The sequence below is a fragment of the Schistocerca serialis genome, chromosome 1, assembly GCF_023864345.2.
Source record: "Schistocerca serialis cubense isolate TAMUIC-IGC-003099 chromosome 1, iqSchSeri2.2, whole genome shotgun sequence".
NCBI classification, from domain to species: domain Eukaryota; kingdom Metazoa; phylum Arthropoda; class Insecta; order Orthoptera; family Acrididae; genus Schistocerca; species Schistocerca serialis.
The window spans coordinates 883532156-884685588 of record NC_064638.1 but is presented as its reverse complement, the minus strand read 5'-3'; the positions used below and the strand labels follow the sequence as shown (position 1 = coordinate 884685588).

At 42.3% G+C, this 1153433-nt stretch overlaps 4 protein-coding genes, 1 long non-coding RNA gene and 1 pseudogene across 13 annotated transcripts; 4 read left to right on the top strand and 2 right to left on the bottom strand.

Moving 5' to 3' along the window:
* The first annotated feature begins 712 nt into the window (after positions 1–712).
* On the top strand, positions 713–167298 carry LOC126411067 (cytochrome P450 6k1-like). 2 transcript variants are annotated; one of them, XM_050081337.1, is made up of 9 exons: positions 713–867; positions 60839–61088; positions 83155–83290; positions 103527–103688; positions 109839–109976; positions 119229–119526; positions 127295–127516; positions 130922–131170; positions 167030–167298. In XM_050081337.1, the coding sequence occupies exons 2-9, from the start codon at positions 60856–60858 to the stop codon at positions 167218–167220; spliced, it is 1629 nt and encodes a 542-aa protein (XP_049937294.1). In that variant the 5' UTR covers positions 713–867; positions 60839–60855; the 3' UTR covers positions 167221–167298. The 2 variants fall into 2 exon arrangements, with proteins under 2 accessions (XP_049937294.1, XP_049937295.1); XM_050081338.1 differs by having other exon boundaries at positions 794–867; positions 60828–61088.
* A 17130-nt stretch (positions 167299–184428) lies between these two features.
* LOC126411056 (uncharacterized) lies at positions 184429–184852 on the top strand. The gene is made up of 2 exons (XR_007575213.1): positions 184429–184690; positions 184723–184852. It is a non-coding gene; the product is annotated as an uncharacterized LOC126411056 (long non-coding RNA).
* An 81-nt stretch (positions 184853–184933) lies between these two features.
* LOC126410973 (uncharacterized) lies at positions 184934–797394 on the bottom strand. Of its 6 annotated transcripts, XM_050081333.1 has the most exons (19): positions 797248–797394; positions 796918–796975; positions 764159–764311; positions 513368–513535; positions 474633–474994; positions 468292–468578; positions 464779–465444; positions 453828–454361; positions 437861–438041; positions 437612–437746; positions 237237–237360; positions 213852–213986; positions 207295–207327; positions 206288–206323; positions 202826–202927; positions 197017–197166; positions 195520–195593; positions 195231–195246; positions 185103–185245 (listed from the first exon to the last, which is right to left on the bottom strand). In XM_050081333.1, exons 3-19 carry the CDS (start codon positions 764279–764281, stop codon positions 185237–185239), a joined length of 3135 nt encoding a protein of 1044 aa, XP_049937290.1. In that variant the 5' UTR covers positions 764282–764311; positions 796918–796975; positions 797248–797394; the 3' UTR covers positions 185103–185236. The 6 variants fall into 6 exon arrangements, with proteins under 6 accessions (XP_049937286.1, XP_049937288.1, XP_049937291.1 ...); XM_050081329.1 differs by lacking the exon at positions 195231–195246 and having other exon boundaries at positions 184934–185245; XM_050081331.1 differs by lacking the exons at positions 195231–195246; positions 207295–207327 and having other exon boundaries at positions 184934–185245.
* A 12959-nt stretch (positions 797395–810353) lies between these two features.
* Positions 810354–810476, top strand: LOC126424065 (U2 spliceosomal RNA; annotated as a pseudogene).
* A 74114-nt stretch (positions 810477–884590) lies between these two features.
* On the bottom strand, positions 884591–1144424 carry LOC126410937 (cell division cycle and apoptosis regulator protein 1-like). Of its 3 annotated transcripts, none has more exons than XM_050081326.1 (21): positions 1144277–1144424; positions 1138716–1138782; positions 1107154–1107311; positions 1078708–1078788; positions 1060496–1060701; positions 1042066–1042271; positions 1022726–1022864; positions 1022481–1022606; positions 1016234–1016459; positions 1006368–1006657; positions 958163–958385; positions 956443–956517; positions 944617–944817; positions 920186–920362; positions 916896–917024; positions 916655–916819; positions 916349–916573; positions 915026–915194; positions 889309–889425; positions 887246–887481; positions 884591–885994 (listed from the first exon to the last, which is right to left on the bottom strand). In XM_050081326.1, exons 2-21 carry the CDS (start codon positions 1138765–1138767, stop codon positions 885191–885193), a joined length of 4005 nt encoding a protein of 1334 aa, XP_049937283.1. In that variant the 5' UTR covers positions 1138768–1138782; positions 1144277–1144424; the 3' UTR covers positions 884591–885190. The 3 variants fall into 3 exon arrangements, with proteins under 3 accessions (XP_049937283.1, XP_049937284.1, XP_049937285.1); XM_050081327.1 differs by lacking the exon at positions 1144277–1144424 and adding an exon at positions 1143960–1144104; XM_050081328.1 differs by lacking the exon at positions 944617–944817.
* A 503-nt stretch (positions 1144425–1144927) lies between these two features.
* On the top strand, positions 1144928–1147281 carry LOC126411040 (peptidyl-prolyl cis-trans isomerase). The gene is made up of 4 exons (XM_050081335.1): positions 1144928–1145120; positions 1146251–1146467; positions 1146540–1146676; positions 1146758–1147281. Exons 1-4 carry the CDS (start codon positions 1144932–1144934, stop codon positions 1146827–1146829), a joined length of 615 nt encoding a protein of 204 aa, XP_049937292.1. The 5' UTR covers positions 1144928–1144931; the 3' UTR covers positions 1146830–1147281.
* Positions 1147282–1153433: the final 6152 nt, after the last annotated feature.

Here is a 1153433-nt window from a genome sequence, read left to right as displayed (position 1 = left end):
TGGATACAGAAAATGTTCGACTGCTGCCCTGGCCAGTACATTCTCCAGATCTCTCACCAATCGAAAACGTCTGATCAATGTTGGTCGAGCAACTGGCTCGTCACAATACGCCAGTCAGTACTCTTGATGAACTGTGGTATCGTGTTGAAGCTGCATGGGCAGCTGTACCTGTACACGGCATCCAAGCTCTGTTTGACTCAATGCCCAGGCGTATCAAGTCCGTTATTACGGCCAGAGGTGGTTGTTCTGGGTACTGATTTCTCAGGATCTATGCACCCAAATTGCGTGAAAATGTAATCACGTGTCAGTTCTTGTATAATATATTTGTCCAATGAATACCCGTTTGTCATCTGCATTTCTTATTGGTGTAGCAATTTTAATGGCCAGTAGTGTAGTACTTCTGTGGCTGGGGAGATTACATGGTGTCAAATCGACTGAGCAGTTAAGAGATGCGAGTCAGATGTGTGCGCATTGGACCCTGCGGCCAATAACCGTCAGATGTGGACGTCGATTTAGCAGTTGTGGATCAGTACGGCCATCCGACAGTTTCGGTGCCTTGTAGAGTCGATGACCAAGTCATGCCGTCGCAAGTGGATGTAAGTGTCTCTAAGAGTCAGCTGCCGACTGGCTTGAAAGACGTGAATTGCGATGTTAGCTCCAGAGCCGAGTGGCAGTGTGCTGCGCAGGCGGCTGCAGATTGGGCAGAGGTTCGCGGATCGCAGGCGCCGCGCACGGCCGCGGTGATTCAGCAGGGAGCTGCGCGCAGCCGGCAGCCCGGCGGCTCAGAGCGCGTCGCGACGGCGGCCCGGCCACACCGCACCTCTGCACTCCACTCCACGCCGACAGCGCCTGCTCTCCGAGTTTCAGGTAGGCAGCCGCCCGTAGCGGCTCTCCTGCGCCCAGCACTTGAGTTCGCGACTTCAGATATCTGACACGCTCTAGAAAGGGCTACTACTGTTCATGTCATGCAGAGTTGGCCATTAATAAATAAACGCCAGTGGTCGTCACACTGCGGCCCGCGGACCACATGAGGCCCGAATCAAGTGTTCGTGCGTAATAATATGCTATTGCAACTAACAGCAGAATCTAAAATCGTCAACTAACATTGATAGCTTCTTAAGAGTATTTATCTTGGCCAGTAGCAAACAAAAATACTTACAGAGACAGTCATATTTTAGGTTCTTATGGTTTAAATTGACGTTGGTGAATTCGGCCTTGAGTAAAGTTCGCCGCTTACGTCAGGAACAAAGTGGCGTGTACCGCGGCCACTGCAGGTTAAACAGAAGAGAAGGGCAGAATATCTTATTGATTGTTTTCCAATGTTGACAACTCACGAGCGTGCGCAACTAGCGTCGATTACCAGCTACGGTAAAATATCAGACGGAAGTAACATGGATTCGCGATTACGTATTATAGAGATGGTCATATTCTAATGTGGTGCATATCTGTAGCAACTAATATGAAATCAAATTATGTCTGTTGTAGAAGAAGAAGGAAGTAAGATTTTAGTTGTGCCCTGAGGAAGGCCGTTGCAATTCGGCCGAAACGTCGGTTTTAGTTTATTATTGTTGTTAGTTTATAGCAATGACGCGGCATAATACCCAGAAGAATTTTAATCACTATGACACCGGCCGCGGAAGCCTACGTTCTTATATCAGTAAGATTTTGGTTTAACGTCCTGTTGACATCGAAGTCATTAAAGTCGGAGCTCAAGCTCGGATTGTGGCATGGATGGGAAAGGCAATCGGCAGTGACCTTTCGAAGGAACTATCCCGGCATTTGCCTCGAGCGATTTAGGGAAATCACAGAAAACCTAAATGTGGATGCCGTACGCGGATTTGAAGCGACGTCCTCCCGAATGCGAGTTCAGGTCACAGTAAACCCTTGTCTACATGTCGGTGCTTGTATACCAGCATCGAATTCCCGCTGGGAGCGTATACGCTGCAGCAATACCCTCAAAAGGAAACTTTTTTGTCGCCCCTCGTAAGACAATGCAATGAGTAAAAGAAAAATGGCATTCAAAACAATCAGTACAAATTTGTGATCGTGTCTCGTATTGCAGTTACCGCTATTAATTTATATAAGATGCTAATTCATGCAGGTTACCAGTTGACAGTGAGATCGGCACGGGAAGGCGTGGTAAAGTGGCCAGAACGGGAGAAGTGGTCATTCCATATTTTTTGACCCGAAGAGCGTCGAGAAACTGTCAGACTAGTTCTAACATTGTTGTCAGTGATATTGACAGAAGAGGGTTGCTCCGTTATTTTCGAGTAAAATCGTTTTTGTTTATGAAGGTGTTTGATTTAACATAAGTCATTTATATTATTCTTGTTGCCTCATCGGAATGGGGAGTAATAACTTACTACAACACCAGTGGTTAAACAACATCTTTTGGCCTACACCCCAAGAAACAAACCCTTTAATATCATCCACCATTCTATCCATTTATGACAGTCCTGAATTAATACAGGTATATTATTTTAAACCGTCTCCGTTCTGATGTACTTGGTCCAAGTCCAATTGAAAACGGTCTGGTGCAGCCAGTCGGTATTATTTCACATACTGGGGCGTGATGATGCCTAGAAATTTGCGCAGAAATAAGAAAAACAAACATGTTGCGATGTCACTGGCCACAGTGCCCAGCTAGGTACGAAAAACTGATCACTGTGTAAGCCTTCAGAAAAATTTATGTAGTCCCTATATATTATTATTTTTTCACTTTAAAATAGTTAGTGTGATTCCTTGTAATATGTAGATTCAAAATGAGGAAGTGGTAAGCTTCCATCAATAACCATGTTTTGTGAAAATTTAGTTTCTCTTTGAATGGCTACCTTAACCCCCCCCCCCCCCACTCCCGTTACTCGCTCCTATACCCCGCCCATCCTTCCTATGCGACCGATGTGTCGCCTACAATGTCCATAATGGCTCTTTAGCAAAATAGGTTTGACGATCACTGAAGCATACGCTGTCTCGACTTGAGTAGAATCCTTGCAACAAATAAACAGTGAAACAACTGTAAGGCACGTGGTTGAAGTGATTTATTTATCGTATGGTTTTTCAAGCATAGCATCAAATGTAACACAAACAGTAACACATGCAATTTACAGACAAACATTTAAATCTATACTACTATGTCAAGGCATGTCGTTGTTTAACGTTGTTACCAAAAATGTACAAAAGTAGTTGACTAATTTACTTCAGATTTTTACCCGATACTCTAATAAACGTATACTATATATAACATATAAATGTATATGTAATATACACAGGGAAACATTGTTACCAAAAATCTCGAAAAGTTCTTGACCTATTTACTTCAAATTTTTACACGATACACTGTTATTCATTCAGAAGGATATAGGCTACATATTTTTTCAAATGCTGATGTACGAGTTTTCTGTTGAAACTGATTGTGAGAAAGAAAATGCCGTGGTGTGGTGTCTGCTGCGAGAATGTGCGGATTACTTTTCTTTCTTTCAGTCAGTTTCAACTACGATGGGTAGGCACTTAAACCATTAAAGAAATTACTTCTCACATGTATATTCTTTCTACTTACATATAGTTTCAAACAAAAATTGTATACACAATAATGTTGTTTTGTTTTCATCCCTGCTGTTGGTATTACAGAAAAGAGTACATGTGTATTTATGGCTTATCGGCTCATGGTTATAATACTCGTACTACGTCGCAATCTGATCGTTCGAAGCTCTGTGACCCTACCGATTCACAGATTGGAACTACGTGAAACACTGTCATTGAAGCTACTATCCTCACAGATCCAGCAGTTGAAGGTATGCCTTGCACCCCATACCAATGATCCCAGTCGATTTTCCCATTCATTTTAAGTGCCTTCCATTTCCAATCGAGGTTATGTTCACAATAACGGTAAACAAGGTTCAAGGTCGGAGAGGGGAGAGGAGGTGATTGACAGAGCAGGGGAGAGAGGATGGACGTGGAAGGGGGCAGGAGGGTATGTACAAAGAAAGGGAGGGGGGGTTAAAGAGATGGACAGAGTGCGGGGTGAGGCGTCGATGCACAGAGAGTGGAAGGGGAAGGAAGACATGTACAGAGAGAGGGTTGGGGGGGAGGAGGAGAGGAACTAAGAGAGGGGGATGGACGAGATGGGCAGAGAGAGGGGAGAAGGAGTTTAGGATGTATATCCAATTCCCACACAAATTTAGCACCTCCAAAGCATTGCCGGGTTTGCTAGTTTTCAATATAATCAATTGCGTCGTTCGTTGTCATCAGGAAACAGTCGAAAGTTTCACGATATGCCCTGTTGGGACATCCTGTAACAATGCGACAAACGGTTTGCCTGGCTGCTCCACAATCGCCTTTTCGAGATGTAGCCTTACCCCATCTATGAAGAGAGCCGATGCTTCTGCCATTATTGGTGCGTATTCTGCTGATACTTGCCAACTTTTTGCGCGATTGAACGAAGGTAGAGGGTTTTTTTTTCGAATGTAGGGCAGGTTCTGACGATGTGAAGTGCAAGCCTCTCATGGTTCTCTCGATCGAAGCCGGTTTATTTCTAGGATTACCGCGACTTGATGTGTATGGAGTTGCGGGTTGCCTTGTATGCGTTTAAACTCACGCAGAAGAGATGCTTTCGTCGAAATCCTGGGAGCGCAGTGTGGCGCAGTATGGACAGCCATTCGTTGGGGTTTGATCTTAGTGTACAACTGATAATTCTCGTTGTGCTGTTCAGGTGAACGTCGAGCGTTTGTGCCCGTGCACTACTAAGCTATACATTAGCACCAGATTCTGCATTAGTAGACTACATCAAGTGGTGAAGTGCGCAGAGCTTTTCAGATAATTTTTGGGGGACAGTGCCCCGTATGTGTAACCCCTACTCTGGTGAAGTAGTCTGTCAGCAAAATATACCTAAAGCTGCGTATTTGCCGCTCTTTTGGACAAATGAAAGCAAGCCGTCTCTGTCTTGTTGCGGTTTGGTTTCAGTTTCCATCTCTAGAGGTATGTTCCCATTTTCTTCAGATCAGATGTTAAGATACCTTCTGTTTCTACAAAATTCCGATGTCCCACCCCTATCACCCAGCCATCGGTTCATCCAAACCTACGAGACCTAGTTTCAGGTATATTGGAGACTAAACAGTAGTGGAGCAAGGATAGATCCCTGAGGTAGTTCATCATTTAGTGTAGTCGAAAAGCTTACTCCATTGCTCAGTATGACCAGGAATGACCTGCCAGCAAGAATTCTATTAATAAGTTGGACTGTTTTTCTGCATGATATTATTTGAACGTCTTTGTATCATAATATGCTCAAATATATACAAATGCAGTTGATTTTTTAAAATTATTTTGAAAGGCTGCTCCTATGTAGGTCGTCAGTGACATTATCTAGTCTGAAAGCTTCTTTCTGCGCGGAAACCAGCTAATTCTAAGGGTGATTGACTTGATACAACGTCGCGATATGAAATACGACAAACAGTATCGCAGTAGATATCACAGTTGACTGATCAATAAAAAATAGCAAGCAAGTAGGCGTTTGCTAGTTAAGTTGCCACACTAAACGATTTTACTTCGTTCATATGTTAAACAAGGACCGATACTGAGTGCTTCGTTTAAAAATTTGCACGAGTAGAACTCTGACTAGAAATTTTAGTAATCAGCATGGAAGAAAAACTAATATATGTCGCATTGATAGTACCTACTGATCCCTACTGTTTTCGCGAGATTAGTATGATCAGTCCAATTACAAATATGACGAAATTAGTTTCTCGGAAATTATTAGAGAGTAGAGGCAGAAAATATCGTACGCGTCTTCCTATAGTACATACAGGGAGTGGACAAAAGTCGAAATACCACAAACACAACCCATTAACAGTATAAAACGATGTTGGAAAACCGTTGGCATTCAAAACAGGTTTCAGTTATAAATGAATGAAAATAGGTCCTGTATGGTTTTCAAACGGAATTTATAGCGTTCTTCCTGCCCATTAGTGACAAGTTCAGATAACAATGATGGAGGAGGACGGCGACCACTCACCTTTCTCTCCAAAGTAGACCAGAAATGTTCATTATATATTGAGATCTGGTGACTGTGATGATCAGGCGAGATGCGATAATTCCTCGTGCTCACAAAACCAATCTTAGGCGATGCGAGCTGCGTCCACAGGGGCCCCGTCCTCTGGGAACACAGTATCACCATCGGGGAGTAAACATTTTACCATGAGATGGACCTGATTAGTGAAAGTGGCCACATAATCCTTGGCAGAAATGCGGCCTTGCAGGGTAACCGTGGGGCTATGGAACAGGACGATACGGCTGCCCCAAATCATCACCCAACCTTCGTCATGTTTAACTCTTGGGACGTAGACTCGGCTGGAAGTTGGAAACACTGTGAAACATGACTCATCCGACCAAATTACTCCCTTCCATTGTTGCACAGTCCATGTTTTATGGCTTCGGTACCGCGTTTTCCTGTTATGCACATTTCCATCAGTGACAGGTGGTTCTTAAATTCCAGCTCGTCCTGCAGTATCCTGCTCCTGGAGCACTCTTCGTGTTGTTCCGGTGCTGATAGGGTTCGCGAGTACGACATTCAGTTCTGCAGTGACTTTTGCACTAGTCGCCCTCTTATTGTTCGTCACAATGCTCTTCAGTGACCGGCCGTGACGATCGCTCAACACACACTTTCGGCCGCTTTAATGACTTAGCCGACGATTCTTTTCCACTTTCCCATGTAAATCTTCGACGCGGTGCCTCTCTATACAGCAACGTAAGCATCCAACATACGAGCACCAACGATTTGCCCACGTCGGAAGTCACTGAGCTCCGACGTAATGTACTCCCAGAACACTGTTCTGAACACGACTCACTCTCGCAACATATTGATGACATTGCACAGGTTCCGTTCTTGGTCACGGACAACACAACCTATACGTTTAGCTAGCATCTGCAATTATATCCAAGCATCCATTTCTTGCGATGTTCCCATATTTTTACACAACAAAAAAATGGTTCAAATGGCTCTAAGCACTACGGGACTTAACATCTATGGTCATCAGTCCCCCATAGCTTAGAACTAATTAAACCTAACTAACCTAAGGACATCACACACATCCATGCCCGAGGCAGGATTCGAACCTGCGACTGTAGCAGTCACGCGGTTCCGGACTGCGCGCCTAGAACCGCTAGACCACCGCGGCCGGCTTTTATACAACACCTGTATTTTGTAATGAAGTGGACCTAGAAATAGAATTGATGTAGGAATTCTAACGTCGGTTTTTCCAGAGTTTAAGAAAACTGAGATGCAAGTATAGATTTGGCCATTCTTCTAAGTAACAGACTCAAAAAAACAAAATGGTACATGCGCGTTTTTTTAAGAAGTTGTTATTAAGCGTACAATCGCACTAAATCCAAATTATAAAAAAAATTGATATTGAACGCTTTTGTACCTTAGACCGAGATTCTAACGCTAAGTTAACATATTTCTGTCCATCTTTATACTTTTTCTACATATAGGCTGATTTAAACTGTTTGGCATCCGACGTTTAAGGTCTAAATTTGCCACCTTTTTCACGAGAAGTTATGTTCTGCAGGCAACCGTCACAGCGCTTCGTTCTCCGCGGCGATTAAAATTCGCTTTAAAGTCTCTATCTCTTAAAAAATGACGGAAAAGTTAAAAACTTCACTTATCGTACATTAACTAAGTCAAAAATTTTTTCTTAATTTTCATTTGGGTCGGAGTTACATATTTTCTAGATATAGCGGAAACTGCTGCGTCCGAAAAACTTTCCTACCTGAGAGCTAGCAGGCACGATGTTCTGCACAGCAGAAGTGACAACATTGTGGGAGGCGACTATGTGAGGCTCCCCGTAAGAGAGCTCATACACGAGGACAACGAGGGACGTCCCCCCCATCCCCCTCCCCTCCCACCCCCCCGCTATCTCTTTGGAAAAGGTAAAAATATATATCTATGCAGACTGAAGCGATGAATGAAAATTTGTACTACGTGTCGGAACTGGCCAGACTGGCACAATGGTTTTCACAGCCGCACGGACTATCACTGCAGGCTCCCTCCTCAGTCGAAATTCCTGTTCATGTCTCAGCCCGTTGTTATTCCCCCTAAATTCGAAGATCATTGCAGAGGCTCTCCAACTGTTTTGGAATAGCACCTCAGAATCAAACGAAACGATGAATTTCACCTGAAACCAAGGTACAGATGCTTTAATCAAACGAAACTATATGGCTGTGGCGATTAAAGGTCTCTGTTACCAGGCAAAAAAAATGTAGTTTAGTTGTGTTTTTCTTTCAATAAAATGATTTAAAAGTCGGTATTATGCAGGTTTTTAACGGGGCCGTAACTGGAACTTTTTTGTGGCTACTTACAAGTCGCCATTTTTCTTCCAGAGTATTAAAAATACTCCCCCAGGTCTTGCCTCCCCGCCCCTTATGATGTATCATGCAGCGTAACTTGCTGTGACAGTGCGAGAGAGAGACAAAGATATTGTTTATTACTCTGTGGCGGACAGCGCTCACATAATTATTCTTAGGATATAGAGTTCTTTTGTTTGTTCTTGTTAAGAGTAATTTTTTTAGGGGAGGAGAGCCATGCTTGTGATGTAAAAAAATCGACGCCATTGCGAGTTTTTGATTCACATTGTAAAATATAAGTGCATATGGAAGGAAATCAGTTAATAGAACAATAAAATATTGTTCATTTCAAGAAGGTACGTCTTATTATACACCCAGCGATGTACTGCTATTGTGATTTACTAATAAACACCAGTTGAGAACAGTTCCGACGGGAGCGTTCAGTTCTAGTGAAATAGTTCGATGTTTTCTTCGGAAAAGAAGTCACTTCATGGATCATTCAAATCCACAATAGTAACTGGACATTTCTCAGAACTGAAAGCAATCTGATTGCTATGCAACAGAGCCCCGAAGAATATTTCTCCGTATTTTGGTTACCACTTTCAGCTCAACACGGTATCTGCAGCATCTGGAGCAGATTTATACAACAGCGGAAGCGTGTAATCGCCATCAGTTTCACACACCGCCCTGTGTACGCTGTATGTATTTACCCACAACAGTGAACATACAGTTACTCACACAAATAGGAAGACAATACTAGGTGGTGTGGGGAAACATTTCAGTACAATGGCCCTGTAGAGCTAAACAGTAATTAGCCTAGTAAGAAAAGGAGTCGTTATACCCTCCCCCACAAACTATCGTATAGCCACCCTTGGCTCCCCGCCATTGGTGTACTACTGACGAGAGCAGGTCGCTAGCGGTCAAACGCCGACTACTTGAAATCGGACTATAAGCTCAGATTTTGACTGTCTATTATCTTTACAAGGCAGGCATAAACTTCCAGTTCTTAAAAAGTATGGAGTTGGCCATACTTGTAACTAGATTACTCATACAGTGATGAGCCGAAACATAATGACGACCTGCTGAATGTGTAGGTCCGCCTTTGGAACTCGAAACAACAGCAATTCTACGTCGCATGTTATCGACATGTCCTTGCTACGTTTCCTGAGTTATGCGGCCCCTGTCACGCAATTCTCCTTAATTACGGACCCGTTGTTTGTGGCCTTGGAGTAGCAGTGTGTGAACGTTGTTGTGTCACAAATCGCAATGAAGCGACATCTCTAAAGCAAGTTTTCGATGCCTTCTACAGAATGCTTCGAAGAAGAGAAAAGTGTGTACAAAGTTTGTACCGCATATCTCGACTCCCGAACGAAAACAACAAACAACGGGAAGATACCTGTCGCTACTTAACTGAAATGTAAAACGTGAACAGATCTTTTTTTTTGAAAAAATCATAACGGATGACTGCAGAAATTCACATAATGGGTAAACGCTTAGACGACGCAACCAATATTCAACGAATGTGACGCGCAAGATGAACAACATTACAAACAGGGACATTCCTGACAGTTTCGCATGGTTATGAACGTTGTACTCAAGTGGGAGGTAGCTATGTAGAACACCTGGTGCACTGAAACCAACATCTTACCTTCTCTCTCTTTTCTCGCAAAGTTTTAAACATGGCTCCTTGGTTCAATGGCCGTTTCTAAATTAAAATTGAAACAAATGAGCCCTCGGTCGCAAAATTTTTTAGTCTTATTGACCAGGTTTCAACACTTGGAAGAGAGCCTTCGTCAGAATTAAAATAATTAAAATGGCCTATAACATAGTTACAGATCTTTTTTTCTCTCTTTTTTGTTAATACAGTCTCAAAACGTTTTTGGACTGACGGGATACTTTCCTTAGCGGATCAGTAGCCCGCAACGCAACCAGGCTGCGTTCAAGTTCGTGGTGGGCAGAGGCTATCATATCTTGGTCGGTCTGTGTACCTTAGCCGCAAAGTAGATGAGTGGTCGCCTATGAGACAGGCAATCACACACTGAGGTGATAAAAGTCGTGGGATAGCGATGTGCACATTACAGATGGTGGTGGTATAGCGTACACAAGGTATAAAATGGCAGTGCATTGACGGAGCTGTCATCTGTACTCTGCTCATTCGTGAGACGTGATTGTGAGCGCACGACGAGAATCACCAGACTTTGAAGGCGGAATGGTAGTTGGGGTTAGACGCATGGGGGCACTTAATTTCCGAAATCGTTAGGGAATTCAATATTGCGAGATCCACAGTGTCAAAAGTGTGGGACGTACGACGACCTTATCCGTTAGGACAATGCGGCGAAATTTGGCTTGAATTGGCTACGGCAGCACGCAACCGACACGAGTGGCTTTGGTAACAGCACGACATCGCATGCACCGCCTCTCTTGGGCTTGTTGCCATATCGGTTGGACCCCAGACGACTGGAAAACCGTGGCCTGATCAGTTGAGTCCCGATTGCAGTTGGTCAGAGCTGATGGTAAGGTTCGAATGTGGCGCAGACCCCTCGAAGCCATAAACCCAAGGTCTGAACAACGCACCGTGTAAGTTGGTCATGGCTCCGTAATGGTGTGGTTCGTGTTTACGCGGAATGAACTGGGTCCTTCGATCCAATTGAACCGAACATTGGATGGAAATGGTAGGTTATATTAGATTACTTGGAGACAATTTGCAGCCATTCATGGACTTCTTCTTCCCAAACAAGGATGCAATTTTTATGGAAGACAATGCGCCATGTTACCGGACAACAGTTGTTCGCGATCGCTTTGAAGAACATTCTGCACAAGCCGAGCGAATGATTTGGCCACCCAGATCACCCGACATGACGATCACCAAACATAGTGGTCAGTTCAGCACAAAATCCTGGTCCGGCAACAATTCCGCAATCACGGACGGCTATAGAGACAGCATAGCTCAATTTTTTGTTTTTTTGTTTTTTTTATGGTTCAAATGGCTCTAAGCACTATGGAACTTAACATCTGAGGTCATCAGTTTCAGAGACTTAGAACTACTTAAACCTAACTAACCTAAGGACATCACACACATCCATGCCCGAGACAGGATTCGAAGCTGCGACCGTAGCAGCCGCTTGGTTCCGGACTGAAGCGCCTAGAACCGCTCGGCCACTGCGGCCGGCTCAGTGTTTCTGCAGGGGACTTCCAACGAGCTACCGAAGCACGACTCACGCCCCGTCCTCACAGCTTTACTTCAGCCAGTACCTCGTCTCCTACCTTCCACGCCGAGTTGCTGCACTACGCCGAGCAAGAGGAGGTCCGATGCGATAGTAGGAGGTCACCCACCATCAGAAAGCATTTACAGCAACTCGTTTGTCTTAAGTATTCTCCTTACACCGACTCAGATCAACCACTAATTCTGTGTTTCGGGAAGAAAGGCAAAATGCCCCGCCAGGTGCGTACAATTTCAAGGTAAAATATTCACATAAATGTGTTCCCTGTTCGGTTGGTGCGGCGTTGCAGCTCTTTTAATGTTCTGTATAAATGTCACAAATAGTTTATTAGAGCTATCTATTCTTGCCGGATAATTTATAACAATGCATTTTTCATAAATCCAACCACCGGCTATCTAGACATTTTGCAGAAAAGTTATTGATGCGGGCGATGCTCCGCTCATGAAGTTTTGGGTTTAAATGATGTGTTACAGGCCGGAAGTGCAGGGACTGTGTCAAACCGAAAGCAAAAATGTCCAAACCTGTAGCCAAATTCTGCTCTTCCAGAGCAGTGGCAAGTCATTTTGCTTGAAGTCTCCACACGTTAGAGCTATAAGATAGCAAACTAGTTCACCGATAACAACACAGTACTACACGTTTACAGAGAAACGATGATGCAGCATATCTCTTCACCGATATGCGTCACCAGTGAAAGTAGCTTTATCTGTGAACAATATGCGTGAAATTAGTCTGTGATTGGCCATTACCCACAGATAAAATTGCAAGTGTTGAGCTTTGTCTCCTGAGTGAAAGTGTTGCACCCATTGATAACAAAAAGGCTATAAGCCACGTCGATGTAATTTTTGCCATATTTCTATACGTTCTACACCCATACGTACTGAAGTATGCCAGACGAACTCGCTTTATCGACTTCTCCTACATCGAAGTTTTGCTCAGTTGCGCGTTTAGCCTTAGTGTGCCTTAGTGACCAGCCAAAGGAATTTCATTACAAATGTGACTGAACAGCAGTTTCGGTATGCTGCGGCTAGGAAACAACCTATGACATTGTACACCGGAATGAAATGATTTTCGGAAACGAATCCTGTAATCAAATGTCACGGTAGCATTTGTGAAAAAGTAGTGTATTGTTTTACGAACTTGTAGTGTCCAAGCTAAATATCAAAAACTGCTGTCTCGCTAGCTGATAACATCAGAGTCAAAGTCTGCACTTTGATTTCCGCGGTAAAGTCGGTACTCACAGAATTTCATCGCGGTTTATTAGCAAAGGATGTATTAGTAAGTGGCTGTTATTATGTAAAGTTATCGGTGAGTTCGCTAATTTAATTAAAGTTGGACTGATCAAGAAAGGGTAAAAATTTTATACTCTTGCACCACTGAATTAATCCTTCAAATATCGGTCGTTGACGAGCTTGGCTTACAAGTAGTCGGACATGTAATCGTAAGCATTAAGCGAGTAAATAGCTATAATGCCAAAATGCGGGCTGAGGTCTGTATTACTTTTGTAAATGGAGTTAGTTCATGATGCTGTTTCCTGAAAAATTTACCACCTTTCCTGAAACGACCTATATTAGTTATTTGGCGAATAAATTTGGCTGGAGCCTCGCTTTAAATAATGATGTGTGTATCTGTGAGGCAATCATGCTAAAAACTGTAATGAAGTCGCGTCAGATTACTGGCAATCAGCGAGGTGGTAAACTTGGCAACTAGCTCTTAATGTAGAAACATGCTAAGTTGTGTTTTCTCCACAGTCATGATCTCGGCGCTTGGTCGATTGCACAAGAGCTCGTGTACGTGCGTAAGCTATAACGGGTAATCTGATTGAAGGCGTTGCTGCAGTGTATATGCAACCCAGCGCGACTCTGACGCGGGTATATAAGTACCAACATGTAGGTTCAAATGGTTCAAATGGCTCTGAGCTCTATGGGACTTAGCATCTGAGGTCATCAGTCCCCTAGACTTAGAACTATTTAAACCTGACTAACCTAAGGACATCACACACATCCATGCCCGAGGCAGGATTCGAACCCGCGACCATAGCAGCAGCGCGGTTCCGGACTGCAGCACCTAGAACCGCTCGGCCACAGAGGCCGACCCCGAGACAGGATTCGAACCCGCCATCATAGCCAACATGTAGACAAGGGGTTAGTGCGGCCTTCGAACAGAAACTTTTTAATCGTCTCATTTATTTACATCTCAGTTCGAGCGCCATCTGCCTTGCATCCAATAGGAATCACATTTCACATGTTTTAAGATTACATGTTTCGTAATAAGAGGATGATGGTCAACAGTCATAGAGCCGTAAATAATATGAAGAATCATAGCTCCCCGTGAATGACGTCTCCCTCTGGCACAAAAGATAGAATGATTCATTTAGTGATTTCCGGAAAGAACACATATCCAAGCACGTACTACTTAATTTGCGTGGTGTTTGTGTGTGATACCCAAACGTTGAAAATATGTTTTACTACGAAGAAGGATCACCGTAAGGTGGAGCTGAGTGTTTTAGGCGATCTATTTGACTGCTATAAATTGTTAAACAATTAATTTGAAAGGGTAGTGCAAATGGCTTATTTCACTCTACTTTTGACACTGAATTGTATCAGCTCTCCCTTTATCCTTCCTTTATCTCCAGTGTTAGCCAATAGGAATACTGTATTCTGTGGAGAGATGCAAATCTTCGTCTGCATGTTTCGGGACGTTGGTTCACACAGACAACCAGGAAGTGGCCTCTTGAGAAAGACAGAGACAGGAAGCGAATCTGGAATTTCCCGATCAACATAATGCCGCCGGCCGCTGTGGCCTAGCGGTTCTAGGCGCTTCAGTGTGGAACCGCGCGACCGCTACGTTCGCAGGTTCGAATCCTACCTCGGGCATGGATTTAGGTTAGTTAGTTTTAAGTAGTTCTAAGTTCTAGGGACTGATCACCTCAGATGTTAAGCCCATAGTACTCAGAGCCATTTGAACCATTTTTTGAACATAATGCCGCCACTTGATGCTTTATTTGGCGGCCGCAAGATCAAAGGAGGCCGATACGTGGTCGGTGGTATTTAGTAACGTGATCTGTAATTAGAACACTGGACGATTTTGACTTTCGTTGCAGTTTGATGTATGTTGCACGCTGTCTTCATGGTGTTGCAATTTTATGGTTCAGCACTGGATAGAGGGTGTTCCTCCTAAGAGTCATCAGTTAGACTTTCTCTTGTGTTTCAGCATATATTTTCAATTTCGTTTTTGCAAAGTGTCTTATATTCCAGGTTTTGGCCCCAGTGGTAAAGTGGTAAAGGGTGCGCTTGGAAACCGAGATGTTGCGGGGTCGAATCTCGATCGGACCATGGATTTTTCAGTCTTCTTTTTAGGACATCAGGGACACGCAAGTCGTCGAAACGGCGTCGAATAGAAACATTTGTACGAGCAGGTCACTGAGCCACATGAAATAACTAATGTGAAGCTGAAGTCAGCCCAAATAAATTTTGGTCATCAGGAATTTCACGCGACGTCCAGGGTCGAAGGAAAATATCGCTCTCTTTCCCGTTACAAACAAAATTATTTTTAAAGAGGAATTTTGCGTACCCACTCGATAGAGCTCTCCCAGATTAGCCCAGAGTGATATTTATACAGCATATTATGGACGCATGGGACAAACAAAAATTTAACGAAAATTTGACAAATAGATGGCGCTGTAAGCATCAGAATATGCACACCGACGCAGCGCGGCTTACTTTGCGTCGGAGACGCCCAACATGACCCTGTCCATCATTGCCGGTACGGCTCGTTTACAAGAACGGTGACTGTGCGTCAGTAGTCTTGCAGAAGTTCCGGACACTCAAGGGTATGAAAAAAGGCTTGGTCCGACATCTGCTAACAGTCTGAAGAGAATAATTACGAAATTCGAAAAGATACGTTCTTTTGAAGTCAATGCGGCTGAGGGAGGGAAGCAATTGATCCGACATCAGTCAAAGATGTAGCCCCAGCATTACAGGTACGCAAACTTGCAGGCACGAGGAATTGCCCGAACGTCGGACATGACTGTGAACACTGTGCATAAAATCTTACAAAATATTCTGCATAGTTAATCACACAAAATCACTCCTGTCAGTTTCTGCTGACCTGCCAGCAAGAAAAATGTTGGCCCTTGAATTTCTTGCTCACATGGGAGTGTACAATGAATGGTCATGGGACATTCTGTTGACAGACGAAGCCCATTTCCAAGGACTTGACAATACACAGAATTGGAGAATATGGGCAACGGAAAATCGGCACGCACATCAACCGGTACCACTTTATTCTGTAAATATGGCTGTGTGGTGCAGGTTGACGGTATCGTTTATCGAGTGGCCGTATTTTTTCGAGGAGATGGGTCCTGCGGGTCCTGTTATCTGTACCGTCACTGGTAAACACTTTGAGTGTCCTTTTCGTACCAACGTCATTCCAACCCTCCAACAGCGTTGATTAGTGGGTATAATCATTTTTATGTAAGATGGCACTCCTCCGCACATTTCACACCCAGTGAGGCGGTTGCTGCACAGGCATTTTGGAAATGCTAGAATTATCAGTGGTAATTTCCCTACAGCTTAGCCTTCCATATCACCTGGCCTTAATCCCTATGATTCCTGGCGGGGGGTTATCTGAAAGATGTTGTGTTCTGCGCTTCAGTTACGTACGTAGGTGAACAGAGGGTGCGCATAGAACAACACATTCTGAACGTGACCCCAGAGACACTCTGATTCGTTGTGGAACGTGCAGTTTCTCGATTTTAACTTGTGGCCGAAAAATTGGGACTTTTTTTGGGAAATTTGTGGTAAGGTCTTATGGAACCAAACTGCTGAGTTCTTCGGTCTCTAACCTTACACACTAGTCAATCTAACTTAAACTAACTTACATTAAGGACAACACAGACACCCATGCCCGAGGGTAGACTCGAACCTCCGGTGGGGAGAGTCGCGCGAACCGCCACAAGGCGCCTGAGACCGCTCGGGTACCCCGCGCTATCGTTGGACAGCATATCGAATTTGTCAAAAAATGTTCAAATGTGTGTGAATTCCTAAGGGACCAAACTGCTGAGATCATCGGTCCCTAGACTTACACACTACTTAAACTAACTTATGCTAAGAACAACACAAAAACCCATGCCCGTGCGAGGACTCTAGCCTCCGGCGAGAGGGGCCGCGCAGTCCGTGACATGGCGCTTGAGACCGCGTGGCCACTCCCCGCGGCTCGAACTTGCCTTGCGCCTCTCAAATGACAGTTAGAAGCCGATGGCATTTTCCTTTTTATGCTGTATTCACCCTCAGGACAGTTAAAAACCGACGTAATTTTGCTTTTTATGAAGTTTTTGGCTTCAGGAGAATCAAAAACCGATTTTTCCCGTGTGATGTAGTACGACTTTGCCGTGGTGGATGAACTTCACTAAGTAACAGTGCCACAACTGCTAACTGCCGAACTTGTGCAACCATGAAACTTCCTGGCAGATTAAAACTGTGTGCTGGACCGAGACTCGAACTCGGGATCTTTGCCTTTATCGGGCAGGAGACCTTCTGTGAAGTTCTGGAAAGTAGGAGACGAGATACTGGCGGAAGTACAGATGTGAGGACGGGGCGTGAGTCGTGCTTGGGTAGCTCAGTTGGCAGCGCACTTGCCCGCGAAAGACAAAGGTCCCGAGTTCGAGTCTCGGTCCGGCACACAGTTTTAATCTCTCAGGAAGTTTCATATCAGTGCGCACTCCACTGCAGAGTGAAAATCTTATTCTTGTGCAATCATGCACGTCACACTGTAGAGGTTATATTGCGATTCATCTGTCATTTTCAGCCGACTCCACTTACGTTAAGACACTTACAGCGTCATCTATTGGAAAATTTTCGCTGACTTTTTTTTCCCATCGCGTTTCCCCCTACATCAGCAATATGAGCTGCGATGATCTTTCTAGGGCGTTTTATGACTAGAAGTTTAATTACTTCCTTCGAATAAAACGAATATCACACTTGACTAATTTGGAGCCGCTCTATTGAGTGGGCACTTAAAATCTCGCTTTCAAAATAATGCGGTTCGTAACGGGAAACAAACTGACACCTTCCGTCGACTCTCGGCGTAGCATGAAACACGTGATGAGCAGTATTAATTGTCTGGGCTCACTCCAGCTACACAACAAAACTGCAAATATCAGCCGAAACAGCAGAGAAAATGCGCCTGACGACACTTAGGAGGGACACACTGTACAGTCACTTGTCACTTTCGTTGTGCGTTGCGCACAGTACTCTGCACTTTTTTTTTGCTCGAGGACCTGGCATATCCTACAATGTATTTTTCCTTAATCCATTTGAAAACACAGCAGAACTACGTGATACCTACAGCGTAATCTTATTCGACAAATGTGAAGCCGCTGCATCGTTTTGAACGGTATACGTACTGGGCTACCACGGCCGGCTGCGACAGAACCGACGTGCTAGTGGCCCAGATAGCTGCTGCCTATTGCGGGGACTGCAGTGCAACTCCTCCCGATCGCGGCCATCACACATCAGACTACGCTACCAGCTGGACACACGTTGCTTGCGGCGGTCTCATCACTGTTAACGTTCGTCTATTAGGAACTGTTCAAATTATCTGACTGAAAAGCATTTAGGGTATTCACTGAAAGACCTGAGTCGAAACAAGGCCCCTGGAGTAGACAACATTCCATTGGAACTACTGACTCCCGTGGGAGAGCCAGTCCTGACAAAACTCGACCATCTGGTGAGCAAGATGTATGAGATAGGCGAAATACCCTCAGACTTGAAGAAGAATATAATAATTCCAATCCCAAACAAAGCATGTGTTGACAGATGTGAAAACTGTCGAACTACCAGTTTAATACGTCACAGCTGCAAAATACTAACACGAATTCTTTACAGACGAATGGAAAAACTGGTAGAAGCCGACCTCGGGGAAGATCAGTTTGGATTCCGTAGAAATGTTGGAACACGTGAGGCAATACTGACCCTACGACTTATCTTAGAAGAAAGATTCAGGGAAGGCAAACCTACGTTTCTAGCATTTGTAGACTTAGAGAAATCTTTTGACAATGTTGACTGGAATACTCTGTTTCAAATTCTGAAGGTGGCAGGTGTAAAATACAGGGAGCGAAAGGCTATTTACAATTTGTACAGAAACCAGATGGCAGTTATAAGAGGGGCATGAAACGGAAGCAGTGGTTGGGAAGGGAGTGAGACAGGGTTGTAGCCTCTCCCCTATGTTATTCAATCTGTGTATTGAGCAAGCAGTAAAGGAAACAACAGAAAAATTCGGAATAGGCATTAAAGTCCATGGAGAAGAAATAAAAACTTTGAGGTTCGCCGATGACATTGTAATTCTGTCAGAGAGAGCAAAGGACTTGGAAGAGCAGTTGAACGGAATGGACAGTGTCTTGAAAGGAGGATATAAGATTAACATCAACAAAATCAAAACGAGGATAATGGAATGTAATCGAATTAAGTCGGGTGATGTTGAGGGTATTAGATTAGGAAATGAGACACTTAAAGTAGTAAAGGAGTTTTGCTATTTGGGGATCAAAATAACTGATGATGGTCGAAGTAGAGAGGATATAACATGTAGACTGGCAATGGCAAGGAAAGCGTTTCTGAAGAAGAGAAATTTGTTAACATCGAGTATAGATTTAAGTGTCAGGAAGTCGTTTCTGAAAGTATTTGTATGTAGCCATGTATGGAAGTGAAACATGGACGATAAATAGTTTGAACAAGAAGAGAACAGAAGCTTTCGAGCTGTGGTGCTACAGAAGAATGCTGAAGATAAGGTGGGTAGATCACATAACTAATGAGGAGGTACTGAATAGAATTGGGGAGAAGAGGAGTTTGTGGCACAACTTGACAAGAAGGGACCGGTTAGTAGGACATGTTCTGAGGCATTAATGGATCACAAATTTAGCACTGGAGGGCAGCGTGCAGGGTAAAAATACCAAGAGATGAATACGCTAAGCACATTCAGAAGGATGTAGGTTGCAGTAAGTACTGGGAGACGAAGAAGCTTGCACAGGATAGAGTAGCATGGAGAGCTGCATCAAACCAGTCTCAGGACTGAAGGCCACAACAACAACAATAAGAACACCTGTGTCAGCTAAAAAGTTTCTTTAAAGTAACAGAAAATAAAAAAAAATCGCCACTGTTTGCTTCTTACGTGTATTTCCATTGCATTACAATGAATTTAGTGCATGAGAAATCATATTTTCGTAGTGTACCAAGCGTCACACTCACGAAGCAGCATAGCGTATTAACAACTGCAAATGATTCACTTTCTCTGAGAGAAAAACAGTCAAAATTGTTTACAGCTAATTTCTACCACTGATTCTAAGTATTTTGACGTTAGGCGGTATGCATACGCCACAGTATGTATGCTCTATGTTATGTAAAGTGTTGTATTTGTGCAGATGCTGCTGGTGCAGATGGTGCTGGCACGAAGTCCACCCCTCTCAAATGGCACCAAGAAGGCCGACAGTGCGTAATGTCCCCATTCGACGTGTATGGGGTCCACGATCCCTTACTCAGTGATAAAGACATTTTGCCTCGCACGATAGCTATAATCGATTGTTAAGCGCCGCGAAAGCAAAGTGGGTGGATGTGATCATAGTCTGGGTGCAGCAGCCAGCCAGTGAGCAACGAGTGATGTACGGCTTGTGAGTGCCTTCACCGCCGCGGGTTGATCCTCACTAAAACAGTATACCGAATCGTGACAAGTGGTATTATTGACAAGGGCTCCACGATTTACATTATGCTGAATCTTCGTGTTCACGTCAACCACGCCAGCCTCAGATTGGATTGTAGTGAGGATAATGTGTGTTAACCATTGTCCCAATGTGTACCGATTTACCAAAGTATTGACCAAAGGTGAGATTAACAAACTGTAAGACGAAAGTAGTGTGTGCCTCAAATTGTGTCTAACCGGAATGTATCCCTCAAATAGTGTAAAATACCTTACCATTGGGAACTGCAAGAAACGAAAACCCTTTTCAATGTGTTTAACATTATTGAGCAGTCGCATGCTGATTAGAAACGACTAACAACTAAACCCGATTAGCATTTATCTACACTCCTGGAAATGGAAAAAAGAACACATTGACACCGGTGTGTCAGACCCACCATACTTGCTCCGGACACTGCGAGAGGGTTGTACAAGCAATGATCACACGCACGGCACAGCGGACACACCAGGAACCGCAGTGTTGTCCGTCGAATGGCGCTAGCTGCGCAGCATTTGTGCATCGCCGCCGTCAGTGTCAGCCAGTTTGCCATGGCATACGGAGCTCCATCGCAGTCTTTAACACTGGTAGCATGCCGCGACAGCGTGGACGTGAACCGTATGTGCAGTTGACGGACTTTGAGCGAGGGCGTATAGTGGGCATGCGGGAGGCCGGGTGGACGTACCGCCGAATTGCTCAACACGTGGGGCGTGAGGTCTCCACAGTACATCGATGTTGTCGCCAGTGGTCGGCGGAAGGTGCACGTGCCCGTCGACCTGGGACCGGACCGCAGCGACGCACGGATGCACGCCAAGACCGTAGGATCCTACGCAGTGCCGTAGGGGACCGCACCGCCACTTCCCAGCAAATTAGGGACACTGTTGCTCCTAGGGTATCGGCGAGGACCATTCGCAACCGTCTCCATGAAGCTGGGCTACGGTCCCGCACACCGTTAGGCCGTCTTCCGCTCACGCCCCAACATCGTGCAGCCCGCCTCCAGTGGTGTCGCGACAGGCGTGAATGGAGGGACGAATGGAGACGTGTCGTCTTCAGCGATGAGAGTCGCTTCTGCCTTGGTGCCAATGATGGTCGTATGCGTGTTTGGCGCCGTGCAGGTGAGCGCCACAATCAGGACTGCATACGACCGAGGCACACAGGGCCAACACCCGGCATCATGGTGTGGGGAGCGATCTCCTACACTGGCCGTACACCACTGGTGATCGTCGAGGGGACACTGAATAGTGCACGGTACATCCAAACCGTCATCGAACCCATCGTTCTACCATTCCTAGACCGGCAAGGGAACTTGCTGTTCCAACAGGACAATGCACGTCCGCATGTATCCCGTGCCACCCAACGTGCTCTAGAAGGTGTAAGTCAACTACCCTGGCCAGCAAGATCTCCGGATCTGTCCCCCATTGAGCACGTTTGGGACTGGATGAAGCGTCGTCTCACGCGGTCTGCACGTCCAGCACGAACGCTGGTCCAACTGAGGCGCCAGGTGGAAATGGCATGGCAAGCCGTTCCACAGGACTACATCCAGCATCTCTACGATCGTCTCCATGGGAGAATAGCAGCCTGCATTGCTGCGAAAGGTGGATATACACTGTACTAGTGGCGACATTGTGCATGCTCTGTTGCCTGTGTCTATGTGCCTGTGGTTCTGTCAGTGTGATCATGTGATGTATCTGACCCCAGGAATGTGTCAATAAAGTTTCCCCTTCCTGGGACAATGAATTCACGGTGTTCTTATTTCAATTTCCAGGAGTGTATTAGATCACGGTCACATTAAAGTTAGCCTGCCATTGGGTTATTAGTAATCGACTGAAGTTAATCGGGTGCATTTCAGACGGACGGATGAAGAGTGGTACATGTTCTCAATCACTGCAACAGTGCAGAAACGTTTGGAATGTAAACCAGTTCAATCGTGTGCTATTTAAGACTTTCCCGATATAGTAACTGCTTCATTGGTTTACAGGCGTTGCGTCGGATAATTTTGTGGAGGCTGCACAATGTTTCGACGAGACAGCTACTCGTCTTCTTCAGGCGCTTACTAACTTGTTGCTGCAATGGTTCGTCAATATATATGCTGATTCGCCAGAAAAGCGCAGGCGCCGAGGGTAGAGGCTATAACGTCATCCTGATCCTCTTGGTGGCCGCAGAGTCTATGAAATGAGTAAACTTGGCGCCTGTACTTTACTAGCGAGTCAGGGTGTATATTGGCGACCCATGGCAGCAAAATGTCAGTAAGCACCTGAAGATGACGAGCTGCTGTCTTGTCGAAATGTTGTGCAGCTTCCACAACATTATCCGACGCAACACCCGTGAATTAATGAAGCAGTTCAGTGGTGTTCAGGGGTTGTACGTCAGCACCTTTCCGTCCATGACGGGTAAACCTTTGCGGTTTAAATTTCTGACACCGAAGAGATTCTAACAGGCTATCTCGCTGCTCGCGAATTGGTCGTCCTACAGAGCAAATGAGCAGGACCTTTTTGCAGGAAATTTAATGTTGTGAAGTTTTGTACTGGTGTACGTTTTCACTAGAGGCTACGGGTTTCCAGTTATTCGAGAAAAATGTACAAAAATTGCTTTAAAACGCATGCACAACCAACACACATCCCTCACCAGCCAGGATTTCTAGCATGTTATTCGTGGAACTATCTCCTACCATCGCACAGAATTTTCCGACTACACGAACTATTCCCGATATTCGACGTTCTTTGGTCTCTATTGATTGGGCTGTTACACCGCCACCATAGTCGACTATTTCGTTAACATTACTAATTTAAACGTGCCCATGACGGTAAGAAACGAAATACTACTTTCGTAAACGTGACGCTAAAACGAATTACGTTGACAATTCGATCCAGACTTAACCCTAACGAGCACAGTTGTTTCGTCTCAAGCCCTGACGAATACAACGACGTAATTATTTATTTTATGCTGTTAATGTTCACAAACTTGTCAGGTAAATTGTACACCAACGTCAACTTTACAGTTTGTAAGTTCTCGACTAAGCCGGTGGCGTAATAGGACCAGTGAGTGAAGACAAAAAAGGTCGAATATGGGAAATAATTCGTTGAGTCGCAAATATTTTGCAGTGGTAGGAGGGAGTGCCATGAACATCCTGACAGGTGGGGGCTGAGGCTGCTAGTGAGGGTGCGTTTGAAGATCGCTTTTCTTGAATACGACCTCTAGTGAAAACGTATCCCAATACAAAATTTAATTCCATAAAATTTCCTACAAAAATGTCCATTTCACTTTTTCTGTAGGACTAATAGTTTGCATGTAGCGAGCGAAATAATATGAAAATCTCGCGCATGATTGATGAAGGCCAGCTATAACATTGCGTTTTGCATATAACGACGACGGTAGGTACAGCTGAATCCGCCTGTATGTAATTGTAAAATGTGTAGAACGCATGGTTAGATTGAAACATCCCCTTAGAAAAATTTGTAAAGATCAGTGCTGGGAAACCTCTACGTTATTTGATTTTTAAACAGCTGAGCAAAACTGAACGTACTCAGACATTTCTCTCTTTACTTATTCTGATCAACACTAAACTGACACACAATATTTTTAGCGCAACGCAGTCTGACTTTCAATAATCCTTACAAAAGGATGGCCCTGACTAACAATAACCTATACCTTTCATGAATCACTTACCTCACAAAAATATTCGTTTCTCGAACTTTTGCAAAACAGCGAGCGCCAACACTGCCAACTAAATAAAAGGTTCTAACTACTGAATATACGAACTACTGGTAGGCATAGTTAGCAAATGAAAGATTTTGATAGAGAACAAACATTGTATTTACCTTAATAGTGTCCAAAGTCATTATATATATATATATATATATATATATATATATATATATATATATATATATATATATATATATATATATATATATCATGACATCCAGTCTTACAAATTTCCTTTTTCTGACGGACACACGTCCAGATCGTCCGCTCTCAAAATTCTGCCATCTCTCTCCCCACATCCACCTCTGTTGGCGGCTCACCTCCAACTGCGCAACGTTACGCGCTGTTCACATCCAACTGCCCAACACTACACAGGCGAATATTCCAACAATACCAAGCAGCCACAGACTGCACACAGCACAGTCAGTGATTTTCATACAGAGTGCTACGTGGCACCCGCATCTCGTGGTCGTCCGGTAGCGTTCTTGTTTCCCACGCCCGGGTTCCCGGGTTCGATTCCCGGCGGGGTCAGGGATTTTCTCTGCCTCGTGATGGCTGCGTGTTGTGTGATGTCCTTAGATTAGTTAGGTTTAAGTAGTTCTGAGTTCTAGGGGACTGATGACCATAGATGTTAAGTCCCATAGTGCTCAGAGCCATCTGAACCCTTTTTTGCTACGTGGCGTTACCAACATAAAAACCTAAACAGCCTACTTACAAGATGTATAAGATGGCCCGATGGCCATTATTTTGTCAGTTTATCGGCGCATTAACCTCCAGATCTGACAGTTTTAGAAAGATGTTCTGCAGGTTACAGAGCCAGCAATTTCACGCGCGGTATCAGGGAAGCTCCCTCCCACCTGCCGCAAACGCTCACGTTTCATACTTCTACGTCAGACGGATGTTGTTCGCTGACAAATGCGCAGCTAATTATTAGAGTCGTCATTCCTGGCAACAGCGCGCCAGCAGTTACTTATCTTAAAGGCCAGGAGCGTCGATGAACTTGAATCGAATAAGCACACCTTTAAAGTTGAATATCCAGAGGCTCACCAGAAACCTTCATCCACGGGCGTCTCTGAGACGCGCAGTGGTGTTGCAGCGTGATATCTTGGCGCCTCTAACCGGATACCCATGGTAAAGGTATGTCTGGAAGTACTGTGACGCCCTGCCCGCCACCATGGTCGATGTCAGTGGCGCACGAAATTGCAGTGCTGAGTGACCCAAAGGAAGCTGGTTTTGACCCTCTTGGTGAAAGAAACTTTCTTAACGCGTGTTCGATCAGCAAGATGAGGTAAGACTGTGGTGTACAGTTCTACATTACTAGACTTTGCGTAAATGTCATGAATTAAATCTAAAACCACCTCACACTGTTAGGGACCATTCTGTTGCTGTAGTTGAACTCAAAAAATTAAGCATCCTCGTGATTCACGTACTCGCTCTACAACGAACCTTAGAACTTCTTTCTGGGCCCCTACCTGACATGGTCAAACATCTGGCACGGTATTCATCGTCAAGTGACAAACGGATTACTGACCTTCAGGAGTCAACTGTACGAGTGCACGTTGAAGTTGTGTCCCTCCCCCCACCCCCCCACCCCTCTTCTCTCTCTCTCTCTCACTCTCTCTCTCTCTCTACACACACACACACACACACACACACACACACACACACACTGATCAACCAGAACATTATGATCACCGACCCACTATCGACATAAACCCGGCCAGGCGATAGCAGTGTCACCTGGCGAGGAATGACAGCTAGTCAAACACACGCGCAATACATGTAGTATCAGTGAGCGTGCTGTCCTTGTATAGAATGGGGAAGGCGCACGATCTATCTGAGTCTGACGGAGGACAGGTTGTGATCGCCCAGAAGCTCGGCACGAGCTTTTCATTAACTGCACGACCTGCCATCTGTTCCAGAAGTGCTGTGGTGAGTGTCTTCAATACATGGCGAAACCAAGGTGACTACACGTCCAGATGTCGTGGGTTGGGCGACCACCCCTCATTACAGATGTCAGACGTTGTAGGGTGAACAGACTGGATAAACAGGACGGACGGCGAGTTGTGGTGGAACTAACAACACAGTTTAACGCTGGGTAGAGTGCAAGTGTGTCTGAACACACAGTGCACCGAGCACTCCCAATGATGTGCCTCTGCAGTTGGCGACCCATACATATGCCAGTGTTAATACCACATCGGCAACTACGACTGAATTTGGCACGTCACCATGGGCAAGGGATGTTGGCACAGTGGCAGAGCGTTACGTGGTCTGGCGAATCCCAAAACCTTCTTCATCATACCCGTGGGAAGGCACAAATCCGTAGTCTTAAAGGGGAACAGCTCCTTGACATCCGTACTGAGAGACAGGGACAGAATGGCGGCGGCTCCATCACGCTCTGAGGAACATTTATGTGGGCATCCATGGGTGCGGTAAAACTCGTGCAGGGCACCATAACAGCCAAGGACTTTGCAGACCACGTACATCCCTTCAAGACAGTCATCTTTCCCGATGACAGTGGCATTTTTCAACAAGATAATGCGCTATGTCAGAAGCCGAGGGATGTGATGTAATGGTTTGAGGAACACAGTGGCCAGTTTCTATTCTTAATGGAAAATAAACAAGTTTACTTGTACAATAATCTTTGCTTCTCTGGATGTTCTGGAAAACTACTGCAGATACACGTCTGGGACATGTTTTATTAGGTTCATCAGACCAATAACAACAAAATAAATGGAAATCGTGCTTTACTTTAACCTAGTACAGTTTTGCGATGGCTTCATATTAGCGAAGTTGCTAAATTTCAGGCAAAATCTTTTATTAACTGTAACCCGTAACTAAACATTTGCGGACCTATGTTTATATGAACTTTTTTCTTTAGTTTTACTTGTAGAATAACATATTAAAATATTTGCATATCTTCGTAATCACCCAGTATGTCAAACCAGGTGAAATTTTAGTGAGTGCAACGAATACATCAACGCATTCACTCGAACAGCTAGTCCGAATGAGCTATAGCCACTCACATTACTAACACCGTACTGACATAGGTTCCCCGTCTCAAGACGTTAACTATAACCTCCACATATAATATGAAACGGATAAGTGACATCAAATGAGTCATATGAATAAGCAAAAAATTCCATAAATGTCACAATCTGCAGCAATAAAACGCATTATGCGAAAGACACGCCAATAGGAAGATGTGCCCCTGCTGAATCACCTGGCACGTCGCCAGCCACGAACGTCAAGGAGGCAGAGTCAGCTGACCTCACGTAGGGAGCCACTACTGATGATGAGTAATGGCCGCTGTTAAGTCATCAGCCCCGTACACTGGTTGAAATGTGATTGAAACAGTCATTATTCTGAATCACTTTATTGGACTCCCTGCAGACAACAATCTTTTCATGACCAAGTAAAGAAAGCCAGCATTAGTGTACAGTACTGATAGAAGATGTTAGAGACGACGCAGTATTTCAGTTGAAAAATGATTGGAGAATGGCAGAATGATGCGGCCGTGGTCCATTTAGGGAACGATCCAGTCAGTTTATGGAATCCACTGACGAACTAAACAACGGTGACCACGCGAGTATTCGAATCCCACTCCGTTCGAATGCATTCTATACCTGCAGTTTACGTTGTGTGGCAGAGTGTAGTTTGTGTGCCACTGTGACTCTGTGTACCACTGTGAACCTTTTGCTGCTCCAGTTGCGAATGATTCGCGGGAAGAGCGATTGCTGGAATATCTTCGCGTGGGCTCGAATCTCTCCAATTTCACCTCCATGGTCTTTTCGCGAGATATACGTAGACGAAAGCAACGCATTGGTTGACTCTTCTAAAACGTACGCTCTCGGAACTTTGATAGTAAACTGCACCATGACGCAGAACACCTCTCCTACAGCATCTGCCACTGGAAATGGCTCAGCGTCCCCATGAGGCTTCCGCGCTTGCTAAATAAACCCGTAACGAAACGCTCTGCTCACATTTTGAGCTTCTCTATTTGCTCTATCATGTGTAATTTTGCTTCCAAGGCAGCAGGATTCATTCACTTCGTCTACTTCGTGATCATGAATTTTTATTTACCGCTAATCTCATTTGTGCTACTCTTCATTACTTTCTTCAGTTTAGTATTTCTTCGGTTTGCTCTCATCTGTAGAGTGTGCTCATGAGACTGTTCATTCCATTTAACAGGCCCTGTACCTCTTCCTCGTTTTCACTGAGGATCGCCATGTCATTGGCTAATCTTATCACTGACACCCTTTCACCCTGAATTCCAACCACTCTCCCTAAGCACTCAGACGTACAACGTCATTCTCGATCCTGTTGTGACAGATGAGGTACAGCACACTTGTTGGCGGAACGCGAGATACATCTGTACTTCTTCCGCCGAGTTAATAGAGTGGAGCTTATTACATCGTGAGGACACAGTTCGGGGTCGCAAAACAGTCCAGGAATAATATAACATGACAAACCGTTGCTTACAAGGGAAACTCCCCATCGTACTCACCTCAAATTTAGTGGTAAATGGCCGAGTAGGTAGCTCTTCAAAAAATGAACACTGATCAAGCATGAAAACAGGAAGAAGGTGAACTGAACTGTGAAAAAAGAAGCAAAACATAAACAGTGAACGGTCTAAGCTTACGATGCGTAACATCGAGCGAGTTGCAAGTACCATGCTATCGTGGTTGTGTGGTCACAGTGTTGGACTGCAAAGCTAAAGATCCGTGTCCAAATATCCATCGTGCTCCACTTTTTCACAAATTTATGAACTGTCCGTCCGGTCATTGACGTGTCTGTTCTCCTTCTGTAGTCTTGGCAGTTGTCATGCTATACGTTGGCCATCCAACATGAGTCATGTGGTAAGAATACATTATCGTCTCAAGTAAATGTGAGGAATAGTGAGAGCAGGCGACATATCGCATATATCTCTCACAAAAATAACAAATAAACGGTGTGAACTATGATACAACAAAGAAATCAAGAGTCAAAACTTCCAAAACGGAACAAAAGAGTCATAACGTGTGGTACTTGTATAGAACAAATAGGAGGTACGTACGTCTGAGGGTCCTTTCGTGAAACCTCGCTGATGCAAACGGATGTTACACCACAACACAAATTTGTATTCAGCGAACAGACCGGACGGACGGTTCATCATTTTGTGAAAAAAAAAAACAGAGCACACACACACTGATCTCCACCTTCGCAGTCCAACACCGTAACCATATAACCACGACGCCGTTGTTATTCAGATTCGCTCAATGTTGCACATCCAGAACTTGGACCGTTCGCTTTTTTATTTTGCTTCTTTTTTCACAGTTCAGTACATCTTCTTCCTATTTTTATGCTTCACCTGCGTTCAGTTTTTGACTGCCTATCCACTGGACCATGTTACCACTAAATCTGAGGGGCGGTGGGGGGGGGGGGGGGGGTGATGGGGAGCTTCCTTGTTAGTAGAGGAAGGTGTCCTAAAATGATATATCCTAAGGGAAAATTGCGTTGTGCTCATAATTTTTCATTTATAAAGTTTGTCTGAAACACGTTAACTTTAAAAACTATCAACTGCACAGTGGTTCATGAAAGAAAACTATGTTACACCTTAAAAGATCATTACAGTGTATTATTAGAAAGCTTACACGATGTCATGTCATGAAACCCGCTGGGCAAAATGACAATCTCTTGCCCTCTATAGACGTTTATTTTTCTTTGCAGAAGTTACATGTTAACATCACAAAAGTGCCGTTTAACAAATTATAGGTAGGTTACCAAATGTTCATTGTTTGTTTGGTTGGATTAAATAGGTATTTATCTTCCTTGTACCATGTAATTTAAGTCGGAATAGTTTGGATTCAAAGTCTTTAATGTGCTCGAACAGCTCCATTTCTAGATAACGTTGGAAGCGTTTGCTGGAACCTACCAAACTCTTTATCAACCCCTACAACTTGCTTGTTTTTGCCTTGTACTGTTATTCTTAAAGTAACTTGAAGAACAACGAACATTTCTGCCGCACGCTGCCAGCCCACTTGCTTGTTATTAAGAGCATCAGTAGCCTTCTGCATGCTCTACGAATCTTGTGACCGACGTTTTCTGATTATCTAATAATTTCCAACCATTATTACTGAATAATAATAATAAAGTAATGACCTACATGTCGTATTACGATAAAGAGAAGCGATTGGAAAGAGAGGAAGCGTAAATTGTACTTGTGGCTAAAATGACATACCTACGTGAAATGATATACCTATGTTTTTATCCCATTGATGGTGTGTCATTTTACCCACAGTCACAGCATTCCTTGTACAAGAACAGTACCCACAAACACGTGGACCTACATACCCAGAAACGTGCTTAAGATGTTTGCAAAGGATGTGTTTGCTCACCATATATGTAAACAATATTATAAATCAAATGATCCAGGTGTAGTATGCCACAGAAGAACAATTGTCATAATTTCTGAATCCCGATGTGCACGGATTCTTCAGGTAACACGTATGCTTCTAGGCAATCGGCCTCCCCATTTGTAGTGCAACAGAGCCGCCAAACACAAGAACGTAAGCTTGTGCGAAAAAGTGCTGGCTCTTGTGGCAGTAACGAGAAACACGAGGTATGACATTTTACCGCAATACGTCATTTTAGGAGACTTTACCTCTATATGAAAAAGAGGAAGATTAGGATTTAACGTCTATTCCACGAGGACCTAAAAGAGACAGAGCAGAAGCACGCATTGAAGAAAGATGGGGGACAGAAACGACAGTGCATTATTCGAAAAAAATATTCTTCCTTTTGCCTTAAGTGATTTTGGGAAACCACGCAAAGCCCTTCTGAATGCGATTCCAGTGCCGTTAACCCTGCGCCACCTTGCTACGTAGAAGTAACGCAAAGAGTGTCTTTGTTCGGTTTCTGTCAGACTTCGGACATCTCCAGAGCTAGGTCTTCATGATATTTGGCGATTTCTGTTACGAGCATTGCAAGTGACTGGAAAATTGAGCAGTTAGCCCCCTTTGTCAAGAAGAATCGTCGGACAGAACAACGCAACTAAGATCTATATTGTTGACGCCAGCATGTCGTAGAACATCGGAGTAGTTTTTATGCTTGCGTATAATGACCTTTGTGGAAGCCGAAAGTCTACTCTGTGGCAATCAAAATCGATTCTGCAAGCAACGATCGTATAAAACCGAAATCGCTCTGCTCGTCCTCGAGATACAGGATAAAGAGAAGATCAGAGAAAGAACAGCGCTTTTCATCACAGGGTCGTTACGTAAGTGCGAAATCGTCACATGGCTGCTCATCCAGCTCTACTGGCAGACGCCACTTGAGCGACGTGGTGCATCCAGCTGTGGCTTACCGTAAAATTCCTAGAAGATTCAATACATTGCTTCCTTCTACGTACACCTATTTATTTATTCCATTCAGTTGTAACCTGCTGTCTACAATTTAAACACAGGCTGTATTGATTCTTACACAAATTACACAATATATAGTAACACTTATTTTTACAATACTATCTCTCATCACATGCCAGGCGCATGGATCCTGAACGGATACCGAAACAACCGCTGTACGGAGAACTTGAGAAGGGTGTGAGGCCAGTGGGACGACCGCATCTTCGTTTCAAGGATGTCTGCAAGAGAGACCTGACCAAGACCAGAATCAATCCAAGTCGCTGGGAAAGCACTGCAGATGACCGTGTCAAGTGGCGAGTAACTGTGCGCAACGGCGTCAAGCTCTCAGAGGACGAACGCACACAGGAACAAATCAGGAAGAGGACAAAGCGAAGAGACACAGCGGCTTCTGTTCGAAGTCCCTCAAATTTCACATGTCCAAACTGCAGTAGGGACTACCACTCTCGAGTGGGACCTCTTAGCCACAGCAGACGCTGCAGACTCTGAACCAAGCGTGTTACACCATCATCCCTCAAGGATGGACGGATGCCATTATTATCTCTCATCACTAAAACCATTTCTAGTATTATTAATAACAATGATAATTAAAAAATACTGTTTCTACCATGAAAAAACTGCACCTACTATCAAATGATCCATCGCCTCCTCCCGTGCCCCCCGTCCCTCCCTCAGTGCACAGGCGCGCCCTGCCGGTTCCTCGGGCACTTGGAGGACGGTGTGGTTGCATCTGCCTCTTCCATTGTTTGTTGGTGTCCGCCCCGGTAGCTGAGTGGTCAGCGTGACAGACTGTCAATCCTAAGGGCCCGGGTTCGATTCCCGGCTGGGTGGATACCTTGTGTACCATTGTTCATGTCTCGATTGGTGCTCAGGAAGAATGATTGTTGGCAAGCCCAGAGTGAGCTTGAACCTTTACCTATGTTTCTCAGCCAAATATAAAACGAGGACCGGGAATGAGTCACCTGTACCCCTTAAGAGGCCTGTTGTGTTGTCCTAATCATCATCATTTCATCCCCACCGACGCGCAGGTCGCCGAAGTGGCGTCAAATCGAAAGACCTGCACCAGGTGAACGGTCTACCCGACGGGAGGCCCTAGCCACACGACATTTCCATTTTCCATTGTTTGTTGGTTTCCTGGTTGCAGGGAAGAATTCCCCTGTTCCAAGTGAGCATCGTTGTTGTTGGTAGGGAAGCAACCACACGTTGCTCCACGTCACCCCGGTTCTGGTTCTTAGGATGACGACACACAGCTTACGGCTGAGTTTCTCTGTGGCGTTGTTAAGACGGGTGCGCGTGAGGTATTGGAATGTCTTGCTTCTCGACCGCGTGTCGCAACCTCTCGTGGTACAGTAGACGGGGGTTTTCATAAGAGAACGCGCTGCCCAACCCTTTCTTGAAAAAGCGCCAGCAATGTTGTCCAAGATCTGTCTTTGTGTCTCGCAACGCAGTATCTCCTTGACATCGAGTCTTACGTCCCGATTTTGCTGCCGATCAATATCTGCAGCATCGGCCGATTTTGCTGCCGATCAGTATCTGCAGCGTCGGCATACAGCGGACATCTTCAGACAGTATGTTCTGGCGTATCTTCTTCACCACAGGCGGAGGCCTGTTTTCTACTAATTCGGTGACAGCAGGCGGAATAGGGCTCATAACCAGTCAAGAAGAGTGTCAGGCCTCTTAAGGGGTACAGGTGACTCATTCCCGGTCCTCGTTTTATATTTGGCTGAGAAACATAGGTAAAGGTTCAAGCTCACTCTGGGCTTGCCAACAATCATTCTTCCTGAGCACCAATCGAGACATGAACAATGGTACACAAGGTATCCTCTGCCACACACCATTAGGTGGCATGTGGAGCGCATATGTAAAAGACTAGCATCTGATATCCTACAACAAGTCAACCAAGAATTCATTAGTGAAGAGAACAATCGTGCTCTCACCTGCAACCCAGTATACATGTTGATGCGGCCCCTCCCATCACTAGGTTAAACATTGGATTAACACACAGGAGAACCGGAGCTCAGATTCTCCTCTGAGCTCTACAGTTTTAGGTTATGACTATCAGACTTTTAGGTTCTGACCATCCGAATATTAGGCCCTAATATTCCAATTTTTAGGTCTGGACCATCCGAATTTTAGATTCTCCATGGTGCTCATATATCAAATAATGCGTATGCCACGATAGTCCGGTAGAATAGATCATGGCCAATGTCTTCAGCTCTCCTCGTCCCATTCAAGCTATTACCCTGTCTCTAGTGACCTGGATGTGGACAAGGCCCTGAAGTTCAGCATTTCTTCATTGCAAACGATCCTTCCTGTGACGAGTGGTGAGCAATACATAAGTGTCTGCTGTATAAATCACTTCATGAGTATTGTGCTCAGCACTCCAGATACCACTCTTCTCGTGGCTGTAACAGTTATGGGTCGTAAGTGATACTTCGTCTTCGAATCTGTAACAGTAAATATCAATCATCGGGACGTGTAGTAGCCGTTATCAGCTCTTGACTAAACTTTAGGAATGCGGGATGCCGAACATGTTCTCATTAACTGCCACTGAACTGCAAAACAAAAGAACTTTTAATCATCTAACAACTTTGTCAATGGTTTTCCGTTGTATTAACCCCGACAAACGGTATGTCGAGGCCATTCGGCCAAGATGGCTAATCTAGCTGTCTTCTCTCACTATAACAGCACCAACTGAAGATCTGCACTGCATAGGTAACAACCTATTGACTTTTAATTTAATTAACTTAATGTTTTCCCGCACTACTGATATTTTTCTATCTTTTACGAGGGGCGTTGAATAAGTAATACAACGCATCTTTTTCTCGGCCAATTTTGGTTAAAAAGAATTCGGGATTTGTAATGGAACATCGTGGAATATTCCCACTTCACCCTCTGGAGTTTTATAAAGTTCCGGTTGGTGGCGGTCGTATACGTAGCCTTCAAAATGGGGTCGGTAACGGAGGTGCGTTCCAAGCAGAGAGCTGTCATTGAGTTCTTAGGGCGGAAAAGAGAGCGTCGCAGATGTTCATAAGCGCTTCCAGAATGTCTAGGGAGACTTGGAGTGAACAAAAGCACGGTGAGTCGTTGGGCGAGGCATCTTTCATCATCGCAACAAGGTCGCGAAAGCATGTCCGATCTCCCTCGTGCCCACTGGTTGCACACAGCTGTGACTCTTGCAATGTTGGAACGTGCGGACACTCTCGTTCGAGGTGATCGACGGATCACAATCGAACAACTCGCTGCTCAACTGCGGGGTCAGTGATTTTCTCTGCCTCGTGATGACTGGGTGTTGTGTGTTGTCCGTAGGTTAGTTAGGCTTAAGTAGTTATAAGTTCTAGGGGACTGATGACCATAGCTGGTAAGTCCCATAGTGCTCAGAGCCATTTGAACCATTTTCAAAAGGTGTGTGCGCGCTGGGTCCCTCGCCGCCAAACAGAAATCTTAAGGAGTAACGAAAGACAATATGCGGAGATGCTTGCGCATTGCGAGGCTGACCGTGATATATTTTGATGAACATCGTCACAGGCGACGAAACGTGAGTTCATCAATTCAAATGGAAACAAAGCGGCACTCCACCTCTCTTCCGAAACAAAAGTTCAAAGCCTTAACCTCAGCAGATAAGGTCATGGTGACAGTCTTGTGGGACTCTGAACGGGTTATTCTGTTTGGTGTCACACGTCATGGTGCAACGATAATCTCTGAAGTGTATTGTGCTACCCTCAGGAAAATGGAGGAACGACTTCAGCGTGTTCGTCGTATCAAAAATGCAAGCGAACCTTCTCCATGTCAACGCAAGGCGTCACACAAGTCTGTGCAACCAATACAAGCTCACAGAATTTCATTGTACCGTTCTTGCTCATCGACCCTACAGTCCGGATGTCGCACCGTCCGACTTCCATCTGTTTGGCTCAATGAAGGATGCACTCCGCGGGAAGCAGTACGCGGATATTAGGCAGGATACTGATGCAGCAAGACGTTGGCTCCGACGTCGACCAGTGGAGTAGTACCATACGGGCACACATGCCCTCACAGTAAGGTGGTGTGGCGCATTGAACGGCGACTATGTTGAAAAATAGGATTTTGTAGCCAAATGAGTGGGGAAAAATATGATGTACTGGAATCCCGAATAAAACTTACCTGATAAAAATACACTCCTGGAAATTGAAATAAGAACACCGTGAATTCATTGTCCCAGGAAGGAGAAACTTTATTGACACATTCCTGGGGTCAGATACATCACATGATCACACTGACAGAACCACAGGCACATAGACACAGGCAACAGAGCATGCACAATGTCGGCACTAGTACAGTGTATATCCACCTTTCGCAGCAATGCAGGCTGCTATTCTCCCATGGAGACGATTGTAGAGATGCTGGATGTAGTCCTGTGGAACGGCTTGCCATGCCATTTCCACCTGGCGCCTCAGTTGGACCAGCGTTCGTGCTGGACGTGCAGACCGCGTGAGACGACGCTTCATCCAGTCCCAAACATGCTCAATGGGGGACAGATCCGGAGATCTTGCTGGCCAGGGTAGTTGACTTACACCTTCTAGAGCACGTTGGGTGGCATGGGATACATGCGGACGTGCATTGTCCTGTTGGAACAGCAAGTTCCCTTGCCGGTCTAGGAATGGTAGAACGATGGGTTCGATGACAGTTTGGATGTACCGTGCACTATTCAGTGTCCCCTCGACGATCACCAGTGGTGTACGGCCAGTGTAGGAGATCGCTCCCCACACCATGATGCCGAGTGTTGGCCCTGTGTGCCTCGATCGTATGCAGTCCTGATTGTGGCGCTCACCTGCACGGCGCCAAACACGCATACGACCATCATTGGCACCAAGGCAAAAGCGACTCTCATCGCTGAAGACGACACGTCTCCATTCGTCCCTCCATTCACGCCTGTCGCGACACCACTGGAGGCGGGCTGCACGATGTTGGGGCGTGAGCGGAAGACGGCCTAACGGTGTGCGGGACCGTAGCCCAGCTTCATGGAGACGGTTGCGAATGGTCCTCGCCGATACCCCAGGAGCAACAGTGTTCCTAATTTGCTGGGAAGTGGCGGTGCGGTCCCCTACGGCACTGCGTAGGATCCTACGGTCTTGGCGTGCATCCGTGCGTCGCTGCCGTCCGGTCCCAGGTCGACGGGCACGTGCACCTTCCGCCGACCACTGGCGACAACATCGATGTACTGCGGAGACCTCACGCCCCACGTGTTGAGCAATTCGGCGGTACGTCCACCCGGCCTCCCGCATGCCCACTATACGCCCTCGCTCAAAGTCCGTCAACTGCACATACGGTTCACGTCCACGCTGTCGCGGCATGCTACCAGTGTTAAAGACTGCGATGGAGCTCCGTATGCCACGGCAAACTGGCTGACACTGACGGCGGCGGTGCACAAATGCTGCGCAGCTAGCGCCATTCGACGGCCAAAACCGCGGTTCCTGGTGTGTCCGCTGTGCCGTGCGTGTGATCATTGCTTGTACAGCCCTCTCGCAGTGTCCGGAGCAATTATGGTGGGTCTGACACACCGGTGTCAATGTGTTCTTTTTTCCATTTCCAGGAGTGTAGTTGCATTACCCATTGAACGCCCTCGTATACAGTTCAGTACATGTTGCGTAGCCCAGAAATTCTTAAGTGCTGTACTCTGTATATTATCCCAACCCTTAAGCGGGGACGCCAGCGCCTTGCCGCAGTGGATACGCCGGTTCCCGTCAGATCACCGAAGTTAAGCGCTGTCGGGTGTGGCCAGCACTTGCATGGGTGACCATCCGGACCGACGTGCGCTGTTGCCGTTTTTCGGGGTGCACTCAGGCTCTTGATGCTAACTGAGGAGCTATTCGACCGAATAGTAGCGGCTTCGGTCACAGAAAACCATCGTAACGACCGAGAGAGCGGTGTGCTGACCACACGCCCCTCCTATTTGCATCCTCAACTGAGGATGACACGGCGGTCGGATGGTCCCAGTAGGCCACTTGTGGCCTGACGACGGAGTGCTTTAAAAGAAATTGACGAAAAATGTCTATTTTCGATTTATTTTTTATTTGTTAGTACAACTCATGGACAATAAGTTCCCAAACTTTCAATGTTGAAATCGCATCCAAAGTGCCTGAAAATTAATTAAAAATGTGATGCGGCCTCCCTGCCACCCGAAGCCCATAGTGATAACAACCCCTACATTCACAAGGAGAGGCTTCCAAATTGTATCCTGGATCTTGTCACGCCCACTTAGAGGTTTCTGGCCGATCCTGCACTTCTCAAAAAGTGTATTTATGGCAAAACCCAAAATCCAAATGAGTCTCTAAATTCACTCATATGGAAACGATGCCCTAAAAACACATTTGCATCTGCTACAGTTGTCAGAATTGCAACTTATGATGCAGTTATTGTATTTAATTATGGGAACGTCGGCAAGATGGAGGTATTAGAAAGAATGGGCTTCAAGATAGGAAATTTTACTCAAGACATCCTGAGCAAAATAGATTTACAGAGTGTCTCTGCAGCTGAAAAGTCAGTTGAAGACCTGGTAAAGGAAAGAAGACAGACAACAAGAAACCAGAAGAGGAGCCTTGAAGGGAAAGACGACCCAGAGTACAAATGTGTTGCCTTTCTGAAGAAGTGACAGAAGAAAAAAGTTAGGTTGAACTTTAAATTGCGTTTCCTGAAAAGTTTGTTTTTTAAAGTTTATGTACCTTTTCCTCAGATTCTATGAATGCTAGAATTATGAAATTTTGTACACATATTTCTGTAAACCCAATAAACGTTGTCTCAAGAGCAAATTTTGAAATTTTGACTGGAAGCTAAGATATGGGGCAAAGTGCTCGGAATTTTGCATGAAGTTAAAAATTGTACTTGTGAAATTATAATTAAAAAATTACGAAAATTCTTCTATGTGACCTATTCCAAAAACCTCATGAGAGAAGCTTACAACATATAAAGAGATGAAATAGAGAAATTTTTGTAGAAATCTCTTAAATACTTTCGGAGAAAAAGGAACATAGTTTATTTTTTTGAAAATAAAACTTCAAATTTAATTAAAAAGAAATTGAATATATATATCAAAGTATTTTATGTGTAAATGTGTTACTTTTATGTAAAGCGTGGTACAAAATTTCATTGCCATATCTCCAAAACTGTGGATTTGGTGCATTTTTGAAATAGTGTGTGTTTTTCATCAACGTCCCCCTTAACGAACAAACAGATCGTTTCAATCAACTTCTTCCGGTAAAGAGCTTGTCCTTACTTGTGTTCAGCCTGAAAAGCTGCATTCTTAAAAGGTGCTGAGAATATAGAGCGTTACGCCTTTCTTTTTGAATGATTTCAAAGGGAACCCATAACAGACAAAAATATTTTATATTGTGTGGACAGGTTCGCAAAAACGAATCCCGTTACTACTTCTCGCGCTCATAGAAGACTCCGTACCGGCTGTGTGTCGATATAATTTGTTGCAACGGAATTCACGGTTTTGTACCGAGCGCTAATCGCCAAGAAACTAGTCTGTCCCTTTACTTTTCCTTATTACTTGACAACAGATCTCATCAGAGTTATGCGGGCAACGGAACCGTATCAGACAGACGTAGATTGTCGAGTGGAAATTGGAGCGCAAGTGGGTCAGTGCGTAAGGCGTGCGTCTTGCGCGAGATAACGCTTGAGGCCTTCTCGTACGGTCCTTACGACGTGTCAACTAAACAAAGGCGAGGCAGCGCACACCGTACGGTGGCAACGACCACCGGCGGGCTCTTATCAGCGAGGTCGGCCGACTGCGCGACCGCACATAAAACACGAGAGTGGCGGAAGTGTTTTCGTAAACAACCCTCCGTAGCTTTCTGAAACGGGAGTGGCGATCTTACGCCTATCACCTAGAATGTTCTGAGAACTCCATTTTGTGAGCAAATGAGTCCTCGCCTAGGTCACGTGGAGAGCACGTGGTGCCGCACTGACTTATGTAACGCGTGTTGCTGAGACAGAGAAATGTTTCAGCTGACTGCGTGGAGACAACAGCGAAACCTGCGGATTTAAGGAACTTTGTCCAAGGTCTTTTTCTAGTGGCCTCCAGTTAATGCGAGGAAGGTGCGCAGAAAAGAGCTGTCCGCAGAGGAATTGGCGGCGGACGGCAGCTGTCGCAGCGGGGCGCCCTCGCATACACAGCAACGTCCATGCCCAGCTCATCCTCCAACAAGGGCACTGCACGGCAATCGGATATTTGTAATTTTTATACTTACGCTACGTGACGTTCAGAACGCTAATATCAATCTTCCACAGCAGTTCGATGCAGTTTTCAAAAATTCTCGAGAAAATCCGAGGATCTTTAATTTACATGCGGGGCAGAGGCTTCATCAAATACACTCCTGGAAATTGAAATAAGAACACCGTGAATTCATTGTCCCAGGAAGGGGAAACTTTATTGACACATTCGTGGGGTCAGATACATCACATGATCACACTGACAGAACCACAGGCACATAGACACAGGCAACAGAGCATGCACAATGTCGGCACTAGTACAGTGTATATCCACCTTTCGCAGCAATGCAGGCTGCTATTCTCCCATGGAGACGATCGTAGAGATGCTGGATGTAGTCCTGTGGAACGGCTTGCCATGCCATTTCCACCTGGCGCCTCAGTTGGACCAGCGTTCGTGCTGGACGTGCAGACCGCGTGAGACGCCGCTTCATCCAGTCCCAAACATGCTCAATGGGGGACAGATCCGGAGATCTTGCTGGCCAGGGTAGTTGACTTACACCTTCTAGAGCACGTTGGGTGGCACGGGATACATGCGGACGTGCATTGTTCTGTTGGAACAGCAAGTTCCCTTGCCGGTCTAGGAATGGCAGAACGATGGGTTCGATGACGGTTTGGATGTACCGTGCACTATTCAGTGTCCCCTCGACGATCACCAGTGGTGTACGGCCAGTGTAGGAGATCGCTCCCCACACCATGCTGCCGGGTGTTGGCCCTGTGTGCCTCGGTCGTATGCAGTCCTGATTGTGGCGCTCACCTGCACGGCGCCAAACACGCATACGACCATCAATGGCAACAAGGCAGAAGCGACTCTCATCGCTGAAGACGACACGTCTCCATTCGTCCCTCCATTCACGCCTGTCGCGACACCACTGGAGGCGGGCTGCACGATGTTGGGGCGTGAGCGGAAGACGGCCTAACGGTGTGCGGGACCGTAGCCCAGCTTCATGGAGTCGGTTGCGAAGGGTCCTCGCCGATACCCCAGGAGCAACAGTGTCCCTAATTTGCTGGGAAGTGGCGGTGCGGTCCCCTACGGCACTGCGTAGGATCCTACGGTCTTGGCGTGCATCCGTGCGTCGCTGCGGTCCGGTCCCAGGTCGACGGGCACGTGCACCTTCCGCCGACCACTGGCGACAACATCGATGTACTGTGGAGACCTCACGCCCCACGTGTTGAGCAATTCGGCGGTACGTCCACCCGGCCTCCCGCATGCCCACTATACGCCCTCGCTCAAAGTCCGTCAACTGCACATACGGTTCACGTCCACGCTGTCGCGGCATGCTACCAGTGTTAAAGACTGCGATGGAGCTCCGTATGCCACGGCAAACTGGCTGACACTGACGGCGGCGGTGCACAAATGCTGCGCAGCTAGCGCCATTCGACGGCCAACACCGCGGTTCCTGGTGTGTCCGCTGTGCCGTGCGTGTGATCATTGCTTGTACAGCCCTCTCGCAGTGTCCGGAGCAAGTATGGTGGGTCTGACACACCGGTGTCAATGTGTTCTTTTTTCCATTTCCAGGAGTGTACATGCTAATTAACACATATCTAATCACCATTTTTAATATGCACATAATCTTGTTTCTAATTATATATCAGACACAAAATTCGAGTTTTCATTGCAAATATAAATTCTTAATTATCCACATTTTATAAAATATTGTTTATAAATCTGCGACTTTTTAAAATTTAAATAATTTTTACTAACAGTCTTTTGCGAAATACTGACAACTAAGAGTTTATATTTGCAATGCGTGCGATATGAAATAAGAAACAAGATCACACGCATTTTTCACGAAATTATGATTATACATATGTTAATTAACATATATTTGATGAATTTTGTATTTAAATGATGTAGATATTTTAACTGAACAAAAACAGTAAAACAAAGAAAAGCAGAGCGATATTCGAATCAGTGATGCATCGATTACCCGATTACCATACGACAACGACAGCGAGTGAGCAACGCAGCCCATCCTGAGAATGGCCTGGCGTGCACTGCTTCACTAGGCGTGGTCCTGGTGAAGGTAGTACGCCCTTGCCCTACTCCGGCCTCTGAACTAACTGATACAGCTAGTTACAGGAGGACCTACAGTTTAACGTGAATTCCGGACCACGGTGCTATCCGACATCTTTCATATTAACAAAAAAGCAGTGATAAGTGGCAGAAAATTACTAGGACCAACCATTGTTCGAAACCCAGATCTTTGAAACTGTAATTTGGCACTTTACCACAGAGCTAGCGATTCGTAACGAAAGATACAAGAGATAAGTTTTTCCAGACACATTAAAACTATCTGATACCCACTAGTTCAGCGAGCGCCTGGGAAATACTACAAATCTTTCACTAGTCAGAGACCTCTGCTACCCACGTGGGCACTGCACATATCGATTCAAAGCTACATAACAACACGTAGCACTCCGTTTCGGTCTGGTGACGGCGGCGATGCGTCGTCGCGTGAACTCCACGACACACTGGAAGTGCCAGGCTCTGACTTGATCCAAGATGCTCAGTCGCCGCCAACCAATGACGGATATCGGTCGCTGGGCACAGCCCGCAATATTGCATTCAATATGTGCTCAAAAAGTGTGAGCTCAGGTAACCTGGGGACCTCATACGCCCCTTTACGTCTGTGGAGTGTTCATCAAAACAACTTTAACACAACTCGAGGCGATGGGGCGGTGAATTGTCTTGCAAGACGTACACGCTACCAACTGGATGCCGCAGGTGCAGAAAAAGATGCAATGGTAAGAGAGTGGAAATGTATATCGTTCGCCAGTAGGACACATGGCAGACATACAGCGAGAACCCTTGCGTCCCATGTAAACATCTCTCAAGTGAGAATACTTGCCTTAATGGTGACCTGACGGCAAGCGAGACAAATCACCTGAGGTTTTTTGCGTATTTGCACCCTTTTATTGGCTTGTATGTGATAGATCTTATTTTGATTTAGCCATAAAATATAAGTTATTTAATAAGTATCGGGTCACTTAGCGAGACAAAGACGCAATATAAACATGGACGCGCCAAAAAGAGAGATGTGTGATAAGATGAAAATATATCTGTATTCTAATATTTCCTTAAACCGGTATCAAGTTTTTCACTCTTCAACTATCTGTCTCTTCCCGTTCGTGAAACTGGCAGGGCGTATGACTTGTACGTTAGATAACTACAGGGTGTTTCAAAAATGACCGGTATATTTGAAACGGCAATAAAAACTAAACGAGCAGCGATAGAAATACACCGTTTGTTGCAATATGCTTGGGACAACAGTACATTTTCAGGCGGACAAACTTTCGAAATTACAGTAGTTACAATTTTCAACAACAGATGGCGCTGCAAGTGATGTGAAAGATATAGAAGACAACGCAGTCTGTGGGTGCGCCATTCTGTATGTCGTCTTTCTGCTGTAAGCGTGTGCTGTTCACAACGTGCAAGTGTGCTGTAGACAACATGGTTTATTCCTTAGAACAGAGGATTTTTCTGGTGTTGGAATTCCACCGCCTAGAACACAGTGTTGTTGCAACAAGATGAAGTTTTCAACGGAGGTTTAATGTAACCAAAGGACCGAAAAGCGATACAATAAAGGATCTGTTTGAAAAATTTAAACGGACTGTGAACGTGACGGATGAACGTGCTGGAAAGGTAGGGCGACCGCGTACGGCAACCACAGAGGGCAACGCGCAGCTAGTGCAGCAGGTGATCCAACAGCGGCCTCGGGTTTCCGTTCGCCGTGTTGCAGCTGCGGTCCAAATGACGCCAACGTCCACGTATCGTCTCATGCGCCAGAGTTTACACCTCTATCCATACAAAATTCAAACGCGGCAACCCCTCAGCGCCGCTACCATGGCTGCACGAGAGACATTCGCTAACGATATAGTGCACAGAATTGATGACGGCGATATGCATGTGGGCAGCATCTGGTTTACTGACGAGGCTTATTTTTACCTGGACGGCTTCGTCAATAAACAGAACTGGCGCATATGGGGAACCGAAAAGCCCCATGTTGCAGTCCCATCGTCCCTGCATCCTCTAAACGTACTGGTCTGGGCCGCCATTTCTTCCAAAGGAATCATTGGCCCATTTTTCAGATCCGAAACGATTACTGCATCACGCTATGTGGACATTCTTCGTGAATTTGTGGCGGTACAAACTGCCTTAGACGACACTGCGAACACCTCGTGGTTTATGCAAGATGGTGCCAGACCACATCGCACGGCCGACGTCTTTAATTTCCTGAATGAATATTTCGATGATCGTGTGATTGCTTTGGGCTATCCGAAACATACAGGAGGCGGCGTGGATTGGCCTCCCTATTCGCCAGACTTCTTTCTGTGGGGACACTTGAAAGACCAGGTGTACCGCCAGAATCCAGAAACAATTGAACAGCTGAAGCAGTACATCTCATCTGCATGTGAAGCCATTCCGCCAGACACGTTGTCAAAGGTTTCGGGTAATTTCATTCAGAGACTACGCCATATTATTGCTACGCATGGTGGATATGTGGAAAATATCGTACTATAGAGTTTCCCAGACCGCAGCGCTATCTGTTGTTGAAAATTGTAACTACTGTAATTTCGAAAGTTTGTCTGCCTGAAAATGTACTGTTGTCCCAAGCATATTGCAACAAACGGTGTATTTCTATCGCTGCTCGTTTAGTTTTTATTGCCGTTTCAAATATACCGGTCATTTTTGAAACACCCTGTATGTAGTGTAAAGTTTGTACAGAAAGGCAGGCAATTTCTTTCGTTTCTAAACTGCTCATCCTGAGAATGACTCCTGGATGCACCGTAGCCTCCGATCTTCGGATATAAACGGCGACATTATTTATGATTGTATTATACTGCATTCTTTATCACGGTGCTGCACGGTATATCGTTTTCTTCCAGAAAGAAGAAGCAAATGTCATTGTGTTCAAAGGAGAGATAATACATCAATTAATTTAGACTGTTACACTGGTAATCGTAGAGAGAGACTGTAATGGTGCGAACTTAGACGCGTGAATTGCTGCTGGTGAAGGTATCCGCCAGCCATTCACCTCGAAATAATCCACATCATTCGCACGTCCTTACGGCGTCAGTGCGTAAACACCGGCGTATGTACCAAAGCATATCGCCGGCCGGGGTGGCCGAGAGGTTCTAGGCGCTTCCGTCTGGAACCGCGCGACCTCTACGGTCGCAGGCTCGAATCCTGCCTCGGGCATGAATGTGTGTGATGTCCTTAGGTTCGTTAGGTTTAAGTACTTCTAAGTTCTAGGGCACTGATGACCTCAGATGTTAAGCCCCATAGAGCTCAGATCCACATGAACCATTTGAACCAAAGCATATCATGATCTATCAGTCTATATGTTGTTCTTTCGTGTTCCGACGTCCAACGGCAGTGTTCCTCTGCCCTGCTCTTCTGTGCCCCGTGACGTGTGGCGAACAGTGACGCCACACAGATGTGGGACAGTGGCTTTCATGCCCATTAGCAAGGATATGATTTTAGATAGTATGATTGCTCACCAGTCATTGTCCATCATTGAACTGGTGAATGTGTAAGACACAAACAAGCCTTTCGACTGCTTTAATGAGTTTTACTAGTTACACCGCCCGAGAAACAGATCGCTTCCCATAATCTCAGAATAGAAATGAATGTGTCATTCAACGGGCTCTACAGTATAAATAGAATGACGACATGTGTAAACGAGTCCCTAGTGTTGGTTGTTAAAAAAATCATTAAAAGTTTAATAATCTGAAGGGGGTTCGTCTAACCACTGGCTTAAAAATCTTGGCCCAATCTGACCCCAGTTTATTACAATCGTGAGCACATACAGTTGTGAGCACATACATAACAAGAATTGAATAATTACACATTAATGAGATTAATTAAATACAGAGTGAAAAGACCCGCCAATTACGAACATCCGAACAAACTTAGCCCAGAGCAAGGTTCATTTGGCAAGGCCACAAGGAACAAATGAAATGGTAGTTACCATTGTCCCAACAGCTTATTCTCAAAATAATATTGGAATAGATAACTAGAATTAACCTATATAGGTAAATTCCAGTCACCGATTCCAACCTTTCCATGATTCATTTGGAAATTATTTTTGCAAGAGTTGTATGCACTGAAACGTAATAGCATTTCTACGTTCGTAAATGCTCTCTAAAACTGCTGCAGTGAAATTACAACAATTGAAATCGATAACTAGAATGATCTTCTATATAGGTCAAGTCTAGTAATCGATTAGAGTATTAGTATGTTTTTTGCACTAGTTCAGAGAGCACTTAGAAGTTAATAAATCCTATTGGCCTACATTTTGGTGCATATATCCGCTGAAAAAAACGATCTAATTAATGAACCATCGAATGGTTGGAATCGGTAACTAGAATTGACCTATATAGCTTAATTCTATTTACCGATTCCAATATCGCTTAGACACTCCGTTTTGTCAATTTTAGTTACTTGTATACTATACTCTATCCATCATAAGACTAAACCTCATGTAAACATTACACTAAGTATTCTTCCGCGTTTGCTGCAAGCTTAAGGGATTTCGTTTCACGTGGAGCAGAAGCCAAGCTGTCCGGGGTACAGTCAAGTACGATAATGAGGATACGTTTTATGCTGTGCGTTACGCGTACATCGACTCAGCGATGATACGGGACAACAGCTTTACCGGCGCATCTTGACTCTGAAAGCAATGGCCGGCCACCTGGTCCAACTAATCTGCAGTGATGTGAACAGCTGTAATGAAGATGCAAAAAGATACAAGCAGAGAACAATGAAGCCTTGAATGTCATTTAATTTTTTAAGAGAAGAAAATAGTCGTAAGACTCAGGCGATACGCTTATTAGGTGATCTGCCGGAAAACATAACATCCTGTCGATCTTAGGTAGCGTTCTCGCTTCCCGCGCCCGGGTTCCCGGGTTCGATTCCCGGTGGGGTCAGGGATTTTCTCTGCCTCGTGATGGCTGGGTGTTGTGTGATGTTCTTAGGTTAGTTAGGTTTAAGTAGTTCTAAGTTCTAGGGGACTGATGACCATAGATGTTAAGTCCCATAGTGCTCAGAGCCATTTTTTTTATCTTAGGTAACATTGTACTGTAATAAGTAAAAACGAGAGTGATGAAAATTCCTGAGTTTAACAAGGGTAATTTTTCTGCATGAGCTATGTGCGGTATAAAAGCGCACTGCCGGGATTTTACCATGTAGTTAAATATTGAAGCCAATTATTCTCGCGATCAGCCAGCCACAGTCATCTTCTCTCTTGTTTGAATAGTTTCTACCTGTTCCTTGCGTCTCTCTGTGGTTTTCTTGTCTTATTTTGTCCGTAGTAGTGTTTGTTGCCCGTGTGTATTTGTAGGAACAAGGGACCAATGACCATGCAGTCTAGTCCTTCTCCCCCGCCCCCTTAAACCAACCAACCACACACTGTAGATATTATAGTCAGTCGTCTGGTAACCTCCGAACTTCTTCCATATCAGACTCCGAGGAATGCGGTACATTTCAGTGCTGCTACGTTGATAACGAGGCGATCAGAAATAGACTCTCAAGCCACAAAAATTCCACATTTCTTCCTCCTCTCGAGTGACGTGTTGTTCTGCATTTCGCCATCGCTTCGAGCGTTAGTTCCAGTAAGTTAGGCAGCTTAAATGACTCGTTATTTCTCGTGACATGTCCCTTAACTTGGCTCCAGATCGATTTTACTGGGTTCAGACTGCAGAGTTAAGGTGACAGCTATAAAAATGCAGCAGTTGTGCTGTGTGCTCGACTTCCTGAGAATTATTGTTTTCCACGTTTCTACGACGCTTATGTGAGACCATATCTGCCCTATAAAACAATTGGGGTATTCAGACAAAGAGTATTTGATTTTTCATTTTTCTCCAAAATATTTAATTGTGTTATGTTTTCTTAACTTAAGAACCTTTAACAATCTTTCATAATATATCGATAATTAAGGATGTGCATTTGAAATGAAAACCAGAATTATGTGTGTGATATGTAATTGTAAACTGGAAATAGAAATGAGCGTTTGGCGACACTGGCCGGGAGGTCCCTTATGGGGCAGGTCCGGCCGCCTTGGTGCCGGTCTTATTACATTCGCCGCCACACTGGGCGACCTGCGCGCCGGATGGGGATGAAATGATGATGAAGACAACACAACACACAGTCCCTGAGCGGAGAAAATCTCCGACCCAGCGGGGAATCAAACACGAGCCCGTAGGAAGGCAATCCGTAACGCTGACCACTCAGCTATCGGGGCGGACAATTAGAAACTAGAAGACATGCATTTTTCTTGAAAAAATGATGGTTAAGTGTGAGTTAATTACCACATATTTGATTTTCATATTTAAATGATTTAGGTACTCAAACCGAACAAAAAGAAATTGTGATGAACAGCTACTCACCAGTCCGCTCGGCCATCAACCCACGACGCTAGCGATTACACTGCTAATGCTATTCAAATATCGCGTCGTATTTAGTACATCATCTTCTCGAAAAACTTCAAGGCTGATTTTTCTCTGTAGTGTTGTGAAAAATATTAAGAACATCTTGTTTCTAGTCATTAACGCCGTTCCGCGTGCGCGTTTCACTACGAAGCAGGAAGCAGTGTCATCCTTTTTCACGTTACGTATGAACAGCGGGACGATCTGAGCCCAAGTAGCGCTTACATAGTCTGTGACTGTACACGATTTTTGAAATAAAAATTACGTAGCTAAAGTATGATTAAGAAAAACGTTGATGGCTGTTAATACATCAGAATGTTCTAAAGTTTCATTCACAGTGAGATAGTAATATGATATCTAACACATAAGTTGCACCAACATCCAAGAGCGGAACAACACCAGTGGACGAAAGTTACGGCTACTGACCAATCATCGCGAATGCGTTTGTTTACATCACGTTTATTCTTATGGTGAAAGGAGTATAGTGCCGTTAGATTTAGTAATTATTACTAAAAATTAACTTTAGTTAACAATATTATGACTTCATCATGCGCTATGCTGAAACGGATTTCAAGATTCTCTGTGCTTCTCTAGATAATAATTTACTTCAGACATGTATACTTCTCTTTTTCTGTTCTTCTTTATTTTCGTTACCTTCTGATCTTTTAGACAAAATTTGTAGCTAAGTAATTAATCACGTGAACTGTGGTTGTAATTTTATCGTATGCTAAATTCTTTGTTTACGACTATGATCAGCTGCTTTCAAAGAGTGCCTCTATGTAGCGTCTCTGCCTTAGTGTGACGTCATTGCTCAAAGCCGACGAGTGGAAACGGACGCTGGAAGTGGCCCGAGCTATCTTACATGTTCAAACATAAATACGTTAGGAAGAGGGTAAAGGTATAGGGTTACACACACTGACGTCACGATATGTGTGACGACGAAGTAAATTTAGTTCTGGTCAATTTAACTGAGTTCTTTAAATCAAATCGTCGATACTCTGGATCCATTTGAGTTCTAGACAAATTATGTTAGGCTATGTTAGCACAAGATAATAAACCTGGCATTGCCCGGGTATTCATTTCGTCAATTTTCTATTAAAAAGGAAAAAAATGAACTATGTTTGTAGTGTAATATCGAAAAACGGTTTCTGTACGCTTGGCGCAGCTGCTTCACGTGTTTACTAAGCGATTTTGTAAACGCCTCTATGGCAACACCTCTTCATCATACTATAGACGGCTGTTGTTTTTGCCATTTGTGCTTTGCAGTTGAAAGCAGTCAAAAGCGCTGCTAGCTTTCAAGTGTCTCCTTCAGTGTCTTAGTAGTAAAGAATAACTGTATTAAAACTTCATGCATGATGCAGCATTTTTTCACGTTTCACAGTGTTTATGACGACACCATATATGCTGAACCATGGTAGGTAGGTACACTACTGGCCATTAAAATTGCTACACCAAGAAAAAATGCAGATAATAAACGGACAAATATATTATACTAGAACTGACATGTAATTACATTTTCACGCAATGTGGGTGCATAGATCTTGAGAAATCAGTACCCAGAACAACCATCTGTGGCCGTAATAACGGCCTTGATACGCCTGGGCATTGAGTCAAACAGAGCTTGGATGGCGTGTACAGGTACAGCTGCCCATACAGCTTCAACGCGATACCACAGTTCATCAAGAGTAGTGACTGGGGTATTGTGACGAGCCAGTTGGGGCCGGCCGGAGTGGCTGTGCGGTTCTAGGCGCTACAGTCTGGAACCAGCGACGACTACGGTCGCAGGTTCGAATCCTGCCTCGGGCATGGATGTGTGTGATGTCCTTAGGTTAGTTAGGTTTAAGTAGTTCTAAGTTCTAGGCGACTGATGACCTCAGAAGTTGCATAGTGCTCAGAGCCGTTTGAACCAGACGTTTTGAATTGGTGAGAGATCTGGAGAATGTGCTGGCCAGGGCACCAGCCGAACATTTTCTGTATCCCGAAAGGCCCGTGCAGAACCTGCAACATGCAGTCGTGCATTATCCAGCTGAAATGTAGGGTTTCGCAGGGATCGAATAAAGGGTAGAGCCACGGGTCGTAACACATCTGAAATGTCACGTCCACTGTTCAAAGTGCCGTCAATGCGAACAAGAGGTGACCTAGACGTGTAACCAATGGCACTCCATACCATCACGCCGGGTGATACGCCAGTATGGCGATGACGAATATCCGCTTCCAATGTGCGTTCACCGCGATGTCGCCAAACACGAATGCGACCATCATGATGCTGTAAACAGAACCTGGATTCATCCAAAAAAATGACGTTTTGCCATTCCTGCACCCAGGTTCGTCGTTGAGTACACCATCGCAGGCGCTCCTGTCTGTAATGCAGCGTCAAGGGTAACCGCAGCCATGGTCTCCGAGGTGATAGTCTGTGCTGCTGCATACGTCGTCGAACTGTTCGTGCAGATGGTTGTTGTCTTGCAAACGTCCCAATCTGTTGACTCAGGGATCGAGACGTGGCTGCACGATCCGTTACAGCCATGCTGATAAGATGCCTGTTATTTTTACTGATAGTGATACGAGGCCATTGGGATCCAGCACGGCGTTTTGTATTACCCTCCGGAACCCACAGATTCTATATCATGCTAACAGTCATTGGATCTCGACCAACGCGAGCAGCAATGTCGCGAAACGATAAACCGCAATCGCGATAGGCTACAAGCCGACCTTTATCAAAGTCGGAAACGTAATGGTAGGCATTTCTCCTCCTTACACGAGGCATCACAACAACGTTTCACCAGGCAACGCCGGTCAACTTCTATTTGTGTATGAGAGAGCGGTTGGAAACTTTCCTCATGTCAGCACGTTGTAGGTGTCGCCACCGGCACCAACGTTTTGTGAATGCTCTGAAAAGCTAATCATTTGCATATCATAGCATCTTATTCCTGTCGGTTAAATTTCGCATCTGTAGCTCGTCATCTTCGTGGTGTAGCAATTTTAATGGCCAGTAGTGGTGTTAGTTGCGCTCTGTCAGAACTGCGGTTCGATAATGTTGGTAGCACTGGGATGGAAAGAATCATAACTCAATGTCTACGAGAGAAACTGAGTGTCGATGAATTCTCTTTGTTTTTTGTTTGTTTGACTGTTTGTTCTACACATAATTAGAACAGCACACCATTCGATCTTAGTCTATTGCGTATTTTAATCCTCATAGAATATAAATTGCATTTTGTAAGTAATAAAACTTAGCTGGTCGCACAACTTCTGCACTTTTAAGTAACCAGAGCAATGCATGATACAAGTACACTTAACATGCACAAACATAAATGTTATTTTGTATTCAGTAGAATGTTCTTCATCATGATCGAACAAGAGTTTGCTTTTATTGTTGATAAACGCGACAGTTGTTTATGAATAACAGAAAAATATTGTATATGGCCTAAGTTCGACGAAGTATTGAAGCAATGTTTGATATACTTTTGTTTTGCCTATCTTCTTTTTTTTTTAGTTTTCCTTACTGTTGAGGAAATTGCATTTTCTAGTGCTTTGTTATAATGCTGAGAACTTGTATTATTACAACATCACTGTGTTTCACGTTACAAATCAATAATTTTCGAACAAAATCTGAAGTATTTATTGACAGTTTCAGTTTTGCTATATGAAAAGTATTTTTTTTGAGTAACAGACAGAAGGATAATTACGTAAACAAAAATGTACCGTAGGTTTACCCTCTCTCAGTATCTAGACCGTTGACACCTTTCGGTTTTTGGGGCATCTATTGAGCCACTGATCACGTACATAAAGAAAAATGGTTCAAATGGCTCTAAGCACTATGGGACTTAACATTTGAGGTCATCAGTCCCCTAGACTTACAAGGGGAGGCCGCCAATTCTGAAATTCAGATTCGATTCATACTGCGCATAATAAAAGCTCATGGCCAGAGGTTTAATGTGGCAAAGCACCAAGATGCACTTCTCAGCCGTTATCGATAAAATCGACAGTTAAAAGAAACCGTTGCGGTGAAATACTCTCTACGGTTGATAGTTTTCTACAGCGTCGTGGCGCAGCGGTAAGCCCTCGGGTTCGTAATCCGAAGGTCGCAGGATTGAATCTCGCGGCAGGCAACTTTTTTTTATTATTTGTTTTTTGTAATTCAAATGTACACACACACACACACACACACACACACACACACACACACACACACACACATATATATATATATATATATATATATATATATATATATATATATAATTTTTCCACGACAAACGACTTTCAACAACTTATTATATGCATAAAATTGTTGCATATTTTATGCATAAAATAAGTTGTTGAAAGTCGTTTGTCGTGGAAAAATAATACTTGAAATAAAACACAATATCACAAATAATATTCAAGTGGATAGAATTTATTGAAAAGTTCGGTATACACTCGCACGTAATTAACAATTAGTGACCAGAAATAGCTGGGAGTATCGCACGAACCAGAGTGGTAGTTATCATAGAAACATGGAAAGCAGACAACAGCACGACATCGAGCAAATCTGATAAACGATGCGTTTTTACAAGAGCAATTGTTTTTTAAATTATCTGTTGGGAAACACACCTGATTGACATTCTGAAAAATTGTTCTATCGTTCGTCAGGTTTGATGCATACCACGCGTATCGTATCATATCGGCAAAAATCGGAGAAGACAATTGGTGGTGGACGATGGATTGGATTTTTATACAATCGCCTCTGGAGTTGATGTCACGGTCTCGCTCGATTAAAAAAGCACAATTTTGAAGGCGCTTGATCAAATTTTTTACCTGCCGGTAAAAATACACGTCACACGGTTGGACGAGAGGAGTGCACTTTGGAGGAATGACTTTTATAGTGCACGTTGGTAACTTCTTATCGTCTTGGAACATCTCATCGTATAACGCCGGGTTCGTTTGCCCACCCCAAGAGTCGACCAGAAGGAGAAATTCTTTGTTTTGTACGTATGGTTGCAAAGCATTACGCAAGAAGTCCATGAACAAACCCGTTGTTAGTTTACCGGATTTGGAGGATGTAATAACAACGTTGGTATACTTCTTGGCGTACTCGTCGACTGTCTTCTGTACTCTGGGTCCAAACGTACCTGTGGACTCTTGGAGGCATACGAAAACAACAGGCAAGACTCGTCCAGACATCGTGATTGAATATTGTACCGTATACGAATGCGTCACCTTGTTCATGTCGTGTCGGGTTACCAGGACAGCCTTTGACCCTTTTTCGGCGAAAGTTCTGTTGTACGTGGACTGGTACTGGCACTCTGACAAACAAAATATAAAAATATCGTTTATATAAGAAATATACGAAATCTGTGTTGTCTATCATATATCAGATTATCATATTCTATCATCATGTCATATGACATTTGTGAACAGCTCTTTACGTACCTGTTTGATCAGTATTAACTATGAAATCTTTGTCGAAGTTAGTTATCAACGTTCGCGTCTGGATCCGAAATGTGTCGCTGCGGCCAAAATTTCGTCTTGGGTAGCCGTGTCTTTCCGGGAAACAAATTTTGTGATTTTCCGTTGCCGAATCCCATGCTTCTTTTTAAATTCGGTGACCCATGTTTTTGTAGCTTTGAAGTTGAAATCTGGGAACTGACTTGCTGCGCCCAAGGCCCACTGCTGCAGGTTTCTGGTAGTAACTTGCTGGAAGTTTTGTCGAGCTTCTACGAAGCGATCATGCACCCATGAATCGATGGTACAATGTTTATCAAATTTGCTACCGCCACGTTTGATTTGCTCTTCCCACCTGGATAAACAGCCCATATTTGCCAAACGAGAGCACCCCTTTTCTTGTAGAGTCTTGAGACTCCAGCCTGGATGTTCTTTGGCCAGATTGACAGCTCTAATTTTGTAATCCAGAGAAATATAGTCGTACCCTTTTTTTTCTTCTCACCCGGCTCGTATTCGTCTGATGATTAGTTGGCAATGGGACTCGTTTCAATGTCTTCGTAGGCATTATCATCGTCGATTTCATTAATGTCTATCAGTTCCTTATCATGAACAAGGGTATTTTCGGCGAGCATTTGCAGCGTATTCTGGAACATTTCTTCCCCAATTACCATGGCTTCTTCGTTGATTGATGATGACGGTTCTGCTGCGATGCGATTACTGTTACGAAGGAGGCTTTCAAAATACACCAACGCATCTTTCAATTGTTGTTTCGCCACTTCACTGTGTATAGAATCTTCTTCGATCACATCACTTTCATGCGAAGGGCCCGGATCGCTCTCCAATTGTACCGCCTCCATTTTTCCATTTGTTTAACAGGGTGTACCAAAGCTCTCACGCACGCACTGATTTTCGACGATGTTATAAGTTGCGCTAGGGACCGCATCTACCTTCTTTCGAAGTTCGCAGGCAACTACGCTGTTATGCTTCGGCTCGTTTCGGCCCATTCAACATCTGTCCTTCAAGAGTAACGAGCGAGTAACGGAGTTTATATTTCATACCTGCCACAGCAAATTTGTGTTCGTGGGGTCTCTATTCTAATTCGAACGTTTGACTTTCCGTCTTCCGTTAACTATACGTGGTAAACATTATGAAGACAATTAATAACATTTGTGAAATACAACTTTGTTTGCGGAAAACATAATGATGTTCGAAGTCGCCTGTTTTTCCACGACAAACGACTATCAACAACTTATTATATGCATAATTGTTGCAACTGATTGCCGGGATATATATATATATATATATATATATATATATATATATATATATACACTCCTGGAAATTGAAATAAGAACACCGTGAATTCATTGTCCCAGGAAGGGGAAACTTTATTGACACATTCCTGGGGTCAGATACATCACATGATCACACTGCCAGAACCACAGGCACATAGACACAGGCAACAGAGCATGCACAATGTCGGCACTAGTACAGTGTATATCCACCTTTCGCAGCAATGCAGGCTGCTATTCTCCCATGGAGACGATCGTAGAGATGCTGGATGTAGTCCTGTGGTACGGCTTGCCATGCCATTTCCACCTGGCGCCTCAGTTGGACCAGCGTTCGTGCTGGACGTGCAGACCGCGTGAGACGACGCTTCATCCAGTCCCAAACATGCTCAATGGGGGACAGATCCGGAGATCTTGCTGGCCAGGGTAGTTGACTTACACCTTCTAGAGCACGTTGGGTGGCACGGGATACATGCGGACGTGCATTGTCCTGTTGGAACAGCAAGTTCCCTTGCCGGTCTAGGAATGGTAGAACGATGGGTTCGATGACGGTTTGGATGTACCGTGCACTATTCAGTGTCCCCTCGACGATCACCAGTGGTGTACGGCCAGTGTAGGAGATCGCTCCCCACACCATGATGCCGGGTGTTGGCCCTGTGTGCCTCGGTCGTATGCAGTCCTGATTGTGGCGCTCACCTGCACGGCGCCAAACACGCATACGACCATCATTGGCACCAAGGCAGAAGCGACTCTCATCGCTGAAGACGACACGCCTCCATTCGTCCCTCCATTCACGCCTGTCGCGACACCACTGGAGGCGGGCTGCACGATGTTGGGGCGTGAGCGGAAGACGGCCTAACGGTGTGCGGGACCGTAGCCCAGCTTCATGGAGACGGTTGCGAATGGTCCTCGCCGATACCCCAGGAGCAACAGTGTCCCTAATTTGCTGGGAAGTGGCGGTGCGGTCCCCTACGGCACTGCGTAGGATCCTACGGTCTTGGCGTGCATCCGTGCGTCGCTGCGGTCCGGTCCCAGGTCGACGGGCACGTGCACCTTCCGCCGACCACTGGCGACAACATCGATGTACTGTGGAGACCTCACGCCCCACGTGTTGAGCAATTCGGCGGTACGTCCACCCGGCCTCCCGCATGCCCACTATACGCCCTCGCTCAAAGTCCGTCAACTGCACATACGGTTCACGTCCACGCTGTCGCGGCATGCTACCAGTGTTAAAGACTGCGATGGAGCTCCGTATGCCACGGCAAACTGGCTGACACTGACGGCGGCGGTGCACAAATGCTGCGCAGCTAGCGCCATTCGACGGCCAACACCGCGGTTCCTGGTGTGTCCGCTGTGCCGTGCGTGTGATCATTGCTTGTACAGCCCTCTCGCAGTGTCCGGAGCAAGTATGGTGGGTCTGACACACCGGTGTCAATGTGTTCACAAAAACAAAAAGGTTGCATGGCGCGAGATTCGATCCGGTGACCTTCGGATTACGAACCCGAGCGCTTACCGCTGCGCCACGACGCTGTAGAAAATTATTAATCGTAGAGAGTATTTCACCGCAACGGTTTCTTTTAACTGTCGATTTTCTTGACAACGGCTGAGAAGTGCATCTTGGTGCTTTGCCACATTACACCTCTGGCCATGAGCTTTTATTATGCGCAGTATGAATCGAATCTGAATTTCACAATTGGCGGCCTCCCCTTGTTAGAACTACTTAAACGTAACTAACCTAAGAATATCACACACATCCATGCTCGAGGCAGAATTCGAACCTGCGACCACAGCAGCAGCGCGGTTCCAGACTGAAGCGCCTAGAACCGCTCCGTCACAGCGGGCGGCACATAAAGAAAGCAATCGCTCCGTAGCCTCATACTGTGCACACCATTGGATACCTCCAGTCCCGCCCCCTGTCGCCATTAGAAGCCAATATTGCGGCTGCATGGTAGATAACATGTGGGGCGTCGAATGCCGTAAACATCATTGGCCTTTTGCGATATCGCAAAGGTCTCTGAAACCACATAGTTTCATTTGATGTATGGATGTATTCACTGTACAGTGAAGCTCCTGTGATACGACAGTGGCAGCTTTGGTTTATCAGTAGCATAATTTTAAGTGTTTTTGCAATCATTGTTTACAAAAATCGATCTCAATTAAAAACACTCAGCTTCGCGAACTGAACTCGTGACATCGAGATGCCCAATAGTATAGTTTTACGTATTATGTAGGTCTACTAGATTCAGTTTCAATATTTTTCCGTGTAATATTGGGGGCTAACATTTCGTAGTTGGACAGTGGCACCTTGGCTGTCGCCTATGGCTGTCTATTCCGGCCAGTACCTCCGGTAGACCGACTCTGTACTCAGTGCTCTGTTCCTGTTGAGCTTTCGAAAATTCACTTCGGCAATCTGTTAGAGTCCCAGGCCACGCCAGGAGCAAGCCAAGCTCGCAAACTCAGATGTGAAGATGGACATCGGTTCGAAATGAAATTAAAGTTTAATTTTTTAACATCCGTAGTGTAAAGAAAAATATCAGACTGGTGCGTCATGGTGTGATGCTTTCCACTTTTGCTTATGTACGTTTGTATGCAGGGTGAACACTAATAAAACCGACACGCTGCAGGAGGAAGTACGGTCCTATGGACATGTGTCCGGAAATGCGTCGTTGCCACGGCAGATGGCGCTGACGAATGGTAGTTCTTCTGACCAAGTGCCGCATGTTCCTTGTGTGTGCAGGCTGTGTGATTTTTTTTTCCTTTATTGAGTTTCGATTCCCCCCGAAGGGGGCGGACTGGCAGCAGCTTAGTATGCCACTCTTCAGCCTACAGAATTTGTTTTAAAAAGATGGAGATAATAAGTTATAAAAACAGGCGATAAAATCGGAGACTTAAATGGTAACCTGGCGGAAAATAGTGGAACTTAAAAAATAGAACAAAGGGATGATGATGCTAATAAAATACATATGAAGCAGACAGGGAAAATAATAGACAGACAATTAAAAACCACAGTGACAGTCTGGTTTCTGTTCGCAAGAGACATAAAATTCACACACAGCGACAGCATGATTTCTGTTCGCAACACTTTGGAAAGACGAACACTGAACAGTCACTTGAACACTGCACTAAAAAGTTGGCAAATATGACATACCACAGTCGAGGGCAGACAGGGGGAACCTAGAAAGATGATGGGAAAGAAAAAGGGGGGAAGGAGAGGAAAAACGAAGGGGGGGAGAGGGGAAAGGAGCCGATGGAGGACAAGAACCCATAAGAGAGGGGGGGGGGGTGCTAGGCAGATGTGACAGGGAGTGGGGAAAGGCAGAGGAGGGGAATACAAAAGGACTCGGGGGGGGGGGGGTGGAAGGGAGGCAGGGAGAGGTTAGGCAGGGAGAAAACAGGATGGAAGGGGGGGAAGAGGGAGCTCAGGGAAAGGACAGAGGAAAGGAGGGGGGGTGAGGATCAGAGTTGATGGGAGGGATAAATGGAGACAGAGAGGGCATCATCCGGGAGAGGGAATTGATGGAAGCCACCTTGGGAAAGGAGATGAAGGGTGTAGAGATGGAGGGTAGGAGGGGACACAACAGTGAAGGCGTGGCAGAGGGCGGGGATGGGAGAGGAGAGGAGCAACCAGGGGGTGAGGGGGATCAAGGCGGCGGGAGGTGTAGAGTATGCCGATATGTTCGAGGAATAGGAGCAGATGGGGGAAAGGAATGAAGTCATAGAGGATCCGTGTGGGGGACGGGAGGCATATACAGAAAGCGAGGCAGAGTGCATGGCGTTCGAGGATCTGGAGGGCTGTGTGACTGACGCAGCGCACTATAAGTAGCAGAACGGTCCAGTATTCGTGTCGGGAACAAGACGAGATGGTGTTCTGTGTACGGCTAAACAGATGAAAACGGTCGAGGGGCAGCGCCAACCACATCATACAATATTTCAGGCCCGTTTTGGTCGTTTGTGTGATCATGGGTCGATTCAGACAGACGAATGTGCAGGGAGGCGGCAGAGTGTGCGAACACCAAGATTGGAGGATGGGGTTCTCCGGGATATTGAGACGAACCCTAGTACAAGCTTCACGCAAGTGGCCCGCCAACACGGTGTAAGCCAAAGTACGATTATGTGTATTCTACACGACAACCGCTACTATCAATGTCACCTGCAATTAGTGCAAGGATTGTCATCAGGGGATATTCAACTACCGGAATTATTTTGTCGATGGTGTTTGCACCAGGCCATCACAATTATGGGATATCTGTCATCAGTCCTCTTTAACAGCGAAGCAACCTATACCAGAACTGGCATCATCAGTCTGCATAAACGTCGTCTATGAGCTACAGACATGACACGTGGTCAGAGGAACTTTCATTCGTCAATGCCATCTACGTACACTGATCAGCCAGAACATTATGACCATCTACCTAATAGCAGGTTTGTCCACCTTTGGCACGGATAACACTGGCGACACGTCGTGTCATGGAAGAAATTAGGCCTTGGTAGGTCGCTGAAGGAAGTTGGCACCCCATCTTCACACAATTCCCGTAAATTCCGGCGAGGGGACGATGAGCTCTGACGCGATGTTGAATCACATCCCAGATGTATTCTATAGGGTTCAGATCTGGTGAGTTGGGTGTCCAGCACGTCAACTTGAACTGGCCACTGTCTTCCTCGAACCACCCCATCACTCTCCTGACCTTGTGACATGACACATTATCTTGTTGACATCGGGAAACGTGATGGTCATGAAGGTGTGCACGCGGCCTGCAACCAATGTACGATACTTCTTGGTCATCATAGTGTCTTGCGCGATCTCCAACGGACCCATGGATGCCCAAGTGAATGTCCCCACAGCACAATGGAGCCACCTTCTGCAGCATAGTTGGTGTGGTGTGCGTACTGTATGACCTTCAGTACATGCACCATCAGATTATTTGACTTGTCACTCTAACGAAGTAGGTGAGTGTCACCAATATGTCTCGTGGTCTTATCGTGGCGTGTTTATCTTCTTCCATTAGGTCAGATGATAGAAATACCACTTGCACGCTTAGTGTAGCAGATTGACGGTGACCAACTTTAAACAGAACTTGATTAATTTTCACACACATTTAATAAAATAATAACAAGCATAAAAATTACTTAACTTGGTTCTGGATGCTATTTACAATTGACATTCTGAAGTTCCTTTGGTATTGGTACGTTAATCTTATTCTCACATATATCTCTGATACTTGACAAAAGTGTCTATACATTTATCTTCATGGCTATGTACAGTAATATGGTAATCTTATTGGACGGAGACTGAAACTTGACTATAGACTGGTACAGACAAATTTAGAACTCGTAGAGACTGTTGCGGACAAATGCAGACTGACTAATCGGAGGTCTGTACACTTGTTATAATACCTCTCCGGTTCATGTATCACTGCGCAAGTGTGGTCCCCAAGGAGAAAAGGTTCTACGTTAGCAGCAATCTCATTGGCTGCGTTACATATTAATACGCTGATCGGCGGAGGCAGAATTTGGTCCGTCTCTATGGCAGCGCCATCTCGTAGTGCGGAGACGAACGAGCACTGCGCCTGCACTGTTGTGCTTAGCGGGGCGCGCTCTAGTGGTAAAGTTGTGTATGAGCTGACTACGCGGAACTATGTACACAACAGTTATCAAGAGCTGTTCCCCTTGAGGACGACGGATTCGCGCCCTCCCATCGGCATGATGAAGAAGGTATCGGGATTCATCAGACCATGCAACCTCTGCCACTGCGCCAACGTCCAGTGCCGATGGTCACGTGCCCATTTCAGTCGTAGTTGCCGAGGCCGTGGTGTTAACATTATCATATGCATGGGTGGCAACGATGCATTTCTGGATACACGTTCATAGGACTTTTTTTTCCTCCATTTCCAGTCAGGAAGTCGTCCGTGCAGTTTCTCGGTTTATGTTCACCCTGTACATTTCTGCAGTTTTATCAGATCCTGAAGTTCCTCCTTATCTATTCCTCAGAACAATAATGTTACTAGGATTGTACACTGAGCTCCTTACTGCTATTTACAAATGTTTTGTGTGTGTTAATTGGTGCCGCAGACTAGAAGGCGGCCGCGATGCTGGGCGTGACGTTGGTGCTGGCGTGCTGCGCTGTGGTGGCGCTGCTGCTGCTGTACGGCTGGCGCCAGTCGTACTGGCGCGACCGCGGAGTGGCGTGCCCGCCGGGCTGGCCGCTACTGGGCCACGTGGCCAACCTGCTGCTGCTGCGCCGCTCGCCGGGACAGTTCCTGCGCGACCTCTACTGCGCCGCGCCCGGCGAGCCCCTCGTTGGCTTCTACATCTTCGGCAGGTGAGTCGCCGGCAGGCTTCGAGTTCTGCGCAACGACGAACGTTTGAGGCAGGCCTGCGTGTCGGCGTGGTATCAGGACGCCTGAATATCGAGCCTGTGCTCTGTCGATTGAGTTATCCGGACCAACTGAAAGCTTCATCTTGTCACTGATTCCTCTCCACACGTTTCTGGCTATGTATTGTGCTGAGCCAAAATCACAGTCAACATCAACTTGCAAATACGAAGGGCGTTCAGTAAGTAAAGCAACACATTTTTTCATCTGAAAAAACGTGTAAATTGTTGTGGGACACTGTGGAATATTCCCGCTTCAGCCCCTATAGTTTCACGAAGTCCCGATAGGTGGCAGCACTATACATGGTTTTCAAAATGAATCTTGTAACGGAGGCGCATTCCAAGCAGAGAGCTATCACTTCTACATCTACATCTACATTGATACTCCGCAAGCCACCCAACGGTGTGTGGCGGAGGGCACTTTACGTGCCACTGTCATTACCTCCCTTTCCTGTTCCAGTCGCGTATGGTTCGCGGGAAGAACGACTGTCTGAAAGCCTCCGTGCGCGCTCTAATCTCTCTAATTTTACATTCGTGATCTCCTCGGGAGGTATAAGTAGGGGGAAGCAATATATTCGATACCTCATCCAGAAACGCACCCTCTCGAAACCTGGCGAGCAAGCTACACCGCGATGCAGAGCGCCTCTCTTGCAGAGTCTGCCACTTGAGTTTATTAAACATCTCCGTAACGCTATCACGGTTACCAAATAACCCTGTGACGAAACACGCCGCTCTTCTTTGGATCTTCTCTATCTCCTCCGTCAGACCGATCTGGTACGGATCCCACACTGATGAGCAATACTCAAGTATAGGTCGAACGAGTGTTTTGTAAGCCACCTCCTTTGTTGATGGACTACATTTTCTAAGCACTCTCCCAATGAATCTCAACCTGGTACCCGCCTTACCAACAATTAATTTTGTATGATCATTCCACTTCAAATCGTTCCGCACGCATACTCCCAGATATTTTACAGAAGTAACTGCTACCAGTGTTTGTTCCGCTATCGTATAATCATACAATAAAGGATCCTTCTTTCTATGTATTCACAATACAAGTTTCATTTGGACGAAAACCACAGCATCGCAGATATTCATAGGCGCTTGCGGAGACCTCGCAATGAACAAAAGCACGATGAGTCGTTGGACGAGCAGCAAGGTCGCGCAAGCCTGTCCAATCTCCCACGTGCCGGCCGGCCGAAAACAGCTCTCACTCCTGCAGTTTTCGTCGCCACAAAAATGCAAACGACCTCCTCTGTCTCCATGACAGTGCATGGCCTCACACAAGTATGCACACCTGGGAGAAGCTCATAAAGTTTCATTGGACTGTTCTTCCTCATCCTCTCTACATCCCGTATCTCGCACCTTCTGACTTCCATCGCTTTAGCCCAATAAAGGACACACTGTGCAGGGAGCAGTACGTGGATGTTGGGGAAATTATTGATGCAGCAAAGCCACGGGGGATTAGCCGAGCGGTCTAGGCTCTGCAGTCATGGACTGTGCGACTGATCCCGGCAGAGGTTCGAGTCCACCCACGGGCATAGGTGTGTGTGTTTGTCCTTAGGACAATTCAGGTTAAGTAGTGTGTAGGCTTAGGGACTGATGACCTTAGCAGTTAAGTCCCATAAGATTTCACACACATTTGAAGATTTTGATGCAGCAAGACGTTAGCTCCGGCTTCGACCAGTAGAGAGGCACCATGTTGGTATGCAGGCCTTCCAAGTAACGTGGCCTAAGGTCGATGCATTTAATGGATATTATGGAGTAAAACAGGGTTTCGTACCCAAAATAGTGGGGAATAATATAGTGTACTGGAATCATGAATAAAACCAACCTGCTTTCAGAAAAAATGCGTTTCGTTGTTTATTGAAACCCGTTCATAAATACTCAGCAGCTGCCATACAGCTTGTGGAGACGGTACTTCCCTTCTCTTCTTCAGTCTATAGACAGTGGCCAAGCCATTTTCCATGGTACCCTGTTTCCTAATGAACTTGTTCTAGCAGGATATGGGGAGCCTATACGCAAACGTTTTGCAAGAAGGTATAGCATTGATTTTAGGTAAGTCCCACCCTTTCATGATAATTTTGCTAAACACAGTTATTAATTACAAAATGATTACATTTTAATGTGACTTTGCCAGCTTTAGGAATGTAAATAAGTCTATTACAGTCGTTCGACTTCTGGACACTATCCTGTTTTGGGGTCATGGCTGATTAATTTCAGTTACCCTTTGCGAAACAGTTACAGAGCAAATATCTTTCCATAAGAACAATTAAGAGAAAACAATAAGCTGTCCATTACAGCAAGGAAAATTTCATGGTAATTCTTTCCAAGCTTTTAGCTACTGATTTGAGACAGAGCACTGTCAGGAGACTTTTAAATGAGTGCTTTACGGCATTCTATTAACAGACACGGCATACAGTATGCTGGCAGTAAAGAGTCATTTACAGGTTCACTACGAGGTCACCATATTGCCAGTCGAATGGATGAGGGTGGTGGACAGAGGTCGTGCCTTTGGCTGCAGCCTAGAGTGGGACCTGATGTCCAGCGTTAGCATCAGTGACACCCACTGGAGGTTTTCATTTGTCCCCATAAGCAAAGACATTCACTATGCAGATGCGGTACATTCCGTGAACCGCACACATGTGTACAGTTGCACCCTCTCGACAGACTTCCAAGTTTCTCACGCCAGGGCTAGCAAGGACGTGTCACTCACAAAGGGCAGAAACAGAGCCGCCTATGCTGTTAGTATCTTCCTCCTAGCAGTCTGAAAAAAAAATTCTGTGGGTTTGGCCATTCAGCTGATTGACCAGCTCAGATCCTTCGTCTCGCGAATCGATGTACGTAACAGCTTTCGTACCTGTTCAATAACGCCTTCCTTTCCCATGCTAAAAGACACAAACACACGAAGTTCCTCTATGAAAGCATCTCTAAGTTATTTTGAGTTAGCAAACTCTGCTGCCTTCATTATGTAATTATGAGTGGAAGGTAAGAGTTCAGATTCAAAGAGCCTACACTTCACAAACCTTTCATCTACCAGAAAGACACTCTTAGCTTATTCTCATTATCAGTACGACAGATATACGAGGAGCACTCTATAAGTAATGCAACACATTTCGTTTTTGAAAACAGATGAGTTTTCTTCAGGATTCCAATACATCATTCATTCCCCTCTCTTTTGGGTGAGAAAACCCTATTTTTCAACGTAATCTCCGTTCAGTGCGACGATCTTACGTCACTTTACTGGGAGGGCCTGATTGCCCGCATGGTACCATTCTACTAGTCGACGTCCAAGCAATGTCTTGCTGAATCAATGATCTCCACATCATCCCATACTGCTTCCTGCGGAGTGCATTCTTCATTGGACCAAACAGATGGATGTCGGAAGTTGCAAGATCTGGGCTGTAGAGCGGATGACGAAGAAGTTATGATTCTCTCGGGTGCGCAGACGTTTGCGACACATTACGTTGTCATCGAGAAGGAAAAATTTGTTTGCATTTTTGTGACGAAGTTCTAACATTGCAGGAGTAACAGTCGTGTGCGGACGGCCAGCACGTGGGACACTGGACAAGTTTTTCGCCCAACGACTCACCATGCTTTTGCTTACTGCCAGGTCTTCGTAGACATTCTGTAAGCGCCTATGAATGTCTGTGATACCCTGATTTAACGCCAAAAGAAACTCAGTGACAATTGTCTGCTTGGAACGCAATCCGTTACAGACGCTATTTTGAAGGCTACATACGCTATGCGATAAAAATATCCGGACACCCCCAAAAATATATGTTTTTCATATTAGGTGCATTGTGCTGCCACCTACTGCCAGGTACTCCATATCAGCGACCTCAGTAGTCATTAGACATCGAGAGAGAGCGCAATGGGGCGCTCCGCGGAACTCACGGGCTTTGGACGTGGTCAGGTGATTGGGTATCACTTGTGTCATACGTCTGTACGCGAGATTTCCACACTCCTAAACATCCCTAGCTCTACTGTATCCGATGTGATAGTGGAGACGTGAAGGGACACATACAGCACGAAAGCATACAGGCCGACCTCGTCTGTTGACTGACAGAGACCGCTGACAGTTGAAGAAGGTCGTGATGTGTAATAGGCAGACACCTATCCAGACCGTCACACAGGAACTCCGTACTGCATCAGGATCCACTGCAAGTGCTATGACAGTTGGACGGAAGGTGATAAAACTTGGATTTCATAGCCGAGCGGCTGCTCATAAGCCACACATCACACCGGTAAATGTCAAACGACGCCTCTCTTGTTGTAAGAAGCGTAAACATTGGACGATTGAACAGCGAAAAAACGTTGTGTGGAGTGACGAATCATGGTAAACAATGCGGCGATCTGATGGCAGGGTGTGGGTATGGCGAATGCCCGGTGAATGTCATCTGCCAGCGTGTGTAGCGCCAACAGTAAAATTCGGAGACGGTGGTGTTATGGTATAGTTGTGTTTTTCATGGAGGGGGGTTTGCACCCCATGTTGTTTTGCGTGGCACTATCGCAGCCCAGGTCTACATTAATGTTTTAAGCAACCTTCTTGCTTCCCACTCTTCAAGAGCTATTCGGGGATGGCGACTGCATCTTTCAATACGATCGAGCACCTGTTTATAATGCACGACCTGTGACAGAGTGGTCACAAGACAGGAACATCCCTGCAATGGACTGGCCTGCGCAGAGACAAGACCTGAATCCTAAAGAACGCCGACTTCGTGCCAGGCCTCTCCGTCTGACATCGATACCTCTCCTCAGTGCAGCACTCCGTGAAGAATGGGCTGCCATTCCCCAAGAAACCTTCCAGCACCTGATGGAAAGTATGCCTGCGAGAGTGGAAGCTGTCATCAAGCCTAAGGGTGGGCCAAAACAATACTGAATTGCAGCATTACGGATGGAGGGTGCCACGAACTTGTAAGTCGTTTACAGCCATGTGTCCAGATACTTTTGATCACATAGTGTATAGCGGTACCATCCATCGGGACTTAATGAAACTAATGGGGCTGAAGCTGGAATATTCCACGATGCCCCAAAACAATTTCCACACTTTTTCAGTCAAAACTAGCCGAGGGAAAGATTGTGTTGCATTACTTGTTGAACGCCCCTCGTGCAATGGAGCCGGTAGAATCATCTAACACTGTTCCTCTAAAATTGATTCTGTAAACTTTCCAATTAGAGTTCTGTGAAAAGAGTGCCTTTTTCTACCATATACTCTCATATGATATTCCTCGTACCGTAGGAACCAGGCTGTTAGAACTTGATCAGTATGTGCCCGAAGCCTTTCTTTCATTCAGTGTGTTCTGCGATGACCCCACATATTTGACCAGTAATTTCAGTTGGTGGACCCTTTCATATCTTGAAAGGAGAGACAGCATTGGTCGTATGTTTTCGTTTATTATCGCAAAATCGATTTTCGGTCACTTAGTGACCATCTTCAGTGCTGTAATATATAACTTAAATTAGTAAGCACTGGTGTCAATAAGCTTACGGCGATCACGTAGACTATGTGATCGCCGTAAGCTTATTGACACCAGTGCTTACTAATTTAAGTTATATATTACAGCACTGAAGATAGTCACTAAGTGACCGAAAATCGATTTTGCGATAATAAACAAAAACATACGACCAATGCTGTCTCTCCTTTCAAGTATACCCATTATCTGGTCGTTGTGCACAGGACACTATGGAGTCGCCAATCAATACTCTTTCATATCGTTTCATATTGCTACATTTAGATATGTAGTTGGTGTGCACGAGGGAACCGGTACTTCACAAAAGCTGAAGTACTTTAATTAAAGCTATTAGTCATACTTAGAGCTATTCCACACCAACATCTTACGGGAAGTCCCCTTGGGAGCAAATAAACAATCGCAATATTCCTGCCACTTTTGAAATGCATCGAGAAATTCTTTCTTTGTTAGGGTGGTTAGTACCCACTGCAATTTCACTTGGATCTTTCCCACTGTATCAAATATTTGCTGCTTCAATATGATTTTCATTTTGGGAAAGACGAGAAGTCACACGAAGCTAAGATCCTTGATTATGTGGTTAGGGCGGGTGGGAAGGGCTGTAATATTAATGTAGTCAAAGGTTCCTGAGTAATTAAGGTGATGTCCCAGCACGACAGGGACCACCGACGTACTATCCATATTATCACGTCCAGGCGATAGCAGCGCCACCTGGGGAGGAATGACTGTTAATGAGAGACATGCACGGTGCACGTAGTATTCGTGAGCGCGTTGTCCGTGTGCATTTGGGGAAGGCGCGTGACCTATCTCAGTTTGACCGAGGGCAGATTGTGATGGCCTGGAGGCTCGGCACGAGCATTTCGGAAACTGCACGACTTATCAGGTGTTCGAGGAACTTTGTGGTAAATGTCTCCAACACGTGACGACACCAAGGTGAGACCACGTCCAGGTGTCGGGGGGTTGGGTGGCCACCCCTCAATACAGATGTCGGACGTCATAAGCTGGGCAGACTGGTAAAGCAGGACAGGCGGCGAACTGTGGCGGAACTAACATCAAACTTTAATGCAGGGCAGAGTACAAGTGTATCTTAGTACACAGTGCACCGAACACTCCTAAAGATAGGTCTCCGCAGCCAATGACCCGTGCATGTGTCATTGTTAACATCCCGATAACGGCAACTACGACTGAAATGGGCATGTGAACATCAACACTGAACATTGGCTTAGTGACAGATCATTGCATGGCCTGATGAATCCTGATACCTTCTTCATCATGCCAATGGGAGGGCGTGAATCCGTAGTCCTGCAGGGGAATAACTCCTTGACACCTGCACTGTAGGATGGAGAAAAGGTGGTGGCGGTTCCATCATGCTGTCGGGAACACTGATGTGGACATCCAGGGGTCCAGCGGACCTCGTGCAAGGCATCAGGACGGCCAAAGAGCATGGCACACTGGTTACATACCGCGTACACCCCTTCATGACGATCATGTTTCCCGGAGGCAGTGACGTTTTTCAACATGATAATGCTCCATGTCACAAAGTGTGCTGGTGTGGTTTGAGGAACACAGGGGCGAGTTCCGGTTGACGTGCTTGCCCCCCAACTCGCCAGAGCTGAATCCAATTGAACGTCCGCAGCTCGTGGTCGTGCGGTAGCGTTCTCGCTCCCCACGCCCGGGTTCCCGGGTTCGATTCCCGGCGGGGTCAGGGATTTTCTCTGCCTCGTGATGACTGGGTGTTGTGTGCTGTCCTTAGGTTAGTTACGTTTAAGTAGTTCTAAGTTCTAGGGGACTGCTGACCATAGATGTTAAGTCCCATAGTGCTCAGAGCCATGAACCATCCAATTGAACACATCTGGGATGTGACTGAATGTGGCGTCAGAGCACATCGCCCTCCTCCCCGGAATTTACAGGAATTAGGTGACGTGTGCAGACCTAACAAGGCCTCATTGCTTCCGTGTCACGACGCGTCGCCGGTGTTATCTGTGCCAAACATGGATATACCGGCTGTTAGGTAGGTGGTCCTAACATTCTGGCTCATCAGTGTAAATCTAACTTCATAGTTACTCAATAACAAAACACGTCTGCAAACAACTGATTCGTCAGCAGTCTGAATGGATGTGTTGTTCGCATTGTTACGAACTCGTACATTGTATACCTGTAAAGTTAACAACTAAATTTGAAACCCTATCTTTTCAGTACTGACGAATCACCCTCCACTTACAAAGTACCCGTTACTCATTCCATAAGTTGCCGATCATCTGATTCGCCGTTACTTCTTGGCAGTGAGGTTGGAGTTGCTTCTTGATGATAGTACAGCTCGATCAGAAAAAGAGGTGGTAATGCAGGCGCATTCAATTTCAAAACATTATTGATTTCCGATGAATTATCAACCAACATATAGCAGATCTGTGAGTCGCCAGATCCTAATGTCATATACTGATAGGTTGTACATTGTTGATCTTAAGGCTGTTGGAAGTCAAGGAGGGCATTCTATGATTCGGAATCACAGACCGCAGACAAAGTGTTAGCCTTTAGGTTACCGGAGGTAAACAGTACCGCTAGAGCCCTGCATACACTCTGGGCAGCTGTCCCATGGGAGAGGTTTCACTTCAGAGATTAACTGCCAACGCCATCAATCGCCCAGACGCTCTTGTGAGGCGACGTAGAGAAGGTAGTCACAGACAGGCCTGTCTTAGCATATGCCGCAAGCTTGATATTTGTTTCTGGGAATAGCAACGTCAGTGCTTTTACACAGTGCGTTTAGAGTCAGATGGCAAATGGATAAAACTGCTAGAAGAGCTGTCCCTATTCGCCAGAGACCTCATGGTGGGCCCAAATGACGTAAGGCAATTGCTGCTAGACATAATAGGAATGGCAGTGACGTTTAGCTTTCAGCTGAAAGCTGTTGCTATAAAACTTGGAGATTGTTAATGTAAAGGTCAGAAACATCCCCACCTATAGCGTAGAAGGAGGGAAAGGACCTCAATGTGGTTGGCCAGAGGCATTAGGGGGTGTGCTGCACGTCAGACTGGCCGATGTCTGTGAAGTACCAGCTTAGTAAGCGAGAAGTAGTGCGCCGCCACAATTCTATCAAAACCCAGGTTTTCTGCACTGAAGGGAGTTCTCAGGCAGACTGTTGGGATGACAGTTCCGTGTCGCTCGACACTAGAATCTGGTTAGCAGCAGCAAGTTACACTCACTTGCAGTGCTGCTCTCGCAGTTTTATACACTATCAAAAGTATCCGGACACATAGCTGAAAATGACTTACACGTTCGTGGCGCCCTCTGTCCGTAATGTTGGAATTCAGTATGGTGTGGGCCTATCCTTAGCCTAGATGACACCTTCCACTCTCGCAGGCATACGTTCAGTCAGGTGCTGGAAGCTTTCTTGGGGAATGGCAGCCCATTCTTCACGGAGTCGGTTGGTGAGGCCTGGCACGAAATCGGCGTTCCAAAATATCCCAAATGTGTTCTTTAGGATTCAGGTCAGGTCTCTGTGCGGGCCAGTCCATTACAGGGATGTTATTGTCATGTAACGATAACACCATCGCCTCCGAATTTTACTGTTGGCATCTTCACGCTGGCAGACGACGTTCACCGGGCATTCGCCATACCCACACCCTGCCATCGGATCGCCACATTGTGTACCGTGATTCGTCACTCCACACAACGTTTTTCCACTGTTCAGTTGTCCATAGTTTGCGCTCCTTGCACCAAGCGAGGCATCGTTTGGCATTTACGGTGTGATGTGTGGCTTATGAGCAGTCGTTAGACCATAAAATCCCAGTTTTCTCACCTCCCAACTAACTGTTATAGTACTTGCAGTGGATCCTGATGCAGTTTGAAATTCCTGTGTGATGGTCTGGATAGATGTCTGCCTATTACACATTACTACCCTCTTCAACTGTTGGTAGTCTCTGTGAGTCAACAGACGAGGTCGGCCTGTACGCTTTGGTGCTATACGTGTCCCTTCACGTTTCCACTTCGCTATCACACTGGAAACAGTGGACCTACGGATGTTTAGGAGTGTGGAAATTGTCCGTGAGTTCTGCGAAGCATTCCATTCCGCTGTGTCACGATGTCTATTGACTACTGAGGTCGCTGATATTGAGTACCTGGCAGTAGGTGGCAGCACAAGGCACCTAATACGAAAAACGTATATTTATGGAAGTGTCTGGATTCTTTCGATAAAATAGTGTACTTACATTGCTGCTTGTGTTTGCCACTTCTGTTAGCCCTCACTCCACGGACACGAACACAGACTTCTGTTGTGCAACCAGTTGCCTCCTTCGTTTTTTCTAACATTTATCGTTAGCCTTCAGTGTAGTAGTTAGTCTGACTGCAAATAAATAACCAGACCCCTGAGTATCCTTGAGTCTTCTACTGCGAGCATCCTATCAAGTCCCACAGTCCTCGCCTGCAATCAACCTACCTTCACTAGGAGTTTGTTATTCTGCGTTAGCTCCTAACTGCTCGGAAATTACAGACTACCTCTAACCCCCTATCTTTCTTCTATCCTATGTTACGAGACGACACTAATACAACGCTACACACAGTTTTAACTTCTACATTAAACTGTAATACTGTGATAAGTTTCTTAGTATGCTGTGCCCAGCCCTGCAGTACACACAGACAGTTTTGACTGGCTCCCACTCTCGGCTGCTCCCACTGTTAGCTCCTGCTGCTACCACAGTCAGATTAAGACGAGTTGTAAAGACGTTTCTTCCAATACGTCTGTCACTATTTATAAGTGCCTAGTGTAATTCTGGTGAACACAAAGGTAATCTAGGTCCTCTAATGAGATAAAACCATATTGCGATCGCTATAGCAACATCGTTGCTATATACAGACTCCAAGTAAGAAATGATAGGCAAGTTTCGAACAGTTAGTCGCTATAACAAACACGTGCATTAATCCTTGCCCAAGCAATCGTACAATCGTACAGTGTAAGTGAATTCACGAGGACATCAATACATACTGTAGGTATCGAGAAAGTCGCGAACGCGAAAATTAGCCACTCAGCCCAAATTGTTAAGAGAAAGAACACATGCCAATAATGAAGCATATTCAGCACTCCGAATCAAAATTGCTATAATTGCATGTTTTCCGTTTGCAACTTGCTTCCATTAAGTAGTATCACAGACTTATCCTTACATCTTGATTCATATACCAAAGACTTACCCGTTTTCATTTAATTTTCACTACACTGATAATTACGTCCCGCACCTCAGACTGTTTCCTGCTCCAGTTGCTTCTTTTCGTAAGTTCCCAGCATGCATTTCTCCATGTCTCACTTGTGAAGAAAATGACTCAGCAGTGTAACGAAATTAAGTCATAATATGCTGTGTTATCTAATCTTGTCGCGAACTGAGCTATATGTGAATCAAATAATTCTTAGACGTCTACTTTGCGTAATTTTGACCGTGAATTTCGATTGTTTAAACTCATAAGGACCCGTTTTACTTCCAAACTTAACGAAAGTAACCACGTTAGAGTTCGGCAACAAACACCAAAAGAGCATAGAACACGAAAATTTCTGTTAATAATTTCCGAACAATTAAGGAAATGGCTACAATTTTGTTGAGTTACAATTGTAACGGACAAATAAACTTGCACTTGGTCATGAATATGTCGTAATATGACGTCTTATTGAGTGTAAATACAGGTTAAGTGGCTGACGGCTGTCAGATTGAAAATTCCCACCTATAGCTTGTCCTGCACCACCAGTGGACGAGCAGTATAACTTAAGCGGTATACCACACATCACAACAAAATATGTAAATGCACCCGACAAAAACACTACACAAAGGCAAAAAAACGCAAGCCTCTAAAACAATGCGTAAAACATGTGTAATAACAACAACAATAAAATAAATGAATAACGTACTAGTAGTAAATAGCAATAACTACTATTTATTGAGGCTCAATAATATCAACATAGAAATTACATTTATTTCTAAGGAAAGCAAATATTGAGAAAAGTTTGTCACAAAAGGGACAGAACTTACATTTGAAACTACATGAAATTCTTTGAGTCTTAGAGGAGGAGAGCACTCGACGTTGCAGCTTATCCTTTTAGTAGACGATGTGCTGTGACGTAAGCGGCGACTTGGTGATGCTGGCGTGTAATTATTACAGCTCCATCAGCCATGAAACTATAACGGATACTCCTCAGTGTATGATTCACCAGACGTTAGTATCATCCTCCGTATCGTTTCTTTGGCCACGGGCCGGTTAGCCGTAGTTGTTGCTGTTTTATATCCATGTTCGTATGTGTACAATTACAACGTTCTTTATGCACACTCAGTAGCGGCTTTTGAGTATACATTTTGAGTTTTCAGAAATTTTTAGATTCAGATAAATATGAGAGTGTGAAATTAATAGCATCTGCTGTATAACACTTACGCTTATCAACATATTTATACAACTATCGCCACTGCCAATAGTGATAATAACAGAAATTGTAATAATACTATGCATAGCTATCTGAAAAAAGAAAGAATTGTTTTTGTAGAATTTTGTTGTTTTGTGCATAATTAAGTACAGTCTAGGGCAAGAGCGAAACAACGTTTAAGCTTTCGCTACTCCCTGTTTCACTTTTTTGTGTTAGTGGTAATTTCCGTGCTCTTTTTTTATTTTTTCGGACAAATGTACAAGATCCCTAACACATATATTAGCTAACGAATTAACTTCCAGGCTAAAAGCAAACATTCTTACGTTGCACCCACACAACAGCTTATGCTTATTTTACTCTTCTTTGTTAAATGTTCGCTTGTAATCACGCTTTTTTTATTTCAACACTTTCTCTGTCAATGGATCTGGTCTGGGAGGCCCTAGTTCCTTTGCAGCTAACTTTTCCTCGTAATTTTCTTTTCTGTTAGGGCTTAAAACAGATTGAACACAGTTCACGTTGACATTGCAGACGAAAGCCGATTCCTGCACAGTAAACAACAAATTCCAAAAACAAACTGCCGTTAGCAGAAATTATTAAATTCAAACAATACTGTCTACCTACAAGGGTGTTTGACTAGAATGCAGATGAGGCTCTGAGAACCCTAAGGGCCATAAGAACACCATCTTAGATCCCACATTTAAGTGAGTATGAGAGGAACCAGTGAGGTAGCATTTCGTGAATGCTCATATATTCAGTGTGGGCGTATAGTACAGATAAACTCGACCCACCATAAAATCAACAGATGTCAGAAGAATCAATAAAAGCTGCAGCCTCACAATTTTTGTTTTCTTTATTGAGTTTCGATTCCCCCCCACGAAGGGGGCGGGCTGGCAGCAGCTTAGTACGCCGCTCTTCAGCCTACAGACTTTGTTTTAAAAAGATGAAGATAATAAATAATAAAAGCTGGCGATATAATCGGCGACTTAATGGTAAAATGGCGGAAAATTGTGGAACTTAAAACATAAAACAAAGGGTTGATGATGGTAACAAAATACACAGGAAGCAGAAAAATAATAGACAATTAAAAAACACGGTGACAGTCTGGTTTCTGTTCACAAGAGATATAAAATTCACACCCAGCGACAGCATGATTTCTGTTCGCAACACTTTGGAGAGATGCACAACACTGAACACTCATTTGAACACTGCACTAAAAAGGTGACACAAACATGACATACCTCAGCCGAGGGCAGACGGGGGGAACCTGGACAGATGATGGGAAAGAAAATGGGGAAGGAGAGGAAAAAACGAAGTGGGGGGGGGGGGGGGAAGGAACCGATGGGGCACGAGGACCCATCAGACGGGAGGGGGGGGGGGGTTGGGCAGACACGACAGGGAGTGGGGAAAGGCAGTGGAGGAGAATGCAAAAGGCCTCGAGGCGGGGGGGGGGGGGAAGAAGGGAGGCAGAGAGAGGTTAGGTGGGGAGAAAAACGGGATGGAAGGGGGGAAGTGGGAGCCTGGGGAAAGGACAGAGGAAAGGAGGGGAGGGTCAGAGTTGATAGGAGGGATAGATGGAGGGAGAGAGGGCATCATCCGGGAGAGGGAGTTGATGGAAGCCACTTTGGGAAAGGAGATGAATGGTGTAGTGATGGAGGGTAGGGGGGACACAACAGTGAAGGCGGGGGAGAGGACAGGGGTTGGAGATGGGAGGAGCAATGAGGGAATGAGGGGGATCAAGGCAGTGGGAGGTGTAGAGTATGCGGATATGTTTGAGGAATAGGAGCAGATGGGGGAAAGGAATCAGGTCGTAAAGGATCCGCATGAGGGATGGGAGGCATATACAGAAGCCAAGGTGGAGTGAATGGCACTCGAGAACATGGAGGGACTTATAGAACTTGGGGGGGGGGGGCGGATATCCAGGCAGAACTGGCATAACAGAGGATGGGATGGATTAAGGATTTGTAGGTGTGGAGGATGGTAGAGGGGTTTAACCCCCATGTCCGGCCAGAGAGGAGTTTGAGGGGTCAGAGGCAGTTGTGGGCTTTGGATTGGATGGAGTGGAGATGAGGGATCCACGTGAGGTGATGGTCAATGGTGAGGCCAAGGTAGGGGGGAGAGGTGGACAGGACAGGCACAGATGGTAAGGGAGAAATCCAGGAGCTGGAAGGAGCGAGTGGTATGACCTACGATGATTGCCTGTGTCTTGGAAGGATTGATTTTCAGGAGCCACTGGTTAAACCATGTGGCAAAAAGGTCAAGGTGATTCTGGAGAAGGCGTTGGGACCATTGGAGGGTAGGAACGAGGGCAAGGAATGTGGTGTCATTGGCATACTGAAGGAGATGTACTGGAGGGGGAGGGGGGGTTGGGGCATATCTGCCGTGTACAGGAGGTAGAGGAAAGGGGAGAGGACAGAGCCCTGGGGCACACCTGCAGAGGGGTAGAAGGTGTGGGAATCGGCATTATGGATGGTAACGTAGAAGGGGCGGCGGGAGACAAAGGAGTAGACGGATGTAGTTGACAGGAAGGGCATAGGTTTGGAGTTTAAACAGGAGACTGGGATGCCAAACATGGTCGTAGACCTTTTCGAGGTTGAGGGAGCAGCCTCACAATTTTTTTTTCTTTATTGTTATTTTGACACCTTATACAAAAGGTGGACTAGGTAGCGGCAATATTACGCCGCTCTTCAGCCACAGTCAGTACAAATAGAAACAATGAAGACATAGAAAAATATAACATAGTGGTGGACAAAAAACAAACACATGAGTAAAAAACACGGAGCCATTCACAGATGGAGTAAAAGACAAAAAATGGTCAGCACTGTACACGAACACTGATGACTGAGAGAACAAACGTGAACGATGGAGTGTGGTTCGGTGAAAACACTGAAGCATTAACCCAATGGCACATACACAGAACCGATGGCGATGATCTCCGGCGCAAATGTTCACTTGACGTATGCGAGTCTGGGGACCTGCCAAAAAGAGAAAATGTGGGGGAGGAGGGAGAGGGGAGAGTGTAGATGCCAGTGGCAGTGGAGATGGAAGGGGAAGGAAAGAAGGTACAGGGGTAGGGGAAGCCCAGTAGGGAGGAGGGAGGAAGGGAGGAGGGAGAGAAGGGAGAGATGTTGTCCTAAGGAACCACAGGGAGGGGAGAGAGAGGATCGAAGTTGATAGGAGGGGTAGATGGAGGGGATGAGGGCACCATCGGGGAGGAGGAATTGGTGGAAGCCACCTTGGGAGAAGGTATGGAGAGTGGAGAGATGGAGAGCAGGTGGGACGTGGGAATATAGGTGCGGCACCGGACGGGGGTGGGAGAGGATGGAAGAGACAAGAGGGTGAGGGGGATCAAGTTTACGGGAAGTGTAGAGGATCCGTATCCATTCGAGGAAAAGGAGGAGGTGCGGGAACGGAATAAGGTCATACAGGATCCGTGTGGGGGAGAGGAGACGGATGTGATAGGTGAGGCGGAGAGCATGGCGTTCTAGGATTTGAACGGATTTGTAAAAGGTAGAAGGGGCGGAGATCCAGGCAGGGTGGGCGTAGTGGAAGATAGGGCAGATGAGGGTTTTATAGGTGTGAAGGATGGTGGAGGGGTCCAGACCCCATGTGCGGCCAGAAAGGAGATTGAGGAGATGGCGTTGGGAGCGTGCCTTGCTTGGATTGTCCAGAGATGGGGGGTCCAGGAGAGACGACGGTCAAGGGTGACGCCAAGGTACTTAAAGGTGGGGGTGAGGGCGATATGACGGCCATATATGGTGATATAGAAATCGAGGAGACAAAAGTAAGGGGTGGTTTTGCCTACAATGATCGCCTGGGTCTTAGAAGGATTGACCTTGAGCAGCCACTGGTTAAACCAAGTGGTGAACCGGTCAAGATAGGATTGGAGAAGGTGTTGGGAGCGTTGCAGAGTGGGGGCGAGGGCAAGGAAGGCGGTGTCATCGGCGTACTGGAGAAGGTAGGCGCACAATCGACAACGATGTGCTTTATCGTTCTCAGCGCCTCAAACGGATTACAGTATGGCGAAAGCCAAAACTTAATGTACTAAATCTCATTCAGAAACCCACAAATAGGTTTTACTATCAGTATAACATATATTGATGGCCGATCTAATTTTACTATATAGTGAACGAATTGGCATATCTGGGGAGTGTGCTAGCGTCTAGCGGGATTTATGCCAAGCGAACGCGATAAAAGTCTGCTGCAGTGTGCTGCCATCTGATGGCACTGACATAAACTTGTAGCTGATTAGTAAGGGCTAGCTATGAACTTTGTTTATCAAATCTGTATGTATTTGGCCCTTAAGACCATTACGTCACGCCTGTAGCGCATGGGCAAAAGCTCCTTAAATGATGAACTACTGAAGATGTGCTCGCGACCCTGAAGCCAAGTTTCACAGAGTCTAGAGGAGTAGCAGCGTACCATAGAGCGGTAGATTTAGTGCTATGTACTTCAGATTTCCGCATCTACATTACGATTAACAGCGTTCAAAGAAAAATAACCAATAAATCCGCAAGGAGTCAAAAGTTAGGGTGCTCACATCCTGTTGTGCTCTTACACAACTGCTGCCACTGCAGACACTCTTCTGTTTTTAACGTCCAGTTCACAGTTTTTAAAAAAAATATGCGTAGTACTTTTACTCCCCGCCGCACAGTTATAGTCGGCCGCTTTTAGCCATCAATGATTGCAGATTCATAGTTCTGGTGAAAACAGTAACGGACGTCTTAAGCATTTGAAAAATCTCCTCGGCGACAGTTATGTCTTGATGCGCAAGGCAGCTCATTAAGTTGCACGCGAGATAATAAATTCAGAGTACATTAGTTTGAGCTAATCAGTTACGTGCAAAACAGTTCCGTTCTAGCCACAACAATCACAGACCTTTCACGGAAGCATGGCCACTGCTCTTTTAGTACTCATTGAAGCTCACAGTATTCACAGTCAAACTTCTTGCTTCATAACGTCCACTTTGTATTGTGATCGAAAAATAAGAACGCTGCCATAAATTTTCACGTGCTTCTGTGTAGCACGATTGCACAACACACGCTCATACGCCATAACGCTGCACACCCACGCAGTGTCACTGTTCGACTGCCAACGGTCGCTATCGCTCTCGCGTCACAGTTCTTACGACAGGTGCTGTAAGGGATACGCCGAACACTGGAAGAGAAGTGATTTTCTAAACTGAAGCCTACACTCACTTTTTTTTTTTGTAAATATTAAGCGGGGCTCCTTCACGCCCAAACTTGATCGGTGACCATTCAAAAAGATCTGTCACCTCTTCTTTGGTTAATATCTAAAAAGAATTCCGCCGAAAATGCAGCGATTTATTTTCGCCTGGTTTGTTAACCATTCGTAACTTTCAGGGAAGTGTCACGAGTGGGGAATTTTGAGTAAAACCTACGCATTTCTCTTGTTGACATGTTAAAATTTCGGTATCTCAAACAGTTTATGAAATAGTAGGGCTGTCGTGGATATTTCACTCTGGCTTTATCGCTGGCGCGGTACGATCGCAAATCAGTGCGCTACTTCAGATCAATTTTCTAGAGACTGGTAACAAATAGAGATCTCTAACCAAGTCTAAAGAAAAATTCAATATGTTAGCTAAATTGCATACACAGAAACATATTATGTAATACGCACCGAACGCAAAATCAAAGCGGCCCCTATTTTTCATTGCAAACTTTTTCGAATTTTGCGCAATGTCTTACTTCCACGTAAATATCACAATAACAACGAACATTAACGAAATGATGGGCACATCATAATGAACTTGACATATAAAGCTACAAGTACAGCAAAAATGAATTTTTTACTGAATAGTTTCTGTAACATCGTTTGAGAAAGATTGCAGGGCGTGCGTGTTGCTTCTGTCATCGCCGACCGGCCGAAAGGTGGCAAACGCTTGTTAGTGTCCCCTTTTGAACGAACGAATGAACTCTCCCATCGCTTTGGACGAAAACTGTCACTGAGCATCGGGCACCGGATCCTGCGCGACCTGTACATGTGGTTCCACGCAGCACATTTCACAAAAGCATTACATAGAAGATCAAACGCACATCTACACACATTCTCATTTAAAAGAAATTCATGTAGCAATATTAATAGAGGAAACAATAGTTACATTTCAAATTATAGAACAAAACAAGTATTCTAAACCATCAAAGATATGTGTTCAGAGTAAAAGGAATGACTAAAAGAAATAAGAAAAAGAAAAAATACACACAAAAGAATTACAGACATGGGTTGTGAGTGGGCATTAATTGAAATCAATGGAGAAAGTTGAAAATTTGTGCTGGACCAGCCTGCTAGTCAAATGCTGTGACCGCTGAGCCATCCGGACAGATTGACTGCCGCAACTGCACGAACTACCCTAGCATGCCTCCTGTCAGACCCAAACTTATCAATGTATTCCTAATGTAGTGCCCCTGACCATTATTCTCATTACTCGCGGTATTTCGCCGATTTCTGTAAGAGTTCGAGCTTGTTGTCCACATGTCCGAAAGAACAGACATCACATACACATATAAAAAATTCTATCACATAGTTAGTAATATCTTCACACACTTAAATGTAAGTCAAAACTGATGAAATATAAGCGTTGTAAACTTTTCTTTTCAGACACTTGGGAAACTTAATTTTGAAAATCCTATTTCGTTTCCCAAAAGCATTACAGACCATTTTTATTCTTCTTTTCAAAATGGTTCAAATGGCTCTAAGCATTATGGGGCTGAACATCTGAGGTCATCAGTCCCCCAGACTTAGAACTACTTAAACCTAATCAACCTAAGGACATCACACATATCCATGCCCGAGACAGGATTCGAACCAGCGACCGTAGCAGCAGAACAGTTCTGGACTGATGTGCCTAGAACCGCTCGGCCAATTCTTCCTTTATTTCTTTTCTTGTCCACCCAATCGTTGTCTTCAGTTGTAGTAAATATGTGGCGACTATGGACAGAGTATCGACTATCGAGAGTCAGCATAACTGCTGCGAAGCTCAGCGATACCACATTTGACTCAGTCTGAAGCTACCGCTAGAAACTTGCGCATTTATCCAGTTTAAAAATCTGAAAAATTCTTGTGCGGCTGCTGAGAATACTTTTGGCGATATGAAATCTCCTCATTTAGTTTTGAATTTCTCACTGTTTTGATGAACGCTAATGGAGGCTGTAGCATTGATGTATAGTGTGGGGCTGGGAATTGTCCCTAACTTTAAAGTGGTATTGCATAGAAAGAAGGGGCGGTGGAAGAGTGGGGATGGGCTCCAAGGTCACAGTAAAAGTGGACGTTTACTTTGGTACCGATTTTAGTGGCGTGGTAAAACGAACATCCTGCTTTTGTTGTCGAAACCTGTTTTTCCGAAAATCGGTATATAATTGCAGTACAGAGTTATATGTGTACTCGATATCAAATCCCCCATCGAAACAGTTCTCCCGACCGTAAATCGATTCTGTTAGGCCAAAGAACTTTTGTCGATGTGGCCGTGTTATGAAAACGAGAGTTGGTGCACAGGGGACCGTTAGAACTCCATAAAACATTAAGGGTGTCAGAAGGTCAGTTTTGCAGTCCTCTAAACGTTCCGTTCGCAAGCACACGTCGTCGCTTGCACAGCCTATCCGTACTGTGCGTCGGGTTCTCCACGAAAGGCATTCAGTTTCATCCGAATGAAATGGAGAATGCTAAAGAACTGTATAGGACCGGCAAAATCAACGACAATCCTGTGAAAACTTGATTGGAAACGTTTCTCAAGACGCGCACATTTTCTCCGATGCTAAAGCACATTTTTACCTTTATGGATGTCTTAATAAACAGAATATGCATTATTGGAATTATGTGAGACCTGAGGAAATTCATGAGAGTCCTTTCCACATGGTAAGGTCACAGTCTGGTGTGCAATCAGTGCTGAGGAAATCATTGGACCTTATTTTCTTTGAGGAGAAAAAAACCATACTGTTGCCGTCAATAGCGGACAACATGTTAACGTGACCCAAAACCTTTTTTTAACCAAAACTTCAACAAATGCATATTAGGCTCGTTTAGTTTCCAGGATGGTGCCACGGCCCACACTGCTTGACATTCGATGAATGTTTTGAGTAAAATCTTTGCTGATGGTTTGATCTCACGGTACGGCGACATCCCATGGCCTGCACGTTTGCCTGATTTAAAATAGCGCAAGTTCTTTCTTTGGTATTATCTCAAAGATGAAGTTTTGAAACACCGCTCAAGCACGCTGGGAGCCTTGAAGGATGCTATATGACTTAAAAGAGGCCGCATCCCACAACAGATGCTCCATAGAGTGATGCAGAACTTATAGAAACCAGCTGCAGCTGTGTATTCACAACGAGGGACGTCACTTGCAGGATTTGATGTTCAGAACTTAATAAAATGGAACTTCCAGGTGCATTTTATTTAGGTAATAATAAAGTGTTTTCTAGCATTTTTAAGTTTTCTTTTATTAACTTCTATAGTTCGGGATAATTCCTTGCCCTATACTGTATAACTTATTCTCCGATATACTACGAGGGACTCAAAAAAGTATGTTACTCATGTCGTCGTACACTAAGAGCATTGCGCAACAAGTGTGAACAAGAGAGAACGTGTTCCGGGTTTCCTATAGAGCGAATTCTGCTGCGGTGTGATTAGCAAATGCTTTACAGTAGGGAAATGAAATGGCGCAGCAACTGGAAACGTACTCCAAAGCCGAAATACGAGGGACAGTACAGTTCTTGTGTGAGAAACGTCTAAAATGTACATAGATTCGCCGTAAAATTCTGGCGGTATATGGACCAAACACACTGTAGCATCCTGCCGTAGTGAAGTGCTGCAACAATATGGCCAAGGTCACAAAACGTGGGTGATGCTGATTGGGAAGGAAGGCCACCGACATCGACCACAGGTGAGAACGTCCAAGCAATTGAGGAACTGATTAGCGACAACTGATTTGCCACCGATGAGGACGTTCGAACAGCAGTCTTCGAATAGTTCCGTGAGCAAGTAGTGGATTTCTACCGTTCAGAAACTGAGCGTTCGGTAGAACTTCCCGATCCTTATTTAAATAGATACGATACGTTGAAAAGTAGTGTCACGTATTGTAGTGTAACGAGGTAAGTTTTGTATAAATGATTTTCTTTTGACATATGACCATGTGCAGACTTCGTCACCTACGTGAGTTACAAAACACTTCAAAATTATTTAAATTCTTTTTAAAGTTGTCTCTGAATGGTTCTTGAACGAAACTGTAATTAAAACATCATCATTTGAGTCGTATGCGCCGAATTACGTCATTCAGTCCAATTGGTTTGCGCAAACTCTTTTCAATTTAGATGTCGTTTGTTTCTTCTTACAAATTATATTAATGTAAGTTGCTTTAATAAATATTAAAACCACATTGAATAAACTTTTAAGACTCAAACTCACCATGAACGTTGTCAAAAATTAATAATCTTGTCAAATAAATCAGTAATGCTTCTTCCTTAATATAATTCTTCATAAATAAATTCTCGGAACACGTATTTAAACTTCTGTAGTATACACTAGTTTATTATCTTCATATATACTACATATAGGCGTGAACATGAGCCTTGACAAGATAGGACTGAACATTTACAACATGATTAAACTTTCTGTGACGTCATTGTTGTAGAAACATTACAAATTCTTATTTCTTCAGTTTTTAGAAGCACGACGCAACAACTCGGTTTCAGGATCTTCTGTTGCTCTTTGGCTGTCGACCCGCGACGTATAGTGGCCAGCAATTTTCCCTCTGGTCCCGGCAGTGAAGATGCTGTCTCCGTTCGTTGCGCCGCCCTCTCCGTAAATGAAACATAAAAATAAATACAAAACTTTAGATAATTCACAAACATTACAAATATTACAAAATACATAAACAAAACACTAAATTAAACTTATATTCATCTGCAAACTGGGCTGACACTGGTGGATGGGTGACGCTTCAATTTCGCGTCCCACTACAGTATCTGTGTCGCTTTGAAGTGTGGTGCAAGTTACTTCACCTACCACAATGATGTGTAACTTACTCTTCGGAGACGTCTGTAACATAGGCAGAATCAACGCTTAGTTTCTGAAGAAGTGGGAAATTTTCCGTGACGTAGTGCATTTAGCTGTGGACAGCCCCTGAGAGACACGCTGCCCGCAGGCCCGCCGTGCTGATCCGGTCGCCGGAGCTGCTGCGCTCTGTGCTGGTGAAGGACTTCGCCACCTTTGCCGACCGCTACAACACCAGCGATGAGCAGTCCGACCCCCTGGGCACCAGGAACCTCTTCGTCATCAAGGTAGGCGAGCGGCGGCACCAGCCTGCGCTCTCAGCTGTAGTATCTGCACGCGTGCGCGAAGCACACAGCGTTACTGAAAATGATGGATCCAACTGAATTAATTTTTATTTCATGAAATACACATTGCATATGAGTCATCCACATACCATATTTTATAGCTCTAAGACGCTACGGACTACAAAATGCACCTTAACTTTTAAGCAATTTTTTAAAAAATAACATTTTTACAATTTTTATCATTAGATTGCAAAACCAGACTAAAAGAAATCCTTAGTTTATCAAACCGAACTGACCTTTAAAAGGCGGCCGGTGTGGCCGTGCGGTTCTAAGCGCTTCCGTTTGGAACCGCGTGGCCGCTACGGTCGCAGGTTCGAATCCTGCCTCGGGCATGGATGTGTGTGATGCCCTTAGGTTAGTTAGGTTTAAGTAGTTCTAAGTTCTAGGGGACTGATGACCTCAGAAGTTAAGTCCCATAGTGCTCAGAACCATTTGAACCATTTTTTGACCTTTAAAATCCCTGGAAATCGTCATCTGAACTTTCTTCTTCGTCTTCGTCGTCATTGTTGTCCTCTTCATTTATAAGATGGGCTTCCCTGTCATCGACAGCGTTACTTCTTGGAAGATTTAACAATAATTTTTTCTCTCATTCTAGACTGCCACTGTTTTATTCACTGACAAACGTGTTTGATTGTAAGTCTTTTAAAGATCCCTTGGACGTGAATTCATGTTGGATATCATCCAGCATCCATTTGTCCCATTCCTCTCTCATATCCATGTGAAATGGTTTATTTATCGAGAAAGCAAGAGCTTGCAATTGGGAAGTAAGTCTTTTCGAAATAAAAGCAAACTTTGTATTTCTCTGTCTCAGTTGCTCTTTCACAGAATTTTTCAAATGACTAGTAAACTGCTCTATTAGAAGAAAAGAAATCTTCTTCAATAAAGCACCTTTTTGTCTCTCCCACGCTCTGTTAATCCATAACTCCATACCAGCCTCGTCCATCCACCCCCTGTCATGTACGTACCGGGTGATATTTCAGAAAGTTTTGGCATTATTTTGCTCTCGAAAATGATAATTGTGTTAAGTTTAGTACCGTCAGCACGACATGAAAGGACAACAGTTTACTGAATTTTTTAGCACCTTTCATGGCAATGGTTCTGTTACTCGGCACATCAAATGTCAGAGGAGTTTCGTCCATTACGCTGTTTGGTTTAGTTCCACATTGGTTTTCTGCCGATGTTGAATAACAAAGCGATAGAAAATTACTATTTTCTCTTCATACTGTCGTGGCATTTTTTATATATTATCGTTTTGGTTCGCATGCTAAATCCATGACGCTTCGTTGAACTGTAGCATCAAGCAACTCAAACCTTAAAGTCTGTTAAGTTCCACTGTGGCGGTAGCTTATGAGCGTGTGTCTGAATCATTTTTGTATTATTACCAATGACGTTTTGACGATGTCCTTGAATCCACTTCAATACGTCGTCTTCCAGTTTTGGCCATTTTGCATTCGGTCTTATATTTGCAGGTTTTGTCTTCCTCATTTTTTTCAGGTCTTCTTCACTTGCCCGCCAATTGCGAATGGATTTTTTTGTTGGTGGAGGGCCGAAATGCCGCTCAGCTACTCTGTTTCTATGTTCTACAGCATATGCTATTACTTTCAGTTTATAGCCTTCATCATACGAATACCTTTTATCTTTTTCCATTACGAAACTAGCTACTAACAAAAATATTACACTGTTATCTGACAAAAGTGAAAGCGGCAGCCGAATTCATTCCACACGTGTGTTACTGAATTCACTGCAGCTGTGACCGGATTCTCCAGATCGCTCACAGTCGTCGGTAGAGGTGGGGCGTAATCTGCTTCTTTTTATAAATCCCCACAAGAAGAACTCACATGCAGTCAGATTACATCTCAGCAGCCAGAACGTAAGATCAAGGGCTTCTTCTACCACGCAACCTGTCCAACTAAAAGAAAAGATTTACACAAAAATGCTCCGACATACAGGTGCCGATAGGGTGGAACTGCATCCTGTTGAAAAATGAAGTCTCGTGAGTCCTGGCGAGTTCAGGAAAAAGGTATTGTTACAACGCTCAGGCGCGCTGTTCCACTAACGAGATTCCCTCTGCAAATAAGAATCTCGCATAAAATATTTTTGTGATAAGGAAAAAAACAGGTTGCAATGTTGTATGGGGATTTTGTAGGTCCCAGATGCGAACTTTGTCTACTGACTTTTCCAAAAGATGAAACGCCACTTCGTCGTTAGAAATTAAGTGCGGAGAAACGTTCCATTGTCCATATTTCTTACCATGTCATCACAAAATTCGATACGGTTTTCTTTGTCCTTTTCATCATGAACTGCACCAATAATAAGTAGTAGGACTTACACTGTAAACGGGGTCTCACAACACGCCTTACAGTTGGTTCAGGCACTCCTAGTTCTCTAATAGTTTTATTGGTCAACTTACTTGGACTACACACAAAGCTTCCTTCAATCTGTCTCACGTCCTCATCCGACACACGCAGTCGACTCGTTCTTGGTGCTTTGCAGATACATCCAGTACGCTGAAACTGCTGAAACCAAAGACTTATGCTTACCCTAGTTGGTGGTTCAAAGCTGAATCGAGGCCGAAATGTCCTCCACTCACTTCTTCCGAACTCAATGACGCAGAAAACCTTACGCTGCCGTACTATAACTGACGTTCACTGGGTCTGTTAGAGTAGTAAAATGTCTGTACCTGTCACCGCAACAAATACACTCCTGGAAATGGAAAAAAGAACACATTGACACCGGTGTGTCAGACCCACCATACTTGCTCCGGACACTGCGAGAGGGCTGTACAAGCAATGATCACACGCACGGCACAGCGGACACACCAGGAACCGCGGTGTTGGCCGTCGAATGGCGCTAGCTGCGCAGCATTTGTGCACCGCCGCCGTCAGTGTCAGCCAGTTTGCCGTGGCATACGGAGCTCCATCGCAGTCTTTAAAACTGGTAGCATGCCGCAACAGCGTGGACGTGAACCGTATGTGCAGTTGACGGACTTTGAGCGAGGGCGTATAGTGGGCATGCGGGAGGCCGGGTGAACGTACCGCCGAATTGCTCAACACGTGGGGCGTGAGGTCTCCGCAGTACATCGATGTTGTCGCCAGTGGTCGGCGGAAGGCGCACGTGCCCGTCGACCTGGGACCGGACCGCAGCGACGCACGGATGCACGCCAAGACCGTAGGATCGTATGCAGTGCCGTAGGGGACCGCACCGCCACTTCCCAGCAAATTAGGGACACTGTTGCTCCTGGGGTATCGGCGAGGACCATTCGCAACCGTCTCCATGAAGCTGGGCTACGGTCCTGAACACCGTTGGGCCGTCTTCCGCTCACGCCCCAACATCGTGCAGCCCGCCTCCAGTGGTGTCGCGACAGGCGTGAATGGAGGGACGAATGGAGACGTGTCGTCTTCAGCGATGAGAGTCGCTTCTGCCTTGGTGCCAATGATCGTCGTATGCGTGTTTGGCACCGTGCAGGTGAGCGCCACAGTCAGGACTGCATACGACCGAGGCACACAGGGCCAACACCCGGCATCATGGTGTGGGGAGCGATCTCCTACACTGGCCGTACACCACTGGTGATCGTCGAGGGGACACTGAATAGTGCACGGTACATCCAAAACGTCATCGAACCCATCGTTCTACCATTCCTAGACCGGCAAGGGAACTTGCTGTTCCAACAGGACAATGCACGTCCGCATGTATCCCGTGCCACCCAACGTGCTCTAGAAGGTGTAAGTCAACTACCCTGGCCAGCAAGATCTCCGGATCTGTCCCCCATTGAGCATGTTTGGGACTGGATGAAGCGTCGTCTCACGCGGTCTGCACGTCCAGCACGAACGCTGGTCCAACTGAGGCGCCAGGTGGAAATGGCATGGCAAGCTGTTCCACAGGACTACATCCAGCATCTCTACGATCGTCTCCATGGGAGAATAGCAACCTGCATTGCTGCGAAAGGTGGATATACACTGTACTAGTGCCGACATCGTGCATGCTCTGTTGCCTGTGTTTATGTGCCTGTGGTTCTGTCAGTGTGATCATGTGATGTATCTGACCCCAGGAATGTGTCAATAAAGTTTCCCCTTCCTGGGACAATGAATTCACGGTGTTCTTATTTCAATTTCCAGGAGTGTAGAAAGCTCCTTTAATGTTATTCAGTTAACTTTGCAGCTATCGGACACGAGTATGGAAGCTTTACAGAGAGAATGCCCTTAGTTACTAAATAATCCTGACCATCTGCCTAACACCAATATGTGTCTCTTGTACTTTTCAAATGTTGAGTTCTTTAGTTATGAAATGGAAAATGCCTCACTGAAATAATAACGCTAAAAATCTGTATACACTTCCATTTATTATCCCTTTGGCAAGTAACGCACTCATTAACAATGTTTACGTGCATCCACTCTTCTACTAACAGTTAAGGTCATCTCCCATTCATGCTGAAACAACCATGGGTACGTTGCACTTCCACATTAATTTAACAGGTAATCATTGATCACGGTAGCCTTTTTCAATTATGTACTAACAGCAATCTGTCCCGCCGTGGAAGTTACAGCGTAACAACACGATGCTGTCTCCTTCAAAAATTTTATAAATATTTCCGCGCGCGTTTCCGCGAATAAACTGAACCACTAAAATACTTTTACCCCAAATCGCCTTTCTAACAAATTTTTCAGTCAATTTATCCGCAGCAAAGACTCTCTGCACACTCCCTCAGCGGGTGACCAATAGCGCTTGGGCACTGTTGACAAGCAGGAAGACAATCCCCCGCCAGAGAAAGGCGCACTCAGCTTCGAAAGTTCCAGAAGCCAGCGATGAGTAAGGAATACGACAGCGTAACGTCATAACATCACGAATAAAAAGAGCGTTCAATAACTAGTGAAACTAATTTTTTCTCACCCAACCTCGGTTGAAAAAATGCGCAATTTGTTGTGGATCATCATGGAATAGTCCCGCTTCAGCCCCTGTAGTTCCACGAAGTTCCAACACGTGGCGGTGCTATGCGTGACCGTCAAAATGGTGTCCGTAACGGAGGTGTGTTCCAAGCAGAGAGCTGTCATTGAGTTTCTTTTGGCGGAAAGATAGGCATCGCAGATATTCGTGGGCGCCTGCAGAATATCTACTAAGACCTGGCAGTGAACAAAAGAACGGTGAGTCGTTAGGCGTGACGTCTGTCATCGTCGCAATAAGGCTGAGCAAACCTGTCCGATCTCCCGCGTGACGGCCAGCCAGGCACAGATGTGACACAAGGTTGTAAGGTGCGGACACTCATTCGAGGTGACCGACGGATCACAATCACACACCTCGCTGTTGACACACTCGTCCACCAGTTGTGGTACTCAAAGGTGTGTGCCCGCTGGTTTCCTCGCCGCCTAACATAAAAAGCAACAAAGCCATCTGTGGGGGAACTCCTTGCACGTTACGAGTCTGATCTTCATAATTTTTTCCAACATCGTCACAGGCGATCAAACGTGTCTGGAAGTCTGAAGGAGTTATTCTATTTGATTTCCTGCCTCACGGTCCAATGGTCAACAGCGAAGTGTCCTGTGCTACCCCCAGGAAATCGAAGAAATGACTTCATCGTGTTCATCGCCACAAAAATGCAAACGAACTTCTCCTTTTCATAACGAGAGGCCTCACACAATTCTTCACACTCGGGAGAAACTCACAAAACTTCGACGTGCTGTTCTGCCTCATCCACCCTGCAGTCCGGGTGTAGCACCTTCCGACTTCCATCTGTTTGGCCCAATGAAGGATGCACTCCACGGGAAGCAGTAAGTTGTTGATGGTGAGGTTATTGATGCAGCAAGACGTTGGCTCTGACGTCAACTAGTACAGTACTACCATGTGGGAATATAGGCCCTCCCTGCAAGGTATTGTAAGGCCGTCGCATTGAACGGAGATTATGTTGAAGAATAGGAGTTTGTAGCCAAAAGAGTAGGCAATAATATGGTATTCTGGAGTCCTGATTAAAACGAATCAGCTTTGAGAAAAACATGTGTTGCATTACTTATTGAACCCACACGTACTAGCACTCCTTAGAGAAACAGCACTTTAGTGGTTGTTGACGCAACTATCCTCTTCTTTTTATCAAATGAACGTTAACTTGTGTGTCCTTTTTTTTTATTTTTTAATAACGCTGCACAACAAAGAAAATGGATTTCCTTGTGTTGTGCTTTAGATTGCCTCTTACCAACTGCAGCTTGCTGCTCGCATCTTTGCTGATTCGCTGTCTTTGGCATCAGTAACCTCCCATCCTGGCACCATAGGGGCCGCCGTGGCATTCGACCATTCATCAAGGGTGTGAGCTGGGATTACGAAGAGAAGAAAAACTCCTAATCTTAACTCTACTCCTTTTGACATTTTATGACAGCTGTGGCCGCAAAATGGTAGGACACTGGACTCGTATTTGGGAGGACGGATGTCCAGATTTAGACTTACCGTGATTTCCTTAAATTGCTTAAGGAAAATGCTGGGAAATGCCTTAGAAAGGCCTTGGCCGAATTCGGTCGCCAATCTAAGCTTGTGCTCCATCTCTAATGACTTCGCCATCAACTGTATCATAAATCGTAATCTTCCTGTAGGGGAAGTTCTGGTACACAAGATGGAAACCAAACGTCATGGTCGCATTCCTGATGTTAGCTTAGAGTAGGTAGCGTGACTGATGTGGAAAATGAATGAACAGTGGTGGACTAGAATTTCACCTTATGATATAACTTCTCTGCCAACGTGTGTGCAGAAAACAGTATTATACACTGTAGACAGAAAGAGATTTCACTGTTTTTAACAAACTGGCACTGTATTCGGGAGGATAGAGGCTCTAATCTACACTCCTGGAAATGGAAAAAAGAACACATTGACACCGGTGTGTCAGACCCACCATACTTGCTCCGGACACTGCGAGAGGGCTGTACAAGCAATGATCACACGCGCGGCACAGCGGACACACCAGGAACCGCGGTGTTGGCCGTCGAATGGCGCTAGCTGCGCAGCATTTGTGCACCGCCGCCGTCAGTGTCAGCCAGTTCACCGTGGCATACGGAGCTCCATCGCAGTCTTTAACACTGGTAGTATGCCGCGACAGCGTGGACGTGAACCGTATGTGCAGTTGACGGACTTTGAGCGAGGGCGTGTAGTGGGCATGCGGGAGGCCGGGTGGACGTACCGCCGAATTGCTTAACACGTGGGGCGTGAGGTCTCCACAGTACATCGATGTTGTCGCCAGTGGTCGGCGGAAGGTGCACGTGCCCGTCGACCTGGGACCGGACCGCAGCGACGCACGGATGCACGCCAAGACCGTAGGATCCTACGCAGTGCCGTAGGGGACCGCACCGCCACTTCCCAGCAAATTAGGGACACTGTTGCTCCTGGGGTATCGGCGAGGACCATTCGCAACCGTCTCCATGAAGCTGGGCTACGGTCCCGCACACCGTTAGGCCGTCTTCCGCTCACGCCCCAACATCGTGCAGCCCGCCTCCAGTGGTGTCGCGACAGGCGTGAATGGAGGGACGAATGGAGACGTGTCGTCTTCAGCGATGAGAGTCGCTTCTGCCTTGGTGCCAATGATGGTCGTATGCGTGTTTGGCGCCGTGCAGGTGAGCGCCACAATCAGGACTGCATACGACCGAGGCACACAGGGCCAACACCCGGCATCGTGGTGTGGGGAGCGATCTCCTACACTGGCCGTACACCACTGGTGATCGTCGAGGGGACACTGAATAGTGCACGGTACATCCAAACCGTCATCGAACCCATCGTTCTACCATTCCTAGACCGGCAAGGGAACTTGCTGTTCCAACAGGACAATGCACGTCCGCATGTATCCCGTGCCACCCAACGTGCTCTAGAAGGTGTAAGTCAACTACCCTGGCCAGCAAGATCTCCGGATCTGTCCCCCATTGAGCATGTTTGGGACTGGATGAAGCGTCGTCTCACGCGGTCTGCACGTCCAGCACGAACGCTGGTCCAACTGAGGCGCCAGGTGGAAATGGCATGGCAAGCCGTTCCACAGGACTACATCCAGCATCTCTACGATCGTCTCCATGGGAGAATAGCAGCCTGCATTGCTGCGAAAGGTGGATATACACTGTACTAGTGGCGACATTGTGCATGCTCTGTTGCCTGTGTCTATGTGCCTGTGGTTCTGTCAGTGTGATCATGTGATGTATCTGACCCCAGGAATGTGTCAATAAAGTTTCCCCTTCCTGGGACAATGAATTCACGGTGTTCTTATTTCAATTTCCGGGAGTGTATATGTGGCCATGCCGATTTCAGTGTCTCGTGGTTTCACTAAATTACTACAGGCAAATGCTAAGATAGCTCAGATTTTAATGCCACAACCAACTACTTATAAGACCATATCTGTGAGTATGTAAATTTCTGCATATTTCCATAACCTTCTTGTTCGTAATCTGTTATGTGTTATCTTTTATTGCTTTTCCGGCTGTGGACTCGTTGAGGATCATCTCTTTTTATCATCCAGCAATAGTCCGCTATAAAGATGACGTTCCATCTTTCTTAATATCTTCTTACCATTTCTTTGATGTCTTGGTGGAATCTTTCGCCCTGCTCTTCACTTACATCAGCAAGGTTTGCAGGGAAGTGGTCAAAATGTGAGTCGAGAAAATGAACTTTAATGCTCATGTTACAGCCCAGCTTTTTAAAGTTGTCGAGTATGTCTGCGACGATTGTCTCGTAGTTTGGATCTCTTTTGTTTCCTAGGAAAACGGTAACAACTAATTTAAAAGATGTCCATGCTGCCTTTTCTTTTCTTTCCATTTTACCCACAAATTTGGGATCTGTCATTAGTTTCCTAATGTCTGGTCCGACAAAGATTCCTTCCTTTAGCTTTGCCTCAGATAAACAAAGAAACTGTCCACAAAGATGTCTGAAACACTCCCTTTCTTTTGGTAATGGCTTAACAAATTGTTTCATTAGCCCCAATTTAATGTGAAGTGGTGTAAGTAACACCTTTTTGGGATCCAAAAGGCTTTTCCTCTCAACATTTTTAACCCCTACCTGTAAGGTTTTTCTCAAGGGCCAAGTTTTTTTTATGTAGTGTTGCTTTGTGTCTCTACTGTCTCATTTACATGAAAGCAAGGGAACTTTGTATAGCCACTTTGTTGACCAAGCAGATTTGAAATCACTATTAAATCACCACATAGTGTCCATTTGTGGTCTGAATAGCAGAGTTTGATTAAAACCAGTTCAAGGTATTCGTAACATTCTTTTAAGTGAACCAAGTGTCCAACTGATATAGAAGCACACTTATTGCCATTTTGTAGAAGTACTGCTTTAAGACTTCTTTTTGAAGAAACAATAAAGTCTCCACTCATCAGGAGCATATTCTATTTTGAAACGTACCATTATTCCAGGAATATCACTGCAAAACATCAGGTCACCTTCTCGAGAGAAGAAAGATACGAACTCCTTTTCCCTCGATCGATACCCAGAAAAGGATGTACCCGGAGCGGCAACATATGTTTATCTTTCAATCTAGATCCTAAAACCTGCGCCGATTCTTTAGAAAGGTATAGGTCTCTAACTAAACCGTTCAGTTCAGATTGTGAGAATGGAATAGGATCGGTCGTGCCAGGATCGTAGCAATCACTATCTTCTTCACTATCACCTTGCTGAGCCAATGACTCATGATCATCTATTTCACACAAAGAATCTGGGGGAGAGGGTATTGGTACTTCAGGTGCATGAGGAACAGGGCGAATGGCTGATTGAATGTTAGGGTAAGAAATATCCTTTTTGTCTTTCAGATTGAAACCTCGTCCGTTGTAAGAACAAAAATAGCAGTCATCAGTATGATTTTTGGGCTCCCTCCAAACATTGGTATTCCAAAGCGTAATAACTGCTTTCTAGGTTGAAACCATTGCCTCAGTTCTTCAATACACACTGAAAAAAAATTTTTGTGGGGGGCCTAAGGCTTATCTTGATCGCCTAACTTTATACCAAAATGTTGTTGTTGTTGTGGTCTTCAGTCCAGAGACTGGTTTGATGCAGCTCTCCATGCTACTTTATCCTGTGCAAGCTTCTTCATCTCCCAGTACCTACTGCAACCTACATCCTTCTGTATCTGTTTAGTGTATTCATCTCTTGGTCTCCATCTACGATTTTTACCCTCCACGCTGCCCTCCAATGCTAAATTTGTGATCCCTTGATGCCTCAGAACATGTCCTACCAACCGGTCCCTTCTTCTTGTCAAGTTGTGCCACAAACTCCACTTCTCCCCAATTCTATTCAATACCTCCTCATTAGTTATGTGATCTACCCATCTAATCTTCAGCATTCTTCTGTAGCACCACATGTGAAAAGCTTCTATTCTCTTCTTGTCCAAACTATTTATCGTCCATGTTTCACTTCCATACATGGCTACACTCCATACAAATACTTTCATGAACGACTTCCTGACACTTAAATCTATACTCGATGTTAACAAATTTCTCTTCTTCAGAAACGCTTTCCTTGCCATTGCCAGTCTACATTTTATATCTTCTCAACTTCGACCATCATCAGTTATTTTGCTCCCAAAATAGCAAAACTCATCTACTACTTTAAGTGTCTCATTCCCTAATCTAATTCCCTCAGCATCACCCGACTTAATTCGACTGCATGCCACTATCCTCGTTTTGCTTTTGTTGATGATCATCTTATATTCTCCTTTCAAGACACTGTCCATTCCGTTCAACTGCTCTTCCAAGTCCTTTGCTGTCTCTGACAGAATTACAATGTCATCGGCGAAACTCAAACTTTTTATTTCTTCTCCATGGATTTTAATACCTACTCCGAACTTTTCTTTTGTTTCCTTTACTGCTTGCTGAATATACAGATTGAATAACATCGGGGAGAGACTACAACCCTGTCTCACTCCCTTCCCAACCACTGCTTCCCTTTCATGTCCCTCGACTCTTATAACTGCCATCTGCTTTCTGTACAAATTGTAAATAGCCTTTCGCTCCCTGTATTTTACCCCTGCCACCTTCAGAATTTGAAAGAGAGTATTCCAGTCAACATTGTCAGAAACTTTCTCTAAGTCTACAAATGCTAGAAACGTAGGTTTGCCTTTCCTTAATCTATTTTCTAAGATAAGTCGTAGGGTCAGTATACCTCACATGTTCCAACATTTCTACGCAATCCAAACTGATCTTCCCCGAGGTCGGCTTCTACCAGTTTTTCCATTCGTCTGTAAAGAATTCTTGTTAGTATTTTGCAGCTGTGACTTATTAAACTGATAGTTCGGAAATGTTCACATCTGTCAACACCTGCTTTCTTTGGGATTGGAATTATTATATTCTTCTTGAAGTCTGAGGGTATTTCGCCTGACTCATACATCTTCCACACCAGACGGTAGAGTTTTGTCAGGACCGGCTCTCCCAAGGCCGTCAGTAGTTCTAATGGAATGTTGTCTACTCTCGAAGCCTTGTATACCAAAATAGGCGAAATATACTTTTTCAACAAAATCGAAAATGTTTCTGTGTTGCTTTTTAACGGTATAGTTACCACAAATGTAGCAGAAGCAATCTGGCGAGTTTATACATCCTCTGGTAGCCATTGTCCACTGTCCATAAAACAACTTCCCAATACAAGGAAACATTCAGTACTTTAAAGCACTAGTAACAACAACACGTGAACAGAGTGAAGAAGTACTGTGAGCGGAAATACAGTAGCAGAAGCTCACTGCTTGGTGATGGCGGGGGAAGGGGCAGCGCGACAGACAGGCACTGACATGAAAATACTGCTGGTTTCTTCTAATTATTCTTTATTATACGTATATCTACAGTGCTGAAATATCGAAAAAAGCTAAAACTAGACAAGTAGTTTGTGAAATAACTGCATGTGATGAAATTTTTTAACTATTTTTCCCGAAATCAGCGTTGAAAACACTATAAAAATCACTTAATAAATTTGAAATAACTTTTATGTCGCACATGTTACTACGAACTGTGACCTCTGTGACAGGAAATCACAAATCCAGTCACATAACTCAGACGATATTCCATAAGCACACAATTTCACTAAAAACCTCTAGTGTGGTACAGTGTCAAAAGCCTTCCGGAAATCCAGAATTACGGACTCGATTTGAAATCCCTTGTCAATAGCACTCAACAATTCATGTGAATAAAGAGCTAGTTGTGTTTCACAGGAACGATGTTTTCTAAACCCATGTTGACTGTGTGTCAATAGACAGTTTTCTTCGAGGTAATTCGTAAAGTTTGAACACAATATATGTTGCAAAATCCTGCTCTATATCAACGTTAAGGATGTGGGCCTCTAATTTAGTGGATTACTCCTACCACCTTTCTTGGATATAGGTGTGACCTGTGCTACTTTCCCGTCTTTTGGTACGGATCTTTCGTCGAGCGAACGGTTGTATATGATTGTTAAGTATGGAGCTAATGCATCAGCGTACTCCGAAAGGAACCTAATTGGTTTACAGTCTGGACCAGAAGACTTGCTTTTATTAAGTGATTTAAGTTGCTTCACTACTCCGAGGATATTTACTTCTACGTTACACATGTTGGCAGTTGTTCTCGATTCGAATTTTGGAATATATATTTTGCCTTCTTTTGTGAAGGCATTTCGAAAGGCTATGTTTAGTAACCCTGCTTTGGTAGCACTGCCTTCGATAGTATCTCCATTACTATCGCGCAGAGAAGGCATTGTTTGTTTCTTGCCGCTAACATACTTCACATACGACCAGAAGCTCTTTGGATTTCCTGCCAGGTTTCGAGACAAAGTTTCGCTGTGGAAACTGTTATAAGCATTTCGCATTGAAGTCCGCGCTAAATTTCGAGCGTCTGTAAAAGATCGCCAATCTTGGGAATTTTACGTCTGTTTAAAGTTGGCATGTTTGTTTCGTTGTTCAAAAATGGTTCAAATGGCTCTGAGCATTATGGGACTTAACATTTGAGGTCATCAGTCTCCTAGAACTAAGAACTACTTAAACCTAACTAACCTAAGGACATCACACACATCCATGCCCGAGGCAGGGTTCGAACCTGCGACCGTAGCGGTCGCGCGGTTCCAGACTGACGCGCCTAGAACTGCTCGGCCAGACCGGCCGGCTGTTTCGTTGTTTCTGCAACAGTGTTCTAACCCGTTTTGTGTACCAAGGAGGATCAGCTCCGTCGTTTGTTAATTTAATTGGTATAAATCTCTCAATTGATGACGTGTGGCCGGGCAATATTGTGTGGAGTGACGAGGCACATTTTACACTAGAGGGTTCAGTGAATATCCACAACTGCCAAATTTGGGGTATTGTTAAATTGGGTGTTGTGCACGAAGATCCATCCTTTGCACTTGCCGTATGCGACTGTATGCCGTGGATTCACAAGTACCTTTTTTCTCGGCTCGTTCTTCTTTGTAGGGAACACACTTGAGGGCCCGTCAGGTGTAACGTGACGTCTGCACGTTATCAATGTCTTCTTGTACAGCATGTGATTCCCGCTTTGGAAGAGCGCAACAGTGTGGAAACGGCTGTTTCCATGGAAAATGGGGCAACACCTCACGTCGCTAGCGCAGTGAAAGAACTGTTAAACGCGACCTTCCACTAAAGTATTATTTCCATAGGTTTTCCAGATGCAAAATCATCTGATGTGATTACATATGACTTTTGACTCTGGGGGTGTCTAAAAGAACACGTTTACCAGGGACACGTTCATTCTCTAACCGATCTGAAGGCCAGTATACAGGAACACGCTACTCAGATTCCATCGGGACAACTGCAAGAAACTGTTGATCACGTCGTTTTACGGATGCAGTCCCTCGTCGAGGTCTCCGGTGACCATATTCAACAAATTTATAACAAGTTCAAAATTATGCCTCTCTGATTTGTTTGACATTTTCTGCATGCGCATGTTCTAATCCCTTACATATGAAAAGATTTCTATTCATCTTTCTTGCATCAGCAGCGATAGACTTGCACCTGGTGCCCAAAATTGGAACTAAGACTTTTCTAGCGTCTATAGGTTCCGCTTTATTGCATTAGAATATCTACCAATTTTGGCTGGCATACGATGATTACATCTACACTGGACCTCTGTGAATAGCTGCGCTTCAATTACAATCAGTCGATACTTGCTACTACCATTACTACAACAGCCACTATGCTATCAGTAGTAATAGAGTGAGTTTTGGCAGTGTGCAGGAGCACTAGCCACAGAAGACAGTTGCTGGCCCTGGCTGTGCTTCGGTCATTATCTGTGCGAACCAGCTACTTGATAAAAACACTTCAATAAGGCGACCGGCCGTGCGAGAACCACCGTATCTTACATCGCAGATATTCGTCACGTTCTATTTACAGTGTTCCTTTTTATACAGAAAAGTTAATCGTGCAGAAAAACTGACCATTTCTTCCAGCAGAGCAGTTTAGTATCAAGTTTGTTTCCTCTTAAATCCTTCCTCGAGAATGAAATTTGACAACTATCGACTATAGCCAGACAGGGTTTTAGATATTGCTGTTATTGTTGATGTGATCTTCGGTCCGAAGACTGGTTTGATGCACCTCTCCATGCTTCTCTGTCCTGTGCAAGCCTCTTCATCTCCGAGTAACTACTGCAGCCTACTTCTTTCTGAATCTGCTTACTCTATTTATCACTTGGTCTCCCTCTACAATTTTTACCATCCACATTCTCTCCAGTACTAAACTGGTGATCCCTTGATGTCTCAGAATATGTCTTACCAAACGACCACTTCATCTAATCAGGATGTACCACAAATTTCTCTTCTCATCAATTCTATTCAGTAGGTCTTCATTAGTTATCTCATCTATCCATCTAATATTCAACATTCTTCTGTAGCGCCACATTTCGAAAGCCTCTATTCTCTTCTTGTCTAAACCATTTATCGTCCACGTTTCACTTCCATACATGGCTATACTCCATACAAACACTTTCAGAAAAGACTTCCTGACACTTAAATCTATACTCGATGTTAACAAATTTCTCTTCTTCAGAAACGCTTTTCTTGCCGTTGCCGGTCCACATGTTATATCCTCTACTTCCGTCAACACCAGTTAGTTTGCTCCTCAAATACCAAAACTCATCTACTACTTTAAGTGTCTCGTTTCCTAATCTAATTCCCTCACCATCACCTGATTTAATTACACTAAATTCCATTATCCCCGTTTTGCTTTTTTGATGTTCATCTTATACCCTTCTTTCAAGTCCTTGTCCATTCCGTTCAACTGCTCATCGAAGTCCTTTGCTGTCTCTGAGGGAATTACAATGTCATCGAGAAACCTCAAAGTTTTTATTTCCTCTCCCTGTTCCTACTCCAAATTTTTCTTTTGTTTCCTTTTCTGATCGCTCAGTGTACAGATTGAATAGCATCGGCGATAGGCTACAACCCTGTCTGACTCCCTTCTCAACCACTGCTCGCCTTTCATGCCTCTCGATTCTTATAACTGCCGTCCGGTTTCCGGTCAAGTTGTAAATAGCCTTGCTTTCCCTGTATTTCACTCCTGCTACCCTCAGAATTTCAAAGAGAGTATTCCAGTCAACACTGTTGAGTCTCCAAATGTTATAAACGTAGGTTTGCCTTTCCTTAACCATCTTCTATGAGAAGTCGTAGCGTCAGTATTGCCTCGCATGTTCCTACATTTCCCCAGAATCCAATTTTCTGTGCCTTATGCACTGGAAACTCGAAGGTCCGTCTCGTTATTTGAGCCCTACTAAGCAATCCACAGCAGTGAGGGCTTATACGAGTTGTTGTATAACGACTTTAATTCAGTACACAGTATATATTTTATGCTGGAGCCGGTTTCGGTTATGTGCGCATAGTGACGTATAAGTAGTGATAGGGACAAAGGAATGGAAACTATCCATTCAGTCGATTGTTAGAAAACGGACGATACATTCGGTTGTGGTTTTTCGTTTTGGTTGAATTATTCATTCATTCATTCTGTTGCATGAAACCAGTCCTTGGGAGCAACCGAATGATGAACGGAAACATTCGATCATTTGCCATTGTTAAATCACCTTCTACGAGGGCTATTCAGCAAGTAAGGAACGATAGGTCGCGAAATGGAAACCACAGTGAAAATCAAAACTGTTTTATTTGCAACAATTAGCTACAACTTCCAACTACTTATCTCCATAGTCACCGATTCGCCTTAGACGTTTGTCGTAGCGGTGTACCAACTTTCCAATACCCTCGTTATAGAAGGCAGCCGCCAGTGAATTCCGCCAATTCTCTACGCTGGCCTATGTCTCATTGTCTGTGCCAAAATGGTATCTTCATAGCCAGCGGCTCATCTGAGCAGAGATGAAACTCAGAGGGAGACAATTACGGGCTGTATTGTGGGTAATCAAACATTTTCAATTGAAAACGATGCAGGAGCATCTTCATTGTCCGTGCAGTATGCGGCTGATAATTTTCTTGAAGAAGAAAACGCACGACACTTATGTAATGTTGGCTGCATAGCTTCAGGCGAAATTTCTCACCAGGCCCTCGTACTTGGCGGGAGACACTATTGTGCTAGGTATCTTCGTGTGCTCCCTGTGTGCTCAGAACTAAACAGAACGACGTAACGCGATCGGCGGGCATACTAGAGACACGGTCCAACACATCTGTGCAAAACTTCATCGGATTTCCATTGTGGTTTCCATTTCGCGACCGATCGTTCCTGACTTTCCGAATAACCCTCATATTTACTGTATGCCTTTTTATATAGAAGAGTTATTTATGCAGAAAATCTGACCATTTCTTCCAGCAGACTACACAATATCGTTGACTAAACTCTGTTATCTCCTGTAGCCACTGTTATTGCGCTCCGATATTTGCTTTTTGTAGAATGCCAATATGTAGCTTTCAGTTCAGTTTTTCGTCCATATTTTAAACAGACGTTTTATTGATAGTGTACTTTGTGTCTGGATCAGAATGCCGAAACGCTCAGTGAAGTGGGAATGGAGGAAATCACATGACTGGCTAAAAAGTGAACCTGAAGATAAATTCAGTGCGATGTACAATATCTGCAACGATGAGTCATATTATGAAACTACATTACTTTTAAAAAAATTTCAACGAAAATAAACGAATGATGGCAATTTTTTTTTCACAGAAAAATACTTCCGACAGGTGACAATGATTAAGTGACCAAATAATTAAGAAAATTGTATCTCTTGTGCTTTCTGTTCACGTCACCTCAATATTTACCGAAATACAATTATCGGTGATGGGAGCAAGCTAGCGGGAAGAAAAAGAGACAGAGCTTAAGTAAATTTAAATAAAAAGATAATTGTTCACTTATTTAAATATAAATTTATAATGCAGTACCAGTTATAAATCTTTTAAAACCAATCAAAATTCCATATTTAATACCACAAGTATAAAAATTTCGTCTTTAAGTGAATAAAAACATTAATTTTGAAAATACTTCATTTTTAAGAGCGTACGTTTTTTTACAGATCTCGTTGAAATAAGATACAATATTTGTCTCCTACCGAAAGACGTGAAGAACTACGTAAGTAAAATCACCTAAACCCGGAGAGCGAGATAAAACGTTCATAGTGGGCCGGAGAAAACATCTGGTTGTTTCATTCGACTGAAAAAACTGACTGACCACTCGGTTGTTGAAAGCAATCTGATGTCCCATCACCAAGTATCAGGTACATCGTCACAACTGGCTCAAAAATAACGTACTAGATAAAAGTAACTCAACGCTGCTCAGAAGATCAATGTGGAAAAGGATCCAAACGAGCATGCGAGAAAAAGAAATTGTTGTCAAACTCGGCAATAAATCTGTTCTTTAGTGACGGGAGTAAGAAGACATAGTCCACAGTGAAGACTATTTTCCATTTAAGTGTGTCTTCTTTGCGTGTTGTATCGCAAGTGTGAACAAAATGTAATATGTTTAGAACCCTGGTTAGTTTCAAGAAACAGTCTGACAGCTCTGATCTTAACAGAATAAATAAAGGTACGCAAACAAAAGTGTATAGAGTCATGGCAATTCCTGTTTTATTATATGGGGCAGATAGTTGGACGCTGAGAAAAAAAGATTTACGGCAACCAGAAGCATCTGAATTGAAACCTCTAAGGTCTGTAAAAGGTGTACTAGGGAAGACAAAATTAGAAACGAAGTAATAAGGGACGAATTAGAAATCCAACCAATAACGCAAAAGGCAATCCAATACAAAGAAAAATGGAGAGAACACAAAGACTTCCTAAACTATCAACTGATTATAAACCACAGAATAAGATAAGTGTGGGAACATCGAGGAAGGTGTGGCGAAACCGGAACAGGCGCTAGGCCTAACCCTGCGGTGTCAGAAGAAGAAGAAGAATTTTCATAAAAAGGTGAATTAGTCATTAAGAGTAACAGTAAACAAACTTTGCAACGAAGTATCCCTCATTTTATGTAACTAGCTCAGGTGGCATCTAGTACGTTCCCAATTCAGATGGTGCACTATTTAGTCGCCGAATGTAATCTCTTCTCCTGATTCACATATTTTACCCTGCTTCTTCAAAATTCGCTTCATATATTCATCTTAGCACTAACTCTCCCTTATTCAGTCCTGCTCAGCACGACTCTTTCCCTTTTCTTTTTCTAACAAAAACAGTTAATCTTATTAATACACTACTGGCCATTAAAATTGCTACACCAAGAAGAAATGCAGATGATAAACAGGTATTCATTGGACGAATATATTATACTAGAACTGACATGTGATTACATTTTCACGCAATTTGGGTGCATAGATCCTGAGAAATCAGGACCCACAACAACCACCTCTGGCCTTAATAACGACCTTGATACGCCTGGGCATTGATTCAAACAGAGCTTGGATGGCGTGTACAGGTACAGCTGTCCATGCAGCTTCGACGCGATACCACAGTTCATTAGTGTCTGGCGTATTGTGACGAGCCAGTTGCTCGGCCACCATTGACCAGACGTTTTCAATTGATGAGAGATCTGGAGAACGTGCAGGCCAGGGCAGCAGTCGAACATTTTCTGTATCCAGAAAGGCCCGTACAGAACCTGCAACATGCGGTCGTGCATTATCCTGCTGAAATGTAGGGTTTCGCAGGGATCGAACAAAGGGTAGAGCCACGGGTCGTAACACATCTGAAATGTAACGTCCACTGTTCCAAGTGCAGTCAATGCGAACAAGAGGTGACCAAGACGTGTAACCAATGCCACCCCATACCATCACGCCGGGTGATACGCCAGTATGGCTATGACGAATACACGCTTCCAATGTGCGTTCACCGCTATGTCGCCAAACACGGATGCGACCATCGTGATGCTGTAAACAGAACCTGGATTCATCCGAAAAAATGACGTTTTGCCATTCGTGCTCCCACGTTCGTCGTTGAGTACACCATCGCAGGCGCTCCTGTCTGTTATGCAGCGTCAAAGGTACCCGTAGCCATGGTCGCCGTGCTGATAGTCCATGCTGCTGCTAACGTCGTCGAACTGTTCGTGCAGATGGTTGTTGTCTTGCAAACGTCCCCATCTGTTGACTCAGGGATCGAGGCGTGGCTGCACGATCCGTTACAGCCATGCGGATAAGATGCTAGTGATACGTGACCATTGGGATCCAGCACGGCGTTCCGTATTTCCCTCCTGAACGCACCGATTCCATATTCTGCTAACAGTCATTGGATCTCGAGCTACGCGAGCAGCAATGTCGCGATACGATAAACCGCAATCGCGATGGGCTACAATCCGACCTTTATCTAAGTCGGAAACGTGATGGTACGCATTTCTCCTCCTTACACGAGGCATCATAACAACGTTTCACCAGGCAACGGCGGTCAACTGCCGTTTGTGTATGAGAGAGCGGTTGGAAACTTTCCTCATGTCAGCACGTTGTAGGTGTCGCCACCGGCGCCAACCTTGTGTGAATGCTCTGAAAAGCTAATCATTTGCATATGACAGCATCTTCTTCCTGTCGGCTAAATTTCGCGTCTGTAGCGCGTCATCTTCGTAGTGTATCAATTTTAATGGCCAGTAGTGTATTTTGATGTTTCGTATTAATTTAAGGTATTTTGATGTTGTCTTTCGAGGCGACAACAGTATAGATTTGTTAAGTAATGACTCAAAACAGTATATGATTTTTAATAGAGAGATATGAGTCTCTTGAAGAAACTGAGTTGGAGAAGCTGCGCAGGTTGTGAATCCAACGGTTTTGTTCGTAACAAGAGATGCAGACCAGACTAGACACGTGTGCTTTCGTTCCAGGGTCCCGAGTGGAAGTTCCTGCGGGCGAAGCTGTCGCCGACATTCACGTCGGGCAAGATGCGCGCCATGTTCCCGCTGGTGGTGAGCTGCGACCAGCAGATGCTCCACTACCTGCGCTCAAAGCTGTCCGCCCAGGGCACCGTCGAGCTGGACATTAAGGAGGTGAGCCGCGAACAGCACAACTCAAGAGCTCCGGAGCGCTTCTGGCAGGCTCTACCCGGAGGGACTGCAGAAATTACGTATCCCTCTTCACTCTAGCGTTGTCCAAACAGCAAGAATCGCTTCTTCGTATCTCGAAGATTTCGATCTTTTGTGGCGTATCAGCATAGGCCACCAATATTTATATTTCTGTCAATGATAACTTTCCCTCTCTGCTTAGATCCTCCAAATCATCGCTGACCATTGGTTTTCAGATTGTAATGCATCTTTGCAAAGCGTCATCATACTTTTCTACCGTGAAAACAGTAACTGCATACTCTACTGTTTGGAATTTAAACGAGCACATGCTAGTAATATACCCAGATCCAAAATTCCCTTGCATATATTTATCATAGTTGTAGTTTTATCCAGAGTTAGAAATCCAAAAGTTTCATTTGATATCTGAGGTGATATTGGGTTCTGAATAACAAACAAAATCCTTGCCGAATGTTTGTTTGTTTTCAGCTTCCACTTCAAATGAAAAATATATCAGAACCGCTTCAGTATGGCTGCCATTGTGTTGCCACAACCCCAGTATTCGCAATGAAAATAAATTGCCGTCTCAAATGACACACATCTATAGCTGTGTGACAAACCTCTAGGATTGACTCTGCTGACACCCTGCCTCGTCCTTTAGCAATGGCTGCTTGTGATGTCGTTGTTATGGCGTCAGTCAACCTATTGATCGTACTAAAAGATGTATTTTAATCCAAATGAGCTTTTGTACAATCACAAATTGCGTTAAATTTTGTGGCAGATTCAGTGCATCAAAATAAAAATCGAAGTCCATCACAGACTGCCGGGAATCCATCACAGACTGCCGGTTCTGTTTGCATGTAAATCATATAATACGGCTGATACGGGGACAGAAGAGCTAAAATGTCTTCTTCTTGTCGTGGGGATCCTAAGGCTTGCGCCACATCCCGCATCTCTGTTGCCAGACGCCTCGATCTCGCTATTCTTTGCTAATCCTCTTTTCTTTGTCGCCTCTTGGATTGCCCTTAGCCAATCTTTTCGTAATATTCCTCTTCCTTTGCTTCTAAGAGATTGCATGAAAGTACTCTCTCTGCCCACCGGTCTTTTTCAATTCTTTTGACAGATTAGATTAGATTTGCTTTCATTCCGGTTGGTCCATAGTGAGGAGGTCCTCCAGGATGTAGAACATGTCAGAAAATACATGACAAATATTTGCAACTAAAGCAAATAAGCTAATGTACCATTCCACAGGTCCCAAGTGGAATGATCGTAATTTTTTAATGAACACTATATGAAAGAGTCATTTTACAAATACTAATACACTGAATTTAAAATAAAAAAAAGTTTTTTTTGTTTATTTATTAGCTAATAAACGCGTAAAACAACTACTATAATACAATGAACACATTACTGCACAGAAATAGTGCAGAAGTTAGATTGTACTTACACACACACACACACACACACACACACACACACACACACACACACACACACGTTTACAACGAACACATTAATGCACTGAAATTGTGCAGAAGTTATATTAGTTGGTTTTACTGAGAACTTCATCAATGGAGTAGGAGTTGGCCACCAATAAATCCTTTAGGCTTCTCTTAAACTGAATTTCTTTGATTGTTAAGCTTTTTGTGGTTGCTGGCAAGTTATTGAAAATGTGTGTTCCTGAATAATGCACACCTTTTTGTACAAGAATAAGTGACTTTAAATCCTTGTGAAGATTATTCTTATTTCTAGTATTGATTCCATGAATTGAGCTGTTGGTTTGAAAAAGTGATATATTTTTAATGACAAATTTCATTAAGGAATAAATATATTGGGAAGCAGTAGTTAGTATCCCTAGTTCCCTAAACAGGCTTCTGCAGGATGTTCTTGACTTCACACCACATGCAACTCTTACTACACGTTTCTGTGCCCAGAAGACTTTAGCTTGGCTTGATGAAGCACCCCAAAAAATAATCCCATATGACATTATGGAATGAAAGTAAGCATAGTATGCCAGCTTTTTCGTTTTTATATCCCCTATGTCTGACACAATTCGCATTGCAAGTAGAGATTTGTTAAGACGCTTCAGCAGTTCTGTGGTGTGCTCCTCCCAGTTCAATTTATTATCAAGCTGTAATCCCAAGAATTTAACACTGTTAACTTCTTCTATCTGCTTGTCATCGTATGTTAGGCATAAACTCGTGGGACACCCCTTACAGGTTCTGAACTGCATGTAGGTGTTTTTTCAAAGTTTAGTGACAAAGAATTGGCTAGGAATCAGTGATTAATGTCCACAAATATTTTATTAGCTGATCTTTCTAAGACTACACTTGATCAGCTATTTATTGCAATGTTTGTATCATCAGCAAACAAAACGAACTTGGGATCTGGTAATGTTACTGATGAAAGGTCATTGATATACACAAGAAAAAGTAAGGGCCCTAAAATGGAACCTTGTGGGACCCCACATGTAATTAGTTCCCAGTTGGATGATGCCTGATAGCTTGATACATGTCTCTTTCCTAATAACACCCTTTGTTCCCTGCCAGAGATATAAGATTTGAACCATTCATGCCCTAATGATCCTACCTGACTTTTTTCTATTCTGTCTGTAATACTGTAATGGGTCTGTGTCGTTTCTCTTATTTTCTTGTTTCTACATGCTCTTCTTTCTATGAATTACCAAAACTCATTCCCATAACATGTTATTGGTTCCACGATGGGTTTGTGTAATTGCACTTTAACATTTAAACCCGTTTTTGAGGGACAAAGCATCGGATGCAGTTTTTGAATAGCCGCCCTTCCGTGCCTGAACCGTTGTTAGATAAATCTGTTGAAACTAACTCTTTAATTTTTTTAAGCACTGACCAACAGAATTTTCCCTGACAAAGACAACTCAAACTTAACCTATTCATTTATTGCTCACCATATACAAGCCCAACGCAATCTGACTGCTATATATTGACAACATGACTTCCATTAATTAACACAAAAGAATAGCCCTGAATTGCAAGAAATCCTAACAATAATATAAATCCAAAAAATATGAAATAAAGAAACATGAAACTACCTCCAACTCTGTTAATTGCCTAAACTCGATGACGAACCGTATAGTGGAAACCCCATTCTTTTTTATAAGTCACTTACCTCGCAGAAAATCTTCATAACACGAACTACAGCAATTACAGCGAGTAGCAACAACAGCCAGCTAAATAAAGAGATTATAATTACTATAGACTAACTGCTAAGAAGCATATGGTTAGCGAAAGAAAGATTTTGTTGTAGAGCAAACAATGTATTTAGAAAATTTTACCTTATTCATGTGACATCCAGTTCCAAAAATTATGTAGCTGTCAATAATTCCACTAACCAAACATTATGAACCATACATCCATTATCATACCTTTCCCTGCATATTTTCTTATAAGACATTTCATCTCACTTTACAATGCGTGTCCCACCAACTCAGAGTCTCCACTAAGAAAAACGTGTTCACACACTTCTCTACCCACTCGCTAACTGCTAGTCCGTCCAACCACAGAATCTCTTGCCAAGGGCGCAGAGTGCTGTCTATAGCGCTGCCAACATACAAACAGACTACTTACACTGTCACATCTTCCGTCGCGTGATGGGACACTACGCTGGTACCTAAACAGCTCGAGTAATTAAGCCGAGCAGGGCTCGGAAGGCCCAACGGTGCCGACCGACCACCGTGTCATTCTCACCCGATAGGCGTTACTGGATGCAGATATGGAAGGGCATTTGGTCAGCACACCGCTCTCCCTACCGTTGTCAGTTTTCGTAACCGGAGCAGCCACTTATCAGCCGAGTAACTCCTCAATTGACCTCAAAAGCGCTGATTGTGTAACCTCCCCCTCACTTATCGACCTTAGTGACAGTGAAAAATTAAACCGTGTGTACCTAATGGAAATTTGGGAAAAGCAATCATCACCGAAGTTAATCTGTCGGTAAAGAGGGAGAAAGGGTTACATCTAAATGAAAGTAAAAATGCAAATGAAATTGATGGAAATTAGTTTTGAAGAAGGGGAAAGTTAATAAAGAAAGTAAATGTGCGGTCATTACGTTAACAATTAACTGGCGTTAATTAGATATTTGAGATTTGGGGAAAATTACGGTCGCCTGTCCTATGGACAACTACTATAATAACTGAAAAAGAAAGGTTAATGCACATATAATTAGCACTAAAAGCGTGGCAACTGAAGGTTGACACGTGTTGTGTGAAAACTGAATGTTAGTCAGAAGTAATATATTTCGCTACACTCTGACTTAATTTAGCAAAAGAATTAATAAAACCGGAAAACTGAAAGTTAATTTAGTGACTGAAATTAATAGCAAATCTTTGTTTCAGAAGCACTACTAAATTAAATAAAATAAGGTTAGTCTTGGGCTACCTCAACAATCATCTCAAAAGCAACTTGAATCTACACAATTTAGAAATAAGAGATTTAACTTTGAACTTGAATTAAATGATTCTGAACAATTAACAATAGTAAAATGTAGTACGTACCAAGCTGAGCTGCAGTCACAGGTAAGCTAAAATATGGTAACAAAACTCACACTCTTAATTTGTGCTTGTGTAAATATAATTCTGTTTGGTTATGGTAGCCAGCTATGAATACTTTAACTGAACTTTGAAATTAAAGCAGTGAAATGGTATGATATTACTTTAATGCTGGCGTTTGAATTTCAACGACACTCGGGTTCATTCCGGAAAAGAAAGGGACCCTGCTTGGTAATGCAATTGGGACAATGGGCAACAAAGGTTCATGGTAAGTTGCTGTATTTTTGTGATGAAAATGGAACAGTTTGAAAAGCTGAGGTCTGCCATATAGTTCTAAAACTTTATGTGCTTTCAGTCTTCCTTGTTGGTTGACGGAAGGTTTGAAGTCGTCGATCGAGGAGGTGGCGACAATCACTTATTGTCGGCCGTCGCTGTTGCAGAAGCTGGATGTTGGCGCGCCTTCTTCTCGACACTGTCCGCGACACCGTGTCAGAAACTATCATAGCAAGTCGAGCGCAATTACATGCTGCCAAACCCCGAAAACGCGGCAACTCGCGGGAGCGTCTCGCAACACACCTGTGCGTCTCGCAACACACCTGCTCCACTGCCCTACTCCAGCCAGCCTCTCTCTGCTCTGCCCGCGCTCCATTCGGCAGAGTTAACACTACCAAAGATCCTAAACACTTTGGTTCTCCACACAGCCTATCGATGTCATCGTTCGATAGCATAGTTTTCCCTAGGCCAGACCCAGCGTAAAAATACAAACAATACTTACAAAACAAACCAATTATACATCGACATAAATCCATATATATATATATATATATATATATATATATATATATATATATATATATATAGTAACACAATTACAATATATAAAGACACAGAAATGTCATATCTTCAGGTAACAAAATAAGGAAATAAATTACAGTACAATGGATGGAAATAGGAGGATATGCATTTCCGGCGTTACAGGTGCACCCCACTTGCCAACAGTGCTCGGCAGGCCCAAACTGTCACCCATCCAAGCGCTAGCCAAATACGAAGCGCTTAACTTCGGTGATCTGACAGGAACCGGTGTTACCACTACGACAAGCCCGTTAGTATGCTGAATGTAATGATTCATAATTATTTTGAAACTTCCTGGCAGATTAAAACTGTGTGCCTGACCGAGACTCGAATTCGGGACCTTTGCCTTTCGCGGGCAAGTGCTCTACCAACAGAGCTACCCAAGTACGACTCACACCCGGTACTCGCAGCTTTACTTCTTCCAGTACCTCCTCTCCTACCTTCCAGGCAGAAGTAAAACTATGAGTACCGGGCGTGAGTCGTGCTTCGGTAGCTGAGTTGGTAGAGCACTTGCCCGCGAAAGGCAAAGGTCCGGAGTTCGAGTCTCGGTCGGGTACACAGTTTTAATCTGCCAGGAAGTTTCATATCAGCGCACACTCAGCTGCAGAGTGAAAATCTCATTCTGGCATAATTATTTTAGCTATTTATGACTTTACTTTCCATGTAACACTGGCTCATTCACAAATGCATTTCACTGTGACACTAAAGACAAAAAAATGTGTTAAAAGTGTGCTGTTTGAGTGTGGCACTTAACATCGTCTCAGGTGACAGCCCGCTGCACTACGGACGTGATCAACAGCTGCGCTTTCGGCATCTCCAGCAACTCGGTGGGCAACCCGGACGCAGAGTTCCGCGAGCTCGGCAAGAAGACCTTCGAATACGGCATTCACAGGTCGCTCGAGGTATGTCTCGAAGGTTTTTGTTTCTCTGTATTTCGTTTTCTTTTTTAAGTTACAACAGATTTCCAACTGAAATTAATTTCTGTTTTTTTAACTTGTAGTGATTATTGAAAACTTGCGCTGGGCCGGGACTCTAAACCCGTATTTTGCGCTTATCGGGATGGGCAAATCATAGGTTGGGTTCCGCACTGGTACAAATTTTCAGTTGTCACTATAGGTTGATAGCATTGCAGTCTCAGCATTTATGAATAGTTTGCACTGAAATCAATAGTTTATGTCACTGCGCTTTCATTATTTCATTCTCACCGATCCTTTCATTCACTTCAGAGGACATAATTAATTTTATGTGCTATTATTCAGCTGTTGCTGGAGTGCAATGAATGAAGACTTCAATACTCTTCTCTTATCGCCCGTTCCGCTTGGAAAAACGTTTCCCAGTGCAAACTGCACAAAGAAAAGCAAGAACAAAATCAAGTAAACGTGATGTCTTCAGATGAGAGAGTGTTCGCTGCTAGTCAGTTACTTCACTGCAGCATGACACCGCCATGACAACTGCCTAGCCATGACCTGTCAGAAGCGTTTGATTAGCTATACGCCTGGTTGTCAGGCAGCAAACAAGTTGGTCTCCGTTCTACACGGAAGACTTCACCTTGCAGCTCTGTATCCTGTGGTCTTTATAAACTTGCAGACCCTGTCAAATAGAGAACATTAAAAAGGCATTGAAAGAGTTAGGTGATGATTGTTTGTGTTAAAATATTGTAACGTATTACTATCTTTACGACGTTACTCATCGAGCCATATACTCTATCTCGCATTTCTAGCTGCTTCTCTCACACAAATAATGATAAAAATTCAGAAATTCAGGGTCGCCACCAGCCAAAGCCCTTCCTAATCATTTAGAAAAAAACGGAGCTGGAAAATTATTAGTTTAATTACTTTAATAATTTAATTACAAGTATGCAAATTTCTTTAAGTAGCCAGATAAATAGCACTCCATGTCGTGCATGAAGCAACTTGATTAATTCGGGATTGGAAATCGGAGTAAGTGGGTAAGATCGACACCATAGAATTTATCTTTCACGTAGATTATTTATTGTATCTAAGTATTTGGCTGCACATCCTAACTACACATAACTGGTGCCTGACTAGAAATATTTAAGTAAGAATTACGTGTGAATGTAACAGAGCACAATTACCTACAGCAAGAAGAAACACAGAAAACGGGGGTGGGGGACAATGATACTATCATCTCCTTTGCATTCATACCATAAAAATATCTCAGTGAGATTCGCATTACGATTCTACGCACGCGATGTTCTGGACAGGGGTTTAACCAATGCACGAGGTTGTGCGATAATTATTCAACACAATAACTGCGTCTACTGCTTGCAAACGGCTGAACTAGAGCACGTGGTGCATTCCGAATCAAATTGTTGTGCCACTTTGTAGAAAGCGCTCGAAAGAACAGATATTCTTGCAGAAACTATAGCTCATTAAACAAGCAAACTATTAAAATAAAGCCTATTGCGGTGCCGTGGTGGACCAGAAGGGTCACTGATTACCAAACACGTGGCACAAAATCGACACACAAAGACAAAAGCAACTTCCGCAAATACAAGATTAAAAGTAATTAAAAATCATACTCGCTTCGACACAGTATTACACTCACGTACGGTTGAAGTGATCCTGACCAGCTTTTCCTAATCAGATTTACCGTTTGAAATTCTACTTCATCGTTGTTCAAAATGAACAAAGTAACTTCCACACCTTAACTCAAACACCCAAAAATCGCCTATTTAAAGCAATATAATATGGCACATTCGGAAAAATAACTCGCTTCACACGCTTCAGTTAAGCTGAAGTTCTTAAGTATTTCAACAATTAAACATAACGAAGTCGTAACTCAACCTGCTTCCTGTCACCTGAATCCCCCGTTAAGAGCTACGATCCGTACTCACCAAGCGTTCACCGAAGAGTGCCGCTTTCCCTTTCGAGATTACCTAGCTGCCCGTGCAGCGGAAGCTACTAGAGGGGTAGCCCTCCGTCACCAACCTCACACACAAAAACTGCCTTCGACTAAGATGGGTATACCTCTATGTTCAGGTATTGAAAACTAAGTTGGTCATCCTGTGCTCTCTTTCGAACGAGAAGCAACATCGTCTGCTCCCAGCAGACGGTGACCAACTCAGCGTTTCCCACAAAACAAAACCGAAACCCCTGAGTGCTCAGTCTTTTTGGAAGAGCTCATGAATTGAGCTAAGATCAGGTAGTAAAGTGAATAAGTTGTACCGAATTCGACAAGCGTCTTATGAAACGACTTCACAGAGACGTTTCAATATCTTCGGTGTATACTCCAAAATGAGTGACGGAGAGTCATTTCGTAGTAGTGCAGTTGTCCGGAGGCAGATTTTACAGCTACCTTACCAACAGACAGTTTGAGACAAGACACGTCAGGATGACAGGCTGCTCATTCGGTGAACTGACCGACGTTTGGGTCAATACGGCTGTAACAATGGAAGCATTGTGGATATTGGACGTACGAGTGATAGGAAGAGTCTGGAATACAACTGGCTTCCGATCTCAAGCAAGTGTGAGTCTCGGGTCGCTCTCTATCCTATCCAGAGAAATGACGTGTCATTAATAAGTGTAGCATCCTCTGACGTTGCAATACAAATTATTTTCTCTCTGCATTCTTTCTGTCGCCTCCCAGTAACACCCCAAAAACGACTGGCATGAGCACTTGCGTTTCCGGGTCGAGCATTGTTCAGTAACAAACACGCGCTCACATTTCGACTGGACACGCATGGTAACTGTAAATATGAAGATATTACAGGCTGCACATTCTCAGATCATTTGCGGTCACACGGTGGCATGCCCTCTCCTACGATTTCGAATCTCCTCCAGTTATCCCCCAAGTTACACAGACTGCGTTGTAAATTTCCAGGAAACTTACTCATCTTCGGAAGTGTTCCAGCAAGAAATCGCCCTTCCCCACGCATCATGGTACCCTATGGGTATCCTCGTTCTGCAAGGTACGTAAGTGTGATTTGCAGAGTATCCATGTAGATTTAGAAGTAGATCCTTACATGTCCAACGATGTCATCTACAATCTAAGACAAAAAAAGGACGCACCACGAAAGAATTAACCGACTGGGACTGGATAGATGTGATGTACATGTACAGACAAACATATGATTACAATTTCAGAAAAATTCGATGATTTATTCAAGAGGTAGAGCTTCACACATTGAGCAAGACAATAACGTTTTTGTCAACTTCTGGGTCTTATGGAAGCACCTATTCGGATTGGCATTGATTTATAGAGTTGTTGGATGTTCTCCCGAGGGATATCGTGCCAAATTCTGTCCAGTTGGTGCTTCAGATCGTCAAAATTTCGAGATGGTTGGAGGGCCCTGCGCATAATGCTCCCAACGTTCTCAACGGGGAAGAGATCCGACGACCTCGTTGGCCAAGCTAGGATTTGGCCAGCACGAAGACAAGCAGAGAAGCTCTAGTCACGTGTGTGGGGTGTGGGGTGGGTGTGGGGGAGGGGGGATGGAGGGCGTTGCTGAAATGTAAGCCCATGCCATGAAGGGCAACAGTATGGGGTGTACATTATCGTCGGCCTACCACTGCGCTGTAAGCGTTCAGCGGATGACAACCAAAAGAGACCTGATATGAAAAGAAGTGGCTCCCCAGACCATCACCATTGCGGCGGGCGACGTCAGGTTGCTATCCCACGGCTGTCCAAGCCGCCTGGAGACATGTCTTCGCTGGTGATCGGGGCTCAGTTCGAAACGGGGCTCATCACCGCAGATGATTTTACTCCAGTCAAAGAGATTCCAGGTCGAAGACGTGTCTGGAAGCGCTTCAGTTGCTCAATTTATGAAGCTCTTTATCTTGGATAAGTCATCCAATTTTTCTGACATTATAATCATTTCTTTGTCTGTACATGTACATCCCATCTACAGGTTTCCGTCCCTTTCGGATAATCTCTTCGTTGTGCGTCTTTTTACCATGTTCAGGATTTTATCGAATTATGTATGTAGCATATACATCCGGGATTTACAGCGGAAATTTTGTGATTACCTGAAATCTGAGGGTATCTGACCTTTTATTTACTAAATGCAAGGCTTCATAGCTCGCTGTCTTGTATATTCTGTTAAAAAGACAGAAATCCCCAACCCTAGTTTCAAAAACAATAGCCGCGCGGGATTAGCCGAGCGGTCTGGGGCGCTGCAGGCATGGACTGTGCGGCTGGTCCCGGCGGAGGCTCGAGTCCTCCCTCGGCATGGGTTTGTCCTTAGGATAATTTAGGTTAAGTAGTGTGTAAGCTTAGGGACTGATGACCTTAGCAGTTAAGTCCCATAAGATTTCACACACATTTGAATGAACATTTAGGTGTAAGATGGCCGCTGTGGCCGAGCGGTTCTAGGCGCTTCAGTTCGGAACCGCGCTGCTGCTACGGTCGCAGGTTCGAATCCTGCCTCGGGCATGGATGTGAGTGATGTCCTTAGGTTAGCTAGGTTTAAGTAGTTCTACGTTCTAGGGGACTGATGACCTCAGATGTTAAGTCCCATAGTGCTCAGAGCCATTTGAACCATCTGAATATAAAGTTATTTCAGAAGTACCCCAAGAAAGTGTGATACGATGGTTACTGATTACAATGTATGTAACTGACCTAGTGGATAACGGTGGAAGTTCGATGTGGGTATTTGCAGATGATGCGGTTTTCTATAAGAAGTTAACGACAGCAGAGGACTGTAGCGATTTGCGGTTTCCACAAAGAAACTCTGTCTCGAAATCTGGCAGAAAATCTAAAGAGATTCTAGCCGTTTCTAAATTCCCCCAGCGGCAATACACAGTCAATGCATTCACTGCGCTATAATAATGGTGATGTTGGTGATGACAGTGCCACTAACGCAGAGTTACCGTATACGGTTCTCCGAAATTCCTTTACCAAAGAAGACTTAGTAAATATTCCAGAATTCGAACCAAAAACAACTGCCCACATGACTAACTTAGAGTAGAAAGATGGAAGTCACATCGATACCCAAGAAAGAAAATAGGAGTAGTCCGCTAATTTACAGACCCATGTCACTAACGTCGATTTGCAGTAAGAGTTTGGAACATATACCGCGTTCGTTCATTATGAGTTACCTCGAGGAAAACAATTCATTGACAAACAGCTGACATGCATTCAGGAAATATTGACCTTCTGAAACACAACTAGCTCTTTATTGTCACAAAGTAGTGAGTGCTATTGACTGGCGATGTCAAACCGATTCCATATTTTTAGATTTACAGAAGGTTTTTGACACCGTACCTCACAAGCGACTTCTAATTAAATTGCGCACTTATGGACTATCGTCTCAGTTGTGGGACCGGGTACGTGATTTCCTGCGACAAGGGTCACAGTTCATAGTAACTGACGAAAGTCATCAATTAAAGAAGAAGTAATATCTGGCGTTCCCCAAGTAAGTGTTGTAGGCCCTGTGCTGTTCATGATCTTCATAAACGATTTAGGAGACAATCTGAGTAGGACTCTTAGATTGTTTGCAGACGATTATGTCATTTAAAGTCTTATAAAGTCATCAGATGATCAAAACAAATTGCAGAAAGATTTAGACAAGATATCTGTATGGTGCGAAAACGGGAAATTGACTGTAAATGATGAAAAGTGTGAAGTCATTCACATGATTACCAAAAGGAATCCGGTAAATTTCGGTTACACGACAAATCACACAAATCTAAAGGCTGTAAAATCAACTAAAACTTGGAAATCGTAATAACGAATAACAACATAGATGATGTTGTGGGCAAAGAAAACCAAAGACTACGATTTATTGGCACATCACTGAGAAAATGCAACAGGTTTGCTAAAGAAACTGTCTACACTACGCTTGTACGTCCTTTGGAGTGCTACTGTGCGATGTTGGATGCGGATCAGATAGGATCGACAGAAGTCATAGAAAAAGTTCAAAGAAGAGCAACTCGTTTTGTACTATCGCGAAATACGGAAGACAGCGCCACGGACATGGTACGTAAGTTGCAATCATTAAAACAAAGGCGTTTTTCGTTGTGGCAGGATCTTGTCCTGAAATTTCAGTTACCAACTTTCTCTTCAGAGTCTGAAACTATATAGGGAGGAATGATCATCATAATCAAATAAGAGAAATCAGAGCGCGCACAGCACGCTGTTCGAGAGTGGAATTGTGAATTGCAGAGTAATCATGTAGATGTAGAGGTACAGAGGACAGATGACTGGTAGTTTACCCAGAACGTAGCCCGCATCTCGTGGTCGTGCGGTAGCGTTCTCGCTTCCCACGCCCGGGTTCCCGGGTTCGAATCCCGGCGGGGTCAGGGATTTTCTCTGCCTCGTGATGGCTGGGTGTTATGTGCTGTCCTTAGGTTAGTTAGGTTTAAGTAGTTCTAAGTTCTAGGGGACTGATGACCATAGATGTTAAGTCCCATAGTGCTCAGAGCCATTTGAACCCAGAACGTAAATAAATTTCACGTATTACGCATAAATAGATAAAGAAATCCATCTGTAGAACTGCACTGACGAAACATTTGAAACAGCAACTTTTGTGAAATATCTAGGACTAACCATCCGGAGCAACCTAAACTGGAAAGATCACATAAAACAAAAAGTAGGAAAAGCAGATGCCTGGCTGACATTCGTAGGAAGAAAAGGAATTGTAATTCATCCATGAAAGAACTGGCTTACAAAAGTTTAACGGACTCTTGATTATTACTTATCTCTCTGGGACCCTTAATATGTTTGATTAATAGAAGAGATAGACAAGATCTAACGAAGAGCAGGATGTTAAATCGGCGCGAGAGCGTTACAGAGACGCTCAACAAACTTAATCGGCAGACGCTACAAGAGGCGTTATGCATTATGGAGACACTTGCTATTGAAATTCTTTTAAAATACATTCCGGAAATATTCGGAAAACATATTACTTCCTCCCACATATGTCTCGCGAAATGACCACAACGAGAAAATCCGAGAAATTAGAGCTAACACAGAGGTTTACGACATACTTTCCAAGCGCCATTCAAGAACAGAACAGGGAAAGTATAGTAGGGGGGGGGGGGGGGGGGGGAGAGAGAGGAGCCAGGAGATACAGACAGTGGTGCCAGAAGTACTCTATGCGATTCACCATAATTTAGTTTGCGGTTTATTGATTACTGATGTACATAGGGCCAGGGTGCGCTGGAGAAAAGTCCTCCCCCATTACGCGGCTGAACCCCTTTGGTGTCTCCAACAATGCCGTACCACCCTTCCTTTGTTTTTATTATGAGAGAAGAATCGAGGAGTCGAAAACTAGTGCCCACATATACTCTGCTCCTCACGATCTCCACCGTGGAAACTGCCAAGCTTGCCATCCACCTGACATGTGGATCACCATCAACACTGACACACCCCTGGCTATATGACACACTGCGTAGCGATTTGGTAATCAGAAACTTCCTTTGTTGACCCAAGAAAAGCATTCTTACCCCACCAGCATTCTAAACGCCTACTTTTGGGTCGAGCACCGTCGCAAAAATGTGTACAGCCTCTAATACGTAGGGTACAGGACTGCTTCCTGATACAATCACGCTGAAAAGGTTTTCACTCAAATAATTCCAGGCGAACACTGAAATGGTATAAGTCATGGACCTCATGTACGCCATTGCCCGATATTAGCTAATGATTTGAAACCAAGGTCTTACAGAAACATAATTTTTGCCCGTTTTGGGTTAAAATGGTCCAAATGGCTCTGAGCACTATGGGACTTAACATCTGTGGTCATCACTCCCCTAGAACTTAGAACAACTTAAACCTAACTAACCTAAGGAAATCAGACACATCCATGCCCGAGGCAGGATTCGAACCTGCGACTGTAGCAGTCGTGCGGTTCCGGACTGAGCGCCTAGAAGTTTTGGGTTAGATTGGTGTTACATAAAGTAACCTTACGTCAGGACTTCTTTGACTATTTGTTGCCTCGTAACCTTTGTCTTTTCCTCTGATCAGTTCATTTTCGTGATATTCTTTCTGGATATTCCTGGAGCTGACTGATCTTCTTTTATTTGGTCCCATATTTTGTTTATTTTCGTTTTTCAGACCTACTTCTTTGTTCTAGATCTTAGATAAATCATATTAAAAATTTGCTCCGGTAAAGTACTAGGACTTATTAAGTGCCCTTAGAACATAATCCTTATTTTTCTCATGCCTTGTGTAACTTTCTCCACGCACTTGTAAATTTCTTGTTGCCTCTTTAACACATTGTTTCTTCGACTTGGCCAACTACGAACATGTAAAGGATTATTTTATTGTTTATTTCATACATTTACCCGACTTTGCTCATACTCAAGCAGTCCAGCAGATAGAGGCCGTTTGGTCAGGTTATCGTGCAGTGGAGCCTTAATTTTGTGTCTCAGGTTGGAAATGTCTCAGACTAGAAAAGTAATTTTATTTTACTTTGCACGGTCAGTGTAGCATTTTTACGCGGTCACGCGTCCAGGAGAGGCCCTGCAGGCAATGTCGTGCTGTGAGCAAAGGCATTCGCGTCGGTCATCTGATGGTGTAGCCCATTAACACCAAATTTCGCCGCACTGTCGTAATGGATACGCTCGTCGTACGTTCCACATTGATTTCTGCGGTTATTTCACACAGTGTTGCTTGTCTGTTAGTACTGACAACTGTACGCAAACGCTGCTGCTCTCGGTCGTTTAGTGAAGGCTATCGGCCACTGCGTTGTCCGTCGTGAGAGGTAACGCTAGATATTCTGTATTTTCGGCACACTCTTGACGCTGTGGATCTCGGAATATTGAACTTCGTAACGATTTCCGAAATGGAACGTCGCATGCGTCTAGCTCCAACTACCATCCCGCGCTCAAAGTCTTTTACTTATCGTCGTGTGGGCATAATGACGTCGGGCACCTTTTCACATGAATCACCGGAGAACGAATGACAGCTTCGCCAATGCACTGCCCTTTTATGCCTTGTGTTCGCGATACTATCGCCATCTGTTTATGTGCATATCGTTATCCCATGACTTTTGGCACCTCATTGTGACGTAGGGCTTTATGTGGGAAGGCGTGGGCTTCCTACGAGGCGTTTGTTGGCGCCCAAATAATTTTATTTCCGCTGCAAATCTTCTGTTAGAGATCCTGTCACTGCTTTTTGAACGTGAAAGTGCTGAAATTTTTAAAATGAAATAGGGTGTTGTCGCCCAGCAGTGACAGAGTTGTGCTCGGCAGGTGCTGGTGTTCTTCTTCACGCCGTACCTGTCCCGCCTGCTGCGCTGCGTGTACCTGCAGAAGGAGACCAACGAGTTCCTGCGGCGCGTCTTCTGGGAGACGCTGACGGCCCGCGAGAAGGGCACGGCCGCGGGCGCGCCGCTGCGCAACGACCTCATCGACCACCTGATCCAGCTCAAGAACCAGGGCTCCATACAGCGCGACGCCGACGACGCCGCCGACGGCCCGGACGACGGCGACGCTGCACTGGCGCTGCCTGTCAGCGACGCGGACGAAGACGTCCTCAGGAGGAAGTTCGGTACGTACCGAACGCACCGTCTTAAGCCGTCGGCGCTCGGACCTTGTTTGCTAACGTCAACGTTGGGCCTGCCGACTTCAACGTGGTGGTGCACGCTCAGAAACGGTGCGACTTGTGCATACGTAACGTGTGCTCCAGGGTGGTATACGCCATCGCAACGCGCTCCAGTAGCAGTTGTGGGATGTTTCTAGTTCTTAAATCTCACTGTTTACGAAATAGGCGCGCATAAATTTCCTACGTTAGGTATATTAAAACGCACATTTCCTCCATTGTCCATACGCTTGTCATGTTGTTCTGTCTGTAGTAAACATAAATGAGAAGTGGACATGTGCGGCTGGTCCTGCCGGAGGTCCGAGTCCTCCTTCGGGCAAGGGTGTGTGTGTTTGTCCTTAGGATAATTGAGGTTCAGTAGTGTGTAAGCTTAGGGACTGATGACCTTAGCAGTTAAGTCTCATAAGACTTCACACACATTTGAAGTTTTTTTTTTGAACTGGACATGTTTTAAGGCAAAAAGGAAAGTACCCTGTCCAGTCAATAAGGACATCGGCTTATAAAAATTCCATTACAAATGGGACGATACAAATTTACAATAGTTCTTCACATAAGATAAAAATTATTTCACCCATCTCACTAAAACATGAAGGTCATTCTTAGCCCGCCCGGTTAGCCGTGCGGTCAAACGCACGGCTTTCCGGATTGGGAAGGAGCGCCTGGTCCTCGGCACGAATCCGCCCGGCGGACTTGTGTCGAGGTCCGGTCAGCCGGCCAGTCTGTGTATGGTTTTTAGGCGGTTTTCCATCTGCCTCGACGAATGCGTGCTGGTTCCCCTTATTCCGCCTCAGCTACACTATGTCGGCGATTGCTGACCAGACAAGTTCTCCACGTACGCGTACACACCACCATTACTCTACCACGCCAAGATAGGAGTTACACTCGTCTGGTGTCAAACGTTCCCTGGGGGGGGGGGGGGGGCGGGGGGGATGTCACCGGGGGCCGAATCGCACAATAACCCTGAAAGAGTGGTTCGGTTCGGTGTGGGGCGGCGGTGGGGTGAAGTGGACTGCAGCAGTCGTCGTGGGGTTGTGGAACACTAAGGCTGCGGCGGGGACGGAGCCTCTCCGTCGTTTCTAGGCCCCCGGTTAACATACAATGCAATACAAAACAAGGTCATTCTTACTTGATCACTATTCCTATTCAGCAGCATAATCTTTACAACATGTGAATTACGAAACTTAAAAGAAAAAGGGGAAAAATATCTTACTGCAAGTAGTGCAAGCTGTCCCATAGATTAAGCCAATGGAACAAACTCGCTCCTTAAAAAGAGTGCACTTATATTTACATGACACCGAATATTATAGTAAATGGTTCAAATGGCTCTGAGCACTGTGGGACTTAACTTCTGAGGTCAACAGTCCCCTAGAACTTAGAACTACTTAAACCTAACTAACCTAAGGACATTACACACATCCATGCCCGAGGCAGTATCCGAACCTGCGACCGTAGCGGTCACGCGGTTCCAGACTGTAGCGCCTAGAACCGCTCGGCTACTCCAGCCGGCGAATATTATAGTACCTACTTATATTAAACTAATAAGAAATAATCAGAACCTATTAAAATCGAGAACGTTACAAAAAAAATTAGATGTAGTGTCACTCGAACCAAAACCATACCACACTTGCCATAAAGAATCGGCAATGCTACTTAGTACACTTTTTTTTAATCTCATTTTGTTCGTTATTGGTCGTTGTATTTGTTCGGGGCGGACGTCCCATGAAGCTTGTCCAACTTCATCGTTGATCCATGCACTCAGTTTTTATTACACAGAGCAGCTAACCCTCTGACCGAACATACTTTTTTTGTTCATCTCATTTTGTTCGTTATTGTTCGTTCTATTTGTTCGGGGCGGACGTCCCATGACACTTTTTCAACTATATCGTTGATCCATTAACTAAGTTTTTTCTTACAGAGGGCAGCTAACCTTCTGACCGAACACGCTGAGTTGCCGTGCCGGCTATGTAGTCTGGGCTACCGTGCCAGCATACGCTAAATCGAATACAAATATTTGATTGCCAATCCAAACACGTTACCATCTTCTGAAAGCCTTAATCGTAGCTATGATACTAAGTGAAACTTAATTATAACAAACTGTACCAAAAACAATGCGTCTTTGATGGATCCTCAACATACCGTTGCTTTCAAATGGCATACTCTCATAATACTCAAGCTGCTGCAATTCTTTTACCACGAATATGATGTTTCTCATTGTTGTGTCTAGACAAGACAGCCTAGACACAATGAGAGGAAGCCGAAAGGCACGCGCTACGCTCACGCAGATGGGCGTGAGGTCTGAAACAGGATACGTAATGAATGCTATAAAGAAAAGTACGTAGCTTCTGGAATACTTAACTTTAATCCATCCTTTTGGTACATCTGGAGATTGTGGCGATACAAGTGAGACTCTTTAGATACATGCAATGTTACTAATGGCGCCTTGCTAGGTCGTAGCCATTGACTTAGCTGAAGGCTATTCTAACTATTGGCTCGGCTAATGAGCAATGCTTCGTCCATGTAGTCGCTAGCAAAGTCGTCCGTACAACTGGGGCGAGTGCTAGTCCGTATCTCGAGACCTGCCTTGTGGTGGCGCTCGGTCTGCGATCACACAGTGGCGACACGCGGGTCCGACATGTACTAATGGACCGCGGCCGATTTAAAATTACCACCTAGCAAGTGTGGTGTCTGGCGGTGACACCACACTCATAATTTTATTGCAACGAATAGTACAATTAACGACGGGTTTTCGAGAGATTCTCAATTTGCTGGTGCCCAGAAATACCATACATACATAAGGCTTCAGCTGAGTGCCTATGTGGCGCCCACAACTCTAGACTGAAAGGAGATGGCGTGCATATGACGTAGGTGACGTTCTGCCATGTCATTGGTCAACGTTCAGACGCACTTTCAAAATATCTGACATGCTAGGTATTGCTCTGCACGTTCGGAAAGACTCTCCAACTTTTTACTCCACGGTATGACGTCAGAAACTCGGCATACTTCACAATCAACGTTCGGATCACGGCCCCTGTGCGACGGCTGTAGCTTCGGCAAAGATGTCACGCCAGGAAGAAAAGGGGCGGAGAGTAACACGGATATGATACGCGCTTTTGGGTGGCAATCATTAAAGCACAGGCGTTTCTCGTCGCGGCCAATATCTTTCCACGAAATTTCAATCAGCAAATTCCTCCTACGAATGCGAAAATATTTTGAAGAATCCCACCTACATAGGGAAAAACGATCATCGTAATAAAATAAGAGAAATCGTAGTTCCCATGGGGAGATTTAAGTGTTCGTTTCCCCACCCCCATTCCCCCAGTGCTATTCGAGCGTGGAACGGAATAGAAATAAGCTGAGTGGGTTATTTTCTTCTTTAGGGCCAGCAGAGGACAGGATTATTAGAGAGATGCGCCAGAATATCCACTTACAATGAGTAATCTTTATTAACGACAGACTTTTTCGGTATTTATTGTCATTGTCAATTACGTCTAGAATGATGTGACGTCCATATTACACCGTTAGTGAACTGTGTTATAACCGTCAATGTTGTGAGTAGGTGATACATGACGTAAATATATTGAAAATAATACATCAATTATGATTTGACAGTAGTTTGACAATTCTACACTTACGGCGTTATCTGTTTACAAAGATCTTTGGAAACACCACAAAGATCTTCGTAAACAGTTGCAGTCGTAAGAATAGAACTATCAAACTATAATCAACGTATTATTTGCAGCATATTTACATCATTTTCTTTCCATGTTACAACTCATTTTCTACAATTCATTAATCGTGGGAAACATACAAGAACAGAACGTTAGAATCATGGGGAACATGCACTCTTGGTGACGTCGGGTTACGTTGTGCACCGACAGTGTTTTGTTTTATACGTCCCTGTTGCCGTGCGACGTAAATCATTGCTTCTTTACAGGTAACATAAAATGTTTCAGCGATCAGTACGACAGTTCCAAGCACACGGGTTACTGCGTAGAGTGAATCACAGACTGGGCTCGTGCAGTGGCAGTGTACTCAAATGCAGAGGTGTTTGGATTGTCTGACGGCGAGGCGCTCGCGCTCAACGTTTCTACCGGGAGAGATTTTCAGGACGAAAGTGCTGCACAGCGAAACTTTAGAAGCCATTAGTCGTCGTCTTAGGGAACATGGGGCATTTCGGCCTGATACTCGCGACCGTAAGGGGCCTAGAAGGACGAGGACACCGACGGCAGGCTGCAATTCTTCATGTAGTTGACGACGATCCTAGTGTCAGTACAAGGCATGGAGCTGCGACACTGACTGACTGGCAAGTGTTTAAACGAGGAGCAGCTATATCCTTACCATTTTACAGCGTGTGCAGGCGCCCTAATTTTAGTGCGACGGTGCTGTTCACAGATGAGGTGTCGCTTCAGCGAGATCAGATTGTAAATTTTCACAATCGGCATGTATGGGCAGACGTCAATCCTCACGCAGCTGTTGAAGCAAGTCACCAACAAAATTTTCTTTCAATGTTTGGACCGGCATTGTTGGGGACTTTGGTAGGGCCTCACATTCTTCCACACAGGCTCAACGGGCAAAGTTATCATAATTTCATAGAGAATGTTCTATTTGGTCTGTTAGGCTCAACGGGCAAAGTTATCATAATTTCATAGAGAATGTTCTATTTGGTCTGTTAGCAGATGTGTCTTTATCTGTGCGAGAAAACGTGTTCTTCAGGCACGATGGAGCGTCTCCTCAAAAGTGTTACGTCGGTCGGCTTCTAAATAACAGTTTCGGTGAAAGATGAATAACTAGAGATGGACCAGCTGCCAGGACTCCACGCTCTCCGGACCAAAACCCACTGGACTTTTATTTGTGGGAGTGTTTGAAAGCTCTTGTGTGTGGAACCCCAGTACAAGATGTTCAGATTCTCCGTGCTCGTATTATGGAAGGCTTCGAAACCAATCGCAATGCTCCACAGACACAACAGCTCATTCCAGTTTCACTACGACGGTGGGTTGATGCATGTATCAAAGCCCACGGAGGGCGTATTGAACATCTCCTCTGACAAAGAGTTGCATGTGGTATGCTGGTGCGTCCTGTTCGTGTGGTTTTCCATGATTAAGAAATTGGAGAAGATGAGTTGTAACATGGAAACAGAGCGTATCCAGACCCATGCTCGTATGATATAATTTCTCCCTCAACGTGTGAGGAATGTGTCTTCCAATTTGTGCCGCACATTTTTGTTACACCCTTTATTTACCGACTTGGGAAACTGCTCGTAAAATTTACAAACATGTCATAACATACTCGAGGTTCCCGAGTGTGTGTTTTGTAACTTTTCACACAACTTGCATTCCGAGACACCATGCTGCCTCATAAACACACAAAAAATTTTCCCCTGCTGGACTTCGGCTCCGTTTCGTGACTGGTACACATTCCCAAAATCTTAATTTCTCATCAGTCTCCTGTAAATTTGGTCTGTTAATTTTGCTGCTCTCACCGTTGTGATGAATGAGCTGAGTGAAAGTACCTAAGCAAACATATACCTGGCTAAATGAAATGTATTCGCTGTTGCGAACATGGACAACTGTTAGCTGTATAATGGAATTACGACAGTGAAAATTTGTGCTGAACTGGGACTGGAAACCGGATTTCGCGCTTTCACGAGCGGTCGCCATAACATTAGCACGACACACGGCCAGACCCAAATTTCCATATGTCATCAATCATGTGTCGACAACGTGCACTCGTACATTCATTATCCACATTCCCGTACAGGGGAGGCATTTTAAGTGAAACCCGCTTGCCCGGTGTCGACAGATTAATACACTACTGGCCATTAAAATTGCTACACCAAGAAGAAATGAGGATGATAAACGAGTATTCATTGGACAGATATATTATACTAGAACTGACATGTGATTACATTTTCACGCAATTTGGGTGCATAGATCCTGAGAAATCAGTACCCAGAACAACCACCTCTGGCCGTAATAACGGCCTTGAGTCGCCTGGGCATTGAGTCAAACAGAGCTTGGATGGCGTGTACAGGTACAGCTGCCCATGCAGCTTCAACACGATACCACAGTTCACCAGGAGTGGTGACTGGCGTACTGCGACGAGCCAGTTGCTCGGCCACCATTGACGAGACGTTTTCAATTGGTGAGAGATGTGGAGAATGTGATGGTCAGGGCAGCAGTCGAACTTTTTCTATATCCAGAAAGGCCCGTACAGGACCTGCAACATGCGGTCGTGCATTATCCTGCTCAAATGTAGGGTTTCGCAGGGATCGAATGAAGGGTAGAGCCACGGGTCGTAACACGTCTGAAATGTAACGTCCACTGTTCAAAGTGCCGTCAATGCGAGTAAGAGGTGACCGAGACGTGTAAAGAATGGCACCCCATACCATCACGCCGGGTGATACGCCAGTATGGCGATGACGAATACACGCTTCCAATGTGCGTTCACCGCGATGTCGCCAGATACGGATGTAGCCATCATGATGCTGTGAACAGAACCTGGACTGATCCAGAAAAATTACGTTTTGCCATTCGTGCACCCAGATTTGTCGTTGAGTACACCATCGCAGGCGCTCCTATCTTCCTGTCTGTGATGCAGCGTCAAGGGTAACCGCAGCCATAGTCTCCGAGCTGATAGTCCATGCTGCTGCAAACGTCGTCGAACAGTGTCGTGCAGATGGTGTTGTCTTGCAAACGTCCCTATCTGTTGACTCAGAAATCGAGACGTGGCTGCACGATCTATTACAGCCATGAAGATAAGATGCCTGTCATGTCGACTGTTAGTGATACGAGGCCGTTGGGATCCAGCACGGCGTTCCGTATTACCCTCCTGAACCCACCGATTCCATATTCTGCCAACAGTCATTGGAACTCGACCAACGCGAGCAGCAATGTCGCGATACGATAAACCGCAATCGCGATAGGCTACAATCCGACCTTTATCAAAGTCGGAAACGTGATGGTACGCATTTTTCCTCCTTACACGAGGCATCACAACAACGTTTCGCCAGGCAACGCCGGTCAACTGCTGTTTTTGTATGAGAAATCGGTTGGCAACTACCCTCATGTCAGCATGTTGTAGGTGTCGTCACCGGCGTCAACCTTATGTGAATGCTCTGAAAATCTAATCATTTGCATATGACAGCATCTGCTTCCTGTCGGTTAAATTTCGCGTCTGTAGCACGTCATCTTTGTGGTGTAGCGATTTTAATGGCCAGTAGTGTATGATATTGCACTGCCTACGTTGTTCAGAAGTAGATGCAATGTTCCTTCGGACATGCCTGCACGTTGGATTGATAGCATAACCCCCTGGCAGACGCAAGATGCAGCAAGCTGAACGGGTCCCGTGAAGCTCGCAATGCTTGCGGAAACCCAAATTGGCCTGCCTTAACCACTGTGCTTCAGTGCAAATGTACTCCTGTGTCGACGTCGCGACATGTTGAGCCACTTTACTGATAGCGGCGGAGTTAGGAATTGGCAAGCTTGACGGAGAATGTGTACAGCCCTGAGAAATCTACACGAGAGGTCTAACTCGCAGAGCGCCACTATCTGAGATCTTGGCCTATTCTAGGACACTGCCGGCGAGCTGACTTTCGGCCCTGTTTATGCGACGTGTATTTACTCGCAAAAGCTCTCCGACAGTGAAAACTCTCAGGTGTGCTCTTAGCTCCAAGTTTTGCGCGCAGTTTGAGCAGGTTCTGTTGTCGCGGCGTGTGCAGATTTCTCGGGTGACGACCTGCTGGCGCAGGCGGCCATCTTCTTCGTGGCGGGCTTCGAGACGTCGTCGTCGACGATGACATTCTGCCTGTACGAGCTGGCGCTGCAGCCGGACCTGCAGACGCGCCTGCGCAACGAGATCCGAGACCAGCTGCAGCGCGCCGGCGGCCGCTTCTCCTACAACATGATCCACGACATGCGCTACCTCGACATGGTCATCTCCGGTGAGTAGCCCACTCTGCGCAGTCTCGTACCTTGAAACCCGTCACACTATATTGTAACTGGACGTAGCAGTATTAGGGATCGCAGCACATCTTAAAAGAAATGATTATGCATTGGTGCACTTCATAGTGATCTGTCACTAGACAATGGCAGAACAGGCCGAATCGCAATCGTAAATAAATGCACCTAATAACAATCGAAACAGAAAATGTTGTCATTTCTAAAATAATGCAGGAAAGTGGACTCAAGGAAACACGAACTAGTCTTCGAAAGACGTTACAAGATGAGTGTGAACAAAAGTAAAATGGTAATAGACTTATGTCGAATTAAATCAGGAGATGCTATGGTAATTACAGAGACACTAAAAGTAGGTGACAAGTATTGCTGTTTCGCAAAGTAACTGACGTTGGCCCAAATAGAGAGGGTATAATATGCAAGTTGACAATAGCAAGAAAAGCGTTTATGAAAAAGAGATATTTGCTAAAACCGAATATACATTGTCCAAAAAAAATGGCTCTGAGCACTATGGGACTCAACATCTTAGGTCATAAGTCCCCTAGAACTATACATTGTCCAACCACGTTAATGTGACCACTTGTCAATGGCCTTAATAACCACCTTTTTCAATGCGGACCGCGGCAAGACGTAAAAGAAGAGAGTCAATGAGGTTCTTGAAGGTATCTATAGGGATGTCCAGTTCCGTGGCCAGTTACGCTAGGTTTCTAGGTTGAGGATCCATGTTGCTAACAGCCCGATCGAGGTGGGCTCACAGATTCTCGATTGACTCTAAATTCGAGGAATTTCGTGACTAGGAGAGCACGGTAAACTCATTCTGGTGCTCTTGGAACCACGCACGCACACTGCGAGCTGTGTGACACGTTGTCCTGCTGGTAGACGCCATTGTGTCGAGGAAGAACAAACTACATCTAGGGGTAGACATGTTCCACAAGCATATATATACATACTTATGGTGATCCTACATACTTACGGTGATCCACTGTTCCTTCCAGAATGACAAGATTAGCCAGGGAATGCCACAAAACGTTTCCCACGCTACATACCCTGCAGGCTGCATACTCTGCCCTCGACCCTTCCGACGATTGTTGGAGGGTGTTTGATTTCCGTCCGAGGGAGTATAAGATCTGATTAATCTGAAAAGGCCACTTCTCGCCTCTCGCTGGACGTCTAGCTGCAGTGCTGGTGCGGAAATTCCAGCCTTCGTGCTGACGGACAGCAGTCAGCACCTGTGCATGAACCGTGAGCCTGCTGTGCGGCCCATATGCTGCGACGTTCGCAGAACCGTAGTTGAGGAGACACTGTTGGCAGCCCCTCGGTTGACCTGGGCGGTCAGTTACCAAACAGTTTCACATGTATTCGCCCATACGCATCTTCGCAGCCGCCGTTCAACCTAGTCGGCTATGGCTTGTGGTGAACCGTAGTTGCCTCGACACCAGTTTTGAATAGCGCCGTTTTGCCTTGCCCCGTATATTTCAACCACTTTGGGGTTTTCGAAATGCTCCCAACCTTGACCCGAAAGCTAACGATCATACCCTTTTGGACGTCAGAGAAATCGCCTGTTTCCACATTACGACAACGATTGCACCACCATTTTTCGCGTTCCTCCCCCCCCCCCCCCCCCCATCAAGGAATTGTCAGTTTCGTAATTGATGGAACTTGTGGGGAAGGGGGGGGGGGCAGGAGCGCGGTGGGGGAGGGGGGGGGGGAAGGAGAGTGTGAAACTGTAGAGGGAACCCAAGGCTTGACTACAGTAAGCAGGCTTCATGTTGACAGAAACAAACTCTTGAGAACCACACGAGCATCCACAAAACAAAATTTGGCGCAGGGTACACTTACTAGATGTCAGTTTCCAAGACGTCCTACTTTTCTTCAAATTGATACGAAATTGATAATTGATAGGTGCGTCTATGTGCCGTGGCAGCCTGCGAGTTCGACTGGCTAAGATTATAAATATTTTTTATAGTGGGGGATGGGGGGGGGTTATACCTGCCCTCCTCCTCCTCCTCCCTCTCTCTGGGTACGCTCTTAGCTGTAAAACGTTTTGAGATCATCCAACTGTAGACTACGTTCAGATGGTTTCGGACGCGAACTGCAAAATGTACTGCAGTGCAATCATACTGGAACCATAATTCACGGTGAATATCCAATGGCACATCTTGCAGAAATTCCGCCAGCACTTGCTGCAGGAATATAAAGCACCTGGTACGCGTTAGGTGTGGAAGAAGGATTTACGATCCAATCACACGATCATCGCAGGTACCTGCCCAGACATTGATGCCGAAGGTGCGCTGAAATCTTTGTGTACACGTGGCTTTGGGGTTTTCTTGATCCCAAATGTGGCTATTTCGAGCGTTCAAAACACCTTCGCTCTTGAGATGGGCTTCGTCAGTGAACGAAATTCGCCTTCTTGGAGCACCACAGTTTGTTCTGTCGCTTGTGAATTTCCCATTTTCGCGCAGCCAGTATTCTACTCTGGGAAACGAGGGATGAGATGGAGTCACGCTATTTAGAAAGCACTCCTGGTATAGACGTTGAGCTTCTCTTCCAATATAGCGAGCTTCGCCGTAAATTAACAACATATCGATGTACTCTGCGAACGTGGACTCATACATCCTGTTACTGCAGTACTAGACACCGTAATGTCAATTGACACACCTCCAGGAAGCATGAAAACAAGGTAGACGGAAACAGAGGACATCACGTGACATCAAGTCATCGTACCATTCACAAAAGTGTGTTGCCTACCATAACAGGTGAACTACGTAAGAAACATCTAGCGCGCGACTGAGTAGCTCTTTTTTTCGTTGTAACATGGAAACGAAACGCGTCCGGACATCGGTCCCTTCTACAAACTCTAGATGTGTGTAACAGGAATTGTGAAAAGCCCTGTATAATGTAATATAAGGTAACAATCTGCTTATTATTAAATTTTTAAGTTGGTCGAAACTTATTTTTACCAATAAAGTAGCGATTTATTCATAGATTCCGAAACATACCCCTGTTGTCACGTTTCTCACGCTCAGTGTGCCACGAACTACTACTTTCTAACATTAAACTCAAAAGTTTCTCACAGTGCATGTCTTGCTTGTGGGGACGTCGCCCGATTCGTCTGAAGAAAATAAACTGATTTGAATTTTACCGGTTGTCGTCCGAAGTCTGTACGTTCGGGCGATGAGATCGACTGCACTGACACCGCTCACACTGGTGGTCGGAGTTGAAAAGATCAGGCGTCTTCGTCCGACGTCGGTAGTCGGTGGAGTGCGCCGATGTCGGTGCCACAGTGAGCAGAGCCCAGTAGTGTGGGACGGTAGGCCGAGAACATGCGAGTCTGCCCCAGCGAGAGTGCCAGCAGGGCTGATGTGGTGCGCCGCCCGTTTCCCTGCCCGCAGAGACGCTGCGCAAGTACCCGACGCTGCCGTTTCTGGACCGCACGTGCCTGCGCGACTACGCGGTTCCCGGCCGGCCGGGCTGCGTCATCGAGCGCGGCACGCCCGTCTACGTGTCGCTGCTGGGCCTGCACACCGACCCCCACTACTTCCCGCAGCCGCACGTCTTCGACCCCGAGCGCTTCAGCGACAAGTCCACCATCAACCCCTTCACCTACATGCCCTTCGGCAACGGGCCACACAACTGCATCGGTAAGTACCGCACTGCTCGTGTACCAACGAGGAGGCTGAGAAGTCCCAACTTGGCTGGGGAAATAAATACACCCATGCTCATAAATTAAGGATAACTGCAGAATGTGGTGCCACACAATGTGGCACTACACAAAACTGCTCTAATAGCATAGGCACATAGGGAACACACACGACACAGATCTGTAAGTCCACGCCACTGTTTCCTGCGCATGCGCCCCGACATTAATATGGGATATGATCACCGTGCACACTTATACACGCCGCACAAAGGGTTGGCATACTCTGGATCAGACGGTCGAGCAGCTGCTGGGGTATAGCCTTCCATTCTTGCACCAGTGCCTGTCGGACCTCCTGAAGTGTCGTAGGCATTTGAAGACTTGCAGCGATACGTCAACCGAGAGCATCCCAGACGTGCTCGATGGGGTTTAGGTCCGGAGAACAGGCAGCCCACTCCATTCGCCTTATATCTTCTGTTTCAAAGTACTCCTCCACGATTGCAGCTCGGTGGGGCCGTGCGTTACCATCCATCAGGAGGAAGGTGGGACCCACTGCACCCCTGAAAAGGCGGACATACTGGTACAAAATGATGTCCCGATCCATCTGACCTGTTACAGTTCCTCTGTCAAAGACATGCAGGGGTGTACGTGCACCAACCATAATCCCACCCCATACCATCAAACCACGACCTCCATACAGGTTCCTTTCCAGGACATTAAGGGATTGATATCTGGTTCCTGGTTCACGCCAGATGAAAACCTAGCGAGAATCACTGTTCAGACTATACCTGGACTCGTCTGTGAACATAACTTGGGACCACTGTTCCAATGACCATGTACTGTGTTCTAGACACCAGGCTTTACGGGCTCTCCTGTGACCAGGGGTCAGTGGAATGCACATTGCAGGTCTCCGGGCGAATAAACCATGTCTGCTCAGTAGTCTGTAGACTGCGTGTCTGGAGACAACTGTTCGAGTAACTGCGGTAAGGTCCCGAGCAAGGCTACTTGCAGTACTCCGTTGCTGTCTGCGGGCACTGATGTTGAGATATCGGTCTTCTTGTGATGTTGCACACTATGGACGTCCCATACTGTAGCGCCTGGACACGTTTCCTGTCTGCTGGAATCGTTGCCATAATCTTCACATCACACTTTGTGGCACACAGAGGGCCCGTGCTATGACCTGCTGTATTTGACCAGCCTCCAGTCGCTCTAGTATTCTGCCCCTCATAACGTCATCAATGTGTGTTCTTTGAGCCATTTTCAACACACAGTCAACATTAGCACGTCTGAAAACGTCTGCACACTTACTCGCTGCTCCGTACTCTGACATGCACCAACACACCTCTGTGTATGTGAACTGCTGCCAGCGCCACCGTGCGACGACCGCTGGTCAAGTGCACCGCATGGTCATACCCCGAGGTGATTTAAACCCGCAAACCGCCCACCAGAGCGTTGTTTCACCATGTATCAGCATTGTCCTTAACTTATGAGCATGAGTGTAGTTGTTTCATTGGTATTCCTTCCAAAACTCTCCACCATGCACAATCCTTCCATTTCCCTCCCTACCCCTTCCTCTGCCTCAGTCACTGTTAGTCGCTACCTGCGGTTGCACATGACTCCATAGTAGAGTTGTAAAATTACCGTAGGCTGCCGTACACTACCACAAGCAACGGTAGACTATGGTAGCTTTCCTGGCAGCATTAGTCACTTAAGGTTATACCCGCCTTATCTGCACGTTAGGTGTGTTGCATACACATAGGGCGTTACCTCATAACGATCAGTTTATTACTAGAGTCCCCTAGAAACCAGAACTGGTGAACCGTCTAGAAACAGAATGAGGATATACACTATGTGATCAAAGGTATCTGGACACTTGGATGAAACTGGCTTACAAGTTCGTGGCGCCCTCTATCGGTAATGCTGGAACTCAATGTGGTGTTAGTCCACCCTTAGCCTTGATAACAGCTTCCACTCTCGCAGGTTTACGTTCCATCAGCCATCAGGTGCTGGAAGGTTTCTTGTGGAATGGCAACCCATTCTTCACAGAGTGCTGCACTGAGAAGTATCGATGTCGGTCGGTGAGGCCTGGCACGAAGTCGGCGTTCCAAAACATCCCAAAGGTGTTCTGTAGGATTCAGGTCAGGACTCTGTGCATGCCAGTCCATTACAGTGATGTTATTGTCGTGTGACCACTCCGCTACAGGCCGTGCATTATGAACAGGTGCTCGATCGTGCTGAAAGATACAATCGCCATCCCCCAATTGCACTTCAGCAGTGGGAAGCAAGAAGGTGCTTAAAACATCAATGTAGGCCTGTGCCACGCGAAACAACAAGGGGTGCAAGCCCCCTTCGTGAAAAACACGACCACGCCATAACACCACCGCCTCCGAATTTTACTGTCGGCACTACATTCGCTGGCAGATGACGTCCACCGCGTATTCGCCATACGCACACCCTGCCATCGGATCGTCACACTGCGTACCGTGATACGTCACTCCACACAACGCTTTTCCACTGTTCCATCGTTCAATGTTTACGCTCCTTACGCCAAGCGAGGCGTCGTTTAGCATTTACCGGGGTGATGTGTTGCTTATGAACTGCTTTCAGTTTCGTTACTGTCATTAGACGTTTGATTTTCTTTCTGTGTTAGTATTTTGTTATATTCTCATTTGTTGTTGATTAATACTGTCAATAATAGTAGTTACTTTCCTTGTAGAGCAAGTTTGTGATTATTGTAGTCAGTTTTTAACATCTTCTTATTGTAGTAGCGGAACTTAGATAAAGTTGTTTTCTTGTTTCAATAACTGTAAAATTTTACCATGAGTGAGAAGTGTGGGCTTTGCCGTAGGTTCGTGAGTAGTGGATTGTGGTGTGAGACTTGTTCGGAGTATTTTCACTGGGGGGAATGCAGTGGGGAAGCCAGTGGGCATTCTGGTGAGATCCTCTCCTGGAACTGCAGGTTATGTAGCAAGAGTAAGTTGATAGAGGAGCAGGAGCGTAAGATTTGTGCCCTTCAGGCGCAGTTGAAAAACCCACAGGAGGAGCTAGATAGGATGAGAAGGGAGAAGGGAGTTGGGGAATGGGAGCTGGCTGTTGGCAAGAGATCTGCTAGGAGAAGGAGATTTTCAGATAGTTTTACTATTGGTGTTTGTAATAGATATAACCAACTGTCAGAGTCTAGTGGAGAGGAATCTCTAGTAGCTGTAGATGTAGGAAGTATGCAGCAGACCTCAGCAGTTACGGTGGCTAGGACAGTTGCAAAGTCTAAGAGAAAGAAGAAGGTTCTGCTGTTAGGTAGTTCTCATGGTAGAGGTGTAGGCCAGCAGTTGCAGGAAGTTTTGGGGAGTGAGTACCAGGTCACCAGCATTGTGAAGCCTAGTGCAGGATTGGCTCAGGTGACTTTTAACATAGGGGGGTTATGTAGGGATTTTACAAAAGAGGATCAGGTAGTGATTGTGGGTGGGGCTGGTAATAGTATTGATAGGGATGGGGAGTATGACATAGATGGTGACCTGGAAAAGATAGCCACTCAGACTGGGAACACAAATGTGCATTTAGTGGAACTGTTTCAGCGTCACGATCGGCCTCATCTTAATACAGCCGTCAGGCGTAATAACATGAGACTTGGGAGTGCGCTAATGACAGAAGGCATGAGTCACATTTCAGTGGTGTCGGTGGAGTCTATCAGCATGACGGGTTTCACTAGACATGGCCTCAACAGGTACGGAAAGGGGAGGTTGGCAAAGCTTACAGGTGACAGCATAGGTGGGGGTGGTGGGATCACTCATGGGAAAATTCCGGTAGTTGTGGGTGTTAGAGCTGTACCTTTTTTAGATCGAAGTCAGCTGACAGGTATTCCTGCTTAAGGGAAGTCCCTCTAACAAAGAAACCACTTTCGACAAAGCTTAGGTATCCGATTAATGAGGGAATTAGTATATACATACAAGGCATTAGAGATAAAGTTAGTGAACTGCTTATAGATGTTGACTCTGAAATTATTGGTATATCTGAACACTTCTTAAATAAGGAGATAATTCAGAGGCTTCCTTTACCAGGATACAGGTAGGCTGGCAGCTTTTCTAGGAGCTCTTTGCGGTGTGGGGGAGTAGCCATGTATGTGAAAAACGGTATCCCATTTGAGTCAATTGATGTTTCAAAGTACTGCACTGAAAAGGTGTTTGAATGTTGTGCAGGTGTGGTTAAATTTAGTGGAGCTAAACTTCTTACTGTTTTTATTTATAGATCCCCAGACTCCGATTTCACAACATTTTTGCTAATGCTAGAGGAGGTTCTTGGTTCACTTTATAGGAAATACAAAAACTTAATTATATGTGGTGACTTCAATATAAATTGTATAAGTGATTGTGCAAGGAAAAGGATGCTGGTAGACCTCCTTAATTCATATAATCTTATGCAAACCGTATTCTTTCCAACGAGAGTGCAAGGGAACAGTAGAACAACCATAGACAATATTTTTGTTCATTCGTCATTACTAGAAGGGCATTCTGTTAGCAAAATGGTGAATAACCTTTCAGATCATGATGCACAAATTTTAAGTCTAAAAGATTTTTGTGCTGCAACACATGTTAAATATAGTTACCAACTTTTTAGGAAAGCTGATCCAGTTGCTGTAGAGACTTTTGTAAACCTTATCAAGGAACAAGAGTGGCAAGATGTTTATAGTGCTGATACAGTAGACGATAAATAAAATGCTTTCCTAAAGACTTTTCTCGTGCTCTTTGAAAGTTGCTTTCCGTTAGAACGTTCAAAACAGGGTACTAGCACAAACAGGCAGCCTGGGTGGCTGACTAAAGGTATAAGAATATCTTGTAGAACAAAGTGGCAATTATATCAAAACGTTAGAAACAGTCACAATCTAAATGCAATAGCCCATTACAAACAGTATTGTAAGGTGCTTAAAAAAGTTATTAGGAAGGCAAAAAGTATGTGGTATGCAGATAGAATAGCTAAGTCTCAGGATAAAATTAAAACAATATGGTCAGTCGTAAAGGAAGTGGCTGGTCTGCAGAGACAGGTCGAGGGTATAGAATCAGTGCGTAGTGGGAATGTCCGTGTTACTGATAAGTCGCATATATGTACAGTATTTAATAATCACTTTCTGAATATAGCAGGTGAACTAAATAGAAACCTAGTCCCAACAGGGAATCATATAACGCTCTTAGAAAAAAGTGTTCCGAGACTGTTACCTGAAATGCTCCTCCATGATACTGACAAGAGGGAGATTGAGTTAATAATTAAATCACTAAAGACCAAGAACTCTCATGGATATGACGGGGTATCTAGCAGAATACTGAAGTATTGTTCCATGTATGTTAGCCCAGTACTTAGCCATATCTGTAGCTTTTCCTTTAGGAGTGGTCGGTTTCCTGACCGATTAAAGTACTCGGCAGTGAAGCCACTTAATAAAAAGGGAGACAGGGATAATGTTGATAATTATAGACCTATTTATATGCCATCGGTGTTTGCTAAAGTTATCGAGAGGGTTGTATATACAAGGTTCCTGCAGCATTTAAATTCACATAATTTGCTGTCAAATGTACAGTTTGGTTTTAGAAATGGCTTAACAACTGAAAATGCTGTAGTCTCTTTTCTCTGTGAGGTTTTAACGGATTAAATAAAAGGTTGGAACGTTAGGTGCTTTCTTTGATTTAACGAAGGCTTTTGACTGTGTTGACCACAAAATATTACTGCAGAAGTTGAAACATTATGGAGTAAGGGGAGTAGCTTACAATTGGTTCGCCTCTTACTTTAAGAACAGAAAGCAGAAGGTAATTCTCCGCAATATTGAGAGTGGTAATGATGTTCAGTCCCAATGGGGCACTGTTAAATGGGGCGTTCCCCAAGGATCGGTGCTGGGGCCACTGCTGTTTCTTATTTATATAAATGGTATGCCTTCTTGTATTACAGGTGATTCAAAAGTATTTCTGTTTGCTAATGACACCAGCTTGGTAGTGAAGGATCTTGTGTGTAATATTGAAACATTATCAAATAATGTAGTTCCTGAAATAAGTTCGTGGCTTGTGGAAAATAATTCGATGCTAAATCACAGTAAGACTCAGTTTTTACAGTTTCTAAGTCACAATTCAACAAGAATTGATATTTTAATCAGACAGAATGGGCATGTTATAAGCGAGACGGAACAGTTCAAGTTCCTAGGCGTACGGATAGATAGTAAGCTGTTGTGGAAAGCCCATGTTCAGGATCTTGTTCAGAACCTAAATGGCGCTTTATTTACCATTAGAACAGTATCTGAAATAAGTGACATTTCAACACGAAAAGTAGTCTACTTCGCATATTTTCATACGCTTATGTCATATGGTATTATTGTTTGGGGTAATTCTTCTCATTCAAAAAGGGTATTTTTGGCTCAAAAACGGGCTGTTCGAGCTATGTGTGGTGTAAGTTCGAAAACCTCTTGTCGACCCCTATTCAATAGTCTGGGAATTTTGACATTGCCCTCACAGTATATATTTTCTTTAATGTCGTTTGTTGTTAGCAATATTAGCTTATTCCCAAGAGTTAGCAGCTTCCACTCAGTTAATATTAGGCAGAAATCAAATCTGCATGTGGAATGCACTTCCTTGACTCTTGTGCAGAAAGGAGTGCAGTATTCTGCTGCATCCATTTTCAATAAGCTACCACAAGAACTCAAAAATCTTAGCAGTAGCCCAAACGCTTTTAAGTCTAAACTGAAGAGTTTCCTCATGGCTCACTCCTTCTACTCTGTCGAGGAGCTCCTGGAAGAGCTAAAAAATTAAGCAAATTTCAGTGTTACATTCTTGATTTTCTTTATTTAAACTAACGACGTGTCGCCTGAATATGTTTCTTATATTTCATTTTATCTGTTTCTACAATCTACAACTGAATATGTTTCTCATATTTCATTTTATCCGTTTCTACAATCGTGTTGTAATTTCATGTATTGACTCGTTCCATGACCATGGAGACTTCTCCTTAATGTGGTCCCACGGAACAATAAATAAATAAATAAATAAATAAATAAATGAACAGTCGCTCGACCATGAAATCCAAGTTTCCTCACCTCCCGCCTAACTGTCATAGTACTTGCAGTGGATCCTGATGCAGTTCGGGATTCCTGTGTGATGGCCTGGATGGATGTCTGCCTATTACACATTACGATCCTCTTCAAGTGTCGGAGGTCTCTGTCAGTCAACAGACGAGATCGGCCTGTACGCTTTTGTGCTGTACGTGTACCTTCACGTTTCCACTTCACTGTCACATCGGAAACAGTGCACCTAGGGATGTTTAGGAGTGTGGGAATCTCGCGTACAGACGTATGACACAAGTGATACCCAATCACCTGACCACGTTCAAAGTCCATGAGCTCCGCGGAGCGCCCTATTCTGCTCTCTCACGATGTGTAATGACTACTGAGATCGCTGATATAGAGTACCTGGCAGTAGGTGGCAGCCAATGCGCCTAATATGAAAAACGTATGTTTTTGTGGGGGTCCGGATACTTTTGATAACATACTGCATAAAGGGGCTGGGTAACCACCGGAACATTTTTGATCTATATAGTTATCTTGTACATAGTTATCTTTGACGCCCATGCTCCAGAGTTAGCATCTTTGATTAGTGATCAAAACGTCCTTGGTCCCGGTTTCGAACCCCGACACCATATAAATTTTGAATCAATATCATCAGCAATGCCGGCTGAACACTTCCAGCATAAGAAGCCACCCTCAGCCAGCCAACGGCCTTGTCAAAGATGGCGGACGCGTGGACAGAGGTTCAAGCCACTCTCTTGTCCTTTGAGTGGGAAACTGCCCCTAAACGCGGAAGAATCAACAATGATCGACGGCATGAAGATGCAGAAGACAACGGAAACCATTGCATTAAAGATACATAACGTTTATCCGCAAGACGTCTGTCCCGTAATTGAAAAAGTGTCGTGATGATCTGTCCATTGGGAAAAGATTCCGGAATAGCCCTCCATTCCGAGGGGACTGCCGAGGAGCAGGTGACGAAGAGAAAAAGATTGAATAAGTTAGTTAGTTAGTTGCCAACGAAAGGATAGCGTTCTTCGAGTCCGGGTGTGGAATGTCAGAAATTTGAACGTGGTAGGAATGCTAAAAAATTTTAAAAGGGAAATGCTAAAACTAATTTAGATACAGTTGGGGTCAGTAAAGTGAAATGGAAGGAAGACAGGGATTTCCGGTCAGGCGACAATGGGGTAATACCAACAGCAGCAGCGAATTGTATAACGGGAGTAGGATTCGTTATGAATAGGAAGAGAGGGTAGATATTGTGTTACTGTGAACAGTTCATTGATAGGGTTGCTCTTATCATAGTCGACAGCAAACTAACAGCAACAACGATAGTCGAGGTCGAAAGCCAAAGAAAAAGAGACAGAGAAAGTATATTAAGCTACTGAAAGCTTAAGTCAGTACGTAAAGAGAGGTGAAAATCTAATAGTCATTGGGGGTTGGAATGCGGTTGTAGGTAAAGGAGTAGAAGAAAGTGTTAGGGGAGAGTATGGGCCTGGTACTAGGAATGAGAGGCGAGAAAAAGTAATTGAGTTCTGTAAAAAATTTCAGCTAGTAATAGCGAATATTCTGTTCAAGAATCACTAGAGGAGAAGATACACTTGGAAAATGCCGGGAGATATGGGAAGATTCCAGTTAGATTACAACATGCTGAGGCAGAGATTTTGAAATCAGATACTGGATTGTGAGGCGTACCCAGGAGCAGATATAGACTCAGATCACAATTTAGTAATGATGAAGAGTAGCCTGAAGTTTAAGAAACTATTCAGGAAGAATCAATGCGCAAAAAAGTGGGACACGGAAGTACTAAGAAATGAAGAGATACGTTTGAAGTTATCTGAGGCTATAAACACTGTGATAATGGATAGCCCAGTAGCCAGTACAGCTGAAGTCTCTTAGGAACGAAATAAATAAGAAGTACAGGGAAACTAAGGAAAAATGGCTGCATGAAAAATGTAAAGAAATCGAAAAAGAAATTATTGCGGGAAGGACGGATTTAGCATATACACTCCTGGAAATGGAAAAAAGAACACATTGACACCGGTGTGTCAGACCCACCATACTTGCTCCGGACACTGCGAGAGGGCTGTACAAGCAATGATCACACGCACGGCACAGCGGACACACCAAGAACCGCGGTGTTGGCCGTCGAATGGCGCTAGCTGCGCAGCATTTGTGCACCGCCGCCGTCAGTGTCAGCCAGTTTGCCGTGGCATACGGAGCTCCATCGCAGTCTTTAACTCCGGTAGCATGCCGCGACAGCGTGGACGTGAACCGTATGTGCAGTTGACGGACTTTGAGCGAGGGCGTATAGTGGGCATGCGGGAGGCCGGGTGGACGTACCGCCGAATTGCTCAACACGTGGGGCGTGAGGTCTCCACAGTACATCGATGTTGTCGCCAGTGGTCGGCGGAAGGAGCACGTGCCCGTCGACCTGGGAACGGACCGCAGCGACGCACGGATGCACGCCAAGACCGTAGGATCCTACGCAGTGCCGTAGGGGACCGCACCGCCACTTCCCAGCAAATTAGGGACACTGTTGCTCCTGGGGTATCGGCGAGGACCATTCGCAACCGTCTCCATGATGCTGGGCTACGGTCCCGCACACCGTTAGGCCGTCTTCCGCTCACGCCCCAACATCGTGCAGCCCGCCTCCAGTGGTGTCGCGACAGGCGTGAATGGAGGGACGAATGGAGACGTGTCGTCTTCAGCGATGAGAGTCGCTTCTGCCTTGGTGCCAATGATGGTCGTATGCGTGTTTGGCGCCGTGCAGGTGAGCGCCACAATCAGGACTGCATACGACCGAGGCACACAGGGCCAACACCCGGCATCATGGTGTGGGGAGCGATCTCCTACACTGGCCGTACACCACTGGTGATCGTCGAGGGGACACTGAAAAGTGCACGGTACATCCAAACCGTCATCGAACCCATCGTTCTACCATTCCTAGACCGGCAAGGGAACTTGCTGTTCCAACAGGACAATGCACGTCCGCATGTATCCCGTGCCACCCAACGTGCTCTAGAAGGTGTAAGTCAACTACCCTGGCCAGCAAGATCTCCGGATCTGTCCCCCATTGAGCATGTTTGGGACTGGATGAAGCGTCGTCTCACGCGGTCTGCACGTCCAGCACGAACGCTGGTCCAACTGAGGCGCCAGGTGGAAATGGCATGGCAAGCCGTTCCACAGGACTACATCCAGCATCTCTACGATCGTCTCCATGGGAGAATAGCAGCCTGCATTGCTGCGAAAGGTGGATATACACTGTACTAGTGCCGACATTGTGCATGCTCTGTTGCCTGTGTCTATGTGCCTGTGGTTCTGTCAGTGTGATCATGTGATGTATCTGACCCCAGGAATGTGTCAATAAAGTTTCCCCTTACTGGGACAATGAATTCACGGTGTTCTTATTTCAATTTCCAGGAGTGTAGGAATGTCAAAACAACTTTCGGTGAAACTAAGAGCGAGGGCGGTAACATTAAGAGTTCAACGGGAATTCCATCGTTAAATCCAGAGGAGAGAGCGGGTAGGTGGAAAGAATACATTGAAGGCTTCTATGAGGGGGAAGTCTTGTCTGATGCCATGACAGAAGGAGAAACAGGAGCCGACAGGGAAGAGATGAGGGATCCAGTATCAGATTCAGAATTTAAAAGAGTTTTGGAAGACTTAAGATCAAATCAGGCCGAAGCGATACGTAATACTCGATTGGAATTTAGAAAATCATTGAGGGAAGTCGCAATAAAACATCTATTCACATTGGTACGTGGAATGTATGAAACATGGTTCAAAAATGGCTCCAAGCACTATGGGACTTAACAAATGATTCAAGTGGCTCTGAGCACTATGCGACTTAACTTCTGAGGTCATCAGTCGCCTAGAACTTAGAACTAATTAAACCTAACTAACCTAAGGACATCACACACATCCACGCCCGAGGCAGGATTCGAATCTGAGACCGTAGCAGCAGCGCGGTTCCAGACTGAAGCGCCTAGAACCGCTCGGCCACAGCGGCCGGCTATGAGGCATACGATGTACCATCCGACTTTCTGAAGGTCATCATCCACGAAACCCCGAAGACAGCAAATGCCGAGGAGTGCGAGAATTGTCGCACAATTGGCTTAACAGTTCATGCATCGAAGTTGGTGTCAAGAATAATATACAAACAATGGAAAAGAAAATTAAGGATCACACAGATGACGATCAGTTTGGATTTAGGAAGGATAAAGGCACCAGCGAAGCAGTTCTGACGTTGCGGTTGATGATGGAAGCAAAACTGAAGAAAAATCAAGACACGTTCATAAGATTTGTCGAGCTGGAAAAAGCGTTCGACATGTCAAATGGTGCAAGATATTTGAAATTCTGAGAAAAATAGGAGTAAGCTGTAGGGAAAGGCGGATAATATACAATATGTATAACAGCCAAGAGGAAACAATAAAAGCGGAAGACCAAGAACGAAGTGCTCGTATTAAATGGGGTGTAAGACAGGGATGTAGTCTTTCGTCCCTGCTGTTTAATCTACACACCAAAGATGCAATGATGGAAATAAAAGAATGGTTCAAGAGTCGGATTAAAATTCAGGGGGAAATGATATCAATGATAGGATTTGCTGATGACATTACTATCGTCGGTGGAAGTGAAGAAGAATTGTTGAATGGAATAAGCAGTCTAATGAGTACAGAATGAGAACTAAAAGTAAATCGAAGAAAGACTAAAGTAATGGAAAGTAGCAGAAATGAGAACAGCGAGAAATAATTGGAACCACGAAGTAGATGAGGTTAAGGAATTCTGCTACCTAGGCAGCAAAATAACCCATGACGAACATAGCAAGGGGGACATAAAAAAAAGACTAGCACTGGCAAAAAAAGCATTCCTGGCCAAGAGAAGTCTGCTAGGTCTTCACTTGAGGAATAAATTTCTGAGAATGACCGTTTGGAGCACAGCATTATACGGTACTGAGACATGAACTGTGGGAAAACCGGAACAGAAGACAATCGAAGCATTTGAGATGTTGTGCTACACACTAATGTCGAAAATTAGGTGGACTGATAAAGTAAGGAATGAGGAGGTTCTCCGCAGAATCGACGATGAAATGAACATACGGAAACCACTGACAAGAAGAAGAGACGGGATGACAGGACTTCGGTTAAGGCATCAGGGGACAATTTACATGGTACTAGAGAGAGCTATAGAGGGTAAAACTGTAGAGGAAGGCAAAGATTGGAATACATCCAGCAAATAATGGAGGACGTAGGATGCAAGTGCTACTCTGAGATGAAAAGGTTGGCACGGGAGAGAAATTTGCGGCGGGCCGCAACAAAGCAATCAGAAGACTGATGACTCAAAGAAAAAGTTACCCTCCAGTCTGTCACTTAGGAATGAACAGTATTTATGGAAAAACTGAAATTGTCAATGTTTAATTCATGTTTTATTCGGAAATTGTGATGCGTAACATGCAACAGAGGGATGTTGTTGTAAAAAAAAAAAAACAAATAAAATTAAAACAATACAGATTTATCATATAGCCCCAGAAAAGGCAATTTCCTCAATAAAAATGTACAATAAAAAAAGCAAAACAAAATATCAAACATCGGTTCAATACTTATACAAAACGTATGTTATTCACTCACAACTTTCGCATTTAGCAATAATAACAGGAGCCTCTTGTCTTTGATCCTGGTGAAGAACGTACTATTGAGTACAAAATATATTTGTGTACGTAAATTGTACTTAAATCAAAATTAGTTGCTTTGGTTACATAAAAGCGCAGGAGTTACGCGATCAACTAATTTTTATTACTTATATTCTGTAAGGACATAAAATACGCTACGCACAAACACCGAATGATATGTGGTCCTAATTACGTGAAAAAAAAAGGGTCGTCAACTCCAATTTTCTCTCTTGCACATTTATTTATGTTTCTTTCCTTATCAATTCTACTAACAGTTCCGGAAACCCTACCATTTAGTACGTCATTTATGTAGTGCACCAAAACCACTGAACCGCAGTTTTTATAGAGCACATCACTACTCCACAGTCACACTCATCATTCCACCTCCATCATGACCGTGATCATTTTCATGAACCACCAGCTTCACCATTACAACGAACAGCCTCAACTCGTTGGATACACTGTTCCCCGTCCGATCATCGCCGTTAAGCAACGCCGGGCTTGACAGGTACTTCGGCGGGTATCCGCCCGGGTACGTGAAGCACTATTGGCAAATTACCCTTTGCTTTCCGCAGTGGGGAGGAGGATTGGTGGCCTAAAGTTCCTGATCACCACACTTCGCGCCGATGTGCTGGATTACATTCCAAATCTCTCCACAGTAGGAGTGAGAGGAGTAGGCTATTTGCCGGCGCCGGGATCACTGTGTCCCTTCTCTCATCATCACACAATGCAAACATGACACCACACTTGATCCACATCCATTACAGTCACCTACACGTACAAGATACACTTAACACACAAATCTCACACTTCGTGAAGGAGAGGTGCCAGTCTGCGTGCAAGGTAGGAAGGACCTTTTCTATTAGATGGCTGAATGTCGCCCCTTGAGTCTCCCAGCCAGTCGTGCCATACGACTTTTTTTATTTAATTGCCATTACATCATAGCATCATTCACATTATGATCCGTGATTATATTTTAACTGTAATGCAAAATAATTAAAAAATATTAAAAATCTTAAATAGTATCCTCCAACGTGTATTTTAAAATCATCACTCAGTGTCACCTGCTTTTAAGTAAAATCATACATATTTTTCAACAATAAGTGTGTGTTTTAAACCTAATTTTTGTCATTCGTTTTTATCTATTTTAAAACCTCTCTTCAATTTATGTAAACTTTGGCTGAAGAGGGGTTGTAGACTATCTACTGCCACCCGGCCCTACCGTGGGGCATTGAAATACACTGCGGGGAAAAAAACTGCAGCGCTTTGTAGAGTGCCACCAGGGTATGGACACGTGCATACTGAAATGATTTATTTGTCATCGTCATCAGTGACCAGATGTCGCTCAGGACGTCTGTGCGTGCGCCCTCTGTTTTGACTCTGCAACCAGTAACTGTGGTGAATTTAGAAGGGAAGAGTTTTTGCAACATTCATGCTAGGGCACATCCATGCCCCACCGATGAGTACGTACTCCGGTTAAATAGCTTCAGCTATTTAAAGGGATTACATTGTGGGCCTGTTGCAAGCTCGACGAAAATATCGGCGGACTGCTGCACATGTTGGACGCGGTGTATCGGTGGTCTGTTGCCACTTTCAACAGTGGTTTGTGGAACATTGCTACAACTATAGACCGGGTTCTGAATGTCCGCGTAGCACAGACACGCGTCAAGACCGACGCATTGTGCGAGCAACAGCGTCTGATCGACCATCATCCAGGGACGAAATACGGGCAAATGTTGCACATGCTGTACCATCGGGACCATTGGGAACAGCCTGGTTGCAGCAGGACTAAGACTGCGTGCGCGTCTGGCCGGGCTACTATTGACACCTCTGCACCGCCAAGCACGACTGCTTCGGTGTCGTGACAGAGTCGACTGCAGAGTGGAGCAGCACGATGTTGTCTTCAGTGGTGAGAGTAGGTTCTGGTTGTGAGTGATGGACGCAACTGCATGTGGCCTATTCCAGGTGAGCTGCCTATTCCAGAGTGCATTCGCCCACGACACACAGGTGGTGTCCCAGGCTTCGTGGTCTGGGAGCCATCACTTACAACGCGCAGCCACATCTGGTCTTTCTGCAGGACAAAGTAAGCAGTGCGCACTACACTTCACAGCTTGTTATCATCGTGCTACTACCATTTCATCCACAGCAAGGTCACGTACTTTTCTAGTAGGACAATGCACGTTCATACACAGCTTGTGCGACGCAATGTGCACTTTGTGATGTAAAACTACAGCCCTGGCCGGAAGATCACCAGACCTCTCGCCAGTTGAACATCATGAAGCGAAGCGGTAACTTGCTCGTCCTCCAGGGCCTACAACTTCTGTAGAATTGCAAGAAATGGCGCAAGATGCTTCCGACAGTCTATTACAGGATGATATTTGGCATATTTATGGTCGTTGCAGGTGAGAAGAATACACCCCTGTGTTTCCGCCAGTGGACATGTGTGTTTCATTTGGTCAGAATTTCTTATCTTATACTCCTACTACGACGACTTACCTATCACCTCACTTGTCAACAAAATGGTCTTGTCCTCGATGGTGTTGGATTTTTTTTGGCAGTGTACAATAAAGACAAAAAAAGTTTCTCTGCTTTGAAACCGTCGAAAAGTATTATGTAATATTGCTTACGCTCTTCAGGAGTGATTATTTTATTTAGCGTATGGCTAATACAGACATATCATAAAATTAAATTAGATATACATATGTACATATTTATACACAAGAAACTTAAGTTTGTCTCTACAACTGAATATCCAGTCCTTCAATCCAGCGCACTGCATCTGGAGTTGCTAGCAGGAAGCACCGTGATAGGCTCGAATCCTGCATTGACTGACAATGTGGTGAACAGTCTGGTATGGAGCCCCGCAGTCACAGGCTGGATTAGGCAGCTTCTTCCACTTAAAGAGAGCATCCCTGCATTGGCCATGGCTGGTACGGATTCTGTTGAGGGTAGTCCAGGTCTTGCGTGGTAGGTCGAATCCACTTGAAGTTTAGCACCTGAGATGTTTTGCAGGCGCACATCTGTCACTGCTTCCCACTGACATTTCCATTCTTCAAGGGGTTTGAAATCCTTAGCAACCATGTCAGCAGCATCGCATTTAGTTGGATGGCATGAATGAAGTCTCTTACGATTTAAAAGTGGTAGGTCGGTATGCATGGGTAGGTTAGAATTCCTGGAGACCTCGTGGAATTCCCTCATAAGGGCAGGATATCTGGGTAGATCTGGAGGCATTACAACGGTTATCAGTGGAAGCCAATAAACTGGGGTAGATCTGATTACGCCAGATATTATGCGCATTGTCGTATCCAGCTGGGTGTCAACAAGCCTTGTATGATGACTGTTCATCCAAACAGGTGCACAACACTCAGCACTTGAGTACAACAACCCAGAGCTGAAGATCGCAGGGTAGTTGCTGAAGATCCCCAAGTAGTTCCGCATAGCTTATGGAGAATGTTGTTTCGACTCCTCAACTTTTGACCCATGTTAAGAAGGTGTTGTTTGAAGCATAGTCTACAGTCCAAGATGACACCAAGATATTTTGGGTTCCAATTATGACGAAGAATTCTGCCTCTGAAACTTACTTCCACTTTTACGTTCGCCAACCGATTATTTAAATGGAAGCAACACATTTCTGTTTTGCTCACACTGGGTTGGAGTCTCCAGACTTTGAAGTAATTGTTTAATACAGACAGGTCATTAGTTAGAATCTCTTCTGTTGTCTTCATTTCCTGGTGCTGTACAGTCAGAGCCAGGTCATCGGCATAGCAGAATTTTCTCGACGAAGTGTCAGGTAGATCAGATAGATACAGATTGAACAGCAATGGTTAGAGAACTGATCCTTGGGGCACTCCGTTGTTTAGCTTTCTCCCCTTACTTATATTGCTTCCAGTGATTACCTGGAACTTCCGATCCCTTAGCAAGCTGTTAAGGAGTGGATGCAGACAGGGTACACAATGACAGATAATTGCTACACTTACATGAGACATAACTTCCGAAGGACGAAAGCCGAATTACGGAAAGCGTTTTTCACGGTCGTGCTAACATGTTAAGAGCTAAAGCGGTCTCTTCTGAACAGCACGTTGCAAGGCATCCCGGATATGCTCAGTAATGTTCATGACTGCGGAGTTTGGTGACAAGCAGAAGTGTTTCAACTCTTAAGAGTGTTCCCGGAGCCACTCTGCTGCAATTCTGGACGTGTGGGGTGTCTCATTGTCCTGCTGGAATTGCCCAGGTCTGTCGGAATGCACAAAGGACATGAATGGATGCAGGTGACCAGACAGGATGCTTACGTATGTGTCGCTTGTCAGAGTCGTATCTAGATGTATCACAGGTCCAATATCACTCCAACTGCACAGGCCCCACACAATTGCAGAACCTTCACCAGCTCGAACAGTCCCCTGCTGGCATGCAGCGTCCATAGATTAATTAGGTTTTCTCCATACCCGTACACATCCATCCGCTCAATACCATTTGGAACGACACTCGTCCGACCAGCCAACATGTTGATGGCCCAGCATTGAAATCTGTAGCAATTTTAGGAACGGTTGCACTTCTGTCACGTTGAACGAATCTCTTCAGTCGTCGTTGGTCCCGTTTTTGCAGGATCTTTTTCCGGCCGCAGCGATGTCGGAGATTTGATGTTATACCAGATCCCTGATATTCACGGTAGACTCGTGAACTGGTCGTCGGGAAAATCCCCACTTCATCGCTACCTCGGAGATGCTGTGTCCCATCGCTCGTGCGGCGAGTACAACACCACGTTCAAACGCACTTAGTTTTGACGACCTGCCATTGTATCAGCAGTAACTTGCGACGGATTTTTTTTTACGCGCGTGCGTGCGATGCACCAGTTGCGATGGATTATACGTTGCTACTGCAATGCAATTTCTTTTATAATTTTTGTTCACCTACCTCTTTACAGCGGTAGGTCTTCGCACGTAAACTCCTGACTGCAGCTACTTACGAGACCACAGAAAAGCAGTGTTGAGGAAACTGTAACCTCATAGATACACGCCGAAGGCCGCTATAAGTAAAATTTGCTGAAAATTTTCTATGTACTTAAAGAAATGATTCGGAAAGGGGATGTCACTCGTGCTATAAACATGAAGTTCAAATTTAAACCTTCAATAGATCTTTATTGCCGTTAAGCAAGATCATCAGCCCACATTTACGAAAATTACTAAAGTTTCTGCTCACAGTTATCACCATACCTAAAACAGCCAGAACTTTTACCTTCCCAAATTCCGAAATGGTTCAAATGGCTCTGAGCACTATGGGACTTAACTTCTGAGGTCATCAGTCCTCTAGAACTTAGAACTACTTAAACCTAACTAACCTAAGGACATCACACACATCCATACCCGAGGCACGATTCGAACCTGCGACCGTAGCGGCTCCAGACTGTAGCGCGTAGAACCGCTCGGCCACTCCGGCCGGCCCAAATTCCGAAACCAATTACTTGTAACACAGTCAATGATCGGCCAATTTCTTCTGTACACGATATTCAGTGTTTGTCTTTAGTAAAAGTTTATGCTCGCCATAAAATACTCAGTAAGATTATACTCAGTACCGCCACGCTTTATAATTCAAAGTTCACTCGCGATTTTCGTCGGAACGAATTATCACAACACTCGAAAGTGTTCATAAACAATTTCTGGCCACTACCAGATACCATTAACACAGGACCATAACGCGGAAGACATCCCAAGACTTCATCTTACACGTAATGCGAAAAGTCACATCCAGCATAACCGCCTCCAATCAAAGTTAGCTCGCGACTCCCCTCTCACTCTCCCACACTCAAACTATATCTCCTCGCTAGGCGGCCAACCGTCTCGCTTTTCATTGGCTGTCAGCACTTACGACCAATGACAACTCACTTCTACGGCGCGGCTCGCGCCAAAATCTAGCAAGCACCAACCACTTCTCTAGGCTCATTGACGTCATCAAATTAAGTAACACAAAACTCTCTAATTAAATAAACAAAACAAAATGAACTATAAGCTTTACTCTACATCTGGAAATTTATTATGTAGTCGCGAATGTTCTGGCTGTCTTATACATAAGCATACATACTTGGACATCCGACATTCACTAGTAGGGGAACCACTAGTGGATTCGTTCCCACGTTACAGAATTGGAACACTTGCCAGTTCCTGTAGAGAATTACACGAATGATTTTTAATAATGCCGAACGTCCTACATACTCTCAAGCACGCATTCTCATTCACACGCACCCTACCACACAATACACTTATTTACTTAGAATTCTTGAAATTATTATTATAGAAAAGTCACAGAGGTTTTCTGAAACTAAAAACTTTCCAAATTTATATATGAACACTGAAAGTGTTATCAGATCATCGTACATAGTCACTGAAGGTGAACTATTACATCGCTGTATTTATTTAAATCTTGACTGTCGGAAAATTACGTTTTTTTATGGAATTTTACTTACTTCCAAAATACACCTATTTTTGATCTCAGACTTTGACATATTGTTTGTTATCACAACAGAAGGTAGTACATCAAATATGACGTTCCTCAGGTTATTCCTTTGTTAGTTATTAATATTTTTAGTTTCGTACAATGTAAGTGGCCTGCCAGCACTACTGCACTGCTTTCACACACGCAGCTGCAACAGATGGTCGTGAAGTCAGTCTGCAGGACACAACTCACCCGTTACTGACTGTACTTTACCGGCTTACACTGCAGCCTACATACATTGTGAAGTAAAGCTTTTAATAGACAAATGGGCGATCGCGCACTAGTTGCGACGCCACAAACTGACTTAGTAACTGCGCCAGACACTTCTCTTATATAGGCTTGCTGACCGCAGCCTGTTTACATATCTCTGTATTTGAATATGCATGCCTATACGAATTTCTTTGGCGCTTCATTGTATATATATATGCGTAGAACATAGGATTAATCTATTTTGTATATGAAACCAAATCCTGTCCTATGCGGAAGCTCGCAGAACTGTCCCATTAAGGCTGATGGGATGCTGCCGCTTGTCTAGCAAAGCTCAGAGTGTCTACAGACTAAAGCAGAATAAGGAAGACACGCCAACTGGAAGGCAAAGGGCGTGGTTTCTTAAGTATGATTCACCAGTTAACTACGGCAATTTTCTGTTCATGTTTCTACCAGAGCTTTAAAGGAAAGGTGCAAAAAACTGAATGAATTAACAGGGAACTGAGAAATAAAAATAGCTAAATAATAATTTCGCATCATGAGTTTAAGGTCAAGATACACATTTAAATTGCAAAATTACATTAGGAACAGCAACAAAAAGGTAATCACAGAAGATGTGGTTATAAACACTTTCTTCAAGTTCCAATTATGTCATATAGTTATCGAGATGCCCACCGTCTACTGCAATACACATTTTCAGCCGCTGGTGCAAGTACTTCTGGACAGACTAGAAAGGTTTCTTTGACATCATTTCACTTGCTGCAACAGTGCGATGTTTGAAATTCTCTTGGGTTGCCAGCACATGTGCACTGACTTCATTTTTTAGTTTACCCCAGAAAAAAACACCAGTAACGTTAAAGCAGACGAACGTCCAGGCCAGCTGAGAACGCCTTCACGTCCTATCCAGTAACCAGGAAACATCTAGTAGAGTGCTTTCCTAGCGACAAGCTACACCACTGGCCATTAAAATTGCTAACATTGCTACACCATAAAGATGACGCGCTAAAGGCGCGAAATTTAACCGACAGGATGAGGAAGCTGTGATATGCAAATGATAAGCTTTTCAGAGCATTCACACAAGGTTGGCGTCGGTCGCGACACCTACAACGTGCTGACATGAGGAAAGTTTACAACCGATTTCTCATACACAAACAGCAGTTGACCGGCGCTGCCTGGTGAAACGGTGTTGTGATGCCTCGTGTAAGGAGGAGAAATGCGTACCATCACGTTTCCGACTTTGATAAAGATCGGATTGTAGCCTATCGCGATTCCGGTTTATCGTATCGCTACATTGCTGCTCGCGTTGGTCGAGATCCAATGACTGATAGCAGAATATGGAATCGGTGGGTTCAGGAGGGAAATACGGAACGCCGTGCTGGATCCCAACGGCCTCGTAGTCGAGATGACAGGCATCTTATCCGCATGGCTGAAACGGATCGTGGTGCCACGTCTCGATCCCTGAGTCAACAGTTGGGGACGTTTGCAAGACAACCACCATCTGCACGAACAGTTCGACGGTTACCCTTGACGCTGCATCACAGACACGAGCGCCTGCTATGGTGTACTCAACGACGAACCTAGTTGCACGAATGGCAAAACGTCATTTTCTCGGATGAATCCAGGTTCTGTTTACAGCATCATGGTGTTGCATCCGTGTTTGGCGACATGGCGGTGAACGCACATTGGTACTGATTTCTCAGGATCTATGCACCCAAATTTCGTGAAAATGTAATCACATGTCAGTTCTAGCATAATATATTTGTCCAATGAATACCCATTTATCATCTGCATTTCTTCTTGGTGTAGCAATTTTAATGGCCATTAGTGTAGTATTGAACGGGTTTCCCAATGCGCTGATACCACACGCATCCGCATATTTCAAATCGTAAAATCTCGAGGGTAGTTGGCAGCACTAATTTAAGAAGTCATGTGTATGTTCAGTGCAGCAAAGCCGGTCTCACACGACACACCGAACGCGTAGAAGTCATGTGTGGCCTGTCACCTACCAGCAGAGTGGGTGACGCTGCGATTTTAGCAGACTGTTTATCCGCCAGGGAGAAATAGGAAGCGTTATATTCGCCGCCTCCTTCCATGCATGGTACCTTGTCGTTGGTGGCGAGGCTTGCGTGCCTCAGCGATACAGATAGCCGTACCGTAGGTGCAACCACAACGGAGGGGTATCTGTTGAGAGGCCAGACAAACGTGTGGTTCCTGAAGAGGGGTAGCAGCCTATTCAGCAGTTGCAGGGGCAAAGTCTGGATAATTGACTCATATGGCCTTGTAAAATTAACTAAAACGACCTGCTGAGATGGTACTGCGAACGGCTGAAAGCAAGGAGAAACTACACCCGTAAGATGTATGAGACAGGCGAAATACTCTCAGACTTCAAGAAGAATATAATAATTTCTAACCCAAAGAAAGCAGGTGTTGACAGGTGTGAAAATTACCGAACTATCAGTTTAATAAGTCACAGCTGCAAAATACTAACACGAATTCTTTACAAACGAATGGAAAAACTGGTAGAAGCCGACCTTGGGGAAGATCAGTTTGGATTCCGTAGACATGTTGGAACACGTGAGGCAATACTTACCCTGCGACTTATTATAGAAGATAGATTAAGGAAAGGCAAACCTATGTTTCTAGCATTCGTAGACTTTAGAGAAAGCTTTTGACAATGTTGACTGGAATACTCTCTTTCAAATTCTAAAGGTGGCAGGGGTAAAATACAGGGAGCGAAAGACTATTTACAATTTGTACAGGAACCAGATGGCAGTTATAAGGGTGGAGGGGCATGAAAGGGAAGCAGTGGTTGGGAAGGGAGTGAGACAGGGTTGTAGCCTATCCCTGATGTTATTCAATCTGTATATTGAGCAAGAAGTAAGGAAACAAAAGAAAAATTTGGAGTAGGAATTAAAATCCATGGAGAAGAAATAAAAACTTGCAATGGTAAGGAAAGCGTTTCTGAAGAAGAGAGGTTTGTTAACATCGAGTATAGGTTTAAGTGTCAGGAAGTCTCCCGAAAGTATTTGTATGGAGTGTAGCCAAGTATGGAAGTGAAACATGGACGATAAATGGTTTAGACAAGAAGAGAATAGAGGCTTTCGAAATGTGATGCTACAGAAGAATGCTGAAGATTAGATGGATAGATCAGATAACTAATGAGGAGGTACTGAATAGAATTGGGAAAAAGAGGAATTTGTGGCACAACTTGACTAGAAGAAGAGATCTATTGGTAGGACATGTTCTGAGGCATCAAGGGATCACCAATTTAGTATTGGAGGGCAGCGTGGAGGGTAAAAATCGTAGAGGGAGACCGAGAGATGAATACACTAAGCGGATTCAGAAGAATGTAGGTTGCAGTAGGTACTTGGAGGTGAAGAAGCTTGCACAGGATAGGTTAGCATGGAGAGCTGCATCGCCGGCCGGAGTGACCGTGCGGTTCTAGGCGCTACAGTCTGGAGCCGAGCGACCGCTCCGGTCGCAGGTTCGAATCCTGCCTTGAGCATGGATGTGTGTGATGTCCCTAGGTTAGTTAGGTTTAATTAGTTCTAAGTTCTAGGCGAATGATGACCTCAGAAGTTAAGTTGCATAGTGCTCAGAGCCATTTGAGAGCTGCATCAAACCAGTCTCTCAACTGAAGACCACAACGACAACAACAACAATATTCTGCCGTGGATCCGCGCAGAGAAATACGTGAGCTTCTGAATCCTTTTGGCTATTGTGCGAGATGTTCTACATAATTTTCAGTGAATGATTTATTTGTATAGATACAATAATTAAACAAGTGATAATTATATTTTTTGTACTTCCATTGAGAAAATCTGTATATTTGTCTGCTATCTAATGATAGCTCCATACTGTACAAACGGAATTAAACAAAGAAAGTATAAGCATGCTTATTGAAGCATACAGCAAGGGAAGGTGTCTATATAAAACATTGCTTTATGAAAGGAAAAATGCCTCAGGAAACTAAAGAGAAGCTTGATAAAAATTACGGTGATTCTCAACCTTCGATTACAACAGTTTATAAGAGGTTTCAAAATTTCCGGAGTGGCCATATGGGCACAAGTGATGCTGAAAGTTCTGGACGCCCTGTGCAGGTTACGACTCCAGAAATCATTGAGAAAATCCATGATACGGTGATGGATGACAGAAGAATTAAGGTGCGTGAGATTGCTAGTGCTGTGGGCATCTCGAATGAACGGGTACATAATATTTTGCATATAAACATTTGGACATGAGAAAGCTATCCACAAGGTGGGTTGCAAGGATGGTTTGCAGCTGTTCAGGAAGAATCCGCAGGACTTGAAGCGTCGTTTCGTCACTGTGGATGAACCCTGGATACATTACTATACTCCTGAGACCAAAGAACAATCTAAACAATGGGTTATTCAAACGAGGAGGTGACTGCAGTAACTAATAGCTATTTTGCAGACTTGGACAATTCCTATTATTCGGAAGGGATCAGCAAATTAGAACAACGTTGGACAAAGTACATAAGTCTAATAGGAGACTATGTCGAAAAATAGAAAACGTTTACCCCAAACACGTAAGTAGTTTTTATTTTTTCACAGATTTTTCAAATGCTCCTCGTATCTTATTACGCCCCACTCTTCTGGTTACAAAACCCAGTTTTTCAACATAATCTCCGTTCAATGCGACGACCTTACGCCACCTTACTGGGAGGGCTCCTATGCCTAAATATTACCACTCTACTAGTCGATGTTGGAGCCAATGTCTTGCTGCATCAATAACCTCCCCATGTACTGCTTCCCGCTGAGTGCACCCATCATTGGGCCAAACAGATGGAAGTCGGAAGGTGCAAGATCCGGGCTGTAGGAAGAACAGTCCAATGAAGTTTTGTGAACTCCTGTTGGGCGCGCAGACTTATGTGAGGCCTTACGGTGTCACAGAGAAGGAGAACTTCTTTTACATTTCTGTGGCGACGAACACGCTTAAGTCGGTTCTTTTTTTTATTTTCTATTTCCTGAGGGTAGCACAGTATGCTTCGGAGTCGATCCTTGCACTGTGAGGGAAGACATCAAACAGAATTACCACTTCAGAGTCCCAGAAGACCGTCGCTAGGACTTTACTGGCTGAGAATGGGGTTTGATTTTTTTTTTCCTTCGGAGGAGAGGTGGCGTGTCGCCACTCCATCAATTGCCGTTTTGTTTGTGGTTCGAAGTGATGAACCATTTTTCATCGCCTGTCACGACAAAAACTGTTACGATCAGCCTCTTAACGCGAAAGCAATTCCATACAGATATTCCTTCGTTGCTGTTTACGGTCTTCTGTTAGGCAGCGAGGAAACCAGCGGGCACACACCTTTGAGTATCCTTACTGGTGTGTCAACACTACGAGCAGACACATCTAGTTGAGCAGCGAGATGTTTGATTGAGACCCGTCAATCACCTCGAATGAGAGTGTCCACACCTTACAACATGACGGGAGTCTCAGCTGTGTGCGGGAGGTCGGCACGTGTACGATCGGACAAAACTGCGGGACTTTGTTCTGATAATGACAGATACTTCGCCCAACGACTCACAGTGCTTTTGTTCACTGCCAGGTCTCCATAGACATACCGCAAGGGCCTATGAATATCTGCGATGCTCTGGCTCTCTGCCAAAAGAAACTCAGTGACAGCTCTCTGCTTGGACCGCACCTCCGTCACAGATGTAATTTTGAAGGCTACGTCACCCATTGGAACTTCATGAAACGATAGGGACTGAACCGAAAATTTTCCACGACCTTCCGTGACAAATTCCGAAACTGACCGAGAAAAAAATGTGTTGAATTTATAATTGAACAACCATCGTATATTTAATCTTTCTTGTTTTGTCAGAGCCATTTTTTTTTTCAAAATAGCCAGCACTCGACACACGTGAACGATACAGAGACAATGAAATCTGTATTCCATTTGTTATCTTTTTCATACAGGTATCCCAGCAGTGCAACATTATTTCCTCGTTATCCAACGTCACTTATTTCCTTGTTCGGGTATGAGGTCGCGAATATTTGTATAAAACAACAATCTATTTCATGTTTGAAATAGATAAATCTGAAGTTACAAATATTGTAATCACTCCGAAACTAGAGCGGTAGCGTTCTCGCTTCCCACGCCCGGGTTCCCGGGTTCGATTCCCGGCGGGGTCAGGGATTTTCTCTGCCTCGTGATGGCTGGGTGTTGTGTGCTGTCCTTAGGTTAGTTAGGTTTAAGTAGTTCTAAGTTCTAGGGGACTGATGACCATAGATGTTAAGTCCCATAGTGCTCAGAGCCGAGCCATTTGAGAGCCGAAACTAGTAATTGGACTCTGAAGCGTGAAACGCCACTGAATTATTCTTTTTTAATACCTAAGACACTAGCAGCAGAAATTACTACAGATCCATTTGAAAAAGAGAAGTTGATACAGTTATCTGTTATGAATACACAGAATGACCCAAAAGTTAACCAACATTTGAAAATTCAATACTTCACGGAATAATGTAGGTAGAGAGGTAAAAATTAGCACACGTCCTTGAAATGGCACGAGATTTTTTGAAACCAAAAATGATGTACAAAATGACCAGCAGATAGTGCTTTATATCATACAAAAGCACTAATAAGCATAACAATTGATTTTTAGCAAAGACGATGTTCTTCAAAACAACGATCAGTATGTCGGCCGTCACCTATCAACAATACCTGTAGTCGAGGGACGATACTCTGAATAGCACTGTACAGCGTATCAGTAGGTATGGTGAGTGACTGCCGTCGGATGTTGTCTTTCAGCATCCCTAGAGCTGCGACTTCATGGGGTCCTAGGAGGCCAATCATGACAGAATTGACGGCTCATAATGCGATCCTTACCAAACGATGTGCCCAAGAGATCTTTCACACGTGTAGCAATATGGAGTGGAGCACCATCTTGCATAAAAGTTGTACCTTCCAGCAAGTGCTTATCTGCCAGGTTAGAAAAGACTCGATTTTGTAACATATCAACGTACCTCGCACCAGTCACGCTGACAGTTTGAAAAGCAGCACCCTACATTTCCTCAAAGAAAAGGGGTCCGATCACGATAGATGTGGTAAATCCACAACACACCATGATTTTAACGCCATGCAGTTGTGGATGTTGACAGACCCTCGAAGCATGAAACTGGCTTTGTCAGTCCAAGGGGGCCCCTATCAGGGGGCAAGGGGAGGCCATGGCCTCCGAAATCGGCTTCGTCGGCCACCACCCTCCCCTTGGCTCTCAGGGGAAGGAAAAAATATAGTTTAGCCCGTTTTTTTTCCTTTCAATTAAATGATTTAAAAGGTAGTATTACGCACGTTTTTAATAAAGTCGGAACTGCAACTTCTTTATGGCTACTTGCAAGTCCAGATGTGAAAATTACCGAACTATCAGTTTAATAAGTCACAGCTGCAAAATACTAACACGAATTCTTTACAGACGAATGGAAAAACTAGTAGAAGCCGACCTCGGGGAAGATCAGTTTGGATTCCGTAGAAACACTGGAACACGTGAGGCAATACTCACCTTACGACTAATCTTAGAAGAAAGATTAAGGAAAGGCAAACCTACGTTTCTAGCATTCGTAGACTTAGAGAAAGCTTTTGACAATGTTGACTGGAATACTCTCTTTCAAATTCTAAAGGTGGCAGGGGTAAAATACAGGGAGCGAAAGGCTATTTACAATTTGTACAGAAACCAGATGGCAGTTATAAGAGTCGAGGGACATCAAAGGGAAGCAGTGGTTGGGAAGGGAGTAAGACAGGGTTGTAGCCTCTCCCCGATGTTGTTCAATCTGTATATTGAGCAAGCAGTAAAGGAAACAAAAGAAAAATTTGGAGTAGGTATTAAAATTCACGGAGAAGAAATAAAAACTTTGAGGTTCGCCGATGACATTGTAATTCTGTCAGAGACAGCAAAGGACTTGGAAGAGCAGTTGAATGGAATGGACAGTGTCTTGAAAGGAGGATATAAGATGAACATCAACAAAAGCAAAACAAGGATGATGGAATGTAATCTAATTAAGTCGGGTGATGCTGAGGGAATTAGATTAGGAAATGAGACACTTAAAGTAGTAAAGGAGTTTTGCTATTTGGGGAGCAAAATAACTGATGATGGTCGAAGTAGGGAGGATATAAAATGTAGACTGGCAATGGCAAGGAAAGCGTTTCTGAAGAAGAGAAATTTGTTAACATCGAGTATAGATTTAAGTATCAGGAAGTCATTTCTGAAAGTATTTGTATGGAGTGTAGCCATGTATGGAAGTGAAACATGGACGATAAATAGTTTGGACAAGAAGAGAATAGAAGCTTTCGAAATGTGGTGCTACAGAAGAATGCTGAAGATTAGATGGGTAGATCACATAACTAATGAGGAAGTATTGAATAGGATTGGGGAGAAGAGAAGTTTGTGGCACAACTTGACCAGAAGAAGGGATCGGTTGGTAGGACACGTTTTGAGGCATCAAGGGATCACCAATTTAGTATTGGAGGGCAGCGTGGAGGGTAAAAATCGTAGAGGGAGACCAAGAGATGAATACACTAAGCAGATTCAGAAGGATGTAGGTTGCAGTAGGTACTGGGAGATGAAAAAGCTTGCACAGGATAGAGTAGCATGGAGAGCTGCATCAAACCAGTCTCAGGACTGAAGACCACAACAACAACAACAACAACTTGCAAGTCGCCATTAATTTTCCAGAATATTAAAAACACTTCATGCATCCCTCCACCCCCGCCGGCCGGCGGGGTGGCCGAGCGGTTCTAGGCGCTACAGTCTGGAGCCGCGCTACCGCTACGGTCGCAGGTTCGAATCCTGCCTCGGGCATGGATGTGTGTGATGTTCTTAGGTTAGTTAGGTTTAAGTAGTTCTAAGTTCTATGGGACTGATGACCTCAGAAGTTGTCCCATAGTGCTCAGAGCCATTTGAACCACCACCTCCCCTCCCCCTCCCCAGCCCCTACAAACTATCATATGGGTGCTCTTTGCATTGATCCACAACGCATTAGACCATCAGTCGTCATCTTCCCCATTTTTTGAAGTGCCCACACCGCAAATGCTCTCTGCATCACAAAATAAGTAGGTAACAGTTCATGATGATGCTAGATTTCGCACTGGAGACTACGCCTTAGTGCTCTCCAAACAGTAGCGTGTGGAAGGCCAGTGCGACGTGCGACTAAATGAGTGATGGCTTCACTACGTGGACATGATACCGCTAATGTCTCCATTTCTTTCTAAATTGTCAGATTAGCGGTAAAGGTCGCCCGCTACTTGGCCTCCATACGCTAACAGCTCCGTAGAAGGCGACATTCCTCTCTGGACACTCAGCGAAAAATGTGAGTCCTCGAGAACGGATACTTGTCGCTATTCGTCAGTCACGTAGTTTCAGTAACGTTGATACCATACAGACACTATAAATCTGTTCCGGAGCCCCATATGGAGCAGGGTTCTTTGAAGTGTTGCAGACACAACACTGGAAAACACTTGCCTTGCAGACCAATGAACATTTCAAATTAAAGTGTCACACGGCTTTTGCGTATTGCACAGCCAATGCTCGCATCCAACATCTACAGAATGTAGAGTTGGAAAGTTTCCAAGACAGCTACCTTCGACCTCAGAGCTGAATTTTTCACACTTTTTTCCTGTTCTGAAATGATGTTACACCTAGCCTAAAACCCAACTATTATTGCTTTCCGAAATATCAATGTAACAAAATTGAGAGCAATGATACAATTTTAACGTGTTCCGTGAGGTTTAAATATTGCAGCCAGGTGACGTTGACGTCATGCCGCGATATTTCGGCTGATAACCAGGCAGCCATCTTCAAGGGCGTTTTACGTTGGAGATTTTTTCAGTATTGTTTTTTGAACTGCTCGCAGTGCGGACGAGCTGGCAGCAACAAATAATCACTCTTGAGACAAAAAACATTTAAAATTTTGGATCGGTTTAATATTAAGAAAAAATTCCGGATAAGTGTGAGTAGGAGTAGCGCACCGAGGGTTCCACACATTTTGAATATACATAGTTCATCCATCCCTATACCGAGAATCTACTATTTTTACCTGTTATTGGTGCCGATACTGGCAAGATATCGGACCCAGGAATTCCCTAGACTTCCGCGAATGACTAAAAAATTATTTTTGTCGTGTGACATAATTACAGCTTAACAGTTCTCAGATCCGTTCCTGTGCTTGTTCTGTGAAATCTTACTTCCTTCCGAATTTCATGATTCTAGGTCAACGGGAAGCACCGTACAGGTTTTTATGAGTGAGTTTGAGAGCGTCAAAATATGTGACATAAATGGCCGTATCTTTATATCTTTTGATTGCAGTGACTTAGAAGCTTCAAGTTTTTACAGCGACGGGGGACTGTAGTCGTTAGTATGTGATATAAATTCCAACTTGATACGTCTATTCTTTCCCGAGATAAATTATTTTTATCGGTTTGACAGACGTGACTAGCAGAGAGAAGAAAATCGAAGTGGTGTATGATGTCACAATACAGGAGACTTCCATCAGTCGGGACTTTAATTTATTGAAATTAAATATTGTAGAATAATTCCTGTAACACAATTCTTATTATAGTTTCTGAACAATATACCGATATATTTCTCTAAACGTGAAACAGTTCCTCGTTTATTCCCTGTAGTCGTCACAAAAATGCAAAATGTCTATTGGATGACGAAAACATGCATTTTCCTTAGACTTGGCACAAAAGAAAAATTAATGCTTTCACACTCTCCGCAGTAATAACTAGTTTTATTTAGAAAGGACTAGAATAGAGTAAGATATGGTCGTGGCCATTGTTCTGAATACTGTGCTGCGTACCAAGCATACTTTGCCAAATTCGTAAAATGTGGTGATGCAAACCGACAATACAGAAATGACTGAAGTTTAACAATAGTGTTCCGCTTGTAAAGCTGAAACGACAAAAAGCTATTTTTTAACAAGAGGCTAAATCACAGTATTAGTTCCGGGTACAATGAGAATTATATTAACAGTCCTTTCGTCGTCCTTCTAAAAACATAGGTGTCGGTGTGAGAAGACCAACAGCCCAACGAATTATTCTCTGAAAGTGGTAAGATGTTTCGGATGTAACTCTGGAAATTATTCCCTCGCATTATTCCAGGTTTTCCTGCATCGCTTACAAGACTTCTGCAAATAAACAGTAACTTTAAAAAAAATTGTCTTAATTTACCTCGATGTTCCTGAAGACGGAGATAAAGCTGTGGAAACTGGTATTGTTGTGAATGAATGTGTCATAGCATTCATAAACTGCAGAAGTGACTCTTTCAGTGGTTCCCAACTTTTCTTACACCATTACCCAAGTGCAATTCCCCACACTATCAGCAACTTCACCGCCTAACTAAACTGTAGAATGAAAGACCTGGCTTGGAATACTTTTATTTTTTAAATGATGAAAGATGAATGACATTGACATGGAAGTTTGTGTGTGTGTGTGTGTGTGTGTGTGTGTGTGTGTGTGTAAAATGGTGAAGGAATTCGTGCTGCATCAAAAATGCTACTCACAACTCCTCCTCAAAAAAGGAAGATAACTATCCACAGTGATGGTAGGCACTTGTTACAAAACATACTTCCCCCCGTTACTCCTCTCCATTGCGGCATTTGCTTGATCTGCACACTGCAACACCATACGCACTGTCCTTAAATAACTTGATTGCACTACTTACTTCTGAAATTGCATGGAAGACTAAAGGCTGTAAATGCTTTGTGTCTTACCAAAACCATTAATAGTAATAATAGTAATAATAATAATAATAATAATAATAATACTGTTACAGAATTATAGTTGCCCTTATGTAGTGATTGCTGTGTTGTGCTGTCAGGTAGTTCATTTATCTGTTTCAAAGTAATTTCTGGATTATTGCAGTTACTATCTGCAACTTGGAGAAGACATTTGCACGACTGCATTGGACTTGCGGCAAGTTTTGGAAGGCGACAGGCGACTACGAGTTTACGCCCTGACAGGAATGGCTTTAACCAGTAAACCTTCCACTTGATCACCTGGCCCACGCGTCTGCTAGACTGATTTTGCCCTTTGACTGGGTTTGTTGTTGGTAGCCTGCATTAGAGGTTATCACATTTATCAGAATCTAAATGAACTTGAGTGCTGAAATGATACTAATGAAATGGTGGCCCTGTCCTTATTTTAGTCACTTGTTGATGGATGATTAATATATAAACACAGGATTGATCCTCTATAAAAGTTATGGCACAAGTTTGTTGATTAAAAATAGGACGAAAAATACATGTCAAGTGTGATGACAAATAAACATGAACTGATTGCAGTACGAATATGCCACAAACAGCTCACACTTCTCTAGGTGGCGGCTGGTTAGAAAAGACTTAGGTTTTCCTGATTGAACTATTTACTCTGGCTCAAACCTTGGATAATGCATCCGAAATTATCTAACACTGAATAAATGTTGATGGATCTATTCTACACAGAAGATATGCTATGTTGGTGCAGGTGAGAACAAGTGGCAAGACTGTGATCCTGTTTGCCCTACAAGCTGGAGCAGCGGTACAATACCCCTTTCCTCGATGTGTGGCGCTGTCTCAGGTGACGGTCGTCATTAAAGTGTCTGCAGAACAGCGATTTGCGGCGCCGGTAATTCGCCATTGTGGACACAAAACACGCAAAAATCACGTCTGGTGATCTGTTAGACGGAACGCAATTACTCTAGTTGAACTCTGAAATCTTGACAGATTCCAACACGTGACACTTCCGTTTGCCGATCATACCATGGACCAGTACGGCAGTGCACACAATGAGATCAAATGTTAAGATGGCAGACCTGCAGCAAATAAGATTGCCCTCGACACAGCGAGTTGTTCGAGATGACTGAAGTCTAAAATGTCGGTACAGTTAAGTCCTCACCCACCTCAAGGAGAAGTGTCTCAAGTGCAACCCACTCAAAAGAAAACTCAGAACCAGAATCCTCTGCAGACTGGAGTCAGAGCCAGAAAACCCTGTTTTTCCTCTTCTCACTTTCCATCAAACATCAGTAAATTCCACAAAAGCACTCCTGCAACTGCCCCTCAAGGGTTTTGTGCCTGTCACAAGATTCCACAAGCTCCATGTCTCCCCTCTAACACGTCTGCTCTACTCCTCCCCAATCCTAATCCTTCTCTTTTCATAAGAAGTAGCCAATCCCTGACTCGCAAATTCCTATGCAGAGAGCGTGTTTTGAATTTCTGTTTAGCTTTAAAATTAATGGAGATCATTATCTGGACAGTCCAAGCATTACTGCGTGCTTGACCAGGGGTTCTGGCTAAACTAAGTGAAGTACATTTGTGTCCCAACATAGGTCATTTCAGAGCCACCATCAAAGTTGCGTTCCTTCTAAAATTGTTTTGAAGGCCTGAGGATTCAATGAACATGGAAACTAGTGAATTTTTATGGCCACCATCCCTGCTCACAAAGGGTGTTTACAACATTGTTGTAATGCATTGGCCAGGCGACCTAGATTTCCCTCTCATCTCTGCTCCTGCTGTGGCAAGAGGCACCAAACAGGTGGGCAGTTTTTCTGCCTCTTCGACTGAATGAATTGTGTGCACACTGGTGCAAGATATTCTTGGGCCCATCATTCTATACCCGGTAAGTGCTTTGAGATGTTCTTGTCCCTAATAGCTGCATATGGCTTTCAAGCCCCATACATCCACTGCAAGATGGACTGTTAAATAACCAAACTGCTTGCTTGTTCTCAAATCCAGAAGATACTATTTGAAGGAGAGCCACCATAAAGATCCCACATGCATTAACAATGTACACACTCTCATCAATGCCTGCTCATGCTGATGACTTCCCGTTGTCTCACAAAAATAATGTCTAGGGTATAAAATCAACATTATATTGCACCCTTGAATATGGAGAACTGTGAGAGCGTGACTCATCCTCTCCCCCATTTTCTTGAGATATTTAGTGTTTCTTGTGTATATATCTCACATGTATGATCAGCAATCTACAGGACAAAGCACAACATATATGTGTAGCGGGTGGACTATGTGACGAACCTGTAACTACCATCGTATTAATGCTAACTACTCAGAAAAGTAATTATTTGGGGACTTAAATAATCAGTATTAGAGTCTTACAAAATTGTGATAATAGTAAAGATCTTTAGAAAATAATTCAGTTTTGTGACTGAAACAGAATTGAGTCGTTCAGTTTTTACCCCTAAGAAAATTTCGTTTTGCCCCCAGTTTGGGAACTACTGCTCTAGTCTTTGTTTCGATCAAAATTATAAAGGGCGGTTTACACGAAACCTGATTGATTGGCTTTATACACAGCTTTTAGGGGATAACAAGAAGCTTCGTCTTCATGACAGCTATGAATTTTAACGTATTACCTGTTAGTGAATCTCCTCTACAAGTTTAGTTGAGGTAAACTTCGTAATCCTGGAAATCTGTTGTTATCATAGCACATGTGATACAAAGTGCCCAGTGCCATCGATCTTCTCTTTCAAACATTCCAAGCCTTTCAAATAGCTTTTCTTTCACACTTTTGTGAGTTTTATTCTGCCACATATTTTGTACTTCATGTAACACTTTCTTCCATTTATAAGATTCATATTCAGATTATACGACACGAAACCAGCTTTGCACGTGACTTAAGTGTATCCTACCTCCTTCGTTTAACCAAAATTTTTATAGAATTTTCTCATTGAAAGCTGTTAATGTACATGTTTTCTTTGGGTTTGGAAGGTATTCTATTTTTCTTCTGGACTTGAATTAGCACAACCATCATCATTTGAACCACAGATCATGGAATTGTCCAAGATATGTCCTGTTTGTTCTAATGTTTCCATGATTTCTAATGAAATGTTGACATCATTGGAATGACGGGCCATGAAATTAACTAGCAAATAATGCATATGAAGGTCTTCTGGAGAAGCAGGTTATTTCAATTGCACATCATGTTCTTCATGTTACTTCTCTGCAAGGCTGAAAGCATTAATTGCATTCCACATTACTATGGAACTCTGGGTTCTGCACAGAGGCAGATGCTATGAGCAAGCATATATGAAGAAGTCAAAAAGAAAATTAATTCAGTTTTATCCCCAGTGTTAACACTTAGTGATACTGCAAAGTCAACTACTAATTATTATTATTATGGATATTAAATGCATTGCAGTTTCAAGTGAATAGTAACTGTTAACAAATGTATCATTGAAACTATTAGTGGAAACTGAAACACACTTTACTAATTAAGATCATGTTGTGTCCTGTTACCTGTTTACTGATGTGCTGTCAACCAATGGCATGTGACCGGTGTGTTGTGCATGCAGCATGCACTGTTTGTTACAGCTTAGGCAGGGGTGTGCATTTCTACAACTGCCTGGTAAGCAAGGCATTTGGCATATTTCAACATTAAAAAAAAAAAAAAATACTTGCAATGTATCTTAGCAGCTAAAATTTTGATGGTGTGTTTCTTTTGATGTATTCTTCCTGCATAAAACAATTTCAGGGCATCTTTCGACATTTCATACTGGATAGTTCCCTTGTAAGTGGGCACATGTTGATTGTAACAGTCATCTATGATTACTTTGTAAAGTATGTATTAAAACTGTAATGTTTGTTATTAAGATCGGTCACTGCCAGTGCAGCCTCAATATGTCAGACTTCAGAATGAACCAGTCGGTCCAAAACTAGTTTCGAAACATACATACTGCAACTGTGATATATTTGTTTACAAACACTTCATGAAACACCAGTAAAAAGAAGGCTGTGATGGTCCTGTCCCAACAAATTGAAAAAAAAAGTAATCATTTTTTTAAAAGTATACATGAAGCACTTGTTTATGACTTAAAATAAGACCACATGGTGAATTTTTAATAACTTCATGGGAAGAGTATTTGTACAATAATTAATAGACTTGGCGATGTTCTATGAAAATGATCATATTTACAATAGAAAGGATGATTGCTACAATGGCGTGCTTAGTGAGCCATAAGAGATCCTGTGAAGGTAGCCATATTGGAGGTAAGAGGATAGGATATGGTGTTCCAAGATTGGGTTTTCCATCTTATGTGTGGGGTTCAAAGATGCTATGGGAATAAAAGGTGAGAGGACTGGATGAGCTGGAACATGTTAGACAGATGCAGAAGACAAGGTGGAGTGCACATCTCTTAAGAATTTTAATACAGACAGCTCATCAGTCATTTTATGTAGCTCCTTTACCAGCACACATCATAAGCTGTGCACTGTAGAGACCATATCTAAGAAACATCCATAAAAATATATGTGATCATTTTATTTCATATCTGCACAGTTTATTGTCCCATGAAAACTGTTTTCTACAATATGAATCAAAATGATAGTGTGATGGATGGCCTAGAGAATGGACACTATGATACATGTATAGGGTGGTGATTCCCTAGACTGAGGATGGAACCACAAGCAACCATGACTGTGTTTGAGATTGATGTCGAAATACTTTTAGTCACTGAGTGTTTGTGTTACAGGAATGCGATTCGGGCTGATGTCAGCGAAGGCTGGTGTTGCACACGTGCTGTCACAGTTTGAAGTGTCTGTGGCAGCAGATACACCAGTGCCACTCCCAATGGCAACCCGCGGCATTGTCGCCTCGACCGTGGGTGGCGTGCCACTCAGGTTCCGGAGTGATCCACTAGTGGAGCTAGCACGCTCTGTCTGACATTGTCGAAGATGCTGTCAGCCACTTGCAAATGTATTCATTTGTTACTTATCTGGCAATAAATACCATTTACTGATATTGAAAAGTATTCTCACTAACTACTAACTCACTCTGATAGTTGACTGGTCAAGTTGTGAAAAGAGAGATAAAAATTAAATGCTTTCCTTAGTAAAAATCCCATTACCTACCACAATGTTTTCTGGACATCAAGTCCCTCCAAATTCTAGAGCTTCTAGCAAATCCTTGACTGTTTAGCACTTTTCTTCACTTGTTACATTGCTTATCCCCCCCATAACTGAATCCTTTCATCTACATAACCATAACCTACTTCAGACTGTTTTTTCTACATCCGAAAATCATTTTCAGTGTTAACAGAATATCTCCCTTACCCTCTACCCCGCATCAGACCGTGGCTGGTGAGTGGAACACAGTCATGTTGGTTGTAATAAGAATAAACTGGTAAAGATGAGATATTTCCTGATTGCAGTTTTCAAACTTCATGCTGAATCTTGCAGTCGAGTTGCTCAGGCTACAAAAAGATTTTATTATTAACTAAAACCACGTTTCCACAGTATTGCAACAAATCAATCTAACTATAACAAATCTGATTTTTTATGCTTTAAGTGTGCATCTGTTTCCTGTAATATCTCTTGAGCACATATAGACTACTGTTGTTTGTATAGTGTTAAGTTTGTTGTGGTGCAGAGAGAAAATGAAATCCAACATTACTAACTCCCTACGTATAGTGCCATGCAAACCATTTAACTCAACATCCCATATCTCACATGCTATCACACGATGACAAACTGCTGACGACTGAGATGTCAGGCAGGACAATGTTGCATGATCTGGTGATTAGAAATTACATGCCATCCTGGTTTTCCCAACTGCCTAGTAATGAAAACAGCATTAGAACCACAAGCATCACCACAATAGTTACTGTTACTTAGCTTGACCATTGAGACAGTCAATCCATAAAATAAATTTGAACTGACTTACTTTCTACAAATTTTAATTATGGATGCAGATATTGCAAAACAGTTCGAACATTTGAAACCAATTGCATTATTAAACAAGTTTCAAATGAACATTTCAGTTCAAATTTATATACATAGGCAATGCATTTTTTTCTGCTATTACACTATATGGTTACCAGCATTCAGCACGTCACATAGAAATTAATGGAAAATTGTTACTAAGCATACAACCATATCTCACTCTGCGTCATAAAGCTGGCCCTGGGTGAAAAAACTGTAAACTCACTTGGCATGTGACTGCAGTAGACACAGGGACTAGTGAACCTGGCAACACTTCACAATTGCTAAATATGTATTTGAATCGCATGTATGTTGTAACCTTGTTATCCCGCCCTCCCTCTATCCATCTCCTCCTCCCTCTGTGTGTCCATCTCCTATTCCTTCCCCTCTCTCTGTCCATCACCTCCTCCTCCCCCTTTCTCTGACCATCTGGTTGTTGGCCCTCTCCATATCCATTTCCTCTCCCTCCCTCTGTATACATCTGTTTTTCCTACTTCACTCTGACATTGAGTCTTGTTTATAATTATTACCTTCGAAATTGAAATTGCTTTTAGTGAAAGAGTAAATCAGTTGGGATCATTGGTATAAGGAGTATGAAAGACATCTCTAGCTACGGGATCTGCAAGGAAAATAGCTTCAGTGATAGTATTTCATGTACTATAGTTTTCATCTGCGAATGGGTACGATGACGTAGTTTCAAATGATTCAGATTCCACAGTAGTATTCTAACCATAAGCCAAAGAGCCATAAATAAAATGTTCATCTTTTCAGTTACAACTAACTGCAAGGAAAAGAAACAAAACCACAGATAGTTGTATATACAATACTTGTTTATATTTATATATAAGGAGAAAGAATAAATATGTGATAAATATTTTTCTAATGCTTTAAATGCCCTCCTTTCATACTCAAAACTTGTTGCAACAAGAAAAATGAATTGCACATATATGCTGTACCATGTAGAAATCTGAAGTAAATCGCTCAAGAATTTTTTAAGATTGTTGCTAACTATATTTCCCCTTTATACAGAATGTTCATTTTAACTGAAGACATTGAAATATCTTGAAAACTACATACTGGATAAAAAAGTTATAATTCCAGTTTGCCTTGAAGGTGGACATCCAGAAACACCTAACTCAACTCGTCAACCCCCCCCCCCCCCCCATGCTTGGGTGGCGGGGGGCAGCTTTGAAATATTTGATGGGAACCCCCATTCTTTTATTGCAGTTTACAATTCTACAGCAAAATCTACACACATTTTGCATGAAGCATTTTCTTCATTTTGGCATTGTCATTGTCATTGGACGAACAAATATGGGTATACAGTTGTAATTTATGACATTCTACTCAATGGCCCATGATATCCAATGTCATGTGGGACCCCATCTTCATGCTGTAAGGGTAGGACAGACCAGTATTTCATAACTTCTAATTGGAAAGCCCGTTCACAATGCTATATAGAAGAGCAGACTACTCGATGTGCTACGGTGGCTTCGGCATATTATGACAGGAAGTACACTGTGAAATGAGCTCACGTATCATGCAGATATAGAACAGATAGTGGCTCTAAACATTGCAATAGTTGCACAGTGTTTATTGCCTGTACATCTACTTACCATTTGGAGGACAGATGTGCAAGTAGATCATGAATGTTGCAACCACAGAAGAAAAAATTAATATGATCCTGATTTATGGAGAATTTAGGAGAGCTGCTGAGGCTGCTATTGCCTTGTATTCCAAGCATTTTCCAGAGAAAGCCCACTCTCGTTTGTTATTTTACATGGTTGTGAACACCTTTGTGTCTGTTGGCAGTGTACAGACCGGCAAAGGGAAACGAAGCAAACATCTTACAGAAGAAGCTAATGAAATAGCTGTACTAATGGCAGCGCACCACAACCCACAGATAAGCACCTCAAAATTATACCAAGATTCTGGTATGTCTGTAGGTGTATTGTCACAATACTGCATCGTCGTAAGTATCGTCCATGCCACATGTCATAGCATCAAGAACTCAAGGGTACTGATTTACATAACCAGTTGACTGGGCACAACATCAAATTCAAGTGACTCCCACATTCTTTGCCAAAGAACTGTCTTACATTCACAAACCATGGTACCGTTAAAAGGGATAACGTGCATTACTGGAGTGTAGACAATCCCCACTGGTTACGGCAAGTTGACCATCAGTGCCCTTGGTTGGTTAATGTATGCTGTGGTATCATGGGGAACAAAGTCATTAGTCCATATTTTATTGATGGCACACTGAATGGACACAAATAAAGAAAGCTTTTTGGAACAGGAACTACTACAGGATGTTGTCCTGGATGTTCGACAATGTATGTGCTTTCAGCATGACGGTTGCCCAGCACATTACCCAATTGAAGCATGGGATGTATTAGACCGTGTTTACACTGGATGATAAATCGGCAGAGGTGGCCCTATTAATTGGCCTACTACATCACCAGATTTTAAGACGCTGGGTTTCTTCCTGTGAGGATATTTAAAAGATAAGGTGCTGCAGCAAGTGCCAACAGGCCGTGAAGACATGGTCGACCACATCAGAAACTCCTGTGCGGACATTCCCACAGATATGCTTCCGTCCTATGTTCGGTCATTTTAAAACCGTATCATTACATGTATTGAAGTTGGCAGTACTATGATTGAACTCTTACTGTAATTGGAAAAGTAGAGTAGCATTCACTTCAAGCCACTGCCACAGTGGCATATTGAATAGTTCCCTGTGTGATATGTCGAAGGACTATAATGTAGCAAATTGGGTTTCCAATTAGAAATTATGAAATACTGGCCTGTCCTACCCTCGCAGCATGGAGGTGGGGTCCCACTTGCCTCTGGATATTCAAGGGCCATTGACTAGAATGTCGTAAATTACGATTGTGCACCCACTGCTATTCCTCCTATTACAGCACCACCTGTGGTGAATGAAGCGAATATTTCAGACAAAACGTATGTGGATTTTGCCATATAATTGTAATGTGCAATTAAAAATGGGGGTTCCCACTGAATATTTCAAAGTTGTCTGTACCACCCATCTACGTATGGTATCATCAAATGTCCATCTATGAGCCAAACAAATTCAAATTAAAACTTTTTTTTATCCAATGAGTAGTTTTCGAGATGTTTCAATGTCTTCAGTTAAAACAAACACCCTGTATATTACATATCTATATTTATAAATTAAAAAATATATAGCTTATGTTCATTCAAATGTTTATTAGAGCATCCTGTAAATACTTTAAGAAAACCAGTCAAGAACTTTGAGGTTTTGCTAACAACGTTTCTCCTTTATATAGAACACATATTAAAAAATATGTAGTCTATGTCCATCCGAATATTTATTAGAGTATCATGTAAAAATTAGAAGTAAATTGGTCAAGAACTTTTTGGGATTTTTGGTAACTACTTTAAAAAATAACTTGTCTTTATACAGTAGCATACATTACAATGTCGATTACAGCCTATTAACTACGACTTTGTTATGTTCTTGGGAATACAGATTTGCAACTTGGATGCCCCTGTGCCAGTGGCACTGTCTCTGCTCTTCAATTTACAAACTCTTTCAATAGTGGATGGGCAGCTACAGAGGGGGAAAAATGCAGTGCTAGTTGTAAGCAGGTTGAAAGTTAGTTTTGTAGCAGCTTTTCTTCAGAAATACCATCCCTAGAGGAGAACAAACTAAATATGCAGTCAGCTTGTATCTCAGGAGGGTGGAGAACAAGTCCAGGCTGCAGCCGGCTACAGTTCATTGCCCACATCAGCACCCCATCGTCATATGCTACCTGAGAATTAAAAAGGTGGTGGACACTACAAGCCTAACACATGGGGTGGCCGTGCATCTGTCAACTAGCAGCATCCTACCGAGGCTGGACAAGGGCTTACTGGCCTAGAGACAAGTGGAGTGTCTATGACCTCATTGGTTCTGTGACAGGCTCAGCTATAGATTCCTCAACCTGCACTACAGACTGCCGACTTGTAGTCACCAAAGATAAGTTTTCACTACACAACAGAAATGGTCACCTGGGTGACAGAGTATGCGTCAAATGCACATAGCTTGCTCTCTTTCTTTTTTAAGACTAGGTGACATGCTGAGATCCCCAAACAAAAACCCAACATCTCAGGAATCAATTACTGTTAAAATACTAGTTGTTAACTGTTGACATACTCACAGCAGAGCCTCAGAACTTACTCCTCCAACAACCATCACCTTCACGGAACACTGGGGCTTGAGTTAATTGAAATTAAGTGGAAAGTAAATAAACATGACAAACACTATGTCTGCCAAACTCCAAAATGAATTCAGTGGTGGACTCAGACAAGCAATTGGCAATGATGAAGTAAGGTTAACAATCTGATGTTTTTGCTGTCCAGTAGATTCTGACACATCAGTTGAACAGTCATTAAAACAATGCCTAAATAGACAACTGCATTTAACTGTAAATCAGACTGGCAAGACAAATATTTTAGACAACATGGTTAGAGACAGAGTAGATCTTTTTGACAACATCAAAGGCAAAGGGACAGGGATTAGCAATCACAGTGCTATTAAAGGAGCGATGGTCACCATTGGCAAAGAGTTCATCAAGAAAGTTACGAGAGTATGTATTTTTGTAGAACTCTTAGTCAGTAATTAACATCTATGTATGGGAAATAAGAGTGCGTATGTCCAGCCACCTGACAACTTCTCAATCGATTTCTCATAACACGTGCCTCGTGAGAGCTCTTGGGTATGCAAACACACTTCATGTTACAATTGTGCAACAGTCTGCGAGATGGTCAATAAACTGAGTCGTAAATTGGGAATTTGTCTATGTACAGTGAGAAGCATGTGTGCATTCTGGCAGGCCTGCAATGCCAACCACTATATGAGAAAACTTCCATCTTTCTTTTTTTAGCTGTATCATTTGTCTGGTGTGAGTACAAGAAAGCTGTAGTAACTGCTGCACTTGTAACACACACCGATGGCTATTTGTGCAAGTATGAGTAATGACAGAAGTATCTGACTTAATTTTTGGGGAGCAGGAATTTTTTTTATACGTGTATTGGGGGTAAAACCTTTTGATTTTGTCACTAAGCATGGTACTATTAGACCAACATTCTTTGTAGTATACTTTTATGTAATAACTCCCTTACTTAGCTACCAACGCTCTATTTTCAAGGGCACTAAGTGTAAAATGTGTTCAGACACACACAACAGGCCAGACGTGGAACTCGTTTAGGAGAATACGAACTTGATGGTGTTGCTGGAATATTTATTTTATATGTGAAGTATGTAAAATAATTAAAAATGAAACATTTCATCAAATAAAATAAAGCTTTAAACAATCTTCCATTTAAAAAGCACAAGTACTCAGACGTTTGAGGCTTTCTTTCTTCTATTAATAGTTCATAGGAACAAATTCTTGTGCTAGCATTGACTGACTGTACGTAAAACTTTAAATTTAAAAAAATGTTCTGGTATGAGAGGTTGTGGGGTGGTGCAACTGCAACCGTGAAGTGTTTCAGGTTGACTTGGGCTACATGATGGTTTGTTATACTTCACCTCATGCACCAAACACTTAAATAAGTGTCCACCTGAACATTCCTTTTTATATATAATGAATGTTGCTTACTGAATATTCAGTCACCATTAAGTATTATTAATCGGGGTCTAGCTAGTCCGCACCCTGAATCCACGTGCCTTCTTTCTTTAACTTGGCTCCGACTTTGCCTCCGTACAGGCTGCAGATAAAGCTGCTGAAAATTAACTATTCACTCTTATTCACTCCACCACATAAATATGAAGAGAGATGCAATTCACATTCTTATGTTACAGTATCTTCAAAATTACAACTCTATACATGATAAATGAGGACAGCTGACAACTCGTATTCTGCCTCTGTGTACCATGTACATAACAGATCTGATATTCAGGTGGATAATTGACAATTACAGTACATTTATTGTCTTTGACTCTTCTTCTGCACGGCCCACTCCACAGAACTCCTATCTCCACCTCAGTAAATAGGGGTCATCTGACTGTTACCCACTTCTGGACCGTCACTGGATCATTGGCTCTGATGTCAGCACCTACGGTTCAAAACACCTCCCAACAGTGGGGTGCTCACCACTTATCAACTACTCTGTCACAGACATCTTTTCTCTGACAAATGTATTTAAGGACAAGATACCCCTCATTCAAGGAATGGGATGTATCACTACAACAGTATCACCATACATTCAAAATTGTCACTAGGTGCCATCATAAATATGCACCTTGTTTCTTCTGTCTAAGTACTCTTTTGAAGCGATTATCCAATGATTATATCTGTACCAGTGACTCCACTGCTGGTATTTACCCTCAGGCCTCTGCAGGACACTGCTCACCGAACAGCGAAAGCATTGAGTTGTCAACACGCACACACGAGTGACAGAGTGAGTGAGTGTGAGTGTGTGTGTGTGTGTGTGTGTGTGTGTGTGTGTGTGTGTGTGTGTGTGTGTGTGTGTGAGTGAGTGAGTGAGTGAGTGAGAGAGTGAGAGAGTGAGAGAGAGAGAGAGAGAGAGAGAGAGAGAGGGAGAGGGGGGGGGGGGGGATTTTATTGATGAAAGAAGCCTTTATAGCATTTATGAAGTGGTGTTCCACATGTATACAATTTTCAGCAACAGAAAGGGAGTAAGTAATTCATGGGCAAATATTTGTACACTCACATAGTAGCTGGAGTGTTGCTAATCAAATATCCTGCAAATGTGCCATTAAAGATACAAGTTACTTCCTACTGCATTATCAAATATTCACTGAAATATTATTAACACTACTACTCTCGTTATACAGGACTACCATAAATGATTCATTCATTTTGAGAAATCTGTATTTTCCAAAGTATAACTATCACAAATATGATTGATGCATAAATAGGATCATAATCTCACCAAGTTTGCATTTTGCAGTTCACAAATGACAAGCGTCCTTTAGGTCACATGGCACTCATCCAAGCTGTAGTCAAGTTCATTCCATACCTTATGTAGCAACATCCTTTCACTGGTCATCACAGCAACACTGTTGCATTCTCTGAGCTGTTCTAGTGTTTTTGGCAGAGTGGGTATGTAAACATGGTCATTAAGGTACCCTCAAAGTAAAAAGTCACAAGGCATTGGCCAGAAAACTTGGAGGGAGGTGGGGGGAGGGGACAGAGACATCATCATCTTTACAACTACACCCAAGCCAGCAAATGGGAAGTTCATCAGTTAGATAGCAACTAACATTGATGCTCTGATGAGGAGCTGCCCTGTTTTGTTTGAATAAGAAATTCTCAGAATCACCAGTCAGGTGTGGAAATGACCACAAATGGAACATACCAAAGTAAGGGACACCTGCCAAAATCTTCTCACAGAAAGAAAAAAAGCCCATAGTGTGTCACCTGTGACATTAGACAGAAAAAAAGCCTTCAGTAAATCGCCTTCATGCACCACAATTTTATGAGGATTTTCAACATCCCACACTCACACGTCATGATGATTAACCTTTGTAGATAAATGGAAGGTTGTTTCATCACTGAATATCAGCTCGGAGGCGAAATGTTCATCTTCAGAAACTTTCTTCATTGTGACGCAAAACTGAAGGCACCTGCCATAATCGTCTGTTTTAATTGTTGCACGAGCTGCGGATGGTATGGTTTCGAAATTTAACTGCCATCACAAAATCTTCCACACAGTTTTCTGCAGTATTACAAGCATGTGGGTAGCAAGAACCATAATTTATTTTATTTTTGTATTTTTTTCATTCTCTCCATGTTTCCATCTGGCACCCTTGGTTGACTGGTACTTTTCTGTTTGCAGAGACAAATAGTGCCCTGTATTGTCGATACCAACACACAGTGCTCTATTTACACGGTGGCTGTTCTCCATAATTCCTTCCAAATGCATGCTGCACTGTTGTAACAAATAAATATCTTGCGTATTCCAACACACAAAAACTCTTTTCTTGCTTCATTGTCATTTTGGTGAGTCACTGTACTCTTAATGCCAACTGATGGGCACAATGAAAATTCAGTGAGTTTATGGTTCTATTCATGCATCAATCATGTATGTACATGTGATACTTCAGAAAATACGGATTTTGAAAATGAACGAATCATTTGTAGTAGCCCCATATACAAGTATATTTAGTTACACTTATATTTGTTCACGTAAATGTTACATTAGGTGTAAAGTTAAAAATCAAGTAAAATAAATAGTACCTTTGAAATAGAAACAATTACATTGTTTCTATTAAGAGATGAACAAACTACATTCTTATATTATGTATTTGGTTTTACTCACCATATAACAAGAACTGTGGCATTCATCTTTGTGGTTCTCTTTTAATTTATTTTTACTTAGCATTTTTTATTTTGATTACAAAATTTAGAACACAGACAAATTGTAGATTAATTCAATGGTTAAGAAAATACAACTTCGTTAATAGAAAAAAAAAATTACTTGCTTTTGGATACTAAAAAACTGGTTTATTTCATTTCTTTTTGTAATTTTTTTTTTTTCAGTATTAACTGGTAGCTGAAAATGCAGCCATTTAAAGTTGCACAACAGATTGTTTTGTATGTATAGTGATCGAACTCTCCTGGAAGTATCATGAAACTGAAGCCATGCTTGAAAGAAAAGAGGCACCGATAATCTCCTCCTTTTGTTCGTCTATAGAATAGCCAACTTACACTCATTTGACTTCACGTGAAATAGTTTCTTCATTCAGATGTTCAGCTCAGAAAACTGACGATCCAAATAATGAAAGTTTCCTCAGAATATTGAGCTCAAGTCTCCACGAACTAGTTCTTGTAAAACACATTATCACGGTCAGAGACTGAGAAGATCAGGAAAGCATTTACCAATGCATTCTTATCAAGTGATACTTAGAATGAAATTATTTCTAATTGTGCCCCTGATGATGGTGTGCCATCTTGGAATCAAAATAAAATGATAAGTGTTATTCAATTATTGTTGATCCAACTCCTGACTCAAATCATATTGACCACACAACATTCATCCTGCATTATATTTACAGCAAGAAGGGGACTTATAAATATGATACAAATGAACAGTTTTTGGAATTCGTTGATAGTAATCAGAAAATGAGAGTTACTACTGCATATTTAATTTGATTAAAACTTCTGAAACACACTATTCCAATCAATGAATCTGTGGGCAAGTTTATGACAACCAAAATAATACGAGGGTTATTCAGAAAGTAAAAAACGGCCAGTCGCAAAATGGAAACTACAGGGAAAATCTGAAGAAGTTTTGCACAGGTGTGTTGGGCAGTGTCTAGTATCCCCATTGATCACGTTACATCGTTCTTTTTAGTTCTGAGCACACAGGGAGCACATAAAGATACCTAGAACAATAGTGTCTCCCACCAAGTACAAGGGCCTGGTGAGAAATTTCGCCTGAAGCTATGCTGCCAACATTACATAACTGTTGTGCGTTTTCTTCTTAAAGACAATTCTCAGGTGCATTCTGCAGGGGCAATGAAGATGCTCCTACATTGTTTTCAATCGGAAATGTTTGATTACCCACAATACAGGCTGTAATTGTCTGCCTCTGAGTTTCATCTCTGCTCACATGAACCACTGGCTATGAAGACAACATTTTGGCATAGACAACAAACTGTAGGCCAGCATACAGAATTGGCAGAAAGCACTGGCGCCTGCCTTCTATAACAACGGTATTGGAAAGTTGGTACAAAGCTACGACAAACATCTTAGTGGAATCAGTGTGTTTCAGCTTCTTTACAACTTGTTCAGTATCAGTCCATTTGTTCTGAAACAGTGTTGCAAGTCCTTTGTATTCCAATTTGATACTCGTGTGAGTGCTCAGGCTGACACTGTAAGACCAGTAGCAGCCATTTAAATAATACCGCCTTTGTTGCTGATACTCTCACCAAATCAAATTTGTCTGCTGAAATATGTTCTGCGGTACAGGGTATTCTGGATTATGCGATATCATTCAAGTGTTTAAACATTGCATCAATTCAGCTAATTGTTAGTACCAATTAACTACAGAAGCATATTATTACAAGACTGAAATACTAACACTGATGTTGGGGCAAGGCACTTTGAGAGCTTATTAAATGACAAAACATCTTGGCAAAAATTGCAACACCATTCTCTCTGATCTAAAGTTGTTGTCACTGAAGTTAATGTCAACCCTGAATTTCCAGAGGTGAGAACTAAGAAGAGAAAATCATTTCATATTGAAACGAGAAATGAAGTAGCAGATGTGAATTAGGAAGATTTATTAAAATAATATTTTATGTCATTATTGACAATCTAGTATCTAACTTGAAAACCCAATTAGAAACAGTGGAGCTTTTAGATGAAACATTTGGCTTTTTTGTTGTTGTAAATACCTGAAGATGACCGACCATCAAGTCACTGAGATGTGCAAGTTATTTATCAATGATGCCACATGACGTTTAGAAGAAGAAATTAAATATTTGAAAACAACTCATTTTAAACTCTGAATGCATTACTTTGTAACCATTAGGCCTCTTGACTAAAGGACCAGTCCTCTCGTCCACGTACAATTCAGTGTAATACTTAGTCTTTTGTTTTAAAGTGAAGTGAATGGAAATTAAATCAATTTAAAAAAATAAAACTGAGTAGAGTGTACATATATGTTTTACAGTAGTTCATTCTTGAGTAGCACCTGAAGCCGAATTTGTAAGTCATGTTAATTTTTTACCATGTCACTGTCTCCACCACATCTTGGCAGCAAAAAAAAATCTTTGGGGAAGGCTGAAAGGGGGACTAAGGGTTCCACTTACCTTTTCCCTATAACCATGTGCTTAAAATTACGGTCCAAAATGCACACTACCCTATACCCACAGACTAAAAGTTCACCAGTCTGGGAGGGTCCAAACACCACAGGCCTTTGTATCGTGTCCACCCATCTCTCCTTTTGATTCCTCCCCTCCCCCCCCCCCACCCCCCCTCTCTCTCTCCCCCCCCCACCCCCCCCTCTCTCTCCCACCACCCCCCCCCCCCCCATGGCACTAATCTCTCAACCATTTCATCAACTTCCACCTGTATTACATCACTGAAGTCCACTTCAAAGGCTCCCTCTAATGGCGTCAGAAAGTATATCGACATTTTATTTCCTTATGCGGTTCATTGTTCTGAGTAAGCCTTTATAGTTGATATCACTTCATTGGCTTTTCTACGTTCTTATGAATTTATACTGAAAAGAACCTCAATTAGAACTGCAGGCACACTACAGATAATTTTAAACATTTAAGCTCAGAGTTCTGCAGTACAGAGAATATCAGATTTTGGGGATGCGAAAGTCCCACTTTCATCCAAGAAATGTGGAACGGCAGCATATCCCTGTGATGGCCCTCACCAAGGAAGCAAGTGTGTTACACCCAAGTGTATATGCAATGTCCATTCTAGAGCCTCTAGCAGACAGCTCTTTTGATCAGTTGGGCCTACTGACAACAGATTCACAGTACATTCTCCCCCAGATAGGAGTATGGGAATAGCTATTATGAACACAATGATAATAGTAAAACAGCCACAGGTATTTGTGACCACACTTTTTAATGACGTGTTTCGAAAATATCATCAGACTCAATTAAGAGGACAGATAGCATACAATGTACAGAGTGAACTTAAGTGTGCTATATTGATTAGGAAATATTCAATATGGCACACTTGAGTTGACCTAGTACATTGTATGGTGGCTGCTGCTGTAATTAAATCTGATACAACACACTCTACCTTAGGAAGTTTATTTTGAACTATTAATCACTGTTCAAGAACAGCAGCGACATTCTTAAATGACTTAGAAGCACTTACAGTGTTCAGCACTCAGCCTTGGTGCAGCACAGGGAGGAGGAAGATAAACAGCCATAAAAATCTAACTACATACCATGTGATGATATGATCTGAATACAATATTCACCCAAGTATAAGACATCTCTGATGAGATGAGCACGTTTCTTTAAGAGTCTTTTGAAAAAAAATGTTGTTTTTAACAAATTCTGACTAATCACAAATACAAACTGTTTTATTGACAAAGTGTGGCTCAAAACTTAACATTATACCTTTTCTAAATTTATGTCATTTATTGTCTACATTTCAATAAAACAAGGAGAAATAAAATAAACAAAAAGAAATGGTTTACTTCAATTTGGAGACCATTCCCTCTTCCTACTGTTCTTGATTACTAACCCTGTCTGTGGTGTCACTAGTTTTAATCATCATTGTCTAATGGCACAGCTGTGAAATTTGTATCTTTGTTGTAACAAATATTTGACTATTTCTTCTGAATATTTTGTGATTTCTGAGATGGTGGTTGCCATGGGACCTGAGAAGACAGATGATTTTATCCAAATACATATCTAATTTTGCTTCAATACTGACATGAGAATGTTATAGTATCACTTGATTCCAAACATATCATCTGCCCCCACTCTCTCTCTCTCTCTGGCTGTGTAGAATCAGCAGGTGATGCACCCTCTTTTGTTCCCATTATACGTCACACTGAGCGTGACAACACTATAGCACTAGACACACAAGTATGGCACTGACCCCTATCTAGACTTTACCATCTCCTGCAGAACTGAATACTATTGTGCAGTATTCATCCAATGTTAAATTCAATTCAATTCAGTTCTAACTACAAATGGATCCAAACTGCAGTTACAATGTGGCAGATATTCCTAACAAGGGAAAGTATGTGGTACATATTCCTATGGCTGGCAACACGACAATTTCTGCCCACTCACTACTCCCCTCCCAGCACCCCACTAGTTCCCAGCCACGTTGGTACCACTGTTCCACATACAGCCCTTCCCTAGCACTGCACTTTAGCAGCTGTCATAAGGACTGCAATATCTCTCAGAGTGCAAGTCATGTGTAAAATAAGCAGGTAATACATAAATAAAAGATCACACTCACAATTCAGTCCAATTCTTGAACTTTTGCTTGTCCTGTGCAATCTGCTGACGTCTGTTGATACTATCTCCACAATAGGTCTTGCCACTTTTTTTCTCACAATAATTACAGTCAATTTAATATGAATGATTTTGTTTATCAGACATTTCTGTTTGGATTAATTTTCCACCTCCTTTCATCTAAATGTTGCCATCATGTTATGAAACAGATTAAAAGCTGGTAACATTTTCATCTGATATTCTAATACACGAACAGCGACCAAATTTCTTGTTTGTAAGCCACTTAGCAAATCATCACAGTTTCTCATAGTCAAGTAAAATATTGATCTGAATTAAGAATCAAGTACTGTTTTTTATAGGACAACATATCCCTTTTTGAATGTTTCCTTTACTTAAAAAGCGGCCTTAATGTTTATGCATTGTATCCACATATGTATTTCTATTCATCCACATACGCATTTTTATTGTAAAGCTGTTCCAATACATCAACAGTTTGCAAGGTGAGAGAATTTAGTGTTTTTTTCTCCTGTGTTTCACAACATTGTCAAATTTTAAGCAGAGCAAAAGACTGTTGTGGCTAGCTTGTAGTTTCTTGCGTATCCTTACACTAGCACACCACACGAGACTAATTGCATGTGATTGTTCGAGCAATGTCAGTACTGTATGAAGTGTTTTGGCACTACTGGGAAATCTTGAATCTGTTCAAATGCGAGTATCGTTTGGGCAGCCCTACCATTCCGAATTCTTCATAATAAATCTCCCCGTGACAATACCCGTCAGTAAATGAACACTTACCCCCTATATAATTGGTTAAACAATGTAAAAATGATTATCTCAGCAGCAATAGTTTAATCTGCGAATATAAGACGACCCTGTAGTTTTTGAATGATGAATTTGCGAAAAACCTCATCTTATAATCGGGTAAATATGGTATATAATTAAAGTAACCTAAAATGGAAATCATGTGTCTGAAGGCTAGTCCTACCCCATAGAAACATTTCTGAATTGTTGGATACAGACACTCTGCAGCTATGTACTCACATCAAAGTAGTACTGTCAAATTTCCAACACTGTTATACATTGATTAACTGCAGAGGCTGTTAATTTTTGTAACATATCCCCATGAAGATCATTACATCAGTGCCAAATCATCTTATCACAGAAAAAAATGCTCATTCATGTGTGCAACTCCATTCCTCTGCAGCAAACATGGAAAGAGAGAACAACCAAGCCATAATCAAAAAACTTTATTTTACAATAAAACAAATTTTACACACGCATTGACTTGTATTCGATATCTTTTCTGCACTGGATGGTACCACTCTAGTTTTTTTAATAAAATTATGATTGAGAATGAAACCTGCACCACTGAAATGGTCAACTGCTTTTCCAGAATGAATTTAAATATGAAATACTGAACTTAGAGAACTGAAAGATGATACTAACACGATATTTAAGACTATATTTTTAAATTATACTGTTTACTTAATTTTGCTGGCACTAGCAACAGCAGGAAGTATGTTAATATCACTTTCCTCATTGAATACTGGTGTGTATCACCCATTACAAAACACAGTCAAATCTTGTGCTCTCACAATTTTTACATTTGTGCTCCAAGTACAATTTGCGGGAAGGCAAATGTTGAAGCTTTTTTAAGTACATTATAACTAAATGATGAGATCATTTACACACTATTACAAAGCAATGACAAAAAAACAATTTTCATTTAAGGAATGTTTCTGATTGTAAATTTACAATACTGCAAAGCCATAATCACAGTACTTATGCATACAGATGCACAACTAGAAAGATAGTTATACAAGAAATTATCCCCCTACCTGCAGACATGATTACTGAGTTTACACATTTTATTACATATTAAAATATATTACATCTGAGTCATTTCAGCTGTGTTGTTACTGACAGTCAATGGAAACAAAAATCAAACATCTCATTGTGTTTCAGTACCTTTCTTGCCTTTTGCCAAATAAGTTTACACTTTATTAGGTCTAGTTTCATCAGAGAATAAATATGAAATACACGTTTTCATCTATGAGTACAATGGGTACTTTGTGATGTGGGTTACAGTCAGCTTATTTCATGTTTTATGTATTTGTTTACTTGTGAACCATTAACCCTTAATAATTATACACAACACACAAGTTTCAATTTTACTATCTACAGAACTTCGTTATATGAAACTGATCCATAAAAGGCCTGAATATTTAAAATCTTTCATATAATGTTCAGAAACTGCAAGTTTCTTTAGGCAATAGTAGAGTGAAAACGAAAATGTAATAAACATCAACTTACATTTTGATTCTACAATGATGAACTGATTTGTAAAACAAGATGTCGTGGAAGAATTTGGTATTCAGTTGCACAGTGTTGACATTCCTCCATTTCCTGCCAGACTATACAACTTTTTTAAAGCAACAGAGTTATACCACCAAAGCAATTTGTCTCTCATGGACATGTGGGAGCTTTCCTATAAAAGTAGTTGTGTAAGCTATGAAATAAGAGGATTTATCAACAGCATCCTAGAATATCTGTTCCTTTCAGTATGCTCTGGCAAGTGAGTAACAAGTCTAGTTTTATTGATACAAGTGTTTTAGTATGAGTTTTCTTAATACTTGTTAATCAGTTCAAAATGATCTGTTATACAGGTAATCTGCACACCTAATGTTTTCATCAGATAAGAATCATTAGATATCAAGTTAACATTTGACTGTCTTTAAGAACATGAAGGCCACACATTGGGTGCAGAATGTCTCAGCAGCTGGAAAGAACACCGTTTTTTTCTAATATGTACAGTGGAACACTGTGTAAAGTTGGGACACAAACAAACTGCACTGAAAACTGAAAGCACCAATATGACTGTACTGTATACTACACACACAGAAACAACACACAAAGTTTCTTGTAATATATTAAAACAGTCAGAATGACAGTGTATCTATTACACTTTTACTGGTTGAATAGACCTAGAAGGCCCACAGTTCCTACTGGTACTACGTAAGTAATTCAGATGAATGGGTGACATTGCACAGACTCTCTAGGTGACATTTTTTGTTCTTCAATCAATTTTATTGATAAAAGAAAGGAAATGTGTTCCATCCATATTCATTCTCTCTCTCTCTCTCTCTCTCTCTCTCTCTCTCTCTCTCTCACCCACCCACCCACCCGCGCCAAACACAGCTAAAATGAAAGACATCTGCAGTTACACAGACTTCACAACTCTGAGATCAACTAACTTAGCTGCTTATATGTATTCCACTATTCACCACAGTTACAGCTTCAGTCTCCTAAACGTTTCACACAAGTATTACAACCTGATAGAAACAAACCTGGTATTACTCTGAAGAGTGTAACCAAATATGTAAACAAAATTACTTTTGTGTGGCAACAACAGACATATGATACGACTGTCAGTGGCATTAAAGTCCTCAAATATTTAAGAAGTATCCCCAAAAGTTACAAAACTATCTTTCAAGTATCCCCAAAAGTTACAAAACTATCTTTCAGTAAGCCTACTAGAGTCCTTAGGTAATTAAAAACAGATCATACTGGTTGCATAATATCAGGTAAATATCTGTGTACTCTTTGTTCTTAGTGGATTGAGTAGGGTAGAGAATAGAGAAAGTATAATTTTTTTGGCATCTGCTTGTTCTAAACAGAAAACTGGATTAAAATGATGTATCTCCTGAAGTGCAAAGTAGGGCTGCAGTGGGCAGGGGATTTCTAGAATGGGGGAGTCACATTTCAAGGAGGTGGAGAGGGTCAATAGCGCACCTTTGAAAAATATTGCACATTTGTAGAAGGTTTTTACTGTGCTCTTTGTCAGCTAGTCTTTGTAGTCACGACAGGAAGCTGCTGAGGCCTTCTCGTTGGGATGCCAGAGGACGGTGTGTGGCTATGAACTGGGAGCTGCGCAGAGTTTGACTGCACTGTGGCAGCTGTTCCACGCTTCGGTAACCTTGCGACGGTAGGTGAAGGTGCTGGCAGCCGGGTCGCAGTCGAAGCTCTCCGTAGCCACACTTCACTCGAACTGTGAATATAATTAAATTTCAACACTGGTTCCTCTGAACATTTTTCATTACATGCAAATACACTTATGCAATAAAAGTTCTTACAGGTCATTTTATTAGGTCAACTATTCCATACAGTCTGTAAAATCTAATCTTACATGTCTCACCATCATTTGCTGACTGACAATGGAGAAGATTTTACTTATCTCCTGTTAAAGTGTTACTACCCACTGTGATGAAGTGGTCTTGCACTAAATTCAAAGAATGTATCTGCATATTCCTCTTGTAAATCAAGTATAATAGTACATTTTTCAATTTTGTCCTACATAATTAACAGTAAATTTGTTACCAGCAGGTTTCAACAACATCCAAGTATTAAGAACAAGCTTCATAAACTCAAATGAGAATCCCTGGAGATTAGACGTTCTTTTTACGAAACACTTTAAAAATTTTTGGAGAATTGGCATTTGAAGTTGACTGTGGAAAATTCTACTGCAGCCAACATACATTTTGTGTAAGCACTATGAAAGTAACAGATATTAGGGCCTGTTCAGAGGCATATAGACAGTCGTTTTTCCCTTGCTCTATTTGTGAGTGGAACGGGGAAGGAAATGACTAGCAGTGCTACGAGGTCCCCTGCCGGGCACCATACTGTGGATGAGGGGTCAGGGTGGGGTTGTACAATGATGAAGACAACTACGTTTATTGTAATAACAAAAATATGAATTTGTCTACTACTGGAAGATCAGCGCTTTACTAATCATGGTGATATTAAATATGGAAGCCCTTTTATTTCTTTGGCCCTTGATCTGACTTAACCAGTTTATAGTGGACGCTAGAGACAAGTCTGGATTCTGAACCACAGCACAACATGGTGTTTATGACATATTGCCACACATGCAAGGATCAATAAGTGACAAATTCTAGTGTCAAATGAAGACTGAATCCCACGTCTTTGAATCTGCAGACCATCAGTTGCCCAATTAGTCAAGAAGCCACCTCGAAATACAAGGTTATTATAAATGATTGATTTCAAAAATTCACTGTAGCTACATTAACAAACATATTGTCACAAAACTCAACATTCAAACTGAAAAACTCAAAGTTTTGTACTGTTGCAGCTGCAGATCAGATTCCTGCCCCAAGAGCACAGCAGGGAGGAGTTAGACAAGATGGTGACAGGCACGAAGAAAGCAATGTTGTGCTTGAAATAAATTTACATCAGTCTGCCGGAGCATTACAATGACACTTCAAAATTTCCACCAACTGCCAATTCCATTGAATATGCTGTGCATGTGGGAAGACATATATAGTACTGACATCTCTAGGATCAGTAGGGGAAGTGGGGTTGCACACGGGGAGCACTTATAATACCAAAAGAGGTGAGAGTTTTTCTACGTGTGTGCAATGGCCTGTATCCATAAGTCAAACAATATTGCAACAGAAAATCTGTGAAATCACTTCAATTATATATAACAACCTCATACACTGCACACAAAAACTGTGTTGCAGAAGTTTGAAATTTGGCTCAAAAATATCTAAAATTTGGCACAAAAATATCTAAGACATCCTCCTGTAATGACGCTAAAATATGGCACCCTTCATCATCATCATCCTCCAGCTCAGCAAGGATTTGAACAGTTTGTTGACGACACTTGCAAATAAAAGTGTCTGAGCCTAGAGTCTCCCATGAGGTGTGAGTTGGGTGCATGATTTTACACTGGCACTAAATTTCACCACAATTCTGCACAACACCACAGTGGATTTGTCGCAAGATGCAAAGCTCCTCATCTCCCCCTCCCCTCCCCTCCCCGCCTTATCACTGACACCTTTCCCTTTCTCCTGACAGACGAGGTCAGAAGCACAGTGTCCGGCATTGAAATCACAGTTTTTTTATGAGTACCCGAGGAAAATATTCAGACACACCAGTTCTTAGAATCAATACGGAAAAGTCTCAGGATGTGGTGCAAAAAGGCACCAATAAAGGACACAGATTTCCACACACTTCATTGTTGGAAACAGTTTACAATGTGTTGAACGACAGGGAGGGGGGAGAGGGGTGGGGGAGAGGGGTGGGGGAGAGGGGTGGGGGAGAGGGGTGGGGGAGAGGGGTGGGGGAGAGGGGTGGGGGAGAGGGGTGGGGGAGAGGGGTGGGGGAGAGGGGTGGGGGAGAGGGGTGGGGGAGAGGGGTGGGGGAGAGGGGTGGGGGAGAGGGGTGGGGGAGAGGGGTGGGGGAGAGGGGTGGGGGAGAGGGGTGGGGGAGAGGGGTGGGGGAGAGGGGTGGGGGAGAGGGGTGGGGGAGAGGGGTGGGGGAGAGGGGTGGGGGAGAGGGGTGGGGGAGAGGGGTGGGGGAGAGGGGTGGGGGAGAGGGGTGGGGGAGAGGGGTGGGGGAGAGGGGTGGGGGAGAGGGGTGGGGGAGAGGGGTGGGGGAGAGGGGTGGGGGAGAGGGGTGGGGGAGAGGGGTGGGGGAGAGGGGTGGGGGAGAGGGGTGGGGGAGAGGGGTGGGGGAGAGGGGTGGGGGAGAGGGGTGGGGGAGAGGGGTGGGGGAGAGGGGTGGGGGAGAGGGGTGGGGGAGAGGGGTGGGGGAGAGGGGTGGGGGAGAGGGGTGGGGGAGAGGGGTGGGGGAGAGGGGTGGGGGAGAGGGGTGGGGGAGAGGGGTGGGGGAGAGGGGTGGGGGAGAGGGGTGGGGGAGAGGGGAGGGGTAAGGAGGGAGGAGGGAGAGATGTTAATGGAAGGTGTGAATAACTTCCCATTGCCTGACTTGTCTATGGTGGCATTGAGCAGAATTGGGTTGAAATTTGGTGCCAATGAGTAGACGCATTGCTGTGCAAATCACCAAGCCTATAGGATGTCGCAGGAGCCACACTTTTTCACCATTATAGAGAAAGTTTGTAGGTGTCTTTGCACCAGATGTCACACTTCTACATTACAATGGGGGAAAATGACAGGGTTTCAAAATGCAGACCATTTCACTTTTTTGGACAGTGTAGTTATTGTTCAAGTGGCTCTGAGCACTATGGGACTTAACTTCTAAGGTCATCAGTCCCCTAGAACTTAGAACTACTTAAACCTTACTACCCTAAAGACATCACACACATCCACACCCGAGGCAGGATTCGAACTTGCGATGTAGCGGTCGCACGGTTCCAGACTAACGCCCAGAACCGCTCGGCCACCCCGGCCGGCATAGTTATTGTAACAGTGATACACTAGTATTGGTAATTGGAAAATAGTTTTGTCTGATTGGAAGTACAATTTTTACCCCACTCTAGGTTCATTACCTTCGTATATATTATCTTTCATATCCCTTATACTAAAAAAAAGTGTTCTTTCAAAAAAGTCTAAGTGTCTGAAGACTTGAGTTTTAAGCATACATTAACATGAAATATGACTCTACTGTACAACACATTGTTAATGCACCATTCCCAGGCAACTTTACTTAAGTTCACATAGCACACACAAAATATTTACAGCAGTCTGCGATTGCTACTCTTTGCAGTTAAGGCAACTAAGTTTGCTGAAGTACAGCTGCTATACAACAGAGAAAGCATATTAAAGTATTCTTTATGACAATAGGTTAAGCAATAGATTAAGTCGTGCATGTTATACTGTGCCATAAAGTCACCAATCAGAGCAATTTTACATACAAGAAAGATAAATGAGATGATGCAACTTCCTAATTACTGTCAACGTAATGTTAATATCTTCAGAAACTATTTGTAACACTATTTTCTATCAAAAAATTTCTCATATAGTAATTATCACCATTTATTCAGATTGCTGCAAGTCAGAGTAACAGTAACCATACACTATCATATTAGTTTCGAGGAATTGCAGTTCAGATGGAGCACAAATGTACCGAAGATTTCCAAGTTAAGAAGAGGTATTTTGGTGAGGTCATATAGCATCATTTTTCAAAATTAAATTTGAAGAGCTATAGAAATGTTGGAAACACTAGAGAAAAATGTAGGCCCACAGCATTTTTTTAGTACCTATCATAATAATTAATACATTTTAATTTCCTGGGAAACTTGAAACCATAGAAGAGAGAGAGAGAGAGAGAGAGAGAGAGAGAGAGAGAGAGAGAGAGAGACACACGCGCGCGCTCTTCAACATTGTTTAACAGCCTCTGGTGTTGATTCCAATGCTTCTATTCATTCCCAAAACACAGCAAGACACCCCAAATTACAACCAAATCAACAGCCTGCTACTTTGCTCTTATGATCAGTCTTGTCATTAGTTTGAAGGATATCATGGAGGATACGAAAAATATGTACAATCAGATAAGCACAGCAACACATGCAAGCAAGATGAAATATCAAACACAACAAGCTATTGAGATTACAGAATCCATATAATTTCACATCAAATAGCTGCAGAACAATTCAAATGCAGACATATAGTGTGTGAAGTACAAGCAGTACTGCAAATGAAGTATTAAAATTATGTTTTTTCCCCAGATAAATTTCAGTCATCAGTTGTAAATAAATTTTATCTTTACCAGTTTCAATAAATTAGTCATCTTCACAAGTTTAGTTTAGAAGACAGTGATCATCATCTTCATAGAAGGATACTGCTATGGTATGTTCAGAAAGTTATGTATTTGGACTGCTATTGCTAGCACAACAGATACATTGATGTGATTCAGTTATTGTAAACAGTGTTTAAAATAATCATGTTATATACATGAACATACCATGGCATTATCTTCCTATGAAGAAGATATTGATCGACAGGTAAAGTGAGCTTCTGAAGATGGCTGATTTGTCAAAGCTGGTAAAGATAATATTACTGATTTGCAACTGATGACAAATTTATCCTGAAAAAATAATACTACAGTTGCTGAATACTAGATCCATAAATAAAATATTAAAGTTACTTTGGTCCCAAAGCTTCTTCAAAAGTGAGCCCTGAATAAAATTAACTTCTGTCCGACAAATTTAACCCCATCACTCACACTTGTGGATTGCACAGAGTTTCTTACCTTATGGTTATTTACTGTACCATACTGGCATTTTCTGACACAAAATAGCACATTCTGAAAGAGTGAAGTGTGTCTTTCACTCAGAGGCTGATATAATTAAACCTGCTTCACCCGCCAATTCAGTAACCAACAAATCGGTTTATGGAGAATGTAACAGTGTTTACGTTCACATACACATTTCCTCACTGTCAGTTTTACTGACATTTAAATTACATTCTTGAGCATTAAAACGAATTTTTTCATTATTTTGTAATTATATTATGGGGAATGTTACCTTTTTCAAATTTTGTAAATTACTATAGGTACTATGAGAAGTAAGACCCACAGAAAAGTCTGGTTTCTGGGATATCATTTTCACCAAAATAAAAGTAAATTGCCAGGCACACAGTATTTTTTTATATTAGTGAAATTGAAAAAATTACAGAAATTGTGCAGCTGACAACTGGTTATTATTTTAGTTACAAGTTTACATACCACAGCAGCTGAACAGCTATTAACAATATCAATCCTGTGATGCATTAGTTGCAAGTAGCCGGTGACAAAAGTGAGACCCGTACAAAGTTTTCCACTCCACGCTGTGGTGACACAGCAACCAGTATGCAGAATGTGGAGGAAACTGTCTTGATTTTGATGCTGAAATTACCATTTATTTAGTCACCAATGACACACCTAGTTTAAAGCACCTTCAGATTGGCCAATAAATATTTATAAGCAACTTGTTGATGTTACTGATAAAACAACTGCAAAAATGAATTCACCTCATGTACAAGAAAAATAGTCGAGGCGAATAATGCTGTCATGTAATGCTTAAATACGTCATGGGAGCATGCATTTGCCTCTATTTTTCTTGCACATTACAAGGGCAATTTATTTTTGTGGGTGTTTTATCATTGATATCCACAACATGCTTATGAACATTTATCAACCAACCTGAACATTCCTTGAACTAGGTGTAACATGCATTGTGGGAAACTGAATAAATAAAAAATAGTATCAACACGACAATGAGGCTGTTTTCTTCTCATTACCCACTGAAGCATTATCCTTTCAAAATTTATGAAGGAATATTTGACATTGACAGATGGATCACTTTATCAGCCACGTTGACAAATTGTGTGTCACACTAATAAACATTTTGGACTAGTCACCCCATGTGTCATCTGTCTTTTGTTGAGATACATCATGTCAGACGGAGCTCTGGGTATATATGGGTGTTTGCAGACAGAGAAATAACAACCTATGAGGGAGCAAACAGAAATAACCAATGAGGGATAGTTCTGTCTTAAACTTTGAACAATAATAAATAAGAATAATACATTTTGCATCCTAGTAAACACCTGCGTTAATTTCTCCAGCAGATGATTTTCTTTTGGATGGGTTTCACTGTTGGGAAACTTTAAAGGTGACAATGTTATCTCTCAATTATTTGTAATATCTACTATTCCAGTTTCAGTCTTTAGTCATTACCAAGTGAAAGACAATGAAAATTTGATTTTAAATTTTGATGTGCTAAAGCATGAAATTTTATCGTGTTCCACTCGAAAATATTTGGAAGTGGAAATTCCAACCTGGATTTTACAAGTAAGTAATTTTAACAATTAAAGGCAAAAAGATTAAACTGACTTCAAATTTACCAGGTACAGCCATACTTATTAATTTTGAAGTCATTTTACTCTTTTTAAAAGACAGTCACCTTCAGCTGTTGAAATTGATTACTTGTAAAATCCAGGCTGGAATTTCCATTTCCAAATGTTTTTGAGCAGAACACAATAAAAATTTCATGCTTTAGCACATCAAAATTTAAAACAAAGTTTTCATTCTCTGCTTTCACGAATGGCTTCGATTATTGTTTTTGGCTTGAAATTGTGCATCCATGTCTCACCCCCAGTAACAAAAGCACAAAACCATATTTGAATAGCCCTAACATTTACTCTGAATCTATCAAAAGCACTAGTAGCACTCATTTTCAATCACCACAACCGGTTTTGGACACTAAGGCCATTTTCAAGCACTTATGAGCCTAGTGTCTTGGAAGCATATACACTGACCGTGTACTACCACGATGCTAGGTTCATAGCTACTAAAGATAGTCTTGGTGGAAGAACCAGTTTTGGCAACTGAGAATGGAAGTGCTACTGGTGCTGTTTATTGATTCTGAATAATTACAACAGTTGTGGGACCCTGCACCATTAAGTTCAGCATTCTGGGCAAGAAATTAATCTTAAAATTACTTAGAAATTCATTTTTAAATTTTGATTTGGTCAGGATTCCACAAAGGTGGTACATATCTTGCACAATGCTTTAGCATAGTCAATTCTACCTGTAAAATGTACCTCTGCTACTTCTGATATGCTTTATGGTTAGTTTTAACATTTGCATTTTTATCATTGTGCATTCTTTAGATTTAAAAGTTTGACAAATCAGTTTATCATGAACCATCCCAACAGAGTACATCTGACAACAGTACCAGTTTCTGGTTAATCTGTATGAATGGAAAAGAAACCACATGCACACACACACAACTACTTTCAGAAGCCACATAAAGAAGGAAGTTCTATACATCAAACCCACATTACACTTACATTATCTGGCAACAATACCGAAATCATACACAAAAAATTAATAGCAACACAATGTCTAAATCTGCGGAAAAAATTCTTTTGTCTGGCACATGTAACTTCCAGTTCAAGAACAACAAACTTAACTCATGTAAGCAGGCAGCCATCTACTCACCACATAGAGGTGTTGAGTGGTATACAAACACATTCGATGTGCATGTATTCTGCCACTCACCACCACATGTGTGGAGTCTACACAGTTTATATTTTTATCCAATCCCTGACTTTCTTCTGTTTAATGTCTGTAACTTGTGGCTTCTTCATGTCACAGCACAACAGGATTGAGCACATTACACTGAACAGACTGCACTGATTTTTTTTGACAACTATAATATATTCAGAGCAAACTAGTGACAAATGTTAATATGAAATCTGGTATTCTCAATCACGTATTAGTTTCTCTTGTGAAATATTTAAACTGACTGCTTTTGCTCTTATCACGTCATCTCAAACCACAAATATTTAGCCATCTATATTTTCTCATTTACTGAGGTACATGTGATACGAGATTCAGCAAGCCTTGACAACTCCTTGCATTCTTTTCTACGAATTTTTTACTTGTTTGCCTGCACACAACTACAATCTTCAATATGGTACTGCATGACAATAGGTGTTATGGTAACAAACAATAATCAGAAAGTCTTACCTGCATTCAGTGTTTCTATGAACAATTAATTTATACCGCTGAAAAATCTCTATGTAACAATTACAAGATATACTTGCCTTTCAAGGTAGTTCGAACTACTTGTTTTTAAATGAACAAACTTTTTTCATTTCATGAGAGACATTTACTGCATTTTACTACAGAGTTTGATCTTGTGCCACACAAATATAAATAAAAACCCAATTTCTGTCATTCATCCTTTCTCATTTCATTAAACAAAAGCACTAAGTTTTATTGTGCTGAGACATGAAGTAGTAATGATTACTGGAAGTCCCAGACAGAATTAAATGTAGTTTGTGGGAACATACCACCACTCACCTTTAAGATTAAGTGCTGAGTGATAGAAACACAAACTGCCTCTAGTTTAAGTGAAAGTAGGTGGACTATATAAGGTAATTGTGCGCTACAAGATTATGAGTGGCCACGAGTGAGAGTGATTACAAAACACAAACAAAGCAGGGACAGCACACTGCACACAGAGCCAAAATGGTATGAAAGAACTTTCACAGGTCAAGAAAGTTAAAAAAAATATTGGTTTCTCTCAAATCAGCAAGAAATCTGAATTACAAAATTAACATTACACTGTACTTACTCCATAAGACTAACCACAGCAGCATGAAAAAAGACGGTACTGTGGTTTAAACACCATTTACCTATTTACGTTATTTAGAATGGGACAACTGAACATTCTAAGCTAGTTCTCTAAATTAGAGAATCAAATCACTCAAACTTTAAAAATCTGCTCTTAAAAATTTGTTGTTTAGTGTCAAAAGATACTTCTGATAAACTTATCAATGTTGAAATTAAATCCCATACTAGAATTTCTGAATAATGTTAGCAACTAAATTAGGGATGTGCTTTTCTGGAAGAACGTACGTTATAATTTTTCCAAAAATCTATGCAAATGACCTGTGTTAGAATGGAACGAATGATTCTGAGCAGAAAATTAATTAATGAACAAAAATGTAAGTGAGAATGGTGAGCTGGCAGAGTAGAAAAGATTCCTAGATGATGGATAAAACAGAAGATAATATTAAAACACCACAATCTGGAAGTGCAGTGTTTGTGAAGCTTTAGAATAGGAAACAGTTTTAACAATCCTTAAACATCTTCAAAGAATGGGTAAACTTCAATGATTTACCGCACTAATCATATTCAAGTTTAGTTTTGTACATTAGAGTGATTTATATAACAAATTTCCACACATTAAGGCACTTACTGCCTGCATGCAATGAGTACAGATTAAACTAGCACTTTAAACGCAGCTTTCTATATTTCGTGCACACAGTGTGGCAGCCTTATGACGAACTACATATCTGGTGTTAGTTAAGAAGAGGTTTGCATTTTGTGATCAACTATTCTAATTTCTTGCATAAAGATGCTGATTGAATGTGTGTATGCTTGCAGTTTTATTGTATAATAACTAATTTTCCTGTAAGTTTTCAAGTAGTTAACAAAGAAAGCCTCAATGTGTGATACTCACTCAATATCAAAATGCCATGATATGCATGCAACACCCCATTTTTCTCATAACTTGCAAATAGAGGCACTTTTAGAAAATACTATGTTTTATATGTCATACTTTTCACAATATTAACTATTATAAATATATGATACTACAATATCTTTTGTGACAGGCACAATGAATGACAATGCATTAAATGCAGCAGGCACAGTAAGTTGACTGCCATCATTAAAATAATACCACAAGTTAGGTCAACATGGGACACACACACTACCTTTCCAATCCGGAAGCTGGTGGCAGCAATAACAGAAAATTAAAAATGTTTCAGATTTCTTTCCCTAATGAGTGAATGAAAACAAACGAACAAACACACACACACACACACACACACACACACACACACACACACACACACACACACACACACAAAATTAATCACTATTCTCTCACAAGTGAAGTAAATGCTAATTTGTCAAGTTAAAGAAAAGTTTTTGGACTTTACTAATATATTTGGAAAAATGCTTTTTTTCTCCCAAGTAAATTTAAACACCTTCAAATCTTACCTGACCAATGGCCCATTTGCAGAGTCTGATGGGAGGGACTGCAGCAACGAAGGCCCAGCAGAGACTGGTCTCAACTGTAAACAATATGTTTGCTTAAGCACATACATGTCTTATTAGTAGGGCTATTTATAAATAAGTTTATGCACTTTAAGGACTTTTAAGGAAATTCAGATGCTGTACTAGGATAGTGTAAGGCATGTACAAGGTGCAAAAGGGTGATATTCATAGTCTGAGGCCAACAGAGGAGTTCAGCAAGGCAGTGCATTGTCCCCACTACTGCTCATCAGTGTTACAGAAGATATAATACACAAATTCACAAAAGGTTTTTGTGAACTAATGCAACTGATTTTGCAGAGGATTCCATGATAAAGGGTGGAACAGACAGTAGTAGTTCAGACCAGACTCAACTTGTGGAAATCCTAGTTCCAGCAATACTGCCTCCACATCAGTGACACCAAGAGAGTGGCAAAGGTAGTTAGCCAAGATAGTCATGCTGCAAGTGTTAAATTACAGGACCACCAGGCAGAGCAGTAGTGGTCAACCTGGTCCCTATTGTCCATGAGTGGGCCTTCCAAATTTTAGGCAGTAGGGGTTTCAGAAACATTTTCATTAGGTTTTCATACAAATTTTGACGTAAGTCTACTTTATAAATTTATAAATTAAAGTTTCTTCCCTACTTTATACATCAGTACTGTGGAAACAGTGAACGGTTAGAAAATTTTGCTGCTAACAGACACACAAAAGTGTTTGGTTGGTAAAAGAGGTTGACTACCCCTGAGCTAGAGTACTCTGTACCTCAGAAATAACATCCCCTTGAATAATTTGATTAGACAGATCACCAACAGACTCCAAGTGGGTTTTGAATTGTACCAACAAGTGAGACCATTTTATGGAACAACATTATTCCAGAAAAAGCAAAAAACAGTGATGTACAACAGCTACTTCAAACCATTAAGGACCTGTGTGCTATTGAAGCATGTTCCTCCACAAAAAGAATCATAGGGATTGCAGTTATCAGAAATTAAATTCCTTAGTCCACCATCCAGAAGACTAAGCTGGATAAGTTAAGGAATGAATAAATGAGGAAGAAAGCCAGAAGATGGCCCTCTCAGACTGAATCAGCACTTCCACATTGCAGTGGTGTAATGAGAGTGGAGCGCACAAGAATGGCCCAAATAAATTTGGTACAATATGAAGGAAAACGTTCTGTAGGAAAAGCCAGAAACCATTTTCAAAATTCTGTCTACTGTGTGTTTAGCAGTCTCATTAATTCAAGAAAGAGTTTCGCTCTATGGCTTGGTAATTCCTCTGATCAAAATACTGGAAACTACATTTTAGCTATTGCATTTTAATAAACATTGTGTAGTGGAAAGGGTGTATGTGTAGCTGGGTACTGCTACCTCAGTTTGACTATTTTCTATTTTTCCCTTAAAAATGTTCATGTTTAAGAAATGAGTATGGCTGACATTTACCATCGTCCCTATTATGTTAACTTACTCTCTCAGTCTGTGTGGCAGCGTTGATAGTTTCTGCCTGGTCTGTGTGCACATTGTTCTCACGTGCTTTGTCCGTGTACTTCGTCATCTGCACCTGAAGCAGCTGGATGGTTCGTTCTTTATCTTCTAGCTGCTGCTGGAGGAAAACCACCTGTAGGATATATAACCAAACTTTAATGTTAAACCGTATGACAACAAACAAAAATGACTGGGGAAAAAGATATACACATTTAACAATGTGTGTATTAATAGAAAAGTCATTCCTTTTTAAAATACATACTTTACATAATGATCATCTGTAATTTTATGAAGGATTAAGATTCCACATGGTAGCAATTGGGTTTTTATAAATGCACTACAGAGATTTATAAAGGAGAATCATGGATTTTGTATTTTATGTTAGATCATAAACAGTTCTGTATTTGATCTGTTAATCACACTTCATAGTCACCTAACAATACCAGCTTCATAAATCATATTATTCAGAAACTAATCATGAATCTACCCCTGAAACATTAACCAGAACTGATTAAGAAGGAATGTAGACAGTTACTGGACACACAAAAAGAAGCAACAAGCACATTATGCTGGAAAAAATTAATTTATGTAAGTATTTCTTATTTCTACAATTTCTTCTAAAAACACAATTTGGGAAGTATACAGAGTTTAATGATCCATTGAAATCTGTCCTAAGTACTGACTTATGGACAAAGGTAATCTGTAGCACTATTCAAGGGAATACATGCACCAATTTAAGAAAATCATGAAAAATCTCAATCAGGACAGTGAAACAGGAATTTTAGTCCACTTGTCACAAATAGTGGATTGTCCTCAAACTGTGTCAACTCATTTAAGGAAAAAATTAAAATGATAATTTGCAAGCATAAAAGGAAACACATATATTAAAAAATGTAGGGACTTATTGATAAACTGCAAATAATTATGGTCAGTTTTTCAAAAGAGTTAAAAATAAAGCACCATTCTACATAAACAAAGAAAACATTACAAAAACATTCAATCCAATTCCTAGTGGCTTTAGAGTAATACAAAATGGAAATATATTTGTGTGTCAGTACAAAACCTGTCTAAGCACGATATCCGATCTCTTGCTTATCACTTCTCATACAGAAAAACTTGTCAGTAGCCTGAAAACTTCTCAGCACTATATCACAATCTCTATGATATCTTTAAAAATAGATAAATGGAAAACAGGTCAAGATCACTAGAGTGGCCACAAAATAACATGGCCCATATTAGCACAGAGGAGGATGGGCAATGATGGTGATGGGGTTCAGCTGCAAGTTGCCACTGTATGGTAGGGAAGATGGAGATCTACAACTGAAGCCTACTCACAAGAACAACTTGAGAGCTACAGCTACAGCATCTGCAAACACCCACAGTAACAGGTTATGCCAACATGAGCAATAATTTGTAAATTCTGTCATCTCCAACTTTAATATCACATAAGGAAACCAGTACATGCACAGCTGAGATGGTATCTCAAATTTGAGAACACACAAAACCAGTAGTCAGTGTACCGAGTCCCATCATGGCCAAATGTGTTTTGAGGTGTACAGATGATGGTTAGCCTGTTAGTACATGTGCAGCAGTGTCAGTAAGAGAAACTGTTGTGTGCAGTTTGATTGTTCATAATCATTTGGGGAAGACTGCAGTGCAAACTATACAGGGGGAAGCGAGCAGAGAGGTAGGGGAAGGTGGTGTATAGAACCACTTGTCAACTTCATGGTGAACTGTTTATCTTTCGCTGATGGTCACAGCATGTGTGGCATTTTCAAATTAAGTAACTTTTCCCAGCACTGCAAATGAGTCAAGGTATCTTCTGCAAGGTGTCACTGTGCAGTCATAAAGGAATGGTCCAAGCCGAAATGACTAAATTTTTTATACACGAAGAATACAGCTGAAGAAATATACTGTCAAAATTTTAGTTGCTAAGGTGCACTAAATACTTCTTTCAAAAATATTTTGAAACTGGCAAATTCATAGCCTGCCAGGCTGCTGGAGGAATTGCACACTCCTACCGGAACTCTGGTATACTGCGCATGCACAACACAGCACGCACATGTACTTGATTGACAGCATATCAGTTAACAGACAAAATGTAAAGTAAATTTCTGTAAGTATTGAGAATGGAGATAAAACTGAATTAATATTCATCCTGTTTTCTTCGTATAAACCTGCTAACAGCATCTGTCTGTTTTTTGGACTGATTTGAATGTTGTCAGCCTTTCACAAGAAAATATTAAATTTTAGAAGAAATAGGTAATAACTGTCAATTCATGAATTGTGGTTTTTAAAGGCAATTATTGTGCCAGTAACAGTCCATAAAAAGAATATTTTCTTAGCCCTAAGGAAACATGTACAGTAACATCGTTCAGTGACAAAGAAAATCAGGCTGTGAATTTTTGATTACATGGAGGAAAGAGAAAGTGCTTCAAATGGAGCATTGTGGAAAGCCAGTTTCATTTGGTAAAATCTGAATGTGGACTGCATAATCTGAAAAAAGGTTGACACGAAGTAGTAAGAAATATGTACCAAAATGAAATTTGCAAGAGTGTGAAAAAAATATTCAAAAGATTTAGAAATGCTGATGAGATATGCTGTGCCATTACAGAGGGAGATGTGGGTGTCCCTATCCTCCAAATTGCAAGTGAGATGAAAATTTTTCATTTCCTAACTTCGACGTAATTAAGCAGAACCAAGAAATCGTATGGAACACGAAGTCACAAAATTACGAAGTTTACTTGGGGCCAATGTGTAGAGCAGATACCTTAATAGGCAATACTGTAGGAAACATGTGACATGAAGAGGCCAGCATTTGTTGGATATATAGCCAAATAGTCGAATTTCGTGAAAGAACCAGATGCAAATCACACTGCACCATTTCTAGGTGGGACGACACATTCGTGTACAATAATGCCCCTGATAAGTGAGAGTGGATCACAGTTTCTGCAGCTTCATACCTATTGTTATGAACATGAAAGCAAACAGGCTCACAAACAAAAAGGAACGAGTGTTTAAATGCAAAAAATCTTGTAAAGGAAATATCAAAATCAAGAAAAAATGAGAAAGAATAATTTTGAACATTTTATTTGAAATGTCTCCTTACCAGTTGTACAAAATAATTCATCACTTTTGTTGGACATTTAGCCTGAACATGACACCTCTGTCTGTGAAGGTGACAACAAAGATTGTTGATAAAATTCAGATTCCATCCGGCACAGGTAATGCATCTGAACCCCTCTATAATAATTTTTTAGGCAAAGGAAAACATTTGTCACATAAATACCAGTCAATATAATATAAAATAGCTCAGTCATTTCAGGTTTATCATCAAAACAATACTCAAACTTCAGTCCTTTGTGCATTATCAGTTTACATCACTATGTTTTACAAATCTGATCAACTATGCCTGATACACAGTGCAATACACAGAACAATGGTATCCATCCCCAATCCATGTAAATCAAAACCAGTAATTTCTGTGAAGGGCCTAAATGCATTAATTTTCCTTTTATCTGATGCGCATGGCGTAAGGATATTTTTTAACAATTATTCAATAGACACCCTGCATTTTTGTGGAAACTATAGGAAACTTTTTAAAAATTATTGTTACATGTCACAGGACCTGTTATAAAATGATGTATTGGGTGGTTATAATTAAACTTTCCCTATTTAAAGCACTGTAACATGGAAACTAATTAACGTATAAGTACAAAACTTGGTAGCATTAATTTCAAGGATGTGGGGAACAGAGAATGCAGAATCAATCCAATTTTAACACTTTTAATGTGCTGCTATTACCATTACATCCTGGTACCATTACTACTACAAAATGGACTCAATATGACACACATCAGTGTCCAGAAGTGTCTGAAAGGGAAGGATTGTGTTCTGCAAAGAAGATCAAAGCATGTCTGTAGGTATGCTGGCTATCTCTCTTGATGTGCTGCTCTTCAGATCAGCATATATGTGAATGTTCCTCTGGTAAACCCTGTTCTTCAGATAGCCCCACAACCAGAAATAACAGGGAGTGAGATCAATTATTCGTGCCGACCAAGCATTTGGAAACTACTGGCTGATAATTTAATCATTTCCAAATGTGTTTCGGAGAAGCAGGTGTGGCTCCATCATGCATGAAAACTGATTAATTCAATGCATCTCTCTCCTGTAGGGCGGGTATGACATGCTGGCGAAGCTTATCACAGCAACACTGATCAGTCACACTGCACATCTTTGGTACTTGAGCGCCAACCTGTTAAAAGAAAAGTACCAATGACGAACATAGCTGTAAAGCCACATCATATGATGACACATTCACCATACAGAGAAACTTCATCCAAAGTGACTGCAGGTTCCTCTCACCCATCAGAGAAAATGAGATTCACCTGTCCATGGGATTGTCCAGGGCCAGCCCTCGTCAACTTCAATCCTTGCGAGAAAGTGTAGAGTGAAATCAACACGTTGTCGTGCGTCCTGTGGTGCACAAGCTGCTGTACAATACATATTTTGTGCAGGCAGCGTTTGAGAATGGTCTGAAGCACCTTCCATACAGTGGACCACAGGATATTCAATTGTCATGACACAGCACATGCACTACCTGATGATCGGGAATTGCGCACAGTGTTGTCTACCATAGCAACAGCGATTTCCTCAAGAACCTGTGGTGCAACCAGCCGTCTGCCTCTTCCCGGAGCAACGTCCAGTTCTCTAGTTGATTCAAACTACTACTTCATGCTCCACACAGCAGGTGGAGAAAGAGGACCCTTCCGTGATCCTGTCAGCTGGCGATATTCTTGAAGTGCAGATGCAGCATTACCATTGTTTCAATAAGAGAGCTTCACCAATAATACCGTGCTCCTTTTTTCCAATTTCATGTTGACACATCAACAAACTGTGCCTGGTTAGGTGTGATAGACTATGAATCACCATGACTGATCACAGCACCTACTTGGCATAGTCAGAACTGGTTGGTGGTGCTGTGACGCATGGAAATCATGCATCCCATAATCTGGACATTAATGCTACCAAGTTTGGTACTTATATGGTAATTAGTTTCCATGTTATAATGTGTTAACTACAGAAAGTTTAATTACAACCACCCGGCTTGCGTAAGAAATATCACATTTCCACAAATTAAAACCTCAACTGTTGAAAGTTGTCTGCAATGCAACATCAAAAACAGCCCTGATTTTTTTTTTCCTCTGACCGTCACCTTGGTAAGTACTGCATCTGAAGCAGTCTATCGATACAAACTGCAAGTTCAAGAAATTTATGGTATGTGATATTTTTGGTATGGTTTGTGCGTTTAAAATTTGCAAGTGTGCATGCAGGAATTTTGCACGCTACGCTCCACTCCACTCTCTTATGAAGACTGCATCAGCTCTTCGTTAAGTGGCACATTAGGCAGTATGGGCTGTACAAACTGCTCTTAACAGCAGTTAGTTTGTGGCAAAAATGAGTAACTTCCAATTCTTAAAAAAAGGAAGAAGAAGAAGAAGAACAACAACAATTGCACTTGCACTGTGTCTTAGCTGCTAAAATTTTGACTTTGTACTTCTATCTGTGTATTCTTCCTGCGTACAAAATTCCCAGGTAGGTTTCGACATGTCTGGTTTGACCATTCCCTTGGCAGTTTCCTAATTTACTTCACTTTTGCTCACACTGAACTATGATGCTTTTACACTGATGCTGAATTTATACGAACTGTGGTGCAAATGCTAAACTACTGTGCCAATTATTTCATTCACTCCTGCATCTCAACTCCACCCTCATAGCACATACAGACTGACCTGCCGCCTCAAATCAGCCAGTTCCTCTTGGGGAGATCGATTTGTTTCATCAGTCTCACCAACAGGAACATCAGTACTTGCCAAATTATAGAAGAGACCATTCTGTAACAATCAACAAGGAAATAAAATTCACTAAACCAGCAACAACTATTTGTTAAAATTTATATACAAGCAGCACAATTTGGAACTTTAGACAGGCTACTGGTATGTAACAAACAAGTAACTATCTACTGGATGCATTTACAGGGTGACAATTATTGACTTATATGATAAACGTAAATTAGTAACACACTACAATGGAAAATCCAGGATGGAATGTAACAATACCAGAGCAGGAAAGTTGCTACTCACCATATAGCGGAGACGCTGAGTCGCGATAAGCACAATAAATCTTTGTGCCTATCGCGACTCAGCATCTCTGCTATATGGTGAGTAGCAACTTTCCTTCTCTGGTATTGTTAGTAACAAACTACGGTGTAAACACACTTTAGTCAACATGTAAACGTCACTACAGATATTAGGATTTAGTTTATGACATGTTCAATAAGTCTGCCATCGTTGGTGACGATGTGGCACAGGCGAACACTGAAATTCTGCATGACCCGCTAAAGTGTTGGAATATCGATGCTGTCGATGACCTCCTGAATGGCTGTTTTCAGCTCAGTAGTGGTTTTGATGTTACTGCTGTACACCTTGTCTTTAATATAGCTCCACGAAAGGAGGCACACATGTTCAGATCCAGAGAATCTGGCGGCCAATCTGATGTGACTCTGGATAATGGGGATGAAATCATCTTCCTAAACCTTCACGTGCTGCAAGGTAGTCACCGTGCCATCAAGGAATATCACAATAATTATTCCTTGACTGGACACTGCGTAACGCACAGCCACCCACTGAAAGTGAAAGAGACTTCTCTATCGCGAAATGCAGATTCTCAGTTCCCTTTATGCACAAATTTTGCTTACTGACAAACACATCCAGATGAAAGTGTGCTTCATCACTAAACCAAACCATACTGCGCATACTGATTCCCATCATGCTCTGCGGCCAACCGCGCAGTTTGAACATCCTAACACAAACCATTCAGAAGTTGTGACAATTTCATTTCATGCAGTTCATAATTGTCACCCTATAATTACAACACAGAAATCAAGTTATTAATGCTAAATGACATCCCAAGAAAAACATATTTTATATCTTACTGCTCATTACAGCTAATTGCACTGACAAAATTGATTTTTTAGAAAATGCACTTTTCACATAGCAAACACGTAATGGAAATGGCTAAGCAGGGATGGCTAGAGGATAAATGTAAGGACGTAGGGACGTATATCTCTAGGATTAAAATAGATACTGCCTAATGGAAAATTGAAGAGACCTTTGGAGAAAAGAGAACCACTTGTGTGAATATCAAGAGCTCAGATGGGAAACCAGTACTAAGCAATGAAGGGAAAGCAGAAAGGTGGAAGGAGTATATAGAGGGTCTATACAAAGGTGATGTACTTGAGGACAACATTATGGAAATGGAAGAGGATGTAGATGAAGATGAAATGGGAGAAATGATACTGCGTGAAGAGTTTGACAGAGCACTGAAAGACCTGAGTCGAAACAAGGCCTCGGGAGTAGACAACATTCCATCAGAACTCCTCAGTAACCTTGGGAGAGCCAACCATGACAAAACCCTACCATCTGGTGAGCAAGACGTATGAGAAAGGCGAAATACCCTTAGACTTCAAGAAGAATATAATAATTCCAATCCTAAAGAAACCAGGTGTTGACAGGTGTGAAAATTACTGAACTATCAGTTTAAAAAGTCACGGCTGCAAAATACTAACATGAATTCTTTATAGACAAATGGAAAACTGGTAGAAGCCTACCTCATGTAAGATCAGTTTGAATTCCGTAGAAGTGTTGGAACACATGAGGCAATACTGACCATACAATTTAACTTAGAAAATAGATTAAGGAAAGGCAAACCTACGTTTCTGGCATTTGTAGACTTAGATAAAGCTTTTGACAAAGTTAACTGGAATACACTTTCGAACTCTGAAGATGGCAGGGGTCAAATACACGGAGCGAAAGGCTATTTACAATTTGTACAGAAACCAGATGGCAGTTATAAGAGCGGAGTGGCATGAAAGGGAAGCAGTGGTTGGGATGGGAGTGAGACAGGGTTGTAGCCTCTCCCCGATGTTATTCAATCTGTATACTGAGCAAGCAGTAAAGGAAACAAAAGAAAAATTCGGAGTAGGAATTAAAATCCATGGAAAAGAAATAAAAACTTTGAGGGTCGCCGATGACATTGTAATTCTGTCAGAGACAGCAAAGGACTTGGAAGAGCAGTTGAACAGAATAGACAGTGTTTAAAGGAGGGTGCAAGATGAACATAAAAAGAAGCGAAACGAAGGTAATGGAACGTAGATGAATTAAATCTGGGGAGCAAAATAACTGATGATGGTCGAAATAGGGAGGATATAAAATGTAGACTGGCAATGGCAAGGAAAGCATTTCTGACGAAGAGAAATTTGTTAACGTCAAGTATAGATTTAAGTGTCAGGATGTCTCTTCTGAAAGTATTTGTATGGAGTGTAGCCATGCATGGAAGTGAAACATCGACAACAAATAGTTTACAGAAGAAGAGAATAGAGGGGCTTTCAAAATGTGATGCTACAGAAGAATGCTGAAAATTAGATGGATAAATCAGATAATTAATGGAGCAGTACTGAACAGAATTGGAGAGAAGAGGAATTTGTGGCACAACTTTACTACAAGAAGGGATCCGTTGGTAGGACATGTTCTGAGGCATCAAGGGATCACCAATTTAGTATTGGAGGACAGTGTGGAGGGTAAAAATCATAGAGGGAGACCAAGAGATGAATACACTAAGCAGATTCAGAAGAATGTAGGTTGCAGTAGGTACTTTGAGACGTAGAAGCTTGCACAGGATAGGTTAGCATGGGGAGCTGAATCAATCCAGTCTCTGGACTGAAGACCACAACAACAATCATGTAATTTGCCACAGTCATCTTTATGTAACACTAATTAATGTTAAGTTCACGGGCAAATCTGAAAGTTTGTTACATATCTGAAATAGTTACGAAAAAAATCTATGCAACCTCAAAACTTAATCTTAACATATTAATTGTTTAAGTTTACTGGAACTGCAAGACCACACTTTTATATGTAAAGCAAACAAAAAAATGTCTTCCCTACCATTCCAGTAAAAATGTGTAGTGCTTCAGCGGGAATAAATAAATAAAAGATCATTTGACCATGGGCTACTTATTGAAGGAAGGCAAATACAACATCATATTCAATATTTGAGTCATATGCTCCTTAAAGTATTAGAATTTGTTATTAATGATCTATACATATTTCTGTAAACATATGCCTATGATTGCACACATTCTAACAATTCCAGTACATTAAAAAAAAATGTTGACAAGTAAAAAATATAGTTACCTTCAATTGAGTGTCGAATGGGTTGAGAGTTTCAGCCTGAAAAACCAAACAAATCTGGTTACTCATTAGCAAACAAAGGGTCAGAGGAGATTAAAACAAAAGCACAGGGAAATGAGATACTACATGTGTGGGAGGGAGGAAGTAACAAGGCAAAAGGAAGTGACAAGGCCTAACAAGAGGAAGGAGAGGGCTATGACAAAGAAGAAATAGAAATTATTAAAATGGAAACCTCACACACTGATAAATGGGGAAATGAAACAGCAAGTAATACCCTTCACCTTCCTTAATCTTTTACTATGCATCTGAGCATAAGCTGTTATAAAATTGCCTGACAGATTAGAACCGAGCTCTTTGGTTGAACATGTTCTCTCTCATTTTACATGTAATGCCCTTCTCAAGTGAGCAGCCCAGTTACCCCACTGTTTGCAGTAAGACCTCTGAATAGTGTGGAAAGTAAGAAGTACCTATTGGCTGGTAGACTGTACATGGAGTGAGTACAGATAAGTAGTAGTAAAAGGACTGCAGGTAAAGAGTAGTGTTTGGGTGGATGTATATTTCTGGTGCACAGTTTTAAACAGCTGAGGAATCTTAACACAGGACCAGTAAGTATGAAATTGGACAATATTGCGAAAAGGTTATATCATCTCTGCTACATCTTGAGTAGCATTCTATCATTTTCGTAATACTGTCATTATTCCATCCTGAATTTTCCATTGTTTGAGTATGAAATTTGTTATTTCCAATCTTAACAGTCCATCAGTTTGACATTTAGCTAGGAATTTGGATACAGGAAATTACTGTTCCAAGAAGTAGTAAGGTTACATATTATGTTAATTGGTGAAGACATTTAGGAAAGCAGAACTGAAATGGAAGCACCAACTCCACAATTGGTAAATGTGCAATTAGTGTACACCCTGAAGTTTTACTTTTTAGTATATTATCCATAGTACTTCAGTATCAAATAGAACATTGAAGTTTAATGAAGAAATTTATAGACACATCCTTACCCTCATCAAACCGTTCTCTTCATTCTGAATTGGCTGTCGCATCACATCACGTGCAGGAATTTAAAAAATAAAAAGAACAAAAACTACATTACATCAAGTTGCAAAAACGAGCTGTCACATGCAAAAGTAAACAACTGCAACAATTATAACACAAGAAAATAAGGAAAATATTACTGTAAGCTATTACATCACACAATAATCATGCAGTAGAATGATTTGACTTGCAACATTGCAAACAATGACAACAACAAAAAACAGAAGTTGGCTGTATTAACAAAAGCAGATTGTATTAACTTGTCTAATTTGAAGTCCCCAAATGAAAATCTATAATCTATTAACAGATTTATATAATCAGAAATTCATTTCACTGAACAATGCACCTTCTCTGACATGACACCATGAGGAACATTTTTAGCATTAAGTTTAAGGATGTTCTTGAACTCTTACAATCCATTTTCACAGAATATTTCAGGAACAAATTATAGGAGAGGTCACCATTTACTTTTCAACACTTGAGCCCCTCACCAACCATAATCCAAACATAGGTAATGTTCCTTACCTTACATAACTTGTGAATCAGCTCCCTAGACACACATCAGTTTATAAAAATTTTGTTGAAATTCTCTGTGATGCATGAACAGCTATAACTATATAACTGAACTTTATCGGTGTCTAAACTTGTATCAAACTATGGGCTCAACTACAATGTTGGCCTTTGAACTATGATACACAGATCAAAGTCGTTGAAAGTGGGCAGGGGGAGGCTTTTGATGAATCTTATCACAGTGCTGGTGCCAGTACTCCCCCATCACATTGCGAAATACTCCCCATCACCAAGCGAATGAAATGGTTATTGAAGCTGAGCAACATTGCTATGCTGTGTTCAAAATAATGAACTGTTAACTGTACTGCTGCTTGCCAGTGGGTGCCTATAACAAAATGCACTCTCAGACTCTTACAAGGCGATAGCCGCTGGTTGGTCTTTGAAGAAACAACAGAATGGCATCGAGCATGGTGGTTGCCAGAGTTTTTAAAGGTCCACTGGCACTACATCCTGGTAAGGCAATGACTTAAAAAAAATTGTGCCAGTGCCAACCTCATGGGATGAGCAGCAGCTGTGGCTCATCTGCTGGGACACAGAAACTGCCGACTGTTTGCCCCCAGGGATTACCTAAAATGACACAGACTCAACTGTCAGAATGGCAGGTTTTCCTGTATTCCATGAACATGATGCTGTTCCTTTCAAACTTGAATTTTAGTAAATTATTAACCTCTATTAAAATTTCAGCAGCCCAAACTCAATTCCAGATTCACATTCCCAATACGCCGTCAGGAATTAGTATTATTATAAAGCTTCTTTCTTCTGTCAAATTTGTTTAATGGTTTGTGATAAAATTTTCAATTACTTCAAAATAAAATAAATACATAAATAATGAATAAACCGGCAGATTGTTCATTATCGAAGGGTCCTAAATCCATCATCCAATTACTTACAGACTTGTACCTGACTCATCCTTTGTTTTCGGTCTCATGCAGCCGCACACATGCACATCAGGGCTTGTGATGGTCTTGGGAGAGTTCGTAACACATGGTGTTAGGCTTTCGGTAAACAAGTCTGCCAGTGGACAAGACTTTGTAGTTTGACCTTTTTTTCTCCTCCAATGAGTCTTCCGACTAGTTAGATGCGCTGCCAGAAATTCCCCTCCTGTGCCAACCTTTTTACCTCAAAGTAGCAATTGCAATCCCTTTGCTGGATGTATTCCAATCTATGTCTTCCTGAACAGCTCCCTCTGGTTCATTATTGGAAAAGAAATAGAACCTGTAAACATGCAGCCAATGTTTATACATCACAATAGATTTCAACAAATTTGCCTAACCTATCTAGTACTACTTTCGAAAACCTTTTGAGCCTACATTTTTATGTGGAATCCGAACGGGGTGTAGCTTCCATCTTTATTACGCATGAAGCACTCTCACTATGTGGTAGAAATATGAACCATACATTAGTTTTTGAACATCCTCTGGTCATTGTGATGAAGTCCACTTTTACTCAGTCTTCTTCTCCAGCTCATTGTTACCTCTGTTTCATGTGTCTGTGTCAGAGCAGTAGGAACAGTTACTCAGTGTCCATACACTGATCAGGCATAAAATTACTTCTCCTCCTCCTCCTACTCCTAAGATATATAAGATGGTCTTCATTGCCATCAGGAGTGTACTTTTGCCACACTCCTTGTAAGATTTAACAGCAATGTTTTCTCTTACTGTAGACCATGGCTCTCTTATCCACTGACACACTTGTTTGATTGTAGGTTGTTTCAAAATTCCCTTCAGCATGAATTAATGTTGGGTTTCATCCAACATCCATTTGTTCCATTCCTTTCTCATATACACTTGAAATGGTTTATTTATCGAGATATAAAGAAGTTGCAAAAGTGAAATAAGTCTTCCCTGAATAATAGCAAGTTCTCCATTTCCCTGCCTCAGCTGCTCTTTCACAGAGTTTGTCAAATTATTACTAAACTGATCTACCACAAGAAGTCAAATCATCTTCAACAAAGCACCAGTCTTGTCCATCCGACCCTTGTCATGTACATGAACACCACCTGGCAGTATTTCAGAAGGTTTTGGCACTATTTTTCACTTGAAAATAATCACTGGTTTTAGTTTAATACCATCAGCAGGACATTGAAGGGTAACAGTGTAATGCATTTTTTTCATGCCTACTTCTTTTTACAGTTAGTTTGAACACCTTTCATGGCAACAGTTCTGTTTCTCAGCACACCAAATGTCAGAGAAGCTTTGTCCATCTCCACTGTTTGGTTTAGTTTCACACTTTTTTTTATGCTGAATAATGAAGTGATGGAAAGATAATATTCTCTCTAGACACTCTAGGGACATTTTCTGAGATACTTTGGTTTGCATGCTAAGTCTATGACACTTCATAAATCTGTAGCACCAACCAACTCCACCATTGAAGTCTGTTAAATTCCACAGTAGTGCTAGCTTACGAATGTATATTTAAATTGACTCCAAGGCTATTTTCTTGGTGTTTATGAAACAATTTCAATACATAATCTAGTTTTGGACATTTTGCACTCAGTCCTCTATTTGCACCATTAATCTTCCTGATTTTTTTTTTCAGTTGTTCTTTACTAGTCCGCCAATTGCAAAAGGTTTTTTTCTGTTAGTGGAGGGCCGAAATGCCACTCAGCTGATCTGTTTCAATGTTGTTCTGCATGTGTTACTACTTTCAATTTATAGCTTGCATCATACTAATACCTTTTCTTTTTTGTCATAACGAAATTAGTTACTAACAAAAATGTTTTACTGTTACCAATAACACAAATAACTTTCAATTAAAGTTCACTGGACTGCAGACTGCAATGATCGATCATAAGCTAGACAGTGTTCTGGATTTGTGATGGCGGGACAGGAGGGAAACAATGTTATCAAGCTTGTGAATCGCCGCGATGCACAATCGTCCCGTCAGTGCACTACTGTTGCCAGCTGACTCCAATGTTAACAGAGAGAGGTTTCCGCAGCATTGAATATATGGCCATTTTTATGAATGGTGGAAATCTTAAACCCACCACCTGCAAGTGCACACGCCCATGCACACACACACACACACACACACACACACACACACACACACACATATATATGCTGTGGCTACACTTATTTGCAATTTGAACATTTCAAATATCTATCAAATTCTTTCAGCTTAGCAAACTTCATTCTAAGAAATATCTAACTGAAACTTACACTTCCACAGACCAACATCCAAACATTCAGAAGTAACAGGTAACTTTAAGGCCTTTATGAATCGGGAAACTAAGTTCCAAGTGATTTTTGCAGTCATTACATAATGACAAAAATGAATCCAGGCTACCTCACAACCAATAATTTCAGGAAGTGTCTCAGAGATGCACAATATGAAAGTTGGATACCTTGCATTGGCAACAGCAGCTTACACCTAGCAATAACGCTGTGCATTACAGATTTCTGGGCACACTCAAAAGTTAATCAGAAGTGGAGAAGTACATTTCACATTATAGGTGATTTTTCCTTCTTTCTTGAGGGGGGGGGGGGGGGGGGGTTCAAGTTGGGAGGGAAGCGGGGTGACACCAAAGCAGACAAAAAATAGTATCACAGTGATAGTGATTGCTGGAGTATTTAATGAGGCCCGAGTGTGGACTTCCAGAGTGAGTAAGTATTACATTTCTACTACACAGACAGGTAATAAAAATTTAAGTTAAAAAAGAATACTAACACAATATTACAGACAGTTGATAGAACTTTTTTAAAACGTTTAAAACAAACACAAATGAAAAATGACAATACATCTTGAGACAAACAAAATGATTCAGTACAAATACAAATGTGGCAATTCGAGGAAACAGATCATCAGGTCATTTCAGTCGCCATCTGACAGACATACAATTAACAGAAAAAAAATTGGAATGTGTTTTTGTAAGATCCCACAGTAAGGGAGCAATAACCCCTCATGCTTTAGTTCATTAACGGAAGAAACCTTGTCCACAACAGCCATAAATATACCCCAAAAAGTAGTGAATGGATGTTTAGGAACCAACATAGTTCACCAAAGAGGAGTAGTAGTGTCAGCATTAAAGTCATCAGGAGGAAAATCTGTACGCCATCTTGCATTTCTTCATTGAATTCAATGCCAAAAATAAGTTACATGGCCTGTACTATTGCTGCAGAAGGCTACACACTAAAGGGTTTAGTTTCCCTCCCATTTGCTATACTGATGATAGAAATACAGTGCATTTGTTAATAACAGTAATATGTGGTGGATGTGAATTGTATTTTAAGGTGGCATGCATACCTTACTTCACCACCTTACAGGCCTGAGTATATAATACCTAATGAATTGAAGGGAGTGCCAAGACTGCAACAATAATGGCTGATGTGGAAATCAACTGACGTAAAATCTCTTCAGCACACAAGTGGAACTTATTGCACAATAAGTCTATAAATTATTTTAACACTGTATTGTGTGCTTTAGTTAATTTTTTCCTTCTGAGCAGGGAGCATAGGGCACCGGAGTATATGCAGCCCTTGCGAATCACAGCTGTTTCACCAGCAAGTTCACCTTAGCCCATACATTCTGTATGAAATGTAAGTCTAATGTCCCTGCAAGGCCATTAGAGTTCTCAATTTTTGCCTTGCTCAAGAAAACCATCCACAGGTTGATTACTGGTGTGGATAGTCAAAGGTGATGCTGACATTGAGATTCTGTCCAGCAAATTGGGTAACATTATGTACTCTATGATACAAGGACATCATTGAGCATGAAGACAACTATCCAATGTAATGCTGAATTGTTAAATGTGGCTTCGATCTTTCACACACAAAACTAAGTTTTACAAAGCATTTGTTCAAGTCATTTATTGTAATGCACTTATGCTCTTAACAGAATACATCACTGTATATTTATTCCCAGGAATAAAGCAACGCATTGCGCACAGCTGGACTAATTACACATTTACAGACTATCTGAGATGCCTCTACCATGAATGACCATGGGTGCTGAGTACACTAAATCCATAAAACCAGTGTGTGTAATCCATTAGGCACTATTTCAGAGTGAGCAGTCTAACTCGCTTTTAGAATTACTTTCAAACTGAGTTGTTTATGTATTTCCCTCCCAGTTCATCCTCAGTCATTGTAATTTCACTGTAATTATATACTACACCATTATAAATGGATTCTCATTGATTGTATTATGAAAACTGATGAAAGCAAATTTTTGGAGAGTAACCCATGTACTAATTTGTTTATTGTGATATATAAATTTAATGTAGTGCAGTGAAAATCCATGCAACACCATGACTAAATTTATCAGTTAAGACATAGGTATTGACTAGAAAGAAACAGAAAAGTGAAGGATTACTGAACATAATCAAGAAAATAAATTGAGTGCCTGCTAAATAAGCTGGGTGCAGCTAGCAATCACTTAGGGAAGAATAACTAGGATAAAACCCAGATATACAGAAAAGGTAAACTGCATGTGTGGAAGGGACATCCAGAAAGAGAAAAATAAAGGGAGACGCACACGCGCACACACACACGCACGAGAAACAGAACCATTCAATATTGTACTTTACAATACCTACACAAAGGCTGCATATTTTAGAATATGATTACAGTTTGTGTATATCTTTTCTCCAACTCAAAGAGTCCTACGCTGTGTGTACTAGAAGCCTCTCTCCACCAGAGACGAAATCTCTTAAAATTCAAACTTATTCAATTTTTGACTGGTATGTTTGAAAAATTAAGTACTAACTTTTAGCTTCACTAAAATAAGCACAAAAACCATAGAACTGTAATAAAGATTCATCACCCATAACCGGAATAACACCATCTTTTGTAACCATACTGTTGCAGTTATGCGTATCTATAATGTTAGAGTCACAGTGAAAACAACACCACCCTTTCTTCACATCATGTCTAGCCCTTCTCTCTCCATCGCAGAAAGTAAAACTTCATTCATTTTAGATTTTTAACCACAAACTGAATTAATAAAAATTTACCTTTTGCAGGTGTCGAAGCAACTTCAAAAGCATTGTTTTATGATTGACAATATCTTGGCAGATTGAATGGTACGTATGTCGGTCCAACCATAGTCCACCATCTTCACAGTCCGATCCAGATGCCGAAGCAGAAGACTACAACAAATATTTCATTTGACATGTAACAGTATTGTATCAAACATTGTTATCTGTGTAGTGCATGTGTAAATACTGAATTATGCAAAAGAAATGATCTGAACTAATTGGGGGACATGGGTGTTCAGAAAACAGGTTTATTCGGATAATCTAACTGCACACTTCTATTTACGTTTGTAAACTACATATACTTATAACAACACAACTCTTATTATTACAAAGGTAAGTCCAATAGGAAGTTGTGTAGTGCAGCCTAGTGAATGAAAAACATTTCGTATATTTGCACTTTGCTTGTACAATATATAAGTATAGAATTAACACACTAAAAAAATCTTAATTTTGGTAAGTCACACATTTTTTCGGAACAGGTATCTGATGCTGGTTGCTTTAATCTACAGGTTCAAACAATTGCAAGACATTACCTGTACACACAAATGTTTCAGAAGCAGCTGGTACATTTTAATCATCTTTTCTGGACCATTAGTTGGTGAAACACTGCAACATCAACTTCATCAGTGACTAGGTTTAAAATTTCGTTACCTTGCATCTTTGGTGCCCTGGATCTGCATCATCAACACTTACCCATTCTTAAATGTCTTCTTCATTACATCATGGCAACCTGGTTCTAATATTGAGCATTTCAGACATATCGTTTGGCTTGTCATTTTCAATTGTACTTCGAGAACTTTCTGCCATATTGACAATTTTATTCCAGGCTTTTTTCAAATTCTGTTCCTTTACAGTACCATGCATGGCATCTTTCAATTCAGTATTTTCATGATTTCTTAACAGACCACCTCTCTTCCTCTTCTCTGTGATACCATTCGAAGGACTTAAAAACACCTTACTTCACGGACTGTAATGAAGTAGTTAATTAGGTGGAAGAAACATCACTTTTATGAACTCTTCCTTTTCGTTTAAGACATCACATGATGGACGAGTTGATGTGTTGTCAAGGAGCAGTAACATTTTCTCCCTTATCCCATTATTTCACTGATGAGCTTTTACAGAGGGTACAAAAACTTATACAAACTATTCCTTGATAATCATACTATCTATCCAGGTGTTCTTTTGTGATATTTATGCAACAGGCATCACAGACATATTACCATATTTTACAGACTGCTGTTTGTTTCTTTTAACAACAACAAGTATATCTGTAGCTACCAACAGCATTAGCAGAAGCTAAAACAGTGATACAGTAGTTTCTTATTTTAGGATCCAGCACTGCTAATTTACAATGTGAAGCAAGAGTTTTTCTTGGCAAAGCTTTCCAGCTGAGCCCAGTTTCATGAGAGATTTTAATGTTTGCCAGAGCATAGTAATCCTCTAACAATATGTCCTTAGTCTGATTTTGAAAGAATCAGCAGACAAGTTTTTCTCCTTGAACTTTAAGCTCACAAATACTGTGTCGTGACAAAGTTTGTTCTTGATTGGAAATTTAACAGTCTTCCAAGAATCTCATTAAGCTGAACTGCCTTCTCACATAGAATGGGACCACAGGTTATGTTCTTGTGATCTTTTCCATGTAAACCACTTGGAAAACATGTTTCCTGCTACATGATGGAAGACAGTGCTGTTTCATCTCCTGCCTGTCCTTAAATAAATTTCCATAATTTACTTCCTGTCTGGAACCATTTCTTTTTAGCTTAATATCTACTTTTGCTTCACGTTGTGCAAGTTTCTGATCACCTATAATTTTAAAGTTGTTTAGAACCATAACATCCACCACACCTTTCTTATTAGTAAGAATATAGCTAACTTCAATTTTAATTCTATATGACACTAGCAATGTCCGTATGTTGTTTCACTTCTGAAAGAATGTATATATTAAAGATAGATGTATCATTTGTTTTGGCAAATTTTAACATACTTTTTTTCAAATCAATATGCAACTTCATTCTTTGCAATGTTTATCTTGTTTCACTTCAACATGTAACTTTTTCACTGCTGTTATCATACTCAAGTTATCTACTGAAGAATCATTTGTTAACACTCAAACAACTTTCACATTAAAATCCCATCATCTTGAAGTGGTATTACTGTTTGTCAGTTACTGGAGCCTTAGTAGTAGTAGTAGTAGTAATAGTAGTAGTAGTACAGGGTAGCCTCCCCCTACACTGTACAGTGGCTTGTGGAGTCTGTGTGTAGATGTAGATGCCTTATTTTCCCTTTTGAGAGTATGGGCACGTTGGTACACAGACTTCAATGATTTCCATGTACTACTGTTCTTTTGTTCTTAAGGTAGGTCTGGCCCTTTGTTCTGTGGATTCCTTCAATATGTCCAAGACAGTTTTTAATTTTTGTATTTAATATAAATTTTCTCCCAGCCCTTTTTGTCTGCAGTAAACAATGGCCGGATTTTAACTGACTTTAGTTTTCTTTATTTTGCTACACTATCAATAACCGTATACATATATATCTGATCAGATCAACTGGTGTCAATTAAAAAGACTTGTACCAGGTGACCAGTCTACCCGATTGGTGGCCCTAACCACATGACATTTCATTTCATCTTTAATTACTTTTTCAACTCTACTTAACTATTTCATATCCAAAAGTTCTGCAATTTATTGTCCCCCAATAGAAAGTAGAAACAGTCATGATTGTATGATCCTTGTTATTGTCTAGTAACCCAAACTTCAAACAGCAAAGTATGAGCAAGGAGGTAACATTGCATGGCTGATGGCAAAAGCCATTGCATTACCTTCCTCAGTCCACTACCAATATTTTTTCACCTGGGCCAGAGCACCATTGTCCCAGGAATGTGATGTGCCATCAGTCTCCAACATCCCTAGCCTGGCAGAACCCAAAAATGTTTGGCAAGAGATGCGAACAGAGATGAACCTCAGCAAAGCTGAACTCAAAATGGCCAGTTTGCACACTGATCAGTTACTAGCAGGATCCTCAAGTCTTAGTCAATACCGTCATGTCAATTTATCACTCATGTAGTCTAAAGGGTACTAGTCTTTAACGAACTACATTGTCTAGAAGTATCTCCCATGAAGTTATCAACCACGACTAAGATTTAGACCACACATTACGAAGCATGTTCAGACAGTTAAGTGTACTATGGTCATAATGGTCTGTGGTTTCTTGCTTTTTGGGGATTAGCAGCACTGAGTGGTAGAGGGGCATCCCTGACCAGAGCAAGCAACTTGGCAAGATGGTAGTATATAAACTTACGTAGTGTCCGGTTGTATGAAAGATACCAGAAAGAAATCCTGCCAAGTGACAGCCACATGCTGTGATCCGCTTCCTACTTGTGGAAGGAACAACAGCCAGAAATTTTTTTTCCATGAATCAAAATCGTGTGAGTAAGTGGTTTCTGAAATAAGCCACTTTCAGTTGTATATGAATTTTAACAGGAACATGACATGTTTCATGTCAAATCACATGTTCTGGTCTACATTTACAGGACAGGAAAGGGACAACTGACATTATGATAAAACAACAGGTACTTAACCTAATAACCTGTGCAACCAATATGAAATACTCTCACATCAGTAAAACATTTAAGTCCTGATACAGGGAAGAAGCAGACTCAACCTTCTCAAAATAGAATGCAACAAACATGACGATGTAGTTCAAAACGACCAGTTTAAAAACTGGTCATTAAAAGTGCATTTAGCTACCACGAAAAGGGCAAAATAAGAAAAGGTAAAAAGCCCCAGTTAGCAACATTGAAAGCCCATGGTTAAAAAACTTACTTCACACCAGGAAGCAGCTGTCAGCAACCCTCCAACTGCCTTGCTGTGCAGGGCCACCACACTGCTAGTCAAGCTCGAGTGTCGCGGAGGGAAAGTTACGAACATTTTTGCGCATATCTGAATATCATGGGAATGACTCAGGCCTCAATTACACAGCACAACCGTATAAACTATAAAATATTTAGTTTAAACCAAAGAGATCAGGTGCAAGACCATATAACAACAATCCTGGGATCAATAACGAAGCAGTTGAACAACTGTAACATTATGTCCTTGAAAGGCAACCAAAGTTTGACAATAAATCTTAATTTCTTAACTCCATAGCCTTAGATTCTGCATAATTTCAATCTCTTCCAGAATGTTTGGGATCCGCCCCTTGCCCCCTAAACTTCTCTGTGTAAGACTTTTAAATTATTAGCTACACCTGGTACGGAATGGCGAGTACCACATTAGTGGCTACTGAAGTATACATCAAATTCCTCAGACTCAAAAGTTCTCAGAACCTAACACCACATCCTCTGCCAGTCTGCCCCACATATCTAACAGGACAGCTGCTGCAACTGGTGGTTTTGGGACTTTGGTGAAGGCCGAACAAATGTTCATGACGAACAAAGGAGTGGATGACTGTTGCATTGGTGGGGAAAAAAAGGTCAAGGAAACTGTTCATGGAGATAGTCAACTGACAGAGCACAAAATTTCTACCACATTTCTATAGTTCTCAAGAATAACCTTATGAGACACTCAAGGAAACGCTGGAATACCAGAAACTGTGTGCAAGATGAGTCCCAAGAAAGCTGACAGAGTATCACAAGAAAAATTGAATCAATAGTGTCCGCAAGTTTCTTGTGCGACTTGACTTTGATGACGACGATTTTCCAAGCTCTATTGTGACCGGAGATGAAATGTGGGTTGTTCATTACACACCTGAGACAAAGAGTGTCATCAGTGATATCACACCAATTTCCCATCTGCCAAAAGAAAGAAAGATTCAAAACCACAATTTTGGGCAAAATATCATGGCATCAGTGTCTTGGGAACAAAAAGGTATCATTTTGGCTGAATTTATGCCGAAGGAGGAGATCATCGGCACACAAGGATATTGCAAGGAGAGGTAGAGGGAGGGGGGGGGGGGAGGGAGGGGGGGGGGGGGAAGAGAGAGAGAGAGAGAGAGAGAGAGAGAGAGAGAGAGAGAGAGAGCGCATTCAAAACAAAAGCAGACTGCCAAGAAGAGGAGTGTGCTTGTTGCACAATACCCGTCCTCTCACAACCTGTTCTGAACCAACCAACCAACCCACCCTCCACAACAACTGCTGACAGACAGCAACACTGAGATCATCGAAAGGAATGGAAGAACTAGAGGGCCAACGTAGGAGGAGCAGCCTTGGCAGCAGCATCAGCATACAGGGCTATTACAAATGATTGAAGCAATTTCATAAATTCACTGTAGCTCCATTCATTGACATATGGTCACGACACACTACAGATACATAGAAAAACTCAAAGTTTTGTTCGGCTGAAGCCGCACTTCAGGTTTCTGCCGCCAGAGCGCTCGAGAGCGCAGTGAGACAAAATGGCGACAGGAGCCGAGAAAGCGTATGTCGAGCATGAAATGCACTCACATCAGTCAGTCATAACAGTGCAACGACACTTCAGAACGAAGTTCAACGAAGATCCACCAACTGCTAACTCCATTCGGCGATGGTATGCACAGTTTAAAGCTTCTGGATGCCTCTGTAAGGGGAAATCAACGGGTCGGAATGCAGTGAGCGAAGAAACGGTTGAACGCGTGCAGGCAAGTTTCACGCGTAGCCCGCGGAAGTCGACGAATAAAGCAAGCAGGGAGCTAAACGTACCACAGCCGACGGTTTGGAAAATCTTACGGAAAAAGGCTAAAGCAGAAGCCTTACCATTTACAATTGCTACAAGCCCTAAAACCCGATGACAAAGTCAAACGCTTTGAATTTTCGTAGCGGTTGCAACAGCTCATGGAAGAGGATGCGTTCAGTGCGAAACTTGTTTTCACTGACGAAGCAACATTTTTTCTAAATGGTGAAGTGAACAGACACAATGTGCGAATCTGGGTGGTAGAGAATCCTCACGCATTCGTGCAGCAAATTCGCAATTCACCAAAAGTTAACGTGTTTTGTGCAATCTTACGGTTTAAAGTTTACGGCCCCTTTTTCTTCTGCGAAAAAAAAACGTTACAGGACACGTGTATCTGGACATGCTGAAAAATTGGCTCATGCCACGACTGGAGACCGACAGTGCCGACTTCATCTTTCAACAGGATGGTGCTCCACCGCACTTCCATCATGATGTTCGGCATTTCTTAAACAGGAGATTGGAAAACCAATGGATCGGTCGTGGTGGAGATCATGATCAGCAATTCATGTCATGGCCTCCACACTCTCCCGACTTAACCCCATGCGATTTCTTTCTGTGGGGTTATGTAAAAGATTCAGTGTTTAAACCTCCTTTACCAAGAAACGTGCCAGAACTGCGAGCTTGCATCAACGATGCTTTCGAACTCACTGATGGGGACATGCTGCGCCGAGTGTGGGAGGAACTTTATTATCGGCTTGATGTCTGCCGAATCACTAAAGGGGCAAATATCGAACATTTGTGAATACCTAAAAAAACTTTGAGTTTTTGTATGTGTGTGCAAAGCATTGTGAAAATATCTCAAATAATAAAGTTATTGTAGAGCTGTGAAATCGCTTCAATCATTTGGAACAACCCTGTACTTGTTCCCCATCAGACCAACATGACCAGAGACCCACATAAATATCACAGTGGCTCTCCCTCAAGAGTGAGCAAGTGGAGGCTTTCTTGGACCCGTTGTGCTAAGGGATAGACTGTGTACAGGACACACAGGCTCTGAAGGGCATACAGTCTGAGCAGATGACAATTCAAAAGTCTGTGTTGCCAAATGTACTGCATAGCCTGATACATGGCGAAAAGCTATGCTGTAAATATTGGGCAGTGTTCCAGAAGCTGATACCATGGTCAGTCCAAGAGCCATCAGTGTACACTAATTTCCACGTGAGAGTCAAGATACTTACAGTGACGGATCGAATATGGAGTAGTGTCCTTAGGAAGCAAATGAAGTCTGAGGTGAATACAGGCTGCCACACGAAGCCAAGGTGGTGAAGGATTCACACCCGCTGGGAGAGTGGTACATAGCTTGATGTTTATCAACCAGAGCAATAGCCAAAAGCGAACTCAAGACGGTAACAATAGAGGGAAGTGCCCCACACTGGCAGTCGAAGAAGTTAACGAAGGAGGAGGCAATTTGACGGGTGGAAACACATGGCAGATGAACAGCATGCGTATCCACTGAGAATAACACACATTGGTATAACATTCGTAGTTCCACAGATTCTGGGTAGAGACACTAAACAGGGCTAGCGAAAGGTGCCAGTGGCCAAACTGATGTCACAACGATGGATTGTACTTGGACGGCACAAGATGGACGGACATGCAGATGCATAAACAAAACACACAAATTCTGATTTGGAACAGGGACGGGATCGGTACAAACGAAGGTGGGTGGCCCAATCTGCTCCCCAGTAAGTACTGCTGAGGACATGTGGAACACTGGCGTGCCAGCCACAGCAGGCAAACAGGTGATACCCGTTGTAGGACCAAGAAAGTTTTCTATCAAGCATGAACCCCAGGAATTTTGTTGTTCCAGTGAACAGAAGAGCAACAGGCGCAAGATGTAAAGATCGTGGAAGAAATCCATCACGCCATCAGGAATTCATACAAACTGTTTTGTCAGTGGAAAAGTGAAAGTCACTGTCAATGCTCCACATGTAAAGATGATCGAGAAATTGCTGAAGACGCCATGCAAGCAGCCAAGTCCATAGAGAACTCCAGTAGATCGCAGACCACAGATTTGTCAATGAAAAAAAAGCCAGAGCTGCCTGGTGAGACACAGGCCACAATAGGGTTCATGGCTACTGCGAAGAGAATGATGCTCAGGACAAAGCCTTGAGGCAACCCATTTACCTGGATAAAAGTGTCCAATGAAGCAGAACCCACACGTACCTTGAAAACTATCTTTTAAAAATTCTGGAAGGAAATGGGGCAGGCAGTCTCGGATGCCCCATGTGAAGAGTGTACAGAGGATATCAGTCCTCCAGAAGGTGTCGTAGGCTTTCTCCAAATCAAACAACATGGTCACAGTCTGGTATTTCCACAGAAAATTGTTCACGACATGGATTGACGAAGTGACAAGACGATCAACTGCAGAACGGCATGCTCAAAATCCACACTGTGCTGTGGTTATAAATTACAAGGCTCAAGCCACCAGACCCATCAGGCATGAATCATACATTCCATCACAATGCAAACATAGCTGGTGAGGAAAATGGGGCAGTAGCCAGAAGGAAGGTGTTCGTCCTTACCGGGCTTAGGTATGGGTATGACACGCCAGCATCTGGGAAATGTGCCACCTGCCCAGATACGATTGTACATGTGAAGGAGAAAGTGTTTGCCTGTAAGAGAAAGGTGCTGCAACTTCTGAATGTTAACATCGTCCAGCTCTGGGGCACAAGACCATGATCTAGCTCGTGCATAGTAAAGGCAGCATTGTAGCATTCATGATTCTGAGAGGAGAAGGGTATCACCTGAACCACCTATCTTCATTTCCTATGGGGGAAGGTGGAGTGATGGTGGGTGGATCTCAAAATCTCCAAAAAATAGTGGCCCACAGTGTTGGAGATGGCAATAGGGTCCACAATGACAGTATCTGCTAGGGTCAGGTCGGAAAGTTGAGTAATGGACCTTGGTCCCAGAGAGCTCTTGGAGGTTGGCTCACACATCAGAAGAGGGAATGGAAGTGTTAAAAGAACTACTAAATGAAATCCAGCTAGCTTTGTGGTATCCCAAAGAATGAAACACTGCCCACGCAACCATTTATAATGAAGGCAGTTCATCATTGTATGAGTGTTCAACAAGCGGAGAGCATGTCTCCACGCTTTACGTGCGTCGTGGCACACCTCAGTCCACCAAGGGATTGAGACATGGCACCGTAAAGATGAAATCCGAGGATTGCAATGTTCTAAGGTGGTAAGGATAACATTTGCAAGGTATTCTACCTTGTCATCACAACTGGGGAAAAAGTGTTCGTCGAAGGTCACCAGGAAGGAGTAAAGCCTCCAGTTGGCCTTAGAAAGCTGCCAATTGGGTCTACACGTAGCTGGGGTAGGAGTCATCAAATGGGTAGTACATGGGAAATGGTAGCTTGAGGACATGTTGGAGAGAACGGACCACTCGAGACGACTAGAGAACTGGGAGTGCAGAACGAGCTGTCCAAATGGGAATAGGCATGCATGGAGTCTGAAAAGAATGTGCATGCTCAAGCGTTAATGCAGATGAGGTTGAACTGATTGAGAATGTCAGCCAAGAGGGCTATGTTTGACACGTTTCAGGAGAGCCCCAAAGGTGTGGAATGCATTAGTCACCGAGCAGGAAAAAGGGATGAGGGAGTTGCCCAATAAGCTGGAGAAAGTCCGCCCTGGTGACACTGACTGATGGAGGGAAAATAAAGCGAGGAAGGAAAATGTGAACTGCAACAGCTTGAAGCCGGGTAGTCAGGGCGATGAGCTGACTATGAAAGTCATCCCCAATGAGCAGCACGACTTTCCCTCAAATGAAATGCGAGGTCAATGTAGTCTTGAGGATGCAATTTTGTTTCTTGGAAGCAGAGAAAATGTGGATGCTGCAATTCCATGAACAGCTGTAACTACTCCTTGTTGCATCTAAAGCCACAAACATTCCACTGGAGGACAGTCATGATGGGGGAAGGGGAGGAGAGAGAAATGAAGGTTTGTCACCCCAGTGGCTGACAAGTGCCAGCCTTCAAAGGCTCACTGCTACAGAGCGCATAGGCTGGAGGATCCTGAACCATGAGACCTACAGAGGCATCAGCATTCTCCCTTGGCCAGTCTGTAGATTCCAGGGCAGAAAAACAGTTGGTGGAGTGCACTGGTGAAACGGAGGTCAGCTATATGAGGATAGCATGTGGAAACACTGTTGAAGAGGATCTCAGTCAGTGGAGGAGACGACCGTTTGCCTTTGTTTGAGTCCTTGGAGCGTTTGCGGTTGAGAGAAGAAGATTCGAATGTCTGTTGGATGAGGGATGTAAAAAGTCTTTGCAGGAGTATTCCTTCTGTCCTTTCTGGGCTACCGATTGTGTAGCAGGTGATTTTGCCACTGGAGGCGAAGATTTGGTGGGTTGTGGCACAGCTGGAGGAGGAGAAGACAGGCATGCTCCCATGGCACTCAGTGATTTTTCAACTGTGGTGCTGAATTTGAGGTCACAAGTCTGTGTGGTCATGTCCCTTGTGGAGTGAGGTGTAGCAAGAACAGTACTAAAGTTGCCAGAAGGCAAAACACAGAGCTTTCAACTAGCCAACAACTTGCGAGCGACTGGGTAAAGCACTTTTTCTTTCACCCAGATCTCCTGGACGGTCTACTAATCAAGATACATGGGACATTCTTGGGATGAGGCTCCATGGTTGCCACTGGAATTGATACATTGCAAAGAGGATGGGAGCAATCGCCCTTGTGAGCATCCCTACCACAAGTAGCACATCAGGCCGTGTTTCAATAGGACATTCGAGTATTGTCGCAACACTGGTAGCAGCGCATCAGGTTTGGAATGTAAGGTCAGACCGTGATGACTTCATAGCTTACTTTGATCTTTGATGGAAGCAATACTGTATCAAAAGTGAGAATAAGAATGCGTGTAGGCACTAAGGATGCATCAACCTTTTTCATCACCAAAGGACCACAGTAACGACCTGATCCGAGAAGTAAGTTTGGATTTCTCCCTCGATCAGACCATCAAGCAGTCTAGCGTAAATAACACCATGTGAAGAATTCAGAATTCGATGGGCCATGACACAAACATGATAGCAGTCTAGGTGCAAAGCTGCAAGCAGTTGTGCTTGAGAATCACAATTAGTCTCCAAAAGCAAAGTGCCATAGTGTGAACAAAAGCAGGATTTCACAGGGCCTATAACTGCATCACCACCTCTCTGATTAATAAATAGATTAACCGTAGCAAAGGTCTGACCATCTTCAGTACATGAAACCACAAGGAACTGAGGTGCAGCTGGTACAAAATTTGAATCTTTAGCCTCATTCCATATATGTTTAGTAGACGTATACCAAGATGATGGCTGGCACATTGTGAGAAAATCCTATGGTTGTCAGTATCTTCAACACCTTGCTCCTTCTAATGGGGGGCTCACCTCAGGGAGGGGCTCACCAACCTTAAGCTGACTGTTCACACCTCAGGTCACACCTGACAGAGAGACCAATTGGCAGGTTGGGAAGGTAACACATCAGGCAATCACCACTCCCTGGGCTTAGCTTGTAGAAGGGGGAACGTGCGAACACCACCTTTCAACCCAGAGCTGGGCGTTACACGTTACCCAGCACCTGTTACACATCACCTTCAGGGGCTGGCCTTTAGCATCACATGGGGAAGAAAAGAACAAAGAAACCTCAAACGTTGAAACCGAGGAAGGATAGTAAAATGAAAAAGAAGGAAAAATAAACAGTGAAGGGTCTGTTCTGATGTCAGGCTACTGAAAATTCAGAATACATCCCCAAAAATATCCCAGACATATTCCGCAACAGAGGGGAAGAAGAACAGCAGGAGGACAGACATGCAGCATGAAAGGGGAAAGGTGCTGCAAAGGCTGGGGTCCCATGATAGCCACACACTGACTCACTAAAGAGTGGTGAACCCCCAAGGGGGGGGGGGGGAAAGGAGATTATCAACAAGTGTGAAGACTGATGTGGCATCTAGCAATTTGTATGTAGGGATCAAAGAGGGACTAGCAAAAGCCAACAGTTATTCTGGTACGCTCCACGCATCCCTCCAGAGAAACTATGTCATTGGCAGGAAAGCAATTATGTGCCATTCTGCCCATGTCTGGAACCAGAGAGAATGATGATTGTTTAAGTTTGCAAGCCAACCACAACGAGCACATGGTGATGAATTTCGGCTGCCAGCTGTCCCACTGAATCAACTGCCAAGCTCCGCTGTATAGATGTGCTGCAGCCATGACAAGGCAGGTCCAAAACTCAAAAGTGCACAGGCGCAGAGAACGTGGGGCGGCCAGCTTCTGGCCTCTGGGCGAAATCATCTGATAGCCTGCAAGCTGCTGTCTGCAAGGGTAGGACTGAGGCATGATCTTTCAGTCTTCCAGGTGAAAGGCTATCCTCAGTCACTGACCAAGCCATCCTAGGCAGGTGACTGGAGCTGTTGATGCAGTGATGGCTGCTGGCTGTTACCCTTTGGCCCTCTACACGGTGACCAAGAGTAGAACTCGAGGGAATAGCCAGCCGTGCTCCAGGGGTAGGTGTGGGGCTTCTGGCTTGGCTGTCACAGCTATTGGCCATACTGCCCGGGCAAGGACAGGAGCTGGCCTTTGCGCTGCCTTACACAAGCCACTCTGCTGTCCTCTAGATCAGCAGAGATACTGTGCACAACGTGGTGTGATTCAACCCTCTCTCCCAAACAATATCTCTAAGTCATCCTGGCACATTACCACCCCAGTGGTCAGGGGGTTCCAATATTTCTACGCACAGGATATTCGATATTTTACTTGCAGCATAACTGTAGCTCATAAGGAAAGAAATATTACTAAACTCTGGACATTACTAACAAGCAGTAACAAAAAGAAATACACCAGCTGACAGACTGAGTGATGAAACTGTGTGTTAAACTCTCAGCACATTCTTAATATTATGGATCTTGGAATATTGAATTCCATAACAATTTCCAAAATGGGGTGTCCCACATGTCTAGCTACAAACACCATTTTGTGTTCAAAGTCTTAATTTGCACTGTGCGAACATAATCGTGCCTGAAATATTTTCACATGTAGCACATTAGTACGAACAACTGCTCCACCAATGCTCTGCCCTTTTATAACATGTGTACGACTAAGTGGGGTAGTGCAGGGGTTAGTACACTGGATTCCCGTTTGGAAGGATTATAGTTCAAACCCGCATCCAGCCATCCTGATTTAAGTTTCCCATGATTTCCCTAAATTGCCTAGAGCAAATGCCAGTATAAATCCTTCAAGAGGGCACAGCTGTTTTCCTTCTCCATCCTTCAGTATTCAAAGCTTGTGCTCCATCTCTAACGACTTCATTGTCAACAGGACATTGAGCGCTAATCCTCCTCCTCCTCCTCCTCCTCGTGTACTCAATACTACCAACATTTGTATACTTGTGTATTGCTGTCGCATGCCACAGCTGGAAGAGGACACAACAGTCCTTGCGAGAGACCAGGAGGAGTGCCACGCCCCGGTAGCCTCCTTGATGGCCCGAAGTTTGTTGAGTGAAGGCAGGGCGCACCATTCTTCACCCCAGGTGCGAAGTACCTTCTCAGGGTGTATATGTGGACAAGGAAAAAAAATTCCCGGATTTTCCGGTTAAAAATACACTTTCTCCCGGATGAAAATATACATTTCCGTGTTAGTGACAGTACACTCTTCCTCGGCACTGTAAAACTCATCAGTCCTATGGTTTTATATGTGGAAGTAGAATTTCCCGGCACTTTAGTAAACGAAACTAGGAGGGGGGAAGACACGTTTCGAAAGACTTTTGATGTGCAGCAACATGTATGCTGCATATTTTCGTATTGTGAAGGTATAAATTTGAATTCCACCAAATACTGCGTGTTACTTTCCGAAACATTGAAATCAAGATTGCGATGCGCTTTTGTAAGACAGTCATAGCTCTTGTCACATGATCTCGCCAGCTGATGGCAGCATAGGACACATGATGTAGTGAGCCAATAGCAAGATCACTCTTAAGTAGCACGAACAGACAAATAAGAAAAGTTAATGGTTTAAATTAATATACACAGCATTCACATATAATATTGGTCTCCAAGATTAATAAGCTGGAAGAGAAGCTAAGCTTCCACATACAATGTTGATCTTTTTTGCACGTGTTACACTTTAAGATACATCACGAAATGTACCAGTAAAATGACGTAAAGTCTGATGTTTTGGGCTCGAAATTCTTCTAAATGGTCGTCTTCAAAGAGTTTATTTTAAAATGAGAATCAAACGCTTTGCGATTTAAGAAATTCATCGTACATTCTCGCACATAGTTCATCTTGTGTAAAAGGAAATCTGCTTTGAATGTAACGCTTTTCAAACCACCATTCGCAATATTTTCCCGCGACCTGTTAGAAATAGGTTCATTTCAGCAGTTGCAAGAGAACGCCAAAAACAGGTGTCACCACGCTTGCACAGCTACAATGACGCAGGAAGCCCATATGTTCGTACGTGTAAAACATTAAAAGAGCTTACGTATGGCATAAAAGAAACAAGACATCAGATGATACTTCAATAGTGTCGGAATTTCGTGAACCATACTAAAACGCATAATTCAGCTTAAAATGCACATTCGTAAGTAAATTTTCTTGGAGAGTACCAGTACTATATTAACTCATGTTTGGTTCTTTATTATGGCATAATGCCATACATGCATTTGAAATGCAGCAAACAGTTGAAACTAGCCAATAGTGTGAAATTAAACACTTTGTTTCAAATAAATTGACTGCCTCAGTAGAAAAGATTAACTTTAAGCCAAATCTCTTTACCAAACCGGCAAAAATAACTTCATTGTTCTATCAGAAAAGTGGAAATAAAATCTGAAAGTAATAACATATTTTGGCCTTCCGTAGTTATGCGAACGTATTTTAATTCATTTGCTAGCTCCCGGCCACAAAAATCCGTTCTGTCATCATTTAACGTGAGAGCAATAAATGAAGAGGAAACAACAAAATCACTGAACGTAAACACAGGTCACGTGGACGCTCCCCACCTCAACTCAGACTGCTCTGTGCATCAGCCCCAGATTTACTATATTTCCGAACCGAGGCAATATTAAGTAGTGGTGCCCAGCCACACTTCTGTAACCAGAAGCGGGAGACGGTACTACTCATACGCGACTCAAATGGGCATGCTCAGGAGCCTGCCCGCAACAGCTCAAACAAATCTAATTTAAACAGTTGTCACATCACCCTCATCAGAGGCATTTTGTTATAAAGCATTGCATAGTCTTCCTAAAGACTTTGGCAGGCGCTTGTACGAGCACCGTTTTGTTGCTGTATACAGTGCATTTCCTTTGCAACTTAAGTTTTATTTTCGTTTTCTTTTTTCTCTCGTTCATGTTTTGTTGCTGCAGTATTATTCTGCAGAAGCGGGATACAGTAATATCCCTTGCTAGAGTATTGGTTCTTAACAAAATCCCAAAAATTTAACTGAAAACTAAAACAATGAAAAATTCCCGGAATTCTAAATGATTCCCGGGTTTTTCTCGGCTTTCTCCCGGATGAAAAGATTCCTGGGTTTTTCGCGGATCTCCCTGTTGTCCCAGGTCCTATACACCCTGCTTCTGCCACAAAACTGACCCGAGGTCACTCTCCGAAAGGCCTATCTCCAAGGCTGGTGCACCAACAGCCTGTTTGGCCAGCGTGTCAACACGTTCGTTTTCCAGGATGCCTACATGACCCGGGGTCCACACAAAGACCACAGAGCAGCCGCAATGGGCAGGAGTATGGAGGGACTTCTGGATAGCCACCACCAGATGAGAGCGAGAGAAACACTGGTCGACAGCTCGTAAACCACTCAGGGAGTCACTACAGATAACGAAGGACTCACCTGAGCAGAAGCAGATATATTCTAGGGCGCGAAAGATGGCGACTAGCTCGACAGTCAAAACACTGCAGCCAGCTAGCAATGCGTGTTGCTCATAATGATGCCCTAGAGTAACAGCATAACTGACACGACCAGCAACCATCGATCCATCAGTATAGACAACGTCAGAGCCTTGAAATGTGGCGAGGATTGAAAGAAGGCGGCGGCAGAGGGCCTCAGGAGGGACTGAGTCCTTCGGGCCCTGTGCCAAATCGAGCCGAAGGCACGGCCAGGGCACACACCATGGGGTATAGCAGAGGGGCCTGGAAAAAGAGGTGGAAGATGGTAAACCTCAGGCCCAGAGAGAAAGGAGCTCTGACGTGAACCACGATCGTACACCCTGACCGGGACCGCCGTTCCGGAAGATGGATGACTGACTGAGGGAACAGGAGATGATAATTGGGATGTCAAGGCAAGCTACAAATGTGTGTAGCATAAGCGGCCAGTAATCGTTGGTGCCGGAACTGCAATGGAGGGACAGCTGCCTCCACAAGTATGCTGTTAACAGGGCTTGTCCGGAAAGCTCCAGTGGCGAGTCGGATTCCGCTGTGAAGGACAAGGTCCAGCAACCGCAATGCGGAAGGGGATATCAAACCGTAAGCCAGGCTCCCATAATCTAGACGGGATTGAATTAACGCCTGGTACAGCCGTAGAAGGGTAGACCGATCGGCACCCCAGGTAGTGTGACTCAAGCAATGAAGAGCGTTAAGATGCCGCCAGTACGTTTGTTTAAGCTGCCGAATATGAGGCAGCCAAGTCATCCCGGGTATCTGAAACCAATCCCAAAAACCGATGCGTCTCCACCACAGCAAGAGGTTCGCTGTGAAGATAAAGCCGTGGCTCAAGGTGAACAGTGCGTCGCCGGCAGAAATGCTTAACACAGGTCTTGGCAGACAAAAACTGAAAACCATTAGCAGCAACCCAAGATTGCTCCTTTCGGACAGCGCCCTGCAGCTGCTGCTCAGCAACTGCAATGCCAGTGGAGCTATAGTATAGGCAGAAGTCATCAGCATACGAGGAAGCTGAGAGATGTTTCCTCCGCCACAGTGAGCCCATTAATTGCAATTAAAAAGAGGCAGACACTGAAGACAGATCCTTGTGGTATCCCATTCTCCTGAACTCGGGAGGAACTATGGGAGGTTGCAACTTGCATGCAGAAGAAACAAAGAGACAGAAAATTTTGTAAGAAAATTGGGAATGGACCCCGAAGACCCCAACCATGAAGCATAGAGAGGATGTGATGTCGCCATGTCGTTTAGCTTGCCTTCCGCATGTCAAAAGAGACGGCAACCAGATGCCGACGGTGGGAAAAGCCATACGGTTGGCAGACTCCAGGCCCACCACATTATCGGCGGCAGAGCGGCTCTTGCGGAACCCACACTGAGACGGAGCCAAAAGGCCCTGAGACTCAAGAAGCCAACTCAACCTCCGGCTCACCATGCGTTCGAGCAACTTGCAAAGAATGTTGGTGAGGCTAATGGGAAGGTAGCTGTCCACCTCCAATGGGTTCTTTCAATGGCAGGAAAGCGTCGTAATCCCAATGTTGAAACCTGGCAACAGGAACTCACCCTCAACCCAGATACAGTTGAAAAGGTCTAGGAAGCGTCGCTGGCAGTCCACGATGAGGTATTTGAGCATCTGACAATGGATGCGATCTGGCCCAGGAGCCGTATCAGGGCAAGCGGCTAGGGCACGTTGGAATTCCCACTCACTGAACAGAGCACTGTATGATTCAGGGTGGCGAGTATGAAATGAAAGGCTCCAATGTTCGAACTGCACTTTCAGGGAGCAGAAGGCCAGTGGGAAATTCGCAGAAATGGAACTCTGAACAAAATGCTCCGCTAAGCGGTTTGCAATTGTGTCTGAGTCAGTACAGACTTCTCCATTAAGTGGAAGCGTAGGTACGCTGACGGGGGTTTCTGGTAGCCATAGAGTTGCCTAACTTTGGCCCAAACCTGCGACGAAGAGGTACGGAGGCCAATGGTGGAGACGTAACTTTCCCAGCACTCCTGCTTGTGTTGGCGAATGAGGCAACTGGCTAGCACACGGAGCCGTTTAAAGGCAATGATGTGTTCCAATGAGGGATGCCACTTGTGATGCTGGAGTGCACGCCTGCGATCTTTAATCACCTCAGCGATCTCTGGCAACCACCAAGGCAAAGTCCTCTGACGAGGGGACCCAGAAGAACAGAGAATGGCAGATTCTGCGGCAGTAACGATGCCGGTGGTGGCCGAGTGAACCACTGCATCAATGGCATCATTGAAAAGAGGCTCAATAGTGGCAATGGAGGTGAACAAATCCCAGTCAGCATTATTCATTGCCCATCTGCAGGGGCGCCCAGAAGAGTAACGCTGTGACAATAACAAAAAGATTGGAAAGTGGTCACTACCGCACAAGTCGTCATGCACACTCCACTGGACAGACAGTAATAGGCTAGGGCTGCAGATCGAAAGGTCGATGGCAGAGTATGTGCCATGCGCCACACTGAAATGTGTGAAGGCACCATTATTTAAAAGAGAAAGGTCGAGCTGTGCCAATACTTCATCAACAATGCTGGCTAGGCCTGTTGTCGCCAAGCCACCCCGCAGTAGGTAATGGGCGTTGAAGTCGCCCAGTAACAGAAAAGGTAGCGGCAATTGGGCTATCAGTGCGGCCAGGACATGTTGTGGGACATCACCATCCAGTGGAAGATAGAGACTGCAGACAGTAACAGCCAGAGGTGTCCGCACCCGAACAGCAACAGCCTCTAAAAGTGTTTGTAGAGGGACAGACTCGCTGTAAAGGGAGTGAAGGACTTAAATGCAGACGCCACCAGATACCCTCCCATAAGCTGCCCAGTTCCTATAATAACCCTGACAGCCACGGAGAGCGGGGGTTCGCATCGCCAGAAACCAAGTCTCCTGAAGAGCAATGCAGAGGAAAGTGTGAAGGCTGAGAAGTTGTCAGAGTTCAGCAAGACGGTGGAAAAAACCACTGTACCTGTATGAGTGACATCCATTGTGTCTAAGAAACCGGCGAGATCTAGGTCCTCAGCGGAAGCCAGGATCTCTACCTCACCCTCAGACGCAGAGCTTGGGTGCCACCACAAGTTCCTTCATCTTAGAGGTCTTCTTCTCGGACTTTTCTCACTGCTCCTTGGGTTTCACTGGCTGGGAGGGCTTCACCGATTCAGTCTCCGGGACGGAGAACAATCGCGAAGCCCTACGACCAGGTGCTTGTGGGCACTTATGCCAATGCCAGACGTCATCCTTCCCACCTGTGGAAACCTGGGAAAGGAGGGACCCAACGGACCCCTTGCGAGCGAGAGGAGCTAAAGAAGTTGGATGCTTCTCTGGCTTAGAATCCGGGACTGGTGTCACTGATGAGTGGGTGGGTGTTCCTCCCGAGATAGGTGGTGCAGGAGCAACAAGGTGGGTAGTGCCCCCCATGGGCAAGGAAGCATGTGGAGTTGTATGGCTCGGTGAGATGACTGGAATTCGCCGAACTGAAGGCGCTATTACAACTGTCGTAGCGGCGGCATATGAGGAAGTCATTCACACAGGATGGAGTCATTCATATTTCCTCTTAACCTCAGGTCAGTCAGTCCAGGGTCTTATATTCCATGATTTTCTGCTCTTTCTGTAATATCCTGTAGTCTGGCGAGCAAGGTGAATGATGCTCTCCGCAGTTGACACAGAGGGGAGGCAGGGCACAGGGAGTATTGGAATCTGATGGGCAACCGCAATCTCGACATGTGAGGCTGGAAGTACAGTGGGAAGACATACGGCTGAAGTTCCAGCACATAAAGCACCACATCAGGGGAGGGATATAGGGCTTAATATCACAGCAGTAGACCATCACCTTGACCTTCTCCAGTAAATTATCACCCTCAAAGGCCAAGACGACGGCACCGCTATCAATCTGATTATCCTTTGGACCACGATGAATGTGCCGGACAAAATGAACATTTCGACACTCTAAATTGGCGCGCAGCTCGTAATCGGACAGCAAAAGAAGGTCCCTATGAAAAATACCACCCTGGACCATATTTAAACTCTCATGGGGTGTGATGGTAACAAACATCCCCCAACTTGTCACAAGCAGGTAACCTTCGTGGCTGGGTAGAGGATGGCGTTTTTATCAATACTGACCCAGAGCGAATTTTGGACAAGCCCTCCACCTCCACAAACTTGTCCTCTAAATGTTCTACAAAGAATTGAGGCTTTGGTGACATGAAAGACTCCCCATCAGCTCTCTTACAAACTAGGAACCGAGGCTAATAAGTGTCACTGCCATCCTGAACCTTACGCTCCTCCCACAGTGCGGCCAGGAATGGGAACAATTTGGGATCTTATTTCTGAGCGCTTAATTGAGCCCGAGAACACTTAAGAGACTGCTGGCGGCTGGCCACCAGCAAATGATGCACCACGCTTCATTGCGTGTCATCCGCTCTGATGCCACCCACTCCGACAAAGGACACTCCCCACGGGCAGCACCTAGCCTCACAAAGGGCCACCTAGTAGGATGGCCATTGCCGGGAGTCCTGATGCCCCAGGGAGATAGGCATCTACTCCTTCGCATACGTGGGGAGTTAACGGCGCAGGCATCAAGCAGACCGATCCCTGTGTTGTCAGGGGCTACAACCAACAGGGTACATGGCAGCACCACCACAACGGACTGGCTACTGTGCTGGATATTAGGTGCAAGGAAGTCCATGGTCATCGTCTCCATAAAAACAACACTGCATAGTGCATGTTGGAAATCGCACCCAGGAACGTATCCTCGCCCAAGAGATGGAAAACGAGCGGGATGGCAATGCGACGATGAGAAAGCTGGCTAAGGTCTCAATGCACGATGGACACCATGCACCATGTAAGGCACCCTTCCCCAATTGGCTCGCTCTTCAGAAGAATTTGGAAATATGGAGGTCAAACCCAAGAGGGGACCATCACTTATAAGCTAAAACGTTTGAGACTCCTTTTAGTCGCCTCTTACAACAGGCAGGAATACTGTGGACCTATTCTAACCCCCAAACCCGTAGGGGGAATACACTATGTAAAGGAAGATTAAGATCTAATAGTCATGGGGGACTGGAATGCAGTTGTAGGGGAAGGAGTAGAAGAAAGGGTTACAGAAGAACATGGACTTTGGACAAGGTATGAGAGAGTAGAAAGACTGAGTTCTGTAATAAATTTCAGCAAGCAATAGTGAATAAGTTGTTCAAGATCCGCAAGTGGAGGTTGTATGCTTGGAAAAGGCCAGATGATACGGGAAGATCTCAGATTATCATGGTCAGGCAGATACTGGATTGTAAGGTGTACCCAGCAGCAGATATAGACTAAGACCACAATATAGTAGTGATTAAGAGCAGGTTTAAGTTTAAGGGATTAGTCAGGAAAAATCAATATGCAAAGAAGTGGAATACATAAGTACTAAGTAATGATGAGATATGTTTGAAGTTATCTAAGGCTATACATGCAACAACAAGGAATAGCTCAGTAGGCAGTAAAGTTGACAAGAAGTGAACACTAAAAAGGGCAATCACACAAGTTGGATGGAAAAACATATGCACAAAAAATGGTAACTGTGAAGAAACTGTGGATACCAGAACAAATACTTCAGTTGGTCAGTGACAGAACGAAGTACAAAAATGTTCAGGGAAATTCAGGAATACAGAAATATGAGTCACTAAGGAACAAAATAAACAGTAAGTGCAGGGAAGCTAAGAAAAAATGGCTGCATGGAAAATGTGAAGAAATTGAAAAAGAAACGATTGTCGGAAGGATTGACTAAGCATATACGAAAAGTCAAAACAACCTCTGGTGAAAAAAAAAAAAAGGATAGTAAAATTAACAATGGAATTCCCATTGCACTCTTAAATGCAGAGAGAGAGAGAGAGAGAGAGAGAGAGAGAGAGAGAGAGAGAGAGAGAGAGAGAGAGGTGGAAAGAATACACTGGAGGCCTCTATGGTAGGGAAGACTTGTCTGACGCAATAGAAGAAGAAACAGGAGTTGATTTAGAAGAGAGAGGGGGTCCAGTACTAGGATCAGAATTTAAGAGAGCTTTGGAGGACTTGAGATTGCATAAGGCAGAAGGGATAGATAACATTCCATCAGAGTTTCTAAAATCATTGGGGCTAGAGGCAACGAAATGACTATTCATGTTGACTCTGGTGATATACCATCTGACTTTCGGAAAAAATACACAATTCCGATGACTTTAGGAGCTGACAAGTGCAAGGATTATCACACAATCTGCTTAACAACTCATGCACCCAAGTTGCTGACAAGAATAATATATAGAAGAAGGAAGAAGAAAATCAAGTATGTGTCAGGTAACTATCAGTTTGCCTCTAGGAAAAGTAAAGGCACCAGAGAGGCAATTCTGACATTGTGGGTGATAATGGAAGCAAGACTAAAGAAAAATCAAGGCACAGTCAAAGGATTTGTCGACCTGTAAGAAGTGTTCGACAATGTAAAATGGTGCTAGATGTTCAAAATTCTGAGAAAACTAGGAGTAAGCTATAGAGAGATGAGTAATATATAATATGTGAAACAAACAAGAGGGAATAATAGGAGTGGACAACCATGAATGAAGTGCTCGGATTAAAAAGAATGTGTGAGAGGGATGTAGTCTTTCACTCCTGCTGTTCGATCTGTACATTGAAGAAGCAATGATGGAATAAAAACGGCGGTTGAGGAGTGGAATTTAAAGTCAACGTGAAGGGATATCAATGATAAGATTCTCTGATATTGCTATCCTGAGTGAAAGTGAAGAATAATAACATGATCTGCTGGATGGAATGAACAATCTAATGAGTACAGGATATGGATTGGGGGTAAATCGAAGAAAGACAGCAGTAATGAGAAGTAGCAGAAATGAGAACAGCAAGAAACTTAACATTAGAATTGTTGGTCATGAAGTAGATGAAGTTAAGGAATTATTCTACCTAGGCAGCAAAGTAACCAATGACGGGCAGAGCAAGGAGAACCTAAAAAGCACACTAGCACTGGCAAACAGAGCATTTCTGGGCAACAGAAGTCTACTAGCATCATACATGGGCCTTAATTTGAGGAAGAAATGTCTGAGAATGTACATTTGGAGCACAGCATTGTATGGTAGTGAAACATGGACTGTAGGAAAACTGGAACAGAAGAGAATCTAAGCATTTGAGATGTGGTGCTACAGAAAAATATTGAAAATTAGGTGGACTGATAAGGTAAGGAATGAGGAGGTTCTGCAAAGAACTAGAGATGAAAAGAATATGTGGAAAATGCCGACAGAGAGAAGGGACAGGATGATAGGACATCTGTTCAAACATCAGTGAATGACTTCCATAGTACTAGAGGGAGCTGCAGAAGGCAATAACTGTAGGGAAAACAATGGTATTCAGGATTACTACAGTATATTGATAATTTTTACTTATGGACCATCTGTTGAAGATATCACTGGTATTCAAGAGTCAATGTGACTCTTTTCCTAGAGTCCTTTAGTATATCATTTGTGTCATAGTGAGATGCAACTGCCAGGATATCATAACAGAACCTTACTTGGTAAGAGAAGAAGAGAGAGCCTCTATACACTTATAAAAATATCCTGTAACATTGTTGTGGGTTTCCTGTGCAAGCTGATACAGTGACTTTAGATATTTAGTGCATTTTTCACTGTCCACTTGTGACTAAAAACATATCAATCCCTAGTTCATCTCAACAAACTGTTTCTGAGATTTGGCATGCATGTAAGCATAAGGTTATAATGACAGAAGAAGCTGTTAATCCTGTAAATGTTTGATATATATTAAAACGTTTTAGCCACTCACCTGCCTGGTAGGACGGAGAGGACTAGCCTTGGCCCCCACAGAGGACTTAGGCGAGTCAGGAGTTGGTGTCGGTGTGCTCCCTGTACGAGATCTCAGGGCGCGTGATGGACGTCCCGCCACCAACCTGCAAAAAAAAAAAAAAAAAAAAAATTGTTTGCATGTGACTCTGGGACACATGACAATGACAGGTTTCAATGCTATCATGCTACTGGATGTGTGGGGAAGAGTTAATAATATACACACACACACACACACACACACACACACACACACACACACACACACACACACACACCCACCTCCCTTTTGACAAATACACAATTTATCACTATCCCATAAATGCCCTTCTGCACATCTGCACATCTTGAAATTTCATAATTTATGCCAGAACTGAAAAAGGAATCAATGTTGTTGTTCTAATACATTCTTGTTCACGTAATTCCATAAGTAGTCATTAATTCTCACGTTAGAAATCAAAAAAACAGCTTAATTGTCCGAGTTTTATTATTTGCAATCCCCAAGTTTAATGGACTGATCAGTTTTCGCATTGAAAGCTAACAGAGACGAGGTTAGGAACACCAAATAATTGGCTAGAAATTTCTAACCCACACACTTGTGTACTACACTACTTGTGCACAACAGTCGCAGTACTTAAGATACAATACATCAGGACGTTCTACTTGTCTAGGAGTAATAGAATAGTTTACTTATTAGTGGAGTCTCTGGGGTGTATCACCATACAGCAATCATGTAATGATCCATAAAAACTTGTCACATTCATTAACAAGATTTTCTTCATAGGTATACAGTATTTTAGCAGCTGTCAAGAATGTATATGCCAAACAGTTCAATTTCTATGCTCTTACTAACAAACTGCAATGGAAATTCTGAAGTTAATTATTTTAGTTTAATTTTTATCATAAAATTGAAGAGAGAATATTTGTAACACTTTGTAGATTAATTTTTTGCCTTACATAATTTTTGTTCCACGAGTTCCATAAGGAGAGGCTCTGGTGCGTATAAAGAGGTCAATATGTATTTTACTTAACTGAAATAGAATTAAGTTACTTTTCTTTATGAAAGATTCTATTACTATGGAGCCAATTTAACATTATACCTTAATAAATCAATTCAAAGACTTTCTGCAGACAATCAATATGCATAGAATGAGTTCCCAAATAAGATAGTGGGATGGCAGAAATGAAATTTGGCATCAACCTTTCATGACAAGTTTGGAAACACTCAGTATTTGTGTTTCCTATTTAAGGCTGATCATTGCATGATGTGCAAGGCAATTCAACATGAATGTAGTGCCTACAAACAGCTATAAATGTTCAATGTCTGTTTCCATAACTCAGTGGCCAGCACAGCCTGCTGCCATGTGGGGAACCCAGATTTGATTCAGAGTACTGCTTCCCAATTTTTCATTGGTGGGAGGACTAGTACTGCGTACCATCAGCATTGTTAAGCTAACTGAAGAGCTATTCAACCAACTTGTAGTGGTTCAAAAGTCGAGAATCACTACAATGATCCCGAGAGTGGTGTGCTGACCACGTACTCCTCCATAATGCATCCTGTGACACCACTGGTAGTGTGTGACATGGCAGTCTATTGACCATGAATGGCTGTCTAGAGCCAGAATGCAGAAGTTTACTACTTGTATAACTACTCATTACACAATAACACATGGACAATATTACAAATAAAGCGAAGGAAGTTCAAAATTTGGATTGTTGTGAAAGTGCAGTGAATCTGTAACCAGAGCAAAGACATTCACACAATTTAGAACTCTACATCCTCCAAACGATTCAATCAGTTTTACCGGAAGTGGCAATGCTGTGGCCACCTTGATCTCCAGACTTAACACCTATTCACGAGGGTATGTGGAAGGCCTTGTGTTTGTGTCTTCTTGGCTGAAACCAAAATGATATGTAAAAATGCACGTTTCTGATGTGCTCGCACCAGTGACTCCACAGGTGCTTCAGAATGTGCAGCTTGAAACGTATTACTGCTTATATACCTGGGAGACCAGGGAGAGCCCGTGGAATACTTATGAAGTGTGCAAAAGGAATTTTAACCTCCTTTTACATTCTCTGTACTAGTTACTGATCTATAAGTGCCATCAAACAGTTATAGCGTTAACCACGCCAAGTAATGCACTTAGGTGTTGAAAGTAGCCTTCAAAGGAGTCCAAAGCATGTACGCACGTGCACAGAAGTTAGCACATGCCATTACAGCTGTCGGTTACTTAGATATTAAATGTGATTTTGTAGTTTAGTTTGTTTTCCTTGAGCCTCCGTGGCATAAGAGCTTTAAATCGAAGTGTACGGTTATTTATGAAGTACAAACCATTTTGTGGAGTGGAGTTTAAACGAGGTTTGCTACTTATATTATGAAGGAAAACAAACATTAACACTGACACTAACACGGAAATGCTTAGATTTCACAGTGATTAGCATTGTGAAAATTGTGCTGTAGAAATCCATGGAAATTTCATGCCTATAACAACGAAATACAGTGGTCCATCTGGTGACTATTTATTGAGCTAGATCCATTATTCAAGTTTTCAACTGCCAACAAAATGCTAAGGGGACATTTCAATTTAAATGTTTCACCTTTAAATATCTGTGCATACAATTTTCTACTGGTATTAAGGAAACCAGCAGCGCTTCATTTTATAACATTTATACACACACATCGAGATTTCAAAACTACTGTATAAATGCTTGCAGTTAAACTAAAAAATAATTGAAGGAAAATGGAAAAGACTACTGCGAAATATTTATAAAATAGAGACAGTAAAGATGTAGCCACAACACTTGGCATTAATGAGAAGTGTTATGTATTCTGTAACATTGCCTACAGTTCCTAGTAACAGCGTTTCAAATCGAGTTTAATGAATTAGTTTTTATTTATTTCTTCAGCTATTTATTGGACAAACGATCATTTGTCACCGCCACTGAACAGTTCATTTTCCAAAACAGTGACGTTAGAAGTACTTGTAAAATAGCTTCGTCAATTGCTCGTGTGCGGCGTGTTCGATGGGAGCGACATAATGCAGATGATGTCGCCAGTGATCAGTGATCGTGGGGGGGCCCTTAGCTTGCCGAACGGCAGCCGATGCGGTGTCACGTGTGGACGTGCTGGCAGAGCAGTAGGCGGCCCTGGCCAAAGATCGGCGGCCAGCTGATCTGCACGCCAAACACGCGCCACGGTTGCGTCGGGCGTCACACAGCTACGTGTATAAACGCCGCCCCAACAGGAAGTCTATTGTTACCTTACAACGCTGTTACAGCACAAACACGGGCGAGCGGCCTACAGCAGTGCTCATCGTATCGCCGTCCTTGCTAAAGAAATTTAATACACCAATGGCCGCAGACTACTATTAGTAGCCTGAAGTATTAACTCACTGCTTTCATCAGCGACCGTTTCGCTATCACTCATCAACGGCTCTCGCCTAGTTGTATTCACCGTCAGTGGCACTGACGTGAGACCTGCGAGGTCTGTAAAGAGAAAACCTGTAACTATATATCGTTAATTATTATTTGAAAAAGAGTCGCTATTGTCTAGACGTGGATTTGTATTTATTTCAACTGTAATCGAATCTAATGTTTTTAAGTGTTAATTTTCAGCTCCGCAATTAGGAGCGCAGCCATTAGCGCTACTAACTTACAGCGGAGTTTACTAGTAGCTGGTATAAAAAATATGTCGGCATTTGTCATAGAAAATGATTTTAAATGCTAAAGGATAGAGATAAAAGGCTTAAGGAGTTTTATTTAAATATATTACATCGATAACATAAATCGAGAATAACAATAGACGATCTATCATCTGTCTGCCGCCATCTTAGCAAAAATATCTCCGCGGCAGTTTTCAGTTTTTAATCGAGAATTTTAACAAACATAGATGATGTTAGAAATAAATGAATGGAAATAGATGTGCACCGGTGATCCCGAATCTCCTTTAAAAGACAGAATTCAACTTAGACTGAATCTTTAAAAACAGTGTTCACAGCACGTTACGTAGTATCAGTTTCTTATTTCCTGATCTATGGAGCCTAATTATTTCTGACGACTTAAATGAAATATTTTAATATGAGACATACGTCAGTGTTGTGCGTGGGTAGTATTTTGTGACTAAATGTTCCCTTTGCTAGAGGAAAGTGCTTCTATCTTAAGTAACAGTTGTGTAAAATCTGATAAATGATACGCAATTGTGACTCTCTCACGACTCTACAGACATTTCTACACAACGTCAAGTGGAGATTTCTTTAGCAGAGTCACAAATATTGGCCGGGATAATCATTTTTGAGATCAAACGAACTGTTACGCTGGCAATAGGTAACTGGTTTTATATTTTTTGATCTACCTGAAATACAATTTATAAGTATTTAAAGTCACGAAATAATATAAACTGGTTCCGCCACACTGGCCATGGCCAGTATGCTACGAATCTATCCGAAATCGAAAGACAAAAAAAACACTCCAATGACCGCGGTAAAATGTCACAGCAAATAGACACATGCTTCCGAAAAATCGAATGTTAGATATGGCTTTCATGTTAATAACACCCAAAAATTGCAAATAAAACAAAATGAAAAGGGAGTATGACAAATTTGATGGCTCTGGTGTATAAAGGACTGATTGTAATAACTGTGATAAATATTACGTCGGCCGAACCGACCGCTGTTTTAACGTCAAGTCTATAGAGCATTCACAGCCGCATAAGAACTGCTTTTGGGATTGCATCTACCAGAAACCGATCATTCTATAGGGATTATCGAGTATTCGTATTCTCCACGAAGTGCAGTCAGGCCGTGCTCTCAACTATTAAGAAGAGCTAAAGCGAAGAAACAAGAGGCAGCAGAAGCGCTCACTGGGTAGAGCGGTGTTGTATCCAATACCTACTTTGCTTTGTGTTTGACAATTTCCAACTTTAATCACTGAATCATGTATATCTTGCCATTGTCTTAGGTAGATAGAGGTGATTGCGGGACTCGGCTGTTCGACACAGGATGTCAAACACCTTTCAGCCGTCTTGTTTCCGAACTCATTTCTATTTGGCTACCAGTTTCAGCGTTTTACAACGCCATCTTCAGGCCCCTGACCGACGTGAAGATTCTACCTCGGTTCTGATCAAAACAGAGGCCAGCAATACTGGCATTGGTATACTTTTGGTACAGCGATCACTTCAACCACCATCTGCCGACATGATGGTGGTTGAAGTGATCGCCATCTTCACGTCGGTCAGGGGCCTGAAGATGGCGTAGTGAAACGCTGAAACTGGTACCCAAATAAAAAATAGCAAAATAAAATAAATTTGGAAACTAGACGGCTGAAAGGTGTTTGACATCCCAAACATTTTGTGGTTACCTTACAGCAGTTTGTTATGAACAGTAGCGCTGCCCACAAGATGAACCTAGTATACCATATTTCATAAATGTGCGAAGACCCTACGCTGATTTTGCGTTTATTTTTGACGATGCCACTACAGCTCCACTAAATTAAGACAGGTTTTTCAAACAGAACTGGCTCGGCATATTTAAAGCACATAATTTTCAATTTTATGTCTTAATACTTCTCATTTGGCCATTTTGTTGTTTTAAGCTGTAGACAATCCAAAACCTGATTCAATCATTTCGAAAAAGGCACTATGTCCATACCCACCACATTTCCATTTTTGTTCTAAATCTGGAAGTACTCGAAGAAACGCACAATCCCTGGGAAAAGGCCATATCTCGCTCACTCGTATGTGGTTGATATTAAGAGTCTTATTTCATCTTCCACATAACTCCTGCGATACGGCCCTTTCGGAGTGCCAACTATTAGGTCACGATGTATTTCAAGACTGACAGAGGAATCGTAAATACAAATAATATTTACACACGTGCATAGTTTTGCTGATAAAGACACTCAGGATGGTTATTTACAACGTCCAACTGATGGACATCCGATAAAAAGAATGTGAAATACTATAAATTCGGAAGTGCAAATGGCTTCCACGTGAGCAGTGACGGAGGACGAACCCAAGTTTGTAAAAATGTGTTCTTGAGTCTCCGTGGAATAGTTTAAATGATCTACTGCTACACAGCTCTTTCAGTTGACATGCGTGGAAGACTGAGGGTTCAAGACATAACTTAACGCCTGGAGAAGTATGTCCCCTGATTAATGGCCATATTGAATCATTCCCTGCACATTAAGTCCATTATTGGAACAACATACGAAGAAAATATCAGCACAATTGTATGTCAAGCAAAGGCATGAGTTATTTAAACAACAATGCCCTAATGTTAAAGTGAACTACAAATTTTATTTGAAATTCAAGGAAACTTTTGATTACAAATTTGGAGAACTGCAAGTCGACACGTGTTATAAATGTGAGGAGCTAAATCAAAAAAATTAAAAGCCCGCATTTGAATGACTATGCGGAAAGAGTGGCTACAGAAGAACTCAGAGCCAAGAAATTTTACGAGAAAATTGACGCAATCAAGAAGCTTGGCCATTAAAACAATTGTGTGGGCGGCATTACTATCGACTACATGCAGAGCATCCCAATGCCGTGTATTCCAATGCGTAAAATGTTTTATTGCAAACAATTGTAGGTTTTTGAATTTTGCATTGTCAACTTTTGTGATCGTAAGGTAACATTTTCCCCATACCATGACGATCAGGTTCGTAGAAAACCCAACGAAGTTCTCTCATTGTTAAACAAGTATTTTCAGGGAAATGTTCCCAAAGAGGTGAAAGAGCTACATATCTTCAGGCGGATCCCCTCGTCAAAATAAAAAAACAACACCGTGCCCGGAGTTTTGTCAGCTGCAGCATCGCCTGGGCTCTTTTTAAAGGCTACTCATTATCATCTAATCACAGGACATTTGTTCCTGCCTTGTGATAGAACTTTAGCCACAGCAAAGAGACTCGTTCGCAAGATTGATCGAATATACACTCCAGACAAATCGACACAATAAAACAAAGAGCATGTTCTACTTTCCAAGTTCATTCAAAGCAAACTAGTAATAATATTGATTTTAAGGCATGGTGCCCTAAATATCATAAAAATCTGCCCCATCAAGGAAATCACGGGCCAAAATTCCACATGAACAGAAAGTGATCCTCTACAACTGCCGCAGAATATGTTTGAACATTGTGCGAAGTGAACCTGGTACGCTGAAAGCATATCAGGGGATCGATAGCTTGTAGGGAGATTTTTTGTTAGGGAAGCCTGTACTTATTCAGTACATTCCAGACGATAATTGTGAATGGCCTACAAACCTCCTGAATGGGCGTGAAAGGCTTGTGATGATTAAAAGTTCTTCTATTTTGTACTGTTTTAAACTTAGAAGACTGTAATAAAAAGCATACCAACATATGCATTAAGCTGAATTCTTCATTATTTACAATTTTTATCACTTATTTACTTGACGCAGCTGCAAGATATCAACGATTCGTAAAATATTACTTTTCGTAATAACAATTCCAACTGAAAAGGCCTGCAACTGCTGTGTTCGGATGCAGGCTGAGTTGGCATCCCTTCGCTCCCAGCTTCAGGCAGTGTTGGCTTCGGTCACACAGCTTGAGGCTGTTGCCAATGGGCATCACTGTGGGGGTCCGGATGGGGGTTTGTCGGGGACGGCCAGCTCGTCCCACGCATCCCCTGATCGGACTAAGACTGTGGTTGCCCGGGATACTGCCCGCATTGAGGCTGATCCCTCACCTGTGGTAGAGTGGGAGGTCGTTTCAAGGTGTGGCAGGGGGCGAAAGACATTCCGGAGGGCTGAACGGAAAGCCTCTCCAGTTTGTCTGACGAACCGGTTTCAGGCTCTGTCTCAGGCTGATACTGATCTTCGGCCTGACATGGCTGCTTGTCCTGTTCCAGAGGTTGCCCCTCAGTCTGCAAGATCCGGGCAGTCGCAGAGGGTGGGCTTACTGGTAGTTGGGAGCTCCAACGTCAGGCGCGTAATGGGGCCCCTTAGGGAATTGGCAGCAAGAGAGGGGAAGAAAACCAGTGTGCATACCGGGGGGAGTCATTCCAGATGTGGAAAGGGTCCTTCCGGATGCCATGGAGGGTACAGGGTGCACCCATCTGCAGGTGGTCGCTCATGTCGGCACCAATGATGTGTGTCGCTATGGATCGGAGGAAATCCTCTCTGGCTTCCGGCGGCTATCTGATTTGGTGAAGACTGCCAGTCTCGCTAGCGGGATGAAAGCAGAGCTCACCATCTGCAGCATCGTCGACAGGACTGACTGCGGACCTTTGGTACAGAGCCGAGTGGAGGGTCCGAATCAGAGGCTGAGACGGTTCTGCAACCGTGTGGGCTGCAGATTCCTCGACTTGCGCCATAGGGTGGTGGGGTTTCGGGTTCCGCTGGATAGGTCAGGAGTCCACTACACGCAACAAGCGGCTACACGGGTAGCAGGGGTTGTGTGGCGTGGGCTGGGCGGTTTTTTGGGTTAGATGGCCTTGGGCAAGTACAGAAAGGGCAACAGCCTCAACGGGTGTGGGGCAAAGTCAGGACATGCGGGGACCAAGCAGCAATCGGTATTGTAATTGTCAACTGTCGAAGCTGCGTTGGTAAAGTACCGGAACTTCAAGCGCTGATAGAAAGCACCGAAGCTGAAATCGTTATAGGTACAGAAAGCTGGCTTAAGCCAGAGATAAATTCTGCCGAAATTTTTACAAAGGTACAGACGGTGTTTAGAAAGGATAGATTGCATGCAACCGGTGGTGGAGTGTTCGTCGCTGTTAGTAGTAGTTTATCCTGTAGTGAAGTAGAAGTGGATAGTTCCTGTGAATTATTATGGGTGGAGGTTACACTCAACAACCGAACTAGGTTAATAATTGGCTCCTTTTACCGACCTCCCGACTCAGCAGCATTAGTGGCAGAACAACTGAGAGAAAATTTGGAATACATTTCACATAAATTTTCTCAGCATGTTATAGTCTTAGGTGGAGATTTCAATTTACCAGATATAGACTGGGACACTCAGATGTTTAGGACGGGTGGTAGGGACAGAGCATCGAGTGACATTATACTGAGTGCACTATCCGAAAATTACCTCGAGCAATTAAACAGAGAACCGACTCGTGGAGATAACATCTTGGACCTACTGATAACAAACAGACCCGAACTTTTCGACTCTGTATGTACAGAACAGGGAATCAGTGATCATAAGGCCGTTGCAGCATCCCTGAATATGGAAGTTAATAGGAATATAAAAAAAGGGAGGAAGGTTTATCTGTTTAGCAAGAGTAATAGAAGGCAGATTTCAGACTACCTAACAGATCAAAACGAAAATTTCTGTTCCGACACTGACAATGTTGAGTGTTTATGGAAAAAGTTCAAGGCAATCGTAAAATGCGTTTTAGACAGGTACGTGCCGAGTAAAACTGTGAGGGACGGGAAAAACCCACCGTGGTACAACAACAAAGTTAGGAAACTACTGCGAAAGCAAAGAGAGCTCCACTCCAAGTTTAAACGCAGCCAAAACCTCTCAGACAAACAGAAGCTAAACGATGTCAAAGTTAGCGTAAGGAGGGCTATGCGTGAAGCGTTCATTGAATTCGAAAGTAAAATTCTATGTACCGACTTGACAGAAAATCCTAGGAAGTTCTGGTCTTACGTTAAATCAGTAAGTGGCTCGAAACAGCATATCCAGACACTACGGGATGATGATGGCATTGAAACAGAGGATGACACGCGTAAAGCTGAAATACTAAACACCTTCTTCCAAAGCTGTTTCACAGAGGAAGACCGCACTGCAGTTCCTTCTCTAAATCCTCGCACAAACGAAAAAATGGCTGACATCGAAATAAGTGTCCAAGGAATAGAAAAGCAACTGGAATCACTCAATAGAGGAAAGTCCACTGGACCTGACGGGATACCAATTCGATTCTACACAGAGTACGCGAAAGAACTTGCCCCCCTTCTAACAGCCGTGTACCGCAAGTCTCTAGAGGAACGGAGGGTTCCAAATGATTGGAAAAGAGCACAGATAGTCCCAGTCTTCAAGAAGGGTTGTCGAGCAGATGCGCAAAACTATAGACCTATATCTCTTACGTCGATCTCTTGTAGAATTTTAGAACATGTTTTTTGCTCGCGTATCATGTCATTTCTGGAAACCCAGAATCTACTATGTAGGAATCAACATGGATTCCGGAAACAGCGATCGTGTGAGACCCAACTCGCCTTATTTGTTCATGAGACCCAGAAAATATTAGATTCAGGCTCCCAGGTAGATGCTATTTTTCTTGACTTCCGGAAGGCGTTCGATACAGTTCCGCACTGTCGCCTGATAAGCAAAGTAAGAGCCTACGGAATATCAGACCAGTTGTGTGGCTGGATTGAAGAGTTTTTAGCAAACAGAACACAGCATGTTGTTATCAATGGAGAGACGTCTACAGACGTTAACGTAACCTCTGGCGTGCCACAGGGGAGTGTTATGGGACCATTGCTTTTCACAATATATATAAATGACCTAGTAGATAGTGTCGGAAGTTCCATGCGGCTTTTCGCGGATGATGCTGTAGTATACAGAGAAGTTGCTGCATTAGAAAATTGTAGCGAAATACAGGAAGATCTGCAGCGGATAGGCACTTGGTGCAGGGAGTGGCAACTGACCCTTAACATAGACAAATGTAATGTATTGCGAATACATAGAAAGAAGGATCCTTTATTGTATGATTATATGATAGCGGAACAAACACTGGTAGCAGTTACTTCTGTAAAATATCTGGGAGTATGCGTACGGGACGATTTGAAGTGGAATGATCATATAAAATTAATTGTTGGTAAGGCGGGTACCAGGTTGAGATTCATTGGGAGAGTGCTTAGAAAATGTAGTCCATCAACAAAGGAGGTGGCTTACAAAACACTCGTTCGACCTATACTTGAGTATTGCTCATCAGTGTGGGATCCGTACCAGGTCGGGTTGACGGAGGAGATAGAAAAGATCCAAAGAAGAGCGGCGCGTTTCGTCACCGGGTTATTTGGTAACCGTGATAGCGTTACGGAGATGTTTAATAAACTCAAGTGGCAGACTCTGCAAGAGAAGCGCTCTGCATCGCGGTGTAGCTTGCTGTCCAGGTTTCGAGAGGGTGCGTTTCTGGATGAGGTATCGAATATATTGCTTCCCCCTACTTATACCTCCCGAGGAGATCACGAATGTAAAATTAGAGAGATTAGAGCGCGCACGGAGGCTTTCAGACAGTCGTTCTTCCCGCGAACCATACGCGACTGGAACAAGAAAGGGAGGTAATGACAGTGGCACGTAAAGTGCCCTCCGCCACACACCGTTGGGTGGCTTGCGGAGTATCAATGTAGATGTAGATCTCCAAATAGGTTGCTCGACCGTAATATGGGTCATGTATTGTTTTGGCACAGTTTTATGGTCACACTATGTTAAAGATCCTACACTATAAATATAAACGAAGACGTTTACACTTTGGTTTTACAATCCAAACAGTTTTTTCTTTCTCCTGAAAATTTTACTTTGGTGGCTGTATGGCCTTTCCCAAATGACTGATTCACTTGTTTAGTGTTTTTCCCATATTTTGCTGTAGATATGAAGATGGTCATTGCTGACCAAAACCGGTAGTCTGAGGACCTAACGAATTTGAGATCGTAGATGGAAATAAATAAATTTGTTCTAGATGAATGATAGCTGCACCTGCAGCAGTGTGAGCACACCAGAACACAAACCGTGGGACTGCGAGCTCTACGAGGATGCAGCGGGTAATGGTCATCAAGCATTACGGATGTTGGAGCCCAAAGCAGCACCAAGGAAGGGGTCGCCCAGGCACATCTTGGACGCAGTATCCTGGAAGGTAGACTGCACAAGACACTCAATCAGACATCAGCATGTTGCCATCAAGGCAGGCAACATACGATGTGGATGGGGAGAAGACAACTGAGGTCTGCGACCACCGAATGAAATTCTTTCTCAAGAATCTACCTCGCATTGATGCAAGTGATCACAGTAATATGGACTTTAAGACGTAACAGTGGTCGGTTGAACTGCTTGTTATAGTGGAAACGCTGCAAACGTACTGGCAGACTCCCAAGGAATCCAGCCGACAATAACTGTTGAAAAGTGTAGTAAGACGGCAGAAACAATAATCTACAGGTAAATTGCACCAGAATAATGAACGAACAGATCAGATTCTGTAGTACTTATTGTATTAGTAGTTGGGTAACGGAGTTTTATTGTTGTGTAGTAGTAGTAAAAAATTAAGTATCCGAAATAAACAGTTAATACACAAATTTATTATCCAATAAAATACAGATAACCCGTAATTATGAAGAATAAACACAATTCCCTGTAGTGTGAAAGCATTTGTTCCTTCTAAATAGATTTCGGTACTTGTTCGATGTAAGTTTCACTGCAGCGTACCACTATGCTGTGCAGCTGATTCATTCCGAAAACTTAGCATTATGACACACTACCATAACGGTAGGTCTATAACTGCCTGTTCTTCCTCTCCCTGGTTAGTCACTCATTACGGTCACTCGTACGTAACGACGGTGCTTTCCTCTCGTAAAGACGTCATTAAAAACTTTTACTGGACACGAAGGAGGGAATTATTTACCACAACACCTGTGGAAAACTGGTCACAGCAAAACTCTGAACAGCTTAGTCATTTTTTGAATTACAATGGTAGACAGTTTCATCGTTCGTTTGACCTAATCGAGCCACACCATTGGTGTAGTTTCATTGTTCAATAGAAAGCACACCGGCAACTTTGCTTTGTTATCACTGAATTACTGATCCCAAAAACTGAAAGTCCCAGCCCAATATAACAACTGAAATAAGCACATACAGAAACTCGTCAGTTTAAAAACAATTTATCACTACCGGTTTAGAGGCGAGGTGTGAGTGACGCTCATCATGTGGCACTGATTGTTGTTCATACGTGTGCATAAGCACAATTACGGCTTCAACACTGAACCTACACCGACAAAATATTTACTGCGCGCTTGAAGCATTGATTTGCAGTAGTTCGAGAAACATCAAAACACCAACAAATTACGGCAGGGCAAGTTTAATATACTAGGTCTTGTTCGTATTGTGAATTTCTCGCAAGGTTTTTTTTACATTTCTAGTATAATTTATACCTTCAAAGGAAGCGTTGAACTTATCTGCCCTCTGATCCACCCAACATAGACTGTGGAATGTTTCACTCACTCTGTTCAATACGAAGACCGGATGTAAAGAATGACCGAGATAAAATTGACGTACACATTTGGAAGGTTTCCTCCCAGGCATAAGGCCACCTCATGAAGCACAAATACAATGTTGGGAGAGAGGGAGGGTGGGAGGGAGAGAGAGAGACACGTATGCCTAATTAATTACATCCGTGGGTAGTTTTGATGGATTTTTGACTACCTTAATCTGCCTGCAGTTATCTGCTAGTTGCTATTCGATGTCATCAATTTCGATGTCGCCAACGTTCAGCCGAGCAGTACATCATTCGTGTTGCTCTTTGCCGCCTTTTTGTTTGTTGAAAAGTAATCTCCGCAGCCGCCATTCTCACTGGCATCATCCTCTCAAGTTGCCTTGTACTCTAATTTAACAAACTGCCTTTAAGTGATTGCAACTGAGAACTGCTCTCCAATCATTTTCGTTCAATAATACGGTACAAAAGTTAAATAGTGCCAGTTCAGTGTCAACTACCTACACTGCTACCGTAACTGATACGCTGAAAAAAGAAATTCGATCTCGGTATTCTGTACTGGCACCGATAAAAGTGAACTCACCACGGAGACAGCATTTTTTTATGTACGACCTTAAACTGTCTTTCCTGTAAGAACGTCAAACAACGTTTAGTTCCTCTACTAAGGAGCAAACAAGGCCAAGTCCTGGCAGCATTATAGTTAATGCGGTCTCCAGCTTTCCGTCGACCGCACCGCGATGTACGCGGGGAAGGGGGGAAGGGGGGGGGGGGTGTACGAATAAGTGAGTAGCCCTTCGCTGAATCCACGAAGTCTTCTCTAACATGCATTTCTATTACGGTTCCTGTTATGAAGATACAAATGCACCTCTTTCGCCGGCCACGTGAAAGTATCCCTAATCGTAGGTAAACGCAACTTTACCGCGTTGCTATCAGACAAGTCGATTATTGGACCATTTTACAATGGCACCAACACCGATTTAAGTTGGATTTAAGCATCGTTCCTGCGAAATTCAGCTTGCCCTGTTCTCAGACGATATCCGTTGGTCATGGATGTAGGGCAACAGGCGGATTTCATATTCCTAGATTTCCGGAGAGCGTCTAATACGGTAACCCACTGCAGGTACGAGCGTAAGGAATAGTTTCCCCAGATACGCGTGTGGCTCCAAGTAGGAGAACCCAGTATGTTGCCCTCGACGGCGAGTGTTCTTAAGAGCCAAGGGTATAGTCAGGAGTGCCCTAGGGAAGTGTGATAGGACCGGTTTTGTTCTCTATATAGATAAATGATCTGACGGACAAGGTGAGCAGCTGTTTGCTGATGACTCTGTGGTGTACGGGCAGGTGGTGTTGAATGACTGTTGGAGAATACAAGAGGAAAATTTTCTAGACGCTGTGTTGAATGGGAGGTTATTCTAAATGTAAAAATACGTAACTTAAGGTAGATGAGTACGAAAACAATCCCGTAACGTTTTTATACAACATCAGTAATGTGCTGCTTGACAGCTACACCGACTAAGTATCTAGGCGTAGCGCTGCAAAGCGATATGAAACGAGAACGTAAGGACGGTAGTAAAGGTGAATTGTTAATTTCGGTATATTAGGAGACTGTAGATCATCTATTACGAAGTGTGCATGGAACACTGGTGCGACCCATTCTTGAGTACTGCTCAAGTGTTTGGGATCCCACCATGTATGATAAAAGGAAGACACCGAAGCAATTTTTAGGTGGGCTGATAGATTTGTCACCGGTAGTATTACGGAGATGTTTCGTTAACTGAAATGGAAATATCTGGAGTGAAGAATATATCTTTTACGCGAAACATTACTGAGAAACTCTAGAGAACCAACATTTGAATATGGCTGCAGAACGAGTTTATTGCCGCCAATGTACATGTCCCGTACGGACCACGAAGGTAAGAGAAATTAGGCTCACACGACGAATAGTTTTTCCTTGCGCCATTTGTGAGTGGAAGGAAAGGGAATGAATGGTGGCTTGCAGAGTACGCTGATTTTATCACAGCCTCGAAGGGGAAGTTTTAAACGCTAATAGATGCAGCCCGACTGTTTTACGTGGTAGTGAGATCACGTCCCAAGTTGATTTTCATATTATTGTAGGATCGAGGGCTTGGCCAAAGAGCAGCGCGCGTTCCCACGTGAGCGCGCCAGCAGGGCGGGTCCCGGCGTCGCAGCTCCACAGGTCTCGTGTGTCAAAAAGCTGTCGCGGTCCGCCACTTCCGGACCGCACCTGGAGCGAGGCCAGTTCCGAATCTCACGCACGCGTGGGAAGCGCCAGAGCCAGGGATTCCTGGCCGCGTATTTTAAGCTCAGACACCGACATGGTCCGGCAAGACAGACTATAGTGGGAAGTAGGAAAGAATAGTCCGGAAAAAACTTCAGCGCCATGAAAGGCACAGACCGGCAGAAACTGTACATCCTCAAAGCAACATTTACGATGTGAATAGCCACGGTGACTTTACTCCAATTAAAGAATTATTCGTCGGATCATATAGTTGAACGGTAACAACTCACCCATTCGAGAAACTTTAACACTTTAGACAGCACTTAAAACACACAAAGATGTTCGCATCACTACAGTGCAGCTTGGGTGCTCCTTCGCTCTGTGGTATGACTGACCAACTTCCTTTGTCCATTCACTTAAAAGACTCTATTCCTTTTTGCAGCGCCATCAGCACAGTAAGGTGCACAGCGACATAGCGAATCACAATGGAAACAAAGCAGCGTACTTCCAAGTTACTGACTCCAGATAGCGAGCGCCACAGTTCATCAAAAACTTATCTACCACACAGAATGCTACTTCAGACACACACACTATCTTGAAACATTCAGCATTCGGACCTCTATTTTGTGAAAATCTTACATCTGGCACAACGTTTCTTTGGTAAACGTCGAAATGAGGTACAGGGACAGAGGAGCAAAGTACAAGTCTGCGAGCCTTTGTACGCCGAAGGGTATTTCTTATCAATATTAGTGACTGCTATGCGTATGGCTCGAGGAGAAAACGGCACGTGCGGTAATCCCTATTATTCTCATGTCTCTTTGAAATGTAAGATGGAGAGAGCAGAAATCTTGTGGTCTTTCTCAACTACTGGTTCTATGAATTTGCGCAACGACGTCAAAGAGAACAAATTAAGTCTGCAAAAGACTTCGCATGGACTACTGTACAGATCTGTTACGATCCATCACTTCGCCCGACACGAGTTCCATGCCTACTTGAAATCAAACGCTGGACCATTATTCTAGGAATAACCGGACTGCATTTAGTTCTTTTGCAGATGCAGTGCACACTTCTCGATCATTTTCAACTGAAGGACGTGTAGAGCCATGTATGTGAACTATATACCGTGACTACACTCACGGGCGCTCCGTTCGAGCGACCGTCACAGACTTGAAACTAGTTCCGCCGGGAAAGTTGCCTTCACCTCCAGTCAGAAGGGCATTTCCAATCTAGTTCACTGAAATTTCTCACGTGCTTCGCGCACAGCATGAAGCAAATACCTGAGAGAAACGACACAGTAATAAATTATGTTGCAAAGGTACGCAAAACGACCTCTGTGCTTTCTCTTCTTTATTTTTCATATTCCGTATATCCGTGATGAGAATTAAGTGCGAAGAGAATTCAACCGAGAGAGAGAAACTAAGTTTCACTGTAAAAACGTAGTCTCGTTTACAAAGCTACGTAGCGTTGCCGGTAGTTGAGAAAAAGTGATCTGATGAACAATGTGATTCGGCACCAGTGTCAGAAATGCTTTATGTGCAAATGGCCTTCACCAGAGTTAGTTTGTATTGTGTGTGCCACAACAACTTAGTAAACCGATGAAAGGCAGTACCGGTAATGGTTTACAGGCATCACAATATTTATAATGAGTGTGAAGTAACGCCTTTATTACGTCGGTTATATATTTGGAAGAAAATGTAATCCGGGGGGGGTTTGCACCTTTAGACTGTACCACTCGCAACAGGCAATGGATGATAATATAGGGACCGGTTTCTTTACAGTTGCCACATTTTATTGCGTGTTCACTATGAAGTTTGCAGGACAAAGTAAGCGGTTTCCCCGTGGCAAAGCAGTATAAATAAATCGACGCAGAACAACACAGACCTAATCTGTGCAAACTTCTTAGTCCAATCTCTCACAAACACAGAATATATTTAAACACTGCTTCCCAAGTATAGTTGTTTATCTGGAAAGTTATCCTATTGGAAACTTAATTTTATACTAATTCATGATCACCCACATGCAACTACATAGCAGTATTCGTCGCTCTCTTTTCTGTTTTATTTGACAATGAAATGGTTACACCTTCGCCGCATTTTAATAAGTGGTTTTTAGATAAACTAACGCATCATGCACTTGACACTGCTCATCAGAAGCTAGTGTCACAAGCCGTGTGGTGACAAATGTACACACTTGCTATTGTTTTCGTGGAGGTATAACAACAACACTGTAAGTTAATGACTGACACACACACACACACACACACACACACACACACAGTAAGGTAAACAGAGCGACGCCGATGTTTACCAGGGTGGCAGGTCGTCGCTGGCCCTGGTCCTGAAGGTGAGGCCCTTGTACAGCGTCATGGACTCTCGCTACGGCGCTCGCGCTGTCGAGACTGACGCGACCAGCTGCCGCCCAAGGCCGGCCAGCGCATGGTCGACCGCGTCATCAGCGTGTCGACTGCGACCTCACAACACGGCCGTGCCACTATCGATAGCGGCTCGATCCGTCTCACAGCCACATGGGTTACGCGTGCGGCCTTGCGAACGTCATAATACTGAAGACCGTTCCACGCGATCGGTTATCTTTCCGAGGTATGCAAAGCCGAATTTTTTATATCGTGTCGTATTTGCACTAACGGTGCTGCGTTGAAATAAATTGTTTCATTCATCACAGCATAACGTACGAGAAATTTACGTCTAAATCTAAATAATAATAATAATAATAATAATAATAATAATACCACCGCTATCACCGGAGGCGCTGTAACATACTCAGCCGCTTAGTGAGATAAAATATTGCAAAGATTTCTCTAGGCATAATTTAAACAGAATTAAGTCGGTTTTAGCGACTCCAGCGGCTCTTAAGCTCGCTGCTCATTGATTATTCTAATTTGAAACACTCAGATAATTTGCAACGATATATGCAATAGTTTTTAGATTTCGATTCCAACATTAAATTCAAATTAAGAAATTAAGTAGTTTGAATCTCGGTGACAAATTTAACCTGTATGCCACGCCACTACTGAGTACTCGAATTGGATCCACGTCACTCGCCATCATTACAGTAATTGTGTTCCCATGTACGGCCTTCCCAGAAAGTTGCCTTGTTTGATGAAAGTTGTAGACTAATCGTTCCTCATTTGCAATCCAGTAAAGCTACCCACGTGCGGACAAAAAACAGTTGAACAATTTAAAATGTTCGTAACGGTTCCTGGGCACACCCTTTTCAAATCACTGGTAGTTTGGCGCGTGAAATTTGTAGACTACAGTTATAGTGAGAACCTACGCAACTTCCTTGCTGGAGATTTGTCGTTCTGCCGCGTTTACGTTATGCTGCATCATAAATACTTTAAATAGACTCCTGGAAATGGAAAAAAGAACACATTGACACCGGTGTGTCAGACCCACCATACTTCCTCCGGACACTGCGAGAGGGCTGCACAAGCAATGATCACACGCACGGCACAGCGGACACACCAGGAACCGCGGTGTTGGCCGTCGAATGGCGCTAGCTGCGCAGCATTTGTGCACCGCCGCCGTCAGTGTCAGCCAGTTTGCCGTGGCATACGGAGCTCCATCGCAGTCTTTAACACTGGTAGCATGCCGCGACAGCGTGGACGTGAACCGTATGTGCAGTTGACGGACTTTGAGCGAGGGCGTATAGTGGGCATGCGGGAGGCCGGGTGGACGTACCGCCGAATTGCTCAACACGTGGGGCGTGAGGTCTCCACAGTACATCGATGTTGTCGCCAGTGGTCGGCGGAAGGTGCACTTGCCCGTCGACCTGGGACCGGACCGCAGCGACGCACGGATGCTCGCCAAGACCATAGGATCCTACGCAGTGCCGTAGGGGACCGCACCGCCACTTCCCAGCAAATTAGGGACACTGTTGCTCCTGGGGTATCGGCGAGGACCATTGGCAACCGTCTCCATGAAGCTGGGCTACGGTCCCGCACACCGTTAGGCCGTCTTCCGCTCACGCCCCAACATCGTGCAGCCCGCCTCCAGTGGTGTCGCGACAGGCGTGAATGGAGGGACGAATGGAGACGTGTCGTCTTCAGCGATGAGAGTCGCTTCTGCCTTGGTGCCAATGATGGTCGTATGCGTGTTTGGCGCCGTGCAGGTGAGCGCCACAATCAGGACTGCATACGACCGAGGCACACAGGGCCAACACCCGGCACCATGGTGTGGGGAGCGATCTCCTACACTGGCCGTACACCACTGGTGATCGTCGAGGGGACACTGAATAGTGCACGGTACATCCAAACCGTCATCGAACCCATCGTTCTACCATTCCTAGACCGGCAAGGGAACTTGCTGTTCCAACAGGACAATGCACGTCCGCATGTATCCCGTGCCACCCAACGTGCTCTAGAAGGTGTAAGTCAACTACCCTGGCCAGCAAGATCTCCGGATCTGTCCCCCATTGAGCATGTTTGGGACTGGATGAAGCGTCTTCTCACGCGGTCTGCATGTCCAGCACGAACGCTGGTCCAACTGAGGCGCCAGGTGGAAATGGCATGGCAAGCCGTTCCACAGGACTACATCCAGCATCTCTACGATCGTCTCCATGGGAGAATAGCAGCCTGCATTGCTGCGAAAGGTGGATATACACTGTACTAGTGCCGACATTGTGCATGCTCTGTTGCCTGTGTCTATGTGCCTGTGGTTCTGTCAGTGTGATCATGTGATGTATCTGACCCCAGGAATGTGTCAATAAAGTTTCCCCTTCCTGGGACAATGAATTCACGGTGTTCTTATTTCAATTTCCAGGAGTGTAGATACGGGGAAAATGCCTACAATCAGATACTAAAGTTAAATAAGGATCACACGACCGATCCACAAGTTTGAGTGCCAGCTTGCAAAACTCAGCACAATGTTTTTGGAGGGGTTACCACTTGCGAGCTGTGGCAACCAGGAAGCTGCAGCCGCTGACACGGAATGTTATCGCGACGTGGTATGTGTGGCGTGGCCTTGTTTGCCGATGCGATGCGCCGCTTTCTATGCATTCATTCACAGTTGACGAGTTTACGATCAATGCAGACTTCGCGTATTCACTTCTTTCGTGATATACGCTACCAGACGGATGTCAGAATGAAGCAATGCGAAATGGTCCCCAAGTGCAATGAAAGCGGTCGGAAGGAACGGAAAATTCAGTCACGCTACGCGGTTTGCTGACGTTTCAACTCAACGTCACACAATTTGGTTAGTTGACCACAGTATTTTAAGGCTTCCACTTTGCGGTTTAACTACACGCCCTGCAAAGCCAATGCGAATTGATCCTCGGACACCGAAGCCAGACAGTGTTTCTATCACAAGGGAAACCGTTACAATGCCTTTATCAACCAAGAGGATCTTATTTCTCTCCGCAGTGCGCAACAATAATATGGCCTCCCTGTATGTGTTCATTCTGTGTTTTAACTTCTCCGTGCATGAACAATCGTTTCAAACGAGCGTCTCCTCCTACTGTGTAGAACTAATTAAATCTTACAGGACTGGCACAGTCGAATCTAGTATGAACAAGGAACGATACCCACTTAGTTCTCGAGTAACTTAGTGGTAACTAAGTGAAACTTGCACCGTAAATCTAGGGTAAGTATTTGAGCACGTAACGTTACTTAAACGAGTTCATCGCAACGCTCGCTGTTCCTGTTTTGTGCCACATGGTCTGAAATATGCGGGTAATTCGAATGCGGTGTATCTTATTTTATACACCCGTAAAAGAAAAATTTCCAGGTACGGAGCCTGCTTTGATGTTTTATTTTACACAGCATTTCAAGTATAACCCTAATCGACTTAGACAGGTGATTATTAATCCTGATGTCAGATGTACTCCTACCAACTCCTCAGGTGAAGGAGCTCACCAACTTGATAATTTCAGACAATAATGAAAGTGTTTAAATGCTATCTCTAAGGTCGCACGAACACTGGGCTGGCTACGGCACTGTCTGTGACCGCTGTACCTGCCTGAGGAGAACCACAGTTTTCTGAAGGCCGCCTCGTTGAGTCTCGTGTGGAGCCGCTGGAGCGTGGAGTCTGGAAACAGCATGCGAAAACGTAGCACCAGGGCAGCTCAATTACAGAGCGATGAACCCTAGGATAAGGCCGGGCTGCCGTTCCGCTATCACACGCCACATGGTGCACACAGGGGGATCCGACGGCAGTGCACAGTAGAGGGCAAATATTCTATGGCAACGAGCAACAAAGTGGTTCTGGTGCTGGTGCCGCCTTCGCTCTTCAAAACAGCTTGCAGTCGTCTCGGAACGGACAAGGGAATCTTATACCATTCTTCCTGCAAAATAATGTCAAATCAGGTAACGCTCTAGAGCACAAAGGTTGAGATCTGGCGACTGTGATGGCCATGGGACATGCGACACTTCGTCCTCGTGCTCACAAAACCAGTCTTGGACGATGCGACAGGTGTGAGCAGGGGCCTTTTCGTCTTGAAACACAGCATCGTCATTGGGAAATACGTACTGTGACATAGGATGGACCTTATCAGCCAAAATGGTACACTTAATCCTTGGTAGTAGTTCGACCTTCCAGAGTAACCATGGTGACTTTGGAATACCACGATTGGCTGCCCAAATGATCACCGAACTCCCATAATGCTTCACTCTTGGGACGTAAAGTGGGCAAGAAGTTTTAAAGTGTGGAACAAGACCCGTCCAACCAAATAACTTTCTTCCATTGCTCTGTATAGTGCAGGTTTTGCACTATGTTTTGCTATTAACGACACTTGAATCACTGACACATGGTTTCGAAATTCCACCTCGCTCTTCAATTCCTGCCACTGGAGCTCCCGTCGTGTTTTTTGGTACTTACCGGGTTCAGGAGTGTGACATTCAGTTCTGCAATGACTCATGCAGCCGTCATCTTCAAGAACCGTCCGTCATCATCACTCAACAGCCACTTTCGTCCGCGTTGTGACCCGGTGAATGATGTTTTTCCGATTTCCCTGCATGTGGTCTTGATCTTCGATACGGTGCCTCTCGTAACGCCAAACATTTCGGCCAGCTTTGTTACGTAAGCATTCACTATACGAGCACCAACAACTTTCCCACGTTCATATTCACTTAGCTCCGACATATGCGCTCACTACTACACCGAACACTGTTCTGACCATGACTGACACTTGCAATGTTTGAGGACGTTGCACATGTGTCGTTCGTGGTTAAATACAAAGGCGCAACCTGCAGGCGTGGTTATCATCTGGATTTATATCCAAGCACGTATTTCTAGAAGTGTTTCCATAATTTTGTTCAACACCTGTAGCTGCCTTAAGCGACACTCTCACGCTCGGTATTTATTGCGCAATAATATTGACAGCCTGAGATCGGCACTAACAGTTTGCGCAATAAACTGAAAAAGACTGCAGAGCTGTAACAAATAATGAAGCTAGTTCAATACATTGTACCGTTTAGAAGTGTTATTGAGCAATGCACGTCAGTTCCTGCCGTAATCGGGTGAAACTCCATTCGTTTCGAGCGAATTTCCGAAAAGGACTGAAAAAAGTGAAAGACTTAAGATCAGGAAATGGGCTGGAAAAGACATATGAAAGCACCAGGTCGTACTTTGTAGAAATGAAGTTCCCGATTCATCAGGAAACGCCAGGTGCCTCGTTGCCCGTAACAGCAGAGGAAACTGATGATCATGTCGTAACAGTAAGCAGAAATGTTTATTTTACTTTTAACAGGTGTCGTATCAGGCCAGGTTACCAGTGAGCAAACATTTATTTTTGTTGCGACATTTTTCACATCACAGACAAAAGATCGTGTAAATTTTCAATCATTATCTTTTTTTTTATTTAGTTTGCAACAATGTTTACAGTCGAGAAGTATAGAGAAAACAGCACGTGTACACGATAAATTAAACGATTACTTATTTCATTCATAATTAGTAGTTGCTGTTTACGAACCATGTTGACATGAGTCAGTCCCTGGTCCACTGGATTCTTCAAAGAAAGAATCTAGGGCACGTTCCGGGCGACCTGCAAAATTTCCGCTAGTGTATTGTGAGGCAGACAACTCAGTAGCAACTCACATGCTCATCGTCGAGCGCCGACGTGTTCGCTATGAAGGCAGAGTTTTAACTTGACGCGTCCCCAGACACATTTACTGCGCAACATTGTGCCGTTCTTTGCCTCGCAATATCCTGACATCACTATCGTGTCAGTAATATTGAGCCAGCGAGGATAGCTTTCTTTATCCATTGGGCGTTTGAACCCCTCCCTACACCTTTTGCTGTTTGGACTCATCACAATTCGTAAACCATAAAACCATTTTTCCTGCTAGGCATAACAAAACGGCGATGTCTGCGCCTGTCCTAGCGTCGTCGTGTATTAGTGGTTGTTACCAGGAGCTTCGGGACGACCAGAACGCGACAAGACACGTCTTATGGATGCATGCTGTGGTGGTCTGTAGAGTCACATACACTGAGGTGACAAAAGCCATAGAATACCTCCTCTATATCGTGTCGGACCTCCTTTTGCCCGGCATAATGCAGCAATTCTACGTGGAATGGATACAATCAATCGTTGGAAGTTCCCTGCAGAAATACTGAGCCATGCTGCCTCTACAGACGTTGCCGGTGCAGTATCTTGTGCATTAACGGACCTCTCGATTATGTCCCTTAAATGCTCGATGAGTGGCTAAGTCATTCGCTAGAACTGTCCAGAATGTTCTTCGAACCAATCGCGAACAATTGTGGCCCGGTGACACGGCGCATTGTCATCCACAAGAATTCCATCGTTGTTTGGGAACGTTAAGTCCACGAATGGCTTCAAATGGTTTCGAAATAGCCGAACATCCAGAGGACCCTGTCTATTCCACGTAAAGACAGTCCTCACCACTTCGGAGCCACCACCAGCTTACATAGCGCCGTGTTGATAACTTGGGTTTATGACTTCGTGGGGACTGAACTACGCTCTAACACTGCCATCAACTCTTACCAACTGAAATCGGGACCGAATTTCGGAGGACTCTGATGTGTCATTTCGAGCTGCAATACTGAATTAAGGTCTGATCTGACCAGACCACAGTTTTCCAGTCGATATGGTAACGAGTCTAGGAGAGGCGCTGCAGGCGATGTAGTGTTGCTAGGAAAGGGACACGCGTCGATCGTCTGCTGCCATAGCCCATTTGCGCCAGATTTCGAAGCACTGTCCTAATGGACACGTTCGTCACAAGTCCCACATTGATTTCTACGGTTATTTCATGCATTGTTACTTGTCTGTTAACACTGACAACTCTACGCCAACGCCGCTGCTCTCGGTCGCTAACAAAAGGCCGTCGGCCACTGTGTTATTCGCGGTGAGAGATAATGCCACAAATGTGGTATTCTCGGCACACTCTTGACACTGTGACTCGCGGAATATTGAATTTATTACCATTTCCAATATGGAATGTCCCATACTTCCACCTCCCACTACCATCCGTGTTCGAAGTCTATTAATTCCCGTCGTGCGGCCATTATCACGTCGGAATCTTTTCACATGAATCACCTGAGTTAGGGCAGCTCCGCAAATCCATTGCCCCTTTTATACCTCATGTACGCGATACAAAGCCCTTCTCTATATCTGCATATCGCTATCCCATTACTTCTGTCACCTCAGTGTAAAATTATGTAAAATCACTCTCCATTTAATATCTAGGTTGGATGATTCACTACAACGAAAACCCGTGCCTGTGAATCTAGAGAAGATGAATTACAAGGCTTGTGTCGTTTCGTTATCTTAATATTACCGCAAAATTTTAGTAAGGAACATACAACGTCATCGCGAATGCGAGGGATTCGAACATTTACTGTTTGATATTAAGTCCATAACAAAATCCCCTACAATTCATCTTTTTACGACGTTTTCAATATTCAGTTTACTGTTCAGAATCAGTACGCACATGCAGAGGAAGACAAAGGCATATCGCCTTCAATAGGGCCAGATCCACCGAAAACTGGTGTTCAAGCCAACCTTCCGCTTGAGAACAGCTTTACATTTATTTCTAATTGGCGTGCCTCGTGATTAAGTCTTAGTAGGCAGATTGGGAAGATCGTTATATTTTTCAAATTATTAATGGAATTTTGTGGTATTCTTGCGAATCGTTTCGCAGAACATATTTAAATACAATGAGTGGCTTTATTTTATGTACTTCTTGTATTTTGTCTTTTCGAGTGAAAAGACAAGCTTCTTGCACAGAGTTCTCAAATTCCAGACACCTATTTTGGATTTTGTGGAATAACAGTTCCCTATAAATTAGTTTTCATGTGAATGGCTGTGCAGATATTACTTTTCGTAGAAATACGTGAGTAAGAATTAGTTTCGAGATCAGTTTCCTCTTTCCACGATGTGTTTGTTCTTAATACATCACATTGTGATTCCAGTTTTAAGTTGTGTTTTTTAAGAAAAATTAAAGAAAAAACACTGCAGTTAAATGGTACAGATATATTCCCCCTCCTCCACACCTTCACCCCCCCCCTTTACTGCTTTGTACCCCAGTCCCAGGAATTAAAGTTTGCGTAACATTTGTGGAATTGCTGAAATCAATATCAGGAAAATAACAAACCTAGTTAAACTCATTTACTTCATTTTTTACAATACAACAATGCTCCAATTATTGTTTATGTGCACTTTACTTTGATCTACAGGATAAGTCAAGTTTTAGCATAAACAATAGAGAGCACTTGCGCTGGTTATATTTACGTGGCGGAAAAGGATACAGAGTGAATCTTGTAATCCCACAGTCAGAATGTGGAGGAGACAGGATCCTTACGTATGTTATGGGGCCATGTCAAAGTGAATTACCGTTCAGACCCCGAGCTAAGTTCATGCCACGTGGCTCATTACTTACCAGCATACACGGAAACGTAAGGAAAACAATGGACGAAAGATGGGGGGGGGGGACGAAAGATGGGGGGGGGGGGCGGGAGAGGGGGGGGGGGAGAGGGGAGGGGAGTGGGAGAGAGAGGGAGAGGGAGAGAGAGAGTGAGTATTCGTAGTTTACAACAAATTTCTACTCTTAGTATCTGAAAGAACCGTAAGTCGTAAAACGGAAAAGTGACACTAACAGTGGCACACAAAGAAGTACGCTCCGCCACACAACATAGGTATAGATGTAGTGCAGCCAAAGACCGGTAATCCCATACAGCAAAGTTCCATGTGAAAAATGCGCTGGTTTATGAAACGGTTTTCCACTGTAGTCCGTGACGCGTATTGCCGGAACCTCAAGCGTGCACAAGGATTTAGCCCCAGACTCGAGGGGTGGAAGCCCGCTGCCCCTGACAGAAATAGCGCAGTCCAGACGCAGAGGTAGCCATTTGTTATCCGAACCGTGCTGCTACTAGGGTGAGGGGTGATGAGACGCACGAAAGGAAAGCAGTATTCCGGACACTTGCCTCCGAATCAGGGCGAAACTTATCCAAAACAATTTGTAAGCAAACACGAACACAAGAGTGAGCTTCAACTTAAGATAGAGGAAATAGTCTACTGGGCATTTACACAACGCAGAGTAGTTCCCTCAGATTACACACCATATAGCTTCGTTTTCCATCCCGTCATTGTTCGTGTACTATTCCAGTCTACTGGGCATTTACACAACGTAGAGCAGTTCCCTCAGATTACACACCATATAGCTTCGTTTTCCATCCCGTCATTGTTCGTGTACTATTCCATGTAGCACTGCTCGAAGATCAATATCCCATGATACAAACAGAATGCTGTCTGTTCCGCTCACTAAACTAGGGAGATTCGTACTTATATGGAGGCTATAGTTGTTACTGCGCACCACGTGTGAATAAAACTTTTCGGGCAGATGGATGGAGGAAGGATGATGCAACAGGTGCACACTTCATTCGCCGCCTTCCGTACTTTTGCCTGTGTGGAGCACAGATATAGGCAAACAGGCGATTAGCACTATGACAATTCCTGTAAAAAGCTGATCAGTTATTACACCCAAACGGAACACAAATACCAAACAACAAATACTACTGAACAAGTTTTAAATACAATTTCTATTGGCATGTTGCTTTTAATATGTAGAAATATTTTGAGAGCAATTTTATTTGTGAGAGAAATTAATAACTTTGCTAAGGATATCGATAGAAGAACAACAACCGATAGCAATTTGTATTATTATGTAGTTATCGCATATCCTGTACAACGGTAAATTCATTGGTAAAAATGCTTCTTTGTTGGTATCAACGTCCAGAAATTGTTATCAACTGAAAGTTTTTCCCTTCATGCACTCTAATCACCACTCAAAATATTTGCTACCTAGCGTCCCGCACGCCCCATAAAACCAACGACTAAATTAGCAGGAGGGGTCTCTTTCGTAAGTATCCCGGCTTTTATGGCCGTCGTCAATTGAGTGAAAAATTCACTAGCTCGGTAATATCTTCTTGAATATTTCGAAACTGCTTGTAATACCATTTTTAGGAGGTTAACTCTACCTACCTTTTACAGTGTAGTATCACTGCTCGTGTTGTCCTAGTCTAGTCGACGAGCCGAAATCTAGGTGCTATAATACGTCAGTGAAGTGGCGAGACCCGGATCGCGAAATGACGGACGCGCAACGATGTCGAGGCGTCCTATGACGTCAGCGAGAAGGTTGGCGCGTCGATATCGCCGGCGTCAAATTGCATCCGGCGCAACAGCTGTCTGGGCGCCCAACTTTAAAGGTCGTTTGCGATAACAGCCAAGAAATGAGCTGTCCGTAGTGTTTCATGCTACACGTCGTAAACGATTCTAGATGACAGAACACAATCATATTTTTATGGAGAGAGATGAAAAAATTAACTTCAAAACAGAGGTCAATGTCACGGTTCACACGCAAGCTTGTCGGGACAGCGTGTCGGTTTTTATAGTTTTCGTGCCAGCTGCAGTCTTAAAAACTTTACAGTTGTTGGTTGCACTCATTTCGTCTGTTTTTCCAAACCCGTAAACATTAAATCGACGAAAATTAGGACGATAGCTTGCAGCGTCACAGACGCCATGTAAAATCTGTACCAAAACATGACTGGAATTGACGGGCCCTCGATATATGGATAGTGTGTGAACGAGCAGTAACTTGCGTCACGTTAAGCACTCTAAAGCAGACAGCAAGGGCTTTCATATACATATATTCATATCGTACTATCTCCGACCGTATTGTGACTGCAGGGAAGCGACTTTGCAGCAGTGGTAACCAGATAAAAGTTGTAGCGCTTCTACTGCGCGTCGCACTATATGGGCTTCGCTGTTTCTAGGTAGCGATGGTGTATTTGGCGAACTTTACACCTTTTAAATCTTGTAGCCTGCTGGAAACATACCGCTTAGAATAGTGTCTTTGGGTTCGGTGACGCAGAAAATAGTAATCTCGTAGGAGACATATGTCTTACAAAAGAAGAGGCGAACGCAGGCGCAAGTGACATTCGTAGATAAAGGGGATATAAAATTCTAAATGTTAAGGGTTGAATTTAAAATAGGCGGAACATATAGTCAAGTGTATGGTTGGTAAATGGAGCAAGGAAGTTCTTTACTGGAGCACACGAGATACAAGATGAAAGAAAAAGAGACAGATACGGAGTAATGGATGATGGGTAGATGACAGAAAACAAGCACCAGCAAAAGGGGTGTTTATAGGTAAGGCCTTTAGTCAGCTGTTGATGTAAAAGTTGTGGTGGTGGTGGTGGTGGTGGTGGTGGTGGTGGTGGTGGTGGTGTTGTGAGAAATTTCAGAGTGGCATCTTTTTCCTGTGATTCTGTCGAATTCCGTATCTGCCAGAACAAAGTGAGAAAATTTCAGTTCCAACAATTTCAACCAGTCACCTGTTTCCATTTCTTCACAGCTGCACAATAATTCTATTTCTAGAGTTCAGGTTGGGTGCTTCTGGCGGGGTCTTATTTTGAACAACATAGAAGACTCACAGTACTTTCGCATTTCAATCCACAGTGCAAACAAGGATTCTGTTACATCTGTGCTGCAATATGGAGCGTATGGTCAGTCTGAAAGGGCACTTTCAATAATAAAAAAAATAAAAAAAAAATAAAAAAAGTTGCCGTCCCAACAGATTTTTCACTAGCAGACTATAGGACGACTCACCAAGAATGACCTAACAGGACGTATACAGGGCGTTCGGAAATTCCCGTTACAAACTTCTAGAACTTTCAGCAGAGAGTACATAATACTTTGAATGGGAACCCATGTCAAGAAACGCACAGTTTCCGTTCTCGACGATTTCAATTCAGATGTTTAACTCGTCGACTTCTACCCGAGGTACGGAAATAGACGTGATACAGTACAGTTAATAGGTAACATCTCGAAATGAAACATAACGAAACACCCATTTAACACTTAAGCACTTTTCTTTTTTTTTTTTTTTTTTGTGGCAGCACTAAAACGTGTTTACATTATTCCGAAACAAGAGAGAACCCAGCTTTCTGCACGTTGACAACAGTACTGATGCATCGTAACAGCGGCTCGATGTGGTGACCACCAACATTGTTACAGACATTGTACACGTCATTCTATCTACCCTATTGCATACCACAAGCATCTATGGAACTCTCTTTTTTCTCAGCAGACGTGGACGTGTTACATATCGGAATTGAAACAATCGCCGGACATGGGTTCCGATTCAAAATATGACGACTCACTCCCCTCTACGCGTCGTAGAAGTCGTAACGGGTATTTCCTAACACCCTGTACACGCAGTTACACAGCCTGAAACAAGCCGACAAGGCTGGCCCCACTGTCAACAGCAACAATTCGTTTTCGGATCAGCGCACTTTGCGGTCTTCACGAGCCACACTTGGAAAGGTTCCAGCAGAGTCACTCCTCCGCAGGGGCAGCCCACGTGGCCGGCGTGTTTACAGTGCAGGTGTCCCCAGAAATCCCCCGAAGCTCTGACAAGTGTTGCACGCCACGGCAGAGCAGCATTATCCATCTGCCAGGGAGAAGCAAATTTCAAAGAATACGTTCGTCAGTTATCACTTTTTCATCATCTTCTAACAGCTATCACTTCGAAACACTCATTGATGATTATGATTTAACACTGAGTAACACGTCGCTTTATCAAACCTGACGCAGATACGAGCATAGCACAAAAGTCACACTTTATTACATTGCTTAATTCACTGTCGAGCACAAATGTCACTATTATTTGCCAAAACATGGTGTTCGAGGAAAACTTCTGGAACGTACAAAGCACTGGCGCTACTGCATCTACAAGCAGAAAGCTTGTGTGTACTCAGTACGGTGACAAGCTGCAGCTTGCGTCCGTAATTTGCGCCTTAATTTATTGCGAACCGTACGACACGTGAGGGAGTGCGTGCAGCGGCGTCGCGTGGTCTTGCCTTGCCTTTCTCGGGCGGAGGCGGTGGCCGGCACGGTGGGCTTGGGAGAACCGGGGGCGGCGGGCGAGGCGGCGCCGCTGCCACAGCCGTCGCACCTCTTCCTGCGCGCGCCCGCCCCCACACTTCCGCCCCCAGAGGCGGCCGCCGGCTCCATGTCTGGCGGACTGCCCGCAGCCGCCGCCTCCGCCGCCGCCGCGGCCAGGCGCGCATGCGCTCAGGCCGCCACGGCCAGTCGATAGCTGCCGCCGCTGCGTCATGCACCGCAGCCAGCCGCGCGTCCAGTTTAGTGCGACGTGACCGATACGCTACGTTACCTGCGCAACTGCAGTCACTGACTTTTCGTACAGTTCTCATAATAAGCACACCGGCCAAAAATAGGTCACCCCGGAGGACATGCTGCTAATGAGAGTTACTCCGAAAGAAAAATATCCAACTTATTGTGCACACCTCTGATAGTGTATTTTTACAGTATGTTGAGACGTTCTTGAGAGAGAAAATGTAATTTTTTCACATAATCTCCATCCCTTCCAACTGTCTTGAGCCACTGTGCAACTAAGACCTGTGTAACTGCACCGTAGTCAGCACCAGCACGTTTCAGTCATTATTTAGTAGCCTTCACAAGGGGAGCCATCGTCTTCGAGTCTCGTTCCGCGAAAGGATTCCTTCAGTCGGCCGAAGGGTGGTAGGTAATCACACGGTGTGCCAGAGCAGTGCTATATGCTGGGTGTTCCGAAGTTACCCATCCAAGCTTTGACATCTCGGTGGTGGTGTTCTCATCAACATGGGGCCGGAAGTAATCGTGAGCAGTAAAACGTTGTTTTGTCGAGGTTGTCAAGCGTGCCACATTCGAGCATGAAGTTTTCTTAAGGGCTGCCACATATCGTATGGCGTGATGTCCACAATCCACAGTCCTTTGAATAAAAACACACAGTAGATACCACGTTTCCTACTGAGGCCACGAATTTGAATTTTTTTTCTTCTCGATTTTTCTTGGTGCCATCCACAAACTGACTTTTCGCCTCCCATTCTGAGTTTCATACTCTGTCACAATTCTTGCAAGGAAGCCTCTTGAATTCTCTCACTGTTTGTAATACTATACATCAAAGATAAAATTTTACATCGTATCTACATTAATTACATCCATAGTTGGTACGATTTTCGTTATTTAGTTTGAAAAATAGTTGAGTCTCGTACAGCCTCCTGAATATAGTCTTTCTGACCGCCTTCAAGTAAGGACGCATTTTCTTGTTACCTATGCCATTACAAACGACGACGATAATAATAATAATAATAATAATAATAATAATAATAATAAGACGCACTTAAGTGCATATGTAGTAGTCCAACAGAGATCCTGTAACTAATTACACATCCAGAATTTTTCTCTTTTTCAGTTCCTAATTACACTGGGAAGGATTGGTTAGCTGAGGTGTCGGTCGAACCTTTCAGTTTAAATTTGCCACGAACTACAATCAATATTTTTGTGTAATGCGAAACATACTGTCGCATTATACTTCATACTATCACCGTCCGCAGTCACCAAGCTTATCTGCGCCCTAATGACGGCTCTTAGCCCGACCGCTGTGAAATCAAGAAGCGCAAGAATTCTATTTTGGCCAAAAGTAATTTAATCAAAATTAACTCATTATACCTTGCCCTTCCTTGTATTGCCCCTGCTGTGGCCACTGATTTATCCCGACTCCTAACAATCTTTTCTGAGGAATTAATCACAATTCTTCCGTTGTTTATGAATGGGACACATTATATGTTCCAAAAGTGCGCTGCACATTGTCTTCTGTGTTTCTGTCAGCATCCATCAACACTCCTGTCTGCAACCGTCTTAATACTTTCCCCCCCCCCCCTCCACACACACACACACACACACACACACACACACACACACACACACACACATGCGCGCGGATTGGCAGTCAGTTCATTGTTACGTGTTTGTCAGCGCGTAAATACGCTGCACAGCGTCAGGGATGTGTGCATCCAAAAAGGCGCCAGGACATGACAATGTCACCAACCAGTTGGTCAAAAACCTCCCACCCACGGCGATCGAACACCTCGCGAACGTCTTCAACGAGATTACTCGTACCCGCGAGTTCCCAGCTTGCTGGAAACACGCGGAAGTGGTCGCAATACACAAACCAGGGAAAGACCCTCTATTCCCGCAGCACTACAGGTCGATTAGCCTTTTGCCAACTCTCAGCAAGATCTATGAGCGCCTCCTGCTAAGACCCATACAAGAACATATCACCAGAGAGCAAATTCTGCCGGATTTCCAATTCGGATTCCGGCAGAACCACTCTGCCCCACAACAGATCATGAGAGTGGTTGAAGCAGCCACAGAGGGCTTCAACCACAGAGGCTACTGCGGGATAGTGCTACTAGACGTAGCCAAAGCCTTTGACTCGGTATGGCATAGAGGGCTACTCTGCAAGTTGTACACTCAAGGGTTCCCCGGGAGTATAGTTAAGCAGATCAAAAGCTATCACTCGAACAGAAATTTCTCTGTCAAAGTAGAAACAGCCACCTCCACCAAGAGGCGTATTCGTGCTGGGGTGCCACAGGGATCGGTCCTGGGGCCCGTTTTGTACAGTCTGTACACTGCGGACACACCAACAGCCCCCCTGGTGCACACCGCTCAGTACGCTGACGATACAGCCTTCTACACAAGAAACGCGAACAAGAACCTGGTCATCCGTAGGCTACAAAGGGTTTTAGATGACACAGAAACTTGGGCCCGTCGCTGGCGAATCACCATCAATTCTGAAAAGACGCAGGCGATGCTGATTACCCGAAGGCTCGGAAGGCGCGAACCTCCTCAACGCCCCCCCCCCCCCCCCCCCTTCACCTTCACCTAAACGGAACCCAACTCCCCTGGCGCAGAACCGCCAAGTATCTTGGCGTAACCTTGGACTCTCGTCTTACGTGGAAACCCCACATAGACGAAGTCCATAGGAAGGTCTGCGCCAGAATGTCCATCCTGTACCCAATCCTCAACTCATCCAGCTCCCTTTCCTGCTCAGTAGGAGTGAACGTATACCAGGCCCTGATCCGGCCAGTCATGGAATACGCGTGTCCTGTCTGGGGATACGCGGCGAAGCAGCACCTGGACACTCTCCAGAGGCTGCAGAACCGCGCCCTCAGGAGGGCACTGCGTTTACCCCTTGGATTCCCTATTGACTATTTACATGCCGCTACGGAAATCCCACTCCTGAAAGAGCGTTTCCAAGACCTGGCAAGGGCCTTCTATGAAGGTACTTCCAGGTCGGGAAACGCCCTCATCCACTCCCTAGGTCGGTATGACATGTCCCGCGATAAACACAATCGCCCCATGACGATCTTCGACGACTAAGTCGAAGAGAAAAATCCCAATACCCATTCCCAAATCCTACTCCTACCCAAATTACTACGATTATCTCGCCAAACCTCAGGCAAGTACCAGACACACACAGAACAAACATAACATCTCACAGACATCAAAAAAGTACAGAAATAATCACACACACACAAGTACACAGGGGAGTAAAAGCCCAAAAGGCTACAAACTCCCCCTCACACTTCCCCAAAGAGGGGAAAGTATTAGATGTAAGTAGCAGCAGGGATGTGTGCAGTCACACCCGTCATTGGGACGTCGTTATACCCAAGGACTTGTGTCATTCGACATCGTTCGAAAACAGGCAAAAAAATGCGATTCGTTGCTGGACCACACTAAACGTCTCCAGTGAGCTGCTGTCAATCTTGTTTGGCCCATTGAAGACGCCCAACGTTATGTGCCACCGTGAGAAATGGGGCATTGCGAGGTACCAGACTCGAAACGTCCACTGCATCCAGCTGCTCGCTCGGAAATTAGTTTAAATGTACCTGCATTCACAGACAGCAGCAGATTCCTGTCAGGTTCAAACAGATTGTCACTGACAACGCGTGACACTCGTCTCCGATTGCAATCTTTTTACGACCACTGTTCTTACGCCGTATTACATGACTGCGAGCGGAACACCATTCCTTGTACACTCTGTGGACCGTCCGTGTTGGTACACCAAACAAGCAATTGCACTCACGGTACGGTCATGGCCCCTTCAAAACAGGTTAGCTCTTCTCTGCCACTACCGCGTCGACTCATCTTACTGCAATGATTTCAAACAACCGACTAGCGCACACACACACTCAACCACACTACCATAACCAACTAGCACAAACACAACCACACTGCCATGGTTCAAGTCTGTGGTGGAGGTCACGTGACCACCTACTGTCAGTCCTGCACTACATACAGCGCTCCAAAGTGATCAAAGTGCCCCTTTGAGGGGATCACTAATATTTTGTTCCCCGAGCCTATTACTTTGGTCCCGACACCGTATTAGTTGCGCGAAGCAGTGGTCGAGTTGCCTGCATGATACACGGAAATCTTATGCTGCTAAGACTCAAAGCCATCCTCTCACCGGACATGAAAACAAACGTGGACAGGGTGGTATTGATATCACAGCGTGGAATTCCACGTTCCATTACACTGCGGAGCGTGAAATAAAGAATCTGACGTCACATTTTTGCCTCGTGAAGAGAGGAACGTGGCCAGTAATATGTGACATTTTACTTCAAAAGCAGAACACAGGAATTGCCAATTTGGTGCGCTTTATTTCTCACACATTACGTGATATGAACGAAAGCAGTTTCAAAGCAAATTTCAGGATCTCCCGGAAAAGCGACGTTTTAGCTACGATTGGTTAAAATAAAATGGCAGGAAACTACATATCGGTAGGTAAAGGCTTCCTGTAATTGATGTTTTTAGTGTTGTAACTTGGGTGCTACGAAGGTATACCGCTTCAATGTTACATCACAATGATCTATGAAACGTGAGTCTTCTTGGTACAACTTGCATATTAATTACCAAATAATGACATTTGTAGATTCTCTACGGACAGAAGATTGTTTCCCCAGGGGCCAGAAATCTTCATGTTATGTCTAAGTCTAGACACAAGGTACACCCTGAAAGTTTCTGCTACTACAAAATTTCCTGTAAAATACACATACCAATCTCTGAGTTTATGGACTGGCTCATGTTTCTATCCTTTTATGAAACGAGTCTCGATCTTGAAATCTATGCGATTAAGTACATCTTTTCACAGCGTTGGTAGTCACTACAGCATCGATAAATTCTGCATACGCAAACTGACGTTACACACTATACCTTAACTACATTCAAAATAAAACCGAACTTGAGATAACGAACAACTTCTACTGGTAGGTATCTCAGATCGTTGTACGGCATTTTGTAGTGTTCCTCGTACCAGCAATTTGCTGTTCAAGCCATCCGTTCATGTTCGACAATCCCTAACGGAGTTAACGCAGGTATTTTACGCGCGTCTGTTTTCGTAAGGAAACTGTGTGATTTGCGAGCCAAATTCAGCCAACAACGGCCGCCGTATAGCGCTGACAGCGCAGGTCACGTTCACCAGCTCGTCCCATGTGCCGAAGGTGTTCTCTCTCGTGGGGTCGGATGTTCCCTCCGCATCCACATGAATGCTGACTAGCTCGTCCCGTATGAGGACGGCTTTAACCAAGCGCTTTCATACTACGCGTAAGATTTTAATCCAAGCGTAACATTTTAAGCCAAGATCAATAGAGTAAGCAAGCTCCATAGACAACCGCTTTTATCTTCTGAAATCAATATAACTTTACGCAATTTTGTCATATGATGACATGATCATGATGGAGACCGTGGCTGTTGCTTGAAGACAAATGTTGATGTGTTGGGATATATAATGTAACAATATCAACTCAAAAACTCAATTCCTCTGTACTAGTGTAAAAGGCATTACAGTTGCGTAAATGAATATATGATACTTTCCAAACATAGGACATCATCGTCAAATGTTACGATATATCATAGCATCTTTGATGCTCATGTTTGCAAGCTCTTTGTATGTATCAAAACATGTGGTGCGTGATAGAAACATCCTCAGTGACAAATCTAAAGTGTTCAGTCACAAAAATTTACGTGTGCAACAATAAGAATGCAGTGGGAATGTATTCACATCTGTTGGACGAATGTTATGAAAACAAACACTCCAAACCGACATTTCACGTAAGTCATATGCAACGAAAATCTGTAACGCAACCATCTATGTGTGGCATGTTTATAATAATTTATTATTTATATTTTAGGACAATTAATTTGTAAAAAAAACGCACCATATGTCATAAAGAAAGAGTGTAATCCGTCTGAGGATGAATCATAACGATTCGAAACCGGTAACGGTACTCTTTGGATAAAGGAACTGAAAGTAAATTTGTGGCTGGTTGCTGTCCCAACACCATCAACAGTATAACTTTTCTGTCCTGGAATTTTCACGTATCCTTGTCAGTAGACCATAATTAAATTAGCAATAGAATATTTTAAGCTACTATGTGTACTGTTTAGTGATGACTTAAAAATATAAGAAAGACAACTTCAACATTGACACAATGTGTGACGTTCCAAACAGAGGCTGTTTAATAATGTGTGACCGAGTTTAATATTCATTAGCTCATAAATTATCGCCAGGGGCATTCAATTAACACCTGCTGCATTAGATATAATACTGGCGTTTCAAGAAAACTGCAGCTAACAAAATATCAAAATAAATGTCCCATGGTAATGCAATTTATCACGCTGCTTTGACTGAGTTGGATGGTTTTTACTTCTAATTGCTTGTACACTATACACCTACATTTTTGGGGAAGTGTACATTTATATGATTTCAACGTTCCTTTATGCTCACACTCAGAAAAAACTCTGCTAGATTTTAAGCATTCAAATAACGGAGCGGAATGCCTGTTCGTCTGCAGGATGCTCCGGTATTTTGGATAAACGAAAAACTACGTCAACGGAAGAAACTAGCAATGATACGTGGCGCCCCAGAACGGAAAGCTGTAATATTATTTCCCGTGAAAAACTACAGCCTTTGACGGGAAAAGGCGATGGGCGGTCCATTAATTTAAACATTACATTTTGTAATTCTGCTTTTAGCTACGAGCTAAGACTATGGTTTTCGTTCTAGCGCTCGTGAAGTGGCACAATGACAGAAGTGCTGTAACTCCCCTGCTCCCCACTCAGTACAGAAGCTGTAATGGTCCGCAACATTAATTAAACTAGAATCGGTCATTTCACAATGTCTAGCAGCAGGCAGTTTACAGCTGGCGTCGGCGGCGGATCGGTCTACGGCCACGACGTGTCGCGTCATTAATCCGTAATCCTCATTAGGAGCTGGGTCATTAGAAGGCCTCTGGCGTCGCAACTCCGCCACTCTAGCTTGCAGCCGGAACGAAAATCACCGTGTGAGCACCATTACCGTGCTTCGTTAGGGCGTCTAGCACTGCACGTACGTGGGACTGGCGCCGCAGCTTCCAACTTTGAAATTACGCGTTCCGCGACCGCTTCGTTAACCACCATCAGCAAAATCCGATAGGGCATTCATGGTGGACTTCCCATTCCAATATCTCTCTTACCCGTATGTCCTATGCCAAAATACCTCGTCGACAAAAGATAATCAGAAACCGCGTACCAGCTCAGATATAACAAAAATCGTTCAAATTTTGTGTGTGTGTGTGTGTGTGTGTGTGTGTGTGTGTGTGTGTGTGTGTGTGTGTGTGTGCGTGCGTACCAGAGAGAGAGAGAGAGAGAGAGAGAGAGAGAGAGAGAGAGAGAGAGAGAGAGAGAGAGACGTGTATAGTACATGACAAGTGATTAAATATTTTATTTCGAGCAGCTTTCTTCTTACGCAACTTAAATTTATTGAATACGGTACACTGATTTAAGTAGTACGGTAAACCTGAGTTTTAACTTCATTCTCTCTGCCAAATGTCAAATCTATACGCTTTCTATTAGTTTCACACGCTGATGCTACTCATTCTGGGGCTTCGTCGGCAACAGGGGAACCGGTATGCCAGACTTGTCTGCGAACTCGTGGTGCTCGTCGAGTGCCAATAGTCGGGACGCGTTTACGATGTCTATAATCGCGGCTGAACTCTAAAAAGAGACTAGTTTGGTACCGCTATGTCTATTGTTAGCAGAGTCATAGAAGTTCGATAGTACTTCGACAGAAACAGTCCCGTCCGTATCGATAACATTTTCAAGAAGATGTCGACTTAGGTGAGTAAGAACAACAGCAATCACACGTTGAGGTGGTGGTGATGGCACGCACTAGGCGCTCAAGAGCGAGGTCATCACCTTCTGCACTCAGCTGATGGGGGACAAATGTGGATTTGTTTTGAGGAAATGATACAACACACGGTACAATGAGTTATCCTCAGCCACCCCTGGGGCACTATCACTCACACTTTTGCAAAGAACACTAAAAAATGTATGTCTCAAGGCAGTTTGTGATCACAATACACAGCGATAATTACACAACATCTAAGGTAGTGGATCAGCGGACTGAGACTACGTGAGCAACTGAAAAATGAAAAAAATTGAGTGCAGATCAGGTGGTATGTAAACTGCTGGCCTCATGGCTTGGTTGAAACACATTAATACACTTTCTGGTGATATAGATCCGCCGATGCTGAAAAGGAAATAGTGATACACTCGACTTTGAGCCATATCCGCGTACCAACTTTCTAAATAAAACTATGAATGCAACATGTATGCGCCTTTACCGTTAACGGACATTAGAATCTGCATTTCTACTTAAAACTGCCTCAAAGTTTAAGTGTTTTATTGTTTTTAATCACAATACATGCAGTATTTGACTTTAAAACTCTTCCTTTAAATAATCCGCGGAAACCGTAAGAAACCGTCAGAATGGGTGAACCTCGCTCTTCTCGAGTAAGAGCCCGTCACTCAAATCACTGCACCACCTCGTTCACCACTACTATTGTTCTGTGAGCCTGTGAGAGGATTACGATAGTTCGTTTCACAGCAACGTTTTTGAGGTGCCTACTGTTACTAAAAATTCATTTATTTCGTTTTGTTTTTTTCTTTGTTCTGAAGACACAAAACTATTTACATGCTGGAATAGCCTCAATATAATGTGAATGATATGCGCCAATTCATAAACAGGACGTTATCTATACTACTTTCAACACATAAATCGCGTACAGTCAGTCGGTTCCATTTGCAAGTTGCCTGCCTCTACTTCCGGGACCAACAAAAATTTGACTTTCAATATTTCATACATTTATTGGCCGAACACAAAAATTTAAAATGCTTCCATAATCTACTCATTAAGAGGAACTATCTTATGTTGAACGTTTAACGCAATAACTACTGCAGATAGGATCTGAGAACATTAGTTGAGGCAGTGTAACTCCTGGCGCGCAAATTACCTGGACTATAGGGCTACCACAAGTAATTCATTCTTCTTCCAAGTTCCCTATTTTAGGAGTATTACATGCAAGAACATGATACACGAATAAAACCGTAAACTCCCCGAGTTTACATTATGCCCACCAGTAGGGATCAAGAGTGTAATGTCGGAACAAAATGGTGGCAAAGCAAGAGAGTTGCTATCTAGTCTTCGAATGAAGCACTAGTGAACGATTGAATTCACGACTTCCAGAGATTTATGGCTCTATATCACATTTTCATGTATTTGGAGAGATGTATATGGAGCCTGAAGATAACGCAGTGAAATGTTGAAACTGGTAGCTTTCAAAATAAAATAACACGGCTGTTGGTGCATTTCATTGACAATGACAAGCAAGTACGGAATGTGTGCGTGTTTCAAAATGTGAGATGTTTGTTTATTATAACAGCGCAGCGTGCATTCAGAAGGAATTACTGAAAAGAACCGCCATGTAAACACACAGCTGTGCGTTGGTATCAACAATTTAGGGAGACTTGCTTTCTCTGAAAACGTAAGTACCGGTCGACCAAGTGTACCAGATGCAAACATTTTTCGACGATGGTTTTAGTTGAAACGGTACTGTCTGCAGCTCATGCAAAAATTAAAACCAGATGATTATGATCATCGCCTTAAATTTAGCTCCACAATGCAGAGAGCACTTGACGATGAACCTTTCGACTCCACGCTGATTTTCAGCGAGGAAACAACCTTCCATTTATTTGTAAAGGTTAATCACCACAATATTTGCCGATATTTAACGTTTTCTGTGCAACGTCCCAGGCGAATCTACGGGTCATTTTTCTCCTGTTAGAAGATTGTTGGGGACCTATTACCTTATACACTGAAGCGCCAAAGAAACTGGTATAGGCTTGCGTATTCAAATACAGAGATAAGTAAACAGGCAGAATACGGCGTTGCGGTCGGCAGCGCCTATATAAGTGTCTGGCGCAGTTGTTAGATCGGTTACTGCTGCTGCAATGGCAAGTTATGAAGATTGAAGTGGGTTTGAACGTGATGATATAGTTGACGCATGAGCGATCGGACACAGCATCTCCGAGGTAGCGAAGTAGTGGGGATTTTCCCTTACAACCATTCCATTAGTGTACTGTGAATATCAGGAATCCGCTAAAACTTCAAATCTCCGACGTCACTGCTGCCGGAAAAAAATCCTGCAAGAACGGAACAACAACGGCTGAAGAGAGTCGTTCAGCATGATAGAAGTGCAACGCTTCAGTAAAATGCTGCAGATTTCAATGCAGGGCCATCAACAAATGTCAGCCTGTGAATCATTCAACGAAATACCATCGATATGGGCTTTGGGAGCCGAAGGCCAACTCGTGTGCCCTTGATGACTGCATGACACCAAGCTTTACGCCTCGCCTGGGCCCTTCAACACCGACTTTCGACAGTCGATGACTGGAAAAATTTTGTCTGGTAGGACGAGTCTCGTTTCAAATTCTATCGAGCGGATAGACGTGTATGGGTATGGAGACAACCTCATGAATTCATAGTCCCTGCATTTCAGCTGCGGACTGTTTAAGATGGTAGAGAATCTGTAATTGTGTGAGGGGTGTGCAGCTGGAGTGATATAGGACCCCTGATACGACTGGACACGACTCTGACAGGTGACACGTACGTGAACATCCTGCCTGATCACCTGCATCCATTCATGTCTATTGTGCATTCGGACGGACTTGGGCAGTTCCAGCAGGACAACGCGACACCCCACACGTCCAGAATTGCTACAGAGTGGCTCCAGGAACACTCTTCTGAGTTTAAACACTTCCGCTGCCCACCAAACTTTCCAGACATGAACATTACTGAGCATATCTGGGATGCCTTGCGACATGCTGTTCAGAAGAGATCTGTACCCCCTAGTACTCTTAGGGATTCATGGTGTCAGTTCCCTCCACACTACTTCAGACATTAGTCGAGTCCATGCCACGTCGTGTTGTGACACTGCTGCGTTCTCCGGGGGCCCAACACGATATTAGTCAGGTGTAGCAGTTTTGTTGGCCCTTTAATGTATGTTGCAACTGTGGTTGTATCCAAGACGGGGCGGATAGTGGTGAAGATGATGATCCAAAAACATTAGGTATGTCTATTTTAGAACAACACTAAAAATTGTGTCGTATGATTATGCCACTACATACTGTAAGAGTCGAATGGAGAAATAAAATGTGTGCCTTTTGTTATCTCGACGGAGAAACAGCCTTTTCATTTCGTCCGTGTTACAACTGATGAGATTTTGCCACTGCTTGTTAAAGTCTGCAGATGCGGCCGCTCCTAAACAATGCGATGTGGATAAAGACAGATCTCAAAGCATCGTGGTTGTTCTCGTTACGACGGAGGCCCTGAAGCATAATTAAAGACGTGCCACAAAGTGAAGATCTGAGACCCTGAATGTGGTGCTAGATTAATGATTTCCTGAGCAAGACGACATGGTTTCCTCAGCAAGACAACAACACTTGCTTTTTCAGTATTTACCGAGTCAGCAGACTTTATAATCTGTCAGATTTTGCTCCGTAGAGTGTTTATAATTTTTTTTTTATTTACTCGTAGTCTCTCACACCTAATGGGCTATGTTACATGGTAGAAGGCTTTGCACATTTCTTGCTAGCTGCTTTGTCCTACCGCAGAGCAGTTAACCTACATAAACCAACACGCCGTTTGGAGATTCGCCGACCAACGCATGCTGATGAGTCTCAGTCTGTGAGGCGCTGGCTCGTGAGGGACTGAGCCCCTTGCCGACGCAGCTCTGCTTTAGGCTGCTTCCGCCTTAGCTGCAAAGGTCGTACCGCACCTCACACACACCCGCTCTCGCCGTGGCATTCCGCATCCGGTATATTCAATTAGGCCAACCTTTACCCCCCAAATCTCGCTCTAGGAATATGCGTCTAGTACTAAATAAATTTATCACATTGATAAAATCCTGCTACATTATAGGGGCATTATCAAAGTGCTGGACGAAATAAGTCACAATGTTTGTTTACGCGGGCGAAACCAAAAACAAAGCTAATTTGATGGAAACCACTTGGGCTAAGTTGACACGCGGATTCCAACAGAACTTACATTTGAAAGACACACTGTTCTGCTATTTTTCGACACAATCTCCATATGACATCGTAACGGTGTACGCAGTTCCGTCGTCACACAGCGTCACGAGGCTTTAACGATGAACGCACGCCTGCACACAGTTCCTAATCGTCGTCGACGTGCTGTGTTACAAACTAGATCTTCCTGTACGAAAACAGTTGAAAATAGCACGGAGAAAGGTCCTGACTGTGCAGAGGTTGACCGAAATTCTCCCATATCGAAACCATCCGAGATCCAGTGGCAGAGAGGAGTCGTGCGTCGTCATGAATATAAAAATTTTTGAACTTAAATTTCCTCGACGCTTGTTTTCAATCACTGTTCTTAATTTCTTTACTGTTTCGCAATATCTTTCTCTATTTATTGTCTCACTACATTCGAAGAAATTCATCAGATGCACACCCTCTCTTTACAAAGGAAAGAGTCGTCATGACAATGTTTGCAAATATGTCCTTGGTTCCTGGGTGAACACAAGCCTAATCACTCATTGCTCTTCACGACTCGCGGAATTTTCTATTCCTGCACACATTTTAAAGTTCACAGTGCACAAAGCAGAACCAACACGCACTGAAAAGGATCACAACTCGATGCCTAATGATTTAGTAGATGCTCTGACATAAAGACGGGGATGCTAGCGTCATCTCTCACCGTGCAGCGGTAAAACCTATTATTAGTTTCTCCACGCCTGTATGATGACGATGCTGATTCCGCAACTAATGTTCCAGAAATGAAAAGTCGTTCCAGTTGCTTTTTATAGAACAATTAAGTTCAAACGATCAGTTTCGGCCTTTACATTACATCGTTATTAAACGCATCTCAAAGTTATGCTGCAGAGAATCAACGTTGCTTCTCTACAGCGTTAACTTTCAGATGCACTTGATAATGGCCTAATATGAAGGCCGAAACCGGTCCTGTGACCTTAAAGTTCTTAAAAACATAAATAGGAATATACTTAAGTTACTTATGAGTAGCCCTCGTATTTCAAGCGTACTTGAAATCAGCAGATAATATACATTGAATTTCGCATTACAGTTGCAACAGACATATTTGAAAACTGAAGAGTCCTTAAACGCAGCATTTCTGGGAAAATACGGCTAATGCAACACATCACACCTTTAATACACGTAACTGGTTCAGACTATCTGTGATCCAAAATAACGCATATTCATCGCTATCGTCAGCCAAAAAACACGATCCCTGGCGAAATTAGTGTACTCTTTTACTGCCCCCTCACCAACAACAACATATAATAATAGACGATGGGAAAAGAATGTGTTCTTTGAGCACCCTTTGTTGGAGATGTTGTTTATCATTGGGTGGCTGTCTTTCGCATCTTATCCGTCCGTGTAATTGCAGTCACGAGAGAGTAAACAGAACCAGTGCTCAGGCTGGCAGCTTTCCACTAAGTGTTGCTGTGGATCCAGGACGCTACGCACAGGGGTCGCCTGTTTACAGAGTCCACCAATGACGGAAATAGATTGCGGCACATCGCGTCCGGCACTGTAAGACCTTATTTGCGTTTTAGGAATAAATGAAGCCTAATATCGACCAATTCCTTGCTTAGTAGCATGTGGAATCATTTTCAATTTCCCAATATTCACGAGCAGACAGCACACAGCGATATTGATATGGTGATAATTATAGAACTGTATGAAATTAAGTCGTCACAACTTCTTAACGGTTTGCGTTAGGAGTTCAAACTGCACGGTTGACCGCGAGGCGTGATGGGAATTAGTATGTGTGTGCATGGTTCGGTATAGCGAAGAAGCCCACTTTCATCCAGATGGGTTCGTCAATAAGCAAAATGGGCGCATTTGGGGGACCGAGTCTCTTCCAACAGGTGACTCTGGTGTACAGTGGCACCGTGACTACCGAACAGTACGTGAACGTTTTGGAAAATTATTTCATCCCCATTATCCAAAGCGACCCTGATTTCGACAAGATGTGGTTCATGCAAGACGGAGCTGATCTCATCGAAGCAGGAGTGTGTTTGACGTCCTGGAAGAGCACTTTGGGGACCGCATTCTGGCTCTGGGGTGCCCAGAGGCCACTGGCATGGGCCTCGTTTGGACGCCATATTCCCTGGATCTGAAAACATGCGACTCCTTTTTTGTGGGCCTATGTTAAAGATAAGGCGTACAGCCATAATCCCAAAACCACTGCTGAGTTGAAAACAGAAATTTAGGAGGTCATCGACAGGATCGATGTTCCGACGTTTGAGCGGATCATGCAGAATTTCGCTATTTGTTTGTGCCACATCATTGCCAATGATGGCAGGCATATCGAACATGTCATAACCTAAATCCGAATATCTGTAGTGACGTTTATATGTTGAATAAAATGTGTGCACACCGTAGTTCGTATCTAATTTAAGTTTTTTTTCCACATAGTACAATAATTGTCACCCTGTACTTGCTCTTCCAGAAAATATGGTGTCCGTTTAGGAGCCGTCGATACAGTGCGCGTAAATATTTGGTATCGAAAGGCAAATGGTTGGGGGGGGGGGGGGGTCGTTGAGCAGACTAAGATTGCCAGTAAAGGGCATCCAGCTGGTGGCTCAAAACTATGAAATTTGACACCGCCAATCGGTTAGGTTTCGTTAGCGAATCAATTACACTACGATAACAGTGGTCTAACTTTTCGTAATAGTGTCTGTTTCTACCACAAAGGACGACTACACGATTTCCTGGGGAATCAATTTATGCAGACGTCAAATGCAATTGCCGTTTCATGTTTGTTCAGTTGTTATTATTGTCGTTCGTAGTAGATAATTATGTCTGTCTGATATGCAGTTATAAAAGCATCTGAACCGAGAAATTCTTTCTGGCTCGTATAGCGCCTGATCAGTCGGCGACTCGAACACACAGCTGCTACGCGGGAGGTGTGCACTGCAGGCGGATACCACACAGCGCTCATTCGTGTGGCTTAGCTCACTGCTCGTGTGTAGTCCAATCACATATCAGCACGGGTTATAACATACTGCACCGATATTCGTGGAAAATGATACATTTCTCGAAGGTACTTTAATGTACATTTCGTTTCTCACAGTTTACTACTAAGCCAAAGTTTTGGACCTATGTGCAAGAAACAACAGCAACTACAGGAAATTTAATTCGGTTAGAATAAGCTATTAGTGCGTAGAAGGTGACCCGCTGAGAAGAAGTTTTTTCACTCTGCAGTATAGTGTTATTTTGAGACCTGATGTTGCGTAATACAAATTATAAAGTTTCAACTTTTGATATTTCATTGAATGAGATTGGTTCTCAAGTGGTCCTTCAATGCTAAGGTGGTCCTTTATAATGCCAAGACATCTACGACAAAGTAGGTATTCTGACTGTCTCAGTGTCAGTCGAACTCTGCGCTACCACCTTCAACATGTTAGTGGATGTGGTACCGTATTATTTAGGACATGGGACATTACGATGTAACATTTTACTAACCCCGACAATGTTTTCGCGTGTACATAATTTTTTGAGTGCTCTTAACATCTGCCATTTTAATAGAAGAGTAATGCTCACTGCAACTGACACAACTGCCCCCAATATACGATTAAATCCGCTCTCCACCTACAGCGGATGTTTTTCGCCCTAACGTATGTGGCTTGCGGATCCCCCCGACCCCCCCCCCCCCCCCCCGACCCCCCACCCCATAAGAGTGTACATCAATATAAATTCTAGAAGAAAATAAAATGTTGTGTGAATGGAACCTGCTGTGAACACTCGACTTCTTTTGGAATTCACATGATAAGACGAATTCGTATAACTTAAATATCTTACAAAATTCGTACTTATCAAAAATAGTAATCAGTATCTTATCAGGACACTTGCTAGGTCACTTGTGCAACCGGAAACGCACAAATTGTCTTCACATTCTCGTCTTCCTTTTCTACAGTGAGCTCCCAGTTCTAGAGCGAACAATATTTGTAATGTAAATGCCTATTTTCTCTTAACGTCCGGTCCCGGTGTCAACTGGTTCGACACGTTACTGGCGAAAGAGTATTTCGTTGTGGAATATGAAGTTGCGCGAGGACGCACTCTTTCCACAAGAAGCACAGTCCAGAAAGACTCATACAGCCTCGTTAACAAGGCACAAAAAATTCACGATTAGTCATTTGCTCAAAACTCTGGCGTTTAATTACCTTTATTTCTGTCACTACTTATTGCCTCAAAATAATGAGAGGTGAGAATATGTGAACTATAAGAATCTTTCCAGAGACAGTCATCAATTTAACAAGTTGGTGGCTTTATAGTATCAAAATGTTCGACACGTAATGCTCAGACCGAATATTAGGAAGCTGACAGAACACAACAATCAATCTCGTTCCAGTCTCATGCTGTAATAAAATAATCTGACAATTTCAAACTGCAGAATATTTCAAGTTACTGTTGTTCAATAACAATCTATCCTGTCTAGTATTGCTAGTTATCAAATATTATATAATAAAAAGGCTTCGTGAAGCATTTAAAATAACTGTTAAATTATATTATACCCTAACGGACAATTAAAAACCGTCATTTCCAGTCAGGACGTTGTGTACTTTATCGCGCACGAAATCGTCTCCCCATAATTAATAGCAAATAGGGTTTTGCTTCAAAATACCGACATTATGAGTGACAATTTGAATGATTAAATGGAAATCATATATTTGTTTTTAAATTCTCTTATGCAGATGACGTGTTTTACGATATAAATTACGTCGATGCCGCTTGTTTAAGGAAAACGCTTTCCTTAGGCGGAGAAAACTCGCCGTTCACCAATAACTACATGCTAACTAAGCATCGCTACATTTCACTCAACCTGCTTATTAACAGCGACCGTGTATATCTTCTCACGAGCAACAAACGTTTGAAACACTTGTGCCGATCAAAAATCATTAAGTGGATAGCGGCAAATTATGATCTGCGTCACCGGTCTTAGACACCTACTTTCTTTTTGTCTTTGGCGATACAACAGAACGATGTTCCTGTAGTCGACTTAAGTCCACGCAAGAACTTGCAATATTCCCGCCACCAAAGCGGGTCAAACGGCATGAAATTACGTCACTTGACAGGTAGACCCGGTGGAGTAGGCTGTGTAAGACCTTGTCCTGTTCCACCTTCACGCGGCGTTAGTGTCAAAGGACGGTGGCGCTGCACAACCGGTTGCAGATACTTTTCGCTTTTGCTTCACCTAATTTAGCAACATCGTTGGTGAATGTAATCGTAAGAGCATGCGAAAATGAATAAGAGGGAGGAGGGAAGTGTCGGACATTGGCGCAGTTATTTTTCGTGAAAACATCAATTGTATATAGTTTGTAGAAATAAAGTATTGTAATTAATTTGCAACTTACATTCATTGAATATGGTTTAGCTATATGAGTCGTAGGATATATGGTGATTTAAAATTATTTCACTTATTCTTGCAAATGGCAAATATACATACAACTGGTTTCGCTCTATCCTCACGACGCATTCGAATCCCGGTCCGGCACGTAGTTTTAACTTGTATGTAATCAAATCTTTCAAAGGAGTTGTCGATCTTAGTAAAATACCGATTTGCTTCCTCCCCTTTCTCACCATACTGTGTACAGCAAGTAGATCTCATGATCTAGTCCACAACCATTCCGCTTTTCATCTTAAGATCAACGACGCTAACATCCAAAGCTGACCCGGGATCGTAAGATGCAACTTCGTCGTCCGCGTGCGATTACGGAATTTGGGAGTGACGCGTGTAGCTTGTCAGTCCGGGCCCAGCGTTTTCATTGTTTTTCTGTGTCAAGGCAAGAGGAGGTAAAATTCGCAGTTTACTTACGAAAAAGTAGAAATTTTTTTTCAAAGGGAACACAGTACATGTATGAACTACATGGCAAACCACGGTGGATTAAAAAGTAGTCTTTAATTATAGGAGGCAGTGTATTTTGAAATATCGCTACTGGCTCTCTCACCTATTTTTTAACACGCACAACAGCGTATTAAACGAAGAAAACCATGAAATTACTCGCCTAATACGTGAGTTTCCAACTGTTTCTGATACTTCGAAAAATTTTAATGTATCTTTTTCTTTCCGGTTGATGCCTGTCTATTATTCTTTCTACAGAAAAAAAACCATTGATTTTACCAGACGCTGGGTTTCCAGCCAATATCTTCATATAATTTTAGTTCAAATTCAGGGAATAAACTCTACATTAACTTTGTCATACACTAATTTCGTTAGTGAATAAGGACAACATAAAAAGTATGTAAAGAAGGCTACACAAAAACCTAAATATAACTGCAAATAATCAGTACCTGCGTCTGGGTATTACGCCAGCCCATTCAATACGAAAAATTTTATCTTAAATAAATCTCAGTCTATGTTATGCAGAGGGAGAATGCGAACTATATTTCCAGCTGCAAGAACAAGTGATCGATAATAACGAGCACCGCGTAAACAAGCAGCTGCGCCCCGCTTCTTTGTCGAGCTGGTAAACAATTACGAGCAATCAGAAAGCTTTCGGGGAATGTTACTAGTATCTGATCGGGCATAGGACGCCGTGCGCATACGCAAAACGTGTAACACTACTGCCATAAGGGTAGCGTGCGACGCAGGCGAGCAGTGTTTCTCCGATGGGAGAACCACCAAGGTGCGAGTGGCATTCAATGTGGGCGTCTCGGTAAAGGCCTTTTATTTTAAGGTGTTGAGCTTCTCTGGGAAATGTGAGAGTCTGGAGAAAGTCCCGGCTGGACAAGACTGATGAGGGAGGAGCGACTGGTGCGCGTGACTCAGGGCGCAGGAATGCGGCCGACCGCGACAACCCGCTTCCCGCTTCCTCGGTCGACCACAACAAACGGCCGTATCGATCCTTTAGCGCCACCACAAGTTATCCTCGTTGCGGGACGCCCGAAACGCCTCAACGGTCCACGTGGCCTGGTACACCGCACGAAGGCCCTTCTTCCGATACTGCTGACAGTGGCCCGTTGATTCACGAATCTTCATCTGACCAAAAAGAGAGTTTGAGAGGCTGGAAGGTAAGAGGCCATATCCTGGACATGTTCCCACTAACATAGTGATAGTTTCCCGCTATATAAATGTTGTACTTATTTGGATATGAAATAAAACAGTGATTCACTGGATAGAAGAGTAAACAAAGCATCCACGGCAAAGAATATGCAATGTCGTCAATTCTGGTTCCACCACTAGATGTATAGGGAAAAAATAGCCGCCGTTAATCACAATAATACAAACCACCTGCCAAAGGCTACGCGAAATAGGTGCTGAGAAGTACGACGCTACTTTCCTGACAATGATGTGGCTGTGACAATGCCCCGGGCAGGATGGTGGTGAAAATTAAAAAAAAAACCACGCAAATTTAGTGATTTATTCTGAGGCTCAGAAACGGTACCCCAGTTTTCTGCAACCGCAGTTTCTCACATAACTTCTATTATGTTAATCAGATTCTGCCTTGAATATTTTCTCTGGAAATTACATAAACATAGAAGATGTTCTCATTCGTATTTTAATCAAAGGTTCTATCATGGTAGAAATCATTTTTCCTAATGAGTTCTTTGTAACTGTGTCACGAGTTTACCCCTTGTTTCATATTCTCACTCTAAACGACTGAGAGATCAGTTTCTTTGTAGCAGTTAGGACGCCATGAACGCTACATCAATAGAAGCAAAAAATACGAACTTTATGAAGCTACTGTTTTTATGACGATGTCTACAGTTGCAACATTATTGGTTCGACGTAATTTTGACGCACTAACGTGACAAGACAAATTATTTCAGAGATACAAATAGCACGAGAAGTCGTCAGGAAGCTTACGTGGTATAATGTATTATACATATTAGGTGTTACGCGATAGTTAAGAATACACACCTTTATAACATACAGTTGATCGATGACCGAATCACGTGCAGTTCCACCTATCCATACAGTCTGCAGTGAGGCTATGTTATATTCGCAACAAATCAAAACTACTAATTAGCACTCGAGCGTATGATAGAAATTAAATGCACAATCCTTGTTCGAAAAGAGAACTTCATGGAGATTCATATGGTTGGTATCTCCACTTTCAAACTGCTATACTAAGTGCAGTCTACAGCTGAAACCGTTGCAGTGTACCGATAGCAATGGTAATATGGGAAAATAAGTAAGACTGGCAGGATGGAAGACAGGCCAAACGACCGTAAACTTAGCAAGTGATACGTATCACCAATATGGGAAAACTTTGGAGAAATCCAGCTCAGTAGCTGTCTATTAGCAAACACACAACGCTAGTGACTAATTTCTGAACTTTTACTGGCTGTGCCAACAAAACATCCACTACATCATACTCGCCTTACACGTATGCGCCAGCATCGAAATTCGTGGTAGAGCGAGAATCTTAACTAGACGGCTGTAGACTTACGGGGAAAAAAAAGAAAAATTCAAATGTCAAGTAAACTGAGTTGCTTACCTCACTCCCGAGACGGGGAGTAGGACTGTTTGGCGTCAAATATATGACTCTAGGAATCCACTGTGAATGTTGTTCACGAGTGAGGTTCGTGGCATCGGGTGTACTGTATGGACTTGTTTATAGAAGAACATGTTGGGTTTCAGTTCTCTTTCATGCCTACTGGAACGCACCCAAGTTTTCAGGTACTGAAATTCGACTGCGGACCGTTCTCATGAGAGGAACGAGTCTAGAATTCGCCAAAAGAGGTTTAGGGAAACCACAAACAAACCTGTATCAGGCTGGCTGACGCGAAACTGAAACCAGTTCAGACCTCAAGCACGAGTGCAGTGCCTTAACCTTCGAACAGCATCGCTCCGTGACAAATTACTGAGACAGTCCTGCCGGAAATATAGGTTCGTTTCCACCGCAAACAAGCCTCTAGATACTGCGCGGCAGCTACATGACATCCAGCGATCGAGCGTGGTGACAATGTGGTGTCTCACAACAGCCGCAGGCAGTGCGGCTGTACGAGCAGAGGAGCGAAGATACAAGATTCTGACAATCAGAAAAAAATCTCTGCTGAAAGCAGTTCTTATTCCTTTAGAGGCCCACGTGTCTCCATCTATGTCTCCGACGCGTGTTGCGCGTGCGCCATGCGTGAATCGCTTTCTCCGTGCTGGCTGGGCCGGTATTGAGCTGTCGCCCACGCTGAGCGGCTTAGGCGCGGTGAGAGGGCGAATGCTGCCTGCAACAGTTTGTAAGTGGCAGAGCAGATTTGCCTTCAGACGAGAAAGCTTGCTAGAGGTAGCTCTGCCGCGTTAACTAACAATACTTTCGTTACTTTCCAGAGAAATTGTGGAATACCTGGAGAACATTAACTGCAAAGTCTTTATGACATACGATTACTTAGGAACCTGCAAAGGTGGGACATAATGCTTTGCACGTCCTGATATAAACCACCTTCTTCGTAATTAGCTTTCTAATTTATCCTAGTATTTATTATACAACTGTACGACATCTGTTCCTGAGTTTCCTCGTCTGTGACTTGCGGTGTTGGGTTGATCTACCGTCATGTCAGCTCTCCTAGACCTTCATTGAGGATTACGAAGTACCCAGCAAATAGAACACAGCCTGTCAGTCCTAACCGAGCTAAGTCTCGAGAAACTAAGGGAGTGTTGTACGACTGCAATTGTTCGTACTACGAGGAACTGCCCAGCGGATAACATCGAAAGCTCCGTGATGCTGATTGCGGACGATGATGTGTAAGGGGCAATCAAAAAGCTTCCGTTCGAAGGCCGTACAGTCCAGAATTGGTATGCCAATCAGCTAAAATCGCCGTAAGCGCTGCATGCAATCATCACCAGGTTGGAGATACCCCTTTGGTGAAACGCGGTATCCTGCAGCATATCCTCATCCGACAGGAATCGTCGATCCTTCAAGGCCTTTTTGAAGGGACCAAAGGTGTGGTAATAACATGGGAATAGATCAGGGATGTAGGGTGGGTGCGCGCTTGTCTCCCACTTTAGTTGGCCTAACTTCGCGATATGGACGTCCGTTATCACGCGTTGTCGTAAGGAACTTTGTGCATCTTTCCACAACGGTAGTTTTCGACATTCTGCCCCATATACATTCTTCAACGGATATATATATCCACCAGTCTTTGTCCTGCGATAGCGAAGAGAGTAACAACACGTTGTTGGTCCTGTTTGGACGCATTAGTTAATAACGTCGCCGTAGTCCGCGTTTCCGCATTAACCGCACGCACGATTTGTGCAAAGACTGGCAACTGACTAATCATAATAAATTTAACATACGGCGGGAAAAACAGCAGAAATACCATGTTATTGTATGATTACAACGATTTCCGAGCCGTCACAGAAAGCAGTCACATCCAATAATATCTCGAACTAAGCGTACGAAACAATTCTAAGTATATCCAGGACATAATTTGTCGTAGGAACCGGGTAAGTCTCTGGACGAATCCTCAGGAAATTTAGTTCAGTCTACGGCGGTAGCTTACACAACCACCGCTCAACCTTAACTTGAGTACTGCTCATCAGCTTGAGACCCTTTCGTAGTAGGATTGATACAGGAGACGACAGTTTTTCGTCGCACGTCTGTCTAGCATGCGCGAAATCATAATGGAGATGGATTCTCTTAACTTCAGTCGCAGACGCTACAAGAAGGGCTGTACTTGGCTGTGTGGTTTCCTGCTGAACTCCTGACAGGGTTCGTTCTGAGAAGAGTTAACCAATATATTGCTTCCTACTACAAAGTAAAAGGACGAGAGAGGCAATTCTGACGTTACGGCTAATAATGGAAGCAAGGCTAAAGAAAAATCAAAACACTTTCATAGGATTTGTCTACCTGGAAAACGCGTTCGACAATATAAAATGGTGCAAGCTGTTCGAGATTCTGAAAAAAGTAGGGGTAAGCCATAGGGAGAGACGGGTCATGTACAATATGTACAACAACCAAGAGGGAATAATAAGAGTGGACGATCAAGAACGAAGTGCTCGTATTAAGAAGGGTGTAAGACAAGGCTGTAGCCTTTCGCCCCTTCTCTTCAATCTGTACATCGAGGAAGCAATGATGGAAATAAAAGAAAGGTTCAGGAGTGGAATTAAAATACAAGGTGAAAGGATATCAATGATACGATTCGCTGATGACATTGCTATTCTGAGTGAAAGTGAAGAAGAATTAAATGATCTGCTCAACGGAATGAACAGTCTAATGAGTACACAGTATGGTTTGAGAGTAAATCGGAGAAAGACGATGGTAATGAGAAGTAGTAGAAATGAGAACAGCGAGAAATTTAACATTAGGATTGATGGTCACGAAGTCAATGAAGTTAAGGAATTCTGCTACCTAGGCAGTAAAATAACCAATTACTGATAGAGCAAGGAGGACATCAAAAGCACACTCGCTATGGCAAAAAAGGCATTTCTGGCCAAGAGAAGTCTACTAATATCAAATACCGACCTTAATTTGAGGAAGAAATTTCTGAGGATGTACGTCTGGAGTACAGCATTGTATGGTAGTGAAACATGGACTGTGCGAAAACCGGAACAGAAGAGAATCGAAGCATTTGAGATGTGGTGCTATAGACGAATGTTGAAAATTAGGTGGACTGATAAGGTAAGGAATGAGGTTCTACGCAGAATCGGAGAGGATAGGAATATGTGGAAAACACTGATAAGGAGAAGGGACAGGATGATAGGACATCTGCTAAGACATGAGGGAATGACTTCCATGGTACTAGAGGGAGCTGTAGAGGGCAAAAACTGTAGAGGAAGACAGAGATTGGAATACGTCAAGCAAATAATTGAGGACGTAGGTTGCAAGTGATACTCTGAGATGAAGAGGTTAGCACAGGAAAGGAATTCGTGGCGGGCCGCATCAAACCAGTCAGTAGACTGATGACAAAAAAACTACGCATATCTGACGGGGAGGCCACGAAGGTAAAAGCATAAAGATTTCGGAACCACGCAGATCCTTACCAATACTCGTTATTCCCGCACACCTTTCGCAGCTGTAACAGAAAATGTAAGAAGTTGACAGTGCTACATAAACTGTCTCTCCCCCCCCCCCCCCCAATCGCACACCGTAGCGTGCTTTACGGAGTATAGATGTATACGTCGTAGAGGGCAAACTGTCGATGCCAGATTAGCTGCTAGATACGTCGCTAATCTACTTTGATTACGGATAAGTACGTTATGTACCGTCGTATTGGAAGACAAAGTCAATGCGAAACTTTCAGTTATTAGATACAACAGTGAATGAAAAACCAAACTTGCCGAACAGCTTTACGGAAGATAGTTACTTACAAAGACGAGGCCGTTGCGACCTGACTGCCGAGATCTGTGTGTGTCTAGAGTAAATGGTGCACGGAGAACTACATAAACAAGGAATACGGATAACTGCCGAATGTCATGCGAAGATTAGGCTTCGCTAGTGCCAGGAGTAAAAAACCTGGCCTACTGATCCATGGAAACCTGTAAATTAATCTGATGAATCCACTTTCGTACTAATCACTGTTCTAGGGATTTATGTACAAGAGCGGAAACATAGTATCCAGCCTCTTCTTCAAACTGTGAGACATGATGGAGGCAGTAATGATTCGGAGAGTGACGTAGTGATTTTCGTGACAGCTGTTTCATCACATTGAAAGGAAAGCCCTAAGAGATCATTTTAACTGACCATTTTCATTCGTGACAAGGTACGTGTACGTTATTAGTTTTACTGAAATAGTGGAAGCACATACCTAATTTAATTCTGTTTTGCAAGGTGGAACGAAACTTGCGTACGGGGGGGGGGGGGGGGGGGGGGGGGGGAATCCTGACACTTCGGAAAACACATCACATGACGAAACTACTCTAACTTTTAATGTTTCTGCGTCATCCATTTGTATATGGTACATTAAACAATTGACATGCGGCCAAATTAACGGCGGACGTTCGTTGGGTCACAGAACAGAGGCGTCAAAGGTTTGCCGTTCGACGGCGCAGTGATGGTCTCTTGTTCGAAGATCTTTTGGGAACTCAAAGTATATACTACTAACATGCTCATGATCAAGCCAAATGATGCAATCCAATATGCAACTCTTCATAATCGAAAGAAAATGTGTCACTTGTGCGTCATTCTACCCGTGAGCATCCATAAAACAAAATATTTGTCCACTTCCTCTGTTACTGTGTCCGTCTCTGGAAAAAGTTACCCTAAACTTTGACCCGTTGTCTTTAAGAAGATGCAGCATTTACTTCTTTCAACCTCATAGCGTATTCTCAAAAATTAACGTACACTATGTGATCAAGGGTATCCAGACACCCCCAAATCTAGGTACTCCCCATCAGCGACCTCAATAGTCAATAGACATCGTGAGAGAGCAGAATGGGGCGCTTCGCGGTACTCACCGACTTCGAATGTGGTCAGGTGATTGGATGTCACTAGAGTCATACGCATTTACGCGAGATTCCTATATTCCTAAGCATCCCTAGGTCCACTGTTTCCGATGTGATAGTGAAGTGGAAACATTAAAGGACACGTATAGCATTGAAGCGTACAGGCCGACCTCTTCTGTTGACTGACAGGACCAACACACAGGAATTCCAAACTGCATCAGGATCCACTACAAGTACTATGACAGTTAGGCAGGAGGTGAGAAAACTTTGATTTCATGGTCGAGCGGCTGCTCATAAGCCACACATAACGCTGGTAAATGCCAAACGACGCCTCGCTTGGTGTAACGAGCATAAACATTGGACGATTGAACAGTGGAAAAACGTTGTGTGGAGTGACGAATCGCGGTAAACAACGTGGCGATACGATGGCAGGGTGTGGGTATGGCGAGTGCCCGATAAACGAATGTCATTTACCAGCGTGTGTAGTGCCACCAGCAAAATTCGGAGGCGGTGGTATGATACTGTGGTCGTGTTTTTCATGGAGGGGGATTTGCACCCCTTGTTTTGCGCGGCACTATCACAGCACTGGCCTACATTGATGTTTTAAGCACCTTCTTGCTTCCCACTGTTGAAGAGCAATTCTGGGATGGCGATTGCATCTTTCAACACGATAGAGCACCTGTTCATAATACACGGCCTGTGGAGAAGTGGTTAAACGACAATAAAAGCCCTATAATGAACTGCCTTGCACAGAGTCCAGACCTGAATCCTTAAAAACACCTTTGGGATGTTTCGGAACGCCGACTTCGTACCAGGCCTCACAGACCGACATCGATACCTGTCCTCAGTGCAACACTCCGTGAAGAATGGACTGCCATTCCCAAGAAACTTCCAGCACCTGATTGAACGTATGCCTACGAGAGTGGAAGCTATCAACAAGGCTAAGGATGGGCCAACACCATACTGAATTCCAGCATTACCGATGCAGGGCGTCACGAACTTGTCATTCTCAGCCACTTTTGATCACATAGTGTATATGGCCAGTCTGTCCTCCGTCGAACAGTAAGGCATGTGATAGCATCTTCTCTCACTTACGCTTCTTTCTACCGAACACACCCGTCGCATTGAATTTAATATACAGGGTATAAATAAATTCCCTTTACAGACGTTGAGGACTTTCAGTGGAGAGGCATAACGGTTAAGTTTGACATAGCATAACAACTCATGTCCGGAAACGTACAGTTTTTCCCGCTAAACGCAAAATACCACAACACACGTCTCCCACATTTTCGGCGCCACTGACTAGCGTATTGCGAACGTCATTCACCGATCACCTGATATCCCATGTCCATTAGAGATCTGCTTATATGCCTTTCAGTTGACTTTGTGATCTGCCCACAGAGGTTTGTACTTGCTGTTGTGCTTGTGGTCATTTTCCATACTGTAATAATGATTATCTACAGTACAGAATTAAAATTGTACATACATTTCATTTTAAGTGTCTTGCTGTTGACCGTGGCGAACTACACGTTTGCGGAATACACAGACATGATTTTACTGTGCGGCGAAACTCGGTGCAATGAGGACTGCTCATCTGTTATATGCGGAGCGTTTTCTACACCACCACACGCCTTATCACTCCCTCTTCGCTACGGTCTACCGGTGGGGCTCAGACGGGTACATTTACCTCGAGCAGGGCTGACTGTGGTGCTCCACGACGTTCAAGAGGCTGTGGAAGAGGACGCGACGACGAGTGTCAGAAACACAGCAGGTACTCTGAATGTCCATTACCAAATTAGCGTGTTCTGCATGAGTAGCAGCTACTCCCTTATCACACACAGAAGGTGCAGGCATTGTTACCACAGGATTTTGCGTCACGAGCTCTCATCTGTAGGTGGTCCTCGCACTACTGTGTGGACGAGCCCGGCTTCCCACTGTGGATCCTTTTCACGGATGAAGCCAAGTTCACGAAGAAAACTGTTCTCAATTCCCGCAAAAGCCATGTGCGGGTTGCTGAACCATATGCATGCTGAGCGACCTTATTGGTTTCAGGAACGATAAGTTCTAAACATTTGGGCAGGTTTGCTGGATGGATGCGTGGCTGGGCCCCACGTTTTTCCACCACATCTCAAGGGCGCCGCGTGCGAGCACTTGCTATTCCTTAACGGCTTATTGCACGAGATGTTCCACTCACTGCATGTCCGTCAAAACTTGTGCCTTCTGCACGATTGCGCACCACCTCATTTTTCACGTGTGGTCCGTGATCACGTGGATCGACAGTGGATTGGTCTTGGTGGTCTGATAGCTTGCTTTGCATATTATCCCGACTTGAACCCGCTAGACTGCTACCTGTGCGGTCACATGAAATACTTTATTTACGAGACTCAGGTGACGCCCGGCTGCGGTGGATCCTGGCGGACCAGAGAGTGGTGATGGGTGTGTAATGAAACATGATACGAAGGTACCGTATCTGTGCTGACGTCAGTGGTCGTCATATTAAGCCCTATTTGTAAGCAGACCCAAACGACAAGCAGCAGGAGTCAGACAGCAACGTGAGTTGTATTTTGCGCTTCGCAGGAAAACGATACGTTTTCATCTGCTAAACGTGATCGTCTTGGTCCCCATTTCAAACTCTCAAAGTCAATAAACTAAATTTTGTTACATCCCGTATATAGGAAGCATGGTTAGATGTAAGAGGGTGTGGTCGTCCTAACGTCCCACTTTAAATGAACAACAAGTTCTTTCAATGAATGACGTGTTTTGACTTACGTACACGCTAAAAAAACCCGATTTCTCGTCGAAAGTTATTCATTTATGCTCAAGTTGGTTATCTTCTGTAGCATACACTACAACTAGTATATGGTGATATACAGGCAGGTCGAAGGGCCTTGGCCTTTACATACGACGCATAAATCATCCGGTACATTTATAGCATTCTGTCAAACATGGCTGCTTTTCAACTGCTATAACTCTTCCATACATCATTAATGATAAAATCCTTAGAGCTGTAAGAATTTATTTCTGAAGAAAGAAAGCACAACATTTCTGGACCTGTCTCCCGTCTTCAGGTGAACCTGCAAAATTATAAATCAATAACTGAAACCGGGTTGTGCTTTCCTTTTTAGAAATAATTTTTACGGCTGTAGCAGATTTTATCGTTGATGAATATCAACAGTTGTGGGTGTCCCGTCAAGAGAAACGAGTGTCTTCCATCTGGTTCTTTAGAAAATTGTCCTGCATTCTGAAAAAAGTTAAGACGCTAGGTCAACTTTTACGTTAACAATATACAAAAAAAACTGTTTCAGCGAATTCATTATTGCCATCTACGTTAAATTCTATATATAATTTTTCTACGCCGATTATACTATCAATTCGTGTGGTACATGTAATACAAGTTGCATATAAATTCAATAGCCAACGGAAGTGGTAGTTAACGTACGAAATTGTAGAGCATGTTTCTGAACGGAATGGTAGCTACAATGCAAGCATGTCACAGTGAACCAAATTAAATGTGGTCTTACCAGGCAGTCACAGCTTTGAAGGTCGTATTATTTTTGTGTAGCGAGCAACTTTCTGTCGACCATCTGCGTACACGAAGCACTACCATCAGGTGAGTAGAATGCCAATTTATTCGAAAGCATTACAATTATCGCAGCCATCCGATGCAGATAAGAGGCAGAGGGTCTAAAATCCCAGCTTCAGGCCTTTCACAGACTACTTATATCGACTTTTCCGAGACATACAATCCAACACGGCGGCTTTTGGCAAGCGCCGGTGTGGAATTAATTGCTTGTTATTTATAGAGCAAGCAGGCAGTATAGGAATGGTCTCTCAGAGGAAGCAACAGGTACGGGAGTAACTACTGAGCTGTGCATGAGAGCCCTGTCTATGTACTGTTAGATTGATTACTATTAATACATGGTATACTTGAAACAGCGAAGTGAAGCAGCTAAAGGCAAATAAAGAAGAATACAAGAGGCGGTAGATTTGCCTCTACAGTGAATTTTGACCGAATTGTGTGGTAGATAAGTAGGAACAGAATGAGTCTGAGTCAGACTTTTAAAAAAAATTCATTTGAAGGAGTTTAGAAGAGATATTTACAGGACTGCAATAACGCAGTCGAATAAAATTCCCAGCAAATGTCACGGTTCTGTTCTTCATCGAATAGTTCCAAATGGATATTGCTACCAGTAATTCATTACGCCGCCGTGGTTTAAGATCTGCTTCGGTATGTTAAGACGAAGTTGTTCTACTACTAAGAAAATGGCATTTCCTGCAAAAAAACTAAGAAGTGTACGACGACTGGTACGTAAGAGCAGGGAACTTTTACGATTTGCTACTTGACTGATTACTTTCGGCCATGGAACTCCACAAGAAGGTACCCAAATCGCCGACATCTCCGCTCTGTAGCAACCAAGAAAGAAGTCGTCGGTCAGTCTCTTTTCGGCAGCGTCGTCAATAGAGATGGAGCATTAGTTCACTTGGGCAAAATCAAGAAAAATATACTAAATTGCCGTGTCTCCTTCGACAGTATGACTTCTTGCAGGTATATGAATCAGGGAAACTAATAAAAACGTTTAGCAGTATGGTGAGAGACGAATTTGAACCTCGCTCATCTCAAACGAATCAATCCGTCCCATGGCTTCAAAGTTCTACAGGGCGTGAGACCATTTTCGCTAGCAACAACGAATCCGGAGTGATGTCACCTAACACCTGACCTTAATACCATATTTCCCCATCAGGTGCATACATCTGTGCTTCCGAAGACGACGTTACGAGTATTTCTAAAGAACGCGTCACTTCTATTAAATACCTGTCTGCTATTAACGAAAATTGACCTGCAAATTCTTCACGTACACAAAATGAAATGCAACACACACTCGGCAGACAGTACTGCCACAGGCAGCAACCAGTAGCCTACTTAACATTAATGATGCGTTTCATCGCAGTTGAGTTACCTAAATTTTTCTTTCCGTCGTCCCCAACGAGTCAACTTGATTAGGGAACGCCTGGGCATCCAATGCGAAAATTACAGGCGGCGTAATGACGGCGAGGAGAAAGCTCTTCACCTTCGTTAGAGGAAACTGTGCTAGAGCAGACTTTCCACTAATGGTGCTCCGCGCGGTTTCGCGACCTCTTACTACTGTGTCTCGTTCGTGAACTCCGGAACCTGAACGTCAAAATGTTGTTGCTTCTAGTCTGAAGTCAGAGAGCTGATACAACCACTCTCACTACAGTCTCGATGAGACAAACAATGCCAGTGGCAGCGGGTAGAACGCGACGCAAAGAATATCTATATTAAGCAGTTATATATATGTTCCACACTAACAATCGAGTTGTGCAAGCATTCCACTGATACACAGCGCAAGGTACAGGACGATGTGCTCTCGTCTCGTGGTTCAAAAATAAATTTGGCCTGTAAAGAGGCTCCGTGACGGCATCAAAGACTAAAAAGTAAATCTGAATAGAAATTAAATCTTTTGCAAGACAAGTACCTCTCCGTACACCCTTTAGAATCTTCTGTGCTGTACTCAATTTTGCTGTAAAAATCGCCAATGTTGTGTGTAGGATCATACGTACAAGGTGTGACTAATGTTTGTATCATAATTTTAGTACCAGAATTATTCGAATTGGCGTGCCACAAATAACATACTTGTACAGATTTGTTTCACATAATATGCTGTAATTAACACTACAAACTAACAAAGTAAAAAAAATTTAAAAAATAAAAAAATTAGTAAATTTGTTTGTCTATTTGCAGTTCTGGTACACACTGAAATCCCCCGCGTCACAAGCACGTCCCTAGATGAGCCAAAATAAAACGGCAGAAACCTTCTCCATAGTATCAACAGGCATGCCATGGTACTTTGGCGCGGTGATTTCCCAAAATAAATACGCAAATTAATTTTTCGAGGTGATTATTAAAACTTTAAGACTACCCCCACACCCTGTGGCATTTTATTCGTACGAAAGCTGGTAACTGAGTTTTGTATTTCTATAATTAATTTCATGAATAACTTTCATAAATTTTCAAACAGGAATTTTGTATGAAGATTGTACAAAGGAAAGGTACGAAGGGTCGTAACAACCAAACCGATTGACATTTGGATATCTCGCTTTGGGATATTGTAGTGACGCGAATCAAGCATCCTGCTTGGTAATGCAAATGTCACCTTCAAAGCTGTACTCTCAGTAGTCTAGGTGATGTCACTGTCTTATTAGACGTCCGAGGTCCGGTACTCGTCTAATTCCTTGAGCACTGAAAAACCATTAACAGTGACGTGTACTGTGACACTTCGTAGCCTACTCAAGTCCTTGAAGAGCAAACGGCCTGGGCAGCTCACGGAGGAAGTGATTCTGTTCGCCGATAATGCGCGTGCACACGTCTTGAAGGTCACAGAAAATGTAATGGCCAAGTTGAAGTGGGAGCAGCTTGCTTACCCGTCCTACAGCCCGGGTATGTAGCCCTACGACTTCTGTGTGTTTGGTCCGCTAAAAACGTATCAACTCTGACGACGAACTAAAGGGCACAATGGAGGAATGGCTCCTGTCAGAGTCACGTGAATTCTGAGCATAGCGAATCCTTCGGCTCGTGAAACAGTGGGATATTTTTGCTCAGGTCTCTGGTATGTTGTTGTTGTGGTCTTCAGTCCTGAGACTGGTTTGATTCAGCTCTCCATGCTACTCTATCCTGCGCAAGCTTCTTCATCTCCCAGTACCTACTGCAACCTACATCCTTCTGAATCTGCTTAGTGTATTCATCTCTTGGTCTCCCTCTACGATTTTTACCCTCCACGCTGCCCTCCAATGCTATATTTGTGATCCCTTGATGCCTCAAAACATGTCCTACCAACCGATCCCTTCTTCTAGTCAAGTTGTGCCACAAACTTCTCCCAAATCCTATTCAATACCTCCTCATTAGTTACGTGATCTACCCACCTTATCTTCAGCATTCTTCTGTAGCACCACATTTCGAAAGCTTCTATTCTCTTCTTGTCCAAACTAGTTATCGTCCATGTTTCACTCCCATACATGGCTACACTCCATATAAATAATTTCAGAAACGACTTCCTGACACTTAAATCTATACTCGATGTTAACAAATTTCTCTTCTTCAAAAACGATTTCCTTGCCATTGCGTCTACATTTTATATCCTCTCTACTTCGACCACCATCAGTTATTTTACTCCCGAAATAGCAAAATTCCTTTACTACTTTAAGTGTCTCATTTCCTAATCTAATTCCTTCAGATTTAATTTGACTACATTCCATTATCCTTGTTTTGCTTTTGTTGATGTTCAACTTATATCCTCCTTTTAAGACACTGTCCATTCCATTCAACTGCTCTTCCAAGTCCTTTGCTGTCTCTGTCAGAATTACAATGTCATCGGCGAACCTCAAAGTTTTTATTTCTTCTCCATGAGTTTTAATACCTACTCCGAATTTTTCTTTTGTTTGCTTTACTGCTTGCTCAATATACAGCTTGAATAACATCGGGGACAGGCTACAACCCTGTCTCACTCCCTTCCCAACCACTGCTTCCCTTCCATGCCCCTCGACTCTTGTAACTGCCATCTGGTTTCTGTACAAATTGTAAATAGCCTTTCGCTCTCTGTATTTTACCCCTGCCACCTTCAGAATTTGAAAGAGTATTCCAGTTAACATTGTCAAAAGCTTTCTCTAAGTCTAAAAATGCTAGAAACGTAGGTTTGCCTTTTCTTAATCTTTCTTCTAAGATAAGTCTTAAGGTTAGTATTGCCTCACGTGTTCCAACATTTCTACGGAATCCAAACTGATCTTCCCCGAGGTCCGCTTCTACCAGTTTTTCCATTCGTCTGTAAAGAATTCGCGTTAGTATTTTGCAGCTGTGACTTATTAAACTGATAGTTCGGTAATTTTCACATCTGTCAACACCTGCTTTCTTTGGGATTGGAATTATTATATTCTTCTTGAAGTCTGAGGGTATTTCGCCTGTCTCATACATTTTGCTCACCAGATGGTAGAGTTTTGTCAGGACTGGATCTCCCAAGGCTGTCAGTAGTTCTAATGGAATGTTGTCTATTCCCGGGGCCTTGTTTCGACTCAGGTCTTTCAGTGCTCTGTCAAACTCTTCACGCAGTATCTTATCTCCCATTTCGTCTTCATCTACATCCTCTTCCATTTCCATAATATTGTCCTCAAGTACATCGCCCTTGTATAAACCCTCTATATGCTCCTTCCACCTTTCTGCCTTCCCTTCTTTGCTTAGGACTGGGTTGCCATCTGAGCTCTTGATATTCATACAAGTGGTTCGCTTTTCTCCAAAGGTCTCTTTAATTTTCCTGTAGGCAGTATCTATCTTACCCCCAGTGGGACAAGCCTCTACATCCTTACATTTGTCCTCTAGCCATCCCTGCTTAGCCATTTTGCACTTCCTGTCGATCTCATTTTTGAGACGTTTGTATTCCTTTTTGCCTGCTTCATTTACTGCATTTTTATATTTTCTCCTTTCATCAATTAAATTCAATATTTCTTCTGTTACCCAAGGATTTCTATTAGCCCTCGTCTTTTTACCTACTTGATCGTCTGCTGCCTTCACTACTTCATCCCTCAGAGCTACCCATTCTTCTTCTACTGTATTTCTTTCCCCCATTCCTGTCAATTGTTCCCTTATGCTCTCCCTCAAACTCTGTACAACCTCTGGTTCTTTCAGTTTATCCAGGTCCCATCTCCTTAAATTCCCAGCTTTTTGCAGTTTCTTCAGTTTCAATCTGCAGTTCATAACCAATAGATTGTGGTCAGAATCCACATCTGCCCCTGGAAATGTCTTACAATTTAAAAGCTGGTTCCTAAATCTCTGTCTTAGCATTATATAATCTATCTGATACCTTTTAGTATCTCCAGGATTCTTCCAGGTATACAACCTTCTTTTATGATTCTTGAACCAAGTGTTAGCTATGATTAAGTTATGCTCTGTGCAAAATTCTACAAGGCGGCTTCCTTTTTCATTTCTTCCCCCCAATCTATATTCACCTACTATGTTTCCTTCTCTCCGTTTTCCTACTGACGAATTCCAGTCACCCATGACTATTAAATTTTCGTCTCCCTTCACTACCTGAATAATTTCTGTTATCTCGTCATACATTTCATCAATTTCTTCATCATCTGCAGAGCTAGTTGGCATATAAACTTGTACTTTCGAATAAAGGCTTCAATTACACTCACTTTGTAGTTCAGAATATTTTCTTTTGAACAACCCTCATGGCCACAGGAATTAGCTACACATTCAAGTAAATTTGAAACATTTTCGAAAAAAAATCAAAGAGAACCTAAATTTTCAGCGTTTTTCAGTCAGCAAGCAATAACCGACTAAAATCTGCACCGCAGTTGAGGAGAAAGGTAGAGGAGAACTGACAACAAGCAACAGCATCTTGTAATGGACATATTTTGAATTTCAAGTAAAGCAATCAATATCCGAGAAATACCGAATAATTGGACAGTGGAACCATAGTCACACGTTTAGCACTTGAATAATTACAAAGGCCCAGAGACTGTTTTAGACCCTATTTAAAGCAATGGATATAAACTTGACGATAGCCATCGCTATTTTATTCTGAACCAATTTAAGGTTTGCTGTGCTCTTCACATCTCATGAGACTCACGGTTCTCGAGCGGGTCACGGGGACACAGAAGTACAGTACATTAATTTGTTGTATCGCCTGATGAGACTTCCACGTCCAAACAGACGAAGTGGCTAAGTATGCGCCATGCCCACACGACAAGTAGACGACTACAACGAGGCGTGTGAGTAGCTGCCACGGCGTGTTGCAGTTGCTATGGGGAAGCGGCAAGGTCGCCTATCGATTGCGGGGGAGTCAGGCGGATCCGTTACTACGGCAACCGGCCTCTTCTGCTGGGGATACAGGCAAAACGGCCGCTAACTGTCCCGCTGGGTCTGCTCAGTCGGAGCGCATGCCGACGGCTTTCAAAGGAACGCAGAGCCGCAGCTTCAGTTATACCATGCGGCGCGACACACCCCTGCAACGATGAATTCAGTTTCTTTCTCGACATTGATGCGCTGTTGAGGAGGAGGAGGAGGAAAGAGAGGAAGAAAGAAATACTACGAGACTACGGTTAAAGCAGCGCCAAATTTATCGTATGCGGGGCTACCAGCAATGTAAGTGAAGAGACGAATATACACACTAAACAGATGATTCGTCCGGGTGGTCATATCGTCGTGTGTCGTTCGAACGTGATGTATTATGAAACGATTCCTACGAAGCTACTAATGTAAAGGTAACGTATGGTAGCGTCAGTAGTTTGCAATCTACGGGTGTGAACGAGATCTGTAAGCTCTAATAGTTTGTCCATTTCATTTCTCTGAACGCAGGCCCAAAAGGATTTCCTAGTCCAGCTCCTAGCACAGACAATCTATCTCACACACACACACACACACACACACACACACACACACACACACACACACACCACAAAATTTCAAGGAGTATGCTGTCTTGGTCTACAGCAAATTCGTCATTTTCTTCAGTCATTAGCATAAACAGTTACAACAAGCAGTTAATGGCTGCGTGCGCACTGCTCTTGGGGTAGAAAGGCATGTTATACGGTGCGCCGGAAAGAAACTCTGATATCAGCTTTTATTTTTTCCCCAAGTGATGTTCTACTGAGAGGGAAATTCCTCAGTTCAAAATGGCTCTGAGCACTATGCGACGTAACTTCTGAGGTCATCAGTCACCTAGAACTTAGAACTAATTAAACCTAACTAACCTAAGGACATCACACATATCCATGCCCGAGGCAGGATTGGTACCTGCGACCGTAGCAAATTCCTCTGTCTCGCGATCAAACAACAAAGGTTAAATTTTTCGATAGACACTATACTCCAAAGAAGCTCTCTAGCGTACACTGCTGGATCAACATTTCTAGGTAATGGACTCGATGGAGAATTATAAACAGATTACGCATTCTTTGTGCAGTGTACGCTGCTGAATATTTTAACAATGCATTTCTGATAGTCGCATAGGGCTTCATTTAGAAAGACTATACACTGTTGCAGGTATGTCATTAATACAATCATCGTGTCTTAAGCCTAACCCATCTCTTATTAAGTGTCGAGACATGCAAACCACTGCCGCCCCCCCCCCCCCCAACACAAAAATACACATTAAGAAGAAATTAGTTATAAATTAATCTATTGTATTTCAGCTTCTTAAGTATGAAACATACTTCATTCAGTCTTCGAGCATCCCGTACACGGCACATTATTTACTTTGAGTAGAATGTGGTACTTCGTATTGAAGAAAATCGAATTAAACTTATTGTGTGCCTACAATTTGTATGATCATCCTTTTTAGTTGTGTTGATTTGTTGAACTTCTGCACATGTACATAACTTATATTCCGAGCCGACATGCGCTGGTTGCTTCTGGGAAACAACTGTGCACCTTTTCTGCGTCTCATAACTGGGTAACTGCCACATTCGTAAAAGTATCACGAGACTGTAAAGGTCGCGTAAGTCGTACCCGGTAAACTGCTGTCATACGCTTCGTAACGTGCGTCGAGACAGCTTTTGCAATGGCAGTATGTGGCTAGTACACATAAGACGGCCTTTCGAGGGTCGGGTGTATTGTATAGGGACGGGACGGCGTAGTACTGCACGGTACGGTAAGTGGCGTGAGTTGTGAAAGCAGCGCACTGCGTGGGAAGACCGCGACTCGAAGTGGTGGCGCGGCCGTGTGAAAGGCTGCCTACCTTCTTGCTGCCTGCTCAGGCTCTGTGGAACACAGAAAACAACGAATCCCCGTAACGCCCTTAGGATAGCAGCAATTCGCACAGCTGACTACATCGTTAAAAAGACAGCAAATTATTTCTGCTTGGCGAGTTATCTATAAAACTTCCGGTGTTGGTAGGGAATCTATGACAAATTCAAAAATACTGTTATGGCACCTGGTTTGAAGGTATATACGGTTTAAGATGTTGAATGACGGTCAACGGCAAAATTATCAAGTACATATAATGTACAATGTGACTAGTCGCACGTTGAATTAGAGCCTAATGCTTACCAAGAAACGAAAGCTGGATGCAACCACACAGACACTAAATCAAATATACTCTCGTAATGGCAGAGTCTTTAGCAGGACGAAGCCGAAATCCAACATTTTTCGGAAGTGGTTCGCCGGTATCTTCTGAATAGTTCTGGTATGACGGAACCGTGGTCTCCGATGGATCGTTATGGAGTATAGAGTTGAGATTCATTCCGTTTGTTAGCCTAATTAAATATTTTTCTGTCGAAGTACCTTCACAACAGCAAAAAATGCCTGTAGCATGCAACCACCGAAACGTACAACAGAAGACAAATACTGATGCAACAATCTTCAGTCACGAAAGTACAGCGATGTGAGTGCCGGCGCTGCGGGAATATCTCGTCACAGCGTAAATATCAACAATATAGGAAAGTTACGTACTGCCAAGGTGACACTTTAAGTTGCAGACAGGCACAATTAAAAGACACTTATATAAAGCCCTCGGCCACAGCCTTCATCAGCAAAAGGGAAAAAACACACCATTCTTACACACAAGCAAGCACACTTCACGCACACATGACCGCCAACTCCGGCAGCTCGGGCCGATTGAGTGCGTGATGTCTGCTTGTTTGTGTGTGTGAATGGTGTGTGTTTCCCTGTTGCTGATGAAGGCTGTGGCCGAGAGCTTTGTATAAGTGTCTTAAAGTTGCCTGTCTGCAACTTACCGCGTCATCTTTACGGTAAATAGCAATTAATCTTTTCTTACACTGCTGATATTCCTACCTGGAGTTTCCACTGTCTCATCATGGTGTAATTGAGACACTCCTCCATAGCATTTCCTGAAATCATACACGTGGTGCATATCGAGCACTTACGAATAAGTAAACCTATCCCTACTATTGTGTATCACTTAACTTCCAGGAAAAACAAAACGGAGACAGAACCCACCAGTACTGAAGACAAGCTTGGGGGCAAAGTGGGCGTAACTGTTTTCAGCAGCGAAAACCGTGGACGACTGTAACAAGAAATAGAGCATATTGTCACCATTTGCACTGTTGTGGAGCTTTTATCAGTGCAATACAAGTATATAAAGCTAAATTACGGTAAGAAATCAGGCCTACAGATCTCTAACCAAAACACTCAGAAAATGTTCCAGAACAAACTCCCAAATTTTGTCCGTGAACTTCGGGCAGACAGTGTGTACACTTTTTTCCAGCTAGTTTGGCACCACCATCTTTAAGGAACAATCACCAGTTCACATCATGTCTTCTGGTAGAACAAGATCGTATAATCAAAAAATTATCAAAAATCCAAAGCAATGATACAAACGGACATCATCAATCAGCTGTCCGCGCCCGGTATCTGAGTGGTCAGCGCGACAGACTGTCAAGGGTTCGATTCCCGGTTGGGTCGGAGATTTTCTCCGCTCAGGGACTAGGTGTTGTGTTGTCCTAATCATCATAATTTCATCCCCATCGACGTGCAAGTCGCCGAAGTGGCGTCAAATCGAAAGACTTGGACCAGGCGAGCGCTCTAGCCGACGGGAGGCCCTCGTCGCACGACTTTTTCTTTTTATCAATCAGCTGCCACACGCAGATAGCAATACTCCATATCGTCAATAGCTATTTGAGGCATGATGTATATGTAATTAAAAGGAGCAACTCATGCAACTTAGCAACTCGCGAAATCGGAAGCAGAAGACGTGAATGAGAAGAGTTACAGCATTTCTTTAGCTTTATTGTTTCTCAATCATCATATAGTAACCTCTGTTGCTAAGTGTTCTAGTCACTTTTCATAAAACTATGTGAATGGCAGCTGATGATCATTAAGATATCTCCCTCACCCAGTTATCGGGTGAAGGGCAGTAAGCCGCAGCAATCGCGCAGAGCGCCTGTTAGCTCTGAGAAACGCTTCTGCTGTGAGAGCCGCGTGTTTCTACCTGGCGTGACACTTGGCAGTTTTTCTGTGCCACAGTCAACACGGTAGGATGATAGCTCTAAGGCATTCACTGCGGGGCTTCCGTAAATTATGTATAAATACTACTTCTCTGGAATTCCAGTGAGAAGTTGCACAGGCGTGCACGGAACACAGCGCGGCAACATTTTTTCGCGATTTATACGCTAGAAACGTCAAGCTTCGTGTTTCCTTTCGTATCGCGTGCTGGTAACTTTTTAAGTTTTTATAATACATTTACGCGTAAAATTTTGCCCACGATACAACAGTACAAAGTCAAACAATTGCTGATCCCCTTGGACTCTAAGAGATCTAAAATCACAGATTATCAATTTCCTCGCATTTTCGCTCCCTCTAGAAAACTTTGCAAAGTTGTCTCCTATCTTGAATGGTATCTCTGCTTTGGAGGAAGGCAATATCATCAAATAAGTTGAGCTCTAAACAATCTATTTACTGGTGGGCAATACACTGACACCAGCAACATAAACGCTGCGTTCAACAAGCCTCTGCTACACTCCCTCGCAACAGTACTTTTTCCATTATTAGTCAGTACAGGAAACTTCAAACTACACGTCATAAAAATCTACGTGAAGATCCCTACTTACCTGCGCACTGAAATTTTGCGAGATATATTTGTCAGTTGTAGATAAAATGGAACTTATTTCGTCCAGTATGATTTTTGACTTCTCCTGACTACACACTGGATCACGTATCACTGGCTCTGAGCACTATGGGACTTAACCGCTGAGGTCATCACTCCCCTAGAACTTAGAACTAGTTAAACCTAACTAACCTAAGGACAGCACACACATCCACGCCCGAGGCAGGATTCGAACCTGCGACCGTAGCGGTCGCGCGGTTCCAGACTGTAGCGCCTAGAACCGCTCGGCCACTCTGGCCGGCTATCACTGGCTCTCCAAACAACTAAATTGCACAGTTCATGGGTTACAGACCAATTACTTCAAAAGGCTTAATCGGAAGGTGAACATCTTGATTTCAAAACTGCAAGCTGTAACGTCTGCTGATACGTTTTATGACAGAGCTTCTCCTGACCGCAGGCGTTGATAAAAAGAGACGTCCACTTTCTGACTAATGTCTTTGTAAAAATATCTACAAGGAAAAACTTGCTCAGACTCGTCGACAGATACAATTAGCACTTGATTATTAAGTGTTTGGCGGAAATTATTTGTGATTCAATGTATGAACAGGGATTACCAAACACAATTCGGCCTGATTAGTAGGAAACATTACCTTTATACGCATCTGATAAAAAAAAAATAAAAAAACCTCGAGGAAGTTGTCAATCGGTTCGTGCACAAAAGTGCAACCTTTTTCAACATTACTGTGCACAAAGCGTATAAAATGAAATGTCCCGTTATTCTCATTGTGTAATATAGGTAAACCACAGAAAACCTAAATATACAAGGCCAAAACTGATATGAACCGAGAAACAGTTACGGAGTAATTGTTACTACGTATTTTGTAAATAAACTGAAAGCAGTCGAATTTCAATATGGAAGGAAAAATAAGAAAATACGTCACGGACCAGCATTTGAAGCGATCACTGAAAACCACCGAAGAAAAAGAGTAAAATACTAGTATGAATATGCCTTGATACAACATGTCAAACCATATTAGCAAGGTCAATGCATTACCGAGTGTAATGTGTACAGAATATGTACAGTAATGGTGTGTGCAGTTCATGGAAGTGCGGAGGAAAGCGTCGCACAGCTGTTACGAGCTCCGTGTTCTATCGGCACCATGAGCCTCTGATAAGCCCCCACCACAAGAGAAGCCCGGGCAGTGCCAGAGTCGGCACTCGCTGAAGCGGGGTGGCGAACCCAGGTGCCGGAGCCGTTGCCTATCGACCGTCTCCACAAAGACCCATTGTGTCCCTCGCTCTTAGCTGTCGCTGATGCGCGGGCCGTCCAGTTGCCTGCACAGTCCACTCTGCGCTGTCCTACTAGAGGCATCGTAGTCAGCAACCGTTACTCGGTTCTTTGAAGATTCTTACATTACGTTTACACTGGCGGCTCTCCCGAATCTTCTACAAAAGTAGTCGTGCTCGACGAGTTAGTCTCTTATTCCCTACAAGGCACACTCCCCGACAGCAAGGTCAACGGAAACTTTACAATACATAGTCTGATGTATCCGGACAGCCCTTTGTAATGCGGAATTTACCAACAGATGTCACAATCGGCAGACCGAGCAGAATAAAAGGAGTCGGGGAGTATTGTGCTGTCCGTAGAAAAGCGGTAACAGCAGAACGGGTCACTAAGATGAGCTCAGTGACTCCGAGCATGGATTAAGCATTGAGTGGCACCCGAGTTACAAATCCATCAGGGACCTTGGAACCCTTCCGTACCTGCCCAAGTCGACTGTTAGCGATGTGATTAAATGGAAACGCGAAGGAAAAACCACAGCTAAAAATACCAGGCAGACCGTCCGTATTCCGGAGAATTGTTGTAGAACATCGCATGAAATCAGCAGCTCGTGAGTTAGAAAGTGGCGTCAGCAGTCCAGCTAGCGTAATGACAGTGCTTAGGGAGTTAAAAATAATGGGCTACAATGGTCGCGCAGCTCCTCGTAACCAACACATTTCTATGGTCAGTGCTTACAAGGGAACCTCCCCATCCCACCCCCCTCAGATTTAGTTAAACGTTGGCACAGTGGATAGGCCTTGAAAAACTGAACACAGATCAATCGAGAAGACAGGAAGAAGTTGTGTGGAACTATGAAAAAAAAAGCAAAATATACAAACTGAGTAGTCCATGGGCAAGATAGGCAACATCAAGGAGGGTGTGAGCTCAGGAGCGCCGTGGTCCTGTGGTTAGCCTGAGCAGCTGTAGAACGAGAGGTCCTTGGTTCAAGTCTTCCCTCGAGTGAAAAGTTTAATTTTTTTTATTTTCAGACAATTATCTGTCCGTCCGATGCGATCACTTTTTTGGGAGTGATTATCACATTCACAAGAAAACCTAAATCGGGCGAAGTAGAAGAATCTTTTTACCCATTCGCCAAGTGTACAAGTTAAGTGGGTCGACAACATATTCTTGTCATGTGACGCACATGTCGTCACCAGTGTCGTATAGAATATATCAAACGTGTTTTCCTGTGGAGGAGTCGGTTGACCTATGACCTTGCGATCAAATGTTTTCGGTTCCCATTGGAGAGGCACGTCCAGACACTAAACTTATTACAGAGTACAGAGACGTCAATGAACGAACGGACAGATCATAACTTTGCGAAAATAAAGAAAGTAAGCTTTTCACTCGAGGGAAGACTTGAACCAAGGACCTCTCGTGCCGCAGCTGCTCACGCTAACCACGGGACCACGGCGCTCCTGAGCTCACACCTCCTTGATGTTGCCTATCTACCGCATCGACTACTCAGTTTATATATTTTGCTTATTTTTTCGTAGTTCCACACAACTTCTTCCTGTTTTCTCGATTGATCTGTGTTCAGTTTTTCAAGGTCTATCCACTGTGCCATCTTATAACTAAATCTGAGGCGGGTGCGATGGGGAGGTTCCCTTGTTAGTGACGCCTGAGATGGTGTAAAGCGCGACGCCACTAGACAAGTAGGTGACTGGAAACGAGTGATTTGGAATGATGAATCATGCTATACTCTGTGGCAATCCTACAGAAGGAATTGGGTTTGACGAATGCCTGGAGAACGATACCTCCCGTCGTGTGTAGTGCTATCAGTGAAACGTAGCGGTGGTATTACGGTATGGGGATGTTTTTGTCGTTAGTGTGGTGGTCTCCTCACTGCACTTAAGAAAACTCAAAATTCAGATAGATAGCAATCCTTTTTACAGCATTATGCACTGTGTACAATAGACTAACAGTTCGGAGACGATTATTGATTGTATCAGCATGGCTGTGCACCCTGTGGACGATTTCTGAAATGGACTGTCATGCCTGGAGTCCCTATCTGTACACGAGTTAGAACATCGACTTCTCTCCAGACTCCGCCGTTCAACATCACTTCGGACGCGCGGAGTGGCCGCGCTGGTTGAGGCGCCATGTCACTGATTGTGCGGCCCCTCCCGCCGGAGGTTCGAGTCCTCCCTCGGGCATGGGTGCGTGTATTGTTCTTAGCATAAGTTAGTTTATGTAGTGTGTAAGTCTAGGGACCGATAACCTCACTAGTTTGGTGCCTTAGAAATTCACACACATTTGAACATTTCAACATCACCACCTACTCTGGTTTCGTTATTTACGATATTCAGAGATCTTATTGGAAGTGACCCCATCAGAGTTCAAGTCGTTATAATGGCGAAAGATGGCCACGCCACATTAGTGTCCACTATTAGGAGTCCGGATAATTTTGATCAGATAGTGTATGTTCACACTACGCCTGCGGAAGTGATAACCGCGAACTTCTTGTTACTTGAATCCTAGTGTTTACTGATACATGAAAACAGTGATTATCCAAAAATATAACCCGTTGGTAAAAACAACCGTCAGAAAATAACATGACCTAATTCAAACAGGTAATACCCAAATAGGAACACGACAAGAGAAGATTTACTCCAGTATTACGAAATTCATGTACCTTCTCTTCTTGAAATATTACTGGCCACTTTAATGCTAGTTCTCTGGGTAAGGAACCAAGATAGCTTACAAATTGAAATCCCGTCGATAAGGATGTCTGAAGAGTGAAAACGGTAACTGCTTCTTGACAACGGTGAAGGACAGACTCGGCCGTTTGACGAAAGGGAAACAGAAATATTACCACAAAGTGATTCATGACTGCATAGCTGTATGGCAAGCAAAGCACATTTCTCGTGGCACCTGCAGGACTGAAACTGATTTTCCAAGTTATATTTGCTGGTGCTGTCTAATTCAGTTCCGCGTTTAGCAGCTGTTTTTATGACACGACAGAGAGAACCGAGCTTAACTGAATGTATCATATGTTAATATTTTCTTAACACGTCGAGGGCACGTACAAGGGAACCCGAAGTACCCCTTTTTTCCCTTTTCCGGCCCACTCTGATTTTGATGGCTGACACAACGAAACCTCGGTTCTGAACGAGAAGTGATGTGTGGTGTACTAGCACCGCAGAGTCGACTGCACATGATCATGAGCACCTGAGACTGCCTTTGCTGGCTCGAAAGGCAAACAATGTGTGTGTGTGTGTGTGTGTGTGTGTGTGTGTGTGTGTGTGTGTGTGTGTGTCAGCTTACGTCCTACGGCGCAGGAAAGACGAAGAGTTGTCGCCTCTCCCTCACGCTGGCGCCAGTGTGCGACGCATGCTGATTCCGCCCCCACTTCCGGTCACACGCAGCCTACACGTGTCGCCTCCAGTTTCCCTCGTAAACAACTAAACCCCACACTTGGAACTTCATCAGCGAGATGTATACCTCTTGTTGGAACTGATAACAAATGACAAAGATGCCGCGAGAGAGACAGATCGATCCATAATCAAGACTGAAATACACAGTATTGATGTTCCAAAATAATATTTTAAAGTTCGTTGTGAACAGGTTTTCCCCTTTCTAGGACATCTTCGGACAACGTTTAGAATACAGATGGAGTCCACACAGATCAGCGATATTTTGTAGCTTGTACAAAGGCTTTTTTTCCAAATATGCGTGACTTTTCACGACACTATATAAAAAAACACGAGCATAATGAAAATCACAAATAAAGACTTATGTTACTTTTTTGCCTGTTCCTCACATTCACCAGTTATTCTTTCCATGTAACACAGTAGTCTGTACCAGTACACACTAGTACCTTTTCGGCCTGTACGTTCTTATACTTTTTATCTTTGGGTATTAAGTAATGTAAGCTGTATTTGTTCATTATTTCTTTGTGGATTTCATTATGTTTGTGTATTGCGTAGATATCTAGTCATAAAATTTCACATATCTTTGTACAGCTACAAATTCTCGCTATTATATGTGAACAACGTTAGGCCTTAAGTTATCTGAGGTGGCCTAGAAAGCCGAAAGCCAGTTCACAACAAACCATAAAACAAATATATTACTGTGAAACATCAATACTGTGTTTTACAGTCTTTAGTATTTCTGTGTTTCTCCAAGCACCGACAGAATATTCCATACACTCCTTACCAATAAGCAACATTTTATGCATTTAACAGCAAAACTCTATGGGAGAACAGTGAACAGGCACTACAGTCCTAACTGGAGGATCTTGGGGAAGGAGATACCTGCAGGGAGGAGTAGTTATTTCTACGAAGGATGATGGCTGCTTTTTAAGTGGTGACATTGCAGTTGCTTTAAAATGTCATTTTTATTGCATAAAGAAAAAAAAATTTCCGTCAAAAATATTTTTCTTACATTGTTTTTGTAAAAACTTAAAAGGCATTCCTCGTAGCGGAGGTGTGTGCTACAGCAGCCATGTCTGCAGGCCTCTAGGACAACGGAAGAGGTGAGCTTTCCGCACCCGTGCACATTTGGCACGCTTCCTGCGGCCGGATCGTAACTGTGAAATATTTAGAGTGTAGGTCTGACGACGCCATTCTGTTTCCGCTCCTAGGCTGAGGAAAGGAAAGGAATGGAACGCGCCTACTCTGTTCTCGAAACCGCGTGCTAGACAACTACATCAATACTGTGTTGCGAGCTCACAAAAACCATGACAATAAAACACAAACTGGTTAGAAGGAACTGTACGCAGTTGCTGTTATCACAGCAACGGAACTTTGTTCCACGAAGTACACGGCCGTCTTTTAATTACCTACGTTCCTCGCTCCTCTTGATTTACGCAATTTGCTGTCACAATTTCCAAGATGCGCATTTCTGAGATCACTGTCTGTGTACTTCGTCACGTCAAGTTTGCGTAACTGGGAGAAAGCTTGACTGTGTCGGAAACACGACATGCTCCAGGCCCCTATGTGGAAGGCTACATTGCGAAGTGTAACAAAGTTATCTCCAATCTCCTTTTTTTCAAGAGCTCTACAACACCGCCAAAAAATTAACACTATCTTTAAATTTTCACGCAGATAAAGTCAAATATTAACAATAAAATGTCACCCTTTCAAGTACTATCACTTGGGAAAAACCACTCCGAAATATTCAACAGTTCGGGGATCCTTGAAGCTGCGCGGTTTTGGTGATACACCCAGCATAAACGATTTAAGATGAAGTAATGTTTCCCATCAGTGACAGCAGTAAAAAGGTTAACAGTCAGTTTCTTTTACGAGCCAATAATAAGAGGCACTCTAGAGCTTATGAAAACATGGAGTATACTGGTACATCAACTGCTTCTATTTCTGGAGAGACTTATCGCAACAATAGCCGCCACATGAGGTAAAAGTGAAAGACGACGACGCCAGTTTCACTTGGTTCGCCGAGTAAACACCCCATATTGTTGTTTTATTGTGCTTCCCCTTCACGTATAAACTGGTCGGCTAATAACGCAAAAAGCTAGACTGCAAATATTCATCTTTTTACAGGCCATCGAACGCGGAAAGGAAGTGCATGGTTCCACTAAAACATCATTAGCATTTCGCAGATAAAAACTACACAGCGAAGTGGCCGCCAACATTTTCCAGATATCGTGAACACTTAACGTGACACTTTCTCTGTTATAAGAAAGCACATGCACATTTACAGTTCCAATCGCAACTGTTGTGAGCGGCTGTAATTTTGAATATTCCTATTAAGAGCGCATTTGTTTATTCTTCTTCATACAATCAATTTTTCTGCCTACACCTTACATATGATGATAGGAAACGGTGGAAACTGCACGGGAAGATACATTAATCATTTTCTGGCCTCTGTTCTTGAAATTGAGGAAAGCCAGCACATAGCTGCAGAAGACTTGGACGGAATTTCCACTTCATGTAATGACGCACGATAATACGAGTAAACACGCAGAAGCAGACAGTCTCTGATTACAATATCCGTGGTGAACTTCTTGAGTTCGTCAAATCACGAAAATATTTAAGCTGACATTAAGAAGCTATACCAAATGCGACGATAACGTAAAATCGGTATTAGGAATGGCGAACATAAGGCTTAGATTTGTTGCAAGTATTCTGGGAAAATGCAATGAATCTGTAAATAAAATCTGATACTAGACCATAGTGTGACCAATTCTTGTGTGCCGGTCCAGTGATTGCAGTCCTTACCACGCAGGGATGACTACAGAATCGAACGTAGGCTCTTTTGTAGGTCGTCATAGTCCATACGGAAATGTAACAAATTCTCAGGAAATATAAATTTCAAGCCTTGGAAGAAAAATGGCGGGTGTTATCATGAAAGCCTAGCCTGTTGAGTGAATTCTGAGAACATGAATTCGAAGAAGACAGTACGCCCATTTTGTTGTCACGATCATACCACATGTAGGGTCATGAGAACAACGCAGATGAGGGTACACAGACGTCACTTAACACCCTAACTGAACAAGAAAGATAACCGACAATATTGGTTCGATGTACCATCTGCCATGCACTGTATCTAGAGTAGTAAATCTATCGCAGTATACCGTAGCCTACCATAAGCAAGCGTAGACTACGGTACTTTTTCCAGTAGCTTTGGTCAGTTAACGTGTCACCTGCACTGCCTATAAATTGGGTGTGTTGGATACCTATCGGGCGTTACCTCATAACGATCGCTTCTTTATGTATGCGATCAGTGTCTTATTAAATTTCCCTAAAAACCGGAAGTGGTGAAGTGTCTAAAAACTGAGGATATATAAATGCCCAGATAACCTACGGAATATTTTTGTTCTATGTAGTTTTCCTTCTGTCTATTACTTAGAGAGTAAACAGTATTTATAGCAAAACAAACTGTGAACGTTAAATACAGGTCTTATTATAAAACTGTTGATTTGTAACGTGAAACAGAGGATATTGTGGTAAAAATGAAGTAAATAATACAGATTTCTTATACAGCGCTACAAAATGCAGTTTCCTCAACAAAAAGGTAAAATAAAAAACTGCAGAACAAATATATATCTAACATGGCTTCAATACTTCGTCGAACTTACATAAAACAAGTTTCTGTTAGTCATAAACAACTTTCGCATTTAGCAACAACAGGAAACTCTTGGCTTTGATCATGATGAACGTTCTAATTAGTACAAAATAATAATTATAAAGATATTTTTACGTTTCTGCATGTAAACTACGCTTACATCAAAAGTAATTGCTTTGGTTACATAAAAGAGCAGAAATTACGCGATCAACTAATTTTTATTACTTATAAAATGCAGTTTTCATTCTGTAAGGATAAAAAATAGACAATGGACTAACACTGAACGGTATGTGACTGCAATTAGGTGCAAATCAAACCAAAAAATAAACAAAGGGAAGTCATCGCTCCTAGTTTCTCTTACACATTCATTTGTGTTTCCTTCCTACCACTTCTACCAGTACCACCGTTAAACCGACCGTTTCTACGGCATTTACACTGAGCAGCCAGAACATTATGACCACCGACCTACTATCTGTATAAATCCGTCCAGGCGATAGCACTGTCACCTGGAGAGGAACGACTGCTAGTCAAGGCACATGCACGGTGCATGTAGTTACCAGCGAGCGTGCTGTCCGTGTGTAGAATGGGGAAAGCGCGCGATCCATCTGAGTCTGACCGAGGACAGATTGTGATGGTCCGGAGGCTTGGCACGAGCTTTTCGAAACGGAACGATTTGTCGGGTGTTGGAGGAATGCTACGGTTACTATCGTCAACACGGGCGAAACCAAGGTGAAAGCAAGACCAGACGTCGTGGAGTTGGGCGGCCATCCTCGCTACAGTCGTCAGATGTCTTAGGCTGGGCAGACTGATAGAACAGGCGGCGAACTGCAGCGGAACGAACATCAGACTTTAATGCTGGTAAGAGCACAAGTGTGTTTGAACACACAGTGCACCGAAAACTCCTAGCGATGAGCCTCCACAGCCAACAACCCATGCATATGTCATTGTTGACACCACGACATCGGCAACAATGGTTGAAATGGGTATGTGACCATCGGCACTGGATGTCGGCGCAGTGGGTGAGCCTTGCACGGTCTGACGGATCCCAATACACCTTTTTCATAACGCCGAAGGGAGGCCGTGAATTCGTGGTCGTCCAGAGGAACAGCTCCTTGACACCTGTACTTTGGGGTGGAGACAAGCTGGTGGCAGTCCAGGGCAACCCCTACTTCGGTACTCTTTAAGTGAGATTGTCCCTGATTAGTTTCGTGGTTACGCGCGGCCGTCTCTCGATCCGAGCCGGTGGAACTCGGCCCACGCTACGCTGGGACTTGCGAAAGTCAGCGGGTGGGCGCGGCTGACGCGGCGGTACCGCTCCGGCTGCCTGGAGGCAACACTTTGCATGAGGCGGCGCGCAACCAACCGCGACGCTGCGTCACGCCCGCTGCAGCAGGCCCGAGGCGCCGCGCCGCACCAAACGGAACGGGAACAAAGGCAGCAGCGCCTCCAGATGCGCACACCATCACTTCCTTTTCCTCACTGCCTACTTTACCAAGGCACTCAGAATCTGTCTTCCTGACGCTGATCTTTTCTGTAGTTGTAGTAGTAGTTGTCAGCCTTAAGATTGATTTGATGCAGCTCGTTACTATACTCCATCCTGTGCGAGCCTCCATCTCAGGATACAACACCTGCAACCTGTAAGAACCTGAACTTAGTTACTGTATTCATCTCTGTCTCCCTCTACAATTTTTACCCCCACACCAACCTGACGGTTTTTTGATACCTCAGGATGTGCCTTATTAAGCGATCCCTTCCTTTAGTAAATTTCTACCATAAATTTCTTTTCTACCCATTGGGTGCAGCACCTCCTATTAGGAACGCGATCTACCCACATAATCTTCAGTATTACTCTACGGCACCCCATTTCGAAAACTTCTGATGTCCTCTTGCTGAACTGCTTCTCGTCCAAGTTACACTTCGATGTAAGGCTTATGTGCTACAGAGTGTGTTTTTACATCTCCTCTCTACTACTACTACTACGGTACTCATCAGTTATTCTGCTGCCAAAAAAGCGAACTCCTCTACTATAATCAGTGTCTCGTTTTCCAATCTAAGCCCCGCAGCTTCGAGTGATGTAGTTCGACAACATTCTATTACCCTTGTTTCACTTCTGTTGTTGCTCGTCTTATAACCTCTTTGTGCAGATACGGATGGATAAATCGTCACCCAAATGTATGTATGAGCGTCAGTGTTTAAATGCAGATACCATGCCGGTAACTTCATCCGACGGAAGTATCACGGCCACTGTGTGACTTCTTTTTTGCACTGGCCCCCCCTCCCCCGCCAAACACACACACACACACACACACACACACACACACACACACACAAAATATTACTACGGGTACGTCAGGTTAACTCCAGCAGTTTTGGTCTTACCGACAGCTATCAAAGCCCACGAACAATACTACGAACGATCGGATGAACGAGCCGTTAGACGTGGCTGCTGGCAACTTCGCACATCTGGTAGATACGTTGGTCAATACGCAAGGAGGTTCATTGAAGACTGTCATCACTCCGAAAAACCCTTCGGTACCTTAAGACAGTAAATGATGGTTGCCATTCTCCAAAGACAAAAAGTAACAGTAAGTGATGCAACGAATCGCTGAAATTTGAGTCTAATGTATTAGTTTAAACTGCTATTTCAGCCTAGTCGAGCAATACGGAGTTCGTTTTTTTATTATTTTCATCTTTCTTGGCGGTATTGCAATTGTGTCTGCCGGAGAAATACGTCTATAATTATGGGAAAAGTAGACAGAGGCCGAAGTCGTTATTTATATATTTTATGGGCAAGCAAGCCGTGAGCGGTTTGTATCTGCATAAAGGGAAATCTCAAATCGTACAAAAACCGAGCATATAATCACTTTCATAGTGAATTAGGCCCTTTCTACTACTTGAAGTGAACTTGATAACGTTTTGTACATGTTTTTAACTCAGCTTCGCCCAAAAACAGTTCCAGTCTCTGCCACTGAGCTACTTGGATTGAAACATTTTTAGGAAAATCTGATTCTTACACGTAGAAACTATTACTTCGTACAATCTACTCCAATTCACCATCTTTTGTACATGACGTATTACCTTGCGAGAGATTTTTCTCTTTATTACCCTTTGCACGGTGCAGGACTTGTACATCTGGTAAGTGCTCCCCTATCTGAAGTCTTCCAGGTTAACGCTATCGAAACATGAAGGATATCCAGAAAAACACCATGGATTGTTTCCGTCGCAGGCAGCCGCAGGGTATTAAGAGGGACTGCTAGTACTTGGCGCAATTGTAGGAAAATGGGCTAGCATTCTGGACAGCGGTTCAAATCTCCGGCAGGCTATTCAAATGTAGGTTAACCGTTGTTTTCCAAAATCGCTGATGTCAACGGCCGCGATGGTTCCTCTGGAAAGGTCACCACAGACTGATTTCATCATCCATCTCTAACGTCGACGTTTCCAATGGGACGTACCGTCGCCCTCATCCTTTCCCTTTCAAATAGAACAAAGTGTGTATTAACGCTTGCTCGCTGCTACAGATCTAGTGCATACAGATTTTATCCTTGTGTCACAGGAACGTATGGTGCATTTCAGAGGTACGGTTCAGACGACTTGTCCTTACCCTGTCTGTCTTATCTAAGAAGTGTGGAAGGTCCTGGGTGGGGCGTGTTGTGCAGGCTCGAGTGGCAGTGGCAGCAGCTGCACCTGCCTTTACAAGGGCAGGTGGCAGCTGACTCGTGGGAAGTAAGGCGCAGGGCTGTGCCCGCTAATGCCATTTCCCACGCCACAGCTGACCCGACCCTAGCGTGTTGTGCACCGCTCACTTGTACGCCGTCTTTGCTGTACCTGCGCCCAACAATTTAACACTGTTTCATCAGAGGCAGGGAGCTACGTGCTGTCTCTGCGACTTCGTCTTTCGTACATTGCTAGAGGGGTGGGCAGCATAAAATGGATGGTTTTCACTTTTCTGTCAATTTCATAATACGTTGGCTTCAACTGGGTTTCATGTGGAGATAAAAGTGTTGTTGACTGTTGAGACCTTTCCGCGCGATCTTCCAATTCGTGGCATCATGTTCTAGCAAAGTTTCGACAAGTAGGAAAGTCCAGAATGTTTCATCACTGAAGTTCTCCGAGAAAGCCTCGATTCCCAACATCGCACCTCTTTCGTTGATATAAAAATAAGTTAAACTGTAGTTCAATTGCGTGGCTTGGAGGCTCGAATTGCCAAACTGGCATTAATTTGAGTATCTGGGATTTGGTTTCCAGAATGATGGATAGCAAAAGCACACTACGTGGTTCTGATAGATAACTGTCATTGACATTACTGCGTTACTTTCTTAGTTCCTCAATTACCATAAAATTTTTTGTGCATTATGGGCCATTACTAGCTCCCGTTCTGAACAGGCAACAAACCAGCAGACATAAATTCAGTGCGAATGAATGAAATTTTTAAGACCTGACATCGTCGTGTGAGGGACAAAACGAACTGTATTATTGATCATAAACTTCAATTGTTTTTATCACAATATAATAGCTAGATCATAGCCGATTTCAGCTGATTAGCAACTACGCAAAGATACAGAAAAATTACCTTTCAGTTTCAACGTTTGAAAACATTTTTATGAAAATATTGAAACATTAGAACTGAAAAAACTTTCCATCCTTACACAGTAATTGGTACACAAATCCAGTGTTAACCACTATAATATAGTCAGTAGGCAAAACTTTTTAAAATCCGAGTGCAGGTCAGAACCAAGTTGCGCTTAGCAACAAAATTATGGTGGTTAACACTGCATTTAGGTACCAGTTACAGTGTATGATAGGTTTTCAATTGATTTTAACGTTTTAATACTTTTATAAAGAATGTTTTGAAATAGTGTTAGCAGGTTTTCACATAACCTGGAAGGTAATTTTTCTGTTTCTGATTTCAGCACATATATGTTAATCAACGAAAACTGGTTATTATTTAGTTATTACATTATATTGCGAACAAGATATTAACATTTATAGTACATATTTCTATGTAAATACTTTACATCACCAAACAGTGAAATTTTATGGATTGTACAATAGTTAATCTGATTCTTAAATCCTAAAATTTTAACTCAACAAATGCAAGCCAGAAAGTTCTCTTACGCACAAAAAGAATTTTTTTTAAAAATATTTAGTGTATTATCGTCCATCGTATTTCCTGCGGTTCTGTTCTAAAGAGAGGTAGGAGAATAAGGACGGTCTGAAAATTTGGCGGTTGTGACAGTGGTGATTATTACACATTGTAACAACTGGCTTCAAAAATGTAAACTCGAACGATGTCTGACGACGTGACATACTTACTCACCTCTATTATATTCCTTGGATTGCGATTATCTTCTCAGTTTTAACACCTCAAATACTTCCTTCCGTGAACATCCAGACGCCACACATTTCCTCAACTCTAAAGACATAAATTCCACTATGATCACTAATATTTCGTGATGTCCAGCAGAGCATGCAGTGTCCCAGTTCTGTTAGGACTATGACTATGAAGAATAATGTCATGGGTTATGTTAAAAAAATAACTGTATTGATTCAAGGGGAGACTGTTTTGAATAAAGACAGCTAAAAGTGTTTTGAAACAGTCGCTGTAGTCTTTTTATGGAGCTGCATTTGGAACTGCAGTAAAATTTTCCTTTGTGTCCTTAATTACGTCAGAACGGTGTCCGTTCATTGTCAGTTCGGGGAACAACCAAAAGTCGTCTGGGACCAAATCCGGCGAATACGGTGGGTGATCCAGGACTGTGATCCATTTGCTGCCCAAAAAATTTGTGCGCAGTCTTCGCTTTGTGGGCAGGAGTGTCATTATCGAAGAGCAATCAAGAACCTGCTTCTCAGTATTCTCAACGAATTTTCGCTAACAAACGCTGGAGAACTCAAAAAACTTCATGGTGCCTCACTGCTCCACTGCCATTTACCGGTGAGTGTTACACAGGTACTGTTACACTCAGGGCCGGCATGTCTGCTGCAGCAATGCCAGAGCTTTGACTATCAACACAGTTGCTTGTGAAACTTCTAAAGTTCGTAACGCTGCAACTCGCCACGAGATAGCATTGCAGATTGGAATTTCACACAAGCAGTGTTAACGGCACTGTGACACTGTGTACCATTTCAGAACCATTATTTTTACAGACATTACGCACGACGCAATTTCGAAACTCACAACATTTCAAATTTTCATTGCTTCGTGACGTTTTGTTCTGTACCTTCGTGTAGAAGAGCCGTCGTAACTTCAACGATACTTTCAAGTGCTGCAACAGTTTCCCCGTCAAAAACCTCGTAACGAAGACAACAAAGAGCGGGCAGCGGCGGTAGTTACGCGCTGCAGACCAGAACGCAACGCAACGTGTTACTTACACCGGTTGCAGACGATCGAGCAGAAAGTGTCGCAGACACTGGCGCAGTGATTTATCATTGAAGAGCGGCGTCACTAGCAGACGGGAACGAGCAGCAGTCAGCAGCGGCGCCAGGTGCGCCGTCGGGAGCAGTGGAGCGTGCTCTGAAACCTACAGGGGAAGTCTGCCAAATCAATAAGGGCCGACGCGTCGGTACTAGCCAAGCCAAGTGCAGCAACGCACGGCCGTGCCGTGCCTCATTTGACACCTAAACGCACCAAAGTCGACAGCGCCAGCGATCTGTGTGTCATACGTACTGCCAACCTCTGGCAATTCCACTCTCCAAGAAAGGCTACTGTTCCATCCCCATCATAACCATTATTCTCTCTCTCTCTCTCTCTCTCTCTCTCTCTCATATCCTGGCACCGCAGGTGAACATTGCATCTCCCAAAGATGTGCTGCACACCATCAAATCTGTCCCATATCTCAATTCATCTGCGCTCCTTGACTGTGGATTACATTACTTACTGGAATACATCAGCCAGCTACTTCTTATACAACTTTACTTATGCCAAGATGCGTTTAGGATTTTCATCCGTCTTCGGTTGGCGGAATTCATTTATACCATCAATACTACGGCTGGTGAATGCCGCGCTGCGTCAGTGTACCAGTTAACATAAAAGTGTCTGTGTTATGCATATAAATGCAAAATAAGGAGTTTCAATTTCGAGAATAAAAGGCAACAGTAGCGTTCAAAATGCAGGCTACAAAAACATATTCGTTTCTTGAAAAAGTTAAAAATACACTGACGAAATAAATCACAACACTAAGGAGGGTTTTGCGACATAAACGGAAGTCAGTAGGCGTGTTTCTAAATCTGAAAGATATCTATTCATATTTCGCGCCTGTCGTGTTAAGTCTTGATTGCCTCTAAGGCAACGAAGATGCCATTACCACCATCTCACTGAGTGACTGGGGTCATGTAATAGTGCTACGAGAAGCTAAAAGTTCCTTCTACGATAGTACAGAAAGACTTCCTATGACTAGAGCTACTATAATATAATTGCTGGCAGTGGTGGTCGCTAGAATGTACGGTCGCAAGAATGTCTGGTTCCGGACGGCCACGTGGCATTACCTAGAGGGAAGACCATCGTGTTTGGCGTCCTGTTACTTCAAGGGCAGCTCCGAATCAGACGCTCTGTAACGTGCATTCCACTGACCCCAAACCACCGCCACTTGTGATTTATGTGGTGGCAAGCGAGAACTCAATGGAGAGGAAGGTGGAGGTCTATTGTGTTTTCTGATGAAAGCTGGTTCTGCCTCTGAGACAGTGATGGCTGTTGTTAGTTTGGATGCGGCCTGTCTGCGTGCTAGACACAGTGGAGTTATGGTGTGGGGCGCGGTGGTTTGTATGATGGTAGGAGCACACTCGTTATCCCACGCACCCTGGCTGAATATTTGTACGTCAGTCTGGTGATTCGACCTGTTGTGCTGCCATTCATGAACAGCATTCCAGGGGGTGTTTTCCAACAGGATAACGCTCGCTCATATACCGCTTTGGTAACCCCACATGCTCTACACAGTGTCGACATGTTGCCTTGGCCCGCGCGATCTCCAGATCTGGGATATCATCGGACGAGAACTCCAGTGTCATGCACAAACGGTGTTAACCGTCCCTTATTGTCCGACGAAGTGCAACAGAAACGGAACCCCCTCCCACAAACGGACATCCGGCACCTTGAATCAAAATGCATGCACGTTCACGTGCTTGCATTCACTATTCTGGCGGTTACACCGGTTGTTGATGTACAAGCATTTCACTTCGCAATGGCTGATCTCGTGCTTACGATAACTTGTGATCATACAATATTATTCACTTAAAGTATTACCTAGACACCTCTATTCCCGAAATTTCATTACTCTAATTATTTATAAGTGTTGCCTTTTTCCGTCAGTGTATTTAAGAATGGCTGATTGCATTATTTCTTCAGGTACTTTGTTCCATGCGTTTCTTCCAAGAACGACGGTTTTCTACCTTTCGTTATCACTAGGAAACTAAACTCATAAAATACCATTCCAACCGGGGGAAGAAAAGGGTAATTATTAAATTAATAAACTATTCAAGAACAAAATCTGTACAGATAAATGGCGAAGAACGAACTAACATGTGATACAGAAAGGCACAAAGTTGGTTTTATTTTAATGTTTATAAATGTTCTGTGTCCACCCTTCGTCACACGGAACGCACCTAATCATTAGTCTCATTCTCGTCATACCGGACCCAGCATAATAGGAGTGGCGATGAGAACTGCTGCTGGGATGAAGTGACACCTCTTCTGTGCTGGAGTTCGAACAAACTACATCCCTGATGGAGCTCACAAGAAAATAACGCAAGACTTCAGTCAGGCAACCTTGTTGGCCATTCGAGTAGCGGCAGGTTAGCATCGCACAACCAGCTCTAATGTATTGTACTTCACTACGCTATTGCAATCTGGCGGTGTCTTGTGGACCTTGCCACTGAAAGTGCACACTCACTACCGATCGTCAACGGTTGAATTCTAACACACAAAATGCTTTCCCCACCTGGTTCGTGGCCATTTTCAGTAACTAGGGTCGGTGGTGCCCCTATGGGCGGTTTTCCAAATTATTTCCCTGGCACCATGAAGGGTCTCTGCATAAGCCTCTTCATGATTTTACCATGCCATACAACTTCATCTGTTTGCCCCTGGCACCTCAATTGTTGGTGCAAGTAAGGAAAAAAAGAGAAAATACTGAGCACCTGAGTGTGTATGTGGTAGCCATAGTATACTATCCGTATATAGTTTCAACATTTCACTAGGTTATTGATACTTGTAGGAGCCCCACACGCATGTCTGATACATTTAAGTGGCATATTTCAATGTATCTATTCTTTCCTTTTCTTGTCCGATCAGTTGAATGTATGAATGAGAGTGTGCAAGGATTTCAGTGTGTAGATCCGTGGGAGTGTAGTAGTCTGCCACTGTGTCTGAACAGCCAACTGTAGGAAACACGTGCCAGGTAGCAAAGAGGTTTCTGTTTGCCTAAGATGAACCTTTTGTATAGGTTGGCACCACAATAGGGATTCCTCTGGCCACTTCCGTACGTACGAGGAGCGGGTTTTATTGGAGAGCGAATGCTCGTCGAGTGTTCCGGGAGACGCGAGACGAGTGAGATCTACTGGAGGTAAGTGTGCCTTTTCGATGAGAAGTTAATGTTTTATGTAAGTTTTTCAAAGCTACTCAAAGTAAATGATTCCTTTCATAGTTTATAGTTTATTACCGTGTGTGATAAATTTTACTTGCTGATTCGCGAATGTTAAATGCGTTAAAATCCAGGGATGGTGTGGGCTATTGTTCAGTTGAACTGTTAAACATGTGAAGCCATGTTGAGTTTAAAGTGATTCATTTCATTTTGTTTAGTATCCCTTTCGCGAGATCATGTATATTGCGTATGATTTCCGTGATTTTACGACTGAAATTTGTACAATTTGTCTCACTTGGTAACTTACTTCGTGCACGCTTTTGTTTGTGAGGACCACGTGGTCCTGATCTAACGACAGAGTCTGCAGTGCCAAGGCCACGGTCATCTTCCGCTGTAAAATATCTGAATTAACTGTGATTCTTATTTATGGCCCATTTTTACAGAAATTCTCTTGAACAGAAATTTTATTCATTTATCCCGCATGTTAAAATCAAGAGAACAGCCCCTCTTGCTATCCACATGTGCTGTAATGAAGGTTTTTAGTTTTTTACCTTCCTGTTAGTGTCACAAGTGCGTGTGAATGTAAGTGTTCTTGATTAAGCCATCCTTTGATCATTCCCCTTCCGTAGATCATAGACCTTCCAGAGGACTCCGAAGTGAAGTTCTAGGTTTAATTAATATGCAACGTAATAGATTGCAAGCAACAGAAACCATCATATTACTCACTATACATATTCATGTGTGCAATTAAATTTACCGATCTAATAAATGTTCTTATGCCAGAATTTTTGCTTCCGCTGTCACTGCTAAAATTCCACTCCATGCTTCATCCAGCTCTGATACTACGGCACATCCTACACCATTTCGTTTGCGCGACAGTTGTATTGAGGCCGTACTTTACCCCCATATTCAGATTAACTGTAAAGATACCCATTAATTGAGAAGATACCTTTCAATCATGTTCAGAAAGAACTTTGGGAATAATTTGTCTTTCATGAACTGTATCATTTCTTACGTTATACTTAGCCATTTACCTACGCTAAATTTTTAAAGATGTTTCAAGGACTGCGTAGTTATCCCTTATACAATTACAGCTCTTTGAAGCACAGCTTCACTTTCTACAGTAAAAGATTATTCAAAGCGAGTTAGATTAATAAAATCCAAGGATGTGCCCAAAATAAACTGCCAAAGCAGATGATCCAAACTCATTGCTTCAGGGCTCTTCTGATGTACTTTCGAGAAATAGCACCATCTCGCTACGCAACAACAGATACCGAAGTACTGAAGTTCTGTAGTTGCAACTGCAGATTCCGATAGCCTGCTCGCTAAAACTCTTAGGCGTCACGACAATTTTTGAAGCAGTTGAAAGATAAAGAGTAGCACTCTGATAAATGATAGCACTGCCCTCAAGGCCCTGCGATGCTGATTTTTGGAAGACTTCATATTTTGATGGTGAAGATTTTGCCGACAACCTACTAATCCTGAATATAGGACAAAAAAAATAGCAAAATTTACCAGAAAATATACCAGAAGTGCCTCAACGTCGGTTGGTATATTTTGTCAACAGAAGAGACTGGTTAGATGGAGTTCTTCCTTTCTTTACGGTGATGCTTCTGTTACATCAGTCTTATTGGGTGTAAGACCTTTCGCGGCATTTGGCTTAGTGTTATCCCGTTTTGTTACCCACCTTGTATATTTGGCTTTTTAAGTTTCATTTTCGAAAAATTACCAACTGTCAATGAATTTATAACCACTATATTTCCCACACACATCATAAACTTGAATTAAATCTCAAGGATGATTAAGTCCTAGGCACACAAGTACACCTCACAATACGTTCCAGTAGGCAGGCAGCAAAAGCTTTCCTACTTTTGTTTGTGAGAACTGTACTTCGTACCACATGCGTTGAGGCAACCATCCAGATTTGAACAGAGAGGCATAATCTGTAAGTTCGTGGTAGCAGAGACGGCAGTTGTAAATCGTGCTAGCCCAAACCGCGTGGACATGAGAATTGCTTTTTTGTTGTTACTAGCGACGTGCACTTTCGAGCTATCCGCACTGCTGGAATGAGGGTTGCTGGAGGACAGCCTTCCCGCTAACTAGACACTGCATTAGTGATGAGCCCATTGACGTTGGCTGCAGCACCGCAGGAGATATTATCGCGAAGCCGTGCCAGGAGAAAAACGTGCTGACTCGCAAGACGTTTTACTGTTTTCTGCAAAAAAATATCTGCAGTTTTCCGTAAATTCATCGCCTTGAGCGAGCTTGGAGCTTCACTTTACGAGAGTGGCGTTAAAATAGTTCAACAAATTTTTAAGATAAGAGATGATAAAAACTAATAATCGTGAATTATTAATGGATTATACTGTCATTCTTATCGCAGCTTTCCATCTGTGAGTGGCATAGCGATTAGAGGCAAGAACAATATAATCATCTTAATCTGAACCCGTCAGAGTGTCAAGAGTACAATAGTGTGTGTGTGTGTGTGTGTGTGTGTGTGTGAAAGGGGAGGGGGAGCGGAGGGTGGAGGGCTTGAGAGTGCGTTGGCACTCTTTCGAGTCTGATACTGTTACAGAGGTATTTTCTTTCAAGAAACACGTCTACACCCGCCGGAGTTGGGATATGTTAATTATTAATTCCAAATTTTTCATATAGAAGTAAATTATTTCTATAATTAATGAAAAATACAGCATCCAGCCAGCTTCACGCATTTTATTTCAAGTGCGGTAGTTCTGCCTCTTCTTTTCTTCACCTTCTTTATGAGATTATTAGCGTTTTGTGATTTCTGCTATCTTCCTCCTTACGGGTGTCAAAGTGATACGTGATTCGGTCTTTTTGTATAATATTCTAACAACAGACGAAGTCGACTTAGGTTGTGAGTCTATTATTATATTATTATAAATGACAGATATATTCAGCACGTCATCGGTAAGAACGTTGGCATTTTTCAAGAGCTATACTTAAAAACAAATAAGATTTTCATTTATGAAAGCAAATTCCTTATTCCATTAGTAAACTACAGTGTGGCAATTACACCAGAAGACAAGCCTGAGAGAAACACAGATGCATTCTTGTCTTGGGCCTACATCGCTTCACGTGCAGTTTGTAAGTGCCAGCAATTACTCCCGCTAGGGGCGCGCATCTCCGAGATGCACGATTGTTTTGTTTTCCCTGCCCACGGTTAGCGGCAATGTTCTGGCGCACACTCTGCCTCAATCTCCTCCGAAGTTCCGTAATTCAAACAGTCAGCCGCGTCACCGCCGACGGTCGAGCTTGTCAGCAGAACTGGCTGCCCTCTTAACCTCACAGATAATGCGCCATGATTACAGTTTTGCAGATATACGAGTTTTGCAATTTTCTTTCTCCAATTTACTAAGCTATCATCCGTGAGTACGTGGAGGAGATAATTCGATCGTAGAATAAATTGGAGGGATAAAAACAGGGTTATACCTTGTACGTGCAGCGCCACCATAATGTAATTTCGTGTCATATTGCAGAATGGAGACTTCGTGGTGAATCTTCGGTGGTGGCAGCCCTTATGAAGTCGGAAGACTTTGCAGAACGACGGCGACGTTGGTGAATCTCCCCACATCGGCAATAAAGACGCAGTCGAAGAACGTGTTAAAATTCGGGATCTGAACAAAGCTGTGAAGAAACGAATGACTAAGAAAGAAGTCCAGCGATGATTTGTACTACACGGCGAAACGAATGAGGAACAAGGTAACTGACTCGGTCCGATGGAATAAACGTCATATACCGAACAGGAGGAAACACTGTATGCTAAATTTACTCACCTTTCTGGGGTGAAAAGTGAAGCTAGATATACAGAAATCACCAATGACATATGACTTCCACTTTTCGACGAGTCAGTTTTCAACTCACTCGTTACGAACTAATACATCGAGAAAGTGAAACCAGCTTTCACTCGTCCAAGGAATGCCCGTTCAACAACCCTGGTAGAAATAAAAAAAAATGTTTTGTTATACCTTGCTGGTGTTTACCACGCGTGGCGCCTAAATTTGGCGGTGCTGTAGGATACCAACGGAGACTGTGCGGAGTCATTTAGACTCACCATGTCGCTTAGTCGTTTCCAATTTTTGATGCGATGCATTCAATTTGACGACGGCGAGAAGCGAGCAGAGAGGAACACGACTCACCGACTTGCTCCAATAAGAGAAATATTTGTTGCTAACTGCTAGAAATGTTACTCTGTTGGAGAAAACGTTACTCTCTATGGAAAATTGGAAGCTTTCCGTGGGCACTGAGGTTTCCGTCAGTAAATCCCGTCCAAGCCGGAAAAGTATGGCATCAATATTGTCTTTGTTGATGCAAAAAAATGTACTACGCCTGCAAGATGGAAATATATGCTGACAAGCAACCGGACAGCAGCATCGAGTCAATAATCATTCTTCTGATGTCGTTCGCAGAATGGTAACATCAGTAATCGGTGCACTGCGTAAATATGACCACTGACTACTGGTCCAGCGATGTTCCCTCATGAAAAAACTGGCTGATAAAATAATTTCAACTGCTGTCACCTTGAAGAATAATAAATGGCGAATTCCGGCTGAGTTCGAAAATGCGCCAAGAAGAAGCGAATATCCCAGCCTTTTTGGTTTCAGGAGAGGGGCAACGATGATTTTTTACGTTATCCTCAAAAACAAAAATGATTTCCTTATCAACTCTGCACTTTGATGGTAGGGAAGACGACAACTGGGCCCACGAAAAAACCCGAAATTATCACATCTTACAACCAAACAAAAGGCGGCGTTGACGCGGTTGGTAAATTGTGTGCAACCTAATGGTGTGGCTTGAAATACACGGCGATGGCCAATGGCAATATTTTTTTCCTTATCTCAACGTGGCCGGTGTAAACGCTCAGGTTAAAGACACAGGAAACTGCTGTGACTGACAGATAAAGGGCCTTTTTGCGTCAACTGGTCAGAGAACTGATAACGGAAAAATGGCAAGACGAAAAAACGATGAGACATCTCTACCTATGCATCTACGGCTACAGTTGGCAGCGGTCACCCAATAGCCCTTCCAGAGAGTCGCACCAATACCGCAAGAGGGCGTCAATCGAAGGAGAAAATTGCGTGCTCCGTGTTACCAGACTGGAAAGTGCTGTTTTGGGAAGTCCTTGTATTTGAGTCACATAACTACAATATGCAAAGAATGTCATGCTATCCAAAGTATAGCACAGGGAAGTAATGAGGCGTCCGACAGTCCCTGAAATAACTCGTTAGCGTCTGGCTGAGGTACAAAGGGACACTTACGCTGTGCTAATGTGGTATGAAATTCTTGCTACTTGATTTTGAATTGATGTTTATTTTATTGAGTTCTGTGATTTAATGGTGAGTAAATTCCGAAAATAGCACCAATTTCTATGTTTAGGTTCACGATTTAACATAGTGACGATAATATGTATGTAAAGTCTAAGTTCCTCTATTTGAATGAAACTAACTTCATTTTTATGGTATTCTGATGTTCTCCTCTCCTCCTCTTTGTTTTCAACGCATTATGTTGTTTGGGAAACTTTTTTGTGCGAGAAAGGATTGTCAAAATGGCTCTGAGCACTATGGGACGTAACATCTGAGGTCATCAGTCCCCTATACTTAGAACTACTTAAACCTAACTAACCTAAGGACATCACACACACCCATGCCCGAGGCAGGATTCGAACCTGCGACCGTAGCAACAGTGCGCTTCCGGATTGAAGCGCCTAGAGCCGCTCGGGCACTGCAGCCGGCAAGGACTGTCCACCTTTGAGATGCAGCGCCACTATGGATGGCACAAATAGGGCACCACTAGCGAAAGGTTAACAACAGCAATGTAACTGTATTAATCCAGCTGAAAATAAAATGAAGAGCGAAGAATGAGCCTAGGAACCCCGTGGTTAACCAACAGTAGTACGGATAAACAAACGCTGATATTGCTGTGTCTTGCAGTATCGACGCTCACAGACACTGACTACATTGCCGGAGCCTACTTCCTCAGCACGTGGCAGCTCTGCCCTCCCGGCCTTTTCCGCCCAGGAAGCCTTGTAGGTGCATCCCGTGCTTCAGTGCAGAGCTGTGGCTCACCACCTGGCGGGCGTCACGCGATACGACACACAGCGCTGTCCATATGGAGAGACAGCTTGCGTGCGCTGGCGATGAAACAAGTGAAGAGGCCCGACGCACTGTTCCCACTACGAACGCCAGCTTGCTATTCACACTGACCCAAATACTTATGAACGCATAGGGATATCAAGTAAGAAGATCGCAACGGAACGGCTTCACGAAAATTGGCAGGCTACAGAGATAAGTAACTTGCAACGTGTGGAAAAAAAGACTGTAAACAACACTTATACGGTTTAAACTTCAAATACTTGGCATATGCATGAAATCAGAAATAGTGGGCTTATAGAGTATATACGGAGGTGGTCAGTATGAATGGTCGAAGAATCGTTCGACTGCCGGAGAGAGAGGAAAAAAATAAATAAAAAAAATTTTAAAAAATAAAAAAAATCAAGTTGCTATGAGCACTATGAGACTTAACATCTGAGGTCATCAGTCCCCTAGAACTAAGAACTACTTAAACCTAACTAACCTAAGGACATCACATACATCCATGCCCAAGGCAGGATTTGAACCTGCTGCGACCGTAGCGGTTGCGCAGTTCCAGACTGAAGCGCCTAGAACCGCTCGGCCACTCCCGGCAACAAATAGTCCAGCTCGCTACCAGCAGTGGAGGGCGAATGACATGCTAGCCACTCGTGCTGCCGAAATGTCAGAAAAATCATTAACTACACGTCGGCCAAAGTTCCCGACACAGAAGCCAACAGGTAATATGTCAAATACTGGAAACGCTCAACGAGTAAACACTAAGACAGACTCGTAACGTCGTGAAAACCTATTTAGAACATTCTAAAATTCAGTTTCCAGAAAGGAATGCACGAATATACTTTAGCTTCCTGCATTACTCTGAATGCGTGCAAATTAACCTTACTGCATGGTACAATGTAGTATCCCTTCTATCACACACTATAGTAATTTCGAACGTATAATATAGATGTAAAGAAGTATCAGTCTTAGTGAAGTTACGACAGAAAATTAGAATTTACGTCCCGTGGACATGACTTGACGGCAAGAAAGTTACGAGACCATAAAAAAAAACACCAAACCACGCCCTCTGACGTGTACTCGCCGTACGATTGTAATCAGAGACAATGCAGGTTGTCTGCGTGCTGCGATGAAGATTGCTACGCGAATATTAACAATGAAGACGCTACTGTTCTATCAAACACGTTTGAATCCTAGCAGGTTCCGGCTGTCTCAAATTTTGAAACACTTCGCATCATGTAATGTAGTTCACAATGCCTTGCCTTTGGCGAAGTCATTAGAAACGCAAAACAAATTCAGATTTTAAAATGCTGTAGGAAGGAACACACTATTTCCTTGTAAAGGAAATCACGACTCTAGACAATACTAGTTTTCCATACTGTAGCGTTGGCTTCACTACCACGGCACTAAACATGATTCTGTTGGGTATTTTACCCTCATGCATCCCTCGCATCCGACTACACAGTTTTAGAGAGAACTACGGTACAACTTTAAATCCAATACATGAAACAATTTTTTCTCTGAAACTCACACGAAGTATTGCCAACGATTTTTCATAAATATAAATGAAGGGATCGAATCCAAGCTTTGTTTTTAATTTCTGATAAGACACTTGTTCAACCACCCGACACAGGCCGCTGAACTCAGCTTGCAATGATGCTGACAGCAGCAACAAGTGCTAACCAGTTATTCGTGGTATCCCGTAGGATATGTATACAGGCTGCAGTCGCCTCCGGCTGGTTCTTAATGTGTCGAGTCACGAAGACGATGCCTATTCTTCGGATGGGAGTAGGGTTTACTGTCGGCTGTTTGTAATTCTTGATAGCGCAGACGCGGTGCCGCCCCCCCCCCCCCCCTCTCTCTCTCTCTCTCTCTCTCTCTCTCTCTCTCTCTCTCTCTCTCTCTCTAACACAAATCTGGATGCAACAGCTGTTAGACATGTCACACTGTCGGGATGATTTAGCACATGATACAGTAAAATGGGATTTTGTGATGAAGGGGAGATGGGAGGCATAGCGGTATTGAATGGCCTCGTAAAATGGTATTCCTGGCGGATGTATTTTCTTTATTTTTCTCGATTCCAATGTAAATTTTATTTTGGATCAGTAAAATTCTGAGTAAGAAGTGTATTACAGATGCGATCATCAATGATAACAGGCACTCTACACTATTATGCGGAATTTCGTAGATTTCTCAGGAATGAAAAGCACGACTGACTGAAGGTGGTCTGAATTTGATTTAGTTACGAGTTTAAAATGGGTCGAAGCCAATCGAAATTGAATTCTGCAGTTATTTCAGTAGTTGGTCTTTTTTAAACTATACCATGTGCCAGCGTTGTTTAAATTCTTGGTTGTGCTAACAGTATGTGACAAAATGAGCTGTTAATACGGCAAACAACAACAACAACAACGCAGCAGAATTGAAGTTCAATTCTGCAACAGAGTGTGCCCTGTTTCGAAGCTTCCTGGCACATTAAAAAGTGTGCCGGACGCGGCCACAACCTCGGTACCCCGCCTTTCGCCAGCAATGTTCTTTTCTGCTAAGCTATTCAGCCACCACTTACGACTCACCATCACAGCTTTACTTTTGCCTGTGACTACTGCTTACCACGGTTCATGAAAGTGCTTCTGTACATGTTGCTGGTCTAGCAGCCCTGATATCGAAGATACTGAGGAGAAACGGCTTAGCCACACGATACGGCGAGAGTTTCATTCTGGAAATATGTCCTAGGCTGTACTTAAGCCACTTTGCCACAACAGTCTTTCTTCAAAGAACAATACTAGTCCAGCAAATATTCAGGAGAACTTGGGCGAAGTTTGGAAAGTAGGAAAGAGGTATTATTATCAGAAGTAAAGCTGTGAGGGAATATATTTAGTAATGCCTGGATAGTTCAGAAAAGAAGATCACTGACGCGAAAGGCAAGGTTTCAGCTTTAGATCCCGGCGCGGCACACAGCTTTAATCTGCCAATAAAGTTCAACAACAGTACAACACTAACGGAAAAAAATCGCAGCACCAAAAAATAATTAATGTAGATTAATGAAAGTGTCTAGGTATCATCTTAAGTGATTAATATTGCAAGATTACAGATTAAGGTAAGTGCGAGATGAGCCACTGGAAATGTGAAATGCTGGTACATCAGGTGTAAACGCCAGAATGTTGAGCAGTGCATGCGTTTTGTACAGGTGTCGGATGTCAGTTTGTGATATGGAGTTACATGTATGTTGCACTTGGTAGGTCAATCCAGGGACAGTTACTGTTGTTTGTGGGTGACGCTGGAATTTTCGACCGATAATGTCACGTATGTGCTCGATTGAAGGCTGATCTGGTGATTGAGCAGCCCAAGGCAACATGTTGATACTCTGTAGAGTGTAGAGCATGTTGGGATACCACAGCCGTATGCGGGAGAGCGTTATCCTGTTGAAAAACATCCCCTTGAATGCTGTTCATGGCAGCACAACAGATCGAATCATCCGACTGGCGCAGAAATTTGGAATCGATGTGCGTGGGATACACACGAGAACCTTGAGAGTGCTCCTGCTGCACTCCAGACCACAACTCGAAGTACAGGTCCACTGCGTCTAGCACCCAGATTTGTTATAGGCCGCCGGCCGCGGTGGTCTAGCGGTTCTAGGCGCTCCGACCGGAACCGTGCGACTGATACGGTCGCAGGTTCGAATCCTGCCTCGGGCATGGATGTGTGTGATGTTCTTAGGTTAGTTAGGTTTAAGTAGTTCTAAGTTCTAGGGGACTGATGACCACAGATGTTAAGTCCCATAGTGCTCAGAGCCATTTGAACCATTTGTTATAGGCCCTTTAGGGAAGGTTTACTATCATCTGGTTCAAAAATCGATTTTTTTTTAAAATTGCGTTTTTAGATCCACCCCTGAAACGGTTTTTCCGAATGCGGAACGGAAATGTTTGTTATTCGCGGTTGAACAAAAAAACTGCACCTGCCTGAAATCGGCCTTTTTCACGTACCAGTTTTTTTTTTCTTTCGGAGGACGATTTGTTATACCGGTGCTTGGGAGGAAACACACAAAATTCAAATGAAAGTTTGAAGGCGAGTGTTTCGAAGTTAGCCCCCTCAAGCATTTGCATTCTGGTACGAAGACAGTGGAGATTGCGACTTTCCTGGCAGTAAGCAGCTTCAACGAAGGGTATTCAGCAATTCTGAAGACCATTACAACGATGGACGTCACCCTGGGACTCTATTCGACGCAGTTCGCCAAGCATTCGGACGACCACAGGCGGCTCTGGAGCAGCGCAGGATGGCCCAGATCGAGCAGAACGCCCTCTATGAGGAAGAGGAAGGACTAGTTTATGGACCCGGAATAGCAGACTGAACGTACGTTGCATAATAGTGCATTTATATGTAGTCAAACCTTCAAACGCGTTTTTCTCGAAATGGTAACTTCAAATCTACTGAAACGAGTAGCATGATTCTTTGTTTCCGACGAAGCTAACTAAATTGTCTAGGAGTTGTACCACTTTTATTCCAATCCATTAACTATAAATATTTTTACTCCGCCGGCGAAGTCGAAAAATCGATGAAAAAGACCCTATTTTTTTGCAAATGGCCGCCATTTTGTTTACTATGGTCCAAATAACTTACGCGTGGTACAACTCCTAAAGTTCCTTATATACTTCGCTAACGTCAACTCAGTTTTTGATTTCAGACGAGCCGGCTGACCTGAGACATACCGCGCGTGGAGGTCTACATCGAAATTTTGATTCGTTCCGACGGCACTTCCGCCTTTGCTCTTCGACATTTCCGCTCGAAAAAATTCCAGTTTGCAGAGGAAATATCAATAAACATTTTGACCAAATCTGACACATCCCGACAAAAAAAATTATCAAAGAACATGATTTTTTCGGGCCAAAGATAGTAAACCTCCCCTTAACTGGGCTCCTAACGACCACACGGCTATCACTGGCACCGAAGCAAAACCAGCTTTCATCAGAAAACACAAGAGACCTACACCATGTCCTCGAATGAGGCCTTGCTGGCCAGTCACAAATGGCAGTGTTTTGGTGTCAATACTATGCAGGCTCAGAGCGTATGGCTCGGAGATATCCTTGAAGTAACCGATTCGTAAAAGTTCGCTGTGTCACTGTGGCGCCAACTGCAACTCAAATTTCTGCAGCAGATGCAGTACGATGCGCCCGAGCCATACACCGAACACAATGGTCTTCCCTTTCGGTAGTGCCGTCCAGCGCACCGTCTTCTTGAGACCGTACATTCTCGTGATAACCGCTGCCAGTAACCACGTACAAGTGGCTTCACTCCTGTAAAGTCATTTTGCACTGTCGCAAAAGGAACATCCACCTTCTCGAAGCTCTATTACACGATGTCGTTCAAACTCAGTGAGGTGTTGGTAATGGTGCCTTTGTCGCCTTAAAGGCATTTTTGACAGAAAACTCACTAGGTCTTATCTCAAATGCACCGAACGCCCACAACCGTTACAGCATTTATTTAAAACAAACCTGATTTGCTTTCTCATAGTGGAGTTACTAGCGCCACTCTTATGTGATTGGGGCGAAAGCTAAAGAGACATCATCTAGAAGATGTAGAAACAGGCCTATCAGCTTTTGTTTATGTCGCATAACTCCTCCTTGCTACTAAATTTTTTTTTTTTTCGTCAGTGCATGTTTGGATGCCAAAAGAAAATACAGATACTGTAAACTCGATCTACAAACTTGGAAAAAGGGATAAGCAAGAAAAAGTCCGCGGGGTAATCATAGAAGAGTTTATCAACGGAACGATTGCCAAACCAGCTGTGTTCCGACTGTGAAGAGCAGCTATTGTTAGGCGTGGTGGTCCGATGGGCACGGCATCTTCCCAGGGACCTGCTCACAGCAAGAAACCACGATAGAGTGACGGCGCGTTTTCTTGCGCGGCGTTCCGGCCGCCGGCCCTGTGTTCTCACTTGGCAGTGTCCCCATAACGGACGGCTTCCGCCCAGCACCGAGCCGCGCCGCGGGCGACGGCCCCTAAGCTCTCGGGGCGGAACACGAGCACCAGCCGGGTAGAGTGGTCGCTGGGTAGACTGCAAGCCTGTGCAGATGACCTGCCCGCGAGACGCGTCACCGAACAAAGATCCAAGCAGGTGCATTGGGAATTCGAGTGCACGCATATGACAGTATTCAGCAAACTCATTATGCCGTCTGGCTTGGGGTCGGTCGCTAGACGGCGTGTTCGGCGCGGGCCCGCCCGTTGCCGGCGCGCCGTAAGGCACGGAAGCTCGCACTGGGGCGTATCGCTTCCAGTCGGGTGTGCCGCGGCAGTCCTCACAGGGGAAGTGACGTGTCTCTTATAGCCTTTCCTTCCGAAGTGGCTCTTCCCCTCTACCCGTCTTCCCGTGGTGCTGCCAGATGTTAAGCTTGGCATTCTGCCTTGCGACAAAAGGGAGAGCTGCGACCCAACCCGATGCGAAAGCACAGGGGGAGCTGTGTCGACGGACCGAACACCTGTCCTTTCTATTCGCAGGACACAAATCAACAGGTGCTCTGCATGCCGGCGATCTCGTTTGTCGGCGTGGGATCGCGGCGCGTGTCGGCAAGGGTGCTTCGCCGCGCCCCTGGGTAACCGGGGCGTGTTCTGCCAAACCCAGGTGTTGGTGACATCGCCTGGGCCAGGTTAGATGGGTCCAGACCGCCGAACATCTGGGGGACCGGCCCGCCACCTGAGTAGGAGTGGGTCCCTGGCCGAGAGGTGGAATCTCGGGCAAGTAGGCGGCGAAGGGCGAGAGGTGCATCCGCCTCTCCGGAGTGCGGGGTGCAGTTGCCGGGGTGCGTCGCGTGAAATCGCCGATGACGGAGTCACCGAGGGGGACCAGTGCGCTGGAAACGGTGCGCTGAACCCAGCGGCTCTGGAGTGCCCTTGACCTAGGGGCGAGGTCGGTGGGCGATCCCGCCCCCGCCCCCCCCCCCCCCCCATGCCAGAGGAGCCGGTCCGGGGCAAGAGACGGGCTCCCACCCCTTTTCATCACTCGTACAATATGGCGACACCAGAGACGAGTGATTCGAGTGCGCTATCGCGAGCTTCTTTGATGCCTGTACCTGCTCCTCAGGACGAGTTGGGGCAGGCAAACTAAGAAAATGGGCTGCAAAGACACTCAAGGATCACGTTGCTCCTTGAGCAAAATATCAAAAACGGCAAGATCAGTCAGGCACTGACAATCAAAAACGAGCTGGCGGCGTGGGCCATCGCTAACGCCAAGCTCGAGGGCCGCGTAGAAGAGTTGGAAAAGGAAAATGAAAGACTGAGGAAGCAACCTGCTAAGACCTGGGCGGGAGTGGTCGCACAAGCGCCACCAAAACCGCAAACAACCAATGACACCATTGCAAAAGTTACCAAAAGAGCAGACACAACGGTCTTTCTAAGCACCTTGCCTGGTCAGGATACCAGCGTGAGGAAAATACAGGAGCTGCTCACCACTACCATAAACCCGGTAAAAGACAAGATTAGAATTAACAAAGTTAAACCAAGTAGGAATTCAGTAAGCGTAGAAGTTGCCTCCGAAGAGGATAAAGAAAAACTATTAAACAATGGTCAAATGCGAGCCACCGAGGAAAAGAAACCCGTTGGTCATCTTATATGATGTACCAACGATCATGACAAATGAGGAAATACATAACACTATAAAGGCACAAAACTTTGAGGAAATGTCAGAAAGAATTCCAAGAAAATTTCAAATTGAGATTCAAAACGGGGCCTCGGGACCGTGATGTGGTTCACCACGTCGCCGAGGTCTCCGCTCAAATGTGGAGAAAAATAACTGCAATGGGCAAACTGTAAATCGGCTTTCATGCCATAAATATACGTGACTATCTTCTGGTACCGCGTTGCCACAACTGTGGAGATCTCGACCACGTTCTGAGGCACTGTACCAGGGGGTCGGCCTGCTCAAAATGTGGCGAGGGCGGTCATGTGCGAAAAGACTGTAGGGCTGCAGCAGTCTGCATCCCATGTAAGAGACGGAGCAAAAAGCCTTTTGGCACCACTGGACGTAACTGCCCCACCTACAGACTCCTGGAACAGAGATTAATTTCGAGGATAGACTATGGCTGAACAAGCAAAGCGAACAGGATGCCCAAAAGAAAATCCCCGAGCAAAAGGAGGAGGGATGCCATGAGGGCAAGTGCCTTTAAGTTATTCTTGAGGTCGCTCACTGACGCCACAATTAAAACCAATGATGCGAGTACTCAAACGAACTCTACCACAACTGACAGAGGAACTCAAACTGAGCCTCTTACAGTCAAGTCCCCCTCCTCCCAAAGCCGGGAGACAAGGTCGACTAAAGATCAACGGCAATGGCATCCTGTAACAGAGACTGTGGCAATCTCAATGAAGGAGAACAGAAATATAAACAAACCAGTTCAGGAAAACAAAATAACTATCTTTAAGTGAACCACCCACAATAGATCCTGTCGTGAGATTGCCACCCGTCGACCCTGTCGGAGTCTATCCTAATCTCAAATTTACAATGAAACTGGCAAGATTAGAGCAGCCGACTACCCTTACCACTGCCTTAAGACACGTGGTCCAGGTGGGACATGATATGGCAGGAGAGTCACCTTCTCGGTAATGGAGGCTGTAGACAGAATTCAACTCAAGTCAGTGAATCTCCCCTCCGACTTCGGAGCCCTGCGGGACCTACTTAAGAAAGTCTTTGACAGACGTGGCGAAAAATTCGACCTGAACGAAATCTACCAACAAGCAGTTTTGGCAAATGGACGCATCACATTTGACTGGAACAAGACTTGGCCTAACGACAGAATTCACACATATTTCCCATAAAAACTACATGACGAAAATCACCATTGGCCAACTTAGCGCCCATAACAGCAGACTTGTGATGCAGGAACTACGTAAGGAAGTGGAGGAGAGGAGACTGGATCTGGTCTGTCTGCAGGAGCCGTACTCCCTAAATGGGAAATTAGCTTTCACAGCTGCGACCTGGCAAGTTGTAAGCAGAGGAGAAGACCCTAGATCGGCAATAATTATAACCAACAAACTCCTAAGAGCCACAGTTCTAACACAGTTCACAACCAGCCACTGCAACGTCGTGGAGCTGCAGTCTCCATCCGGAACAACTATTTTCATCAACATATACTTCCAGTATGGTGATGACATTGAGAGACACTTGGCACACCTTACCATCACGGCGTTGCGGGGGCGGAAAGTAATTATAACTGCAGACATAAACGCTAAATCCCCCTATGGTACAGCGGCACCAGGGACGCAAATGGAGAGAGGGCAGAAGAGGCCATCATGGCCTTGCAGCTGGTGGTGGCGAACAAGCCTGGCAACCCTCCGACCTACGTGGCGGGAGGTGGCCAAGGCACAAACATTGATGTCACCTTGGCTACGCCTAATGCTGCGCATCTAATCCAGCAGTGGAAAGTTGTAGAGAACGCCACCACTAACGACCATAATCTTTTCACTTTCAGTATGGGAGACAAGGAGAGCCGCTGGGCCAAGGGGTGCGAGGTGCAATATAATTACAAAAGAGCCGATTGGGAGAGACTTGCTAGGGAGTGTGACATTCCTGCACTATCAGAAGGTGACGGACATCTGGACATTGACGTTGACAACAGAGCCGAGGAACTGGTGACAGTAATAACTCGAGCGGTGAAAGCTGCTGTACCTACTAGGAGGAAGGCCATGGAGGCCTCTTCGTCACCATGGTCAGCTGAACTAGAGGAGATGCGCCGGTCTGTTAGAAGGCTCAGGAGGCACTACCAGCGCAGTGTCGTCTGGCTAGAAAGACAACGATGGTTGCAGCTATACCGGGAAGCTAAAGACAATTTCCACCAACATTTACGAGAAGATCAAAACGTTGGGAACACTTTGTCCTAAACCAACTTGCTATGGAGAGAGAGACGAACAACGGCAGCTGCGTGAGAACTACAGCAACAATGTATATGGAAATGATACGGCAGTCTACCCATTCTCTGAAGAGGAGGTAGCTGCCCATATAAAATCTCTGAAGAGAGGGAAAGCTCCCGGGCCAGACGGCATTGTGGCGGAGGTGGTGCAATTCCTGCCCCCCCCCCCCCCCCCCCCCAGATAGTCGCCCCTCTAACTCACCTATACAATGAATGCCTCAGGCAGAAAAAGTTCCCTCGAATTTGGAAGAGGGCTAATGTTGTAATCATTAAGACAGGAGCTGACAAAGACCCAGCAGAAACAAAATCTTACCGACCAATCTGCCTGCTTGATCTGCTTGGAAAGGTTCTGGAGAGACTGCTGGCTGACAGACTGGCTGCGCACCGAGTGCTGTGCGGGATGAGCAGCAGGCAGTTCGGCTTTAGGCCCGGGCGATCGGCATCTGATGCAATCGCCCTGGCGGCCGAGGTCTGCGGCTCTACCCCATACAAGTACGTTGTCGGCATCATGGTTGACGTAAGTGGCGCCTTCGACAACCTGTGGTGGCCTTCGCTCTTCTCCTGTTTACGGGAGAAGGAGTGTCCAGGGCCGCTATATGGGTGTCTGAGGAGCTATTGCGAGGATCGGGAGGTCTGGCTATCATCCCCTGGCACAAGGGTAAGAAAGACAATCACTAAGGGATGTCCCCAGGGCTCCGTACTAGGCCCCCTGTTTTGGGAAATCCACATGGAACCATTACTAGACAAATTACAGCAAAGTGATGAAGTGCTAGAGGTTATAGCCTACGCAGATGACCTCCTCCTATTGGTTGGCGGCCGTAGCCGAGAAGACAGAGCCCAAGATAGAACGAGCAATAGAAATACTACAATTTTGGTGCCGAAACACAAAGATGAAGATTTCACCAGCTAAGTCCACATACCTCCTTCTAAAGGGACAACTAGTGCGCAATCCAACTGTCAGGATAGAGGGCTCACCGGTTCTCAGGCGACGTGAGACTCGCTATCTCGGCATCATCATTGACGAAAGGTGGTCATTCGGCAGGCACATTGAAACCGTAACTCAAAGAGCCCTACAAGTACTCAACAACCTCATCTCCATTGGACACAAACGCTTCCATCTCCCACCACATCTCATCAAACTTTATCACCATAGCATGCTCACCTCCATAGTGGGTTACGGCTCGGGAATCTGCGCACACAGGCTCACGGGAGTGGTGCCTGCCATGACAGTGAGAAGAGTGCAGAGAAACATGATTATGAGATCAGTGGGGGCATACAGGACCACACCTGGAGGAGCCCTGTTAGTCATAATGGGACTCTGCCCCTTAGATATCGAAATTCGGGAGCAGGCCGCTTGGTACTGGGCTAAAAAGGGGAATTTGGAGAAAACAGAGGAAATTCTAGGAAGCAGGATTGAGAACAAAGTTGAGATTAGGCTAAGAGGGGAGCAGTTATGGCAACATTCGTGGGAAGGCGAAGAAACAGGGCGCAGAACTTTTGATTTCTTACCAAATGTTAGGGAAAGGATGGGAATGTCATATTTTGAACCAACCCGGGGACTAATTCACTTTCTCACTGGACATGGACCCTATTCGACATACTTATGTCGATTCGGGAAAAAGGCGACACCCGCGTGTGACTGTGGTGTTCCGGAGGGTACTCCTGACCATGTAGTCTACGAGTGCCCCCTTTTCAATGATGTGGCCTCAGTGTTACGTGACCAACTACCGCACAATGACACATATAGACTGCTTAGACAACACGACACCTTTCAGACTATTAAACTGGCTAACGCGGTATCACAGGAAGTCTTAAAGGACTATCTGAGAGAACTAAATTAGCACCTAGTAGAGACACACTCAAATACTGATAGAGTCTGGTACCCTATTCCCAAACCGCCTGGGCGCGGAAAGGCCGACTACTTCAGTCTAGAATCCGCCGCGCTTCGGGATTAGGGGGAGTGGGGTGCAATTTTACCGATCTGGACAGCGCACCTGATTTGACCTTAGGATAAGTTTAGTTGTAGGACTTAGTTTTTAGATACTATTCTTAGGAACCTGCAGCGACCAACATCTTGGCCTGCCCAGTGTCAGGGGCACGCTCATTGGGGTTAGCTCAATGAGCAAGGCCTTATAGTAGGTTTATATTTCCAGCTGACACATTTGTAACGCTGCAGGCTTTAGTGACTAGTCTATAGTTACTTAAGTTACCTACTTAGTAATTAATTAACACATCAATTTGCCCATTGCATTTTCCATATAGCTTGCCTACTAACTAGTTACTAAATATTACTTAGAATAGCTGCAACTTATATAAAAATGTATCAGTATTTTCGGCCCACTAGTCACATAAGGCAATGGGCTAGATTGTATAATTAATAAGCTTTCTCGAAATAAAGAATTAAAAAAAAAAAAAAAACACTATGCCTTCCTCTCACGGGACGTGGAAATGCACGTGGACGAGGAGCTGGTGACATTATAGCGTGGAATTAAATTTTCCGGCACACCGTGGAGTATGATGAACTAAAGAATGTGGCATGTTAGATTTTTGTCTCGTGAAGAGGAATGTGGCCTCTGAGATGCGACACAGCCTTACGTCACAAGCAGAAAAGAAGAGCCGCCATATTGTATAGCGTTAAACATCTTATTTGGTGGGTTTTCTTTTTCAATGAATACGTGATATGAATATAAGCTGTTTCAAAGCATCGGCAAATTGAAGATTATCGAAAACGTGTCGTTTTAGTAATGACTTCTTAATATAAAATGGCAGCATATTATACATCGGTACATAACGGCTTCCTGTCGATGTTTCTAGTGCTATAATTGGCGTACTACGGAAGTATTCCGTTTCAACACTACCGTACAATGTTCTATCAAAAGCGCTTCTTTTTTTATACAACTTGCATACTAAATATCAAATAATGATATTTGTAGATAGACTCTTCAAACAGTCTACGTTATATAAGGCGACCCAGTTTGCTATGTTGAAGCCGTGGCGCAGTTGGTAGTGCCGTGAGTCGTTAAGAGAAAAGTAACCGGTTCGTGCCCACCTCCTTCCAAACTGTTTTTCGTCTTTTGCTGTCTCAAAGATCGAGTATTTTTTATACATTTAATGTAAGTATTCTCAAACGTCGATGTTGTTTATTATAAATATTAGATTTGCTGCAATTCTTGTTGCACCTGCCAATGACTGGAGTGTTACACCAGTGGTCTGAAATCTTAATGTAACTGCCCGTCATGTCAAAAAGTAAACAAGATACACAATGGAAGCTTGCGCTGTTATGAAACTTTTTGTAAAGAATATCTGTCTATGAATGGAATGGCTCGTTTTATATTGCTGGGGAAAATCATTTCAATAATGGGGAGCAGTTTCGGGAAAAAAAAACTTCTTCCATTCGAATGAAACCAATCTCCATCTTGCAATCTATGCGATAAAGTACGTTATTTCAGATTGTTGGTAGTCAATGCAACATCGAGAATATGGATTCTACATGCGCAAAATTACATTCGACACTATACATTAGCTACATTCCATTTAAAACCGAAAATGGGATCCCAGGTCATTTTACAACAAGAATATTCCTCCACCAGCGATTCCTGCTCAAGCCATCGAGCGCCCCAAACGATGTTCCGTCCGCGTCCCCACCCACGTCAACGTCAACTGCATCGTCCCGTGGGAGGACGGTATTAGGCTAATTCAAAAGGAAACGAGCCAGTGGCTGCAAATTGAAAACAGCTAAATAGATAGCAGTCCACTCCCTACGGAAGAAGGTGTGGTCCCTATGAGAGCACTGAGGCCACAACATTCTCCCGTAGGGAATGGCATTGCGTTCCCTCTAGCGGTTTTCATTTTACAGCCTCCGGCCAGTTTCTTTTTGAATGACCCTGATATTATGATTGTGCAGCCCACAGCCACATTTCTGCTTATGTAATACGTGCGACCACTACTAAAGCTCATTTTATTATGCTTTTACCCAAGTCGTTCTCCCCCTTTATAGTACTTCAATGGCCGGTTTCCACGAGTACCACGCCAGCGTCTACGTATGACGCACTCGAGTCCTGCACCCTCTCAGATTTCTCATCATACCAGAAGTACTTTTTTTTGTCAGCGTTCCTTCGGTGGAATAATTTCTGAAGATCACGCTAATTTATTGACAGGCTTATACCAGACAGAACTAATGGGGATACTGAACACGCACAAAGAAAGGAAGTGTTATTAATCATATAATCGTTTGACTAACGGGAGGTAGAACCTAAACTGCCACATCCCTGAAGACAGACGTCAACTACCCCGTGATATACTACTTATGAAGTTACTAGAAAGAGTATGAGGTGAGGAAGCTAAAAATAAACTACGGGTCCCTAGTTATCACTCCCTTAGGAACCACGAAGATGAAATTTACAGTGGCAAGAACAGCGCGGATGTAGATATACTAAAATGTGGCTACAAATGTCCATTCTGATTTTTCTCCGGCAGAAAAACGGTTAGAAATACAGGAAACAGCCCAGTTTCCTTGTTTACTATTTCTTATGATATGGAACTTTTTTCTTTGGGGGGGGGGGGGGGGTGACGTATTTAATGGCTATCGTATTTATCCCTTCAGTGTGGTATATTGAAATTGTTCATGTTTTAAAATTCCAAAAAAACATTGGTGAATAATTATGAGAAAGAAAACGAATAGCTGAAAGCACTTAATAGCAGTAAGCAGCGCAAAAGAGGCTGTCTCCCAACGATAATTTGAGGAAGAACACCAATTTCAGATAGCACTGTATGTAACAAATATAAAAGGCGCCAGAGGAATTTACTCGACAAACGCACTGTTAGATATTGAGTTCTGAAATGTACAACGCTTCATGTCAGTGCCACATCTTCTTCTTCTTCTGCTTTTACGGCCTCATTGGACCACTTCAGTCAATCATTTCTGGTCCTCTTCTTTGGTATTTTCCCCTTCCGAGTGGCCCAGTATCTCTTCATTCGTTCCGATGCTTTTCGTCGTTCCTCATCTGTAAATACCCTTTTCACTGTATGTCGTTTGTCAATTTTTGGTTTATCTATTAATAAAAAGAAACCACCAACGGTAGTTTTTTTCTAAATTATAGATCTCTCTTACAAGGGTACTGGACATGTCTTGGTATTACAATTTGAGATTCAATTTAAAAAAAATCACATATCCTGACTTACAGGTGTAGAATGACAAGGCTGAGACAGGTAGACGGCCGCAGCCTTATAGTACGAACCATCCCAGTGTTTGCCTGAAATAATTTAGGAAAAGCATGGGAAACCTAAATCATGATGGCTGTACTAAGATTGGAGCCTCCACTCTCCAAAATACAAGGCCAATGTGTTTAAAACCGCGCTAACTAATTCGGTCTAATTCGGTTTACCCCTAGTGTATAATACTGTTTTACAATTAAGTTATTTGATAATGATAAAGGCTAATGCTACACTTTTCACTCATTTCTCACTCCTAGCACTGCACACACTGCACTCACTATCACCTGATGACAGGTTTTGTGCAAACTACATGCGAAACTACGCAACTCGTAAACGAAGTTAACTCGGTACCACTACCCACAAGCTATAAGAACTACTGAGAACCTGTTACAACTGAAGTGCCGAACGATTCAATCATGACCTACTCATTGAACGTTGCTACTTCTCTTACTGCCGCCTATTGAGATTCGTTGCCCAGTCTAGTAAATCTGCTACGGCCTCCAAAGCTAAACAACGCCGTTGAGAACTGTATCAAGACACACACACACACACACAACACACACACACACACACACACACACACACAGAGAGAGAAGTAGCCTAGCATTTCACCGTTATGTAAACTGGGATTATGTACGATGAATCGATGTGTCCTACCTCAGTCACGACGGCCAGGCCATTCCAAATCAAGTTTTACAGGCTATACCTACAGAAGAAGGGATACTCAAAAAGTTCGCCTGAAAAAAGAAAAAAGTGTTTTGTAGGTACAGTAGAACCTCGCTAATCTGACTTTGGATGGGCCGACTCCCGGTTTAGTCCTACCGTCCCGTTTCCCGTGTTTGTTCACGTACGTAGTCCGCTGTTAAGAGTCAAGTTTGTAACTGTCGATGATTCAACGTCTGTGACATGGATCAACAGGAAGCTGAACGTTGCTAGGTGAGAGTTCGATCAGTCTTAGTATGAAATAAATTGTTTCTAACTGTGAATAACTCATTTTCCATGCATTTGTTTTATAAATTAGTGTTCTTACACATTAAAGTGTATAAACTAAACTATGCCACCAACTAAACGTAAACATGTGATGCTGTCACTACAACACGAACAGCAACGTGAGTGGATCAGAAGAGCTGACTGACTGCACAATGGAAGCAAATTAGCTGATGACCAAATCATTGATGCAATAACTCTAACAACCGATGAGAAGGAGAAAGATCACAACGAAGACAATGACCCCATGACTCGAGTATCACACACAGACGCTAAAGATGCATTTGATATAGCCCTTCAATACATTGGCGAACGCTCTGCGCGTACCCAATAGACATTTTGTGGATTTGGAAACGGAGGAAATTGCAACAAAATCAAGGCTGTCGTCTACTAAACAAAACTACATTGCGTGTTTTACCCAGTGATTTCTCATGTTTTAAACAATCAAATGCAAATCAGCTGTCTGTTAATGTAGAGTTGTAATAATGTACATACCGTTGTTAAACTTTCACTCACAGAAACACTATCTTACTCTACTATACAGACATGTTTTACAATACAAGCACTGTTGTGCATTACAATTTCGTTTAAGATGTTTTAGTGTGTCGACGTTCTCGTTTCCTTACTATTTCAATATGGAACAAAATTTCAGACAGTATTTCCTGTTGAAAATCAAATGGCTCCAAGCACTACGGAACTAAAAATCTGAGGTCATCAGTCCCCTAGACTTAACTACTTAAACCTAACTAACCGAAGGACATCACACACATCCATGCGCGAGGCAGGATTCGAACCTGCGACCGTAGCAGCAGCGCGGTTCCGGACTGAAGTGCCTAGAACCGCTCGGCCACTGAGGGCGGCAGAGACTGTTGAAAATTGAAGTTGTACTGTTCTCTACTATGTTATGGGTCAATAAAGGTGTTCCTCTAATACTACGAGCTCTTTTGTTTTCTGACCATGCACACTGTCCCGTACAGGACGAATTAACGAGTCTACTCTCCACGCCTACAGTCTTAGCATGTAGAAATCCCAGCTCCACACCAACAGAGCACGTAACTAGAGGAAAACAAATTGGCACCGTCTATTCATCTACATCTACATCCATACTCCGCAAGCCACCTGAGGGTGTGTGGCGGAGGGTACCTTGAGTACCTCTATCGGTTCTCCCTTCTATTCCAGTCTCGTATTGTTCGTGGAAAAGTGGAGGAAGTTAGTACAATTTTATTTTGAGCCCTACGGCGGCTTACTACGGGGTTTTTCAATGACATCACGACTGCAGAAATAACCTTAACGTTCTTTTTTTCGAGGTGATAACAAACTTTCTACTATCCCTAGTATTTTAACCAAGCCCAGCATTTAGAGACTAACGCCATTGGTGACACTTTCCCTATCTGAACGCGCGCGCGTGCGTGCGTGCGTGTGTGTGTGTGTGTGTGTGTGTGTGTGTGTGTGTGTGTGTGTGTGTGTTAACGTCAGAATTAGTGCAGAAAGTCTCAACCAGTGTTTAAATAAAAATAATGATTACTACAAAGAGTGTAACATTTCCGTTTCCTGTGCGCCTTGTTTTCCCCAGAGCTGTTACTTCACACGCCGTACAGAGCGAGCTGCCACCGTGGCGCCTGATGAGATCTCTGCTGGTTTCTCCGGCAGCCGCCGCTCGCTACGTAAACAGCCGGGCCGTTTTCTCCCCCGCATCCCGTTTCGACACGCCTGCCGCAGTTTGCCAACCGCAGCTGGCGCTCTGGCTGGTCGTTTTCCAACTGCCGGTCTGTGCAGAATCCGGCTCTGGCTGCACCGTGTGGGCGGGAACGGCACACCGGCAGACTTCGCGTGGGTGGCCGTTGGTCGAGCGTAAGCAAACGCGCGGACAGGTCGAGGTCTGCTGCAGGCTGTGCCTACTCTCCGCCGAGTGATGTCATGCAAGCTTTCGGGAGGCTCCATCGGAACGCTTAGATCGAATAAACACATAAATAGCTTCTCGTGTGCTTAGCATAAGCGCAGTAGGCCAACAGGTTACGTTCTTCTTCTAATGGGCAAACCACAGATGGTGTGACACAGCTACTGAGTTACATTCGAAGATATAAACGTTTGCACACTCAATATTCAGTTACGTAATACGATCCTTTATCTAAAAATACGGTGAATTCATTTCACAGTTGTAACTCAACTTTCATGTTAAAACGAACTTTATAACTGAATTTGCGATCGACAACTTGCTCATACTTTCCCTTAACACTAATTCGAGAGGTACGTGGTTGGCGGATTGAGTTTTCCTTCGCTTTCCTCCATGATAAACGGTCCAGTCACGTCAATGTGACTACCGCCTATGTTCGACGTCAACGTGCTATAACCCACTCAGACAGCATCAGCAGAGGAGGTGTCGCGGGGACGCGGGAAACAATGTAGTCGTAATGCGGAAACGTACCAATTTATCTGACGTCCAAAAGGACATGATCATTGGCTTTCGGGCCAAGGTTGGAAGCATTTCCAAAACGGCTAAGACTGTACACTGTTCACGTGGCGCCGTACACCATGCAGAGCAAAATGGTATCCATAACCGGCGCCGAGACAAATGTTGTGCACCAAGAGCCTTACCTGACAGGGGTGAACGACGGCTGCAGGAGGTGTGTCCGGGCGAACAGACATGCAACTGTTGAGCAACTGACAGCCCAGACGAACCAAGGGGCTACTCAACGATCGTTCAGCGAAAGTTGCCGCGTATGGGCCTTCCCAGCAGGTGCCTGGTTCATGCACCCATGCCGACTGCCTTCCATCGGCGACGAAGGCTGGAATTTGCAAGTCAGTACCGCAAATGGACGTCCACTGAGTGCTGAAAGATGGTGTTTCCAAATGAATCACATTTTACGCTCCATCGGACTGATGGCCGTTGTCGTAGGAAGGGGAATGTTTTCGTGGCATTCCCTGGGCGATCCCGTCATTCTGGAAGGCACAACTGATCAACGCAAGTATGCATCTACCCTTGGGACCATGTCCATCCTTACACGCAGTTCGATTTTCCGCGACACGATGGCCTCTACCAGCAGAGCAATGCGACCTGTCACACAGCTCGCAGTGTACCTGCGTGGTTCGAAGAGCACCAGAATGAGTTTACCGTACTCCCCTGTCCATAAAACTCACCGGATTTTACCTCAATTGAGAATCTGTGGAACCACATCGATGGTGCTCTTCGCGCCACGGATCCTCAACCGAGAAACCTAGCGCAGCTGGCCACGGCACATGTAGTGTCCCTAACGCTACATGCCAGAATCTCACTGACAAACTTCGTGTATGACCGCGATGCAAAAGGTTGCTACTCAGGCTTTTGACAGGGGTCACAATGTGACTGGACCGTGTACGAGTCCAATGTCCAAACCAATGTGTTGGATCGTTCATTTCTTTTTTTTATTTAAGGGACGCGCCGAGGCACCTGTTCATGAGAAGCAGTACATTCTTGCGTAAAAGGCAGTTTCTGTTAAATTTCCTTTTAAGATAACTCAGTTTTGCCGATACATTACTTTTCTTGTAACTGATGGACCAAGAATAAGAAATTAGCAAAGCAACTACTACAAAATTTCGTTGACATTTCGTTTGTCTACGCGCTGTCAAATCCCGACCATCATTACGACAGTACTTCTACGCATTATTCAGCAACAGACGGCGCGGTAAATTACACAACAGTGCTTAGTGATAACAGCAGCACCGACAAATCTATTCTATTTTAAAACACTACGGGATATTTATTAAGATCATTCTAGAAACAGTTGGGGCAGTACACACGCAGGGCGTTATCAGTTAAATATAATTATTTTACGTGAGGGTCAACTTCAACGTGGAAAATGCTCCAACGTTTCGGCTACGACTGGAGTATACCTCGAGGATGAAGATGTGTACTGATCTATGGCGTATTTATTAATCGTGTAACAACTTGCAATAATACACGAAATGTTAGTGTGTTTTATAAAGCAATCAAAATGATTTCACCGACAAATAAGCCATTCAATCCTCCATAGGCAACTTAAGACTTTTCTGGTCCTTATAAGAACTAATGTGATAGGAGATAGTACTCACTTGTCTCCAAAATCATAGAGAGCATTAGATGCCTGTCTACGTTTTGAAACTATTCTTCCCTTCTTGACAAAAATGTCGCAGCTTACTGTTCTGGGTAACAGATGTATGACAATTACGTTATTACTTTCCATTTCCTCTGCATAGATTTTCGTACCTGCCTCTTTCATTGTTTTTGCTACTTGGGATAAATCTAAACAGAACATCCTCCGTATCAACCAAAACACAGCGGGGATTTGCCGAGATTATGCCTCGGCAGTTCGAAGCTCAAACAGACGTAAGTGTCAAAGACAAAGGAGAAACTCCCATAATTCAGATACTTGCAAGTACGCACGATTATGCTGAAGTCCGATATGGCACCACAAGAGGCGAAAGATAACACAGACAGTGTCTGCATAAGTTGATGTGACGAACGTGTGTGCTTCAGGACTATTTTTTTTACGCGTTTGGTGACAGTATAGAACAGCACAGCGAGTACGTAAAATGTTAGTAAAAAAAGGGGTGGCAGCCTCTACCTTCAAAATTTATGACCTTACGCTCCAGTTGGGAAATGTCTGTGCTGGAATGCAACGTCAGATAGGTTTGTGCACCCCACCCTCTCCCATTGCACTTGACGCGAAGAATTCGCTAATTAGCGCAGTGGAGGCGGCAGGTGCACCAACTAGGGCAGAAAGCGCCCCTCATATTTCCGCACGCTAGCTGGTCGCCCACTACTCGAGTCTAATTTCGCGCTGAGTTTTATACGAGTTCTCCGGTTTTGTCAGCAGTACTTATACCCACACAGCCTCTGCGGAAAGACAAGAGGGATGGCTGAAACTGTTCGTTACCTGAAAGCCCAAAGGCAAGCGAGCCACCAGAAAAGAATCGTCTGAGTGTCATGTTTTTAATAACATTGCCGACGTATTGCAACGACTAAATTCTGTTTGCATGTTTGTACGAAGTGTTCGTTGGAAGTATGTCTTGACTGTGGAATCATTTTTAAGTGAAGCGTGAACATTAAGTACCACTGATAAAGGGATAGGTTTTTGAAATGTGTTACAAAAATCTGCTGAAAATTAGGTGGGTAGATAGTATAATCAATGAGGTACTGAATCTAATCTGGGAGAAACGAGCTTGATGGCACAGTATGACTTAAAGACTCGAGAGGTATTGATAGAACACACCCAGGTTAACAAGAAACAATTTGTTGAGTGGGGGAACTCTAGAGGAGGGGAGGTGAAGAAATGAGTAAAGCTCTAACTTGCACAAGAACCAAACTTAAAATATTACACGTTTCAGGAAACTAGAGTGACTAAGATCGTGAATCTCATCATGTCCTTCCCATTCCATCCTTGTGCCGATCCTTCCCACGACTTCCAAAAGATTGAAAAGGGAGGGGGAGGGGGCGGGAAAGAGGGGGGCGGGTGCAAATGTGACCCAAAATCTTGTTTCTAGATTTCGCTTCCATTCAGTAGCAAAATCTATTGACAACTATTTCCCACTGATTTCTTTTCGAAATCTCAAGGGAAGTGATGAAACAAAAAATCTACGTTGCTCGATGTTTTCCGTCAATGCTCCCTTACGTAACTGACTGTGGGATAAAAATTTCTACACTGACAAGAAATTGATTCCTGAACGTGTAACGAACGTTATTAACTCCACGTTTAGGTTCCTGGCAAATCCGGATCTATTACAGAAGCGTATTCACGGAAATACTCAAAATCCAAACGAGTCTGAATGTACTTATCTCTAAATGATGTCCTAAGGCATTTTCATCATCTTCAGTTGTATAATTTGCACCATAAAATGCTGTCTTGTTTTTAATCGTGGAGAAACAGGGAGTGAAAGAATCACTGCGTTTGGGATCATGACTGGTGCATTCTTAACAATGCTTGAGAAAATTGACCGTCATCGTGTGTCAAAGAGCTGAAACGTCTATTCAGGGCCTAGCAAAAAGAAAGACAAAAGGAAAGTTACAAGAGAAGTCTTGACAACAAATAAGATCACGAGTACAGTCTTGGAGCATTGTGTGAAAGTGTAACTGAAGACAATATCAAGTTTAATCCTCGAATTCTTTTTCCCAGAAACTCCATTTTCTGACACTTACGCACCTTTTGCTCAAGAATCTGATATAATGGCTTGATATTTGCTCCATATGTTTCTCAGAAAGCAACACACAAACAGAACTAAAATTTCAAATGTTTTCTTTAAGATACGTAGATAAAGATGCGAAAATCTCTATACTAATGCCTACCAGAAAAATGTATAACGTTATAAAATCTTTTTTATCGAAGACATTCAAAATTGCTTATCTTTGTTTATATGGATGCAGACATAATCTCAACATCGGGGGTAATTGGTTTAATGCTTTATGAAGAAAAGGAACAGTTATAGATGTATTAAAACTGATATTTTATTCTAATTTCTAAACTCGAAGAAAAATTTTGTAAACTAAATTCAAAATTGCATTATACCTTTATATACCAGGATATAACTGGATGGGTTCTTTGAAAGAGACACGGCCCACATCCTTCCCCAAATGAAACTTTTTCTCCGTCTCTACTGTACTTGTTCTTGACGGAACGTTGGCTGCTAATCTTTCTTCTCTCCTTCCACATTCAGAAGCAGCTGTTTGAAATAATTCCACCACGCTACCCTTGTTCCTGAATCAACACACACAGTCATTCTTGCAAGCAATAACTTATCCTTATCCGTGCAAAATAATAAATTATTATTATTATTATTATTATTATTATTATTATTATTATTATTATTGCATGGATGGCTAAGCAGTATTACTATTACCGTAATGTTCACGTAGAGGGAACAACAATATTAGTTGGGAAGTTAACAACGACGAGGAGGGGGGGAGAGAAGATTAGTGTTTAACGTCCGGTCGGCAACGAGGTCATAAGAAACAGAGCACAAGCTCGGATTAGGGAAGGATGGGGAAGGAACCATCCCGGCATTTTCCTGTAGCGATTTAAAGAAGTCAGGGAGAACCTACATCAGGATGCCCAGACGCGGGTTTCAATCGTCGTCCTCCCGAATGCGAATCCAGTGTGCTAAATCACTGTGCTACCGCGTTCGGTAGTTAACAATGAGAAGGGACCGTAAGAAAGAAGGGTAAGTCAGAGGAGATTAGTGCTTAACGTTTCGGATACAATGAACGCTAGTTGGAGGGGAGGTTGGGATAACGAAGTACCCAGGACTTAAAGATACCATCTCAGCATTCGCCTCAAGAGATTTGGAGAATGAAGGATAGCTTCAATTTGTATGGTCTGATGGGTTTTAGAACGAGACAAGCGGAGTAAACATTCTGTCTACGCCTAACAGTTACATGGCCGAAAATAATCAGATCTCACCAAAGAAATATTCTTTAATTTTGAAGGGAACTGTCACTATTTCCTTGGGTTAATACCTTATACTTACATGTGCGCATCCAAAAAAACAAGTAACATGTACAAATTTTTAAGATGAAATCCTCTCCGTTAGATACAATGTAAGTAAGTGAAACGTAGCAGCAATCACCCTGCAATAATGCGCAATTTTTGAATTAATGTGGCGAAAGCTAACAGTACACTGCACGACAAGGAAAATACATTCCCTCTGCCCGTCTGACAGCGAAATCGCGTTGCAACGGAGACTGGGCGCCGCCGCTGTCTCGCATGATTCACCCACCCTGACGTCACCCACACCACGCCTGACAAAGACCAGCAACGAATCCGGCCTTCTCGTTTTCCAGGCCCTGTGGTCGCTCGACGGCGGCGGTTCCGTTACCAACCAACAGCTTTGTTAGAAACCATCGTACACCTGAAGTAAACTTATACGGTTTCCTTAACGACGACTACGAAAACACACACACACACACACACACACACACACACACACACACACACAATCAGGAGAGAATGAAAGCCATCAAGGTGACGGGGAAATAATGTTAAACAGCAATGCCATGGAAATCAAATACAGCTATTTACAATCTACATTCACGGTTTAATATACAACTCCTGGAAACTAACGATAATTACACGCAGAAAAAAGCAATAATGAATGGGATCGAGAAATAGGATAGTGAGGGAACGGAACTAAAAGTACTGAAGGCTACAATACATTTCTTGTCCGGAAAGAGCTCACGAACAACGGTACTGCAAAACTTATCAAAGACGGAATAAGGAACAGGTTTTGGCCTTGCTACACGAAACACAACATTTCTCCGACACTCGAGAAAACTTGTCGAATTAACTTTGAGACAAACAATGCGAACGTAGAAAATGAAGAACCTGATTACACAATTTTTCAAAGAATAAACCGAAATATGTGTAGATTTTGTATTATAGAGATGTACCATACAGACTAATCTGTAGAAGACTGGGGAAAATATAGCATCGTGTTTCACGGCTTTTCTCTCAAAACGATATCAGCTGTTGTTTTTAGCCCAAGGCAGTCTTCATCAGCTGACATATTGGTTTTGTTGTTTCGTGGGGACATGTAGCCCGACGAATATGAAGGCTGGTGCCATCACTTGCTTAACGGGCACGAAATATTTGCGTATCTCTGTTTCATTATTTTGGAACAAATATCACCAAACACGAAAATTACTCTCTGATGTGTGTGCTGCTTTTGTGGTTATGCTCCTTGCAAGAGGTAGCTCGGTGAGACAAAGAACGCGCGAGTTGCGTGATGCGCTGCTGCTCCACCAGCCCTCCCACCTGCGCCCCCCCCCCCCCCTCTCCACTCGCCAGGCCACCTTCCCCGCTTCGCACACACGAACAACAACCACACGTCATGATGATACATCGGACCGACAGCTTTAAAAAAAAAAAAAAGCCTTAGTAGTTTCAAGCCTTAACCCACAACCAGTGTTAAAGCCCCTTGGGCTCTCCTCTGTCAACACCCAAATAGTCAAACCATAATTAGTATCGAAAGAAGCAATAGAGGGAAACGAATAATTTCTCATCGGATAAAATTTCCCTGTGGAAACACTATCGCACACAAATCAGAAGCGAAGGTAAACTGTATGCTGAATGATTCAACACAGCGATAGTGGGTACAAAACAGACGACTTCATTCAAAGGAAACGTTCTCCGATGGAAGTGAACGTTATTTACATCGGCGATGTTTACACACAGATCGGAAGTATGCAAATGGAGGGCCCGTGCCATGGTACGATACTTGTGGAACATGTGTCCTGGGGAAAACTGAGGTAACTCCCAAAGAGCAGACTGTGATGAGGCTACAAGTAATAACCACAACCAGAAAACCGAATCTCGCCGCGTGTTCGGCAACTGCCATAGGTAGTTTCTTTTGAAAGTGGACAATTGAGGCAAATTCTAAAACAGACAAAGTATTCGACATTGCAGGCATGCCTGCTCTTAAGCAGAATACGTTGCAATAAGCTGTAAACTTAACCGCTCATTACAAAGCTGGGAAAGGCGGAACTGCTTCCGAGGATAGTAGACATTTATTAAGCGTTTCTCCGCGGTATAAGATCAGCAATTGTTGACAACGACTGCACGTGTGGCTGCAGGGACATGTTCGTAGCTGGACAATGAAACTATGTATCGAAGATGTCTTAGTAGGCTATGGCCCCTGCTGGATACATGCAGTCGTATGAGAACTCTCGCATGAAGGGAGATAGGACGGGGTTTAAGTACGGCAAAAAAGGGAGAAGTCGATGCAGGAGGAACTGATAGCAAGGGATTACGATTATTTTTGGTTCCTATCGGCCGTGGCGAATCCACAAAGAATGCTATCTGTACAAGGCGGATGTATGAGCTCATGCAGTGCGCCAGTTCACAAACCACAGCATTCTGACTGACAAGCATTGCTTGTCGCTTCAGTAGCCATCTGAACGCAACATCTAACACTGGCCAACAACAACGCCTTTTAGAATTATCACGATTACCTACTAACTGCTAAAGGTAGGCATATAAACCCTACTCGTTGCGTAGTAATTATGGTCTGGCTGATGAACATTAGTGGTATCTACAGTGAATGTGAGTTCTTGGCGAATCACTGTATAATATACTACACAAAACTTTTTGACCCTCTTATTTGATGTGGTTTAGCCTATAATTCCATTTCGAAGTGCCAAACAAGAAAATGAGCTCGTACCCTGATACCTAGACCGTGGGAAATAAAAAGTTGTGAAAAATGGGAAACAAAGCGTGTTTTCTTGTGTAATATGGTAAGAACTGAGGAGGAAAGAAATTTATTACACAACATGACCAGAAGAAGGGATCTGTTGATAAGATACATTTAAGGCAGGAAAGAATCGATAATATGGTAATGGAGGAATGTATAGTGGATTAAAAAGTGTAGCAGGACAACAAGAGTAGCAGTTTGAAATGGGTGTAGCTTGGAAGTTACGTAGAGATGAAAAGGCTTCCTTAAGATGGATTAGCCCGGAGAACTGCATCAAACTACTTTTCTGACTCAAAACGACGTAAGACAACAGAATACCCTTATAACAATGACAAGTAATTCGATAGAATTTCAGCGTAAGTAATGAAAATTAAAGCGAGTACGAGGCTGCAAGAAACGCATATGCGCACGCCCCTTATACCCCTAGAAATACACACACCTCATAACCGAAGAAATCTTCTAAGTATCTGAGTGGCAGAAGGCGTCTGTCTTTTATGCGTCTGTATTCTTTCTCCGGAAAGGAGACAAATACAAAATACTAAGCGCTCGTTATTGTTCCATTTTTCATCTGACCAGAGCGCTGTTCTCTTCTCAAGTAGAACGCAGTGCACATTATCCTCACTTTGCTTGTTGCAGCATTACGTTAACTGAATGACGTCCGCAAAACTGGTGGCTTGTTTATCGCTGTGGCTGTACGTGGTACCCACAAAGGGAGCACACGCCATTGCCATGTGACGCGCAGGAACTATTTCCCCTCTGGCCAAGGCTCCAAATGACGTAGAATGCTAACTGAGGCGGCAAAAAGCCTTGCGCGAACTGCCAGCAGCCAAACGCCACCGACCTCCCCCGTTTTCTGGGCTCAGCGCCGGCCAATCACGATTCTCAGCTCAATGGAGTACACCGCTATCACATATCTGGAAAGGAAATGGCTCGCAGAAGAAAACGGAGCGAAGGACGGCGAACAGGCGGGCTGGTCTGCGCCGGAGCTGCAAAACCTTGCCGCTTGCGAGTGGACGAAAACACAAGCGGGGTCATAAAAGGCGCGTAGCGGCGTGAGAACGAGGGCGAGGGGCACGGCCACAGATGTCAGATCACGTGCGAACGAGGCTCACGTCAGATAATGCACGGTTTGATTGGTGAACTACCAAATCATCGCCGTCCATCACCTAAACGGAACCTGTATTAAAGAATAACGTGCTACTGGGCTACTGGGCGACTTAAATGCAAAAACAAACTATTTCAAGGAAATGTTCGCAGAGGCGGACCTTATATACTATTGGTTCATCACTATCGAGAAGATTTGTTGGTCAGTACCATACTTTGGAGGACAGTAACTGCATAGCGATGTTTGCCATACAAATCAACCCATCACTTTCGATAAAAAAACGTGAGAATTAATTACTAAATTTAGGTAGTTTAGAGTCAATGACCACTACATTTTATGGAGGTTTTAAGTTTTTGTGCTTACTATAACATACAGGTCTCAGCACAGAGATAATTCGTGTAATATGTACAAATTGGGTTACGACGTTAGAAAGCAGTGACTTAAAAGCCACCGATTACACAAACGAGGCGAGAAAAGTTGGAGAGTATCACTCACTTGACGGCATCATCATTATAGAGACCATTGCAACAGCTGCCGTTAGCAATATTCTATGTTCAGTGTCTTACTTTTGTGCATTAACGGTACACTAAGTGAACCACGTTAAAACTATTCTATCATTTATATCATGGTGTATACATTATATCATGGTGTATATACACATAGTTCGCGCAGAACATTAACATCATTTAAAAAGTACAAGCTACACGCATGTGGCAAACAGCACTTTAATCGTTCGCAAAGACAGACCTTGTATACTACAGTACAATGATCCCCACGGCGAAGTCGAGTATGGTGGAATAGTTTTATCCCTTCTCGAGACATACTGTAGCACTGACGAGCAAATTACACCTATCTAAAGCAGAGACATCACAAAAGAATGTATGGCGTAGAAAGTTCTCTCACTCAAAGAGCTAATGAAAAATTATACGAACATAGTAAGAAATTGCTTCAAGTTACCTTCCATTCGGAAAGTGGATGCACTCAGCAACTGTTTGTGACTTATACATTATAGAGCGCAGCAATCAGTCGTCCTTTTTTGATTTTATTATGCAAATCCAAATTTCGGCTAGTTACTATTATGCAAATCCAAATTTTCGGCTAGTTACTAGCCGAAATTTGGATTTGCACAATAAAATCTAAAAAGGACGACTGATTGTTGCACTCTATAATTCATAAGAAATTACTTGTTTGAGGAACTTCAAATGGTTCAAATGGCTCTGAGCACTATGGGACTTAACTTCTGAGGTCATCAGTCCCCTAGAACTACTTAAACCTAACTAACCTACGGACATCACACACATCCATGCCCGAGGCAGGATTCGAACCTGCGACCGTAGCGGTCGCGCTGTTCCAGACTGAAGCGCCTAGAACCGCTCGGCCACTCCGGCCGGCGTTTGAGGAACTGCTGGGCCCTTTGAGGAATTGTTATACAAATGCGACTAGCTACTCTTTTCAATAAAATATATCAATCGAAACAGAGAATTTAATAACTGACAGTGTCAAAAACCAATCAAATTAAAACGATTAATTTGGTGCTAGTATCAAGTGACACAGCAACTTAGACACAATTTGGGACTTTACACTCCTAAAAATACTATACTTCTTAGGGTAGCCATCTTGCATACGCAGACATTTTGTGTCATCACAAAACATACGCCAAAATGTTGTGCGTCTGCAATTTCTTGAGGCATTGACCGGTGCAGTTAATTAGCAATCTTCAGTCATCGGTGTATGAAGAAGTAGTGTGTGTAAGAAGAAAGCCTGCTACTACTCTACCAATCCTACCTATACTGGGGGGAGATGACATACCGAATGACTCCAACGGGCTCGCTTACTATTACTGCGCGAAACATGTCGCAATTAATATCAACCACAAAGGAAACTGACAACTCATATAGCGAAAATTTGGTGTATTCCTTCTGTTAAGCAACACTAATTTGACATGTCATGACAACGAGTTAAGGAAGTCAGACCAGTTGGATCACCGATTTCGTACTATTGATTTAACAATGCCATCAAAAACTATCCCTACACAAGATTAATTGGAAGTGATACTGTGTTGAAACAATTCATAAGGGATCTTAGTGCCATAGAGTCCAATCATGAACGGTATTGAATCAGATGTATCATTTCTCGTGCAGCCAGGAATTAATTACAATCCCCTTGCAAACTGCAAGTGGCCTACGATGGCAAGAGTTCGTATGGAAGGAGTGATTGAGACAGTAACTGCGTCGGCATAAAACAGGCAAAAAACTTTCAACAATGTATTATATGTTTGTGAGCAGCTGGGATAGAAGTGTTAACTCTTGTAGCGACTGATTTGTAAACCAAATCACTTTGCCTGGATGGAGTACTTATAATTTCGATTTGTCTGGCACATTTTTTGAAACTCGCACATTAAGGATATAGCGATAACAGTGGGCCCTCCTACTCGACGATAAAGCAGCAAAATTTAAGAAATTCTTTAACACATGACTGCCTACGGAACTTTAATAGCGCCGTAATAAAAACGGAGCAGTTTCACAGTCATATATCTTATGGAAAATTAGTTACGTTTTGTCCTACGGAAAATTGTTATCACTGTGTCAACAACTCTTTCTTGTTTAGTAATCTGGGAAATCCAAGTCATTTTTCCGAATTACGATAAGATCTAGAGTCACAAACAGCCCATCCCGAAATAAAATCTTATCACAAAATAACTTTTCAGTTCTGGGGATAAATATCTGAATTCTGAACTGATGAATTAATGTATACCAAGGATTGGTCTTTAAGATGGATCTGTTTCGGGATCCGAAACTGGTCATGTATGAAGTTACCACAGACTGCAAAATAAAAACAAAGAAAAATACGTTTAACTGCCAGCTTGAGTACCTGGTACTCGCCACATGCTACCATCATTATTTGTAGTTAGAGGATATATCAGATGCGAGAGGAAGCTGCACGCTGCACGAGCTTATCCGCGCCACTAATGGATCACCATACACGGCAGTTGCTGTACTCTGACATGATACGAGTTTTTTCTCGGACAAGGAGAGCACCACATTTCGCAAGGCTGTGCCTACCCATTTAGTCCTTACATGGTACCGCTCTCTTGTGGTCCCAGCGCTATGAAACTCTGGATATGTGAAGAATGTGGAAGCATCGTTGCCGTCTTTCTTGTCGTCGTACATAGTACACAACTGTCGTTAGTAACCATCGGTACAGGCCTTGTCGCCTACGTATGGCTGCCACCTAAACCAAGAATGTCAAACCTTTTAGCTTACGTGGGACACACAGGAAAAAGCCGGGTATTTCTGGACCACGCATAATGTAGTTAACACTAAGAAAACCGCTGGAAAAAAACCATCTGACGTTGGTCTACATATTACCGATGGGCTGATTGATGCTCGGTTTTTTGACCGCTTTGATACTTGCTTTGGGTCGCATGCGGTCTGGGGGCCGCAGGTTGGACACACCTGACCTGAACTGTACTGCTTGTAAGCGTCTTACATCGATTTTTTTCGCCCTCGCCGGGATTTTGCACCCTCAGCATGATAAGAGCTTGCAAGAACAATATCTTTGGCAGACGTAGGTTTGGAGGGAGAAGTAGTAGGTGAGTGGACAAGGGAGAAAAATGGCTCTAAGCACTATAGGACTTAACATCTCAGGTCATCAGTCACCTAACCGTAGAACTACTTAAACCTAACTAACCTACGGACATCACACTCATCACACACATCCATGCCCGAGGCAGGGTTCGAACCTGCGACCGCAGCAGCAGCAGCGCGGTTCCGGACTGAAGCTCCTAGAACCGCTCGGTCACAGCGGCCGGCGGACAAGGGAGTAAAATCTGAAACTGTGTGTGGGCGTTTGGCACCAAGAATTTGCATGGGTTGCGTTTACTTCTTAATATTTACTGTATATGAACAATGCAGCCATATGAATCCAATAACAATGACAAACATTAAAGTCACTATAAACTGTCAAATATTTTCATGCGAGTGAGCTCTATCTTCCAACTGTGTGTTACTGACGATGCTGAGGGGCAGAAATCAAGACAGCAAGTAGTAGGGAATCTTAAATTTGTCACCGACGTGGCGCTAAACCTGAAGGGTAACAGCTTTTGGGCACGGGTTGGGCCGTTTACAGAAGTTAAAAGCCCTACCCATAGACTGTAACAATAATGTCTTTAATCATAGCCAAATTTATATTTCCAGACGCAAGTTAAAAGGAAAGCATCGAATAAACCAAGTCGCCCATCGTCCGCAAATGACTTACTATCTGCAGACACAGCAACTCAATATTTAATGCCACGAGAGGTAAAGGAAGAGTATTCCATGGCCAAAACGTTAAATACTTTTCACTCTAAATCTGGGTTATAATGACATACTTATTGCATTCCAATAACTTGGCCTGTGCGTCCAAAGCATGCAGTAGAATAGACGCAGAACATCGTAAATTCTCTTCGCAACGGTATTATGTAGATACCAGAACTATGAAACTATGCAAATTAATAAAAACAGAAACCGATGATGCCTATGTATATGTAATCTGTGTGGCTCGTCATTTAAAACAAAGGAAGCTTAATCTGGATATGGTGTACCTAACAACTTTGCGCCTCGTAATCAATTGCAAGGACCTAGGAGAAAAGTTCAGTCGGCAGTCATATCGTTACAGTTTCATTACAAACGACGAATGACGCTCGCCGAATTTTGTTTTATTAACTGCACACGTAGCAGTCTAACAGACTTCCAGAATCTTCATCAGCCACAGGACTAAATACGTTCAATGAAGTTCCGTTGTCAACCTGAAAACCCATCAGTAGTACAGATAAGGCAGGATGAGTAAAATCAGAGGTTTGTTAGTGAGATACTGCATGTATCTATGAATTCTTCCCATCTATATAGAAATACACACGCTTACGTAAGACCTTCAGAGTGGCAGCGCTGGAGGCCAGCTGTCTAGGTAGTTAAAATTCACCACGACAATGATTACGAGGTCGACCAGCGGGTTTTACAGCCATTTGCAACGCAACTCCGTATCTGGGCAACCGGTCCAAGGCTAAGGCGTTAGTGAGTGTTAAGTGTTACCACTACTGAACACAGGCCACTGCTTCGTATAATGGTAGTGTCTGTATTCATGATACCTTTGATATCATCTTCAGCTCCATACACAACTGGGTTTAAAATGGGAGCAACAAAAAGCATGGATAATTATGCAGAGGCAGAGAGAGAGAGAGAGAGAGAGAGAGAGAGAGAGAGAGAGAGAGGGGGGGGGGGGAGTAGTATGCACCATACTTTTTTGGAGATCAGTCCTCAATGACAATATGAAAAGCAAACTGAATGCCGAATAATGCTAACAAAGGAAATAACGGTACGGAAAATCGAAACATGCTTGTCTTTCTTTTTACTTATCGCAATGAACGCTAACTGCAGACAATCGAAAATTCTAAAGGAACATTTTAAAGAAATAGCGTTGCGTTAACGGTGAAAGGCAAATGTCTGGACTCACGCCCAACCCTCAGCTACTGCGTTAAGTTGTCGAAGTTTCATTGCAACGACATTTTCTCCTTTAGGTTCAGCAACCAGATAGTTAATGAGAATTTTCTTTCGCCAAACCAGTTTCAGGATCGACTGCTTCTTTGTATTTTTAGGCAAGAGCAAACGTGTAATTACGCTTTGAACAGACATTTCGGCATGGTAATACACAGTGTGGAATTGCAATGTTTTGTTGCACCTTTTTCTGTTTTAACATTCATTAGAAATAAAGTGACAAAAGATCTCCAAACGTACGCACACACAAATCTATTGCAATCACAGCATTATAGTAAAGATGACTGATTCCCCATGCTGACTTGCTTTGTGATCCTAATCATGATGTTCAAGGCCAAGCAAAATTTTAAGCACGTACAAAGCACCTAGTAATTCCGCATTCATTGAAGAATAGCCCTCCCGCCAAATTGCTAGACGAAGGTGTACAGAAGTTCAGCAAGGCACATACGTAGAGAATGTCGACAGATAAATAATTTGCCGCGTAATTCAACAACTTAATACCTCATTTTATCTAACAAGGGGAGGCCGCCAATTGTGAAATTCAGATTCGATTCATACTGCGCATAATAAAAGCTCATGGCCAGAGGTGTAATGTGCAAAGCACCAAGATGCACTTCTCAGCCGTTGTCGAGAAAATCGACAGTTAAAAGAAACTGTTGCAGTGAAATACTCTCTACGATTAGTAATTTTCCACAGCGTCGTGGCGCAGCGGTAAGCGCTCTGGTTTGTAATCCGAAGGTCGCAGGGTCGAATCTTGCACCATGCAACTTTTTTTTTGTAATATATATATATATATATATATATATATATATATATATATATATATATAAAATTGTTGCAACTGAATGCCGGGAAATATATATATATATATAAAATTTGAATTACAAAAAACTAATAAAAAAATTGCAGGGCGCGAGATTCGATCCAGCGACCTTCGGATTACGAACCCAAGCGCTTACCGCTGCGCCACGACGCTGTGAAAAGTTATTAATCGTAGAGAGTATTTCACCACAACGGTTTCTTTTATCTGTCGATTTTCTCGACAACGGCTGAGAAGTGCATCTTGGTGCTTTGCCACATTACACCTCTGGCCATGAGCTTTTATTATGCGCAGTATGAATCGAATCTGAATTTCACAATTGGCGGCCTCCCCTTGTAAGCTAAATAGTTTCTCACACTTTTCTTGAGACAGTTCTCACTTTAGTATTATATTGAACGTTAATAATTGTTATCTTTGTCAGCCAATTGGAACTATATGTACCTCGTCTAAAATCTGTGTTACAAAACTGACATCCCCACATTAATCTTTGTGCCTGAAGACGTTCGAACCGCTGAAACTCAGTTAAACAATACATAACGTACAATATTATAGATATCACGTTTCCTTTTCATTCATATATAATACAAACCTTCAAGTAAAATATCCATGGAATGATTCCTTTTAGCTACTTCCTTTGCATCTTCAGTATCTTTTTACCTTATCTCTGCCTGCGACGTAAGTATATCTAAGGCAAATGGTTCACATTCTCTTAGTTAGAGGTAGCTGGCGAAAACTACTGTTGCAGTCTCTTGAAGTAGAGGTCTACACAGTAGGAAATAAAATTTGGGTTAAAGTTGTATGGGCTGCATATCTGTGTAAACAGCACATAAATCGTTCATGTTTACTGAGTGTCAAATTTTTATTTGTCCGACTTTCACAGAGAACCAGTCAACTTCAGTTCCAGCGAAACATTAAAACGCCAACAAATTCCGAACAGATTTCTTGTGAAAATTAAATTTGTTTCAAATTATAAAGAAAACGAGACGTTATTAATTGATGAATAGCAAAGAAAATAAAGTTCAAAGTCGTGCAGTCTAACAGAAGTCGCTGTCCATGAACGACAGTCAGCAAGAATATCAGACAACATTAATTACAATAACTACATGCACAGTCTCCTTTCACAGCGTGAACTGCTGACTACTGCTGAAAATTAAGAATGACATGTGTCTTTTTTAAATGGTTCACCCTGCGAAGTACTACGGCTTTCCACGTTTGCGGCGAAAAGCCTCTAAAACATTAAAAAAAGGCAAAGATACAAACTACAGTTTGATTCTTTTAAATTTAAAATGACCTATGTTGCAGCTCCAACTTTTATTGCGGCATTTCTGGAGAAAAAAAAGTACGACGGTACACCATTCGTTAATAATTGCAGAGGAATATATCCGAAATGCTCGATGCCGTGTGCGTCAGAGTGATGACGCAAATGGGGTCAATAACAAATGACAGCTTCACTTCTGTCGGGTCGTGGTCAATATACTCTTTTTTGGATAGAGATCTGATTCCCTCACATTCACACTAAACGAATTTCATTTGGCGCGAGCTATCCGAAAGGTCACAGGTTCGAGTCCTGCCATGCTTACGAGTATTGATACGCATTTAAACGTCCGTAAATGATGTGCTGTGACGTTTTCTGACAGTGGCTGCGTATGATATCCAAAATTTCCATGTGATCGTATAATGAAGGTGTTCACAGCCACACAACACGGGAAACTCTTTAGCATGTATCATCACATGAATCTGCCAGCAGTTCTTAATGTTCAACGCAAGAAAAAACATTTACACAGTAGTATAAAGTTAAATCGACTAACAGTAAAACAAGATTAATCCCATTAAGAAAAAAAAGTCACTTTACAATAGGGTATTGGTTATTTCATGCTGTTGCCATAATCTTTGCACGACGAACGTTACGTTCGCTGAGAAACAAAAGGAATGTCATCGGATGTGCGTACGTCTCACCATCACATTGATTAACTTACTACGAGCCGTCACAACGCTTTTTGTACATTGCCAACATATGTTCAGACGGTTAATCAAGACTACAACACGCTAATTTTTGAGAGATAGCTATAAAAAAATAATGATGCTTGAGAAATTATAATTTGACAACAATTTTTAATTTACAAACTTTCTGCAGAAGGTATATTCTGCTTATCACTAATAAATTAAATCAACAGAGTGTGTAATTTCACATGTTAACTGCGACCGGCACTTATGACGTTCTCCGTGTAAGCTAACGCGCTACCAATTTTTAAGACAAGCTGATTCGATCGGCGGGCGTACTTGGGTGTAATTTTTTCGCACACTGTACGCGAAATGCAGAGAATAATATTCGAAACCCGGTCCGTAAAGCAGCTTTGGCTTGATACGTTTGAGTCATAAGTCTTACACTGTGTGACCAAAAGTATCCGGACACCTGTCTGAAAATGAACGACAAGTTCGTGGCGCCCTCCATCGGTGATGCTGGAATTCAATATGGTGTTGACCTACCCTTAGCCTTGATGACAGCTTCCACTCTCGTAGGCATACGTTCAACCAGGTGCTGGAAGGTTTCTTGAGGAATGGCAGCCCATTCTTCACGGAGTGCTGCACTGAGAAGAGGTTTCGATGTCGGTCGGTGTGGCCTGGCACGAAGTCAGCGTTCCGAAACATCCCAAAGGTGTTCTATAGGATTCACGTCAGGACTCTGTGCCGGACAGTCCATTACAGGATGTTACTGTCGTGTAACCACTCCGCCACAGGCTGTACATTATGAACAGGTGCTCGATCGTGTTGAAAGATATAATCGCCATCCCAGAATTGCTCTTCAAGAGTGGGACGTAAGAACGTGCTTAAAACATCAATGTAGACTTGTGCTGCGGTAGTTCCACGCAAGACAACAAGGGGTACAATCCACATCAATGAAAAACACGACCACGCCATTACACTATCGCCTCCGAATTTTACTGTTGGCGCTACACATGCTGGCAGATGAAGTTCACCGGGCATTCGCCATACCCACACCCTGCCATCGGATGGCCACATTGTGTGTCGCGATTCGTCATTCCACACAACATTTTTCCACCGTTCACTCGTCCGATGTTCACGCTACTTACACCTAGCGAGGCGTCGTTTGTCATTCACCGGCATGATGTGTGGCTTATGAGCAGCCACTCGAACGTGAAATCCAAGTTTTTCACCTCCCGCCTGTCATAGTGCCTGCAGTGTATCCTGATGCAGTTTGGAATTCCTGTGAGACGGTCTGGATAGATGTCTGCCTTATACACATTACGAACCTCTTCAACTGCCGGCGGTCTCTGTCAGTCAACAGATGAGGTCGGCCTGTATGCTTTTGTGCTGTACGTGTCCCTTCACGTTTCCACTTCACTATCACTTCGGAAACAGTGGACCTAGGGATGTTTAAGAGTGTCGAAATCTGGCGTACAGACGTTATGACACAATGGACACCCAATCACGTGACCACGTTCAAAGTCCGTGAGTTCCGCGGAGCGCCCCATTCTGCTCTCTCACGATGTCTAATGACTATTGAGGCCGCTGATATGGAGTACATGGCAGTAGGTGGCAGCACAATGCACCTAATATGAAAAACTTATGTTTTTGGGGGTGTCCGGATACTTTTGATCACATAGCGTATGACCTATGTGATACGGCCCGCAACCAGTTCCTCTCTTGTGCCAATCTTTTCATCCCAGAGTAGCAATTGCAACCTACGTTCTCTATTTGTCACATATGACCAAAATAGTAATTCTGATTGAATTTTTCTAGTAACAGCATAAGAAATATGACGCAACAATACGACATTCCATTCAGCGTATCCTGGTACGAACGCAACCAAAACTTAATCCTTATCTCTTGCACACAATTCAAAATTTAAAGCAGATGAATCACTGATCAAAAGTGAGCACCTACTGCAAAAATTTAGGTGAATTTTCTATTGTCTTTACATGCCCTTAGTCAGTCGTTGACTTGCGTGTTACTGACTTAACATTTATACTGTTTTAAGAGTACGGCTCCTCCGATGGGAGATTATACAGTAAACAAATGCTTGTAATAGCTGATGGCTGCCTAGCGCCCCACAGGGGAACGGCAGGAGAAATAAAGGATCGCTGGTGCGGCGAATGGGCCGCGGCTGCAGGCAGCCTCTTCCACATGCATGAAGTTGCTTGGCGCGAACAGCAGAACTCATTACGGCGGCATCGTTAGCACAGCTCGTTATTAGCACGACCCATCCGCACTGACAACAGGGAAGCGGACGCCACGTCTCGCGGCTGGTCTGCCGCTGCCCATTCATCTGACAATGCAGGTCGCTGGTAGCAGTCTTGCACAAGATTCTTAACCCTACTTGCATGTCTGCAGATTCAGTACGGCACAACTGTACGGATTCTCCCGTCCTTCGCTGGAGGGTTATATAATTACGGACCCACACTAGAATGCTGACGTAATCAACACCACTACAAATGGTTACAGGGTTCCTACGTGATTTCATTTCGGCAGCAAAATGTGAATATAACAAGTGAAGTATCGAGTATTCGAGGGGAAAAAGGTGGGGGGCTGCAATATCACATGATTTTGCACTTTTTGTTCCGTTTTGCGGTTCGGTGAATATGAACTTCCGTTACAACAGGCAAGTGCTGGCACTGAACATACAAACAGGTTTTGGCTGCCTCTTTGTAGAAAGCAAGTACATTAAAAATATGGAAATGTAGCTTTTGCGGACACTGTCCTTCCGAATCATCAAAGCACTACTGTCGGGTCGACTGTGTGCAGAAAGCAGGACTCTAACTCTGAAACTTATCTTACGTGGGCAATGCTCTTACCGAAATTGCGTAAAGGATACGAGTTCGACTCCCAGTCCAGCAAACGGTTTTAGTGTCACGAAGTTTGAACCCTGCGTACATTTCGCTAAGGACTGAAAATTAGTTCTGCGTCTAGGCTGTATGAGATTTGGCTGACAAGAAAAGGCGCTAGTGCTAAGCTAACACAAGTCAGTCCCTGAGCATGCTTCGGTCGTTCAACTGGAAGATCATCGCCAGTGACATGCATTTCCCCAGATTTGAGTCCCCACCCGGAGAAAAGTTTTAACTCATTCTCTGGGGCTGCATCGTTGTCCACTGCTCGTTTTTTCTTTTTACACTTTCATTTTCTCTACTTTTAGCCAATGCATATGCGTATAGTCTATCAACTAATATTGTTACTAATGCTGGTTACAACTAGAAAGAAAGGCAAACTAGCACAATCAGGAATGGAGGTGAACAACTGAAGAAGGTGGAAAGTGTCAAGTACTTGGGAAGTGCGATGCAGAAACATGAAAGAAATGAGAAAGAGATCAGTGAACGTTGCCGGCAGGTAGGAAGAAGCATCCTGGGAGTTATTAGCAGCCTGGTCTGCAACGACGGCGTTCTGCAAAACAGCATTGCAGTTATTTACGAGGACTGTTAGCAAAGTATCTGACCTTTGGCTGATGGAAAAAAACTGGCTTACCTGGGGCGTTGGACACCTAATCACCCTCAAAGTAGTTCCCCCAACGGTGTCGCCATTGTTGGAAGCGTGCCAAAAACGTCTCTTTCGGAATGGAGTTTAGCTCGGCTGTCGTTGCTGCCATAACATTCTCTCTTGTCTGAAGTCGCATTACTGCTTTCAATGGTCTCTTGAGTTGTGGGAAACCCACAAGTCGCAGAGGGCCATATCAGAAGAGTAAGGAGCCTGTTTAAGCACATGAACCTTGTTTTTCGCCAAACAAGTCTGAATCAAGTGCGAGGAACGTGCTGGAGCATTGTCATGATGGAGGCGCCAATTTTCTGTTGACCGCAAATCCAGTCTCTTGCGCCGCATAGCATCACGTACGCGACTGAAGACACCCCTTTCCAGTGTCGTTTTGACGTTGATTCGCACTTGGCGGGTCTTCTTTGGTCTTGGTGACGAGGAATGCTTCCACTGTAGACGACTGGAATTTAGTTTCCGGTTCGTACCCATGCACCCAGCACTCATCGCCAGTGGTTAGGGTGGTGTGCTCACGAAGTCGAGGTCACAGTATATAGAGTGCATCATGTCCTGCGAGACTTCAACTCGAAGTTACTTTCGCTCCGTTGCCAGTAGCTTCGGCACGAATTTCGCCGACACTCTTCATTAACAAGTATTGATGCCAACCTCTTCCACAATGTCTCTGATAGTATCACGATGGTCCCGCATCACCATAGCGTTCCCTTTAAATACCTGGTCATTTCAGCATGTTGATAGACTGGAGCGTGGTAGTCATCTTTGAACAGGTTGTACCACCCCTTAGTCTGTGTAGCGCCCGGTCCGTGACTTAGGAAACAGTAAAAAGCCGAAATTGAAAACCAGCAGCAATGGGAACGAAAGTCATAAAATTGGAGAAACTAAAAGCAGAAGGAAGGCTTAAAAATCCACTACAGAAAGGGGTTGGTTGTCCCCAAAAAAAGCTTCAAATGACTGACGTCATTTCACTGGCACTAATAAACTTGAGAACGCGGTCGGCTGAGCGCGTGTCATCTGCTAAAATCGACGATATATCAGGCGAAAACTGTAGACGGGAGCGTAACGGATTAAAATAGGGGCACTCAATTAAAAGGTGTCTTACCGTCCACAGCTGAGAGCAGTGGGGACAGAGTGGGGGAGGATCGCCACTTGTGCCATAAATGAACAATACGTCGACATAGAACGCTCCGTACATCGGCGAAGGGAATCGATTGAATAGCTGGCCGAGGAAGAGAGACTGCAGCCTTGGCCGCAATATCGGCCGCCTCATTTCCACATATACCAACATGTCCAGGGAGCCAGAGGAACGCCACCGAGACGCCCCCCAGGTGGAGCAAGCGCAGACAGTCCTGAATCCGATGGACCAGAGGGTGCACAGGATAAAGAGCTTGGAGACTGAGGAGAGACCTGAGAGAATCTGAGCAGATAACGAACTGTATCCGCTGATGGCGGCGGATGTAGTGGACAGCCTGGAGAACAGCGTAAAGCTCCGCAGTATAAACCGAACACTGGTCGGGAAGCCGAAAGTGATTTGGGGTGTCGCCAACAATATAGGCACTCCCTACACCTAACGATGTTTTCGAGCCGTCGGTGTAAATAAATGTGGCGTCCGTCATTTGTGCACAGCAGCAAATGCCCGACGATAAACAAGTGAAGGGGTACCATCCTTGGGAAATCGACAAAGGTCACGGAGCAGGCAGATCCGGGGACGGAGCCAAGGCGGTGCTGTACCCCAAGTTGTCAAGAAGGTTTTAGGAAAGCGGAAGGAAAGAGAATCGGCCTGCATACCCTACATCAAAGGAGGCGTCGAAAAAAATGTCATAGGCTGGATTAGCAGGCATGGAAGACAGATGGCTAGCATAACGACTCAGAAGGACTGCTCGCCGATTGGACAGCGGAGGTTCAGCAGTCTCAGCATAAAGGCTTTCCACAGGGCTGGTGTAAAAAACTCCAGACACTAAACGTAATCCACGGTGGTGGATAGAGTCGCGACGCCGAAGAATAGACGGCCGAGCAGAGGAGTAGACTATGCTTCCATAGTCCAATTTCGAGCGCACTAAGGCGCGATAGAGGCGGAGAAGGACCACTCGGCCCGCTCCCCAGGAGGTACCATTCAGGACACGGAGGGTGTTAAGGGATCGCAGACAGCGAGCCGAAAGATAGGAAACGTGGGAGGACCAGCACAGTTTTCTGTCAAACATAAGACCCAAGAATTTAGCGACGTTTGAAAACGGAAGGTTGACAGGACCTAGATGTAAGGAGGGCGGAAGAAACTCCTTACGTCGCCAAAAATTAACACAAACGGTCTTACTGAGAGAAAAACGGAAGCCGGTTTCGATGCTCCAAGAGTGGAGGCGATCGAGACATCCTTGAAGACGTCGTTCAAGAAGGCTGGTCCGTTGAGAGCTGTAGTAGATCGCAAAATCGTCCACAAAGAGGGAGCCCGAGACATCAGGAAGGAGACAAACTATAATTGGATTGATGGCAATGGCAAACAGTACAACACTCAGCACGGAGCCCTGGGGTACCCCGTTTTCTTGGGAGAAAGTACGGGAGAGAGTAGTGTTCACCCGCGCCCTAAATGTGCGCTCTGCCATAAATTCGCGAAGAAAAAGGGGCAGCCGACCTCGAAAGCCCCAAGAGAACAGTGTGCGTAGGATGCCTGTCCTCCAACAGGTATCGTATGCTCTCTCCAGATCAAAAAATATTGCTACTGTTTGGCGTTTCCGGAGAAGATTGTTCATGATATAAGTGGAGGGAGCAACAAGATGGTCAACTGCAGAACGATGCTTTCGGAATCTGCATTGGGCAGGTGTTAAAAGACTGCGGGATTCCAGCCACCACGCTAAACGGTAATTCACCATACGCTCCAAAACCTTACAGACACTACTCGTGAGAGAAATGGGGCGATAGCTAGAGGGGAGGTGTTTGTCCTTTCCAGGTTTCGGAACAGGAACGACGATAGCTTCCCGCCATCGTCTGGGAAAAGTACTGTCGGTCCAAATTCGATTATAAAGGCGAAGGAGGTAACGCAGACTATGGGTTGATAAATGCAGCAACATTTGGACGTGGATACCATCCCGTCCTGGGGCGGAGGAGCGAGAAGAAGAGAGTGCATGTTGGAGTTCCCGCAAGGAGAAAACAGTATTGTAGCTTTCGCGATTTTGAGAGGAGAAAGCAAGAGGTCGCACTTCCGCTGCACGTTTCTTCGGGAGAAACGCTGGCGGGTAATTTGAAGAGCTCGAAATCTCAGCAAAGAGTTAGAAATTGCGACGGGGTCCACTAATGTGTCATGGGCGACAGTGAGCCCAGAGACCGGGGAGAAACTAGGCGCGCCTGAGAACCGTCGAAGCAGACTCCAAACTTCCGAGGAGGGAGTGAAGGTGTTAAATGAGCTAATAAAGAATTTCCAGCTTGCCTTCTTGCTATCGCGGATGACACGACGGCATCACGCTCGGAACTGCTTATAGCGGATACAGTTGGCCAAAGTAGGATGGTGGCGGAAAAAGCGGAGAGCACGTCGCCGCTCACGTATTGCATCACGGCATGCCTCGTTCCACCAAGGAACTGGGAGGCGCCGGGGCAATTCGGAGGTGCGTGGTATTGAATATTCCGCAGCTGTAAGAATAACGTCGGTAATATGTGTGACCTCATCGTCGACGCTGGGAAAGTGACGGTCATCGAATGTCGCTAGATACGAAAAAAGTGTCCAATCAGCTTGGGCAAACTTCCAGCGTCGCGGGCGCATACATGGCAGTTGAGGCTGCAGTCTAAGGACACATGGAAAGTGGTCACTCGAGTGTGTATCATCAAGGGTGAACCATTCTAAGTGCCGAGCTAGCGGAACAGTACCGACCGCAAGGTCCAAATGAGATAAATTTGTCGTGGAGGCAGACAAAAATGTAGGGACCCCAGTGTTGAGGCAAACTAGATCTGCTTGGTGGAAGACGTCTAGCAATAGTGAGCCACGTGGACAAGGATGTGGAGATCCCGAAAGGGGTGGTGGGCACTGAAGTCCCCAAGCAGCAAATATGGGGGTGGAAGCTGACCAAGAAGATGAAGGAGATCAGCTCGTGCCATTGGTGTGGACGATGGAATGTATACAGTACAAAGAGAGAACATGTATCCGGAAAGGGAAAGACAGACGGCGACAGCTTGGAAGGAAGTGTTTAAATGGATTGGGTGATAATGGAGAGTTTCATGGAGAAGAATCATGAGTCCTCCATGTGGTGGAGTGCCTTCAACAGAGGGGAGATCATATCGGACGGACTGAAAATGAGGGAGAACAAAGCGGTCATGGGGACGCAGCTTTGTTTCCTGAAGACAGAAGATGACCGGCGAGTAGGATCGTAAGAGGATCGACAATTCATCCCGATTGGCTCGAATACCGCCGATATTCCAGTGGATTATGGACATAGGGTGAACAGAAAATGGAGGAATGTGACCAAGGTCGCTGTCAACTCAACGACTGCTCTGAGCTTGCGACCGACAGCATGGAATGGCATTCAGCCGAAGGCAGAAGATCCTGATCCATAGGTTGGTCAGGAGCAGCTCCTGCCACCAGCGATCGGCCGGTTGATCGGCCGCCAGCAGTGCGCCTCGGCGATACAGAAGACGGCCGAGGGCGATTTTCGCCAGGTGGTGCTGTAGATGGGACACGAGTTGGCGGAGAAGGAGAGGAACTGGGTTTCTTTGTAGCCTCCTTGGAAGTATGATGTTTAGAGGAAGGAGGAACCGACGGTTGGGAAGTTGCCGTACGTAAAAACTCTTCACGAGTATGCTCTTTTTTCGAAGTCTTGGTGTCTGACTTGTGGGCTCGAGATTTAGCAGAACTCGACGAAGGGTGAGCCAGAAAGTGGGCAGGCGAAAGTGGTGAGGTTGAACGGGCGATCTTTGCGCTGGCCGATCTGACGACCGTGGTACTAAAGATGAGGTCGCAAGTCTGCGTGGCCGCCTCCTTTGTTGGCCGAGGAGAAGCAAGGACAGTGCTGTATTTTCCTTTCTGAGGCACGGTGGGCTGTCGACTGGCGAATAATTTTCGAGCAGAAAAGGTCGACACCTTTTCCTTTACTCTAATTTCCTGGATGAGCTTTTCGTCCTTAAAAACGGGACAATCTCGAGAGGAAGCAGCGTGGTCACTCATACATTTGATGCAGCGAGGGGATGGAGGTGGACAAGCACCCTCATGGGCATCCTTGCCACACGTAACACATTTGGCTGGATTGGAACAGGACTGGCTGGTGTGATTGAACCGCTGACACCGATAGCAACGCGTAGGGTTTGGGACGTAAGGGCGAACGGAAATTATCTCATAGCCTGCTTTGATTTTCGATGGGAGTTGTACTTTGTCAAATGTCAAGAAGACAGTGCGGGTTGGAATGATGTTCGTGTCAACCCTTTTCATAACCCTATGAACAGCCGTTACGCCCTGGTCAGACAGGTAGTGCTGAATTTCTTCGTCAGACAATCCATCGAGAGAACGTGTATAAACGACTCCACGCGAGGAATTTAAAGTACGGTGCGGTTCCACCCGGACAGGGAAGGTGTGTAGTAGTGAGGTACGCAGCAATTTTTGTGCCTGGAGGGCGCTGACTGTTTCTAGCAACAGGGTGCCATTCCGTAATCTGGAACAAGACTTTACAGGACCTGCAATTGCGTCGACACCTTTCTGAATAATGAAAGGGTTGACCGTGGAGAAGTCGTGACCGTCGTCAGACCGAGAAACAACAAGGAACTGTGGCAACGATGGAAGAACTGACTGTGGCTGAGACTCAGTGGACTTACGCTTGTGAGCAGACATAGTGGAAGGTAAGTAAACTATTGCGGAAGAATCCCCCATGATTACCGGCGTCTCCAATGGCGCGCTCCTCCCTTGTGGGGGCCCTCTCTGAGGGCATTCCCGCCTTAGGTGATTGTTCACACCTCAGGACACACCTCCCGACAAACGGACGGAGGGACCAATCGGCACTTTCGGAAGGTATCAGCTCGAGTAATCACCCCTCCCTGGGCCTGGCCGTTACCAGGGGCTACGTACGTGTCCTACCTGTCTACCCGGGGCGGGTAATTACGCGTTACCCCGTCACCGGCTACGCATGTATGTGCGTGGGTCGGCCTTCAGACACGCACAGGGAGGACGAAAGAGAAAGGGAAGGAAAGAAGAGAGGTCTCAAACGCCGCAGCGGAGAAAAGGGTAAAGAGAAGAGGTAAGGAAAAGAGAAGGACAAAGGAAGGATGAAGACATACAAGCAAGGAAGGCGAAGAATGCGGTACATTTACAAGCGTCCGTCTCCGGACGTAGGCACAAACCATACTCCCAGAGGGGGAGAAAGGGAAGGAAAGAGCCGGAGGTGAGGGGGGGGGGCGAAGATGGGGGATGGGGAAGGATGCGGAAAGGGAAGGTATGCAGCCCGGAAAGGAAGGAAGGCCACATTAGCTCGGGGTCCCGTGCTCGCTACGCACGTAGCCACAAAAGAGTTGTGGATCCCCTGGGGGGTTCCATCCGGCTGTCGCCCAGTTCCTGGAACAATTTGATGCAGCAGCGCTGCTCCTGTCGTTGCTTCATGTCCTTTGCAATGAAAAACTGACGCGAGCACTACACACTACCTCATTCAGCTGCTGCTTGCCAGCAACTGACGCTATCGACAGGCAGGAAAAAATTCCCGCATGCCCACGATGGTTTAAGGTCGGATGATCCAGGTGCACTAGATTCAAAACACATCAGGTGTTCGAAGAAAGTCGAAAACTTTTCTGACAAACATCGTACATGGAAGTTACCAAATTCCAGAACTGACCTATGCATCTTAAACAACGGTAATTAAGAAAATATATGTAAGCATAATACAAGCAAGTGAAATGTTCCTCAGAGGTAGGTTAGGGGTAACAAGGAGAGAGAGGTTGAGAAATGAAAGTGTCGGGAAATAGTGAAAGGAGGGCAGACTGACACATCAAGAAGAATGGATAACAAGAGGATTCCCATGAAGATACATGAAATGGAGATGCCGAAGGAAACGTCCACGAGACAGATCGCTGAAAGGTGTGGAAGAGTGTGTTGAAGAAAGAGGCGAAGACTGGACCAGACTGAACATAGAAAGATGGTGGGGAAACAGGACTAGATGGCGAGGCTTCTGTTCCAAACAGGCCCAATCTGGCAATGGAAACTGATAATAATATAATAGTAGTAGTAGTAGTAGTAGTAGTAGTAGTAATAATCAGAAAATGCAACAATTTTAAGAAACGTATATTATATATTGGGGGGTCGTTCAATAAGTCATGCCATACATAAAAAAACATTTATATACATAGACGAACGACCTTGTTGGTGCGTCTCATTTGATGTTTGTTCTGAGGGCCGGTGAAGTTTTGAACCATTCTGGCAGATGGCAGAGCCGTAGTGTAGCGTCAAAATGGCGTCTACATACTGCCCACTTTATGAGCAGCATGCTGTTATTGAAATTTTGTGTGTAGAAGAGAAAAAAAAAACCGTGGTGAACATTCATAAACGTTTGTGTGCAGTGTATGGCTATGCCGTAGGTGACAGAGTACAGTTGGGCGATGGGTACAAAAAGTAACAGCCTCAGCAAATGCAGAAACAGAGCTCCATGATCAGCCACGCTCGGGACGTCCTGTCGCAGCCACGGCTCCAGAATCGTGCGGATGCCACTACTCGTGCCGACCGGCGCCTAACAACTCGACAATTGGCTCTACAGTTGTCGGTCAGCATTGGACTTGCGTCTGCAATGATCCAGACTCTCGAATATTCGAAGAGGTGCTCACGATGGGTTCCATGAATGCTCACAGCGGACCACAAGTTTCAAAGAAAGACCATTTCATCAGAGCTGTTGGAGCATTTTGTGACCGACGGAGTGGCCTTTCTGTTACGGACGACGAAAGCTGGGTGCACCACATTGCGCCAGAAACAAAAACGTTGACCAGACAAGAATCCAGGAGAAATCTTGCTCCGACACGATAATGCACACCCACACACAAGTATGAGAACCCGGGAATACATCGCCAAATTGGGTTGGGCATCATTGCCTCATCCACTCTACAGTCCAGACATGGCACCCTCGGACTCCCATTCCTTTGGGCCGCTTAAAGATTCTCTACGGAGAACACACTTTGAAGATGAGTGGCTAGGCCTATAGTAAAAGAGCTTTTACCAGCAGGGAATAAATGCTCTTCTACAACGTTGGCGTACGGCCATGGAACGTTACAGAAACTAAGTAGAAAAATAGGACATGTACAAGTCATGTTGATGCACGTATATATTGTCACCAATTTCTGACTCTTAACAATAAATATGTACTGAGAAAGAAATAGTGGGGCATTAGTTACTGAACGACCCATATTTAATGCTCTACTTATTAATGCTGTATGCCATCTATAATGAAATCATCACGGACAAATGACTTGCCAATCAATGAGGGGGCTTTGAACCGACATATTTTAACAGAGACGTTGTAAAGCAAAACAGTATCAGAAAATAGTAATTGTGAAATAAACTACAATAAAAAACATACCTAAGTACAATATCTATGATGAACGATATGGAGTCTATTCTGCTGTTACTGCGATACTGTTATACATTCTACACTGTAAAGGCCTACTCTTTCATCTGCATTTTCACAGTTTCGAGTTTTATAACCATGTTTTCTGTACATTGCAATGCTAACGACGTTAACGACTTGAAAAGCTGCAGGTACTTCACAAAAAATAAAATATTGTTTTACCTGTGGTTTTACTTTAATGATGCAACTAGTTTACAACAGGTTCGCCTGAAGCGCCAAGTACGTAAAGGTCAAGCCACAGTAACCAAATACTATCCCCGCAGGACTCGCTACATGTACAGTGCTTGTCACGGCTGTCAATGCACAGACCAGTCTGCCTGTTAGGGCGGGAAGTAGCGTACCTATAGATATCAGGAGATGCATTTGCAGTCATGTTTAATACCTCTACGGTATCACTGCGTTATTACGCATGCAAATAGTGTGAACGTCATGAGGCATCAGCAAGACAGTTATTGTCTCATGAATCTCCCTCCACCCACAGACATTATGGTGACGTGACAACTGACAGTGTAACTAAGGCGGTTACTCAAACTAGAAGTGGAGGAAGAAGGTGTCATTCGAGACACTGATAAATTAACGGTAAGCAGGGGTGGCTTATACTAATTACGATTTTTCTTTCCTCTCAGCTGAGACATACTAGCCATAAGCAGTGGTTTAACCGCAGTTTTTTAAACAATTATCATTTATAAGGGATAATATTTATATAAATATACTCCTTGAGATAAGCTTTAAATATTTTAAAATTTGTTATTTGGAAAACTGAATTAAATTGAAGTTCAGAATTAACTCACATTTCCCCGATTTTTCAGGCAAAACGTAATTCCCAGAGAATTCCATGGTTTCCACAAAAATTGCCACTCTGGTAATGTAACTATCAAGAATCAATTCGGGAAAGGCATCCTTCCCGCATAACGAACGCCACCTAGGCGTCTAGGTGGCGTTAGCCTGACCGACTCAAGTGACGCTAGTTGTTATGCCGATCACTTTATGTCCTGCTGCTCCTTCCAACACTATGCTCCTAACTTTGCCCACGCACTTGGTCATACCTGGTATAGGCATACCTGTAAGCTTGATCAGAACAACACCATGACAAAGAGGAACATGGAAAGGCGAGATGTCGGATCGCCGTTATGTGCAAACGCAATATTTCTCAGGTAGCAACAGCTGTGCAGTTTCCTACGCTTCTCGTTAACACGCCGTACTGAGTTCGCTTTGAAGGATCCTAAGCGTCATTATCGTAAGCTATTTCACAGCTAGCTTCACAAATTACGCGAAAGAAACATATTGCACAGAGAAATAAAGAAGGCCTATACATAAGGAACAGAGAGCAATCGTCCACAGTTAACGTAACCGGCACCTGAGGTAGCAGAGCGATACAACAATTGTGCGCCGACCAAAAGGTGTGAACAAAGTCGTGCTCTGGTTGGTTATTGTTATCTGCAAACAAATAGCTGTCTCACAACGTCCATTTTGGACTGTTTTTAAGGAAACAGACTGTTTTGACAGTAAAAGTTCAAATAAAACAATTTATCTGAGTCAGACACTTTATTTTCTCCCACGACGTGTTCGAGAGTTTATACTCTCATCTTCAGGTGTCCGCCCCCGGTAGCTGAGTGGTCAGCGTGACAGACTGTCAATCCTAAGGGCTCGGGTTCGATTCCCGGCTGGGTCGGAGATTTTCTCCACTCAGGGACTGGGTGTTGTGTTGTCCTGATCGTCATCATTTCATCCTCATCGACGCGCAAGTCGCCGAAGTGGCGTCAAATCGAAAGACTTGCACCAGACGAGCGGTATACCCGACGGGAGGCCCTCGTCACACGACATTTCATTTCATCTTCAGGTGCAAAACAGCGATATCGTGTTCCAGGTGTACCAGCTGGATGCAGCTACTTGTTTTCGTTTCATTTTGCTACAGAAAGTAAAAAAGGCACTAGTTATTATATGGCACTAAGAATATACATTTGAAATAGTGATGAGTTACTATCTGTTCCATGGTACAGAACCCTGCAGTTCGTGATAAATTAACATTTTTATAAATGTCCGTCACTTTGTTATTCTGATCCAGGTATATTTGTACAATAATTCTCTCGGATAAAGGTAGCTTCATACTACTACAGAGCGTATGCAATGATAAGCCAAAACATTGCGACCACTGTCCACCAACGACGTTGGATGCCGCCGTCTGGAGGCGTTGTGGGCACGTGATGCGGTATCAAATTGATGTTAGCGAAGTAGACACGGATGGGGGCTCATCCTAGCGAAGATACAGGCTGCAAATGGTAAAATCCATTGAGACAAGCAACTTTGACAAAGGACAGATTATTATTACTCAGAGCCTGTGAACGAGTATCTCGAAAAATGGCGAAGCTGGTCGAATTTTTACGTGCTACTGTCGTGAGCATCTACAAAAAGAGGTGAAATGGCTGTGACACTACGTGAGTGGACGTCCACGACTCTTCACAGAAAGTGGGGTTCGGTGGCTTGTCTGCTCAGTGAAGTAGGACAGATGGTAATCTGTGGCATTTCTGCCGAAAATGCAAAATGCTGATGCACGCACGAGTTCATCGTACTTGTTGAACATGGAGCTCCGCAGCAGACAGTGGTGTTCACATGTTGACCCAACGACATTGACAGTTATGATTGGAATGGGCACGGGACCATCGGGAATCGACCGTCGATCAATGGAAACACGTCTGCTCTTCGGGTGAATCACATTTTTACTACACTTGGTCGATGGTCGTCTCCACAAACGCCGTCATCGAGGTGAACAGCGGTTCGAAACGTACGGCGCGCCGTGGACACAGGCTCGTGAGAGCAGTAGTGTGCTATGGCATACGTTCTCCTCCGCTTCAATGGGACCTGTGGTTGTAATCGGAGACATGCTGATATCTGCGAACCACCTGCATCCCTTCATGCTTCTTATCTTTCCTGACGGCGATGTCATTTTTCAGCAGCAGAATTGTCTGTGTTTCGGAACCAGAACAGTGCTACAGCGGTTTGAGAACCATAATAGTCAACTCATGTTGATGCCAATAAAATTCTTCTGGGTTTGAGGCCGCGTTGTCATCTGTAAAATTCCGAAGTTTCGGCGACTGTTGCAATGCGCCTTCCTCAGGGTGTATCGCTAACTGCAATTGCAGTTAGCAATACGCCCTGATGAAAGCTCCTTGCAACAGTCGCCGAAACGTCGGAGTTTTACAGATGACAATGCGGCCTCAGACCCAGAAAAATTTTATTGACTGTGACAATGGCCGCGGAAGCCTACTTTTACATCATGTTGTCTCCGTGAGCAAATTCGCCTGATGTAAATCCTAAGGATCCCATCTGGGTCGCTACCGGGCGCCATCACCGCGTACGCAAATCAGCGCCCCGTTATTTAGGCGAATTACATGACCTGTGTGTAAGCATCTGATGACATATACCTCCACAAAACTTCTAACAAACTGTCGGATGTCTCATATGTAGAATCAGTGATGCGTTTCGTTCCAAAGACGAAGAAATAAGCTACTAAGCAGATGGTCATAACGTTTTGGCTCAACAGTGTATAGCAGCCCAAGCGGAAACTGAACAATAAGCTTAAAGGTCCCTCTATTGGCATGGATGATTACTAAAATCGCCACTGCTCTCAACACGTGAAACAATATTATTGTAGAATTCAATTAATTCAAACATACGTTACTAATGCCCCGGTACGTATTCTATCCTTATCAGCAATAAAACAGTATCAACAGCTGGAAAGGGAAGTGGCAGTTTCCGACTGTAGCTGATATTTCGAGCTCGGCGATGGTGATTGTGATTATCAGCATTTGACATTTAGTGGCACCAGAAGTAAGCAACCACACTTTCCCAGAGCCATAGCAATTATATCAATGTAACACAAAAAAAGCACAAAACTGAGCGCATGACAGGCCACACTATATTCGAGCTAACTAGTTACTTTTTTAAATATTTTTTTTTAACTGAAAATCGCTCCTCCGACACCTCTGTATACCAACAGACCCTCGTATTGTTTCTAGGAGTATCTTTTTCTTTCTCTCTTTCTTTTTATCTTTCTTTCCCCCAAGAAACTCAGTTCGCGCGCTAGCTACCTCGTGCCATTCGAGATCTTTGAGATTTAAACAGAGGAGATGAGGTGAAAAAAGTCTCTCATATCATGCGTACGAGTTTACACAAATTCAGCAATCTAAGAAACGTAAACACGAATTAGCTGTATCATGTGTATACACAACGAATTAAATACTAGCTTAATAAATTTAGCGTGTGATAAGAGATGTTAATTGTGGAGAGGAATGGTTAACAGTATAGTACAACAGTTCTAGAAAAACGTTCGTTATAAATTACTCCTAGATATAATGAAAACTAAATTACCAACAGATATGCTTATCTCGTCGTTCTAAAAAATAATTCAACTGATTTTTATCGTACAGAGATTACCGTGAAATACACTCACAGGTTCGTATAAGAGAGAGAGAGAGAGAGAGAGAGAGAGAGAGAGAGAGAGAGAGAGAGAGAGAGAGAGAGAGCCGCGCGGGATTAGCCGAGCTGTCTGAGGCGCTGCATCCTTAGGATAATTTAGGCTAAGTAGTGTGTAAGCTTAGGGACTCATCACAGCAGTTAAGTCCCATAAGATTTCACACACATTTGAACTTTTTTTTTGAGAGAGAGAGATATTTTGGGGGGGGGGGGTGAGGGGTGAGGGAATGTATGCACGGATACAACAGGGCAATAGGTGTATACAGATACACGTTTCGATGTTAGTGACCTTCATTACCAAGATACCAGTTGTGTGCACTCTGTTCTATTGCTTTTAAGCTGAAAACTGTATGCAGACAGATGTTCACAATATTCAACGGTGGTACAGATGAAGTTATAGACAAACTCATGACAGAAGGGCACTGGTTCATGGGACAAGTGTATGGCACTCTGGCATAATATCAGATTTGACAGTATAAATTGCAGACAACGACAAATCTAGATGTGGGATGACAATGGGTTTAGAAAGACACACAGAAATGGAAGCGGAGTCTTTTGATTCACAGTATCTATTACTACAAATCCTTTTAACCTAGCGAAAAATACCCACTGAATACTTACCGAATCTCTTCGAAATTAAGGTTGAAGCCAATACGAACTGGTGCATGATAAAGTTAAGCATCTCGGAAATGCGTATTTATGCTTAAGTAAGCATGTAAACAAATATTGCGGCAACGTAAAGAGTAACATTAAAAATGAAAGGGAGTTATTTTATGTGGGAAACCTGCCTGTGATTTATCCCAGAATCCAAATTTAATGAAAATATCTTGCTTCAGTGTGGTAGCAGGAATATGCTCAAAGCGTAATTACGGAAATTACTTTGTCGGCGCTGTGAGTGGGCACCAGAAGCCGTGAAAAACGTTGGCAAGCGGCGCTGCAGCAGCACATGCAACGTTTTTAACCCGGAGGCGGGATTTTTCGACACTGCTCACAGAAGCGTCGCTCATTAGCAACCTGGGCGCAAAGGTGCGCTACGCTAAAAGCAGCCGCGTAGACCGGCCGAGGCAGCACGGGACTGCGTCAGTATTTAACAGCCTGGGTGGTACTCCGCTTCCGAGGGCACTGATGCCTCAGCGGCGCAGTGCCCCATCTACTCAACTCCCGTTTACTGTACGTATTTTGGCGACATTAATGATTTACCTTCCAGGGACATACAGCAACCGTTTCTTCTTTGGATTTCTGCACAGTGAGTAGTTCTGAACAGAATCCTGCATGTGTTCTGATAACCAGCCAGGGGTACAGGCTGTAGTGCAGAAAGAGGCCAAGACCAGAGTTAAAGGCTATGTGATCTTTATATTCAATAGGACGGTATGAGTTGAATTTTTTTAATTCTTTCGCGAAATATCACAACTACAGCGCAGCTGATAGTTAATATAACGTCATTTTATTTAGAATACACGCCAACAGTTTCCTTATCAATTTCCGTATCCTCTGGGTCGTCTTTGGGTTCCATTTTAATTCGCGCCCGTATCGTTAACGCGTATGTGAAGTTAAAAAACAATCAAATTGTTCTCTCTAAAGTATAAATTAATTTAATTTTTCTACCATTAGTACTGTAATTAACATAGCGTACAACGGTATCGCTGAATCCCCTCAAAAGGACAGCTTCTGCATGTAAAATGTGACACAGACCCACAGGAAACAAAGGATATTTTTTACAGCTTGCCAATAGTTACATTCAACATAATGGTCAATACTTACTTAGAAACATCTAGGAAAGTGCTTAGTATCCGACAAATAGCTCCACGAAATTCTCCCCTTCCCACAGAGTGCAGCTAATGATAATGATTGTGTCCCGTTGAGCACTACAAACGCCGGCGAACTGCTCCATTTCAGGCTACCATTACCAGACCAGTGAGCAGAGGCTGTAAAATGCGAGGTGTCGCAAAGGAACAGTTATTTCACAGTGCGACAGAGAGCACGACGTCAAGGACGTGGCCACATTAAACAGCAAGGCTGCAGCACCGGAGCTGTCTCTTACAGCTACTTGGCAACTACACTGTCTTACGCACGACGACTTGGTCCAGTAATGAAGTACGAGCTATGTCTTTCAGTAAAGTACTCCGTCCGTTATAAACAATTCAACGCTAAATCTGTTGCTCACTTAATGACAGGGTATGTGATTAAGTGGATTTTCTATTGTTTCATTTCATAACACATTAAAGCAGTAGAGACATGCGCTAAGCAACGAAAAGTGCGTTTTTCCATCGTCAATTGTATCTTAATACGTCTGCTTGCTGTCTTACAAAGTGTTGAGCGCTTATGCCAAAATGAGTGTGCATTACGCTTTTGTAAGCCATCATCATGTATTATCAGAAAATGGAATAGAGTCATTTACACACCCCAAACAGAGGGTAAGTTCACGAATCTAAACTAAGATGTTAATTCGGAATAAAACGCGCGCAAATCCGGTCAAAATGGTTCAAATGGCTCTGAGCACTATGGGACTTAACTTCTGAGGTCATCAGTCCCCTAGGACTTAGAACTACTTAAACCTAACTAACCTAGGGACATCACACACATCCATGCCCGAGGCAGGATTCGAACCTGCGACCGCAGCGGTCGCGCGGTTCCAGACTGTAGCGCCTAGAACCGCTCGACCACTCCGGCCGGCGCAAATTCGTAGCCATATGAAATAACAACGTAGCAGTTATCAGCTGTTACAGATGAGTAAACAAGTAGACATTCCTGTGAACAACTATGGTGTGTTTCATTCAATAATTCTGGTAAAAGTTCTAATGCACGTGCCGCAATGAATAGTAAGCTGGTAATCAATAGTCTCTAGTCTTAGGAACACAGGTCCATGTGTTCATGGATGTCAATTTTAAATTGTAAGGTAGTGGATTCGGGGAGCTACCATGCAGACACGTTTCGAGCTGCAACGATTGCCGAGCATTGCACAGTGTGTTCCACACGACTTACTTGCTGATAGCATAAAGAATTTCTCGGTTTACTGGAGAGCAAGATTGCGGATTTTGGATGTTAGCTGCACGACATATGCGTCGTACCCACGATGAGATGTAGAGAGGTGTCGCGTAACGTCACAGGACTATAGTGAGAGATTGCTGAGATACTATGGTAACCACGCGTAAATTAACACAACACTGCATTTATTTCATACTGAATACGGTGCAGAAGGGGGTGGGAGGGAGGGAGGGAGGGAGGGAGGGGAGGGAGAGAGAGAGAGAGAGAGAGAGAGAGAGAGAGAGAATCAAAAGAGTAATGTATCGTAAATTAACACAACGCTGCATATACCGAATACGGTGCAGAAGGGGGGAGGGGGACAGAGCGAGAGAGATATTCGAAGATCACAAAAATTCGTCACTTGAAGAAACATAGCAACTAGCCAGTGTTTATATAGCTTTAAACATACCATAACTCGTTTCAGGTTTTCACCCATAAACAACTAACGTTATACACTTACATCTTCATCAATACAAAAGTTTTTTCGATCGCATTTTTAACGCTGCAGCTGCAAACTATAGTATAATGTTTAACCCTTTCCTACATTAGTATGCACAGCCCTAATTCGCCTCGTCGCCAACGTATGCGCTTTTATAACAAACTAGCTGTACCTGGCCACGCTTTGCTGTAGCTCAGTATGCTTAAATAAAAAATAAGAAAAAATATGTTTCTAGTAAGTATGGAAAGTGGACATACATCCCAATCTCCCCCTCCTCTTTCTTTCTCCTCCTACCCCTTCCCTCTGTCCATCTCCTCCTTCCCTTTTCCCATCCCTCTGTCCATCTCCTCTTCCTTTCTCTGATCCTGAGCCTTGTTTGTTGTTATTGCAAATTAGGATTCTGTAGCAGTATTAGTAGCATTCTAATCATAAACCAATAAGCCGTAAATACACCTTCCCTTTTTGCTAACAACGTTTCATTTTTGTATATTTTAACGTGCGTACACCAACGGAGCGTTGTGTCACAATTTTAAATGAATCTGTTAAGAACTTTCGGAGATTGTTCAAAATCGTTAAAGAAACTTTCACATTTTTATAACGTTTCTCCTTTTACTACAAATATACGAGATGGCGTTCCAGTACGTAATAAAACATCTGAATATTCGAATCTCAAAGAAATACATGAAGAACTTTCGGAGACGTGAGATTTTGAAGAAACGAATGTTTACGTTTGTCATTATATAGAAAATGTAGGTGTTTCTAATCGCAAATCTCAGGAAGTTTGTGATCGATTGTCTTGAAATTCTGAGACGACGTTCCACTGGTATACCTGCGTGTTTGTATTTACCGATTTTTAAATAAATGTAATACATAAATTTATACAAATTTAATAACAGCGAAACGTTGTTGCAAAAAATCTTAAAAAGTTGCATACATGTACGTAATACAGTAAAGAGTTAGGTACCTAAAAACACGACCGTATTATAATTCAACACTGTGTCAAAATTTCAAAGCAATTGATGAAGAACTTTCGGAGATCCACGATTCTGAACAAACGAACGATTACATTTTTATTGATATATTTTTAAAAAACACGTGGCGAATGCTGTGCTGATATCAGTGAAGCCAAAAGTCTGTATGCAACGCATGTGAACGACATTAAGTAGATAAAAATCCCAGTATAAAAAGAACCTGCAGCGATAAAAATATAACAGACGAAAACGTCGTATTTATGAAGCTATTGAATACGACAACTGGGTACGGATGAAATCCCGAAACGCGCCTTGACGTAAATAAAGTTTATGTAAGTTGCTGCTTCTTGTATTTTTTCAAGTATCCGTTATCACGGATAAATTAACAAATGCCCATGCTGGTAAGTGCCTTCAATTTGAGTTATCCGTAAAGATTATTCAGATATTTCGCAATTAACATTTACAAACAGATCGGCAAGACTAGGGCAAGACTAGTCTATGGCACAATAGGACACCTGCTCCTAACTCTACTGCGGATTAAGGTGGCCACCTGTGTAATATAGACCGTCTGTTATATACCCTTCAAGAGGAGAGCAGATGCCTCTGTAGCCCCGGTGTGCAGCAGCCGGGGGCCCTTGAGGCCGCTTCTTTCGTTGTGCCAGGTGGAAGCCGGGACCCCCTCATACAGCCGCTGCGGCATCGCGTTTCCTACCGCTGTGGTTGCTCCTGGCGCTTGCTTCCCTCACTTTTTGCCCATCGCTGCACGTGAAGCGGCGCGAGACGCGCTAATTATGCGCTTGCCCTTCTGCAGGGTCTGAATTGGCAGCGCAAGAAGGCGCCTTCACCGTCTTACACACTCGGCTGGCCGATTTCACTGCAGACGTCGGCAATTTTAACGAACACCCAAGTTCGGTCAAAAATTCGGCGAAAGCAGTCTCTGCATGCAAGAAATTCTGTTGAAGGACGGTGCGATGCCTGTGGTTACAGGGAAGTGGCATAAATTGCCACAAAAACTTCGGTTACGTAACACTGTGGTCTCTAGCACATTACTGCTAATTTCGTCGGGTGTTGCACATTTTAAATTTTGTTCTGACGTGATTCTATGAAAGCCACCGGCACTGTCATTCTTTACACTGGTGCACACACCAGTGTGGTCACTATCGTCCATATAGCTTATGCGTGTTGGAGTTTAAATAAAAGAATTGGTTGAGCAGTTTGTAAATTACACTGCAGGAAATACTGCTACCACCCGCAAGATTTTTGGGAACGACTTTATTGTACCATTAGTAGTTTCAGGCATGAGCCGATGGTCGGATGGTAACGTTGACTTCTAAGTTTTACATTTGTCTTCATGAAAACCCTGTAAGACAAAGGTTTGATTTTATTTTACAATGCGAGCTGATCAATGAACTGAACTAAATTTTCTTGCACAAATGAACAACATAATGAACAATTCGTATTTTGCCAAATAAAATGGAGTTCAAGCTTCCAGTAAAATCTAAGGCTGCTACCTAAAGAGCATCTCACAATTTCAAAGTTATCACGATTTTGTTGTCTACCAGCTCAACTTAACGATCGCAACATATAAACTGAGAAATGTCCGTACGGAATCAAGAATTAGTTTTAAATACTCCCACAAATTTTACGCCGTCTGCTATCCCCTAGTACGACAGCATTCTACCTCTTGAAGTAATAGCTCGCAGTTTAGAAACACACATTCGCAGACTGCTTGACACATCAATAGGCTAGTTCTTTTCGCTCCATAATCAGTAATCAGGAAACACTTCTTGTGCTAGCCATTGTCGTCTTGTGACGTCTGTTACTGAACTTTCCTGAAGCGCAAAAGCGAAGCAAAACTTTATAAATCTTCCCGCATACGCATAGAGAGAGAAATTTACCCAATCTGCAAATATGCACACATAAAAAAGTGAGACATAGCAGATCGTCTTGTCACCCGCAATAAGTGAGCACTGTCAACAATCTGGTAGTAATAAAGATACTACTGGTTTAGTACTGCCCCACTTAAACAGCATTTCCGTTTTTGCAAGAATACTTTACGTCCTCAAGCCGAGCCAAATGATATCAACGACAGAGGGCCTGCGCCAAAAACCCGACGTGGCTGCACTTCCTGAAATCTCTGTGAAAAGTAACTGACGACAGCTATGTTCACTAACTTAACATATTTGGCTGTGATCTCTGCGCCCACTACCAGAACCTCAAGACGCCTCTTCGAAATTTTCGTCTTTATCGGAAATATGACAAATTTATCAGTTGAGTTTTGAGAAATACTGTATTTGAAGACAAATATAGTCATCACTTAGGTATCCTACGTTTTCTGAACCGATCATTTCTATTGTGTTTCGCTGTCTCTAGTCTTTCACTCGAGATAACCCCTTCTTCCTCCACTGAGCTTCCACACAGAACAAGAAAAGCTCTAAAATCTGCATAAAATAAAAATGAAAGATATCTACAATGTATCACACTTGGTTGGAAGTACTAGCTGAATACTCGGAATAGGTATCGCGTGTTTAGCTGCCATACATGTAGGCTGTAGTGAAGTTCGTGGAAAATAAGAGATTAAGTATTGGAAATTTGTGATGAATATGACACGTATTATTGGAGAACATTCAGTGTGGTGCACACGCTGCCATATAGCTGTTCAAGGCCACAGGTTTAGTTCACGTCTGCCCATGCTCACAATCCGTGAAATCGAGGTGCTCACCGCTCAAAAAGCCCATTGCACTTCACGCAGTGTAGTGAGTGTTCATTACTAGCCAGTACTTGGCTGGAAGATGAGCGTCAGAGCGGTAAGCTCTTCGTCGGCGCCCGCCCCTCACGCACATGATCTTCCCCTCTCCAGTTCCCCTTCTTTGTTGTTACTAGGCGCGACAAGTCATCGCTTCCCGCGGCCACGTTCCAGTTCGCACGTAGCTTTGTTGCCGTCTACGCTTCCCAGCACTGTTGCATTCTAGTCTTTTCTCCAGTCCCTTCAGTCGTCGACAGCGTCGTCGTTCCAGCTCCTTCACCTTTTTCTCTCTCTCTCTCTCTCTCTCTCTCTCTCTCTCTCTCTATCTATCTATCGATCTATCTATCGCTATCGCTCGACGCGTGTAGACTGGGCAACCCAGCGGCGCTAACGTCCTGTTACTGGCGTAATGGTGCGTATTACTAACGCCCATAAATATAATACAGCATTTCTGTCGTCACGAATGTTTCTCGGTATTTATGTTCAATCAGTGGTCTGTTACCTGCCATACTTCATCTGAAAGATGCACTGCAATTCGAGACAACCGTAGGCAGTGGCTTACCCGCAGTTATTACGGAATCAGTACGACGCAGAACCTCCCTTCGCTTCTCATGACAACAGAAGAATACAGTCGTAAGACTGCTCAAAAGCTGTAGTGGAAAATAACTGCAGGCAACTACTCTTTCTACTGCAGTATCTCAAGTCAGACAGAAAAGCAACCCAGTCTGAAATGAAAAGTCGTATCCAATCATTTGATTTCATTCTGTCCATCGTTTCTCTCGTTTTCTTTCCTCCCCCCTACCCTATCCTAATTTTATCAGAACATTTGTGTAAGGTCTTTGTTTTTGACTTCTATTTTCTTGAAGCAAAGTCTCCAATTCGAAGTAAGACACAGTGGATAGCTGCGAAATACCCGGTATAATCGTTCAGGCTTAGGTGCTGATGCTTACGGGAACGAGAACTAGTAGACAAAGGCCATAAAGAGCAGTACCAAACCGATCATTCAACGTCCACCGGTTACAAGACACTATCGGACTTTCACAACGCGCTCTTAAGTCTATCAAGATGTTTCGCGCCGCTGTAGTAGTAGGCCACGAGCTTCGGCTATATGTTTACAATTCATACAGCAATTTCCAAACCAAACACATCTTCATCTTCAAGAGTGAGACGGTTTCAAAAACAAATCGGAACATGTGGTTTGCATCAAAGACTACTGCTCAGTCCTAACCAAGTGACGAACACTCAAGACGCGCGCTGTCACTGGTTTCGTCTTCATTGGCCCAGGCTTAATAACTCCCCTAGCAGTGCGTAAAACAGGGATTCGTATTTAGCAAGAATCTTTATATCGGAATGATTGGTGTGCACTAGTATTCAAACCACTTCATAGCTCCGAGGCTTCAGATATCTACAAATGTTATGCATTAATACGATATCTTGCAATGACCCACATTTCAACGGAGCAGTTCGTTATATTTGAGCTTTCATTTATTCGCGCATATATACAGCAACTATTTTAAAAAGAATTGCAGTTCTGAGGTACAATCAGATGATATGAATTCATGGGTGAAAGTTCTGTCTATGCAACTCATAGAAAGGAAGTTTGTTTTTTGCCTTATGCGTTTCGTTTCTTTTGTTTGTGAAGCATCTTTAGTGGTTGTAATACATGTTTCTCTTTATACATATAACAAATTTATTGTATAGTAGTCACAATATGTAGTCATGTTACATTTTGTCACGTTTTTCTCTCGTTTGTCGGATTAGAAACAACTTATTTAGCACAAGTATCGTGTTGTTAAATAATCGTTCGGTGTTACTTATAATTTCCAGTGTTGTTAGTCCATATGGGTGGTCCTGGAGTGTGTTCATTCGGTCCTCATGTCCCAGCTATATACGAGGGTTGGAACTTAAATAGTGGCAATTATTTATTCACAACCGATACAAAAGAGTTACATGTTTAGACAAGCTTTGAAATTATGTTCAAAGACTGCTGGACGTCAACAACTGTTCTCATTATCAAACACTGGGCGAGTACAGTTTCGATACTTTGCGCTCCTCACGCAAAAGCTAGTTGTTCACGCATCTCAAAGTTCATGACGTTATATGTCCTGAACTATCAGTCACAGAATGGCATAATTTTGTAGGTGTATTCAGTGGTATGTGTGGATAGTGTCAGCAAAATGTGTTTCAAATAGTGTAAGAAAGTAATAAAATTTTATGCCCGATGATGAAGTTTTATTGCATGAACAGCGAAAATATAGTATGCGATAAACTTTTTTTCCTTTCATTATTTTGCGGAGGCGAGAAAAAGTTTCGAAAAGTTCTGAAATTGTCTAAAGTTTGCTGGGCGTCGCCAAGTGCTCTCATTGTATAGTACTGGACGAATAATTGAAGGGGCCAGCGAAAGAACGTGCTAACCCATAAGGGCGTATTTTTAGTTACAGTATTACATATTATATGCATGGTTAAAGTCAAAATACAATTACAAGAATACAAATCAATGCATTTGAAAGACTGTTTTTGCTAGTGGTACATGTGTGATTCTTTGTTACCAGTTTGTGGTGCATTCGATGAACAGCAGACCCGTGATGAATAATCGTTTCTGAATTTAGCTATTTTCTCCCGCCGACTCCTTCATAGAGACTACGTAATTTGCTCACCGTGGAGTTATACTGTCTCCAAACAAACATACAGTTTCCAACTGTAATATTTGTCTGTGTTTAAATTGTAACATAAAATAATTCTTAATGAGCAGATTATGACATTTTAAATTTGGTCAATAATTACATTTAATAGTGACGTCAACTTTTGTTACACAGGCAACCGGCAAGAGGTACTGTGCACAATGAACCGGGTTATCCGTTTATTAAGGTTGATTTTGCACTGTAATGTAATTCGACAGAACCTTAGAACAGTAGGTAAAATTGTAGTCAAGAGGAAACTATTATTAGTGTGGTTCAGCTTTCTCGAAAGACTTTCCATATGGCGGTCTAAAAATGATGCCACAAACTAGTATTTTAAGAAATGCTAGCTGAAACACAACCACTAACTTCCACGGAAACCAACGTCTTATAAAGTGGGTTCAGACACTACTCCAGACAAAACTGTCAGCTCATAGAGCGTAGGCCGAAATACTCTTTCAAGTTCTTAACAAGACTTGCGTGGCTGGATGTAGTCTTCGTCGCAATAGCAGAAGCTAACAAACAAAAAAATGTCTTACTTCTGCATAACGGAACAAATGCCTTGGCACAGTGCCGGCCGGAGTGGCCGTGCGGTTATAGGCGCTACAGTCTGGAACCGCGGTCGCAGGTTCGAATCCTGCCTCGGGCATGGATATGTGTGATGTCCTTAGGTTAGTTAGGTTTAAGTAGTTCTAAGTTCTAGGGGACTGATGACCACAGTAGTTAAGTCCCATAGTGCTCAGAGCCATTTGAACCATCTGAACCTTGGCACAGTAACTAATCCACTTTCATCTGGCAGCGCATGCTTTGAAGCTACATACCACACATCTCTTATAATCAGGGCTCCAATCCACTTTCAACACAGATTCACACAAATTGGGAGAGAACAGGAAATCCAAGTGCCAGCGACACAGCAATAACATTAAATTTAACTTACAGAAGTGAAATAATATCCAGTGTTTCTTGAGACCCGAAGTTGTTATTTGCTTCATTCTACAACAATTCTAGACTTCGTCCGTGGCATCTCTGCTCTCAACAACACCGGTACAGGCTAGGAGTGTAGGAGACCGCCGCTAACGGTCTCACAGTTGGGGAAAGTACAAACATGTGAACTGGCGAAAGAACTGTACACTTAATCTGTGTAGTTGTGACATGATCGTTTTAAACGGAATTTTATTTGTCGCACCCTTTCTCATCGCATGGTCCAATGCTCCCGTCGCTCTTACTGGTATCTAGGGCAATACTGGGTTTGCTGGAAATTAGCTGAATTTTTTACGCAATTCGCACTCCGCGTATCCAATAACATGCTCCTCTCTGATTGTAAATCGCGCTGGGCGTCAAACGCAGCATTCCAGCACACAATCGTTTTCTTTGTACAATATATGAGTGTTTAAATTATCACGATTGATTTACTGATTGAACAGGTTAATCCACACACGAAATTTGTTTATGTCGCGTCGATAGAGTACAATCACGTGCAGTGACTATTCGAGGATACATTAAGAACCGTGTGACGATGTTCACACCAAGGGTAGGCGAAGAGGCTGCCAAAGACTAAATTATCCACGTCTAGTTCCTTGACGTTCTGTTTGTGCCAAGACTAGAAATAATCTGCCAGCTTCCACAGAAAGAAAGTAGCGCAAGGCATCTCTCGTCTGAATTTATTCTCGCGTTCACTAACAGATTTGCAGTGACCCAAATATTTCCCACTGTGCCACTAATCAAACGGAGTCAAACTTCTTTTCTGGTTAACTCCGTCAAGGGCGAAGACAAGGGCAGCCATTCGCTTACTAAGGCATACTTGTCTGTTTTATCTAACACAATTCCTGTCGCTTCTTAGCAGAGAGAGTTTAAAGACACTAGAGCAATAGAACGGAGTGTTTCAGTATGAGAGCGTTAAGAAATAGGATTATGAAAGCAAAATCCAGTTTGGTTATAAATGATACGGCGAAATATGGGGCGTGCAGAAAGTAATTTGTTTAAAAAAGGTCTAACATATGACAAATGCGCGGCTTTCTTGCAGATGCGATACCAAGGTTCGCTATACTCAATGGATGAATGCCAGCCTTCCTTGGATTGTTTTCAAATTTGTTCTGACAGTGGGCCACACTCATCCCACCAAGCTCGTGGAGCTCCTCATCCGTAGCAAATACCCAATCAAGATCTCTTTTGTTGGAATAAGGGTTATACCAGAATAAGGGTTATACCAAGGGCACTTAAGGATTTGAAACCTTTACCGGCACAGCTAAATACTGATTACAAATTTTTGATAAAAGTGCTTGATCGTTATTATGAACGCACCAACGAAAAAAACTCCATGTTAAACACAGAGTTGCCGACAGTTTCAACATCAGTTTTTGTTCTACACAATAACTCTTATACGCCATTTTTTTGTGACTGCAGCACAACATGTTTCAACATTCCGCTACCTGTGAAGAAACTGCTAACTCTCTCTTTTCGACAGGCCTAGACTTTCAGAATGCGGCAAATGTACCTCCGTCTCAACACACACTTCATGTACTGCGACTTTGAGCAATGCCGTGGAACAGCTCGATTTCGTTTCAAGTAGCAAAGCTATTTACATAACATAATGTGTTACTAAACTTTCTGAGCACTACCTTACATCATGAGATAATGATACGCCATTTACTCCTCTGTGAACTGGTCTTGCATTGACAAGGGAGCAGAAGGGAGGAAAAGACCTCACTTTTCTGCGATTCTGTAGAATGGTGGAAAATCCATTTACAGAGAGGCTAAACTACTGCTCCATCTAGCTGTATGCCATCCATCTTCGCTCACTAGCTTCTGTACTGTAGCTACATTTTCTATGGTGCCCGATGAAGGACATGAATCTGTCCGGGAAAAGCACGCTTAAGGGCTGAAGTTACACCTCTTAACAATTTGAAAATGCTGGAGAAATCCGGTCAGCCTTTTCCAACGACTGGGGATATTTATCCGAGGCGCTGTTCCACTGTCAGTCGTCTGGCGCAGAAAAAAAATCTTGACGCAAAACTAATTGTCATTCTTCTCTCCAGCACTGACACTGTGTTGACTGGGTCATCATCATCATCATCAGTTATCTGCTATATTAGCAGGTCCTTTGCATCTCCATTTTCTGCGATCCATTGCTTCCTTCTTAAGGCTGCTGTATGTTGTACCGTCCATCATGTCATCCAGTATCTGGAATCTCTTCCTTCCTCGCTTCCTTTTCCCTTCTACATAACCTTCTAAAACTGTTTTTATCAGTCCGTCATTCTTTCTTAATATATGCCCAATCCAATTTCTTTTTCTTCTCTTTATTACATCTAGTAACTGCCGTTTCTCTCCCACTCTTCTCAGTACCTCTTCATTTTTTACTCTGTCCATCCAACTTATTCCTTCCATCTTCCGCCATGTCCAGATCTCAAAAGCCTCCAGCCTTTCTCTGTCTTTTTTCCTCATAGTCCATGTTTCAGCGCCATATAGAAGAACACTCCATACAAGACATTTTATGAGTCTCTTTCTGAGTTCCCTGTCCATACCGCTGCAGAAGATTCTCCTTTTCTTATAAAACGCCTCTTTTGCCATTGCTATCCTTGTTTTAATTTCTGTGGTGCACTTCCAGTCGGTGTCTATCCTGCTTCCAAGATACTTAAAATTTTGCACCTGTTCTAGTGTTTCTCCATTCAGCACAATTTTTATTTCCTTATTTCCTCCTATTGCCAATACTTTTGTTTTATTTGTGTTAATTTTCATTCCATATTTTTTTCCGGTAGTTGCAATGGTGTCCACCAAATCCTGTAATTCTTTTTCCCCTGTGGCTAGAAGGACCATGTCATCAGCAAATCTCAAGCACCCTACTCTTCTTCCTCCAATTTCTACTCCTTTGTCATCTAATGGGCATTGGTCAATCATATTTTCCAAGTACGGGTTGAAAAGAGTAGGTGATAAACAGCATCCTTGTCTTACTCCTTTCCCTAGTCTGATCCAGTTTGTACTTTCTCCTCTCACTTTAATTGAAACTTTTTGATTAAGGTACAATGAGTTTATAAGTGTTCTGGTTTTCCAGTCCACTCTCTTTTCCCTCATAATAGTCGCCAGCTTGTCCCAAACCACATTGTCAAATGCCTTTTCTAAATCGATGAAGCACATATATAGGTCTCTTCCTTTTTCAATAAACCTTTCTCCTAAGATTCTTAGGAGCCCTATTGCATCTCTGGTGCCCGTATTCCGTCTAAAGCCAAACTGCTCCTCGCCGAGATTCTCCTCTATTACTTTTTCAAGTCTTTTATTAATTATTCTTAACATCACTATTATTCTGAACATCACTAGTAACTAACAGTTACTAAGAGGTGACAACATTATCTTTAAATTCTTGGAAACGCTACACGGATGGACAAGCGGAAAAAAACATACAAAAACGAACTCTTACTGCTTATCTTCGCTACTCTCCGTTGTACTGTTCTTAATGGCACTAGTTCATCCAGAATCTTGCATTTCAATTGCATGCACGACACACCTGTTCCACGTTGCTCTTTGAGCCTAGTTACACTATATTTAATTAACACAACATAAAAGGGGAATAATATTCGCGTGCAAGTGAGTGAGAGGAAGCGGTTCTAACTAGCGATCTCACTAAATATAGTTGTATAAATGAACTTCCCTAACCGTTCTTCAGTTTGTGTTGAGTTTTCCAATAGAATCAACGCCTCACGCGCGTATTTTAGGCTAACTAACACCTCATCCACGTATTTTGGACTTTGAATAACGAGTTCTGCAAGTCACTGTTCGCATCTCAGAACAAGTTTCTCGCAGACTGGCCGCTGACATGATGTGAGTCAACGGAGTGTTGGGCGGAACAGATGCAACCGTTGCTGTGCTCTAGACCTGCGACGCGTACCTAAACCAAAATGAGTAGCACCCTCTGAATGGAATATAATGATGTTCATTAAATAATTGTATTCGCAGTTGCGAATATGCACAAACATCAGCAGTGCATTCCATTACACAGCTGATAGTGTCTACATTCGCGATTGCGAATACATTTCGTAAAGGCTTTACTCGTCGCAGTGCCTGTTCCTTCAGACTTGCATGCATGTCCGAAAGAATACTGAATCGTACTTCTGAACAACACAGACACTACAGTATCGTAATAATAATATTGGTTTTAGGGCGCTCAATGGATGGTTAACAGTGTTCTTGCAAAACAAACTAAATACTTACTGAAAATGAAGCTTTTCCTGGTAAGCAATATCATTGCAACAATGGCCCCTGGACGAAGATTAGCTACCTAAAAGGGAAACAAATTTATATCAAACCTTTATGTAACAGGCCATTACTATTATTCAAGCTCTCACAGAAGAGCCCTCTGACTAGGGCGAATAATTAACCTACAGAGCTACAGTCTGCCTGTTAGAGTTTATAAGGAATAACAGCATGGTTTCATCAGAAACAGGTCACTATCAGCGTTTGAGCTTCTCTACAGACAACCGTCGGGCAGGACTAATACGTTACCATACAAAAATTATGAAAGCCGCAAGAACGATCAAGTCCCCACACAGTACAGTTATTCCAACATAAAATCCTCGTTGTAAAGAGAGAGATGTAATAATGGACCAAGTGTGACCAGACTTCGATATTGCCGCATAAACTATTCGCCGAACTCCGTAGACATGATGGACATAGACATGACTTGGGAAAAGAAATCACTGGTAAACTATCTACGTCTATGCACGGGTTTACACAATGGGTTTTGCTTTTCGTCACCTTATCCAGGTGAGGAACAAATCTTCAGGACACGAGGGCATATATCAAAAAACCTGAGACGCCGTCTTTTGACAGTCCAAAACAGAGAACTAACTATGACTCTGGGCTATCACAAAGTGACCGATGCGCACAAGAATGTCTGTTCTCCATTTCATTTCATCGACGAGCAAATACGGAAACTGTGCAAAGTTTCATTTTTATATTCTTGTGAATCTTCAAGATTCGGAATTTTGAAAATCGAAGAAGTACAAGTGGGCAAACAGATCGTAAGTTCAGAGCTCCACAGAGAGCTTGCAACGGTGCTGCCGCTGTTGCGCGCCTTGCAAGACCAAAACAGTGGCCAGGATGTCTGCTGGCTTAGTCAGCTCACCACACGACCGCCAAGCGGTTTCACTTTCACCTCCGCGGCCACCGCAACAGCTGCACGCTTTTTGCCAGAAAACAACCACTCAGCAGTGCTAAATCCATACTCTGCCCCGGTGAGGTTAAGAGGTTATCTAAATCATGATGTAAACAAGTGAACATCTTGTTACCGACAAAAGCCTTACATTACGTCCCCTCTGCTGAAAACTTATCGCTGGGTTGCAATCCGCATCCAGTACATCTGCTCAATTTACAGCAGCGTTACAACGTCATCCTCAAAACGTCACACTTTTCGCAAATATTCATGGTAAAATTTCAACTCTCTCATGGAATATGGTTTCTGTATCAAGTTCTTCGAACAACATTGGTTTGATAATTTTTCTTCTGAAGTTTCGCCAGGACGAGCTGGCATTGTCAAAGCTTAACCCTCCACTGCTGGTGGCACCTAAGGCTTAGGTTCTGAAAAAATCGTATATCACATTTCCTTGACGTAAATCTTTCCGATTAGCGTCTACTAGTCTCTGAAGTTAGTTTCAAAATTATTTCAGTTACCCCAGACAGATTGGGACGACAGAACCAGATCGTTGGAAGACAATCTACAGTAACAAGCCCTCCGACTCTAAAGCACTGATTCCGTCGACCGCACTGTAGCACGTGACATTGGGGCGAGGGGTTGCACACAAAAGAACCAGCGACAAAAGGCACCATGCGGCGAAAGCCTAACGGTCTGAAGAGTAGTCACTGTGGCACAATGCTTTCCGGCGGGCCGAATGGTAAGAACAATCTTTCTATCCGAATCACTGTCCGGCTCTGTGAAGCCTGAAACCAAGTACCACTGCCGCCAGGAAACATTATCACACGGTGCTGTTACCAGACATTTTGAAGAAAGCTGCCACTCTAACTTGTGTGTTTGGGGATTTTCATGACTCTCTAAGACGTTCCATATAGCGCCCCCCCCCCCCCCCCCCCCCCCCTACATTTTGTTGATATACACTGCCAAGTTTGTTACAATATCTACAGGATGACAGGAAACAGCAACACCGCTTATACTTCGGACGCTAAGTGCAGCGAGTGGCATCGCAAACATACTAAAACAGACGGCAATCACAGACAACGGCGGATTGAGGACAGGGATGAGGGGGTGGAGTGAAGATAGATGAAATGGCAAACTTCTATCGCAATCTCTGTTCCCAAATACTGCAATCTCTACTCTCAAATACTGCATTAACGACTAGGGAAGGGAGTTATTTACGGAAATCATTTATACTGTCTTTACTTTCGCCTCAGAGTAAATGACTTCCCGACAGCTTTCATATCTGTGGGCGCCTGATCGCTTTGTGACGCTTCGCAGACGTCTGCATTCCGCCTCTTTCATCTAGTAAGCGATAAACTGAAACGCAGGTATGTGCTTCTCATCAACAGAAACAACTAAGATAATTTTCTTACAGAGACATGGCCCTGTTGTTCGTTAGTATCAGGTGTCAAACATCGTCACGCAGGTAGCAAAGACGCTCAAAGAATCTCGTGCACGACTCATCAAGTCGCTAACTGACAAGTGACTATCATGTTAAAGAGTCAGGAATGTTATTGTACTCTGCGATGATGATGATGATGATGATATAGTAAAACTTTAAACGTATATTTGACTTGTTCAAATGATTCTCACAACTTTTTCAGCTTTCGTGACCATTAGAATGACAGTTTTTCATCATGAACCGGTGAAACGGTCGCAGTGCTCTTCAATATCTGTATACTGGGAGAATCTGCTTCACTGGCCGTACCTGCTGAAATAGCTGGAAGATTTTTGGTGTTCATCAGACACGTACCATTAAACAGGAGCTTTCGCATCGAAATACATAGTGAATAAAAACCGAAGGATGCACAATATACGGATGAATTTAAAATTACGAACGGCTGTAGCTATCGCTGCAGGGTGTTCCAGGAGCAATGGTTAAGTCAGGGATATGACTGGAACGATTTCGAACCAAAAAATCTTGTTGTAAACATGGCCTCTAAAATGCATACATTAAGAGCTAAGTGCATTTATTTCGTGGAAGGATTGTTTTTCACAATTGCGAAGATGAAGAACTGCTCATAACTCTTGAGGTATGTACTTTAGAGCCCATGTTTACTAGACTTTTTTGTTGTTCTGGTCAATAGTACAATTTCTTAAAATACGGAAAGCAAAGAGCTTGCATTATAAGAGATTTGTTTCACAGCATCGACAGCAAGCGCTCGTTTTTACATTTGTCTCGTATTAATCATTCCACGTACATTTGAATTTAACACAGTAAGATAGCGCAAGAAATCACTTTCCTTCTTTGTACTCCTAGCCTCTTGCTATTCGCTCTCACGGACAAACTAACAAAGAGATACTCTACTGCATACTACATCCTAGCTTTACCATTTGCTATAGTAATTCTGGAATTCGAGCAGACGTTTTCTATGGGCGTCCAACAAGATCACAGGAGCTTCGTTTGACATACTGACTCAAGTGTTCCGTCTGCTAGAAATGAGTAAAGGAAGCGAAAGTCACCGCTTCTACAGATGAATATAAACACCCTTCCCCAGGCTCCATGGTCACAGGAATAATAATAAATCTAGATAAAATAAAAAGTGAGACTTGCCACGCACACTACAGTAATAGAGCGATTTCACAAGTGGTACGCGTAACACGGCAAGGCTCCGCCCTTCCCAATCAAGTCGCATACAGAGGTGACAGCGGTGAGACAGCAAGGCAGAAGTGTCGCGTGAACACAAGTGATTCACGCGGCGGCCTGGGGCCCGCATGGATAAACGCAAGCGTGGGCGTCACAACTTATCACGGAGCCACGTGTTCCACAGCGCTCCCTTGCGAGCTGCGTGGCACACGCAACGCTCGAAACGGCTCACCACTAGAGCCCACACGAATACGACTGCGAAAGCAAATACAGACACGTGTGTTACGGGGCAAGTAACGCGTAAGATAGTCGAACAACCTTACTAACAACAGCAAACTGAAGGAATACTAACATTGCAGAAAGTTATTTGTTACTGTATAAAGAGTAATATCGCCCTTCTATGGGCAGAAGGGCTTAAGTGCAATTCCCTCAATTTAAGCACACACATTCTGCAGAGTCTAGATTTTTTTAATTTATGTAAGATGACAAAAACCTGTTTATTCAAAACGAATACCCTTTAGTTCAAATGAAATAGTCACTATTCCCTGTATGTAACATTAGCTCATTTTCTTTCAGTTTCTACATTTTGTCCAAAGAATGACTAACAATATGTAGTATACTTTTGTCAATTGTACGGTAGAGGTATCAGCATCAACTGTGTAAATGTATCATAAACTAAGCCAAAAGTTGAGATGCAAGCCACGGAGTCTTGACAATCAAAACATTTACGATGGAAATGAACGCTGGCGGCATTACCAAGCAACGAAACTTTTTTTCCGGTCAGTTTCACTTTATCGTTTCTCAGAGTCTGCTTGAGAAAAACAAATACGTCGCCGACTACATTAATTTCCTCGCGATTCCCATAGCTCTTCGCAAACCCGAAAAATGCTTTTGAGTTGCTTCTAAAACTGTACCAAAAGTGACTTAGCAGTGATAATTTCTGCTGTATTTTCAGCGCTATGCGAAAATTCTTTTTGTAGCAAAATTGACAGAGCCATGTTTTCTGTTTCACTGGTTCTGTTACACCGTGAGAAGCACCTGTTTTCTCAAGATAAAGAAAGCCCTTACCCTTGATGCCCGTTGACGGTGGGCTGGGAGGCGGCCACCGGCGGCTCTTTCATCGCCGAAGCAGCCAGGATTGCTGTATCACAGAACACGCGTCACCATAGACAGCACCACCGCGCACAATAGACACACACATCCACTAACGACCACTCGCAGCGGCGGCTAAGCGCCAACTGACGGCTGCACGGCGTCGGACGCTGCAGCCGATCCTACGGCTGCGCGCGCATTCACTGCCGAGGCTACCGCGCGGATCCATGCGAGGCCTACCTTACCTTACGAGCCACCAATGTGTTTACGATTCTGGTGACGAACGCATTGTTTTATTTGATAGTCTATGAAACAATGACAATAAAGAAAACACTATCGAACGGTTTGAAGAAAAGGGTGAGACGACAGCTACTAGTATACTAGGAATCTCATTTGACATCGTCCCTCCAGCAGGTGTGTGGCAAACGACACACCGAAAACCGGTCGGTTACACCCAGTGTGTCAGACGATGGAGAGGGGGGCGTCTAGAAATGGTAGTGAAGTAGCTAAGAGAGCGGGCAGAACACAGTTTTGGAGTAACAAGAAAGGCCTTATAACGAATTGAAAAGTGAATGTTTATCATTGGTAATTATGTAGCAAAGTGACTAACTACATTTGCGTTCTGAACTTACTTCAATCAAATACTGAACTACTCTGTTCTCTGTTTTTTAAATACTTCGTGTGTGTGGCGTCTTCAGTTATATATTTTTTTACGTTTTTCATTAACTCTGACATAGCTTGCTCCCTGGACAATTATAGCTTGTTTAACGTTTAATCCAAACCATCAGAGACCTCGTTTCTAATGAATTTACGGAAAGTCTTCACTGCGAGTAAAGAAGCATTAGGTGTAAGAGGCAAAAAATCTTTGAATCTTTGAACTAATGAAGGCCAGGAACACGGCATTATCAAATTTGTGGTCCGAAGCACCACATTACTTTTTCGATAACTATCTGTGATACACGTACCTCGATTGTTGATAATAAACTTATTCCATTAGTCTTTAATTTGCTGGATTCTTATTTTATTCCTCTTATTCTGGTTCTTCCTGCTTCTAATTCAGCACGGTAACATTTATAAACAACAAACATAAAATATAAGACGGTTAAACTGACAGTAATGTCCTTATAGTTTATGATACAAATCCCCCTCCCCCCTCCCACTCTTCACCAACCATTCTCTTATACAGAAACAAAGACCAAGAGTAAGAGATTTCTTAGGAGAGATGTATGGCTCCAGGTATCCCTGTTTAAGGTAAGTATATGGATAAGAAGGAATGGACGCGAGGTTTCGAGTGCCTGTCACTATGTTAAAAGGATGTAGAAACGTCCACTAACGAGATACCAGAGCCACTTACATGCGTAATGCCCTCACATGTTATATGTCAGATGTCAGATACGCCTACGAGTCCCCTAGGTTCAGACACTATCGGCATTAGCTACCAATGGATGTCAGTCTATCATCATCTCAGGAATTTTGTTGTGGACTCTAAAATGTAACGCTTGCGTCTTCTTTTATGAAACGTACGTGAAACCGTTTCACCTAAATCCTAACATCGATACAAAAGCCAAACGTACATAAATCTTAATGATGACAATCCACGCACTTCGAGTCTATATCTGGGGATAAAGAAATGCCGACCGAAGTGGCCGAGCGCTTCTAGGCGCTACACTCTGGAACCCCGCGACCGCTACGGTCGCCAGTTCGAATCCTGCCTCGGGCATGGATGTGTTTGATGTCCTTAGGTTAGTTAGGTTTAAGTAGTACTAAGTTCTAGGGAACTGATGACCTCAGATGTTAAGTCCTATAGTGCTCAGAGCCATTTGAACCATTTGATAAAGAAATGTGTCCTCTTCCATAATGAATTTTGACGTTTCTCTATATTGACCAAAAGCTTCCTCTGTGAGTTATCGACTAAAATGTCTATAATTTCAGTACACAATTAACGGGAAGATGACGATACTAGCGATAGGCAAGCCACATGCCCCGCCAAGAGACGATGACCACAGACATTTAGAGTGAACTATGATTATTTTTGAGAATAGCAAATCTTACCACATTTTCCACAAGTAATATCGATATTTCTAGTTCTCTCTTGGAATACTTCCTGTTCTATAAACTCTTTCCTTAACGCGTTTCAATCGCTCACAACTAAGGTTTGTCAGGGATAGCAATTCAGTTGACATGAAAATGTGAGCCCATTGTAGTTTTAATGATGGCAAACGAAGCCAATATCCGCACTAAAGAAAATTTTATACCAATTATAACGGAGCTTTTTCTCTTTCAATTTCATTTCCACTCGAGATCGCGAAAATAGCTGAAACGAGGACGATCAAGTAAGCGTGGTGCAGAAGGAAATATCTAGCGTTTATTTGCAGACCTAATGTGACCGAATTCTGCAGAAACTATTTTTTTTTTAAATCTCCATTCCGGAACATAATATGGTCATAAAAAAAACTAATTGTATAATGCCTACCATTGTTTATCAACCTGCAGCGCGAACAACTACTGTAAATTCACTTCAACAAAAGTGGTACCTGGGACTGGCTTATGTCCAATCAGTTGCTCCCGTTTATCTGTTTGCTTTTCATTTGCCCTTGTAAGTGTCCTTGTCCCCACTAACGCGGAAAATAGAAGTAAACAGGCGAGCTACCTGTCATCCAATCAGAAAGAGCGAATGAAGCCGACAAGCAAGCTGCTTTTCCACACTATCAGCGACACGCTTCATAAACTGCGACTAATCTAATTCCTTGCACGATGAACGTATCTAATCACCGCGACTGATGAAGGCATCAAGAACATCCAGTACAATATACGGTCGTCCACTGCAACGAGGACACGTAAATACGTCATGAATGGTTAGAGTTACAGAATCAGGACATCCGGTGACGTAATACCCAAACAATCAGGAAGTGGTATCCGTATTTACATGTATGGTTACTATTTAACTGTATGAGTAGTACTGTTAACGTTTTATTGGGCGATACACTAAAGTAACTACGGCTTACTTTAAATGGGATGATTTATCTGAAAACCGGCTGTTGCGAATATCAGGGTAGTGATATAAAACGTCCCAAGTTTCACACCAAAAATTGCACAAACCCCAAAAATGTGCTAAATGTGACGTCGAATGCTGCGGAAATGGTGTCGGGAGAAAAAATAAATATGTGTGGTTGCGATGGTACGGGAAATTTAGAACAAAAGTAACTACAAAGCATTTGCATAGAGTATAAGCGCCTAGATTATTGGAATTACAGCAGCTTATAATTAGGAATTAAACAATGAAAAATACTTAAATATATCCATCTTACAAAACTTAGCACATCTATTTGATTTGGCCAATGTGTTATTTCCAGTATTAGATGTGCAGGATACTGCCATCTTCTGGTGACTGTATGTTTATATTACAGTTTTTATGACAAATACTTATTTCTAATATTGTGGTTCAGTTTAGTTTGCAATTTAGGTGTTGAAATTGCGCTTAGTCGTGGGAGTACGCAACTCATTTTTGCCACTATCAACAAAAAAACCGAATCTGTTATGAACTATTCTCCGAAAAGATATTTATAAAGAGCAAAAAGGAAGAGTGATGTTTTATAAACCAGTAATACTGTAAACTAATAAATTTATTTTATTCGTCACATCAAACACAGCATTAAATCTCAATTATCCAACAAAAATCCGCATGTCGTTAGTGGTACACATTGTCAGTACGAAGTAGCGCAGTGGTTAGCACACTGTACTCTCATTCGGCAAGACGACGGTTCAAACCAACGTCCTACCTTCCAGATTTAAGTTTTCCGTGATTTCCTAAAACGCTACAGGCAAATGGCGGCATGGCTCCTTTGAAAGGGCACGGGCCGATTTCCTTCCTCATCCTTCTCACAATCCGAGATTGTGCTCCTCGAGGTCGAAGGGACGTTAAACCCAGCCTGCTTTCCTTCCTTCCTTCCTGTTAATCTGACATTCGATGTGACTCTCAACTAAGTGAATCTATTGTCCCAACAGAAAATTACAGTAAGTTTCATATCACAAGGACTTTCTGGACTATGAGATTGCAAAATTACATCAAGAAACTGCTTTCATTCCAGCATTAGATATGTTCGCTCTGTACCACGGCATCCACAACAGATACTGGCCGTGAAGTGTCAGAAGTGTCACTCAAATTCTGACATCGTCCGACTGTCAATAGCGTTCACATCCACTGGCGATAGACTCCTCAGATCTTAGCGTAACACACTGTTGGAAATAGTTCGACTGGCCTAGAAGAACAAATTAAATAATAATTCACTGCCCTGTTGTTAATCATTTGCATTTGAAGTATACGGTAAAATTGAAAACTCTTTTTGTAAAGTCATATTACTCCTTGCCTCCGTTGCTCCAACCTGTGAACCAACGTATCCCGGCAATTCTCAGGAGCCCTACAGTTCAACGCGGAACACGACCTGCAGCAGAACTTTGAATCATTCTCATACATCAAGCATTGCAAATGTTGCAGTCAAATGTATCAGAAGAAAATATTATGACGAACAGAGTACTGAATCCTGAAAGTTGTAATGTGACATTTCCCCACTGCGCCATCAAGACAACTATTCTTTTACACAAATAAGCATCTGTAATCGGCTCGTACAGCGAGACACATGTAATACTTGGTTTCCTGATAGGTAAGCGAGCCACGCAATCCGCGCGCCACATTAGACGAACATTTACTCTGGTTCTATGAAGGGAAGGAGATTAGTTAAACACTAACCACCTTTCCTTCGTTGAAGCAGAGTCATTAGATGCGAAAAACAAACTCAGAATGGGAAAGGAAACATCCCCAAATTGGTCTTAAGCGGTTTAGGGAATCACGCAAAACTAAATCAGGGCGGTCGGATGCGGATTTGAAACGTTGTCCTATCAATGTGAGTCCAGTGTGCCACCTCGCCAAGTACGCGATCTCCCGATTGCGGGTTCCGTGGACTAACCCAGGTTGGTGTTGTTTGGTTCACTAGCCAAGCTGTCTCCCAAACTCAGCCCCATAAAAAAAGTCGCAAGCTTTCTTAAAAGACAGAAGACATGCTTCGCAGCAAATGGTTTATGCAACATTACTCTCTCTGTATGAAGGGGAATGAAAGTGAGACGAGTGTCAGGTGTTCATCCTCCAATAAGCGTAATAACGCCCTGGTGAAAAGACTATCTCCATACCAACTGAAATCTGCCCACCTGTTAATATGACCTTAAATCTAAACATAAATTTTCACATGTCACTTCTCTTGTCTGAAGATGTTTCAAAAAATTTGTGCCATCATGACTGGGATCTTAGTTTACTAAAGTCTTAAATACGAATTGTTAGGCTGCGTAAGACCTTCGTTAACTGGACAGATAGCTTGTCATAGTGTGTTTCGTTGTCTTCACATCATCCACATGTTTCTCTCTAGCAGATCACGGTGCAGAAGTATTGCACGTATTATATTTAGTGATAGACTCAGGCTTAAACACTGAAATTCAAGCAATGTTCACATTCGTACTGTATGCGTGACCAAAATCGATTATTTATATACACTGAACACTTGACTCGGTACCACAGCAACATTTTTAAACGAAATCAAGATCATATGGGATATCAAACGAAATTTGTAGCTGGATTAAGGTATTCTTCGTATGGAGGAAGCAGCATGTTATTTTGAATGGAGAATCATTGAGAGAAGTAGAAGTAACTTCAGGAGTGCCCCATCAAGTATCTTGAGCACCTTGTTGATCATTTTGTTGTTTTACGATAGACGCAAACTATCCGGGGAAAGCCTACTCACAAAGGTTCAAGAGCCAATATTAAGTGAAGAATCTAGAAATGTTCTTGTTATGTATCTCTCCCGCAGGAACCGCATGCAAAGAGGCATTTGTGATTTAATTATTCCCGCCCTCCGTATGTGACTGTAGAGAGAAGAAATCCTAACACACTACCATGCATTTCACAGTAGTTTGGAGAGTATGTATGTACATGTCCATCATTCCAATTGCTGAAGATCTGTCGCTCGGCTTGACAGTCTGTATCTTCGGAAAAAAGACCCACGGCAACATGAGATCGGCAGGAGAGAGATCCTGCCACAAACTCAGATACCAGTGCCAGGCTCACAGCGGAGCAACGTGTTCAGTGAAAGAGGCAGCCCGCGCGTGCTGAGGCAGTGGCGGCGTTGTGTGGCCAGACTGTAGGGGGAGGGACCCGCAGCAAACAACAGCTGGGAACGTGCACGCCCTCCCGTGCGGAAAGATACTGTGTACTGCCGCGGCAACTCACCACGCCGCATCTGCTCTACAGCACACATTTCACAACCTTGCTGCTCGTTTGAAAACAATCTTACAATTTTAAATCTGTAAACTTTCCGTTTATGGTATTTGTTACCTGCTACCCTCCCTTTATATGTAAGCAAACAGAAATTACTGCTGGCTAAAGAAACGTTTCTTAATACGTAACAATACCGGTTTCGTTCGAAAAGAGGATTTACCGTTATTTATTTGCGTAGTTATAACAGCAGGGGTGGTGGCGGTGATAGTAGTAGTAGCAGCAGCTCAAGACGGCACATTTCAAATTCGCCAGTACTGCGATCAACTCTCATAAATAGTTTCTGTAATAGCTAGCTGAAGGTCTTCGGCTACTGTCTATCGATGCTCCAAAAGCAATACAAATACTGTGTCCAATAATTCATAAGTTCATGGATTTTCAGATGACTCGTCATTTTATCATGGATATTGCTGGTAATATCCTGAATCTGTGCTTCCAGTTCTTCCAGTGTGGGAGATTTCGTCCATTACACCTAACATTTTTCCCAGCCGCATAAAGAGAAGTCACATGGCCTCAGGAAGTATGGACTTCTTGCAGGCCACTCACGAGGTCGGCGTCTTCCCAGCCAACGTCCTGGAAACTTCTCATCCAACCACACACGCACGACATTTGCAAAGTGAGGTGGTGCGCCATCGTGCTTAAAAATGCCTTCGATGTTATCCCACGCGCATACTGCGGACCAAACATAATTTTCAAGCACCTGCAGGAAACGTTCGGCGATCACTGTGCCGCGCAATATAAATGACCCGGTTGTGGTAGTCATTCCACACCAAACGGTTTTGGGCGAGACTGTGTTCCCGGCGCCCAATAATGGCAACTGTGTCGACTGATAAAACACTAAGAATTGGAAGCACAGGTTCGGGAAGTTATCAGCCAAATCCAATGCGACTTCCTCCAGAGAACTGTCGATTTCATACCCGGCCGTTTGATACGATTGGTCGATGTCAAAGGTGTGCATCCACATTCTTATATAACCACGTATGAATGATATTAATTTCAATAAATTAGTGCTGCAAATGTAGAATTTATTTACTTTTTTCAATATCTAGTTACTTCCCAGATACCCTGTAGGTATACACTACTATCGTGCTAAATTTGAACAAAATTGGTGGCTTGTTGGATGTATCCGTTTAAAATATTCGACTAGTCATATTCTTACAGAGGAACACCAAAACCATATTTCTTATTTTCATGAAATTACATACAGGTCTGGAGTGACAAGAATGAGATAAATAATAAATTGTAACGCTTCCTCTACTCTGGAATTCAGTGCATGTGTAAGAACACACCCCTAGTTAATGGGAAAAAATTCGTTTAAGGCTTCTTTATTTTATGAGTGCTAGATCTAAATTTTTAAATAACCGATAAGGTGTGAGAGAGACCGTGCTCTACAAATTCCAGTGAATGCTACTCGCTTTTCAGGTGGGAAGAAGAGCTGTGTTGCAGTAAAGGGTGTAAACTACTTAAATATCAGACATCTTTACAAATGGGTTGTATGGCCCTGCTATCTGGAGGATCCTTGTAGGCTTTTCAGCTGCCTAATTAGAAAGAACATTCTTCATGCACATTACCACTTTTCTTGATACGCAATGTGTGTATCGAGTCTTATAAAGCGTACCCGCTTATTGCACGAAACTGATGACAGTAATTGGCGCGTGATTTGGTGGCGTTAAGGTAGGCAAAATGGGTACCAACAAACAGGATAGTCGTTTCCAGTACGACTAATGGGGTCGTCGTGTTTAAAGTAGGTCTAACTGATTGATAACCATAAGCATCACATGCCCCATTTTCATGTAGCAACGCATAGATCCCTGTAATAATCTAACAATAACCCAGGGGTATGGAACATGGCGTAGAGATCCTTCCTTTGACTGTCACATCTCTGTCAATTGTTGCGAGCGATACAGCTGCATTTCTAGGTGCTTCAGATACACCTCACACAATGTTGACCCTTTCCTAGACTATCATGAAGGAATCGTCTCCCTACTCTCTTTTACAACAGAGTTACAGTTACGATCAAGTAATTCTTATATTTCTGCCTCTCATGAGTAGCCACCTCAAATAATGGTTTATACATGACTATGAAATGAGACCGAATTTACAGGGCATTTATACTTCACGTCAACCTCATAAACCATATACCACCGCTTGATTTGTAAAAACAGAAGTTCCGGTACTGTGACCTTCGGAGGAGGGGTACTGCTTTTGAAATCTTGAGTTCTTAAAACGTTATTTCAACCCTTTTCTGTGCATTTGAAACTGAGAATACAACACTTGTACTTGTAAAAAAAAAAAAAGTTTAATCACACCGCATCTCGAAATCTGCGGTTATGATTTTTCTTCATCAACGGTACCAGTACGGCGTATCGTTGCGTACCGTCACAAATCAATCAATGCTATATACCACTTGGTTATTAACGTTTATGTAATTAATGTAGGCTCCCGGAAATCCAGTTTTAGAAAAGCTTGCAATAGGGGTTAACATAACAATTATATGCTTTTTGTGTGCACGGGGAGGCGCCTTTAGGAAGTCGAGGATTCCCTGTTGCAACCGCTTGCGAACGTCCCACTCAACACAAGAAATTTGTACAGTCTCTGCACCACCTGCCACAGCATGGCTATGTTCACAGGAGAAACGTCTAACGTTTGTGCACAGCGAGTATACTGCAAAGATAAAAGCATGTATTTTATTTGTTAAATAATAAGTACAAAGTACACATATATTGACTCCCACCTAACACCCTGATTTCTGAATTACCTAGAATAACAACAACTTTTCCTTGGAACATTTTTATGAGAAACTTAATATTAAGTTTGAAAACTATGTAAATACGTATACGAATGTAAATAACACAAGAAAGATACTTCATTGCGATATACAACAGAAAGCAGTAAAATTCAAAGATACGTGTTTGTCTAGCACTGACAGTTCTTCGATACCGAACTGAAGCACTGAAGATCAAGCTGTACTTCGAAATGCACGCTGACTCTACTGAAAACACAGTAAGTAGATTTCATCTAGTTTTAGATTCATTTTAATTTCTTGGTTTGTCAAAAATAGCCACCACACCAATCACGAAATTTGTAAGCATACCAGAGTCGAGCTGAACAGTAAGAAACAATCCAGTATTTCTACAGGCGAGAAAAGAAAATGTTACAAAGTGTAATATATTTGGAAAGTAAGTCGCCATCTGCGAGCCTAAGTACTGTAATAGTTTGGTAGGAAGTCGCAGTTGGAAGCGCTTTTGCGCAAATTATTATCGCTGCTGCACTTAGATTGTTCTACAAATTCTGCTCAAAATGATCTATAGTACATGATCTTTTAGCTACCGCCTTCCCTAGAAGGACGTAATTCGTTGTAAGCGCCAAACACAGCCATTATCTTGTACACTGATAAATGTACAATTGAAATTTATGTGCTTTCAAGTCATTATCTTAAATTAAAATAATGGTGAAAATCAATACAATCTTACGAACTATTTTGTAGATGATAGCATATATCGGATTGATCTCATTTTTGTTTCCTGTGTGTTTACCTAAAGTGCTGTGATATCGTTACTGGGTCATGGTCTAGCATTATACAGCCTGTAACTTCGGAGCGTACGAAATTGTTTACGACAAACTTAAATAGAAAACCTGACACTGACCAGTCGAACAATGTGTACACGGATTGTAGTGTGCGTGATTCTACATCAGCCACGACGTTAAAAGGAAGCTCGAGGATAACAAATAATCAATTACGAGAAAAAAATATCAAGTTGCATTCACATAAGAATGTCCACTGCTACGTGTGATCGTAGTACTTGGTAGCAAAGAGAGAATAATTTCAAACATTCCAAAATGCATTAACTTACATTTATATTCAGCAAACAAAAAATTAAAAAATCATTAAAAATCTAATAACGAAGGTTTATACAGCCGGTAGCTGGCTAGGTGACACAAGATAGGCTTCAACACGAAACTGTGTCGACTGACCACCGTGAAGAACTAAAATAAAGGTACATACTAACTACAGTACATATTACTGCAAATTCAATCTGGCAGTTATATTTCCTCCGATATTACAGTGCTTGCGTTGTCCAGAAGTACGATGCAATGGAAACAGGCACTGCGGCTACTACAGTCGTTATGAAATACATGAAATGTATTCGTAGTTGCGAATAAGGATACTCATCAGCTGTATAATGGAATGACGACAATGAAAATTTGTCCCGGACCGCTCACTATACTCGGGAAATCAGAGTTCGAGTCCCGGTCCGGCATAATTTTCGTTGTTCCATTACGCAGCTGATGGTTGTCCATATTCGCATACAATACACATTTCATGTATATTTTCTCCGTTCCAGGAGTCAACATATTTATCACTGGAAAACAGTTTCACAGATCTTTTGTTTCCTGCGACGCACAGTCGTTCACGCTACATGATCTGCCATTTTCATTCCATCTAACGTCCTTGATGTGACCATGCGTTGGCGAGTGCGTGGAAACCAGTCTGTTACATGGGTGCTGGGGTAGCGTTGGTTGCCTGTCACACCTTCTCTGCCTGCGGTCAGCAACTCCGGCCCGACGTTCACAAAGGCAGGAGATAGCAGCAGCGGACAGCTGTCACCGTTGCGTGAAACGTATGCCAATAGCAAAGCGAAGGCGGCGAAGTGAGTGTCAGACCCAGCCGATACCTGTTCTCTTTGTGCAGCACAGAAACCTCGCCAGAGACGGCTTCAATAACAAGAAAATGTTGCGCAAAGTTTATCGTTACTTTTTTGAGTCTGTGCCTGTGATTCGGGGAATGCATCTGGCGAGAAACAGCTACGGCAGAACTGCTGACGAAATGTACAACTTTTTATTATGTATAAAATTTATTTGCTACTAATCAAATCTTACAGTATTGTCTCCTGATACGGCCATTACCTACGATAATAGTTTTAGGCTATAAAATAACGAGGGCGTGCTGAGAAGTAATACCTCCGAATTTTTAATTATGTTCTCAGTATCGGCGGAAGTATTACGTGTCATGCATATCTCTCGGTCGACTTTCCTCCTTCGCTGACGCAAGTTACAAACGTGTGCCTTAGCATGTAACACGGCGGTGTGTGAAGCAGCCATGTCGGTGCGTGAGGAACGGCGTGCTGTAATCGAGTTTCGAATTCGAAGAGTTCGTCCACATATGGAGCACCCTCTCCTTCGTCATGACAGTGCCCGACCACACACGCCTTGGGTTGACTGTGCTTCGATCATACTTCATACAATCCCGACTTTGCCCCCATCCGATTCTCGCCTGTTTCCAAAACTTACAAGAACACCTTCGAGGACTTCATTTTGACTGTGATGAAGCGGTGCAAGCAGCGGTGAGAGTGTGGCTACAACAAAATCAAACATTCTACAGTTACTATAAAAACAATCCGGCCTCTCATTGGTAGAAGTGTTCGTCGCCCGGGGTGACTTAGGTTTAGAAATAAATATGTAAACACGAATAAAGATTTAGAATGTTAATAAAATTTTATTTAATGAGCCTTTCAGCAAGCACTCGTAATTAAGTTTATAGAGCGTAACAGAGGTTCCTACTTTCTTTCGTGTACAACCATGATAACATCGTTTGGGGACGAAAAAAACTGCGAAACATGTAAGAAATGCCTGTACTACTTGAATTAACAACAAATGCCGCCCGAAACACTCATCCCGTGAACAGGATAAGTGACTTCTTTAGGGATTTTTTAGGACTCACTCTCCCCGTCCTTACAGAATTTGCAACGATTACCCAGACGCTTCTCAAATAAAGTCACGTCTACCAAACGCCGGAACCAAACTGTCCTTCTGGTCCACAAATATGTATATTAATGACCCGTTACTACAACAAGTAATGTTTCCGGCTTGAAACTGGCCAGCTTGCACAGAAACGCGAGCTGAAATGTGGACCATCTAGGTTCCACAGGAAGCCGATTCTGGCAAAGATATTTTGGCAGGAAATGTCGCAGAACTCGTTCAGGCCGCTGCCCCCGAAACATCCAACCGAACTTCCGTCTCCGGCAGTTCTCTACTAACTGCAAGGAAAAGAAAGCCGACGCCACCTATTTCTTGCCTCCAGTTCTGCCACGAGAGGTAGTGTGAACAATGACAGAGTAGACCACAGATATAACACAGCAGTGTGGTTGCAAAAAACTCAAAGTGACATGAATATTTACGGAACACGTCATATACTTACAAGAAAGTTATACTTTATCCTAAGTCTACCAGATTCGCAAAAAAAGAAATATGCGCAAGTAGAGTAGTAAATAGGATGTTATATTACAATTCTATATATCATATGTACATTTCTGAAAAGATACCGTAACTGACAGCCAAGGATGTCTACGAGGGACGAAGCCAGCACAGGGGAAACAGACCCTCCCTTCTAGGTCTTTCTCCCTGAAACTATCAATGGTTTGTGTTATCACCCGTCCGAAAAAATTACCTTGTCAGTTAGGGTTGCCAGGTATCCCGATTTACGTGGGATTCTCCCACAGTTTCTGCTAAAAACCCGACTTCCGATTAAAACTTGTCGGGATACGTATAAATCTCGATTCTGCCAAACCGAATACAAGAATATTACAAATAATCCATTCGTTTTCAAAGTGCTATATTTTCCAAAGTATGATATGTACAAATATGAATAATGAATGAGTAGAGCCGTAAATTTAAGAAGTTTGCATTTTGCAGTCTACAAATGATGTATGATTGTCCCTCAAGTCACACGACATACGCCCAAGCGATAATCGACTTCGTTCCAAACCTAATGTAGCAATAGTCATTACAGAGCACTGATGCGTTCTCTGAGCTTTTCCAGTATTCTTGGCAGTGGGGCTACTTAAAGACGGTCCTTAAAGTAACCCCAAAGGAAAAAAGTAACAAGGCCTTAGGTCTGGAGACCTGGGGGCCAAGTGAACAGAGCCACATTATCTCCACCACTACGCCCAATCCATCGATTCGGAAGTTAGCCGCTTAGGTACTGAAGAAAACTGATGCTCCATTAAAGTGGTGCCCAATCTTGTTGGAAGATGAGTTTCACGGAAACAGTAATCACTTATGGAAACGACCACAACGTACCAACGTAAGCAGAACTCGTCACAGGCTTCTCACTGAAGAAACTTGGGCCATACAGCTTCGTCTGTGACACTGCACAGGAAACATCAACCTTCGGCGAATCGTCGATTTTTTTGGACTGCGTACACTACGACTTTCCCTCACCCTCTCCACGGTCGCATGTGGTACACTTGGTCAAACGGTACTTTACTGGTTACAGAGAAAACCTGTCCCTAAACTGGCGATACCAACGCACAATGCTCTGTTTAGATAGCTGTTCCTTTCCACGATTCCTTCTGAATGCATGCTGCATTGTTGCGAGATAATGTTACCTGACGAAAAATAATTAAATCGGAAGTTTAATAAGAAAAGTCGTAAGATTGAGGGGAAAAAATTCGTATTTTTAATTCTGTGGTAAAAATGCTCCCGTAACGCTGTGACACATTAAGAGGAGAGAAACAAAATTTGTAAAATTAATGTACTAAATATACCAAATATCTTTGAAGCGCTCGTTAACCAGAAGCCTGTAGATGACCACCATTAAGCACCATATTGCTTCACACTACTGCACAACTATTTTGTCTTTATTTCATTAGTAAAACTATTTTGGCCGCGCGGGATTAGCCGAGCGGTCTAGGGCGCTGCAGTCATGGACTGTGTAGCTGGTCCCAGCGGAGGTTCGAGTCCTCCCTCGGGCGTGGTTGTTTGTGTTTGTACATAGGATAATTTAGGTTAAGTAGTGTGTAAGCTTAGGGGCTGATGACGTTACCAGTTAAGTCTCATAATATTTCACACACATTTATATTTAAAACTATTTGGAAATATAACTTTGTCCCACAGATTTTTCTGCGCAGTGTTGAGCTTATTTATCGTTGTCCTCTTGTACATTTTTGTATGTTTCGCTGTTCATTAGTTTGATAAATTCAGAAGCTCCACTGAAATCTTAATAGGCATCAGTTTTTGTTAACCTCTAGGAATTCAGAATCCATGAAATTGTTCCACCGATAAGCCGATTCTCTGTTTTTGTTTCCATTCTATTCACAAGTGATACCATTTATTTAGATAATTTTCGAGACACTGGTTCTCCGTCCCCTTCCGTTATGTCTCGGACCGCAATCCACAACACTGTTGGAACTGTGGTGACAATGTTAGTAGCAGTATATCGCAGCTTTCTCCACTCTGTGTCTAGCTAAAATTAAAATTTAAAACAGTCTTGATCCCATATTTTTTCTTATTTATTGGAGTGAGTGGCCGGTTTCGACTCTTTCATAGAGTCATCTTCAGACTCCAGAGCGGTGGATGGACACTGCCAGACGAGTTTCGTTGACCCTCGACGCTCGTGTAACAGAAGTTAAGTTGTCGTGGGGGGTGGGGTGGGGGGAGGGGGAATGCAGCATCTGCTGCTTGCAACAGTTACCTTTATTAATGCGGAAGGAAAGGAGATTAGGTTTAAGGTCCCATCGGCATAGAGGTCATTTGAGACGGACCACAAGCTCAGTCTGCGTCAATGGTGGGGAAGGAAAACAGCCCACCCTTCCAAAGGAATCGTCCCGGAACTTGCCTAGAGTGATCAAGCTGTCACAGCGAAATAATAGTTTAGAAATCATCAACAGAGGCATCACGACTACGAACGCCATACGAAACACAGATTTCAAAGAGTGTACTTTACAATACGACGATGTACTAAATACAAAATCTTTAGTATGCCAATTCCACATCATCCATATTAACGGAACTGAATAATGGCTTTGTTACGAGGGCCGTCATTACAAAAATAATTTTTGAGAACGATTAACTTCATTAACTTTGCCGTAACAAATGGTTCAAATGAGACTAAGCACTACGGGACTTAACATCTGAGGTCATCAGTCCTCTAGACTTACAACTACCTAAACCTAACTAACCTAAGGACATCACACACAGCCATGCCCGAGGCAGGATTCGAACCTGCGACCGTAGCAGCAGCGCGGTTCCGGACTGAAGCGCCTAGAAAAGCTCGGCCACAGCGGCCGGCCCATTTCTTCATATGTACCCAAACTAGAGTACCTGCAGAGATACTGAAAAAATCAAACTGGCAGACTCTTGAAGATAGATGTAAACTACCCTAGAAAGCCTCCTTGGAAGAACCGGCCTTAAATGAAAACTAGGAATACACTACAACTCCCAACACATCGCTCCCGAAGGGATCGTGAGGCCAAGATCAGATCAATTACTGCATGCACGGAGGCATTTAAACCGCGCTCCGTAAGTGAACGAAACGGGAAAAAATGCTAATAAATAGTACAGTGGGACGTACCCTCTGCCATGGCCGGCCTGAGTGGCCGATCGGTTCTAGGCGCTACCATCTGGAACCGCGCGACTGCTACGGTCGCAGGTTCGAATCCTGCCTCGGGCATGGATGTTGTGATGTCCTTAGGTTAGTTAGGTTTAGGTAGTTCTAAGTTCTAGGGGACTGATGACTCCCGAAGTCCCATAGTGCTCAGAGCCATTTGAACCTCTGCCATGCACTGCACAGTGGTTGGCCGAGTATATATGTAGACCATGTTGTAGTGGTCTTGCGAAATATGACACGATGCTAATACAATCGTTTCATATACCGGTACGATGTCTAATACTGGCTCATTAATTTTCCACATAACATTTCACGAGAAAACATTTTTCTTTCAAACATTCCGCTGTAATTTCATCGAGAATCTCTGCAACACACGTGCTGACAGAACCGGTCGGCTACTATTCTTTTCATTACCTTTATCTCAAAACATTAAGTAGTAACCAAGAATGGGATGCCCCCCCCCCCCCCCCAACACACACACACACACACACACACACACACACACACACACACGTTAGAACAAGAATACCTCAGAAACAGAACGTGAAAACGCGTTATTTTTTTTCTGACATTATCAGAATACATTTCCTTCGCTTATCGTACTGCGGCATGTGCTTTCGTCACTGGAGACACAACTGCGGCGTTGAAGGTAGCTCACTGACAGCAGTTCTCTTTCTTACAGCTGCGACATCAGTGAATTCACGGCGAAACGCGTCAACAGTGCCGTACTCGGAAACAAAAGGTAAAAAATATTCCAGATAAATGAAAGAATAATGAGAAAGAAAGCAGATCGGCGAAGGAAAGCCACAGCGGCAGCGAGCGCGCGGATCGATCGTGAAGCGAGAGTAAACAATGTCATTACTTGGTGGTATCCTGACAGAGTAGAAAGCCAGAGCGGGGCCCCGCAGTTGTATTTTCGAAAGAACATGGGGGGAACCGCCGACCGCAATCCTCAGGCCACCCTTCTACGGAGAAACGGTTCCCCTGAGAATAGACAGATGGACGCTGGGGTACAGCGGCGGAAATTGCGATCGATCGCAGGAGCTGCCTTTCGTGTGCACAGCACAGACACTCCAGTGTGTTAAAAACGCCTGCCGGTATAGTTGTATCGTTGGAACAGCTGATCTTAGTCTCGTACCAGGTTATCTTGGATGTACTCGGCAACCGGCTCAGCATTGCAGTTCCAGAAATTGAAACTTGTTCAATACTACATGTAATGAACAGCTGAGGACAGCAGTCTCCCACTTTCGAAAGCTTTCCAAATTACGATTCTTCAACGCAAGCTTGAGATGACAACAGTTATTCAATGTAACTACCACAAATGTGCTGTCATGAGTATAATGTTAATTAAATTAATCAGCGACTACCACTTATATTGCAGTTGCCGAGTTACACCACACCCATTATGATATTACACGTGATTATGATGATGATGATGATGATAAGGATACAAGTCAAGTGGATAAAATGTTAGCCACACTTCAAGCAAGCATTTTAATTCTTCATATGCTTGTCATCATACTACATTCTACTAACTGGGCAATAGTGTATACACTCTGCCTTAGCCACATTTATTAACCACGCAGTTGGAGAAAGTAAGTACATATAGTGGAACTGAACCAGTCTTGACACAATGGTTAAAAACAGAAATGAATACTCACAGATAAGTAGTTTGAAGTACTGAATAGGGCATTCTTTGTAAGCAGTAAGAGCATTTTCATAACAAAATACACAATCTACTACTATGTTATATTTATGACGCGTACAACTATGGTAACAGTTTTGAATACCACAGACTGTCAGTCAGTCGGTCAGACAATCCTATTTTGTTTGATTCTGATAAATGGTCCTCAGCACTTTCCATCTGTATGGAAATCTGAACTCAATATACATTAACTTCAAGTAAATGTGGCTTCACACACACTAAAAACTGTACATACGATCACCTCTTGAACTATCCAGTAAACTCCATATACTGTTACACTGGTTTCTTTGCTAAGTAGTACAATAATAAAGATGCTGCCAGTGATTAATGTGAACTACAGACTCTTAGCAGAACAGAACTGCTACGGTGAATAGTGTGTAAAAATATCATGCAAACAAAGGGCACGCCATGTAAGGATACCCTGATTCCCAATGGTAAGAGACAATATTTTCCCGGGAAGGATTGTCGCAAAGGACACAAACTAATTTATTGACCTGCATCAATACATTTTAGCCAGAAATATTTCCAGGCATCGTATGCGCCCTGGAAGGCCTGGGATGGAACGTGTTTTAGGGCGTGCGTAACAGCAGTTTTCACGTTGTCCATGGTCTCTAATCGGTGTCCTTTCAAGGGTGTTTCGAGGGGGGGGGGGGGGGGAATCTACTGGAGCACAGTCAGGACCATAAGAGGGTTACAGAACTCTAAGATATCTTCACAAGCAAGTGCTCCGTCGGACTTTTGGTCAGCGGTCAAAATTATTGACCAAGTTTTGTATACTTTCTTCATCTGTTATTGTCCAGTTACAATCTCAAGGATAGTGATTTTTGGTATATCAAGAGGCTGAGCTATCAGATAATCAATCATCCATCCCCAGATGTTGCACATACGAGTCATCTTCTGATGTCGAAGGGCATCCAGAGTAAGTTTTGTCGTCGACGTCTCCTTGCCTTTCAAAAAGGACTTGCACACATACATTTCCGAATGCCTAGTCAATCATTGTAAACATTTTGGCAATGGATTTATCAACTTTAATGCAAAATTTGATGATGTACTGTAATTCAACTGAACTTTGCGCATGGCCTGAAACCAGACCCCAATAAGAGGTTCACATATAGAGCACATGTCCTGACTCTCCGTGGCCTCACAGAAAACTAACATTCTTCATGTAGGGAAGCTAGAACATCCTCCAACTAGCTTGGGCAGATAGACCACTCTGACCAACAGGAGCATTAGAATAGAACTGGTGACATTACTTTCTGGTCAAACCTTCGTACATATACTGATGAGTCAAAACATTATGACTACACACTTAATAGCTTGTTTGTCCACCTTTGGAATAAAACACGTCACCGATTCTGTGAATCACAGGTCCAACAATTTGTTGGTAGGTTTGTGGACGTATGTGGCATGGCTGTGCACAGGTCATGTAATTTGCATAAATAAAGGGCCACTGATTTGTGTAAGCGGTGACTGCGCCCGTTAGTGACCCAAATGGGTTCTGTTGGATTTACAGACGAATTTGGTCATCGAGACATCAACCAGAGTTCACTATACTGCTCCTCAAACTAAGGTAGCACATTTCTGGCTCCGAGATGTGGACAATTATACAGTTGAAAGATGACATCACCATCGGGGAAGACATTAAGCATGAAGGAATGCAGGTGGCTCTTAGACGTCAGCGTGTCTTCGATTACTATCAAAGGTCCCACACAAGTGCAGGAGACTGTCTCCAGCAGCACAATACTGCGACTGCCAGTCTGTCTCTGTGGCTTACTGCACGTTTCAAACTGCCAGTCATCTCTATCGTGGCATTTGTGGAGACGACCAGTGCCCTAGTGTAGCAAAAATGTAATTCACCCAAACAGCTGAGACGATTCCATTGATCAAAGGTCTAATCCAAATGGTCCCGTGCCCACTGCAATCTTAATTGACAATGTTGCTGGGACAACATGTGAACATGGAAGGTTGGTCCGCTGCTGAGTTCCATGTTCAACAATGTACTGTGAACAGTGTACTCCGAAATAGTTCGTGTGTGTTACCAGCAGCGTGGTCTTCCAGCAGAGATCATCATCTATCCTACTTTACAGAGCAGACAAGCCTCAAAGCCCCATGTTCTGTGAAGAGTCATGAATGTTCAACCATTTAGTGCCTAGTGGTAGTTTCACTGTCTTAACTCTTTTCTGTAGATACACTTGACAGTAGGATGTTAACATTTGACCTGCTTCGCCATACCAGATACTCGTTCACAGGCTTTTCATAATAACATTACGTCCTTTGATAAAGTTGCTTATCTCAGTGGATTTCCAGATAACAAATCACCCAGTTGGAAACTTCAGCACTATCGTCAAGTTATTCTGACAGTCAGTGTGTCAAAGATGAGTTTTCGTGCCCAATGCACTCAAGAGTAAATTGCTTTCTGCAGTTACTTCACACGTACATGAATATATATCCTAGAGAATAATACATTAAATCTTGCTATTTTTTGCATGCAAAATTATTTTCTTGATTTTACTGAAGTTGCAACACACACACACACACACACACACACACACACACACACACACACACACACACACACACACACACCATTAAAGCTTCAAAGATTATATATATATATATATATATATATATATATATATAGCTTGAACACCTTAAGATTGTATTATAATCAACAAATGCAATCATCATACTATATAATTACATGCTGTTTCAATGCACACGGAGCCTTGTGGTCTAGTGGGAAAGCACGTGCCTGGAACCGAAAGGTCAGGAGATCGAATCCCACACAGATCACAGAAATTTTCCGTCTGCCTTTAACATAACTTCCACCTCTAAATGAAGTGAGGAATCACCCATAACAAAACGCTCTTCAGACTCTACATTCAATTGCAGATCCCTTTCCCTGTATGGAAAAATGAGGTAAATTATGGACACTTGAGTTGCTGATGTGGCATCCAGTCTTAAGATTTGCACTTGGCCATGGATCCATATGCACTTATTAGTTTAATGGGTAACTGTTGCAACATACTAATTCTCTCCTCTTACTATGGAAATGTATTGGTAATGATCAAATATAACGTATTCAATGAGGTCATGTAATTGAATATATTCTACATTGAATATACAGTGTTAGAGTGTATTGAAATATCTCAAATTATTTGAAATTTTATCAGATGTGAACTAGGTCTACGTTTGTGAGGTACCAATCCTGTAAAAACTTATTGTATAGGATTAATACTGTAATTTCCTTTAAAATTAATTAACAAATCATTCTGTCATACTATACCCGAAAATGTACACAAAGAGCAGGAAGAGGGCATCATACCTAGTTAACATTTGTTTACAAGTAACTAACCTTATTGAACTTTAACTTTTTGTGTAATTTACGCACTCACAGGTATGTACGTATTTTGCCACCAATTCTTCGTTCATAATTTTTGATGTTGAGTGGAAAGCTTAGGTGCTATTGTTTAACAACAGTATTTATCACAATTCATAATAGGAGTGGTATTAATTGTATCTCGGATAGGAATTTGGGGAGGAGATGAGATGCTGCAGTTGGGAGGTCATGAGCGGAAGCAAGAATTATCAACTGCAACAGGAAAACTGTGCTTAAACAGGATGGGGAAAGAGCTGTTCCTCAGACAGCTGAACAAGCAAGGAGAAAATTGCTTATGACAGAAGTTGACTGGGGAACAGAAGCTAGCTGGAAACCTGGAACAGGCAGAGGAAAAAAAAAGCTGTGAGAAATTGCAGTAACCATAATGAGAGTTGAAACTTCGTGGCAGATTAAAACTGTGTGCCGGACTGAGACTCTAAATCGGGACCTTTGCCTATAGCGGGCAAGTGCTCTACCAACTGAGCTACCCAAGCGTGACTCACGCCCCGTCCTCGTAGCTTTAATTCCGCCAGTACCTCGTCTCCTACCTTCCAAACTTCACAGAAGCTTGCAGAACTAGCAATCTTGGAAAAAAGGATATTGCAGATACATGGTTTAGCCACAGCCTGGGGGATGTTTCTATAAAGAGAGTTGATATCTATCAGAAACCAGAAATGAGAGAGGTAATGAACCGTGGACTTTGCCGTTGGTGGGGAGGCTTGCGTGCCTCAGCGATACAGATAGCCATACCATACGTGCAACCAGAATGGGGGGGTATCTGTTGAGAGGCCTGACAAGCGCGTGGTTCCTGAAGAGGGGCAGCAGCCTTTTCAGTAGTTGCAGAGGCAACAGTCTGGATGACTGACTGATTTGGCCTTGTAACACTAACCAGAACGGCCTTGCTGTGCTGATACTGCGTACGGCTGAAAGCAAGGGGAAACTACAGCTGTAATTTTTCCCTGACGGCATGCAGCTTTACTGTATAAATGATTATGGTGTCCTCTTGAGTAAAATATTCCGGAGGTAAAATAGTCCCCCATTCGGATCTCCGGGTGGGGACTACTCAAGAGGACGTCGTTATCAGGAGAAAGAAAACTGGCATTCTAAGGATCGGAGTGTGGAATGTCAGATCCCTTAATCGGGTAGGTAGGTTAGAAAATTTAAAAAAGGAAATAGATACGTTAAAGTTAGATATAGTGGGAATTAGTGAAGTTCGGTGGTAGGAGGAACAAGACTTTTGATCAGGCGATTACAGGGTTATAAATACAAAATCAAATAGGGGTAATGCAGGAGTAGGTTTCATAATGAATAAAAAAAATAGGAGTGCAGGTAAGCTACTACAATAGCATAGTGGCCAAGATAGACACGAAGCCCATGCCTACTACAGTAGTACTAGTTTATATACCAACTAGCTCTGCAGGTGACGAAGAAATTGAAGAAATGTAGGATGAAATAAAAGAAATTATTCAGATAGTGAAGGGAGACGACAATTTTATAGTCATGGGTGACTCGAATTTGGTACTAGGAAAAGGGAGAGAAGAACACGTAGTAGGTGAATATGGAATGGGGTTACCGAATGAAATAGGAAGCCGCCTGGTAGAATTTTGCACAGAGCACAGCTTAATCATAGCTAACACTTGCTTCAAGAATCATAAAAGAAGGTAGTATACATGGAAGAAGCCTGGAGATGATGACAGGTTTCAGATAGATTATATAATGGTAAGACAGATTTAGGAACCAGGTTTTAAATTGTAAGATGTTTCCAGGGGCAGATGTGGACTTTGACCACAATCTATTGGTTATGAACTGTAGATTAAAACTGAAGAAACTGCAAAAAGGTGGGAATTTAAGGAGATGGGACCTGGATAAACTGACTAAACCAGAGGTTGTACAGAGTTTCAGGGAGAGCATAAGGGAACAATTGACAGAAATGGGGGAAAGAAATACAGTAGAAGAAGAATGGGCAGCTTTGAGGGATGAAGTAGCGAAGGCAGCAGAGGATCAAGTAGGTAAAACGACAAGGCCTAGTAGAAATCCTTGAGTAACAGAAGAAATATTGAATTTAACTGATGAAAGGAGAAAATATAAAAATGCAGTAAATGAAGCAGCCAAAAATGATATCGACAGGAAGTGCAAAATGGCTAAGCAGGGATGGCTAGAGGACAAATGTAAGGATGTAGAGGCTTATCTCACGAGAGGTAAGATAGATACTGCCTACAGGAAAGTTAGAGAGACCTTTGGAGAAAAGAGGACCACTTGCATGAATATCAAGAGCTCAGATGGAAACCCAGTTCTAAGCAAGGAAGGGAAAGCAGAAAGGTGGAAGAAGTATATAGAGGGTCTATACAGGGGCGATGTTCTTGAGGACAATATCATGGAACTGGAAGACGATGTAGATGAAGATGAAATGGGAGATATGATACTGCGTGAAGAGTTTGACAGAGCACTGAAAGACCTGAGTCGAAACAAGGCCCCCGGAGTAGACAACATTCCATTAGAACTACTGACAGCCTTCGGAGAGCCAGTCATGACAAAACTATACCATCTGGTGAGCAAGATGTATGAAACAGGCGAAATACCCTCAGACTTCAAGAAGAATATAATACTTCCAATCCTAAAGAAAGCATGTGTTGACAGTTGTGAAAATTACCGAACTATCAGTTTAATAAGTCACGGCTGCAAAATACTAACGCGAATTCTGTACAGACGAATGGAAAAACTAGTAGAAGCCGACCTCGGGGAAGATCAGTTTGGATTCCGTAGAAATATTGGAACATGTGAGGCAATACTTACCCTACAACTTAACTTAGAAAATAGATTAAGGAAAGGCAAACCTACATTCCTAGCATTTGTAGACTTAGAGAAATGCTTTTGACAATGTTGACTGGAATATTCTCTTTCAACTTCTAAAGGTGGCAGGGGTAAAATACAGGGAGCGAAAGGCTATTTACAATTTGTACAGAAACCAGATGGCAGTTATAAGAGTCGAGGGACATGAAAGGGAAGCAGTGGTTGGGAAGGGAGTGAGACAGGGTAGAAGCCCCTCCCCGATGTAATTCAATCTATGTACTGAGCAAGCAGTAAAGGAAACAAAAGAAAAATTCAGAGCAGGTATTAAAATCCATGGAGAAGAAATAAAAAGTTTGAGGTATGCTGATGACATTGTAATTCTGTCAGAGACAGCAAAGGACTTGGAAGAGCAGTTGAACGGAATGGACAGTGTCTTGAAAGGAGGATGTAAGATGAACGTCAACAAAAGCAAAACGAGGATAATGGAATGTAGTCGAATTAAGTCGGGTGATGCTGAGAGAATTAGATTAGGAAATGACACACTTAAAGTAGTAAAGGAGTTTTGCTATTTGGGGAGCAAAACAACTGATGACGGTCGAAGTAGAGAGGATATAAAATGTAGACTGGCTATGGCAAGGAAAGCGTTTCTGAAGAAGAGAAATTTGTTAACATCGAGTATAGTTTTAAGTGTCAGGAAGTCGTTTCTGAAAGTATTTGTATGGAGCGTAGCCATGTATGGAAGTGAAACATGGACGATAAATAGTTTAGACAAGAAGAGAATAGAAGCTTTCGAAATGTGGTGCTACAGAAGAATGCTGAAGATTAGTTGGGTAGATCACATACTAATGAGGAGGTATTGAATAGGATTGGGGAGAAGAGAAGTTTGTGGCACAACTTGACTAGAAGAAGGGATCAGTTGGTAGGACATGTTCTGAGGCATCAAGGGATCACCAATTTAGTATTGGAGGGCAGTGTGGAGGGTAAAAATCGTAGAGGGAGACCAAGAGATGAATACACTTAGCAGATTCAGAAGGATGTAGGTTGCAGTAGGTACTGGGAGATGATGAAGCTTGCACAGGATAGAGTAGCATGGAGAGCTGCATCAAACCAGTCTCACGACTGAAGACAACAACAACAACAACACAAGGAGTGAACAAAAATTTGGAAACAGCATGAGAAATGCATGCTTCAACATAAAAGCAGATGCTAGCCAAGTTTGCAGGTTGTGCTGACCACGAACGGCACCTGTGCAATCACTCAATGTATTGCAAGGGGCAGTCATGGTCAGAAGAGTGTTCCGTGTAATTGTGATTTCATTATGTTGGGGCTCAATGTATTCGAATGTGAGCAAATTGTTGGTGCTCTTATGGTGGGTTTTTCCGTAACAAAAGGAGCTAAAGTGTTTGGAGTTTCAAGAGGCACTGTATCAAATATGAATACTGCATACAACGAAAGGGAAAAACATGATCCACTAAGTCCCAACACGGATGAAAGTGTTTGTTGAGTGATCCTGACAGATGGTCATTGAATATGATTGTGACAGAGAATAAGAAAGCAACAGCTAGAAAAGTCACTGCAAAATTGAATGTCACATTCAAGAACCCTATGTGCACCGAAACACATGTAGGTAGCTCCATAAACCACAAATAACAGGACAAACTGAAATTCCAAAAACACTCATCAGTGATGCACATGCCCATAACAGGAAAACATGGTGTCAAAGCCATAAAACACTGACTATGGAGCAATGTCATTTAGTTGGACAGTTTTGAATCACACTGACTTCAATGTCTGGCCAAGTGTATGTCTCAAAAGAGAAACATGGCAGGGGGTTCGGTGATCATCAACCACGACTGGTTTTGTGAGTAGGACAGGGAATCAAGTGAAACTGTTGAAAATACCTTATCCAAAAACCATTTTGAGCAGCAAACCATAGAATCAAATAATGAAAATGAGAATGTCTGAAAACATCTTATTTTTATGAAAAAATTTATGATTGCAAATGTTGTTTTGTTTCTTGTGACCAGGAGGCAAAAGTCATCAACAACACTCATGTCAGCTCTTTTGGTGCATGCGATTGCAGCCCACATAAATTTAATTTCAATTATCTTAAAACTTTTTCAGCTGTGTTTTCAGTAATTTCTCATACAGTTTCTGTGTTTATTAATAGTCTTCTCTCTAGCGTGTAATGTTAAGAATAAGCTTAGCTTTTAGAGTATCTTTAGTTTTAGTAGCTACTATTTTTTATTCTTTTGTAATTAACCTAAAATTATGTTATTGTAATGATCTAAATTTGGGCTATTACATGTGATCTAAATCTGGACCACAGGCAGATTTTGTATTATTTTGGAAGTATAGCTAGCCTGTGCTTCTAGAATACCGAGAACAAGGGGAAGGAAACCAAAAGAAATTGAATGAAACAAATATGAACAAGGTAATTTGTGCATTCAGAAATAAAGCTATATCGACACTGAAAGCTGCTAAAATACGTAACGCACTACACTTGACGTTACAAGCAGTCACCAATGCTGAAGTTTCTGCATCAAATTAATTTCATGAAAAATTTGGAGAAAATTTCTGTTATGTTCCAAACTGAAAAAGCAGCTTGTGTCTTATCTACTTCACATACAAGAGAAATTTTATGGCTTCACACTTTGTCAAATAGCTTACCAGTTAGCGACATGGAATAGTCTACAACATCCATGTAAGGCAGAGGCAGAAAGAGCTTACGTAGATCTATTTTTACAACGCCATAAGAAAGGGACACAATTAAGTGCTCTTATGATATAACAAGTAAATGGCCTTGCTGTTGCAGTAACACCAATTCCAGTCAGATCATCGAAATTAAGTGCTGTCGGGCTTGGCTCACACTTGGATGGGTGACCACCCAGGCTGCTAAGTGCTGTTGGCATGCGGGGTGCACTCAGCACTAGTGAGGCCAATTGAGGAGCTACTTGACTGAAAAGTAGCAGCTACACTCACGATAACTACAATGGCTGGGAGAGCAGTGTGCTGACTACAAGCCACTCTGTAACTGCATCTATTGACGCCTATAGGCTGAGGATGGCACGGCGGTCGGTCAGTACTGTTTGGTCTGGGTTTAGAGTGTTTTTATGGTATAACATGTGGGCTAGTGTAAGACCACAGGAGATGATTCTCCAGTGAAATCAGTCACATCCATTTGGAGTTCTCTGGACATGGATGATTTTAATCATGATACTAGGGCTGCACTTATCACAAAAGCTTTATTTTTCCCTCCTGCAGTGTTCGACACAACGCTAACCGTGCAAACTTCATTGCTTTGCGGTAACGACATTGGCACTGTTTAGTGAGTTGCATTACCTTGTGAAAGAAGACAGATACCAGTTTCAATATCATTTCAGAAACGAATTTATATTTTTAGCTGTATTAAACTCTTAGTAATGAGTGGCCTAAGATGTAGCAATAGGTAAACTGCATGCTGTCATACTTTTTCAATACAAGATACGTAAATCAAATGCATGTACTTGACAATAAGCATCATTTCAAAATGATTGTTGCGAATTATGAAGAGGTATATAGTTTATTAAAAATTTAAGCTTTCACACTATTACATGTGAAAATCACAATTTTTAACCATATATTTTCTTCAAAATCAACTGCAAAATCCTGTGGCACAAAAAAGCATGCAAAATGTAAATTAGCAGCTTCCTTTTCCACAAGGAAAGCAATTTTTGTGAAAACTTATGTTCATGAAATGATGTTGCATTGTCTTATATGGGATGTATGATCATTAACTTGCAAGGTAACTGAGTTTATGGTCACCAGCCACTATTGATGTGGCTGTTTGCAAACATTGCATGTCAGTCCGTGGCATGGTCTTCGTTTACATTTTTGAGATGAGGAGTTCAAACAGAATGGATATGACAGTACCATACACATGATACCATATGTCAACCTTTTGTGGTGTGTCAGTTGTATTGTACGAATGTTGGTGGCAAAGTGGAACACTACAAAAACAGGGAGTGGACATATAAGCACTTCATGTATGACAGGGTTGAAGGGAGTGAACAGGAAGCTGCATGCTTGTACCAAGAAGCATAATCTGCCCCAGGACACCCCAAAAGTATATTGTTTACAAGGGTGCATCAATACCTCCGAGAAACTGGGAGCTTTGCACATGCTGCATGAGCAAGTATGCTGATACCAATTACACCTTGCTTGCAGATGTGGTGCTGTAAACAATCTAACACTTTCCAGGAATCTCAATAAAGAGACTTACCACACACATTCCTCGAATAAACCACAGTAGTATTTGGAGAATAATGCATCACAATGCAATATGCCTGTACTACCTCCAATGAGTTCAGAGTCTTAGAGAAGCGGACTTTGGTCTTAGACTAACTTTCTGTCAACAGATGAAACAAGCTGTAGGCAACCCTCCAACTGACAGTACTTGAAAATAACATTTTCTACGCAGATGAAGCACAGTTCACAAATGATGGTGTGTTTAATTATCACAATTCTCATGTTTCGAGACACCTGGGCTCCAACCCTTTTGGTGTGCACGAGCCTACACATCAGCGAAGTTTCGCTTAGAGTATGTGGTTAGGAGTACTATGTGATCATCTTATTGGGCTGCACATATTACCAAACAAATCCAATGAACAAAATTATCGTTATTTTCTGTGGTGTCATCTAGCAGAAATGCTTGAGGTTCCCTTAGCACTATGGCAGAGGACGTGGTATATGCATGACGGTGAACCAAGACATTTTGTTGCTGTGGTGCGAAGACATCTATCGCACTGATATGCCCAAAGATGGACTGGATGAGGAGAACCTGTACCCTGACCTCCAAGATCACCTGATCTGATAACCCTATGGATTTCTTTGTTTGGGCACCTTAAGATATAGTGTAAACCACTCCATTTAACAAGGTTGGAAAATTGGAGCAAAGACTTGTCAATGCTTCTCCAGAATTTCAAAACAATCCAGGGATATCTGAAATGATTCAAACCTCATTGTGGTGACAGGTAGAGGTTTGCTCTGGGCACAAGGATGACACTTTAAACAGCTCTTAACTACAAGTATAGTCAGGTAACTGTTCTCATGTTCATTCAAAACCCCTGCATTTCTACCAAGTATCTCTAATAACTTTTCTTAATGCTGTACAGTATTGTTACCTTTTCCTGTCTGAAGATGTTTACACAGAATCAAGCCAGTGGTGGCTGGTAACTCAATAAAGTTGCAACTATCTTGCAAACGGTTTGTTTGTGGATCTATGTTTACTGGGACTTTCTAGCATCACATACTTTTAACTCTGTGTGTTTACACCACTAATTATAATAAACCCCTTATACCTCTAAGTGTTTTTATAGTGTGAAATTTGAAGTGGATTTTCCCCCTTCCCAGAGTGGAAGGTCAGGCCATTCAAGCACTGGATGCTCAAATGAGTGGGAGAGAAGACAAATGAAGTTATACCCTGCATGCGAAGCAACTACACAGTCATCTGCTGGAGCTTTATGGAACTACCTGCACCAAAAAGTTCAAGCAAGCACAAACACTAGATACACACTTCTATCTGGCTTGTGGAGTACAGACGGGGATGTGGATGTGGCAGTAGGTGTGGATGATGCAGTTATGTAAAGTAAAAATTGCACGCAGCCTGAATGATATCAATAACTTTACTTCAAAAACTAGAATGTTTACTGCCAACAAAAACTTGATAATGAACTGACAGCAAAATAATGTCAATGTCGACTGAATCCTTGTCTAGGGTTCACATTGGTATTCCATAATCTGGTGCAGAAATGAAAAAGCAAAATATAGAAACACTTCTAAATTTGAAGGAAAATTAAGAACATACCTTTTCAACCAGTCTTCCAGAAACAAAATATTATCTAGATTTGTGGATTCAGGATTCCTGTTAGTTATACAATAAGTGCTTTGTAAATAGGTCTATATTGATATGACATGTAGATAATTTTTGTTAGGTAGAAAGTATCAATGAGCTCAGGTAGATACTAAGTTAGATGTAGGAGACAAATAACAGCTATCTATTACAATGGAGAAAGCACACCACCTTTCAAAGCAGCAGCTTTTCTGCAAATTTTACATTTCATCTAAGTATGTACAAATATTTTATATCAATTTAATGCAAGCTTTTTGTTCAGCAATGTACAGCTACTTGGTTTAACAAACTTGTGGATATTTTACTGCAGAACATCCACAGTTTTGGGTTTTTCATTTATAATTACACTTTGACTCTCTCCACATTCCTGGGCATTTTATCTTATGATTAGCCTACTGAATGAATTCGGCCTATCAAAAAGGTATTACTGACCGTGAAATTTTTCCTGAAAAATTTTAGGACACATGAGTAACAGGTAGGAGAACAGAGCTGCGAGCATCCATATCTACCTTTTTCGTTATTCAGCATTCATATAACACATTTACTTTTTAATCTCTATCACCCTATTAATGAAACCTACAGAATTAACTATTCGGGTGAACGTGTTTCTTCATCTGTCATTACATCTAGATTTCTGTAGTATATTCTTTGGACGCCTGCCCAGTTAGCCGTTTGGTCTAACACATGGCTTTTCAGAGTGGGAAGTAGTGCCTTGTTCCCGGCACGAATCTGCCCGGTGGACTTGGGTCGAGGTCCGGTGAGACAGCCTGTCTGTGGACGGTTTTTAGGCAGTTTTCCATCTGCCTCGGCAAATGCGGACTGGTTCCCCTTATTCCGCCTCAGCTACACTTTGTCGGTGATTGCTGCGCAAAGACGTTCTCCACGTATGCATACACCACCATTACTCTGCCATGCAAACACAGGGATTACACTCGTCTGGTGTGAGACGTTCCCTGGGGAGGGAAAGGGGGGGGGGGGGGGGGAGTCCACTGGGGCCGAACCGCACAATAACCCTCAAAGAGTGGTTCGGTGTGGGGCGGCAGAGGGGTGAAGTGGACTGCGGTAGTCGTCGTGGGGTTGTCGACCACTGCGGCTGCGGCAGGGACAGAATCTCTCCATCATTTCTAGGCCCCGGTTAACATAAAATACCATACAATATCCTTTGGACTGCTGTTGAACTGTCACAGTACGTGCAGTTTCTAGGCAACTTAATTCTCTTTGATATCAACACTTGCTGTTCTCATGAAACATATATCTTTACAACTGTCATAAGAGAGCAGAAACAAAATATCATTACCACCTTAATTGCTCATGAACTGAAGCAATTTTGTTAATCACCATGACATATATTACATTATCCTAAGCTACCACGACTTAGTACTAGATGGATAATTTGTGTTGCACTTTAAAACTTTCTGCAGTAACTACATTAACATAAATTTGAAGATATTGTCTTTATTACACAATGATATGAAATAATCATTTGGAATTGATGGCTAGGAGGCTCCAATTGGGGAAGTTCAGCCGCCGGGTTGCAAGTAGAGGTGTACAAATTCCCCTTGCAGCCTGCTTAATGCCGCTGACTGGCGCTCGCGAAAGCCCGGGCTACCTGGGTTCCCGCAGGCCCGCCAAGCTTCACGGGACCCGCTCAGCTTGCTGCGCCTGACAACAGGTTGCGCTGTCAAGCTACCGTGACTAGAGTAGCCAGGTAGTTAGCCCGCAGTTCATTTATCGCAACGGTAGGGGCAGCACAATGAAAAGGTCGAACTTTAGTGACATTGAAAAAAAATTGACAATTGGCGAATACATGCTGGTAACAAAACAGAGCACAAGTGTTGCATGGGAAACGTTTTCGTGTGTTTATGAGGCCGCTTCAAATAAATCAGTAGGTGTGTCTCAATGCAAACTATGTAAAAAGATCTTAAGTACTTATTCGGGAAGCTCGAGTATGTTACGACATGTGTGCAAATTTGACAAGCAGTTCCCTCACTCCGTAAATATCTTGAAAGAGGACATAGATTTAGTGGTCGAAATGTGTGCTAAGGACCTGAGACCATTTAGCAGTATAGAGGGAGAAGGATTTCATGGTAATCTGCAAACGATGTCAAAAACTTTTGTAAGGTACTCTATTCCATGCACTGTCCGAAATATTATGTAGACAGTGATGTTCCTCTTGATGCTCAAGTGTGCAAAATTTCTTCAAGATCGGAATAATACTGTAGGTTGGTGTAGAAGTGTGTAAGTAAAGCACCCTCCGCCATGCACCATTCAGAATTTTAGGCAAACAGCGCCCTTCATTCTGCTTTGAATATCAAGTGTGCCAAATTTCACCAAGATTGGAATAAAAATGTACAATTTGTCTAATTCCGTTAGGTAGAGTAACCTCTACCATGCACCCTATGAAATTTTATGTAGACTGTGACCTCCTTCTTGGTTTCAAGGTATAGTGTGCAAAATTTCATCAAAATTGTATGCAACACAAACACACGGACACAATGAAAACGCACTTTAAGTTTTTCTCAAATTTTCCAATTTTTCGGTCGATTTTCCAAAAATTTTATTTAGTAAAAACCTTGTCCTGAGAATTCCGAATAAAAAAAAAAAAAAAAAAAAAAAATAACCGAATTGGTCCAGCAGTTCTATAGTTTTACGCTTAACACATTTGGCAATTCATTTTTCTTTATACCGATAATAAGCCTGAAATATACGCGTAAAAGGAAGAATGTACAAATAAACGCCAATATTTTTTGACATGATTTAATATATATAAAGTGCTGGCAGGTCGATAGACACACAAACAAACACACAAAATTCTAGCTTTCGCAACAAACGGTTGCTTCGTCAGGAAAGAGGAAAGGAGAGGGAAAGACGAAAGAAAGTGGGTTTTAAGGGAGAGGGTAAGGAGTCATTCCAACACACACACACACACACACACACACACACACACACCACACAAGCAAGGTAAGTCATTCCGCTCCCGGGATTGGAATGACTCCTTACCCTCTCCCTTAAAACCCACTTCCTTTCATCTTTCCCTCTCCTTCCCTCTTTCATGACGAAGCAACCGTTTGTTGCGAAAGCTAGAATTTTGTGTGTATGTTTGTGTTTGTTTGTTTGTGTGTCTATCGACCTGCCAGCGCTTTCGTTCGGTAAGTCACATCATCGTTGTTTTTAGATATATTTTTCCCACGTGGAATGTTTCCCTCTATATATATATATATGGTTCAAATGGTTCTGACCACTATGCGACTTAACTTCTGAGGTCATCAGTCGCCTAGAACTTAGAACTAATTAAACCTAACTAACCTAAGGACATCACACACATCCATGCCCAAGGCAGGAGATATATATATATATATATATATATATATAGGGGTTTGGCTTTTGGTGCTCAGGCAAAATAAAACCTTTTAATTAACGTTCATAATAAGACAATGACGAGCGCAGACTAAACGGTGCGTAGCGCAGCTCAGCAGTAATATGGGCAGGCAAGCAAATTTCCCGCAGCCTGCCCGGGTTGGGTGTTGCTTGGCTTGGCTGGGAGTGAAGCAGCCTGCCCGTTCTGTTGACAACACGCGGCGGCCTGCCCGCCTGGCCACCGGGCAATCATGGGCGGGTTAAAAGCGGGACATGTACACCACTGGTTGCAAGTCTTATTTCAGATGATGCCAGATTGGGCGACTTGCATGTCAGAAATGATGATGCGACACCCAGTTCAAAGGCACAGAAAATCTCCAACCTGGCAGGGAATCAAACCCAGGCCCACCGCATGGTAGGCCAACACGTTACCACTCAGATAAGCAGGTGGACTATTACACAATAATTCTTGGAGTAGGAAGAACAAAGTGTGTACTCACGCAGCCTCCTTCATGCTGGCTCTAAGCACAGATGACCATTCCCCAATAGAGTTTAACTTGCAGGAGTCCGCCTCAGAATCCCCATGCACATTATCACCAGTGGACTGGAGACCACCCAGTGATCCATCAAGCCGGCTAGAAAGAGAGTGTAAGCACAACATCACAATAAGAAATTATCCTACTGTTAAGTAAGTGCAGAAACGAATTGCAAAAACAAATTGTGTTTTGTGTACAAGAAACATATTCTACCTTTCTGCTGTACAGTCAAACATGCTCCCTTCGCTCTGTTCATAGTCCAGCATGAGATCATCTGATGCAATGCTCTCACAGGGAGATAGTGTGTCAACTGACCCAGCCCTGCTTAATCGGCGACCTCGTTTCGGACCTGGACTTCCCTCCGCTGATAGAGATGCAATGTGCTGTCTGACTGCTACAAAAATCATACCACAGACAATGTAACATTTTCAATCTTATGTTATGAATATCATTAAAATATATCACATACTTATAATAAACAAATGAACAAAGGAAGAAAGGAAAAATATAAAGAATGAGTAGACTTAACGCTTTTTCAGAAAGCTCCTACCATTAAAATGACCAATAGCGGATCTCACATTGGTAATACATTGAAATCATTAAGGACCAATCAGGCAGGATTCCACTCAGTATTCTATGCTCATGTTAGAATACTGACCAGATTGCTGTTGACTGCACTGAGACATGCAGCCTCTGATGACACCACATGCCACTGTTTCATAAATTAAAATTAGTTGATCAATGATACTATTTCAACAGTAGCTTATCACAGCACTTGGAAAACGTCACCCTTTAAACTTGTGAACGCTGTGGAGCATTATCAGAAAAAAATATTTTGGACTAAATAAACTTAAAACCTGATCAAGCAATTATTAATTAATCTAGACTAAGCATACTGCTTATGAGTAAACACAGTGACTGCCTCGTAAAATAGTTTTATTATAAATATCAGTGTTAGGTCACATGGTCTTTTACACAAAGCAGTACTGAGAAAATTTAGGGAACCGACATTTGAAGCTGACTGCAGAACGATTCCACTGTCACAAGATAAGAAAAATTAGCACTCATGTGGAGGTATATTTGCAAGTGAACCTGGAAAGGAAATGAGTACTAGTGGTTCAAGGTACCCTCCACCATGCCCCACACTGTGGTTTATGGAGTTTGCAGACACAGGGGGAGACGGACGGGAGGCGGCGGGGAGCGAGCGAGACGGACGGGAGGCGGCGGGGGGCGAGCGAGACGGACGGGAGGCGGCGGGGGGCGAGCGAGACGGACGGGAGGCGGCGGGGGGCGAGCGAGACGGACGGGAGGCGGCGGGGGGCGAGCGAGACGGACGGGAGGCGGCGGGGGGCGAGCGAGACGGACGGGAGGCGGCGGGGGGCGAGCGAGACGGACGGGAGGCGGCGGGGGGCGAGCGAGACGGACGGGAGGCGGCGGGGGGCGAGCGAGACGGACGGGAGGCGGCGGGGGGCGAGCGAGACGGACGGGAGGCGGCGGGGGGCGAGCGAGACGGACGGGAGGCGGCGGGGGGCGAGGGAGACGGACGGGAGGCGGACGGGGGGCGAGGGAGACGGACGGTAGGCGGACGGGGGGCGAGGGAGACGGACGGTAGGCGGACGGGGGGCGAGGGAGACGGACGGGAGGCGGACGGGGGGCGAGGGAGACGGACGGTAGACGGACGGGGGGCGAGGGAGACGGACGGTAGACGGACGGGGGGCGAGGGAGACGGACGGTAGACGGACGGGGGGCGAGGGAGACGGACGGTAGACGGACGGGGGGCGAGGGAGACGGACGGTAGACGGACGGGGGGCGAGGGAGACGGACGGTAGACGGACGGGGGGCGAGGGAGACGGACGGGGGGCGAGGGAGACGGACGGGGGGCGAGGGAGACGGACGGGGAGCGAGGGAGACGGACGGGGAGCGAGGGAGACGGACGGGGAGCGAGGGAGACGGACGGGGAGCGAGGGAGACGGACGGGGAGCGAGGGAGACGGACGGGGAGCGAGGGAGACGGACGGGGAGCGAGGGAGACGGACGGGGAGCGAGGGAGACGGACGGGGAGCGAGGGAGACGGACGGGGAGCGAGGGAGACGGACGGGGAGCGAGGGAGACGGACGGGGAGCGAGGGAGACGGACGGGGAGCGAGGGAGACGGACGGGGAGCGAGGGAGACGGACGGGGAGCGAGGGAGACGGACGGGGAGCGAGGGAGACGGACGGGGAGCGAGGGAGACGGACGGGGAGCGAGGGAGACGGACGGGGAGCGAGGGAGACGGACGGGGAGCGAGGGAGACGGACGGGGAGCGAGGGAGACGGACGGGGAGCGAGGGAGACGGACGGGGAGCGAGGGAGACGGACGGGGAGCGAGGGAGACGGACGGGGAGCGAGGGAGACGGACGGGGAGCGAGGGAGACGGACGGGGAGCGAGGGAGACGGACGGGGAGCGAGGGAGACGGACGGGGAGCGAGGGAGACGGACGGGGAGCGAGGGAGACGGACGGGGAGCGAGGGAGACGGACGGGGAGCGAGGGAGACGGACGGGGAGCGAGGGAGACGGACGGGGAGCGAGGGAGACGGACGGGGAGCGAGGGAGACGGACGGGGAGCGAGGGAGACGGACGGGGAGCGAGGGAGACGGACGGGGAGCGAGGGAGACGGACGGGGAGCGAGGGAGACGGACGGGGAGCGAGGGAGACGGACGGGGAGCGAGGGAGACGGACGGGGAGCGAGGGAGACGGACGGGGAGCGAGGGAGACGGACGGGGAGCGAGGGAGACGGACGGGGAGCGAGGGAGACGGACGGGGAGCGAGGGAGACGGACGGGGAGCGAGGGAGACGGACGGGGAGCGAGGGAGACGGACGGGGAGCGAGGGAGACGGACGGGGAGCGAGGGAGACGGACGGGGAGCGAGGGAGACGGACGGGGAGCGAGGGAGACGGACGGGGAGCGAGGGAGACGGACGGGGAGCGAGGGAGACGGACGGGGAGCGAGGGAGACGGACGGGGAGCGAGGGAGACGGACGGGGAGCGAGGGAGACGGACGGGGAGCGAGGGAGACGGACGGGGAGCGAGGGAGACGGACGGGGAGCGAGGGAGACGGACGGGGAGCGAGGGAGACGGACGGGGAGCGAGGGAGACGGACGGGGAGCGAGGGAGACGGACGGGGAGCGAGGGAGACGGACGGGGAGCGAGGGAGACGGACGGGGAGCGAGGGAGACGGACGGGGAGCGAGGGAGACGGACGGGGAGCGAGGGAGACGGACGGGGAGCGAGGGAGACGGACGGGGAGCGAGGGAGACGGACGGGGAGCGAGGGAGACGGACGGGGAGCGAGGGAGACGGACGGGGAGCGAGGGAGACGGACGGGGAGCGAGGGAGACGGACGGGGAGCGAGGGAGACGGACGGGGAGCGAGGGAGACGGACGGGGAGCGAGGGAGACGGACGGGGAGCGAGGGAGACGGACGGGGAGCGAGGGAGACGGACGGGGAGCGAGGGAGACGGACGGGGAGCGAGGGAGACGGACGGGGAGCGAGGGAGACGGACGGGGAGCGAGGGAGACGGACGGGGAGCGAGGGAGACGGACGGGGAGCGAGGGAGACGGACGGGGAGCGAGGGAGACGGACGGGGAGCGAGGGAGACGGACGGGGAGCGAGGGAGACGGACGGGGAGCGAGGGAGACGGACGGGGAGCGAGGGAGACGGACGGGGAGCGAGGGAGACGGACGGGGAGCGAGGGAGACGGACGGGGAGCGAGGGAGACGGACGGGGAGCGAGGGAGACGGACGGGGAGCGAGGGAGACGGACGGGGAGCGAGGGAGACGGACGGGGAGCGAGGGAGACGGACGGGGAGCGAGGGAGACGGACGGGGAGCGAGGGAGACGGACGGGGAGCGAGGGAGACGGACGGGGAGCGAGGGAGACGGACGGGGAGCGAGGGAGACGGACGGGGAGCGAGGGAGACGGACGGGGAGCGAGGGAGACGGACGGGGAGCGAGGGAGACGGACGGGGAGCGAGGGAGACGGACGGGGAGCGAGGGAGACGGACGGGGAGCGAGGGAGACGGACGGGGAGCGAGGGAGACGGACGGGGAGCGAGGGAGACGGACGGGGAGCGAGGGAGACGGACGGGGAGCGAGGGAGACGGACGGGGAGCGAGGGAGACGGACGGGGAGCGAGGGAGACGGACGGGGAGCGAGGGAGACGGACGGGGAGCGAGGGAGACGGACGGGGAGCGAGGGAGACGGACGGGGAGCGAGGGAGACGGACGGGGAGCGAGGGAGACGGACGGGGAGCGAGGGAGACGGACGGGGAGCGAGGGAGACGGACGGGGAGCGAGGGAGACGGACGGGGAGCGAGGGAGACGGACGGGGAGCGAGGGAGACGGACGGGGAGCGAGGGAGACGGACGGGGAGCGAGGGAGACGGACGGGGAGCGAGGGAGACGGACGGGGAGCGAGGGAGACGGACGGGGAGCGAGGGAGACGGACGGGGAGCGAGGGAGACGGACGGGGAGCGAGGGAGACGGACGGGGAGCGAGGGAGACGGACGGGGAGCGAGGGAGACGGACGGGGAGCGAGGGAGACGGACGGGGAGCGAGGGAGACGGACGGGAGGCAGGGAGGAGTGAGGGAGAGTGATGGGGAGCCAGGGAGGAGTGAGGGATAGTGATGGGGAGGCAGGGAGGAGTGAGGGAGTGTGATGGGGAGGCAGGGAGGAGTGAGGGAGAGTGATGGGGAGGCAGGGAGAGTGATGGGGAGGCAGGGAGGAGTGAGGGAGAGTGATGGGGAGGCGAGGGATGGAGATGAGGAGCCAGGGGTGAGAGAGGGAGAGGGATGGAGATGAGGAGCCAGGGGAGAGAGAGGGAGAGGGATGGAGATGAGGAGCCAGGGGAGAGAGAGAGAGAGGGAGAGGGATGGAGATGAGGAGCCAGGGGAGAGAGAGGGAGAGGGATGGAGATGAGGAGCCAGGGGAGAGAGAGGGAGAGGGATGGAGATGAGGAGGCAGGGGTGAGTGAAGGAGAGGGATGGAGATGAGTAGGGATGGAGATGAGGAGGCAGGGGTGAGTGAGGGAGAGGGATGGTGATGAGGAGGCAGGGGTGAGTGAGGGAGAGGGATGGAGATGAGGAGGCAGGGGTGAGTGAGGGAGAGGGATGGAGATGAAGAGGCAGGGGTGAGTGAGGGAGAGGAATGGAGATGAAGAGGCAGGGGGGAGTGAGGGAGAGGGATGGAGATGGTGAGACGGGGGAGTGAGGGAGAGGGATGGAGATGGTGAGACGGGGGAGTGAGGGAGAGGGATGGAGATGGTGAGGCAGGGGGGAGTGAGGGAGAGTGATGGAGATGGTGAGGCAGGGGGGTAGAGAGGGAGAGAGGTGGGTGTGGGGTGGTGGGTAGAGAGGGAGAGGGGTGGGGGTGGGGTGGGGGGTAGAGAGGGTGGTGGGGTGGGGTAGGGGTAGAGAGGGAGAGGGGGGGGAATGGGGTGGGGTGTAGAGAGGACGAGGGGTGGGGGTGGGGTGGGGTGGGGGGTAGAGAGGGAGAGGGGTGGGGTAGATAGAGAGGGGTGGGGGATAGAGAGGGAGAGTTGTGGGGGTGGGGTGGGGGGTAGTGAGGGAGAGGTGTGGGAGTGGGGTGTCAGGTAGAGAGGGAGAGGGGTGGGGTGGGGGGTAGAGAGGGAGAGGGGTGGGGTGGTAGAGAGGGAGAGGGGTGGGATGGTAGAGAGGGAGAGGGGTGGGTGTGGGGTGGGGTGGGGGTAGAGGGAAAGGGGTGGGGTGGGGTGGGGTGGGGTGTAGAGAGGTAGAGGGGTGGGGTGGGGTGTAGAGAGGTAGAGGGGTGGGGTGGGGGGTAGAGAGGGAGAGAGGTGGGGTGGGGGGTAGAGAGGGAGAGGGGTGGGGTGGGGGGTAGAGAGGGAGAGGGGGGGTAGAGAGGGAGAGGGGTGGGGGTAGAGAGGGAGAGGGGTGGGGGTAGAGAGGGAGAGGGGTGGGGGAGGGGAGAGAGGAGGGGGCGGCAAGAAAGTGTATCAGTGGAAGCCTACTATGTTTAAAAAAATTCATCTGATATCTTAATCTTCACTTTTTTTTACCCAACTGGTTTATAAACCAATTCTGAGGTCGATCCATACAGTAGAATGAAAATGAAACATCCACGAACAAATTTTCATTTCTATAAAGAATGTAGCATTAGTACTCACTGTGGCAGCATTTTCATTTGATGTGATTGTGGAATAGCATCTATAAGCTAAGGTTAATGCCATGATTTAGCAATTATGAAGCCACGACATGCACAGCTCCATGCTTTAGCTTCAAAAGATTTTAATGAAATAAGCATGGCTAGTGTTCCAACAACTTACAACTATCAATTGCGGCAAGGGTTTCACGTCCCATCAATGGAGGCATTAGAGTTGCAGCAAAAAATCAGATTGGGAAAGAAGGAAATTATCCTCTTCCTTTTCAATGAAACAATCACAGAAACTGCCTTAATCAGTTCAAGAAAACCACGAAAATCCTAAACCAATATGACCCAAGAGGAATTTAAATTGTCTTCTCCAATGCAGGCCCAGTTGCTTGCACTGTGCCACTTGCTTTTTCATTTCAGATGGAGCAATGTGGTTCTTTATAATGTAAGCTGCTCCTAGTGAAGTACTTCACTTCCCCAGTTCCCATTTAAATGTTTGTTTATTTATTTTGGTCACATTACATTTTTATGCCTGAGTAAATTTCTAGGTGTTTTCATCCTTGTTCTGCGACCTTAGAGCAACACATTGTTCAGAGAGATAATAACCACATGAAAATGTAATATCTACTAAATATCGCAAATGATGCAGCTTAGGCAGTATAAAACTAAACTAACTGCTATACACACAGCCTTCACAGCCACCATTACCTCATCCAACAGCTTTAATAAAAAGACAACAATAATATAATAAACAAAAATGCGAGTGCAAAAAAGGAAACACATATCATTCAACACTCCAAATCGGAAGTTTTTATATTAAACCTTTCTTTTTCAGTAAATCAACATTAGGTTACAACTGGTTATCGAACTGGCTACATAAATGGCAAAGGATTACTTAATTTAATGTTACAGTAAAATCCTATGTTTATATTTTTAAACATCAAATACATTTCATCCCTTTTGTTCCTTATCTTACATACATACAACCGTATTTTCAGTTGTCATATGAAACACAAAGTACATCTGAATGGATATTAGCTCCTTAACACACACTGTGAATGAGGAGACTTAACTTGATGACTGACAAAGGAGTTCAGATAATGCTCACCATTCATGCCTTATACCAAAATGCAAATGAATGAAAAGATCATCATAAACCTGAAGTATGCACAGGACAAAATTCAAAATAATGACAAAAAATATGTTTCGAAGTAATTTCAGCAAAATGTAGTGTTCTCACATTGTACATAGGTTTGCTGTACATGCTGTTGCTAAATATGTTGAATTATATCAATCTGCTGCCTTGGCTGTTATTACTACAGCCATTCTGAAATGTATGCAATGCTTAACAGTTATAACAGAACTAATATACAGGGTATAAGCTGTTGTTTGTTTAGTTGATAAAATAAAAATAGAAATTACAGAGTTAGTTTGTTTTGTGTCAGGGCACAAAAACAACTGAGGTCATACGTGCCTGTGACAGAACAGTAGAACACAAGAACAGAAAAGGAGTTAGGATGATGGAAGGAAAGACAGCTAAAAACAGGGACTTCCTCTTCAAGAAAGATCCATAAAATACTCCATAGAGACAATGGGGGACCTGAGGTTGGTTGGTTGGTTTTGGGGGAAGGAGACCAGACAGCGAGGTCATCGGTCTCATGGGATTAGGGAAGGATGGGGAAGGAAGTCGGCCGTGCCCTTTGAAAGGAACCATCCCGGCATTTGCCTAGAGCGATTGAGGGAAATCACGGAAAACCTAAATCAGGATGGCCGGACGCGGGATTGAACCGTCGTCCTCCCGAGTGCGAGTCCAGTGTCTAACCACTGCGCCACCTCGCCCGGTGGGGACCTGAGCTTCACTATATTGCTACAATGGATAAATAGTAAAACACGGTCGACAGCTCCTGCCTTGCTCACTAAAACAGCCGATAACTCAGATGGCAAACATAAATTTAAGAGCTTAAGTGGTTAAAAAAAGGGTGTTCTGTCAGGGAATGGCAAACGGTCAAAGGTTGATGACAATGAGCACAAAGTGGTGGGGGATCATCACATAGCAAATAGTGATAGCTAAAACAATAGTGCCCAATACACAACCTAGCTAAAATGATTAACTCGCAGCGAGAGGCCCGAGAGGTGGTCAGCCAAGCTGCTGGGGGGAGGTTTAATTCCCTGAAATTACATAGTATAAACTGTTACTGACATATCTGTGGTATAACCTGTTAATCACATATATTTGGATTACAATCCGCATAGTTGTCTATGTCACACTATTCTAGAATCGTGGAGAGGTTGGCCTGGTGCACAGTGAAATGAAACATGTAAGCTATTGTCATGATTGTAACTCTGAAGTAACGTGATGTAGTAAAAAATTTTATGCACATCTAATGGGTTGTACATTGTAAGTTCTCTTTCTACTGTGTCGGTTGAAAACCAATGGTTGCTTTACATTTTGTATTTTCATTGTTTTATGGCTGGAACATGTTACAAACCCTTGAGAAGGGCTGCACAACCAGAACTATATGGTAGTGAAAAATATAAAATAGAAGGATGGTTTGAGCCCAGCAATAATAGGAAACAGTGCAACAAAGTGATATCATTCAAGAAGTTTTCAGGGTTGTGGACCTGCATAATTAGAACTAAAATACTGTTTCAAAATACCTCACATTGATATTGGCACACCAATGAGATGTGCTTACTTTGGGTCTATCCAGCATATAGACCCTCAAAAATTTTATAAAACTCCTTTCATAACTGGTAACTGTTTTTCCAGACTTGAAGTCATGCAAATGACATCTCCAGTCTCACATAACACATCAACAAATCCATGACACACTTAGGCCTACCTAGTGATATCAACAAAATATTTGTGTTATTTCATTGCCTTTATCCAGTTGATACTGCATGAATATTTTGCTTATGTTATTTATTTGGTAGTGGAATATTTGGTGCAACAAAGGACGAGAACACAAAAACATGGGAAAAGACTTATTATCTCTTCAAGCCAGCAGCACAATTCTTGGAGTCAATAATCAAAACAAGAATATCAACATCATGATTTAACATCTCTTACTTTGATATGGAAGGGAGTTCATTACTTTATGTAACACTCACATTATTAGATAATAATGACAACAAATTGCTTCACATCATCATTACCTCTGTTAGTGTAATGCTCCTTTGGTGATTATTATCCAGTTTCCTGCCAGAAGTCATGCCACATACATTTCATCAGTAGTTCGTATACATAGGAGATCAATTTGAACTTCTGCACTTCGGTGCACTAACCCGGTATGTGTAAGTAAATACTGTTAATTTCTTTGTGCCTTTTCAATTTATTTATTTTATCCATTAAAATGGCTGGTGAAAGCTTCTTGTTTGATGCAGCTCTCTGTACTAGTGCATCATGTGCCCATCTTTTCACCTCTGCATTACTATGGAGATTTACATCAATTAAAGCCTGCTTACTATAACCAAGCCTTCATCTACCTCCATCCCCCCCCTCCCCCCCCCCCCCCCCCTCTCTCTCTCTCTCTCTCTCTCTCTCTCTCTCTCTCTCTCTCTCTCTCTCTCTCTCTCTCTCTCCCCCCCCACCCCCCCCCTCCTCCATTAGCAAACTCGTGGCACTTTGATTTCTCAGAATTTGCCAATCATCACCATAATGTTTTACTTTCACTGATGTTGATCTCACAAATTCTTTTAAAGATACTACGAACTCTGCTGCTCTCTTAAACTGCTCTTCCAAGTCCTTGCAGTCTCTAGACAGAATTACATGTAATCAGCAATCCTAAGGGTTTTTATCTCTTCTCCCTCAATTTTAATTCCATGTGCCACTTCCCTCTCATGTCCTCCAACACTTATTATTGCAGTCAGGTTTCTGTGCAAGTTTTATGTAATCTTTCACTCCCTGTGTACTGTCCTGATTATCTCCAGAATCTCATGCCACACACACACACACACACACACACACACACACACACACACACACACACACACAAGAGAGAGTGAGAGAGAGAGAGAGAGAGAATGTTTCCTTTCTTCAGATTTTCTCATGAGAGTAGCTGTAGGTCAGTATTGCCTCACGTTCTCACAGTTCACTGGAAACCAAAACTGACCTTCGTTGACATTGGTGTCTACCCAGGGGCGGTGGTGAGGTGGGGGGGGGCTATAGTGCCCCCCCCCCTCCAAATTGAGTATTGTATTACACTGGATAAAATGACTTCAGAAGTCAGTGAATATATTACTTCAACAGATTCACTCATTTTTTTCATAATTATGTAGCAATATATTTAAAAAAAAGCTGTAAATAGCTTACTATCTAAACCAATAAATATCATTTAACTTAAAATGAGTGTCTTATTATTTATTAATATACACTGAATGTATATTAATGTACAAGTACCACTTACAAAAATCAAGAAAGCTAAATATGCGGGTATGTCTACCAACACTCTAATTGATGTCCCCAGACAAAAACTTGGAAATTGCCGGATATCTGAGTCAAATCTTATTATTTTCCCGGGCACACACATTCCGTAGACACTTTTTACCCCAAACTCCAAAACAGTTACCAAAAACTACTTTAAGCAATGTCAAATTTGACCAATTTGTCAGTGGAGGACCCCATCTCGACTTTTGTTAAGCGATATTTCATTCCCTAAGACCCGTTGCGACCCCCCTCCCCCCTCCCCCGACCGACTTCTAGAATCGCCCCCTGTGTCTACTAGTTTTTCCTTTATTCTGTAAATAATGTGTGTCATCTGAATTTCGTAACCATAACTTACTAAAAGCGTAACTCTATAATATTTACATCCGTCAGCACCCGAATTCTTTTGAATTGGAAATATTACATTCTTTTTGAAATCTAAGGGTATTATACACATTTCTTATATCTCTTTCATACCAGGTAAAATAGTTGTCATGGTATGTTCTCCTAAAGGTCTCAATAATTCTGAGGGAATGCTGACTACTCCATGTCCTTTGTTACAATTGAAACCTTTTAGTGGTCCATCAAATTCTTCTCTTTGTGTCATACCTCAAATCTTCCCTTCATCTTCCTCTTATTCCCTTTCTATACAATCTTTAAGTTTGCCTCCGTAGTACAGCATTTCTACATATTCCTTCCACCTTTTAGTGGCCTCTTCTTTGCTTATGTATGGTGTATACCAAGTTCTCTTCTATGTGAAAGTTTCAATGTTCTCCCAACTGAGCTATTTTGGCTGACATGGATGTTTGCTCTTTTGCATGTCATCATTTCTCTGTGCCTCACTGGTAGTTTCACAATCATCTTCACCTGACAAGAAAAGATGCTGCAGTGAAACATTTTCCCATTGCTGCCCAGTGTGCAACCACTCAAATGCCATGAGCATCCAAGAATGAGTGTGCACAAATGGCACACTGCCTCACAGTGGTTGTTCATATTAGACAGAAGATCCGGTCAGTATTGCCTTACAGACAATAGGTCTGACCCTGGCATCTATCAACGCATACTGCCCCTTGGACATTTACCAACAACACCTGCTGCCTGTCAGCTGCTAACAACCCATCCATCAGCACCTATGGTGTCTATTCAATGCAATTGACTAGGGCTCTGGACAGATTCTAACATGTCACGCAAAACTTTGCGCTGAAGTCTGTCCATGCTACTGATGCAGAGGAGAACCAGTATCTCTTCTTTCTGTTTCCCAGCCATCAGAAGCCCACCTGCATCACCAGGAGAGATACGGCATGGCATGGCACGGCACGGCACAGCACAGCACAGCACAGCACATCACAACACAACACAACACAACACAACACAACACAGACCATCACCCATCACATCTGTCCAGCCCTCCAGTTTTCGGTAGATCATGGCACCTCGTGCTGGAATGACTTGCTGCTACTAAAGCCAAATTCAAGGCTATGCTTTGGGATGGCATTAGTCACAGGTCAGACACCCCCTTGTCCTCTCCTCTCCACCTCGTGCTGGAGGAGGATGCATCCTGGTGACCCTGTGGTGACTATCGAGCTCTCAGTGTCTTAGTACACACGTCATCCTAGACAGATATCCGATTCCCAACCTCCACTACTTCGACCATATCCTCAGAGGCACTTCAGTGTTCAGTATCCTTGAGTGGATGAAACAATGCATGCAGGTATCAGTCACCATGGGAAACACCCTGAACACACCCATCACATTGTCCTTTGGCATTAACAAATCTTTTTTCGTAACATTTGGCCTCCAAAATGCTGCATAAAGATGGCAGCTATTCATCGACAGTGTGTACATGGCCTACCCTATTGATTCACTACCTCAGTGACAAAGTGGTATTGTGCTCTTCACCGTACCAATACCATGACCATTTGACACCAGTGTTTCAATGGCTCAGAATTTTTGGTGTTATCATGAATCCCTCGAAATACACCTTTGCTGCCTCCCACGAGACATGCCTGAGCCACCAGCTTTGTGCGGACAGCATCATCCTCCTGCAAAAGGAGTTCAGGCTATTCAGCACCCACAAACCTTCCAGGAATTCTGCCAGTTCCTGAGAATGCTGAATTTCTACCATTGCCACCCCCCCTCCTCCCCCCAGCACAGCCTTCAGTCAAGAACTGCTGAGGAATTACCTCATTAGTCCCAGAACAAAGGGCTACACTCCCATTCCTTGGAGAGTTCAAATGGATGTGTCTTTTGTGCTGCCGAATAGTCTTGCCAATGCTGCACTTCTGGATCACCCAGCGCATGATGCCCAGCTGGCACTGGTGCTCGACACCAGCCTGTATGCCTTAGGAGCTGCCTCGAAGCAACACTTCAGTGGTTCTTGGTAACCACTGGTTTTCTTCTCCGAGCAGATCCGTCACTGGTCTTCAGGAACTTCATGATATTTACTGACCGCAGACCCATCACATATACCTTCCAGGAGCCCAACAATCACTTGCTCATGATGCCAGTTCCACCAATTGGAACATATCTCTAAGCTGAGCACAGATATTCAGCAAATCTCGGGACCGGACAATACAGTTCCTTAATGTCGGTCATGCGTCGGCAGGGTCACTGGTTGCATTGATTTTGCCACACCTACTGTGGTAGATGAGGTTGATACAGAGCTGTGCTCTTATTGCAAAGACCCGACAAATGGTCTCAGACTGGAGTGTTTGTCTTCCCCTGGTGCAGACACAAAACTGTTCTGTGGCAACTCCACTGACAATCCAAAATCTTCCCTGACAGATTCTTTCCACTGCCAGGCCTTTGACAGCATCCACAACCTGTGCCCCCTGGTATTAAAGCCACTACCAGGATTGTTACCCATTGCTATATGCAGCTGGCATCCACTTAAGACTGTTGCATCTGGGCTCACTGCTGTGTCGCTTCAATTCACAATTCCTAACATCTCAACCAAAACTGCAGCATGAGTACATGGATAGCTCATTTTGATTCCCCCTCCACATCAACACAGATCATAAAATGCCATTTGAATCCGAGCTGTTTAACAAGCTTGCCCAAATATGGCATTTATCATCAGTGTATATCACCCAGCCAGCAATGCTACAGTCTAGTGATTGCACTGCACTTTGAAGGCCACTCTAATGTGCCACTACACAACATGGACTACTGCACTCCCCACTGTCCTGCTCTGTCTCCACACTAGTTTGAAGGCAAACCTCAATGCCTCAGTGGCCAAGCTGGTTTATAGGGAACTCCTCCGGATACCTGGAGAATTTGTTGTGCCCTCTGCCAAAATTTACACCTACAACATACTGGCTTCCCTGTATGGGCTGCACCTGCCCATCCTCAACCCCTGGCTCTTGGCATGGCACCCCACCTACATTCTTTCCTATAGATCTGGCAACTGTCAAGCACGTAATGACCCAATTTGAGCAAGGCCTCGTCTCCAGCCTCCATACTCTGGTCCTCACCAGACTGCTGGGCAAGGTAGCCATGTGCTACAGGTTGCTTTAGTGGGAACACCCAGATGGTGTCATTGGACCACATACAGCCAGCCTCAACCTTCCCATCTGAGCTTGCCTTTACACACACCCCTCTGATGGTCTCACCAGTGTGACTGGCACCGGCGCCATCACCGCCATCAACTAGATCGTCAGTACAACCATTGATTCAAGACTGTCAATCCCGAGCTGGGCAACTAGTACTTGCCAACCCAATTTGCCAACACATTCCACTACTACGGGGATGGTGTGACGACTGCCATCTGCATTTACCAAGTGCAACCAGCCACAATACCATTATCTATTTCAAGTTGCAAACTTACAACACAGTCACAACACAATGCTGCTAACATGCTTAACCAAGCTGCGAGCTTACAGCATCAGCCGCAGCCGGGTGCTGGTATGCAGATGGGCCAGCTGATACAGAACTACAAATACAGGAGTCAAATGGTAAAGTGTGGTAGCCAATTACTACGAACTGCAGTTTTATCCCACTTTGTGCCCAATTTTGAGGTCCAACAGGATTATGGACCAAAGGGAATCTGATGTGTTCCTGTTGCAGCAGCTTCACTGGATATGCATATAATTACACTCACACCGGCACATGTCACAGAGTGCAAATTTGTTACGTGTGTGGAGACAGTGCTGCGAGTTCAGTGGTCGCCTGAGAATGTGTGTGCATCTCTCTCTCTCTCTCTCTCTCTCTCCCTCTCCTCTCTCTCTCTCTCTCTCTCTCTCTCTCTCTCTCTCTCTCTCTAAGTAGTACTTTCAGTGATATAGACTCTCTCAGTGAATTTTGTCTACACTTCTGAGTTTCCCCAGTTGTCATCTTTAGGCAAAGATAATTAGAAGAAATCTTGTCACAGTTTTGTGGCAATATTATGCTGTTAATTGATAATCTTACCTCTGACAACTTCCAAGTGAACATATTTGCTTTTTTTATTAATTAATTAATTTATTTTTTACACCCATCATTGACAGTTTAGTTTTCCTGCTGGCAGTGGTGTAATATTATGAAGTATGAACATGTTAGATAAATGCAGACACTCTACATTAGTACAATCATTGTGTCATGAGTATTGCAATGAATGAACAATCTTTTATACTGTGTAACAGGGATAAAAACTGAAATTAATGTACAGTTATGTCCAGTAGTAAGCAAAAGTGTTCAAAAATATTACAGACTACACTGGCTAATGGGAAAACATATTCCAAAGTAGGAGCTATTATGCTCATGCCCAACAGTGTAGTGGTTCACTATCGTCTGTATAAAATGAGAAATAAATCCTCACCTGAGTGCCTCTTTTGAGCCTTGTCTCTCAACATCTTATTGTCATCAAGATGGTAGAAAACCAGCTCTGAATGGGCTATGATGAAGAAAGGAACTGTAAAAGGCTTTGTTGAAATAGTCATTTATGTAATCGCCTTAACTAATCTAGAAAAACAAAGTCAAGGTGGCCGAGAAATTGATTAAATCCTCTAGCAAAGGAACATGCAGCTATCAGTAAATCATTGACTGAATCAGAAAAAGCTAGAAATGTGACTTGCTTTGATATAATGTAGCTTCAAGATAATAGTTAGCCTTAAGTATGGTAATTTCCACATGGGTCCTTGATATCAAAGTGACAATGGATAGATCATAATGTTCCAGTACATGCAAAGTGCTTCCTCTCATGACACATTAGATGCATTCTAGTTAATGTTCTTGATCACAGGACCAGTTACATAAAGAGTTTATGGAGAAGCACTGGCAATAGCCTGACGATTGCGTTTGCCTGGTACGGTTATTTAGTATATCAACTTACACAGAGCATGCAACTTTTAGCAGCTACTGAAAGAGAATGGTACAATATTTTCTAGTCAGTTCTGAGCCCTTTTTGAGCTGACATAATGTTGATCCCCTGGGTTTCATTTAGCTAGAGGAATGCTCCACGTATCAAGTATCAGTTCCATGACTTTCGTCCTGTCACAGTAAGCTGTTCATTAAGATTTTGACACTGTACACACTCAAATATTCAGTTTCCATGATTTCTGCCTCATCCAACATCATTTCATGCATTCCAGAATACGATTCTAGTTTTGCATGCAATTTTACCTACCTGGTCGAGGACTGGAATCAACCAGTGTGGTAGTGTTTTCCGTGACTGACAGCAGGAGGCTACTGCAACCTGCTGATGAGGAGGTGAGGTCCGCAACAGCTGCACTGCCAGCAGTGCCACTACCACCAAATGTCAGACCAGGTTGGTCAGCAATTTCATCATCAATCAGAAAATCTCGCCCTTCAGAAAGTGAAAGAGAGTTCGAAGCATTGGTAGGTGTTCCCGGACTTAAGGGGCTTGCAACTTCACGAGAATGGGGGTGGGATGTCACTGCCACTGAACTTGGCCGTTCTATAATTTTCTGTGATCCATCTGCATCCTTTTCTTGAGAGTCAACATGATCTGATTCCTGTACTAAGCTGTGTGTATCCAAACACTCTGACACATCTTCTGAAGCCTCTGAACTAGCTGAACCACTGCTTATCATACTATCAGCTGGGCTTCGCTCATCCTCAATTAGTGTTGCAGAAGAGGACGCTGCTATTGCAGCGAATAAAGTGTCCTCGATGGTTACGCGCTTGTTTGGCTCATAACCTGACACAGAATGAAACATTGTGTAACAAATATAAGAATAACATGACTCACAGGAAAAAAAATATTAAAGGCAGTTATTTAAAAGACTATTGTGTTAGTGAAAATCTGAGGGAAGACTTGAAATTTAACCAAATTAATCATCACATTATCAATTCTTATATCTTGATAATCAAGAATTATTTTGAAAATTTGTGAAACTGGTTGTCTTTATTTTTATTATGAGACAGGTTAATGTAAAAATCATTTGGCATCATCAAGCTGTAAACTGCAGAATACATTGGAACAACACTAGTGAAATGGCTTAGCAATGATCTTGTACTGAACTATCAAAACCCTATATTTGCTGATGGCATGATCACAGCTCAAAAACAAGAATATCAAACAATAGATGATCAGATTAAGACTGGTTTATTACAGGCACACTAATATAGAATATGACAAAAGCTGACAGCATGCATTTACAGATAGGTAACAAAGCCTTCCACACACTAAAAGCTGAAAGTGAAGAACTAAAAAAAATAAACGAAACCAAATGTCTGCAAGTTCACTGTTTCTACATATATACTGCAACCAACAGAAATCAACAGAATGACAGTTTGCACAAGCACCTCAGATAAATTTTTACCTGGATTTAGAATTTATATCAATGGGTCAGCATTTGAAAAAAACTATTCTATTTATATTCTCAACTTTTTTAAGAAAAGTGAATAATAAGAACACTGCACATACTCAGCATCTGAGTATCATAGTGACATATCTCAAAGGATTGTCAAACGAACAAAAGCTAAAGCAGTAAAAACAACAACAACAACAACAACGAAGTGGCACGTAATAGTCTGCCCCATGCAAAACTACTACAACCAACATTCCTCTGAACCTACGATTTTCACTTCTCACACATCCCTCCACTACCAAATTAACTATTCTTTGATGCATTATGTTGTCTTCTATCAATCTGTCCCTCCTTTCCATCAAATTATGATATAAAACTCTTCTCTCTCCAATTCAATTCAGTACCCTTTCCTTACTTGCATGATCTTCTCGAATAAACTTCGGCATTCTTCTGTAACACCACATTTCAAAAGCTTACATTATCTTACTGTGTCCACTATTTATCACCCACATTTCATTTCCATGTAAGGCTGTACTTTAGACATTGACTTTCAGAAACAAGTTCCCAGCACTTAAATTTGTATTCAATGTCAAAATATTTATTGTTTTCAGGAAAGCTTTTTTTGCTATTTCCTATTTGCATTTACGTCCTCTTTACTTTGGCTGCCTTTAGTAGACAAGTTTAGTTATTTGGACAGCAGCTTTTAGAGCGTCGTTTCCTAACCTCATTTCCCCAGCATTGCCTGATTTAATTCATCAATTGCACTCCATTATCCTTGTTTTAATATTATAGATGTTCATATTATAACCTCCTTTCAAGATACCAACACTCGCTTCAAGTGATCTCACAAGTCCTTCACCATCTCTTGTCACAATTACAATCTCATACGAGCTTTCAAACACACTGATTTGGAGATTTATTATTACTGGAAAACTTGTTTAATGTGGATATTTTATTTCGCCAAAGTTTCAATAGAAATGCCGACATGATGTCAGCATCAAGAAAGGTCACAACTGACGGTGCTGCAGCACTGACAGACACTGGCTCAGATTCATCAAACTCTATAGATAGAAAGGCAATTTTTATACTTTCAGAAATACCCAAATCAAAAGTCATAAGACCAACGAGGACAGCAAAAGTTGCAAAGACAACGATGAATGAAAAGTTAAAAAATATATACCTACTTATTGCTTAGTATATATATATATATATATATATATATATATATATATATATATATATATATATGTATATATAGACACACACACAGAATGGTGTGTGTGTGTGTGTGTGTGTGTGTGTGTGTGTGGGCGCGCGCACAAGTGTATACCCGTCCTTTTTCCCCCAAGGTAACTCTTTCCGCTCCCGGGATTGGAATGACTCCTTACCCTCTCCCTTAAAACCCACATCCTTTCGTCTTTCCCTCTCCTTCCCTCTTTCCTGATGAGGCAACAGTTTGTTGCGAAAGCTTGAATTTTGTGTGTATGTTTGCACAAGAAGGAAATATCCTGAAATTCACTGACTCATCATCGCCCAGGGTGTTTATCTTACACTGTAGGCATTCTTTAAGAAAGAATTTTTCAAAATTAAACTCCTAAGAGGGTGAAATAGGGGATGAAAGGCTTTTTGAAAATATGTTGCTATTGAGGTAATTTTGAAGCTAGAACTACGGAACTGGATTTGGTTTCTTGATCAGAAATAAAAGAAATGGAGGCTTAGCATTTTTGGAAATAGAAGGTGAAAGGTTTTCTAAACAAATCGTTATTAAAGAAATACTACAGCATTTTTAAAACTACTTCTACGAAAATTGGTAGTTGATTTCTCAGTTAGAAATAAAAATATATGTGTTTCTGTGTTCTTAAAAATTCAATCACTAAGGGGGGTGAAATGGGAATGAACAGTTCTATAAAAATATTGCCACCACGACAAAACTGCTTTATCAGAATTGCATAGAAAAAGAAACAAACCTTTAATGTACTAAGTTTTCAGTAGGCCTAATATATGTTCATAAAATTATTTTTGTTGTAATTACTTCCCAAACATTACTAATTACTAATGACAAAACAGATACCACATTTAAATGGAATTCTATGTACAGGAACATCCATTTCAGGTAACAGAATAGGCCCAAGTGGTTCAGGAAAAGCACAGAATGCTCCTCAGACCAGAAAATTACAGTGTGTTTACTGAGCATAGCCTTTAAATAAAAATGAGCCTAATGACAGAACCATATGTTGTTAAGAATGTGTACACTATGTCTGAAAGGTGAAAAATTACATTTTCATTCTTCGTCTGAACCAGTAAGAGTACACAGCATTGTTATTTTATGTGGAAATAAATTTAGATTCATATGAAGGTTCACGAATAAACCAATAGAAGATTGTCAGTTCATCTGAATATCTTTTTGTTAACATACCTAATTGAGGATGGACTGATAGTTCTTGTTCTCCAGTCACTAGATTTTCTCCAGTCACAGATTTTATAAACATAAAATCATTTTGGGCACAACACACTTTCTTCACAACCTAACTTTCTTATTTGGCGACTGCCCATCTTAAGCTGAATGCAATATCTGTATTTACATATATTCCCCCAGTGTTTCCACAAAGTAAATTTCTGCCAGCACATGGTAAATTAGTGCCAGGGACAGGCTCTGTGTTTTCTAGAAGTTTGCATTTGTGTTTTAACAAGTTTGCCACTGCAAATCCACACCTAAAAGACGACAGGGCTCATTTTTATCAATTTTTTATCTGTTTTCATTTGAATTTTAGTAGTAGGATGTATAGAGTGTGCATGCTGTGCACAGTCACAGGAGGAGCTGGCCACAGTTTGCAAGAGCTGGACACTGATCAGTCGTCTGCAAGCTGTTGCTCCGAGTTTAGTGGTGGCGGGCAAACTGGTGCATCGCACAAGACCCCTCATGTTTTGTTCATTTTGCTCTTGAATTCTGGTATTCGAGCACCTTCTGATGTATCCCAAGTGAGGGAACAGCACTCACCACAGATTAGCAGTTCGTAATGAGTTCACATCGCTCAAGGTGGAATGTGAATGTGGGAACTGCCCATCTGGCCTTACCTCTTCATCCTAAGTCGATAAGTGGCTGCCCCTTCAGCTGAGTCTCAGCAGGCACACGAGGATAGGGGATTGATAAATTGTAAGGAGCTCCAACATTAGGTGCATTTATTCAGCCCATTAGCGAAATAGCTTCCAGGATTGTGAAGTAGTCCAATGTGCACTCCGTACATCTGCCAAAGGGCCTTATCCAAGATGTGGAAACGGCGCTGCCTGCAGCTATCGAAGGTGCAGGCTGTGGTCATCATTAAGTTGTGGTTCATGTAAGCACCAATAACACTTGTTATTTCGTACATGCAGCTGGCAAAAGAGGTGAAGAGTGCTGGCCTCACTTATGGGGTGCCACCAGAGCTTACAATTTGCTGCAATGCACCCACAGTTGATCAGGATCCTATGATTTGGAACAGAATGGAGGTTTTGTCGAATCTGTGATGAGCTTAGCTGCAGATTTCTGGACCTGCATTGTGGATTGGAGAGTTTTAGGGTTCCCCTTGGTCGCTGATATGCAGGCAGTGTAATCAGGTCACGTACAAAGTAAGAACATTCTGAATGCCAAAAGCTGCTGAAGAAATCTTAATGAATTACCTGAATTTACCAATTTCCAGGAAAGCTGTCAAGCAGAAATGATGCTCAGAATGAAGAGCTGAATGGTTAGATGCCATAGGAGGGGGTGTGTTCATTCCAATCGACAAAATTGTGCCTATTGAGGTCAGTATTACTGAGTCTGACTACAAAGTTATATTAGATGTCTTTTCTGGTCACCTGACTTCACCATAACAGTTGTACACTCATTGAAAGAAAGTGTACGTTCAGTAGTGCAGAAGTACCAGAATGAGGCACATTAGTTGGAGGTGATTTTAACTTACTGTGTCTACACTGGGGTTTCTATGAATTCACAGACTGGTACAGGTAGTCTTGTGAAGTAGTTCTAAACTCATTTTCCGAAAACTGTTTTGAGGAGTTAGTTGGACAACCCAAATGCAATGGAAATATTTTAGACCTTGTAGCTACAAACAAGCTGACCTTATCAACAGTGTCAATATACTGATAGGGATTAGCGATCATGATATCATAGTGTCAATGGTTAATGGAGTTAATATATCTATCAAGAAGGCTGGTGAGTTTCTATGCTGAAAAAAAGCAGATCATAGTTGTTAGCATCCTACTTTAACAATAGCACTTTATCATTAACCCATTAGCAACACTAGCTGTGCAGTTAATTCAATACTCAATAAAATAAAGCAGCTACCAACAAAATTGAAAGATTGACAGGCCTAGATACTAAACAAGAATCATACCAGAAAAACTTTCTGCATCCACTTCTTGTCAGTTATAATACTGTCAACCAAAGAATGATTTATTTCCCTACCCCAATTACCAACCACAGCTACAAATAAACATCACATAACACAGGCTTTTACAGTAAATATTTTTATTTTTGGTGATTTTTGTTTTATGTGCATTAGGCTGTTGTCCAAGGCATATTTCTCTGCCTAACATTTTTGTCTTCCAATGCTGGATAGATCTTCTGAGGCTATAGCAACTCAGAAAGCAGTTACCATTTAAAATAAGCTGAACAAGCCAAACAGTTTGTACATATCCTTGCAACAGTCTGTTCACGAGATGACCAGACTGGTGCCCAGTATCGCAGAGTGACACCAACACGTTTTATGGAACTCATACCGGGGAAAGAGTTAATGCTGTGTGCTTTATTTAGCAATGAAGTCCAGCTTTGTTAACTTATCAATCTGTAAATCTCATTTCTCTTTAATCAATTCTTCAAACAGGAAGTCTCCCTTTATATGTGGGTTATAGCTGTGTACCATTTGGGCTATTCTCTTTTAACATTACTAACTGTACTTATGTTATATGCTGAGTACTACTGCCATCCTTACAACTACTGTAACACAATGTCTAAAGATCCAGTATATTTCATTGAGGAGAGGGAACTGTAAATCAGGCAACTTTATCCATCATCTTCATAAGTAAACCATGGGAAGACAAAGTTGTCTCTCAATTTGGTTGTATTCTGTCGATCAATGTGCATTTATTTACCCGTGATTCAGTGAGTTTATCTTTAAGTCAATTTCCATTATACAGTAAAGTACATCAAGGTCATGGTATACTGTCAAAATTATATATATGAAGAGTGTTATTAGATGAAATTAGTGTTCTATTGAAATAAGAAACTATATCATCAAATACTTGGAAAAGATAAGTTGTATATGACAGCAAACATATAAACCAAATACAGTGATAGTTGTTAAATGAACATACAGAATAGAAATGCACTGCACTTTCTGTTCATTGAGAAAATAAATGCATTTAGCATTGTTTCTGGGCAGCACATTACATCTTTAAAACACCGAACTTATACTAAGTGTTTTGTTGGCCAAAAAGCTTCCCCATACAGAGCTGATAATGTAAGTTTCTTTCCTATGGCGGTAGATTTTGAAGCAGCTAAGTATTGCAGTAGCAGCAGCAGCAGCGATGGCGACGACATTGCTGGTCCAAGTCCGGTTGGAAAAGGGGAAAAAGGGGAGGGGGTGGAGGAATGAAGTAACACCTTAGTAAAAAAAAAAGGTGGGGGAGAGGGGTATTTGGCACCAGATCAAAAAACCCTGTGACAGCCCCTGGCTAGTTCTAAAGAAAGATGCTATGAATGGCTTTAATGGGCAACGAAGATGATAATCTTGATAGTGGAAGTGATGGAACAGCCAGTTTTGCACAAAATCTAGAAGTGTATCTTCCTGAGTGAAGTGGAATGCTAATCAGTGTTTGTTCTCCATTTTAGGAGCAGCTATTTGGTGGGCATAAGTAAATGCCCAGAAACCAAACCCTTTTTAATTTGCAAGTCGGGGGGGGGGGGGGGGGGGGGGGGGGGGACGACCAGTACCCCAAAACTCACACTTCAGCTTAGAAGACAAAAATGATGACACAAGAAATGAATTTATTACCCAGAGCATCAGCCAATCAGCTGGATTTAGCTGGTCAGGGTGATCATGTATACAAGAATCTGTGCTTTTGCAAATTCTCTAAGAGCAAAATGCCAATACTTTACTTTCACATTTAATACAAATACATTATTCAAAATTGGCAAACTCAAAAAATTTAAAGACATGCTAGAAAAATTCCAAATTAAAATCCTTCCAATCCAACAGATACGCTTTACAGATGAAAAACATTCTAACACAGATAACTACAGAATTTACAAAAACCTGCAGCAAATATCAATAAGAAAAAACTGTAGTGGCTTGCAAAGGCTTTGCAACCCATAACTGCATCTAAGACTGACTCACTGGCTGTAGCTCTGTCAGTCTCTCACATAAAGCTTTGACATACTCAGTTAAAATGAACAACAAAGCTTATACCCAACTCAATGCTTATGCATCTACAAATGAGTAAAAGAAGGAAAACCCTCAAACATCACACGAAGATCTTATTGGGTGATATTAATACACAACTGGGCAAAGAGGAAAATTTTACAAAAAAAAAAAAAAAAAAAAAAAAAATCAGGAACACATACAGAACAAAGGTGAAAAAAAAAGGCAACACCTAGTAGAACATAACATGTGCATAGGCAATAGACAAAAGATAGAAAACTGAAAAAAAATTCAGCAGTAACATAAAATCAGAAAGGTGGCACATGCTTCTCAAGACAGAAAACAATCAGGGCACATGCTTCTCAAGACAGAAAACAATCAGTAATGGTGATCTGAAGATAAAAACTCAATTATGATACAAATCGATTAAAACAAATAGAACAAGACTTCTTCAAAAACAATACAAAGAACCTTTATAATACATCAAGAAAATATCTAACATCCAGTATGTGCTTCAAAATATGAGATGGGTCTCTCACACACACAAAAAAAAAAAAAACTGTAAAGTCCTTGTGTACTATTTCAATGCAAATCCCCAACAGAGGAAATCCACTTTTGTGAAGTTCATGCCTATAGATTCAAAACTATTAACAATCAGGAAAATACCAGATCATAATCAATTACCGAAAAAGAACAGTGCTCTAGGAGAATAAGGAATTGTCACACAACTCTGGAAACTAAAGAATGAAAATTTAAGACACAGAATCTTCATGATCTTAGCACAAATCTGAAATCCCCACTGAATCGAAATGAGCACTTATCCGTTAACTTCACAAGAATGGGGACCAATCAGACCATATCAATTACAGATGGATGTCCTTCCTACTGGCCACCCCCATAATTATCTCAAAAGCCCTCTTAAACAGGCACAAAAATATTGAACCCACAGACAAGTGTGCCAGCCATCTTACAACAATTGAAACTACAACACTGTCAAGTTTCCAGAAACACTACACACAATAGAAATAACAGATTAGCAAAAATAATAGAGCCAGGCACAGGTACAGAAAATCATTGGGAAGATTTTTGTACTCTTAAATAAAGAAGGAAACTGGATGAAGAGAACAACATTAGAAATATAGAAACACACAGACAGAAAAAGTGACAGATTCAGGAAAAGAAGGATTACATTTTATGGACACAATCACAGGACAAATGAGAACAGATGAGAACACAAATTTTCAATGTCAGCTATTCAGGCAGGGTAAAAAAAAGTGGATGAATGAAGTTTAAGATGATTGACAACTAAGCGTGACAAAATATTACAAAAAAATTGAGAAAAGTTCAAAAAGACCATCAACATATTTGAATTTAAAACCAGAAAACAAAAGAAGAAGAAAGGGTAGAATTGGACAGAAGAGCAAAGGGAATAATACACCAAACACACACAGAGTGTGTGGGATGAGAGAAAAAATACTCAACATTATGCAGCAATTTAATTTCATAAATCTTTTTTAACAGGAAAAAATCATAAATAATGTAGCAGTAGTAGCAGTAGTAATAATAGTAGTAATGATGTCATCTATTTACCTGGCAATGTGGCTTCAATCATCCTCTTCGATACACCAACATTTATATACGAAATAACACAGACAGCCACAAGAATATCAGCGATGGGAAAGAACATGAGCAGCTTAGCTAGCACAATCAATAGCGTTGAGAAGACGAGAGAGATTGCTTACAATTATTCAGTATCACATCAAAAGAATCCTTTTGTACCAATTCATTCTGGACTAACAGTTTGCAATCCCACATTTAGCCTACATATTCATCACAAAACAATATTAAGCTAGAAGATGAATGCCTCTTTGAGAGCTGAATGGCAATTTGTTTAGTCCAGCTGTGAGTAAGATGGCAAGGAAAATATTTTAGTGAACTCCTCCGAGATGAGAGTTATTTAGAGCAAAAGCACCTAACAGTGCACAATAAGTTCTTGAACCCAGAATATAGGAAGAAAGTACTTAGTAATGAATAAAAGATGCACATTTGGTTTCTTATAAGAAAAAAAGAGATATCGAATCAGTTTCCAGAAACCTCAGAACATCAACAATACACTGCCATGAAATGTGTCAAAAGAAGACTGGGTACTAATATAAATAATATGGGGTTTGCATATTTTCTGGTACCAGAAAGGGTGATGCAAAACACCACTGAATGAAGCAAATGGTATACTCAAATGTAATTATTCCCTTTAACACCATTTTCTTTCTGCTTTTACAGAAAATTAAGTTTTACAGAGCTGCCCATACTGAAAAACTGAATTCCAGAAATGTGAAACTGCATATGCCTATTAATACTATCTTTCAAACGAATCCCCCGAAAAAAAAAAAGTAATGGTTTTCTTGAGCACAGTATAAGCACACTATGTACTGTTGCACAAAAATGCAACTGTGGAATACTTGGAACATTTAACTGTTGCTCCAAATGTAGGAGTAAACTTGTCTCCTATTCTCTTACTGATATCTCACCTCTTGTTCTTGGTGGTGGTTTTTATTTTTTCTTCCCATATTTACCTATCTGAAATCAGCGTCAATTCTTTCATGCATGATACTGCTGTGTAACTTTTACATAATAAAACCATTGTACAAAAAGTTTTGGATGAATGGCCACATTGTTATGTCGTACATGCACTATACTCCAACAACAGGCCGAGTTTTCATCATCAGGTGCACTAACACACTGATGCTAGGAGGCTGCAGCAGTCTTATTTTATACGTGTGACAAGTGAGCTCGTGTGACATTCTAAACCTCCTGATCTCGATCCTATTGAAATCATCTAGGATGACATGGAGTGAGATGTGTATATTTAGGGTCCAGCTTCAACCAACATCCTTAAGTTTTGAACACTGTTTGCAGGATTATGGGACAAGATGGCTCTCCAAATGCTTTCAGTTCATTTTGCTACCACTGTCATGCCAAAAACAGGTGCAACATGTTATTACGCATGTGCTTCAAAATTAATTCATAATGCATATTTTTAAATGTTTGGATTGGTTGGCAGCCATTTACAATGAAGCAAAGAACTACCAATACAAAAACTTTACAGCAAATTAACTTATAGAAATCAAACAATTTTGAAACAAGGAAAAGATCTGTGCTACCAAACAACCGATTGCAGCTACGTAAACTTCATTCCTTGATCAAATCACTGGCGCAAATCACAACTACAGAGGTATTGTTGTCAAGAATCAGTTAAACTCAACACAAAACAATATTCAAGACGTGCTGCAGACAGGATAACTACAGTGCAACATGCCGAATTTCCTCCTCACTCTAAATATTGAGAAAATGTAGTATATATTGGGAAAAGTACAACAAATGTTTTACAAAGTTGGAGCAGTCCACCCACCTGCTGGCCTAGCATGGTGCAAGTTGTGATGACGTGCAGCTAAGCGACTGACAGACAGATCATCTGAACTGTTGGTGTTATCAGTGGCAGATATTGACACAGGGCAATCATCACCCCCTTCTGAACTACTGTACCCCTCTGCCATTGCCTCACCATGACCCCACAAATCTTCCTCTGGGCCTCCACCAACACTCAGCAGGTCACGAGCAGACTTCTCATTTTGTGCCCTGTCGTCAAATACTTTTGCCTCTTCTGTGTCCAAACTACAGCTATCATCATCTCGGTGTTCCTCTGAAGATGGAGAGGAGACACTGTTTGTTGCAATAGAACTTTCATCAGCTGTTCTGCAGCCCACATTACCGTAAGCCGGTATACCTGACCCCTGATATCTGATCGGCCTCCTGATCCCGCTGGTAGTAACAGCCTTTTTGTTAGATGCGGTATGGTAGTTTGTTTTGGGCAGTGAGATGACTGATATTTCAGTAATAACTGTCTGTCCATCATCTTCTTCATCTTTATCTTTGTCTGTTATATCTCTGACATCAAAGCTCTTGTTGTTGCCTAAGACTACTTCAAGGTGACGAGCTTTCCTGCGAAGACCAGCACTAGGACTGCGTTCCAGCTGCTCGATGCCATGTAGTGTGTCAGAATCTCCATTTCCTATACCTGCAGGAATAAAAATCACATTTATTTGTAACAACCTAAATGCTTAATCAATAACAATATAAATATCACACATAATAGCAATTTCCAATGAGATTTGTTAAACAGACGATGGTGAGCATCCAATTAACACATAGTGAACTATAATACTTTTGGCACTAATTAAAATGTTTTAAGTAACTGAAAAGTAAATGTGAATAAAGAGAAATGTTATTAAGAAAAAAATCATGTATGTGAACATGATATAAAGTACACACACTGAAATGTCACACTCAACACATTTTCCTACTTAAATGTTAACTTTTTGGGAAAAAACTAACTTTATGTTAGCTCGACATACAGCAGTGGAATTGTCAACTTAGCTGCAAAATGTAGTGCAGTAAACTAAGTTCAAGACAATTTATGGGGCTGGTATGTTCAAAAAGAAACCGAACTTTTTAAACAGCACACCAACTGGCAGATGGAACACGCTGTGACTATTGAACACAAGAAGCGGCATGTTTAGACAACTAATTGACATTTTCCTCATTCCCCTCTGACCATTAGTCAGCAAGCTACAGCTGCTGAAGTGAGCATGTGCACAAGTCGCTTGTCAGATTAGTGCCAAAGTGACAATGAAAGTTTAAAGAGCAATGCACACATGTGCATCTAACTTCTCTACAATACTTGAACAACCGAACATACGAGGCAGCACGTATGTGTCGCACACAGCGCTATGAGTGGTTAAAGCACTTTCTACAGGGCAGAATGTCATCCAAGTCTGGGCAACCTTCCACATCAGCAGATGATGACCATGTTATAGTTCATGCTATAATTTGTGGAAATAATCATTCAACTGCTCGAGAAGTTTCTGATGAATCCTTGCTGTATGCCGGAAGAGGCCTGAATTTTGAGAAAACCAAACTTGGATTTGCATCATGACAATGCGCTGGCTCACGTGACATTCCTTATCTGCAGGTATGTAGCAGAACATCACTTTCCCATTATTCCCCATCAACCGTATTTTCTGAAACTCGACCCCACAGACTTTCCCCATTTCCCAAGCTTAAAATCACATTGAAAGGAGATCATTTCCAAACTGCAGAGAAGAGGGGACTATTTGAGGGAGACAGTGTTTAAAATTTTGTGCTGTAAGCAAAAAGATGTTTTAGCAAATGTCTTGTTTCCTTTTGAACACACCTCATACGAACACTGAGCTTATGAGTGAGAATATAGCTTTTCAACCTAAATCCTAAGTCTCTTGTCTGAATAAGATTCTTTGATGATATTTGCAGGAACTTGACTCTGGTCATGACACTTTAGCCTCATTCCTCCACAGCCCGAACAGCACCTGTCCCATCTATTTTACTTGATCTTCCTGAGGCCAGCATGCCACATACATTGATGTTTACCTCCACCTCTTCAGTGGCTCTCTAAAAACATTTATTCACATCAAGCCTTCCAACCATCAACAGTACCACTGTTTTGATAGATGACAGCACTTCCACACTAAAAAGTGTGGATGACGATAAGGTTTTGTGGTTGCACGACAGCAAAGCCTTCAGTGATCGTACTAAAACTTAATGATGAGTAAACTTTTTAAAAATGAGAGCCTTGCATAAAAATTTCAACAAAGTCCTAAAAACTTGTGCACTTTATGGATGTAGAGAGGCATCAACTTTTCAGATGAACCTTCTACATGCTTTACGATGATAAATACGTGATAAACCACAATATGTGGTCCAGAACTGATATTGGATCCATTCAAATGCATAGATGTCTCAGGTGGACTAGCCATGCAACATCTCTCTGACAGTTAGGTGTTAATATTGTACAAGACAAAGGACCATCCAAACTGTTGGGAGAAAAATAAAGTGATCTAGGCTTCATGGAAGTCTTATGAGCAGATAGGGAAGTAAATATCCATTCAGACAAAGCCCCTTGCCTTCGTAAGCCTTATACGACTGAAGCACAGCAGGTTCTTCAGAGGTTACCCATTAGTGACTGTTCTGCCTCAACAGCCATGCCTCTCATTGGTGTGCAGCACACCTTGAGATTGAGTTTTTTTTTTTTTTTTTTTTTTTTTTTTTTTTTTTTTGAGAGATCTGTACCATTCTCACAATCTGGGTAGTAAAACCAAGACCCCTGTTCCCTGCAACACACAACATTCCACCACTGCACTGCATGGTGGTCACTGCAGAATACCCAGAGCTTATGGTTGCAAAGGGCTGGTGGTGCTCGCCAGTACCCTGCTCAAGAAATCCAGATTCACTAAGCTCGTACTCAGCAGACAAATGATGAGCTCCCATAGGTGTGTGTCATTTAGAACAACCTGGGGGGTAAATGTGGCTTTATCGAAAATACCATGCACACAGCAAGCACTACCTCGCTCCCCTATAATCTAGTCACCTGTAGATGGCATCCCTGCACTGATGAACAAAACTTTATTCAGTATATTGATGTCCTTACTAAGGTCTTTCTTTACAAATATGCAACACCCTCCAAATGTAGACCACAAACAGATCTGTGCCTTACCTACATATGCCCCTAAACCTGGAACCAGCCACAAGAATATACTGTGTTAGAAGATCTATGCAACCTGCATTTCAATTTTTTCATATTCATTATTCACCTAATGATAAACCATGAGAGAGTCATATAATTAGGCTCAAATGAACTGCTATGGCAAAGAGGCAAATGTTTTCCATCATTACTATCTTTTCACAGTTGAGAATTAACTCTTGCTCTGAACACGAAGAGAAAATCAGATATAAACTAAACAAATAGATAATTGGATTTTTTCTTTACACACGGATACATCAGTTCTGAGGGCCAAAATAAAATGCGAAATGTAGCTGTGAGCACACTTACCAATCCCTGAATCAGAGCCATCCTCTCGGCTGCCAGAGGATCCAGAGCCCATACGACCTGCTCTCTTCTTATTGGCTGCCGTCTTGGCATTCTTTGAAGGAGCAAGGGACTCCGTTTCCTCGGCATCCACAGACGTCAGCCTGACAGGGTACTGAGGTTTTGGTAAGAGAGTTGTCTGCAGAGTGAAGCGTGTAGCACATGTAGCATTATTTGGCTGTGGAATGGCTGATCGCTTTACTTGTCTGTTGCTGTCAGGCACTGGTATACTGCTTACTGCTTCCTTCGGTCTGTAGTAAAAATCAGTAAATACAAATAATTAATGACATAAATAAGATGATTAAGATGCCACTGCAAGAACATTACAAAGTTTCATCAAGTGGGTTTTAAATTTTGAGCACTGTTCTCTAATTTGGATACAAGATGTGATAATATCTTTAATTCTGTTTACATATCTTTTACAGCTAGACAGTAGCTAGACAGGTTCCCTACATGAAATTACCCTAACAATTTCCTGATTTCCAGACAATTTTATCGTTTTCTCCAAACAAATTTTCAGAGCTGAAGGATAAGAAAATTTTGGTTGTTGAGCAAAAAAGTAAGGACTTCTGCATTTATGAACATATTGTTAACTCCAATTTTAAATGAACAGATCGGAAAGATAAGATCTTATGGGTGAGACTGCATGTTAGTGAGAAACGAACGGGCTTCAGATCAGCAGACCCTACCAACCAGAGGTAGGAACTGGCCCACTGCATAATCCACTTGTGTGGTCAACTATTCATGGCTGTAGGGTATGAACTGAGACCGTGGTGATCAAGCCATGAAATGGATAACTAGTGCAAATACTCAGATCCAAAGAAACCACTCCTCGCACATTACTGCTGTTCTCATTGGCAGCTGCCTGGGTAACAACAAGCAGTGGTGGTAGCACTGACTGCAAGCTGGTGGAGATCTGAGGAGGGGAGAAGTCGTAGGTAGGAAGGAGTAGGGAAGGGGGCGAACAACACCCAGCAGCTCCTCGGCTGTGTCCAGCCAGTGACAATGTGTGGGTGTCTCTGTAAGCAAACCATTTCATCTATTGAGTAAAAGAGAGATTTTTCAGTGTTTTTTTTCCCGAATTTCCCTCAAGTTTCCCTGAGACATTTGAAATTCCCTGATTTCCATAACTTACGGAAATCTTTATAGCATGCAAGTGAGTGAATGAATTAATTAATTAACTGAGTCATTAATTAAGACCTTTTCCTTTACACAAGCTCCTGAAGCTGTTATGACCCTTCTGGAAGCCAAATACTGTATTACTTTTATTGTCACAGTTTAAGGCCTTTATTTGCATTCAAATCATATTTTCTCTCTCTTGATGAATTCCTAGTTTAAGGTTCACATTCCTTAGATCAATCAAAAATTAAATGACATGGTAGTATTACTCTTACAAGTGGTGCTCAATTGCATTAATGTGTGGAGGTAAATCCATCATAAATTGTTTTATAACATACTAAAAAAAATTGTATCTTTATAGTACTTAATGTTTAGAGAAACTTTTACTTTAATTCCAACATGCTTGCAATTATCTTGACTTTACAAATAAAATTGGTGAACAGCAACTGGAAATAAAGATGATGTCTTGACTTTCACTAGAGCGCAGTCTTCTATCCTAATACGTAAAATAGCATTTCAAGTGAGAGAGAGTAAAATGGATTAAAAAAGAGAACTTTTCAAGCTAAACAGGCAGACTTCATTGCAGTCTCATTTACTATACAACATTATGCATGGAGCAAATAAATGTCTAGTACATTAACGTCCTTTATGACAAGATTTATACATCACTTTATAAGCATTACTGAATTACAACTTTCCAATTTCTATACTGCTGGCCATTAAAATTGCACCACATTGAAGACAAAATGAACAAATGTTAAACTGGCATGCAGTACCTGCTTGGATATGCATATGATTAGAATTTCAGCACAACTGCATGAAGTAGGTACATACAGTCTGTAAACCTATGGAAAAGCATGGCTACTCAAACTAGGGAAAAAAAAATTCTCTGAGGATTCCAGATATAACAAGGAAGATGGTGTCAAGAAGCTCCTGATAAATTAATGGTGGTGGGGGGGGGGGCAGCATACCATAATAACGACTTCTTTCTTCTCAGCTGAGCTATATACCAGCCGTAAGTAGGAGTTTAACCATTGTTTTTTAAACATTGATGTATTATATGGAATAATATCCATATAAATGACACACCTTGAAATATTAAGTATATTAAAATTTATGGTTTTTGAAGCTAAATAAAATTTAACTTCATTGCTAGATTAAAAATACAGGATTGCCCGAGATTTTATGAAATTTCTGAAATTCCCTGAGCTTTCCCTGGTTTTTCCAGGTAAAATGCAATTCTCTGAAAATTCCAGGTTTTCCAGACGAATTGTCACCCTGTGGAAAGACTATGCAGAAAGTTTCTGATTCAGGAACCACATATGAGTGTTGGCTGTTTGTAGAATTGTTTATGCCCCATACAAACACATCAGCGTGTGTAGGAAAACCACAGTATGAGAATAATGACCTATCGCAGTTGTGCAGTATTGCTGCTCATCTTGCCCTAGATACCACAACCGTTATGTGAATATGGAATTAATGGGTTCAGGAGAGCCATATTCAATATCATGCAGAATCTCAATGGCCCCACACAACTAGTGTCCAAGAAGGTAGACATGAGTTTTCTTAAACCTAGCAAGCTCATACAACCACATCACATACTACAAGTCAGGAAATAAATTGCTTCGCTGCAACATAAGTCTCCACAAAGGCAGTGCAACAATGACTGCAGCACCATGGACTATCGCATAGTGACTATTGTTGCAGCTTTCCTTTATGCAGCAGCAAGACTGGCGTGTTGATAGTGGTGTGCCCAACAACATCATGTGGCACCACATCAGGTTTTTACAAGGCTCCTAGTTCTCCATACATCATCAGAATGGAGGTATCTATATGTGGGTGCTTCAAGGAGAGCAAGCATTGTCAGACTGCATTTGTCACCGTCAAACGGTCCCAGCACCGGGTGTGATGGTATGGGATACCACTGGGTACACAGCATGATCACCTCTGGTTCACATAGCCAGTGATTTAGAGAACAGGGTTTACATTTCTTATGTATTAAGGATAGCGGCTGTGCCTTATCATTGAGGTCTTGCGACCACTGATCTGGCTGCAAAGGCAAACTGCACTTAAGTGAAATAAATCTCTCTCTCTCTCTCTCTCTCTCTCTCTCTCTCTCTCTCTCTCTCTCTCTCTCTCTCTCTCTGTGTGTGTGTGTGTGTGTGTGTGTGTGTGTGTGTGTGTGTGTGTGTGTGTGTGTTTTTGTCTACTTTAGACGCTCCTTTTGCTAAAAAAAATAAAAAATAAAAATAAAAATAAAAAATCACTTGTTAAACAGTCTTTTTGTTGTGTCTGTCTGCAACTCAGTATCTCCACTATATGGTGTGTAGCAATGTGTCCTTTTCCAAATGCTGGGTGCTGGGAAAGTTGAAAGTCTGCCACAGAGTGGCTAAAAGTGGGCAGTCCAGCAACGGCTGGGCGACTGTCACTTGGGAGCCACAGTAACACTGAGGTGAGTCCTCGCAACAGAGTAGGTAACCATGCGTTAGCCACGTAGGGTCAATGCGGAGCCGGCAGAGAACAACTGAATCCCTTCGAGAGGCCTGCACGGAAGACTTCCACACATTCATAGTCTCCTTAATGACACACAGTTTGTTGTGCATGCTGTTATGCCATTCCATCTCCCAAAGACGGAAAACCTTGCGGTGTAAGACAGAACGCTGATCAGCTTCGGAGATGCCTATCTCCAGAAGCGGTTTCCGCGTTGCCTGTTTGGCCAGCCTGTCGGCAAGTTCATTGCCGGGGATCCTGACATGTCCTGGGGTCCACACAAACACCACGGAACGGCGGGACTGTTCCAGGGCATAGGTGGACTTCTGAATGGATGCTACCAGAGGGTGGCGAAGGTAGCACTAGTCAATAGTTTGTCAGCTGCTCAGTGAGTCAGTACACAGAAGAAATGACTCGCCAGGGCATGAGCAGATGTACTCGAGAGCATGAGATATGGCCGCCAGCTCTGCAGTGAAAACACTGCAGCCAAATGGCAAGGAGTGCTGCTCAATATGTCCTCCATGAACATATACGAAGCCTACATGACCATCAGCCATTGAGCCGTCAGTCTAAACCACTTCAGAGGCCCAGAACACGTCAAGAATCGAGAGAAAGTGACAGCAGAGGGCAGCGGGGTTAACGGAGTCCTTAGGGCCATGCAAAAGGTGCAGACGAAGCTGCGGCCAAGGCGTACACCATGGAGGCGTACGTGAACGGACCGCAAGTAAAGGTGGTAAAGGGAAGGACTCCGGTATGGAGAAAAGGGACCGCACACAAACCGCAATCGTTAGCTCACATCTGGGCCGCCAATTCGGGAGATGGACTGCCGCAGGCGGGAAAAGAAGACGGTAATTCGGATGCTCAGGGGAACTATGAATGAGTGCTGCGTAAATGGTGAGCAGTTGGGCACGTCTGATCTGCAATGGAGGGACACCAGCCTCCACCAGTATGCTGGTCACCGGATTTGTCCTAAAAGCTCCTGTCACTAATCGAACCCCACAGCGGTGCACAGGGTCGAGTAAATGCAATGCTGAAGGTGCAGCCGAACCATAAACCACACTCCCATAGTCAATTCGGGATTGGACAAGGGCTCTGTAGAGCTGCAGCAGCGTACAGCGATCTGCACCCCAATTGGTGTTGCTCAGGCAACTGAGGGCATTGAGTTGCTGCCAGCACTTCTGCTTAAGCTGACAAAGATAAGGGAGCCAAGTCAATTGAGCGTCGAAAACCAGTCCTAGGAACTGAAATGTCTCCACTACAGTGAGTGGATCGTCATTAAGGTAAAGTGCGAGTTGCGGATGAACGATATGACGCCAACAGAAGTGCATGATATGCGACTTTGCGGCTGAAAACTGGAAGCCGTTGGCTAGAGCCCATGACTGCGCCTTGCGGATGGCTCCCTGGAGGCTCCACTCGGCAACAACAGTAGTGGAGCAGCAGTACGAAATGCAGAAGTCGTCTACATACGGAGAAGGTGAGACGGAGGGCCCAACAGCTGCTGCTAGACCGTTAATGGCCACTAAAAATAGAGAGAGACTCAATACAGAGCCCTGCGGGACTCCAATCTCTTCGATATGGATGTAACTATTGGAGTCACCAACTTGGACACTGAAAGTACAGAGCGACAGGAAGTTTTGTATGACTGTTGCCCTGTCCAGCATGTCCTTAAGATCTCTCATACACTGAAAACATTTAATCAAGAAATTTTTGATTGCTTTTTCTTTCTATTTAGTCAAGGGACATCAAATGACTGGCAACCCATCACTTGCCTGTCGCTACTACTGAAGGACTATCACAGAGTTGAAGGACTATCACAGAGTTGAAGCAGCTTCAAACAATGTCTCCTTATCTGTCATCCAAGCCCAGTTCAATTTTGTCCCAAGCTCAGTTAGAGCCATTGTTGCTGCCAGTGATTGCAGCTTTGTGTACCAACTTTCACACCCTCTACACCTCCAAATCATGTACGAATGTAATAAACGTAAATGTGATAAACGTAAATGTGATCCACAGTAGTCTGTAACGCGATGTTTGTTTAATCGTGTGATTAGCTAATTTCGACTATGTATCGTTGTCTAGCACGCACGTAACATCTGTATTTCACGTGATTTTCAAATCACTCATAATTACAAGTAAAAAGTAGCAGTGTTCTGTCATTTTATGAAAGGATCCACACTACAGTGACACCAGCATTCTGACAAAGGCCTTAATGGCCGAAAGCTATGATTGTGTGAATCTTTTTATTGTGCCTATCGCAACTCAGCATCTCTGCTATATGGCAAGTAGCAACTTTCCTTCCCTCTTATTGTGACACCTTTTAAGATCGTATTCTTAACTTTGCTCCACATACAACAACATCCTCTTAAATCATTTCCCTTATCACGAGGAGAAGGGCATGCAAACCCAGGATGTTGAATGCCAAGCGCCCCCTCTCCCAGACCCCCTTATTCTGTTATTTTGTTCTGTTTTTAACTGGCCAGTAAATGCACTTCTTCTGTTTAGTATGTAACAATTATATTAGAATAAAGAGGAAAGGACAAGAAGCATTATACATTGCTTTGTGTTTTACAACATGACATATTAAATAACAAGTCATGCAAGAAAACTTTTAAGGGGAAAATGTGTTTGTACAGTTTGTTATAAAATCACTCTTAAACAGTATATATGAACAGAACACCGAAACAACTTTAAGAACTTACCTTGGTATACCAGACTGTGGATTTCGCCCTCCTCCTTTGGACCTAGGTTTCTCACTTCCTTGGCTATCTGTTTCAACAGTGCCACTGTTGTTGTTATTAATGTTGCTGTTATTATTGTTGTTGTTATTGTTGTTGCTGCTAGTTGTATGGCTGTTAGTAGTGATGGGTGATACAATGGGAATGTCACGGTTGACGTCTGCAACCTTGTTGGTGAGAGAGGGCCCTCTGAATCCAAAGCGGTTTGGCCTCAGTGATGCGGATCCACTGCTTACAGTTTGATTGCCGTCAATATCCCTCTTCGGACGTGGCAAGCGAGGAGTTGATCTGCCGGACTGGATAGGACTTATAGCAGTCAGTGATTCCTGTAAGAAACGTCACAGTTAGTAAAATATATAACATTTATAAACACAAAACACATCACTAAAGAAAACCTTAAGCAAGCTTTGGTTAAGTAAGCATCATCATTCTTACTTCAATTAGATTAAGTATTACTCAATTTTTAGCAATAACAAGAGGTCATTTTTGTTACACAACAAGTGTTCCTCTATTTTCTTGACAATCTTTAAGTTTTCCTAAAACATGTGATAAATCCATTGTGTGGGGTTTAAAAGTAATGATTCTTATTACCTATAATGTTCCAGAACTGACATAAAAATATACACAGGTTACAGATAGAATTTTCCAAAATGCTTGTTTACCGACGTCTAAAATTGCACTCAACATCCACATGTTTCACATATCAATGTTTCCATTTTTCTAACAGGCATACACATGACTGTCTTCAAAAACTGTTGAAATTATCACAGATATACAAACTTCTTTAAGAAGTTTCTTCTCTCTTGTATAAGCAAAATATCCTGTTTCCATTGAAATTAGAGAAAAGTTTGTCTTCCCTTCTAGTCCACAGATAACATTTTCAATACCTGAAATATGTATCATATTTTAGATCCTTTGTCATCATTTCCCAAGTTAAAAATCAATATAACACACAAAAACATTTGAATTTTCCTTTCTATAGCACAAGCTAACATCAATTTCCCTATAATTTCAAACACTTCCAATATATTAAAACAGTTCACTGATGCACCCGACACTTGGTCCTTTTGTTGTCAACATCACTGTCACCCTGTAAATTGCATCCCTTTCATATTTCTGATGTCCTATTTGAACTTCATTTACACAAGCTCAAGTACTTAGAAAATCTAAAGTACAAATTTTAAAAAATAATTCAATAGGATAGATAAAAAATCTACTCACCAAACATCGGCAGAACACACACATAAAAGAAGGTTATCATCATGCAAGCTTTTGGAGCCAGTGGCTCCTTCAGGCAGAAGAGCTGAAGGGGAAGAAAGAGGGGTGAAGGAAAAGGACTGGAGAGGTATAGGAAAAGGGATAGATTTCAAGAAAGTCACCCAGAAGACACCCTGTCTTGCATATTACCACGTCTTCCATCTTTAAGCCCTCGGACCATCAAATCTCATCTGATGCAGTCCCCTTCAACGCTTATGCCTGAAGAAGAAGCCACTGGCTTCAAAAGCTTGTCTAGTTGTAACCTACTTTTATGTGTGTGTTCTGACGCCACTTGGTGGGTATTTTTCATCTATCCAATTAAATTACTTTGTCAAAAATTAAATTAAAAAAAGACATACAAAACCATTATTCCCCGTCCTTGCAAATCCTAAAATACACACTGTTGAGCTGCTCATCTATAACTGCTTTTGTTCAAAATCACTCACTTATTCCTCGGAAATGATACACTTTATACTTGGCTGCCATCCCAGCATTTCACTTACATCTACACTCCCTGAACCACGGTATAGTGCAAAGAGTACATCCCATTGCACCATTTAGTGCTTTTCTTGTTCCATTCACGTATGGAGTGCACAAAAAATGATTGATTGAATGCAACTGTGCATGCTGTAATCAATCTAATCTTATCCTCATGATCCCTACAAGGGTGATATGCAGGGAGTGGTTGTATATTCTCAAGTCACCATTTAAAGTTGGTTCCTGAAACTTTGTAACCAGACATTCTTGGGATAGTTTATGTAGGACCTATCTTCAAAAGTCTGCCAATTCATTTCCTTTTTACATCTTTCTGACACAGTCCCACAGGTCAAACAAACCTAAACCTGTGACCATTTGCACTGCCATTCTCTGTATATGTTGAATATCCTCTACTAGTCTTATTTGGTGTAGGTACCAGACACTTTAACAATATTCTAGGATGGGTCACACAAGTGATCTGTAAGCAATCTCCTGAGTACAATTCCATAGTATTCTACCAATACACCACTTGCTATACCCATACCTGAACCTACGTGACCGTTCCACTTTATGTCCCTATTAAATGTTCCACATAAGTATTTGTACAAGTTTACAAATTCCATCTGTGACTCGTTAATATTAGATTCATAGGACACCAAGTTTTTCATTTTATGAGGTGCACAATTTTACATTTTTGAAGCCAGTAGCCAATTATTGCATCACATTGAAATCTTATCAAGGTCCGACTGAATATCTGTACAGATTTGTTCAGACTTTATTTTGTTGTAGATTACTGCATCATCAACAGAAAGTCTATGGTTGCTGTTAACATTGCCCACAAGATCATTAATGTGCAACATGAAGAGCAAGTGATCCAACACACTTTGCTGGGGTACACCCAAAGTTACTTCTAATCTGTCGATGACACTCCATCCAAGGTAACTTGCTGCATCCTCCCTACCAGGAAATTCCCAAACTAGTCATGTATTTCACATGATATAGCAACTGATCACACTTTTGATAATAAGCATTGGTGTGGCACTGAGTCAAATGCTTTTCAGAAATCTAGAAATACAGCACCTACCTGACTGCCATGTTACACGGCTTTCAGGATCTCATGCAGGAAAAGTGCGAGTTCGGTTTCACATGAGCTGTTTTTGAAATCCATGCTGGTTGGCATGGAGGAGATCCTTCTGTTTGAGATACCTCATTATGTTTGAGCTCAGAATGTGTTCTAAGATTATACACCAAATGGATGTCAAGGATATTGAATGGTGGTTTTGTGGATCGCTTCTGCTAACCTTCTTGTAGACAGGTGTGACCCGTGCTACAGCTACAAGGCATAGTTTTTTGTTCAAGGGATCTATGATAGATCAGGTAAGAGAAGGGCTAAACTCAACCAAAAATTGGGTACAGAATCTGACAGGGAGAGTATCAGGCCCTTGAGCTTTGTTCAATTTTAACAATTTCTACTGTTTGTCAATGTCACTGAACTAATATCTATTTCAGCCATCTGTCCACTGGTATGAGAATTAAATTGGGGAAATATTCCTGAGCTTTCCTTTGTAAAGGAGAATTGAAAACAGAATTAGGCATTGCAGCTGTTTGTTTGCTACTATCAGTTTCATTTCCTGTCTCATCCATGAGCGGCTGACACTAACTTTGGTACCACTAACAGTCTTTACATATGATCAGAATTTCTTGGGGTTGTGTAATGGATTATTTGCCAATATTTTGCTACAGTTGTCACTGAAGGCTTCATGTATTGCTCTCTTGACCATTAAACGTTTCATTCAGCACCTCTCTATCCACAGCCCTATGCTTTGTATTATACCTATTATGGAGCAATCTCTCTTTCTTTACAATGACTGTATACCGCTGAGGATCTCTCCCATTACGAATTTTTCTTCTGGGTACATATCTACCAATTGCATGGTCAACTATTCTTTGTAACATGATCCATAATTCCTTTACACACTCCTGTTATGAGCTAAAACTTCAACAAATTCCTCACTGAGACATGACACCTCTCTTTCTCTGTTCAGTTTAGCGAATATAACTGCCTCATTGTCACTGATACCAGCTTCCATGCAAACTTCCTCAAAGAGGTCAGGTCTGTTTGCTGCCATGAGATATAATATATTCCGTCATGATTGGGTTTCCTAATTATGTGTTCCAGCTAGTTTTCAGAGAAGGCATTTAGTAACATTTCAGAGGATTTATTGTCTTTCCCAACACTAACGAAACTATAATCATTCTTATTGACTGTTAGATGATTACATGTCTTTTCCAATGATTAAAGTACGGTTGTTGAACTTAAGTAAAAGCAAACTGAGATTTTCTCTTAAGTTTTCAGTTACATTAGGACAACCCAGTGATCAAGAAGGGCCCTTATATACCCTTGATACTGAATCTTGCCCAAACAATATCATGTGCAGCTTCAACTTCTGTCTTGGAGGATTTGAGTTTCTTGTCTACTGCAAAAAATGCACCACCTCCATTTCCATCATTTCCCTATCCTTTAGGAACATAATTAAATTTCCCCCAAAGACCATACTACTATGACTTCAGGTTTTAACCAGCTTTCTGTGCCTAGTATGTGTGCTATGGTGTTTTTCAGGAGCACTTTTAACTTTGGCATTTTGTGGCGAATGCTTCACGAGTTAACCATTAGTATTTTGCTACTCTCACCTTTTAATCTTACACTGACACTTCTGGGTTTCTCACAGCTATAATTATCTGGATTGGATGGAGCCACCCAATCTAAGGAACCCTTGCATGCACCCCATACACAGTTGACTACTTAGGTAGCTGCCTGTGATATGCAGTGCATATCTGATCTATTTGGAGAGATCCTTCAACCACATGGCACAAGTCAAGGAAGTCACAGCCTAGTTTCTCACAGAACTCTCAGAGTCTCTAGTTCAAGCCTTCCACTTGACTCACAACCAAGGGGACACAATCTGTTCTGGGGACAAAGCCGCAGACTGAGAGATTCGTTGAAACTCCAAGAGAAGATACTAGTATTCTCAACCTTCTCTGCAACTCACTGATATGATCCAAGTATGACCTCAGAGCCTAAAAAACAATACCTGTCAGTAGCATTATCAAAAATGAAAAAGTAACACACGATTCCATGGGGTCAGAATAGAGCAAGTTGAAAGGCCAGTTTATACAGAATGATATAGAGAGAATATATAGTTATAACAGAGCACAGCACCAATGCTAACTGCGCAAGACAAGGCACCTAGTAATGACTTAAAAAGTACGACAAGAAATTAGATATTTCTAGACTGTAAATGGAGACAGTCCAGCAGCACTGCGGTATGGATAGAAACATCATTCGAAAAAGCTACATGCGTGTGGATGCATCACACACTTGCTCATTCAGAAATTATTGACTAGCAGGTTTACAATGGACATAAAAGTACTATGTGATTGGTTATTGGTTACAATCCCAATAGTTACAGATTTTGGTATTTGGAACAACGTAAAATTGTTTTTGGACGATCCACGACTTCAGAGGAAACGAAGGAAAAGGAACCTCCACAACAACAACAAAAAAAAAAAGAGGATAAAAAGAAAACTTAAATACCTGGACAACAATGCAGAAAGATGTGTGGAAGATATGCCTCAGAATTTTGAAGATGTTAATAACTGACATGATGAAGAAGAATCAGATACTCTTGCAGCCAACGGAACATGAACTTAACCACGACTTTCAGCACATAAATGCCACTGACATAAAAGGGCGTATGGATGCTGGAGGGAGCTTTTTCAACGATTGCACAATTTAATTACTCTGATTCCAAAGATTTCAGTAACCATTGCTCAGTGTCACTCCTTACATCATTTACTAAATATTTTTGAGAAAGTAATGGACTCCAGGTTTGTAACTCTACCCCTTAGTAGTTGGATACTTGGCCAACCACATTTTGGATTTCAGAAGGGCAACTCTACTTAGAATAAGCTGTTCACATAATTACTTAGCAAATAATAAAATCTTTAAACAATGAAGTATCATCACTGGTGACCTGTGACTACTGAAAGCATTTTATTGTTCAACCATAATATTCTACCAGAAAATTTTTTCCAGCAACTATCACTGGAAAGATAAAAGGATCAACTACAATATACAGTTATTAAAATGCTGGAATTGTGCACACGTATATTTTCAAATCTGTTTTTTAAACATTATTTCAAATCTTCAGGATTTTTTCACCAAAATCACAAGTTACATCATCTTAATTTTTGGATTTTTTGTTTCACATAATGTCTGTCATCATACCTTCTCCTAGCTTACATATATGAAGGGCATTCAAAGTAAAACGGGTTTAATCTGAAAATGCTGAACGGCACTACGTATAATTGGTTACTGTGATTCTGCACAGATGAAAGGGAATGACAATGAAGAGAAGGGTGTTTTCCCTTTCTTGCTAGATCTCATACTTTTTCAGTAACACTTTAATGATTAATGCTTCAAATGGTAAAAAAACATACATGGAATAATGAGGAAGTTGATCTAGCAGCAGCACTCACAGACAATACTAGAAATGAGAGTGTTAAGTGATTTTTGTTTGTTTGTTAGTTTATTTACATTTTGTGCCTATAGGCCATCAAGCTGATGTCTCTTGCAAACGTCATACGTAAGTTGTGTAGATTAATATAGACACCACTTAAATACAGTAATGATACATACACTTGTATATTTTAAACACAGCTGCACAACAGCAACGGTTTCACATAATAAAATTATAAACAGCCGACCAGTTGCAATGAATAAAGAAATTCTTTACCTAGGTTTCAACAAATATAAATTAGTCTCCTTCAGAAGGTAGCAATTTTACATTAGTAAGGACTAATGTACCATCGCCATTTTTACAATTGTCGGCATAGATCCACATGTCACAGATAAAATATAGCCCTAGAAATAGGGTTTGTCACGTAAATATAAAATAGCTCATGGATCTTGCAGCGCTCACAACTGACACATGAATCTATGCCGACAATTGTAAAAACGGCGATGGTATATTAGTCTTTACTAATGTAAAATTGCTACCTTCTGAAAAATACAAATTTATATTTGTTGAAACCTAGGTAAAGAATTTCTTTATCCATTGCAACTGGTCGGCTGTTTATAATTTTATTACATACACTTGTCTTGGTATTCTAATTATGTGTTACAGAGGGGCAGATAGATTAGAATTCACTGAGTTGGGGAATGCACACTGCATTGATGTTGTGTGTACTAAAGAATAAGAACTGCATTTTATTATTATTATTATTTTTTTTTTTTTTTTTTTTTTTGCCGCCCCGCCCCCCCCCCCCCCCCCCCCACCCATGAAGCTTCAATCCTCCTCCACTAGATACTGAAAATGCTATTATCAAGCACTTGATCCAATCTGATCGATTTACATTGGACCCTTTAATGAAGGCAGTTGAGGAATTTATTGAGTTTTTCACCCAACAGCTTCAACTTTACATAAAATCATTAAATATCGTAATCTATGAGTCACTAATTAAAATCAAGTAAGGAAACACTTTGTGGCACTTCATACATTATTATGGTGGATTTTGCAGAAAAGTACACGTTTTGCAATGCTGCGCAAGGATTTCACTGGTGCAACATTCAGATTACCCTTCACCCTTTTGTTATGTGCTACGAAAGAGTGTCACTGTAATGTACAATTGTTTGCAGCTTGATACCAATACCTTCTACAATTTCCAGAAAATCGCTCTTACCTATACAGGGTGGTCAGGAACAGTCGGAAAAGTTTCTAAGGTTGTTGTAGAGTAGTTGGTGCTGACAAATTCTTCGGGAAAAAAATATATCGATACGTTGCGGTATTTCAGAGTTAATCAAGATTGTTCATCCGGCCGTTGTGCGCGCAAACTGAAACCCGATACAGTCATTAGTGTAAATCCGTCTCATAGCTCAGAGACTGCTGAGCCTTTGGCTCGGGTTCGATCCTTACTACCGTCCCACCTCTAATTTTTATATCGGTTATAGGAAACCAAACGAAGCATACTTTTGGCGTGGGATCGTTTGAATTAACTCGGAAACGGAGAAACGTACTGAATTTTTTTTCTTAACATTTATTTCTCTGTACAACCGACCCTTTAGCACGCTTACAAGCTTTTCGGGCTGGTTCTAACCAATGTGTCAGTCACTTAAAGTGATGACAGTTCTGCAAATACAAAAACGTAAGAACTTTGTTGTAAATTTGTGCCAATAGAATGGAATTTTTTGCCACTAGTTATGGCAAAAAATACATGTGATGAAGTTGGTGGTCCTATTACGTTTAACCAATATATCAAGTTCACAGCGTTCGACAGACAATCACATTTTAAGTCCAAAAGATCTGTTTACATTTGCCAAAACTCATATTACAGGAATACAACCAGTTTACGTTAAAAAAGAGGAGATAGCAAAATTCACAAATATGTTACAAAAATATTATGAATCTGCTTCTACCATTTCTGGGACAATACCAATAATTTTTTCACACCACTGAGTTAAAACAGGTGCTGATAAAGGGTGTTTCATCACGTACTAAATTCATACGCGTTCACCCTGTGCTTAGAAACCAATGCCTCTTTCACTATAAAGAAGAAATGTTCATTGCAACTATTTACTATAACCAGTGGGGACTTGGAAAAATTCTAGACATAATCGAGGAACACAGAGGAAACTGTCGAATTCATGAGACTAAGTTGACCACCTTCAGTTTATTGGTAATCACTTCATGCGGATGTTTGCTTAGATACTCAATGAAAATATTTTAGGAAGTTTGCTGGCTCCAGTGCAAGCACAAACACTGATCGCCGACATACATTCCGAACACAATATTCTCCATTAATAACTTGTATCGAAGAAGGAATACATTTTAGAATGCCATGGATATATATTATGTGAACTGAAGATGATTTGGCGTACACTAGCTAATAGTAATAAAATGAAACAAATATATTTTTATTTATGTTCTTTCTAATAAGTTTCCTTTAATTTACGTCTATGGTCACTTTTTTTGTTAACAGATTACCTGTTTCGGTCTATAATGACCATCATCAGATCTATTTTATAAAAACAAAGTCCTAATGTTCTTTCTTTTTTGAATCACTGAACAGAACACCCTTCCTTCTGATTTTTTATGTTGAAAAGTATAGTAATAGGCATGAGAAGTATGTCACTCTGATGAAAAATTCCTGAAATTTGCAACACACAATCTTCAGAAACGACTTTCAGTAGGGAACTATACATATTTGTAGGTACGCATAATTTCAGCATCTTAATAACTGTGTATCATACGTGATCCTTTTACCTTCCTAATTACACCAAATTCAATAAATTTTAGCGGTTTCGAACTTGTCTCTCGAAAACAATTTGCGTAAAAGACCCACATTTCAAAATTTGATCAAAAACCTCTCGAAAAATAATTTTAACCGTCTTTCACTACATACTTTCTTACACCAATTTTTCACACACGTCTGTGACAAGAAGGAACACGATTTACTTTGGATGATTGTTCGATTAGGTGAGCCCTGGCTTAGTTCTTATTTAGGAAACCATTGCAGAAAGTAGGCCTAGGCTATTCGAGTAATGCGAAGGGGGACATCACATCATCTGCATCAGAATTGCCCTGGGAGTCTCACAAAGTTCGATGAGTGGCCCACTATGTTCTTTATGTTGATGATTTGCCATTTTATTTGAATCGGGCAATCCTGCTGGCAGATTATAGAATCACTGGTTTGAAACCAAACGAAGCAACTACAGAGAAAATAGTAAGTGTTAATGCGAAAGTGACTTTTCTGCACCAATGGGTTAGCTTTAAACTCTGAAAACACATCTCATGTAGTCTTGTACCGTACTGTCAAAAATATCCCATCTCATATTAACGTAGTATATCAACAAGAAATAATAAACAGCGTGGAGTGGCCTACGTTCGTAGGCGTGTACATCGATGAAAAACTAACTGGAACATAGGCTAGCAGCTCAGCTCCATTTGCCGTAACTACCAACTTTTGCGATATAAATGTCAGTACGTTAACATATTTTCATTCATTCACTGATGTCTCATAGCATTACAATACAACATTCTAGGATAATTATTCATTGCACAAAACAAAGCAAATACAACTGTGTCTGAGGATTTATACACGTACATCCTACAGACATCTCGTTACGCACTTGGGAAAATTGACCACAGCATCACAGTACATTACGAAATTAGTTAACAACCACTCACTCGCTTATGGCCGTAAGTTTAGCCATATTCTTCATCTTACCAGAAATGTGTTCGAGACCATCGTCAAGGCTAAATCTACTGTTTGTTAAAACGAACAGAAACCACTTCACGATGTACTGTAAAATGATGAAAAACCTTCGACTTGCATGGCAGAGAGTATGCTTCTGTAAAGTTAGTATTACCTTACTACTTCTAAAAACATAATTTTCAGAGTGCTTAACGACAATTTTTATGCTTTATGTTAGAAGATGTACTTCTCGCCTACATGTCTGCACCCTTTACGTAATTCTGATATATGCCTGCCTCTTAAATGGTTCCGGCCGTATTCTTAAGCTTTAATATCAACAAATCACCGTGTATTTTGTGATTAAATGAGAGGCGCTGTGTAACCCAAGCAACATTTAATGTTGCACGGAGCCTGTGGCACTGAGTAAAAATAACGTTGTGTCGTTAAATACGAAACCCACAATTAAAGGAATTATTGTGTATAATGTGTGGAGGTAATGTCCAATAAAATTGTATTTCAGTAATTTAAGCCCAACAGATGTTATGCACATTGATTTTTGAACTATCGTCAAAATAGCGCAATCTACTTTAAATACGGCCCTATAAGCATACAAAACACCAGCGTTGACTTATCACGTAGAAAGGGGAAAAATACTTCTTAGAAATAAATTTCTCTATTATAAAATTCACACAAATATTTGGACCAATTACTACTTGGTCAAGTATACACTAGAACTGGCCAAGTGGTCTGGGTGTTCAGATTCTTGATTTCAGTTAGTGGGAACAGTAATGTTACCAACTAACCACCATTGCAAGTTTTTGCCATTTCTCGAATTACCTGCAAGCAGAACCGAGAATTGCTCGCCACTGCAGGCACTGATTTATGTAGACAGTCTAGAAATTGATTTCTTATGGTATCTCACGTTAAAAAGTAAATTGAATGCTCTTTCACGGCATGTTCCACAGCTCTGTGCCACACAGAAAAATATCGCGACACGCCGTTTAGCGCCAAAGGATATCTAACGATTTTTATGAGCTTCGTTAACACTGCAAAACGAAGCAAATAACATGTTACTAACATTGTGGTGAAAATTCGTAGTAATACTCAGCAGTCCATAGTGGGTCACAATACGTAAATAAAACTTCTGTGCCAATTTGTAAAACGCGATTTAAGAAATAGAATTACATCGTATGTATTCTTCGAATGCTCGAAAACATGCACAGTTTATGTAGGGGGTTTATATAATTTTCAGTGCTTTAAAGACGCTGCAGCAACATGCGCAGACATGAGAAAAAAGTTCTTGTTTTTAGTTCAAATCTGCCAATCGTTTCGTCCAAAGAAATAAGCATTGGTGTGCAGGATCCCGGACAATGTAGAGCCCGCAGCCCATGTTAAATGGATATACCCCCATAACATGTTTTGTTTACGTCTTAAGCAGCTAAAGCGTTTATTAACAGGTTTCGAAATTTCCAGTTGCTGGCGGTTGTACCATCAAATAAACTTTTTCTATATTTTCCCATTCCCTGTGCCATTGTTAAGTTACAGATAAAAGCCCATTTTGCTTTCCACACGTTAGTAGCTATCACACTAAAAAATGTGAATTCACCGGGACTGAGGCGGTAATTAATTGTGGAATTAAATGAATGAGCTGGTATTCCCATATCAAAAACAAGTAACAACTGTTTGTTGCAACCGTACTTACAAATCACCCGGTTTCCAGCACAGCACGAATGTGACTGGCCAAAGATGTTACATAGAAGAACATATAGAGAAAGGATTTATCTTTACAACAGAGACAGATGTAGAGTTATTAAACTGTTTACGTCTCAGTAGAATTAAAATGCAGCAAAACACTACTGGTCAGTATACAGCACACAAGTGGATACCAAAATATGAATAAATCGAAGCAATGGCTACACGTAGTTCCTGTATTACAAACACTACCCTCTGTAAATAATAAAATTCCCAGCATAATACATATGAATAGCTTTTTTCAGCAATAATTTAAGTACATGTTACATTCTTCTTTAACTACAACTCTGTCCTGCAATCTTTGAGAAACAATTAAGGAAGTATTGAATATCACCTTCCGAAATTTTGAGGAGACTAATTTCACTTATTGCTGCATTGAAGAGATGGTGCAAGTAATTCAGAATGGTTCATACGCCGCCCCATCATGGTCCACATTTATTCCCTGGTGGACGAACCTAAGGATTATGTTGCCCACGGGAGCTTAACATGGTGGAGAGCGTATTCGGTACAGCGGGAAATTTGTGCACATGCGTAATTCTATTGAAAGGAGCACATCATCCCGAAATTGTAGCAATGGCAACAGAATGGGCTGATTGTTATTTGGACGTAACTTAGCACTGCTCTTTCCTCCCTCAACAAAGACCTACATAGTCACTGCACACCATGGCTTTCCACATCATAATATGGAATGTACCGACTGCACGCGGCGACTGCAGCGCCACCCTGTCCGGTTGCGAATTGTTTTAGGAAGTTCACCAAGGTTGTGTTCGACGATATGCTGCTTTTGACACAGAAACAAAGACTAGGATTTTCCTTCGCCGTTTTAGAGGTAGCAATGCCAAGAAAAGTCGAGAGAAAGCTGTGGGCAAAGAGGTGACACGCAAAGAAGGGAATTCACCCGCGCTCTGTTACTTAACCGTAGAACACTAAAGGGGAAAAATTGTACATTGTAACTAAATCATTGCAAATTTTACTGTTACGTATTTTATACACTGGAAGTCATAATGTATAGCTTATCCAGAAGTTAATTACAATTATAAGGTCTGCAAAGGCATGTCAGGTAAAAAAATAAGAACAAAATGTTCTGTTATACACCCTATACGGGCGATACCAGATTGGCGGGAACTGCGAATTGGTACCAACGCAATAGTAAATTGCAAAGAGATGAGAGCCGATGATTTTCGTAATTATCTAATAAATATGATACCTGCTTTTCGGAGCTGCTGAATTTCATGATCGGTCGGGAAGCCCCTCCACACGTTCAATTTATCAGGTGGCCGATAAAATGGTCCAGATAAATTCTTAAGTGTTGTGTAGGGCCCTATGGCTGCACATCGAGTAACAACGAGATAGACTCACGGCAACAATGTGACAAAAAGAGCAGGCACGGGTCCTTAACAGGACTACATCAAAACAATATCGCAACATCTTTCGACTGGCTTTGAAGAATAAACTGATGACAACACTGAAGTCCGGGCACAGGTTACAGGCACAGTGGCACGACGAACTGGGACCTTTGTTGAGATCTCGAGTTGTCATGCGTCGGTTTACTGTTGACACCACACCACAGACAACAGGCTTGCATGGCATACAGCCTGTGTCGATTGGGACATTGAGTGGTAGTGTGGGTGGTTCACTGACGAGCTCCGTTTATGTTTCTGAAGGCCATATCGACGCCAACGTGTTCGCAGACGACCTAATGAATGCTCACAGCAAGCAGCAATTCCCGAAATCCATTCCTGTCCAACTGTTGGACTTGTGATTTGTGGAGCTATTGGATATGACAATAGAACCGATTTAGTAACTGTTGAACGCTTGCCATTATATGATAAGAATGATAAATCTATATTATGTTCAGTTACAGTTTTAAAATAAAAATTTTTTAAATCTTTTATTGGATCGTATGAACAGAACGGAGAATGTACTTTAATCTTGGAATTTCGGAGAACAGTCTCAGGTCAGCTTGAATAAAGCTCATTGGAGAATACAGTGAGGTGACATAACTCATGGGATAGCGATATGCACATATACAGATGGCGGTAATATCTGGTACACAAGGTATGAAAGGACAGTGCGTTGGCGGAGCTCTGATTTGTTCTCAGGTGATTCAAGTGAAAAGTATAATTCCATGTAAATACAGCCCACACCATTATTGAGCCACCATCTGCTTGGACAGTGTCTTTTTGACGACTTGGGTCCATAGCTTCTGGGGCCTTTGCTACGCTCGAACTCTTAGTGTCAGCTATTACCAACTGAAATCGTGACTCCTGTGAGCAGGACATGGAATTTACGACGTGATTATGGTCGCACGACGGGAATTAATAGACTCTGAATGCGAAGTGGTAGTTGGAGCTAAACGCATGGGAAATTACACTTTGGAAACCTTTCAGCCATTCAATATTCCGAGATCAGTGTCAAAAGTGTGCTGAAAATAGCAAATTTCCGGAATTACCGGTCACCACGGACAACGCACAGCCGACGACCTTCACCTAACGACCGAGAGCAGGGCGTTTGCGTGGAGTTGTCAGTGCTAACAGACAAGCAACACTGCGTGACATAACCACATAAATCAATGTGGGTCTTAGGACGAACGTGCCAGTTAGGGCGGTGCGGTGAAATTCGGCGTTAATGGGCTGTGGCACAAGCCGAAAGATGCGAGTGGCTTTTCTAACAGCGCATCGGCTGCAGCGCCTCTACTGGGCTCGTGACCATATCGATTGACCCTACACGACTGAAAAACCGTGGCTTGGTCACACGAGTCCTGATTTCAGTTGGTAAGAACTGACACTAGGAGTTCGCGTGTGGCACAGGCCCCAAGAAGCCATGGACCCAAGTCGTCAAAAAGACACTGTGCAAGCAGATGGTGGCTCCATAATGGTCTGGGCTACATTTACATGGAATGGACGGGGTCCTCCGGTCCACATGAACCGATCACGGACTGGAAATTGTTATGTTTGGCTGCAATGAAACCATCTGCAGCCATTCATGGACTTCGCGTTTCCGAACAACCGAATTTTTATGGATGACAATACGCCATGTCACCGGGCCACAACTGTCTGCGATTGGTTTGAAGAGCATTCTGAACAATTAGAGTGAAAGACTTTGCCATCCAGATCGCCCAACATGAATCCCATTGAACATATATGGGACATTATCGAGAAGTCAGTTCATGCACAATATCCAGCACCGGCAACACTTCCGCAGTTATGGACGGCTATATTGGCAACATGACTCAATACTTCTGCAGGGAACTTACCAACGACTTATTGAGTCCGTTCCATGTCGAGCTGCCGCACTACGCCGGGCAAAAGGAGGTCCGACACGATTTTAGGAAGTATCCCAAGATTTTCGTCATCTGTGTACTTGACCTGAGAACGTTCTCAGCTTGACTAAAAGGATGGGGGGAAATTGCTCAGCGCGAGGAATATCCTCAAATTTCTTATGAATAAAACTAGCAAAGCTTCTCATAAACGGAGAACACGACCGTTTTTAGGTGAGATCCGTATCATGCTTCAGGTTCAGTAAGTCCTATTAAGTTTAAACGAGATTTTTTTTGTAAAAAATGGTAGAATTAATGTCGCTCGGAAGGCAAAAAGAGAGATACATAGCCCGATTAAATACTGAAGAGCCCGATTAAATACTGAAGAGAGAGACGGTGGAAGTTTATACAGGTTTAAGAATAAAAACATATTTGGCTGACGATTCACTTCCTTCCCGAAAACCGCGAAAGAAGAGTGGGGAGGGGGAAGGACCTGTCAACCGATGCGAAAATGGAAATATTTGTGCTATTTAGCAGACCATGGTTTTAGGATTGTTGTAAAGGGTGACTTGGGTATACACGAGAAAACTGTGACACTGACATTCTCAGGTGTTCATCATGTTACCCTAAAAGCACCCAGAAACGTTGGGGATTTATGAAGTTGAAGATCTCAAAGATACGTTTTCACACACATAGGAAATTATATGGTGTTAGACAGCTCGCACAGAGTTTCGGTTTGGAGTAGATAACAATGCGCTGTATTCTTAAGATGTCGTTCGCATGATGTTTTCTCCTGAACTTCGATAGCAAGAAACTTTTCCGCATGTCGAAAATACGGTAACATCGTCGGAAAATCAATATTCGTAAGCTGTCCGTAAACGTCTTAAAAATTTGCTGCCGCACTTAAAACTACACTCTAAACATAACGAACTCTTCCAGAACACATTGACGCCAGTTCTATATTTGTACGCTAAATAGTTTGCCTATTTGAGTGAGCCGATTGAAATGCATGATCACGCGCGCATTATGTACCAGACGTAGCATATAACACATACCAAGAACATTCTCAGCTGAGGAGGAAGTGAGAAAGAACTCACTCGTCCGAGAACATCCTCGAAATTTTCATAGGACACAGAGATCTTTCTCACAGAACATTCTTTTGCTCAGAGTATCTTCTCTGGAGAATGTTCTCCGTTTTATTCATATGATCCATTACACGTAGCCTCGGACTTTTTAGGTTCTGACAATCTTAAATTAGGTGCTTAAATAGGTTCTATCACTTACAAAATTAGGTTATAAAAATCAGAAAATAAGTGATCAAAATCTGACATTTTATTGTCTAGAAAGACTAATAGATTGACAAGAATCCACATTATATTATTGTCCATGTCCATAACTACAGTAACAGTAAATAACTAACACTTCCTCCAGATTTTCCGTTGAGAAACTGCATCTCTCGATTGTTAATAGCATCTTATATGTCCAGAATAATCGTTCCACGTCAACAGATGTCACCGCAGCATATTTAAATGACGGTATTAGGCGCATGGGGACTGCACACTCATGTTCCCTAGCGAGTAAGTACGGGTTCTGGTTGAAGTGGTACGTTGGGAAGTTCCTCACGAAATAACTGCATTCTTGCACATGCTTTAATAAAAACCTTTTCTGATGGCTGAAACTAGCTTATTTACATGTGGAAATTCGAGACGTATCGTCTCAGCTACACGATTCGTCGCTTGGGCAAGACATGTGATATGAAGCAAAGCTGGTAAAATACTATCAACAACTTAACAGCAGCAATCATGTATCCGGCTGCATCAGTGTACATTAAAGTACTTTATTTTCATCTAGACTGTTGGGGGAAAGTAATTTGAGGGCTTTATTAAAAATGTGTGCAATTGTTTCCTGCTTAGTCTTTTTTAGCTCCTTGCTACAGATCAGATGAGGTACAGAGCGAGTGTGAGGACCTAACTTTCCAACAATCAATAAGCCACATATCGACCTTGTCTTGTCAGCTGTCTCATCGACAGAGATCCACATGTATGAATCGCCTATATGTACCTTTATCCTTCTCAATGTATTTTCATATAAAGTATCTAAATAGTTCTTTCTCAGTGAGGATTCTGATGGAATGCTGCAGTGACAGTGTTTCTCTAGAAGACTATGGAACTGGCTTTTTCCAACTGCATTGAATAGTATGTTTGCTGCAACAATGGCTGGACACAGGTCGAGATGATATTCGTTTTTGTTTGTTGCATTTGGTTTAGTTACAAACGTACGTTTCAAGTTTGATTCAATTTTTTTAAAATCTGCCTCGTGATTAATCCCTGCAACATGCTGACTTAATTGCAACCTCTGATCAGGATGTAACTAAAAACAAAAAGAAATGAGAAATACTTTATGGAATAATTTACGTACGAGATCTACGCAGCAAAATTAACTTACATGAAGGGTTTAGAACAATATTTTTGCGTTCGCATGTGTCTGGTCCAAGTTAACTCTGGAATGACAGTGGCATCACTGTTTTCTGAGTGGACGTAGCAGATGAAAGGTTAACATTTTACTTACGTCTTTGTTGCGCGCATTGCAGTGAATAACGCTTCCGTCAGCAGAAAAATCAGGAAATTCTTGTAACCAAAGACGAATCAGAGATGATTTAGAGCTGGCTAGTTTCCGCATGCTTGACTTTCCACAAATACACTGTCGCTGTGATTTCACCACATCCAAGCAGCACGTTGACCGACTGAATGAGGAAGCTGGTGTTTCTTAAACAGTCTGTTCAGACAGGGGAGGTAGGCGCCCGAGGGAGATCACTAGGCTGCTCCGTGTCCTGTCGGCCCATTTGACGGGTCACAGCCAGCGTCAACCTTCTCGTCTGACTCACGATTGGCGTTCACAGTCACAGCCAGCGTTAACGGTCTCGTCTGACTCACGATTGGCGTTCATGCATGCAAACAAACCAGTTATCATTCAATTACTGCTTTCTAAGTAGCCCGTAAGATCAGAAGAGTAGTTTTAGTCATGTTGTTGTTGTTGTGGTCTTCAGTCCTGAGACTGGTTTGATGCAGCTCTCCATGCTACTCTATCCTGTGCGCGCTTCCTCATCTCCCAATACGTACTGCAGCCTACATCCTTCTGAATCTGTTTAGTGTATTCATCTCTTGGTCTCCCTCTACGATTTTTACCCTCCACGCTGCCCTCCAATACTAAGTTGGTGATCCCTTGATGCCTCAGAACATGTCCTACCAACCGATCCCTTCTTCTTGTCAAGTTGTGCCACAAACTCCTCTTCTCTCCAATCCTATTCAATACTTCCTCATTAGTTACGTGATCTACCCATCTAATTTTCAGCATTCTTCTGTAGCACCACATTTCAAAGGCTTCTATTCTCTTCTTGTCCAAACTATTAATTGTCCATGTTTCACTTCCATACATGGCTACACTCCATGCAAATACTTTCAGAAACGACTTCCTGACATTTAAATCTATACTCGATGTTAACAAATTTCTCTTCTTCAGAAACGCTTTCCTTGCCATTGCCAGTCTACATTTTACATCCTCTCTACTTCGACCGTCATCAGTTGTTTTGCTCCCCAAATAGCAAAACTCCTTTACTACTTTAAGTGTGTTATTTCCTAATCTAATTCCCTCAGCATCACCCGACTTAATTCGACTACATTCCATTATCCTCGTTTTGCTTTTGTTGATGTTCATCTTATATCGTCCCTTCAAGACACTGTCCATTCCGTTCAACTGCTCTTCCAAGTCCTTTGCTGTCTCTGACAGAATTACAATGTCATCGGCGAACCTCAAAGTTTTTATTTCTTCTCCATGGATTTTAATACCTACTCCGAATTTTTCTTTTGTTTCCTTTACTGCTTACTCAATATACAGATTGAATAACATCGGGGACAGGCTACAACCCTGTCTCACTCCTTTCCCAACCACTGCTTCCCTTTCATGCCCCTCGACTCTTATAACTGCCATCTGGTTTCTGTAAAAATTGTAAATAGCCTTTCGCTCTCTGTATTTTACCCCTGCCACCTTTAGAATTTGAAAGAGATTATTCCAGTCAACATTGTCAAAAGCTTTCTCCAAGTCTACAAATACTAGGAACGTAGGTTTGCCTTTTCTTAATCTAGCTTCTAACAAGGGAACCTCCCCATCGCACCCCCCTCAGATTTAGTTATAAGTTGGCAGCGTGGATAGACCTTGAAAAACTGAACACAGATCAATCGAGAAAACAAGAAGAAGTTGTGTGGAACTATGAAAAAAATTAGTAAAATATACAAACTGAGTAGTCCATGCGAAGATAGGCAACATCAAGGACACTGGGAGTCAAGGTGTGCCGTGGTCCCGTGGATAGCGAGAGCAGCTACGGTACGAGAGGTCCTAGGTTCAAGTCTTCCTTCGAGTGAAAACTTTAATTTCTTATTTTCAGTTTATGTGACAAACTCTTATGTTTTCATCACTAGTTTGGGAGTGATTATCACATCTGCAAGAAAACCTAAATCGGGCAAGGTAGAAGAATCTTTTTACCCATTCGCTAAGTGTACAAGTTTGGTGGGTCGACAACATATTCCTGTCATGTGACGCACATGCCGTCACCAGAGTCGTATAGAATATATCAGACGTGTTTTCCCGTGGAGGAATCGGTTGACCTATGACCTTGCGATCAAATGTTTCCGGTTCCCATTGGAGAGGCACGTCCTTTCGCCTACTAATCGCACGGTTTTGCGGTGCGGTCGCAAAACACAGACACTAAAATTATTGCAGTGAACAGAAACGTCAATGAACGAACAGACAGAGCATAACTTTGCGAAAATAAAGAAAGTAAAATTTTCAGTCGAGGGAAGACTTGAACCAAGGACCTCTCGTTCCGCAGCTAATCACGCTAACCACGGGACCACGGCGCTGCTGAGATCGCATTCTCCTTGATGTTGTCTATCTTGCATGGACTACTCAGTTTGTATATTTTACTAATTTTTTTCACGTTTTCACACAACTTCTTCCTGTTTTCTCGATTGATCTGTGTTCAGTTTTTCAAGGCCTATCCACTGTGCCAACTTATAACTAAATCTGAGGGGGGTGCGATGGGGAGGTTCCCTTGTAAGATAAGTCGTAGGGTCAGTATTGCCTGACGCGTTCCCATATTTCTACGGAATCCAAACTGATCTTCCCCGAGGTCGGCTTCTACCAGTTTTTCCATTCGTCTGTACAGAATTCGCGTTAGTATTTTGCAGCCGTGACTTAATAAACTGACAGTTCGGTAATTTTCACATCTGTCAACGCCAGCTTTCTTTGGGATTGGAATTATTATATTCTTCTTGAAGTCTGAGGGTATTTCGCCTGTCTCATACATTTTGCTCACCAGATGGTAGAGTTCTACATCTACATCTACATTTATACTCCGCAAGCCACCCAACGGTGTGTGGCGGAGGGCACTTTACGTGCCACTGTCATTACCTCCCTTTCCTGTTCCAGTCGCGTATGGTTCGCGGGAAGAACGACTGTCTGAAAGCCTCCGTGCGCGCTCTAATCTCTCTAATTTTACATTCGTGATCTCCTCGGGAGGTATAAGTAGGGGGAAGCAATATGTTCGATACCTCATCCAGAAACGCACCCTCTCGAAACCTGGCGAGCAATGTACACCGCGATGCAGAGCGCCTCTCTTGCAGAGTCTGCCACTTGAGTTTATTAAACATCTCCGTAACGCTATCACGGTTATCAAATAACCCTGTGACGAAACGCGCTGCTCTTCTTTGGATCTTCTCTATCTCCTCCGTCAAACCGATCTGGTACGGATCCCACACTGATGAGCAATACTCAAGTATAGGTCGAACGAGTGTTTTGTAAGCCACCTCCTTTGTTGATGGACTCCATTTTCTAAACACTCTCCCAATGAATCTCAACCTGGTACCCGCCTTACCAACAATTAATTTTATATGATCATTCCACTTCAAATCGTTCCGCACGCATACTCCCAGATATTTTACAGAAGTAACTGCTACCAGTGTTTGTTCCGCTATCATATAATCATACAATAAAGGATCCTCCTTTCTATGTATTCGCAATACATTACATTTGTCTATGTTAAGGGACAGTTGCCACTCCCTGCACCAAATGCCTATCCGCTGCAGATCTTCCTGCATTTCGCTACAATTTTCTAATGCTGCAACTTCTCTGTATACTACAGCATCATCCGCGAAAAGCCGCAAGGAACTTCCGACACTATCTACTAGGTCATTTATATATATTGGGAAAAGCAATGGTCCCATAACACTCCCCTGCGGCACGCCAGAGGTTACTTTAACGTCTGTAGACGTCTCTCCATTGATAACAACATGCTGTGTTCTGTTTGCTAAAAACTCTTCAATCCAGCCACACAGCTGGTCTGATATTCCGTAGGCTCTTACTTTGTTTATCAGGCGACAGTGCGGAACTGTATCGAACGCCTTCCGGAAGTCAAGAAAAATAGCATCTACCTGGGAGCCTGTATCTAATATTTTCTGGGTCTCATGAACAAATAAAGCGAGTTGGGTCTCACACGATCGCTGTTTCCGGAATCCATGTTGATTCCTACATAGTAGTTTTGTCAGGACTGGCTCTCCCAAGGCTGTCAGTAGTTCTAATGTAATGTTGTCTACTCCCGGGGCCTTGTTTCGACTTAGGTCTTCCAGTGCTCTATCAAATTCTTCACGCAGTATCATATCTCCCATGTCATCTTCATCTACATCCTCTTCCATTTCCATAATATTGTCCTCAAGTACATCGCCCTTGTATAGACCCTCTATATACTCCTTCCACCTTTCTGCTTTCCCTTCTTTGCTTAGAACTGGGTTTCCATCTGAGCCCTTGATATTCATACAAGTGGTTCTCTTTCCTCCAAAGGTCTCTTAATTTTCCTGTAGGCAGTATCTATCTTACCCCTAGTGAGGTAAGCCTCTACATCCTTACATTTGCCCCCTAGCCATGCCTGCTTAGCCATTTTGCACTTCCTGTCAATCTCATTTTTGAGACGTTTGTATTCCTTTTTGCCTGCTTCATTTACTGCATTTTTATATTTTCTCCTTTCATCAATTAAATTCAGTATTTCTTCTGTCACCCAAGGATTTCTACTAGCCCTCGTCTTTTTACCTACTTGATCCTCTGCTGCCTTCACCACTTCATACTTTTAGTCATACAAATTTTATTTGACTGGATTTTTAAAAATCAGACACAGTCAGGTTCTAACATGAAATTAAGTATTTTCAGTGCTATAAAATTACAATTTTCGATAAAATATTTGCGTGATTCTTAGCTGGGAAGACCACGAGAGAATGTTAGTAATAACAAATTTTATTTAATTGGATTTTTAAGATTTACGTGCAATCTGGTACTAACCCGAAATTACGTATTTTTAGGTGCTACGAAACTAGCGTTTTCGATCATAAATTGGCGTAATTCGTGTATGTACTACATTTATTGCCTTTATTTAGTGAGGAACGAAATAGGTTTTTACCTAAAATCCGAGGTACAATTATAAGTGACGAAACTTCCACTTGCACTGAGTACACTTATTTGAACACATATGTGTGATAAAAGTAGCCCCTCCCCCCCTTTGAATGCGAATGCAATATTTCGACTTCTGAAATGAACAGCTACAACAATGGACAGTTTTACGCAATAAGCGATTGTTAGCATTCTTCTGTCAGCATTTCAGTTTATTTCATCAGCAAAGTTAGACGTTTCTCTTTGCGGTCTGCAGAACGACTGTCTCGATAGACGAAAGAATTGAGGTTGTGAAAGTATATGTTAAAACAATTTAGATTAAGGTAACTCGTGAAATTTTCGGGGTCAAATATCCGGAGGGAGGACTACCAGCGAAGAGAGCAATACAGAGTTTGTATAAAAATTGGCGCAGCCAAGGATCTGTGCAAAAATGTAGAACGACACAGAACTCCTTCAGTTCGCAAGCCAGAAGTTGCTGCAGACACTCGCCGAAGACTTATTAAGAGCGCAGTCTACACGTAAATTAGTCATATAGGCGCACGTAAGTAGGAGGTGTTGCCAGCGATATTGAAAAGTCTTAGTCTGAAACCATATCGTGTGATAGTTATGTAGCAATTACGGGAGGATGACAGTCAGAAACCGGTCGATTACCGCACGTGGCTTTTGAATAACATCAGCGATGGTTTGTTATACCCTTTCCATTACATTATGAGAGATGAAGCAAGGTTTCATCTTCCCGATCATGTGAATTCACAGAACACAAGGTACTGGACAATGGAGAACCCTAACACTGTGTCAACCACTATTACACGATGAAGGAAAAAAAAAAAATCGGCGTTTGGTGCGGTGTAACAGGGAACGCACATCACTGGACCGACATTATACAGCTTCTTCCAGGAGGATGGGGCAACATACCACACGTCCAAGGTATCCCTGGAACGATCAGCGAACATTTATGGCCACCATGTTCGCCAGATCTATCCTCACGTAATTTTTTCCTGTGGGGTCACTTTAAGAGAGAGGTCTATGAAACATATCCACACACAAAACTGGAACTGAAAGACATCAGCCGTGAAGTTGCCGCATTGTATCCGAAAATTAAGCCCGGTGAGTAGATATGCTTAGACGTGCACAGCTGTGCATTGATGTTGCAGGGGGTCACTTTCAACATCTATAATTACAATTTTCACCGTACTTTTTATTGTGAATGAATGGTAAGTCCATTTCAGTTCTTCGTTTCTGTCATTGAACTGCATTTCCTTTATACTTGGCTTGGTTCAAATGGCTCTGAGCACTATGGGACTCAACTGCTGAGGTCATTAGTCCCCTAGAACTTAGAACTAGTTAAACCTAACTAACCTAAGGACATCACACACATCCATGCCCAAGGCAGGATTCGAACCTGCGACCGTAGCGGTCTCGCGGTTCCAGACTGCAGCGCCAGAACCGCGCGGCCACTTCGGCCGGCTCCTTTATACTCTCACGGGCTACTTTTATCTGCACCATCCAGTCTATCACTAACCACAGAAGAGTTGTTGCTCTCATGGCCACTGTAGTATGTCATACTACTTGCTCTCCCGATGAATCGCAAAAATAAGTACTGTGTAACGCGGTCGACAGAAATCGGTCGATTTGGTTGTGGTGATAAACTGATCTATAGCGTAGCCCAGATCTACGTTCGGGTGAAGTACGATAATTTGGTTGAGAGTTAGCGAAGCCAACGAATGCGAATGCCAAATAAACGCTGTAGTAACAGAGCTCACTGTCACGCAGCCTAATGTTTACATTCGCGCCATGTTTGACCCCTTAAGACCTGAATAAATTTCTAGGTGAAAGATAAAGTCATGGAGCTTTAGAGATACCCGAAACTCAGAAGAATGCAGCACTTGTTAGAAGCGTTGGTAGCTTCCTAAAGAATCAGCACCTACCGGCAATGGCATTCAGAAACAGTTAACCTTCCAATTATTAACACATCATTTGTATGATGCGAATTCGTGACACTCGGCATTAAGTGTTAATCAGTCGATTTCAACCAAACGCTGTTGTATCGCAGACCTCATTTCAAGTGCCAACACTCTCCCGAGCCTTTCTTCAGACTGTAATTTAAAATTTATCTTTTATCATATATGTAACTACATCACCTTTCAGTGGAGGCTGTGACTCAAATGTCAATATACTTGATGATAGTGATAGCAAATGGTATTCCAGCAGGATAACACGCTCCTGCACTACACGTCACATTACAAACTCCTTGATGAACACACAAACCTTTGTCTAGAATGCCCGGTTCCCAAATTTGTGATCCAAAGAGCATGTACGGGATGTGATGGAAAAACGTGTACTCTCATACCTGTCTCCAGACACCAGTCTTCACTAACTGATACAGCATGTATTTCAGGCAAGAAATTCCTAGAAATGGTAATCTGATATAGCTCCATGCCACAACTAATACAACACCGTATTGGCGTCCGAGGCGTCACACAGTCATGACGAGGATGAACATTACGCCCGAATGAAAGTTTGATCATTTAATCCTCATTGTATGATGAGCATCTCAATCAAGTTCGATAAATATCAGACACGTGTTTCATGATGTAACATTTTCCATTTCCGTCGGTATAATTTCGTATGAAATTTTTACTAACACGGCTGCAGTTCGTAGAAGGTGAGATACCGTAAGACATTCATGCCTTGAAAGGCTTGTGCCCCACATCCATATACCGGCTCAACAGTTTTGTGGAATACAGGGAAACTAGCCATTTTATTAAAGAAATTTAACTGCACAACGTGTACTCACTACGACTGACCAGGTAAGTATATTAGAACCAGCAACTTCTATTAGACCAAGGCTTAGCCCAGAAATATTAATACAAATAACCACTCAGAAGGCTCTCAGCTACACAGAAGCTTCGAAGAATGGAGACTGATTTTGTTGTGCTTACTGGGCTAGAGGGGACAAGAAATTCGTGCTGGCTTACGAAATAAAGATTAGGTTGATGATATGGCTCTATAACGAATGCTTCTACACGCCGAAAAGTAACTGCATAGTCACATATCTTCCACTGCATATATGAAGCACTTTAAGTGAGATCACTCAACAGTGGACAAAAAAATCTTCCATTGTAATTCGAGATCACAAAGCTGATGCTAAACTCACAATTACACACTCACTAGGAGCTCTGTAATGAGAAAAGCCTACTGCTGCTTTTCTGAAAACGAAACATCTGGCAAGGTAGGCAAATCAGCTAGCTTCAACAGAGTAAGAAAATATATAAAAGTACCAACTGCCCATCTTTTAAACCACCTCATACTATTAATCATGAAGAAGTGAAACGCAAAATGACATGAGCAACCCATATTAAAAGGCAAAGACTACGCCAATATTAACTTGATACTACTCCGGAAGGTTCCAGAACACTTTAACACGCCCCACGTTCTACCGCACATGCTAACGGAAACGTCTACAACGCACTTGCTCAGTGGCATCTACGTTTTGCGACAGATGTAAAGAAGAGGGTGCCGCCTAAATACTTTTTATTGAAGTGCAGGTCACATTTTAATGTAACACAAATCGACAATTGTGCATTTACATTACGTAATTACGAGTGCAAATGTCGTGATGAAGCTCTGTAATAATGGAAAACTACAGTAGCTAGGAATGGGGCTGTGAAAGGTCAAATCAGCATCTTTTCGATAGAGTGGTTAACTAAACAATCTTCTACACAGGAAATTCAGATTTTTTAAAAAATAAACGCTATAATTACCTTTTATTTTTCCAAGAAACGTCCTGCTTCCCAATTCTAAACTAAGTTTTTATCACCCCACCGACTGTATCTGTGTACTCTGGTGACCTTAGAATTGCTGTGTCCTAACAGCGGCAGTGATTTATTAGTTCACAGTGACGAAGGGCAGTGATTTTGTACTTCCTGACTCCTCTACATATCATTCATATTCTCCAAACATCAACACCCAATTTAATTTTCGAACACAAGAGTTTCTTTTATCAGCGCTTGTAATAACGAATGTCGCATATTTACCTCAGCAGAACAGGAAAATCTTTAGTGAAACGCTTACATTCATTTCCACGATATGGGTCGGAATCAACACAGCGCCGTAGATTACTTCAGTGTATATGCGATTCTTCGCGCTGCTGTTGTAATAATACAACGTCTTTCGATTAATTAGAATTCGTATCTCCAACACACTGAGATTTCTTACGAGAAACACCCCAACATTTTGAAGCCATTTGAATTTTAGGCTTCGTGTTATTCATATTTTTATTTCACACCATATAGGCTGTGTCTCGACTAGTCGTCAGGCACATTTTCTCTGATGTTTCGGCAGATATTTGCAATTTCGTTTTTGCAGTGTGTAGCTCTAGTCAGTACAAACAAATACTGGTCATGACGCGTTTTATGCGACGCCCAGTTTGTTTTACGTTACGAACAAAATGATTTCTCAAGCGAAATTTTACGAGCCCGTTCGATAGAACGGACCCAAAATAACCTAGTTCCATATTGGTTTTAATGATATGTCTTAGCAGGCACAGTAAAACACTAAGAATAACCAGTACTCCAGCAACAGCATCACCTTGGCCCGCACTGACTGCCACCTCCATGCAGCAGCGCTGCTCAACTGCTGCTGGAGTACTGGCTATTCTTAGTGTTTTACTGTGCCTGCTAAGACATATCAATAAAACCAATATGGAACTAGGCTATTTTGGGTCCGTTCTATCGAACGGGCTCGTGAAATTTCGGTTAGAAATCAGTTTGCTCGTAATGGGAAACAAACCGATGCTTTCCGTCAACATTGGGCGTCGCATGAAAGACGCTTGTACTGACTCCAGCTACACATTGCGAATATCTGCGGAAGCATCAGAGAGAATGCGCCTGACAACTCTTGCAAGGGATGTCCTGTGTATACGTCTTTTAAGCCATCATTGCAGAGCGGAATTGTTTAACGAAGTAACCAGAAATAATCCTCCACGAAAATTATTAAGTGTTGGGTCTCACAGTCTGTCGTTTTCGGTGTCTTGTTATATTTCAGCACACACACTATACCTGCATAATAGTTAACTCCCGCCTTACTTATCTACGGAAGCATCCATCTCAGAAATCAAATTCGGGCCGTTGTAACGCTGGCTAGCTTCGCGTTACTTGATGCGGCACGACTCAAAAATGGTGCCAGGTGTCCAATTACGCCTCTCAATTAAGATGTACCTTTCTCTTCGTTTATCCTGTTGTGCGGCGTACGCTGGCATTTATTTATTAATTCTATTTTATCTTAATTTTGTAGCCGGATGTCACGTTAATAGTGGTTTCCCCCGCGAGACTGGCCCTCACGTAGTGCGGGGTGCCTACATAGTACGAATTAAAGTCGCCGCAAATTATTTCACTGCTACTAAAAAAATAAAATTCAAACTAATAGACAGGGAATGACGTCACATAAATGAAAACCGATTCGAGAAAATACGTTCAAATGGCTCTGAGCACTATGCGACTTAACTTCTCAGGTCATTAGTCCCCTAGAACTTAGAACCTAAGGACTTCACACTCATCCATGCCCGAGGCAGGATTCGAACCTGCGACCGTAGCAGTCTCGCGGTTCCAGACTGCAGCGCCTAGAACCGCACGGCCACTTTGGCCGGCTGAAAGATATGAACGGAACAATTAAATTTAAAGTTTATTAGCTCATAAATGCCTTTAAGCCTTCTCAAGGAATAAAGTGTCCACTCATAGCGCATGAACAGCACTCTCAAAGAAACAGCTTCAGAATTTTTGTTAAAGCAAAACGAATTATGAGCCACAATGTTGTAATCATAACGTGTGGGCTTTCACGGCCGGCGTCTTCATTCGTTAAAACTTCCGGGCTGAGAGGCCGTGTAAAACTACTACTTCCTGAAGTTTCGTTGCCAACTGCGTGGTCCCGTTTACATAGCGGTCGACTTTGCACCAACGATGCGACAATCTATTATCTTCAACCGAGAATAATGACGTTAGTCAGAAATATACTTACAGTCGACCACACGTGACGTATGGTGGTGCCCTCTATGCACTCCTTATAAACGGGACCTCAATAACCTGACAGCCAGTCGGTGACTCACCTCGAAAGATGTTCCCAGCAGTTGGCAACGAAACGTCAGGAAATAGTAGTTTTACAGATCGACCACGGCCCCTCAGCCCGGAAGTATTAACTAATGTACCCACAATGTTGATTCTGAGGATTGAAAAAACGCATTTTGGTGCCAACTAATTAGCAACATAATAAATACAGAGGCAGTGTTAGCAAACTATCGTAGCTATCTCTACAGTCCAATTTTCATTATGTTTAAAAACAGATGGGTAATAGCAAGTACTGAATATGTATGTTAATTATCTCACTGATAAAATGAGAACAACGAAAAAAATCAAGTACCCCAAGTCACTATTGAAAAACTTCTGATATTCTAGCGCAAATGCATGTGTGTGTAATATTTGTGGTAGTAGTAAGTCCAATGTAAATTTTACTGCATAAGCATCACGTGTAACTAGCAAAGACATTACTTTGGAAACTTTTTGAACAGACAATGAATCTCATATCTCTTTCACAGCTCAAAGTAATCATTGCGCAAGCACAAATCATGAACAGTATTTTGTGTGTGGGGGGAGTGGCGGGCGGGCGGCCATGTTGGATTAGGACTGTTTGCTTTGATAGACCATCTGCTGCGGGCGTAGTATGTGTTAATAAGCGGCGTGTCGGTGGCCACTGATGTGGTTGAAATTTTACGGGTGTTTATTTCACGGGATTTTAAAATTTCTGCGCGAGTAGACTTTAACTTTGAACACCGGAGCAGTTAATAAATATTTGACAATTTTGTGTTTTAGAACACACTTCACTAACGATGATTCTGTGTGCAATTTAATAAAATTATTAGAAGATAGCAGAAGAACTGAAGGGTAACGAGACAGGTGTGTGGCCATCCCCTAGAAGCAAACGAAGAGAACGAACCTTAAATCGGTCATGCACATAATTAACCCTTTGAGACACAGAGGAAGGAGGTTTTTTTAAGAAACTGAAATCAACATAAATCATCATCACAGTTTTGTGTTGTAACGTAGCTGCAGCTTCAGTTGTCTGGTAATATGACATACGCACCCGAAAATAATCAGACACCCATTTTTATTTTTATTTTTTACTTTTTGGCAGAGTATATGCGGCAAAGAACATCGGCGATAACACACTTGCGCCAGAAAATCTTATTGGTCACACTAGCTTTTCTGGTATTCGTCACAATACATACTTACGCTCTCCAAAGCTGTATTTCTAGAAACTTTCAAGTTATTCTCAACTGCCGATTGCCATAACTTGCCTCCTCCTCTTCCACCTTACAGTATCAGGATCAAACTCTTACTCTACACTCTCCTCTCCAACATCTGCAATTGACCAACATACGCTAGTTTGCGCAATTATAACTGCTACACCCCACCTCAAACCACCGCACTCTCGACTTTTGTTCTGGAATCCTTGAAACTCGCACAATCGCAATAACACCAAATGAAAACATAGCATGTTTTAAAAAGATTCGTACAGTTTCAAAACGATTCCACCAGACAGTATCTTCTACACAATCGAACACACTAATCTTGGGTGAATTTTAACTTACACATGAAGAAAAAAAAAAAAAAAAATACTCGCACTAGCTATAAGTTGCCGCTTCATGTGGTTGCGGTAAACGTCTCCCTGGTGCAGTTAGCTCGCTCGTTAATCTGGCTTTTTCCAGGATTGCAAGAACATACAGAAAGTTTCATTTTTCAGCAGGACAAGGCGCTACCGCAGTCGAACCCTCCTGTAAGAGGGTTTCTTAACGAGCTGTCTGAACTATGGGTCGGCCATAAGGTGCGTACGGATTCACATTGTGCCACTGGCCTACTACGTCACCTGACGTCAGTACGAGATCTTTCTTTTTGTGACGGTCCTTGAAAGACTCCATCCATGGGCCTCTCCTCCTAACAGCGTTGGGTTAACCGCGATGCTTGATACCAACAGCTGTTAACGCACGAGCTCCAGGCATCCTCGCAAATGTACGGGACGAATTTAAGCCGTCTCCATGTTTGCCGTGCGTCCAACAGAGTGTACGTTAGGTTTTCGTAAAAGGTAAATGACATTTTCGACCTTCACTGTCACTGTAAAAAGTGCCCTACGGCTGTACATATATGTATGCACAAGAAGAGAAATCTTAAAAACGGATGGTTCTTTCGAAAATAAAGACTTAAGTCCTATGCGGTACTAAAATTTTAAAAATGGTCTCTGTCTTAATGCATGTACAAGGTACAGCCTTGTGATGGTACACCTGCCTAATGCCTTCCTCGATAGCTGAGTGGTCAGCGCGAGAGAATGCCATGCAAAGGGGTCCGGGTTCGATTCCCGGCTGAGTCGGAGAATTTCTCCGGATCATCATCATCATCCCCATCGACGCGCAAGTCGCCGAAGTGGCGACACCTAAAAAGACTTGCACCAGGCGACCGGTCTACCCGACGGGAGGCCCTAGCCACACGACCTTTCATTTAAGTACCTAGTACTTAATATCGTGCAGGGCCCTCGCGAGCACGCAAAAGTGCCGCATCACGAAGTAGCATCGACTCGATTAATGTCTGAACTAGTGCTGGAGGGAAGTGACACCATGAATCCTGCAGGGCTTCTCATTAATCCGTGAGCGCAGGAGAGGGTAGAGATCTCTTCTGAACAGCACGTTGCAAAACATCCCAGATGTGCTCAATAATGTTCCTGTCTGGGGAGGTAGGTGGTCAGCGGAAATGTTTAAGCTCAGAAGCGTGTTCCTGGAGCCACTCTATAGCAATTCTGGGCGTGTGGGGTGTCTAATTGTCCTGCTGGAATTGCCCAAGACCGTCAATGCACAATGGACATGTATGGATGCAGGTGACCAGACACGATGCTTACGGCTTACGTGTCACCTGTCATACATGTATCCAGAAGTATCAGGGCTCCCATACCACTCAACTGCACACGCCCTTCACCATTACAGAACCTCCAGCAGCTTGATCATTCCCTTGCTGACATGCATGGCCCATGGATTCATGATGTCTTCATACCCGTACACATCCATCCGCTCGATACAATTAGAAACGAGACTCGTCCGACCAGCCAACAGGTTTCTAGTCATCAACAGTTCAGTGCTGGTGATGACAGGCCCAGACGAAGCGTAAAGCTTTGTGTCGTGTATTCATAAAGGGTACACGAGTGGGCCTTCGGCTCCGAAAGCGCATATCGATGATGTTTCGTTGAATGGTTCGCACGCTGGCACTTGATGGCCCAGCATTGAAATCGGTAGCAATTTGTGGAAGTGTTGCACTTCTGTCACGTTGAACGATTCTCTTCAGTCGTTGGTCCCGTTGTTGTATGGTCTTTTTCCGGCCGCAGCGATGTCCGAGAATTGATGTTGTATCGGATTCCTGATTTCACAGAACACTCGTGAAATGGTCATAGCCTACGGGAAAATCCCCATTTCATCGCTGCCTCGGAGATACTGTGTCCCATCGCTCGTGCGCCGATTATTATCCCACAATCAAACCCACTCACATCTTGATAACCTGCCACTATAGCCGCAGTGAACTAACAGCTGCTCCAGACACTTGTTGTCTTATATTGGCGTTACCGACCGTATTCTGCCTGTTTACATGTGTGTGTATTTTATATGCATGCCTAAACCAGTTTCTTTTAAAAAGGATAGTTCAACGTTCTGTCAACAACGAGCTCATTAGGCATTAGGAGCGCAGCAGATTTCGAACAGAATGGTAGAGAAATCAACCTGGTATGACTTTCAAAGAGATTCATAAACGGAAACGACGGAATATGTAAGTCTTAAGGCCAGTTGAGCGTTTAAACGCCGACAGTGACTAATGAAGCTATGCTGTGCAAGGTGAGTCATATATTGACCGAATCCTGCAATGTTTATCACTTAATGTATTCGCGAAATTTCACTACTCTACATTAATTATTTGTTCCAGTTTTTTCCGGCAATTTATTTAATATATTTACTTTTGTTTGTTCATATAGACTGGCACGAAAAACTTATTTGCAGAAAAAATGTTGAATATGGGCATAAAATAAGGCTTCGAGACCGAACACCCTTAACCCAACGGGCGGATTCGATCCGGGGCCAGCAGACCTGCCCGAACTCTGGAATCGGCGAGCTGGTACGGGCGACTATCTCTGTGTGTGTAACGTGACTAATATTTATTGTACATGCTTAAAAAAAGGAATCAATTATAAAAATATAAACAAAGACTAGAATTTAATACTTATGTTCAGATCTTTAACATAAGATTTTTGTGAAAAATCCTGACGTGACAGAACAAAATGACAGTAATTTCCAGGTCAGCATTACAAATTTATTCTGGAACACCTATTTTTGAGAAATAATCTGGCAAAAATGTTAAAAAATCCAAGCTATTATTATTATTATTATTATTATTATTATTATTTCTTTCCTTTTTCAGACGTTATGTCTGGTTAAAAATGGAAAGTGACGCGGACCTTGATCAAGCGTGACTTCCTTTTAACTGTACGGTATATGTTACATTGCATTTAGGAACTTTCAGGTAATTGAACATGTATCAATAATTACAGATTTCTGTAGTTGTATATATATGTTTGGATGTAGCTGTATTGCATTGATGTACTGGTGGATATTGTGTGGTATGACTCCTGTAGTTGATAGTATAATTGGGATAATGTCAACTTTATCCTGATGCCACATGTCCTTGACTTCCTCAGCCAGTTGGATGTATTTTTCAATTTTTTCTCCTGTTTTCTTTTGTATATTTGTTGTATTGGGTATGGATATTTCGATTAGTTGTGTTAATTTCTTCTTTTTATTGGTGAGTATGATGTCAGGTTTGTTATGTGGCGTTGTTTTATCTGTTATAATGGTTCTGTTCCAGTATAATTTGTATTCATCATTCTCCAGTACATTTTGTGGTGTATACTTGTATGTAGGAACGTGTTGTTTTAAAAGTTTATGTTGTAAGGCAAGCTGTTGATGTATTATTTTTGCGACATTGTCATGTCTTCTGCGGTATTCTGTATTTGCTAGTATTGTACATCCGCTTGTGATGTGATCTACTGTTTCTATTTGTTGTTTACAAAGTCTGCATTTATCCGTTGTGGTATTGGGATCTTTAATAATATGCTTGCTGTAATACCTGGTGTTTATTGTTTGATCCTGTATTGCAATCATGAATCCTTCTGTCTCACTGTATATATTGCCTTTTCTTAGCCATGTGTTGGATGCGTCTTGATCGATGTGTGGCTGTGTTAGATGATACGGGTGCTTGCCATGAAGTGTTTTCATTTTACAATTTACTTTCTTCGTATCTGTTGGTGTTATGTGATCTAAAGGGTTGTAGAAGTGGTTATGAAATTGCTATTATTATTATTATTATTATTATTATTATTATTATTATTATTGATCAATGGTTTTACATACTATACATTTTTACATTATCACGTGACAATGGTCGTATGAAGTAGAAAATATCAAATACGCCGTGACTACTCCAGCCACGCAATGTAATTAGAGAGTGTGGCATTTGTGGCAGTTTGGTCGGCGATGTTAATTTGTTTGTTAATTACTTAGCCGCATGATGTGGCCGAGCGGTTCTAGGCGCTTCAGTCCCGAACCATGCTGCTGCTACTGTCGCAGGTTCGAATCCTGCCTCCGGCATTGATGTGTGTGATGTTCTTAGGTTAGTTAGGTTTAAGTAGTTCTACGTCTAGGTGACTGATGACCTCAGATGTTAAGTTCCATAGTGCTTAGAGCCATTTAAACCATTTTTTAAGTAATTATCTTAAGATGTGATGAACATGCCGCTTTGCCTGCGACCAAGAAAATTCAGGCGAATTGGTTTAAACTGGGTATCTTGACAAATCCTCAGTTTCATGTGTGCAACTATTAACAATATCGGATAGGAAATGATCCAGCGATAGGCGTTTCAGAATAAGGGGAAGGGAGATGCTAATGGAAACAATTACATCACAGCCTTGACATACACAGACGCGACATCCACTGCTGAAGAGACAGTAGCAACCCTAGTGGCAAGAAATCCATTCCGCGATGTCGTATATGGTGTAAGACTGATGCTTAGTTTAAATTCTTTACTTCTTTATTAACTACATAGATATTTTACTGATGCTTGGTACATAAAAATATATCACGAGACTGAATAATGGTAACATAAATGCAAAGGGATTCAAAGCTCGTTAGTGAAATGACGTAACCCACAATGTATTCATTGAAAAATATTCTGAAATTGTGTCACTGTAACTTAGCAAACTGGAAGGAAGAGAATATAAACACGATATTCCACATCAATTAAAACTGACTTATATTAACGTAGCGACCCTTTAAAGTTATTTTAAGAACTGAGTATGCTTTTTATATTTTCATGTGTGAGCGTCCCAAAAAGCGGCGAATATTTGCCATAGTTTAGTGATATTACTTTTTTTTGTACTACATAGCTCCATGAGTGTGTTTCAACGAAAGCTCGTATCGATAGGGCTTCGACTCGAGCAACTAGGAACGGTATGTCTTGCTGTTTTATTTTACGATGCACCTGACTAGAGAGCTTAAATTAACTGTACACAACCTACTTATTTCATTTTATGTATGACGGCAGCGCTGTATAGAGACCGATTTATAACGAGCCATCCTCTGCCACGCAATGTAAGTTAGCATGTCTTAAGTTACTTGTGTTAATTTATCTTGTTGTATGGTAGTATAACAAATTGTATTTCCACCGCTCTGAAGACGATCGCGTTGGTCGAGTGAACATGTAAAATTTTAATTTCTACCGGCCACTCTTACCCTGCAGAGCAAATGCCTACGCTCACTGAAATTGCGCAATTGGTTTCTTTTGAGTCGGGAAATAGTTTTGTTTTTGTCGTTACATGATGACACCTGTGTAGTAATCATTTCTTCAGCAATCTTTACAGTGGCTTATCTGGCACGTTAAATAATGTAGAATTTGCATTCTATACAAGTTTCCTATTTCTGGTTTCTTTCAAAGTGTAATAAAGGAAATTTCACATTATTGTGTGAATATACGATGTTTTCTGCAATTCGTCGTGTCTTCTGTCGTTTGCTATTCAATTCTTGTTCTTAAAAACAATTGTTAGTGCTCGGTAAATGTAGGTTACAAAAAAAAAAAAAAAAAAAAAAAAAAAAAAAAAAAAAAAATTGCTATTAAAGAATCCTGTAATGTGCTTTTATACATCTGCTGTGATCGTTAGGAAACCCATAGAATGATAGATGACTTCTGTTTTTGCTACAATTTATTGCACTGCATACGGCCCCTTTTGTAGAAACAATGTTACAGACCAATAAAACGATACTTATCGCATTCGTTTGCTACGGCCTTGAACAGTGGACGTTACTCTAGGCTTGGTGCGCTACAGCAGCAGTGTGTAGTGTCGCCGCTGCTGCGTTAGAACCAGGGGGTACTGAATCTTTTTTTACTTACTGTCTACTTTCGTATCTGTGTTAGTAGTGACGTTTTCTAACTGCCCACCGGTTCGGGGTGATTTTGTAATGCAGGGAAATTGCTTTACTTTACAAAATTTATAAAGCACTGTTACCGCAAGCTAACGAACATAATACAGGCTTCACTTACCGGTTAATCATCTCTAGTCCAACTGCTTGTTATACGGCAACGCTTTCTCGAAAATTGGCTACACTGTACTTCGTCTGGAAGTAGATTGCAGCTACACGTTCGTGCGTCAATCGTTGCGAGAAGCTCGCGTTGTGGGTTTGTAGCAGAAATGTGGCAGTTTGCATCTGAACAGCGAATTGACATTGTGGTGTGTTGTATAAAGACAGGCTCCGTGAAGTAATGTAAAGATATGGTTCGAGCGAAGTAACCTGTTAGAAAACTCCCCACGATCGGCATTATTCGAGATCTGTACAAAAAATGGAGGCTGAAGAATCCCTTCAGAACACCATGCACTAAAAGGTATGAAATTAAAAGCCTATCGCATGTGTGAGGTGCAAGAGTTGAAGTTTGAGGATCAGGAAGTTCATTATTATAGCTGGCTGTTAACATCCATTGCTAACGTTGCTTGGAGCCCTTGCTTTACTTCGTGTCAGATGAGACCTGGTTTCATTTGTCAGGTTACGTAAACCACGTATTGTCCATGGAGAACATCTTCACTCAAAGAAGACACACTATGTGATCAAAAGTATCCGGACACCCCCAAAAACGTATGTTTTTCATATTAGGTGCAGTGTACTGCTACCTACTGCCAGGTACTCCATATCAGCGACCTCAGTAGTCATTAGCTATCGTGAGGGAGCAGAATGGGGCGCTCCGCGGAACTCACGGACTTCGAACGTGATCAGGTGATTGGGTGCCACTTGTGTCATACGTCTATACGTGAGATTTCAACACTCCTAAACATCCCTAGATCCACTGTTTCCGATGTGATAGTGAAGTGGAAACGTGAAGGGACAGGTACAGCACAAAAGGGTACAGGTCAACCTCGTCTGTTGACTGACAGACACCGCTGACAGTTGAAGAGGATCGTAATGTGTAACAGGCAGCCATCTATCCAGACCGTCACACAGGAATTCCAAACTGCATCAGGATCCACTGCAAGTGCTATGGAAATTACGCGGGAGGTCAGAAAACTTGGATTTCATGGTCGAGCGGCTCCTCATAAGCCGCACATCACGCCGGTAAATGCCAAACGACGCCTCGCTTTGTGTATGAAGCGTAAACATTGGACGATTGAGAAGTGAAAAAACGTTGTATGGAGTGATGGAGAGTGACGAATCACGGTACACAATGTGGCGATCCGATGGCAGGGTGTGTTTATGGCGAATGCCCGGTGAACGTCATCTGCCAGCGTGTGTAGTGCCAACAGTAAAATTCGGAGGCGGTGGTGTTATGGCGTGGTCGTGTTTTTCATGTAGGGGGCTAGCACCCCTTATTGTTTGGAGTGGCACTATCACAGCACAGGCCTACATTGATGTTTTAAGCGCCTTCTTGCTTCCCACTGTTGAAGAGCAATCCGGGGATGGCGACCGCATCTTTCAACACTATGGAGGACCTGTTCATAATGCACAGCCTGTGACGGAGTGGTTACACGACAGTAACATCCCTGTAATGGACTGGCCTGCACGGAGTCCTGACCTGAATCTTATAGAACACCTTTGGGATGTTTTGGAACGCCGACTTCGTGCCAGACCTCACCGATCGTCATCGATACCACTCCTCAGTGCAGCACTCCGTGAAGAATGGGCTGCCATTCCCGAACAAACCTTCCAGCACCTGATTGAACGTATGCCTGCGAGAGTGGAAGCTGTCATCAAGGCTAAGGGTGGGCCAATACCATATTGAATTCCAGCATAACCGATGGAGGGCGCCACGAACTTTTAAATCATTTTCAGTCAGGTGTCCGGATACTTTTGATCACGTAGTGTAGATGTTTGGTGTGCGTTGTCTCGCATGCGCATTATTGGCCCAATATTATTGCTACACCTCATTAAGTGCAGATACCTAGTGATCTTTGACTCTTTCTACGCACAATTAACAGATGCAGAGAAGCTGTACGCAGTATTCCAACGAGATGGAACAGCCTCTCACACATCCTACTGAAGTATGGCTCACATTACAAACGTGTTCCCTGACAACAGACTTGTCAGCTGACGTCCCCAGACTTAACATGGAGTGATTTTTATTTATGAGGCACACTAAAAAGCAGGGTGTACTCTGACAATCTTTCCACAGTCGACTATCTTGAACGGAATATTACCAGAGAAATTATCACCACGCCTGCAGAATTACAACGTGTTGCTGGGAACGTCATCACACGAAGTTAGCGATGTTGGATGGCTAAGGTCCCACTGCCAGCATCTCTTATAAATAAATAACTATATGTTTTTAATGTTACCCGGTAGTTGCACTTTTTTAGTTAGTTCATTGTTACTTTAATGTCGGACGTGAGGCGTACCTGTTGTATGTCAGACACCCTGTAATAATTACTAACCACATGCTTATGTACAACTTTTATGAAAAACGTAATGAAAATGTTTTTAAAACACTTGACACCTAACGCCCAATATAAAAGCTGAAACGCCCGCTAGTGGGTGGTAGTGGCCAGACTGACCACCACTGTGTTAGGCTGTGACACTGGAAGCTGTGGGCGCCGCACGCACCTGGGAGGAGCCGTTGCTGAGCGGCGCGCTGTTGTCCGGCGGAGCGGCGGGTGTGCTGGCGGCGGCGGGCAGCGGGCGCCTCTTGAAGCCGAATAGCGTGGCCTGGCCGCGAGTGTACGCCGTCTCCGGCTTCGAGCCCGGCTTGGTGGCGCTGACGGTGACTCCGTTCTGAAAACACCGCAGTCACTTAGCCTGTGCTAAGAAGTAATGCAAACTTGTTTTCAAAGAAAGTGTCTCCAACACCACAGTCTCCTAAGTGACGAAGTGGAACCTCTCATTTGAAAGAAATTAGAAAAGACGTGCAAAAATAAACCACTGTTCTTACTTAAAATTTGTCATGCACTCTAAAACGGAACCTACGAGGTGATGAGACTGCGCGGCAGTTCATAACCGTGCCCCGGACGTCGACTCGAACCGCTACTAAAACTATCACGGAGATTGCTGTTACATAATCAGAAACGAGCTCTCAAGGGGCCCTCTGCGCAGTCCAACCCTAAGCTAGAGCTTAAACATATCACCATACACTGAAGCGCCAAAGAAATTAGTATAGCCATGCGTATTCATATAAAGAGAGATGTAAACAGGCAGAATACGGCGCTGCGCTCGGCAACGCCTGTATAACACAAGTGTCTGGCGCAGTTGTTAGATCAACTTACAGCTGCTACAATGGCATGTTATCAAGATTTAATTGGGTCTGAACATGGTATTACAGTCGACGCACGAGCGGTGGGGCACAGTATTTCCGAAGTAGCGATGAACTGGGGATTTTCCCGTACGACCTTTTCAAGAGTGTACCGTGTGTATCGGGAATCCGGTGAAACATCAATCCTCCGACATCACCGAGGCCGGAGAAAGGTCCTGCAAGAACGGGACCAACAACGACTGAAGAGAATCGAAGTGCAGCCTTTTCGCAAATTGCTGCAGATTTCAGTGCTGGGCCATCAACAAGTGTCAGCGCGTAAACCATTCAACGAAACATCATCGATATGGGCTTTCGGAGCCGAAGGCCCACTCGCGTATCCTTGATGACCACGCGACGCAAAGATTTACGTCTCGCCTGGGCCCGTCAAAACCGACAATGGACTGTTGATGATTGGAAACATGTTGCCTGGTCGGACGAGTCTCGTTTCAAATTGTATCTGGCAAAGAGACGTGTACGGGTATGGATACAACCTCATGAATCCATGTACCCTGCATGTCAGCAGCAAACTGTTCAAGCTGGTGAAAGCTCTGTAATGGTGTGGGGTGTTTGCAGTTGGAGTGATATGGTACCCCTGATACGTCTAGATATGACTGACAGGTGACACGTACGTAAGCATCCTGTCTGATCACCTGCATCCATTCATGTCAACTGTACTTTCCGAAGGATTTGGGCAATTCCAGCACAGCAATGCGACACCCCACCCGTCCAGAATCGCTACACAGTGGCTCAAGGTAGGAGACGAGGTACTGGCGGAAGTAAAGCTGTGAGGACGGGGCGTGAGTCGTGCTTGGGTAGCTCAGTTGGTAGAGCACTTGCCCGCGAAAGGCAAAGGTCCCGAGTTCGAGTCTCGGTCCGGCACACAGTTTTAATCTGCCAGGAAAGTTTCATTATTGATCATACCTGGGATACCTTGCAACGTGCTGGTCAAGAGAGATCTCCATCCCCTCGTACTCATGGATTTTTGGACAGCCCTGCAGGATTCATGGTATCACTTCTCTTCAGCACTACTTCAGACATTTTTAGAGCATGCCACGTCGAATTGCGGCACTTCTGCGTGCTCGCAGGGGGCCCTACATGATACTAGGTATGTGTACCAGTTTCTTTGGGTCTTCAGTGTATCATGGCCGTGACTCTGTGCTCGTCCCATTTGCTGTTGCAGACGCCAGAGGTGTTTTTTGATGTCAGGGGAAAAAAGCAGCGTCTAACCCTGAGATGGACTGGTCTGTCCATAATTCTTCCAAATGGCCTGTGGCTTAACTTTCACAATACCGGAGGAGGCGTGTACTTCACGCCTACCTCTTGAAAATATTGTAATCTAGACATCTGCTCTATACTTTAAAATTCTGAAAAAATTTAATATTTTTAATAATTTTTATACTAGATTCAGTAGTTTTAAATTCTTCAGTAAAACTTATTTCCAAAAATTTAAGATTTATTACTGAACGTGGCTTTTCGCAGCTAAAGTCATTCCTATCCTTACGTTCAGGACCTTTCTGATACGTGTATATATATCTTTAAAATGTATGTTGTGGAAAAAGCCAACGACAGTTAACGAAATTTGTATTTTTGTATTTTTTAAAGTTTTTACATATTACGGAAAATGCGTTGGTATTGCTGAGATTATGATGCTAAAGGATATTTTCATGTTCTGGGCACTATTCACACATCAGTATTTATTCAGAAAGTATGTTGTTAATAAAAGTTAACAGCAATTCATGAAATCCGTTTTTACTTTCTTGTGGTGTGCTGAAGGACCCCCCACCCTGATAGTACGCGTTATGGAAAATGCGAAGGTACTGTTAGGGTTAAGGACTAGTGACTTCCAATAATCTTGGGAAGAAACTTCCGAAATTCCTGGCAGGAAGCATCTTACAGCTATTAGCGGGAGTAGGTCGTGGCCAATGGAAATGCATTGTAATCTGTTGCTGAGCCTCATTGGCTAAAAAGGCTAAAAGTTAAGTAATTTCCTGAAGTATTTGGCGCTCGTGAAATCGAAGGGACGGTAAGCATTATAGAAGACGTGTGCTTTCTGGAGACGGTGTTTTCGTGGTCCATTTCTTAAGTCGGCAGCTGGTAATCCTTCGTGACGAACCAAGTTATGAAAACGGAGAAAAGCCGAAACTGTATGCCCGTGTGCGGACATGGATTTCTAGTGAGTCATTTTTGGTTTTCTAGGCGAATGTTGCCGTATTACGAACGATCTGGCGGTACGCAGAGGGCTCAAAATTGCGTTGTGGAAGCAAATAGCTAGCTAGAGTGTTTCCCTTTTAACTGCATTCCCTTTTTTTTTGTTGAGGAGGTTAAAGGTAAGAGCTGCAAGGAGCCAGATGGAGGCAGACGGTGCATGAGTGGTGCACATATTCTAGTCCATTGGTCGTACCTACGACTCTTCCAAGAGTAGTTTGATGTCTACACGGTTTTTTATTATTGACTTTTGAGTAGCGAGGAGTTTAACTCCGCCTCGCAGGCTAATCTGGGTCCGCTAATAAACGTTTCCGAGTGAACCTGAGGAGCAGCACGTCGCGAAATTCGCCTCACGCGCCACTTAGCGGGACCAACTCTTCGCTCTAAACGTCATGGAAAGTCTGAGGACGGGCAAAAGGAGCGCTCTCTCTCTCTCTCTCTCTCTCTCTCTCTCTCTCTCTCTCTCTCTCTCTCTCTCTCCCTCTCCCTCTCCCTCTCCCTCCCTCCTCGAGCACCCCCCCCCCACCCCACACACACACGAAGAAGAAGATGGTGCCACAACCTCGCTACATATACGAAAGGAAAATATTTTGTGGAAGTATCACTATGAATATTATATTACAGAAGCAAGTCGGAAACGAAGCCAGATTGGCGCTATGTTGAAGTCTCTAGCGTTCAGCCTGTCAGTCTGATCAGGTGGATTGCTCCAATTCGCGAACCGTGACACTGAAAAGGAGCAAATTCCTCGGCGTGCGCGGAGTGCCGGCGGCGCTGGCCTGCGAGTGCCGGACAAGAACCAGCGACTGGACCGACCTTCCAGATCTTCCCGGCGCGGGGCCGTCCGCGTGCCACCTACCGCGGAGGACAGCGAGCCAGGAGACTCGGCGGGCTGTCTACACGCCAGGCGCATGCCGCACGCAGAATCCTCCTCAGGCCGGCGTCTCTGCGACAGATCGCAGTCGGTCTCTCGTCTCGGCACCCCCACACTCCAGCGATTTGCCAAGCAATTTCAAGCAGTATTTTGTACGTCACTGAGTCGAGAAGATCTGCTGTGTAAAATGAACTGCCATGTTCAACAGCAGTTGCAGCTGATTTCCGTATCCCCGCAAATACTTGCGAAATATAAATTTAAAATAATCGAGAATTAAAATTTATTAAACTTATTTTGAAATTCTTATCTTAGGAATTGAAGGTTACTTTACAGAAAATATCACACTTTTCAATGAATCCAAATAGGTTGCGTACATTTCTGCATTGTGTCAATATAACTCGTTTTACGTTTATTAGTCTTCAATTTCTTTTTTGAGTCATTAGTCACAGTTTAACTGCAAGTACTTACACAATTTACTCAATGTGTGTCTCAAGATGATGTCAATACCAGCGCTACATATTACCTTAACTCTTTTTATAAGTTGTATGTAAGAGTATACGAAATGTCTAGGGACTGTAATATAACTGTATACTCTAATAGATTTGCCGTGAACATATTAATTATCCTCTGAACACTCCAGCACATATGTAAACCATTCCATTTAAACATTAAAATTTAACGTTGCGTAAATTATTTCATAAACAGCTCAAAATCATAAAATGGAGCCCACTGTATCGTGACTAGCACTATGCACTTCCCATCAATTGTGCTTTTATACCACAATCTTCAAAAAGCTAATCACTGCAAAATCGGAGGGTGAATTTTGTATTACCTGTTAATATAAATGTCAACTCCTGCTTCCGCTTCTCAGATTATTTCCAGGTCATTTGTAACTATAAACTTTAACATAAATTTCTTACTCATCGTGTGCAAAGTGAAACGAAACAATTGCACAACCACGCTTACTAAATAGAGTAACAAGTCGCAATCATATTGCCACACACTTCTGCTAACGAGCCAGGTAGAGACAATGCGTGCGCGAATCACTTGCGATTCATCAGACTGCCTGGGATTTCCATGTGACCAGCGATGAGCGACCGATCGCTGTGATTTGCGCATACACGTTCCATCTACGAAGCGATCCGTCGCCACTTAATATCCCATCTGTGTAAAGTTTGACAAAGTACCACGCTGATAGTTTTCTGCAGTTTAAAAATTCTTACATATTCCCAACTTCCTTCGCATACTTGTGCTTTCATTTTCTTTAACTTGGTTGCCACAGTCATATAGAAGTTATTGAAAATCAATGCACTGACCAGATGACTTTATTGTTACACTACTGACCTGATTTTGGCGTTATCACCATTTTCAAATGCTCACTGTAGTAAACATAAGAAAACAACTTCAGATACGTAATGGGACGCACCATGAACAAGGACGATCCACGCGCAGAATCAATGTCAATTGTAGGACGTGCCTAAAGATCTAGAGAGATCGGACCAGAAGATCCTTCAACACATATTTCAAGGAGAAAATAAGAATGACCAGAAACAGCGATACGATGGTAAGAGCACACTTATGGGAATTACAACATAATGTAGTTTACAAATTCTGAGCACTGCTAAGAAAGAGAAAGTAATAAAGATACTAGAAGAAACTGAAACTTGTGACGTCCTAAAACTTAGTCCTGATACGATTTTGAATGAACAAACTGACCTCCGCACTAAAAAGTTTTTAGAAAACGTAATTAAAAGACACTAGTATGTGTGTGTACGTTTGCGGGAGCGACTGACGACAGCCATACTACAGCGACGATTCCCCACATGGTCCACGCAATGTTGAAGGTCGTCGGACTGAAGCTGTTAACTCTGTTCCTCTGGATCTGTTCGCAGCGAATCCGTGCTTGAATTCCTCGTGCAACGGACTGCAAGCATCACTGTGCTTAACAGTACGTTATCAATAACCAGCGGTGAAGTCAAGGTCCATAAAACATTTCCTTCGTCGGTATCATGGCCAGGGTACTATAAATATAAGTAACATACTTGACACTATACAATTCGTTCTAACTTCCCGTGTTAATTATCATGGAAGTAGTGTGACTTTTCCAAATACCGACACGGTGAAATACTACGAAGCATGTAATATGTTTTTGCAGAATTTCTTGTTGGGCATCAGCCAAATTTTGCACCATATACGACATATGATCACTGAACCTAAAAACGCTTAAGAGGATGTTTTTATGCTTCTCACACCTACAGTCACAGAGAGTAAGACAGCTAGAGGGAAGCAGCTACGAGTTTACGTTCCACCTGATGTGTATCTTTCAGCAACGTACATAATTAACTGACGTCTTTGTGATGATACTGCTCAACGTCTATCACGATAGACTTTCAATTACGTTTTCGCAACATATTACCGGAAGAGGTGCGTGTTTCGCCACGCTTTCGTTTAGTAAGCGGGAGAGGGCGACAGAGACGCTCGTCAAACAGCAGCAAGCGTTACAAAAGAGGCGTTAAGCATCACGGAGAGGATTCCTATTAAAATTCCCAGAGTGAAGAATTCCGAGAACAGTCACGCAACACGCATGGGTTTAAGAATTTGCAGGCGGAAGACTTCGATTCACTGGCAGGATACTACGAAAATATCGTCAGTCTACAAAAAAATGCTTACAAATAACTTGTGCAACGACCTTAGAATACTGCTGAAGTATGTGGGACCGATACGAAATACGACTTAACAGTGGATATTGAACATTTACAAAGAAGAGCAAATGGTCACACGTTTTGCTCATGGGAGAGCATGATCGAAATGATGAAAAACCTGATTTGACAGACGTTTAAGGGTAGACTTTTTAAGTAGACAATTATTCCCTGAAATCCTAGTTGCAAAGTTTCAAGAACCAATACTGAGGGAAGAAGCTAGAGATATTCATCAGCCCGTCCGCATCGCTACCGCAGAGACAAGGTAAGACAAATTACAGCACGGACAGAGACGTTTTAGGGACATCCATTAATACGTGAGCTCAAAACAGGTGAGCTGATGTGGCAACATCTCACCTAAAATCATTTAAATGGGGAACTGGGTAAGGAGAGGCAATGAAAATCTCAACTGTTTGATTCGGAGAATATGAATTGTCATAACGGATAACATTATGTTAAAAAATTAATCCCGACCATGGACAATATTAAAGTGCCCACCAAGCTTTATGGCATCTCTGAACTGAACGCTTTACATGTATGCATGCCCGGGATTCCCAGATTTGAAGCAATTGCGGGAAAAGTGTTAGATTTCATTCGGTAAGTTTTCTTCCAAGTCGGTCGAAATCACTGCATGTCAGTCAGTGAGTCAGTCGTGATACTCTGCATGTAAAGTGGATGTTGTTGTGTTCAACAGGAATTTGTAACAAAACTTTTACAGTGGCCGTGTTAAGCGGCATGTCGACAAGTCTAAACACAATTGTAAGAAAGCAAGAAGTTAATCGTTTGTGGAAGGAAGCTACGCGGAAGCTCGCCGATAAGAGATTCTAAGAGAGGTAGAAACAATGTTGTCTTTCATCTACAAAGTAGGTAATGGTCTAATGATATGTAATGTAGGCCTATATAATGCAGCAGTAATAGGTAAGTTTTTTTAGGGATGTGTCAAACTTGTTTGAAACAATTTCTACATGAAACATGGTTTATTAAAGAGTTTTCAATATTAAAACAAATAAAAATATTTCACATTTACATATTTTTACCCGGCTACTTGGTAAACGTCACGTCGTAAGGGTGAGGGTGGGACCCACCACATCTCACCGAGGGGCTCCAAATTTTGAATTTTAAAGAGACCCCCCCCCTCACGTAATTATTGGACGTCCACTTTCGAGGACTCCTTCCCGCACTTCACACGTGATTTAATCGGGGAAAAAGACGCTAAGATGTGACATCATGCTAAGTACCCTTAACGATGCACTTCACTGTAATTTTCAGAGTGTGTATGTGGATGTAGATATGAATTTCTCACACATACCTACCGCAAAATGATGGGAAAAATCAGAGAAATATGAGCTCCTACAAGGTGTTAACAGTGCTCTTTGCACGTACTATCCACAAACGGATCAGGGAATAATAGTTGAAGGCGAAGTATCCTCGGCCACAAATTAGAAGGTGGCTTGTGGAGTATAGATCGACATTTACAGCGAGTAAAACGAGGTTATTTCAAAAGATGACACTCGTAGAGACAGGAAGAAATAGGGAAATGCACCTGGTCAGACCCTATGGAATAGCCAACACATGATGAACGCCATAGTTTCCTTTACCTAGATCCTGTAAGAACAATCTTTCTATGCCAAATGGCTTACATATTAGTCTTATCACAGAATAAAAAAAATCCGTGATAATAATTTGCTTCAGTTCTTTCATTATTGGCGTTTGTATTCATTGGTCAGGACAGAGCTTGATGACGCAGACTATGTACAGTTACAGAGGCCTCTGAAACGAGCAACAGTCAGGAATACGATAGAACTGCCGGGTTGTGAGTAAACAACAACGCGGATATCTGCTCTGCTGCAGAGCGTTACCGAGAGCTCGATAAATACTGCCCGGCGTTTCTGGACCGTAGCAGGTGGCTGAACACAATGGTACAGGGGTCAGCGCAGGTTACCACGCTGGGAGCGCACCGACAGGTCCGTGAAAGCGTGCTCTTATCCCGTCCGGTACCCGGAAACGGACTGGTTGGTATTTGGAGCTGAATCTTGACGAGGGTGATCGGCGGTACGTCGATCACGAGCACATTCCATCGACGTCACCATTCACATCGGACGGTTACATGTCTGATGATCCGGAGCACATAGCGAAATGAGTCTTCCGTCTAACAAGGGGGAGGCCACGACGTTTGGATCACGGATTTACTTCGATTTTAGTATACTTTTAGCAGTCCATTGGGACACCCATAACGTGCAAGTAATACGGCGTAATACTTGGGCAATTTTGAGAAAATCGCAAAACAGGTTTTACGCTTCAGTTGTATACCGGTGCGATGCGACTCTGTACATGAGGTGCCGGCGGTCATGTGGTTAGCGTTCAAGTTCCGCAATCGCTGGACCGTTATATCGAGTCCCGATCATGCCCTTTGTAATTCATTTTTTCAACACTAGTCATTGTTTCTTACACATTAAATTTGAAAGATAATTCGAATGAAAAGAAACGTGCATTTGCATGAACTTTTATTGAGCTGACAATGTTACTTGGTTGCTTGCTAATTTTTATTATTACAACAAATATTATCTTTATAGTTATCAACAACAAAACGCATAGCTTTCACGAAAATGTATGCCTGTCATTGATTTCTGAAATCTCTCATACCTGCAATCGGGTAAGGTAGCGGGAACTGCTTTGCACCTGGGGGTTTGGCTCGGCAGACATAGGTATCAAGTACGAGGGACAGGCTTGGAGAGGCCAAGTTAAAAATCGATAAATAAATGTGTAAATAATTTTATTCAATAATACAGTGAGTTACAATAAGCCAGAATATGAGGGTAATGTGCGATTAGTCGTTGGACGTGTTTTCGACAATCCAAGTTGCAGGACGATACTTTTCACAGAGATACGGAAAAAATAAATTTAAACTGAATCAACTACATCGGATGAACGTAGTTTTCTCGCATCCATAAGGGATCTTCAGTTCTTTTTTTAAAGAAAAGACAACGCTCGTTGAAATATTGAAAAATTTCTTTCTTCCGACAATTTGGATGTAAACCATGCGTAACGCAACATTTTCTAAAATATCGGTGCCGAAGATTGGCGATGTACGATAGTTTGTATTTTAATAGAATTTTCACGAGAAACAATTTCTCTCTCGTTGTCAATCAAATGTGAACAAATTTGAAGACGCTTGATAAAATTTTTAATTTGTTTATCGTCACAACAAATATTACGCGACTTTCATTTCTATATGCATCAGTAAACAGCGAAAAAGCATTGGAAATTTAATAAAAGTTCGTGTAAATACCTGTGTCTATTCGTAATATCAGTTTTCAAACGTAATGTGTAAGAAATAATAAGACGAGTGTTGAAATAAATACAAATTTAAAAAAAAGGATGAGTGGGGCTCGTTCCAGTGATCCTCCATTACGGAGCTCGAACGCTAACCACATGACCCCCGCCAGTTCGTGCTCCGGTTTGCAACGCACCGGTACACCATTGACGTGTAAAACTTCTGTTGCAATTTTCTCGAAACCGCCTAGGAAGTACGCCTTACCACTTTCACATTATGTTGTTGTAATGGACAATTAAAATTGCGCCAAGTTTGAAATAAATTCGTAATGGGAATATTGTGCCCTCCCCTTGTAAGAAAAGCGTACAGGCTAAAGACCAACTGCTGATATTACTCTGTTCGTTTCTGAAAACTGATGAAGTTTCATTGAGAAGTGTTGCTGTTTAGTGAAAGATATGCTCCGAAAACAGCACAATATCAATATTCGAGACCGTAACTGAGGATAGCGTGTTTCAAGCGAACTCCGCCACTGCGTGTGTTTCGATAAACACTGCACAAAACACACAGGTGCACTACCAAGGTCTTCGGCAACCGCTGTACTCACCAAAGCTCTCGCAAATCAAATGATGCCCTTAACTATTTGGTAATCGGTTTAAAGCGAGGCAGAGGTTCTTCGCTGAAGCAGTTGTATGAAAGGTCGAAAAAGCACTGTCCGGAGCAGAAGGTGGGTCTTGTACGTTGGGCGTTTACGGCAGCAGTGGGCCGGGACGAGTTGAGGACTGAGATTGGCGCGCGCCGCTGGACTAGTAGATTGCCTCGCGTTGCTGTGATGGCAGTGCGTGCCGAGTGTGGCAGCGCGCACGCGGCGATGACGCGCCGTGGGGTACTGGGCGGACCGGCGACAGCGGCCTGGGAAGCCGGCGTGACGCCGTCACGCAGCCTGCCGCACGCGCCGCGCCTGTCACGCTCCGCGGTCGCACACAACAGCCCGCGTCCTCTGCACCAGGGAGCTGCCGAGTCCCAAACGCGAAATCCCTCTGACAGACCACCACTGTTCCACGACATCAGTGACCCCTCTTTCCTACATACGCGTATTCCATGTAGTGCTGTGCAATGCACGGTGGAGGAAACTGTACCAAACCAACCCCCCCACCCCCTCCACCCTCCTGGCTTAGCCCCTTCGAGTGTGGAGCTTGAGACAAATGTCTTCTGTATGCCTCAATGCGCGCCCGATAGTCCGATTAAAATTACTTGACAGTTGAAGTTTGTCAGCTGGCGCCACAGTATTCGCGCATCGGCTGCCACTCTATTAAAAGCGACGCGCGTACACGTCGGGTCACTCCACAAGTGCTGTTAACGTAATTCGGAGCAATGTTGGAAGCGACTGCCGTCAGGAATGGCGGGAACGCGTGATGCTCTATCGCCAGCAGATTTTGAATCACCAATGACACCTGCGGCAGACGACGATTTCTGTAGCCCTGAATTTACCCTCATCTCCTAACCTAACCATAATCTCGTGACGTACAATGTATCCGAGAAAGAGGCGGTCAATAATCTGCGTCAGAAGCATTAACTTACGCTCGCGTTGTTCACAGCGATTAAAGCTGAACTCCACGAGCAAACTGAAGACAGAAAAATTTCCGCTTCTGTTATAAAGCGAACTGTAGCTTCTCGCTTTCATCGGTTATCCGAGACTATCCTCACAGTGGCTACACGAGCTGACACGATACCAGGCGATGAGTAATCCTGCTTAGCACTTTGTTACACGTTATAGGCGACATCGACAAATTCCAAACGAAAAATAAATGATAGAACGAAAAAAATTAAGAGCAGAAACACTATACAATGACAAAAATGTGACAAAAAATTAAAAATATAAAAATTACATGCAAACCAAGTAATTCAAGATATGTGAATCTGGTAAATTAAAATAAAAAACTTTATCACCTGACAAGATTCGAAACCTCGACCTACTGCATGAAAATAACCTATCTTAACCACTCCGTTGAGACATCACTTCCTCCTGGCCGTTATATTTATTCTTTTGTACAACCAGATGCAACGATGGTTTGCTACCTTGATTGACTTCGGCCTAATGCAATGTCGTATGAAGCTTATCTAACGTAGGCCGATCTCTGTGGTGGTAATAGTTGACTATGTGAAGCAGAAGCGCTTCTTGTACTGAAGGATACAACAGTGTTCGGCTCGTGTTATGTGTGAAACATGAATATTTCGTTATCGTCGTTATCGGTTTGTCGTTTTTGGTGCGTGTTTCATTTGTAATGAAATGAGATGCTACAAGTCCACTAAAGAGACAGCTTACACTACACTCGTTCGTCCTCTGTTAGAATATTGCTGCGCGGTGTGGGATCCTTACCAGGTGGGATTGACGGAGGACATCGAAAGGGAGCAAAAAAGGGCAGCTCGTTTTGTACTATCACGTAATAGGGGCAGATATGTGGCAGAGTGTGGCAGATATGATATCCGAGTTGCAAAGCAAAGACGTTTTTCGTCGCGGCGAGATCTATTTACGAAATTTCAGTCACCAACTTTCTCTTCCGAATGCGAAAATATTTTGTTGAGCCCAACATATGTAGGAGTGATCATCAAAACAAAATACGAGAAATCAGAGCTCGAACAGAAAGGTTTAGGTGTTCGTTTTTCCCGCGCGCTGTTCGGGAGTGGAATGGTAGAGAGATAGTATGATTGTGGTTCGATGAACCCTCTGCCAAGCACTTAAATGTGAATTGCAGACTAATCATGTAGATGTAGATAGGAGTCACAACAACCAACATTTTCAGTCCAAATACATGAAGGAGAAAAAAAAAAAAATAGAGCCAGACAAGAGATGACAAGTTGACTAACCATGTGTTGTGGCTGTTTGGCAACAGCGAACAGTTCGCGAGTGACGTGCGCTCTGATTAGTTGCAGCAGCTCCGACATGTGAAGTGGGAATTATCAACTAATTTCATTCAGACTATTGTCACTCTTGTTTTCTGTTCCTGCCCCTACAAGCGATACACCATGGAGGCAGAAAAATTGTTTCACAGGCTACCTCTAATACCGCTTTACCCAGAAAGATCTCGTGATAACGAAGTCACCTTCCTTCCAATGAGTACCATTTACGCTCCCTGAGTATCTCTGTCACTAAGGCCGCACCATGAGATGTCTAACCCGACGAGTCGGCAGGAGTCACAGAAAGAGTACTGCGCCCTGCGCGCGTGCGCTGCACGAGTGGCAAAGGCGTGGCGTCAAACACCGTGCCTCTCATTATCCGCGTGCTAAGTGAAAAACTTACGCTCACCGAACGACAATATTTTCAGCATTAAGAGGATTCTACCAAAAAAAAAAAAAAAAAAAAAAAAAAATTATATATAAAAAAAAAGGACTAGGTCAGTATGCAAACACGTGTTGCGTTTAGTGACATCGGGAACGCTTATGACTCAGTTTTTAGAAGCAGGTTGTGGACAATAATGGAAAAATATCCCTCACATTTATAGAGACAAGACACACAAATATTCTAAAATAATCAGAACCACGTGCAGCACAAAATGATGAGGGAGAATAATATACGAAGGCGTCCAGAGGGAGAATAATATACGAAGCCGTCAAGAGAGGATGTTATTTGTCACCGAACACTTAACATCCACAGGGAGGTGAAAAACAGCCCGAAAACCTTGTAAGAGTGTCGCAGGATAGGTTGTGCTGAGAAATAATTGTCAAGAACAAAATTCGATACGTTGCGCCGTTTCCGAGTGAATTCGCATTGAATTTGGCCAACCAGGCCGTTGCGCGCGCGAACTCACGCGGCCCGCTAGATACGATTAGTGTCACTTGTTCTCATAATCTAGGTGATAGGCCATGAGACTGCCTGGCCTTTGGCTCCAGTTCGATCGTTATTACCATCCTATGTCCAATTTTTGTATCATTCTTTTGTTCGGTTTTAGAAAACCAAACGAAAAACACGTTTGGCGATATCGTTGGTGGCGGAAGTTTGAATTTGTGCGTGCAACGGCCTGAATAACTTCAATGCTAATTAACTCGGAAACGGCAAAACGTATCTAATTTTGTTCTTGACAATTATTTCTCAGCACAGCCTACCCAGAAACACTCTCAAAAGCTTGTTTTTGATTGTGTCTGGTGACCATGTATAATGAGAATTTCATAAGAAAATGGAAGAATGAAGGTCGTTAAGTTATACAACTGGAAATAAGCTATCATTTCGACGCTATGCTATATGCAGATGGTGTAGTGTTAATATAGAATAAGGAAGCAAACTTTCAACATTCGGTGTATAGATTATATGAATTAGGAAGAAAAACTTACAAGCTGGCAATATGCTCTCCTAAAACTAAAGATATGTCTCACAATGGACCTACACAACTTAAGTATGTACCAAATAAAATCAAATATCAGCATGGAACTGGGAAAAAGACCTGAACAAGATGAGGGAAAACATATACAAAACAGCATACAACCGTCTGAGACGAGATTTCTGTTAAAGGAGAAATGACATACGAGAATGATTAGAAATATTTTCCTTAAACGAGAAAGTTAAAAATAAAGGGAGAAACGGAAGCAACATCTAAAACGTATGGAACATGACAATTCAAGCCAATGTCCCGAGTACAATCCTTCAGGAAAGACCGACTTGGGAAACCGTGGAAAAGGTGGTCCGATCATGAATACTGGCTAGACCAGTGGAGAAGCAGAGGAAAATCTTTGCAGTAGAGGCTGTAGCATCAGCGCCAGGTGATATGCCTACAAGCTACTGTGGCTTCTGGCGCATATATAGTACAATTCTATATGGGCTGTACTAACCTGTTACTGATCGAAGTGCCGCAGTGGTAAGACACTGGACTCGCATTTCAGAGGAGGGATGTTCAAATTCCTATCCAGCCAGGCACACTTAGGTTTTCCGCGGTAGGCCCAAATGTCAAACGCTGGGTTGGCTCCTCTGAAACGGGACACCAATTCCCTTGGACGTCCTTACGCAGTCTGAGCTCGCACTGCGCAGCTAACGCCTACCTAATCGACTGGACACTGCGCCTGATCCTCCTTCCTTGTGCTGACTCGTCACGGGCCTAGCTGAGCATCCATCACATGGCTCCCCACCAGCGGTCACGGGTACTTGTAAAGCACTCAAAACGCTTGAGCAACTGAGCGCACTACTACCATCTAGCTAGTTCGTCAACGAACGCATCCCCGTTGTCCTTCCAACAAATCTGTATTTCCCATTCCCCTTCCCTACTACAGATCTCTCACGTTGACTGTATGTCGTACTGCTACATATTTTAACAATGACAGATGTTCGAGTAAATTACCTTTAATTTTGCAATCTGATTGTATAATTTTCTTAATTTGTTTACAGGTACGTTTTTGCATTTACACACATTTAAAGAGCGCTGTCATTCACAATATCAAATGAAAATATTATTTACATCGCTATGAATGTTCTTATCTGGTAGTGATCCATTCCAGCAGACAACAGCCTCGGCTGTGAAATACTGATTAATGCTGCTGATCCTGTCTGATAAACCATAAATGTCTATAGCCGATCATATTATGCTCCCTTCTGTATTACTTTCGCCTCTCTCGAACTTTTACCCGTAAAAAAGTTACCTTATTAATTGACACACTAGCCACACACTTGCAGCCAGTGCTATTACATAATACAACATAAATTTTGCACCTTCAGTAATTTCTGTCAACACTACATGCTTTTCGCTACTGAAGATGGATTTTCACGTTGACTGGCATGTTTGCGAGCATGCATACCATGTAGCTGATGTTCAGTAATAGTGACTATTTTATTGAATATTCTCATTTTGAGAAGACCCAAGGAGGAATCTGTTTTACTTGATAAAAGCATTCAACAATCAAGATCGCATAAATATTTCTTTATCTAAAACAACTGGTTTCGATAGACTGTCATCTTCAGGTCTTAAAAAAACTTTGTTATTAAGCGCGTTCATTCTACGCAGGATCCGTAGATTTAACACGTTTCATAACAAGATGATTTGTTAAGACCAGAAGATAAAGTCTGTCGAGACCGATTGTTTTAAATAAAGAAATATTTATGCGATCTTTACTGTTGAATGTTTTTAGCACCTGACTATTTAACTCGGCAATAGATGGTTCAGTTTAAGCAGATTTCACGATGGACAATGTGTACATGCGCGCCGATTAGTGCAACCGAAGACAAGATGGTTGGTGCCGTCCAGTTTACACATAGTTCGGCGCTGTTTTAGCGTCTCCCCAGTAACAAGTCCATCCCCAGAAATTTTCTTCCCCCAGAAAAACTTAAAGCAATTACATGTATACTCTTCAGACATATGTTTACTATAACTGCGAATCTTATGGATTTTGGGCACGACCAGGGACTTCGGCTATAAATTGCAAGACGCGGGTGTGCCAGCACCTATGAGACCTCACTGCGCCGAGGAAGTAGGGATAGCACGCAAAAAAAAAAGTGCTAATATGTCAAAATGTTTTGTTTTATATGTCTTTGAAGCTTCCAGATAAGTCGAAAAGATAGTCCCTTCTTTTACGTACCAAACTCGGTCCAGGACATATTCACCTTGTTTGTGGTATAATAGGACGGAGTACTTCTCATTCTGGTTGCCAATTTTTACTCTAGCATAATTTTGACATTAGACCGCCATTGCTTGGCAACCGATGCAGATTTTTGTTGACTCTGGCGACGACTGATTTGGTATATGCTTCGTTATTTTCTTTCGAACCATGTTGCTTATACCTTGACAACATATAAAGCTTTCACACGACAACGTTTTTTTATTGTCTTTCGAACCATGTCGCTTATATCGTGGCAACAGATAAAGCTTTCACAAAACAATAAGACCACTATATACTCGTCTGAACCTTCGCGGCGGATTAAAACTGTGTAGGGCCGAGATTCGGACTCGGGACTTTTGCCTTTCGCGGGCAAGTGCCCTAGAGCTGCTTCCGGGAGTGCTAGTTCTGCAAGGTTCGCAGGACAGCTTCTGTGAAGTTTGGAAGGTAGGATACGAAGTACTGGCGGAAGTAAAGCTGTGAGGACGGGTCGTGAGTCGTGCTTGGGTAGCTCAGCCGGTAGAGCACTTGCCCGCGAAAGGCAAAGGTCCTGAGTTCGCGTCTTGGTTCGGCACACAGTTTTAATTTGCCAGGAAGTTTCATATCAGCGCACAGTGAAAATTTAATTCTGGATAATGTACCCGTATTTGTGTATGTTCTTTCAGAATTTGAATCTATTTCCACAAGTCTGAAACACACAAGTGGCGCGCTTCGAAAACCGCCCAGAAAAACGCCTTTTTTGCATGTTACTCCAAGTAAAATCGGAACGTTGAACATACAAATAGTGCCATTAGCTGAGCATTAATTTCAGCCCAATCAAAAGCTTTCGAAAAAGGAACTAATAAATCCGCACAATTTTCCTGGGCGTCAGTTCCGGTTCGTCGCTCAAATTTTGCATAATATATTGCAACATAGCTACAGTAAGACAGATGTTCGAATGGTTATACAAATGGCCGATTGTCCGGGCGAAACCAAAAGTTTCGTACCCTGTGTCCCTAGCTCAAATAGGAAGCAAGCATAAAGACCACCCGAAACCGGGAATCTGTGCACAGCCTTGTATGAGACATCTGTTACAGCGCTTCCGGGCTGCAGCGGTAAAATATTCCGTATGACCTTTAGAAATCCAGAAAGACGGACTATAAGAGTACCTGTTCATCTGCATTCACTGTCTAAGTTATCGTGGGAGGTAAAAAAATCTTAGTTTCATAGGAGTGATTTTTCCTTTAGCCATGCCGTTTCTTATAGATAAGTTTCGTTCCCTCCTAGAAAATCAGAGTGTTGGAGTTGAAAGTGGGATGTAGGATCCTGCAGTAGACGGAAGTTACGAATATTGGTCTAGAATTCTGTAAAGCCGTCCGTTCACTCTACTCCTAAAGAGAAATGATTTGTGTTGTTTCAGTCACGCTGAAGCGTCATAGGCGTGAGGGATTCTCCATAAATAGGAGAGAGAATTACGCAGAATTTGCGATGAGCGTCTAAAACAGCAATAGTAAACGTCAATATCCAGGATCAACTCTTGCCATACTGTGGGGCAAGTACAAGTATGACAGCTGTGAGGATAATGGTGTCATACGTGAAGTATCTGGAAAATGCGAAAAGGTCATTACTGTCGGCCGTTTGATGGCTGTAATCGCGGTTGCAACATTTTTTCATCAATTCCTCAGAACTGATTATTCTCATACTCTTTGTGAATCATTAACGCAGACTCGTTCTCGTAAAGCTCTTAATCTGACGAAGCGCTAATGTCACGAATTATCTCATGCATAGTCCGCCTTCTTAGCTGAGTAGTAACGTGCTTGTCTACCATGCAGTGGGCCCGGGTTCGATTCCCGGCCGGTTCTCGGCTAGTGGACTGGGTGTTGTGTTATCATCATTTCTTTCTCATCACCAGCGCGCAAGTCGCCCAATGTGGCGTCGACTGAAATAAGACTTGCACTCGGCGGCTGAACTTCCCTAGATGGGGCCTCCAAGCCAACGATGCAACACTCATTTCATTTTATCTCATGCATAGACTTTTTTTAATTTTTTATAAAAAGTCACTGGAGTACATTGCACAGTTCCATGTACATGGTGTATATCGCCATTATTCATTACGAGAGTTCAACAGGTAACTTTACAAGTCATTTTCGTAAACAGTATTTACGGCTTCACTATCCAGAGAGCCATTCCTCATGCGTAGCGCTCCATAAACGGCACTAGGAAGTCCTGGTGAAGAAAACGATCTCCACTCATCAACAAAGGAAGTAGCTTACAAAACAGTCGTTCGACCTATACTTGAATACTGCTCGTCAGTATGAGATCCGTGCCAGATAAGAAAAAATGGTTCAAATGGCTCTGAGCACCATGGGACTTCAGCTGAGGTCATGAGTCACCTAGAACTTAGAACTACTTAAACCTAACTAACCTAAGGACATCACACACATCCACGCCCGAGGCAGGATTCGAACCTGCGACCGTAGCGATCGCGCGGTTCCAGACTGAAGCGCCTAGAACCGCTCGGCCACAGCGGCCGGCGCCAGTTAAGACTGATAGATGAAACAGAGAAGATGGAAAGAAGAGCAGCACGTTTCGTTTCATTAGTAAGCACGACAGCGTGACGGAGATGCTCAGCGAATTCCAGTGGCAGACGCTGCAAGAGGCGTTCTGCATCAAGTTATCGGCTGCAAGAGGCGTTCTGCATCAAGTTATCGTCTACTGTTGAAGTTCCAACATGCATGCATTCCTAGAAGCGTCAAGCAATATATTGCTTCCAAGATGTATCTCGCGAAAATACCATGAAAATAAAATTAGACTGCAGCCCACACGGAAGCTTACCAGCAATGGTTCTTCCCAAGAACCATACGCGAGTGAAACAGGGAAAGGGGGAAGTGACAGTGGTACACAAAGTACCTTCCGCCACACAACGTAAAGCGGCTTGCGGAGTATAAATGTAGATGTTACTACAGCTGTTAGCCTTTTATTTAGCAGCGCTTCCAGCTTCAATTCACACTCAGATTACAGTACGTGCTATCGATTGTAAAATTATCATTATATTCTAAAAAATTTCTAAATTCTCTGCCTCGTATGCCATTAGATTTCTTTGTAAAACTTCATGAGTCCGTCTACTGATCGCTCCTAGAGATGACTGACTGCAGAGGAGCAGGCCACGGACACGCACCGAAATAATTCTGACAGATCATTGGGGAAATAACTATCAAAACCAGTGATCGGATAGACTGTTCTGCAGGTGTATTTGTTCTGACGCTCTACACTTTCCACACGTTTCTATGAGAACAGTGTACACTACAACACACACTTGTTCGCTACGTGTCTTCTTGAAAGTGGTAAGGTGAGACGGGACACACAGTTTGCTCGAAGCAAAAATAGAGGGAATCAATAACAGTTTAAATGCAGAGTTTTCGCCAACGCTTTTTTTACTCATTGCTCTCGTCTGCACTTTACGTGCAACGTACAGGGGATCGAGTAGTAATTGCAAATTGAAATGGTGTAATTTGTTGAAGGTATTCCGAGTCTCGCATCAGAGCCCTAGCATTTTTCCTTATTTATTTTCTTTCCTCGATTGCGAGAGTTGCGTTGTACAGTTATATCTCATTTCTTCAGCCTACTGTACTTTGTTGCTACAACCAGTATCAGCATACGCACGTTTTCTCGTATGGCTGAATTCCTACCTTTCAGTCACTGCGTTCCGGACTGACATCCTAGAAGAAGATAGTCACAGTGGTGGAGCCAGTGAGTGGAGGAAGGGAGAGGGGGGAGTACAAGGTGAAGGGCACGTAAGACCGCCAGTTTCTCAAGCCAATGTCTGCACGTAAAAACGGTGCATTTTCTTCCGTTAGAATACAACTATCGTGAAACGTTCTGTCAGAACTGTTACATTTAAAATATTCTTAAGCAAAATGAGCTGCATGTGCCCTTGATAAATCTGCATTTGCATCTGCAATTTTCGCACAATCTGCCATGCAGCCACTTCATGAGGAGAGAGAACTAGTGTATCATCGCACCGTATTCTTCGGCTCGGTCTTGCGCTCTACCTACTACGGCAGTACCAGGTTGTGGATGTTAATTAGGACAGTCTGCGAGGCTGCTCCTCGCTGCGGCGTGTTGCGCCGCTTCAAACCTCTCCGGCGCGGTGCCTCTGATGAGGTCAGCAGGCACGGCCGGAGGTCACCAGATAACAGCGCGGAAAGTAGGTCAACACCGAAAACTTTGTCCCACGTCTCATCTGTATCGATCCGTGCCGTGACAAGGGACTGCCCCACAACGCTTCGATATTAGTTTCTCTTGAAGCCGCTGTACCACGCAGAGCTACACGGAACGTGGAAGGAGCGGAAGAGAGGATTCAAAACGCTTATTTGCGTTTTTACTTCTGTAGCATACTTTGTAACATGATCCGGTAGCACCGAGTTTTAAGGAGACAGGTTTATTTTTGTCAATTTTACTTCCGTTACGACAGAGTGAGCAGCCGCTGTGTTATTTCATAAATTCACTGAGAAGCGCTATTCGTACGTCGCCTGAATTTGGATATATACATTTCGGAAGAACACTTATATCAACGTCCGATAAGCTAAATCTATTTTGATAAAGGCGGGACCTGTGGCGTTCTTCCATGGCTTGCGATCTTCGCTTTCAATGACGGTAACAATTAAAATCATTCGCCATCTTTTAGGCTGTGTTATGCATTACAGCGTCAGGTTGGCCCTAGGAAGGTAATACCCGTGTCGCAGTGTATTCTTGTGAGATACACAAGTTAACGTTTTGTGCAACAAACCACATGCGATGCGTCATCTTAATGCAGTGCAAGTTGCAATTATGGCCTGTTTGATCCGAAAAGAAGGCCTTTCGGTCTTGTTGCTGAAGATGCCAGTGCCTCTCCATGCGTCATCCACAGGTTGTGGACACGCTACAGGAAGACAGCTCGGTAGACAATGCGATATGGACAAGATGACCGACGCATTGCAACCCGTACCGTTAGAGCACCGGAAGCCGACCTCACAAGGGACACTGGAGCCGCTGTGGCCGATAAGACTTTAGGAGGAACGACCTCAGGTCCCAGACGTCCTGTTCGAGTACCCCACTTGACAAGACATCGTCTTGCAACTCGCCTTCAGTTTGCCGTTCGCATGTCAATTGGAAACTTCGTCAATAGCGAATCGTGTTATTCATGGAAGACTGCAGATATCCCTGAGGCAAGGTGTTCGTGTGCGGAGACCCGTGATGAGCGGTATCTGCCACATGAGGTTTTGTGACACTGTGTGTGTGTGTGTGTGTGGGGGGGGGGGGGGGGCTTCAGTGTCGATGGTGGTCTTACGCCATGCAGTGCATCCAACAAATCCTGTGGGATGGTGGCTGCTGCATACGGTGGTAGCCCTGAATCCCTTCTAATGACAAGGCCTTTGTGGCGGCCGTTGGCAGGGATGTCTTTCGAAAAGTGGACAGGAAAGTAATGGAAAGGCCGGCGATAAATACCGACAGGCACCCCATGGTGCATATGTGAGACATGCAAAAGCGTTCGGGGTCGTCCAGTTCCACCACAGTCTCTCTAAGAACTCTCATGAAATCTCATTGAAGAATGGGAATGGATACCACAGGGTGATGGTTCAAATGGCTCTGAGCACTATGGGATTTAACATCTGAGGTCATCAGTCCCCTAGGACTTAGAACCACTTAAACCTAACTAACCTAATGACTTCACATACATACATGCCCGAGGCAGGATTCGAACCTGCGATCGTAGCGGTCGCGCGGTTCCAGACTGAAGCGCCTAGAACCGATCGGCTACACAAGCCGGCCCACAGGGTGATCTCTGTAGCCTTATATGGAGCATGCCACATAGGTGTCATGTAGTGATAAACGCGACGTTGAAGCTATCGAAGTCCAATGAAAAGCATCAAGAATGACCGGATGAATGATTGTTTCCACTTTGTTTTTGACACATTTCGGACATTTCAGTTCTTTTAATGTGAAAGGTCGAGGATATAATGATATTTTGTTGCGTACTTAATTTATGAAAGATAAAGGTATAATTTGGTATCATACCCAGTCCTCAATTATTCCCGAATTCATGTCCCCCTAATTCTTTGAGCAATGTATATAAGGTGGTATTGAACGAATGAGATAAGAATCTGAAGCGCTGAAAACAGTAGACGAATTTTGCTATTTGCGGAGAAATTGAAATGACGACGACAGAGACAAAGACGAGATGATGGTAGGCAACAGCAAGAACAGCTTTCCTGAAAAAACACTTTTAGTGTGGGGGCAAATAAAAGCGGCCCGGACGTGTGGATACGATTGGACGTGAATGTATGCACATAACCACATTCCGTGACGCGCAAACTAAGTGTACGCCCGCCACGTGATCCACACCGGTTCAGAGCGAAGTGCGGGCTGTGTCAGTGAGTGTGGAGTAGTGCAAAGGGGACGACGGTACTCACAGTGGAGCAGCTGGTGTTCGTTGCGGATAGTTACATGACCACAAAGTCGTGGAAACTGTGTGGTCAGCTGTTTGCTGAGAAGTTTAATGGCGTCAATGTGCCAGCAAACAGTGCCACGCAACAGTCCGTAAATGGCGTCAGACAGAATCGCTTTTGAAGAAGTTAAACATTCCGAAACGTACTCGCACACCAAAAAATGCTTCAGAGTCCTATCAAATCAACCCGACGCCTGTCGCAGGAGATCGGCATATAACGTCTATCATGCGGAAGAATACTCCCGCCTGGACCTGCACATGCATCCTCCCAGAGTGTCTGCTGTTCATCCATTAAAACCAGCAGATGCTCCTCAGCGCTTCCAGATTTGTGACTGCCTGTTCACTGAGATACAATGAATGGCTTTGACAGGGATCTGTTCTCTATGTCTGATGAAGCCTGACGAGCGATGTTCAGTGCAAGTGTGGCCCTGATTCACAAGAATATTCTTGTCCGCATACGATGTTCACAACGCATTTTCTTCGTGTGTTGAGATGAGAGGTAGTTGACTTCAAGATCGTATGACACTGGTCTTGCTGCTACCGGTTTCAGTATTTTCGTCTAGTAAACATTTTCATTTTATCAAAAAGTCGAGAAATCTCTCACACACTGGTTTCAATTCCAGGCGTCATATTTCTATCCAGAAATACAAAAGCTGATACCACTATGTAAGCGTGACTGGTATTGTGATTCCGATGAAAAGCAGATCAACCATTGCTGAGTTATGGACTATAAATGTTTCTACGCTAATAGATTTCCTTTTGTCTGTGTCCTTACGCAACGTGAAAGTGGAAAGTTTAGGATTGCGTACATATTATGAAAAATATAGGCGTTAAGAAAAATTTAGGGAAAATGAAGTGAAACAGTGTTCTGTAATTTTTTAGTAACTGGCAGCATTTATTTACCTACTGTACTAGTAAAGGAAGTTCGCCTTTTTGGACGGAACATTTGTAGAATCCGGGCGAATATGGTAATCGACTTTTGAATCTCTCCTGATATGACATTTTTCCATCAGGTTTAAATGAATGACACTCAGAAACTTTTCAAACGCAATTGCCTACTGGGCAGTTAACTTTTCTTCTACGTACTATCGCCAGCGTGGAGCTGTACGATTCATGGGACAATCCTACCCTTGCAGTTTTTTTCTGGCGCCGACAGATCTAGCCGCCGCTGTCTAGGGAGGTAATTGCATCCCAAAGACTAAGTGCGGCAGCATTCCGCCGGTCTGTGCGTCATTGTAATGTAATTTGCTGCTTTTTCAGTGTGTCGTTCCACGTACATTTTCGTGTTTTGTGAAAAAGATGTCCCAGCTTTCAGTTCATCAGAAAATGGGAAGGAGTAACGGAAAAGAGACTTTGTTTATAACTAGAACTCTACCATTCAGTGAAACTTAACTCTTGACTCAACGTAAGTTTTTTGTACTCCCAAAACTTATAGCAGTGCGTAGTACAATCATGTCTCGTTTTATTACAACTTAGATACTTCCGACGAAGTCATGTTTGTGGGGCATGGGAGACGGTCTGGCAGAGACAGAAACTAGGTGCATTCCTGCATTTTAGGAGCAGCACTTATGAACGTTACCTTAGTTCAAATGGCTCTGAGTGCTGTGGGACTTAACTGCTGTGGTCATCAGTGTGAAATTACAAAATATTATCGTTCCCATGAACGTCAGCGAACCGTGACCGAATTTTTTCCAAGAAAGTAACGTACATAATTTGAAAAATCCAAGTATTCACAATCACTTTATAGTGTTATACGTCTACAATAACGTGATTGATTGTGTAGTGTATTACACATTAGTGTACTGCTGTACACGTATACTTATTAAAAATCTGTGTTTTTCACTTAACACGAATTTTTTTAACACGAACTCCTGATTTTTCAGTCCCTTCGGATTCGTGTTAACGAAGTATTACTGTATTTAAAAGCCAGCTAAAACGCTCCATTCGAGTCGTATGATGCCTGGGTGACGTCACTGGCTAGCTCGCCATTCCTACTGTCATAACGCTAATTCACAGTGATGTCTTGTTTCGGAATTTACGTTTGGGAAAATGGGTTGCAAATGGTATGTAGCACCATACTGTACGAACACATCTACAAAAACTACTGAAAAGTTGTTTTTCAGTGGTCCAGAAAGTGAGAAGATACGTAAAATGTGGTTCCACTGTACCAGCAAATTGCCCCACGTCGACGCATAAGTTCACCAACTTAAGACTGTGTTACGCTGTGAAGTTGACATTAACTTATCTACTAGACATGCTCTTCCACTGTTACAACGAAGGATGGCGTCATTCAACGAAATTGAACACCTAGTGAAAGTTGTCGTTTTACCTAACTACACGTCAATTATTCGGGAGCTCAGTTGTTAGAGCGGTAAGCCGTCGAATTTTATAAGACGATGTCCCATAGATCGCTGGTTCGAATGTAACCCGAAAGAACACACTAACTTGTAAAACAACGACAGTACTCTCAAATGAAAACCAAATCAAAATCACCAAACTTCACCACACCGATCAGAAACAGAATATTATTGTGTTTTCCTTGTTGTTTAATGCGCTTACATTTATTTGCAATCGCTGTTCATACTCGTCACGTTCAAAAAGATATTTTCTAGTTAATAAGACCACTCACTTTTTTACTATATTAGAAACTTTTTTTTATCTTCGTACTGTCTAGCTAGGATCCTTACTGATTAAACCTTTGCAGTTTCATCATTTCACATAACGATGGAGTAAGTCTGCTTCAGACGCTAACATTAGCTTACACTCACATACATCACAGCCCTTACCTTTGCATCACTTAAATGTTGTATCTTTATCTTCACTAGTAGCAGTGCTTCCCAAAAAAGTGAATTGTTTATTCGCAAAGTAACTGTATTCATTCTCTGACGTCCGTTTCTCGGACTAAGTGTGAGATGAAACTATGCATAACACATCCCACAATCTAAACAACTTTTACGATCAATTCTTGTTAACGCTGTTTTCATATTTCGTGTGAAACTTCAAAAAATGTATGACACTTCCAGGAACAGAACATATGACCTCTCACACCGCAGTCGATTGCACTGTCCGCTTCCGCTACGGAACGCCTAACGGATACATTAAGTCTGCTGGGTCTCTTCTACACAGGAAATCAGCACTAAGCTTTATCAAGTATAATCTGTGCTTTGGGTCGTAGCTCGTGACAGTGTCGACAATCTAGTTCTATAATTCCTTAGTATAATGATGCTGTAGGGAGCAGGAAAGAATGTCCGTCGTTGCACATACCGCCACTCTAAATGGGTGGAGCATAAACGCGTCAGTTTTCGCAAGACTTCCGTCAGCGTTCACAAAATACCTTTCTATTGTTACTTGAAAGTTGTAATTACATTTTCCACCGCTAAAGAGCTGCACTGACTGCAGTAGAAGTACGTAAATACCTAATAACTTTGCCTACCGCTACTATAAACCATGTACAGCTTGGTCTTAGTCTGTGACGTAACCAGACCATCAACCAATAACACTTTTCGATCACGTGACCAGATATTGATATTTAATGATTTTTAAACTTTAATCACATAAAAAATAACATACTTTGTGAGAATATTGACCGTAAATGCTATTTAAATGGTGTATTCAAGCAGAATAACAACAATCCGAACCATACTTTTAACATAGGAAAGTAGCCTATTCCAGCGCATTTTCTTGACGCCCGGCTCCGTAGTCCTCAGTCGGTGGTAAACGGCGTACCTACGTCTCAAGAGCCGTCAGTAGCTGCATATCCAGCGTTCAACTTTTCTACTTTAAATTCTCAATTTTTATGCGACCTGAATTGTGAAGAACCAAAAACATCATAACTCCGATAACTACTTTACAATGAAATATTTACTTAAATTACTGTATATGTAACACTGAAGCATTTATTGTTTCATGTGAATCTTCTCGTTTGTCACGCAACCTGGAGAAAGTACATCTCTTTTCCCCGCAGTAATCCACGAAGGGGGCCGAGGGTTTCTTCTCGTCATCTCCATACCGCCCAGTCCAAGTGGGTAATAAAAATTGAACACTATATAAATCCTTCGATTTCCTTTCCAAATACAATCGTCAGAAATTCATATTAATAATTACAGAATATTGCAACACGAGAGGGAAAGTCTAGTATTTGTAACAAAGCTAAGAGCAACAAATTCTAGGCAATGCGGAGACAATAATACAAGAGGTACAAGCAACTAGAGAAACACGTCATGCATACTGCCTAGCAACTGACTGGTAAGATGTAATTATAATTTCCGGAAAGTAAGGGACAGGTGAATTCGTGGACAAAGTCAGAGAGCATACCAATGTTTCCAACAGGGGAGGTAATCTAGCGACGAAAGCTTCTAAATGCATGGGCAAAATCGGAAAGCAGCAACTGAGGTACGGCTCAGTACGGAAATTGAGATCTATCTTAACCGTAATATTGCAATTATGACTTAATACAAGAGAAACAGCGGGAAATAGTTCTAGTAACATAAAAAATTGAGAGATGTTTCTTAGAGCTGCGCATTAGTTCCACATTCAGATTATGTTCTCTTCTTGAAGTATTCCAGCGGTCTTTTTAATTTGTGAACCGCGCCTCTGTTCCTGCCATGAAACCTGTGAAACAGAAATCGGTAAATGGAAACTAACGATCTGAAGTTATTTATTTTTTAATTAAGCCGCTACGGATGTGGGGCATAGGTTAGGGGTCAACAAACTTAATTCCCCTGTAGCTGGCCAGGTCAGTTATTCCAAAGGTCAAAGGAAGGCCATGCGTAACACTGCAGTATTGTGTTTAAAACAATTTTCGTGTTGAAGACATTTTTAGAAAGTCCTAGAGAGAGCAAATAAATCCATCTCGACTCTCACTGTTTTTTGATAATTTCCTATTTACAAAGCGACAGTTAAAAACTGCTTGTACTGATTCACTGAGTAAGTATTTTCATGCATACGATACACTTGAAATATTCCCTGTTATCACTTCTACATAACCAGCTTCGCGCCATCATTTCATCCTCCGTCACTAAGAAAGAGCGATCTAAAACTTTGAGTTATTACAGTTGAGAGTGGTTTCCTGTGTATAGTCTTTCACGTTTTTATGTTTAGTACCCTGACGCCATGTGCGCCGTAATTATAATCTTTGCCGCGAACATCGGATAATCATGGAATGTAGAGCTATGATTTTTATGTAAACTCTATTGCAGTAGACTGAATCTTGCGAGATACAATTTATTATCACGATCTATCTGGAGAAGACTTACTCTTGTTCCGATGTTCATAAAGAAAGGAATGATACAATCATCATATAACGCTTTTCCTGCTTTCATTCCAGTAGACCACAGAAACCTGGATCGTATCATATTAATCATTTATTTGTTAAACATAGCAAAGGGTCAACTCTAGTGCCCGATTCAACCCGTCAGCTTTGAGCAATGGCGTCGTACCGAAGGCTAATACGTTACATAGAGGCAATAAACCGAAAAAAAACATCGAATTAAAAAAAAGCCACGACCCTGAATCGAACGCGGACCAGCAATTTGCCTTAACCGCTCGACCGCCGACCTCACTCAGATAGACACGTAGGATGATTGTTACCCTAGCTAAAGCACGAAAACGCAAAAGCGCTAGTATCTCTCAACATTATTAACTTCAGAACCATATTATGCTAGTACAAAAGTTTTTTAGAGAAACATTTTTATTCGCATTTCTTTCGATGTGTAGCATTGGGAATACAATTTTCCGTCATCAGACTCGAACTCGAGTTTTTCAAAAACTAGCGACTGTCCAGCAAAAAGGCGAAACAAGTGTGTATATTCTCAACACAGATCGTCCTTGCAACACTTGATCAAAATCGGTGACCCATATGTGTGACCTCCCTTGCGAAATGTTGTACCTCTTTAACGGGAGGGGAAGTACGATAACATTTTACGGAAGACAAGACTGAAGCCGTCACACTTCTATTAACTTGAAGAAAACTACTCTCGAATACAGATCCACTGCTTTACCGTCGAGTCTTCCACTCCTCGTGAAATATCTGCTGATGACGAGACGACGCGCCGCTGCTGCGGTGTTTAGATCTGCTGTCCAGCAAGCAGACACGCGAGTGAGCTGCAGTGCTTTTACACTGAAGAGCCAAAGAAACTATTACACCAGCCTAATACCGAGTAGGGCCCCCGCGAGCATCCAGAAGTGCCGCAACACGACGTGGTATGGACTCTAATGATGTCTGAAGTAGTGCTGGAGAGTATTGACACCATCAATCCTGTAGGGCTGTCCATAAATCAGTAAGAGTACGCAAGGGGTGGAGATCTCTTCTGAACAGCACGTTGCAAGGCGTTCGAGATATGCTCAATAATGTTCGTGTCTAGGGAGTTTGGTGGCCAGCGGAAGTGTTAACTCAGAAGAGTGTTCCTGGAACCACTCGGTAGCAATTCTGGAGGTGTGGGGTGTCATTGTCCTGCTGGAATTCCTGAAGTCCGTTGGAATACACAATGGACATGAATGGATGCAGGTATCCGACAGGATGCTTATGTACGTTTCACCTGTCAGCGGCGTATCTAGACGTATCAGGGGTCCCATATCACTCCAGCTGCACACGCCCCACACCATTACAGAGCCCCTAACAGCTTGAACAGTCCCCTACTAACATGCAGGGTCCATGGATTCATTAGGTTGTCTCCATTCCCGTACATGTACATGCGCTCGATACAATTTGAAACGAGACTCGTCCGACCAGGCAACATGTTTCCAGTCACCAACAGTCTAATGTCGGTGTTGATAGGCCCAGGCGAGGTGTGAAGCTTTGTGTCGTGCAGTCATCAGGGATTCACGAGTGGACCTGCGGCTCCGAAAGCCCATATCGATGTTGTTTCGTTGAATGGTTCTCACGCTGACAATTGTCGATGGACCAGCATTGAAATCTGAAGCAATTTGCGAAAGGGTTGCACTTCGGTCACGTTGTACGATTCTCTTCAGTCGTCGTTGGTCCCGTTTTGCAGGATCGTCTTTTGGCAGCAGCGATGTCGGATATCTGATGTTTCACCGGATTCCTAATATTCACGATACAATCGTGAAAAGGTCGTACGGGAAAATACCCACGTCATCGCTACCTCGGAGATGCTGTGTCACATCGCTCGTCCGCCGACTATACCACCACGTTCAAACTCACTTAAATATTGATAACCTGCCATTGTAGCAGCAGTAACCGATCTAACAACTGCGCCAGACACTTGTTATCTTATACAGGCGTTGCCGACCGCAGCACCGTATTTGCCTGTTTACATATCTCTGTATTTGAATACGCATGCCTGTACCGGTTTCTCTGGCGCTTCGGCGTGGTACGGGCAGCTACGGGCGGCAGGTGAAGTACCAGGCGGCGGGCAGACACAGTAGGCGGATGCAGTGCAGCGGTTCCGCGCTGCAGCGCGAAGCCAGGCCGGAAGGGCTGCCGCCACGGGCGGAACTCTCCGTGCCGTGCCGTACAAAGGGCGCTGTGTTTTCCGCAGCCTCGCCACACAAAGGGCACGCCGTAGGGCCAGGCCCTCGTCGTGCCATCGAGTGCCTCTCAGCCGGCGGCCGGCGGTCAGGGCCGGAGTTACACCTGGAGCTGGCGGCGCTGTTGATCGATGCTGCAGATTCTTTACTGAACACTGTACGAGAACACGGGCCTAACGTCCTTAATCACACTGTAGAGACATCTCGAAAACACCATCCTATGGTGCTACAATCAACACGACCGTAAGTCGTACTATTCTATTAATATGAACTTAAAACGTAATGACTTTCATTACCATGTTGTCTTTTGACGGACTGATGACCACCATTAAATCCATACAAATAAAAAGAATTATATATGTATCACACATCTTCTCCTAAACCACTGGACCGATTTCAACCTAACTTGTTAAACGTATCATTTACTGTCCGGAAAGAATCGGTGTGGGTTGAGAAACACCCTTCTATGAAAGAGGCGAGGGTGAAAAAGCGGTGAGGCCACGACGCGTGAATACGCATGTTTTAATAATCCAGTGTTTGAGAATTAGAGCAGCATTTAGAGACTTGCAACACACTTTACCCACAATATCAAACCTTTACGAAACTTTTCCTCACTGACGATCCCTACAAAATGATGAGAAGAAAAAAAAAGTTTACCGCTTACTACATGTTCGCTGTTCACGCAGTGAAACTGCCGAAAGAAGGATGATGTTTTAATTTATTACTGCTTTGCTACAAACTGTACTCACGACATGTTGTATACAGTATTCGCTTATATCATTGAACGTACCAACAAAATTATATACCTGTATGAGACACAGTTCAGAAGAGATGACACGAACACAGAGATGAGCGAAAAACTGCCGCATCATGCATGAAGTTTTAATTTGTTACTTCTCTACTATTGACTTTGTTCACAACACATTTCGCAGACAGTAGTCACATGTAACACTGGATGCACCTACAAAATTATATTCGCGCACAGCACGTAGTTCAGGAGCTACGATGTCATAAACATTGACCTACGTGAAAATGAAACTGCAGGCCGAAATTCACTAGACACGAAGGTGGAATGAGTGTACAAATACATATTTAAAGTATGAAACATATGTGAAATATATTTAACATGTGTGTATGCGGTCAAAGGCACGCGTGAAGGAACTATTTCAATAAAATTTTGTACACATATTGGTTACAACCTAGAAAGAAACACTGTAGCGGTAATCATCATCAGCCTCTTATTGGGAGAGCATGCTAACGTGGAGAGAGAATAAGGGAGGCGGAGGAGATGGACAGACAGCGAGGGGGAAAAAGGAAATAGGCGTAAATGGGTGCAGGTGGTCATGGACAGTTATAGGGGGAAATGGACAATGTGGAGTGGAGGAGGTGAACAGGGAGAACGGGTGTCAGAGACGGACAGAGAGGAGGTGAGAGAGGAGACGGACTACTAATTGATTTGAATAAATACATACCAGGGCAAGTCCGGGTACTTAGCTAGTATTATATAAAAGGAAAACTAAGGCCTCTGATAGTACAAATGCGGCCAACTAACGTTACACTCCTTTCCTCTTTGAATGCGAAACGCCATCGGAGGGCACAAGATTTACTATATGGCGCGCCAGAATAGTACTTACCATACGTCTGGCTGGGAAATAATGTGCATTGCTTGCGATTGTCACATAAAAATATTGCTAACGTTGTCAAACAAGGCCTCACTCTATATCCTGCTGACGTTCCAAGCCACAACTTTATAGTCAATCGATTCCTGATGTTGCAAGCAGAGACTTGATGCGTACAGCAGACAGACAGATCTATGTTCGTCATATGCAGAGAGTAGGAAAAAAAAAAGTTAAGAAGCCGGTAGGGGAGGAGGAAACGAATTGTGACGAGTTGAGAGTGTATATGCCATCACTTCACCAATTACAAAGTACAGTCAAATTTACAAAGAACTTGGCAGTATGAGCGCAGTTATCAGTAAGAAACTTTACCCCCTTTGGCTTGAATGCATTCACTCATTCGATTGGGAATGATGTCATGACGTGAAGCAAGCTGCTCTGCAACTGTTGTAACTGGTCCTCGATATCCCGGATCCTGGCATTGGGACAGAGTTTACATCAGATCTGGTTGTATCGGGGACAGATCTGGGGAACATACAGGCCAAAAAGAGTACCTCAACATACTCAGTCCATAGACATGTACCACGCGGGGCGGGCACTGAACTGTCGAAAAATGGCAGCACAATACTGTCGCACGAAAGGTAACATATGGGAGCACAGGATCTTCCTAACGTACCGCAGTGCCGTCAGAGCCCTCTCAAACACTGCCAGGAGTGACCTGAAGTCATGACTGATTGTTCCCACCCATGACGCAAAGAGTTAACAACTGTGCCTCTTCAAAACACAGCAAAAATGGGACCTCTCAAAAGGTCGCCGCTATATCCGCTTACGATAGTCATCAGGGCTAGCACAAAATCGTAATTCATCATTTAAAGACAATGAGACACCATTTATCAGTATTTCACGCTCCAGGACACGGTATCACTCCAAACGCAGTCGCTTGTATTGTGGTATATGCCGTGTCGAGCGCACATTGGTTCGCCCACGACCAGCTAGTCGCGCTGGCATCGCAAGAGGGGAGGTAGAAGCTGCTGTAGACTAGTGCCGTCAGTTGGTCGAGAGGCAAGAACGGCTATCTTTCCCCAAACTGATAAGTCAACGACCCCTCTAGAGTGTCTAACGGTCAGCATGGCTTTGTGTGCACATAAAGAACAAAATAGGATGGTTAGTGTCTGTCTGCTGTGCGAGAGACCAGAAATTTCAGTTGAGAGAGACAGACAGGGGCTTCCAGATTACAAGAGGAACACTAAACGAGTGTTTCAGTTGCCGTCAGCAGTATTTTGGTTGGCTGAGTGATGCAACAGTGCACAGCGAACAGCACAGGTTGTGCATTTAGTGTCTCACGTGATCAGTAATATTATACACGGAAGGTCTGCAGGTACAGTGTGGCATGTTATGGTGGTTGTAATGTGGCACTCTGGTTGTACAAGTCTTTTCTTTATAAGTGAGAACTACTGTATATTCATTTTGTTATTTGTACGCCTTACGCGTTGTCTTGTATGTCCCATTGCACAGAAGGTGAACTCGTTATTACGCTTTCAGTGGGATTGGATTTGTTTATGTCATTTTATCCAAAAATCTCATGTTACTTTAGCCCGTCAGAGTGGTCTATTTTGTGGGTTATACTGTACAAGAAACTGTATCGTTAGATCTGCGCAGGTAATCCTGTAGATAGTTGTCAGTAGCTTTGTTTTAGTGACTAGTTGGCGTTGGAGGCAGATCTGTACTTAGCTGATTGCTTATGTAAGTAGGCTACGTCATATAGTTGCCTTCTAGTTTGCTGTCCTGCGGTTAACTGCAGAAGTTAATTTTACTGTCACTTTTCTGCCTGTGACCAGGGACTACATATTGTAAACTGTTGCTGATGCTACTAGTTTTACTATCATCATCATCATCATAGGCCTGATTTTATCTGCTGGTGCGAAGTGTTTGGAAATTTGTTTTCATTGTGCTAAAGGTATTTCATGTGCCTGCACAACCCCCAGCCCGAGCCCCACTCCATGCAAATACTACGGTACAGGTGTTAGCGGCAGCCTACACCCTAGCTCGGCTACTGGTGGTCTCCGAGCAATGCTGCAGGGAGTCGATGACTTATTCCTGGATGAAGGTGCAGATGTGAATGGGCTTGGTGCACAATACGTCAATCCGGCCTTGCGGTGGTCAGACGTGGCCAGCTTGCGTCTTGAATGAGTGTACCTGCCCTTACGTTCCCATGCGGTCCGTCATCTGGCCACTGTCACATCGAAATGGCCCACAAATTCTGGATGTTGCACGATACGACCAGCCGGCCAAATGGAGAACCACAATGAGACCTCTTCAAACTCTGCGAGGTAGTGATAACGCTGTCTCACAGAAGTACGCACCGTGTCCGTATTCTTCATAGTGAACACTCAAGTCTGACGCTGTCCACGCTCCCTTATACAGTGTACACTACCCCTCCTGGTAACAACAAATGGCCGTTTTACCTGTCAGAGAGAACTGCAACGGTAACCATTTAGATACCAGCCGATGGTGTGTACGCGTACGAAGTTACGTTAACATCCCACCATGCGTTCCAGATGCTTGATTGATTTTGTCGGGTAAAGTAAATTCGAGAATGGTTATGAAAACTGTCAACATTCCGCAAGAAAAATCTGCTATATTCTTTGCTCAGGGAAAAATTTCGTCTATTTAGTCAATTCATTTAAAAAAAATCACGCACGCAAAACCTAAATGGACTCTTACGCTATTACTTTATGGGCTAATCTTACATCTATTCACAACAGAGAAATACACATAGTAACAGTGCTTTTCATATTTCACTTTTAGAATATCTGCAGCAGGCGATATATCTATGTACTAGTGTACAAGACAAAGGTTTCTTCTGCTTGTATCTCGTGAGCAACGGAACGTTGGCAAGTCAAAATGCGGCACTCGACATGGATGTTATTCGGTCGTAATCATCGTTGACTAAAAGGTGAAAAAGGGTGACTTCCGCGTGTAACGGTTAATACGATAGCAACTTTGATTTCAATGCGCATATGTAACTTTAACATTCATTTCCGTAGTACTTGCCCCTTTACAACTGTTAGGGTCGAGTGGTGCCGATTTGATTAAGAGGCTCTAGCTTGAAAACTTACGAAACGATACATCAATAAAAAAAAGTCTGAACGAAAGATTTTGTGTGGTATACTGGTTCATGTTGCTCCTGTGTATTTCCCATGATTAATAGCCCATTCTATGAACAGCTGCAGAGAAGGAGTTCGAACACGGATATAAAGCGTTTCTGCATCCACGTCCATACAACACACGTTCTTAGGTACGTAAGTAATGTGCTCCGAACGGATCTTTTTCAACATCCTGTGTGAAATCATATCTTTTGTACTCACAGTATAATGTACTGTCGTACTGTGTCATTGGCTCTTTACCCTAAGACTAGGTGTCGGCTAAGTCTGGAGTCGAAGATGTGGTATACAGATAACCAAACATTTTCATCCGTACATATCAGTTTTCTTTTCGAACAAAATTAACTTAAAGAGGTGATAACTATTTTAGGAAAGATATGTCAGCAAATGTACCGATAAATCTGCTCTACTATAGTGGTGCGTGGGCGGGCTTTCCCTGGCACCTTCACCCTACGACCGACGGAAACATCGCGTGGGATGCAGACCCCCTGCAGTAAATGCATCATGCGCTGACTGACTACCGTGGTCTGCAAACCCCGCGAGGCGCTTGGCGGATATCAAGATGAAAGCACGCAGCAAGTGTGTCGGAGAAGGGAAACTAACTAAAAGCGTATACTTCTCGATAATTAGCATCAGCGCTCTAGTTAGGGCTTCACTTTCGGTCGCGAGCTACGCCTCAGCCGGGAGTAGCTGCGCCCTTAACATCCGAAGTGCAACCGCATGCTGCAGGGAAAACCTGCAGCGCTACGGCGGCGATGGCTGCAGAGGTATAGCGAGACAGCTGACGGCTGCGGTGGGCCACACGCTCTTGGCGAGAGCGTCCCGGATTCGTCTCTGCCTTGTATGGAACGACGAACGCCCCCGGCCGTCGGCCGTCGACCGCGAAATGTCACTGCCGCACGCTAGCGGCTTTCATCCAGCTGATTACCTCAGCTTTCCAAGACACACACTACGGTCCAATTAAATGAGCACGCCCGCATCTACTTCGTCCCTTCCGTTAATGGCATCGTACTTTTAATTATTTATGAACTGTGCTGGTTTACTGTAACTACTGAGATTATTTAACTACATTTCTCAACAGTGTTAACGAACGGCATTTTCATTTATGGGAGGTTTCAGAAAGGAGTGTTTATGAGACGTATATCCTACCAGTATCAGCATACGGGCTCGATACTACGATACAACAAGGATAGCAAATCGATTCCGGGCCAGTCAAAGGACAATAGAGGGCGCATATAAGAGACAAACAAAAGTGTGTGAAATCTTCTGGGACTTAATTGCTAAGGTCATCAGTCCCTAAGCTTACACACTACTTAACCTAAATTATCCTAAGGACAAACACACACACACACACACACCCATGCCCGAGGGAGGACTCTAACCTCCGCCGGAACCAGCCGCACAGTCCATGACTGCAGCGCCTGAGACCGCTCGGCTAATCCCGTGCGGCCCTAAGAGACAGAAACAGGGTCATGAAAGACGTGATAATAAGAACGGAGGTCTGTCACTGGTAGAGAGACTGAAGTGACGCTGGGCAGAACACGTGACCAGGAACATCTTCAAATGGACCAAAACACTGAGGTAGTGGCGTCAGAGGGAGTCGAACAGAAGTGTCGGACGTCCTTTGATGGGACAGAGAATGGACATCCAACATCACTATGACGAAAAAAATACTGGATCCAGACCGGCCAGCAAAAAGACCGATACAGAAATCTTTGGAAGAAGCCTATGCATATGTAGAGGATGAAGGAGGAGATTAATGGACGAGTGAGGTTTAAATAAATAACATCACGAAGGAATCATCATAAAATCGTAAAATCCAAGCTACACGAGACTGTGATATTATCAATCAACCAAAAATTCATTATTGCCAAGAAAGGGTGATTTGCGTTGCCTCCCCCAGCTACAGCGACACGATCTTTACATGAAGCCACAAATCACTGAGCTCTTTAACATCTTCCTGGGAAGCTCTTTCCAAACTGTTTCCTCTGGCACAGCTCAACTAACTTGCAAGTGTGATCGAATGTTTGCAATCTACGACTCGTTTAGCCTCCAAAAAACTATTGGAAGGACCTGTTGTTTGGCAACGAAAGACAGATACATGTTCTTGGCACTGTGTTAAAATACTGAATGGAAAGAAGCATTTCCGCTCACAACTTTCTAATAGACACTACATGATCAGTAGTGCCCGGGAGCCCCTATGTAATGTGGAACTGACCAATAGGAGTGACAGGAGGCGGACCCGCCAGTATAAAAGGAGGCGGGGATTGTTGGGTTGCTAGTAGAAAAGCAGTAACAGCAAAAGGTCTGCCAGGGGAGCTCACTGGCTGCGTAAACGGGCTAGTCATACATAGGATGTCACTCGAGCAAAAGATCCATCAGTGACGTTTCAAGCCTTCTAAATCTGCCCAAGGCCACTTCTGTTGACGTGTGACTGTGCAGTGGAAACGCGAAGGACGAACCACAGCTAAAGCTAGACCAGGAAGGTGTCGTGTACTGACCGAAAGGGAACGTCGAGCACTGAGAAGCGTGGCTGTAAAATCGCAGGAAATCAGCGCAAAGAATCATTCGCAAATTTCGAACAGCTACCAACAGTCCAACCAGCACAGTGACTGTGCGTGGCGAGTTAGAATGGTATACAATGGTCAACTGTTTTCTGTAGTCAGCTTTAAGCGACGCTTGAGGTGGTATGAAGGGCGACACCACTGTACAGTGGATGAATGCAAACGAGTGCTTTGGTGCGATAAATCACGCTGTATGCTGTGGCAGTTCGATGGAAGGATAAATGTTTGGCGAACGCGCGGAGAACGTTACCTGTCATCGAGTTTAACGCCAACAGCAAAGTACGGAGGAGGTCGTGTTACGGTATGGGGGCGTTTAAGGAGGCTAGGTTGTGGTTCACTCATTGCGCTTAAGAAATCTCTAAAAGTGGAAAGACATTAACACATTTTATAAAGTTGTGTACTGTGAGCAGTAGAGGAACAGATTGTGGACGATCATTGACTTCATCAACATGACGACGAACCGTGTCATAAAACAGGATCTGTCAGGCAATGGTTTGAGATAAGAACATTCCTGAAAGTAAATGACCTGGCCAGAGTCCCGACTTGAACCCAATGGAACACCTTTTGGGTAAGTCAGAACGTTGACTTCGATCCAGACCCCAACGTCCAGGTTCAAATGGCTCTGAGCACTATGGGACTTAACATCTGTGGTCATCAGTCCCCTAGAGCTTAGAACTACTTAAACCTAACTAACCTAAGGACAGCACAAACATCCATGCCCGAGGCAGGATTCGAATCTGCGACCGCCCAACGTCCAGATTCATTACTTTGAGGAAGAATGGGATGCCATTCTTCCACACACATTTGGACATCTCAGTGAAGTGTTCCCAGAGAGTGCAAGCCGCTATAAAGGCGAAGGGATGACACACTCGATATTAAGCACTAAGATTTCCGTATACTTTTGATTAGACAGTGTAATATACTGTTGGCTACATTCAAGACCAAAAAAAATGTAGAAACTGTCGAATATGTACAATGAACATATTGGCAGCACACCTGCCATCCTTCTGATACGTCGTTCTTAAGGGAATGCAGAATCACGGGAGACGTGTAAATAAGGGAACTTTACGCCACTAACTTCATTAACATGACTATTGTAGCCTGGTGTGTAGGCGGTGGAGTGATGCTACGGCGTGCATTTGAAACGTTGCAATAGGTCGACGACGCGCACAATGCTAGTGTGTCCCGCCGTTTGCCACGGACAAGCACGACTGACGCGAGCTGCGATTACTCCCAACACAAACGTCGTTCAGAGATTATGTTACGAACAAGCGCATATGCTTTACTGGGCAGGGTCGTTACAATAAATACAGAAATAAAAATCCTAACTACATTACGCTTAAAATAACTAAACTTTCCTTGCAGCATGGCATATAATACCCTGCCGATTGGAGATGTGTAGCTTAGTGTGACATTGGAACACGCTTTTGTAGTTAGGAACAAGTTAACTGTAACCTTCAACTGAAGCCAGGTAGACGAGTGTACTCCGGAAATATATCAGATGCATCTGATGATGTGAAGTGCACAAGCTCTTACTGTAGTATATTTTCAGGTGGTCGTGTGTGTGTGTGTGTGTGTGTGTGTGTGTGTGTGTGTGTGTGTGTGCGCGTGTCTATTACTACGAAGACCGGAGTAGGTGCGGAAGTTATTCTTCATGATCCTTCAGTGTTTTTTTGGATGCGTATTGAATTTTTCACTTACTAATGCTGATGGTAGTGCACATGGTAATGGTTGGGTAACTGCGGCTCTGGTTCGTGGTGGTGAAGTGGAGACTGTATCAGGGCTGGAGACTTAACTTCCGTGAAGTTATTGCTTATCGTAAATTTCCGATATGTGAAGTGTATAACAGAGATCGTAGTTCATCTTACTATATGTCTACAATGCCGTTGGTTCTTAGGACAAGGAATCGTCGTAAAGTAAATGAATCAGAGTCCGTGTCCGTATGGGTCAAAGGTGCACTGAATTGTGCCAAGTTTAAAGTTGTAGGTGATGTAACACACTACTATAGAAACTGAAAAAAGTACCTGTCCTTTCCTTGAGAAAATAAATAATAATAAATATTACACGACAGCAAAAAAGAAAATGCTCTATGTTTCTACATTTTATAATATGAACAATAGGTAAACTTGCATTGGCTGTTCACTTGATACAAAATGATTTTAAGCCAACCTAGTTCTGCCTGTGACAAGTCCTTAAACGTAATACACGCAACTGACGCCTTAGTTTGTTATGTTGATGTAACTACTTGTCAATGAAACTGAGCGTGTTACATCTGCTACACTGTAACATATTTACACAATTCGGCTAGGCATGCATTTTGTGTGTGTGTGTGTGTGTGTGTGTGTGTGTGTGTGTGTGTGTGTGTGTGTGTGTGTCACATGTCTAGTAAAAGTTACTCTACGACGGAAGCAATGCACATACGGATGTGACTAACTTATTTAACACTAGTGTCTATATGTAAATGTAAGCCGTCGCTTCCGTGCATATCGTTTTCTGTCACCGCAACCGTGACTGCAACACGTGTAAGTTGCTATTAGATGCGACTGTCACATGTATTTTACCGTAGCAAACGACACACAGCTTGTTAATAGTAAGATACTAGTCACTATCGACGTATGAAGACCTCAATGACCAGCTTTGGTTCTACCAGAAAACAGGATCAACTGTACAGTCGGCACAATGTGGTACGAAACGGCTCACAGCATTAACGCCGCTTACAGTCATAATATGAATGGGTACGCTACCTCGCACAATTTTTGTAGATTGACGACGTAATTTGTATTACGATATGGTAACAGGTAACGCTGTACTAAGGTGCTTTATCATTTTCGGATTGAGTCGCATCACTGTGTTATGTTATTTTCATAGTGCAATTCATGGTTTTGTCATTTAACGATAACGATTTTATTTTTCGCCTCACATGAAGTTGTGAATACCTTTATGTGAGAACGTGATATTTTATTACGAGTGTGTTGTTAACATCTACATCAGTTAACACATTTGTGGCAGTTTAAGTCTATAATGTTACTTACCTAGTATTTTATTTGATGAAGGTCAGTCTACCCAAAGTTATTTTGTAAATAAATTTTACCAGACGTTCAAGGTGGCAGCAATTTTGTCGTACTTATCTGAAAACCCGTATGTTTATTCCGAGCGGCAATGTTGATCTGTGGCGTCACGTTCATCCGCTTACAAAGCCTTTGGCTAAGTTTTTACCCTGCTTTGCTGTATCATTGTTACTCCCACAGTGGACAACAGACAACTGAGAAACAGCAAGTTAATTTCAGACTTGCACGTTTATACTGCAGCGGGGAAACGGCGCCACAGAGCTGCGGCAGACAGATACCGCCAGCAGGTTCCGAGAAGCGCGGAGGCAACAGCTGACCGAGTTTCTGGCCAGGCGCCGCCCGGCTTGGAGCCTGAATTATGCAGGCGGTTGCCGATACTCGGAATCTCGCATCCGATCCAGCCACGTGATTTCTATCCGTCTGTCCCCATTACCGAGACAAACAACTTCACAACTGGTAAGTAAAATGGGGCATACCCTCTGCGATTCACTTCACAGGTGTCTCCAGAGAGTAGATATAGATGTACGTCGAGCTGGGAATGTACAGTCGTTCCACGGGGTTGGTATGCTTTAATTTCTGCACGTTATGTTTTTATGGAACTGCTTGAGATTTTCTCATCAAAGTGTGGTGAGTGCGACAAATATACTCTGTCTAAATATTTGTATCGTTAAGGTGGAGGTCAACACTAGAATTCACACTGGACTAAACTGGTAGGTTAATTTCGATACCTATACGTAATACAGGGTGTCCCAGGACCAACTGTCAATATTCAAGGACATGACAGGAACGACCGTTTCAAGCAAACGCTATGAACATATGCCCTGTACCGAATGGTTTCCGAAATAGAACACATTAATTGTAAGAGAGTAATCTCAAAAGTAAGGTCTCATATTTTTTTATAAGTACATAGACCTGTTTATTTCTATAATGGTTTACATCAGTTTACAGCTTGAACATTTACTATTTTTCGACATAACCATTTTTGTCGATGCATTTTTGTAGACACTGTGGCAGTTTTTGTATGCCCATGTCATACCAGCTCGCCGCCATGCTGTTCAGAAAATTATCAACCTCTTCTTTCACCTTGTCGTCAGAGCTGAATCGCTTTCCTGCCAAATGTTCTTTTAACTTAGAGAACAGGTGATAGTCACTGGCGCCAAGTCAGGACTTCAGGGTGGGTGGGTGGGTGGGTGGGTGGGTGGGTGATTATGTTGCACTGAAAATGTTGCAGGAGAGCACGGTTTGCCGAGCGATGTGTGGGCGAGCGTTGTCATGGGGAATGTGTACGCCCTTGCTCAACATTCCTCTTCTCCGGTTCTGAATTGCCCGTTTGAGTTTTTTCAGAGTCTCACAGTACCTGTCAGCGTTAATTGTGGTCCCAGAAATGTATGTACAAAGATCGGCGTTGAAGAGAACAATTTACTTCAGACGTATTTTGCCTCTGAAATATCTTACAAAAAAATCAATCACATGTTCCGTAGGAGTACCACATAACAGAACTAGTGGAAGCTTCAGAACCTGGTGTTATCGTTGATTCTATAAATTTGTAGTCTTAACATTGGATAATTATTCCACTGACACCGATAACGAACCAGTCCAAAACTGGATATCCCAACCGTCGTCTCATTCGCGGAAGCAACTACTGTTCTATTCCAAAAACAAGCGGTTATCAAACATGTACAGATATTGCGCCTGGATTACTACGACCTTGGCCTACACGTGAAGGTGTTACACAACACCATTTTAGTAGCAACACACTCTTGTAACTATTTTTAGGTTTATTGACTTAATCCTATTTTTGTACTTTTCCCTGGTCTTCAGGAAATAATATGCACATAATTTGCGGAACATTGCCTACAATCACCACTGCATTTGTAGACTCAGATTAACTGGCTCTTGCTTTTAATATCGATACGTACCTGCTAGATATAATTAAGATAGTGATTTCATTTAACTTTCTAGGATACAAGTTGTTATCAAGAAGTATACATTCAAAATTAAATAGAAAGATTAGTTACATAAATTTTACTTTTTACATGAACTAAAAAATGAAAAAATCATGAAGTTTTATAAAACCATCACAATTCCTACTCTGCTGTGTGGAAATGAATGTTATTCTTGAAAGTAGCTTATTTCTGTTGCTTTGACTAAAGTTCTTTCAAACTAGGAACGGTACAGTCAGTGGGTTTCTCAGTCAAATGAACTGTCATGACTTGAGGAACACTGGAGCGCGGCTAGACCAGCCGGATCACACGTTAGAAAAATACAAAGGCGAAGTACATCCCCTACAGCACCGTCAACAGTAAAGCACTGTGTTCGTTGCACCAAGCTTTGGGTTAGTGATCTCTTCACTCAGCGGATAGTATCAGCAGTCGTACAGAAACCGCAAGACAGCTCTAAGAGTCGAGGAACATGAAAGAGAGGCAGTGTCTTGGGGCAGGACGTAGCCTCTTCCTCATACTATTCAATCTCAACATGAATCAAGCAGTAAAGGAAACATAGAACTCTGGAAAGGAATTAAAGTTCAGGGAGAGGAGAAACAAAGGTTTGCCGATGTCATACTGATTACGCCAATGAAGGCAAGCGACTTAGAAAACCAGTTAAACGGAGTGAAGAGTGTATTTAAGGGAGCAGATAAACGTGAATAAAAGTCAAACAAAGGCCATTAGGTGGGCTTTTACTAAGAAAATTAAGTTAGATACGGGACGCTGAAAATAGTAAAAGGTTTCCTATTTCGGGCAGTAAAATAACTGACGACTATAAACTGGAGACTCGCAACAGCAAGGAAAGCTCTTCTGAAAAAAAGATTATCCTAAAAGAAATAAAAATTCATCGCTCTGGAGGTCTTCATTAAAAGTTTAGAGTAAGGCTTAAATGTGCAAATTAAAATTAGAAAATAAGCAGTACAGCTAAGACGATGTCATCGTCATTTGAAATATGGAGCTACAAAATATACTAAAATAAGTTGAGAAGCAAAGAACTTCAGGGCATAACTTGACTAAAAGACAGAGCAGGTTAATAAGACGCCAACGGCCTTGCCGCACTGCCAACACTGGTTCCCATCAGGACAGCGAAATTACGCACTGACGGGCTTGGATAGCGCTTGGGAGGGTGACCGACCGGGTGTGACGAGCGCCGTTGGCTCGCGGGATGCACTCAACCCTTGTGGGACAAATTGAGGAGCTACTCGATTGAGAAGTTGCGGCTCCGGTCTCGTAAAGTGACAACGGCCGGCAGAGCGGTGTGCTGACCACATGCCCCTCACCCTTCGCATCCAGAGACGCCTCTGAGCTGACGATGACACGGTGGTCGGTAGATATCGCTGGTCCTTCAAGGGCTGTTCGGACAAAGATTCGTCTAAGTTAATAGGACACATTACGAGAAATCAGGAGACTTACTTTGGCAAGAGAAGTAAGTGGATTAAAACTGTAGAGACAGACAAACGCTTCAATACAGTAAACAGATTCAAATCGGTACAGGGCAAGTAGTTACGCATATATGAAAAGACTTGCAGAAGACAGACTGGTATGGAAAGCTTCATAATACAAGTATTCAGGCTGACGACTAAAACAAGAAAAAAGCGAAAGAAGTGGAACCTTTCGAACATCTTTTTATTTAAGTGTAGGTTGAGATATCCCTGACAGACAGACAGACAGACAGACAGAAATGCATCTAGGAATGGTTTAACACATGACTTCAAGGTGAAAGCAGTTGAAGATACGGACCGAGACTCGAACTCCAAACTATCGCCTTTCGCGGGCAAGTGCTCTACCGACTGAGCACTTGCCCGCAAAAGGCAAAGGTCTGCCAGGAAGTTTAATATCAGCATATACTCCGCTGCACAGTGAATACTCCATTCTGAATCTAGTACACTACTGGCCATTAAAATTGCTACACCACGAAGATGTGCTACAGACGCGAAATTTAACCGACAGCGAGAAGATATTGCGATATGCAAATGATCAGCTTTTCAGAGCATTCACACAAGTTTGGCGCCGGTGGCGGCACCTACAACGTGCTGACATGAGAAAAGTTTCCAACCGATTTCTCATACACAAACAGCAGTTGACCGGCGTTGCCTGGTGAAACGTCGTTGTGATGCCTCGTGTAAGGAGGAGAAATCAAGTTTCCGACTTTGATAAAGCTCGGATTGTAGCCTATCGTAATTGCGGTTTATCGTATCGCGACGTTGCTGCTCGCGTTGGTCAAGATCCAATGACTGTTAGCAGAATATGGAATCGGTGGGTTCAGGAGGGTAATACGGAACGCCGTGCTGGATTCCAACGGCCTCGTATCACTAGCAGGGGAGATGACAGGCATCTTATCCGCATGGCTGTAACGGATCGTGCAGCCACGTCTCGATCCCTGAGTCAACAGATGGGGACGTTTACCAGACAACCATCTGCACGAACAGTTCGACGGCGTTTGCAGCAGCATGGACTATCAGCTAGGAGATCATGGCTGCGGTTACCCTTGACGCTGCATCGCAGACAGGAGGGCCTGCGATGGTGTACTCAACGACGAACCTGGGTGCATGAATGGCAAAAACGTCAATTTTGTCGGATGAAAATGGCTCTGAGCACGATGGGACTTAACTTCTGAGGTCATCAGTCTCTTAGAACTTACAACAACTTAAACCTAACTAACCTAAGGACATCACACACATCCATGCCCGGGGCAGGATTCGAACCTGCGACCGTAGCGGTCGTGCGGTTCCAGACTGTAGCGCCTAGAACCGCTCGGCCACTCCGGCCAGCCTTGTCGGATGAATCCAGGTTCTGTTTACAGCATCATGATGGTTGCATCCGCGTTTGGCGACATCGCGGTGAACGGACATTGGAAGCGTGTATTCGTAATCGCTATAACGGCGTATCACCCGGCGTGATGGTATGAGGTGCCATTGGTTACACGTCTCGGTCACCTCTGGTTCACATTGACGGCACTATGAACAGAGGACGTTACATTTTACATGTGTTACGACCCGTGGCTCTACCCTTCATTCGATCCCTGCGAAACCCTACATTTCAGCAGGATACTGCACGACCGACTGTTGCAGGTTCTGTACGGGCCTTTCTGGATACAGAAAATGTTCGACTGCTGCCATGGCCAGCACATCCTCCAGATCTCTCACCAAATGAAAACGTCTAGTCAATGGTGGCCGAGCAACCGACTCGTCAAAATACGCCAGTCACTACTCTTGATGAACTGTGGTATCGTGTTGAAGCTGCATGGGCAGCTGTACCTGTACACGCCATCCAAGCTCTGTTTGACGCAATGCCCAGGCGTATCAAGGCCGTTATTACGGCCAGAGGTGGTTGTTGTGAGTGTCCCAGATATAGACTGGGACACTCAGATGTTTAGGACGGGTGGTAGGGACAGAGCATCGAGTGACATTATACGGAGTGCACTATCCGAAAATTACCTCGAGCAATTAAACAGAGAACCGACTCGTGGAGATAACATCTTGGACCTACTGATAACAAACAGACCCGAACTTTTCGACTCTGTATGTACAGAACAGGGAATCAGTGATCATAAGGCCGTTGCAGCACCCCTGAATATGGAAGTTAATAGGAATATAAAAAAAGGGAGGAAGGTTTATCTGTTTAGCAAGAGTAATAGAAGGCAGATTTCAGACTACCTAACAGATCAAAACGAAAATTTCTGTTCCGACAGTGACAATGTTGAGTGTTTATGGAAAAAGTTCAAGGCAATCGTAAAATGCGTTTTAGACAGGTACGTGCCGAGTAAAACTGTGAGGGACGGGAAAAACCCACCGTGGTACAACCACAAAGTTAGGAAACTACTGCGAAAGCAAAGAGAGCTCCACTCCAAGTTTAAACGCAGCCAAAACCTCTCAGACAAACAGAAGCTAAACGATGTCAAAGTTAGCGTAAGGAGGGCTATGCGTGAAGCGTTCATTGAATTCGAAAGTAAAATTCTATGTACCGACTTGACAGAAAATCCTAGGAAGTTCTGGTCTTACGTTAAATCAGTAAGTGGCTCGAAACAGCATATCCAGACACTACGGGGTGATGATGGCATTGAAACAGAGGATGACACGCGTAAAGCTGAAATACTAAACACCTTTTTTCAAAGCTGTTTCACAGAGGAAGACCGCACTGCAGTTCCTTCTCTAAATCCTCGCACAAACGAAAAAATGGCTGACATCGAAATAAGTGTCCAAGGAATAGAAAAGCAACTGGAATCACTCAATAGAGGAAAGTCCACTGGACCTGACGGGATACCAATTCGATTCTACACAGAGTACGCGAAAGAACTTGCCCCCCTTCTAACAGCCGTGTACCTCAAGTCTCTAGAGGAACGGAGGGTTCCAAATGATTGGAAAAGAGCACAGATAGTCCCAGTCTTCAAGAAGGGTCGTCGAGCAGATGCGCAAAACTATAGACCTATATCTCTTACGTCGATCTCTTGTAGAATTTTAGAACATGTTTTTTGCTCGCGTATCATGTCATTTCTGGAAACCCAGAATCTACTATGTAGGAATCAACATGGATTCCGGAAACAGCGATCGTGTGAGACCCAACTCGCCTTATTTGTTCATGAGACCCAGAAAATATTAGATACAGGCTCCCAGGTAGATGCTATTTTTCTTGACTTCCGGAAGGCGTTCGATACAGTTCCGCACTGTCGCCTGATAAACAAAGTAAGAGCCTACGGAATATCAGACCAGCTGTGCGGCTGGATTGAAGAGTTTTTAGCAAACAGAACACAGCATGTTGTTATCAATGGAGAGACGTCTACAGACGTTAAAGTAACCTCTGGCGTGCCACAGGGGAGTGTTATGGGACCATTGCTTTTCACAATATATATAAATGACTTAGTAGATAGTGTCGGAAGTTCCTTGCGGCTTTTCGCGGATGATGCTGTAGTATACAGAGAAGTTGCAGCATTAGAAAATTGTAGCGAAATGCAGGAAGATCTGCAGCGGATAGGCATTTGGTGCAGGGAGTGGCAACTGTCCCTTAACATAGACAAATGTAATGTATTGCGAATACATAGAAAGGAGGATCCTTTATTGTATGATTATATGATAGCGGAACAAACACTGGTAGCAGTTACTTCTGTAAAATATCTGGGAGTATGCGTGCGGAACGATTTGAAGTGGAATGATCATATAAAATTAATTGTTGGTAAGGCGGGTACCAGGTTGAGATTCATTGGGAGAGTGTTTAGAAAATGGAGTCCATCAACAAAGGAGGTGGCTTACAAAACACTCGTTCGACCTATACTTGAGTATTGCTCATCAGTGTGGGATCCGTACCAGATCGGTTTGACGGAGGAGATAGAGAAGATCCAAAGAAGAGCGGCGCGTTTCGTCACCGGGTTATTTGGTAACCGTGATAGCGTTACGGAGATGTTTAATAAACTCAAGTGGCAGACTCTGCAAGAGAGGCGCTCTGCATCGCGGTGTAGCTTGCTGTCCAGGTTTCGAGAGGGTGCGTTTCTGGATGAGGTATCGAATATATTGCTTCCCCCTACTTATACCTCCCGAGGAGATCACGAATGTAAAATTAGAGAGATTAGAGCGCGCACGGAGGCTTTCAGACAGTCGTTCTTCCCGCGAACCATACGCGACTGGAACAGGAAAGGGAGGTAATGACAGTGGCACGTAAAGTGCCCTCCGCCACACACCGTTGGGTGGCTTGCGGAGTATCAATGTAGATGTAGATGTAGATGACCTTGGCTCCCTCAGAGCTGCGAACCAGCTGGCGGAGTCATCTATGAAAAGCTGCTGGAGGAGTAGGATGGGCGAAATAGGAAACAAGCAACGAGAAGTGGAATAGTCCACGAGTGTCTACGCCTTGCACTATCTGACAGTTTTCTACCGTACGCTGTCGAGCAAGTGGCAATCATGCGGTGCCGTACACAGCGGCAGCAGGCTCCAGGAACGCTAGCCTGCCTGCCTCCCTCCCTCCCTCCCTCCCTCCCTCATTACGGCTTGTTGAGTCGCCGAGATGCCCGGTAAACAGCGGTGTGATTAACTATAATCTCCCCAGACCCCCACCCCGGTACTTCCTGGAGGCGAAGGCCAGCGCCGCGTGCAGTTGTTGCGCCCTGCGGGCAGCCGCGCACAACGCGCCGAATGGAATGCTGCCAGGCGGGCTGCTTGCTGATTCATCGACGACCTAACGGCGCACGGCGTACATCCCACATGCATCTGCATATCTCAGCACCTGCGTTCGTACTAGCAGCGTTGACGACAACCACATCCTTATTTGTCAGAACAAGTAACTGGGCAACAGTCTTGAACCCTCATGTCTCTACCACTATCACCGTACAAAAACTAAAGAATCTAGAACTACGAACGGTGTCCTACATTTACAGTAGATATCCTGCTCGACCGCTGAATACCAGTTATGCTTTACTTTCTCAGACCACGAACGGCATCGACCAGGATGAATCCTACTACCGTGTGTTTGTCACCCTTGCGTTACCTTGCAGGTCATATTCGCATGACGCGTATTGTACTGTACGATGGCTTGTGGAACATAACACGGATTTAAAAAGTAGACCATATTTTGATAGGCTGCAGTATGGACAAAAGAGAAAAATGTCCAATTAAAAATGACCACTGCATCTTCGCTACTGTGAGACATCCCTTCTACTAGCCAAGTGTTCGTAGCTCTTATGTTATCCATTTTAGAGTCCACATTTACTGGACTTTTTTATTTGTTCTTTTGGTCCATACTCCCACCTCTCAAAATATAATAGAATATTCTTAATGGCCTGTAAATGCAGGAGTGGACTGCCACTAAGCATTTTTTTTGACAGCCAGGAGTACACTTACTGGCACACATGTATAACTGTGACGGCATTTAATCTTAAAAAGCTTCCCACGCTCATCTTACTATAATCTACCAAAACTATCAACAAAATTCTGGGTGAAATGAGTTGACAACGTTTTCGAATCAAACGTAACACTATAAATGACATACTTCCAAATACGTATGGTGATGTATAGTCCTGACTGGTTCTACCGGGGAAGCACTAAGGCGACGACCGATTTCCAACCCTCTCCTCGTACAACCTCAGCTGGTGCGCTCCATCTCTGACGTCGACGATGTCTCAGTGGCGCTTCATTTTAACTCACCTCTTAGAAAGATTTTCTGCGAATGACTACTTTTTTAAAACGACAATGAAGTATTTGCTCAATAGATTCTTATTTTGCAGTTCGAAAGAGGAATTTTTTTATTTGTTCGTAAACAATGAAAATGATACGAAAAGTGACAACTGTCGCTCAGTAAGGAAAAATATTAATTGATCCATATGGGTACAAAAAGAAATCCGTTAAATTTCGACTACACAATAAATTACACAAATTTACAGACTGTCAATTCGACTGAATACAAAGGAATTACAAGTATGGACAACTTAAACTGTAACCATCACGTAATGTTGCCCAGAAGGCAAACCATGTACTACGATTTCCTGGCAGAACACTTAGAAAATGAAACAGGTACACAAAGCGGACACTACGCTTGCTCGTCCTCTGCTAACTTTCTCCTCTGAATGTCAAAATCTTTTATTGACGCCAACCTACACAAGGAGAAACGATCAAGGGTAGCGTCTACGTTGTTACTACATGTAAACAGTAGTACGGACTCATGATTGCTAATGTCAGCACAGTAGTCAACAAATAACTAATGAAAGTGAAAGCACGTGCCGCGAAGGTGAAGGAACGAGGAAACCCTAAGACGGCTGAGATGCTGGTGCGGGTCGTGAAAGCTTGCGCTTGTGCGGATTCGAACGCTTTACTTGGCGTTAAAAATCCAGTGAGCTTGCATAACGGCTTTTAGTAGCAACCTTCAGTTCTCAAAGAGTTGCACACTGGACTTCCATCAAGCTACGAGACGGATGTTAAACATCGTCTGTTTCCGTCGGTAAGCTGTTTAGGAGGCAATGTTTATAATATGGTAGTCGTGGAACGTTCACCGGCACATTGGATGCGAGCAAATCTTTCACGTTTGGCGTATAGACACAATGCGGTTTACTCTGTATTAGTAAATAAAGTTATTTAGGATAATGAATTGTTCAAAGAAATCAAGTTAGCAAACGTTTTTATGAGCTAAATGCCACTTCAGAGGGCTGCATAAAGACGACCACAGATGTAGCTACAGATTAAGAACTGTGCATGATCAAGCACTTTGGGCAAGCAAGCGCAAGTCTCCTGTGCCTTCACAGAGAAAGAATGCTTGCACTAGCGTCTACTTGTGTTTCGAATACGTTGACAACGCAAAGATCATTTGCTCGATAAGGCCGCTTTGACGTTTTGTCACGCAGAAAATAAAATGTGGGACGTGATACGGTTAAGGACTGGTTAATGAAAAGAAAAACTCTCGCCTTAAGTTACTCTGCAAGTTGAACATGCTAGCCTACCTGAATAACTGGTGTGATTATTCCAGTATTAATGGAAAACCTAGTTCGGACCGCCTAATATTCTTAGCACCTTTGATTAAAAAGCAGGACTGACAGCAGGATTGAGATTTAACGCAAACTGAAAGAGCTAAGATCTTAAGTACGCATCTATACACACACACACACACACACACACACACACACACACACACATACACATACACACACCATATATATATATATATATATATATATATATATATATATATATATCACATTTCTTCAGGATTGACATGTACATTACATCTCTATAGATTAATGAATACAGTCTTAACGAAAGAAATGCCCCACATTTATTTCCAGCGGGGCATTGAGCGTAATCAGCGGCGGCAGATGAATATTTGAGCGAGACCGGGAGTCGAACCCAGATTTACCGCTTTGCGAGAGCGGTAGTCTTAACTGCCTCGGCCATGCGAGCACGTCCCCCATCCGATCCAAATCTTCGTATGCCTCAGACTACAGAGTAGCGCCCCCCACCAATTAATCCACTTGCTCGCAACTCAATGGCATTCTCGCAAGGGTTCGGATACTGCTGTACATCAGAAATGTTGTAACGCCGTCTGGCGCATACATATACATGCATCCGACCATGTATAAAATACACTCTTTTACCTCATTTATGAAGCTCATTCTGCCAACGGTCTTGTCAAAGAGGGCGGAGGAGCGGATAGAGGTTCAGGGCACTCTCTTGTCCTAGGGGTGGGAAATTGCCCCTAAAGGCGGAAGAATCAGCAATGATCAACGACATGAGGATGCAGAAGGCAATGGAAACCACTGCATTAAAGACACGTAACGTGTATCCACAGGACATGTGGCCTGTAATTGAAGAAGTGTCATCATGATCTCTCCATTGGCAAAAGATTCCGGAATAGTCCCCCATTCGGATCTCCGGGAGGGGACTGCCAAGGGGGAGGTTACCATGAGAAAATAATCGAATAATCTACGAAAAGATAACGTCCTACGGGTCGGGGCGTGGAATGTCAGAAGCTTGAACGTGGTAGGGAAACTAGAAAATCTGAAAAGGGAAATGCAAAGGCTCAATCTAGATATAGTAGGGGTCAGTGAAGTGAAGTGGAAGGAAGACAAGGATTTCTGGTCAGATGAGTATCGGGTAATATCAACAGCAGCAGAAAATGGTATAACAGGTGTAGGATTCGTTATGAATAGGAAGGTAGGGCAGAGGGTGTGTTACTGTGAACAGTTCAGTGACCGGGTTGTTCTAATCAGAATCGACAGCAGACCAACACTGACAACGATAGTTCAGGTATACATGCCGACGTCGCAAGATGAACAGATAGAGAAAGTGTATGAGGATATTGAAAGGGTAATGCAGTATGTAAAGGGGGACGAAAGTCTAATAGTCATGGGCGACTGGAATGCAGTTGTAGGGGAAGGAGTAGAAGAAAAGGCTACAGGAGAATATGGGCTTGGGACAAGGAATGAAAGAGGAGAAATACTAATTGAGTTCTGTCACAAGTTTCAGCTAGTAATAGCGAATACCCTGTTCAAGAAACATAAGAGGAGGAGGTATACTTGGAAAAGGCCGGGAGATACGGGAAGATTTCAATTAGATTACATCATGGTCAGACAGAGATTCCGAAATCAGATACTGGATTGTAAGGCGTACCCAGGAGCAGATATAGACTCAGATCACAATGTAGTAGTGATAAAGAGTAGGCTGAAGTTCAAGACATTAGTCAGGAAGAATCAATACGCAAAGAAGTGGGATATGGAAGTACTAAGGAATGACGAGATACGTTTGAAGTTCTCTAACGCTATAGATACAGCAATAAGGAACAGCGCAGTAGGCAGTACAGTTGAACAGGAATGGACATCTCTAAAAAGGACCATCACAGAAGTTGGGAAGGAAAACATAGGTACGAAGAAAGAAGCTGCGAAGAAACCATGGGTAACAGTACTTCAGTTGATTGATGAAAGGAGGAAGTACAAACATGTTCCGGGAAAATCAGGAATACAGAAATACAAGTCGCTGAGGAATGAAATAAATAGGAAGTGCAGGGAAGCTAAGACGAAATGGCTGCAGGAAAAATGTGAAGACATCGAAAAAGATATGATTGTCGGAAGGGAAGACTCAGCATACAGGAAAGTCAAAACAACCTTTGGTGACATTAAAAGCAACGGTGGTAACATTAAGAGTGCAACGGGAATTCCACTGAGAGGAGAGAGCAGATAGGTGGAAAGAACACATTGAAAGCCTCTATGAGGGTGAAGATTTCAAAGAGCCTTGGAGGACTTACGGTCAAATAAGGCAGAAGGGATAGATAACATTCCATCAGAATTTCTAAAATCATTGGGGGAAGTGGCAACAAAACGACTATTCACGTTGGTGTGTAGAATATATGAGTCTGGCGATATACCATCTGACTTTCGGAAAAGCATCATCCACACAATTCCGAAGACGGCAAGAGCTGACAAGTGCGATAATTCTCGCACAATCAGCTTAACAGCTCATGCATCGAAGCTGCTTACAACAATAATATACAGAGGAATGGAAAAGAAAATTGAGAATGCGCTAGGTGACGATCAGTTTGGCTTTAGGAAAAGTAAAGGGACGAGAGAGGCAATTCTGACGTTACGGCTAATAATGGAAGCAAGGCTAAAGAAAAATCAAGACACTTTCACTTTCATAGGATTTGTCGACCTGGAAAAAGCGTTCGACAATATAAAATGGTGCAAGCTGTTCGAGATTCTGAAAAAAGTAGGGGTAAGCCATAGGGAGAGACGGGTCATGTACAATATGCACGACAACCAAGAGGGAATAATAAGAGTGGACGATCAAGAACTAAGTACTCGTATTAAGAAGGGTGTAAGACAAGGCTGTAGCCTTTCGCCCCTACTCTTCAATCTGTACATCGAGGAAGCAATGATGGAAATAAAAAAAAGGTTCAGGAGTGGAATTAAAATACAAGGTGGAAGGATATCAATGATACGATTCGCTGATGACATTGCTATCCTGAGTGAAAGTGAAGAAGAATTAAATGATCTGCTCAACGGAATGAACAGCCTAATGAGTACACAGTATGGTTTGAGAGTAAATCGGAGAAAGACGAAGGTAATGAGAAGTAGTAGAAATGAGAACAGCGAGAAACTTAACATCAGGATTGATGGTCACGAAGTCAATGAAGTTAAGGAATTCTGCTACCTAGGCAGTAAAATAACCAATGACGGACGGAGCAAGGAGGACATCAAAATCAGACTCGCTATGGCAAAAAAGGCATTTCTGGACAAGAGAAGTCTACTAATATCAAATACCGGCCTTAATTTGAGGAAGAAATTTCTGAGGATGTACGTCTGGAGTACAGCATTGTATGGTAGTGAAACATGGACTGTGGGAACACCGGAACAGAAGAGAATCGAAGCATTTGAGATGTGGTGCTATAGACGAATGTTGAAAATTAGGTGGAGTGATAAGGTAAGGAATGAGGAGGTTCTACGCAGAATCGGAGAGGATAGGAATATGTGGAAAACACTGATAAGGAGAAGGGACAGGATGATAGGACATCTGCTAAGACATGAGGGAATGACTTCCATGGTACTAGAGGGAGCTGTAGAGGGCAAAAACTGTAGAGGAAGACAGAGATTGGAAGCCGTCAAGCAAATAATTGAGGACGTAGGTTGCAAGTGCTACTCTGAGATGAAGAGGTTAGCACAGGAAAGGAATTCGTGGCGGGCCGCATCAAACCAGTCAGTAGACTGATGACAAAAAAGTAGCTGAACTTAGTCGCGAGATGCTTGTTCGTGACACTGACATCATCTTTGTATTTCGTGAAGAGTAGAATGTATGCAACGTTCCTCCTTGTTTTTCTGTATAAGTTTTCGATTCAATGCCCCTGAAACAAGACTGTCTCTTTCATGTACTCAAATAATCGTCTCCAGCAATTTGCGATTGATTTGCTTGATACCGCTCGACACAGTGCCGTTACGAACATTGCCTCAGAACGAGTCGGAACAGTCGTAGACACACTCGCCGAAGAAGAGTATGGACGTTGATATGATTGCACAAAATGGTGTGACTGAAAATCTACGAAGCCTCAAGCAGTTTCGACAGTAGGATTAACAGCACAAAATTACTCTGCTGACAGTCACGCACGTGTGCGCAAAGTGCTAGATCATGCACGCTGATCAGGCTTGCAATTACGTGAGAAGCCACCTCGTGGAAGTGCTGCTTCAACCGCTGTGGGCACATAGCCGCGCGTGGCGTCAGAGTACCGTGCAGAGTCAGCTGGTCGGAACAGGCGCGTTGCTTTCAAAGCTGGAGGTCGCGCCGCAACACTTCACGCCAAGGACACACAGGCAGCGGGCCGGCATCTGGCAGGGGCCAGCTCTAGCACCGCTCACACACAAACCTCCAGATGTCATACACTCAGGTCGGTACCACACATTGTATATCGGTAGGGTATCAACCAAAACTCTGATTTAGTTCGTACTATGTGCTACTGTCTACTACAACGGACGTAAACGTAATTAACCTTCCTTTTGTTAACGTGACATTATTTTACATAAATCTTAACGTGGGGTCCAGTGGATCCCCATGATGTGTTAATGTTGCTACATACGTACAATAACGTCGGTTATTTAACATAAAATAACGTAGAGGCAAACACATAAATTACCAAATTGAATCAATTAGTGCTTATTTCAAGAAATAATGCATTTTATTACATTAGACAACAATATCTAAAATTATCTTTAAACAGTATGAACTGAATACTGAATGATTCAACAGTCTTCTTCTGATGGGTCATTTCAATTACCATTCATTCACTGATCAGAGACTGTAAGCGAATGTTTCATGCAAGCGTGTAGTCTACACAGATAACAAGCAAATAGGGTTTTTTTTTACGTCCTTATTTCTATGGCAGATGCCACTACTACTTGTTCTGCTTTGTCATTGACAGCAGATGTTGACCCACTGACGTTTGCTGCCCTTTCACGAATTTCTCTGGGTAAACGATCTATCATTGCCCTCTTCTTTAGCTGTTCTTGCACCAAGCCGAATCCAGTTTCCCAAAGAAAAATCCTTCCTTGGCATTTTTTTTTTTCAGAATTGTTGCTCCTAAAATCGCAAGGCTACTCAGACTAGCTGGATCAGTTATGCGAAGGAATATCGTCAGAGGCCACCTACTGCACTTCCTTGCTGTTGAGTTCGTATATAGCACACAACTTGTCCACTACATAAGTATACCCTTTCCTGTCGTCGTAGAATGTGATTATATTCGGTTCCTTGTTTTCACCAAAGATAGGATCTACTGGCGTATCTTCAAGGTACATAGAAGAAATTACCAGTACATTTATTATATTCTTCTTTGGGGCATAAGATAGTAAAGCGAAGTTGTTTTGAAAGCCAAACATTGTGGATATCACATCTCTCTTCTTAGCCACAAATTGCGGAGCAACTTTTCGTTTTTTCTTCTTCACCGTAAGGACATATGTCAGGTTTTTCTCCACCTTTGAACAAGAGAATTACCAGAAAACCATTTATCTCCACTTATGTTCCTGCCGGTGCCATTCAGTGGTTCTACCAGTCTTATGACCACATCAGCTGCAGAAGTGGACACCGTGTATGGGCAATCATGTTGATTCCCAATGCAAATCTTCGTAGAAAAACTGTACCAAGTTTTCATGTCTGTTAGAGAGAAGACTTTGTGGCCATACTTTAATAAAGCGACCTCTGAATGGAAGAAGCTGCTTATCTACTGTCAAATATACAGAAGGTATGGTTCTGCAGTTGTGTATGAAATGCTGAAATATAAAACGAACCGGTGCCAGTTTCTCTTGTCGTTTACGTTGTGGTCGATTCCTTGTCATCGAACAGCGTGTACCTTAGAAGAAACTGGAAACGGTTCAAAGTCATTGTTGTTGAAAAAACTTGACTTCCCATTCTCCGTATATTCCAGAAGTCAGGCAAGTTTCGAGGACCTGAGAGAATGGATCCTGCTAAAATCGTAAGTCCAATGACGGCTTTTACTTCAGTATCATCAGTCAAATATGCAATCCTGTCATTCTTATTCTTTTCCCTCTGTTTATCAATTTTTATGTCTGTACAGACTGTAATAGCACTAATAAGTGCAGTATCTATTAGCACAGAGGAACAGTCACTGGAAGATTTACAAGTCTTTGCCGATCCCTTTACTCCAGGAAGAAGAGTTGTTATATTTCTGCTTCTAGCTTTGGCACACTAATTGGCAGAAAACTTCCTCCATTTTGTACTCTTGTCTTTACTGTGACAAAATTAGAGAATTCTGAATCTGCACCATCTGAATCACCAGATTGCTCAGTGGTGGTGGTGGTGGTGGTGGTGGTGGTGGTGGTGGTGGTAGTATGCTCAGACTCGATACATTAGTCTGACACAGAATCAGAAGACAATCCATCACAGAGGCATCTTCATATAAAGCAACTGCTCAATGAAGCAACTGAAAGCGTCTTCTACTATCTTCTATTACAAAAATAAAATCAGTAAGTAAGAATTCCGAATTCAAAAGCTTCAAACTGACAGGAAAGTGTAAGTATGCACGTTTACACCTACTTCTTGAGCACTATCTTGTAACGGAAGTTTTAACGTAGGGGTCTAGGTACTCCCCAGCCACTAAGTAACTGTAAAGTGCTAGCAAAAATTAGCAACACGGGAATGATAAACTGGTGACCGGAAGCGAAGAGATGCGAGCGAGGAGTGTTAGGCGGCAGGTAATCTCGCCACTTTGTTCATATAAATTTAGCTAACCTATATGGATCCCATGTTAACAATTAAAGGTTAAAAGTAACACCAGAAGTATACAGGAGAAGCACAACAGTGAGTAACATGTATAGCTCCGCGGGGAAGTTGGTAGAGCGTTAGACTGTCGCATCAAGGGACTGGGTTCATATCCCAATGATAATTTTTTTACTGTGATAGGCGTGAATGTGTCATATGGGACAACTTGCTTATGACATATAAGAGGGCGGTTAGATACTAAACAAACAAACAATTGTAGCATACGAGCGTAAGTAATAATAATAATAATAATAATAATAATAATAATAATAAATCCCGTGGAGGCCCGGGAAAAGAATAGGCCTCCGGTATGTTCTGCCAGTCGTAAAAGGCGACGAAAAGAACAAACCACTAATAGGGCTAACCCCCCTTTTAGTGTGATTAGTTGGTTCAGGACAGAACTAATGAAGCCTCGGACAAGCGCCGTCATGGTCGGGGACGACGCTTGAACCCTATGCCCGCCCACAATGGTAACGACACTGCTAGCCAACTGGAAAATGATTTAAATCCAAATAGAGGTGTTTTGCAGGATATGCTTCCTGCAACCACCCTAGAAGGAAAACAAAGAGGATGAGATGGTCAGATGAAGTTAATCGACACCTCATGTTCTGTTATTACCAAGCAACAAACCTAGGAACCAACACAACTGGATACAGATCACAAGTATACACAACATTTATTACCAGATACCCAGAATTAAAATTTTTAACAGAACAACGTATACAACTTCAGAAATCCGTAATTATTGATACATGTTCAATTACCCGAAAGTTCCTAAACGCAATGTAACATATACCGTACAGTTAAAAGGAAGTGACGCTTGATCAAGGTCCGCGTCACTTTCATTCCGAACCAGACCTAAGGTCTGAGAAAGGAAAGACAATAATAATAATCTACTGATTGCTGGAATTACGTGAATTGTGATTTTGTCTTCTGGTAGGTTATTTTGTACGTGCAGGTCACGAAGAACATTATAAATACTTCCGCACATGGCATGCACTTGTTTGTTTATTCTACTGTTCCGAATGTTTATGTTTATTCTGTGAAATTACGAAAGTACTAGCTGCTTCATCACGAGTGGCATCTGCTCTGTAGCGCATGTCCTACAGAACCCCACACCTTTCTATACAAATGTACTCTATAGGTTTGCTACTTTCAACAAACGAAGCGAAAGCAGAATGCCAAAAGCAAATTGCTACAAACTCCTAAAACTCCTTTTACATGTCAGGAAAATGTTCTCTCGTGGAACAGTATCACGCCTAAGCAGTTACACAAAAATTATCACTGGTTCGAAAGCGGGACCATTGATAAGACCACCTCACGCTCTATCAACTCACCCACGCAAGACATACACAATAGTTACTCACAGATACGGTTTTCCTGTCCTCCGTAGTTCTGGTGTTACTTTTAATTACCGTTTATGCACGTTCTACTGGACGACGGCACACAACACGAACGCAATCAATGTTTTGGTTGATACTCTAACAACATACAACGAATTCAAATGGTTCAAATGGCTCTAAGAACTATGGGACTTAACATCTTACGTCAGCTGTTCCCTAGACTTAGAACTACTTAAACCTGATTAACCTAAGGACATTACAAACATCCATGCCTGAGGCAGCATTCGAACCTGCGACCGTAGCAGCAGCGCGGTTCCGGACTGAAGCGCATAGAACCGCTGGGCCACATCGGCCGGCATCAACATACAACGTTCGGAACCGATCTGAATGTCGGACATCTGGATGTTTTATTGTCAGCAACTAGCTCATTCACAAAAGCACAGGGTTGCCAAGCGTCCGGCATTTTACGATCGCGTCCGGCCAAATACATACAAGTCCGGTCGGTCCGACTATTGTTGGGCTTTCGAACTATGAAGGAAAGAACACTAATGACGTAAGTGCGAGGAATAAGTGTAAGGACGAATAAGGAGACATATGGTAAGGATACATCCCGTGTCCTGTGTTTTATCTTCGCAGGCCTAACAAGTCTAACGCACAATGTCACGACTACAGTAGGCGCAGACCCAGCGAGGCTAAGAAAGAGTAAAATGTGCCGACAGGCCGATGACAATCCGCTACGCCTTGCCTGGAATCGCTCCGTTGCACAGTGGAACCAAGAAGTATTGGTCCAGGCGCCTTTCTGTGTCTAATACAGAATGTATAAATACTAGGAACATTGTATGAATACCATGAACTCTGACTCAATAAAGGAAATATATTCTACATTACTTTTCCAGCGCGACAGAAACGCGCAATCAAATGACGTTTTCTCCGGTGCTTGACAGACAGCGCCGCGCGTACCAGATTTGCGCAACCGGCGTTGACAAACAGTTCACTCGCTTGTTTCACGGCTAGTTTCAGCGGCATTCACTCGACACGGTGGCTCCGAAGGGGAAGGAGCATTGCGTGTCGTTCCGCAACAAAGCGGATTTATTGCATTCTTAGGGTAAAAGTTGCCGTGAGATTGGTACAGAACTTTCTGTTAATTATGCAACAGTTCGAGCAATCATCAAGAAGTTTCAAGAGACAGGTACAATATACAGTAAATGCAGATCCGGACGTCAAAGAGTTCTTATATGTAAGGAGCGTCAAACAACAGTTCGTCTTGCCCTCTGAAAGAGCAGGTTGAATTTTGGAATACTGTGCTATTTTCTGACGAATCCAAGTGTATCTTGTTTGGATCTGACGGAAAGGGAGAAGTATGGCGCAAACTAAATACAGAGCTTGAATGACAACATGTCCTACCTACAGTAAAACATGGGGAACGAAGCATAATGGTTTGGGGATGCATGGCAGATTTTGGTGTTGGTGATTTGGGAATTATTGAAGGTGTGTATCATCGTAATCATATCGATATGTTGCGAGGCTATTTATGTAGCAGTGTACAGAAACTGGGTCTTGATTGCATCTTTTTTTTTTTTCAGCAAAACAACGACCCCAAACATACAGCTCCGAGAATTCGGGAGTGATTGTTATACAATGGTCCAAGAAGGGTTTTCATTCCATCGCACAGCTCTGATCTGATCTTAAACCGAGAGAGCATCTTTGGACACAGTTCGATACAAAAGTTCGAAAACGTCGTTCTACGGGGAAGCAGGAATTTCAGACAGTGTTGTTAGACAAATAGTCGAAGATCTCACCAGATATTACTCGCAACTTCGTCCACTCCAAGGCGAGATGTCTACAAGCTATAATAAATGCCAGCGGTAGGCACACAGGCTTCTAGAGTTTAGTTACCTGAATTTGAGAAGCTAACTTCATTTTTGTGTTGGTGTGCCAATACTGTAAGTGTAGACCAACTGATCTCTTTTTGTAAACTAAAATTTTTGTTGTGAAAAACTCATTATCCTAAAGAACCTTATGTTTACTACTGTAAACTTAAATAAATATACCAGTCTTGGCATCGCCTTTATTTGTTTTAATATATATATAATGATACGTGTGCACTACTTTGTGATGCCAAGGAAGTAATCTTACGTAGCTCATGCCGTGTCGACACAGTAAGTGCGAACAAGAGTCTCAGCTGCAACTTAGCTACCCCATCGTTATTTCTTTGTAAATCTAACTGAAATGAGCGAATTTATTGGATATCTTTCAGTTTTCCATCTCAGGAAATTATATAATTGTTTATTTTGTTTAATGAATAATTTTTAGTTTATTTTGGCAGAAGATTACCCTAGCAAGAAGATAGAGCACATAGTTGCTACAATAATTGTGAATTTATGTCTGTTGACTGATTGTATTTTAATTTAAGCGCGTTTGAAATTTATCTCGCGTAATACCGTAACTGATTATTACAAACGACTGAAAATACCAAACTGCCTATTTCTATTTGAAACAGGTTGTCCGGCTCTTATAACAAAATGTCCGGCAAAATATAGCGCCAAGTCCAGCTTTTCTATTTTTGGACCTGGCGACCCTACACTTACACCGCCACGGTCCGGCCGATAACTATACGGATCGTTAACTACCTCTCAAAACCTGCCATCACTCATACGCTAATTCGGCCCACAGGTACTGTTGCCGCTGAGACCATAGCATATACCACTTTCGCTGATGATGCTGTCGTCTGTAGGAAAATATCATCGTTGCACGATCGTATAAGACTTCAAAAAAAAATTCCGTCCAGTGTAATGAATGACAGCTCAATCTGAACATAAATAAAAGCAGGGTAGCACCAACGAAAAAGCGAAACAACCTAGTATCTGTTAAGATTAGTGGTGGACATCGTAATGGCGTCATGTTGTGAAAGTATTTAGCGGTAATCCTGAAAAATGATTTGAAATGGGACGATGACCTAAAATCAGAGTTAGTGAGGGCGAATGCAACATAAATTTTTGCAACATAGATTTTCAGAAGAACTCAAGATGCCAGTGCGACCAGTCCGATAGAGACGTTCTAGAGTTTGATGTCTTTATGAAGTAGTCACGGAGCCACAAAGGAATTTATGAGATTCACTGCTAGAGTTTTAGCGTCACTGTGCAGCCCATACGGAAGTGAGACAGAAATGTGACAATTTAAATGGAAAGGCTTGGAGAAAAGACGACGTAGTTGTTGCGAAACCCTGCTGGCTGAACTTAGGTAGCCTGTATTATGCTGCTGCTGCAACGAATCTCGAAGCGATCATGAAAATAAGGTACGAGAGAGGGGGAGTTTATAATGACATACAGGTAGCAATTTATTCCTCGCTCAATACGAGAACGGAGTTGGACTGAAATCCGCTAATACTGGTACGAATTAACTTCCGACACACACACATTGTACAGTGGTACTGGAATATATGTACATAAGTAGCAGTGTATCACCACAATGTAATGATTATGACAATTTTCGTAGTATTGTATGTTAGAACTTATCAAGTTATCTACTGAATAAGCACTGCTACACACTGCATAAGCACTATCACAATTACAATCCCTACGAAGTTACACAGGAGCCACTCGTCTGCTTCAGTCATTGACGAATGCTCATTCCAGTCGCCACTCCGCTTCTCAGTGAAACCTTCCACTGATGAAACGTTTCTACATTGATCCCCTTAACCGAGACAATTATTCTGGTGGGTCCAGAATAAGATTTTCACTCTGCAGCGCAGTGTGCGCTGAAATGAAACTTCCTGGCAGATTAAAACTGTGTGCTAGACCGAGACTCGAACTCGGGACCTTTGCCTTTCGCGGGCAAGTGCTCTACCAACTGAGCTACCCAAGCACGACTCACGCCCCGTCCTCACACCTTTACTTCTGCCAGTATTCGTCTCCTACCTTCCAAACTGTACACAAACTCTCCTGCGAACCTTGCAGAACTAACAATTCTGAAAGAAAGGATATTGCGGAGACATGGCTTAGCCACAGCCTGGGGGATGTTTCCATAATAAGATTTTCACTCTGCTGCGGTCCCGAGTTCGAGTTTCGGCCGGCACAAAGTTTTGATCTGCCAGGAAGTTTCATTCTAATGGGTGTAAAAAAATTTAAAAAAAATAAAAATAAAAAAACTTTCAGTGACACGTGTATTCTAGAAATCATTAAACCAAAGTATTAATCTCACTTGGGCAAGAATAGATGCGAAAATCGGCCATCGCTCTGTTCTTAAAGTAACCCGACTTCTGCGTGAAGTGGGTTCAGGAGAGGACGAGAAACCTAATTCGCTGCTGCTGAATGAGGGTATGAGCAGAACTGTAAGAACAGAAGGTTTCAGTTGTCCGTTTGCTGTGCATTTCTCTTCAAACAGTAGACTCAAAAATGAAGCAATTTAAGCGGCAGTGGTTGCTGTTCATCCTGCCGCAGCACACGCCAGGCAAGGCAAGGACACACGGAGGCTATCCTGGCCAGGGGCCACAGCATGCTGCCCACCGCGCTGCTGCGTCCGCGTGTCGACGGCGGAACGAGCGCGTACGGTGCTGACCGCTTAGTCACACCTGCTCCAAGGCCGCGGACTGCGGCGATAAGATACGAACGCCTTTCTTACATTAGGCTGAACCGGCTCAAGATTATCTACTTCACTACCCGCGCTGACAGATTGTACGACAGCTGCTTATCAGTACTGAATACAAAGACAGTACGCCAATCAAACTTGGCACGGACTTCCTTAAAATTCTCACTTGCTCATATCTGCTACTTCGTTTTTCCATCACATAACATAGAATGCTTCCCAATGTGTATCACTCCAAGTATTAGAGACAAGGGAAGGGATGGCGGTATCTTCATTCACACTAACAGCACTGAATACTAATGCATCTACTCAGAGCCTCGACCTTTCTTCTGGAAAAGCGCGGTGCAGTTATCTTTTATGGATACACCGATGAATACGTTCGAGATAGTTGTGGAAATAAATGAAATAGGCTAAATAAAGATCATCTGTAGAGTTAACATTTTTCACGCCTATTAAAACATGGCTGACAGAACAGAGAAGCATGAAATGCTAGTAAAGCCTGCAGCCTCAATTCACGCCGATGATGTCACTCTAAAGCAGATTTGGTAAAAAACTCATGACAGTTACATAATTTTTGTATTAGTAAGAAGGTACAAAATTTCAGCTGAAAGAGTTTACTTGTTTAAGCATTACATGCCAGCACGTCACGACCAGTGAGATGTTCAGGGTATTCCAAAATACTTTTACGATCTTCGGAACCAGTATCCTTACACCAAAGCAAGAAAGTCTAGAAAGTCTAGAAAACATGGGCTATAAAATGCTTGCCTTAAGAGCTAGGAGCAGTTGCTCATCTTCGCTGCAGCGTAACTTCGCTTCTATTGAACAAGTGCTAATGGCTTTAAAGGTACGCATTTTAGAGCCCTTGTTTCCTTGCTATTTGTTGCTTGTTTTAGTGGAAGAAACTTGTCCCCAAAATTTCTAAAAATATTTTTGAACTACTCTGCATGTATCTTAACTATTCCTTCCTACCCCACTCCCCCAAATAAACACATTATTTTATAGAAACTATAACTCCCATGTGTTAGGCAGCGAGGAAAGAATTTCGAAGAGATTTGAAATTACGTGTAAAATTTGTCGGAAGTCGCTAAGTGTTCTCATTATCTAATACTGGATGCTTATAGTCTGAGTAATTTGCGCGTCTCAAGACGTATACACAGTTTAGAGCTTTAAAACTAGACTTCGTGTGTTGAACCTTTAACGTAAGAGTATAAGTTTTAATGAGCATATTGTTACAGTATTTTAAATTAGTCAATCACATGAAATACAGAAAACTATAAATTTTTGTTGTCCCTGGAAGCTGTCAGCTAACTTGCAATTGGAACCAGTTGACCTTTTCAGCAGTTTAGTAGTATAAACTAGTAGTGCCTTCCGAACATCTAGCAAAGTGATGGATCACGTCCAGTCATTTTCAATTTTGTAACACATGAGATCTTTAAAACACAGCAGAAAGAAACACGTGTACTAAATTTTGTCACACGAAGTAAACGAATCAATAGCCTATTTAACCGCTTGCCTTAGCAAACGACCTACCTGTTATTACCAGGACTGCAATTGAAGTCAGATACGCCCTAAAGAAGCTTCATGAGATCGCAGTTACCGGAGAACTGAACAACAGCTCTGGCTTCAGCGTTAAAAGACAGTTACTGACATATCAGACACAGCTACTAAAACGACAGTAATGTTTACTTTGCCCCTGTCGGGACCCGTTACTCCATCACACCCTTCTTTCAATTAAAATGTTTTTTCCAGTGCTCGTAGCTGGTGTAGTGTACCTAAATTTATTTCCCTCGGAACTCGCTATGTCAGAAATCATCAGTTTTTTTGCACCTATACACAGACTTACATACATTCAAATTATTTTTAGTTCTGTTAGTACCAGTCTAGCAGTATCTGCCATGTTAATATTGTCATTAATTATGACAAAAGTACTGTACGTGTGAAGCCTTGGTCCGATGAGTGAAAGTCTCAAGGCCCAGAGCTGATCATATAAAAAAAAAAAAATAGAATTGACCTAAAAAAAAAATCGCATGGACTGTAGAATGACGACAGATCCAAAGCGACAGGATGAAGTTTTGTGAAGATAACAAGAAAAGAAGACTGAAGGTAACTAGTTGTTCTACATGCTCAAAGAGCCAAACGTAATAATAATAATGATAATAATAATAATAATAATAATAACGTCTGAGAAAGGAAAGAAATAATAATAATAATAATAATAATGATGTGACGGACAGCGAGGACATTCCGAAACACCACTATTAAACCCTCTTCATCGAGCCAGTAGCAAGTGATGGAATCGAAGGCGCAGGCTCACTTCGGTCGTATAGACTATAGGGTGGGGAGTACCTGTCCCATACGCCAGACGACCTGCGATCGACCCGTCTGGCAGTGTGGGTGACTCACTGACGCTCGCGTGACATTTGCCTTACCGGCTGTTACCTTGTGTAGCCTCCGTACTAAACGGGTATAGACTTACGCGAATATTCCAGCCTGACCTTTGGCCCTTTAACCAGCAACAGGTCAAAGCATTTTCTCCCTTGTTACGTTGCTTGCCCAGTTGTGCAGTTGTGCAGTTTTGCTCTGGGCGCCTGTCTTACTTCATTTAGTAACTATGTCAATGTTCTTCAAAGTCTGATGAACCGTAACTAATCGGAGTTCAACAGTCTTAAGTGCTTGAAGAAGACGTAAAATACAACAAGAGGCGTTCGAACTGTCGGTATAGCCGACAGCATATCAGCTATTCTGTTCACAATCGAGGATACTTTCACGTTCGTTTCGAAAGTACTCAATGTGTAACTGTAGCAACAAAAATGGACAAAAGGACAATATAAAATAGTATCTGAAATTGTTTCATTCACACATCAACGAATATGCCAACAGTTTGCTAACAAAAAGGTAAATATTTAAATTCCTGATAATCATGAAGTGCTAAGATGAGATCCTGCAAGACCTAAATCTGATTTATTTAAAAATAAAATTAAGTACAAAATACGGAACATTGCTCGTGACAGGGTACATACCGCCAAGCCAACGTAAGAGCTCGACGCATTAGTCGTCTGAAAATGGTAATTTTCCAATCTCAGCGCACTTCGAAAAAATTGAAACAAAACACGCTGTAACAATTCTTTTATCATCAATGACAGAAAATCTATTGCTGTCCATCATTTTCTTGGTTGTTGGAGAAAGGACGGAAGGAAAATTATGGTTTAACGCACCATCGATCATAAGGTTATTAGGGAGATTAAAAACGCCAATAGCAGAAGGAAAGCAGCAGGGAATTCTTCGCGACCTACTCAGAGGAACTATTTCGGCGCTCGCTTTAAGTGATTTTGGGAAATTACAGAAAATCTAAACCTCGATGGCTGAACTAGTATCTGAAGGGATTTGCACTTGGACGCAATCGTTACAGTGGTATATCACATAAATGGGACAGCGACCTACATTTCTAGTGTGCAGAAACCCCTGAAACTGCCAACGCAACCTAAAACAGCGCGCATGTGGGTAGGACATGTCCGCGCAATGTCCTAAAGAGTCAACAAGAATTCAGGTGGAGCAGTCTGACGTCACGCGGAGGCGTTGCTCTGACGTGTCATCTGGGCGTGACACACACTCAGTCGCTGTACCGCTCTGCGCTCACAGTATCATGCTGTGACATCGCTGCTACAGATACTATGTATGGTAGATTGCGAACTATTATTAATACAATTTGTCGATCTAGCTTTAACTATTAGACGCCGACAGGTACCTGGCTGTATTTATCCGACTCTGTTCTCTGTTCTTCATCCCAAAAACAGTCGAATGTAGTTCAGGTATGAAACTTCGAACAGGACAGTCCACTCAATCCATGTTCTCCATACGTACCACGAGACATTGGTCATATCTTCAAAAACAGTAGTATTAATGATCTCTTCGTGGAGGACCACAGTCATGTAGAAGTTATTGACAGAAATTTCGGCCAGTTGACTGTTTGTTGTCCATTTATTTTACACAATCATGATTCCGGCTTTATAGCCATTCTCAAGTGCATGTTGAAATGCTAAAATATGCCTGGCCTGTTTATGGCATGTCATCTTGGAAAAAATGTATTTCTTGTCTTACTGACCGGTTGTCGTATTGCAGACTACTCATATCTTGCAATGCGACAACTGGTTTGTAAGACCAGAAATGTTTTTTCGACGATGATTTCACAGACCAGTGAGACATATTTTAACATGCACTCTAGAATGGCTATAAAACCGAAACAATGATTCTATAAAATAAATGAACAACTAACAGTCATGACCGCTTCGGCAGCTGCGCGGTCAGCCCGGCGGACTGCTAAGCGAAGGGGTTTCGGGTTCGATTCCCTGCCAGGTCGGAGATTACCTTTACTCGGGGACTGGGTGTTATATTGTCCTTACGCTTGCATCGTCGTCACTGACATTACACTACTGAGATGGCTGAATGGGCGCGGCACGAAATCCAAAAAAGTGAAAACAGTCAAATGGCGGAAATTTCTTTTCAAAAAACAGTAGTCTTAGCATGCTGATAGGAAAAAGGTTCGACTAGCGAATGTTGGCACAATAAGTAGAACCTCCGCTTCGCTACAATGATTTCAGGAATAATTACGCCCATTTTCCTATCATTCATAAATAATGGTAAACCTCTAGCTAGGAAAAACAACACACATTATAAACACTACATTTCACTGTCACTGTTGCACTGTTAGGTACCGTAACTGCCGTTTGCCGGGCATCCATCAGGTCTACACGTGTCCGACTGGGTGCCATGTCACGTACTAGTCAGTCATCAAATCACATTAAGTCCTTTCACTGATTCACAGACCAGTTACGGCATTATCTTCACCACTACAAAACACGGCAGATGTTCAATTCTGGGATCAACGGCTTCTGAGCCTCTCAAAGGCTATTTCTATTACATGTTTTTTATTCCAGTCTTTGATCACAATATGAAGTCCTTCGACAATGACCGGTTTCGTTCAATAATGACCATCGTCAGATCTTTTCTATACCATATCCTAATGTGAACGCCGGCCGGGGTGGCCGAGCGGTTCTAGGCGCTACAGTGTGGAACCGCGCGACCGCTACGGTCGCAGGTTCGAATCCTGCCTCGGGCATGGATGTTTGTGGTGTCCTCAGGTTAGTTAGGTTTAAGTAGTTCTAAGTTCTAGGGGACTGATGACCTCACAAGTTAAGTCCCATAGTGCTCAGAGCCATTTCCTAATGTGATGAACTCGTAACGGCATCTTCACAACATATAAATACACTCAGCAAAGCATCGTCACGTAGAACTAAAATATGGTGTAAAATGGGCGACATCGTCCAGTCATTTCGCACTGGAGTTACTGTACAAAACATCTAAAACTATGACGTAGCTTGTGAAAGGATATTTCCGTGACTACGAGCGCCCAAGTCTTTATATAACTATTGGAACTGCTTACTACATTCAAGAATTGGTCTGCATCTACAATTTTAACCACCAACTACCCGTCTCCATCTACAATTTTAACCACCAACTACCCATAACTTTCCTCCGATAAAAACTTAATTAGTTGTTGCCTCAGGATGCCCTTCGCTTAGTTAAGTTATGCCATAAAGTTCTGTTCTCGTCGATTCGATTCCGTACTACGTCGTTCGTTACTCGATATGCTCATCAAATCTTGTTTACTGAAGAAAAGCGTGGATACATAAAATAAAAGGGAAGCTTTGTCAAACTTAATGGCTTGGTAATAACAGGAAATGTTCAGCAACTAGATGAATTTCAAGAAAACGCAAGAACAAGATTTGCGTTCAGACTTGTCTAGTCGATGTTTGTGAGGGCGGTGGTGATTATTAGGGCGTTCAGCGGCTTAGTTATGAACGCCCTTGCTGAATAAGAATCAATGCATTTAGGCATGGAGGATTCGAAGTGTCTGTCATTTTGTAACTTGTGGTAATGTGTGTTCTCTTGTGGTATTCAGAAGAATGGACGTATTTATATCACTACATGATGTTGATTATATAATGTTTGGTACTATGTTGTAGTGCATGACAACTTCGAGTTGTTAAGCGGGTACCATTGCCCACGTAAATAATTACCCGTTCTTATTTTTCTTTGAAGTCTAATTTGTAAACTTTTTCTTCAGGGACTCATTGCTTCCAGACCACCCGATGACAATTTTGAAATTGCAGTCGTGATAAGCAACAAAGATTTTTAGTACAGCCTAAGTGGAATGTCAACTTTCAGTATATTTTCCATTGTCGTAATAAAGCATCGTGTCTTCAGCAGTTGGCTAGGTGTTGCACGGTCCTACCGCGAAAGTTCAAAATACGCACGTCAGAAATGCCAGTACTGGAGATGGTTGAAGCACCTGCTTACGGAACTTTTGTCTCTGCGTCTGTCTCTCCTACGGCCGGCGAGCATCCAGCTCTTAACCCAACTGTTCCACGTGGGTGGATGAGCTTAGTCACGCGCGGCCAGTTGCGGCTACGGGACCGTCACGTGGCCTTAGCACTGGCCTTCCTGGGACATCAGGCCGTTAACACCGCAGTCTCCCGCTCGACCATACACACCAGAAACGGGCGCGTAGCCAAGTGGCGCCCCCATTTTCTACTTCCTACAGTAAAGGCGCACTTCTTGACGTACCTGTTCCCCGTTATGTGCCACTCAGCGTTTCATCCGAAGTAGACGAATCTCCTCCTGCGAATACATCTGTCTCCCAGATTTGTCACTTGACAATCCCTACTGAAGTCCCACCAATGGTAGTCATTCAGTTGATATTCGTGTACTGTAGGTGCCTTGAACGGCGGGGCGCGAATACTTTCATGTGAAAATTCGTATCTGTATACTTCTTTCCTTCAGATTCCACATATTCGCGTCAAGCCCTTTCGGCATAATGGCATTCACCAAAGTATCCAACATGTTTATTCACTAAGCTTTTACACGCGATCGCTCACAGTAATATTCCCTCAGCGATGAAAGTAGTATAATCAGATAGGGGTCAAACGTAAGTGTCGTACTTTCATGTTTCCATCAGAACACTGGGAAATTTTTGATAGTACTACAACAATAAAAATCTTTGGTTCTTGCTCGTGTGTGTCTGGGAGCCTTTAATTCAAAACTATGCCAGGTATCTTAATGAGTACATCAGCTAACTGATTGTTAAGTATCTGGGATTCCAGTACCCCTGATCACTCATCAATGCAAGGTATATGTACCATCTTTATACGTTATCGGATGAGCTGCAATTTTCTTGCTACATGGTCGACATACTACTAGCTCGAATAGGTTTTCCAAATACTGATTCGAGATTGTTTATACATGTGAGACATCTTTGCTGTGAATCTGTCACCTCTCATGAACGAACGCTTTAACGATCGTCTACGCATGAAGTGGCCAGTGTATTTGGCGAGTACAGTGATCTGCAGGCTTGTAGGAGCCAGTCCACAAGGCAGGTACAACACCCATTTGAAGTTAAGAGGATCGATCATGAGTCCTTTCCTAGGATAATATCGCCCTAAAGCGTCACTTAACGGATGTAATGGAGTGCTTTGAGGGCATTACATCGCTCAGTCACCCGATGATGTTGAATTTATAAACTAGAGCTGCTATTTGTCTTCGAGATAGCAGAGTCAGTCCGACGAACGAAAAATACCCACTGGGACTGGGTACATACGTCGGGTACGATGAGTTAAGACGACCATTCACATCCCGTAATGGACAACCATAAGTGTATGAAATGTGTGCCTGGTAACCGCTTCGAATGGAATACAGGAACGAAAGTTTAACTTCCAAATCACACCTGCACAGGCGTGTCTGTATCTCCGACGAACCAAGACAAGAAAAGCAAATGGGTGCAACCGTGTCCTCGGAACTATCCCGGCCTTCTTCTCGAATGATTTTGCAGTATAGATGAAAAGCAGACTGGCGGCCTGGGGTTGGGAGGCTGGCTGGCTGCTCCTCAATACGAGCCCAGAGCTGCAGCTACAGCTACAGTACCACAGTCAGCAGTAAACTACTCCAGAGCGGCGTCTGACCTTACAGAGGAAGTACTGCCTAAGACCGTGGTGAATCTTCACTCGAGAATAGTGCAAAACGGAAGGCTGTCACAGGACCAATGCTGCTTCATTGTGCTTAACAATTCTTAAATCCTCTGATGTCACGCGTCGTCTCTTTGCACCTTGAGAAAAATTTTATTTCTGCAGCGTTACGGTAAGCCACTTTCATGGAGATAATACTCCGCTCCCTCCCTCCCTCTCTTCACACCAATTTAATTTTGGATGATTCACGAGTCTTACGTCTCATCTACCTGGTACTGTCTTTTCACAAACTGTTTTTCCAATTTGTTTTGTTCATAAGTACAACGATTTTTTTAAGCTTACAGTGACGCAACGGTTTTTGATACTCTTAGTAGTATTCTTTTTCACTTTAATACTGCTGCACCTGAGTATGACTAACATAATTTCCGAAATTTATTTCGTCGTAAAAGGACAGTTTAAAACTAATTAGTGTCCCTTGCTGAAGGAAACTTTGATTGTCTAAGTGTATTTTTTTAAGGCTTTCTCGATTTTATTACTCTTCCTGAGTAGCAAAGTTTCGTTTACGCGGAAGTGTAGTGGCACAAAATGGTTGTACTCCTGCCGCTGACAACCACAACTAATCTCTAATCTGGGTATATTTTGTTTTGATGGGCGATTATTTACTATATTTTTTTCTTTCACAAGGATTTGGTTCTCTTAGTAAACGTGAGGCTACCGAGCGCCGCGGCTGACGGGGATTCGTCCGGTGCGTATCATAGACTGAACGCTGTTGCACCTGCCACGGGCGAGAGCTATTGAGGTCGTGCTCCCTAAGCTGCGTAGACGCTGTTTTTTTAACGATTTTTTGTTTTTCTCAATTTGGAGGGGGGGGGGGGGGAGAAGTTATAAAGAAAAGGAATAAGACATCTACATCAGCACCAGTAACTTCCCTATCTTCACGCTCTAGCGATAAGAAAATGATTGGAGTTACAGGGGATGGGCCAAATAATGTGAACAGTGGTACTAATGGGATGGTTGTGTTTAACGGTCAACAACGCAGGTAAGGCACGTGTCGAGCATGGCTGTGCGTGTTCAGTACGGACTAAGCATCAGTGCGGTTGTTTACGAGTAGTGCACACTTCGTGTGTACATTAAGAGGCCAAGGTCGACGTGCAATGGAAGATTTAACAGAGTTCCAAAGAGGGCAGACTGTGGGGGCCCGATTATGTGGAACGTCAGTAGCCAAGATAGCCAACTCATTGAATGTTTGAAGAGCAAACGTTTCAATAATCATGACAGTCTATAGAAAACATGGAAAGACATTGTGTAAACGTAATAGTGGGCACACATCAAAGCTAAATGACAGATCGTCGTACGCTAACACGAATTGTGTCAAAACAACACAAATCTACGGCGGCTAATGTGACTGCAGAGCTCAACAGGCATCTTCGAGACCCAGTATCTATCGATATTGTCCGTCGAGAACTCCATAAAGCGAATATTCATGGACGAGCTGCTATACCGAAACCATTAGTGACGACAACCAACGCAAAAAAGCGTAAAACATGTCAGGAGCATAAATCCTGGGCGGATGATCAGTGGAAACAAGTCATATGGTTCGACGAGGCCTTTTCGTTGTTTCCAACATCGGGCCAGGTTTATGTCTGGAGAACGCCGAAAGAAGCCTACAAACCTGATTGCTTGATTTCAATGGTTAAGCGTGGAGGTGGAAGTGTGATTGTTGTGGGCATCCATATCACGGTATTCCGCTGGTCCCATAATTACTCTCAAAGACCGTTCTACGATTATGTGAACATATTTGGTGATCAGGTGCACCTCATGATTCAAATGTTATTCCCAACAATGCTGCCATATTTCAGGACGATAATGCACCCATTCACACAGCCGGGACAGTACAATCGTGGTATGAGGAGCATGCTGCTGAACTGCAGCGTCTTCCCCAGCCAGCACAGTCCCGAGACTTTGTAACATTATGGAACCCCTGTGTGCGGTACTGGAGTGCAAACTCCGGAGGAGATTTCCGCCTTCTTCGTCACTACAGGCGTTATAAGAGTGGCACAGCATTCCACTGGAGACTATACAATCATCATAAGCCAGTATTCCAAAGAGAACCGCAGCTGTATTACGAGGAAATGTGGGTCCAACCTGTTATTACGAAACCATTCCCAAGTAAGTGCAGGTGTCCACATTATTTTGCCTATCCCCTGCACATCATTTTCCGAGTGCCGTTATCCGACCGGTGCCGCAAGAGGATCAATTGTAAGACGGAGTGAAGCAGCGTGGTCTTCAGCGATGTGCCTGCACGCAAGTGACGATCGCTTGCGCGTACAACATAGACCTGGTGAGTGCTGTCTCGTTGAATGGACTCGTCCAAGACACACTGACCCGCCCCAGGCCTTACGGTCTGCGATGCGATAAGCTGCAACTATCGTCCATAATTGGTGTTTCTGGAGGGGACGCTAGCCAGCGCGCGGTACGTGCAGAATGTTGTTAGACTCATCCCTTTGCCGTTCTTGGAACAGGAAAGTGATGTGTTGTTCCATATGGATAATGCTCGCGCACACACTCCCCGCGAAACTCAACATGCTCTGCAGGACGTGCAGCAACTTCCCTGACAGGTATCATCTCCGGGCTTGTCTCCAGTCGAGCACGTGCGGGATATGATGGGGGCAGGAAGTGACAACGACTCGCCGACCAACAACTCTTACAGAACTACGTGAACAGATCGAGCGGGCGTGGAAAACGTATCCCAGGAGAGTATTTGCCATCTGTACGATCGACTGGATGCCAGAGACGGCGCCTGCATTGCCGTTCGTGGAGGCTACACGACGTACAGATATGGGTGTTCCAACATGGATCGATTACTGGTACCACTGAACCGCTTGTTATTGATCTATAAATCTAATCATTTCATGTATTCCATATGCAATTATGCAAAATAAATCTTGAGTGGACTAGAAACCTCTCAAAGGGCGTATTATTTTTTTTCTGGCAGTGATTTCTTACACTCGATACGTTGTCGTTGTCTTTGATGCCCCCACACTTTCTTTTTTCTTCAGTTACCCACTGCGTTCCTCGCGTGGGGGGTCGATTAATTATGTTTGTAGTACAGCTACCCCGGCTCCTGGTGAGGGAGCAGCAAGGCGGATGCTGCGAGCGGCGCTGAAGCGCGGCCGCCTGCGGGGACCCAGCTGCTGGGAGCCGGCGAGGGCGCCGCCAGCAGTGCGGTGTGCTGTGTGCTGTGTGCCGGCTGCCGGCGGCTACGTGTGGGTGAACGACCGCGCAGGGAGAGAGGACACCAGAGGAGAAGAGGCGCCCGCCAACTGGCGATGCGCGCCAGAATATTAAACACCGGCCCAGCTGCACCTGTGCTGTGCTGGAGCGCGAAACGTAGCGTCACCATCAACCTGACGTCCACATGATAACAGAGCGTACTACTTCCTAGTTATATTATGCATGTACCGCATAGTCTTATCATCATTCACACTATAGTTTGTTGTTTAAAATCGAGTAGCATGGCGCTTCGCCTATTATGCTTGTAATAAACACTGGATGTGGTACGTCCTTGCCTTCCATCGACCATGGAGCTGGTATACCCAGCCACAGTTTAACCCAGTGAAGTGTCAAATTATTACTTACTCAAACCGCTGTAATGACACATTACGACGCAGAGAGATACAATACTTTAAAGTCTGCGCCAAAGGTTAAATTGAGAGGAATGTAGAATATAATCTCTGTAATGTTCATATTGGATTCTCTTTTGTTTCATACTCCAAGAATGAGTTAAGATACACTCTCGATTGTCACTTTGTAGCGGATGGTTTGTGCTGAAAGGCAGCCATCTCGTTAGTATTCATGATTTATGCGACGAGCATAGCAAGTCTTATTGTCTTGTGAATAAAAAAAATAGTGAAAACAATTATTTAAAGCGGCGTAATATTGTATTCCTTTGTCTCCACCGTCTCCGTGAAGGAAACCGATGCCGACCTAGGAAGATACGCACGGTCAACAAAGAGAAGAACATCGATGGCGACTAATGAATTAATATTGTGGCAGAAGGACAATACTACGTTTAAGGTGAGAACTCTGAGTGAACCAACAATGACGTAGAATTCAAAAATATTATTAATCGGATTTGTAAATTATATTACAGGGAAATTTCACGGAGCTCTGAATTTGTGCGCCTTCAAGCCGGTCAATGCAGTCCGTAAAAAAACCTCTCAAAAAATCTGAAGTTAAAGTTCCATATCCATATTTTATTTCCTTTCAAAAATCAATAAATTTAAAAAAAATCTATTTATTTCGCCACACCACCTACATGATCACAGGTGACGTCAAATATTTAACTGTGTGTTATAAAGTTTATAAATTTTTATTGTATTTAGTATGGATCATATTTAATATATTTAATTAGTATTATCATAAATAATATTTTTTCAAGTGAAGCGAGCGAGTGGCGCTACGGGTCGTGAACTAGCCACTGTACTTCACGCTGGCCAATAGAATGAAGTTCAACATGTCGTGCAGCCGCTGCTCTTCAATTCTCTTTTGATAGTTTATTTGGCTGTGAAATGAAGACAAAGAATTGGAAAATACTGATCAGCTCCGTTGGGTAAGCCGGCCGAAGTGGCCGTGCGGTTAAAGGCGCTGCAGTCTGGAACCGCAAGACCGCTACGGTCGCAGGTTCGAATCCTGCCTCGGGCATGGATGTTTGTGATGTCCTTGGGTTAGTTAGGTTTAACTAGTTCTAAGTTCTAGGGGACTAATGACCTCAGCAGTTGAGTCCCATAGTGCTCAGAGCCATCCGTTGGGTAAAATTTAATATTGCTGAAGACATAAAAATATCGTTATCAGCAAATAATGTGGACTGCATTTTACGCCACAGCGGTAACAATTAGGCTCTTTTTTCTCAGCTAGCTGCCTTATTTAGGCAAATAGTAGTAGACTCCGAACCACTGTGCAGCTTGTCAGTTTTTGCAAAGACCAATAATTGGCAGAAGTGAAAGAAGCGATGTGATAATACAGGGTGTTTATATATTAGTTACACAAAAGTAACCTTTAATTGTGAAAAAGGCAAATAACTTACAGAAATGTTTGATACAGCACTGAATGCAGTCTATCTTCGAGTTTTATTGACAACTGTAAGACTGCCGAACATGTTCAATTGTTGTGTCAGAGACTGCTGGCCAACCCTGACTTGGTATCCTATGTGACACACAGCCAGTTGAAATGAAATGTCGTGTGACGAGGGCCTCCCGTCGGGTAGACCGTTCGCCTGGTGCAAGTCTTTCGATTTGACGCCACTTCGGCGACTTGCGCGTCGATGGGGATGAAATGATGATGATTAAGACAACACCCAGTCCCTGAGCGGAGAAAATCTCCGACCCAGCCGGGAATCGAACCCGGGCCCTTTGGATTGACAGTCTGTCGCGCTGACCACTCAGCTACCGGGGGCGTTAAGGTGTAACGATTATACCAACTGAGAACAGTTCGTCTTTGAGGTTGTGTCTTCTGATATTTACTCGTGAATTCTCTCTGAACTGTAGTAGTGAATTTGGATTCATATAACAATAAACAACAATGCACATGCTTTGCACCGTTATACGACTTCCTAATGGCTGTGGGAATAACTCATTCGTCCATGTCACCTAGGAAGTTGGGAGTTAACGGTGTTAGGCGTGAATAAAACTTAAAGATATATTACATTCAGTGCTGTATCACACATTTCTGTAAGTTATTTAGCTTTTCCACAAACTTTACTTTGGTGTGCGTAATTTATAAACACCCTGTATTATGGCATCAAAATGCGCTGACCCCCCCCCCCCCCCCCCCCCCGACACGTACATAGCAGTATCTCGTCACAAACCTATGCAATGACATCACAACGATGTATGTATGTATGTATACATCGATGTACAAACGTACGCATCGATGTACACACAGATGCATCGATGTACAAATGTATATATGTATGTAGTAATTAACTCCTCTCGAAATATATCGCAGATGCATACTGATTGATGGATATATAATATTTCCAAACCCTTTCTCGGAATTATTTTTCGAATTTACATGATTTTTTTAATAATTGCATACGCACATGACACTTGTTTCCAGACGGGATAACGGTTGATAACTCTTTCTCTAAAAGAAACGCTTGGTATAGACTTACTACCACGGAAGTTCTTGCTGAAGTTAATCTTACGTAGCAGCTAACTGTACGGTTGGTTAGACGGAAGTGAAAGCAAGAAAATAAAAAATTCATCTGTAAGTTTCTTCTTTTTAGAATAGCAAGACAGCTGCATTTGATGCTGTTAAATTATTTCGCAACGATGCGCGTTCGTAAAATCTGCAAAACAATTAGTATTACCTGGGAATGTTTCTGGACTTATTCTGTCGCTAGACGGCAAGGACCTACAAACGTTACAAATATTATGCATGAATTTAGTTTGTGACTCTAGGAATTGACTTTCTGGATTCCTAGTTTCTTTCCGAGCCTATTATACGATAGGCAATTACTGTCTTGCTTAAACCATTTACAACAGTTTCGAAATTCAGATCGGGGTAACTTAGTTTGTGGAATCGCTACGAAGGGAATGGGACAGAAGCACAATCACAGAACGTCTCTGGAAAGAAACCGTTATTAAAGACCAGAAGGCGGTGGGGTGGCAATCCACAGAAGTCCTAAAAACAGCGACGAATTATGCGATGCACAAGGCGAGCAGCAGCGGAAGTAGCAGTCCACAGGGGCGTTGGCTGAACGCGGGTACAGCGCAATTCCTTTTAACTTTTGGTCACCGCTCTCCCATTACGGAACAGCATAATGTTCCTCAGTGGCATAACATCATCAGCGCACGTCCGGACATTCTTAACAGTCACAAAGCAGTCACAGCGACAAAGTGCGGATTGCGCTACATCTGAGGCGCCGCCCAGAACGCGAGCAATTAGGCTGACAGCTCGTGGCACCAGACAGCACGGCTAGGTTGGCAGTTAGCTGGTCCACAGGCCAAGCGAGACGGGACCGAGAGCGCGGCTAGATTGGCGCTACCTGCCTGTCGCTGGCGCCATTTCCCGCCCGCCTCGGCTTAAATGCTGCCGTTTGCTCGTCGTCGGTCGGGCCTGTAAGCAACTGTCGAACCCCGTTACTAGAGAGAGACTACGAGCAAGAAGCGTTTTATTCCTTCATACGAGCACGCTGTCAAAATCGAAAACAGAACAGCGGATAATACGTCAAAATGAGCAAATCATCATCAGAGATACGTTGCAGACAGCCGTAAATGGAGGCTACGATTTTTAGGCAAAGGCTTGCGCGTTTTATATGAAACAGGAAAATTTTGAATCTATGACGCAGCTACCGGCAACATGCGCACGAAGACCTGAGAGACCGAGTCAAGCACACAGATGTCAAGGTTGGCGTACAGTACGTACGTATTAAAAACTAATCGAATAGAAGCAACGTAATGTTGCCAAGGCACCTCACTGAACAAGTCACGAATTTATAAAATCGACGCACACAGTCTGAAAAACGCAGAGGCGGATGTCGTTGGGCCTGTAAACCGTACAGACGAGTTATATTACACAGTCGACCCTAGACATTCACGGAATACCTAGTAGAGTAATTTGCTTATGTAAAAAGGCTTCAATATACCAGCGCCTCCTGTGAAAAAGTACAAATTAGTCAAGAATATGCATAAATAATAGAATTAACTGGTAATATGTTAGTCATGTTGAACTTATATGTAGCCGTACGTTTAATTTTTCAGCATAGCGTTACGGTCTTCGAGTTTTTTTTTAGCTTGATGTTCTTGTGTAGTGGCTGATACGTCTATCTGGTCGTGTAAGTAAGTATTATTCGAAAGCGAAAAAAGACCTGGCATCCATTAAGAATTAAGTGTTAGCTCAAAAATGGAGTCCTCTATATGCAACCATTCATATTAAAAAAAATAACAAGGATTAGTTGAACTATCACCTAGAAAGGAAGTTTTCTTTTCTAATGTTTACTTTTTTGCAGGTATTGCAGCCTACTTGTAGTGTAGAATGGTTCAGCCATTTCATTTCTGCTCCTGTAACGGCGTGATCCGAAACTGCGACGCGGTGATAACACTCTCCTACACCTACAAAAAAGCAAATAAGTTTCTTTCGACGTGATAAACTCTCGTAAGGGAATAATTCAAGATCTTATTAGTGACACGATCCAATCCCAGGCTATGGTATCTTACCTTACTTGGTCATCTCTGTGTAACTCTTAAGTATCATACCTTTTAGTCATTCGTAGTACAGAAACAAGTGTTAGAACTTTGCTATATCTTCTGCTTTTTACATGTAAAGACTTGCCGTATAGAGGACGCGCGCACGTACCGCAGAGACTAAGGGAAACTAAGCACACTTCGCTGTACCAATGTAGCCCAATTCTCTTCTATTTTTAAGTTTGGTGACGTATGTAAAGACTGTTTTATTCAACAAACGCCGCTCATGACAGACGTGTATGGCCTATACATATATCAATTTTATTAACACGTAGATCTGGCAACATTTTTTTAATGGTTTTAAAATATTGTAAGCTTTCTGTTTTTTTTCCCTTTTGTAGCGTATGAAGATCGTCGATGTAGGTGGAAACCGGCTACGATTGTGTCAGACTGTGATCTTGTCTGAACTGAAGAGAAAAGATGCCCAATGCGGTAATCACAGAGGCGCCCTTCGACGGAATGTCGTCTCTCTCTCTCTCTCTCTCTCTCTCTCTCTCTCTCTCTCTCTCTCCGAAAACGCTGTTACTTGCCAGGTTAAGGCAAGCGTGACCAATGAACTCCAGTTTTGATACACTCTAAGACAAAAAAAGACGCACCACGAAGAAATTATTCGAATGGGTGAATTAGTAGATGTGACACTTAGGTACAAACAAATGATAACTATTTCACAAAAATTGGTTAATCTACTCAACACACAGACCTTTACAACTCAATATCGCTTTGCTCCATCTCTGGCCATTATGCAAGCAGTTATCCGGATTGGCACTGATTGACAGGGTTGTTGCATGTCTTGCTGAGTGATATCGTGCCAAATTCTGCCCAAAATGCCGAGTTGGTTCGAGGGCCCTCCCCTCTCAATTGGGGAGAGAGACAGCCGCCTTGCTGGCCAAGGTAGGGTTTGGCAAACACGGAGGCAAGCAGTAGAAACTCTGGCCGTCTGCAGGCGGGCATAATCTTGCTGAAATGGAAGCCCAGAAGGGCGGCAAAACGGAGCGTGGAAAATCGCTGTGCTGTAAGGATAATAAACTAAGAAATCCTACTATGAAATGGAATGACACCCCAAGACCACTGCTCCTGACTGTCGGGTCCACCGCTGCCTGGTACGTCTCTTCTGCGCTGATATGGAGCTCATTTCCAATGGGGACACATCACTGAAGATAATTCTACTATAGCCAATAGGATTTCGTGCCACTGCAAACAGGCTTCTTGTTCTGTAGGGGTCAACAGTAGTCGGCGAAAGGGTCGCCGTGAGCTCAACCCCCTTTCTGTGAGCCGCCTGTTAATAGTGCTTGTAGAAACCGAAGCACTAGTTGGACGTCGTATCGATGATAATGATAAATCCGGTGTTCTCAGCGGCGCTCTGCGACAGATCGCTCCTCTCGTTCTGTCGTCTCTCTAGTTCGACCGCTTCCTTCTTGACGCAGCGTTCGGCCATGGTTGACTCATCCCTCCCAACGTTGAAGAATAGTGGCATCGCTCCTATTGAAATGTCGAGCGTTTCGCCCATTACTCCGACGTATTCTTTCAGCTTAACTACATGTCATTCACTCAAATGCTGATATCTGCCTATATTATTCACGCGCTTCTGTGCGAAGCATAGTTATTCTCCAACTCAGCACATGGAATGACATTCACAAATACTTAAAGCGATGATATCGACCTGTCCCCTATTAACGATTGTTCCCAGCAGCGCGGTGACATTGCGCTGGAGCGTCACACATTCACCTATCGGCCGGGAAGGTTTAGAATTTTGCATTTTCTGTGGATACCCATACGAATATTAATGTTCGTGGTGCCTTAGAGTTAATTCAGCCATAGGATGAGAGGACTTGGGACGCAGAGTTCGCACCTCGCGCCCAGAGTAAAGAGTTGCCCAACGGAGCGAGCAACGGGGCCGCGTATCCCGCGCAGGCAGCCTCGCGGTGGCGGCGCGCGCTTGGCCGCCGCTCCTCTACCACAGCGGGCCGGCAGCCTGGTTTTGTAATTAGGCGCGGTGAAAGGTGCGCCGGCGCGCCGGTCCGGATGGCGGAAACCCCGCGTCCCTGCTGCAAGTGCTCTGCCTATCACTTCGGCAATCTGGAACGGAGACGGTGTCGAAACGGGATAATCCGCGCAGGCTGTGCGCACAGAACACCTGAGAAATGAAGTCGTACTAGGCACTCGTCATCGGCGTCCCTGTCCCTGATTCTTTTTATGTATTATCTGCAATGCACTGACTTTGTTTACCCCTCGTGCGAGTACTAGCGCATTGACTGAAATTTTCTGATACACCAGTTTTACCCAACCTCGATATTATGGCACTTGGCCTGCCGGGGCCGTTGTCGGAAACACGCGGTGACGTTACAGTACAGTACCAAGGAAAACACATCGCAATGTGAATGATTTCAAGAGATCCGGCATCCGGTGTACATTCAGAAGCACTGTCAACAAGTACAATACGACAGCAACAGAATAAACGTTTAAGTTAATACTGAATTGTCAAATCTCTTGGAAATCAAACTGACCCAGATAAATTGCTCCGTGACTCAAGGTCACAAGTCAAACTGAACTTTGAAACATGGCATTTCCTCGAGAAGCTTTCAAAAACAGCTCTGAATCGCTTTCAGACTGGCCATAATGTGTCACCTCTGGGAAAGTGCTAATATCGTTTCCAACTTCCAGTTCCAGTTTGGCAGTCATGTGGTGATCCTAGAATCGAAAGAAACACGACAATAATGGAAAGGAATTGTAGTGGTCTATCACTTAAGTTCTGAATGCGCAACTTAGTTGTGTGTAATATCTACTATTGATCTGTGTTTTCTTGGATGTGACACAAAGTCGAGAACGACTACAAGGGTTGCCGGAAGGAAACTGTGTGCATCACAGAAAACGCAGACTGATTCAGTAATCAATTTTTGAAGTCCCTGCCTTCGGTGGCGAACAAGCCAGGTTTGGTTCCCGGTGCCTTCCCGGATTTTTCTGAGGTAAGGTGGTCTGCAACGGGGCATACACAGCCTTCTGAGTCCAGATGAGGAGCTGCTTGAATACGGCAGTAGAGGCATCATGACTCACCCACTGGCAATAACGGCGGGGGTAATTGGCGACATGCTGATCACAGACAGCGCACATTGCTCCTCGTACTTCCTTGTAGGCAACAGGTTGTCAGTCGGAGCAGGCCCGAAGCATAAATCCTTGAGTGATGTTTACGTTACGTTACACAAAAGCTAATGGGTGGACTGATTTAAAAACAAGAGCCAGTGTCTATGCGAACTCTGAATTACGGAGTAACTCTCCATTACTTGGCAGTTTACCGATATGGAGCGCGGACCAGTAGCGGTAGCGGGATGCTGCAGAGACACGGTGGCCCGTGCCGTGTCACGCCAAGCTACTCCGTCCGCTAGCCGCACAAAAAACGCGCAAATCGTGGTGATGGCTCCACGGCAACGACCCACTTCGCGCCGCCACGTGCGATGCAGTACGTAGTATCACGGGCGCCAGCCTTCATTGGTACCGCACAGCGTGCGCGCACAAGAACAGTGCAGGCACGGATTGCGAAAGCACAGTTCAGCAACGTCCGTACAGTGAGATTCCACTCTCCGCCTATGAAGCGTAGACAAAACAATGGAATTAGCACATACTACTTACTCGTGACATTCATAGCTACGTCGCCAACTCAATTTGATATTTTTCTTCCTTGCGTTATTTTTATGTCTAAGAGCTTACAGTTCCTGTAACTAATTTTGACATTCATTGTAAGCTTTTTACACTCTTTCTGCTATCACAAATAATTCACCTTTACTGTACTGGGACAGATGAATGAGAGCACTGCACGAGTAGTGAATAACATCCTTGACTTTGTCTTTTGTTTTATCTGTGGCTGACTTGTTCGTTAGTCCGCTGTGCAGCGCTTGGGCATTATTGTTTGAGGCATAGTAGCGAGCAGTTGAGTTTTTCAGAGAATCAGATCTGTTGTTTATGAATCTGGGATAAACAATCGGGAATAGATTATTATGGATTTGAAAACTCGTTTCGTAAAGCTATTTCATTCTTTGTATTAATGGAGAAGATCTTTGGAGGAATTTTTAAAGGTAATTCAAGCATGTGCAAGAATAAGATATTTGTCCCTCAGATAACTAATAATATTTATTATTAGTGTTCATTTGATTTCGATGTTTTCATTACGTCACAAATCACGCAATTGGCAGAGATTTTTGTTATTTTTGTAACGAGAGAATTTCGCAATTCTTAGAGTCGAAATTATGTTGTACAGTCCTTCTTATCAATAATCAGAGTTTAATTTTCAAGAAGGATTTTCTTTAAAGGAAAATCCACCTCCAGCATTCTTAGCAGTTTTGAATATTTTTCGCATGTGGATTGCACCTTACGCCACACGCAGCAACAGATTTTTCTGGCAAGAAAAACGAGTAGATTATTTTTCTTTAGTTACTGCATCTGGTGATTTGTATTAGCTTTCGAGAACGTCGCTACATTAGACACAGCATGTTGAGCAAGAGGTAAGTCACTTTTATTTCAGGGCAGATCTCACCCTGCTTCACGTGTTGTGCTAAGCAAGCAGATTAACTTTCAGTGAACAATGTTGGTAACTTCATAGAGTTTTCTAAGTAGACCAATAATTTCTTTTTTATGTTTATTCCAAGTCAAACACTGCATTTCACATCCAGCAAATTTCATAATGTGCTTCAGTATTGAGTTTCAGGTATATAATTTTCTCTGAGGTTACAATTAGTTTTTTTGGCAGTTAATTCATTTTCATTAATTCAAATTCTCCATTTCATTAAGTTTCAACTCTTGTTTCACAATACTTTTCACGTGCGCAACAAAGGGCCAACCAATAGTCAGTATTGCTCAGCAGTTACACACGGTATCTGAAGTACAAGTTACAGAAGATTAAAGTTTTGGAAAACATAATATTCATTATTCACACATTCAGATTTTTTATAGAAACCTTACAACATAATATAGAACTCTTTGCAATAATTTTGTGTAAAATCTTCCTACTGTATTCGATCTGTTTCGAAGCTACATTCGATTTTCAAAGTTTCAGATATATTTAAGAATACACATTCTTGAGGCTCAATACATCAAGGAGAGCACATTTTGACACTATACATATTTTCATAAAATGCATTGAAGTTTCTGAGTATTACATCTGCTTTACTCCACCATGCGGCAGAAAACGGTTGAGAGTTTTGGTAGTTTCCGAGAGAACGGTCTAGGAAACGGAAAGAGGGATAGAGGGGAGATGTAGAGGGAGCAGAAGTAGGATGCACGAGTACGTACGTAAGAAGAAGAGAAGTGTGTCCATAAAGCTACTGAGGTTAATTTGCGAGATAGCTGCACAGTGGACAGAGGATCTGGTTTCATACTCGAACATAAATAAAAATTAACACACCAATGAGACTTGTTACGAAATCTATGGTTCGGTCAAAAGGAATATTAACATACAGATCTATGATATGATAATCTTGTCTCACGGTGATCCCCACCTCCTTTACTGATGACATCAATTTTCGGTTGCTCTTTAAGCTGTAAACAACTTTCTTTGGAATCTGCAACAATTTATTTAGTTGTAATGCTGAACTTTTCCTAGGATTAACAATAGTCCAAATACTTACACTATTCACAGATTTTGAGTTGGATTCTTACAACCGTTACTAGTCAATTTGTCATTACTCGTTCAAATTCGTTACAATAGTGTCGTCTTGAAAATTTGGATATTTAAGGACTTCGATTTGGGCTTTGACATTACATCGGTTTTTTCACCTCGTATTTAAACATTTAGATGGTAAATGATCCCAATCTGCAATTACTTGTTTCATCTCGCCACTGACCCGTGTATTTCGATTTCTACCTGGTATTATTATTGTATGTTATGGGCTCTCCACACCTCGGTCATTACCGCCAGATTTCAGTGTAGGGTCAAAATGCTCGAATTAACTTAAACCAGAAATAAAATGCACCTTTCACTCTTGTAAACATAAAGACAACGCGTGGTAGTAGTACTTCTTGACATTACTACAGTGAGCAGCACTCAATGTTTACAAGAAAAAAATTAAATGTAGTACAAAGTTCAACGGAAGTGACTGAGTTATTTTCGAGAGAGGGAGGGAGGGCGGGTTGAAGAAAGAGAGAGAGAGAGAGAGAGAGAGAGAGAGAGAGAGAGAGGGGGGGGGGGGCATTGTTTCAGAATTCACAAAACGAGAACCGCGAATAGAATCTGTCTTAATTTGCGAGATACCATTACGTATCTGCAACGAAACCTCAGATAGGTATTAACTATTGCCAGGAACAGATATCTACAAATGCCTCAAACTGATAAACGGAGGAACACAAGACAGCAAATTAGTACAAGTTCTCCATAAGCAACGAGAACACCGGCACAAAAATGTATTGCCTGTATTTCTTGCACCCGGTAAGAGTTCAGTTCTCAACAAGGCTTTCCAACGGTGAGATCTTGAGTCACTTTCGAGCGGTACGTAACAACGGAGTAAATCGCTTTTGACGATTTGAAAATGGCCGTCAGTAAAAGTAGTACACGCTGGTCTCCGACGTTGTGGGGAGCAATAGCCTCGAGGTGGGAGACCATTCTCCGCTGCCAGTCGATTACGGCACCGGAAGTCTGGTTTCCAAGTAAGCACGGCATGTCCAATTGTGCGCCGCCGCTATTCACCGCCTCAGTTGACGCTGGGAAGCGAAGCGAAGGGAAGGGAACCAGGCAAGGGCAGCCCACGTACAACCTGCCGACCGTCACCGCTTTTATTGCGGACCGCTGGACGACAGCGGTCAGAGCGACATCGTAAAACTCAGGCCGGAGGGGAGTTTTCTCGGGCAACGCCCACTCAATAGCTGCAGTCGCGTAGTGGGACTATTCGACGGGGAAAGAAGGAGCTCGGGTGCAGAAACCATTGCGGAAATAGGAACCCGCGACTGAACGCTCATACTGCATGGGACACGAAGAAGCAAACAAAATCGAAGTAATGACGCAATCTATTTCACTTCAATTCCACTGGATACGCATCCTGCGTTGTCCGGAGGACCTTACGGAATTGTCCAAAACTGTATATCTCTCTGTGAATATCACGCTACCAACAAATGCTAATTTGGCTATCTAGTCAAAGGGCAACATTAGATCGCAAAACCTATGCTAGAGGCTGCATGTACAAGTATCAAGCGTGCGATAAATCTGCTTTCCCAGGCAGTTTTTTGTCTAGTGGCCAGATCAGACAATGTCTGTCACAGAAAGTACTAAATCCATGCGATTCACTACAGCACAACCTCTGTCGTGTTTTGTGTGAAATAGTCAAGGAAAAACGACAGCAAGAATTATTAGTCCGAGAGCAAATGTTTCGTCGAAATAAAGGAGCACATTAAACGCTGCTTTAAAAGTTAAGTTTTAAAATGCGGGTATATCCCGTTAGGTTCAAGAGACGGGCTAAACTTTAAGATGAAATGATATCGATGATAAGATTCGCGGGTAACGCTGCTATCCTCAGCGAAAGTGAAGAATAATTACGTAATGCAACGGAATGAGCAGTCTGTTGAGAAAAAGGAAAATGAGGAGTACCCTGAATGATAACAGCGATCAAGTTATCAAAATTGGTGGCCAGGAAGTAGTCGAAGTTGGGCAACTTTGCTGCCTTGAAAGCAAAATAAAACACGATGGACGAAGGAAGGACATAAAAGCCGAACCAGCAAAGGCGAAGGGGGCATTCCCGGCCACTGGAAATATGCTAGTATCAAATGTGGGCCTTAATTTGAGAAAGGATGTTGAGAATATACGTTTGGACCACAGCGCTGTATGACAAAGGAACATGGACTGTGGGAAAACAAGGCACGAACAGAATCTAAGCATTTGACATGTGATGCTATAGAAGCATTTTGAAAATTAGGTCGACTGATATGATTAAAAATAAGGCGGTTGTCAGCAGAATCGGTGAAGAAAGGAATACATGGAAAATACTGACATGAAAAACCGAACAGTGTGCTGGGGCACTGTGTTAATAAATTAAGGAACAACTGCCGTGGTACTACACGGAGCTGTAGACGATACAAAATGTTGGGGGGAGACAGAGATTGCAATATATCCAGCAAATAATTGGCGTAGCGTGCCAGTGCTAGACTGAAATGAAGAGGCTGACAAAAAAGGGAAGTTCGTGACGGGCTGCATCAAACCAGTCAGAAGACTGATGGTTCAGAAAAAAACACGTCACGTATTTTTTCTGCAGACTGTTTTGGTATCAACAGCAGATTTTTACACAACACGTTTTGTATTATTACTGGTACGTGGAAAATACCGCATCAAACATCCTTCGCAAAGTTTAATTGTTAGGCAGCTGTTAACGCGTTTATTATTGCAAGTGAAATCTCTCTCACTTAAAAGCCAGCCACGATCATCGCCATAAACTGATGAGATATCCATGTTCGATCGCCATCTCCGTACTTCGACCTATTAATTGCTCTTTTTTTTTTTTAACATTTCACTTTCAGAAACGCTAGTCATGCAAGTCTACTGAAGATCGTGTGTATTCTGTCAAGGTCTTGAGAGGATTGTGCGTCTTGCGCAGGTGTTGTTCGTCGACCCCCTAGCTGGCTGCGTACATTTCATTTACTGTAGTGTTTGGTGAAAGGAGCTGTTTAGCACGACTGCGAAGTATCGGCTAGCGTGCCTTCACGGGATTGACCCGAACTCTGACACAATTTCAAAGATTGTTCAAGGGTATTTTCTGAATATTTTGGTACAGCGGGTCCGACGTCTCCACTGACTCATTACAGAGTTATTCCACTTCGTTTGACGTCGTACCTCCAATTTATCTTTGTATTACTCGACCACAATATTACTGCATTTGGCCTCCCGTGGCAGTTTCCGGAAATACATGCTGACGTTACACTAAACAAGAACAGTGGTGACTAAGGAAAGCGCATCGCACTTTGAATGATTTAAATAGTCATGCACATACTACTGTTTTGTTCAGCGTGTCCTCGTGAAATATCACGATAAAAACTCACGATAAGAAGACCGAAGCACCTTCGCTGCCGGATGCAATATTATTGTGGCCGAACAGTATCTGTATTGCAGAGGAAGTACGTGAAGGACAACGCAAATGTCGATGATATACGCTGTATGTCTTGTTTGGAAACAAACTTAATCCTTTCACTGACGGTTTTTGCTGTTGGTAAGTAAGTCCCGCATCGTCGACTGTCGGACTTCCATTGAGTGCTGCCCGTTTCTGCCTAATGTTTGCTTTTTCCTGCACTATTAGTTGTACGTTGACAGTGATACACAGCAGTACAGATAGGTTTGGTTTTGAAGGGTTGGCCTAGACGGTATGATGCGTTGTTTCCATAGTGATAGCAACCACTGTAATTTGTCTGCGGGTTATGGCATTGCTCTGTCTGGTGTTGTATGTTTCGTCGATTGTTTCCGAGCTTAACACAAACGTCCAGGACAGTGGAGAGCCTGTAATATGAAATGGTAATTAGGTTTAGAAAACGAATAATCATAACTGCATTATTACTCTCGGTAAGCAGTCACCGTAGACCACTAGTCCCTTATACAAAAAACACAAATTATCCACTAACAATTTTCGAAATTTTGGTAAAGTTCGGATTTAAACTGGACATTCAGTAAGAAGTAATGAGCGCTCATCAAAAAATATTGGCCAGGTGGGAACAGGGCTCGCGCTCCGAGGGTTCTGTACGAACTTGATATATTTACAGTTCTTCCACTGTGCGAATAGAGAATCTACAAGTTTACTCCCTGTTACCAACATTGATAGTGGCAAGAAATAGGTCTCACGATTTCCAAGACGTTCGAAAATGTTTTAAGTTTGGAGTTGGATAACAAAAGAAATAGTTGTTGCTTAGTTACAAACTAGCATGTAACGAATTTTTTTCTTCACATGTACTGTGAAACTATACTTCCTACCAAATTTCATTATTCTACGACAACGGAAAGTACCCCATACGTTTTGGTGACAGTTTGCAAGTATCAAAATGTTTGACATACATTGAGGTACCAAAGTCAAGGGATACCTCTTCATATGGTGTCGGACTTCTTTTTGCGCAGCAGCTCGGCGTGGCATGAACTCAGCAACTCGTTCGAATTCCCCTGCAGAAATAGTGAGCAATGTTGCCTCTATAGCCGCCCGCAGTTGCTAAAGTGTTGCCTGTGCAGGATTTTCTGCACGAACTGTTGACAACTCGGGTCCATGGCTTCGTGGAGTCTGCCCCACACGCAAACCCTACTATCAAGTCTTACCAACTAAAATCAGGATTGGTCTAACTTGGCCACAGTTTGCCAGTAGTCTACAATCCAACCGATATGGTCACGAGCGAAGGAGAGGCGTTGCAGGCCCAATAACGCCAAATTTCGCCGTACTATCCTAACACCAGCGGATACATTCGTCTCAAGTCCCACACTGATTTCTACTGTTATTTCACGCATTGTTGATTGTTAACTCTGACAGCTCTACGCAAAAGCTACTTTAGGTTGTTCAGTGAAAGCCGTCGGCCACTGCGTTGTCCGTGGTGAGAGGTAATGCCTGAAATTTGGCTTTTTCGGCACACTCTTGACACTGTGGATCTTCGAATACTGAAATGGTTCAAATGGCTCTGAGCACTATGGGACTTCACAGCGGAGGTCACCAGTCCCCTAGACTTAGAACTACCTAAACCAAAGTAACCTAAGGACATCACACACATGCATGCCCGAGGCAGGATTCGAACCTGCGACAGTAGCGGTCGCGCGGTTCCGGACTGAAGCGCCTAGAACCGCTCGGCCACTCCGGCCGGCCTCGAATATTGAATTTCCACACTATTTCCGAAATAGAAAGTCCCATGCGTCTAGCTCCAACTACCATTCCGTGTTCAAAATCTCAACTTCCGACGTGCGGTTATAATCGCGTTGGAAACGTTTCACGAGAATCACGTGAGTTCAAATGACAGCCACGTCAACACACAGCCCTATTATACCTTGTGTAGCTGCCTTTTGATTTGAAAGACTCAGAAGCTGATTTTGACTCAGAAGCTGATTTTGGCTACACTGCCATGGGGCTATAGTCTTTACTATGTGACCAACTTCAACTCGATACGTCTACCCGTTACCGAGAAACAAGGGTCTAGACAGACAGACAGACAGACAGACAGACAGACATTAAACTTCCTGGCAGATTAAAACTGTGTGCCAGACCAAGACTGGAACTCGGTACCTTTGCCTTTCGCGGGCAAGTGCTCTACCGTCTGAGCCACCCAAGCACAACTCACGTTCCGTCTCATTCTGGAGACACAGACACATGGACACATGGACGGACGGCCAACGAAGTGATCTTACATAAAGGTCCTGTTTTTACCGACTGAGGAAACCGTTGTTCCGTCTTTGTATGCGCCATAAAGTTACATGTATTGATCAAGCACTAAAATACTGTGTCGCTTAATCACATAGGACCCCTCCCATGTTTATTAAGAACAACAGTCGACGTAGGGGCGCTCCTGACGTTTGTTTTGCTTGTGCTGAACGCGCGCTCTATCCACGATTACGATAGATTACGATATAGCCTCCCCCACCCCCCAAAGTAAAAGAAGAAGAAGAAAAGAATCGAATTTCGGAGCTCGGCGAGTCCCTTTACCCTGAAGTGACGGACGTGTGTCGCAAGCGAGAACAGCTAGGCTGGCCGCGCCATGCCTCCAGTCCGCCGAGTGCCGCCCACGCTCTATCTGGCTGCTGGCTCCCGGCCGTGGCCCTGGCCGCATACCGCGTCCCTCCAGCTCCCACGGCCCGCCGCTGCGCTGCCTCTGCGTTCTGCTTGCGTGTGCTGCGAGCTGTGTGCCGCACCTCAACACACACACACACACACACACACAGCCCGATGTTCGCTCGGTCTCTGCTTCACCTGTTATCCTTGCTATGGACTAGCACCATAACCAGACATCAGAGGTGGTCCTCATAAACAAAAAACCAAGTGGGAGCAAGTAAAAGAGGAAGAGACGAATTGGCGCACAAGTACGTACACGGAAAATTTGCTTCTCATCCTCACTGGTTTACTTTTCCGCTAAATAAACCAGGAAGGCAGCGGGGAGAAATTTCTGAGAAGGGTTTAAATTTCAAGGCAAACCTGCATCTACGTAACTGCTCTGCAATTCACCAGAAGGGGCCTTTCCGAGCCACCTTCAGACTATTTGTTTAGCGTTCCACACTCTTAACAGTGCGAGGGAAAAACAAACGCTTAAATCTTTCCGTGGGAGCTCTAATTTCTCTTATTTTATTACGATGATCATTCCTTAACGTAGGTGGGCGTAAACCCAATATTTCCGCATTCGAAAGAAAGTTTACGATTAAAATTTCGTGAAAATTTCCTGACGCTACGAAAAACGCCCGAATTTGCGTATCGTATCCGTGGCACACTCTTTCCTGTTCGCGATGCTACAAAACGAGTCGTCCTTCGTTGAACTTGTTCGATGTCCTCCGTCAGTCCTATCTGATAAGGATCCCACACCGCACAGCAGTACTCCAGAAGAGGACTAAATGGTTCAAATGGCCCTGAGCACTTTGGGACCTAGCACCTGAGGTCATCAGTCCCCTAGAACTTAGAACTACTTAAACTTAACTAACGTAAGGACATCACACACATCCATGCCCGAGGAAGGATTCGAACCTGCGACCGTAGCGCCTAGAACCGATCGGTCACTCCGGCCGGCCCAGAAGAGGACCGACAAGGGTAGTGTAAGTGGGCTCTTTAGTACACCAGAGCTAATAACGAGTATCAGAACGGATACAGGGATCAGTGAACACAGGGTTGTAGTTGAGAGATTGAATATTGTAATCCCCAAATCCTCCAAAAATAAACGAAAGATATACCTATTCGAAAAAGCATATAAAGATTCACTTGACGTCTTCCTCAGAGACGATCTATACGCCTTCCAAATTAACAATGTAAGTGTAGACCAGATGTGACTTAAATTCAAAGAAATAGTATCGGCAGCAATTGATTTATATCAAATAAATTAACAAACGACGGAGATGATCCTCCGTGGTACACAAAACGAGTCAGAACACACTTGCAGATGCAACGAAAAAAAGCATGTCAAATTTAAGCAAACAAAATCTCGCAGGCTGCCGATCTTTTACACAAGCTCGTAATTTAGCACGCACATCAATGCGGGATGCTTACAATAGTTTCTACAACGAAACTCTATCTCGAAACCTGGCAGAAAATCCAAAGAGGTTATAGTCGTATGTAAAAATATGCTAGCAGTAAGGCACGAACAATGTCTTCGCTGCGTAAATTCGACTACATACCTACGAACCACAATTACGAACATTTTAAATTGAAAGAACACGTAGAAAATGTTGTGGAGAAGCTAAACAAAAGACCGCGTTTTATTGGCAGAACAATTAGAAAATGTAACAGATCTACCAAAGAGACTGCCTACACTACGCTCGTCCGTCCTTTTTTTGGAGTACTGTTGTGCGGTCTGAGATCCTTATGAGGTAGGATTAACGGAGTACATCGAGAAAGTTCAACTAAGAGCAGCGCGTTTTGTATTATTGCGAAATAGGGGGGAGAGTGTCAGGTACATGATACAGAATCTTGGATGGACACCATTAAAACAAGGGCCTTTTCGTTGCGGCGGAGTCTTCTCACGAAATTTCAGTCACCAACTTTCTCCTTCGAATGCGAAAATCGTTTGTTGACGCTGACCTACATAGGGAGAAACGATAATCACAATAAAATAACGGAATTCAGAGCTCGCAGGGAAAGATATAGGTGTTAGTTTTTTCCGCGCGATGTTCGAGAGTGGAATAATAAGGAATTATTGTGAAGGTGGTTCGATGAACCCTCTGTCAGGCACGTAAGTGCGTTTTGCAGAGTATGCATGTAGACGTTGCATCTTCTAAGTCTTTGGTTTGCCTTCCCCACAACATTATCTATGTGATCGTTCCAGTTTAAGTTGTTCGTAACTGTAATTCCCATGCATTCACCTGAACTGACAGCTCTTAAATCTGTGTGTTTTATGGTGTAACCGAAATGTAACGCATTCTTTTTAGAAGTCACGTGGGTGTCACCAGACTTTTCGTTATTTACAGTCAATTTCACTTTTCGCGCCATATAAAAAATCTTCTCTAAATCTTTTGCTATTCCTTTACACCTTCTGATGATTTTACTGAACTGTAATCAACACTGTCCTCTACAAACAATCTAATAGGTCTACTCAGATTGTCCCATAAATCGTTTATGTACATTAAGAACAGCAGTGAGCCCACACACACGCTAGGCAACGCCATACTTTTGCTTTAATCGATGATTTTACGTCAGTTACTATGCACTGTGACAAATCTTACAGTAAAGCACAAATTCAGTCGCGCAAATAACGCGATAATCGATAGGTACGCAGTTTCATTAGAAACTGTTTCTGAGGAATGGTATCAAAAGCCTTCTGGAAATCGAGAAATATGAAATCAATCTGAAATACCGTGGACTGAACTCATTACTGTATGTTATTAACGCACTAGTTGTTTCACAGGAACGGTATTTCCTGAATCCGTGATGTGTATCAACTGATTGTTTTCTCCGAGGCAATTCATAAGGTTCGAAGACGGTATACAGTCCAAAATCCTACTGAAAATCTGCGTCACTGATCTGCAATTCACCGGAGTACCCTGTTTTCACATGCTTCTTCATGAAGGCAAACGCGTTATTGTTTTCCCGATTCATTCCCCAAAGCACTCAAAAGATGACAGATAGGTATTACTGTAAGTGGCGTTGAGAAACAGCTGAAACCGCTAAAACTGAACGAAGCCCCAGGAGCCGACGGAATACTTATCCGATCCCTCACGGAATTTCCGGATGATTTAGTCCCTCTTAACCACAATCTGTCGAAGACCACTCGACATAAAATCTGTGCCCAGTAGTTGGAAGAAAGCACACATCATACCCGTATACAAGAAGGGTTCGAGAAGTATTCTAGAAAACTACCGTCAAATGTCCTTGACATCCGTTTGTTGTTAGATCTTTGTCCATTACGGTATATTGATAATTTTTACTTACGGACCATCTGACAGCAACTGAATAAAACACAATTTTTGTACCATACGTGTTTCACCTTTATTTTCTGCAAGGCATCATCAGTGACAGGCTGCGTGGACGATTTCCTGCATATTACGCTCCTGTTGCATTTTTGGTGTTGTTCTTATAAATGCCAATTTGCGATTTTTCCCCACATTTCACAACACTATGAATTGCACACATGTTTCGATGCATTTATTCACTACAACTATTAAATTTCCATTGGCTCTCTGGAGTTTAAATACCAATTTTGTCTTCGGCGCTTCTCTTTTTAATCCTGTGTGGTGGGAAGAACCTCAAACCTTGCGCTACACCGTTTAGTGTCAGTGTCTGAAGAAGTAGCGCTTACACATTTTAGTCTTATGCAAGCAGCTATTTGCGGTCATACTTTTCTATATGAAAAATTTCGCTCTCACTCAAACTGCACGCGCAGCAGTCCAAACTGTTAATGTGGATATTGTTGGGCAACAGCGAGCAATCATCTCTCAGCAAGATATCTAAATCATCGTATTTGTTCCTGATTCACGCATCATAGGACTCTTAACAGCCGAACTCTCAACACTAACCCGCTTTTTACGTAACATTTTCGCCAGTTTATATAACGTATTTGTGGCCCGAGTTGGGTTTTCCGCTTAAGACCCAGAAATAACGAGCGGAGTAACAGTTCGAACTGCATGACATCGCATAGGACAGTGAAGCAAACCAACAGGAAAGTTCGCTGGAACAGTGGAAGAGTTAGTGCGTCCACTCCGGACGTATACTCTGTAACGGCGATCGTCTTACTTCACGTTCGGCCTGCATCTACTGAGCACATACCATAACTTCTGAAATCTCTGAGGACCATCAATCGTCGTCTCAACAATAAGATAATTATTATTCAGGTATTACACACTAGGTACCGGCTGTCCATGCTACATGGTCTGTTCCTACGTCATCTATATAATTTCGCAGAGCATTCAGTAACACACAGTAATATATAGTTCTTCAGGAGTCTGATAGCACAGGCACTCAGCGCCAATTCACTTTCGTAACAAATATGGGAACTAGAATGAGGAAAAAACGTGTTAGGTTGTTTTTGTCATCGGCATCGACTAGGCCAGGGCTTCCCAACGTGTGGTCCGCCGGCTCTTTCTAGGGGGTCCGCAGTCACCTTTCACCAAATCGTGTAAAATAATGAGTACAATTATTGAATAAAAATATGAAAATGAAATTCATTACTATTTTTTTCGTGTGAAAAACATGTGTACTTTTACTTCAGGTCGTATTCCCAAGCAGCCTTTGCGGTTCCAAAGTGAGAACGCTTACACAGTTTAGTGCCGGAGAATGCGCCTTCTCTGATCGACAGTTTCGCAAGAACATGGGGGTCGTTTGTGCGCTGACTCACGGCGCTAGATGCGCTGAAACCTTTTACGGCTGCGCAGAGCGAGCTTTGTCAACCAGTCACAGCGCTCGCTGGCACGTATGCGGCCCCAGGCATCATTAAATGTTAAACTTGCTTTGTCAGTGCACTACCTATTTCATAAGTCGATTTTTGACCAGTTTATTACTTCTAACATGGATCCGTGGCTGAGGTCAGGATCACTGAAGAAGGGTACGGTTTTTCCATCGCCTTCACAACAAGGGAAGTTTCCAGTTGAAATGAATGATGAGGGAGGATTACCAAAGGAAGAACAATCACAAGAAGCTCCAAAGACTATTGATACTTCAGGGGGGGGGGGGGGGGGGGGGGAGAGGTAGGGGTCATTGGGAACATCGCACTTGCATTAAGAAACTTTCAGCTCCCATGGGTTTCGTTCTGAAATTTATAGTTTCTGTGCTCTTGACTGACTAGGGGTCCGCCATGGATTTTCGACTGTAGAAGGGGTCCGCCAGCTGAAAAGGTTGGGAAGCCTTGGTCTAGGTCGTGTTTTCGTGCGTTCAGTACCACAAAGTTTAATACTTAACACATCATGCCAACTTAGGAGGTACAGGTATGCAATTCAACCCAAAATAACTCTGAACCTTTTTGTACCAATTTCCTTTCGTGAATACAGGTAACCTGAATTATGAAACGTACTTCTCGAGATACACTCGTCATGCGCTTTTTATACAGGGTGGTCCATTGGTAGTGACCGAGCCAAATATCTCACGAAATAAGCATCAAATGAAAAAACTACGAAGAACGAAACTCGTCTAGCTTGAAGGGGGAAACCAGATGGCGCTGTGGTTGGGCCCGCTAAATGGCGCTGCCATAGGCCAAACGGATATCAACTGCGTTTTTTTTTTAAGTAGGAACCCCCATTTTTTATTACATATTTGTGCAGTACGTAAAGAAATATGAATGTTTTAGTTGGACCACTTTTTTCGCTTTGTGATAGATTGCGCTGTAATAGTCACAAACGTATAAGTACGTGGTATCACATAACATTCCGCCAGTGCGGACGGTATTTGCTTCGTGATACATTACAAGTGTTAAATGCACCGTTTACCAATTGCGGAAAAGGTCGATATCGTGTTGATGTATGGGTATTGTGATCAAAATGCCCAACGGGCGTGTGCTATGTATGCTGCTCGGTATCCTGGACGACATCATCCAAGTGTCCCGACCGTTCGTCGGATAGTTACTTTATTTAAGGAAACAGGAAGCGTTCAGCCACATGTGAAAAGTCAACCACGACTGCAACAAATGATGATGCCCAAGTAGGTGTTTTAGCTGCTGTCGCGGCTAATCCGCACATCACTAGCAGACAAATTGCGCATGAATCGGGAATCTCAAAAACATCGGTGTTGAGAATGCTACACCAACATCGATCGCACCCGTACCATATTTCTATGTACCAGAAATTGCGTGGCGACGACTTTGAACGTCGTGTACAGTTCTACCACTGGGCACAAGAGAAATTACGGGACAATGACAGATTTTTTGCACGCGTTCTATTTAGCGACGAAGCGTCATTCACCAACAGCGGTAACGTAAACCGGCATAATATGCACTATTGGGCAACGGAAAATCCACGATGACTGCCACAAGTGGAACATTAGCGACCTTGGCGAGTTAATGTATGGTGCAGCATTATGGGAGGAAGGATAATTGGCCCCCATTTTAACGATGGCAATCTAAATGGAGCAATGTATGCTGATTTCCTACGTAATGTTCTACCGATGTTACTACAAGATGTTTCACTGCATGACAGAATGGCGATGTACTTCCAACATGATGGATGTCCGGCACATTGCTCGCGTGCGGTTGAAGCGGTATTGAATAGCATATTTCATGACAGGTAGATTGGTCGTCGAAGCACCATACCAAGGCCCGCACGTTCACCGGATCTGACGTGCCCGGATTTCTTTCTGTGGGGAAAGTTGAAGGATATTTGCTGTCGTGATCCAACGACAACGCCTGACAACATGCGTCAGCGCATTGACAATGCATGTGCGAACATTACGGAAGGCGAACTACTCGCTGTTGAGAGGAATGTCGTTACACGTGTTGCCAAATCCAGTGAGGTTGACGGACATCGTGGAGCATTTATTGCATTAATGTGGTACTTACAGGTAATCACGCTGTAACAGCATGCGTTCTCAGAAATGGTAAGTTCACAAGGGTACATGTATCACACTGGACGACGATAGTATGTCAACAACCACCGCCTGTACCGACAGTGTAGAAGAATGCTGTCGATCCTTTATTTACCGACCGAATTGAGACTGATAGCAAATGTTAAGAGAAACTGAAATGTGGTGACGTCAGTAAATGTTCGCCATTTTGCTGTTCATAAAACTGCCACAGCAATATCAGAACTTACTGTCGACACACTGACGATTCAGCAAAGAGGGCTCAGATTGATGTATCCCGACGACTGTGTTTGCTGCTGAACACTCGCGCGAATAGGAACGTTACTTCACCTTTATTACGGTCTACGCATGCTGCAGACACATTAATGGAGGTACTATATTGGGATGTCTTTTGTGCGATGTGCGATTACGTATGCGAAGCACGCTATGTACAGTACAGAACTTAAGGACGAAACAGATAAATAGCAATAACTACTTTGAGAAAATGAATGGAACTGCGGGTACATATAGCCATACGTTTCCCAGTAGTGCACAGAAAGGTGCAAGTAACATTGCATGAGGTCAGCGTGACTATAGCATCAAATGGGGCTGGACTGTCAACACTGATCAGTTGGAGGAGCGGGAAAAGAATGTCAGTGAACAGATACGGTGCGCTGTGGTGATGTCAATTACAACATGGTACAGACACAACATTTGCATGATTATTTGTGTTTTCTGCTACTAGTCATATTTATTTATTTCATTTTTAATTCAACAGACTGCAACGCGTTTCGAGAATGTTTTGCATTAGGCGTTTGGGCCTAGGAAGGTTACTTACAGATGAAGTGTCTTGGCCTAAGTTAACCTAAGAACTGTTTTTGCTCGCTGCCCTACTGTTGGAGTGGCAAATCGCTGTGGTATCAATCAGAACAACGAGGCACAGCTCAACTCCAGCAGAAGACTGGACATTGATTTCTCGCCACCCACCGCCTGCCCCCTCCCCCCTACATAATTCGCCAACACCCACTCCGGCTGCAGAATAATGAACAGAGACAGTTCTAGGTTAATTTAGACAAGGACGTTTTATCTGTACAGAACTTCCGTATGCGTAAAGGCGTATTGAGCAACACATGCTCGAAACGCGATGCAATGTCTTAAATTAAACATAAAATAAATAAATACGACGAGTAATCATTCCATAGAATCACCGTTCCTGAACTTAGCCAGCATGACCACTGTTACTTAACATTTAGATGACTTCACAGGGTGAAGAAGGCGAAGTGTGATGCGTGTGGGCCACGAGCTGAGTGATGACCACAGCACTGTTACACGTGGGCGTTCCGAACCGCAGACGCTGCTGCCCGAAGGAGAAGAGTTGGTCGACGATGGTCAATTACAGCAGCAGATAACCGCTACATTACTCGACAGGCGAGAAGAGACCACGGTCAAACAGCGGAAGCAATTGCAACCAAATTTAACAGGACTACAAGGAGCGCAATCCCACGCTCCACACTGGAACGGCGATTGCAGGGGGGTGGTCTCTTTCCCCGAAGACCAGTGTGTTCGGTTCCGTTGGCACCCGCGCGTTGGCGACACCGCTTGCGGTTGTGCCGAGAGAGATGGGAACACGATATGCACCCTGGAGGATGACAATGCGCCCATGTGGAGGCGCTCTTGGAACGAGAGGATATTCGCCGAACGGAATCGCCTGCCTGCTGTCCGGACTTAGATCCTATCGAACACGAGCAGGATGCGTTGGGGGAGACGTTCTGCAGCACATCCCCATGCACCAATGACCATTCACCAGTTGTCAACGGCGCAATTAGACGAATGGAAAGGCGTAGCACAAGAACTCCTCATCCATATGGCTGCCCGCATGGGAACACGTTGTGGAGCATGCACTGCTGTCCGGTGTGACCAGAGGTCCGCTCGGAATTATTTCTCGCATGTACTCGCTGACCACAAACGCTATTACGAACCACGTCCCGCTTTTAGTGATGTCCAGAGGAGCATCATGAATCACGGTGACTTCAATGTAATTATTGACTTTGAACGAAAGTGTCATTTCTGTTGCTCTCATTGCGTATTTCTTTCCCTTACCTTCTGTAGCAACGTTTTCTATGAATCGTGCAAATTTCATCGAGGTATTTGGCAGTGACACATCATGCGAAAGGGCCTACCATAAGGGTTTATATTTCTTACTCAATTACACTGCTTTGCCTGGGAACCAGAGTAACAAGGAATGCAGAAGCCGTTGGTAGCCTGTCAGTCGTTTCCCTTTCGCTTACGAACAGCTTCATCTTTTTTCACTTCAAAACCAGAACACGGTAAAGCACAGCCGTCGTCGACAGGTGAACGTTTGCTTCGCTTGCGCTCTATCGCTCACCACCTGTCACTAACGCGAGAGTGGGCGTTTTTGGCGCTTACGTCAACATGTACACAGGACTACACGACAATGGATGAGGGTTCCTTCAAGGCGGCTGCGTCCCGATTTAGCACTTAGTTTGACTCCAGGCATATTTCTGTTGACTTGGCAACAAGCCGGAAGCAATCAGCCATCAAACATCTGTGGCTCTTACGACTTCACCCAAGCCGGTGTGTGTGTGTACCGCATGCTTTATCTTTAGGTGGACGGAAAAAATGGGTCCTGGTCTGTACGGCTCATTCTGCAGGTTCGGTGATTCCATTCTACATGACAATGCTCGATCACAAAGCGCCGGTGTTCCAGACTTGATGCGGTAACCAGCACGACCTCTCGACGAACAGTACATGGAGGACAAGTGTGAGGAACCTCCATGAGGTGTGTCGCTGCTTGCCAACAGCAGCTTCGCTCGAGAGCTGTTTCTCACTTCTTGCACAGCGGATATGTACTAGTTGGGATGTGAGGTAGGAGTTTTTGTATTTTAACAGTGATAAAAAGTAGCATTTAATCGCTTTGAACCTAGTTAACTATATTCAACAGCGGATTTCCAGAGACAATGCTCTCATTACGATGAGTGTTGCCATGAGAGTGTTCTCTCTCAAAACCCGTTGTTGAATTGTGTTACGCACAATTAAAGTGGTTGAATGCTACCAATTATAACGGATACCTATCATTAACAGCAACACACATCTCTGCCTGTGGCCACTGGATCAATCAGCGTCTGTACTGACATTACTTGTACTATGTTAAAGCAAGATGAAGATTTTTCCACTTCGAAGGCTTCAGGTGGAACCTTTTTTTTCTTTAATATGTAGTCATGTTTCCTTTACACTGCTAACATGTCCTACACTATGACGTCTTCCAGGGAAATCGACATGTAGCTGTAAGCCATTAATATTTACTGATTTTTTTCTTGATTGATGAAAACTGTGACTCTGTCGATAGGTGCAGACTATAAATTCGATGCCCACTTATCATATCTGTCATGTCTTATGACTGTTTATATGAGTGATACCAAGTTGTGCCGTTGCTCGGTATTCGCGTTGAACTGTTCAATCCTCCTACAACTTCCTAGATGCGTCACTTCAAAGGTCTCAGGAAGGCAAAGGCGTTCCATCCTAAATACGTCCATGCCTAGCAAAACACTCTGGTCTTCAATCAACCTTGAGGGAATTTCACTCTGCAGCTACGTATGTGCTGATTTCAAACTTTCTGACAAATTAAACACATGTACCAGAATGGGACTCTAACACTGGGATCTTTGCCTTTCGGGATAAGTGCTCTACCAAGTCAGATGAATTAAGGCTGTGAGGATGAGTCGTGAATAGTGTTTAGGTGTCAGAATGAGATTTTCACTCTGCAGTGGAGTGTGCGCTGATATGAAACTTCCTGGCACATTAAAACTGTGTGCCCGACCGACACTCTAACTCGAGACCTTTGCCTTTCGCGGGCAAGTGCTCTACCATCTGAGCTATCGAAGCACGACTCACGAGCGGTCCTCACAGCTTTACTTGGACGAGATGACCCAATTCCATGGCCGCCACGACCTTCTGACCTCACATCACTGGACTTCACTTGGGGTTTTCTAGAGGATCTGGTTTACTGAATCACGACTTGAAGGTACTCATTCGCAAAGAATTGAACATGTCACCGTGGAGATATTGAATAGTACTTGGAGAGAAATGGAATTCAGACTAAAGATCCGTGCCATTAAGGGTGCACACACTGCTGTGTATGAATGAGGGAACAAAACTGATTTCTCACATGTTGAAAACTATTTGTTAATATCCAGCTTAATTTTAAAAGTACTGAAGTCTCGTGTTGTAAAGATATCTTATGAACACCCTGCATCTTTGCTATATTTACTAATGGAAACCAGTGAAAATGGTTCAAATGGCTCTGAGCACTATGGGACTTAACTTCTGTGGTCATCAGTCCCCTAGAACTTAGAACTACCTAAACCTAACTAACCTAAGGACATCACACACATCCATGCCCGAGGCAGGATTCTAACCTGTGACCGTAGCAGTCACGCGGTTCCGGATTGAAGCGCCTAGAACCGCTCGACCACAACGGTCGGCTGGAAACCAGTGAAGTCAGGACGAATAAATCAGCCGAATTTCATGTTTCTTTTTAAACGGAAATACTGTAAATTTCAGGCAACCCATACTCTTAAATATGCTGTAAGCGTCCAAGCAAACGTAACCTTTGTAAAAGAAATTACGCTTACAGGTGTCTTTACAGCTAAGAAACTCAAAGGCATATATAACGCTATAAGTTACGGCAGCCGCGTGCTGGAACTGGAGAAGCGGCCACGTTTTGCTTTAGTTGTCGCGAGCTGAGGCCGACCGCAACGTTAATGCAAATGAGGCGGTCCGCAAAGTGCTTAGCGCAGACGAGGACGCGTTGGGTTTCCGTATAAGCCGGGCCAGCGGCCAGCCAGCGCAGCGAGCCGTGCCGTGCCGTGCCCGCTGACGGCCGCCTTGTGTAAGCGCGGAACGCGACAGGAATGGGCAGTCGCTTGGCAGCCGGGAACACGTCACACCCGAGGTGCAGATGCGACACCTGCGGCATACACATTAAGGAGGGCGGGGCTGCCACCACACAGGCCACCACTCTGCTACAACATAGCATGCAGAACTGATCCACAAATTGAGCCAAAGTATTCGGACGCCCCGCCGTAACGCGGATTGTCGTGTCAGCAGAGAAGCAGTGAGACGCCCCGCTTAACCCGGCAGGACAGGACAGATAGTATAAATTCTAGACAGGGGCCAAAATAAGGGGCTGTCAGTTACACTCGAACAAACAACTGTGTTATTTGATCAAACATTACAAGAGCCGAAAAAAAATTTTAAACACACACCTTTAATCTTTGGGACTTAATTACCGGCTGAAAGCCAGCTTAATTTAAAAACGGCTGAAGGCTAATAATTTAAAACGCAAGCATAACCAGAAATTTAAAAGGCAAGCCTTATCTTAAAACAGTTCTCAAGTTAGGCTGAAGTAAACAACTTAAATTCAAAGTGTATTTAAAAAAAAAAGGCAGAATGAGATTTTCACTCTGCAGCGGAGTGTGCGCTGATATGAAAATTCCTGGCAGATTAAAGCTGTGTGCCCGACCGACACTCGAACTCGGGACCTTTGCCTTTCGCGGGCAGGTGCTCTACCATCTGAGCTACCGAAGCACGACTCACGCCCGGTCCTCACAGCTTTACTTCTGCCAGTATCTCGTCTCCTACCTTCCAAACTTTACAGAAGCTCTCCTGCTAACCTAGCAGAACTAGCACTCCTGAAAGAAAGGATATTGCGGAGACATGGCTTTTTTTTAACACTTTTTTTTAAAATACCAAAGGCCTTACGTGAAACAGCTCTATAATTTGGACTGAAGGCCTTAAGAGCAAACCAAGTCTAATTTTTAAAAAAACGGCTAGAAGCCATACAAGCACAAACAACAAGAACAAATTTAAAAAATAGGACAGTACACCCAAGGGCGCTCAGATGTTCGAGGGTCAGCCTGGAATTCAAACACTAACGCTCGCTTAGGTGAGACAGGCAGTCGGGCCAACCATTCACGATCCAATGACAACCCAACTGACCGACAGTCTCGGACCCATCGACAAGATAACTTCCACTTCACCCAACCAGGGCACAACAGGGAGTTCAACGGAACAATGTAGAAGATATTGGAGCCCACAATCAATCATACATGGAGCTGTCACACTACACACCGTGCTGGATAGCAACAACACAATGAGGACGCTACACTGGCTGAAATTTACGTCAGCGGCCAGGGCAGGTAAACGGAACGTTAACAGCCACAAGGCAGAAGATTCCGCTGGTGCACTTCACTTCAAATAACCAAATACAGTGAAACTCCACTGGAGAGTGTCTAGAATTTTCCAATCTGAAAACCACGTTGTTGCTCTCGGGAATGTCCCAACAGTCGACAACGAATTCCAAACGACACAATGTTTGTTGAGTTGCTGGTAGGTTAAATCAAAGCTCAACTTTCGCGTTCAGGGTCGGTGAGCCACGGAACTCGTAGCAATGCGAACAGCGCCACACACTCCGACACCGCGTAGAGACCGCCAGCGGGCCCGGCCAAACTACACCCCGCGGAGAATTCCTTGCTGCTCCTCGCCAACCGACCGATTGGCTGCACACCGCCCAGCTTGAAACTATAAGCGCCAGGTCAAAGATACTCCAAGGTGCGAATATCGATACACACCGCGGAAGGAGAGGATAACAGCATAATCGCGATAACTTCGGGAGACTAAACACAGAATCGAAACGAAGGTTTAATCCAGCGCATAGCATGAGCCAGCCGTGGCTCAAGCAGAATGGGTCGGTCAGAAGCGCTCTCTGACTTCGAACGTGGAATGGGCACTGAACTTGACTTGAGTAACAGGTCCATCAATGACTTTTCAATCCTCCTCAAACTGCTCAAGTCGACTATTGGATATGTAATCCTGAAATGGAACCGCAAAGTATCAACCACAGATAAACCAAGACCAGGTAGATCTTGTGTACTGATGGACAGGGACCGTCGAACGTCGCGGAGGGTGGTTATACAAAATCGTATTGAATTAGTGGAAGGCATCACTATAGAGTTCCAAAGTGCTACCAGCAGTATAGTTAGCACAATAAAAACAATTGCGTATAGTGGTGTAGCGGCTCCTCGTAAGCCACACACTATTGTAGTCAGTGATAGTGACGCTTGAGGTGGTCTAGAGAGCGACGCCAAAGGACAGTAGACGACAGGGGAAACAGTGATTTGATTTGGCAAATCAAGTTACACTATGTTGGAATCCGACGGAAAGGTCTGACTTTGGCACTTGCCTGGAGACACTTCCATTCCATAGCACCACGTCCTCCGTACGTCACTGTTGGCACCACACTTGATGGCATTTTATGCTTTCCGTGGTTAGGGTGTGGTCCCCTTGTTGAGTTTAAGGAAACGCTAAAAGCCAAAGGGTAAAAACACATTTTATTACATTGCGTACTGCGTACAGTAGAGGAATAGTACCAGCATAACGATGCATCCTCTCATAAAGCAGCATCTGTGAGGCAAAGGTTTATGGGCAATAACATTCCTGAAATGAGCTGGCCTACCCATACTCACGACCTGAACCCGATTTAACACCTTCGGGATGAGTTACTATGTTGACTTCGAGTAGTACCCAAAAACTATCTTCTCTGGTTTCGGCTCTTGACGAAGAATGGCCTGCCATTTCTCCACAGACATTTGGACATCTCATTTAAAGTGTCCCCAACAGAGTTCAAGCCGTCATAAAGGCGGAGGCTGGACACACCTTACATTAATGTCCATTGTTGGGAGTCAAGGTTTTTCTAATCAGATACTGTGACCGTTCTATGTCACGCACCTGTGTTTGTAGTAGTATCCTTAAATATTGCTTTACACGTTCATTTATTACCAGGACCAAATCAACCAATACCTTGGAAATCATCATCGGTTCCAAAAACATTAAACGAAATGTAGCTCGCGTTTTCCACACAGAATATCTTCACACCACTGTTTGAAGAAACCAGACAATTTGGTGTTTCTAAACTTTAGAAATGCTTTTTGATCCAGTAGTGCATTGATGCCCTCTGCAGTATTATTCTTTCAGATTTTGAAAAACTGACGACCATGTGCACAGACAGAGAAGTAAGTCCTCGTTCGCTTTACGAATTGCAGAAAGTGCGGCAACCTTTGGCCACAGGACTAAGTCACCAAGACAGTCAAGTCAAAGATATTTGTGAATAACAATACGAAGCGGTATGAAGTGGGACTACCGTCCACATGATCAGTTGCAAATAAAATAAATAGCATGCTAAGACTCATCGATAATGTTTTGGGAAACTTCAGCTTCGATTACTTTCTTTTGACTTTTATTCACAGTTAGCATAAATTTCTTAAATGACTCAATGCTGCCAGTAACTGTCAATTTTCAGTTCATTTTTGTGCTATGCAACAACTTCTGCCTTAGGCCATTTTCAAATATGCTTCGTTGGCGGTTTAGTCATCGAAATTATCAGATGGCAAGTACTTCCATATTGTTCTGTTGTACGTGTTTTAGATGAGGCATCGTACTTAGTCTAGTACTTCAGATGTCATATGCTTTATTAAAACGTTTCAACGAACAAGTGTTATTGTAGCGCCTCATGAGGTTAAAATGACATAACTATCACACCAACGTATCGCTAAAACTGATCACCAGTTGTAGGGAGCATGAGTGATGTGTCAGGCTATTGACTGGAGCAATTTATGAAAAATCAGTTACTCTACAAGAGACATTGCACACAAAACACTCGTTTGGCCTGTACTTCAGTACTGTTCAGTTGTATGGAACCTAGATCAGGTCTAACTGAGGAACGCTGAGCATGTAAAACGAAGGACGGTGGGATGGTCTTGCACTGGTTCCTCACGATACAAGTTCCGGAATTTTGCGTTATCAAGCTGAATGAGCGCAGTGAGCTTACAATACCCAGATTTATTTAAGGATTGGGGAATATTATGGATGGGAACGGGTGGAGTTTTAACAGCAGTTGCTGCAGTAGATTCAAAGTAGTATTCTGCACAGGACTTTATTACAGTCAGTGGTGATGTGCACATTTTGTAACATCGTATTTCCAGGCAGTGCCTGTATTCTCTTCCTTTGACTGTTACCTGCCAAAGCACCGGTTTCTGGGGGGAAGGAGGCTTTCTTCAGCCTAGACCTGATGGGTCTGTGCTTTCCTAATCCTCCTACATGGGTTGCAGCTTAGGAACTCTCGAAATCGGGCAGTCGGGCGGTAACCCGCACAAAGTGTACAACTCGATGTTGCTTCTCGGGCGAATTGTTTCCCCGAAAGCTGGTGCAGAATTCTGCTTATGCGCATTCGTTTTTATCGACAGGTGTTGCGGACTAGTGAGCGTGGACTTTGTTGGAGCTGCAGGTGGTACTGGAGAAAAGGGAAAAACATGGACAGAAAAATTCATTTGTTTCTGTGCAAATCAGAGAGCGATGCTTTTGTGAGACACTCTCCCTATTGACTTTGAACTGAATTCCTGTTTTTTTGTTGTTGTTTTGATATCTGTTGAAGTTCCTAGGAGCCATTTGAGTGCGGTGTACGAACTGTTAGTTATTTACATACACAGAGTGGTTGGAGCTCCGAAACCTTTTAGAAATCGTTACACTGCTACCGGAGTTTTAATTAGTGAGACGTCTAATCCTAATACTACAGTATGTATGTGTGGTGCCTATCCTGTTAGACGCGTTCGACGTAGATTGACAGAACGCTGAGCTGAGAATTTGAGTTGGACAGAAAGCGTGCTTGGGTAGTCGAAGCGGTTAAGCCGACCGCACGTATAAAGCGCGAAATCCGGGTTCGAGTCCCAGTCCAGAACAAAATTTTAACATTCGCACTAAATCATTTCAATGACCATTTGCGGATGACGTCAGTACCCCTCTCGAAATTGGAAGTTTAATACTGTATCCCGGGTCGAAGCGACGCTGGCGATCCGTATTTAAACTCACTGGGTAATGAGTTGGGGACAGCGGAGATAATTAATCTGGGTTCGCCAATAAATGTTTCCGATTAGATCCGCGGAGCAGTACAATGCATAATTTGTCTCGCGCGCCGCACATCACCAATAGTGCGCAAGACGCAGACGAAAAAAACGTTTCAACTTCAAATACGCTGCACCAACGCAACAAACGTTAGAGGAGCTTCATGGTAAAGCTTCAAGCCAAAGTGATATTGTGATCATTACGAAACAATTACCCCAACTCCGGAGGCGAATAAATGTTACAAAATCGATGAATTCGGAAATCCCAAATCTGACAAATTTTTATCTGATTTAGCAAGTCATCCGTTTCTGTGACCCAATGTGCACTGACAAGCAAGAATTTATAATTTTTTTTAATAACTGACTTAAGAGAATCTAAACCTATTAGGGTCATAAGCGATCGGTACAGTCTATGTGGCATAGAGAGATACTCCGCTTACGTCACAAAATATCGCAGCAATAAGAACTACATCCTTGTCGGGAAACAGTGCCTCATTCGTGTGGTCCGCGCTCGGCAATAAGGAAGAGACACAATAGACAGTATACAGAAACTTTTCTCCTCTCTGTAGACAATCGTGAATAGAAGAAGCAGCAACGGCAAATAATAGCAGGAAGTCCATCCGCCGCCCACTGAACAGCTTTCGAAGCATGAATTTAGTGGTTTTATTACAGACGGAACTCATTGACCCGAGTGTTGTTATCCACCTGAAAGTTAGTAAAAGACGGTAGAGTCCAACTTGCTGGGGAAAAGCTGTATTACTACCAGATTATTTACAACTTACAGCCTTATACTCATTATCTCGCTCAAAATTTTGACTGTAAATGGTGCGGGAAAGAAAAAACTAAGAATGAAAAAGTTGATTTTTTTATTCCTATACCGATGGAAAGCCAGGGGTACCTTCTTATTACACTTTCATGTTGTGTTGGAAAGGCGAAGACTAGAATGATCGAATGCTTCCAGCGACACAGTACAGTACGCTTTTACCAGAGGCAGTAGAACTGTAGTCATATTAAGCCTGTCTTCCAAAGTAATCTCGTTTCGGATGACCTTCTGGACATTAATGGAGTTTGTGGTAACTTACAAGCGAGTATATTCGGAGAAAACCTACGAACACTGCGAATACCTCAAAGACTCGTTCGAGGAATATATATATATATATATATATATATATATATATATATATATATATATATATATAGAGAGAGAGAGAGAGAGAGAGAGAGAGAGAGAGAGAGAGAGAGAGAGAGAGAGAGAGAGAGAGAAACTTTTTTTTTAATTTATGATAAAGCGATCACATCCCAATACCACTGGGAGTAAAACTGACCCCAATGATTTATATTATTTGTATTTCGCATTACCATTTATGTATTCCAACTTGTAGCCATATTCTACACAAAAAACATGACGTCTGCACCTATTCAGTTCGCAAATCCTGAGATCAAGAAGACGAAGGTCTAACTATGCACTGAAGAACGTTTATCGATGGTTCAACAACAAAAGGCCATCGACACCAGAAAAATCATCGGTTGTACTAGTTCCGAAGAAGAGATTTAATACACCCTGGTTTTACATGGTTCTACACTCCACTTGGCACTAAAACCGCAAGTTACACTCCTGGAAGAAATATTTAGAACTTGGTTCAACTGTACAGCCAGATCAGCGATCTGTCTTTAGAGTATGGCGGATGAGGGGCCTCACGCACCAACATTTAGCTCACGTACACTCATTCTATGGCGACATTTTCCATCGCAGTGTTCATAGCCCACGCCTGAAAAAGATTTCAATGTATATTACTTCCATGCTACCCAGTAACGATCAGCATGCCCACACGAATTCACTATCAATAGAGGCACAGCAGGAATAATTGTGTCTACGAAGACAGTGATAATTGCCTTTTTCCAGTTTGCCGATCGCTGAACGTTAGCTGTAAATATTGCCATTTGCGTTCATACTAAAACAAACGAAAATTACGAGTTATATGACATGGAGCTATCTATTAGAATGGAATGTCCGACGGAACTAATTGTTTGTGAGAAATTTGTTGCTCCGCAGCAACTTTTCGATCCTCAAATCATATAAAATTGTTCCAGCGACGTCGAGAGAACTAAAAGGGGTAGTCAAATGAAAACGAGACAGATGTAAAAAGTAATTACACTGTTTATTATTTCAAAAGTAATTGTAGAAACTTAGTAAATTTATTCCACTGAGACACGACGGACAATGCTTCCATGAAAAAATGTTTGCTGTTGCCTACGGAACAATGATTATATGCATGCGTGCAACCCTTCGCCCGAAGTAAATGGACGACTACAAATGTCTTTCTTCAGGGCTCTAAAATAATAGAAATCACTTGGGGAGAGATCGGGGACTGTATGGAGGGTACGTAAGGGTTTCCCAGGGAAACTTCTGCAATGTAGTCGAAACAACCTAATGCCTACTCCCAGATAATTTATGGAATTAACTGCTTCCAGTTGCTGACCTGCTATATTATAGCTAAATGATAAAGGACCTTTCTTTCTATGTATTCGCAACACATTACACTTGTCTATATTGGGATTCAATTGCCATTCCCTGCACCATGCGTCAATTCGTTGCAGATCCTCCCGCATTTCAGTACAATTTTCCATTGTTACAACCTCTCGGTATACTACAGCATCATCCGCAAGAAGCCTCAGTGAACTTCCATTGTTATTCACAAGATCATTTATATATACTGTGAATAGCAACGGTCCTACGACTCTCTCCTGCGGCACACCTGAAATCACTCTTACTTCGGAAGACTTCTCTCCATTGAGAATGACATGCTGCGTTCTGTTATCTACGAACTCTTCAATCCAGTCACACAATTGGTCTGATAGTCCATATGCTCTTACTTTGTTCGTGAAACGACTGTGGGGAACTGTATCAAACGCCTTGCGGAAGTCAAGAAACACGGCATCAACGTGGGAACCCGTGTCCATGGCCCTCTGAGTCTCGTGGACGAATAGCGCAAGCTGGGTTTCACACGATCGTCCGTTTCGAAACCCATGTTGATTCCTACAGAGTAGATTTCTAGTCTCCAGAAAAGTCATTATACTCGAACACAATACGTGTTCCAAAATTCTACAACACCAACGAGGCAATTTCTAATAGTTATGTTTTGATATTCATCTTCCATGTAAGGTATTTTTCATCCGTCTGGCAGGGAGAACTGCAAAATAATAGCGAGAATAATGGAACACATCAAAACTAGTTCGCCGGAAGTAAAACACGGAGGTAAAATGTACCACCCGGGCCAAGACATGGCAGGACGAGATTTGGACATGGATGTTTCCCGTCTCTTATGTACAGGAATAACATCTATGCAGCGTCATTCTCTGATTGTGACATTGACCGGTCGGAGGTCTGAACGAGGTGTTATTCCCTTGCAGCAAGTATTAAGCTGCGAGGAAGAAATTTATGCATCAGATGAGTTCTTTGATTACCCAGTTCCCACAGAAAACAGTTTCAATTTTCAGTGAAGTGGTTGCAGCAATCACGGAATTCACATCTAAAATCAACTGTAATGTTTGACTATGTTGTTGTAACATTTTGTATGGTGACATCCCGTACGTTTTTAATAGATGTTCCGTATTATCTGTATTTTAACACTTGTTGCTGCTTTTTGCGTATGATTCCGTGAAAAATGTTTGCTGCGAAAATTTTTTATCGTAAAATAGAATCCTACTCATTTTAAACGCAACAATGATACAAAGACCTTATGAGACATGTCAATGGAGATTTAAAAAAACATAGATCCGGGAATTCTGTCAGGTTAACGGTTTGAGTGTTGTGGGCACCACTTCGACAAAAAAATTCGTCTTAAGCCTGGTACACATGTAACATTTTGTCGCCAGTTGCATGACCAAGCCTGATTTGTCAAAATGTTACGCGTAGACGGGAGTTTGACAGTCTTGCATGAACTGAAAGTTTGACAAAGTCGCGAAAGACTGATAGGCTGGAGCCTTGTGTGCGTGTAAGACTGCCGAGAAGTCAGAGTATGCAGACGCTCATCAATGTCATAGCTCATACTTGGCTCTGCTGGCAGTTTGCTTTCCGTGGCGCTAAAGGCTCCAACTGTCATTTCAATGTGCGTAGTGGCGAAAGAAAATGGTAGACTTGCGACAATGGACTCACGAATTTTTCTCGGAGTCCAAAGTTTTCCTTGGCTCTAGCTAGCAAAATCTAAGAATTACAGAAACCTAGACAAGAAAAACCAGCATACGACACTTTGGTTAACAAGTTCAATGAAGTGGATCGTCAAGCAACAAAAGAGTTGGTCATAAAAAGTCAATTCATTTCGAACAGTTTACAGCAAAGAAGGTGCGAAAATAAAAGCGTCATGAGATCTCGAACTCTAACGGGTGAAATTTATACACCTTCTTTGTGGTGTTTAGATTTACTTTCCGTTTTGAATGTCGAAGAGATCACAGGCAGACAGAAAATTCTGAATAGTAATAAAAACCACTTTTAATTTTCGTGCCTAACAACCATTATTTATTGCATGCCTCATACAAAAATATGCTATTCAAGGCCCTTGTAGCTCCTACCGGTCGCTAAAAACCTTATCGTTCCTATGAGTCTCCCGTGTGGGCCGACTGCCTCCCTCGCGAGACCTCCTCCTCCTCCTCCTCCTCCTCCTCCTTCTTCTTCTTCTTCTTCTATGTACCGTCAGAAGAGGTAAAAGCGTTAACAGTTTACAGTATGTTACTGTGTCGATACGTAACTGCGCCAGCCTTCTCGTTTCTACTGTAGTTCACTGAAAAGATACAAGTCCCTCTCTTCAATAAGCGACAGCGGGAATATCGTGAACGAAGTGTACACTTTGCTTTCTTCTGAAATGTAAGGGCACACAGTGCAACCGTAGTCATAGAAAGTATCTGACTATTAAAGAATGACTGAGCGACAGTTTTACTTGCGTAGCTGTGAGCTTTGTGACGGCCTTGTCAGTCCCGCATGTCAGGCAAGACTGACGAGAAAACGATGTGTGTAGACCGGACTTCAGACGTGATCGCTGTTGGACACCACTGCCAGCAGCGGCTTAGGAAGACTACTCCAAAGGAATCGTCAATCCTGAGAAATCAGTACCCACAACCATCACCTCAGGCCGTAATAACGGCCTTGATATGCCTGGGCATAGAGTCAAACATAGCTTGGATGGCGTGTACAGGGACAGCTGCCCATGCACCTTCAACACGACACCACAGTTCATGAAGAGTAGTGACTGGCGTATTGTGACGAGCCAGTGGCTCGGCCACCATTGACCAGACGTTTTCAATTGGTGAGAGAACTCGAGAATGTGCTGGCCAGGGCAGCAGTCGAACATTTTCTGTATCCAGAAAGGCCCGTACAGGACCTGCAACATACGCCCGTGCATTATCATGCTGAAATGTAGGGTTTCGCAGGGATCGAATGGAGGGTAGAGCCACGGGTCGTAACACATCTGAAATGTAACGTCCACTGTTCAAAGTGCCGTCAATGCGAACAAGAGGTGACCGAGACGTGTAACCAATGGCACTCCATACCATCACGCCGGGTGATACGCCAGTATGGCTATGACGAATACACGCTTCCAATGTGCGTTCACCGCGATGTAGCCAAACACGGATACGACCATCATGATGCTGTAAACAGAACCGAAAAAATGACGTTTTGCCATTCGTGAATCCAAGTTCGTCGTTGAGTACACCATCGCAGTCGCTCCTGTCTGTGATGCAGCTTCAAGGGTAACCGCAGCCATGGTGTCCAAGCTTATAGTCCATGCTGTTGCAAACGTCGTCGAACTGTTCGTGCAGATGGTTGTTGTCTTGCAAACGTCCCCAGCTGTTGACTCAGGGATAGAGACGTGGCTGCACGATCCGTTACAACCATGCGGATAAGATGCCTGTCATCTCGACTGCTAGTGATACGAGGCCGTTGGGACCCAGAAAGACGTTGCGTATTATCCTCCTGATCCCACCGATTCCATATTCTGCTAACAGTCATTGGATCTCGACCAACGGGAGCAGCAATGTCGCGATACGATAAACCGCAATCTCGATAGCCTACAATCCGACCTTTATCAAAGTCGAAAACGTGATGGTACGCATTTCTCCTCCTTACGCGAGGCATCACAACAACGTTTCACCAGGCAACGCCGGTCAACTGCTGTTTATGTATGAGAAATCGGTTGGAAACTTTCCTCACGTCAGCACGTTGTAGGTGTCACCACCGTCGCGAACCTTGTGTGAATGCTCTGAAAAGCTAATAATTTGCATATCACAGAAACGTCTTCCTGTCGGTTAAATTTCGCGTCTGTAGCAAGTCATCTTCGTGGTGTAGCAATTTTAATGGCCAGTAGCGTACTTTATTCTCAGCAGCATACTGCCGAGGAGAGGAGTAAATAGAGACGCAGCCACCTAATTATGGCCCCCAACAGCAAAACAGAAGTTTTCTAAAGCAGTTATGGTAAGTTGTGCGCTCTTCTTACGATCGTTAAGTATGTTAAGAATTTCGCCATTTATCCAATAACTGAAGGAACGTCGTTCAGGATGTGAAACGTGCCGTATCTGCACATGGCAGAACGTGGCATCAGTTGAGAATAGCTGTGCCGTGAGTGAATCACGAGTGAGACAAATGACGTAGTTCGGGCAGAACTGCGACGCTCCGCGCGTCAGCAGCAGCTGTAGCGGCACTGGGACCATCGATCCTCCAGCGTGGTGGAGGAGGAGGAGGCAGCCGCGCGTTACGTCAGAGGCGACCTCCTGCGCTGCGGCCGCCCCCACCTGCTGCCGTCCGTTCTATCCGTTCTACAGTACCGTACCCAGGACCGTGGCCTTCATTAGCAGCTCACTACACGGATTACACGCTTTGCCCGTGACCTTCATTAGCAACTCACTAGACAGATTACACGCTTTGCCTTCGCGGACTGAACAAAAACCCATCCGAGCTTGACCGTACCGCAGCTCGTAGGCAGAAAGTCATTTCATGGTTATTATATTGATGTAAAACTACGCACGACCTAACATCCCTTTTATTAGGTTGGTGCGTAAATTTGTAGCATTTTTGTTCATGCATGTTGGTATTCCTGTTGCTGTGGGTTTATTTATCGACTGTCACTTATTATTTGTAGTTTACTGTTGCTGTTTGAGTTTACAATTTTTCATTTGGAGATAGTGAGTGGAGCTGTGAACGCTCCAAAATGGAGCACCAAGTGAAGAAATCGGAACATTTCCGACATATTCTGTTAGGGGTGACGGTAGCGGAGGCAGCCAGAAACATTTGCGCCGTCTATAGACATAATGCTGGCAAGCAGAGAACGGTAAGAAAACTTTTTTTTTTTTTCGTTTTAAGGAGGCTCGTTTTGACATTAGCGACTCCGCGTTCACGATGATCTTCGGAGTCTGATGAATACCGTTTAAATCCATTAATCCACAATGATCCACGTCAGTGTATTCGAGAAATGGAAAATGTCATGAACTATGATTTTTGCACGATCGCGCGATGTTTGCATGAAAAGGGGAAGATTCAAAATATCAGGAAGTAGGTTACATTACACTTGTTCGCAGACTGCTTGAATACTGCTCACCAGTGTGGGATCCGTACCAGATAGGGTTGATAGAAGAGATAGAAAAGATCCAACGGAGAGCAGCGCGTTTCGTTACAGGATCATTTAGTAATCGCAAAAGCGTTACGGAGATGATAAACTCCAATGGAAGACTCTGCAGAAGATATGCTCAGTAGCTCGGTACGGGCTTTTGTTGAGGTTTCGAGAACATACCTTCACCGAGGAGTCAAGCAGTATATTGCTCTCTCCTATGTATATTTCGCGAAGAGACCATGAGGATAATATCAGAGAGATTAGAACCCACACAGAGGCATACCGACAATCTTTCTTTCCACGAACAATACGAGACTGGAATAGAAGGGAGAACCGATAGACGTACTCAAAGTACCCTCCACCATACACCATCATGTCGCTTGCGGAGTATGGATGTAGATGTAGATCAGGTGTACGCTGTAAGTCAAAATCACAAAAATCAGCGCGTGGCCAAGTGTGTATTTCTGTTTGTTCGCCATCAGGTGGCTCGAACGCAACCACCGTTTCTAGCCTGTATCGCTGCTGGTCACGAAAAATTGTGTCTTTACGCTAACATAAGGAAAATAATGGAGTGGTTGAGCCCAAACAAAACAGCAACTCCCCAAGACCTGTGCGCATCAACAAAAGATAATGTTATGCATCTCATGCAAGGGCGACGATATGGTGTACTACGAATTGCTTTCCCGATGTGTACACTATCAGTGATGACATTCAACATCTGAGATGTCTTGCAGACGCAGTCCAAGAACAACGACCAGGAAGACTGCGTGAAGTGATGCTACTCCACAATAACGCCCGCCCGCATACTGCTAGACTCACAAAACACATTATACAGGAGCTGCCCTGGGAAGTCATTACCTACCCACCTTATTCACCTGATCTCGTGCCCTCAGATTTTCTTTTCCCCTCTCTATCGAACAACCTCCACGGTACGTCCTTCCCGGATGAAAATGTGCTCCGAACATGGCTCCACAAGTTCCTCGTCTCAAAACCACGTGTTTCTACAGTCGCGCAATCGAAAAGTTACGCCACTGTTGGCAGACTGTTGTAAATAGTGAAAGAATATAATATTGACGAATTAAGTCTCTGTAATGTGTATCTGTTGTGCTTCTTAAACTTATGGCAAAACACAAAGGAACTTAAACATCGACCCAATATATGGACGTAAAACGAACACACGACGTGACATCCCTTTTACTTCGTGAAAAGCACAATTCGTCGAAATTACGTTTTCGGGCAAATGATAGTACGGCGAGTGGTACGTAATTTTGTATCAACGTTAATCCTTTTATCTCTTGTTTCAAAGGAGATACTCAAAGCAAGTGTGTTATAATTGAATTGAACTATATACACTACTGGCCATTAAAATTGTTACACCAAGAATAAATGCAGATGATAAACGGGTATTCATTGGACAAATATATTATACTAGAACTGACATGTGATTACATTTTCACGCAATTTGGGTGCATAGATCCTGAGGAATCAGTACCCAGAACTACCACCTCTGGCCGTAATAACGGCCTTGATACGCCTGGGCATTGAGTCAAACAGAGCTTGGATGGCGTGTACAGGTATAGCTCCCCATGCAGCTACAACACGATACCACAGTTCATCAAGAGTAGTGACTGGCGTATTGTGACGAGCCAGTGGCTCGGCCACCATTGACCAGACGTTTTCAATTGGTGAGAGATCTGGAGAATGTGCTGGCCAGGGCAGCAGTCGAACATTTTCTGTATCCAGAAAGGCCCGTACAGGACCTGCAACATGCGGTCGTGCATTATCCTGCTAAAATGTAGGGTTTCGCAGGTATCGAATGAAGGGTAGAGCCACGGGTCGTAACACATCTGAAATGTAACGTCCACTGTTCAAAGTGCCGTCAATGCGAACAAGAAGTGACCGAGACGTCTAACCGATGGCACCCCATACCATCACGACGGGTGATACGTCAGTGTCGCGATGACGAATACACGCTTCCAATGCGCGTTCACCGCGATGTAGCCAAACACGGATGCGACCATCATGATGCTGTAAACAGAACCTGGATTCATCCGAAAAAATGACGTTTTGCCATTCGTGCACCCAGGTTCGTCGTTGACTACACCATCGCAGGCGCTCCTGTCTGTGATGCAGCGTCAAGGGTAACCGCAGCCATGGTCTCCGAGCTTATAGTCCATGCTGCTGCAAAAGTCGTCGAACTGTTGGTGCAGATGGTTACTGTCTTGCAAACGTCCCCATCTGTTGACTCAGGGTTTCGAGACGTGGCTCCACGATCCGTTACAGCCACGCGGATAAGATGCCTGTCATCTCGACTGCTAGATACGTAGCCATTGGGATCCGGCACGGCGTTCCGTATTACCCTCCTGAACCCACCGATTCCATATTCTGCTAACAGTCATTGGATCTCGACCAACGCGAGCAGCAATGTCGCGATATGATAAACCGCAATCGCGATAGGCTACAATCCGACCTGTATCAAAGTCGGAAATGTGATGGTACGCATTTCACCTCCTTACACGAGGCATCACAACAACTTTTCACCAGGCAACGCCGGTCAACTGCTGTTTGTGTATGAGAAATCGGTTGGAAACTATTCTCGTGTCAGCACGTTGTAGGTGTCGCCACAGGCGCCAACCTTGTGTGAATGCTCTGAAAAGCTGAACATTTGCGTATCACAGCATCTTCTTCCTGTCGGTTAAATTTCGCGTCTATAGCACGTCATCTTCGTGGTGTAGCAATTTTAATGGCCAGTAGTGTACCTTTTTAAGCGCATTCGAAGGCTCTTGAAAAGACAAGCACAGTGACATAATGCATGTCAATGCTAGCACTGAAACTTATCGCAGAAGTGCTAAAACTGAAAGCCAAGACTTCGGAAATCGACTACGATGGTGAAGCACTGCCACGTGTGGCTCTCATTCCGGGCTCTATCGTTAGCAAGAGGAAAGACCTACGTTACTAAGATAAAACATCTTTCGACCTTATTCTTCTTCAAAAGTCCTTGATACTGGGCCAGCTTCGACTTTCGTAACTGAACTCTTTGCTGACATCCTGCGTATCAGAAGCAGCTTAAGAAGATTATTTGAAACGTTTCCACCAGTATGTACTCATGTTAGAGTGAACAGCCTTTAGCGAAACAAATACACAATATAATGACTCGATACATCGACGAAGCCTGGCGTGGCAGCCCGACTTGGTGGTGCTTACACTGCAACAGCCGATTCCGCCATTCTTGCACTGCCTTTCAGTTTGTGCACATTTCTCGTATAATTTTGCACAAAGTTTCAGTGCACACACTATCAAGTGTTATATAACTGCATTCGTATTTTCCAGGGCTATAGAATACAGTTAGAAGGTTATATAGTTTCATTAAAAAAAGCTATATTTACTTCAATATTTCTGTTTATGGGACAGTTTAGGGTGGACATACGTGAAAGCGACCAAAATTGTGGAAACAATTGTAGTTGTTCCTCATGCGCTACAGGCTATTGAAATTATGAGTCCCCGGAATATAACGTTGCAATTCCACTCCTATGCGTGATGCAAATAATTGGCAGAGGGTTGAACAGCGGCACGCCCCTTTCTTGTGCTGTATTTCCTTATTTATTCCCGCGACGTTTGCTTCCAGTTTTCTGCAGTCGCCATGCATCTATTGTTTGTGTAGTACATCAAGAAGACTAATAGAACCACTGACACTGATTTTGTATCCTTTCGTTTACTCTGTTTATTTATACGTGGTTGCAAAGGAGTAAAGGTTACGACAGTTGTGTGTAGACCTGTTATTACCATCCGCAGTATTCCTCTTTCCACTGAAGTATATACCGAGCGAGGTGGCGCAGTGGTTAGACACTGGACTCGCATTCGGGAGGACGACGGTTCAATCCCGCGTCCGGCCATCCTGATTTAGGTTTTCCGTGATTTCCCTAAATCGCTCCAGGCAAATGCCGGGATGGTTCCTTTCAAAGGGCACGACCGACTTCCTTCGCCGTCCTTCCCTAATCCGATGAGACCGATGACCTCGCTGTCTGGTCTCCTTCCCCAAAACAACCAACCAACCAACTGAAGTATAATAACCACGCTTTAATAATCTTGGTATACTGCGAATTTTACAGAGGCTAGGATTTGATCCAGGAGCTTTCATACTGTCTATATGGAAGGAAATCGGTAACAGGAAAATTGCTACAGCTGTTATACTGGTACTCGTTTGAAAATCAAATAACCTAAGAAGACAAAGAAGACTGATAGAGGATGAAGAAAAGTATTCATTTAGTTTGCACAAGTTCTCCCACAGAGCGTCAGGCATTATACAAACACTATCAAATCTTTTATTGTTTTCCCGTAACTTATATTTTTGAAACTTTATCTACCGTTTGCCCATTAACGACAGACGTTAGAGTACTTAAATTTGGCATGCAAATAGTCAATACTATATCAAAATATTCTGTGTCAGAGTTCTTCCATTTAATACAATAGTAAGGCATTTATGTACGAGAAAAGTCCTAAAACCTGCATTTTTCATAGATATTTGGAGAGCTTTAAAAATCCTGTAAAAATATCAAAATTCGGTTCCATACCTATCTGTAATGATGGTTCATCAAATTTTGTACAAAAATGCAAGGATTTCATTCTGATAGACTTTTCAAAACAGGAACATTTGTACTCTCTTTGTTGAAAAAATTTCCGTTGTTTATAAGTAAATACGTATAACATCAAAAAGCACTAGAAAACGCGCGCGCGCGCTTGTGTGTGTGTGTGTGTGTGTGTGTGTGTGTGTGTGTGTGAGAGAGAGAGAGAGAGAGAGAGAGAGAGAGAGAGAGAGAGACTCGAAACTTTTAGGAATAAAAAAGCTTTGAAGGAAAAAAAGTGTCGGTTAGTGAAATGATTAACTAAGAAATAAAATACATTAGACATTAGAGAATCATTTGACGCGCCGTTGAATGGTGCTCGCAATCATGCACCTACAGCAGCAAATGAATTACCGATTGGCAAGGAAAAGTTCAATGTTTAACTCAGAATCTTAGAGTTTCAAAGAGTCTCAGATCATTTGTCTGGTGAATTATGTAGAGCAGGGGTGTCCAATCCGTGCCCTACGGGACGCACGAGGCCCAAAGCAGGTACCAGTGCGGTTCATTTTTACATGAAGTTATGATAAACTGAATATTTTCAATCTAAACTCCCGCCGCCACACGATGCTATTTTCTCTTTTTTCTTCTTTTTGTCTTTGCTCAGCAGTTATCAGTAAACTTAAGTATATTATGTGCGGCCCCTAAATACTCGTCTTCCATTGTGGCCAAGGTAGGTAAAAGATTGGACACCATTGATGTAGACCGTTCAGTCGGCTGTTGAAATCATTCAATGACGACTCAAATGATTGTCTAATGTCTCTCTTTTCGAGAAAGCATTTCACAAAACATTTGACATTTTTCTCAAAACTTTATTTCAAAAATTTTTGATAAATATCACACTAAATTAACTTTCTAATCGCAATAGCTAGGTCTTGCAGAGATGAAATTTTGAGCTTCATTTACATAGCTGGCAACAGCTGTTCGATAACTATTTCGATTCTTCTTGAAATCACTAATTACGTTTCTGATAATTACCCTGATTACTGATAAGCAATCAATTCTTTCTTCACAAACTAGATCTCACGCAGGTCAATTTTCAACCCCATTTGTCCACGAAAATTCGGACAAAAATGTGTAGCGTAATTTTTAGGGAGATTTGTTTTCGCTCCGCTCAAACATTTGACCAAGAGACCTCATGTATTACTTTGCATTCAGATACATGAGACAATTCTCAGAAACGTTTTTGAGGAAAGTACGTGCTGTAGAAAAATTGATCCGATTACACCAATACATTTCTAAATGCTTGAACTGGAATCGATGTTAATAAATTCACCACGGAGAATTTAAGTAATACTTTCATCAAATCGGTATGTCTCTAATCCTCGATTTTGTCCGATTGTGGTGATTGTTTTAGGGCGCTAAATGGTAAAGTCATCGGCGTACCGATTTTGTTCGACGTAATCAGAGAGAACACCGGCCTAGAGAGGATTATATTGATGTTTTAGAATTAATTGCGATCTCTGTTGTGGAAGCACCATCACGTGGAGTATCTTTCGCTGCCCCAGGGGTTATCCATGTTAGGTGGATGTCTAAGCACGATTCTGTGCCTCTTATGGAACCAAAGTCGATATTTGTATTCCAATGTTGTTCTACAAACCAGGTTCACGATCGTGATGTTATCATACGGATTTATAAAAACTGAAAAATCATTTGTAACATCTGTTAACTGTTTTTTGGTACAAGCCATACTTGATCCTAATTATTCTGCATCAAAAATGAAAAATGATCAATGTGATGAATGGTGAGGCAGAGCCAGTAAGTGAAAATATTTTAAGGATTCCAGTAGTAATCAATTAATCCCATAACTTATTAATAAGGAGAATAAGACTTTTTCTAATAATATAGAACTGTTTTTCACCAGTTTCGATTTGGGTGACAATTTTCTTAAGACAGAGCCTTTCCAGCTGCAAAGGAAGGAAGATTTCGTCCTGTTAGTTATTTCAATGAAAGCTGTTAACTATCTGGCTGGGATACGCCGGTCTAATGGAGAAATACAGTAAATTAACAAAAAACGAGAAACGGATTTTGTATACACTTCAGGTTGTACCCAAGTGTCGTCATATGTTTCCGTGGCATAAAGAGATGTTAAAGGATCAAAACAATTAAAAGAAAATGGGCTGTTCTTCGTCAGATTTGCCTCACGAATATTGTTTGATAGATTGTATTACTAAAGTTACTGATCAATCAGCTACTTCTGAACAATAATTTGGAGATAAGAAAACAAGATTTGTACGCGATTTTTCTTTCACATGTAGCGGCCTTGGGGACACGCCTAATCCTTTCTCTATTGGCCCAGAATTGCATACATGTCTTTTTTGCAATCGAAATTTGCTATCGGGGGTGGGGGGATGAGGAGTAGTACAAAGGAAATATAAAAAATGAAAAGAACCATCTCAGTAAAATTTTATACAGCTTTTCATGGTTTCTGGTGTTTTTATGAGAATGATAAAACATTTATTTACTTTCACTGTACACAATTTAAGCCAGCCACAAATTTTATCACGAAAACACAAGGTTTCTGCCGTCAGTTCATGTTATTGCAGCTATACTAGAACACCAGAGTCACTGTCAACTTGAGAGCAAAAATACGAAGTTCTGCCTTCCAGTGCGCCACAGTTACCAAAACTGCATTCTCTGAACTACACACAGGCGTAGGTAATGGTCAACCCTCTTCTCAACTTTTCTTTTTTGCCCCACCTTGCAGAGCCTGCATAGCCGAATCACAGTCTTCCGTAAATGCCAAATATGTCATCACGTAAGAAACTGTGTAGTGCAGCATGTGTCCATCCACTTTATCAGGCTCTGAGAGACAGCCGACTGACAAAAACTTAAGGTTGCAAGGAACGCCTTCCAGTGGAAAATTTACGAGGGTTACTCCAAAAGAAATGCACACTATTTTTATAAAAATACAGTTTTCATTCTGCATGTATGAAAGTTTTACAGTGTGTAGATACATCCTTCCCGCTTGTTTTCAAACTTAGTTCAACCTGTTCCCGTGAGTGGCGCCGCCACAGCATGTCTTTAAGATGCCTGCTACACTCGACGTTCGTTAGAAGCAACGTGCTATCATAGAATTCCTGTGCTGTGAAAACGATTCAGTGGGAAACATTCACAAGAGGTTGAAGAAGGTGTATGGAGATGCTGCTGTCGATCGCAGCAGGTTACGTGATGAAAGCGGGCACGGCAATATTGGGGATTGCCCTCGCAGAGGCAGGCCTCGTACTGCACACACTCCAGACAATGTGCAGAGGGTTAACGAATTGGTGACTGCTGACAGACGCATCACAGTGAACGAATTGTCGCGCTACGTTGGGATCGGGGAAGGAAGTGTTTGCAGAATACTGAAAGTGTTGGCGTTAAAAAAGGTTTGTGCCACGTGGGTTCCCAGGATGTTGACAGTGGCTCACAAAGAAACAAGAAAAACGTTATGCAGCGAACTTTTGAAACAGTACGAGAATGGTGGAGATGAATTTCTTGGAAGAATTGTGACAGGTGATGAAACATAGCTTCATCATTTTTCACCAGAGACGAAGAGGCAATCAATGGAGTGGCATCATGCAAATTCACCCAAGAAAAAAAAATTCAAAACAACACCTTCTGCTGGAAAAGTTATGCCTACGGTGTTTTTCGATTCCGAAGGACTCTTGCTTGTGGACATCATGTCAAGTGGAACCACCATAAATTCTGATGCATATGTGACGACACTGAAGAAACTTCAAACTCGACTGAGTCGTGTTCGATCACATCGGCAAAAGCAGGATATTTTGCTGTTGCACGACAATTCATGGCCACATGTCAGTCAAAGAACCACGGAAGCGATCACAAAACTCGGATGGACAACACTGAAACACCCGCCTTACAGTCCTGACCTGGCTTCATGTGACTATCATCTCTTTGGGAAACTGAAAGACTCTCTTCGTGGAACAAGGTTTGAAGATGATGACTCCCTTGTGCACGCTGCCAAACAGTGGCTCCAACAGGTTGGTCCCGAATTTTACCGTAAGGGTATACAGGTGCTGGTTCTAAGATGGCGTAAGTCAGTTGAGAGGGATGGAAATTATGTGGAGAAATGAAAATATTGTTCCTTAAGGATGTATCTACACACTGTAAACTTTCAAACATGCTGAATAAAAGATGGATTTAAAAAAAAATATTGTGCATTTCTTTTGGAGAGATGCTTGTATATGGCGATGTAATACTGGCATGTCACTTTACGAACTGGACAGTTGTGCAATTCTGACTGATATAATTGCAGTAGTCTGCGTCTGCCTCTCTTGTTATACTGCGTGACGAGAAAGAAAATCATCGGCTACTTCTCAGAGTATTTCCAATTCCTCACATTTTTCCTTCGTCCTCGATCTCCCCTGCTGGTGTCTGTGTATGCTGGGAATTTTGTCGACACGTGACGATGCACGGAAATTCGGCAGCGGCGCGCGGTTTACTGGCAGCAGGACGTAGCAGACGTACCTCTACGAGAAGAGCAGCGCTGTCCCAGCGGTCGCCTTCCGGTTGCCACTACTAGCCTGCACAGCTGCACTGACGAGTCAGCGCTCGCGCCGCCGCAGCGACACCCGTGCAGCGTCCGCAGACAGCAGATTAGATAACCACTGGTCGGCTGCTGGTTGTTAACTCAAGTGGTGGCGACTCATTATCTGCTCGTCGCATTTGTAGCGCCTGCGCTTGTTGACCACATAGCTCGCAGCCTCGTAAATGTACTGCTGCGAGAGAATTACACATGTGTGACTTCGACGTGTTGACTGTTGCCAATTGGTCTGGTGGAAATAACGGCTGCAAGTAATTTGTATTCGTACCACTTCGCCGCGGTTTATTCCTACAGTCACTGGCTTCACCAGATGAGTAGAGTTTCTAAATACACAACAAAGTGTTCGTGTTCTGTCAGGGAATCGAATGTGCCATCTTCATACCTGAGACCACTGACAACAGCTACACGGTGCATGTGATCTGATCGGTCTCTAGAATGATTCGGGGGGAAAAAACCAAACCTTCAGGGAAGGATCCAGACATAATATACTAGTGACCGGATGTGCGCAGTTCACTTGTAGGCCTCTGGTCCTGCACTGGTGCATCTAAGTTTGGAGAGAGTAGTACGAGAGGAGTCACTACCCTCCCCTGGTTTCCACTCCCCAGTGATATGACGGAACAACAGTTACCTGAAAGCACTTTATTCCGTACTACCTTACAAGTGCACGATATTGAGTAACAGATTACACGTTGCCCGCGCGCTGCGGCCTTTGGCTGGTCGTGACATACGTCTGCTCACTGCAGTGCCAAAAATTGGTTCAAATGGCTCTAAGCACTATGGGACTCAACTTCTGAGGTCATCAGTCCCCTAGAACTTTTTTAAAACTAATTAAACCTAACTAACCTAAGGACATCACACACATCCATGCGCTAGGCGGGATTCGAACCTGCGACCGTAGCGGTCTCGCGGTTCCAGACTGTAGCGCCTAGAACCGCACGGCCACTCCGGCCAGCACTGCAGTGTCTGAGGTAACCGCTCACATTGGATGCTCTGCGGTACCTACGTCAACAAAGCACCTGCAAAGTCTAGTTTCGCACACACAAAGTTACAATACTTCCCAACAGGGATCGGGTGATAGTGGACCGACTGATGTGTCTGGTTTGCAAAATGCCGCTAGACGGATCTTTGAGTGGCAAGTGAGTTAAGGAACTCAACACCAGATCAGGCTTCGCAGGGCAGCATTAAATTTCCACAGCCGACCGACTTGCCTGGCGTAGAAATAATACATTATATACACAAACCAACCTCGTTAATCAGTCTATTAGTGAAAACTGTATCAAAATCGCTACACACAGTAGTTCCCGAGATTAGCCTGAACATACGGACAAAATAACGCGGCGGGAGACTTCACGATATGTAGTCATTAAGTGGGAAGGTAATGGTCGGTTGGGGTTAAGGGACATAACAGCAAGGTCATCAGCCCCTCGATACAGGTGTGGTTCATCCGGCATTAGCGACGTCCGTAAAGTACAGTTTCTGATGATAAAAGTACGCAGGGCGGACGGATGGATGGATGAGGTTTAATGAACCAAACCAGAGGTCATCGGTCCCTTAATACTTTGTGCGTCAAGCCTAGACTAGTCCCCAGAGAGAAAGGACACAAAAGACAAATCCGAATCGACTTGATTGTATCTGAGAATCACTAAGGGCAACAGAAAGACTCAAGTAGAAGAGAGAGACGGGTCAAAGGGTGAAGGTGGAAGAGTTGCCATACCCAGAAAGTAGATAATGCACCCAGGACACATTATGCGACCCTACACAAACCCTCTTCATCCGACCAGTGCTTCCACATCCTTCTTTATTACGAGAAAACTAACTATGCGGACAAGATAAAATCTCAGAAAAGAGAACAATGGAGACGAGTCTGTAAGCCAGCGACAGATGAGAAAGAGTAAGAAGAATTACGAGCAAAAAGATGGAAAATGTTGGAGCCAGGGCAGACCACCGAGCAAGGGCAGCAATGGGCCCCAGGGGTGAAAGCAAGCTACAGGGCAACCCTCAAGTGGCCGTTGAGGCCAATGTTCTCTACATCGGAGAGAGGAGTAAAAACCACTTTCACAGGTAAAATGTACAACCAAAATCAGCCGCTTTGCCGTCGTCCGCTAGCACCAGAGGTAGCATGTCAGCAAGTTTAAGGTTTCGCCATAAGGTGACCAAATTATGGCAGTCCAGTAGGATGAAGGCGACAATGAGACGGGCACCATACAGTGGGGCGGACCACGGCGGAGGATGTGGCCGTGAGTCAGCACGGTGTGGCCAATGCGAAGCGGACTGTAGATTCCCTACGAGGAGCACTACGTAGGAGTAACAAGACCAAGACACTGAAGGCAATATTTATTTCAGAGCCAAGAAACAATTTTCGGAGATGTGTATGAATCGGTCCGGTACGGAGGTAAGAGCAGGCGACCGGTCTGCCAGGATTCATCCACCATGTGTAAGTAATAAATATCACTGATTAGTTTATAATTTTTTGCATTCATAACCTAGCAAACATTCAATAATTTTAAGCCTCGTGGTACTTACCAGTGAAACAAAATATACGCAAATTGGGCAAACGGTAATGATAAAAGTGGAATACGATATGCCAAAAATAGAAGTGTAGAAGGAAGGGAACGCCGACTTGAAGGGGAGACAATGAATGAATGAAAATGTGAAGAATCGAAATAAATTGAGAGGAAGGTGAAGATTATCTACCTTATCGATGAAAGTTATCATCTTGTCACAATATAACAAGGCACACAGTTGAAGACATACAAGGTTTTTTTTTCTCAAAATTTTATCTCACTCGAAACTGCACTACGGCCGAGTTCACGATGAAACAACCCAGTGTCACGTGTCGACAGAAACTTCTCAGGAATGTGTGGCTTGCAACATTACATTTTTGTGGCAGCCGTATTTCCCACAAAGTTCGATAAAATACATGGCAACGTACTGTTAAACTACATCACTGCACAGTTGCTTACAGATGATGTATGCACGAGATTTATAGCGAGTGATTATCATAAACGAACGCTAATAAAATTATACAAAAACGTAGCAAACTGCCTGTTTCGTTGACAGAGGATTCTAAATTTTCCATTAAACTGTCTTCAAAAATAAAGGACTGCACAATTATGTTATTGTTACTCGAATCTGAATCACTGTCGCGAAGCGCCTGCAATATAACGAGTTGCGATAAGATGCTGTTAACTAGAGTGACTGATTCGATAACAGCAGGAACTGAGGCGTGGAAACCATATTTGTCAAGTTTACAGCAACTAGAGCTACAGTCTGCGTCTACTCCGTTCAGCACTACTGATCCACTGCGATATGCCGAACTGTTTAGTATTTTTTCTTTTTTACGATTTAGTCATACGTTTTAAATGTCAAATGAATACAAGCAGTGTTTAAAAATCGCAGAATGTTTTGGCCTGAATCGCTAACCATTACCACTTTTCGCTTCCACTGACCTTGCAGCATAACAATATTCTGATTGAAAGTAACAATTTTCTGTCTCTATCTTATGCCATGAAACACAAAAGTTACAAAAAAAATTGATTCACATCTTCACTAACTGCACCCCGCGCACATATGAAGCTCTCAAATAACTCAAGAGCCTTAACGTTACTTCTCTCTACGCACTTCGTTCACTGATAAATGAGCTACACATGTTTCCAACAGAAATACATATGACAAGATAGGTGCTTTAAATTTTGAACAGGCAGCTCATAATGTGCCTAAAGAGATTCAAACTGGAGAATCACTTTTAGGTGAAAAAATATTATCGCCATGCCTAATTTTTCTGTTCAGAGAGAAACTTGTGAGCTCCTTTTAACAGAAAATGTTTATTATATCAAATTAATCTGGCGACAAAGTGAAGCGTCTGGGAAAGTAAATGGAAACAACCTACAATCTGAGTTAAGTGGATTCACAGGACCTGTGCATTACCTAGCTAGTTGATGGTCTTTACGAAGTTTCAGAGACGACGTAGGTAAATCGCATTTTCTGTATTTTCGTCTTCAGCTCGCAAAGAGGATGAAAGTGGACGAAAGTAATTCTAAGCAAATCACTATTATTAAATGTTTTTCCTGCGCCACTCAGACACAGAATATACGAAAAATGGCTCCTTCATAACTTGATACATGTTTTAATATTGTTTTTAGTTAACGAGGCAGAGAAAATATTTTCTTTGATTCGCAAAATTGTCAACAGATACCAAATTGGATATTCTGAGACTCAGACAGTCGATTCATTTAAATATTATCGCAAAAATAAATCAGTAAGTGTGAGTTGCAGTACGACAATGGAAATGCAGAATACGCGTCGATTATATGACGAGACTATGCATGAAGTTTCAAGGAGCGATCCATATCGTATGTTACAAGCATTTTGTACGATGTAATCGGTTTCCGTTATAACTCGCTAACGATCTGCAAGAGTCGTATGGTGCATCTGTCTACGGCAAGTGTTGTGCAGCTCGCTGTAAAGTGTCTTCCCCCACACCATCGCACCCTTGTTCCTGTGCGTGCAATTGTTAGGTTGTAGGTACGAGTATCTCGTGCGTATGTATCCCCCCCCCCCCCCTCTCTCTCTCTCTCTCTCTCTCTCTCTCTCTGACAGATTAGCAGTACGTGAGGCACTGTCGCAAAGACTGGAAGCAGGTACGTTACCTGTGCTACGGAGATGTGTGTTGGTTTTGTGAAGAACATCTGGCATATACCGTGTTCCTGGAAAAACTCTTACTTCATATTTACAACGCTTAGAGTCAGTTCCAGCAGTAATTGAGGAAGAGAAAGGTCAGGCAGCGTCCAGTCGACGACCGTGACATCAGAGTACAAATTCGGATTTGGTAAGAATGGGGAAAGACACTGATCGTAAGTATTCTGATAAACCACAGAAAAACTAAATATCAGTGACTGGAAGAGAATCTGAACGTTATTCCTCCCGAATAGATGTGCATTGTTATAGTCATTGCACCCGATACAGTGAACGTTCAAAATATGGCGGGGATGCGAACCGTGTTACACTGGTATTAGTAAAATATGCGGCGCATGAAATGGGCTGTGAAACAACCCAGCGAAAGCGCTGATTTCCCTGCCAAAAAAAGTACACCGCCTTATAAGTCAAAAGTATGGAACATATGTAACAGCAAGAATCCGACAAATCTCGGACGCTCGATATAATGAATTTTGTAACTTTATACATGCATAAAATAACTGAGTACTTGCGTGGGATCCCAAATGGCACTGTTGATCACGTGTAACTCAGTTGAAATTTAACATACGAGTCAGTGATTTTGAAGGTAAGATTTTAGTGATTTGTCACCTCTCTCCAGTTTTGACAGTTCTCGTCGTAAATACTGTCAGTAGAAGAACATTATGAGCCATCGATATTTGCTTCGCGGCCCCCTGGCGTGACTTCGCCATTCTGCCACGCCGCGAGGTAGCGCGACTGTGCGTCGTTGCGAGTTTTGCCGTGATCTCTGATTCAAGTGCACGACCAGTCACCAGTCTTTCTGAAAAGAGGGAGAGAGGAAGAGACAGGCCTTTGGGCACGAGAAAATGTGCGAAACAGTATGTTGCCTTGTACGCCGTAACGGTTCCGGTGAAAGGTTGATCTATGGGAAACCTAGAAAGCTCGATGTTCGGAAAGACGTTTCTCTTGTGCATTCCTGGCGGTTTATGCTGCATTAAGTTGGACGCTGTCCGCCTCCTGTGACGGTCTACAATTTCCTCGTGCATTTGGCGAGACGCTCAGTCGCACGGATGCTGATGCCGCGAGTTGTTTTGGTGGAGGGCGCCTCTGCCTTCCTCTTGCGTAGTATCGCTCTCCGTCATTTCATTTATGTTACTGTGAGTGTGTGTTTTAATACAGCCGTAAGGTTTTCCATTTGTAATTGTTGCCATATTAAAGTCTTGGTCACGCTAATCAAATAATTGGTAAAAGTTCCTCGGCAAGTCTTGAACAGACTGACCTCACAATGCGTTTAAGTTTGGTGTACTGAGCTAAAGGTTTCGGGGCACGTTGCTGTTGTTTAACATTCATATGAGTTTTGGCTCTGAGCACTATGGGACTCAACTGCTGAGGTCATTAGTCCCCTATAACTTAGAACTAGTTAAACCTAACTAACCTAAGGACATCACACACATCCATGCCCGAGGCACGATTCGAACCTGCGACCGTAGCGGTCTCGCGGTTCCAGACTGCAGCGCCAGAACCGCGCGGCCACTTCGGCCGGCCATATGAGTTTTGTTCATTTGTGCTAAATCCTGGTTATTCATTTAATTTCAGTTAATGTTTTAATATGTACTGGTTTTAGTCGTGTTTTAGATGCGTGCCCTAGCCAGGTCCTCAACGTGTTTATTCAGGTCGTTAATAAAGAGAAATTGGTTAGTTGCTCGGCATTGTTCCGTCTGATTCTGAGGTAAGGTCTTGTTTGGCTTTTCTTATATGACTGCATCCGTCTCGAGCCTCACGCTCATGCCTCAATATCCAAAAATTTTTGGGGTCGAATTTGACCTTACCCACTATCCCTCAGGGCAAGTAATTGTAACTATTTTCATTTGAATTAACTCTGTTGCAATTTTATGAAATTTGGCTTGTCTCTTTCAGGACTTTTACTGAATTAATTTGTTTAATACATCTTAGCTTTCCTTTGGTGAAGGTCTATTGATCTTCTATTGCTGTTTGAACGTGTCTCGCTTAGGCGATTCTTTCGCTGCGCTGTTTCCTAGCTGGCACCGCTTCTCGCCTTGGTTGCAGGGCCTGTGGGGACCGGTACGGAGTGGCTGTGTATTGCCGCGTGCGCCTGCTCGGCGCTGCACGCCTCCGGTATGCAGTCTGTCGGGCAGCGCGAGGTCTGACTCCGTCACTTGCCTCTCTGAGGGCATCTTTCATGGCGCTTCTTCAGTTCACTAAGTTGAGTTTGCCTTTGCTTCTGTAACTTTTAGCCATTTGTTCCACAGTGCCTCACGTAGTGTGATTCTGTCCAGCACCTTGATAGATAGTGCCGGTGCAGTCTCGTCACATTAAGATCTTAACTGTCACTGAGTCAAAACACTTGTTATTCAATTGTATTTTTGCTAATTAATTCATTCTCTTAATAGGGTCTTCTCTTAAAGACTGTTGTTGTGGAACTGTTTCGGGATCCACTGCTAACTTGGTATTGGTTTAAATACAATTCCAATTTTTTTTACCTGTTTGGTTTTGTTAAATTCGCAAGTTACTCAGAATTTTAAAATTTTTGGTGTCCCCTTAAAAAAATTGGATTGTGAAGCACGGCCATAAAATGTTGTACAACTGTTCGAATTCTTTGGGGCAAATTAGCCCCTTTTCAATTGTGATTATATAGTTCAAAAAATTTAAATTGTGAGAAATGACGAATGATGTTAGACCATGGCTTAGCCTTCCACGAGGCGTTCCAATCCTCGTCCCATTGCTGGAGGTTTCACTTCATGTAGAAATAAATTCAAAGTGCCGATATTTAATTATGACTTATCATACAGTGTCACAATTTGAGTAGTTGTACCTAAACACGAAGAAAGAAGGAAGGAAGAGTTTTATTTTTTCCCTTTCGTTTTGACGATAAACTTTATTATCTTACAACAGCTTGCGATAAATTGTACAGAGTAATGGTAACAATGAAACAATGTCTGAAGTAGCAAATGAAAGTTGTCGATTAGACTACATTCAATTTTTTAAAATTAGTTTCTTCTGTCGGTGATAACTTTTTGAGAGAGCGAGTTGTATCGAGCAGACATAACAGAGATCTGCAATAAAAATGCCTTTTTAGGATAATGTAATTGCCAAGGTTGTTAAAAGCAAACTTTACTTTTTTCTTTATGAAAACTATGAAGGAAGAATTACTGGTATTCAAAAATTGCAGCACGGGGGAACGCTAAATCAACTCTGATCGCTGAATACAGGCAACACGAAAAAGATGACATTTGTTGGGCGTACCACAAGTAATTCATACGAACTGAAATACGACGAAATGCGGTCGTAAAACCCAATATTAACTACACTCATGTCCAGAAAAAAACAGAACACCTTCAGCAACTAGATATAGGACGTTCATATTCACAGAACATGTACATTGGTAGGGCCTATGTTCTGCAGAAATGATTGACATTTGAACCATGTCGGCCTGCAGGTTTAAGATCAACATCGATATCGCGGGGCAACACCATCTACCGCTAAAAAGTTCATCCGGCTCTCGTCGTCGCTATAAACTGAAGGTAATGGATCAGTGGGGCATGAGAAGACGTGTAGCATGCCCTGCAGACGTATGCACGAACCGTACCCTCAAATCAGTGAGTTTGAAAGAGGGCGCATTGTTGGCGTAAGAGAATGTGATGCATCCATTCGAGAAATTGCGACTTGTGTGGGACAAGGTGTTTCGGCAGTGGAACAGGTGTGTGCAGAATGGTTCACGGAGACCACAGAACACGACGAGTGGGCCAGGTCACTTCACCCAGACCACACCCTGATGTGTTCCGACACCTCATCCGAATAGCAATGCAGGGTTGATCTGCATTCTCCTCGGCTCTGAGGTGACAGTCCGTCACCATTTATTACGGCATAGACTACGTGAGTTTCGTCCACTGCCCCACCTACCTTTGAAGAATGTGCAGAAACACGTTAGACGGCAACGGCGAATGGAACGAGGTCAGTGGGAGAAGGAGTAGCACCAGATAGTGTTTTTGCACGAATCCAGGTTCTTTTTGTTTGAAAATGATGGCCTCATTTTGGTTCGCCGAAGACAAGGAAAGCGGTATCACAATGACTGCATTCGCACAAGATACAGAGCTAACTCAAAGCCTTATGGTTTGTATGTATGTATATATATATATTGAACTGGGGATCTAAAAACGACGGAGAGGCTTCGTCCCCGCCGTAGCCCTCAGTGGTCCACAACCCCAAAACAGGCTACAGCAGTCCACTCACCCCAAAGCGCGCAGCAATCGCCAACATAGCGTAACTGAAGCGGAATAAGGGGAACCAGTCCGCATTCGGCGAGACAGATGGAAAACCGCCTTAAAAACCATCCACAGGCTGGCCGGCACACCGGACCACAACACTAATCCGCCGGGGGCCGGCACCCATTCCCTCCCGGGAAGCAGTGCGTTAGACCGCACGGCTAGCCGGGTGTGCAGCCTTATGGTGTCAGATGCTATTGGATAAAACCACAAATCACATTTGGTGGCGTCCAGGGCACCGTGACCAGTGTGACCTGCATGAATGACATTGTGCAAGCCGTAGCCACACACTTTCTGCGCAACACACCTGACGCCATTTTTTTTTCAGCACGACAATGCACGACCACGTGTTGCTGCACAATACGTGCCTTCTTGGTGTCACAGAACGTCAGCCTTTTGCTCTGCCCCGCCAGATTACTCATTCTTGTCACCACTCAAAAATGTGTGGGACATTGTGAAACTAAGGGGGGAGTGCTGTAACTCAATGCCAACCACCGCAGATGAACTTTGCAACCAGGTGAATGCAGCGTGGATGGTTATACCACAGGACGCCATTCGCACCTTATACGTGTCGATGCCATCATGCATGGTGGATCTTTTGTCTACTAGGCAACAGGACACATGCTGAACCGAGGCGGCTGCAATGCTTATTTCTGCAGAACGTACTAATGTACATGCCCTGTGAATATGACATAATATCTCTAGTCGTTCGAGGTGTTCTGTTTTTTTCTGAACACGAGTATTTTCAAGCCCGTCGGCACCATCTTTATCCAGACAATATACGTGAACGTTAACATTGTAGGTTGATAAGGTCACATGAGACTAATTTTTTTCAGTTTCTATGAGGGAGACCTTAAAATAATAATATATATTTTATATTGATTAGATGGTGAATATTTATTTGTACTTTTAAATGGTTGCATTGTTTAAATATCACACTGCGCCACTCCCCTACACAGTCCCAGTAGGTGGGTTCTTGGAATGCGAATCTGAATCGTGACGCAGTAACCCGCAGTTAATATAATGTGATCCCCGTATGCAGACGCCACCGTGACACTGAAAGCGGATCCAGCAGACGTGCCACTCATTCGGGTTAATGCGCGGCGCGGCGGAAATGCGAACACGGCCTCCGCCGGCCCGCAAACAAGCGCCGCAGAGCGGACTATCCGCTAAAGTGGGGCATCATATCGCGCCTCTCCGCCACCGCCGCTGCGCAATCGATAAGTCTGCAGAGCTTACGCGAGCGCTTCCCACCCCCCCCCCCCCCCCTTGCCTGCTGTCACATCGGATGCGCTTCGCTGCCCACGCTGCCGGCGGTATTTCGAATAATGACCCGGCCGTAAATCCCAGCACTCCGACGCACGGCTCGGCGCCGGTATCTTACACAGGCGCAAACCGCAGACATATTCCTCTCTCTCTCCCTCTCTCTCTCTCTCTGACACACACATACGCACACACTAGAATTAAAGGATACGTCAAGTCTCAATTCTAACAACCAAACGACCCTAGCATTACGGGACGGTTATTGTCGAATCGTGTTCTTATGACCCCTTCCTGAATGTGATCCTTACAGCACGTAAAGCCCCTGTAAATGATTACATTGTTTCTCAAATTCCCTGTTAACTATCCATGGGTTTGTCATACAAGCGAGAAGACATTTCAACTAATTTTTCCGAATTTAACGTAACTTTGGAAGCAGCCATTGCAAAATATTGTGGCACTAGTGGGAATTGGTATCAACGCAGCAAAGCATTTCTCGCGCACAATTTAATACTACGTATAAGGAAGGAAAACAGAACAAGACGCAGATGCAGGGAATTGTTGACATTCAGAGCTAAGTATACTCATGAAAATCTAATGAATGTTCACTAAAAAACCGCAACTAGGAATATATACATCGTGTGTGGAAGAACTGGAGAGCTTTCATTTTTTATTGCACTCCAGCTTGTATGTCGTACGGAGAATATGCAGCTCCTTCTAAATGTGTTCATGCGTAATAAAGAGTGATTCAGCTGCACCTTCTGACATGCAATCAGTAATGACTTTAAAACGTCAACAATCACGCGATATTTTTATATTCTCTCGCTCACTCGCTACTCAGAAACTATTAGCCCTATAGAAAAAATGGACACGATTTTTTTTTTTTTTTGAGGAAATTTAATGTGTTTAATTTTGCACTGGGATACGAAGCCGCAGTTTGTGAGTTCAAGGTGGACACTTCTGTAGGTTTTTCTACAACAATTCGAAAACTACAGCCTTTGACGAAAATGTACGCTAGTACAAAATTAGCTACGTTAAATTTCATACAAAAAGTGCTTGTTAAGTTTTTCTGCGGGACTAACAGTTTGCACGCGGGCGAGAATACGAAAATTTTGCGAGTGCTACTTGGAAGCGCTGGGTGGTGCATGAAACCAAGCTGAATCATCATGTATATGTCTGGGATAGACGCAACACCTCTGCCATCTTGTTAATTGCTAGTACTCTTGTTTTTATCGATATAGCTTTTGGACCGTTTTTCCACAGTTTTCGAAACTCACGATACAGTGAGAAATACTTTTTCGCTTAACATGCGCGGCGAAACAATAGTAAGAACGCCGATGTCTTGTTAAATCGGCGAAATCAAAATTTCTCTCAAATTCGTTAAGAACAGTCTGCGTATGACAAACACATCAAACAAGGCCGTACACTGTCAAATAAATTGACAAACCAGTGAAGTTTGCCATATTATTTAACCGTCTACAAGAGGTCTAACTTAACGAAGTTATGACGCACGTGTGCATTGGCTATATATCTGGGGTAGTAACGTAATGTTTTAGTTTTTTTGCAGGTACCTCTGCAGTCTCGGTAAACACTGAAATCGCGACGAACAGTACCGTAGCATGCCGCTATAGTAATTAAATTGGCGCAGCTCACAGCTTGAGTGGAGTATCGTGTGGTAATTCGTTTAGTGGATTTCAAAGGAAACACCGATCCACGCTGGATTGGTAGAATTGTTCGGCAACAATGAACCGTCATATGACTGCTTAGCCGTCGTAGACGTTTCCACTGTGGTCTAACAAGTCTTAATGGCGAGGAGGTGGCACACCATCTGTCTTTATATTCGGAAATCTCAAGAGAAGCGGAGGCCCTGATGCTCAAAGACCAGGAAATCACTATCCAGATGGTAGTGAAGAAAGCAAAAGATCTGTCAGAGATCACTCTTCAACTACTTGCACCATATTTTGAACACGATAAAGTTCGCTGCTCGGTGGGCTCACATCCACTCAAGAAACCCACCGAACCGACACACCAGCAAATATCTTGCAGCTTGTTTTAGGCCACTCCAGACGACGTACTTAGCCACCGCAAGGGATTAGTGTGTTTACTTGGAACTGCTATGGTTTGGTGCTAACATATGACAGTATATTAGTAAAGGACAAACCGTGAAAGAAAGATGCTACCGAAATCTTCTGGCGAAGTTATGAGAGGCTGTCACGGGAAGATGGGCAACTGATATTCTTGTTCCGTGGCAAAGTCCCAGCTCATCCTGAACAGAACACGTAACTACCATATTTTGCCTGACCTCCCCTGTTCTCCTGACATGGTACCCACCCATTTCTTCCACTGTCCTCTGATCAAGAGACTAATGCATAGCAGTCATTTCCCGAACGACGATAAAGCGATTTTGAAGGTGGAACGCTTCTTGAACAACCAGAATGCCGTCTCCTGGAACCAAGGTCTCCGCCAAGTCATCCATCGCTGGGAAAAATGTGTGTACTGAAGTTTCATCGTCGCTGCTTGATTTTTTTTTTTACTATGTTGATAATTAGAAATACTAAGTAGGAATATTATGGTCACGATCTGCCAAACACTGAAGCACAGGCAGACATGATCATGCACGAAAAGATCGTCTTCCACCACATGGAGTGGTCACCATTCGACGACTTACAGTTTAACAGCTCGCCGTTCAAATAATCCACAGCACTCCTGCCGACTGCAATTGTTCAAAACATCCGGAGCAGCAGCGGCAGCAGTAGTAGTACTATGCACTTATTTTAAAGGCAGTTCGTCGTCGAATGGAGCATTAATATTCTTAACAGTACCTCATACATATTGAAAATTGGCGACGGATGGCCTCCTTTCCTTAATGATGTCTCCAGATTCATACATAGGATGGGCATAGGAGCGTCTGGCGACAGACTTCTGGGAATAAACATTCTGATCAACTGGTGGAAAAACTGAGAGAGGATACTTTGTGTACACATTATGTGCATGCCCTTCTGTAATATGTATACTTTTTCAAAAAAGCAAATAAAAATGACGCCTTCTTGAGAGACAATCTCTATTCATTCCAAATTAATAATATAAGTGTAGACCAGATGTGGCATAAATTCAAAGAAATAGTATCGGAGCAATTGAGAGATTTATACCAAATAAACTAACAAACGACGGAGCTGATCCTCCTTGGTACGCTAATCGGGTTAGAACACTGTTGCAGAAACAACGAAACAAACATACCAAATTTAAACAGACGCAAAATCCCCAAGACTGGCGATCTTTTACAGAAGCTCGAAATTTAGCGCTGAGTTCAATGCAAGATGCTTATAATAGTTTCCACAACGAAACGTTGTCTCGAAACCTGGCAGAAAATCCAAAGAGGTTCTGGTCGTACGTGAAGTATGCTAGCGGCAAGGGACAAACAATACTTTCTCTGCACCACAGGAATGGAGATACTATCGAAGACAGTGCTGCCAAAGCAGAGTTACTAAATACAGCCTTCCTAAATGCTTTCACAGAAGAAGACGAAGTAAATATTCCAGAATTCGAAACGAGAACAGCTGCCAACATGAGTAACGTAGAGTAGTGAAGCAACATAAATCACTTAATAAAAGCAAGTCTTCTGGGCCAGACGGTATACCAACTAGGTTCCTTTCGGAGTATGCTGATGCATTGGCTCCATACTTAATCATATACAACGACGACAAACCGCACCCAAATACTGGAAAGTTGCACAGATCACACCAATATTCAAGAAAGGTAGTATGAGTAATCCACTAAATACAGGTCCATATCGTTAACGTCGATATGCAGCAAGATTTTAGAACATATATTGTGTTCGAACATTATGAATTACCTCGGAGGAAACGGTCTATTGACACACAGTCAAAATGAGTTTAGAAAACATCGTTCCTGCGAAACACAACTAGCTCTATATTCACATGAAGTGGTGAGTGCTATTGACCTGGGATTTCAGATCGATTCCGTATTTCTGGATTTCCGGAAGGCTTTTGACACTGTACCGCACAAGCGGCTCGTAGTGAAATTGCGTGCTTATGGAATATCGTCTCAGTTATGTGACTGGATTTGTGATTTCCTGTCAGAGGGGTCACAGTTCGTTGTAATTGACGGAAAGTTATCGAGTAAAACAGAAGTGATTTCTGGCGTTCCCCAAGGTAGTGTTGTAGGTCCTTTGCTGTTTCTTATCTATATAAACGATTTGGGAGACAATATGAGCAGCCGCCTTCGGTTGTTTGCAGATGACGCTGTCGTTTATCGACTAATAAAGTCATCAGAAGATCAAAACAAACTGCAAAATGATTTAGAAGAAATATCGGAATGGTACGAAAAGTGGCAGTTGACCTTAAATAACGAAAAGTGTGAGGTCATCCACATGAGTGCTAAAAGGAACTCAAATTTCGGTTACGCGATAAATCAGCCTAATCTAAAGGCCGTAAATTCAACTAAATACCTAGGTATTACAATTAAGAACAACTTAAATTGGAAACAAGACATAGAAAATGTTGTGGGGAACGCTAACCACAGACTGCGTTTTATTGGCAGGACACTTAGAAAATGTAACAGATCTACTAAGGAGACTGTCTACACTACGCTTGTCCGTCCTCTTTTAGAATACTGTTGCGCGGTGTTGGGTACTTACCAGATAGGACTGACGGAGTACATCGAAAAAGTTCAAAGAAATATGGGAGAGAGTGTCACAGAAATGATACAGGATTTGGGCTGGACATCATTAAAAGATAGGCGTTTTTCGTTGCGACGGAATCTTCTCAAGAAATTCCAATCACCAACTTTTTGCTCGGAATGCGAAAATATTTTGTTGACACCGACCTACATAGGGAGGAACGATCACCAAGATAAAATAGGGGGAAATTAGAACTCGTACGGAAAGATATAGGAGTTCATTCTTCCCGCGCGATATACGAGATTGGAATAAAAGAGAATTGTGAAGGTGGTTCGATGAACCCTCTGCCAGGCACTTAAATGTGATTTGCAGAGTATCCATTTAGATGTAGATGAATGTAGTACGACAATATGGGGCGACCGAACGGGCAGGGTGAGTGAGTCGCTGTCTCAGTGGCAGAGGCGGCAGCACCGGCGCCCGTTAGGCCCGCGGTCTCCCAGGGAGTGGCCGCCACCAGCGGGCACGAGCGAGCGTGGGAAGCCTAGGCGTGCCTCGCAGGCGCAATTAACAGCCAGCTTCCGCAGCGCGCTGCTTCTCCTTCACACGCCCCCAGCTTCCCGGAAGCTGGACGCCCACGGTCCCTTTATGACTACTTTGAGTCCGTCACCGGATGACCAGATGAGCGTGCTTTCCAAACCGATGAATTTCTGCAGATGTAAGGCTTAGCCTTTCCCAGCCTGCATGATTGCTATAGGGTCACAGATTTATCCGCTCACACACAAATCTTAGTTGGCGTCAAATCTGTAAATTACAATGTTTGTTCCGTAGGTTGGTTAGAGTGTAATTACTCTAACAGAATAATAGTTTGGTAACATCCCTGGTTTACGAAGAGTGTAACTTACAAATGTGATGCAACTCAGTTTTGTAACAATATATAATATTTATGACTGCTTATCGACGAGTCGGAAAGAACTGAAGTCACTAAGGACAGTCAGTGCAAAATCCATACGTATCATGAAAACGGATACGCGCGTGTGCGTGTAACAATCGCTGTGTGTGTAAGAACCTGCTACCTAACATAGTTCACGAGATACACTGAGGTGACTATAGTCATGGAATAGCGCGCGCACGAATAGAATAGCGAACACACACACACACACAAGCGCGCGCGCGTGAACGTTCCCGAACTGACTATGGCCGTACGACAGGAATTAACAGACTTTTAACGTGGAATTGTGGTTAAAGCTAGGCGCATTGGACATTCCATTTCGGAAATTGTTAGGGAATTCACTATTCCCAGAACCATAGTCTCATGAGAGTACCGAGAATACAGAGTTTCAGGCATTACCTCTCACCACGGGAAAGGCAGTGGCCAACTGCCTTCACTTAACGACCAAGAGCGGCGGCCCTTGCGTACAGTTGTCAGTGTTTGCAACACTGCGTGAAATAACTATAGGAATCAATGTGAGACGTGTGACCAATGTATCCCTTAGGACAGCGCGGCGAAATTTGGCGTTAATGGATTATGATACCTGATGACCGACGTGAGTGCCTTTGGTAACAGCATGACATCGCCTCCAGCGTCTTTCCTGGGCTCCTGAGCATATCTATTGGACTCTAGAGGAGTGGAAAACGGTGGCCTGATCATATGAGTCCCGATTTGAGTTGGTGAGAACTGATAGTAGGGTTCGAACGTGGCGCAGATCCCACGAAGCCATGGACTACTTGTCAACACGGCACCATGCAAGCTTGTGGCGGCTCCATAATGGTGTGGGCTGTGTTTACATGTAACAGACTGGCTCCTCTGGTCCAACTGAACCGATCACTGACTGGAAATGGTTGTTCGGCTACTTGGACATCATTTGCAGCCATTCATGGACTTCATTTTCCCAAACTATGATGGAATCTTTATGGACGACAATGCACTACGTCACTGTGTCACAGTTGTTCGCGACTGGTTTTGGGAACATTCTGCACGTTTCGCGTGAATGGTTTGGCCACCCAGATCGCCCTGCATGAATCCCATCGAACACTTATGAGACATATTACAGCTTTCAGTTAGTCCATAAAATTCTGCACTGGCAACACTTTCGCGATTATGGACGGCTAAAGAAGCAGTATGGATCAGTATTTCAGCAGGGGACTACCAACGACTTGCTGAGTCCATGCCACTCGAGTTGCTGCAGCACTACGGATAAAACGAGGTCCGACACGATATTAGGAAGTATCCTATGACTTGGCACCTCAGTGTATGACGTCATGACACTGAATTGTGTGAAAACTGCGTACTGTGCATGTATTTTAAATTTATTACTTATCTGCTAAAAAGTCTACTCACAATATATTTTGCAAATAGTATCCGCATGTGCCGTTGAATGTACCTACAAAATTATATCATTGTATGACACACAAATCATATCTCCTGATGTCATAAGCACTGAGTTTTGAGATGCGTAAAAAAACTGCTGCATAATACTTTATGTTTTAACTCATTTATTCTTTAACTGCTAAGACACTCCTACAGTCGAGTCAGCTTAAGGAAATCCTTGGTAACTGGTAGCGCTATTGATACCTTCGAAGTGCGAAGCAAAAACGGCTCTAAGTGAAAACAAAAGAAGTCTATATAACTATGGAAAAGCGTTGCCATACAGATATTTACAGAATTGCGTTATAGGCACGAGAAGCAGCTGTGGCCAGCGTACAGAAACTGTCATGATCATATCTCGCAACGAGTCTACTGCAGGAGCACATATAATGCTTCTTATCTTACAGTATATTGGCAAATGAAACCCGGGCAATGTCAGGTTTGTTAGCTAGTTAACTATAACGGAAGGCCGAACCGTTATGTGAAGTTTGGGTTTGAATTTCTAACGCACTGTTTAATTGCAGTGAAAAATTAATGGTGATTTTTGCCAGGGTCTGATTTCGAATCACTTTAGTTTTTTGTGTCAGTCAACAGGTTTCCTATCGTTCTAGTGCTACTGTTGTCAAGCCTCGCTCAATTTTCCCCGAAGTTTTCTCGTGAAATAAAAAAATAAACAAATGTGTGTTCGCCGGGACCACAATAACTACACGGATATGGATAATAAATACAGAACCCATAAATATTTCTATCCTATCCAGGTGCAGAAATAAATATTTTGGAAGTTCACAGACTTTATTAGGCACTTCATAAACGATACGCATTGATTGTAACTGATCGGTGACTAGTTCTGTTTTACTTGCGCTGTGTGTATGAACCGTTTGACGCGAAGTCTGGTTCACACAAAATTATCCTGTCTCTAGCTCAACTGTTCTCTGTTGTACGAAATCTGAAATATTAAGTTCAAGAAAGCACTGTCGAGTATTCAACACACAATAGTGTGTTGCACTCACAGTAAATGGGTCTATCCCAACGTAAATCGGGACAGATCGTCTAACCGTTTACAAATCGTGTACGCTGCGCTTGATCTTTCCGGTGCCAGGGTCAACATCTGCTAGCAATTGACGTGCGGACGTTACGCCGTCATAGTACTGACCTGGCAACTTCAGCCAGCAGCATAGGTCAGAGGTTAATGAGCGAAAGATTTCGTCTGACCTTCTCAGACAGTCTCCTTCGATCGGTCGGAACCCTCTAGCAATGAAGCCAAAAGGCACCAAGAGCTGCTGCTCCACGGACGACAGTGCACCAAACAAAGAAATCTCGCAAATAGCTGGCAGTAGTTACAGCGTTTAACAACTCGAACATGCTTATCAGCTTGTTGTCAGATGTGTGTTAACGCTGACTACTTGTTACGAAGGTGGAGAGCGTTCGCTGAGTTGTGCCGGGACTTAAAATTCTGTATATAAAATTATTATAATGATACGGAGCAGGCTCAGCAATTGTCCGCAATTTAAGTGTCAGTTCTGTAATCGGCAGACATATCATTTAACCAGGTAATTTACAATCCTTAAATACCTGGGACGAAAGATTTTTTGAAAGAAAATATAATTTCTCTTCACAATGAAATAATGTCGTAAGCATTTGCTCTCTTTCACAAGTCAGAACGGAATACTGTGATGCGAAAGTTCGTAGTCATCTTGACGTATAAAGGAGAGCTGCAAATTTATCTCTATTGGAAATAGGTAACATAAATCGAGTGAGCAGAAGGGGTCGACTGAAAATAAGGCATAGGTCCTCGGTCCAACGAGGAAGAGTAGGGTAAAACTATATTACTGGTATGACTTTGCTTGACAGTCTTTTCCATGTTCACATTCAAGGACTGTCGATAGGGAGAAATTTTGCTCAATCCACAAATCATCGTGAAGAAAATGTCTTCCAGTATTGCTCTATATCTCCTGAAAAAAAGTTCTGTTCATATCATGGGACATATGATCCAAAGTATATTTATCACTAATTCTGCAAACATTGTGTGTGTAATGGCTTACGAAACTCACATAGGCTTACGAAACTCTCATATTATATCTTTTCTTGTTATGTATGGATGACGACCTACAAAGCAACAGAAAACACTAGCTTTGTGATTTGAAATATGAAGCTATTAATTATCTCAGGAATCAAACCGTTGTAATATTTTACGATATATCTATCCCGTAATGGTTATGTATCATTCAATTTACTCATTATAAACAATTCCTTTTTTTTTTAAATAAACAGACTTTTCTTTCAGTTTCGTGTTACCACTCTTGACCCAGACACGGGACTGTTTCTGAATTCTAGTCGTTACAGGCACAATGATGAAATTTGGTTTAGTTCCTTCTTTACAACTTTTTCTAAATCGTTCTTCGACAATGCGTAGATAACTGACTGGTACGTCATTCCCCTTTCCAGTACGAAAATATCCGTTTATGACTGATTTAAAATCACCTCCAATTTCAGCGACAAGGTCAGTGCTCGGTTGTAGCATGAAAGACAAAAGGATTTTTTTAAGAATTCGGATCCCGAGTGTTGTGTTGCGAAGGCAAATCCAGTAAAAGTTTTTTTGTTTGATTTTACATCTTCACCCATTTAAAGCTGGACCTTATAAAGAAAATGGTTAAAATAGTTTGTCAGCTGTTGCCATTCTTCATATACACCTCTTAACACAGCCTGCAAGATCCAGTTCGCATCAACAGACTTGCGTAGGATAATTTTGAACTATTTTCAAACATCATTAGATACCATTGATATACCCGCGGCTTTTCTAAATGAAATTAGGACAAATTTCTTTTCAAAGAATGGGAATTTAAGGGTGAGCATGTAATTATTCTCTAGATTTGAACTCAGTTTCTGAAAATCTGCCTCACTTCAGTGACTCAAGCTGTAATCTTCAGTGAATAACATAAAAGCTCGAAAGCTCATTCTGCTTATTTCCCTCTCGTTTGAGCTCTACAACAACCGTCAGGTTTCATACTTCGATGAGCTGCACTGAATACTGGTGATGAAGCCACACGGGAAGATTGAATGCACCCGAACGCATTTAGACATTTTTCTCAGTTTACATGCAGTGGACGATGGACAGTCTACCTGCTTAAATTAATAAATGGAAGATAAGAGTCGCAAGTGACTGTGTGTATGTGAAAGATTCAAGAATCGTAAGATGGATTATACAATAATTCTGATAGGAACCTCTACTGGAGACACTTGCAGTACGAAACCTGATTACAAATTCCCCTCTGTGAAATCGATCTGTTACCCCTTAACGACAGCGAGGTAAGCAGGTACGAAGCGGTAACAAAATTACTCATGAATTGTTAAGTGGGACTTCTGCACAGTCCTGTGAGTCAGAGCAACGCCGGAAGCCAGTACGAGCGTTACTAATGACGGCAGGGTGTACGTGTGCCGAACCCTGAGTCAAGTTTGTGGAGAGCGACAACGCTTCTTTTGTTGTTTGGCCATCAGTTTACTCTATCGGCAAAAGACGATGGTTCCAATGTTACTGAAAGCGTTATTATCGCTTACACCACAGTCATTAGTACCATATAACTGACACGCAAGCAAGAACGGAAAAACTGCTGTGTTTAATAAAAATCACAAGTTTTTATTTATGGTGAACACCGTGGTGTAGATTGGGATAGAATGTTCCATCCCAGATAATAGAAAAGCATAGTGGATTTCACTAATATTGGATATAATTTACATTGCTCAAAATAAGTAGGGGAACACGTGTATCAACGTCCGATATCTTAAATCTATTTTGATACATCCGGTCTTATTGCATAGCCTGAGACCATCGCTTTTAATGTATGAAGTCAGTTGCCATGTATCGGCCGTGTTATGCATTACGGTATCATGCGGCCCCTCAAAAGTGAGTACCGGTGCCCCAGCGTTCTCTAGTTATGTACACAGACGGCAGTTGACATATGTGAAAGTCATACTCAACCAAGCACATGTAATGCGACATTTTAAACCAGTGCAAGTTGCAAGGGCAGTCTGTTTCATCCACGAAGGATAGACTTCCATCGTGTTGCTGCAGATGCCAATATCTCTCCACATATCATCCACAGATTTGTGGACGAGTCACGGGCAGACTGGTCAGTACACAAGACATGGCCAAGTTCACCGACGCATTACAGACCCATGTGAAGACAATATTTGGCCATCTGCGTTGTGGCATCGCACGGTTAGCGCCAGAGCACTGCACACGATCTCAGAAGGGCCACTGGAGGCGCTGTGTATGATCAGACGGTAGGGAACAGGTTACGAGAAAGGACTTTACTACCCGGACGTTCTGTTCGAATGCCTCAGTTCAGACGAGAACACCTCGCAGCTTGCCTTCAGTTCTGCTGCTCCCATGTCAACTGCCAACTTCGTCACTAACGAAACGTGTTATCCACAGACGAGTCCAAATATCCTCTGACGCAAGGTAATGGCCGGTTCGTGTGTGGAGACGCCGTGGTGAGCGGTACCTGGCAATCTTTCAGGAAAATGACAGCTTCGGCGAAGATTATTTGATGGTGTGAGGAGGCATCAGCGTTGACATGTGTAAGGATCTTGTCGCTGCCTACTGTCGCCTTGCCAACAGGCAATTCATCGAACAGATACTGTTGGACCATTTGGTGCCGCCTGCCTACGATGGTGGGCCTGAATTCCTTCTAGCGCACGATAATGCCAAGGCTCACGTGGCGGGCGTCACAGGGGATGTCCTCCGATGTCTGGAGGCTGAATTAGTGGGATGGGCAGCGCTGAGTCCCGACTTAAACCCAATAAGGCGCGTGTGGGAGTCGACTGGCAGAGGTATTCGTCGTCTTGTTGCACCACGGACTCTCCAAGAACTCTCATGGCCTCTTGTTGAAGAACGGGAACGGATAGCACAGGGCGGCGACCGTACAATCATACGAAGCATATCACACAGTTGTCAGGCGATGATATAAACGCTCGCAAAGGGCATACGCTTTGCTGAAGCTCTCAAAGTCCAATGAAAAGCACGACGAGATGAATGATTGTTTCCACTCTGTTTTCGAAACCTGTCTGGCATTTCAGCAATTGTTAATGACGAGGGGGTAACGAAGTATAGTTGTGTAATTAATGTGTAAAAGATACAGGTATAATTTGGTAACATTCCCATTCCTTAAATATTGCTCAATGGAGTGTGGCAAACCCCAAAACTCGTGTCCCCCGAATTCTTTCGACCTGTGTATAATGCTTAGAGCGCTATGTGATTACCTAATATTTTGAGTTTAAACGACAAATACGATGAGGTAGCATTAGCGGAAGCAGTTACTGAACTCTTAGTAGAATAACGATTACTATAAGGCAAATTTATAATCTCACGAAAGTGCTAGCAATTCATGTAAGATCATAAAGCACAGAATACAGTTTGACCAGCTTTTTTACGATACCTGAAAGCTAAAAGATAGTAACACTGTTTAAACAACTTGGAGTTTTGCATCAACGTGTGTATGGTTAGGTCATAGAAGACCAGAAAATGATACAATAACCTTATGAAACCAAGGCTGTGAAGTGAAGTCAGAAGAATAACGAAAATAAACCAGAGTGTTGGATACCACGCGCACGTCTTTCTCAAGATCTGGGAAAGGAAACACTCAGTGCCATGTAGCTTCAACAAAAGCACTGTACCGAACTTGGACCTCCTTGGCTTCGTGTCAGGTATCGTGAAGGAAATAATTTGTGGGTCGATCTGTGTCGGCGACAAGGTGATATCTGCGTATGTTTGTGTTACTGAATTAGCGGGTGCTGACACGATTGGTAGTGAATACTAGTAATTTTAAGGAGTGTTAAATTTAACCTATTTGTACCTGCTTGCCATTAATCTATACTTCCTTCTTACTCCCGGCTGTTCTTGTGTGAAGCTTTACTTCCGCGGATTACTGCTCCCTTTTCCTGTGTGTTGGCAGGAAAACTTTGACGGCAAACGGCGCGTTCCCTGGGCCCGGAGCAGAGGCGCGCGCCTGTGTGTGTGTGTGTGTGTGTGTGTGTGTGTGTGTGTGTGTGTGTGTGTGTGTTGGCGCGGCGGCACTCCCATCGTAGCACGGTGTCTGGGTTGGTCGGCAGTCGGCCGCCCCTTCTAGCTGCGTCGGTGTGGCTCAAGTTAAGTAAAGCTGATCCTTTCATGCGTGCCACGGCGGGTGTCGCCGCCCACGCGGGGACCAGTAGTAGCTGTTTGGTGAATTTAAAGGGCTCAGGAGCTTAAGTCGTGTTTGCCAAGCCGTAGGTTTTTCCTCATTATGCCTCTGTAACCGATCTCCAAAGCTAGCAACCTTATCATTACTTCTCATCGTGTGCAGTTTAAGTCCTGATACTTATCAAGACTAACTGGCGAACCCTACCTTGGTCCACAGTCTTTAGCTAATACACATGGTGCGAAATGTAACTGTTCGTTCCTTGTTGGTTGTCATGGCCATCTGCTGTAGCTCTCAGCTTACTTTGAATTTTGGGAAATTATTTAGTTATTAAGGACTGCGTCAAAGTTTCTGCAGGTCAGTACCAAGTTGAAACACATTTCAATTGCATGTATTTCAACTTATCTTCAATTGCTCAAATTTCTATATTTATTAACTCTTGTTGTTAATGTTTGGTTACGATATATGGGTGGCTATCTTTAAATTTTACATCTTTCTTGTTGGTCTGTTTGAGGGAGAGTGTAGTTTATCGTTTAGGGAATTTTTTATTCCGGGTTATGCATTGCTAAGCGGACTCCGAACAGTTTCAATCAGTGCCGTTTCTTGTGAGCGACCCGGGATTTGGATGAATGTTGTTCAGCTGAGTGACGGTCAGCTAGGCTTGAAATTTGATACTACATTTGACTGCTGTTACTTTAATTTTAATTCATATGGTGGATAAAATTATTTGTTGAACCTGCTTGCAGCTATGCTCAGTTGATGTAGCCTTTGCTATTGGAAACTCTGTACTTACGATTTTAAGTCCTATTCTTAACGATACAGTTATTAAAGTTTTTTTAATGAATTTGGGCAATTCTCAATACATTTAACGGTTGCAACTGCAGCTCACATGATTGTTAAGATAGTTTGTTGAACCTACTTGCAGCCACGGTCAGTTGATGTTAGAGTTTGTTTTCGGGAACTCTGTACTTCCGTTTCTCGTGTCCTGTTTTTAATTATATAATTGTTTAAGTGTTACTTTAAAAAAGTTTGTAAATTGTAATGTTAATATTGCCATTAAGTAATAAAATGTATTACAAAAAGTAACATATGAGAAACGAGTGGGTCCACCTTCCATGTTTCCCCTTAAGCTGTCTCAAGCCTAGGTAAGAGATGTGTAGGAATTTGTTACATGTCTACTGCGAAGAACATCCGAGCCGCCAAGGAGCGTTGCGTTACGGGGAACTTAGTACAGTTACTCGCTTAACGAGAGTGGAGGGACGGAACAATAGCCATGGAACAAGGGTCACTACACAATCCACCTGCGGAATTTTTTTTAGAAGAAAACATTAACATCTGGTTGTCAAATAGTCAGTCGTCTTATTATATTCATCTAGTCTAATGTGTTGGAAATTTGTGCCAGGCTACGGCTATTGTAGTGATTACTTATTAAAAACAGGCAGCTAAGTCATACGAGATGCAGTGCCTGCAATATGTTTGGTCCTCGGTAGTCAGACACTTCCTTTACAAAAGGAACCGACATGAAAATTTGCTCATTTTATTCTCAGTCACATTTCGCGGTGCGCAGTTTTCATGTAGCTGCGTCAAGCTACGACGATTCACTTTTTTTGTTCAATTGTCTAGCTAGTGGCGCCGGAATGGTGGAACATTTTTATTGCTATTAGATGCTAATCTAGGGCTTCTACGAGGTTTGTACTGGCAACATCATTTTCCAAGGTGAATTTTTAATTAGGCACCTTAATGCGCTGGTTCACCCGAATCAAATTTTAAGAAGAAACTGGCAAGTGAGCTGAACTTTAGCGTTCGGGATTGGATACTGTGGAGTAACATTTAAAGATAATAATCCTTTAAAGAAAGGGGGACGCCGCAATATATATGTTGCGAACACATATGAATACAAGCATTACAACATTTAGTGCAGATACTTAGGTTTCAGTTTTACGAGTATGTTTACACTGCGTAAGTCATAAATGAGTGATTGTTTCATAGACCATTCATAAAACCACGAATATGCAGTTACATAAATAAGCAAAACGTATGCTGCAACGTTCGTCTACCGCTTTCCTCTTTATTGACACAGTTGCTTCACATGACAAATACTTTTCCCCTTTCTTCAATATGAAGTCTAGACTTTGGACACACAGGAGCTGAACAAAAATATGCAAACACCGCAAGAAACGCATGCTTGAACATAGATGCCGATGCTAACCAAGTCAGTAGGTTTGCCACGACCGTCGTCCATACAACGCACCACTGAATACGTTGCAAGTGTCAGCCGTGGTCAGAAGAGCGTTCTGCGAAGCTGTGAGTACGTCATGTCGGAGGTGATTTCGAATTTGGACAAATTGTTGGTGCTCCTATGGTGGGTGCTTCCATAAGAAAGATAATGAAAGTGTTTGGTGTTTCATGAAGCGTCGTATCGACAATTTGTACAGCATACAGAGAAAGCGGGAAAAAAAAGACTGTGCGATAAGTCACAACGCGAAGAACGTGTGCGTTGGATGATCGTCACTAACGGTCATTGAAGAGGACTGACGAAAAATGAGAGGACTACAGCTGCAGAAGTCGCTGCGGAACTGAACCTCGCAATCGTGAACGCTTTCAGCACCAGGAAGCTCCATAAGGAGGATACTGCATGGCGAGGTGGAATTTCAAAACCATTTATCAGTAATGCAACTGCCAGTAACAGGAAAAGTGGTGCCGAAACCATAAAACCTCGACTATGGAGCAACGTAGAACAGCAATGTGCTCGGATGGGTCTAATTTCTCTGTTACCAACTTCTGGTCCAGTTTATGTGCCAAGAGTGAAACTTGGCGGGGTTTCAGTAATGATTTGGGCAGCCTTATCATGGTATTTCAAGGGCCCCGTTGTTACTCAGCAAGACTGAATTATTCCCAAGGTTTATGTGATCATTTTGACCGATCATATCCATCCCATGACATGATGTTCTGTTCCGGAATAGTGATGCTGTTTTCCAAGACGACAGTGCCCATGTTCTCACAGCTCACATCGTCCAGGACTGGTTTTGTGAGCACAACCATAAATTTTCGCATCTCTCCTGGCCACGAGTCATCCGATTCCTTTGTTATTGGCCTTTGTCATCTACTTTGTAGAGAAGGAGGGGGGCGGGGGGTGACTTACCTCAACTTACCACTATTTTGCAGAAAGAATGGTACAAGGTTCCCTTGAAAACCATACAGCACCTGTACTCATCTATTCCGTCAATTGGAGGCTGTTTTGGATCCCGACCGGTTTCCTATCCCTTATATGCACATTGTGTTGTGTTTTTGGTGTTTCCATGTTTTGTCCATCCTCTGAAGTTTCTCCGACTTCAAAGCCGAACTTACATCGTGGCTTCACGGCAGCTCACACTGTTCGACAAGGTGGCAGTTTCCAGGAGTGTAGACCGCAGCAGGTCGCCTGGGACGATGGAGCCAGTCCGCATTCGCCGGCCTAGCAGCAGGTATGCCCCGATTGACTCCAGCCCCATCATCCGCAACGACATGTGATCCACATACGCTCACATATTCCCAACGCGCAGTGAGCTGCAAGTACCGTCGGCGCAGTTTTGATGCGCTTATGTTTTGTATTTATAACCGTGCTGTGACAACTAATAACGGGAAAGCCCAATGGCGACATCCAGTGTCATTCACGGAATACCTCAGCAGCGGGTTTCATTTGCCTGCGTGCGACGTTTGGAAAGGTTAATCGAGTGCTTGTGCACTTATTATGTGCCTTCATTTTTTTTTCTTCAGATTCCTCTTTCCCAGTTTCGACATCAACCTATTACGCAGTATCACTACATACGCTGCCACTTGCAGCCAGAAGGTTGGTTTCTTGTTCTCGACGCGTGTTCTCTTCATCCACAAGACGTAGTATGTTAACAAGCAACGGCTCATTATTACACTCAACATTTATTTTTCGGAAAGAATTATTTTTCCGTCGACTATTAGCAAGCTATGCGGAAGTGTATTATTTCGCTTAAATGTTTGTTCCATCCAGATGAAATATCTTTATAAAATTTGTATGGCATGTGACGGACTTAATGGATTGCAGTAACAAGACGAAAGCGTCAAGCGCCGCAGATATCTCGCCTGAGAAAATCTATAATTCGGTATGGTCTTGACATTAGTTATACGAAGTCGCTGAAATATAGGTATCCAAAGTTTCTTGTTAGCGTATAAAGAGTGGTTAATTACTAATTCTGATGTTGAGTAGCAAACTAATTTTAACGTAGCATAATTTGATTCATGCACAGCTGATTATTGTAGATGATATTTCGTGACAATTTAAAGGTATTGTGTTCACTACAATACTTTTCGGATTTTATTCAAAATGTGAGTGGACAGGTTTCGTCTAACCAATAATTGTCAACATGGAAAATAGCAAATGTTTAATTTAAACAGTACTGGCAACCCAGATAGGTAAATACAAAATTACTGCTACATCATACATACATAAAATTTTAACTGCTCTGCGTGGGGAAATCTATAAACGCTTGAGAAAATGATTATTTCTCACGGGATTATTACTGTCAGTCACACAGTTTGTGTACTTTTCGTGTTCACCGCTTAATTATTCGCCGACATCGGTAGTGGAGTAACCGTATGCGATTAAGTTTGTTGGGAATAAACCCACCGCCTGCCGTTGCCATTAAGCCATTCATGCTGTTTCCCTACAAAAGTACAAACAATATGTGGTATAAACAACTTTAAACTGGCTTCCGGACCTCCGTAATTTTCTACAGAGTAATTAACACCAATATCTCAAACGTCTATTTGCTAATAGCAATGTTGCTTAACACTGTCTTTAACGTTATCTTAATGTTGTCAAGCACTCTGGGGCATGTAAAATTTGTAACAGTCATTGTTACTGTCTTGTGTTGTAAAAATACAACTCTAATGGCTACTGTATGCAAAATGATATGAATGAAGGTATTTAAATAAATACAGCCGAGTTTCTTCCACAAGTTGTACATCTACTTAGTGGACACCTTCACCATTGCCACCAAGTGCAACTATTTGGGCTCCTACGCAACTTCAATGTACCACAGCAACTTTTTGATCATAATACCGATCTTCATGACAACGATACTGCTACAGATGAATCAGTTAAAAATAAATTCACATTTCTCGTTTCTGCAAAAGTGACAGCGCGTGACCTTGAGACTGTATACTACGTTGTTCAGCGACCGCAGAAATCTGAACCAGATTCCTGGTCGGATGTCTAAATCTTGAATGGCTATACGTGTGTAGTGATCTGGAAGTGTGCTCTGAGTGCTACGTCCGGTGGGTCACGGCCAGCAGTTTCTCATTAGCTGTTTACTGCCAAGCTCCCGCCTCTGTTCGTACATCCTCTGGCATCTCAAGCTGAAGCCCACAGCAAATGTGTGCTTATTCTTACAGTCGCTCTTAAGGACTTCCCAACTAGTAATATAAATTCAGTTCTTTTCCTAGCGTATAGATATTGGTCTTATTACACTGTGCTTGTAGATTGTGTTATAGTAGCCCGGACAGTAAAAGCAGTTGTTTACTCAATAGCTACGCGTCTCATATGATTTATTAGCGACTATTACATCTTAACAGCTGAGCGATTAGCGGCATGCAATTGTCACGTTCAGGATCAGACACGCACTGAATTTCCGATCAGTAGCTAATTTGGGATGACCGTCTATGTCTTCATAACAATAACCATAACCATAAGAGGCCTAGATTATCGTGGCAGAGAACCAGGGACTGGCCGACAGAGGCTCAGACAGAAATTTCTTGTCGCTGTATAGTAGACGATTTCCAGGTTGAGTAACTTATTCTTTGCAATACGAGCATTTACATGCAAGACTGACATCATCAGCGGTGTCTAATTCCTTTCATTGGGTGGGCTTCACTATCAAACAACGTGTTTTAAAATACGTCACTGACGCCATTAACTTTTGAAGTCTTATTGCAGCGGTTCTTTTACAGCATCTCTCTCTTTCCCGAATAAGTTTCTGCTCTGTCTTTCCTGCATTCCATTCCTTTTCTTTCCATTTGCTGCCTTCCTGAAGGTCCCTCCATGCCCAAATTGTGAGGTATTCTGCTATCTTCCACACGCCTCGTGTGGCCAATCCATTACAGTTCTTTCCTCTCTATCCACTATAATCATGTTGAATCTCTTTTCAGCACTCATTTTATGTTTTCATTCCTTACTTTGGAGAGTACTGTGGCTTTACAGTGTCATCTCCAGTACTTCATTTCCATAGCGTGTAGCCTTTCTTCAATTTTTCTGTCCAGAGTCCACCTTTTTGTCACATATGACGCTATGCTTATCACAAAACTCTTGTAATTTAAAGTTCTGTATCTTTGAAAATCTTGCATTTTCATAGTACTGGACGTTAACAGCTTATTTAAGACATTTTTCCTTCATTTAGTCAGTAAATCTTTAAGATCCCTTCCATCTGCCGTCAGTGTGAGGCTGAAGTATTTTCATTAGGCATTTTTAGGCTACATTTAAGGTACACAGCGCGAGCGACCTTACGCTGTATGGCAGATGGAACTTTGTGTACCTTCTCGGTTTTAAGTCACGTCTTTCCATTCCTACAAACATAAACTGCGTTTTTTCAACAGGCATCTCCAAACCACTCTCTTCTTATTTCTCCACTAATTTTATAAACACGGAACTTATATGACCTTCCATCTCAGTTTCAAGAACGTGACCAACCGGCAACAAAATACTATTTACACACTCATTTCCTACGCCCAGAACCATACATTACATGTAGGCCTCCAGTTTTAAGGGTCTTATCAATACGTACTTCGTAAGAGAAAACCAAGATACTTCCGTAAATGCATTGTTAAATGTAAACACTGACAGATTTGAGTAGAATCATTTTGGATGTTAGGTTGCATAATCACGAAACACTAAAACGAACTAATATGCAGTCGTTTCGGCCGTCTTTGCAGCGGTCCTCTTCAAGGTGACTACTGTCTTATGGTGATGGTCTTCCCGTGACACTGCCTTACTTCGGTTCTCAGTTGTCTACCGGTGTCACATTCTCGGATGTCACTGGACATACGAAGTAATGATTGCTATGGAGGAGTGGCTGCACGATCGGCTACTGCCTATATTACTCTGGTAGGTTAGTGGTCAGCAGTAACGAATCTGCAGCCCGTGGACAGGGACAGTGTTTTCCTGCAGCGAGATGTTGATGCCACGTGGCAATTCTCTAGCGGTCGCTTGTTTGTGCTGTTAAATCCGTGTCACTTAGCCACAAGCACTGATACATGAAAAAAGGGGGAAGTCACGTGGTGCTGCTCGGATCGCTGGTAGCGAGGCCTCCCTTTGCTTTAAGCGATCCTCCCTTTTAGAGTTTTAGGGTGTTTAGCTAGTTCAGTAATCTGTCTTCTTCGTGTAGCAAGCCCAGGAGTCCCAGCCCGGCACACACTTTTAATCAGAAAGGAAGTTTCACTGTCTTCCATTGCTTCCCATGAGGTTTTAATCGACACGTTAAGCGGGTTGATCCATAAATTCGTAGCGTTTTTCAGTAAGTTTAATACTGTTTGCAACAGTCTGCCAACGCTGAGCTAATTTTTCTATTCCACGACTGTAGAAATAATGTGGTTTTGAGGCGGAGACCTCGTCGAACAATGTGGGTGAGGACGTTTTCATCCGGAAAGGAAGTTCCTTCAAGGTTGTTCGATAGCGGAAAAGATGAAAATCTGAGCGCGCGAGATCATATTAATCAGGTGAGTAGAGAATGACTTCGTAACCCAACTCCTGTGAAGTGTTATTGTCTGGCCAGGAAAATGCGAGCGGGCTTTACGTGGAGTACCATCACTTCGCGAGATGGTCTTGGTCGTTGTTCTTGGACTGCGTCTGCAAGACGTCTCAGCTGTTGGCAATAAATTGTCAGCAGGAATGGTGACACCTCGGGGAATCAGTTCATAGTACACCACACAGTGACTTCCACCATATGCATAACATTATCTTTTATGGATGCGGTCTTTTGTACATGGAGTTGCTGCTTTGTTTGGATGCAACCATTCCTTTCTTTTCCTTACGTTAGCATAGAAACACCTTTTCTCGCCACCAGCAACGATGCATGATAGGCATGGCCGGTGTTTTTCACGAGCCAATTGATGACGAGCAAGCGGAAACGCACATATGCCCACCCTCTGATTTTTGCGATTTTGATTTGGGCACGCGGTACCCATATACTCTATTTTTGAACCTCCCTTACTGCACGCAAATGTCGCACGATGGTGAAATGATCACAGTTCACCACATCTGGCAGTTCAGTGACGTGAATAACTATGGATTAATGAGCTTAAATACTCTTAAACACCGAAGGTCTCCCTGGGAGAGTCACTAACGTCAAAACGATCCTGCTTAAAACCGGAAAACTATTTTCTTCCGCTGCTCTGTGCAAGGACATTATCCCCATACACCGTGCAAGTGCTTCTGGCTGCTCTATCACCCTTCTATTGAAATCAAACAGAAGAATATGTCGGAAGTGTTCCGATTTCTCCACTTGGCACTCCATTTTTAGCGACCACAGTTTCACCACCCATCTCTAAAAGAAACAATGACAATCCGTAAATCCACATAGCAACAGTGAACTACAAATAAAAAATGACAGTCAATAAATAAACCTATAGCAACCGGAATACCAAGAAGCAAAAAGAAAGAACGCTATGAACTTATGCACCAACCTTATACTACTACTTTTTCTATTATCTGAGACATAGCGTACTATTTATGTATGTCTTAGCAGTACTAAACCCATCTTTCTCCTCCAAATCTTATTCCTGCTGTTCTGTTCATCGCTTTATGATTCGTCCAAACTATCACAGAGGACATAACATTTATTCCCAACAGCAAAACTGCAATTCCTTGTAGCTCCTTTTTATATACTGAACTTTTACGAGTTGATTTCAATTCTTTGGAGACTTCCACTCCATCCATACAGCAGTTAAAGACTGTTGCATACAAATATTACAGCAAGCACCAAACGGGAATTCTTTACCGTGCCTATGAATTGTCCTCCAGAACCGGTCTTTGTTACTGTTCAAAGTTATAAGTTCTCATTTCACCTCTCGTATATAGATGGCTAAAAGAATTTTCAAGGAGATGTTAGCAAATAATAAAAAGACAACTTCTGGTATTGCAGTCATGAACTAGTTTCTGAGTTTCTTCCCATTCACAGCTAATTCTCTAAAAAAGGCTCCAGGTTTCTGTTAATAGGCTACTATAATTTTTTCCCCAATTTACCATAGCAATTGTATCTAGTAATTGCATTTAATTTGTGTTTGTTTTCAGTCCTCGATGTAAATTTATTTTGTAAATGAAGTCCATGATCACGAATTCACCCTTTGGTCGTTCTGAAATTGGCAGTTTGGAATTTGTAAAACAATTTTAATAGGGACGACAATGATGTCATAAAATCAGCGGTTTTTTATTTGTTTGGCCTACTACGGACCACCTTTTCTCGTTTCTTTCTTTCCAGCAGTTTATCATTCTTTCCCTATGTTTTTCCCTTCTTTCTTCTGTCCACATCGCGAGTGTGTCTTTCTCCTGTTTCTTCCTCCGTTATTTCCATTTCTCTAATGTCTGCTTTAACTTCTATGATCCATGCCATTTATGTTTTTGGGTTTGTCAAAAATGTTAAATCTTTTTTATTCATTTTTCATCAAGTCCTTTTAGATATCGATAGAATACAACTCTTCTTCCTCACTGTGTCGAATATTCGTTCTATTTTTCCATAAAGTTCATTACTTCTTAATTCTCCATTTTCCACTGTCATATTTTGGTCCCAACACTTCCCTTATTATTTTCCTTTCCTTCTTTTCTATTTCACGTAACTGTTTGTCATTCTGCGCCGGCCGTCGTGTCCGAGTGGTTCTAGGCGCTTCAGTCTACGGTCGCAGGTTCGGATCCTGCCTCGGGCATGGATGTGTGATGTCCTTAGGTTAGTAAGGTTTAAGTAGTTCTAGAGGACTGATGACCTCAGCTGTTAAAAGTCCCATAGTGCTCAGAGCCATTTGAACCATTTTGTCATTCTGGTCCGATGACAGTGTTGTAATGCCTGTGTTTTGCATTTATGGGAACATATTTCTTGTTTTACAGGTTTATTGCTAACTAAACAAGCTATTTCCATTTTACCTTCTTGGTCCAAAGCGAATGGTTGTATTAATTTCACCTAGATATTTAAATTTTGTTCTTTCATGGCCAGTTTCCATGTACTTCGGGGCTTCCTTCGCATGTCATACATTCTTTTCAAAACATATACACAGACCTACTTTTGAAGTTGTGTGTTGGAGATTTATTTGCGTTGTGTGTTCTATAGATTCAGGTAAGATGACAAGGTCGTCTGCAAAAACGAGACAATGAATATTCAGACTACCCCTCTTCTCCCAATTTGACTTTATATTCCTCCTCCTGTTATTTTCCCCCATTTCCTGATTACCTTTTCTAGTAAACCACCACCACCACCACCACCACCACCACCACCACCACCAACAACAACAACAACCGCGGCAGCGTTTGCTTACCCTTCGTGCCTTATCGGCAGCATAGAACGACGCATGTGTTTAAGAATAGACGGTGTATAAACCGTACCAGCGAGCTCCTTTCCTGTTGGTGTAATGATCCGCAGAACTACAGTTTACTACCTGCACTTGTCACTGGTAGAGATTGGATCAGCTCAAAATGTAAGCTGTTAGTACTGCAGTCAGTCGTGAATGATGGAACCACTTCGGAGTAATATAGTGCCTGCGGTGTATAGCAACTTAACTCAAGTTTCAAAATCACTGAGAAATTTTTACAGATCAGCTCCTTCGGGAGATTGTGAAACTGTTTCATAAGCCTTGAAATGCTTTTGATTCGGAGCAGTGTGCAACAAACGCATCGGAACTTGGTACGGAATCTGGTGCTACCCACATATTATTTAATATCGAGGCTCCTAGGACGCAATGCATGATGGAACAAGACGGGAAAAGGCGGCGCTAGAGGTACACGCAGAATAATGCGAACTTGGCCCGATTGTAATGCTGCTACTTTTCTTCCGCCTAGACAGACTTTCGCATAAAATAAACTTTATTTTCCTTATCGAATTCAGCAGTAATCATAGCTCAGTCATTCCGACTACGTCGTTTAGAAAAACGTAAATACAGCGGCTGCTGTACGCCGATTTGAGCTCTTCTTTCATATCACGCTGCGTGTACAACCACTTTACAGTGACGCCTTCGGAATCTATGGACGCAGGCTCTTTAATGTCGCACTTTAGAGTCCCCCTGCAAAAGTTAATATTAGTTTCAGAAGGTGAGTATTAAATCTCAGTTCTATGTTCAAGTTGCTACATCGAGCACTGCAGTATACCTTACGGGTTGCATCAATCATGCAATCAACCTGTCACCGATTATCCCATTTTTCTTAGTATCTGCCTTGTGTAATCATTCAGATAAGACATGCATATATCTCTAACGGCGGAATAATATTACACTAAACTGTGGCACTATCGTGAGGGAGAGGCGCTACTGTCTGGTGTTTGCCGGTCTACGTAAAGCTTCACACAAGTTCAAACTAAAAGGGTAAGCTTCTTGTTTAGGTCATACAGATACTCAATGAAAGGATTTTTTTCATGGAGCTGAATTACAGAAAGATTTTCCTGTAATACTGTAGTTATATGCGGGTATACCGACAGCAAGGAAGGGCAAGTTCGTACTATTGGCAATCATATGGTTGGTTGGTTGGTTTGGGGGATTAAAGGGACCAGACTGCCATGGTCATCGGTCCCTTTTTCCAAAGACAAAGAACACCCACAGAGAATAAAAACAAGGAACAGAAGAGATCACAGACGATACAGAACAAGAGATACTGAGACAAAGACAAGACAAAACAAACTAAAACCACACAGAGTGTGACGGTGGTTGGCCGACCATAGACATAAAAAAGGAAAGGCCAACCACTTAGAGACACATTAAAAAATCAGTGTAAAACCATAGGCCAAGGGCCAGAAGCAACACAAAACAATAAAATAAAACAGAAACACTCAGAGTAAATGATAAAATCCCCCTGCCCGAATAAAACGTAAAACTAAGTCAGCCATAGTGGAGTCGTCTGTTAAAAGGGCAGGGAGCGTAGTAGGCAGCGCAAATGTCTGCCTGACCACAGCCAAAAGGGGGCAGGCCAGCAAAATGTGGGCCACTGTCAAAGCTGCCCCACAGCGACATAGAGGAGGGTCCTCCCGGCGCAGTAAATAACTGTGTGTCAGCCGGGAGTGGCCAATGCGGAGCCGGCAAAGAACTACTGAGTCCCTGCGAGTGGCTCGCAGGGATGACCGCCACACAGCCGTCGTCTCCTTGACAGCACGGAGTTTATTGCGCATTGTCAGTTCGCGCCATTCATCGTCCCATAGCGCCAAGATTTTGCGGCGGAAGACTGCCCGCAAATCAGTCTCTGGGAGGCCAACGTCCAGAGATGGCTTACTGGTGGCCTCTTTCGCCAGGCGGTCAACATGTTCGTTACCCGGGATACCGACATGACCGGGGGTCCACACAAAGACCACAGAGCGGCCGCAACAGGCGAGAGAATGCAGAGACTCGTGGATAGCCATCACCAAACGAGAACGAGGGAAACACTGGTCGAGAGCTCGTAAACCGCTCAGGGAATCGCTACAGATAACGAAGGACTCACCTGAGCAGGAGCGGATATACTCTAGGGCACGAAAGATGGCGACTAGTTCAGCAGTGTAAACGCTGCAGCCATCCGGCAAGGAACGTTGTTCGGAAAGGTCCCCTAGAGTGAGCGCATATCCGACACGACCAGCAACCATCGAACCGTCAGTGTAAACAACACCAGAGCCCTGATACGTGGCCAGGATGGAATAAAAGCGGCGGCGGAAGGCCTCTGGAGGGACTGAGTCCTTAGGGCCCTGTGCCAAGTCGAGCCGAAGGCTAGGGCGACGAACACACCATGGGGGTGTATGCAAAGTAGCCCGGAAAGGAGGTGGAACAGTGAAACCCTGGAGCCCAGAGAGAAGCTCTTTGACGCGGACCGCTATTGTACAACCAGACCGGGGCCGACGTTCTGGCATACGGACGACCGAGCGCGGGAACAGGAGGCGATAGTTTGGATGCCCGGGCGAGCTTAGAACATGGGCAGCATAAGCTGCCAGCAAACGTTGGCGTCGGAACCGCAGTGGAGGTACACCTGCCTCCACTAGTACGCTGTCCACAGGGCTGGTGCGGAAAGCACCAGTGGCAAGGCGTATCCCGCTGTGGAGAATCGGGTCCAGCATCCGTAACGCAGATGGGGATGCTGAGCCATAAGCCAGGCTCCCATAATCCAGACGGGACTGGATTAACGCCTGGTAGAGCCGCAACAGTGTAGAGCGGTCGGCGCCCCAGCTGGTGTTGCTCAAGCATCTCAGAGCGTTTAGATGCCGCCAACACCTCTGTTTCAGCTGCCGGATATGAGGCAGCCAAGTCAACCGGGCATCGAAAACCACCCCCAAAAACCTGTGGGTCTCCACCACAGCAAGGAGTTCGTCGGCAAGATAAAGCCGCGGCTCAGGATGGACTGTTCGGCGCCGGCAGAAATGCATAACGCAGGTCTTGGCTGCCGAAAACTGAAACCCATGCGCTACAGCCCAAGACTGCGCCTTACGGATAGCGCCCTGTAGCTGACGTTCAACAGCTGCAATGCCAGTAGAGCTGTAATAAAGGCAGAAGTCGTCAGCATACAGGGAAGCAGAGACAGAATTTCCCACGGCCGCAGCAAGCCCGTTAATGGCTATTAAAAACAGACAGACACTTAAAACAGAGCCCTGTGGCACACCGTTCTCCTGGACGTGGGAGGAACTATACGAGGCCGCGACTTGCACGCGGAAGGTACGACACGACAGAAAATTGCGGATAAAAATCGGCAGAGGACCCCGAAGGCCCCATCCATGAAGCGTAGAAAGAATGTGATGACGCCATGTCGTATCGTACGCCTTCCGCATGTCGAAAAAGACGGCGACCAGGTGCTGACGGCGGGCAAAAGCAGTACGGATGGCCGACTCCAGACTCACCAGATTGTCGGTGGCGGAGCGGCCTTTTCGGAACCCACCCTGAGACGGAGCCAGAAGGCCCCGAGACTCTAGTACCCAATGCAAGCGCCGGCTCACCATCCGTTCAAGCAACTTACAAAGAACGTTGGTGAGGCTAATGGGACGGTAGCTGTCCACCTCCAGAGGGGTCTTCCCAGGTTTCAAAACGGGGATGACAATGCCTTCCCGCCATTGCGACGGAAACTCCCCCTCGACCCAAAGACGGTTGTAAAGATCGAGAAGGCGCCGCTGGCAGTCCACTGAAAGGTGTTTCAGCATCTGACAGTGGATGCCATCTGGCCCAGGAGCGGTATCAGGGCAAGCAGCTAGGGCACTGCGAAATTCCCACTCACTGAAAGGAGCATTGTAAGATTCCGGGTGGGTGCTGCGAAACGAAAGGCTCCGACGTTCCAGCCGCTCTTTAATGGAGCGGAAGGCCTGGGGGTAATTCGCAGAAGCGGAACTCATAGCAAAATGCTCTGCTAAGCGATTTGCAATGACGTCGGAGTCGGTACAAACGGCTCCATTCAGTGAGAGCGCAGGGATGCTGGCAGGGGTCCGATAGCCGTAGACGCATCGAATCTTGGCCCAGACCTGCGAGGGAGTGACATGGAGGCCAATGGTGGACACATACCGCTCCCAGCACTCCTTCTTGCCTTGGCGGATAAGGAGGCGGGCCCGCGCACGCAGCCGTTTGAAGGCGATAAGGTGGGCTAAGGAGGGATGTCGCTTGTGACGCTGGAGCGCCCGCCGGCGATCTTTAATCGCTTCAGCGATCTCAGGCGACCACCAAGGCACAGCCTTCCGCCAAGCGGACCCAGAAGAACCGGGAATGGCAGATTCGGCGGCAGTAACGATGCCGGTGGTGACAGATTGAACCACCGCATCAATGTCATCAGTAGAGAGAGGCTCAAAAGCGGCAGTGGAGGAGAACAAATCCCAGTCAGCCTTATTCATAGCCCATCTGCTAGGGCGCCCAGAAGAGTGACGCTGTGGTAGTGACAAAAAGAGCGGAAAGTGGTCACTACCACACAGGTCGTCATGCACGCTCCATTGGACAGACGGTAAGAGGCTATGGCTACAGATGGAAAGGTCAATGGCGGAGTAGGTGCCATGCGCCACACTGAAGTGTGTGAAGGCGCCATCATTTAACAGCGAGAGATCGAGATGCGACAACAAATGTTCAACGATGGCGCCTCGACCTGTGGCCACTGACCCACCCCACAGAGGGTTATGGGCGTTGAAGTCGCCCAATAGCAAGAAAGGTGGCGGCAATTGGGCGACCAGTGCAGCCAGGATATGCTGCGAGACATCACCATCCGGTGGAATGTAAAGACTGCAGACGGTAACAGCCTGTGGCGTCCATACGCGTACAGCGACAGCCTCTAAAGGCGTCTGGAGAGGGACAGACTCGCTGTGCAGAGTGTGAAGGACATATATGCAGACGCCACCAGACACCCTTTCATAAGCTGCTCGGTTCTTGTAATAACCCCGATAGCCACGGAGGGCGGGGGTTCGCATCGCTGGAAACCAAGTTTCCTGGAGAGCAATGCAGAAGAAAGGGCGAACGCTGAGAAGTTGGCGGAGCTCAGCTAAATGGTGGAAAAAACCGCCGCAGTTCCACTGGAGGATGGTATTATCCATGGCTGAGAAAGGCGTGAAAGGACTGGGAAGGCAATTTACGCCGCTTGTTCACTCACTGCCACCGATTCAGTACCCGTACGAGAGGCATCCATGGCGTCTGAGGGACCAGCGAGATCAAGGTCCTCAGCGGACGCTAGAATCTCGACTTCATCCTCAGACGCAGAGCGCGAAAGGTGCGGTGGGGCTGGTGCCACCGCAAGTTCTTTGGCCTTAGAGGTCTTTCTCTTGGACTTCTCTCGCTGAACCTTGGGTTTCACCGGCTGGGAAGGCTTCACCGATTCAGTCTCCGGGACAGAGGAGGATCGTGAAGCCCTACGCCCGGCCGCTGGTGAGGACTTATGCCACTGGTGGCCGTCATCCTTCCCGCTGATGGAACCCTGGGAAGGGAGGGTCCCAAGGGAACTCTTACGGGCGAGAGGAGCCGAAGAAGTTAGACGCTTCTCCGGCTGAGAAGCGGGGACGGACGTCCCCGACGGGTGGGAGGAGGTTGCTCCTGAGGTAGGTGGTGCAGGAGCAACCTGTTGGGTAGAGCCCCCCACGGGCAAGGGGGCAGGAGGAGTCTTACTGCTTATCGAGCTGGCTGGAAGTCTCGAAACTGATGGAGCTAGCACAGTTGTTGCAGCAGCTGCATAAGAAGATGTCATTCTCACAGGATGGAGTCTGTCATATTTCCGTTTGGCCTCAGTATAGGTCAGCCGGTCCAGGGTCTTATATTCCATGATTTTGCGCTCTTTCTGAAAGACTTTGCAGTCAGGCGAGCAAGGTGAATGGTGCTCCCCGCAGTTGACGCAGATGGGAGGCGGGGCACATGGAGTATCGGGATGAGATGGGCGTCCGCAATCGCGACATGTGAGGCTGGAAGTGCAGCGGGAAGACATATGGCCGAACTTCCAGCACTTGAAGCACCGCATCGGGGGAGGGATATAGGGCTTGACGTCACATCGGTAGACCATCACCTTGACCTTTTCCGGTAACGTATCACCCTCGAAGGCCAAGATGAAGGCACCGGTAGCAACCTGATTGTCCCTCGGACCCCGATGAACGCGCCGGACGACATGAACACCTCTACGTTCTAAGTTGGCGCGCAGCTCGTCATCAGACTGCAAAAGGAGATCCCTATGGAAAATAACACCCTGGACCATATTTAAACTCTTATGTGGTGTAATAGAAACGTTAACATCCCCCAACTTGTCACAAGCAAGTAACCTGCGGGACTGGGCGGAGGATGCCGTTTGTATCAGTACTGACCCAGAGCGCATTTTAGACAAGCCCTCCACCTCCCCAAACTTGTCCTCTAAATGCTCGACGAAGAACTGAGGCTTTGTGGAGAGAAAAGACTCCCCATCAGCTCTCGTGCAAACTAAGAATCGGGGCGAATAACTGGTACCTCCATCCTGAGACTTACGCTCTTCCCACGGCGTGGCCAGGGAGGGGAACGTTTTCGGATCGTACTTCTGAGCATTAAATTGAGCCCGAGAACGCTTAGAGACTGCTGGCGGCTGGCCGCCAGCGAGAGATGATGTACCACGCTTCATTGCGGGTCATCCGCCCTGATGCCACCTACTCCGACCAAGGGCCCTCCCCACGGGCGCCACCCAGCCACAGCAATAGCCACCTGGCAGGATGGCCATTGCCGGGAGTCCTGATGCCCCAGGGAGATGGGCATCTACTCCTTAGCATACGTGGGGAGTGAACGGCGCAGGCATCAGTAGAGCGATCCCTGTGTTGTCAGGGGGCTACAACCAAGAGGGTACATGGCGGCCCCACCACAACGGACTGGCTACCGTGCTGGATGTTAGGTGACATGTGGTCCATGGGCGTCGTCAGTGCAGAAAATGGCCCTGCACAGTGCTTGGCAGAAAGTGCACGCAGGGGCGCATCGATGCCCAAGAGATGGAGAGCGGGCAAGACTGCAATGCAACGACGAATAAGATGGCGAAAGTTCTCAACACAACACGGACACAATGCACCAAGTAAGGCGCCCTTCCCCAATCGGCTCGCTCTTCGGAAAAATTTTGAGATATGGAGGTCAAACCCGACAGGGGACCATCACATAAGGCCGAAACGTTTGAGACTCCTTTTAGTCGCCTCTTACGACAGGCAGGAATACCGCGGGCCTATTCTTACCCCCGAACCCGCAGGGGGGAATCATATGGTAAACCAGATAGAAGAATTCTACCAATGCGGCTAATTTCTAAAGCCGACCAACAGCTTTGCAAACGTCTTAGTTTTCCCGCTTCCTGTCCGCCCACTTACCGTTTGACTAAGATCAGTCTCTGATATTAACAGAAGTTAACTGCACAGGAAGGCTGCTTGCTTGTTACCCTTCATTTGTATCTCCGCACCTTTGACTCGCCTAAATCATTTCGTAAATTAATGGCTGCATTACTTCACTACATCTGGCATGTATTTTTCATGTTGAATTAGTATTATTAATATTGAGGGCTTTCTGTGTAGTTTTATGGATAGAAAAGTCTTTACATCGGACCCTTGGCTCTTCATTTCTGTTTTGCACAAATCTGTAACCAACCGATTCTGAAGTGCAGAAACAGACTGTAACAAACTTTACCGAGGATGGGCACGCTTCAAATAAAACCATGTTCCTACCTCCGTAATAGTTGCGCGCCTTATGCTACGTGGGATAATTCTCCGCAAATTTGGTTTGGTACAAATAAGTTCTAGTGGAATAATAACCATTTTCTTTTGTAAAAATTCGTGGATGTCAGAGGACAACCGCCTTTAGACGCCAAAAGTTGAACGCAGCTTCTGTTTTTATGGTTCCGTGCCTCAGTCTGTAAAAACAGTACCCTTACAGGATCGCTTTGTCGTCCGTCTGACCTACAGACCGAGTGAGATAGCACACTGGACTCACTTTATGAAGGACAATGGTTCAAACCTGCGTCCGGAAATCCTGATTTACGTTTTCCATGATTTCCCTAAATTTCTTAAGCCAAATGGCAGGACAGTTCCTTCGAAAGGACACAGGCGATTTGCTTCTATACAGAATGAAGTTTGGAAGGTAGGAGACGGGGTACAGGCGGAATTAAAGATGTGACGATAGGTGGTGAGTCTTGCTTGGGAACCTCAGATGGTAGAGCAATTGCCCGCTAAAGGCAAAGTTTCACGAGTTAGAGTCTTCGGCCGGCACACAGTTTTAATATGACAGGAAGTTAGTGCTCCGTCTCTAATGACCTCGTTGTCGACGGGGCATTAAACACTAATCTTCTTCTCCTCCTCCTCGTTCTCAGGAGCGCAAATTTATGTCAAATTAAGGTCTATGGTCCCGTGGCGGTGCACGAATTTTAAACTTCTAAGTCAACGCAATGAAAAGATACGGCCGTTTATGTCACATTTTGATACTCGAAAACTCACCCAGAAAAAACTATTGCTTGCTTCGCCTTGACCTAGAATCATGAAATTTGGCAACAAGAAAGGTTTCACAGATGAAGTAAAAAATCTGGCACTTGTTAAACTGTAATTATATCACATAAAAAATATGTTTGCCATTTGAAGATAAACTGCGATCATCCGTCAAAAGGGTAGTAGACGATTATTACCGCATGCAAACATAAAATGTAAGTTTTTTACTTGTAGTAAGAAAAAATGTTTGAATAAATCATATATATATATATATATATATATATATATATATATATATATATATATATATATATATATCTGCATATATAAACTCAAATCCCCTGTTCACTTCTTCTTTTTTATGTCCAGCCTAGTCTGAGGAACGACTATAGGAATTCTGATGCGGTCTTGGAATTCCCAGGACCAGTATCTTGCCGTTATCGATGTATCGTCGGTAAGAGGCAAAGATTGCTGAGATTCTCGACCCCGAGAACGGACAGACCACATATAAACATAATTAAGTATGTACGGAACTTTCAGTGCGCTGGTCCTACTCGAAGTTATCCAATTTTTTTTCGATGCTGGAGGGAAACAGCGTACACGTTTACAATATGTGTAGTGGCAAACAGCCTGTGAGACTGCGTAGTTATTACTCTACCACATCACAAAACCAAACTGTTATTACAACACGGACCAATTTGCTTCTGTAAGAACCTCGTTGCTTGCATTCCAATTTCGAGTACAAGTGAGAACTTTGCAAACTTTAAGTTCTCTTCCAGTCTTTAAAATTGTCATTGCAAATCGATCATCGGCACAGCCCCCCCCCCCGCCCCCCCCCCCCCCCCCCCCCCCCCCCCCCACACACACACACACACACACACACACACACACACACACACACACACACACACACACACACACACACAGAGAGAGAGAGAGAGAGAGAGAGAGAGAGAGAGAGAGAGAGAGAGAGATATTTTGAAACTGTCTACTCTTACACAATTCTCACTTTGGTCTCAGCTTGTTGAATTCTGCACGAAATTTTTCTGTCATTTGGAACGCGCAGCTACACCAGCGAGTGGTTCAGGGTTCTGTAATTTCGACGCACTTCATCTGAAGTCAGTCCAAGACACGAAAGCAGCTCTCCCAGCCACGTGTGTGTTAATAAAAACGCTGCTTGCGTTGCTTCCACACTTCCAAGTGTAATATTTTACGAGTAGACAGTTTTCAAACTAATGAATGCTGCAGTCAATTCCGTACTTGTGTTGCCTTCAGTTATCAGAGGTTGTAAATAGCTAACGACCATTTTAAACAAAATGCGTTACAAAGTGAACCTAATATTTCTGCTAAACCATTCGTTTAAAACATTTTCACTTACACGAAAAATTGTCATCTTGCGTGAAAATGTACACACAAACTACGGAAGATCCTTTTGCCCATAATACTAACCATTGTAATATGGAGACAAATTCGTGGTATTATTAGTATACTGAAAATGTTTCTCTTGTAAGAGGTAATTTATCTTAGAATGATTTTTAATAACGTAATTAGAACAATTTCACTAACGGAAGAATACAACGTGTCAGCAGAAAGAAACTCTCAAACACATTCCATTAAATTCCTTAAGTAAACAAGACCAAACAAACTGTTTCCAACCAGCTTTCAATCTGTAAGATCATAAACTGAAGTATTATCTAGGACTTTTTATTTTCATTCGACTGAGGTTATTGCACCAAGCTTTAAATTTAGTACTGGTTTCATGATGTGAGCACGTAAGTATGGTTGTGCAACGACATAATGAAATCTCCTAATCTGTTTGTTAGTTGCTAATATGATGCGGAATGAAGTAATCAGTGTCGAATATTACGATAAACAGGTTTTTAGAAGACGAGCTGAGCGTTCTCTCTTAAGATGCGTCGTACCTGATATTTTAAGGGAGCTATGGGGATAAAACCATGTTAACTATAGTGAACTGCGGAAAAAGCGGCACTATGTCCTTCGGTGTTTATAGTCACACAACGCGATGTTTACAAACACAGTTGTGTGCCCTGTCTGGTAAGCAATAGAATCGGAGAGCCAAATTCCTTTTACAACACGGTACCACATTCTGCGCATGTTGCAAATGACATTATATGCGTTACTCTTAAAACAGCAAAATTTCGGCTCACACTTTGGGGCTACAGGCCACAACACTGCGAAAAACTAACGCGAAGATTCACAAAACAGGTTTTATATTAACTATATTAGCAAGTTGATGCAAATTTACTTCTAAAACACTAGGATGAATGATTGTTGTGTTGTAAAACTGAAGTGTGTCACCGAACAGCACAGACGTGCGTTCTTTGTTGAGAAATCTCGAAACTCTGAGAAGCAGTTACCTGGTCTTCATAACAAAATCAAGTTAATGTCCGATAATTACATATGAAAGGCCCGCAAACCCATTCATGCCCGCATTAAATGGTGACACATTTAACGCTAAATCTATGCAGTCGATCTAAGAAGCGTGGAAATGCCTTTAGTCAGCGGACATTGTGTTTAGCAAACCGTGATGAAGTGACGCGGCCAGAAAATCGTAATGTAGTAAAACCGGGAGACTTGTGTGAAACTTCGGCACATAATTTTAAATAATGACAGGGTTTGGAATACGTGTAATCGTTGGGATAAAAGTGAACCGAACGACATGAAATAATACTCAAGAATTTATAATTTTATGATATATATATATATATATATATATATATATATATATCTCCAAGCACGTAATTTTGAACCAAATTCAGATACAGTGAGTACGTCAGGCCATAACAGCAATAGATAAACCGCAATTTAAGGTGACAATGACAAATACATTTGTCGTTTACGACAGTATATTCGTTTAGAAGTCAACTTTTACGAAGGGCAGAGATAGCGGACTACCGCAGGGATCAGGGTTATTATCTATGACAATATGTTGTACAAAGTATCCTGTTAATATGTACTTTAGATCATATAAAATGGTATTTGTAATGAAATATGAAACAGGAGTCTTATTCGTGATTAATGAGTTGACTCGTAATTCCTGGGTATTTATAATGCCGTTTTGCCTACGACAATTAAAGGTTATGTTAAAATTTTCCACATATAGTAAGCTTTTTACGTAAAATCGGTATGTAATTTCAGAAGACAGTTAAAAAACCTTTCTAACGATACCACATTCATTCCTGTACGATTTGTATGTGTTGAGAAAAATGGATGTTGACTTGAGAAATAATATGACAAATGGCTCCGTATGTATGTGACATCTCATACTTTCTGATGTTCCTCTGAAAAATGTAACGGTAGGGCACATAAAAGTGGAGTACACTGCACTAGTACAGTCAGAGAAGTGTTTACACTCCAATACGTAAAGCAACCGAAGGACATTTACAGTAGGGTGCAAAGAGACAGAAATAAATTGTGAATGAATACGCTGGAGAAGTACAAGTGTGGTTTTATGCTTACCATGTTGTCGCAATCTGAGACTGCACCACCAACGACGACGTTGTTGTTGTTGATGGCGCTGACGCAGGCCATGGAGAGTACAACTAACAACGTAAACCTCTAGCCCTCAATATTATTTTGTCGACGGCCTACAGTTGATCCGTGTCTGACACTATTCAGGTGTCGTTTGCCTACCAACGCTCTGGCGAAGGTGGCGTGCAGATCGACTACGACGTGTAGGTACTGCGCAGAATGCGGGGTTGAGGACAGCACTAAGAGCTGCGAGGGGCAGCCGAGTCAGAGCCTGGGGCGACCTTCGGCGCAGTGTGGCAGACTAGCTGGCGCCAGCACGCGCGGCGAAAGGTAATGGGATGGGACAGACGGCGCTGCCAGGTGTGCTCGTGCGCGCGTGTCGACGGGCCGAGTCGCTCGCTCGCCGCCTCGACGCCAGGACTCGCACTGCGCAAGACCGCTGCGGGCGACCGGGCACGGCAATGACGACCCGGACGTCGCCGGCCCGGCGCTCGAGGGGATCGATGGGCGCTCGCCAGGGGTCGGCCGGCGTCGGGGCGCCGGCGGGATCAATACCCCACGTGTTGTGTTCGGCGCCAGCAAGGTCGCGGTTTGAGCCGCCGCCGGCGCCCACGACGGCGGGAATCCCTGACAGCAGCTGGCGCATGACCGTGATTCGCCCTCGTCAGAGCGACGTCAACACGTCACGCCTCGTGCCCTTCCCAGGCAGTGCGCGACGGGCATTTGTTTGACGCCACTACCTGGCAGATTGTCATAAGGACGACTGCTACGCGAGCTTGCGTATATGCTGCAGTCTCGCTGCTCGCTAACCCTTTTTGAAGGGTGTCCATCATTGTAACCAACCACATAAGTACAACGCCTTGAAAGGGCGGTGGTCCTTTGGCTGCGGATTTACGACACGAGCTGATATTTCATGCATTGTTGGTATTGTTCCTGAAAGTGTCGAGAATTTCTCTCTGTACCTCTTCTTTATACCGCTATTTGTGGTATTAACTGTTTATATTTGTGTTTTAACCTTCTATAAATATATATGCAATATTACGTTTTATTCGAATACAATTTTTTATACTTCACAGATGGATTTCTGTGTAGTTAGTTGTGCAAACCACCACCCTTCTTTTCCATCCAGTATGCCTCGCCAAAACAATAACAACTGACTGAGGCGTAGCGCCGTATAACAATCCTGCCTTGGAGGCGGTTAAGTGGGAGATGTGTCTCAGAGCTGGATAGTGACAGATGATGACGCGAGACTGGACCCGCACGTAGTTTATGTATCAGCCGATAGAGGACAATATTGGATAGGGGGACTGTGATTTTAGTTTCGATTGTGCCCTCTAGAGTGCACTAAAGTAATAGAATGTTTTTCATAAACTCTTCTAGTATTTTCGTAAAGTGTTGTTATGTCTTTTTGCGTATGTAAAATATTATAAATGTGTTTTAGCAGTGTGAATGATGCGTGAGTGTGGTTTAAGGTTAATATGAAGATAATTCTTTAACGAGTTATGTACTAGGATTTAGTGTGGGAACATTTCCAAGAAGTATGGATATGGACAAAGGGGATTTTTGTAGAATAGATTTGTAAAGTAAGTTTATCGTAAAGGGAAAGTTAATTCAGGTATAAATAACAATAGTAAATAACTTTATGCATAAGCAAAAGTTCAGCATATTAGATAATTACGTCTGTAAAAAGTGCAGTCGTTAGGTTTACTATTTTGCGATTGGTTATTAGTGAAAAGCACGAACTGACCCGCGAGAATGTTGTTTTGCTAATGGCTGTTGAGAAAACTCACCAATGGTAAAGCAATATTCTTCGCGCGCCTTTCTCTGCTGGTAGAGAAGACTTAGAGTATTCTAGAGAGGATTTGGAGCCTAGCCATGAAACAGTTCGGACGTGTGTAGTAGTAGTTCTGATGGAAATCATAAGTTGCCGGATCTAGCAGTGTTTCATACATCAAAAGTGTTGGAAAGTGACGGCATAATTATTCCGATGTGTGTGTAGAAATTTCCGGAATTTTTAAGTGAATTTTGTGACGAGAAAAGACATGTATTCCGCGTGGCGTATTGAGCAGGTCGGTGGCTAAAAACTGTGACTGCGTTTGGTACCGACAGACTTAATATTTGTCGAGCATAATCAATCAAAAACAATCAGTATTTTTGTAGCTATTACGTTTTCGGGAAATGCAACACAATAAACTTGCTAACGTGAGTGAAAGGGATTGTGAGTGACTGTGTTACGACTAGCACGGGCTTGGCAGTGATGCTTGTTTACCTAAGTTTCAGAATATATTAATTGAGGACAAAATTTCCAACCTTTCATTTGTGTGAAAACTTTCTCCCGAAACGTAGATTAGTGACTTAAATTTCAGCCTGGTTCACGTCGAAGTACAGTAGGTTTCACTCGGCTTCCCTACTGAAGGAATGATAAGACAATGTTCACAGGTAGGTGCGGGTACGTCGTAAAGGGACGGAAGGTACCGCGCCGCTGCGTGACGAAGACTGTTACCTAATATTATTTGATAAAATTCCTTTTAGTCGCAACAGTGATGAAACTGATGACAATGACCCGACATTACTTTCGCTGGGAGGTGTAAAAAGTTTGTTGGCTTCAAAAATAGTTTCAGTGGCTGCTGGTTCATCCCCTGCCTACAAAAATAGTTGATCATCTCAGATCAAGGCACACAAGCCAAAAGTCGGCCTATTCAATCATAATCTAGAAGATGTGCAGTTTGCAGTTCGAGAAAAACCCTGGTCCAAACTGTGTGGATGTTTTCAGTGTGCTAAGGACCTTTCTGACTCAGAGCAGACATGAACTGTTTCAAGAGACACCACGCAAATTAAAGGAACGTTATGTCAAAGTTAAACCCAAACGCCGGCCGAGTGGCCGAGCGGTTCTAGGCGCTACAGTCTGGAACCGAGCGACCGCTACGGTCGCGGGTTCTAATCCTGCCTCGGGCATGGATGTGTGTGATGTCCTTAGGTTAGTTAGGTTTAAGTAGTTCTAAGTCTAGGGGACTGATGACCTCAGATGTTAAGTCCCATAGTGCTTAGAGCCATTTGAACCATCTGTTTGAAACCGACGAGAAGGAATATCGTCAACCGAGTGAAATATCAGACTTGCCTCAAAAGAGAGAAAAAAAAAAAAAAAAAGATGGCCGGGAAAGTTCAGGTTCGGAGGGCAAACGTAGTGACTAAATGTCACACGTAATAACTGTGTGGCTGACAGAACAAGAACCTGGACACCTGCCTTCTGGGAGCACGAAGGATACGCTCAAAGTTGCAGTTTCCCTGTGGCTCCTTTCCACTCCTTCCACGTTCCAACTCGTGGTAAAGCAATAGTGAAATAACGAGTCTCCTGAATCAAATTGCAGCGCAGATAACGGTGTACCGAAGCTCAGATGTGTCATCTGGGAGAGTTTTTTCAAGTAACAGGATACTATATGGTTATACGTAGCAAGCAATTTTGAATTAATAACTTGTTTTGTAATTTTTCGAAGTGTCTGCTCGTGAATATACACGAGCTGCTCTTGAAACATTTTGTATTACCTGCATATGTGCGATCACGTGTGGACTTAGATTCAAGAGGAGTAGGGTAGAGGAGTAAGTTTCAAAAAACGAAAAGATAGCTCTATTGTGAAATAAAAGATTGGTTCGGTGCGAGTAGCTCTCGCACTCTGAGGGTCCTGTACAAACGTAATTACGTATACAGACAGTTAATTCAACCCGTGAATTAAGAATCTCGATGATTTTTGGCTGTTACCGACATCGATACTGGCAAGATGTCGGTCTCGGAATTCCAAGACTTCCGAGAACGTTTTATTTTAAATTTTGAAGTCGAACAGCAAATGACAGAAGAAATATCTTTCTTGGGATATTATTATAAATGAACTATTTCCTTATTTTTTCCTTTACTTGTACTGTGAAACCTTGTTTCTTGTCAAATTTCATGATTCTGGATTACATACCTAATGTAAATGAGCTTAGCTTTTGATTACATTGGCTTAGAAGCTTCATTCCTTACTCCAGTTTCACATTCACGCCTCAGGTCACTTGGTAAGCCCCCTAACATCGAACAAAATTGCAGGTGCTCTAAACTATTTTGGAATAGCACCTAAGCATCGAACTACACAGGGTATGCTGTCTGAAACCCAGGCGAGGTGCTTTGAAGGAAGGATCCCCCGTTTCGTTCGATGCTGAGGCGCTATACCAGTACAGTTGGATAGCCTGTTCGAGTTTAGGGATAGTATCAAGTGGGCCGAGGCATGGATAGGAAACTAGATTAAGGGGTGGGGGGGGGGGGGGAGGGTGGCGCTGGAGTAGTCCGTGCAGTTGTGCAAAGCCACTGTGCGTGGGTCGCGTAGTGGATACCTCATCTGCCTGCTGAGCAGGAGGCCCGGGTTCCAATCTCGAGCTTGGTACAAATTTTTATTCGTCGCTTCAGTCTGCAAATATACGTCATAGATGTTTGAGACTTGAAAAGGTCTCTGGAACCACATAGTTTCGTTTAATTAGAAGCTTCAATTTTTTACACTGCCAAGGCACCGTAGACCTTGGTATGTGACATAAATTTCAACCTGATACGTCCATCAGTTTCCGAGGGAATGGGGTTTTAGGAGTCGGACAGTGAGACGGACGGACGGACGCATGGATGAACAAAGTGATCCTATAGGGGACCCGTTTTTACCGACTGGGGTTAGGAACCCCAAAAACGAGCCAATAATCAAAATAAAGGCAGTTGGTTCGAATATTCATATCTGCGAGTTCAAAATCTGAACACATTCGGTATCGTATTGCTCGACTGTGTGCAAAGTAGCAAGATTGTATCCTCCTAGGCATACTATCGAACAGGTTGCTGCTCAAACCTATTCGACGGAAGCCTACTGCCATCATCTAGCGTGTGAGGCATTCAACAGGTCACACGCCTGCTTGACCGGGATCATGTTAGTAGATTCCACAGGGCATTCCATTCGGTTGATTAGTGCCTCTACCAGGGAGATGTCCATTAAGTTCCTCATGGATTATCTTGAATTACCAACCCAACGCCGAAATGTTCGCTGTGGGGCTAGACGATAGGTGGTAATACCTGTGCCGATACCGCACACCTCTCAGTTCACCAGATATCCGTACACGACACCAGCCCAAAAGTGATTGATCCAACTGCCTGCTGAACCTGTGGAACTGAATACTTGAGACGTGCATGGTCGCAGTCACTATCTTCAGGTGCTATACAAATGCTGCACTGGGCAGTGAAGAGAATTCGATGTCACTAATCCACTTATATTCCAGGTATTCCCTTGCACGCTGTCTTCGCGCTTCACGGTAGTGCGGGATTTGTACTTTGGTTCGTAATGGACGCTTAAAGAGCACACTGATGGTGTGGAAACGGTTGCATACTTACTATGTCAACACAGCACACCAAGTTGCATACTATGAAAATTACCCTGCCATACCAACTCACACCAGACAGATAAGATTCACCGAATTGAAATCAATGTAATCACCGTCACTTTTTATTTCCAAACAAAGCAGGAGAGAAATGTGGGCGCAACTGGTCAGGGGCTTGGAGACTGATTGTATAAGTCGTACCCCATTGATTTGTTCAGTCGACAGGGTTAGTGTCCATGCAAGCAAAATCAGGACAAGAGTTTCAGTCCGGCAAACAGTTTTAATCCGTGTGGAAGGTACTCGTACGTCTGTACTGCAAAATCGGTGCTCCAGACCCTGCATGGTCCACTTTTAAGTAGTGTACCGACGTTAGTAATCATTTACATGCTGGCGAACACCGTCAGTAAAAGATGGCATTACTGTCCCGCATCTGTTGTTCCTAAAACTTCCGTAGTGACATGTTTTTGTACCTACTTTATTCCTCTGAACACTCCATCAGTGATTTATTTCTATCGTAATAGGAATTGAAAGCTATAAATGTCTCGTTTTATGGAGCTGGATAAAAGTAATAATAGCTAAGCGCAGATAATAGTTTTTCAGTGTGAAACAGATGAGCCTCGTCGATTTTCCGATAACGGAGTTAGTGGCGGAATTCACAGCTGCTGAAGGAAGCTCTGCGCTCTAGCCCTGCCCTCCAATTCCCTCCCCCTCCTCTCTCTCTCTCTCTCTCTCTCCCCTGTGTGTGTGTGTGTGTGTGTGTGTGTGTGTGTGTGTGAGAGAGAGAGAGAGAGAGAGAGAGAGAGAGAGAGAGAGAGAGAGAGAGAGAACGCGCGCTTGGACGGAATCATATGCGCTACGTTCCAAGCACTGTAATAACAATAATAATGAAAACGGTAAGATGGTAGCTAATAGTATTCACTCAGTTGGTATACAACACCGTTAAATATCGGCTGCTTTCTCCAAAATTCATATTACTATACCTCGTAAGCCACACCTAAGTGCTACAGCAAGAAAATAAACTAGAAGGTTTTTTATTTTGGCTTCCTGGTCATGCACATTCAGCTATCTCAGTGATAGAATACGATAGTGTATTGGAGGCAAGTTTCTTTTCAGTTACGACGATACGAACGTAAGATTTACACAACACTCAGTCCCCGAGCGGAGAAAATTTCGGAATGGTACAAAAATAGACCGAAGGTAGTTCGATGACCCTCTGCCAGGCACTTAACTGTGAATTGCAGGTTAATCGTGTAGATGTAGATGTATCAATTCATTAGCAGTTTGAAGAGAGGAGGTACATGTAATGGATAAAGGATACTGTGTAGCCGCGACCATTCGTCGTGAAAGTCGCTATTTCACGATTCACCGCTAAGTTAATATGACCACCGCCGCTCCCCGCCTCCCTCTCTGATCACCTGTTAGCCCAGATTTGTGGTACCATCTTGCAAGAGAAGAGACCGTAGGATGACTGAATTTACACTCGTTGAATCTGTTTATTAGTGGATTTCGTTCTTTTCTCTTTCTAGAAGCGGGAGGGGGGGGGGAGCCATTACCTCCTTTCTGCGTAATTGTTGTGGTGTTGAATTAATTTAGTTATTTCGTATCAGTCAGTGCAGATTGCTAGGGTGGTTTGAAATACGCGAGCAGGCGTCAGTCGTAACCTACAGTGATGATAATGTAGCGTAGCAGTTTAAATGCTGAATACTGTTTTTGGAACGCCACGTATATTTTGAGCGCGAGTAAATGCGTCTTAAACATACGCAGCGTGGCAATCTCAACACGCATGCAAAAAAGTTATTTATTAATAATGGAAACGTTACGCTCCCTTTCAATGAATGACAACGTAACGTAACCTGCAACTAACCCAGCGATACTATAGAGCATGAAATGATTTCTTTTCCCGGCAAATTTATCTAATGTCACACAGAAAGAAAAATGGTACAAACACCTGCATATTTTTGACATAATTGCAAAGAATTTCTTTAACTTTATCTCTTTAAGAATTGAATTAACTTGTAATACTTTGAATTAACTGAAAATATTTTAAAACCAGAGGCGAAGCCTCACCTAAGCCTTATGGTGTTAAATCATCTCTTAATAAGTTTCGTAATCAAAAATATTAACTAACTTTAATATTGAAAACTGACTGTAAAAATTCATAAAAGCAATCATAATTATTTTTCTTTGCGAGTGAAGCTCGCAAACACTGAAATATTTTTTAGTATACGTAATGGCGGACTCAGCGCCACCGTAACAGTCGAAGCCAGACAAACAATCGACAGCAATATTATTATTGTCTTTAAATAAACTTCACGTGGAGGAAGAGGTATTTTTGAAAGGAAACATAAGATACTTTCAATTAACAATATATTTATTTTAACCTTAAAGCTCACACAGGGAGCTAGTTATAGAACGATCCACAGAAGAGAGAGAACAAGCAAAAAAAAAAAAAAAAAAAAAAAAAAAAAAACACAGGGGCGAGCAACATGGCTCTTGTGGATATGCTTTCATGGAACGTATTGGAATACAGTATTCTTTGCAATTAATGGAAAATATTTACAATATTTGTCACATAATATTATCTGTTTACATTTCATTCATATCAGTTGAATAAATCGCGTCATACATAGGATAGGCCTCCTGGTGACGCCACAGGTGAGGAGGGGTGGGGGAGGGGGGGGGGGAGAAGAGCAGAAATGAACGGAATGATGAAAAGGGGAGCACTACGAGAAGAGCGGACAACACAATGTCCTAAACATTAACTCATTACAGTCGAATAGGAAGTACATGTGGAGCTAGTTACACAGGGTGATCCTCATTAACGTTTAAAAGCCCGCAAGACGACGTGGATGACGCTGAGACAAATAATTTAACGTAAGACACCAAAAGCGGGTGACAAATGTTGAACATATGACATCATAAGGTGACGTTTCCTCGCCGCAAGTGCAGCGATTGGACTTGTCGATCCTATCCTCGGCGAAAGGGACAGTGCTACACGTCGCTCTGTTAGGCTACTCTGTTTTCCAACACCTTTCGTAAATGTGCTATGTTGTGAATGTAGAAGTTACAAAATTATTGTCCTTGCCGTAACCAAGCAAAAGCTGTTCTTGTTTTGTTTTTATTTCCTTCTGTCCCTCCTGTTTTATTTACAGACAGTATTTAGTAAAGAACACTTGGGTCATTTACCGCTAGCGATGCAATTCGTAAGCTTAAAAGGTGGGGGGAAACAAATTTGATCGCCTTAACACCTGCATGAGCCCTGCAATATTATGGTATATAGTTCTTTTTTCAGAATTTATCCTCTTACTCGTAGGCAAGCAAAATTAAATTGTTTAACATATTAAAGCTAGTATTTGATATTAAGGTTAACACTGCAATAATGGAAATACAAAAAGCGTATTCGTAATTTTACCCTCTACAAAAATTTTCAAAAATACAATTAATTTAAATCCATTTTTCCATTCGAAGACTGGCAGAAACTTTCACTGTCATAAATTACTTTAAGTCTATGAATGACCAATGCCTTCATGTTATTCTGAGCCTTTTGAAGATTTTTCACATGGAAACTTGTATGTCTGTGTAGATGAATAGCATGTTTCCTGATAACAAACCAAGCATTTCCTGCAATGAACCTATTTCCCTCCACTTTCGTTTTCCGGTATGAAAAAAGTAATCTTTACAAATGACAAAAACAATTTTTAATCACTGTTCCAAATTAGATCTCCGGGACAAAAATAGGAATTGCACAGGGGAACGGAACTACCTTTGACTGTAGCGATTACACACCAGAAAGTACAACAAACGACAGAAATACAGCCCAATATTTAAACACACATCATTCGTCATAATAGGAATTTCAGGCTGTTAATTTAATTATTGCAGTAACTCATCTCACTATACAAAACTGAATTCCCTCGTACATGGAAGCTAAACTTACTGCACACAAGAGACACTCCATCAAAACCATGGACTGAATCACGCATTCACGCGCAGCTAAACTTTTATCACCAACTGCGGAAACCGGAAATTCATGGGCGGACGAAATTAGGAGCAGCGATGATATTAGGGCTCCTTACATTGTGACGCAGTACGTTAGGTTTTTGTTGTACTGTATTTTGCAATCAAACAGTGGAGATCGTGAGACCGGTAAATAAAATAATAAATCTTACCTCAATGTAAACACTTTGTTGTCTAACGAAAAGCAAAAAAATACTGCCTTCCAGACGCAAGAATAGAACCCTGAGTCACACTCCGCGAAGTCGTGCTGGTAGGCCCAGAGCCACTCCGACGTCTATACTTGACTGGGGTTGGGGTAATCAGGTGCGGCGGGCCGATAAGCTCCACCACCGCTCGTTCGGCGAGGTACGTCATCTGGTGACATCGGGTGTTTAACATTTGTCATCTACTTTTGGGGTATTTCCCGACATGTGTGGCCCCATCTGTCTTGTATTAAATTACTTGTCTCAGCGTCATCTACACTACTGGTCATTAAAATTGCTACGCCAAGAAGAAATACAAATGATAAACGGGTATTCATTGGACAAATGTATTATACTGGAACTGACATGTGATTACATTTTCACGCAATTTGGGTGCATAGATCCTGAGAAATCGGTACCCAGAACAACCACCTCTGGCCGTACTAACGGCATTGATAAGCCTGGGCATTGAGTCAGAGCGAGCTTGGATGGCGTGTACAGGTACAGCTGCCCATGCAGCTTCAACACTATACCACAGTTCATCAAGAGTAGTGACTGGCGTATTGTGAATAGCCAGTTGCTCGGCCACCATTGACCAGACGTTTTCAATTGGTGAGAGATCTGGAGAATGTGCTGGCCAGGGCTGCAGTCGAACATTTTCTGTATCCAGAAAGGCCCGTACAGGACCTGCAACATGCGGTCTTTAATTATCCTGCTGAAATGTAGGGTTTCGCAGGGATCGAATGAAAGGTAGAGCCACGGGTCGTAACACATCTGAAATGTAACGTCCACTGTTCAAAGTGCCGTCAATGCGAACAAGAGGTGACCGAGACGTGTAACCAATGCCACCCTATACCATCACGCCGGGTGATACGCCAGTATGGCGATGACAAATACAATCTTCCAATGTGTATTCACCGCGATGTCGCCAAACACGGATGCGACAACTATGATGCTATAAACAGAACCTGGATTCATCCGAAAAAATTACGTTTTGCCTTTGGTGCACCCAGGTTCGTCGTTGAGTACACCATCGCAGGCGCCCCTGTCTGTGATGCAGCGTCAAGCGTAACCGCAGCCACGGTCTCCGAGCTGATAGTCCATGCTGCTGCAAACGTCGTCGAACTGTTCGTGCAGATGGTTGTCGTCTTGCAAACGTCCCCATCTGTTGACTCAGGGATCGAGACGGGGCTGCACGATCCGTTACAGCCATGCGTATAAGATGCCTGTCATATGGACTGCTAGTGATACGAGGCCGTTGCGATCCAGCACGGCGTTCCGTATTACCCTCCTGAATCCACCGAGTCCATATTCTGCTAAGAGTCATTGGATCTCGACCAACGCGAGCAGCAATGTCGCGATACGGTAAACCGCAATCGCGATAGGCTACCTTTATCAAAGTCGGAAACATAATGGTACGTATTTCTCCTCTTTATACAAGGCATCACAACAACGTTTCACCAGGCAACGCCGGTCAACTGCTGTTTGTCTATGAGAAATCGGTTGGAAACTTTGCTCATGTCAGCACGTTGTAGGTGTCGCCACCGGCGCCAACCTTGTGTGAATGCTCTGAAAAGCTAATCATTTGCATATCACAGCATCTTCTTCCTGTCGGTTAAATTTCGCGTCTGTAGCACGTCATCTTCGTGGTGTAGCAATTAATTGCTTCGGGGGATTTTAAACGTTAGTAAGGATCACTCTGTAGACTTGGGAAAAATAGTGTGTGTGAACTTCGTAGCTTTACGAATAGTGTAATCTAATCTGATATTAAAGCTGCAAGCAGATAGCAGAAGGGTCTTTACGAAGCCGTTCATCCGTTTCTGTTAGAGCTGTGTAAAAGCTCTTGGTTTCTCAGTGTCGCGCCTGTTAACGGCGATTACGTCGCTCTGTTTCTTTGTTGTTTGAGTACATTACCGCCACTGCCGTCATCCACTTTCTAAACCTTTTTAGTTAATGCCAGGCGGAGTAAATTATCGTCAGATTAGTCGCTGGATTCTGACGGCAGACATTATGACTGCCCTGCCTCAACCTCTTGCCGGCGCGGCCAGCAGTGCTGCGCCGACCTGCCGATGTGAAGAGGTGCGCATCTCGTTACGGCCGGCGAGTGCCCGGACGTGAGCAAGAGCGAGCGGCCAGGGAGAGCCGTGTATTCGGCAAACAGCGGGCCGCTCATTAAGGCGCGACAAACACCGGCGCCGGGCCGGTAAACGAGAGCGAGCGACAGCGCGCGCTTAACGAAGCCCGGCGACGCGGCCTAGCGTCCGCATTCAAGCGAACTGCGGCCTCGTCTTGTAACACACGGCCGCTCCGACAGCTGACCCCCGTCGTTTCTCCTCACGGATATGCTTCCGCCCACACGCCTATACTGCAATAGGCGACTGACGCTTATCGCCGGATACAGATACCATTATATGCCCGGTCACTGATATTAGATCTCCAGCGTTAAGAATAACTCTGTAGTTGACTGCTTGCCGCGTACGGTATTCAGGAAGGATTCAGTGATGTTTGGAAGGTAGAATGAGAGATACCTAAGTAAGCGAAGTTGTGGGGGGCGGGTCGTGAGACTGCTGTCGCAAGGAAGTGTTATAGGCCCCCTATTGTTCCCGATCTACACTCCTGGAAATGGAAAAAAGAACACATTGACACCGGTGTGTCAGACCCACCATACTTGCTCCGGACACTGCGAGAGGGCTGTACAAGCAATGATCACACGCACGGCACAGCGGACACACCAGGAACCGCGGTGTTGGCCGTCGAATGGCGCTAGCTGCGCAGCATTTGTGCACCGCCGCAGTCAGTGTCAGCCAGTTTGCCGTGGCATACGGAGCTCCATCGCAGTCTTTAACACTGGTAGCATGCCGCGACAGCGTGGACGTGAACCGTATGTGCAGTTGACGGACTTTGAGCGAGGGCGTATAGAGGGCATGCGGGAGGCCGGGTGGACGTACCGCCGAATTGCTCAACACGTGGGGCGTGAGGTCTCCACAGTACATCGATGTTGTCGCCAGTGGTCGGCGGAAGGTGCACGTGCCCGTCGACCTGGGACCGGACCGCAGCGACGCACGGATGCACGCCAAGACCGTAGGATCCTACGCAGTGCCGTAGGGGACCGCACCGCCCCTCCCCAGCAAATTAGGGACACTGTTGCTCCTGGGGTATCGGCGAGGACCATTCGCAACCGTCTCCATGAAGCTGGGCTACGGTCCCGCACACCGTTAGGTCGTCTTCCGCTCACGCCCCAACATCGTGCAGCCCACCTCCAGTGGTGTCGCGACAGGCGTGAATGGAGGGACGAATGGAGACGTGTCGTCTTCAGCGATGAGAGTCGCTTCTGCCCTGGTGCCAATGATGATCGTATGCGTGTTTGGCGCCGTGCAGGTGAGCGCCACAATCAGGACTGCATACGACCGAGGCACACAGGGCCAACACCCGGCATCATGGTGTGGGGAGCGATCTCCTACACTGGCCGTACACCACTGGTGATCGTCGAGGGGACACTGAATAGTGCACGGTACATCCAAACCGTCATCGAACCCATCGTTCTACCATTCCTAGACCGGCAAGGGAACTTGCTGTTCCAACAGGACAAGGCACGTCCGCATGTATCCCGTGCCACCCAACGTGCTCTAGAAGGTGTAAGTCAACTATCCTGGCCAGCAAGATCTCCCGATCTGTCCCCCATTGAGCATGTTTGGGACTGGATGAAGCGTCGTCTCACGCGGTCTGCACGTCCAGCACGAACGCTGGTCCAACTGAGGCGCCATGTGGAAATGGCATGGCAAGCCGTTCCACAGGACTACATCCAGCATCTCTACGATCGTCTCCATGGGAGAACAGCAGCCTGCATTGCTGCGAAAGGTGGATATACACTGTACTAGTGCCGACATTGTGCATGCTCTGTTGCCTGTGTCTATGTGCCTGTGGTTCTGTCAGTGTGATCATGTGATGTATCTGACCCCAGGAATGTGTCAATAAAGTTTCCCCTTCCTGGGACAATGAATTCACGGTGTTCTTATTTCGATTTCCAGGAGTGTATATTAACGACATAGGAGACAATCTGAGTAGCCGTCTTAGATTGTTTACAGATGATGCTGTCATTTACCGTCTTGTAAAGTTATCAGATGATCAAAACGACTTGCAAAAATGATTTAGATAAGATATCTGTATGGTGCAAAAAGTGACAATTGACCCTAAATAAAGAAAAGCGTTTAGTTATTCACATGAGTACTAAAAGAAATCAGCTAAATTTCGATTACGCGATAAGTCACAAAAAACTGAGGGCTGTAAATTCAACTAAATACTGTGGGATTATAATTACGAATAACCTAAGTTGGAACGATCACATAGATAATATTGTGGGTCGAGCAAACTAAAGACTGCGATTCATTGGCGGAACACTTAGGAGGTGCAACAGCTCTACTAAAGCGACTGCTTACACTACGCTTGCCCGCCCTATTCTGGAGTACTGCTATGCGGTGTGGGATCCACATCAGGTGGGACTGACGGATGACACATCAGGTGGGACTGACGGATGACATCGAAAATCAAGAAGGGCAGCTCGCTTTGTATTATCGCGAAATACGGAAGATAGTGCCACAGAAATGATACGTGAATTGGAGTGGCAATCATTAAAACAAAGGCGTTCTTCGTTGCGAGGGGATCTTCTCATGAAATTTCAATCACCAGTTTCCTACTCCGATTGCGAAAACATTCAGTTGTCAGCCACCTACATAGGGAGAAATGATCATCACGATAAAATAAGAGAAATCAGGGCTCGCACAGAAAAATTTAAGTGCTCGTTTCTCCCGCGTGCCGTTCGAGAGTAGAACGGTAGAAATACAGCTTGAAGGTGGTTCATTGAACCCTCTGCCAGGCACTTTACTCTGTATAGCAGAGTAATCACGCAGATGTAGATGCTTGGATAACTCTGTCGGTAGAATCCTTGTACGCGAAACGCGAAGGTCCCAGGTTCGAGTGCCGGCCCGTCACACAGTTTTAATCTGCCAGGAAATTTCCATACGAGATCTGTTTTGGAAAGCACATCAAAGGCAACCATCTTTCAAGAAAGTCTGCCATGTAGCGACGAACGAAGGACAGCAAATTACGAAAGGCATTCAATACGTAAAGCAACAAATTTTTTTTTCTCGGGCAATTGCGGTTGAAAAAATACTTGGGACACCGTGGAAAATTCCCACGTCAGTTCCTGTAGTTTCATGAAGTTCGTTGTGCCGGCGCTATAGGTTGCCTTCAAAATGATGTCTGTAACGGAGGTGCGTTCCAAGCAGAGAGAGGTCACTGACTTTCTTTAAATGGAAAATCAGAGCATGGTAGATATTCATAGGCGCTTGCTGAATGTCTACGTATACCTGGAAGTGAACAAAAGCACGGTAAGTCGTAGGGCGAGGTGTCTGTCATCATCGCAACGAGGTCGCGCAATCCTGTCGCATCTCCCGCGTGCCGGCCGGCCTGATATAGCTGTGACTTCCGCAATAGTGGAGCGTGTAGACACACTCATTCGAGGTGATCGGCAAATCACAAATAAACACCTCGCTGCACAACTGGACGTCTCTGTTGGTAGTGCTGACACACTCGTCGACCAGTTGGTGTACTCAAATGTGTGTGCCCGCTGGTTTCCTCGTCGCCTAACAGAAGACAAAAGAACAAAAGAGTTTGGCCCAATGAAGGATGCACTCCGCGGGAAGCAATACGTGGCACATGGGGAGGTTATCGATGCACGTCGACCAATACAGTGGTACAATGCTGGCCCTCCCATTAAGGTGGCGTAAGGCCGTCGCATCGGAGATTATGTTGAAAAACGGTGTTTTGTAGTGAAAAGGCGGCCGCTGTAGCCGAGCGGTTCTAGGCGCTACAGTCTGGAACCGCGCTACCGCTACGGTCGCAGGTTCGAATCCTGCCTCTGGCATGGATGTGTGTGATGTCCTTAGGTTAGTTAGGTTTAAGTAGTTCTAAGTTCTAGGGGACTGATGACCACAGATGTTAAGTCCCATAGTGCTCAGAGCCATTTGAACCATTTGTAGTGAAAAGGGTGTGGAATAATATGATGCATTGCAATCCTTAATAAAACTAACTTGCTTTCAGAAAAAAAGTATGTTGCATTTTATTGAACGCCTCCCGTACTTCTATTTGATACAGCAGTTGTTCATGTACACTACGACCTGCATTTCAAAAGTATTTACTTGCCGCCCTACTACTCGGACATATAGCCCTTCATCAATGGCATCTTATACAGAACATAAAACAAACAAATGTACACATTTCGTTGTAAGTAGCTTGGAAATTTTTGCAGGCAGTAAATCAAGACCGTAAACTTGCTTACGTACTGTACACGTCCACATCAACCGGCGTGTCTGTCAAGTATAAAATCTTTATGCTGCTTAAATTATGTAGGTATAGTAAATACTGGATTTTAAATCCAGTTACAACGCTGCAGATAATAATGTCTACATGACTACGATAAGGGCCGATTATCTGTGGTACGTCTGCGGCACACAGAACGTCGTGTGTACAGGTTTTAAATATGAAAGTCAACACGACCACACTTCCTAGTAGTATCGGAAACTAATGTCACATTAACAAAACTTTGGAACTGATGGTCAGGACAGTGAGCCTTGTACAGGCCTCTTGTTACCTCTTAGGCCATAACTGGAGAGATCTGAGGCATGCACTCGCTATGCACATTGAATACCGTGGCTGGAGGTGTAGTACATAAAAATAAAATACATACAGAGCGAAAATTGATGCCAACTGTTATGACGAGCACACTGATCAACATGGACGTAAATGTAACAAAATCTGTGTCTGCTTCATAACGATGCTGTCGATCTCGTCCATCCGCTTACGCCTGTCTTACTGAGTGTGTCATATGCAGTGTGCTTTCTAAATGAATATGCGGTTCAAAAAGAAGGATTTTGTTGCACTTAGACTCAGGGAGGCATCTCTACGTTGACACGGAGAAAAAGACTGAGAACTTTTCAACCAATACAATGCTACGACGATCACTCCAAAAGAAATACACACTATTTTTTTTAATCCATCTTTTATTCTACACGTTTGAAAGTTTTACAGTGTGTAGATACATCATTTAGGAACAATATTTTCATTTCTCCACATAATTTCCATCCCTCATAACTGCCTTACGCCATCTTGTAACCAGCGCCTGTATACCAGCACGGTAAAATTCTGGACCAACCTGTTGGAGACACTGGCAGCGTGCACAAGGGAGTCATCAGCTTCAAACCTTGTTCCACGAAGAGAGTCCCAAACAGATGATAGTCATATGGAACCAGGCCAGGACTGTAAGGCGGGTGTTTCAGTGTTGACCATCCGAGTTTTGTGATCTCTTCTGTGGTTTTTTTGACTGACATGTGGCCGTGCATTGTCGTGCAACAGCAAAACATCCTGCTTTTGCCGATGTGGTCGAACACGACTCAGTCGAGCTTGAAGTTTCTTCAGTGTCGTCACATATGCATCAGAATTCATGGTGGTTCCACTTGGCATGATGTCCACAAACAAGAGTCCTTCGGAATCGAAAAACACCGTAGCCATAACTTTTCCAGCAGAAGGTGTGGTTTTGAATTTTTTTCTTGGGAGCATTTGCATGATGCCTCTCCATTGATTGCCCCTTCGTCTCTGGTGAAAAATGATGGAGCCATGTTTCATCACCTGTCACAGTTCTTCCAAGAAATTCATCTCCAGCATTCTCGTACTGTTCCAAAAGTTCGCTGCATACCGTTTTTCTTGTTTCTTTGTGAGCCACTATCAACATCCTGGGAACCCACCTGGCACAAACCTTTTTTATCGCCAACACTTTCAGTATTCTGCGAACACTTCATTCCCCTATCCCAACGTAGCGTGACAATTCGTTCACTGTGATGCGTCTGTCAGCAGTCACCAATTCGTTAACTCTCTGCACATTGTCTGGAGTGTGTGCAGCACGAGGCCTGCCGCTGCGAAGGCAATCCTCAATACTGCCGTGCCCGCTTGCATCAAGTAACCTGCTTGCCCACCGTATAACTGTACTGCGATCGACAACAGCATCCCCATACACCTTTCTAAACCTCTTGTGGATATTTCCCACTGTTTCGTTTTCACAGCACAGGAATTCTATGACAGCACGTTGCTTCTGACAAACGTCAAGTGTAGCAGCCATCTTGAAGACATGCTGTGACGGCGTCACTCACGGGAACAGGTTGAACTAAGTTTGAAAACATGCGAGAAGAATGTATCTACACACTGTAAAACATTCACACATGCAGAATGAAAACTGAATTTTTACAAAAATAGTGTGCATTTCTTTTGGAGTGATCCTCGTAGATGGTGAAATCGTCGTGCAGGAAGAAAAACTGATGATAGAAACATCAACTATGTTTTTCACCACTAACTTTGATCATGTATGCATTTTTATCAGGATTCATCAAAATAACTCAAGCGAAACGGTTCCCATCATTACAATGCATCTACATCGCATTTTAGTGCTCAGGAAAAAAAGAAACACCCGACTTCACATCTCATCTTAGACTTCGAGGTGAGACGTAATTTTTTTTAATAAATTTTACGTCTGGATGAGTTCGCCAGCCCAATTTCAAAGATTTTCATCGAAGTAGTTTTTGTGCAGTGTTATTTCTGTTGTTGACAGCCATTTCAATGAAAGAAAAAACCCGTAATGACCTCTGTCACAATGATCACAGCAAGCCGCGAAATGCCACTGCAGGAACTGACACTGCGAATGGGACGTTTCGGCGCACAGCATCGCATAAATCTTCATGCACAACGGCTCACTTGACAAGAGGAGCTAGCGAAACTGATCTCTCAGTAAAGAAGCCGCAAACAAGCTCCGCTGCTCTCCTTGCAGAGGGTACTCTTCGGGGAGGCGCTCTTGTCGTGTTATACGACACTGATGAAACCCTCCATGTTTAACGTCCCTTGAGGTGCAGCGAGAACTGGTGGCGCTGAGGTGAATCATTACACTCTCATTCATTGCCCTGTGCAACTCTTTATCGAAGGGACACTGTTTCAGACTTCGGCTTTGTCACATCGGTATCAGAACCAAAAAAGACAAATATTAATGGTAAAAGAATGTGGTTGAGACACTGAAAGAGACTAATGACTTTGACTGCGTGTATCTGATATCCGCTTCGTAAGACCTGAAGTTATGACATCAGACCTAAATTTGTAAGGGTCACACCGACTTGTTATGTGAGCAGATATTCTCCGTAACTGACACTTTTCTTGGTAGGCATAACTAATCTGAACATTTGCTGGGTTAGTCTAAATTTTCATGTTTACCATTGGACAACATCAGCCAGAAATTATCACACGAAGATTGAAAGTCTTGAAAATGCTTTGATTTTACAGGATCAGCTATGTACAACAAAACAGCTTAATCGTTAACTTCTGACGATCTCACCTGTACTAGTGCTCCATACACACACGCACAAATACGGGTTGCTTTTAGCACGACAATCTCTCTTCTAAATGACGTTATGAGCATACGTCATTTATAGATAATAATACATCAAAATAAGAACCTTATGAACTTTATACCGACATGCGTAGTGTAAATACGATTCCAAAAAGCAACCTGCAACGGTTTGAAAACACTGTCAGGCTGCCCGAAAAGCTGCATAGACAAGGTCGGCAAAATAAAATTGGGCTGCAAAATATTTACAATATATGTGACGCGTACCCGTGGTCTAATCAAAACGTCTTCGGGCCCGGGTTCGATCCCCGCCACTGCCTAAATTTTGATAAATAATCAGCATTGGCGGCCGAAGACTTCCGGCATAAGAAGTCAGCCTCATACTGCCAACGGCCTTGTCAAAGAGGGCGGAGGAGCGGATAGAGGTTCAGGGCACTCTCTTGTCCTAGGGGTGGGAAATTGCCCATGAAGGCGGAAGAATCAGCAATGATCAACGACATGAGGATGCAGAAGGCAACCACTGCATTAAAGACACGTAACGTGTATCCACAGGACATGTGGCCTGTAGTTGAAGAAGTGTCATGATGATCTCTCCATTGGCAAAAGATTCCGGAATAGTCCCCCATTCGGATCTCCGGGAGGGGACTGCCAAAGGGGAGGTTACCATGAGAAAAAGATTGAATAATCAACGAAGGGATAACGTTCTACGAGTCGTGGCGTGGAATGTCAGAAGCTTGAACGTGGTAGGGAAACTAGAAAATCTGAAAAGGGAAATGCAAAGGCTCAATCTAGATATAGTAGGGGTCAGTGAAGTGAAGTGGAAGGAAGACAAGGATTTCTGGTCAGATGAGTATCGGATAATATCAACAGCAGCAGAAAATGGTATAACAGGTGTAGGATTCGTTATGATTAGGAAGGTAGGGCAGTGTGTGTGTTACTGTGAACAGTTCAGTGGACAGGTTGTTCTAATCAGAATCGACAGCAGACCAACACCGACAACGATAGTTCAGGTATACATGCCGAAGTCGCAAGCTGAAGATGAACAGATAGAGAAAGTGTATGAGGATATTGAAAGGGTAATGCAGTATGTAAAGGGGGACGAAAATCTAATAGACATGGGCGACTGGAATGCAGTTGTAGGGGAAGGAGTAGAAGAAAAGGTTACAGGAGAATATGGGCTTGGGACAAGGAATGAAAGAGGGGAAAGACTAATTGAGTTCTGTAACAAGTTTCAGGTAGTAATAGCGAATACCCTGTTCAAGAATCACAAGAGGAGGAGGTATACTTGGAAAAGGCCGGGAGATACGGGAAGATTTCAATTAGATTGCATCATGGTCAGACAGAGATTCCGAAATCAGATACTGGATTGTAAGGCGTACCCAGGAGCAGATGGGAACCGTTTCGCTTGAGTTATTTTGACTCAGATAAAAATATAGTAGTGATGAAGAGTAGGCTGAAGTTAAAGACATTAGTCAGGAAGAATCAATACGCAAAGAAGTGGGATACGGAAGTACTAAGGAATGACGAGATACGTTTGAAGTTCTCTAACGCTATAGATACATCAATAAGGAATAGTGCAGTAGGCAGTACAGTTGAAGAGGAATGGACATCTCTAAAAAGGGCCATCACAGAAGTTGGGAAGGAAAACATAGGTACAAAGAAGGTAGCTGCGAAGAAACCATGGGTAACAGAAGTAATACTTCAGTTGACTGATGAAAGGAGGAAGTACAAACACGTTCTGGGAAAATCAGGAATACAGAAATACAAGTCGCTGACGAATGAAATAAATAGGAAGTGCAGGGAAGCTAAGACGAAATGGCTGCAGCAAAAATGTGAAGACATCGAAAAAGATATAATCGTCGGAAGGACAGACTCAGCATACAGGAAAGTCAAAACAACCTTTGGTGACATTAAAAGCAACGGTGGTAACATTAAGAGTGCAACGGGAATTCCACTGTTACATGCAGAGGAGAGCAAATAGGTGGAAAGAATACATTGAAAGCCTCTATGAGGGTGAAGATTTGTCTGATGTGATAGAAGAAGAAACAGGAGTCGATTTAGAAGAGATAGGGGATCCAGTATTAGAATCGGAATTTAAAAGAGCTTTGGAGGACTTACGGTCAAATAAGGCGGAAGGGATAGATAACATTCTATCAGAATTTCTAAAATAATTGGGGGAAGTGGCAACAAAACGACTATTCACATTGGTGTGTAGAATATATGAGTCTGGCGATATACCATCTGACTTTCGAAAAAGCATCATCCACACAATTCCGAAGACGGCAAGAGCTGACAAGTGCGAGAATTATCGCACAATCAGCTTAACAGCTCATGCATCGAAGCTGCTTACAATAATAATATACAGAAGAATGGAAAAGAAAAATTGAGAATGCGCTAGGTGACGATCAGTTTGACTTTAGGAAAAGTAAAGGGACGAGAGAGGCAATTCTGACGTTACGGCTAATAATGGAAGCAAGGCTAAAGAAAAATCAAGACACTTTCATAGGATTTGTCGACCTGGAAAAAGCGTTCGACAATATAAAATGGTGCAAGCTGTTCGAGATTCTGAAAAAAGTAGGGGTAAGCTATAGGGAGAGACGGGTCATATACAATATGTACAACAACCAAGAGGGAATAATAAGAGTGGACGATCAAGAACGAAGTGCTCGTATTAAGAAGGGTGTAAGACGAGGCTGTAGCCTTTCGCCCCTACTCTTCAATCTGTACATCGAGGAAGCAATAATGGAAATAAAAGAAAGGTTCAGGAGTGGAATTAAAATACAAGGTGAAAGGATATCAATGATACGATTCGCTGATGACACTGCTATCCTGAGTGAAAGTGAAGAAGAATTAAATGATCTGCTGAACGGAATGAACAGTCTAATGAGTACACAGTATGGTTTGAGAGTAAATCAGAGAAAGACTAAGGTAATGAGAAGTAGTAGAAATGAGAACAGCGAGAAACTAAACATCAGGATTGATGGTCACGAAGTCAATGAAGTTAAGGAATTCTGCTACCTAGGCAGTAAAATAACCAATGACGGACGGAGCAAGGAGGACATCAAAAACAGACTCGCTATGGCAAAAAAGGCATTTCTGGCCAAGACAAGTCTACTAATATCAGATACCGGCCTTAATTTGAGGAAGAAATTTCTGAGGATGTACGTCTGGAGTACAGCATTGTATGGTAGTGAAACATGGACTGTGGGGAAACCGGAACAGAAGAGAATCGAAGCATTTGAGATGTGGTGTTATAGACGAATGTTGAAAATTAGTTGGACTGATAAGGTAAGGAATGAGGAGGTTCTACGTAGAATCGGAGAGGAAAGGAATATGTGGAAAACACTGATAAGGAGAAGGGGCAGGATGATAGGACATCTGCTAAGACATGAGGGAATGACTTCCATGGTACTACAGGGAGCTGTAGAGGGCAAAAACTGTAGAGGAAGACAGAGATTGGAATACGTCAAGCAAATAATTGAGGACGTATGTTAATGAACAGCACAGAAGATTCTGGAAATGGCAACTGATGATGTAGATGCAGGGCTGAGCTCTATTTATCACACTATGAGATTTGCCTACAGGTCTGCTTTATGGATAGTAGCAGTAGCTCTCTCACTGTTCAGCTGTATCCCCTTCCAGTATGTGAGGTTTACTTGAGTACACCTGACCAGTTCAAATTACTTCAATTTGCAGAGAGAGAAAGACGGGGGGCAGAGGGAAAGGGGGGGGGCAGAGGGAAAGGGGGGGGGCAGAGGGAAAGGGGGGGGGCAGAGGGAAAGGGGGGGGCAGCGGGAAAGGGGGGGGGCAGCGGGAAAGAGGGGGGGCAGCGGGAAAGAGGGGGGGCAGCGGGAAAGAGGGGGGGGCAGTGGGAAAGAGGGGGGGGCAGCGGGAAAGAGGGGGGGCAGCGGGAAAGAGGGGGGTGCAGCGGGAAAGAGGGGGGTGCAGTGGGAAAGAGGGGGGTGCAGCGGGAAAGAGGGGGTGCAGCGGGAAAGAGGGGGGTGCAGCGGGAAAGAGGGGGGGGCAGCGGGAAAGAGGGGGGGCAGAGGGAAAGAGGGGGGGCAGAGGGAAAGAGGGGGGGCAGAGGGAAAGAGGGGGGGCAGAGGGAAAGAGGGGGGGCAGAGGGAAAGAGGGGGGGCAGAGGGAAAGAGGGGGGGCAGAGGGAAAGAGGGGGGGCAGAGGGAAAGAGGGGGGGCAGAGGGAAAGAGGGGGGGCAGAGGGAAAGAGGGGGGGCAGAGGGAAAGAGGGGGGGCAGAGGGAAAGAGGGGGGGCAGAGGGAAAGAGGGGGGGCAGAGGGAAAGAGGGGGGGCAGAGGGAAAGAGGGGGGCAGAGGGAAAGAGGGGGGGCAGAGGGAAAGAGGGGGGGCAGAGGGAAAGAGGGGGGGCAGAGGGAAAGAGGGGGGCAGAGGGAAAGAGGGGGGGCAGAGGGAAAGAGGGGGGCAGAGGGAAAGAGGGGGGCAGAGGGAAAGAGGGGGGCAGAGGGAAAGAGGGGGGCAGAGGGAAAGAGGGGGGCAGAGGGAAAGAGGGGGGCAGAGGGAAAGAGGGGGGCAGAGGGAAAGAGGGGGGCAGAGGGAAAGAGGCGGGCAGAGGGAAAGAGGGGGGCAGAGGGAAAGAGGGGGGCAGAGGGAAAGAGGGGGGCAGAGGGAAAGAGGGGGGCAGAGGGAAAGAGGGGGGCAGAGGGAAAGAGGGGGGCAGAGGGAAAGAGGGGGGCAGAGGGAAAGAGGGGGGCAGAGGGAAAGAGGGGGGCAGAGGGAAAGAGGGGGGCAGAGGGAAAGAGGGGGGCAGAGGGAAAGAGGGGGGCAGAGAGAAAGAGGGGGGCAGAGAGAAAGAGGGGGGCAGAGAGAAAGAGGGGGGCAGAGAGAAAGAGGGGGGCAGAGAGAAAGAGGGGGGCAGAGAGAAAGAGGGGGGCAGAGAGAAAGAGGGGGGCAGAGAGAAAGAGGGGGGCAGAGAGAAAGAGGGGGCAGAGAGAAAGAGGGGGGCAGAGAGAAAGAGGGGGGCAGAGAGAAAGAGGGGGCAGAGAGAAAGAGGGGGGCAGAGAGAAAGAGGGGGGCAGAGAGAAAGAGGGGGGCAGAGAGAAAGAGGGGGCAGAGAGAAAGAGGGGGGCAGAGATACAAAATGGCGCTTGTTCCGAGTTCACATACAATGACAGGTTTAACTGGGCCTCAGCTGAAGAATTGAAAAGCTGAGGATCTACTGATTCGACTTCACTCAGCAACTAGTGGCAAAACTCGGCACAAAATGCTCATCTGGTGCTGTAATTCATGTACAACAGTAAATTTGTAAGGACACAGATGCAAAACCTTCTTGGTAATGTATCAACACGACGATATCTTAATACGACATGCACAGGTAAACGACGTAGGGATTTCTTTCATGCTTTGCTTCACCTGAGCAATGGTTTCTGGTGTTCGACATTCTTTCGAATAGTTACGATTTTTATTCGCTACAGTTACCGTTTTCCGTCATTGTGACACTAAGTTTAGCAGGAAATTTCGGCAAAACACTTCCATTCAAACTGCCGATTCAAACTGCCGATAGTTACGCACACGTTTTCCACGAATTGTGTTTAGCATAAGACCCGACAATGAATACGCCCTGTTTCATCGCTAACACCAGACTAAACAAGTCCGTTCCTCTCACTCAAACGTAGTGACACAAGTAAGTACTAGCGACGGACTATGTGAGAAACGCGCATTCGCTTACATTTGACAGCAACAGATTGGTACACCGAACTCGTGGTTTCCAGTATTTTCTGCGGTGGGCAGTTCTGTTGCTTAACAAAGGTCAATTCCGTGTCATTCTTATAAATATTTTCCAAGATAGTTTTATTTGGCCTAACATGTGCAAACTATCTATGTCACGTTAATTTAAATAAATCCGGTCTATGACGGATGCACGATCCCCGAAACGCATGTTAGAAATTTAAGTAAAGTGATCGATTACAATTATTTATATATAGCCACTGCCGCCCCCTCCCCCCCCGAAACGCACACATACAAATTAACAGGGCGGTACACACATCCAGCAGTTTTCAACGACCTTCTTGAAAACGTAGGCAACATAGACGGCTACTTGCATGCTGAAATGTCATGTGTTATTTAGTAAATGTAAATTATTTGATATTTATATCATTAGTGAATACCACTAAGGCTTTTGCAATGAAAGAGTGAGTCAATAATTCACAAAATAGTCGTCTTAATCATGCCTTTCTTTCGTGCTAGAAATAAGACATTCGCATTGTCGTTGTTTTTAAGGTCTTCAGTCCGAAGAATGGTCTGATGCAGCTCTATCCTGTGCAAGCCCCTTCGGCTCCAGAACTGCAACCTACATCCTTTTGAATCTGATTACTTTATTCATCTCTTGGTCCCACTCTAGAATTTTTACTCTCCATACTTACTACCAGTATCAAATTAGTGATCCCTTTATGTCTCAGAATGTATACTATCACCCGACTCCTCTTCCTAGTCAGGTTGTGCCACAAATTTCTTTCTCCCCAGTTCTGTTCAGTACGATCTCATTAGTTACAGAGTCTATCCACCTAATCTTTAGCATTCATCTGTAGCACTACATTTCAAAAGCTTCTGTTCTCTTGTTTTCTAAACTGTTTATCTTCCGTATTTCACTTCCATATATGGCTATACTCCAGACGAATAGTTTCAGAAAAGACTTCCTAACAATTAACTCTATATTCGATGTTAACAAATCTCTCCCCTTCAGAAACAATTTTCTTGCCAGTGACAGTCTACATTTTATACGCTCTCTACTCCGGCCATCATCAGTTATTTTGCTGCCCAAATAGCAAAGGCTATCTACTTTAATGCCTCGTTTCCTAATCTTATTCCCTCAGCATCACCTGATTTAATTCGACTACATTGCATTGTGATTGTTTTGCTTTTGTTGTTGTTCATCTTTTATACTCCTTCCAAGACACTGTCCATTCTATTAAACTGCTCTTCCAAGTCCTTTGCCGTCTATGATAGAATTACAATGTCATCGGAAAACCTGAATGTTTTTGTCTCTTCTCCCTGAACTTTAATTCCTTCGAGCAATTTTTCTTTGGTTTAATTTACTGCTTGTTCAATGTACAGACAGAATAAGGTCGGGTTTAGATTACAGCTCTGTCTCACTCGCTTCTCAATCACTACTTCCCTTTCCTGCCCCTAGACTCTTGTAACTGGCGTTTGGTTTCTGTACTAGATGCAAATAACCTTTCGCGCCCTGTACTTTACAACCGCTACCTCCACAATTTGTCAAAAGCTTTCTCTAAGTTACAAATGCTCGAAACGTGGGTTTGCTTTTTCTTAACCTATCTTCTAAGACAAGTCGTAGGATCAGTATTGCCTCACGTGTTCCTTCCCTGAAATCCAAACTGATATTCCCGAGGCTGGTTTCTACCAGTTTTTCCATTCTTCTGTAAAGAATTCGAATTAGTATTTTGCAATCATGACTTATTAAACTGACAGTTCGGTAATATTCCAATCAGTTCTATTTGAACTCCGAGTGTATTTCGCCTGTCTCATACATATTGCTCACTAGACGGAAGAGTTTTTTATGGCTGGCTCTCCCAAAGCTATCATTAGTTCTGACGGAGTATCTTCTACTCCTGGGGCCTTGCTTCATCTACATCTACATGGATACTCTGCAAGTCACATTCAAGTGCCTGGCAGAAGGTTCATCGAACTACTTTCACAATTCTCAATTATTCCAATCTCGTATAGCGCGCGGAAAGAATTAACACCTATATCTTTCCGTACGAGCTCTGATTTCCCTTATTTTATCGTGGTGATCGTTCCTCCCTATGTAGGTCGGTGTCAACAAAATATTTTCGCATTCGGAGGAGAAAACTGGTGATTGGAATTTCTTAAGAAGATTCCGTCACAACGAAAAACGCCTTTCTTTTAATGATTTCCAGCTCAAACCCTGTACCATTTCTGTGACACTTCCTCACATATTTCGCGATAATACAAAACGTGCTGCCTGGTGCCCGTCTGCATATGAACACACAGGGTATTAGGGGTATAAGTGCAAGCATTACGAGTAGCGTGGTTTCAGGTTGGTTAGTACACGTGGCAGAAGCAAGCTATTCAGTTTTATTTGCCCCTGGGTGAGAGGCAGTTGCTGATGTGGGGAGGCAAAAGGAAGTCTGGACTGACAGGCATAGTCCACTGCAGTTACAAATGTGCAGAAAACATCAGGTAGTAAATTAAGTGAAAACTTACGCACTCAAGTTGGTACATTTTAAGGTACCAATAATCACAATATCTGTACCTATACCCTGACATCATGTATGCCAGCCGGCCGAAGTGGCCGTGCGGTTAAAGGCGCTGCAGCCTGGAACCGCAAGACCGCTACGGTCGCAGGTTCGAATCCTGCCTCGGGCATGGATGTTTGTGATGTCCTTAGGTTAGTTAGGTTTAACTAGTTCTAAGTTCTAGGGGACTAATGACCTCAGCAGTTGAGTCCCATAGTGCTCAGAGCCATTTGAACCATTTTCATGTATGCCACAGATGAATTGTAAATACCGCAGTATCCTGCAAAAGCAAAAATAAAGTCTGTGCGACCTTGGCGCGCTGCCGTGGTAAGAAAGAGTAGGGAGGCGGTGCCTGTGGATTTGCAGACCGGCCGTGCTGGAGAGAATGGTGCTCCAGAGCGGCTGCGCTCCAGACGGCCGCGGGCAATGTGCGACGGCCGCCTGTGGCGCCTGCAGCTCTCTGAAGCATCTCTCGCCGAGGACCGGCGGTGCTTGGCTGCAGGCGGCTGACTCTGCTCGCAGCATAACACTACACCATGAACACGGGCTCCAAAATAACGACAGCACCGAGTCACTCCGTACGGCATCTGGTGGACAGTGCGCTCAGTGAAGATAATTATTCAATACAAGCGAATGTCGGTAACTCATGTAGCCCTCTGTCATAGCACAGTACCAGACGCATCCCTCCTACCTTCCCGGCCATTTGTCCAACTCTTTTTCTCATATCATGAGATCAATTTGAGAAATAAAGGAACCGCACAACAGGAGCTTAATCCACACTCTTTTATTGTGTATACGACCGGTTTCGGAACACTTGTTCCATCGTCTGGTGTAAAAAAAATCTTAGGTCATCCGCACTCTAATGTTATCATGGTACCAAAGGTAAAAAAAAAAAGCACTCCGTCTTCAAACCACGAGTGGCCTACCGGGACCATCCGACCGCCGTGTCATCCTCAGTGAGGATGCGGATAGGAGGGGCGTGGGGTCAGCACACCGCTCTCCTGGTCGTTATGATGGTATTCTTGACCGAAGCCGCTACTATTCGGTCGAGTAGCTCGTCAATTTTTTTTGGCATCACGAGATTGAGTGCAGCTCGAAAAATGGCAACAGCGCATGGCGGCCTGGATGGTCACCCATCCAAGTGCCGACCACGTCCGACAGCGCTTAAGGTCGGTGACCTCACGGGAAACGGTGTAGCCACTGCGGCAAGGCCGTTGCCGTCAAAAGAGTAAAATGGACATATATTCCATAACAAACGTTCCTCCGTGCTGCGCGACCAGGAACACAAACACGAAAACTATGTAATAGTACAAGCCCAGCACTCAGTCCCAAGCGACGGCAAAAAGGCGCAGGAGACTCCAGAACGGACGTGCAAAATTACAAAAATGGTTCAAATGCCTCTGAGCACTATGGGACTTAACATCTGTGGTCATCAGTCCCCTAGAACTCAGAACTACTTAAACCTAACTAACCTAAGGTTCAAATGGTTCAAATGGCTCTGAGCACTATGGGACTTAACTGCTGAGGTCATTAGTCCCCTAGAATTTAGAACTAGTTAAACCTAACTAACCTACGGACATCACAAACATCCATGCCCGAGGCAGGATTCGAACCTGCGACCGTAGCGGTCTTGCGGTTCCAGACTGCAGCGCCTTTAACCGCACGGCCACTTCGGCCGGCTAACTAACCTAAGGACATCACACACATCCATGCCCGAGGCAGGATTCGAACCTGCGACCGTAGCGGTCACACGGTTTCAGACTGAAGCGCCTAGAACCGCACGGCCACACCGGCCGGCTGCAAAATTACAGACAGATATCTCTAACTTCTGTCTGCTGCAAGAATCCTTGAACATATTCCCAGTCTGAATATAACAAACTTTCTTGAGACTGAGAAGCTCATGTCCACAAATCAGCATGGTTTCAGAAAGCATCGCTCGTGCAAAACTCAGCTTGCCCTCTTCTCGCACGATACACCGCCAACTATGGATGAAGGGCAACAGGCAGATTCCTTATTTCTACTTTTCCGGTATAAAGGAGACCGCACATTGGACGCTGGTGCGATCTACGATTCTTGAGAACTGCTCGAGTGTTTGGGATCCGTACCACGTCGAATTGAAGGAAGACACTGAAGCAATTCAGAGGCGGGCTGCTAGACTTCTTACCGGTAGGTTCGAACAACATGTAAGCGTTATGGAGATGCTTCGGAAATTCAAATGGGTATCCCTGGAGAAAATGCGACGTTCTTTCGAGCAATTACTGAGAAAATTTATAGAACCGGCATTTGAAGCAGACTGCCGAACGATTCTATTGCCGCCAACATACACTGAGCGTAAGAACCACGAAGGTAAGATATCTGCAATTACAGGTCTTACGGAGGCATAAACGCAGTCATTTTTCCCTCGCTCTATTTGCGAGTGGGACACGAAAGGAAATGATCAGCAGTGGTACAGGGTACCCTCCGCCACGCACCGTACGATGGCTTGCGGAGTATCGATGTAGATGTAAATAGTATTTAATGTGGCAATAAATAGTAATAGTAAATAGTATTTATTATTAGATAGTTTTCCTGTTTGTGTTCCTGGTCGAGCAGCACGGAGGAACGGTTGTTATTGATTTTTTTCCTTTCACTTTTTTGACAACATCGGGGTGAAGGTGACATCATACAATTTTTTTTATTTTTTTTTTTACACCACATTGTGCAACGTGCTCCGAAACCGATCGTGTACACAATAAAAGAACGTGGTGTAAGCAAATGTTCTTCGGTTCCTTCATGTTTAAAAATGGACTTGTACCGTTGCGGCTGCCCTGTAAGAAGAACTCACCGTCAGATCAGTTATCCCCTGTGAATTTTAAAAATTTCCGGTGAGCTGAATGTTCAAGGAAACTCCGGACTTGCATCCGTTAACTTTTCTCCACGATTTCCCGACTGGGCACCTGCCAGTCATCCTCAAGTGAGTCACCGAAGTATGACGAAGACATCTTCCGTTCTGTAGTTTTTATAACAGCACGCTGTGAGTATTCCGCGCAAGCTTCGAGGTAGTGGTTACTGACTGACCACATTTTAGGGTGGCAGCTCCCTCGCTGGTGGGACCGCGGAACTCTGCTGCTAGGCGCGCTGTCGGCGTACTCTGCCGTCGTCGATTAGAGCATATCGTACCTCCACCGGACATTCAATGCAGTATGATAAAACAATTTTGGTCACAGTAAAATCTTCTTAGGACTCTTATCAAACAATACGTTGAAACAAGCATGACGAAAATACACTGAAAAGCCAAAGAAACTGGTACACATGCCTATAATCGTGTAGGGCCACCGTGAGCACGCAGACGTGCCGCAACACGAAGTGGCATGGACTATATTAATGTCTGAAGTACTGTTGGAGGAAACTGACACCATGAATCCTCCATGGCTGTCCATAAATGCGTAAGAGTACGAGGGGCTGGAGGTCTCTTCTGAATAGCACGTTGCAAGGCGTCCCAGATATTCTCAATAATGTTCTTGCCTGGGGAGTTTGGTAGCCTGCGGAAGTGTTTAAACTCAGTAGAGTGTTCCTGAAGCCACTCTGTAGCAATTCTGGACGTGTAGGTTGTCACATTGTCCTGCTGGAGTTTTCAAAATCCGTCGGAATGTACAATGGACATGAATGGATGCAGGTGATCAGAAGGACGATTAAGTATATGTCACATGTCAGTCGATTCTAGACGTATCAGGGGTCTCATATCACTCCAACTGCACAAGCCCCGCACCATTACACAGCCTCGACCATCTTGAACAGTCCCCTGGTGACATGCAGTGTCCATGGATTCATGAGGTTGTGTCCATCCATTCGATACAATTTGACACGAGACTCTTCCGACAAGGCAACATGTTTCCTGTCATCAACAGTCCAACGTCGGTGATGACGGGCCCAGGCGAAGAGTAAGGCTTTGGGTCGTGCAAGTTCACCAAATTTAACACGACAACTTAAACGAGAACTTTTTACTTTATAATATAGAAAGATGATCACGTGCTGATCGGAGCTGTAAGTTGTCAAGCGTTTTGATTTACCGTCTGATCACTATCGTGAATACACTAACAACCAAGACTGACAACAGATTAGTACTAACTACCCACAAACATTTCCCTGCTGAGCGCCAATATACTCATTAAGGCAATGAGAAAAGGATTGACTTTCATTAAGCTGTGGACAGCTAAAGTAGTTAAGGACGTATAAAATGGAAGTATATTTGAAGGTATTAGAACTATGCTGTCTTAGTTCATGCGCGTGAATCTCAGCTGTTTCATTACAATGAGTTGACGTTGACATAACGGACAGGATGGACGTAAACGCTGAAACGTTGAATTCGAAAATTTCAATTGCCGAGGTTACAATTACTGAAGCTTTTACACACAAATACACAAGTATGATTCCTCCTCTGCCACTGCCTTCTCTAGAGCAGAAAAAAACATACTCTTTATTTTCAAATCGGGCTTAAAAATACGAGGGGCGGTCGGAAAATAACACACAATTTTTTTTTACTCCCCTGCTATTGCAGCTGGAATGTTGATATTTCATGACGATATAGTCTGAAGTTTGCACTACAGAGCTTATTTTGTTTTCTTGTGCAGCTCTAGCGAGAGAAGCCGGAACTATGAAACAAACATCGCGCTTATGTTACTGTCGTCAACTTGTGAAGAGCAGTGAAGTGTAGTTCGATATTTGAGAGCCAAAGGGCATAAATAGAGTGAAATTCACAGGGACACGCGTGGAGTGTGTGGGGACGACTGTATGGACCGTAGAAATGTGTCTAGCTAGCGTGCATACTTTCAACAGGGGCGTGTGAACCTTAGAGATTCGCCACTTGCCGGGCGGCTGGTAACAACTGCAACCCCGCAGAATGTCAAAACCACTCAGGTAGCAATTTTGAACGACCGGCGTATGCAATTACGAATCTTATCGCAGCAGTTCAACATTTCCTATGGTACGGTGTACGATATTATTCAAAACACGCTGAAATTTCGTTAGGTCAGTGCTCGTTGGGTGCCTATGGACCTGACAAGACGACCGCAAGGGCCAGCGAATGATGAGATGCTTTGATCACTTAAGGCGCTACGCCGCAGAAGGGCGTGACTTGCTAAAAGCAATCGTCACTGGTGATGAGTCGTGGGCGTACCACTACACGCCTGAAACCAAACCGGCCTCTGTGGAGTGGAAACATGCTGGTTCCACAATGCGAAAAAAATTCAAAGGTACTCAATCTGCTAGGAAGGTGCTTGTGACAGTGTTGTGAGACATGCATGGTGTGTTATTGGAGAATTTGGTGAACACGGGACCACTGTGAATGCTGCAGCCTACATTAAAACTGTGTCATGCTCCTCGTGACAAACGTCACAACATTAAGGCTGACGGTGCTAAACTTCGTGACAATGGTCGCCCCCGTGTTGCTTCTCCTGTTCGTGAAAAAATCGCCAAATTTGGAAAGGAGGTGCTCCACCATTCACCTACATTTCGGACCCTGCGTTGTCGGACTTCCATTTGTTTTGTCCCACAAAGAGATTCCTGGCTGGCTAACGCTTTGTGACAGATACGGAAGGAAAATCAGCAAACCGAAAATGGCTACACTCCAACCAAACGGACTTCTACAAACAGGGCATTTTGAAACTCGTACCACGATGGGAGAAATGTGTTGAGAACATTGGTGACTCTGTAAGAAGTTAGGTATAAGACGCAAGTTCATTAGTGATATTTTTGTTTTGTTACCTATTAAAGTTTACAATAATAAAATTATTGTGTGTTACTTTCCGATGTTCCCTCGTACTATTTCGGCTTCCAAATGATAAACCCTTTTTTACAAGTCTAGTTTACATGCGTAATTTGTCGTAAGATGAGAAAATAGGAGTGGAAGATCACTATGTAAAGTTCCGTCGACAACGGCATCATTAGAGATGGAACGTGGAGAAGGAAATCGGGCGTGTACCTTTTAAACGAACTGTCAAGGCATTTCTCTTAAGCGGAATAAAAAAAACTAGTTTGGATCGTCGGATGGGGCTTTGAACAACCGCCCTCCTGAGCGCGTATGAAACGAGGAGTATCTTACTGTGACTACTTCTACGGTCATTTTTTCTGTAACACGCCCAGTGCGCCTGCAGCTAACGCGCCATAACTCTCCCGTCGCTAAAGCGTGTCGCCGGCCGGAACGCCCCACAGCCTCACTTCGATTGCACTGAACCTCGCGGCGCTATAAAACGGGGAGGTGTAGAGCGCGATCGCAGGCCGGCGGCGGGGGCCATACGGTGCGGCTTTACTGCGGAGGAAGTGAGGGGAAAATAAAACCTCAGCGCCGGTGCAGGGGATCGATCCCCGTACGCCGACGGAGGCAACTAGCGCCGCGCCAGGACTTCAAGGGGCAACTCCGCCGGCATAGTTGCTGATCACGTCACATCCTGCGGACCTCCACTGCAGGGACTTTAAACACAGGACACGCTGAAACCATTAAAGAAAGATACCTCTGGTGAAACGTCTTCCAGCAATATCGTCACTGTCCGAGTAATAATATACATGTCGCAGTCTATACCACTGACGTAGTAAAATAATTGTTTGATGCGATAATTTACCAACAGCCGTATGTATTGTAGAAATTTATTTTATAAACTTATGTGCTACCAGTTTCGGCATTACATTGATGCCACCTTCAGGCCCCTGTACAATGAGTAGAACAAACTGTGCTATTATTAAAATATAGAATATACGTTAACAATTGACAGGTATCATGTTAAGTATGTAAGTGGCTCAAAAAGACATATTGTATATCATTGAAACTATATGTAACATTAGGGCAAATATGCTTCTGCTTATGTCATGGTATTGTTAATAGTTTTCACTGTTTTACTCGAATATAGCATGATAGATGAACATATGTATACGCTATTATTCATAAATCCGTACCACACACAGTTGTAATAGGCCATACAACACAACCATCAAATGCACTGCATACAATCATATGTCCAGTGGAATAATTTTTTTAATAATTAATATAAATAAATAACAAAATAAATTAAAATACAAGAAAAATGTGACATAGCCATGTCACAATACATAAGTTACATATGTGTAGCCAAGGTCGCATTGTGTGTGGTGCGACAAATAACTGCAGCAATATTAACGATATAAAGCATAAAAGAATTTGTCTTAAAACCATTACACCAATGCAATCGTACTATAAAATCATCAAACACCTGGTCACCGCTGGAACTTCATTAGAACCCCTATGTAAGACCACCCCGCACTGCGCTGAGTGGATTAATGCAACGGCAGTAGCTGCCTCATATAGTCATAGATACAAAGCAGCTACTACACATAATACGACCTAGGCTACACGTATGTACCTTATGTATTCTGACATGGTTATGTCACATTTTCTTGTATTTTAATTTATTTTATTATTTATTTATATTAGTTAATACGATTGTATGCAGTACATTTGATGGTTGTGTTGCATGGCCTATTACAACTGTATGGTACGGATTTATGAATAATAGCGTATACATATGTTCATCTATCATGCTATATTCGAGTAAAACAGTGAAAACTACTAACAGCAGCATAGGCAGAAGCATGTTTGCCCTAATGTTACATATAGTTTTAATGATACACAAAATGTCTTTTTGAGCCACTTACATACTTAACATGATACCTATCAATTAACGCATATTCTATATTTTTTATAATAGTACATTTGTTCTACTCATTGTACAAGGGCCTGTAGATGCATCAATGTAATGCCGAAACTGGCAGCACTTAAGAAATTCATAAAATAAATGTTCTACTATACATACGGCTGTTGGTAAATTATTGCATCAAGAAATACATGCCAGCCGTTGTACCACGGTCCATAATGGATCAACTACGATTAGTAAAATAATGGTCAGCAGCAAGGTAATCTGTTATACAAAAGAAAAATCTCTGAATGGCTCTCGGGAGGTTCCAGAGCTAGCTCGTTTCTAAAAACAAACAACACAACCTAAGGAAATGTCTATATTTTAATGCTGTGGTGCAGGTCCTCTCATCATCGTAAAATTACAATACGTTGATGTGATTATCTTGTACAAAATTGTTCGACTGTTTTTTTTCAATAGACAGCTGACGCGAATAAAGTCAACATTCGCTTCTCCAACCCCGCGCTCCCTACCGCCATCGGTAGCCGTTCAAACGCATATCACTTCACTTTGCTCAACCTTCTGAAAAATGGTTCCAGAATTTAGGAAGTTTGAACTGAGCTAAGCCGATTTCATCGTCTAGAACCCACAACATTTATTTTTCTGAGTCGCCAGGCGCCAATTCTTGAGTTTAGCCGGGAAAAATCGTTTTCAGGCAAGTTTACTCGTTAACGAGATATTGCGGGAAATGCATAGGATGTCTTAAGATCCATACTATCTGAAAAGAGCGCTCACAGATTCCTGTGCGTTTTCTTAAATATAAATGCATTCTCATAAAAAATTTTATTCTTGTAATAACTGTATTTCTACTAATCAGAAGCAACTCCAAAAATTTATTAACGTCCGTGCAAGAACATATTGAGTGCTTTCAATGCTGCCTTTCACAAGTTTCTTCCTGGTGGAACCCTACTCAAATGTACAACCTATGGTTCTAAAGATCCTAAATACGACCCTGGTAAACACTTTAAGCCGATGGTGCTCCGCGGCTTGGCGAAGGTCTGGCTATATCAATGCCCACGACGATCCTCCATACGTTCGAAGCATATCTTGTCATCGTTTCTGAATTCGGCTTCCTTTTTCCAGTGGCATCCATTCTCAGGAGAGACTGCAATAATCTTCTGATTACAAGTCACAGGAATAGCCATTTCAGCGTTTATGCGTATTTTAGCCCTGTCTTATTTGTCATATTTTTTGTTCTATGTATCTCACTTGGACAGTCTAAGTGCTACAGTGCCAGTCTGAACGTCCAGAGGCTAATTCCCGTCGGGGCTACGTTCTTTTTTGTCACTACATCTATGTCTACGTGAATACTCCGCTATTCACAATAAAGTGCGTGGCAGAGGTTCAATGAACCACCTTAAAGCTGTCTCTCTACCGTTCCAATCTCGAACGGCGCGCGGGAAAAACGAGCACTTCAATTTTTCCGCACGAGCCGTGATTTCTCTTATTTTATCGTGATGATCATTTCTTCCTATGTAGGTGGGTGCCAACAGAATGTTTTCGCAATCGGAGGAGAAAACTGGTGATTGAAATTTCATGAGAAGATCCCCTCGCAACGAAAGACGCCTTTGTTTTGATGATTGTCACTCCATTCACGTATCACGTCTGTGGCACTATCTCCCCTATTTCGCAATAATACAAAACGAGCTGCACTTCTTGGTTTTCGATGTCATCCGTAGGTCCCACCTGATGCGGATCCCACACCGCACAGCAGTATTCCAGAATAGGGAGGACAAGCGTGGTGTAAGCTGTCGCTTTAGTAGACCTGTTGTACCTCCTAAGTGTTCTGCCAATGAATCACAGTCTTTGGTTTGCTCTACCCACAACATAATCTATGTGATCGATCCAATTTAGGTTATTTGTAATTGAATTGTAATCCCACAGTATTTAGTTGAATTTACAGCCTTGAGGTTTGTGTTACTTATTGTGTAATCGAAATTTAGCGGATTTCTTTTAGTACTCATATGAATAACTTCACACTTTTCTTTATTCAGGGCCAATTGTCATTTTTCGCACCATACAGATATCTTATCTAAATCATTTTGCAATTCGTTTTGGTCATCTGATAACTTTACAAGACGGTAAATGAAAGCATCATCTGCAAACAATCTAAGAGGTCAACTCAGATTGACTCCTATGTCGGTAAAATAGATCAGGAACAATAGAGAGCCTATAACACCACCTTGGGGAGCGCCGGATATTACTTCCGTTATACTAGATGATTTTCCGTCTATTACTACGAACTGTGACCTTCCTGACGGGATGTCACGAATCCAGTCGCACAACTGAGGCGATATTCCATAGACCTGCAGTTTAGTTAGAAGACGCTTGTGAGGAACGGTGTCTAAAGCCTTCTGGAAACCTAAAAATATGGAATCAATTTGGCATCCCCTGTTGATAGCACTCATAACTTCATGAGTGTAAAGAGCTAGTTGTCTTTCACAAGAACGATATTTTCCGAATCCATGCTGACTATGTGTCAATAAATCGTTTTCTTCGAGATACTTCATAATGTTAGAATACAGCATATGTTTCAAAACCCTACTGCAAATCGACGTTAGGGATGTGGGCCTGTAATACAACGGATTACTCCTACTTCCCTTTTTGGGTATTGATGTGACTTTAGCAATTTTCCAGTCGTTAGGTGCGGATCTTTCTGTGAGCGAGCGTTTGTATATAACTGCTAAATATGGAGGTATTGTATCAGCATACTCTGACAGGAACCTGACTAGTATACAATCTGGACCGGAGGTCTTGCTTTTATTAAGTGATTTAAGCTGCTTTCCTACACCGAGGATATCTACTGCTATGTTTCTCATCTTGGCAGTTGTTCTTGACTGGAATTCAGGAATATTTACTTCGTCTTCTTTGGTGAAGGAGTTTCGGGAAGCCGTGTTTAATAACTCTGCTTCAGTAGCACTGTCATCAGTGACTTCACCGTTGTTATAGCGCAGTGAAGGTGTTGATTGCGTCTTGTCACTGGTTTGGTTAATGTACGACCCCAATCTCTTTGGGTTTTCTGCCAGATTCCGAGACACGGTTTCGTTGTGGAAATTATTAAAAGCATCTCGCATTGAAGTACGCGCTATCTTTCGAACTTCTGCAAAACTTTGCCAATCTTGGGGATTTTGCGTTCTTTTAAATTTGGCATGCTTTTTTCGTTGCTTCTGCAACAGCGATCTGACCCGTTTTGTGTACCATGGGGGATCAGTGACATCACTTATTAATTTATGTGGTATATATCTCTCAATTGCCGTCGATAATATCTCTTTGAAATCATTCCACATCTACGCTCACATGACCAGATCGGAAGGAGTACAGACTGTTTCTTAAAAAGGCGTTAAGAGCATTTTTATTAGCTTTTTTTTTAAATAGAAGTACTTTGCGTTTCTTTTAGATTGTTGAGGTGTTGCGGTATTCATCCTAGCAGCAACTGCCTTGTGGTCGCTAATCCCTGTAACCGTCATGATACTCTCTATTTGTCCAGGATTATTTATTGCTAACAGGGTATGCTTTCGCAACCATTTACGCTTCGAGTGGGCTCATGTACTAGTTATTCAAAATAGTTTTCTGAGAAAGCATTCAGCAGAATTTAGGATGACGTTTTATGCCTGCCGCCGGCTTTAAAAGTATATTTTTTTCAGCATATCGAGGGTAGATTGAAGTCACCATCGACTGCAATTGTATGAATTGGGTACCTATTTGAAATGAGACTCAAGTATTCTTTGAACTGTTCCGCAACTTTATCTTCAGAGTCGGGGGTCGGTAAAACAATCCAGTTACTAGTTTAGTCCTATTGTCAAGTATAACCTCTACCCACACTATTTCGCAGGATCTATCTACTTCAATTTCGCTACAAGGTAAACTATTTCTGACAGCAATAAATACCCCTCCAACAACTGTATTTAATCTATCCTTTCTGAACACTGTTACGTCGTTTGAAAAAAATTCGGCTGAACTTATTTCCGGCTGTAGCCAGCTTTCCGTACCTTTAACTATTTGAGATTCAGTGCTTTCTATTAGGGCTTTGAGCTCTGGTTCTTTCCCAACACAGCACAGCTACGACAATTTACAATTACAATACGGCACCGATCGTTTCAACGGCACCGTCTTAGTGTGTTTTACCTACCCCCTTTTAGACTGACGCCCTTTCTGTGGTTTCCTGAGGCTCCGTAACCTAAAAAACCACCCAGTTCCTTCCACACTGCCCTCGCTACCCGTGCAGCAGTTTCCTGTGCGTAGTGGACTCCTGACCTATTAAGCGGTCCTAAGATTTTTTTGTCACTTATCGCTTGATTTACCTCTAGCAACGATTTGTTAATGTAGAAGATACCTACTGCTTCGGACTGCAAGTTGAGCAATAGTTTTCCTATGACCAGCTGGGTAAGTCAGTTCAGAGGTCGGGCATCCGAACTCCTATAGGACCAAGCCTAGTAAAGCGCTGTGCTGTTCAGACATTCGGGATGTGTACAGCTTTTTCATTTTCTTTCTTTTTTTTTCACTTCCAATTCTGTTACTACAAGTTTTATTTGACATGCCGCCTTCCGGTATTCTGCCACTGTGATTTCCATTTCGCATTTTTGCGTTAAGGTCGACGTATTCGAGCCTGATGTGAGTGTAGCTATTGCAAAGTAAGTAAGATTTCTCCGTATAGATGGATAGTATGCCGTCCTAATTCTAGAATGGCAAGTTTCAATATCTTTACCAGATGCTCTTAATTCGGGCTTCAATTTCCAATCACGATTATTAATGGGAAGATCAACGCAAGATACACTAATTGTTGCATATATCAAACGTTGGAAATGCCAACGTGTACTGAAACGTAACTTTGCAATTGCTGGTGTAAGTATTATTGGACAGACTGATTAGATTCCGTACAGATCACTGCACATGTTGCAACAATGCGATGTTTCAAATCCTCTTGGGTCGTCGGAACCTGTGCATACAGTCCACCTTTGATTTCCCCCTAGCATGAAAGTCTGTCGGCGCCAAAGCAGGTGAACGAGCAGGCCAAATGATGCCATGCTTACGCCCTATCCAGCGACCAAGAGATAGCTGGGTGTGCGCATTCCTACTCACAAGCTAGTAGTGACGCGGGCACCCATCGCGCTGGTACCACACACATCTGCGTAATTCAAGTGATACTTCCTCTAGGAGAGCCGATAGCACTACGTATCTTTTATCGGTAACGTTTCTTTAATGAAGTACGTACAGTCTTCAATAAACCAGCACCAAACTCTCACAATCCACTACTGCTGAAGCTCAGCTGCCCCAGCCAAGGCGTATTCTGAGTGGTCGAATAATGCGTATTTCTTACATTCAGCTTTCCATTATGTGTAAAGGTAGCTAGCGCAATTGGTACAGACAACTATTTGAATTAAGAACCTACTGTTCTGATGTCGCATCAGAAACGACTGACAGAATTCCATGTGTCTTCTGCAGTCCCGCTGGTTAACCTGCTGGTGAAGTGACATGTTGCACGTGGAAGCTGTCTGCCGGCAAAACGCGAACAACGCTGGACTGCATCATTCCAGAGGCACTCGCTCTTTCTCTGGAGCTAACACATGAGTCATTAGCAACAGCTGCCAGAGTATCACTTCGTTCGCTTTGCTCGTTGTAGGTTTGTTCCTTACCCACTGCTTAGTATTCCAGAGCCTTCCAAAAATGTTTTGCACATTCGCTGAATTGTCACTCTTGCTGGACAGAGACCGTCGCGATACTTTTCTGCGTTGGACTCTACTGTTCCCTTCGCGTTCCTTCTGTATTCTTTGCAAAGAAGTAGTCTATCCAGTCCCTCTTGGTTTTTCGAGGGCAGAAGGTACCTTGAAAATCCTGAAAATATCAAAATTCTTTTGGTGATTATGATTGAGTATGCTTCGCGTGAATATAAAAGTATTTTACAACAAATCTTTATTTAAAGGCCCTAAATGTGAGTTTCAATTGCAGCATTCAGAGTCGTACACACACAATTGCTGGTCTTAGACTTCTCTTCCTTGAATTCTTAAGTATAGTGAGAATTTTTCCACTTATTTGAGCTGTGAACTATTATCTGCACTATTTGTGTCTTACACTCAGTTATTTCCTGTATAGTAATAACGTAACGTGCATGTTTCTGGTTTCTGAGCACACAAATGCCGAGAACGACGTTCAAAGTTGACAAGAAAAGATCTGGAGGAGAGGCACCTGTAAATATCATAAAAATAATAATAAGTTTCTGGATAGAAGGCATACTATTGGAAACGTGTTAACAGCAGGGCAACTTCATGTGCCATTATGAAATTACGAAGGTACAAAATTTCAGGAATATAATTCTTTACTGCATTTTGCTTCCAATTTCGTGCCAGAGTAATCTATGACAGATGCTTAGAAAGAAGCTGTCAATTTAAATGACGACTGCGTAGCAGGAATTTATTAAGACCCTGTAAGTGCAATGAAACATTAAACTCAGTTTCCCCTAACTTTTGTTTTTTCCAGCCTTACTTACCTTTTCTCTGAAACCATTTATTCTAGAAAATCTAGCAGTCAATTCTCTTTGTACACGTGCATGAAGTGGCATTTTTTTTTTAGCGTTCTAGCTTTATTATAAAGGAACCTACAACTTTTTTATTTTAAAAATTTGCCCGGGTAACGAGTAATTATCAAAATATTTTTCAAAATTACAATTTCAGTACACTAGTCTTACAAAATGTCTTCTTGTTAGCAAATAATGTAAATGTATGTGAAACAATTTCACTGATCTACAGTTCCTGAGATAAAGTACAGTGAAAATCGTCAATTTAACATGGCGGAGACAGACGGTACGTTCTCCCCTTAAATTAATTTATTGTTTCAAACTAACCAGTACCTGACACACGACTGAAAGTTACATTTCTGCTGTGCCTCTTTACTATTGGCATCGCAGCACTGAGATACACGGTTTCCTGCTTATATGACATGATGTATTTCCTTATTTGAGTATGAAATCACGAACTTCCGCGTAAGACAGGAATCGGTTTCATGCTCAGAACAGATAAATATAATTTCCCCGAAAGTACTAATCGCATTATGAGGAACGAAACGCCACTGATTTCGCCTCTCAATGGTTCAAATGGCTCTGAGCACTATGGGACTTAACATCTAAGGTCATCAGTCCCCTACAACTTAGAACTACTTAAACCTAACTAACCAAAGGACATCGAACACAACCACGCCCGAGGCAGAATTCGAACCTGCGACCGTAGCGGTCGCGCGGTCCCGGACTGAAGGGCCTAGAACTGCTCGGCCACAACGGCCGGAATTTCGCCTCTTTTAGATTTACGATACTAGCAGCAGAAATTACTATGGGCCTAGTTCCATTTGAAATAGCAAAGTGGATACCGATATCTACTTATTACTACAGACTTAGGTCCACTTGAAAAAGTGAAGTTGACACCGATATCTCTGCAATTCGCATGGAAGTAGGAAGAGGCTATGCGTCATTTAATGAGGAATTGATCGCAATTCATTTTGGTAAAAACGGAATTACGATATGTTAAACGGTTCCCCAAATATCCGAGGTGAACAGATAAGCTGAATCACAGCAAAATTGGAGGAATGATTAAAATTTAATAATGTACGGGTGTAGAGATCATTACAGACAAAGTACATACAGTATGATGTCCAATTCTATTCCTGGCATTTCTCTTTTTTATTCAAATGATTGATTATGGAAAAGCGCTTTCCAAATCCTGCTCGTTCTTTACATGGTTTCCCTTCAGCATAGGAGAGCCCAAGAATTTGGCTCGCGAGTCGTGCCTTGGCAGGAATATCTTAGCGCCACGCTCTCACATTTCCCTCATCGCCACAGTACGCTGTCTGAGTACGAGGAAGAAGAGGAGGAAACTGAACGTTCCGCATGTAAATGGCAATGCAGTCGCACTGCATACTATTTGGTTTTATATTTCACATTTCTCAAAAACATAGATCATAAATAAAACAAATTTTCGGCAATATTTATTTTTGGCACGCCGAAGACATAATTTAGTTTTTATCTGGTGCAAACTGTCGGCATACGGGCAAACACAGACATTTCACAGATTTTCGCACTCAAGTTGCCATGTAATCGTGACTCTTTTTGTTTAAAAATCTACAGAAAGTCTTTCACAAACATATGTTCTTCGAAACATTGCAGCACTTTTGCAACCTCATTGTGGAGATGTGGAAACTCTACCTGAGGAAAAGAGTATAGACATCCCGGACAGTTTTAACGTGAAAGGTTTTGTCTTTAAAACGGCCATTACACTGCAGATCAGTCAGTTACTTCTGCACATCCACAAAGTGCGCTTTCAACTGAAATGGCAAATGGTCTCTAAAACAGATGTAAGATTGATTGGCAGTGGCCTGAAAACGCTTAGGAAACCAACCTTGTAATTCGTGCGTTCCTTCTACAACGCGATGTTATTCTTAAATGCGTCCTATCAGATCACAAAGAAGTTGTTTCTCAAAAATGGCTCTGAGCACTATGGGACTTAACATCTATGGTCATCAGTCCCCTAGAACTTAGAACTACTTAAACCTAACTAACCTAAGGACAGCACACAACACCCAGCCATTACGAGGCAGAGAAAAGCCCTGACCCCACCGGGAATCGAACCCGGGAACCCGGGCGTGGGAAGCGAGAACGCTACCGCACGACCACGAGCTGCGGACAGTTGTTTCTCAGTTTCCAGTGTCTTACTGCGGGCACCGTGCAGTCCACTTCAAATGCGAGGTCTGCAACCCATTCCGGATGATCTACTTTTCGTTCCCGCACTCCTTTTTCCTTTATAAATTCAACAATGATGGATTTTAAAATGAAAAATCGTTCCAGTCGTGCCCTTTGATTTACTGAAAGCACTTTTCAGTAATATATAAAGTCTCCATACTTTTTCGTTCACTTCCAGCGAAAATTGTTGCCACTGACAATGGAATAATGCGTTTGACTTCAAAAATTTTATTATTCGTACCACCAATTTACCACGTGCTCCATGTCTACAAATTTAGCACAAAGTGCTTCCTGATGTGCAGAACAATGAATCGCGTCCGCACGCGTGAAGTTTCACACGCGCTGCTTTAGGTTTTTGAAGACCGTTACATCAGACACGTTAAATGAACTACCGCTTGTGTGTAAGATAAGAAAGGCATTCAAATGACAACCAGAATTCCCTGTTCTGCTTGCATTACCGCCAGAGAAAGGCGAGACATATTCGTAGATCGAGAAAGAGTTAGTAAAATGTTCGCTAGTGTAGTCGAAAGATGACGAAAAGCTCTAACAGCAAAACAACCCGATCCGAAGGTTTCTGTTACTTCCAGTGCATAGTTTCTCCGTGCGAAATCGTTCGTCTATTGGCACAGCTCAGCAATAAAAAATCGACACAATATTTCGTGAATGTACGACAGTACTTCTTAAGTCAGATACTGTGAACAAGCTTTCACTGAAGCGAGTAATCATAACAGCATGACGAGTTGCAAAATGGTTCAAATGGCTCTAAGCACTATGGGACTTAACATCTAAGGTCATCAGTCCCCTAGACTTCGAACTACTTAAACCTAACTAACCTAAGGACATCACACATATGCATGCCGGAGGCAGGATTCGAACCTGCGACCGTAGCAGCCACGTAGTTCCGGATTGAAGCGCCTAGAACCGCTGGGCCACACCATGTCAGGTTGTAAATGGTAAATTGCAGGAGAGTGTCTGTGAAGTTTAGAAAGTATGACAGTGATATGACAGAACCGAAGCTGCTTACGCGCATCATGTGTTCTACCTGGTTAGCCGAGTCGGTACGCGCAATGCTCGCAAATGGAGAAATTTCAGTATCGATCCGGCAGCGCATAGTCGTAATCTGCCTGGGATTTCAGAGGCGTCGGCAGTCAAATATTTCCAAGGCACTGTTTTTTCAGCACCTGTAACCACTTGAAAATAACCTACGGTCTAATCATCAATAGTGGATATTGTAACAAATACTACAGTCGACGGCAAATATGAGGTCATTTAAAAAATATACGAGACTGAACACACTACAAATACAGTTGTGTAAGCGTTGAGGTTTGACGAATGGCTGGAGATGGTTACCTACCATCAATCGTAGTTCCTGCAGTGAAGTATGGAAGAGGTTGTGTTACGTAACAAGGGTGTTCCCTTATTGCATTTAAGGAACGTCAAACGCAGATCGATATCACACACCGTACAGCATCGTATAATGCGCGCAGTAGAGGAACAGTTCAGAGATAATTACTGTATCAGCATGACAATACACCCATTCAGTATTATTACTACCCAACCATGAGATTACTGCATTTTTCCTCCCGTGGCCCTTATAGGAAACATGTGGTGCCGTTACAGCAAACATGCAGAGCAGTGTTTAAGAAAAGCGCATCGCACTGAGAATGATCCTAAGACAATTGAGCATATTTTATCAAGTGGATCAGCTTGTCCTCATGAAATATCACAATAAGCCGACCGAAGCGCCCTCACTCCCAGGTGCAACAATAAAGTGATCGACTAATAAAAGTGAGGCAATGGTTTGTGGGCAATAACTTCCCTGAAAGCGACTGGTCTGCCAAGAGTACCCACCTAAACCCAGTGGAGCATCTATGAGATGAGTTACAACTTCAACTTCGCTTCAGGTCCCAGCTCCCGACACCACTATCTTCTCTGATTCCTGAAGAAGAATGGCCTGCCACTCCCCCACAGACATTCAGACATGTCACTGGAAGTGTCGATACCGGTTCTCGAGCCGTCATAAGGGCCACCAACAAGTGTCCGGATACTTTTGATCACTAACTATTTTGTTACCTTAAATTACACACCGTTTTACTATATAACCTATATAACCTATATAACAAGTGTCCGGATACTTTTGATCACTAACTATTTTGTTACCTTAAATTACACACCGTTTTACTATATAACCTCTAACAAACTATTGATGTGAACAATTAGAGTCTTTGGATGCTTATGCGGGCTAGCAACATCGTAGTGAAATATATTTGCGCAAGTCTCTTCTTCAAACTTCATACCTACACACAAAGCACTTATGAAATAAAATTGTAATTTCATCTTCATTTTTCAGGAGAGGTTCCTAAACAAAATATCTTTGTACCAAAGAAACTGCATGTGAACCAAGGACCAAAAATATCTGAAAGACAAAAAACGGTAATAGTCGTTTAGAAACTCAGTAATTCGCAGTAACAACCGCGGCTCAAACAAGCTGTGACTAAGTTCAGAGAAAATACGTTCGGAGCGTTGTGCGTTTCAGGACAGCTGCAGGAATCAGAACGAAAATGAACTTTAAGATCATACCAGTTAACGAGAAACCTCATTGTACTCTTCATTAAGGACTGCACTGGATGTGCCGAATGGAATCGAACCCGGACTATCGCTTTCGAGCGCAATGTACTTGCTTACATGCAGCAGCTATGAGGACACGCTTCGCGATTCACTCACCGCTTGATTTGCTAATACCTGTCTCCTAATTTTCCACAGAGGTTCAGTAGTATATCTTGTTGGATTTCCACTTCGAACAGAATAGTTTACATACGGCCACATAGATGATGCTCATTCAATCTTTAACTCTGCAGCAGGATGCATGATGCATTTGTACTTCCTCGCGGAATAGAAACGCAACTTGACAAATACCGATATGCTATTCTGCAGAATATTTACGACAAACAGCACCAAGCATCCGCAGTTTGGTTCACTTAATTTAAAGACAACGTTAATGGTTTCGAATTTACAAAATTCTTACGTGCAGATTTCATTTGGCTTAGAGGAAGCATCTCTAGTTTTTTTGGATTGTACCATCTTTTGTAAGAATCGACAGGTAAAGTTATGAAGAGTAGTGTGTTATCCCCATATCCCAATAAATTTTATTTCAAATGTATCTGGGAATATGATTGAATTGAGGATACAGAACCTCTCAGCTTTTTCATATTTTATGTAAGCTTATGCTACGCGATAGAACGCATCCAGAGATGTTATGATTTTTAGAAAGTTAGCTGCGTGGTCTTTGGACATTAAACGAGTCTTACTCCTTACAATTAAAAGACGGAATATTCGAAGGGACATATAGTCGAGCTTCAGCATGTGACGCATTAGAACTCAATGTATTAAAGTAATCGATATTAATTCTACGTTATGTTATAGAAAGCCATGATGCAAGAAATTGTAAAGTAATGAAATAGTATGAGGCCGAGTATCTGTAACAATTGCTAAGGACGTCGTTTGGGATTGTGAACTGATAATTAACACCCTTTGGGCCATAGCTTATGCATAACTAATCTCTTCAGGGTAAGTTGCAGGAATGTGTGAAAGTTGACTGGTTAGTAGAACCCTCATCCACGTTCCTTGCAGTTCTGTGTATTTTTTTTTTTTCATTATGTTAGATCTACACATTTGTTAATGGTTAGCCGTCCAAAGCAAAAACACATGTCTTAATGAGCCAAGGCGTCCACCATCAGCAATAAAGTCGCAGGTCGAGACACCTGGTACTAAAGCAGGAAACAACTGAGGCAGACCACCGTAAAGAATAACGTAAATGTCGAAGGAAATTAATTAATAACCATTAGATGCATTGATGAAAAGTCATGCTACAATGCTAGTGATTTTTGAGAATGCGGAAAACCGCTGTTCATTTGACAGATTAACGAATTGGAGGAAGCTTGGTTTCTGCCTTTATTATCGTACGTGTTTGGTGGTAAGCGCCACCTATTACCGTACTGCAGAAAAGTATAGGCGAACAGCAGACCTTGTTCTGTCCTAAGTTTTCGGTGGGTAGCTACTGAGCATTTGCATTTGTAATTTATTTGGTAAGAACTTTTGGAGAGAGTCAGCTTAGACAGATCACTCCTGAAGCGGTAGACCCATTCTTTTCGTTTGATAGGCAGAAACTGGCATCTACAACTCGATATTTTCTTTTATTATTCCTTTCTAGGGAAACGACGAGGCAAGGTGAAAAAGCACATGATTTCATACGCTTATTACGCTACAGCACGGTTGTATTACATCGGTGATTAAAATTTTGTACGTTATTTTAAAGGAACCTCGCGTGGGAAATGTTAGCACAATAGTAGCTAACGTCGTAATTAGAATGTGTGGGCACTAACTGTACTGTAAGCTTGTCTGAGCGTTGAAGTTGAGATTTAAAAGCAAAGTTATTTAACGATGCTACGCCCATTAAGGTCACTTTTAGGGATAAGAATTGAGAAAAAAGATTTAAACCAAAAGACGAAGATTAGTCTGATTGTTATTTATAAAATTTAAAAAAAAATGGCTCTGAGCACTATGGGACTTAACATCTATGGTCATCAGTCCCCTAGAACTTAGAACTACTTAAACCTAACTAACCTAAGGACATCACACAACACCCAGTCATCACGTATAAAATAAAAGCCAGACTAGATTCTTTATTTCAGTTTTTTCCTCACAAACGCCGCGTTACCATCAGTACGCAATTGATTCCATTGCAGCGTGAAAAAAACTATCTCTACAACAATAAAATTTCTACCAGAACACACTAAATTGTTCTCAGGTTTAGTATTTTTCGATTCTTTTCAAGAGTCAGAGGCGTTCAGTTTAATATCCGTGGGTTTATATTGACAACTTAATTTTATGCAAAATAAAAACAAAGAAGAAACGAGTAGCCATACTGGCGAAAGCAAAATTAATATCTTACACTACTCGCAATACCAAGAAACGATTGAGGTATTAATAAAGATTTTATTAATTCAGCTGAATCAAGAAATGTTATCAGTCATTAACCAGCTCATTATCTTACGCAAGTCATGAAGCTGTTATCGTAAAATTCGATTATATTCGTTATCGATTTAAACCCATTGAGCAGGCCGCCTCGGCGTGTTGGGTCGCGTTGCGCGATTTTAGAGCGAGATGGAGCCCTGCAACCGCGTTCATTATTTTATGTTCAAAGCACTTGGTATAGTCTTTAAAGATATACTACCGCGAAATAACCGCTTGGAAGATTTGATTTCAATCTAAGCCGATTAACTTTCATGTTCCCCATGAGGTATGTTGAGTAACATTAAGTATTCTACATTATTATTTGTTGGGCAAAAACATTAGTTGTTAAAACGCACGTGTTTTGGACAAAAACATTAGTTGTTAAAACGCACGTGTTTCGACTCTCTCCGATTGATCATAAATGTGTGCCGGATCGGCATTATAAAACACGTATTCCTCCTTTCGCAATAAACGACTGACCAAAATGGGCTGTCCTGTCGGCGAGTTTCAGGTTCACAGATTTAATCTGTCTGAAAGTTCCATTATACCGTACAATTCGCACAGGGTGGAAAGAGCCAGTCTGGCGTACGTTTGCTCAAGGTATTCCTTCAGTAATTCCCTTATCCGAACCGTGCAGACCTTTAATCACGCCATGGGAGCAAGCTCTACTTCGTCTTTATTTATTGTATTTATTTGGCCTCTAGCTGCCCCGCTATTTAGCCAATTATATATATATAGTCGTCTATATCGCCATATAAAGACTAGTCGTCGTCTTAATATTATTACCAATATTATTACCAGAAATCTTGAAAAGTTCTTGATCGAGGTACTTCAAATTATTAGACGATACTGTCATGAACATTCGGTCGGACATACGCTATATTTCTTAATATAAAAAAAGGTATACGCAACACATAAATGGAAAACATTGTTACCAAAAATCTCGACGATTTCTTCGCCGATTTACTTCAAATTTTTATACGACACACTAATAAACAACCAGACTTTTTTTACACGACAGTGTACAAGTTATCCGTTAAAACCGACTGCGAAGTAAAAACCGTCAAAGCGTGCTGTGAAAATGCGCGGGTTCATTTTCTTTCTTGCAATCAGTTTCAACTACGACAACATGACATGTGCACCGTTAGATAAACCGTTACTCTCTCTCTCTCTCTCTCTCTCTCTCTCTCTCTCTCTCTCTCTCTCTCTCTCTCTCTCACACACACACACACACACACACACACACACACACAAACACACAAACACAAACACACACACACACACACGTTACGCTGTTTTGATTTAACACTGACTTGCTGTATTACTATTTGATGAATAAATCCACGACACGCAAATAAATTTCATAGTAACTATATATATATCATTGGTCTCCTCTCATGATAGCGACAAAAAAAGGAAACGAGAACATCTCGAACATGCGGAATCACGCAGGGGAATGAATCTGACAAAAAAGCGTTGTACAGCTTCACTTCTCATTTACATCAACAATATTCTCTGGCAACTTCAATGATTCTAATTTTATTAGACCACATGCAGTTATGTTTCACCAATAAGTAAGTATTTTCTTATACACCATCGTAGAATAATCCTTTTCCTTTACAAAATTTTCGTTACATAGCACTAACAGCACATACAGAATATGACTTGAAACTTTACAATCCTAACCATTCGCAGATTACAACTATGCGAGATACTGCCATTGAAGCTACTATCTTCACAGAGCCAGCAGTTGAAGAGGACTCTCATATCCCGCATGGCAATGATTCCAGTCGAATTACCCATTCATTTCAAGCGACTTCAGTTCCCAACTAAGGCTTCGTTTGGAATAACAATAAACAAGAGTCTTGGTCATATAGAGGGGTAAGGAGAACAGAGGCGGGGGAAAGAGAGAATGGACACAGAAAGGAGGACGTGATTCAGAGAGGGAGGTGAGGAGCAGCGGACAAAGATAGTAGCAGATGGGGAGGGAGGGGGAGTAGATTAGGCTGTATATCCTGTTCCCACACATATTTAGCAATTGCGAAGCTCTGCCGAGTTCGCTAGTCTAATATAATTACAATTACATGTCGTTGTTATGTTAATAGCTGATTTTCGATACACCTTGCTAACTTAATTATTACTGCTACAAAAAGACGAACTTCCTTATCCTACTTGTACAAGTGAAGGGTAACTTCGGCAATGCGCCGCCATGGGACCCCGGCGCTGGGATCGCGGAGTTTGTGGAGAACAACGGCCTGAGGAAGGCAGGCAGCATCGACCGGCGCTCCTTTTTAAAGCGACGGCCAGCCGCACTGATTCACAGCTTCCGTTACGTTACGTTAAGCCCCTTGTCTCAACTGACTACACTAGACAAGTGACTACTGCAGCGCCCCTGGTACTTCAGTCCTGAACCGAGTCTCGTCTGTTACGAGTGGTCTTTTTCGTTTAAACGTCAGCGCAAAATTGCGTATGTTGTGCGAGCGGTGTGCTGTGCAGTTTGGCATCCGCACGTTGAAAGTAAGGTTATGAGGGACTACCCTTTTTACAAACAAATTGAAATATAGTACAAAATGTAGGAACAAGCAACGATAAAGAGTTTATTAATGTCCAAAGCAGAACTTATAGTAAAGGTTCTTGTCAAACGTCATCTGATAAATTCTTTACACTCCTGTGAATCGAAAGAATAAGAAAACTGTCATCCAAAAATTTCAGAAAAATAATTTATTTATTAGAGAATATACAGGGTGTTCCATTGATAGTGACCGGGCCAAATATCTCACGAAATAAGCATCAAACGAAAAAAATACAAAGAATAAATCTCGTCTAGCTTGAAGGGCGAACCCAGATGGCGCTATGGCTGGCCCGATAGATCGCGCTGCCATAGGCCAAACGGATATCAACTACGTTTTTTTAAATAGGAACCCCCCCCCATTTTAATTACATATTCGTGTAGTACGTAAAAAGAAATATGAATGTTTTAGTTGGACCACTTTTTTCGCTTTGTGATAGATGGCGCTGCAATGGTCACAAACGTATAAGTACGTGGTATCACATAACATTCCGCCAGTGCGGACGGTATTTGCTTCGTGATACATTAGCCATGTTAAAATGGACCGTTTACCAATTGCGGAAAATGTCGATATCGTGTTGATGTATGGCTATTGTGATCAAAATGCCCAACGGGCCTGTGCTATGTATGCTGCTCGGTATCCTGGACGACATCATCCAAGTGTCCGGACCGTTCGCTGGATAGTTACATTATTTAAGGAAACAGGAAGTGTGCAGCCACATATGAAACGTCAACCACGACCTGCAACAAATGATGATGCCCAAGTAGGTGTTTTAGCTGCTGTCGCGGCTAATCCGCACATCAGCAGCAGACAAATTGCGCGAGAATCGGGAATCTCAAAAATATCGGTGTTGAGAATGCTACATCAACATCGATTGCACCCGTACGATATTTCTATGCACCAGGAATTGCATGTCGACGACTCTGAACATCGTGTACAGTTCTACCACTGGGCACAAGAGAAATTACGGGACGGTGACAGATTTTTTACACGCGTTCTTTTTAGCGACGAAGCGTCATTCGCCAACAGCGGTAACGTAAACTGGCATAATAAGCACTATTGGGCAACGGAAAATCCACGATGGCTGCGACAAGTGGAACGTCCGCGACCTTGGCGGGTTAATGTATGGGGTGGCATTATGGGAGGAAGGATAATTGGCCCCCATTTTATCGATGGCACCCTAAATGGTGCAAAGTATGCTGATTTCCTACGTAATGTTCTATCGATGTTACTATAAGATGTTTCACTGCATGACAGAATAGCGATATACTTCCAACATGATGGATGTTGGAAGCAGTTGAAGCGGCATTGAGTAGCACATTTCATGAAAGGTGGATTGGTCGTCGAAGCACCATACCATGGCCCGCATGTTCACCGGATCTAACGTCCCCGGATTTCTTTCTGTGGGGAAAGTTGAAAGATATTTGCTATCGTGATCCACCAACAACGCCTTCCAACATGCGTCAGCGCATTGTCAATGCATGTGCGAACATTACGGAAGGCGAACTACTCGCTGTTGAGAGGAATGTCGTTACACGTATTGCCAAAAGCATTGAGGTTGGCGGACATAATTTTAAGCATTTATTGCATGAATGTGGTATTTACAGGTAATCTCGCAGTAATAGCATCCGTTCTCAGACATGATAAGTTCACAAAGGCACATGTATCACATTGGAACAACCGAAATAAAATGTTCAATCGTACTTACGTTCTGAAACTTCCTGGCAGATTAAAACTGTGTGCCGGACCGAGACTCGAACTCGGGACCTTTGCCTTTCGCGGCCAAGTGCTCTACCAACTGAGCTACCCAAGCACGACTCACGCCCCGTCCTCACAGCTTTACTTCTGCCAGTAGCTCGTCTCCTACCTTCCAAACTTTACAGAATCTCTCCTGAGAACCTTGCTTGGGTAGCTCAGTTGGTAGAGCACTTGCCCGCGAAGGCAAAGGTCCCGAGTTCGAGTCTCGGTCTGGCACACAGTTTTAATCTGCCAGGAAGTTTCATATCAGCGTACACTCCGCTGCAGAGTGAAAATATCATTCTGGTACCTACGTTCTGTATTTTAATTTAAAAAACCTACCTGTTACCAACTGTTCGTCTGAAATTGTGAGCCATATGTTTGTTACTATTACAGCGCCATCTATCACAAAGCGAAAAAAGTCGTCCAACTAAAACATTCATACTTCTTTACGTACTACACGAATATGTAATAAAAAATGGGGGTTCCTATTTAAAAAACGCAGTTGATATCCGTTTGACCTATGGCAGCGCTATCCAGCGGGCGAACCATAGCGCCATCTGGTTTCCCCCTTCAAGCTAGGAAAGTTTCGTTCTTTGTAGTTTTTTCGTTTGATGCTTATGTCGTGAGATATTTGGCCCAGTTACGATCAATGGACCACCCTGTATACAGATAAGTCGCAACACTAGAAAATTGTAGCGGAATGCAGGACGACCTGCGAAGTATCGATGCTTGGTGCAGAGTGGCAATTGAGCCTCAACAAAGACACGAATACATAGACTGAAAGTCTATTTATTGTACGATTACAAAATTGCATAACAGTCACTGGAAGCAGTTACGTCCGTAAAGTATCTAGGACTATCCCTAGCGATCTGAAATGGGATGACCACATAAAATTAATAAGTGGTAAGGCAAATGCCAGACAGATCAACAAAGAAAGTAGCTTACAAGGCACTCGTTTGACCAATATTTGAATACTACTCGTCAGTAAGGAATCCGAACCAGATAGGACTGAAACAGGGAATACAGAAGATCCAAAGAAGATCAGCGCGATTAGTTACAGATTCATTTAGTAAACGCGAAAGTGTGACGGAGATGCTCAGCCAGCTCACTGACAGACGCTGCAAGAGAGGCTTTCTGCACCACATAACAGACTACTGTTGAAGTTCCGTAAGAATACGTTCTTAGAAGAGTCAATCAATATATAGCTTCATCTACGTATATTTCACGAAAAAGGCACCAAGATAAAATTAGAGATATTCGAGCCCACAGGAAGGCTTACCAGCAATTGTTCTTCCCATGAACCATTCGCGACTGGAACTGCAAAACGGAGAAGTGACGCTGTTACAAAAAGTACCCTCCGCCACACACTGTGATTAAAGTGCGGCTTCTCACAGGCGTCTAGAGAGGGCTGTAATTATCGTATGGGAGCGAAACTTGGTAGATTTTCTAATGCGTTCTTGCGGAACCGATTTACGCTGGAAAAATATTAGTTCCAATTTTTGCCACCAGTTGCAAATCCGGCTCTGTGAATGCTAGAAAGACGTATAGAAATGCTTCCATATATAATGGATTAGTTACGGGACGTGGGGGAGGAAAGGTCAAACGAATGAGAAAAACATAACGTTGGTTTTATTATTAACTGCCGCTTACACAATTCGTTCAAGATGAGCACCAGAGACGTCGACGAGATGCTGTATATCGCCACATTTGCACCTGCTGGAGAAAATTGGGACTTTTTTTTCGGCGTAAATCGGTTCCGCAGTACGCATTATCGTATCTACGAAACTTCTCTGCCATACGATAATTACAGCCACTCTGGACTTCCGTGAGTAGCTGCACTTTAATTACAACTACCCGCTAGATGGGGCAGCAAGGGTACACATGGATACTTCCAGGAGGACTACACCGCCAGAAAATTGTACCATTGTTCAGCTGGCCTGACGAACAGACGGGGGACAGCAACTGAAATTCGAGCACAGGTGTTACCCTTGAGCCGTCGGGAACATGTTAGAGGGAGCCAGATTGGGATCCAGAGGTGTCGTGTTGTTTACCGCTGACACCACACCACAGAAAATAACAGTAAAGCTGTTATTAAGCTTATCCATTACGGATATTTTAGAACACGTGACTGTTGATTGAATGCAAATACAAAAAATTGTAACCAGCCCCTTTTTGAATATTTATTTATTAATCCATGAACCGGTTCTCTAACCTTTTCAGGTTCATCTTCAGATGGTTTTCTGGAAGTTACATCACTATTTCTAGCATAATGCTGGGTGCATCTGTGGCGTGTTCCATCTTCTTGCCACAGAGCAATCACTCAGCAATATGCTAGAAACAGTGATGTAACTTCCACAAATCCATCTGAAGATGAACCTGAAAAGGTTAGAAAACCGGTTCATGAAATAATAAATAAATATTCAAAAAAGTGAATGACTGCAATTTTATGTATTTACGTACAAATAAGGTTGTTTTTGGAGAAAGGGTGCAAAACTTGCCGGAGGCGGCCATATTGGGCCTATCGCGCTGACGCTTATGCATTTACTACTAACGTGTGTTTAGTTGTGTTTATTAACTAACTCCCCCCATGAACCATAGACCTTGCTGTTGGTGGGGAGGCTTGCGTGCCTCAGCGATACAGATAGCCGTACCGTAGGTGCAACCACAACGGAGGGGCATCTGTTGAGAGGCGAGACAAACGTATGGTTCCTGAAGAGGGGCAGCAGCCTTTTCAGTAGTTGCAGGGGCAACAGTCTGGATGATTGACTGATCTGGCCTTGCAACACTAACCAAAACGGCCTTTCTGTGCTGGCACTGCGAACGGCTGAAAGCAAGGGGAAACTACGGTCGTAGCTTTTCCCGAGGGCATGCAGCTTTACTGTATGGATAAATGATGGTGGCGTCCTCTTGGGTAAAATATTCCGGAGGTAAAATAGTCGGGGACTACTCAGGAGGACGTCGTTATCAGGAGAAAGAAAACTGGCGTTCTACGGATCGGAGCGTGGAATGTCAGATCCCTTAATCGGGCAGGTAGGTTAGAAAATTTAAAAAGGGAAATGGATAGGTTAAAGTTAGATATAGTAGGAATTAGTGAAGTTCGCTGGCAGGAGGAACAAGACTTCTGGTCAGATGAATACAGGGTTATAAATACAAAATCAAATAGGGGTAATGCAGGAGTAGGTTTAACAACGAATAGGAAAATAGGAATGTGGGTAAGCTACTACAAACAGCACAGTGAACGCATTATTGTGGCCAAGATAGATACGAAGCCCACACCTACCACAGTAGTACAAGTTTATATGCCAACCAGCTCTGCAAATGACGAAGAAATTTAAGAAATGTATGATGAGATAAAAGAAATTATTCAGATAGTGAAGGGAGATGAAAATTTAATAGTCATGGGTGACTGGAATTCGGTAGTAGGGAAAGAAGAGAAGGAAACGTAGTAGGTGAATATGGATTGGAGGTAAGAAATGAAAGAGGAAGCCGCCTGGTGGAATTTTGCACAGAGCACAACTTAATCATAGCCAACACTTGGTTCAAGAATCATAAAAGCAGGTTGTATACGTGGAAGAAGCTTGGAGATACTGACAGGTTTCAGATAGATTATGTAATGGTAAGACAGAGATTTAGGAACCAGGTTTTAAATTGTAAGACATTTCCAAGGGCAGATGTGGACTCTGACCACAATCTATCGGTTATCAACTGTAGATTAAAACTGAAGAAACTGCAAAATAGGTGGGACTTTAAGTAGATGGGACCTGGATAAACTGACTAAAACCGAGGTTGTACAGAGTTTCAGGGAGAGCATAAGGGAACAATTGACAAGAATGGGAGAAAGAAATACAGTAGGAGAAGAATGGGTAGCTTTGAGGGATGAAGTAGTGAAGGCAGCAAAGGATCAAGTAGGTAAAAAGACGAGAGCTAGTAGAAATCCTTGGGTGACAAGAAATATTGAATTAATTGACGAAAGGAGATAATATAAAAATGCAGTAAATGAAGCAGGCAAAAAGGAATACAAACGTCTCAAAAATGAGATCGACAGGAAGTGCAAAATGGCTAAGCAGGCATGGCTAGAGGACAAATGTAAGGATGTAAAGGCTTATCTCACTAGGGGTAAGATAGATATTGCCTACAGGAAAATTAAAGAGACGTTTGGAGATAAGAGAACCACTTGTATGAATATGAAGAGCTCAGATGGAAACCCAGTTCTAAGCAAAGAAGGGAAAGCAGAAAGGTGGAAGGAGTATATAGAGGGTCTACACAAGGGCGATGTACTTGAGTGCAATGTCATAGAAATGGAAGAGGATGTAGATGAAGATGAAATGGGAGAAATGATACTGCGTGAAGAGTTTGATAGAGCACTGAAAGACCTGAGTCGAAACAAGGCCCCGGGAGTAGACAACATTCCATTAGAACTACTGACAGCCTTGGGAGAGCCAGTCCTGACAAAACTCTACCATCTGGTGAGCAAAATGTACGAGACAGGCGAAATACCCTCAGACTTCAAGAAGAATATAATAATTCCAATCCCAAAGAAAGCAGACGTTGATAGATGTGAAAATTGCCGAACTATCTGTTTAATAAGTCACAGCTGCAAAATACTAACGCGAATTCTTTACAGACGAATGGAAAAACTGGTCGCAGCTGACCTCGGGGAAGATCAGTTTGGATTCCGTAGAAATATGAGAACACGTGAGGCAATACTGACCCTACGACTTATTTTAGAAGCTAGATTAAGAAAAAGCAAACCTACATTTCTAGCATTTGTAGACTTAGAGAAAGCTTTTGACAATGTTGACTGGAATACTCTCTTTCAAATTCTGAAGGTGGCAGGGGTAAAATACAGGGATCGAAAGGCTATTTACAATTTGTACAGAAACCAGATGGCAGTTCTAAGAGTCGAGGGGCATGAAAGGGAAGCAGTGGTTGGGAAAGGAGTGAGACAGGGTTGCAGCCTCTCCCCAATGTTGTTCAATCTGTATATTGAGCAAGCAGTAGAGGAAACAAAAGAAAATTTGGAGTAGGTATTAAAATCCATGGAGAAGAAATAAAAACCTTAAGGTTCGCCATTGACATTGTAATTCTGTCAGAGACAGCAAAGGACTTGGAAGAGCAGTTGAACGGAATGGACAGTGTCTTGAAAGGAGGATATAAGATGAACATCAACAAAATCAAAACGAGGATAATGGAATTTAGTCGAATTAAGTCGGGTGATGCTGAGGGAATTAGATTAGGAAATGACACACTTAAAGTAGTAAAGGAGTTTTGCTATTTGGGGAGCAAAATAACTGATGATGATCGAAGTAGAGAGGATATAAAATGTAGACTGGCAATGGAAAGGAAAGCGTTTCTGAAGAAGAGAAATTTGTTAACATCGAGTATAGATTTAAGTGTTAGGAAGTCGTTTCTGAAAGTATTTGTATGGAGTGTAGCCATGTATGGAAGTGAAACATGGACGATAAATAGTTTAGACAAGAAGAGAATAGAAGCTTTCGAAATGTGGTGCTACAAAAGAATGCTGAAAATTAGATGGGTAGATCACATAACTAATGAGGAGGTATTGAATAGAATTGGGGAGAAGAGGAGCTTGTGGCACAACTTGACTAGAAGAAGGAATCGGTTGGTGGGACATGTTCTGAGGCATCAAGGGATCACCAATTTAGTATTGGAGGGCAGCGTGGAGGGTAAAAATCGTAGAGGGAGACCGAGAGATGAATACACTAAGCAGATTCAGAAGGATGTAGGCTGGAGTACGTACTGGGAGATGAAGAGTCTTGCACAGGAAGAGTAGCATTGAGAGCTGCATCAAACCAGTCTCAGGACTAAAGACCACAACAAGAACAACAACATTAACTAACTGAGCTAAGATAACATTTGCTTTGCTAAGGTAGAGCACGAGCTTCACACTAAACGTCCCCAGATATGGACAACAAAGAAATTTAAGTATACTGTGCCGAAAAAGTGTGTTTCCTGACTAGCCCAAACATCAGTTTTCGTCATATTAACATTTGTCAACAGCGACGGCGACAGATTTCGTAGTTTGTGTACAACAGCAAGCTCAAATGTTTTGTGTAGTAACTGTAGTTTTCAGCTGATCATGTAGAATCTTCAGAAGCTAACCTAACCAGATCGCGAACGATCGTGTTTACAAGAAAATTCACAGCTGCAGGGCAGACACTGGAATTCTGAAGCAATTTCAGTAACAATTAAAAAAGGTCACTAAAAAAAAACACTCATATACTAGTACAGCAGCCAAGCTTTTCCGGCAGCAAGTTTTTATAACGGACGAGATTTTAGCTCCTGTCTTTTTTTTTTTTTTTAATTATTATTACACAGCTTTCATAACCTCTGATTTGTTATTAGGGCAGAACCACAATATATCATATACTGTTGTATGAAGCAATACCTGTGTGTTTTTGACAAGGAAATCTTACTGAAGCAAAATACTGCGCACAACAAATGCATTACGTATCCCGGGAAAAACTATGAACCCTAGTATGGTGGAAATACCACGTGACTCGAATTCAGCCAATCACGAACTGCAAACATCGGCAAGCGGCAGGGAAAGGATGGCCATACTTTAAATAACCAGAGCTTTAGTAGTCAGAGTCAACAGAAACACTGAGAGGCTATCTGTTGTGTTCATTGAAGAGTCAATTCTTCTTTTCGGCCGGCCGCGGTGGCCGAGCGGTTCTAGGCGCTTCAGTACGGAACCGTGCGACTGCTACGGTCGCAGGTTCGAATCCTGCCTCGGGCATGGATGTGTTTGATGTCCATAGGTTAGTTAGGTTAATTAGGTTTAAGTAGTTCTAAGTTCTAGGGGACTGATGACCTCAGAAGTTAAGTCCCATAGTGCTCAGAGCCATTTGAACCAATTTTTTCTTCTTTTCGGCCGGGCCCGCAGCATAGAATAGTCATATGACATTTTGTAATAAATAACTCCATGTAAGCGGCAAACAGTTTAATTAGTAATACTTCTTTATTACAACCTTATTTTGGCTCAAGCAAACATTTAGATGTTACATTTGGTGGGTCTGCACACGTATATAAAAGTTGTAGATAGAGGCCAGTTTGCGTACACACTTAAGTCTAGTTGAAACAGAAAACGATACTGCATCATTGAGGTAATATTTAACTGTCTACCTGTTGCTAGAGCGTTATAATCAATTAAGCTTCGTTTGTATAAAATATTTTCGTGAAATATTTTTGACAGCTGGATTGACAGTATTTCACGAAAATACTGTATACAAACAAAACTTACGTCATTATAACAACCTAGCAACAAGTAGACAGTCGACAGTTTACTCACTGATGCAGTATGGGCGTCGATTACAACTGTGCAAACTGACCACGTATAAAGTTTACACTGTGACAAAAGTCACAGGACAACGACATGTACATACACAGTTGGTGGTAATATCGCATACACAAGGTATAAAAGGGCAGGACTTGTACTCATTCCATTCACGTGAAAGGTTTTCCGACGTGTTTATGGGTACACGACCAGAGTTAAACTCTGAACGCGCAATGGTAGTTGCGGCTCGACGCACTAGACGTTCCATTTCGAAAATCGTTTGGGAATTCAATATCTCGAGATCCAGAGCGCCACGGGTGTACCGAGAATACCAAATTTCAGGCATTACCTCTCACCACGGGCAAAACAGTGCAGACGGGTTTCACTTAACGTCCGAGAGCAGCGGCGTTTGCGTAGAGTTTCTGTGCTCACATACAAACAACACTGTGTGACATGACTGCAGAAATCAATGAGGGACGTACGACGAACGTATCTACTACCACAGTGCGCCGAAATTTGGCATTAGTTGGCAGTATCAGCAGATGACCGATGAGAGTGCCTTTGCTAACAACAAGACATCGCCTGCAGCACCTCTCTTGGGCTCGTGGCCGTATCGGTTGGATCCTAGACGACTGGAAAACCGTGGCCTTGCCAGATGAGTTCAGATTACAGTTGGTAGGAGACCCCACGAAGCCATGGACCCAAGTTGTCAACAAGGTACTGCGCAAGCTGGTGGTGCCTCCATAATGGTGTGGGCTGTGTTTACATGGAATAGAGTGGGTCCTCTGGTCCAACTGAACTGATCATTGATCAGAAATGGTTATATTTGGCTACTTGGAGACCGTTTGCAGCTATTCATGGACGTCATGTTCCCAAAAAAACGTTGGAATTTTTATCGATAACAATGCGCCATGGCATCGGGCCACAATGGTCCGCGATCGGTTTGAAGAACATTCTGGACAATTTGAGTGTATTATTTGGCTACTCAGGTTGCCCGACATGAACCCCGTCGAACATATATGGGACAGAATCGAGATGCCAGTTCGTGCACACAATCCTGCACTGTTAACACTCCCACAATTATGGACAGCTCACAGAGACAGCATGGCTCAATATTTCTGCGAGGGGCTTCCAACGACCTGTTGAGACCATGCCACGTCGAGATCCTACACTATGCCACGCTAAAGGAGGTCCGACGCGATATTGGGAGGAATACCATGACTTGACACTTCAATGTCTAAACCACGTAGACTCATCAAATTAACATCTACAGGTCTGCTTGAGAATGGTGCTACGGCCGAAACAAGCATTTAGTAAAAAAAGAAGCATTACTGCTTAAATTATTTGCAGGTTACCAGCAATAATTTATTTTCAGTTCTGTCTGTCGCATTTCAGATCGACACGGAAGTGTTTCTAGATGACCTGAGGAATGATCGCAGGAAGTAGTGATTCTCTAGTCCAATAACTTCCAACTCCAAGAATCTTGTTGTGAGAAGGTATAGGATATGACAACATGACTGATTTAGTGATAGGTGAAGGGTTGTTGTCGTTCCCTTCATTACCGCGGTACTAAATGGCATGCTCCAGCGGGATAACACAGGACTCCAGACAGCAGCTCACGGTACAAACGCCTCGTGCAATGTACAGAACCTTGACTGGCCTGCTCGGTGTGCTCACCTGTCACCCATAAGCGTATGTCTGGAATGTTGAGGCAAGACTTACGGTCTCATACCAATCTACAGCCAGCAACATTCATGCCGTGACAAAGAATATACTTCCCACGACGAGAAATTACTTACGTGATATTCGGGAGCTGTTTGCTTCCATGTCACAACGAACACAGGACTGTATTGCCATCATACAGATGATGATGAATGTTAGTTACAAATGGAATAAAAGTTTAATCACTTATTATCCGTTATATGATGAACATATCAAGAAAGTTATTTAAATATCGGACTGGTGCTTAATGGTGTGACGCTTTCCACTTCCGTATTTGTAGTTTGTACGCTACTGGCCATTAAAATTGCTACACCAAGAAGAAATGCGGATGATAAACGGGTATTCATTGGACAAATATATTATACTAGAACTGACATGTGATTACATGTTCACGCAACTTGGGTGCGTAGATCCTGAGATATCAGTACCCAGAACAACCACCTCTGGGCGTAATAACGGCATTGGGCATTGAGTCAAACAGAGCTTCGATAGCGTGTACAGGTACAGCTGCCCATGCAGCTTCAACACGATACCACAGTTCATCAAGAGTAGTGACTGGCATATGGTGACGAGCCAGTTGCTCGGCCACCATTGACCAGACGTTTTCAGTTGGTGAGAGATCTGGAGAATGGGCTGGCCAGGGCAGCAGTCGAACATTTTCTGTATCCAGAAAGGCCCGTACAGGACCTGCAACATGCGGTCGTCCATTATCCTGCTGAAATGTAGGGTTTTGCAGGGATAGAATGAAGGCTAGAGCCATGGGTCGTAACTCATCTCAAATGTAACGTCCTCTGTTCATAGTGCCGTCAATGTGAACCAGAGGTGACCGAGACGTGTAACCAATGGCACCCCATTGCATCACGCCGGGTGATACGCCAGTATGGCGATGACGAATACACGCTTCCAATGTGCGTTCACCGCGATGTCGCCAAACACGGATGCGACCATCATGATGCTGTAAACAGAACCTGGATTCATCCGAAAAAATGTTTTGCCATTCGTGCACCCAGGTTCGTCGTTGAGTGCACCATCGCAGGCGCTCCTATCTTCCTGTCTGTGATGCAGTGTCAAGGGTAACCGCAGGCATGGTCTCCGAGCTTATAGTCCATGCTGCTGCAAACGTCGTCGAACTGTTCGTGCAGATGGTTTTTGTCTGGCAAACGTCCCCATCTGTTGACTCAGGGATAGAGACGTGGCTGCACGTTCCGTTACAGCCATGCGGATAAGATGCCTGTCATCTCGACTGCTAGTGATACGAGGCGGTTGGCATCCAGCACGGCGTTCCATATTACCCTCCTGAACCCACCGATTCCATATTCTGCTAACAGTCATTGGATCTCGACCAACGCGAGCAGCAATGTCGCGATACGATAAACCGCAATCGCGATAGGCTACAATCAGACCTTTATCAAAGTGGGAAACGTGATGGTACGCATTTCTCGTCCTTACACGAGGCATCACAACAACGTTTCACCAGGCAACGCCGGTCAACTGCTGTTTGTGTATGAGAAATCGGTTGCAAACTTTCCTCATGTCAGCACGTTGTATGTGTTGCCACCGGCGCCAACCTTGTGAGAATGCTCTGAAAAGCTAATCATTTGCGTATCACAACATCATCTTCCTGTCGGTTAAATTTCGCGTCTGTAGCACGTCACCTTTGTGGTGTAGCAAATTTAATGGCCAGTAGTGTATTTAATGTTGGAAAGGGGCTAGGCGTCCTCAGATAACATGGCGCACCGCCCGCAACATGCGCAACGACACAAGACTACAGACTGTGTCAGTGTGGATGAGTGCTACTCGAAAGTGAAATACGTCATAGCAACGCTTGTCTGTGATGCAGCATCCTATCACTTGCAGGTGTTGAATGGAAAGGCGTAACCGTGCTGAGAAGACGGACTACGAAATTAAACTGTGTGACTGTAACAAGCAGCGACGACGAGTTATTTAGGCAGAGCAGATGCAGTGGTGTGGAGAGCGGAGCGGGCGGCTCCAGCTCCAGCGGCAAGTGTCTGCCGGCCGCGGCTGCTACTGGCAGAGGCGGCGATCAATAGGCAGGCAGCACCGCCCACGGAGGCCCGGCCCGGCCCGGCCCGGCGCCATCGCCAGCCGGCAAGCGGCCTCTCCGTCCCACCTCACCAGCCTAACAAGCCACCCTACACCAAGATACCGCTACACCTCTATATCTCATCACAGCCGCAGCCGCGATCAACTGGATCTACTAATGCAATGGGGAACTTACTACCATTTTTCGGATTTCTGGTTCTCTGTTGCAAACTGTGATGCAATATGTGTAGCATGTCGTGCAGAATGAAACGATGTCCATGCGCAATGTGTTTCAAATATCTCTCTCTCTCTCTCTCTCTCTCTCTCTCTCTCTCTCTCTCTCTCTGTGTGTGTGTGTGTGTGTGTGTGTGTGTGTGTGTGTGTGTGTGTGCGCGCGCGCGGTTTGAGGTTTTCGGGCGCTAAACAGCATGGTCATCAGCGCCCAAACGCATAGAAACAGGAACACATGCGGTGAAGGGCTAAAAGACACAGACCTGACGCAGTTCCAAATCCTCAAATACAGAGGCAAAACAAGAGGAGAAGAAACGCACGAAAAAGGAAACGAGAACAGAAATCGAAGTGAAACAAGTAGGTAATCGTGACAGGCGGACCTCTTACCTGAAACCTGGGTGAGCCAGTCACACAGCAGCACATTAAAATCCTCTCCCTAAAATCCGAGGCAACAAATTGGACAGGACACAAAACCGTAAGACCTTAACCACAGTCGTTGCGTCGTCTTGCAAAATAGAGGGCAAATCCGGTGGCAAGGAAACCACCGCCCACTGGTCAGAGAATAAAAGACAGTCAAGTAAAATATGGCGGACAGTAATCTGGACGCCACAAGCACTGCAGATTGGGGCGTCCTCCCGCCGGAGTAAAAAACCATGCGTTAAGGGACTGCCCGATGCGGAGGCGAGTGAGCAGAACCTCATCCCGTGTGCATGATTGGTAGGACGTACGCCATGGCCGCGTGGTGGCCCTGACCAGACGCAGCTTATTTTCACCGACTGCCAGCCACTCCTCTTCCCATTGACGCATAACACGAAAACGCAAAAGGGAGGTAACAGCATGGAGGGGGACGGCACATTCAACAACGTGAGGGAGGGAACATGCATGTTTGGCAGCCACATCCGCCAGTTCGTTTCCCCTAATACCCACGTGCCCCGGCACCCAGCAGAAAGAAACCTCCTTCCCCTGCCGTTGCAGGTGGAGTAGGGCATCATGGATGCTCTGGAGGACCGTATCCGCTGGGTACTAGTGTTGCATGGTCTGAAGGGCACTCAGGGAGTCAGAACAGGCACTATGGGACTTAACATCTGAGGTCAGCAGTCCCTTAGACTTAGAACGACTTAAACCTAACTAAGGACATCACACATCCATGCCCGAGGCAGGATTCGAGCTGCGACCATAGCAGCAGCGCGGCTCAGGACTGGAGCACCTAGAACCGCTCTGTCACAGCGGCCGGCGCAATGTGTTTCTTTCATAGCTTGTAATAAAAAGCTGAAATCTGTTCTTCCCTTTTGAATCACCCGGTGTATCTATAGCAAGGTTTTTGATTTTGTTTCTAAGATTACGATATCGCAAACAATGGACAGACAATGGAAAAATCAACTTCAAATACAGAAAGGTTCGAGGTTTCTTAAAGAACTAAGCAAGGGGTGCAATGAAATATTATTAAAAATTTGACAGCATATGCTCATTTGCTGGCTATCACTGAATCAACTTACACCTTAAACATTATAGCACGTTGATACGATATAGCATAATAATGATTGTGTTGTGTTCCTAAATCGTACAGAGCAATTAATTTCAAATGCCATTTCTGTAAGCTTTGTAAGGTGTTTCCTTACACGATGATGCCCGCTGCCTCACATTCAAAACATTTCAGAAATTCACTAGTTACTTGTTGCCGCTCTATAAACTGTGTTAAAATTTATTCTCGTGAGGTTACGTAGGAGCGCAAGAAACAACTCGTTGATCTTCGATCAATAATTTCTAGATATCAAGCAATCCGAAAATTAGACGTCATAGTTTATCACATAACGATAGCATTATTTGAGGGGGAGAGGAAAATAAGGGCTAGTAGGACGATATTTCCTCCACAAAGGGAGGTATTGCACACAAACTTATCACACTTATACCTAAAAACAAAAAATGAGACGTTTGCGCAATTACACACGGTACGGCAGCTATGATAGTTTCGTTAGTTACTTCCAATATCGCAGCGCTACTGCGATTCTGATTATGCGTCAGGAATGGTGGTCATTTCGGGACTGCTTTTAGGTGTGTGTGTGTGTGTGTGTGTGTGTGTGTGTGTGTGTGTGTGTGTGATGAGGATTTTAAGGGCAAACAGAATCGAAATGACCGCTACAAGTGATACTGGGAACTCATCCGCTTCGCAATTACGAAACATGAAAGAGAAGCAATGCATGTTTCTCAACTAGGTAAGACTGTCATGTTTCACATTTAAATGAAGTTTTTTTTTTTATACAGTTGTAACAAGTTATGTACAATTATATGAGTGATTGCGTCAAAAAATAAAAATTGTTGAACAAATATTTAAATCGGGATATTCTCAAACAATTAGAATGTCATAGGCCTACTGCACGAAAACATGAAAGCAGTATGTATCATCAACTCTGTGAAATTACGTAGACGAGGTAGTGAGTTAATGGACGATTCATGAGCCAGTGGAATTTTTAAATTCTGAAAACGAAGATACTCGTGGTGAAGAGCGAGGAAGGCTACCGCCAAATATGACAGGATTTGCCTAAGATTGTTTGATGCCCGGATAAGACACAGCCTACACATTGCGATGATGCCACTTGAATTCGTTTTACAGAATATTACCTAAAAACTGCGAGTGAAATAGCCATGGATACAACCGACGTATTCCTCTGACGACAATACAACTCGTTCAGCAATAAGCATTAAAGCAATTGAAGGTAACATGAGTACTTCTCGCATGCAACGCAGACCAAACAGCGTCTCTGCCAACCAGAAGATGAGATGCACCGGCTCCAGGGGCCACCGAAGGCTAGCTAAGCACACCATTCTTCACTAAGACGATTATATTCAACGCCAATATTACTAATTTTATATATTAATATTGGCAACAGATCCGTTTCAAACGAGTGATTTGCTTATAAATACTCGTGCCTCACATGTTTGAGTCGTCCTTCACGCTGAATTGTAACCAGCGAAAAAATACTGCTATCGAAGCACAAAAAATTCGAATATGCTCCTGTTTAAAAGACGGACTGAAAAGTGGGGCACCAGCTGCCTCATTATCTTCCTCAGGACCCTCAAAAAAATTCCTAAAGATTCTGGCATGCGAACATATTTGCGCTCTTTTTAACATGCAGCACACCTCTCACCCCCATGAGCTCCCCTAACCGTAACTCGCTCACACACTAGTGAATCGCTGTATGTAGCTCATACCCATCCACTCCCACTTGCCAGTCTTCACACACTCATTCATCCCAGCGCATTGACATTATCTCTTTGTCTCTAACTGCCACAGTCTCCTCCGTTGCGTCCTACTACTACAGTCTCTTCCCACTGTCACTATGTCTCTCTCCCTCGTTGTCGTTGTTATATACTCTATCTCTCATTACCACTGACTCTCATCCACTTTCACTTTCTCATTCTCTTTGTCCCTCCCCTCTGGCACCGTCTACTTCACTCTTTTCCTAACATTGTTCTGTCACTATGTTCCACTGCCAGTGGGCCCCTCTCTCTCAAACTGCCGCTGTCTCCTTCGCTCTTTCTATAACTCAACCACTGTGTACTATCTTCCAGTATTTATTACTTTTCCTTCGCTTTCCCACTCCCATTGTTTCCTTCTCTCTCAGCATAAAGAAGCATGCATACGAACGCATGCCGATATTTTTGGGAAATTTTGAAAGAAGCTGAGAAAGGTAGAATGAGGCAGCTGGTGCCCCACTTTTCATTCGGAGTCTTTTTGATAAACAAGAACATATAAGCATTTTTTGTGCTCCGATAGGAGTATTTTTCCACTGGTTCCCTTCTTCTCTCTGCAACAGCAGGGTATGTCATTCGCACGAAAAGAACTTTAATGGGTCAGCAAAATTTTGATCGTTTATTTATGTGAAATCGAAATCAAGCAAAATTAATTTTACACCTCAAACCGAATTTTACGTCTACAAAATTTTTTATGAGCTTCAGCACTTCAACATGGGATTCCCAGAACCCTTCTGATGTAACGGAAACACTTTACAGCATATTTCCCCGTGCTACGTCACTTCATAAACTGTGTTTTCGCCTCATACCGCATTTTAGGTACACAAGTAGGGTAACTCTGAACCTCTGTTCCTGGGATCTGGAGCTTCGGAATATATCGTAAAAGTTACCACCGTATGCTGTGCACAGCCATCTTGGAATCGGCGGCACGGTTTTGGTATCCAAAAACCAGGTTTTTGGGGGGTTTTCTATAACGAATAAAGATTTTTGAAGACGGGAAGATGGCACTTCTAGATAAATGCGTAGAGAATATACCGATAAAAATTGGAGCAATTTGCTGCAGTTATTAGACAACCGCTGCTGACGACGAAAAAAGGAATAACATTCTTTTCGGTTTTTCTCAGGAAAAGCCATGAGCTAATGGTGGAAAAAGAACCAATCGTTTTACTGCATTTTACTATGTGGGAGGGAGTGTGCAATGTTAAAAAACTGAGCCTATAATGTAGGATGGTTACAGTAAGACGATCGTTCAGTTGGGTATCCAAATGGTCACTAGCCCTAGGACTATCCGAACCACTCGACCCTACCTATCTCCAATAGAACCGGAGGTAAGAGCCCTGGAAAAATCCCATTTTTATGCTCCGCGTTTTGGAACATATTACTGACACAGTTAAGGATTTTGAGAATACCAAAGCTCGGAAATTAAATTTGCTGTTAAAATTTTTGTTATTTTTGAAATTGGGTGACTGACTATATCTTTTCGTATTGTATCTCTGACAATAAATAATTATTCTATAAAATTAATACCCTAAATAATTTTTGAATGCTAGGATTGGAACAGCTAGTCAGCCTAACTTCAACATCGGCTGGGAGCACCAAGATAGTACCCGCTTGCGGGCGACGGACAAGATACGACTCTCTCTGTCCTCAAAAAGGGATCGGAAATAATGTTCGTTAAGTACAACGGATCACCGTCTCTCCAGCTTGTTCCAGGCGAAATGTGCCGATGCTACTGGATGAATTAATGCACAAACGTCATTGCATCACATTTCACTATAGAAGTTATTATGAACAGCGGGAAAATTAAAACAAGTAAACAGACGGTAAGAAAAACGCTCGACACACAACGGAAAACATTGACGGATTATTTGTCGGGAACGTATTACATCTGCAGAAAGCTGTTGTTAAATACGACAGCAATACAACGGCATTTGTCACAGTTATTTGCGAGCAAGAAGATTGCTGAAAGCCGTGAGTTATCCCCGCACTGTTTGCTTTCCCTCAGATCTCTACTGAAATGTCACTTTCGCTGCTGCTCTTCTCCAGCGAATCCGTGAAGCGTGCATGCTTACCAACACTTCAACACGGGTCACCAAGGACGAGAACACTAACGCCTTTCGCACATACTGTTCCAAAGTTTCGTCTTTGAGACGAAGCACAACATGGTCAAAAACTTCCGGCGTATTTCTTTTTGAATCTTTTTACTCTATATTCGATGCATCGTGGAAAAAGATTAGAAAAATAACAAAACTTAGAAAGTGAGATTTCTGACACGTACAGAACAAATGTGTTGTTTACAAAATACGTTTTTTTCCAGTTTCAGTCACTTTCATCCAATATTTATTGGCACTGCGTGTTTCGGCAGGATACTCCGTCGTCGGGCGCCTGGACATAATTTATGCATCAATGTACCGGGTGATCAAAAAGTCAGTATAAATTTGAAAACTTAATAAACCACGGAATAATGTAGATAGAGAGGTAAAAATTGACACACATGCTTGGAATGACATGGGGTTTTATTAGAACAAAAAAAAGTATTGCTAGACGCGTGAAAGATCTCTTGCGCGCGTCGTTTGGTGATGATCGTGTGCTCAGCCGCCACTTTCGTCATGCTTGGCCTCCCAGGTCCCCAGACCTCAGTCCGTGCGATTATTGGCTTTGGGGTTACCTGAAGTCGCAAGTGTATCATGATCGACCGACATCTCTAGGGATGCTGAAAGACAACATCCGACGCCAATGCCTCACCATAACTCCAGACATGCTTTACAGTGCTGTTGACAACATTATTCCTCGACTACAGCTATTGTTGACGAATGAAGGACATATTGAGCATTTCCTGTAAAGAACATCATCTTTGCATTGTCTTACTTTGTTATGCTAATTATTGCTATTCTGATCAGATGAAGCGCCATCTGTCGGACATTTTTTTGAATGTTTGTATTTCTTTGGTTCTAATAAAACCCCATGTCATTCCAAGCATGTGTGTCAATTTGTACCTCTCTATCTACATTATTCCGTGATTTATTCAGTTTTCAAATTTATACAGACTTTTTGATCACCCGGTATGTGAAGTGACGATATGATTTTTTGCTGTGCGATTAATAATTGGTGTACAAATAACATAATTTTGTTTGCACATGTGCCAACAGCCTCGATATGTTTTTCAAATGAAAACATTCTCTCTTACGACTGTACAGTTTTCAAATTTGTTGTCGGCCAATTTCGACTTCTTGGTCATCATCAAAAACGACTTCCATGTTCCGCAGCGGCGCACAGCAGATACAAGCCATTCGTAGAGGATAACAGAGAAGGCAGGCGGTATGAGTGACGACTTCCTAGCAAACAGAATTCAGTATTCAGTTCTTAACGTAGAGGTTTCATTAGGGCCATCACTACATCTACATGGTTACTCTGCAATTCACACTTAAGTGCCTGGCAGAGGGTTCATCGAACCATTTTCATACTACTACTCTACCATTCCACTTTTGAATGGCGCGTGGAAAAAAGGAACACCTAAATCTTTACGTTCGAGCTCTGATTTCTCTTATCATGATGATCATTATTTCTCCCTACGTAGGTGGGTGTCAACAAAATATTTTCGCATTCGGAAGAGAAAGTTGGTGACTGAAATTTCGTAAATAGATCTCGCCGCAATGCAAACCGCCTTTGTTTCAGTGACTGCCACCTCAACTCGCGTATCATATCAGGGACACTCTCATCCCCATTGCGCGATAACACGAAACGAGCTGCCCTTCTTTGCACTTTTTCGATGTCCTCCGTCAATCCTACCTGGTAAGGATCTCACACCGCGCAGCAATATTCGAGCAGAGGACGGACAAGTGTAATGTAGGCTGTCTCTTTAGTGGGTTTGTCGTATCTTCTAAATGTTCTACCTCGTGGTAGTGTGGCAGGAGCTATAAACAATAGGGTCACTCTTCCATGCGCGAGAAAACGATACCTGCAGAAAGTACAGGCAATTTGCAGACGATAATTTCATTTTTTTCCCGCTTGGCCAACGTTTAGTCAAAAATTAACACCAAGATGTTTTGCTATAGGAACGATCTTCACAAAGCGCGAGTAGCTAGGAAAGAAGCCGCGTGCGGATGACACATCCGGACCCACGCGGGCGTCCTTGTTCGTGTTGACAACACGCGGCGGATGCGTACGCCACAGGCTCTTGACGGGACTCGCCGAGGAGTTGTCAGACTCAGTGCGACATGTTCAATGTTACGACCTTCTTTCGTTCGGTTCTCTACTGAAGCTTTTTCCAGTTTCCAACCAACACGATTCGTTTAGCCGAAGCAGACCCTTGTACCTCAGTTTGTTATGAACAGTAGCGCTGTTAACAGGATCACTCTGCCGGCACTGTGGCCTAGCTTCCACCATATGTTAAATGTATCATCTTCATCTACATCCATACTCCGCAAGCCACCGTAAGGTGCGTGGCGGAGTGTACTCTGTACCACCACTAGTCATTTTCTTTCCTGTTTCACTCACAAACGGAACGAGGGAGAAACGACTGTCTGTATGCCACTGGTTGATCCTTATTTCTCGTCTCTCATCTTCGTGGTCCTTACCCGATATGTATGTTGAAGGCACTGGAACCGTTCTGCAATCAGCTTCAAATGCCAGTTCTCTAAGTTTTGTCAACAGTGTCCTCGAAAAGAACGTCGCCTTCCCCTCAGGGATTCCCAGTTCAGTCTATGTAACACTTACATGTTGTTCGAACCTACCAGTAATAACTCTAGCAGCCTGCCTCTGAACAGCTTCGATGTCTTCCCTTAACCCAACCTCCTGCAGAACCCAAACACTCCAGCAGTGCTCAAGAATATGTCGCAGTAGTGTCCTATATGCAGTCTCATCTGTACACATGAAGCACGCTTTCACAAAAATTCTCCCAATGAACCGAAGTCCACCATTCACCTTCCCTGCCACAGTCCTGACATGCTCGTTCCAAATCATATCGCTCTGCAAAGTTAAGCCCAGATATTTAAACGACGAGTGTCAAAAAGGACACTACTAACGCTGTATACGAACACTACGGGTTCGTTTGCTATTCATCCGCATTAACTCCAATTTTTCTACATTTAGTGCTAGTTGCCACTCATCACCCCAACTACAGTAGACGTTATCTTGTATCCTCCTACACTCACTCACCTCCACACCTTCCCGTATTCCACAGCATCATTAGCAAACAACCGCAGATTGCTGTCATTTTAAATATGTGCAACGATGATAAGCAGTTTTTGCGGTGCCAATATGGCTTTACTATATTAGGACATGTTTTAAAGCAGGTATGCCTCGTCGTGTTTTAGGCACATGTTATACACACGTAATTACGGCATATTTTATTAAGATGTAGACTGTCCATTAGTCGTTTTAGTTCTTCCATGTTTTGCTGCGGATCAGAAGATGGTCATCGCTGACCGAAACTGGTAAGCTAAGGACTAACAGATTGTGTGATCATAAAAAATGGGTCAAATGGGTCTGAGCACTATGGGACTTAACTGCTGTGGTCATCAGTCCCCTAGAACTTAGAACTACTTAAACCTAACTAACCTAAGGATATCACACATATCCATGCCCGAGGCAGGATTCGAACCTGCGACCGTAGCGGTCACGAGGCTCCAGACTGTAGCGCCTAGAACCGCACGGCCACTCCGGCCGCCTGTGTGACCAAAGACGGACATAAAGGATATTTATTGTACACTTTCTGAATCAATGTTTCATTCGTGACTACATGGGAGATTATGAAACTTCCATGAAATGTTTATAATATCGCCCATTTTACTCGTGAATTAGTTAGTTTTATGTTCTTTCGATTTGTTGCTTGTGAGCTACACGAGAATGTAGAAAGCTCAGCAAATATTGGTTTGCGTGAAACATGCTACATAACCTTTCGATTTCAGCATTTCCCGTACCCAGCTTCCTTTTCCGTTCACTTCGAGAAGCCATCCTGTATACAACTTACGTTACACGACATATAACAGCCGTCAGGCTGTTAGCAGATGACGCAGTTATGTGCCGTGAGTGCGTATCGTTAATAAGTGGTTAAGAGATGCTGGAATATTTGATGATGGTCTCTCAGCATAAATGAATGCAACATAACGTGTGTAAGTACAAGAAAAAGACCTTAACTTTCTTTGACAGATGATCGACGATCAGTCACAGCAGCCTTTACACTGATGGACCACAACATTATGACCACTACCCACCGCGAGACACAATGCCGCCTGGTGGCGTTGCAGACGCGTGACGCGGTTAGGAAATTATACAATGCGGTGACAAACGTCGTGGGATACCTCCCAATATCGTTTCGGACCTACTTTTGCCCGGCGTAAAGCAGCGACTCCACGTGGCATGGACTCAGCAAGTCGTTGGAAGTCCCCTGCAGAAACATTGAGCCACGCCGCTTCTATAGCCGTCCATAACTGCGAAAGTATTGCTGGTGCAGGATTTTGTGCGCGAACTGGCCTCTCGATTAAGTCCCGTAAATATCCAATAGGATTAACGTCAGGAGATGTGGGTGGCCATATCATTCGTTCGAACAGCACAGAATGTTCTTCAAACCAGTCGCGAAAAGTTGTGGCCCGGTGACAATTCCATCGTTGTCTACCAGCTTACACAGTGCTTTGTTGACAACTTGGGTCCCTGGCTTCGTGGGGTCTCCTACCAACTGTTATAGGAACTCATCTGACGAGGCCACGGTTTTCCAGTCGTCTACGGTCCAACCGATATGGTCACGAATCGAGGAGACGCCCTGCAGGCGATGTCGTGCTGTTAGCAAAGGCACTCGCGTGGGTCGTCTGCTGCCATAGCCCATTAAGGGAGCTTTACTATCTTTGGCCCGAAAAAAGCATGTTCTTTGAGGAAATTTTTTAGGTATATGTTACAGATATCAATGTCAAATTTGGTCAAATTGTTTATTGATATTTGCTCTACAAAGTGGAATTTTTTCGACCGGAAATGTCGAAAAGCAAAGGCGGAAGTGCCGTCGGAACGAAACAAAATTTCGATGTTGACCTCCACGCGCGGTACGTCACAGGTCAGCCGGCTTGTCTGAAATCAAAATTGAGTTGACGTTAGCGAAGTATATAAGATTCTTTAGGAGTTGTACCTCGCTTAAGATATTTGGACCATAGGAAACAAAATGACGACCATTTGAAAAAGATAGGATTTTTTTCATCGATTTTCGACTTCGTCGGTCTAGTAAAAATATTTATAGTTGATGGATCGGAATAAAAGTGGTACAACTCCTAGACAATTTAGTTACCTTCATCGGAAACAAAGAATCATGCCAATCGGTTCAGTAGATTTGAAGTTACCATACCGCGCGATACAAAAAAGCTCATTTCGAGTAAAACGCGTTTGAAGTTTTGACTACATATAAATGCAACATTATGCAACGTACGTTGAATCTGCTATTCCTGGTCGATAAACTAGTCCTTCCTCACAGAGGGCGTTCTGCTCGATCTGGGCCATCCCGCGCTGCTCCAGAGCCGCTCTTACGGCCGGTGACAAGCGGTTTTAGGCCGCTTGAATCCGGTGGTCGTCCGAATGCTTGGCGAACTGCGTCGGATAGAGCCCAGGGTGACGTCCATCGTTGTCATGATCTTCAGAATTGCTGAATACCCTTCGTTGAAGCTGCTCACTGCCAGGAAAGTCGTAATCTCCACAGTCTTCGCACCAGAATGCAAATGCTTGGGGGCTAACTTCCAAACACACGCGTTCAAACTTCCATTTGAATTTTGTGTTTCCTCCAAAGCACCGGTACAATAACTCGTCCTCTGAAAGAAAAAAAAAACTGTTGCGTGAAAAAGGCCGATTTCAGGCAGCTGCATTTTTTGTTCAACCGCGAATAACAAACATTTCCGTTCCGTATTCGGAAAAACCGTTTCACGGGTGGATTCTAAACAGTTATATGGATCCAAAAATGCATTTTTTAAAAAATCGATTTTTTGAACCAAATGATAGTAAACCTCCCCTTAACGCCAAATTTCGCCGCACTGTCTTAAAGGATACGTTCGTCGTACGTCAAACGTTGATTTCTGCGGTTATTTCACGCAGCGTTGCTTGTCTGTTAGCAATGACAAGTCTACACTAACGATGCTGCTCCCAGTCGTTAAGGCCGTCGGCCACTGCGTTGTCCGCGAAGAGAGGTAATGTATGGAATTTAATATTCTCGGCATACTCTTGACACCGTGTGTCTCGAAATGTTGCATTCCCTAACGATTTCCGAAATGGAATGTGCCATGTGCCTAGCTCCAACTACCATTCCGCGTTCGAAGTCTTAATTCCCGCCGTGCCGCCATATTCACGTCGGAAAGCTTTTCACATGAATCATCCGAGTACAAATGGCAGCACCGCTAATGCATTGCCCTTTTATACAACGTGTACGATACTACCGACATCTGCATATGTGCATATCGAAATCCCTTGAATTTTGTCACCTCGGTGTATAAGCAGAGCAGAGAGAATGGGGAATGATTCTAGCGATGACAAGAGAAAGCACTTATATAAGCGACTTGGACAAACATCAGACTGTTTTGGCCAGGCGCCCGAAAACCGCCATTTCTAAATCAACGAAGCTGGTCGGCTGTCCGTGTGATACTGTCGTGTAAACCTATGGAAAGTTGTCGTACTACAATGAAACCATGAGTAGGTGACAAGGGGTTGTATGTCCTCGCCTCTTTGTAGAAAGTGGATGTCGAAGCTTCCCGCTCTGTAAAGCAGGATAGTCGGCAATTTGTTGCAAATTTGACGACAGAGTACAACGCTGGTGCAGTTGGAAGTGTTTAGCAGCGTACCGTTCAGCGCACATTGCTGAACGTCCGACTCCGCAGCAGGCGATCCGTACGTGTTTTCATATTGAACCAAACATATTATTAGTTACGATTGCTACGGCCACGTGATCACGGAGAGTGGACAGTTTATGAGTGAAAACGTGTTACCTGGTCGGATAAAGCACGTTTCTTATCGCACGAGGTTGATGATCGTATCTGGATACCCGTCATCTAGGCGAATGGTTGTTTAAACCATGTACGGCGCCGCAGATGTTGGCAAAGTATTTTGGAGTACACCGTTCAACGCACATTGTTGTATGTGGGGTTCCGCAGATGAATGCTCCTGCGAGTTCCCATGCAGACCGAGAGACACTGTCAATTACGATTTCAATGGGCGCTGGGTCTCCGAGATTGGAGCGTAGATCAATGGAAACCTGTCGGCTCGAAAGATTAATCACGTTTCTTGTTGAACCCAGTCAATTGCGTGTGGGGATACACCGTCGTTCAGGCGAACGCGAGCTCGAAACATGCACCGTTCCATGAAAGCAGGCTGATGGGGCAATACGTATGATACTCACCTGCGCTTTCATCGGACGTGTGATAGTAATCGAAGGCACCATGGCAGCTATGGACTACATGAACATTCTGGTGGACCAGCTGAATCCTTCCATGTTCGGCGACGTCATTGGTATCTTCTAGCAGAATAACTGTCCCCATCACAATGCCCGTTCTACAGTGGTTTGAGAAGCAGGATAGTGAACTCACATTGACGTCTTGGTTACCAAATTCGCCTCACCTTAATCCGATGGAAAACACACTCTAAGAGAGAGAGAAAAAGGCACATCGCGAAAATCCGAATGGGACGGAAATCGGTAGATGTAATGTATATTTAGAGATAGACAAATGATTACAATTTCAGGATTTATTTACGCGAAAGAGCTTCAAAATTGAGCACGTCTATAACGTGTTGGTCCTCCTCTGACCCTTACGCAAGCCACTTACATAGTTAACATGATACCTGTCAATTGTTAACGTATGTTCTGTATTTTTTATAAATTATTTATAATAGTACATTTCTTCTACTCATTGTACAGGGCCCTGAAGATGGCATCAATGTAATGCCGAAATAGGAAGCACATAAAAGTTCATAAAATAAATTCCTACAATACATACGGATGTTGGTAAATTATTGCATCAAGAAGTTATTCGACTTGGTATTGATTGATACAGTTGTTGGATGTCCTCCTCAGGCATATCGTGCCAAATTCTGTCCAATGGGTGAGTTGGATAGTTAGACTCTCGAGCTGGTTGAAGGGCACTGCACATAACGCTACAAACGTTCTCAGCTTGGGAGAGATCCGCCGACCCTGCTGCCCAAGGCAGGGTTTGGCAAACACGAAGACAAGCAGCGGAAACTTTCGCTGTGTGCGGGCGGGCATTATCTTGCTGAAATGTAAGCCCAAATTGATTGCTATGAACGGCAACAAAACGTGCCGTAAAATATCGTCGACGTACCGCTGTGCTGTAAGGGTCCCGCTAAGAAAAAAAAGTGGCACCTCAGACCATCACACTTGATTGTTGGGCTGTGTGGCGGGTGACAGACAGGTTGGTATCCCACCACTGTCCAGGGCGCCTCCAGGCAGGTCTTCGCTGATCATCGGGCCTCAATTCAAAGCGGGACTCATCACTGAAGACTCTTCTACTCCAGTCACTGAGACTCCAGGCTGAAGAAGTACCTGAAGACGCCATCCTGGGCTTGCATTTTAGCAAGGTAATGCCCGCCTGTACACGGCCTAAGTTCCTACTGCTTGTCTTCGTGCTTGCCATAGGCTACCTTGGACAGCGAGGTCACGGGATCTCTCCTTAATTCAGAACGTATGGAGCATTATGGGCATTCAGACAGTTTCTTTATGGTGCTTCTTTTCCTTAGAGTGTATCTGGAATGATTGGGCACGAGCTTCGTGAGCACAAATGAACGAAGGACTCGCAGAGTCCATACCAAGCACAGTAGTTGCTGTATTGTGTTACAGAGGTGGACCAGCAAGCTACTTAGCAGGTGGCCATAATGCTTTGGTTCATCACTGCATGTATGAAGGAGTATCTCCCCAGTGTAGCTTATAGTGGAACAACTACCAACTCTAGCAGTAGAGGAAGCAGATACGACATCGATATTTTAGGTAAAGAAACCTAACAAAGCATGACTGACCCACGACGGGTACTGGATTACTGATCGTTACCTGGGGCTGTTAACGAGGTCTTCGCCAGGCTGTAAAGGCCCTAGGGATGTCCACCGACCGCCGTGTCATCCTCCGCCTTGCAAGCATCATGCATACGGTCAGTACGCCGCTCTCCCGACCGTTGTTCACACTTTACAGACCGTGGAGCCGCTACTAGTGGGTCAAGCAACTCCTGAATTGGCACCACGAAGCTAAGTGCACCCAGTAACAGTGCTCCATCCTGGGAAAAGTCCCTGGCAATACCAACAATCGAATCCAGTTCCTCCATATGGCAGCCCGCTGTGCTGACCACTCAGCTACGGAGGCAAAATTAGAGCTATAACCACTTTGGATTATCAGAGGCGACAGAGAAGATGCAAGACGAACACTTCACAAACATACTCCGCAAAAGCCAGTGGGAGCCGCCACACCATCAAGGAGGATTTTACTCACGTAAAATACGAGTCATGAAACATCTCCTGCAACACACATCACACACATGTCGACGATTTTTCTTCCTTGTTACAATCCGCCACTGAAATTAAAAAGCGGGTGGAGGAAATTACAGTAAATTGTTTGGCAATGGTGGTTCTGTGCAACATTGTTATGATAATAGCATACCTACTTAATCTGTCAGGTACTCTATTGTTCTGAACTTATTGCTGTTTTCGTAATTTTTTTAAATTTAGGTTTCATGGTAGAGGTGTCTCTGTTCCACAGGCAAATAAAGTTATGCGGCTATGATGGACGATGAATGCGCTCTGCTACGTGTGTAAACTTCTTAATAACATTTATCTCTGAAAGCCTCCAGAGTTCCCTTTACACAGACGAGTAGTGTGCTCTCTCAGCGTTGTTTGCAGCTCTTACCTTGGTTTCCGCGATGGGTAGCACGTCGTCCATAGTGCAGTAGGACTGGAACCTGTGCGCAGCCGGAGAGGTGGTGTATGCATATGCTTCCTTCCCAGCCTTACACGACATGCATGAGCCCATAAATGACTGGTTTTGTGGCACCGGCGAACGCTGCAAACGATTTCAACGTAAGCCATTTAGTAACAACCAAAGACTTGTATGCTGCAAGTACACGTTTCAGTACGATATGTTGGCCGAAAAACTTAAAATATTACATGCAAATCTAATGGCGAACAACTTTAACGAGTTAGTTCCGATTTATTGGGTTCGTGCATACGTTCTTGGCGTTTTTGTTTTGCATGTTGGTATCCCCGTTGCTACGGGTTTATTTATCGATTGTCATTTTTTATTTGTAGTTCACTGTTGCTATCAGTGTTAACATGTTGTCATTTGAATATAGTGAATGAAGCTGCGGACGCTACAAAATGGAGTGCCAAGAGGAGAAATCGGAACATTTCCGACAGATTCCTCTGTTTGAATTCAATACAGGCGTGACAGCAGCGGAGGCAGCCAGAAACATTTGCGCCGTGTGTGGAGATAATGCCTTTAGACAGAGCATGGCAAGAAAATGGTTTTCTCGTTTTAAGGAGGATCTTTTGACATTTGTGACTCTCCATGTTAGGAGGACTTTCGGGGTTTGTTGAAGATCGTTTTAATGCATTAATCCACCATGCTCCACGCGTATGTACTCGAAAGTGACAAATGTGATGAACTGTGATCATTCTACTCTCGTACGACATTTTCGTACAATGGCGAAGGTCCAAAAACCGGATGTATGGGTACCGCATGCCCTTTCACTAAGATCAGCGGATGGCCATCTGTGCATCTCTGCTTGCTCGTCATCAATTGGCTCGTGAACGACACCGATCATCTCTATCCTGTATCGTTACATGACATAAGGAAAGGAAAGGAATGGTTGAGCACAAACAAAGTAGCAACTCCCCGTACACAGACTTGAGCGAATCCTCAAGAGACTTCATGCATCTGGTGGAAAAACAACGGTGTGGTGTACTACCAATTGATTTCCCGAGATGCAACCATCACTGTTGACATCTATTGTCAACAACCGAGACGTCTCGCACACGCAGTCTCAGAACGACGACTAGGAAGACTGCGTGAAGTGATGCTGCTCCACAACGCCCGCCGGCGTTCTGCTAGACAGACAAAAACGCTATACAGGAGTTGGGGTGAGAAGTCATTCCGCACTAAACTTATTCACCTGATCATGTGCCCTCAGATTTTTCACCTTCCCCGTTGTCTATCAAACAACCTTCAACGAATTTTCTCTCCGGATGAGAATGCCCACCTAACATGGCTCGACGAGTTCTTCGCCGCAAAACCAAGTGATTTCTACAGTCGCGGAACCGAAAAGTTACCGCAGCATTGGCAGACTGTTGCAAATAGTGAAGGAGAACATACTATTGATGACTGAAGTTCTTTTATCTGTACCTGTTGTGCTTATTAAACTTACGGAAAAACGCTGCGAACTTGCGCACCAAACTAATACAGAGACGGTTGTAAACTAACGAATATTGTCGCCAAGATATTTTGTGCATAATATAGATTGAATGACTCTGAGCACTATGGGACTTAACATCTGAGGTCATCAGTCCCCTAGAACTTAGAACTACTTAAACCTAACTAACCTAAGGACATCACACACATCCATGCCTGAGGCAGGATTCGAACCTGCGACCGTAGCGGTCGCGCGGTTCCAGACTGAAGCTCCTAATATAGATTGACTCTTACATAGAAGATAACGGCAATCAGTCACTTTTAACAATACTATTTATTTCAATAGCGTCCTTACCGGTTCCGAGCAGACAGATTCATCTTCACGTTTTACATTAGCTTTCGTCTTTTGTTTCCCCAACTGACTAAATTTCCATGGGGTGGTGGTGCAGCCGATGAAAAATCCGCGCCATTACATTCCAGTGCAGACTGCTTATGATCCTCCAGCAGCGAAAACTGTATGATGCAATTTCTTATGTATATTTATGCACATAATGCACCACTCACACACTAAGCAGTTTCAGCACATGGAGGTGTGTATACAAAGAAGGCGGTATTACATGTATTGTATACATAGTTCCAAGTGATGAAACTTGATAGTGTGTGAATAGTGTTTTACATTATGTGCATACATATACATAAAAACGTGCATCATACAGTTTTCGCTGCTCTAAGATTATAAGCAGTCTGCACTGGAACCAATGGCACGCATTTTTCAAAGGCACCACCGCCACAAGGAAATTTCGTCAGTTGGGGAAACAAAAGGCGAAAGCTAATGTAAAACGTAAACCAGCCGTCTGAAGATAAACCTGTCGGTTTGAAACCGGTAATGGCGCTTTTTAAAGAAATAAATAGCATTGTAAACAGAAGCTGGTTGCTGTTATCTTCTATTTAAGAGTCAGCTTATATTTTGTACACAGCCACGGGCGCTAAATGTCCTTTTTATGACCAAATAGGATTTTGTGCATATAATTTTATATATAACTTTTACAGTGACGCGAGTGTCGCTTCGGAATTTCGAAATTCTTAGTTTCACATGAGCTTAAATTTGCCCAACAGCTTAGAGAAAAAACACAATGTAATATCTGCTTGGAGGTGCGAGAATGGGAGTGAGGTTATTATACGAAGGCTGTTCAAAAAGTATCCGACCTTATTTTCTGTTGAAACTAACAATGGTATCGGGGAGCGTGCGCGCGCGCTCTGTGTTCGTAGGGCACTTAGTACGTATGCCTAATTTTTTTCGCGACTGCGGAAACAACCAGTCGCTGGCTACGCGTTGACAAGTTAACACGTGTAAATGCTAGTCGTCGGATTTTGTGTTGTGGGCAAAATGACATAAAAAGTGGAACAACGTTACTGCATCAAAATTTTATTTTAAGCTTGGCGATTCTCAAGTTGAAACATTCCGCAAGATTCGACAAGTGTTTCGGACGAAGCAATGCGTACCACAAAGATAAAGTAGTACAAAGTAGTAGTAGTTCAGAGATAGCTGCTCATCAGTGAAGAGAGAAGGCCGTCAACATCTGAAAATGAGGTTGTTACTGATCATGTGAGGACCCTGATGATGCAGGATAGACTAATTACAATCAGACAGCTTACAGTCGAGGTCAAAATTAGTACTGGATCCGTTCACTCCATTTAATGTAAAATTTGGACCTCAGCAGGATCTCAGCAAAATTTGTACCAAAGCTGCTAACAACCGAGCAGAATCAACTTAGTCTGGAGATAGCATATGACATGATGAATACTGTGAACAGTAATCCCAACTTTCTTAACACAGCTATCACTGGTGGCGAGTCCTGGATTTATGTGTACGACTCACGAACAAAGTTCCAGCCATCGCTATGGAAGCATCCACCATCCTCTGGAAACAAAAAAGCAAGACAAGTGCACAACAATGTAAAAGTCATGCTGATCGTCTTTTTTGACTCCGATGGCGTGGTTTACCATGGGTATGCCCCAGAAGGTACTAGTGTCAACTGCTTTCGTGAAGCAGTGAGACGCAAACGGCCACACTTGTGGATAATGGGCAATTGGCACCTTCACTACTCTAATGCAGCCGCTCACTGTTCTTAATTAATTCACAGTTTTTTGGACAAACACAACACGGCTGTGGTTTATCAGCCTCGTTATTCCGTGGCCTAGCATCGACTAACGTCTGGCTTTTCCCTAAAGTGAAAAAGCCTCATAATAGGGAAGACATTACGCAGAATTCGACGAAGCAGCTGCGCACCAAACAAATAGGAGCTTTCGAGCGATGCTTCCAGTTGGGAGAGGTTTGTAGAAGCTGAAGGGGACTGCTTTGACAGTGACTAGTGTCAAACCATTGTATATTAATAAAGACTAATATAATAGGTTTGTTTATAAATAAATCTTCTGCAACCAATCACGATTTTTATTTATTTTACTTTTCGCACGACGCGTTACGGGAAATGATTCCCATTTTCAAGTGCGTTTTTTTGTGTATTAAGCCATTTCTATTGATGTTGTCAATGTGTGAGAGTCTGTATCATTTCGTTGACTTAAGTTTTCTAATGGTCCATTTGTGCACAGTCCCACACTCACTAAACATCACACACAACTTGTTGTGCACTTTACACATCGAAAATATATAAACAAAACAGTTACAAAGATATTTTCGATGTGTAATGTGTACAAGTTGTGTGTGAGACTCTGCACACATGGACCATTAGAAAACTTAAAAGTCAACGAAATGAAGCAGACTCTCACACATTGACAACCTCAACAGAAATGGCTTAATACACACAAAAAACGCACTTGAAAATGGGATCATTTTCCGAAAGGCGTCGTGCGAAAAGTAAAATAAAGAAAAATTGTGACTTATAGCAGAAGATTTATTTATAAACAAACCTATTGTTTTCACGGTCGCAGGCTTTCAAAACCATTTAAAATGGATCAAATCAGACACAAAGACTAATATTATTAATAAATGTCGAATACTTTTTCAACAGTCCTCGTGTATCTGGAAACATCTAGCAGTGACAAACATATATTTATGATTTATCTGCTATTGGAGTTCCAACATCTCACTGAGAATTTTTCACTAAGAGCAAGTCAGTACGAGTCCGAAGGACACCTCAGCAGCTGCTTTAGATCAAATGTAAACAAGACCTGAAGATAAGTAGTAAATCTCGAAACGCGACGTACAGCATTAATAAAATTATTTGGGACTGGTTATTTGCGTTTCTGTACTCTCGTTTTGCACAACCACGTAAAGCGTCTGCTTTTGAAAGTCAAAGAAATTACTTCCAGAGCTAGCAAGGTTTTATTAATCCCCATTCCGCTCTCCAGCTCTCCAGGTTAAATACTTAAGAGGTACGCGATCGACTTTCATCCACGTACCTGTCCTATCCGAGCTTCTGCTGTCTCTAATGAGAAAATTGTCGAGGGAGCGCTAAACCCTATCTTCCTTCCTTCAGAAAAATTAATTTACACTTGTATCACACCCAGGAACGAAGAGAAATGGTTTAGTTGGTATGGAAATTTTGTACTGTTCAAGAGAATTACCTACTTTAATTATAGGTGTTTTAATACCTTTTATACTATCTTACATCAACTGCTATGTTTCGATGTTCCCACGAGATTGCAGCTTGCCTTAGTTTTCGGTGCTTTATCCTTCTTCACATGTACTGTTGAATTTTATTGCGATGAACTGACTGGATTGTGGTTAATTATAAACATTCTACGCTAGAAATTATCTTTATGGTCAGAGCACGAGGTGCTGAAACATGCACAAGTTAAGTGGAAGTAAGTGACTGCCTTACAAAATGCGGATTTTTCACAGATTTTTTCTTGTCAACATTGTAGTCGAATGAGCACGGTAGAGTATGGTATGACGAACTTCGGTAAATGATCCAGCGAAAACTGGTAATCATGCTGATACATTTCGAATGTTTCGCCGTTGCTTTTAAAAGGAGGTATGCCATCTGAATGTACCCGTCGCAAACAGCCTCAGTGGTCCTGTCCTGTCCGCGCAAAGTACAGGCAATCAAATTTTCTCTGCAGAAGGAACTGGGTGACTGCAGCCTGTCAGAAAGCTACAAGAGACCTGATTTCCGACATTTCCATGGAGAAAATTAGTTTCTTCCTCACAGGTTCAGGGCTAGTGTATTCAGGAGCATCTCAGTGTATTGCACGTAACACGCAAACAGAAGGTATGAACAGGTACAACCAGTGTATTCTATGGAAAAAAGATTTCTTTCGCAAATACGAATTGGAATGGTTACTATCATGTACTAATCAAACAGACTAGATGACGATACATAAAATAAGGAATCTACCATGTTAGGATAACACTTGCCGACAAGGGTAGTCTGCTGTCTTCTTTCACAAGCTGTAATGTTACATGAAACCAAATACTGTAGGTTTTTGTAAGCAAAAGAATGTACATCTACGTCTACATGGATACTCTACAAATCATATTTAAGTGCCCGACAGAGGGTTCATCGAACCACCTTCACAATTCTCTATTATTGCAACCTCGTATATCGCGCGGAAAGAATGAACACCTATACCTTTCCGTACGAGCCCTGATTTCCCTTATTTTATCGTGGTTATCGTTCCTCCCTATGTAGGTCGGCGTCAACAAAATATTTTCGCATCCGGAGGAGAAAGTTGGTGATTGGAATTTCGTGAGAAGATTCCGTTGCAACGAAAAACGCCTTTCTTTTAATGATGTCCATCCCAAATATTGTATCATTTTTGTGACACTCTCCCAATTTCGCGATAATACAAAACGGGCTGCCTTTCTTTGAACTTTTTCGATGTACTCCGTCAGTCCTATCTGGTAAGGATCCCACACCGTGCAGCATTATTCTAAAAGAGGACGGACAAGCGTAGTGTAGACAGTCTCCTTAGTAGGTCTGTTACATTTTCTAAGTGTCCTGCCAATCAAACGCAGTCTTTGGTTAGCCTTCCCAACAACATTTTCTATGTGCTCCTTCCCATTTAAGTTGTTCGTAATTGTAATACCTAGGTATTTAGTTGACTTTACGGCTTTTAGATTTGACTGATGAATCGTGTAACCGAAGTTTAACCAGTTTCTTTTAGCACTCATGTGGATGACATCACACTTTTCGTTATTTTAGGTCAACTGCCACTTTTCGCATCATTCAGATATCTTTTCTACATCGTTTCGCAGTTTGTTTTGATCTTCTGATGGCATTGCTAGTCGATAAACGACAGCGTCATCTGCAAACAACCGAAGACGGCTGCTCAGATTGTCTCCCAAATCGTTTATATAGATAAGGAACAGCAAACGGCCTATAACACTACCTTCGGGAACGCCAGAAATCACTTCTGTTTTACTCGATGACTTTCCGTCAATTACTACGAACTGTGACTTCTCAGACAGGAAATCACAAATCCAGTCACATAACTGAGACGATATTCCATAAGCACGCAATTTCACTACGAGCCGCTTGTGTGGTACAGTGTCAAAAGCCTTCCGGAAATCCAGAAATCCGGAATCGACCCGAATTCCCTTGTCAATAGCACTCAACACTTCATGCGAGTAAACAGCTAGTTATGTTTCACAAGAACGATGTTTTATAAATCCATGTTGACTGTCTGTCAATAGACCGTTTTCTTCTAGGTAACTCGTAATGTTCGAACACATGTGTTCCAAAATCCTGCTGCATATCGTCGTTAACGATATGGGCCTGTAATTTAGTGGATTACTCATACTACCTTTCTTGAATATTGGTGTGACTTGTGCAACTTTCCAGTCTTTGGGTACGGATCTTTCGTCGAGCGAACGGTTGTATATGATTGTTAAGTATGGAGCTAATGCATCAGCATACTCCAACGAGAACCTAACTGGTATACAGTCTGGACCAGAAGACTTGCTTTTATTAAGTGATTTAAGTTGCTTCACTACTCCGGGGATATCTACTTCTACGTTACTCATGTCGGCACCTGTTCTCGATTCGAATTCTGGAATATTTACTTCGTCTTCTCTTGTGAAGCCTTTTCGGAAGGCTGTGTTTAGTAATTCTGCTTTGGCAGCACTGTCTTCGATAGTATCTCCATTGCTATCGCGCAGAGAAGGAATTGATTGTTTCTTGCCGCAAACGTACTTCACATACGACCAGAATCTCTTTGGATTTTCTGCCAGGTTTCGAGACAAAGTTTCGTTGTGGAAATTGTTATAAGCATCTCGCATTGCAGTTTGCGCTAAATGTCGTGCTTCTGTAAAAAATCGACAATCTTGGGGATTTTTCGTCAGTTTAAATTTGGCATGTTTGTTTCGTTGTTTCTGCAACAGTATTCTGACCCGTTTTGTGTACCAAGGAGGATCAGCTCCGTCGTTTGTTAATTTATTTGGTATAGATCTCTCAATTGCTGCCGATACTATTTCTTCGAATTCAAGCCACATCTGGACTACACTTATATTCTTAATTTGGAATGAGTGGAGAGTGTGTCTCGTTAAGGCGTCAAGTAAATTTTTATCTCCTTTTTTTGAATAGGTATATTTTTCGCTTATTTTTCGAGGATTTGGGAATTACAATATTCAATCTAGCTACCACAACCTTGTGTTCACTAATCCCTCAATCGGTTTTGATGCTAGTTATTAACTTAGGATTATTTGTTGCTAAGAGGTCAAGTTTATTATTCGCGTGGGCTCATGAACTAACTTCTCGAAATAATTTTCAGAGAATGCGTTTATCACAACTTCGGATATTTTATGCGTACCTCTGATATTAAACACGTATTTTCGCCAACATATCGAGGGTAAATTAAAGTCACCACCAACTATTATCGTATGATTCAGATACGTGTTTGAAATCAAACTCAAGTTTCCTTTGAACCTTTCAACAACTGTATCATCTGAAATGGAAGGTCGGTAAAAGCAGCCAAATATTTTTTTCCGGTTGCCAACATTGATCTCTGCCCATACTAACTCACAGGAAGTATCTACTTCAATTTCGCGACAATTTAAACTACTTCTGACAGCAACAAACACGCCATCGCCAACCGTGTTTAGCCTATCTTTTCGGAGCACCGTTAGGTTCTTCGCAAAAATTTCGGCTGACCTTATATCCGTCTTTAGCCAGCTTGCAGTGCCTATAACGATTTGAGCATCAGTGCTTCTATTAGCGCTTGGAGCTCTGGTACTTTCCCAACACAGCTACGACAATTTACAACTGTTGTACCAATGTTTCCTGTATCTACGTTCTTCCTGTGTTCAGCCTGCTCCCTTTGTGACTGAAGCACTTCTTATGTTTTCCCGAGACCCTCTATCCTAAAAAACCGCCCAATTCGCGCCATACAGCCCCTGCTACCCTTGTAGCCGCCTCCTGCATATAGTGGACACCTGACCTATTCATCGGAACCCGAAACCCAACCACCCTTTGGCGCAAGTCGAGGAATATGCAGCCAACACGGTCGCAGAACCGTCTGAGTCTCTCATTCAGACCCTCCACTCGGCTCTGTACCAGAGGTCTGCAATCGGTCCTGTCGAGTATGCTGCAAATGGTCAGCTCTGCTTTCATGTCGAAAGCAAGACTGGCAGCCTTTAACACTTCTGTTATCCGCTCGAAACCAGAGAGAATCTCTTCTGATCCAAAGTGACACGCATCATTGGTACCAACGTGAGCAGCCACATGCAGCTGACTGCACCCGGTGCTCTTCATGGCATCCGGGAGGACCCTTTCCACATCTGGAATGACTCCACCGGGTATGCACACGGAGTGTACATTGGTTTTCTTACACTTCTTGTCAGCCACATCCCTAAGGGACCCCATAACGCGCCCAACGTTGGAGCTCCCAACTACCAATAATCCCACCCTCTGCGATTGCCCGGATCTTGCCTGTTGAGTAGTTTCCTCTGAAATAGGAGAGGCGACATCACCTGGCTCAGTGACAGTGTCAGCCACAGACAGCACCTGGAACCTGTTTGTCAGACAAACCGTGGAGGCCTTACGTGCGGCCGCCTGGGAAGTCTTTCGCCGCCTGTTTCGCCCCGGGGCGACCTCCCACTCGACCACAGGTGAGGAGTCAGCGTCACAGTGCGAGCAGTAACTGGGTTTGCCACCGGTGAGGACAGATCAGAGGACTCGGACGTGCCGGACGTCCGTTGGATCCCCACGGCCGGTCCACAACAGTGGTGTCGATCCACTGCAGCCTCAAGCTGTGTAACAGAAGCCATCATAGCCTGAAGCTGAGAACAAAGTGTCACCAACTGGGCTCGCATCCGCACACAACAAAAAATGGTTCAAATGGCTCTAGGCACTACGGGACTTAACATCTGAGGTCATCAGTCCACTAGACTTAGAACTACTTAAACCTAACTAAAGGACATCACACACATACATGCCCGAGGCAGAATTCGAACCTGCGCCTAGAACCGCTCGGCCACAGCGGCCAACCGCACACAACAATCGCAGTCCCTGTCCATACTGAAGACCGTGGAAAACTTAACTATGCAGATTAACGGACTATCGGCATGTGCTGCGCAATTCTACTGCATACCCTGACGAAAATGCAGGAACTGTGTCTAATAATACGCAGATATTCAAAAACCTAACTACCGAAGCACTCAGGTGAAACTAAATAATTTGTCCCTGATTAGGAATTTGTAATATGTCACAAAATCGGTTTACTTTCCGACGCAAACGAAAACGCGAGAACAGTGGCTATTAGATATTAAATTTACATGTAGAAACTCAAGAAACTAAACTACTAAAGCACACAGATGATACAATAAAATTGCGGCAAAGTTTGAATCCACAAAATTGCTTGCAACAGGCTATGTACCAAAAGCAGTAAACGAACATACACTATTACCAGTGTGTACTGAAAAGATTAACTGCGCCAGACATCAGCATCTGAATAAAAGTCGACCTTATTGGCATGAGGCATCACATCCCGAGTGTTTAAAAAACACTAACAGTACAACTAGTCATGTGATTACGGGCAGATATAGGTCCTGTCGTAGAGGTGTTACTCTTGGCTAACCCTAAACTAGCCTACTACGAAGATTTTCTGCGTTTCAAAATTGTTGCAAAAGCCTTGAAGCCATATCCAGTGGCGCATCTACCGCACTAAGAAGACAGTGTGTGTGGCCTGCTTCAAGGAGGGATTCTACATGTAGAAAGGCTACAAATGGTGTCTTTCTACCACCACCTAGTAAACTTCAGAAGAATTACACTCTCTTCACAATGGTAGCCCGAACACCACTGAGACATCTGGGGTATCGTGCACTGCTTGTCATCTGGGTGAATGATTTGTCGATACGAAGCAAAGACTTCTACTCTCCTGCAGATTGTACAGCTGAAACCGTAACGGTCATTTCACTGACTACTCACCTTCTGTCTCTTCCGTACCACGTTCTGACTTTTAAAGACTAGTCTGCCTTTTAGGGTAATGTACATTTGGAAACTTCGTCGGTTGGTTGACTGGCAGGTTAATGGAGTAAACAGTGAGGCCATCAGTTCCTCTCTCAAGAGATGGGTCGTCTGGAGTTAGTGATGTCGGCCAGAAATTCGATCAAATTACGAAGGTATGTAGCAGTGGCAAGTTCGAGGCAATGAATTCTATACTGAAGCAAGATCGGAGAAATAATTTAAAGAAATGTAAAAGTAAACTTGTTGTGCCGGTATGCAGCAGACGACAGACGAGGGCTCTCCCAGGACTCACCTGTAGCGAGAGAGACCAAGAAGACCATGGAGTTTCGCCCACACATGGGATGAAAAGGCATACATTCTCAAGGAGGAGACACAGCGTTCCCAGCATTCATTTTTACTGCCTTTAGTCAGATAGGGAGACAGTGAAAAGTAACTTAAAAGTGAAGACGATCTATGAAAGACGTCGCTTGAGACATTGTTCTTTGTAGCACCCAAAATGGTAACTAGTCCGTTAGGTGGTACCAAAGAAGTAATAGGGTCACCAGAAAGTGGTCACTGTCATAAAAATCGTCATATAGCGACTGCTGTAGCAGAACCACAAGCCTGTGAAAAGGGATCGTAATGTTGTCAGCCGAAAAGGTGCTACGAACAGCACTGAAGATGCTAGGACACCATAACTGAGGAGATACAGATCAAGATTGAAAAGAAGGCCCCCTATCATACCAAGTACTATTTCCCACAGGGTATGTGCACACAAAGCCAGGCGTAGGAGAAAAATGGGAGGAAGAGGGGGGGGGGGGAGGGGTTGGTCAAATCAAGGTATGTGGCTTGCCTTGAGGTTAATAAACGTTACAAATGGTGATCACTGGGGTCTGGGGCAGTTTGCACTTTTATAGCTATTACTTCCATTGTAGTATGGAGGATAGTGACTCACTGATGACATCTGTGTGAACCAATGTACAGCCCCTCCAAGTGCCCTCTTGCGGTCAGAAAGCTTCTGAAAATATGCACAGTAACCTCGCAGAGTCAGAGAATGGTCACCAGTGACTTGTTTCGTGGAGAGCAATGCAGATCATAGAACTAGAGGAAATAAGTTGTTCTCACAGATGGTATCTCCATCTGTTCTAGTACAAAGTACTGAATAAATTGTTTTGTTCTCATTCTTCTGGTTATTGCTTGTCCCTCTTCCCATAAGATAGCCGGGTTAGGGAAAGCAGCTGAACAAACTGTCGACCCTCTGTGGAGACATCCGGATTAGTACAGCTATTATTTTGGTTCATGTGTAAAGCCCACTTACTCCATTCACGATCTCTCCCCCTGGGTGCCACTCAATCGCAGCAAAGGTCATCTGACACAACCGCCATTCTCGGGAGTCACAATGCCCCTAGAATGTAGACGTCTATTACTTGGCATGTGTGGGAAAGTAACAGCTCAGACACCAGATTGGATTGGATTGATGTGGTTAAAGGAATCAAAGTATTAGACCTTCAGTCCCTTCATACTATATGCATCAAGCTGGCAAGTCACTAGAGAGGAAGGGCCAAGAAGACAAATCCTGATGAACCCACTTGTAACTGAGAATTAATAAAACAAAGAGACAGAAGTTAGTAAAAGTGAGAGAGGGTAAGAGGGTGAAAAGGGAGAGAGGATAAGAGGGTCAAAAGTGAGAGAGGGTAAGAGGGTGGAGTTGGAGGACCCTGGGACATGTTATGCAATGGGAGTCGTGGCCTTGCATCTGACCAGTGTTTCCTCACTCTCAGTTACCACAAGAAAACATCCAACATCGGCAACTTTATGAAATATCAGGAAAGAGAACAATGACGACGAGACAGAAAACCGACAGCAGAGGTAACAGAATATGACGAATTAAAAAGGTGGGAAGTGCTGGAGCCAGGCCAGACCACAAAGTAAGCACAGCTATGGGTCCCCTGGGTCAGAGCAGGTGATGGACCCTCCTTCCAATCCATCATGTGGCTGAAGAGGCCAATGTGCCCTAGCTCACAGAGGAGCAGAAACAACCTTCATGGGTGGAATATAACTCCACCAGACCAGCCACTTTCGCGTTACCCACTAGTACCAGAGGTAGCGTGTCACCAGTTTTAACATTTTGCTTTAAGGTGGCCAAATGGGGGCAGCACTCCAGTAAGATGGGTGTCATAATCAGATGGGCACCACACCAACCAGGGGGGGGGGGGGGGGGGGGAGAGAGGAGGAAGGTTCTCATGTCATAAAACGTGACCATGAGCCAGCCAAATGTGGCTAATGTGAAGCTGACAGGATGACAGATTCCCTGCAAGAAGCATGGAGGGAAGACTGCCACATGGTCGTGGCCCCCTTTGTTGCTTGCATTTTTTGTTTGTAGAAACCAGTGTACATCAATCCTTCTTCCATGCTTCCAATAACTGAGGGCATAGGGCTGACAGAAAGTCTGGATCCAGTATTCCCGCTCTGAAGGGGAATATAGGTAGCCAACTGGTCAGCATGTTCATTCCCTGGGACCCCAACGACACTTGGGGTCCAGACAAAGACGATCGACCATCCAGCTTGACGGAGGTTGGAAGAGAGATCCTAGACAGTCACAATCAATTGACGTCAAAGGTAGCACTGACTGATAGCCTGAAGACTGCTCAGGGAATCACTGCTAATTAAGGACATCTCACTGGTGCAAAAATAAACATGACTTAGGCCTCGAGCAATGACCATCAGTTCTGCAATGAATAAACTGCATCAGTTTGGTAGGGAGTGTAGTTCACTCCAACTTTCATTTGTGTAGGCAAAATCAGTTTATCTGTCAACTGTACAGTTGTCAGTGTATACGACTTCTGAAAGGATAGACCGACGAAGATACAAGCATGATGTAAATAGTATGGTGACATATGCAACTGCTCCATGACAAGGGACAACAGTGGAACAACTCTGAGTTCTAAACAGAGACATGGTACGTGAACTGCAATTGCGACCCCAGCCCTGGGCCACTGTTGTGAGAAGTGGATGTCACTACCAAGAAAAAGGACATAGTAGTTCGGATGCTCAAGGGAGCGGTGAACATATATCACATAGTTGAGGAGCAGTCAATGATGCCTGATCTGCAGTGGAGAGTCTCTGCGAGTAGGTTGTTCAAAGGGCTGGTTCAAAAGAACCTTTCAGAAGTCGGACACCACAGTGGTGTACCTGGTCCAGCACCCACAACAATGAAGGTGATGCTGAGCCATATGTCAGGCTATCATAATCAAGACAGGATAGGATCCAGCTTTATAAATTCACAAAAATGTAGAGCAGACTGTGTCCCAGCTGGTGTTATTCAGGCAGTGATGAGTACTAAGGTGTAATCAGCTTACAATCAGGCATTGAATACCAGATATAGAAAGTGATAAGACTCCACCACATTGTGCAATTGGTTGTCAAGGTAGATTTCTGGTTATGGATGGAGAGCATGACAGTGACAGAAGTCCATGACTTATGTCTTCGTGGCTTTGACTTATGTCTTTGTGGCTGAATACTGGAAGCCATGGGTGAGAGCCCAGAAGTGGGCCTTTCATTTGGCACCCTGCAGTTGGCGTTCAGCAACACCCACGCTGGAGGAGAAATAACTGCAAAAATTGTCAGCATACAGGGACGGTGACGCCTTAGACCACACAACTACAGGTACACCACTGATAACATAGAAACATGGGCACATTCAATAAAGAGCTCTGAAGGACCCCATTCTCTTGTATATGGGGGGTACTGTGGAAGCACCGACTTGGACCCAGAAACTATTGTGTGACAAGAAGTTCCAAACAAAAATCTGGAGTGGGCCCCATGGACTCAACTTGTAGGGGAATGAAGATGTGATTACATAAGCCTTTCGCAAGTCGATCAAGACAATGTTAAGGTCGTGATGCAGAGCAAAAGCTGGCCAGATAGCATTGACAGACTAAACTGTGAATAATAGAATGGCCTGGATCAAAATACCCCTAGATCAAGGTACCATCACTGCTGCCAGCTCATCATTCCTTCAAGCAACTTGCAAATAACATTAGTGAGAATAACTGGGCAGTAGCTGTCCATATAAAGATTGTGTGCACCCAATTTCAGTACTAGGATGATCAGGCTTTATAGCCATTGAGATGGGTACTCACTCTTGTTCCAGATACTGTTGCAAAATTGCAAGAATATGACATTGGCAATCCACTGGTACGTGTTTGAACATTTGACTGTGGATATCATCTGGTCCTGGAGCTGTGTCATGACAAAGGGCCAGGGCACTGAGTAATTCCCACTCACTGAACAGAGCATTACATGACGCCAGGTGCTGTCTAATGAAAAGTAAGTGAATTCGCTCCACCTGCTGTTGAGGACATTAAATACTGGTTGACAATTTTAGGACACATGGCAAAATGTTCAGCGACCAGATCCGGGTCAGTACAAACAACAACATCCAGGGAGGCACCAGGAACACATGTGGGGGTACTGGTGTCCATAAAGGCATCGAATTTTTGTCCAAATTTGCAAAGGAGGGGTATGCAGTCAAATGGTAGTAATATACTGTTCCCAGCAGTCTCTTTCTGTCATTTTATTGGGTGGCAGATCCAGGCACAGAGCTGTTTAACAACAGTGATATGCTCCTTCGATGGATGTCGCTTTTGGCCTTGGAGAGACTGTCTGCAGTCTTTAAAAACCATGGCGATTTCTGAAGTCCATCAACATCCTGTCTTCCAACAGGGGGATCCTGAGGAATAGAGAATGACTAAGTCTGCTGCTGATAGAACGGCTGTTGTCGTGCTGTGGACAGGTGCACTGATACACCCATGTGGTGCAGTGCTAAGGGTGACAGCATATGCAGAGGCATCCCAATCAACATCGTTCAGAGCCCATCTGGCTGGACATCCAAGCAAATGAAGCTGAGGGAAAGACAGCATGGTCAAAAAAGATCACTGTCACACAGGTTATCATGAACCCTCCAATGGATGGAGGGAAGAAAACAGGGCTGCAGATGGAAATACCAATGGCCGAGTAAGACTCATACACCACACTGATGTGTGTGTGTGCATAGAGAAAAAGACTGAATTCTGTGAGCAAAGTTTAGATACTTTCCAACGTCCAGTGGTCGTAGTTCCACTCCACAAATGGCTGTGGGCATTGAAGTCACCCAAAATGAAGAAGGATGGGGGAGCTGAGATGTCAATGCAAACAATGCATTCTTATACACTTCACTGTTGGAAGGAAGATACACATTACAGGCAGTAAAATCCAGAGGGCCTCAACATTAACAGCCACAGCCTCCAAAGTCGTATTGAGTGACATGTGTTCTTTGTAGACAGAGTACATAATGTTGTGCAATCTCTGATTGAAGCTATGTCACAGACAGATAGATTCTTCAAATAGCCTCAAATGCCATGGAGGGGAGAGATCTGCAATGGTGGGCACCACATTTCCTGGAGGGCAATGCAGAAAGCAGGCAAAACTTTAAAGACATGATGTAGCTCAGGCAGGTTGTTGAGTAAAGCGCTACGGTACCACTGGAGATTCACTCTATCAGTATTGTGTGGGAGCATGAAGGGATTGAGGTGGCAGATTATGCCCCAGGGTAGCCTGCTACCACCAGTTCCAAGGATACAGCATTAATACACATCAGTTCTGAAGCAAGCTGTGAGGAGGGGGGAGGGGAGGTAATCCTATGCCACAGGGACCACCAGGAACTCTGCCTTGGATACAGAGTTGGACATCACCTTAGTGGTCTTCTTTCTGTCTCTCTCTTCTCCTAGGATGATTTTGATGTTCACAAGGGCTTATCTGTCTTTCTTACAGGGACGCAGGAGGAATGTGAAGCCCTAAGCACTGGCAACCTGCGGCTCCTTCAGTCACTGGCTATTATCTGGTATCTGGTTGCAGTTAGCAAAATTGGGAGGGGAGTGTCCCAGTGGACCATTTCCTGGTGGGAGAAGCCAGAGGACGGTGTTGCTTCTCTGGCTGGGGGTCGGGGATCGACGTCTCCAGTGGGTGGGAAGTCAATGCTACCACAAAATGGGTCTGAGGGAAACAGTATTAGAAGGGCCCCAAACAACTTTGGGGGGAGGGAGGGGGGGGGGGAATGCCAGGTGTAGTTGAGTGGTCATGCTGTAGAAGGCAAAAAGGGTGAAGTTACTGTCGTCAGAGCCAGTATGACGTCGTCATAGTGGTAGTAAACGTCGTCGTCATATGTACAGGATGCAGATGACCATGCATCTTCTTGGTCCTCAGATACCTGTGTCAGTCATGAGTCTTGTATTCATTAATTTTCTTTTCTCTTTAGAAGACGGCGCAGTCCAGAGCTCCCTGTAGATGACACAGACGGGAGGAGGGGCACAAGGTGCTTTTATGTGCAACTGATGTCCACAATCACTGCAGATGGTGCATTACAATGGGAAGACATGTTGCCTGAATCTCATGTGTTCGAAGCACTGCATGAGAGGGGGAACAGACGGTTTCACACTGCATTGATATGCCACTGTCTTAACCTTTTCAAGCAATGACTCACCTTCAAAGGCCAACATGAAGGCCCCTGTATTAACCCTATTGTCCTGTAGTCCCTGCTGGACATGATGAACATAATGGACAATATGCACACCCTGTTGCGCCAAACTGACACATAACTCATTACCAATATGTAAAACGAGGTCGAAATGAAGATGATACCCAGTATCATGTTGACACTGTTCTGGGGGGAGGGGACGACTGTTACAGGAATATCATGCAGCTTGTCACAGGTGAGCTTCACCTGCAATTGAGCAGGGAATGCCATTTTAATCATAACTGAGTAACTTTTCACTTTCGAAATTGCTGCTACTTCCCCAAACCTGTCCTCATGGTGTTCAACAAAGAATAATGGCTTTGTGACCAAAAAGGAATCCTATTTGGTCCTAGAGCAACCTAACTACTGGCGAGAGCATTTCTTCCTTGTTTCTTAGCCCTGTGTTCCTCCCACAGAGTAGCCAGTAGCTCTGGATTGTGGAAATCCCTTCCTTCACAAGAGATTGCTGGAGTCATGCAGCCACCAGTAGAAGAAAATTTGAGTCATGTGTTTAGGTTTCTCTAGGGGCACCATCCAGCCACGGAACAGCTACCTGGCTAGGGAACTGTTGCCCGAAGTATCGGTTACCAGGGCACATACTCATGGCATATGCAGGGAGTCTCCAGAATAGGCACCAATAGCGCGATCACTGTGGGGTCAAGTGGCTACCACCTCGCAGATACTTGACGGTCTCCTCCACAATGGAATGACTACTTTGTTGGGTTTTGGATATATTACTTTTTGTCAGAGAGAAAGTGTGTAAAGAAAGAACAGCATAAAAGATGGAATGTACAACACATTGAGTGACCTTTCCAGCATGGCTCACACTTCTGTAAAATTTGGAAGAGGAATGGTAGGTCAAACCCAACAGTGAGGCCATTCTAGTGAAGGATGAGAAGTTGTACTAAGTGCTGGAAGAGAAAAAACACGAGTCTCTAAAATCATAAACCAAAGCCAAGCACGGTCAGCACCAAAAAGACCATCCAGTGGAAAGGTAGAAGGGTACAGGAGTAGTAGAAGAGTGTACTTGCAGCGGGAAGCATGTGATGGCCAAGCACGTACACACAAAAGAGACGTGACCTCCATGAGTGGTCAGCCATCAGAAATGTGATCCCTGTGTTGTCAGGATACATAATGACCCAATCATGTCAGATTGGCTACCATGGTGGCTTTTAAATGCATGTATGGTCCGCCTCCATAGTGTAGCGGTAGCGTTACTGCCTACAACGCACGAGGACTAGGTTCAGTTCCCAGCAGGAGACTGGGTGCTCTGTGTCCATCATCATCATTTTCATCATCACTGACTCGCAAGTCGCCGAAGTGGCGTCAACTAAAGAGGACTTGCAATACGACGGCCGAACTCCCCCAAATGGGGCGGGCCCCCCGGCCAACAATGCCATACAATCATTTCAATGCATGTATGACGGTGTAGTTAATATGCGCAGAAGATCTTGAATGCTGCAGACAGATGGCGCTATTTAAGATATTCTCTCCCGAGAAAAAATTCTGAACATGGAAGTCAAAAGCAGAAAAGGACCAAAAATTACTTTAGCTAAAAAATTTATGTAAAGTAATGTGTTAAAGAGGCAAACGAAAGAAAGCAGAACCTATAGAAATAAATGGGTCAACATCAAAGACTGCCATCTTGGGAAAGAAAGTAAGAGAAGCCCTGAGGGGGCAAATTTATAGAAATGCCGCTACGAAGGAAGAGACTCAGAACAGTTGTCGATTTTGATGGCCCAGTAGCCTGTAGAGATTGGTTCACACAGGATGGAGAGGCATAAATTTCCAAGGAGGCGACGTACACCCTCAGAATTACTTCTTACTGGATTCCATTAGATACCAACCCTCAGCATGAAGCTGCTTAAAAGTGAGAAGACTGTTCTGAGAAAGATGTAGTTTGAGAAGTTGCAAGACCCTTCAACGAGCTTCAATAACTGTTGCAATATCTTTGGTCCATCGTGGCACTAACTGGCAGCGGAGGGGGCCTGTAAAAAGGAGAATAGCAATTTCAGCAGCATGGGCGATTGCATCAGACATGTCTTCCATAAGCCTGTCGACGCAGTCTGACGAGATGGGACGAAGGTAACTGCATAAATATTGAACTGTCATTTGGCTCTTCGAAGAGCCCAGTATGGCAACTGTTCCATCAGTGGTGACAGCATCACTGGAAAGAGGCCACTGTCACAAAAATCATCACACGGTAACCATTGTAACGAATACAAGAGAGTGGCAAAAAGAGACTGTAACTAGGACTGTTGATATTTTTAAAAATATTGGGAGTCCAATACATCGATATTTAAAAAATAGAATTAGCTGCTCTCGATACATCTAAGAATAGTATCGATATACCGACAGAAAGAATACTGACGTACCTGCCTATAAAAATGTCAGCTGCACATTATAAATATACTGTCGGTTTTAGAGCTGTGTAAGTACTGATTTGTTATTAGATATCCTGTATATCAACAAGCTAGCAGCCTACCTATACCCCTTAAAACAAGAACTGAAAGGAAAACGACGCATGTTCACGTTTGGCGATAACCACTGTGCTAACAATGATGTCAGCATGTAAGTGGCACAATGAAGCGTGTCTGATGTGTCCTTCGTTCGGTTTCGTCACACGTCGGATTTGTCGGGAACATTTCACGTCGAATTCCCTGTTTTCTCATTTCTGCCACCGCCAGCGACCTAGCAGTTGTAGTGTCAAAATTGCGTGGTGAAGCTGAGCGTTGCAGTTTCTGTTGGTAGTTCCGAGCGTCGACTGCGTCAGCATTTCCTCTCACACGTCTCCGCCTATCGTAAAGACCATTCTTTTCATTTAGAAATTGTTTATAACGCAACTAGTGTGCTACTTCTTCATATTGGAAAGCTTGTTATTCCGTTCACACACCCCTCCCCGACACGCACACAAGTGCAATCGGACTACTATTTTGCCACAGTACTTGCTTCACACAGTCAAAGAAAAAGACTGGATGTGATGAAAGCTCAAAAAGTAGTGAGACTCCTTCACACAGTAAAAGTAAAACTCTGTTATACTATAGTTCAAAAGGAGAACAAATATTAACCGAAAATTGTGAAAAAATACAATATAAAACAAAAATATTGGCACACGATATTGTCATTTTGATATCGGTATATCGGGAGATATATATATATTCTTTGGAAAAATATCTGTGTATCGATCTTTTATCAACAACTCTAACTGTGACGTCGATAGCTGGAGAGGTGCCATGGGCGGCACTGAAGTGGGTACGAGTAACCATACTTGAAGAGATGCATATAAAGATCAGATTGGTTGGTTGGTTTTGGGGGTGGGGACCAAACAGAAAGAGGCATTTACCTGAAGCGATTTAGGGAAATCACAGAAAACCTAAATAAGGATGGCCGGAGGCGGGTTTGAACCGTCGTCTTCCCGACTGCCAGTCCACTGTGATAACTACTGCGCACCTCGCTCTGCATCAAGATCAGAAAGAAGTTGGTCAATGAGGACGTCCTTACCAGACAACGTAGTACTTCCCTACAAGTGGAGTGGTGCACGCTGAAATCACGAAGTAGCAGAAAATGGGAGGGGGAGTTGTCAGATTAACGTGCCCTACCTGGGAATATATAAACGTTACAAATGGTGATCGCTGGGCTTTGCATTTGCACTGCTATTGCTTCCATTATGGTAGGGGAGGGAATCAACACGTGGATGACCTCTGTACGAACAAATGTACAGGCCCCTCCAGAAATTCTCTCAGGACCTGTATGGTTCCAAGAAAATACACGGTAACCTTTAAAAGTTGCAGAATGATTGCTAGAGAACTGCTTTTCTTCAAAAGCAACACAGATCGCAGAATAGGAGAAAATTAGTAGTTGACCTGACAGGTGACAGTACTATCCATTGCAGTTCCGAAGAATTATGGCGTTAAGGCTGCTTTGGTTAGACAAGAAGGGGTCAGGAGAGCAGGTCATAGCCTAGAATAACTGTTGTTGGAGGGGGGGGGGGGGTGAAACATCAACGAACGTCAGTTCGGAGTCTGACGATGGAAAGAGGGGGGTGGGGGGGGGGCGGCGGCGGATATCGCCCCTCAGGGGTAGCGTTCTCCCGAGATTTCTTCCTTTCCTCTTTCACTGTTTTAGGCAGCCAGGATTTTGCGATTGCTGAATGCTTATCCACTGTGTATGTGTGAGTGGAAGAGGAGTGAGTAGCCCTGGGACAAACAGTCCGTGGCTCCTCCATCCCCGGGCTGACGTCAGGTTGCTCATCTGTGGATTTCCAAGGACAGGGTTCCCAAAAGGGAAAGCTGGGTGCAGGGAGTGGTTCCTGAATATGACTCTGCTGGAACCACGAGAAGTAAGGACCTATTGCCCCCACAGTGTAATTTATTTGCGTGACTATCAGAGCTCGACATCAATGGAGTAAATGCATCAGGTACGTGCCCACAGCAATGGCAAAAAATCGATATCATGGAGACAGTATATAGACCATCTATTTCTTTCCAAGCTTCAAAATATGAAACGTGATCAGAGACCTTCAGTTCCTGTATTTTGTGTTCCTTAATTATGGTAACACAGTTCAGGGATCGGGGAGGGCGATCTTTCCCGCAACTGACGCAGAAAGTTGAACTCATCGTGAATGGTTAATTTCTGTTTGGTGGCTGGCCACAGTCTCCACAAATTGAGTCATACATACACTAGGAAGACACAGGTCAAAAATTGACATTTACAGCACCCCATCTAGATTTCAAAATACATAGCAGTGATAAATCGTGATTTTGACCTTATATGGAAGCGAATATCCCTCAATAGTGAGGAGGGTTGCTCAACCTTGCTATCTGACAGGTCTCGAACTTCACTAGGACAAAGTGGATTCCTCACTTCTCCAATTCTTTGTGCAGTTTTTCATCCATGTGTCATATTATGTCCCGCATAAAAATTAAACCCTGTACCATGTTTAGCGTCTTAGGTTTATTATAGTAACAGGTACATCACAAACTTGTTTACAAGAGAGTAATGTCCAGGACTGAATAGAATTTGGCATCGTAATTAAGATAAAACTATTTTGTAATTTATTAAGGTGAAGGAGTTCAACAAATATATTTTCAGTAGTCTCCACAAACAACACTGGTTTAATAGAGACTCCATCTGTTCGGATACAAACCACGAATTGAGGGGAGTAAGTGTCTGCAACTCATTTGGTTTTGTTTTCCTCCCACGGCGTGGCCAAGGGGGAGAAGTTCCTAGCATTGTAAAATCTGCACCAAATTGCGGTCTGTCTGAAGGAATTGTCAGAGTCTCGCATCCACTTGTCTGATAACTTTGATCATTTCATAACACCGCGTATCCATCATGATGCTGCCTACTCCGACTGAGGGCTCTCCCCATGGGCGTCATCCGACCACAACAAAGGCCACGTAGCATAATCGCCAGTGTCCGAAGTCCCAGTGCCCACAAACGGACGAGCACCTATACCTTGGCATTGATTCATATGTCTGTCCAGATATAACGATCAAGATTCCCGTCATTTCCCCTCAGTCAGTCAACGTTAAAGCTGGAGTCGTTCCTGAAACAGGTTACAGTTACCTCCCTCCTAGCCACAGCCAAATTTGATCGAGCATAAAGCCACTAACCGACCTTGCCAAAAACAGCTATTAAATCTTAACTAGAAACATATACTGTGATAGTATAATCTAACATTAGGGGCACCACCTTCTACACCCAGATAGCTAGCTGTAGATGTAAACTGTCGCTACATGCATTTTTCAAATTATAATGTACGAAGATTAAAGGACGATGAGACTAGGTGTTCACGAAGACGTCACGCAATTGCTGTAAGCCACTAAATATTGGGTTATTAGTTAAAACTTGGAGCTCGATGATGTTGTAATGTGTACGACATATATGGTATAATATGGTATGCGTCGGATATGGAGGGGACAATGTTAAGGGATTACACTGTCGTGTGCCTGAAACCATTTTCCTATACAGTGAGTGAACCACGGGTGTTCCGGATGCATTTCTTGTTTCTAGGACATGGTCACTACCTCGGTGACGGTATGCACATAGTTCTACCAGAAATGTGAAGCTAAGGTTGGTTTGAACAATGCAGTGCTCCAGTAGACGTGGTCCTCTTGAAAGTGGTATGCCTTCCCTGTCCCCCACTTCCGAACCAACTTTACTGTAGACTTAGAACCGGCTAAGTAACACACCATTTTTCACGCAGACAAATCACGGCCAGACGTAAAAGAAGCTATAAGAGACAGAAACGTCAAACGTCCTTAGACTCACTGCAGATCGAACCCCCCCCCCCCCCCTCGACTATGGGCTTGTAGTCCAACACAAACTATTCACAGAGCTAACGAGCTACAATTTTCTGAAAATATCACCATCTGAGTATGAACTCCCACAGGCTTGCAAGCTAGCTCATGGGGAGATAGCTAGCTCACGGGAAGATAATTTCAAGAGAACTCTCGCAACTGGTTGCTGTTTCTGCTTTCATTTCTTCAGCCTACTCTAGCGCCAATATTCATTTTCTCTCGTTCATTTTTCCTGCCTTTTTTTCCCTCCTCCTCGGCCGCTGTTTCCGCCTAGTGGGAACACTAAATACTGTGTTATCTTCTTCTAAATGTTGTTCTATAACAAGTTTCGTTCTGTATAACTTTTTCTTCAAAGTACTTCTTGATCTTTACAAACTTTTTCTGTTGGCCTCCTTGAAGTAGTGGAACGATATTCCTAGAGGGCGATCTTAGTGTCACTCATTGCCGACATGAGACTAAAAATTGTTATTCTCCCATGGTGCTGATATCCCACCACAAGTTCTATAGATTGATTTGATTTGTGCAAGCACAGCTGTGCGTCTGCGGTTTCTCGGTCCGATGATTCTCCTCCCCTCCCCCCATGTCTTTCTATCCAGACCCGTACACACGATTACACAGTGTAATAACGACTGATGCGTTTAGAATAGAACGTGAAGATACAACTAGCAGGATTTGTGACCGTATAATAGCACACGCGAAAAGCGACAGCTTACGAGGTACGACAATCACTTGTTGCCGTACGCTGTAATCAATTTCAGAATATAATGTTCTGCATTTGCCATTCAAGTTGTCGCGCTGCATTGACGCAGTCGCGGTGGATGGGACCTGTTGATACCCTAATGACCGAGTCAAGCCGACATCTGACTGAAGTACACTACTGGCCACTAAAATTCCTACGCCAAGAAGAAATGCAGATGATAAACGGGTATTCATTGGACAAATACATTATACTAGAAATGACATGTGATTACATTTTTACGCAGTTTGGGTGCATAGATCCTGTGAAATCAGTACCCAGAACAACCACCTCTGGCCCTAATAGCGGCCTTGATACGCCTGGGCATTGAGTCAAACAAAGCTTGGATGGCGTGTACAGGTACAGCTGCCCATGTAGCTTCAACACGATACCACAGTTCATCAAGAGTAGTGACTGGCGTATTGTGACGAGCCAGTTGCTCGGCCACCATTGACCAGACGTTTCCAATTGGTGAGAGATCTGGAGAATGTGCTGGCCAGGGCAGCAGTCGAACATTTTCTGTATCCAGAAAGGCCCGTACAGGACCTGCAACATGTGGTCGTGCATTATCCTGCTCAAATGTAGGGTTTCGCAGGGATCGAATGAAGGGTAGACCCATGGGTCGTAACACATCTGAAATGTAACGTCCACTGTTCAAAGTGCCGTCAATGCGAACAATAGATGATCGAGACGTGTAACCAATGGCACCCCATACCATCACGCCCGGTGATACGCCAGTATGTCGATGAGGAATACACGCTTCCAATGTGCGTTCACCGCGATGTCGCCAAACACAGATGCGACCATTATGATGCTGTAAACAGAACCTGGATTCATCCGAAAAAAATGACGTTTTGCCATTGTTCACCCAGGTTCGTCGTTGAGTACGCCATCGCAGGCGCTCCTGTCTGTGATGCAGCGTCAAGGGTAAAACCGCAGCCATGGTCTCCGAGCTGATAGTCCATGCTGCTGCAAACATCGTCGAACTGTTCGTGTAGATGGTTGTTTTCTTGCAAACGTCCCCATCTGTTGACTCAGGGATCGAGACGTGGCTGCACTTTCCGTTACAGCCATGCGGATAAGATGCCTGTCATCTCGACTGCTAGTGATACGAGGCGGTTGGGATCCAGCACGGCGTTCCGTATTACCCTTCTGAACCCACCGATTCTATATTCTGCCAAGAGTCATTGGATCTCGACCAACGCGAGCAGCAATGTCGCGATACGATAAACCGCAATCGCGATAGGCTACAATCCGACCTGTATCAAAGTCGGAAGCATGATGGTACGTATTTCTCCTCATTACACGAGGCTTCACAACAACGTTTCACCAGGCAGCGCCGGTCAACTGCCGTTTGTGTATGAGAAATCGGTTGGAAACTTTCCTCATGTCAGCACGTTGTAGGTGTCGTCACCGGCGCCAGCCTTGTGTGAATGATCTGAAAAGCTAATCACTTGCATATCACAGCATCTTCTTCCTGTCGGTTAAATTTCGCGTCTGTAGCACATCATCTTCGTGGTTTAGCAATTTTTAATGGCCAGTAGTGTAATTTCGAAATCCGCTAGAAATAATTTAGGTGTAAACCGTAAGAGACTCACACCGTGGTGGCCAAGGACATTCGTATTCAACTTTCCAAATTAAAGAGTTGTAGCGTTCAGACTTCGGGATTGCACCAACCCAGAGCCATGTTAGTTTGAACAAAAGTTAGCCTTCTCTCAGTTATCGTTCAGATATTTAGCAAGTTTCGTCTATCTCTAAAATAAGACCAAGAAGATACCCATATCAGGCAACAGTTAACAAAAGATCCGATAAAAAATGATCGAGTGTCTTTCTCAAACGCAGTGCTTCAAACGTTCTGTAAGGAATAAACTGCAAAGGTCAATTTCAGAAATTTTCGCGGAATTTATGGACTTTCGTTTAATCAGCTGCATGCGTAACATCTGAGCGCGTGATACTGCTTTAAGGGCAATGCTCAAGAAGACAGCTCGGCCACCCAGGCTATAAACCTGTTATGGTATGACTAACTTTCACAATGTTTAGCAGACTTGCTTGGTAAAACAGGATAAAACTTTTTAGGCTACTAACTGCAGCATCACCTACAGCATTTCTCCAGATATTCCTAGGCGGTTGCAGGACTCTTGTTCCGAGTATCAATTCCCTTTACTTTTTGATTTCGCGACAAAAAAACGTCTTCAGTGAAGCGTGTTTAAGTCTTGCACAGATCCAAAGCCTTCAAATGACATGGAAACATGAACAATACCTGCAAATAAGTTACCGTGTACTGGGTGCCAGCATCGCGACTAACCAGTGTACAATTTGAATGTGTTAACTGTAATAAATTTCGGCGATGTTTATGTTACACAATCTTCAAGTCTACCCAAAAATAAAATAGAAGGGTGAAACAAGGAAGCACAGGAAAAGTGCGACAATACACATTAATATCCCTCAAATACAATTTTATTTACGACTACAACACCTGATCTGTAGCTTTTACTTGACATTTCAGCATCTATTACACATGTATTACCTGAGAATATGGACAGAACCATTCTTTCCATGTAGTTGCAATACATGTTACGCATATCAATAAGCCCAACTTTCCCACTTTAATCCCAAAACAAAAAATAAGGTTTCCAGGAAAAAACCACACGTCCAGAGTATGTGTATGAGTTTTTTTTTCATTTGCGAAATACCTGCATATGATTGAAGATCAAATTTCAAAACACTGTTTTTATTTCCCATGATCAGCAGGAACAAGCTTCATTAAATTAAATATATTTTGGTAAAATTATCAAAGTTGTGCAATTTGGGGAAAAAGAGAAAGCTGATTAACCATGGGTTTATTTTTTTAAATTTTTATAAACTTTTTCAAACAATTTCAACACATTATTTGCTGAATATTTTTTTTTGTGTTTTAAACGAAAAACATCTGGACACAATGTTTTTTACAGTACAATCAGATAACAGTGTAGCGGTCGTCCTATGACACAGCATAATGAAAGGGTTTTTTCTTGAACACCTTTTTTAGTCTGTCAGTTGCTTTTTATTATTTCATGATTACCTGTCTCTGATACTATTGCTCATCCACAAATCATACTCATATTTACAAAATAATACCTGTACGGCTGGTAACTGTGTAACTATGAATATGATCTGGAGTTGGGTGACAGTGTCTGAAACTAGTAAATTCGAATAATAAATTATGACTGACTGAAAATATGTTTTTTCTATGTAAACAGATTGCAGATCACTCTTTTACTGCCAAGCATGTTCAGTTTTGGAAGATACAAATTCAAATCAGAAACACTGTTCAGTTAATTTCCCATTTCTAAAAAAACTTTATCTTTCCCTAAATGTGACGATGACTTGTACGGAGATGCAGTACTCATAGGCCTGCTACTTAATGGGTTAAAATATCTTTACTTCATTTATGTGATTTCCCTGTAATGTGCTGAACAGTTCTACTGCAGCTTCATACTTGATATTTACATCTTTCTGTTGTAGCAAATATAGCTGATCTCTATCAATACTTCTCTCTTACATTCCCCACTTCCCATGAAGGACTATCATCAACTGCAAGTACTTTATTTATGTCTTGAAAAAAGTTTCTCCCACTGAAAAAGGAGAGGGAATGCAGGAGTTAAAACCCAAACAAGGCAAATAAAAGTGAAACGTCATATTCACACTGAGGTGGTTAGGGGTCTCTCAGTAGCTCAGCTGAACAAAAGATTTCAGACAGAATTCATTATGGCCTGCTTACAGGACCATCCCAGAATTTGTCTAAAGCCATAATATGGACACCATGAAACATCTAAGTTATGGTGGACATTTGCCCTCAATACAAGCCATGAACAGCACCACTGTATTAAAACAGCACCAGAACTTAATAAAAACATGAGCTACTCAGAGTAAATTAAATGGAAAGTCCCCACTGAGCAACTCTGAATGTAACTTCCTTGCAGCTTAAAGTTGAGTGCCAAACCAGGACTCAAACCTGGTCCCAATGCTTTTTGGCAGCAGGTGTGACTCATGACCCATCCTCACAACTTTACTTCCGTCAGTACCTCATCTCCTGCCTTCTTAACGTCAAACTCCACAGAAGTTTCCCATTGTAACTGGCAGCATTAGCATTCCTGCAAGAAAGGATATTATGGAGACAGGGTTAGCCACAGTTTGGCAGAGGTTTCCAGAACAAATTTTCACTCTGCAGCAGAGTGTGTGCTGATATGAAACTCCCTGGTGGATGAAAGTGTGCCAGACCAGGATTTGAACCTTGGACCTTTTCCTTTCACGAGCAAGTGCTGACCACATTAGCTACCCAAACACAACTCATGATCTGTCCTCACAGCTTTATGTCCAGTTCCTCATCTCCTCAGGTCCTGAGCTTGAGTCTCAGTCTGGCACACAACTTTAATCCATCGAAAAGTTTCATATCAGTACACACACACTGCTGCAGAGCAAAAAATTCATTCTGGAAACATCTGACACGGCAGTGACTAAGCCATGTCTCTGCAATATCCTTTCTTTCAGGAGTTCTAGTCCTGAAAGTTTTCCAGGAGAACTTTTGTGAAATTTAGAAGATTGGAGATGAGATACTGGCAGAAGTAAATCTGTGAGTTGTACTTGGGTAGCTCAGCTGGTTGAGAACTTGCCTGTGAATGGCAAAGGTGCCAGGTTCAAGTCACGATCTGGCACATATTTTTAATCTGCCAAGAAGGTTCATAACAGCACACACTCCACTGTTGTTGTTGTTGTTGTTGCTGTGGTCTTCAGTCCTGAGATTGGTTTGATGCAGCTCTCCATGCTACTCTATCCTGTGCAAGCTTTTTCATCTCCCAGTACCTACTGCAACCTACATCCTTCTGAATCTGCTTAGTGTATTCATCTCTTGGTCTCCCTCTACGATTTTTACCCTCCACGCTGCCCTCCAATACTAAATTGGTGATCCCTTGATGCCTCACAACATGTCCTACCAACCGATCCCTTCTTCTTGTCAAGTTGTGCCACAAACTTCTCTTCTCCCCAATCCTATTCAATACTTCATCATTAGTTATGTGATCTACCCATCTAATCTTCAGCATTCATCTGTAGCACCACATTTCGAAAGCTTCTATTCTCTTCTTGTCCAAACTATTTATCGTCCATGTTTCACTTCCATACATGGCTACACTCCATACAAATACTTTCAGAAACAACTTCCTAACACGTAAATCTATACTCGATGTTAACAAATTTCTCTTCTTCAGAAACGCTTTCCTTGCCATTGCCAGCCTACACTTTATATCCTCTCTACTTCGACCATCATCAGTTATTTTGCTCCCCAAATAGCAAAACTCCTTTACTACTTTAAGTGCCTCATTTCCTAATCTAATACCCTCAGCATCACCCGACTTAATTAGACTACATTCCATTGTCCTTGTTTTGCTTTTGTTGATGTTAATCTTATATCCACTCCACTACCAAGTCAAAATTCACTCTGAAGTTCTATGTGTAATTTATGAACATCATAGTGCTGCAGTTTTTTTTTTGAAAGAAATGATTTATGACAAACACCAATGCTAGTGCAAAGGAAACGCGTAGATGTTGAGGAAAAGATAAAATCTGACTAACTGGATGCTGACAAGAAATGACGCAGAACCAGAAATAATGTCTGAAAGCTACAGTCTACCACCCATTTACCTGAACATCAACTTCCACATGTGAGACTCTATCCTACATGAAAGGAAAGGTCTATGCCAGTTTTCACAATATAACACACACTGCAGCAAAATGTATAGAGTGACGCCTGAAATGTGGGCAACCAATATCCCGACATTTCTGTACAAAAATTACTCTTCCCAATTAGGCACCACAAATGCCAATCACAGGAACTTAGTTACTGACAGGAATTCTGGGCAGAGACTGAACCACTGATTCTCTTTGAGAATGTGAATAATAATAATAATAATAAATACCTGCCACATAAACATACAAGGTTGCTTAAGAGCATTCAAAAGAAGGCTATGGTACAGCTGTATGTTTCACTATTGTATTACCTGGCATCTGTCTGTCAGATGCACTAACAATAATGGCATATTAGCTTGACAATGAGGCATGTTATACATTTAAACTGTTACGTACCAAATAACAACAGGCCATGCAAAACATTATTTCATTCATATGACAATCACTGCAACAGAGACTGTGTGTTAAAGCCTTTTTTTTGTTTTTTTTTTTTTTTGTTGCGCCTTTGTCTCACATTGGCACAGGGTTGGCATGGTTTTTAATGGATTTAGCAGGGTTAATTTAAGAGGTGGCTGGATGCACTTCCTATTGCCAACCCATAATCCCCGGGATGGAGTAAATGTACCGCAACTGTCTGTGTGTGGTATTATTCATGTGAAAGTGAGTTTTTTTAAATAGTAGCAACTTATGTAACTGATGCAGGACTCAGGTACCAGCCCAGAATTAACCTAATGGGATGTAGGAACCACCTAAAAACCACATCCAGGCTGGCTGGGACACTGGCCCACATCACTAACCTGCCAGGCAGATACAATCTGTGCCGGTGCACCTCCCTGTCCCACAAGTGGTGCTGTAACATGCATGGCTATTGATGCGTGAAGTGCCTGTATGAAAGACATGCAAGTAATGATCCCTCTGTAATACCACCACAGTTTATGAAAGTTTGGCATGTCATGTGGAGATATGTTCAAAACAGATTATTATTCTAATAGTTTTTGTTGCAGTCTTATCATATTTGTCTTCGAAGTCATTAGTTACATATGAATGCTGCACACAGCACATAAAACTGAGGGTTCTCTGTAATTACACAGAGTATGAAGACATTCAAAATTTGAACATCACTGGTAATCATAGTAATGACAAATGCGACAAAATGATGCAGAAAAATTATTAGAGTAATGCCAGAGTTATTTCTAATCTTAAAAAAAGCACATTTTGGATTTAAGATATTCACTTAATGCCTCAGTTTTCACAATCACTGATGCTGTTGAAATGTAGAATATTGCTATAAACCTACATGACAAAAATCAGTAAAAATAGTGATGAGTCATTGGGATTCAATTTCTTGGCTAATATTACAAATCTAACTGGGTGCATCATATGAACTGGGGATGTAAAATGCTTTTGTTGATGATCCCTCCTATATTTGTTGCTCCTTGAAAGAGTCAGACTGCACAAATGCACTGAGTTTCTTTTTCTTTCTTCTCAGCAGCTAAGTTCTTATTTTCAATAAATTATTAAATTTAAATAGACATATTACAATTATTTATACTGTATCATTCTGTGCATCAGGTTAGAGGATGGGCAAAATAAGAAGTCACTATTAGGACATGACTTCAGACAGTGTATGAAGTTTGTTGCTACAATTATTTTAGACTGAAACACAAATCCTGATGCCAATTTAAATAAAGTAACACAGTTTTAGAAAAACTGAAGTCAATACTATATCATATTGAAATAGAACCAAACAGACTAACTGTATTAGGTCAGAGAGCATAATATTTGCACCAAACTGAAAGGCCAAGAAGCAGCTCTTTCCGGTGCCAATTATAATTCTCTCCCAATACAATACAACTACATGATTCTTCTCCTCTCAGCTTACATGGGAAATTTTACACACACACACACACACACACACACACACACACACACACACACACACACACACACACACACACAAACAGTTTCATCGCAGAAGAAAATTAAACACCCAGCACCTGCAAGAAATATTCACTTAACATGACATTAGTGGTATTATTCTCGATCTCCAGGCATTAAGAAATGAAGAAGATACTTACTGCTAACTATGAAAAACCCAATCAATTCTTTGGGAGGTCTCAATTGCACGGATGAACTTCGTTTTTTCACGTATGTCTGATGTAGCCCACACGTAAGTTTCTCTTGTGGAACTCTTTAACCTGCTATTCAATATGATACTAACACTCCATAAAAAGTCCATTTGGTTACGTCAGCGCAACATGAATATTGTTTGTTGCACGAAAACAACACTCAATGTAAGTCTGTCAACTGAATGCACAAAACTATTCATTTGACAGAAACGCTACAGCTATGAACACACGAAGTACACACGGGCATAGAATACTGCTGAAAGGGATTACACACTCCTCGAGATCGAAAATGCACCACATTCAACTAATAATTTATCGATTATCATTAATTCCACATGCCCCTTCCAAGCACCCATTCCTCCACCATGCAGCAGACACTGATGCAGCAGGCTTGAAAACTGAAATAATACTCACAAATATGAAAAATTAGTAACTCGGATTGGACTCTTGGGAGTCGAAGGGCAATGACACGCTGTAAACAAAATATTTTTGCAACCAGCTAGAGATACAAATTCCACATACATTGCCAAATCATAATAAACAAAACTGTACATACGAATTTTCCGCCTATTGTTTTAGCTATCTAAATTATGTGGTCCTGAACAAAATGCAGGATCTGTAAGGGCGATTCTTGTAAGAAGAAAGCTTTGTAAAAGTTAGGTGTTCGTAGAAAAACTTTATTTGAAGTTAACAGAAAATCCATGCCTAATTCTAATCAAGCAAAGTTCCACATCGTTTACTTACATGGGGCAATTAATGAGTCGTGAGCACATAAAATATGACTTTCAAACATATTACACATAGCTCCGTGCTTTATTGACCATGGGAAACAAAACTTCGCCACCGCGCCTCAAACACACCCTTTCCCTTCTTGAACTCTCAATACAAACAGACCACCTGTCACATAGCATCGGGGCAAAGATTTCACGACAAAGAGAACACATCAGTAATGTAAGCACACTGTGTCTGTACGTAATATCTATGAATTGGCGCCAGCATAATGTATCCATGGTTTAAATATTTTATTACAATAAAAAAACAATATGATGCCTTTGAATTTTCGTAATTTTATACACAACCTTCGTAGAGCATATTGTGATTAGGTGTTCATAAAATAACACGTATGCAATGTATGAAAGCTTAAGCCCGGTCCACACGCAACGACCTGTCTGCTCAGACGTCTGCGCAGACATCGGCGCAGATGTATGTACATGCAAAAGATCGCTGCAAATGTGGTGTGTTCACACGACACAAACCCCAATCTACTACTCGCCCGCCATCTGTCGGTGTAGAAAAGAAATATCGGTGACAAGCGACTACGCTCCCCGTAAACGTTAAAAATTAATTCAGATATTTTGAAATATAGAAATGGATGAAGTTCTGTTGTGGTCTATGTTCGCAACTTGTGTTGCAAAAAAACATTCAGACCAACCGCAGGAAACAGAGAAAGCAGTCAAAATGGTGTAGACAGTGGCTGCTAAAGCGAAAGCAGTTTTCTCACGTAAATTTACTGCGAGAGCTGCAGGGCGAACCTAACGACTGGCGAAATTATAAACTTGAACCTGGAGAATATTGACACTGTGGTATTAACTTGCTCTGTTTTACACAACTTTTTGCGCAGAAGAAACCCGCAGTTTTACACACCATATGAGTCACTGGACCGCGAAAACATCAACCAATGTTCTTCTGAACTGGGCGAAAGATGTGACGAAGAAATTATGCACGCCCTGCAACGTTGAAGGAGTGGACAAATGTTTGAAAGCACAAAAACTGTTAGAAATAAATATAAACATTATTTCAGTGCTACTGGAGCTGTTCCATGGCAGGATGGATTAGTATCGTAATAAACTTTGTTTTGTAAAACATGGACAAGTATATTCATGTTTCTTTTTATAATGGCAGTTAATTTTCTATTTTGTTTGCACACAAATATATTCTTTTGAATAAACTTTTGATAAACGTATGTGAAATATATTGTTTTACATTATCTCGTGTTCCATTTCCTCGCACTCCAATTTTATCTTCAATTGTACTCCTGCTTGGTCTTGGCGTTTCTTGATCACAAAGAAAGCCAACCAGATCAAAATACCATAACGTTGGCTGGTATACTTGATCTACTCCTACACCAGATCCTCTAGATTTCTGAACTTTTTTCCGGTAAACAGTTCGCAACGAATTTTTTTTTTTTTATTACTATTTCTCTGTTTGCTGAGGTGACAACTGCCCTTCAATTTTTCAGTTAGAACATTGTATGCTGCTGTCTTTTTGTCTCGGTCACCATATTCTTTACTTTTAATCTTCCACGAACATAGGTGGATTCTATACATTTCAATGAATTCACTTACAAACTCTCGAGAACACTGACGAGTATCAGCCATTTTAATGCCCTGTGCGCACAAATACAAACACTAGACTGAGCAACCACCTCTTTCGCGCCAGATTTGCGACGATCTCCTGTCCACACGCTCCAGCTTGTCTGCGCAGATGTGGTTTGAATCCACAGATTTGAGAGGTTTCGCTCAAACCTCCAACTCCAACTTCCAGGTTTGCACACACCTCAGGTTGGTGCAAATCTTCTGTCCACACGCAACGATCTGTCTGCGCAGATGTGATGTGCGCAGACATTTGCGCAGACAGATCGTTGCGTGCGGACGGGCCTTTAAGATGTCCGGAATGACTTAAGCCGATTCACACTAGATGTCAATGGAACATGTTGAAGCAGCACCTCTATAGGGAGTGCTGATTGAAGTAACGTCGGTCTCATAATTATGCTTTGATTTGTTTTCCATCTGTTTTCTGTACGTGATTTTTTCTGTGTTTTTTCTTTGTCGGTACCTGTTCTTCATGATTGCACTGTGGGTAGTAATTGTAAATGCGATAAGTAATAAATTGATGATATTTATCTAGATACCTGGTAATTTCTAGCTTAGCAAACAGATTATGGGCCCAGGTGCCATCTTTTACAGTACAACAAATAAAAATTGAAAAACTTATCAATTCGATACATAATTCACAGTCATGGCTCAAGAGAAGTACAGGATACCAATCTATGATTGGCACGAACTTCAGACACTGAAAATTTAGGATTGAAACATGTGAGATGGAATTATTGAGTTCTGTGGAAAATCCCTACACAGAAGTGGTGGAGTCTACTCAGTATGACAGCTGAATAACGTGTACAGAAGGAATCTCTTATGGAAGAAGTTAGCAAAAACGATGGGATGTGTAAGTTACTAATAACCCAAAGAATTTCACACAGTTACTTGGAGTATGCCAAGGACAAGGAAAGTGCCTATGATCTGTAGAATTCATTTACTCAAACTTCTGCATGGATAGGTATGTCTAATCAACTTTTATCAAGAAAGATTCTTTTCGCAATGAAGTTTAATGTAAATGACGATACTGCTGAAAATCATTTTCTGAAGTTTGATGATATCTGACCAACTGAGTTATCGTGACTTGAAAGCATTCTGTGGTAATAGTGAAGAAACTGATATAATGCACAGTTTGCTACTAACAATGCCTGTAGAATACAAATTTGTTTTACTGCTCTGGAAACCTCATCAACTGAGTAGTTGAAACTGAGTTTTGTAAAGTGCAGATGAAGAAGCAAAACTTAATACAGTAATTCTAAACCGTAACAAAAGGTCATTAAACCAAATGTCTTTGCTGACAGCATTTGTCTTGCAGCAAGCTTAAAGGAAATATCAAGTGACAACTAAGTCTCAATGTATGTATAATGAAAACAAAGCTCTATTTAAATACCTGTTGCTGGTGTAAAAACCAGGTCATATTTGGGCACAATGCAAAGTTACATTGCCAAAAATAGCATAAAACTGACAATTCTGCAAATGTAGTGAACATTTGCAAGAAATATATGAAAGTGTAGATAAGTTCTCTTTCACAGCTGTTATTAGATGTTTTACTGATGATAAAGTCCAGTGGTACCTAGATTCGAAGGCAACACAACACTTGGTTAATGAATCTGTTCCTTTCATGAATGTGAAAGAACTGGAAAATCCAATACGAATAAAGGTTGCCAAAATACATAAATCTTTGTTTCCAGAAAGGTAAGAGAAGCTGAAGTTGAAAACACTGTTTGTGGTAAGAAATACAAATATCTATATAAGTTGCTCTTGTAGTGTCAGATTTACGAAATACTTTATTGTCAATGTGTAAACTAGATAGCTGGCTACTGCATTGTTTTTGAAAATTCAGTAGGTTCAACACAAAAGGGTGATAAAGCTATAGCTGTAGCTCAAAGAAAATATTCAGGCATGTATAACCTTTTCTTCAAACGTACCAAGTGTTCTATGTTTAGTGATTGTGTTTCAGACAGTGATGTAGACTTATGACGTAATGCTTAGCACATTTGAACCTTGAAAATATGAAGAAAAATATCTACCTGAGGTACTGGCTGAAATAAAGTTTTCTGAACTTGTAAATAAATGTTTTACCTGCATAGAGGGTAAACAATGACCACTTATTCAGTTCCGTGTTCAAACCAAATGACAGCTTGATCAGTTACACAGCGATGTGCTTGGTGCTGTAACGCCATCTCTTTTTATGGAAAGAAATATATAGTGACTTTCACTGTTGATTATACACACTTTACAGCTGCCTATAGTCTTCAATCAAAGGCAGAAGCATTTCGATATTTTAAAGTATGCTGTAGAATGGCTACAGCTCATTATAACATGAAAACCAGCAGATTTAGATGTGACAATGGTTGTGAATACGTTTCAAAGGAAATGTTGAAACTCTTTGAAGTTGAGTAAAATGGAGCGCCAGAATGACTAAATCGTATTATCATTGAAAAGACTCATTGTAAGAATCCTGGTTGCAAACTTGGAAAGAAATGTTGGCTGGAGATGGTATTGGCAACTGTTTCTATCATTGCCTGTAATCCTGCTTCACCTTTAGAAGGAGAAATTCTAGCACACCCTATGGTATGGAAGGAAGCTAAATTTGAAGAAAACACATCTGTCTGGATGTGTTCTATACTTGCACTTTCTGAAGGAACTATTCACATGTAAGTGTGTCACCAAGTCATTAAAATGTTTCATAACTGGGTATTGTCCCAATGGTTACAGATTATGGTGTCCCAAACAATGTAAGATTGTATTTTGAAGGTATGCAATTTTTTAAGAAGCTAAGTTTATATTTGTATGAACAAGTAGCGATGATTGGATCTTGAAAGAGGCTGTTCAAATGGACAACATAATGCAGAACGATGTAGAAAATCAAGGACATCAGAATGAAACTAACTTTGAGGAAACTGAAAAAAACTATTGAACATATTTAGAGCCTATGACTTCAGAAGAAATTAAAGAAGCGCAACCTCCACGTAAAACTAATATATCAAGAAGAAAACCTAGATACTCGGAGAATTATGTAGTGTTAGCCTTGAATGCAGAAGCATTTGTGGAAAATTTACCTCAGAATTTTGAATGTGAAGGGTCAGTATGATTAAGAAGAATGGACAACAGCAATAACATCTACATCTACATCTATACTCTGCAAACAACCGTGAGATGCATGGCAGAGGGTACATCCCAATGTACCAGATGTTACGGTTTCCTCCTGCTCCATTCATGTACAGAGTGCAGGAAGAATGATTGATTGAATGCCACTGTGAATGCTGTAATTATTCTAATTTTATCTTCATGATCCCTATACGAGTGACACATAGGAAACTGTAGTATATTCCTAGAGTCATCATTTAAAGCTAGTTCCTGAAAATTTGTTAATAGACTTCCTCAGGGCAGTTTACATCTATCTTCAAATGTCTTCCAGTTTAGTTCCTTCAGTATGTCTGTGACTCTCTCCTATAGATCAAACAAGTCTGTAACCATTTGTCCTGCCCTTCTCTGTATACATTCAATATCCCCTGTTAGTCCTATCTGGTATAGGTCCCACACACTTGAGCAATATTCCATAACCAGTCCCATGATTAATTTGTAAACAGTCTCCTTCGTAGAATGATTGCACTTCCCCAGTATTCTACCAATACACCGAAGTCTACCACCTGCTTTTCCCATGATTGAGCTTATATGACATTCCATTTTATATCCCTACAAAGTGTTACGCACAGGTATTTGTATGAGTTGGCGAATTCCAGTGATGACTCATTGATACTATAGTCATAGGATACTACATTTTTTCGTTTTGTGAAGCGCATGGTCTTACATTTCTGAATATTTGATTCAAGTTGTCAATCTTTGCACCACTTTGAAACCTTATCAAGATCTGACTGAATATTTAAGCAGCTGCTTATAGATAGTACTTCATCATAAATAACTGCATCATCTGCGAATGTCAGAGATTATTAATATTGTCTATGAGGTCATTAATATACAACATGAACAGCAAGGGTCCCAACAAACTTCCCTGCATCACACCTGAAGTTACTTCTACATCTGATGATGAATCTCTTTCTCCAAAACACCAAAAAGAAAAAAACAAATAAATAAAAAGGGAAGAAAGGCCTCTATCCAGTCACAAATTTCATTTGATACCCCATATGATCACACTTTTTACAATAAGCATGGGTGTGGTACTGAGTCTGATGCTTTCTGCAGATCAAAAAAATACTGCATCTACCTGGTCGCCCTTATCCAAAGCTTTCAGTCTGTCATTTGAGAGAAGTGCAAGTTGAGTTTCACATGAGTGATATTTTTGGCAACCATGCTGGTTGGATTTGAGGAGGTCATTCTGCTCAAGATACTTCACTCATTATGTTTGAGCTCAGAATATGTTCTAGGATTCTACAGTAAATCAATGTCAAGGATATTGGACAGTAGTTTTGTGGGTAACTTCTACTGTCCTTCTTGTAGAGGGATGTAATCTGTGGCTCTTTCCAAGAACTGGGCACTGTTTTTTGTGCAGAGGAGCTACGATAGACTATGGTTAGAAGAGGGTGTAACTCAGCCACAAATTTAGTACAGAATCTGGCAGAGACTCCACTGAGCGTTGGAGCCCTGTTCAGTTGTAACGATTTCAGCTGTTTCTCAACACCACTGACACTAATACTTATTTCATTCATCTTTTCAGTGGTATGAGGAATTTGGGCACTTCTCCTGAGTTTTGCTTTGTAAAGGAATGTTTGAAAATAGAGTTAAGCATTTCAGCTTTTGCTTTACTACACTCAGTTTCAGTTCCCATCACATTCTTTAGGGACTGGGCACTAACTGTGGTGCCACTAACAGTCTTTACATATGGCCAGAAGTTCTTCGAGTTTTATGAAATATCATTTGGCAATATTCTGATATGGTAGTCACTGGAGGCGTCGCACATCACTCTCTTGACACCCAAATACTTTTCATTCAGCATCTCTCTATCTGTAGCTCTACGCTTTGTTTTACACCTATTACGCTGTAATGTCTGCTTCTTCAGAAGTTTCTTCATGGTGAGTGTATGCCATGGAAGTTCTCTCCCATTATGAACTGTTCTGCTGGGTACCTATCTATCCAGCGCTTTTTTTTCTTAAAGGGTGTCTGCTCTTCACTCCCACATCGACATGGTGACTATCTCAAAAGACCTACTGTCACCCTTGTATTTGTTAGCTACTAATCGAGGATTTCACAGGATGTGGGGCTGTGATGTTGTCCAAAAGTCTGGGTATTGTTACTCTCTAATATGGTTGCATCGAGGAGATAGATAATGTACGAAAAGGAACTGAAGGGTAGTTGTTTCAGGAGCAAAGGGGAAAAAGTGCCAAGACGAGCGCCAAGGGAAAGAAACCTCTGTGATAGTCTGGATGAGTAGTAAGAGCAGTAGTGGATTTCTTGCTGCCTGCAGCAGATCATGCAAAGATAGATTATGTTAGTAATGGGTATCATGCATTGATACCGTGTCAGAGCCAAAGGTTGTTATAGCAAGAGCAATCCAGTGTAGCAATGCAGTGTGGTGCTATGAACATTCAGGTGTGCAGTGTCATTGGTGACTTGGTGCAATATTAGGCCTACGTTAACCAGCGGCACCTCCCTGGTGTTCGGCGTCTTCGTTACTGCATGGCACCATTCTTCTGCATGTGGTCCTCGAGCAGTCCCCTCTGCTCACGGAGCATCGCTACGGATACTTCTGTGAGATGCACGCCAGCTTCTCACGCTTTGGCGATGGCTGCTGCTCTTCTCTCTTTGTCGGTGGTCGCCCCTGTGGCGTTAGGCGTTGCTGCCATAGCCAGAAGGGTGATGGGCGTCTTCTTGTTGGCGCCTGTCTGTTGCACTGCTGCTGGTGAAGCACTCGAATAATGGCTGTCTTCTTGGCGGCGCCTGTGTCCTGCATTGCTGCTGGTGCAGTCACCGGATTAGGCACCAATCTAACTGCTTGGAGGACGCAAAGCTCTGCATGAAGTTGCCATAGGGCCTCCTCCTTCTCAACAGCGAGAGCAGCCATGAATGTGGCTCTCTCTGCCACCATGGCGGCTTTAAGGACCGTGACTGCTTGGCTGACGACATCACACATAACTGCATGCATGTTCTAGGTCGTCTGTTGCTGTGCTGCCGATCCTCCCTACCGCTGGTGGGGCATTCAGGCCAGTCGTGGACGGCGGGAACCGCCGCCAGTTCTTCTTGCTGCTCCCCTGGATTCTTCGTCGCCTGACGCGAACCTTTTCTTCTCCTGCATGATTTTACGGTTGGGGCCGTCATCCTGCACTGGTCTGGTTGCGGCTTGAGAAAGTCAGGCAGCCTCCCCAATGAGGCCCGCAGCATTGAGCACACGTCGGAGTATCTTGCTTGCTCCTGCCGCAAGCACGACTGGCGTGTTTTCTGGAGCACTTGATACACTTCGCGCTGTTGCGGAAGTATTTGGCCACATGCCCGACTTCCTGGTGCCTGAAGCACTGTGGGTTTGTACCTAGGTCAGGCAGGAGGGCTTCGAACTTGGCAGGGAAAGCTAGTTGCTTCTGCAGGTCGAGGATGCCGTCCGAATGGTCGGACGCGTGCATGGTGACAATGAAGAGCTGCAGCTACTAGCGGTTGGTCTTGTTATGCAGTTAAACTGACGCATCACTGAACCCTGCTTGTCGCTGTCCTTCTGCTCTGTGTTTGGCCATGTTCGTCACCTGCAGTTCGATGGTGATGTTGTCGCCCATGGACGAAACAACTACTTTTTGGTTGCAGCAGTCAGTAATGATGTCATACAGTGTTGTCCATGCTGTGTCTCTGCACTGAATGTAGATAGGCGGGGCAAGTGTAAGGTCAACTTCTTCTTCTCTTTTCTTTTGCCGTTTCCGATAGGCGCTTTTGGCAATCCGAACGATCGATCCATCCTTAACAGTGTCGGTTTTCACGTGCGGTGAGCTGCTGCTCTTGCCCATACAGTGGCGCGACAGATACGACAATCGTCTCCTCAGAAGCGTAACATCACAGGCGAGCCTTGTCAACTCTCTGTCAACCCATGTAAGCGAGAGCGACTGCTTGAGCCGAACGTGCCAGCTTCGTGGCCGAGCGGTTCTAGGCACTTCAGTCCGGAACCGCGAGACTGCTACGGTCGCAGATTCGAATCCTGCCTCGGGCATGGATGTGTGTGATGTCCTTATTTTAGTTAGGTTTAAGTAATTCTACGTTTAGGTGACTGATGACCTCAGATGTTAAGTCCCATAATGCTCAGAGCCATTTGAACTATGTTTTGAGCCGAATGTACTATGTATCCAGTGCATAGTCAACTATTCTTTTGTACATGAGCGAATAGTTCCTCTACATGTTCCTGGCCTGTGCTGAAAGTTTCAAGTTCCTCATTGACATATGACGCTACTGTTATTTTATGTGGTTTTCTAAACATATATATCTATCTGCTTGTTGTAGTTGTCCCTTGTGCTATGGTAATGATAGTTGTCACAACTTCATCCTGTTCACTGATACCAGTTTCAATGTGGACATCTGCAAAAAGGTCAGGTCTTTTTGTTGCCATTACGTCCAGAATATTACCATAATGAGTAAGGTTCGTAAATATCTGTTCTAGGCAGTTTTCAGGAAAAAAATTTAGTAATCAAAGGATGTCTTATCACGCCCACCACTAACAAAATACTAATTTTTCTAATTAATTTTTGTATGATTAAAGTCTCCTGGATGATGAAAGTCTCCATCAGTGGTTCTAATATGACTGGGGAACTTACGCACAAGTGAACTGAGATTTTCTCTAAAGTTTTTGGTCACATTAGGAGATGAGTCTGGTGGGTGATAGAAGGAATAAATTATCATTTTATGCCCACCCCTGATACTGAGTCTTGCCCAAACAATCTCACATGTAGCTTCAGTTTCTATCTCAGTGGATTTGATGGTGGATTTGAGTTTCTTCTCTACTGTGACAAATACACCACCCCCGTTTTGTCCATCCTTTCGATGTACACTTAAATTTCCCACAATAATCTCACGGCTGTAAATTTCAGTTTTCAACCAGCTTTCTGTACCTAGTATTACATGAGCTTGACTGCTTTTCCTTTTCATGAGTGCTTCAAATTCTGGCACTTTATTGTGAATGCTTCAACAGTTTACCATTAGTATTTTAATACTTTCGCCATTGGGAGGCATTTCTTTAGATTTTACGCTGATACTTCTAGCTTTTCTACAGCTACCCTTTTCTGGACTGGATGGAGAGTCGCATAATCTAAAAAAAAAGCTTGTGTGAACCCATCTCACGATCAGCTACCTGAGTAGCAGCCTCTGATGTGTAGTGCACACCTGACCCATTTAGGGGTACCCTACAATTCTCAATCCTATGACGCAAGTATGGGAAATCAGGACCTAGCTTGTCACAGAATCTTTGAAGTCTCTGGATCAGTTCCTCCACTAGACTCAGAACCAAAGGGCCATGATCAGTTCTTTGGACAATGCTGCAAATTGTGAGCTTCGTTGAAACTACGTTTGCAAGATTGGTATTCTCAACCTCCTTTGCCAGTTGCTAGAGTGAATCAAGAATAACCTTGGAGCCCAGATGACAGACATCGTTTGTTCCAACATGCACCATAATGTGGAGTTGATTGTACCCTGTTTACTCAACAGCTGCTGAAATAGCCTCTTCAACATGTTGAATGAGGCCTCCAGGTATACACAGTGGCTGCACTTGGGTCCTTTCCTGTCTCTTGTTGCCATTTCCCTAAGGGTTCCAATCATTCGCCATATGTTTGAACTGTAAACGATTAATAGGTCCTTACCCGTTTGCGTTTGTCTACTCTTGACACAGACAAAAGAAGTTTCCCAAAAACAGGTGAAGTGAGTCCCACTGGCTCAGTTTCAGTTTCAGTGAAAGACAACACCTCAGACCTGCTGGTTAGGGTGCTCGATACAACACCCTGAGTGCTTCCTGGTCCCTGTCCACCATGTACAGGACGCCTAGATCTACCATTGACAAGGCATTCGCAGTCAAGTGGACGAAAGAGACAGATCCTGCACTTTGTGCAGAGAAGACAGAGTCCAGAGGAGAGGGTAATACTTGAGGTACCTCTGGTACCAGTACCACAGGTACATGAATCTTGTGAGCTCTTACAACACACTGATTAGAGCAGCTGACAATAGTCTGGCAGTAGTCAAGGGGATTTCCAGCTGCCTATGAATGTCACCCAACTCATCCCATGTTTGAGAACAGCATTCAGAGTGGAGCTGAATTTTGGCTGGAGCATAATGTTACAAGGCAGTCATCAGAGAACTCTGAATTAAGCCTGCTGATTATTTTTTAATCTGTTGAGCTAAAAAGTTGCTAATTCCGTATAACAAAAGAATCAAATACTCTAAACGAGATCTCTATTAAGGCGACACAAAAACCCGTGGTAAAAATGAGTAGTTTCTAAAATGTTTTGTGGTTAGTTATAGTTGTTAGCAAACTCGAGAACAGAGTAATTTACAATAAATGCAGATGATATACAGGGCTACTCCTCTATAAGGGAAGACTAGATGTGACACAATATGTTAGTTAGTATATCTACTACAATAACTAAATCAAAAACGTCAATTTACTACAAACTGCTCGTAGATTATGCAAGGATAATGGTAACTTCCGAAAATTATAAAAAAACGCACGTTTATTTCCGTTGGTGTACAATGACATTCATGAGTGATGTGTTCTTTGGCAGAACTGTGAACCACAAATGTTGATTTGCTATGAAACAAATTACGTATCCAAAACTCACGAAAAAATAGTTTTGTAAGTCTTCAAAAATTCTAAAAAATAACTTATTTCTCATGCAATGGTACAATGAAATTAAAGGATAATTGTTTTGAACGAGGATAGACCTACTGTTGTCAAAAATTTTAAAAGATCACAATTAAGTTTGTTTACGCATGTAATTGACGATAATGGTACGAGTTTATCGTGGCACTCGCGAATGTTCGAAATCTCACAATGTATCGCAAAATAAACGGGTATTAATACAATTAATGAAAGATTATGCAGAAGCAACGCAAACAGTAAAATATGCGAATCTAGAACTTCAATTCGACACATGAATCTGGTACGCGCGATCTCACACAAAGGAAAATTACGAAATCGGCTTTATATATAAATAAACGTGCCTATTGCACAGATTTTTCGCTTAGCAGTTTCTCTGTACACTTCTGCACTGGTGTACTGAAGAAGAACATTGCAGTGTAAGTTTCTCTCGGTGAAAATCGTTAAAATGTGCAGCAGCACCAACAAAGCACTTCTCCCGCCTGTTGCAGCTAACAATGCCACTTGAAGGAAGAAATGGACTACCTCTCATGTAGTGGGAATTGGACTTACCCACAGCTTCCAGTAGATAAAAGAGCCATCGACAAAAAGCGCGTATTCAACGTAAAAAGAGGTGCATCTGGAATCAATAAAAGGTATATGGCACATTCGGTTACTAAAGGCCGCGCTCAGGTATATGCTCCAGTTACTCGACTCACAGCAATGAAAACCTTTCTTAGTGTGATGACTCAACATGATTTTTTTGTGGAGCAAATGGATATACATAATGACTTCTCACATGAAGAACTGATGGAAGAATTTGATATGAGAGTTCCTCAAGGTGTAAATATTAAGGAAGGACTTTCATGCAAACTCAATAAAACTTTTTATGGACTCAGACACCAAGAACTTGGACATCTACATTTGACAATTTTATGTAGGAAACTGAGTTTTGACAATCCAAAGTTGAAAGATATCTCCATGTTGAAAGCACTGTTGGTTATAATACTTACTTGTAACTGTATGTAGATATCATAATTGCTGAGAATTACAAAAACAAAATCATCAATATTAAGAAGAAGTGAGAATTAAAATTTGAAATGTGAGAATTTGAAGAGTCATCATTCCTTGGAATAAATATACACAGGACCAAAATCAAAATGTTTCTATTAGTCAACGTATTTATCTTGAAAAATTATTGAAAAGATTGAACATGGAAGACTGTAAGCCCTGTAAAACACCAATGGAAGCCAAGCCTAGTGAAAAAGCTTGTGTGAATGGCTGTAAATAAACCATATAGATAATTAATAGGTTGTCTGATGTATATAATGACAGCTACAACACCTGACATAAGTGCATTAATCAACTATTTTAGTATACATAAAAATAATCCACCATGATTCTACTGGAAAGGTTTGAAACGAATGCTTGATGTTCATCTGTGTTACAAAAAGGGAAAAATAAATGCTCTTCTCTGCTATGTTGATTCTGACTAGGACCTGAAGAAGAAAGAATTCAACAACAGGACACATACGCCAAGTTTTTGGAAATACTCTTTGTTGGTCTACAAGGAGACAGACATATATTCACTATAGTCAAAAGAAGCTGCTTAGGTAACAGCTGGAGCAGACAGTCTGTTAATGAGGGATCTTCTTGAAGAATTTAAAATATTTGTGAAAACTTCAACAGTTCATGAAGATAATAATCAGTCATGCCTCTTGGCTAGGATCAAAAGTAGTATCAGTTCTTATCAGCATAATAACTGATATGTACTGCATTGGATTTATCAGATATGATACATCTGTTAGAGAATTGGAAAAATAAATAACTGAATCACGTGAATATTTAATGCCATTTCGTAAGTCAGCTGCATAACAAAGGACATCTGAATGTGAATATGTTAGCTCTGAAGAACAAGTGGCAAATATTTTAACAAGAGCAGCTATGAGTTACGGATCAGTAGACTATACCTGAAGATGAGGGTAGTGAAATTTGAAGATACTTAATGAAATTATTAAATCTTTGTTGAAATAATAGCAAATGAATAATTACACTCAGACTTATTTTCTCTTTGTTTTCTGTAAGTGCTTTTGCCAATTTTTTCTTCTCTCTGCATCTTGTCTCCATCATTGTACTGTGATTGTAGTTGAAATTAAGATAAGTAATAAATTGCTATTACACATCTAACTACCTAGTAATTTCCAGTATTAACAAAGAACAAGATGTAGCTTCAGATGACATTACAATCAATTCGCAATTGCGAATAGGGACATCAATCAGCTATAGAATGGAATTACAACGATGAAAATTTGTGCCAGACCGTGACTCCAAGCAGGATTTCCCACTTATCACGAGCAGTCGCCTTACCATTTGGCTATTCGTGAACGACGCACAGCTAGATCCAAACTTCCATATGTCGTCAACCACGCGTCCACTGAACATGCATGCATGTCCAAAGGAACTTTTCATCGTAATCTGAATAACAAGGGCACTGCAAAATCGTATTTATCTGCCGATACCGGGCCTGCGACTTTCAAGTACAATGTATAAGCTGTATAGGATTATACTTAATGGATGTGCGTGTACGGGTCGTAGATGCAAGGTTGACGACATATGGAAGTTTGAGTGGCGCCATGGATTGTGCACAGATGGACAAATGGTAAGGCGACCACTCGTCATAAGTGGGAAATCCGGGTCCGAGTTCTGGACCAGCACAAATCTTCATTTTCGTCATTCCATTCTACAACTGATGTTTGTCCGTATTCGCAATAGCGAATTCATTTAATGTATTTCATAACAGCTGTAGTCGCTACAGTGCCTGTTACTTTGGACATGCATGCAAGTCCAAAGGATCTTTGCATCGTAATCAGAATAACACAGGTACTGCAATATCGTATTACCATCGAATGATGGAGGGTTCACATTAGACAGAACCTCAAAACGATATCAGCTCGCTTAGCCAGTACCAAATGACATTCCATTAGTTTAGAAATATACCAATCAGAAGTGCCATTGGATGTAACATGTCTCTTTATGATCTTTGCATACACTAAGAAATAAACAGCCAACTATTTGTGACCAGGAAGAATTATCACTGTTATCGCTCCTTGTTTTTCTTGCAGCAATTTAAGCTGTCCTCTTAGATTACAGCCTAACTACACATTCAGAAATCATATTTATTTCATCCTTTGCTTTCAAATCAGGTGGAAGTGTAAATAACATAGAATATGGCAGAATGTAATTGTATTAATTCATAAGAAAATCGTCAAATAGTTAACGATGCCGACATGAAAACTATTTGCATACAGCAGCATACAAACCTACTTCCATCGACACTGTAGTCTACGATATAATCCATTATGTTACATCAACATCATACAAATTTTGATTTTTCTCTTGGTCATCACAGTATCTCTGTAAGCCTTGTGTTGTTGATGTGTCATTAACTGACATCTAGTGATAAGGGCGACATGTTTGCGACAATTCTTCAGTTCTTGAAATGGCAGACTACAGGTTATAATACAAAACAGCTAAATACACCAAAATGAACAAGGCGTCTGCTGCATCGAGTCAAAGATGATATCAGTGTGGTGTAATAATCTCTGGCCCTGAACAGAAGTGGTGTAATTCTGTCATTAACGTATATTTATTGAACGCACCTACCTTTGTTTGTATATATGTTATGACATGTGCTGTGGCTGCACTCCTTTTAAAGATATACTTTGTCTGAGACACCTTGCTGAGGCCATATTGATTTCATCTAGAGTGTACTCGGTGTGTTTTATATAATTACCACATAATAACTGAGGTCCTATTGACAAATGCTGTTCCAGATAACTAGAATATTCAAGATCTCTCGAAAGGATACAATTTATTCATGTTAAATGTCATGTAATGAGTTATTGGCCTTTAAAGCCAATTTGTACTGGCCGCCAAAGCACAGTTACCTCACGTCACGTCACCATCACATCCGGATGTATTCACACCGTCCATCATGTCACGGAACATCAAGTCAATTCGTGAATTGCGATCTTTGCAGGGTGATTTTCACCTGTTTTTATGTGCGAAGTGCAGTTGGAGAAACAGCTTGTATATTAGAGAGGAAAGACAAAAGCGCAAAACACGCAGAAATAATGTGTGTCCAAAAACTGTCATTACATGATACAGAAGGGGAATTCCACAGACTGTACAAGAAGCTCGAGGCCGATGAATCTGCATTTTATAAATATCTTAGGAAGTCGAAGCGCCAGATGTTTCTTTTTTTTACGTCAAATAGCATCCAGAATTACTACAAAGGACACAGTGTTATGAGCTGCCATCACATAATGTGAAAAATTGGTTTGTGTAAGGTTTAGTTGCCAGTCCAGTACAGATTTTTGTGAAATAGCCACATTTCCCACAAAACCTTTTCCTTCAAGATTTATAGTGTTTTTTTACATCTTGTATTTTGTTTTTAATAGTTCAGATGCCTTATTCGTACTGCGTTTAGCTAGTGAAACCCCATAAATATTGACTACTTATGCTTGCAAACCTGTTTCACTCACAAACCACAGAGCTATTTAACAATAAATGAGCCTGCCACAAACCATATTTAAACAACTCTAATACATTATTTGATGTATATTTTTAAAAAAATTCCACTGTCGCAGTGCCTGGAAGTTCTAGTCCATTTCTTTATGAAATATCACAGACACCTGACAGAACATAAATTAAATAAATTCAGCTTACTAATGAATGTGGTTCTACCCACAGTTTCTTTTTCATATCAACTTGCAGCCATATTGCAAACCACCTCATAGTAAAATATTAAATATGTTACTGGTACATACAAAAATGAGCTTTATGCACGTAGCAGAGGGCAAGTAATTTAGTACACTCACGTCGTACAGTTCAGACTGCTGCCTCATTGCTTCAATTGATCTTTTGTCATTTACTGTCAAATCATAAATCTTAACGAACGAAATAACGAAACAAAGCAAATTATAACAAATAATGAACGAAAAACAACTGACAGCAATCTAAAAACCACAATGAAACTAAATATGGGGATGTGTGCATAGTTGTGTATAGGGTAGAAATGAGCTTAGGGGTCACATGATCAACAACGAATGGAAGATGTCAACCGTCAAAACTTTCTTCTTTTGAAACCTGGATGGTGTTGTGACATGACGGGATGGGTTGGGATTGCCACTATGGATGCCACCATTTGAAATGCATTGCAGAATGTTTTGATGAGGTGTAACAGGACATGACAGACAGTGTGAATTAGTCTTATAGGGTTCAGAAGATTTATGACACAAGACGAAGTTATATGTTGTATATTGTCACTATGGTGTAGTTGGTAACCTCTCAGTTATGGGAAAAGTGGTGAAATTGCGAATACAAAAACTGCCTTGGTAAATATTTCGCCTTCACTTTTCTGGAAGCTTCTGGAACTTGTCATTGTCAATAATTTGCAAGTTAACCATGAAACATGGAAATGCGAGTGAATATTCAAAACATGCTGATTATCTGGTGGAAGCAAACTACTGCTTAGAACAAAAAATGTAGAAAAGACTGACACATGAGAGAAAGAAATATAAATTGACTTAGTCTCACTGCTAACCATCTATAAACTAGAAAAAGAAATTTGAAAACTAGTTATTCTAGGAGGCTTTTTCCCAGAGAAGAACATCTCCAAATAAAGCACATACGCAGACAGAATACTTTATCGTACTGGTACAGGCGTATTCCTGATGGTGTTTTCTCTGGTTGTTTCTGCAGTTACTTTCAACAGCAAAGGAAATAAATTTGCTTTTCTGGCAGTGAACTGTAGTTTTTCGTGCAACTTAGAATACACTTCACACAACTGACACATTTATTTAGCATTGGAGGAAATTCTTAAGTACTTTTGTATTATGTACCATCATGTAAATAACAAGTGTGGAGTGGGCAGGTTCTCACTTTCAAAGAAAGAAAATAAACGGCAATAGTTTGCAAATTTCCAATGAATGAACCAACTGAACATGTAATGAGCTGCTGCTTTAATTCGTCTGCTGGAATGGCTGTGCCAGTCATAATGATTCCTTGACAACAGAGACATCAATCGATGCTTTGGAGACAGCCAAAGTATATCTTTGAAAGAAGTGCAACCACAGTACCTTTCATAATGCATTTACAAACAAAGGCATGTGAATTGGTTGCACAGTTGTTTCTTGAACTGTAAATTGCTGCATTTTCCCCAGTCGTTCATTGCAATCAGACACTGTCGGTCAAAGCAATCAGTTGTCTTGATTCCATTCCTCTGTCTTTTTCTAAAATCTTCTTTCTTGGATTCAATGCAGTGATGTTTAAATGTGAGTCATCAGCGACAAATGTCTTTGTGATAACTATCTTTAGGTATTAGGTTTACACATTGTACAATAATTCTTCACAAAAAAAAGACAGGTTTCTCTTCCAGTACCCTATTTCATCAATTTGTTTCGATTTGTTTAATATTCTTCACTTTCATCAATCTCTTATATAATGAAGTCTAAGTTTTTGCTTTACTTTCAGGAATAAACAATTATCACCTGATCTACATCTTGCACTGGAGTCCCAGAAATGACGTGTAATGTTCAATGTGCCAATAACTGAAATGTTCTTTACCTTTAGTTATGAGTTGTGCCTTTGGATGTTTCTCAAACTTCAGCTCTTTCTCTTATTGTGTTAAAATTTGTATTGCTGCACCACATTTCTACAAAATACCATGCAAAATTGCAGTTAATAATTTGTGTGTTCTCTTCACAAATACATACATTAACCAGATTACACTAACACAATTTTGATTCAATATACAGAACTGGAATGAGTAACAAGAATTTTTCTAATGTTTCCATTATCTGGTTAGTTACGCTTGTGAAATCTGCATATCTTCAAGGCAGGCCAGCAATCCACGGGGTGTATAATTCCAGATCTGAGCATGTGTTTCCGCTTGTGGATTCGCTGCAACCGGTGTTCCACATTGAAGATGAGTGTCGTCCTTCTACACAGATCACCACATGCAAAATAAAAATAACATCCCTGCCCACTATTTGTTACTCTGTATTTTACACCTTATTTTATAACTTTTAACTGTGAGATCATTTGTCGTTAAGAAGACATAGAGATATACGTTACTGCTCTGGAGTTGTATGTATCAATATAATACACAAGGTTGTTATATTGTTGATTCTTCACTCTAAAACTTTGACCATTTTTGGAAAAAATTCCAGTTTATTTTATTTGTGCTACCAGTTTCATCGTTACATTACGCCATCTTCAGGTCCCACCGACATGTAGGAAAAATCACATCTCTTGTATAATCGAAATATAGGCCAGCATACAGTCACTGGTGTCCGTAGACTACGTCGTAACTTAGTGATCCCTTCGATCATCACTTGCATCACATCGCCAGCATATAGTCACTGGTATCCATGGACTACTTCTGAAGTAGAACCGCTTTGCCACGGCGGCCGGCACATTCAACACGGATTTAGGAAACACTGTTCTTGTGAAACACATGTAGCTCTTTACTCACGCGAAGTGTTCAGTACTATTGACAGTAAATTTCAGACTGATTCCATTTTTATAGATTTCGAGAAGGCTTTTGACAATGTACAACACAAGCGGCTTGTAGTGAAATTGTGTGCTTGTGGAATATCGTCTCAGTTCTGTGACTGGTTTCGTGATTTCCTGTCAGAGAGGTCACAGTTTGTAGTAACTGACGGAAAGTCATCGAGTAAAACAGAAGTGATTTTTGGTGTTCCCCAAGGTAGTGCTATAGGCTCTCTGCTGCTCCTTGGCTACGTAATCGATTTGGGAGACCATCTGAGCAGCTGCCGTAGGTTATTTGCAGATGATTAGCGTACAGTAAAGTCATCAGAACATCAAAACAAATCGCGAAACGATTTAGAAAATATATATGTATGGTTCAAAAATTGGCAGTTGACCATAAACAACGAAAAGTGTGAGGTCATACACAAGATTGATAAAAGGAATTCGTTAAATTTGGATTACACGATAAATCAGTCAAATGTAAGTGCCGTAAATTCATCTAAGTACCTAGGAATTACAAATACGAAAAGCGTAAATTACAAATAACACATAGAAAACGTTGTGGGGAAGGCAAACTAAAGACTGCGTTTTACTGGCAGGACACTTAGAAAATGTAACAGATCTTCTAAAGAGACAGATTACGCTACGCTTGTGTATCATCTTTTACAGTACTGCTGCGCGGTGTGCGATCCTTATGAAATAGGATTAACAGAATACATTGTCGCGAAATAGGGGAGAGAGTGTCACTGACGGGATACAGGGTTTGAGGTGGACATCATTAAAACAAATCCTCTCACGAAATTTCAATCATCAACTTCCTCCTCATAAGGCGAAAATATTTTGTTGATGCCGACGTACATAGGGAGAAACGGTCATCATAACAAACTAAGGGAAATCAGAACTCGCACGGAAAGGTATAGGCGTCCGTTTCTCCTGTACGCTGTTCGCGATTGGACTACCTGAAAATTATTGTGAAGGTGATTCGATGAACCCTCTGTCAGGCACTTAACTGTGATTTGCGGACTATCCATGTAGATGTAGAACGCAGCAATCCCTTCGATCATCACCTGCAAATGATGATCGAAGGAATCACTGTGTTAAGAAGATGTCTCGGATACCAATTACTGTATGCTGGCACCTATTTCGAATGTACAAGAGGTGCAATTCTTCCTACAAGTCAGCCAGGAGCCTGGAGATCGCGTATTGCTATGCTCAAACTAGTGGCACAGATACAATAAAATTGGAAATTTAGATATCTGAAGGTGTTTTGATTCGACATTTTGTATTGAACAGCTTAGGTCCCACAGTCATCTTGTATAAAGATGGATTTACAGAGATTAGCGCCAATGGTCTTGCTGCAATGGTAACACTGGTTCCTGTCGGATCACCGAGGTTAAGCATTGTTGGGCTGGGCTAGCACTAGGATAGGTCACCACGTATGTCTGCCGAGCACTGTTGGCAAGAGGGGTGCACTCAGCCCTTGTGAGGCAGACTGAGAAGCTTCTTGACTGAGAAATAGTAGCTGCAGTCTCGTACACTGACATATGGCCAGGATTGTGGGGTGCTGCCCACGTGCACCTGAATATCCGCACCGAGTGACACCTATGGGTTGAGGGTAAGGGGGCTGGTCGGTACTATTGGGCCTCCATGGCCTGTTCAGGTGAGGTTTCGTTTTTTTTCCTAGAGATTAGCTGCAAATGTGAGAGATGTTGCATAATAGTATGTAATGGTACTTATTGCACATTTCGTGGGAAATACCGCCATGGCTGGCGGCAGGGTGGGGGTGGGGGTGCAGTGGAGAAATTAAAAATAACAGTCACTCTATCCTGAAACTGCTGTACTGATATTGAACCAAGGAGCAGGAAGGTAAATCTTGTACTTTTCAAGGAAAACTGGAGTAAGCAAGTAAAATACTACTGAGGATGAGTGTAATTTGTGGGGAGGAGATTGGCTGGGAACGTTCAGGTGTCAGAAAAGTTGAGAGAAATGGGGCATGAGCTGATAATATTGTTGTACACATCTTTTGCTAAATTGAAGTGGAGATGAATCTAACGTGGGTGGTAATCTGCATAAAACCGACTCTCAGACATCTGGCACCAATGTGCTCCTTGATAAGTTGTTCCAATCTATGTGTGACATTTGCTACAATAGGCACAGTTCGGAAGGCGGTTGTGGGAGTACAGCATGCTCTAATTCAACTCAACAAACATCAGAGAGATAACTGTTACTTCATTTTTGTTTGAATGTGACCAGTGTGCAATTTTGCTAACTTCAGCATAAGTTCCTGAAGGAAATACCTCTCCTTCTTGTCATTCTGGATAGTTCTGTGACAACAGAAAATACGTGTATTGAGAGTTGTGATATCCACAATTTCCATCAATATTCAGCACAACCAACGATTTGTTGTACATACACAGCTTTATTGTCTTGTCATCATAGCACCCTTGTCTACTCCCCATTTAGTCTCACTATAGTGAGCAATTACGTAAGTCTTTATTTTCGCCATCATCATTATCAATGTAATCAAGATGTTGGGATCTTAAAATTCAAGCTAATGTTGTGGACCAACAATTCCTCAGCTAGCGATGTGGAGTAAAGACATATTTGTAGTGATTCTCCTTCCAGACTAAAGATGTGTTTCAACCACTTCCAGCACAAGACACTGCCTTACTCTCTCTGGTTGTCCTTCATGCCTGCATATACTTGTAGATCATATAGATATTCATTTTTAGTATCTGCAGATACAAACATTTTTATTCTGCACTTTACCAATTTTGATTTCATGTACAGTCGAAATGAGCAGTTGCCACATGGAGATTCCAGTTTTTCATCAACAGTTAGGTACTCATCAGGGCTGTAATTTGTTAGGCATAGATTCACAAAGGGGCCATTCTGTGGAAAATGGTCTAACTTCAGAAAAAGTTCCCACATGACCATCACGGATTTTGCTGATATTTTGTATGAACATTCGCACATGTTCCCAATGACCGTTGGTAAATTTTTAGTTTCGCCAATTTAATATTTGCAGAGGTATAGTCATTTGTTTGACCCCAATAGGCAGCTATCAACAGCGCACATGTGACTTCATGGCCCTTTGAGTCATAATGTCTCCCGAAATATTTTTTTTAAAGAAACAAATCTATTCCATCTTGCAGTACTTTAAGCGCTCTCTTAGGCGAAATAATAATAATAAAAAAGATTTCGTGAGTGATCTGCATGTGGTTAATTTGAAGCAAAGTCAGCCGAAAAAACAGATGCTCGAAAAAAATGTGAAGTTTAACTTTTTATATCTCCAGAAATAAATAAGGAATACCCTGAAAATTTGCATGTATAACTTACGATTACAAGATCTAGAAATATAAAATATCATTCTCCTACTCCTTTGCAATAGTTTACAAATCGATGGCAAAACACGATTTTTCTAAAAAATAGTTTTTATTAGAAAGACCATATTCTAAACTACCTAAAAACTATATTTCGTTTTGCTATGCAAGCATGTCAGGCTTAAAAAAGAACGACAAGGTGGAGGTGAATTGAAAATGGCTCCATTTTCTGCTGGTACTCAAATTAAATCTGTCATCTTTTATTATGTTCTACAATTGTTAATTTACTCTTTATGGAAGGTAATTTCAAAAGTCCTGATGGCTAGGAAATGACAAACCACCTGTTGGCTTCTGTCTCAGGTTCTTCGGCTGACATTCGTCTGACGGTTTTTCTGACGTTTCGCCAGCACGAGTGGCTGGCATTGTCAAAGCTTCACCCTCCATTGCTGGCGGTGGATTGGAGTAGAGCTCGCTGCTACATATTGTATGAACCTGGTGTGCCGACGTCCAAGGGCTTTTCCGTGGTGACCTGAGTAGGCCTCCCCCTGTTACCTGCAATAGTCGTTTGCTTCAGCACGGGAATCCATGATCTGTTCACCTTGAGGTTTTCTTCTTTCCAGTTGTAGCTACTGCCACGTTTATGTATTTCTATAGCTTCTCTGAACAAGCGTGTGGGATAGCTCTTCTCTGAAGCAAGAACTTCAGTGTCAGCGAATTTTATGAGTTGTCGGTCTCACACAGTGCCTGTTCTGCCACAGCCGATTTCTCCAACTGCAGCAACCTGCCATGCCTCTTACGTTCGGTGATCTTGGTCTTGATGGATCGTCCAATCATTCCAACATAAACATTTACGCATTTACATGGTAGGTGGTCTATTCCTGATATTGCAAATGGGTCCTTTACTCCTTTACCGATCTGAGACACTGTTTAACTTTTTTGTCGGTCTATACGTAGTCTTTATGCCGTATTTGCACAATATATGGACGATTCTGTCCATCAGTCTGGGAATATATCGTAAAAAGGACGAACCCAACATTTCATTTTTTGATGTCTCACTTCGACGACTGTTTGATTCTGTGACACTTCTTATGTAACTGATAGAGTACCCATTGTTCCTCAGAACGCTTTCCAGGTGTTGCATCTTGCGTATGAGGTACTGTGGTTCACATATTCGTCTTGCCCGCTTTTCGAGCATATTACTCATTCCTCTTTTCTGGCTCAGGTGGTGATTTGACAGTCTGTGCAGGTATCGGTTCGTGTGCATCGGTTTTCGACACACATGGTGTCCCTCGATTTCACCATCCCTCGTGACCAGCACATCTAAAAAGGGTAACTATTTGTCCTTTTCTACCTCCACGATAAATTTTATGTTTGCATGGAGGCTGTTCTAATGCCTTAGGAAGTCACTGAGCTGTTCCTCGCCATGGCTCCACCCAACAAAGGTATCAAGATGTATCTGTACCACAGTTTAGGTGACCATCACTGGACTACCCATAGCGATGCCTTCCAGCCATTCGTAGAAGTTGGTATTCTACAGAGCTTAGTGATGTCTTGCAGGAAAATGGAACCAATGTGTTCCGGAGTGTCACTGAGTGGCACTTTGCTAAAGAAAGTAACAACATCAAAGGCGACCAGACTGACGTTTGGTCCACGTATTAGTTTCTTCAGCTTCTCAATGAAATGTCCTGAGGCCTTTATGTATGTGTCAGTCTTTCCCACGTGTGGCTATAGCAGAGGAGCCAAGTTTTTCGCCAGTTTTTATACGTGGGAGAGCCAAGAGGCCAACAATCGGCCCTAATGGAACATTATTTTTATAGATCTTTGGTAATCCATACAGCCGAGGTGGTAGGGTTCCTGTGTTGCTCAGGTTTCTCTGTATGTCCGCCAACAGAGAGGACGCCTTCATTAACCGATTTGTATTCCGTGTGATCCGTTGCGTCGCATCTGCTCTTAGTTTACGGTGCGTCGTCGGATCTAATAGGTCCCAGAGCTACCACTCATGATCTTCGTTCTTCATTGCGACGGTCGCATTATCCTTGCTTGTCAACAAATGGCCACTAAAGCCTTAACAGTTTTGTACTATGCCTTGTAAGTAGGCTGTTTATGTTTTCTTGTTGGCAACGTTACGTAGCGCTCTGTATGAAAATCACTGGCTGTGCTGTGTGCAGTCTGTGGCCAGTTTGCATTGTTGTCTGCCATTGTAGTGTTGGGCAGCTGGATGTGAACAGCGCGTAGCGTTGCACAGTTGGAGGTGAGCCGCCAGCAGTGGTGGATGTGGGGAGAGAAATGGCGGAGTTTTGAAATTTGCAAGACTGGATAACTGCTATATATATTATGACTATTAAGGTAAATACATCATTTGTTCTCTTTCAAAATCTTTCATTTGCTAACTATGTCTATCAGTAGTTAGTGCCTTCAGTACTTAGAGAATCTTTTATTTAGCTGGCAGTAGTGGCGCTCGCTATATTGCAGTAGTTCGAGTAACGAAGATTTTTGTGAGGTGAGTGATTTGTGAAAGGTATAGGTTAATGTTAGTCAGGGCCATTCTTTTGTAGGGATTATTGAAAGTCAGATTGCGTTGCGCTAAAAATATTGTGTGACATTTTAAGCACAGTCATGTATAATTTTTCTAAGGGGACACTTCATATGTCGACCCTTAGCCGAGGATACCTCACTGGAATCTTCTGATTTTTTTCTTGTAGTTTGTGTAATTAGTGTAGCCTTTGTTTATTGCTAGCGCGTAATCATAGAGAGAATCTCTTTTGTAGTTGTAGTTTTTCATTGTTGTACAGTAAAAACAGTTGTGACAAGCATGTAGATTTGCACCAAGTATTTCGCAGCTGCGCTTGCAATTAAGTAGACATTATTTCCATTGCTATGTTATCTTATTTTGCTCTTCAAATTGTGTTTTTCTGTGTTATCGTGTCAAATATTGTGTGTGTGATAAACTTAACACTAGGCTCCAAAGTAAACTGAGAAATGACAGTGAAGACGAAAGCAGTGTGTTAGCGCCACCGTGTAATAAATTAACTAATGTTCAACATAGTAATTTGGTAATTGTGCATAGGGAAATGGAGCGGGCGGCAAACAATGGCGTAGGCAGTGAAACAATTAGTGAACAGGGAAGCATTATCGATCGATCGCTCGGCAACAGCTCGCCTCAGGAATCCGAAATGACAGGACACAATTTTGCAAATACCGTAGATTCAGGTTTTCTCAAATAAGTCAAAACACAATTTCTGCTTGCCAAAAAGTGAATGTTGCCGGTGCAAATTCTCTGCCGAACAGCACAGAGGAACAGATTCCAGACACTAATACATTATTCTTGCAATTAATGCAACAAATGGAACAAAATCAGAGACAAACACAGCAAAAGCTTCAAAAGTTAGACACAATGGAACAAAATCAGAGACAAACACAGCAAAAGCTTCAAAAGTTAGACACAATGGAACAAAATCTTCGGAAGTTAGACACCACACTTGAACAAACACGTGAAGATTTAACTACTGTGTTACATAACACTGAATCGAAATGTCAAAAAGTCTGTAATGACGTAAAACCAAATTTGTGAGCATTTTCAACCTATTTTTTCGCGGCATGAAAATGCATTACAGAATCACGAAGCAGCCATAAAAGAACTGCAAACCATTGTTCATGAAAATCATGAGACCTTGTGGGCTAAAATTGACTCAGTTGCATCTACCGATTCGGTTACGCAACTTGCAAAAACTTAGGAAAACTTAAAGAACACAGTAGATTCGATTTCAACACAAATGGACACTCTGAAACTTGGTTCAGAAAAACACACTGAGGAAATGTGTTCACTATCGGAGAAAGTAGCCGAACTTTCCGATCAGTTCACTAACTTATCTACGAAGGTAGATGATAATCTGAATGACACAAAACCGGTAGTCTTTAATGACACAGTAGAGTGCGAACAAATTAGGAAATTCAAACAAAATCAGAATCAAATTAATACGCAACACCAAAGAGAAATCCGGGAAGTACAAGATCAGCTGACTCAGGTAATACAAGAATTACGTATTTCAGAGGCCACTCGCGCTCCAATACGGGAAGAGGGACATAGAAATAAGGAACAGCCACAAAATAATAACACAGGGCACTTCGGAAGTTATGAAAGAAATTGGCAAGGTACACCGAATTTTGAGATGGAACAGCCGAAACGACGTAACAATGACTGACATGCGACTCGCCGACATGATGATTTTGACTATAAGCTGTTCATTACTACACGTAAATTCAAAACATTTAAGAATTCTGGCAACGACATTCATCCACAAGCGTGGCTTCATCAATTCTCTCATTGTTTTCCTCCCAACTGGTAATTAGAACACAGATTAGAATTTATGTGTGGCTACTTAGAGAATGAACCAGCTGTAAGAATGCGATCGGTCATACACGATTGCCACAGTGAAGGAGAATTTTACCATGCCTTCCTCTCAGCATATTGGTCTCAGGCCACACAAGACCAAGTAAAACATGGCATCATAATGATGAAATATTTCGAACAATCTGAATTTTCCAGTCTTGTGAAATATTTTGAAGACATGTTGCACAAGAATCAGTACCTGTCAAACCCATACAGCCCCTCAGAACTCATCCGCATTAGCTTAATCAAATTACCTGAACATTTACGGCATATTATTTTGGCAGGACGTTGCAAAGACGACATTGAAGCTTTTCAGGGACTCTTACAAGAATTAGAAATTGACACTGACAATCGCGGAACGCGAAAACAGGAGCACAACAATTACAGGTCACATCTGTCACAATTCCGCAATGACAGAAATAATACACGACAAGGCTATTCTTACAACGTAAATCGTGACCAAAACAGACATCACCCTTATGACAACCGTTGGCAGAGTAGTAATAGTTACAGGGAAAGATCATCTCTCCACGGTAGTGACTATCACAGAGACAATCAGAGAAACAGACAATATGGGAACCAAAATAATTATTATCAAGGGAGACAGAATAACTTAAGACGCAACGGTCCAGCGCGCAGTTACGATTCAGGGAGAAATTGTCCACCACGTGACCGACAAGAAAGAAACTATGGAATCTACCGACATGACGACAGACGATATGATCGTAACGACCTGAATTGCATCAGAACTGGTGGGATTCAAACAGAGCAGGGCCCTCTCGACAAGGTGAATTTGTAGAAGTTAGGTCTCCGAATCGCAATAACGACGGGCGCCAACAAAGAAACAGACAATGACTCGCACCACAGGCAGCCACGTGCGCCCGCTGGCTCAGGGAAAAATAACATAGACGCTAACCTTGAGAAAAATTCCAGTATTCTTCACTGATGTATACCACATGATAATTGCGTTAAAGTTGAAACTCTGAGTACTAGGAAGAGCAAAGGGTTACACCACATTTCACATGTAAAACCATTTATTGAGAGATAATCTGCTTTTTAACTTAGTCTTTGCTATAAAATTTTTCATTTCACGTTACTAGTACTCTTTTTCAATCTTAGAAACTGTTAACATGCAACTATGTTTTAAAGTTAACTATCCAGTCAAGAACATAGGTAACTTAGAAAAGTAATTGTGAATGCATTGTTATAGTGAACAGACGACACAGTGGTTAGTTTATGTGACAGCTACACAATTGTATCACGACACTACTAATGAGTGACAATTTACAATGTTGCTTTTGCGGTGTTTCTGTTTCATATCTGCACAGTTATATGTATTATTCTGGAAAGTAAAACATGCTTTAGTAGTAACTTTTGTGGTATAGCTACAAGGAGACAGCCTTTTCTGTGGCACAACAATACGTTACAGCACAGTACTTTCTTCATCACTGCAATAAGCGTAATAACTAAGATATCTATACGCAAAGCATTTCACTTTTGTTTATCATGAGGTAAGTACATTGACTTCTGCAGAACTTAGCTTTCGGAGGACGATAACTACGACACTTCCACAGAGATTATGTTGCAACAAGACGCACAGTTTAGCGCTACAGTACACGTATTTGAGTGATTAATTTTATACTTAAAACATTTATTTTTAAAGATTTTTGAATTACAAAGAAAGTTTTCCATGATACATTTCATTCCATTGCTGTAATCTGTAACACCTGAGGGTATAATTACATTAATCCTCAGGGGGTACACGCCTACTTTGTGTACCATGTGTTTGGCAAGCACAAGGAGCCCTAGCTAATATGGTATTTGCTTATACAACTTTTCACATGGGTACCATATTTCTCTAACACATAAATTACACAGCTATCTGATTATTTAACAGAGAAACAAAAATTTTTTAGTACGTTAGTGACAGATGTTTACGCAATTACACAGTTGGGTAACTTCATACTTATGAAACTGTATTTTGTCTGTACTTTGTGAACTGTTCATACTTTTTCGGAACCATTGTGATACTATGAGAGCTTTGAATGATATATTTGAGATGGGATCATGATTTTTATAGTACGTTTGAGGTAGATGACACTATTTAAATGAGCAGAGAATTTTTTTAGGTTTTGAAATTACTGGAGGAAGCTACGACGATTTTAAGATGTGATTGATCTGTTATGATGTTATTATTACGACGACGATGTGTATTATGCTGTTGAAGTATGTTTATGATCAATAAGCTGATGCTATATGAGTTATTTGATTATGCTACGTATCTGTTATGATGAAATATTGAAGAAGTGTCGACGAATAAGGTAAGGAATAATGAGTAGTGGTTAGGGACTCTGGTTTGTGAAAAAGGTTGTTGGAAACCAAGAATCATACTTTAAGAGTTATGAAATGTATGTAAATGCGTGAATGTATTACAGTGCCGACGAAAATTTTTTGGACTCTTTTATCTCAATAGGATTTTGTTTCTACACATTTGCAACGCAAATTCTTGACCTGTGAAATATTTTTATATGAAACTGCTGTCGTAAATATTTCGGTAAGAAAGTTAAGTGATCACCTTCACGTAATGCGTCGTGGGCACCCAGCTGCGCGACAGACGCCTGGAAAAAAGCCATTAGTGTGTGCCTTTCAGAGGCACAGGTGGAGAAAAAAAAGAGGCCATTATCCTCGCTATTGACATTTCTTTGTACAAAGCATCGCAAATACGACACGCCCAAACTTGAAAACATATGATTACACTGTGGAGCTCTTAATTTATGATATTTACTAAAATTCCTAATGAAACGATGAGAAACATTTCACGGCTATTGTCTTGCTAGTTGAGAGAAATGCCATATGGCTTGCTTTATGTATTTATTTACTCATTTTTTAATATCTAGTTTCTAGCTGCACTGCAGCATTGGTTAAAATAAAATTTAATAGATGTACTAATATAGTTATTTTATGCCTACAGATCCAGTCAATAAGAAATTTATGATCTACTTCCAAGAAAACGAGGGCACATAAATAGACATTTCCCTTCACAGGAATTGCATAAATAATTTTTTTGCGATTTGGTAACTTATCTGCTAGTGTAAGTTCTCGTGATGCATCACTCTAGTGTTAAGATGTGACATAGGTATTAAACATGGCCATTTTTACTGTAATATTTTTTCTGCTTGAGCTTTCTCATGTTTAGATATAAGTTATTGCATTTGCTGCGGCTGTTTTCCCGGCATAGTGTTACTAAATTTCACTTTGTATTACTCTGTTAAGCTAGTTTTACTACTGATTTATTTTTCTTGTTTGCTGTACAGTGCCTTATATTAGTTGTAATATTGCAATTGCTTTGCCAATTTGATTTTTTTTTCATTGCTGTTTGTATTAATTGTTTTGTGTTGGTGCATTGCCTTGTCCCTTAGTATATACGTCTGAGCTCAGTAGATTTAAGTTAGCTTAAGAGGGGGTAGACTATATAAGAGAATGAGTTGCAATGAATTGGAAGAAATGCATTGAGAAGTTATACGAAAAAAGTACAGAAAGCAGGTATAGATAGGACTTTTTGGGAATAATGATGAACGAAGGGAGATCTCCAAGGAAAAAAAGGTTTTGTTTGCAAAATACTGCAGTACCAAATGTTACACTGAAAACAAACCCTGTCCTTTCCCCATGTGTTATTTTGCTATGTGTTTGTGTACTCTTGTATATTTCTGTTTTCCCTGTCTTTATGTTTTTAGCTAATACGATTTATGTTGTAGAATTTTTCTAGTACTAAGGTACATTCACTATGATGAAGAATACTGTTATCCTCAAATATAATTTGCATTAATAATATGTTATTCACTTTGTAAAGATGTTTAGACATTATTAATTCTGTTCTGTTTCTGTGCTCAAGTGTGAAATTAATGTTTCGAAAACTATTCTCATTATTTTATATATTTACTTATGTCATAATTCCTGTAACACTGATGTCTCTGTTTATTTCTATTCTTTTGTAAAGCCTGTTTTACTACAAATATTATCTGTATTATTATGTTTTAATGATGTATTTTGTACCTTTGTTATTGTATTCTAATGTTATCAAATTGCAATTGACACCAGTACATCAAATTAAGTAACTTGTAAGTTAGATTTCACTGCACACGTTTCTGTTGGTCATAGTATACCGACAATATGTGAGAAGTAGGGACTGTTAAGGTTTGGACGTGTGTTGATAATTCAGCAAGGGGCTGGTTAACAGCATTGCTGGTTCTAAGGACATTTCAAAAACTTTGTGAGTGCGCAAGTGGTGGTATTGTCCACAAGACTCTTCTATGGTGATTGTGCACCTGCACAGTCGCAACAGATGGTTGCTGGCTGTCTCTACAAGGACTACAGTGGGTCTAGAACTTTGATGACTCACCGATACCATTATTTCTACAAGGACTGCAGTGGGTCTGCACCTCAGGTGGCCCACCAATACCGTACTCTCTACCAGGACTACAGTGGTCTGCTCTGTGATGACCTACGTACCAATATTCTTCAAAGCTTCGAATGACTCTGCTGTGGGTTTGCTCTGTTGTGGCCCATTACCTGTCTGCACGTCGAGAGTCAGCACTGTCTTTCTGTTGGAAGGACAACACTACTTCTTTAAGACTGCATGGAAATCCACTACTTCTGTGTGCATTTTCTTTTACTGCTCAGACTTTGAGAAAAACACTGCAATTTTACTGTGATGAATGATCAGGACTGTCTTTATGGACTGTGACAAAATTTTAGCTTTTGACCAACATTGTATCAATAAGTGTATGCATTTGATATCTTTGTTATTGTAATTATGAAAACTTTTATCAAATCATTATTGGCCACTGCCCAAAATAATTTGTAAAATTTTTTGTGGAGAGCATGGGGGCTATGTAAGTAGGCTGTTTATGTTTTCTTATTGGCAACGTTACGTAGCGCTCTGTATGAAAATCACTGGCTGTGCTGTGTGCAGTCTGTGGCCAGTTTGCATTGTTGTCTGCCATTGTAGTGTTGGGCAGCTGGATGTGAACAGCGCATAGCGTTGCACAGTTGGAGGTGATCCGCCAGCAGTGGTGGATGTGGGGAGAGAAATGGTGGAGTTTTGAAATTTGTAAGACTGGATAACTGCTATATATATTATGACTATTAAGGTAAATACATCATTTGCTCTATCAAAATCTTTCATTTGCTAACTATGCCTATCAGTAGTTAGTGCCTTCAGTAGTTAGAATCTTTTATTTAGCTGTGAAAGGTATAGGTTAATGTTAGTCAGGGCCATTCTTTTGTAGGGATTATTGAAAGTCAGATTGCGTTGCGCTAAAAATATTGTGTGACAGTTTATGCACAGTCACGTATAATTTTTCTAAGGGGACGTTTCAGCCTCTATAGGGAAGAGGTTTGCAGACTGTACTGAAGCCTTGAGCGATGATGGAAGAAGAAAGTGTGGTTCGTGTCTTCTCTTGCCTTTCTGTCGTGGTGCTGAGATGAGGATGCGACACCAAAGCTCTTGAAATGTAACCGCCTATTTACCACTCGCCAAGTACATCGTATATACGACAGAGTGGAACGGGTTTTTCTTTGTGACCAAATTCATGCAACGCAGAGATACTTAACAAGAAGAGAAAAGAAAGTTTTGGACATTTTCTATCAACTAAGTAGTAGACTGCATCAAGACGACTGGTTCAAAATCGACAGCATCACTCACAGAAGCATGCACAATAAACTCGAACACTGCACTGAGTGACAGAAGAAATACTTGGTCAGACTCGGGGAAGCAAATGGACGGGGCGATTTCCGACATGTCATGCATAGTTGCCAACATCGCTGAACGACAACTGATCAATAATCTTCAGTCTTCTTTACGACGATCGCATTTCCCTTGTTTGTACACAAGTGGCCACAAAAGCCTTAACAATTTTGTATCATGCCTCTACAGGGATTATCCCAGTAACTGTACCTACGGAGGACATAACTGCTAATACCAAAGCAGCCATTCGGTCCCTTCCTTGTGAAAGAGCTGAGGAAATACTCATCGAAATTGCCATGGTATTCTGGCGAGCTACACCACCAGCTTGCAACCTGAAGAAAGAAGAGTTAAAACGACAAGAGTATATTCGTGCTGGCAGCCCATAAGAGAAATGCAGCAATCGTAATGAATACTGAAGATTATGAGGAGAAAATCGGAGAGCTATTAGATCTGATGACCAGCGCAGCGGATCACATGGAATAGAAATCGATTAATGAAACCATCTTCCCTCTCGGCAGACATACAGAGGAATCTACACATCACAGAAGTACTACCACCTCTGCTGTAAGGACTAATAAATATCCAAAAATGAATATGTTCCATTAAAACCGATTGTTACCCTCCTGGCTCGATGAAGTGTAAACTAGCAAATTACTTGGCCCTCTGCTCCAGCCACATGTAGGAAAGACTGACACATACGTAAAGGACTCAGGACATTTAATTGAGACGCTAAAGAAAAAAAAACTTTGACCAAATGACATCCTGGTCATCTTTGATGTTGTTTCTTTGTTTACCAAAATGCCCCTCAGTGATTCCCTGGAGCACATCGCTTCCACTTTCCTGCAAGACATAACCAAGCTCTTACATACATGTTTTCCCACTAGATGTTTCATGTGGAACGGCAATGTCTATGACCAGCTGAAAGGCATCGCTATGGGTAGTCTACTTAGTCCAGTTATGGACAACTTCTTCATGGAACATTTTGAAGTGCAAACGCTGGACTTGGCACCCCATAAACCTAAAGTGTGGTGCAGGTACATCGATGATACCTTTGTTGTGTGGAGCCATGGTGAAGAACAGCTCAGTAACTTTCTAAGACACTTGAACAGTGTCCATGTCAATATAAAATTCAGCATGGAGGTAGAAAATGACAAATAGCTTCCCTTTCAAATGGCTCTGAGCACTATGGGACTTAACTTCTTAGTCATAGGTCCCCCAGAACTTAGAACTACTTAAACCTAACTAACCTGACATCAATCACATCCACACCCGAGGCAGGATTCGAACCTGCGGCCGCAGTGGTCACGCGGTTCCAGACTGTAGCGTCTAGAACCGCTCAGCCACCCCGGCCGGCTGCTTCCCTTTCTAGACGTACTTCTGATGAAGAATGGTGAAAAACTTGGGACATAGCGTGTGTCGAAAACCGACACACACGAACCAATACCTGCACAGACTGTCACATCACCATCGGAGCCAGTAAAGAAGCATGATTAATACGCTTTAAATGCGAGAAGACAAATATGAGCCGCAGTACCTCAGATGCTGGAAAGCATTCTGAGCAGTAATGGCTGCTCTACCAGTATCATAAGAATTGTCACAGGGCCAAATATTCGGCGAAGTGACGCATCGGAAAAAGAAATGTCAGGTACAGCCTTTCTACCATACTTTACCAAAGTTATGGACAGAATCAAACGCATATTGCGCAAATAGACGTTGGCGCGCCAGGTGCATATATGTAGTAGGGCAATAAGAACGCCACCCATGTTGCAGTGTTGCCAAATTTACTCAAGATGGCTCATCCAAGATGGCGGCGATAGATGTGGCAACATCGTAATGACGCCGTGGCGGGAAGTTCAAATTTTGGCGGGAAAATAGGTCAATTGGGCTACCACCACTAATCTAATGCCATTCCCCCCACCCGAAAATGGCGGGAAGTTCAAATTTTAGTGGGAAAAACGATCAATTGGGCTACCTCCACTAACCTCAGAAAATGGCGGGAAAACTTTGGCGGTAAAAAAGGTCACTTGGGCTACCTCCACTAACCTAAGTCATCTGACAACCACCTTTTCTTTGGGATTGACAGGAAAAGGACTCAGCTAGTTCTGGGCTGCTGACTAGGATGGACGTAATTCCTTATTTTGCATGCAGTGTTTATTTAAACAATTTGAGTTGTTATAGGCAGTAGATCCATCCAGTGTATTCACCATAAGGTCTGGAGTCCAACTGACCTAATACACAGTACCAAACCAGAGGGCACTGTCATTCCTTCCGTGATGTAATCCTAGATGGCGGTCTGGGGAAAAATGGCGGGAGAAGGACTAAGTCTGTGTCCAGCTGCTGGAGAGAAGAAGGAGTGTACTTTATTTATTTTCCATGAGAAGTTGGAACAGTTTATTTAGTGACGGATTTCACATAGTTCATTTATTGCACTGATACAAAACGCTCACCCTGGCGTGCTTGGGGTCACAGTACATAACCCACAGACGTGCAAACTACTAGTAAATCACCGAAATAATGCAGTACACTCATGTACAGACACAAAAACAATTCGTAAATTGTCAAAATAATGCATGTACGAGGGCTATTCAGAAAGCAGGGAACGTTTTGGCATTAAAAGAAACTAAATACATTTTATTATAAACATCTGAAAGAGCGACTGACATACTACTTTTCCACATAGACACCAAACACATTGAGGCAGTTAACATAGCAGTGGACAAGCTTTGAAAGACCATTGCCATAAAATTATGCTGCCTGAGACATCAGCCAGTGAGTCACGCCTGCCTGGAGTTCCACGTCGTCATCAAAGCGCTGCATAGCAAGCCAGTTCTTCATCTTGAGAAACAAATGGAAGTCGCTTGGTGCAAGATTGGGGCTGTTGGGCGGATGAGGGAAGATTTCCCATTTGAACGAATTAAGGAGTTCCTAAGTGCAGTTTGCTGTGTGAGGTCAGGCATTGTCGTGCAAAAACAAAATTTTGGACATAAGCTCTCTCCGGCATTTGTTTTGAACTGCTCTTCTAAGGCTGTGCAAAGTCTGACACTACTGAGCAGAATTTATGGTTGCTCCAATTTCGAGGAAATCAATAAGAAGCACGCCTTGCCTATCCAAAAACACTGTCACCATCAACTTCGTTGCTGACAAGGTTTGCAAACATTTTCTTGGTTTTTGGAGGGACCTTGTGTGACCCCACTCCATGGACTGTAATTTTGTCTCGCAATTGAAATGCTTCACCCAAGTCTCGTCACAGTTTATGATTCGATCCAATAATGAATGTTTGTGGTAGGTCGTTGCCCCCATTTGCTGTTCTTTATGGTGCTCTGCAAGCATTTTGGGCACCCATCATGCACAAAATTTGTGGTAGCCTGGCTTTTGAATGACTATTTCAAACAACAAAGTCTTGGAAACTTGTGGAAAAGAAAGCGAAAGCTCCGTTATTGTGAAGCGACCGTTTTCACGAATCGATTCATCAACTTTAGCGACGAGATCGTCAGTCACAATGCTCCGGTGTCCACTCTTCTCTTTATCATGAACGCTGGTTCGGCCATTTTAAAACCGAATGCACCGTTTCCGGACGGAACATTCACTCATTACATTGTTTCCATACACTTCGCACAGTTCACGATAAATTTCTATAGGTTTTAGGTTTTTTGCCAACAAAAACCGTATCACAGACCGCACCTCACAACTGGCGGGATTTTCGATTGCAGCGCACATTTCAAATTCGAATATCGGAAAAACCAGACGCTCAGAGAAGTTCCCGCTGTCACGAATGGATGACGACTAAGCTGCCAAGCGCGCACTTACCAAAATATACGCGATCGACGCGCGCCTAGCGGCGTCAGACGTAAATGTTCCCTACTTTCTGAATAGCCCTCTAAAACACTCTGCAAACACGATCATTAATTATAAACTGTCCAAATAATGCACTGTGCAGGCTGCAGAACTGTTCACAAATTAATGCAAGAGACATGTTCACTAGGCGTAAAATCGTAAAAAAATTGTATGTATTACATTCTGTAAACACGTTCACAAACGCTTAAACAGCCGAAGTAATGCACTGCACAAACACTCATTGCACTTAAAAACGCTTTCGAACTACAATTAAGAAATTCGACCGTGACGTATCAACAAACTGTTCCCTACAGAGTTACAAGGCGGAATAATGACTGGATGCTTTCTCCCTAGCGTTTCTAACGGGACAGCCTGTCCCACATGCGAGATGCGTCTAGCCATGCAGATGTTTACTGTGGCTGATGCATATTTTCAGAGCTGAGTGTCCAGCGCCTAGCGAGAGATGTTTGAATACCCCACAGTAGACCTGAGTTAGCATTCGAGTGTGGATCTGATATGCGTTATATCCAGAGTGATGTTGGGATGTGGATCGACAATATGCCATGTGTGGGATAGGGATTGAAGGTGGATCCGCCAAGCATAATGTCCGATGTTAGGATGCAGATCCACAATATACCACATCTGAGTTTGTGTCTGAGTGTGGATCTGCCACGCATTATATATCCAGAGTGATGTTCAGAGGTGGATCCACCACACATCATATCTGGGCAAGGGCTCGCAGGTGGACCAACCACGCTGTACATCCGAAGATGTGTTCTATGTGCGAGGTTGGGTCCACCAGTGGGAAGACCAGGACCTGGGTGGTGGCCATCCACGACCCATGCACAGACACAGACATACAGAAAACAGACCAAGCGCACTGCAAACGTACGGTATGTGGGTGGAGGCGACTGGATGCATTCGAGTACAGTGCTATACTATGCCACCCAACCAGAAAAATAGTACATTTACACTAGGTGTTGGCAGGTGTACTACATTTACAAACAATTTTAGAACACAGAACGAGACGTGTAGTCATGATTGCATGGATCGAAGTGGCATAAAAATCGACAAAGTTTCGAAAAATGACGTAAAATACGTACAAATTGAGGAAAATACACCGAAATGTGGGGAAATTGAGAACGTACTTGCGTGCCTTCTGGATGGTGCAGAAGAAGTCTTGTACTTGGAAACGAGTATGTGACAGCAAGAGAGAAGCGAGAAAATGTTGACATGGAAGCATCGGGAAGCAAGAAAACAGTCATTTTTTCATTGAGACAGCATTCTACTGTATGTCTATTGAGGTAATACAGATACACGTAAGTTGACTACTATCTTTGATGCTTTCCTGGAAAAACAGAGAACCATCTGTGTTAAAGGATGACAAAGAGTTGGCGGAGTGATCGGTCGAGACAGAGTTGTAACGAGGTATGATTTAATAGTAGACTGATGATGCATTCTAGAGAGAGAGGGAGTTGTTGCTGCAGGTCATTTGGCCATTTTTTCCAATGTTCTGTCAAGATGCTTCAGTTGTGTGACGTACCCTGTGTTTGACTCGTATACAACTGCATGTTCTGCGTGTGTCGTAGAGCACTTGCAATCGTTAATAGCTAACCTCGTGGTCATCATAGGACTTCCATCTCATGTGTGATGAAATGTAACCATCCGGTTTCGATGCATTCCTCTAAACGAACCAAGATTTATGTGATGTACTCCATTCTGCTGTTGCATCTTGGGTATAAAATCGAGACTTCAGTTTCTTAACTAAGCTGATTCTAAGTTAGCGATAGGTGTTTCTGAGGCACTGCAATCCCCATGTGTACATTTGCTTGATAGATGTCCTATTTACATAGTTAGTGGCCTAGTGGTGGCGTGGTGTTTAATTTCACATGTCAAACGCCACTCCATGTGTTTATCTTTTTCCTTGTAAGAGGTATTCTCCATTACAAACCATCATTTTGTATAGGACTGATGTGGGCATAGTATAGTTCCTTAACCATGACCAGATGTGGACGTTATACATCTCTGGAAAGCTATATTGTGCATGTATCAGGCAGAATCGATGTTTTAAGGAAGTTGTCTCTTCAGTTTGCAGTTTGTTACCGTAGTTTATCGTAAAATGCGATAAGAATGTGTGTCATGCGCTGGAAATATATTTCTTACTTGGAATATTAGCAGCGCTGCATTCCACATGACTAATAGGTTGGAAACTAAAACGATCTAACATTATAGCCTGTTTTAAGTGCAGAACCGTGTAGCCTTAGGAGTGCATGTGTTTATGTTCTCTCTTACCAATACCCTCCTGGTACCGATCCAAAACACTAGAGCAATACTTTAGTGGCTTGTTCTTCTAAAAAGTCTGCTATTACATGACAACAATTTCAAATATACTACTGTACACCGATAAGACTTGCTAACCTCCTCGACATGTGTGCATCTGTAGAAATCTTGTGCACTTGGATGGGTGCTTACTCGGCAAGCTCCATTCATTCACGAGACGTGGAATGTAGCGGTCTACTCCTGGTCAACTGCAGATTAAATCAGTAATGCTGCTGCAGGGCGGGTTGGTCAAAGACAGTGTGAGGGGGTCTTTCAGTCTCTAACTTTATCCTAAGAACGCGAGAATTTCTTGTGACTGCCATCTGCATAGAGACAGATCGTAAATTACGCACTATGCTCGAGGTGTTAGAAGTATGTAGATCACTGTCTCATATACTTTGATGATGTATAAGTTTGAGGATTAACAATGAATGGACACACTGCACGGTCATCTATCTACATTCGCAATGGTACTTGAAAAGTAGAGGAGGGGTGATTTTACGACGATAATAAAACTGGGAAGCATGCTGTCGCATCATTGGTCAGTGTTGAAATTATTGTAAAATTGTTAAAACTGTTTGTACTATCAACTGTGATGTTTATTATTACAGTACATCAATGGTGTCTGTTCCATCCCATCTTTCCACAGGTACGCTATTGATTACCACATAATGACTGACTGTCATCACTTGTTTGAGATGGAGGAAGAGTGTTGCTGGCGGCCAACACCCTCTGGGGGTGGCTAGCACCAAAACAGTGATCACGTACATGACTGCAATATGAAGAATCAATCAAAATGGAACAATGAGTCATCAGCTATCCCGTCACTGTGACAGATGAGTTTAAATGTAGATGTTGTCAATCATCTTATGAGTGAGAGCAGTTTGGAAATGTTCCACAAGACCGCAAAACTCTTCCAGTGTCCTTATGTTGTGACTTTTATTTAAAATCATACAGTGTGTGTGTGTGTGTGTGTGTGTGTGTGTGTGTGTGTGTGTGTGTATGTGTGTGCACTTGCACGTGTGTGTGTATTTCGGTAGCAGCAGCAACAACAACATGATTTACACTGTGTGACATTTGTTTTCTGTGAGAGGTAATGGATTGGAACGTGTTAATGTCAGTTTAGGACCTGACACAGACCTCGAAGTCGTGGCGGTAAAAACAAAATGTATGACAGTGTACAAAGTGTGTTACAGCAGAATAACCACAATGTTTGAAACGATGACACAGGGAGCCTCTCTTGTGACTGATAGTGTTGTCTGTGGGATATGGTCATCCTACTACAGTATGGGCGTTAACACTTTACACTGGTCTGTGCAAGCGACTTCGCTCACTGGCCACCTGCCCCAATGGTTCAATACCTGTATATTTAATAGGATCACCAGATGCGCTTGATGCCGGCAGGTAGATGGTATTTGTTTTCGTTATATGGGAAGTGAGAGGTGCAGTAAAAATATTGTCAAGTTCTCCATCGGATGAAGTTAGCAGAGCTTTTATAGTTCGTGATTTTTCTTTGTTGGATAGTACGGAATAACGATTATAGGATGTTGGGGGGATAGACGTGAACGGACCCTGAGAGATGCGGATCTGCTTTGGACTGCAGTACCTATATGATGTTGAGTCTTCCTAATTTTCCTGATAAGAAACACCACCATATCTGTTCGTACTGTCTGTATACTGCCTCGTGTTCCAGGAGAGGGCTTCCTTTGGCGCTGACCTTACACACCGTACACTGTCGGCAGAGCTATGACAACATGTTCCCATTTCCATCGAATGGCCGGCCACAATGCTCGGGTGTCCACTCTTCTCTTTATCATGAACGCTGGTTCGGCCATTTTAAAACCGAATGCACCGTTTCCGGACGGAACATTCACTCATTACATTGTTTCCATACATTTCGCACAGTTCACGATAAATTTCTATAGGTTTTAGGTTTTTTGCCAACAAAAACCGTATCACAGACCGCACCTCACAACTGGCGGGATTTTCGATTGCAGCGCACATTTCAAATTCGAATATCGGAAAAACCAGACGCTCAGAGAAGTTCCCGCTGTCACGAATGGATGACGACTAAGCTGCCAAGCGCGCACTTACCAAAATATACGCGATCGACGCGCGCCTAGCGGCGTCAGACGTAAATGTTCCCTACTTTCTGAATAGCCCTCTAAAACACTCTGCAAACACGATCATTAATTATAAACTGTCCAAATAATGCACTGTGCAGGCTGCAGAACTGTTCACAAATTAATGCAAGAGACATGTTCACTAGGCGTAAAATCGTAAAAAAATTGTAAGTATTACATTCTGTAAACACGTTCACAAACGCTTAAACAGCCGAAGTAATGCACTGCACAAACACTCATTGCACTTAAAAACGCTTTCGAACTACAATTAAGAAATTCGACCGTGACGTATCAACAAACTGTTCCCTACAGAGTTACAAGGCGGAATAATGACTGAATGCTTTCTCCCTAGCGTTTCTAACGGGACAGCCTGTCCCACATGCGAGATGCGTCTAGCCATGCAGATGTTTACTGTGGCTGATGCATATTTTCAGAGCTGAGTGTCCAGCGCCTAGCGAGAGATGTTTGAATACCCCACAGTAGACCTGAGTTAGCATTCGAGTGTGGATCTGATATGCGTTATATCCAGAGTGATGTTGGGATGTGGATCGACAATATGCCATGTGTGGGATAGGGATTGAAGGTGGATCCGCCAAGCATAATGTCCGATGTTAGGATGCAGATCCACAATATACCACATCTGAGTTTGTGTCTGAGTGTGGATCTGCCACGCATTATATATCCAGAGTGATGTTCAGAGGTGGATCCACCACACATCATATCTGGGCAAGGGCTCGCAGGTGGACCAACCACGCTGTACATCCGAAGATGTGTTCTATGTGCGAGGTTGGGTCCACCAGTGGGAAGACCAGGACCTGGGTGGTGGCCATCCACGACCCATGCACAGACACAGACATACAGAAAACAGACCAAGTGCACTGCAAACGTACGGTTTGTGGGTGGAGGCGACTGGATGCATTCGAGTACAGTGCTATACTATGCCACCCAACCAGAAAAATAGTGCATTTACACTAGGTGTTGGCAGGTGTACTACATTTACAAACAATTTTAGAACACAGAACGAGACGTGTAGTCATGATTGCATGGATCGAAGTGGCATAAAAATCGACAAAGTTTCGGAAAATGACGTAAAATACGTACAAATTGAGGAAAATACACCGAAATGTGGGGAAATTGAGAACGTACTTGCGTGCCTTCTGGATGGTGCAGAAGAAGTCTTGTACTTGGAAACGAGTATGTGACAGCAAGAGAGAAGCGAGAAAATGTTGACATGGAAGCATCGGGAAGCAAGAAAACAGTCATTTTTTCATTGAGACAGCATTCTACTGTATGTCTATTGAGGTAATACAGATACACGTAAGTTGACTACTATCTTTGATGCTTTCCTGGAAAAACAGAGAACCATCTGTGTTAAAGGATGACAAAGAGTTGGTGGAGTGATCGGTCAAGACAGAGTTGTAACGAGGTATGATTTAATAGTAGACTGATGATGCATTCTAGAGAGAGAGGGAGTTGTTGCTGCAGGTCATTTGGCCATTTTTTCCAATGTTCTGTCAAGATGCTTCAGTTGTGTGACGTACCCTGTGTTTGACTCGTATACAACTGCATGTTCTGCGTGTGTCGTAGAGCACTTGCAATCGTTAATAGCTAACCTCGTGGTCATCATAGGACTTCCATCTCATGTGTGATGAAATGTAACCATCCGGTTTCGATGCATTCCTCTAAACAAACCAAGATTTATGTGATGTACTCCATTCTGCTGTTGCATCTTGGGTATAAAATCGAGACTTCAGTTTCTTAACTAAGCTGATTCTAAGTTAGCGATAGGTGTTTCTGAGGCACTGCAATCCCCATGTGTACAGTTGCTTGATAGATGTCCTATTTACATAGTTAGTGGCCTAGTGGTGGCGTGGTGTTTAATTTCACATGTCAAACGCCACTCCATGTGTTTATCTTTTTCCTTGTAAGAGGTATTCTCCATTACAAACCATCATTTTGTATAGGACTGATGTGGGCATAGTATAGTTCCTTAACCATGACCAGATGTGGACGTTATACATCTCTGGAAAGCTATATTGTGCATGTATCAGGCAGAATCGATGTTTTAAGGAAGTTGTCTCTTCAGTTTGCAGTTTGTTACCGTAGTTTATCGTAAAATGCGATAAGAATGTGTGTCATGCGCTGGAAATATATTTCTTACTTGGAATATTAGCAGCGCTGCATTCCACATGACTAATAGGTTGGAAACTAAAACGATCTAACATTATAGCCTGTTTTAAGTGCAGAACCGTGTAGCCTTAGGAGTGCATGTGTTTATGTTCTCTCTTACCAATACCCTCCTGGTACCGATCCAAAACACTAGAGCAATACTTTAGTGGCTTGTTCTTCTAAAAAGTCTGCTATTACATGACAACAATTTCAAATATACTACTGTACACCGATAAGACTTGCTAACCTCCTCGACATGTGTGCATCTGTAGAAATCTTGTGCACTTGGATGGGTGCTTACTCGGCAAGCTCCATTCATTCACGAGACGTGGAATGTAGCGGTCTACTCCTGGTCAACTGCAGATTAAATCAGTAATGCTGCTGCAGGGCGGGTTGGTCAAAGACAGTGTGAGGGGGTCTTTCAGTCTCTAACTTTATCCTAAGAACGCGAGAATTTCTTGTGACTGCCATCTGCATAGAGACAGATCGTAAATTACGCACTATGCTCGAGGTGTTAGAAGTATGTAGATCACTGTCTCATATACTTTGATGATGTATAAGTTTGAGGATTAACAATGAATGGACACACTGCACGGTCATCTATCTACATTCGCAATGGTACTTGAAAAGTAGAGGAGGGGTGATTTTACGACGATAATAAAACTGGGAAGCATGCTGTCGCATCATTGGTCAGTGTTGAAATTATTGTAAAATTGTTAAAACTGTTTGTACTATCAACTGTGATGTTTATTATTACAGTACATCAATGGTGTCTGTTCCATCCCATCTGTCCACAGGTACGCTGTTGATTACCACATAATGACTGACTGTCATCACTTGTTTGAGATGGAGGAAGAGTGTTGCTGGCGGCCAACACCCTCTGGGGGTGGCTAGCACCAAAACAGTGATCACGTACATGACTGCAATATGAAGAATCAATCAAAATGGAACACTGAGTCATCAGCTATCCCGTCACTGTGACAGATGAGTTTAAATGTAGATGTTGTCAATCATCTTATGAGTGAGAGCAGTTTGGAAATGTTCCACAAGACCGCAAAACTCTTCCAGTGTCCTTATGTTGTGACTTTTATTTAAAATCATACAGTGTGTGTGTGTGTGTGTGTGTGTGTGTGTGTGTGTGTGTGTGTGTATGTGTGTGCACTTGCACGTGTGTGTGTATTTCGGTAGCAGCAGCAACAACAACATGATTTACACTGTGTGACATTTGTTTTCTGTGAGAGGTAATGGATTGGAACGTGTTAATGTCAGTTTAGGACCTGACACAGACCTCGAAGCCGTGGCGGTAAAAACAAAATGTATGACAGTGTACAAAGTGTGTTACAGCAGAATAACCACAATGTTTGAAACGATGACACAGGGAGCCTCTCTTGTGACTGATAGTGTTGTCTGTGGGATATGGTCATCCTACTACAGTATGGGCGTTAACACTTTACACTGGTCTGTGCAAGCGACTTCGCTCACTGGCCACCTGCCCCAATGGTTCAATACCTGTATATTTAATAGGATCACCAGATGCGCTTGATGCCGGCAAGTAGATGGTATTTGTTTTCGTTATATGGGAAGTGAGAGGTGCAGTAAAAATATTGTCAAGTTCTCCATCGGATGAAGTTAGCAGAGCTTTTATAGTTCGTGATTTTTCTTTGTTGGATGGTACGGAATAACGATTATAGGATGTTGGGGGGATAGACGTGAACGGACCCTGAGAGATGCGGATCTGCTTTGGACTGCAGTACCTATATGATGTTGAGTCTTCCTAATTTTCCTGATAAGAAACACCACCATATCTGTTCGTACTGTCTGTATACTGCCTCGTGTTCCAGGAGAGGGCTTCCTTTGGCGCTGACCTTACACACCGTACACTGTCGGCAGAGCTATGACAACATGTTCCCATTTCCATCGAATGGCCGGCCACAATGCTCGGGTGTCCAGTCTTCTCTTTATCATGAACGCTGGTTCGGCCATTTTAAAACCGAATGCACCGTTTCCGGACGGAACATTCACTCATTACATTGTTTCCATACACTTCACACAGTTCACGATAAATTTCTATAGGTTTTAGGTTTTTTGCCAACAAAAACCGTATCACAGACCGCACCTCACAACTGGCGGGATTTTCGATTGCAGCGCACATTTCAAATTCGAATATCGGAAAAACCAGACGCTCAGAGAAGTTCCCGCTGTCACGAATGGATGACGACTAAGCTGCCAAGCGCGCACTTACCAAAATATACGCGATCGACGCGCGCCTAGCGGCGTCAGACGTAAATGTTCCCTACTTTCTGAATAGCCCTCTAAAACACTCTGCAAACACGATCATTAATTATAAACTGTCGAAATAATGCAATGTGCAGGCTGCAGAACTGTTCACAAATTAATGCAAGAGACATGTTCACTAGGCGTAAAATCGTAAAAAAATTGTAAGTATTACATTCTGTAAACACGTTCACAAACGCTTAAACAGCCGAAGTAATGCACTGCACAAACACTCATTGCACTTAAAAACGCTTTCGAACTACAATTAAGAAATTCGACCGTGACGTATCAACAAACTGTTCCCTACAGAGTTACAAGGCGGAATAATGACTGGATGCTTTCTCCCTAGCGTTTCTAACGGGACAGCCTGTCCCACATGCGAGATGCGTCTAGCCATGCAGATGTTTACTGTGGCTGATGCATATTTTCAGAGCTGAGTGTCCAGCGCCTAGCGAGAGATGTTTGAATACCCCACAGTAGACCTGAGTTAGCATTCGAGTGTGGATCTGATATGCGTTATATCCAGAGTGATGTTGGGATGTGGATCGACAATATGCCATGTGTGGGATAGGGATTGAAGGTGGATCCGCCAAGCATAATGTCCGATGTTAGGATGCAGATCCACAATATACCACATCTGAGTTTGTGTCTGAGTGTGGATCTGCCACGCATTATATATCCAGAGTGATGTTCAGAGGTGGATCCACCACACATCATATCTGGGCAAGGGCTCGCAGGTGGACCAACCACGCTGTACATCCGAAGATGTGTTCTATGTGCGAGGTTGGGTCCACCAGTGGGAAGACCAGGACCTGGGTGGTGGCCATCCACGACCCATGCACAGACACAGACATACAGAAAACAGACCAAGCGCACTGCAAACGTACGGTATGTGGGTGGAGGCGACTGGATGCATTCGAGTACAGTGCTATACTATGCCACCCAACCAGAAAAATAGTGCATTTACACTAGGTGTTGGCAGGTGTACTACATTTACAAACAATTTTAGAACACAGAACGAGACGTGTAGTCATGATTGCATGGATCGAAGTGGCATAAAAATCGACAAAGTTTCGGAAAATGACGTAAAATACGTACAAATTGAGGAAAATACACCGAAATGTGGGGAAATTGAGAACGTACTTGCGTGCCTTCTGGATGGTGCAGAAGAAGTCTTGTACTTGGAAACGAGTATGTGACAGCAAGAGAGAAGCGAGAAAATGTTGACATGGAAGCATCGGGAAGCAAGAAAACAGTCATTTTTTCATTGAGACAGCATTCTACTGTATGTCTATTGAGGTAATACAGATACACGTAAGTTGACTACTATCTTTGATGCTTTCCTGGAAAAACAGAGAACCATCTGTGTTAAAGGATGACAAAGAGTTGGCGGAGTGATCGGTCAAGACAGAGTTGTAACGAGGTATGATTTAATAGTAGACTGATGATGCATTCTAGAGAGAGAGGGAGTTGTTGCTGCAGGTCATTTGGCCATTTTTTCCAATGTTCTGTCAAGATGCTTCAGTTGTGTGACGTACCCTGTGTTTGACTCGTATACAACTGCATGTTCTGCGTGTGTCGTAGAGCACTTGCAATCGTTAATAGCTAACCTCGTGGTCATCATAGGACTTCCATCTCATGTGTGATGAAATGTAACCATCCGGTTTCGATGCATTCCTCTAAACGAACCAAGATTTATGTGATGTACTCCATTCTGCTGTTGCATCTTGGGTATAAAATCGAGACTTCAGTTTCTTAACTAAGCTGATTCTAAGTTAGCGATAGGTGTTTCTGAGGCACTGCAATCCCCATGTGTACAGTTGCTTGATAGATGTCCTATTTACATAGTTAGTGGCCTAGTGGTGGCGTGGTGTTTAATTTCACATGTCAAACGCCACTCCATGTGTTTATCTTTTTCCTTGTAAGAGGTATTCTCCATTACAAACCATCATTTTGTATAGGACTGATGTGGGCATAGTATAGTTCCTTAACCATGACCAGATGTGGACGTTATACATCTCTGGAAAGCTATATTGTGCATGTATCAGGCAGAATCGATGTTTTAAGGAAGTTGTCTCTTCAGTTTGCAGTTTGTTACCGTAGTTTATCGTAAAATGCGATAAGAATGTGTGTCATGCGCTGGAAATATATTTCTTACTTGGAATATTAGCAGCGCTGCATTCCACATGACTAATAGGTTGGAAACTAAAACGATCTAACATTATAGCCTGTTTTAAGTGCAGAACCGTGTAGCCTTAGGAGTGCATGTGTTTATGTTCTCTCTTACCAATACCCTCCTGGTACCGATCCAAAACACTAGAGCAATACTTTAGTGGCTTGTTCTTCTAAAAAGTCTGCTATTACATGACAACAATTTCAAATATACTACTGTACACCGATAAGACTTGCTAACCTCCTCGACATGTGTGCATCTGTAGAAATCTTGTGCACTTGGATGGGTGCTTACTCGGCAAGCTCCATTCATTCACGAGACGTGGAATGTAGCGGTCTACTCCTGGTCAACTGCAGATTAAATCAGTAATGCTGCTGCAGGGCGGGTTGGTCAAAGACAGTGTGAGGGGGTCTTTCAGTCTCTAACTTTATCCTAAGAACGCGAGAATTTCTTGTGACTGCCATCTGCATAGAGACAGATCGTAAATTACGCACTATGCTCGAGGTGTTAGAAGTATGTAGATCACTGTCTCATATACTTTGATGATGTATAAGTTTGAGGATTAACAATGAATGGACACACTGCACGGTCATCTATCTACATTCGCAATGGTACTTGAAAAGTAGAGGAGGGGTGATTTTACGACGAAAATAAAACTGGGAAGCATGCTGTCGCATCATTGGTCAGTGTTGAAATTATTGTAAAATTGTTAAAACTGTTTGTACTATCAACTGTGATGTTTATTATTACAGTACATCAATGGTGTCTGTTCCATCCCATCTGTCCACAGGTACGCTGTTGATTACCACATAATGACTGACTGTCATCACTTGTTTGAGATGGAGGAAGAGTGTTGCTGGCGGCCAACACCCTCTGGGGGTGGCTAGCACCAAAACAGTGATCACGTACATGACTGCAATATGAAGAATCAATCAAAATGGAACACTGAGTCATCAGCTATCCCGTCACTGTGACAGATGAGTTTAAATGTAGATGTTGTCAATCATCTTATGAGTGAGAGCAGTTTGGAAATGTTCCACAAGACCGCAAAACTCTTCCAGTGTCCTTATGTTGTGACTTTTATTTAAAATCATACAGTGTGTGTGTGTGTGTGTGTGTGTGTGTGTGTGTGTGTATGTGTGTGCACTTGCACGTGTGTGTGTATTTCGGTAGCAGCAGCAACAACAACATGATTTACACTGTGTGACATTTGTTTTCTGTGAGAGGTAATGGATTGGAACGTGTTAATGTCAGTTTAGGACCTGACACAGACCTCGAAGCCGTGGCGGTAAAAACAAAATGTATGACAGTGTACAAAGTGTGTTACAGCAGAATAACCACAATGTTTGAAACGATGACACAGGGAGCCTCTCTTGTGACTGATAGTGTTGTCTGTGGGATATGGTCATCCTACTACAGTATGGGCGTTAACACTTTACACTGGTCTGTGCAAGCGACTTCGCTCACTGGCCACCTGCCCCAATGGTTCAATACCTGTATATTTAATAGGATCACCAGATGCGCTTGATGCCGGCAAGTAGATGGTATTTGTTTTCGTTATATGGGAAGTGAGAGGTGCAGTAAAAATATTGTCAAGTTCTCCATCGGATGAAGTTAGCAGAGCTTTTATAGTTCGTGATTTTTCTTTGTTGGATGGTACGGAATAACGATTATAGGATGTTGGGGGGATAGACGTGAACGGACCCTGAGAGATGCGGATCTGCTTTGGACTGCAGTACCTATATGATGTTGAGTCTTCCTAATTTTCCTGATAAGAAACACCACCATATCTGTTCGTACTGTCTGTATACTGCCTCGTGTTCCAGGAGAGGGCTTCCTTTGGCGCTGACCTTACACACCGTACACTGTCGGCAGAGCTATGACAACATGTTCCCATTTCCATCGAATGGCCGGCCACAATGCTCGGGTGTCCAGTCTTCTCTTTATCATGAACGCTGGTTCGGCCATTTTAAAACCGAATGCACCGTTTCCGGACGGAACATTCACTCATTACATTGTTTCCATACACTTCACACAGTTCACGATAAATTTCTATAGGTTTTAGGTTTTTTGCCAACAAAAACCGTATCACAGACCGCACCTCACAACTGGCGGGATTTTCGATTGCAGCGCACATTTCAAATTCGAATATCGGAAAAACCAGACGCTCAGAGAAGTTCCCGCTGTCACGAATGGATGACGACTAAGCTGCCAAGCGCGCACTTACCAAAATATACGCGATCGACGCGCGCCTAGCGGCGTCAGACGTAAATGTTCCCTACTTTCTGAATAGCCCTCTAAAACACTCTGCAAACACGATCATTAATTATAAACTGTCGAAATAATGCAATGTGCAGGCTGCAGAACTGTTCACAAATTAATGCAAGAGACATGTTCACTAGGCGTAAAATCGTAAAAAAATTGTAAGTATTACATTCTGTAAACACGTTCACAAACGCTTAAACAGCCGAAGTAATGCACTGCACAAACACTCATTGCACTTAAAAACGCTTTCGAACTACAATTAAGAAATTCGACCGTGACGTATCAACAAACTGTTCCCTACAGAGTTACAAGGCGGAATAATGACTGGATGCTTTCTCCCTAGCGTTTCTAACGGGACAGCCTGTCCCACATGCGAGATGCGTCTAGCCATGCAGATGTTTACTGTGGCTGATGCATATTTTCAGAGCTGAGTGTCCAGCGCCTAGCGAGAGATGTTTGAATACCCCACAGTAGACCTGAGTTAGCATTCGAGTGTGGATCTGATATGCGTTATATCCAGAGTGATGTTGGGATGTGGATCGACAATATGCCATGTGTGGGATAGGGATTGAAGGTGGATCCGCCAAGCATAATGTCCGATGTTAGGATGCAGATCCACAATATACCACATCTGAGTTTGTGTCTGAGTGTGGATCTGCCACGCATTATATATCCAGAGTGATGTTCAGAGGTGGATCCACCACACATCATATCTGGGCAAGGGCTCGCAGGTGGACCAACCACGCTGTACATCCGAAGATGTGTTCTATGTGCGAGGTTGGGTCCACCAGTGGGAAGACCAGGACCTGGGTGGTGGCCATCCACGACCCATGCACAGACACAGACATACAGAAAACAGACCAAGCGCACTGCAAACGTACGGTATGTGGGTGGAGGCGACTGGATGCATTCGAGTACAGTGCTATACTATGCCACCCAACCAGAAAAATAGTGCATTTACACTAAGTGTTGGCAGGTGTACTACATTTACAAACAATTTTAGAACACAGAACGAGACGTGTAGTCATGATTGCATGGATCGAAGTGGCATAAAAATCGACAAAGTTTCGGAAAATGACGTAAAATACGTACAAATTGAGGAAAATACACCGAAATGTGGGGAAATTGAGAACGTACTTGCGTGCCTTCTGGATGGTGCAGAAGAAGTCTTGTACTTGGAAACGAGTATGTGACAGCAAGAGAGAAGCGAGAAAATGTTGACATGGAAGCATCGGGAAGCAAGAAAACAGTCATTTTTTCATTGAGACAGCATTCTACTGTATGTCTATTGAGGTAATACAGATACACGTAAGTTGACTACTATCTTTGATGCTTTCCTGGAAAAACAGAGAACCATCTGTGTTAAAGGATGACAAAGAGTTGGCGGAGTGATCGGTCGAGACAGAGTTGTAACGAGGTATGATTTAATAGTAGACTGATGATGCATTCTAGAGAGAGAGGGAGTTGTTGCTGCAGGTCATTTGGCCATTTTTTCCAATGTTCTGTCAAGATGCTTCAGTTGTGTGACGTACCCTGTGTTTGACTCGTATACAACTGCATGTTCTGCGTGTGTCGTAGAGCACTTGCAATCGTTAATAGCTAACCTCGTGGTCATCATAGGACTTCCATCTCATGTGTGATGAAATGTAACCATCCGGTTTCGATGCATTCCTCTAAACGAACCAAGATTTATGTGATGTACTCCATTCTGCTGTTGCATCTTGGGTATAAAATCGAGACTTCAGTTTCTTAACTAAGCTGATTCTAAGTTAGCGATAGGTGTTTCTGAGGCACTGCAATCCCCATGTGTACAGTTGCTTGATAGATGTCCTATTTACATAGTTAGTGGCCTAGTGGTGGCGTGGTGTTTAATTTCACATGTCAAACGCCACTCCATGTGTTTATCTTTTTCCTTGTAAGAGGTATTCTCCATTACAAACCATCATTTTGTATAGGACTGATGTGGGCATAGTATAGTTCCTTAACCATGACCAGATGTGGACGTTATACATCTCTGGAAAGCTATATTGTGCATGTATCAGGCAGAATCGATGTTTTAAGGAAGTTGTCTCTTCAGTTTGCAGTTTGTTACCGTAGTTTATCGTAAAATGCGATAAGAATGTGTGTCATGCGCTGGAAATATATTTCTTACTTGGAATATTAGCAGCGCTGCATTCCACATGACTAATAGGTTGGAAACTAAAACGATCTAACATTATAGCCTGTTTTAAGTGCAGAACCGTGTAGCCTTAGGAGTGCATGTGTTTATGTTCTCTCTTACCAATACCCTCCTGGTACCGATCCAAAACACTAGAGCAATACTTTAGTGGCTTGTTCTTCTAAAAAGTCTGCTATTACATGACAACAATTTCAAATATACTACTGTACACCGATAAGACTTGCTAACCTCCTCGACATGTGTGCATCTGTAGAAATCTTGTGCACTTGGATGGGTGCTTACTCGGCAAGCTCCATTCATTCACGAGACGTGGAATGTAGCGGTCTACTCCTGGTCAACTGCAGATTAAATCAGTAATGCTGCTGCAGGGCGGGTTGGTCAAAGACAGTGTGAGGGGGTCTTTCAGTCTCTAACTTTATCCTAAGAACGCGAGAATTTCTTGTGACTGCCATCTGCATAGAGACAGATCGTAAATTACGCACTATGCTCGAGGTGTTAGAAGTATGTAGATCACTGTCTCATATACTTTGATGATGTATAAGTTTGAGGATTAACAATGAATGGACACACTGCACGGTCATCTATCTACATTCGCAATGGTACTTGAAAAGTAGAGGAGGGGTGATTTTACGACGATAATAAAACTGGGAAGCATGCTGTCGCATCATTGGTCAGTGTTGAAATTATTGTAAAATTGTTAAAACTGTTTGTACTATCAACTGTGATGTTTATTATTACAGTACATCAATGGTGTCTGTTCCATCCCATCTGTCCACAGGTACGCTGTTGATTACCACATAATGACTGACTGTCATCACTTGTTTGAGATGGAGGAAGAGTGTTGTTGGCGGCCAACACCCTCTGGGGGTGGCTAGCACCAAAACAGTGATCACGTACATGACTGCAATATGAAGAATCAATCAAAATGGAACACTGAGTCATCAGCTATCCCGTCACTGTGACAGATGAGTTTAAATGTAGATGTTGTCAATCATCTTATGAGTGAGAGCAGTTTGGAAATGTTCCACAAGACCGCAAAACTCTTCCAGTGTCCTTATGTTGTGACTTTTATTTAAAATCATACAGTGTGTGTGTGTGTGTGTGTATGTGTGTGTGTGTGTGTGTGTATGTGTGTGCACTTGCACGTGTGTGTGTATTTCGGTAGCAGCAGCAACAACAACATGATTTACACTGTGTGACATTTGTTTTCTGTGAGAGGTAATGGATTGGAACGTGTTAATGTCAGTTTAGGACCTGACACAGACCTCGAAGTCGTGGCGGTAAAAACAAAATGTATGACAGTGTACAAAATGTGTTACAGCAGAATAACCACAATGTTTGAAACGATGACACAGGGAGCCTCTCTTGTGACTGATAGTGTTGTCTGTGGGATATGGTCATCCTACTACAGTATGGGCGTTAACACTTTACACTGGTCTGTGCAAGCGACTTCGCTCACTGGCCACCTGCCCCAATGGTTCAATACCTGTATATTTAATAGGATCACCAGATGCGCTTGATGCCGGCAAGTAGATGGTATTTGTTTTCGTTATATGGGAAGTGAGAGGTGCAGTAAAAATATTGTCAAGTTCTCCATCGGATGAAGTTAGCAGAGCTTTTATAGTTCGTGATTTTTCTTTGTTGGATGGTACGGAATAACGATTATAGGATGTTGGGGGGATAGACGTGAACGGACCCTGAGAGATGCGGATCTGCTTTGGACTGCAGTACCTATATGATGTTGAGTCTTCCTAATTTTCCTGATAAGAAACACCACCATATCTGTTCGTACTGTCTGTATACTGCCTCGTGTTCCAGGAGAGGGCTTCCTTTGGCGCTGACCTTACACACCGTACACTGTCGGCAGAGCTATGACAACATGTTCCCATTTCCATCGAATGGCCGGCCAGTGTGGACATGCGGTTCTAGGCGCTTCAGTCTGGAACCGCGTGACCGCTACGGTCGCAGGTTCGAATCCTGCCTTGGGCATGGATGTGTGTGATGTCCTTAGGTTAGTTAGGTTTAAGTAGTTCTAAGTTCTAGGGGACTGATGACCACAGATGTTAAGTCCCATAGTGCTCAGAGCAATTTGAACCATTTTTTCCATCGAATGGTCAGAACACGGTCCTTCACACTAACTCAGCTTAGCCTGCAGAATGTGGTAGATATAGCTCTCTCCAACTTCTGCTCAGTTCTGACTTAAACTGGAACGATCACGTGCGCAAAGCCGCAGGGTGGCAGCACAGTCTTGAGGGGTAGTTGCAAGATGCATAGGGACTATCTAATATTTTACTGTAGCAGATAGGTTCGAAAAACATGACCCGTTTCGAGATATGAGTGTGCCGGAAATATGATGCACTAGTGGCTGTGATCATTAAAAGTCTACTCCATAGGATCCAACACAGATATGAGGTTGAATGGAAAGACTTGATTCCAAATCGCAGACAACATTTCCACCGGAGAGCGTAACACTAGAGATCTGAAAAGCCTGGTTACATTTCTTATGACCTCAATCAGCACAGCATCTACTGTATGTGATACTTCTCAATCAACCATCGCCTATAACCCAGTGGATATAATGCAGAACCTCTGACATGGTATCAAGACATAACGCGTAACAAATACTGGAGAAATACAGTATCTAGCTCTGGCGTGAGGGAGTTGTAAATACGAGGTTCATACTGTATTCCTTATCTGAATCACTTTCTAAATTCGGTGATTTTTATTATGAGGTTGCACCGTCGGCAACGTGCAACCACAATGTTGGTCTGATAATATTCACTCCTGTGATCACCATCTATATTCAGTATCGCGATATTTGTCTGGAAAAGACCATTTCATTAGGAGGAAATGCAATACCTCGATTTATAAAGTCAGTATAGTTTTTAACATGGATACTTGTGTGTGCTGGTAGAACCAAGACCGATTGTGACAGAAACAGGTCGTTGCAATCGTGTTTTTAACATCTGGTGACATATGAGACGATTACGCCTCTCTTTCTAAGACACAGTGGTAACACTCGCAAGAAAAACTTATGAGACATGTCCACCCATCGCTGATTTTTGCTCAATATTGTTCCGTATTGCCAGCAATCAGTTATTGGCGAAGTATTATACTTAGTAGTAGGGGATGTGAAATAGGTTCGCCTTGAGCATCAGGCTTATAAAGAACTTTTGTGTGTGTGTTCTGACACGTGGAAAGAAAATGACTATGTCCATTCGTAAGGAGGGTATGGATTTGATGTGGAATTCTGCGATAGCAAAGGGAACGGAAGATTTTTTTTTTTACTTAGAAAAGTATGTCAAGTCATAAGAATGGTACATGTATTTCTATTTCCAGAGCCACTGCCGTCAGCATGGAGTATTTCTGATACTTCACTCAATGTCGATGCTGTCCAATTGAGACCGCAATGCTAGTATTTAATTGTAAGTATAGCGATCAAATATATATGTGGTCAGTTTCCTAGGCCGATTCTGTCTAGGGGTGCGTGGTGCGCGGCGGAGATGGCCTGTGGTGGGAATGAATCATACTTACAGCTAACAGCAAGAGCTGTCCGAATGGAAAGACCCATTAGGATGCAGGAAAATAGCTGACCTAACTGTGTCGTCTTCTTAGACGGCTGAATAGCGAACTAATACTCAGTATGTGTTGGACAGTCTTCGTGATCATGTGTGTTCCCTGTGGAAATTTGAGAAGATTGAATATGGACATATGTTTGCACTGCACCATCATGCCCTCCCATGTAAATTGTCTGGTTGACTGCTTCTGCATATTTACCGTCTTTACTTCGTTGAGAGAGCACCGATTGTGGAGTGTGTATCTAGCAGGTGAAAGACGGGTGGAAGACACGTTTGCTGTTTCTCTAGACATGAGAAACACATTAGTTGGCTTTGTAAATTATAAGGATGATTTAGAATATGTTATATCACCAACATCGACATTCGTGAGTGGAAATATTAGTTTCCTCTATTTTTTTGAGTTTCCACATAAAGGTCTTCACAGACAAGATAAGATTTTAGTTACTCAGTGGTTTACAGCATGCTCCACCTACCTGAAGTATTGGGTTTCTAGAGATGTAATTTCCAGTCTATATCTTTGAAATCATTCTGTGCAAGCGATATTGCTGTGAGCTTGATATCAAGAAGTATCGCGAAAACGGTATGGTATTCTTGTATTGTTGTTGTTGTGGTCTTCAGTCCTGAGACTGGTTTGATGCAGCTCTCCATGCTACTCTATCCTGTGCAAGCTTTTTCATTTCCCAGTACCTACTGCAACCTACATCCTTCTGAATCTGCTTAGTGTATTCATCTCTTGGTCTCCCCCTACGATTTTTACCCTCCACGCTGCCCTCCAATACTAAATTTGTGATCCCTTGATGCCTCAGAACATGTCCTACCAACCGATCCCTTCTTCTGGTCAAGTTGTGCCACAAACTTCTCTTCTCCCCAATCCTATTCAATACTTCCTCATTAGTTATGTGATCTACCCATCTAATCTTCAGCATTCTTCTGTAGCACCACATTTCGAAAGCTTCTATTCTCTTCTTGTCCAAACTATTTATCGTCCATGTTTCACTTCCATACATGGCTACACTCCATACGAATACTTTCAGAAATGACTTCCTGACACTTAAATCAATACTGGATGTTAACAAATTTCTCTTCTTCAGAAACGCTTTCCTTGCCATTGCCAGCCTACATTTTATATCCTCTCTACTTCGACCATCATCAGTTATTTTGCTCCCCAAATAGCAAAACTCCTTTACTACTTTAAGTGCCTCATTTCCTAATCTAATTCCCTCAGCATCACCCGACTTAATTAGACTACATTCCATTATCCTTGTTTTGCTTTTGTTGATGTTCATCTTATATCCTCCTTTCAAGACACTGTCCATTCCATTCAACTGCTCTTCCAAGTCCTTTGCTGTCTCTGACAGAATTACAATGTCATCAGCGAACCTCAAAGTTTTTATTTCTTCTCCATGAATTTTAATACCTACTCCGAATTTTTCGTTTGTTTCCTTTACTGCTTGCTCAATATACAGATTGAACAACATCGGGGACAGACTACAACCCTGTCTTACTCCCTTCCCAACCACTGCTTCCCTTTCATGTCCCTCGACTCTTATAACTGCCATCTGGTTTCTGTACAAATTGTAAATAGCCTTTCGCTCCCTGTATTTTACCCCTGCCACCTTTAGAATTTTAAAGAGAGTATTCCAGTCAACATTGTCAAAAGCTTTCTCTAAGTCTACAAATGCTAGAAACGTAGGTTTGCCTTTCCTTAATCTTTCTTCTAAGATAAGTCGTAAGGTCAGTATTGCCTCACGTGTTCCAGTGTTTCTACGGAATCCAAAATGATCTTCCCCGAGGTTGGCTTCTACTAGTTTTTCCATTCGTCTGTAAAGAATTCGTGTTAGTATTTTGCAGCTGTGACTTATTAAGCTGATAGTTCGGTAATTTTCACATCTGTCAACACCTGCTTTCTTTGGGATTGGAATTATTATATTCTTCTTGAAGTCTGAGGGTATTTCGCCTGTTTCATACATCTTGCTCACCAGATGGTAGAGTTTTGTCAGGACTGGCTCTCCCACGGCCGTCAGTAGTTCCAATGGAATATTGTCTACTCCGGGGGCCTTGTTTCGACTCAGGTCTTTCAGTGCTCTGTCAAACTCTTCACGCAGTATCATATCTCCCATTTCATCTTCATCTACATCCTCTTCCATTTCCATAATATTGTCCTCAAGTACATCGCCCTTGTATAGACCCTCTATATACTCCTTGCACCTTTCTGCTTTCCCTTCTTTGCTTAGAACTGGGTTTCCATCTGAGCTCTTGATATTCATACAAGTCGTTCTCTTATCTCCAAAGGTCTCTTTAATTTTCCTATAGGCGGTATCTATCTTACCCCTAGTGAGATAGGCCTCTACATCCTTACATTTGTCCTCTAGCCATCCCTGCTTAGCCATTTTGCACTTCCTGTCGATCTCATTTTTGAGACGTTTGTATTCCTTTTTGCCTGTTTCACTTACTGCATTTTTATATTTCCTCCTTTCATCAATTAAATTCAATATTTCTTCTGTTACCCAAGGATTTCTACTAGCCCTCGTCTTTTTACCTACTTGATCCTCTGCTGCCTTCACTACTTCATCCCTCAAAGCTACCCATTCTTCTTCTACTGTATTTATTTCCCCCATCCCTGTCAATTGCTCCCTTATGCTCTCCCTGAATCTCTGTACAACCTCTGGTTCTTTTAGTTTATCCAGGTCCCATCTCCTTAAATTCCCACCTTTTTGCAGTTTCTTCAGTTTTAATCTACAGGTCATAACCAATAGATTGTGGTCAGAGTCCACATCTGCCCCTGGAAATGTCTTACAATTTAAAACCTGGTTCCTAAATCTCTGTCTTACCATTATATAATCTATCTGATACCTTTTAGTATCTCCAGGGTTCTTCCATGTATACAACCTTCTTTCATGATTCTTAAACCAAGTGTTAGTTATGATTATGTTGTGCTCTGTGCAAAATTCGACCAGGCGGCTTCCTCTTTCATTTCTGTCCCCCAATCCATATTCACCTACTATGTTTCCTTCTCTCCCATTTCCTACACTCGAATTCCAGTCACCCATGACTATTAAATTTTCGTCTCCCTTCACAATCTGAATAATTTCTTTTATTTCATCATACATTTCTTCAATTTCTTCGTCATCTGCAGAGCTAGTTGGCATATAAACTTGTACTACTGTAGTAGGCGTGGGCTTCGTATCTATCTTGGCCACAATAATGCGTTCACTATGCTGTTTGTAGTAGCTTACCCGCATTCCTATTTTCCTATTCATTATTAAACCTACTCCTGCATTACCCCTATTTGATTTTGTGTTTATAACCCTGTAGTCACCTGACCAAAAGTCTTGTTCCTCCTGCCACCGAACTTCACTAATTCCCACTATATCTAACTTCAACCTATCCATTTCCCTTTTTAAATTTTCTAACCTACCTGCCCGATTAAGGGATCTGACATTCCACGCTCCGATCCGTAGAACGCCAGTTTTCTTTTTCCTGATAACGACATCCTCTTGAGTAGTCCCCGCCCGGAGATCCGAATGGGGGACTATTTTACCTCCGGAATATTTTACCCAAGAGGACGCCATCATCACGTAATCATACAGTAAAGCTGCATGCCCTCGGGAAAAATTACGGCTGTAGTTTCCCCTTGCTTTCAGCCGTTCGCAGTACCAGCACAGCAAGGCCGTTTTGGTTATTGTTACAAGGCCAGATCAGTCAATCATCCAGACTGTTGCCCTTGCAACTACTGAAAAGGCTGCTGCCCCTCTTCAGGAACCACACGTTTGTCTGGCCTCTCAACAGATACCCCTCCGTTGTGGTTGCACCTACGGTACGGCTATCTGTATCGCTGAGGCACGCAAGCCTCCCCACCAACGGCAAGGTCCATGGTTCATGGGGGGGGGGGGGGGTATTCTTGTAAACCTTGTGAAAATACATGTGTTCTTGTAATCCCAGAGTGTGGAGATGGGTGTAGAAAGCAAACAAGCAAGCAGGTTTGTGCCAGAAACAGTAACACCTTTGTAATGAAGGAAGCGACCCAGCCTTTGAACAACAGTTCGGAGAGTGACCTCGGTAGGCTGAGGGTGCTCTGGTCACATGTTGGGCCAGGGTGTGTGCAGGGGCAGATGACTTGTGACTGTCGGCTGTGGTGGATGACTTACCGATCTCATGGGAAATATCTAGTGCTGTGAGGGCTATATACGGTCCATGTGCTTGTGCTGTCTGTCTTCGCAGTATATGTAAGACTGTATGATGGTCGATAGCTATATGCAAGATGCAGAAGTGGTGATTTTGTATGGCGCAGGATACAAACTGTGTGTTTACTACATCGATACGGTATGTGGTGAGATATAGCCAGGTTGGAGATCAGATTCGTGCTTAAATATTCGAGCTTCTGTCGTCAGCAGCAGAGCAGTGTAATTGAGGAAGTGTCTTTCCGTATATGACGATCTGTAGACCACTTTTGCAAGGTTTAACTGTCAGTGCAATACAACAATCTGCACAAAATAGTTTTGCCGCTGAAAGTCTCGTCTGTGGAAAGAAAAAGGCAGACAGTGCTTCCACACTGGCAGCATCAGTAATTTGGCGGGAAAATTCAGTAAGAGCCAATCAGAATGTTCTATTCATTCAAAGACATCATTTGTGCTGAGACACAGAAACCTGTAAATAGTCGTGAGAACGTTTACCTTTTCGGAGACATTTGTTGAAAGCATGATGTCAGGATTTCCAGGAAGGGTGATGGATGGGGTGTCTCATTAGGACCACCAGGAGGAATGCATTTGGCGTTATTCTGGGCTATTTTCGTAAGCAGGTCCTGTTAGGACAAGAATGTCCAAGCAGACAAGCTGAGACATCACGAAAGTTACTACACCAACAACAAAAGCGATCCCCTTAACTATTTCAGCGACACTACACTTTCTGAGAGGTAGACTTGGCTCTTATTTACATAGACATATGACGTCAGTATAAAACTGACAACCTTTTAGCATTGTCTGTGAGGGTGAGCTGCTATGCAAACATTCGCTCAGCACTGGACTCACAGCTCTGTAAATTTGTGTCAGCCACGGTAAACACGTGCGTGGCTGGATACATCTCGCATGTGGGACGAGCTGTCCTGTTAGGATCTCTATGGAGAATGCATCTGGTCATCATTCCACCTTGGAACTCTGTAGGGAACAGTTCACTGATATGTCGCTGTCGAATTTCTTAATGATAATTCGAAAGTGTTGTTAAGTGAAATGAGTGTTTGTGCAGTGCATTTCTTCGGCTGTTAAAGCGTTGTAAGCGTATTTACAGAGCATAATACATGTATTATTTATGACAATTTTGCGACTAGTTAACATGTCTGTTGCATTATTTTGTGAACAGATCTGTAGGCTGTGCAATGCATTATTTCAACAATTTACTAGTTGCTTGCGTGTCTGTGCATCAGTGTACTGCATGATTTCGGTGATTTATGAGTAGTTTGCAGGTCTGTAGGCTATTTACTGTGACCCCAAGCACGCCAGAGCTAGGTGTCACAGCCCGTGGCCACCATGATTTTACCAGATTGCGTGCGAGACATGCAATTAGGTAGTGATGTAAGCAGAAAGCCAGCCACTTCACGAGTAAAATAATGCATGTGTTTGACGCATGAGACCGAAGCAGATCTTCTAGCTTAATACTCGGTACATGATTAAAACAAATGCCACTCGCCTATGTTTATATAGGGCTACCAAATTTGTGAGCAAATGGAAGCATCGTGAAGCAGTGTGTATGACTGCTGAATTTCAACATCTGTATTTCATGATGCTATATAAGAATTGACAACTGATTAATAAGAAAGAGAAGTTTCATTTAATGTATCTCAGAGTACATGATGCCATTTCAGACTGTTCTGTGCGGATATTCATTGAAGAAATTGGTAAACAATTTGTCTCTTTCTATCCTCAAATAATGCATTTTAAGTGTGTTATACCTCTTAACATAAAAACACGTGCATACGTTCCAGTACCTTCATGAGAGAGAAGAGTTACATTTGCAAAGAAAGAGCCTGTTGACACATCAATTTCCCTATTTGGAATTATTGTCATCTCGTCAAGCAGTAACAACAGTCACGTACACTGTCACTCATTGCTTTCACTTTGCTCATCATAAGATCAAACACGTGATGTAAAATTCCAGAATCAAACTTGAGATTTTGGAGTCGCCTTCTTAGTGTTCTTTGAGAAGGTAGAGGAAAATGATTACTGACTAAAAAGTCACAACCCTTGCTACCACATGCAAATTTCAACTTCAGTGCATTTTGCAATGTATCTTCAGACCACCTCACTTTCTTTTGATTCAATTTTGGAATCTGATTTTCATTAAATACTTTCTTAACTACATCTGCAACAGAGTTACATTTAGTTTTCAACTTTAGTCTAAGGCGTGAATGCTGCAGTGTCAGATTGCTTATCTTCTTTTTCATAACTGACATTTGCGTTTGCTGTTTCTTAATGACATCTCCTAACCTAGTTATCTGCAATTTATAATAACTGTCATTGCTTCTCAGACTTTGAACATCTGCTAAAGTAGACAATTGTGGTGCATTCTCCACCTCAACAGTAGAGATGTTGGCCTCTCTGGTATGCACAGGAGGACATGGCACTTGTATACACGTAACAAGAGAAAACTCAATCCTAATGAATCTGTATTTATTTGGATTAAAGGTAAAGGTGTATGTGAATATGTAAAATTTGTTGGTGATTGTACTGTATATTTTCATAAATGAGTGAGTGGGCAAATGTCTATAAGGTACAATACATATGTAGAATTGTGGAAAGTTGGGGATGTGAGTCTCACGGGAAGCGTGCAAGGGATAAGTCCCTGCAGTCGCACTATTCATCTGTTTCCTCGGTGCCTCAGATGGATAGAGTGTCTGCCATGTAAGCAGGAGATCCCGGGTTCGAGTCCCGGTCGGGGCACACATTTTCAGCTGTCCACATCGAGGTATGTCAACAACACCTGTCGGCAGCTGAGGGTTTCAGTTAGTCATCATGGAAGCAGTTAATTCCATAATTATCTGGGCGTAGGCATTAGGAGTGATTTAAAATGGAATGATCATATTAATTCGATCGTCGGTAAAGCAGATGCCAGACTGAGATTCATTGGAAGAATCCTAAGGAAATGCAATCGGAAAACAAAGGAAGTAGGTTACAGTACACTCGTTCAACCACTGCTTGAATACCGTTCAACAGTGTGGGATTCGTACTAGATAGGGTTGACAGAAGAGATAGGGAAGATCCAATGGAGAGCAGTGTGCTTCGTTACAGGATCATTTAGTAATCGCGAAAGCGTTACGCAGATGATAGATAAACGCCAGTGGAAGACTCTGCAAGAGAGACGCTCAGTAGCTTGGTACGGGCTTTTGTTGAAGTTTCGAGAACATACCTTCACTGAGGAGTCAAGCAGTACATTGCTCCCTCCTACGTATATCTCGCAAAGAGATCATGAGGATAAATCAGGTAGTTTAGAGCCCACACAGAGGCATACCAACAATCTGTCTTTCCACGAACAATACAAGACTGGAACAGAAAGGAGAAAACCGGTAGAGGTACTCAAGGTACCCTCCGCCACACACCGTCAGGTGGCTTGCGAAGTGTGGATGTAGATGTAGATGTAGGGTGTGTGTGTGTGTGTGTGTGTGTGTGTGTAAGTACCATCTAACCTCTGCACCATTTCAATGCAGTAATGTGTTCATTGTAAATAAGTATTATAGTAGTTGTATTACACATCTATTATCTTATAAATAAATTAAAAACTTTTTAATTTTAAATTCAGTGCTTTAGTATTTGTAAAATGATTTTTTAATATGGTGTTCATTTAAAAAATGACGATCGTTCCACTTGGGCCCTGTGGAATGGTACATTAGCTTATTTGTTTGAGTTGTAAATAACTGTCATGTATTGCTGTTTTTCTGACATGTTCTACATCCTGGAGGATGCTCCTCACAACGGATCAATTGGAATGAAAGTAAATATAATCTAATCTAATCTAACACTTTCAGCTTTTTTTTAAGAAAACTCTCTAAACATCAGCCTCTTTCTGTGTCATTTCCAGGATAAATGTATTGGGTCTATGTTATCTGTTTACAATCATAAAAAAATTATTTTGTGCAGTTTGCTAAAGGAAAAGGAGACAAACACACTTATAAAATATGGTCACAAATATACTACAAATCTCAGTATCTTTTAAAGCACTAAAATGAAAATCAGCACACATGAATCAATAAAAATCGAGCTGTATTAGATGATAACAAAGCCGGTGGCTAATATATGGCCATTAAAATTGCTACACGAAGAAGAAATGCAGATGATAAACGGGTATTCATTGGACAAATATATTATACTAGAACTGACGTGATTACATTTTCAAGCAATTTGGGTGCATAGATCCTGAGAAACCAGTACCCAGAACAACCACCTCTGGTCGTAATAACGGCCTTGATACGCCTGGGCATTGAGTCAAACAGAGCTTGGATGGCGTGTATAGGTATAGCTGTCCATGCAGTATCAACATGATACCACAGTTCATCAAGAGTAGCGACTAGCGTATTGTGACGAGCCAGTTGCTCGGCCACCATTGACCAGATGTTTTCAATTGGTGAGAGATCTGGAGAATGTGCTGGCCAGGGCAGCAGTCGAACATTTCCGTATCCAGAAAGGCCCGTACAGGACCTGCAGCATGCGGCCATGCATTATCCTGCTGAAATGTAGGGCTTCACTGGGATCGAATGAAGGGTAGAGCCACAGGTCGTAACACATCTGAAATGTAACGTCCACTGTTCGAAGTGCCGTCAATGCGAACAAGAGGAGACCGGGATGTATAACCAATGGCACCACATGCCTTTACACTGGGTGATACGCCAGTATGGCGATGACGAATACACGCTTCCAATGTGCGTTCACTACGATGTCACCAAATACGGACGCGACCATCATGATACTGTAAACAGAACCTGGATTAATCCGAAAAAATGACGTTTTGCCATTCGTGCACCCAGGTTCGTCGTTGGGTACACCATCACAGGCGCTCCTGTCTGTGATGCAGTGTCAAGGGTAGCCACAGCCATGGTCTCCGAGCTGATAGAAAATGCTGCTGCAAACGTCATCGAACTGTTCGTGCAGATGGTTGTTTTCTTGCAAACGTCCCCATCTGTTGACTCAGGGATCGAGACATGGCTGCACAATTCGTTACAGCCATGTGGATAAGATGCCTGTCATTTCGACTGCTAGTGATACAAGGCCATTGGGATCCAGCACAACATTCCGTATTACCCTCCTGAACCCACAGATTCCATATTCTGCTAAGAGTCATTGGATCTCGACCAACGCGAGCAGCAATGTCGCGGTACGATAAACCACAATCGCGATAGGCTACAGTCCGACCTTTATCAAAGTCGGAAAAGTTATGGTACGCATTTCTCCTCCTTACACGAGGCATCACAACAACGTTTCACCAGGCAACGCCGGTCAACTGCTGTTTTGTGTATGAGAAATCGGTTGGAAACTCTCCTCATGTGAGCACCTTGTAGGTGTCGCCACCGGCGCCAAGCTTGTGTGAATGCTCTGAAAAGCTTATTATTTGTATATCACAGCATCTTCCTGTTGGTTAAATTTCGCATCTGTAGCACGTCATCTTCGTGGTGTAGCAATTTTAATGGCCAGTATATATATATATATCTGTATGTGTTTCTATCGACCTGTCAGCGCTTTCGTATGGTAAGTCACATCATCTTTGTTTTTAAATATATTTTTCCCGTGTGGAATGTTTCCCTATTATATATATATATATATATATATATATATATATATATATATGGAGCAACCAGGCATATATTTTTCCCGTGTGGAATGTTTCCCTATTTTATATATATATATATATATATATATATATATATATGGAGCAACCAGGCATTCCTCTTGACTGTCCTTGATGATTTTGTAATTCATATTATTAGTGACACCCAGTAAAACATTTTAAATAAAAATTTTGCCTCTAAAATTGCTGTGAAGTTCTAAAAGTATCGTCATAGATCCGACCAACAGAGTGACTGTAAGGTAACTTACATAAATAGAACCAACAGAGAATGTGCGAAAGCCCTTCAATTCCTAACATATTACAACCTGTACATAATTGTACAATGGAATTGGCCTTTGAAGTTTTGAAAAGAACAAATAGTACAGACTCACACACAGTATCTATTTTTACTAGTACAAAATCAGTGTCAGTTTGGTAAAAACATGGCATCCTCGGCTCTCAGCCAACCAGTGATGCTATCACCATTGGCCACTCTCTCTCTCTCTCTCTCTCTCTCTCTCTCTCTCTCTCTCTCTCTGTCTCTCTAGGCCAGAGTGAGTGTTTTGTATCAGTGTAATAAATAAATTATGTGAAATCCATCCCTAAATAAATTGTTCCTTCCTCTCTCCAGCAGCTGGACACAGACTGAGCCCTTTTCCCGCCATTTTCCCCAGATTGCCATCTCGGATTATGCCACAGGAGGGACGACAGCACCCTCTAGTGGCAGTACTGTGTACTACGTCAGTTGGACTCCAGACCTCATGGTGAATACACTGGATGGAGCTACTGTCTATGACAGCTCAAATTGTTTAAATAAACACTGCATGCTAAATAAGGACTTATGTACACTGTATCCAGCAGTCCAGAACAGACTGAGTCCTTTTCCCACCAATTCCAAAGAAGTGTTGGTTGATGGATGACTTAGGTTAGTGGAGGTAGCCCAAGTGACCTTTTCTGCCGCCAAAATTTTCGTGCCATTTTCTTAGGTTAGTGGAGGTACCCTATTGACCTATTTGCCAGCCAAAATCTGAACTTCCCGTCACGATGTCATTGCAATGTTGCCACATCCATCAGCGCCATCTCGAATAAATTTGGCAACAATGAAATCTGGGGCGGTGTCCTTGTTGCTCTACTACTCATATAATAAGTAGCCGCGAACTCTACTCCAGTCCACCAGCAGCAATGGAGGGTGAAGCTTTGACAACACCAGCCACTCGTGCCAGCGAAACATCTGAAAAATCATCGAATACACGTTGGCCGAAGAACCCAAGATAGAAGCCAACAGGCAGTTTGTCAACAAATGGCCACCAAAGGCTTAACAATTTTGTACTAGGGAAAGAGCTCTAGTCAGAAAAACCGCAAGTAAATAGTCTTTTTTGTTTCTTTTTTAGACTTCTCTACAGTGTTCTGATCTACAGAAGTCTTTTTATGAAAAATGAAATGGGATAAGGAATCCAATAGAAAGAATAGCTTTCTCTGTTTTGTGGTTCTAATAAACTGAGGTAAAAGGGCAATATTTAGGAGTCTATCTTTTCATAAGTTCTTCCCAAACAATCCAATCAGTGACATTATCTGGCTGGCAGTATAGGTTTCCTTGTGATAGTCTACATTAAATTAATGAAAGCTGTAAAAATTCGAATAGTTTGAAGTAAACGTAAGCTTCAGAGTCTAAAGAGACCTCTTATAGCATTGGCCTCTGACACCTACAGAAATATATCATCAGCTGTGTAAAGAAACCCTTATCAGGTTTCAGAACCTGGTGGATGCTGGTATTCTCACTTTAAAAGAAACAATCAGTGGTTAAGCCACCATGGACCTTACCAACACATTTATACAATTTTTCATGTGTACACTACTGTTCCACATTAAGTGCAAACTATGCTAACACAAAGTATGCAGTACCTTAAACTAGAATTAAACCAGCACATCAGTAGCATTACACAGTAAAAAAACTTATTGACAATTCTCAATAACATGAATCCATTCCAAAAAATGTAAGGAAGAACTTCATCAACATTTATGCCATGTGACAATTGAGTAAGAACTGCAGTCTATTTACATGATGTGTGCCGCAGCCGTTGTACAATAACTATACTACCAAGAACTCCACTGCCTTGGTGAAGTACAGCCAAAACGTGAAATTTATAAGCATTTTGATTTTGTAGTTAAAGCAGAAAAACATTGAAATATGTCACGATGAGTCATGGCAACAGGTTTTCCTTTTTTAACGTTTTTCGAGTTATTTGGACTTTATCTCACTTCTTAGTCATCCAGACTGTTGATATTGGTTTCACCAGAGAGTAATAAACAACTGCAGAAAAAATAAAAGATTTTAGATTTAATTTGAGCACCAGCAGAATATGGGTCCATTTTCAATTCACCTCCACCCTGTCGTTCTTTTTGGGACCTTACAAACTCAGGTGACAAAAGTCTTGGGATAACTATTAATATCGTGTCTGACCTTTTGCCTGGTGTAGTGCAGTAACTCGAAGTGGCACGGACACAACAAGTCGTTGGAAGCCCTCTGTAGCTATCCATAATTACGGAATTGTTGCCGGTGAAGGATTCTGTGCACAAACTGACCTCTCGATTATGTCCCATAAATGTTTCGACAAGATTCATGTTGGGCTATCTGAGTGGTCAAATCATTTGCTCGAATTGTCCAGAATGTTCTTCAAACTAACAGCAAAAATTGTAGCCTGGTGACATGGTACACTGTAATGAAGCCCATGGATGGCTGCAAATGGTCTCCTACTAGTCAAATATAACCAGTTCCAGTCAGTGATGGTTCAGTTGGGCCAGAGGATCCGATCCAGTCCATTCCATGTAAACACAGCCCACACAATTATGGAGCCAGCACAAGCTTTCACAATGCCTTGTTGACAACTTGGGTCCATGATATCATGGGGTCTGTGCCACACTCGAATTGGACCATTAGCTCTTACCAACTGAGATCAGGACACATCTGACCAGGCCATGGTTTTCCGGTCATTTGGGGTCGAACCGATATGGTCACAAGCCCAGGAGTAGTGCTGCAGGGGATGTCGTACCGATACCAAAGGCGAACATGTCTGTTTTCTGCTCCCACAGCCCATTAACGTCAGATTTCGCTGTGCTGTCATAACGAACACATTCCTCGTACATCCCACATTGATTTCTGAGGTTGTTTCATGCGGTCTGTTGCTTGTCTGTTAGCAAAAACTATTCGAAGCAAATTCTGCTGCTCTCAATTGCTAAGTGAAGGATGTTGGCTACTAGGTCGCTCGTGGTGAGAAATATTGCCTCAAAATTGGTATTCTCAACACACTCTTGTCTCTGTGGATCTCAGAATACTGATTTCGTGAATGATTTCCAAAATGGAATGTCCTATCACGCTGGGAACCTCTTCAAACGAATCACCTGAGCACAAACGAAGGCTCCGCCAATGCACTGGCCTTTTATACCTCGTGTGTGCAATACTACCACTATCTGTATGTTACGTGCAAATTGCTCTCACTAAACGCAGGATGGGATAAGACAAGGAAACTATGTAAGGGTGTAACTAGAGTAGCAGCATCATTGCAGCAGCATTAAATATTTGGGCGTAACATTGCAGAGCGATATGAAGTGGGACAAGCATGTAATGGCAGTTGTGGGGAAGGCGGCTAGTCGTCTTCGGTTCATTGGTAGAATTTTGGGAAGATGTGGTTCATCTGTAAAGGAGACCACTTATAAAACACTAATACGACCTATTCTTGAGTACTGCTTGAGCATTTGGGATCCCTATCACGTCGGATTGAAGGAGGACATAGAAGCAATTCAGAGGCGGGCTGCTAGATTTGTTACTGGTAGGTTTGATCATCATGCGAGTGTTACGAAAATGCTTCTGGAACTCGGGTGGGAGTCTCTGGAGGAAAGGAGGCATTCTTTTCATGAATCGCTACTGAGTAAATTTAGAGAACCAGCATTTGAGGCTGACTACAGTACAATTTTACTGCCGCCAACTTATATTTCGCGGAAAGACCACAAGATAAGATAAGAGAGATTAGGGCTCGTACAGAGACATATAGGCAGTCATTTTTCCCTCGTTCTGTTTGGGACTGGAACAGGGAGAGAAGATGCTAGTTGTGGTACGAGGTACCCTCCGCCATGCACTGTATGGTGGATTGCGGAGTATGTATGTAGATGTAGATGTAGATGTAGATCATATGTCATTTGACTGGTTACATTTATTTAACCACCACATAATAGCATGAATAAATAAATACATTAATCACAAATAATTATGAGTGACAGGGTAACACTAATTAGTTGATTACAGCAATAATCAGCTTTAAAAAATCATTTTAACTCAATAAGCCACAAGACACAGCGCCAGAACACATATAAAACAGCATTTTTTAAAAATGAAAAGCGTCTTTCCTTATAAAACAGAAGCTGCTCAAAGGGCAACAGCAAAAATCTCTAAAGACAATATAAGGAAAGGTTGCTTAAGACCTTCAAAACATTATTGAAAAAATAATTAATTTTTAAAAAAATCAAACACGCCTTTAACACACAAGAGGGCAAACACACTGCTAAAATCAGCATAAAATCTACTGAAAATTTTGTCAAGTACCGAAACAATAAAACAGATTAAGGTCATCCACACGCCAGGTAAGTATAATCCCAAAATAGGCTCAAACCAGTAATTATGGTTAATGTTTTGGAAATATTCATGTAAGATAGTAATCAAGACAGTACCTTGTACTTAAGCAAGTTAAGAAAAAAAAACTTATCTACCTGTAATTCATAACATGGGCAATACAAGCATATTCCAAGGAAGATGTACAGATTTAAGTAAAATCTTAAACAAAGTTACATTGATCAGAACATTAAGTAATATAGCCACTACTTAACTTAAAAATTTATGAGCAGACAGCATGAACCAGCGAGCTAAGTGCTATAGTGGACATGCCTCAAAGGCAGCCAATAAACACCAAGGCATTGCGTAGCAGCAACAAGACCCCGTGGCCATTGGCCACTGAAATACAGGGAATAAAGCTCAGAAAACCAAGTAGGTTAAGCAAATATTAATGACCACTTTCTCAAGAAATGGTCAACACATGGCATCTTAATATGCCACCAAATTTCAAAAAATTATCTTTAGCCAAATTTACAAAATATCGAGTATGCATAGTAATGGCGAAGGTTATGTCTCATAAATCATTTAGCTGAATGAAGCTTGATACAGGGAAACCTAACAAATGCCCAAAGAATAAGATGTGACAGTAATTTAGCCACACCACATGGCAAGGAACCTTGTGTGAATCAACAGTTGTGTATAGAAAATGGCAAGCTTACCTCTACAAGGTGGTACTTAATAATTGGATCTTACGAGCAATGCTTCCTTCCATGGAATTTAGACATGAAAATCTACAACTCAATTTTAGCACACACATTAAATACAGGAAATTTCTGTTAAAGTAAAAAAAAAAAAATATAATTATAAGACTAAATGCAAAATCCTTAAAAACATGTTAGATAACAACTTAATCTGCAACAGATTACTGTCAGAACACTACCAGAATAATACAGCAGAAGAAAGTCAATGGCCATATCAATGGGAAAATCTAATGGTGAGGTTAACCACTGAATTTAGTCTTTCACAGGGTGTGCAGCAAACACAGATACACTACAATGAAGCTCTCAGTGGTACACAGAAATCCCCAATATAGACATAATTACAATTACAGCCAAATATTTGACTGATCAGAAACATAAATAATCTACAGCAACAGAGTCTTATCTCAGATAATTACATTCAAACATGTATTTCAGGAAGCCACAAACTGCAGGCAATAGAGGTGGACGTACCATAGTGTATGAAATATTGACCATAAATGCGCAATGTGGCCGATATTTGGTAATCCTGGAAATACCCAGTACAGCTCCCAGCACACAGTCCCACACAGCATGGAATATCAAAGCCGAATAAATAAGCGGGCGTGAACAGACGGATGCTATATCCAGCTAGGTGTCGTAACACTGACTTCACCAGTTAAATCAATTCTTGACATAAGCAGAGCTAATGGCCAACTGACCCATTACGTCTGGAACTCAGCCTTTGATGTCCTCTAGTCCGGTGTTCACTCGCTGCCTTGCTCTTACTGCCCCACCAACACTGCTTAAAGCCTACTTTAAGACTCGCTGTGCCAGAGATGATCAGCAACAAGCTACAATTGATTCACACTGCCAATATAGTGAATAATGCCCAAAATCAAGGAAGATGAAATCGATAGTGAGTGCCCCCCCCCCCCCTCTCGCTCAGGTGAACTGAACATACATGAAAGAGTTGATCTTCATCTTAGTTGATGTTTTCTCATAAATTTTCTGTCCCTGGTGACTCTCATTCGATGCATTTCACTCACTCCTATGACATCATCAACTTCTTCAATAATTTCAACATCATCGTTTTCATCACCATCGTACTGCAAATCCACATATTCTGATCTGTATCACACAGATAATCTTGATTAGCAATATTTACAATCCTTTAAACTCGCTCGGACTGTAATGCTTGTCCATGTACTCAGAAGTGCAAGCTAAAAATGCCACAGATCAAAAGAATAACAAAGAACTGTTATAAAACTCATTGCACCATAGCAACAATATTGCTAATAATGTAACTTTTGTTGCTTCTGCGAGGAGTAACAAGCTACAAATGAAATTCTATTTGGTACAAATTTCATTGCAAGCACTACCAAGGGTAGTAACACCACTCTAAACGAATCATGGAAAATAAATAAAACATGGGTAAGGACAGCTGGATGTACAGGGTGCCCACAATTAATGTTCCATTTCCAAAGAGCTATAGAAAGAGAACCACTGCTCTGAATGACATCATTTTGAATAGTACATCATTGATGAAGGCAGAAAAGTCATGGATCAAAAGGAGTTTCACAAAAATTTGACTAATAGATGGCACTATAAGCATCTGAATATGCACACCAACAAACATGAGGCACATGGCTGATCGTCAGTTTGTGCGTGAGATGCCCAACATGACTGTCTCCATGAAGAATTGCATGCTGCTGAGAAAACTATTTTACAAGAATGGTGACACTGCACCAGCAGCCCTGCAGAAGTTCTGGACACTCAAGGGTATAAAAAAAAGGCACTGGTCCAATATCTGATAAGAATCTGGAGAAAACGATAACAAATTTTGAAAAAAAAGGAAAATAAATACAATGTGAGAGAGGGAGGAGAGCAGATGATCTGATGCTTGTCAAAGACATAGCCTCAGCATTACAAAAGGGGTCAAGTGATGGTACGTAAACATGTGATGCACAGGGAATTGCCCAAACATTCGGCACGTGTGCAAGCATGGTGCATAAAATCCAACTAAACATCCTGCATTGCTATCCATACAGAATCACCCATGTTCAGGAGTCCCTTCCTGCTGACCTGCCAGCAAGACAAACATTCGCTCCGCAAGTTCTTGCTTGCATGGAAGTGGACAATGAATAGCCATGGAACATTTTGTAGACAGACAATGCCCATTTCCATCCCCAAAAATACGTCAATACAAAGAATTGTAGAATACAAGCAATGGAAAATCTAGAATGAGATTCGCAGGAGAACTTCTGTAAAGTTTGGAAGGTAGGAGACGAGACACTGGCAGAAATAAAGTTGTGAGGACCGTGCGTGAGTTGTGCTTCGGTAGCTCTGATGGTAGAGCACTTGCCCACAAAAGGCAAAGGTCCCGAGTGCCAGGAAGTTTCAATGGAAAATCTGCATGCATATCAACCGGTACCACTTCATGCTGCAAAGGTGATTGTATGGTGTGGGTTGACAGCATCGATGTGTGGGTGGGATCTTTTTTTATCCAAGATGCTGCTCCACCACACATTGCACAGCTAATGAAGTAGCTAATGCAGAGACATTTGCTAGCATTATCAGCCATCATTTCCCTACAGCCTGGCTGTCCATAGCACCTGATCTTAATCCGTGTGATTTCTGGCTGTGGTGTTATCTAAAAGATGTGTTCAGAGCTCAAATTACAAACACACCTGAGTTGAAGTCATGCACTGCACAACGTATACTGAATGTGACCTCTGAGATGGTCTGATCTGTTATGGAACATGCTGTTTCTCGATTTCAACATATGGCAGAAAACGGCAGACAGCATATCAAACATATCTTGCGCCAGTCTCACAACTGGAAACTGATGTCATTTTCCTTTTTATATAGCTTTTGGCTCCGTGACAATTAAAAACTAATGTCATTTTGCTTTTTTGTGGTGTTTGGCCTCAGGGCAATTAAAAACCAATTTTCCCACCTGATGTGGTATGACCTTGTTGTGATAGATGGACTTACCCACATAACAGTGCCACAATGTCGACTGCTGAACTTGAGCAGTCATACACACTGAATAGCACAGATTGTGTAATGTGCAGCTCACACCATAGCTATCGTATTGTGATTCATCTGTCATTTGTAGGTGACCTCATTTACGTTAAGACACTTACAGTGCCGTCTACAGATAAAATTTTCATTATGTTTTTCTTTTAATTTAATTATTTTTTCTTTTAATTTCATGACATTTCCCACCCTACATCAATAATACGTTATTCAAATTTGATGTCATTCACAGCAGTGATTCTTTTTCTACAGTAACTGGAACTTTAATTTATGGATAACTGGCATAAAGTGAAAAACACCAATGGATATATAATGAATATATACACAGACTTTCCAAATGTAAGCAAGAGTGGAAGTATGAACATACGTGAAAAATGGTAACTAGGGAAATCCCATTATCGCCCCCCCCCCATCCCCCTTGGTAGCAGAAGGAAATCCCATTATCGCCCCCCCCCCCCCCCCAATCTCCCTTGGTAGCAGAAGTGTTACTGGCTGAGCCCTAACAAAGGACAGCTCCTTGAGCAGAGGACAGTCTGAACAGATAATACTAAACATCTCTTGGCACAGAAAGGGTATTTCTGTAATATGAACTTATTCCCAGTGGTGTGGCCATTGCAGCTGGCTTTTGTTGCCAACAACTCAAACATCGTTCAGTCACAAAGTAACAAAACAGCACCATGTCTTGCTACTACATGATAATGCACTCCGTTGATTTTACAGACAAAACTTTTTAGGGAAATAATCCCTTGCATAATTATTCTTCTGGTCTTAAGCCCTCGTACAGTGCCGTATTTATGGGAGCGAGGGATTTTGGGCTTAATCCCCCCCCCCCCCCTCGCCCCCCCAAATGTGGCGTTATAGACATGTTTTTCTTACACATCTGCACACAATATCATAATAATACAGGTAGAAAACAAGGGTTAACAACACCTCTGCTTTAGTATATAATGAAGTGGGTTGTGTGCTGCCACAATAAGCCAACAAAAGATTGTTTCCGAATGAATCTGGGCACAAAAGAGGGTTGCTCATAACTGACATGGTTGTACATTGTGACTGGTTAATAATAAAAATAGCTTTTTTAAAGCAATAAAGATTATTTATTCAAGCAATATGCTCCATTATATAGAACATTGCATGCTTCCAGTTTTCTTTTAGTAACGCATATCAATTTAATATCAATGGCATATTACACACAAAGTTTATGAGCTAGGTATCAGCATATTACAGTACCCATAAATGAACATTAATGAAACAAGGTGGTGGACACACTGTCGGAGCATGTGCAGACGAGGAAATGTTCTAGTTTGTTTTGTACATGATTTTCTGTGTAACCTGTTATTAAATCATTGATGCTAGTATAGTGAAACCTTGATTTTGAGAGTTATGACAATGCATTTATTTATTTCTTAAGCCATCCACCCACCCACTCACAACATGGATATTAACACTTTCATGACAACATGATAATCAGATGCACATTTTCACAATATTATGCTTTCACCGTCACACTTCAGTAGTGTACACCACACACTGAAAAACCTTTGCTGTCTTACACTCTGGCAGCCTCGCTTTATAACAGCATCCCTTCCAACGCCCCTAAAACAAACAAAAAAGGGAAAGCAGCAGGGGATCATTCTTATACAATAAGACATTACATGTTTTTTATATTTTTGCTTACTGGTTTATGCATCGCAAAATAAAATGTGGAAATATTTTTAACTACTACTCCAGAATGCGGCAACTAGAAGAAACTCTGCTCTCCAAGGCCGGGAAAATTGATACTCCACAACCAATTGCCGCTGTAACGTCACGAGTTAATGCGCGATAACATTCATTGCTATACAGCTCGCAGTATTGGAGTCAGAGGCTGTGAAAGAAACTGCCACTTGTGGCTTAGCCAATGAGTGATGTACACCTGCTACTACGGCAGCGTGAGAACGGCTCCTGTGTCACTTCTTAGCGACTGCGCATTCACCACCTATAAGAACCTAAATATATGATATTAAATATTATTCAATCATTTTCAAAATCAGTACACTACCTTTTGACATTCAGAAGATTGAATCCAAATTTCAGCTTTATAACTATCATGGTTTCAGAGATAGAAAAGTCAAAAACTAACACTTACGAAAATAAATTCAGTTTGGAAATATAATAGTTTATCTTTTGGTATAATTGGAAAACATAGCCAGAACTCGCAGTGTGCAGAATTAATTAATTGAGATTTTTCAAATTAAAACTTTAATTATTTTTCATTTTCATAGTATACAAATCAGACAAAATTATTATTGGTGACTAAGATTGTTGTGGCAGTATATGTGAGTGAATGAGTGTGTGTATGTGGGACATTCGTCAAATTTTAATGTTGCATTGTATACCGTCTTAAGTAAGCAGCAAGAGTTACACAAACTTGTAGTGGGAAAATGGTCATAGGGAATTTACCCACTTTGCTGATGGCGTATGTCTAGGTGTGATTGCTATTGCAACAGAGCAGCCAGAAAGTCAGCTGAAGTATTATCTGTATCTAAAGGGTATTTCCAGATTTATTGCCTTTTTTCATTTATTGAACATTGCTATAACATTGGTATATCAGAATGATGAAGATAGGTCTGTATGTAAGGGTGGTGCAGACCAGTTTTGGCGCGAGTATGATCATGAGCAAGCATACTGATTGGCAGCGAAAATGGTTAGCCGATTAGATGGTTGGTTGGTTGTTTTGGGGAAGGAGACCAGACAGCGAGGTCATCTGTCTCATCGGATTAGGGAAGGACGGTGAAGGAAGTCGGCCGTGCCCTTTGAAAGGAACCATCCCGGCATTTGCCTGGAGCGATTTAGGGAAATCACGGAAAACCTAAATCAAGATGGCCGGACGCGGGATTGAACCGTCGTCCTCCCGAATGCGAGTCCAGTGTCTAACCACTGCACCACCTCGTTCGGTAGCCAATTAGACTTGAGACGGTTCTCGCTCATTACCTGATAGTTACACTGGGAGTGAGGCTGCAAGAAAAGAGTTGCTCGCCAGCTTCGGCCGCGGAAAGGAATGTTAAATGTGATGTTTCTCATTATGTTTAAAATGAAGGAATATTAAGTTCGTCATGTTTGGTACGTGTCTTGACTAATGCTGGTGTAGTTAAGAAGTTTTGTGAAGTTTGGAAATTCAAGAACTGTTTAATTGGACAAATATTGGCGTGTGAAATTTGGCCTTTGTAGTATCCGCGTGGCATGTTTCAGTATTCAACCAGATCAGATTAGATTAAATTAGTTTTTCGTTCCATAGATCCGTGCTGAGGAGATCCTCGTGGATGTGGAGCATGTCAATTTTTTTTAAAGCTGAAATAACAGTACTACTAGTATGAATATATACAATACATCATTTGTTTCTATTAAAAAAATCGTCAATGGAGTAGAGGGAGTCGGCCACTAGTAAGTCTTTCAGGCTCCTTTTAAACTGATCTTTATTTGTAACTAAATTTTTTATGTTTACTGGCAAATTATTGAAGATGAGTGTTCCTGAGTAGTGGACCCCTTTTTGAACTAAAGTAAGTGCTTTTAAGTCCTTGTGCAGATCATTTTTGTTCCTGGTATTGTATGTATGAACTGAGCTGTTTGTTGGAAAAAAGAGGTATATTATTTAGGACAAATTTCATTAAGGAGTAAATATACTGAGAGACAGTAGTTAGTATACCCAGTTCTTTGAAGAGGTTTCTACAGGACGTCCGTGAATTTACTCCACAAATAATATGTATTACACGCTTTTGGACTCTGAAAACTTTTGTTTGACTTGAAGAGTTACCCCAAAATATTATACCATGTGACATTATGGAATGAAAGTAGGCAAAGTATGCAAGCTTTTTCATTTTTATGTCGCCTATGTCAGCCAACACTCGAATTGCAAATAAAGTTTTGTTAAGGCGTTTCTGCAGTTCTATGGTGTGGTCTTCCAAACTGAATTTATTATAAGTTGTAATCCCAGGAATTTAAGACTGTCAACTTTGTCTATCTGCTCTTCTTCGTACTTTATGCATATGCTGGGTGGAAACGTCTTACAGGTTCTGAATTGCATATAGTGAGTCATTTTGAAGTTCAATGTCAGTGAGTTGGCTTTAAACCATTTATTAATATCCATGAAAATATCATTACCAGATCTTTCTATAACTACACTCGACATACTATTTATTGCAATACTTGTGTCATCTGCAAACAAAACGAACTCTGCTTCTGGCAGTGTAACTGATGAGAGATCATTAATGTACACAAGAAAAACCAATGGCCCTAAGATGGATCCTTGTGGGACACCACATGTAATTTCTTCCCATTCTGATGATGACTGATGATTTAATTCACTAGTCCCTTGCACTGACACCTTTTGTTTCCTGTTAGTGAGGTATGACTGAGCATTTATGGCGAGCAGTTTTCTTTTTTCAGAAATCCATAAGAAGGACCAAATGTATTAACTCAAATTAGTGGTGAAATTAATGACTGTGAAAACATTGTTTAACTCAAGTCGGGTTTGGACAGATTTCTGGCTGCTGTGCGTGTGAAATGAGTGTACGTAATGTGAACTTGACGAAAATAATCAATAGTTTAAATGTGGACTGAATAGTACTGTTTCTTTGGCTATAAGAACAAATAAACATTTTTTTCGTGGAAATTTCAGACATTGTTTTCCAGAAGCCAATCCATTATCTTACCGCCCAATAAATTTTTTAATGACAGTTTTTCTACAGAACTTTATTTCATTACTAGAGTTTTGTGGCCTCAGTAATTGTAGGTATTAGGTGGTGTTTTTATCAATGCTGCTTTTACATCATCTTGTAAGTACGTTGCCGAGTGAAGGGACATCAAACAGTCGCCGCTCTGAGGTAGGTGAATTTTAATTTGCAGCCAGCACACGGAATGTCAAACCCTGCCACACTGCACTGCCACGTCAGTTTTCAAACAATTGAAGCATTATTGCTAATTCAAAATCACCTGTGTTGGATCTTAAAGCAAAATCAACATCTCTCACTGACACATCAAGCTTTGACAATCCAGCATCAGGCTGCGAGTATCTCATATGTAACTTCCTGGCAGATTAAAACTGTGTGCCGGACCGAGACTCGAACTCGGGACCATTGCCTTTCACCGGCAAGTGCTCTACCAACTGAGCTACCCAAGCATGACTCACGACCCGTCCTCACAGCTCTAATTCCGCCAGTATCTCGTCTCCTACCTTCCAAACTTCACAGAAGCTCTCCTGCGAACCTCGCAGAACTAGCACTCCTGGAAGAAAGGATATTGCGGAGACATGGCTTAGCCACAGCCTGGGGGATGTTTCTAGATTGAAATTTTCACTCCCTAGCGGAGTGTGCACTGATATGAAACTTCCTGGCAGATTAAAACCGTGCCGGACCAACACTCGAACCCGGACCTTTGCCTTTCGTTGGCAAGTGCTCTACCAACTGAGCTACCCAAGCACAACTCATGCCCCGTCATATCAACGCACACACTGCTGTAGAGTGAAAATTTCATTCTAGAAACGTCCCCCAAGTTGTGGCTAAGCCATGTCTCCGCAATATCCTTTCTTCCAGGAGAGCTAGTTCTGCAAGGTTTCTAAATACCTTCCTTACTTTGCTTCAGTAGTCTATTAGTTCTTGACACACTGTGAATCTTCTTAAAAGCTTTAATTGTCTTCTACCACAAAAAACCAAAGACATAGATATCACTGATGGAGTAACGAAACACTGTTCATTCTATTCTTTAGATCTATTAGATGCCAAATTACCAATGACAATGGCTGAGCTGAAACTTTTTCATCAACGTTTGAGTCGACCGGGAATGGCTGCCTCAAAACACAATGGAAGCTTTGTCTGTCTGCGACTGTCAGCTCCATCCTAATGTATTTCAGTTTTTGGAGCTCTTGGCAACTCTACCAGTGACAACAGCCAAGAATAAGATCAGTTTCTGCTCCTTAAGAAAATCAAAGACATACATTGGGAAAACAGATAGTGATACACATGTAAATGATGACAGTTCATGGAGCAGAAAGTATTGATGTCCCAAATGTGATTAGTGGTATGGCAAAACAAAGAGACTGCAGTCTTCCTTTTTTACTTTAAATTTGTACTAAGTGGTTTAATCACTTGTGCTATTTGTGTGTATTACAAGTATCAGAAAAAAGCAGATTTTATACACTTCAAAGTAAATTAACATGGAACTAGATTATAGAAATAGGCAGTTATTAGAATGAGCACAGAAAATTCCCTTAGAAACTGAATTCTGTTTAATTAAAATTATTCAAACTTCTTAACCTTATAAAACTGATTAATTCATAACCTGAGTAGTAAATTGTTTTTGTAGTCATTAGTGTTCTAATTAAACAAATATAAGTCAATGACACACTTTATTTTTATAATTTTGGAGATTAAATTAGTGCGTATGAATGAAACTAATTTTCAAGAGAATGCAAACGTCATTGCCCTTGTATATTCACTTTTCCCACATCTTATCCGACAACAGTCCGGAAAATTCCTTTCCAGATGAAAATGCACTTCAAACCAGGCTTGATGGCATCTTCAGCTTCAGACAAATAGTTTTCTACAGGCATTATCTAAGTTTCTCTCTTATGTTTATTATTGTGTTCAATAAAATAAAGGTTAAACATTATTAAAACATGCAGTGCACTACTGCAAACTAATTATAGATTCCTACAATAATCTCACAATGAAAGTCTATTTTAATGAAATATAAAGCATTGTCAGACAAATGTGGCTATGAAACTTCCTGGCAGATTAAAACTGTGTGCCCGACCGAGACTCGAACTCGGGGCCTTCGCCTTTCGCGGGCAAGTGCGATCAGCGCACACTCTGCTGCAGAGTGAAAATCTCATTCTGGAAATGTGGCTATATTGGCACTATACATTAACATATCACACACTTAGGACTTTGAAACGGTCTGTGTTGATGTGCTGTCCTGTCATATTCAAGTAGTATGGAAATGAGGCATCTGGAATGGATGAATAAAGAAACCCAGTTAATAATTTCTCAAATAAAAGTGTGTATTCACAATAGAATAAAATGTAGGCTGAAGGAGAAAAGAGCACTCTCAAGTGTGGAGTATCACAAGTTTTTCACATTTCACTATGGGGTACTGGGAGTAACAAGAAGATGTGTTTGAGAAGTTTTCTTATAACTTCCTTATTCATTTTCAATCTGGCTGCCTGCAGCTCTGTCACAGACCAAGTAAAATGCTGGTTTTGAGCGAGATGTGAACTGACAGCCAATGCACTCTTTATTTTATAATGCAAGTCTGTTAGCTCTGAGCTATCAAAGAACTGTGGCAATTTTCTCTCCCTTGTTGCAGCAGTGATGGCTAGGACAGCTATAATGCAATGTAAAAGACAAGCTTATTTGAAATTTGCACTTGGAATGACCTTCATGGTCTCGAAACCACAAACTGATAACTTGCTGTTGCACCTGAAGTGAAAAATCACTCAGGACATTTAACGGAAATAATAAGTAATGAATTTAGCTAGATAATTCTGTGTCCTCCTGGGAGCAACTTGATAATCACACAGTTACTGAACACATTCTGCACTGTTGTCAAGTTTCAGTTACACTACCAGCAATAGAATACATTTCCAAGCCAATCTGTTCTTTGAGTAAACTCAGAAGTGAGCATAGTTTTCATTTGAAAGATGCAGCCATTGAGTGTGGGAATATCAAATGTATATGCCAAGGAATTTATTCCCATTTCTGTAATTAGATTTAGCGACTGTAGTGTCGTTAATAATACTCACAGATGCACTGACTACAAACAGAACATCATAAATCAACAACTGTCACAATACCTTTTGTTTTCTTGTCTGAGAACTGAAGAGCTTTTTCACAAGATGCCATTCACAGTTCTGGAGCATCTCCAGTTGTTATACTGTAAACATTACAAGTAGGTCACATATCTTTGATCATTATGGACACAGAGAATACTTTTCTTAAGAATGTTGTCATAAGCACTAACCCCAAAGCAGAGGAACACAAATGAAAAAAACAACACAATATCAAATGAACACAATGCAAGAATGACACAGCATTGAACAAACACAAATGGGGGAAAAAAAACTATCAACAAAAACAACAACACAGCATTGAATGTGAACATTCGCAGAGAGATTTTGTACATAAAGTTCCAAATCAAGAAGATCTACTGTGCCACATTGCCAGAAAACCACATGCAATGACCCAAAACCCTTGCTCAAAAAGCTAGGAAGAAAATGAAAACAGCGAATGTGTGCAGCGCAAGTTCGATTCCAGCTTCTACTACCACAGAAGAAGCAATTCAGAATAGGGAACAAGGAACACAAAATGCTGACATTAATGTCTGGAATATGCCATCGTTAAGCAAAACTGTTACTCAGCCCAAAAATACTGCAAGAACACCAAGTATCACCTACTTGTAATGATTACAATGTAGCTGCTGCTGGTGCTTTGGCAATAAAAGAAAAGAGTGCCTCTGATAAAGAGCTTTTCAACTTGCCGTAACCTGAAGTAAAGGGTTGACGAATGTAAGTGAGGAGCTGATTTTCTATGCAGTGCCTCTTGGTCGGCACACAGTCCCTGATGGTGTCATATGAATGATGCCTCTAGCTACTACAATATTCATAAGGGAATTATCAAGGTGTAATGCAATAGCACAGATAGGCTGCTGCTGGGTCAGGAAATGCTCAAACCTAAACTGTTCCAATCTTCCCACAGCCAAGGGCTCTTTTATGGAAAGGTTTGTTATTATTAGTGAGTTAGAAAATGAAGAAAATTATCTTTGAGATTCCATCACATTGATACCTCCAGCAGACAACCAGGATGCTGTTTAAAAAATAAAGGAATGAGTGGACTCAAACTCACAACTTCATGCATCTACACTGTGTGATCGTGATGTCTACCACTAGACCACTAACAGATACAGCACTGTAACTGCTCGAGTGGGAGACAACACTTTCTTGAGACACTTCCGCATGCTACAGTGTTACCAGATTATGCAGATGGCCAGATGTCTGAGGGTCAGTCAGTTTTTGTGGCATCGAGCATACATGTCATATATAAATGAATATTGTGAAGAAAAATTTAAGCATATGAATGTGTGGTGTCTTTTCTTTTGGACATGTCTGAAAGAACAGACACCAAATGGAATCTGCAGCTGTGAAACATTATGTAAATTGAAGGTGGAGGAGGAGAAAGGAAAGGAAAGGGAGTTAACGCAGTTGCCTTTTACGCAAGAGATCTCAGGTTCATACCCCAGCCAGGCACACCTTTTCACTCACGGCTGCTGATTCTGTGTAATGTCCTGATGCAGCTGACATCAGTAAGCCCTTCCCTTTCTTTCTCCCCCCCCCCCCCCCCCCGCCCCCCGAATTCACATATAAAACTTCAAGTGCCATAGTTGAGCTATGAAGCTCAGTTCCTTGGCAATGGTGCTATATACTGCTCAATACTTCCTCTACATTGTTATGAGTAACTTTTTATCACTTATTGTTTGACTTGCACAGCAATCTAAGACAAATACTCTATTTTATATTAAACTGCAATTCGTAATGCCTTCTATGATGGCATACATATCAGTCAGGCCCAAGAATTGGCGCAAAATGCAGTTCCACATCAGAGCATCAAATATACTGCTTTCAAGCCTACCAGCAGCTACTTAACAAGGGGGATACTTGCTCTGTTGCCATAAATAGCAACATCTCTGAGATTTCTTGGCTCAGCTTTATTAGTACTGCTCCTCTAGATACGTTATTTTCTTTTCTTCTAAAATTTATCACCCTGCAAACACGCCTCCATTAAGTTTCCCACTCTTTTTCGATCGTTTTTATTTTCTTCTAAAATTTATCACCTGGCAGACAAGCCTCCATTAGGTTTCCCTCTCTTTTTGTATCATTTGATATTGATCTTCATATTCTAACTTTTAGCATCTTACCTTCAATCACTGCACTGCTTCTCTCACTCTACTGCACTACAAACACACTGATTTAGACAGTAGGTATATTTCTCATTCTTTATTTGCATTATACTGAGCTCTATTACCTACATGTGCACTATTTGTTATTTTCATTTCCTGGAATATTGGCTGTCACTTACCTCTTACACCATTTTAATTGTAATTAGATCAGCACTCCAGCATAGTAAAGTTATACATTTGTATTTCTGAGCAGTATTTGAAACACTTGAGTCACTTATAGAATAAATAAAACATCAACTTTTTCTAAATGTTGTATTTGCCTATTGTAGATGTGCTATAGTAACTGAGGAACTCACAAGTGGAATGTTATAATGAATAATTACTTCAGTGATGGGCTTTGCATTTGTAGTTTCATCTAAAAAAAAGTATGTGGAACCGGTAACCTGTTTATTCCAAGAATTGTGTCTGCGATGACTTCCATCCTCGTACCACATTTCTGTTGATTCCTACTGAGAGTAATCTATTTAATAGCAGAAAGTCTGTCTAGTTCCAGATATTTCACAGTTACAATAAAAAAGTAAGGTAGACCTTTTGAAAAATCTGATATATAAATGAATGAAATATGATTAGGAATAATGCAGAACTGGCACAGATCATCTTTAGGTTTTACAATTTTCAGCAGGTTATACACAAGTTTAACACTTTTTCCCAAAATGTTGTAAGTATTTTGTTTTTACAGAACCTCGGACATCAAACATTTCTGCATGGCCTCTGTTGGAAATATAATGTCACTTGCTGTAGAAATGACACCTCAGCTGAACGAAACATAGTAGTTTCAAACTTAGTCTTTAATTATATGAATGATGTTTCACAGCATTACTTTCCAAAAAAAAGTAACAATACAGAAACAAAACTAAGTTGCTTTCAACAGTTATCATCATGAGCAATGAAACCTCGATGAAACTTTGAATGCCAATTCTTGCATTTTTTTGCAGACTACCACACAAAGGAATGTAAAAATGGAAGGTAGTAACTTGTGCCAGTACTATCCCAGTGCATTGTACTTCTTAGTAAGGTAATTCTTACAGGAATGAGAATGTCTTAAGCTATTAGTTTGACCATTTATCTGTAGCATTAAATATTTGAAACAGAAGGTGAAAATAAAATTTATTATTATTTTAGACTTCAAGTGTTGCTCTGCACTTTGTTACCTTTTAAGAAGTAAGTAGACTAGTGAGAAAAAGTTCTTACTTGCTTAATTTAGAGTTCCTGAATTTACGTATCACAAAGATAATCAACAAGACATGATTTGTCCTTTGATGGTTTAAGAACATATTACACTATTTTTCCTGTTAGTTTCAACTGAAGTGCTGGCTAACCTAATCAAAAAGTTGCTTGTATGGAAAGGTTATTTTTATGCAGTTTTTAAAATTGTTAGCATCATCAAAAACAGAAGACAATGGAGGCGTACGAATATGATAATATACGATTGCACTTCAACACTACCGAGTACTGCTATCTCATGCACCAGGAAAAGAAATTAAAAAAACAATTGGTTGTGTTCATTATCATTGTACAATTACATGGCTAATTCCAGAATAGTTCTTTTACTAAACTTCAGAAATGTAGCACATTAAAATGGAAGTTATTAATGTTTTTGCAGCAACATGACACAAGTGGACCAACATTATTTGCCCAAAACCTGCTAGGTTAAATGCTGAAACAAAAGTAAAGAGAAAGAGACATTTTTCAATTAATTTATTCTTTTCTGGCATTCTTTAACGTTCCATTGACAAGGATGCAAGAAGAAATAGTCTGTAGCATTTTTGGGAGAAGATATGTGCACATTTATTTCCTGAAATGATTTATTAATATGTGAGAAGAAATAGTCTGTGGCATTTTTGGGAGAAGATACATGCACATTTATTTCCTGAAATGATTTATTAATATGAATGATATTGTAAACCAGTTTTATAAGAGAGGGAATAAAGGTTGAACAGTAGATGTAAGTTCAGGCTAGCACACTTGCTCATTCCTTCAATATCCATTCCTACAGCTGTACTCTGCTAATCATAGAAGGCTAAGTAGCAGAGGGTACCTTTTTTTATTTTAATGTATACTGGTCTACATGAAATGTGTTTGCATTTGAGAATATGAACAACCATCAGTTGTATATGGGAATGATGACAATGAAGGAACAGTGCTTCATTTTTCTTAACACCACAGGCATCGTTCATGTTACTTTCTGTGTTCAGCCTGTGTGAAGTCTAGCAATTCTCGAAATGCTGCAGACCAGACAAAGTGCTTTATACTTCCTATATGGCAAATGTTTCCACAATACTTGAGTGAATAATGAAGGTGAAGGTGCTAAAAGAGCAGAAAATTTCAGATCTGCATAGCATCCGCCAACTGCATTACTTTAAGTCTTTCATAAGCTATGATAATTATGGAAAGCTGAAGAAATTAATTAAAATTTGTGCCACGACCAGGACTCAAACTCAGGTCTCCTTGCTTACTAGCCAGAAATGCTAACCATTACAACACGCAGCAGTGTGGTCAACATTGCTGCACAGACTACCCAAGTTGAATGCCCTCCCCAGCACAAACATCAATCCATATCTTCACCTTATTTTCCCCCTACATTGTCACTATTGCCAGTGCTCTCCGGCACCAGAATAGCACCCTGGCTTTGGACGTAATGGGGAAGTCCTGTACCATAAGTGATCTTATAAGCAAATTCCCCCCCCCCCCCCCCCCCCCCCCCCCCCGGAGACATTTAAGTCTCAACTTTATCTACGATAATGACGGAAGCTGAAGACCCCTGTTCTTGCTTACTAGGCCAAAATACTAACCATTACACCACCACAGCACTATGGTCAACATTGCCGCATTATAAGATCACCTATGGTACATAACTTCCCCATTAGGTCCAATGTTGGGATGCTATTCCAATGCCGGAGAACCCTGGCAATAGCAACAATATAGGGGGAAAATAAGCTGAAGATATGAATTGAAGTTTGTGTCTGGGAGGACATTTGACTTGGGTAGTTTGTGTAGCAATGTTCACCATAGCACTGCAATGGTGTAATGGTAAGCATTGCTGGTATGCAAGAAGACCTGGGTTTGAGTCCCAGCCGTGGCACAAATTTTAATTCATTTTTTCAGCTTCCATCATTATCATAGATAAATATGAGGCTTAAATATTTCAGGGAAAATTTAATTATAAGACCTTTCATAAACACTTATTAATTTGCTCACTACAGTATCATTTGTACTTATATATGATGTAATATACTGCAACATCAAAAAGAATGTCTCTTTGTCCAAGAGAGTTAAGCCAGTCCTCTTTTTCAATATTTAGATCCTCCAAAATCTTAACATGCAAAAACACTACAAATTTAGAAGACATTACAGCTTTCGAAATAATAGCAATAGACAGAATAACTAGCTTACATAAGCACATTTAATTAATCCGGACATGGCCAGAAAATACTCTGCACCTTCAGACGACTGATTCAGGACTGTACTGAAATTGGAAGATCTCAATGCAAACTGAATGTTGCACACCGGATGAGCAGGAAGTTGTCGCGAACATTGTCTGCCCAGACAAACCTGAGCATGTAAAAGACCCATGAAAAAGCCCTGTGATCGTTTACATGGCTATTCTTTACACAATATGTAATGCATATTACTTTGAGTTTCAACCAATTCATACTATTCAGAATTTCTTTGCATCTTGTCCATGTTTATCAGAATCTGAGACTCTTCCATAATTTAACTACCCTACTGCCGTTCAAAATCCCATTTTTTACATAACGTTCCCCCTCTACACTACCACTAAACAGAACAGCGTACCAATCTATATGAGAATCCAGTAAATATAACTGTTGCAACACATTACTTAAAAATTTTCTTTATTTCCCTAAAAATGGAGGATAGGGATTTCATGAACCACTTCTGTGTCATACATACATCTCTAAAGTTGCAATATACATCAAAACCAACACTCCTCCTCCTTTGTACTTTCAAGCAAAGTCACTTGTAATGCTATAATCATATTACAATTGTATGCACAAAATAGTGTCAGGGATATTTACATATAAAAATGTTTGCTGTAATAAAACTCTCCACAGTACACACAAAGCATAACAGTTACACATAGGCTACTACCCAAATTTAAACAATTATTACATTTCTTTCAACTTACGCATAAAGTCACTAATATTTATATTTTCCTTCACTGCATTAATTATTGTACTTGACATTGCACATTATGCATTTGCGTAATATACCTTTTACCAAATGCACGTGAAACAAGCCCACAAAGGATTTGTTTGACGTAGTCACTACTACATTCACTCGTAAAATCTAGAAAATTAAATAGAACTTCTTGACTGACACACAGTAAATAAATATATCCTCTGCAGGAATGTTTCTCTTGATGACAGGATGAAACATGACACTACATCAGTTCCAAAAACAAATTTCCCACATGGATCAGTCACATTCCATAGGAACTGCACTACCTGAGGTTTCGCTTGTTTCATTTTCTGTATTCTCTACAGTTTCCATTTGTTCACAAGGCGCACTTTCTCCTACAGTAGTTTCACATTTCGCCCTGTCATCTATCTCACTTTGTTCACCAGCCTGTGTATCTTCATCCGCTCTTGTAGCCTCAGAAATCTCTTCAGCTTCCAGTTTACTTTCTGCTATTTGACTTGAGCTCTCCACTTCTTCACTTTCAGGACTCTCTGTTGTAGCCACAGATTCTTTTTCTGAACTTCGAATACAAGCTGCAGTGCTGTTTTCTGAATCCTCTGCTTTCTCAGCAGAATCTGTTTCCAGGTTGAGTGTGCTTTCTGCAGTTTCACTTACTGTTTCTAGATTGAGTGTGCTTTCTGCAGTTTCACTTACTGTTTCTTGTTCTTGCTTAACTGACTCACTTCCATTCAATTCTGTGATTTCATCATCCAAATAAATACAGACTTCAGTCTCAGAATGACATTCCAGTTTTACTGTGGCCTCATCTGGGATGTCAGATTCTACAGAATTACTTGTCAAATCACTTTGAACTGTTAGGCAAGTAACAGGTTTCTCCTCGTCCTTAAGCACTTGCTGCACCTTCCTTTCATCGTCGTCATCGTCTTCTGGTGTTGAGGCGCATGCTTTAGACTTCTCCAGCGTCTTGTTGCCAGTTGACAGTCTTGCACCAGAATTTTCAGCTGCGTTTTCTGATGCTATTACTGGTGCAATTCTTATTTGGACATCTTTTAAGGCAGAATAAAATACATCAGACTTTGCCTGTAAGGTATAAATCAGGAAGTCAATTTAAAATGCTGATAACATGACTTAAAAATGTATTCAAGTTATGTTCTAGCTAATGCAATAACCAATATTTTTTAAATGTTACTACAATAGAACATGCCTACCAAATGTTATAAATTTACTTTGTTTTCCACTGGACATGGTACACATGTTTTAAATAAATTGATATACATTTGCCAGATATTTCATTACTACTATTACTAAGCAAGTAAATCAATACGAAAATAAATAAGCGCATAACACAAACATGTAAACCAACTGTGAAAGTCTGCAGCATACCATCATCTAAACAAGACATGAATGAACTGTAAGTAATAGCTTAACACATAAAATGAGGTAAGAATGGTTAATGACAATATTGCCTGTTCAGATAAGAAGTGGCTTTTGATGAGACCAAAAGTTCACTGAGGTCTTGAATGGAATTCCGCTACTGTACTGTAACTTTAGACTGTTAATGATCATGGTCATGATCATGATTTTCTCTGCTCAGTGACACATAGCATGACCTCACAAAAAATGGTGTGGAGGCAATGATGTGAAGGTTAATTCAAAAAGCTCAATTATGAGAGATTTACGTTAGAAAAATGAGGAGTCTCTTTTAATTAACAATTTTGCTCTTTTGTTTTAAAACTGAAGTGTTTTCAATGTCCAGAAATATAACTAACTGAATTGTTGTATTACCAGGCACTTCGGGAAACACAGGACAGGGAAAGATGGGGAGGGAAGTTGGCAGTGTTCTCTTGCGAAAGAACTATCATGGCATTTGCCTAAAGCACCTTCAGGTATCAGAAAAAATCTAAATCTGGACAGACAGGTACAGTTTGAATTGCAAGTACAGGCTTATGAGGAACTCCTGTTTTTTCTTGATGTGAGACAAAGGTTTCAAGGTAACAAGACAAGAGAATGAATCAACCACTAGAAATGAGATTTTTATGACAGATCAAGTGAGTGATTTTACTAGGCAAAATTAAAAGTGATGGCATCCTTAGCTTAATAAAATAACCAATGAACTACACAGACACCAAAGATTATGGATGACTGAAGAGTGTCTCCATTGACTCACAATCTTTCATAAACTCAAAGCAAGATGAAACATCTGATGATTGTAAGCCAAGTGAAATCAACAGTTTCATTAGTTTTATTATCAGATATTTTTACTGAACCTTGGTGGAAGAAGGTGAAGAAGAAAACATAAGAAGAAGATGATGTGTTCTCCATGGAACTTACTTTAACATTTGTTAATTCCTCTTCAGTTTCTGCTAGTTTGCTTCTATAATCATGGAGTTCCTGAGTTAGTTCCTTTGCTGTGCTTGTCAATACCTTAGTGTGTTCTTTCATCACACCAAGATCACGCTTAATATTCATCATTTTGTTTTCGGTATCAAGGCGTGCCTTCTCACTCCTCTGAAGCTGCTGCATCAGCTTCTCTATATCCAGAAGGCAACCTTTATACATTATGAAACCTGAAAATCCAAAGGATTGCATTAAAGGTGATAAGTTATTTAAGGATTCTGATATTGGAATGAGGAGTCTTCATATGGTGTGGATTTGACACAAAGAAAAACAAACTCCAGTACACTACCAACTTTGGTGTGATATGGTTCTTCATTTTCTCCTGGCACATTTAATAATAAAACAATCCCTAGTTGTTAGTGTCTAAAGAGAACAGCCATGGATTATTTGTGCTAAATTGGAAATGGATTTGAGCTCAATTTACATGAGTACTATATTTTCAGCCTCGACATTTTCTATAAGTATCTCAAAATTACTCATACAATACTGAGTAGACAATGAAAGGCTTTCATTTACCTAAAGATGGTAATATGATCTCCAATTTGTCACACTGTCACTTCACTTTATTAACAACAGGTCCTGTGAAATTTGAGACACACATAATGTTTTAGTTGTAATCTCAGCACACTGCAATAGCAGCTATTTATTCTCACTATGGAAGTATGTCACACATAAATTAAAAACGCTAGTAAATTCTAGCTTGGAGCTTCAGTATGTAATCCTATGAGAACAGATTTTTTTTAATGCGGGATATGATCTGCCGTATAAAATTCCAGACACATAAAAATAGAAAATGCTGTTCCTTACCACACAGCAGCAAGCCAAGTTAGTTTGCCTTTTACCAGAAACTTGCAGCTTTGTCAAAAGTGATGATAATGATAAAGATCATTAAAAGTTCCAAAAACCCGCAGTATTTGAAATAGGGTTTCCAATTACTGTCACTGTGGTCTAACTGGATGACAAGTCAAATGGTTCAAATGGCTCTGAGCACTATGGGACTTAACATCTGCGGTCATCAGTCCCCTAGAACTTAGAACTACTTAAACCTAACTAACCTAAGGACATCACACACATCCATGCCCGAAGCAGGATTCGAACCTGCGACCATAGCGGTCGATGACATGTCAGTTCACATTTTGTGATGTCTTTCCCATAAGGCTGTGAGCTAGGAACACACGCTAAATGCTGACACCTCAACTGTCACTTTCAATACTTTGTAACATTACCAATTCCCCAACTGGCCCTGTCAGACCACTGTGATGTACGGCCACTATATTATAATCTGCCAAAGGCAATATTTGGATGCAGTATGCAGGGTATGAGTTCAGTACTACTCTCTACTGGACACTTGTCAGCATCCCATAACTTGGAGCCACTATTTCACACTCAAGTAGCTTCTCAATTGGCTTTCAGACTGAAATTCACAACAGCTGCTAATTTGTGTCCACTTGTCAGGGACTTCTAACCAGAATAATTAAGTTTCCCATAGAACACTTTTTACTTAATGGGACAAGAAGTAAATCAACAAATACTTTCTGTTGATCAGGTCATCCAACTGCTACTCAGGTAGTACAAAAACTGTAATGATAAGAAATGCATGTGCTATCTTCCCCACACTGATGTACATTGTGTACTAATTCCCCATTTACTGCCTTTTGTTTAAAAGTATACTCTATCTCACAGTTGCAGATACAAATGTTTACTGGATATGTTGACGATCAAATTCCTGAATTTCTGGAACAAACTTTTGAAACAGCTCCTTGAGTAACTTGTAGGATATTATTATTATTATTATTATTACTATTATTGTTATTAAACTATATTTTTGTTACATTATTCATGTTTTCTGTTGTGAGCGGGAGCAAAATGCTGTATAACCTGTATAACTAAAGAACACTACACTCTACAAACGAGGTTTCTTGTAGAACATATGCGTAATAGCCAATGGCAATTTTGCACTATCTTAAATACAGATTAGAAGAGCAATTTGCACATACCCTCAGGAGTTGATGAACTCTCCTTTCCTTCATCAGCTATGTCTCTCCTTGCACGTTTTGAAGGTGGTGAACCAGCAGAACCAAAGTGTGTGAATACAGGCAGGAATCTCTTATTACCTACAACATTTTGTTTGAATTATTGCAATAAAGTTGTTTTTATGACATTTATAAATTCCCTATCCATGAAAGTTGAATTGGACTAAATAAATGTTTGATGACATTTGAAAGAAAGTCTTCTGGTATAATATTAACATGTCAAACAAAAGGGGAATAATATGAACAAAGCCACAAAAAGCTCTCTGATCACAACTGTAACTGCTGTTGGTTTTGTTGTGATGAGTGTAGCCCCATTGTGTAGATCCATGTCAAACAGTAGGTGCAATTGCAACCATATTTAACAGGACCACAAGGCACTCACTTGGTGATTGCATGGGGGTGGTCTCTTTTCCTGGTGACCAGTATGCTGTGTTACACTGACACACACACACACACACACACACACACACACACACACACATACACACATTGGCGGCACAACTCGCTATGGCACCAAGAACACTGGGACTGGACAAACGAGGAGTGGGGTCACGTGTTCTTCTCAGATGACAGCAGATTTAGTTTGTGTAGTGATTCTGGATGTACCCTCATTTGGGAACAGGTAGGAACACGTAATACACCCCGGAACATTGTTGAACATGATCATCTTGGTGGTCCACGTGTTATGTGTGTGGTGGCATAATGTATAGGTGCATGGAGCTCCACATCTTTGAACACAGTACTCCCAGTGGTCAACATCATTGTGACACTGCACGCCTTCCCCTTGTGTCTTTTCAGGGGTGTATTCAGTCCTGACTTAATTTTTATGGATGGCAGTGTGCGACCGCATTGAACAGCATGGGTGGAGGAGCTCTGGGAACAAGAGGATGTTTTGTGAATCGACCGGCCTGCCCATTCTCCTGAACTTAGACCCACTGAACACATGTGGGATGTGTTGGGGAGACGTACTGCAACATGCCCACATGTGACAATGACCCGCCCGCTTGTCAACCATGCTGGTGGAGGAATGTAATGCTCTGCCACTATAACTCCTTACTAACCATGTGGCAGTATGGGAGCATGTCACAGAGCATGCATTATCATCTGTAGTGACCACACAACCAATGAAGAACCATGTTCTGCCTTTTGTATTATCCAGGGGCCCACCATAAAATTTGATGACACAGCTGTAATTATTATCTTTGAATAAAAGTGTCTATTCTGTTTGTCTCACTGAGTACTTCTTCCAGATACTTTCTGATTTATACTGTAGTAGTTCCTTTTATGCACAGTCAAAGTTTCATTGAGCTTGTCACTTGGCAGTGACTTAACAAGTAAATGTTACTTTTGTCCCTAAGTTTCGTGGTTTCACTTCCCGTCTGTTCTTTTTGCTTAGAACTAGCTTGCCCAGTAAGCAATACTCCTTAATGGTGGCATTTGTTTAAACAGTCACCAACTTGCAGGACTGGTCTGAACACAACAGAGCTTATCTAGGCTTTGTCCATACTCTGAGGTAAACAACACTCAGTTGCAGATAATACTTGTGATGGAAATGATGAAACATTGTAATCAATGGCTATCAATATTAATGAATGTTCCTTCAAATGGCAGAAAACATTAAACTTCCTCATGAACACTGAAACAAAGGTCTATTATTTTCACTCCGTCAAACAGTGTTAAAATAAAACATTATTTTGAGCTGCATATCTAATTAAAATGGAGCCAGCATATACAAGAACTAGCAGCTTATTGTGTGTCCTTTCACTTCCTGTTCAACTTATAGAATTATTTTCTGGGGCAATGCAGCTTAAAAAAATGTATTTATTCAGGAAAATCAAGCACTACAAATATTGTACGAAGCAGGTAACCAAATATCTTGCAGAGGGTACAAGGTGTCATGAAACTCACTAGACGCAAAACCTGTGCAATAAACATGTTTGTTTACTTACAATTATGTGTATAAGACCATTTTCGATACTTCCTATAGTTAAAACTTTGTTTTGGCAACAAAATGTAAAATTAAATTTCTTTTTCCATGTCAAGATATACTATGGATTTTTGTATACAGAGTACAGTGAATAACATGGTAATTACAGCTGATGCTGTAGCAGAAAACATTTGTGTTTTTTAGAATTTTAGCATTAGTATTCTTATTCTAAGGATTCTTCACACCGAATTTCAGTGTATATCAACATGAATAGACATATTTTTGAGAATTTAAGGAAATTATGGGTGTTTAGCCTAACATAAACCATCAAAAACATTTGTCAAATTTTACTATGTTGGCCAAATATTTGACAGTGGACTATGCTGTTTGACATGTTTGTCAAACATAGAATGTGTCTGATATGTTTGGCAGAAATTCTGATTGATGGAAAGTTAGACAAGATGGTGATCATTGTGTTGACATTTTTCTGCAGGTATTCAGTGAAAAATAATGTTATTACAATTTATCTCACTGTGCCGTAAGATTCCATGATTATGGAAACTACAATCAAGAATAAGAACAAAACAGCACAGGCAATTACAAAACAGATGTGTCACATCTTTCGCAGCCATATATTATGCAGGTAAGAGGTTAAGAAGAAACTCAGTGTTCTACACATGGCATCACGTGAACTTCTCCAGTTCTCCCACAGAAGATGCAGGCTGTATGTCCACATTGTGATATTTTAATAAACTGCCCCTTGTGGACCAAGTAGAGGAGAGAAAATTTTTGCATACTTGTGTCACCTTATTCAAAGTGAAGGTGAAGTGACTCATTTTACAACTTTAACTCTTCATTTGGAGAAAGTTGATGTAACCAACAGGTTCTGAGTGTAATATTTCCTTTAGCAGGTTTTCATGGATATATTTCTCTATCAATTCAATCATTCCCGGGAACAGCACCTTGTTTCCTTTTTCTTCTTTATACACAATGCTGACCTGTACAGGCTTGTTTGACAAAACCATGGGTAGAAAAGAGCAAATCTGACAAACAAGTTTGATCATTTACAATAACCTTAAGGGGAGCTTCCAAGAATTGTTTGCTAGAGCCACATAATACACATGTCAAGTATTTTTCTCTCCCATGCATCTTGTCTTCTTTACGGGAAGAATGGGCTCTGTCACTACTCACCCACTTGACTGTGAGTGGTGTGTTAGCAACATGGCTAAGTTGCTTCTGCAGGGTAGACCGGGACCAGAGAAAACTAGATGTGTTGTACCCACCCCCCTAACCAACATTTCTGAGGTGTGGGGAACTTTCTGTGTGCTGTGCGAAGAGGAGGAAAATGCAAAAGCATAAGGATCTATTACTCACTGGCACTTCAAACATATGGCAAATAATGATACCCCTTACGGAAAGGCAGTGAGGGATGGGAAGGAACAACAGGTGCACTCAATGTGTATGCCTGAGGGCCTTGTTCAACATGTTGAAGAGGCTATCCTGGCAACCATAGATGAAACAGGGTGTAACCAACTGCCAACTGTGGCACATGTTGGGAAAAACAAAGTTTGTCATCTGGGCTCCAAAGTCATACTTGGATCATTCAGTGACTTGGCAGAGAAGATTACAAGGTCATACTTACTCATAAGGTTTCAATGAAGCTCACAATTTGTAGCACTATCCCTAGAACCAATTGTGGACCCCTGGTTTTGGGTTGGGTGGAAGGATTGAACCAGATACTTTGAAGCTTCTGTGATAAGCTAGGCTGCTATTTCCTGGACTTGCACTATGAAGTTGAGAACTATAGGGTCCCCCTAAATGGGCCATGTGTGCGCTACACATCAGAGGCAGCAACACAGATAGCCAACTGTGTGTGTGTGTGTGTGTGTGTGTGTGTGTGTGTGTGTACACAAGTGTTTTTTAGTTTAGGCAACTTTCCATCCAGCCCAGATAACAACAGCCATAGTGGCACCCGGATGCATCAGTAGAAGATCCAAAGAAATGTGCTGCACAGGCAAGAGTATTAAAATTCTAGCAATTAACTGCCATACCATTCACAACGAAGTGCCAAAGCTTGAAGTGCTCCTAAAAAGCAATAGAGCTCACACAACACTAGGCACATAAACATGGTTAAAACCTGAAACTGATAACAGTGAAAATTTTGGGGTGAATCTAAATGTTTATTGAAAGGCTAGGATAACGGTAAGTGGAGATGTTGTATTTACTGTAGCAGACTAGAAATTCAAATCCACACACAAATTGAAACAATGCAAATTTTCTGAGCAACACTCCGTAACAAGGCTGGGCATAAACTTCTAACCAGATCCTTCTATTGATCATCAGTTTCACATTCACATGTCACCAAAACCTATAAGCAAAGCTTAAGTGCTAGTGAGCTTAAGTTCCCCAATCATACTGTAATCATCAGGGGAGACTTTAATCATCCAACAATCAACAGGAAAAATAAGTTTCAGGATTCTGATGTTGGAATGAGGAGTCCTGCAAAATATTACTAAATGCCTTCTCAGTGAACTACCTAGAACAGATTGATTGGAAACTCACTCATTATGGAAACATATCGGATCTAATGGCAACAAACAGACCCAACTCCTTTCATGATGTCCACGTTGACACTAATATCAGTTATAGCGTTAGTGACTAAGATGAAATACACGCAATGATTGTAGTGCCCAGGCAGCACAGAACAATTGTAAGTTTATTAACTCCAAGGAACGGAATACAATAAGACAATTTACTTGGACATCGGCCCGCACTACTTGATTGATGCCGAAAGTCAATCATTATGATCCACTGGAATGTTCTTACACAAACGAAGTTTGTGAGGTCGACATCTTGGGGGGAGGAGTATGCTGCTTACGGACAGACTGAAGATATGAGTCCAACAAGGCGGTGAGCTACGACGGTGAGGATGAGGTCCAGTGAGGAGGTGAGCTAGAGGATGGTGAGGATGGAGTCCAATGAGGCAGTACACCTAGAAGATGGCCAATATGAGGTCCAGCGAGGCAGTAGCTCAAATGCGGTTGAGGCAATGTACAATGAGGTTTAGCTCGAAGACCGTCAAAGTCCATGGATGCTGCGGTGAAGTACTCCTTGATGACTCGGCGATTTGAACTCCAATTGATAAGCTGCTAGTCACTGCTGGCGCTAAGCCTGGAGTGAGAACTGACTGTAGATTGGTTGGGTGCTGAGCTAAATGCCCGCCTGGTAGAAGGATACTGGCTCAGCGTTCCAGGGGCACGCGAATCATGGAAAAGTGTTGCAATGGCAGCATTGTTTATGGTGATGCCGCTCACGCCAAGGATGGCACCCCACAGTAATGTAGCAGCTGCTGGAGGTTCAGCTGAAAACAACCTGGTATGTTTTTATTTTCGTTGGATTGTTTTCGTTTGATCTCCAAAGGCAGTGTTATTAGCGAGCTGGAGCTTCACCATCCGTGGTCCACGACTTTATGGTTACCTGCTGTGTCGCAAGCATCCCTGGCTGCGTAAGTGAGGAATGGTGGAGCCTATCTTGGGGATGTCAAAGGAAGGAGGTGCCCCGGGGTCGGGGAAGCAGTCCTTCAAATGAGTGCTCGTGACAGAGGAGGCCTGGGCATAGGGAACATTAGCCGAAGGCAGGTGGCCGAGATGTACTCATGACAGATTGGTCCGGCTTGGACCAGAACTAGTAGCAGCGACATGCACTGTTGTCATCTGGGAAAGACAACTTGTCCCCTCAGGCAGAATATCATCATCATAGTGGAATGTCAATTGGGCCATCAAAAGTGACGCCTGGTATAATATCTGGACTGGCATAGGCTTGTGTCAAAATTACCAGGAGTACAACCAGAGGCCGAGGTAAGACCAGCTGGTAGACTGAGAGGGTGTACTGATGAGGAAAGGCTGTAGCCCTGCATGGCACAAGAGGTGGCTGTGGCTGCAAATGGTTCCACTGGCACGAGGGTTCCTAGGAAGGGAGCTTGGCAGGGGTAGTGCAGGGTGTGGATCATTAGAAGGTGTGAAGTAGCTTGCACTGTTGCTTGTCTGAAAACAGTGCAAGAAAATAAGATGTATGGCCTTTCTGGGAGGAAAGAAGAGGGATGACGGGAGAAGCACAAGATCCTGTAGAATGGAGCATAAGGGACCCAACAAGTGTGAGTTGTGGGCAGGCATAAACAGAGGTGTTGGTCTGCGAGGGCTAAAACAGAAGTATGTGGCTTCCGTGGCATGGGGCTGCCTGTGGCTGGGCTGGCTGCAGATGTGGCTGCAGCAGATGTGTTGGTGTACTGACGAGAATTAAAAACAGGCAAGGAGCTGAAGAGCAGTGTGGAGAATAACACGGGTTGTGTAGTATGTGCAGGAGCACAGAGGAGTGGAGGAGGAGGTAGGACGAGGAACGAGTCTCGTGTCATCGAGGGAGGTGCTTTGAAATGGTGAATACGCACAGGAATACGCACATTTGGCACCGAGGAAGGTGTCTCGGAAAAGGTTAGTGTGTGCAGGAGCATGAAAATTTGGCACTTAAGAAAGGTACTTCTGAAAGGTGAGTGTGTGTAAGAGCGCGAAAATTCAGCGTAAAGGGAGGTGCCTTGGAATGGGGAGTCTGTGCAGGAGCACAGAAAGTGTCATAACAGACACTGATTTGGTCTTGTAAATGAACGAAGGGCAGGGTAGAAATGTCTGCACCAGGATCGAGTAAGTGAAGAACACAATAGGTAGGAGCACCAGTTTAGGCACGAAGAAAGGCTCATCATTCAGCATCATTATGAACTGCAGAGGGCCCCTGAAGTAATCAGACTGTCCAGCCATGTGAGGAAGGTGGGCCAGGCTACAACATTTCACCGAATTTCTGAGGTAGCAGTGGGTGGGTTGTCAGTGCTGGGGTGAGGGCAGCATCCAGGTAGAAGCACAGAGTCATGTTGCACGTTGCAGACACTGTAAGTGCAGCAGGAGCTGCACTGGTATGTCAGAAGACTGTGGTGCCATACCGAAAAGACACAGTGGGCATCGAGAGCACGTGTATGCAGCGAGAAACTGGCAACAGTCCAAAGCAGAGCACAGGTATGGAAGGCTGCATTGGGCAAGAACGACAGCATGGAAAGTTTGACAGTCTGGATACTAGTCACTATTGGGACTTACCTCTAAGCAAATTATCTTCATTGCCATAGTATAGTGTTTATGATGAAGGAGAACATACTACAATTGAAGTGTCCAGGTAGCAAAGTACAACTGTATGTTTATTAAGACTACATTACAGAATATAATAAAGCAGTTTCCTTTGGTGTCAGTCTGCATTACTCGTTTCAAGCTGAGAGTCAATCACTTATGTTGTACTGGAATGTTCCTACACTAATGAAGCCCACAAGGCCATGGTTGATGGACAGTGGTACATTGCTTGAGGATGAACTGAAGATAAAGAGTCCAGTCAAGTGTGTTGAAATACTCCTTGTTGGCACCGTGATGTGAATTCCAACTGATGAGCTGCTAGGCCTAGCTAGTGTACACCCGGATTGTGACATGGGAGCAGAGCATTTGGGTGGTGACCTAAATACCAACCCGCTGGAAGGATACTGGCTTAGTGTTCCAGGGCATATTGACTCACAGGAGTTAGGTAACACCATGATGGCAGCACTGTTTGTGCCAATGTTTATGCCTCTGGAGGTAAGACTGGTGTTGCATGGTAGTCTGGCAGCTTCTGGAGGTTTGGCTGAAAACAACGTGGCTTGTGCGTTCCTGTCAGATTACTTTTATTGAATCTCCAGAGGTAGTGTTATTAGTGGGCCAGAGCTTCGGTAACCTGCATTACACAACTGTATGGTCGTTGCTCTGCTGCAGGCAGTAGCTTGGCGATACAGCATCGATGACCGTGAGGCAATTTTAGCAACAATGATTATCAAAGCAGAAAGGGCAATTAAAAGAAGTAGAAGGATTTATATGTTCAGTAAACTAGATAAAGAGGCAGTAGTGTCATATATCGAAAAGGAAAACATTTAGTTATGGAGGAGAGCATGAAGAAGAACTGTGACTTACACTCAGAATAATAATTGACCACAGACTTGACAGAAATGTACCTAATAAAACAGTTCAAAATGGGAGGGCCCATCCATGGGACAGTCATTGTAAAGGAACTTATAAAAGAACAGTGACTACTGCAAACAGATGTAAAACAAATCACAGGGCTAGAGATAAGACAGATGTCGTATGAAAGACATTTCTCTGTCAAGACAGCAATACATGAAGCCTTCACAGACTATCATAGAAGAATGGTATCAAAGAACCTCTCACAAAACATAAGAAAATCTGGCAATACGTAAAAATGATACCAAATTTAGTGTCCACACGCTCATGAACAATACTGGAACTGAAATTGAGAATATCAAAGCAAATGCTCAGATGCTGAACTTTTTCATATACTGCTTTACACAGGAAAATTGAAGGGTACTACCCAAATTTAATTCTTACACCACTCTACCTACGCACAGACTCTGCAAGCAATCATACAGAGCATGGCAGAGGGTACCTTGTACCACTCACTGCCTTTCATGTTCTATTCACAAATCAAGCAAGGGAAAAACAACTGTCTGCCTTCAGTGTCAGCACCAGGAGACCAGCAATTCATATACTTAGCTTTTCTGTTTGTTTTACTAATTTAATTCTAAGTCAGTAGGACAGATCGAGTGAGTGTGTGCTGTGTTTGGATACAGGAGTAACTGGTTGCAGTTCACAAACAACTGAAGTCACTTTGGCCACAGTCAGCCATCTGCAGGCTGCTGCCTCAGGATCAGGCACTGGAGGAGAAACTGGCGCACCGAGCACGAGACATTTCAGATGTTGCTCATTTCCCCACAGGTTCTGCAGTTGGGTCACCTTCCAGTGTACCTGATGCAGGGGATCTGTGCTCACTGCAGGGGGACTGGCAGGTTGTTACACAGTCGTTTCACTCAAGGGGGAGAGAGAATGTGCAGGCCCGCCATCTGACCTTGCCCGTTTACCCTGCAAGTGTACAGGTGGTCGCTGCTTCTGCACGGTCCCAGCAGACAAATGGGGGAAGATGTTTGCTAATTACTAGAAGTTCCTCTGTTAATTGCGTTTTGGAGCCCCTTAGGAAAATAGTGTCCAGGATTGGAAACAAATCCAATGTGTACTCTGTGTGACTGCCACGGGGCCTCATCCGAGATGTGGAGGAAGCACTACTTGCAGCTATCAAGGGTGCTGCAGCCTGCAAGCTGTTGATCATGGTGGCACCAATGATGCCTATTGCCTGGTTTCTGAGACGATCCTCAGTTCCTAAGGGCAGTGGGCAGAAGAGCTGAAGGCTGCTGGCCTTGTTGCGAGGTGCTAGCACAGCTCATAATCTGCAGCATTGTATCCAGAGGCAATCGGGGTCCTGTAGGAACACCCTTGATAGGCCGTATGTGCAATACACAAAAGAAGCAGCTACTAAATTAGCAGAGTACTTGTGGGCATGGGTTTTTTTGAGGCTAGGCAGTAGTCTGAGGTTGTCTGATGAACACTTGCCAGTTGATACGTAGAAAGTGAAAGCGGACTTTGTGAGAAGTAGAGCATTTTGACTATCAAACTGAAGTAAACTGTCGAAGTATTTGTATCAAGAAACTTCCTGGCAGATTAAAACTGTGTGCTGGACTGATGATGTGACTTACCATACGAAAGCGCTGGCAGGTCGATAGAAACACAAACAGACACATACATACACACAAAACTCAAGCTTTTGCAACCAACTGTTGCCTCATCAGGAAAGAGGGAAGGAGAGGGAAAGACGAAAGGAAGTGGGTTTTAAGGGAGAGGGTAAGGAGTCATTCCAATCCCGGGAGCGGAAAGACTTACCTTAAGGGGAAAAAAGGACGGGTATACACTCGTACACACACACACACACACACACACACACACACACACACACACATATCCATCCACACATATGCAAACACATGTAGACATATTTGGTCTTTAAATATGTCTGCTTGTGTTTGCATATGTGTGGATGGATATGTGTGTGTGCGAGTGTATACCCGTCCTTTTTTCCTCCTAAGGTAAGTCTTTCCGCTCCCGGGATTGGAATGACTCCTTACCCTCTCCCTTAAAACCCACTTCCTTTCGTCTTTCCCTCTCCTTCCCTCTTTCCTGATGAGGCAACAGTTGGTTGCGAAAGCTTGAATTTTGTGTGTATGTATGTGTCTGTTTGTGTTTCTATCGACCTGCCAGCGCTTTCGTATGGTAAGTCACATCATCTTTGTTTTTAAATATATTTTTCCCGCGTGGAATGTTTCCCTCTATATATATATATATATATATACACACACACACACACACACACACACACACACACACACACACACACACACACACACACACATTCCTGGCAATCAATTGCAACAATTATGCATATAATAAGTTGTTGAAAGTCGTTTGTCGTGGAAAAACTGGCGACTTCGAACATCATTATGTTTTCCGCATACAAAGTTGTATTTCATAAATGTTATTAATTGTCTTCATAATGTTAACCACGTATAGTTAACAGGAGACGCAGAAACGATATTCCGAAATGAATACGTATAGCGTAAGTCAAACATTGGAATTAGAATAGAGACCCCACAAACACAAATTTGCTGTGGCAGGTATAATATATAAACTCCGTTACTCGCTCGTTACACTTGAAGGACAGATGTTGAATGGGCCAAAACGAGCCGCCGCATAACAGCGTAGCTGCCTGCTAACTTCGAAAGAAGGTAGATGCGGTCCCTAGCGCAACTTATAACGTCGTCGAAAATCAGTGCGGACGGGAGAGCTTTGGTACACCCTGTTAAACAAACGGGAAAAATGGAGGCGGTACAATTGGAGAGCGATCCGCCTTCACCAACATGCATAAGCAATTCATTAATAGTGTGTGTATATATATATATGAATTACAAAAAACCAATAATAAAAAAAATGCATGGCGCGAGATTCGATCCGGCGACCTTCTGATTACGAACCCGAGCGCTTACCGCTGCGCCACGACGCTGTAGTAAATTATTAATCGTAGAGAGTATTTCACCGCAACGGTTTCTTTTAACTGTCGATTTTCTCGACAACGGCTGAGAAGTACATCTTGGTGCTTTGCCACATTACACCTCTGGCCATGAGCTTTTATTATGCGCATTATGAATCGAATCTGAATTTCACAATTGGTGGCCTCCCCTTGTTAGACAATAAATGAATATCATATAGTTCCCAAATGATGGATGTAGAGGAATTATGAGCATTGTTTAAACTGATTATAAATCACAAACTAAAAAGTATGTGCACATTAAGTGGATTAAGGATGGAAAACACCCTCTCAGCTTTGATAATCAAATTTGGAAAGAGCTGACAAAACAGAGGTTGTTGCACTCTCAGTTCAAAAAAGAACATGCAAATGTTGCCTGACAAAAGTTAATAGAAATTCATGTGTCTGTAAGAAAATCAGTGTGTGAAACATACAACTTCCACCATCACTCCTTAGTAATGCCCTTCATCCATGGTTCACATGGTTCATAGGGTATCATGTGAGGGAACGCCAAGCTGAGCTTAGCATGAGTAATATCTTCTAAATCCTTGCTGATTTGTGGACACAAGCTTTCTGCCTCAAGGAAATTTATTATATTGGAACTTAGAATATGTTCAAGAATTCTGCAGCAAAGCAATGTTAAGAAGATTGGTCTGTAACTTGGTGGGCCCTTTTCTTTTACCCTCCTTATACACAGGAGTTACCTGTGCTTTTTTCCAGTCACTTGGGACTTTACACTGGGTAAGTGATTTGTGATAAATGCAAACTAAGTGAAGGGCCAATGTTGCAGAGCACTCTCTGTAAAACCAAATTGGGATTCTTTCTGGATTTGGTGACTTATTTGTTTTCAACTCTTTCAATTGCTTCTCAGTGTCAGGGATGTCTATTTTTATATCTTCCATATGGGAGTCTGTGTGATGATCACACAATGGTGTGTGTGTGTGTGTGTGTGTGTGTGTGAGCCTCCCACATGAATTATTTTTCTTTTTAAATACACAAAATTTAAAACTACAGCTTTCCTTTGGCTGGCTTCTTTCTCACACCAAACTGGTCAAGGAGTAATTAGATACAAGCCTTAAACCCACTTAGCAATTTTATGTAGGACCATAATTTTCTGGGGTTCTCGGTGTGCTCTTTTGTTATGGTATGACGGTGAAAGCAAATGTATGATTTGCACATTAACCTTTCTATCAATGAAAGAATTTCTACTAACTTTCGCCTGTCAAAATTTCTGCATTCTTCTTTTAAGTGAAGTTGAAGCAGTCTCTGGTTTCTCAGCATTTTTTGAGCTTTGTTATTGAGCCACGGTTTCCATTCCTTGAGATTTTTGAGATTAAAAATTTCTTTTTCCTTCAGCTAGTTTCAGTTTTTTTGTATTCACTTTTAAAATTTTTTTCTCATTAATCTAGTAACAAACCCGATAATGCTCCCCCCCCCCTCTCCCTCCATCTCCTCCTCCCTCCCCCCCCCATCTCTCCTTCCCCTCCTATGTCTGTTTCCCTCCCATCTCTCTATCCACCTCCTCTTCTTCTCTCTCTTTGGCCTTGAGCCTTGATTTTTGTTATTGCAAATGAAACCTTGATTGGGAACTAAAGTTGCTTAAAATAAACAGATGAATCAGTTTGTATCATTGGTATATGGGGTGTGTAGAGATCTCTCCAGCTGCTGGATCTGTGAGGATAGTAGTTTCAGTGACAGTATTTCACAGTTTTAATCTGCAAATGGATATGATTACAAAGTTTTGGATGATTCGATTCAAGTCTGCAGAAGTGCTCTAGTCATAAGCCATAAATTCAACTGTCCTGTTTTCTATAATACCAATGATGAGAAAGAAAACAAGACAGCACATTGTTGTGCATACAATTTGTGTTAAAAATTATATACATAAAAAAAGAACTTTTATGGGAACAGTTTACATGCCCTGCTATAGTAGTTGAAACTGACTGCTAGGAAGAAAATGAAACAGCACATTTTCACAGTAAAGCACAGCATTTTATCTCTCGGAGTCATTTTTAAAAGACAACTGGCACATTGTTATTTAAAAAAAAATTTATAGCCTAAGTACCTTGTACAAATCTGAAGTAAACTGGTCAAGAAATTTTTGCTATGTTTCCCCATTGTGTATTTAAAAATTATGTAGTCTATTTCTGTCTGAATATTTATTAGAGCATCATGTAAAAACCTGAAGTAAATCAGGTCAGAAATTTTTTTGGTAATAATGTTTCTCCCTTTTTATATATTATGAAGAGCCAAAGAAACTGGTACACGTGCCTAATATCATGTAGGGACCCTGCGAGCTTGGAGAAGTGCTGCAATATGACATGCAATCAACTAATGTCTAAAGTAGTGCTAGAGGGGAAATGACACCATGAATCCTGCAGGGCTGTCCATAAATCCATAAGACTATGAGGAGGCGTAGATCTCTTCTGAACAAGCACATTGCAAGGCATCCCAGATATGCTCAATAATGTTTATTTATGGGGAGTTTGGTGCACAGCGGAAATGTGTTTAAACTCAGAAGAATGTTCCTGGAGCCCCTCTGTATCAATTCTGGATATGTGGGGTGTCGCACTGTCCTGCTGGAATTGCACAGGTCTGTCGGAATGTACAACGGACGTGAATGGATGCAGGTGATCAGACAGGATGCTTACATCTGTCATATGTCAGAGTTGTGTCTAGACGTATCAGGGGTCCCATATCACTCCAACTGCATATGCCCCACAACATTACAGAGCCTCCACCAGCTTGAACAGTCCCCGCTGACATGTAGGGTCCATGGATTCATGAGGTTGTCTCCATACCCACACATCCATCTGCTCAATACAATTTGAAACAAGACTTGTCTGAGCAGGCAAAATGTTTACAATGATCAGCAGTCCAATGTCAGTGTTGACAGGCCCAGGTCAGGCATAAAGCATTGTGTTGTGCAGTCATCAAGGGCACACGAGTGGGCCTTCAGCTCCAAAAGCCCGTATCGATAATGTTTCATTGAATGGTTCGCATGCTGACACTTGTTGATGGCCCAGTATTGAAATCTGCAACAATTTGTGGAAGGGTTGCAGTTCTGTCATGCTGAATGATTCTCTTCAGTTGTCATTGGTCCTGATCTTGCGGGATCTTTTTCTGGCTGCAGCGATATCGGAGATTTGCTGTTTTACCGGATTCCTGATATTCATGATACATTCGCAAAATGGTCTTATGGGAAAATCCCCACTTCATCACTACTTTGGAGGTGCTGTGTCCCATCATTTGTGCGCCGACTGTAACGCCACATTCAGACTCACTTTAATCTTGACAACCAGCCATTGTAGCAGCAGTAATGATCTAACAACTGTGCAAGACACTTGTTGTCTTATATAGGCATTGCCGACCGCAGTGCCGTATTTTGCCTGTTTACATATCTCTGTATTTGAACATGCATGTCTATACCAGTTTCTTTGGCGCTTCAGTGTATTTTGAATAAGGCTGAATGAAACAAGTGATGATCCACTGAAAATACCAGAAATTAACAATGCAGTCCTAGAACCTGTTCATGTGTTGTTGTATCTGAGACAGTCGAAAGGAAATAAACAGAAGAATAAAACTGGAGTAGAATGATTTTGATAAACTAAAAAGAATTTCCAAAACCAAGCTCCCGATGTATCTAAAAAGGAAAGTATACAATCAATTTGTATTACCAATTTTGAATTACCAGAGTGAGACATAAATTTTTAATGTCAAGACCATTAATGAAATGAGGCTTCCTCAGTGTTAAATGGAGAGACACATATTAGGAATTACTAGGGGAGAAAGGAAAACAATGAAATGGACCAGAAAACATACTTGAAGGATGATATAATAATTATGATCAAAATGAAAAGGAGGTGGGTTGAACATGTAGGCAAGCCAATGTATGCTAGAGATACCACGGAAGTTCTTTTCTGTTTGCAAAAGACATATGCAATTATTTAATGGTAAATGAATGGATGACCAGAAAACACGTACAACCAACATGAACACACATAGCTGAAAATGATGATACATGGTAAAGCTTAGAGGACGTCTCAAGCAGCATGCATTAAATGGTTCCTAACTGCAGTTATGAATACAAGATGTGAAAATACTTTGCATGGAAGCTTTGCCAGCTTGGCTTAAGTTTGAAGTGGGATTTTGAACTCACAACAAGATTCCATCAAACATGCAGGAGTAAACTATTAATCCCTAAACATTCAAAAGACAATAAAAAAATTAACTTATTTATTACTCATTTTACTTTTTATCTGGTTATCTAAATTCAAAGGTTGACAATTCCTGCTCGTCGTATGACAGGTAGCAATGTTCACTGTAGACAAGCCTCTGTTGTTTCAAATGTAGTTAACTGTTGTTCTATGTGATCACATAATTAGACAGTAGCAGGAGATTAACAGATGCTATTACCTGTATTTGAGGAAGCAATTCAAAGCAGTGGAATTATCATTAATGTTATTAAATTTAATTTAACCTGCATAAGCATAAATAACAGTGCAATTATAAATCACTATTAACATAGTTTTTTCATAGTTATTTTTCTTTACTAATGTAGGTTTTGAAGATACTACAAGATGGGCTATAAAAAACATGGTGGATGGATAGGTGGATGTATGAATGAAAACTACTGACTTTAATGATAATTTCAATACATTTGTTTTAATATTCGGAAGCACAAATAGAACACAGTAGTTTAGTGATAGTTATTTGTTAATAAGTATGGCAAGGGAATTTCTGGCATGTAAAAAATTAGAGGTGATGGAAACAATTCACTAAATAATAGAACTCTTGAGCCATTGACAGGCACACAAAAAATTGGCCAAGTGAGAGTAGGACTCGCACACTGAGGGTTCTGTACAAAATTATGTATACAGACAGTTCAATCATTCCAGGAATCAAGTCTCTTGATGATTTTTGCCTTTATCGGCGTTGATAATGGCAAGATCTCTGTTACGTCCCAGGACACACTAAAAATTCATCCAAGTTCTAGCTTGGCAGCTCGGGGAAGACAAACTGCCTGTGTCAGTGACAACTATGGGGAAATGCTGATAAAGCTCTGGCAAACATGGAAGCTATCATGGCATGGGAGCACTATTGAGCACCCAGTTTGCAGGTGAAGTGTGAGGACATAACAGTGTTTTGTAAGGAAGGCTAGGTTCACTGCAACACTATGCATTTGGGTGCCGAACCAGCAGAAAAGAGCATCTGAAAGGTGAATCTGCGGAAGTCTCAAGTCACTAGAGAGCTGACAGTGAGGGAAAACCAGTACACATGATGTTCTAGCCAACGACACCACCGCAGAGTGCATGGGGATTGCCAATATGAATAACTCGTCCTTCTTAACAAATGTCTTATTGCTGAGTGCTGATTGCAGACTGTCCAGTGCATAGTCTCAGACCTTGTGCCAGTTGCACCTGTCCAGCATGAGGGGAGGCTATGGAGGTCGGCCTCAGTACATCTAGCTGTCTTTGATTGTCTATGGAAGCATGAGTCTGGCTGGAAGGACTCTGTTGCTGCCAGCTGCATTGCCATCTTCAGAGCCAACACTGACAGGGCATGGAGGCCATCATCAGCCTGCAGGTCTGCTGGAGGCTTGACCTGCATAACCTGGATGCTGTCCATCGTGCACCTTTGAATGGCAGACACCGATGCTGCAGTGCATGCCAGCCTTCCACTGCTGACAAAGCACTGCTCTGACAGCCCCACAGTGGGGTGGCACTTCAAAAGGCAATCCTGTCTTACTGCCACATAAGTGTGTTATTGTCAATGATATTTTCTTGGCGCTCTTGAGCATACCTAGGGCCTCACCATCGCATCCTGTCTGGCTCTCTTCTGATTGCTGTACAGCGACTGGACTGCCAGATCTTGTGTTGGCAAGTGGTTGCCAGTGGTAGAGACGTCTACACCTGACGCCATATCCACACATCTAGGACAACAGCAGTTGACCATCTACGCAGCTTCAATGCGGGGTCAACAGCTACAAGTTGAAGTTTGTACCAATGCAGTGTGGTGAGTGACTGATACTTGTTTGCTTTCTTGTTTTGTATATCCTTATGGCCATGTTGAGCTGTAGGGACATTATGTTAAAAGTGCCATTTGCTAGGCCGCAGGAACCTACAGACTAGTCTCAGTTCTGTGGGGACACTAGAAAAGTTTATTTGCAGTCAGTGAGGTATCTGTACTGTAATTTATCTGACACGTCTTGCAATGTGTTCAAGCTGTGTCAGTTGCCTCTAGTATGTGTAGGAGGGTTGGTCACAAAGCACACCAGAGTGGAATAGAGCAATGGGAAGCCATTGGGGGCAAAGACTCCTTGATTCAGGAGAAAATAACACCGTGTTGAGTGTACCCATCCATCCTGTCGATCCCGCAGTGGCTAACCTCATAGTTCCATTTTTGGGGTAGGCAACCAAGTTTTTATTAGTGATATAAAGGCTGCTGCCAAAGTTGGAAAATGGTCAGAAGGAATGTCTTTGAATACAGCTAGATTAAGGTCAGTGGGTGACACTAAAGCATATGTTATGTGCTCTGATGCACTCAGGAGGTCCAAACATTAGATGATCTGGCTAACAGTCTAATACAACACTATTGGAAGCAGAACAGCACGGGGTTCTTTAGGAAAAACTCTATGCGATATCACAGATGAACAGTGAGTCAGTGGATTCCTCCTCTGACAGGATTAGGAAACTGAACTCGCAAACATATGAACTACCACAGAATGTGGAGACCAATAGACTGATTCTGAGTGAGGCAAAGAGTAGGGCCCTGGATGTGTTTCTAAGAGGTATATCTGCTGATGTTACGGAGGGTGAGAATGGAGAACCCAAATGAGTTACCTGCTGCCATTAGGATTGCTATGCAATTGGAGGAGACTGACATTGCTACATGAAGACTTAATGATCACGGGTGTTTTTTGTTCTGAAGTGAAGTGTTTTAAATATGGGTGCATGAGCCACATCCGAAAACACTGTAATCAGCTCAAATGTTATAAACGTGGGAAGGTGGGCCATAAAGTGCGTGATTGTCAGAAGAGAGCATGGGAAAAGCAACATCCTAATAATCGAGTGTTAATCGGGAACAGGGATGCCTCATCCATTGGGTGGCATTCCCAGTATAACACAACACTGCAGAAATGTATGCAGAGAAGCAGTGCTGCTTGTTTTTTTGAGAGCATGTTTAGTGAGGGGACTGCGTGATCCTGGGACTGTACCTTCTTGCTACGTATCGCGCAAAAATTGACCTTTGCAGTGTACAACTGAAGTTAGCAGGACATTGTTTCTGCTAGGGAGTGTACAACTGAAGTTAGCAGGACATTGTTTCTGCTAGGGGCAACAGCTACAAGTGTTACACTATTGCAAGAGTCAATGATCATGAAGGTGGTACCCAATGAACTATGGACACAGACACTAAAGATCAGTTTGGTTGATATGATGTTGCAAGGTACAGGAAAGTTTTTCTGGGTGAGCAAAGATAAAGTCCTACCAAATGATGTATTATACAGTGAGTCTACCAAAGGGTTTACTGATTGCTAATTTGGATGTTTTAGAGGAAGATGACATGGATAGGTCAAGTGAGGACCTCTGCCACAAGCAAACTGTCAATGCATATGTATTACATGAGAAGGTGAAACATTTACAGGAAAATGATAGACAAGCAATGCAAGCTTTGTTACTGAAGTTCATGGAATTGTTCAATCTGAATAGTTCGTCACCAGCAACACTACTCATGTAACACAGAATACTAGTACGGAATAATGCTCCAGTGTACAAGATCCCATATTGAGTTCTGAAGTGTGTGCGACTGATAATGGAAGAATCTATGGACAGCAACAAGCTGATCGTATTATTGGGTGTAGCAATAGTCCCTGGAGGACATCCGTAATTTTGGACCTGAAAATGTCACCAGAAGGCAATAAAAAATACATATTTTGTTGTGACTACTGATGCCTGAATGCTCAATCACCAGTGCATATCAGATACCAAATGTAACAGAGATCTCAACACATTGTGTCAGTAAAACTATTTCTCTACAATTAATTTAAAGATCGGATATCATCAAATAGAAGTGGAACCAGAAGATCCACCAAAGACAGCCTTTTCCATCCCAGGAGGTCATTTCCAATACCATCTAAAGCCATTCAGACTCCAGAATGCACCCACCATGTTTCACAGCTTACTGGATGGCATACATACAATGTTTGGTCCATCTGGATGACATAACAGGGCTTTCAAAGGACGTGTAAGAACATGGTGGTTACAGGAGGTATTCAAAACACTGAGAACAGCACAACTACGCTAAGCATTAATAAATGTCATTTTGCAGCAATTGAAGCAAATTATCTTGGACATATAATTAGCAAGGAAGGTCCACACTTTAAGTTCAGTTCAGAATTTTCCACCACAGAGGCCTTTCATCAGTCTCTGTAATTATTATTGTCGATTCATTGCTGAAATTGGCAGACCTCTGAACTGTTTGTTACGGAAAGGAGCAAAATCTGAATGACCTAATGAATGTCATATGGCTTTTGATACTTTTAAGTGAGCACTGACATCAAATCCAGTTTTAACATCCCTTGATTTTGAAAAAGCATTTACTTTGTTTTGTGATGCAAGTAATATTGTTCTGAGGGTTGTCCTACGGCAGAATACAGATGATAAAGAGCATCCAGTAACCTACAAATTCCAACAGTTGAACAGAGCTGTTATGTACTTCTGCTGTTATAATATGGACAAAACTTTAATGTATTGACACATCACGCCACTCTCAAATGGTTATTAGGATTGAAGGACCCATGCAGCACATTAACAAAATGTGTACTCCATTTGAGTGAATTTGATTACAAGGTAAAGGCCAAGCCAGATAAAAAGCAATGCTGACTGTCAACAATTCAAGTCACAACCTCAGTCTTTGATGCACGACAGCTTGCTGTGCAGCACAACAAAGAGTGGATTACGAGTGGTAGTACCTGTAGCTTCCCAGTACGAAGTCTTGGCACAAGTACTTGACCACACGATGTCACGACATGGTGGGCAATGAGCAACTGATAGGTGAATTGCTGAGGACTTGAAAATGAGATGTCGAGCAATATGTCAAGAACTGCATACTTTGTCTGTAATGAACTGATCTTAGTCACCAACTGATTCCATCACTATGTCTACTGGAAGCATCTAAACTGTTTGAAAAGCTTGAGAGGGACATTTTGCACCCATTTAATAAAACACCAGTAGAAAACAAATAAGTATTGACTATAATTGACCATTTCTCACATCATATAGTACTGGCTGCAATTCTTTACCAAAAAGCAAGTACAGTTGCTCAAGTGTTAATAAATAATTGGTTGCTCACATTTGGCATACCAGATATGTTAATTACATGCCTCGGTACCAATTTCATGTCTGATCTTATGAAGTAATTATGTATACTGCCCAAATATGCAGGCTGTGAACAAGCCACTTCCTCCCACAAGCCAGTGGGAGAACAGAGAGTTTATTGCATATTTTTGAATATGTTGAGTATTACGTGAGGAGGAATCACAGAAATTAATTGGGACATTTATTTAGATTCTGTACCAGCAGCATGCAATTCTGAAGTCCATACAGCTATTGATCTATCGCCACATGAGGTAATATTTGGGGAAAATGCTGTCACATTTTGAAGTTATTGAGCCAAAGCTTGGCTCTGATGTTGAATCAGGAAAAAAGTTTGGCAAGAAATTGTGAGACATTTGGCAACAAGTAAAAAGTGCAAATATGAAAGACAAAAAGCCTCAGAATGACAAGAACAGGTATGACAATGTATAGGGAAGTTATCGCAATACAAGGTTGGCCATTGGATATTAGTGATGAATCAGTACACACCAAAATACAAAGCAAAGAAATTCCTGACCCGATACCATGGACCATACAAGTAGTGGAAATGACATCACCTGTCAATGTTAAAATGTAGGTGATACCAACAAAGACTCTGATTATTCACTTGGAACATATTAAACCTTTTAAGGGAGCTGTCAATGCTTTGCTGCAGATACCTGCAGCATCTACAGTATAGAATCCAAAGCCTCATGGAACAACGAAGAACCAGATGACTGATGACCAGAGATGTCTAAAACACCTTATGCCGTTAAGCCACGAGGCCATGTCATTAGGAATGATTTGATATTGTTGTTTGCTTATGCTGTAATTTACCTGTTCTGGTGTCAGTTATTAGGAAGTCATCCAGTGTTATTTTGTTCTATTTACAGTATGTTTTAAAGTTCTCCCCCCTCCACATGATTGAGAATTGATAAAGTGTTATTTCTGTATATTGGAGTATAGTTTTGTCTTGATAATCTTGCTTTCTGAAGGGAGTGGGAGATAGTGACAAAGGTTCCTTTATCTCAAGTCACATACCAAAATGGGTACAGGTATGGACCAAAGACGTATTAATAACTCAGAGCAAAGAGATGGCTGCACTCTAATGTCACTGGAAGACCTAAAGAGACGACAGAGGGAAAGCGTAACTATCTGCCCAAGTAGGATGATACAAACTGGTGCACAGGCATGCAAGGTCCAGTTATTATTGGGAAAAGCCAAAGCAAGTGAATGTCAAAGGGAAGTGTTAAGGCCATATCCACATTTCCCGATAGTAGGCACCCACTGGGTCTACTCAGTTTTTTCACCAGAAGTAGTCATTTAAACTGTTACGAACACAGGCAACCAACAAGTATGAATTAAATGGAATTATGGGATAGTGAAATAATAATAAACAGTATGACTTGTGACGTACTAGGCGTGACATTTCATCTACCAGCCATGATCACTGGTACGACCACACGTAAGTGGGAACAACCTATGTTGTACTGGCTTGAGAAGCCACTAGAGGTGCTGCCTACCCAAAATTTAATCTTCCTAAATAATACCCTGAACCCAGACATTCTATGCTCGCTGCACAAACTAGTAGCAACACAAAAAGGGAGAATTACAGATGATCAAATCCAGCACATACAGGAACACTGTGACAGACAACACCATAGCATTCTGACTGCATCCAGCAGCATGGGGAAATGAGCGAGTGCCCAAGTCTGCAAGCGAAACGTAATGACATCATGGAAGCCAAGAGATACTGATAGACTTGTGACAAAGGAGAGTGTCATTAGCAATGCTAGGTACAACACAACAATACTTTTTCAGGTGCCGAACCAGCAGAAAAGAGCCTCTGAGGGGGTGAAAATGCGAAAGTATGAAATCAATAGGAGAGCTAACGGTTACGGAAAACCAGGACACATGATGTCATAGCCATCCACGATGCCACAGGGCACACAAGAAGTGGCAACATAAATACCCCACCCTTCTTAACAAATGCCTTATTGCTTAGTGCTGACTGCCCAGTGCATGGTCTCAGCTTTGTGTGAGCTGCAGTTATCCAGTGTGAGCAGAGGCTATGGAGGTCGACACTAAGTGCATCTAGCTGTCTTCGATTGTCTGTGTAACCACAAGTCCAGCTGAAAACACACTACTGTTGCCAACTTCCGAGGCAATACTGATGGGGCACAGAGGCAGTGATCAACCTGCAGGTCTGCAGGAGGCTCGATCTGCATGACACGGGTGCTGTCCATCATCCACCTTCGAGAGAGAGAGAGAGAGAGAGAGAGAGAGAGAGAGAAAGGGGGGGGGGGGGGGGCACTGCTCTTGCTCATCCCATTGCTGTGGCAGGTTTTGATGTTGCTGATTCCTCTCTCCTAAGTGGAGGCTGAGAGCCAACTCCTGTAAGCCAGCAAGTACTTCAGCTGGACTTAAGCCTGACGCCTGAGTGCAAATCTTTGACATCGATCAGTGCCTTTGGTGATCCATAAATAAGAGTTGTAGGCTACCGGAGTCCAGGGGTTGACGGCTGTTCCATGAAATAACAGCCACCACCTGAAGCCTCTTGCACTGGCAGTGTTGCAAGGTGAGCAAATGTGAGCCTTCTGCTGCTGACAAGGTGCTGCTCCATCAGTCCAGCTGCGGCATGGCACTTTGGAGGACACTCCTGATTACTGCCTAATAAATGTGTTACTGTCAATTATGTTTTATTGGCAATCTTGGACATAGCTAGGTCCTCACCACTGAATCCCTCTTGGATCTCTCCTGATGACTGTAGGAAACTATGACTGGACTCATATATACTGGTGCCAGGGATTCAAAAGACTTTAGAGAATGTTTGAATTTCAAGTTCGAAGATGATAAAAGAAATATTTTGTTTGTTTGTTATGATTACAAATTAACAACTTCTTGATTTTTATCCCTTATTTGTGCTTGCAAAATTTCTTGATTCTACATCAAGGGGAAGTACGCTATAAGTTTTAAAGAATGAGTTTGCAAGTACTGAAATACGTGACATAAATGCCCATATCTTTTGACTGAACTGACTTAGAAGCTTAATATTTTTACATCACAAAAGAACTATGAACTTCAATATGTGGCATACATTTCAACTTGTTACATCTACGTGGTGCTGAGAAAAAGGGGTCTTTATTTATGTTATCAATTATTTGCTGGATGTACGAGGTGTGATTGGAAAGTTCTAAGGACGGATCCGCTACTGCTTACTGGTTTGGCAGGCAGGTACACAGTGGGTGGGGAGTGAGTCGTTGCCTTGTCCTTGAATGCCCTCTGACAGGAAACTGTGTTTCCTTTATTCAGTTTGTTGTGGCAGCTGGTTGAGTGCGGGTCTGTTAGGCTTGTTGGCGGATTCTGTCTGGGTGAAAATGGACATAAAAATGGAGCAATGTGTTTGTATGATATTTTGTTTTAAAACCGGGAAATCAGCTTCTAAGACTTATGAACTATTAAAAACAGCTTTTGGTGATAATTGTATGAGCCAGTCAAATGCTTTTTTTGATTCAACACATTTAAAAATGGCCGCGAATCATTTGAAGATGAACCTCGGTCTGGCCGTCCTTCGAGCTCAAAAATGAATGAAAATGTTGTCAAAGTTCGCGACTTAGTGCGCTCTGAGTGTAGACTTACAATTAGGGAGATGGCTGATGCACTTAATTCAAGTTTCTAAGCAGTTCAGTCAATTTTAACTGAAAGATCTGAACATGCGTCGAGTGTCCGCAAAATTCATTCCAGAAGTGTTGTCAAGTGACCAGAGACAATACCGACTTGAAATGTGCCAAGAACTGATTAACTGGACTAAAAATGACCCAGATTTGTTAAATAGGGTAATTACAGGTGATGAATCGTGGGTATATGGATATGATACTGAAACCAAAGTGCAGTCTTCGTAGTGGAAGACTCCAGGTTCACCAAGACCGAAAAAAAAAAAAAAGCACAGCAAAGTCGATTGAAGGTGAAGACAATGTTGGTGATTTTTTTCGATTTTACCGGTATTGTGCAGCATTAATTTACCCCTGGAGGAACAATTAATCAGGAATACTACAAATTTCTCCTTGAGGGTTTGTGTAAAAAGGTGCAGAAGAAAAGGCCTGCATTGTGGAAAGATAGGAGTTGGGTGCTACACCATGACAATGCTCCGGCTCATCATGCCTTCTCCATCGTTGAATTTTTGACCAAATTCCGCAACAACCATATTCCCCTGATTTGGCCCCTGCAGACTTCTACCTGTTTCCTAAACTGAAAATTTTCACTGAACGGAAAGCTCTTTTACATTCTGATTCTAATACAAGATTCCCTGTGTCCTCCCTGTTGATTCCTGTTTCTTCTTCTATCGCGTTATCAGAAAAGTCCTCCCCCTCACAAAAAGTTTAAATGTACTCTTTACAGCTATCTGCCCTTTCCTCTGCATTTAGCAGAGGAATTCCCATTGCACTCTTATTGTTCCTGGGTAGACTTTACAATCCAATATCTGATTTCGGAATCTCTTCATGCGAATGGACACAGGCAGACTGTGTTTGTTGGTAATGAGGATCACCCTGTGGCTAAACATGCCTTGGTGCACAGTCAGCACATCTTGGCACAGTGTTACACCGTCCGGGTTATCTGGATACTTCCCACCAACACCAACCTATCCGAACTCCGAAGATGGGAACTTGCTCTTCAATATATCCTCTCTTCCCGTTACCCACCAGGTCTCAATCTCCGCTAATTTCAAGTTGCCGCCACTCGTACCTCACCTGTCATTCAACAACATCTTTGCCTCTGCACTTCCGCCTCGACTGACATCTCTGCCCAAACTCTTTGTCTTTAAATATGTCTGCTTGTGTCTGTATATGTGTGTGTGTGTGTGTGTGTGTGTGTGTGTGTGTGTGTGTGTGTGTGTGTGTGTGTGTGTGTGTATACCCGTCTTTTTTCCCCCTAAGGTAAGTCTTTCCGCTCCCGGGATTGGAATGACTCCTTACCCTCTCCCTTAAAACCCACATCCTTTCGTCTTTCCCTCTCCTTCCCTCTTTCCTGATGAGGCAACAGTTTGTTGCGAAAGCTTGAATTTTGTGTGTATGTTTGTGTTTGTTTGTGTGTCTTTTGACCTGCCAGTGCTTTCGTTTGGTAAGTCACATCATCTAAATTATTCATCAGTTATATTAAATCCTTTCTAAACTTATGACTCACCTCTGAATGTATGCTATCAAATTAAATATACCACTACCTTTTCTGCAAAAGTGTACTAGTAAAAACTTCAACTCAGTTATAATTTTCCATTCATCATTATAAGAATTTATCTGGTGTCTTTATGAAATTGTTAGCGCAATCTATGGCATTTTTGATAGGTACAATTAAAGTTGCTTACCGTAGGCTAAGGCAATTAAGTTTTCACTAGATGGAACTGATGCCAGTTCTTCTTTCTGTCTATCATGTTCCTTCTCTTTTCCTTCCTCTTGCTTAGAAATTGGCTTATCCGTTAACTTTCTGTAGTGGAGGGAATCTCTTGTCACAACTTTCTGAACAAGTTTTCTGACCTATAAAAAGACACACTATTCCAGATATATATACAATTATAACATTCAAGCAATGAAAGACAACACAATAAATTGAATTTATCATTATTGGCGCAAATAAATGACCATGTACTTCACAATTGTTTCCAGAACCATATGAATCACAATCGGTGTTTCAATTCAAGTTTTTCAAGTCTACTCTTCTAAATTAAATTCTAATGATTAACATTAGTCTTCATAAAAAACTGAAGAAGGAAGGTTAGGGTTGAATGTCCTGTCAAAATTGCGGTGATTAGGGACAGATCTTAAGCTTGGATTGTGGAAGGGTAGTAAAGCAAGTTGGCTGTATCTTTTGGAATTAATGCAAACAAAGGAACACATACAGCCAGACAGGTATTTGAACCCTGGTCTTTCTGAATAGGAGTTCAGTGTCTTACCATCGAGCTGACATGATCTGTGTGAACAAAAGGTTGTATGTATACTATTAGCACTTATTTTGACCTTGCTTTTTAATTGGTTGGTTGGTTGGTTGTTTTGGGGAAGCAGACCAGACAGCGAGGTCATCGGTCTCATCGGATTAGGGAAGGATGGGGAAGGAAGTCGGCCGTGCCCTTTCAGAGGAACCATCCCGGCATTTACCTGGAGTGATTTAGGGAAATCACGGAAAACCTAAATCAGGATGGCCGGACGGGGGATTGAACAGTCGTCCTCCCGAATGCGAGTCCAGTGTCTAACCTGCTTTTTAATTCTCAAATTTCATTTATATATAAATAAAAAATTGCCCTTTTGTCCAAGAACGGTAAGTACATACTTCCAGTTACTCTACATAGCACGATATTCACTTGTAGAGCTGGAGAGTAATTTATGTTACTATGGCTCTTTATGTGGGGAAACCAGTAAAACTATATAATAGTGAACTGTGCCATCGCTGACATTCAGTATTTAACAACATTATAAACTTTTGATAAGAGGCTACAGTTCAAAGGTATGTGAATGCAAATAACCAGCTGGAAGTGACAATTGGGATTGTTACACATTAATCCTCTTTCCTAGTTGACATACTTTTCCAGGTTCTACATACCATTAATTTCTAGAATACGTATATTTAACATGTTACTTTCATTATTAATCTACCATTGTCCTTAGGTAGCGTGTCTTAGCATCAGACAACTCACCTGAGCTCTAGAGAGATTTAAACCCAATGTATATAGTAGTTCTTCTATATCCTTATCAAAAATGTAACCACAATGTGATTGATCAAAATAGAGAAAAGCAAGGAGTAGCAAAGGATCTTCTGTATAAAGCTTCACTTTATCTTTCTTCTTTTTGTCTTTATCTCGTTTTCTGTCCTTATCATCTTTGTCTTTATCTCTTCTGTCATCTTTCAAGTCATCATCATCCTGCAACAACAGATGTAAACGATTTGTTTGCTATGGTGTATAATATTTATTGTGTTTAAATTGAATATGACAACTATTTACCTCATCATCATCCTCCTCATCATCCTCATCTTTTTCTTCATTCCTCTCCTTATCATTTCTACTTTTGTCTTTTGAATGTCTGTCTTCTTTCTTTTCATCCCTTTCTTCTCTTTTGCCATTCTTCTTGTCAGATTTTCTGTCATCTTTTTTGTCCTTCTTTTTGTCCTTCAGCAGAAAAAAATGTTAGTTACAACCAACACAAAAAAGGAACACTGATGGAAACAAATTGCCCAGTACAAACCTTGTCTTTCTCTTCTTCTTTCGGGCGCTCTGGTGCATCATGTAGAGCTCTGTAGATTCTAAATCCAAAATCACGCATAAGCATCTCATTGAACAGTTCTGCAAATAATGATACTTCAAAAGAATGCTCCTGAAAAATGAAACACAATTTTAATTTAATATTTTACTTCTTTACCTCAGGCCTTTAGTAATAGGTGAGTAATATACAAAGGGCATTCTACAAGTAATACAACACATTTTTTTCTGGAAGCAAGTTGGTTTTATCCAGTATTCCAGTAGACCATATTATTCCCCGCTCTTTTGGCTACAAAACACTATTTTTCAACATAATCTCCATTCAATGTGATGGCCTTACCCCATCTTACTGGGAGGGCCACTAGACCTACATCATACCTCTCTACCGGTCGCCATTTGGCGCCAATGTCTTGTTGCATCAATAACCTCCCCATCATTCACGTACTGCTTCACGCAGACTGTATCCTTCATTGGGCCAGAAGGATGGACATTGGGAGATGAGCGATCTGGACTGTAGGGTGGATGAGGGACAGCCCAACAATGTTTTTGTCTGAGGCCTTGTGTTTCCATGGAGAAGGAGAAGTTCATTTGCATTTTTGTGGTGACAAACAAGCTGAAGCTGTTTCCCAAATTTCCTGAGGGAAGTAGCCCAATACATTTCAAAGTTGATAGTTATACCACGAGGGAAGACATCGAACAGAGTAACCCCTTCAGAGTCCCTGAAGACTGGAACCACCTCTTCACCAGCTGACGGTGCAGCTTTGAACTTTTTAGAGGAGAGGTGGTGTGGCAACACTCCATGGATTGCTGTTTTGTTTTTAGTTCGCAGTGATGAACCCACATCTCCTCGCCTGTGAAGATGTTCAACAAAAAATTTGTAATGTACAATCAACTCCACACAGATGGTCCTTCATTGCTCTTCAGGGTCTTCTGTTATGCAGTAAGGTCTTCTGTTTTCCAGTAAGGAACCCAGCACTCGCACACCTCTGAGCAGCCTAAATGGTGAATGTGTGTAGCAGCACTACCAACAGAGACATCCAGTTCTACAGCAAGGTGTTTGTTTGTGATCTGTTGATCGCCTCAAATGAGAGTGTCCGCACATTCCACTATTACAGGAGTCACATCAGTATGGGGGTCGCCCGGCACGAAGGAGGCTGGAATGGTTTGCAAGACCTTGCTGTGATGACAACAGACACATCGCCCAATGACTCACCATGCTTTTGTTCACTGCCACATCTCCATAGACATTCTACAAGTGCCTTTGAATATCTGCAGTGCTCTGGTTTCCCACCAAAAGAAACTCAATGACAGCTCTATACTTGGAATTCACTGTTTTACAGACATCACTTCGAAGGCTATATACAGGGTGGTCCATTGATCGTGACCAGGCCAAATATCTCACGAAATAAGCATCAAACGAAAAAACTACAAAGAACGAAACTTCTTTTTTCACTTTGTGAGAGATGGCGCTGTAGTAGTCACAAACATGTAAGTACGTGGTATCACATAACATTCCGCCAGTGCGGATGGTATTTGCTTCATGGTACATTACCCCGTTAAAATGGACCGTTTACCAAGAGCGGAAAAGGTCGATATCGTGATGATGTATAGCTATTGTCATCAAAATGCCCAACGGGCATGTGCTATGTACGCTGCTCGGTATCCTGGACATCATCCAAGTGTCTGTACCACTCGCCGGATAGTTACGTTATTTAAGGAAACAGGAAGTGTTCAGCCACATGTGAAACGTCAACCACGACCTGCAACTAATGATGATGCCCAAGTAGGTGTTTCAGCTGCTGTCGCGGCTTATCTGCACATCAGTAGCAGACAAATTGCACGAGCATCGGGAATCTCAAAAGTGTCGGTGTTGAGAATGCTGCATCAACATTGATTGCACCTTTACCATATTTCTAAGCACCAGAAATTGCATGGTGACGACTTTGAATGTCATGTACAGTTCTGCTACTGGGCACGAGAGACATTATGGGACGATGAAAGATATTTTGCACGTGTTCTATTTAGCGACGAAGCGTCATTCACCAACAGTGGTAACATAAACCGGCATAATATGCACTACTGGGCAATGGGAAATCCACGATGGCTGCGACAAGTGGAACATCAGCGACCTTCGCCGGTTAATGTATGGTGGGGCATTATGGGAGGAAGGATAGGTGGCCCCGATTTTATCAATGGCAATCTAAATGGTGCAATGTACGTTGATTTCTTACATAATGTTCTACCGATGTTACTGTAAGATGTTTCACTGCATGACAGAATGGCGATGTACTTCCATCATGATGGATATCCGGTACATAGCTCGCGTGCGGATGAAGCGGCATTGAATAGCATATTTCATGACAGGTGGATTGGTCATCGAAGCACCATACCATGGCCCGCACATCCACCGGCTCTGATGCCCCCAGATTTATTTCTATGGGGAAAGTTGAAGAATATTTGCTATCGTGATCCACCGACAACACCTGACAACATGCATCAGCGCATTGTAAATGCATGTGCGAACATTACGGAAGGCAAACTACTCGCTGTTGAGAGGAATGAAATGACATGACATGTATTGCCAAATGCACTGAGGTTGACGGACATCATTTTGAGCATTTATTGCATTAATGTGGTATTTACAGGTAATCACGCTGTAACAGCATGCGTTCTCAGAAATAAGAAGTTCACAAAGGTACATGTATCACATTGGAACCTACCTGTTACCAACTGTTCATCTAAAATTGTGGGCCATATGTTTGTGACTATTACAGCGCCATCTATCACCAAGCAAAAAAAGTGGTCCAACTAAAACATTCATATTTCTTTACGTACTACACAAATATGTAATAAAAAATGGGGGTTCCTATTTAAAAAAACACAGTTGATATCCGTTTGACCTATGGCAGCGCCATCTAGTGGTTCAACCATAGCGCCATCAAGCTAGACACATTTCGTTCTTTGTAGTTTTTTTGTGTGACGCTTATTTCGTGAGATACTTGGCCTGGTCACGCTCAATGGACCACACTGTATAGCGCCACCACCTACTGGAACTTCATAAAACTATAGGGGATGAAGCGGGAATATTTCACTAAGCCCCACAAAGAATTCGCTTTCCCCCCCCCAAATCCAAAACTGACTGAGAAAAACAATATGTTGTATTACTTATTGAACATCCCTTGCAACAACATTAGCCTGTCTCTTCAAAACAGTACTATATTACTTCGATTATAATGTAATACCAACAACAGACCAATTGGTTGCACAAATTATTACCTTTGTGTCCTCAGGCCTGTAGTCCAGTAACACTGACAATGACATTACTGTGCAATCAAATTTGCCAGATTTTGCTGTACGTGATGGGTGAACGAGGATGTGTGGCCCATCAGGCAATGTATAACGTTTTTCTCGTGCCAGTTTCTCTCGCTCATCTTGCTTTTTTCGATCTTCCTCCTGTTAAATTTATAATAAGAATGTCAGTTTCTGTATATTTAAGTTCACAAAGAAATGTATTTAAAAGAAAAAAAGGAATTTAAGGACACTGAGTTCCTGTGTTATTTTATGCATTTAAGTTGGGATGGGGATTGTGCACAGAATATTGTGCATTTTTTATGCAAAACTTGTGCACCTAACAACCCCAAAACTGTCCGGCAGATATCACACCCTGAGATGAAGTCCTGTTGAGCACTGAGGGAAATGAATTACAACATGACCGTTTTTCAGTTTATATTGCAGCACCCATGTGAAAACAGTCTAGTCAATATTCTAGACCTTTTGGAATTACAATACAATCATTACCTATGGATACACTGCATAGCAACTGTGTAGATGGGAACTACACAGGGGAGGGTTTCTTTTATTTTTATATCACAGACTGAAACCAAATACTCAACGTCCAGAATGTGTGTGGAGAGGATCCGAAATACGAACGTAAGTTTACTCCAAGTAAGTCGAAACCTTATAAAATATTTATTTCCAAGACAATAGAAACAGTCAGAAGATATAATACTTCTCAACTGGTGATCCAATAGTACTAAAAGTATTTAGAACTATTTCTTAGATACGAGGAATTGGCTGAGCACTAAAAGAGTGTGTGTGTGTGAGAGAGAGAGAGAGAGAGAGAGAGAGAGAGAGAGAGAGAGAGAGAGAGAGAGAGAGAGAGAGCGCCACTATGGTGAGAATCACAAGTGTAAGATACATACTACATTCTTCCTATCATTGCCCAGCAGAACACATCAGTGCAGGAAGCCATGCATTATGGAGTATGACGAAAGTGTGTAAGAACAACTTCCATCTCTTCTCTGCAGCAGGTTGGAAATAGCCCATGATCTTGCTGTGGGCTTAAAAAGTGTTAAGTTCTTGTTACTTATGCACATCTTTTCCCATTGGCACATTATTTTTTGGCTCAACAGCGTGATACCAGCATGCAAGGAAATGGCACACCATAATATGATTGGCTCTGCCCAAGTCTCTCTATCTGTTTTCCCAATTGTTTCTTTTCCTCAGGTACCACATGGAATGCTACTGCTTCTCTTATTATTGAAGCTGGGAAAAGGTATCAAGGATTTATGATCAGTATTGTTTTCTGTGTAAAAGGCTAGCTCTTCAGAGACTGGAACAATATTAGAAAAGGATAGATTGCTACTCAAGATAAGGAACTTTTTCTCTTAACCATTTCTCAGCTGCTCCAATACCTCTGGTATGCATGAAATTCAACACCAAAGACAGGAGATTCATTTGGGTGGGGGGGGGGGGGGGGGGGGGGAAATCCTGAATATATAATTAGCAACAATGATAGTGTGGTCAATGTTGATCTCCTACTTAGACCTGTACATGCATACAACTTTAAAATAATGTTTCTGTTTTAAAACATCACAAAATTTGAACTTAAAAATATAATTTTTTATACTAATTATTATATTTAATACTAATTACATACTAGGAACAGAGAGATGATTCACCAAAAGGCACAAGCACTGTGTCGTCGAGAGATACACAAACAAAAGGTACAGAGCCTTGCTTTGCTAACTTTCAGAATGAAATTCCTTCCTCAAGCTGTAGGATAGGCCTACAGCATACTGTGTGAGGGGGTTCTCATCACTGCAGATGTGTCTGCCATGGGTGGCCAGGCTGTATGCGAAGCTCCCCCAGACCTAATACACAAACAGATCTTCTGTGGCATATCCCCACATTCACCTGATCCTCACACGCATTCCAAGAACCAACCACAAAGAAGCAATCCCAATTATCACCAAACATCACCTGGGACTGGAATGACTGAACCACATCCTTCTTCAGGGCTTTGATTATCTATCATCATTCCATGAAATGAGGACATACTACCCAAGATACTTTCATTCCATATCAAAGTGTTGTTCCACCACTCACTCAACCTCCACAACATCCTAGCCCAATCCTACGCCCCTCGCAACCCAACCCCCTCCCACAAGAATCATACTCTTGTGGAAGACACAAATGCAAGACTTGCTAATCCGCCCACCCAACACCTCCTGTTCCAGTCCCATCACAGGCTTATTCAACCCCATCAGAGGCCGGACCACCTGTGAAAGCAGTCATGTTATATACCAGCTGTCAAACAGAATGAATGGCCAATATCAAACTGTTGCCAAAAACAAGGTAGACCACCCAATGGCACAACTTGCAGCAGAGCACAACACGCGAGATTTTAATGGCTGCTTCACAACCCGTGCCGTATGGATTCTCTCCGCCGCCACCACCACCACCACCACCACCACCACCACCACCTTTTCTGATGCGTGCAGCCGAACTACGTTAATAATTGGCTCCTTCTACCGACCCCCAGACTCCGACGATATAGTTGCTGAACAGCTCAAAGAAAATTTGAGTCTCATAACAAATAAATACCCCACTCATACGGTTATAGTTGGTGGTGACTTCAACCTTCCCTCAATATGTTGGCAAAAATACTTGTTCAAAACCGGTGGTAGGCAGAAAACATCTTCCGAGATTGTCCTAAATGCTTTTTCCAAAAATTATTTCGAGCAGTTAGTCCACGAACCCACGCAAATTGTAAATGGTTGCGAAAACACACTTGACCTCTTAGCCACAAACAATCCAGAGCTAAAAGAGAGGATCATGACTGATACAGGGTTTAGTGATCACAAGGTCGTTGTAGCTAGGCTCAATACTGTTTCTTCCAAATCCACCAGAAACAAACGCAAAATAATTTTATTTAAAAAAGCGGATAAAGTGTCACTAGAAGCCTTCCTAAGAGACAATCTCCATTCCTTCCGAACTGACTATGCGAATGTAGACGAGATGTGGCTCAAATTCAAAGATATAGTAGCAACAGCAATTGAGAGATTCATACCTCATAAATTGGTAAGAGATGGAACTGATCCCCCATGGTACACAAAACAGGTACGAAGGCTGTTGCAGAGGCAACGGAAAAAGCATGCGAAGTTCAGAAGAACACGAAATCCCAAAGATTGGCTAAAATTTACAGACACGCAAAATTTGGCACGGACTTCAATGCGAGATGCCTTTAATAGGTTCCACAACGAAATATTGTCTCAAAATTTGATAGAAAATCTGAAGAAATTATGGTCGTATGTAAAGTACACAAGCGGCAAGACGCAGTCAATACCTTTGCTGCGCAGTGCCGATGGTACTGTTACCGACGACTGTGCCGCTAAAGTGGAGTTATTGAATGCAGTTTTCCGAAATTACTTCACCAGGGAAGACGAATGGAATATTCCAGAATTTGAAACACGAACAGCTGCTAGCATAGGTTTCTTAGAAGTAGATACCTTAGGGGTTGCGAAGCAACTCAAATCGCTTGATACGGGCAAGTCTTCAGGTCCAGATTGTATACCGATAAGGTTCCTTTCAGATTACGCTGTTACAATAGCTCCCTACTTAGCAATCATATACAACCGCTTGCTCACCGATAGATCTGTACCTACAGATTGGAAAATTGCGCAGGTCGCACCAGTGTTTAAGAAGGGTAGTAAGAGTAATCCTTTGAACTACAGACCTATATCATAGACGTCGGTTTGCAGTAGGGTTTTGGAGCATATATTGTAGTCAAACATTATGAATCACCTCGAAGGGAACGATCTATTGATACGTAATCAGCATGGTTTCAGAAAACATCGTTCTTGTGCAACGCAGCTAGCTCTTTATTCGCACGAAGTAATGGCCGCTAGCGACAGGGGATCTCAAGTTGATTCTGTATTTCTAGATTTCCGGAAAGCTTTTGACACCGTTCCTCACAAGCGACTTCTAATCAGCTGCAGGCCTATGGGGTATCGTCTCAGTTGTGTGACTGGATTTGTGATTTCCTGTCAGGAAGGTCGCAATTCGTAGTAATAGACGGCAAATCATCGAGTAAAATTGAAGTGATATCAGGTGTTCCCCAGGGAAGCATCCTGGGACCTCTGCTGTTCCTGATCTATATAAATGACCTGGGTGACAATCTGAGCAGTTCTCTTAGGTTGTTCGCAGATGATGCTGTAATTTACCGTCTAGTAAGGTCATCCGAAGACCAGTATCAGTTGCAAAGCGATTTAGAAAAGATTGCTGTATGGTGTGGCAGGTGGTAGTTGATGCTAAATAACGAAAAGTGTGAGGTGATAAACATGAGTTCCAAAAGAAATCCGTTGGAATTCGATTACTCGATAAATAGTACAATTCTCAAGGCTGTCAATTCAACTAAGTACCTGGGTGTTAAAATTACGAACAACTTCAGTTGGAAAGACCACATAGATAATATTGTGGGGAAGGTGAGCCAAAGGTTGCGTTTCATTGGCAGGACACTTAGAAGATGCAATAAGTCCACTAAAGGGACAGCTTACACTACACTCGTTCGTCCTCAGTTAGAATATTGCTGCGCAGTGTGGGATCCTTACCAGGTGGGATTGACGGAGGACATCGAAAGGGGGCAGAAAAGGGCAGCTCGTTTTGTATTATCACGTAATAGGGGGAGAGTGTGGCAGATATAATACGCGAGTTGGGATGGAAGTCATTAAAGCAAAGACATTTTTCGTTGCAGCGAGATCTATTTATGAAATTTCAGTAACCAACTTTCTCTTCCGAATGCGAAAATATTTTGATGAGCCTAACCTACATAGGTAGGAATGATCATCAAAATAAAATAAGAGAAATCAGAGCTCGAACAGAAAGGTTTAGGTGTTCGTTTTTCCCGCGCGCTGTTTGGGAGTGGAACGGTAGAGAGAGAGAGAGAGAGAGAGAGAGAGAGAGAGAGTGTATGATTGTGGTTCGATGAACCCTCTGCCAAGCACTTAAATGTGAATTGTTGAGTAATCATGTAGATGTAGATGTAGCTATCCTTACAGCACATCCTACACTCCCGTAACCTCCCTGGCCTAAACCTAAGATAAATTGCTGTCCCCTCACCCAAAAGTGACTGTGTGTGTGTGTGTGTGTGTGTGTGTGTGTGTGTACACCATCCCCTCTTACCGTCACCCAATATGTGTCAGTTAGTTGTGTGCTGCCATCTCATGCCTCAGTCAGTGAAATTGCGTGCTCAGCCGTTCGCCACCTTCCCCCTCTACCTGTGTCCCTAGCTAGCCCAAGGACGGTTCCCCACTCTCCCACGATCCCCCCCCCCCCCCATTCATTCCCAACCCCCTTCCTGTCTCCCGCCTCTCTCCATCCCTCACCCTATCCCACTCTGCACCCCCACCTCACCCCAGTACACTCACCATGCGCCAGAAAAGAGTTGGCAGTCAAATGAACACCATGTTGGGAGACAGGTGTGTGTGTGTGTGTGTGTGTGTGTGTGTGTGTGTGTGTGCGTGTGTTTCTCCAACAGTTTTCATTCCGAAAACTTTTAAAGCAAAGCTCTGTACCCTGTGTTTGTGTATCTGTCGACAATGCAGCACTTCTGCCTTTTGGTGAGTTGTCCTTCATTCCTAAATAATTCGTTATTCCAAACTAGTACATTCCGTGCATTATTAATTTTAATACTACTCATAATTATTATACTAAATTTAAAAATATCCTGGTCTTTCCAATTACAAGGGCAGATAACTACACTATCCCTGAGATAAACTATTTATGTGATGCTACTTTACTGGATTAGCAAGTGCAGATGTGGTGTTAGGTTGTAGTGCATCTATGTGCTCCATTCATACATGGGCAATGATTGGTTAACGTATAGTCACACGATGGAGTGAAATCTGTACTTATGCTGCATCATGAGTGGGATGAGCTTGAGAGAGTCACTGATGAAGTATGGGATAGGTTTGAACAGCAATGTGTCCATTATCTTATAGGTGACATACCAAGGACTATTTTGATTTCACAGATGTCCACTTATGAACAGATTGCCTACATTCTGATTAAGGAATGTTTCATACAAACTTATTTTGTAGTTTCATAAAGCTTGCTTCTTAATTCCTTGCTCCCCTTGAATCAAAGACCATACATGTTCACACGTATGTAGCTGGTAAAAAACTTTTTTTTGTCTATGAAAGGATACTTCAATTGTCACAATATATCATTTGTTGCTGTTCTTGTTGTTGAACTTCAGACAACAAAATTTCATATCATTACTGCTATTTACTATGTTGTTGTTGTTGTGGTCTTCAGTCCTGAGACTGGTTTGATGCAGCTCTCCATGCTACTCTATCCTGTGCAAGCTTTTTCATCTCCCAGTACCTACTGCAACCTACATCCTTCTGAATCTGCTTAGTGTATTCATCTCTTGGTCTCCCTCTACGATTTTTACCCTCCACGCTGCCCTCCAATACTAAATTGGTGATCCCTTGATGCCTCACAACATGTCCTACCAACCGATCCCTTCTTCTAGTCAAGTTGTGCCACAAACTCCTCTTCTCCCCAATTCTATTCAATACCTCCTTATTAGTTATGTGATCTACCCATCTAATCTTCAGCATTCTTCTGTAGAACCATATTTCGAAAGCTTCTATTCTCTTCTTGTCTAAACTATTTATCGTCCATGTTTCACTTCCATACATGGCTACACTCCATACAAATGCTTTCAGAAATGACTTCCTGACACTTATATCTATACTCGATGTTAACAAATTTCTCTTCTTCAGAAACGCTTTCCTTGCCATTGCCAGTCTACATTTTATATCCTCTCTACTTCGACCATCATCAGTTATTTTGCTCCCCAAATAGCAAAACTCCTTTACTACTTTAAGTGTCCCATTTCCTAATCTAATTCCCTCAGCATCACCCGGCTTAATTCGACTACATTCCATTATCCTCGTTTTGCTTTTGTTGATGTTCATCTTATATCCTCCTTTCAAGACACTGTCCATTCCATTCAACTGCTCTTCCAAGTCCTTTGCTGTCTCTGACAGAATTACAATGTCATCGGCGAACCTCAAAGTTTTTATTTCTTCTCCATGGATTTTAATACCTACTCCGAATTTTTCTTTTGTTTCCTTTACTGCTTACTCAATATACAGATTGAACAACATCGTGGAGAGGCTACAACCCTGTCTTACTCCCCTTTCATGCCCCTCAACTCTTATAACTGCCATCTGGTTTCTGTACAAATTGTAAATAGCCTTTCGCTCCCTGTATTTTACCCCTGCCACCTTTAGAATTTGAAAGAGAGTATTCCAGTCAACATTGTCAAAAGCTTTCTCTAAGTCTACAAATGCTAGAAACGTAGGTTTGCCTTTCCTTAATCTTTCTTCTAAGATAAGTCGTAAGGTCAGTATTGCCTCACGTGTTCCAGTGTTTCTATGGAATCCAAACTGATCTTCCCCGAGGTTGGCTTCTACTAGTTTTTCCATTCGTCTGTAAAGAATTTGCGTTAATATTTTACAGCTGTGACTTATTAAACTGATAGTTCAGTAATTTTCACATCTGTCAACATCTGCTTTCTTTGGGATAGGAATTATTATATTCTTCTTGAAGTCTGAGGGTATTTCGCCTGTTTCATACATTTTTCTCACCAGATGGTAGAGTTTTGTCAGGACTGGCTCTCCCAGGGCCGTCAGTAGTTCCAATGGAATGTTGTCTACTCCGGGGGCCTTGTTTCGACTCAGGTCTTTCAGTGCTCTGTCAAACTCTTCACGCAGTATCGTATCTCCCATTTCATCTTCATCTACATCCTCTTCCATTTCCATAATATTGTCCTCAAGTACATCGCCCTTGTATAGACCCTCTATATACTCCTTCCACCTTTCTAGTTTCCCTTCTTTGCTTAGAACTGGGTTTCCATCTGAGCTCTTCATATTCATACAAATCGTTCTCTTATCTCCAAAGGTCTCTTTAATTTTCCTGTAGGCAGTATCTATCTTACCCCTAGTGAGATAAGCCTCTACATCCTTACATTTGTCCTCTAGCCATCCCTGCTTAGGCATTTTGCACTTCCTGTCGATCTCATTTTTGAGACGTTTGTATTCCTTTTTGCCTGCTTCATTTACTGCATTTTTATATTTTCTCCTTTCATCAATTAAATTCAATATTTCTTCTGTTACCCAAGGATTTCTACTAGCCCTCGTCTTTTTACCTACTTGATCCTCTGCTGCCTTCACTACTTCATCCCTCAAAGCTACCCATTCTTCTTCTACTGTATTTCTTTCCCCCATTCCTGTCAATTGTTCCCTTATGCTCTCCCTGAAACTCTGTACAACCTCTGGTTCTTTCAGTTTATCCAGGTCCTATCTCCTTAAATTCCCACCTTTTTGCAGTTTCTTCAGTTTTAATCTACAGGTCATAACCAATAGATTGTGGTCAGAGTCCACATCTGCCCCTGGAAATGTCTTACAATTTAAAACCTGGTTCCTAAATCTCTGTCTTACCATTATATAATCTATCTGATACCTTTTAGTATCTCCAGGGTTCTTCCGTGTATACAACCTTCTTTCACGATTCTTAAACTAAGTGTTAGCTATGATTATGTTGTGCTCTGTGCAAAATTCTACCAGGCGGCTTCCTCTTTCATGTCTTAGCCCCAATCCATATTCACCTACTACGTTTCCTTCTCTCTATTTTCCTACACTCGAATTCCAGTCACCCATGACTACTAAATTTTCGTCCCCCTTCACTATCTGAATAATTTCTTTTATTTCATCATACATTTCTTCAATTTCTTCGTCATCTGCAGAGGTAGTTGGCATATAAACTTGTACTACTGTAGTAGGTGTGGGCTTCGTATCTATCTTGGCCACAATAATGCGTTCACTATGCTGTTTGTAGTAGCTTATCCGCATACCTATTTTGCTATTCATTATTAAACCTACTCCTGCTTTACCCCTATTTGATTTTGTGTTTATAACCCTGTAGTCACCTGACCAGAATTCTTGTTCCTCCTGCCACCGAACTTCACTAATTCTCACTATATCTAACTTTTACCTATCCATTTCCCTTTTTAAATTTTCTAACCTACCTGCCCGATTAAGGGATCTGACAATCCACACTCCGATCCGTAGAACGCCAGTTTTCTTTCTCCTGATAACGACATCCTCTTGAGTAGTCCCCGCCCGGAGATCCGAATGGGGGACTATTTTACCTCCGGAATATTTTACCCAAGAGGACACCATCATCATTTAATCATACAGTAAAGCTGCATGCCCTCGGGAAAAATTACGGCTGTAGTTTCCCCTTGCTTTCAGCCTTTCGCAGTACCAGCACAGCAAGGCCGTTTTGGTTATTGTTACAAGGCCAGATCAGTCAATCATCCAGACTGTTGCCCTTGCAACTACTGAAAAGGCTGCTGCCCCTCTTCAGGAACCACACGTTTGTCTGGCCTCTCAACAGATACCCCTCTGTTGTGGTTGCACCTACGGTACGGCTATTTGTATCGCTGAGGCACGCAAGCCTCCCCACCAACGGCAAGGTCCATGGTTCATTATAACCTACAATAACTTCTATGCTCTATCAGGCATCCCTTGAATCAAACATGTTTCTTCAATGCTTTCTGAAGTTTCTCTCAGTCACCTTTGTGAATAATGATACAACTTTTTCCAGTCACATTTTATGGTGGACTTATTCATCTTAGTGACTCTGTTTGGGAATATATTTTAAGACACCATATTTTCAGTGCTCATAAGACACTGTATCAGCTATACACTCAATTTCTTGTACACCAGGCATGACCAATAAGTGATTATCTGTGCCAGAAGCCTTTTTTACTTCCCTGCTCTTATCTGTTCAAATATAATGATAATAGTTTGGTCTTACACAGAATTTTAAATTTCTTAATTAATGTTTATTCTGCTTGAACTTAAGGCACATATCATGCAGAGCTGCTTCTCTATTTGACAATACAAACTCTGTCTTCAGCACAATGGAAAAAATCGTTTCTTCAGACAGAAATAGAAAATTCTTTTTGAATTTGTTTAAGACTGTTAGTCTACTGCAGTGTGGTTTTCAGTCAATATTTTTGCTTCCTCTTGTATAATCTCCACATTTAAATACTCACTTCTTTGACTTCTGCTGTTAGCAGCATCTGAGCTTACTTTATATCTGTCTGTAGGTTATGGCATTCATTTTTTTTAACAATAATGCAGTTCCTCATTTAAACAGATAATATTTCAAGGAAAAGTTTCTTGTATTTGACCAAATCATTCAGTGTGTTATGAATCCATTCTTTCAGGGAAGTGTTGGAATTGAGCTATAAAAAGATGTCAGAACAATACGTAAAATAAGGGAAAGGCAACCACTGACCTGTAGCAGATATACGTGTAGCACACAGAAACACACAGCAGAAAACAGTATTCACACAAGTGTTTGAGCACTGGCTCTTTTCTAGCAAAAACAGCCATGGATGAGTGACTTTAGATGTCTGAGTGGTCGCAAGTATGACTCTGTAATATTTTGCAAGAAAAGAGCTAGTGCTCAAAAGCTGATTTGAATGCTGTTTTCCACTGAGTGTTTGTGTGTGTGATGCATTGATCCGCTATAGGTAAGTGGTTGCATTTTCCTTATTTTATGTATTGCTCCATCCATGAATTTCCATTATTATTATAAGAGGGAACAATTTAGGCTTGGTTCAAGGCTAATAGCACCATTATGAAATGACAAGAAATGCAGGAAACTCACATTCTTCTTCTGAAACTGATCAAGATACCATAATAACGATAATATCTCCATCCCACACAACCATCTAATGTAAGTTCTTGCACCTATCAATTTAACTATAATCCAAAGAATAATCCTATAAGTATTTGGGCCGATAAACATGTCTGGTAAATGAAGTTAACAGTGGGGCACTAATCTATTATCAAGGATGAGTAGACACAGACAAAGAGTGTATGACCTCATCCAATTTTGATTCTGTCTTCCAGTAGCCTAAAACTTCGCTAGTGTGAAACATGTCTGGAGTATGTGATTGGTTTCTGCCTCCCTTTCGGTCTCACAATTTATGCTGATGTCTTCTCCTGTTATCTATACCCTTATTGCTCCTCTTGGCTCCACCAACTACTCAGTGGCTTATTTATTTGCTGTCCCTTTTGAATTCCCTTTTATGCTTTGTGTTGTTTGTTTAATTATTCTGTCTTCTTTCTGTCAACTACTTTTCCATTATTTACCCCTTCCTATTTCACTAGTAGATACACAGTAGGAAAAGGAAGAGAAGGAAAAATAATAGGTGAATATGGACTGGGGGGAAAGGAATGAAAGAGGAAGGTGCATGGTAGAGTTTTGTACAGAGAATAATTTAATTATCGCCAACACTTGGATCAAGAATCCTAAAAGAAGGCTGCATATATGGAAGAGACCTGGAGACACCGAAAGTTTTCAGACTGATTACATAATGGTTAGACAGAGATTTAGGAACCAGGTCTTAAGCTATAAAGCATTTCCAAGGGCAGGTGTGGACTCTGACCACAAATGATTGGTTGTGAACTGCATACTGTAAGTGAAGAAATCAGAACAAGGTAGCTAATTAAGGAGATGGGGCCTGTTGAAAGAACCAGAGGTTGTTGAGAGTTTCAAAGGGAGTACCAGGCAACAGTTGACTAGAACAGGGGAAAGGAATCCAGAAGATGATGAATGTGTAGCTTTATGAGATGAAATAGTGAAGGCAGCAGAGGATCAAATAGATGAAAAAACAAGACCTAGTAGAGATCCTTGGATAACACAAGAGATATTGAATTTAACTGATGAAAGGAGAAACTATAAAAATGCAGCAAGTGAAGCAGGTGAAAGGGAATACATACCTTTAAGATATGAGACTGGCAGGAAGTGCAAAATGGTTAAGCTGGAATGGCTTGAGGACAAATGTACGGATTTAGAAGCATATCTACATACCACCTACAGGACAATTAAAGAGAAGCAGCTGAATGAATATCAAGAGATAAGATGAAAAATCAGTCCTAAGCAAAGAAGGAAAAGCAGAAAGTTTGAAGTAGTATATAGAGAGTCTGTACAAGGGACATAAACTTGATGACAATATTACAGAAAGGGAAGATGATGTAGATGAGATGGCAGATATGAAATTGCAAGAAGAATTTGACAGAGCCCTGAAAGATCTAAGTCAAAACAAGGTCCCGGGAGCAGGTGACATTCCATCAGAACAGGGAACAGCTTTGGGACAACAAACCATGAGAAAACTCTTCCATCCGGTGTGCAAGATGGATGAGACACGCAAAATATCCTCAGAGTTCAAGAAGAATGTACTAATTCCAATTTCAAAAAGAGCAGTTGCTGACAGGTGTGATAATTACTGAACTATCAGTTTAACATGTTATGGTCACAAAACACTAATACAAATTCTTTACAGAATAATGGAAAAACTGGTAGAAATCGACCTCAGGGAAAATCAGTTTGGACTCCAGAGAAATGTAGAAACATGTGAGGCAATACTGACCCTACGATTTCTCATAGAAGACAGGTTAAGGAAAGGCAAACCAATACGTATAGCTTTTGTAAACTTCGAGAAAGCTTTTGACAATATTGATTGGAATGCGCTTTGAAAATCTGAAGGAAGCAGGGTTAAATACAGGGAGCAAAAGGCTATTTACAACCTGTACAGAAACCAGACATCCGTAATAAGAGTTGAGGGGCATGAAAGGGAAGCAGTGATTGAGAAGGGAGTGAGACAGGGTTTTAGCCTATTCCAGATATTATTCAATCTGTACACTGAGCAAGCAATAAAGGAGACAAAAGAAAAATTTGGAGCAGGGGGAATTAAAGTCCAAGGAGAAGAAATAAAAAACTTTGAGCTTTGCTGATGACATTGTAATTCTCTCAGAGGCGGCAAAAAATTTGGAGAGCAGTTGAATGGGATGGACAATGTCTTGAGAGGAAGATATAAGATGAACATCAACAAAAGCAAAACAAGGACAATGGAATATAGTTGAATTAAATCAGGCAATGCTTAGAGGAAACATGACACTTAAAGTAGTAGATGAGTTTTGCTATTTGGGCAGCAAAATAACTGATGATGGCTGAAGTAAAGATGATATAAAACGTAGACTGGCAATGACAACAAAAGCATTTCTGAAGAAGGGAAATTTGTTAACATCGAATATACCGGGTGATCAAAAAATCAGTATAAATTTGAAAACTGAATAAATCAAGGAATAATGTAGATAGAGAGGTACAAATTGACACACATGCTTGGAATGACATGGGGTTTTATTAGAACCAAAAAAATACAAAAGTTCAAAAAATGTCCGACAGATGGCGCTTCATCTGATCAGAATAGCAATAATTAGCATAACAAAGTAAGACAAAGCAAAGATGATGATCTCTACAAGAAATGCTCAATATGCCCACCGTCATTCCTCAACAATAGCTGTAGTCGAGGAATAATGTTGTGAACAGCACTGTAAAGCATGTCTGGACTTATGGTGAGGCATTGGCGTCAGATGTTGTCTTTCAGCATCCCTAGAGATGTCGGTCGATCACGATACACTTGCAACTTCATGTAACCCTAAAGCCAATAATTGCACGGACTGGGGTCTGGGGATCTGTGAGGCCAAGCATGACGAAAGTGGCAGCTGAGCACACGATCATCACCAAACGACGTGCGCAAGAGGTTTTTCACGCATCTAGCAATACTTTTTTTTCCTTCTCTTTTCTCTAATAAAACCCCATGTCATTCCAAGCACGTGTGTCAATTTTTACCTCTCTATCCACATTATTCTGTGGTTTATCAAGTTTTCAGAGTTATACTGACCTTTTGATCACCCGGTAGATTTAAGTGTTAGGAAGTCTTTTCTGAAAGTATTTGTCTGGAATATAGCCATGTGCAGAAGTGAAACAAGGACTTTAAACAGTTTACACAAAAAGAGACTATAAGCTTTCAAAACGTGGTGCTACAGAAGGATGTTGAAGATTAGATGGGTGGATCATGCAACTAATGAGGAAGTACTGAACAGAACTGGGGGAGACAAGAAATTTTGGCACAAATTGACTAGAAGAAGGGATCAGTTGATACGACACATTCTGAGACATCAAGGGATCACCGTTTTAGTACTGGAGGCTCAAATCCGTATTCGGACTGAAGACCACAACAGCAGCATTTCACTATCGATACTCATCTTTATCTCACCTATATTTCTCGTTCCAGTGTGTTCTGCTCTTGTCCCTGCAATTTATTTATTTGGTGAAAATGAGCAGTAAGATTATGTTTGTAAAGTCATCACAGTCAAAAATACAAATTATTTCTGTTGAACTGTGGCGTACATAGTGAAGAGAAAATTGTAACATATTGTATAGAGACTTTACGTACATATCTGGAATGAACAATGAAGCAATAAGACATACATATATACTGTATTCTTCTGAAGATTGAAAGACTGTAGGAAGTACCACTGACTAACAGCAGCTTGACACCACTACCAACATTTAACAGTTGCTCCCCTATCTTATTAATTAACTCTTTGAATTCAATGTATCTTCTCCTTCACACTACAATCCACAGTGAGTTAGTAGAGCCACTAAACAAGAACCATAACAAAGTTTTTGCAATGCTTATTGGAAAGTGAGTAACTTATTCATGATGTGGTTGATTTTGCTATTTGATGAGATGCATTTATGTCTAATTAGCTGCATTTATTATCTGATAACTTTAGATTTTACTGTCCCTGTAAGATATTAATGCTTCAGAGATTTTTCATAATGTAATGTATTACAAAATGGAATTTTAACACTTCCTTTTAAGGGCTTGTTGTCCCTACTATCACTTGTAACTAAACTGCATGGTTCATTCAGAAAAGGAGTCTTAAGAACATTCCAGTGTGTACAACTAGTTGGTGATGGGAAGAACAGTAAGTGACTTTGTGTCCTTCACACTGATACTAAGAATATCATGCAAAGGTAAATTATTTGACAATGAGAAGAACCAGTATGAAGAATGGAAACTTTCTCTTCATAGTTATTTTTCCTTCTTTCACACTGTGCACTCATTACAAACTTTGTTTTAGATTCTAGACACACTGACTTATCAAAATATCAGCACACATACATATACAGGGTGGTCCATTGATAGTGACCGGGCCAAATACCTCACGAAATAAGCATCAAATGAAAAAAACTAAAAAGAACGAAACTTGTCAAGCTTGAAGGGGGAAACCAGATGGCGCTATGGTTGGTCCGCTAGATGACGCTGCCATAGGTCAAATGGATATCAACTGCATTTTTTTAAGAAGGAACCCCCATTTTTTATTACATATTCTTGTAGCACATAAGAAATGTGAATGTTTTAGTTGGACCACTTTTTTCACTTTGTGATAGATGGCGCAGTAATAGTCACAAACGTATAAGTATGTGGTATCACGTAACACTCCGCCAGTGCGGATGGTACTCGCTTCATGATACATCACCCATGTTAAAATAGACCGTTTGCCAACTGCAGAAAAGGTCGATATCGTGTTGATGTATGGCTATTGTGATCAAAATGCCCAACAGGCATGTGCTATGTACGCTGCTCGGTATCCTGGACAACATCACCCAAGTGTCTGGACCACTCGCTGGATAGTTACGTTATTTAAGGAAACAGGAAGTGTTCAGCCACGTGTGAAACATCAACCATGACCTGCAACAAATGATGATGCCCAAGTAGGTGTTTCAGCTGCTGTCGCGGCTAATCCGCACATCAGTAGCAGACAAATTGTGTGAGAATCGGGAATCTCAAAAACGTCGGTGTTGAGAATGCTGCATCAACATTGATTGCACCCGTACCATATTTTTATGCACCAGGAATTGCATGGCGACGACTCAAAGTCATGTACAGTTCTGCCACTGGGCACAAGAGAAATTATGGGCCGATGACATATTTTTTGCACGCCTTCTATTTAGCGACGAAGTGTCATTCACCAACAGCGGTAACGTAAACCGGCATAATATGCACTATTGGGCAACGGAAAATCCACAATGGCTGCGACAAGTGGAACATCAGCGACCTTGGCGGGTTAATGTATGGTGCGGCTTTATGGGAGGAAGGATAACTGGCCCTCATTTTATTGATGGCAATCTAAATGGTGCAATGTATGCTGATTTCCTACGTAATGTTCTACCGATGTTACTACAAGATGTTTCACTGCATCACAGAATGGCGATGTACTTCCAACATGATAGACGTCCAGCACATAGCTCGCGTGCGGTTGAAGCGGTTCTGAATAGCATATTTCATGATAGGTGGATTGGTCGCCGAAGCACCATACCATGGCCCGCAAGTTCACTGGATCTGACATCCCCGAATTTCTTTCTGTGGGGAAAGTTGAATGATATTTGCTATCGTGATCCACCGACAACACCTGACAACATGCGTTAGCGCATTGTCAATGCTTGTGTGAACATTACAGAAGGCAAACTAGTCACTAAAATGTAAACTTTCACGGCCGGAAATATCATGTCCATTATAATTATCCGGGCTGTTATGCCGTGGTCGGTTGATGAATTCTGTGGTGATTCCCAACGTTTCGTCTCTGACTGCGGGAGACATCTTCAAGGGGGTCCGTAGCTTGATGGAAGGTCCAACACACACACTGGCTCGCTACTGACTGCCGCTAAATTCCGTGTCCGTGCGCCCCCACGCCGCGGCGTGACGTCACGTGTTTTGAAAACGTCAGTGCAATTGGCCGCTGTCCGTCGCCGTCGATTGCGGTTGCCATCACCCAGTAGTGGACGAGTGGTACACATCTTCTTTAACACCGGCATCCATATACCGTTTAATTTGACACCCTCCTCCTTTCGGTTGAAATTATTTGGGTGTTTAGCGATTTCGATTGCCTCCCTGTAGAGCCTTTCGTAGTATCCGCTTTACAGGGAGGCAATCGAAATCGCTAAACACCCAAATAATTTCAACCGAAAGGAGGAGGGCGTCAAATTAAACGGTATATGGATACCGGTGTTAAAGAAGATGTGTACCACTCGTCCACTACAGGGTGATGGCAACGGCGATCGACGGCGACGGACAGCGGCCAATTGCACTGACGTTTTCAAAACACGTGACGTCACGCCGCGGCGCGGGGGTGCGCGGACACGGAATTTAGCGGCAGTCAGTAGCGAGCCAGTGTGTGTGTTGGACCTTCCATCAAGCTACGGACCCCCTTGATAATGTCTCCCGCAGTCGGAGACGAAACGTTGGGAATCACCACAGAATTCATCAACCGACCACGGCATAACAGCCCGGATAATTATAATGGACATGAAAACTACTCACTGTTGAGAGGAATGTCATTACACGTATTGCCAAATGCACTGAGGTTGACGGACATAATTTTGAGCATTTATTGCATTAATGTGATATTTATAGGTAATCATGCTGTAACAGCATGTGTTCTCAGAAATGATAAGTTCACGAAGGTACATGTATCATACTGGAACAACTGAAATAAAATGTTCAAACATACCTATGTTCTGTATTTTAATTTAAAAAACCTACCTGTTACCAACTGTTCATCTAAAATTGTGAGCCATCTGTTTGTGACTATTATAGCGCCATCTATCACAAAAAGCGAAAGAAGTGGTCCAACTAAAACATACATATTTCTTTATGTACTACACCAATATGTAATAAAAAATGGGGGTTCCTATTTTAAAAAAACGCAGTTGATATCCATTTGACCTATCACAGCGTCATCTTGTGGGCCAACCATAGCGCCATCTGGTTTCCCTCTTCAAGCTACACAAGTTTCGTTCTTTGTAATTTTTTCGTTTGACGCTTATTTCATGAGATATTTGGCCTGGTCATGATCAATGGACCACCCTGTATATACAGGAAAGAAAGATAACACTTTGATTTGAACATGAAAGTGCATTAATATAAGTTTGGGGAATAATTAAACACTGGAAACTCCAGGTACTCCAGGTAGGAATATCAACCATGTGGAAAAGACAGATTGCTACTTGCGGTAAATAGGACACGTCAAGTTGCAGATAGGCACAAATAAAAGACACTTACTTTTACTGATGAAGATTGTGACTGAAAGCTTTAAATGAGTGTCTTTTAGTTGTGCCTGTCTGCAACCTGACATGTCTTATTTGGGGAATAACTTTTCTGTTTGTTTATATATTAAGAAGGTGGGAATTAAAATACGTAAGATAAATATTTTATGAGAAAGAATGTATTATTAATGTTAGTGCAAGTGCAACAAAATAGTGTTAACCCCTTAACAGGTTGTTTTCTTTTCTGTTTTACAAATTATGTCCCAAAAATAGTTTTTTTTAAAATTAATGAAACATGTACTTTAATGAACAACATTACATGCAGACGTATAAGGATAGCTCTTACAACTTAATAATGATTTACAAATTTTTAAAGAAACCATAAATAAAATCCCGAGTACACTCATATACTAGACTCTGACTAAAGTATCCTGAAACTTAAAAGTAATTTTTTTTATTTTCTGTTTAGATATGAAATCAAAACATGGTTTTTACAATGGGTTTGAATGTTTTGTAGTTGTGGATGGAAAACATTGGCAAATCAGTCACCTGGGATTGGTGCTTGACGACATGCTACTTTTGACAAAAACTCCTCTTTCTGATGTTTTTAAATAGCATTATTGATAACAACAATACGAAACTCAAGACAATTGTTCTTATTTACATATTTTTCAATCAAGGCATATGCGTTTCACAAATCAAATTTAACGAGATGGAGAAAGATTTTCCTGTAATACTTCTTTCCTCTTAAGCACTGGTGGATTGCCAAGCTAAGTACTGATCTACCTTGCTTTCTCCGCCCATTGTGTTATTGTGTGCCATCATAGCTACTGGCTTCAACACTTCCCTGTGTCTTTTCTTTACAGCATTCATTTAAGCACTGCGAACTGTTGTCAAGAGAGACTCATGTCTTTTGTCCTTCCCATAAACTGTTCTCACTTTCCCCCACTGAAGAGCAACAATTTCTGCCTTCTATAGTTTTTATGATTAAATGATGGAGGCATGCCTCTTCTAGACACAAACACAGTTCCATATATATCAGGTCTTTCAGCAACTGGAAAGTCAGCAAGTTTAGGAAATGTGTAGTACGAGGGTTGTTCAATAAGTAATGCTCCACATTTTTTCCTCACAACATATTTATTGTTAAGAGTCAGAATCTAGTAACAATATACATCAACATGTCTTGCCTGTGTCCTATTTTTCTACGTAGTCTCCATCATGTTCTACGGCCATACACCAATGTTGTGGAAGAGCATATATTCCCTGCTGGTAAAAGCTCTTGTCCTGTAGGCATAGCCATGTTTTCACTGCATGGCTGACACACTCGTCATCTTCAAAGGGGTAGAGAATCTTGAAGCGGCCAAAAGAGATGGAAGTCCGAGGGTGCCAGGTCTGGACTGTAGGGTGGATGACGAAATGATGTCCAATACAATTTGGTGATGTGCACCTCTTTGAGTACCCGAGAGTCTTGATCATCGCAGACACACTTCCAATGCTGATCGACAACTGTAGAGCCAATTGTTGAGTTGTGATGCGCAGGTCAGCACAAATAATGGTATCTGCATGATTCAGCATGTCTGGAGCAGTGGCTGCAATAGGACATCCCGAGTGTGGCTGATCATGGAGCTCTGTTTCTGCATTTCCTGAGGCTGTAACTTTCTTTGCCCATTGCACAACTGTATCTTTATCAACTACAGCATCACCATACACATTCACCACAGTTTCTTTTTCTGCATACAAGAATTCAATAATAGCACGCTGCTTGTAACATGAGTTGTATGTAGATGCCACTTTGACGCTGTACTACGGCTCTGCCATCTGTCAGAGCAGTTTGAAACTTCACTGGCACACAGAACCAAGATCAAATGGGAATCACCAACAAGGATGTTTGTCTATGTATATTAATGGCTTTTTTCTTTTAAAAAAATGTGGGGAATTATTTACTGAACAACCCTCGTCATCATTGACAACAAGACAACAGCCTTTATTCAGCATCATTACAATCTGAGTTGAATCTTGCATATCATTCACTATTTTATTGAATTTCATTCCTTTTCCTACAATGTGAGACCACACATACCTATTTAGAAACTCGTGTACCATGAACACAGTGAGTTCAAGCCTCTGTCTGGTGTGCATAAACATTTGAATTTATTGTTAAACTGTTTAAAGTCTAGCCAAATTTTATTTAGCATCATCTGTGGGAGGTTCATAGGATTCTACAGCAAATTGCTAGAAAAATTAAGGCACATATTTGGCATCAGAAATCTGCAGTAACTCAACACCTGTACAAATATCGGAATAACGAGCAATATGTGTTTTTTATACACATTTGATAGTTGGGCTACATCACAATGCTTTGAACCAATACAACACTGATAAATACTCTTATTTTGTTGCTGATAGTGTATTTTCACTCAGAAATATGTTGTACTTTAGCATACGTGTTTGTCTCTGTGATGTTAATGTCTATCAAGCCACTGTCAATGACCTGATCCACATAAGACAATATATCTGCACAGTTATTCGTGAAATGAGCTGCAAGATTTCTTGTGAACAGAAGTATTGGAAGAGGTGGTTGGAGTGCAGTAGATATACTTATCTTGTACCACTGGTGAGCAACTGTCAGCCAACTGATAAACAGTCATCACTTTCAATCTCAAACATCATGTTGTTATACACTTTCTAGGGGTAGCGTCTTTGATTCATAATCAAAACGTCTTCGGTCCCGGGTTCGATCCCCGGCACTGCCTAAATTTTGATAAATAATCAGCATTGGCGGCCAAAGACGGCGGTTGTTCTTGGCGGCCAAAGACAAGGCATAAGAAGTCAGCCTCATTTCTGCCAACGGCCTTGTCAAAGAGGGCGGAGGAGCGGATAGAGGTTCAGGGCACTCTCTTGTCCTAGGGGTGGGAAATTGCCCCTAAAGGCAGAAGAATCAGCAATGATCAACGACATGAGGATGCAGAAGGCAATGGAAACCACTGCATTAAAGACACGTAACGTGTATCCACAGGACATGTGGCCTGTAATTGAAGAAGTGTCATGATGCTCTCTCCATTGGCAAAAGATTCCGGAACAGTCCCCCATTCGGATCTCCGGGAGGGGACTGCCAAGGGGGAGGTTACCATGAGAAAAAGATTGAATAATCAACGAAAGGATAACGTTCCACGAGTCGGGGCGTGGAATGTCAGAAGCTTGAACGTGGTAGGGAAACTAGAAAATCTGAAAAGGGAAACGCAAAGGCTCAATCTAGATATAGTAGGGGTCAGTGAAGTGAAGTGGAAGGAAGACAAGGGTTTCTGGTCAGATGGGTATCGGGTAATATCAACAGCAGCAGAAAATGGTATAACCGGTGTAGGATTCGTTATGAATAGGAAGGTAGGGCAGAGGGTGTGTTACTGTGAACAGTTCAGTGACCGGGTTGTTCTAATCAGAATCGACAGCAGACCAATACCGACAACAATAGTTCAGGTATACATGCCGACGTCGCAAGCTGAAGATTAACAGATAGAGGAAGTGTATGAGGATATTGAAAGGGTAATGCAGTATGTAAAGGGGGACGAAAATCTAATAGTCATGGGCGACTGGAATGCAGTTGTAGGGGAAGGAGTAGAAGAAAAGGTTACAGGAGAATATGGGCTTGGGACAAGGAATGAAAGAGGAGAAAGACTAATTGAGTTCTGTAACAAGTTTCAGCTAGTAATAGCGAATACCCTGTTCAAGAATCACAAGAGGAGGAGGTATACTTGGAAAAGGCCGGGAGAGACGGGAAGATTTCAATTAGATTACATCATGCTCAGACAGAGATTCTGAAATCAGATACTGGATTGTAAGGCGTACCCAGGAGCAGATATAGACTCAGATCACAATATAGTAGTGATGAAGAGTAGGCTGAAGTTCAAGACATTAGTCAGAAAGAATCAATACGCAAAGAAGTGGGATACGGAAGTACTAAGGAATGACGAGATACGTATGAAGTTCTCTAACGCTATAGATACAGCAATAAGGAATAGTGCAGTAGGCAGTACAGTTGAACAGGAATGGACACCTCTAAAAAGGGCCATCACAGAAGTTGGGAAGGAAAACATAGGTACAAAGAAGGTAGCTGCGAAGAAACCATGGGTAACAGAAGAAATACTTCAGTTGATTGATGAAAGGAGGAAGTACAAACATGTTCCGGGAAAATCAGGAATACAGAAATACAAGTCGCTGAGGAATGAAATAAATAGGAAGTGCATGGAAGCTAAGACGAAATGGCTGCAGGAAAAATGTGAAGACATCGAAAAAGATATGATTGTCGGAAGGACAGACTCAGCATACTGGAAAGTCAAAACAACCTTTGGTGACATTAAAAGCAACGGTGGTAACATTAAGAGTGCAACGGGAATTCCACTGTTAAATGCAGAGGAGAGAGCAGATAGGCGGAAAGAATACATTGAAAGCCTCTATGAGGGTGAAGATTTGTCTGATGTGATAGAAGAAGAAACAGGAGTCGATTTAGAAGAGATAGGGGATCCAGTATTAGAATCGGAATTTAAAAGAGCTTTGGAGGACTTACGGTCAAATAAGGCAGAAGGGATAGATAACATTCCATCAGAATTTCTAAAATCGTTGGGGGAAGTGGCAACAAAACGACTATTCACGTTGGTGTGTAGAATATACGAGTCTGGCGATATACCATCTGACTTTCGGAAAAGCATCATCCACACAATTCCGAAGATGGCAAGAGCTGACAAGTGTGAGAATTATCGCACAATCAGCTTAACAGCTCATGCATCGAAGCTGCTTACAAGAATAATATACAGAAGAATGGAAAAGAAAATTGAGAATGAGCTAGGTGACGATCAGTTTGGCTTTAGGAAAAGTAAAGGGACGAGAGAGGCAATTCTGACTTTACGGCTAATAATGGAAGCAAGGCTAAAGAAAAATCAAGACACTTTCATAGGATTTGTCGACCTGGAAAAAGCGTTCGACAATATAAAATGGTGCAAGCTGTTCGAGATTCTGAAAAAGGTAGGGGTAAGCTATAGGGAGAGACGGGTCATATACAATATGTACAACAACCAAGAGGGAATAATAAGAGTGGACGATCAAGAACGAAGTGCTCATATTAAGAAGGGTGTAAGACAAGGCTGTAGCCTTTCGCCCCTACTCTTCAATCTGTACATCGAGGAAGCAATGATGGAAATAAAAGAAAGGTTCAGGAGTGGAATTAAAATACAAGGTGAAAGGATATCAATGATACGATTCGCTGATGACATTGCTATCCTGAGTGAAAGTGAAGAAGAATTAAATGATCTGCTGAACGGAATGAACAGTCTAATGAGTACACAGTATGGTTTGAGAGTAAATCGGAGAAAGACGAAGGTAATGAGAAGTAGTAGAAATGAGAACAGCGAGAAACTAAACATCAGGATTGATGGTCACGAAGTCAATGAAGTTAAGGAATTCTGCTACCTAGGCAGTAAAATAACCAATGACGGACGGAGCAAGGAGGCCATCAAAAGCAGACTCGCTATGGCAAAAAAAGGCATTTCTGACCAAGACAAGTCTACTAATATCAAATACCGGCCTTAATTTGAGGAAGAAATTTCTGAGGATGTACGTCTGGAGTACAGCATTGTATGGTAGTGAAACATGGACTGTGGGAAAACCGGAACAGAAGAGAATCGAAGCATTTGAGATGTGGTGCTACAAACGAATGTTGAAAATTAGGTGGACCGATAAGGTAAGGAATGAGGAGGTCCTACGCAGAATCGGAGAGGAAAGGAATATGTGGAAAACACTGATAAGGAGAAGGGACAGGATGATAGGACATCTGCTAAGACATGAGGGAACGACTTCCATGGTACTAGAGGGAGCTGTAGAGGGCAAAAACTGTAGAGGAAGACAGAGATTGGAATACGCCAAGCAAATAATTGAGGACGTAGGTTGCAAGTGCTACTCTGAGATGAAGAGGTTAGCACAGGAAAGGAATTCGTGGCGGGCCGCATCAAAACCAGTCAGTAGACTGATGACAAAAAAAAAAAAAAAAATTCAATAGCAAACCCAGGGCCACTATAATCATCCATTTTTGGAAGAACTGCCTAAACAACATTACAGGACACAGGCTGAAAGTGCATCGTTTGTTGTGGAGTATCAAAAGCTGCACACAGTAAAGGCAATATCTGGTGGCAACTACCTAAACTAAAATACAACAGCCAGGCTCTAAATGTTGGACTGGATGCTCTCCAGTGGCCAAACTCTTAATTATCAGCTCTGAAGTGGATATAAGAGAGGTAGCTCAGGAGTTAAAGAGTTAAAACAGTGAAGAAGTAATCTGTATGTTATTTTTGATCAAGATACACTGAGGAACTGTCTTTGGAATGACATACTTCTCTGTTTCTCTTCTCATCTTCCCTGCTATCCGAATCCTGTTTTGGAGGTTCTGGTTCAGCCTTCTTCTTCTCTTCTTCCAATTCTTCTGCCTTCTCAGCTTCTGTTTTGATTGCCTTTGTAAGCCTAGCTATTAGCTGCGATTTCAGTCCCTTAGGACTCAATGTGCGTGCCTCTAGCTCTTGCCTCAGCTCACTTACCTGCAAAGAAAGCATCACCATATGTTACAAACACACCTATTACTACTTCTCCAGCAATAATAATAATAATAATAATAATAATAATAATAATAATAATGTAGTATTATTATTATTATTAACTTGGGAGTTATATTACATGAGTTAAATACAATGTCCTTCAACAAACAAAAATTGCCAATCTGTCCTGTATATTTTACTCAATTAAAAGTGGTACTGGACTCTAGGAATGTCATGCAACATTCTTTTATCTGCTATATAATCTGAAAGATACAGCAGACAGATACTTGTTTGTCACTTTACTTTGATATCACTCTGTCATACACAAAAGTCTATTTCTGTCCCCCAACACTATTAAGCTTCAGCCTTCCTTCCCCATTTCATGAAGATTCAGTATTTTCTGCATGTATGTCAAATGTGGCTGAAAAAGGTGGAGATGTTTGGAGTCGAGCTGATGTCTGAGCAAACAGCCAAAAAGTTACAGCTGAAAGAACTTGGGGAATTAAAATATATTAGTTTGCTATTTTCAATTAAAAGCAAATGAACAAAATGCATAAATCTATATTATCAAAGACCTGCATAAGAGGTAAAATTCCATAAAAATATATGCAGTACATTCGATTACTCAGAGAGAACATACTGTGGACCCCAGAGTCACCGCTGTATCATCAAAATTATTCATGAAGGCAGCTTGCATAAAGGGAAGTGTACTGCAAATCTTTGCAGAGAGATAGGCACTCACCAGGTGAGCAAGTAGTTCTTTGCTTTATTACTTTTATTTGTGCAGGTCATACTCTTCAGCCAGCCAAAAAACAGTAATTTAACTGTACGTAATGAAGTCTTAAGATTTGGGTGTTCGGGAAATGAGACAACTATGACCAGTACATTAATTTCAAAATAGTATATTAATTAAGAAATAGCACACTAATTACTAAATATGACATAGTGAAGAATTATCTTTAGTTCTCAATATTCCAATACAGGAAAAGAGCTTTATCATGGTTAAAAATATATAATCAGCCTCACAGACAAATAAATAAAGTAATATAACTATTGTAGAAAATTACTCAAAACTATCTGAGTAGCTGGTGTTGCCCTGATATGTATTTATTTCAATTCTATTAGTTCATCTCCTCCTTCCCCCTCTCTGTCCATTTCCTTCTCCCCCCTTCTCTCTGTCCACCTCTTTCATCCCCCCATACACTGTCCATCTATTCCCGCCCTTCTTTCTGCCCATCCCCCCCCCCCCCCCCCTCCGGCATCCATCTCATCATCATCCTTCCCTTGTACCTCCTGAACAGTGCATCATACAATGATATATATTGTATCTATTTTTTAGGTACATTCAGCAGCATATGTGGATACTGTCTGCTAAATGTGTCATGAATGGAGCTACTAGCACAGAAGCAATAAATGTAAATGCCATGATGCCATGGCTGACATGACAGTTTTACTGCATGACCAGCAAAAATGCAGCAAGTAATAACTTTTTCCCTCTTATCATTCTGAGGGGGCTGCTAGTGAGAAAAAGTTTCATAAGGGTTTAAAATTATGTGTAGAGTTTGTTTCAAGTCTTTAAGTTCTCCCATTCTGAAATACTGGAGAGAGTGCATAGTATCTACACATTATGCAACAAATTGTGTGGAATATGGAATAAACACATTAAAGATTGCATAATCATTTATTGGTTACTTTGCATTGTATCATGTAACACATACGAACCATGAAAAGAATTTTCAACAACAATATAAAAGTTCAAAAGTCAAGGCCTAAATACATTTTTCAAAGAGAGAATATTTTTCTCTAGTTCAAGTAATATTCTACAAATCAATAAGTATATTGTACTAAACACTTTCTAAAGTAGCCTATGTTCTTTCTATGGATCCAAGCTATCTCCTTGCCAAACTTCACTGAAATCGGTTCAGCGAGTTAGCAATAATAAATCCAAATGTTGTGCATTATGTGGCAATTTTTCACACACCTCAGAGTTTATGATGTCATATATCCTGAACTATGTGCCTTACATACATGTAATTTTGCAGGTACATTCAGTGGTATATATGAACACTATCTGTGAAATCCGCCATGAGTATAGTTAGTACTAAAGAAGTGGTGAATGAAAATATCATGCCTGACGCAAAAATGAACAGTGACAGTGTAGTAAGCAATTAAATATTTTTCTTTCATCATTATGTGTGTGTGTGTGTGTGTGTGTGTGTGTGTGTGTGTGTGTGTGTGTGTTGAAGAGCTCCAGAGAAAAGATGTAAAGATTTAAAATTATTTGTAAAGGTCATTACAAGTCACTTAGAGCTCTAATTCTCAAATAATGGATAAATAAAATCTGGGTACTTGGGCATAGTGACACTCAATTCTTTTTCAGCCTCACCTCCCACACCTTTGATAGGTAGGTGGTTCTTAACCCCCCGCCCCCCATGTTCCAAGTTTGGTCTAGTGGTTTCAGAGATGTGGAAAATATATGCTGAAGTTACCTGTGATAACCCCATAAAAATCTGTCAAGTAGTTTTGGAGATTAGTGTACACAGACAGACAGAAAAGAAAGTTTTAGTAAAACGGTACAGTGAGGTGACAAAAGTCATGAGGTACTTCCTAGTATCATGTTGGACCTCGTTTTACTAGGGTAGTGTAGCAACTTTATGTGTCATGGACTTAACAAGTAGTTGGAAATTCCCTGCAGAAATATTGAGCCAATGCTCCTTTACAACCATCTATAACTATAAAAGTGTTGCCAGTACATGAACTGACCTCTCAATTACGTCCCAAAAATATTTAAAGGGATTCATATGGCCAAACTACGTGCTCGAATTATCCAGAACGTTCTTGAAACCAATCACTAACAATTGTGGCCCAGTGACATGGTGTCTTGATTAATAAAAATTCCATTGTTGTTTATAAATGCCCTCACATCAGTCATCTGCTGCCACAGACCATTAACGCCAAATTTTGATGCATGAGCGTAACAGAAATGTTTGTCGTACATTCCACATTGATTTCTATGGTTATTTCATGCAGTGTTGCTTGTCTGTTAGCAATGACAAGTCTATACAAACGCCACAGCTCTTGGTTGTTATATGAAGGCGGTCTGCTACTGAGTTGTCCATGATGAGAGGTAATTCTGACATTCAAGTCACACTCCTGTGGAGCTTAGAATACAGCATACTGTATTTCCTAACAATTCCCAGTTCTATGCATCTAGCTCCGACTATCATTCCATGTTCAAAGTCTGTTAATTCCGATCATGTGGCCATAAACCTGCCTGATGCCTTTTCACAAGAAACACCTGAGATAGCTCCAACAGAGCACTGGCATTTTGTACTTCATGTACGTGATACTATCGCCAAGTGTATAACTGCATATCACTATCCCATGACTTGGCGCCTCAATGTAAATTATGATATCTTTTTCTGTAATCCAATTTTGATGACCTAAAGCCTATATGGTGTCCCAAACTATGCTCAAGTTACCTGCGAACACTCCATGAAAATTTGTCTAGTAGTTTTGGAGATAAGCTTTTTCAAAGACAGACAAATAGACACAGCATTTTTACAGACTTATTATTAATAAAGTTTTAGCTGCAAATGTTTAACAGTCTTTGTAGTACTACCATTGTGCACATACATGTTCTTTTTCCAGAGATTTTCCCAGACATGGTAGGCAACCTGGATGGTCTCAATGGGAAATTTGTTCAGAGTGGTCATCAAAGAAGCGTGGACTGCCTCGCTGATAAAATGGTGTCTTTTGAAGGCAGTCTAAACCCTCAGAAACATAAAAAGGTCTGCTGGAGCCAACTGGGGAACGTAATGGGGCCTGGGCTGTGTTATGAAGTGTGCTTGGCCAGGAACTCATGGACACAATGAGCGATGTGTTTACCAACATGTCATGATAGTGAGATTTCCTTTCACATGCCAAGGACACTTTTTTTAACAAAGTATTTTGAGAACTTCAATGTAATAGGCAAGTAGGCAGCTTCAATGGTCTATCCTACAGGTACTACTAACTTCTTGTGGACTTGGATCACACCCTTAGTTGTCAAAAGAGACAACCAGCATTGTTTTCACATTTGTCTAGTTCAATTTTGAATTTTTTTGTTTGGAAGAAGCCAAGGTGTGCCATTTAGCACACTGGCGCTTTTTTTTCAGATTGTACTCAAATAATCATGTTTCATCCCAGTATAACACTGTCAAAAAATCAGGCTGAATTTGAACACTTCTGGAAATTTATTCATTACTGTCCCTTGATTGGCCATTTGCTTGTCTGACAAATGCTTTAGAAGCAACTTGGTGTACATTTTGTGCATGTTATGATGTTTGTCATACATTGTTTACAATGGCTACTTGATGGTTCAGTGTGCCAGCAATCATCTTAACACTCATTTGACAGTCAAAGAACAACATCCACACTTGAGGCACATTCTCATCAACATGACTGGTTGGTGGCCATCTGCAGTAGGGACTGTCAATCACTTCTTCCCAGTTCTACTTTAACATCTTCAACCATCTTGAAATTTTCAAAGATTATATAGCTTAGTTCCTACAGACTTGTTGGATCAGCTGATAAGTATCCGTATAACTTTGGTCCAGAAGATGATCGTGTACCATTGTTCGGTCATTTTCTCCATGAGGCACTGTAATACAGCCTTTGAGCCAAGTTTCAGAAAATCGACAATACTGACACAAACATTGTTTGAAGCAATAAAGCCCAAGTGGTGTGAATACACTGTGTCAAATATTTACTTCACAATATAATCACTTACATTACTTTATGAACACATCTTTTATCTTTCAACAATTCTGGCAAGGTACCTAACATAAATAGCTGATGTTTATTTTTTGTTCACTGATATGACTTTCCTAAATAACTGAACCTGATACCATATACTCTATCTTGGGAGAAAACGGTTATATCACTAAAAATCAAGCCTAAAAAGAATATTTCTTAACACACAGCAGAACTGTTAATGTTTAACACTGTACCCTACCTCCACATTTTATGAATACAGAAGATGCAGTGTTCACCACACACGTTAATGAAACACTAATACGTTTAGTGACTTTTTGCATGTCTGTTGAACGGTTTCTTCCAGCCCACTGTATCAAAATCTTCCTCCCGACTATTCACATGACAATTGGGAGTGTGTCACTCCAAGCTATGATTCTCAGTCATCAACCCAAAACTGTAAATATAACGCAATAAAACAGCTGCAGAACTATTAGCATAAGATGAAAATAATTGGCATCTCTACACACTTAAACATATGTTGGTGACAGCACACCACTACCAAGTGTATAGTGAGGTATTGTGAATTATAAAAGTAAACATTATTTTTAGCCCTATTGCCACTGAGTGCACTGTAAACAGCACACTCATTGAAACTTCCTCGCAGATTAAAACTGTGTGCCGGACCGAGACTTGAACTCGGGACCTTTGCCTTTCGCGGGCAAGTGCTCTACCAACTGAGCTACCCAAGCATGACTCACACCCTGTCCTCACAGCTTTACTTCCACCAGTACCTAGTCTCCTACCTTCCAAACTTTACAGAAGCTCTCCTGCGAACCTTGCAGAACTAGCACTCCTGAAAGAAAGGATATTGCGGAGATATGGCTTAGCCACAGCCTGGGGGATGTATCTAGAATGAAATTTCAGCTTAGGATTTGAAGGTTTTCCAACCAGTGAGACATGAGAGGCAAAAGACACGATGAATATTGCAGAGTAGTTTTGTGTATGTATGGAGAAACTATGTACACAGAGAACATAAGAGTTGCATGTGACTGTCCTTTGTTGTTTCTTTGTGTTCATCATTGTTAGTGTTTGTAACAGTGTGTGAGTAATAAATGGCTTACATGAAAATCGGACCCCTTTTTCTACAGATTTTGGAGGTCCCACCATGAACAGTATGAGGAGCAATGCTGATTTGGCCATCTAATCTTTAATATTTACCATGAAATTTTCAGAGGGCCATTTTATCCACAACAATGTAACAATATATGAGTGTATGGATTTTGGTTATATAACCAGGATGCACATTTCAATGATGATTAGCAGTAGTAGAATTATGCAGGTAGAAATTTTAACCATTGTGACAAAAGGAGAAATATATTCAACTACTTGACAAAACATGTTCGGATGTGGAAGACTGAGTTATAATTCATAATGGTTGGTTTATCTATGCATCTATTTTGATGCCATTATAAATAACAGATTTGTTTGGTATTTTGGAATGTTGTGAAAAGTAAAGGAGGCAGATAAAATATCTATAATAGTAATGTTAAGCAAAATCAAAAAAGTAAATAAAAATATAGCCTCTGCACAGATTAAAATCATATAAGTTAATTTTCAAAAAAGTTTAAATGACAGAAAAAAAATGCAAAAGCCTCTGGGAATTTTCTGGCTTTACTTTTCAATTAGTAGCTGGTGAATCTGCAGCTAAGAAGTCAATTGTTGAAGTGGCATTATCAAAAACAGAATTGGCAGCTATCTGCAATCTATTGTGTGTAGATAATGGGATGAAAAATGAAATGAATAACTATATTTGTTCTTATTTCTCCAAAAGAGATAAGCTTGACTTGAAAATTAATGATGACATTGAACATGAAGAGGATGATGATGATGATGCAATCCAAAAGGATAGCAATAAAAAGATGTGTTTACTGGAAAAGAGGATGGGGTAAAAAAACACAATTTTCATCACATGCATAGGATCAACGCAAATTTTCTCTGTTGTTTCACGATGTTGATGGTGCTCTTACGTCATTTAGTGGCAGTTACGGATACTCAGTTAAAAAGTGGATCCCTGCCTTCAAGGAAACAGCATTTGTAATTAACTGGACCAACTGAAATGCTTACTTTCATAAAAAAAAAATGCTTGCATTGGTTAAGCTTTTTACACAGCATGAGAAGGGTCTCAACATCATGGGCTGCACTGAAGAAAGCTTTGGAAGAAGAATTTGATGTGAAGACAAATGCTGCAGAGACCCACAAACTGCTGTCTTGATGAAAGAAGAACCAGGAAGTGTCTATTCAAGAACATTGTCTCAGAACGAAAGAGAGTGCCAGCTGTGCTGATACTGTCAATGACTTTTAGTTCCACTATGTGCCTGATGGGATACAAGATGATTCAGGAACAAAATTTCTACTTTATAACAGTGAAGATATGAAGGAGTTTCAGGAAAGAAATGAGGTATCATGAAAGAGCTGTGAAGTCACTGCTGAAAAGGCAGTAAGTCACAACAGCAAAAATTTTGGAAATTCTAGTAACATGCTGAAACTGCTATTCTTCTTCTTCTTCTTCTTCTTTAATTCCTTTATGCTTTCAAGTGTCAGGATAATCCCACTCTATCCACTTCTTCCATTCCCTTCTATTCACGCACAATATCTTCATTTCCTCGCCATTTTCCCAGCTTCTCCACCTTGTTTTCCCATACAGTGTGGGGTCTTCCTCATCCAGCTGCTTCCTGCACACACATTTCAAATACTTGTTTAGCTTTTCTTTTCTCTCCCATTCTCGTAACATGACCATGCCACCTCAACTGAGGCTGCTCAGCCGCCACACTCACTGCTTTCTTCTGCTGTGTCTCTTCTCTAATTCTTTCATTCCTAACTCAATCTCTTTTTGTCTTTCCCATCACTTCCTTCATAAACTTTATTTCTGTGGTAGTAACCACATTTAGTAGTTCCTCTTGTAGTGCTAAACTTTTCATGCTATGCACTGTAACTGATACCATAATTGCATAATAAATTTGCATTTTAGTTTTCATATTTATCTCTTTCTTCCATAATACTGTGTTGATCATTTGATTAGATGCTGTCCTATGCAAGTGATATAGTACCACTAACTGATATACATGAAAGATTTCAGCAGGGCATAGTGGAATGGTATGAAGAAGATGAGAAGAGAAAAGGAATGACAGTGAGTGCAGATAAAACCGAAGTAATGTGCATTTCAAAACAGATCTGACAGAAAGAACATCTCCATATACTATGTAATGGAAAGCCTCTTGAAAAGCAGACAACTATGAATATCTTGGTACTATACTAAATAGTGACGGGAGAATAGAACCAAGAAAGCAGTCTCAGCATGCTATCAGGTGACAGCTATAAACTCTAGTAACAAACACACTAAAACTGCAGCATAGGGTCCAAACAGAAAGTGTTTCAATTCTGGAGCCAGTAGCCAATGGTCAAGTGACCGCATGCGTAACGGCAAAGGATGTAGATGCTTCAACTGCAATGAGTTGGACACTCTAGTGTGAAAGGGGACGCAAAATCAGATAAGTGGCAAAAGCTGTGCATTTCACACATTTATTTACTTACACTTATGTATATACTCTGACTCCTGGAATTCCCTTTGTCTTAAAGTAAAATCACATGCTTTACATAAATTCACTTTGAAAACTTAGGTACCAATACTTGATGTAAAAGTTAAACGTGTTTGTAAAATGTTAACTTTCACAGCTGGAATTGTCACAATTAATAAAATATTCTGCGCTATATGCTGTGGTTGAAGGTATTGCACTTTAAAACCTACAATAATTGAAGCCAATTCCTTTGTGAATAATGTCAGAGAAACTTCTAGTGTACTAGCATTTGCTGTAAGTGTAAGATTCACACACGAATGTTCTCCATCAAAATTGCCAACCCTGAGCTCTCTCCTGTACTGTTGAAAATTAAGCACAGGCTTCACTTTCTTTCACTGGAAGCAACTATCTTCATTGTCATTACTGCTGTTCGTCACACTTTTGGAAGGTGAAAGGGTGCAACAACAAACCCAGATGGGCACGAATCACAATTGGGTACCTTGTCCTTACTTTCGCACAAAGGAGAAAGGAACTCACTCTCACTACTGCTTCCCATAAGACTGCTTTCTATTGCCTCAGGCTATGGCCCTACTGAAACCGGGAAAACAGCCAACAGATGCCAAAAATTTCCAACCCATATCACTCTTATGTCATCTATACAAAGTTTTAGAGAGAATGATCATCAATCGAATCTCGGACCAAGTCAATCAAACACTGATCAGAGAACAATCTGGGTTCTGCCCTGGGAGGTCGTGTTGTGGACAGATCTTGAACCTGACACAACACATAGAGGATGGATATGAATGTGGGAAGATCACCGGCGTCACCTTTGTGGATCTTACTGCTGCATATGACACCATTACAGGATGAGAGGAAAATGTTAACAAAGATCTATGCCATCACGAAAGACTTCCACCTAACACAGTTTATAAGACGCCTGCTACAAAACAGATGTTTCTTTGTTAATCTACAAAACAAGAGGAGCCGGAGGAGGGCAAAGAGAAATGGTATCCCCCAAGTAAGTGTGCTAGACCCACTGCTGTTTAATATTTACACTAATGACCAGCAAGTTAATTCTGTCACAAGATCTTTCATTTATGCAGATGACACAGCACTTGCCGCGCAAGGTAGAACTTATGAGGAAGTGGAAGAAAAACTCACAATAAGTCTTGAGGTATTATCTAACTACTACAATAGCAACTACCTGAAGCCCAACCCCTCCAAAACACAAGTGTGTGCAATCAACTTACGGAACGGAGAGGCACTGAGGAGACTGAGAATAACCTGGAGAGGTCAACAGCTAACCCACTGTGACACCCGAAAGTACCTTGAAGTGAAGTTGGATCAGTCCCTCACCTTCAAGAACCCCTGTACACATACAAAAATGAAAGTCAGTGCGAGGCAACATCTGGGGAGCACACCCACAGGTCCTCCGCACATCTGCCCTCACTTTGTGCTTCTCCACTGCTGAATATGCAGTTTCTGTATGGCAGAACTCCAGCCATGCCAAAAAGGTAAATATTGCCCTAAATGAAACAGGATGAATTGTAACCGGCTGCTTGCGGGCAACCCCTGTTGATAAAATCTACCACCTCATGGGCGTAGCACCTCCAGACATTCGAAGGAGAACAGCAACTGAAGCGGAAAGAAAGAAGCATGAGACGGATCAGAGACACCCCCTGTTTGGATGCGAAAATCAAACACCAAGACTCAAGTGGAGAAAAAGTTTTCTCTGGACAACGCAACCAATCCAAACATCACCTGCAGACTGTAGGATACAACTTTGGCATAGCTCATCATGAGAGAAATATTGGGACAACCCCAAGGAAGAACTTGCTACAGGTCATCATCTCCCATACACGACATGGAAGTTACTCAATAGACTGAGAAACTGGAGTATTTCGGTGTAAAGAGAACATGAAGAAATGGGGATACATCTCAGGGGATGAACTATGTGAGTGTGGTGAACCTGAAGACCATCACCACCTACTCAACTGCAGGAAACTGTCGGAACGTGTGTCCACGGACGATCTGACTATCACCAATGATAAGGCAGTCTGTGCAGTGGAATTCTGAGCAGTACATGGAATATAAATATGCACATATTCTCTGTAATACTTGTAATATATTAAATATGCACATATTCTCTGTAATACTTGTAATATATATGTATGATATGCTATGAATGATAAATCATATTTAATATGTTATGTTCTGGACACGTATAAATAAATAAAAATTGCTTCAAGAGACAGCACATAGTTACACATCTCACATCATCAAGGACAACAGTTTAAAATAAACCATGAAACTGACAAAGTGCTGCTCTGAAATAATGTTTCTGCTATGTATGAGGCAAATAGAGGAACCAAGGCAGTCCTACAAAACGCTTTTAGTACAGCATGTGACACCACATAAAAAAGTGGCAAGCATTTTTCAAAGAAGACTTTGAAACATATGTTTCCGATTTTAGCAGCGGTTGTCACATATATACATTATTAGCACTTGCAATGCAGGTAATGTGTCATTATATGCAGATAGCAATTAAAGAAGTACTGATAACAAATAAACTGAAGTTCGCTAGTATTTATGAGGATGAATCAATAACTAAGTTAGTAAGGAAAATAGAACAGAGTTTCCCAAACTGGGTTCCACAGAGCACTGGTGTTTTGCGGTAAGTGAGTACGCGCTTGGCAAAAAACTATTAAGAACATGGCAGTTCTTTTTTTAAGACTTTTGATAATACTAATTATTTTATTATAATTTCTGTGTTATTAGTTATGACTTAAAATTGAAGTAATCAGTACATAAAATAAGATTCTCTCTCTCTCTCTCTCTAACCTTCAGAACATACAAGGTGTTCCAACAGAACACCAGGATGCTCTAAGTACTCTGTCAGAGGAAAAGTTTGGGGACCTCGACCCCTGACACAGGATATTGAATAATTTCACCTTGCAAGAACAACACACTTTCTGTGAGGCATTTTATATTGCTCTATCATCCCTGTACCCTCATTACTGTTCCCAACTACATCAAAGTAGTGGGTTTCAAATTATTTTGCAAAAGTTTTTGAGATTTAAAAACCAAGTTCCCAGTCACAATCCACTACCAGTTATCTAACTATTAACTGTATACATCTATCTACATTACAGTACAAGATACAATTTTGGAAATCCATGCAGACAGCATCTACTTTCACAATTAAAAAATTAGCGCTTAGGCTTGAAAGTAAACTGTAACATTATATGTTACGGTAAGAGAACAAATCATCACCACTGTTATCTGTATCCCATGCAGGGAATGAATTTTAACTTACCTTCATTGTTTTTGGGTCAAGTTCCGAAAAATGTGTTGGTTCTCTTTTGACATCTTGTGTTTCTTCACCAACTTCCTGCAATTAAGTACTGTATGTTTTAATTCATTCTTGCATCTGGGATTCTAGCACAGCACTACTGCAGGACTGGATTAATGGTGTGAGCAGGGAGAAACAAAAAAGCTAAAAAGCACTGATTGGGCAAATGAATAAAACTCAAAAAGTGAAGAAAAGAAGTGTCAGCAATTTAAAAAAAATAAAAAAATAATAAAAAAAAAAGGTTTACTTATGCCAGCATCTATCATATGCTGTCAGTTGCCACCTGAGAGACTGAACTCTCAAAACAGCATTTTTCAAAGAAATGGCACTGCCTTACTGAAACAGCATACAACTGCTGCACGATATGTAGTTAGAAAATGCTGTGTAAGAATTCAGTATCTCTTGAAATAATAAACAGATGACAAGTTAAAAGGGAACAGCCAACTGCTCTAATCCTCTAATAATGGCACAACACCATAATTAGGCAGCAGTTAATAAATAAAACTTACGACGAGAACATACACATCTGGAACATTCTGTGAATTCCTTACATCACTCGAAGCTCTTGCACCTGCACAGCTGGAATCCGCCAATTGGTTGGTCATCTTCTGTTACCTACAGCTCCACCTCCAGGAGTATCACACAATGAAAACAGATCCTCCATACAGGAGTTGCTTCCCTACTACGCACATGAACTGCAGCAATCTGTAACGCTCTGTTGGCTGTCTATCACACAATAAACTCCTTGGGGTACAGATCTTGTGGTTGAAGATGAGAATGTCACGGCTTCACCAGTGATGGGGAACCAACTATGTCAAATAGTTTGCAGTTTTGTCACAACAGGATGAGACTGTCAGCAGGTCTGAAGCCTGTAGGTCTTTCCCTATTTTGATTATATGTTTACATGTACATCTAGTTAAACTCAGTCAAAATAAATATTTAAATAAATAAATAAAAACTTGCTAGTCCATATTCAGAAACAGCTGATACGTATGTGGACTGTCTGCATGCACATTATGCACTTGTTCAACTGGTTACAAATGAAATGATCACTCAATGAAATAACACAACACCATTAATAATGACGTCTAATTTCCTCTCATGTAACGTACATAGCCTTCAAGGAAGTTAAGAGTATTATTGGTTGACTATTAGAATAACATAAACAAACACGAATTAATTTCACAGCTATAAGTAAAACCATCATGTGACTTTCCACAAAATTGTGATGTCACCACTACAAGAGCACACCCTGCAAATGGGCTGAATACAGAATTGTACCCAATTTATGGCTTACTTTGTTCTTAGCATAACGAAATGAGCAGTGTAATACGAAAAGGGAAGAGGAGTGCGAAGAATATAGTGAATGCACATTATTTTAATGTGATTATTTTTCTACAAGCTGACAGTCCCTATAAAGTACAAACAAAAAAAAAATAAAAAAAAAGAACATATGAGTTAAAAGCAGATCATCTGTAAAACAACGACATAAAGGTTTGGACATAATGTTTCCCCAAAATGCTGGCTCCACCTCGATCCGCTGTCACATGACTCATTCCACACTGTGCTGCCTGATAAAGAAAAACAAGATATGGTATACATTATGTTTCCAGAATGGACACAACACTCGAGGCAAGGAACAAGGGGAAGAGAAAGAGAGAAAATATAGGGTTGATTGCTGTGCCTTTTCATCGCCCGTAGCGCCGTTGGCCGCGTCTTGGTCAGCCTTCTGCTTGCGTTCCAGTTGCTTCTTGTAGTTGAGATGCAAGCCATCCCATTCAAGACGGGTTGGCACACAGCTCCAAACATCTGGGAGAAATAGTACCACTGTTTCAACCCGCGCCGCCACCGTTCGACCCTTGTGCGTGGTCTCTCCGCGTCGGTAGTAAATCTCCAGGAACCGATACCTGTGAGGGCCAAAGTAACCCTCTAATTAAAAACAACAAATGCCCATACAGGCCAACTGATATCACCGTAAATAGTGGGCAATACCAGCAAGATGACACTTGCATGGCATTTCTGACATAGCAAGAAGCAAATAATGTTACTTGCATCCCTCACAGAATTTTTTTCCTGTGACACCTGGAGCTAGAAACTGAATAACTTCTACATAGCCAGAAGAAACGATACCGGTACAAAAATTTGGAAGCTTTCTGAAAAAAATAAGTAGTGCCTGGAAAAACAGAAAATAATGTTAAATTTCTGAGCAGCAGCTTACCTCAGGTTGCACATTCTGCAGTGTCCGTACTTTCCCAGAATACATTCAGTTTCAATACGACAAAATGGAGGGATTACAATGTATGGCTTATCAGTACAAAACAATTACAGAATACTTACTTGTTGTAATCACTAGCAGGAACAAATTAGGTGCTTTTCAGACACTGAAATGCTAAGTGGACTAAATAAATCAGTATCACTCACCATAAAACCAAATACAATAGATAAGACAAAGAAAGGTCTTGCATGAATTCATTTTAGAGTAAATAATCAAAACTAACACTTGAAGAAAGGTGAACATATTCTGTGTGTATGAGAAAGTGATGTCTTAATGTTCTAATATATCAACAGAGGAAACACTGGTTTCAGATAGAAAAGTAAAGGGAGAATTTATATTTAAACTCCTTAGACATTTTATGTTATGCCATATCCTTAAGAATACTGCAGATATAATGCTGTGATGTAAAGAGTGATAACAACACGGTTACACTGTAGTATTAACACATCATTTGGAAACTTTGCTATCATCCTTTTATCATCTCCTGGTAAAGACTAATAGCTCTCATTATATCTATCAATGTCAGTGTTTCATGTTGCAAGTCTAATATGATATAAGAGATTATCAAGGAGTGTGCTGCTGCAATTTATTTCTTTAATAAATGTGTTCTATGATTTCCTTTTAAATACAGGCTTCATTTTTTGTAGATTAGTGTACTGGTTTTCCTGAGACTTCCAACTTTTTTTGTTCTGTCATAATGCACTCAGATTTTTTCCTTACCTCTTTTGAGACCCATCCACTCAAGGACTTTTCACAAACTTCATATGAGTGTGGATCAGTTCATCTTGTTTTCCTCCTCAAGACTTTGACTCATAACTACACTTGCCACATTAGCTGTTCAGTTATCATGTCAGTCAATGTAGGGAGGAACACAAGAACAACAGTCCCAAAATCTGTGCAAAGGTCAGAGAAATGTTTAATTACAGATGCTATTTGTAAATTAAAGATACAATGAATAACAGGAAAATAAGGAGAAAATTGTATTATCACTGAACAGTGCAACTGAAATTGTTTAAGAAAGAAACAAATGTGAAGAGTGTGATTTCGTTAAATGTAAATAGTACGAACAGCAACCTCATCCTACTTTGGACCAGCCAAGGTCATTATTGATTCCATACATGAAAAAAACCCTCTGTAAACAGAACACAGCTAATACAGCACTGTTTCTGTTTACTGTGCTTTGCAACTAATTACTGATTCTCTAAAGCAGCTTGCAGAGCACAAATGTAGGTGTAGATTCAAATGTTTCTGGCTACATTTGAAATTTATCTGATCTTTCTTAACAAAGATTTGTTCTTGATTATCGTTAAAGTACAATGTTAAGACAAATTAAAAATGACCTGTTTTGTATCCCAAAAGCTACTCCTCCAAGATGGGATTTACTGAACATTACACCAAAAGACTGTATTAATGATAACTGACAATTGTTATTTTCAGTGAAACTTCCATAAATAATAAAGTAAGCAGAGGAAACATAAGACACTGTAAAGGGACGGAGCCAGGAGTCCTGAAAAGAGGTATATTAAAAACAGGAAGAACAGGAAAGGGGAAGAGACAAGGAAAATAAAAACCTGACCACAGGCAGGTTAAAGGTCACATTTGCCAACGTGTAGCCTATATTGTTCATCAACGCCAAAGTCAAGCTGTGTATGACAACGCTGAAGACTATGGACCTGTATATTTGATTTTACTCTTACATTCTCCATTTTTTTTCTGTTTCTCTGTATGAGAACTACATGAGGTTCAATGTATACATGCTTTTATATGTGTTTACACAAGTCCTCTACTTCACTTGATGAACATTTACTACAAATAAAAATGGCTGCAAAGAAAATAGTACTTGTTACAGGCATCTTTAGAATAAGTAATACCCCTCAGGCCTTCACTTGCTAGTATCAGCCATATTGGCAACAGATACAGTGCTATAGTAACAGTCAAATGTGTTAAAATGACATATTATTTCATTATCACATGGAAAACCACTATTTTACATTGTCATACTGATAACAATATTTGTTAGTGTGCAATAAATTTTGTCATCATTTGTATCTTACAACTGAAACAGAACTGGTCCTGTTCATATTTCATTCTTCATTCTTGAATTCCATGATGTCTTAAAGAACCCTGACTCGTTTGCTTCACATTATCCTTGAACGCATTGCATTGTCTACATACACGTATCTATTGTTCTCCTACCTTCTAACGTCCTTCCCCATCCTCTCTTTCACTGCAAAACTGAATGAATGTACATGCAACACATTCTATTTGTTGACTATAACAATGATTGAAGGATACACAAAAGCAAACATGTAACAGTGGTAATGTTACTCTGGTACTGTGCAACAATGCTCTCTTTCACTCAGATGAACTAATGCAATCTGGGCCAAACATTACAATCTCAATACTACTGGGGTCAAGTAACATCCTTAGTTAAGTAGCTTAACTGGATTCCTTAACTATGTTTTGACCTGTTCTTCAATCTGTTACACATGTCATGCACATATATTAATTTCATTGATGCACTATTATGAAATAAAGCAGAATGACTCAATTTTGCACTGTGACTCTTATGAGACACTGAGCAGTCTGCCTTGGTCCTAACTACTTGAAAGCTACTGTTAAAGTTAAGTAATAACTACCAACTGTTAAATTCTGAAAAAATGACACAGAAATGAAATAATACCATTTAGAATAAGAAGCATCCACTACCTAAGACTGAATCTTTATTACAACCTTTTTATTTTTATTTTATTTTTTTAAATTTCTCTGCGTATGGCAACAAGTAACAGCATTATATCCAAACTGATTACGTGAAATCAAAACATCTATTTCACAAAGGTTTTAATGTACCCTGTAGGAATTCACTTCTTGCTAGAATACGAATGTCATGCCTATAAGGAAACTCTGAGTTGATGCCTTACTGGAAAGGAAGTCTGTTCACAAGTGGGATTTACAATGTATCTAAGAGAAGTGGCTTTTTCATAAGGTGGTTGCATTCCACAGATTGGTCTCCATCTAAATAAACTTACTGTTGGAAAGACTTACACAACAGGAGAAAGAACATTTAAAAAGAAAGAGGTAATATTATGAAGGCCCGACAATTATTAGAGAAGGATTTTCTATTGTGAATAAAAACATGCAAAACCAAGATTTAAAGACATGGGAAGAAATGGAAACAAGATCACTACAAACTTTTTGAAGTGAACTTATCGCCAAAGTACTCCACTGTATGGTAGACTACATTACAGTTGATACAAACTCTTACTCTTTCAGTGTTCCATTTTGGTTTGCACTATTTTATGTCCAGTTTAAACATACATTTGGATCTTCTACCTTTCCTAACTTCCTTTAATTAAACCAGTTCTTGAACTGAACTGTACATGCACAAAATGACTGACATCATTCGTATGGAATATGTTCTTTCAGACAGATTAACTATCCTATCACCCTCAGTTATACTGAACTACTTTGACCACTCTTGGTACTTATGAACACCCTAAGTGGTAAACATAGGGAACCCAAACGCCACTGACGGACTGCTAGAGGTTTATCAGAATGGTTTAGTAAGTTTTTTACATTAGCCTTGTTACAGAGTAATTATTCAAGTTTATTACCCATTTACGTTTGTCACTGTTTCGCATTGGGAATATCTGTACACAGTACAAATATCTCAACAAAGATAGAAAGTCAGTTGTCAGCTGCACAAGAAAAGCTTTATTTACTTCACTTTACTGGGTTTTATAGTTTACACAGTCATCTTCAGAAGTGAAACAGGCTCAAATAATTGGAAAGACAATGTCAAAATAAGAATCGGGCAGCAGTGTCCTGACTGAGATGCAAGTAGCGTGTTTTGCATCTTGTGTAGACCGAGAGACAGAGATTATATGAGTCTATCTTACTTCTGAAGATGGGAGTTTAAACTGTCTATACCAGTCAAGTGAACTACACAAAGGTTTTCTTATGCAGCTGACGACTGACTTATGATCTTTGTTGAAATATTCTGCAGCTGCTGAACTACAGCTATAAAAAAAATCACAATACATTTAAGCTGGAATGTGAGTCATATTTTCACTGAATCATGGTGGAAAATCCTCTTGCATTTACATTCTCATACATGCACCATGTGCTGCTCAGCACAATATCTGCCTGTGTACAACTAGCACAGCCGCAAACAGAATCCACGATGCTGTATGGGTGCATTTTACTTATAAATACAAAACACATTCTGTATTATGTGCAACCGTACTAATGTGCAAGTATTTTAAGTGCAACCGATTAAAGAGAACACCTGAAAAATCGCATCTACGCTCTGTTCCTTCCAAATGCAAGTCCAGTGCTTTAAATACTGCACCGTTATGTTTTGAAGCCTGTAACAAGACAGTTTTCCAAAACTAATACAAGGCTGTGAGTGCCTCCATACCTACCCTTTATCAGTTTGGCTTTTCCAAGTTCTGTCTGCTGGCTCTTTGCCTTCTTAAGAACTTCCACAACAGCTTGTCTGTGCAGCTTACTACTGGATTATGGCCTATGCATAACCTTTCATACTCAATTATTTTTTGTGTATCATTCTCTTATATCAAACTTGAGATTACATGAGCACTTTTTGTCAAGTTTTGCTGTCTGCCATGGTGATTCTTCATCTTTTGAAGAGTACTACCTCTGCTAGTGAGTACCATTACATACTTTTTATAACAATTCACCCTGACTGTTTTGTATGCAAAATTATACCAAAGTCACTACCATGTACTGACAAAAATCTCATCTCTGAGCTTCTATTCATTTTTTATCCTCTGTCTTAATGACCAGAGATCACAACCATGGAACCAAGGAGAGGTTATGGGACCAGGTAATGTTTTGTCATTTTTAGGAACATACCTCACATTGTTCCCAAAAAGCATCTGAATATATCCATTTATAAATTTTTGAGATAGAACTGCTGGCCAACGAAGTATTTAGTAATGACATAATACAAGTTCCTTCCTCGTGGACGAGACAGGGATAAGTTGTGGGAACTTTCAAAGAAAAAAGATAGTGCAATTATGAACTTAGAGATGATATGAAAGAAACACTATGGAGGAATGAGAATCACTGTTAATGATGTACACGTGTTTTCAGTAAGTTCTGCTGATGATCAGTCATTCTAGAATGAGATGAATGTGATCTTGAGTTCATGATATGATGTTTAATCAGGAATATGACAAACGTGGACTACAGATGAGTCTAACATAATCCGAATATCTGGTGGTGAATAGTGACACTAGATTAGAAATATGCATCAACGATGGAGCAGTTATCAGACAGTACAAAAAACTAATACCTAGATGCATATATTGACAAACGTGCATTGACTAATACGGAAGTAAAATTAAGAATACTATAAAGCATAAAATTGTAATAGAGTTCATGAATTCTTTTTGGTGAGACAGGAACATTTCTAACAACAATAAGATGAGAGTGGATAAGCTGATAGTTGGATCTGTCCTATATTATGGATCAGAACGATGAATTTTAAATGCTGACCTCTAAAGAAGACTGACAGCTCTGGAATATCAAGGATCAATATAAAACTGATGATGAAGTAAGAGGTAGAATAAGGGAAAATGAAACAGATATAGATAGGATTGAAAGAAAATCGTTTTAAGTGGTGGTGACATTTGCTGAGAATTCCAGATTATCAGTGGCCAAAGAAAATGTTTGAACCAAAACTACCTGGCAGACGTAAATGCAGCAGACCATGACATTCTTGGAAACAGCACTTCAACGAAGTAATCAGTTAAGTGGCAATTCCCATATAATATGGTGGAAGTTGACAAAAGTTTTCTGAGGGTGAACAACATATTTGGTTCTGCAAGTTGCTATGCCTTTGATATTATAGAATTTACCAGTATGCTGTTGGAGCAGGTAATAGTGGGTGTGTGCAAGGGCCAGGTTAGCAGGAATGATTGAAGGGGAGGAAAACTTTGGGTAGGGATAATGGTCTGGGAATGTCATCTGGTTTGACTAGTATGTTACGGAGGTTAGTGGTGCAAGAGAAATGGGTGGTGAGGATAGGATATCAGGGAGAGATGATCTTATTACAGATGATGATGATAGTGATTATGATGAGGTTTTGTGGGCCCATGACAGCAGTCTTCAGCGCCCGTACTAAAATGTAGCGAGACGAGTATGGGTGACTATCATAAAATTACTAAAATGAGAACTGCAAATAAAAACATGAAAAAATCCTGGAAAGCTGAACACAAACACACACACAAATAAACAATAAAAATCATGTTGTCAAATCTAACACACAGTAAAATAAGGAAAAAGCAGTAGAAATAATAAAAGAAGACAGCAGAAACATGTGGCTGGTTGCTCGAAGAAAAGGATTTGAGCTAGCCACTCTTCAACACATTAAAATCGCCATGCCTAAAGCTTAGGCTAGAGTCCAGTCACATCACAATATTTTAAATATTGTGTGTGTGTGTGTGGGGGGGGGGGGGGGGGGGGGCGTGCGTGTGTGGTGAGTGGGGTTACGATGTTTGGGGAGAACTTGTGTACTGTCTCCAGTGGTCACAGGTTCCTTTCACTGCCGTAACCCACCACATGCGTATGGTCATATTTTGTAAACAAATATGGCATATCAATTCTGATAAGTCTTAGGTATATTGTAGAGGGACCTGTCCTAAGTACCTGGCCAATGGCGTTTAATGTGATGGCCTCCATATCCAAGAGAAATACAGGTTAAAGTTTTTTGTGTACTTCCTATATCTGTAACATTTGTCATGTTTTGACCAAGTGTGCATAGCGTAGTGGCTAAGGTTCATGGCTACCACGCTGGCAGTACATGTTCAACTCCAGAGCACCTACTTTTTTTATCATATATAATATCATTAAATACCATACATCATGCCAAGTTATTTAAAAGTAATAATTTTTGCCATTGTTAATTTCATTAACAAATCTATTATTACAGCAAACTTTCTCAAATGTGTATTTTGTTTATTACTGAAGATTGTTCTTTCTTTGATCAACTTTTATGCGAACCATGCATATTTGATCAATTCCTGTGAAAACAGGTGAACTAAATTGATATAGAATTAAAGAATGTACTTTTCTGGAATCTCTATATAGTTTGCAGCAAGTCAGGAACATTTCGAATTGTTTTCATGAAAATTTTAACCTGGCAGGGGCTGGCAAAGTGGAGTACATTTGGGCGGTATAATTTCTACGTTGCTGGTGCACATTTCTCTTCCATCTCCAACAATTTGATCGCACAGTGCCTGATCAGTCTGCCTTTCCCACAAATCAATATGGTAAACAAGATTTTCTTGTTCCACTTATGGAAGAAAGACAGAGTTTAAAAAATCTTTGTACAGCACTTTAATGAACTTCCCTGATTTTGTGCAGGTCACAATTACATTGTTTAATTTATGAGTGAACTTGTCAATTCTTTATTGAACAATCCGACCAAACTTCCTGAATGATTCTTGCATGCATATGAAAACACAAGAGAGTATCTTTCCTGTTGCAATTGTAGTATATTCTGCTGTGAAGGATGGTCTAATCTTTTTCACAACTTTTATGAGTACAGGTATGGATTTCACTCCTTTTCCACAAGGGATCTATTGTACATAGATTGGTATTGGCAGCCATTTTGTTCAGTATTAATTATATAGCTGAGGTCAAAATTAGAGATGAGTATTTTTGTCTGTATCTGGGATTCTTCTGCAGCTGCTAATGCTTTGTCCATCACTGCACATTCTTTAGAGCTGTCCAAATATTTGAATTACAAATGGGATCCACATTTGAAGAAAGAGTGCTGTAATGGTTGATTTATTAATCAAATCACTATGGCAGAAATGACTATTTTAATTATATCCTACATGATGAAAAGAAGAAGAAGAAGAAGTACTTGAGCAGCATGTGAACACATACTTCCAGTGTGGTAGCTGTGGACTGTACTCACTGTGCTACACTTGCTTGGTCGAAACGTAATAAACATTATGAATACAGGAGGTACAACATCCCTGAGATTCATCAAAATCTCTGATCAACAAGTTTGATAGTCACCTTGTAAGAATTTTAAAATACTGAGTGTTTTCAGGGCGTGTGTTTCCAGGTCCCTACCACAGATCCAGGGATGAGAATATCTATGAAAGTATTATGAAAAGGACAGATTGCTACTCACTATATAGTGGAAATGTTAAGCAGGAGATAGTCAAAACACAAAGAGTGTTAACAACTAAGCATTTCTTCCAAATATACAAGACATATGTACATTCATGCAAATGCAACTCAAACTTACATAACACGCACACATGTACGCACACGCGCGCCCACACACACACACACACACACACACACACACACACACACACACACACACACAGGCAAAGAGAGAGAGAGAGAGAGAGAGAGAGAGAGAGAGAGAGAGAGAGAGAGAGCCCTGTTTTGTTAATTTTTATTTTATCTTCAAATTAGCAGTTCCATTTTTTACACATATTATTTTATTTCTCTCTTATACTTCCTACAGCATGCACAAAATCTACACTCTAGCCATGGATCATAGCAAAGACTAAGGAAATTGACAATGAGAAAATAAAATTTCATCCAGGGAATATCAACACTCATTCAGGGGATATCAACACTCATGCTGATGATAAACTCATTGCAAATGAAATGACAGCCATATAAAAAGAAAGTAAATATTCTTTATCAGAGCACAGACGTGCACTCACCCCCTCCCCCTTTTCTACTATAGATCTTTTATTTTCAACCAGTTCTTTTATTTTTATTTCCATTTGTGCTTCTCTAACTTACAACTCTCTTCCTTCGCTTGTTTTTCTTTCCTCCCTACTTGCACCATGGCCTTCCCTTTTTATTGTGTGTGAATTTATCCGTGTTTTCTTTCATCACTGGGGGCTGTTTCACAGCTCCTACTCCCCTACAGTTGCTTATCCCTGTTTATTGCTTCATTTATCTTTTTACTTTCCATACATCCTCCAAAAATCGTTTTCTACTTACCAAATACCATTTTTTCTAGAAAACAAGTTAGTTGTGTGTGTGTGTGTGTGTGTGTGTGTGTGTGTGTGTGTGTGTGTGTGTGTGTGAGAGAGAGAGAGAGAGAGAGAGAGAGAGAGAGAGAGAGAGAGAGAGAGAGACCTGCAATCGTCGTTAACTATTAGTTCCATTTTGGTCATATGCAGTTTTCATGCAAACCTGTACTTTCTGATTACATCACCAATGTCAGTGAGTTTCTATCAATTTAGTACCTTTTTTATTCTAGTCAAAATAGGTCCTACGGCAAAGGCTGGCATCATTCCACAAGAATTTCTCGATAAATATGTTACTGATCATCTCACTTTTTGTTGTTGCTGCTGTTAATTTTGTTTATTTAAATAATTAATCCTGCCATTGCCTCCAGGCCATCAATTCACATATTTTTGTTTCTTCTCCTTTACTATGTTTTCACTCTTGCTAAATTCTTGCATTCAATTGAGTTGAATGACCCCAAAATTATTTTATAAAATCCACCATCTTCCAAATATTTATTTGTCTTTGCATTTGTTTTCACGCCAGCCACCTCCATCATGCCTGTTGATGTAAAGATTTTTTAAATTATTTTTCATTAATTAAATTAAGTTCCTGCTATAGATTTCTGTAACTCAATGCTACAGCCCATGCTTAATAACTCAATATTTGCACACTGAAATTAAACTGCACTTAAAATACTCAGATAATGAATTCTGTAGAACTTTCCCAAAACTCAAATTATCTGCTTACAGTTAAAAACCCACTTTACTTTTTACTTTACTTCACTTTACTTTACACTGGCAAGTGCTTAATCAACCATATGCCTGCTTTATGAGCCTCTTCCTCTTCTTTCTATCAAGTGGATGGTTTGTCTTTTTGGTGTTAATTTTCGTCCTAGCTGTGTTGTCCTAATTCTGAGTCTTCCTGTCTTTTCATCTAGTGTCCAGCAGAAAGCTATAGTAGGTAGTGTATTCTCCATCATTCTTGTCAAATGGTCAAGCCAGTTCAACCCTTTCTTTTGTAACACTTCGACAATGTTACAGTGTTTGTACAGCTATTATAATTTTTCATTTCCTCTTATCCTCAATATTATTTTCATCTTACACAAGTCCAAAAACTTTCTTTAATATTTTCCTTTCAATGTTAATATTTTTTTCTTCATCTTAATGCTTCACATCCATGTGGTACTGGTATAATAGGCTACTGATACAAGCAAATTTTGAAGTTAGTACTAAGTGATCTTTTCTGTAAGATTCTGAGAAAACTGAAAAGTCTTTTGTTTGCACTTGCTAGCTGAGGCATTATTTCTAAATCCGCTCTATTTCTGGTATTACAAAGACTCCTTAAACATTTGAAGTACTCTCAACTGTCTTGAAAGCAAATCCATCTACAGCCAAAGGTGCTTCCCCTTGGATTTTCTTGTATATGGCCAGATATTCTGTCTTTTCTTCATTACCATTAATCCTGTTTTCACAGGAATTTTGTAATAATTTTGGGTAATTCTGTTCTAGAACCACTCATTAATGTTATATCATCTGTGTAAAGAAGTCTAATAATGTTCGTTCCCTGCAGTTGGATCACTTGAGCATTAGTTTTAGTTAATTCTCTATCAATCTTCTCCAAGATGAGGATAAATAAAGTATGTGAAATGGCATCCCCCTATCTCAATATGTATGCACCTTAAATTTTTCACTTTCTCCTATAGGTGTCTTAATATGACAAAGTTTCGTATACACAAATTTTAAATAATCTAATTAACTTTGGGACTGTTTCACATTCCTGCATTCTATTGAGGAGTGTGTACCAGTGTATGCTGCCATAGGCATTCTTAAAATCTACAAATAATATGTGAACATCAACACTTGAGCTCTTATGCCATTTTAGTAATCTGTCTAAGTGTAAATAAATGTTCTACATGGATCTAGTGTATTTCTGTGGAAGCCGCAGTGCTAGTCACCATTTACTACTTCTTGCACATATCAGCTTGTTTAATAGGCAAATGGATGGATTTTATACATTACATCCAGTAAAGCAATTCTTATGTAGTTATTGCACACAAGGGGATTATTCTTCTTAAATGTGGGACACAAATTGTGGTTCCTCAGTCTGGGGAGTTAGCTTCTGTATTCCAAATTGCTTCTGTTAAAGACTATAGTTGTAATTCTTGTAATTTTTTTAATAGCACATCATATTTCTGGTCTTCACCACAAGCCTTGTTATTTTCAATTTCCTATTTAATTTCTGTATTTTACTTACTGTTGTGGTGGTGATTCATACATCAACTGTACTACATTCTTCAGATTTAAAGTAAGACTATGGGTCATTGCAGTTGAGTAGCCATGAAAAGTCAGTCTTTCATCTTTTTTGTATGAGACTCTTTTTCCAATATTTTGCTGTGTTGGTCCTTTACCAACTGTCCCCTTTTAGTGACTTACCAAAAGCTGTTTTTTAATATTGTGATACATCTGTCTTGCCCTGTGGTGCTTAAAATCATCCTCTGCTTATCTTATCATATTGTTGTAGTTTTAAATGATAGAGCACAGCGATCAGCCGTCCTTTTATTCGCAGGTTTTACTCAGAAAATCTAGATTTTGGCTAGAGCCTAGCCATTATCAGTGCTAAAAAATACAAGAAGTACGTGGTCAGGTGCTAGCATAAAAAGTTTCAACTTGTGGCATAACCTATATGGTTTATAAATTAGATTACATACCACCATTTCATAGTATCAATGCATGTTTAGTGCCTCAGTCCCTTGTTGTTTGGCATTCTGTCACAGTTCTTTCAAGACTACTGTATAATGGAGGTAGGCTTTGCGGAGAACACATCGATTGGCTGTATGGCGCCCTCTATATGGACTAAGTAATATATAACACTCAAAGGAAAGCAGTTACTGACTCTGGAAAAAAAACTTCAAATTTGCATATGAATAACACAAAATAAAATACAAGTACAATTATTTATGTTGCTGTCCCACTTATTTCCCCATCTGACAGTAAACATATAAAATTTAAAAAAAATAATTGAGATTCACTCGTGAGTCAATTGTTTTGTTAGTTTTTAAAACATATATGGATGTCAGATGGTAAAACGTTTCAAAAAATATTTACAAAACACAAGGAGGCACATGTTATATGCTGCAACTACTAGGATTGATTTGATGTAAGTGTTTTTTATCTTTTGAACTATAATTCTCTTTATTTAATCATCGTGATGGGTATATGATTCCTCTTATTTACTGAATAGTTCATAGATGGCGCCAAATGTCAACAAGATGGAGAGTTGATGTGAATTGCCATTTCATTACAGATGTAGAGAATACTAGCCTTCGAGTCACTTCAAAGAGATTTTAATTGTAAATTAACAAAACCAATAAACTGAATTGCTCTTATTAACAATGGACATGCACCTAAACTAATGTACCATGGAGAAAGTTCTATAGGTTCAATGTTATAACCATCATACTCATACAGTATTGTGTTAATGGCTGCTAAATATTGGCAAGATGGCAGGTGCTACTTTGTTCCCCCTGGGTCAAACCCTTCACTGTTTCCCAGCAAGAAGTTTTCAAACAATTCCCAAAATTTTTCATAATTACCTGATCATTAATCAGGTTGCAGTTGAAATTTTTGTGACAGCAGAAGATCTCCAGCTCTTCTAGGAGGTCGAGAAACCTGCACTTCTCACACTTACGCAACAACTTCACATTAGATGTCAAAGTTGGCAACTTATGTTTTGTTGTAAGTAAATGAGCAACCATACTCAATTTCTCCGTGGTATCTTTTCTGCCCAATGCGACATGTTCCCCAAACCTAATTTCCAGCCTCTTTCCTATTTGGTCAATGTAACAGACCCCACAGTCTGGGCTATCAATTTTATAATTTCCAGAAGCATGAATTAGGTTCTTTGTATCTACAGTATGTTGCAAAATATATCCTACGTTATTTTTGATTTCAAAAGACACTGTCACATTGTACTTTCTAAAGACAGTTGCTATCCTTGTACTCATTTCCCCATAGTAAGGTAAACTAACAAACAATGCAATATCACAAATGGAGGTACAGAGCCTAAAGGTTAAGAAACTCTGGCACCCACACTTAGGGCACAAACAAAGGTACACAAAGATGGCTATCTGATATGACTGGTTGTGGATGGTAGGAGCAGTCCTTTCTATAAAGTAGCCGGAAAATGCCTGTGGTGTCTTAAAACTAATTACAAATTCTATAACCAATTTCCCAATAAAAAGAGTTTTGAAATTATCAATAAAATTAGATATACACCAATAACTGATGAAATTAAACTTGTTTCTCTTGGTATTGCCAATTTACACACAAACATACCTATTGACAAAACTGTGCAGATAATTCAGGGTAATTTAATGGAACAAAACAAGCTTTCTATGAGAGAAATATATGAATTCATTGGGCTACTTATTTTGAAATTTAACTTCTTTAAATTTAACAGTTATACTTATTTGCAACAAGACAGTCTAGGTACGGGGAGCTCAATATCTGGAATGTTCACTGACATAATTATCAACCATCTAGGAGTTTATAAAATTGATTGTCCAGACTGTGGGGCCTGTTAAGTTGACCAAACAGGAGGAGGCTGGAAATTACATTTGGTGAACATGTTGCATTGGGCAGAAAAGATACCACAGAGAAGTTGAGTATGGTTGCTCATTTACTTACAATAAAACATAATTTGCCAACTATGACATCTAATGTGAGGTTGCTGCACAAGTGTGAGAAGGGCAGGTGCCTCGACCTCTTAGAAGAGCTGGACATCTTTTGTCATCACAAAAATGTCGACTGCAACCTGATTAATGATCAGGTCATTATGAAAAATTTTGGGAATTGTTTGAAAACTTCTTGCTGGGAAACAGTGAATGGTTTGGCCCAGGGGGAACAAAGTAGCTCCTGCCATCTTGTCAATATGTAGCAGCCATTAACACAATACTGTATGTGTATGATGGTTATAACATTGAACCTATAGAACGTTACCCATGGTACATTAGTTTAGGTGCATGTCCATTGTTAATAAGAGCAATTCAGTTTATTGGTTTTGTTAATTTACAAATAAAATCTCTTTGAAATTATTCAAAGGCTAGTATTCTCTACATCTGTAATGAAATGGCAATTCACATCAACTCTCCATCTTGTTGACATTTGGCGCCATCTATGAACTATTCAGTAAATAAGAGGAATCATATACCCATCATGATGATTAAATAAAGAGAATTATAGTTCAAAAGATAAAAAACATTTAAATCAAATCAATCCTAGTAGTTGCAGCATATAACATGTGTCTACTAGTGTTTTGGAAATTTTTTTAAAAAGTTTTACCAATATGACGTTACATATGTGTTTTAAAGAATAACAAAACAACTGATTCACAAGAAGTGAATATGATTTTTTTTAATAATTTCTATGTTTACTGTTAAATGTGGAAATAAGTGGGACAGCAACATAAATAATTTTGCTTGCATTTTATTTTGTGTTATTCATATGCAAATTTGAAGTTTTTTACTAGCGACAATAACTGCTCTCCTTTGAGTGTTACACATTATATAGTTGATATAGAGGGCACCATACAGCCAATCGATGTGTTCCCTGCAATGCCTACCTTAAATTATACAGTAATCTTGAAAGAACTATGACAGAATCCTGAACAACAGGGGTTTGAGGCACTAGAACATGCATTGATACTATGGAATACTGATGTGTAATATAATGTATAAGCCATATAGGTTATGCCACAAGTTGAAACTTTTATGCCCTGACCATGTACTTCTTGTATTTTTAGCATTGATAATGGTTAGGCACTAGCCAAAATCTGAATAATACATGCAAGAAAAGTATGACTGATTGCTGTGCTCTATCATCTGAAAGTCATATCACAGTCGCTGAGTGCACCCATGTTCCTAATGGAAGGTAACCTGATATTGTTGTGGTACCCCCTGTTTTCGAGTTCATTGTGTTTTCTGGAAGATTTTATAGTATCTTTGTGTAACCCCGATTTCCTCACACTTCTTCTTTTCAGTACTTTTCCTTGCCATTTTATGTTAAACCAAATTTGGAAGTTACTTCTTGAACACCGTTCATCAAGTGTCTCCCTCTGTTTTTCACATCGTCTTGTTCCCTATGACTCAGTATAGTGTTTGTTTGGTTACTTTCTACTTCTTTTGTGAAGTTTTCTCTTACACCCCCCCCCCCCCCACCCCCCACCCTCCCCGTATTTCCTACATTGTATCTAGTAATTTTCAATCTATTTCTATTTAACTTTCTTTTGAGTTTTATTTCAATTTTTGATACGATTAACATGTGGTCTATGCAATAATTCGTACCACTACAAGTTCTATTACCTTTGATACTTGAAGATCGAAATTAACGCCTTATATTATTTTCATACATAATTATAGTTTTTACTGTTATTGGATTGTTACTCGATTCATTTTAGAATCAAGTAGCAAGTAAAATAGTGTTTTCTTATAACTGCAAGTTCTGAATGCAAACAAGACATTGTTTTGAGACCACTTTCATATATTTTCCAGATCCAGATTTCTTACAGCTGTCACATGTTTCAACTGACTTGGCCTTGCATTCTGATACTCTGCACTTCCATTTATGTTTCTTGCTAGCAGTTTCATCTTCACTTTTTGACCAGTTGTTCATTACAAGAAGTATTTTCTGGAACCTATTTTTCATACATATTTGTATTAGTTCTTCACTGAGATGTTGTACACACTGCCTAAGGCTGGTAAGTTTCTCAGTAACTGCACTTTAAAGAATTCATGCACTTTTTTGCAAAGTGAATTATACTGTAAAGAACTTGCACAATTCAACACCATAAAACTGATTTCACTTAATGTTTGCTAACCATCTGGTCCATTATATCCACTCCATATTTTATTTTATTATAAAATTTCACAGATAGTGAAAGATATTTCAAACCATTTCCAACTTCTACACTGGAATGAAATGAGAATGACAACAGTTTTATTTTGTCTGCATATGATTTTATGGAAAATTGTACACACTCTGTATAGCTTACTCATAACTGTACAAACTACTTTTAGAAATTTGTTGTGTGTTGTATGATTACACATCTATTTCACATACAGTAATTTCAAGAGAAGACACTGAGAGCCATTAATATTCATTCATGTATTTTCAAAAATTACGTATAGTGTCAGTTGGTAATGATACTGTATGATATATCTTCTAGTATAGTGAAATAAAAAATTATATTGTAACAATGGACAAATAGTCAAGTTCTACAAGGTTCATCTACAAAGAGTATAAATAATCAGAGAATTTTCATTTAGTTAGAGCCTTCCATGCACTAGGATAAGCCTTTTAATATGATTATGTTAATGCAATGAAAGTTACCAATCTGAATATAGATTGATAATAGGAGGAAGACACATCACATTACACAAAACATTTTGGAAAGTGGTACGACACATTATAAAGTTCATAGTATACTTATAAGCATCTCCCTGAATGAACTAACTTTAAAAATTGACAACACAATGACCAACCACGTCTGTTTAATGTTTGTTTGAATAGAAAGGTCTCTGAAGATAAAATCTTCTAGTTTGTTAGACTGCATTATACTCCTCTTCAGTTTCTTTTTTACACAATTGACGTTTCAACCTTTCTATGGGATCTTCTTCAGGTTCTTAAATGCTCTCAGTTAGCTAAACACAGTGTTCAATTAACTGGGAACACCAAATTATCATGAAGAAGATCCCAGCAGAGTGGTTCAAATGCTGATTATGTAAGAAGAAACTGAAAGAGGAACATGACACTTCCTAATAGCCTAGAAGATTTTGTGTTCAACGACAATGGCCACAACAGCCTGCAGATTTACACAGAATAGTCTTTGTTGGCAGTTCTGCAATACATCACCAAACAACATTCTCATTAAACAGGGCATGTTGAAGAGGTCACTGCAGCTATGTTTGAGGCTGATGGGATCTCACAGAAGACAATCTTTAGTGTTCTTTAACTAAAATATTATTATTAGAGACGTAAGAAGTACCTGATTTTCATCTTACTATACAGAAAGTGACGGCAATATTAAGAAATTGTAGTATCATGCCTAATGAAAAACTTCTTTAGAGTCAGAAAATATCACAACTGGAATGTGGTAATGGTAAATACTCACTCCAAAATTCATTATTGTTGCACACAAACATTTCCATTACACATTTAAAATGCTGAAGCAGTTAGTTTTGCTGATGATGCAAGCACTGTAATAATGTTCAATGATGGTAATTTAACCATGGAAAAGGTAAATGAAATTTTCCTGGAAATCATTAACTGGCTCCGCAAAGTGACTGCGACTAATACCAGATAAAATATCAATAGTTTCAATTCTGTACTGCAGCAAACCTAGCATCATGCTTAAGAGTAAAACAAGGGCAAAGATAACTAAATGAAATGGAGTTTGTTAACATTTGCAGCCATTCTTCTTCAGTCGTTACTTCTATTAGATTTATCATGTATATAGGAATAAATATTATATGTCTTTTACAACTGAATATTTATTTTGTTTTTAACATGTTTCAGGTATTCATAGTAGACATAATCAGTAGCTTTTATGTTTGCTATTCTTTTTGTTTGCCCACTGTATGAACACAGCATGGGCTTCCAGTTGATAGTACACAGCTATGCTGTTAATAATCTTTCTTCTTGTGTACTGACCAAGACCTCACCGTACGGTATTCAACTGACCACATTACAAAGAACTAATTATCAAATGCCTTGAATTGAATGACTTTTGCATTACGGATGACAACACACTTTGGAGAGAGAGAGAGAGAGAGAGAGAGAGAAAGAGAGAGAGAGAGACGCAGAAACCATTTATTTGTATTTTCATTCAGTGGTTTCTTAATGCATGATATTCGCGGAAATTCTTTTTGAGAAACAGTATATAAATGACCAAAAACATGTAGTATGGATATGTGTTATTAACCTTGGGTCCTTGTATACATTTCTCTAGAAGGCTAAGCATGTTGACCATGGCTTCACAATTTCTTTGCTGCATTATGAACTTTTTTGCCAACAATCATCACAGTTCATAAAATACAATGTCTCTTCCATAAAAGTAAATCAGATAGGAAAGCTATCTAATCAATGCACTATGAAGGGTTTTTCTTAATGGGTGGTACTACACACAAGTTTGTGTGTTTTTCTCTACAATCATAATGTGTAGGCTTTCACGGCCAGCACCTTCACTAATTAAAACTTTCAGGCTAAGAGGCCATGGTCGAACAGTAGAAATTCTTCCCCCGGATGTTTTGTTGGCAATTGCAGGCGACATCTTCCAAGGTGAGTCAACAACTGACTGCTGGTGATCATGAAATCAAATTTAGGGAGATAAGCGTGCTAGCTAAGACATCGCATTATTATACACTTATGTACAGAGAAGCCACAGAGATTTATAAACACCACAACAATTTTAACAGAAAAGAAGGTTTAAAGTTAGATAAGATATGGTGGTCCACTTTGTACCAATGATGTGACAATCGATTACCTCTGATCGAGAGTAATGATATTAGTCAGAGATAATTTTACTGTCGACAGATTGTGATGAGTTATAGCACCCTCTATGTATTCTAATACAAACGAGACCTCCATGACACAGAAGCCAGTAGTTGACTCACCTCGGAAGATGTTGCCCGCAGTTGGCAACAAAATGTCAGCAGGAAGAATTTCTGCTGTTCAACCACGGCCTCTTAGCCTGGAAGTTTTAATTAATGATTTCTCTATAATGTTGAACATAAAATGAAGATTATTTATCACAATGGGTGGGTAAACAATCTTAAGCACAAATGTGTAAATGGCCACCACACAACCACAGGCACATTCATAGGGTGTCTCTCTTCTACTGTTTATCGAAATATTCCACAACAATATTAATTATTTTGCATGTGAACCACAGGTAAGTAACAAAAGAAATTAACCTACATCTGAACTTACTAACAGCACACAATTAGGACAAATATGTCCTTTTATATGAGATCGTGAGACACATCTTTCTATTATTTTACAGACTAAAAACAATTTCACCTTCTTTTTAAATCTATATTGGGCCAAACTATAACACATGGTTACACATAATTAAATTATATGAAACTGTAGTTCTGCAGTATATGGTGTAAAATAAAAAAAATCAATTAGAAATGACAACTAGAATGTTTAGTGAATTAAAAGTTAATACTACTGCAGTGAAATAGTGTAAGATGAAAGGGAAACAACTAAAGTTCATGAATTATTTTTCTAGTTAGAACAAACTGATGACAGTATTTAATTGTGTAGCCCAATAAAACTTCTGGACCCAACTTATTTGATTACACTGTGTAACATAACAGTTCCTCTGAGTATTTTAAGTGTAAACAGATATTTTGTTTAAACTAAACCAATCGCTGAATGAAAATTGCTATGTCCAACTGGTAGGTGTAGAAGAAAAAGGGAAGAAGATTGGTTTCTGTCATCTTGTTGTTGGTGCTGTGATTAGAGAAACAGCACTAGCTTGGAGTGGGGAAGGGTAGCTAAGGAAGCCTACCATGTGTTTTCCATGTGATTTTAAAGAAAACATATAAATCATGAATCTTGATTGTGTTACGTTCTGCGTCATCTCCCTTAAAACACACTTAATTTGTAAACAGTAATATCTAAATAAGCACAGTTTTTTGTCTATTTTTGAGGCTTTTTGTTGTTAATTTACTGTCTAACATTGGAGGGCAGCTCCTTAAGTACAAAGAGCATTTAAAAAGTTTTGCACAGTTGTCCCTAATTTTTTTATTTTTTGCAGGTGGAGAATGAAATTATTTGTGAACATACTTGGAACATTTAGCTATATGCGGGTGTAAAAAAGTAATTTCTTTTATTTACAGGTGAGCCATAATGGACCATGAAGTAGATGTCAGGTTGAAGACCTGTACTGAAGAGTTGAAATAGTGTTTTGACAGCATCATTACCCAGTATCAAGCATGGTTGTTTTTGTCCAAACCTGAGAGCAAAATCCAATCCATGGAGTGGCATCATCCGGGTTCCCCTTGGAAGAAGAAACCAACACTTTCACAAACAGCAGGTTGAAAGGTGATGACCTTCTTCCTCTGGGATCGGTGTGGTGTCATTTTCAGCGACTTTTTGGAACCTGGCTCCACAATTAACCGGGAGCGTTACTGTTTGTCATTGGACAAGCTGCAACGTGCCATCAAGACCGACAGACCACAGCTTCAGGGTCATCTCATCAGACTACACCATGAAAATGCCAAACCCCATACAGCCCTTATGACGCAGGAGAAAATCAGGGAAATGGGTTGGAAAATTGTTCCTTATCCTCCCTACAGTCTGGACTTGGTTCAGTCTGATTTTTACCTCTTTCGTTGTCTGAAGGCCCACCTGCATGGTGAAACATTTGATAGTGAGAAAGACTTTATTTCCTGTGTCAAGTGATGGTTTAAAAGTCAATCCCCAGAATGTTACCAAAGTGCATTTATATCAAGGAAAGAACATTGGTCCAGATGTGTCACAGCTGATGGAGGTTACATGGAGTAGGCTCAATGTATAGCTAAATGTTCCAAGTATGTTCCTAAAAAATTTCATTCTCCTCCTGCAAAAAAATAGGGAAGACTGTGCAAAACTTTTTGAACGCCCTTTGTAGTTTGCTTTTTTATAAAAATGATGAACACCAGCTTGTGAGGTGAATCTTACTTAATTTCTTGAGAATGTGTGATATTCACTGTCCGGAACACTAATTATTAGTTTTGTGCAGATAATAAGGAGAAAAGTGGTCATCAGCAGAGAAAGAAGCTATTACATGGGATGGTGGAGGATATAGAGTGTGAAACAGAAATTTAAATAATTTAGGAGTAAAGGTTCAAATTACTGAAAAGTAGAAGCACTGGGTCATCGACAGGTACCCAAAAATCAATGACACCTTCTTTATCATACAGATTAGTCCTTTTTTGAGCTACAGCACTGCCCTATGCTCTGCACAGTTGCCCATCCCCCTCCCCTGTGTGTGTGTGTGTGTGTGTGTGTGTGTGTGTGTGTGTGTGTGTGTGTGTGTGTGTGTGTGTATGACCACCTATTTGGGTGGAAAAAAGTGTGTGTGCAAACAACCAGAGGACAAGACTACTATAGAGTGGGAGAGCAGGGATGGGTTGTGGGACCAAAGGATATTTTGGAGTGAGTTCGCAACTAAGACAGTCTGAATGCTGGGGTAGAAAGACAGGTTAAGGTTTAAGATCCTATTGGCAATGGTACTATTATGTGAAGCACAAGCTAAATATAGGAAAAGGATGGGGAAGAAAATAAGCTGTGTTCTTTTCCAAAGAAACTTCACAGCACTTGCCTTATTTTGATACATGCAAACCACAGCAAATATAAATCTGGACAGTTGAATAGATATCTGAACACCACTTCTTGCAAAAGAATCATGTTAAGAATAACATTGTGACATTATGCTGAGTTTGATGGTGGTGATGATGATGATGATGATGATGATATTGGTTTGTGGGATGCTCAACATCATGCCCATTAGTGCCCATACAAGTTTTGCCATTACCCGAATGATGATGAGGACAAACACAAATACCCAGTCCCCGGGTTAAAAAATCCCCTACATGCTGAGTCTGAAAAGGATGATTTGGATTGGTATGGGTTGAAAAGCAGCTGCTGTGTCACAGATAAGTATAGACATAGATGTATCAAAATCTTGAAAATTTTGCACAGCTATAGATGGAATGTGAAGTTATGGAACTGGTGGACACATCTGGAAAATCTACATCTACATGGATATTCTGCAAATCACTTTTAAGTGCCTGGCAGAGGATTCATTGGACTACCTTTGCAATTCTCTATTATTACAATCTTGTATAGCACACAGAAAAAATGAACACCTGTATCTTTCCATGTGAGCTCTGATTTTCCTTATTTTATTATTGTGATCATTTCTCCCCCTTTAGGTCAGCTTCAACAAAAGATTTTCGCATTCAGAGAGAAACTTGGTGATTGAAATTTGATGAGGAGATTCTGCCGCAACGAAGCACACCGTTTTTTGTAAAATTATGTCCACCAGAAATCCCATATGATTTCAGTGACACCCCCCCCCCCCCCCCCTCCCCCCCAATTTCACGATAATTCAAAATGTGCTGCCCTTCTTTGAACTTTTTCAATGTATTCCATCAATCCCATCTGGTAAGGATCCTACACTGCACCGGAGTATTCTAAAAGAGGACAGACAAGTGTAGTGTAGGGAGTCTCTTTAGTAGATCTGTTACATTTCTGAAGTGTCCTGCCAATAAAACGCAGTCTTTGGTTAGCCTTCCTCACAATATTTTCTATGTGTTCCTACCCATTTAAGTTGTTCCCAACTGTAATTCCTACATATTTAGTTGAATTTACGGACTTTAGATTTATCGTGTCACCGAAGTTTAACGGGTTCCTTTTAGCACTCATGTGGATGACCTCAGACTTTTTGTTATTTCGGGTCAATTGCCAATTTTCACACCATACAGATATCTTTTCTAAATCGTTTTGCAATTTGTTTTGATATTCTGATGACTTTACTAGTTGATAAACAACGTCATCTGCAAACAACCTAAGACAGCTGCTCAGATTGTCTCCCAAATCATTTAGAAAGATAAGAAACAGCAAAGGGCCTATAACACTAACTTGCAGAATGCCATAAATCACTTGTGTTTTACTTGACTTTCTATCAGTTACTATAAACTGTGAACTCTCTGACAGGAAATCACAAATCCAATCACACAACTGAGATGATATTCCATAAGTACACAATTTCACTACAAGCTAATTGTCTAGTACAGTGTCAAAAGCTTTCCGGAAATCTAGAAATATGGAACCAATTTGAAATTCTTTGTCAATAGCACTAACACTTCGTGTGAGTAAAGATCCAGTTTTGTTTCACAAGAACGATGTTTTCTAAATTCGTGTTGTCTGTGTGTCAATAGAGGTAGCAGAAGCTGGCAATGTTGTTATTAAGCTGCGAGGCAGGTTTACGACACAGCTTACAGGTGAGGATGCACGGCCTGGTGGGCACTATAAACAAGTGTGGAGACAGATGTGGAGTAACCAGATGCAACACACGACACTGATGTGCTATGAAAAACCCCTACATTGCTGTTACAACGGTGCCTAACAACCTATATGTGGGGGTCAAAGCAGGCTATAAGAAATTGACATTGAAATTATTACCACTCGTAACCTCCAGATGGACTATGTCAAAGGCATAGGAAATGGAGCATAAATAAGGAAACCTAGAGGCACCAGGCAAAGTAGTTTGTGTCACCAGTCAATCCGCATCTGGAACTGGAGAGAACGACAATTGTTTAAGTTGCAGGCCAATCATGCTGATCATCTGGTGATTAATTCTGGCGACCAACCGGCTCACTCAATCAGCTGTCAAGCTCCGTGGTATGGACGCACTACAGCCATCGCAAGGCTGGTCTGAAACTTGGCACTGGGCAGATGCGGGGAGCAGTGGGGTGGCCAGCCTCCACTCTCTGGTTGACATCATCTGGCAGACTACAAGCTACCAACTGTGAAGGTGGAGCCCTGTCATGATCTTGCGGCCTACTGTATCTGAGGCCACCCTCTATAGCCTACCAACCTGTCCAAGGCATGTGACTGGAGATGCTGAGGCTCTACCACAATGGCAGCTGCTGGGTGTTACCTTTCAGCACTCTTCATGGTGACCACGAGTAGCACTCGAGGAAATAGCTGTCCATACTTCCGAGGGAAGGCGAGTGACTTCCAGCTCTGCTAACACAGGCTGCTGGCCATGCCATTCGGGTGAGGATTGGAGACATTAAGTTGGTTGGTTGGTTTAGAGGCAGGAGAAGGGACCAAACTATGAGGTCATCGGTCCCTTTGTCCTAATAAAACAATGCCACAAGTGTGAGAATAAAATGAACAAAACATATACGACAAAATGGAAAGAAAGGAAAACCACAACAACGAAGGGAACGCAACAAACACTAAAAGGAACAAAAGAGGACAAGAAAACAACAGAGAGACACTATAAACAGAAGAGAGTAAAACATGAGAGCAGATTACTGTAGCTGGCCAAGCATGAGAATAAAAAGGGAAAGCCAGCCACTCTGCAGCACATTAAAACCTCCAAAGCACTAAGGTGGAGGACATAGAGGGACAAAGGACATGCGCTAAAACCTAAATAGAAGTATAAAACCCACTCTCACGGATAAAACGTAAAACTAAAGCTGCTGTGGAGGCATTGTTGCCCAACACCGAAGGCAGGGTGCTGGGAAAGTTAAAAGTCTGCCGCAGAGCAGCTAAAAGTGGGCAGTCCAGAAAGAGGTGGACGACTGTCATTTGGGAGCCACAGTAACACTGAGGTGGATCCTCGTGACGGAGTAGGTAACCATGCGTTAGCCAATGCGGAGCTGGCAGAGGACAACTGATTCCCCGCGAGAGGCCTGCATGGAAGACTTCCACACATTCACAGTCTCCTTAATGACACGCAGTTTGTTGTGCGTGCTGTAATGCCATTCCATCTCCCAAAGTTGGAAAACCCTGCGGTGTAAGACAGAATGCTGATCAGCTTCAGAGATGCCTATCTCCAGACGCGGTTTCCGCATTGCCTGTTTGGCCAGCCTGTCGGCAAGTTCGTTGCCGGTGATTCCGACTAGTCCTGGGATCCACACAACCACCACGGAATGGCAGGACTGTCCCAGGGCATAGATGGACTCCTGAACAAACGCTACCAGAGGGTGGCGGGGGTAGCACTGGTCGATAGCTTGTAGGCTGCTCAATGAGTCAGTGCACAGGAGAAATGACTCGCCAGGGCATGAGCGGATGTACTCAAGAGCACAAGATATGGCCGCCAGCTGTGCAGTGAAAACATTGCAGCCAACTGGCAAAGAGTGCTGCTTGCTGCGGCTGAGGTGTAAACCATGGATGCGTACATGAACGGAACACAAGTAGAGGTGGTAAAGAGAAGGACTTCAGTTCGGAGAGAAGGTACCGCATGCAAGCCGCAATCTTTAGCCCCGATCTGGGCCGCCAATGCGGGAGATGGACTGCCGCAGGCGCGGAAAAGGAGACGGTAATTCAGATGCTCAGGGGAACTATGAATGTGTGCTGCGTAACTGGCGAGCAGTTGCGCACACCTGATCTGCAGTGGAGGGACACCGGCCTCAACCAGCACACTGGCCACCGGAATCGTCCTAAAAGCTCCTGTCCCTAATCAAACCCCACAGTGGTACACAGGGTCAAGTAAATGCAACGCTAAAGGCACTGCCGAACCATAAACCACACTCCCATAGTCAATTTGAGATTGGACAAGGGCTCTGTAGAGCTGCAGCTGCGTAGAGCAGTCTGCACCCCAATTGGTATTGCTCAGGCAACGGAGGGCATTGAGTTGCTGCCAGCACTTCCGCTTAAGCTGACGAAGATGAGGAAGCCAAGTCAATCAAGTGTCGAAAACCACTCCTAAGAACTGATATGTCTCCACTACAGTGAGTGGATTGTTATTAAGGTAAAGTGCGGGTTCCGGATGAATGGTACGACACCGACAGCAGTGCATGACACACAACTTTGCGGCTGAAAACTGGAAGCCGTGGGCTAGAGCCCATGACTGTGCCTTGTGGATGGCTCCCTGGAGGCACTGCTCAGCAACAACAGTACTGGAGCAGCAGTACGAAATGCAGAAGTCGTCTGCACATAGAGAAGGTGAGATGGAGGGCCCGACAGCTGCTGCTAGACCGTTAATGGCCTCTAAAAAGAGAGAGACACTCATCAATACAGAGCCCTGCGGGACTTCATTCTCCCGGATATGGATGGAACTATGGGAGTCACCAACTTCGACATGGAAAGTACGGAGTGACAGGAATTTTGGATAAAAATCGGGAGTGGTCCCCGGAGACCACACATATACAATGTGGCAAGGATATGATGTCGCCAAGTCGTGTCGTATGCTTTATGTAAGTCAAAAAAGATGGCAATCAGGTGTCACCATCTGGAAAAGGCTGTTCGGATGGCAGACTCGATGGACAGAAAATTATCAGTGGTAGAGCGACCCTGGCGGAAGCCACCTTGACATGGAGCCAGCAAGCCATGTGACTCCAGGACCCAACCCAACCGCCGACATATCATACATTCCAGCAGCTTACAAAGATTGTTGGTGAGGCTGTTGGGCCGAAAGCTATCCACATCAAGCGGGTTTTTACCGTGTTGAGCAACGGAATGATGGTGCTCTCCCGCCATTGCAATGGAAAGACGCCATCGCACTAGATCCGGTTGAAGACAACGAGAAGATGTCACTGGTAGTCAGATGAGAGATGTTTAATAATCTGGTTGTGGATGTGATCAGGTCCAGAAGCTGTGTCGGGGCGATCTGCAAGGGCACTGAGGAGCTCCCACTCTGTAAATGGGGTGTTATAGGATTCACTGCAGCGTGTAGTGAATGAGAGGACGTTCCCTTCCAGCCGCTGTTTGAGTGTGCGAAAGGCTGGTGGATAATTCTCCATTGCAGAGGCTCGAGCAAAGTGCTCGGCAATCATGTTTGTGTCAGTACATAACTTGCCATTTATGGTAACACCAGGGACAGATGTTGGGGCCTGGTACCCAAAAAGACGTTTGATATTTGCCCAGACTTGGGAAGGTGGCGTGTGGCACCCAATGGTGGAGACGTACCTCTACCAACACTCCTTCTTCTGTTGTTTGATAAGGCAGAAAACACAGGCATGGACCCATTTAAAGACTATGAGGAGCTCCAGGGAAGGGTGCCACTTATGCTGCTGTACAGCTCGCCGATGCTCCTTAATTGCTTCAGCGATTTCAGGTGACCACCAAGGGACTGCCTTACGCCTCGGGCTCCCTAAAGAGCGAGGGATCACGTTTTCTGCCGCAGAAACAATTGTGCTAGTCACCTGCTCAACCATCACATCGATGTTATTGTGTGGGGGAGATTAAGCGGTGACAGGAGAGGTGAAAGTTCCCCAGTCCGCCTTGTTCAAAGCGCATCTGGGCAGGTGTCCGTGCGCTTGACACTGGGGCAGAGACAGGAAGATGGGGAAGTGGTCACTACCACACAGGTCGTTATGTGCTCTCCGGTGGATAGATGGGTGAAGTCCCGGGGTGTAAATTGATAAATCAATGGCTGAGTAACTATCATGAGCCACAATGAAATGTGTGGCGGCCCCAGTATTTAAGAGGCAGAGGTCAAATTGCGACAGTAAAGTTTCGACACCTCTGCCTTGGCTAGTAAGCCTGGTACCCCCCCCCCCCCCCCCCCCCCCCCACAAGGGGTTATAGGCATTAAAATCTCCCAGAAGTAGGAAGGGTTTAGGGAGTTGATCAACCAATGCAGCTAATACATTCAGGGGTACTGCACCATCTGGAGGAAGATATACATTGCAGACAGTTATTTCCTGCACTGTCCTTATTCTGACAGCCACAGCTTCAAGAAGGGTTTGAAGGGGTACATGTTCACTACAGACCAAGTTTAGGACATAAACGCAAACTCCACCTGACACTCAATTATAGTCACTATGGTTCCTGTAATATCCCTTATAGCTGTGGAGGGCAGGGGTTCGCATTGGTGGGAACCAAGTTTCCTGGAGGGCAAGCAGATAGCAAGTGTAAAGCTTTACAGTTGACTTAGCTCAGCCAGGCGGTGGAAAAAAGTGCCGCAATTCCACTTGAGGATGGTATCATGAGACTGAGAAGGCATGGGACATTCAATGAGGCAGTTTACGCCTCAGAGTCACCTGCTGCCACTGATTTATTGCCTGGGCAGTCTACATCCATTGTGTCTCGGGGTATGGCGAGATCTAGGTCCTCAGTGGATGCCAAAATCTCCACCCCATCCGCAGCCGCAGAGCCTGTAGGTAACGGTGGTGTGGGTGCCACCGCGATTTCCATGGTTTTAGGGGTTTTCTTTTTGGATTTCTCTCGCTGCTCCTTGCGTTTCCCTGGCTGGGAGGATTTCATTGGCTCTGTCTCCAGGACTGAGGATGAGTGTGAAGCCCTACGACCAGCTGCTTTTGGGCTCTTCAACGACTGCCGGGTGTTGTCTTTCCCACTAGAAGAAACCTGGGAAAAGAGTGACCCAAGGGGCCCCTTCCTAGTGAGAGAAGTCGAAGAAGACTTATGCTTCTCTGGCTTAGAAGTGGGGACGGACATCCCCCATCCCCGAAGGTTGGGGGGGGGGGGGGGGGGGGGTGGGTTGTTGCTCCCGAAGCAGGTGGTACAGGAGCAATAGGGAGGGAGATGCCAATCACCATCAAGGGGGCAGGTGTCACTCTGAGAGGTGACCTGGGTTGGCGGAGCAGATGGCGCCAGAACTGTTGTAGTGGCGGCGTAAGACAATTTCATACACACAGGATGCAGGTGTTCAAATTTTCTCTTAGCCTCAGTGTAGGTCAGTCTGTTCAGGGTCTTGTGCTCCATGATTTTCCTTTCTTTCTGGAAAATCCTGCAGTCAGGCAAGCAAGGCGAGTGGTGCTCTCCGCAGTTGACACAGATGGGAGGCGGGGCACATGGAGTATTGGGATGTGATGAGCGTCCGCAAATTCGGCATGTGATGTTGGAGGTACATTGGGAACACATATGGTTGAACTTCCAGCACTTAAAGCACCGCATGGGGGAGGGATATAGGGCTTTACATCATGCCGGTAGAGCATCACCTTGACCTTCTCGGGCAATGTATTACCCTCAACGGCCAAGACGAAGGCACCTGACTATCCTTCGGACCCCAGTGGACACGCCGGAGAAAATGTACACCTCATCGCTCTAAACTGGTGCGCAGCTCATTGTCAGACTGCAAAAGAAGGTCTCTGTGAAATATGATACCCTGGACTATATTTAAGCTCTTATGGGGCGTGATGGTTGCAGAAACATCCCCCAGCTTGTCAAAAGCGAGTAACTCCCATGACTGGGCAGAGGATGATGTTTTGATCAAGACTGACCCAGATCTCATTTTGGACAAGCCCTCCACCTCCCCAAACTTGTCCTCTAAATGCTCAACAAAAGCTGAGGCTTCATCATCATGAAAGATCCCCCCTCAGCTCTTGAGCATACAAGGTACTGGGGCGAATAAGATCCGCTGCCATCCTTAGCCTTACGTTCCTCCCATGGTGTCGCCAGGGAGGGGAACGATCTAGGGTCGTACTCCTGTGCGTTGAATTGAGCTCATTATCACTTAGAGACTGGTGGTGTTTCACCACCAGCAAGAGATGATGGACTACGCTTCATTGCATGTCATCCACCCTGATGCCACCCACTCCGACCAGGGGCCCTCCCCACGAGCACCACCTAGCCGCAGCAAAGGCCACCTGGCAGGATGGCCATTGCCGCAAGTCCTGATGCCCCAAGGGGATGGGCATATACCCCTTGGCATACGTAGGGAGATAGCGGTGCAGGCATCAGTAGAGCTATCCCTGTGCGATCAGTGGGCTACAACCAACAGGGTACATGGCAGCCCCACCACAACGGACTGGCTACCATGCTGGATATCAGGTGCAAAGGAATCCACGGTCATTGTTGATGCAGAAATCGACACTGCATAGTGCATGGTGGAAAACACAACCAGGAAGGTGTCCTCGTCTAAGAGATGGAGAATGGGCAGGGCTGCAATGTGATGACAAGAAAGTGGGCTAAAGATCTCAATGCACGATGGACACGGTGCACCTTGTAAGGCATCCTTCCCCAATTGGCCCCTCTTTGGGAAAATTTTGAAGAATGGAGGTCAAACCCTACAGGGGACCATCACATAAAGGCTGAAACATGTCAAACTCCTTTTAGTCACCTCATACGACAGGCAGGAATACCTCGGGCCTATTCTAACCCCCGAACCCGCAGGGAGGGAGACATTAAGTCAAGGAGACGGAGCAGCAGTGCTGTAGCAGCAGATTCCGGTGCTGGCATTTACACAGACCCATGTACACATGCCGTGCCACTGTCATCTAGATCAGCAGAGGCACTGTGTGTTCTTCGGCAGAATAAAAGTCAATTCCAAACTCTTTCAATCATCGTGGAGGGTTACATCCCCTGAGCCCAGCAGGTCATAACAATTTGGTGTCAGAATGGTTGTTTCGCTTCCCAACACAAGTTGTATAGGAAATTGTTCGTTTGTGTCTAACACTACAGTTTGGTGTGGGAGTTGTTGTTGAGTGAGGCAGCAGCACTTGATGAGGGTTTGGTGGTTTCACCTTAAGACATTGTGGTATAGTGAGTCACGTTTTATTTGTATTATTTTTCAGACGTCAGAGTTAACTGTGTGAGCTAGAGTACGATTTGTTTACAGTTACTTTTGTAAAACCACAGGAACCTGTGGAGTTATCTTTGTTTAAAGGTTCTGGTGGACATTATAATTTAGTGTTAGTGAGGCATCCATTTTGTAATTTGTCTGTGCAAAATTTCCTATGTCTCAGAATTGTAGCAGCTGTCGAACTGTGGAGGTGAACTGTCTGGCTACTAGCTATACTACATGTAGATGGGTGAAGATTCGCCAGAAGAATTAATTTGTGGTTAGATTTTTGTGTGTGGGTGATTAAACAGGAGGTTTTTTCAACAGCTGAATTAAGATAGAAGTAAAGTACGCAAAATGGTGGAGACACGTGCTACTACTATCATGGAAGCAGTTGCTGTTTCAGCTCAGTGAGTGCATGGGTTAATAAAGGAACTGGAGCATGAGAGGCAGAGAAATTTCTTAAGTTAGAAGCTGGGAAAGCGAGTCAGGTTCAGCTGCAATTGGTGTCAGATGAAAAATAAATCTGGATAGCGTGTGCCTTCTGTTCCATATGAACAGGCAGTGGTGACATTAATTAATCCCTTCTTGGGCAAGGTAATGGCAAACATGACAATTTTTATTAAGGATGTTAGGGACGCAGAGGAAGCACATAGGTGGTTAGATGATACAATCCTGCATGTTGCTGATATGTGGTTGGCAGAGGATGGCAAAACATATGTTGTATACCATGAGACCTTGAATGAAGCACAAACATTTCGGAAGTGGGCCGCTGGACTGTGCCAACAGTGCCATGCAAGTGCTATGAGTCCACGGAAGCATTCTTGGATAGAATCCGCAAACAGAATGCAGATACATATGTACAGACCCAGAATGCAGAAGCTAATAGGGTGTTATTGCTAGAGGAGGAAATACAGCTGTGGGCATTTTTGTGTGTGGTATGTCCGCAGAGCTGCACAAATAGAAAAACCAGAGGACCTAGTGTAAGGTCTTGGATCTCAACACATATAGAGGAGGTGGATATTACAACAAAGCAACAATGGATCATCAGGTGCTGACTTATGGAATCAGGTATTATAGACATACTATGCATGTAGCAGAGGGGGCCACCAGAATTCTGATTGTTGAAGTAGGAAATGTGCAAAACAATGGTGAGGGAAGCAGCTGTAAAACACGAACAGGAGTGTTGTGGCCATCAGAAGACAGTCCCAGACAGACCGCATTGCTGCACAAGTTAGTACACAGATGGAACGCTACTTAGTGGGCAAGGCAAGGGGCAGAAAACAGAGGCTTTTAATAGACACAGGGGCAGCCAGCCTCTGCTCTCTGGGTGATGTTGTCCAACAGACAGCCCATTGCCTTCTGGAAGGGTGGAGCCAGGATGCGATCTCGTGGCCTGCTGTGTCCAACAGAGTCCTCTATCACCAACTAAGCCACTCTCGGTGGACAAATGGAGCTGTTGAGGCTCTACTGCAATGATGGTTGCTGGCTGTTATCCTCTGGCACTCTACACAGTGACCAATATTAGTGCTTGAGGGCGTAGCCAGCCACACTCTAAGAGGATAGGTACAGGGTTTCTGGCTCAGCCATGACACCCAGGCAAGGATGAGAACTGTTCAATCATGGAGACAGAGTGCCTGGGTGCCACAGCAGCATATTCTGGTGCTGATGTTTGTGCTGACACAAACCACACTGCCATTATCTGGACCAGCAGAGGCACTGGGTATTTTTCAGTGGCTGGGTGGTCATAACACAGCTATTAAAATCAATCCCAATTACACTGCACAGGAAGCTCAAAAAGTATCCGGTACAACTGATTCTCTGGCATAGTTTAAGCGTAGCCATCCATCTGTGTGGATAGGTGGTTCATTGTAATTTGCCCTTAAGACTGCTGTGCAGCAGTTGCAGTACAGATGCTAGGCAATAGGGCTGCTTTCACGTGTGTCCCTACCCCGAATGGACGTGAAACGTCACTGGTAGGGCTGGATAGGAGGTGGTGGGTAGATGTATGGTAAGATCTTGTACTGGGATTTCCATATGGATAGGATTCATGCAACAGAGAACTGGGAGCAGGACTAGTGCAGACTGACAAAGACATTATGAAGGTGGTTGGTAAAATCATTAGTGATGGACAAGAAGGAGAAGGATAATGGAGTTGATATTCTTCACTTTAGGACATAATGAGAGGTACTTGTAACCCTGATGGAGAAAATTCAGTTGTTTCATCTCTATGTGCTATTGCGTGGTCAATGGATGACTTGGGGGGGGGGGGATGATGACCATACAGACAGGAACTCTCCATCAACATATTCTTTGTTTCCACCCCTATTCCCTTCCTGCCTCCTCCAGCCCACATCTCGATTAGTTTCTGTCTTCGAACTGCCGATACCCCTCCTTAGCTACTACTTTTATCCTCCACTCTGACTCACACTTATCTTCCATTTTTCTTTCTCATACTCTGAATCTTCCAGTACTGTTTTCTTTCTCTGCTAGTGGTTTCCTCCCTTGACTTCTTGCACAGGTGCAAACCATCTCCACTATGTAGTCCTGTCAGCTCCACAGTGGCACAATCCCTGCTAATTCATTTCCCTATTGCTCCTCACTTTCTCCACCTCGTGTCTCACCGATATCACCAATATATCTCTGACCTGAAAATAATACTTGTCCCAGTCAGTGACTGTATTTGTTTGAACTTTGATGTTTGTGCTTGTCAGCACTCTTAATGAGGACATTGAAAACTCAGCCAGTAATATTCATTTCCTACATGTAAGCATGCTGCTGAATGTTGAACACCTCTTCTTTGCAGCAAGTAGTGATCTAAGCACATACTGTAGATCTATCTTTATACTGTGTGCTGAATTTTCCACCAACTGATGTTTTATTTAATGCTTGCCCGGTCTCTGTTTCAAATTAGACCTGTTAAACTGCTCTGGAAGCTTTCTGTTGGGTTGGGTTGTTTTCGGAAGGAGACCAGACAGCGAGGTCATTGGTCTCATCTCATTAGGGAAGGATGGGGAAGGAAGTCGGCCATGCCCTTTCAAAGGAACCATCCCGGCATTTGCCTGGAGCGATTTAGGGAAATCACGGAAAACCTAAATCAGGATGGCCGGACGCGGGATAAGCTTTCTGTTGCCAATTATTCATAGAAGAATGTAAGCAAGCAAATAACAAATCCTGTAAGCTTTTCCGTGGATGTATGGTTGTGCATGATTTAGAAAGATAACAGAAAAGCATCACTTTATTTCTCTCTGCTTCAACAGACTTAGAATTTCAATAGAGAGATTGCACATAGTTTTCTCTATTGGTACCCTTTGCAAACACAAAATTTTGTTCCAGAGTGGTTCTGTAACATCCACATGGATTATGCATCCCTGTAAGTTCTCACTCTGATAGCAAACGGAGGCATTGTTCTTTGGTACAAAATTCCTTACACTCTGATTAAATACTCTAAGACTACAATAATTTTTAGACTGTCCACATCTTTTATATGAAGTTTATGATCTGCTTTTACCAGTCAATTCCAATTCTGCAAATTTGTGGTAGGCTCCTTTAAGCTGAAAGAAAGACTAACACTGTCAACTATGGTAATCAGATAGGTACTGTTTCAGTTATATGTAACAGTTTCAATAATGAATTGGGCAAATATCGTGTCTTTCAAAATGGATATCTGGATTTTAAGGCTTTGAACCATTTATTACATTCAACTCACAATTACAAAAAAATACATCAAATGACAGGGCAACTCAAATAGTTTTGTTTGTACAGTTGTGCGCATGCACAAACACCGATTCCTTTGTCCTACATTAGAAAGCACTAGTAGCAAAGAGGGCAATTAGTGAACAGAAAGCTTTTTCTGTTTTACAGTTTTCAAGGACTGAATCTGTTGTTACAGTGCAATGTGCGTTCCATATTTAGTTCCATTATAACCTTCCAAGTGACAATAACATCAACGGATGGTTTCATCAGTTTAAGACACCTGCTATCTTTGCAAAGGGAAGAGTACAGGATGCCCAGTAGTGTCCGAAGAACATGTTAAATGAGTCGGAGTGTCTTTCACACATAGCCCCAAGAAATCGGTTTGGAAGGCTAGTTGTGAATTAGCAATTCCAGTGACGTCTGTATGGAAATTTTTAAGGAGATTCTTACAATTACATACTTATTGTTTGCAGCTGTTACATTGTTACAAGTACTAAAGCCTACAGACTATTGTTTGAGTGCCAACTTTTCAAACAAAATGTCACTACATGACTATGACGAAGATTTTCTGGATTGTATCATCTTTAACAATGAATCGACATTTCACCTAAATTGAAAACACACAATGTGTGCATCTGGGGATAAGCAAATCCCCAAGAGATGATACAGTTGCAATGAGACTCCACTAAATTTAATGTTTTCTTGCCATATCCCAGCGCAAAATTTATGAGCCTTTCTTTTTCGGTGAAGCAACTGTAATTGGTGTTTCTTATCTTGATGTATTAAAACTAAGGCTCTTTCCTGAATTGGAAGAAGTCAGCTCAAGCAACTTTATTTGGCAGGAAGATGGCGTGCCGTGTCATCGTCATAAATCAGAACGTGGTTGGGCAAACAATGGTGTACCTGACTACTCAATTGCCCACAAGGAGTTGGATGGCAGAACTTGTTTCGCATGGCCCCCCCAAGTTCATTTGATCTGACACTGAGCGATTTTTACCTATGGGGATTCATAAAGGATTATGTGTATGTGCCTCTACTACTAGGTGGTCTACCCAACTTAAGAAACAGAACTTAAGCAGTTATTACAACAATTACTCCTGACATACTGAACAATGTTTGGGAAGAACTTGCCTATCAACTCTATGTGTGCCGTGTGAGGAATGGTGTTCATACTCAACACTTATATGAAAAGCTGTTTGAGGTGCTCTTTCATTTGAAGTATTATTTAGAATTGTAAGATGAATGTAATAAATGCTGCAAAGCCATAAAACCCTGATATTCATTTTGAAACATGAGATAAGTTTTCTGTTTTTGTGTTAAGATACGAGCCATACCAATTATAGTGTGTTGCTGATTTAATTTATATGCAGTGACATGCTCTACAAGCTATTTCATGCAAAGCTGATTCATACATGGAAAGAGTAACACTATTTTCTCAACAATTTTGCAACAAAAAGTGTTACTGACACATGTTGCATACAAAATAATGTCTCGATTATGAATTCCTTTCTACAAAGAGCACAGAGCCCAAATAGGGTATTTCAGCTCAGTGAAAGGCTTATGAGACTTGAAATTTTAGTCACCACAACAATTTTTCCTTCAAATACTAAAGCAATAAACATAAGAAGATGCTTATAAGGATCATTTTGATGCTAACTTGTTGATATACACTGCTGTTTATGTATATCAAAAATGTCTCATCTGGTACTGATTCAATGAGGTAATTTTTACAGTTTCCACATATACTCAAGCTACTTTCGACCTCATTCTTTCGGAGCTTCAATATCTTTCTCAAATTTGTTTTACTTTGTTCTTGTTGCTCTGCAAACTACCTTCCTGCATTTCACCTTCTCCACTTGTGATGCTTCCTATGAACTTCTTTCATTAAAAACAAAAAAGCTACAGTGAAACCCCACTTTTACACTTTTAAGGGACCTTAAAAAAAAAGTGGTGTAAAATGCAGGAAAAAGTAAATGTGGGAAATAACGTTTTAAGCCATAATCTTATATATAGGATACCCCTTTGCATTTTCGCACTTTACGTATGATATATGTACATAACAGGCATCAAAAGACTTGTCAGGGACTTGTTTATTATTTAATAAAGGTTTATTATCTAATAAAAACCGCTGATGTAACTGCAACTGATAACTGTCTGGAAAGTAGGAACATACGTCATAATCAATGTTTTTGAAAGCCCGCAGCTGTCATTCGTTATTTAAATAATGAAATACTGCACTAGTTACGTATTTTTTCATGTTTAGCATGAAGTGTTTCAAGTATTTTTTTCTCGTTGTCAAGTGCAAATATGTGCATAGATATTTTGTGTGGTGTTTGAATATGTGTTATTCTGCGTCTCTTGCACTGTAATTCTCTTTTTAAGTTTATCAGGTACTGTTCCTTCTCAGTTGTGTGGAAAACCAAACACATGCAAACTATCACTCATATTGTTTGTTAGTTTAACATCACAAAAAATATGTAAATACTGCACTCAACAACGAGAATAAATTCTCAAAACATGTTTTGTTCAACATGAAAAAAGTATGTAATCATGCTGTGTTTGAACTAAAAACATTTGAGCAATGCAAAGTGAATGACAGTGTCAACTAGCGCTACAAGTGGCCAAACATTGAAACACGCTAAATATGATTAGACAAAGGTGTCGCGACGATCACAACAACCATGAAACTGCATTTGCGAAGTAGAGACAGTTTGGAAATAGTTGTGATTGGTCATGAATCTTTATTTGAACGAACCTAGCTACTCCCATCAGCCAAGTAGAGCTTGACAGCAACGGGAAATACAGCATGAATTGTTCCCACTTTTATACATTTACCAGTTCAAATTCGCTGAGTGCCCTGGCGTCAAGAAACCACGTAGTATTTGTAAACACTGCTGAACGGTCATCTTTTCCTCCAGAATTTTTTTTTTTGTAATGCGTAAATCGCAGGAAAATTATCAGTATGTTGATGCAAAATAGCATTGTGGACATTGGAAATTTGACGGGAACGATAAAAAATGTCTTAAACGGTGGGAAAATGTTAATTCCGGGAACGTAAAAGCGGGGTTATATTGTAGTCCCACTTTCAACATGGAAAAGATCTTGTTATTGCCTTTACAGCCACTGCCATCCTCGCTTGGTCCATCAACTTTGCTCCACTGTCACAAATTTCCTGATTCCTAAGACTAAATACACTTCTTTAAAACGTCAACAAGGCAGCAAACTATCGTCACTGCTTGCAAAAAACTGAACCATATGTTCCATTAATGCCCTCATTGCCCATTTTCTACCCCTAAAATGATGAATCTTCCTCAAAGTCCCTTCTGTGATCTCTCAAAACGGTACTCCGCTACACATGCAACCCACACAACACTAATTTTCATATGAAATTACACAGTTTCAGAGCCTTTACTGGTCTCATACAGACATGACTGTATGCATATATACTGAAATGGTGTACAAAAATTTGTACCAAGGCTGGGAATCGAACCTGGGTTTCCTGCTTACGAGGCAGGTGTGTTAGCCTCTAAGCCACTTCGGCATAGCATTTCACACAACTGCACAGATTACCCTGGCACACCTCTCCCCTCAATCCAAATTTTCAGTGTCTTAAGTGGGAATTTAAAGTAGACCGAGATGTCAGTTAGAATCTGGATCGAGAAGGGAGACATATCAGGGTAATCTGTGCAGTTTTGTGAACTGCTGTGCCAAGGTGGCTTGGTGGCTAATGCACCTGTCTAGTAAGCAGGAGACCTGAGATTGATTCCCGGCTTTGATTCAAATTTTCACTCGCCACTTCAGTCTATATACATAAAAATTAAATTTCATCTTTATATCATTGCTGTTCACAACTACTCCTGTGCATTATGTCCCTTAAAAGACCCGGTGCATGACATGTCCCAGTTATGTCACCAACCTCATTCATCCAATGCATCAACTTTGCTGAAATTAAAGCACCCCTTCTATCCTTCAAACCAAGTTTCTCTGAACTGCACTTGTGGGAACTGACCTTTTTACAAGGCATATAGTTCTGTAAACATCCTGGTCTTATTCTCTGCTGGTCGCTATTTTCTACCTTAATCTGTCTGTTGATCCCATACCCACACACCTTCCTAGTTTTGTATGTTTCCCTTCTCTCTCTCTCTCTCTCTCTCTCTCTCTCTCTCTCTCTCTCTGTGTGTGTGTGTGTGTGTGTGTGTGTGTGTGTGTGAGAGAGAGAGAGAGAGAGAGAGAGAGAGAGATTGAGCGTGCTGGAAAGAAGTAGGGGAGATTCTTTCCAAAAGCAGTCTACAAAGTTAGATACCAGAAAAAAAGAAACATGCATATTTATATATAATATGGTAAGTATAACAATTTCATGCAAGCAAAATAAATCCTTGAGTCATAATAGTTTTACTGGTGGAATACCGTACTGTGCTCAGTGACCCCAAATTCTTATGCAGTGTAACCTACACTAAAAGCAAAGCAATGTTTTTTTCTCTCTCTCTCTCTCTTTTTTTTTTAAAAAGAGTATTTATAATGCTATACCCAGTTGGATATATACAACGCAAGAGCCATGTCATGAGTTTCCAAGTGATCAAAAATAAACTCCACAAGATTATCATGTTCTTCACGAAGAACGGATCAATGACAACCTAATGCAACAAAAGTCCCAGGGACTATAGGATCCCTGTGGACACATTGCCACTTGTATAAGATAATATTATATGCCAACACTGCATCAGATGGAGCCAGAAAGTGCTTTGTACCATTACTTTTTAGGGTAAATTTGGCTCATCATTACTTTCCCTTCCAATATTTTGGTGGAGAATCCTCCAGACTTTCTCATGGGAAGCTGGTGATCGACTTGTCGGTGTGAAAATGTGTCTCTTCATTTTAAGAGACAGAACTTCATGACTCAAGCTCTACAGGGGATTACAAAGCCCAAAGATCACAAACGAAATAGTTGGCACAACAGTGTCAGTAATGGATAACACTTGTCTGTCAAATATAAAATGTAGGAAGCAGGAATATAAAGTAACAATGCAGTCGTTCAGGAACCTGCAAATCCACAATGATAAGTCTTGTCGTTCACTGTTGAAAATTGTGGCAGATAGCAGAATATCAAGTGGCAAAGTCTCAGAATAGAAACTACTGTGACAGTGAAAATGTGACATGCCAGCATTTCATCTACTGTCTACATGGAAGTCCCACCTCAAAAGGTGTCACATTTTATTTTCTTACCAGTCACTAGGCAGCTTCCTCAGGTTTCTAAAATGGCTCTGATAAAATGAATAATGGTAAGGATTTTGATGTCAGAGCTGATTCATACATATTCTAATTTCTCCCTCTTCTCAGCGATCACAGGCCCTGTAGACCACGCGCTGCATCAACGATCTGCTTCCATCGCCTTGTATCTCTCGCAGCCTCTCTCCAACCTGTGGCAATTCCTAATGCTGCAATGTCCTTTTCTATGTCATCTTTCCACCTTGTACGGGGTCAGCCCAATGGTCTTGTTGCCTGGAGAGATCCTTCAAATGCTTTCTTGGTGATTCTATTGTTTTCCATTCTAGCCACATGTCCAGCCCATTACAGTCTCCTAATTTTTAATTTCTGGATGATAGTGGGTTGCTTCATTAACTGAAATTTCATTGTTTTCTTGAATTCTCCATACACCATTCTCCAACACAGGTCCCCTGATTTTTCTCATTACTTTTCTTTCGAAAACATTCAGTTTTCCTCTTTCATTCTTTGTAAGCATCCAGCTTTCTGAGCCATACAGTACTATGATAGTGTTGTATATCTTCATCTTTGTGGTGATTGACAAAGCTTTACTTTTGAGTGGGTTGCTTGAGTGAGTACAGACATCTTGACCCTGAGGCTATTCTTTCATTGATATCCATTATTATGATATTTTTACTGTTGAAACATGATCCAAGGTATTTAAACTGGAGAACTTTTATGAATTTAGCATGGTGGTCAATTTCAAAGTAAGGATTTGGGTTCATGACTCTACCTATTTTCATATATTTGGTTTTCTCTTGGTTAATCAAAAGCCCCATTTACTGGCACTGTGCCTGAGAGATCTGTACATGTCTTTCAGCTCTTCTTCAGTTTCACTCAGCAACACTATATCATCTACATCTACATCCATACTCCACAAGCCACCTGACGGTGTGTGTGGCGGAGGGTACCCTGAGTACCTCTATCGGTTCTCCGTTCTATTCCAGTCTCGTATTGTTCGTGGAAAGAAGGATTGTCGGTATGCTTCTGTGTGGGCTCTAATCTCTCTCATTTTATCCTCATGGTCTCTTCGTGAGATATACGTAGGAGGGAGCAATATACTTTTTGACTCTTCGGTGAAGGTATGTTCTCGAAACTTTAACAAAAGCCCTTACCGAGCTAATGAGCGTCTCTCCTGCAGAGTCTTCCACTGGAGTTTATCTATCATCTCCATAACGCTTTCGCGATTACTGAATGATCCTGTAACGAAGAGCGCTGCTCTCCGTTGGATCTTCTCTATCTCTTCTATCAACCCTATCTGGTACGGATCCCACACTGCTGAGCAGTATTCAAGCAGTGGGCGAACAAGCGTACTGTAACCTACTTCCTTTTTTTCGGATTGCATTTCCTTAGGATTCTTTCAATGAATCTCAGTCTGGCATCTGCTTTACCGACGATCAACTTTATATGATAATTCCATTTTAAATCACTCCTAATGCGTACTGCCAGATAATTTATGGAATTAACTGCTTCCAGTTGCTGACCTGCTATTTTGTAGCTAAATGATAAGGGATCTATCTTTCTATGTATTCGCAGCACATTACACTTGTCTACATTGAGATTCAATTGCCATTCCCTGCACCATGCGTCAATTCGCTGCAGATCCTCCTGTATTTCAGTACAATTTTCCATTGTTACAACCTCTCGAAACACCACAGCATCATCTGCCAAAAGCCTCAGTGAACTTCCGATGTCATTCACAAGGTCATTTATGTATACTGTGAATAGCAATGGTCCTATGACACTCCCCTGCGGCACACCTGAAATCACTCTCACTTCGGAAGACTTCTCTCCATTGAGAATGACGTGCTGCGTTCTGTTATCTAGGAACTCTTCAATCCAATCACACAATTGGTCTGGTAGTCCATATGCTCTTACTTTGTTCATTAAACGACTGTGGGGAACTGTATCGAACGCCTTGCGGAAGTCAAGAAACACGGCATCTACCTGTGAACCCGTGTCTATGGTCCTCTGAGTCTCGTGGATGAATAGCGCGAGCTAGGTTTCACACGACCGTCTTTTTCGAAACCCATGCTGATTCCTACAGAGTAGATTTCTAGTCTCCAGAAAAGTCATTATACTCGAACATAATACGTGTTCCAAAATTCTACAACAGATCGACGTTAGAGATATAGGTCTATAGTTCTGCACATCTGTTCGATGTCCCTTCTTGAAAATGGGGATGACCTGTGCCCTTCTCCAATCTTTTGGAACGCTACACTCTTCTAGAGACCTACGGTACACCGCTGCAAGAAGGGGGGCAAGTTCCTTCGCGTACTCTGTGTAAAATCGAACTGGTATCCCATCAAGTCCAGCGGCCTTTCCTCTTTTGAGCGATTTTAATTGTTTCTCTATCCCTCTGTCGTCTATTTCTATATCTACCATTTTGTCATCTGTACGACAATCTAGAGAAGGAACTACAGTGCAGTCTTCCTCTGTGAAACAGCTTTGGAAAAAAGACATTTAGTATTTCGGCCTTTAGTCTGTCATCCTCTGTTTCAGTACCATTTTGGTCACGGAGTGTCTGGACATTTTGTTTTGATCCACCTACTGCTTTGACATAAGGCCAAAATTTCTTAGGATTTTCTGCCAAGTCAGTACATAGAACTTTACTTTCGAATTCATTGAATGCCTCTCGCATAGCTCTCCTCACACTACATTTCGCTTCGCGTAATTTTTGTTTGTCTGCAAGGCTTTGGCTATGTTTATGTTTGCTGTGTAGTTCCCTTTGCTTCCGCAGCAGTTTTCTAACTTGGTTGTTGTACCACGGTGGCTCTTTTCCATCTCTTACGATCTTGCTTGGCACATACTCATCTAACGCATACTGTATGATGGTTTTGAAATTTGTCCACTGATCCTCAACACTATCTGTACTTGAGACAAAACTTTTGTGTTGAGCTGTCAGGTACCCTGTAATCTGCTTTTTGTCACTTTTGCTAAACAGAAAAATCTTCCTACCTTTTTCAATATTTCTATTTACGGCTGAAATCATCGATGCCGTAACCGCTTTATGATCGCTGATTCCCTGTTCTGCGTTAACTGTTTCAAATAGTTCGGGTCTGTTTGTCACCATAAGGTCTAATATGTTATCGACACGAGTCGGTTCTCTGTTTAACTGCTCAAGGTAGTTTTCAGATAAAGCACTTAAAAAAATTTCACTGGATTCTTTGTCCCTGCCACCCATTATGAACGTTTGAGCCTCCCAGTCTATATCCGGCAAATTAAAATCTGCATCCAGAACTATAACATGGCGTGGAAATCTACTCGAAATATTTTCCAAATTATCCTTCAGGTGCTCAGCCACAACAGCTGCTGAGCCAGGGGGCCTATAGAGACATCCAATTACCATGTCTGAGCCTGCTTTAACTGTGACCTTCACCCAAATCATTTCACATTTCGGATCTCTGTCAATTTCCTTCGATACTATTGCACTTCTAATCGCTATAAACACACCTCCCCCTTCACTGTCCAGCCTGTCTCTGCAGTATACACTCCAATCTGAGTTTAGGATTTCATTACTGTTTACGTCTGGTTTCAGCCAACTTTCTGTCCCTAGTACCATATGGGCGTTGTGACCGTGTATTAATGAGAGCAGTTCTGGGACCTTTCTATAGATGCTCCTGCAGTTTACTATTAGCACATTAATACTGTTATTCCCTGTTGCATTTTGCCTACTCCTACCTTGCCGCGTCTCAGGAGGAGTCTTGTCGGGCCTAGGGAGGGAATTCTCTAACCTAAAAAACCCCCATGTGCACTCCACATGTATTCCGCTACCCTTGTAGCCGCTTCCGGCGTGTAGTGCACGCCTGACCTATTCAGGGGGACCCTACATTTCTCCACCCAATAGCGGAGGTGGAGAAATTTGCACCCCAGATCTCCGCAGAATCGTCTGAGCCTCTGGTTTAAGCCTTCTACTCGGCTCCAAAGCAGAGGACCGCGATCGGTTCTGGGAACGACACTACAAATAGTTAGCTCTGATTCCACCCTGCGAGCGAGGCTTTCCACCTTCACCAATTCCGCCAACCGCCTGTACGAACTGAGGATGACCTCTGAACCCAGACGGCAGGAGTCATTGGTGCCGACATGAGCAACAATTTGCAGTCGGGTGCACCCAGTGCTCTCTATCGCCGCCGGCAGGGCCTCCTCCACATCTCGGATGAGACCCCCCGGCAAGCAGACACAGTGAACACTGGCCTTCTTCCCCGATCTTTCCGCTATCTCCCTAAGGGGCTCCATCACCCGCCTAACGTTGGAGCTCCCAATAACTACTGCATAAGCCAGGAGTTATACTTCACTGTGTTCGAATCTGAGACCATTGTATATATGTACATTACTCTCTCGAACCACTTTCTACAGTGCAAGGTTGAAGAGGACACATGAAAGAGCGTCTCCCTGTCCTAAGCCTGTTTTAATTGGAAAGGTGGGGGATATGGATCCTCTGAACTTCACTGCTGCCTGGGAGCCATCCAAGCACGGTTGTATCATCCTAATGATTTTACTGGGTATATTAAATTCTCATAATGTGTTGTAGAGGCGACGTCTGTGGATGCTGTCGTAGGCTCGCTGAAAGTCAATGAAGAGGCAGTGGATGTTTTTGTTAAATTTCCAGTATTTCTCAAAAATCTGTCGTATAGTAAACAAATTATCAGTTGTGGAATGGTTTGTTTGAAATCCATGAATAATGTTTTCTGCGTAAGGTTTAAGTTTTTCCAGAATGATCATTGAGAGGATTTTGTATGTTATGTTCAGCAAACTGATTCCTCTGTAATTTCCACATTCCGCTCTGTTTCCTTTCTTGTGTATTCGACAAATTATTGCCGTTTTCCAATTTTCCAGCAGTGTTTCAGTTTTCCAGATCATTGTGATAAGGTTATAAATTTCTTTGTGTGGCTTGCTTCTGACCTCTTTTAACATCTCTGCTGATATCTGGTCCTCACCTGCTGCCTTGTTGTTTTTGAGCTTTTGAATGGTGTGGATCACTTCCTGTTCTGTCATTCTACATTCGCCATTATTAATGCTATCACTCTCAGACATTGTGTCATTGAAGGTTATGTGTGGATCGGTGCAATTTAACATTTCTGAGAAATACTCTTTCCATCTTTCTAGGATATCTTCCAGCTGTGTTAGCATATTTTGCTTTTTATTCTAATTTCCTAAGTTAAAAACAGAACTTAAATAAATAATTTTAAAAAATCTGTCTGTGAAAGAATTGTCAGTTGCAGAACTTTGTGACTTGTTTTGTGGTGGAGTCTTTATGAACACAGTCTGATTTTTATTGGATTACATTATCAGCATGCTTCCAAGCAAATGGGAAAGGATGAGCTGCTATGACAAAATGCAAGTTGTACATCTCTTAGGTGATGGAATCTAATTTTCTACAAGTGTATCAATTTTTTTTTTCTTTTACACTAGTGCTGCAGTTCATTTACTGCAATCTTGTTGGAAGTGGCAAGCAGGCTTTATGAAATGTACCACTTTTGGAAATTCAGATATAATTTCAAGCCTATGACATCTTTGGAACGTTGATTCTGCAGTCAAGTTCTAACCTTGTCAACCTCCAGCCACGTGAAACCACCTGCTCACCAAAAGGTGTACTATGTGTCCTTGAAGGCTTACACTTCATTGCCCGGCATTTTGTCATGTATAATCAATTTGAAAGATGCAACATTTGTCTCTAAAGCAGTGTGGGTATTCAGTTTCTCAGGCAGCTCTATGTTTATTTGTACTCAACATGAACATTCTCTCCTTGATACATAAGTTTTATCTGTTACTGTGTAGCTATAACAACTATGACATCTAGATGACACAAACGAGCCCCCCCCCCCCTTCCCTCCCCATGAAGTATAGCTTGAATTACAATAGGAATTAGTCACCAATTTTCTTTGGTAGTGTTTGGTGAGGAAGAGGAAGTTATGATGGCCAGATGCGTGCCAAAAAAACAATGGAATAGTCTATCTGCCGGGAAAATTTCAAAAATACTGTTTATGATGTGCAAATATATGCATTTACTCACCTCACCTATGTATTATTTTACAACAGAGATGTAATGAATGTAAGATAAAAATCACCCACAATTGCTATTATTTTATCATTTTCATCTACACAATAATACTTTGGACTGTTAGTAAAAAGTTATCAAAATTTGTATTATATAGTACACAAATGGGTGGAAGTATAGTGAAAGACTAAGTGTGTTTTACCACAGTTTTCAATAGCTAATACGCCAAATAGCTTCTTATCATTGTTGATGGTCACTACTCTATCATCACATATACACTGATGAGCCAAGACATTATAACCACCTGCTTAATAGCTTGTTTGGCCACTTTTGGAATGAAATACATACTGATTCTGCATATTAGGGATCCAACAATTTGTTGGTAGGTTTGTGGACGTATGTGGTTTTAGATGTTTACATACAGGTCGTGTAATTCATATAAATAATAAAGGGCCGCTGATTTGCTTACCCAGTGATGGTGCCCAATAGCGACCCCGATGGGTTCCATATAATTTACATCATGTGAATTTGGTCACCGAGACATGACCAGCAACCTAGGGTAGCAAAAGTGTGACACACACAAAAAGCCATCCCATTTCCACAGATTGATGATCAATTCCCGATGTTCTGTCTCTGCTGCAATAACAACTGATGATGTTGCTGGGTTGACATGTGAACACATAGGGGTGGTTCGCTGGAGAGCTCCAGGTTCAACAATATGCGATGAATGGCATGCTATGAAACACTTGTGCATGCACCAGCATTGAGTTCTTTCAGTAGAGATGCCACAGGTCATCATCCATCCATCCTACTTCACAGAGCAAACATGCCTCGAAACCCCACATTCTATGAAGAGTCGTGGATGCCCACCCATTTAGCACCTAGTGGTAGTTTCCTGCCTCTTTCCATAGACCCTCATGACACTAGCACATGCAACATTCAACCAGTTTCACCATTTTTGAGATACTCATTCACAGGCTCTATGTGATAATAATCTGATCTTTGTCAAAGTCATTTAACTAAATAGATTTCCCCATTTGCAGCCCATATTCTCACTGAGGTGATCCCCTGCCTGAATCTGCTCCACTTACATACTTTTGTTTACCGCGTAATGTGCCCGCAACGCCACTGTGTGGCGTCCAAGGTTGTGGTGTGTAGTGGCCATAATGTTTTGGCTTATCAGTGTACATGAGGCTGAAATTTCTCAATGATTAACATGAAGAGCATTTCATGTCACTTAAACATGCATCAATGTATGACAGGTTAATGAAGTGTTTATTAAAGATGATTCAGACAAGGAACAAGCATAAGATGCTATTAAAATAACTACACATTAAATGATGATGAGAAAATGTAGATGTTTTAAGTTGCTACTGTTCTGAATGACCATGTGGGGGAGCAGACATAACATACATAACATTAAAAGACTGTCATGTGAATGGAGACAGTCTGGAATTTCAGTATCAAGATCTCATCTTCATCCTACTCAAACAAAGCCTTCAAATGTCAAGAATAACAGAAAACCCTCAAATACTGATGACAGATCCTGGAGTAACATCTTTGTTATATCATGCTGGCTCTAAAGTGACAAGGGAAGGCAAGTCAACAGAAAAGGGGACCACTGGAGTCATCAGCTTATGACCACATACCACTTTTTATCAAGCAGTTTTTACCACCACAAAGACTTACGCAGGAGATTCTACCCAAGGCAGAAACAAAGTGGCACTAGAAAAACTATTTTTATGTGTGCTTACATTCAGCATTCTGTTTTGGAAATATCTGGAGAGTGTACAAGTCATTATTTCAAGCTGTCTTTATCACTCTTATCCATGGTAATAAACAAATAATGCGTAAGATGTAGAAGTGCTTGTTTCAATACCTCACTTTTAATAATTAACATTTTAATAGTCAGTGGAGGGCTAAGAGATAAACTAAAATGAGAAACGACTGAATATAATAGTGTATTTGTCAGGCTTGCTCCAGTCGTATAAGCCTGCAATGTGTGTGTGTGTGTGTGTGTGTGTGTGTGTGTGTGTGTGTGTGTGTGTGGTTTTTGGGAAAAAGGGGGGGGGGGGTGCAGTCCTTGCTTTAAAAGGTTCTTGTATCTTACCCTCCAATCTGCAGCTGTTTTCCTCTATTCAGATGCAGGACTGAAAAACTACAAAGCAATCTCATGGCACATACCTTTCCTCTCTGTTGTACATCTCTTGCAGTCTGTTGCACTGAGAATAAATCAAGTAGTTTCTTTCTTGTTTTACTTTTCTTACCCTTGTGAGCAATGGTAGCAATAACGAATTAAATTGCAGGAGTTACAAAAAGTACCACATCTTACTAGACATGTGTCCTATCACAGTTCAGTGCCCAAAACAAAAAGAATGAAATGGTAGAACTTACCACTGAGTGCAACTGCTGAGATTGACGCCAGTAAGAGCCTGACACGTACGGATGGCTGTACGAATGAGAACTGCAGGGTCCTTGTCAGGATTGGGACCATCGAGTGATGGGCTCCATGGACCACCTACTGCCATAGTTTCATTCTTCCCACGAAGTCCAACAAGGAAATTGATGAGCCGTGTTGGGTGTACAAAATCACGCCCATCATCTGAGTCCTTGTCTTTTTCTTCTGCAAGTTGACAGCATTTGCGGTACACCTCTTCCATCAATGGCATACTCATTAACATCACCTGCACAAGATAATGTTTATTAATTTTAGGCATGAAGTGGGTCGTGAGAGAGGTTTTATTAGATGAGACTAGAATTATGTAGAAACATCTGGGGAAGTCCATAGTGCTGAAAAAGCTCTTGACATATGATGGATTTGAAAAGAAGAGAAAAATACGAAGAGAAAAAAAAGTCATAATGGTTATCATTATTTTGCTATCCACTTTTACAATGATTTCCTTCAATCCTTTACGTTACTTTCTCTTTTCTGTTCCTTCCTATTTAGTTTTTGTAACTGCTATTTCCCCGCCCATCTGTATCCCCTTTTATTAGTATATTCTTCCCTTTCACTGTATACCTAACTGCAACATCTTTCCCTCATTTGGTTTCTTTGTCCCTTTCTGTTACAGCTCCCATTTTCTGGTTGGTTGCTTGCTTGGTTAGTCTTTCTCGATTTTACTCTGGTTGTCTCAAAATAATGAATAACACCTCTTTAGTTTACAGTAGGAGATATGATAATACACCACCTACCAATTATTTTATTAGTCAAGAGATAGAAGGAAGCTCACAAGCAGCTGGCTATCCTCACGTTCTGTTTGCTGTTTACATCTGTAATTTCCAGTATTGTAATATTTATTATTAATTATGGTAATGCAGAATTCATCTGGTCACGATTCTAAGCATAACAGACGTTACCCACTATTGGTTCTTCTTTCTGACATTTCACCCATGATGTTTCAAGCCAAGTACGCTAGCAAGACACTGGAAACAAGAAATGCTACCAAACAATGGCAAATATACCTGTGAATGATCCACCATGGCAATTCCACAACAAAAAAGGGGGAGGGGGCCGTGAAAGCCTAACTAATTACATTAAGTATAGTTAAGTTAAGTGAGCACAGTAAATCATTGTTAAATACCTATAGCTTCTGCTTTCTCACAAATATAATATTGCCAGTAAGCTATGGTGCAAATTCAAGTTTATAGACAGCATCGAGACCACTTTTCTTTAGTTTTCATGTTCACTGGAGGCACACAACAGAAAATTCTTTCCGTTTGCAGATAACTGGGCCAAAGAATAGCATTTCATTTTTGTAAAACATATGAGTTGTTCATTTTCTGCTAAACAGGTCAACTGTCAAGACTTGCATATGATAAAATACTTTAAAAAGGAATACTGTAAGTGCAATACACAAGATGACTTTTCTTGATGGGTAATCTGGAAGGACTGATTCTATAAAGCAACACTAGTGGTTGACACTAGATATAAACTAACATAACATAGAATGAGATTTTCACTCTGCAGCGGAGTGTGCGCTGATATGAAACTTCCTGGCAGATTAAAACTGTGTGCCCGACCGGTCGGGCACACAGTTTTAATCTGCCAGGAAGTTTCATATCAGCGCACACTCCGCTGCAGAGTGAAAATCTCATTCTGGAAACATCCCCCAGGCTGTGGCTAAGCCATGTCTCCGCAACATCCTTTCTTTCAGGAGTGCTAGTTCTGCAAGGTTCGCAGGAGAGCTTCTGTAAAGTTTGGAAGGTAGGAGACGAGGTACTGGCAGAAGTAAAGCTGTGAGTACCGGGCGTGAGTCGTGCTTCGGTAGCTCAGTTGGTAGAGCACTTGCCCGCGAAAGGCAAAGGTCCCGAGTTCGTGTCTCGGTCGGGCACACAGTTTTAATCTGCCAGGAAGTTTCTTAACATAACATACATTATTGCACACAAACAGATGGAAGGATCTACTATTGTTTGATTACACCATAGGCAGTCAATCACTGAACACAACCACAACTATTAAATATCTGAAGGTAGGTGTACAGACTGAATTACAGGAGGACAACAAAGAGAAGACTGATGCCAATCTGAAAGGGACTGAAAGAATGTTAAGGATACGTAATTTGCTCACACAGGTAGTAACTTACAAAACCATATTCTGACATTCTCTACTCCTGGGCTCCTCCCTGGTTGACTTAACAGAGAAAAGAAAGGCAGCATATTTTGGAACAGGTTCATTTAGTAAGCATAATAGCATCACATGGGTGAGCAAGCTACTCCAGCAGCAGATGATACAAGAAAGTTGTTGCACATCACAGAGACGCCTACTGATACAAATTTTGAAAGTATGTTTTCCAAAAGGAGTCAAACCAATATATTATTTACTCCAAAGCTTGCAAAATGAACATGGCAGTAATACGACAGAAATCTAAACTCATGCAAGAGCTTAACAAACATGGTCTCCCCAGAAATCATCCACAACTGGAACATCAGAGGGAGGAAATTACAGCAGTACACAAAGTACCTGCCTTCATGCTTCATTAGACAGCTTGTCGAGTATAGATATAGACTGTGAACAAACAGGCCAAGAAAACAGTAAAGATAAGAGGAGAGGATTTTGACCTTTGGAGGAAATTTATGGCAGTGACATCCGTGTAAATAGTTGAACTCACAGTCTTGCTTGCAGTTTAATTTATTTGAACAGATAACCACTTTTGGCTTGAATTTTAGGCATCATGTAAATTGTTAATTAGTTCAGTTAACAGCTTTACCTTATCTACATCATTGTTTTTATAAGATGTAATGATGGCTACAAAGATGAATCTGGTTATCTTTTCAAATAAATTAAGTGAGACAAAAACTGTGAAGTTTTACGTTTAAAACAGTTAAGATTCTGGATACAATGGAGGACACCTTAATTACGCAGTGTTAAGCTCTGCTGCTACAACAAAGTTACTAAACATACTTTTCTGAAATTCCTTCACTAGTTTAATAAGTCACAGCTGCAAAGTACTAATGCGAATTCTTTACAGACGAATGGAAAAACTGATAGAAGCCGACCTCGGGGAAGATCAGTTTGGATTCCGTAGAAATGTTGGAACATGTGAGGCAATACTGACCCTACGACTTATCTTAGAAGCTAGATTAAGGAAAGGCAAACCCACATTTCTAGCATTTGTAGACTTAGAGAAAGCTTTTGACAATGTTGACTGGAATACTCGCTTTCAAATTCTGAAGGTGGCAGGGGTAAAATACAGGGAGCGAAAGGCTCTTTACAATTTGTACAGAAACCAGATGGCAGTTATAAGAGTCGAGGGTCACGAAATGGAAGCAGTGGTTGGGAAGGGAGTGAGGCAGGGTTGTAGCCTATCCCTGATGTTATTCAATCTGTATATTGAGTAAGCAGTAAAGGAAACAAAAGAAAAATTCGGAGTAGGTATTAAAATCCATGGAGAAGAAACAAAAACTTTGAGGTTCGCCGATGACATTGTAATTCTGTCAGAGACAGCAAAGGACTTGGAAGAGCAGTTGAACGGAATGGATAGAGTCTTGAAAGGAGGATATAAGATGAACATCAACAAAAGCAAAACGAGGATAATGGAATGTAGTCGAATTAAGTCGGGTGATGGTGAGGGAATTAGATTAGGAAATGGGACATTTAAAGTAGTAAAGGAGTTTTGCTATTTGTGGAGCAAAATAACTGATGATGGTTGAAGTAGAGAGGATATAAAATGTAGACTGGCAATGGCAAGGAAAGCGTTTCTGAAGAAGAGAAATTTGTTAACATCGAGTATAGATTTAACTGTCAAGAAGTCGTTTCTGAAAGTATTTGTATGGAGCGTAGCCATGTATGGAAGTGAAACATGGACGATAAATAGTTTAGACAAGAAGAGAATAGAAGCTTTCGAAATGTGGTGCTACAGAAGAATGCTGAAAATTAGATGGGTAGATCACATAACTAATGAGGAGGTATTGAATAGAATTGGGGAGAAGAAGAGCTTGTGGCACAACTTGACTAGAAGAAGGGATCGGTTGGTAGGACATGTTCTGAGGCATCAAGGGATCACCAATTTAGTACTGGAGGGCAGAGTGGAGGGTAAAAATCGTAGAGGGAGACCAAGAGATGAATACACTAAGCAGATTCAGAAGTATGTAGGCTGCAGTAGGTACTGGGAGATGAAGAAGCTTGCACAGGGTAGAGTAGCATGGAGAGCTGTATCAAACCAGTCTCAGGACTGAAGACCACAACAACAGAAGTAGATTCGCCTGAAACAGCAAAGCAACTAATATCACTTAATAAAAGCAATTCTTCTGGTCCAGACTGTATACCAAATAGATTCCTTCCAGTGTATGCTGATATCACAGGCTCTGTACTTAACAATATATACAACTGCTTGCTTGGTTAAAGATCCTTATGCACACACTGAAAAGTTACACAGGTCACATCAGCAATCAAGAAAGGAAATAAGGGTAATCTGCTAAATTACAGACCCATATCACTGATGTCAATTTGCAGTACAATTTGGAATATATACTGTGTGAGAACATAACAGATCAACTCAAAGGTGATGATCTACTTATACACTGTCAGCACGGCTTCAGAAAATATCTTTTTTGTGCAACATAACTACCTTTTTATTCAAACCAAGAAATGAATTTAGGAGAAATCTGAGCAAACCTCTTAGATTGCTTGCAGATGATGATTTTTTTTCCGTTTAGTACAGTCATCAGAAGATCAAATCCAATTGCAAAATTATTTTGTCAGGATATCTGTATGGTGTGAAAAGTGGCAAGTGATTCTAAATAATGAAAAGTGTGAGCGCATTCACACGCATGTTAAAAGGACTTTTTAAATTTAAGTTACACGATACATCACACAAATATAAAGACTGTCAATTCAAATAAATAACAATTACGAATAACTTAAACTGGAAAAATTATACAGATAATGTTGTGGGGAAGGTGAACCAAAGATTTCGTTTTATTGGCAGAACACTTAGAAGATGCAAAAAATTCCACTTAAGAGACTGCCTATATGACACTTGTCTGCCTTCTGTCAGAGTACTGCTGTGGAGTATGGGATCCCTACCAGATAGGATTGTCGGAGGACATCAAAGAAGTTCAAAGAAGGGAAGCTCATTTTCATTATCATGAAGTAGGGAAGAGATTGCCATGGATGATACACAAGTTAGGTGGCAATCTTTATAAAAAAGGCTTATTCACTGTGGAAAGATCTTTCCATGAAATTTCAATTTCCAACTTTCTCCTCTGAATGCAGATATATTTTGTGATAATCATCTACACAGGGCAAAAAATGATCATCATAATAAAACAAGAGAAATCAGAACTCACACAGAATGTTTTAAATGCTTTTTTCTTTCTCTGTGCATTGTTTGAGAGAAGAACAGTCAAGAAATACTGTAAAAGTTTTGATGAACCCTCTGCCAGTCACATTATTAATCAGCTGCTTTAGAAAACATGCTGCTGAATTGGGGTGTAGAAAAATATCCGCTACCAGTCACAATAAAAGGTGATTTATTTGTCACACGACCGGTTTCCTGCTTGCACCCATCTTCAGGTGTTCATACATCCATATAGCTTGGTAAAACTGAAATATGGATGTGAAAATGACCATAAGTATGTAACTAAGTGGCAAAACTATCACCACAGCATAACTGTAACAATGGTGCTTCATCTTTATTGATCTCCAAAAGCACAAACATGTACATAAATGTATAAACACCTGAAGATGGGCGCAAGCCCGAAACCGGTCGTGTGACAAATAAATAATCTTTTATTGTGACTGGTAGCGGATAATTTTCTACAGCCCATAAAGGCACAGTCACGGAGTTCGACAGCATCCACTATTGATAAAATTCATTATATGCTGCTGAATGTAAAATCTGAAACCCGTACGAGTGGCCAATTACATTAACACAAAATTTCCACATGAGGGAGGAAAATGGTGTAATAAAGTGAACATGTTCCTGTTATTTCCTTGGCTTCATTAACTTTAAACTACTCTTTACACAAGTGATCAAAGTTCTTCTGAATTCTTTTTCCATTATGAAGTGAATGTGAAAGACAATTTTTGTAGTCACTATTTTCTTATTAGATAGTCTAAATTCCACCCATGAAGACACTTAAGTGAACTAAAAGCTTGTGAAAACAAATTCCTTAGCGTTGTTCTACAAAATAAGATGAGAGAGAAGTTCAGGTATCTGCACATAAGGAAATACATAAAATTCGGGTATCTGCACATAAGGAAATACATGCAAGTGGAAATGATCATGGAGGGAAGGCTGAGTACAGTGAGATGGGGATGGGTTTAATCATATGTAATGACTGCAGCGTAACCAAATTCCCTGTCAATACTTGAAAAGGAACATGGCAGGATGAAGGCCAGTTGGATATCCTACCAAGAGACAGCTGGACCAAATTAAAGAAGACCTCAAGAGAAATTGAGAGATATGGGATCATGTGATGTGGGAGTACATCTACTATGACAGAAACATATAGAGGTACATCATTTCGAAACATCCTACCTGACTTGCTGAAGAATTCCCTGATGATGATGATGATGATGATGATGATGATGATGACGACAACGATGCTGGAGCAATAAATAAACAGTACCTCACTTTCCAAGTGTCAGTATTAAATGTATGATATATTACTTTGAGAAAACAGCATCACTAAACAAAACCCCAGTGTAATTTCTTCATGTAATCTCAATGCACATAAATTATTTAGACAAGTTTCCTGATGGCTTCCAAATGTACTTACACTCGCAGACCCTGACTTATGATTCAATTCCGCTTATAATGCAAGTAACAAATGAACAACTGTTGTCACTTATTGAGTAACTTGGTACATCTCAAAAAGTTACATTAGAATCCAATATAGAGCAACTGACAATTTAATTTTTTTACGAATGTATGGTACTATAGTTTGAATTACAAAGATAATTTGGCTGTGGGTATTTATGTACAGAATGTGTGTTTCAACAAGAATCTAATGTTAATCATATTAATTTTATGATTTTTCAAAAAACTTAATTATTTTCATATAAAGAATTTAACCAGAAATGCTATCTGATGCAATAACATTTAAAGACCATGACATTCAGATTGTTAGTTAAAAACTCTCAAATTAATTTAGGGAAAATCTTGTTGAAAAGTGACACTTTTGTTAATGTTAAAACTGTCTTTGATGCATGCTTTATCTTTGTTGTTCTTGTTTTGCTTGCAGTTAGCAGGAAGTTGCACTAAGAGTTATCTGTATTACGTTTTTGCTGAGGATATTTACTTGCAATATCATACTTGGAACAGTGAAGTTAAAGTACTGTGCTTCAATTTAAGCACCTGCATCTTCTGATTAATAGTTGTACTGAGGACAAAATGAGTCCAAAAATATTTTGCTCAACGTAAGTCATACTCTGACACTGTGCTAAGAACAAGAAGAAACCATAATAGATGTCATCATACAAGACAAATAATATAATTACTAATATATCTAAAAATAAAGATGATGTGACTTACCAAATGAAAGTGCTGGCAAGTCGACAGACACACAAACGTACACACAAAATTCAAGCTTTCGCAACAAACTGTTGCCTCATCAGGAAAGAGGGAAGGAGAGGGAAAGACGAAAGGATGTGGGTTTTAAGGGAAAGGGTAAGGAGTCATTCCAATCCCAGGAGCGGAAAGACTTACCTTAGGGGGAATAAAGGACGGGTATACACTCGCACACACACACATATCCATCCACACATATACAGACACAAGCTGACATATTTAAAGACAAAGAGTTTGGGCAGAGATGTCAGTCGAGGCAGAAGTGCAGAGGCAAAGATGTTGTTGAATGACAGGTGAGGTATGAGTGGCGGCAACTTGAAATTAGCGGAGATTTAGGCCTGGTGGATAACGGGCAAGAGAGGATATATTGAAGAGCAAGTTCCCATCTCCGGAGTTCGGATAGGTTGGTGTTAGTGGGAAGTATCCAGATAACCCGGACGGTGTAACACTGTGCCAAAATGTGCTGGCCGTGCACCAAGGCATGTTTAGCCACAGGGTGATCCTCATTACCAACAAACACTGTCTGCCTGTGTCCATTCATGCGAATGGACAGTTTGTTGCTGGTCATTCCCACATAAAATGCGTCACAGTGTAGGCAGGTCAGTTGGTAGATCACGTGGGTGCTTTCACACGTGGCTCTGCCTACTCCAGTCCTGTAACCCGGAAGGTGTACACGATCAAAGGTACTACTCCAGTCCTGTAACCCGGAAGGTGTACACGATCAAAGGTACTACTCCAGTCCTGTAACCCGGAAGGTGTACACGATCAAAGGTATGTAAAACCTGTCCCATGCACCCTCCCACCACCACCTACTCCAGTCCTGTAACCCGGAAGGTGTACACGATCAAAGGTAATTATCTGGATACTTCCCACTAACACCAACCTATCCGAACTCCGGAGATGGGAACTTGCTCTTCAATATATCCTCTCTTCCCGTTATCCACCAGGCCTAAATCTCCGCTAATTTCAAGTTGCCGCCACTCATACCTCACCTGTCATTCAACAACATCTTTGCCTCTGCACTTCTGCCTCGACTGACATCTCTGCTCAAACTCTTTGTCTTTAAATATGTCTGCTTGTGTCTGTATATGTGTGGATGGATATGTGTGTGTGTGTGCGCGAGTGTATACCCGTCCTTTTTTCCCCCTAAGGTAAGTCTTTCCGCTCCCGGGATTGGAATGACTCCTTACCCTCTCCCTTAAAACCCACATCCTTTCGTCTTTCCCTCTCCTTCCCTCTTTCCTGATGAGGCAACTGTTTGTTGCGAAAGCTTGAATTTTGTGTGTATGTTTGTGTTTGTTTGTGTGTCTGTCGACCTGCCAGCACTTTCATTTGGTAAGTCACATCATCTTTGTTTTTAGATATATTTTTCCTACGTGGAATGTTTCCCTCTACTATAGCAATATAATTACTACAATACTCATGTTCAAAATTAGTGAATTTCTACCCACACTCTCTTTGCTTCAGCTTTTAAACTCTATGAGCCTTTTTTGTTAACAAAGGAAATAAATTCCACACGAGCCTGTAATCATGTTTGTAAACTTTCTTCAAATATCCTTGTATACCTTATCTTTAACTTATTTATTTCCAATTCTTACCAAGGTTCAGCATACAAATATCATCAGATACTGTTCACTCAAGTCTTTGCTTTAAAGTACAAAACATATAGCAGCTGTTATATCTGTTACATCAAGAGTCAAAAACAAATCATTACTTTCATAGTAAAGGTAACACAGATTACACAGAATGCACAATCCATCTTTGATTGACGAGGCCACATACCCATGGTCATGACTCTTTATGTTGTGCTATGATTGCAGTAAAATTTATTAATAGCATCTGATTATGCCGGCATGATGAAACAAGCTATGCAGTTTGAATTAGGTGAGTTAAAGGTGTGATTTAGATGATAGCTGAAATAAAGAATATGAAGCCCTTAGCTTCTCATTCCAATGAAATATTTTTACAAATTGGTTTCATTTCTTATCTTGTATATTGTCATTGCCCACTACTATAGAGAACAATGACATACATGCACTTAAAAATTTGTAATTTTTACTCTGGTTCTTGAGTTTCTCTAAATAATGGCACTGCAGATGTGAGATATTTTATTCTATGTCCATAATTTTTTTTCTAACTTACATCACTATCTTATAAATGAAATACACGCAGGGAATGGATTTTTAGGGACTTCCTTATTTTAATGGAACAGAAATCATAAACAGCCACTGTAACTGTGACACTTACCTTTGCTGAGAACAAGTAGTCAGCATCTGGTGGTTCCAGCACAGCCTTATTGTCAAGGACAGCGTCCACTTCCTTATGCATGACATGAAAGGAGCATGGTCGATCTAAAGTGAATGGGGTATTTGGTGGGAAAGCATCAACCCATCGAAAGTTGGCAGAGAAGAAATCAGATGGTACATACATGTTTGAATATCTGCGGCGAAGTTCCAACACATCTGCTTCAGGACTGAAAGGAAGAAATATTTGAACTATTAGTAAACCTTGCATTGAGAAATTCTGAAAGGTATCTTTATTATCATAAAAAGTAACATTGTGTACCTATATTGCTGATATGGCATGAGCATATCACAATTTATTTAGTCATTAAGGTGGATTACAGCATGACAGAAGACTTTCTAGGTGATGCCACTTGGACAGCTAGCATATCCATCGTCTCGACTGTAATTTTTTTGAATAAGTGACTGATCAGTTCATGAATAGTGTAGTGACATTTTGTGTTGTTGTTGTTGATAATGATGATGATGATCATGATAGACGGGAGAGGTGCCAGCACACAGCTTACTTATCTCAAGTAGCACAAACAGAGCCTTTAGACTTTAAGTTCCCATCCAATGGATAGATTACCATCAAGAATATCCCATGCCCACCCCGTGAGACACTGGGAGAGGTTTGGAATTTAACTCAAGACACTGGCGTTTGGTGAATAGCAATTTTACAGCCGCATCTCTTCTTCCATTGGGGATTGGATGTTTGTGTTGTCCTCAATCACTTCATCATCATTCATGAAAATGGCGAGACTGGACTGTGTGAAGACTGGGAATTTGTACAGGTGCTGATAACCACGCAGTTGAGTGCCCCACAAACCAAATATAATCATCATCTTCTTCCACTGCCAGCTAAATAATGGTGATGCAAATTTTTTTCCTCCATCAGGATTCAAACTGGCTTGTGCTGAGTCCAGGTGTAACGCACACACACATAACTTAGCAGCCTCAGTTACAGTGATTGTTTATCTCTATGCACGACCTCACAAACAACCATCTCCGAAAAAATTTTCTGGACTATGTACATACATGAAAAAACACATACAGTTATTTCAGAGCACCTGTGAAACATGGCAATAAGGCTGTGGGTATCATTGTCAGTGAGAGGTTAGTATATCTGCGACTTTAGCAGACATCACGATGTGTAAGCAATTTGAGACAGTACACTTGTATGTATATACAAATTCAGATACAACTGGCCATGGTTTGGATTACTACACAGCAATCACAGCAGTCCCAAAGACAGAGCTCATGCCATACTGTATAATTGTATGCTTTCTTGGTGCAAAAAATTAGCATTAAAAGTAATACTAAGCCGAGTTGCTGTTTGACACTTTCCATTAATGTGCTTTAAATACAATTATCTCAAGAATGTAGAAGCAGTTCAAAAACAGTCACTGATCTGAGGCTGTAGTCAACTGTTGTGCAAGCATGAGCACTTGTATTTGGCACACTCTCCTTATGTTGGTACATATTGTTTATTTTAAATTTGATATGCTGATATCTAGTAATTTTTGGGACCTTCACATACATATTCGTGATGAGACACAATACATAGCACAGAAAGAGGAAATTATTTCTATTTGTAGAGTGTACAATCTGAAGATGATAATGTAGTCTTACTGAAATAGGTTATCGAAATGAATGCTTTGCTGGCAATCTTGGGTTATTGAAGTTTTTCTTCTGAGTTTATTACACTGCAGGTCACCCCTGTTCTGGCACAATGTCAGAAATACATATATCTCTGCAGCTGTGGCTGCCTTGATAACTTCAGTACAGATGCACAACAGGGGCCAGTGTCTTGCTAGCAAGCAGGTGAAAGGCCAGTGGATATTACTAGCGTGTGACAAGTTGAGAATTTTGGTTGGACAGGAAGCATGTCTGGACGGCTGAGGTGGTTAAGGCAACTGATCACGTTAAGCGGGAGAATCAGAGTTCAAAGCCTGGTCTGCCATAAATTTTCAACTTTCACCATAAAATTTTTTCGATTGCTGATTGCATCTGGTGTCAGTCTTTCCTCTGGAAGGGTTATGAATGTTCATTCACAAGTAGCAGGTATTTTTGATAATATTTTCTTGAATATAATATAGACAGTACAGTAAATGAGTTCAGCAGAAAGAAATCAAGACAGTATGTTCACAAAGCAATTTCCGTAAAGTTTAGAGATCTCGTACTCTCACTCACTCCTCCATCTGAAATTAAGACAATAACAAAACCTCACAAATATAAAAGTTTATATGGATTTAATGGTAACATTTAATGTGACACAAGTTGAGTCTGTTTTCTAGAGAGATTAAAATATATGAATCAGTTAAACACATTTATAAAAAATGCGACAGGAGGGATGCCAATCATTATTGAGCTGTTTCACGATATCATTTTCTAGAATTTTTGGGTAAATGATATACTTCAGTATAATGACCTATTTTGGTACTAAAAATCATACCACAATTTTGATTTCAGACAGGTTGTTCAACTGCTAATGCTGTCAATATGTTCAATCACCAGATTTTACAATGATTAGATAACAAAACTGTGTCTGTTAGTCTTCCCAAACACTGGAAAGTCCCGGATGGAATAACAATAATAATATTATGAAAAGGATAGATTGCTACTTACCACAGCGAGAAGGCATTAAGTTGCAGGCAGGCAGGCACAGTGAAAAGACTACTAAACATTAAACTTTCAGACAAAAACGCCCTCCTTTGGAAATAGGAAACACATACACACTCATTCAAGCTGAACTCACTCACACATGGCCACTGTCTATGGACCCTGTGGATGTGCATCTGATGCAAAGGCAGAAGACTGTAGATGCATTGTCAGAATAGCAGGCATGTGTAGCGCTGCAATGCGAGCATGAAAGGTTACGTCTTTCCTGCTCCCCCACCTCGGCATGGTCTGCCCTATCCTTACATATGACGAAGTGGAATTAATAATATTGCTAACAGACAGTTCAAGTCATACCTAACAAAAAGTAAGCAAAATTTTGCACTTCATAATTCGTGAACTGAAGGTGGGATGGGGGAATATTTTTTCGATTCGAGGGGGGGAATCATCAATGGACTACTGCAAAGTTCAATATTGCTTCCTCTTTATTTTTCATATCTTATTCCAATCTATTTAATACACATCAAGCAAAGGTCATTTATTTCTGACACAATGATTAGAATTTAAATTGGGGAAACAAATCTGTATTTTTGACATTCTGACTTAGTTCCAGCCACTTCTGCACTTCGCATTATTGCAAGTTTTGGGGAGAGACAAATGAAACATGGTGCCCACCCTTAATTACCTTTCAGACAACTGTTTATGGAGGTATTTTAATTATGGCACCACAGTACAAATTCTCTGTCATGAAATTCGTTGTAAATAAACCATCAGAGTTCTGAACAAATAATGACATTCAAAACTACAAAAACAGAAAAAAATGTCCTGCTTTATTTGTGATTAAAACTTACTTTAGCTCCAAAAGGGGTGAATACTGTTGTTTCCCAACGCTTTGTTCATTTAGTTATGGATATTAATTACCTGACAAGTAGCAAAATTTAATCTGAAAGTAAGTTGTTCCTTATGGGTGACTTCTCCTGTCACACAGAAGAAAGATTCTTTAGAAACTAACAGCTAATCTAATGCATAAGTTGTATATAATACTTGTATTATTGAACTACATATTGTTCTCTTTTGTGTGAACTCAACTATAAATTCTCTCTTGATCCATCACGGACAGAGGACATCAGATAGTTAAGTAATTGTCAATATCAATGAAATTCACCAACAGCCATGTAACTGACATATTACTTTATTTTTGGCATTCCACTGTGCCATCTTCAGGCCCCTGCATAATGAAAGAGTATACACACATAGTGTATATCAGGGTTACAAAGCAAACTTATAGACAGTGACGGGTAATCATAATAATGGTTGAAGCTACAAAATGAAAGTAGTGGCATTAAACCAAATCTCTGTGTACATACAGCTCAACAGAAAAAAAATTATGTGCATATTTGTTAGTCAAAAAACTCTTTAACACCACGAATTTTCAAGAGAATATGCAAAAACATTAAAAACATCAGAGCCAGACAGTATATAATTGGGAGCTTCGCTGAATTTTTTTAAAAATATAAAATCCTATGTAACTCTTATAGATGAAGGACCCGCTGGTATATATGAGGACCTATCTTCATTTAAAGTAAAATGACACACTGTATTTTATGAAGTACAATAATATGCATATTTACGGCCTAGGTAGTATCACAACTGGTGATATAATTAGTTGCCGTGGCACCAAAAATGCAGCTTGATGCAAAACCCAATGGCAGATGACATATTAAGAGAAAAACAGCATACAAAGAGCATGCTAACAATATTCACAAATACTTTGTGAGCCTAGGTTACACAGCAAACCAAAATAAAACAATATGATTTGGTATCCTTTATATCACTTAACACGTCGGCAACCCATCTAAATATATGGTTCCAGTCAATAAACTCTTTTTTGTGCACAATCGGTGCCCCTTTGGCACGCAAATACGTTACTCATTTAGTGGGATTCAACTTTGATGATACGGTAATCTTCGACATTAACTTACATTTTATCTTTTCCATACCCACATTATTTATCACGACACAACCCACTATGTCTTATTATTTAGATGGATTTGTCATTTATAGATAGGTAATTAGTGTATTGCCTTCCACTCCCAGGGAAATAGAACTTCGAGGACTCCCCTTGGTTAAGTAGGACTTGAGATCCTTGTTGGTTTGTTTCACTGTGGTAGTGCTGACCTATTAAGTGATATAAAGTATTCCAAATCAAATGTTTTTATTCTGATTTGCTATGCAACCTAGGCCCACAAGGTATTTTATGAATATTCTTACAGTGCACTTTGTATGCTGTTTTTCTATGAATAAGTCATCTGCCATTGGGTTTTGCATCAAGCTGCATTTTTGATGCCGTGACAACTAATCGTATCACCAGTACAGTACCTAGGCTGTAAATATGCATATTGTTCCCAAAATATACCCCTTTTCCTAGAACTCTCCAGTCCTTTTCCTTCACCCTCCTTTTCCCTTCAACCCTTCTGCCTGAAGAATAACAAATATGTACACATATTATTCTGTTGTGCTGGATGTACACAAAGATATGGTTTAATGCCACTACTTTCATTTTGTAGCTTTAACCTTTTTTATAATTACCTGAGGCATCAAGGGATCACCAATTTAGTATTGGAGGGCAGCGTAGAGGGTAAAAATCGTAGAGGGAGACCAAGAGATGAATACACAAAGCAGATTCAGAGGGATGTATGTTGCAGTAGGTACTGGGAGATGAAGAAACGTGCACAGGATAGAGTAGCATGGAGAGCTGCATCAAACCAGTCTCTGGACTGACCACAACAACAACAACAACAACGTAATTACCTGTCACTTTCTGTGAGTTTCTTTGTACACTCTGATATACACTACATGTATACTCTTATTATTCAGGGAACTGAATATGGCACAGTGGAATACCAAAACTGGTGGACAAAAAAAAAAAAATAAAATAAAATCTCAGTGACACAGCTGGTGGCGAATTTCACTGATATTGACAATCAACTGTAAATGTTCAGCATGTAGCCATTTTATTCTGTAAACTGACTTACTCCACATCATTATTCATGGAACATGCAATACCAATGGTAACAGCGAGTATGAGTTAATTTATAGAAACTAGTCTTCAACAATCTTCAGGGCAGTCTGAAGCTTATCTCAAGTGACTTAGGTACTTTGACAAAGCATTTTTTTAACGTTCTAGCAACACATTTTGCAATGCAATGGCTGTTTAGTATACTGAAATACGAACACTTGCAGTATGACATGGCAAATGCCTCAGAATCCACTGCTCTTAGATCAGAAATTTTCTAACACACACCTGTATACGGTGGTGCTTGGTTAGGATAGTCGTCTGATAATGTACAATGCCTTCAGTACATCCTTATCTACCACTCAAGTTTGGCTTTCTTTGGAAGAGAGCTAATTACTTAGGAATCATAACCAATTTCTTCTCTCTCTCTCTCTCTCTCTCTCTCTCTCTCTCTCTAACACACAAAGCACATACGACTCAAACAAAGCCACAGATATTATTCACATGCTATTGACTTACTGCAAAATAGTAACACCTTAATTATTACATCATAGCAGTTTCAATGAAAAGAACTTACAGATCAAGTGCCATTTTCGGTATATGAACCATGTAACGTGGAACAATTCGCTGCCTTCTGCGAGGTCTAGGGCTTTTGCTCCGTTGTCGGACAGAAGGGCTTCTCTTTTCTTTCTCCTCTCTCTCCCTAAAATAAAAGTATCGTTTATTTGCTCCTATTTGGTCAAAGAATAAGAATGACAGCTTTAAACTGTATTGAATAAAGTGAAAATACATATATTGTGAACAATATAACAGCTTTAATACCTGATCCTTTCCTCCCTCCTCTTCTTTCTATCAACTTCCTCATCATCTGTTTCTCTTGCTCTGTCCTTTCTATCCTGACGGCTGGATTTGCGCTGATTGCTCCGATTTCCATAATTGCTTCCACTTCCTGAATTTTCGGCTAACACAGTAAGAATACAAGATACAATGCAGCATACATAATATCTACAAAAAAATAGTTATACCCTTACAACAAACTTTATGTACTCATATCAAAAGACAAAATGCTCTATCATGATGACGTGTGAAGTCTTCAGAGCATTTACTAAAATAATTTGAGAGAGATTTAAAAATGATAAAACATTAATATTTTTCTCACGATAAAAACGTAACATATCTGCAAAACACGCACTCACGCACGCGCGCGCACACACACACACACACACACACACACACACACACACACACACACACACACACAAATCTACTTGTTCCTCAATGCCAGCTATTCCATCTTTCACTTGCTTCTTGGATGTTTCTCCAATTTGGCAATCGCATGACAATTTTCAGTGGTGGCTATATCTGCTTGCATATTTCTCATGATTCCTCCATGTTCCAGTATTCAGAGGGTACCCCTTCCTTGTAAAACACTCCCTTCATTACTGGCTAGGAATTGGTGGAAAATTTTTCTGTGCCAACGTCATATCTTTCAATAACTTTTCCCAGGTTTTCCACTAATGCAACTACCCTACGGACCTTGTTAAAAATGGATCTCTTGGGCTTTTCCTATCCTCACTCTCCAATGAACACAGCTCTCACTTCCAAAAAAATTAGGAAGCACCCACTTTGTCAAGATGTAAAACCCACACAAGAAACACATTACTCATTACTCCCTGATATCTTTACCACACCACCCATTGTTGCCTTCCAGAATTCTCCTAAACTCCATAATATCCTTGTAAAATCATGTGGCAGTCGCATACCATTATTCCTCCCCAAGGTAAATATCTGCAACCATTCCCACTGAAAAACCTACCCCATACACCCACCTAGTACCAGTTAGTGTAGGCCCACCACTTGTAAAGCCAAAAACATCAAGGGCAGAGAAATTGTTACTGACTAACTTATGTTTATGGCACAGATTTTTTTAATGGAATGACCACCACTGAACTAGCTGAGTGCATGCATGGGCACGGAAGAACTTTCTACCTTGGGTGTACCTAGTAACCAGCTCTCGAGCATTTTCTACAGCTTCAGTCAAGGGATCTGAGTGCCTGCTACACCCCATGGGCAACTTACATTTATCTTCACCTCTCACCCCCCCCCCCCCCCCTCCCCTACCCACAATTCACTCTCTCTCTTTAAACTGACACAGTGATTATCGAAGTACTATCTGTCCCCTTCAGCTTTATCTTGGTCTCTCATCATATTAATAACAAATGGGTCACTCAAAATGGGGTATAAGTGAGATGCCCCTCCTTTCCAACTTTCCCCTGAAGTACAAGTTTCAGAAGGTGGGTACTCATATAATATTTTCACTTTTAAGTATTTTTATGGCGGCACTTGGAAATTTGCCTTCTGAAAGTAAGGGTACACTAGCTACTCTGTGTTGTCTTTTAATTTACAATTTCTGTATAATTGGACTCAGTCACTATTACTTAAGTTTCTTCTTATTTATGGGATCTACAGAACATGAATGAATGAACCAATGAAGGTTCTCTACTTCAACTCAGTGGAAAATACTGATATCTGTCACATCGAATCTAAAAGGCAACCTCAAAAGGAGTTGTTACTTGTACATGTGTACTAGGAATCTGTTTCATTACTGGATGAGCAACTGGGTCTGCAATGGTGGTAGATCTTATACATTTGCCAAATCATGTAACAGAGATGGTACTGAAATGCTCTTGTGGCCAGCCTACGTCCCTATTGATGACTTTGTCTAATACATTGCAACAATATAGTATAGCAGACTAACAAATCAAGTGTATATAATCAAGTCAGAATAATAGAAAGGCTCTGTAAAACTCCAGCATTAAGGTTTTTGGCTGAGAACATAAAACTTTACATCTCCATAAATTCCTTTAGCCATCTAACTGTCATTTGCTAGTGACATGTTGTTGTGAGGTCATAAGAATAGTAGTCAACAGACTGTATGTTGTTAACTGTGAGAACAAACACTACCTCGAGGAAGCATGTTTTCCTATTCTAAATTGTCATTTTGTATTTTAAAATCATGAAATGTACATTATACAGAAGTACTGTTTGGATGTTCTATTTGGAGTAGTTTAGAACATTACATCACATAACAATAGTACAAAAGTCTGGTTGTTTTAGAATGTTTCTAAGATGTATTCTGTGCACATAAATTTGAAAAATAAATCTCAAGTGTATTCTTACATAAAAAAGTGAATGAGCCTATTTAGAACCGGACAAAGTACTTAAAAATGTTGGTTGGCAGTATTTGTGCCCATATCTCTCTCATTCTTTGCTATGAGCTTGTGTTCTTGCTTCAGACCAAATTATTGTGGTCTTCTTTATTTCCTTCTTCTCCTGGTTACCATGGGCATTAGATTGAAAAGCTTCTTTATTCTGGGTATCTTCTTGTGTGACTCTTGCACTTTAGAGCCCAAGTTTACTAGACTTTCATTCTCTTGTTTTGATCTACCAGCTCTCAAAACATGGAAAGCAAAGAGCTTGCAGTATAAGAGATTTGTTTCACAGGAGGAATGGCCAGTATTCAGGGATATGACATGAATGCTCATTTGAAACAACAAAAAGTTTCTATGGACATATGCCCTATGCCAAATGGTTTCTGCAATAGAACACATTTAATGAAATACAGAATATTTAATGCACATTTGTTTTTGGGCTAGTGGCGCACAACCTCTTTATTGTTTTACTCTAGCCCAACCTACATTGTTTTCAGCTCTATGCTGTGTATCTGGTATTAAACTAGCTTGCCGGATGCATAGTTGATTACAGTGTGTTGCGAGTGAAGTAGTGTGATTGATTGAGAGCGTATCAAGGAGAAGCATTGGTTAACTGTATTTCTTCATGTGCTGGCTAAAATGCCACACATCTAAACTAATGAAGAACACGCAGACATTATGTATGTTTACAGATCCCACAACGGGAGTGGTCCCGTTATTGTCAAAGAATACTGTTGGCACTTTCTAAAAAGCCAAATTCTTGGTTGTGAAGTGTTTACCAAAGTATTCAGCACACTGTGTGAAAAAGGTAGTCTTCAAAGTTTCCATTTTTAGTTTGAATATATAGTTCAACAAACTCTGCAGGAACAGCAACACATTGTCGAACTGGTGAAGCGTAATCCTATTATCAGTATATGGAGACTTTCTGCACATATCAACGTCACACAAAAGCATACATGATGAACATTGTGTGGGGAAAATTTGTACTCATTTCACTTACAGTGTGTCCACAATCTTCACATTGGTGACAATGCCATATGACTTCGATGATCACAAGAAAATTCATACACAACAATGAAAACCAATTTCCAAGTTCTTTTTTTGATCAATGTTTGATACGGCACGGTTGGTAACTTGTTGATAGGTCCAGTAATTTTAGAAGAGCGAATGATGGGACAGAATTACTTGCGTTTTTTTTTTTTTTTTTTTTTTTTTCCCCTCTCTCCAAGAATTCCTTGAGGACATTCCTTTGGCCATGAAGACTGCAATATACTGCCAGCACGACAGAGCCCCTCAGCTCCTCATTTACTCTAATCTCTGGATTGGTAGTGGTAGTGCAACTTACTGGTCATCAAGATCGCCAGACCTTACGCCTTTAGATTTTTCTTTATGAGGTTGGATGAAATCTTAGGGGTACAAACAAAATGTGAATTGCTTGTCGCATCACAGAAGCTGCTGCCCTCATCAGTGCATGTAAAAGGCACTCAGACAAGCAACACAACATGTTTTTCAAAGAGTGCACAAATGCACTGAAGCTGACAGTGGAGTATTCATTTATTGGGATCTGTACTACAGTTGTAATGTTACGTGTACGACAATGCTTTGAGGTGAATATGTTAAAGATGTGTGTTCTTCAATCAATATTTTGTAAAACACATGTTGTAATGTTCACTAATCATTGTGCACGTGTAAACCGGACAATGTATTCAAGAACACAGAAAATAAATAAGAACGTACATTAAATGAGTTCTATCTAGGAAATCGTTCAGAATAGGGCATACAGGATGTAACTAAATTCCCTTTACCAGGCGGTATACGCGGACAAGGACAAAAAAAATTCCCGGATTTCCTGGTTAAAAAATACACTTTCTCCTGGGTGAAAATATGCTTTTTCCGCTTATCAGTCCTTTGAATGGTTAAGATTTTATAAACCGGTGTAGAACCTCCCGCCACTTTAGGAAAGTGATATAGGTCTGCATTTTCGAAAGATCTTTGATGTTTCCACGAAACACAGATCGTTAGTTTTTGAAGCTTTGAAATCGAGATTGCAATGCGCTTTTGTAAGCCAATCGTACTTTCGTAAAAGTACGTAGTCGAATTCCACTAAACACAGAATGTTAAGTTTCTGACGCTTTGAAAACGAGATTGCGAAGCGCTTTTGTAAGCCAATCATAGCTCATGTCATGTGATCTTGTCAGCCAATAACAGATATTCACCGCTTTACATGGGGCTCCCAAAAGTGGATTTCGTAAACCGATCTCCTAATAACGCTTCTGGGTGGTCATGTAAACACCTCAAAATCGATTCTGGAAATCTGCTTCTGGTTGCCGGTTTTCCAATTCCGCAATCGTTTTTCACTCCTATGTAAAACACAGCTGGTATTGAAACTTGCTTGGGCTTTCCGGTTTCGTCTTGTTTTTTTAAAAATTTCAGCTGATATTGACGGAGTGGCTTTTTGCACAGTAAAGGATAAGTAGAAGCATTAGATTGAAGCTGTTTACACCTCGAAGAGAAATAGCGATTGTGCTGACTTGAACTATATCAGTTGTTTTCCAGGCGCCGTCGTTAACTGGGCTAGCAAATCCGCTTCAGACCTTAAAACGTAAACATGACAGCGAAAGACGGTTTCTGAAATTCGGTTTTCATCTTTCAGAAGATGTGTCACATGTGTAGTGATTTAGAGAATAGGACAGATGATGCAGTCAGCCTATAGCAACATGACTGTTATGAAGCACGAACAAACAAATATGGAAAGTTAATGGTTTAAATTTACATAGTACTGTTACAAGAAAAGCTAAGATTTTAAATATAATATTTGTCTTTTTGTATGTGTTGCACTTCGATACATCACACAAATGTGCCAGCAAAATGTTAAGTAATGACCTGAATGCCTAGTGTTCTGGGCTCGAAATTCTTCTAAGTGACTGGCCCTCAACGTGTTAAGCTGAGGGTCAATAACTCTGTGATTTAATAAATTCAAAGCACGTTCGGGCACGGAACATTCCATAATATGAAATGTACTTTGAAAGTAATGCTTTTCAAACCACCAATTGCAATATTTTCCCGTGACCTGTTACAATCCGTTTCAGCTGTTGTCAGAGCCAGGAAACTGTGTTACTGTGCCTGTGCAGCTATGACGACGCAGGTAGCCCGTATATTCATATGTATATAGCATTAAGAGATCTTACATTACGACATAAATGAAAAGGACATAGGAGGATACTCCAAGAGCATTGGGATTTTGTAAACCATACTAAAAAGGCATAATTCAACTTAAAGGGCTCGTATTTCCAGATTCACAAAGAAGTAGGCCCCAACCTGATATTAAACTTTTCATTGTGGTTTTCAGGATGCAAATTTTCTTGGATTACCAGTACTGTATTCTCTCATGTTTACTTCTTTATTATGGTATGATGCCATATGCCCCAGGACATAAAGTGCACTTGAAATTCCAGGAACGCTTGACACTAGTAATAGCGTTTCAAATAAATTGACTGCCTCTGCGGGAAAGATTTAAAGTCAAATTTTTTTTTAGCAAATCAACAAAAATAAATTAGTTGTTCTGCACGGCAATTAATGCAAGACTGGCTAAATCCTCGAAATATAACAAACTAATAACATATTTTAGCCTTCCATAATTATGTGAATGTAATTTAAATCACTTTATAGTTCCCGGCCACAGAAATCCATTTTGTTTTCATTTGATGTGAGAGATGTAAACCAAGAGGAAACAGCAAAATCACTAAACATGGTTTATGTGGAGACTACCCCTCATCTCACAACAACTCAGACTGCTCTGCGCATGCGTGAATCTGGCAGCTTGGGTGTGCCAGAAAAAATTTTCTGGGTAGCATCTGGCTGCTTGTTGCTATTGCTGATATAGCTAAAGCCTAGTTTACATGACGAAAGTGGTTTGCGCCACTCGCTGGGAGGAATGAGTTGCACGCAAATGGTTTCATGTTTGATTGTAGACACGACGCCACCAGTATACACTTAAGTTTCGTCGTTTTGAGGGTCTCTGTCGTGACTGAAATGAAACTTTTGGCAGCTGCACGTTGCACGAGTTGTGATGGAGTTAAATCCAGTTGCATGGAATCGCTACATAATCCTTCTCCACGTGACCCGTGTATGTACGTTTTGTGATGTTGCTGGCCTCTTCGTTTACAGCTCCTACGTCAAATGAAATCAAAACAGATTTCTGTGGCCGGAAGCCATCAAGTGAATTCTCATAACCATGAAAGACCAAAATAAGTTAGTTTCAATTTTCAGATTTTATATTATTTCCACGCTATTAGCAATCAACCATTAATGTCTTAATGAAGCTATTTCTGTCTGTTTTGTAGAGAAATTTGCTTCTATTAATTTTTTCTGCTGAGGCAGTTAGTTTATTTGAAACGAAGTGTTTCATTCCACACTATTGGCTACTTTCAACTTCGTTCACTTTCAAATGCAAATTTTCATTTTCAGGGACAAATGACATTATAGCATAATAAAGAACCAAACATGAGAATACAGTACTGGATCTCCGAGAAAATTGGTATCACGAAAACCATACGAAAAGCTGAATATCAGGTACTTCAGAGTGCATCTGGACATAGAAATGTGCAATTAGAGCGGAATGAAGCATTTTAGTATGGTTTATGAAATTGCGATGCTGGCTGGAGTAGACTCTGATGTCCTGTTCCTTTTATGGCACTGTAAGACCTCTTAATGCTATATACATACGAACATACGTAAACATTTATTGAAGGTGACTAAGTAGGCAAATTTGGTCAGTAGTTTTGAACTAAATATTTTGTTTAAAATATAATGACAACTGTAGCAGAATTTTACAAATCTGCTTTCTGTGAAAGTGTTTTTCGATCACAAGGCACTTGTCTAGCGCTTCCCCTAGGCCTGAAGTTATTTCTTAATTTGTGTTTACGTCTTATAGAAAGCCATTCTATGGTAAATTGTAGACTGACAGCGCACCGTGTTTTATCATTTTAACTCCACACATGGCTTCATATTTAATCCTAGAGTAGAATATAAACTGTCAGTTGTACAGTTTCTTTGCCTCACAGACAACCTTGTTAATTTTTTGCACATTTTGAAATAGTCATGAAATTTATTGTCCTTTATTCCGGTGTAAGCTACAAAAGAAACTATTTCTTTTTCTTTTTCTTTCTTTCTTTTTTTTGCAAGAAATTTGTATTTCATCCTACTAGCTTTTTGCAGTGCTGTGTAGATGTAAACCTGTTGGAAATGCTACATAACAATATTTCAGAATACGAATTTAAAAAATCTGTCAATTCACCCCATAGCAAAATATTATGGTACTTAGAGCTGTGGAGTATAATTTTTAATTGATATTTTGCCAAGAACTGTTTCCTTATTTGAATCATTTATCTGGGTGGGATAAAACAATTGCTCTAAGTACAACTCTGTTTGTCCTCTCATCAACATGTCGCAGGGCTGCACATGGTCACGTGATGCCCCACCATACATGAAATTCCACCAGAAAAGCGACGAAAAGCGCATGAGCAGAGCAAGCACCAAGCATGGGCTGCCTATGTCATCGTAGCTGCGCATGCACAGTACAGTCTGTTGTCTGGCGCTGTCTGGTAACTGCTCAAACGAACCTATAGTTGCCTGCAACCTAAGGTTCATATGAGCAGTTGCCAGCGGGCTCACGTGCGTGTGCTGAGATAAATTCGTGTATGAGCAGTGCCTTCCTCTCGCTTCTGGCTACTTGAAGCGTGGCTGCTTGCAGTAGCAGCAAGTAGCCAGATGCTACCCGGAAAAAAACTTCTGGCGCGAACAAGCTGCCAGTTTCGCGCATGCGCAGAGAAAGCTGAGTTATAGTGGGAGGGGGGGGTCCATCCCCACGTGACCCGTGTATATGTTTTGTGTCTTCGTAATATTGCTGGTCTTTTCGTTTACAGCTCCCACGTCAAATGAAATCAAAACTGATTTCTGTGGTTGGGAGCCATCAAGTGAATTAATATACTTTATCATAAACATGAAAGACCAAAATCAGTTAGTAGTTTCAATTTGCTGATTTTATATTATTTCCACATTATTAGCAATCATCCATTAATCTCTTACTGAAGCTATTTCTGTCAGTTTTGTAGAGAAATTTGCTTATATTAATTTTTTTCCACTGAGGCAGTTAGTTTATTTCAAACAAAGTGTTTCATTCTGCACTAATTTCATTCAATTTCAAGTACACAATTTTCTGGGACGAATGACATTATACCATAATAAAGAACCAAACATGAGAATACAGTACTGGATCTCCATGTTGAATATCAGGTACTTCAGAGTGCATCTGGACATAGAAATGTGCAATTAGAGCGGAATGAAGCATTTTAGTATGGTTTATGAAATTCCGATGCTGGCTGGAGTACTCTCTGATGTCCATTTCCTTTTATGACACTGTAAGATCTCTTAATGTTGTATACGTACAAACATATGTAAACATTGACCTGAAGCTGGCTAAGCAGGCAAATTTGGTCAGTAGTTTTGAACTAAATATTTTGTTTCAAATATAATGACAGCTGTAGCAGAATTTTACAAATCTGCCTTCTGTGAAACTGTTTTTCGATCACGAGGCACTTTTCTAGTACTTCCTCTAGGCCTGAAGTTATTTCTTAAATTTGTGTTTACATCTTAAATTTATAGAATGATATTCTATGGTAAATTGTAGACTGGCAGCATACCGTGTTTTATCATTTTAACTCCGCAAGTTGCTTTATATTTATTCCTGGAGTAGAATAAAAACTGTCAGTTGTACAGTTTCTTTGCTTCACAAACAACCATGTAAATTTTTTACACATTTTGAAATAGTTATGAAATTTATTGTCCTTCATTCTGGTGTAAGCTACACAAGAAACTTTTTTTTCCTTCAAAAAATTTGTATTCCATCTTACTAGCTTTTTGCAGTGCTGTGTAGATGTAAACTTGATTGGAAATGCTACATAACAACATTGCAGAGTACGAATTAAAAAAAAAAAATCTGTCAAAGTCACCACATAGCAAAATGTTATGGTATTTTCAGCTGTGGAGTCTAGTTTTGAAATGAATAATGTGCCAAGAACTGCTTCCTTATTTGCATTCCTTATCTGGGTAGAATTGATCAAACAATTGCACCAGGTACAGCTCCCTAGGTCCTCTAAAGAACATGCCACAGGCCTGCGCATGGTCATGTGATGTCCCACCACGCACGAAATTCCACACAGAAATATGAGCAGAGCAAGCACCAAGCACGGGCTGCCTACATCATCGTAGCTGCGCATAAGCAATACAGCCTGTTATCTGGTGCTGTCTGGCAACTGCTCAAACGAACTTAAAAGCGAGAATCTCACAACTATATGCTGCACTGCTGCCGTATTTCGCGACAACAGAATTATTCATTCAACTGTCTTGTGGTGTTGGCAAGAGAACTGTAAAAAGAATTGTAAATGAAAGTGTCAGAGCTGTAGGAACCGTAGAAAAAGTTGGTTTCGTGTTGTTTGAAAAGCATCAAAATCGCAAGGAACCTGTAAAACAAATGAATGGTTTCAACAACAATGTTCTAAAGTACTCCACATGAATGGCGAATGCCCGACATCACAAAAACGTATTACAGTTATGCAGGTGAGAATTAGCTTCAATGGTACGTGCTTCGTCAGTGTAAGGAATTTTAAAAGAAGTTGGTTCCTGATATGTTAAGAAGAGAGCTTTAGGTTCAAAGAAGTGACAGGTGCAGCACGAACTACATCCCATATAAAGCTTCACAATGCATGAGAAAGAGGGAGTCCAACAGTGTATTACCTTGATGAAACCTGGGTCAATTAGAATCATTCCAGGAATATCTGCTGGAAAATGAGGGATGGTACTGGCAGTTTTAAAGTTTTCATAGGATAAGGTCCTCAGATAATTATTCTGCATGCTGACTCTTCTTCTGGTTTTGTTTCCGAGAGCAAACTTGTATTTACATGTAAAAAAACAGCAGTGACTACCATTCGGAAATGAACGCTGTCAGTTTTTGTGATGTGATCCACAACTCTTGTTATACTTTGTTTCGAAGTTGGTCATTGCCAGTTATAATTCAACTGTTACATAGAGAACACCTGTAAACACCAGAAAAGTGGATATATATTCCTGGCTTGAAAACAAAAATATTAAGCACAGTATAAACCAGATTTGTGCCGATCTCCTGTAGCTCGTTAATTTATATAAGTCTCGCGACAGAACGTACAAACTTGACTTCCTTGCACATGAATGGGGTCACACAGTTTTGCATTTACCCACGTTTGTGTTGTTGTCAGTGTCCCCTATGGAATTAATCTGGGCAGAGGATAGGGCTTAACATTCAAGATAACATTCACTGAATCGCTTGGCATGAGGCAATAGAGAACATCCTACCTGTAGCGTGGCCACAGTCTATGTGGCATGCTGAGAAGCTTCAGAAAGAATAATTTGATAGGTAGGTGATGATGGATATAAGCCTTGAACCTATATTTGTAAATTTACAATCAGATTGTTCGGAAACAGATTCAAATAGAATTGATGGTGGTATTGCAATGTAGACTTTGAAACAAAGTAGTATATTTTTTAGTTTTGAAGACTTGTGGTTTAAAAAATGTGTTTTCTCAACATATCTGCTGCATACATAATAATGAGAACTTCCTAGCCTTTTTCATTAGAACTTTGTATCCTTTGAATTATGTAGACTATAATGTTAAGCATATTGCTCTAATAACATGCGAGACTGCAGCTGGATAAATTCGTCAAAAGTCCAATATTTCCACATGTAAACTCATGTCATTTTCAAGGCACAAACTGGACAAGGTCCTAAAATGACAGTAACCATTACTTGTCGAGATACCGGTGGTTTTCGATGTTATAGGTCATCATTCCCTGGAGTTATTCGCTGATGATGATTAATTGTTTGCTTGTACAATGGATTATAAATGCAGTCTCTCACTGTAAAGTCGAACGAGTTAGTTTACACTGATAATGCCCGTCAACAGAGAAAAATATGACAACTTAATAACTGATTACACTTAACTACAGTCAAACACATCAACATGCGCACCTAATACACATTTTTAAAAATTCTATTGAGTAGAAGCAGTTGTCAAGCAAATGTAATGGTTTCAGTTTATGCTTGAAGTTAATTTTGTTGTGTATTAAATTCTTACTAGTAGTAAGTTCAAATAGCAATAAATGATAATTACTGCAAGCAGTTTCAATATAATTGTCATTTTGAGAAAAATTGTACTTCACGTCTTCACAAAACTGTGTCAGCTGTTCTCACCTCCTGACGTCATGCAGAGTAAATCTGTGGAGCAGTGGACGCAATGTCGTGAATTAATATTTCTCGCATGACGACTGATCGAAATTGGTTTGAATATTTACTACTCTCCTCATAGATTTGAACGTAATACGATGTACCGTAGGCAAATGAGCCTGTTGTCGGCAATGTGGACCTTATTTGCCCGCTCTCTGCTGCCCCGCAAGTGCAGTTCTCATCCCTTCACTGCTCTGCCTCTACGTGCAGAAGCATCGTCTTACATGACGCGAGCTGTAATATAAACCGTTGTGATGTCATGTCCATTGGAAGCAGTTGTTGTTATGAAGTATTGCATAGTCTTCATCCTAAAGCCTTTGACACATTTTGCTGTTGGCAGACGTTTGTGCGTGCACTGTGTTTTGTTGTTGTAAATGGCACATTTCCTTTGCAACTTAAGGTTTACTTTTTTCCCTAGTTTATGTTTTATTGCTACAACATTATTTTGCAATAGTGGGCTAAAGTAAAATTCTCTGTTACCAGTCCAAACTACAAAAACTAAAACAATGAAAAATTCCCAAAATTCTAAAAGAATTCTCGGGTTTTCCCCAGTTTTCTCCAGGCCAAAAAGATTACCGGGGTTTTCCTGGAGCATATACACCCTGTTTACAGGCTTTGAGGACTTGCAGTGGGGACCAAGATGATCAAGTTTAGCTTATGAACTCACATCTGGAAATGTACTGTTTTCCTGCTAAACGCAAAATACTACTACACCATACTGCTCTTTGACTCCTCCTGCTTGTCACTCCACTTACAAGCAGGGCTCTATATATGACAACCACTGATGACAACACAGATATGGTTCCTCCGTACCATGTTCCAGTACATATGATCACCAATCTTTTGTCTCCTAGCGTCTGCCACAGTTATAACCAATGCCAGTAGGTTTTCCTTGGATGCCACAGGTGTCTTGTAAATCAAGGATTTCACGTGAACGCACAGATAGTAATCTAGCAGTTCCAAGTTGGGAGAACATGCAGACCAAGCAACTGGGCCACCACTACCTACCCACTGTTGCAAAAATTATTGGTCCAGATGATCTCGGACTGCACATGAAAAATGAGATGGTGTGCCATTGTTTCGTAACCAAATCTTTTGCTGCACATGCACTGCCACATGTTCCAAAAGCCCATGCAGTATGCCATCAAAGTATGCGGCACTCTTGAGATCTGGTGGAAGAGGATATGAACCAATCAAAAGCCCATCCACGAACCTTGCTCATATGTTCAGATGGGCACATAGGATGTGTGTTTTCATCAGCCCACATACGACTGTTGTGGGAACTGAGAACACGTTTCCTAGAGAACTTGACTTCATTAGTAAAAAGAATCCACTGTTGGAAGTCATGATCGTCCACACAATGGTGCAAGAACTTCCTGCAGAAATGGGCTCATGATGCAAAATCCTGTAGCTGCATTGCCTGTATCTTGTGGAGGTGGTATAAGGTGTAGCTGCTGCTCATGCAGAACATGCCAGACACTGTGGTGATACACATTCACTCCACCTGCTACATTTATGGTATCCATTGGTGCATCCTTTTCCACTGCATGGAGCACAGCCTCTTTAAATCCAGATATGCGGGACCATCATGGAGCATCAGGTGGCCCTGCTAGTGGTGAATGTATCTGTCTCCGAGGCCCATTGATACATCATAGCAAATAGGGAGTGTGAAGGTGTCTGGCAGTATGGAAAATGCTCGGCATACAAACGACAAGTACTCCTCCCAATGCACCGAGTTTCACTATGCAATAACATCAGGTCAGTGTATTCTGCAAACATGTAGTTCATCAAGGTCAACACAAACACACTAAAAATGATATTATGTACATCTTGCATTCTATACAATAAAGAATGATTACTACTGCACAGTATGAACAAAGACCACATCCACAACAGCAGTTACAAACCTATGTGGGTATGTACAATGGTACAGTATGAACAAAGACCACAAGCACAACAGCAGGCATGAACCTATGGGGGCAAATCTCAAACTCAATTGAATGGCATGTAAACAAACATGTATTGAGCACTCGACATCAGGTGATCACTGAATGGCGTACATAATACCCCAGTCAGTGATCCCAAAAATGCAGGAGATTTGAATGTGTGTTGTGATATTTTGTGTGTAGCAGAAAAACAGCATGTTTCTAGGCATGAGTTCTTATGGAAAACTTAACCGTCCTGGACCCCACTCAGCATCTGTAAAGAGAATTTAGTTACATTCTGTGTGTCTATGCACTTTTTCTGCTCCAACTAATCATTCCTGTAATATCTCTTGAAACACTCCATTCCTCCTGGGACACCCTGTATATATAAGTCCACAGAAAGTGATGATTCATACTTGTTGCTTCATTCTATAATCTGTTAAGGCTTGAAGATTCCATTTATCGATACCTATCTCCAAAGCAACCTTGTTCCCTCGGCTGACTGAAATACTTTTTATTTTTTTTATTTTTTTATGAGGTTTGTGATAACTTTAATAAATCTCTTTTACATTTCAGAAAGGAGACTTATAGGTAGCGTTACAAACTCAAAATTATCAAAAGTAGGACAGTGCTTTATAAAAACCTGACATTTTTGGAAAAGCCTGACAGTCTATTTTTAGCACCAATAAATTGTTTATATTTTACATAGTGGGGTTATAAACATGCTCTAATCTCAAAATGAGTAGAAAATAATACTACTGCTAAACAATGGTATTTAACTGTTACAAACACAATACAATAACCTTGAAGTTATTTTCAGTATTTTTCAGTGATGTATCCTTTGAAAGTGTATTTTTCGAAAGAATATACTGCTGAGAGAAGAGGTAAATTATTATCTTGAAGCATGTAGCTATAAAATTCCTCACAAGACACATCCTTTAAATTGCACTTGACCAATAACATTACTTTGACTGAATCTGTCAACAAATGGTTCATCTCTTTTGTCCACCGAGCAATTATGAGAGGAAATATGGATTCACATTGCTACCAGGAATTGCAAGGAAAAATTGGCAAATTTTCGAAATTTCAAAAAAAACGTTTCAACATTTTGACACTTTTTAAACAAAGAACACCATTGTTGGCGTAGTTTAGAGTTTTTGTCCGGCATTATAGATCGTGCACAATTCTTGATGTTGCTGTACTGATCAAATATTTTGAATCATCTGTTTTCACACTTTTAGTTTTATAAGTACATGAAAGAATGTCCACAAAACAAAGGTCCTTCAACTCTTTGAGTTTAAGCCACTTGAAGCACTTAAATTCTTCCATTGGCTGTATCAATTTTTCTAGGTATTCAGTGCAAGTTTAATGTACAGTAGATACATTTGTCACATATGCCTGGCACTTTTTTCTCAAGCCAGATTCTAAAAAGGTATTCAAGGACTGACTTCGAGAGAGATGAAATTATTCTCAAGACTGTTTTTCAGAGAAATTAAAACAGTTTATAATAAGTTAAGCACTTCTATGACAGAATTGTTTTCCTTTTCAACAGACTTCATATTGCAATGAAAAGTGGGCATGGTAGAGGAGAGTAGCAGAAGATTCTGCTCCGAAAAGTCGTTCTGCAGAAAATTTCTAATTGTTGTTAGCTTAGATTTCCTATCCTGAGAGAGGGAGTAAGATTTCAGTGCTGGGTACAACTGCAGAATCATTTCTATTGCTGAATACAATGGTAGCCATCTGGTCCTGGAATGATTTAGCAGCTGTTGGTAATTTATCCACAAATTAGTAGAAGTATTTCAATTCCTCCGTGTATACTGCATACACATGAAAAATATTAAAACACTTTCATTACAAAAGATTCTATATTGAAAGGTAGAGAATCAGTTTATGTTGTAAGGTATTATGTAATATATGTGCAGGGTATGCAACTCCTGTTATGCTTTCATATAACTTATGCTTGAGAGCAGAATACCCATTATTCTCCACTCTGTGTAAGACCACCAAAGTTAACATTTGCATTGTTATGAACAAAAGCAGTGCATTTAGATTTAGCACGATATGCTTTAGCAAACTATCTGCAATATAATAGGCAATACTTTATGAAGTTTCATTTGGACAATTTTATACGTCAAGGACCTTTGTTTTAATACCATGTTTCACTGTTTTCATAATCAAAATACTGAATTATAATTGGGAATATTTTCAATGCATCATGATTACTTGTATCTGTCACCAGGCAAAAATATGGAACTCTGTCATTCAAAGTTTTGACAAAAATATTTACAGTGTGAGGTGCAACGACATTATTTACAATGACTTCCGTTTTAGTTCTTTCACGAGACAAATTTTGAGTACTATCATATTTTGGAAATAGTTTAATTAATATGCTTGTACAATCCATTGATTTTTGTGAATGATGGTGGAAAACTGGGTTGTATGAAATCAAGCTTTAAGCCATGATGGTGGAAAACAATGCTGTATGAAATCAAGCGTTAAGCCAAGTGGAGCTGGTCTGTACCATCCTTTTATGTTTTTTTCAGTAGTCTTTCCACATCCATGGCACCTGTCCGTCCCTGGTAGCTGAGTGGTCAGCACGACGGAATATCGTACATAACGGCCTGGGTTCGATTCTCGACTGGGTAGGAGATTTTCTCCGCTCAGGGACTGGGTGCTGTGTTGTCCTTATTATCATCATTTCATCCCCATCGACACGCAAGTCATCGCAGTGGAGTCAACTCTAAACACTTGCAACAGACGACCGGTCTACCTGATGGGAGGCTCTCGCCACATGGCATTTCCATCCATGGCACCCTTTATCCCGTATCAATGTAACTATCACACACTGCACATTTAGCTTCACTTTCATTTTGTCCAAATAGAAAACACTGCTATTTTGCTTTTAATTATCTGAGAACTTGCACTGCCTTTTTCGGCTATCTAGGTATTCAGACATAGAAGATGACATACTTCAAATCAGAAATTAACTAAGAAGCTGTTGTTTCAGAATATGAAAATATCAGAACAGTGCTACACAAATTACAGCATCTTGAATCGTGATATCGTATACTTTGATTATGAAAATATTGAGAAAGTGCTTGACAAACTACAATATCTCAAATCAAGATATCATATATCGTATTTACTCGAATCTAAGCCGCACTTTTTTTCCCGTTTTTGTAATCCAAAAAACTGCCTGCGGCTTGGAATCGAGTGCAAAGCAAGCGGAAGATCTGAAAAAAGTTGGTGGGTGCTGCCACAACTTACTTCTGCCGTCGAATATATGTAGCGCTACACAGGCATGCTTTGTAGGCACAAAGATAAATACTGGCGCCAAAACCTCTGCGTCAGTAAAAAAAAAGGGAGAGGAGGAGAAGAAGAAGAAGAAGATGGAAGACGAGCTGTTTTCTCTGCCCCGAGTTTCGACCACTGCATTTTCGTACATTATCCAACGAAGTAGATACAAATTTCGAATTGTTCATCTTTGAATGTAGCAGCATTTCAATGTACTACGAAAATCCGACTGGCAAGACTGTTTGGGATGTTTGTCAATATGGCCAACTCTACATTCTGAACTTTTTCATATCTGTGAGAAGAGATGGTTGCTAATAGGAACTTTTATAAATTGTGAATCACATGCAGTATTCTCATCACTATATGAATAATACACATATAAACATTTTGCTATATATTGTTTCACGTTTGCTGCTATCTCATTTAAATCCTATCTGCCTAATAAACTACGAAACTAAAGTGAGACAACAGCAAACGCGGAAGAATATACATATCATGTCATGTTTATATTCGTATTATTCTTATGCTTAATAGTGGTACAGTCAGAAATGAAGCACGGCAATTGACTACATTTATAAATCTAAGATGACTAATTTCTGTGTAGAATGTAATGTACTAAAGAGGCACCTGCAAAGATTTCCAAACGGAGAAAAATTTTCGCTAAACTCTCTTCCACACGTGATGACTGGGTGTTGTGTGATGTCCTTAGGTTCGTTAGGTTTAAGTAGTTCTAAGTTCTTCTATCATACGCAGTCTATTATTTGGTTCTTGTTGATCATTATCAAAGAAAGCAGCAGTATAAGTAACAACAAATAGCAGTTTCTTGTCATTTTTTTGCTAATGAGGCAATTCCTCTCTCTCTCTTTTTTTTTTTAAATTGTAAGTGGCGGTAGTGCGCACAAAAGCAAGCCATGCCAAAAGCGGCGACAGGCCGTAAACAAGCACTATCAGAATGCGACAAACAATGCATGATACAGTACAGTAATTCATTTTCAGCTTAGAGTGACATAAACGCCTATAACAAAGAAAACTGCGCTTATCAGATCAAAGAAAAATAAGCAATCAATTCAAACCAGACGAAGCACGTGGAAAAGGAAGGGCACCCGTATAAATACGCACAGAGTGCCTGACGCATAGCAATGGCTACTTGGTAAAGCTTAACTGCTAAGCTTACGACTCTAGCCAAACTGCTGTAGCTGTATCGTCATTCATTCAACCTAAATTGGTCTCATATTACAATGGACCAACTTTGTTTCGATTTCGAGATGCGGCCTATAACTTTTCTCTCCCCTTGAATTTCGAGTCTCAAATTTCAGGTGCGGCTTAGATTCGGGAAAATTTCTTTTCCATGATTTCAGGTCTCATTTTTCATGTGCAGGTTAGATACGAGTGCGGCTTGGATTCAAGTAAATACGGTACATCAGCTACAGTAGCAACATTTCTCCAATGATTACAACAATGGTAGCGAACCTCATGCAGAAATATAAAGTCAAGTTATGCTACACTGAAATTTGTCAGATGATGAAATGTGACCTCATTACCAAAGAGCTAGAATTATATATAAAAAATCTGGCTTGACATTAAAAAAAGCATCAAAAAGCTGGGGGTCCGGAAAAAATACGAAAGTTGGTAAACCTATTTACAGGTCTACAGATTTTTCAATTGTCCGTATCTCCTTTTTTGTGAAACATGAATACCATGTTCTTGTTCTTGTTTTGAGGAAATGTATTCCTTCATAAACATATTTTAAGTAATTTTACAAGTTCCTTTTGTATTAGATTTCGCCTAGCTTTGACAATTTCAACTGAAATACTATCACCTCAGGTTGTCTTTCTTTTCTTCCTACCTCAAATAAATTTATACATCTTATCCTGCATTACTTCTAGGATGCTATTATTCCTGTTACTAATTAACTGTGTTTCTGATTCATCTCTTATAATGTACAAACCTTTAAAGATGCCCATTTCAAATTTTTATTCATTTCGGAAGCTTTAGAGCTAGCATACACATCGCCCCTCCATGCTGTATCAGACTCTTCTTTCTAAAATATGCGAAAGTACTTTGTGTCTGATGCTAAAACCACAGTTTATTTACTTATTTAATCCACTTGTTACAAGTTAACCTAAGAGCCATATCTTTTGTACATCAATATGTAGGTGAAAGTGAATGTCAAATACTAATCAATAAAAGCCATTGAAATGAATAACAAACAAAACTAAAAAATGAAGCAACTACAGTTAAACAAATACAATCTATACATGTAAACATAACAAAACAAAATGGTTCATTGTCATCTATAGGCCTGAATTACACTGTCAAATATTTTACAAAACACTGTTTATAAAAGCATATTTGACAAAGTTATTTTAAAGTATTATATGGTCTTTAACAGTAACAATAAATATGTGTTCTAACCTGGTGGAGGGACTGCATTGTAAGTATTCTGGCTAGGAGCAGTAGTGAAACTCTGCTTGTTCTGGGGCCGCTGAGTAGTGTTTGCTGTAGACATTGGCAGGACTTGGATTCTGGTTGCATTCCACTTAAATGGCATATTTGGGTTGTATGATGCTTCCACAAGAACCCTGTCTCCCACGACTGGATTTGATCCCTTGACACAGCAACTGCAAATTTAAAAATATAATGAAATACGTGAATCAAAATTTATGCTATACTAAAAAAATATTCACACCATAAAAATAACCATATGAGGATAGTTCCTATATTTCAAGTAAGCAAAGTTAAGCTCCACATCCTGGTCCAGACAGTTCAGGACTGACTGACCACCACATCAACCAATGGTGTCATTTTGATGCAGTATAGGGGAATGGGGTGGAGAGGTGGGGGGGGATCAGCATACAACTCTCCTGACCATTGTCAGTTTTCTAGAACTTGAAACTGCTACTTTTCACTCACATAGCCCCTCAATTAGCATAAAGAGGTGAGTGCATCCCGTTTCAATACTTCCACCAAGGAAGAATCCTGGCAGTACTGAGAATCAAACCAGGGTCCTCGGCATTGCAACCACACAAACCACTGAGCATAGCAATATTTTAAGTATGGCACTTTTATTGTGAACAATGGAATATCCAGACTGAAATAACAACTATATTATGAAATGGATAAACTGCTACTCACCATGTAAGGGAGAGACTGAGTTGCAGACAAGCTCAACAAAAAAGTAGCTACTGCATGTATACATGATTTAGAAGAACTGAGCAAGCTGTAAAGGAAACCAATGAAAAATTTGGAGTACAAATTGAAGTTGAGGGAGAAGAAATAACAAATTTGGGTTCTGCCGCTGACGTAAATCTCTCAGATACGGCAAAAGACTTCAAAGAGCAGTGTCTTGAAAGGAGATATAAGATGAACATTAGCAAAAGTAAGACAAGGACAATGTACTGTAGTTGAATTAAATTAGGTGATGCTGAGGGAATTAACTTAGGAAATGATACACTAAAAATAGTAAATGACTTTTGCTGTTTAGGCAGCAAAATAAACGGTGATGGTAGAAGTAGAGAGGATATGAAATGTAGACTGGCAATGTTTCTGAAGAACAGAAATTTGTTAACACTGAATATAGATTTACATGCCAGGAGATCTTTTCTGGAGATATCCGTTTGGGATGTAGCCATGTAGTTGGATGAAATACAACACGTCTCTAAAGAAAGTCTATATTTGATGTGTCAGAATAAAATGGAGGTTAAAGTCTACTGACAAAACCTTTATTTATTACTGAAATATACAGTTTAGTAATTTACTTCTTAAAAATAATAACGTCGTTTAAATGCAATCCAGCACCCCTATGGCACTAATGTAAATGATGAACATAATTTCCCATGACAACTTCGCATGCAGACACATTGATGACTGCCACTTCACTGCGGATATTTTCTTTCTGTTGCTCCAGAGATGTCAGATTATTGACATACACTCTACACTCGACATATCTCCATAAGAAAAAAAATCCTTGGGGCTTAAAATCTGGACTGCATGGGGGCCAATTTATGTCAACCCTCCTGAAGATCAATTTGCCAGAGAAAGTTTCATGAACTTGCAGTATAGATGCTTTGGACATGTGTGCTGTCACTCTGTCGTGCTGAAGTAATGTTCTTTGGTAATAATTGGGAAAGTTTTGCAATTCAGACACCAAAAATCCATTCAGCATCCTCACATAATGTTTTGAATTCACTGTAACTGCACAACTGCTCTCATCCTCGAGAAAGTAAGGGCCAATTATTCTTTGAGCCAACATCACAGCCCATACGGTAACTTTTGGTGAATGAAGGGGTTTCTCACACTTCTGTTCAGTATTCGTTGCACTCCAGCAGTGGCAATTTCGATAATTGATGCGACTGTTAAGGTGAAAATTAGCCTCATCAGAAAATAAGGTGTTATTAAATGAAGCCGAACTAAGTTAATAATTGGCTCTTTCTACCGACCCCCAGACTCCGATGATACAGTTGCTGAACAGTTCAGAGAAAATTTGAGTCTCGTAACAAATAAATACCCCACTCATACGGTTATAGTTGGTGGGGACTTCAACCTTCCCTCGATATGTTGGCAAAAATACTTGTTCAAAACCGGTGGCAGGCAGAAAACATCTTCCAAGATTGTCCTAAATGCTTTCTCCGAAAATTATTTCGAGCAGTTAGTCCACGAACCCACACGAATTGTAAATGGTTGCGAAAACACACTTGACCTCTTAGCCACAAACAATCCAGAGCTAAAAGAGAGGATCATGACTGATACAGGGATTAGTGATCACAAGGTCTTTGTATCTAGGCTCAATACCGTTTCTTCCAAATCCACCGGAAACAAATGCAAAATAATTTTATTTAAAAAAGCGGATAAAGTGTCACTAGAAGCCTTCCTAAGAGACAATCTCCATTCCTTCCGAACTGACTATGCAAATGTAGACGAGATGTGGCACAAATTCAAAGATATAGTAGCAACAGCAATTGAGAGATTCATACCTCATAAATTGGTAAGAGATGGAACTGATCCCCCGCGGTACACAAAACAGGTCCGAACGCTGTTGCAGAGGCAACGGAGAAAGCATGCGAAGTTCAGAAGAACGCGAAATCCCGAAGATTGGCAAAAATTTACAGACACGCCAAACGCAAAATTTGGCACGGACTTCAATGCGAGATGCCTTTAATAGGTTTCACAATGAAACATTGTCTCGAGATTTGATAGAAAATCCGAAGAAATTCTGGTCGTATGTAAAGTACACAAGCGGCAAGATGCAGTCAATACCTTTGCTGCGCAGTGCCGATGGTACTGTTACCGACAACTGTGCCGCTAAAGTGGTGTTATTGAACGCAGTTTTCCGAAATTCCTTCACCAGGGAAGACGAATGGAATATTCCAGAATTTGAAACACGAACAGCTGCCACCATGAGTTTCTTAGAAGTAGATACCTTAGGGGTTGCAAAGCAACTCAAATCGCTTGATACGGGCAAGTCTTCAGGTCCAGATTGTATACCGATTAGGTTCCTTTCAGATTACACTGATACAATAGCTCCCTACTTGGCAATCATATACAACCGCTCGCTCACCGATAGATCTGTACCTACAGATTGGAAAATTGCGCAGGTCGCACCAGTGTTTAAGAAGGGTAGTAGGAGTAATTCATCGAACTACAGACCTATATCATTGACGTCGGTTTGCAGTAGGGTTTTGGAGCATATACTGTATTCATATATTATGAATCACCTCGAAGGGACCAATCTATTGATACGTAATCAGCATGGTTTCAGAAAACATCGTTCTTGTGCAACGCAGCTAGCTCTTTATTCGCACGAAGTAATGGCCGCTATCGACAGGGGATCTCAAGTTGATTCCGTATTTCTAGATTTCCAGAAAGCTTTTGACACCGTTCCTCACAAGCGACTTCTAATCAAGCTGCGGGCCTATGGGGTTTCGTCTCAGTTGTGCGACTGGATTCGTAATTTCCTGTCAGGAAGGTCGCAATTCGTAGTAATAGACGGCAAATCATCGAGTAAAACTGAAGTGATATCAGGTGTTCCCCATGGAAACGTCCTGGGACCTCTGCTGTTCCTGATCTGTATAAATGACCTGGGTGACAATCTGAGCAGTTCTCTTAGGTTGTTCGCAGATGATGCTGTAATTTACCGTCTAGTAAGGTCATCCGAAGACCAGTATCAGTTGCAAAGCGATTTAGAAAAGATTGCTGTATGGTGTGGCAGGTGGCAGTTGATGCTAAATAACGAAAAGTGTGAGGTGATCCACATGAGTTCCAAAAGAAATCCGTTGGAATTCGATTACTCGATAAATAGTACAATTCTCAAGGCTGTCAATTCAACTAAGTACCTGGGTGTAAAAATTACGAACAACTTCAGTTGGAAAGACCACATAGATAATATTGTGGGGAAGGCGAGCCAAAGGTTGCGTTTCATTGGCAGGACACTTAGAAGATGCAATAAGTCTACTAAAGAGACAGCTTACACTACACTCGTTCGTCCTCTGTTAGAATATTGCTGCGCGGTGTGGGATCCTTACCAGGTGGGATTGACGGAGGACATCGAAAGGGTGCAAAAAAAGGGCAGCTCGTTTTGTATTATCACGTAATAGGGGAGACAGTGAGGCAGATATGATACGCGAATTGGGATGGAAGTCATTAAAGCAAAGACGTTTTTCGTCGCGGCGAGATCTATTTATGAAATTTCAGTCACCAACTTTCTCTTCTGAATGCGAAAATATTTTGTTGAGCCCAACCTACATAGGTAGGAATGATCATCAAAATAAAATAAGAGAAATCAGAGCTTGAACAGAAAGGTTTAGGTGTTCGTTTTTCCCGCGCGCTGTTCGGGAGTGGAATGGTAGAGATATAGTATGATTGTGGTTCGATGAACCCTCTGCCAAGCACTTAAATGTGAATTGCAGAGTATTCATGTAGATGTAGATTTAGAAGACCACTCCGTCACATCATTAACAAACCGCAGCCTATGTTGGGCATCCTGAGGCTTTAATTCTTGCACCAATTGGATTCTGTAAGGGTGCAGTTTAAGGTCTTTCTGCAGAACTTGGTGCAGTGATGATCTACGCACATTTAAAGAAATTGCAAACTTATGAATGGAGAGGATAGGAACGTCACAAACAGACTGATTTACACTCTCTACGGATTTGCCTGATCTTGATGACCTTGGTTTTCTCAAATTTGGTTTGGCCTGTCTTGAATGGTCTCCTCAAATGTTTTGATCCATTACCAGATATGAGGAAGACTTGAAGCATCATTTATATTGTGCAATCCACAGTTACTGCAAAGTTTTCTCCTTGCTAGTTGCCGAATCACTGCTTTTATAGCATTCTCGCATACAAAACGCATGATCCACTCCCACGAAGTGCTCCATATTGACTGAATTCCTAAAGGCCAAGCAAGCACTGAACAAACCCACCCATTCACCTCTGATTTGCTATGCATGCACAGAGAGTTCTTCAAAGATAAACTTTCTTTTGAAACACCCTCTCTTGTAGGAAGCGGATGATCAAATAGACAAGGCCTCATAGAAATACTTTCATATCACAGGAAATATTGAATTTAGTTGATGTAAGGTGAAGATTCAAAAATGCAACAAATGAAACAAGCAAAATGGAATATGAACGTCTAAAAATGAGACTGACAGAATGTGGAAAATGGCAAAGCAGGAATGGCTAGGGGGCAAATGTAGGCTATAGAAGCATGTATAACAAAGGGAAAGATAGATACCACCTATATAAAAATTAAAGAGGCCTTTGAGAAAAGTGAAGCAGTTGTACGAATATCAAGCACTCAGATAGAAAACAAGTATTAGCAAAGAATGGAAAACTGCAATGAGTATATTAAGGTGCTACACAAAGAAACTGAACATGAAGGCAACATTATAGAAAGAGAAAGATGAGATGGGAGATACAATACTGCAAGAAGACTCTGAGAGAGCACTGTAAAACCTAAGTTGAAACAAGGCCCCTGGAATACATGACATTTCCTCAGAACTCTAGTGATATCCCAGGGAGCGCCAGTCATGACTGAACTATTCTATCTGGTGTGCCAGATGTACTAGACAGACGAAATACCCTCAGACTTCAAGAAGAATGTAACAATACCAATTGAAATAAAAGCAAGATACTGACAGATGTGAATATCACTAAATTATTGGTTTAGTAAGCCATGGTTGTCAGTGTCTTGAATATCGACAAAAGTAAAACATGTGTAATGCAATGTAGTTCAAAGGATATAGAATACAGGTTGGCAATGGTAAGAAAAGCTTTCTGGAGAAGAGAAATTTGTTAACACAGAATAGCGGTTTATGTATATGAAAGTCTTTTTTGAAGGTATTTGTCTGGAGTGTAGCCTTGTATGGAAGTGAAACGTGGACGATAAGCAGTTCAGACAAGAAGACAATAGAAGCTTTTCAAATGTAGTGCTACAGGAGACTGCTGCTGATTAGATGGGTATATCATGTTACTAATGAAGAGGTATTGAATAAAATTGGGGCCAAAAGAAACATGTGGCACAATTTGCCTATAAGAAGGAATCCATTGACAGAACACATTCTGAGACATCAAGGATTAATTAGTTTAGTACTGGTGGGAAAGGAGGGTGGGGGGGGTGGGGGTGGGGGTGGGGAGGGAATGTAGAGGGGAACCAAGAGACGAATACAAGAAGCACATTCAAATGGATGTAGGTTGTAATAGTTACTCAGATATGAAGAGGCTTGCACAGGATAGAGTAATGTGGAGAGCCGCATCAAACCAATTTTCAGACAGAAGACATGCTGAAATGTGAACTCATACCTACGAGAAACGAAGAATATGACACTACGATTTCGATGAAAAGCAAATTTATTGACCTTTTTCCCTTATTCTTTCGGTTATATAATGTAAACTTTTGTGAGTAAGTTGTCCACCTCAGAAAGGATGTTGATTGGTCTAATTAGTTCTTTCTCCCCCTTTTAATTTCTTGTGAAACAAGTTCTGTTGCTTTGCTTTTAAGGAATACTGTTTCTCTACAAACTGGGATCATCATTCCATTCACGAGGAATAGTAAATATTTTAGTGGGGTAAACACTGCTGCAGGTTTTAGGGGGTATAGTAGATAATTTTCTAATTACAGAGTACCACATTCAAGAATAATTACTCCTATTTTCACTAAACTGTGTCGCACTGGTGCAGAACCCAGCAGACATACCTCATCTCAACGTGAAAATGAACAGTGAGTGGATGAAGTAGAAGACATTATTTAGTTGGTATAATGTACTCCGAGACGGAAAAATTGAAATTTTTTTTATTCAAATTAGACTACACTAACACTTCCTAAAATCACATCCTGGAACACCATGTAGTTCCTACATATTCTTGGAAGTATTTATATGGTAACTGTATGAATGACTAGATGCAAATTCATTAAAATGAACTACATTTTATGGATTTCAAAATGTAGTGAAACTTGCTGCTACCATAATTACATTTGAAATTTTTTGTCTCACAAACACAACTGTGCTTTAAAATTTTTAATTTATAACATTTCCGAGATACATAAGCAAAATAACTTTTTTCTCACAAACTAATTGCTTAGGTTATAAAAATTACAAATTGAAAAATCTGGCATTCTGGTATAAAAGCCAATGATTGCCAGATCTTTCAACATTTTCCAAGCAAATGAGTGATTCCATATTACATCTTAAATATTTAACCGACAAAAGCAAGATTATGAAACATCAAAACAAAGTTTATATATTACCTCTTATGAAGCCACTGTACATTTGTATTACAGAATCAGTACAGAGATTATTATGCACCAATTTTTGGAAATGTGTAATTTATTTATCACGTTTCAGAACTATGTTATTCCATTATTAAGTTCTATAAAACAAGGAAAACATAAATCATTACTACACCTACTAACAACAAGTAATGGAAATCTGTCCACATTACACACCTTAATATTAATGTCATTAGGCACAGTCACAAATAATGAGCAAGTAGCGAATATGCATTATCAAACATATAAGACACTTTCTTACACATCTCATGGTGGCGTATAGCACCAAATGTTTACAAATGAAAGTCAACTGTCCATCATGTACCAAAGACTGTAATATCTTGTTACATATATATATCAGATCCATCAACGATGCTGCTGTCAACAATAAAATCGGTGAATGTTTAGGAATCACATCATAGAAAATTCTGAAAATAATCTTGCACTTTTATTGATAATGCTTGCACTGAGAACCGAGACAGCATAATATTCAATGATATAACATCCATCTTTTAAAGTGCAAAATATTTCTACTTCCTCTACATCTAACAGTAACCAACTTTTTGCCTCTGAATGTAATACATTCAAGCTGTCCATGATGCTTCAAAAAAAAAAAAAAAAAAAAAAAAAAAAAAAAAAAAAAAAAAAAAAAAAAGGCTGCTCACTCTTACTGTGCTTGATTACTGGTGATGAACCATTCTCTTTATTATGTCCTTTGGATCTTATTCTTAAGTTTCTTCCTATCTGACTCATCTCACAATATTGACATTTTATTTCATATATTTCCACTTTTTATATCAAGTTTTCTCCTCTTGGTAATCTTACGTTTCAGCCTTGATCCACTTAATTATCTGCCCAGAAAGCAATTTTAACTTATTTGCTATTTAATAACCTCACCAATTGATGAGGTAATTCTGTGCCTAATGCCATATTAATTTAACGTACCTAATACTACACAGCAATGTATACAGATTTCTATTACACATGTGTAGTATTTGTAGTAATGAGAACATAGTGTTAGCTTCGTTTTATAGAACTTGATAATATAGTCCCAAAACATACTCTGTAAAATAAATCACACACTGACAACAACTGATGCATAATAATCTCTGCACTGATAAAGGTTATACAGGGTGTTTCTGTGATGATGTTACAAACTTTCAGGAATGGTGCAGGAGGGTAAATGTATCAATTTAAAGTAAGGGTCTCTGGTCTGGAAATGACAGAGTCTAAAGTTATACGTGAAAATCATTCTGATCTTTCTGACAGTAGATCTCTGCTTTCCATATTTTGGTAGGAAGTAATTTCGACAAAAATAAGAAAAAAGTCCAGTAAACATGGGCTCTGAAGTGTTTACCTTAAGAGTTATGACTGCTTGTTCATCTTTGTTACTGTGAAACCATCTATTCTAGTGAACAAGTATAACTTCCAACTTGGTTGTTTCCAGACCAAGGTCCCTTTTCTCAAATTGATGCATTTACCCTTCTTCATCATCCCTGCGAGTTTGTAACTTCATCATGGTATCATCCTACATAACCTCAACGATTTATCATGTGTTCTCTTAGAAGTACTATGATGAATTACCATGATAAGCCTAATAAAGCATAAAAACCTACCTGGAAGCAGGGATATGCCAATCCAAATACAAGCACATTTAAAACTGCAATATTACTGATAAGAAAAGGAGTGCGATTTCTAAATCTATGGTCAGGTACCACCAATGTTATCATGTGACTCATGCTACAAGGATGTATTCTTTTTTTTTTTTTTTTTTTTTTTTTTTTTTTTTTTTTTTTTTTTTTTTTTAAAAAAGTTTGATAATGCAGTGTTATGTATAATTTTATTTTAGTCATGTGTTACGTATAATTTTATTTTAGTCATGTGAGTCTTCTTACTACCTGTGCAACCCAAGAGTTGTCATCAGCCTATAGGTAAATAGCTAATGCAGAAAGTTCTTTTATGACTTCACAAGGCTTCTGTGAAAAGTAAAGGCTGCTGCTTATACTAAAATGTTGGCAGCTAAGAAAAATTGTGTCATAGTGGCCTCTTATTGTTAGAGGGCCTGCAGAACTGACACTCAAGATGGGTTGTTAACCCCCTCTCAGCAGCGCGCAGAGAAAAATCGCCAGCGGACAGAAACAATAACAGACTTTCCAAATCAACACTGAACTACTTCACCAGACAACATGTGACAGTGTTCCACCAACCGGAACTCATATGACTGATGTACCACTCCGAGGACCTAGCTTTATAAGTACGCCTAGACCGTCAGACCAGCAGTGTTTACCAACTGCTAGGAACAGCTCTGGCCAGTACTTATGCTGGCCCTAGCAATGTATTCACTCACTGTAGCACTGTAGTAGCATGTTGTATTTTGTATTGCGCAGAGTAGATGTTGGTCAGTAATTTTCCTCCATCGTCTTGTTTCCTTATTTGGTTTGTCACCACAAGAGTTGTGGATTTTCTTGTTGTTCTTGCATTTAAAACTTAGTATATGCCAAGAAGGTATTTTTTTCTTTAATTACAATAAAGTGTGTTCAAATTGACTGCTAGTTCTTTTTCCTGCTGACCGCAGGACACAACAGTTACTGGCGACAAGAGTAAAACTTTCATTTTCAAACAGAATGGCCTCCTCAGAGGAACTTCTTCAGTTCTTGGTGGAAACTGTACAGCAGATTCAGGCAGCACTCACAAGATCAGAAGATTGCTCTCACTCAACAGAGTTGCAAGAGGTAGCTCATAAAGTAGATTCCATCACAGGTAAATTGAACACTTCGCACATGGCTCCACTGATATTTCCAGTTTTCGACAGGTCTGTTGATCCACGGTCAAATTATTTAGAACGGTGGGAACAACTTTTATTGGCACATGGTATCCACGACGAAAATCGAATTTGGGCTTTCTTTTTAGCAGCAGTCAGTCCACAGGTGTATCGTTTAATTCAACAACTGAACCCTGAGCAGCATACTCGCCATCATTCATTTACCCATATTATGGGCTGCCTTTTTGAGTACTTCGACACACAAATACATGTCACCTCCCCCCGTTAGACTTCCTTCTCTTATCGCAAGTCATCAGGTAAGACTTATCGGGAATGGATTACGACGCTCCAGGGTCTCTCCTGCGATTGTAAATTCTGGTGTGCCAACGTTGCCTGCAAGTGATCTTGTGCCTCTTCATTGATTCACGATATGGTGGTCTTTCACGCACCAGACAAGGGTCTTCAGGCTGATATTTTGAAGTTACAGGACCTTCCCTTGACACCTGTCTGCTGATCATTCGTGCGTTTAAACAGTCCCACCGGCTACAACCACCACGTCTCCAGCTGTTTTCGCGGCTCACCAGTTGCCTAGCGCCAAGCAGGAGTCTCATCAATCTGCTGGTCCATCCCATGACAGGAAGTCTTTCTCCCTGCTTCCCTCCTGTCCAGGCTGTTTCCGGACTCACCAACGATCGGAGTGTCCCAACCAGCGAGCAAAATGCACAGCTTGCAACTGAGCGGGCCACATCACCGTGGTGTGTCAGGCTTCACAGAAACATAGCGTAGATGCCACGCTTCCTATGGACACACAGGCTCATCGCGAATTGTCACCTCAGGACATGGACGGCTCGCATTCCATTGAAAGCCAAGTATTTTCCATCATTCCGCAGTTGCGTACCCGTTTTCTCCTTATCTTGGAGGTCACGCATATTCCGGTGGTCTTCCAAATTGACACGGCATCGTCTGTTTCTATTCTGGATGGTGCCACATACCAAAGCTTGGGCTTACCAGCTTTATCCCTGTACACTCACGCCTTGTGCAGTTTCAGTAATCACTCTATATCAGTCGATGGCATTTTTTTCCACACAAATCTCTTACAACAGTCGTTCCTTCACTGCTCAGTTTTTGGTGGTCAGATCCCCCAGTGCTACTAACCTTCTGGGTGTGGACATTTTTGGTCATCCGGGTTTATCAGTGCAGGACGCGGTATCAATTCCCTCATCCGATACCCTCCTCACCCTGTTGCTCAGTAAATACGAAACATTGTTCTCATCCTCCACACCGGAGGTGAAGGGTTTCGCTGTGCATGTTCAACTTCTTCCCTCTGCTGTTCCTCATTTTCTTAAGGTCCGCCCTGACCCCTTTGCTCTCTGAAACAGGCTCCAGGTGGAACTTCGCTGCTTACAAGATGAAGGCATCCTTTCTCCTGTCACACACAGTCGCTAGGCGATGCCTATCGTGATAGTCAAGAAGCCTAATGGCGCTTTATGCATCTGTGGTGATTTTAAGTTCATCGTCAATTCTCAGTCCATCATCGATGCCTATCCTGTCCCATTGGTGGATGACATACTCACAAGTCTTGCAAGCTTGACCATTTTTGCCAAAACTGATTTGTGTGATGCTTATTTGCAGCTGCCGTTGGATGAGGAATCACAGCAGATCATAGTCATCAATACCCCGTGTGGTCTTTTCCGGTACAACCACCTCCCTTTTGGCATTGCCAGCGCCCCTGTCATTTTCCAACGTCTCATAAGCCAGGCGCCTGGGGGCAGCCAATTATATGGATGATGTCATCGTCAATGGCTCGTCCGCTATGAAACTTGCGGACTAGCTGGATCGGCAGTTTCAGGTTTTTGCTGAGGCTAACCTGTGTTGTCGGAAATAAATATGTGACTTTTTTGCATGAGATGTCAGCTATCTTGGGTTCACGACTGATACCCACGGCCTTCACCCTTCTAAGGAGTATGTCAAGGTGATTCAAAACCTACCTCCTCCTACCAACATGAAGCAACTGCAATACATCCTCGGTCAAATCAACTATTATCAGCGTTTTATACCTCTGACCAGGTTATTGCGCAAGGCTGTGCGTTGGGTTTGGGACATGGCGTGTGAACAGGCTTTCACACGTCTCAAGTCAGCTCTCTCCCACCCTCCTTGTCTGGCCGCTTACGATCCTTCCCTGCCCCTCATTGTTGCCGCCGATGCCTCGGACTATGGCCTGGGTGCGGTCCTCTTGCAAGTGGTCAATGGCATTGAGAGTCCAGTGGTTTTCGTATCCAAAAAATTGACTGACGTTCAAACCAAATATAGTCAAACTGAAAATGAAGCTTTGGCATTGGTTTTTGCCCTGATGAAATTCTACGATTTCATGTATGGCTGTCATTTCACGCTACAGGCTGACCACCAACATTTGTTTCTTTGTTTCACCCAAGTGCTACAGTGCTCACCTGGATGGCGCTCCACTCCAGCACTGAGTGCTTTTCCTGGCAATGTTCGACTTTGATATCGTCTACCATACCTCTGAAAGGCATGCAAATGCCGACTTCCCGTCCTGACTGCCTGCCGGGGAGGACCGTGAGTTTGACAATTCTCCCTTTGTTTGTTTCCATATGGGACGGGACGTGGACGCAGCTCTGGATGCGCTTGCGTTGGATGCCGATGCGGTCTAGCAGGTCACTGCTCAGGATCAGACACTGCAAGCTCTCTGCCGCCAAATCGCTGCAGCTTCGCCGACCAGCCGTCATAGCGTTCACAATGCACAGATCCAGCATTTTTGGGATCACCGTCACAGTCATCCTTTTGCATAGCGATCTGAACATTCCCCAGGTGGTCATACCGCATGAGTTGCGCCGCCATGTCCTCGACCTCCTCCATGTTGGCCATTGGGGCATCGTCCTCACCAAACAGTTGGCCCGCTGACACCTTTATTGGTGCGGTATGGATAAAGACATTGCCTCCCTTGTGTCATTCTGCACCACGTACCAAACACGTCAGGCAGCACCCCTGCGCCAGTATTTTTCATGACCGGATGCAGCTACTCCATGGGAATGTCTCCATTTGGATTTCGTAGGGCCTTTTCATGGTTTCCAGTGGCTCATACTGATCCACTCCGAGTCGGGATACCCTTACATGTTCTGCATGATGAACACCACTTATGCTGAGACTATCAACTTCTCCAGCGCCTCTTTGCTGTCGAGGAACTCCCCAAAACAATTGTTACAGATAATGGTCCACAATTTACTTCGACCGAGTTTAAGCAGATCTGTACTGCATACCTGCCAACTTTCAAATACAAAAATCCAGAAGATCCCAAATCGCAAAAATTTAATGCATTCATTCATTGCAAGGTGTTCGAACATAGTGAGGAAAGACTACACACAAAGAGATTACAAGTAATGTTAACACATAATAATGTAGGCTACATTTTAAGATCACTATTTTCGAACTCTGAAGTTAGGTACTTACACAAGTTATTTACCGATGAGTGTTCATTTGTTGTCACTTAACATTGAGAACAGTTCACGCACTACACAAAAATGAGCTTTCCTGCACTTGATCTTGCAAGCCACAATATGAATGACACTGTCAAAACTACTATACTGAACATTTATTTACAAAATTTTCTCAAATTCAAAGAACACTGCTCACATCCCATCACAGATTGCAGAGGAGAGATAAAGATGAGTAGCTTTCTATGCTTTCTTCAGAAATTCTGAAGGAAAACTATTCATGTAACATAGACCACTGTTTCTTGTGTTCAAAACAGAAATGGATCCCAGAGTTTCATTCGACATCGAGGACCTAAACTGATTGCGATTCTTTTTCACCTAGCTGAACACACGCTCCAACTCAGCGGTGCTGTGCAGAAGAGTCAAAACAGAGAGCATTAGCCCGGATAAGCTATCGTACTTCGGAACACCACTAGCTCCACGAATGCTCATCAAAGTGAGCCCATTTGGTATAATCTGTCAAATTCTCGCTCTCACAGTAACAGAGTCATAAACCTGCAGGGCCACAAATTGGCTCTGAAGCACATTCATTGCGTCCTCGGCTGACTCACTTCCCTTCCTTTGCAGAAGTGATGGAAACCTTTCTATAAGAAATTCTACAGAAGAAAATTTGGCATCCTCAATTTTGGAAACTTCTTCATCACTGAAGTGAAACTTGTTTATGATATAATCGCATGCAGAGCAGAAGTAAGCCCTGACAGATGAAAAGAATGTTGGTTTGTCTTTATCATTACGTTTCTCCACCAAATCCATTGCCTGAATGCCAATAGCTAAATCAACATTTTCTCTCTGTTATTCAACAAGATGGTACTGAACTTCCTGTAACAAGGAACTCTTTGTAACTTTAGGTTTAACAAACCTGGAAAGAAGCTGCTGTAATAGGTTCGTCATTAGTTCTAACAGTTTATGAGTTTAAGGGGAAGCACTGTGAAATACAGAATTGAGATTCTCAAATAAAAGAATGACAGCACACAGAAAAGCACAGTATGCCTTGTTTAAATCTGAAGAGAGAAACATAAACAGTTTCTCTTCACGGGTTTGAATAATGTTGTTGTTCTGCAGCACAGGAGTGTCAGATTTTGTGGCAGATGCAAATCTCTTGGGACAACCAGTTCTGATGACTCGATAGCTTTCCTCTTTCCATGGTCTTTAGAATCACCAAGCTCAGCTTTTGAGATTGTAAACGATGTTATGCTACTTGATGCACACTCAGCACTAACACGCACCTCATCTTTAAAGAAGCCAACTAAAGGATTCAACTGCTCCAACAGTCTCTGCAGACACTTTCCGAAACATAGCCATTAGGAGCACTGTGTGAACAGAACACTACACAGTCTTCAATTGGTATTTTGTAATACTACAACAGTGAAATTAACAAATCCCCAGTATTGTGTCCTGTTGAATCACCCACCAAGGCAATGCTTAGCATCACTGTCATAGCTCCCACCTGTAGCCAAAGTAAATGGTTTCCACTGCATACAACTAATGACTTCATTTTTTGAATCTGTAGCCATTTCTTTCAAAATATGTGAAGTCTTTGTACAACCATCATTGTATTCTTTTTTGCTACTTCTGAATCAGAGAATATCTTCTCGAAAAGGGCACCAGCGGGATTGCAGCAGCTAACAGAATATTATGTTCAAATAAAACTGAAGTGAACAAACATTCTGCTCTTATAACATCTAGGTCAGATCCAGGAGTGGTAAAAAATGAATCAATTTTCCTAATGCTATCCTTCATTTTCATACTGCAGATATGTTTAATGGATTTAATATGATTTATTAATTCAGTTCTTCCTCTAAAAGCAATATTTGTATCACACGAACAAATGGAACAGAATGCGAATGTTTTGCCTTTCCACGATCACATAATACACGGAAATTCAGCAGAATATCTATCCCTGAAAGACTGATGAACCACTCCTTACAAGAACTCATCACGAAAACACTAAATCACACAAAAATTCATCACACAATTGCACAAATACCTGAACCACAGCAAGCACCGCATAAAACCAAGCATAAACAAAGCTTTCCCGCTAGGTCACTAACATGTAGTCAAAGCACAAAGAGTATGCAGCAATAATCTGTGAGATGTGTTTATCAATAGAACGTTTGTTCGACTTTTGCCGGGAGTGTTTCAAACACAGAGTTAATGACAAAAGTGCAGTGATATTCTGTGAGAAGGGATTATTGATAATATTATCAGTCTACTTTCAGTCGAATTTCAAACACAGATATCTGAGAATAACAGCTATTATCGAAAGTCAAAATGCGTTATGAATGCAGAGGGTGGGAACAAGCCTAGGAGTTGAAAATTCGGAAAAAAACGATGTTCAACTGGAAAACTACTCCAAAATCCGGAAATGTTCTGGGAAAACCAGAAAACTTGGCAGGTTATGGTACTGCCAATGGCATCTTCCTCGTCCATACCGCCCCATTTCACCCTGCATCAAATGGCCGGGTGGAACGTTTTGTGTGGACATTCAAGACCCAACTCGATAAGCTGCCGAGCCGTCACCTGTTGGAGGCCGTGCTTCTTTTCTTGGCTACGTACCATACTGCCCCCATGCCAGTAAAAGTCCAGCGGAGATACTTCACAGTCGATTATTCGCTCCCTGTTATCTGCCTTGGTACCCGAGGCTTCTCACCCTCCCCCGCCCGCCCTCCGACGCACTCCTTTTGCGTCGGGCAGAAGGTCTGGGCGCAGACATTCTCTGATCCATGGGCACATAGGGTGCCTGCTGTCATCACTGAGCTCTGTGGTCGGGTGATGTTGTCTCTCCGGTGGGCTGACGGTTCCGCTGCCTGCTGGCGTCTCAACCAGCTCTGCCCCCGTCTGGTGGACCACGACCCCTGGGGGAGCTGCCAGTGATTATCACCGACTGCCCTGTGACGGAACCTCCGCTTCCACCTCCACCTCAGCTGCTGTCTTCGCTGCCAGCTGCCCGTGCTGCATCGCCGCCTCCCGTCCCTGCCGGCCACGAACCTATGGATGTCGACCAGGACGCCCCTACTCCTATGGATAATTTTGGTGCTGTGCATTTCTTTTCCCCAGGGGGAGAAATGTCGTAGCGGTTCCATATTGTTAGAGGGCCCGCAGAACTGACATGCGAGATGGGTTTCTAACCCCCTTTCAGCAGTGTGGAGAGAAACATTGCCAGCGGACAGAAACAATAACAGAATTTCCAAATAAACAAGGAACTACTTCACCAGGCAACATGTAGCAGTGTTCCACCAATCGGAACTCATATGACTGATGTAGCACTCCACTGACCTGGCTTTATAAGCATGCCTTGACCGTCAGACCAGCGGTGTTTACCAACCACTAGGAGCAGCTCCAGCCAGTACTGCAGCATTGTAGTAGCACGTTGTATTTTTGTATTGTGTAGAGTAGATGTTGGTCACTATTTTTCTTCCAATGTCTTGTTTCCTTATTTGGTTGTCACCACAAGAGCTGTGGATTTTCTTGTTGTTCTTGCATTTAAAACTTGTTATATGCTAAGAATGCTTTTTTTTCTTTAATTATAATACAGTGCATTCAAACTAACTGTTAGTTCTTTTTCCTGTCGGCCGCAGGACACAACAAATTGCACATATGCTGCACCATCTATTCACTGTTTACAAAGGCACAGCAGTCATCATTTTTATGGAGTAGTCATTTGAGTATGAGGGAAAGAAACAACAGTGACTTTGGAAAGTGCTGCTCCCAGCACATGTGAAGTGCATGCTTTAATTCAATTTTTGTGCATGAAAGAATACACAGGTGTTCATACTCTCCAGGAGTCCATGTCTAGTAATTGAGGCCACAGTAATGTGTGAAGGGAATATTAGACTGATAACTATAAGCAGCCATACAAATAAATGCGCATGATGAAAAGCAAAGTGGAAGTCTCAGTATTCAGAATGGTGAAACAGTGCAAGAAGTGGACAAAAACTGCAATCTGATCCAGGACTGATGGTTTTCATTCTGGTTGATGAATTTCCTCATGCTGGACACACCACTACTTTAGCAATTATCACAGGAAACCTCTGGTACTACAAATTGTGCGCAAGGTAGGTATCGAAAACGTGGTTCCACATGCTGCTACCTGTACTAAGGATATTAGTCAGCATTTCTGTTGCAAACATTTCAAATATCCATCCTCAATACTCGACGTTGCACTCAGGAAGTATTACCTATTCACGCTTTTGGGAGATAAGATTTGTTGGACAATAATTTAGAGATAACGTAGAACTTAAGATCGTTGTTGTCAACTGGTTCAATTCTCAGTTGGAGACTTCTATGCAGGGGGTTGAAGGAAATAGTGTAGTGTTCTGAAAACTGCTTGGATGTGGAAATGTGAAGTAGGTTTGTGGGATACTAAAACTGGCAATAAAAGATTTTTTTATGAATGTAGTTTTTGTGACTGAACAGCCTGACTTTACCAAAAAGCTCTGTACCTGATTCACACTCCTTTATCAAGATCATATTAATTAAGTTTTATAAGTTAGGCAGTATTTGTCTCTTTTGGAACCCTTCGGAGATACAAAGTGTGAGCTTAGAAAGATATTTATAAACGGGCTTAGTTTGAAGTATGTATCTCAAAACTCATCATGAGCAACAGTGGTTCCCTCCCTTCTTTCTTTTGAAGCTCAAACATAATTCCTGTCTTATGGATGAAACACTATTCTTCATTTTTGATACACAATACTGCACTTATTGAGATCATGTCTGTCTAGAGAGACTTTTTAAAAACAAAATGACACAAATATCATTGATTAGCATTATATTTTGAAGTTATAATAAAATACTTTCACTGAAGAAAAGATACCTTGTCTGGAAGAAAACATCTTCATCTATAAAGCCAAAATTGTCATGGACTTTTGTAACTGTTCCTGTGAAGACTCGCTGCTTAGGTGATGGGTTGGGATTTGCAGGTGGCACTGGTGGAACAGCTGTCACTGGTGCACTTTGGAAAGCAGTAGGATTCAAAGAACGTGGTGTTGGGTAGCTGACAGTAGCAACTTGTGGGAACATCTGCAACACAATACATCAAATTATTGACATTATCCTTGGCATCACATGCACTTTGTTCAATAATAAAACATGATTTACCGCAGGAAAGAAATACACAAGCTTCAGTGAACTCATTCATAGCCAAAGCATAAATCAGGGTTCAACTTGGAGGCAGTCGGTTTGATTCCTGGTGGCATGCAAAATTTCTAACAATGGTACTTTATCAACAAGGGCTGGAAAAGTTCTGGTTATCAGATCTTGTGCGAAAGCTCTGGGTTAAATTCCAAATCTTTCCAGTATCTCATGGGAGGAAGGATGGGATTTACACTGCATATAAAGACCCACTTATCAAAGGGGGCTGTTAAGCTCAGTAGTCCACTTTGTGTTGCTTGAGAGACATACGATATGTGATGGCACCAGAATTCATTCACTCCCTTCATTCTGATGATTAACAACAACAGTATAAATATGACACTATGCTCATTGCAAACCCCTGAACATATATTAATACATCTCTGACATAAAAGCTGCCAAAATGGCATCTAATTAACAAAAAGTAATGACCAGTGCAAAAAATAATTGAATTGTCATTTTGCTTTGATACAAATCTTTGTAACGTTTATGTGAGGCAAGCAAAATTTTTTTCATTGCAAATTTATCAAATTTTACTACAGTGTAGTTCACAATTTGGGTTTAATATGAACCTTGTACAGCATAGTGAAGTGCGACATATTGGTGACAGTGAGAGAATTGTAGGTCTTCCTATTCTTGTGTGGTTACTTGCTGATATTGTATTGTATTGTACTGTACTGTATGTTAACCGGGCACCTAGAAACGACAGAGAGGCTCCGTCCCCGCCGCAGCCGCTGTGATCCACAACCCCACGATGACTACCGCAGTTGACTTCACTCCTCCGCCGCCCTATTTGCTGATAACTTTCATGTGACTGCATAACTGATGTTGTATGACCATGGAATCCGTGTAGATTTCAGAATGCCCATTATAATTCAAAGTATCTCAACTAAATTCCTTGTATGTGTTTTGTGTCGAAGAAATGTAGCATAGTACTTGGTAAGTTGCTACCCCACCAAAGTTAGAATGGTAGTGGCTAATGTGCATACATGAGCTTCTCTACACTTGCCTGCTCAGCAGATCCTCTACGTGATGCTTCAGGTCTTGAGTATAAGACTGGTGTTTCCCACATGTCTATAGATCAAAGAGGAGGAGGAGGAGGAGGAGGAGGAGGAGGAATGAAGATTGGGATTTAACATTCCATCCACAACAATGGCATCGCACATGGTGCATAAGCTCAGATCAAGGAAGGATGGAGTAGGAAATCAGCCACATCCTTTCAAAGGAACCATCCCGACATTAAGTGATTTAGGGAAATCACTAGAAACCTAAATCTATATTGCCAAATGGGTATATGAACTATTTCCGCCTGAATATGAGTCTAGGGTCTTATCATTGCATCACCTCACTCAGTATGTCAAAGAGGGAACCAACACAATGGCTATGTATTGAGGAGAGTAGCTGTGAATGATAATCTGTAGAAAGAAAATAAAAGTTACATTCACATCTGTTTCCCTAAATTAATTAATCCACAAAAGAATATGACGACAACAGAATAGGTGAAAATGATCATGAAGATTTCTCACAAAATAGAATTGTGCTCCCTACCAGTAACTGCATTCCCTCCACTTCAAATAGGAATGTGATTCGAAGATAATGCAATGTTACATATTGGCGATGCAATGACTTGTACACTGTCCAGCTTAAAGCTGCTGGAAACCAGCAAGGGCACTTCAAGATAGGCAATCAGAGAGACAAAGTAGACAGCAGGCAAAAGTGGTAGACACACTGAGCAGCTGTCCCAGGGGGGAAATTTCACATTACGGAATTAACTGTAACTCCATCCACCACCTAGACACTGTTCTAAGGTGTCATAGTAGAAGGTGATCACAAATATGCGCATCTTAGCAAACGCAGCAAGCTTGATACTAGCCCCTGAGAACTGCAACATCAGTGGGTTTACTCTGTCAGAGTGCTACGCAAGGAGTTTCCACTCTCAAAAGCCCTCTGGATGGAGCCACGTGAGGTAAAACACTGTTATTACTAGCCATAAGAGGAAGGGCAGTCAATTGAACACTGTTGCTACCAAGCATGGAGTCTGTTAATGTAAAAGTCCAGAAATATCCCTACCTACCAAATAGGAGAAGTAGAGGACTCTGAAAGTGGTTGGCCAGAGGTACCCCGAAGGAGCAGAGCTTCTCATTGGACTGGCTGAAGCTTATAAAGTGCCAGTGAAATGAGGGGCCCGACTATAGCAAGAGAGAACTAGTGAGTCACCACAATCCTTTAAAAACCCATGTTTTTTGTATTCAGACAGAGTTCTCAATCAGATCATCGAGATGCCAACTTTGTGTCATTCGTTGCCAGCCTCAGTAAGCTCCGACAAGTTTGTTTCTCTCGCTCTGAGTGCTGCTCTCAAAGTCTGGACTTAAAATGCTGCTAGTGTTCACTGCTTGTGTTAGCACTCACCCCAACAGCTCAGACAATGACTTCTGTTGTGCATCCAGTTGCACACTCTGCTTTTTCTATCATTTACAATTGGCCTTCTGTGTAATAGTTAGTTTGATTTCTAATAAACAGTGTTAATCAGACTCCCTGAGCATCCTTGAGTCTCCTGCTGTGAGCATCCTATTGAGACTTACAATCAGCATCAGTAAACTAGCTACCTTAACTTGAAGTTTGTCTTTCTGCATTTGCTCGTAGCTGCTCAGAAATTGCAGACTGACTTGTAACCCCCTGTTTTCCTTCTATCCTGTGTTAGGGCATGACAGAACAGCAGACCATGACATATATAATGTCTCACTTGCATTTGCACTTTCATCGTGAGCAGAGTGTCCTGGTAAAGTTCACAATATGACGACACAAATATATGGACCTTGTATTGGATGGCAGAATCTTCTGATACCTGAAGAAAATCCACATCCATCACAGCATCAGCAATGCTGAATGCACTACAGAGTGCCATTTAAACATTTGGAGGACAGTTTCTAAACACAGGAAATTTTACTCTAGATCACCAAAGGTTGAAGCTTTTCAACCCAATAAGAGGACCAAGTATCTGCCCTTAAATGTGTGAGAAAGTCAACAATATGTGCAAGCTGTCTCAGGAATTGCAGTTTCCCAGCAAACTATTCAGCATAGGCTATTCTGCAATGTACTTCTCCAAGGGAGTGAACAGAATTTGTGTATTTTACTACGTAGACTAGTGTTTACTAACTTACTCTAAGTTTATTGCATAAATTTTACTGCATACAGTAGTGTGAGGCGATTTTCTCATGTAGCTTTCTGCTGCCAGAAGCATCAAGTCACATGACTGCTTAAATCTCATGTTAGTACACAGCATACAGTTTAGATCAGTGCTTTAGAGTTTGCACATTTATGTCCTGCGGAGGCTTTTGTGAAAGAAGAGTTTGTAGTAAAAATAACAGCTGATGCATTTATTTTCAGTGCAGAAATTTATTTCTGTTTTACGAGCTTGTGGATCTTGCGATCTTAGGCTACACTGAGAACTCTGCAGAACAGATTTTAGTGTTTGTTTATTCTCCTCTTTTATAATTTGGATACATTCCAACCTCACTAGTGCCAGAATCGGGTAATTTTTTCTTTTGCAGAGGTGTGCTTGTGCCTTCTCAGTTGTTCTTGAGTGTTTTGTTCATATTTAAAATCTTATACATTATTTTACACAGTGCTATGTGGATAGAGGCAGTGCTTGTTGTGAGTGTACACAAGGACAATTGGCTGCTGTCTGTGAACAGCTGGAAACTGGATTGGCCATGGTTGGAGGGCTTCTGGCTGTTGCTCAAAGCTACAGCAACATCGTGGCATTGGTGATGGAATATTTTGAATTTATGGTGATCTTGGAATCCCCTGGTGACCTGGTTGTCACTGCGTCTTCTGATAACAGAATACCTGACTGGTCCATCTTCACTCGAGAGTGAGTGGCAGACAGTGGTGGGTTCGCGTGTCACTGAGTGGAATGTGAAAGAGAGAATGCACAAGTGCAGCTTGTTCCTTATGTCTTAGCAACAGATATGAGGTGCCAGCCAGTGCTGCTAATACTTCAGAGCAAGTCTTGGATACCTCTCCTGTCGGGTCAACGGCCAATTTTCCTACCCAGTCTGAACAAGTGTGGAGGACAGGTATGCTAGTCATTGGGAGATCCAACATTAGGTAGGTAATTGTGCCCCTAAGGCAGGGCTTCCCAACCTGTGGTCCGCGGACCCCTTAGGGGTCCGCCAGCTCTTTCTAGGGGGTCTGCAGCCACCTTTCACCAAATCGTGTAAAATAATGAGTAAAATTACTGAATAGAAATGTGAAATCAAATTAATCACCCCCCTTTTTTTTTTTTTTTTTTTTTTTTCCCCCCCCCCCCCCCTTCGTGTGGTCCATAAGCAGCCTTTGCGGTTCCTAAGTGAGAACGTATACACAGTTTAGTGCCGGAGAATGCGGCTTCTCTGATTGACTGTTTCGCAACAATACGGGGGTCGTTTGTGCGCCGGCTCACGGCGCTAGATGCGCTGAAACCTTTTACGCATGCGCGGAGCGAGCTTTGTCGACCAATCACAGCGCTCGCTGGCATTTATGCGGTCCCAGGCATCATTAAATGTTAAACTTGCTTTGTCAGTGCACTACCTATTTCATAAGTCAATTTTTGACCAGTTTATTACTTCTATCATGGATCGGTGGCTGAAGGTAGGATCACTGAAGAAGGGTGCAGTTTCTCCATCGCCTTCACAACAAGGGAAGTTTCCAGTTAAAATAAATGAGGAGGGAGGACGACCAAAGGAAGACTTTACATACATTTGAACATTTTTCCTCGGATTTCACGACACCCCCCCCCCCCCCCCCCCACACACACACGACTATTACGAAATATGCATGTTCCTTACACAGCAGTAGCCAAATAGTGGAAGTGAACAGATCATAAGCAGCAGCTTGTCAACAGCGAGCAGTTTGGACATGACATTGATTGCTCTTGGAGGAAGACAGCTCCATCGTGTGAAATTTCAATTACCAAGTAATTTTAATCAGGCTATAGTGTTTTGAAGAAAGTAAGTAAATCCACTAGTAAGTGTCTTCTGGATACAATGGGAATTCAAATTGGATCGTTAATTTCAAGTTGTTTTCATCCATCTCTAAACCAAAGACTAATGATACTTCGAGGGGGGGGAAATTGGGAACATGATACTTGCATTAAGAAGCTTTCAGTTCCCATGGGTTTCGCTCTGAAATTTAAAGTTACTATGCTCTTGACTGAATAGGGATCCGCCATGGATTTTCGACTGAAGAAGGGGTCCGCCAGCTGAAAATGTTGGCAAGCCCTGCCCTAAGGAATGAATGCCAGCATATACTCAGTACATTTGCTGGCAGATCTTGTCCAAGATGTGGAGGAGGCTCTACTGGTGATTATCAAATCTGTTGTGTGCAACTGGCTGCAAGTAGTGACACATAAGCAGAATGACACCTGTTGCTTGGTTTCTGAGGCCACCCTCTGTTCATTTCAGTGGACGGCTGATTTGGTGAAGGCAACTAGCATTGCACGTGGCATGCAGGATAAGTTCACTATTTGTAGCATAGTACTAAGGGTCAATTGCTGTCCTATACTTTGGAGCAGAGTGGATGGTCTAAACCAGAGACTCGGGCAATTCTGCACAGGTATTGGATATGAATTTCTTGACTCTGTTATTAGCTAGAGAAATGTAGGGCTCCCCTTAACAGGTCGTGCATACGGTACACACAGGAAGCAGCTACTAGAGTAGTAGAGTACCTGTTGCGTACACATGGTTTCTTTCCTTTTTTTTTATTTTTAGGTTGGAGGAGTCCTCCCACTATGATCAGAAACAACTTGCCTGCCAAAATCAAAGAAACATTAGTCACAATGTTCTCAAAGAAAGCTTATCCTCGCAGATTTGATATAGAAAATGGCTGTATGATATTAGTAACCTGCAGGAGAATACACGGGAATGTCCCAGAATCAATACTTTTTATTGAATGTTACAATACTCAGATAGTATTACGAACAGAAAGCTACTTGAAAGCATAAATGAAGAGCACCAAAATCCAAAGTTCAGATTGGAATATTTATCGTAAGAATAGATTAGTCATCAATGGTGGCAGCGTATTTATTACAGTAAAGAATATGATAATATCTAGCAAGGTTATCATGGATTCTGAACGTGAATTAATCTGGGTGAAGATAAGCATCACAGGTAAGTCAAAAATGGTAACTGGATGCTTTTATAGCATAGAGGTCAGGAGTTGTAGTGGTAGAGCCCTTCACAAAAACTTGCAGAATATCATTAATAACTTTCCTGAACATGTCATTATATTAGGAGGCGAATTGCCATATATAGACTGTGTAAGTTGTGCTACCAAAACTGGTGCCAAAGTTAAGGATTTCTGTGACATTATTCTGAATGAAGGAGATGACTCACCGAAAGGCAGAAGTGCTGCGTCATTGACAGGTACACAAACGACTGACCACAATTTAGGGAGACGTGCGTGTGCATGTGAATGAGTGTATGTGTGTATGTTTCTCCCACTAGCTTGAAAAAGAAGTTTCATTGTTAATAATACCCAAGTATGTAACTTTTGTTTCTGTACCTATCGACAAAGCAGCACTTCTGCCTTTCAGCGAGTCATCTCCTTTATTCCTAAATAATTTGTTATGTCTCATATGAAAATTATTTCAAGCAGACAGGAAACCAACTCATAAAGGTAACATCTTAGACCACCCACCAACCAACAAACAGACCTGACTTACCAAATCAGTTAACACAGAGGAAGGTATCCAGTAATCATAAGGCTGTGATGCACAACTATAGGTATTAGAAGGAATGTTGAGAAAGGTACGAGAATAATTTTGCTTAGCAAGAGTGATAGTATACAAATTGCAGAGTATCTGAGTAGTCAACATCAAACACTCAGTGTTGAGGATGAAGATGTGGGGTACAAATGAAAAAAATTCAAAAGCATTGTTCAATATGCCATAGACAAGTACTGGTATGTTCTGAGCAAGGTCTGAAGGGATGGGAAAGACCCACCATGATTTAACAGCCATGTTAGAAAACAGCTGCATCAACAAAGACAGCTTCATCACCGATTCAAGAGAAGTCAAAAGCCAGCTGACAACAAAGGCTGAATGAAGCAAAAAAAAATGAGTATATGGAGGCAAAGGAGACAAACATTCAGTGACTTTGAAAATAAAATTTTGTCAGCTGGTCTAACCAAAAATCCTAAGAGGTTTTGGTCTACATAAAATCAGTAAGTGGTTTAAAATCATCAATTCACTTAGTCAGTGACTATACTGACACCAAAAGGGACGATAATACAGAGAAGGCCAAAATACTGAATTCGGTCTTCCAAAAGTGTTTCACAGGAGATCTTAAAACCATCCTTTCAGATTAAGATGAGATATCTATAAGTTTCTACAAATATTATACGAAAGAACTCACTCCCTTCTAGTAACACTTTTTCGTAGTTTGATGGAGCAATGACGGATATGTTGTGTCTGGAAAAAAGTGTAGGTAATTCCCATTCTGAAGATGAACTGCAGGACAGATACACATAATTATAGGCCTAAATTGTTAATGTCATTCATTTGTTGTAGGATTATGGAACAACTTTTATGCTAAAGAATTATGAGGTTTTTGGAGAACAAAAATCTTCTCTATAAAAATGAACATGGATTCTGCAAGCTGAGATCTTGCAAAACCCAACTCTCTCTGTTCCTTCATGGGATCCACTGCATGGTAGACAATAGTGCTTAGGTTGATGCTGGGTTCCCTGATTTCACTGCAATTGGTTAAAAAATAAGAGGTTACTTAGTGTCTGACCAGATTTGTGACTGGATTCAAGACTTACTTGCAGATAGAACTCAGAATATTACTCTTAATGGAACAAAATCAACAGATGTAAAGGTAACTTCCAAAGTACCCTTAAGAAATGCCATTGTAGTGTTTACTGTTTATAATGTATATAAATGACTTAGTACAAGCACTGGAAGCGATTTTTTGCAGATGATGGGGTTGTCTATAAGAAAGTAGCACTGCCAGATGACATTGTTGTTTTGCAGAATCACCTACAGAGTACTGATGAATGGTACTGGCTCTGGCACCTGACCCAGAATGTAAATAAATGTAACGTATCACACATACATAGGAAAAGAAATCCACTACTGTGACAACATGTGATGACAAATCATTGGAAACAACATCTGCCGTAAAATTTCTAGCAGTAACTATCCAGAGCAACTGTAAGTGGAGAAAATGCACAGCACAAAAAGCATGTGTAAGGAAATGTAACTCATCCACACAAAAAAAACCGGCTCACAAGGTGCTCGTTTGGCTGATTCTGATCATATTCAGGTACAAATCAGAGAAGACATAGAGAAGAGCCAATGAAGGGCAGCATGTTTCATCGCAGGATTGTTTAGTTGGCACAAAAGCATTACAGAGATGCTCAACAAACTCCAGTGGCAGACACTACAAATGAGGCATTGTGCATCATGGAAAGGTTTACTATAGAAACTTCGAGAGAGTACGTTCCACAAAGAGTTGGACAACATATTACTTCCTCCCACAAACATTTCGTGAAATGACAATGACGAGAAAATTTGAAAAATCAGAGCTAATACATACGCTTACTGACAATCATTCATGCCATGCACCATTTGTGACTGGAAAAAGGTTGGTCGGTTTAAAAGAGGCGATGGCGGGTGAGCAGGGTGGGGGGGAAGGGACCAAACTAAGAGGTCATTGGTCCCTTGTTCCGAAGCAAACAATGTCACAAGGGTGAGAGTGAGAATAAGACTTACAACACAAAACAGAATGAAAGGAAAACCCACAACAATGACTGAAGGGCAACAAACACTTAAATGGACAAAAGGGGACAAGAAAACAACAAAGATGCAAGAAACAGGTAGAAGAGGTCAAAACAAAAAAGCAGGTTACCATGGCTGGCTGACAATGAGGATGAAAAGGAAAAGCCAGCCACTCTGTAACACATTGAAACCTCCACCCTGAAAGCATTAGGGTGGAGAGCACACAGGGACAAAGGACATGTGCTAAAACTTAGAGCAAATGATAAGACTCACTCCCACGAATAAAACATAAAACTATAGCTGCTGTTGTGGCATTGTTGCCTAACACCGAAGGTAGGATGCTGGGAAACTTAAAAATCTGCCGCAGAGCAACCCAGCAAGAGATGGACGACCGTCATTTGTGAGCCACAGCGACACTGAGGTGGGTCCTCACAACGGATGAGGTAACCATGTGTCAGGCGCATATGGCCAATGCAGAGCTGACAGAGAACCACAGAGTTCCTGCGAGAGGCGCGCACAGAGGTCTTCCACACATTCGTAGTTTCCTTAATGGCACGGAGCTTGTTGCGCGTATTGAGGTTTTTCCATTCCATCTCCCAAAGCCGCAAAACCTAGCGGCGTAATACTGAACGCAGCTCAGTTGCAGAGAAGCCGATATAAATAAGCGGTTTCCACGTAGCCCGACTGGCCAGCCTGTCGGCAAGTTCCGTTACCTGGGATTATGACATGACCTGGGGTCCAGACAAACACCACTGAATGACTGGACCGTTCCAGGGCATAGATGGACTCCTGGATGGTCGCTAACAAAGGATGACGAGGGTAGCACTGGTCGATAGCTTGTAGGCTGCTCAAGGAGTCAGTACACAGGGGAAATGACTCACCTGGGCACGAGTGGATGTGCTCAAGAGCACGAGATATGGCCACCAGCTCTGCAGTGAAAACACTGCAGCCATCTGGCAAGGAGTGCTGTTCTGTATGTCCTCCATGGAAGTGAGGAAGCCAAGTCAATCGGGCGTCGAAAACCAGTCCTAAGAATCAATATGTCTCCACTACAGTGAGTGGATCGTCACTGAGGTAAAGTTCTGGTTCCGGATGAACAGTACGACACCGACAGAAGTGCATAACACTCGACTTTACAGCCGAAAACTGGCAACCACACCCACGACTGTGCCTTGTGGATGGCTACCTGTAGGCGCTGCTCAGCAACAACAGTACTGGTGGAGTAGTACGAAATGCATACATAGAAGGTGAGACCGGCAGCCCTACAGCTGCTGCTACACCATTAATGGCCACTAAGAGTAGAGAAACACTCAATACGGAGCCCTGTGGGACCCCATTCTCCTGTATATGGGGGGGAACTATTGGAGGCATCAACTTGGACACTGGAGCAACAGGAAATTTTGGATAAAAATCGGGAGCAGGCCTCGGAGGCCCCACTCGCATAATGTGACAAGGATATGGTGTATCCAGGTCATGTCATTCGCTTTTCATAAATGAAAGAAGACGGCAACCAGGTGTTGGCGTCTGGAAAAGGCTGTTCGGATGGCAGACTCGAGGGACACAAGATTATCAGTGGTAGAGCGACCCTGGCACAAGCCGTCCAGACATGGAGCCAGTAGGCGATGTGACTCCAGGACCCAACCCACCTCCCGACACACCATACGTTCCAGCAGCTTACAAAGAACGTTGATAAGGCTGATGGGCTGACAGCTATCCACATCAAGCGGGTGGAATGATGGTGCTCTCCCGCCATTGCGATTGAAAGATGCCACCGCACCAGATCCAGTTGAAGATAATGAGGAGATGTTGCTTGTAATCAGATGAGGGATGTTTAATCATCTGACTGTGGATCTTATCTGGCCCAGGAGCTGTGTCGGGGCAATGTGGAAGGGCACTGAGGAGCTCCCACTCTGTAAATGGGCCATTACAGGGTTCACTGTGGCGTGTAGCGAATGAGAGGACTTTCCCTTCCATCCGCTGTTTAAGGGTGTGAATGCCTAGGGGGTAGTTCTCTGATGCAGAGGCTCGAGCATAGTGCTCAGCAATCGCGTTTGCGTCAGTAGATAACACGCCATTGACGTTAATGCCAGGGTCATCTGTTGGGGTCTGGTACCCAAAAAGACGTCTGATCTTCTTCCATACTTGGGAAGGTGACATATGACACCCAAAGGTCGAGACGTATGTCTCCCAACACTCCTGCTTCCATCTTTTGATAAGCTGGCTAACGCGGGCACAGAGCCACTTAAAGGCTGTGAGGTCCTGCAGGGAAGGGTGCTGCTGATGCTGCTGCAAGGCTCGCCGATGCTCCTTAATTGCCTCAGCGACTTCCGGCGACCACCATGGGACCGCCTTTCGCCGGGGGCACCCAACAGAGCGAGGGATCACGTTTTCTGCCGCAGTATTGATTGTTGTAGTCACCTGCTCAACCATCACATCGATGTTATCATGTGGGAGAGAGTCAACAGTGACTGTAGAGATGAAAGTTCCCCAGTCTGCCTTGTTTAAAGCCCATCTGGGCAGGCGTCTATGAGCCTGACACCGGGGCAATGACAGGAAGATGGGGAAGTGGTCACTACCACACAGGTCATCATATGATCTCCAGTGGATAGATGGGAGAAGTCCTGGGCTGCAAATGGATAAATCAATGGCTGAATAACTACCACGAGCCACATTGAAATGGGTGGTGACCCCAGTATTTAAGAGGCAGAAGTCGAACTGAGACAGTAAATTTTCGGCATCTCTACCTCAGCCAGCAAGTACAGTGCCACCTCACAAGGGGTTATGGGCATTAAAATCTCCCGAATGTAGGAAGTGTTTAGGGAGTTGATCAATCAGTGCAGCTAATACATTCAGGGGTACTGCACCATCGGGAGCAAGATCTACATTGCAGACATTATTTCCTGCGTCATCCTTATTCTGACAGCCACAGCTTCCAGAGGGGTTTAAAGGGGGCACAATTTTACTACAGACTGAGTTTAGGACATAAACACAAACTCCACTTGACATTCGATTATAGTCACTACAGTTCCTGTAATATCCCTTATAGCTGCAGAGGGTGGGGGTCTGCATTGCCGGGAACCAGGTTCCAGGTTTCCAGGAAGGCAATGCAGAAAGCAGGCATAAAGCTTAACAGCTGCCAAGCTGCCATAGCTCAGCCAGGTGGTGGAAAACACTGCCGCAATTCCACTAGAGGATGACGTCATCATGAGACTGGGAAGGCATGGAACATTCAATGAGGCAGTTTACGCCTCAGGGTCACCTGCTGTCAGCCACTTATTGCCTGAGCAGTCTATATCCATTATGTCTGGGGGTCTGGTGAGTGAACTCAGAATCTCCATCTTATCCCGAGATGCAGAGCTTGTAGGTAGTGGTGGTGTGGGTGCCACCGAAATTTCCTTGGTCTTAGGGTCTTCTTTTTGAACTTTTCTCACTGCTCCTTGGGTTTCTATGGCTGGGAGGGCTTCACTAATTCAGTCTCCAGGATTGAGGATGAGCGTGAAGCCCTACGACCAGCTGCTTTGGCCACTTCAGCCACCGGTGAGCATCATCTTTCCCTTCCTGGCGAGAGGAGCTGAAGAAGACTTACACTTCTAGGACTGAGAAGTCTGGTGTCCCCAATGGTTGGGGGGGGGGGGGGGGGGGGACAGTGCTACTGGGGTAGATGGTGTGGGGGGGGGGGGGGGGCGGGGAGTGCCCCCCCACCATCAAGGGGTCGGGTGTGTAGCCTTCTGGCTCTGATAGCTGACTGCAATTTGTGGAACCGATGGGGCTACAACTGTTCTCGCAGCATATGAGGAGGTCATAGCCACAGGATGTAGGTGCTCATATTTTCTCTTAGCCTCAGTGTAGCTCAGTCGGTCCAGGGTCTTGTATTCCATGATTTTCCTCTCTTTCTGTAAAATCCCGCAGTCTGGTGAGCAAGGTGAATGATGCTCTCCGCAGCTGACACAGATGAGAGGCGGGGCACATGGAGTATTGGGATGTGATGGACGTGCACAATCTCAACATGTGACGCTGGAGGTACAGCGGGAAGACATATGGTTGAAGTTCCAGCATTTAAAGCACCGCATCCGGGGAGGGATATATGGCTTGACATCACAGCGGTAGATCATCACCTTGACCTTTTCAGGTAAGGTGTCACCCTCGAAGGCCAAGATGAAGGCATCGATGTCAATTTAATTATCCCTCGGACCCCAATGGACACGCCACACGAAATGAACACCTTGCCGCTCTAAATTGGCACGCAGCTCATCGTCAGACTGCAAAAGAAGGTCCCTGTGGAATATAATACCCTGGGCCATATTTAAGCTCTTATGTGGCGTCATAGTAACAGAAACATCCCCCAACTTGTAACAAGTGAGTAAAGCCCGTGACTGGGCAGAGGATGCTGTTTTTATCAAGACCGACCAAGATCGCATTTTGGACAAGGACAAGCCCTCAAACTCCCTAAACTTGTCCTCTAAATGCTCTACAAAAAACTGTCTTAACCGATACAAAGGAGTGCCCATCAGTTCTCGTACACACGAGGTACTGGGGTGAATAAGGTTTGCTGCCATCCTTAGCCTGGCATTCCTCCCATGGTGTGGCTAGGGAGGGGAATGATTTAGGGTCATACTTTTTTGCATTGTACTGAGACTTTGAACACTTACGGACTGCTGGTGTTTGATCACCAGCAAGTGATGACGTGGTATGCTTCATCGCGTGTCATCCGCCCCGATGCCACCCACTCCAACCAGGGGCCCTCCCCACGGGCGCCACCCAGCATCAGCAAGGGCCATCTGGCAGGATGGCCACTGCCAGGAGTCCCGATGCCCCAGGGAGATGAGCATCTACTCCAAGGCATATGTGGGAAGTTAATGGTGCAGGCATCAGCAGAGTGATCCCTGTGTTGTCAGGGGGCTACAACAGGGTACATGGCGGCCCCACCACAATGGACTGGCTATCATGCTGGATATGAGGTGCTAAGAAGTCTACATCTACATCTACATACATACTCCAAAATCCACCATAAGGTGCATGGCGGAGGGTACCTCGTACCACAACTAGCATCTTCTCTCCCTGTTCCACTCCCAAACAGAACGAGGAAAAAATGACTGCCTATATGCCTCTGTACAAGCACTAATCTCTCTATATCTAATCTTTGTGGTCTTTCTACGAAATGTAAGTTGGCGGCAGTAAAACTGTACTGCAGTCAGCCTCAAATGTTGGTTCTCTAAATTTCCTCAGTACCGATTCACGAAAAGAACGCCTCCTTTTCTCTAGAGACTCCCACCCGAGTTCCTAAAGCACTTCTATAACACTCGCGTGATGATCAAACCTACCAGTAAAAAATCTAGCAGACCGCCTCTGAATTGATTCTATGTCCTCCCTCAATCCGACCTGATAGGGATCCCAAACACTCAAGCACCACTCAGGAATAGGTCGTCTTAGTGTTTTATAAGCGGTCTCCTTTACAGATGAACCACATCTTCCCAAAATTCTACCAATGAACCGAAGACGACTATCCGCCTTCCCCACAACTGCCATTACATGCTTGTCCCACTTCATATCGCTCTGCAGTGTTACGCCCAAATATTTAATCGACGTGACTGTGTCGAGCGCTATACTACTAATGGAGTATTCAAACATTACGGGATTCTTTTTCCTATTCATCTGCATTAATTTACATTTATCTATATTTAGAGTTAGCTGCCATTCTTTACACCAATCACAACTCCTGTCCAAGTCATCTTGTATCCTCCTATAGTCACTCAACGACGATACCACCCGGTCCACCACAGCATCATCAGCAAACAGCTGCACATTGCTATCCACCCTATCCAAAAGATCATTTATGTAGATAGAAAACAACAGCGGACCTACCACACTTCCCAGGGGCACTCCAGATGATACCCTCACCTCCGATGAACACTCACCATCGAGGACAATGCACTGGGTTCTATTACTTAAGAAGTCTTCGAGCCACTCACATATTTGGGAACCAATCCCATATGCTTGTACCTTAGTTAGGAGTCTGCAGTGGGGCACCAAGTCACATGCTTTCCGGACGTCAAGGAATATGGCATCCGTCTGATACCCTTCATCCATGGTTCGCAGGATATCATGTGAAAAAAGGGCGAGTTGCGTTTCGCAGGAGCAATGCTTTCTAAAGCTGTGCTGATGCATGGACAGCAACTTCTCTGTCTCAAGGAAATTCATTATATTCGAACTGAGAATATGTTCAAGAATCCTGCAACAAACCGATGTTAAGGATATTGGTCTGTAATTTTGACGATCCGTCCTTCTACCCTTCTTATATACAGGCGTCACCTGAGCTTTATTCCAGTCGCTCGGGACTTTACGTTGGGCAACAGATTCATGATAAATGCAAGCTAAGTAAGGAGCCAATGCAGTAGAGTACTCTCTGTAAAACCGAATTGGAATCCCATCAGGACCTGGCGATTTATTTATTTTCAACCCATTCAGCTGCTTCACAACCCCAGGGATGTCTATCGCTATATCCTCCATACGGGAATCTGTACGACACTCAAACAGCGATATGGTCATCGTTCGCACGGAAAGCAACACTGCATAGTGCATGGTGGAACATACACTCAGGAAGACGTCCTCGCCCATGAGATGGAGAATGAGTGGGACTGTAATGTGATGACGAGAAAGTGGGCTACGGATCTTAATGCATGATGTACACGATGCACCATGTAAGCTGCCCTTCCCCAGCTGCCTGGCTTTTCAGGAAAATTTAAAAACATGGAGGTCAAACCCGACAGGGGTCCATCACCTAAAGGCTGAAACGTGTGAGATTCATTTTAGTCACTTCTTACGACAGGCAGCAATACCTTGGGCCTATCCTAAGCCCTGGACCCGCAGGGGGTTTGGAAAAAGGAAAGAGGGGGGGGGGGGGGGATCTGTTAGCAGTACCCGAAGTACCCTCTGACACACATCACCACATGGCTTACGTGAACATTTCACTCATGGCGTACTTCTTGTGAATGTATCAACACTGTGATTTTGCCATGAATGAAGAAATTAATGAGCTCTTCAGATGTATCCTGGTTCACTTTACAGAATCCTTGTTGCTCATTCACTGGGTGGAAAAGTAGTAGCCAGCACAGTTACAGGAACATCATGCAAAGAGCCCAATTTGTTGGTGATGCAGTCCCGATGTGAAGATGCTTAAAATTGAAAGACTATGAAACTTCACATTCTTGTTAGTGTTTGTAGCAATACTGATAATGCCCACAAGTATGAGGTACTGTAACAACATATGCTCTTTTCCGAGGTGAACCACCTCATTGTGAGTTTGCCGTATCACTCCCAATGATAGCTAACGTTATTCTTCACCTCTATTAATAGTTTGATGTTATGAAAGAGATTTTCCCAATTTTGCTGTTTGTCCTTGAGCAGTATAGTTTGGGTTGCACAACCTTTTTATGTGCCTTTTCTGGACACAATCAAATGCCCTGTGAATGCAATTTTGCAACTTCTGTAACTTTGACATCCTATTCAGGAAACAGGCACTTATTTCTCAACTATATCTTTTGCATACTTCAGAATCTTCATGAAATTATTAAGCCATCATGTACGTTAATTCCCAGTTAATTATATCACTCTTTTCTTTCCTCTATGCTCTATGTACAATGCTTCAGCCTGACGCTGTTTTTTTGTGCATTCTTCTTGAATTTGTTTTCCCCCCATCTGCATCACATTTGTATACAAATTTACCCCATGCCCAAGTGAAAAGTAAAGGTCTTCTTCTGTCTTGACGTATGACAGCAAGATCGACAGAGAAGGTGATAAAAGTGACATATAAGAATGTAAGTCTGGCTAAACCGGCAATTAAGTCTGCCCCCTCCCCCCTCCTCCCATGCTGCCCTGTTCTCCAACACTCCAACAATATAAAGAGGGCAGAGCAAACAGAAATAGGTCTTTAAATTTTGTGTACTTTGGGTCTGCGAATGGTTCCAGGTTTTGAGAAGTAATGACGTGTGGAGAGAATCTTTATCTAAGGGATGCCATGTTTATCTAATGTAAACTACTGTAAAATACCTGTTATGATGAGAAAAAAGTAAGTCTACATTGCAACAGGAGTACATAACACAACACACTTCTTTGTGAGTGCAATTGATAGTGCAACTGACATTGCCTTTTACAGTCACAGTTCAATGAACGAAAACTGATATGGGCCTGGATAAAAGCATAGTGGAAACAGTTGAAAGAAGGTCTTGAGTGAATTGGAAATACGATACGTATGTCCCTACACCAGCACTACAAAGCAGAACACTGACGATCCTCAAGAATGCACTGAAAGCAATCAGTGAGTAGTTATGCCTACACTCTCACTGGAAGTACAAATCAACTATAGTAGTATTGAAGTGATTGAAAGGTACCAGAACTCTAGAAAGAGGGCATTCAATGGGGTTCAAAATTATCCAATACTTGATGAATAGGGACACTTTGCTGAAAATCATCACATTTTACAAGACACACGTCAGTTTACAACCCCAGTCAAAGATGAATAATAAAGAGAGCCAGAAGAGCTCTGAGGGAAAATCAGTGGAATAAGTGATGCTATTGTTGGTAGTCAAGGCCTTGATCACTATGTTTTGACAATTAAGTTCTTTGAGGAATATTCAGCTGCAAGTACACCTTGCTACTGTAAGCTTCTTTATGAAGGTGATACCAGTACTTGCCCCTCCATGTCACTCATCTGGAGGGATACTATAATATGTCATATTGTAGCAACAGCCCAAAAACCTTTGGATGGTTGGCATTGGGTTGACTTAACACATCCACTTCCACAGCCGAAACATTTTTGGTCCAAAAGCCATGGAAAAGTGCAACAGTCTTGACACAAATAATTTTCCCTGTATATTCCGTGCAAAATACTTTAGAAATTATCTGGCTAATACAACAACAGAACAAAAAAGTTGAGTGACTGTTTTGAAAAATAAACTAAATGGAGATTTCATTTCAATGAAAAACATAAAAATACTGTCAATATTAGCCCATTTATATTTCAGCCACCTTCCTATTCTTGAAAAGCAATGCACTGAAATGTAATATGCTTAGTAACTACAGGAAACAAACATCCAGATGTAAATACATGGATTTTTTTTTTTTTTTTTAAGTCATACCTGTGTGTTTCCAAGAGCTGTCTGCATGGCTACACCAGCTGTGGCCATTCCAGTAGGCATTGTTGTCATTGCCATACCAGGCTAAAACATAAATATTTAAAATGTAAATGATATACACTAATCGTTTTGTGTACTTCAATGTCTGTGACAGAAACAACACATAAATGTGCAAAATCTGATAAGGTACATTATTATTTATACATCTATCATTAAATATACATACACAATTAAATACAAATTTATTATTAATTACCTAGAAGCATGTATTCAGAGCTATTTAAAACAGAATGATCAAGAAAATAGTTGAAGTAAAGTTCAATGCTACATTAAGTGATCTGAAAAATACTCAGGAATGTAATCCACCTATGAAGAAAGTTTCTTACAAAAATCCTTGTTTGATTGTCTGTCTTGGATGCTTACCAGTTAGAATTAATAGAGGATATAGAGAAAATCTTAACACAAGACACACACTTCATGGTAGATTTTTAAAATGCATATATGCCTGATAAAATTATAGAGGTGCCTATTCAACTCCAGACTGAACAAGATGTGTGTCATGCAAAGGTTTAGTCATGGGTATCCACAGAAAGTTATCAAAGAGTGGATACAATTCCAAAATTTCACTTTGTCACACAACTTATTCTGTGAATTTAAAAACTTGTCATGCTGCAAGAACTAAATTTGTATTTTTGAGAAGTTATTTAATGTATATATTGATGATATCCTTATGAAGACGGAAACAAGAAGTACATCCTGGCTTACAGCTACCTCACAAAGGAACCCTAGCACTTGCCTTTTTGTTGGTGATGAGCTTATTGTATTTGACAATGGAAAGAGAATACAATGATTCATATATAAGTTACAGATGCTGGGCAGAGAATACAATATGGAAATCTCAATTACTAAAACAAGGGCAGTGACATTTGAAGAAGTTAAGCCAATCAGATCAAAAGTTGTTATTGATAACAGAATAATTGAATAAGTTAACACTTTAATTAGGAAACTAAGTAAGTTACTGCATAACAGAGATACAGACAACAAGTATTATCCATTTCAGTACACATCTGGTGCTATTAATAGTACCTTAAATAATGTAGTTAGAAAGGAAACAAAAATAAAATTTTATAAAAATATGGCTGTGACTTCTCTGCTGTATGGGAGTGAAAACTAGGTTCTTACAAAAAGAGTGTGTGTGTGTGTGTGTGTGTGTGTGTGTGTGTGTGTTGCTTACAGGCAATCAAAGGCACCCTTAAACACATTAAGAGAAATGAATGTGGATAAAATTACTACAATGTGATCACACATGTTAAGTCAATGGGAAAGAATAAAAGATGCTGTACAGGAGACTAAAATACAAGTAAAACGACAAGGGAGCTAAATGGAAGGCAAAGAAAAATGTCATTGGCTGGCCACTTATGTAAAACACGGGTGAGGCAGTTACCCTGTTTACACATTAAAACCACTTCCTAAAATCTTGGAAAAAAACATTGGACAACTCGCAAAATGTTAAACTCTAACCACATTTATTTGCACATTACCTATAATAGATTGCAGATCCATCGGCAAATTAGCCGTGGCCCACTAGTTGGGAAACAAAACACAGTCCAATATAATGTGGCGCACTGTGAACTGTGTGCCACAAGCTCCACAAATTGGAGGGGCCCTTCGTCGGAGCAAGAAGGCGTCTTAGGGCTGCGCTCCATGTGAAGAAGAGTGACGAGAACCTCATTCCAGCTACTTGGTTGGAAGGAAGTACATCACTGCTGCATTGTGTGCTTTATTAGATGGACATTATTGTCTGTCACTTAAAAGCACTCATCCTCTCACCAACGCAAGACTCTTGAGCTCAACAGCGAGATTATAGCATGCAGAGAGATGGCACAATGAAATACCTGAGGATCATGACATGCCTTCTTGGCTGCTAGATCTGCCCTTTCGTTCCCCAAAATTCCCATGTGCCCTGGCACCCAGCAGAAGGGTACCTCCTGCCCCAGTCATCGTAGTTGGAGGAAAGCAACCTGGACAGTCTGGACTACTTTGTCTGCTGGGTACAAACATTGCAGAGAGTGAAGGGCACTCAGAGAATCTGAACAGACAAGAAATTCAGTACTTGAAGAATGTCTCATCTGCTCCTGTGCCCGCAAGATTGCACATAATTCTGCTTCAAAGTCAGTAACATCTTGAGGCAGTTGGACCTTGAGGACACAATCTGGGAAAACAACAAACAAACCAACAAAGTCCCCCTGTTTTGAACCATGTGTAAAAACAGCTACATAGATGTGGCGCCCAGATAAAATGTCAGAAAATATTGTATTTAAAATGAAAGCAGGAGTGCAGTCTCTCCAGTGACGCACCAAATCTAAAATTACTCTGGGCCTCTCCAGTGGCCAGCGTGGCAGATGGTTAAAATCCTGGACTTGGGGTCACACTTGCTCCACACTGAGTGACTCCAGCAAACGTTGCACATGGATCCCAAATGGCATCATGACTCGTGGACAATTGGAGAAAAGGCACTCCAAAGGTGAACGAGCAACAGTTTAGTGTGCAAGTTAAGTCCAAGTTGCGAGGAACTTACATGCCTGATGTACCAGAGGTGCTGCCACTGGATGGTAAGTACCAGTTCCCCAGCCTCAGCACAGAGGCTGGGTATGGGACTGGTCCTAATAAGCACAGGTGGCCAGCCAAATCCCCTCATGGTGGACAGCATCAATGACCTTCAAATAAGAAGGCCTCACCGATCCACACACTGCACACCCATAGTGCAGCTATGAATGCACGAAATCCCTACGAAACTTGATGAGATGTGCCCTGTCTGCTCCCCACGACCTGCGTCTAAGGCACTTGATAATGTTTGATGCCTTGAGAGATCTGGCTTTCATGTGAGGCAACCACAACAATTTGGAGTCAAAAATGAGACCCAGAAAAACCTCGCTGAGTCACTAAAATGGAGGATGGTGTCTGGTGTCCCTCAGCTACAAGTCAGGTAAATTAAACTCTCTCTCTCTCTCTCTCTCTCTCTCTCTCTCTGTCTCTCTCTCTCTCTCATCTATAGAAAACTGGAAACCCATTTTTGGAGGCCACTTCTCTAGTCGCCACCAAAATCGTACACAAATAAGGAGACTGTACAGAACACCTTACCACAGACGTGACACTTCCCCCCAAAATATGACAGCGTGTCAATATGTCGAGTTAAAAAAAAAAAAAAGTCGCTGAGACCAGCAATGGTTAACCGATCGCTCCAAGGACTTTCCTACACAGTTCATTAAGGCTCTGTAACTACTGGGAGATGTGCAGTCGTTTCCTGGCTTTAGGAGAGATATCAGAATCGTCTCCCTCCACGAGTCGGGGAAGTTGCCTGTCTAGCATGTAATATTAAATATTTGAGGAAGATTCCTGTTGACACTGATGGTAAATGTCTAAGCATGCAGTACTAGATTTGGTCATGACTGGGTGCAGTGCCACAAGTCTCAGACAGTGCTGATTCCAGCTCCCGCACAGATAAAGGAGAGTTGTGGGCCTCAGAACTGTTGGATCTTAAGTTATACTTGCCCCTCTCTACAGTTGCACAGGAGCAACAAAATGCTGAATCCTGGCTTACATCAGATGTAGTTTTTGCAAAATGATCAGCCAGTGTCTGAGCGACATCTCTGAGCATTGTTTGGAGACAACCCTCATTTCAGCACTGCTGCTAATGCTAAATGACTGTGTTTACTGGAAATTCTCCTGATGGTTTCCCGTACTTTTGCAGAACATGAGGAATGGTTGATGGAGTCTAGAACTGCTTGCCATGACATTTTCTCGGTCTCCTTAATGATGCATTGAGCCTTAGCTCTCGTCACTCGAAAGGCTGTGAGGTTGTTTGCTGCTGGGTGGCACTTAAACTGTCGAAGAGCCACACACCTGTCCTGGATTGGTGGATGGCACTCATCTGTCCACAAAGGTACAGGTCACCTCCTAAGATGACCTGAAGGCTGTGATATTGATAAGCCAGTGACATGAAGAATCACACGCATGACGTGATCCACCCATTCCTGGACATTGCTATGATGTCCAAACACAGCCAACTGGCTGAACAGCACCGTTAGCACTGCTGATTGTCCCATTTTGGTGGCTTTTGTTCCTACAATCCTCCATCCAGTAGGTCATCCATAGTGGGAAGTGATCACTGGAATGAAGGTCATCAGTTGCTTCCCACTTCGTGGAGTGTGCAAGAGCTGGAGAGCAGAATGAGAGGTCAAAGGCTGAGGATGACACATTAGCAGCTGAGAAATTCATGCTGAGGATGCACAGCTCCTGAGACATGAGATTCTCCAAGACTCGATCCCTGGAGCAAGTATAGTTTGAGCCCCATAACACATTACGGGCATTGAAATCACCCAGTAAGAGAAACAGGCAGGGGAGTTGTTCAATGAGGCCTGCAAGAGCCTCAGAATCTATTGCATCCTGTGGAGGTAAGTGCAAGGAGCAGACAGTGATCGTCTGACTCGCATGAACTGCAATGGCTACTGCTTGGTCAGTAACTAAGGGTAGAGGAGAGGAGAGGAGATGTGTATGGTACTGATAAACACAGTAATACCTCCTTTGGCTTGAGTCACGGTCAGGTCAACCTTATGGTGGAGGATACAGCCCCGTAGCACTGGGGGGTCAATAGTTTTAAATGCATTTCTTGTAAATGCAAGCACAGGGGGTGGGCCTTTACCAGGAGCTTTTGTTCCTCCACATGAGACCTGAACCCAGTCATGTACCACTGTAGGATGAGAGCCACCTATAATGGGGGTTGTGTTTTCACCCCGTTTTTCCGCCAGGGTGGGGAGCCCACAACAGTTGGAGTTTTAGCCTTGTTGCAAGATGGTTGCCTTGGGCAGACTTCACAGTCCCTTGGCTCTGATGCAGAAGCAGCAGAGCTGTCAAGTCGAATGACATAGATATGGTCTGACACTCTACCGCCAGTTTTTGCCTGTGGTGGAAACTTCCCATTTGTTTTATTGGCTTGGGAGGGCTTTGTGAGAAATACCGTAGAACTGGGAGAGATGGTGCTGAATTTTTTACAAGAGGTACTATGAACTCTGCAACGGTGGTAACTGTGGCTTTCTTTGAAGTTCTCAGTGGGGCTATGGACTCTGAAACAATTGCAGCTTGACAAGTACAAGACCTTTTAAGGGCATAAGCTGCATATCCTTATAGATCTTCTTGGCCTTTCCACAAGGGATGCGTTTCAATGTCTTAATCTCCTGTATCTTCTGTTCTTCAAGGAAGACGCTGCAATCCCTACTCCAAACAGGGTGATCTCTAGAGTAATTTACACACTTTGGAGGGGATGAGCATCCAACACCATCATGGACAGCCTTCCCACATTTGCCACAGGTGACATCACCCTTGAAACCCAAGGTGGTGTGCCCAAAGTGCTGGCATTTAAAACAGCGTATTGGGTTGGGGGCATAGGGCTGTACACAGGAAACCTGCCTTGATATGCTCTGGGAGTTTTGTGCTATTGAAGGTAAGGATGAAGGAGTCAGATTTTACCAGATCCCCATCCACTCTTTTCAGTATATTCTACACACTGACGATCCCTTCTTGAGCCAACTCATCTTTCAATTCCTCCTTAGGAATGTCTACCAGATCTCTACATCACCAACACCTTTGCTGTAGTTCAAGGTGGTGTGGAGCTCCGTTTCAATGACATATTCTCCAAGGCACTTAGCTTCCTGGAGGTCTGTTGCTTGTTGGGAACTAGCAGTTTCAACCAACAGTGTGCCATTAAGCAAACACTTGATGGATTTCTGTGTACCTGTGATTCCCTCCAAACCGTTTCGAATACAAAAACCTTTTCAAAGCTGCCCTTTTTCCATTTCACAATTAAAATCACTTTCTGACTGGCAGAATGCATTCTGTTACTATTCATGGACAAATTCTGTATCACCCCTGAGTCTGGAGGACTGACTACATGAGCCCTCTTATTTGATTGGGTGTTAGTACCTACCAGCGGCTCACCCTTGCCACTGGGAGGAGAAGGAGAAAACTTTGACAGCTCCATTTCAATACCATGAGCAGCTACGGAAATAAGGGTCCACTCAGACAGAGCCCCACATGCCGAGTAAGCTTTACACAACTGAGGCGCATCAGGGTCCCCAGACTGTTCCACCTCAACAGCCATGCACCTCATTAGAGTACGGCACACCTTGAGACTGAGGTTTTTAATAGAAGGTACCATCCTTGCGAGCTGGACAATCAAGCCAAGATCCCCGTGACACGCAATGTTCCACTGTTGCACCATACAGTCATTGCTGAAGCATTCCCAGAGCTTATGGTGACCGGACTGGTGGCGCTTACCAGTTCCCAGCTCAGGAACCCCGGGTTCGCAAAGCTTATATTCAGAAAATGGGTGCTGAGCCCCTGAGGGGATTTATAAGAACAGTGAAAGATTGCACATCCTAAGACCACATTAAGAATTATTGCACATCCTAAGGCTGGATTAAGAATGAATAAATTAGAGAAGAACTGAAAGTCAAAGGGATAAGCAACATAACAGATAAATATAAAAAAAGGTGAAGAGAGCATGTGAGCAGAACACAATAAGAAAGTCTGATGAAACAACTGTTGAGATACAAAAACCTGGATGGCACAAAATGAGATAAGCTCAACAATAACCTTTGCAAATGGAACAGGTAGATGCCTTAATCCTTGGAAGTGAAGAACATGATTATCAGCATTTTGTGAACTATTTGGACAGAAGGTTAGTCTAAGAGTGCCCAGTATATCTAACAGAACTACAGACTATCATTGCTTATGCCACGATAAGTCAATCAAACGAAGCAATGTCCAATCCACTGTCTCAAGTACTGTCTTGAGTATCCTTCCTCCAGCATCTATCCATCCCCTCTCTTTCATCTACATTTCTCATGGCACTGCCACTACTACTTCTTGCCTCTGTTCCCTCAATCACGCATATGCACTTGTAACTTCTTGTGTTCCACTGACACCTCGCTAAATACTCTAACGCTGCTCACTAACTGCTGTATATCCAAGAATACCTCTTCCAATCTCCTTATTTCTTTTCGTAGTTCACAGACATTAAATATAAAACTTGATGTACATTGGTGACTAGACAATATCACATCCTGTTGCCTGGAAAATAAAACTTCTACTTCCAGGTGATCTTGCAGTGCCCCCGGCCTACTGATAGTCAGCACCTCTCACACAAGAACTAAAGATAATCCTTACCCTAACACATAAAAATGCTTTTACCTAACACTACTTTAACAGACTACACAAAATACCCCAAGAAACACAATAAAACAAAATACATCAACTACCTTCTTGCCCTTAATGGATCTGGTATATGGGGTACATGGTCCTTCTCCTTGTGTTACACACTTTCCTGCTCCTTCTTCTTCACTGTCTCTTTTTGTTCAGTTGATACTCCTCCTGGGACCAATCCTGGCACACCCTTGAATGTATGATTGCTGACCTCATTGGTAACTGTAGCTTCGCATTCCCAGCTGATGTGTTTTCAATCACTTGGTACAGGTCCTGTTATCGTGTCATGAACTACTTCGGTTTTCCTTTTTCGAGTATATGAACTCAATAACAGCAGTACTGGGCACCTTGTACTGAGGTAAGGTTCCCAGTGCTTCTCTGTCTCCTCCTTCCTCTACAACACTTTGGTATTTGCTTTTTGAACTCTTTTCCAAACTACTCCCACATTTCTCATGAGCTCTTGGACTGGTTCACTGTTTCTCCTCCCTTTCTGCGTTATCATACTGAATGGTGATGGCATCTTTTTACCAAGCACCACCTACAATAGTGACAGTCCTGTGCTGATGCACATTTTCAAATTATACTCACTCACCACAAAATATAAATACGTATGCCCATCACTATTGTGGGAGCTGATGTAATAACTGAGCATCCTTTCAATTGTTTTATGAACCCGCTTGACTCTTCAATCCGACTGCGGATGAAATGGACTAGTTCTTAATTTCTTCACTCTCAACAACTGACATAACTTAATCAGATCCGACATCACGTTTGTCCCCTGATCAATTATTATTGCCTCTGACACCACAGACTTCAACACTCATTTATTCACCAATGCTTGCATGACTGAGACTGCCTGCTGGCTCGGCACTGGCATCATCTCGATATAACAAGAGAAATGGTTTATTATAGTCAGCACAAAATGATTCCCTGCTGGAGTTTGGTTAAACCATCCTAACACATCCACCCCAAATATCCACAACAGTTCCGTACTTTCTGGCAATCTCTGCAACAATACTCATTTTCGACTCAAATGTGCACATTGTGCACACTGAACACGATTTTTGACACACTAATGAACATCATTTTTTTCTTCCTTTCAGCTCCAGATCTACAATATTTTCAAACTGGGGCAAAAACTTGATAGTGGTCCCCCCCTGACCCCATCCTCACTTGAGCATTTGAGACAGGATATCAAAAATTTAAAAAGTATCAATTTTTCAGAAGTATGATCATTTTGCAGTGCACATCTTTCTGAAGTGTTTGATATACATATAGAATCAGAACTCTTCAGAAAATTTGCACTCTTCATTGCCTATTAGTTAATAACTTTCTCTTTTGCGTGACACACAATTAAATATAGGAAACCTAAAACCAGTAAAGACAGGTGACAAGCAAGACAGTACACATTTCTTCAATCCTTATATCCCAGCATTTTTTCTCTCTAATCTTGTTACAGGTTTACATGGCGTTCTTTCCTTTCTGCAAAAGAATCTATTACCTCATCAAAGTTCGTCAAACATTTTGCAACATGAAAAATCAAAATGTTGCTGTCTAATACCAAAAAAGCTGTTAATGCGAATAGTGCCCGAGATTGGTGTGTTTTCTCGATTTTATTACATCTATTTTGTCACTGTCTGCTAGATAAAATTAAATAGGCCTTTTTAATATAGCAGCAATTGTAACACACACCAAATAAGCAAGGCTGTTTTGGCACAAATTGTCATTTTTATCTTCCTCATTCACATAAATAATACAACAGAATACGAGGTGTGACAATAAACTAATGAGACTGATTTTCTTTGCAAGATGTGTCAACCCTGCAGGCTTGCATAGGAACAATATCTTTGATCTTGGTCTTTAAGCTGCTTCTAGTCCAAGCAACACATCTATGCAACTGCTCAGTCGTGAGTTGCGCTGTAATAAGTTAACATGTGTTTGTGTCACTCGCCACGGAAATGGAACCACATAATATTGTACAACGGTATGTCATTTCTTTTTGCGTTAAATTGGGTGAAAACGCGATGACAACTTACAGTAAGCCTCAGAAGGCTTTTGGAGAGGAGGTTATGTCAAGAGCTCAAGTTTTTCATTGGCATAAAATGTTTAGTGAAGGCAGAACAAATGTTGAACACGAAGACCGCAGTGGATGACGATCAACCTCACGGACGGATGTCAACTTGGCCAGGGTGTGTGAACTGGTACGATCTGATTGAAGAGTATCCGTGAAAATGATTGCAGAAGAACTGAACATCAATCGAGAAATGGTTTGTCTAGTAATAACTGAAGATCTTGGTATGAGAAAGATTTGTGCAAAAATGGTACCCAAAAATCTCTCACCACAACAGCGAGAAACATGGAAAAATGTGGCAGCCAATCTGTTAGAGCAAACAGAAATCAATGCAGAATTGTTGAGCCGTGTTATCAATGGTGATGAAAGTTGGTTTTTTCAGTACGATCCAGAGACAAAATGCCAAAGTTCGCAATGGTGCTCAAAAGGATCACCCAGACCAAAAAAAGCTCGCATGTCAAAGTCAAAAGTGAAATGCATGCTTCTGTGCTTCTTTGATTCCAAGGGAATTGTTCATAACGAGTGGGTGCCTCCTGGACAAACAGTTAACCATATTACTACACAGAAATTTTAGAAAGACTGCATAAAAGAGATCATTGTGTCTGTGCCAACATTGTTGATAATTGGATTCTGCATCACGATAATGCGCCATCCCCTACTGCTCTGTCAGTACAGCAATTTTTAACCTCAAAACAAATTTCAGTACTACCACAGCCACCTTATTCACCAGATATCACTCGGTGTGACTTTTTTCTACTTCCAAGAGTCAAAACAACAATCAAGGGACACCATTTTCAAACAACACAAGATGCCCAAAAAAACTGTGACGAGAGTCTTGGAGGATATTACAGAAGATGAGTTCCAGAAATGTTACCATCAATGGCAGAAACACTGGAAAAAGTGTTTGCAATCAGAAGGGAACTATTCTGCAGGAGACAACCCTAAACTTGACTAAAACGGTAAGTAACATTTTTTTTCACATCAGTCTCATTACTTTATTGTTGAACCCCATATAATTCACAAAGTACCAATATCAAATGCCTATTAGGCCTATTACAAGCAAAAAGTTTTACGTTAGGAAATAGTTTCTCATTTCATTAATATCTTCATTTTTCAAGCATGAGATGGAAAAGTTATAGCAGTACGAACTTTTAATAAAAATTTGGAATCGTCACATTCTACCATACAGGATGTTACAAAAAGGTATGGCCAAACTTTCAGGAAACATTCCTCACACACAAAGAAAGAAAATATGTTATGTGGACATGTGTCCGGAAATGCTTACTTTCCATGTTAGAGTTCATTTTATTACTTCTCTTCAAATCACATTAATCATGGAACGAAAACACACAGCAACAGAATGTACCAGTGTGACTTCAAACACTTTGCTACAGGAAATGTTCAAAGTGTCCTCCATTAGCGAGGATACATGCATCCACCCTCCATCACATGGAATCCCTGATGCGCTGATGCAGCCCTGGAGAATGTCGTATTGTATCACAGCCGTCCACAATACGAGCACGAAGAGTCTCTACATTTGGTACCGGGGTTGCGTAGACAAGAGCTTTCAAATGCCCCCATAAATGAAAGTCAAGAGGGTTGAGGTCAGGAGAGCGTGGAGGCCATGGAATTGGTCTGCCTCTACCAATCCATCGGTCACCGAATCTGTTGTTGAGAAGCGTACGAACACTTCGACTGAAATGTGCAGGAGCTCCATCTTGCATGAACCACATGTTGTGTCGTACTTGTAAAGACACATGTTCTAGCATCACAGGTAGAGTATCCTGTATGAAATCATGATAACGTGCTCCATTGAGTGTAGGTGGAAGAACATGGGGCCCAATCAAGACATCACCAACAATGCCTGCCCAAACGTTCACAGAAAAGCTGTGTTGATGACGTGATTGCACAATTGCGTGCGGATTCTCGTCAGCCCACACATGTTGATTGTGAAAATTTACAATTTGATCACGTTGGAATGAAGTCTCATCCGTAAAGAGAACATTTGCACTGAAATGAGGATTGACACATTGTTGGATGAACCATTCGCAGAAGTGTACCCGTGGAGGCCAATCAGCTGCCGACAGTGCCTGCGTTTCTGGATACATGTCCACATAACATCTTTTCTTTATTTGTGTGTGAGAAACACACATGGTACGGAAACAACTGGTTCTCCCGTAGCACTCTCCATACAGTGATGTAGTCAACGTTACCTTGTACAGCAGCAACTTCTCTGACGCTGACATTAGGGTTATCGTCAACTGCACGAAGAATTGTCTCGTCCATTGCAGATGTCCTCATCATTCTAGGTCTTCACCAGTCGTGAGTCATAGGCTGGAATGTTCCGTGCTCCCTAAGACGCCGGTCAATTGCTTCGAACGTCTTCCTGTCCGGACACCTTCGTTCTGGAAATCTGTCTCGATACAAACGCACCAGGCCACAGCTATTGCCCCGTGCTAATCCATACATCAAATGGGCATCTGCCAACTCCGCATTTGTAAACATTGCACTGACTGCAAAACCACGTTTGTGATGAACACTAACCTGTTGATGCTACGTACTGATGTGCTTGATGCTAGTACTGTAGAACAATGAGTCACATGTCAACACAAGCCCCGAAGTCAACATTACCTTCCTTCAATTGGGCCAACTGATGGTGAATCGAGGAAGTACAGTATATACTGACGAAACTAAAATGAGCTCTAACATGGAAATTAAGCGTTTCTGGATACATGTCCACATAACATCTTTTCTTTATTTGTGTGTGAGAAATGTTTCCTGAAAGTTTGGCCGTACCTTTTTGTAACACCCTGTATAATTAGTATCATGTCCACATTTCTTCTCCTTCCTCATTCTACCAAACAATCTCATCATCGCTAATTATGTAACTATTCCTGACATTGTCAAAACTTATTCTCCGGTTAATTTCACTAACCATGCCAGAATACCAGTTTAGTTATTCTGCATTTATTCTCTGATTAGACATTATTACGTGTTCATACAAATCATTTTCCATGCTATTCTGAGCTGCTATTTGTGGCTTTAAAACTGGCCCTTAGCAGTGTAGCTATCTGGCAAAACTTTCTTGTTAAAAATTTCATTTTCATGGTACACCGAGAAGATACTATGTAATCTTGCTTACCTGTTATTCCTGTTAGTTGTTTATTTCCACTCTAGTAGTCTGAATTTATGGATTTCGCTAATAATTATAACAATGCTTATCTTTCGCACACTCAGTCAACCACATAAACAAACAGCGATTGGTATTCACCCGTTCAGGTTTATTCGGCTAAGCTTTTATAGCCCTGTCCCCTTTTGACTGTGGGAAAGTTTTTTATTTCTCGATGCGACGGGGGTTCACCTGGCAAAAACATCACGTACACTATGTACACATTCAAAAATCAACTTATGAATCTTTCAGAAATCAACTTAGATTGTGTTCAAAAATGTTCGAAAACCAACAGGGATGCATTTCAAAATCATATGAATAATCGATAGACCAACATGTGCTGAATGCTAGGCTCACTTTGAAACAAGTTTTTTTTCCCCTTCTTCTTAAAGAATATGAATTTGTCCCCTCCCCCCCCCCCCCCCTGCCCCCTCCCCTACATCCGGTCAAGCTTCCTTTCCATCAGTACTTCTCTGTCACCCTCCAATTCATTGTTCTGCATCCTCCATGGCCAGACAAAATGTGATACTGAATCTCTTTAATCGCCTCTTCACTCAGCTTAGCTGGTACTACCACTTGTGGTATCAATCTTGTCTCCTTACATAACAACCTGTCGCATATGGTGAGCTGTTGCCCTTTACTGTATTGCTTACATTCTCTATCAGTGCTCTGTGCTGCTTGCCATCCAGCATGGTCTAGACCTAGTACTTGTATCACTGCTACCTACCTGCTTAATGCATCTGCATTTCCGTGTTTCTTCCCCAGTTTGTGGATTACCTCGGACTCAAATTCATTGAGTTTTAATGCTCATCTCATCAGTCTACTGGATAGGTCCTTCAAATCTAGTAACCACATCAAAGCAGCATGATCAGTCACTACTTTAAATTTTCTCCTGTAAAGGCAACACTGGACATATCTTACTCAATACACCATGCTAAGCATCATCCTCTCTGTAGTAACATAGTTTCTCTCACATCTATTCAGTTGTCTCAATGCAAAATCAATACAGTTTTCTTCACCATTGACCTCCAGACTAAAACAGAACTGAGAGCATGGTTTGATGTATCACATAACAGTACAAATTCCTTCCGATAATCTGGGAACACCCGCAATGGAATCTACATCAACACTTCCTTCAGTTCATTAAACCCCTTTTGACACTCCTCACACCACACAGACTTCCTACACTTACTCAGAAATTACTAAAGCAGCCACATTATACCTGCAAACCCTTCTCACAAATTTCTTACAATAACTTGTGAGGCTCAAGGAGATCGTAATTTTTTGCTTGTCCCTGGTGCTGGAAAAAGACACACAATTTGTATCATTCTTGGTTTGGTCCTCACACCATCCATACTAATTACAAGGCCCAAGTAATTCACTTCTTCCACCACAAAATGACACTTTTCAGAATTCACTGTTAAATGCGCAGCCTGCAATCTTCTGAATATTTCTCTAGTCACTGTCTATGCCCTTGCATATCTCTCGAAAAGACAATTACGTTGTCAATGTACAATACACATTGATGAGGCTTTAATTCTTTCAACAATCTGATGACAAATGCTAATATGTTGTTGAAGGACTCTTCAAACCACATGGCATTCTTCTATACTGAAACTGTCCTCAAAGCAAAAAAACAGTCTTTTGGGCTCACCTGCAAACTGATGGTATCCACTCCTTAAATCTATCATCGAGAACTACCAGCACTGCCCAAGATTATCAACTGTTTCCATGATGTTTGGAATGGGGTAAGCATCTGTGGTCATCGATGTTGCAATAGTTGCAGCAGTATCAATACTTCCTTGAACAGTCTGTAGATTTTTCGAGTACAATTACAATTTCTGTCCATCATGGGCTATTATTTTCTTCTATTATCCTGTCAGCTAACTGCTGATTGATAAATTATTCTAGAATCAGCTACAGATACAGTGGTATTCTTTCCGTACAGTTTCCAGTACACTGGCAATTCATTCCCCAAAGGAATCCTCTGTTGAGTCATGGACATTGCAGGCAATGGCTCCCATGGAAAAAAAAACAAATCTTGAAAAACCAAGAACAGTTCTTCCATATGCGCCCTCTCTGTTCCTCAAATGCTTAAACTTTCTCATACAATGCGGACTTAGCAGTGTCCTCTGCTTCTTCTTAGCTCATGCCTTCTCTGCAGCAATCTTCCTCTTTTGGAATCTCTTAATGTTGCTACTAATGTTCCCTCCAACAACTTAACCTCCTCGGTGCCGAAATTATCCATTCTGATAGAAATTACCTTGTCTCCATCCTTTCCCTGTGCACAGACAACACTTTCTCACAAAACAACATGATGCATCTACAGGGTGTTTCAAAAATGACCGGTATATTTGAAACGGCAATAAAAACTAAACGAGCAGCGATAGAAATACACCATTTGTTGCAATATGCTTGGGACAACAGGCAGACAAACTTTCGAAATTACAATAGTTACAATTTTCAACAACAGATGGCGCTGCGGTCTGGGAAACTCTATAGTACGATATTTTCCACATATCCACCATGCGTAGCAATAATATGGCGTAGTCTCTGAATGAAATTACCCGAAACCTTTGACAACGTGTCTGGCGGAATGGCTTCACATGCAGATGAGATGTACCGCTTCAGCTGTTCAATTGTTTCTGGATTCTGGCGGTACACCTGGTCTTTCAAGTGTCCCCACATAAAGAAGTCACAGGGGTTCATGTCTGGCGAATAGGGAGGCCAATCCACGCCGCCTCCTGTATGTTTCGGATAGCCCAAAGCAATCACACGATCATCGAAATATTCATTCAGGAAATTAAAGACGTCGGCCGTGCGATGTGGCCGGGCACCATCTTGCATAAACCACGAGGTGTTCGCAGTGTTGTCTAAGGCAGTTTGTACCGCCACAAATTCACGAAGAATGTCCAGATAGCGTGATGCAGTAATCATTTCGGATCTGAAAAATGGGCCAATGATTCCTTTGGAAGAAATGGCGGCCCAGACCAGTACTTTTTGAGGATGCAGGGACGATGGGACTGCAACATGGGGCTTTTCGGTTACCCATATGCGCCAGTTCTGTTTATTGACGAAGCCGTCCAGGTAAAAATAAGCTTCGTCAGTAAACCAAATGCTGCCCACATGCATATCGCCGTCATCAATCCTGTGCACTATATCGTTAGCGAATGTCTCTCGTGCAGCAATGGTAGCAGCGCTGAGGGGTTGCCGCGTTTGAATTTTGTATGGATAGAGGTGCAAACTCTGGCGCATGAGACGATACGTGGACGTTGGCGTCATTTGGACCGCAGCTGCAACACGGCGAACGGAAACCCGAGGCCGCTGTTGGATCACCTGCTGCACTAGTTGCGCATTGCCCTCTGTGGTTGCCGTACGCGGTCGCCCTACCTTTCCAGCACGTTCATCCGTCACGTTCCCAGTCCGTTGAAATTTTTCAAACAGATCCTTTATTGTATCGCTTTTCGGTCCTTTGGTTACATCAAACCTCCGTTGAAAACTTCGTCTTGTTGCAACAACACTGTGTTCTAGGCGGTGGAATTCCAACACCAGAAAAATCCTCTGTTCTAAGGAATAAACCATGTTGTCTACAGCACACTTGCACGTTGTGAACAGCACACGCTTACAGCAGAAAGACGACGTACAGAATGGCGCACCCACAGACTGCATTGTCTTCTATATCTTTCACATCACTTGCAGCGCCATCTGTTGTTGAAAATTGTAGCTACTGTAATTTCGAAAGTTTGTCCGCCTGAAAATGTACTGTTGTCCCAAGCATATTGCAACAAACAGTGTATTTCTATCGCTGCTCGTTTAGTTTTTATTGCCGTTTCAAATATACCGGTCATTTTTGAAACACCCTGTAAAAAATCACTACTCTTCAATGGTTTCACTATACACAACATACTAACTGCAAGTCAGACTCCACACTCACACACAGCAACTTCCCAGTGCCTCTTGAGAAAAACCTTCAAATTAAGCCTTAATTTCACTGCTCATATTCAACAGGATTGTCTGCTGTGATAGACGGTTCTGTGATAAATCATCATTAACAACAGCTTCCCCCAGCCAGAATGTCTTCTCACTAAATTCCAACACATATAATTGGAGATCAATTATGGAATGATTCTGATGCAAAAAGTCTAATCCTAAGTCATACGTTAGACCTCCGTTACATGAGACACCACTCCTATGCCCTGCCTAAACTTGGTTGACCCCAACTGAAAGTTCATAATTACAAATCCCAGAGGCTATTGTAACACCATTAGCGATTGTACATAGTTTATACAGGGTTATTATGTGTATTTAACTATGAAGTGATTGCTCTGTACTAATTAAGATCTTTGAATTGTCAGAGAGAAAGTAGAAGTTTATGATGTATATATTGTAAAGATATAATAATATTCAAAAATAATGAAACTTCATAAAATATGTATGCTCGTAAAAGAGAAATTGGGCTTTGAATACTAGTTCATACTTAGGGAAGCTGTATTATATAAAGGAAAAGGTGTGGGGAAACCCCTCCACTGTGGAAGGGGCTTGGCGCGTGGGAAAAGGTAGATTTGGTGGTCAATCTGGGTGGCAAGACAGACAGCACATTTTGCAGCCAGTGGCCAGCAGTTATACAGTCAATACCGTAGGTGCCAAGTGAGGCAGTCAGAAGCCGATTTATGTTGAAATTGCCTTGGATGTGGTTTCGGCTGTAATGTGGTGCTCTTGTATTATGGAATGGCTCTGAAATGATTAATACATTGCCAAGAAGAAATTTGAAAAGAGCCCTAAACTGCAAGAGGTGAGACCTGATAGCCGCCATGCGCTTGCCACCACTATTGCGCCACTGCTCTGCTAACTTCAGGAAATCAGATATGTATTTTAGTAGGAACCAGCACTTTTTTTTTCAATAATAATTTCAGTGATAAAATTATGTGTTTGGACTTTGAAATTGCCCTGATCATGAAACCTACACAGGGTCCTATCCTAAACGTGCTAAAGACTGAGTATCCTGTTTCTGAATACTCAGTGATTTGTTTCTACTTTGAATGTACCAAAGTTTCGGTGCTAGAGTGTATAAATAACCTTAGTTAAACCACCTGCTTCACAGGTAATGAAAGAGGCACATAATTTTAACTTTCATGAAACTTAACTTTGTTGTGACTATTACTAGGAACTAATTTCTGAAGTTTTATTTGAAAATATTAATTGAGTAAATTGCTATATAGTGTTGAAATATAAACAAATTCAAGTGGGGGTTAGAAATCAACATTTGTTTATGAAATTGTCTCTGAAATAGTTACAGAATTTACTACGGAGTAAATGACAGTTTATGGGGCTCCCCCTATATTCTTTTCCACTATGAGAAAGTCAAACTAAAGATTGAGTTTTTTTTTTTGGTTGCTGTTAAAAGACATCTGTGACACTGCTAATAATGAAGGCATAATAAGTATAGGTGTAGGATTATTTAATTTTATTTGTGGTATGTATGTGTTAGCAGAAATCAGAACTCTTTCCATGCCCAATTTCAGTCCAGTGTGTCTTTAGTAACATCTTGATGTTGAATTAGTACTGAATTAATTAATGATTGCAATAGTAATTTTTATTACTATGAGTGAAATATTATTTAGTTCTCTATGTCTGCTGGTTTGTATAAAAAGCTATCTACTGCTAACCACTACGTAGTTCATTCATTAGTTATGTGTATCCATTGCACTGTTTAAAAGGAGCATTAATGGAAGTCTCCAGCAATCCATGTTCATTTTTCTTTCAACTTAATGTTTCAAAGTATTATGCCTAATTAGGCTGGCAACCGTTTAAATATTTCATTTATGTGAACTTTGTTACTTTCATTACTTACAAAATAAAAGTCTTTCAGATTTCTATTAACTGCCATAGTCACGAAATCCATGTTCGATACCCTCTGTCATTAGGTAAACGCATGGTCAGACTTCAAAATTCCTCCCAGAAGGTAGCGCTAATTGTATGTTAAAGTCATATTTGGCACAACATACGTACACAGGTGTTACACTTGGCACAGCGTGACAGGACATTTATTTTAAGTTTTACTTACAACAATAGTTCAGAACGTAAATATTGGGCAAAAAACAATAGCAAGAAGATTATTGAATGTACAGCGGCACGAACTTGTAATATATCAGGTGAAATAGTAAGTAGAATGTTTCCCAGATCTGAAAGTTAAAGATATAAAATAGTAATAAAGTAAAAATTGATACAAAAACGAAAGTAGAGCAGGACGGGAAAGTACAGAGTGCATTAGGTGGCAGTAGTTCACTAGGTGCAAACACAGATGATGCCACGAGTTGGCGGCAGGCTTACGTGGAGTATCATACACACGTAAACGATCAAATTGAAATAATGAACTTGTCGCACATGTAAAAAGGCAGGAAAGAGGACATGATCGAAGACAGTGGTTATATCAACAAATCGATTGATATGTTTAATTCATCGTAGGTCAAAAGTGAAATGAGTGAGTTGCGAGGAGCAGAATTTGAATATGAGGACGCATCAGAACAGGAAAGTGAAAAACCACTAGATATGACTGAATTGTCAAAAATTTTGGCTGCTCAGATTTCAGCACAAGGCCAACAAATTGCAGAACAAGGTCAGAACATTAACAAACAAGTTGCAGCACAGGGTCATTAAATGAAAGCATTGAGTAGTGACATTAACAACCAAATTAAAACACTGGAGAAACCACAAAGTAAGCAAACTGAAATGCAAGGGGTTAAGATCAGTACAAATTGATGAAGTAAATTCAAGAGTACGTGTAGTGAGCAATGTAATTACAGATTTAAAAAGTAAAATGAATATTATTAATAGTAATGTTGCCATTATGTGAGGACAAATTGATGAAGTTAACGATAGATTTGACACCGAAATAATGAAAATTCAAGAAAAAGTAGAACTTTGGTAATAACTAAAGATGAAGAAAAAGTGCTTGGTCTCAAAACCGAAGTAATAACTAAATGTAACTAAGAAGTTTCTCAATTGAGACAATTAGTGACTGAGTCCGAAAGAGAATTGAGCAAACAAGTAGCAACATGCGAACACAAATGCGAACAACACACTTTGTAGATTCAAGGCAAAATGTGCGATCTCGAACAAAAGACAAGAGAAAAACCTAATTATACTACTGAAAGAGTAAGTTACAGCAGATTACTGGAGGGAAAAGAACTTTTAGACCAGGCAAAAAGACATAATGGATGGCATCCTTTAGACTTTAAGAAAAACTGTGAAGAAAATTTTCCTGATTATTTGACAGATCAAGAGAAAATTAATGTGGTTATTAGTGCAGGGATGCAAACATGTGGGGATTAAATCTAGAAATGAACCGGCTGTCATTTGAAGGGTTTAAGCAAAAGTACTGGAATACTGTTTGAAACAAATGCCAGACTATTTATGGTGAGAATTTATTATGGCCAGACTATACAATAATAGAGGCAGGAACTCTAGGAAAGAATTCTGCGAAATGTGGTACCAGAATTTGACCCATTTAAGAACTAGATGAACTGAAACTGAGATTGTGTGGGAGCTATGGAATAAAAGCCCCAGAGGATTTTAAATAATACATGGGAAGCAACCACAGAAGCTTATCATCATTTTTGGAGAGAGTAGAAGGCGAGAGGAAACTGTGACTATCGTCAAAACAATAATAGCCATCGAACAAGGGAAAATCATGAACAGAGCGAACAAACCAAAAACGAACGTTACCAAATAAATACAATACAAAGAGGTAGAGGCAGAGGACGCGGTAACATATCATTTCGTGGTAGGGGATTTGTACCGTGAAACTAAAAATAGAAATTACATGGAAAACTGAGACCTGCGTGTATTAAGGGCCAGATTCGCACGGATAATTATTTTGGGCCCGAACTGGAGAAACCATACTGGGTTAAGGAGGACAAATGCAAGACTGGAGCTAATGGTAGGAACGCGTCACGAGTTGGTGTATGCAAAATGACAGGTGCGAACACGTATGAGTCACGCATGGGCTACAAAGCAACTGGCAGTAGCAAGGGAAGTAGGCCTCAGTGTGATTTGAACCTTGTGGAGCGATCAGCTGGCCGCTGTGAGACTGAAATAGCTGCAATAAAAAGAGATGATGTCGTGAAAGAGGTCAGTGGAACTGTTTCATTGGAGAATATCACCAAATTAAATAAAAAAATCAGACATGTTAATTAGCAGAAGTGAAAAGGGGTATGTTGTTGTGTGGAAAGGAATTGTCAAAAATCGAAAAAGAGCGGGATGATGTAATTAACAGTGTAAAGCAATTTGAACAGGGAAGTGTTAAAGAAAGTCATAAGGCCAAAAATGTGATAAAAGAAGGAAACATTGGAATAAAAATGTTATCCATAGGTAGAAACGAGGTGGAAATAGGAAGTGCCGTGCAAGGTGTATGTGCAGCAACTTTAGAAGAAGTTAGTGAGAGAAAAGAAGGCACTGTGCAAAGTGGATGCGCTGCCATTATTCGGGAAAGTGGTATAGGAAATAGTAAAATGGCCAGTATAAGTAAAAATCGGGAGGAGGCTGAAATCCTCAACAGTGTAGATGCGATCCTGACTGATGAACATCTCACACAAACAATTGTTAACAATAGTGATGAAGATGTCGATTTCGACAATTACATGCGAACCGCTTAAGTCAACGATGATTATACCAAGTACGAAGTGGGAGATGACATCATCCAAGGTAATGTTGAAGATGTGTCTGTGACAGTAAATCAAGTGTGGAATTTAGGAGATGATCAGAAAACCGAAAATAATGAAAGATCAAATGATGAATTAGCTTGTTGTCTTACGGTTGCATTCATGATTGAATCAGATAGTGAAGGAGAACTCAGTGATAGTTCAGACGAAGGATACATAGAAATACAGGAAACAGAGCAAAACTTGACCGAAAATGAATATGAAAGGCTAAACGAAGTTTTTTCAAAGCAAAATCCAGCAGTAGAGACCGAACCAAAGAAGAAAGACTCTCCAGATAATACAGTGCTGGGGCAAGAATTGATTACAGTAGTGAAAGATTTTGAACTTTCAGGACCAAAGGAGCCAGCTGACAATACGATACGATGGCAAGAATTGAATAGGATAGGGTCAATCGATACCAAGTGGTCCAAGAAAAAAGTAATTGGTTGCTTGACCATCTCAGAAAAATGTTATATTTGCTGGGTGAATTCCCCAATGTTTAGTACTCACAAAAATATTTTTAAAAAATTTATTGTTCCGTATTTGTTCCAGGCTGCATGCGTTTTTTCGTATTTGCAAGCATCTACATTTTTTACAATTATTCAGTAGTGAATTGTCCTAAGCCTTTCAGATAAAATGCATTTAGTTCAACACACTATGGGCTACAAATTAAGATCATTATCATTTAGCTGAATGTATTCTTTAATATATTTTTAACAGTTCAAAGTTATCAGCTACAAATTAAAAAAAAACTCAATTTTTGAACAGTAGTTTTTCAAAGAAAGATTAATTTCTCAGCTTTAATATTTTTTCTGCTATTACACTGTATAATGTAGTTACTTTTTATAGAGTATTAATGGTGAGCAGCTTACACTTAAAAAAATACAACTATTCTAAAAAATGGACTTTTTTTATTTTTTCCATTTTGTGGCCTGCAGTATCTTTGTTGGGGGGGGGGGGGGGGGGCAGATAAAAATCTGAAAATTTCGCAGTCAATAGATCTTTATGATATCAAACTTCAGTATCAATTTCAACTTTGAGATTCAATTGGAAGTTATGGAAAAAAAAATTACAGACACTTGTCAAACATACATTTTTTAACATCTGCGATGTATAGGCTTTATAAGTTCACCCAGTCACAGTTGTAAATTCCATGGGAGACAGCTTCCTTATTACATTTTTAAGTGGCATCCAAACTTGATCCTTCTCAATTTTTTTAAAAGATGTCCTTGGTCCTGGAGGGCGATAAAATACAACATGTATAACTTGGTTTTGACAGTCAATATTATCAACTTCACCAATCCACCACTGTTTATCGTAAACAGAAGCCACTATGTCTTTACTTTGAAGAACCAGTTGTACAAGTTTTCCACTCTGATGAAGTTCACTATCAGGCGAAGTTGATGTGATCTTACACGTCAGTAAGTTGTGTGAATAGGGTACAAAACAATGAAAAGATCGAGTGCCTTTAATCTTCTGACAAGTGTTGTACCTTTCCTTCAAGACACTGCCATAGACTTCTTGTATTTCCTCACATTGTACAAAAACACAGGTAATTCCTTTGATATGTTTTTTACAGAATTCAAATATTTCCTAAGGTGTTATGATATGATTGTCTGATTGTCATCGGCCCACCGCAGACTTGCTTTTGTGACAGCTCGAAAAAGTGCCATTCTACATCAAACCCAAAATCTTCCTTATGAAAGGATATGCTAATAATTTGTTTTGTTTTTATATTGACTTCCTGCCCCATGCGAAAAGTAAATCAGTTTTTTTTTTATGAAAGGGTGGTGCTGTTTAATGTAGTTTGTTAATTTTAGTTGAAAAATGTGCACTGCTGTAGTGTTGTGTTCAAGGTAATACCTTATGACACAAAAGCTGTGGCTCATTAGTTTATCTTCATCTTTATAATAAAATACAAATGGATGAACTGTCGCCTGTTTGTTTACCCAGTGGTGCCCTTGTACTTCATCTTGAACAACAAAGGAATAATTTTCCGAAAAGTCAGCAAGAACTAAGGTTTGCTTGTCTTTCAAAAATTTACTTCAAGCTTTTGCAATAAAATGATGCATTTTCAGATTTTCAAGGTTAGCCACCACCACTTTGAAAAAATCTTATCGTGATTTTATGACTTGTCACCATTTCAGTTCTGTCTTGTGTCACCCACTGTTTGTGTTTTATATTGTCAGGTATAAAATTGTTTTCTTCAGATTCTTCAAACATGTCAAGTAAGGCTTCTTTGCCTGGATAATCTTCACATTTTCCATTGATCATACAATTGTAACTGTCAATATTGCATGCCATAACTTCCAAAAGGTCTTTACAGTCAACTCTAAGATTGGCCCCACCTATCATCAACTTTATGTTCTGATGATACAAACAAACACAAACATTATGAGTGCCAGATGCCCCTGCAAAAATACACCATATTGGTCTCAACTCGCAAAACTCTGATCTTCCAATTATAATGTCAGGATTTTCTTTTTTAAATTCAGTGACTAGTTCATTTAAATTAGACAATATTAACCTTTTTTGCTTTGAAACGTAGAACCATTTTCTTTCACAGAAACACAGTCTTTTTTTATAATGAAATTTTCACTCTACAGCGGAGTGTGCGCTGATATGAAACTTCCCGTCAGATTAAAACTGTGTGCCGGAAGTTTGGAAGGTAGGAGACGAGGTACTAGCAGAATTAAAGCTGTGAGGACGGGGTGTGAGTCGTGCTCGGGTAGCTCAGTTGATAGAGCATTTGCCCGTGAAAGGCAAAGGTCCCAAGTTCGAGTCTCAGTCTGGCACACAGTTTTAATCTGCCAGGAAATTTCACAGTCTTTTTAGTCAGACATCATACAGCTGTTATTTTCATCGTCATAATACTTAATAACTTTATTGATTGTCTTTTCATCTGCCAAATTAGATGCACTTTTCTTTTGTAATGCTGGTAAAATTCCCTGTTCTTTTACTAATTGCCTTGTTAATTTAACAAGACATTCTGACAAATTGAATTCATCACTAACTTTTGCTTGACTCCAAGAATTCGGCAGTAAACTGATAATTTTATACTCTTTGTTTGAAGTACTGCATTTAGTTTTAAGTTTTCCTATCAAATCATCATAATCGGTTGGTGAAGATTTAGAACTTCCATCTGTTATGAAACTTCCAAATTCTTTCTTACTGTAGCTGCCACTTTCTCAATTTTTGTATTCAAGGCACTTTGTCTTTTATCTTGACTTAGTTTTCTAATTTTACTACCAGGCGATACAACCAGGATTTCACAAGCTGTATCTACAAAACTTTTTAATGGTTGCAGATAAGTCACAAAATTCTGTATCAGAGATTTCACTATCCTTTCTCTTGTGAATTACAAATATCTTTGAATAACATGTTGGACACACTGATTTTCCTGGTATGAAATTGACAAAAGGGCTTTTATTTTTAGAATAATGATCAAATGTTATTTCTTGCAGACCTTCTGTTATAGGTTTGCCAAAAGGGTACATGCAGAACTAACCAAAAAGGTGATGAATTTTTTTTTTAAGTATTTCATTTCATGGTACTTGCATGTTGATTTGACCTCTGAGCCGACTCTTAAGTAAAACAACACCTTTTCTTCTTCACTGTAATCTTTGATTAAAGTAATGTCTTTAGGATACAATCCATACACACTTTTATGACTTGCTTCATTAATAATAACACCAACAGAACACTGAGACACCATTTTTCAACTGCACACTTCAAGAACTTCTAGCTAATAAAGTGTGAGTAGACAACTGTTGGTGTAAGGGGGAAGACAACAATCAGACTTGTATAGACTTGCAGATGCAATTGTTAGCCTGCTGATTACCACAGAATTGTTTCGACAAATAATCATTAGCTAGTGTAATGTGGTGTGTTACATTATGCAATTGGTATACTTTATTAGATTAGCCTACCAGATATCGCAGATGTTAAAAAAAGTATTTTTGACAAATGTTTGTAATTTTTTTTTCCATAACTTCCAACTGAATCTCAAAGTTAAAATTGATACTGAAGTTTGATATCATAAAGGTCTATTAACCGTTAAATTTTCAGATTTTTAACTGGTCCCCCCAACAAAGATATTGCAGGCCACAAAATGGAAAAATTTTAAAAAATCCATTTTTTAAAATAGTGTATTCTTTTAAGTGTAAGCTGCTCTCCATTGATACTCTATAAAAAGTAACTATACTATACAGTGTAATAGCAGTAAAAATATTAAAGCTGAGAAATTAATCTTTCTTTGGAAAACTACTGTTCAAAAATTGAGTTTTTTTAATTTGTGGCTGACAGCTTTGAACTATTAAAAATATATTAAAGAATACATTCAGCTAAGTGACAATGATGTTAATTTGTAGCCCAGAGTGTGTTAAACTAATGCATTTTATCTGAAAGGCTTAGAACAATCCACTACTGAATAATTGTAAAAAATGTAGATGCTTGCAAATACGAAAAAACACATGTGGTCTGGAACAAATATGGCCGTCATTTCAAAATAATAAACAATATGAGGTGCACTCAAGTTCTAAGGCCTCCGATTTTTTTTCTAATTAACTACTCACCCGAAATCGATGAAACTGGCCTTACCTCTCGACGTAATCGCCCTGCAGACGTACACATTTTTCACAACGCTGATGCCATGATTCCATGGCAGCGGCGAAGGCTTCTTTAGGAGTCTGTTTTGACCACTGGAAAAATCGCTGAGGCAATAGCAGCACGGCTGGTGAATGTGCGGCCACGGAGAGTGTCTTTCATTGTTGGAAAAAGCCAAAAGTCACTAGGAGCCAGGTCAGGTGAGTAGGGAGCATGAGGAATCACTTCAAAGTTGTTATCACGAAGAAACTGTTGCGTAACGTTAGCTCGATGTGCGGGTGCGTTGTCTTGGTGAAACAGCACACGCGCAGCCCTTCCCGGATGTTTTTGTCGCAGTGCAGGAAGGAATTTGTTCTTCAAAACATTTTCGTAGGATGCACCTGTTACCGTAGTGCCCTTTGGAACGCAATGGGTAAGGATTATGCCCTCGCTGTCCCAGAACATGGACACTATCATTTTTTCAGCATTGGCGGTTACCCGAAATTTTTTTGGTGGCGGTGAATCTGTGTGCTTCCATTGAGCTGACTGGCACTTTGTTTCTGGATTGAAAAATGGCATCCACGTCTCATCCATTGTCACAACCGACGAAAAGAAAGTCCCATTCATGCTGTCGTTGCGCGTCAACATTGCTTGGCAACATGCCACACTGGCAGCCATGTGGTCGTCCGTCAGCATTCGTGGCACCCACCTGGATGACACTTTTCGCATTTTCAGGTCGTCATGCAGGATTGTGTGCACAGAACCCACAGAAATGCCAACTCTGGAGGCGATCTGTTCAACAGTCATTCGGCAATCCCCCAAAACAATTCTCTCCACTTTCTCGATCATGTCGTCAGACCGGCTTGTGCGAGCCCGAGGTTGTTTCGGTTTGTTGTCACACGATGTTCTGCCTTCATTAAACTATCGCACCCACGAACGCACTATCGACACATACATAACTCCATCACCACATGTCTCCTTCAACTGTCGATGAATTTCAATTGGTTTCACACCACGCAAATTCAGAAAATGAATGATTGCACGCTGTTCAAGTAAGGAAAACGTCGCCATTTTAAGTATTTAAAACAGTTCTCATTCTCGCCGCTGGCGGTAAAATTCCATCTGCCGTACGGTGCTGCCTTTCCTGGGACATATTGACAATGAATGCGGCCTCATTTTAAAACAAAGCACATGTTTCTATCTCTATCCAGTCCGGAGAAAAAAAATCGGAGGCGTTAGAACTTGAATGTACCTCGTACATTTATAAAAAAAATATTTTTATAACTACTAAACATTGTGGAATTCACCCAGCAAATACAAAATTTTTCTGAGATGTCAAGCAACCAGTGCTGGACCATTTGGTATGGACTGACCCAATTTAAATGTAACTTGTCTACAAGTGAAGATAAATTCAGGAGTATATATACCAACTTTTAGCCTTTTCCATAACCTTTCAGGGCCTATAAAGGTCCCAACCTAAGGAGGTGATGAAATCTGGGGTCCCTATCTTACAAATGCATTTCTAATACAGTAGTTTGTGTTATAAGACAGAGCAGAAGACTAACCCCTTACCAGATGCTGTACTTCTTATTGGTTGGCATATTCCAGTGCTATACTTTTTTTATTTGTGGCAATGTGTTTGCAGTGAAAACATACTTTCTGGAAGAGCACACGCCTCTAGGAATCAGACAGTCCCAATATTGTGATTGCCTTCCAGGATCTTTAAAAACACTCCTGAAAACAGATTTGGTACTTTGGTACCTGATTTACTGCACTTCTCATGTCACTGCTGTTGATCCAAGAACGCGTTTCGGATGTACTGGTAATATGTGGCCTCTAAAATTTTTTATTGTCTAGTCCACATTCTTCAGTAGTGGAACTGGATTGACTCTGAAGCTGGCATAAACCAAGATCTGATGCCTAGCCTACTGTTTGATAGATGAAACCCTTGAAATTAATTGTTTAAACTGGAATATCACAAAAGAAATGTGAAAGTTAAATAAAAGATGTAACGAATGATTTTACAGGTTATCTGTGATATTTGAGGTGAAATCCCTTTATACAACGCAACTTGAAGGAGAAACAGAAGAATAAACACAATCAGCAAAGTTTAACAAATAAATTTACTTTCTTTTATTTTTCCACAGTACCAGGGATATTTTGAAATTTCACATTTCTTGAGCTTCACATAATTTGGTTAACTATTTTGTACCTCCATAGAACAAATTTTTGATGAAATTTGGAAAGAAACATGAATCGTATGAACTTCTCATGAATTAAGGAAGCTGACTGAATACTACAATCTTCTCTCCAAGACTAGAATTCATGACATGTCATTTGCCAAGAATGTTTGGTGCATTGTGTCTCAGTTAACAGAAGCCCACACTAGCAGGGAGTCACAGGCCAAATGTTCAGCAATGACTTACAGGAGTAGTGAGTGCCCCTAAGGCAGAGTCACAAATCTTTAGTCACAAATGGACAAATAGTTTGATAATGACTGTAACTCCATGAGGCTAGTGTAGCAGTTTATGAAGGGAACCTATTTTATGGTGCAAAGATTTTTAAAAGCTACAGGAGAAACTAATCAATTAACACTTACTTGATCAGAAAAATTGTTTGATCCTTTAAAATGAGACCACTATAATGTGGACACCACAATTTCTCACCTGCTGCATGCCAATTGGAGTTTGAAAGACTGGTTGCTGCTGCTGCTGATACTGCACCATTGTAGGAGTTCCCAAAGTTCCCATTGTATTTTGGCCAATCATTTGTGTTTGCATTTGCTGCTGCTGTTGCTGTCCAACTCCTGTTGCGAGTGTTTGTGCTAGAACATAATAAAAAGAAACTCCTATCAAAGATTTGAGAAGATCCAGAAATTTAGTACTAGCTGTAATTTAGTTAACTACTGTTCAATGCCAAATATGTCTTGAGGATGAATCTTTTGCTCTGCAGCATAGTGAGCATTTTCAAACCAGTCCACTCTCCTCTGAAGAATGAAATATTTATTCTAGAAACAATCCCTTTACTGAGATGAAGTCATTTTTCTCTGATAACTGTGTTTCCAGGACTGCAAATACCCCAAGGTATGCACAGGAGGTTCTGGAAAGTTTGTGAAACAGAAGACAGGTACTGGCAGAACTGAAGCTGTGTGCATGGCTCACATGTGAGGGCACTGATAGTGAAACAACAAACTATTCTTATTGCCTTATTGCTTTTATGACAGACTGTTCTATGAGAAGAAATAATTGGCAAGTCTTTCTTTCTTTTAATCTAATAAACTGAATATTACTTTAAGAACAAACAACTTCATGCAATAATTACATTATTATGTCTAGCAAAAGCCTAAATGTTACAGTTAAAGAGAGAAAAGTTCTTCTTAAATGTATTCCTTAAAAATGTTTATGTGGAAGCTGGCATTCTGTCAAGTTCTTTAACAAGACTCTCTTATCACAGCCAACAATTTTCTCAGCTCATACAGTAGATAAAAATTGGGAAGACAACAGTGGAAAAGTTGTCAAAAAAATCTTTATAGTTATGCATACATTCAGCACTCTCATATGTGTCATACAGTGTATAGTGAAATGGGTTTACATGTAATACAGTTCGGGCATATAATTGTACTTTAACTGATTTTTCCATTCCAGTTAGTTAGTTCATGTTCCACAAATAATTTCTACAATTAATCATAAGATGTGGAATGAGTTATTTTACACTCACATTACACATTAATTTGGAAATATGGCTACACGCTCACTATTTACAATGTTTCATATAGAACATGATCAAAATAGAACTTGTGTAACTTGGAAATCTGGCAAAACTGTACAAATATTTCAGTCCTGATGCATTAAATAGACTTTTATATGCTGATTTCTTGTATAAAGCAGTATGTGCCTAAAGCGGAAACGGAATTCAAACTTTAAGACTTAATTAATAATTCATTGTATAATGTGGGAAAGAAGCTTATACAGTGCTGCCACCCAAAAGTCAAGTCATCAATGTGAAATTGGTTTTGATCCTGCCAGCTTCAACGATTCATCAAACAGGGGGTTATTTACACATTGAAGTTCCATTATATGCAATTATTGATGCAATTTGTGATTCTTAGCACTGAAGAAGCTGAAAGAACATTTCCTCTTGCATGGTCAGTTTCTGTCCTGGATACAGTAAATTGGATTGGTTTGACAGTAAGAGAAATACATCCCAAAACTATCGCCAAGTGCTTCACCAAAGCAGGTTTCAAAGGTGATGAACAAGACACTTCTGTACATCGGAGCTCAAGTAAATGGAGCAGCAATTGAAAAATTAATTCAAATGCACAACATTTCATGTAGTCCAGATCATTATTTTTGAACTGATGACTTCATCAAACTGATGACTTTCTGTAAGCTCACTCCACTTTTACTTCAGCAACAGATCTAATAGAAATCCACAGCACAGAAGTTAATGAGGAGGAAACAAGGAAGAAGAAGAGGAACGAAATGATGTCCTCAGCAAAATTAATATGACTGAAGAAACTATTGCATGTATGCAATTTGCAGCACATAAAAATTCTCCAAAGCTGTTCGAACTACTTTACAGTGCAAAAAAATTTGTAGGGGAAACAATTTTGAACAGGAAACTCAGACAGGTTACAGTAAACTGCAGACATGCTATATTATGTATCAATTAATGTAATAGCCTAATGTTCTATAGTACAATACACAGTAAGCAAACATCTACTGTATAGGATTAAAAGGTACATAAATACATACATAATTTCAAATTTACACTTTTGTGAATAGTACTAGAAAAAAAATCTAAGTAGGCTAGTGTGTTTTGTGTAATTGGAAACTAGTCCAATTTGCAAATTATTTTCGTCCCACATGGTTCTGTTGAGTAGGTTTTACTTTATATCACTGTACACAAGTGCGAGTGCACATGCACATGTACAGCCGCACCCACAACGCTGAGCGAGCAAGGAAGGGAGGTGAGGAGGGGCAAGGAAGGGAGCGAGAGGGGTGGGGGAGGGGGAGGGGCTGGGAGGGGAGGGGGAAGGGTTGTATGGGTGAAGTGTGCTTGCATTTGTGAATGTGTGTGTGTGAGTGTGTGTGTGTGTGTACTCTTTTCTGAAGAAGACTTTGGTTGAAAGATAAATGTGTAACAGTCTTTTCATAGTTTCTGTCTGCAATGCGCTGTCATCTTTATGTGAGTAGCAATCTATCCTGCTGATATTCCAACCTGGACTTTCCACTGTCTGATTTGTCTCTCTCCAGGAGAGAAATTGAATTGTAAATGTGGCTGAACTGAACTGTTTAGGAGTTCTAAAACGAGTTTTTTTTTTTCCCTGCGTAAATTTTCATCAACATGGACACCAAACAATTTTGAAGTTTCCACCTTAGTTATTATTTCCTTGCAATATGTTACACTTATTAATGGTGTAATATCTCTAGATGTACAGAACTGAATATGTTGTGTGTGGTTTCGAAATTGAGAGTACGACCATTTGCAGAAAACCACTCAATAATACTTTTAAGAACATTATTTACTATTTCTTCTGTTGCTGTTTGACTGATTACAGCAGTTGTGTCACCCGCAAAAGAAGTAATTTTGTTTGTTGTATATTAGAAGGAAGGTTGTTTACATAAATGAGAAATAACAGTGGATGTAAGGTAGAGCCTTGTGGAACCCTATAATGGATTTTTCCACAGTTTGAAGAAAGTCTTCTGCTTACATTACTTAAATGATTGACTATAACTTTCTGCACCTTATAAGACATTTTCCACTGGTTGCTTACCATCAATTCCGTAATACCTCAATTTTTTGACGAGAATATCGACATTCACTCAGTCACATGAATTACATTGGTCACAGAAAATACCACCCACTGCTATTTCATTTAATTCTTTTAAAATCTGATGAATGAATGTGTAACTGGCAATCTCAGTTGAGCAACTCTTTTCAAATCCAAACTATAATTTACTGAGGATACTATTATTGCTCAGGTTTGGATACTATTATACACTATTCAGTCACACTGATGTGACCACCTGTCAAAAGCCTCATTCTGGCACCAACGATACGAGTAGGTGCATACCTGTGTTGATCCACTCTGCCTTCCAGAATAACAAGATCACCCAGAGAATAAAAGGATATCATTCCCCAGACTATAACACTTCCTCTTCTGGCCTGGACCCTTCTGACAACTGTTGCACGGCATTTGCTTTCAGATGTTTCACACCGTACTTGCCAATGGCTACCTGTCAATGGAAAATGTGATTCATCTGAAAACGATACGTGTCAACACACAGTGGTTGTCCAGTTGTGGTATTAACGTGCAAATTCCAACCTCCATCGCTGATGAACAGCAATCACCATGGGTGCATGAAGCAGGTGCCTGAAGCAGAAGCCTATACACACAAATGCTCGCTGAACATTTGGTGAGGAAACACTGTCGGTAGTGTCTTGGTTCATCTGGGTAGTCTGCTGCTCAACAGTTGGACGTTTATTTGGCTGTACACATCTCCACAGCAATCATTTACCCACAACTGCCTCGCCGCCAGTTTTGGATAACGCCATTTTGCCATGCACAGTATACTTTAACCATGGTGGCACATGAACAATTTACGAACTTAGCCATTTCAGAAATGCTTCCACCTTGCCTTAAAGCCAATGGTTGTGCCCTTCTGAAAGTCAGATACATTGCTCTGTTTCCACATTACAACAACGAATGCACTGTTTTCAGCACCCCCCCCCCCCCCCCCCACTCCCCTATGCTATATAACCCTCCACCGCTAGTGCTGCCAACTGGTGTCTGTGAGTGGTTATTGTACGTGCGAACATAGGCAGTGGTCACATTAATGTGACTGAACTGTGTAGAATACATCATCTTCCGAAAAATTTTGGATAATGGTATCAGTAATGAAATGGGTCAGCAGTTACGGACATCTCCCCTATCACATTTCTTATAGAGCGGTTTAACAATGGCATATTTCAATCTCTCAGGGAAAATGACCTGCATTATTGCTGAACCACACATTTAAGAAAATATAGCTCTTATTATAGGGAAACAAGTCTTTAGTACTCCATCAAATTCAAGTGAGCTTTTATTTTTGAGAGAATAAATGATTTTCTGTAATCTCAGAAGAAGTTGATGAGACATTTATATAACAGTGTTTTGTGTGTGTTTATTTTTCAAAATATTACTTTGATGCTAAACAGCATAGTCATCAGTCCCCTGACCACGAGTTCGTTCATCCAGAGGTTGTTTCATCCACTAGGAATGCGATCATATGAGGAAAATAAGTAACAGCGGTAAAAGTGAAACAATGAAAGCAATATTGATGCTAGAGCTGAAAAATGACTTACGGAAATGTACAAGTATATGGAATGGACCAGTACATAGGTTAGAGCAGACAAATGGTCTCGCACAGCTCAAGCATGGCAACAGAAGCCCAACCCGCATCTGACCCCTCCAACCCCATTAAGAGTGAAGACAGTTACAGAGCAAAAAATGCCTTCTAGTTGAGGGATCCAGAACAGTGAAAAGGAAATGGCTAAAACTGTAATGAAAAACTGGTGGACCATAAACAATAATACAAGATGGCAGAAATAAAATAGCAAGTGGGTGCCCACAGGGCTGTGTGCAGAGCAAGCAGGTCCTCCTAAAGCATCCTACCCCTGGTCCATCATAGGCAAAGTGCTAAAATGGGGGAGAACACCCACTATTCAACAGAGCACTACTCCTAAAATGTAAAACAGGGTGTAGCAGTCCCCCTGACCCAACAAGTAACAGGAGATGCCTCCAACCCCAACCAAACTGTCCTTGCCCTAAAAGTAGTTTAAAACATCATATCTGAAAATACAAACCACTGTCATGAAGAAAATGGCAAACCAGTCAATTGTCCGTGAATTGTCTGCCAACATGAGAGGCAAGGAATTATGAACCAGAAGGAGGGGGCATTCCACCACAATATGAGCAACTGTCCACAAGGCTCCACAACCACAATGTGAAGATGGCTCACTATGTAAAATAAAACCATCCACCAGTCTGATATGCGGAGGTGACAGATGACAGTGGATTCCTTCTGGGAGGAGCAGAAGGATGATGGTCACGTAGCAGTGGTCACCTTGATACTACCATCATCATTTCATTCTGCTCTAGGGCAGGGCCGCACATGTAACTCTCCATGAGGTCGAGTCATTTGATACCCTCTTCGTTTCCTCATAATTGTTTCTTATCTTGTACTATCCACTATCTGGTATCTTCTGCATCCTATTCCTCTTCTGCCATTCACTGGTCCTTCCATAGCATCCATTAGTAAATAAAAAATCTTTCCCAAACCAGTGTCCAAGTCAATTGTGTTTTCTCTCCCCGATTACCTTTAAAATTTCTCTCTCTTCCCCCACTCTTCTCAACACCACCTCATTTCTCACTCTGTCTACCCTTTTTATCCCTTCCATCCTCCTCCATATCTGCATCTCAAATGCTTCTATTCTTCTTTCTTCCTCTTTCCTCAGTGTCTATGTCTCAGCTCCGTATAATGTCACACTCCATATGAAGCACTTCGCCAGTCTCTTCCTCAGGTCCTTGTCCTTGCACCCGCATAGAAGCTTCTTCTTATTAAATACCTCCTTGGCAATTGCTGTATGTGTTTTCACCCCCTTATTAAATCTCATGTTGTCTGTAATAATGCTTCTCATTCTAAATTCCTTGCAGGTTTTATTTAATTCTTTTAACATTCCAGTTCTTTTGCTCTCACCATATTGTCCACGAATCGAATACATTCTAAGCTCATACCACCAACCTGCACTCCTCTGTTTTGTATCAACCATTTCTGAATAATATGCTCCAAATATATGTTAGGCAGTACTGGAGAGGGAGGGAGGGAGGGAGGGAGGGAGGGAGAGAGGGAGAGGGAGGGAGAGAGAGAGAGAGAGAGAGAGAGAGAGAGAGAGAGAGAGAGAGCAGCCTTACCTTACTCCTCTTCCACTTGTATTCCCCATCTGTACTCTTATTTTCTGTAGGAGGTATAGGTTTTTAATCAGCCTTCCATCCCTCGATGGTGTGGATTTTATTAGAGGAGGTGGTAGTCCACCACACAATGTTCCATTTCTGAGTGAGCAGAGGTCTTATTTACACTAGAAAATCCACATTTGGGGTCATCAAACTTAATGGGGGAAGAATAATCACTTCTCAAGCCAAATTGTAAGCCAGCTTGTTTTCTGGGATGCCCATGACTTGGGGGCTCACAGGAAGACATCTGAGCAGGCAGTACAACCAAGTTCAACAAGAAGCTAATGAATAAAGATCACAGGTTGGCAAGGGTAACATCAGTCACCTGGAGACTGCTCGTTAAGTTATTACATACTAAAACACAATTGCGGGAAGCCTGTTTAATAAAACAGAAGGCTCTGTTAATGACTTACAGCTCAGCCCAGCAATTAATGGTGTCCCTGATTAGTGGAGGTAGTCACAAAAGTATATCCTGTATTATCCACAGTTTTAAAGCCGTCAGCGTAAAAGATGGCAGCATGCTGAAACTCCTGAAGAAACGACAGGAAGATATGCCAAAAGGTCATGGAGTTACAAACTTTAGGACCTTGAAACAGATAGGTCCTAATTCGTGGCCTGTGTACCAACAAAGCAGTGTGTCTGGGAAAACATGACAAGTGTCTAGGAAAACAAAAGGTGGAGGTCTGGACAGAGTATTGTGAGATGCATTCCACCTGAGAGAGGGTGTCAGGTGGACGATGCCCCTTGTATGCAAAAAGTCACCAATGCAAAGGTGTGAGATTGATAGTAGGTCTTACTGTATCTTCTCACAACTTCTGAGAAACGTTTCACCTTCTGTGCCCACAGGAGCAGCCTCCACTACGTTGTCTTAAGTGGATCAGTCACACTTGTTGAATCAGCCATTTGCTAGAGTTAGTTGGACATTTTCAATGTTGGTGACCTAGAGGTGCTACATTGCCATATAATTTGATTTGGTGGTCAAGTGTGAAACCTCTACTTGGCGCATTCTACGTCCAATGTGCTTCCTGCAGTCCAGGTCTTTCTTTTAACTTTGGGAAGTGCCCCAAGAAGACAGTCTAAGTCAATGAAATTTGGTACACCACATTGAGGCTATGGATATGTTACTCCAAGACAATTCACAGTGAAAATTACTTGGCGAGAACTTTATGCTGAAATTGTCACTTCAGATCTCTCCAGGAAACTGGCACTGAATATTTACGTATTGCTACTTGCCACAGTTAAAATTTCATATGCCTGTTTATCAATGGTATTTATTGTGACTGATAACATTTACCTTATCTCTTTCCGAGTGGAATCAAAATGGGTTAATACTGTCAAACGTTTCTTATTATCTCAGCTTTTATAACCAGTGTTTTTGTTTCTTATGACATATGATAATCTAAGGAGTGCCAAAGGAGAACATGGTTTCTGCAGCACTTAACCAAAATTAATATTAATTCTCTTTTGTAAGCTTTAAATGTTTCGAGGTATTGTTTAAACTGATGTTTTAACAATCTGAATTCTCCTTTTTGATTGTGTTTATTTCTGTCTGTTACGATTCTGTATTATTTATACTAATTGTTATACCTAATTCAAGGCTCCAGTGGGTTTAAGTCAATATCAGTGAACCAGAAAGATGTCCTGTTGTCTTGCAGTAAATGTTGTTTAGTTAACTTTGTGTGTCAGAGGCTTTATTCGCATCAACCTCACAGATACTGCTTGATTGTTGAACTGAGTAAATGTTCTTTCATGATTAAATGTTATTCAAGGAATAGCAAGTTTGTCATTTTGGTAAAAGACTAAGCTAAATAAACCTTGTGCTAATAACTTGGTCAAAATTAATCCTAGCAACTTACCATTTAGCTGCCTTCTATCTATCAAAAACAATAGGATATTTTAATGCGAACATTTTTAGGTTAGGCTTTCCCGTGACTGTTACTGACATTAAATGAAACAACAAGTTCACTGTTACCAGTCACCATTTTATTTTTATTTATTTCCACGACGCGTTTCGAAGGTTTAAACCTCCATCATCGGGTGGATTTACATTAGTTAGTATTACATTTGTGTGTGTGTTGTGTTATGATTTTTGGAGGAACTTGTGGCACTGCCTAGTGGAGAAACAAGACACTATTTCAGAATATGGTTTAGGATTACGTTTGACAAAAAATTAACTGATATCTAATGGTAAACATTAAATAAGTAAACTAGAGTACCTCCAGTGGTCACAGGTTCCTTTTGCTGTCGTAACACATCACATGTATACTGCCACATTTGTAAACAAATATGGCGTCTGGAATCAGCTGGGTGCAAGGTTCATATAGCCGAAGAGAAGACATAATCGCAAAGTGCAAAGAATATACACTGTAACAACATTATTACAGAATAATTGTTTAAAGCATTTGGAGGTGTTTGTTTTGAGGTGTCAAATATATGTGTGTGTACTTCAGGTGGTATATAAATCCAATTTTGACAAGTTAAAACAGCTAAACATTCATACTCGTTTATACAATCGGGTGAAATGTCAAAATGGCTTAACCTTCATACTTGTTAATAACAATTAGGTGAAATGTTACAGACTTAAATTACTGTGGTGTCACCGCCAGACACCACACTTGCTAGGTGGTAGCCTTTAAATCGGCCGCGGTCCGGTAGTATACGTCGGACCCGCGTGTAGCCACTATCAGTGATTGCAGACCGAGCGCCGCCACACGGCAGGTCTAGAGAGATGTCCTAGCACTCGCCTCAGTTGTACAGCCGACTTTGCTAGCGATGGTTCACTGACAAATTACGCTCTCATTTGCCGAGACGATAGTTAGCATAGCCTTCAGCTACGTCATTTGCTACGACCTAGCAAGGCGCCATTATCATTTGCTATTTATCTTGTGAAGCATGTACTGTCAGACCGATGTTTACCAATTATGGATTAAAGTTAAGTACTCCAGAAGCTACATACTTTTTTACTAGACTCAACTCCTTTAAATGTTCCAGACCTCACGCCAGCCTGCGTGAGCTTAAGCGCGTCCCTTTCGGCTATCTCACACAGAGGCTTGGCTGTCTTGCCAAGTCACAACAATTACAATGATCATACTGGCTACAGCAGTAAAATCATACATAGATGACACTCTTTGATTGGGATTAATAAACAGATGTGAGGGGCTGGAGGCAGAAGGAGAGGAAGAGAGAGAGGAAGTGTGTGTGTGTGTGAGAGAGAGAGAGAGAGAGAGAGAGAGAGAGAGAGAGAGAGAGAAAAGAGTGATTATATGAGAGCAAACATTTACACGGCAAGGAGCCTTAAGATTAAATGTTGCATATATTAGCTGCCTAAAGGTTGGGGTAATAAATTGGTTAATGCTATAAAATATGCAGATAGATATACATTTGTGCCAGCAGTTGATGTACATACAGTTTTAAGCTGACAAGGGGTACAAGCTGTTGGTGTGATGAGTTATCTGTGAATGAGGTCAATCTCTTGCACTCTTGGCAGCTGTCAATATTTATGGTAAATAGTAGGACGTGTGCACATATGTGTGTGTGTGTGTGTGTGTGTGTGTGTGTGTGTGTGTGTGTGTGTGTGTGTGTGTACGTGCGTGTGGGCGTGCGCGCGCATTTTTAAGAGTGTAGGCAGTTGCTGAAAACAGAGATGATACTATTGTAAATATTGTCATTTTTGTCATTTAAGATGGATTCTGGTTGTTTTATTTGGTGTTTGTATATTTGGAGTGTTTTAAGGATGTCTAGTTTTCTGCCTTTTGATTGGATGTGTAGGATGCTAATACTTGTGTTGTTAACATGGTGTTTTGTTTCATGCAGGTGGGTAGCTATTGCTGATGTGTGGTATTTTTTGTTTTTAGTGCTGTCATGTGTTCCTTGAACCTAATCTCAAATGATCTGCCTGTCTGGCCTATGTAGAAGCAGTCACAGTCCAAACATTCAATTTTGTAGACACCTGTGTGATGAAGTGGGTTTCATGTGCCGATGTTGTGTGGTAACTTCTGTCCAATCTTCTTGTCTGTTGTAAAGGATATGCTTATGCCTTTTCATTTGAAGACATTGGCAATCTGGTATGAAATGTTACCCAGAAAGGGGGATTGTATTGAAGGTGTTATTTTCTTTTTGTTTTTTATGTTGTGATTGCTTTGCCATTATTGAGTGTTTTAGGGTGTCTACTATGGAGCTGTTATAACCATTTTCAATAGTTGTTTGTTTTATTATTTCAATTTCTTGATCACATTTATCTTCTGAGAGTGGTAGTTGGATAGCTCTATAATCATGTACCGGAATGCTGCCATTTTGTGTGTTGCGGGGTGGCAAGAGGAGTTGTGGATTGTAGTATGTGTTGTGGTAGGCTTCCGATAAATTTCAAACTGATGTCTGTTATTCTTTATTCTAATGGTAAGGTCTACGAAATTTATACTGTCATCTTTTTGGTGTTCAACTGTGAATTTTATGTTTTCATGGGAGTTGTTGAAAAACTGATTCAACTCACTGATGTCATCTTTAGTGCCCTTGATTAAAATGATGGTATCATCTACATATCTGTAGTAGTAGATGATATTTTTGAGGACGTGGTGATTGGAATTCAGGATTTTGTCTTATGGGTTACTTATAAATATTTCTGCTAGCAATCCGGAAAGATTTGAGCCCATTGCCAGACCATCTGTTTGTTTGTAGATTTTATCGTTAAATTTAAAATAGTTGTGCGAAAGTGTGAATTCAAGCAGGTCCATTAGTTCATTAATGTGAGTTGAAGGGATTTTTTTGTGTTTATGTAGGTTGGCATTGATTATCTGTAGTGTGGGACCTATTGGCACAGAGGAATAAAGGTCTTGTATGTCAAATGAGGCAAGTGTGGCTCCATCAGGTACTTGTATGTTTTTGACATATTGTGTGAATTCTGTTGTGTTTTTTTAAGTGTTCTCTCATTATTGAATGTGTATACTTGTTTGAGAATTCTGAAGAGTATTTTATTGAGCTTGAATGTTGGGCTGATCCTACAGTTCACTATGGGCCTGATGGGGGTCCCATTTTTGTGGATCTTTGGTTGTGATCTAAGGCAAGGTGCTTGTGGGCTCATTGTTACAATGTTTCTTGCTTCTTGGATGGTGAGTAGAAAGTTAATGTTGTTTGAAATGTGTTTAATCTCCTTTTGTATGCTAGCTGTTGGATCTTTATGTATTTCAGTTATGTTGCTGGTTTGGAAGAAGTCTAAAGTTTTTTCTATGTATGTTGTTCTGTCCATTACAACAGTTGTGTTGCCCTTGACAGCTTTTACAATTATTGCATTATTCATGTTTAATTTAATCTTAATGGTACGTGTAAGGGCTTCTTCTCTTTTCTTGTATGCTGGGAATGGTTTTGCAATTTCCTTTTCAATGATTTCGTTAATTTTGTGGCAGGCTGATATTCTGTCAGTTTGCTTCTTAAAGGTGATGGTCGAGATCTGTGTGACACAAGTGATGAGCTTTTCTTGGTTCTTTTGGTCCAGCGGAGCTTGAACATTGTGTTTTAAGTCTTTGCAGAGTGGTGCCTCTTCTTCTGCAGTGAATATTATGTTTGTGTTGTTGAGGAAAGGTGTGTAGAATGTGTGTTTCTTTTGGCTGTTTTGGTTCGGTTTGGGAGGTATTTGTTGCTTCATAAGATTGGCTCATTTTTTCTTCTGTGTAGCTTTCGTTTTCTGTATGATGAACTCGGTGTACTCTTTGACTTTTTTGGTTATGGAATCATATTCTAATCTACGAAGCAACTTTCCCAACTGTAATTCTGCATTATAAAGCTGTGTGTTGAACATTTGTTTTTTAATATAAAGTTCTTTCAGTTCATTTTTCACCCAGAGTTTTCGTTCGATTTCCAGTGTTTTCTTCGCAGTTGTCGTGTTTGTTTTGATGTCAATCTTGACATAATTTGGGATGACGTTATTGTTGAGACAATTCCTATTGAAGTGTATGTGTTGTGTCGTCATTGTGACCTTTTCTGCACTGTTTTTGTACTCGAAAATAGCCTTGATTGCCTGACTGGGCAGATTAACTTTAAATGCAAACATTTTTAGGTTAGGCTTTACCGTGACTGTTACTGACATTAAATGAAACAACAAGTTCACTGTTACCAGTCACCATTTTATAAATAAAAATAAAACGGTGACTGGTAACAGTGAACTTGTTGTTTCATTTAATAGCAATAGGATACGTTAAATGATCATGTCATTGTTGAATGGCGATTGCATAAGAGACTAAAAGTTGATACTGTCACAACTGAAAAGGGAAGATACTGGTTCGGCAAGGTGACTTTCTATGGACCTAGTCTGGAAGGTAATAGTGACCAGTCTAACTCCACAATGATGGACTGAGTCTAACAACTGAAAAACTGAAGGTGCCGCTGAGCTATGGCAACCAGTAGACGCACACAAAATTAGCGCTTTCCGCTCCACAAGAGGTGTGGGCAAGGAAGCAGAAAGCATTAAGCTTTAACATGCAGTTAGCCTTTAGATGACAAATATGGAAGAGACAAGTCAATTTTTTGTCAAGATGAAGTCCCAAAAATCGTGAACATACAACAAGGTCCAAGTAGAGGTCTGGGTCTGGATGAACCCTGGTATGACGACACCATTCTCTTGGATCCATGGAGAGCAGAGAGTAGCACCAATTCTACCCCTTAACAACCAGTGGGATAAAGATCAGCAGTGTAGTAGTGGGTGTTAAGAGCTGTACCTTTTTTAGATTCAAGTCAGCTGATAGGTATTCCTGCTTAAGGGAAATCTCTCTAACAAAGGAACCACTTTCGACAAAGCTTAGGTGTCCGATTGATGAGGGAATTAGTACATTTCATAAAAATATACAAGGTATTAGAGATAAAGTTAGTGAACTGCCTATAGATGTTGACTCTGAAATTATTGGTATATCTGAACACTTCTTAAAGAAGGAGATAATTCAGAGGCTTCCTTTACCAGGATACAGGTTGGCTGGCAGCTTTTCTAGGAGCTCTGCGGTGTGGGGGAGTAGCCACGTATGCGAAAAATGGTATCCCATTTGAGTCAATTGATGTTTCAAAGTACTGCACTGAAAATGTGTTTGAATGTTGTGCAGGTGTGGTTAAATTTAGTGGAGCTAAACTTCTTACTGCTGTTATTTATAGATCCCCAGACTCCAATTTCACAACATTTTTGCTAAAGCTAGAGAAGGTTCTTGGTTCACTTTATAGGAAATACAAAAAGTTAGTTACATTTGGTGACTTCAATATTAATTGTATAAGTGATTGTGCAAGGAAAAGGATTCTGGTAGACCTCCTTAATTCATATAATCTTATGGAAACCATATTCTTTCCAACGAGAGTGCAAGGGAACAGTAGAACAACTACAGACAACATTTATGTTCCTACCTCGTAACTAGAAGGGCATTTTGTTAGCAAAAAGGTGAATGGCCTTTCAGATCATGATGCACAAATTTTAACTCTAAAAGATTTTTGTGCTGCAACACATGCTAAATATAGTTATCAACTTCTTAGGAAAGCTGATCCAGTTGCTGTAGAGACCTTTGTAAACCTTATCAAGGAACAAGAGCGGCAAGACGTTTATAGTGCTGATACAGTAGACGATAAATATAATGCTTTCCTCAAGACTTTTCTTGTGCTCTTTGAAAGTTGCTTTCCGTCAGAACATTCAAAACAGGGTACTAGCACAAACAGGCAGCCTTGGTGGCTGACTAGAGGGATAAGAATATCCTGTAGACCAAAGTGGCAATTATATCTTAACGTTAGAAACAGTCAAAATCTAAATGCAGCAGCCCATTACAAACAGTATTGTAAGGTGCTTATAAAAGTTATTAGGAAGGCAAAAAGTATGTGGTATGCAGATAGAATAGCTAAGTCTCAGGATAAAATTAAAACCATATGGTCAGTCGTAAAGGAAGTGGCTGGTCTGCAGAGGCAAGTCGAGGATATAGAATCAGTGCATAGTGGGAATGTCCGTGTTACTGATAAGTCGCATGTATGTACAGTATTTAATAATCACGTTCTGAATATAGCAGGTGAACTAAATAGAAACCTAGTCCCAACAGGGAATCATATAGTGCTCGCAGAAATAAGTGTTCTGAGACTGTTGCCTGAAATGCTCCTCCATGATACTGACAAGAGGGAGATTGAGGTAATAATTAAATCACTAAAGACCAAGAACTCTCACGGGTATGATGGGGGTATCTAGCAGAATACTGAAGTATTGTTCTATGTATGTTAGCCCAGTACTTAGCCATATCTGTAACCTTTCCTTTAGGAGTGGTTGGTTTCCTGTCCGATTAAAGTACTCGGTGGTGAAGCCACTTTATAAAACGGGAGACAGGGATAATGTTGACAATTATAGACCTATTTCTATGCCATCGGTGTTTGCTAAAGTTATCGAGAGGGTTGTATATACAAGGTTACTGGAGCATTTAAATTCACATAATTTGCAGTCAAATGTAAGTTTGGTTTTAGAAATGGTTTAACAACTGAAAATGCTATATTCTCTTTTCTCTGTGAGGTTTTGGACAGATTAAATGAAAGGTTGCGAACGCTAGGTGTTTTCTTTGATTTAACGAAGGCTTTTGACCGTGTTGACCACAAAATATTACTGCAGAAGTTGGACCATTATAGAGTAAGGGGAGTAGCTTACAATTGGTTCGCCTCTTACTTTAAGAACAGAAATCAGAAGGTAATTCTCCGCAATATTGAGAGTGGTAGTGATGTTCAGTCCCAATAGGCCACTGTTAAGTGGGGCATTCCCCAAGGGTCGGTACTGGGGCCACTGCTGTTCCTTATTTATATAAATGGTATGCCTTCTAGTATTACAGGTGATTCAAAAATACTTCTGTTTGCTGATGACACCAGCTTGGTAGTGAAGGATCTTGTGTGTAATATTGAAACAGTATCAAATAATGTAGTTCATGAAATAAGTTCGAGGCTTGTGGAAAATAATTTTATGCTAAATCACAGTAAGACTCAGTTTTTACAGTTTCTAACTCATAATTCAACAAGAACTGATATTTTGATCAGACAGAATGGGCATATTATAAGCGAGACAGAACAGTTCAAGTTCCTAGGTGTTCGGATAGATAGTTAGCTGTTGTGGAAAGCCCATGTTCAGGATCTTGTTCAGAAACTAAATGCTGCTTTATTTACCATTAGAACAGTATCTGAAATAAGTAACAGTTCAACACGAAAAGTAGTCTACTTCGCATATTTTCATATGCTTATGTCATATGGTATTATTTTTTGGGGTAATTCTTCTCAATCAAAAAGGGTATTTTTGGCTCAAAAACGGGCTGTTCGAGCTATGTGTGGTGTAAGTTAGAGAACCTCTTGTCGACCCCTATTCAATAGTCTGGGAATTCTGACATTGCCCTCACAGTATATATTTTCTTTAATGTCGTTTGTTGTTAGCAATATTAGCTTATTCCCAAGAGTTAGCAGCTTTCACTCAGTTAATACTAGGCAGAAATCAAATCTGCATGTGGAATGCACTTCCTTGACTCTTGTGCAGAAAGGAGTGCACTATTCTGCTGCATCCATTTTCAATAAGCTACCACAAGAACTCAAAAATCTTAGCAGTAGCCCAAACACTTTTAAGTCTAAACTGAAGAGTTTCTTCATGGCTCCCTCCTTCTATTCTGTTGAGGAGCTCCTGGGAGAGCTGAAAAATTAGGCAAATTCCAGTGTTACATTATTGATTTTCTTTATTTAAACTTACGAATTGTCGCCTGAATATGTTTCTTATAGTTCATTTTATCTGTTTCTACTATCGTGTTATAATTTCGTGTATTGACTCGTTCCATGACCATGGAGATTTCTCCTTAATTTGGTCCCACGGAACAATAAATAAATAAAATAAATAAAGGAAGCTATGATGAATAAGGATCGGCAGAGAAGCTCAAAAGCCACAGTCATAGAGGGGTGAATAAAATGTGATGGCGCCAGGCAGTTGCACGCCTTGGATACATAAAAAAAGACTGCAATGAGGATCTTGCACAGAGAAAGAAACTGTAAGATTGCTGTTTCCAACCTAACCAGACGGCCGGTTGTGGATCATGTCTCAAACCACATTGACAGGGGGACAAAAGACCTCAAGATTCGAGAACCCAGCATAATCGGCACGCAATCATCCTTTTGAACAGTCTGTAGGGCACACTGATGAGGCTAATCAGCTGGCAACAGTTGATTGATGTTGGATTTTGCTCTGCTTAAGGATGGGGATGATGATACTATCTTGCCATTGCAAAGAGAAGATTCCTTCAAGTCAAATATGGTTGAAGACACTGATAAGATGGAGCCATTGAGTAACATTCACATGCTCGATCATCTGATTGTGAATGGAATCAGGATCTGAGGCCATATCGTGAGAGGAGGCAAGAGCCTGAAGCAGTTTGCAGCCAGTGGAAAGTTCATTATATAATATGGTGTAACGAGGGATGAAGGGAAGGGGGATGTCTTCAATTTGTCACTTATGCATTCAGAAGATAGCTATTTAAGAAAAGAACAATGTTTGTCATTACAAAATGTGTCTCAAGATGTTCAGCAAAAAGCAAAGCATCAGTACAAAGACCACCCTGCAGTACGAGACCCGGTAAATTTGTGTATCTTTAGCTTGCTCCCCACCTGGGATGAAAGGCATACGTTCCTGGGGAGGAAACACAACACTTCCAGCATTTCTCGTTATTGCATTTAACTAGATAGGGAACCCTAGCAAAAAGTCAGTTAAAAATGAGAAGGTTGGTCTGCGGAAGATGCTGCTTGAAAGCTTGTAGGGCTCTTTGGCAATCCTGAACAGCTACGGCAATGTCTTTGATTCACCATGGCACCAAATGGCGATAGAGGGGAGCTGTACAAAAGGGAACTGCAGTTCCAGTGGTGCAGTGTCTCTATGATGTCTTGCACAACCCCATCAATGCAATCTGACACAGAGGGAGCAAATGTAACAGAAGAAGCATACAGTTGCCAGTTGGCTCCTTGAAGCACCCAGCATGGTAACTGGTCTGTCAGGCAGTGACAAGGAAGTGACAGGTTCACTAGAAAGTGGTCACCATCATGAAGATCATTATGTATGACCAATGAAGCAAAGCCATGAAATTGGAGGAAGAGATTGTAATGATAACTGAAAAGGTGTCATGGGCAACACTGAAGTTGGCTACAGTAACATTACAGAGGAGACAGATCAGTGTCGTACAGTAACATTACAGAGGAGACAGATCAGTGTCGATGAGAAGCTGGTCAATGCAATGAGAAGGCCCCTGCTGATGAACTGGCAATCCTCCCACAAGGGGAGGGGGGAAGGGGGGGGGAGGGGGGAGGGGGGGAGGATGTGCAGTGAAGTTCACAAGTGGGATAAGGGGGGGGGGAGTGAGGAGAAAGAAATTGTTGGATTAAGGGGTTTACTCAATGCAAACGGCCTGCCTGAGGTAAATAAACATTATAAATGGTGATCACTGGGATTGTTTAAATGTGCTCCACTACTGCTTCCAATGCAACGCAAAGGCGAATCACAGATGACATCTATGCGAATCAATGTACAGACCCATGAAAATGCCCTCTAGGGGCCAGCACGGTTCCAACATAATGTACCACAGTGTGTTGGAGAATGGTCATCAGTGAAGCATGGTTCTTTTAGTGCAATGCACATTGCTAAAGAGGAAGAGGTGGTTGTCTTCGTTAGACGTGAAGAGGCTAGGTGGATCAGTCACACCCCAGAATCACTGCCTGTCACTGGTGTCGATGGAACCACATCAATGAAGATTGGTTCAGATCCGAATGTATGTATGTATGCATGTGTGTGTGTGTGGGGGGGGATTCTGGCATTTCTGGAGTTATTGGAATAGCCTAATAGCCTCATCTCGATTCTCGTCCTACTCTTCGACTGCAACCTTTGGTGCCTGAGATTCTAGCACGGGCACATCTGCAATGGGTGTGGGGACGGATTAAGATGATCTGTAGGTTTCTATGGAGAGGTATCCCATGTTAACAGAATGTAAGCATCAATATTTTTTTTACTCCTCCATCTGTGACAAGCGGTCAATAGACTTGTTATTCTTTTATCTTCTTTCCTTTCTTAAAGATTGGGCAAACCAGTGAACATGGAGGATGGTGCTCACAAGGGAACCTCCCCATCGCACCCCCCCCTCAGATTTAGTTATAAGTTGGCACAGTGGATAGGCCGTGAAAAACTGAACACAGATCAATCGAGAAAACAGGAAGAAGTTGTGTGGAACTATGAAAAAAATTAGTAAAATATACAAACTGAGTAGTCCATGCGAAGATAGGCAACATAAAGGACAATGGGAGTGTAGGAGTGCCGTGGTCCCATGGTTAACGAGAGCAGCTACGGAACGATAGGTCCTAGGTTCAAGTCTACCCTTGAGTGAAAAGTTTAATTTTTTATTTTCAGTTTATGTGACAAACTCTTATGTTTTCATCACTTTTTTAGGAGTGATTATCACATCCACAAGAAAACCTAAATCGGGCAAGGTAGAAGAATCTTTTTACCCATTCTCTAAGTGTACAAGTTAGGTGGGTCGACAACATATTCCTCTCATGTGACGCACATGCTGTCACCAGTGTCGCATAGAATATGTCAGATGTGTTTTCCTGTGAAAGAATCGGTTGACCTATGACATCGAGATCAAATGTTTTCAGTTCCCATTGGAGAGACACGTCCTTTCATCTACTAATCGCACGGTTTTGCGGTGTGGTTGTAAAACACTAAACTTATTACAGTGAACAGAGACGTCAATGAACGAACGGACAGATCATAACTTTGCGAAAATAAAGAAAGTAAAATTTTCAGTCGAGGGAAGACTTGAACCAAGGACCTCTAGCTCCGCAGCAATTCACGCTATCCACGAGACCACGGCGCTCCTGAGTATATGTACTCCTTGATGTTGCCTATCTTGCTCATAGACTACTCGGTTTGTATATTTTATTAATTTTTTTCATAGTACCATACAACTTCTTCCTATTTTCTCGATTGATCTGTGTTCAGTTTTTCAAGACCTATCCACTGTGCCAACTTATAACTAAATCGGAGGGGGGTGTGATGGGGAGGTTCCCTTGCTAGCACCAATGACAGAGGCTGGAAAGTAGATGGTTTGAGAACAGCTACATCCAAAAGCACAGAAACCACTTCTACACAAAGGGAAGAAAAATTTCAAGATCATGATGAATCTGTGAAAAAAAGTGAAAATATTACAGTGAATGAACTCCGGAGTTAAGCTGTGAAAGAAGATTATGTAGTCTTCTGTATTTTAATTCAAACTCCACGTGATAATGGGTATAAAATGGTTTGCACAAACCTCAGTATTAAAATAGTGCATGAAGAGTGTCAAGATTGTTGCCAACACACTTAAAAAGACCGTTAGCAGTTTAAGTGACAGTTATTTACAGGCTTAACCAGAAGCAGAGAAAGTGATTTACACATGCCAGTTTTTACTCCCTTCTTGAAACATTACCAATTAAAGAAGGTAAGATGAAGGTTGTTTCATTCCTGAAGTCACAAACTTCATTGTCTATTCAATCCAAGGCTCACCATACATTTGATCCAAAGCTTTTCATTCTTTGTTCTGTATTGTTTACTACTTCTCTACATGCTTGTAAGTTTTTGCAATCACGTAGTTTTCTCATTCTACCACACTCAAAATCATAAAGGAAGCTTAACTGCAATATAAATGTGACCAAAGTTATGTTAATTTCTCAAGCAAATTGAAGTATGGAGTTTCATGCTTGGAACCACCTGAACTGCTTGTGATCTTTATGCTGGATGAGAATCACATGAAGCAACATATAGATTATAAGGCAGGAAATATTACTGGAATGACCTTGGATACTGCCAACATAGCAACTAGTGCACTTGTATTCACAATTCAGAGTATTCTTGCTCCTTTCAAAAAGGTAATACACATATTGCCTGTGAAGCAACTGAATGCTGAAAGCTTGTTTAATGTAGTAATGTAGTAGGTGTACAAGCTGTTACACATTTTGCAAATCCACTACAAGCCAGTTCTGTTTATCCATGTCCGACAGAGAATAAAAGACAGCAAGTGTTCATCAGGAGATCCCGAGAAGTGCTACAGGACTGCTTGCTCTTTATATACATAAATGATCTGGCGGATACAATGAGCAGCAATCAATAACTGTTCACTATTGATGCTGTAGTGTATGGAGAAGTGTTGTCATTGAGTGACCGTACAAGGATAAAGGATTGATTCAGACAGAATTTCTATTTGGCGTAATGAATCACGGCTTGCTCTAAAAAAGTGAAACACTATCGGGAAAATTGTGAAAATTTGCATCTGCTGATGACTGCAGAAGGATACTTCTGCCACCAACATACATTTCATATGAGAATTTGAAAGATAAAAGAAATTACGGCTCATATCGAAGTGTTTTGACAGTCTTTTTACCTTGCTCCATTTGCAAATAGAACAGCAAAACTAATGATGGGTAATGGTTCAAGGTACCCTCCACCATACAGTGGCTTGCGGTGTATGTATGCAGATGTAGGAGGATTGTGGGTTCAATGTCCACTACCTATCTGCTGGATGTGGGCACAGGATCTCAGGTTATAGACTGAACCCAACAAACAAATCAACTGCTTCCAAACTGAGTGGGACAGGATTTGCCCCTTGCTTATCCCCTTACAGAACAACGTGCCATTACAATCTGAAGAAACTGCAAAAAGGCAGTTCAGCCGTGGCAGCTCAGTTTGCTGGTCTAACTGCATCTGGCACTAGTGTCGGTAGTCACCCACCTTGTGACTTATCTTTGGGTTTCCTGGTTGAGGTGCGGAGGCTCAGCACAGTGGGGAGAGTTGTGAACCACACATGACGGAAAGGGGGGGGGGGGGGGGGCTGGAGTAGCAGTGCCTTGCGGCGGGGTTAGGTTGGGTACAATTGGGATGGATAACACATGTACCCAGCCGGATCGCTGAGCGACTTGTCCAATCTTGGGCAGCCGCTAAACAAGGTGACGAAGGTCATGCTCTGGAGCTCTGGTGACGTGGGCCGCATCCGTTTATTTGAAGAGGAGTTAAAAGGATAATTCATGTGTGCCTTGGCTTGAGAGTGGCCTATGGTTGTTAGTGTGTCTTCTTTGATGCCACGTGATTCTGTTCGTTGGTAAACCCCTTGCTTGTTATGAATTGAAGTGGTAACACCAGTGACTGGCACTGTACCCGGTGGCAATGTCATGGTACTGTAACAGGTACAGCGTATGAATTTGAAATCTAATTGTGCTTTAGTAAAGTATTCATTCTAGCCTATGTTAATGTGTTTTAGTCATAATTTAATTACATAGGGCTACTACTGAATGAAATTTTCTGCTTTGCTTAAGGGTTTGACTGCAACTGCTCTGTTTGTACCTGCACCTTGTCAGCTATGTGTGCTCACTTATCATCTTACTTAGACAGAGGCATATGTACACTACTGGCCATTAAAATTGCTACACCAAGAAGAAATGGAGATGATAAACGGATATTCATTGGACAAATATATTATACTAGAACTGACATGTGATTACATTTTCACGCAATTTGGGTGCATAGATCCTGAGAAATGAGTACCCATAACAACCACATCTATCCGTAATAACGCCTGGGCATTGAGTCAAACAAAGCTTGGATGGTGTGTACAGGTACAGCTGCCCATGCAGCTTCAACACGATACCACAGTTCATCAAGAGTAATGACTGGCGTATTGTGACGAGCCAGTTGCTCGGCCACCATTGACCAGATGTTTTCAATTGGTGAGAGATCTGGAGAATGTGCTGGCCAGAGCAGGAGTCGAACATTTTCTGTATGCAGAAAGACCCGTACAGGACCTGCAACATGTGGTCGTGCATTATCCTGCTGAAATGTAGGATTTCGCAGGGATCGAATGAAGGGTAGAGCCATGGGTCGTAACACATCTGAAATATAACGTCCACTGTTCAAAGTGCTGTCAATGCAAACAAGAGGTGAACGAGACGTGTAACCAATGGCACCCCATACCATCACGCCGGGTGATACGCCAGTATGGCGATGACGAATACACGCTTCCAATGTGCGTTCACCGCGATGTCGCTGAACACGGATGCGACCATCGTGATGCTGTACACAGAACCTGGATTCATCCAAAAAATGACGTTTTGCCATCTGTGCACTCAGGTTCGTCGTTGAGTACACCATCGCAGGCACTCCTGTCTATGATGCAGCGTCAAGGGTAACCGCAACCATGCTCTCCGAGCTGATAGTCCGTGCTGCTGCAAACATCGTCGAACTATTTGTGCAGATGATTGTTGTCTTGCAAACGTCCCCATCTGTTGACTCAGGAATCAAGACGTGGCTGCACGATCGGTTACAGCCACGCAGATAAGATGCCTGTCATCTCGACTGCTAGTGATACGAGGCCATTGGGATCCAGCACGGCGCTCCGTATTACCCTCCTGAACCCACCGATTCCATATTCTGCTAACAGTCATCAGATCCCGACCAATGCGAGCAGCACGGATCCCAACCAATGCGAGCAGCAATGCCGCGATACGATAAACCGCCAGTGCGATAGGCTACAATCCGGCCTTTATCTAAGTCGGAAACGTGATGGTATGCATTTCTCCTCCTTACACGAGGCATCTCAACAACATTTCACCAGGCAAAGCTGGTCAACTGCTGTTTGTGTATGAGAAATCGGTTGGAAACTTTCCTCATGTCAGCACGTTGTAGGTGTCGCCACCAGCGCCAACCTTGTGTGAATGCTCTGAAAAGCTAATCATTTGCATATCACAGCATCTTCTTCCTACCAGTTAAATTTCACGTCTGTAACATGTCATCTTCGTGGTGTAGCAATTTTAATGGCCAGTAGTGTATTTATTGTGTATGACCAAATCCATTCCAATTATAAAACTTCCTGGCAGATTAAAACTGTGTGCCGGACCGAAACTCGAATTCGGGACCTTTGCCTTTTGCTGGCAAGTGCTCTACCAACTGAGCTACCCAAGCACGACTCATGTCCCGTCCTCACAGCTTTACTTTTGCCAGTACCTCGTCTCCTACCATATCAGCGCACACTCAGCTGCAGAGTGAAAATCTCATTCTGGAACCATTCCAATTATCTCTGTCAATCTTAGCGAGTTTCCCCTGATCTGATTAAAAGCCTTGTGAAGGGGTGTGTGTGTGTGTGTGTGTGTGTGTGTGTGTGTGTGTGTGTGTGTATATATAAGTTTATTTATTTAAGTTTGGCTTTAACTATTTGTTTTATCTAAGGTTGTGATTTATATTAACTTGCTAAAGCAAGTCTCATCATTTGCGAATGTATATTATGTTGTATTCTGAGGGTGCTGCCTTGCATGTGATTTACGTTCACAGTTGATTGCAAAACACGCGAGTCTGCCTTGGTGTTTGCAGCTATGACTTTTGGGCAGCCACTTTGACGGCAGTGTTGAGAGGAGCCTCAGAATGCAAAGATCAATCTAAACCATCCTTGCGAAGCATTAAAAGGATAGCAACCTGGAATGTGCGAGGTCTCTTGCAGACATGAAAGCTTGCTAACATGGAGAGAGAAATGGATCTTCATGAGCTAGACATATTTGGACTCAACGAGACACACTGGAGAAGATGTGGCCACTTCATGATTCCAGCAAAGAATACAATATTTTTTCCGGATGTGAGGATATGAGTAGAAATGGCATTGCTACAGTGATTCCTAAGAACCTCTGTATTGCTGTTATGGGCTATGAGCCTGTTTGTGACAGAATAATCTCCATTAAAATGGGAACTACTCTGTGCAATATCAACATCATTCAGGTTTATGCTCCCACAGCAGCTTCATCAGACATAGAAATAGATGAATTCTATGAGGTGCTAGAAAATACTATCAGAAAAACACCCAAAAAGGAAATATTAGTCATCCAAGGTGACTTTAATGCAAAGATAGGTGAGATTGTAGATGATGGACATATGAGATCTGTGGTTGGACTTCATGGCTTGGGAGTGAGAAATGAACGTGGGGAGTGGCTACTGGAATTTTGCATGAATAACAACTTATATGTCTGTATTACCCTCTTTCAACATCATCCATGGTGTTGATGCACATGGATTTCTCCAGGGGGTAGGGTTAGAAATCAGATTGATTTCATTTTGGTGAGACAACGCTGGCGTACTTCGATCCTAGATTGCAAGACCTATCCTGGAGCAGACTGTGGCAGTGACCATATCATGCTGTATATGAAAATGAAGATAAAACTGAAAGTGACCAAAAAGAAAAGAGTAAGGTAGATTCGTCTGACAGATAAAATTAATCTCAAAGAATTTGGAGAAAGAATAAGACCCAAACTCCAAAAATTAACACAGGAAGTAGCAGCTCCCAAAATATGGGACAAAATGAAAGAAATGATCAGTTCATCTCTCCCTGAACAGGTTACTAAGACCCCTCAAGCGAAGAATCCCTGGATTTCGAACAACACTCTACTACTAATTGAAGAACAGAGCACACTAAAGCAATGTGGCAGACGAACCGCTCAAGATGAAGAAGCATACAAAGAACTTTGCCACAAAATACAGCACAGCTGCCGAATCGACAGGACACATTATCTCAACAGTATCTGTGATGACAGAGAACATCATCAAAAACTAAATAAAATGCATGACCTATCAAGAAGATAAACAGCATCACCCAAGAGTCCAAACTGAGCACGTGGATGGTAGAAGATATAGATGACACTATTATTAGGGACAAGCAATTAGTAATAGCTAAGTGGAAACAACACTGTGAAACACTATTGCAAAGGAAACAACACTGAAGAAGAGAACATTTGTATGAAATCAAACAAAGAACCTGATATTCTGTACAGTGAAATCGAAAATGCCATCAAACATCTGAAAAACAACAAATTCCCAGGTATAGATGGTATTTCCAGAGAAATGGTGACTGCGATGGGAGAGGAAGGCATGCATGCCCTACATTAAATATGTAATAAGGTGTGGAAAACAGGTGAATGGCCTAAAGACTGAACTACACCTGTCCTAATTCTTCTGCACAAGAAAGGATCAGTTAGGGACTGCTTCGACTATAGGACCATAGCATTAATATCACAGGCTAGTAAAGTCCTTCTGCATATAATAAATCAACGCCTAAAAAATTTTCTGCAGCCTCAGATTTCCGCAGAACAAGCACGTTTCGTGTCAGGTAAAGGTACTCGAGAGGCAGTCTTAAATTTAAGGCACGTAATTGAAAAATGTTATGAGTTCTGTGTCCCTGCCTACTTCTGCCTCCTAGATTATAACAAGGCCTTTGATCGTGTCATGTGGGACTAGTTGTGGCACGTGCTCAATGAGTCTGGAGTTCGAAAACACCTAGTATCCTTACTAAAACGTCTTTATAACCGCAACTATAAAAGTAGATGATGAACACTCGGAATTTTTCGATGTGAGAAACGGCGTCAGACAACGATGCATACTGTCACCTCAGCTCTACAATATCTATACAGAGTGTGTAATCAGGAAAGAACTGGGTGGCTGGGATGGTGGTATTTCAAGTGGTGGCAGGGAAATCAACAATTTTCGCTTCACAGATGACGCTACACTCATAGCAGGAAGTGGTGATGAACTTGGTAATCTGTTCTCAAGAGTGAAAGATATTAGTCTAAAGCTTGACCTAGCGGAAAAAAAAAAAAACCTAATGGTTATAAATTGCCAAGGCATTGATCAAAACCAACTTACAGGAAACTTAAGGAATCTGGAGATAGTGAGTGATTATGTATATCTAGGCTCTCTGATCAATCGCATAGGAAAGTGTGATAAGGAGATAAGACGATGAATTATTCTTGGCCGAGCTGCAATGGTCAAACTCACTCAGATATGGCAGAATTGGGCAATAACCAAGACAAAAAAGATGCGCTTGGTAGACGCATTGGTGTTTCCTGTATTCTTATACGGATGCGAGACCTGGACCATGAAAGGATGCCTTCGAGATGTGGTGTTAGAGGAGGATGCTATGTGTACCGTGGACACAAAAAAGAACAAATGTCTCAATAATAGATGAACTTAAAATCACAAGAAGGTTATCTTCTCATGTCAGCCAAAGATACCTTCAGTTCCTTGGGCACATCTTGAGAAGGAAAGGGGATAATTTAGAGAAGACCATCTTGCAGGGAAAAATTGAGGGCAGAAGACCACATGGGATAGCAGGAAACAGATGGTTGGATCAAGCGAACAAGATTACCAGCCTGCCTCTTCACATCATATTAAGAAAGGCCAAAGATCGCTGTGGATGGAGACATCTGTCTGAAGTTTCAACTACGTAAGAATGAATGAGGTCACGACACTCAGCAATGAGTAAAACGACTAATGAGGGATTACACTAATGGTTTCCATGTTGTTATAATCTGGAATTTAATTGATTAGTATGTTTTTCTTAAATAAATGTTAATTTGGTGAAAAAAACAAACTGCCTGATGGGTCTCCCTTCCACATGTTGATATTTGATCCTTTTCTACCCTGAACCTGTTACCTGGCTTTCAGCAGGAAATTAGGGAGATGGGACCTACATAAGGAAGCAGTATGAGATGTGGCAGTGATATATTATCTCAATTACCTTACTCACTTTCAATTTTTTATGTTCTGGAATTGTGATAAATGATTAAGATTAAAAACAAAGGTAAAGCGTGTGTGTGTGTGTGTGTGTGTGCAATCTTTTATTTGAGATTGGTTGGTGCAAGCTGCATCATGATAACGAGATACTTCAATACTGATTAAGCACTGGAATCAGAATTTCTGTAGATTCAAAAGTCAAAGTCAACCATTGTCAAGCAGTGGGCAGCTGAGTGCCTGAGAAATGCCAGGTCATCATGGCAGGGGGTTTGGAGTGTGGTATTGGAAAGTTTCTGAGAGCTGGCATAAGGATACAATGGAAAAGAACTAAAAGTTAAATGCAATTCACAGTGGTGGACACATCCTAAGACCTGCAGCTAGGAGAAAGAAAAATAGTCCATCTGAAAACTAAACAATAAAAATTCCAGGTTGGGATATCAACAATATAAGGAAAATGACAGACTGCATTCACTATAAAGATGACATGCTGAGTTGCAGACAGGCACAATGAAAAGACTGTTAGACATGTAGCTTCCAGCCAAAGCCTTCTTCAAGAAAGAAGATACCACACACTCATTCACACAAGCAGGCACACCTCATGTATAAATTACTACCATCCCTGGTAGCTCAGACCAGAATGCAACTGTCATGTTGAATGAATGCAGTAATGTAGAGGGGTTGGGGAAGGGGAACAGTCTTTTAGTTGCTTGTGTTTGCAACTCACCTGAAAATTATGTTTTTTTTACGAGTTAATATGAGGTTATGAACATAATAGAGGGAAATATTCCACGTGGGAAAAATATATCTAAAAACAAAGATGATGTGACTTACCAAACGAAAGCGCTGGCAGGTTGATAGACACACAAACATACACACAAAATTCAAGCTTTCGCAACCAACGGTTGCTTCATCAGGAAAGAGGATATATATGAGGTTAAAATTATTTCGAGTAGTGTCCCAAAAAGTCTTCTAAATGAGACTTCATTGGGGGAATGAGTCTAGGACACTACACTATTCAAAATGAAAATATTAGTGAAATGGCTTGTCTGACATGATAGGAGTCTGAAAAGTTGTAACTAGGAGTGACAGACCATTGCAAAGTGGAGAACACATTGCGTATTGTCGTAGGCAGGGTCAATGTAAAGTGGCAGTCCCACACACTGAGTGTCATTTGTAGTTTCACATATTTGTTGTAATGAATGTACACCAAACAAATCTGAGGATATAAAGCCTCAACAATTTTTTATAATTTATTCGATTATGTAAGCGGAAGGTGGAGGGGGAGGAGAAACAAAAGGAAAGGAAAGAACTAACGATATCAGTTGCATCAGCATTTTATGCAGAATCAGTGGTGAAGAGTGAAAATGTTTGTCAGACTGGGATTTGAAAGCGGGATCTCCTGCTTACTAGGCAGTTGCATTAACCAGTGCATCATCCGCACACATTGTTAACTGTAATTGCACGGTCTATCTCGGCATGCTTCTCAGCCGACCCACATTCCCACCTAGTGCCATCTATCCACAGTCGCTGTTCATGTCCTCTGCGGTTGCTACTTTGAGATTCACACAGGAGGTCGGATGTATCTGTGCATCCACAATGAAGGTGATCGAGTCACTGCCCATCGAGGTGAATCAATTATACGAACGCTTCATACAACTGATGCGTCTCAATGGACAATGAATCCACCACCTACAGTGCAGATGCACAATTACAGCCAACCTCGTGCGGCAATCTCATAGTAGCAACCACTGAGGACCTATACAGGGACAGTTGATAGGTGGCACTAGGTGGAAATGTGGGTCAGCTGAGAGGCATACCGAGATAGTCCATACAAGGACAACAAACATTATATTCTGGTGGCGAAGAGGTTAATGCAAATGCCTTGTAAGCGGAAGATCCCAAGTTCAAATCCCAGCCCGGTACTTCACTCATCATCGCTGATTCCGCATAAAGTCCCGATGCAACTTTTATCATTAGTTTCTTCCCTTTCCTTTCTCCCCCCTCCATCTTCTATTTATATAATGTGTATCACAACTATGGATTCTTGTTTACTGGCTGTTCTTTTGGACCTGTCCAAAAGAACATCCACCAAGCTATCCTGGAGTGTTGATGTGTGACTGCAGAGCTTAATCAGAATTGCAAGTAAGTGGTTGTTAAGGAGTTTCAGAGGGAGCATTAGGCAATGAGGGCTGAAACAGAGGAAATGAATACAACAGATGACACCTGGGTAGCTTTGAGAGATGAAATACAGAAAGCAGCAGAAGATCACATAAGTAAAAAGACAAGACAGAGTAAAAATCCCTGGATAACACTGGAAAATTCAGTTTCATTGGAGAAAGGAGAAAATATTAAAACATATCAAATCAAGCAGATGAAAAAGAATTGAGACATCTTAAAAGGGAGAGACTGACAGAAAGTGTGAAATGGTTAAGCAGGAATGGGGACCTTTGAAGGAAAGAGAAGCAGCTGTACGAGTATCAACAGCTCAGATGGCAAGCCAGTAGTAAGCAAGGAAGGGGAAGCTAAGAGTTGGAAAGAATATACAGCAGGTCAATTTAAGGGAAACAAACCATAGGACAATATTACAGAAGGAGAAGAGGAAGTAGCTGAAGATGGGGTGACAGATATGATACTGCGTCAAAAATTTGACAGAGCACTGAAAGACCTAAGTGGAAACAAAGTCCACGGAGTAGATGCCATTCCATCACAATTACTGATATCTTGTGGAGTGCCAGCCACGATGTAATTATTCAACATGATGTGCAAGATGTACAAGACACGCAAAATACCTTCTCACTTCAGGAAGAATGTCATAATTCAAATTCCAAAGATGGCATTTGTGAAAACTACCAAAGTACTAGTTTTATAAATCATGGCTAAAAAGAAAAGACACAAATTATTTACAGGCGACTGGAAAGAGGAAGAAGCCAACACCGGGAAAGATGAGATTGGGTTGCAAATTTGGAAAGGGAATTAAAGCTCATGGAAGGTTTGCCAATTACATGGTAATTTTGTCAGAGACAGCAAAAGACTTGGAAAAGCAGGTGAATTGTGTAGATGGTGTCTTGAAAAGAGATCACAAGATGTACATCAACTCAAGTAAAATTAGGGTGAAGAAGTGTAGTCGAATTAAATCAGGTGATGCTGAGGGATTAAATTTGAGAAATGAGACACTAAAAGTAGTAGATTAGATTTGCTATTTGGGCAGCAAAATAACTAATTATGGCCGAAGTAAAAAAGATATAAAATGCAGACTAGCAGTAGCAAGAAAAGCATTTCTGACAAGGAGGAATTTGTTCACATTTGATATCAATTAAAGTGTCAGGAAGTCTTTTCTGAAAGTATTTGTCTGGAGTGTCATCTCATACACAAGCAAAATGTGAACAATGAGCAGTTCAGACAAATAGAGCGTAGAAGCTGAAATGGGATGCTCTAGAGGAAAGAAGTTCAGATGCGCAGATCAAATAACAAATATGGAGGTATGAAGATAAACTTAGGAAAACACAAATTTATGGCACAACTTGACCTAAAGGAGGGATCAAATGGTAAGACACATCCTGGAGTGTGGAGTGTTAAGGAAATATCACTTATGTAATGGAAGTTAGTGTGGAGGGCAAAAACTGTATTGCGCATCAAACAAGTCTTCATACTGAGGACCGCTGCCACCAACTATCTCTCTCTCTCTCTCTCTCTGTGGCATGTGTGTGTGTGTGTGTGTGTGTGTGTGTGTGTGTGTGGGGGGGGGGGGGGGAGGGGGGGTGTAGTGACGAGTGAAGTGATACAAATGAAAGGTGTAAAAGTTATTTTTAGAATAATTACAATAAACTTATAATAAATGAAAAAGCACCAGTTTGCTTTTGTTCTTTTATTATAATGTTGTTCTACCAAGAAGTGACGGAAGATTCTGTTAAATTATAAACTTCTTTATATGTGTCTCCAGCCCTAAATGTCAATCCCGATCAAATTCATGTAGCCATGTAGCATTATTATCTGCACAAATTAGTTGTCATACATGGTATCATTTGGCACAATTATACATTTTGAACATGTAATGTTACTATAAAATTACATTGTTCAATGTATAAATGCAAATGTTGACCCAGTTTCAACTATGAACATACGAGACTAGCAATGCTTTACCATTAAGTGAATGTAGAACTACAGAATAGGATCAACTTCACAATGAAAAGTTTTATATATAAAGACGTCTGCTTGTGTCTGTATATGTGTGGATGGATATGTGTGTGTGTGCGAGTGTATACCCGTCCCTTTTTCCCCCTAAAGTAAGTCTTTCCGCTCCCAGGATTGGAATGACTCCTTACCCTCTCCCTTAAAACCCACATGCTTTCGTCTTTCCCTCTCCTTCCCTCTTTCCTGATGAGGCAACAGTTTGTTGCGAAAGCTTGAATTTTGTGTGTATGTTTGTGTGTCTATCGATCTGCCAGCGCTTTCGTTCGGTAAGTCACCTCATCTTTGTTTTTATATATAATTTTTCCCACGTGGAATGTTTCCTCTATTTTATATATATATATATATATATATATATATATATATATATATATATATATATATATATATATATATATATATATATATATATATATATATATATATTCTGTATGAAGTCAGTAATGCAGAAAAGCAACAGAAAAGTGCCTTACCTGTAGTCCTCACCCATGGAGGGTTTTTTGTGGTTTGTCCAAACTGCGACATTTCAAACGTCTGTTCCTGAAAAATAAAAAAAAAATTACAGACATAAGCAGTGATAATAAAAAAAAAATGTGCTTCACTTGCGTAAATCACAACACAGAGAAATTATTTATTTAAAGAGACCTTTGTACATTGAATAATATCAGTTTTACATATAAATGTTTAGGAAATACACTGCCCCCTACCTCTTCAATTTCTAAGTAAGTCAGGACCAAAAGGTCATACATCTTACATCATCATCATTATTGTAATTACGTCATCAGCATATTTCTGTACAAGATTTTGTATTTTCACAGTCCCAGTGACATGATGAACCAGTTAAAGGTAGAGAGGACAATCAATTACTAGTGTGGCTGAATTGTTTCCCCTCACACAGGTGCTTTATTTTTCACACCTCATTGCTCAAGGTAAGGCTTTTATTATGCAGTGAGCTACAAATACATTCTGCAAATAAGACCAATATTTGCTCATTCCTGGTGGCTGACAATTCCAAACAATGGATCTGCAGGGTAGCATCAGACAGAACTGAAATGATGACTATATGTTTATGATTTAATGTCTCATATCCTTTTGGATGCCACCATTATCCAGTAACTGTGACAACTTCAGGTGTCAATAAATGGAGTGTCACACTTTAATGTATCACTAACAATAAGGTATTTGGAGACAGAGCAGAAACTTAGATTGAAAAATAATTGGGAGCGAGGAGGAAGAAAATTAGTTCCTTTGCACAGGCAGCAACACTACATTTACATCAGTTCATAAAGGTGAACCATGGAAAACTTAAATCAGGCCAGTTGGGTGGGGTCTGAACCCTACACCTCCAAACTTCAGTCTCTTACAGTAATTTATTTATGATTTGTGGTGGGGACATGCTCTTGGCCTTCTGTTCATCAGTTATTCACAGTTTCTACCAATTTATGATTTGTACCTGCCCTTCCCACTCATTTATACTTAACTGTCAAGTTTTGATACTCTTGGATCCATTTTCATTGCATTCCTCATTATCTCTAGAAATTTACAGCTAAGGGTTGCATATACAAAAATTTTAATATACTTTTCTTTCCAGTTAGTAGAATTTATGATTTTATCATTTCTCAACATTGTCACATTTGTGGTTCTGAGGAACTAAACTTCTGTTGCTTGGATTCTAATTTTCAGCAGACTGGCACAAAATAATATCTAGCCCTCAAATGGGCACACCTACATATGAAGTCCACCTATCATAAATAATGTTTTGTATCATTCCACTGTCAGTTTACAATTGCAAGTCCATGCCTATTCCTTCATTACTGCTTCAGCTAATACAAGTTATGTTGTCATATGTCCACATGAGCAACAGTAATATACCATAAACAGTGTACTTAAACGAGACAAAAATTGTGATCTGTGTGAGAAAATGACCCAGATTCTGAGCTAGCAGCACAATCCCACAGTGAGGCTGTTATCTACAAGATTATTAGTAATCAAATAAGCAGTTGGCATGGATCTGGTGCGATTGCACTGTCATGTGACTAGGGCCTCCCGTCGGGTAGACTGTTCGCCAGGTGCAAGTCTTTTGACTTGACGCCACTTCGGCGACTTGCATGTCAATGGAGATGAAATGATGATTAGGAAAACACAACAGCCAGTCCCTGAGCGGAGAAAATCTCCGACCCAGTCGGAAATAGAACCTGGGCCCTTAGGATTGACATTCTGTTGCCCTGACTGCTCAGCTACTGGTGGAGGACATTGTGTAATTAAACTAACATTTAACTTCAATTCTGTTAATACACATTTATCTTGATAAAATAAAGGCAGGTATTCATTTCATTTGTACAGAGTACGCCACAAGCCTGCTAGTGTTGTGCATCCACTCGATAGTTAATGAATTTTTGAATGTTTTTAGCATTCAGGGTCTACTCCCTTTAAATAAAAGTGGTACTACACACTGATTACTCTCTCTCCTTTTAGATCCATTGGAAAATCTGTTTTGAAAACCCTTCCCCAAATACAAAAACTCAGCAACTGATTCCATGGCAGCACTATTTATTAGTACTATTTCATTTCTGATACGTTGTTTTTACATATTCCAGAATTTGTTTAATTGATTTTCAAGGCTAGTTCCACACTTATTGTACTGTGTTATTCCATTCATGGTGAAGTTTATCTGCACCAGAGAAAAAAACAGTACAAAGCCATAAACTCAACAAATGTGATTCAGATACATTTCATTAGCAGATGTTCGATCTTTGTTGAAGGACCTGGAAACTTCCTCTAGGATTACCAAGTAAGATTTTGGCAGTATGTCGACTTATTACCTGACTCCTCTTTTTGTTCTGAATTACTCACTATCCTGGTGAACCATCACAGAAGTTGTACTGCTGACTTATATATTTATTTCTCAAGAGCTGTCAGCATAAGTTTAGCTGGAACCGAGTCAAAATCTTTCTCAAAATCTGAAAATCCCAGATAAATATGCAATTCATACTCCTTCTACAATTATGTCTACAGTACATCTTGCAAATGGCTCACTGTACTACATTCATTTCTAGAGCAAGTTACTTCCTGTCTTTTTTAAAAAAAAAATCTCGCATGTTTTCTAAGTGGCGGATGATAAATTTAGTGAATACCTCGTACATTTATTGACGAGAGAGTAAGTTTTGCTTTATTAATACTCACAGCTGCTAATTAAGGTATTTGAACTAACTTACCATGCCACTTTTTAGTGGCTATTTCAAGTTTATCTGGAATTAATAAGTAGATTCATAGAAAATAATTTCTTTCATTGGATAAGAAATTATATTCAGTTACAAAACTTTTCTATAAAGTTTTTGCAGAAAGTTTTAAGTGTTTTGGTACAATTAATATGAGACTCAAGACTAGATATGACAGAGACATAGAACTGCTGACGTGCAGTGACCTATTCTTCTTCTCCTTAGTCACAAACTGCACCCATAGAGTGGCTCTGCCATAAATTTATTCACACTTTTTAACTTTCTGGCAGATTAAAACTGTGTGTGATGTAGGGAAACCATACTCCACATGTTACCTGGTTGTTACGCAGCCAAACATTACTAAAGGCCAAAAACAAGCACTCACTGGGCTATACCAATTAGGTGCCATTATTTTATTTTTTATAAATTAGAGACAAATTTAAAATTATGGCAAGAACTGATAACATGTGCCCTGCAGTAATTAGGAATATGGTACCAAAACCAACACTAAATGGAATTAGAGATGATATCAATTAACTGCCATATACAAGTTCGGCAAGACACTTGGGAAAGTGTTATGACATAACATTCATTTAATCATGAAAAACAAGTATTCTAGGGATGTCTCACGCTCTCCTGTCAATATTTTTCACAATAATGGAGATACTTAAATAAACTCCACCATCATACAAGGCGACACTAATGTTCAGAGGTAGGCCTATTATATTTTTAGGTGGGAAGCAGTACTGTATTGATACTGCTACTTGTTACTGTGTAGTATGCATTAAATAGGGGATGGCAAAGGAGCAATATTATGTCTCATAACATTAATGCATCCTCATTGTATTTTTCTCCATAAAATAGTACCTCTGATGTCTTTTCATGGTACTTTTCAACTGTCCTTACAAGAGCAAACAAACATATAAAACTGGCCAAAATACTTTGCATAAGAAGGAAGGAAGGTTATAGCTAAATTTTCGATTTGACTATTCAGTTGCAGACAGATGAAATAAATTAGGAATGGCTAAGAAAAAAATCATTACTATTAAAATAGCGAACAACATCATAAAAAAATCGCATAGGAAGTGTGAAAATAACCTCAGCTACAATTGTCAACATGCATGCTTTCCATAATTAATTAATTTGTAAGAACCCATACACGACAACAGTGGATCTTAAGAACTATGTAAAATCATGTTTTTTGCAGTTTTAAAGATATAGATGATCATTAAAACTACAGTTCAGAGCATTAAAAATAGAAAAGATATTTCATATTATGTCTGGATCTAAAATACTGGGCTGTACAAAATGTTTCAAGTGGCACAATGTCTTAAAATGACTTAGCCAAGCACAGGTCAGCAGCAACGATGAATGGTGGATTCTATTAGCTACTGATAATTATTTTGTCTTGTTTTACTGACTTTCTAGAAACCATGGATTAATCACAGAAAAATCATATCAAAATAAAAAATTAAATGGTATGACATATCAAAATTGCAACCTTCGTTTTACATGTGTTGTAATACTGCAAAACACAATATAGTGTTATTTAATACCACTTAACAGTGATGCAATGAACAAGGTAAAGTAAAAGTATGCAGTGGAAGTAAGGATGATGGCAGAAAGAGGTGACTGAATTAAAACTCATACGATTTAAGACTGACAAACTTCATTATGGGTTCCCCTCGATCGTTACAGGATTCCTCCAAAAGCTAGTAAAATTTCTATTCTTTTTTTGTGTACCTGTCTTCAATACAATGCCTTTACCATTCTGTGAAAGGTCTGTTCCTGCAAGATTATTTACTGCAAGCACTGACTGACAAATGGGAGAGGTAGTAGAGCCCTTCTACACTTGCAGAGTTCAAGAATGATGACAATTGTAGACAGGTATAATTGAATGTAATAACAAATAACTTATATAATGACAAGCAAATTTTGCATCTTTAACTTTCCATGTACCTGCCCAATTACACACTAGTGAACAAGTGATTCACCAATGGGCCTACAAAAATGATGGGACGTTACTATCTTGGGCACAGGGTGAGTCATTCTACTTATTCATGGTTTTATTTAGTCCGATATGCTACATTGTAAAATGCAAGGGGTAGATATTGTGCTCTGCACTTAAATACCCCAATCAAAATGGATCTAACAAAATAATAAAATGAATAGGAATTGCCTCCAGTAGACCACATTCTCAAATTATGCAAAGACTGCCAATACACAAGATGAAGTCAGTGGTTGCCTTTCTAAGTTGTCAATATTTAATATTACGAACCTGTAGCCTAACATTTCATTCCAATAACGCACTAAATATTTTACGCTTTCAGTCTCTGATGATTAAACTATCTTTGTATCTTTTATCCCCCGACACCAATTACATTTGGACAAGTTAAATGACAGATTGGTTGCTAGAGCATTCCATGTTTTCCCGCTTTGTAGTTTTAAACTGTAAGATTGACGTTTCTATAAAGAAGTCCACTACTGAAAAATATTTACCTAGCAACAACATGCGCTGTCAAGTACTAGAACCATAGGAGAGCGTCTGCTGCATTTCGCTGATTATAGATGTGCGTTTGTGCAAACAACTTTTTGAACAAGAGACAACATAAGAATAGAATTCGCTACCTAACATTTCAAAATAAATACGGACTTATTTGTGGTTGAACTTTCGCATTTCTCTCTAATGCGTCTACACAATACACATCGTTTATAACAGTATGAAGTCATACTTCGTCAGCAATAACAACAACATCAACAACAAGGATATTTACAAAATAAGCAGCAAAACTAACTGCAGTAATAGCCAGTCTTACCAATGCGAATCTTTAATTCCTTAAAAAAAACTGCCTAAGTTAAATTCTTCTCGTAATTAATTTTCAGCCATCAACATACACGGAAACACAGGCGCTGATTTGGGCAGTCATGACAGAATCATAGCTTGATACTCCTTAATTTTACGTATAAATTATGTAATGGTAAATATACATTAGAACATAGAAAATATAGGGAAACCGTACGTTTATTGATAATCTATATGACTTAGAACGGAAAAGTGACGAGACGTATGATTATATTTTGAATCACGTAGTGCAGATGACTATACGCATGCGTGTGAATACAAGTATCATTAACTAAAAAAAAAACCATGGATAATTCTGAAAAATAACTGGAGTTGCCATAAACATTCAGCCGAAATAACAGCTGTTTCAACTATTAATTTATGATATAACGCATAAAAACGCCCCAATTTCTATTTATGTGATTCCGCTATGTACGCTACTAGTCATCATGTTCATCCGCACAAGGAAATAGTACATATATTTATCGATGAACACGACTATGTATACTGTCTTATAAAATTAATTAATCTGTTTCCTTGTAAAATTATTTTTTGAAAAATATTCGGTGTGTCATTTACGATAGTATTGTGTTCCCTAGAACTACTTCGTCAACAGTCAGTACGTAGTTATGGCTCTCGCAGTGTTGAACTTATGCCGCCAATCCGGCTCCTCTTTGCAGAGAATCGGTGGCAGTCGAGGTTTGCAGTTGAGCTTAAGCAGCAACGTAACTCGTTATTTTGCTACGAAAATGAGCCGTCCGAAAGTTTTCTTCGATATGGCTGCTGATGGCCAGACCATTGGACGAATTGTGATTGAGGTATGTTTCCAGTAGATTTAATTTACTTTTATAGTAGTATCTCGTTCCAGGCATTTCTCCATTGCAGCGTGGTTTAGTAGGTTGCCGGCATGTCGCGTGGAAATGCTGCTATGTGAAATGTATCGTGAATATAAAGTCTTCTGGGTCGTGTGGGAGATTTTTGCTGTGAAAATCCTAATCAATATTTATCTAAGTCAAAGGATTTTTTTCTGCTCTTCATGAACGTATTTCAAGGTCGGTGGAAATAATGTATTATTCCACTTTAACTGTTACCAAAATTTAAATTTCTCTTTAGACATTTTTCAACATTAGGTGTGTATAAAAGTGGCCCCCTGTGCATAAAAAGTAATTGCAGTAATAATTAGCATGATTTGGCTATCTTTTAGGTAATGGGTGGATCATAATAGGTCAGCGATAAGAAAGTTAAAAAATAGGAATTAATAAAAAAAGTAAATACTTTTTGCTCGTAGGTTAGCCCACGTGCGTCAGCGGTAAACTTGTTTGTGTCTATATGTAATAGGAACGCGGAAAAAGAAAAGCGGAATATTCAGAGCTGAGTGAAATGTTGCCTTCCTGTTTTGCTAGTATGTGCAGAGCTGTTGCATTCCAGTCAAATCTACAGCAGCTGTTTAACATGTTAACGAGACACGTGATAGATAATTGGAAGGTTGCCACCAAATTCCAGCATCGGGTGGGACAGCCGGAAGAGAAATTAAAGGGGTGCTGGTGATTCGACAACGTCCTCGAATAATGTTTATGTAAATGTGGTGCTAAAGTCTAACGAAAGGTGAACTGTGGGAAAATTCTGCTGGATTTATTGGAACTGTTAATGTAGGAAGTGCACGTGTAGGATTGACCGTTAGGTTGCAGAATCTGATACAGCCCGGTCAGATAAGTGCTTATTTCGGTTCCGTGCGTAGCAATTTAGTATCTTGTAATGAAAGTTATAGAACCGAAGTCGGCATTTTGTTGATTTGTGAAGTATTAAGTTGACAGTGGGTGGTTCCGCCAATCGTGACTAAGCAGTAATTTGAGCGCAAGTAGTTAATGTAAAATGTCAGATCTGTAGTATACAGCACGCATTTGCTGTAGCATATTTTGTATTTCTGAAACTATTAAACTTTTTACAGCTACGTGCGGACGTAGTGCCTAAGACTGCTGAGAATTTTAGGGCTCTTTGCACTGGAGAAAAAGGATTTGGATATAAGGGCAGCACATTTCACAGAGTTATCCCAAATTTCATGTGCCAAGGAGGTGACTTTACAAACCATAATGGCACTGGTGGAAAATCTATTTATGGCAATAAATTTGAAGATGAAAACTTCACACTAAAACATACTGGACCAGGTAGAGTAATTAAAATTTAATGTCTATCAATATGTTTTTAGTGTGTGGATACTAACAATCTCTCTTCTCTAGGAATTCTATCAATGGCTAATGCTGGCCCCAATACAAATGGCAGCCAGTTTTTCATAACGACAGCAAAGACTAGTTGGCTGGACAATAGACATGTTGTATTTGGATCAGTCGTTGAAGGCATGGATGTAGTTAAAAAGGTAAATTGATGATGCATAATACATACCTATACTTAAGTTATCAATCATTTTGCAAGTCTTGAAAACCAAATTTCTTTTCAGATTGAATCCTTTGGCTCTCAAAGTGGCAAAACAAGCAAGAAGATTGTAGTCAATGACTGTGGTCAACTTTAAGTATATTGTCTTCTATGCAGAACATTTCTTTTACCTGCTGCATTTTGAGAAAGAAAACTGGTACTTTATACAAAAGCTCATTTAATATCCTGGAAAGACTAATACTGTTGAACTGCAGCATTGTGTTCAAATTCGAATTCATGGAAGACACGTTTTGTCTTATCATTCCAGTAACCTGTTTTAGATGAAATGCCACAACTGTTTCAGTATCGAGCTAATGTTTTTGACAGTTGGAAGTTAGAATGTTGTAGATAGTTGTGCAATGTGAACTTAGCTTCTGTCAGGTTCAAACAGTTGAATCTCATCTAATAGGCATTTATGTAATCTGTGAAGAACTTTCATTTGACTTCGCATTCCTTGAATTGTTTGTTCATTGCTCCAAAAGTTCATATTGCTTTTTTCTGTAATGTTCTTGTCACTAGTTCAGGTGAATAAATAATATACAATAACAATCATGTCAAATCCTTTTGCAGCAATTCTGTGACATAATCAAATAGTAATAACCTTTGAGCATTAAAATGTGGCCCTTTTAATGTCTTTAAGATTACTGAAATGTAAATGGTGTCTAATACATTTGACCTGTTGGGTTCAGGGATTTTCACCTGCCTCAAGGTGAATGGGTATGTTGTCATCATTTCATTATCATTCACGAAAGTGGAAAGATTGGACTGAACAAAGGTTGGAATTTGTACGGGTGCTGATAACCGTGCTGTTCAGTGCCCCACAAACAGAACATCCTCTAATACATTTGATATCTTAATGTGCAGAGCAGGGATGTGTGTGAAACTAAACTATATACAGTTCTCTCTCTCTCTCTCTCTCTCTCTCTCTCTCTCTCTCTCTCTCTCTCTCTCTCTCTCTCTCTCTCTCTCTTTCAGTAGACATCATTATACTTAACATTGGCAGGTTAAGATACTTGTGAAATTAAAATTTTGCTCTGAAATGAATTCAGTTAGCTGTAAATTGTACAGTTGTACACATTTCCTGCACCAAATACTTCATTTTGAACTCATAGTAATGGTAATGATATCAGAACTGCCATGAAATCAGGTTCTAAAAGGTAATAAAAATCAGAACAAAGAGAAGAGTTACTTAATTTTCATGGTAGATGTATAGTGAATAATATGCGGTGAAATTTGTTGTGCATATGACACTAAAGTACACAATAAGTAACTCAGGTGCAGATGTTGGCAACACTTGTGTGTGATTAAGAGCAAATGTTAAAACAAAACTGACCTTGATGCATCTTCTTAGCCCAATGTTTCTTTTTTTTTTTAATTGAGAAACATTGATTCACAATTTAGCTGTTCTACCATCATAGATTTTGCTGATGGCTCTGTGTAAAGTTTCACTGTTTATCTCACACAGAATCAATTTTATAGGAATCAGGCATGTTATTCTGCTAGTGTTTATTTTGTATTCACTTTAATTGGCTACACTGAATGTCGGTTTCCAGTCTAACCTTTTTTGTTTTGGGACAAGCAGGATTTAAGTTTGCTGTTGTACCATAGCTGGACAAGGAAATGATACCCTAGTGAGCTCTGGAAAAATGTGTATGCGCATACACACATTTAATTTTGTGATGCCTTAAAGATCTCATTAGTGTACATCTCAGCAGGTAGTAGCTAAAGTTATTCAGTATATTAAATTGAAAGATGAAGTGCTTGAAATTATAAAGGAAGGGTAGTTCTTAAAAATTTGGTGTGGGCAGAGAGGCAGTGATAGTGTAATGAATGACCCAGGTAATTTTCTGCTGCCACAAATAAACTGAAGTTAGTGTAATGGTTAACAAATACATTTAGTCTTACCAATGACAAGTTTGATTCCTGTAGATTATTTTTGTCAGGCAATCATAACCATGAATATGTACAAATTACACAGATATAACATGTGCCAAATACAGTAAAGTGAAGCGTAATCTTTTATATGTGTGATCGTTATATTAAGCTATATATTGCTCTATTTCATCGGATTGGAACTGCATTACTTTTCTTAATCGTACAATACTGTGATCCAACTGCAGATCACTGCCAACATGCATGCTTGACACCCTTCTCCAAGGAGTTTGCATCCTTTGTCATAGGAACTGTGTAGAGTTCATTGTAGTACATGACATTAAATGGTAAAATGAGGAATACTTAACATAAAGATTTTGGTAGTATGGAGTAGGTTGGTGGTTTAAATTGTTCTTATGATCATTCAACACTAATGTTGAAATTTAATGAATTGTAGCACTGAAGTGTTGAGTTTTGACCCAGCTTGTAATTTCTGGGTTTGCCAAAGACGTTGGGTATAAGTGAATCTGATAGCAGCAAAAAGCTTAAATATACAGATATTGCCACTGCATTCTTGTCAGTATGTGTGTTCTCGAGTTATTCAAAAATGTCAGTTCAACATGGAATTACTTTTTTGGTTATAGGAATAAAAGGTTGCCACAAGTTGTGGAAATCGAAATTTCAAATGTTGGGGAAATATGAAAAACACTGGAAAATCTATTTTCTCAGTAGACAAAATGGTTTGTCTACTGAGATGACGTGCATTGTAGCTGATAGGGCAGCTGAGAATGTGTCCCGCTTCCTTAGTCACTCATTCTTACTGCTTCTCCTCTTCCTACCATTCCCCTTGCTTGCAGTCAGTGCTGCCACCACTTCTTGCCACTAGCCAAGCAGCTTCGGATCTAGTCTCATCTGCCTGCAGGCGAGGTCTGTTTGTGTATGGCAGCAGATATTTGTCGTTTATCGAAGGACCTGGGATTGTGGTGCTCCTCTGCAGGTATAGGCCATGGGTTATGGATTTTGGGAATTCACTGTCTCGTCGCAAGTACATCATACAGTGTGCCGCGTTTTATAGATATTTATTTTATTACATTTTGGCACTTTGAAAATAATTTATATACTAGAAATTATGGATAAGAAAATGGTGGCAGTCACTGGCTATTTGTACTCTTATGTACTCAAATATTTCTTGAAAGAAATTCACACAGTACCTGTGAAATAAGATATAACACAGTGACTAATAACTGACATTAATGAACGTAGTAGAAGCAACATTTTATTGATCACCTGTAGTGTAGGTTTACACAAGTCTTCTCTGCCTTGCACATTTCTTTCGGTACGTTTTGTGAGGTTATTCCTGAAGTCAGTGAAGGTACTTTAAATCTGTCTTGCGACTTCAAAGCAATGTGTGTTTGTCACAATGTTTCATTTTGTTGAAATCTAAGTGGTCTTAACAAAACATGTACGCCATTTTGGCTTCCTTTATCCATTTAAAAACAGTTACAAAAGATGTTGATGTTAATACTTGAGATTTTTGCTCACAAGGGAAGAATCATGGAAGTAACTTATGTCTTTACTTATGCTTCAGATCTATAAATGTCGGGAAAAAATGCCAAAATTTGTCTGGAAATCGGGAATCACATTTAGGGAAACTTCTGGCAACCCTGGAATACCATTTTTACACAATTGGGCTGCATATTGGTTTTTAAATTAGATAATTCAACTTGGTTGAACAAAGCAGTTCTGTAGTGAGTAGTAATGCATGATCAATCATTAACGCAACCACTTTTGTGGTAGGCTGCTGTACCTGTGGTGCGGATGACAGGAAATCTGCAGTAAGTATAGTAAGATGTATCATCTGTGTACAACATGCACCAGTTAAAAAGAAAAGTGAATTACTTGAGTATATTAAGCAGAGAGATGCCAGAACTGCCTCTCTTCATTGATCAAGCTGTAATGCCTGCTTAGGAAATTACTCATTACACTCTCCAGTTCCCTCAGAAATGGCAGCAATTTCTTGACAAATGTTAAAGTTCATCTAAAACGTGGATTTGATTTGTAGGCGTTCTTAGATTCAAAGAAAAAAAAATTGCTGGCAGTTATACTGTGGGAATGATGCCATAACTCGTACTTAAGTTTGCATTTGCTCAGCTGACCTTTCTCCGGTAGTTTTAATCATACATAAGCAGCGATGTACAATGACATGCAAAAGGTTCGTTTATGAAGTCACTGAATGCATAGTGAGTGACCTGCAACACTATGCTGTTTCTTGTGGTGGTGGCAGCTGCATCACAGTACTTTCACATTGCAGAGTTGCCACATTAACCTGTTCCTTGATGTTCATTTTGAGGATTACATATTAGGCTTTTTCAGTGTTCAGGCATTTTCAGAGATGCAGTTAATTAGAATAACTGAAAAATTATCATCCAGCAAGTACTGCAGATTCCTTATATCAGAATATCTGGAAAATAAAACACATCCCAAAATTTTGTTGAGGTTGAACTTCATCCACTATAATCCAAAGATTTCTGTAATGAAATTGAGGGTAGCTGCCATTTTAAATTGATGCAGTTAGAGGTATTCTTCAGTTTTTTATTAGATTTTCATTGCAATAATGCTGTGTGGTACGTAACTTCCACACTCGTGACACCTCAACACTGCTGATACTTTTATTATGGAGATGACCACATCAGAGCTGAGAGAATTTCCATCTACTGTGCACCTAGCTCTGGCTGAGATGGTAATTTAATGTAAATGGGTAGCTGTCAAAGATCTACTTGCCAAATGGTGGCAGGGGAAAAACACACACAAACAAGGATTTAAGTTTTACAAGCTTTTGGAGCCAATGGCTCCTTTAACTCTTGTCAGGAGGAGGATCTGTTTACCAATAACTATTTTTGTTGTGATGGTAATTTGCTGCATATGAGTGTTCTAAGGGCAATTCAGTAATCACAGAACATGATTCAGTTGAAATACTATGTATGGAACAAAACTGAGGATTGATTAGTGCAGCTGTTGCAAACTTATTATAGTTGTCACTGTAAGAGCTGAATTGAATTTAAATTCCTAAATAGCTAGGGCAGACACCACACTGAACCGATATGCTTTCAAGCAAAAGAAATTCATGAGAATCTACGTTAGTTAAGAGTAACAATGCTAATAACAGAAACTGCAAGTTTTAAATTTTCTGTGTTTTTAATAATGTGTAAGGAGTCATTTTACAGAGGATTAAATGTGGTTGCTTACTGACCATTCATAGAAGTGTTCACATAGCAAATATAATACTATTACACTAAATAGAAGCTATACAGAAAGAACTTCCTTAGCTTTGAAGTTAGCTTTGTAATTTGGTAACTGTTTTGATAGTGTTCACCCTTTTGAATTATTATGAATGGCAGTTCTTTATGTATAGGAACCATTCCTTCTGAACTTGAGTGGCATGCTTACAACCAGTTCAAGAGGTTTGTGTGATGCTGTCGTCAAAATATGTAGCTCCTTAACACTTTCGGTGCAGGCATGTAACTCTCCAGTACGGCCCGGCAACGTTAGAGTGCGGGCCGGTAACACTGAAACGGCAGGTACAGCTCGGAGCCGACGCAGCTAAACACATCTGAGCTACAGGCTGACGTCAAGACCTTGTAAGATCTGTAGAATCATGTTCTATACTGACTTAATGATAACACCTTCGATGCATTACTTCAAATAAGCTTCGACTGAATTGTGGTCCTGTTTTAAAGTGTTTGCTATCTGACACCTATAGGGGTCACAGGCGTCATTCAAATGTTCGTGATTTGCTGATAATGTAACAAAAAATACAATCCAACCAAGCAACAAATCCACTGCATTGAGGAAAAATTTGGATTACAAAACGCAAATTCTTAAGAAGGAAAAAAAAAGGAAACTGGATTCATTTGAAATTATATTTACTTCAAATGCACATTTTTAAGATTGACTCTGATAGAGGTCGTCAATTAAGTAGCATGTTTGCTCCTGGTATGAGAGAATTAGCCGTCTACATTTATCGGGGACGCCCGGATGTGTTGAAATTAGTAAGCGAAACACACCCTACGTGGAGGCTTCTCTCGTGTGCCCCATCACTTCAATTGTGGTGCTATTAAAACAAATTTAGCACAACAAATTCTTTCGCAAAAAACTGAAGTGAACGCTTTACAATGCAATGTATTGTCTAAATGACAATCTTCCCCTCCAAAGAATCATTGATTCATTTATTGATGAATCTCTTCCCGGGTAATACACTTGAGACATTCTCGTGTTAAAATAATCCAATATAGGTCGTATCTTGTATAAATGATCGTCTGGTTTCTTGGAAGTGGATTTTTTGCGAAATGCAGAGGGAGTAATATGATCAAATACCGGTCTCTGTTTACACTTATCGCTATTCCTCTATTCTCAAACAGCGGTCCTTTCTTCCAGTAGTCTTGTAATCGCGGATATTTAACGTTACCTTATATGTAACGAAACACCCAGGAAAACTAGTAATTCGCCTATACTTAGAGGTTTCCATTAGAGATCCTAGATCCCTATTTTGTATTTTCGCTCAGCAATATGTTGACTGCGTTATCGTTCGTTTCGTCAACTATAAGTTGCAACAAGTGGTCTGTTACCAATAATCTGAAGAAACCCAGAGGAAAATTGCCAGCAGGATGAATTTACAAAACTTCTTCCTTCGTAAATGGGTGATACTGCATATTATGTGGTTCTTTATGCCAGAACTCACCTAGATTATCTCCGTGTGACAGGTCGGGCTCTTTTTCGTCGTCGATTTCCACACAATCGCCGTGATCCGTATCGTCAGATTCGGAAATGTC

Bases quoted from the DNA above. Each gene is read 5' to 3' on its own strand.
- LOC126411040 (XM_050081335.1), top strand. From the start codon at position 1,144,932: ATGGCTCTCGCAGTGTTGAACTTATGCCGCCAATCCGGCTCCTCTTTG. The intron at 1,145,121-1,146,250 runs GTATGTTTCCAG...AACTTTTTACAG, and splicing joins TTGGACGAATTGTGATTGAG to CTACGTGCGGACGTAGTGCC. The intron at 1,146,468-1,146,539 runs GTAGAGTAATTA...TCTCTTCTCTAG, and splicing joins ACTAAAACATACTGGACCAG to GAATTCTATCAATGGCTAAT.
- LOC126411067 (XM_050081337.1), top strand. From the start codon at position 60,856: ATGCTGGGCGTGACGTTGGTGCTGGCGTGCTGCGCTGTGGTGGCGCTG. The intron at 103,689-109,838 runs GTGAGCCGCGAA...ACATCGTCTCAG, and splicing joins TCGAGCTGGACATTAAGGAG to GTGACAGCCCGCTGCACTAC. The intron at 119,527-127,294 runs GTACGTACCGAA...CGGCGTGTGCAG, and splicing joins CGTCCTCAGGAGGAAGTTCG to ATTTCTCGGGTGACGACCTG.
- LOC126410937 (XM_050081326.1), bottom strand. From the start codon at position 1,138,767: ATGTCGCAGTTTGGACAAACCACAAAAAACCCTCCATGGGTGAGGACT. The intron at 916,820-916,895 runs GTTTGTACTGGG...TTTCTGCTGAAG, and splicing joins AAGAAGAAGAGAAAGACAAG to GACAAAAAGAAGGACAAAAA. The intron at 889,426-915,025 runs GTAAGCAACTTT...AAAATGTTGTAG, and splicing joins CTTAATTGCCTTAGCCTACG to GTAATAAGAGATTCCTGCCT.
- LOC126410973 (XM_050081329.1), bottom strand. From the start codon at position 764,281: ATGGGCTCATGCATGTCGTGTAAGGCTGGGAAGGAAGCATATGCATAC. The intron at 213,987-237,236 runs GTGAGTGGCTAA...TATTTGTTGTAG, and splicing joins CTCTCCGTCCTACCAGGCAG to TCTTCTGCTTCGGCATCTGG. The intron at 206,324-207,294 runs GTAAGGATGTGT...TTGGTTTTTCAG, and splicing joins AAGAGAACGGTTTGATGAGG to GCTGAAACTCTCAACCCATT.